At 37.0% G+C, this 996,555-nt stretch overlaps 22 protein-coding genes and 4 long non-coding RNA genes across 30 annotated transcripts; 14 read left to right on the top strand and 12 right to left on the bottom strand.

Moving 5' to 3' along the window:
* Window positions 1-22,565: 22,565 nt before the first annotated feature.
* LOC134676677 (venom peptide BmKAPI-like) lies at window positions 22,566-26,456 on the top strand. The gene is made up of 3 exons (XM_063535079.1): window positions 22,566-22,748; window positions 23,247-23,438; window positions 26,272-26,456. The coding sequence occupies exons 1-3, from the start codon at window positions 22,682-22,684 to the stop codon at window positions 26,454-26,456; spliced, it is 444 nt and encodes a 147-aa protein (XP_063391149.1). The 5' UTR covers window positions 22,566-22,681.
* A 7,528-nt stretch (window positions 26,457-33,984) lies between these two features.
* Window positions 33,985-104,780, top strand: LOC134672681 (zonadhesin-like). Its single transcript, XM_063530637.1, has 36 exons — window positions 33,985-34,054; window positions 34,823-35,041; window positions 35,703-35,888; window positions 36,805-36,999; window positions 37,716-37,904; window positions 38,498-38,689; window positions 38,998-39,180; window positions 39,692-39,877; window positions 40,294-40,482; window positions 41,316-41,501; window positions 41,875-42,054; window positions 42,515-42,691; window positions 48,957-49,136; window positions 50,870-51,049; window positions 51,889-52,029; window positions 53,580-53,768; window positions 54,713-54,898; window positions 55,270-55,452; window positions 56,385-56,564; window positions 57,201-57,338; window positions 57,768-57,965; window positions 58,920-59,114; window positions 59,806-59,997; window positions 61,603-61,800; window positions 62,004-62,216; window positions 62,476-62,670; window positions 63,026-63,214; window positions 63,694-63,891; window positions 64,679-64,873; window positions 64,962-65,150; window positions 65,612-65,809; window positions 68,520-68,720; window positions 69,228-69,407; window positions 71,385-71,573; window positions 73,238-73,417; window positions 104,508-104,780. The coding sequence occupies exons 1-36, from the start codon at window positions 33,985-33,987 to the stop codon at window positions 104,702-104,704; spliced, it is 6,636 nt and encodes a 2,211-aa protein (XP_063386707.1). The 3' UTR covers window positions 104,705-104,780.
* A 6,309-nt stretch (window positions 104,781-111,089) lies between these two features.
* Window positions 111,090-115,965, top strand: LOC134672669 (mucin-6-like). Its single transcript, XM_063530628.1, has 5 exons — window positions 111,090-111,198; window positions 113,140-113,322; window positions 113,663-113,854; window positions 115,100-115,279; window positions 115,778-115,965. Exons 1-5 carry the CDS (start codon window positions 111,090-111,092, stop codon window positions 115,963-115,965), a joined length of 852 nt encoding a protein of 283 aa, XP_063386698.1.
* LOC134676421 (vacuolar protein sorting-associated protein 4) lies at window positions 114,183-631,913 on the top strand. Of its 2 annotated transcripts, none has more exons than XM_063534825.1 (2): window positions 114,183-114,195; window positions 630,349-631,913. In XM_063534825.1, exon 2 carries the CDS (start codon window positions 630,362-630,364, stop codon window positions 631,676-631,678), a length of 1,317 nt encoding a protein of 438 aa, XP_063390895.1. In that variant the 5' UTR covers window positions 114,183-114,195; window positions 630,349-630,361; the 3' UTR covers window positions 631,679-631,913. The 2 variants fall into 2 exon arrangements, with proteins under 2 accessions (XP_063390895.1, XP_063390886.1); XM_063534816.1 differs by lacking the exon at window positions 114,183-114,195 and adding an exon at window positions 628,780-628,930.
* Window positions 118,869-249,479, bottom strand: LOC134676185 (cadherin-99C). The gene is made up of 32 exons (XM_063534516.1): window positions 249,190-249,479; window positions 201,624-201,666; window positions 178,253-178,309; window positions 150,122-150,216; window positions 147,213-147,278; window positions 146,440-146,618; window positions 144,859-144,981; window positions 144,203-144,442; window positions 143,926-144,075; window positions 143,344-143,562; window positions 142,716-142,910; window positions 142,037-142,174; window positions 141,283-141,432; window positions 140,593-140,707; window positions 139,927-140,129; window positions 138,974-139,114; window positions 138,168-138,291; window positions 132,033-132,193; window positions 130,974-131,147; window positions 130,263-130,472; window positions 129,643-129,773; window positions 128,020-128,137; window positions 126,812-126,907; window positions 126,379-126,532; window positions 125,637-125,932; window positions 124,841-125,068; window positions 123,578-123,843; window positions 122,517-122,735; window positions 121,575-121,701; window positions 121,156-121,258; window positions 120,566-120,896; window positions 118,869-120,238 (listed from the first exon to the last, which is right to left on the bottom strand). Exons 4-32 carry the CDS (start codon window positions 150,210-150,212, stop codon window positions 120,148-120,150), a joined length of 4,839 nt encoding a protein of 1,612 aa, XP_063390586.1. The 5' UTR covers window positions 150,213-150,216; window positions 178,253-178,309; window positions 201,624-201,666; window positions 249,190-249,479; the 3' UTR covers window positions 118,869-120,147.
* LOC134676344 (suppressor of lurcher protein 1) lies at window positions 280,806-545,823 on the bottom strand. Its single transcript, XM_063534706.1, has 15 exons — window positions 545,575-545,823; window positions 503,871-503,932; window positions 475,897-475,969; window positions 450,188-450,368; window positions 370,991-371,217; window positions 353,550-353,706; window positions 352,264-352,323; window positions 350,028-350,116; window positions 345,821-345,943; window positions 344,882-344,953; window positions 285,366-285,552; window positions 284,598-284,788; window positions 283,670-283,877; window positions 282,535-282,779; window positions 280,806-281,097 (listed from the first exon to the last, which is right to left on the bottom strand). Exons 2-15 carry the CDS (start codon window positions 503,895-503,897, stop codon window positions 281,027-281,029), a joined length of 1,911 nt encoding a protein of 636 aa, XP_063390776.1. The 5' UTR covers window positions 503,898-503,932; window positions 545,575-545,823; the 3' UTR covers window positions 280,806-281,026.
* LOC134676284 (DNA ligase 3) lies at window positions 286,349-291,152 on the top strand. Its single transcript, XM_063534659.1, has 4 exons — window positions 286,349-288,049; window positions 288,744-288,897; window positions 289,614-289,877; window positions 290,337-291,152. Exons 1-4 carry the CDS (start codon window positions 286,457-286,459, stop codon window positions 291,038-291,040), a joined length of 2,715 nt encoding a protein of 904 aa, XP_063390729.1. The 5' UTR covers window positions 286,349-286,456; the 3' UTR covers window positions 291,041-291,152.
* Window positions 362,855-364,736, top strand: LOC134679626 (uncharacterized). The gene is made up of 3 exons (XM_063538576.1): window positions 362,855-362,973; window positions 363,395-363,589; window positions 364,608-364,736. Exons 1-3 carry the CDS (start codon window positions 362,923-362,925, stop codon window positions 364,641-364,643), a joined length of 282 nt encoding a protein of 93 aa, XP_063394646.1. The 5' UTR covers window positions 362,855-362,922; the 3' UTR covers window positions 364,644-364,736.
* Window positions 366,755-368,157, top strand: LOC134679625 (uncharacterized). The gene is made up of 3 exons (XM_063538575.1): window positions 366,755-366,894; window positions 367,578-367,760; window positions 368,022-368,157. The coding sequence occupies exons 1-3, from the start codon at window positions 366,850-366,852 to the stop codon at window positions 368,064-368,066; spliced, it is 273 nt and encodes a 90-aa protein (XP_063394645.1). The 5' UTR covers window positions 366,755-366,849; the 3' UTR covers window positions 368,067-368,157.
* Window positions 433,784-448,352, top strand: LOC134676751 (myosin regulatory light chain, smooth muscle). Its single transcript, XM_063535138.1, has 6 exons — window positions 433,784-434,086; window positions 434,580-434,683; window positions 435,783-435,927; window positions 437,270-437,389; window positions 439,002-439,138; window positions 448,134-448,352. The coding sequence occupies exons 1-6, from the start codon at window positions 434,054-434,056 to the stop codon at window positions 448,303-448,305; spliced, it is 711 nt and encodes a 236-aa protein (XP_063391208.1). The 5' UTR covers window positions 433,784-434,053; the 3' UTR covers window positions 448,306-448,352.
* On the bottom strand, window positions 442,475-446,181 carry LOC134676778 (uncharacterized). Its single transcript, XR_010099958.1, has 3 exons — window positions 445,643-446,181; window positions 445,184-445,520; window positions 442,475-444,699 (listed from the first exon to the last, which is right to left on the bottom strand). It is a non-coding gene; the product is annotated as an uncharacterized LOC134676778 (long non-coding RNA).
* On the top strand, window positions 455,133-455,384 carry LOC134679624 (uncharacterized). Its single transcript, XR_010100363.1, has 2 exons — window positions 455,133-455,189; window positions 455,245-455,384. It is a non-coding gene; the product is annotated as an uncharacterized LOC134679624 (long non-coding RNA).
* Window positions 567,466-598,774, bottom strand: LOC134675916 (NADP-dependent malic enzyme-like). Of its 2 annotated transcripts, XR_010099819.1 has the most exons (13): window positions 598,599-598,774; window positions 593,443-593,617; window positions 592,180-592,338; window positions 590,189-590,370; window positions 589,887-590,067; window positions 589,553-589,681; window positions 586,767-586,949; window positions 585,401-585,623; window positions 583,307-583,449; window positions 573,251-573,421; window positions 572,305-572,428; window positions 568,854-570,801; window positions 567,466-568,663 (listed from the first exon to the last, which is right to left on the bottom strand). XR_010099819.1 is itself a non-coding variant. In XM_063534264.1 (12 exons), exons 1-12 carry the CDS (start codon window positions 598,625-598,627, stop codon window positions 570,641-570,643), a joined length of 1,860 nt encoding a protein of 619 aa, XP_063390334.1. In that variant the 5' UTR covers window positions 598,628-598,774; the 3' UTR covers window positions 567,466-570,640. The 2 variants fall into 2 exon arrangements, 1 of the variants encoding a protein (XP_063390334.1); XM_063534264.1 differs by having other exon boundaries at window positions 567,466-570,801.
* Window positions 576,888-581,393, top strand: LOC134675930 (uncharacterized). 2 transcript variants are annotated; one of them, XM_063534278.1, is made up of 3 exons: window positions 576,888-579,107; window positions 580,466-580,631; window positions 580,717-581,393. In XM_063534278.1, the coding sequence occupies exon 1, from the start codon at window positions 577,325-577,327 to the stop codon at window positions 578,423-578,425; it is 1,101 nt and encodes a 366-aa protein (XP_063390348.1). In that variant the 5' UTR covers window positions 576,888-577,324; the 3' UTR covers window positions 578,426-579,107; window positions 580,466-580,631; window positions 580,717-581,393. The 2 variants fall into 2 exon arrangements, with proteins under 2 accessions (XP_063390348.1, XP_063390355.1); XM_063534285.1 differs by having other exon boundaries at window positions 580,280-580,631.
* LOC134675902 (probable mitochondrial glutathione transporter SLC25A40) lies at window positions 599,393-615,444 on the top strand. Of its 2 annotated transcripts, none has more exons than XM_063534252.1 (9): window positions 599,393-599,612; window positions 599,696-599,853; window positions 600,013-600,175; window positions 600,816-600,938; window positions 605,945-606,043; window positions 606,535-606,647; window positions 606,877-606,958; window positions 607,811-608,018; window positions 608,931-609,091. In XM_063534252.1, exons 1-9 carry the CDS (start codon window positions 599,522-599,524, stop codon window positions 608,962-608,964), a joined length of 1,071 nt encoding a protein of 356 aa, XP_063390322.1. In that variant the 5' UTR covers window positions 599,393-599,521; the 3' UTR covers window positions 608,965-609,091. The 2 variants fall into 2 exon arrangements, with proteins under 2 accessions (XP_063390322.1, XP_063390314.1); XM_063534244.1 differs by lacking the exon at window positions 608,931-609,091 and adding an exon at window positions 615,173-615,444 and having other exon boundaries at window positions 599,394-599,612.
* LOC134679622 (U6 snRNA-associated Sm-like protein LSm8) lies at window positions 616,277-616,725 on the bottom strand. The gene has a single exon (XM_063538574.1). It carries the CDS (start codon window positions 616,597-616,599, stop codon window positions 616,309-616,311), a length of 291 nt encoding a protein of 96 aa, XP_063394644.1. The 5' UTR covers window positions 616,600-616,725; the 3' UTR covers window positions 616,277-616,308.
* LOC134679621 (putative peptidyl-tRNA hydrolase PTRHD1) lies at window positions 616,969-618,037 on the top strand. The gene is made up of 2 exons (XM_063538573.1): window positions 616,969-617,351; window positions 617,511-618,037. Exons 1-2 carry the CDS (start codon window positions 617,163-617,165, stop codon window positions 617,697-617,699), a joined length of 378 nt encoding a protein of 125 aa, XP_063394643.1. The 5' UTR covers window positions 616,969-617,162; the 3' UTR covers window positions 617,700-618,037.
* Window positions 631,914-633,258: 1,345 nt separating the features above from the next.
* LOC134672649 (uncharacterized) lies at window positions 633,259-639,116 on the bottom strand. The gene is made up of 6 exons (XM_063530610.1): window positions 639,109-639,116; window positions 638,545-638,770; window positions 637,411-637,546; window positions 635,380-635,513; window positions 634,164-634,323; window positions 633,259-633,379 (listed from the first exon to the last, which is right to left on the bottom strand). The coding sequence occupies exons 1-6, from the start codon at window positions 639,114-639,116 to the stop codon at window positions 633,288-633,290; spliced, it is 756 nt and encodes a 251-aa protein (XP_063386680.1). The 3' UTR covers window positions 633,259-633,287.
* A 74,855-nt stretch (window positions 639,117-713,971) lies between these two features.
* Window positions 713,972-715,237, bottom strand: LOC134676763 (uncharacterized). The gene is made up of 2 exons (XR_010099956.1): window positions 714,557-715,237; window positions 713,972-714,333 (listed from the first exon to the last, which is right to left on the bottom strand). It is a non-coding gene; the product is annotated as an uncharacterized LOC134676763 (long non-coding RNA).
* Window positions 715,238-805,584: 90,347 nt separating this feature from the next.
* LOC134675895 (uncharacterized) lies at window positions 805,585-808,341 on the bottom strand. Its single transcript, XM_063534234.1, has one exon. It carries the CDS (start codon window positions 807,886-807,888, stop codon window positions 805,657-805,659), a length of 2,232 nt encoding a protein of 743 aa, XP_063390304.1. The 5' UTR covers window positions 807,889-808,341; the 3' UTR covers window positions 805,585-805,656.
* On the bottom strand, window positions 808,341-809,260 carry LOC134672624 (uncharacterized). The gene is made up of 2 exons (XM_063530580.1): window positions 808,783-809,260; window positions 808,341-808,678 (listed from the first exon to the last, which is right to left on the bottom strand). The coding sequence occupies exons 1-2, from the start codon at window positions 809,258-809,260 to the stop codon at window positions 808,341-808,343; spliced, it is 816 nt and encodes a 271-aa protein (XP_063386650.1).
* A 10,857-nt stretch (window positions 809,261-820,117) lies between these two features.
* Window positions 820,118-839,559, bottom strand: LOC134676293 (protein toll-like). The gene is made up of 6 exons (XM_063534670.1): window positions 839,353-839,559; window positions 824,765-824,973; window positions 823,545-824,586; window positions 822,751-823,072; window positions 822,524-822,664; window positions 820,118-821,322 (listed from the first exon to the last, which is right to left on the bottom strand). The coding sequence occupies exons 2-6, from the start codon at window positions 824,895-824,897 to the stop codon at window positions 820,597-820,599; spliced, it is 2,364 nt and encodes a 787-aa protein (XP_063390740.1). The 5' UTR covers window positions 824,898-824,973; window positions 839,353-839,559; the 3' UTR covers window positions 820,118-820,596.
* A 66,393-nt stretch (window positions 839,560-905,952) lies between these two features.
* Window positions 905,953-908,226, bottom strand: LOC134672594 (uncharacterized). Its single transcript, XM_063530549.1, has one exon. It carries the CDS (start codon window positions 908,224-908,226, stop codon window positions 905,953-905,955), a length of 2,274 nt encoding a protein of 757 aa, XP_063386619.1.
* A 65,420-nt stretch (window positions 908,227-973,646) lies between these two features.
* LOC134679620 (uncharacterized) lies at window positions 973,647-979,292 on the top strand. The gene is made up of 3 exons (XR_010100362.1): window positions 973,647-973,744; window positions 977,325-977,437; window positions 978,790-979,292. It is a non-coding gene; the product is annotated as an uncharacterized LOC134679620 (long non-coding RNA).
* A 2,978-nt stretch (window positions 979,293-982,270) lies between these two features.
* On the top strand, window positions 982,271-985,705 carry LOC134672580 (uncharacterized). The gene is made up of 3 exons (XM_063530525.1): window positions 982,271-983,137; window positions 983,624-983,931; window positions 985,285-985,705. The coding sequence occupies exons 2-3, from the start codon at window positions 983,841-983,843 to the stop codon at window positions 985,461-985,463; spliced, it is 270 nt and encodes an 89-aa protein (XP_063386595.1). The 5' UTR covers window positions 982,271-983,137; window positions 983,624-983,840; the 3' UTR covers window positions 985,464-985,705.
* Window positions 985,706-987,213: 1,508 nt separating this feature from the next.
* LOC134675887 (uncharacterized) lies at window positions 987,214-995,423 on the bottom strand. Its single transcript, XM_063534222.1, has 4 exons — window positions 995,198-995,423; window positions 992,559-995,100; window positions 988,542-991,779; window positions 987,214-987,477 (listed from the first exon to the last, which is right to left on the bottom strand). Exon 3 carries the CDS (start codon window positions 991,759-991,761, stop codon window positions 990,418-990,420), a length of 1,344 nt encoding a protein of 447 aa, XP_063390292.1. The 5' UTR covers window positions 991,762-991,779; window positions 992,559-995,100; window positions 995,198-995,423; the 3' UTR covers window positions 987,214-987,477; window positions 988,542-990,417.
* Window positions 995,424-996,555: the final 1,132 nt, after the last annotated feature.

The raw sequence follows: 996,555 nt of genomic DNA, 5'->3' as shown, positions 1-996,555 counted from the left end.
GCTAAGAACAAAGGAAATGTCTCTGTTAAAATGATTATAATACTAAGCTTATTATTTAATCCTAGCCGAATATATTCCACCCAGCGGTCGGAGATGCATTTTTCCTCTGTGCGTTAATTAAGTATTATTTAAGTTTATTGCCGTTCCGTAACTATAACGTAAATTCTGTTATGCCTCCTTAAAGTGACATTCCATTTCCAACTGCAGCTGCAATACTGTTTATTTTACTATGGAAATTGACAATGACAGCGACGCGTTTCCATAGTAAAATGAACAGTATTGCAGCTGCAGTTGGAAATGGAATGTCACTCTTACCCGTAAGATGGACATTATAATTTTTATTTATTTATCGTCTTAGGTTAGGTATTTTTATAATATGAATATAAAAGTAAAATATAAAAACACTTACAAAACAATAAAAATACATATAAACACATTATAAAAAACCTAACCTAGGGTGCCGCCAGCAGCGGGGCAAGGCCCAAGCTACCGGTGGTCAGGGCTGCAGAGAGAGGAACCGACGTACTATCCGCGCCGTGTCCAAGATCACCGCCTTCTGCATCTGTCCCTTGATCCAACCACCTAGCGAGAGTCTCTCGAGATGTTGGTCAAGACTCTTCGCTATTAAACCGTTCACTGAAACGACTATCGGGACAATGATCGTCGAATCAACATCCCACATGGCGGTTATCTCGTGAGCCAAGTCTAGGTAAGTACCTATGCCGTATTTTGATATGAAAAATACGACAAGAATGCCTAATTTGAATGCGGGGAAATATGTACTTGCTATATGCATATTATTATTTCCACATTCGTTATAATGAGGTTATAATACTCGCAATCTCAAGAAAATATTGTTACAAACTTTTCCGGCTTATACGTGGGCCATACTGAAAGTATCTGGATTCTGATATATGGGACGAATTATTTTTTCTAAGTGGCCAGTAATTTTCAGTATGCCCTAATCAGCCAGTAGTTCTTTTGACATATAAGTACTATTAATGTTATCAACTTGTCACGGTGAAGAAAATTAGATAAGGCCTCTGCCTTACCTTAGGGCACTCTTGCCCTAACACAGAAAAGAGGCGTGTTTTTCCTTAAGTGTTACTATAAGAGAAAAACACATTTTTTGTGGACTTGGCAAGGTAGTTAGGCAACATTCTATAGGTGCGGTGACTTTTAAAATGGTATGAAATAGGTACTGGATATTGGCTCAGCTAATGACTACTATTGAGCATCCATAGTAGCGGGTGAAACAACGCGCCAATAGCATCTGCTATTCTGGAAAACTTCCTAATAGAGACAAATCTCTACAGTTCGCTTTTAAAAGTATCTGTTACCGTCTAATTTTTGTACACACGAGTATATAGAAATATACCTTTCTCTCTTTATGTTAGGTTGTTAAAGAAAGGTACTAATACCATGCTTTTATACAACTTTTGTAATTTTTTATAAGCTAATAAAGGCTTCAAATATATGTATGTATCTATTTTGCTAGATATCCCGAATCCAATGAAATGAAGTAGACACATATCACACATAAATTTAGGAGCACAATTTCTATTTTTCACTATTTAGAACTCGTCGACTTAGGTAGATATTTTGGAGATTTTATATTGCTGAGATTTTACGAGTAAATACATTCATTTAATATATTTACTGTCAAAATCTATGAAAACGGGTTACTTTACCCACATAACAATAATCCGTTCTCATTGTATTTGTGTGTACTTATAAAAAAAACTATAATATAATCGTACTGATAGTTGAATGTAGGCGGGTGAACGATTCAGCCTACTGCGGTTGTTTATTAACTTGTGAGCTGGTAATCTCGACAAAGACGAATTCAAGTGTTTCTTACAGGGGCCCGAAGGCATCCTTAACCCTGCTTAGAGGATTAACAAAATAGTCTTTGTACGGTTAAGAAAATAGATTTCTGTTTGTCACAGTGACAATTATACTCGTATATTACTAGCGGTCCGCCAACAAATTATACACCTAAACCTTCCTCAAGAAACACTCTATTGACAAGTGAAAACCGCATGAAAATCCGTTCAGTAGTTTTTGAGTTTTATCACGGACAAACTCACAAACAGACAGAGGCGTCAGGGACTTTGTTTTATTAAGGCGTTATTAATTATGAGATTCCCAGCGGCTTTCATATTGATTATCACTGTGACAAGGTATGTACTATAGCAGCGGTTCTCAAACTTTTTTGGTGATGGAACGCTTTTGGAAAGCGAAATATTTGACGGAGCCTCAAATTAAATATTTTCGTTTGTCACTGTCTACCAGATATACCTATATAAGAGCTGTTTTTTTCTTATTATTACAAGTATTTTCGCGGAGCCCGAACAGAGGCTTTGCGGAACCCTAAGGTTCCGCGGAACACTCTTTGAGAATGGCTGTACTATATGATAGGTAATACGTAGGTAAAGTCTATTCCAATAGAACTTGCTAACTATGTAAACAAACAACGTAATTTTGTTTTATCACTGTTTCTCTTTGAATTTTCACACCACCTCATCAAATACCATTGAAACCATACACATATACACTATTGAAACGGCCCGTTCCGTAAAATACATAAATATGTAACTGTATCTTGGATATTTAATTAAAAGTTTAAAATGGTTTCATAAGTTAGGTTATTAGGACCTGATGGAATGGCGGTTTTGTTTCTTTTAAATTCTACAATTGTCTATGATGGGTAGCGTTGTGACTAAAGTTTGTAATATAAACCCGCTACACACTACCCAACTCACGCTCTGTACCTACCGCCACGGTTATAAAATACATCAATACATCATTCTTAAGTACTAATTTGTCTTCTGATCGTGATTAAACAAATTAAAAATAAGTAACTACTTGTTTTTTACTTTTGGTATTTTATTATTCGATATGGTTTGACATTAGTAAAGTAGTAAGTATGAGTCTTGCCCATCACTAGTAAATTTATCATTCAGAGACAATTTCAATATGGCGGTTTGTTTACATAGTTAGCAAGTTCTATTGAAATAGACTTTAGAAATCAAATTCCTTGACTGTACCTAGTATCTATCCATTAGGTATAAGTATGTGTAATACTTCCATCGTTGCCGTTAAAGGGAATATTAGGGATGTAACGATACCGATACCGATACGATATATCGGCCGATATAATCGGCAGACCGATATATCGGCATCGCCGATTTAAATTCAGCCGATATTACAGTTTGAAAAGCGCGCGAAACGAATGACGCTGCTAATAATTTGAATACACTTTGTTTCCATAACAAATAACCCTCCTTTTGCGCTGCCCTAGTCGGGTAAAAACTACCTAAAGTGAATTATAATTACTGATTTGAATTTACTTTTGCATTGATTGCTTGGTGGTTACCTGAAATAAATGTTTTCTTTGATTTTGATTTGGCATTTTTCTTTATTAGCTTTACAGTTTTTCACACTTCACAAAATCGAGTGTCTATTATACATATGTATGTTTTATGCATAATAAGTATATAATTCCTTATTTGTTATATCTATAAGCTAACTACTATGCCATTGATATCGGTATCTGTATCGGTATCGCCGATTATTTCCTTCAAAAATCGGTATCGGTATCGTATCGGCAAAATCATGTATCGTTACATCCCTAGGGAATATCATTCCGCTAATGGAGCACTGGCGTATGCCTTGTAATTCGTAGCTCAGCCAGCTGATAAGCTTACGTCTGTAACTGTGAGGACTTATTTATTAGTCCATCTGTTAAATGAGCGTTTGTAGGTAGGCACACTGATTTATGTCTGATACCTATTCATTACTGTGCGTCTATCTCACACTTCAAAAAAGTTGTTACAAAGAACAATAGAACTTAAGAGTTAAGAGTTAGAGTTAGAATTTAACTTTTAACAGGCAGAAACGTCTGCGAATGATGCTATTAATCAGAGTTATTATCCAGAGGCAGTGAGTTCAAGTCTCACCCAAGACAGTAATTTTTCCACTTTTAAATTTATTCTAAGCTTAAGAGTATTGATCGACAGTCGAATGTTGTAACGAAATTTCATTTTTATGCTCGAATATATTATATATTTTATGTCTTCTTGCCTTACAATAAAATTAGGGTGTAGGCCGTCGATGCAAAATAATTTAAGACTAGTACCTGATTGCTGCTTATTTATATTGATTTCTTTCTTTAAGATACCTTATCATTCAAGTATTATTATGTTTTGTGTAACGTTATTTTATAATAGTAGGCATACAAGCCTCGTTATTCCCTTAAAGGGTAAGAATGTCATCTGAAAAATATTTAAATCGAAGAAAAAAGTATTATCACCCCATCATTCCATGAAGCCCTTAAAACTTAAGTTTGCGTTTAAACATCTCTTTAATTAAGGATGTCTTAAAAAACCTTAGCGTTTTTTAACAACTTACTTTTTATTTTTATTCTAATGAGTCGACGCCGGTTTACGGGTCCAGAGGGCCTACCGCGAACCGCGTTCGACGTGCTGCCTCCCTGTCACACTTATGTACAAATTTACACGCGCGACAGAGAGGCAACACGTCGAACGTGGTTCGCGGTAGGCCCTCAGAGCTTTAATTTACAACGCTAACCTAACATCTTTACCGTCGAACCAGATAAGCTAAGACCTCCGACCACGGTAAGTTGTTGTATATTTCGGTTATACAGTTATACTGGTATGAGATTCTGTATATATATTTAATTTTACCTATCTAAATACGCCTTCTAGTTGTGAAATTATAAGCGTGGCCACTGCGGAGATAGATAACGCACGTAAGCTTTACAATTATATATTATACAGAATGTTCTTAAGAATTAGACATTTAGAAGGTCATGCCAATTTAATACGAGTAGGTATATACCTACTACTTACATAGCAAACCATGGGTTAAAAACCAATAGATGATGCAACGGGATAATTACCAACAACGCCGCATCAAAAGTATTCTTCAAGAGAGAGAGATGCATCAATCTCAAAATACTTATGACTAAGTAAGTTAGCAAAGAAATCTTTCTTAGCTATTGTGTATTTACCGACCAAAAGTTAATCATATTTTATACATTTATCTAGTAGAATTTGATATGTAGGTATCTAATACAATTAAAACTCTGGAAGTTTTGTAAGTGTCGATATTGACATAACAAGTAAATGGGTACCCAATAAAAACGCTTTCCTGGTCACTTTACATAAAAAACTAATTTTTCGCAACCAATCGTCAAAAGAAAAAGTATCACGGGCAAAGTTTCGAAAACTGACGGGAGAGCATCCCAGGCGACGGCTACTTCGGAAGAAAGTTTTTAATAAATTTTCCAGAGAATACTTGACGCTAGTTTACCTTTGAAATATTATATAAATCAAAGTTATAAACGTGCAATGCAATCATAAGGGATAACGCTCAAGCAAAGGGTCCAGAACTGTTTTAATAGATCTGATTTCATTCGATAGGGTGACCTGACGAGCGTTCGCTTTTGCGTTATGGTTATTTTTGTACGGGATTTTGAAAAGCCCCCGTAGCCAACGTGCCTGTAGGGACTGATGTAGGTGCTACATCATGCCCTCAGGATCGTCCTTAACCAGGTGGTTTGCTGCACAGATGTATTTGACAGCGGCAGACATTGTATTGTATATAATTCGTTCCAAAAGCGCCTTCTGTTGAGGGCAACCATTGCGTTCCGGCGACTGAACCACGTTAATTTCCCAGTTAATTAATAAATCATCAATGCGTCTAGGTTGAGACCTACGCACCTATACGTGCGCCCATAGGACATGCTTATTACGGCATTATGAACATTCAGCCGCTAGCGAAGATATTGAATAGCGAAGGTATTTTAATACACAAATAAAAGAACCTCGTATGGAAAGAAATATTTACTCTGCGTAATGGCAACAACGGTGGAAAGAATGTGTTAAATTCTTTACAAACCATAGAACAAAAACGAGCTCTAGCTCGCTTTATCTCCAATTATCTGATATATACTGCCATATATTTACCTAATCTTACATCAAATCAAACCGCAATGCTCTCCGCTTATTTAGCCTCGCCAGTTAATCAAAGCGATTGACTTCACGTTTTATAATAAACTCTACTTCATGAAGAATAAAGTTCAAAATGCAATGTTCGCGCACTGTTGTATTTTTTCCTTGGGAATTATTAATGGTGATTTTCGTAAACAAATGCCTTGATAGAGGATATTCCTGTAAAGTAGATTGTTTACTGCTTACGCAGGCATGTTATGTTCTTACATTATTTTGAATATTATATTTTGCCGATAATATACCTCAAGAGGGTTCATGGGTAGCAAAGGCAAAAACAGCTTTCAACGCCAAAAAATTTGCTTAATCTCTAGGATTACAAAAAAACCTTGATTAAGATACACATCTAGAGCATCATATTGTATGGATTTACGAAGCATGGACAATAAAGCAGAGAGAAAGGAAACGATTGGAGGCTCTTGAGATAATTCTATGGAGAGGAACGGTAAGAATAGGCTAGACGGAGAGAAACAAGGAAGTACCTATGTCAAAAACTGTAAGTAGTAGATATATGCAACGTTTTGTTTTAAAATCGCTTTTCTTAACTCTTTCTGACTGTGCACGTTTTTTTTATAACGAATCAAAGTACATGGGCCATTTATCCTCATGCATTTTTCTTATGAATATTAGGGCCCTGAATGGTTTAGTAGAGAGGTTGTGGAGTTTCTATTTAGATTTGTGTTTGATGACGTACCGGACGGTATACATGTAGGATTTTTTTCACTTGGCTCATTTTGATAGGGTCGGCCGTTAACCAGTTAGTCACTAGCTCACTAGTACAAAACAAGCCTAGCGAATACCCAGCGAACGCGACATTTGCCGCTCGTTGCAACGTGCAATGCAACCAAAGGCATAAGTGGCCTTGGCTTGATGTCTAACTGCCTTAACTTGCCAGTCAAATGCTCGCTCGCTCCATCTACGGACGAGTGAGAAAAGATTTTCAATCACTCGATCCAAATACCAAAATAAAAAATGCTGAATAAACATAATGAATTAGCAGATCTGGAGGTTTTCTGGCATTAACAAATCATTGACGAAAGCGTTCACTTCGCTTTAACGGAGGGCAGTAATAATATTATTTAACATGTCCTAATTCAATGCTAACTGTCGCACTTACCGAGTAGAAGAATAATTATAATTGCATACTAAATACCTATGTGAACATGCATCTACGCAGTCAAAATTTTACAATAAAGCGTCCCCAAAATGCCTTTACATGCATTTCATGAAATACGTCATTCCATTAGCCCAGTCGAGTCCTCGGCAGTTACACGATGAGGCAATTACGCGTATAAATTTGACCCGCAGTCGAGCTCATTTCACTGAGTTCAGAAGTACCTCACAATTATCATACGTTCCTACATAATGTCGGCCCGATTCGAACTGTAAGATACGTTAAATAGATACGATATGAATTATATATGCCAGTGTCAAAAATGACGTTTCTTCAAACAAAAGCGTTACGCGTACTTATTATTTTTCCATTAATTTCGTCAACCAGATACGTCACTTCCTAGGTTCATTCGTTTTTCTGCTTGAAGAAATGTCACCCTCGACACTGACAGATCATATCCATAACAAATCAAGATCAAATTCATAATCTGTTATTACACCCAGAATACCAGATTTTTGTAAAGTGCAAAATAAACTAACGTTTTTCAATGACTGCGCATCGATATCGTTGAAGACAAACGTTAAATATGTACCTTGTAAACTATATCTAACGGCGCGATTCGGGAAATGAATTAGAGATTCGCTAGATATGAAATAGTAAAGATATGTGACGTTCCACGGTAAAGGGTACCTTATGGCGGCTAGCGTTTACGCTATTATTAACGCCGCTCCAATATTCAGCCGGGGCAATGGTACCTTTAGCGTGGAACGTCACATATCTTTACTATTTCATATCTAGTGAATCTCTAATTCATTTCCCGAATCGCGCCGTAATACCTTTAAACGAGCAATTCTTGTTTATTTATTTATATATATATTTCGAGGATCTTGGAAACGGCTCTAAAGATTTCGATGAAATTTGTTTTCGGGGGCGATAATTCGACTTTTTAAATATGTTTTCCGAGCAAAGCTCGGTCTCCCAGATTTTATCGATCAATGAAGCTCTAGAATGATATTCCTGCTGCCCAACTAGTTTCTAGTTTAATTTACCGCAATTTATCTCCGACAATATTATTATTTATTACCAAGCCGAGCACCGTTAAGTAAGAGCAGTCGATTAACGTCTATAAAGTTTCGGATAGGTATATTGAAGAGAAGTGAAACTTTGAAACTATGGTAACGATTGCTATTAGCAAGACCGCTCTAGATGAAGTCCGTCATTCAGCATAACTTTTGTAGAGTTGGTACTGTCAGTTTACACTAGGTGATTAAAGTAAAATACTCGTAAAAACGTTTAACTTGTTTTAATTCGATTAAATGGTAAATAGTTGTATGATACAGCTGAATAATAATTTAGAAAGTTGTCACTTGAAAATGTAATACTATTGAACAAATTATATACATTGCAAATCATTAATAGTACATTATTGTCGAGGCTCGGAAGTAGCTACTTGCAGGCTGAGGATTCGTTTTAAACGGACGACCTTGGGAGTCCGTTTAATTGAATCCGAAGCCAGCAAGTAGCCTTCCAGCCGAGTCATATATAGTGCTTTTCTCAAAAATGGTGCAAGAAATATAAATATCATAGAAATATTTTACAAAAGCAACGTTCTTACATATATATTTTGACAGAAAAAAGCCCTTGCCGCCTTTTTATTTATTTTTTTATAAAAAAATAGAAGTGTATTTTTCTGCCAAAAATACGCCAACCTATTTGAGACATCTAAATAGTCGCGGTACTAATCATCTGTTTGGCTGTTTAATGGGCCTGTGCCTTCATTTGATATGGTCATTTCAACTTTTAAAAAGTTTGGAACTCGACAAATAATGGAATTTGTATGCAACATTGCAGTCCCAAAATCGAGACTGCAATGTTTTTAACTTTTTAATTTTTGACTGACCATAAACTACGCGCTTCGCGACCTATTTTTTAGACGGCAAAGTCGACTTTGCCGTCCATTTTTGAGAAAATAAACTTTATCTATTCTACGAATTTTACGACTTACGTATTATACGACGGTAGGTATTATACCTTAAATGTTAAGCGGAAATAAAGTTCTCAGACATTTGGAAAGATTTATAGTTATGATATTTATGACATAATAAACTGACATATCAATCTGGATTTTTGTTAAGCATTTATTTGCGTCTAAATGATTAGCTACCTATAATTTTATAAATTAAAGCTTAGAGTTACACCATTGAACGTCTGCAGCGGATTTGATAGCCCACGCAGTGCAAGTGTCATAACTATGATACGTAATAATTTCATAGAAGTTTGACGTTTAAAATAACACGTGCACTGCATGGGCTATCAAATCCGCTGCAGACTTTTCATGGACTGACTCTAGGTATTTAATAGAAATACCTACACATTTATATTGTACATAATTACGGTATTTCTGTTTCTGAGGTCGCAAGTTAATTCGCGTTGTCGCCAAATCTACCATTTATAAAAAAAACGTGTAGTGTGGATTATTGCTCTACTCTGTCGAGTCGTCTCTTGTCGCGAGAGATTATTAAAACTTTTCAGTCCGTAATAAAGTTTCATATTGGAAGGGCTGCTGAGTAGATTTTTTGCAGGATTTTCACTGCATTAGCTTATGCGTCCGGGGCCTTATTCTTGAATGTGCAAGTAAAATGCATAAGTTGTTAATGCTAGCTTATTCTTCAAACCACAATCTATGGTGCAAGTATTCAATCAAATGGCATAGGATTAGAAAGAAGTTGTTACAAACCTTCCCTAAACCCATCCTTGGCTTCGAGAGAGCGAGCCTTTTGCCGCGAGTAAAAAACGGTAATTTGAATGAAATTAAATTTTCCATGTTTAAGAAAGTCCAATACTAAAGTAGATTTTACTAAGTTGGTATTATAAAAAAACTCGGGTTTTGTTTTAAAGCAGCCTTTCGCTAGAAGGTAGCTTGACTTTACAAAGTCAAAGCCAGACGAACTCGTAGTTCTTTTTGATTTTACCGTTTGTTCCGTAGGAAGAAACACAAAACTGCGAATGAAAATAGTGCACCGTGTATGGTACCTACTTTCCAACTTTATAAAGCCATAAGGATTGAATAAATCGATTTGAAGATTAGGGTCAATTTCTGAACACGATTTTTTTTCTGTCCGTGATGAAAATCGCGGGTTAGCATCAAATAATACTTACCTTTTTTTTTTACATAAAGAAGCCACACTTTCACACCGGGTTCCATATGAATTCACTGATTAATTGGTTTTTAGAGTACACTTAAAAATACCTAAAGGCTCAAATTACTACTCCCGTGCCCTGTCCGGAATCTACTTTTGAGCATAATGAAAAATCCTACGAAAAATTCTACATTAGTATCACTAATTTAGTGTCAAATACTTAAACTAGATGATATTTACTATCACTGAGCACATACACTATTAACTTAATTGTGGTAAATAACTCGTGATCGAAGTTTAAATTTTGTCCGAGCGCGCGAGTAAAATTTCGTCGGCAAAACTCAAAGGGCTCTCACAGCCGACGTCTGTATCTGAACCGCCTCGTGTCCCGCCTCACCTGTACTGGCAGTATTCGGCTAGTTCTCAAATCAAGCGGATGTACGTCAAGCCGCGGCGTGTTCGAGCAAATCGCATAAGTATTTCGGAATCCGGGTGGGCGACAATTTTTTTCTAATTTCGATGCCCCTTATAAATTTTATTTCCCACATAGCTTTTCAAAAAAAATTTTCATATTTAGGAGCCCTTTATGTATCTTTAAGTAAGCGATAACATAACAGTTTGGTTAAACACGATTTAAATTTTTGGCGAATTTTTTTATTACGAATTCTAATTTCCGTGCCCTAATTCCCATAGAATATTTACCTAAAACAGCTGATTAAGTGGCACGGGAATTAGAAAGTATTACATTTATTGTCAACAAATTTTTAATTGGGGGCACTGTAAGTTAATTGGCAATGTTTACGTCATATTATTATTACATATATATATATTGGCATTGAATATATATTATATGTAATAATAATATAACGTATATCTTTCTATTTTACATTTAAGGAAATCTCAGAGAATGCACAAAAATCTATGAACGGTTTTTTAGTATAAGTACTATATTATTATTATTACATATACTTACTTACAGGGTGGACCCGAATAACCCGGGCAATTTTAATACGTAAGGTAAGATGGGGTAAGACGACACTGGGGTAAGACTATCACTTGTATGGAATCCTCGTACTGTTAGTCTTGCGCCACCTTACCTTATTCATTTATCATATTATAATATTAAAATATTATATAAACTTAAAACTATTTTTGGAATTATTACATAATAATACCCGTACCTAAGGTTACATGAAACAAAATGAATCAAATTTACAATGGTTTTATTTTGTAAATTTGACAGCTGACAGCGTAAGCCGTATAAAGTTTAAATATCTGGGAGACCGAGCTTTGCTCGGAAAACATATACCTACCTAAAAACTCAAAAATGCGCGTTTTCCCAGAGACACCTAGCTAGATCGATTTTTCATCCCACAAAACGCCCATATATGATCAAATTTCATCGAAATCGTTAGAGCTGTTTCCGAGATCCCCGAAATATATACAAGAATTGCTCGTTTAATAGATTAGTTGTTATAAATTAGCTTTTCTAATAGGTACAAGAAAAATTAAATATATCCTATTCTTACTATATTATAAATGCGAAAGTATCTCTGTCTGTCTGTCTGTTATCTCGTCACGCTTAAGCCGCTGAAACAATATCATCTTGATAATACATATTTGGCATGGAGATAGTTTGAGGCCTGAAGAAGGGCAAAGGATCTGGGGGCACGGCCGTGCCACCGCCAAGTCGAGCAAAACAAAGTGGCACGACCATCAAATCTCAATAACATTCTATTTAAATAACATTTAATTTGAGCATGTAGTCTAAGAATTAATACACTTTAAAATCCCTTAGTTTTGTCATTGTGCCAGTGCTGGCACAATCACTCTCAATCAATATTATTTTAAGGTACTTCTAGCATACCCACAAGTTCCAAATTAGAAACGTAATTAGGTTTTAGCTTCTTAAGACAATAATAATCTAATAATACTGCAATATTAGTCACGTTCTAAAGATAACTGCATAATTAAGTTTGTAATCCTATAGAAATATATGCGATAACAACGTTACCTTTTAGTTTTTACAATTAGTAGGGAAAGTAAAGGTACACTACGATGGACGATGTGAGTATGAATAAAGATGTATTATGATATGTTTATACATAGTATCAGTATGTTATGGGTATGTTTACCCGAAAAGAAGGACAGCCTACAAAAAGAGATGGGATCATTTCAATTCATGTAAAAAGATGCAAATCTCGCAACGCAGTTCTTCTACTCTACTACAAAAAAGTTTTGGGATGTAATGTGAAACCAAGTCGGTTATTTTAGTCAGTGCCAGGGGGTATTTTGTAAGCAAGTTTTATTTAGGAAGATTACAATATTTTTGAGAAATTACTTAACCAACCTACACTTTGAAGATTTTCCCGCAGGGCAGGGACACCCCGTATACCTATGTGTAAAGTAAGGCGGGGTAAGACTAACTTAGTTTATTTTGATCGGGGCAAGACTAACAGTATGAGGATTCCATACAAGTGATAGTCTTACCCCACCTTACCTCATATGTGTACACCTTGTACCTATCTACATGCAGATACATAATGACACTTTTTGATGAATAGTTTTGTATGTAAAGGCGGACAAGTTTACGAAACTACTCAAAGTATTGTTTTGAAATATGTACATTTTACTAAGAAAGAGAGATTAGTTGCCATTAAAATAAAGGAAAGGATTAGTCAAATACGTAGTTTTTAGTGTAACATACTTTCGTAGATTTGTCGTTCGAAACTAAAATTAAAGAAGGTAAATATGTCCGATGCCACTTCAGTATGGTTGCAGTATATTATTGTAGATTAAAATATACATAAATAATAGTTTTAAGTACCAAAATAAGTTAAGAAAACAATTCCCGTGCCGTGTTCTAATTTCCGTCCTAGTAAAATCTAATTTCCATGGACACACTAATTCCCGTGCCCTGACCAAAATTTTAAATTTAAATAACTTTTATAGTTTTATGAATATTTTTATCCCATAAGAAAATTAATATTTATTATATTTTTTATCAAATTCTCAGCATATTTTTTTTTGTGTAATGTTGGTATTTCAAAATTCCATGGAAATTAGACAAAAATGCTCGTTTGGTGAAATTGACCCATTAGATAGGGCTCGTAAAAATATGTATGGTACAGTCGCCATCAGATATATCGGAGCGGCCAAGGTGCTCACAAATATCTGAACACGCCTCTATTGTCAGGGAGTTAGAGCGCGTGCTCAGATATTGTGAATACCTTGGCCGCTCCGATATATCTGATGGCGACTGTACATACACATTGGGGTAAGATGAAAAGGATTTTTGATGAGATGAGCAATATTAAAGAGCAAATTATTGATTTTCCTAATCCATAGATAATATTCCAGTAAATACAGTAGCAGTAGTAATCAGTAAAAAGACCTTCTAAAAATAGGTAGGTACTTTTTCAACAAAAAAATATAACATTTGTGTCTTTTTTCTGATTGAAATACAGGAGGTGGAGTAAGATTGAAAATCGTCGAGTATATGACGATTATTTATATCACCAGTGACAATTTTTTCCGTAGCACACGACTTTATACTTCAAGCGGCGGGGCTCAACTATACGGTAGTTGGATCAATGTTGCCAGCGCTAAATATATTAAATGTGATTCGGAATTAAGTTCCCACAAAGGACTTTTTGACTTAGGTACTCTGGTTTTTAATTTACCCCAACGTACCTTTTCAGGTATAACCTCAGCGTAAGCAACTTATAAATATTTTGTCATTTATGTATTGGTTTTTATTTTTAAATTGTTATTTAAGGTGTTAGTAAGTAAATATGTATGGCATTTCTCCATTTAGCATCCCCCATCATGAGTTGACTGTAAACACTATAAAGCCTAAATTAACCGCGGAGTGTTTGCGATGTGCTCCACCCGCACCTGAGGGCCTACCGCGAACCACGTTCGACGTGTTACCTTCCTGTCACACTTAAGTACGAATTTACAAGTGCAACAGAGAGGGAACACGTCGAACGTGGTTCGCGGTAAGCCCCCGTACGAGGGTTTTAATTATTTTTTACCGTTTCTGAAAGTAGGTGTGTTTTAGAAAGAGGGATAACACCAAAATTGTTTCCTGTAATTCCGACTACTGACCTTTTTTACCTACTTTTCACTGATTTCTCTTATCTGACAAAAGTGTTAATGAATAATACCGGCAAATTGCGTGTCGGTCCACGCATAAAGGAGGGTTCCGTTCATACGACATTAAACAAAAACAAAAAGGCAAGAGGACGTTCCTCGAGGCACTTACATCATTTTAAAAGAATTATGCATAATCGCACTTTTAAAATCCAAATCGATCGTTTCAATGAGCTTAAATTACTTCCAAACTTCCAAAATTTATTAGTATTTAAGTAGGTATACCTAAGCATCTTTAGGTAGTGTTGGTGGTAATGTTTTTTTTACCTAGCATTTCTGTAATTTACCCCGATGTAATCCTCACGAGGGTCCGTGGTACAAACAGATATGAAATTTAAAAATGCACACCGCGAGATTGCCGCCACACCTAGAGATGGGTAGTGAGTAAATACTCACGGGTAAATACCGAGTAAATACTCAGTATTTACTCAATATACCCGTATTTACTCGTTTATACCCAAATTGGTGGGTATAAACTATTTAGAGTGCTGAAAGGGGCATATAAATTTGAAATATAGGTGTATTTTGTAAGCCGCTACTGAATTAAGTACTCAAAATTGTAAGAAATGTATTTTTAAAAGGGGCACTCCATACATGTAACTAATTGTCACAAAAAAAAATCTCAGAAACCACCAACGTGTTGCACATCATTAAATGGGTCTTTAAAAATAACTGGAATGTTTCTAAGAACATTTTTGGATAAAATGAATATTTTTGGAAAAAAACTTTTTCGGAAGGCCAAAATAATGTTTATCTTTCTATAACTTACGAAACAAAGTTCAGAAAAAATATGAAAACATGTCGAGAGATTAGCCATATAATAGAGTACAAAAAACAATATTTTGAACATCATCGGTTGAGCCATTTTTGAGTTTTCTTTAAAAAACCCTTAATAAAAGGTCGTAAGTGCCGCGTAAACACGCACTTTTGCGCGACTTGCACTTATCTAGAACATCGGTAGAATATAAGTACTCATATTTTTAAAGTAAATACCTTCTTATTTAAAACAAAATTGTTAACAAAATTTGCCTCTCACTAATAACTACCTTTTTTGTCAAAATTAAGCGTCCTCTATGCTTTTTATTTTATAGATATTGTTAATACACGTTAGCACTCTTCGATAAAAGACAATTTTGTTCTAAAATCTCTTTTTTTGAATATTTTATAAGCAATCGTTTTTACCCACCTAAATGAGTAAATACGGGTATTTATCGGGTGCTTTGAGTAAATACCGAGTAAATACTCAGTATTTACTCACCCCTACCCATCTCTAGCCACACCGAATGGCTGAACCACGCAGAATTGTAGAAGCAATTATGTTAAAACATGAAACGCAATTTTATCGCGCAAATATTTATATAATTTTAATGGTAATCGTGAAAGTTACATTTGTAATTTAGTTTGAGGTGGTTTTATAAGCTTCAAAGAAGTATTAACTACATAGGTCACTAGATAAATTTTCCAATAGACAAATATTGAAACAAAGAGGTGGCGTATCACATATACCTTTTAAAAGTATATTTCCATAGACAATGATTGGCCGGAAAACATTCACTTTCTTTTTAAAGAACTATGGGCAACTTTGTATGGAGCCTGGCCCCAAAAACCAACAGAGTTGAGAGTTAAGGTCATTAGATAGGTATTTCTCTGTACTTCATTTCGTTCTATGGGCACCAAGCGGAATTCCATTGCAGAACTGAGGTATTGGTATTTTAGCCAAAATGTCGTCACACTTATTACCTAGGCAATTAAGGGTCCAAGTAAGTAAATTAATTGCTGCAGGGTAGATCGGCTGCCCTAAGCAGAAAACAAGTATCTCGGAAATTTTCAAAAACGGGTTTTTTGGATTTTCGGAATCTACAATTTTAGGTGCATCTTTCACCAAAAAAATAATTGTAAAATAATGCGTAGTTTTTAAAATATTCATGTTTTTAAAATCCAAGTATCTTTTTTTGACCCTGTATTCTACGCTGAATTCAAGTATATGTCCCATTTCTACGCTAAATTCAAGTAACTAAACAGAGATACTTGTAATTCATATAGATGACAGAGATACTTGAGTTTAGCGTAGATGTTCGTAACTGCGAATCAGTTTATTACAACGGTAAAACAAGTATCTCCCAACACAATCTGCAATTTAGGTTAGAAATTAGTTACATAGTTATACAGAAGGTACAGTGCGTGAGATCTTAGAAGAACCTTCGTAATTTAGAAAAAGACTTCGGTTATCGGCGGTAACGTACGAAGGTGATACTGCTGTTCTGCTTTCTTAATAGCTGATAAAACTTTTTGAAGTTATCGTAAAAAGTTAAGTGGACAATTAGCATCAACATAAAATAAACCCTAATCTAAAGGCACTTAAATTAAATTTCGCTAGATAACTATATTGCGATTAGACTTATTGTCATAATTTAAATAAAATGGAATCAGAATTTGAATTTCGACCGGAGGTAAATTTGAAAACAGAATGTCATCTCACCATGTATCGCTTCTGGAAGAAATTATATAGAGCTGAGAATACCTATCGCATATTGGATTTTCTTCGATCATACAATCAGACGTGGCACGCACACGCATTAAAAGACGTGCTTGGACAGCTTGGAGTGTCGATGGACGAATGAGTAGAGGGCGTGCACCCAGAAGATGGACAGATGTGGTCCAAGACGTTTTACAATTATCGCTCTTCTTAAAAGTTGCCGCTTCCTTCGCAAAATATTTATATACATTATACACAATATCCCGCGATTGACTATTTACAGATATACCCTTTTTGAAACGTGTCTCCATTAAAATCAATTTATTAAAATATCTAATGAAATAATAACGAATATATTATGGTGCTATTAACTGCTCTATATAGTTCAAGACGAGAAAAACGACTGCACTCTTTGGGTGTTGGACTGCCACTAATTCGTCAACCAAAGTAATTGAAACTGTCATTTTCTATTACACGATTACGTCCGATTATAGCCGAGACCCGAAGGTTCTTCTAAGATCTCACGGACTGTACCTTGTTTAAATATATACTTACGAGTACATAGAGAACAAATTTGCTTAGCAATATTCGTGTCAAAAGCTAACACGTGAAGAGTCTGTGACATTTAAGTATAAAGAAAAAGTATTGTTAAAACAATTAAAATTATCTGTATTGTCTACAGTAATGAAAACAGAACACTAGAATGCATAAGATAGACGCCTACGCCAAAGAAAGCGGAAATCATAATCATGCCGCATCCATGCCAAAGGTTTTGGAAAAAAATAGAAACAAACAATAACTGACTGGATTCAATTGACCAAAAGGGAAATATTTATTTTAATCCAGAAATTGAATTTTTATAAAGAAATAAATTATGTGATTAAGTGAATCATCTAAGATCAATTTCGAGGAGTCTATTTACTAATAGATCAAACCCACCCCTCCCCTCTACTGAGTTAGACCAAGAAAACTCTGTAGAGATGTTGAGAGCACACTCAGTGCCAGTGTTATTTATATCATAATTTCATAGAAGTTTGACGTTTAAAATAACACCTGCACTGCGTGTGCTGTCAAAATCTCTGCAGGTTTTGGTTTAACTCTAGCCACTAAAGAGAACCACCGATTACTTACCATATTAATAGGTAACATAGCCAAGAATCGATATTGCTTTATAAAAAATATGGAAAACTAACTTGAAGGATTTAATTAGATTTTTACTTAGTTACATAAGTAAAGTTAAATAGTAAATAAAGTAACTATGTACCTAAGTATTTATCTATGCAAGTATGTATATCGTCGGCATCTTCGCCTAGTAAGTACTCATAGTACAAACTTTGCTTAATTTGGGGCTAGGTCAAAGGGTGAAAGATTGTCCCCAAATATTGATTTTTATGGACTCACCAGCTCTCACCATATACCATGCACCAGCCTCATTCCTATCAAAGACATCTGTCAAATAGGACTATAAAAAATGCAAGTCGAACTCGCCCACCTTACAAATTTAAATTATTTCTTTTTTTGTAGGTACATTATAGTTTTCAGATTATTCCCTCTACTTATAGTGTAAGACAATATTACTTGCTACATTTCATAGTTCTAGGTCAACGGGACTTCCTTTAGTATTCGACAGTCTCAAATGAATCAAAATTTAAAACTGGTAGGTAGTAGGCAAGCTATGTACCTACTACCTACCTACCAGTTTTAAATTTTGATTCATTTGAGACTGTCGAATACTTACGTATTTTGACATAAAGGACCGTATCTTTTTTTACATTAATTTAGAAGTTTGAAACCACCCATCCACGAAGACAGAGGGTTTGTTGAAGGAATAGGATATTGTATCACAAAATAATCGCTGGCAATAAATAAAATCGATGAAATAGCTACCAATAACCATGTGTCAGAAGGTCTGAGGATGGCAACATCAATTACTAATAAAAGAAAAGTATATTTTCCAGTTGAAAATACATACATACATATTTACATATTATAGGACATTTTTACACAAATTGACTAAGCCCCACGGTAAGCTCAAGAAGGCTTGTGTTGTGGGTACTCAGACAACGATATAAATAATATGTATATAAATACGTAAATACATAGAAAACAACCATGACTCAGGAACAAATATCTGTATCGTAATACAGTGGAAACTGGATAAGTGGAACCCGGGTTAGTGGAAAACCTCTTTAAGTGGACCCAAGTTCACGGTTCCAGTCCCTTGGCAACGAATTACCTCTATAAGTGGAATTTTGGGACCTCTATAACCGGAATCCATTTTTTCGAAAATTTCTTATTTTTACCTCTGTAACTGGAAGCAGCCGTCTCCGAAACCTCTATGAGTGGAATAGCTCGGCGTTATAAAATTTGTTGTTTTTAAATAAACCGTCATAAGGAGGGTAGTTTGTTTCGTTAACATCATGGTTGATGTTTTAACTAGTACGTATTTTGTATGAGATCACACATCGTTCAGTTTGGTTCTTTTAGCCGTGGGGCGGGGCGGTGCCGTGCTGTTAGATAAGCAATGCCTAAGCGCAGAATCAAGTGTTTATCTCTTCAGGATAAATCAAAAATTATAACAGACTATGAAAGTGGGAAATCGCATAAAGATAGCAGTGTCCAGTCTAGTGCGCCACAGTCTACGCTTTGTAGAATAATTAAAGATAAGGAGAAGCTTCAATCTCAGTGTATTATTTAAGTCTTGGTCTTTTATTTGACCTAATATACGTGACCTCTATAAGCGACATTACTAGCATCCACAACCTCTGTTAGGGAGAGCCTCTGTAAGTGAGAAAACGTTTTATTTGAACCTGGTTAAGTGGAAAACTGGATAAATGGAAAACCTGGATAAGCGGAACTACTTAAACAGCCGGTCCCTTGCGATTCCACTTATCCAGTTTCCACTGTACAAACAAATGCCCTTACCAGGATTCGAACCCGGGACCATCGGCTTCATAGGCAGGGTCACTACCCACTAGGCCAGACCGGTCGTCAAAATGAGTTTTAAATATATATAAAAAAAATATAATTCTTTCAAGCGTTTTATTATGTAACAGAAATTTTGAAGTCGACAAACCAGAAAGAAAAAAAAATGAGTTATCGGTAGCTTATGTCATTAGCTTTCATTTGATACCATTTTCTTCAGAATTACATGAAAATTTGAAAAGTTATTGAGCGGAGAGCCAAATATGTTAAGTATTTAAGAAGCTAAAGTGCTTGCTATTTCAAAGCTAAACACGAGATACTTGAATTTGTGTAGAATGGTTCTGAGATTTTCGGGCAGTAAACTACACAGAAAACATTTTATGCCTATACAAAGTTTTATATACAAAAATATAAAAAAATAAAGTCTGTATAAGCTTAATTTTATCGTCCTTAACATAATGGTATAAAAAGATGTTATATTTTACACCAAATACCTAACAAAACAGACAAATTACGTTTTTTTGCTCTCCTCAAAAATTTGTCAAAACTGAGTTACTTGTTTTCTGCTTAGGGCAGCCGAGATGTTCGCGCACCGCCGGGCGAGCACACTGAATGATTTGCCGCATTGGACTCTATTACCTAGGTAATAAGGGTGACGACATTTTGACTAAAATACCAGTATCTCAGTTCTGCAATGGAATTCCGCTTGGTGCCCATAGAACGAAATGAAGCACAGAGAAATACCTATCTAATGACCTAACTCTCGAGTCTGTTGGTTTTGGGGCAATATTGACGCATAGTCCTTTACTAATTAAAAAAATGTTCAAACTTTTAAAACGTGGGCGCTAAGGACGACGATTAAATAATATATGTTATACATCATTTACATTTTATACAAAGCTTAGATTTTTTTGTTGCAGTTTGGGGTCCGCCAAACTGCAACTATTTTGAAGTGCCAAAATAAGATAAAGAAGCTTAACTCCGCTAGAGGTGAGACAAATAAAGGAAATTGGACGAAAAGCTGTCGCCGACTCGGGGTTTATCGTCCGCTTAGAAAACACCTTTTTCCACGGATTTTCTACAAAGTCAATTGACAATTTGGATGATCGACTGAAATCTTATAATCTCAAATAGCGCCTATTGAGAAATAATGGGTCGCCTGTGAGGCGGAAATCGTAATACTTTATTTCCTCAGGCGTTGACGCTTTTTCGGAAATTTCTATTTTACAACGGCTATGTTGGGTAACGCGTACCTATTCAGGATTCCTTCCTTGGCTTATTTGCAATAAAATCCATCATGTGATGTTGGTGTACATCAAGAATTATAAAAAAAAAGCACTACCTGAGCCATTTAGTATTACGTACATAGGTATGTGTTGTATATTTAGGTAAATATGTTTTATTTTTATTTTTGTCAAATGGAGACAAATAGAAACGACAAATTGAAATGACTCCCGAGTAAGAAGTTAGTTCTACCCTCGGAAATCAAAGGTGCAATTAATTATGGTCATAAAATTAAAAACACCACGGGAAAAGCAATAAACAGTTTTTTTATAAAAACATATCCAAATTCTGTATAGTATTAATAACTGCAAGCGGCACATGATGCAATAATTTGGACTTTAATTTAAATTCGATTACTGGTAATGACTACTTATTTTTTGACTTATGTTTATACTTACCTACCTCGAACATGTTATTATAACATAAAGCTTTTTGCTGTTCTAGACCGATTACATTAGTTACCCATGAATGGATATTTCCATTTGATGTTCGATGTTGGATTAAATCTCACGCCAGGGACTGAGGTAATATCATTAACTACATATCGAATGTAATGTTATTAAGGTTGGTGTAATTAAGTAGGTATGATCAGATACTTGGTGATTACAGGTTAAAATAATAATCGCAAATAGTAATTTGTATTATTAATTTTTATTTTATTAATTTTAAATGTCGTGGTATTCATATTCATAAGATACTAGGCTCACTAAATTCAAAGATCCTTTTAGATATTTAACTTAATATTGGGAAGTCCACATTCTGTAACAAAAGCGTTAAGCACATCGGCAAGATACGGATACCATAACATCGAAAATAGATATATGACGTTCACAGAGATCCCTCAATGGTCCTCGGAGCTCTTCAATTTCAAGAACTAAGAATGGTGGTCAGTATATTGGAAGTATAGTTTTATGTTATAGCCTGTCAACAGTCCGTCGTTCACTAAAAAACCATAAGTAACTAACATTAAGGATGACTCACGGCAGACCGGGCCAGGGCCGGACCGGCGATTCCGGCGCTTTGTTTTCTATGGAAAACACCGCGTGATGACTAATTAGCCGTCATAGACGCACGGCCCGGTCGACGGTCTAGCGTGAGTCATCCTTTATACTTCTAAAGCCTTTACTAACTGCTAACCTATCCCCCATTCGGATGAAAAGCCCGCATCGCGCGTTTTATAGTTAGCGATTTTGTTATACCTATTTTATTTTTTTGATCATATTCGGGTTATATAATCTAATACGGTGTAATCTTAACAACAACAACAAGTTTATACCTACACAAGCTACCAATTAAATTCAAAAAGTTCAAGCAAATAACATTTTTTTTACTCTTTATGTCGTCACTGTAAGGTGATTCACTTTGAGGATATTTTACGAGGAAAATCAGAGTAAACAATGAATCGAAGTCAGTGAATCGAGGAAAAGTGAAGAATCACACGGAGCGAATTTTTAAATAGCTTTACTTACCTGCATAAACTAGTTTTAGTTTAGTTTTGTTTGCGAAACAAACAGGTTGTTTTTGTTAATTAAGTATTTAGGCACTTTTTACAATGGATAAAATATTTGTTACTGCGTGTGTTTTAAGTGTTTTTTGGTTTAATACAAGTGGGAGTCTAGGTGAGTACCTGAGGTACATAAGCTTAATTCCGAAGAGTATAAACCTATATACTTATGCAGTAACCGCTGTTTTGGAAAAATATGAGCATTGTCAAATGCAGTCAGGTAACGGAGTGTCCGAGCTTTGTTATGAATTTTACCAAACGCCAGAGGGCCTACCGCGAACCACGTTCGACGTGCCTGCCTGTCACACTTACGTACAAATTTACAAGTGCGACAAAGAGGCAACTCGTCGAACGTGGTTCGCGGTAGGCCCTCATATCTATAGGTACATCTCGGCTCGATATTTCGCCCCAGTAAACCCCTTACTGTTAATTTCATTGGATTTCTTGGAGACTTTTATACTAAAATTTAAATAAAAATAATGCATTCATTAGTAATTTCTCTTCAATTTAGCATGTTCAGTCAAGAACAGTCTGTAAATCGTAAATAAATGATACCCTCATTTTCTGCTTCCAATTTCAAACCTGATACACTGTGGAACAATAAAACTTTCAGTCATAAAACGGTCGGCATGCAAAGATGACGAGACGTTCGTGGAATGTGCGCACTGCGGCCCCGGCAGCTGCGAGGAGCTCGGCCGGCCCAAACCGTGCACGGGCAGTACCGGCTTATGCAGGCCGGAATGCGTGTGCATGGACGGCCACGTGAGAGACGCGAACGGCAACTGCATATTGAAGAGCCAGTGCCGTAAGTTACGAATACCTCCACTTTCTTGTGTTTCTACTAGACGCAGTTAATACCTATGTGCCAAATGTTTACTCATTTGCTCATTATTTACTGGTCGCTCAACATTTGATATCTTATACAATAAATATTTTAAGCACATTCATCCAAAAATAGCAAAATGGCCGGTTTTCGATTTACTTGGTTGTAATAAAATAGGGAATAAAAACTTTTTACAAAAAAAAGAAAACCGACTTCAAAAAGGATGAAATAAAATATTATCCTTTTTAAGTCTATGCGTTACCAACTGATATGTTTGAAGTCGGTGCCAAGCCAACTTTTGAAGCATACCATTATTTTAGTGCGATTCGATAAGGATGTACGTTGGATTGCCTTACAATGAACGTACTTTCTGTAGGTACAGTCGACGTTAAAAATATGTTTACACTTCTCGTCTTATTACAAAGGAGTAAGGTGCAAAAGTGTATAATACCTTTCTTTGACGTCGACTGTACCTAAGAACACACCTCAGAACACACGATCACGATCGATCTTCTTGGCACAGTCCGTACCGTATGTTTGTCGGCACGCAAGCGTGGGATTGGAACTGAAGTTATTTCCCGTCCCTTATTCAGAGGACTACATTTCAAAATATAAAACAATTCAAAGAATTTACGTTCTTGCCAAATTTCACCTAAAGCGGTTCAATTGTTTAGCCATAAAAAGGCGACAAAGAGGCAGACAGAATTACTTACACATTTATAATAGTTCTAATGGTACACTTCTAATGGGATTTATAGTCATAAAGCTGATTATTTTTGACGGGTATTCTTTACTACTTAGCTTGGCACCGACTTAAAACATATCAGTTGGTAACGCATAGACTTAAAAAGGATAATATTTTATTTCATCCTTTTTGAAGTCGGTTTTCTTTTTTTTGTAAAAAGTTTTTATTTTTCCATTTTTAGTTTTAACGCATTGTTAATAGCGCGACGCGTGAATGAAAAACAACATCATGATTAACACTAAATTCGTGTATTTACTTTAATAAATATGTAATCTGGAATTTTCTCGAGTCCGTCTGGGAAATTATAATTCCTGTCACTACACTAAATCCATCCTCCGCCCCGCCACTGACCCAATCCCTCAACCCCCCCGATCACTCAACCTCATAGCGTATCAACCCCTGATCCATGTACCCTTCGGCCCTGAACCAGCCGCCCTTCAACCACCATTACCCGACCCCTTAATCCCCGACCCCTTAACTCCTAACCCTAACCCCCGATCAGTAGCCTTACCAGCTTACCAAGAGTTTGACATTGATTTATTCGCTAGCGCGTGTGTGTAACTTACTTTCTTTGCATCTCACTCGTACTGGCATATTAGTGCGAGCGAGGTGCATAAAAAGTAAGTTACGAAGACGTTAGCGTCGCTAACTTAGCGAATATGTCAATGTCAAACTCGTGGTAAGGCTACACTTGCACTACGTCAAATTGGCGGTGTTCGGAAGCAAATGCTCAAGTTACTTTAGAAAACACCGAAATCACTTTACACGTGCCTTTAAAAACTGAGGAGTTCCCTCAATTCCTCATGGATTCCATCATCAGACCAGAACCAAAAATAATACGGAAACACCTTGGAGGCAACTCCTTCCAAACAAAAAAAGAATTACTCAAATCGGATCACAGGTGCCGGAGTAATCGCTGAACATACTGCATTTAAAAATCATCATCATTATCATCAAAACAATCATCATCATCAGGTCTACTTCATCAAAGTGATGGTTTTCGGGAGAAAATGCTCGAGTTGCTTAAGAAAATACCCAAATCACCATGCATGTGCCTTTAAAAATTGAGGAGTTCCCTCAATTCCTCATGGATCCCATCATCAGAACAGAACCAAATTAAAATGGGACCAACTCGGAGGTAGCTCCTTTCAAACAAAAAAATAATTACTCAAATCGGACTACGGATGTCGGAGTAATCGGTGAACGTACATAGAAAAAAAAAAATAGCCACAACCGAATACAGAACCTCCTCCTTCTATGAAATGGAAGTCGGTTAAAAATATAATAAAACCTGTAAAACCGCCTCCAGGTATGTTTTTTTCTTTTGTCAGGTCATTTCATACATTTTAGTATGACAGAATTGCTTTATTTTGAGCGACTTCTGAATAATATTTGATTCTTCTCAAATAGTTTTACATATTTTTTTACATGTCTGCCTAAAATGAACTATGTGGATTATACTGCAAAACGTAATTCAAGACCAAAAAAAGTGAGACAATGTTGCCATTGCAATAATTTGTTTCTAAAATTGTAAATTCCTTTTGATAAATAATCACGCTAAGATAATTTATTCATTAGTAATTTTACTCCTACTATTTAAAAAAGTACTTTTATTTATTTATTTGTACATAAATACAAGACGCGCTAGTAAAAAAGTGGCAACATTTCTTACTTTTTTTGGTCTTGAATTACGTTTTGCAGTATAGTGGATTACAAATATTAAAAGAAAATATTTTTTGGACCACCCTAATTAGTACGTAAATAGTAAAACTACGTACTTACTGTAAGTTTAGCCATGGAGTTACATCACAGAAAACCCTTTAATTTCGTGACAAAACTCAAAAACGACTGAACGCATTTTCATGCGGTTTTCACATATCAATAGAGTGATTCTTGAGGAAGGTTGAGTTGTATAATTTGCTAAACCCGTGCGAAGCCGGGGTGGGTCGCTAGTAATTTATAAGTAAATATATACAGGACCATAATCTTTACAAATATTTTATTATACTACGGTCGATTCATTTTGTTTTAAAAGAAATGTTTTTCAATGTTATTATTTACTAATTACAGCTGATTGCGGAGGTGACAGAAACGCGACCTCTGGTTGTGGCGACCACTGCGGCAGATCCTGTTCGGACTACACCGATACCAACAAGACTTGCTTCAGCAGCTGCCAGTACAACCGATGCGACTGCAAAGAAGGCTTCGTGTTTCACGACTCGTTGGGCGTATGCGTGTTGCCTGAAGATTGTTAGATTTTACCTACAATTAACTTTAGTAATAGACCTTTTTACGTAATTAACGTTGGTTTGGTAAATTAAATAGCAAAAAACTAGTTTTGGCAGCAGGTAGATTTATTAGTATTACAGTTTTCATCATCATCATCATCATAACTTAAGAGCTTTGCTCTTGTCGGTGGAGCAATCGCCAATCATTCAGCCAAATTAAAAATAATGCGTCGTATGTGGAAATTAAAAGACTGGCACAAGAAAGAAATGATTACAGTTTTAAAGAGGTAAAACAAATGTTTTTAAGTAAAACCAAAATGCTTGGTAAAAACGTACACTCTTAAGGATGACTCATGTTAGACCGGATCGTGGGTCGTGTCCGGGCCGGAGCTTCCGGCGCTTACTTTTCTATGGCATGACAGGTGATCACGTGATGCTTTCCACAGAAAACGATGCGCCGGAAGCTCCGGCCCGGACACGGCCCGGTCTGACGTGAGTCAGCCTTTATTCGACTACTTTGTCTTTACGACTGTCATGAATGTCATAATTATTATAAAAAAAATAAAATACTCCAACTCAAAGCGTTTAAATACTATCTACTAAATAATACAAAATCATTAGCAACCTACTGAAACACTGACATCATATTAATTTCACGCTAAGAGTTCCGTGCAAAAAACTATAAAATAGCTCTTAAGTAACAGAGAAGTGCAATTTGCCGTTTTTACCGTTTTTACTAAATGGTCACTTCATTTTGAGCTTGTTCGAACTTTCCGTGTTTGTATTGCAACCTTATCTGCATTTAAAAGCGCTGCTATCGCTTTGTCCGGAACGTTGCTTGATTAAAGTGTTTCTAGTAATGTTTTTCGATTGCTCAAATGGACTTTGATCGCTTATGAATGCGAGTACCGTCAGCTGCAGAGAAAAGTGACCCTCCTGTATAAGTTTGTATGCAAAGGGGTAGCTGAAAGCGAAAGTTTGTTCATGCAAAACAAAGACGGTTTTCATCAAATCGATACCTACTCTATTGCCGTCTCTATTTATTGTCAGAAATGTTGACTGTCATGCTTTGGTCATGCTTTATCAAGTATGTATTTATTTAATTAAATATGTTAACACAGAATCTTGAAAGACAGACAATGTAAACCTAATAATGAAAACTGACATAACATATTAGAACGTCGAACCATATATAAACCGCCAGGATAATTCTGTTAGTCACTGTAACTTCTAAACTATAATATAAACTTTATCTTAACGAACAATCAGAGAAAGAAAGAGACATGTATAAGAAAAGTTACTGTGAACACGCAAACCATTAGCCCACAACAAGTCAAGAACAGTAGCAAAGACAATGAACTAAAATTGGGAGTATTTTTGCCAAGATGAAGTTTAGTTAAAAAATTACTACAATGAAATAACGAGGAAAATGTAAAATCTTAATACATAATGTATTAAGCTTTCCCGACCTTCCTTATTAAGGTAAACGTACTAGTGCTCGACATGCTAATGCCCAATAGATGACACCTTGCTGTCGCCTCTGTTGACAATGACATAAGTTTCAAGATGACATGTACTGGTACCGCGTAGAGCACCAGGCCGCGTAGCCAAGATGCCGATCGCTTACGCTCCGTAGCGATCGAAATGCAACTGTCACTGTCGCACTAATATGGAAGTGTGATAGAGAGACATAATGGTTTTCGTTGTCGAAGCGATAGCGATTGTAACCTTGGCTAGGCCGGCAGTACGCTTACCTTATATATAATAAGGAAGGTCGGGAAAGCTGATTGAAGATTGTATTTTGACAATAATATTTTACCTTATACGAAATTTAATAGCGGTTAAGCACTATGCCTCTGTTTATAAATAAATTCAACATTCACATGCACAGTCAAACTGCAGGTACTTGTTCCATAATAAAATCAATTAGTGTCCAGTGAGTGTCCAGTTATCCACTAGATTAATAAAAGAAGATATATTTTCATCTTCTTCTTCTTTGTGTTAGGGATAATATTATAAGGCTCCAAGCCTATGTATCACTGCGACCATCCCTGATCATTGTGATCGCCACCTACTACAGAAATATTTTACTAGTGATATTAAAACGATGCAAGATGCAAGTTGCACAATATTGTTGTTTTACGGTAACATATTATACTCAACTTACACTCGTGTAGGACTTTTCTTTGCCTAACCTACTGATTGTTTATTCATTCAGCGCAAAACCGCAAACACGAATAACCAAAGTCAATTAGAGGGAGAAGAATAACATTTTCCTTTACCAATTATCTTGTTCGGAAGTACGGTTCGATCGACAGTCAATAGCAAGAAAGGAACTAATAAGACAAATTAATCGGATGTTTCGATGCTGACGGAGCTGAATCGTACAGATTTGTGAACTTAGAAACATCATACCAAAGTACCTTTATAAGCAAATAGGTTCGTTACAAATGGGTGTTCGTAATAGGACAGATTGAATACGAGTCAGTACGTTCCATAAGGAAGCTTCGTTATTACTATAGAGAGAACCTGAACAATTTCAACAAAAAAAATCAACCTTTAATTACACATACATAATTATTTTGTTTTAGTACACATGTCAGTGTCTTTTATAGTAGTAAAGCGACAAAAACTCGTGAATCTTCGGAGAGGCGTTCCAGTGTCAGGAATGTCAGGATTGATTTATGTTCCGCAAAAAGCGCCCGCTCGATATTCCTGACTGATGTAGCTTCACTATGTAGTTAGGGAAAACATTTCACTTGCAAATATATATTTATTCTATTATCATTTAGCACAATATAATTTTTATTGCAAACGAAAAACTAGGTACCTTAAAGATGTCGTTAAATAAAATGTTTTGTATCCTGGTTAGACTAACACGACATCTGATTCTCTCCTTTCGACTCCTTTATTAAAAGTTCACTCCGATGAATATTATACTAAAACTATTAATTAAACTAAAATTTTAGGCACAGATTCTCCGTGCACCATAACGGGAACAAAAAATAGAGTAAGTAATACTATTTTTATCGTTTAAATTTTATTATATTGTTTTTTTCTTTTGTAACTTTAAAATTGTATTTTGATAAGAGTGTACAACTGTACTTGTTGCCTGAAATAAAACTTTATTTATTTTATTTTATTTTTTTCAGTCTCACTCCGATATCTCCGAACTAATATATTCATCTATTATTATTAGGAACATAAATAAAAAAAATCCTATACTTTACTCTTGCAGCTGTACGTGAGAGGTGTCAAGATGAAGAGGGTTCCATGTGTGGAACTTTAGACTTTGAACAAATTACCAAGTTCGGCATATTCTACTAAATAAACAGCAAGGAAATTCTAACTTTATAACCCGGTAATAAAGTCTTATGGATTTGCTTATTCCGGTGTATAATGATCACACCCTAACCTAATGCTATATTCAGAGGGATATCATTATAAATGGGACCGATTATGATCCGTTTGATAAGGGTTAACAAATTGACACAAATTTGTCAAGCATTATATTATTAGTTGTGTGATAATAATAATGTTCATCGTAGAACGTTTTGGATGATAAAGAATAGAAAATATGTATAACAAACGCATATTTTATTTTCTTTATTCATTTTATTTGGTAATTACAACGCAATATCTAAACTAAATTATAAAAGTATCGTTAAACCGGTAAAGTTTGCCTCGATACTCAATTGTTTACAACCACTTTTAAATTGTTGAGCATTGATACAAAAGTATTCAACACATCAAAAATCTGAAAAGTGGCCACCAATGTCAGTGCGGTTATTTGGTAAGTACCTAAGTTTCTTGTGTAGTACAATTACCTACATATGAAGTACAAACAAAATATCGTAATTGGTTTCTATAAACCATAAAATATCGACGTTATGGTCGGTGTTTACTGTTGAAGTTTGGAAAATAAATACGGTCTTCGGGCGCCTTTATTATATTTTGTTGACTGAAGGGAAAGTTAAATAATACCAAGATTACTTTTAAATTTGATTCAAAGCGACAACAAGGGATGTTCCGATATCAATTTCGAGCTTTAAGAAGTTTCCGTTGTTTTGGTTCAAATTTGTTAATTTTAGAATGATGATCTGCAAAACCAGTGTGATCGGTATTGTTTGGAGGGCAAAAACAAAATAAAATTAATTAAGCCAGCAAGTAGCCTTCTAGCCGAGTCATATATAGTGCTTTTCTCAAAAATGGTGCAAGAAATATAAATATCATAGAAATATTTTACAAAAGCAACGTTCTTACATATATATTTTGACAGAAAAAAGCCCTTGCCGCCTTTTTATTTTATTTAATAAAAAAATAGAAGTTTATTTTTCTGCCAAAAATACGCCAACCTATTTGAGACATCTAAATAGTCGCGGTACTAATCATCTGTTTGGCTGTTTAATGGGCCTGTGCCTTAATTTGATATGGTCATTTCAACTTTTAAAAAGTTTGGAACTCTGCAAATAATGGAATTTGTATGCAACATTGCAGTCCCAAAATCGAGACTGCGATGTTTTTAACTTTTTAAGTTTTGACTGACCATAAACTACGCGCTTCGCGACCTATTTTTTAGACGGCAAAGTCGACTTTGCCGTCCATTTTTGAGAAAAATTCATAACACTGATTTAAGAGGTCAGAAGATATACTAAGGGCCAGTTGCACCAACCACACTTGACAGACTGATTAACGTCAGCCGGCGCGCCCCGGCGCTTTACGTACTATGAAACTTTCCATACATAAAAATTTAGCGAACTCTTTAACGATAGGAACAGTTTGGTGCAACCAACCCTAAATGTTCCGATCATTAACCAAGGTTAAAAGCAGTATTAATTACAGTAAGAAAACATTGAAAGGTATTGTTGTCTAGGACATATTCACATGTACCTACTAGACAACAATAAGTCGAAGCGCAAACCTTGCACCCACGCAACATGAGTAAACCAACATGACGCTTTGTTTAAGCCACTTGTTTTTTTATTTATTAGTCTGTGAATACATTTCTATTAAATAATAAGATATATAAATGTAGTAATTGAGCTTATACGTTGTCCCACTGCTGAGGACATGCCTCCATATATGCACGAGAGGGATCGGACTATGGTCCCCATACTGCTGCCCTAAAGAGGTTTGGGGATTTCACGTACAGCTTATCAATTTCTTCACGACTGTATGAATGTTTAATCACAATATTTTCTTTCAACGAACTGTGACTGGTAAATAGCAAATGATATTTCATACATTTTCGGAAAAACTCATTGGTAGTTACAGCCCGTGATCATAGTAAAGGATGAATCACGTTAAACCGGGCCGTGGCCGGACCGGAGTTTCCAGAGCTTCGTTTTCTATGGAAAGCACCACGTGTCGGACGCCTCGGCCCGTGTACGGCCCGGTCTAGCGTCCTATATTTTATGACTACAAAATTAAATTATATTTTGCAGTACCTAAGAATATAACATTTTATAAATAAATACCTACGCTTCTACTACAACACAAACATTATGTACCAAAAACAAATATATTACTTTATTAAAGGTCTAATTGAAATTTGTTCCTTAAAGGGGTACGAAATGTTCAAGACCCTAATAAACGCACCTTTTAATTAATACCTACTTTTGCTTTCAAAGTAATCGCCACCGCTTTTCTCTCAGACAAAGATATTCTGATTTTATTACTGTCAAATATCCGATTAAATTATTCTAGGTTTTCGTTAATTTGATGTGAAATTTAAATTGGCGTAGACGCGTTTTCACCCGACTCACGAAGCCTAGGTATGAGTAAACTCCATGGTTTTTCGAATAAGTATAGGTACCTATGTATAGTGGAAGCACAATAATTTCCTGTTACTAACAAAAATAGGGCATAGGCTAACTTAGCCATTTCTTAAAAGTAAAATACACTTCAAAGCTCCTTATCAGGAAGAAAGTTCCAAATTCAAGATTTCCTAAGAACCCGACCCTTTGGATCCGTTTCAAATAATTAACGAATGACCGGTAATAAAACACGCTGCTTTCAATCTGACCTTTGTTTCTTGAAGGTTCAGACTCTAATTAAATTGAAAATGTTTAATTGTTCCCTCCTGGAAATCATATTTGATTGTCCTGAAACTTCGAAATAGCGATTTCTGAATATTATTTTCACTTACACAGATCTACCTAGGATCTGTAAGATTGTCCCAAATATTTATTTATTCATGGTCCATTAGCTTCCTTTTAAACTCTTTTTGTTTCCAAAAAGAGTTTAAAAGGAAGCTCATTGGCCTAAGATATCATTCTGATGTGTCTGAGTAGAGCGCGGCGCGCTCATTCTTTCTTCCGTGGACGTTCAAATTGGCCCGACAATCATGAAAACAATACAGCATTATAGTTGTGTAAATTGTTTAGTTACTCAGTGTAAATTATCGAAATAAACGTTTTATTGCGGCATAAAAGGCCGTATCTTCCTTTAAGTTATCTTGGAAGTTTAATTTTTTTCACAGCGTCAAAAAAGGGACTGTAGACCTGAGTACCTATACAGCGCGATTCGGGAAATGAATTAGAGATTCACTAGATATGAAATAGTAAAGATATGTGACGTTCCACAGCAAAAGGTGCCATTGCCCCGGCTGAATATTCGAGCGGCGTTAATAATAGCGTAAGCGCCAGCCGCCATGAGGTACATTTTGCCGTGGAACGTCACATATCGTTACTATGGGCCTGATTCGGATTTTGAAATAGACATCTTTTAGACATCACCAAGATACGATAACGATATGTTTAAGATCTAACCTGTCAAATTTGACATTTGCGCGATTCTGGGGATACTTTTGAACGATTTCCACAGGATATGACTTAGAGATCCAATTCACATGTAATAGATATTACTCTATCTAACGTAAAAGTGACATTGGTTGCCCGAATTGCGCTGCAATAGAGAACTAGTTGATATCTAAACTATAACGTATCTAGAATGGATCTAGTACGTGTGGTCTCTTGTGAATAAGTTGAAGTTCGAATACGGCAGTATTTCATATCTAGTGTATCTCTAATTCATTTCCCGAATCGCGCCGTTATACTATAATTTCAACTCGATACCTTCACGCGTTCCCGAGATAAAAGGTCTTGACACACAGACGAACGGACAACAAATTCGTTTTTGCTTTTGTGGTACGGAACCCTATTTATGATATTTTTTTTAAACGGAAACCGTTTTCAAGTTGTATTTTGGCAGACAGGTAAACAATTGATATAGAATTCGCCCATATTGCACTTTATACTGACTCCACTACGTCACGAGTCACAATAGGCAGTCTCGATTACAAGCGTAGGTAACTTGAACAAACAGCATGCAATACACTGAAGAAAAACAAGGGGCACTTTATTTTTTTCTTTGTTATCATTTGTTTAGGTGGTTATCTTGCAATACACTGAAGAAAAACAAGGGGCACTTTATTTTTTTCTTTGTTATCATTTGTTTAGGTGGTTATCTTTATGTGGTATTTATTCATGAAAAACAGCAAGGTTATAAATTGTTCGACATTACACGGAGTCTCAGTTATCGCTCTTAAGCGATGATGGCCGTGTTTATTATATTGCTAGTGGTGGGGGTTGGAGTGTCAGCAACATCACCAAGGGAGCCAAAAGGTAAATAATAAAAAATACAAGCGACTATTTCAATGATTTTCTTTCAAACGTCAATTACTTAATATTTGTTTATTATTACTGTGATACTTTAGACTGCATACTCACTGTTGAGTATGACCTATCCGCATATTAGCAACCCGTCCCGGCTTCGCACAAGTTAATAAAATTAAATTATACACCTAAACCTTCCCCAAAAATCACTCTATTAATAGGTGAACGCAGCATGAAAATGCTCTCAGTAGTTTTTGAGTTTATCGCGAAGATACATAAATATATACACACAGGCAGACACGACGGGGGACTTGGTTTTATAAGGTGTATTGACGAAATTATAACGAGTGTGGCCTGTAACATGAGAAAATAATTAAAACATAGATTATAACTCCTCAAACAGTAAACGTGTTACCGTTCAATAACTTTTAAAAATTATGTAGTCTTTAGATTTTCTATTTTACATACAAATTAAATACATATTATCTGCAATGTACGCCATTAATTATCATTGTAATTGACGTTGCTTGTCACGCCTTAAACATAATTCGTTGCGTCTTAGAATAAACTTTATACCTAGTATACTAAAAATCTAAACACAAGTTAGTTTTGAAACTTACTGTACAAATATTGGTCAGTTTGGGGAGAACAGGCTACAGTTTAATTTTTTGCTTTTGTTACAGACCACACCCGGTATTTTGAATGGTACAGAATTTATAGTATAAAATAAATAGGTACTGTGAATAAATTTGTATACTTCTGTCAATTTTATTTCAGAAGGAATCCCGATCCCGGTCACGACCAAGTCGATCGTGCCTGTAAAGTGCGGTCCCAATTCACACTTCGTGCGACGTTCTAAAATATGCCCTCCACAAGATTGTTCTGCCCTTATAGACCCATACTGGTTGTGCGAGGATCCAGGTTTCAAAGCTGAATGTAGATGCAACGACGGCTTTTATCGTCGGAACGGAACATGCATTTCTCGGGACGAGTGCCGTAAGTTTGCACCATTTTAACGTTTTTTTAAATATGATACTGCTATTTCACATTTTCGTTATTATGCAGCGTAAAAGTGCATGTTAGCGGCACCAAAATTGACTGCCTATCCATATTTCAAAAGTCAATGCTGCCATCATTGTTTGAAAGGGATGGAGTAGTCATTGGTCGCTTAAGTCGCTTTTAAGATGCTTCAATGTTGCTGTTGTTGTAAAATTGCCACTGGGAAAATTGATTTTGCTTTACGTAGACACTATAACTATATGATACAGTAAAAAGTTGAAAAACTAGAAAAAATTTTTTTTTTCAGAGGAGTACAAATTGTCCGTTTTGGTAGCTTATATCACCTATTGTGTGACAAAAAATAGCATTTCTCAGTCGAATTAAACGAAAGTATACTAGAAAAATAGAGAACACAAACTATATACTCCTTTAAAAATAAGTGGAAAATCCCTCCGTTGCTGAATGATAAATATATTGCGACGTAGAGTCTTAACTTTTGGGTAGTGGGTATGTCTACATAAAAGACGTGAACATAGTTTTGTGTTCGATCCGTTCACGTAAAAATTTCGCGTTTTTATAAACATCATATTACACGTCTCCTTAAAATTTGTAGCGTTTACTTCTTACAGTCTTCAGCACCTTAATACTTCATTTTCAGTCGCACAATGTGGCCCTCTGGAACGCTACGTGGCCGACAGCAGCGAATGTCAGAGGACATGCGCCAACTACAAGGTCACTGCACCACAGAGCCTTTGCAAGCCCTTCTCTGGATGCGTCTGTGTAAAAGGGCGGGTGAGGCTGAACGATAACGCTACTGGCCCCTGTGTGCTTCCAAAAGATTGCCGTAAGTAAACAATCCTATAGTTCTGCGACTTAAAATACGTGAGTGACCCGTTTTTAATATATTTAATAATCCTATAATTAGTTTTTTTAGCATTAGACAAAAGGTAAACAATCTTGATGTGTCTTTTAATTGAAAACACGTTTTAAAAATAAGTTATGGCAAATATGTAACAATTATGAATCAAATACGATCATTTATATTCTTCTGCTTTCATAAGTAACTGATTTTTAAACAGCGTTTTTCAATTAAAATACCTGTCAAGATCGCTTACCTTCTTTCTAATGCTAAAATAAACGAACTAATAGATATTTATAGTTACTCGCCCAGCGGTGAGCTATAAATATCGCCGTGTCTCTTTTATTTACACGGGAGTGCTTATCTTTTGTTCGTGTTTATAGCCGATAGCTCATAGCTTACTAGCTCGCGGTGGGACCAGTGCCTTACTAGCGCGTATTAATAGTAAAAAAATAGTTTTCAATAAAGCAAATATATTACGGAAAACTCTGCGTAAGGGTCGTCACTAGCATAAACAGTAAACGAACCTTGATGCAATAATGTTTTATTTATTCGTAAAAAATAAAGTCGATATAACTAGCTCAAATAAAAGGCCCGTGGCTGTTTTAAGCGAAGTTATTACCTAGTGTTATAAAAACCAGTTCTAATTACATATTTAGTAGGTAATACAAAACTGTAATTTAGATTTTATCTTTCACGATTCTTACCCAAGGAACTACCAAGTTTATTATGATATTTATGATTTACCATTTCTCTTGATAAAATATAATGGTATGGTATATATATATAGGTAATAACAATACCTATTTCTCGTTTTATCCCAAAGACAGAAACTGTGCTTGCGTTTCAACGCTTGCGCAATCAGACTTATACTTAAATGATCTCTTTTTTTATTTAACAGCGGTTCGGAAATGTCCGCTCCATGAACACTGGCAAGATTGTCCCAGTGTATGCGCCAACGAAACGTGTATGTCGAAAAGTCCGACTTACAAATGCCTGTTGCCAGCTATTCCGCTACCGTGCAAGGGGCGATGCATGTGCGACAAGGGATATTTGAGGAATGAGGTTGGAGACTGTGTACGTGAGGATCATTGCCGTGAGTCTGCTTACTTTTAAATACCTCCTTTCTTTCCAGAAAATGCAAGTTATATATTTTTTTAAAGATTGTTAATCGCGACCTAGTTCACTGTAGGTACCTATATATTGCGCAACGATATGTTTCCCCCGGCCGTAAAGAAACATAATAGTATTAGTATATAAAACAAGGACGTCGTCTAGTGTTGCGTTTAAGTTTACAACTTTAATGACATCATTTCACACGCTCTCGTAAAAACAGAAAACGGATCCTCTTATTAATAGTAAGCATTTTGTTAAGATTAAATGTCTGTACAGTCTGTACCTCAGATCATTCTTCAACTAAGATTCAAGGGTAAGAAAAGGATGTTAAGTAGCTGTGTTTATTTTTGTTACATAAATAATTTATACTTACAAGTAATTATCGGGTTATTTAATTAAGTAATTCGCGGACGGTCTAGAACGCAAAATTACTAGTGTAACATTTTGCCTATATCGCTCTTAGTCTACATCGCGAACGGTCCAGGACGCAAAATGCCCACATCATTTAAATCATTTTCCGTCGTTTTACCTTTACGTTGGCGATGTCAACGGAGCCGCGGGGCTCCTATTCTGTGCGGTTTGGCCTTCGGCCATTTGAAGATAACTAACGAACCTAGCCTACTTGTGTGATACGAGTATAAAAAAGTGGTCATTTTGCGTTCTAGACCGTCCGCGACTATACCTAATTTTCCACAGCAATTAAGGAATGTCCAATAAACGAAGTGTGGCGCTGCGCCTCTATGTGCCCGTGGGATTCCTGCAAGCGTCTCGAGGCCGGCTTCCAATGTCCGCCGGGCATCATATCAGTATGCATACCCGCCTGCGCCTGCAAAGATGGATATCTGAGAAACGAGAAAGGAATTTGCATACCAAGGGAATTATGTCGTAAGTTTCTGTTTTTAGAGTAAAGTATTAGAAAAGAATTCCTTATCCCATCCCTCGCCCGTTTAGCTCAATGAAAATTACGTGCTAGAAATTTGTAACTTTGACAAGATACGTTATACTCGTACACTATTATATGTTGCCTCCCCTATGTGTCTCTAGTCTCCCCTATATGTATATCTACTCGACTATAGGCGAAAGGTATGGTTCCATGTTTTCCAGCGATGGCGCCACAACCTTCAGCTTATGCTCGAGTAGATGGCGTGAATATTTAAAAAGTTAACACATATCAGTTATAAATAGAATAAGGATCAAAGTCAAATGGCGTTCAAACAGTGTTAATCTTCTGTCGAAAGATGGCAGTAAATGAACTTTAGTTACATAATTTACCATGACAGTAACTTTCTACTTCAAATCCTTTTTGATTTGAAATTATCCACCACGTTTATTTTAATATAATTTTTTTAGTAAAAAATATTACATCCAAATACATATTTTATTTTAATGAAAAAAAAACCAGCAACTAATTTTTGGATCGCTTTTGAAGTCTTTATTGCATCTTAGATTTATATATTATTCTGTTTGTGTGTTTACAGCGGCATCTCTTCGTTGCGGTATAAACGAAGTAGCAGTGGAGTGCGAAGCGTATCCGCCGCTAACGTGCGAGTCTGTGTACACACTGTACGAGGTGTTAGAGGACCCGCCATGCAACCCGGGCTGCGACTGCAGGCCTGGTTACTTGAGAAACAAGCGGAACATTTGCGTACCAAGCGAGTGTTGTCCAACAGGTTGTTTTTTTTTTTAATTAAGGATATAAATTTATTTAATCAAGGGACTAAACTTTGTTTGGTTAGTATTTTATTCACACGAAAACTTACATTATCTACAATAGGGCTAGATAGGAATGAGTATGTATGTAGTGCGTGTATGCGTCATTTCATTCCCCTATTTAATAAATAATAAATATCCTTGTATACATCGGATATTACTTAACTTTAAACTTAGTCTTTCAATATAATAGTCTATTCAGGCAATTTTATTGTAGCTACTTACTCCATCGTCTTCTGTTTTGTAACTAACCCTTTATATATTTTAGTGCCTTCCAACAAATGTGGACCTAACCAAGAGTACAAGAAATGCGGTACCATTTGCGAACCAAGTTGCTCTGATCTAGATAACCCACGGCAAGTGTGTCCTGAAGTATGCGTCGAAGGTTGCTTTTGCAAAGAAGGATTCCTTAAGGATGAACACGGAAATTGTGTTTATCCAAGTGAATGTCGTAAGTTATTTTCATCTCACTAACAACAGAAAGTGTAATGCCAAAAACGTTACCATTATTACTTGCATCTTATGGACAGATTAAGTAGCTAATATTATCTGTGTCGAATTAGATGCATCCGGGACATTACAGGAGTCAGCATCGCCGATATAAATGTCGTTGAGTTGCCTGATTCCGTCGGTTGATAATTCTATGATGAGATAGGCTACTTTTTTTGAAATTTGTTTTCAAATAGGTAATATTTATATGTATAAACATTAGTTTCCAAAAATGGCTCCAACCATTCCGACGAAATTAATAATGTAGGTAGTTCAACGTACTTGTACAATGTAGGTTCGGTAGATAAACGAGCAATTTCAAACAATCAAAACGCAAATATTTAATTAATGTACCCTACCCCAAATATTGTTCATTTTGAAACAATCGACAAAATAAGACAAATTATTATCGGAATAAATACAATGTTACTGGAATCAAGTTATATCGGGCTTTAATCAATTTTATGTTGTAGCTCTACCAATCTGTACCAAACCAAACGAAGTGGCAAAGGATTGCGGATCATATTGCGAGATCAGGACTTGTGAAGACTACAATAGAACTGACATCGGCTGCCCCGCCGTGTGCGTACGCGGATGCTTCTGTCGCAAGGGTTACGTCAGGAACGCGTACGGTGTTTGTATACACCCGAAAAAATGCCGTAAGTTCTTTAAAACTTAATACATGTTTTCGATTAAAACTTTGAACTATATTTTTCGCAGCTCCAATGTTAAATTTTGTAACTGATGCATATGAAAAGTCACACACTCATATTAAAAGTAGTAAGCACCTACCTACGTAAGATTAGTTTCTCGATTCTATTCGTTCGAGGCCACGGACCCGCAACAATTGCGAACCTTGGATAGTTGCAAGCAAAAACGAAACGGCTACCATCGCTTGCAATTTCTTTAGCTATTGCTGTGGTAGCTATAAGATTACAGAATAACTTATATAAATACTGGCATCAAGTATGTACATAAATTCATTAACATACGTAAGTACCTAATAAAATTTTATTTAAATAAAACTGCGGTTTCAATAACAAAAGTTAACCATAATTATGAATTATTCCACTAGCGTCAAAGCCAGTGTGCCTTCAAGAGCACGAAGAATACCAGTCATGTGGATCCAGCTGCCCAGACAATTGTGACAACTATAAGAACCCCGACCGCATTTGCACAGCGCAATGCGTCGCTGGGTGCAACTGCAAGAAAGGCTACGTCAGAAACCTCAAGGACGGCACTTGCATAAAGCCAGAACAATGTCGTAAGTGCTAATGACGATTTTAATGACAATAACATGTTGATAATGATAAAACAAAAGAATTGGTTGCAGTCTGTTTCAATATTTGTTCAGCGTCAACTTCAATTATTTATCGCCTTTTTATTGTTTTAACTATTCATAAATATATAACTCAGTTTACAGTATTAATAATCATGATATCATGACTCATGTAATATGTTTTTATTTGTAGAAATTCAGTCTCTTTTTTAGACACAGACAGACATTTTACTCCGAAACTTCATCTTGATGATGTTATGTGAAATGTTATCAATCTTAATATTTATTAGGTAGATGCTTTAAATAAGTATTATATTTCGACTACTAACTACAAATCTTAATACATAGCTTTTTTACCTCACACAGCATTCTATTTATTATGATCTTAAAATAAAATCTCACACTATTGTCATCACGAACTTAAATGGCTTCAAGGACCCCTATTCGACAAGCGACGTTTGACGTATCGTGTTGATCTCCCGTTGATGTGGAAAAAATCATAAGTTCTCGAATACGTACAATGTCAAAATTTGACATTAACAATCCACAGTTAGGGTGACAAGCAAACCAAACCGAACCACCCTTAGTTTAGAGTTGAGTTTTGGTTGTACCAAATTATATTATCCACCGTTGATGGAATCAACACTCAGTAGGCAATAAAATCAACTGTTGATTTGACGTGGATGCGAAATCTGACAGTTGTACATGTCGAATTTGGCCCCAGTACGCCAGCATAGTTCTGAATCTTTTTGCAATAAAAAATAAACAATACTAAAAACTCTATTGAACTGCTGAAGGGTTTATTTGTGTTGTTGCAGCTATTAAAAAATGCACAGGCGTTAACGAAGAGCTAAACTACTGCGCCTCCTACTGCCCTGTTACATGCGCAAACCGCTATACACAAGGCGACTGGGCTTGCATCACACTCTGCCGTGTGGCCTGCGACTGCATTCCTGGCACACTAATGAACGACACTGGATCTTGCGTTCCTGTTGATCAATGCAGTAAGTAGACTTTCATTGTGCATAGCTGAAGTTACTGCGCCTACAACTGCCCTATTATTATGGAAACCGCTACACCCAAGGCACCACAACTGGGCCTGCACCACACATTACCGCGCGGCCTACCTACGAATGTACACTATGGCACACTCAGAAACGACGCTTAAGATTGTACGAGTAGAACAACTACTACTAATCCATTAACTTAACCTTAGCGAATACTCCTCATAAGTATCATTGTAATTTAAAAACTTACATAAATTTTAGAAAATGTAACCAATTAAGTGCGTGCCGTTTTCTTCTTCTTTAATTTATTGTTACCTATTTATGGAGTATTTTAGAAGATTGCTTGTAACATTATTATGCTCTTTTCCAGCACCGCCAATTTGTAGAGATAACGAAAAATATATGGAGTGCGGAACCGCATGTCCGATAACATGTGACAATTATAAAAATCCTCCTAAATTCTGCACTGACCAGTGTATCGAGGACTGTTTCTGCAAAGAAGGTTACGTCAGAAACCGCTTCGGACGTTGCGTGAAACCAGAAGATTGTGGTATGTTTTCTTAAAGTAACGATTACTTTTCACTTAATGGTAACATTCCATTTCTAAGCGCAGCTGCACTTGTACTGGCCGCGTCGCTGTCATTGTCAATTTTGCTTAATAAAATTGACAGTAATACAGCTGCGGTTAGAAATGGAATGTTACCCTAAGGGTCGTCTATAAGTCTCTAATGACAATGTCATTACTTATTGTATCCAAGTTTACCTACCCATATATCCCGCATAGTTATATTCCAAGAGTACTCAGAAAGGGTGTTCCCGGCAAGGGTGGGCGAAGTGTTTCGTTATCTGTTAACTATCGGGTCAACATAATATATGTAATCATAATTTGTTTTATTTTTAAACCCCCCTTATACGTTTACCTACTTTCTCTTGAGTCACCCTGTTTTTTATATTGTCAGAATTATAATAATCCATCTAGAAAATATATTTTAAATAAAAAAATCTTGCAGAACCCATTTGTCCGGCCGGCGAAAAGTGGAACGAATGCTCAGCCCATTGTCAAGATACTTGTGAAAACTACAACTCCTCAAACAGGTTATGCACTTACCAGTGTCAATCTGGATGCGTGTGTGAGACAGGCACCGTCAGAAGAAAGGATGGCCAATGTGTACTACCTACCGAATGTAGTAAGTGTACTTCTTTTACAAAAAAAACTCGCCATCAGTGCGCATGCAACTTCAAAGGTAACATTTATATTTAAATTTCCAAATTTGTATAACACTGAATTTAAAATGGAACAATAAAATGCATCATAACTATACATGGGTTGCCAAAATAATAACCCTTCCCGTAGTTTGATAAAAGTGAGTATATGTGGTATTATCTATGAAAAGGGACCTTATTGTCGATGGCGCTTACGACAAAGACTTCGATGAATAAAATACGTAGTAGGTTGAAATTGGACATTCTGGCCCATTTCGGTTCGCTCGGTCCCAATTTAGCAATTAAGATTTTGTGAATACTGGAACATTAAATTTAGCTGTCTATCCACTGCGCAGGTCAATTTATGTTATGTGACGCTGATGAACTGATCAGTCATGTTGTGTTTGAAAACAAATCGGGTTCAAAGGTCCCTTTTTATAGTTTTTTATAAATAACTCGTAAACCGTGGCCTGTAGCAAAAAATGTTCTTATACATAAGTAATCTACATAAAATTCTCTACATTAAATATTCTATACACTTTTTCGCTAGGATCAATATTTAAAAAAATATTTAAGGGAGAAAGTTAATTATTAATATTTTTAATTGTTAATATTTCTATTATAAAAATATTTTACATAACTAATCTACATAAAGTTTTCTTCATTAAATATTGTATACAGTTTTTCACTAGGATCAATATTTAAAGGAGAAAGTAAATCAATTGTTAATATTTTTTGTAAATAACTCGTAAATGGTGGCTTGTACAAAAAAATCTTATACATAAGTAATCTACATAAAATTTACTACATTAAATATTCTATATACTTTTTTGCTAGGATCAATATTTAATAAAATATTTAAGGAAAATGTAAATGGAGAAGTGCGCTGAGTTGGCCGTTTTATCCCAGGCGATGCCGCTTGGCACGATTGTTCCTTGTATCATACTTTATTGATATAATGTCTTAAGGATATTAATTCTTTGCTTCCACCCAAAAAGGGAGAGGGGAAATGCGATTCCGGCGGTACAATGCGGTCTGTTTCTACCTACCTGTAGCTGTCAGGTCAAGTTTGGTATCATTTTCGTATAAACCAAGGACAAGGAATTCATTTAGAAATAATCGTTTTACTTTTTCATACCCATAAATACTCAAATACCTATTTCAAATACATTGAAAAAGTGTCACTTTAAACCAGTCGTTCATACATTCGCACGGTAGTAGATCCCATACAAATGGGACTATGGCCAAGGTTAAAGAAAACACCAGGCAAGTGCGAGTCGGACTCGCGTACGAAGGGTTCCGTACCATAATGCAAAAAAAAAGCAAAAAAAACGGTCACCCATCCAAGTACTGACCACTCCCGACGTTGCTTAACTTTGGTCAAAAATCACATTTGTTGTATGGGAGCCCCATTTAAATGTTTATTTTATTCTGTTTTTAGTATTTGTTGTTATAGCGGCAACAGAAATACATCATCTGTGAAAATTTCAACTGTCTAGCTATCACGGTTTTATAGCTATCAAGGCGTAATATTTTGCGTAGTGAAACATTTCAAAGTTAAAGTTTGTGGTGCATTTTTTTTGTCTTGTAGATAGCTGTATAATATAATTACGCTTTACTGCCCGTGCAAAGCCGAGGCGGGTCGCTAGTAAATAAAAAAAATCTAACCTACTTACTTTACTACTATATTATTAGAGTAACTTGTACATCTACTCGTATGAATTAATAGTTATTTTTTCAACCTTGCAATGAAATGTTGACCCTACTTCAAATTTGGTCCGGAAATACTACACATACGGTGCGATGAGTGATGATGATATGTAAAGGAATTTCATATAGCCTTCCCACACAAGCAAAAGCAACCTTCTTTTGTTTCTAACAGCAGCCGCGGCCCACGATTACTCGTACGCGCCCCGGCCGCTGGGGCCCGGCGGGTTGGTCAACGATACCTCGTAACTCATGAGGCCCTGGTACTTGCTCCTTTCTAAATTAAATTTTTAGAGATTTTTTTCTCAATTTTGGTCACCTCACCGTAGCTCATAGATATTTCATTGCAAGTTTGAGAAATGCACTATACAAATATCGGCGAGAAACGGTGTTTTCGGTGTATATCTACATGGCCTACAACCCTTCGTTTCCAGGCCTATATAGTAATGTACTATGTATTACGATACATTACGTTTTACAGTACAAATGGCCCTTTAAATTTTTGACGTAGTTATCTAGTTTGTTATTATTATCATCACCCAATGTGCTTATTATATCCGGGTGTCGTAATGTAGCACCTGATGTACTGTTAACAGTTTTTCACTATTACGTCTATGACATTTATTCATAAAGGCTGTTTGTTTACAGAGAGCCTAGGGGTCATCCATTAATTACGTCACACGTTTAGGGGGTGGGAGGGGGTCAAGAAAATGTGACATATTGTGACATGGGGGACAGGGGAGACACAAACTTTGTGACGTCACTTTAAGTTCATCAGTAACCGAAAATTTATTTAAATTATTTAGTTCGCTGTACATTTAAATAACAAGTTTTTAAAACGAAAATAGTTTTTAATCGTTTAATTTTCTTTCCTAAGCAGTTTTGGGTTATAAAATTACTAATATTTATATCGTCAAAAATATTTTGATAAAATATTAATAATACTAAGGTACTTACTTAATTCGATTTGGCGATTTCGTAGAAAAAATGTGACGTCACACTAGGGGGGGAGGGGTTTGCCAAATGTGACCAAGTGTGACAAGGGGGGGGGGAGGGGTCAAAAAACCTAGAAATTGGTGTGACGTAATTAATGGATGACCCCCTACCTCGATACGCGAAAATTTAAATTTTGTTATTTGTTCAAATATGAAAGAGTGATAAAGAGGCAGGTAACGATATTGTCGTGTTTCGGGCTAAGCGCTCAGTTTGTGCTAGTGGTGCTTATTTAAATTAAATTAGCTAACCAAAGAGTTCCCATTACATTGTCATTGACCTTCACTTGCTCAGATTTTTTCCTCTATATACATTTGCCACCAAATATAAAGTTTGTAGGTCATCTGGAAGTGGGTCCCTTTTATAACAAAACTTCCGTGAGACACTGACATATTTATTTATTATTATTATTACAACAAAACAAATTGCACCTTGTAGCTAATGCCAAAGCGGCACAAATTGGAACACATTAACATCATAATGCATTAACACTATAAAGAAATAACACAATATACAGCTAAAACACAGGTATTCATTATGGCACGGTACTCTTAGGCATCTCTCTTTCTAATATCCTCTTGCATTCCATTGTCAATTTGTCACTCGCCCCATCGCAATCACAAAATCGCACTGTGGCTGCGACTTGAGCAGGGAGTTGAGTAGCGCGTGCGTGCGCGTGACCGGCGCGTGCGCATGCGCCTGCGTGCGCGCTCGGCCTCCCGCTAGCAGCGTATAAAGTATAAACAGGCGCACGCAGACCTCGACACAGAATAATTAATAGTACTACCGTACATAAAGGAAACTTCCTACAAAAACGAAGTTTGACAGCAGTTCAGGGTCGAATGATGCTGTCTCTTTCTAATATATGGCACTATCTGTTTCGGCTATTTAGGGTTGTCAAAAATCAAGTGATTATCTTATCTGTGGTTGTGCACGCAAAAGGAAGTCAAGTGGTGCCAACCCTAATAATTGCTCGGAGCAATTCTAAGCCAAGCGGAGCCGAGTTTGACCGAAGTCAAGATTTCGCACCCCTGACTTCGACAAGTTTTATACTATCAATTTTATTTCTAAAATTTCCAATTAAAATTTGGATAAAGAGAGTGACCTTTGTAACTGTAAGGAGTTATTCCCAAGTTGACCCTGTAAGAACAAGGTAGGGTACATGTAGGCAATCAAATAATTATATACATTTTAAAAGAAGTATTGAGTACAATGGAACCAACATCTATAATTTTTAAGTAATGACATTAAAAATTTATTTGATTAATGACTTTAAAAATTTCTGGAAGCAAACTAATAAATTGAGACCGAGGGCGGGCCTCCCTGTGAGTGTAGAGGGTGTTAGCGAGCCTAAGGAGATAGCTGATTTGTTTCAGAAGCATTTCAAGGTTGAGTCTCCCTTAGGGCCCTGCGGGGGCCCACCTCCAACGAGGTGTGTGCCTTCGGGGCTTCTGGTGAGAATTACAGCTAAGGAGGTGGCATCGGTGGTGAAGAACATGACGCGAGGGAAGTCGCCAGGACACCACTCCCTTAGCATTGAGCACCTGCAGCATGCAGGGGTACACTTACCTAGAGTACTCGCCATGTTCTTCAGCTTCTGTGTCAGCCATACTTATATACCGAGCGACATGATGAGAACCGAACCGTGGTAGTACCAATTATTAAAAACCGTACAGGAGACACCTCGGACATTAAAAATTATAGGCCCATTTCGTTGGCTACGATTGTAGCAAAGGTGTTGGACAGTGTGCTTGACAAACAGTTGGAAAAACACACGGTGCTTTATGACGCACAATTTGGATTTCGGCCGGGCTTATCCACCGAGACGGCAGTCCTTTGTCTTAAGCACACTGTCCGATAATACTCAGACAGGAAAAAAACCAGTTTTGGCGTGTTTTCTTGATCTCTCGAAAGCCTTCGATCTGGTGTCCTATAACAGACTTTGGCAAAAACTGTACGAGGAGACGTCTTTACCCGGGGAATTGGTGGAATTGTTCAGGTTTTGGTACGGCCACCAAACCAATGTCGTTAAGTGGGCGGGTTCGCTATCCGATGAGTATAGGTTGGATTGCGGGGTCAGGCGGGGGGGGGGGCTTGCGTCGCCCAGACTCTTCAGCCTATATGGCAATCGGCTGATCGAGGAGCTTAGCAACACTATGGTCGGATGTTCAATAGATGGAACGTTCGTAAATAACATCAGTTACGCGGACGACATGGTGTTGCTAAGCCCATCGATCGACGCCCTTAGGACGCTAGTAGGTGTTTGTGAGCGGTATGCGGAGACCCCGGGTCTCAAGTACAATGTCTCTAAAATCGAGCTGCTAGTTTTCAGAGGAAGAATAGTCCAATTAAACGACCAAATGCTACCTCCAGTGAGACTGAATGCCACTCCTCTTAAAGTAGTAAGAGAATTTAAGTACTTGGGACACTGGGTAACCGCATCGCTAAAAGATGACGTAGATGGGAAAGGGAGCGTAGGGTGCTGACAGTATGAAGTAATATGTTGATTCGTAGGTTCGCAAGGTGCACTAGCAATAAAATCACCCTTTTTAAGGCGTACTGCCAGTCATTTTACACCTGCAGCCTATGGATCAACTTTACTCAAAAAACTTACAGCGCCCTACGCGTCCAATATAATAACGCTTTTAGGATGCTGTTGGGGCTGCCGCGCTATTGCAGCGCTAGCTGTATGTTCGCGGAGACGCGCATCGACGGCTTCCACGCCATCATGCGCAAGCGGGTGGCGTCGCTGGTGCGGCGCGTACGCGGCAGCGCCAACAGTCTCCTAGCCACTGTAGCAGACAGGATAGATGGCGCTTTCTGGGAGTACTGGAGTAGCCTACATGTCTATTAAATCTAAATAAAGTACATAACATAGGTAGTCACTAACATAGGTTAAGAGTAATAATAAGCTACTAATATATTACGGAAATTTAATTTCTGATATAAATAATTTAATTTAATTTAATTAAGCAGTTCAATAATTCAAATGAATTCACAAAAAGGCTAAAATGTTATTTATTAAACAGACCTTATTACTCCTTGCAGGAATATTTAGTAGTCAATTTAAAAATGTCCTATAATATTTATTTATGTATTGAGTATAATTTACTTTCTCCCTTAAATATTGAAGGTAGCGAAAAAGTTTATAGAATGTTTAATGTAGAAAATTGTATGTAGATTACTTATGTATCAGAACAAAGGGACCTTTAAACTCGATGACTGATCAGTTCATCAGCGTTACATAACATAAATAATTGACCTCCACAATGGATAGACAAGAAAATTTAATGTTCCAGTATTCACAGAAACTTAATTGCTAAATTGGGACCGAGCGAACCGAAATGAGCCAGAATGTTCAATTTAAACCTACTACGTATTTTATTCATCGAAGTTATAGTCGTAAGCGCCATCGACAATAAGGTCCCTTTTCATAGATAATACCACATATATAGTAGTTTGTGCGACGTAATAAGCCAATGCAGTTGCAACTTTTTACAAAACCCTGTAAATAATTTATTTTCTGACCGAGAATTTCGTCTACAACAGCCGAAAAGATCATCTGCCCCATAGACGAAGTGTACGATCCGTGTTCCGCTCATTGCGAGCCCACCTGCGAGAACCACGGACCGGATCGCGCGTGTACCGCCATCTGCAAGCCTGGCTGCAAGTGCCGTGAAGGACTAGTCAGACGGAAGGATGGCAAATGCGTGAAGTTGAAAGAGTGCCGTAAGTCCTATAATCGTAGATTATTTTCCTTTTTTTTTTTAAAACATACCTACCGTAGTCAGACGGAAGGATGGCAAATGCGTGAAGTTGAAAGAGTGCCGTAAGTCCTATAATCGTAGATTATTTTCCTTTTTTTTTGAAAACATACCTACCGAATAGTACTTTGTGCGGCATGGTAAGCCAAATCCACTTTTCAACTTTTTTTTAAAACCCTGTTTATTATTTATTTTCTGACTGAGAATTTCGTCTACAACAGCCGAGAAACCCATCTGCCCCATAGACGAAGTGTACGATCCGTGTTCTGCTCATTGCGAGCCCACCTGCGAGAACCACGGACCGAATCGCCCCTGTACCAAGATCTGCACGCCTGGCTGCAAGTGCCGTGAAGGACTAGTCAGACGGAAGGATGGCAAATGCGTGAAGGTGAAAGAGTGCCGTAAGTCCTATCATCGTAGATTATATTCCTCTTTTTGAACACAAACCTATATCAGTTTGTGCGGCATGGTAAGCCAATCTACTTTTCAACTTTTTTTTTAAACCCTGTTTATTATTTATTTTCTGACTGAAAATTTCGTCTACAACAGCCGAAAAACCCATCTGCCCCAAAGACGAAGTATACGATCCGTGTTCCGCTCATTGCGAGCCCACCTGCGAGAACCACGGACCGGATCGCCCCTGTACCAAAATCTGCAAGCCTGGGTGCAAGTGCCGTGAAGGATTAGTCAGACGGAAGGATGGCAAATGCGTGAAGGTGAAAGAGTGCCGTAAGTCCTACTATCGTGAATTATTTTTCTTTTTTTGAAACCTTACGTAACTCTAAAAGGTGAACTCAGTCAAGTCAAGTTTGAAACTTTCCTTATCTTACACATATATAGGTAACTCCAACGTTAGAATAAGAAATTTTAGTAAAACATTTGATTCTACGACAGAGCCCACGTGCCCTTCGTCTGAACACTATGACGAGTGCAACGCGCACTGCGAAGAGACTTGCGAATTGCACGGTTCCAATATAACTTGCCTGCCCTATTGCAATGCTGGTTGCAAGTGCAATAAGGGATTGGTGCGAAGGAAGGACGGTCGATGTGTCAATTTAGAAGATTGCCGTGAGTGTCACGCTTAATGGCAATTTAATCCAAGGCCATAAATCGTTTTTGTCATTTCGTAAGAGTTAAAGACTTTTTTAAATTGTACGAGACTTAAGTAATGCTTCTGAAATGGGCATCATTATGACAAAAAAACGTATAATCTGCCGGATAATCCGTAGTAATTAATGAATAAGAAATCCCAAAATCGTAAAACATCACATTGCATGATTAGGACGGCAAGCGCCCACGTTATGAAACAAGAGCCGGTTCAATTTCAAACTAATTGATATATGTATGTACAATTATACATGTTTTGTGCAGCTCTACTCTGTCCTAAGAACGAAGTATACGACCCATGCTTACCGTCGAAGTGTCCGCCGGGAAAAATGTGCGCCCAGGTGTGCAGGCCAGGCTGCAAGTGCAAGGACGGTTTCATCAGAAATAACGACGGAAAATGCGTCAGTGAGTATTATATTAAATATTATATAAATAAATACTGATATTATGAGACAATCTTACTGGAATCGACCTAGTCTCATTGTAAGCACAAAAAGGCCTGAGTTGTGGGTAATTTATATATATATATATATATATATATATATATATATATATATATATATTATAATTGTTGAATATCGTCTACAACAGCCGAAAAGATCATCTGCCCCAAAGACGAAGTGTACGATCAGTGTTCTGCTCATTGCGAGCCCACCTGCGAGAACCACGGACCGAATCGCCCCTGTACCATGATCTGCACGCCTGGCTGCAAGTGCCGTGAAGGACTAGTCAGACGGAAGGATGGCAAATGCGTGAAGGTGAAAGAGTGCCGTAAGTCCTATCATCGTATAGATTATATTCCTCTTTTTGAACACAAACCTATATCAGTTTGTGCGGCATGGTAAGCCAATCTACTTTTCAACTTTATTTAAATCCTATATATTACCTACTTCTGACTGACAATTTTATTTACAACAGCCGAAAAGATCATCTGTCCTAAAGACGAAGTATACGATCCGTGTTCCGCTCATTGCGAGCCCACCTGCGAGAACCACGGACCGGATCGCCCCTGTACCAAGATCTGCAAGCTTGGCTGCAAGTGCCGTGAAGGACTAGTCAGACGGAAGGATGGCAAATGCGTGAAGTTGAATGAGTGCCGTAAGTCCTATCATCGTAGATTATTTTCCTCGTTTTGAAAACATACTCTACATTAGTTTGTGCCACACGATAAGCTAATCTACTTAAATATAGGTATATAAATATTTGTATCTATATTTAATTAAACTTTTATATAGGATGAAATTTTAATCACCAGCCATACTCTTTGTAGTGCCTTTATAAGTATAGATCATACTGAAGGTATCGACATTACCTACTTTATCTTTTATTGCTTGAGCTTTTATTTTTATTGTTTTATTGCTTGAGATGAGCTTAAGAATAACACAAGTAGACACTTACAACGTCGTAGGTACGAGTACATACATAAATATAGGACTAAAGAGGCCCACTGATTAACAGTCCGCCGGACGGTATCGGCCTGTCAGTTAGGACAAAATTTTGATAGTTCCGAACAGACAGGCCGATACCGTGCGGCGGACTGTTAATCAGTGGGCCCCATTAGGTACTCGAAAAACATCAGTATTTATACATAATACACATGTTTTGTGCAGGTGATCTCTGTCCTTCGAACGAAGTGTACGATCCCTGCATTACGCCGAAGTGCCCACCAGGAAAATCGTGCATCCAAGCTTGTAGGCCCGGCTGCAGGTGCAAGAAGGGACTAGTGAGAGATAAGAGAGGAAAATGTGTCAGTAAGTATTCATCGACATGCCATTAACAAAGACATGCCTGAAAAAAGGTTTACGAATTAAAAAGAAACAAAACCCTCTAGGTACTTTTGCTGAACTCAACCGACCAAAAGTTGCCACGATAAGGATAGTAGGCACATCAACTAGAAATTTAGTTGAACTGTAAATAGGGAATATTACGCAAAGTTCCGTGTAGAGCGCCATTAGCACAAACAGTAAACAAAACGCTTTGAAGGATCAATATCATATTTATATGTAACAAAAAATCTGTAAAAACTTGTCAAAGAATGAATTACGGTAAGTACACAATTTTTAAAAATCTTTTTTTTTTATGTGAAACGTGAGTGAAATGTCTCTCTTAAAGACCCGTAAGGGTCGGATCAAAAACTATAGTACATTATTGCAGAGGCCGGGAAAGGGCAATTCGTGGATGAGTTTCGATTTTGTCGGACGACGCGAAGCGGAGTCCGACAAAGAAGACGAATCCACGAATTGCTATTCCTGCCGAGGCATATATAGTGCTTTTCTCCAAACATGCGAGGAAATAAGCTAAAATAATTATTATTTAAGCATCAAGCATCACTCAAATCAAACCTTCACATCCAAAATGTCAAAAACAATTTCCCTCTTTAATTAATTTTTAAAAGTTAAAGGCACAAACTTATTCTGCCATTCAGTACCATTCAATATTCGTTCATTCAATATAATTGCGCAATATAGTTTGTCAAACCAACTTTTCAGTCAGTAAGAACCAGGAAAACTACACCCATCCTTTTCTTTTGGGTGCTAGTACTAGTGTAAGACAAAGATAGTATGATTCTCTTTGTCTATGTTTGAAATGAGAAAGTCCTTTTACAAACTACGAGTATGTAAGCTTTATGAACACGGATGAGATTTAAAAAAAATATAAAAATAATCTTTGATTTTATTAAGCAGTATTCGCACGATCATACACGTGAAATGATAGCTGATCGGATCGTGTAGAAGCGGCTCGCGGCAATAATAATTGGCTGTTTGCGTTTTTTATTATTAAAAAGTAAAAAACAATACAGTAATAAGTTATTACTGTAGTGTTTTTTTACTTCCCGTCCCCTAGAACAGGACAGCGATAGTTTGATGTTTTTTAGTTAGAGTTTGACATTAACGAAGAACTTCCCGTACTATTTTTGCTACAGTAAGGTGAACATTTCCGAGCATATTGGAGAAAATTTAATTTAATTATAAAAAAATAGGTTTCAGATTCTCACAATGAGCTCTTTCATTTGATATATAACAGGATATAGTTTACAAAAAAAATTTTTTTTGACTCATTTACCCCCCAAAAGTGCCCCCTATGTTTAAAAGTCATTTATTTAGGTTACATGTTTGTCTTTGGTCACAGACTTACATGTGTACCAAATTTCAACTTTAATTGGTTCAGTAGTTTCGGAGAAAATAGGCTGTCACAGAGGGACAGCCAGACGCACGAGTGATCCCACAAGGCACAAGGGTTCCGTTTTTTCATTTTGAGGTACGGAACCCTAAAAATAAGCTAATAATTAATTACTTTACAGATCCCAAGTGCCCAGTTAACGAGCAATGGGTTGATTGTGTACTCGCCCTCTGCATAGCACTGAGGTGCGATCAGCTCGGCTTTCCTATCGGCTGTCCGGGCATTTTTGGACCGTGCGACGGCGGATGCGTTTGTGCCAATAACTACGTAAGGGACAGTAACAACGTCTGCATTCCAAAGCGAAAGTGCCGTAAGTATTGGTTAATATGTTTTCATACGTCAAATTAGTTACAGAGATAAATAAAAGTCAAGTTACTAATTTAGTTAGGTATCTCTGGGTTGGTTAAGATATCAGAAACTTTTCTAAAAACCGGGCAAGTGCGAGTCGGACTCGCGCACGAAGGGTTCCGTACCATAAAGCAAAAAAAAACGGGAAAAAATGCAAAAAGAAAACGGTCACCCATCCAAGTACTGACCACGCCACGCCCGACGTTGCTTAACTTTGGTCAAAAATCACGTTTGCTGTATGGGAGCCCCACTTAAATCTTTATTTTTTTCTGTTTTTAGTATTTGTTGTTATAGCGGCAACACAACTGTCTAGCTATCACGGTTCGTGAGATACAGCCTGGTGACAGACAGACGGACAGACGGACGGACGGACAGCGAAGTCTTAGTAATAGGGTCCCGTTTTACCGTTTGGGTACGGAACCCTAAAAATTGTGTAAGAACTTGGGAATAGATTGTCAATTTAACTGACCTTGGAATCCTTACGGATGCATTCGGGAAATCGCTAAGATAGTCTATTAAGGATTTTCAGCAGTATCTAATGCCATAAAGACTCAAGGCCCGATTCGGATTATGAAATAGACATCTATTAGACATCACCAAGATACGATAACGATATGTTTAAGATCTAACCTGTCAAATTTGACATTTGCGCGATTGTGGAGATACACTTGAACGATTTCCACAGGATATGACTTAGAGATCTAATTCACATCTAATAGATATCTTACTCTATCTAACGTAAAAGTGACATTGGTTGCCCGAATTGCGCTGCAAAAGAGAACTAGTTGATATCTAAACTATAACGTATCTAGAATGGATCTAGTACGTGTCGTCTCTTGTGAATATCTTGAAGTTTGAATACGGCAGTCAGTCATTCCCCAAATTAATATATTTATGACTTTGCAGCAAGCTGCAGAAATGACTTCAACGCTACATCTGGATGTGGTAATCACTGTGGAAGACAATGCACTGACTACAAGAACCCTCCTAAGTGTAACGCTGCACGGCTTTGTGAATACAATGGATGCGACTGCAAGAAAGGCTATGTATGGGACATAGTTACTGGTCAATGCCTTGATCCAGTCGATTGCCGTGAGTTATCATGATATTATATGTATGAGTGATAGTTATTATAATAAATTAAGAGACGTAGCCACGATCCGTTGGATTTTGGTTAAAGCAATATGTACACTATGTACAGTCGCATTCAAATAGAAAGTCTGTGCAGAAAGAGAAGAGTCATAGAATGTATGGGGCCCAATACATTCCACGACTCTTCTCTTTCCGAACATACTCTATATGGGAGCGGCCGAGGTGCTCAAAAATATCTGATTACGCACTCTCACGCCTTAACAATGTTCAGATAATTATGAACATCTTAGCCGCTCCGTAATATCGGATAGCGACTGTACTTAATATTATTTTCGTTTTACACTAACAATAAGCCAAACTTTTGATTTCAGCGGTTCCTTGCAACGGGGACTTATACGCGGAAAAAGTGGAGTGTCCAAATCCGTGTCCAGCTACTTGCGCCAGGCCTACCACTGCCATTTGTCCCAGAGCCTGTCTCAAAGAAGGTTGCCAATGCAGACCTGGATTCGTTCTGAATCCGGATGGAAAATGTGTAAGGCCCGAAAAATGTCCAGGTAACTAGTATATCGCTGTTTCGACGGGTCTCTATTGTTTCCCAAATAGTTTTAAGTCATAAACCCCCCATAGTCATAGACATAGTCATAGACGACCGGTCTGGCCTAGTGGGTTAGTGACCCTGCCTGAGAAGCCAATGGTCCTGGGTTCGAATCCCAGTAAGGGCATTTATTTGTGTGATGAACACTAATATTTGTTCCCGAGTCATGGGTGTTTTCTATGTATATAGCGCCCATAGTACAAGCTTTGCTTAGTTTGGGGCTAGGTTGATCTGTGTGTGTAAGATGTCCACCAATATTTATTTATTTTATAATGTATTTTTTGCCCGAATTTTCGTTATGTAGTCATACTAATTGGTTTTTCTCAGAAACGCGTAACTTCCCAGGATTGCCTAAAAACAAACCTTACCTAACCTAACCTATCTATAGAATAACCTTACGAAAATCTTGAAAGTAACGGTTTCAGTTTTATGACAAACAATACATTATGACATACAAGTCTTAAAACTTTATGGGAAACAAAGGGACCCCTGTTTCAACTCGTTAATATTTTTTTATAATTATTAAACTTACTGTCAACCATATGGAAACTGGCGACTTAGGGTGATGATAAAAATGAAATCGTATGGATTTTCATGTGCCAATTTGACATGCTTCCATGCTAGTTAGCCCGGGATTGCTTTGCTTAAGTGTAAGTATAAACAGGAACGACTGGCATGAAATGGACGAGGCCTTCGTCCAGAAATGGATGATTCCCACGTAATAAACCAATAGTTTACCACCTAATTTTAGTTTTTAATTTTAATTTGGTTTTTAGTTTTATACGTTAAATAAGTTAATATGTATCTATACTTTTCAGGGAAATAACGGCTATTTTTATTTTTGTTTTATTTTATTTGTAAGTATAAATTACCTACGCTTCCTTGTTTTAGATAAACTCGGATGCAACGGAGATCCTAATGCCCAAATAAGTAGTTGTGTCTCGCTATGTGAACCCACCTGTGGAAAGAGTGCTGTATTTTGCCCTGCAATATGCCGACTTGGTTGCAAATGCAAAAGCGGATATATACTTTCGAAGCCCGGTGGATTATGCATAAAACCTGAAAAATGTGGTAAGGATCAAAATTATGTTAATTATTTTCAATTTATATGCCAAGATAGTGGCTCCCCCCATTGAGATATTGGAGTCAATTAATCGTCCATAACGAGATTTTAACCCGCGCCCTAACGCCTGGCTAGAGCTGTTAAATACTTTCCCATCTGCCGTATTTAATCCGATAATTTTTTCATTTGCTTTTATTTTTGAACGGACAACGACGAGGACAAAAGGAAAGAAATTATTATGTGTGCTCCAAACGTCACTATTAAACTGAATGCCTTGCTTTTATATGAATGGGGTGTGTGTTTTCAGTGTATAGTCTGCATTTTTATTCAGTCTAGAAGGGAGGAAGTTTTGAGTAAAAAATCCTCGCCAGATTGATTGATTAGTATTACTTCACACTTATTAAGCTTGAAGTCATAAAGACTACGTACTTGAATATGTAGTAGATAATAGTTACTTAATAATGCCTATGTATGTATATATTAATTTCTTTAACTTAACTTGTTACAAATCTTTTACATAATGCATTTTTTTATTTGGTGTATTTTGCACCGACTTAAAAAGGTATCTTAAAATAGATCTTTATTTTGACTGTGTAGATAATAGTAAGATACATTCAACATTTACTCATCTTTTGTTTTCCTAGTCAACGCCACTACCACTACTACGGAGGCGCCGTGTAAGACAGACAGGACAAGACCTAGGCGCGACACGGGCTCGACCACCAATGACGCGCATGCGACAGGGTCGACTGGTGGACAACAAAACACGAATTCTTCGCCAAGTGAGAACTATAGCGTTGACAGATTATTGAGCTCATATTTCAAAGTCACTACGATCACTATTCGACACTTTGTAAGGCAGGCCCTACACAAGCTAGACGTAACACGGCCAATTGGTGTCAATGGTCGGTCATCAACAGGGCGCGACTATACATAACGTACTCTTGAATAAGAAAACAAGAAAATAAGAAAACTTTGTAGATATGCTGAATTCCGAATCGTGCCAAAAGAATCATAAGAATTAAAATTAGCAAAATTTTACAAGTTGTAAAATTTTATTTAACGCGCCCTTTGACACAGTGTTGATTTCAGTTGTTTGAAACCCGCTCCATAAACAGATCCGAAATTTATTTTGTATTTACATCGGGTTTCATTTGTACCCAGCTTACCCTATTTATTGATACAAAATTAACGTCTTTACTAACTTTCAGATCCATTAATATTATGCCCTAATGATGAAATTTGGATTAACTGCAAAGCCGGTTATTGTAAGCCACAATACTGCCGAGATATAGGCAGACACATAGCTTGCCCGAAAGTTACCGACTCCTGTCCGGGAGGCTGTATTTGTAGAAAAGGCCTACTTAGGAGAGATAGTGATGGAGTTTGCATCCCAGAAAATGAATGTCGTGAGTAATTCAATAACCAAATTATTATAAAAGTATAAAATAAAAACTAAACTAAGTAGTAATTAGATATAAGATTATCGGGCGGACAAAAATGGATATTCTCTATACTGACCTACCCAAACAAGAATTGAACACATAAATACCTAAATCAGTATATGTAAATACCACTGACAACTTATGAATATAAAACCGACTATTACACGATTCTTGTATAATGGTAGTTGTAAACATTGGGAATGACTCTACGACAATATTTTTTTTAATACAGTTGCTCAAAAATTGCTACTTTACGTAGCTGTTTAGCGTGCGGAAAGTTGGTTATCTCGAACTAGTGCTTTTTACTTTTCCAATTTTTTTAAATTTATACTTGTTCCAATTCACGACTACTTATTGATGAGTGTTAATATTAGTTTCCTTTAAACGTCGTAATCAGCATAAAAACCTACCGTTAATGTAAGAATACGAAAAATATTACATATTTCACATTTAATTACTTACCTCTTCATCATTATAACACGTTTATTTTTTAATATTCAATATTGAAAATTCCGACGTTTATTTTTTAATATTCAATATTGAAAATTCCGTTCTTAATTGACTGAATGGAACGGAATAGCTGCCAAACGCCCATAGATATAATATACTTAAAGACGACGTCTAACCGAGCTGTCACTGTTACCACTTTTGTTTAGTGTACGATTAACAATGTTTTTCTTATTTTTTCGCAACTGTATTAAAAAACGTCGTTCGATACACGTGCGGAAATGTCATTCTTCACTCGTCCCGAGTCTTGCCACTCGCCTGCGGCTCGTGGCAAGATATCTCGGTACTCGTGAAGTAATGACATACCTTCCGCACTAGCATCGAAATGTACTATTTTCTGACAATCAGTGTCGTACATTCTTATTTACTCCATTACCTTCATACATGATAACTAGATTTTTTATTTTTCAGCCATCAATCAACCTTGTTCTGACCCAAACGCAATCAGGAAAAAATGTGCTTCGCATCAGTCTTGCAGACCAACATGCTCTGTGCCAAACCCAAACATCTGCCCTAGAGTATGCATTATAAACGGATGCGAATGTAAGAAAGGATACGTTTTATCAGGGCCAAGGGGAATATGCACGAAAATAAAGGATTGTCCCAGTAAGTGTCTGTTGTACAAATAAATTGACAATACTTTGCATTAAAAAAAAACAACGGGTTGCACTCCGGGAGTGCCGGCAGAAGTGAAAACTCAATGACATTATAACATTTTTTCGATCAGGTCACGTGTCCTTCTTACGAAGCGTCTTACACTATCGCGAGTTTAACATTTTTTCCCCATCACAAAAAGTGCACAGCGCCGCTAAAGAAGTTTTCACTTCAAAAAATCTACTCACATATTAATTTGCATTTATATACAGTCACATTTCGCATTTTGTTTGTTTCTTTGCTGGAAACTAATTAGGTAGCATAACAGTTTAAGATATCCTGTCGTAGTAGAAATCCCTTATTAATTCTAAAACCCGAAGAAGGCAGGCTCATAAGATTTTACATAAGCGTGTTGATTTATTTAATATAAAAATACTTACAAACAACGTTACATGCATAATTTATGATCCAATAATGAGGTGTTATCACTACACCTTATAAAACAAAGTCCACCGCCGCGTTTGTCTGTTTGTGTGTTTGTTCGCGATAAACTCAAAAACTACTAAAGAGATTTTCATGCGGTTTTCCGAGGAAGGTTTAATAATTTGTTAACCCGTGCGAAGCCGGGGCGGGTCGCTACTTGAGAAATATAATACCCGAATGTACTGTGGTAACTGATCATTTAATTGCATCATTGCAGAAGGTAACGACGTCAGCTGTAATGGAGATCCCAATGCGGTGATAAAGGCATTCCCCCCGCCTTGTCCGCCAACGTGCAAGACTCCAAACGGGATCCCGGGATGTTTGATGATAGGGCAGGACGTAGGATGCGTATGTAAACGTGGATACATAAAAGACGACAACGACAAATGCATTCTACCGGATGACTGCAAAGGTAAGATGATAAAAAATGTTGTTATTTTCTCATTTACCTCATTGAACTGACTAAAGTTTCGTATGCTTTGTCCCGTGTCAGAGAGAAGCTGACAGAATTTGATATTCAAATTATATATTTTTAGGGTTCCGTACCTCAAAAGGAAAAAACGGAACCCTTACCTATAGGATCACTCACGGAAGAATGAATGAGCGCGCAGCGCTGGATCACTCGTGCGTCTGTCTGTCTGTCCGTCTGTCACAGCCTATTTTCTCGGAAACTACTGGACCAATTAAGTTGAAATTTGGTAAACATATGTAAATTAGTGACCTAAAGAGGAACATGTTTTTTTATAGTTTTAAAATACATAGGTTCGATAAGTTAGTTAAGAAAATGACCATTCCCCCACCCCTTTATCTCCGAAACTACAGGGTCTAAAATTTTGGAAAAAATACACAATATAGTTCTTTACCTATAGATGACTGGAAAACCTATTAGAAATGTGCAGTCAAGCGTGAGTCGGACTTATGTACGGAACCCTAGAAGCATGAGTCCGGATCGCACTTGGACGGTTTTTTATTTTGACAGCAGGGTGAATCTACTAGGGAAATTATCGTTATATTTTTTATTATTACCTATAAAATTTGATAAGAGTTAGGCCAAGCTAACTCTGCACAGACTTTGCAATAAAAAAGTTTGAAAGCGTCTCCATAAACTTCTATGAAAATATAACGTTAACGTCAAAATCGGTGCACAGTTAGCACTCTAGCATCTCTATAGCATCTATAGACCTCTACATCTATAGTCTAGAGGTCTGACTATAGCATTTTTGTCTTTTAATATTATTCCTGTACAAGGTAAACACAAACTTACAATATTTTGCAGCGAACCAACCGAAACCCTGCGATGACCCCAATGCAGAGAGGGTAGAATGCGCACCGGCACCCTCATGCCGATCTACGTGCGCAACACCTAACCCATCTCCATGCATACTAAGCTGTGCAGTTGACGGTTGTGTCTGTAAAAAAGGCTTTGTTCTGTCAAAGAAGGGTGGAAAATGTATACCCGTGGATCAGTGTCCAAGTAATATTTAAAGCGTTTCATTATTTTTAATAAAAAAATTCACACCTTATATTACGACTAAACCTAGAAACACGCCCCGAATGTGTCGCTCGATGCTTTACGGCGACCGTTATTAGGTACATTTATTTGTTTTAACCAATGTATGGTGATTGGGATACACGTTTAGAGCGTGCGATTGCCCTCAGGCTAGAGTTTATCTTTTGGATATATAGATATCTGTGTTTTTATATTTTTTAAATGTTGTTTTATAGAAAATGTACCTTGCAACGGAGACAGCAATGCCGTGATAATAGCCAATCCGCCACCTTGCCCGTCGACCTGCGACTCTCCCAACGCCAGTTATTTGTGCAGGAGAGCCGTACCGCCTGTAGCCTGTAAATGCAAAGATGGCTTAATTAAAGCCACTTACGATGGCAAATGTATCAAGCCGGAAGAATGTCCAGGTATTTAATTTCAACTACTGGCCTGTTAGAGATGAATTTTATGTCCCTTTATGTTTCTATAAATTAATTACACTCTGCGACTAATAAATTATTTCTTTAGGTGGAAATCCTTGCGGACCAAATTCAACATTTGTGCCCTGCAACGTCCGTTGCAAAAATGGGTATTGTCCAGTCGATGATAAGCCGGTGACTACTCCTTGCGAACAACCTGACCCCTGTCCAAGCGGCTGTGCTTGCAAAATTAACTATAAAAGAAAAAGCATCAATGACGACAGATGTATATTGGCTGCGACCTGCCGTAAGTTTAGTAATTTTCTTCAGCTTTCTTTATACCACTTACGTAAAAAATGCATTACGAACAATTATTTACTGTAATATTAAGAACTTAAAGGGCAATTGCATGTAGTTTTGTGGTGGTTTCTCGTAATTCCAATAAGTTGGGCTACTCCAGATTCGAGCAAGATGACATTCCTCGGTGAACAAAGGTAATCCTTTTTTCAGCTCGGGTTAATTGTACTCGCCCTCATGAAATTTGGAATCCCTGTCCCGAATGTCTAGCAGAAAGCTGTGCAGACGTTAACAACCAACCTACCACGTGCAATACATTGCTCTTGAACTGCCAGCCGCAGTGCGTCTGTAAAAAGGGATATTTAAGGAATAGCACTATAAGCGACGGTTTTACCAAAGATAAATGCATTCCAGCAAAAGATTGCCGTGAGTATTTATTTTATAGAAATAATATTATTATTTTATAATGATATTATTATTAGCTCTTTCATTTATACTTTCCTAGTAATTAATTCAAGTCAGTCACTCAATTGTCCGCCTAATTAAGCTGTTGCACTCCATTTGGTCTATATTTTACAATTAATATTTTTAAACACGAATAAATTCTTTTTCCAAGTGTCACCGCCTTTTACTACCTAATTATTTCCCTGGTTAGTTACAATTTACAAACTAAACATAATTCCAGCCCAAAACAAGCCCTGTGAAGACCCCAACGCGGAGAGGGTGCAATGCGCACCTGACCCCTCCTGCCGGTCGACCTGCGCCACGCCCAATCCATCGCCTTGCAAAGAGATTTGCGTGATTAATCAATGTGTCTGCAAAAAAGGCTACGTTTTGTCGAAGAAGGGTGGAAAGTGCATACCCGTAGATAAGTGTCCAAGTAGGTGCCAAACACTATACCCGAGCGTTTCTTTTATTTTTTGCCATTTTTCAAAATTGTGACCTTTTTGCCACTTTTGTGTTATTTCTACTCAGAATAAAGAGCTCTTTCGATCCTGATGGGATAAAAAAATGTGAGTTTTTTTCTTATTGTTTTACCATTTCCCCATATACTTTGTATGGCGGAAAAGGGCTCGCGATCCTGACTAGAAATAACAAATAACACAAAAGTGGCGAAAAGGTCACAATAATAAAAACGGCAGAAATAAAAGAAACACTCACCTACCATTACAATACAAATCTCTCTCTACATCCCTTCAGTTACTTAGTTACTAAACCTTTGTTTTATAATTTAGAAGATAAACCCTGCAACGGAGACTGGAATGCCGTCATAAAGGTCAACCCGATCCCTTGCCCGTCGACTTGCAGCGTTCCCAACGCTAGCCCTGGGTGCAAGAGGTACGCCCCGCCGGTGGGCTGCGAATGCAAGCCAGGCTACCTCCTCAATGATAAAGACAAGTGTATTAAACCTGATCAATGTCCAGGTAATTATTATCCTGAGAACCGGAAAAACTCTTAGTTATTCTATAAAAGTTCCAAAACAGATTGTAATATGTATACAAAATTGTACGCGGGGTCTCAAGAGGTTAAGCCGAATCATCTACAAATTATAAACTTGGCATTCTTACGGCTTTCTAAAAATATATAGAACACCTTGGCTACTCTCATTTCCACTAAGTAGTAGTCTGAAACATGACAAAACACCTTTCGTATTTTAGTGTACCGAACTGACCGAAAACGTATGTTAAATTACTATATATTTTACTACTAAGTAGTAGTAGGTATCAACATTGCTTTTGCCATCGAAGTATTATAAATACTATTTATTAAATACTTACCTACCTATTAAATATACCTATCAAAGGTACCAAAATAGAAGAGTCTCCTGAAGTTTCGGAATGAGTAATTATTTTATTTTCTCAATATTAATTTATTCCATATATGACATTTTTTTTTAATTCAGATGGCAACCCTTGTGGGAAAAACGCAACGTTTGTACCGTGCGTCGTCAACTGTCCCACCAACAACTGCCCAGTAGGCGAAAGTAAAGGAATCATCGCCTGCAGGCCGCCGCACCCGTGCCCCAGCGGCTGCTCATGCAAAAAGGGGTATAAGAGAAAGAGCAGTTCGGATTACACGTGTATTTTGGAGTCGGATTGTCGTAAGTCGAATGTTGTGTTAGTTAACGTTTATAGAGAATGCCTGTAACCAAAAAAATATATTATTAACTGTCTTCGTGGCCGTCACATTCTACGAAGGAGGTATGTAAATGGGACAGTAAAGGATCACGTTAGACCGGGCCGTGTCCGAGCCGGAGCTTCCGGCGCATCGTTTTCTATGGAAAGCATCACGTTGTCATAATACGTCATAGAAAAGTAAACCCCGGAAGCTCCGGCCCGGACACGGCCCGGTCTAACGTGAGTCATCCTTTAACAATAACGTTCATACTGAAATAGAAAAAATAATTTTAAATATCGATAGTAACTTCATAGATTCCAGGAGATTGTTTGTAGTATCAAACATAACTAAACTATTTGGAATATTTTTTAAACAAATACCCCAAGCTTATGGCTCCTATACACGATGGGCCAGCACCGGCCACTCCAAGGGACGCAGCCATGCGGTAGAATGAGATAGCAATATCCCTTGCTCCCTCTAACGTATAAATGCATCCCTTGGAGTGGCCGGCGTTGGCCCATCGTGTAGAGGAGCCATTATGCCAGCCGATACTACCGCTACCATACGACTGTACTATCCATACGTTTTTTACTACCGTGCCTTTTAACGTCAATGTTAAGATACGCTGTTTTTGTGTTATTATCGATCCAGCTAGATAACGTTTTCAAAAACTTAAACTTTTTCTTCTCTTCAGGATTAACACTCTTAATTTGATTTTTATATCAGTACTATCAGTAGGCTTATATTTTCCATTAACGTTTTTTTTTCAGCTAATAACAAATGCAGTGACCCAAATGCAGAGAGAGTGAAGTGTGCGCCGCCAGCCGAATGCCGGGCGACTTGTGCAAATCCGAATCCCAAGCCTTGCATTTCACAAATCTGTATAAAAAATGAATGTGTCTGCAAAAAAGGCTACGTTTTGTCAAAGAAGGGTGGCAAGTGCATACCCGTAGATCAGTGTCCAAGTAGGTGCCAAAAACTATACCTACCATTACAATACAAATCTCTCTCTCCTCAGTTACTTCTTTACTGAACTTTTGTTTTATAATTTAGAAGATAAACCCTGCAACGGAGACTGGAACGCTGTTATAAAGGCCAACCCGATCCCTTGCCCTTCGACTTGCAGCGTTCCCAACGCTGACCCTTGGTGCAAGAGGTACGCCCCGCCGGTGGGCTGCGAATGCAAGCCAGGTTACCTCCTCAATGACAAAGACAAGTGTATTAAACCTGATCAATGTCCAGGTAATTATTATTTTGTCTTTCAGCCTCCTGAGAAAGTGCTGTTCTTTTAACTTGGAACTCTTAGTTATTCTATAAAAATTCAAAATAGATTGTAATATATATACAAATTATTACACGGGTGTCATCTAATTATAAAATTGGTATTTTAATGGCCTTCAAAAACAATATATAGAACACCATGGCTGCTCTTATTTCCACTAAGAAGTAGTGTCTCAAATATGACAAAACACTAGCTTTCGTATTTCAGTGTACCGAAAACGTATGTTAAATTACTATATATTTTACTACTGAGCAATGTTGATATGCTTTTGCCATCGAAGTATATAAAAAACTTACCTGCCTATTAAATCTACCTATCGAAGGCACCAGAATAGAAGAGTCTCCTGAAGTTTCGGAATGAGTAATTATTTTATTTTCTCAATATTAATTTATTCCATATATGACATTTTTTTTTAATTCAGATGGCAACCCTTGTGGGAAAAACGCAACGTTTGTACCGTGCGTCGTCAACTGTCCCACCAACAACTGCCCAGTAGGCGAAAGTAAAGGAATCATCGCCTGCAGCCCGCCGCACCCGTGCCCCAGCGGCTGCTCATGCAAAAAGGGGTATAAGAGAAAGAGCAGTTCGGATTACACGTGTATTTTGGAGTCGGATTGTCGTAAGTCGAATGTTGTGTTAGTTAACGTTTATAGAGAATACCTGTAACCAAAAAAATATATTATTAACAGTCTTCGTGGCCGTCACATTCTACGAAGGAGGTATGTAAATGGGGCAGTAAAGGATCCCGTTAGACCGGGCCGTGGCCGAGCCGGAGCTTCCGGCGCATCGTTTTCTATGGAAAGCATCACCTGTTATGTCATAGAGTAAACCCCGGAAGCGCCCGGCTTGGACACGGCCCGGTCTAACGTGATCCTTTACTGTCCCATTTACATACCTCCTATCAAACATAACTGCTGGCCCAAGACAGGGGGGTTTGGAGAGCGGTAGTGAAGAACTGCACTCCTGATGGTCACGAGTAAACAAATACCCCCAGCTTATAAAAGTGCAAGTAATCGGCCTAGGTGGGCGTGGTGGAGTAACTTTTTAATATCTCGCTGTTCAAAGAGACACATAGTGATTGTTATGCCAGCCGATACTATCGCTACCATACGACAATACTATCCATACGTTTTTACCGTGCCTTTTGTCGTCAATGTTAAGATACCATGTTTTTGTGTTATTATCGATCCAGCCTAGATAACGTTTTCAAAATAAACTGAAACTTCTTCTCTTCCAGTTTAACACTCTTAATTTGATTTTTATATCAGTAGTATCAGTAGGCATTTACCATTAACGTTTTTTTTTTCAACTAATAACCGATGCAGTGACTCAAATGCAGAGAGAGAGTGAAGTGTGCGCTGCCAGCCGAATGTCGGGCGACTTGTGCAAATCCTAATCCTAAGCCTTGTATTTCAAAAATCTGTAAAAGCGGCCAAGTGCGAGTCGGACTCGCCCATGAAGGGTTCCGTAACAGCAAGTATCATAATAAAATTGCGGTTTACGGTTTATGACGTATTAAAAAAAAACTACTTACCAAATCTCGTTCAAACCAATTTTCGGTGGAAGTTTGCATGGTAATGTACATCATATATTTTTTTTAGTTTTATCATTCTCTTAGTTTAGAAGTTACAGGGAGGGGGACACACATTTTGCCACTTTGGAAGTGTCTCTCGCGCAAACTATTCAGTTAAGAAGAAAATGATATTAGAAACCTCAATATCATTTTTGAAGACCTATCCATAGATACCCCACACGTATGGGTTTGATTAAAAAATTTTTTTTGAGTTTCAGTTCTATGTATGGGGAACCCTAAATTTTTTTTATTTTTTTTCTATTTTTGTATGAAAATCTTAATGCGGTTCACAGAATACATTTACTTACCAAGTTTCAACAGTATAGTGCTTATAGTTTCGGAAAAAAGTGGCTGTGACATACGGACGGACAGACAGACAGACAGACAGACAGACAGACAGACAGACAGACATGACGAATCTATAAGGGTTCCGTTTTTTTGCCATTTGGCTACGGAACCCTAATAAAAAATGAATGTGTCTGCAAAAAAGGCTACGTGCTATCCAAAAAAGGAGGGAAGTGTATACCCTTAAAACAGTGTCCTTGTAAGTATAAAAATGAAAATTTAAAACGGCTTTTGCAATTAAAAATTAACTATACATAAAGGCAGAGCTCGCTCACGACAAATAATTTATTTTGAATATTGACTTGGTTGAGGTGATTTAGGATAGTTTTATATACGTTTATAGATGTAATTTGTTAGGTTGGTTGGAGAATGCCTCAAGGCCTTCAGTCTGCCATTTGTACTCTTTTTTTTGTAAATTTGTGCAAAATGTTTAAATAAATAAATAATTCGTAAGCCTTATAAATAAATCATTCATATGCAATTATAGGTAGGTACCTATATAACGATAATAACACAAGAACGACTCGAGATAATTAAGATAAATTAATTAAAGCCGTTTATCTTTCGGTCAGTACTTTCATAAAAACTAGGTAACAAGATTAGAGTCCGCCTAAGCTAACTTTGAACAAAAAAAGTGAGGGAGTGTCATTATAAACATCATTGCTTCGTAGAAATTTGACATTAATAATGACATGCCACACTTTGTCCTTGCAATTGCTATCAGAGTTTAGCTGGGACTTTTACACATGGCTAAAACTAAATTATAGTAGGAAAAAAAGTCTTCCGAGTCTGAATGAATCAGGTTAGTAAATCTGGTCCCGTAATTTATCGAGCGAATAAGTCGCATCGAACGCAGAACAAAGCCATTTGAAATGAAATTTATTCCGACCCAAATTTTTCTAGCCTCATAAGCACTTTATGACAATAGGTCACTGTGGTCCTAAACACACAGCTTTAGCCACTTATCGTAGCCTCCAAGCCCTGACATTTCTGCCAGGGGATTGTTGACACAGAAATATTTTCCCTCGGCATATTTACTTTTGCATTTTTCTGGGATAACATGTTTACTCTTAGGTCTGAAATTCTGTAAGTAGGTTCAGCAAATAAGCAGAGGTAGAGATTGAAGTAATTTCTTTATACAACTAGATGGTTATATTGTCCGAGTTATAGACAATTGTTAATTATAAATGACTGACGTTGAATAAGCTCATCATACATAGTATTTTTCAACTGGATATGGAAACTGTTATATGCAAGAAACAGTATAACAGTTTATGTATACGGTACTTTGGAATCCCATTCTCAGTGCGGTCAAACGATATTGAGTCACATAATTATTAAGCATTCTTCATTAGACTTAAAGATAACTACTTATTGGTTTAACACGTGGAATATTTTCTTATTTATTTAGCTCCACCGATAAAATGCAAAAAATACGAAGTATACAACCCGTGTAGTTATACATGTCCCCCTCAAACGTGTGACTCCATCCGCACCAGTTACAACTGTGAGGGCGCCCCGAAATGCGTGCCTGGCTGCGACTGCATACCCGAGTACTTGAGGAACGGGACGGAAAAGGACCCCTGTATACCTAGCGAGCTGTGCCCACAACGTAAGAATCCAATTTCCGAGTACTACTTACTCATCATCTTGATACAATGAACGCTAAGCGCCACCTGCACCATCCCACTAACCAAATTAGCCAAAAAAAAAACAAAACGGTCCGACGCAGAACTTAACCAGATTTCCAAATTTGGTTAAGTTTTGGAGGAGGAGACAGTCGAGTACGAAACCTTGATTTTTGAGATTTTTACGCAGAATTTTTCGCCTTGTCCTTATCGCACTAGTTTTAGGAGCCACTTCCATTAGCGAGACGGGTATATTTACTTAAAATATTTAAAACTCAGCTCCTGTTTCGTCTTAAGCGGTTAAACCGTTAATCCAGTGATCCAATGTTAGTTTGTACTGGAAATCATGGTAACCGGTTAACTCCGGGACAGTGGAATGTTGCAAGTGGCGCTAAGAAACGCAATGTTTTTGTCACTTTCATCTTGTGAAGTAAACTGCGAGTACTATGATTTGAAAACCTTCACCAAGTTATTAGATTTATTTCTTCCAGCCGAACCAGTATGCGGCACCAACGAACATTATGAAATAAATACAATCAAGTGCGATCTGACTTGCAAAAACTACCACTTGGAACCAGTAATGGGTCCTTGTAAGCCAACCAGCGCCTGCTTCTGCGATGATGGCTACGTCAGAAACTCTAATGGATTGTGCATTCCAAAGAAGAAATGCCGTAAGTATCGACATCCTCTCAAAGGCAAAACTACGTTATTTATGTACAGTTTTTTTAAACCTTGAGGGCTCATTTAGACGATGCGAAAACTCGCATGCGAGTTTCATTAGATTGCGGTTTGTGATCGGTCGGTTGAATTGGACGTAACCGACAGTCCGCAACGTAACTAAAATCGCATGCGAGTTCGCACGCCGTCTAAATCGGCTCTTACACTCTTTACATATCACCTTACCCACAAGTACAGTGTGTGTTCAATTTGCCTTGACAATGTCATGTTCTGTATGAATCCGAGTGCGTGCTAATCTTAAGGAAATATTGGCTGACATTTATTTCACTGTTGATGTATGGTCAACCAAGTCTTCTATGTCTGGTTCTCGGTTAAATGGTGAGAAATTAAAACCAAAAAGGTTTTTATGGGGCTTTGTTGGCATATTTCGCTTTCCAAAAGGGTTACCTATACGTCACTAAAAAAGGTTGACAACCGCTGGTATAAAAAAAGATACGACGTGCCCATGATTGTTTCCATTTTGTCACAACATTACGAGTAAGGTATCCTCGCTTGTAGTTCTCCTACCACGTATGTTGCGGATAGAGACGCGAATAAATCACTGTAAGTAAATCTGCTTATATGTAAAATCTATTCTATATATATATATAAATGCAAGTGTCCTGACTGACTGACTGACTGACTGATTCATCAACGCAGAGCCGAAACTACAAAAGAAAGGAAGTTGAAATTTGCACACCAGATTACATTTATAAAGTGTACAAGAGATAAGAAGCGATTTTGAGAAATTCAACACCTAAAGGGGTTAAAATGGGGATGAAAGTATGTATGGGGTTCAAGTTTTATTTTAAGCTAGGAATTTGAAACTTCGTAAAAAGATATAATATTAAAATACAAGAAAACTAATTTCAGCGTTTTTGAAAATTCATCCCCTAAGGTAGTGAAAAAGGGGTTGAAAGTTTGTATGGATATCAAATATTTTTTCGAACGCGGGACTTGAATCTTTGTATTTGGGGATATTATTAAAAGACAGGAAAAGTAATTTCAGCGTTTTGTAAAATTCATCACCTAACAGGGTTAAAAAGGGGTTGAAAGTTTGAATCCACTACAAATGCTTTGAAACTTCTTAGAAAGGCGTAATAGCTGATTACAAAAAAAAAGTACTTGCAACGTTTTTGGAAATTCAACCCCTAAGGGGGTTAAAAAGGGGATGAAAGTTAGTCTTGGGGTGCAATTTTTTTTTAAACTAGGAAATTGGAGCTTTGCAAAAAGGTATTAAATTAAAATACAAGAAAACTAATTTCAGCGTTTTTGAAAATTCATCCCCTAAGGTGGTGAAAAGGGGGTTGTAAATTTGTATGGATATCAAAAATTGTTTCGAACGCGGGACTTGAGTCTTTGTATTTGGGGATTATTAAAAGAGAGGAAAATTAATTTCAGCGTTTTGTAAAATTCATCCCCTAACAGGGTTAAAAAGGGTTTGAAACTTTGAATCCATTACAAATACTTTGAAACTTCTTAGAAAGGCGTAATAGCTGATTACAGTGATTACAAAAAAAAAGTAATTGCAACGTTTTTGGAAATTCAACCCGTAAGGAGGTTAAAAGGGGATGAAAGTTCGTCTTGGGGTGCATATTTTATTTTAAGCTATATAGGAACTTGAAACTTTGCAAAAAGGTATTAAAAATTAAATTACAAGAAAACTAATGTCAGCGTTTTTGAAAATTCATCCCCTAACGTGCTGAAAAAGGAGTTTCAAGTTTGCATAAATATCAAACCATTTTTTTTTCAAGCTTTCAAGCTAGGAACTTCAAACTTGGTAAAATGTATATTAAAAGTTTGTATTATAAAGTTTGCATCGATGAAAATTATAGGTAGGTACTCAAGATGTAAAATGTTCAAGATAAGAGTCCACGCGGACGAAGTCGCGGGCAACAGCTAGTATTCTATAATTTTTCCCCTTTTTATAGCTCAAAATTTAGTATGCCCTCCGAACGAAGTGGTGTCTGAATGTTACAACAGCTGCCTCATGACCTGCAAGACCAGGTTTCGGAGCGACGGTAGAATGTGCCACCTGGCCTGCATCGAGACCGGCTGCGTTTGTAAGGAAGGCTACCTGAGGCACGACAATGGCACTTGTGTTCCCATCAGCCAGTGCTGTAAGAATGTTGTTTATTAAATAGAATAAATGTCACTTACCTACAGCGAACGCTATAAGTGCCATAACACTTCTTAAGACTAAATTTGCCGAAGAAAAAAAAAGTAACTCGCTTCACATGAAATAAACCTTCTACCTATTCTGGTTGCGATTTATATCGGCTAATACTAGTCCCGACTTAGATTAAAGCTTTTTCAATTTTTTTTTTTAATTTTCTTCCCTTCAGTTTTCTTAATAAAAATATGCACGTTATGATCACACACATTGAAGCACGCGTGATTTTTAGACAGAATTTCTTAACCAGTCATTTCAGTTAACTTTCTTTGGAGAGCAAAAACTACTAACATTACTCACAACTATTGCTATGCAGATGACAGCACTGGAGATAGCTGTTATACAGGTCGTGCAAACGCCCCCCCTGAGCAGGTGTCGGAGTGTAGGATGCGACTTGTGTCTGAGATCGAGACGTCCCTTGAACAGGTCTCCGAGTGGGGTAGACGTAACCTCGTCCAGTTCAACCCCAGTAAGACACAAGTCTGCGCGTTTTCCGCTAAAAAAGCCCCATTTGTGACGGCGCCAAAGTTTCAGGGCATTCCCCTTACCATGGCTAAAAGTATCGGGATACTTGGTGTCGACATTACGAACGAAGTCCAGTTTCGGAGTCATTTGGAACATAAAGCCAAACTGGCCTCAAAAAAGCTTGGGGTGCGTAACAGAGCCAAACAGTACTTCACACCTAGTCACCGGCTTTTGTTATATAAAGCGCAGGTTCGACCTCATATGGAGTACTGTTCTCATCTCTGGCGCCCCACAATACCAGCTCCTTCCTCTTGACTCCATCCAACGGCGGGCAGTTCGTATTATCGGCGATCCCGAACTTACTGCCGCTTAGAACTTCTTAGCCTTCGGAGAGACGTTGGCTCTCTTTGCATGTTTTACCGTCTGTACAATGGGGAATGCTCGGAAGAACTTTTTGATTTGGTGCCATCGTCTCGATTTTATCACCGCACCTCCCGCCAAAGGAGCAAAGTTCATCCCCACTTCTTAGATACATGGCACACCAAGAATAAGCGGGCATCTCGCTCGTTTCTTCCCAGAACGTGCAGAATGTGGAATGACTTGCCTCCTGAGGTATTTCCTTTGCGCTACGACATGGGATTCTTCAAGAAACGGGTATTTAGGGTTCTCAAGGGTCGGCAACGCTTAAGTGGCTCCTGTGGTGTTGCTTATGTCCATGGGCGACGATGACCGCTTCCCATCAGGCGAGCCGTCTGCTCGTTTGCTGACTATTACATAAAAAAAAAACTCATATTTCATTTAGTTAGGACACACATACATATAATCACGCCTATTTCCCGGGGGGGGGGGGGGGTAGGTCTGCCTATCCATGTGGTCTCTGGACTACGGATTTCCACTTGCTACGATCCTGACATACCTCTTTCGCTTCCTCCACTTTCATAACATTCTTCATATACGCTCGCCGGTTTAGGGTGCTCTTGACCTGGCCTTTCTTCAGGATTTCCCTAATCTGAACATCACAGAAAGTCCGCTGAGGTCTACCCCACTCCCACTCCCACTTCCACTTCTCCCTTATACACTGGCTGTAATTTGTATGTGTGTGTCTTTGTTAGTCAATACTATAATTTATGATTATATTTTCAACAGCGCCACCTCGCTGCAATGATGATGAAACCTACTCGAAGTGCGGTACCGCGTGCCCCCCGACTTGTCAGAACAGAGGCGACAATTGCACAGCCTGCACTGAACAGTGCGTCGAGGGTTGCTTCTGCAAAAAGGGCCTCGTGCGCGCTGATGACGGCTGCTGTATCAATCCTAAATGCTGCCGTAAGTAAAGAAGTAACTTTTTAGAGTTTTCACTCATACTTTCGTACGTAGTGAATCATTCAGGTTAGGTATTGTTATTTTAAGAGATATTGTTTCCTACAGCTGTAGAATTAAGATATAAAAAGCTTCAAATCCTAGCGTTGACTTAGGTATATTAGAATTGCAATCTCCTCGTTTGAACACATACATGGTTATCCATTTGTGTAATTTAAACGCTTTTTAACGCGCGTTGAAAAACCTGCCGTGCGAATGGGGCCTTAGGCTACGCGTATGCGTAGTGCGTACGCGTACGCGTTTACAAAATCTGCTCTTCTCTGCGTTGCGTGGAACTGCGTCGCCTGCATCTCAACATACGTTTAGCATACTCTTGATAATTATATGTAATATTTTAATCTTACGGATTAGATATAGGCAAGGATATACATTCGTTATTAAGGCGCAGGGTTTAGCCAGCAATTTTTGAAAAACCGTGACGGTTTAGACGGTTGCTAAAAATATAAATCTTCTTCTCTGGGGGCTTTTCTGACCGGTGTGAAGTTAGCAGCCCAAAGTTAGCTGACCATGATAACCCCCACCAAATTAAATCGTCTTATTAAAAATTAAAAATAAACAACGAAAACAATGTTGTTTAAGGAAAATAAGGACATAACAAGTGACACAAATGACAAATCTATCAAAACTGACCCATCAGAAACCAAAAACACTTGAAATTTAAAGAAATGTAAAATTTAATTTTAGGCTGCTAACTTCACAAATGAATTATTAGTGTGAATTCATAAAGATCACACTTTTTAACTAATAACATTCAAAGCAGCATTACACGAGATATTACCATGCCAACACAGGTTGAAATTGAAAGAACCAGGCTAAGAATAATTTTGGACTCAAAGAAATCAGCCTAAGCCCATACTAAGGTTTTGCTCAGATTTATACCAGAAGTTGTAGAGATCACACATTGTTACTAGTATTTTTAGAACCGGCATAAGACGTGCTATCACGTTGCCAACTAACGTTGAATTTCAAAGAACCAGGCTACCTCAAATCTAGGTCTCAAAGTTATCAGCCTAAGCCCATACTAGGTTTAGCCTAATTTTCTTTCAGAAGTTGTAGAGATCACACATTCTTACTAGTATTTTTAGAAGCGGCATAAGACGTGCTACCATATTGCCAACTAACGTTGAAATTCAAAGAACCAGGCTACCTCAAATCTAGGTCTCAAAAATATGAGCCTAAGCCCATACTAGGTTTTGCCCAATTTTCTTTAAGAAGTTGTAGAGATCACACATTCTTACTAGTATTTTAAGAAGCGGCATAAGACGTGCTATCACCTTGCCAAATAACGTTGAAATTCAAAGAACCAGGCTACCTCAAATCTAGGTCTCAAAGTTATCAGCCTAAGCCCATACTAGGTTTAGCCCAATTTTCTTTCAGAAGTTGTAGAGATCACACATTCTTACTAGTATTTTTAGAAGCGGCATAGGACATGCTACCATATTGCCAAGTAACGTTGAAATTCAAAGAACCAGGCTACCTCAAATCTAGGTCTCAAAAATATGAGCCTAAGCCCATACTAGGTTTTGCCCAATTTTCTTTAAGAAGTTGTAGAGATCACACATTCTTACTAGTATTTTAAGAAGCGGCATAAGACGTGCTATCACCTTGCCAAATAGCATGTCCTATGCCGCTTCTAAAAATATTAGTAAGAATGTGCGATCTCTACAACTTCTGAAAGGAAATTGAGCAAACTTTAGTATGGGCTTAGGCTGATAACATTTAGACCTAGATTTGAGGTAGCCTGGCTCTTTGAATTTCAACGTTAGTTGGCAATATGGTAGCACGTTTTATGCCGCTTCTAAAAATACTAGTAAGAATGTGTGATCTCTACTTCTGAAAGAAAATTAGGCAAAACCTAGTATGGGCTTAGGCTGATAACATTGAGACCTAGATTTGAGGTAGCCTGGTTCTTTGAATTTCAACGTTACTTGGCAATATGGTAGCATGTCCTATGCCACTTCTAAAAATACTTGTAAGAATGTGTGATCTCTACAACTTCTGAAAGAAAGTTGGGCAAAACCTAGTATGGGCTTAGGCTCATATTTTTGGGACCTAGATTTGAGGTAGCCTGGTTCTTTTAATTTCAACGTTATTTTGCAATGTGGTAGCATGTCTTAAGACGCTTCTAAAAATACTAGTAAGAATGTGTGATCTCTACAACTTCTGAAAGAAAATTGGGCTAAACCTAGTATGGGCTTAGGCTGATAACTTTGAGATCAGATTTGAGGTAGCCTGGTTCTTTGAATTTCAATGTTATTTGGCAAGGTGATAGCACGTCTTATGCCGCTTCTTAAAATACTAGTAAGAATGTGTGATCTCTACCACTTCTTAAAGAAAATTGGGCAAAACCTAGTATGGGCTTAGGCTCATATTTTTGAGACCTAGATTTGAGGTAGCCTGGTTCTTTGAATTTCAACGTTAGTTGGCAATATGGTAGCACGTCTTATGCAGCTTCTAAAAATACTAGTAAGAATGTGTGATCTCTACAACTTCTGAAAGAAAATTGGGCAAAACCTAGTATGGGCTTAGGCTGATAAGTTTGAGATCAGATTTGAGGTAGCCTGGTTCTTTGAATTTCAAGGCAATATGGTAGCATGTCCTATGCCGCTTCTAAAAATACTAATTATCACAGTACCTTACATTCTAGCTTTTTTTCAGCTAAGCGTACGTGCACAGGCGATAACGAATATTTCGACCCTTGTCCTCCAACATGTCCTAGGGGCGAAAAATGTGAGAACTTATGGTCTAAAATACCATGCACGCCTATAGACTGCTGTGACCCTCAATGTCGATGCAAGACCGGATACTTCAGAAATGATCAAAATAAATGTGTCACCGCCAAAGAATGCGGTAAGTGCGTTTTCATAAGAATATTTTACCTGTCTTCATATTTTTTTCGTGTTTCTCTTAATTAAAAAAAAATCTGCTTACTTAGTTAAAATGTTGTGTTCCTCATACTTTGTAATTAAAGAAACATTTTTAAATGTCACTACTTCGATGAATCAGTTTTGCTCTTCACATATTTCCACTTTAATGGGAGCCGGCCATGCAATTCTGAGTTAATTAACTTATCATTTTTATGGTATATATATATAGGTACTTAATGAAATAACCGGAATAATGGATATGTCGTTATTTATTATTTACCTACTTATTTTTGGCGAGATAACATACTTAACTATTTGTTAATAGTACCTACTTACTTATAAATTGTTTTAATTACGTATCTTTCTTAGAGAACCCTACCCAATGTGGGCCTAACGAAGTTTCGACGGATTGTTACAACGACTGTCAAAAGACATGCAAGAACAGATTCAAAAGCGATGGCAAAGTGTGTGCCCTCGTATGTAAAGGATCTGGTTGCGTATGCAAAGCAGACTACCTGAGGCATGACAATGGTACTTGTGTACCCAAGTATGAATGCTGTAAGTTGAACTTAATAATGTACTATTACATATTAAGATTTCAGTTTGTTTACAGGATAACTTTTCGTAATAGGAAGGTAATAATTTAGGAGTCGTCTGATTGTCGAATCATAACGCCTGTGCCAGCATGGGTCGGTTTTCCTTTTATGACATTGTTAGTTTGGTTTCTGGTTAACTCATGTGCCGAATGCCAGCATTAGGGAAGAATAGGTTTCCACTAACTAAATCTTAACAAATCATTTTGATCTCAAAAATACTTACGTTGACAAATAATTTTCAATGCTGCATATTGTTGATTATTTTCACAAACGTGTAGGTTCGTTGTACATCAAAGTTGAAGCCAGATATTTTGAAGATAAGGGTAACATTCCATTTCCAACGACAGCTGCACTACTGTCAATTTTACTATGGAAATTGACAATGACAGCGACGCGTTCAGTACCGGTAGTGCAGCTGCGGTTAGAAATGCAATGTTACCATAATTCGTGTTTTTAAGTTATTCATTTAAGTAGCTAGTTTTCATTTTTAATGCCATTTTGTAAAAATTCTTTAAAATTACAACGTATTTTTGGGCCACCAGTAATTGTAGGTATCAGTCAAAGTTGCGAGCTATGTAGGTAGGTACGTATATATATATATGACTGGCCAGTACTTAACTTTTTTTTATCAGCCCCAGCAGAGTGCGATAAGGGAAAGGTGTACAGCGAATGCGGTTCGTCGTGTCCTCCATCGTGCGAGAACAGAGGGAACACGTGTCTGGTGTGCACGGCGCAGTGCGTGCCCGGCTGCTTCTGCGCAAAGGGGACCATCAGAGCACCGAACAACACTTGCGTGAAACCGGACAGTTGCCGTAAATATCTACAATCTCTACAGAAAAGTTCAAGTTGATGCATTTTGGCTATGCGTGAAGTACCGGGCTAGTCCCAGCTGTTACCACCAAGTTACCACTGCAGCAGCTGGAATTCTTACATGTATCTCTTCTGTTACCACTAGGAAGAACTGAGAAAAAAAATACACTTTAATGAATTTGAATACTTAACATGAAATGAAAATAATTTATTTAAAAGAACACTATCTTACATTTAACAGATGTTAAACGTGTTATGTGACGTAGGTAGTTATGCAATTGGTTGTCCCAACGAGGATACCACTCAGCATGTGTCGGAGCGCTAATTATAAGTGCATCCACGCTGATTTTCAGTGGACCCTTAAACAATTAATTTTATCAATTTTCCCTGTTTTGTACTAAAATGATATTTTGTTTGGCAACATAGTTTACATTTAGGTATAGGTACATCACGAGAAACAATTTGAGAACAGACAGACTGATATGTAATTGTTGATGTTTAGCTCGACCCCACTGCGGCCCCAACGAAGAGTTCGTCAAGTGCCCGCCAACGTGCCCAAGAACCGATGAGTGCAAGAACCTCTGGTCTAAAGTACCTTGCACGCCAATAGACTGCTGCCATCCTCAGTGTCGCTGCAAGTCTGGCTTCTACAGGAAGAACGGTGTTTGCGTTAGAGCTAAGGAGTGTTAGTAGTAGGTAAGTCTGAGTCTCGTGTTTTTCGAGTGAAACTGACTTTCTATATATATACATAACATGTTACAGCCCAGATTAGAAAACATGACTGGGTCAAAAAAATACCTACAAACCAGAATCATGCAAATAGTAGCAGCGCAGCGAGAGTATCAACTAAAGTATTAAGGAACAAGATTTCATTACATAGTTGAGATGCTTTATGAACTTATATGACCACTTTTTTACGAACTGTGTTTTCCTGACTGTACAAAATGGCATTACTTTAGGTAATGATGCCTAAAAGAACAGTATTTCTTAACTTGAAGAGTTTTACCGTGGTTATAATAAATAATATATTAGGTACATAGAGAACTCTATGAGGCAATTTTCGGAAAAAACCTTCTGATCAGTAATTTACTTAAATAACAAATGGTCTATTTTTAGTTCGACGACATGTAACGACGCGATGCCTGAAGAAGAGTGAGCTGAAGCGTCGTCAAGTTCTACGAAATTATGACAGCAGCCAACACATTGCTTGCTTTGAAATAAATTTTTAACATGTTTCCATTGGTTTTTCTTAAATACTACACTGAATAATGTTCAGTTCATTGTACCCAACCAACCAAAATAGAACCAGCAAGAAGCATATTAAATAACTAGTAGTTCGCCCCGAACTGTGAACTCGCGGTAGGCCAAAAAGATCAATTGAATGCAGTGCTACTTAGTCCGAGATGGGCATTTCGTAATTGATTCCTGATTACACGATTACTTGAAATTACTTTGTAAACTGATTACCGATTCCCAGATTACTTTGTAATCTAACAATACCGAATTACTAAGTACCTACAATTCCATTTGAGGAATCAGGAATAAATTTTTCGAATATTGCAATTACTAGTAATTGGAATCAATGTCGATTCCTCATTACAGGTATATATTACTTGATTCCTTTCAGATTACATTTCGTACTACTACTATCAAAAGTACATTTCGATAGTTAGATATTGATGTTGTTGACTTACTAGGATACCTTAATTGTAACAGGTGTGCAGATTTCGAAAGTGATGACCATGATCAATACAACGACATCCATGACGACTTTTAAGACATACTGCATGGCCGCTTTTTTGGATTCCAAAATGGTCATCATTTTCGAAATCTGCGCCCCCTAAAACCTATAAAACGACATCCATCACGACTTTTATGACAAAGTGCATGGCCGCCATTTTGGAATCCAAAATGGTCATCATTTTCGACATCTGCGCCCCCTAAAACCTATAAAACGACACCCATGACGACTTTTATGACATAGTTCATGATCGCCATTTTGGAATCCAAAATGGTCATCATTTTCGAAATCTGCGCCCCCTAAAACCTATAAAAAGACACCCATGACGTCTTTTATGACATAGTGCATGGCCGCCATTTTGGAATCCAAAATGGTCATTATTTTCGAAATCTGCGCCCCCAAAAACCTATAAAACGACACCCATGACGACTTTTATGACATAGTGCAGGGCCACCATTTTTGAATCCTAAATGGTCATAATTTTCGAAATCTGCGCCCCCCAAAACCTATAAAACGACATCCATGACGACTTTTATGACACAGTGCATGGCCGCTATTTTGAAATCCAAAATGGTCATCATTTTCGAAATCTGCGCCCCCTAAAACCTATAAAACGACACCCATGTCGACTTTTATGACATAGTGCATGGCCGCCATTTTGGAATCCAAAATGGTCATCACTTTCGAAATATGCACCCCCTAAAACCTATAAAACGACACCCATGACGACTTTTATGACATAGTGCATGGCCGCCATTTTGGAATCCAAAATGGTCATAATTTTCGAAATCTGCGCCCCCTAAAACCTATAAATCGACACCCATGACGACTTTTATGATATAGTGCACGGCCGCCATTTTGAAATCCAAAATGGTTATCATTTTCGAAATCTGCGCCCCCAAAAACCTATAAAACGACATCCATGACGACTTTTATGACATAGTGCATGGCCGCCATCTTGGATTCCAAAATTGTCATCATTTTTGAAAAAATCTTATATAAAAAAAGCGGCCAAGTGCGAGTCGGACTCGCCCATGAAGGGTTCCGTAACAGCAAGTATCATAATAAAATTGCGGTTTACGGTTTATGACGTATTAAAAAAAAACTACTTACCAAATCTCGTTCAAACCAATTTTCGGTGGAAGTTTGCATGGTAATGTACATCATATATTTTTTTTAGTTTTATCATTCTCTTAGTTTAGAAGTTACAGGGAGGGGGACACACATTTTGCCACTTTGGAAGTGTCTCTCGCGCAAACTATTCAGTTAAGAAGAAAATGATATTAGAAACCTCAATATCATTTTTGAAGACCTATCCATAGATACCCCACACGTATGGGTTTGATTAAAAAATTTTTTTTGAGTTTCAGTTCTATGTATGGGGAACCCTAAATTTTTTTTATTTTTTTTCTATTTTTGTATGAAAATCTTAATGCGGTTCACAGAATACATTTACTTACCAAGTTTCAACAGTATAGTGCTTATAGTTTCGGAAAAAAGTGGCTGTGACATACGGACGGACAGACAGACAGACAGACAGACAGACAGACAGACAGACATGACGAATCTATAAGGGTTCCGTTTTTTTGCCATTTGGCTACGGAACCCTAAAAAGAAACAATATTATAAATGTGTACCAAATCGAGCACTTTCATTTGATACCGTACTCGACCATACTTTCTTGCAATTAAAATGATCAGAATAGCAAGACCCCTCACAAATGGCTTTTTTAGCATTTTAAGGTCTTCTAGCTCAATAACTTCTTGTTCAAGCCTGCTCAAAAATTAATGACTAAAATATAATGCCCTCAACTACACGTTTACCCAATTTCATTTAAATTAGAACAAATTTACTTAAGTTCTTGAGTATCAAACTATCTTCTGACAGTTCAGCTTAAAAACAACGAAATGCCGGGACGTGCCGCTAGCCAGCCGCGTGATCCAAGTCGAATGTAAGAACTTCGCTTCGCTTCGCTCGCTCGTTCGATTACATTGTTTTATTATCTCTCCTTTAAATCATTTTGTTTTCTAGAACTCTGTATCAGAAATATCAGAATTTCCACAGCCATTCATTATTTGTGTTCAAGTAGCTACGATAAGCTTATCGTATAGGTAAGTGTGTGCACCTAACAGTGGCGGATTTGCAGTCTTTGCCGCCCTAGGCCCCAGGCCCTACAGCCGCCCCTTTCGCAGTACCCATCATATTGACTACATTTCAAGTTATTTCTTGTTATCATCAGCGAATTTTTTGTCACAATTTGCCGCCCTAAGCCCGGGTCTACATGGCCTTAGAGAAATCCGCCACTGGCACCTAACTATTAAATGAAGAAAAAAGTTGGGTACGTAAATAAAAAAATACAGAAAATAAAATTAATTTATTTAAAGAATTATATTAACAATCTATTCTACAATAGTAATATAATACAATCTTTTAATTTCCATGATAACTTAAGCTTTAATACATTTACAAATTTATACAAAGGATTTCATAGGTAACATTTTACAATCCTAGCCAATATAATAAATAGGTGTTAAAATCGTAATAATTACGTAATTGTTGTAATTTTTTGGCACAAAGCACATTTTAGAGCCATTTTCTTTTAAGTAAATACAATTCCAGAGTTAATAAACTGAACCTCATAGCGAAACCATAAAGCCTTGCTGTATGAACAACTCATACAATTCTCAAAGGAATTTCGCTGCAGGTTAACTCATACTATACAGTCAACTGTAAAAATATGGGTGTACAAATCATCTCAAAAATATGTCCCATAACCTTATATCAGTATTGAGAACTATGGGACATATTTTTGAGTAAGTTGTCTACACCCATATTTTTACAGTTGACTGTGGGTATACTGATTTTAAACCAATAGCAATACGGCCGATGTAAATGCAATACATAGTCTGTTTAGGTAATTCAGGTTTATTTTAATATCCCGCGTAGGTGACTGTGACATGTATAAAAAACTGAGCATTATTCCATTCATAATACTAAAAGTTAATTTTTCTGAATTAAATTAAATCTATGTTTATAAGTAACTGGCACAAAATTCATAAAAAAATAAATACCTCAAGTTCGGCAGTAAGGTTCACAAAAAATACTATATATTTTTTTATTTAATGAAAAAATTATGACCCTTGTTATTAATCAATTAAGAAATGGACGGACAGTTATTATATCACCAGATGGCACACGCCAACATATCGAGGCAACCAAGATAAACAACGATGTTTCAAATGATTGCGCCTGTCTCTCCTTCAGGTACCCTTGCTAATATTATACACATTATGAAAATAATGCCTCTATTTACAATTATAAAATACCTATTATGCACATATTATTCTCCAATACAAAAGACTAGCCTTTGCTAAGTAAGTACACTTATGACGTATAAACATATCTAAAAATTCGTTATTCACATTAATTTCTAGCTTGAAGCATATTCAGTCGTATTCTGTATCTCACCTCGCACAATAATAATTAATATTCGTTGAACACAAAATATAATTCTACGTATAATTTCTTGTTCTATGTATTATGGACGGACGGTCACCTTGTCTCTCTTAAAGTTTGAGATTCACTATAAAAGTCCATTGATGAAGAAAACTTGAAATCCAAGATCAAGAATTCATATTCTATAGCTCGGTAGTTGTTTCCACTGGCGAATCGTAAGCGTAGCCAGTGATATTTCTCTTTCCAAACGTCACGTTGTCATTATCAGTCGATCTGCGAACAAAAACACATTAATTTAACCCACAAAGTTGGAAATGAAACTACGAATATTATTACTTAGTAACTTATTAGAAGTTATTACTAAAATGCGACGTCAGCAAAGTTGGTAACTAATATCAGCAAACAGAAACCGGCCCAAGTGAATAAATAACAAACTAACGGTTAGCTTTTGTAATTCATATCAGACACAATTCAAAATTTGAACGAAGAATGTTAGAAACAATAGTCTTGCATTTTGACCAAACTGTGATCAAATTGAAACAGCCGACTGATTGGTAAGTTTTTCTTGAAATTGTTACATAGGAAGGATATAAAACTCACCTCTGCAATCCGGGTATATCATCATATGCCATAATAGGCGAGCTCTTCCTCTTGTGGTTATTTCCCCCATTAACCTTCCTCCCGAGCGTGGTGGCGAGCAGCCCGACGCCCACGTTGTTGTTGTTGACTCTCGGCAGTGTGCCCAGCGCGTTGTTGAGCGCGTGGTTGTTGGGCGCGCGCCTGTTGAGCGTTTGCGTGTTGTGTTGAGGGCGCGCGAACGTGTTGTTGGCGATTGTGTCGAACTGGTGGTGGTTGTTGAGCGTGCCGTTCTCGTTGACGCTGGACGCTCGCGCCGTGGTCGCTGTTTCTGATAGCGTTGGGCTGCGTTCACCTAATTATGCAAATTGAGTAATTTATTAATTTAATTTTTTTTCACAACTAATTTTAAATATAAAAGTTGCACAAAATCGGTTAATCCAGGAGATTATAAGTGCAAATATTTAAACCTGCAAATATATTTTGCTCATGTTTATATTATCTACTTGATTATTTTTAGCGAAATGTGCTTAAGGTAAAAAATTACCATAGCTAATTAAGTTGAATACATCATAAACGACTAATTCATTAATATTATGCATTTAATGTCTTACCGTTGTCTTTAGAAAGATATTGCACGTTGTGTATATTAAATGCATGGTTGTTAGGACTGAAGTCGAGCTGTAAATCCGCGTCATCCACCGCCATGTTCAAAACCTAGAACATAATAACATTAAGATAATTGTCGGAAGTCGGAGGTTGAACGACGAATTCTACTTTAAATATACTCAGGCACAACCACTTTGCCAGTAGAAAGAGGTGGCAAATTAATAAAGTAGGCGCGAATGGTTGATTTCCCGTAGTAAATTTGAACTTTACGCCTTTTTCTAGTGTGTAGAAAGATTGGAGGGATTGCGAAGGTTGCGGGTTCAAGTGCTGCGGGAAGCGTAATTTTTAAAATTTTTTCCTTTAATATAAAATTTGCAATACTTACATATAATTTTAAAAACACGGGTACTATCCGGGAACATACCTGCGTCTCATAGCGGGGCGCAGGGTCGTCCTCGCTGGACGCGTAGCCCGAGGCCGGGCGCGGCGGCGGCATGGACATACTGAGCGTGCCGTACTGCTGGATCGTTTGTAAACACGGGTACTATCCGGGAACATACCTGCGTCTCATAGCGGGGCGCAGGGTCGTCCTCGCTGGACGCGTAGCTCAAGGCCGGGCGCGGCGGCGGCATGGACATACTGAGCGTGCCGTACTGCTGGATCGTTTGTAAACACGGGTACTATCCGGGAACATACCTGCGTCTCATAGCGGGGCGCAGGGTCGTCCTCGCTGGACGCGTAGCCCGAGGCCGGGCGCGGCGGCGGCATGGACATACTGAGCGTGCCGTACTGCTGGATCGTTTGTAAACACGGGTACTATCCGGGAACATACCTGCGTCTCATAGCGGGGCGCAGGGTCGTCCTCGCTGGACGCGTAGCCCGAGGCCGGGCGCGGCGGCGGCATGGACATACTGAGCGTGCCGTACTGCTGGATCGTTTGTAAACACGGGTACTATCCGGGAACATACCTGCGTCTCATAGCGGGGCGCAGGGTCGTCCTCGCTGGACGCGTAGCCCGAGGCCGGGCTCGGCGGCGGCATGGACATACTGAGCGTGCCGTACTGCTGGATCGTTTGTAAACAAGGGTACTATCCGGGAACATACCTGCGTCTCATAGCGGGGCGCAGGGTCGTCCTCGCTGGACGCGTAGCCCGAGGCCGGGCGCGGCGGCGGCATGGACATACTTAGCGTGCCGTACTGCTGGATCGTTTGCTCTTTGTGCTTCTTATATCTGACGAAATAAAAATAATAATTTCAATCTTCCAGTCATTGATTATTCGGTTTAAAGCCCATGATTGATTGGTAGAGAATGCCTTCTGGCATTAAGTCCGCCATTTGTACTCTTCATGTATTGTGCAATAAAGTTTAAATAAATAATGTATTGGAAAATCAGACGTAATGTACCATGCGACCATGTTTAAAGTCTAAACCAAACTTGTGCTTTGAATTTGACAAATGTTATAGGTGGCATTATACGCCTCCATTATGCGGGAGCGTCGCTTGCCTATAGGTGACGTTTGACAATCCGGTGACCTCAAAATATGGTATGGCATCACAGGGCCAACTATTCCAGCTGTCAAACTAGGGGGCAGGTTTTTTTTCTTAAACTTTATATAAAGGTATCTTCTACTATGTGCTATACCCTTAGGGCTGATTTAGACAGCGCGCTAACTTGCATGTGATTTTAGTTACATTACGGACTGTTGATTACGTCCAATTGGAATCGGTCGGTTGAATTCATTACATTGCGATCAAAACTCGCAATGTAATGAAACTCGCATACGAGTTCTCGCATCGTCTAAGGGTTGATTTAGACGGCGCGCGAACTCGCATGCGATTTTAGTTGCATTGCGGACTGTTGGTTACGTCCAATTCAACCGACCGATCAAAAACCGCAATGAAATGAAACTCGCATGCGAGTTCTCGCATCGTCTACATGAGCCCTAAATGAGTCCTTAAAGTGTACCCTAGACAGCGCTACTCTAATAAGGTGAAGTATGCAGTATGCGCTATATATATGTCCTCCTCGCCGTGTCCGACGAGGGCGACTCCTCCAAATGTTTTAATTAGGAAGATGGAACGCTCTAATGTGACTTGCGAAGCCAAACTTGGTTTTGAAGATGCGATCGCAAGGTCCGCAGTGGAGCTGGCCGGCCGACTCGTTATGCGCTATGCACTATGGGCGGCGCATGGCGCTCACCTATTCCAGGAGGCGCAGATGTAGACGGTGGCGGCGGTGGCGGCGACGAGCACTAGGCCGGCGAGCGCGAGCAGCGCGGCGGGCAGCGCCGTGGCCAGCGGCGCGGCGGCCAGCTGCGGCCGGCGCGGCGGCGCCGCCGCCAGCAGCGGCGCGCGCACGCACGCCACCGCCGCCGACAGCCGCGCCGACACCGCCGAGCTCAGGCCGCCCTCTATCGCTCTGCGGAAACGTTTACCGGTTATTTACATTGGTTACAAGTGTTACAACACTTCCCGCCTCCTCGCTTCAGGCGGACCGGCTTACGCTGGTTTTAGTGTCACGCGGTCCGTCCGTGCGGATCGCTCCGCACCGGATCAATAGGTATGTATTAAGTTCAGGGAGCGTTATAGAGTAAAGTTGACGGGGTTTCTCATACAATTTGGCGGTGCGGAGCGATCCGCACGGACGGTCCGCGTGACACTAAAACCAGCCTTGAACCTCATTATCGGTGCCCCGGTCATCGTCTTACAGCCAAAGGTCAAAGGTGTCAAGCAGTTAAATTCCTCAACTGGACATACACTCTTATCTCAACTTTATCCTCCTGAGACCCAGAGCAGTTGTTTTGTTTTTGAATTTGGAACTCTTAAGTTACTTAAACTTCAGAATATGTTTAGAATATGTAGAATGTACGTACGTAGAATACTAATGAATCTCAGGAATAAAGATCATGCACTTACTTTGCAACAGGTTTGGATTCCCTCGCTAATATTTTGCCGGTGGTAGGGTCCAGCAAGTACAGCCATATGTCGGTGCCACGGTCATCGCTCTCCAGCGTGCCGTTCTCGCCGAGGTAGTGCCTGGCGGTGAGTTTCTCGAGTCCCGCGACGAGTCCACTTCGCTTCTCGACGGCGTCGAGCACGCTTCGAGAACGTCGGCGCAGCGCTTCGGAGTCCAGTGTCGATACTTCCATCACTATCTGGTTTTCTTTTTGAAGGAGGTTGATCTGAAAATGACAAAGTCTTAAGGTGTCCTTTCAATCAAACATAAGTAGTATTACTCTGAAATGACTACTCATAGACTGAAATGAAATAATTTTTTTTAATGTGTCTTGCATTTTTTGGGGAACTTTGGCTAAATATCTATACTAATTCCTGCTTACTTACTGACGGAAAACACTATTGAAACACTCTTATTACATTCGTATTGGTCACTTACCACGACAGAAGCCCTAGCAATGTTATAGTCCTGTGAAGATTTAGGGTTGTCTCTTGCAGTCACACTAAATCTGAACGGCAGTAGGTCTTCTGGCACGTTCTCGAAGGTCTTGATGTTGCTTATGACTCCCGTGTCCGAGTCGAGGCTGAAGTACTCCTCGGCCGCCTTTGTCCACGAGTTTTTTTGGTATTCTAGCTTCCCGAATGCCCCACTGTCCGAGTCTTTGGCCTAGAAAATCAAAATGTAGTACATTAGCTGAGTAGGTATGTATTTTAAATGAAGTCCGATATTCATGCTGATGTCATGTGACGAGAAGGTATTACGAATAAATTTGGAGGGAAGTACGACGAAAGGAAAGCCGAGGAAAAGGTGGATGGACTGTGTGAGAGATGATATGAAACAAACGTAAGGGAATGATGAGATGACGGGCGAGATAGATGTATGGAGGAGAAAGAGTGAATCGGGTGAATCGGACAAGGGCAAGAGAATGATGATGTATTTTAAATGATGCATGTATGTTTCTTATCAAACAGCCCTCGTACAATTGACAGTGTACATATTGAAATAAAAGGAAAAGCAATATAAACATTGGAAAGGAACAAACACTTATTACTGCCGTTCCTACTTAAAGTGTCTGGTCCGCTTCTTGTTTAGGTCTTACGTGACGTTAAAGCTAAAAAAACCTGACTAACACAGAGTAAAAATTGCAGGTAACCGACCTTAACTTGTACGACAACGGTATCCAAAGGCATATCTTTAGTGACTATAGCGTAGTATTTCCCCTTAGCCGCCGGTATAGTGGACTGGTCGGTACCGACAAACACGGGCGAGTTGTCGTTCACATCGGTGACGTGCACCTTCACATTAGCCTTGCTGCTGTCGGGATTGATGAGACCCTGTATCGACTCTAGCTGGATCTCGAGCGAGTATTCGTTCAAAGTTTCGTAGTCGAGGGAGCTGGTGTTCAAGTAGATAGCACAGTCGCGCTCTTCGGTCAATTTTACGTAAAACACATCTGGAAAAAAGTGGAAAAATATTAGAGCACGTATTTTAATACAACTTAATAAAATACCTAATAAGAAGAAGAAATCATAGAAAAGTAGATCCATACTTAGTGCCACTTGCACCATTCAACTAACCCGGGGTTAACCAGTTAAACCTGGAGTTACCATGGTTACCAGTACAATTTGACAGTGAGTTAACGGTTTGACTCCTTAACCTTGGGTTAGTGGGATGGTGCAAGTGGCCCTTAATATTATAAAGGCGAAAGTGTGTCTGTCTGTTACCTATTCACGCTTAAGCCGCTGAACCGATTTAGTTGAAAGGTATAAAAATAGTTTGAGTCCCGGGGAATGACATAGGATAGAAAGGGCAATCCCCTTTGAATGAATTAAAAGAGTTAATGCATTGCCTAATAATTGAAGTAAGCAATGTGCGAATTGAATGATTGCTATTAGCATTATCCAGGCGCCATACCTACTTTAGCTGCTGTCACTAATTCCACGCAGACGAAGTCGCGGTCAAAGTAAACTATGTAATAACCAAAATAAATGTGTTAAAGACAGACATTGTACCTTTTTGTGATGTTTCAGTCAGTTTACATTTGAGCGGAGTGTCAGGCGAATGCTCTCTCTTGTTCAGGAGAGGCAAGATCCTAACCAGTGTGCCATTGGGGGAATTCTCCGCAACGTGCTCTGTGTAAACCGTATCAGCAAACCCGAGACCGACCTGCGACAAAATGTTTACATTTGTTTCATAATGAACATAATTAACCTCTCGAGTCCCAGGCACGCAAAGTCAGTTCAGCAGAAAACTTACCTCCAAATCCCACGGTGGCGATATTACCCATGAGATTTCATACAAAATGTATAAAAATGATAACCCATGAGACTTAGAGAGATTATGTGTTGAAATGACAAAAAAAGCAAAAACATGGTGAAAACCGTATCTGATGGGCGTTCCTCTAATAACAAAACAAAATAATAACGAGTATATGATTTCACTTACGTCTGGAGGTACCGTAGCGGAATGGCTCACGTAAACTGTTAGGCTATTGACGGAAGACAACATCGGTTCGCCTTGATCATACGCTTGGACATCAACCTAAAAAAAAACAAATCATTTGTGATGCAATTTTGTATTGCTGACTTAGGGCTCATTTAGACGATGCGAGAACTCGCATGCGAGTTTAAGTACATTGTGAGTTTTGACCGGTCGGTTGAATTGAACGTAACCAACAGTCTGCAATGTAACTAAAATCACATGCGAGTTCGCGCGCCGTCTAAATCAGCCCTTATTCTTTCAAAAGGATTCCGCTGTTGAGCGCAATATATAAAAACCGGGCAAGTGCGAGTCAGACTCGCGCACGAAGGGTTCCGTACCATAAAGCAAAAAAAAAACGGAAAAAATGCAAAAAGAAAACGGTCACCCATCCAAGTACTGACCCACGCCCGACGTTGCTTAACTTTGGTCAAAAATCACGTTTACTGTATGGGAGTCTCTATTTTATTCTGTTTTTAGTATTTGTTGTTATAGCGGCAACAGAAATACATCATCTGTGAAAATTTCAACTGTCTAGCTATCACGGTTCGTGAGATACAGCCTGGTGACAGACAGACGGACAGACGGACGGACGGACAGCGAAGTCTTAGTAATAAGGTCCCGTTTTACCCTTTGGGTACGGAACCCTAATAATAGGGTCCCGTTTTACCCTTTGGGTACGGAACCCTAATAAAAACGATCAGGAATAGGTCGTAAATAAAGCTTGCAAGATTTGATCTACTCAAACGCATAGTAGGCAGGCAAGTTAAACGAAGGCTTGTAAAAATACCACAGACGAAACATCCTCCAGACTGAGCATAGTCGCGCTAGCCCCTCTGCCACGCATACGGTAATTTTACTCCATGTTCGAGTCGAAAGTGTCTTTGTGTGACATCCGTGTCTTTGAACGGAATCACGACACGGGACTTCGTTCACTTCGTCCCGCGTACCCCCGCATTTTTGGCATCATCGGTTGCATGAAATAATTGCTCTAAACTCAGTCTAGAGGATTCCTAGCAGTGGCGGCGCGTCAAGCAGATCCATGGGCAAGCCGCCTAATTTGGCTTACATTATTCCTTTACAACACTGCTCAACGTCTAAAAACAGCCAAGCCGATGGGAATCGGCTTTTATGGACGCGCAGCCACTAATTCCTAGTCTATGAAAAATACTCACTGTGTATTCACTATCGGTTTCCTTTCTCAGATCGTCGCGTACCCTCACGGCGCCTGTGTCGGGCTCCACGTGGAAATACTTCGATGCCTTTCCTCTGCCTACGAGCTTGTATCGGATCCTGTCAAGAAATCAATTATGTATATTCAATTGCAACTTTGGATGTAGCACTAGATAGGTAGTTGTTACTTGTTATGGTAGTGGAAAAACCGGCCAAGTGCGAGTCCGACTCGCACACCGCGGGTTTCGTACTTTTTAATATTGTGGCAACAGAAATACATCATCTGTGAAAATTTCAACCGTCTAGCTATCACGGCTCATGAGATACAGCCTGGTGAAAGACAGACGGACGGACAGTGGAGTCTTAGTAATAGAGTCCCGTTTTTACCCTTGGGGTCCGGAACCCTAAAAACGTAGTAGAATAATATCTCACCAAACTGTCTTCGACATAATTTTTAAGAAAAAAAAACCGACTTCTATGGGGGCCGGTGAAAGATTATTGTAGATGGTATACCTACTATGTAGAAAAGGAGGTAAAACCACCCACTTTTCTACTAGCATTTCGCTTCTGTAAGGGTCGTAGTTCTAGCCTAACCTAACCCACTTCTCTGATAGCAGTTCGGTTCTGTAAGGATCGCAGTTCAAACCTAACCTAACCCACTTAACGGCGCATGCGGTGCGGTGTACGGGGGTTTAAGCGGGAGGGGCTAGTAAGATTGGCATCATCATACTTATATACTTACACATTTTATGGTAGGTAATCATAGTGGTTTATTTAGTTAAGGTATCATAGTGGTTTTCCGGGTCAAGGTCCGGGTCCGAGTCCGCGTCTGAGTCCGGGTCCGAGTCCGGGTCCGAGTCCGGGTCCGAGCCCGGGTCCGAGTCCAGGTCCGGGTCCGGGTCCGAACCGGATCCGGGTATTCCGGTTCTGGGTCCGAGTCCGGGACCCAGTCCAAGTCAAAATCGAAATTCGTAATCACCAAATGTGTACTATGCGTTGTTGAAGAGTTCTATTCTGGTCATCATCAGCAGTTCCATTTCATCAAATGTGACAGTTTTTAATGTAAATGCTTGATTTTATGATGAAAATACAAAAAAATCTATGCGTATGCCTTTAATATTTGAGGAGTTCCCTCGATTCCTTATGGTTCCCATCATCAGAACTCGAGCTTGACAAAAATGTGGCTTAAAAACTTAACTTGCTTAACAAACATAACGAAGAGGAAAAATCGCCAAACGTGAACTATTCGTCGTTGAAGAGTTCTGTTCTGATCATCATCAGCAGTTCCACTTCATCAAATGCGACAGTTTTTAATGAAAATGCTTGATTTTTTGATGTAATTACAAAAATCTCTATACGCATGCCTTTAAGATTTGAGGAGTTATCTCGATTCCTCATGGATCCCATCATCAGAACTCGAGCTTGACAAAAATGTAGCTTAAAAACTGAACTTGCTTAACAAACATAACGAAGAGGACAAATCGCCAACCGTGAACTATGCGTCGTTGAGGAGTTCCGTTCTGATCATCATCAGCAGTTCCACTTCATCAAATGTCACTTTTTTGGATGTATATGCTTGATTTGATGATAAAAACCCAAAAATCACTATATGTATGCCTTTAAGATTTGAGGAGTTCCCTCGATTCCTCATGGAACCCATCATCAGAACTGGGTTTTGATAGAAACGGGACCAATCTGTATGCATATACATTCAATCAAAAAAAGAATTTTCAAAATCGGTCCAGTAATGACGGAGATATGGAGTAACAAACATAAAAAAAAATAAAAAATAAAAATAATAAAAAAAAAAAACATACAACCGAATTGATAACCTCCTCCTTTGGGATTTGGAAGTCGGTTAAAAATCAGAGATATTGTAGAAAAAAGACGAATGAAGCACTTTACAAAGAAAAGAAAGGAAATTAATTCGATCGGGTGTTCGTTCAAATAAATGAATATTATAGGATATTCTAATCATACAACGCTTTGGATTAATTTAATTAAATAATAATTTTTAAGAAAAAAAAACCGACTTCTATGGGGCCCGGTGAAAGGTGGTAGATGGTGCACTATGTAGAAAAGGAGGTAAAACCAGTACCTACTTTCTAGTAGCATTTCGTTTCCGTAAGGGTCGTAGTTATCTAGCCTAACCTAACCCACTTCTCTGATAGCAGTTCGGTTCTGTGAGGATCGCAGTTCGAACCTAATCAAACCCACTTTTCTAGTAGCATTTCGTTTCTGTAAAACTCGCAGTTCTAACCGAACCTAACCCACTTTTGTTCGGTTCTGTGAGGATCGCAGTTCAAACCTAACCTAACCCACTTAACGGCGCATGCGGTGCGGTGTACGGGAGTTTGAGCGGGAGGGGTTTGGCATCATCATACCCACATTTTATGGTAGGTAATCATAGTGGTTTATTTAGTTTAGGTATCATAGTGGTTTTCCGGGTCAAGGTCCGGGTCTCTGAGTCAGAGTCCGGGTCCGAGTCCCGGTCCAAGTCCGGGTCCGGGTCCGAGTCCGGGTCCGAGTCCGGGTCCGAGTCCGGGTCCGAGTCCGGGTCCGAGTCCGGGTCCGAGTCCGAGTCCGAGTCCGGGTCCGAACCGGATCCGGGTATGAGTCCGGGTCCCAGTCCAAGTCAAAATCGAAATTCGAAATCACCAAACATGTACTATGCGTCGTTGAAGAGTTCTGTTCTGATCATCATCAGCAGTTCCACTTCGTCAAATGCGACAGTTTTTAATGTAAATGCTTGATTTTATGATGAAAATACAAAAAATTATATACGTATGCCTTTAAGATTTGAGGAGTTCCCTCGATTCCTTATGGATCCCATCATCAGAACTCGAGCTTGACAGAAATGTGGCTTAAAAACTAAACTTGCTTAACAAACATAACGAAGAGGACAAATCGCCAAACGTGAACTATGCGTCGTTGAAGAGTTCCGTTCTGATCATCATCAGCAGTTCCACTTCATCAAATGCGACAGTTTTTAATGAAAATGCTTGATTTTCTGATGAAAATACAAAAATCTCTATACGCATGCCTTTAAAATTTGAGGAGTTCCCTCGACTTCTCATGGATCCCATCATCAGAACTCAAGCTTGATAAAATTGTGACTTAAAAACTTAACTTGCTTAACAAACATAACGAAGAGGACAAATCGCCAAAGGTGAACTATGCGTCGTTGAAGAGTTCCGTTCTGATCATCATTAGCAGTTCCACTTCATCAAATGCGACAGTTTTTAATGAAAATGCTTGATTTTATGATGAAAATACAAAAATCTCTATGCGCATGCCTTTAAAATTTGAGGAGTTCCCTCGATTCCTTATGGATCCCATCATCAGAACTCGAGCTTGACAGAAATGTGGCTTAAAAACTTAACTTGCTTAACAAACATAACGAAGAGGACAAATCGCCAAAGGTGAACTATGCGTCGTTGAAGAGTTCCGTTCTGATCATCATCAGCAGTTCCACTTCATCAAATGCGACAGTTTTTAATGAAAATGCTTGATTTTCTGATGAAAATACAAAAATCTCTATACGCATGCCTTTAAAATTTGAGGAGTTCCCTCGATTCCTTATGGATCCCATCATCAGAACTCGAGCTTGACAGAAATGTGGCTTAAAAACTTAACTTGCTTAACAAACATAACGAAGAGGACAAATCGCCAAAGGTGAACTATGCGTCGTTGAAGAGTTCCGTTCTGATCATCATCAGCAGTTCCACTTCATCAAATGTCATGTTTTTGAATGTATATGCTTGATTTGTTGATAAAAACACAAAAATGACCATATATATGCCTTTAAGATTTGAGGAGTTCCGTCGATTCCTCATGGATCCCATCATCAGAACTGGATTTTGACAAAAACGGGACCAATCTGTATGCATATACATACAATCAAAAAAATAATTTTCAAAATCGGTCCAGTAATGACGGAGATATGGAGTAACAAACATAAAAAATAAAAAATAAAATAAAAAAAATAAAAAAAATAAAAAAAATAAAAAACATACAACCGAATTGATAACCTCCTCCTTTGGGATTTGGAAGTCGGTTAAAAACAAGTGCGAGTCGGACTCGCGCACGAAGGGTTCCGTACCATAATGCAAAAGAAACGGAAAAAATGAAAAAAAAAAGGTCACCCATCCAAGTACTGACCACGCCCGACGTTGCTTAACTTTGGTCAAAAATCACGTTTGTTGTATGGGAGCCCCATTTAAATCTTTATTTTATTCTGTTTTTAGTATTTGTTGTTATAGCAGCAACAGAAATACATCATCTGTGAAAATTTCAACTGTCTAGCTATCACGGTTCGTGAGATACAGCCTGGTGACAGACAGACGGACGGACGGACGGACGGACGGACAGCGAAGTCTTAGTAATAGGGTCCCGTTTTACCCTTTGGGTACGGAACCCTAAAAAAGAGAATGGACGTATTTGAACTTTCGTAACCAACGTAGTAGGAACACTTTGTCATACCTGTTGTTTGGAGCAGTCGCGTCTTCATCTATAGCTGTCACCGTTTGTACCAGGGTGCCGATGGTGGACGAGTCCTCTATTGTTACCGGCCGGACCACAGATGTGAAGATTGGCGAATTGTCGTTTTTATCCTGAAACAAATATTGAGGTGAGATTTATGAAGTTCTATACTTAAGTGACCTGTTTTAGGTGTTCAGCTTTGTTGGAAATTATACTAAACTGCTTAATCAGACAGGTTATATTGCTCAGAGCATCTGGATTACTTCTCTCTTATGTTTCAGAGAAATCACCCGTTTATCTACTTCATCATTCTGTATGCTGTCATTCTCCTCTGCACGTATAATATGACCGTGTCTATTGTGGTGCCTTATGATACGATTAAGGCCGATTTTGCAATAGAGGAAGAACAGCCATTTGTCTTTATCTGGGTTACCAACGGCGGGTAAATACCAATTTCGACTGCGACCTCGATAGTGGCAGTGGCCTCAGACCGCTGTTGTTCTCCTCGGTGCAAACGATGAGCTAGTTGCACGCGGCCGCCTCGTGGTCAAGCGGCCGCAGCGTGCGGATGACTCTTTATCTGTATTAGGTACCGACGGTAGACGTACTCGTGAACCAACCTCGACTGCGACCTCGACGTTGGCAGTAGCGCCGGGCCGCATGGCGTCGTTCTCCTCGGTGCCGACGAGCAGCTCGTGCCGCGCGGCCGCCTCGCGGTCCAGCGGCCGCAGCGTGCGGACTACTCCGTTCTTTCGGTCACAGGGTAAATCTATGTGGTACCGACGGTAGACATGAAGTGGTCGTCAACCAACCTCGACTGCGACCTCGACGGTGGCAGTGGCGCCGGGCCGCATGCTGTCGTTCTCCTCGGTGCCGACGAGCAGCTCGTGCCGCGCGGCCGCCTCGCGGTCCAGCGGCCGCAGCGTGCGGATCACTCCGCTCTTGCGGTCGATGGAGAACAGCTCGGTGTCGCCGCGCACTATCGTGTACGTGATCTCGGGCGTCGTGTCGGGGTCCTCCGCCTGCAATGTTGACGATATTGTAATAACTGGCTAAGTGCGAGTCAGAATCGCGTTCACAGTGACCCGTAGGTAGCATCACACATTTTTTTTTAACATTTATTTTAGTTTTTTTCATCCAGGTTACTAAGAATATTTACCACGTTTGTGTTATTTGGCAATAGAATAGAATATTAATATTTTTTTCAATTTCATAGATAAACCTCGTTTATCGGACTTAATCTCAGAACAGTTCCAATTTAAGAGGAATTGTTGCACAAAATACGATTTACGAATAACAAAAGAAAATGAATGTGATTTATTCGTCATCTTTTGTTCGCGAGTTATTCTCTACGTACATGTAGAGGAAAGGACGAAATACAAACAGGAACACTTCTAACAGTACATCGGTGGACCTTATTACAAAAGGCATAAGGTCCGCTGACGTGGCATTAACAGTGTGGGCGATGGTACAAGTCAACAAATAGATTTCAATATGTATCGTAACCGACCTGCACTTTGACGACGGCGTAGTTGGGCGCGTTCTCGGGCACCTGCACCTTGTAGAGCGGCTGCGGGAACACGGGCGCCTCGTCGGGCGCGTCCAGCACGGCCACCGTCACCGACGCCGTGCCCAGCCGCCGGTCCAGCGCGCCGTCCGTCGCCGTCACCACGAACGAGTACTCCTGCCGGACACAATAGGGTGGATCAGGGGCTAACTGCGGCTCGCGAGCCAACAACAATTGTCAGCCATAAAATTAAGCTTTGAGAGTTCTTATTACACCACTGATAATAATATACGGCTCTTTGAGCTTCCTAAAACTGGTAATTTCTACTGCAGTTTTTTTTTCATAGCTTGGATGTTTTCATTGATGGTATCAGTCTGTTTGTTTTGAGGATCAAATTTCTATACAAGGCGTAACAAAAACAGTGGGAATCCGATTAAAAGCATATTCGGTACCATCTTCTTCAACCATCAAACTTGGGGGCACAATTTTTTCTTAGATTGGCATTCCACCTGTACAATTTCTTGGTCCTATGTGCGTTGCGTCTCACTCTCTCACTAAGCAAAATGTGAGACGCAAATACATATTGGACAAAGAAATTGTACAGATGGAATACCCTTACACTCAGACTCATCATATAACCGATGAATCTTTTCTGATACTATAAATAGACTAAGGCCCACTTGCACCATCCCACTAGCCCGGGGTTAAGCGGTTAAACCGTTAACCCAGTCTCAATTTGTATTGGTAACCATGGTAACTACAGGTTTAATCGGGTAACCCCGGGTTAGTGAATGGTGCAAGTGGCCCTAAGTCCTCTCCAGTGTAAACCTACCTTAGTTTTTTCATAGTCCAGTTCGGTCTTAGTGCTGATCATTCCCGTGCCGTTGTCTATATTGAAGGGCAAGTGTGGCGGCAGGTTGTAGCTGACCATGGCATTGACGCCCTCATCTTTGTCCGTCGCGTGAACGTAGCCCACAAATTCGCCCGCTAAACCTGTAATAAGAATAAACACGGTGACTTTAAAGTTGGATCAAAATTAGGGTAATATTGTCTTCAACCGAAGACAAGGTATCAGACAAGACAAGGTAAGGGAATATTTTTATTTCATGAGTAACTATCGCGGTAACCACCGCGATAGTTACTCATGAAATAAAACTGTTGAAACGGATTATATCGCGTATATTGAATTCATACTACATCCCGACGTTTCGAACCTTTACAGCGTTCGTGGTCAACGGGTGTTAGCTTGTTAGATATTCCACCTGTCCAATGTCATTGCGTCTCACTCTCGCATTAAGCTAAATGTGAGAAACAATACACGTTGGACCAATATATTGGACAGATGGAATACCACCCTCAAACATGAATCTGACACTTATACCTTGTTGAAGGTCAAATGTGTTATTTGAAGTACACTACCTACACTTTTTTAATTTGGAATTATTTCTCTTATTAGGATTGAAAGAGCTCGCGATTCTGAGTAGAAAAAACATAAAATCCCCGAATATTAAAAAAATAATTTACTGTTTTATTCATTTGTTTTTACTCGGACCGCAAATGAAGTATGGACTACTAAGAAATAAGATTACAACGATGTTTTCGTATTGTCTATTATACTTTTTTTATAACCTCTAGCCGCCCAGAGGACTATTAAAAGGTCTCCCGTTCCATTCCAATTTGAATCTTTATTTTGACAAATCAAAATTGGATTTGACTTACATTTTGCACATGGTACTTTTTACATATACACAAGCTATGCAATAACTGATCATTTTGGACAGCGATTTAATAAACTAACGGAATTTCAACTCACCTTCTTTGACCTGGAAATTATAGGAGTCCTCATCAAACTCCGGATTGTTGTCGTTGATATCGGTCACCTTGATGTTGACTGTTGCTGTGCTGGACAATTTGCCAGGGTCTTCTGCTTTTATCATCTGGAATGGAGCAATTCCCAAACGTTAATAGCTTCAAGCCACCACGACGAGATATAAAGTAGCGAAGTAAGGTTTGTTGGCATTCCATCAATGCTTTTGTCCGTGAATCGGATTACTAGTATAGTATTCTTGAGAAGTCTTTTTCTTTTGCTTCATGACATAAATATATATGGACCCGGGTATGTCCTTAAACTACATCCAAGACCACCGGTGGACGGGCAGCAGCGTCCCTCAAATTCGGTGTACTCGACTGCGATCGCCAACCCGCCTGCCAAGCGTGGCGATTATGGCATTCACCTCCCAAAAGGGGGAGGCCTATGTTCAGCAGTGGACGTCTTATGGCTGAGATGATGACGATGATGATGATAAATATATATGATTGAGGCGCAGAAGTCGTAAGCTAGTTAAACGTTTTGGACAAGGGAGTATATTTCACATAGGTAACTATTTACTCGATAGTGCAGCTGCCCGACTACCGACGAGGTAGCTAGCGCCAATCAGTTGACTATTTTTTTATGGATATGTGGCGACAGGTGTTTTAATTATTAGTATTTTTATAATTAATATTAACGTACCGTATTCAAATGCAATCGCCGCTCCGCGCGACGCGGGCGCAGCGTAAGAGTACTTGCCTTATCGCTCGGTTCGTTTCGCCGTAGATCGGCGGCCCGAGTGCGCATTCGTGCGCGCTCGGAAATCCCGGTTAGTCGGCAAATTACCACTCTCGAGGCTGGACGCATGCGCTCGCGCCGCCTGAGCTAACGGTTAATGCTTACGCGCCGACTCGCTTGCTTTATATACGCTTATAGCTTTTGCTTTTTATGTATACTTTCTTTATGTGCTTTTTCTATCTTCTGTGCTTACTCTGACTTTCTCTTCAACTATACTGTGCTGTGCTTTGTACTCTTACTTCTTTCCTTTGTGTTTGTGACTCTTGTGTGCCGTTATTTGACAATATATAATTAATGTGGAACTAGCTTGTTTCTCTTATCTCGCTAGGCTAGTTCACCACATAATTGGTGACCTCCGTTGAGTTGGACAGTTGTGTAACGGACATATTTTAAATTTTACCGTGTAACGGACGTTTTTAAATTCTACCGTGTAACGGCCATTTTTTGAATTTTAATTTGTAACGAACGTTTGTGTTACATATTTTTACAAACATTTATCGAGTTTTATCTTTTAACAAACATTTATTTTTAAAAATTTACAGTTTTAGTTTATAATAGACGTTTTTATTAAATTTAAATCGAGAATGTCTGACGACGAAAGTACGGCACCTCGGGTGGCTGTACAGGTCCCTGGGGCGGGGGCCAGTACCAGTGAGTCGTCCGTTAGCCACATAAGTGTTAAGCCGCCGCCGTTTTATCCGGATAAGCCGACTATGTGGTTCGCTCAGCTAGATGGACAGTTTACGTTGACAAAGATTACGAGCGACACTACCAAGTTTTATCACGCCATATCCGTTTTGGAATATAAATACGCGGTTGAAGTGGAGGACATTATAACCAACCCGCCGGCGAGTGATAAATATGGTACGCTTAAGAGGGAACTTATAGCTCGTTTGTCAAGTTCTAAGCAGGAGCGTTTAAAGCAATTGATGTCGAAAGAGGAGCTTGGTGACAGGAAGCCGAGCCAGTTTCTGCGGCATATCCGGAGCTTAGCGGGTGCAGATTATCCGGATGATTTTATTCGCCATTTGTGGATGAGCCGATTACCTACGGTGTTGCAGAGCATAGTCGCTTACCAGGATAATTTGCCCTTGGATACCGTGGCTCAGATGGCGGACAAGGTGCATGAAGTTACACCGCCCGGACCTGGTTATCAGGTGGCTGCAGCATCGTCGTCGTGCGTTCCTGGGTCTGTAATCGATCAGTTGCACCAGAAAATTGACGCGTTGGCGTCAAGGCTTGACGCGATGTCCACCTCCCGGGGCCGACAGGGCCAGCCCCGGTCGAGGTCCCGCGGCAAGCCACGTAATCGTTCCAGGAGCCGGGCGCGGGCTGGCAAGCCCAGCGGCGACGACCAGCGCCTGTGCTGGTACCACTACAAATATGCGGACAAGGCAGATAAGTGCATTTCCCCCTGTGTGTACTCAAAAAACTAGTAGATCGGTCGCTCGTAGCGGCCAGTGAAAGTGTTCCAGTGTCAAAGCGTTTATTTGTTACTGACGCGAAAACAAAGTTGCAGTTTTTGGTGGACACCGGGTCCGATCTATGTGTTTTCCCGGTTAGTTTTTTGCGTGCGCAACGTCGTCATGTTAAGACTGATTATGAACTTTATGCTGCAAATAACACTACCATTAGCACTTATGGCTGGCTTACTTTGTCGCTTGATTTTAATTTACGCCGTATGTTTTGTTGGCGCTTTGTAATCGCTGATGTGAGCAAACCTATTATCGGGGTGGACTTTCTCTCGTTTTATAATTTGCTTGTCGATGTTCGCTATGCTCGTTTAGTCGACGGAATAACTTTGCTCTCATCAGCCGGTGTGGATGCTTCTGCTTGTGCTTGCGCGCAGATTAAAGTAATTTCTGGTAGTACACCGTTTCATACTTTACTTGAGGAATACCCGGACATTATTAAGCCTGCCGGTAATCCTCAAGAGCGTAAATGTAAACACCAGACGCAGCACTTTATCAAGACTACGCCAGGTGCGCCTGTATTTTCAAGGCCACGGCGTTTGGCACCGGATCGCCTCAAAATCGCGAAGCGGGAATTTGAGGATATGGTGCGTTCGGGTATTGCGCGACGATCGGAGAGTCCTTGGTCGTCTCCGCTGCACTTGGTACCTAAAAAGGACAACGGCTGGCGTCCGTATGGCGATTATCGCGCTCTTAACGCACGGACTATTCCCGATAGGTACCCAGTGCGGCACATCGCTGATTTCTCGCATAATCTTTTTAAATGCAAAGTTTTTAGCAAATTGGATTTAGTGCGCGCATATAATCAGATTCCCGTCGCGCCCGAGGACGTTCCGAAAACGGCAATCACGACACCCTTTGGACTTTTCGAATTCCCATTTATGAGTTTCGGTTTGCGCAATGCCGCGCAAACATTCCAACGGTTTATGGATGAAGTCCTTAGGGGTCTTGATTTCTGTTTTCCATTTATCGATGACGTTTTAGTAGCCTCTGCCAACGACTCAGAACATGAAACGCATTTACGAGCGGTCTTTGAGCGTTTCAATGACCACGGTATTCTGCTTAACGCAAACAAATGCGTGTTTGCGGTACCTGAAGTAGAGTTTTTAGGTTACCTAGTATCGTCGGAGGGTACTAAGCCTATAGGAGCTAGGGTAAAGGCTATCCGAGATTTTCCTAGGCCTAAAACGATTAAGGATCTGAGGCGTTTCCTAGGGGCGCTTAATTTCTACAGGCGATTTATTACTGGTGCTGCTAAATTGCAAGCTCCTCTCCATGCACTGCTAAGTGGTCCAGGGGTGAAGAGCAACAGCCCAGTTGTCTGGACTTCGGAGTCAGAAGAGGCTTTCAATGCTTGCAAGTCAAGTATTGCAAATGCCGCTCTCCTGGCGCATCCGGACCCTTCCGCTCCGCTAGCGGTAGTTACAGACGCTTCAGATTTCGCGATCGGTTCGGTGATTCAGCAGCAGGTCGAAGGGAATTGGCAACCATTGGGATTTTTCTCTCGCAAATTGACACCTGCTCAGACGAGGTATAGCGCCTACGATCGCGAACTTTTAGCCATTTATGAGTCAGTGAAGTATTTTAGATATATGATTGAGTTGAAGCCGTTTTTTATACTCACTGACCATAAACCTATAGTCTCCGCTTTTAAGAAGTCTCTCGATTCGTGTTCTCCGCGGCAATTCCGATACTTAGATTTTATTTCACAATTTACATCGGATATCCGGTATATATCGGGTGAAGAGAACGTCGTCGCGGACTCACTATCGAGGATAGAAGCCATCACAGACGGACTTGACTTACAGGTTTTGGCTACATCACAGGCTACGGATACCGAGCTTCGGGACTTGATTAATGGCGGTTCATCTCTAAATTTAGAAAAAGTTTCATTTGGATCGGTCAAAATATTTTGTGATGTGTCCCAGCCAGCCCCGCGACCCTTCATTACATCGGAGTTCCGGAAACAAGTTTTTGATTCCCTCCATGGGCTCAGTCACCCTAGCGCTAGGAATACTATTAGGTTGGTGACTGAGCGTTACGTGTGGCCAGGGGTTAAGAAAGATTGTAGGATGTGGGCGCGTGCGTGTATTCCGTGCCAGCGGTCTAAAGTTTCACGCCATGTGCACGCCCCGGTTCATGATTTCAAGCCACCCACTGGTAGGTTCTCACACGTTCACGTCGACCTGGTTGGTCCTTTGCCTATGTCGAATGGTTTTAAATACTGCCTCACAGCCGTAGATAGGTTTACGCGTTGGCCTGAGGCAGTACCTTTATATGACATTACGGCAGAAAGTGTTGCCAAAGCTTTTATTTCGACGTGGGTTGCGCGTTTTGGTTGCCCCCAAAATATCACTACTGACAGGGGCAGGCAATTTGACTCCAATTTATTCCGTCAGATAGCAGCAATGACTGGGTCTCGTCACTTGCAAACTACTGCGTATCATCCGGCAGCGAATGGCCTTGTGGAAAGGTTCCACCGCCAACTTAAGGCTGCCATAATGTGCCACGCAGATGACTGTTGGACTGAAACCCTTCCACTAGTACTTTTAGGCATACGTAGTGCGTGGAAGGACGATCTGTCTGCTTCGACCGCCGAGTTAGTTTACGGCGAGCCGTTAAGACTTCCCAGCGACTTATTGCAACCGACACCTGACCAACTGACGGACTATACCGATTTCTTATCGCGATTGCGTCAGCATATGAAAAACTTGCAACCGACAACGGTTGATCGTCATGGTTCTGCCAAAGTTTTTGTGTTTAAGGACTTGGCAACTGCAACTCATGTTTTTGTGAGACAAGATTTTGTTCGTAGGTCGCTTCAGCCACCGTATGCTGGCCCCTACCGAGTAGTTGATAGGTCGGATAAGTATTACAGGGTTGACGTCGCCGGCAGGGAGGTTTCTATTTCCGTTGATAGGTTAAAACCTGCCTACATTCTGTCAGAACCGTCTGGCCCTACCAAAACGTCATCGACCGCATTGCCTAGCTCAGTTGCCGTTCCTTCTGAACCTAAAGTGTCTCGTTCTGGTCGCCATATACGTTTCCCCGATTATTATCGACCTTAAAGGTCTCGGGGGGGCTGATGTGGCGACAGGTGTTTTAATTATTAGTATTTTTATAATTAATATTAACGTACCGTATTCAAATGCAATCGCCGCTCCGCGCGACGCGGGCGCAGCGTAAGAGTACTTGCCTTATCGCTCGGTTCGTTTCGCCGTAGATCGGCGGCCCGAGTGCGCATTCGTGCGCGCTCGGAAATCCCGGTTAGTCGGCATATTACCACTCTCGAGGCTGGACGCATGCGCTCGCGCCGCCTGAGCTAACGGTTAATGCTTACGCGCCGACTCGCTTGCTTTATATACGCTTATAGCTTTTGCTTTTTATGTATACTTTCTTTATGTGCTTTTTCTATCTTCTGTGCTTACTCTGACTTTCTCTTCAACTATACTGTGCTGTGCTTTGTACTCTTACTTCTTTCCTTTGTGTTTGTGACTCTTGTGTGCCGTTATTTGACAATATATAATTAATGTGGAACTAGCTCGTTTCTCTTATCTCGCTAGGCTAGTTCACCACAGATATTATTACTTGTTTATTGCTGACTATTCAGTATTCACACTGTCGGCATAAACTTTTTGCTAGGAGAAAAATTCTTGCAAAGTTAATGCCGTAATAATATTATAAAAAGTCAATTTTTGATTGCAGCGCGTCGCGTCTGTGGTCCTAACGAAGTATTCGACCCATGCCCCCCTACGTGTCCTCCTACGGATAACTGCTCGAACATGTGGTCAAAGTTTGACTGCTCCAAAGCTATCAAGTGCTGCAAGCCTCGGTGTAGTTGCAAATCTGGCTACCTCAGAAAGAATACAGTCTGCGTTCCTACTGAACAATGTTTGACTTAATTAAGGATCGATCACACTGTTACTTGACGCAGCGTAAACGCATTGCCCCGTCTTAAGCTCTGGTTTCCTAGGATAGCGGTGCTAATAATAGCGGCCGTCTCCATACAAAATACTACGACATCCATTATCATATTTAGCCGTATTATTTTGTATGGAGACAGTCGCTATAATTATGACGGCACCGCTATCCTAGGAAAACCGAGCTCGTCGTAGTCGTTGCGTTTTGTGATTGAAACATTTTCATCAACGGTGCGTCAACGTTTTCAAGCCAATGGTGTGATGGATTATTTATTTGGCATTTTCCATTTTTTTGCAACTACTTATTCACACACTATGTTTGTACCGTCTACCACTAACCTGGTCAGTTTAATGTATTGTTGTTAGTAATTGAGTGACTTACTTTTGACATTTCCGGATATTTTTGGCCGTACCGTTTTCTGTGTATTTACATATATTAATATATTAATTTTAAGATACTACAAACAATTTTTAAGGACACAAGAACGATGTAAAACGTAATTAGACACACATATTTATTAAAGTACAACGACTGCGATAAAATTGTAATTGTTCGTATAAAATTTAAATAAAACAAATTAATAAATTACTTACACAAACTGTGTAATTATTTTATTCTTAGTTAACTTTCTTACTAATTTCCCTTATATACTTACACATAGATTATACAGGATGTCCAGTAATTAATGGACAACCTTCTAACCATCGACAGGGCACCTTAGGCTGGTCCAGAAAATGCACTTATAGGTCTAGTAAAAGTTTCGTGGTACCTATTCGAGATAATCGAACTTTTCTGTCTTTTTTACTAGTTACTATACTTCTCTTCAATCGTCATCTAGGCCATATCTTTGTTTGAAGAAATGTAAATAGCATGTGTTTTAGAATCAGTATTAGATAAACTATTTTTAAGAAAGTTGGCCACTCTGTTCTCCATACATTTTTTTTTTTCACCACAAGCGATCAGACTTCTTGAAAATGTTAGACATAACGTAATTTTTTGGATTAAGGTCTTCTAAAAATACACCTTGGCTATGGAAAAATTGTATTGCCTATCGGTTAGCAGGCCTATTTGAGAATATTTTTCAAAAAACACAAGGTAAAAATCTTTTAATTTGTGGCTTAAGCGATCATTACAGTGAAACAAGGAACCAAAATTAGAAAAGTGCGATTATCTCGAAAACCACGAAACTTTTACTAGACCTATTAAGTGCATTTTCTGGACCAGCCTAAGGTGCCCTGTCGATGGTTAGAAGGTTGTCCATTAATTACTGGACACCCTGTAGAAGGATGAGTTTATAAATCCAATAAAAACCGGTTAAGTCGAGTCAACCTCATTGATATTGACCTATATTGTCAAAACATAAGGGCGAAGGATAGTTATTGGATTTGATGGAAGGATGTAATTGATTAAAGGTGCACTTATTACGCCTTGAACACGAATGTTAAACAATAACTATCTCGAAACCAACATAAACGATATACATATTGTATATACCCAGAGATAATTAGACCTAGCTAGATCGATTTTTCGCCCCCGAAAACCGTAGTACGTGTATATTTTAGGGATCTCGGAAACGGCTCTAACAATTTGATTAAATTTGCTATATGAGGGTTTTCTGAGGCGAAAAATCGATCTAGCTAGATCGTATCTCTGGGTTTAGCGCATTGTTGAGTTTTTACAAGCTTTTATTTAGCTTCACCTGTCCGTTGTCTGTCTGTCTGTAATCAAATCTTACAAGTTAAATTTGATCCACTTCCCGGTTCCCGATTTAGCTGAAATTTTGCATGCATGTATAAATCGGATGACAATGCAATATTATGGTACCATCGAGCTGATGTGATGATGGAGACAGGAGGTGGCCATAGGAACTCTGTGATGAAACAACGTAACCTAATTGTGTTATGGGTTTTTAGAATTGTCTCGATGAGTATTAGTTGTCTGTCGTAAGAAAAGTACCTACAGTCAGCGATAAAAGTTTGTAGTTACCAAAAATGAAACTTTTGCCAAAAACTTATTATATATATTTTTTTTTCGAAGAAGAAGAAAGCTCGGTCGCACAGATATTTATTATAATATAACAAAAATCGATTTTAAACTGTTTAAAGTCACGTAACTATAAGTTTAACATCGTAATAAACCTGAAATGAATTGCTTCGTAAAAACATATTTTTGTATACTTAATTACATTTCAGTTGGCAAATATTAGCTATCACTTTAAATGTTCCGTGCATTGTGTGAACAATACACGATGCAGAATATTAATTACATAACACATGATTTTGCAATTACAAAGCACTAAATTATCTATTAGAATACTAACCTATAGACAAAGAGCAGAATAATCACCGCAAAAATTACATTTTGTAGTAGGACAGATTTTCTAAAACGCGAGTCGTCTTATGATTGCTGAATGCTGTTATCTTCTTACTTATATTTTAACATAATATTCCGTAAGTCCTTCGAAATGTGACGATAGTTGATTGTACTTTGTCCTTCTACCTACTTAAACAGTGCCCAATTTATACATCAAACAGTGCTTCTGAAAGCATATGTAGGCACCTACTACAAAAACATCGAAATCACTTTCAAGAGTTCCCTCGATCCCATTCATCCCAGGATCCCATTATCAAATCCAAACCTGATGACATAGTGACCAACTGTGAAGTGTACAGATACCAGTTTTTTTTTTGCTCTTTATGATATCAAAAGTTTGGGGATATGTATAAAACAAAGATTCAGACGAACTCGGAATCTTCTTCTTTTTAAAGTCGGTTAAAAATTATATAAGCTTAGGTGGGGTATAAAGCCGACCACTGACTAACAGGCCGCCGGACGATATCGGTCTGTCAGTTAGAACAAAAATTTGACAGTTCCGAACAACTGACCGGCCGATATCGTCCGGCGGACTGTTAGTCAGTGGTCAGCTTAAGGAAATATGGGGCAAGAGATACTTGTAGGAAAAATGACCAGTTACAAAATATTTTAAGTTATACAGGGCGTCCCACGGCTATGCCACATGGAGGGAAAGTACCCTAAATATTGTAGATGGAACATTTTACTGAAAGAAGACATTATTTTAATTTAAAAAACAATTTAAACTGCATTCATAGATTTTTAAATAATTACATGGTTGAACCGGGAATCGAACCCGCCGCACGAGAAAAAAAATCACCCTGTAGCTTTATCATACCGATCGAAAGGCTTGATCATAAGAATTATTTTTTGCTAAATAACATAGTGTCAGAAATAAAAGGAAGCCCATGAATTTTAACATTTTTAATTCAAAATCAATCAATTTAATTTATCAAATGCTCAAAATGTAGTCTCATTCTGTTGAATACAAAGCCGCACTCTTTTGATTATTTCGCTAAATTTCACATCAAATGTTAAAATTCATGGTCTTCCTTTTGTTTCTGACACTATGTTCTTTAACAAAAAATAATCCTTATGATCAAGCCTTTCGATCGGTATGATAAAGCTACAGGGTGATTTTTTTCTCGTGCGGCGGGTTCGATTCCCGGTTCAACCATGTAATTATTTAAAAATCTATGAATGCAGTTTAAATTGTTTTTTAAATTAAAATAATGTCTTCTTTCAGTAAAATGTTCCATCTACAATATTTAGGGTACTTTCCCTCCATGTGGCATAGCCGTGGGACGCCCTGTATTATGTACCTATTAAAAATTACTTTAAATGATAATAGGTACCTATGAAACATAAAATTTATGTATAAATAAAATTAACTTCAACTTTCCTCATACGATTTCTCTTACTCCGAGCAAAATAAACTGTTTCTCTTTCCCCACCTGACCTTAGGTAAATATTATTCATGCGTCGTACACATATACAGGGTGATTCCGGGGTCGTGGAGCAAGCGATCAAGGCATGATACACAAGCCCATACTGAACAACTTTTACTATGGGACCAACTCCGAAATCGCGAAAAAAAAATTGGTAGTTTCATACATTTCGGCCGATCACTGTATTATGCCTTGATCGCTGGCTTTACTATGGGACCAAATCCGAAATCGCGAAAAAAAACTGGCCTTCCCATAGAACACGACAACATGTGATCGGCCGAAATGTATGAAACTACCAATTTTTTTTTTCGCGATTTCGGAGTTGGTCCCATAGTAAAAGTTGTTCAGTATGGGCTTGTGTATCATGCCTTGATCGCTTGCTCCACGACCCCGGAATCACCCTGTATATATGTCGCTGTTTACTTAAGAAGTGGCACTTTTTGTTTTTGCCGTTACAAAAACACATACGTCACTTTTTAGGGTTTCGTACCCAAAAGGTAAAAACGGGACCCTATTACTAAGACTTCACTGTACGTCTGTCCATCTGTATGTCTGTCACCAGGCTGTAACTCATGAACCGTGATAGCTAGACAATTGAAATGTTCACAGATGCTGTATTCCTGATGTTGCCGCTGTAACAACAAATACAAAAAAAAATACATATTTAAGTGGGGCTCCCATGCAAACGTGATTTTTTTGCCGTTTTTTGCGTTATGATACGGAACCCTTCATGCGCCAGTTCGTCTCGCACTTAGCTGGTTTTTAAGTAAACAGAAACGAGTGTTCTAAAGCGTTATATTTTATTTAAATGGTAATTCTACTTACAACAATGAAGATGTACTATAATTTTCATATAAAAGGGAACACTGAAAGCAATCTTTACTGATAAAGTACTTGTGGGATAGAGCGGACGTCAGGATCATGCGCTGGGGAACAGTAGTATTGATGGCAGGAGCTCTGTCAGGAGTTCTAACTCAGTCGGAAGATTCTGTTGCTGAATTACAACGCTGTAAGTTTCATTTATATTGCATCAACAAGAAGCTTGTAAAAATACCACTACTGGGCAAAGGTCTTTTTCATTTACGGCTGAGATTTGGTATTGGCCAGCGATCCATTGTCACTTATTATCAGGCCGCAATACCCACGAAACCTAATAACGCCCCTGCGTCTTCATTGAACTACGCATTCGAAAATTATTTGAATATTTGATAACATGTACCTACATCGTTGACCTGTTGTCCTCCGAGCGTTAGTGACGCTCTCAGTTTCAGCTTGCGCAAAAATGCTAATATGTCCGGACGTTGTTTGCTACAGGGACAAAATTCTCAACAGTATCTCGATATTCGACGATTTTTTGATTAACAGTAGATTGTTAACTAATAGGCCAAGCAATAAGAAAGTATAGAGGGAAATTCTAGGAGCTCAATTTTTGACTCCGTAACTTTGTTTGGACTAGTTAGGAGGTGAACATATCAAAAGTCCCCGGCTGTAGCCCCGGTGCTGGGGGGAAGAGGGGGGAAAGAAGGTCCCATTTTTCGGTTTTTCACTTATATCCTGGAAACTTTGCGTCTTAGCGACATGACTACTAAGACAAACCAAAAGCTGATAAAATTTGTTACAAGTTTTATTCAGTCAAGTTTTTCGATATCTTGAATTGTTTTTGAGATATCCGATCTTGAAAGTTTATTTAGGGCTTTCAATTTCATCTTGATATCTACATCAGCAGAGATATATATATAACTCCGTATAAGATAAATAAAGTCTAAGAAAAAAACGTGCCTCGGATATAAAGAATAAAGTCATTCTCGAATAGATGGCGCCATTATAATTTATACCTTTGGCCTATTCTCGGCTAGATGGCGTTGAGAACACCGTTTGATATTTAACAATTTTAACACATATCAGTGAAAGAACATGGGTCAGTATGGAACAATAAAAATTAAAAATCATTTATCCGTAAACATATTTTGATTAATTTATACATTTTCAAATTTATTTTAAGTTTTAATCGTGTGTCGATAGATGGCAGTAAATGGACCGTGACTACAAAATTTACTTCGACAATAGCCCTCTAGACATCTATTTTTTTTGCTCTAACAAAACGCGTCTGTTACGATCAGCACAGATATGGCCGCTAGGTGGCGACAGCGCCACGCGCGGCTTATGGCAAACCCCAAAATTGGGGCCGAACGGATGTACTTTTAGCTACCTGTAGCAAAGCGACGAAATCGCGGAGTGAGACACGCCTGACTAAGGGATGAAAGGTATCAGAATTAAGAATAAGAATAAGAATAAGAGATGTTTATTAGCACAAATAATAATAACTAATAACACAAAACTAAAATTCAATTACATAAATATTTGTGCCAAAAGGTCCTCACTCAGCTTATTGTCACGTTGTGTATCCTAGGACACAACAATTGAGTGCCTTTCACCCGAGTTAAATACTCTACGTTTCATTTGGAATACTTAATTATTTGCAGCGCCTCCGCCGCCAAAACCATGTTGCAGAAAAAATGAACACTTTGAATCTAATAGCAATAGATGCCAGATAACGTGTGACAACATGGAGTTTGAACATGTGATGGGGGCTTGTGTGCCCAATAGCGCATGTTACTGTAATAACGGATACGTTAGGGACAAGAATGGAGTCTGTATTAAAAGAGAAAATTGCCGTAAGTACCTTAACATTTCTAATATCTAAATGCACGCGCCAAATTAAAGACAACTATTAATTACACAATTGTAGATACAATTGTAGATAATTTATTGGAATTTTGTAGATTTTTCTGTAAAACCAACAGATTTTCTAAAAATAGAAAACTGAAAATTGAGACACATAAATAGAGGAAGGGGGGAAACAACCACATAGGGGGTTGGGACTGTAAGTAGTAGGTACCTTTTTGTAATGAGTGAGAGACAGAACCCGGATTACTATTCGAAATGCTTTTTTTTGTAAACCTGAAAGTATTTTTATCTACACACATCGTATTAGTGCTCTATAATAAGGACTGTATCGTTTATTATAAATACAGATAAAACCTGGTCTAACTGTTGACGTGTGTATTATTTTGTATTACTATGTTCTTAAGGTATAATCTGGGGGTATTTTTAAGACATATCTGATATAAGAATGTTTTACATTTATTTTATTTTGGGGACTTTATGATGATTTTAATACCTTCTAGCAAATGTAATTCGGACAAGCCTATCGAGCTTAATTTGAGACTATTTCACCGATTCCTTAGTACGATTTAAAGAAACAAAAGGTTAATATGCTGCCAAAATATGCCATCTAAGTGTCCTTTTCATGATTGCTCAATTGAACATCCACAGAATAAATGTGGTGTATTTTATCTTTACATGAAAACGACTTTTTATGCAACATTTTGGATTCCCGTCAATTTCTGACGCCAGGGAAATGACGGAAACAGCTAAAAGAATCTACCGAAATCCAAAGCCTAACGGACATTCATGGCGTTGAACCATGGCTAGAACAGGTCGATAGAAACGCTCCATGATGGTTATATTGTATACCAAAGTCGGGGTTGTCGTAAGTAACATGCCATATTTTCAAAAAGGCCACCAAGCACAGATCCAAAACTTTTTTTCCAACTAAAAGAAATGATTAGACTATGCCCAGATGTTTCGCTTTACGAATCATATGTAATTGCTGTTCACATAGTACGATTTTTTTTGTGTAATACTTATCTTGTTCGCAAACCGTAAATTTTCTTGTAGTATTTGTCCGAAATCGTTGTAGTTACTCGGGAGGATTGGGTAAATATTGTCCAAACCATATGCTTTACGTGATCTCCCAGGACGAAATGTTACTTATTATTAAAGCACTAATTAAACTATATGTGTAATTTTTTAATAAAAACATAATACCAGAAAAAACGGCTAAGTAAAGTTGTATTTATAATAAACGATACAGTCCTTACGTTCAGAAACCGTAGGAAATGACAAGCTTTATTACAACCAATTTTACTATGAGAACTTTCTTATCTGTGGTAGTAGGAAAATTTGTACTTTAATGTACATAACGTTATAGATTTTTGTAGGTTATGAGTTTAAATTTGGAACAGCAGTCAAAATTCAAGTAGGTCTCTATTCTAGTATCCATAGATATTAAAACAGTTATCGATACGAAACGTCAATTTAGTATGTTTTTTAAATATAAACCGCACGACATTTGATCTCGAGTGACATGAGAATAGGGACTTCATTCTTTTGTCTAGAATTAAAAAAAAACTAAGGATGTGTGACATGCGTGAAAAAAGTTTTCATTCACCACCATTTGACGTACAGTTTATCTTTTAGTTAGTTTTAAGTATGTGTTTAGATAAAGTAGTGTATGTAACTGTACATAATTAGGCATTAAAACACTCGTGTGATCCTATTAAGAAACTCACTAACGTTCGTTTCTTAAACCCACACTCGTATTTTAATGCCTCTCATTATGTAGCAGTCACATAAACTACTATTAAAGACCTATCAAACGATGTACCGCGTGTTGATTTTTATACTTTATTCCCTTTTAATTACATATACTAAGGTAAAATCCGAAAAAAGTATGTACATATAAGTAAATTATTATTTTATTTTGTGTTCAGCGGCACCGCCGAAATGCGGCAAGGGCGAGGAGTGGAGCGACTGCGGCTCTTCGTGCCCGAAGTCTTGCGACAACAGAGACAACACGTGTCTGATGTGTACGATGAATTGCGTGCCCGGCTGCTACTGCGCCGGCACGACCATCAGAGGACCGAATAACACTTGCGTTGAACCTAAAGACTGCCGTAAGTAGGCTTTGATGGTAATAACTCATTATTAGTGGCGGCGCGTTAATAAAAGCCGATTCCCACCGGCTTGCCTGTTTTGGACGTTTGAGCAGAGTTGTAAAGGAAATATGTAAGCCAAATTAGGCGGCTTGCCTATGGATATATTTGACGCGCCGCCACTGTCAATCATTAGCCCAAGTATATAGATTGAATTTAGGTAAGTACTTCTTAGATTTAAAAAATGATGAATACAGATGCAAATTAAACGCAGACAGTTCTTATTTTTTATGGGATTCCTCTAATGTAACCAAAGGGTACACAAATTATCACAGTACCTTACATTCTAGCTTTTTTTCAGCTAAGCGCACGTGCACCGGCGATAACGAATATTTCGACCCTTGTCCTCCAACATGTCCTAGGGGCGAAAAATGTGAGAACTTGTGGTCTAAAATACCATGCACGCCTATAGACTGCTGTGACCCTCAATGTCGATGCAAGACCGGATACTTCAGAAATGATCAAAATAAATGTGTCACCGCCAAAGAATGCGGTAAGTGCGTTTTCATAAGAATATTTTACCTGTCTTCATATTTTTTTCGTGTTTCTCTTAATTAAAAAAAAATCTGCTTACTTAGTTAAAATGTTGTGTTCCTCATACTTTGTAATTAAAGAAACGTTTTTAAATGTCACTACTTCGATGAATCAGTTTTGCTCTTCACATATTTCCACTTTAATGGGAGCCGGCCATGCAATTCTGAGTTAATTAACTTATCATTTTTATGGTATATATATATAGGTACTTAATGAAATAACCGGAATAATGGATATGTCGTTATTTATTATTTACCTACTTATTTTTGGCGAGATAACATACTTAACTATTTGTTAATAGTACCTACTTACTTATAAATTGTTTTAATTACGTATCTTTCTTAGAGAACCCTACCCAATGTGGGCCTAACGAAGTTTCGACGGATTGTTACAACGACTGTCAAAAGACATGCAAGAACAGATTCAAAAGCGATGGCAAAGTGTGTGCCCTCGTATGTAAAGGATCTGGTTGCGTATGCAAAGCAGACTACCTGAGGCATGACAATGGTACTTGTGTACCCAAGTATGAATGCTGTAAGTTGAACTTAATAATGTACTATTACATATTAAGATTTCAGTTTGTTTACAGGATAACTTTTCGTAATAGGAAGGTAATAATTTAGGAGTCGTCTGATTGTCGAATCATAACGCCTGTGCCAGCATGGGTCGGTTTTCCTTTTATGACATTGTTAGTTTGGTTTCTGGTTAACTCATGTGCCGAATGCCAGCATTAGGGAAGAATAGGTTTCCACTAACTAAATCTTAACAAATCATTTTGATCTCAAAAATACTTACGTTGACAAATAATTTTCAATGCTGCATATTGTTGATTATTTTCACAAACGTGTAGGTTCGTTGTGCATCAAAGTTGAAGCCAGATATTTTGAAGATAAGGGTAACATTCCATTTCCAACGACAGCTGCACTACTGTCAATTTTACTATGGAAATTGACAATGACAGCGACGCGTTCAGTACCGGTAGTGCAGCTGCGGTTAGAAATGGAATGTTACCATAATTCGTGTTTTTAAGTTATTCATTTAAGTAGCTAGTTTTCATTTTTAATGCCATTTTGTAAAAATTCTTTAAAATTACAACGTATTTTTGGGCCACCAGTAATTGTAGGTATCAGTCAAAGTTGCGAGCTATGTAGGTAGGTACGTATATATATATATGACTGGCCAGTACTTAACTTTTTTTTATCAGCCCCAGCAGAGTGCGATAAGGGAAAGGTGTACAGCGAATGCGGTTCGTCGTGTCCTCCATCGTGCGAGAACAGAGGGAACACGTGTCTGGTGTGCACGGCGCAGTGCGTGCCCGGCTGCTTCTGCGCAAAGGGGACCATCAGAGCACCGAACAACACTTGCGTGAAACCGGACAATTGCCGTAAATATCTACAATCTCTACAGAAAAGTTCAAGTTGATGCATTTTGGCTATGCGTGAAGTACCGGGCTAGTCCCAGCTGTTACCACCAAGTTACCACTGCAGCAGCTGGAATTCTTATCTCTTCTGTTACCACTAGGAAGAACTGAGAAAAAAAATACACTTTAATGAATTTGAATACTTAACATGAAATGAAAATAATTTATTTAAAAGAACACTATCTTACATTTAACAGATGTTAAACGTGTTATGTGACGTAGGTAGTTATGCAATTGGTTGTCCCAACGAGGATACCACTCAGCATATATGTGTCGGAGCGCTAATTATAAGTGCATCCACGCTGATTTTCAGTGGACCCTTAAACAATTAATTTTATCAATTTTCCCTGTTTTGTACTAAAATGATATTTTGTTTGGCAACATAGTTTACATTTAGGTATAGGTACATCACGAGAAACAATTTGAGAACAGACAGACTGATATGTAATTGTTGATGTTTAGCTCGACCCCACTGCGGCCCCAACGAAGAGTTCGTCAAGTGCCCGCCAACGTGCCCAAGAACCGATGAGTGCAAGAACCTCTGGTCTAAAGTACCTTGCACGCCAATAGACTGCTGCCATCCTCAGTGTCGCTGCAAGTCTGGCTTCTACAGGAAGAACGGTGTTTGCGTTAGAGCTAAGGAGTGTTAGTAGTAGGTAAGTCTGAGTCTCGTGTTTTTCGAGTGAAACTGACTTTCTATATATATACATAACATGTTACAGCCCAGATTAGAAAACATGACTGGGTCAAAAAAATACCTACAAACCAGAATCATGCAAATAGTAGCAGCGCAGCGAGAGTATCAACTAAAGTATTAAGGAACAAGATTTCATTACATAGTTGAGATGCTTTATGAACTTATATGACCACTTTTTTACGAACTGTGTTTTCCTGACTGTACAAAATGGCATTACTTTAGGTAATGATGCCTAAAAGAACAGTATTTCTTAACTTGAAGAGTTTTACCGTGGTTATAATAAATAATATATTAGGTACATAGAGAACTCTATGAGGCAATTTTCGGAAAAAACCTTCTGATCAGTAATTTACTTAAATAACAAATGGTCTATTTTTAGTTCGACGACATGTAACGACGCGATGCCTGAAGAAGAGTGAGCTGAAGCGTCGTCAAGTTCTACGAAATTATGACAGCAGCCAACACATTGCTTGCTTTGAAATAAATTTTTAACATGTTTCCATTGGTTTTTCTTAAATACTACACTGAATAATGTTCAGTTCATTGTACCCAACCAACCAAAATAGAACCAGCAAGAAGCATATTAAATAACTAGTAGTTCGCCCCGAACTGTGAACTCGCGGTAGGCCAAAAAGATCAATTGAATGCAGTGCTACTTAGTCCGAGATGGGCATTTCGTAATTGATTCCTGATTACACGATTACTTGAAATTACTTTGTAAACTGATTACCGATTCCCAGATTACTTTGTAATCTAACAATACCGAATTACTAAGTACCTACAATTCCATTTGAGGAATCAGGAATAAATTTTTCGAATATTGCAATTACTAGTAATTGGAATCAATGTCGATTCCTCATTACAGGTATATATTACTTGATTCCTTTCAGATTACATTTCGTACTACTACTATCAAAAGTACATTTCGATAGTTAGATATTGATGTTGTTGACTTACTAGGATACCTTAATTGTAACAGGTGTGCAGATTTCGAAAGTGATGACCATGATCAATACAACGACATCCATGACGACTTTTAAGACATACTGCATGGCCGCTATTTTGGATTCCAAAATGGTCATCATTTTCGAAATCTGCGCCCCCTAAAACCTATAAAACGACATCCATCACGACTTTTATGACAAAGTGCATGGCCGCCATTTTGGAATCCAAAATGGTCATCATTTTCGACATCTGCGCCCCCTAAAACCTATAAAACGACACCCATGACGACTTTTATGACATAGTTCATGATCGCCATTTTGGAATCCAAAATGGTCATCATTTTCGAAATCTGCGCCCCCTATAACCTATAAAAAGACACCCATGACGTCTTTTATGACATAGTGCATGGCCGCCATTTTGGAATCCAAAATGGTCATTATTTTCGAAATCTGCGCCCCCAAAAACCTATAAAACGACACCCATGACGACTTTTATGACATAGTGCAGGGCCGCCATTTTTGAATCCTAAATGGTCATAATTTTCGAAATCTGCGCCCCCCAAAACCTATAAAACGACATCCATGACGACTTTTATGACACAGTGCATGGCCGCTATTTTGAAATCCAAAATGGTCATCATTTTCGAAATCTGCGCCCCCTAAAACCTATAAAACGACACCCATGTCGACTTTTATGACATAGTGCATGGCCGCCATTTTGGAATCCAAAATGGTCATCACTTTCGAAATATGCACCCCCTAAAACCTATAAAACGACACCCATGACGACTTTTATGACATAGTGCATGGCCGCCATTTTGGAATCCAAAATGGTCATAATTTTCGAAATCTGCGCCCCCTAAAACCTATAAATCGACACCCATGACGACTTTTATGATATAGTGCATGGCCGCCATTTCGGAATCCAAAATGGTCATCATTTTCGAAATCTGCGCCCCCTAAAACCTATAAATCGACACCCATGACAACTTTTATGACATAGTGCACGGCCGCCATTTTGAAATCCAAAATGGTTATCATTTTCGAAATCTGCGCCCCCAAAAACCTATAAAACGACATCCATGACGACTTTTATGACATAGTGCATGGCCGCCATCTTGGATTCCAAAATTGTCATCATTTTTGAAAAAATCTTATATAAAAAAAGAAACAATATTATAAATGTGTACCAAATCGAGCACTTTCATTTGATACCGTACTCGACCATACTTTCTTGCAATTAAAATGATCAGAATAGCAAGACCCCTCACAAATGGCTTTTTTAGCATTTTAAGGTCTTCTAGCTCAATAACATCTTGTTCAAGCCTGCTCAAAAATTAATGACTAAAATATAATGCCCTCAACTACACGTTTACCCAATTTCATTTAAATTAGAACAAATTTACTTAAGTTCTTGAGTATCAAACTATCTTCTGACAGTTCAGCTTAAAAACAACGAAATGCCGGGACGTGCCGCTAGCCAGCCGCGTGATCCAAGTCGAATGTAAGAACTTCGCTTCGCTTCGCTCGCTCGTTCGATTACATTGTTTTATTATCTCTCCTTTAAATCATTTTGTTTTCTAGAACTCTGTATCAGAATATTCAGAATTTCCACAGCCATTCATTATTTGTGTTCAAGTAGCTACGATAAGCTTATCGTATAGGTAAGTGTGTGCACCTAACAGTGGCGGATTTGCAGTCTTTGCCGCCCTAGGCCCCAGGCCCTACAGCCGCCCCTTTCGCAGTACCCATCATATTGACTACATTTCAAGTTATTTCTTGTTATCATCAGCGAATTTTTTGTCACAATTTGCCGCCCTAAGCCCGGGTCTACATGGCCTTAGAGAAATCCGCCACTGGCACCTAACTATTAAATGAAGAAAAAAGTTGGGAACGTAAATAAAAAAATACAGAAAATAAAATTAATTTATTTAAAGAATTATATTAACAATCTATTCTACAATAGTAATATAATACAATCTTTTAATTTCCATGATAACTTAAGCTTTAATACATTTACAAATTTATACAAAGGATTTCATAGGTAACATTTTACAATCCTAGCCAATATAATAAATAGGTGTTAAAATCGTAATAATTACGTAATTGTTGTAATTTTTTGGCACAAAGCACATTTTAGAGCCATTTTCTTTTAAGTAAATACAATTCCAGAGTTAATAAACTGAACCTCATAGCGAAACCATAAAGCCTTGCTGTATGAACAACTCATACAATTCTCAAAGGAATTTCGCTGCAGGTTAACTCATACTATACAGTCAACTGTAAAAATATGGGTGTACAAATCATCTCAAAAATATGTCCCATAACCTTATATCAGTATTGAGAACTATGGGACATATTTTTGAGTAAGTTGTCTACACCCATATTTTTACAGTTGACTGTGGGTATACTGATTTTAAACCAATAGCAATACGGCCGATGTAAATGCAATACATAGTCTGTTTAGGTAATTCAGGTTTATTTTAATATCCCGCGTAGGTGACTGTGACATGTATAAAAAACTGAGCATTATTCCATTCATAATACTAAAAGTTAATTTTTCTGAATTAAATTAAATCTATGTTTATAAGTAACTGGCACAAAATTCATAAAAAAATAAATACCTCAAGTTCGGCAGTAAGGTTCACAAAAAATACTATATATTTTTTTATTTAATGAAAAAATTATGACCCTTGTTATTAATCAATTAAGAAATGGACGGACAGTTATTATATCACCAGATGGCACACGCCAACATATCGAGGCAACCAAGATAAACAACGATGTTTCAAATGATTGCGCCTGTCTCTCCTTCAGGTACCCTTGCTAATATTATACACATTATGAAAATAATGCCTCTATTTACAATTATAAAATACCTATTATGCACATATTATTCTCCAATACAAAAGACTAGCCTTTGCTAAGTAAGTACACTTATGACGTATAAACATATCTAAAAATTCGTTATTCACATTAATTTCTAGCTTGAAGCATATTCAGTCGTATTCTGTATCTCACCTCGCACAATAATAATTAATATTCGTTGAACACAAAATATAATTCTACGTATAATTTCTTGTTCTATGTATTATGGACGGACGGTCACCTTGTCTCTCTTAAAGTTTGAGATTCACTATAAAAGTCCATTGATGAAGAAAACTTGAAATCCAAGATCAAGAATTCATATTCTATAGCTCGGTAGTTGTTTCCACTGGCGAATCGTAAGCGTAGCCAGTGATATTTCTCTTTCCAAACGTCACGTTGTCATTATCAGTCGATCTGCGAACAAAAACACATTAATTTAACCCACAAAGTTGGAAATGAAACTACGAATATTATTACTTAGTAACTTATTAGAAGTTATTACTAAAATGCGACGTCAGCAAAGTTGGTAACTAATATCAGCAAACAGAAACCGGCCCAAGTGAATAAATAACAAACTAACGGTTAGCTTTTGTAATTCATATCAGACACAATTCAAAATTTGAACGAAGAATGTTAGAAACAATAGTCTTGCATTTTGACCAAACTGTGATCAAATTGAAACAGCCGACTGATTGGTAAGTTTTTCTTGAAATTGTTACATAGGAAGGATATAAAACTCACCTCTGCAATCCGGGTATATCATCATATGCCATAATAGGCGAGCTCTTCCTCTTGTGGTTATTTCCCCCATTAACCTTCCTCCCGAGCGTGGTGGCGAGCAGCCCGACGCCCACGTTGTTGTTGTTGACTCTCGGCAGTGTGCCCAGCGCGTTGTTGAGCGCGTGGTTGTTGGGCGCGCGCCTGTTGAGCGTTTGCGTGTTGTGTTGAGGGCGCGCGAACGTGTTGTTGGCGATTGTGTCGAACTGGTGGTGGTTGTTGAGCGTGCCGTTCTCGTTGACGCTGGACGCTCGCGCCGTGGTCGCTGTTTCTGATAGCGTTGGGCTGCGTTCACCTAATTATGCAAATTGAGTAATTTATTAATTTAATTTTTTTTCACAACTAATTTTAAATATAAAAGTTGCACAAAATCGGTTAATCCAGGAGATTATAAGTGCAAATATTTAAACCTGCAAATATATTTTGCTCATGTTTATATTATCTACTTGATTATTTTTAGCGAAATGTGCTTAAGGTGAAAAATTACCATAGCTAATTAAGTTGAATACATCATAAACGACTAATTCATTAATATTATGCATTTAATGTCTTACCGTTGTCTTTAGAAAGATATTGCACGTTGTGTATATTAAATGCATGGTTGTTAGGACTGAAGTCGAGCTGTAAATCCGCGTCATCCACCGCCATGTTCAAAACCTAGAACATAATAACATTAAGATAATTGTCGGAAGTCGGAGGTTGAACGACGAATTCTACTTTAAATATACTCAGGCACAACCACTTTGCCAGTAGAAAGAGGTGGCAAATTAATAAAGTAGGCGCGAATGGTTGATTTCCCGTAGTAAATTTGAACTTTACGCCTTTTTCTAGTGTGTAGAAAGATTGGAGGGATTGCGAAGGTTGCGGGTTCAAGTGCTGCGGGAAGCGTAATTTTTTAAATTTTTTCCTTTAATATAAAATTTGCAATACTTACATATAATTTTAAAAACACGGGTACTATCCGGGAACATACCTGCGTCTCATAGCGGGGCGCAGGGTCGTCCTCGCTGGACGCGTAGCCCGAGGCCGGCCGCGGCGGCGGCATGGACATACTGAGCGTGCCGTACTGCTGGATCGTTTGTTCTTTGTGCTTCTTATATCTGACGAAATAAAAATAATAACATTAAGTAATCTTCCGGTCATTGATTATTCGGTTTAACCCATGATTGATTGGTAGAGAATGCCTTCTGGCATTAAGTCCGCCATTTGTACTCTTCATGTATTGTGCAATAAAGTTTAAATAAATAAATAATGTATTGGAAATTATGTAATGTACCATGCGACCATGTTTAAAGTCTAAACCAAACTTGTGCTTTGGATTTGACAAATGTTATAGGTGGCATTATACGCCTCCATTATGCGGGAGCGTTGCTTGCCTATAGGTGACGTTTGACAATCCGGTGACCTCAAAATATGGTATGGCATCACAGGGCCAACTATTCCAGCTGTCAAACTAGGGGGCATGTTTTTTTCTTAAACTTTATATAAAGGTATCTTCTACTATGTGCTATACCCTTAGGGCTGATTTAGACAGCGCGCTAACTCGCATGTGATTTTAGTTACATTGCGGACTGTCGGTTACGTCCAATTGGAATCGGTCGGTTGAATTCATTACATTGCGCAATGTAATGAAACTCGCATGCGAGTTCTTGCATCCTCTAAATGAGTCCTTAAAGTGTACCCTAGACAGCGCTACTCTAATAAGGTGAAGTATGCAGTATGCGCTATATATATGTCCTCCTCGCCGTGTCCGACGATGGCGACTCCTCCAAATGTTTTAATTAGGAAGATGGAACGCTCTAATGTGACTTGCGAAGCCAAACTTGGTTTTGAAGATGCGATCGCAAGGTCCGCAGTGGAGCTGGCCGGCCGACTCGTTATGCGCTATGCACTATGGGCGGCGCACGGCGCTCACCTATTCCAGGAGGCGCAGATGTAGACGGTGGCGGCGGTGGCGGCGACGAGCACTAGGCCGGCGAGCGCGAGCAGCGCGGCGGGCAGCGCCGTGGCCAGCGGCGCGGCGGCCAGCTGCGGCCGGCGCGGCGGCGCCGCCGCCAGCAGCGGCGCGCGCACGCACGCCACCGCCGCCGACAGCCGCGCCGACACCGCCGAGCTCAGGCCGCCCTCTATCGCTCTGCGGAAACGTTTACCGGTTATTTACATTGGTTACAAGTGTTACAACACTTCCCGCCTCCTCGCTTCAGGCGGACCGGCTTACGCTGGTTTTAGTGTTACGCGGTCCGTCCGTGCGGATCGCTCCGCACCGGATCAATATGTATTAAGTTCAGGGAGCGTTATAGAGTAAAGCTGACGGGTTTTCTCATACAATTTGGCGGTGCGGAGCGATCCGCACGGACGGTCCGCGTGACACTAAAACCAGCCTTAAACTTCATTATCGATGCCCCGGTCATCGTCCTATAGCCAAAGGGGTGTCAAGCAGTGAATTTCCTCAACTGTACATACACTTTTATTTATTTATTTTATTTATTTATTTATTTACATAAGGAGATCCAACAGCTAACTAAATGACAATGGAATCTTAAATAGATATATAGAGCCAATTACAGGAACTCGCAAGTAGATATGTAGTAAAAACATATACTTAAGTAACACGCATCACACACACACACACACACACACACACACACACACACACACACACACACACACACACACATACATCGCACACATGAAAGAGATAAGACTCAAACCAAAACTAACAACATTCGCTTACATAATCAAACCCTACTACCGGTGACAGGACACCAATTAAATAGTGTAAAAACAAAGAAAAAAAAATAACTGAAAAACGAACTACTTTATCTCGCCTTTATCCTCCTGGGACCCAAAGGCAGTTGTTTTGTTGTTGAATTTTGGAACACTTAAGTTACTAAAACTTCAGAATATATTTAGAATATGTAGAATGTACGTACGTAGAATACTAAGGAATCTCAGGAATAAAGATCATGCACTTACTTTGCAACAGGTTTGGATTCCCTCGCTAATATTTTGCCGGTGGTAGGGTCCAGCAGGTACAGCCATATGTCGGTGCCCCGGTCATCGCTCTCCAGCGTGCCGTTCTCGCCGAGGTAGTGCCTGGCGGTAAGTTTCTCGAGTCCCGCGACGAGTCCACTTCGCTTCTCGACGGCGTCGAGCACGCTTCGAGAACGTCGGCGCAGCGCTTCGGAGTCCAGTGTCGATACTTCCATCACTATCTGGTTTTCTTTTTGAAGGAGGTTGATCTGAAAATGACAAAGTCTTAAGGTGTCCTTCCATTCAAACATAAGTAGTATTACTCTGAAATGACTACTCATACACTGAAACGAAATTAATTTTTTTTTCTCCAATATGCTCGGAAATGTTCACCTTACTGTAGCAAAAATAGTACGGGAAGTTCTTCGTTAATGTCAAACTCTAACTAAAAAACATCAAACTATCGCTGTCCTGTTCTAGCGGACGGGAAGTAAAAAAACACTACAGTAATAACTTATTACTGTAGTGTTTTTTACTTTTTAATAATAAAAAACGCAAACAGCCAATTATTATTGCCGCGAGCCGCTTCTACACGACCCGATCAGCTATCATTTCACGTGTATGATCGTGCGAATACTGCTTAATAAAATCAAAGATTATTTTTATATTTTTTTTTAATCTCATCCGTGTTCATAAAGCTTACATAGTTTGTCAAAGGACTTTCTCATTTCAAACATAGACAAAGATAATCATACTATCTTTGTCTTACACTAGTACTAGCATCCAAAAGAAAAGGATGGGTGTAGTTTTCCTGGTTCTTACTGACTGAAAAGTTGGTTTGACAAACTATATTGCGCAATTATATTGAATGAACGAATATTGAATGGTACTGAATGGCAGAATAAGTTTGTGCCTTTAACTTTTAAAAAATAATTAAAGAGGGAAATTGTTTTTGACATTTTGGATGTGGTTTGATTTGAGTGATGCTTGATGCTTAAATAATAATTATTTTAGCTTATTTCCTCGCATGTTTGGAGAAAAGCACTATATATGCCTCGGCAGGAATAGCAATTCGTGGATTCGTCTTCTTTGTCGGACGACGCGAAGCTCATCCACGAATTGCCCTTTCCCGGCCTCTGCAATAATGTACTATTAATGTGTCTTGCATTTTTTGGGGAACTCTGGCTAAATATCTATACTAATTCCTTACTTACTGACGGAAAACACTATTGAAACACTCTTATTACATTCGTACTGGTCACTTACCACGACAGAAGCCCTAGCAATGTTATAGTCCTGTGAAGATTTAGGGTTGTCTCTTGCAGTCACACTAAATCTGAACGGCAGTAGGTCTTGTGGCACGTTCTCGAAGGTCTTGATGTTACTGATGACCCCCGTGTCCGAGTCTAGGCTGAAGTACTCCTCGGCCGCCTTTGTCCACGAGTTTTTTTGGTATTCTAGCTTCCCGAATGCCCCACTGTCCGAGTCTTTGGCCTAGAAAATCAAAATGTAGTACATTAGCAGAGTATGTTGTATGTTGCATGATATTCATGCAGCTGTCATGTGACGAGAAAGGTATTACGAATGAATGTGGAGGGAAGTACGAGGAAAGGAAAACCAAGGAAAAGGTGGATGGACTGCAACTGAAACTACAAGTGAATAATGAGATGACGAGCGACAGAGAAATATGGAAGAGAAAGACATGCTGCGTCGACCCCAAGTGAATTAAAAAAAAAAACAATATTCAACATTCTTTATTGAACAAGAATTGAACAAACAAATTGAATTGAATTGGACAAGGGCAAGAGAATGGTGATGTATTATGAATGATGCATGAATGATGCATGTATGTATGTTTCTATAAAATGCACATGTTAACAGCCAGCGATGAAATGACATTACAATTGACAGTGTACATATTAAAATAAAAGGAAAAACTATGAAAATTGGAAAGGGACAAAAACTTATTACTGCCGTTCTTAGTGTCTGGTCAGCTTCTTGTTACGTGACGTTAAAGCTAAAAAACCTGACTAACACAGAGCAAAAATTGCAGATAACCAACCTTAACTTGTACGACGACGGTATCCAAAGGCATATCCTTAGTGACTATAGCGTAGTACTTCCCCTTAGCCGCCGGTATAGTGGACTGGTCGGTGCCGACAAACACGGGCGAGTTGTCGTTCACATCGGTGACGTGCACCTTCACATTAGCCTTGCTGCTGTCTGGATTGATGAGACCCTGTATCGACTCTAGCTGGATCTCGAGCGAGTATTCGTTCAAAGTTTCGTAGTCGAGGGAGCTGGTGTTCAAGTAGATAGCACAGTCGCGCTCTTCGGTCAGTTTTACGTAAAACACATCTGGGAAAAAAGTGGAAAAATATTAGGGTACGTATTTTAATACAACTTAATAAAATACCTAATGAGAAGAAGAAATCATAGAAAAGCACATCCATACTAATATTATAAAGGCGAAAGTGTGTCTGTCTGTTACCTTTTCACGCTTAAGCCGCTGAACCGATTTATTTGGTATAAAGATAGTTTGAGTCCCGGGGAAGGACATAGGATAGTTTTTATGTCGGAAATCATCCCTGAAGAGAGTGCAAAGGGAGGTGGAATTGAAAGAGCTAATGCATTGCCTAATAATTGAAGTAAGCAATGCGCGAATTGAATGATTGCTATTAGTATTATCCAGGCGTTATACCTATTTTAGCTGCTGTCACTAATTCCACGCAGACGAAGTCGCGGTCAAAAGCCAGTAAACTATGTAATAACCAAAATAAATGTGTTAAAGACAGACATTGTACCTTTTTGTGATGTTTCAGTCAGTTTACATTTGAGCGGAGTGTCAGGCGAATGCTCTCTTTTGTTCAAGAGAGGCAAGATCCTAACCAGTGTGCCATTGGGAGAATTCTCCGCAACGTGCTCTGTGTAAACCGTATCAGCAAACCCGAGACCGACCTGCGACAAAATGTTTACATTTGTTTCATAATTAACATAATTAACCTCTCGAGTCCCATGCACGCAAAGTCAGTTCAGCAGAAAACTTACCTCTAAATCCCACGGTGGCGATATTACCCATGAGATTTCATACAAAATGTATAAAAATGATAACCCATGAGACTTAGAGAGATTATGTGTTGAAATGACAAAAAAAGCAAAAACATGGTGAAACCCGTATCTGATGGGCGTTCCTCTAATAACAAAACAAAATAATAACGAGTATATGATTTCACTTACGTCTGGAGGTACCGTAGCGGAATGGCTCACGTAAACTGTTAGGCTATTGACGGAAGACAACATCGGTTCGCCTTGATCATACGCTTGGACATCAACCTAAAAAAAAACAAATCATTTGTGATGCAATTTTGTATTGCTGACTTAGGGCTCATTTAGACGATGCGAGAACTCGCATGCGAGTTTAAGTACATTGTGAGTTTTGACCGGTCGGTTGAATTGAACGTAACCAACAGTCTGCAATGTAACTAAAATCACATGCGAGTTCGCGCGCCGTCTAAATCAGCCCTTATTCTTTCAAAAGGATTCCGCTGTTGAGCGCAATATATAAAAACCGGGCAAGTGCGAGTCAGACTCGCGCACGAAGGGTTCCGTACCATAAAGCAAAAAAAAAACGGAAAAAATGCAAAAAGAAAACGGTCACCCATCCAAGTACTGACCCACGCCCGACGTTGCTTAACTTTGGTCAAAAATCACGTTTACTGTATGGGAGTCTCTATTTTATTCTGTTTTTAGTATTTGTTGTTATAGCGGCAACAGAAATACATCATCTGTGAAAATTTCAACTGTCTAGCTATCACGGTTCGTGAGATACAGCCTGGTGACAGACAGACGGACAGACGGACGGACGGACAGCGAAGTCTTAGTAATAAGGTCCCGTTTTACCCTTTGGGTACGGAACCCTAATAATAGGGTCCCGTTTTACCCTTTGGGTACGGAACCCTAATAAAAACGATCAGGAATAGGTCGTAAATAAAGCTTGCAAGATTTGATCTACTCAAACGCATAGTAGGCAGGCAAGTTAAACGAAGGCTTGTAAAAATACCACAGACGAAACATCCTCCAGACTGAGCATAGTTGCGCTAGCCCCTCTGCCACGCATACGGTAATTTTACTCCATGTTCGAGTCGAAAGTGTCTTTGTGTGACATCCGTGTCTTTGAACGGAATCACGACACGGGACTTCGTTCACTTCGTCCCGCGTACCCCCGCATTTTTGGCATCATCGGTTGCATGAAATAATTGCTCTAAACTCAGTCTAGAGGATTCCTAGCAGTGGCGGCGCGTCAAGCAGATCCATGGGCAAGCCGCCTAATTTGGCTTACATTATTCCTTTACAACACTGCTCAACGTCTAAAAACAGCCAAGCCGATGGGAATCGGCTTTTATGGACGCGCAGCCACTAATTCCTAGTCTATGAAAAATACTCACTGTGTATTCACTATCGGTTTCCTTTCTCAGATCGTCGCGTACCCTCACGGCGCCTGTGTCGGGCTCCACGTGGAAATACTTCGATGCCTTTCCTCTGCCTACGAGCTTGTATCGGATCCTGTCAAGAAATCAATTATGTATATTCAATTGCAACTTTGGATGTAGCACTAGATAGGTAGTTGTTACTTGTTATGGTAGTGGAAAAACCGGCCAAGTGCGAGTCGGACTCGCCCACCGCGGGTTCTGTACTTTTTAATATTATTTTATTATAGTGGCAACAGAAATACATCATCTGTGAATCAACCGTCTAGCTATCACGGCTCATGAGATACAGCCTGGTGAAAGACAGACGGACGGACAGTGGAGTCTTAGTAATAGGGTCCCGTTTTTACCCTTGGGGTACGGAACCCTAAAAACGTAGTAGAATAAGATCTCACCAAACTGTCTTCGACAAAATCAGAGGTATTGTAGAAAAAAGACGAATGAAGCAGTTTACAAAGAAAAGAAAGGAAATTAATTCGATCGCGTGTTCGTTCAAATAAATAAATATTATAGGATATTCTAATCATACAACGCTTTGGATTAATTTAACTAGTGGCTCTGTGAGCTGTAGACCTCGCGAGCGTATCTTATTGGGCACGACGACAGCGCCACACATTTTTAACTTAATATTCAAAATAAAAATAAGTTTTTGGCAAAAGTTTCATATTTGGTAAGTACAAGGTTCTATCACTGACTGTACTTTTCTTACGACAGACAACTAATACTCATCGAGACAATTCTAAAAACCCCTAACACAATTAGGTTGCGTTGTTTCATCACAGAGTTCCTATGGCCACCTCCTGTCTCGATCATCAGATCAGCTTGATGGTACCATAATATTGCATTGTCATCCGATTTATACATGCATGCAAAATTTCAGCTTAATCAGAAACCAGGAAGTGGATCAAATTTAACTTGCAAGATTTGATTACAGACAGACAGACAACGGACAGGTGAAGCTAATAAAAAGCTTGTAATAAAATATAGTAAATTAAAAAAAAAAACAATACGAAATTTAAGTGTATAAAAATACAAAAAGTTATCCCAGCATACAAAAATCACTGGGGATCGAACCCAGACCCCCTCTGTGCAAACATAAAAAGATGACGTTTACAAATTGAGCCAAGTAGTTCTTAGATAAGCTGACGAAATTTAGCTACTCATTCTCAATTTAAAATTAGTTAAAATTAAAATTAAATCTCAATACCTCCGAAACCAGCGAAATAAATTTTGTGAATTTTTGGCCATTTAATCTATAAACATATCTCAAAAAGAAACTATTCGTATAATACCGATACGACTGTTTGTTTAGGCACGAGCTATCACAACTTTTCCATTTTGAAAAAATTTCAAAAATCGGGTCGACAAAAAAATTTATCAAGTCATAGAATTCGGTTACAAAATTTCACGAGAATCGGTTAAGAATTGCGACCTGTAGAGGAGAACATCCGGACAGACATACGAAAGCAAAATGCCCGAGTCAAAACGTAGACCTTCGCTACGCTTCGGTCAATTCAAAAAGAGAATGGACGTATTAGAACTTTCGTAACCAACGTACATAGTAGGAACACTTTGTCATACCTGTTGTTTGGAGCAGTCGCGTCTTCATCTATAGCTGTCACCGTTTGTACCAGGGTGCCGATGGTGGACGAGTCCTCTATTGTTACCGGCCGGACCACAGATGTGAAGATTGGCGAATTGTCGTTTTTATCCTGAAACAAATATTGGGGTCAGATTTATGAAGTTCCATAAGTGACCTGTTTTAGGTGTTCAGCTTTGTTGGAAATTATACTGCTTAATCAGACAGGTTATATTGCTCAGAGCAGGCGGATTACTTCTCTCTTATGTTTCAGAGAAATCACCCGTTTATCTACTTCATCATTCTTTATGCTGTGATTCTCCTCTGCACGTATAATATGACCGTGTCTGTTGTGGTGCCTATGATACGATTTAGGCCCTTTTTGCGATATAGGAAGAACAGCCATCTGTCTCTGTCTGTGTGTTACCAACGGCGGGTAAATACCAATCTCGATTGCGACCTCGACAGTGGCCTCAGACCGCATGTTGTTCTCCTCGGTGCAAACGATGAGCTAGTTGCACGCGGCCGCCTCGTGGTCAAGCGGCCGCAGCGTGCGGATGACTCCGTTCTAACCTATCTTTATCTGTGTTACCGACGGTAGACGTAGTACTCGTGAACCAACCTCGACTGCGACCTCGACGGTGGCAGTGGCGCCCGGCCGCATGCTGTCGTTCTCCTCGGTGCCGACGAGCAGCTCGTGCCGCGCGGCCGCCTCGCGGTCCAGCGGCCGCAGCGTGCGGATCACTCCGCTCTTGCGGTCGATGGAGAACAGCTCGGTGTCGCCGCGCACTATCGTGTACGTGATCTCGGGCGTCGTGTCGGGGTCCTCCGCCTGCAATGTTGACGATATTGTAATAACTGGCAAAGTGCTAGTCGGAATCGCGTTCCGAGTGCCCCTTAGGTAGCATCACACATTTTTTTTAAACATTTATTTTAGTTTTTTTCATCCAGGTTACTAAGAGCATTTACCACGTTTGTGTTATTTGAATAGAATATTAATAAATTTTTCAATTTCATAGATAACAAAAAACATGTTTCTTTTAACGGACAATCTCAGAACAGTTACAATTTAAGAGGTATTTTTGCACAAAATACGATTTACGAGTACCTAACAAAAGAAAATTAGTTCCATACAATAATGTGATTTATTCGTCATTTTTTGTACGCAAGTTCTTCTCCACGAACCTGTATTGGAAAGGACGAAGTACAAACGGGAACACTTCTAACTGTACATCGGTGGACCTTATTACAAAAGGCATAAGGTCCACCGATATGTACAGAATAGTGTGGGCGATAGTACAAATAGATTGCAATGCAATGAATGGTAACCGACCTGCACTTTGACGACGGCGTAGTTGGGCGCGTTCTCGGGCACTTGCACCTTGTACAGCGGCTGCGGGAACACGGGCGCCTCGTCGGGCGCGTCCAGCACGGCGACCGTCACCGACGCCGTGCCCAGCCGCCGGTCCAGCGCGCCGTCCGTCGCCGTCACCACGAACGAATACTCCTGCCGGACACAATAGGATGGATCAGGGGTCGGCTAACCGCGGCTCGCGAGCCAACAACAATTGACAATGGGGTTGGCCGGTCAAAGTATTAAGCAGATGGCGCCATCATAGCTTGCCCCGTCAATCCCTAGAATTGTGTCAAATTTTTGTTTTTTTAATGTTTTGGATGCCAGCTCTTGAAGCCAAATCTCATAGAAAAAGGGGCAAGCTATGATGGCGCCATCTATGCAAACCTTTGACAGTTGCCAACCCCATTATCAGCCATAAAATTAAGCTTTGAGAGTTCTTATTACACCACTGAAAATAATATACGGCTCTTTGAGTTTCCTAAAACTGGTAATTTCTACTGCAGTTGGTTCTTCTTTTCAAAATTTTGCCAACCCCTGGGCTAGATGACAAGTTTTCATTGATGGTATCAGTCGGTTTGTTTTGAGGATCAAATTTCTATACAAGGCGTAACAAAAACAGTGGGAATCCGATTAAGAGCATATTCGGTACCATCTTCTTCAACCATCAAACTTGGGGGCACAATTTTTTCTTAGATTGCCATTCCACCTGTACAATTTCTTGGTCCTATGTGCGTTGCGTCTCACTCTCTCACTAAGCAAAATGTGAGACGCAAATACACATTGGACAAAGAAATTGTACAGATGGAATACCCTTACACTTAGACTCATATCATACTATAACCGATGAATCTTTTCTGATACTATAAATAGACTAAGGCCCACTTGCACCATCCCACTAGCCCGGGGTTAACGCGGTTAAACCGTTAACCCAGTCTCAAATTGTATTGGTAACCATGGTAACTACAGGTTTAATCGGGTAACCCCGGGTTAGTGAATGGTGCAAGTGGCTTTAAGTCCTCTCCAGTGTAAACCTACCTTAGTTTTTTCATAGTCCAGTTCGGTCTTAGTGCTGATCATTCCCGTGCCGTTGTCTATATTGAAGGGCAAGTGTGGCGGCAAGTTGTAGCTGACCATGGCATTGACGCCCTCATCTTTGTCCGTCGCGTGAACGTAGCCCACAAATTCGCCCGCTAAACCTGTAATAAGAATAAACAAGGTGACTTGAAGTTGAATCAAAATTAGCGTAATATTGTCTTCGGTTACCGCGATAGTTACTCATGAAATAAAACTTTTGAAACGGATTATATCGCGTATATTGAATTCATACTACATCCCGACGTTTCGAACCTTTACAGCGTTCGTGGTCAACGGGTGTTAGCTTGTTAGGTATTCCACCTATCCAATTTCTTTGTCCAATGTCATTGCGTCTCACTCTCGCATTAAGCTAAATGTGAGAAGCAATACACGTTGGACCAATATATTGGACAGATGGAATACCACCCTCAAACATGAATCTGACACTTATACCTTGTTGAAGGTCAAAAGTGTTATTTGAAGTACACTACCTACACTTTTTTAATTTGGAATTATTTCTCTTATTAGGATTGAAAGAGCTCGCGATTCTGAGTAGAAAAAACATAAAATCCCCGAATATTAAGAGTGCTATTACATTTCGGGGTTGAGCGAGTTTAGGTATTTTTCTCAAAAATGGACGGCAAGGTCGACTTTGCCGTCTAAAAAATAGGTCGCGAAGCGCGTAGTTTATGGTCACTCAAAAATTAAAAAGTTAAAAACATTGCAGTCTCGCTTTTGGGACTGCAATGTTGCATACAAATTCCATTATTTGTCGAGTTCCAAACTTTTTAAAATTTGATATGGCCATATTAAATGAAGGCACAGGCCCATTAAACAGCCAAACAGATGATTAGTACCGCGACTATTTAGTTGTCTCAAATAGGTTGGCGTATTTTCGGCAGAAAAATACACTTCTATTTTTTTATTAAAAAAATAAAAAGGCGGCGGACTTTGTTCTGTGAAAATATATACGTAAGAACGTTGGTTTTGTAAAATATTTCTATGATATTTATATTTCTTGCACCATTTTTGAGAAAAGCACTATATATGACTCGGCTGGAAGGCTACTTGCTGGCTTCGGATTCAATTAAACGGACTCCCAAGGTCGTCCGTTTAAAACGAATCCTCAGCCTGCAAGTAGCTACTTCCGAGCCTCGACAATAATGTACTATTACGCGCTGCGGCAGGCCGTGCGAGCTCAGTATTCCGATCCCTTCTACCACACTCGCACTACAATGATGGATTAAACATTCTTGATCCTTCGCGAAGCATATTGAAATCAACCATAACAACACTAACTGTACTTAACTTATAAAGTCCTAAAACTGTTATTTGGTAAGTACGAAAATACTAAATGCAGTGCAAATGTACATAGGGGCTGTTCATAAATTACGTCATCTATTTTTGACCCCCCCATCCCTCAAATCATCCAAAAACCATGCTTCGGATGACTCTGTTTCCTTCTACGTCATGCTACCATCATCCGATGTCCAGACCCCCCCCCCCTCCTCCCATTTGAAACGACGTAATTTATGAATAGCCCCATACTCGTACTTATGAACGTATATTACTCGAAAGAAATTATAGGTACTCGCTTATTTACAAGAAACAAGTTACAAGAAACTGAAGATACACAGGGTCTGATGATGGAGCTGGAAGGTGGCCACGGGTACCAGTCTATCATGTAACTAAACCACTTCGTGTTTGGGCTCGTTTGATTCGTCTCAACAAGATCTTTGACACTGAAGATACACAGGGTCTGATGATGGAGCTGGAAGGTGGCCACGGGTACCAGTCTCTCATGTAACTAAACAATTTCGTGTTTGGGCTCGTTTGATTCGTCTCAACAAGATCTTTGACACAAGACAGTACTCAGGGTCTGATGATGGAGCTGGAAGGTGGTCACCATTACCAATCAACCATACAACTAAACCACATCTTGTTTAGGCTCGTTTTATTCATCTCAACAAGATCTTTGACACTATATAGGTGATACTCAGAGTCTGATGATGGAGCTGGAAGTTGGTTACCGGTACCAATCAACTATGCAACTAAACCACTTCAAGTTTAGGCTCGTTTTACTAGTCTCAACAAGATCTTTGACACTAGGTGATACTCAGAGTCTGATAATGGAGCTGGAAGGTGGTCACCGGTACCAATCAACCATGCAACTAAACCACTTCGTGTTTAGGCTCGTTTGATTCGTCTCAACAAGATCTTTGACACTAGGTGATAAACCAAACACGAAGCCCAAACACGAAGTGGTTCAGTTATGTGATAGACTGGTACCCGTCGCCACCTTCGAGCTCCATCATCAGACCCTGAGTAGTATCTTGTGTCAAAGATCTTGTTGCGACGAATCAAATGAGCCCAAACACGAAGTGGTTCAGTTACATGGTAGACTGGTACCCGTGGCCACAGTCCAGCTCCATCATCAGACCCTGAGTACTAACTTGTGTCCAAGGTCTTGTTGAGACGAATCAAACGAGCCCAAACATGAAGTGGTTCAGTTACATGATAGCAGTGTTGGCAAAAAATCAATTCGAATTGACGATTGAGAATTGACCGATCAATTCGAATTGACGATTGACGAAACTAATTCTAAATCTACTGATTGAAGATTGACGATTACTAATCGTTAATTCGAATTAATCGGTCAATCCTCAATCGTCAATTCGGATTGACGATTACTTTGTATGTACCTACCTAATGTCCTTTTTATTTAGGCCATTTTTGTGAAACTAACCAAATGCGTTCAACATGTTTCCGACGGCTATATGAAGGATGTCTTTTTTGGAACATTTTCGGGACTTTCCTTGAAATTAACCGATAGCGTTCAAAATCGATAGCTGAGGTGCCCAAAGGTTTCGAAACTTGTTTCCGAGGGAAATATTGAGAGATGTCCTTTATTGGGACATTTCTAGAAATTACCCGATTGCGTTTAAAATCGATATCTGAGGTAAACAGAGGTTTCTAAACATTTTCTCTACTGCAATATTGAAAGGTGTCCTGTTTTGGGACATTTTAGTGACATTCTTTGAAAGTGACTGATTGCATTCAAAATCGATATCTGAGGTGCAAAATATGGTTTCAACGGCAATATTTAGATTCTACACTTTAGCCGCGTACTTACTTTACTACCTGCATTACGCCACCCTAATGAAAAAAGGTCATTTTTCGGTATTGCCGTCAGAAACATGTTTCGAAACCTTTGGGAACCTCAGATATCGATTTTGAACGCAATTGGTTAATTGGAAGAAATGTCCCATAAATGTCCAGAAAAAAAGGAAACTCCGTCTGTATTGCCGTCGGAAACATGTTACGGAACCTTTGGAAATCTCAGATATCGTTTTAAAGTGCCAACGATCAATTTAAAAAAATGTCCCGAAATGGAAGGGACATCCTTCAATACTGACGTCAGAAACATTTTTCGGGACCTATGGTCGACATCGATTACGAATATGAACGTAATTGGCCAATTTCGAAAAATGTCCCTAAAAGGGACATCAGTCAATACTGACATCAGGAACATGTTTTCGAACCTCTGGGAACCTCAGATATCGACTTTAAGTCCAGTAAGTAAGTCCCTAAAAAGGACACCTTTGAAAACTAATCTTAGGGAAGGGAAAGGGACCCTAGGTTAATCTAGATTGAGAATTGATTTAATCCGAATTGAGGATTGATGCGTTAATTCTAATTGATTCAATCGGATTAACGCGTCAATCAGAATTAAATCAATTCGAATTGATCAATTCGGATTGATCAATTCGGATTGACGCGTCAATTCGATTGATCAATCCGGATTGATTTAGTTCAGATTGATGCCAACACTGCATGATAGACAGGTACCCGTCGCCACCTTCGAGCTCCATCATCAGATCCTGAGTGCTATCTTATGTCAAAGATCTTGTTAAGATGAATAAAACGTGCCTAAACACGAAGTGGTTCAGTTACATGATAGACTGGTACCCGTGGCCACCTTTCAGCTCCATAATCAAACCTTGTGTATCTTCAGTGTCAAAGATCTTGTTGAGACGAATAAAACGAGCCTAAACACGAAGTGGTTTAGTTGCATGGTTGATTGGTACCAGTGACCACCTTCCGGCTCCATCATCAGACCCTGAGTACTATCTTGTGTCAAAGATCTCGTTGAGACGAATAAAACGAGCCTAAACACGAAGTGGTTTCGTTGCACGGTTGATTGGTACCCGTGACCACCTTCCGGCTCCATCATCAGACCCTGAGTACTATCTTGTGTCAAAGATCTTGTTGAGACGAATAAAACGAGCCTAAACACGAAGTGGTTTAGTTGCATGGTTGATTGGTACCAGTGACCACCTTCCGGCTCCATCATCAGACCCTGAGTACTATCTTGTGTCAAAGATCTTGTTGAGACGAATAAAACGAGCCTAAACACGAAGTGGTTTAGTTGCATGGTTGATTGGTACCGGTGACCACCTTCCAGCTCCATCATCAGACCCTGAGTACTATCTTGTGTCAAAGATCTTGTTAAGACGAATCAAACGAGCCCAAACACGAAGTGGTTTAGTTGCATGGTTGATTGGTACCGGTGACCACCTTCCGGCTCCATCATCAGACCCTGAGTACTATCTTGTGTCAAAGATCTTGTTGAAACGAATCAAATCAGCCCAAACACGAAATGGTTTAGTTGCATGGTTGATTAGTACCGGTGACCACATTCCGGCTCCATCATCAGACCCTGAGTACTATCTTGTGTCAAAGATCTTGTTGAGACAAATAAAACGAGCCTAAACACGAAGTGGTTTAGTTGCATGGTTGATTGGTACCGGTGACCACCTTCCGGCTCCATCATCAGACCCTGAGTACTATCTTGTGTCAAAGATCTTGTTGAGACGAATAAAACGAGCCTAAACACGAAGTGGTTTAGTTGCATGGTTGATTGGTACCGGTGACCACCTTCCAGCTCCATCATCAGACCCTGAGTACTATCTTGAGTCAAATAAATACATATAGAATGTCAGGTCGTTTCAAATATTTTTAATCCTGTCCGGTAGTTTATTAAACTGTACCATTATAAATTATAATACTATAAAAACAGTGCTAGGATCAAAGTCTCTCGTTGCGGTTTACACGCACACAGTATAGCGTTTTACACGGCGCCCGCCGCACACAATGATAAAAAACCTCGTCGTCGCCGTTGAAAATGTGCGGACCCGACCGACACACGTCCTGCCTGTACAAGCTCTGCCGCGGCACTGAGCTGGCGAGCGCGCGTCATCGGTAATATAGAGTAGTTTTCAAAAAATTGCCAAAAAATTATAGTAGAATTTCATAAATACTAATGTATACCAACAGTATAAGCAAACGTTGCAGATTGCTTGAGTATGAAAATGACTTCGATATTAAGTAGATTTTCGTAGAAATTGACACTTGTTTCGGAGAGAAAATTGAGTTCGTTTTACTTTGATTTTCTCTTTCTCAAATGTATGTAGGAAAAATATCGTTTGATATACCTAAAGTACAGGGTATTAGTAATACAAAATAGCCAGGTTTAGCAGAGTAAACTTCTCAATATTTCCAAATAAGAGCTTGCCGTTCAGTGCTTCACGCGGTTTTTCGGAAACGACCATCAGAAAAAAATTCATTACTAATTTAATAAGTCCTTTTTCTAATATTTACAACGATATTTAAAAAGATAAGAAGACGCTTTTACTGGAACAAGTACTCATTGTTTCTAATAATGAGCACAAAGTCCTGAATTTCGTCGACTAGTATCATCAATTTTGCATTATTTCGACTTTTCTTGTAAGAGCGCTCTTAAAAAATAATAATTTACCGTTTTATTCATTTGTTTTTACTCGGACCGCAAATGAAGTATGGACTACTAAGAAATAAGATTACAACGATGTTTTCGTATTGTCTATTATACTTTTTTTATAACCTCTAACCGCCCAGAGGACTATTAAAAGGTCTCCCGTTCCATTCCAATTTGAATCTTTATTTTGACTAATCAAAATTGGATTTGACTTACACATGGTACTTTTTATACACAAGATATGCAATAACTGATCATTTTGGACGGCGATGTAATAAACTAACGGAATTTCAACTCACCTTCTTTGACCTGGAAGTTATAGGAGTCCTCATCAAACTCCGGATTGTTGTCGTTGATATCGGTCACCTTGATGTTGACTGTGGCTGTACTGGACAATTTGCCAGTGTCTTCTGCTTTTATCATCTGTAATGGAGCAATTTCAAAACGTTACATTATTTTCTAAGATTATAATTAGATTAATTAGCTTCACGCCACCACGACGAGATAGTATGTCGCGAATTAAGGTTTGTTGGCATTCCATCATTATAGTTTTAAGAGCGAAGCTTTTGTCCGTGAATCGGATTTCTAGTATAGTTTTCTAGAGAAGCCGTTTTCTTTTGCTTGTGATGACATAACTATATATGATTAAGGCGCAGAAGTCGTAACCTATCTACCTATTAGAACATTATATCGATTAGAAGTTATAAGCATTAAAATGTTTTGGAAAAAGGAGTAAACTTATTCACTATTTACTCGATAGTGCAATTGCCCGACTATCTACGAAGTAACGCCTATCAATTGACTATTTTCTCATAGATATTTTTACTTGTTTATTGCTGACTATTCACACTGTCGGCATAATTTTTTTGCTAGGAGAAAAATTCTTGCAAAGTTAATGACGGCTCATCAGTCTCATCACTACTCGCCCATCATTAAGCATCAATGTTACACCAGCTATCTTATGGAGGGGGATCTGAGGGCCTACCGCGAACACCGAAGTTCGTAAATTGCGGGCTTCCTTCTCTTTTTCTCCAATGAGTTCGTAATTAAATTGACAGAGAAAGATGCCTCATTGGCGACCTACGGTTTCATATAATTCACATACCAGTTGATACCGCGTGAGAACTTCTCTGTCGAGCCTCCTGATGACGGTGATGATGCCTGTCGTGGAGCCGATAGCGAATTGTCTCAAGTCATTCCCTGACATTATGGAGTAAGTCACCGGCTCGTTTTCTGGATCCTTGGCCTGAAATAAGAAAAATAATTTCAGTGGTTGTGTACAAAATTTAATAAAAGTAAGGCAATATGTATATATTTTCAAAGGTTTCTTGTCCCAGTTATGTAGGGTCATTAAACTATAGGCCCCCTGCATATTCATGCACCTATAGTTAGTATAGGGGGCAGTATAGGAGCCGCCAGATTTTTGGCGCGAGGCGTGAATGTCTCGTTTATGCTTCCGATGTAGCCCACAAAATGGCAGAACATACTATGTACAAGGAAACGTAGGTACCGACGAGAACGGTAGATGGTAGTAAATACTTGGTTTGGCAATGTACATGTGCACATATGTTTCCGATTCAGGCCACAAGACGGCAGACCCTCCAACGCGTACGGTCCCTATAAAAGGATGTCGACGAAAGGAAATAAGTACATATTTAATTTAATACGTAAAATTATAGTCTAGCCAACCACTGCCGTCACTGAAAATGGCATAAAATAGGTATGTGCACAGAATAAATAATAGTACTAGGTACAGTAGATTTACTCTCTAACAAAACGCGTTTGTTACGATTAGGACAGATATGACCGCCAGGTGGCATAAGCGCCACGCGCGGCCTATGGCTAGCCACCAAAATTGGTGTGGGACGGATGTACTTGTAGCTACTTGATGCGACGTGACGAAATCGCGGAGTGAGCCACGCCTGGTATGGGCGAACGATGTCCACTCCACGATGCCCTGCGAGCTCAGCCCCAGCGCGTCGGTGGCTCGCACTGTGACGCTGTACTGCTCGCCCGCTTGCAGGTGCCCGGTGCTTGCTGCAGTATATCATAACTCACAGTGACGGTGAGCACGGTGGAGTTGATGGCGGCGCCCTCGGAGACGGGCGCCTGGTAGTCGCGCGCCGAGAACACGGGCGGCCGCGTGTTGGGCCCGGGCGCCACCGCCAGCTCCACGATGCCCTGCGAGCTCAGCCCCAGCGCGTCGGTGGCTCGCACTGTGACGCTGTACTGCTCGCCCGCTTGCAGGTGCCCGGTGCTTGCTGAAATAATATATAATTAAGGTATATTATATCATTAAGGTTGTCTATATTTCTGTCATCTGCCAAGAAGCGCTATTAAAATCTACCTAATACCACTAAACGTGCAATTCTTGTTTATATTTCGGAGATCTCGGAAACAGCTCAATGAAATTTCAATTTCAATGAAATTTGTTACATAGGAATGAAATTTGTTTTCGGAAATCGAAATCGAAAAATCGATCAAGCTAGGTCTTATCTCTGGGAAAACGCGCATTTTTGTGTTTTTATATGTTTCCGAGTCTCCCAGATATTGTTTTTAATTTGTTACACTTTTGTTTTTGATAAGTTAAGATCGCTCGTGCTTTTTGGTGCGCAAGAAATGCAATGGGAGTCGTGGCATAAGAAAACACCCCCATAGTGGGATTTGTGTATCCAGAGATGGGCTGGGCTATACGAACAAGTCAAACTAATACTCGTAACTTACAGATGACTCCGGTTTCGGGATCAATAGTGAATTTGTTGCCCCCGTTATTCGAAATGTGATAAATGGCGTAGGTGATACGCGCATTTTCGCCTTCGTCTATATCTGTCGCTTCAACCTGAAAAATACCACAAACATATTTTAGTTATATTGTATTATTTAGATTAGTTACCTCTTAGAGTTTACTAAGATATCAAAAGAAAGGAAATGTTCATTTATCTTTCAAAATCGACCGGATCAAGAAATCTAGATTCACGCTGACAAATTTTAATCCAAATTAGACCCACCTTGCGCTATTCTGTTCTGTTTTTACAAGCTTTTATTTAGTTTCACCTGACCGTTGTCTGTCTGTCTGTCTGTCTGTCTGTCTGTCTGTGTGTAATCAAATTTTGCAAGTTAAATTTGATCCACTTCCCGGTTTCCGATTGAGCTGAAATTTTGCATGCATGTATAAATCGGATGACAATGCAATATTATGGTACCATCGAACTGATCTGATGATGGAGACAGGAGGTGGCCATAGGAACTCTGTGATAAAACAACGAAACCTAATTGTGTTTGGGTTTTTTAGGATTGTCTCGATGAGTATTAGTTGCCTGTGGAAAGAAAAGTACAGTCAGCGATAAAAGCTTGTACCAAAAATGAAATTTTTGCCAAGAAATTATTATTTTAATTAGTATGTATATAAAGAACCTTATAGACAGCAGTAGGCTCCAAGCTAGCGGGGACAATGATGGGCTGCGTTTTAGGTATGACTGGGGCGTTATCATTCTGGTCGAGCAGTTGCACGGCGAGCGAGAGAGGGGCCGACGCCGCGCCGCCGTTTGCTTCCCGAGCTACAACCTGAAAATAATAATACAAATAATTTATGGAGAAAAGTAGGTATATAGTATACAATAGTTGTTCTTAAAGGTAAGACTATCACCGGAGGAAGACTATCAATTCCTCCTACTCCTCATACTGTTTGTCTTGCCCCGAGCAAAATAAACTCTGTTAAGTCTCATCCCACCTTACCTTAATTCTTATGAAATTGGAAAACACAATGAATAATATACCTAGGTACAATCGTGTGCAATTATTACAATTTAATATTTTACCCATTATTTTTAATCGAAACTGTATAATATAGATATACAGTTAAAAAACCCACAACCCATACCCAACATATGAAAAAAAAACTTTTCTATAAGACGGTCTTTCTTGCGTGCGTTATGATATGGATAATCATCTGGACATTGTTGTTGATTTTTGATATGTGAACGGAATTTCAAACAAAAGCATTATCATCAGATATAATTCGTCAACTACATATACCTAAATACATCTGACATAACACGCATGACGAGTTTGTTATCATTACCATCGCACAAATAAATAACCCTCCCCGATTGTTTACAAATACTACTCGTCTATCTTGTATTCAGAACAGTTTAGTTACAACACTTACTTGGAATCTGAATTTCCCAGGATTAGGGGGATCTCTGTCTAATCTGTCATCGTTAACCACAAGGTAGCCATCCTTAGCGACGTCGAAGAAGTTGGTCGTTAGTTCGAACATATACTTTGGCACTGGATCACCGGGGCCCTGTGAAAGACAGAAACATTTTTATTTACTTGCGCTTTCCCATAATTAGTCATTATCATCAGCGCATTCTTGTATTTTGCTAGACATAACCCGGTATTAGGTAAAGCAGTTCAATTAAGTTTTCACCCCGTCCACCTCAATCCGCATTGACAGATTATGCAGTTTCCACTTTTAATTTGAGATATGAATATCACAATTTTAACAAAAACCATCAACTGCCAAGAGCTACCGGCATGAATCGTATACAATGATTTAGCCTTATCTTATCTTATGGTTTTCGGGGCCCTTGCACTTCGATCCACAGGGATCTTTTGTGCAATTACCCCCTAGGAAAGATCAAGAGCTTTTCCCACCATCTCCATAATGTGCCGAATGATGGAGCTTTGGTTCCAGATATCCTGCACCAAAGTCCTTAATTCGCGAGGGCGTGACATTCACACTTTAGGTGTTTCACTGTTTCTTCCTCTTCGCCACACATATGACAATCGGTGTTGTCAGAGTGTGTGTTGATTTAGCCTTAAAAATATATATGATCGCTCACCAGGTCTGGATCTGTGACTGTCAGTCTTATGGGCTCGCCGCGTGCGTCCAGCACCTGGGTCCCGCGCGGCGAGTTCTCCTCGACGCGGCCCTCGTCCGCGGACGCGTGCACGGCGGGTGGACTCGCGTCCACGGGTCGAACTGTGATAGTCAGCTTGGCTGTGGTGTAGCGATGCGCCTCGGACACTTCTGCGGCCTGCAATTTTACATTTAATTGGTTAGTGACTTGTTTTAGTGGTCATAGCTGTTACTCCTACGTAGAGATTATTCTGACTAGCCAATGTCAACTGCGAATATATATAGGTCACCGGCTTAACACGCTTAGCTAAGCCGTTGATCCTGGTTTTAGGACTATTTGTGTTTCGAGTGGTAAGTTTTCAACCGTCCGTGTAGCGCGGACTGGCATCGCATTGCGTTTTGCGCGAGCAAGACCAAAGCCGTAAGCGCCATTCGATCAAATGACTCTTCTAGAATCCCTCCACGCTAAGTCATCCGCTAAGTTTTACATGAAGTAGCCCGGCCATACAATGTCATCACCGAGTAGGTGCCAACATCGCATGGTCGGAATCTATCGGAACGCTGCAGTCGCAGTTTGTGGCTAATGTTTCAAGACGAAAATCTAAACTCACGGTTATAACCAGCTGAAACTTCTTAGCGACGCTAGTATCGACCGGTTTCAGCTGCCTCACGGCGCCGGTGTACTGGTCGATGGTGAAGTACTCCGGCCAGGAGTCGGGCTCGCCGTCGCTGATGCTGTACCGGATCCGGGCGTCCAGGGTGTCCATGTCGACCGCTTGGATTTTCTCTGGTTCGATTGTTAATATGCCCGCTAAAACGCCGCTGTTCACCTGCAGGATTTATAAGAAAACAAGTTAGTTAATAATGATAGAGGAAGTAAAAATATACGTATACCTGGTGTAATCAAATGTACCTAATAATAAAATGATTTTTTGAATCGGGCTTGTATTATAAATTGATCCATTTTATGAATCCGTAATTTGATTGTCCACTCCGAAGCGATTAAAATAATTGAGAATTTAAGTTGTTTCTCTAGTAGGTAATATAAAACAAAACATTGTGAGAATGTATATTAAATAAACGTTCTACGATATTTTTAAGACAGGTACCATGAAAGTTGTAGGACAGTCATTTGTCTGTTGGATTTCTTTCTACGCCCGATTATGTGTACGTGAAATTGCTAGTCTACTTACGTAGCTGGAATACTCCGGGTTAATACACGCTCCGGCGTGCAGTGAACAACCTTGGTAGATAAAGGACGGATCCTGGTCGTCATCGTCCAGTACGTTCACAGTCAGCGTGCTCGTACTTGACATCCGTTTCTTATGGTCGCGCGCACGATCCTGAAAACCAAACGTTATAATGTACTCGCGCATTCAGAGCTTATCAAATTTGAAAAATACTTTTATATTCATCACTTCCGTTCTTACTTTAAAGACTACGGTATGTTCATAAACCCAGCATACTTACAGAAGCTACAATAGTGACTAGATACTGCTGCGTGCGCTCGTAATCCAAGCTCCTGTTGACGGTGACGACGCCCTGGTGCGGCAGCGGTATGGAGAAGTAGCCATAACCGTCAGCTGCACCGCTTGCCTCCAAAGTCTCATTATCTCCTGGTACTACGAAGTATTCGGCTAATCCATTTACGCCCGCGTCTATGTCCACTGCTCGTATTTTGTCGAACACCGTGGTTCCTATGGGTACAAGCTGGAAACATATTTGTATTATAATAACGCACACAGAAGCTACATTTAGTCTGAAACTCACACTTTCAAACTATTTGTATTGCGCGTCGCGCTAAGTGCGCGGCAACAAATACATGTTGACCAACTGCACACCAACAGTCTCTATGCGTAATTTAATTTCATGGATCAAACTAGGTACTGTTAGCCAGCTATTCATAAAATATGCGAGAGCAGCTTCATTAAACTTTATTACTTCCATAATAGTTAATATTCTATTACCTGCACATCTATAAGCTATAAATTGCTTGCAAGCTACCAGGCGCTTGTGCGTTAATTGACACTTAAATCTTATACCTAACTGTCCAAAACGCGTTTCCGTACTAAGTACGCATTGAATCGCGGTAAGTAGTAGTCATTGTGCGCGTTCGTGGTTCTCACCTCTGACACGTTGGTCACGTACGGCACTCCCTGGAAGGCTGGCGCGTTGTCGTTGATGTCCGACACCCGGACTATCACCGTGGTTGTTCGCCGCCGGTTCGTTGCTTTCACTTGGCAAACAAGCTGGAAAGAGCATTTAGGCGGTTTAAGAACGGTCACTATGTAAAGCCGTATTCATAATTTGCATTGCATAGGAAAGACTTGTTTGCAAAATATGGTTAAGGTACCCCGATTAGTATTTTTTATATAAAAGTGTGGCAGGTCGGCAGTAAACCTGCTGCATTATTAGCAATTAGTTAATCTAAGCCGGCCTTTAGATAGCATGAATCTATTACATATCTAAAGTTAGTGCCTGTCTGCTATGTCAATATTGTACCGGCTTGGTAAAAACATTTAAACTACTGATAAGTAAATGCGGTTATCTATTTCAATGATCTTTCTTCACATTCTCTAAGCTATGGCAGCTGTGGGCGACGGTCATTAATTAACTTCTTAACGGGTTTATATTGACATCAATATGCAGATTCACCTACGTTTCTCTATAGGAATGAATATTTTTTAACCTAATTAAGCTATTGTATAGTAAGTGATGGAACACTATATATATTTATGCTTGTGTAGACCTCATTTACGATGACTATCTTTTTCAAGTTAATCAACTTTACATTCATAAGTGTTAAAATTAGACACTGGGTGTGTTACTACGAACAACGCAAACAATGTATTTAAGTCGGATAACGGATTGTAGTTGATGACAAAAGCTTAAGTTTCTAGTGTAGGTAAGTTACAGCATATACATTATTTATTTATTTTTTCCACTACTTGCCTATATAAAGACGAATAATTGCTATAGAACAATCGGCGCTAAAATGATATGAATGGACTCTCTTAACATGTATGTAGAAGTCAGTACATAGCGGAAAGCTAAGGTATGTCACATGGAATCATCACGGCGCAGTTTCACAGTAAGAGACAGGATACCTGGAAGACTATATGCGAGAGGTTGTCGGCATCCCGGTCGAGCGGCTGCAGCAGCTGCAGGCGCTTGTCGTCCAGCTGGAACAGTGTGGGGACCTTGGGGAACACCGTAGACAGCACCACCTCCACGCCCGGCTCACCGACTAATGGTAGCTTCGCTGGTACCGTGCTTTGGTTCAGTTCGTGTTATACTTTGTCTACATACCTGGAAGACCATATACAAGAGGTTGTCAGCAACCCTGTCAAGCGGCTGGAGCAGCTGCAAGCGCTTGCCGTCCAGCTGAAACAGTGTGGGACCCTTGGGGAACACCGTAGACAGCACCACGTCCACGCCCGGCTCGCCCACTATTGGTAGCTCTGCTGGTACAGAGCTTTGATTCAGTTCTTGTTATACTTTGTCTACATACCTGGAAGACCATATGCGAGAGGTTGTCAGCATCCCTGTCGAGCGGCTGCAGCAGCTGCAAGCGCTTGCCGTCCAGCTGGAACAGTGTGGGAGCCTTGGGGAACACCGTAGACAGCACCACGCCCGGCTCACCGACCTTTGGAAGCTCCGCTGGTACCGAGCTTTGGTTCAGTTCGTGTTATACTTTGTCAACATACCTGGAAGACCATATGCGAGAGGTTGTCGGCATCCCGGTCGAGCGGCTGCAGCAGCTGCAGGCGCTTGCCGTCCAGCTGGAACAGTGTGGGGCCCTTGGGGAACACCGTCGACAGCACCACGTCCACTCCCGGCTCGCCCACTATTGGTAGCTCCGCTGGTACCGTGCTTTGGTTCACTTCTGTTATTCCAAAAACAAAACTATATCAAAAGACATTCACATTACAAACCTACGTAAATAGCCTAAATAGGTACATTTTTTTTTTACTCAATACATCATTTATAAGCCCATAATCTTCAAATGGATAGTGTAATTGTAAGAGTACAAAGGCTGTCCCAATTCTTGGGGTCGATCCCAACGAATTGATCGAATCGAAACGATTGAAATGGCATGTAATCGAGAATCAATAGAAGTAACATTGACATTTTATACAATCTCACGACAAGATGTACTTTGATCCAAAGATGTTGGTTGCTCCCATTCTGTACACGTTTATGTTTCTAAATACAAACTACTTAATAAAGAATGTGACAAACTATGTAGGCATTATTTTAAATGATGATAAATGATGTTTATTTTGCACGATTTCGGGTAAGAACAATTGGATATTACACAAAAAATAAAGTGTCCGCTGAAATCTACCATACATAGCATGTACAATTAATTGCTAAAAAAATTTAGCAATTAATTGTACATGCAATTATTGAAGATATATAGATATAGAGCAATTATTGAAGGGCTAGTCTAGTATATTATAAATAATTCATCACTTACGATTTTCCCTGCTCTCCTCTATATCCACGATGATGCTGGCTTGGCCGGTTTCCACATCACATGGTCCTGTCGAATGAAGGTATAGGTTAATACATACATTGTATGTCAGAATCGAATTTATGTCAATTCATAAATCAAACATAGTGCAGATACATTCTTTCAATAGAAAAGCCCTGCACAACAACTATCCGTCGAACTATCTCAGTTAATTAGAAATGACGGCACGCACAACAGCACGCATAACCACGTTTTGAGACCCTATAAAAATAAATGTCATCCAAATGTAAAATATGATTTTATGTAGGTAACTCAACTTTAGTAAGACACGCACGATCCGATGACTTCAGTGTAAGGCAAATGTTTGTAATCCAAGACGGTACATGCAATATCCGCGAGCAATCATCGCAAGAACCTAATAGAACATAATTCATAGAGCACTAATTACTTTACAATACTAAAGCAATACGGAAGTGCGAGACAACTAGAAACGCATGGTTAGATCGGTTAGGTTTCATTAAAATAACAAACGGTCATAAATAATGCAATCGACAGGAGAGCTGTGGGAATATTCTGGAGGCTATAAAACCGATTTTGAAGCTTACTTGTTAAACCTTTCAAGCTTTAAAATTAATTACCTATTGTAACAAGTGACGAACGGATAGTGTAGGTACGTACGCGTCATACGCGAGCTATTCTTACACATTTGGTAACAGAAACGGAATGTTTCTTAGAAACTTTCTGGGACATTTTAGGAAAATATGGTGGAAGCTTCGTATTACTCGACCAGCATACCAATTTTTATATAGAAATCTAAGATGTGATCGAAATGTACAAACTTTTTGAGAACTGCTCACGTAAGCATACAGTATGACAAAATACGTAGAACCAATATCATTCATATTCATATACCTCCTAATCATAAAGTTCTCTTACAGAGCACCATAACTATTAAGGCTCTTGAGCAGAATAAGCCCCTTAGTGTGAATTTCGTAGTATCGTTCATTAGAACACAGCTCTAATTAAGGCTTTACTGCGTCTGGACTCGATTGCCCTTTAAGAGAAACTAGCTTTATCCGGCGGAGTCACCTGAGTAGATGTTGACATTTTTCTGTCGTATTAATAAAAACTTTGTTCGGAAATGAGAACGAGTCTTGAATGGAAACTAAGCCCTTAGAATAACTAAAAGATAAAAAATAGGCATATACTAATAGGAAAACGCAAATTAAATAACTTCCTGCAGATTTTTTTTTTATAATTATTGGATGTCGGGCTTCGTTTAAATTTTATAGATATAATTGTATATAGTTTCTCGTAGTTTACAACATTTTGATACATAACTTCAATTAAATTTCTAGAATGCTTTAACGATAAACATTTTCTCAGAACGCAGTATGGTGTAATAAAATCTATATAAACATTATAATAATATATGTTCTAGAGAGAAGCTTACGGGACGTAAGGCATCGTAAAATAATAGTTACGAAGTAATTTACTATAACTTACAGTATGAATAATGGAACCTACAGACAGGTTTCATCGTAAATTCATAAACTGATTCTACGTTAACTCTTGAAATACTGTCCATATAATGTATTAAGACCGTTATTATCGTAAGTTTAAAGACGAAAGTAGATCACAGAATGAACTAAATCTATTCGTAAAAGTGGACGCGAATTTTGCTTTGAAACTAGTACAATATGAAAGTCTCTAGAGACCTCATACATTGTCACTATAACAAAGCACAAAATGGGTAGGAAATTAAATTGTTTGACTGTACAACATGTGTTGTCAATGTCATGTACATATTATCTTAATTTGACTACCTTTCATATGGATCTCTCTGTTACTTAAAGGTTAGCCTAATGAGATCCCTTAAGGGGATAATTTCGGCTTTGTGCACATTTACTGAATCCTCTCTGTGTTATGTTCTTGCTTTGTGCAATAAAATGTGTACACTACAAAAAAGGCAAATACCTAATAATTAACATTCCTTAGTTATACCTAATAAAACTTACATACCTTACAGTTTACTTTAGTATTAACTTCTAACAAAACAATACGCATTCCGTATTACTACAGGCGTGCCTGGGAACCTTTTAATTAAGAGGTTGTTTGTTCGCTCAGCAGGCCTTCTACGAAATTACGTCAAAATAAAGAGTTTCTGCCTTAAAAGACTGTGTTAATTAGTACATATGTAATCAATAAGCATCGATTTAAGTCTATCGAACTCCATGAATGGTGGCAAGTGGCTAAACAAACCTTATAAGTATTTGTTCCAATTAGAAAGCCTAACTGTTTTCTAGTTTCGGTGACTTTATTGGATGTTATAAATAGTTAGCAGGGTTTTAATCATTAGTTGGCATTCTTTAATTAATTTCTGTATCGGTACTTTGTGATACTATGTAGTAAGTAGTTTAAGGTGGTACCCGCCCTGACTTTAAAAAGGTATAGAGTGGTGATCTGTGCCCGATCTGGGCGTTTATTTAAATTCATCTATATTAATGTACCTACCTATTGTTTATATGTATACTGAAAATGAATAAGAGTTCATAAATGATTAAAACGAATAGTTAGACCAAGCTAAGTCTGCAACTGTGTTTATAGCACACGCAGTGCAAGCGTTCTTTTTACGTCAATTACGTCATAATTTCATAGAACTTTGACGGTTAATATTGCAGATGCATGCAGATGATTGAAAACGAAGTATTTGCGTAAAACACATGTGCTTAAAGGTGTTGAAGCGTAATTGACTTGTATATAAATGTAACATTCATTTAATATTATAATAATATGTTTGTTCCCCTAATTGTAAATAATTTATGAATATGACGATGTACAATTAATACAAATAAAATATATTCTATTCTATTCTATTCTATTAACATAAGTTTTTTTATAAACAAGCTTACCCGGTGTCGCTCTGGTCAAATGGAATAAGCAGAAGATAAGAAGCCAAATCGGTAATTGCCCATGCCGGAGCAGCGCGGTCCACCGCGCCATCTCACTGTAACAAAAACAAACTCAGTTGAATAAAGTATCTAGAAAAATACAACATGTGCCTAATTGTAATAGCAAAAAGAATAAATAGTATAGAGGGGTCCTGTCATATTTAATTTTGTTGTCACTGTAAAATTACTGCCATCTATCGACCCACGACTAAAACTCAAAATAAAGACGTATAAAATTATCAAAAAAATTTGTATACCGGGTGTGGCCTGTAATATGAGCAAAAAATTAAACTGTAGGCTGTACTCCTCATACTGACCAACATTTGTTCAGCGACTTTTAAAAATAACTTATGGTTTGATTTTTAATACACTTTAAAGTTTATTCTAAGACGCAATGTATCGCGAATTTTGTTATGTTTAAGGCGTGACAAGCAACGTCAATTACAATGATATGGCGTGGCGATGGCGTCCATTGAAGATAATATTTATTTTGTATGAAAAATAGAGAGTCTAAATACATCATAAATTTTAAAAGTTGTTGAACAAAAGTGTCACCGTTTGAGGAGTACAATCTATGTTTTAAGTATTTGCTCGTGTTACAGGCCACACCCGCTATATGGATAAATTATTTTATTATTTTTATATCATTTTGACCCATGTTCGTTCTATCTATGTGTTAAAATTGTTAAATATGAAACGGTGTCGTCACGCCATCTAGCCGAGCATAGGCCAAAGGTGTGTGCGCCATCTATCCGAGAATTACTTTTTCTTGATTTCCGAGGCACGTTTTTTTCTTAGACTTTATTCATCTTATACGAAGTTATATATGTCTTTGGTAAGGGATCATCCATTAATTACGTCACACGAATTTCTAGGTTTTTTGACCCCTCCTTGTCACACTTGGTCACATTTTGCAAATCCCTCCCCACATGGTGGGACGTCACATTTTAGGCCATTTTGTTTTCAACGAAATCGGCAATACTAACTCGGCATTATTTTTTTAATAAAAAAATATTTTTGGTAAATGAAATATTACCAATTTTATGACACAAAACCAATTAGGAACGAAAATTACCTACTTCCAAAACCTCATTATTTAAATGTACAGCGAATAAAAAAAATATAAATTAACATTCGGTTACTGATGAATAGTGATGAAGTTAAAATGACGTCACAATGTTTGTGACTCCCCTCCCCCATGTTCTTGCCCCCTTCCCACCCCCTAAACGTGTGACGTAATTAATGGATGACTCCTAATAGTGAATCAAAAGTAACATCAAACAGAAAAAAATACTACTTTTAATCTGGCCGGTATGTCAATCCGTACCAATGCAAAAGGTATGGATTTCTCATAACAAGATTACAGATAGATTACAGAAAACGCGGGACAACATTCGTTTCCACTAATTCCTATTACAGTCGGAATAACCTTGACGCAATCCAATTGTAGCTCTAAGTACCTAAATCCATTTTATATGTTGACACCTAATGGCAAATTAGTGTCAACTTTGGCAAAATTGGGCTAAGTAGGTTTTAGCCAGGTCGATGTTTTTCGTATTTAATACGTAAAACTATTTGCAATTCTAGTTGTAATGAAAGTACTGGATAATTTGGATATGCTTGGATTCGGCACCGGCACGTCTTATAGGGATTTCGGTTATGTGTTTATTCAATAAAGGACAAAATGCTGAAGTGATTTTCAATGCTCACCACATGCGTTTTGTAAGTATCTTTGTCTTAAGTCTTAAATCAGACTTAAACTTTAAACGTTTTAACACGAGGACCGATCAGGAGATCTGGCCGGGAGGAGGACCTCAGGTACCTATGGAATTTGATTTTTTTCGCGTGCAAGATTGGGAGGCTCGTAACCCGTAAGTAGTATAGAGATCCCTGTCTTAAATTAAAAATCTGGACAGCCTTGTGTTATCAGCATCTCAGTAATACTTCGGTAATTTTGTGACTCACAGTAGTGACCCAAAAGTCCATAAAAGCCACGAAGACTAACGCTAATGCAAATGGCAGAATACTTAGCGCGGCAATGCTCGAATAAGCGTTAAGTTTTAACTTTTTACTATTCTGTATCTGGGTTGCCGTAAGCATTTGGTATCAAGTGAAGTCTAACCACACTGACCGGTTAAAAGTCGCTCAAGTGGTTCTCAGCAAAAAGTAGTCCTAGTTGAATTACCTATCGATAATAACTTGAAACTATGTACATATTACTAGTAATGGGAGTAAATCAAATATCCATTTCGCAAAAATAAATATATTTTTTCACTTTGATGGTTCGGGCGAATTTATTTTTAAAAATTCTATAAAAATTCAACACAGAACGCCAATCACGGGTTTAGGCGAAATAGTTTTTACTTCTTTAACAATTTTCCTGTTGGTGATGAATTACGTGATAGGTATTGCAAATGTGTTACAATATTTATTATTTAATAACTTCAATCACAAATTCCTTGTTCAGTAAAGTATCTAAGATGCAAGCTGTTAGTTATTGTAAGTAGGTACCTACCTATCATGTATATCATGTTACTTGTTGCAAGTCCTAGTAAATCATAAAGGATCGTGTTCCAGCCACTGTCTAGCCTGCAGATAGGTATATACAAAGTCAACACCGAGTGGGAGGGGTCTCCAATAAATCCATACTAATAGTTACGTGAAATAGTGCCTGTAGGTTTGTTACTTAATCGCGGAAAAACTCCTTCGTTGGTTTTATATCGTTTCGTCCACCTTATATTATGTCTAAGGTACGAGAATATTACAAAATAACGTATCTACCTACCTTTGATAAACTGATCAGTTATGCAAAATACAGCGTATATCTACTATACTTTAGAACTAGTGAAACAGTTAGCATTATCATGACATCGATGACACGTATCTATAGCATAAGTGCATGGCCACTTTATGAATTAATTCCATACATAATATGTTCATGCAATTTTGCAGCTCACTGTATCTAATTACTCGTATATTATTATATTTATTATACCATGCTCGTATGTTATTGGAGAGGTGTCCCGTCCGCTTTTCTCTTAAGGTACTAACTACACTAGGAAATGGGTTAATTTTAACACCTTTCCAAAATATACATTACAATACCATAGTGAATGTACTAGTATGGCACTTTGAATCGTTCATTCATTTGTTATAGGCAAAATCGTTAGTCAAATCGGCAAAAAGTCGCAATATTTGATTAAAATGATCATCAAATTCCAAGAATAATATATCTAACTCTCATTTTGTGGCCATTATTATAGGGTCAAGTCGCGTTATACCATAATGATGCTTGGGTCTTACCTGCCCCTCGAACATGAGATTAGGCTCTACAATTATGCTGAGTAATGGCAGGGCACCATGTAGCATTAATATGTCACGCTTCGCATTAGCATTCGAAAGGGTTTAGCGTATGTCTGGTGAAGTCGAGTGTTGGGCGTCAGCGGACTGTTCGTAAAAATATGCGAATTTTGATAGCTATAATCAACCAACTGAGAACCCTTGTGGCTTTCATATTAATTGTCGCTGTGACAATATAACAGTTGGTGAGATTATCATGTCAGAACGACAATTAACAGCGACAACAGAAGTTGTAGGATTTCTTTTTATTTAATGAACTTTTGCAATCTTTTGTAACTTAGTAATCGTTCTAAGAGTAGAAGCAAATACTGACTACGAAAACAGTAGTAGACGTACTTCGTTAAAGCATACGAAACAAAATTGTTGACAGTAACACTTCAACAAATATATTAAGGTACCGAATGCCGTATAAGGCAAAATAGCCTAATGGTTACAGTATAATCGCCACCGCTTTTGGCGCAGCCACCGCTGCCCACAAACACTTGCACCATATTGCTAATCCGACAAGTTTGTAGACCCCCTAGAGATACTACGACATAAAAGTTAACGCGTTTTATCGTTTTATGAATAAAGGTAAGTCTATCCACGCCCAAGGGATGCTTAGGACGCTTAAGGTTTTCTGATTAGTAGGTACTTTTGAAGTGGCATGCTATAAAATTTTATTATTTATTACAGCATTACCAAAATATCAATTGACATTAATCCATTAAATGTGTAACTTAACTGGCCCAATATTTGGGGTCATCCATTAATTACGTCACACGAATTTCTAGGTTTTTTGACCCCTCCCCCCCTCCTTGTCACACTTGGTCACATTTGGCAAACCCCTCCCCCCCTAGTGTGACGTCACATTTTTTCTACGAAATGGCCAAATCGAATTAAGTAAGTACCTAAGTATTATTAATATTTTAGCAAAATATTTTTGATGATATAAATATTAGTAATTTTATTTATTTATTTATTATTTATAACCCAAAACTGCTTAGGAAAGAAAATTAAATGAATAAAAACGATTATCGTTTTAAAAACTTGTTATTTAAATGTATAGCGAATAAAATAATTTAAATAAATTTTCGGTTACTGATGAAGTTAAAGTGACGTCACAAAGTTCCCCTCCCCCATGTCACAATATGTCACATTTTCTTGACCCCCTCCCTCCCCCTAAACGTGTGATGTAATTAATGGATGACCCCTTTCTAACAACAAAACATTTTCAAATCATATCGTTTTTGTGGTATTGTTTCATAAATAACTTGGATAAGGTAATTATGCAAGCCTGAAAGAGAAATCAATGTCAGTTAACTGTATAGAGTGTACAGGACCTTGATTATTACAATAATCCGCTAACAAAATTAGAATTTCATTACGAAGTAAGACATCTTAACATTCAAGCAGCGTATGGTAATCGTCGAAAGGCAACTATTTAACATAGCAATTTATTATAGAAGCTTTATTTAACATTTATTATTTTTATTTTTCATCTTTTTAGGCTAAATCATTTATTATGAACATAAAAGTAAAATATAAAACACTACAAAAAATATATCAACATCAAAGCATGTCTTTCTACTGATACGTTATCTACGCATATACAGTAACACCACTTCGTTACCCCTTGATAGTTACAAGTAACATCCTATAAATGGACATCTTTAAGGATGACTCACGCTAGACCGGGCCGGGCCCTGTTAGTTCTAAATGTTATTTTATTGCTATGACATATACCAATTTCATTAACCTATGCTAGTGCGGTATATAAAAACATGCTAACAATATTCATAACGGGTTTGTGTGAGCATCAATTGTACAATGTACGTGCGTAGGATACGAATGTACCTTTTAGAGTGGGACCCCGCCTAGGTCGCCTTTTGTACTATAAGTATTTTTCTTTTAATGTGCAATAAGAAAAGGTTAGTTAGGCCTTTAACAAATGAAAAAAAACCTAAAGTGAAATCTACATCAGAGTTAGAAAAGTGTGTAGCGATTTTGATAGCCCACGCAGTGCAAGTGTTATTAATACGTCATATGTAATTTCATAGAAGTTTGACGTTTGAAATGACACTTGCACTGCTATCAAAACCGCGGCAGACTTTTCTAACTCTAGTAAATCTCTGCCTACTTTATTCTCTAACCTAAAATCCATTGCGAGAAACAAAACTATAAAGAAACTTCGCAAACACATGTTTACAATTTACAAGTCACCTGCGGTTATTAGCATCTTGGTGAGGAAATATAAAACAAAATACTGGGCTGTAGAAGATTGCCAGGACGTAATATAAATTGTTTACGATTTGCTTGCACGGCACCTTGTATAAGTATACGTAGTAACTGCGAAAATAATAAATTTTTATAATGAACAAAATATACTTACTTTTACAACATTCTGCATTAGGTATGTCGGAATTCATTTTAAAGAAGTTTATTATGAATTTTAACCTCCCAAAATCTCACATGTTAATATTTTTTTCTCTTTCTTAACATGTAGGTTGTATTACGATACTCGAAATTATTTTAGAACCGTACGAGTATTTCTTTGAAATATGTTAACAAAAAATAACAGCTCAAATAAGTTCAACTCCTTTAACAAACTCTGGACTTAATTACCTTTATGTTTTAAGTTTTGTAATTTATACAATATTACACAGATAAATCTACCAGTTAGTTCAACATACATTTCCATACATATTTATAGCGTATTTACGAGAGTGCTTAGTGATGTACTAAGGTTTATATTTTAATACATCTTTTAATAGTTTATTGGCAGAGCCGTGCCGCGTTTTTACATATTTAACGAGCGGTGCAGCGCTGAACCATCCATTGGAAGCCTATAGTTGTTTATGGGATACCCCCAGGAGTAAGCTTAAAGAAGTAATCTATGCGAACAAGTTAAATACAGCTACAGCAAATTATGGTTGTACATTTCATAATTACATCGTCCCATTATTGTATTTCGCTTTATGATCCTTAGACTGAAATAATTTGTTAGTTTAAGTATTTTGTTGTTAAAATGTTTATAGGCGCTTACATATTTAATACCTGCATTTATTCCATTTAAGTAAAATACCTTAGCAATATTAACACATTAACATAATTTTAATGCTAGATATACATACCTACAGAGTATATTATGTCTACTAAACTAAGGCCCACTTGCACCATCCCACTAACCCGAGGTTAAGCGGTTTAACCGACAACCCAGTGTCAAATTGTACTGGCAACCATGTAGGTCCAGGTTTAACCGGTTAACTCCGGGTTAGTGGAATGGTGCAAGTAGGCCTAAGAGTTAAATGCTTAAATGAAACGGTGAACCGCACATTTGTATGTACTTGTACACTGACTCCGAGATAGTGCCAGTGCATTTGTAAGCAATGTTTCGGCCCTAATAGTTACCGAAGAACTTCAAATAACTTAAGGATAAGAAAAAAATAGGTGTCATTTCAATGGTTTTGCTGGTAAACTTGGAATATAATATTCACTTTTAAAATAAACAGTTAAAAACTAAAATAAATAAAATTCTATCGTCATCCTTTCATTAACACGAGTACATTTCGATACCATTCATATCTATAAGTAAATCATTTTAGAGAAGAACAACAACAACAACAAAACAAACAACAATGCCAAGAAAAGTATTAGGTATATTTCCACAATACATGATGTTTATTTAAGATTGAAATGCAACTATCGATGATACAAAATCATAAACATATGTAGGTGTAGGGATAATACTTGATTGATGATAAAAACGAATACTTTTACTAGTATTACAACACTTTATGAGAACTATTATCACAGCTATTCAGAAGATTGCCTTTTACAGCAGCACTAAACCTTACCTACACGTTTAAATTTCACAATGCGTTTAACAAATTAACATACAGTCCAATATCTTGAACAAATGCAGTCTGTAATTTACATAGTGCAATGAAAAAGGAGCAATAGACACTAGTGTGGAAAACTATAGATTTTCGTAAGGAATTTGTATTGTATTACATTGGTTCGCTATTACCCATTGTTTAGAGGATCCGCGATGGTGCACTTCTGCACGATTCATTCCAACACAATGCCGAGGGTTATAAATGTGGTCTCCTAATGAAATAGTTTGTTACAAAGATACTGAAGTCTATGCAAACTTGTAACATGTATCGGCAATTTATCAAACATTTTATAGCCAATGTTTGAGTTCCCACAGTTCCCATATAGCGCAGCAAATTTTTAACGATTTAAGGATGACTCACGTTAGACCGGGCCGTGTCCGGGCCGGAGCTTCCGGCGCTTACTTTTCTACGACATGACAGGTGATCACGTGATGCTTTTCATATAAAACGATGCCCCGGCCCGGACACGGCCCGGTCTAACGTGAGTCATCCTTTAAGGTCCAGCATGTGCCCAAATATTATTGGTACCTACCTGTTCTTTTAACAATTGTAGTGTTTCAAAAACTACTCGTCTAGGGTTTTTTTGCTTCTGAATTTTGACATTTAGTTAAAAATGTAACCCATTTCACAGACATAAAGACGAATTTTTTGATCTCTTCCATTAAAATAAACAATAACTTGAAGTTGACGAGTGGTACTTATACTCATAAGTTAAACCATACACCAATCTACGACTCGTCTTACAAACTGTTATTGAGCTTTATTAGTTCTATTACTCCGTTAGATCTATGTTATCACATTTCCGTATCCACCCCTCGATTTGCTTAGCTAACGGCGATGAGCGCACGCGCACCAATATGATCGATGTTTTATTACAATAGCCCACACGCGTATACTGGGCACATTACTGTACCCAGTATACGCCTGAACTAATAGAACTCCAACCCTCGCCTCAATATTGTTTCCGCGCTTCTAATAACTATTATGCCAAAGTAAATAAAATTGGCTATCCAAAAAAAGACGAAAACCATAAACATAAAAACTATAGTGATGCAACGACGAATTTCACTCATGATTATAAAAATTCTTATGTCTACTCTGCCCCTTTCAATTATCAAATTACGAAACCAATAGTGCTTCCAGTGACTTAAAGAACTTCCTGGGCCCAATGACATGACCATCGATCCAACTCTCTATTTTCTCGTATTTTTAAGGCGTCTTGTATGTATTTAAATGACCTTTAACAAAATAGTATCTACTTCAAATTTCATTGGAAACTCGCTGGTTTCGAGTTAAAAAAAAATATTGCGTTTTGGTCCGACTAGGAAAAATTAAGATAAATATTACCTACAAGACCAAAAACCGTTTACTTTATAACTATCTATTCTATAGTATTGACGTCGGAATATCAAATCACAACTTGTCGTTTTCGTATGGGGCCGCTTAAAAACATGGAATTAGCTAAGACGAAACACATCATTAATAAAATTATTCATAAAATATGTAGCCATGCAAATTTGCGGCCGGGTGTAAATATATTTTGGTTGTTGTATGGTATTGCTTATTTCATGAGAAGTTATATTTGCAGTTGGTAAACATTTCGGTGTCTAGGGTAAATTTTATTACAAGGTAACTTTAAACTGTCGCGTTTTGTACACATAGGTAATTTTGATTAAATATCTTTTTTTTTTACCGCGTTAAACCCGTTATGTTTACACCTTAATCATAGCTACTATTTGCAATCATAAAATTCAGAAAGTGTTATTCGTTGCACCACTAATCATAAAAATGATTTTTTATTATTTATCAAAAATTGCTTCTTAAGAAATTAAACGGCGCGCGGCGATGAGAGGTTTTTAGAGCTTTATTATATGCTATGTATAAATAATGATCTAGAGGTCTAGTAATTTCTTCGTATCAAACGGCAATGGATATACGAGTACCATTAAATACATTATACTACCTGAATAGGCCATTTTTATAGCAGTCAAGTTTAATTACTCTGCTTAAATGTAGTTTTGCATGGGTTAAGTAAAGTGACAATTTATGTTCCAACGGCATATAACACTCAACACGATTGAAATCGTAATAAAAAGCGGATTGATATAAAATTAACTGAGAACAAGTTTTTTATAAAAAAAAAAACAGTATATCTCATTGGATGTGGAAATACGGGTCTCAAGCGCGGCATTTGGTTTTATCTTAATGATCTAATTAAATTATCGGAATAAGAGAGTAAGTAGAGCAAAAGTTATGTTACATAGGCCTATTTCGTTGCAAGCGTGAAGTCTTGAGCCAGATTAAAGTTTCCTGATCCTTCGAGTGAGACAGGTGTAAAACACAGCTGAGCGCAGCTATGGAAAGTAGACCCTTACTGTGGGGAGCAGCGTACAGTTTAAAGTAGACCTTTACTGTGGGGAGCAAGCAGCGGTTTTATGCGAGTTCGACATGACATGATTGAAGTTCCTTTTATTAGCTAACGCTCTATGATTTCGACACATACTTTAGCAAGGCATGACATGATTTTTTTTTTTGTGAAGTCTACTACCTATGTTAGAAGTCTATTATTTGTGAGTACAATTTCTACACTGTGCAACTTTACTTCTTAAAAAAGAGATATTTTAAATAATGTGCCAAATGTGTGCTCTGTTTCATTCTGAGAAACACTATTACCTACTTCTTTAGAATTCATACACATACCAATTATATACCTATGTAACAAAGTATAGGTATGTAAATAATATGTACCTACATCCATAATATACTATTTCAATCGCAACAAACCTATCCAAAACTCTTAGCATAGGTACATTATTGTGACAATATCAAAACATCTAAGTAATAAACTCGCAAGTCAATGTAGGTACTTAAATATGAAGCAAAACAGAATTTGCATTTCTCCCCTGCATCTTTGTAGGAAAGCAATACAAGCCTTCACATTCCTGATAAAACTATTTGATACCAGGCCACCCAATACGAGAGGATACCAATAAATATCTGGAGCCTAGACGCGGGTTATCTGTGCTTGTAGCGTTCTATCCAACAATCTGCTAGGCTAGCTTTGCTGATATTACAGAAACGAAAGTCCAGCTATGTTACTCAAGGAGATATCTAACGTTACATTACTAACATTTGTTCGTGTCGCCAAAGAGCACAGATCCATAACTCACTTCTTTTGGGAGAAAAAGTGGAAATTAATCTGCGATTTCTTTTCCTAATGGAGGTAATAAATAGCCTGTCCAATATTGTCTATTTATTGCCGATGAATGGCATTAAAAGACCCACAACATGATCTTCCGCAGCCATTAGATACGGCAACATTACCACGCATGTTTAAAAAAATGTTTAGCGGCGTTTTCTTAAGTGATATGGTTGTCGTTCTATTCAAGCTGTGCCGGCGATCTCAAGGGTCGGCTCTGATGCTATCGTCACTGCGACAACCTGCATATACTTGACATGCGCATGCTATAAGTCCTTTTAGAGTAAGCACCGTGTATTGAACTGTGATAGTGTCTTCATTACATGACTCCGATGACTGTTTCGAGATAGATGGAATAAAAAAATCACAGATTGATTATGGGCGTTTGCCGGCGTTGTATTATATCATATCCTTTTTTTGACAATTTATATTAATCGTAAATATTAGTTCTCGATAACGGCTTTAAACTAAGTAAGAGTGTTTTATGTATTGTGAATAACACAATCAAATCCACAATCGACAAAATCGAGTAATACATATTATGAAAAATAAGACGTGATTTCATCAAATTTTATACAATGACTCTCTACCAAGCCAACAAGCTACGTCTGCGACGGGCTTAATGATTATTCATCACTTCAGCCACAACATCAACTGTTCTGTAATAGAACGAGTATCTAAGTATCTGTAAAATAACAGTTTTTATGCGCACATCACCATACATTAGCTCACAAGCAAGTGCAGCCGACCTATTGAACTTTAAAGATGAAGTTGTTGCGCAAACTTATGCAAATGGAAGATGCGCCAGCGTCCGCGGGCGCGGACTCGCCGCTTTCACGTCTAAATCAAACTAATGGACACTCATTTTAATATTGCGTTGATAAATTAACACGGGCAGCATAACTAGCATAAGTGTCATAATAGTAATTAAAGACTGAAATAGTATGTGACCGTTTGATTTAAAATACTGCATTGTAATTATGTTAAATTTATAGGTATATTGTTATTCGTAACGTAGAAATTTGATAATTGTCCACGTATACAAGACAATACAAAGAGGATTTTGTAAGGATAACAAAATTATAGCTGTTCCTATTAAGTTTTTCTACAGATTTTATATGTACTAATTTCTAATATTTTATTATGGTATTTATACCAACAAAACATAATGAACTTACTCCCACACAGCAAAGAGTGAAACAAGAATGCCTCATTACAACTCCTCTCAGATGCGATCGGCACGCGACGCAGATCCGATCTAGATTCTATCTTCTGACATCGCCACCTAACCCCTTTCGGATAAATTTATAATTTGTTTTTATTGCACTATTTAAATCGATTTGAGGCGCGTAGGACTTTGTCGTGAAATAGAATTAATTTACACTTTGTATAAATAGACCTGCACGAGGTGCCAAACACGGCAAACGATATCAGGTTCAGTATACAATGACCAATGCAATCAAAATAAGATCATCCGATAGTCATTTTGTCTTAAGTTACGATCTTTTTAAACTGAGATAAAAAAAACTTCGACGGAGATTTAATATGTAAATCTTCTAATCGACGTCAGATAAACGCCAGTGACACGCTTCAAAGAAGCTAGACTATCCAAACAACAACAGTCTTTATATATGTATAAAGGTATAAGAAACGGATCGACTTTAATAGCTCTTAAGAGGGTTCAAAGTTGTAAAATAACTTAAATAACTTTTACCAAGATTACGCTGCGCGAGCGTGTTAAGCGATGGCAAATGTCAGAGAGGCATTTAAATAATGAACTACCATCGTAAATAGGTAATAATAGGCCTTAACAGGCAAACAGGATAATCTTGGATTTATCGTAGAGAAACCACTGTGATATAATCGTAATGCTATTCCAGCGAAACATTTGGATTCGAATTAAGACACAAAATCCAATTAACCTAAGATAAAAACTTGTGTAATTAATTTATTAATTCGAATCCAACTAAGTACATTTCAGCACACAAACACAAGAATCGCAACATGCTGAATATATACATTTTCGAAGTAGGTAAAAATAACTTTGCCCCAGGCACACGAATATGGTGATTTTCCATGCTGTAAGAAAGCCAGGGCACCATTTATGGAAATAATCCATTAACATTTTACCCGTTAGTACGTATTCAACGCACAAGTGGACTAAGGCAACACAGATGCGATTAAAACACCAGCATCTAAGTCCGCGCATTGAATTAAGTTTATGGAGTATTATGGAGAATTTCCTGGTTGGTGTTGAGACTGTGGAAGGAAATTGACGATTTCGATGTTAACGTCAGTTGTACTTTTGGGCCCACAATTCCACGTTGTGTACGTGAAATTGTGGGCCCATGTGGTTCAAAGAAGCTAGACTATCCAAACAACAACAGTCTTTATATATGTATAAAGGTATAAGAAACGGATCGACTTTAATAGCTCTTAAGAGGGTTCAAAGTTGTAAAATAACTTAAATAACTTTTACCAAGATTACGCTGCGCGAGCGTGTTAAGCGATGGCAAATGTCAGAGAGGCATTTAAATAATGAACTACCATCGTAAATAGGTAATAATAGGCCTTAACAGGCAAACAGGATAATCTTGGATTTATCGTAGAGAAACCACTGTGATATAATCGTAATGCTATTCCAGCGAAACATTTGGATTCGAATTAAGACACAAAATCCAATTAACCTAAGATAAAAACTTGTGTAATTAATTTATTAATTCGAATCCAACTAAGTACATTTCAGCACACAAACACAAGAATCGCAACATGCTGAATATATACATTTTCGAAGTAGGTAAAAATAACTTTGCCCCAGGCACACGAATATGGTGATTTTCCATGCTGTAAGAAAGCCAGGGCACCATTTATGGAAATAATCCATTAACATTTTACCCGTTAGTACGTATTCAACGCACAAGTGGACTAAGGCAACACAGATGCGATTAAAACACCAGCATCTAAGTCCGCGCATTGAATTAAGTTTATGGAGTATTATGGAGAATTTCCTGGTTGGTGTTGAGACTGTGGAAGGAAATTGACGATTTCGATGTTAACGTCAGTTGTACTTTTGGGCCCACAATTCCACGTACACACCTTATTGCTACATATACTCAATCTGTCACGCTTTTATGCATATTTTATATGCTGTAAAAGTCATTAATATGAACCAAAGTTTGAATTAATTAGACTCCAGATTGGGAAGTCATACCTACGCGTTAGCGCTAAGCTGCACCAGCATCAACAACACATTTTAAATAAAACATAATTTTCACATAAGTTAGCCAAGAAAATAAAGGCATTTCAACTATAGGTAACCCACAGACGCGAGGCGACCGTACATGAGCACTTTAAAAATTATCTTCCACACGGTTACCGAACACTTCGAGATCAGTGTCCTCTCGCAACACCGCGTAAATGCATTCCTAAGCACAAAGCCCCAGTTAGTACTCATTATTTCCCTGGAACTGGTAGCTCGGTGGAGATACGCCGTTATTGCCTGCCACTTGAGCGTCGTGCAATTTTGCGCAGCACTTAGAATGTGGCTCCATTGACTTTCGATAATATCAGGCTAAGGTAGTGATGGGTCGTTACCAGTAACTTACTCAAAGTGGGAATATTCCCGGTAATGCTACCAGTAACATTACCCCGGATCGGTAACATTGAGAAACTTTGGAAAAATTATTAGAATTGAATATCTTTTTTCGTGTTAAATACTTAAATAAATAACAATGCTATTATTTACAGTTATATAACAGTCAAGGATTCTCTGAGAGAGTAAATTCCCAATGTTACCGGTAATATTCCCAATATTACCAGGTATTTTTCCATAGTTACTGGGAATAATACTATCTGGAAATAACTATAAAGTAATGCTTAACTGTGTAAAATTAAACAAAATATGGGTATAAATCAGTTTAATTATTAAAATATAACAATCAACATTTTGTATAATAATGATTACAGTTTTATGTAAAATATTAATTAAATTATTTAAAATAAAATCAGCTTTGTACATTTTTTATAATAATACAGATCATGATCAGGTACACAAATCAACAACTAAAAAGTTACAAAAGAGCTTATTTACTATAATTTACATGAATAAAAATATTTTACTTTCATATTAAAATAGGGACACAAATCAACAACTATAAAGTTACACAACAGGTTATTTAGTATAATTTACATCACTAAAATATTTTATATTCTTATTAAAATATGAATATTCAATCTGCAGATAAAACGTCATTAGATGTACTTGAATCTAAATCTTCCACATCTTCAACGTCTGAAAAATCATCTTCAGATTCGGAAGTATCAGCGTCTGGAATATCCTCATTGGTCGTAATACTTCGGTCTATAGGTTTTTGTGATGCTGATTGATGAGACAATTTCCAGTTATGGGATATATATGTCAATTTTCCCGCTCTGTTTGTCTTCAACCGATTCCTTCGTTTCGTATGAATGTTGGAAAATGTAGAGAAGGACCTCTCTACCGCTGCAGAGGTGGCAGGCATGGTTAGTATTTTAACAGCAATTTTACCTAAAGCTGTATGGGAAAATAATGTTTCCCACCATGTGACTGGCTCTGTAGCCGCTGCCATTTTCCACACAAAATCCTTTGCCCAGATGTTTTTGTGAGTCTTGTAGTCAGATAATTCCATTAATATATTAGTTGCTTCATTCCCAAAATTAAATATGATTTCGCATCCATCAACATTTTCTTGATCTGTTAATTGTCCTCCTTGATTCTTCGGGTCCAGGATTGTCGCTGCAAAATGGATAGGTTTCAGAGCATTTGCCTTTCGTTCTTCAAATTTCGCTTTTAAATCTGTTAAATTATTTTCAAGAAGATTTGTCGTTTGGTAATTGTTAAGCAATGCATCTAATTCTTTAAATGCTTTGTAAACTAAGTGTACTGCGAAATAGTCCCCTTGTAGAATGAATATCCATTGGACTATGGGGTCTAAAAACCATTCCAGGCTGCGAAGCTCTGTCCATGTGTCTTCGTTTAATATTTTATTTTTGTATGGTCTTAAAGATGTTGTGGATTCATTTATTGTGATATTTTGTAAAACAATTTTTGATTTTATAAAGCTTTGAAGGCATGCTAAATAACTGCCCATCTTGTTTTAACTGGTAACTGAAGAGATGTATTGATACATTTTTCTTCCGCAAGTCTTCGGAATTCTGCTCCAAGAATATGAGATCGTGTAACTGTTTTTATAACTCTCACTGTAAATGCAAAAATCCGACGTATTTTCATGATTTTTAATAAGTCTCCAACAAATAAATGTAGGGTATGAGCCAAACATCCTGTCCATATAGTTTGTTCATATTTGTCGTGCAAGAGCTTCCCAAATCTGACCATGTTTGCAGCATTGTCTGTGACAACTGCAACGAACTTTGACGGGTGAAACTCTTCGATTATGTTTGTGACTTCTTCACATAAATATTCGGCTGTATGTCTTTGTTCCTTTGTTTCTATAAATTTGTAAAAGTATGGTTTCGGAGCATAAAGAATCACATTTAAAATAGATTCTTTTCTTAGGTTAGACCATCCATCAATGGATAAGTGAATAACACTGGCTTGATTGATTTTGCTCACTATGTCACTCTGAACTTCTGAATATTCTTCATCTAATAGCGATGTAGCCAATCTCTTTCTCGAAGGCAGACCGTATGAAGGGTTCATCAAATGAAATGCTTCTTTCCATAGCGGGTGCTCGAAATGAGAGAAAGGTGTGCCAGTTACATACATTGCTCTTGCAACAGCTTTATGTATTCATCTGAAACAATAAGCGTCAAAAATATGATAAACGCCCTGTACATTAAGAGTACTAGTGGTTATATTCGCAATAAATAAATACCACGCTGTCCTGGCCATTGTTTTAGCTAGTCATATTTAAAAAGAATCACCACGCCTTTAGACAATGACCACTTCATAACAGTGAAAGAGTCGTGGTATTTATTTGCACATGGTCATTAACTTATTTTGTTTATATAAAATAAAAAAATAAAATGTAAATGATAGAAATATAATGCAATTATTCAGTATGAGTAGTCTATCATTTCTAGCAAAATCATTGATATGCAATTTATAAAAAGAGAGTCAGTTTTATGGTACGATCCTTATTAAGATAAAAATATATTTACCTGCTCATCTTTGTCCATCAATGCTGGTCTTACATCTCTTGTATGTTGCGATGTAGAGGCACGGTCACTGTCACTTGATAGTTGAGTGTCACATAATGTTGTTGATTTTTTGTCATATTGTCTAAAACTCTCCTTTACATCTTGGGGACTCTTTTTACATTTCAGAATATGACATGCAAATTTTGTTGCGTTTCGAAAGTTGTACACAACACTGCAAAAGTTGCAAGTGAAACTTTTTTTATTGTTTATAGTATTTTGGGTAAAATGACTATACACTTGACTTTTCAGCTTCATTGTAACATATCCAGTCCTCCATCCACTAGTTATCACCTTATCACAAATAATACGTTCACTCTAACCCGTGTTCTAGATAAGACTAACCCCCTGACTAGGGGTCCAGGTAACAATTGAGATAAGAAACAGATTGAGTGAAAGAGAAAACAGATGCCAAGTGTGAAAGAGAAAGACATATTTATGTACCTACAATACCTACATAACTCGTTGTACTATGAAAATAACTTTTTAACCTTATTTTATCTCATAGAAATCATTACTATCATCAGTTTCGTATGTTACCACCTTTTGGGAATGTTACTGGTAACATTGGTAACTTACTAGTAATATTCCCAAATGGAAACTTACTGGTAGCGGGAATGTTTCCGCAGCCCATCACTAGGCTAAGGGAATGAGGAAGGCGGGCAAATCATAGATGCTTCATAGATGTCTTCTAAAAAGAAGAAAAAAACATGAAAATATAGGTACTTATCGGTAATGGCGCCTGTTGTATAGATTGTCAGCTTTTAAAGTAAACAGTTATAATGTCAGCAGAGACAATAAAAGTAATGCATGATTGTACTGTACTCAAAACATGATTATATTAAATTCGTATAGGAGAGTGGAAACGCGCTTAAACCATCCAGTACTAACCCCGGGGTTTAGAAAGCATTACGTTATAAATTATTGAGAAGAAGACCCTGCGCCCGCGACGCATAATTTGCTAAAACCAGTTCTAGATCGCGATACCGGACTATCATACGAATGGATTATGTTCGTTTCGGTTTAATATACTACGGTTAATGCAGATACGATTGCGGAAGATGCTATCTAACATTCAATATTGAATGCGAATTAAATTTATTCTGAATCTGACATTGTTCATGCCGACGTTCTCTATAGAGTATGTCATGCTTGCATTTTTTAAAAGGTGCTGCTTAAATTAAACACAATTATTGTTATTCTATAAGTACAAGTAAAATTGTATAAGTACAAGTACAACTACAAAAACTCGAACTCGGCAAGAATGACGAAGAAAGAACTTAACTTTGAATTTAAAAGTTTGCAGTATTTTTGGTATTTCAAAGATAAATAATTTCTAGACAAGAAGAAAGCGTGTCACTTTATGACAATAAATTAATTATTGGTCGTAATCAAACAAGAGTCTCGTTTGATCAGCCCATTAGCAGAACAACGACTTCATTGTAATCGGTAATGATCTAATGATGCAAGTCTCATTTAAATCAAACTCGATTGTTATCGATAGAGAAATACCTTTGAGGTTAACTAATTATACATATGTCAGATGATTAAAAACTAATGTGGTTAATCTGCCAATTGCCAACGTTACAGTGTTCTCTGCAGTAAGCTTCGAGTGGTAGGTAACCCTATATTTTTTGGCACTTAGTCGGCATGATTCATTTATACCAATTTAAGTTTTACAGTATAGCCATGCCAAATTGTTGCTATCTAATCCTAACCATCATCGAGCAAAGCCTCGGACGGACAGACGGACAATGCCAAACTATAAGTGTTCCTAGTTGAATAGGATTGGAACCCTAAAAACTGCAAGTGTATTTATTTTTCCTTCAAAACCATGTACGAGTATTCGAACTCACTGCATCATTTTCGTAATTACATAACCTAATTTTTGATAATTTGTTAGTATAACAAACAAAAATCCCAGCAACGTAAAAGGAGAATCATGTTGTTTTAGTTTGGTATTAAACAAATTAGAGAACCTTGTTCAACAGATAATTTGAAAACAAGTAACCTTGACGATATAGACGTAATTCGAACCATTAATTTTAAACCAATTAATCATTTTTACAGTGCTACGATCAATTACTGAAATTACAACTTTGAACCACTTTGGACCGAGTTTTCTGGTCATGGTCTTAACTTAACTTGCGTAAGAGTAAACGTATCTCGACCAGTTGGTGCAAGTCGGCGCCTACGCTTACTAAATTATCAAAAAAAATACTCGGACAGCTGATTGAAAGATCTGTATCGATTGTTTGAACTGGACATGGTTATCTATTAGTTGTTAATATGTTGTTCATGCACCATTAGTTTAGAGGCGGTAAACGTCTTTTTAAATATTTAAAATAAGCAGTCATGGCATCCCCGGTAATAAAACTTAAGATAACTTAATTTTTAACCGGCTGATGACTAAGGAGAAATAAGAAAATTTCGAATAAGATCATTTTGATGAGTGATGTGGTACTTACTCGTACATCAATTTCTTCTATCTCTCATCAGCTTGATATACAGGGTATCTCATAAGTGACACATCACAGTGACACTGGAGGTAGACCAGGCCAAGAGGACCCAAACCAACTTAACATGACCCCAGAAAAAGTGGCACGGTTTTCGAGTTATTGCCAAATTAAGGTTTTTCATGAATTTTTACCGTTTTTAACATTGTTAGTGCCAGTGTGCACTAGGAAAGGTTAAGTTGGTTTGGGTCCTCTTGGCTTGGTCTACCTCCAGTGTCACTGTGACGTGTCACTTATGGCACACCCTGTATATGTAAATCAATATGTGTTCGTTCAATTTAGGTCCAGCAATAATTGAGTTATAAAAAAAAGGGCATTAGTGTTTGTGAACGGCAAAATATCGAGACATTTAATTACATACATCACTATTACTCGATGCTGCAAAAACAAGGTACGTACGAGTACGTTATCGGAATTAACGTAATTAATTACTCACAAGATCATTAGCGTTAGTTATTTACATGAACGATGTTTATCTAAGCTTTCTACAGGAAGCGATGGGTGTGTAGCAGTAATAAGTGCTAACACATTCGACCTAGATATCGCTAGTCGTGGCAATTGGACAATGCTTTTATCGTAATGTTTGTATAGCAAATTGACACAAATGTTTTTTTACACTTTGGGAAAGGAAACGTGTAAAAGTATTGTTTCGTATCTGCTGAACACACCGTGCTCTACGCATTTTGATACTGGTGGTAAACGAGCATATAGCAAGCCTGATGGTAAGCAGTCTCCGTAGCCTTTGAACGCCTTCAACTCCAACGGTGTTACATGCGCGTAGCCTACCCTCCGCATCCTAGTTGAGTTCTGGCAACCTTACTCACTGGCAGGTAGTGATGGGCTGCGGAAACATTCCCGCTACCAGTAAGTTTCCATTTGGGAATATTACTAGTAAGTTACCAATGTTACCAGTAACATTCCCAAAAGGTGGTAACATACGAAACTGATGATAGTAATGATTTCTATGAGATAAAATAAGGTTAAAAAGTTATTTTCATAGTACAACGAGTTATGTAGGTATTGTAGGTACATAAATATGTCTTTCTCTTTCACACTTGGCATCTGTTTTCTCTTTCACTCAATCTGTTTCTTATCTCAATTGTTACCTGGACCCCTAGTCAGGGGGTTAGTCTTATCTAGAACACGGGTTAGAGTGAACGTATTATTTGTGATAAGGTGATAACTAGTGGATGGAGGACTGGATATGTTACAATGAAGCTGAAAAGTCAAGTGTATAGTCATTTTACCCAAAATACTATAAACAATAAAAAAAGTTTCACTTGCAACTTTTGCAGTGTTGTGTACAACTTTCGAAACGCAACAAAATTTGCATGTCATATTCTGAAATGTAAAAAGAGTCCCCAAGATGTAAAGGAGAGTTTTAGACAATATGACAAAAAATCAACAACATTATGTGACACTCAACTATCAAGTGACAGTGACCGTGCCTCTACATCGCAACATACAAGAGATGTAAGACCAGCATTGATGGACAAAGATGAGCAGGTAAATATATTTTTATCTTAATAAGGATCGTACCATAAAACTGACTCTCTTTTTATAAATTGCATATCAATGATTTTGCTAGAAATGATAGACTACTCATACTGAATAATTGCATTATATTTCTATCATTTACATTTTATTTTTTTATTTTATATAAACAAAATAAGTTAATGACCATGTGCAAATAAATACCACGACTCTTTCACTGTTATGAAGTGGTCATTGTCTAAAGGCGTGGTGATTCTTTTTAAATATGACTAGCTAAAACAATGGCCAGGACAGCGTGGTATTTATTTATTGCGAATATAACCACTAGTACTCTTAATGTACAGGGCGTTTATCATATTTTTGACGCTTATTGTTTCAGATGAATACATAAAGCTGTTGCAAGAGCAATGTATGTAACTGGCACACCTTTCTCTCATTTCGAGCACCCGCTATGGAAAGAAGCATTTCATTTGATGAACCCTTCATACGGTCTGCCTTCGAGAAAGAGATTGGCTACATCGCTATTAGATGAAGAATATTCAGAAGTTCAGAGTGACATAGTGAGCAAAATCAATCAAGCCAGTGTTATTCACTTATCCATTGATGGATGGTCTAACCTAAGAAAAGAATCTATTTTAAATGTGATTCTTTATGCTCCGAAACCATACTTTTACAAATTTATAGAAACAAAGGAACAAAGACATACAGCCGAATATTTATGTGAAGAAGTCACAAACATAATCGAAGAGTTTCACCCGTCAAAGTTCGTTGCAGTTGTCACAGACAATGCTGCAAACATGGTCAGATTTGGGAAGCTCTTGCACGACAAATATGAACAAACTATATGGACAGGATGTTTGGCTCATACCCTACATTTATTTGTTGGAGACTTATTAAAAATCATGAAAATACGTCGGATTTTTGCATTTACAGTGAGAGTTATAAAAACAGTTACACGATCTCATATTCTTGGAGCAGAATTCCGAAGACTTGCGGAAGAAAAATGTATCAATACATCTCTTCAGTTACCAGTTAAAACAAGATGGGCAGTTATTTAGCATGCCTTCAAAGCTTTATAAAATCAAAAATTGTTTTACAAAATATCACAATAAATGAATCCACAACATCTTTAAGACCATACAAAAATAAAATATTAAACGAAGACACATGGACAGAGCTTCGCAGCCTGGAATGGTTTTTAGACCCCATAGTCCAATGGATATTCATTCTACAAGGGGACTATTTCGCAGTACACTTAGTTTACAAAGCATTTAAAGAATTAGATGCATTGCTTAACAATTACCAAACGACAAATCTTCTTGAAAATAATTTAACAGATTTAAAAGCGAAATTTGAAGAACGAAAGGCAAATGCTCTGAAACCTATCCATTTTGCAGCGACAATCCTGGACCCGAAGAATCAAGGAGGACAATTAACAGATCAAGAAAATGTTGATGGATGCGAAATCATATTTAATTTTGGGAATGAAGCAACTAATATATTAATGGAATTATCTGACTACAAGACTCACAAAAACATCTGGGCAAAGGATTTTGTGTGGAAAATGGCAGCGGCTACAGAGCCAGTCACATGGTGGGAAACATTATTTTCCCATACAGCTTTAGGTAAAATTGCTGTTAAAATACTAACCATGCCTGCCACCTCTGCAGCGGTAGAGAGGTCCTTCTCTACATTTTCCAACATTCATACGAAACGAAGGAATCGGTTGAAGACAAACAGAGCGGGAAAATTGACATATATATCCCATAACTGGAAATTGTCTCATCAATCAGCATCACAAAAACCTATAGACCGAAGTATTACGACCAATGAGGATATTCCAGACGCTGATACTTCCGAATCTGAAGATGATTTTTCAGACGTTGAAGATGTGGAAGATTTAGATTCAAGTACATCTAATGACGTTTTATCTGCAGATTGAATATTCATATTTTAATAAGAATATAAAATATTTTAGTGATGTAAATTATACTAAATAACCTGTTGTGTAACTTTATAGTTGTTGATTTGTGTCCCTATTTTAATATGAAAGTAAAATATTTTTATTCATGTAAATTATAGTAAATAAGCTCTTTTGTAACTTTTTAGTTGTTGATTTGTGTACCTGATCATGATCTGTATTATTATAAAAAATGTACAAAGCTGATTTTATTTTAAATAATTTAATTAATATTTTACATAAAACTGTAATCATTATTATACAAAATGTTGATTGTTATATTTTAATAATTAAACTGATTTATACCCATATTTTGTTTAATTTTACACAGTTAAGCATTACTTTATAGTTATTTCCAGATAGTATTATTCCCAGTAACTATGGAAAAATACCTGGTAATATTGGGAATATTACCGGTAACATTGGGAATTTACTCTCTCAGAGAATCCTTGACTGTTATATAACTGTAAATAATAGCATTGTTATTTATTTAAGTATTTAACACGAAAAAAGATATTCAATTCTAATAATTTTTCCAAAGTTTCTCAATGTTACCGATCCGGGGTAATGTTACTGGTAGCATTACCGGGAATATTCCCACTTTGAGTAAGTTACTGGTAACGACCCATCACTAGGCAGGAAGAACACTGTGAGTAGGGCCTAGAGTACACAGTGGCGTAGCTACGCGTGGGCGAAGTGGGCCATCGCCTATATACCTGCGGCCTCGCGCCCCAAGGGGACCCGCGCGATGAGGCCCCTTCGGGCACAGTGAACGAACGGGCCTCGCATGCGGTTTCGCCCACGGCTAGATTAGGTCACGCTACGCCACTGCTAGTACACATACTTTGCCCAATTTCCTTAATTTTACTGTAAAGATTCACTCGTATTTTTACCCAGCGTAGTCCGTGAGAACAGTTAGATTGCGCGACCTCGCGGCACGCAAGCAACTAACGAGCTTTTTTATCTGCATCCACTTGAAGCTTCTTGTTAGAATGAGCTTATTTATGAATTATAGTTTCGCCTTTATGCACAGCCATTCCATAAAATCCTAGTTTTACATTCGCAATTATTTAGGCATATTATGCTGAAAAAATTAACACACAAGTCAAGACAGTAATAAAAATAATAATATTATATTTGTTACCTAGGTATAAAAACAAATACCTGTAGAAAATAATAATTTTTATCAGCGCAATACATGTTACAATAAATACTTAATGTAACAAGAAAACATTTGCTGATTAAATTGCATTTAATGGATGGATTTGTTTAGTTTTAATATGCACAGTATTGCCAATGTGAAAACTTCATTAATAATACCCATCTACTAGGAGTACGGTCATGGACTATAAATAAAGTATTAAGAAGATAAGATAGATAGCTATTAAAAAAATTTACTGATAGGTATAACCAAATACTCCACCGACAAGAGGATATCTCTTAAATTGAAGAAGAAGAAGAAGATAGGTATAACAATTATAAGTCTCCTGATAAGTAAATATAATTAAATTTTTCTGTTTATTCTATCTTTGAAATATTTTATTATGCAAAGTTTAATGTGAATAAATGCTTGAACTTCTTACTCAAGCCAATATTGTGAAATTGAACATTAACAAGCAAGTTCAATGCACGACGGCTTCACAAAAAGTTTTTAAAATAAACACTAACCACTGGACATTTTCTACGGAAACAAAAAACCTATTGCAAAAACTACTTGGCGCAGTTTTAAGGTCATTATCGTAACGACCGCATGCCCAAATGGCTTTCGTCTCGGCCGATTCGGATGCTAAACAGAGCGAGTGCGATGTGACTTGTCTTGTCTTAAAGATATGACCGTGAAACTGATGTTATCGGCGGAAATTGAGACTTGGATGCCGTGAAAATTCGTGATCAAATCAGCGACAAAACAAATTGTTGGTAGATGACAACAATACTTAATGTTTCAACTGGTTGCTAAATATAAATATAGGTATTTCAACTTCATCATAGTATGTCTTTGGGTATTGAACATGTACTCACGTTAGAAACATACATATGTTGAGACGAATTCTTGATCATTTGCCAATCTTGAACACATCTGATCTTAATCAAAACTCAGGAATAAAGTTAACAACCTCACCTCACAGTGAATAGAATTTTAACATTTCGTGTGTGTACTAGTGGCACTTTGTCATTGTAAATCGATGTAGGTAGTGTTAGTTCCTCCTCCTTGTGTCGTATTCCTTATTGCCGAGGGTCGTGGCCTCCACGAATTATTTTGTGGACTAACTCCTTCCACTTGTTGCGATCTTCAGCAGTGTGTGTGCAGTGCATCGTGGATTTTAGATTTAGTGCCTTCGCGGATCTGATCTGTCCATCGCATTGGGCTTCTTCCACGTGGTCGCCTTCCTCGGACTTTCCCCGTTACCAGAAGCATTTCCAGGTTGTCATTTTTCTTTCTGGCTATGTGTCCAAAGAATTCAAAAATTCTACGAAGACAGATGGTTGACAGCCTGACAGTAACTCCCACTGTTTCAAGTGTTAGTTAGCTTAGTGTTAGTGTCATATAAAAAAATCGATAACCACATGGACAATAAACAGCAAAATATAATATAATAATAGTCAAGTCAAGTAAGACAAGTTGCCGCCGACATCGGAATACAAACGTAGGAATGTGGCCCCACTCGGTGTGACGAAACGTAAGGCCGTAAGGCCTGCCCTGCCGTGCAGTAGAGGCGTTCAAATAATTACTATTTATTTAGATAAACATCTGATCTGCCAATTGATGAGATTATAAGCATAGTAATTATTTGTGCGTTACTAATCCGTTTTGAATTGAGAAGGTTGTCCCAAAGTTTCATGTAACTAACGAATTATGAATAGGTATCTTGAAGGATGCCCTTCAGACCGTAAAGAAGACATGCAACATTCACTTTGTCATATTTCAGTGTTGGGCTATTATTCGGGCAAATAGCAAGGGCAGTTATAAATGTTTATGATGAACATTCAAATGTTGCGTTTGTAAGACCAACTCTTAGTTTTTTCTCGGTATTATAATAACTTTGTAATTTCACGATCTACTTATAGATTGAGGACAGATAAAAATTTAATTAGCCAGCGTATTTAATTTATAATTATTAAACAAATGATGAAATATTTACCGTAGACATTATCTCAACTAAACTGTAATTAATAAGGCGGTAGGCTTGAACCATATCGAATTTGCTCCAGATTTAAGTTTCCATGACATTATGAATATTTAGCAAAAGTTTGTTTAACAAATCGATACTTGTTCTCATAGTTATCTTAATTGCAATATTGCGATACGATTTGTAATTTTGATAGTGTTGGTGGGCGTCAGAGTTCAATCGATTTCATTACCTAGTCTACCACGTCTGATTCACTTTTCAATCGATACGTACCACAGATATCATTATGATTTGCTGTGAAAAAAAAACAGGTCAAGTGCGAGTCGGGCTCGCGTTCCAAGGGTTCCGTACATTAGCAATGTATTTACCCAATTTTTAACAATGTATTTATTATGTGGAACGTGAATGAATTGTCTTTAATAAATATATTAATGCTTTTATTTTTATAAATGAGGTACACCTCATTACCTCTCGCTTATAAGCCCGATCAACTACGCTAGATTTAATAATAGCATTCCAATAAAGATGTATCCACTTCGAAATGTCATGTCGGATTATTTTTAAGCTTATCGCACCAGGCTGGGCTTGACACATTTCATTTTATATTATCGGTTCGACTTTGAAAACAGGTATCTTAAGGGCAATGATAATGGTTTCTCTCTCAGGCAGGGCAGCTATTAAAACAATGGCAGTTTTATGGTTCGTGATTAAACAACTTCAGTTTACTTAATTCGATTAAGTAAGTAATTTGGACGGGTATTGCTACAGTAATTATTGTTTCTAGCGAGTAGTTTAGGGAATTTAAAAGTTAATGAGACCTGAGAATAGAAAAATGTCTGTCACCTGAAACTAGCATAAACTAATTTTCTTCTACACAGTGTGGTTAATCTGAAATAATTAGAGAAAGAATACCTAGTCTGACTTATAACGAACATTAAAAAAAATATTTAAATGTGATCTAACTACTGAAATACAAAGACACTTATGTAATTCATTTCCGTCAAGAAATAATTATTATTTTAATATGTAGATACAAGATCAAGAAACATAAGTACCTACTAACTCAAGACAACAAGAGGTGAAGCTTTTTAACTGTACTAAATATTCGTAAAACCTGTACAAACAATTGGAGTTAAGCAAAGCAAAATCGTGTTATAATTATAAGAGCCTAAATTAATTAGGTCGGCTGCGTTTGAAGAAAACAAGCCAAATCAAACACACCTACTCACTCAGCAGCGATAAGCTATCAACAGCTAACCGTCCTGACTTTAAAGCTTTTTTTTAATACTTTTCATAAATAATTATACTTTTATAGCCAGGTAAACCGGTCCGTCTATCAAATCCTGCAACACCAAAACGTCATGTGTATACTATAAATCAGGTGGACATACGCTCCTTTTTATTAGTCTGACATCGTCTAATTGAGTTGTGCGTACCTTCGTTTAATAGCGTTCAATATAATATATTAGACGTGAGATAAATATTTCGTAAGTCAACGGCAAGACTTCGAAGCAATAACTTAAAGGTGTGTTGGTGAAGCGGCTTATAAATGAATCCAGTATTTTTGCAGACCCGTAAGAGTATACCTTTTCCTCGGTATCAAAATGATAATATTTGCAAGTGACGTCAAGTCTTATGTTATGAGTGCATATGTATGCACATACTTCACAACTTCTAAATAGCAACATTTAACATTTAACATATGATTTTTTTTTTGGAAGATGTCAAGCGATTCTACTTCCTGTGAAATTCAACCTAACCCAGAAACTTCCAAAACGCCAAAATAAATATGGCAAGTGATGTCCTGTTATTTCCCCGAGTTAATTACTTACGCAGATTTTCGTTTTGCAGACATCGATTCGCAGATTCCTTCGGCAGAGCGTTTAGCAAAATTTCATTATGTCAGTTGGCGGAACATTGATACATAGATTTCTTTTTAAGGTATTTACGTGCACCACGAGTGAAAACAGTCAATACAAAAAGCCTGTGAAGTCACAGGCCGCACGCACGGCTGCGCCAAAATGTATGGGAATGTTTAAATCACGAACAGTAAGTTTTTAGTTACTTCAGCCGTAAAAGTGTTTAGGAAATATATTGTACATCTGCAGGCGTATAAATGGATTTTAACACCGCGGGATAGATAATGACGGAAACCGTTTTATCACGCTGTCAAGTAGACAAGAACGACCATCATATAATTATCCACCATATCCGTACTGAGTTAATCTTAAGTTAAAATGAAATACTAAATATACCTAGTACTTGTTTTTAAACTAAAATAAAATACCTTTACAAAAATGTTACAAAATAATTGCGGATTTCACGTTTTTGAACGTGTTCTCCATTAAAGTTTAAAACTTACCCAGCAGATTTTATTTCGTTGTAATCGCATGCCTTAAACTATTCATTCCCACTCCATCTGAAACAATACAATGGACATTATAGAAATATATTAACATGAGCACAATTGCAAAAATAGTAGGTACTATTGTTAATAGGTAGATTTCAACAGTTAAAAGTATTAAAAAACTTTATTCACTTAGTCATTGAGAAATGCTTCTGCTTAAAAAGCCTTATAAGATCAGATCAGTTCCTGAACGAGCAAAAAGGAGTTTCATCACGGACCAGTGAGGTCAACTCCCAACATTGTCCAACCACAATGGCAATTGTGTGAAAGAACCTAACAAAACAAAACAATAGACTACACTCAGCAATTAGTAATACTAATTAAATATTTGTGTGCGATCGATAAATACATTCGTTGTTTGTTAAAAATGGCCATTCTTATTGATTCTATCACGGATGCATTGTACAAACATCTAATGTAAACACCCAAATAATAATAGCTAGCTCAAATGTCCTGTCATTGTGGATCAATATCTAAAGCAATCTTTATTAACCTTTATAGAAACTATTAACATTGAAGAAAGAAGAGAAAATATTTATTTAATTTCACAACTATGTATACATTCCCGCATCAGAACTATGAATAGATAAAACAGACACAACATTCTACTAATTGTAGGTGTAACAAGATTAGATACTGACGTATTCGAACTTCAAGATATTCACAAGAGACGACACGTACTCGATCCATAGTTCTCTTTTGCAGCGCAATTCGGGCAACCAATGTCACTTTTACGTTAGATAGAGTAAGACATCTATTAGATGTGTGTTATCCTGTGGAAATCGTTCAAGAGTATCTCCAGAATCGCGCAAATTTCAAATTTGACAGGTTAGATCTTAAACATATCGTTATCGTGTCTTGGTGATGTCTAAAATATATCTATTTCAAAATCCGAATCGGGCCCATAGAAGAAAGCAACGTCTAATCCAACCCAGATATAGTGTAAACACTAAAGATTAGTAAAGGTACACTACTCGTAAGCTTGACTCATAACAGGACATATTATAAGATAAATTTAAATACACTATATAGAAAATGGCATAGAAAGCACATTGTAGAGGTAGATAACGTCCATTAGCATAATATCACAATGTAACAGAAAGGTTAACAAGCCATTTTATTATTTATGCTAGCGGAGACTCAAAATACATATAAACAGAAATTGTTAGGGATATTAGTGTCTGAGTAATACGTATCCAAACGTAATTTACAGTTTGCTTATGAAGTTAAAGCCTAGACAAGACGATAATCGTTTTCAAAATCATTTACATATGGGTACATCCTTATTTATGTTTATCTTAGCGTTTTGTTCAGTTTTCAGCAAACGATTGTCATCTTGGCTAAGCCCCCAGCTCAGAAAGCGGGAGGGTAAGCATTAAACTTTGTACCGTGCAATTGCGCGAACATCTTCAGTAGGTACAGTACTGGGTTATCTATAGCGACAGTTCATCTTGATCAGGCTTTCTCAAACTGCCAGTCATATAATCATGGCTGTTATTCTGACCTCCAACCTGTTTGAGTTATATTTTGCTTTTATTTTCAAAGCTACAAAATCCTGCAGTGGAACGACGATAGCGCAGCGTATATACATAATCTTCGACTAGTTTTTAGGGTAACTCATACGACTCTCAATGAAGGAATAAATCTGATTGCAGACCTAATTAATAAAGTGAAAATTGGCACCCTTTACAGATACAAGTCCAATATACAGTGACCAGAGCGATCTGAAAGCGCGTGGGAGCAAGTAGGTGTGGGAACCGGTCGCTTACGTGACTCACTTTATTGGTAGTATAATTTTGGTAGTCCAGCCGTCGCGTTTATATATAAGAATTAGTTCAGTATACATATGTTTGTTCTAATGAAAAAACCGCAAAAAAATGGGAGTGTCGTGGAACACTCCGTTGGAACTAAGTTAAGAAAGGCTGATGTTCGTGCTCATGTTATGTTGTTCTCCGTGTCCGTGTCAGTGTCCATGTCCGTCATCCTCATCCTCATTTTCATTATCACAAGTCTCATTACATATTTCGCAAAGGTATGATAGGTAAATTTCTGCATTTGACACTTAAGTATACCTAGTTATATGTGGCTTATGAGCTTATGACGGCAAAATCTTGCACTTTTTTTCGCCTTAACTTCGTTTCAAAAACATTACCCCGTAAATTACCGTAAAAAAATCCAGGTCCAAATAAAAAAAAAATCTTTTCAGATCTCAAATATGTACCACTATATTTTATTTATCCCATATTACTGCACACTGCCCCACTTCTTCCGTATTTACGAAAGCAAAATATTAACAATTCAAGTTATAGATATTAATTATTAAGTAACATTACATACTCATATAATACGCAGCATAGGAATTGAACAAGTGTTGTATAAATTATGACGTAGACCCTGAATCATTTTGTCATATGACACTTTTTTGGAACAATTGCATATTAATCATTTAATTTGTGCAATAAAATTAACGATGATTTCGAAATCAATATACGTAAACCAGTTCATGATCATGTCTTGTTGCGTATCGAGTGAGGTATTGTAGCAGTGAACAAAATAAACATAAAAATCTACTTCGTAATCGTTTCGTACTTTCGCCGTAGATGCGTGGGCAGATGGGAGTAACCCGGGCCAAATCAGACATACAAACACAGAACAGGTTGATATGAATGAGTAATCGCCCTGGAGTGCCTGACTGACATTATTCGTACAATTCGATTGTTTGATTTCGGTTTTGTATGTACAACGTGTGTGACAACCTAATCGTATTTTTTTAAATAACTGAAGTCAGCCATTTTTTCTTGCAAAATTTACCAAATTATAAAGGCTAAAGCGTTTAAAGTTTCGCAATATGCCTAAAACAAAAAGATAAGACTGTTATGCCAGCATTGCCAGCACAACGGGGAGCAGGCCATAGTGTGACATGAACACGACATGAATCTAGTTATCGGTGGCATTTTGTGTGAAATTGCTGTCGCGTCGTTGCTAAATGGCCTACTTAGCGCGTGAAACAACAAACCCAGGTAATACTGAACACATTCTTGCATACGTATGGATTTGTGAAAGGTAGGAAGCAAAGTGAAGAAGCAATATCGCAAAAGTAGATTAAAATATAATGTTACTGTATCATCTAGATAAGGGTGGCATTTATTACAATTATACATGTTAAATACAATCGGTAATCCAATCGTAGAATGTTAAGAAGCAAGTAACTAGGTTGCCATACATAATCATATGTACTTTATTGTATGTAGCTAAATATAATCAAGATAACTTAGTTATGGCCTGGACATGGTTGGCATTAAAACAAGACTTATGGTCACCTTACACGCAACTTGTCATTTAATATCTTAATGTAAGCAAGTAATTAGCAGTTAAGTTCATGTAAGTAGTAGAATTCAATGAACATGAAGGCCAGTTGGGGAACAATGTTAGCGGTCATTATTCTTCGTGGTATTTCATATTCCTTGGGCATTTATTTGTGCGGTGAGCCTTTTAAGAAAGTCCAATTCAGAAAGTCTTCAGACGATTTATTTATACTTTTCCATTTCATGACACGTATCAAGTTGAAAATGAAAGTTATCAACAGGTAACTAACTCTTTACCGGACCAGTGGCAGTTCGTTTATGAAGGTAGTTCACCAACCATCGCGTGTGGAGCTACAAAGTGATTTTATTATCAAAGCTGTGCCCGAGTACTTTACGTGTAAATAGCGCCAGGTGAAATCGTATATTTTAATATAAGAAGCGATCATGGCTGCCTCTTAGAAATTTACTAGTTTTAAGGCAGGTACTGATTTACATCATGACCACAGCACTGTAAATTTTATAAGACGCAAAATGGTGAAGAAATTCATGGCAACTTATGAAAATGAATACACCTTCTGTCTATCCTAATGTGCCTATTTAAAAAAAAAGATTTTAGTTGTAGAACGGAAATAGCAGCATCACGCAGGAAGAGTTCTATGGACCGGCCAACAGCACATTGGTTTATGTTTAGTACAGTTTCATTTAATGTCAAAGTACGTAGATTAAAAAACACTGTGTTCCCATTTTCAATGCAGTAGATAGGCAGGTAGCAGCGCGGCAGCTAGTCATTGCGTAAAGTTAAACGGCAACGCCAAGAATGACAAAAAATGTATTCGAAAAAAATACCTATGTACCACTACGCACTACGTACGTCTTATTGAGAGGTGTGTATGGAGGCAAGCTCTATATATTCATTATTTAATTTATCGTAAAAAAAAATTAAAAAAAGTTTTTACAATCTAAACAACAACCCTTTGTTTTTGAAAGCCTTATTAATTGTGATTATGTCCCCAACTTACCGGTTTAAAAAACATATCCTTACCGGACCTCATTGTCGTCCTTGCAATATAACATTGATTTTAGTGACATCCAAACAAAACAGTATGAGATTTAATTTATTTGCTAAAAACGTGCCAAAGGGTTAAAGTGGAAGACAACGTAAACTACAATAATTTAGTTTCACCGAGGCATTAACTTTGCAATAAACGTGATTGGAGGTAAAATGTGAATCTCCCACGTCGCCTCGACCTGCCGGTGTGACATTTGAAAGCCCAAGACAATTGTCTTGGCATTCGCGCCATTTCGCGCACACTGGCAGTAGAGACACCATAATGGAGAGCGACGTGCTTCTGCAGACGTATCTATGGGAAAAAATATTATACTCTTATACACTAGAATATTTATTGGATGCGTTTGCGTAAACAGGTTGTGGAAAATAATTTCGAAGCAGGGCGAGTTGGCCTTTCGTACCGAGGGTTCCGTTGGTTGGTTGAGGGTTGGTTGGTTGGTACCAACCAACGGAACCCTCGGTACGCAAGGCCAACTCGCCCTGCTTCGAAATTATTGAAACAAAAAATGTGAACCATCACATTTTTTGTTTTCAGACCTAAACCGCCAATTTTCTTGCTTGTAAGAAACTTGCTTCAAGTTGAAGACTTTTTTATATATATTTTCTCCAGTATGCTCGGAAATGTTCACCTTACTGTAGCAAAAATAGTACGGGAAGTTCTTCATTAATGTCAAACTCTAACTAAAAAACATCAAACTATCGCTGTCCTGTTCTAGCGGACGGGAAGTAAAAAAACACTATAGTAATAACTTATTAAACACTGTAGTGTTTTTTACTTTTTAATAATAAAAAACGCAAACAGCCAATTATTATTGCCGCGAGCCGCTACTACACGACCCGATCAGCTATCATTTCACGTGTATGATCGTGCGAATACTGCTTAATAAAATCAAAGATTATTTTTATATTTTTTTTTAATCTCATCCGTGTTCATAAAGCTTACATAGTTTGTCAAATGACTTTCTCATTTCAAACATAGACAAAGAGAATCATACTATCTTTGTCTTACACTAGTACTAGCACCCAAAAGAAAAGGATGGGTGTAGTTTTCCTGGTTCTTACTGACTGAAAAGTTGGTTTGACAAACTATATTGCGCAATTATATTGAATGAACGAATATTGAATGGTACTGAATGGCAGAATAAGTTTGTGCCTTTAACTTTTAAAAATTAATTAAAGAGGGAAATTGTTTTTGACATTTTGGATTGTGAAGGTTTGATTTGAGTGATGCTTGATGTTTAAATAATAATTATTTTAGCTTATTTCCTCGCATGTTTGGAGAAAAGCACTATATATGCCTCGGCAGGAATAGCAATTCGTGGATTCGTCTTCTTTGTCGGACTCCGCTTCGCGTCGTCCGACAAAATCGAAACTCATCCACGAATTGCCCTTTCCCGGCCTCTGCAATAATGTACTATTAATTACACAAACGGGTGGTTGTGTAATTAAATATGTATACAAAACGCGAGAGTTAGTGTTATATTGTTTATATATTCTAGAATCTAGGAGGTGTCTCTACAAGAAAACAATCTAGCATATTTGGTGTTCCAATATGCTAATTTAATCTGTCCGTGGCTATGTAGTATTACTCGTATTAAATACGTAGGTATAATGTACTACATACTATGTAAGTATATACCTACTTATTACCTACTAATCTTTGCAGGGTTTCTCGCTACGCGCATGATTCACCCACCGAAAGTTCAAACCACTAGTCAAGGTCTCGATGATTCCGTTATCGGAGCAGCAACGTCACGAGACGGGCATTCTGTCTGCAGTTGCCTTTTATAGCACGGTCCGGCGGGTTTCCATTGTAACGTCAACTTGTTCATATAAGTTAAGTTCGATTGAAGCTCCACTGTGTCGCTTGAATAACCTCGTCTATTAAATGTTGTGCATTTAAATTAACCGCCGTTTGATTTTATGGCCCGTGTCTAACATTTCTTCGGCGTATCAGCTTGTTAGAATTTATCTGACAAATGAGTTTAACCAACTTTGTAATTTTCAGTACTTATAGAAATCGGAAGAGCGTTTTTAGATAGGTACATTATTGCGGCGGCGCGGCTTTGAGTCCGTCACCGTATACGCCGATTTCATTGATAACATAAGTGACGGATTGAATGTCATAGTCGCGGCAGCGGTGACTAACGTCACTCATTTTATCAAGAAAGAGACAGAAACAGCGGCAACATCAACACCACCGCAGTAATATCGCAACAGTGCTGCAGTTGACATCCGAATGAACTTTGCTCATTGCAATTACTCCAAACGAGAAGGAGTACCTACGCAGTACAAGTATAAATGTAGAGTGTTGAATTTCAACCGATTAAATAAATGTAAGCCATTTGAAGATGATATTATAATGGCTCATTAGGCAGTAAGTATTTATGACTAGCATTTAATTACACAACACAAAGCTGTTATTCATACCGTGTTAACGGTTTTCTTCTTACTACATTTGTATTAGTACGTTGCAATATGCAACCCAGTGAACATACACGATAACATAACAGATTTCAAAACATCGTGATTATCAACTATCTAAAGATATTGTAGGTAGTATACTTATTCACCAAATAGCAAGCACATCTTTACATGCACGATCTGTTTCATTTAATAAGATGATTGATGCAATTAAACGCAGATGAAGGAAAGCCACGAGGCTGGCTGTTCTCGCAATAAAGTTTTCATAGTCTGGCAATTGCGTTATCTGGGCTGTCAAGGGTACAATGGCTCGTGCACAAATGGAAATGAACGCGAGCGACTCACGAACCGCACTTTACTTATTATCCCGAAGCGAGGCAAAGAGTCCGTAACTGTCTCATGATTCTCGTGACTAGGGTAGCTAGACAGGCTAATGAATTGGGACAACGTTTCGAAGCCAATTGGCTTTAATTTGATAAGGTCAAGCATAATGACGCGAAACAGCTCAGATGGCAGTCGCGTTCGTAAAAACTAGTGCCTATGCCGATTTTCGGGATTAGTTGCCAAGCGGACCCCAAGCTCTTATGGGCTGTGGCCAAAAAAGGCAGGATAACGCGAGGAAGATGATTAATGACGCTAAAAAGTTTAAAGTACTTATAAATTAAATGCCTACTTAAAAATGTGTTAAGTTCTTACGTTTTAAAATTTTAATTGAATTAACATCAAGGTTATATGGCGCATGGTTAAGCGAGTATTTAAATAGAAGCAAAAAAGTTGTAATGTCCTGAAATTAATACTTTCGAAGTTCAGAACGCATGGAAGCCCTAGCGCTGCGTCAGTTTCGATTTTACTAACCATATAAAGACTGTTTAGATTCGATAGCCTTCTGTGAACGAATACAGACGATAATGGCTTAAGATTAAAATCATTTCCAAATGAAATCAAAGTACTGGTGAGATTGCTTGTAACCATTCCGGGCTCTGACGATTAGACTGTTGTCAGCTGTCCTGCAACAGATTTTATTGAGTAGCCTAAATCGTTTTAAAGGTACACCTCTGTCTACCGGCAAACTATATACATGTACACGCTTAATAATAACATTTCCTTGTGATTATAATTATACAATGCTGCAATGTGACAAATAAGATATATCAGTTAATAGGCATAAAGATAAAAATAGCACGTTTGATTTCCATTTCATTCAACAGTAAAACCACCTCCAAAGTCAGGTCAAACAGTTTTCGTTTCGGCCAGACACGAAACGATAATGTCACAGATTGCGAAAGTCACGCGCCTTGTTCTAAATCACATTTGAGTGCAAAAACGTCGAAAATTTGCCGGATAATTGGGCCGGCCACAATTCACTAGGTGACGAAACAGCGGAGAGAATCAAGGAGTTTTTACTTTTGTTTTTTGTTACAATTTCGCTATCGTGTTCGTGTTGTCAGCCAGAGGTCGGAGTGCGTACAACTGAACGCTTTGGTAATGCCGATTATTGAAAAAGTGAAAGGTTAGACGGCCTTGATCCTTCGTGTCAGAGGGCAAATTAGAATAGGTAAGCGATAATAATACTCGCAAAGGCTTAAACACGTTAAAAACCTATTTTGCATCGAGCGTTCCGCTCTTGTTTCTTACAATAATAGGTATATCTTCAGTATTTTATTTAGCAGTTGCGGGGCCCACTGATTACCAGTTCGACGATATCAGCCTGTCAGTTAAGCGCAAAACATGACAGCTCTAAACAACTGACAGGCTGATATCGTCCGGCGAACCGGTAATCTGTGGGCCCCTTTAGAAAATAGGTAATGTGTGCGGGACTCTTCGTTTAGAAAGCCTCACACGAATCATTACGAGTAGTAATTGGATGTCACTAAGTAATCACTCGATTGATGACAACGTCATCGTCAGCTTTCGAGTTCACGCTTTCATGATCATTTCAATATCGACATGATATACAAGTTTTCCGTTTAGTTAATTAAATATATATCAAAGCACTGACATCGAACATACAGGAGGAGGCACCTTGGTGTATGCTGTTTGCCGACGACATTGTTCTTGTCGGAGAAAATGCACTTGAGGTCCAGAGCAGGCTGGGAAAATGGCAAGAAAAGCTGGAAAGTGTGGGACTCAAAATAAGCAGAACCAAAACGGAGCACATGTTCTGCGATTTCGGTGGTCCATCCAGTTTTTCCCATATTGCCTTAAACGGTGTATCCCTACCAGTCTGCTCTGACTTCCGGTACCTTGGGTCACTGATCCAAAGCGACGGAAACATCGACCGAGACGTGAAAAATAGAATAAATGCGGGATGGATGAAATGGCGATAGGTCTCTGGAACAACTTGCGATCCACGAATGCCCCTTAAACTTAAGGGGAAAATATACAGAACGATCGTGAGACCTGTTGTAATGTATGGATCAGAATGCTGGGCGACGAAAGTAGCGGATGAAAGAAGAGTGCATGCAGCGGAAATGAGAATGCTGAGATGGATGTGTAGAGTGACGAGAAAGGATCGGATTAAGAATGAGTATATAAGAGGAAGTTTGAGGTCCAGTAACGGAGAAAATGAGGAGTGCTAGGTTATCGTGGTATGGGCATGTAATGAGGAGGGATGAATGCCATATAGGCAAAAGAATGTTAGGGATGAATGTTGATGGACGGAGAGCGTATGGTAGACCCAAAAAACGATGGATGGATTGTGTGAAAGAGGATATGAGAAAGAAAGGAGTGAGTGCTGAGGACACGAAAGACAGAGGAGAATGGAAGAGAAAAACATGTTGTGCCGACCCCACATAACGTGGGATAAGGGCAGGGGAAAGAAAGATGTATTAAAGCAAAGCAATATGTAGCGCATATAAGAGATATTTAACTTTATCCTTTTTGAGGGCGCCTTTTCTCTTCCTTTTTATCAATCGGTTTTATTTTTCCATTTTCAACGTATTTTTGTTACGAGTGACAATTCTGCAGGACTCGTTCCTGTCTGGCCAAAGAGTCATATTACCAAACAGTTTCGCGCTTCAGGTAAGTACCTATGTTTCAAACTTCAAAGGCTTGACAAAAATGTTCGTTAAAAACTTACTTGCCGAACTTATAACGAAGAAGACAAATCGACAAACGCGAAATGTACGCGTCGTTCAGGAGTTCCGGTCTGGTGTTCATCAGCAGTTCCACTTCATCAAATTTTGAATGCTATGTAGCGAAAAGCGGCTACGAAGAGAACCCGCCTTGAGGTCGGTTACTCCACTTTTATGAAATTAAGTGAGATGTAATCCCTGAAGCTTCTAGTCGCCATTCCATTTCGCCGCCCGCTGTGTTACTTGCGACTTCGCTCCATTACCCACCAACGCCTGCTTCCTACTACTTATCAAAATGTAGAACAAAGTTAAATGGATACTTTACGGTTTTGATAGCGATCTCAAAGGGAAGCAGTGGAATTCATATTATTTTGATTAATATTGGTAATTTTCTATCGGTCTGTGATTGTGTAAGGGATTAAGTTAGTATTAGAAAGAGCTGAGTGGTAATGGTAACTACCGTGCCAACTTTATTTATTTGCCTACAGTGGTGTCAAGAAATTACTACCTAAGTATTTGCAGTTACGCGACAAATAGAAATAATTCTTTCCGAAGTGAAGTGATGTAGTCAGTGCAAAATTATTTCACTATAATGTGATATATTATGGACATTTGAAATTCCAGTTCGTAGCTTAGGTGATTTTATATTTCCCTATTGCTTTTTGGTGAAGGACACTATTATTATCATGATGTGATGACTAACGTTCAAGATAGGTATGAGTAAAATAGTTATCCTCCGTATTGGAAGGTCGAAAGTGGTTGAGTCGGTTTCGTTTTAGGACCTACATACAGGGGTTTGTTTGAACCCCGGGTTTATTTAGGCCACAAGTAAAAAATTGTAAGAGAAGGATTGCAAAAAATACTTCAATCGAAAGTCATGTTACAACCTTACCTACTAGCAGCCGACCCGGCGAACTTTTATACATAAAGAATTAAAGTATTACTTTAACCAATATAGAGTCATGTCGTTCAGTGACAGGTCCAGGGGGTATTGGCTGGTTAACCAATAAATGTTATAACTACCCGAAAATTTACAAATTGTTTGTTGACTGTTATTTAAAAACCTAAAGATACAGACTATAGATAAGAATAATAAATGGCAGCTTTACAAAATAGGTGATGCAAAAACCATTTAACTTCTACTAACCTAATCGCAGAGAAATCAATGTTGCGATTTAAAATCCTAAGGCAATCTAGAGAGCAAAAAAATAGGTTTTTATTTGTTGCTATGTCTTGCTGGCTTAGTGTTACACAAAATGAAAGTGTGCAAATTCGAATTGAGCCAGATCTCTAACGTTTATCAATCACGATTAACTTACATGTATACTAGGACCTAAGAATGTGCGTAGTGCAATACAATCGAAAGATAAGACTCTGAAAAGGGCAAGGAACTCTTATCAAAGCTGTTGCGGCAAGCACTGCTTAGGTGTCGCAGAAACGGAATAGCTAATGTCGACTTTGGTTATCTGGTAAAATAATTTTACATACTATACATTATACACCACAATTATTTGCCAAATAAATACCTTTTTATATATAACCACTACACATTCAATTCTATTTTTAAGTTTGTGTTGCGTACCGTTTTCTTTTATTGAGGTGTGCCGTAAAGAGTAGCTATTGTATATTAAGAAGTTACACTACACGGTTATGGTGTGTCTAAACTAGTTAAGCATAAGCATTGTTTAAGAAGATACTATGGAAATGAAGTAACAGTCCAACAGCACTAAATCAAAGACTATTTGGAATCGAGAACGATAGCCAAATAAGGTAACATGGACACAATATAAATCATAATACTGGCTTGGAAGCGACGTGCATAAATGCATAGTTGATGAAACTTACCACCCCTGGAACTATGAGAAAAGTTTAAATTGAGAATTCTGAGTGTTTTAAATGGCAGATGAATAATGGTGGGGAAGTGTGGAACAGGTGCTTTGAAAGTCCAGTCACGCCATTAATGTAAATAAATGTACAATAATAGTCAATAATAACAGTTTAAGATGGCAATGGCGATTTAGATGGAACAGATATGACAAAATCGTGAAAGTAAAGACATTCAATAGAAACTAAAGCGAACATGGTCAGTAAAGCAGATTTTGGGTTATGTATCGCAACAAGTCTAGATACTTCCCTTTGCTTGTTATGTATGTGATAGGTACTTAAATACTACTAGCGCCCGTTCAACGCAGGATTGTGGCAGTATGGTAACTATGGAACCCTAAACTGACCATGGCCTGACATGCTCTTAGCCGGTTTTCATTACTGTACAGCAAACTGCGCTTCGTGCAAAAAGTGGTTTAAATGAAGTCATTACTTATGGTTGACTGTCAAATCCGGATGCAATATTACACATCACAATCGCCGTGAGAAGTGGTTGCGCCCACGGCCTATCACAAACACAAGAATAAATACGCAATAAATAAGCTACATTATTTAGCTCGGAACTATGGATGACTATGGTACAGTTAGTGCGGCGCAGGCCCGCTCTTATTGGTCAAGACAAACGACGTCGTAAATTCCTCTGATTGCCTTAGAAACATTAATAAATATTGACTTGACTAGGAGAAGACGGTGTAAGTTGACAACGCCTCAAACGTTACATAATATAGGTAATAATCTTATTATGTCATAGAAGATGAACGTTGCGTTGATGCAATTCTATAATGATGCAGTAAATGCGTGTAGAAAATATCCATTCTCACTTATACCCATAAGTAACTTGAATAACCTTTCAAGAAATTAGAGATCGGCCATTTTATTTATCATTATGGTTATAAACTATCGGAATAGACACAGCGACAGCCAGAGATAACAAAGAGATTATAACTTTTACAAAGGACAGAAGTAAGTTAGATAAGGTTACCGACTGACGTAACCCTTAAAATATCAAATATCAAACCAGAACATTGCGGTTTACTTTGCGCACGTTTCGTGTATTGCAGAAATGGTATTCAAGCGGGTACACCTTTCAGAGACTTATTTTATTTGTAACAATACGCTCGAAATGTAAGTATTTAGTTAGGAATCCTTGTATGTTTATTCCTAGAACTGATACTAAATAATTGAGGTAAGTGATGACCACGATGTTCAATTTCAATCAAATGACGACTATAATTACTAGAACACTGCCAATAAGTCAAAATATAAACGACAACTGAAACAAGTCCCGAGTAATATTCAGTTTAATAAAAATTCAGCCATAAGAAAAAAAATATAACGATACTTTAAGTTAAACTGCACAGGTAAGCCAAAATGCACAAGACATTAGAGTTAGACCAAAAAAAGTCTGCAGATATTTTGATGTCACACGCAGTGCAGGTGTTATTTTAAACGTCAAACTTCTGTGAAATTATGACGAATAAATAACACTGGCATTGCGTGTGCTCTCAAAATCTCTGCAGACTTTTCTTGGTTTAACTCTACTTTTGTACCAAATCAAGACAAAGTTAAAAAAATTGTGGGTCCCGAGTTGCATCATACTTATTATAATATCTACTTCTACTGTGTGATGATAGTATTACCCACATTTTAAACTGTGCAGGTAAGCCAAATTGCACAAGACATTACTTTCGTACAATATCAAGGCAAGGTTAGAAAAAAATATGTGGGTCCCGAAGTTGCATAATATAACAATCCACTGTGTGATTAAAGTGTGTTACCCAGTGTTATTTACCCACATTAGATATTTCGATATCTGATAATGGACAATTTAAAATAACCAACATGAAGCAAAATCCCTTTTTTTTCCATAAACTTCTACATTTTTTTCAGCCTAAAAGTCCAGATGTCGAACACGAACTGGCTTCATAACAGGAAAGCGTCTCAAAGTTGAAGGGCCACCTGCCGACTCTGTCGAGTCTTTGCATAACGAAGCGCAATTTATAGAGCGGTACCACGTAGGCGTACTGCAGTCGTCCAGACATTGCAATGTTATCTCCTTTGGATAGAATGTGAAGGCACAGCGGTACCTTATTATGAGTGAAGTCAACTTTCAACAACGGAAGATAAAATTTTGTATCACAATGTTTTATTTATTAACAGTATTAACACATTTTTGTGGCAACATATTGGAGTGTGAACGTGCTCTCGCGAGATCAATGAGATTCACAATTTTTTGCACGATGTAAAAGTTTGATTCCCATTGATATTTACTGCACGAAGATTAGGGTCTGCTTCTTTTACCTGCATTGTTGTTCAAACTGTGTCAATCACAACATTCACTACGTTTCCATTATTTAGAAACGATTCTATTTTCATATTGTAGGTACGAGAGTTTGTTAACAAACAAGGAAGAAGGCAACTTAAAGACAAAATACCTGTATATAGCGAGAGCCCTTACCTAATGTTACCTTTGCGAATAGCATATTATTTATCCATACGGAGGAAATATAAATAGTATCTACCTATGTATATAAATTGTATCACTTAAAAGCGAATAATTCAAAATAATTGAAACCAATATTCCAGTGCTAAAATTGTTTCCGATTCCCGATATATAGGGACTTATTTTAAGTAAACCTTAAGGTTTTATTGGTGACAGAATCTTTATCTGCAACTCGGCTCTACCAACGCAACTGTCCACTGCCAGCTCCGTCGAGGATTGCGAGAAAATTTTAAATGAGAACTAGTTTGAAATGTGGTTGTTGATTGTGTATTTAAAGCTGTGTTTATACGGCGACGTCGACAGCCATCCAAGATGTCTGGGAAGTTGATATTTATGCTAAGAATATGGCATTTGTTATGAAATATTTACGATGAGTCACCGACGCTTATAAGTGAACTAGGAAATGGAAAACTAATAAAAGATCACTAGAAGGCTAGGCTTTAAAGGAGCTATATGGCTAAGTTACAGTGTCTAGTAAAAAGGCCTTTGTTCCGATTTGTAAAGGCGCCAATATTATTGCCGTAACGTCGCACACCGTAGTTTATATTAGCTAAATACGAGTAGATATACTGTTTACCATGGTTTTAAATTACGAAGCTATGTAATTCTGTTGAGAAAAATGATAGTAGTATTGACTTATGTAACAGATTTTAATTAGAGACACATACACTTAGTAATGTGTAGAACAAATTTATCACAGGAAAATAATTGGATAGATTAGCAAGATCGATGCACATAGGTACCATATAGTAAAGATAATATATCTTCACTATTTCATATCTTGTGAATCTCCAATTTATTTCCCGAATCGCGGCGCCAGCCGCCATAAGGTACCTTTTGCAGTGGAACATCACATATCTTTACTATTTCATATCTGGTGAGTCTCTAATTCATTTCCCGAATCGAGCCGTGATTTAGCCTAGATATTGATCTAAATAGAAAATTTTGCTCATAGAATAATTCAAATTTAGTTTACAAAAGGGCCCACATCAAGATTGAATTGATTCATTAGATATTTGATTAACCCATAGATATAGCCCCGAGATATGCAAAACGGGACACGGTATCTTTGAGCGGATAAGTCAGATATTTACATTTACACGTCCACATAGCGTGTGTTCGTCGGAGGCACAGTCCCGCACGGTTTGTAGATAGTTACTTAGTAAGTCTGAAAGCGAAGATGCCCTACTCGCTACCGAGTCTCACACGTTAACCTACGTGATGATGATGATGATGATGATGATGGTGATGATAAGGAAATCGTCACTTATACTAACTACTTAATTTAAGAGATTTGTTCAATCAAACTGATTTATGCGACCAAAAAACACGCCAAGAACCTTGGTTGTACCAACACCACTTGGGTAAGTGATTAAAATAATCTTCTCTTTGATATTTTCGTAACCAAGTAACGGACTACGAAAGAGCAAAGTAATTACCTATTTGTCTAAGCAATAAAACAAATTCAATATTACAACTGCAGTAATCATTACTGTTAATTGGAACTAAATAGGAATTCACTGGTTTGAGACGGTTACAAAAAGCTGACATTTTTTTAAGAAACATAAGTCTCTAATAACATTTCAATAGATTCTTAGATAATCACCAAGACATTTTTGACAGCTCTTAATCAAGTTTGTTTTTTGTCGACAGCCAGTTACGTTACGTTTTAACACAGACACGATGTTGAATTTCATTAAATACTGGTATCTTTTAGACAGCAAAAAAATAGTGGGCTATTATAATCTATGCAGACTTTTCTTGGTCTAACTTTAATCAATATTCGAATGTAGTTTCTATTTAATGAGGCATAAATCGTATAAGAAAATAAAAATAAAATACAAGGCAAAGGATGAGCTGACAACAGTGTCATTCTATGGAACTTGCTATGTAAGCAAACCACCATATTAAAATTGCCTCTGAATAATGAATTTACTAGTGACTTTTTTTTACATAGTTAGCAAGTTCCATAGAATTACACTTTAGTTCATGATTCGTATCATACATTATGTATATGTACGTCATAAGGTAAACAATACAGCACGTAATACACGTAATAATCAAACCAAACACAATAATTTAGAACTTAAATCAAGATGAATTTATCACGAGTAAATTGGAAGTCAAACCAAGCAAAACAATTAAGATTGGAGACATGAAAACGTGACACAGCAGGTGAAGGCGCGTGAGATTTTGAAAATAGAGAGGAGACTGGACTTCTTTGACGTTTTATCGTTAGATATAAGCTCTCACTTAACGCCAGTCACGTCCCTGATAGTGTGACGATGGGTCTTGCTCAAAACGTCGTAATTTCGAGCAATACCGTAATACTAGGGCGCCAGCTCGGTAGCGAAACGTGAGCGATAATTTAACGAGAACGGTACTCGAATATCAAGATCGTTTATGTATCGCTTATCGCGGATCGCCGCGGTCGGAATTTAAGGTCGTATCTTCGGCGACTGAGTCGCAATCTATGCAAGGCATCAAAGGGCCTGATAGAGATATTTGCTCGGCAAATAACAATGCTCTCTACCATTAGTTAAGAACTCACCTTAACGGTTTTATTTGTTGTTTTTATTTGTAACGGTGCACGATATTTATTTAATTTGTATAGGTACTTTTTTGAATGGGTTGTAAGATATGACGTATGTGCATGAAAGTTAAGTAGGCATGGCTCACTGGATCTGTTCAGTGGGCTAAATCCTCATGAGCAACTTTCAAATTAGCGATGTCGGTAATATAAAAAAAAACCGGTTGATACTTCTCAGAAAAATCGTAGCAGTAAACGAAATTAAATTGCACCCAAGTACGATCACGGTTCAATAACACGACACTCAGAAAACAGTTACAGCTAAAATTAAATGCAACGAAAAAAGCTAATTACCATGAAGACAAACAAGCCGAGAGCATTGGACGTGGTATAAAAATGAGAATACAGGAAGGCTGTTAACTCTTGTCAAGAACAGAGACAAAATTCGGGGCCAACAAGGGCATCAAGGTGACGCAGTTAAAATGACGAATATTTTGCCTTCGCTTTCTCCTAGTGCGAATAGTTAGAAGTATAAGCCTACCCATATATAGAGAATCGCATTAATCATTTTAGTAAGTAGTCGGGTCCGGTATCAAGCAAAACTAGTTTGCGGACAATTTCAGCAACCTGGCGTCGGTATCATATTTGCATAAGTAAAGATTTTTTTTTTACAGGAGGTTAAATTCTGTAAGTACATAAGATACAGGAAAGAGCACTTATATAACTAGTTATTGCTTGCGACTTGGATTTTTATGTTGTTGGTTTTAATGCTATTTAAACATTGTGCTGCAATAACAGCAATTGGGTTAATAATTTGACAACAAAACATTTTGTCTATCACAAATGTCTTTCTACGAACGACGGTTTTTTTTCGATTTTTGACAAAGTTGCGTTCGGCGCTCGAGGTCTCGTCTCAAACTTGGATTTTTCATTGGACCAACATCATAAACAAGTCAGCATAAAATCAGAACTATCGGATTTAATGCAAACGCTAAATGTATAAAATTGCTGTATTATTTATTAGGCTCTGCATTGATGAGTCAGTTAGTCAGGATATGTACACATATTATACCTATATTAAACGTTAACTGGTTTGGTACATTACGATAATTAGTTAGAACATCGTTACCCGGATTTAAATGTTTATGTTAATTTACTTATACATATAATTGTCATCTAAACTGAATCTCAGTTATGAGTTACTAACCCGATTGATTTGCTTTATTGTGCCAATTACATTCTGGCTGAAAAAAAACCGATCTTATGAGAAATCTTATTAAAGACATGTTTCATATTAACCATTACGTCACTCTAATTTTGAGTAGCAAATTAAATAGTATGCGCAGTACGCCATTGCATTATTCTTCCAAATACAATTTAGATCGATATCCGCGAAGAAAGTTGTGTAATGCGACTCCATTGAGGTCTATTACGTCGGATTTTCACGTCAATTACACGAGCCGTGCAATTATTGATGTGTATCGATAAATCATTGTAACATTACGCGATGATTTTAATTTGAAATTGCAATGCCCGCGGCACACGTCGTCACATCTTTCGGTAGGTAGCTTTTGTTTAAAAACGTTTCGGTATAACTTCGCAACTATGGAAGAACTCAAATCAAATTGACTTGTCCTGATCGTTACATATTGTGACTGAAGGTACAGATCACGATTGAGTAAAATTTAGAGTAATTTATTATACTCAATATGAATCATAATCATAATCATAATCATTTATTCGATGCAATCCATGGTGTTTATAAAGGCGTCAAACTTGTTTTCAAAAACAAATCTACTGTAGCCATGAGTAATTAAAAACAGTTACCTACGCCAAGCGTCGATAATAATTACTTAAAAGTTACGTCCCAATTTTCAACTACGGGAGTCATAAGGTCGAACGATACCGTAAATCGATTAAAGCGGCACAGATTCAACAGTAAACTAACAACGATTTTGTTTAATCTTACAGAATTTCAAGCACGCCAATTACTTTAATAACCGGAACGATACACAGACAAATATGGGAACTATGGATCAGGTATTTAAAACACGAACGCATGATACTTTTAAAGCAGGACCAAAAGCAGATAAATGTGAATAAGCGAACCGTTAGTTGGTACGGAGCATAAGATTGCCTCCCTAGAGATGCCGCATGTTGAAAGACAGGTAGCACCTACCGACACACGTACCTATGTACTTACACAATTCTAAGACCTAAGCCGCGCTATTCTGTTGCGTCTAAAACAAGTGCACTCTATCCATCTTGAATTATTTAAATTGTAGGTTTATTACGAACTATTGTATTTCATTTCAATGATTAATAATAATAACCCATTGTAATACAATATACCTATAGATTCATTTTCATTTTACTCTTCAGCGGCATAGTATATACGAAGTGGGCACCATGGTGAGCGCGTTTAGTGCATCAATCTTGTGGAAGGAAATCTGTGGTAAGATCGGTTCGGAGGCAGGATATAGAGCAATCTACGTAGAATTGATGATACAGTACGCGGCACTGACATAGACAAAAGGACGGTAGTACTAACAAATACATACAGCTTGTTACATCAGAATGTGGACGGACGCGGAGCCTAAGAACAAAACCGTTACTGTTTGTAAATTGTGATGTTTGTCGCATTCTATGAGAGATAATACACGCACACTACACTACACATGTAGGTACTACAGTATGGGGTTGTACGTTGCAGTCGTTACAAAATTCCACCTTTAACTCTAAAACATTTTTGAAAAATAAGGTCCCAATATTCATCGGTACTTTATATATACATATATTTAGATAAATTATTGATAATAATCTAGTCTAATTTAAAACGAAAACGAGGTGAATATGAAATAAGCAGAAATATTGTTTTAAAATGGTTTCTCGTTGCATTATTTATTACAATTGGCAGCACTCAGCTTTCCTATCTGATGCCGCGTTATCACTCCGCAACGAGGGCAGGCAACCGTTACCCTGAGAGCTTGCAGATGTAAACACACGAATTGTCTGTGCTAATTAAACGATTTACAGTGATTGTGAAATTTTTCTCTTTAACTAAAACGTCGGTATATTTCAATCACTAATTCGGGTACCGACCGCAAGCGACGTTGTACGTTGCGTCGGATACGCAGCACGATGCCATTGTCAAATAACTCGTTTCAATGCGTTGTTGCGCGATTAGAAGATTTCATCCGTCACTCGATTTATAATGGAAATTGACAGTGATATTACCGATTTCCCTCCGCTGCATAGTTGCACCAGCAACTCTGAAGCAGTAACGCAACTGCAGTCGCAATCTGAATTGCACCTTTGTAGTAGTTAAACCTTTCGATGTGACAAAAAGCATGTTTTTATCAATTTGAGAGGCTTGAAATTAAACGTTGGTATGTACAATACAACTTTCACGCTTCATAGTTCACTTCATCTTCATAGCCTAAAGTGTCATTCTATAGAACTTACTAACTATGTAAATAAAAGTCACTAGTAAATTCATCGTTCAGAGACAATTTAAGTACCTATTGGCTGCAATGGCGGATTTCCCATAAGGCACAGTAGGCCCGGGCCTAGGGCGGCGAAATATTAGGGGCGGCAAATTGTGACAATAAATTCGCTGATGATAACAAAAAATAAATCAAAATTAGGCCAGGCAACGAATTCTCAAAAAAAGGTACCTATATGTAGAGGGAAATGCTTGAAACACAATTTTTTACTTTGTACCTAATTTTATTTGGACTATCTAGGAGGTGAACATATCAAAAGTCCCCGGCCGTAGCCCTTGAGCAGGGGGAAGAGAGAGATTTGAAGGTCACATTTTTCAGTTTTTCGCTTATGTCTCGGAAACTATGCGTTCTAACGAACGACATGATCATTATACAAAATGAATGTTGGTTAAATTTGCTACAAGCTACAATTTTTATGATATCTGGAGGGCCCTCCACACTTGTGCGTGTATCGCGGCGCGAAGCCGCGAACACGAGTGTGGCGTCGATTTCGCATATTGTTGACGCCTTCGCGCCTTGTTCCCCGTTTATAGGGTTCCGTACCCCAAAAGGAAAAAACGGAACCCTTATACTCGTGTGTCAGGCTGTCCGTCTGTCACAGCCTATTTTCTCCGAAACTGCTGGACCAATTAAGCTCAAATTTGGCACACATACGTAAGTTTGTGACCCAAAGATGAATGTGTAACGTAAATAAATGAATTTTAAAATGGAGGCCATTTTTTGGGGGGTAAATGAGAAAATTTAAAAATAAAGTTTTTGAAACTATATTGTGTTACATATCAAATCAAAGCGCTCATTGTAAGAATCTCAAATATTTTTTTTATAATTTTAAGATAAATATAGTTTAGCAGTTATTCAAGAAAATAGGCAAAAAAAATGTTTTTCTGCTTTTTTTTAGATTTTTTGAATGTTTTGTAGGTACATAAAAAGTCAATGTTGTTGGTAAAACTGTCATTTAAAATGAAAAAGTATTTGCTTATTTTTTTCCTATGCTCATGTCACAAGGACGTATAGTTTCTGAGATATAATAAGCGAAAATGTGACCTTCAAACCAAACCCCCGCTCAAAGGACTTTTCATATGTTCACCTTCTAACGAGTCCAAAAAATTTACTAATTGTAAGTAAAAAATGTGTCCAAAGCATTTCCCTCTATAATATATCTTTTCGTTGCCTGATCTAAATGTAGTCAATATTATGGGTGCTGATGCTGAGAAAGGGGCGGCTACGAGGCTTATTGGGGCCTAGGGCGGCAAAGACTGCAAATCCGCCGCTGTATGGCTGTTTGTTTACATAGTTAGTAAGTTCCATAGAATGACACTTTAGAAATTTATCATCAGTAGTTCATCTTAGTCATATAATAAAATATTTTTATTGCAAATGATTGTGACTTCTTCTGGCAATGCCCGTTCGCTCAATTGAAGATGGACTAAGTAAAATTTAGTTCCATTCAAAACGAGGAAATTCCAACAGAAATCATATTTTAAGTCCCATAGCCAACAAATCTGGAAGTTCCAGAGGGTTCAACCAACACGTTTACTTATTTTTTTTAGTTTTACATGTAAGTAGCCACGCTCGTAAATGACCACTTTTACTTGCGCAGCAGTCGGTCAATCAAGCTGTTTCGCAATGTTAAGTTACAGCTTATATTAAGCAAATGGTTTAAGAGTAAACGTAGACGCATAACGCACATGTAACCACGGCCCAGTTTTTACGTTGGTGTCTCATAGTCGAACTGTGATCTTTGACTTGTTTTGGCCCGTGATGGATTGCACGCATGTGTAATTTAATAGATATATTCTAATCGGTAATTTAAAGACATGTTTTGTTTCGCATTGTAATTCAAATGTTAAGACATCGAAGTAATGACGTGTAGTAATGATAAGTGAAGGAAACAATAGTTTGAAGTCGTAAGAATTTTATAAGAGTATCTTAGAACTTAATTTCATGTTAGTATGACCAGATAAAGCTGAAATCAAACTAGTGGGACTAGTCTGTTAGAAAACATTAGCATTTAAGCAAAACGCCAGCACAGATCTTACTGCCGTGTCTGCATACATTTGTATACCCTTATACGTAAACAAACTAACCGTACCAATGACTGGTAGTTTACAGTTACATTCAGATCAGCGGTATTTGAGAATTCCGCAACTGCACATTGACGCCACTTTGTATTAGAAATTCCGCCGACGTAACTATATGCTGCCGTAACCAATTGATCTACTATATCCAGTCCACTTTGTAGACTTTGAAACAAAACCTATCGTTTACAAAGCCTACGGGCACAATTTGTAACACCTACTGTAACTGGGAAGAAACAGCGACTTTATAACTCAAATTAGCTACTTGTTTGTGTGCATTTTCAATTGAATTTTATACTTACTGTGTTCCTGCCGGCACGGCAATAAGGTTGGTGTAAATCATTCTGTTTTTAGTGCAAAGAAATCACATAGCCAGCAACATTCCCTAAACTCTATAGCTTAGTTTAGGATGATGACTTTTTTTTGGAAATATTTCATTTGTGAGAATATTTAATTATTAGGTAAATTATTGATATTAACGATCAGACTGTGTTGTTGTCCAGTAAACGAATACATATATTATAATGTATGTCTTACATACAAGCTGGAAACTCGGATTCACGACGTATGACGTATATACTTGTATTTGACATTCCAATCTATCGATGTAAACTTACGATCGGCGTACGTTAACATTCACGACTGCTTTAGACCATAAAGCAATCTGGGACTCGTTGAATAACTTTTGCAGACCCTTATGTGGTAGCTGGGCTTATTTTAAATCATCGTCATTGCACTGTCAAGCCGCGACAAAATAATTTAATGACTTTATTTTGTCACAGACGAAGCGTAGGTAGTCCAATTCCTTAAGCTTTCGATTCGGTGCCGCACCCGCGGTATTTTGAAACTGGGCATTCATCCACTAAGGTAGTGGATTAGATGCCAGTCAGTGTAGACCCATTATGTTCTTATGACAAAGAGTTCAGTTACAAAATACGTCTTTGCAAACTCACCTAAATAGTGCGCCGTATCATAATCGTACCACCATCTTGAAATCTGTAAACAAATCAATTGTAAACGTTAAGATATGTGCAACATCATTGAAATAAACTAAGAAAATGTTTATTAGATTTAATTTATGGACTACATTTATTAAAAAACACACCGTTTCAATTATAATAAAAACTAGAAATTTGATATTTCTACCTTTATAACAACAACAAAAAAACCGGGCAAGTGCGAGTCGGACTCGCGCACGAAGGGTTCCGTACCATAATGCAAAAAAAAAACGGATAAAAATGCAAAAAGAAAACCACGTTTTCTGTATGGGAGCCCCACTTAAATCTTTATTTTATTCTGTTTTTAGTATTTGTTGTTATAGCGGCAACAGAAATACATCATCTGTGAAAATTTCAACTGTCTAGCTATCACGGTTCGTGAGATACAGCCTGGTGACAGACGGACGGACGGACGGACGGACGGACCGCGAAATCTTAGTAATAGGGTCCCGTTTTACCCTTTGGGTACGGAACCCTAAAAAGGATCAGGGGACAAATTGAAATGTTTTGATAAATTCATAGTGCATGTTATATCATATCATATCATATCATTCATATCATATAATTATACATATACCTACTATGACAATGTTTAATGCCTATAATCGGAACAACTGTTACTCCAATATAAACAGGCAATCAGGGAAAATTAAGCAAGCTTTCATAATACATGACGTGAGCAAGCTTCGTGCTTCCTTTATCTTGCTAAGTAAACGCTGCCAAGATAATAATAGAGAAATAATGACAATTCCGTGCCGTGTGTAAAATCCTACAATTAGGCATTCGTGGGAATTAGTATTTGTAATTATTCTACCTTAAGGGAAACTAACGGAGGAGGGGTCGAATGTCTGCATGAAATAGATGGATCTACGTAACGGTAGAACAAAAAACGCATGTGATTGATGACAATATTATAACGACAGAAACAGGTACCTTATCTAAGGGACTAAATAATCACCAGTCAAAGATTAGAACTACTACCCGAAAACAAAACAAAAGCGATATGTTAAAGTCTTATACGTCGATGATTATCACTGTCTCAAGCCAAACATTTCGACAGCCGATCATCAAGTTTTTATACGGAAATGTCATTATTCTTTAAGCAACTGCGCATGAACAGACTTCCGGCGCGATTCGGGAAATTAATTAGAGATTCACTAGATATGAAATAGTAACGATATGTGACGTTCCACGGCAAAAGGTACCTTAATTATGGCGGTTGGCGCTTAGGCTATTATTAACGCCGCTCTAATATTATTGCGGCCGCCTTTTCACATATCGTTACTATTTCATATCTAGTGAATCTCTCATTCATTTCCCGAATCGCGCCGTTCGCCTTCACACTCGTATTAGTGGCAGAGGTCGAGGGGTCAGCTCTTACAAAACTATCATTCATTCTGCGTATCACTTGGGAATCTGTCCTTGGTAAGGTTTTATCGTGCAATGCAATTTCAAAGAAAACTTATGTTTATTTCAAGCAAGAAATCAAAAGAATCTTAGTAACTAGGTAATTACTACGAGTAAGATACTTCCTGACTAACAACAGCAAAACACAAAGAAATTAAACCATGGATAGCTTACACAAGAAGGTAGTAATCTAATCGATCGTAAGAAAACAATTTCACAAAGGTTTTAATTTTCATACAATGACCTAGGTAAGCAGGCTCGCATTACTAAGCTTTTTATTATATTTCTCTGTATGATTGTGGACAGCAAACCGCAGTTTTCAGAGCGTCTCGTTCTCACAGGGCTCTTTATCGCTACTTGTTGTAACACTTGAATGAGAAATAACCCGTATTACGTTTTCTTAAACTTCATTTTCTAATGACCGTTCTTAATGATGAAATGCAGGGATGCTGCTGAATTAAATATAAACTGTAACAAAAGGCTATAAAGTTAATTATTGAATGATGCTAATATAGTAAATAAGATGCTTTGTTTAGATACCGGCGCTATTGCTCGGCGTGGTCAGGTTTCTTCGGCGCAATAGATCTTACATTTCACATAATTAGTGAAATACTGAGACAAAGTTAAGATTCGTATTAAATGTCGTTAAAGAATATGGTAATATCAAATTTCGAATTGTAAGAAAATGTGTCAGTGTAGAATCACTCAATCGTTTCAACGAGTATTAATAACAAATTTTAGAACGAGTAATAACCATAAATTTACCACAAAACTCCTACATTATGGCTTCAAATCACCACAAATTATTGGTTCCAACGGTCCAATGCATAATTAAACCCGAAAACGATAGTCGACCGATTAGAGGGGGCGATGGCCAATCTTCCAACACTGATATAGAAATAGTTCTGAGTCAGTGACCGCTGATCACAACGTGATGACACTGATGACAATGTAATATGACGAAGACTTTCAAAAACTTTTTCGTATTATAATAACAGATTAGTAAAATTAGAAAGACTATCCCCCCTCTTTTTGAATGAATTAACTTTTTTGGACAAAGATGGTATGGGTAGAGGTCGTATTTTTTAACCGACTCTCGTGAAATTTTCTATTTTTACCTATTTAGTTTTAGTACATATTTCAAAATTGAGGAGCCGTACTAGTTCGCGAGCCGCTAGTGATAATAGTTAGTTTTTAGAAATCATTATTTATTTCCTCAGTTTCGTCTATTACGTCATGCAACGTCTACCTTGATGTTTACAACAAAGTGATTAGTTATTGGCCAATAATTAATAATCACTATAATCAAATTAACCTCAGCATCAGAAAACACAAGAAGCAGATACAATCTGAAACATTCAAATTTCATCTGGAACAAACAGGAGGGACAGCGAAAGCAATGAAGGAAATGCAGGAATATAGTAGCTGGATACCGAGCATGAGAAACAGAAGAACCAAAAAATTTGAAACAAAACGTAAGAACATCTCAAAAGCTGCCACACAATTCTATAAAGAACTATATGACTGTGAAGATACGACCCCCCCAAACTTAAAGCCACTATATCAACTCGACGAGGAGATAATACCACTAATAGAAGAAAATGAAGTTATTAAAGCTGTGTCAACTCAAAAAAATGGAAAAGCAACTGGCGAAGATCAAATCTCTAACGAACTTCTTAAATGTACACTCCCAGCATCACTCAGAAGCATCGTCACGTTATTCAATGAGATCCTTCAGAAAGAAGAAATACCTAAACAATGGACTACCTCCACTATCATCCTACTACACAAGAAAGGCGACAGAAACGACGTCGGCAATTATAGGCCCATCAGCCTCATGTCAAACCTATACAAGATATTTTCCAAAATCATACTACAACGCATAGAAAAAGTGTTAGATGAAAACCAACCCAAGGAGCAAGCGGGTTTTAGGAAAGGCTTTGCAACAATAGACCATATTCATACCATTAAACAAATAATAGAAAAGAGCAATGAGTATGGTAAAAAATACTACCTAGCGTTTATAGATTACAGCAAGGCCTTCGACTCCCCACTCCACAGCTATATATGGGAAGCGCTGAAAATGCAAAACGTCCAGAACAAATATATAAGAATAATCAGCAATATATACAAATGCATAACAGCAAAAATAAAACTAGAAACAGTAGGCGAGGAATTCAAACTGAAAAAAGGAGTGAGACAAGGAGACCCACTGTCACCTAAATTGTTCTCAGCAACTTTAGAACAGGTATTTAGAAACCTCAACTGGAAAGAATATGGTTTAAAAATAGATGAAAGGTTGCTGAGCCACTTGCGATTTGCTGATGATCTCATACTTCTCTCGGAAAACACAGATGACTTGCAGGAAATGCTTCACCAACTTTCTTATGAAAGCAGGAAAGTGGGACTGGAAATCAACACCGAAAAAACTAAACTTATGACAAATGGACAAAAAATTGAAATGTCAATAAACAACAACATAATAGAATACGTAAATGAATACACATATTTAGGACAAATAATTTCTCCAGAACACCAGAATGACAAGGAAACAGAAAACAGAGTGTGTATTGCATGGAAAAAATACTGGTCATGGAAAGAGGTTATGAAGAACCCGGAAATCCCACTAAAACACAAAAGTAAACTGTTCAACTCTTGCATCCTCCCTAGCATGACATATGGTTGCCAAACGTGGGCCTTAACACAAAAAAATAGGAAATCCCTAGAAGTATGTCAACACAACATAGGGAGAAGTATTCTCAACATCAAAAAGAAAGACAAAATAAGACTAAGCACCATAAGAAAAAACACAAATTTAAGGGATGTATCCTACGTAACAGATAGCCTAAAATGGAAATGGACCGGACACATGCTCAGAGAGCCAGGACAAAAATGGTCAAAAATTGTTACAACCTGGTACCCCAAAGACGGGAAGAGGAAAAGAGGCAGACCATACCGCAGATGGGAAGACGACATTAGAGCTATCGCTGGACCAACATGGACATGGACAAGAAGAGCAACGAACAGAGAGGAATGGAAGGTCTTAGGGGAGGCCTATGCCGGGAGGCAAGTCGACCGATGTCAACTCTAACAAAAATGACAAACAACCTTATTCTAAATATTTAAAAATTATAATAATTAGTAACAATAAATGTAGATACAAACAATAATAATAATAGTGTAATATGTTTGACTAATATGAATAATTTGACAAATATCCAATAACATGACAAAATGTACCATTTAAAAATTTAAGGTCGAAATAAAAGGCTATTTTATTTTATTTTATTTATTTATTTTATTTTATATAATCAAATAATGCTATATGTATACATTTTGTCCGAATTTGGCCAGAGTATTCTTGAACTCTCGATTAAGCTCTCGTGCAGACTTTAAGTAGGTAGGTTTCCCAATTTGATTGAAGAATGATTTTTACCTTAATTTATTTAAACCAATACACACGATGGTGTGAGGCAGCAGAAACCAATAGTTAAAAATCATTAGGTACGGTATCAATAATACATCAAGTGTGCTGTTCCGTTATCCGTACAAAAACCTGTAGTGGGTCAATAGCACAAGACAAGACGCGAGACGTGTCTCCGGTTATTGGGACAAAGCTTAACTCTTGTTTTTAGGGTTCCGTGAAAATAGCCTTCCAAGTGTTCGCATTTCTATTCATTCGCTGGATTTTTCGTTGGTACTGTTCCTGCCTGCAACTAATGTAAAAGTTTATGGCATGAGACTTAGGTCGCGCAGTGCGAGAAACTTCTATACGTTGGTCTTGGGTACGAACAATACGGATTTCGACTTAATCGATATTAAACTTTCGTGAGACATATTTTAAATTGTTTATACGACAACGGCTTCCGACACGCCGGGAACGGATTTCGACTTGTTTTTCAGAAGCTTATTACAAGTTAAAGTTACCAAAACGTCATTTATTAGACGCAATAAGAAACTAGTCAAAAACACTATAAGAAAATATATGTATGTAACAATCTCGATGAGGACATATAAAGTCAATAACGTGTACAAATCAAATATCTGGAGCGACATGAAATTTGCAATAATATTATTCATATTAGGCTTAAATAAGCAATAAAGTCATAAAGACGGTTAGACGGTAATAAATATTGAATTTGTTCCCGACAAATCCGTCACAGTGTTTTGTTCCCGCTCACGCTTTCTGTGAAATGAAACCGGGCCAGGTTATACCGGTCCTTAGGGCTCCGCGCAACTGTACTTGGTTGGTGTAAGTATGAAACTGCGTACTTAGAAACATAGGGATATATCGGTTTTAGTGTATGAAATGCTTGTGTGGGCGATGCAAGTCATGGTTAGTGTGGGTCTTTTCAAAAGTTTAAATGCCTATTGTCTAAAAAAAAATTCCTTGCTGGTATTGCGGACGGTTTCTTTGTCTAGTGGTGGTAATAATGCCAAAATTATCGCCAGGGAACTATTTTTGAAAACTTATTCGATAAGACGCTGAATTATTTCTGCTCTGTTTTATGGACAACTTGCCACTGCTTCAAACTTCACAAAGTTTAACATTTACGAGATTTCAGCAAACAGGCCACACGGGCACTTTTACGCGTCAACATTGAATTTACATACAAGCAACAATAATATTAAGACATCAAAAATTATAAAATACAGCTACTTAACTGCAACTACCAATTCAAACTAACATATTACAATTACTTAGAGATGTATATGGTCTCCTAATGTCGAATTACATAAAATAATTAAATAACCTATAGTAATAATATTTAAAAATAGGGTCCCGTTTTACCCTTTGGGTACGGAATCCTAAAAAAAAGAGAGATACAAATCACAATAAAAACAATTAGCTATAATTATTAAAAGGTGTAAATAAATGTCTCTAAGTGCTGACTTACTTTACCTCATAAGCTATGAAATTTTACATTTTACATTCCACAAAACCTACAACGAAAGAGATAGACAGGTGGTGCATCATAGTAATAAATCACAGCCATACAGAATGAAACATTGCCTAGTTCTGAGAAGTGAAATTAATATGGGCAAAGAAAATAAGACGGTATATAGGTATGCGAGTGTAAATTACTTGTACCATCTGAATACAGTGATACTGTTATGCGCCGACGCCGCGGGTTGGGTGGGCTCACGACGTCATCCGAACTAGTCACGGAGATTGACGACTACCTGCCGGACATTGCAGGCTGCCTGTGTGACGTGGATTTCCGTCAAGAGGGATGTAGGTACCTCTAATGATAATTGTTCTGCGGTTGACTCAGGTAGTAACGGAAAAATTAAGTAGCTAAGGAATGTCATTTTACGGAGAAGCACCGTCCGTTATGGTGGAGCGATGGTATTTATGTACAATGAAATGTAGCAAATGCTACGAATATGTCTGCTTGTTTCATATTTACATACCTACATCTAATAGCATTCATAGCTTTGCGATTATTTTAGCAAAGCAACATAATTTTTCTCAATATCGTTAAATCTAATCCAATTACCGTGCAGTTCTTACGTCAATATTGCAGAATTTCTCGTTTGCAAACAATATTTCTCAGTCGTTTGAAATGAACGAGACAGCTAAACGCTCCGTTTATGGTTTTGCTGTCCTCTTTCCATCCGTATTCTATGTTTTAACAGCAGTGGTCTACACGAATATAAACAGCTTTTTCTGTAATGTTTAATTTCACGATTTTTGCAGGCATTAAATCCAGTAGGTATGCAAAAGAAACAGTTATTACAGTAGACCCTGAGTAAAAGCAATATCAACGGCTTAAAAAATGTCAATTTGATATTCCAAATACTCCTTGTGTTGCTTGATATGATGTGACTTAGAGTTAGACCAAGAAGTGTAAGTGTTACTCTTATCATAATTAAAAAAAATACCAAGCGGGAATCACCCAATCAAAAAGATGAATAATTAATTAATGGTTCAAATATATGTAGTCAAAATAAACGAAAGAAGTTACACACCAAGCGGCAATCGAGAGATGACGATGAGTAATGCAAAAGCATGTGCCATGCCACTGCAAAAAAATTTGTACTCAAAGCGTTTCTAAAGGAGTTCAATGTAGACTATTACTGTGAACTGTTCCGCTAGCAAAAATAGAATAAATGTAAGAAGAGATAGAATGCAAGGTTATTTCGAACACAATACAGAACTATTTAAAGGTAAGCACGATCTGAATTTGCCCAACAATCGTATAGCGGGTTTTGTGGTCGGATTGTCAAGTGACACTGGCGGTATAGCTAATCGAATTACGGACAAAAGCCTGAATGAAAGTGAAACAGGCTTTAAGACAATGTCAAATCAATGATATCTCTACTAAACTATACCCACGTGCGAAAGAAGGTTACTAAATAGTAATTAGCTATAAGCAAGATAAGCAAGCTATGTTATAAAAAACAGTATCGCAAAAAACGAACAAATTGAGATAAGAGTAAAAATAAAAATCAAACTAGGCCACTATTACGATATCAACATAAGTGTGAATCACGCCTCATAAGGTCCTATCTGTAGAACTATAATCAATCAAACCGCGAAATGCAAGTTTACGTCATGGAATAGCGTTATTGTGTAGCCACGATCGATTTCATGCGTCGATGTGAGATCTTGACGTACCACAATAATTTGTAGCGATCTATTAAGATGTCTCATGGTTGCCGGTAGCTGGTCTTCACAATGGTCCGCTTTGTGCACTTTAATGAATTTCTTTGAGTGCCTGAAGCCGATCATTAGACCGAACAATTCGGTAACGAAAGCCAATTTGGTGGTGTAACTTCCTGTAAGGCGTACTATTGTCTCTTCTTAAATTATGTATGATGTTTTTTCAATTTCATTTTATTGAATAGACATGATTTATTGTAAAATGACGTAGGCTACGTAACGTTGTATGAAATCCACCATTTTAATAAGGCCTTATTCCTAAATTTGCCACTGTTGTGTATACATATAGTACAGTCATTATAGATTTTGACCCGTGAATAATTAGTTCTTGGATTTTTTTTTCGTAGGTCCCTCGGGGGGGTCACTGGGAGTGTAAATTCAAAAAGTAGGCTTAATCAGGCTCCTGCGTATATTCAAAAAATGGTTTTTTTTCCAAAAAAACGGTTTTTCTTCAATAACTCGGCCATTTTTGATTTTAAAGTAAAACCGTAAGGACAAAAACTGTAGGAAATTTGATTCTCTACAAGTTAGTCCAGTCATTATATCAAAAAAACCGACCCTTCCCGTGAATAATCAGTTCTTGGATTTTTTTTTGTACGTCCCTCGGGGGAATCACTGGGAGTGTAAATTCAAAAAGTAGACTGAATCAGGGTCCTGTGTATATTCCAAAAACGGTTTTTCTTGAATAACTCGGTCATTTTTGATTTTACAGTAAAACCGCGAGGACCAAAAATTTTAGAAAATTTGATTCTCTACAAGTTTGGTCCTCACAATTTTTCTTCTAGGATCGATAGTTTGGAAATAAAATTTGAAAAAAGCGACAAATTCAAAATATTTTCAACATCTCGTTTATTTTCAACTTTACGACATAAATGAAGAGGACTAAACTTGTAGAGAATCAAATTCTGAACAATTTTGGTTCCCAACTTCTTTCCCCCAAAATCGATATTTTAGAAATTAAACCTGAAAAACGCGACAAATTCAAAATATTATCATTATCTCCTATGTTCCACGCTTTACGGCATAAATGAAGGGAAATGAAGTTGTAGAGAATCAAATTCTGAACAATTTTTGTCCTCACGGTTTTACTGTAAAATCAAAAATGACCGAGTTATTCAAGAAAAACCGTTTTTCGAATATACACAGGACCCTGATTCAGTCTACTTTTTAACCGACTTCCATTTCATAGAAGGAGGAGGTTCTGTATTCGGTTGTGGCTATTTTTTTTTTTTTTCTATGTACGTTCACCGATTACTCCGACATCCGTAGTCCGATTTGAGTAATTCTTTTTTTGTTTGAAAGGAGCTACCTCCGAGTTGGTCCCATTTTAATTTGGTTCTGTTCTGATGATGGGATCCATGAGGAATTGAGGGAACTCCTCAATTTTTAAAGGCACATGCATGGTGATTTTGTTGTTTTCTTAAGCAACTCGAGCATTTTCTCCCGAAAACCACCACTTTGATGAAGTAGACCTGATGATGATGATTGTTTTGATGATAATGATGATGATTTATTAAATGTAGTATGTTCAACGATTACTCCGGCACCTGTGATCCGATTTGAGTAATTCTTTTTTTGTTTGGAAGGAGTTTCCTCCAAGGTGTTTCCGTATTATTTTTGGTTCTGGTCTGATGATGGAATCCATGAGGAATTGAGGGAACTCCTCAGTTTTTAAAGGCACGTGTAAAGTGATATCGGTGTTTTCTAAAGTAACTCGAGCATTTGCTTCTGAACACCGCCAATTTGATGTAGTGCAAGTGTAGCCTTACCACGAGTTTGACATTGACATATTCGCTAAGTTAGCGACGCTAACGTCTTCGTAACTTACTTTTTATGCATCTCGCTCGCACTAATATGCCAGTACAAGCGAGATGCAAAGAAAGTAAGTTACACACACGCTAGCGAATAAATCAATGTCAAACTCTTGGTAAGCTGGTAAGGCTACTGATCGGGGGTTAGGGTTAGGAGTTAAGGGGTCGGGGATTAAGGGGTCGGGTAATGGTGGTTGAAGGGGGGGGGGGTGAGGGATTGGGTCAGTGGCGGGGCGGAGGATGGATTTAGTGTAGTGACAGGAATTATAATTTCCCAGACGGACTCGAGAAAATTCCAGATTACATATTTATTAAAGTAGATACACGAATTTAGTGTTAATCATGATGTTGTTTTTCATTCACGTGTCGCGCTATTAACAATGCGTTAAAACTAAAAATGGAAAAATAAAAACTTTTTACAAAAAAAAGAAAACCGACTTCAAAAAGGATGAAATAAAATATTATCCTTTTTAAGTTTATGCGTTACCAACTGATATGTTTGAAGTCGGTGCCAAGCCAAGTAGTAAAGAATACCCGTTAAAAATAATCAGCTTTATGACTATAAATCCCGTTAGAACTGTACCATTAGAACTATTATAAATGTGTAAGTAATTCTGTCTGCCTCTTTGTCGCCTTTTCATGGCTAAACAACTGAACCGCTTTAGGTGAAATTTGGCAAGAACGTAAATTTCTTGAATTGTTTTATATTTTGAAATGTAGTCCTCTGAATAAGGGACGGGAAATAACTTCAGTCCCAATCCCACGCTTGCGTGCCGACAAACATGGTACGGACTGTGCCAAGAAGGTTTGATCGTGTGTTCTGAGGTGTGTTCTTAGGTACAGTCGACGTCAAAGATATGTATTATACACTTTTGCACCTTACTCCTTTGTAATAAGACGAAAAGTGTAAACATATTTTTAACGTCGACTGTACCTACAGAAAGTACGTTCATTGTAAGGCAATCCAACGTACATCCTTATCGAATCGCACCAAAATCATGGTATGCTTCAAAAGTTGGCTTGGCACCGACTTCAAACATATCAGTTGGTAACGCATAAACTTAAAAAGGATAATATTTTATTTCATCCTTTTTGAAGTCGGTTTTCTTTTTTTTGTAAAAAGTTTTTTGAATTTACACTCCCAGTGATTCCCCCGAGGGACGTACGAAAAAAAAATCCAAGAACTGATTATTCACGGGAAGGGTCGGTTTTTTGGATATAATGACTGGACTAACTTGTAGAGAATCAAATTTCCTACAGTTTTTGTCCTTACGGTTTTACTGTAAAATCAAAAATGGCCGAGTTATTGAAGAAAAACCGTTTCTTTGGAAAAAAACCATTTTTCGAATATACGCAGGAGCCTGATTAAGCCTACTTTTTAACCGACTTCCATTTCATAGAAGGAGGAGGTTCTGTATTCGGTTGTGGCTATTTTTTTTTTTTTTCTATGTACGTTCACCGATTACTCCGACATCCGTAGTCCGATTTGAGTAATTCTTTTTTTGTTTGAAAGGAGCTACCTCCGAGTTGGTCCCATTTTAATTTGGTTCTGTTCTGATGATGGGATCCATGAGGAATTGAGGGAACTCCTCAATTTTTAAAGGCACATGCATGGTGATTTGGGTGTTTTCTTAAGCAACTCGAGCATTTTCTCCCAAAAACCACCACTTTGATGAAATAGACCTGATGATGATGATTGTTTTGATGATAATGATGATGATTTTTTAAATGTAGTATGTTCAGCGATTATCTCCGGCACCTGTGATCCGATTTGAGTAATTCTTTTTTTGTTTGGAAGGAGTTGCCTCCAAGGTGTTTCCGTATTATTTTTCGTTCTGGTCTGATGATGGAATCCATGAGGAATTGAGGGAACTCCTCAGTTTTTAAAGGCACGTGTAAAGTGATTTCGGTGTTTTCTAAAGTAACTCGAGCATTTGCTTCCGAACACCGCCAATTTCATGTAGTGCAAGTGTAGCCTTACCACGAGTTTGACATTGACATATTCGCTAAGTTAGCGACGCTAACGTCTTCGTAAGTTACTTTTTTTGCATCTCGCTCGCACTAATATGCCAGTACGAGCGAGATGCAAAAAAAGTAAGTTACACACACGCTAGCGAATAAATCAATGTCAAACTCTTGGTAAGCTGGTAAGGCTACTGATCGGGGGTTAGGGTTAGGAGTTAAGGGGTCGGGGATTAAGAGGTCGGGTAATGGTGGTTGAAGGGCTGCTGGTTCAGGGCCGAGGGGTACATGGATCAGGGGTTGATGCGCTGTGAGGTAGAGTGATCGGGGGGGTTGAGGGATTGGGTCAGTGGCGGGGCGGAGGTTGGATTTAGTGTAGAGACAGGAATTATAATTTCCCAGACGGACTCGAGAAAATTCCTGATTACATATTTATTAAAGTAGGTACACGAATTTAGTGTTAATCATGATATTGTTTTTCATTCATGCGTTGCGTTCTTAACAATGCGTTAAAATTAAAAATGGAAAAATAAAAACTTTTTACAAAAAAAAGAAAACCGACTTCAAAAAGGATGAAATAAAATATTATCCTTTTTAAGTCTATGCGTTACCAACTGATATGTTTGAAGTCGGTGCCAAGCCAAGTAGTAACAATACCCGTCAAAAATAATCAGCTTTATGACTATAAATCCCATTAGAACTGTATTAATAACTATTATAAATGTGTAAGTAATTCTGTCTCCCTCTTTGTCGCCTTTTCATGGCTAAACAACTGAACCGCTTTAGGTGAAATTTGGCAACAATTCCTTGAATTGTTTTATATTTTGAAATATAGTCCTCTCAATCAGGGACGGGAAATAACTTCAGTCCCAATCCCACGCGTGCGTGCCGACAAACATGGTACGGACTATGCCAAGAAGGTTTGATCGTGTGTTCTGAGGTGTGTTCTTAGGTATAGTCGACGTCAAAGATATGTTGACACTTTTGCACCTTACTCCTTTGTAATAAGACGAAAAGTGTAAACATATTTTGAACGTCGACTGTACCTACAGAAAGTACGTTCATTGTCGTCGTGTAAGGCAATCCAACGTACATCCTTATCGAATCGCACCAAAATCATGGTATGCTACAAAAGTTGGCTTGGCACCGACTTCAAACATATCAGTTGGTAACGCATAGACTTAAAAAGGATAATATTTTATTTCATCCTTTTTGAAGTCGGTTTTCTTTTTTTTGTAAAAAGTTTTTTGAATTTACACTTCCAGTGACCCCCCCGAGGGACCTACGAAAAAAAAATCCAAGAACTAATTATTCACGGGTAGGGTCGGTTTTTTGGATATAATGACTGTACTAATAAGTGTGATTATTTAATCTGAATTAACTAATAAACAATTCGAGGTTAATTAAATGATTCTGAAAATAAATAAGTATTGGACATTCTTACACAAATTAACTAAGCCCCAGAGTAAGCTCAAGAAAGCTAGTGTTGTGGGTACTCAGACAACGATACATTTATATGTACATATATAAATACTTTAAATACATAGAAAACACACATGACTCAGAGAGAAATATCTGTGCTCATCACACAAATATATGTTCTTACCAGGATTCGAATCCAGGACCATATTCATAGGCAGGGACGCTTCATAACTATTAAGGCAGGGTCACTATCACTATGCACTACCCACTAGGCCAGACCGATCGTCTAGGCCAGACCGATCATCGAGCTAAAACTGAGGTAAAAGAGCACCAAACTGTTTGTCAATACCACAACCGTTACTCTTTTTGACAATCTAAAACATTACAGATAACTAGAGAACCTGCAACATCAACATATTATGTCACCGTCCTACAAGCGGACGATAACAGTAAAAGCAGGCATTTTCGATTCCGTTCGTGGTTTGAAACATCTTATTTGAGACAACGACCAACAGCACTTAACCCCGGTGTCGAGGATTCTATACGGAAGGGTTCTAATCGATTTCCGTTAAGGTTTCGAGTCCGCCCACATTCGCAGCTAAACCAGTGGACCACATACTATCATATCTCGCAAGACTTAAAACTAAATACGAAAGTAAAAGCTCTGGATATGGCAAATAGTAACAAAAATGTATTTAATGGTTTGCGTGACGACTATCAAGACTGAAGAATTTTAATGAGAATTAGAAACACTTTATTGCACCAATTCGTTTAATAATCAATTGGTAATCTTAATTTCAGACGCAGAAGTGATTGATTTATTAGTTTTCAACCCTTTATAGGTGTAATCAGTAAAAGCGAACTATCAGTAAACTAATTCAGTCGACGAGCTTATATCGGTGAACCTCAATATCCGCGAGCCGGCCGCGCTTAACCATTAGCATAACTAGAGAAGCGCGGGCGCAGGTGAGCGGCTAACGGAACCGCGTATGCGCTTTATCGTCGACACATCTTCAACTACCAGACATTAAAACCTCGACTTAACTACTACTCAATAGAACTCAATTTAGGTAAACAATACACTTGCTAAAGTCGTTGCAATAATTTATTCGTAGTTTGGTTTGCGTGGCTGAGACAGCACGCCGCTGTGTGTCAAACAGATTAAAGCATCACTATAAATTGTTTGTTTATTGCGTTCTGATATCTTTTAGAACAAAAAGTTTCATCGGATTCTCTAGCGAGACCATAAATTGTGTTATTTTATAGTTATTGCAAAAGCGAAAGCTACACTTAAGATGCATGGGTTTAATTTTGTGATAAGTGTGATATCTCAATCATAATCGGACCTGTTTCGGAATAACTTTTCATGGGTATTTTTTAATCTAACTTTCATAGTTACATTAAGTATACTTTCTTGAATGCAAATAACGAATATACTGTAAGATACTCTTACAATTTATTTATAATAGAAAAAAAATTATGTAGTCGCATCACAACACTTTTTGTCCAACACGTTATGCGATGCGGACTATTAATGTAAAGTATGTGCAATTTCACGCCAGCTGGCCATGTAAGTGTTAACAAGAGCATTAAGATATCTGGGTAACTGGGGAACATAATGTAAGTGCAGTTCTGAAAGGAAAACTCGTGATGTCGAAAGTGAGCGTCGAGGCAGTAATATATTGTTATGCCATGTAAGTCACGTGATTGTAAGAAGATACTAACTAAATAGATTTCTATCATATATGTAGTAATAATATTCTCGATGCCCCTTTTTCCAACAGGTTATATTTGTTGACACCTAATGAATATCGCCGGTTGGAAAACTGGATATTGTGAGCCTTATGTGCCGGCAAAGTGACAACCCAGTGCAAATGTGTGTAAGAAATTCAAGTTGTTAAAAAATACCACGAACAAGTAGGGTTCACGAAGTGTGGGATGATGTCTGCATTAGACAGTCTATCTTTGGGACAACAAAAGCAATGACGCGCGCAAAAGTCTAACGTAATAAAAATAAAAATTATAAGTACATTTTAATTAACGTGTTAAGCGAGTAAATAGGTATGTTCCTGCTAAGATGTCATAAAAAACCTTCACTAAATAGGATTTTACGAGACTTTTATGTCGACATGTACGGAATGTCAACTGACAATATTTAGATATCGCTAACTTTTCGGTAAAGGAAAAGCAGAAACATTATAGGTACCTACCATTACCATGTATGCCCTGATTAGCCGCCTAAAAAACAAGCTAGGTAGGTACGCGTTTTGTAGCTTCGTTAATCTTCTTAACCCTAGTCCGGTAACAAATTAATATTACCGGTTTTCAACAATAGCCTTAATTATTACGTCACAATTACAAAGACATCGTGATTAAGAGATAGCTAACCTCAAAGTTCCTTTAAATGTCACTAAAATTCCACGGATCTTCCCCAGCGGTTGTGTAGGCACATTCTGTTCGTTGCGAGCGAAAGGTCACACTGTGCTGTGTTTATTTCAAACATGAAGTGCATTTGCAACGTTCACAAGTCTCGTAACGTAATTTTGCTATAATTCTATGAAGTACAAACCGAGAACCACATATCGGCACCAGCAGGGCCGGATTCTAACTATTCGAAAAACATACGCAATATGACCTTAAACGTAAAAATGTGTACTCGTTTAATTGTGGAATTCTGACGTGCCCACTGCCAATTTTATTAATAGCATAATACTAATCTACCACATAACAAAAGGAACACATTGACAAATGGAATACTTATCAGGTTGATAATCCCGGATGAAATTCTACCCTTAAAAATTTTATATGAGACAGAAACGCAGGTATAACATCAGGGATATGTAGGTAGGTAGTAACATGTATTGACTCCTAGGCTGAATAGGTACATTAGGCTTTTTTGTCAGGAAAGTTGATACGAATCTTCAAAACTCATAAAGGTACACTCAAACAAGAAATACTCATCGCAATCCTGCCCTGCGTATCACGAACTGGTAATACTGAAAACGCGACTGATATTAGCAAATCACGTTACAATGAGCGAACGAAATCACTGATTTAGTATTATATATGATCCGAATTTCAGACGTTTACGTTATAGAAATATGTATCAAATAGGGTAAGGTGGCTTTTTTAACACTTTCATGCAACCAGCTGAGGGTCTTTCCACCGCGAATACCGCGATACAAACGGATAACGATTTTTTTCATGCACTATAGAATCTAAACTTAGTATCACCTGACAAAGTTTCAATCGGGATGCACTAACTAATTTTTTTACGTGTTTCGGTGGCTGCCGTTCTTCAGCCAACCAACGGAACAGCAGCTGACTTCCACGAGGGTTTATTACACATCGCTCTTAACCACTTTAAGAGTTATCGCCCGGGAACCCGGGATGCGATTACTATAGTGAGCATTATTAAACTTCGCCTTAAGATGAAACGTGGTGATTTGATTAAGATGAAATTATAATAAAACAAATGTGTAGGGCAAAATTTAATAAGGTACGAGTAAATGCGTACGATTTTTTAATAAAATAAATGTTAATGCATTTTCCCAAAGAAACACTAACCTGCTTATCAACTTATGCTATATTTGAGTCTGCAGCAGGCGTATTATCCACATTTATCGACGTGATAAAATAATTATCACTTTTTAACTTCGCTTGATAGAAAGTGACAGACACCGTTTTATCACGCTGGCACGTAGACAAAAACGACCATAATATCCATACTCTGATGCTAACTTTCGAGATTGAATTTACTGTTTTTTCTTCAAACGAAACTAGGTAACATGGTTTAGGTACCTACATATGTATAACTGACCAGGCGATAAATTACCTCAACACTCAAAAATCATAACAGTTTGATTAAACGCAAAACTATAGGTTATAAAATGTTTAACATCAACTAGACACTTCCTCCTTGTTGATTACAGCTTAGTTGAACTTTTTCTTAATGCTCAAGTCTTCCTTACTGTAACCAGTTCAGAGTTTCGCACACCTTTTGCAATGTAGCTCTTGACAGCAATGGGCGTGAAGAGGTTGTATGTTTGAGATTTTAAGTCAGAAGTTCTGCGCGTGGACAATAAGACTTTAGACAATATTTGTGTTGGATTTCGGCATGAGCAATGACAATTGAAAGCTTGACATGTATTAGCATTTTATATTCTGTACTAGTTTTATATTATTCCAAGCTTAACAACGTGACGGCTTAATAAAACAATATGGCTAGTACAGTGTACCAACGTCAGATGATTGTAATATTAGTTCTAATGGCACTGATATATGTTATCTGTGACACTAGATTTTACCTGTCAATGGCTAAAAGATTACCGCTAATATGAGAAACCAACTTTGTAAAACTAATATTAATTATAAACCTGTCAAGAAGAACATCATCTTTATATTTGAGAGCACCATAAGAATCCCCAGGACCAGGCCCACAGGGTGGGCTAATACATGCTACATTAGTCCCACTTACATTTGTGTAGGCATGGCCTGTAACATTTCATGCAATAACATTTTGTCATGTCATCATAATCTGAAAAGTAGACTTGTGTTTCGAGCATAGTTATGCTCTAAATCTAGAAACAATGTTGTAATACTTGTAAATTATTTTGGTAATCCATGACCCGGCAAGCCTCGGTTCTTAAATTTGCCTACTTTAAAAATGTCATACATTTAAAAACTAGTGTGAATGTAGTTGGTAAGTACCATAGACATGCACCACAGATTAGTACCATGTATGTAGAAAACTGCAAGGTCATATTGAACATTAATAAAAACTAAAATGCTTTCATTTGTACGGGTACTTTATGACATTTGTTTTCACATTGGTGGTTGGAGTGGAGTTTTGCGGACTAAGATTCTTAAGTCAGCGGACCACCTAAATTCCCCCAATTAGCATTATGCAATATGCATTCGTATTGAATAAAAAACAAACACAACATTATCTTGGTGATGTTAAAACATTTATACAGCGATATAAAAGCGGATATCCTTGCACCACACCGATCGGCGCAAACACATCCAACACAATGTAGGAGCAGGGAGATAATTTATGGGAGAGGTCTCAGGATGGGCACAAAATGGTGTTTAGCAGCTGTCGACAAGCAAAAAGTTGTATGAGATTTTGCTATGTACATTCCGAAGTGTATTTGCATTTCTCCTATAACTTCCATCCATTTAATTTGTAAACACAACGGATTCAAACTGTTTCTTAGCATACAATTTGGTTTGTGCAGGTAACTCAACTTTATGTACATACCTATACATATGCTGATTATGTATCAATAATACTAATAGTTAGCGTTAATCAATATTCTTGTTTATTTTTTTAATACTAATCTTTTCTATCGAGCTTTTCTTTGCTTAATTTTGTATCTTGTGTGTGCTACTGTACCTTAAAAACTTCAGCAAATACTGATCGAATGCAAATATGTGACGGATTTCAATGCTTACACGGTGCAGCAATGCAAGTCCATCAAATAAAACTGCTGCGATAAGTATCTACATTATCCACTCCATGTGATATATGTTGGACATCAAGACATAAATGGCTGGACTAATGGTCGGTGTACACCGGCGCCCATGTTAACTTGTTAAATACTTTACACCCGGCTGGAAATGATGATGATAAGGAATCTAAGAATGATAATGTTCTGTTTGGTGAATCTGTTAACAGATCGTTACACCAAAGGGAATAAGTTGAACTAAACGAATGACATATCCAATATAAAGCTTATCGAGTGTCTTTCTATAATATTATTCATAGAATGGAATAGAATGTAGAATACTCTTTATTGGCACACCTCAGTCATTCAAAAATTACATCAATTCATATTAACCTTATACGTTCCTTCACTCATTATCATGGGCCTTGCAGAATCGAAGTTTATATACTAGATGAACTAACTAAAGCACATATAAAAAGGATAACACCAGAAAGTCAAATAGAAGAACTTAGTTGTAAAACCAGCTAAGTAAGAGTTATTCGTACACAATACTACTGTAGTGTAGTAGGTATATGAAATATTCCGAAACACGAAACAGCTAAATTGCACTTTAATTTAGTGCGTAACTAAACAATCGTGATACCCGATTCAATTACCGCTTAACAAATGCCAATTACACTATCAAAATCGTATTTACTCCGTTCTCATGCTGTATTAGGTAAATAAATACAATAAGGTTAACGTATTGTGGAGCCGCGTAATCTGGCGATCGTCTCGGAAACTGTGTCGCTGGAGGCGGCGTGTCTTTTACTAAATCACACGGTTCGTGTATTGGTTATGGTTATAGGGTTGCTTTGCCACTTGCTAGAGACAATAGCAGTTTGCTTTCGAATGCACTGTCCAAAGTACCTATATGTAGTTGAAAAAAATTCTTGGCGCAATCAAGTAACTGAGTCTAACGGATGTTTTCTAGTTAAAAAGTACTGTACCCGAAAGTGCAGGAAGGTATTTGGTGATGGCTAGTATGTAAAATTAAGAAACGATGTAGAGGTACCACATGACTACTTCGGCTATTGCTAAATAATATTGTCATTTGATTGGTTAATTTTTAGGTCAGTACGTAAATAGTACTTTTGTTGAGCAGTGAATAGTGATTTGTCAACCCTGAAGTAGGGTTTTTGTGGGGTATATGAACATAGCTGTTCTTCCGTATTCACCACGAACCAGTCACTTGTTACGCACCAAACGATATAGTTTCTATCAGGGATGTTGCGGATGCAGATTTTTTGACATCCGCGGATGCGGATGCGGATGTGATTATTTAAAGCCTCACATCCGCGGATGCGGATGCGGATGTCAAGATTTGGTACTCAAAAAACGTCAAATGTTACATATTTAGTAACGAAACGTTTAGTATTTGAACAAGAATAAAGGTGTGTTTTATTTAATAAACAATAACTTGGCCGGTTTTTCGGGATCTAGACGATTTCGTTATATATAATGACGAAATTGCCTAGCACTTACGCCAGCGGTGCCGTCTCTATACGTTCCTGTTACCTACTTGGTCGACATCCGCATCATGCGGATGCTCCGCATCGATTTTATGCGGATGCGGATGTTGAAAATAATGCGGATGTTCCGCGGATGCGGATGCGGATGCGAATATTCGGAACATCCCTGGTTTCTATACAATGTCCTTTTTAGGAATGTGTATTTTTATGGAGGTCACCTACAATTAAGAATATCACAAGCAAGTTGGATTTTGAGGTTTCTTGTAATAATGTATTTCGTGTCGATAGCGACACATCTAATACCCCTAAAGTACTAATAAATACAAGATAGAGGCGCTCAGCTAACACCCCTAGCATGCTGTTGCTGCTGCCGTGGACCCGGCTTAGAAACGCATAATATACATATAAGAGCGTTGTTTAATGTTTGTGTTCTATGTGTAAATATTTACAACATAATGTGTGTATACTGCAGACTAATATCAATAGCAATGCAATAAGTTTTCCAGATACCAACTTATATGTGTTCTAGATTATGCTCTAACGCATTGCGTCCAGCAAACGCGTAACAAGCAACCGATGCCGAAGGCTTATCAGTATTATTAACTGCTAGACCACTAAACCGGTCAACCAAATCAATCTTCTCAGGGTGCAATATTATTTTGACTTCAGAATGTCATAAATTGCGACATGGCTAATTTGTTTTGGCATTAGCAAAATTAGCATAAATTTTAGATTGTTATGCCAAGTACAATATTCAAATTAATGTATTTGTACCTGAATTATAAACACCTTGCATATTCATATGCTCACATTATTTCACGTACGATCAATAATTCGTATTTTTGACTATTTAGGTATACCTAGGTATAAATTAATTGAACATTAATTGAATTATTTAAGTTCGTGTTAAGTTGCATAGTACAAGCCTGCGAAAACCATATAAAGTTTTATTAAAATTTACTAAATTTGGAGGATGAAAAGACGCATGTAGTTAGTAGTAACTCGTCGCCATTATTTTAAACATTTTCTTATTAAAGTATAAGTTTACAAGTCCCATAACTAACAATTAAGTATACATAGTAAATGCAATGTGTTATAAGCTGTCAAAATAAAGCTAAACTGTTATTTATTCTTGACATATGCTAATTTCCATCCTTTCACCGATACTGCCCGGACCAAATTACACCACCATATTTCACCGAAAATGGCAATATTTCACCGAAACATCGTGCTCTATAACCGTCGTTAACGCAACATAGAAAGTGAGGCCTACTTCTTGTACCGTTCAAAATCCACTTTCGTGTGGATATCTGATCGAATGCCTATACAACATGTGCTGGGCTATACCATATTTTGTACATATTGCTGATGAATGCAATATTCGCCTGAACATGCCTCAGTTAGTTAAAGTAGTCGTATCTTTCTAGTAATATACACGAGGACAGATAGAGAGATAAGACACCGAATTGATGTGTAGGTAATCATATAAATCAAAGTCGTATTACCGATTTTTCAAAAATGCCAACATAATAAACCCTACGGGTATTTTATCTACATATTTATAACAGCGGAACTGTTTGAGCTAAGTGCTAGCATTAACACCTTGACGATACTGGAAAGCCCTGGCCTGTAATTCTACAACTACTTATCCCTGGTCAATGTAAGCTAGCCCTTGTAATGGCTGTTTAGGCACACGGACAGCCTAGTTCCAGTCGATATCAAAATGGAGTACGCACGCTCGTTCAAACAGATTAGCATTAATCTTCTGTCCATTGTTTCCTCATTGCGTTTGCGCTAGCGAGGAGAGTTTAGTGAATGGGTTTCTGTAATGTACGATTTCGATTATATATACCTAAAGCTGAACCTGAGAAAATATCTCAGGTTCTTTGGTATATTAAACTACCAATTTATCGTTACTAATGGGTCCAACTACACTCTCTTGTACCATTAATGTAAGTAGGGGTAGTAAATAAACTGTCACAATGAAATCAGAGTTTCGTAAAAAAACTTGTAGTTTACACAAACACAAATCAGTAAACAACGGCTTAGTATAAGAATTAATGGGTCAGCCACAGATAGTAGTTTTTAGGGTTTAAGTATATTTAAATAACTACAAAATCCTCCTCCTCTTTCGTTCACTCTTGACAGAGTGGTTGTGGTTGTATGATGAGACGTATCTATCGTGGATAACGCAGCCCTCGCAATGCGCCTCCATTTGCCACGGTCTTCGGCGTTACTGGAACATTGGACTATGGTGGTTTGTGTCGCAGATTTTATCAGGTCTGTCCAGCGCGTAGGTGATCGACCTCGTGACCGCTTGCCTTCCACTCGTCCTTGGACGACGAGACGAACCACAAAATAAGTTTTCTCAATTGGAAGATATACAAGTACAATCTTTGCAAGGATGCATACTAGTTGTAGAATACACAGGATAGCTGACGAAACGAAACATAAAATCTAAGATGGAGAGGTAAATAAAGGAAGATACAGGTAATAAAGTCACGTAACGGCCTGTTGCTGATTTCCGCATAATGTCACATTTATGCAACAAATGATGATAAGCCCATCACAGTTGGTTTTCAACAGATACTATAATCTAAGATTGAATGTGAACATTGTTAACTATATACGTGTTCAAAACATAACACACTTTGAGGTTGAAAGAAGTTGAGATTTTTAAAATGCAATACAATAAATAGTTCATCATCATCATTAGTCAGCTACCTTGCCAACTGACATCATAACAACAGATGTGATTGAACCTCAGAGTTGCCGAAATCAGCAGTCTTTTTTATTTCACAACAAAGATGGCTAATTTTCTCTTTTAAAAGGTTTCACAACAATATCTGTGAATCAAAACGCCCACAAAGGTTCATCCGTAGAAGCGGTAAATGCGATTCGTTAATGGATAAGGAAAGTAAGAGTATTTAGTTTGACAGCACCGCCATCTTGGATTTGGTGGCAGAGGTCACGCGCAAGTTTCTCCACAAACAAACACTGGGTGATTCCGCACATAATGCACCGCACATAGTGCTTACCTACAGTACAATCATATCTGAACATCAGTGGAATGTTCAATTCAAATATTCCTACTAAAGATTTCTAACGAGTTACTTTCGCATAATGACTATAATTAGTAAGTAGGTTAGTTAAAGGTCTTAACTTTTAGTAAAGCAAATAAAGCAATCGTAGTCAGATTGCTTTATGATTTCATATGAGTACCAATGTAGGTACTACTTAAAGGTACTTACAAATGAATCTACGAATAGGTACATTACTTTTTATTGATATACATACCTACATAGTTTTTACCATACAGAAAAAAAATCTCCTTTGTTTCAATCAGTTACCTATAAAGTTGAAGACTTAACGCCCCAAATAAGCCGTGTCATACTACACCAGTAAGCCAAGAGGAAATGCACATGAGTTCACGGGCGTTGACCCGGCTAGCCTGCCCAGCCACCGTGACGCGGCCCAATTCCTCTCATCCACACCGGTAATAATGTGGATACCACTTCAAGGCTGCCCTAAGAATGCCACCTGATTATCAAAATGATAATCAAATCTAGCGTGGAGTCGTGGATACGTCTAAACACACATCGCATTGTTTTTATTAAATTAAAACATGTACTTATTATTAATTTATTAGTGAGCCAGCAGTATTGTAGGCCTAATGCTATGAATTTCTACACATTCCCAGCACCCATTATTTTATTTTATAACACACTTGCTTAAAAACTGTTTTTCCAAGCAACTATGGTTGTAAAAAATAAATTAGTAGGTTTATAAATCTGGCTGAATATTTTATAACGCCAGTGTAAAAAATTACCAATGTTTAACATTTTTAGTTTTACAGTAATCAACATATATTTAGACTTAATCAATCAATGTATGTATATCATATCTGACGATTTGACTCTCGTTAACAATTTTGGACGTATCGCCCTTATTACCTACACAATGTTATATTATACCTTTATTACAAAACCTAAGTAAGACGAGTGTCAAATTTCTTTTTACTTAGAACTGTGGTCGTGGTCGTGAGAATCAAATAACCGCTTAAGTAAATAAATAATTTAGGTTGAAATGACTTACTGGGAAACGTTGAAACGTAACAACATCAAACGAATATTTGGTTGTATTTGTGAAGAATAATTGCTTATACGACAACGGTTACACTCACTTGAATTTTTAGTCGCTATTGGCGACAAATAAAATAAGCAATTTAAAATATGTCTCACGTAAGTTTAATATCGGATATCGAAGAATAATTGCCCTAACAAAAATCTGAGAATCGAAATGTTACATAATTTTACTTGCCCTTCAAGTTATCGGTAATAATAAATCAAAGAAGAACAAGGATCCGGAATAAATCACTTGTACTCTCGTAATAGATACATCAAGCGAAATGTCCAAGATATTATCGGAGTAAAGCAAGCGTGGCATGCATGTCAACGCGCAGAGGCACGTGCGACGCATGCGCGATTGACAAGATTATGCGGTATTAGACGAATATGCAACGAAGCTGTTTAGTGTAATGTCTAGGTCGGTCCGGCAAGAATAACGCAGGCTTATGTTAAACTAACTGACCTGACTCGAGTTGTCTTTCAGCGATTCTGCTGTGCATAAGGTTCGTGGATGGATTTATGATGAATTCTTACCAAAATACGCGGTATGAACTTGTGAACTGACCTGAAATAAATAAAAGAAAAAAAATATAGAATCCTTCCAAACATGTTATTAAACTGACATCAATGAAATTTGCAACAGACACGATCTAAGCCAATCTTAACTCCTAATTCCTATTTAAACCCTTGCTAAACGTTGGGTACAGTTATATTTATCTGACGCGTAAAATGCAGGTCCGTATTTACGCCGCAGCGGAAGGTACATGCATCACACCACGACTGCGTCGGCTCTTTTGTTCAAGATAAAGCCACGCTATTACCAGCATTTTGCGCGGTCGCGTACGGCTAGAGGCATAGCTTATCGGGTGAGGTAGTGTTGCTGAAAAGCAGTAAGAGCCCGATGATACCGACAGTTAATGCTAAACTAACAATAAATAACTGATAGATAAAGTAAACCAAACAATGGACTATGGAGTATATTAAAATTTAATACAAATGTGGAAACAAATAGAAATAATACGGATACAGGCAAGCCAGAAATTATACCGCATGAAGTAATTTCAAGAACCTTCTTCTTATTCCCTTTAACTTTTGCGGTACTACCTATTTTAAATAAAAACTAGAAAGACATGGGAAAACCACAAATACATTTTAAAGTCAGTACTCAATCTTAGCAATTTATGATATATGATCGATACTAGATAGGATAGAAATAAAAGAGAGTTTAGAAGTCCCTAAAGGCGTTAAAGCGGCAACGCGGTCCAATAACCCCGCTGTATCACAACAGCAGCCAGGCGGAAGTGATAAACTTACCGGCCGTGAGGCGATCAGATTATTGGCGTCACTACGATATATTGGCATAGAATGGGGTGCCAGTGGCAGCAGTGAATAATCGGGGCGCCATGCTCATTTGCCATATTTGAATCACAAGTTTAAATCGGGAGAAAAGATTATTCTCCAAAATGACACCACAACCTTTACTGAATTAAATTAAGATTTGGTAACCACGTATAGCATGGCCAGCAAATATGACATTCATTTGTGTACCTAAATAGAGAAATGGTTATTATGTTCACAATTCTCCGGGTAATTAAAAAAGCCGTGGTTAATACAGTACTGCAAATAGTCCAAATTCAAATTATATTAATGTAACATAATGTGAACTAGCAAAACGAATTATTTACTAAGTTACAAGGAGCTCCATCTATTCTTAATGGATGAAGCGTCATTTTTGTTCGTTGACGCAACAGAACCACGAAGGTTCGCGAAATGCGATAGAAAATGTCTAAACAAGGCGTAGTGCCGTATTACGAGATGACATTAAGCATTATGGTAAAAGCAAATTAGAAATAAAAGACATTAAATTTTAATATTTATTTTTGTTTAGTAAACGTTATGTTTTGTAATTAGGTAATCTCACAAATACATCTTACTTCTTCCTCGCGTTATCCCGGCATTTCGCCACGGCTCATGAGAGCCTGGGGTCCGCTTGACAACCAATCCCATGATTATACGTAGGCACTAGTTTTTACGAAAGCGACTGCCATCTGACCTTCCAACCCAAACTAAACTAACTAAACTAGGCCTTATTGGGATTAGTCCGGTTTCCTCACGATGTTTTCCTTCACCGAAAAGCGACTGGTAAATATCAAATGATATTTCGTACATAAGTTCCGAAAAACTCATTGGTACGAGCTGGGGTTTGAACCCGCGACCTCCAGATTGCAAGTCGCACGCTCTCCCCGCTAGGCCATCAGCGCTTCTCAAAAATACATCAGTTATTAAAATTCGTACTACAACGGTATCATGTTGAGTAATGACGCAATAACGAAGTTTAAACAGTGGCTGTAATAATACATTACACTTGCAAATTTAAGTAGGTACCTTACCTACGTTTCCAAAAGTTGCGAAAATCTTTAAAGGTTGCTGTAACTTTCGAACTGCCTACTTCGTTGCACAACCGATATTTACGTCGGCTGTGTGACACTCCATCATTAACTTTATTGGCCAGAATTCGTCAATCTATATTATTTATGACCGCTGTGACAGTTTCGCGTTTCTCTTTCTAAACACAAAAGAAAGGACTTTCACCATTATTTTTGATGATTCCATTTTTATCGCTCGGCATCAAGCTATTAATTGTTAAAAGGTGAATACAATCAAACCGGTGATTTATTTTGTCACGCCCATTTTTCTGCCTCCTATTGTATTAGTTGTTTATTTAAATTTGAATGTTGTAAATTGATCAACAATAAAAGTAAGAGTGAAGTTATACCTACTTCGACTAATGGATAGCTAATCATAAGCTAATTAACCATAGAGCAAGTATGAGTATTAATGGGATAGTATTATAGAAGAAAGTCGTGTCTAGTTTCCACTAGTAATAAAAATCTTTTTTTTATATTATCCATTTACAGATTTATACATTGTGTATGTGTATATAATTATGTATTAGCGAATCAGCTGTTCGCATCGATAAATTAGCGGCGGCGACCATTTTAATAGCATTTACCTGCTACGTTCCGTTACACGCGTGGGAGTGGGAGATCTAAACAAAAGCATTGCCTCTATTCAAACATACTCGTATGAATGAATCCGTTTATAAGCATAATATTGGTTTTAAAAAGGTTTTACAATTGACATATATAATGTTCTTTGATTCATGAAATAACTTTATTTCCTCTGTTTACATTACAATTTACTTATAGCATATGTAAAATATGTGCTGACGACATAAATCACTAATACTCATTTAATGATAGAACCAAATCATCAATGTCAACATATAAAATTATCATTTATCTAACGTGATGATATCCGTTTTGGTAAGAGTAATCTTTTGCACACACTATTCCTTTATCCGAAAGCAAAATCGAAAGTCATACATCAGCGTTCTAAACAGCTTTTACGTCTCCATATGGCTCGTCGTAACATCAGAATGGTACAATAATGTAGTGTAAAACTGAACGTAGAACGAAACTCATTGTTCCGGTGTTAGATTGATGGCACTGGTACAAAGCGCAACAAAAGAAACGACACAACAAAGAGGTTTAATGTGTTAGGAATAAGAGTGAGAATAAGTTAGGCCAGTTGAGTTTCAGACTACACATCGCGTGCTGACAATGTGAGAAGCCGTGGGAGAAATAGTTTATGGAACATGAGAAACAAGGTTTTAAAGACTTATTTTAGACAACGAACATAATTTTGGTTTGATCTTGACTATTAAGTTAGTCACGTTAGCAAGAAACGATTTGAGGACTTTGAGATGTTTTGCAAACGTACCCCGATTGAAGATTTACACTTTAGTTGATAGACTCTGACCACGCTAACTTGGCAGTAAGTAAGCATACATATCCCTATAAGCCCGATACTTGATGTGACAATAGGCATGAAAACTTAGAGTGGTCCTCTACTAAATGCGAATACGTCAGCTACTAACCACAAATCGCTTGTATTGCATTTGTAATGGCTCTTAGGCTAGAATAGACAATTTATAAGGACCATAACTAGAATCACCTCCCAATAAAGCCAAAATTATGTGGCAAGAGATAAAAAAAAATGTGGATATCTATAATGCAAAAAAGACAAGCCAGGAGCCGCTAACGGCCATAATGGCCAGATCGCTAACAAAATGGAGGGAGATAAAAAGAGACAAAAAATGCTGTCGTAGAACTGGTTACAGGCGGTATGGCATTACGGAGATACAATCCGCATCCGGAGTCAGTTTGACGCGCGTATCAGGTATCCTGGTCAAGCCAAGACATGACGGTAATGAGGATCCATTACGCGAATAAAACCTCGTGCTACTTCTAAAATAAAAACTTCTAAGATAAAAACTAGTATGCACATGAAAACTGACGAATCAGGCTTAAAGATCTAAACCGTATTATCGTTTTGTTATTCATTCAAGAAAAAACATCATTAGCATAACGATGCAAAACATTTATTTGACCACAATCTAATATTTAGGTAATTTGATTTGTCCTCTAGACAAGTCAACTGCGTATAGTGTGGAAACCTATCTATTTAGATCTTTGTCCTAAACCTCATAAAGGCTCAAAGCGATACGACCTATCTAACCCGATGAAGATATTAGATAACAAGGTATATAACCCGAAACTAAACCGACCAATGTTCCCACGCTAGTTCAGTAAAAAACTTTCCTTCACAACCGAACCTTATAATAACAAACGAAATATCGTGCGAGCTTCGAGATTCTAATGCAACAAAATATGATCCAATGTCCAAATCAGAGTACATCAAAAAAATCGTGAAGGATACGGAACACTTGGGTGCGGTGTATAACCGGTTTTTTAGAAACAAAAAAATCCACGCAGATGAGGTCCATTGCCGGGAGCCATCCCACCGCGTCCGCGCAATAATGATAGGGATCTATGCAATTACTTTGGAATTAAATAATGCGCCCACAAAACAGGCGCGGTTCGTCGAGAAAGCCGAGGTATACCAAATGATGTCATCTTCTTTCATTAGAGAAACACGGTCAATAGGCAGGTGTTTTGCATGACACGTTTGGCAGGTTCAGATTTATGCAGAACATTTATTTGTAAGTTTGACCATTATATATGTTTCAATTTCCATTTTAAGAAAATCAGGTTTGAATTTAAAGTAAGTTACCTAACTCGTCTAGTTTTCATAAAACATAGTTTGACATGTCATAAATTTACTTTTTCTACTCGGGTACTTTTATCTGTCATTTACATAGTCACGAACGAACATATAAGGGCATACATTATTAATACTCCTTAAAAGTCTATAGTCTATTGCCCAAAAAAGCACTTGTGTCGTTTTAGAGACATTACGATACGGTAAGCTAGTGCAGGGTAGCAGGTGCCACATACCGGTACATTGCTACCAACGTGACAAACGATTGAATGAATACGGTTTTTATTAAAAAAGTAACAAATTTGTACTGAGTTCATTGCTACCAACATAATAAAAAATACTTTTATACCCTACAGCACCACGACCCTGGTGCGGTGCGGTAGTGTGTAACGGCTTTAAAAAAAACATAACCATAGACATTATTCGTTTGTTTCTCGTTTCCCGGTGATTTCTTGTTCTTTGAGTACTTTGCGTTACTATTTGTTTTGCGTTCATAAAAAGTGTTGAAAATGGACAAAGAGGACTACATTGTTTCTACACCTGAAGAAATATCCGCTGCAGCACAAGCAGCGACCGAAAATTTGTTGCCTAAGTATTAAATCTCAGCACCTATACGACAAATCTTATGGGAAGTGCATGGCGTGGAGATTGGAGCACAAAACTTCGTCATTCTCTGAAAACGTCTTTGGTGTATGTTCAAAGACTAATTGGAAGCACCGGATCAGATCTATCTTTTAAGCAAGGTTGGTATATGTTATAAAATTTTTTGATACTCACTCATTTTTAGGGTACACAGTACAACGAGCTATATTTATGTACATTTTATATTTTTGCATTGAAACTGAATATTATTTAATTCTCCTTTTTCTTGTTACAGGTTGCAGTATTATTTGGTATTATGGGTGCTTGTCGCAGACAAGAGCTACATACATATAGTAATACCTACTATCCAAAATTTACATTGACATTTTCATAAATAAAATTTTGTTTATAATTTTTTGTATTTTATTTAATATTGCTTAGTCATAGAAAAAGCATTGTATGCAACGTTGTATAAGTAGTCAAAAAATGCTCATGGCGTATTTATTAACAATGTTCGCCTTCGGCTCACATTGTTACCCACGCCACTCACATTTTTTGACCCCTCTTATAAAACTGTTGCATAAAATACTATACTCAATAGATGATTTACAATTTCGTTCTATGAATTAAGTATTATTGTGCTCTAAATCTACTTCTACTCGTATGCTGTGCAGTGGTGAGGCAAGTCATATTTTTGCAAAAGTATTTTTATAGGTATACAATAATATAATGTGTAGGTATATTTCATGTACACCGAAGTATGCATTTAACACTATCCTTAACCTCAAATCACTTATATTTATATGCAAAATTTCCAACTCTAATTAAAGAATCGTGAACGAAAACCGAATCCAATCAATTTAATTAAAGATGCTCTTCAAGTTGTACCGCGTTATACTCGTTTTACAACATTTAAATGATGCCGTATATATACTGAAGATGATATAACTGTAATTTTACTACATACTTATTATTAACGATGATGATAAAAATACACCCAAGTTTACGAGGCGTCGTGAGGTTTTATACATAAATTACACGTGAATTCAATTATCCTCCAATTTAAGTATAAAACACTAGCGCAATAATTATATACTAGATAAAATAAATATCGAATTAAATCAGTATTAAAGAATCTCATCTGTATATGGATACAAGCAGTTAGGTTTCGTCATCGCAGAGTAAATTACAGCACCGTAATGTTTACAGCTTCATAATATGCAGTAAGGATGTCATTATTGACGGGAAATCATGTAGCATATTGATAACTAGCTGCCTAAGTGCCTACCCTTCATAAGAATAACAGTATGTACGAATATACGTACCATTATAGATATGATAGTTTCTTAAACCAGAAGCTTCACTTTTGACACTGACAGATTATGTCCATATAATTAATCCAAATAAAATTAACCATAACAAATCCGAGTAAGCCTCCTAGAATATGTTGCCAAAATAAAAATATCTGTGACAGAATAGTAGCTATATGAAAGAAGGGGGAGATATTTCTCATTTATGTTTTGAGAATCATCATTTTCCGTGATGATGAATGTGCTTTGTGCAATCACATTTCGTGTGCACATGTAGTTGTAGAATACAGTTAACTGGCCATGCGACCAAACAAACCTTTATTCCCAGTACCGTGGGAGAAGTTCCTTGGCAGGCTGGCAGATATAGTGACTTCTGTATCATTATGCACATGCTGGTTTACATATCTACGTTACAATAAAAGTAAAACATTTTAACCAGTAGATTAAATAACATATTTTAGAATGTTCTTATTAGTAGTGTTGAGGTATGTTTCGATTGCTTATGTATACTTGACTCTTGAAACTTGCCAACAAGCATAGTGGCGGTGTTAGAACCTTAAAGATTAATTGATGTGCATTATAGCCAGATAACTAACTACTCTGTTTCGAAGTTCATCAACACTAAAGTACTGGTAACTTGCTGTAAGCAATTGTTTCAGCTAACGGCGAAACAGTTGGAGATTCATAGAGCGTTCAACTGCAAAACTATTTAATTTGAAAGCAATGACTCGCTTCGACGCCTCAGACCGATTAGTGAGTGGTAATCGTTTTGTTTCGAAATTTTTATGGCCTGCTACATTTTTTCTAATTGAATGCTGACTGATTGCGATTTATTTCAAATGACCGCTATTTCTATTTTCCCGTATTGCTTTTCGTGCCATTAGGTAGTAGGCTTAAGTTGTAGGTTTAACTTCCTCATATAAGATTTTCTGAAATTACTTGTACTTGCATTTGTGCGGCCCAATGAGTCTTTAATTATACTTGTATACATAGAATCAAGCCTTTGTAACTGTCCATACAAAAATACATAAGCGCCACTAGTACCATTATACTAACCCGGAGTTAACCGGTTAAACCTGGAGTTAAAATGGTTACCAGCACAATTTGGTTAGTGGGATAGTGCAAGTGACGCTAAGGGTCATAAAGACATGGCTAAAGTTAAGCCACGAAAAGACTGCAGCGGATTTGATAGCCCACGCAGTGAAAGTGTTATTTACACGTCATAATTTCATAGAAGTTTGACGTTTAAAATAATACTTGCACTGCGTGGGCTATCAAATCCGCTGCAGACTTTTCATGATCTGACTCTAATAAATAGTAGATGCTCACTGAAACAAAGACAGCGAATTGCTAGTCCCGCGATGCAACATGCAAACGAAGATGACAAAAGATCGATCACACGCACTGGCGCGTGCGATGAATATCAATTTACGGACAATCACATCAATTCACTGCGGTATAATATAGGTACGCTTATTTTCTGTGTAAACCACGTGTAAACGAACGAAAAATAGCACCTACTGTTTAGGTTTATTTTGGTTATATGTATTGTGTGGAATTTCGACGAAAACCAGGCTGTAGGTAACAATTACTATTCCTGTTACAGTATGTTTATCTAAGAGGAATGTACGATGTGTGTGTACGATCAGCAATAATTATAAATTACTATTATAAAGTTTATAAGATAACATTTCCTGCTCGACGGAGAAAGGACATCACATTTTTACTAGTCGTTCATCAACAGCTATAAATTAAATTAAATTTCTCTAAACAACTGAATCAATACGTACAATTTTATTTATCTGTACTCGCAGTACGTCTGCCTTATAACGCAGTATATTTATTTGTATTATCACAGTGATAACATCTACTATACCCGGGGACATTACCTTTATTCTTTACTTGTTACAAAAAAGGTGCTAGGGAAGCACGACGAATTATACACTTAATTCCTTTGGAAATAAAACAGAATTTTACACTAACACGCGGCCGGATACTTACAAGATAGGAATACGAATTTCAACCATATCACGAATGTAAAAAGGTTCATGTTTGTAGACTGGTTTGTTAGTTTTACAAACAAAAGACGATTGGCTATAGTTCCGAGGAACCGGGAGGGGGTACGACACGGCGCGGACGCATTCAAAGAAGCCGCAAGATAGATCTTTTGTCAAAGGATGCGCGAAGGAAGTTTGATTACGTCAAGATCTTGTTTTTTTCTCGTATTTTTCCTTGTTTCCAAGGATCGGAATAAGGATAATTTAATATTGGTAGTGTTAATGCAATATTAGGTAATTTAGAAATCAAGTTTATAAAATTCGTACAACAGAAGTCGTGAATTAATAATTGATGATGAACTTTTAAGCAGATTCAGTCATCGATGATTTCATTCTGCATCAACGCGCATGACGCCATTTAAAAACACGTTTGAATCACAGTCTCACAGAGCTTTCAATGACTTTTTTTTACTTTGCGACCGTACTACAAAGAGTTTTTGTGCGTCGAGTTTGTTTTTTTTTTTCATCGAAGGAAAGAAACGCGAAATACGTAACGAGTAAGTACAGCCTTATGTAGGTATTTTCACCCTTCCTATACAGCCTTAAGTCGATGGTTGATGCTAAGAGTTTAAATTGTCCGCGTTGATGTCTAATATATGAAAAGATTTAGAAGAATTTGTACTTATATTAGACTCTAAATTGTGTAGTTTAGGTATGATATGTAATATTTAGGTCTACACACTATTTACACAATGATTACATAGTAAACAATTACTTATTAAATTACCTACCTCCGTAAAACTAACTCTAACCCTCTACATAATTAGAGTGAGTAATGTATAGAGCTTTGACTCTGGTCAGACACAATCGAATCACTGAATAAATAGGAAGCTTTATAAGACATAATTATATCTACATGTAATAACAGCCTGCAATGGACATACGTAGATAGACGGTTTGTTGCCTTTGGTATCTTTCCTAACACTTAAGTTAATTTTCTGTACTTACCTTTTTACCTAATCTAACGATAACTGGGGCATAGAGATTATTGTAAAGCGGTAAATGATAAGTTCGATACTACTACATACTGTATAAATGAGTCGCTTAACTTCAAACTCTGGTAAACCCATCTGTCAGATTATGCGATTTTGGTATTAAAAGGTAATAGATTAGATATTTGCTGAGGGAGTCGAATGGTTTTACCCAAGTTTGAAGTTAAGCAACACAAGTAAGCTAATGAGTACTAACGAAATATAACAGTATAAAATAGATAGGCACCAAGTGGCAGAAACTCGCACGAACAATAATGTGACTGGGGATGGGAACAGGAAAGGCCCATGCCTGTTACCGATGGCCACACATTAATTAAGCTACTAAGAAGGCCTCTCTTAGATCTTTCCCACCACACGATACCATACGAGCACGAAGATTTAAAGAATCGAGAAAATCGTATTCATAAACATATTATTTAAATCACTCCGATAGTAATGAAAGATTCTAATGAAATACTAAGATAGGTATAATTAATATAAAGTCTGTATACTTAATAATAAAATCTCCTCACGTTTCAGTATTATAAATTAAGAAAATGATTCTGGATGAACAGTAGAAGATTTTTTAATGCAGAACCCGCGCAGTGTTACGTTGCTCATCGTTTAAAAATAACATAAAGTTCATTTAGAAAAACATAAGACAGGTTGATGTACCAATCGAGATACGAGCGACATTAAGATGGAATCGGAGAGGGATAGCTCGATACGGTCCTATTAAGGCGAAACTGAGATGAACGACATTGACTCACATTCAATGATGCCATTCGTTTTCAGTGACAGTTGTTTTTTTTTACACTAAACGCAACTAACCAGATCTCGAGAAACTCGGTTTACAAGAAACACACATTTCGCTTGTGTGGATAAAATGTTTGAAATCATTGAATTCAGTAGCTTTTCTAGCAATAGGTTTATGGTAGAATGTATATTATTAAAGGGCGTATTTCTTTACAATAATAACACATCAACGAATAGTTAAAATTCGACAAGTCCTCAGAGTTATTTATTAATCCTTAATAATTAAAAAACTTAATAAATTAAATGTTAAATGTCTTGTTTTTAATAAAACAAAATGACAGACAGGATAAACACGATTGATAATGATAACAAACAAACATTTGTTTAAATGATTTCAAACAAAACAAACCTCTTTCCCGAATTCTTACATAACCTAATGTATTACTTTGGCATCAGGAAACTTATATAAGTAGTTGCTGCATCAACGGTAACTTGAATATCCATTTAAGACTAATACAATACAAACAAAATGTCATAATACATGATAATTTATTTCACTTGCTTTATAGCTGTATGTTTTGTAGTTATATTAGGGCTTTACCTTTTTGGGAAAGGAATGGTAATGGTTATGCTAATGACGGTATACTATGAAATATTTATAGGGGTCTTTACAATTTGACACCACGTTCTAGTGGTAATGATGCGATTTAATGTAATTCGTGCAATTTATTTGCTAACTATTCAATAAAAGTGACACTACGCAAAACTACGTACTACGTACTAAGAACATGCATAAATATTGTTATACTGCGATTTTATGATATGAATGCTACATTTTGTATTGACTAATATAAGTATTGCCATGAAAAGATATACCTAAAATATTAAAACTTAAGGTCTTAAACTTTTTTTTTAATTTACAACAATTATTTTAACTCGAGATGGTACTTATTTGTAAAGGCCATTTCACATGCTTTATGTAATTGTAAACAATCAATGTGTTTTAGAATACATTTCATTACGAGTTGATTTATGATAAGGGATGTGGGCGAGGCGCCAATTGGCAAATTTATTTACCTATATGTAGGGTTTGAAATCCGGATCCGATATGTATGAAATTATCCGGATCTGGATCCGGATCCGCGGATCTTCCCATACATTTCGGATCCGTCGTGCAAACCCTACCTATATGTAATAAAAAAAGAAAGGAATAATTTCATTTCTTATTGCTTTGATTGCATAAATGTCAATTCTCACGATTAGATTGCCAGATAATTAATTGGTTACGTGATTAGTATGATTGACACAGCTTCATCTACATAATTTATAATCAGATCAAACGTGTTTTTTACGTTTTTTGCATTTAAAGATAAGATTAAAATATCAATCGTTTTGTCTTAGGTACGAGTATCATTCTTTAATGTAAAACTCTTCATTTTATAATATTTATTTTTTAAAGATTCATACTTTATGTACATTTAGGTATCATTTATTACTAACTTTATTCCAGCGAATGTTAAGTGGGTAAGACAAGGCGAACACGCTGGATATATTCTTATCTAAAAGGAATTAATTGATCTCCACTCATTATGTCTAACAATTCATTTCTAACTCCTCGCGTCAGCGTTCAATAACACATCAACATGTAATGACAATGATTGACAACAAAGGACACACAATCACTGCCAGAACAAAGCGGATGCTGAATTCTTTCGCTATTATCAAACCACTTGATAATAGACGTACTAAGTACTAGGTACGTAAATAAAAATAGTGTGACAGTAAAACTTCACCGGTTTAAAACCGCTTCTTGTTGTCAATGAAAAATAAAATAGCGACATAAAATGAGTTCTGAAAACCACACTGTTTTATGTTTGCCGCATCATCTCTTAATCATTCAGTGTTTTCTATATTAGATAGTTTGCAAGTCAGACTTTTACTCGTATTGATATGCTATTCTTTAACCAGAAAAAGAAATGTTTTGAAATCGTGAATATTTACGATTCATCATCATCATCATCATCATCTCAGCCATAAGACGTCCACTGCTGAACATACGCCTCCCCCTTGTTAAGGTCGCCGGAAGACGCTGGATGCGGGTCGCTTCCAACCGGCACATCCCTCCCTCCCTCCCCTCTACCTCTACCTCCAGTACTGAGGATCGAGACATCATAACCTTCTGTTGAAGGCCAGGTTCCTCCATAAGGGTCTGTTCCCCGCCAAGCGCATGGCCTCCTATAGAAAAGATTGATATCGGATATACCTTTCCTCTCTTTCATTCATCATTACATTATCATCATCAGATCAGCCAGAAGACGTCCACTGCTGGACATAGGCCTCCCTCAAAGAATGCCACAATGACCGGTCTTGCGCCACCCGCATCCAGCGCTTCATCTCTTTCATTAAATGAATACAAATGTAATAATTTTTAAGAAAAAAAAACCGACTTCTATGGGGGCCGGTGAAAGATTATTGTAGATGGTATAGGTATACTATGTAGAAAAGGAGGTAAAACCACCCACTTTTCTACTAGCATTTCGCTTCTGTAAGGGTCGTAGTTCTAGCCTAACCTAACCCACTTCTCTGATAGCAGTTCGGTTCTGTGAGGATCGCAGTTCAAACCTAACCTAACCCACTTAACGGCGCATGCGGTGCGGTGTACGGGGGTTTAAGCGGGAGGGGCTAGTAAGATTGGCATCATCATACTTATATACTTACACATTTTATGGTAGGTAATCATAGTGGTTTATTTAGTTAAGGTATCATAGTGGTTTTCCGGGTCAAGGTCCGGGTCCGAGTCCGGGTCTGAGTCCGGGTCCGAGTCTGGGTCCGAGCCCGGGTCCGAGTCCAGGTCCCGTCCGGGTCCGAACCGGATCCGGTCCGGGTCCGAACCGGATCCGGGTATGAGTCCGGTTCTGGGTCCGAGTCCGGGTCCCAGTCCAAGTCAAAATCGAAATTCGTAATCACCAAATGTGTACTATGCGTTGTTGAAGAGTTCTATTCTGGTCATCATCAGCAGTTCCATTTCATCTAATGCGACAGTTTTTAATGTAAATGCTTGATTTTATGATGAAAATACAAAAAAATCTATGCGTATGCCTTTAATATTTGAGGAGTTCCCTCGATTCCTTATGGATCCCATCATCAGAACTCGAGCTTGACAAAAATGTGCATTAAAAACTTAACTTGCTTAACAAACATAACCAAGAGGAAAAATCGCGAAACGTGAACTATGCGTCGTTGAAGAGTTCTGTTCTGATCATCATCAGCAGTTCCACTTCATCAAATGCGACAGTTTTTAATGAAAATGCTTGATTTTCTGATGTAATTACAAAAATCTCTATACGCATGCCTTTAAGATTTGAGGAGTTCTCTCGATTCCTCATGGATCCCATCATCAGAACTCGAGCTTGACAAAAATGTAGCTTAAAAACTGAACTTGCTTAACAAACATAACGAAGAGGACAAATCGCCAACCGTGAACTATGCGTCGTTGAGGAGTTCCGTTCTGATAATCATCAGCAGTTCCACTTCATCAAATGTCACTTTTTTGGATGTATATGCTTGATTTGATGATAAAAACCCAAAAATCACTATATGTATGCCTTTAAGATTTGAGGAGTTCCCTCGATTCCTCATGGAACCCATCATCAGAACTGGGTTTTGACAGAAACGGGACCAATCTGTATACATATACATTCAATCAAAAAAAAGTTTTCAAAATCGGTCCAGTAATGACGGAGATATGGAGTAACAAACATAAAAAATAAAAAAAATAAAAAAAATAAAAAAAATAATAAAAAAAACATACAACCGAATTGATAACCTCCTCCTTTGGGATTTGGAAGTCGGTTAAAAATCGAATGTGCTCGTCAAATAAGCCTAAAAATCTGTTGGTAGCAACCAAGCAGGTGACTAGACATTTCAGACAAGTAAAAGTACGTCCTCACTCCGCTTTTTGTCCTCGGTACGCGTAAAGGTCGACAACTATCTATCAACGCCTATCTCGCTTTTGTGTAGCTATACCACGCTGTGCCACTATTGAAAAACGATTGATTCTCACTTTATGAACTAAATTGACTGAGATTTATGTAATAGGTATTCAGAGGGTTGTAACATTGGTGGTTCTTTTAAGATCTAAAGAATAATTAAAGCTTGTTAACCAAAGTCTTCAGTCTTCTTAGGCTTTAGTTCCGATAAGTTGGGTCGTATATAGTATTTGCGCTTTCAAGGCAATATTGGAATTCTTGTGTTACATTAGAAATACTGGTACAGTAACGTGGATGTTCAAGAGCCTATTAAAACAGTTACAAGAGACTTGAGAGATAAAATGTCGTGTCGTGTTAAGTAAAAGAAATATCATTGGCGTGAGAAACTATACAAGTAACCGTATCCATAACTATTCCATCTATAAACATAAACAAGGTAAGTTTTTACAAATCATGTTGCACAAAGATTAAAAATAAAGTTCAAACACTACAATTAAATATAGTAGCCATGAGATATAATTTTGCATTGTCCAATGTCATGATTTAGAAAAGTTTGGAAGGATCCGCTGTGTTGATAATGGTGAATGTGCTGATAAATATGGAGTTAATGACTAGGAAAATAATAGCCAAGCCGACATTAATTTTCTGGGTGCGACAGGAAGCTAGTCGTGAAGCTCCTCTCATCTGCAGAAAACTAATGTTACGTCTGATTCTATGAAATTAAATTAACTTCCTAGGTAATTTACTATTATGGCCACCACTGCACTTGGAAGTGAAATAGCTAGTTCATAAATATTTGTTTTGCTTAAGTAAAGAAAATATACGCAACTTTTGCTGGTTTTCAATGGTATAATTTACTCCTTTCCGGCTCAAGTCATCGTGTCTCAAACCATAATTGGGCAAACACAAACCGGTCCCTTTAATTTACTTTTCTATTATACCCAAAGAGATCCAATACCAACCCACCTAAACGGCACGCCACACGCGTTTCATAACTTGATGTAAAGTCGGTCATACCACCTACGAGAAAATATTTATATTATGACCTTATAAGTCGAAAATAATTTAGGTAACTATATTTCTAGCCATTGTTTGTTGTCCTAAACGATTACGTCAACCGCATTACATGGTCTTTCAAGTCACGCGAAATGGTTAATATCTGTGTCACTAGATACACCGTTATGAGATTGCATATTCTTAAAATACTCTAAAGTCTAAATTAACGTGAAGAGAAAATACGTCCATTCATTGTATTTTCCGGTATCTTAGCGTTCATTTGCATTTTCCGGTACCTTAGAGTAACGAACTCTATACCTTACACACTGGTTTTGGCATCGATTTGAACACCATCGAATATTTTAGGTTTATCAAATTAGCCTAGCTATCCACCTATTGGGTCAGCTCGATTTTAACGTTAAAGAGATGTCGGTTATATTCACCTAAATTAAGATTACTTGGTTCGGATTAGAAAATTTACTGACATTCTTGCCTTGCCTTGTTGACATTCCAAAGATTTCCTTAGAATTGCATCACAAACTGAAATGATATCACAACTGACATTTGTTAAGAGCATTGTCGACCTCGTCAGTAAGGCCTCTCCTAGGAACTATGGCATGTTCACTAAACGAGAGATTTATCGAGCACAACCGAGCACAGAAGTTAGGTCGTGTACTCGTGTTGTGCAATTCAGAGACATTACATTATCATTATTCTCAGTTTATGAACTAATGTTCTTACAGTTCTATGGTAATGTATGCTTTATTACTCGTACACTTAATAAAAAAGTATTTTAGTAAGAAAATTTATATTTTTGTCGAAGCTATTGGCTGGCTTTATACACGATGCATTGTCTGGGAAAATGGTAATTTATTACGAAAGATGTACTCTATGTTATGTTCGTGAAGTTGACCGCCCCATATCGAGTGCCCGCAAATGACCTATTTATTCCTAATATAATGCTTTGAAGTATTAATTTAAATATTTTAAGTGGAATGTTTTGTGAAGTAGGTACCTACCACTTACTTGGAGTGAAACTTTTTTGGAACTCTACGACTTGCAGTGAAACATCATCTATATTTGAAAAATATTTCTCTAATTTAAATTCACATGATTAGTAATGGTGAGCCTAATCGAATAGCTAAGTTTAGTAAGTTTATTAGGTTAGCGAATCGAAAAGCTGGTCAGGTGCTGAAGGCCTACCGTTCCACGTTCGACGTATTGCCACTCTTCGCACTTATAAATTCGTACGTAAGTGTGACAGGGAGGCAACACGTCGAAAAAGGTTCGCGGTGCGGTAGGCCCTCTGAACTGATAAGAATGCGGCTCCGATACAAGCAGCTGTCTATTAGCATTAAAGTAAGACTAATTGGTAAGTTGTATTAATCAATGCGCTACAGATTATCTTAAAGAAGAATACCAGTCTAAATTGTCCGGCTATGCAGCACACTTTCTCTATGACAAAGTCGCGAGATCCTAATTTGATACACAAACTTGACCTCGTACTTGTACAAGTACAAATTAAATTCGAGTTACGAACTCTTAGGCCCACTTGCACCATCCCAATAACCCGGGGTTAAGCGTGTAAACCGTTAACCTAGTGTCAAATTGTACTGGTAACCATGGTAACTCCAGGTTTAACCGGTTAATCTCGGTTTAGTAGAATGGTGCAAGTGGGCCTTATAGAAATAAAAGAAAGTTCCGAATTCAAAAGCGTAAAAATAGGCTTGGGTCTTACGAGGTTTTAAAATTGTTGTGATATTAAAACAGAAGACTAAGCAAAGGTCATACAAATAGCTTAGGCTACTTAATTACTCGAATGCATCATATTCAGATATTTGTGTACACTTTGCTTAATTTTTGTTACAGAATAGAATCCTCTGTAAAAAAACGACCCGTAAAAATCAGAATTGTCCTTCTTCACGTGTTTTTTTCCTCCCGCTGTAGAGCCGGTGACATGTTCACTATTACACAGAATAAATAATAATAGTACTAGGTACAGAAGACTCACTCTCTAACAAAACGTGTCTCGCGATCAGCACAGATATGGCCGCTAGGTGGCGACAGCGCCACGCGCGGCTTATGGCAAACCCCAAAATTGGGGTCGAACGGATGGAATTTTAGCTACCTGTAGCCAAGCGACGAAATCGCGGAGTGAGCCACGCCTGACTATTAGGTACTTACCTATTTTTATGAAAAGTAATTTTAATTTAATTAATTGGCAAGCCTCGATATGGTCGCATACCAAATTCCGGATACATTAGAAGATATTTGTACCAAGGCCACACTAAATTCGCAGGGCTGTCACATTGGATAAATTAAGTCCCTCGTCCCACTTACAAAGGCTGTTACATTCGGCCTTAGCTGCATTCCTTAACAGGTTCGAGCAGTTTAACAGTTTAGGTCTCAGATCTAACAAAGCTATTGCGACAACACATGATCACTCTAATTCTGAATTCAAATTCCGTCAATCCCAGTCGGCCTTTTAAAGTCAATCCCTTGCCTTTACTGTTTTGCAGTGAATTGACTAGTGACTTATCTCGTAAATAACATGTTACTTGCTGTTTAAGTACAATTTAAGGTGGAGTAGCCTACTTGTTTTAATACTTACCTCAAATTAGTATTTGTCGTAAAGTATGTAGTTTACTTAAGAAATTTGTGCCCGAGGAGAACTGACATGTAATCCACGTTATACCTATTTTACGAGATTATTTCTAGTACCTAGTTCTGTGACACATAAAATCACACATTTTAACTGATCACTAAGTTTCGAAATAATTATTCTTCTTGGTACTGCAATAACCTGTTATCTGTATAGTATTTTTATATGTTTTTGCTTTTAGTACAACATTGTAAAACCTATTCCATTTGAATACTACGACAAAATACCGTTTTAGCTATAAGATTTCTTGTTTGAATCGTAGAAGGCAATAAGCGATATCTTAACTATCACAAGCATTGGGAGATGTAAGTAAAAATTGTGGAGCTTTAAATGCCACGGGAATTTCAACCTTGTTACTTTGAACAATTTAGATAACACATATTTTTATCGAAGCTTCTCGCTTTATATACGAAAAGGGTTAGTTCTTTTGCTTTGACTCGACATTTTGATGGTATCTAGACCCCGGTTACCGACACAAATGGAGATTTGTGGGCTCACCGGCCACAGATATTAATCGTATGAAATATTATGCTAGAAGTTTACTTTGTTACTGCATAATGTGACCTGCTTACAAACACATAGTAGATACCTTACATGCTTAAAGTATTACATAGTTAAAGAAGTAATTACTTAAGCACCATAGTTTTAAAAAGAGTAAACATGCGGACGGATGCAATAGGAGAGGATTTCGTAAGAAGGTTAATGATGATTGTATATTATAAATGATCCTCATCAAAAATCTTAAAATTTATATCCCTAATCTAGCGAACACTAAGTTTTTTTTACATAAATCAGGCGTTACCTTAACCTGTAATTTATCAAACTATGCGTGACTAAATATGACAGTGTTAGAAACGTATCTAATCACCCACATTGTTATTTAGCACGAAACCTATTAGATGGCAAGGTTAGGATATAGTGCAAGGGCGTCTTTTCAACAAGACCGCACAATGTTCAGCATTTAGTTTGAACATTACATTCCGATAGTACATAGTTTAATTATTTGCCATTTTAAGCGTTATTTGATACCTTTAATGAAATATTGCTGGATTTCGCCATTGCTTGAAACAATAAGTACTTAGCTTCATACCTAGTACAAATACTAAATATACACATTATAGATACCTACACTCCTAAAAGTAGAAATATAATATAAAAACACGGTACGATAGCAATTCGACCAAAACAGGTAAGGTTTGCATGTCACACTTTTCATTACAGATAAACAAAATTGGCACCTTCCTACTAGTGAAGTATGTATAGTAGATAGGTATTCTTACATTGTTCGCGGTTTTAAACATGCAATTACACGGTATTCAGCGACGCAGGTGTCCGACAGTTAAAAAGGTCAAATTTTAAATTAATGTGTATTGGTATTTACAGGTGTTTCATAATGACTAACTGTTGAAGACAGTAAGATACGTAGCAGACAGGTATGCATGTGTGACTTTATTCATACCTACTCGGTATTAACCGAGTAAAAAAAGAAGGGAGTCTATTAATATTTTGGAGGCAAGCGTTCTGTGTACCTGTTAAGGAAAATAGATCCTAAATATCTATTCAAATTTTACAGACATAGGTAATTATTATATTGCAAATTTTAATAAAGTGAAGTATACCAAAGCCTGTTGTCATTTCTAGTGTCTACTCAACACCTCAAGCTCATTATAGCAACTAACCTGTTTCTCAAGAAGTGATGACAATTGTACTAAGATAGGTACCTTCCTACCAAAAGTAGGTTCTTTACAAGTGATTCAAGTAAGTTATTCTATTCCATCTATTGTCTATACAAGTACAGAGGTAGGTACTGGGTATAGTCGTGTTCAGTACTTATTTACATAATCAGGTAAGTGGGTAAACGACACAACGATTCTCACGACGAATGACCAAGTTATTATTGCAACTTACCTAGAGCTAAGTACAGTCGCCATCAGATACATAGGAGCGGACGAGAGGCTCAAAAATATTTGAACACGCACATTAGCGCCTTAAATAGAGGTGTTCAGATATTTATGAGCACCTTGGCCGCTCCGATATATCTGATGGCGACTGTACCTAAGTACTCATCCGACGAACGTTTAATGGCTCCTCTACACTATGGGCCAGCGCCGGCCACTCCAAGGGACGCAGTCATGCGGTAGAATGTGGTAGCAATATCACTTGCTCCCTCTAACGCATAAATTCGTCACCTTGGCTAGGCCGGCTGTGCAGAAAAAATATGTTTGGGTTGAATTTACCGCTTCACAGGCTTTCGCTCAGAAGCGATGAATATTTCCATTATAAAAAAATTGTAACATCGCTCAGACTTATCTGCTTGATAAAAATAGTTTAGCTTCTTATTAAGGATGATTCACGTTTGACCGGGTCGTGTCCGGGCTGGAGCTTCCGGGGCATCATTTTCTATGAAAAGCATCACGTGATCGCCTGTCATGTCATAGAAAAGTAAGCGCCGGAAGCTCCGGCCCGGACACGGCCCGGTCTAATGGCTCCTCTACACGATGGGCCAACGCCGGCCTCTCCAAGGGACGCAGCCATGCGGTAGAATGAGATAGCAATATCACTTGCTCCCTCTAACGCATAAATGCGTCCCTTGGAGTGGCCGGCGTTGGCCCATCGTGTAGAGGAGCCATACATAACGTGAGTCATCCTTTATACACGACGGGACTTAGTGCCAGTTGCACCAACCACATTTGACAGACTGATCATCGTCAGCCGGCGCACCCCGCGCCTTTACTATGAAACTTTCCATACATAAAAATTTAGCGAACTCTTTAACGTTCGTAACAGTTTGGTGCAACCGACCCTTAATCGCGTAAAATTAGGTTTTAAGTTGGTTCAGGTCCGCTGTCGACGGCGTTCATGTGCTCGCGTGTGGCTCGTGTAGGTACTTATTAGGTACTTACAGTCAAGTATAAAAATATGGGTGCACTCATCCAGTGCCGGATTTACCACTAGGCTGAGTAGGCTGAAGCCTAGGGCGGCAGATTTTAGGGGGCGGCAAATTTGGGTCAAAAAAATATTTTATTTGCTATTCAGATAGGGTTGACCAGAATTATGCCGCTCCCCTATTTATTTGTAAAATTTAAATAACGAGCATTATTTGTCGATTTTGCCGCCCTCTGACAGATAGACGGCCAAACGGACAACAAAGTGATCCTATATGGGTTCCGTTTTGAAGTACGGAAGCCTAAAAATTTACCATTTTCTAAATTGTCTAAATTGACTAAGCCCCACGGTAAGCTCAAGAAGGCTTGTGTATCAATTGCGTTATTTCTATCGAAAAATTTTCGCGCTCGCTACGCTCGCGCTTTAGCGATCCATTTGTATAGCATAGTCTCTCGAGCAGACTCGATGCCAGATCCGACCGAACTCCTTAACCTTGATTCTCAATGGCCAAAACCCAGGAGTATCCACCGATCGCCGATCAGATCAGGAAAATATAAAGAGGTCGCATCGTCATTGAGTGACAAAAACAACCCACATAAACCTGTACTGTATCTAGAATAGTGACGTCACCTTATAATATGCATTTTAATGTGACTATGGTGCGTTGTACTATTTAATTAAACGTCTCTGATTGGAAAGTACTTTAAAAAGCTATAAGCGAGGTGGATAGGGGCGGCAAAATCGGCATAGCCTACGGGCGGCAAATGTCTAAATCCGGCACTGCACTCATCATACTCAAAAGTATGTCCCATAGCCTTTGTGGCAGGGAATTAAGAACTATGCGACACATTTTCAAGTTGTAAGTATGCAGCTATAATTTTACACTTGACTGCACACACGTAGCATCTTATTTACAAAGACCCGTGCATACGACGGGCAGGAAAGAACACCATAATTGTAATTATACCGAATAGTCGCTGGGGGACGGGCCTTCAGCTCGTCCCGTCTGAGGATACGCGTACGAGCAAACTACCTATTAGAAAAAAAATCTCAGCCGAGAGGTTAAGGCGACGGGACTCGAAGTCATAAGGTAGTATGGAGGCGAATATTTCTAATGAGCTCCTTAACTTCAACTATAGTCCGTTTTTTTTAGCATTAGAAAGAACTTCGCAGAAGTTCGGTTGTGGTTCTAAATCTGGCACTTTTAGCAGTAACAATTTGAAGTAAATTATATGTATTAACCATGCTACATTAGATAATTCAATAATTATTAACAATTAACGAGCCTGATAAAAACTGCACGCTTGCTTCTGCGGAGTTCTTTCTAATGCTAAAAAAACGAACTATAATAAGGCAGAATCATTCATTCACAAGTTTCACAACCTACCTTTATTGTGGCACAGTGACCTTCTTAGGTCTGTTATCGTATGTTAATTTAATATCTGCAGTTACTCTCAACCCAAGTAGGTAACTACCTATCTAACAAAACGAGTTAATACAAATTGAACAGCCTCTTTGCTGGCTACTTCAAATAACCGGGAGAACGAAATGAAAATAGGTTAAAAAATGGGTACCCACTACCCATAGGATTACACAATAAATTTACAAGGGTTTACTTCTAGTCGGGAAATAAACATCTTGTCCTACACCCACTCGTTGGATTCCGTTGTAGGGCTTGTAAAAGATGTAAAGAAATAACCGTTCTTACAGTTGTAAATGTAAGCCTAACTAACTAAAGCCTACTCAATTCAGAGCAGCTATAATAGGATTCTAATAAGTCGCGCCTCCCACGAACAGCAGCTACGTAAATAAAAGTAAATGTAAACTTTACCTTAACAGTTTAAATGGGTTTCCTCGCGTAGCGGTCCACCTGCGGTACCGGGTTCGAGCGGAGGCTGCGGCGTCCCCCTCGGAATGTGACACCTGTGACCACAACCACACTCACGGTACAACACAATGATCACAAAACTGTCTTCAACAGTCGTTCCTGCACTTCAAACGCACTCGAAAAACTGGCTGTTCATTAACAACAACGTTCCAAATTGTTTCGATAAAAAAAAGTTTCGCGCGTTCACAGATAAACAACAGCAACACTACACAGAGCGGCGTACGAACTCAAACTGACGTACGAACGAGTAGAGGGGCGAGCGAACGGAGATGCGATAGTAGCGACACCACACCTGTCGACGCGAGGGCGTAAAACTCAAACTGCACCGCAAAGCAATGAAGCGAACTGAAAGCTACAACATTCATTTCTAGGATTATGCAACGCGGACAACGCGGTAAAGTTTAACCGGGTGCGGGCAGGAAGAAAATGTCGACGTGATTATGCGTTAACAAAGCGCTGCTGTTAATTGAAATTCTTGGCTCAAGTTCCCGTACAGCAATTAAAATATTATTTTACCCTTACTTTAATAGATTCATATATTATATAAGTAGGTATATAATTAGGATTGTTCATTTTTTTTCAAATGTTCTATTTCGAAAACCATTTCGAGATATAAGGTTTTTAAACAGTTTCCGACATTTGCTGCGATATAATAATTGAGGATTGAAGATATTTCAACAAATATCTGACTGAATGTAAAGTCATTGCATAATAAAAGTTATCGAACCATAGTAAATAAATCCGTCACTCACGTATTGTCAAAGTTATCATTGTCATCGATTGTCATAACAAAATTTTTCAGTTAAACCGCTGCGCTTATTTGTTACAATTTGATTTATAATTAATACCTAAACAGTAGATTTCATTCATCACTCAGCCTATATACCGTCCCACTGCTGGGCACAGGCCTCCTCTCGAGCGCGAGAGGGCTTGGGCTATAGTCCCCACGCTAGCCCAATGCGGATTGGGTTAGATTTCATTGCTTAATAATATATCAAAAACCTTGTTCCTATGTGTGGGAATGATTCACAAAAATAATAGTTCGAATCCACGAAGACCTACGACGTGAAAGATGGTGCCGTGAATTAAACTTGGAATACCTACCTACTTCACGTGTTACACACAGTATTGATGTGAGAATCACGTCGATGTAAGTATAAAATTTCTATTAATTTATTTACTACAATTAAGTATTTAAAAGCTCACTTGTCTTTATTGGTAGGGTCGTGGTATCTATTTATTTTCTATGGTAATGTAGCCAGAGTATCTAAAGGCAAACCGTTAAACAGAGATGGTGCCTACTAGAAAGAAGGAATATACAAGAATACATAGCCATACTCAAAATTCAGCCTGAAACTGCTTTAAAAAGATATAATTTCTAATTTCCAGGTACATGTTGCAGTTCAAGCTGCTGATATCATGGTGGACAAGACTTAATAAAGAGTTGTGAATAATAAAACATGTTTTTGTTTACCTACTTTTTTATTAATTTGGGAAATATGTTAAATATGTTTCCAAAAACAATAGTAACTTTACATTAAATGTATGTTTATCATGTTCTGCACGAGCATCTGACAATGATGGCTTCTTGTTGACCATCCAGAAGAGAAGTGTATGGTTTGTTATTTACTCTGTTCCCAGGCATTATTTACGGTCGTAAAGTATTACGACGATTAATAATTAATATGACGTTCGTTTCAATACAAAATGCTCAACTTTGTTCTGGGCCCAAGTGCAGTTAGGTACATATCTCACAGCTGTATCTAAATAGGAATCACGATGACCTGAAATAATAGGATATAATTAGCAAAATTGGCATGTTCCTAATATAGTAGTATAAGTATGTAGTACAATATCCAAACAATGGTGACAAGCCGGTAGAAAGCACCCACTGGGTGCTAAGCTACCTTTAGCAATGGACGCTTGTAACGATTTTATGAATCCAATCTTCTTACAAATCGAATCAGTTAAAATATATATGATTTAGGTAACTTACATTTGTATTTTTGGTCCCTTGATTTCAGCCAAGTTATGGTTGGAGTTGGATGCTATATGGATACATACTCCAATAAAACTAAGTTATATTATATAACTTAGGCAGATTTCTGGAATCAGCTTATAGCGTAGGTATTTTGAAATTAATGATTCAAAATAAACGAGTTTTCCATTCCAGACGATTGTTATTTATAGAAACACGTGACACTGACATTGTCGACAGGTGACATTACAATCAATTGACAATGACAACTATTTTTTTAATGCTTGTTGTTGCTTGTGCATTATCCTAATCAGCCGACGACATGTAATTTACGAGAAGTCGTATCTCATATTTTCAATAAATTATAAATATTCAACCGAGCCACGAATTACTAAATCATTCAAATTGGTATCTTAAATTAACCTATATTTTCAGAAAATAAAATAAAAATGGGGGTCTAAAAAAAATGAACAATCCTAATTGCAGGAGAACATAAAAATTAAAATCCACTTTGTCCAATTTATGAACCAGAAGAAGAGAACTGAAGTTTAAATTTTACTTATGTTTAAGAGCCCATCAACGTGCACACTAGCGCTAGCGACACAGCTAAATCGTGATTATTTAAATTAACGAAAGATATTGAAAAAAGGGGGCCGCTACGTACTTACTGTATTGTGTACTAGCTGTGCCCGCGGCTCCGCCCGCGTGGAATTCGGTTTGTGTTAGTAAGCTGCTAAATATGAAAAAATAGTAAATTATACTGCGTCAAGCAGATCTTGTCAGTAGAAAAAGGCGGCAAATTTGAAAAATGCAGGCGCGAAAGGATATCGTCCCATAGAAAATTTGAATTTCGCGCCTTTTTCTACTGACAAGATTTGCTTGACCATCTATACATTACGCTGTATTCTTTTATTCAAATAATTATAACATTTATAATTTCCTGCATGATAATTTCTTATTGTTTCATACTATTTAGAGCGCGATTTGTAGTAGTCCGACTACGTCCGACTCTTTTAGTATGAGAAAGTCGAAGTCGCCTAGCTTTGGACCGTGTGCAGTGCGCCACATACCGTATGTGGCGCACTGCACACGGCTAGGGCTCGCGGTTGGGTCCGGGTTTCGGGTACCCGTTGCCGGGGCCCCGTTCTCGTGCTACACGAAACCGGATTTGTGGCCCGTTCGGAACGGATAATTAGGATCCGTGTAATTAAGATCCGTGTACCCGTGTTACCCGTGTGTCCGGATCCACGGATCTTAATTACACACGGGTCCGGCCCGTTTTCGATGACGACCGGTCGCGTTCTTTATAAAAGCAAAGAATCTTATACCTTTAAACGAGCAATTCCATTATATTCAAATACTAAATGTACTATTTAACTAAACAGACTTCTAACCATTGTTACCAATAAACTTTTCATTTTCATTTTTTTAATTTCTATTTTTCGAGCATCTCGGAAATGGCTCTAACGGTTTCGATGAAATTTGCTGGGCGGGGGGGAACAAAACGAAAAAAAAACAGAACGGCAACAACTAGGTATGACTGACTATATGAAACCAGCTGAACTAAGATTAGAAACTTTGACCGACTGAGTGGCAAACTAAAATCTTAAAAAATCCATAACTGAAAAAAATCCAATTCTTGTTTGTAAAACAGCACGGCTACTTCTTTAACTTTCCAAACAAAAGGTATGCCGGGTAAAATACCTGTGTCAAAATTGCCACGGCTATTTTATTGCATGTGCCGCCCACAAACCATTATTATCTTAATCTACACGTGTACATTTCTATGAACTTCGCACGAAATAAAAATTATCTAAGTAATAAGTGGGAATGTGAGAAAAAACTAGAGTCAGATAAAAAAAGTCTGCAGCGCTGCAGACTATTCTTGGTCTGACTCTAGTATCTTAATATTTATTATAAACCTCATTGTTATTATTTAATCATTTTTACAAGCAGTAACATCTAATATACAATTGGTGTCTCATTTAATATAATCCGACTAAATTTCATTTCAGCAACACCTCTATATTTCACAAAATAAATCAAGACATTATCCACCAGTAGAATACCACCTCTTAAATATTGTTTAAACTCGAACCGGCCGGGGGAGTCGGTCCGCCGGCGCCGTGTATTCAATACCCGAACGAAGCCGAAGTCCGCGGCTCCGGAGCCGAGCGTAGATCCGGAGCCGAGCGTAGATCTGGAGCCGAACGCACTACACGGGAACGGATCTTGACGGGTTCGTGTAATTCGGAGGCTTAGCACCGCCGGGGCTAAGAACACGGATACACGGGGTGGCGTGTAGCACGGATATCGGGAGCCCTACACATACGTCGGCCAATTCCCGACTCTTTTAGTATGAGGGCGCCGAAGGAGCCCGGCTTTGGAACGCATTCAGCGCGCCACGCTTTGAGTATGAGGGTGCCTTCGGCTCCCAACTTTGGCAAGCGTACAGTGTGTCACGCACGTCGGGTTACGCCCGACGCTTTGAGTATGAGGGAGGCGCCCGGCTTTGGAACGCGTACAGCGTATCACGTACTTCGGTCTACGCCGGACACTTTTAGTATGAGGGCGCCGAAGGCGCCCGGCTTTAGAACGCGTACAGCGTGTCACGTGCGTCGGGCATAGCCCGACGCTTTGAGTATGAGGGTGCCTTCGGCGCCCAACTTTGGCAAGCGTACAGCGTGTCACGTACGTCGGTCTACGCCCGACTCTTTTAGTATGAGGGCGCCGAAGACGCCCAGCTTTGAAACATGTACGTTATGCCCGACGCTCTGAGTATGAAGGCGCCCGGCTTTGGAATGCGTACAGCGTGTCACGTACGTCGGTCTACGCCTGACTTTTAGTATGAGGGCGCTTTAAGGCGCCCTGCTTTGGAACGCGTACAGCGTGTCACGTACGTCGGTCTACGCCCGACACTTTTAGTATGAGGGTGCCGTAGGCGCCCGGCTTTGGAACGCGTACCTACAGCGCGCCACGTACGTCGGGTTAAGTCCGAAGCAGTGCCGGATTAAGATATTTTGATGCCCTAAGCATTTCTAGACCATGGTGCCTCCTCTCCCTTATTTTTTTTTTTTTTATATATTACATTATTTAAGTTATTTAATTTTAGATTAAGATTACATTATTTTTTTGGTAAATTGAGTGAAGTTCATTGCAACATTACAGCTGAGAATGGAAATCAGTCACATCATTTTATCACGAAAATTGACAGTGCCGCAGCAGTAATGTTGCAACAGAGTATCTAATGCTGCTGCATTCGCCACCCGAATGTCACCTTTATCATATCTTAGGTGAGAATGTAATAGAAAACGCGAGCGAAGCGAGCGGGAAATTGTTTCTATATAAAAACGCAATTTGATACACAGTTGTACATTTTTACTTTTAGTATGGAAATCAGTCACATCATTTTATCACGAAAATTGACAGTGCTGTAGCAGTAACGTTGTAACAGAGTAATGCTGCTGCAGTCGCCACCCGAATGTCATCTTTATCATATCTTAGAAAGTGATTGAAAACGCGAGCGAAGCGAGCGCGAAAATTTTTTGATATAAAAAACGCAATTTTACTTCTAGTCCCAACCAGGTGCGAATCCAGGATTTCATACAAAGAAGGGATGCTTGGAATTGACCAAGTGAATTGAATTGGCGAAGTGTGAGCAAGGCAGTAGGCCCAGCTGCGAAAGAGGAAAGCTTGGATTTGGATCCAAGCCCAAGTGTAATTAAGGCAGAAGATCAACTTTGCCGTAAGGCGAAGGCCTCGCATAAGACCTAACGCCGAACCGCAAAAGAGTGGGTTGAAATCGAATCTATGCATGTAATCACGACTCTTCTGCTACCGATTGTTTCCCAAAGAATTACGCGCCATTATTTTTGCAAATTAGCTTTTGGACAGCTAAAAAAAATCGTGTGGCAAAAATGATGTGCCTGTCCCTAATTTTAAAATTTGTTCTACTTTTTCAACCTGGCATTCAGAAGTTAAGGTGTAATAAAGAAACTCGGATAAATAAATATATACCTACATACGAACGCTGAAAACACAATACACTCTCTCTCTCTCTTTTTCGGGTAGTCGTGAAAAAGATGGCACTGTGCAATGAGGGGTAATTTATTTACTGTCGTTTAATTTTGTTGTATATTATTAAATCGACATAATTATTCAATTAAATTTATTGATGTACGTACCCCCTCATCTAAACTTAGAGTTAATTTGGCAACAACCTTCCTTGGTGGCTATTCATGTCACTACGTATTAAATTCAGCGCCATCTGTTAGTTTACCAGGGTACTCAATAGTGGTAGCACATATTTGAAAAAAAGTTTGCCCCTCCTTCCTAAGTAACGCCATAAGATTCAGGGGCAAACTTAAATCAAGCGAGTGTTGCGGCTACCCCCCCTTTTAAGGGTTAAATTTTTATAGCCTATAACCTGGCCGGAGATTTTCTCGACAGATTAGTAAAGTTTGCATCAAAATCCGTTCAGCCGTTTTCATGTGATGCGCGTTCAAATAAACAGACAAACAGATAAACAGATAAACAGACAAACAGACAAAAAATCTAAAAACTGTTGGAACGTGTTCTGTTATCGATTCTAAGCCAACTTTTTTTCAAATATCTTCCATGTACAGACTTTCGACCCTCTACAGCTTTATTATATGTATAGATAGATAGATTTAAGTACCTTTTGAATACATCAGACTAGTTTTTATGTTGCTGGATTCGTCAATCTGTGCGTCTAAATTTAAAACGGCCGTTTTTGTTTTGAGTTCCTAGATCGACGAAACCAGCAACATTGTTTGATGTATTCAAAAGGTACTTAAATAGTTTAAATATACAATACAGTACGTACTGACGTAGCGGCCTCCTTTTTTCGATATCTTTCATTAAATTTAAATAGTCACGATTACTTAACTGGTGCGCTAGTGTGCACGTTGATGGGTTCTCTTTACTTAGGTACTTCATAAATGAAAAATAATATCCGATCAGGTTCGCTATAATTTTCCGGTTTTTACATATAGTACTACTTACCTATTATTTTTGGACCAATGGTTCAGTTCACAACTTTCAGAGCAATTATTTACGTGTATATTTAAAAACTGGTTCTTAAAGAACCATATTCGTTTTGAAAGACATATCTAACGACACCCCACACTACTTATAGGATTAATACGAAATAAAATTTCCTCTCGACTTTTCATGTAGAGGAGCCACCCTATTATTTTCTAGTTTTTATTTTATGATTTTATTGCTGTAACTGATATATATATATATAAATAAATATATATATATATATATATATATATATATATATATATATATATATATATATATATATATTTAACCTCCTGCCTACCAGAGGTACTTTTTTTGGAATATCTTTTTGAAATATTCAGAAAACATTACTTAGGGTTAGAGATGTCTAGGAAAAATGCAGAAAAAAATCTCCCGTTTTTCCTACTAGTTTTTCCTTACGTCCTTTACAAAGGACATCAGTGCCCAATTAAGTTGTCCTGTGCAAAGGACATAACATTTTGATGACCATTAAAAGTAAAAAAACTGAGGTATTATAAAGAATAATAATACGAAAAATTTAGAAACAAATCAACGTTATATTAAAAATGTAAAATTTTTAAAAACGAGGCACATTTCTTCGAAATCCTCCTCCTGCCTACATCATTCTTCCTTTGGAAGGGACATAAGAAATAAAAAAATGCTGTGGAGTATTTCTCAATGGTAACCCTAATGCATTTCTTGTAACTCATTATACAACTGTCAAAGTTTATAGAACAAAATAGAAATGTCAATGTCAAGCTGTCATTTTTCAAAAATGGCGACGGCAAGTGGACGCGCCGGCCTGCGCCCGCGCAAAGGTAAGTCTAATCGTGATTAATCTCGTTTTTTAATAACAATTATCTCGTAAGACGTGTAATTTATCGATAATTAAATGATATATTTACGTATTAGACAGTTATTTTCTTTAACTATTCAAAATATTTTGTGATACCATGTTGAAATGTATGTATGTCCTTTGCAGAGTACAAATGTAGGCAATTGAGTTTAAGAAATTGAGACTATATATGTACTTTGCACAGGACGTTAACAAAGGAGGGTATATTTTTTATTTATTGACCGTTGTTTTCAGCGTTAGCAGACATAGATATCGAGGACATCCTCTTCTTATGTCCTTTCCAAAGGAAGGATGTAGGCAGGAGGATATATATATATGTCGCAGACCGTCATAATGAATGTATGACAGCTGCGTTTGATGGAATGTCAAGTATTGAAATAGTCTATGCTTGAGTGTGTTTGACTGCGATACAGTGACTTTTATATGAATGACCCGAACAGCTTCTTTAATGGATTGGTTCCTGGCTGATTCTGAGGACAGCCCGAAATGAGAGGACATCCTGAGTGGAACCGTCAGTCAGATTTGAATTGGAAAAGTGTCGCAGTCAACCTCGCTACATTCCTATAATTAATATTTTATGAATTCTATCGTTTAGCTGTGCCGTTCATGGATTAACATTAATTTATCTACTCCGCGTTATCAGAAGTGGCTCCATTTACCCTTTTCCCACAGAAAAGTATAAATAGAAGTAAATATAGTGGTGGTGAGCCCACTAGTAAGGTATACACGTAAAAATTTGAAAATATTTTATGAAAATACATCAGGTGAGTTGAAACTGTTTTCGATGTATAATATGGATAAGTAAATTGAGTGTAAGGTATTATGGAATCGTCATGGATCGTCTTGCCCATGTCAAAGTTTGATTCAAAATAATTCTAATTACCTACTTTTGGAAGCCCAAACGATAGTTAGTGCCTACCTTAATTCTTGGGATGAGTTGTCAAGCGAACTTCATGCTTCCGTGAGCCGTGGCAGAAGGCCGAGGTAGCGCGAGGAAGAAGAAGTCTTGGAAGCCCATTGAACTGTATGAAAAATAATGCTAAAGTTTCAATGCTCTGCTGCTTATATTTCTTAGATTTATAACAGTGTTAATACGTCTTTAGAGCATATAATATTCAATGGTTTATTCCATAAACTTCCATAAAGTAATGGAAGGCAATCCTAGTTATTGCTCAATTAGTACAGGACTGGGTCTAGCACTATTAAAAAGGTTATAATCTTATTATATTGCGTACTTTTTCTACCTTTTACCTTTATATTCATAAAGGTTACATAGTTGCTTACACTGAAATATATAGGTCTATGGTTGCTTAGCAACTGTTATTCACTATTTTGATAAATATGTCAGATACGCATATTTAGCTTCCTATTAATTTTAAAGATCAGGTATGACCCGTATCTAACCCTATATACTGTGCTTGTGCTTATACCCTAAACGTGTGCTACGCATATAAAAATTTACGTTCCAGGGGTAAAGTGATCAATCTCTTAATGTGATATTCGCCTGATGCTGCCCGTACTGGATCTACCTATTGTGACGAACAAGCGCGACCCCCGGACTCGAACAACGTGTATGCTGCGTACCTCCGTGTTCTGGCAGTGCAACTGTATACAGCTAAAATACAAGGACAGGTTTCGTTCCAATTTCATAAATTTAGGCCGATATTGACGGCTAAACTTAACAAGAAATTGCGGCTGCTATATTTGATATTATTCCTACACATAATTAAATAACGTAATTATGCTGATAGGCCCCGTGCATATATAAACTATAGGGGGGCAGTATAGGAGCCCTCGGATTTTTGGCGCGAGGCGTGCGTGTGTCGTTTGTGCTTCCGATCGATGTGGCCCGCAGGATGGCGGAGCCTGCTATGCACACAGGGAGCGTGCTGGCGGGAACGGTTGATGGTGGCACTTGCTTTGGCAATGTACATGTGCGCATGTGTTTCTGATTCGGGCCGCGGGATGGCGGGCCCTCCAACGCGCAGGGCCTCTATAGCTGGTAATAAACTTAGCAAGGAACTAAGGTTACTACGACTACAACATTCATTCATTAATTCAACTTATACGGTACAAATTAGGTGTCATTCTACTTCTTATGACTTCATGAGCAACAATATAAAAGACCTTTGGTATAAGTTGGTAAAATAAGGATAATCAACTTAGTTTTATCATGATTAACACACGCATTATGCATATGTTAAATCTGCATAATGGAATCAATGCCAATTCGCATTGCTTGGAATTCATGGCTTAAAAATAACGATTCCAGGAAATCCAGCTTTACAAAACCGAAGCTCCTAGCCTGATGCTGCTGCCGCAGCTTTCTAATTTGCTGGTGGTGGTGGCTGGTGTGGTGGAGACCGAGCTGAAGGATCGCTCCTGCCCACGATGCGTATATCGCAGCTGACATTGACAGACTTTGTTTATTTGGTGAGCAGTTCTCATTTTATTTTCTTAACAGGACATTTAGAACATTACAGAACGCTGTCAATATTTGGCAAGAGTCTGTTTAGTGATGATCTGTTATGTCAAATTAAATTACGAAACCACGAATAAAATTTAGTTATTTCAAGTATTTCGCTATTTAAAGTTTAATCAAAATATATGGTATCGATTGATATGTGGAGCAATGCACCAAAATTCCTATATAAAATTTAAAGATTGATTTGTTTGGTTTTAAAGGGTACTTATACCCACTAATCAGTTACTTATCTAATTAAATCGATTTGAAAAGGCTAAAATTATCGTGTAACAGTACTTAGGTTTGTACTTAAGTTTTTAACAAATAAAACTGATCTTGTGTTCTCTTTGCCATTTGATACGAAACTATGAACTGAACTAGACGTCACATCCGAAAACAAACGATTACCGAGGCCTCCGGTGCCTGGGGCTGGGAATGGATTTTGACAAATTTTAATTTAACTTGGAATGTAAATATGAGTCAAACATAGATTGCAATTTAGCATTCGCTTCCCCGTTTCCGATGGCGCAGAGGGTATGCATGCATGTGTGGCATGTATTTAAGATTGTGTTAATTAATTTAATTTATTTATTTTTCCTTGAAACGACAACGGCCGGCATGTAGAAATTAGAAGTTGTCATCAATACGACAAATAATGTTGTTGACATAATGGGTAATGTTAATGTTACATACAGATATGACATATTTGAATGATGCACAAATGGACAAATGTGTATTTTCATTTGAACATGTACATTAAAGAGCGACTTAAGTCGTGTTTCAGTAACGTCAACTCATCGTCGTCTGCCCTATGGACTAGGTACTGAAATTTGCTTTCAATTAACTTAAGGCATACCGATCGGGTAATTATTTTAATTTGATTTTAATTATGATATGGAGATATTTTGGACACTGAGTGTCAGTGTAGACCTATTCACATTTCCGAATTTGTATTGCTTTGATGCAATTACTTATACAAAGCCCGCCTTTGTTCTTTTTTTCCCAGGGGTAGGATGGATCGATCAAGAAAGTAATACGTTTGTCAAGTTTGTAATAAGTTTGATTTGATTGAAATTAGAAATTTAATGTCTATTGGTACACAGATGAAACACGCTTCACGATTTTCACTTTCATAAGACGTTATAGCATATGTTGCATGTGGTACCTATATAAGTGATGATGAAACACCGACCTCCGTGCTTTCAAGTTGAAGTGGTGTTTCGATGATTAAGCATAACGATCTTGTTTTTAAAATCAAACAAAGCAAGTTGTCCAAGTTTATTTATTTATGTTAGTTATTTATTTATGAAAAATATTTTCATGACAGTAAGCCAGCATAAGTGTTTTGTACGATTGTTTTCTTTTCGTTAATGGTTATAAAAAATAACGAACGGTGAGTGGAATGGTGAGGTGATGTAATAGTCGCTGCGAAACCGATTTTTAAGGACCGAGGATGTAAGATAAGGACCGACTGAGCAATTTTAACTTAATTTCAATTTTGATCACCTGATAGGTGGTGAAAGGTGATAGATACATATCGAAACAATTCATGCTTACCTACCTACAGTAGGTACCTACAAGTATGCTCACTATTGGTTAGGGGAAATCTAGACGATGATAATTGATAATGCAGTCTGGAGCAAGTTCGCAATGATGACTTCGAATAATTAATAAATCATTAATTAATAAGTTGATATAATGTTTAATATTCTCACGCGAATGATACCTACTAGTAGTACATCTGTGGTTTTTCATTGGTGGTTTAGCCAATGATGGAGATTGCGGATTACGCAATATGTTGTGGTTTGTCATTGGTGGTTTAGCCAATGATGCAGATTGCGGGTTACGCAATATGTTGTGGTTTTTCATTGGTGGTTTAGCCAATGATGCAGATTGCGGGTTACGCATTATGTTGTGGTTTTTCATTGGTGGTTTAGCCAATGATGCAGATTGCGGGTTATGCAATATGTTGTGGTTTTTCATTGGTGGTTTAGCCAATGCTGCAGATTGCGGGTTACGCAATATGTTGTGGTTTTTCATTGGTGGTTTAGCCAATGATGCAGATTGCGGGTTATGCAATATGTTGTGGTTTTTCATTGGTGGTTTAGCCAATGATGCAGATTGCGGGTTATGCAATATGTTGTGGTTTTTCATTGGTGGTTTAGCCAATGATGCAGATTGCGGGTTACGCAATATGTTGTGGTTTTTCATTGGTGGTTTAGCCAATGATGCAGATTGCGGGTTACGCAATATGTTGTGGTTTTTCATTGGTGGTTTAGCCAATGATGCAGATTGCGGGTTACGCAATATGTTGTGGTTTTTCATTGGTGGTTTAGCCAATGATGCAGATTGCGGGTTACGCATTATGTTGTGGTTTGTCATTGGTGGTTTAGCCAATGATGCAGATTGCGGGTTACGCAATATGTCGTGTTTTTTTTATTGGTGGTTTAGCCAATGACGCAGACAGAATACTACTAGTCGAATAAACTGTTCAATTTTTGCTGATAATAAAGCCCTAAGCAAATAAGGTTATTGCGAACTTGCACTTGAACTTGTCTCGGCTTTGAAATTCTTATATTCATAAATAAAATTCGAATGAACTTGATCGAGCAAACGTATGTAAAGTCTGTTTGCACTTATGATTGTGGTCAGGATAGCCGAGTGGACTTGTTATTCCTGTGGAGTTTAGACTTGGATAGTATTCTTCCCACGAGGACGTGTGAAAGGTCAGAATGGCCGTGTCGCAGACCGTCATAATGAATGTATGACAGCTGCGTTTGATGGAATGTCAAGTATTGAAATAGTCTATGCTTGAGTGTGTTTGACTGCGATACAGTGACTTTTATATGAATGACCCGAACAGCTTCTTTAATGGATTGGTTCCTGGCTGATTCTGAGGACAGCCCGAAATGAGAGGACATCCTGAGTGGAACCGTCAGTCAGATTTGAATTGGAAAAGTGTCGCAGTCAACCTCGCTACATTCCTATAATTAATATTTTATGAATTCTATCGTTTAGCTGTGCCGTTCATGGATTAACATTAATTTATCTACTCCGCGTTATATATATATATATATATATTCATGTTAAATTTCAGCTTTCTAGCACTAATAACGATCACGGAGCAAAGCTGTGTACGGATAGGCGGACAGACAGACGGCCATGGCGAAACTATGAGGGTTCCTAGTAGTTGATAACGTACATATACAGGGTGTTTGGTACATCGTTTGCCAAATTAAAACGGCAGACAGGTTGAATCATTTGCAATCATTCTCTTTAGATCCAGTCGATAGATCCAAAATGGATCTAGTGGGAAAAGTTTTTCTCCTTAGATCCAAAAGGTATGTTGACATTTAGAAACTGGATCTATAGGGAAAATATAAATATCATTAGATCCATTAAATTTTTCCTATGAAGAAAATGGATCTAAAGAGATTTTTTTTATCTCAACAGATCCAACTTGCAATACATATACCTACGTTAATGTATTTAATGGAGATTGGATTTATTTAATTCTTTATTAAATATATATCTGTAGAAATAAAGTCCCCGGCCGCGTCTGTCTGTATGTCTGTATATATGTTCGCGAGAAACTCAAAAACTACTGAACGGATTTTCATACGGTTTTCACCTATCAATAGAGTAATTCTTAAGAAAGGTTTAAGTTATAATATATTAAGGTTTTGTGTAACCCGTGCGTAGCCGGGGCGGGTCCCTAGTAAATAATAAAATAAATCGAATGTTTGCCAATGCGCTATAATGGAGCGAAGCGTATTAGGTGTTCAAAGAACTGACCGCAGCAAATGACTTAAATAGTAATACCTAAGTAATTTATTATTATTTTAATTTTTTCTGCTTAATACTACTTCGGTAAATGTAATTAACGTGCATACGGCGTTCATTCTGTTTATGGCGATGAAGGAACCAATGTATTTAGTAACAATACCTAAGTGTACTTTAGTTGCAGTCTTGTATCTCATATGAGTGACATTTATTAAAAAGAGATAGATGATGATATAAATATCTAATTTATTAAATATTGTGCTAGGGACCTTATCACAATAGGTGCGTTAAAGAAATTAAGTTATAGCAAACGAAAACCTAGGTACGGCACCTACTGGCTTTGCAAGTTTCCTTTATGAAATTCGAAACGAAATTATAGTTTGCCAAAGGACCGTCTCATTTCAATCACAGACAGAGAGAATCATATACATATCTTTGTCTTACACTGGTACTAGCACCCAAAAGAAAAGGATGAGTATAGTTTTCCTGGTTCTTACTGACTGACAAATTGGTTTGACCCACTATAGTTTGTTGATGCTTGCTTACTGGTAACACGTATACATGAACACAACAAATGTTTATGAGGAACTATCTAGTACCTATTCAAGAAATAAAAAAAATAGTTGTGTTTGAATCATTTAGTTACTTGTCTTTAACAGGCGACATCTCGTAGGCAGTAGAATAAATTTTTGAAGTGGGCAATAGCGGAACTAACCATCCCCACGTCACTTAAATATGACAATTATGCCGGCACCATAGAGTCGCTCTCACACGCTTCAAAGATGATTTTACAAAGTATTGGACATAATAAGTGTATAGGTATTGGAAGTTGGAAATATTCAAAATCTTTACAAAATACAACTATTCACCCATCATGACAAATATTACCTCGCTTCTGGCTTTGTATCAAAAGTCAAAACCGCTTTAATATACGAGAGCGATAGAGAGGCAAATAATATGTATATTGCTTACATCACGTGGAGTTAATAATTTCCTCGATTATTCGAGATTAATAAGTAATTGTTGTCTTATGGACATCCCACATGATCTTTAGCAATGATGAGCGGGTGTATCTGTATATATGTCGCAGTCGGATCGTATAATCCGCCGTATTACATTACGGCTAGCCGTTTTCAAAAACAGGGGCGTTTTGGAATGCGGCGGTTTAACGATTAGCCGTATTGAATACGGCTGAATGAGAATCCGCCGGAATGTATTCGGCGCCATACGTTCTTCAACACGGCTAGCCGTAATGTAATACAGCGAGTCATTAGCCGCCGCTTTGACAGTTTTTAGTTCCCATTTTTAACACTCGTGGCGCTGCCTGACAAACGCTGGGGTGTCCATCAAATCTGGAGTTTGTCGGACTATTTCTTTTCATAAAAAAAATTCCTTCGCAACTTAACTAGACGGAGCCCCTCTTCGCGGGGCTCCTATTTCTGAGCGGTTTGCCCTTCGGGCATCTGAAGCTACCTAACGAACCTAACCTACCTACCTATTGATTAAGTGAGACGTCCGTGAAAACATTACACTTTGGGGAAAAAAGCGTAGGTAGGTAATTAGGTTAGGTTCGTTAGGTAACTTCAGATGCCCGAAGGGCAAACCGCCCAGAAATAGGAGCCCCGCTTGCGGGGCTCCGTCTATTTAAGTTGTGAAGGAAATGTTTTGGAAAAGAAACACATGTAGTGCGGTGGGACCATGGTAGAAATAAATTAAATTGCAAACATTGTCAAACTCCGGTTACGTAGGCGACCGAAAGAACTGGTCACTCTACAATGTACGATGCGGCTAAACGTGGGCCGCCTTATTGAAGAACGTATCGCAGTGACAATCCGGCTAATCGTCGAACCGCCGCATTTCAAAACGCCCCTGTTTTTGAAAACGGCTAGCCGTAATGTAATACGGCGGATTATACGATCTGACTACGACATATATAGTGCGACATAAAATTGAAGAAATTAATGAAATGGAACTAAAAGAGATACTAAATTGTTGCCATGCTTAAGCATTTTACGTCAAAAATGTAACAATTACGTAGAAAGTGGCGCCCTCATTTATTTTCCAAAATTTCTTGCCGGACTATAATTATGTACTTACGTGTATAAGTCACATTCTAACCTAGCTTGGCACCGATATGAACAAAGTGAGGCAATATCACTATAAACGTCATAGTTCTATACATTGATAAATACCCGCTTATTCATAAACGTTTACTAAAGTTGACAAGCCGATAATAATCGTTTGTCCCTTTCCGACGTATTGGTGTGATGGAAAGGGACAAACGATTATTATCGGCTTGTCAACTTTAGTAAATGTTTATGAATAAGGGGGTAATATTTAACGTTTATATAAATTTGACATTAATGATGACATGGTCAAATTTTGTCATTACAAAATGCTAATAATAAAACACTTTTTTTACTTGTTTTAATTCTTGTTTATTACTTAAAAACTACTTCAGCGGCGTGGTACGGTCGCATTGTTATAGTCGGTCAAACCAAATTGTCAGTAAATAAGAACAAAAAAAAACTATGCTCATCCTTTTCTTTTGGGTGCACTAGTGTAAAGCCCGCTCTACACTCGTGCGCTGATCTGCGATCTCGACTCCACACTCGCGTTCGCGGTTTCGCGCCGCGATTTGTGCACGTGTGTGGAGGGGGCTTATGCCAAAGATAATCTCTGTCGATGTATATGCCTTGAAATGAGACAGTCTTTTGACAAACTATATCACCTGCCACTATGCCTGTCACGTTCTAACATGTAAGTGCGAAAGTGACAGACAGTGACATGAGAATAGGCCTAAGCTATAGTCTGTCAAGCAAAATATGTCAGTAGCAATGTACAGCAAACTGAAGTAGGGCAACACTCAAAGAGCAGTATTGCGCTAAGAAAAGCAGCAATGTACATCGAACCAAAACATGAAATTATTTACAACAATGAAAATAAATATTTACAACCAACCTTGACTTTGCTTAAGTTCATGCACAATCAGCACAATCTTATTTAATATATTGCTATTTAATGGCTTTCGAAATAGCAACTATTCAAAATGTAAACAAACTTGATGGCTGTCATTCACGAGCCACATTCCACAGATAAAACACAGAGATGACACCCGATTTTGAAATTAATCATAACAGTGTTGCTAGAGTCTGTGCGATTTTTCAAAATTGCCACCTTTTACTACTGACAAGATTTGCTTGACCCAGTATATACAGGGTGTTACCGACCATCGGGCTTTAAATCCAGGGCTCGATTCTACTCTCTAAACTGAGCTACTTTTATTATGGCACTAATCCCGAAATCCCGAAATTTTTTTTACTTTTTCATAAATTTTGTCTGATCAGATGTCGTTTTCTATGGAAAAGCCAAAAAAAAAATCCCCGATTTTAGGGTTGATCCCATAGTAAAAGTAGCTCAGTTTAGCGAGTAAAATCAAGCCGTGGAATTAAAGCCCCATTGTCAGACACATACCTACTGTATAGAGAAGATCTAGATTTAGACCAAGCTTAGAGCTTTTTGCACTGCCCATCATTCTGAATTTATTTATAGTAACTGATGACAGGGACGCAGCAACAAGTAGAAGTAAGATATATCTACTTACATAGTGTCTGGCATAAGTTAGCAAATCCAATACCGGTCAATATTTAAACGGTGGTTAGCATAGGACCTAAGAAGTATATTGAGATAGATTGTGCTTAGAAACACAATGAAAATTGTAACCCTACAATATAATTCGGTCCGCAATGTAATACACCACACAAGATACGGAATACGAGCTATTTTTTTAACTATACGTGTATTTTCTGCCCTAACACGAATATGCCGGATGCACGAATAACCAGAATCTGTCCTTAACCGAGTAAAGGCCTTAGACAACGTACACCATAGCACATAGCGTTCTTGGCGCCACGGGCACTTTGAAGGGTCTTGGCGTTGCAAATGCCGTTCAGAGTAGCTTTGTCCAACTCTACATAGGTACGTAATCAGCAAACGATGACAATCTTCAGTTCAGTGATTACAAATACCATTTATTTTGTTCAAACTTACCCTCCGGACTAACATATATATATATATATATATATATATATATATATATATATATACCTACAAACAAACAGACAAACGCGGCGGACGACTTTGTTTTATATAATATATAACTAGCGACCCGCATGGGTTACGCAAAATATAGCAAGTTATATATACACCTAAACCTTCCTAAAAAATCACCCTACTCGTATTGATAGGTGAAAACCACATGAAATTCCGTTTAGTAGTTTGAGTTTTTCGCGAACAAACATACGCATGCACAAGCATACATACGCGGCGGGGGACTTTTTTTGATATCATATGTGTAGCGATGCATGAGGATCACCGCAGACTCATTTGGATAGCTTCCACGAAAATCAAAGCAATGATAGTCGAACGAGATGGCGCTGTGTGTTCTGCGGTATATTTTGTTGTCAATAAAATAACGTTTGACAAATGACAAAACAGTGGACACAAAACCTATGGGGTACATTTTATTGTCACCCTCTCATTCATAAAACTTAAAGCCTAACCTACTTAATTTATTGAATAACGTTGAATAATTTTACGGTTTAGACTCTCTTTTTGCAAATCTATTTTGTGTAAAATATACTGTATCTACTGATCACATACCTATGCGTGCGAATGGCGAGGAAAATATGATGTGTATCTGGATATTAGCAACAAGACTATCGTAGATTGTACACATATTAAGTACCTAATATTTATCTAATAATTAAATATTTGTATCAGGCAGCAATATAACAAATAGCTTTTAAACTATGAAATATGAATACATAAACTATTCTGTATCTCCCGAACAAAAAACTTAAACTAACTTACATATGTCACTATCAAAGTTTCATATTACCCGTACACCTACATTAAACAATGAGTCAGCCGAACCTATAATATCTTGGAAATATATAAGGATTTTAAATACCAGTCTAAAATAAATGTAACCTCACACACGTCACTATCAAACACAAACGTGCTAGAAATAGGAATATATTAAAGTTATAAGTTGAAACTTTTCAACGAATTTAACATTCACTGCATTGGTAGGAGTCAGAAACAAATCAACTTCCAGTGCTGTAGGTACTAACCGCATGCATGCTAGGTAAGTACTATACTAGTTGCTTGTCGAAACGCTATGCATGGCTAGTGACCACATCTGTTTTCCTGTATCAAGCCCGAAGTAACCAAAACTTTAATCAATAGATTAGTAGTATTTTATGCCGAGTGACCACGCTCCACCAAGGTTGAAATTACCTTACTCCACGGCAACTAATTGCCCGAAGAACGTCCCCATGTCAGTTCGATAAGTACATAACATATGTATGTACGTGACCAACATGTCATTCCCCAACGACTCATTGTTAAATAATACTGCAACTTATAACAATCTTAACACAACTAAATTATTTCTATAGGTTGATTTAAATACCTGATCAAAATATAATGAAGGTCTGTTCGTCTACAAAACCTTTTCCAGAATCGGTAAATTATGTTTTCACATATCTTCACAAAAATGTATGCCTCGAAATGGATGGTTGGATACGAATAAAAGTCAAATACTCGATTAAGTACATGAGCCTATAATAACTGAGTCTCACCATCAGTTTGGAAGCCTCTGCTATCACTATGGTTGATTATAATTTACTGTAAGTACTTAATCGGACAATGGTTCTTAAAATCATCGGTGAAAATACATAAAAAAACCGGACAAGTGCTACTCGGACTCGCCCACCGAGGGTTCCGTACAAATTAAGGTTATTTTTTATCTTTTACAAATTCATAGTCTTATTAAGATTTTTCCCTGTACTTAAACGATATTACTTGCCAAATTTCCTAGTTCTAGTTCTAGGTTAACGGGAAGTACCCTATGAATTTGAATTCCCTCGAGTGTCGAAATATACGTTTTTGTGGCATAAACGGCTGTACCTTTTTAAGTTTGCTTTTTCACAGCTTCAAGGAACCATAGACCCGAGTATATTTAATTTTAACCCCTGAGTTAAATTTCAACACGATTTCCCAACCCCCATGCATTTCTGAGATAAAGGGTCTTGACAGACAGACAGACAGACAGACAGACAGACAGACAGACAGACAGACGGACAGACGGACGGACGGACGGACGGACGGACGGACGGACGGACGGACGGACAGACAGACAGACAGACAGACGAACGGACGGACAACAAAGCGTTCCTAAAGTATTCCGTTTTTTTCCTTTTGAGGTACGGAACCCTAAAAATATGTACTAACTGTACAGTATAGCCTCTTCTTCATTACAAGTCGATAACATATCACAGTAGATATAAAACATACGTGACATATACTTAGTACTTAGTAAACCAAACAGCGATCACTAAATTATTAGATAAATGTCGGAAATAAGTTGGTAAATTGGCCAATAACTTGTTCGTCAGTGTTAATCCAGAAAAGTGATGTCAAGAAGTAAGTACAATCATACCTGGGAAAAAACTTATATCTTGCTATATAAAAACTGATATCTCGTCATACGCACGCATAATGTACTCCGTGTTAAGGTAAACCTATGCATACAATTTAACGAACCTACTGATACGATAGTGGACTTTTTACTAAATCTGATGGCGTAGTTTACCGGTTTGAATATCTAATGCCAGTCAGTCTGTCCCCCGTTTTAATCATACATCCCCCTTTATTAGATATAACTGTTTATTTCTATTGACTACCATGTCCTTAATATGCTTACCTAAAGGTCTGAATCACTTACTTGTTAAGCTGTATTCACCTGCGCTTACTGGAACGTCGTCGGTGAATTGCGATCTGTGAGTGACCCGCAAACTTGACAACCCTAGAGTGCCGAAATAGATCATTTACCTTCAATTACCATCGTTGTTAGTACCTAACAGAAATCGGTTATAGTGTAGTCTTGAAGTTTTCATTTTCAACTCGTTAAAATTTTGAGTCAAGACCTCAAATTAAACCTACTTTTCTGTCTCCTAAGAAATATTTAGCTATTCACGAGCATTTCCAGAAAGTAAATTGATGATTATCCTAATTGCAGCTACTAAGTTAACCTCTTAATAACCACACAAAAACAATCAATGTACATTAGAATACACAATACAGAACATGCTTTGAATACACATACGATAAGCTTAACATTATGTCACAAGTTCTGGAAAGAATGTATACATACCGAAACTAGCTTTGTTCTGTATTATAATTTCTTATGTACAGTATACAATTTATTTAATGTTTTTTTTTCTTGTTCCTTCAGTGCGAACTTCGACGAAGGACGTTTTTTTGCAGCAGCCACTCGTGATAATGCTTGTATTTTACGTGTATCTCTGAAATTAAAATAGGGATAAGTTGAGACTTCTAATTACTTAGTGGTGATTTAAAGCTAACATGGCCATTTACAATATAAACACTAGGTATTGAACAGACGAACATATTATTTGAGTGGTCAAGAATTACGTTTTTTTTTGCGTTTAAAGTATGGTCGAGAACCTATCTGCTGTGGAAACCAAAAAGTTCAACTAAAATACACTTAGAATTACAAAAATAAACTTAATCCGGGGACAAGGAGAGTTAACTAATAGGAACAAATTGACTTTTGCAATTTCTATTAGTTGTTGCAATTTCTATTATCTGTTAGTTGAAATTATGTTTGGGATTACTGAGCTGTTTGTAGAAATAAATAAACTTTACAGAAATAGTGAAACGTCTATAATTATTACTAAAACTTCATTTTTTCCCCCCAGTACAGAACTGTTTTTTAATTCCTTGTGATGATTTTTCTCTCAGTGTATACCTACAAAATCTGCTCTTAACCACTGTAAATGGCTGCTATATGCGCAAAAGTAAAATTAAAGTATTATAAAATCAGTAGCAGTTGCCACACCTAAATAACTAAAATTTAAAACTAAAATTTATTGTAATCTTAATAATATATAATAAGATGTTGAAATCTACACAACAATCTACGCGTTGTATGGGAGCTTTCAGTCTTTTTTAATTTACTATTCCGGTCAATACCTTATGTGTTGGCTTCCGACACATGTTCGTATTTCGTATTCGTTCCTGCGCCAGCGCCAGACATTTCTCGATTCAGTAACTATTAACGACCCGACGCCATCGACGTCGCTTCAATGATATTTGGCTAGAAACGGAGCTGGAGGTGGTAAACTTCGTCTCGCCAATGAAAAGAAAAATATTAAAGCTCATTAAGTTAATGTTTTACAAAATTGTGCATTATAAATTGAATTAACTGCATGGTCCATAAATTTATGGTTACTTATCTCTATTTTATGCGCATTGTACAAAAATTGTTAAAGACAGTCAAATGCGTTTTCATACCAGGGTTCTAACCTGGAGCCGTTTACCTCTACTTCTCATGCAACTACCATATTTACTAACAGGCTAAAATAATCGTCCTAGTCTTAAATTTACATAATCTATGTGTGTTAGAGGCAACGTGGGTCCAACAAGCAAATGTATTGTAACAATCAATCAAGTAAGTTCCTCACTAGGGCTCGAACCCAGGGCCATTTTCTTCTCAGACAGAGTCACAACTAACAGGCTAATTATAATTATATGTTATTGTATTGCTTATTATAATTTATGATTCAAGTTGCTAGAAATAAAAATGATTAAATTTAATTAAATGCCATCGCGCTAGTCTTAATTTTGTTACTCTTATGTATTTGCAAGGCAGCACAGGCTGTGTGGAAGCATCAACGGACCAGAATTATAACCAGGGGTCACCTACTTTTTTTGCATTGCACCAAAAAGCTATTCGGTAACCCTAATCATACACGTACCAGGATTCGAACCCGGCAACCATTCTACTTCTCATGCAATGCCAATACCAACATGGGTCCACCAAGTAAATGCGGCAACCAATCAATAAAGTGCTCTCGCCGGGGCTCGATCCCAGGTCCACTTACTTCTCAGACTGAGTCACAACCAATAGGCTAATACGCGAGAGAATTTCAGATAAATAACCCAGGCGTGGTAACAATAGCGACCGTATTCCACGATACGGACACAATCTAGCAGCGGGTGTCCTGTCCTGTAGCTTAGCAAAAACTATACACGTTATAACATGAGCCCCTGTGTGTATAATAATAATAACCTACCAATCGACGCACCTAGTTTGGTAATATTTAAAAATAAACGTAAAACTTGGCTGATTGAGCGGTCGTTCTATATATAATTAATATAGTTATATTTATGACTGCGAAATATAAATGAAAATATAAGCCTGTAGGCTAGTAGCTAATGTATTTTAATATTTAATATTATTTGTAGTAGTATGTAAAAATACATGTAATTACCTCTTAACAATAAATAGTGATTATAGTGAACAATTCCGTGATCACTTTAAGGTTCTATGGTTCAGTGATTTATGTTTGAAACGGTAACAGAAAACGGACAGAAAGACAGACGGATAAACATACAGCTAGTCGGATGGACAGACAGACGGACAGACAGACAAACATACAGACAGACAGACATACAGTACAGACACATAGAAATACAGGCGCATTTAAAATATTAGTATATAGGTAGTTATTACGTGTTTCACTCTTATTGTTAGAACAAGCGATCTATTCTAAAACTTAGAAGAAAGTTTATTTTATAAATAGGTACCTGACTTACATGACCCCTTAATTGATGGGAAATAATCTCAATACTGTGTGCCTCATAAGAAGGCTTAAAGTCACCCAAAGGGCAATGGAGAGGGCTATGCTTGGAGTCTCTCTGCGTGATCGCATCAGAAATGAGGCCATCCGCAGCAGAACCATGCAAAGTAACCGATGTAGCCCTCCGAATCGCTAAACTTAAGTGGCAGTGGGCGGGGCACATTGCCCGTAGAACCGATGGCCGTTGGGGCGGAAAGGTTCTCGAGTGGCGACCACGTACCGGAAGGCGCAGGGTGGGTAGACCCCCCACAAGGTGGACTGATGACCTAGTGAAGGTCGCGGGAGTCCGCTGGATGCGGGTGGCGCAAGACCGGTCATTGTGGCACTCTTTGGGGGAGGCCTATGTCCAGCAGTGGACGTCCTCTGGCTGATATGATGATGATGATGATGATGAATCTCAATACTCGGCTACAAATGACATTCAACCTATTCAACTTATCAATATCAATTACAGCGTCAAAAACAATTACAAGTAACCCCAAGGCGGCGGAAAATACTTATTGTCATAATAGAGGAGTTACGTTCTAACCTTCACAGCAGTTCCATTTCACCAAATAAAAAACGTCTATTATTCCGACTCATATCATATCTAAAGTTTACAGTTTTGATCTAAGGTTAAATCTAACTTATATTAATTAATCTTAATGAGCGGCCCTCCTTGTGAGTAAAGGCCTCTCCCAGTTTGCGCCAAACTCTTGGCGTCCCTTGTTCCTTGGCCTTGGTGTCCCAGTGTCCCAGTTGCTCGGGACGCGGTCTGTTCACCAAATAGCACTGTTTAAATGCAAATGCTTGGTTTTAGGATAGTAAAATTTTAAAAAGGCTTATAAGTACCTATGCATATACCTAAGATTTAAGGAGCTCAAGGGTCAATCCATCATCAGAACTCGACCTTAATAAAAGTATTGCGTAAAAACTTGTTGAATAAACTTAACGAAGAAGACACATCGCCAGAGGTGAAATACGTGCCGTTTAGATGTTCCGTTCTAGTCTTTACTTTTTTGAATGTAAGTGCTTGATTTGGTAATTAATAGGTAGGTATATATTATGAAACTCACTAGGAACATGCATGCCTATAAGATATTACCGGGATTCGAACCCTCCTCCTCTGCTTCGTAGGCAGGGACAAAACGGCCTCCAAGGACACCGTATTTTTTTAGTCATTTAAAAATTAAACATTTACTAGCTAGTATCTACCTATCCGTAAAGTACATTTACTTACTCGAGTAAAACAACTTATCTCTATGTAGATAATAGCAATATACATTTATTACTAAACTAAAGAGTCGCACACACCACACACACTTACACTCGTATATTCACACATAAACCATTAAAAATGACGGATATAACGCAAAACGAATAGGCTTCCATTTTTGCCACTACGGACCCCGAAACAAATAACCATCAGCATTCTGAGTGTCTTAATCTACTTACTTAATATAGTTTTTAAGTTATGTAACGCTACGTTCCTAAAGTAAAGGGATTATAGAGATTATAGGTTACAGATCTTAAAACACAGAATAAATAATAGTACTAGGTACAGAAGACTCACTCTCTAACAAAACGCGTCTGTTACGATCAGCACAGATATGGCCGCTAGGTGGCAGCGCCACGCGCGGCTTATGGCTTTCCCCAAAATTGGGGTGGAACGAATGTACTTGTAGCTACCTGTAGCAAAGCGACGAAATCACGGAGTGAGCCACGCCTGCTTAAAACGCAACCCTGTCACAGAATAAATAATAGTACTAGGGACCCTGTGGAAATGTGGATACACTATTATTGGTGGTGAGGCCCATCGGTCTACTGCTTAGGGCAGCACGTCGCTGTCATCTGTAATCACATATAATTTCAGGATATTTATAATTTCTGAAAACCTGCTGAAAAATGGAGTAACATGCAGTGCCTACCCCGATCACAATCATTTATCTGAACTATAGAATTTTCACAATATGATGATGATGATGATGTCCTCCCAGACGTATCCGTCGACGGCGACATCCTGACAAATTAAAAATGGGTCTTAACTATTACACATCATCACGCTTCACAATATACACAGTCATGTCTCATTAATATAAAGTTCGAAAGTGTGAAATGAACTCGAAGCCGCCACACACAATTCCTTGAAAATTTAAGATGGGAAACTTACCTCTACTTAGATATTTTCGGAGGTGCACATATAAATAACAACTAGCCTTTACTATATTTTCTTCTATCATCTTCTTGAATTTGCATTAGAATAAAATTGCATTTTGTAAATGACATCGAATCTAATATGACAATTGTCACGTTTTTTCTTATACCTAAATCATAGACAATTATAATTTTATAATACTCGTTACCTACAACACACCTTCACAAACACACACCATTCGTATATAAAGCTCGCTGTACATGTATAGTTAGTCAAACCAATTTGTCAGTAAAAAAACAAGAAAAAAACTAGTGTAAAACGAAGATGGTATGATTCTCTCTGTCTATGTTTGAAATGAGACAGTCCTTTGACAAACTCTATATAAACTATATAAAGAAGTTATTTTTTTCCTTAGAGAATATAACCAAGGTTATATCCTCTAAGTTTTTTTCATTTAGATTTATTTTACCAACCGCAGTGGGAGAGTCTGTGGGGAAGGAGAAGAGTTGTGGCAGAAACGGGAACTAACATTTCAATTTTATATGGCAATCACACCTTTGACACGTGTCTTGTAAAAAGTAAACATACTTCTGTCATTGTATATTTTTATTAACAAAAACCGCATAATATGTGTAAAATATTTTCTTCAAAACAGGATAAAAGCGTACATAAAACCACAAGGGAATTACATTTAAAAAATTTCGGATTTGTCTAGATGTGTGTATATGACGGGTATTGACGTTGTATTTAATATTAAATAATTACCTATTTAATAGGCCCCCTAAGTACTTACCTTGTCTCCGGTACATAATCGGTTAGTATATTCATTCAAAATATATTCATTTTCATAAATATGCAGGTCATTCAACTCATTCATGATCTTAATCTTTAAAATAACTGACAAATAAGTCTTGATACTTGCCATTTATATTTATGTTTTTTTTTTCAGGATTGAGTAAAAGTACCTACGGTATCTCGAATAAAAGACCACTAAAGTAGGTGATATGCAAGAATTTGTAATATACGTATCAGATGCACCTGGTTGTTCTGAAGCTAGCTCAAACATAACTGAAATTGAATACATAAATTATGATTCAGACTTCGATTACAAAGAATAAAACTTTTTCTAATAAAATATTTCTTTATTTGTAAGTTCGTTTAGGTACTAAGTTCTGTTAGGTACGAAATTATATTTCATGCATATTTAGCAGTGACTTTTCGGCGAAGTAAATAATTTCATCAGATGAGAGTACTGGGCATACTCGTATCCTAATAAGGCCTACGAGTACTTGTGCACAGTTTTATATCCCAAATACTAAAATTACAGTTATTTATACCCGATCTATCCGGTTTTATTATTAAAATAACTAAAACGAGAGTAGTATTGGGCAGATTCTTAAGCTGGCCATACACACTAGGGTACGCCTGCGCAGTTTTACCTGTACAGTTCAACTGCGCAGTTAAAACGGAGCGTCTGTGGCATTCGACTGTGCAGTTTTCTACGACTGCACAGTTGATCTACGCAAATATGAAAATACATATTTTTTACCTGTGTGTTTTTGAACTGCACAGGTAAAACTGAGTGTGTGTGGCGTTGGCCTGAGCAGGACTCAGTTGATCGCGGAGATTGTAGATCGCGGATAGTTTGCGATTGCATAAAAATATCTCATAAGACATTCGTATGACCTTCCAGTAGCCAGGAATCGCGATTTTACTCTTAATTTCTTAATAGGAGTTATAGATAGCGGTTCTCATAATAGTGTCCTGCTTTTCAATATAGGGTTTATTTTAAATCCTCCGATAGTATTAGAACAAATTAAATTATTTCAGTTTATCGTTAGATAGATTCGGTAATATTCTGGATATATTTTAAATTCCTTTCAAAGTGCTCCGTCAACATGAAGCACCGCTGACGACGGTGCCATGGCTACACAACTGAGAGTTTGTGTAGGTTTACCGCGGCCGTGTGTGTGCTCCACCCAGCTAGGGTTTACCTGTGCAGTTTAACTGTACAGGTAAAACTGCGCAGACATACCCTAGTGTGTATGGCCAACTTTAATACTCATACTCTAAAACGTAATTCAAGACCAAAAAAAAGTAAGACAATTATGCCACTGCAATAATTTGTTTGTAAAATAGTAAATTCCTTTTGATTAAATAATCACGCTAAGATAATTTATTCATTAGTAATTTTACTCCTAGTATTTAAAAAAGTACTTTTATTTACTTATTTTTACATAAATATAAGACGCGCTAGTAAAAAGTGGCAACATTCTGTTACTTTTTTTGTCTCGAATTACGTTTTGCAGTATAGTGTTAGTAATTTTGTCAATCGCACTGACACTTTAGTATCTGAGATATAAAAACATGAATTTGTTTTAAACTTTGGAAGAAAGCTAATGCCTGGGCTAATAATTCCGGCTACATTGGATGCAAAATAAAGATGTCTATCTCTATCTCTTTAATTCAGAAGATTGAGTTGACGAGCCGACACCAGGTTCCATTTAGTAAGCTGTGGCAAAAAACCGGAACAAAGAGATTCAAGTATCATGACCTTTAGTGTCGTATTATAATCACGTGACAGTGTTGTCAGTATACTTCAGGAACTTCGAGGAACGTCAGGAACTTAGAGGGCCTATCGCGAATTACGTTCCACGCGTTGCCCCCTGTCCCTGTCACACTAACGTACAAATTTACAAGTACGACAGAGAGGCAACACGTCCAACGTGGTTCGCGGTAGGCCCTCAGACTCTATGTGATGGAGATAGATCGACGTCATATATATGTCAAGAGAATTAGCAACTACTAGCTACATCTATGGTTGAGTAGAAGAATGAAAGCGTCAGTAAACATAATGCACCAACTTTTAAATATACAAATACTTTAATATCTCACTTAGTATCAGGTAGGTACATCTAATTTGATAGTTATAATATATAACGAGTACTTTGAAGAATAAAGTTTCAGATTTAAAGATATTTCTGAAGTTTAATTAATATTGTCCAAGGACATCAGACAAGGATATATGGAAGTAATTTTGCCCGCGCTGAAACTCCGGCGAGACCTTAAACTCAGGCTCAGATCTTGACGCTCGGCCAATTAAGGGCCTATCCACATTGCGGCACTATCTCCTTTGAAATAAACTCGTATCTCACACTAGGTCCTACTCAAAGTTGAAAGGCAGAAACTCTCTATGCATCCCATACATAGATACCACATTTTTGATTGACAGAACAAAATACGAGTTTTTTTCCAAGTAGTAGGGTAAATGCATTCTTAAACTGCGTTCAAAAGAGAGGTATCGGCACTGTGAGTGTCATCTCGCTTTATGTGGTAGGGCACAGCACAGCGGATGACATTCCAGATCTAGAGCAGAACCCAACTGGGGAAGTGGAGGTACGTACCTTACAAAATACCGCAGCCAAATAACACTAGAACCTACTCATACTCGTAGTGTGTGTTCCTGCCGGTGAGTAAGGTTGCCTGAGCTCAACGAGGGTGCGGCTTGTTAGGGTCGGCAACGCGCATGTAACACCTCTGGTGTTGCAGGCGTCCATAGGCTACGGTAACTGCTTACCACCAAGCGGGCCGTATTATTGTTTGCCGCAAACGAAGTGTATAAATAAACATTATTTATTAGTAATCAAAATCATTTTAGATCTAATTCTCCCGATCTGAGCTATTGGCGGTTTCATTCCAAAGGGACCCGACGGTTGCTTCCCAAAAAATACCGAAACTAAAAGGAACCCTCGGGAGTTGCATCCCGAAGGAACCTCCAGATTCGTCACCGCACGACAAACCGCTAGGCCATCAGCGCTGACAATTATATTGGGTAGGTATATCCTTCCATTCAATTAGAATTAACAAGATAGAGAATTTCTGATTGATACAATAACGTAAGTAAATATTGGATCTTGCGATAAAAAAAAATTCCCACTAGATCCATTTATCATTTCAACTGGATCTATTACTAAAAAAACTTCTCTATAGATCCATCGGAAAGAAGTTGGATCTAAGAAGAAAATTTTTTCTCACTAGATCCATTTTGGATCTATCGACTGGATCTAAAGAGAATGATTGATCATTTGCTATCTTCTCAGGCCTAGAAATTTTTAATTTTGCGTAATTTTTTTTTTTTCACTTCTAAGCCAGTTTTTCGTAAATTTCAATTTTTTTCTTGCATAGTAGTAAAAAAAACCAAGGCCAATTTTGTTTTTCTAGGCATGAGTAGATAGCAAATGACTCGAGTCTCGACCTATCTGCCGTTTTAATTTGGCAAACGATGTATAGTGCGTCAAGCAAATCTTGTCAGTAGCAATGTAAAGCAAACTAAAGTAGGGCAACACTCAAAGAGTAGTATTGCACTAAGAAAAGCAGCAATGTACAATGTACATCGAATCTAAACTTTTTTTTCCGCTGAGCGCGCCCGTCAATTCAAATTGTCACTCGCGGTTTCTCTATTGAAAATGTTTGAAATTGTTATTAATAGGTATGGACGGACAATTTAAAAGTGGTGTGTGATGTTGATAAAAATGATTAACTAATTTGAAGATCTCAAAATAAAATTAGAAGTGGACTATGCCGTTAAACAAGAATGTATGAATAAAATCATTGCTTCAGCAGGTAGATGTCCTACTACTGGATTTTAATATTTTATTAGATTTCTCAGTTGCCACCGTAGGCATTGTAGGCATCTTAGCTTTGATTAAGCACAATCTTATTTAATATATTGGTATTTAATGGTGACACAGCAGAAATATCTTTTGAAATAGAATCGATTCAGAATGTAAACAAAGATGATGGCTGTCATTCGCGATCCACATTCCACAGATAAAGCACAGATGACACGCGATTTTCGAATTATTCGAACACAGTGTTGCTAACCCGCGATTTTTCAAATTTGCCGCCGTTTGCTACTGACAAGATTTGCTTGACCCAGTATACCAAACATCCTGTATTTATGTACCTATATACGGAACAAGCAATTTCACCCCACCTTTCGTGGTGGTCAAAAATCTTTTATTATTTTTTTATTATCTGGCAAACCAAATTTGTCAGTAGGTAAAAAGTAAAACTTGACCTTTTTTAATGAATGATGTCTGCTAGGTACTGACAAATTGGATTACCAGACTGTTTCATCGATATCGATAAAAATCGTTTAGCAACATGAAGATTGCGAACGTCACATGTTTTGCCGTAAACAGCCTTTCTCTTAAACTCTGATTGTAGATTTTGGTTAAAGTGACTTCTGATCTGCTCCCCACAGTTTATGCACACTCTATATAATTCTATTGCGATTGTTATATTTTATTATTAATTATAGTTCGTTTTTTTTAGAATTAGAAAGAACTCCACAGAAGCAAGCATGCAGTTTTTATCAGGCTCTTTAATTGTCAATAATCATTGAATTATCTAATGTAGCATGGTCAATACATTATAATTTACTACAAATTATTACCGCTAAAAGTGGCGGATTTGGAACCACAAGCTTACTTCTGCGAAGTTCTTTCTAATGCTAAAAAAAACGAACTATAGGCATGTTTTGCCTTGCATTGAAACACAAGTTTTAATTTTATAATGTATTTATTCGTGTTATGACGTGCCTTTATGAATAGTTGACGGTGTAAGACGTATTCCTATTGCTTCATTAGGACAGGATGAACTTAAAATATAATTGAATAGAAAATATTGCCTTTCTACGGTACTTTACAAGTGTATGGCACATACTATTATACAAAATATACAGGATTACAGACTAGGAAGAATTAATCTAATATCACTTTTTTTAATGATATATATGGTGGCGGAGATGTGATATTGCGGCGGCTGTCAGCAGCAGAAGATCACACAAAACACCTGTAACAAAAATGTTAATAAATTAACCAAAAAGTCAGTCATGTAATCAAATGATTGAAATTAATTCGTGAAGTCGTATATACGTGGAAGTACGAGCTACCAAAAGACCAAACGTGTTTTTTTACATCAGAGTATTAATTTCAAAAAATATGTATAGAGTAGCCAACCTGATATATAAAGTAACTTCACTTGGAAAATTACATCTGATATAGAGTCTAGATAACAGTCCTTATTATTTACTTGTATTTTTTTAAGAACAATAATCAGGGCTCAAACGTTTTATGTGCTTAGCTATGTTTGATAGAAACCGATCCATCAGTATGAAGAGTATCAGCTCTTATAAGGTATTAAAGTATCATTTGCAAGGTATATTTTTGCAAAAAATGGATTTATTGTCATGCTATTGATAAGCCTCTATGCTTTTTTTGGCATATAACGTAGAGTTTTTTTTAATTGAATAGTTAATAGGTAAATAATGTAACCATAATAAAAGTATGCGATATAGTATAGTCATGAAAATAAAATACATTGAGGTTGTCAAATGTCTTGGTAATCACAAGTGCTTATGTAAAGACTATTTGAAATCATACTGTGTGGTTTTATGTCATCGGTACTAAAAGTTTGAGCCCTTTAAAATAAAAAATAATGTTATTATTTTATTTTTATTTTTTATTTTTTTTTCAGGTAATTACAACACAATATCTAAGCTTAATTACAAAAGTATCGTTAAACCAGAAAGGTTTGTCTCGATACTCCATCCGCGGTAGATTTTATACAACAATAAAATATCTTTTAACAACAACTTAAGAAACTACTTACATATTCATAACATGCTCAATATAATCTATCATTTAAATTACAACAACCGACCCCACTGCACTGAGCGCTAAATAAATAACATTTTTTCCTTATCCTATTGTTCTGCCGACCAGCCTGCACTCGCCCGAGTACAGGATGCTCCAAATATGTTTGACTAAGTTTTTAATTATCTTATTACGTATAGTTAATAATCCTACCAATGATTTCAATATTTTGTAAGTCAATCTGTCTGTCGGTCTGTATGTATGTCAAGTCATCACGCTCTAACCACTGAATCGATTTTGATGAAATTTGATTATTATGGAAGCTATAATTCTTATGCTAAAGTACTAATTCTACAACCAATTTCCTTACAGCTGATTCAATATTGCTGTTTTAAGATAGTTTGTAATATTATTTGGTGACATTTCTGACTTCCATTCAAGTGGGAGTTTATTTATGAGATCTGGTAGTATAAATTGCGATGTTCGTCGTCCATAGAAGTTTTTAAATTGAGGTTTCTTTAGCACGCTATTTGTAACCCGCCTGGTCGTTTTTGGGTGATCAACTATATGCTGTATTTCGATCCTAAAATATTGTTCTTTCAGCACTTAATGCAGCAGTTAATGATCTACTTACGCGCAGAATCCGATGCTGTGTCATATATTGGGGCTCGATATTCATCGGTGATCTCTAAAAATTGATAGATGGCTTTAAACCCAGCTCCGTCTAGCCTGTCATTTGATCGGAACGTTACTTTGAAGAAATTCCTCTCTGACTCTACGTGGAATTCTTTCATCTGTCCACAATATCTACCATATCTATTGTCTTCAGTCATTTGGTTCGAAAATTCAACATAGTCGCTCGCTGATACTGCTTCACATCTGCGGATGATAAATTAATAATGCAAGTTTAGTTACTTTAATGTTTTTATTACCTACGTAAATAATAATCATGGCGAAAATAACAATCCCACCAAAAACATAAATGTAAAAAAGGAGAGCCAAGTTCAATACAAAAATTATGCTTGGCTGTGGGCTTCGCCGCAAAAAGAATGGAGATGTAAATGAGTGCCAAGTTCTATGCAAAATCCAAATATGCATTTATAGGAACAAAATAACGTTATGATACTTATAACAATGGCTGTTATTTAAAAAAAATGTGAGATCCTAAAGTAGGTTACATTTGACTTGGCCAGTTTTCATTACATCCTCCTCCTCAGTCGTTCACTCTTGACAGAGTGGTCGTGGTTGTATGATGAGACGTATCTATTGTGGATAACGCAGCCCTCGCAATGTGCCTCCATTTGCCACGGTCTTCGGCGTTACGGGAACATTGGACTATGGTGGTTTATGTCGCAGATTTTATCAGGTCTGTCCAGCGCGTAGGTGACCGACCTCGTGACCGCTTGCCTTCAACTCGTCCCTGGACAACGAGACGTTCCATGGAGTTTTGGTTTCGTGTAACGTGCCCGAAGTATTTGAGGATTCGTATTTGAACAGTCGACGATAATCTCTCCTTCACTTTGAGTTCTTCCAAGATCGAAACATTGGTCCGAAACGCAGTCCAAGGAATACGCAGTAGTCTCCGCCAGCACCACATTTCGAGTGCGTTTCATTACATACATCAGTCATTTTATAAAGTTATTCAACATATATGTATATATTTTAATTCTGATAAAAACTGGCCAAGTCAAATAAGATAGGTACCTAATCTTTAATGTTTATGATTTTATGTAGTTTTATTTGATATATTATTCAATTTCAATACTTACGGCAGCACTCCCTCAACATCAAAGTTCGTGAAATGTAGATGCACCTTCTCTGTGTCTCCGCCATGAAAAAAGTAAGTACACTCTGTGTCTCGAGGGTACTGCCCTGGTGAATTGGGTGAAGCAAACGTGCCGTTGCGCGACTCACTGCTGTTGTATACGAAGGCGCAGGGAAATTCCTGCAACTGTCTTCCTGTACTTATACCGAAATCTGAAAGAATTGAAAAGAAGATGTGTTAATTTACATTTAATATTTTCAAATTTTTGCTAGGTAGACTACATGGAATCTCCCCTAAAATTTAATTGCTCTATATCTACATATTGATACCGGCTACCACATCATGCCATGGCCCATGACCATTACACAATTAGATAAATATTAGAGTTAGACCAAGAAAAGTCTGCAGCGATTTTGATAGCCCACGCAATACAAGTGTTATTTATAAGTACGTCATAATTTCATAGAAGGTTGACGTTTAAAAACACTTGCACTGCGTGGGCTATCAAAACCGTTGCAGACTTTTCTTGGTCTAACTCTAGAAGATTTGACTACATATTTTTAACTCAATATTAATAAAACATTTAAGTGATTTTATGAACCATGAGTTCGTATTAGGCAAAAAAAATGGAAATGTCAATTGTTAAGTCTAATGTATTTAACATACATACAATACAATACAGGTTTTTAGGGTGACTTTAGCCTTGCCACTAACAACGAGCAAAATATTCAAATTAAAAAACCGCACAACTGGGAGTCGGACTCGCCCACCGAGGGTTCCGTACTTTTTAGTATTTGTTGTTATAGCGGCAACAGAAATACATCGTGAGATACAGCCTGGTGACAGACGGACGGACGGACAGCGGAGTCTTAGTAATAGGGTCCCGTTTTACCCTTTGGGTACGGAACCCTAAAAATTAGAACACAACTTACTTTCTACAAACGAATAAGAAATTTTAAATCCTCTTGAGTATCTAGATGAGTGAGTCCCCCTGAACTCCAACATCAGTTTTGGTCCGTTGGACATGATCGGCGTGGGCAGGTCCGTTCCACAGAACGTTTCCACTTTCTCCAGTCGTCCATCAACGTAGACGAAGGCTTGTAAGGAATCCATGTTCGTACAGCTGGAATTAGAAATAAGAGATCGTCAAAAAAGTTTATAAAAATAACTGGACAGTCTGTTATTTATTATTTAAGTAACTTTTCATTCGTTATTATTTTAATATTTAGTATTCGACGTGACATTTGAATTTAATATAATTATTTAATTTGACATTGCTGGCATTACTAAGCCATTACTTCCCTGATTAAAAAAAATACTTCACCTTTGAAGAATTGAGATAGTTAAAGGCAAGTTATTTCAATATATTACTGACATTTTGACGACCGGTCTGGCCTAGTGGATAGTGACCCTGTCTGCTAAGCCGATGGTCCTGGGTTCGAATCCCAGTAAGGGCATTTATTTGTGTGATGAACACTAATATTTGTTCCTGAGTCATGGGTGTTTTCTATGTATATAAGTATGTATTTATCTATATAAGTATGTATATCGTCGCCTAGCAGCCATAGTACAAGCTTTGCTTAGTTTGGGGCTAGGTTGATCTGTGTAAGATGTCCCCTAATACTTACTTAATACTTACTTATTTTGTAACAAAATAGGTAAAAAAATACAAATAGTTTAAATTATTCATTTATACTTACTCTAAAGAACCGTCAGCAGACTTATGTAAATAAAAATCTTGAAATATTAATCTAACGCGCTCCTTTCCACGTCCAAAAAACTCGTAATGGCAATGAGTATTCGGAGGGTATGGAGACGGGTAGTGAGGAGATGTGAAGGTGCCATGCTTCGTGACGTCGCTGCTGAACTCTTGGTGGCAGGAGGAAGCTGAAACAAAGTAAACTTATTAACATCAGAGCATCAAGCAACCTATAGGAAAACCGATTTATTAGCATTGGAACATAGGTATAAAAAAAAACTTTTGTTTAATGTTGTGCTTTCTGAAGTTTGAGGTTTTCCTCAACCTGCACTCATATTCAGAGGACCTAGGGATCATTTTCTTGACCCCACCCTCCCCCTAAACGTGTGATGTAATTAATGGATGACGCCCTACTGTGGAAATAGAAAATTTTGTAATTTGCCTCTCTATAACTCTTACCCACAGATTTTCGTTGTAAGCTCTTAGAATTAGACAAACTACACAGAGTATGTCAATTAAACTGAAATTTTATAAATTTATCACCCACCCACTGCATGGCAGCTCCGAAGTTTGAGCGAGACAACGCTATGCGCTATAATACTATAGCGACATCCCGCTCGCGTCGCTTCGCGAATCGGACGTAGTGTACCATGCCCCTTAGCCCTTAGTACGTTAGTACGCAATCGCAACCCTATTTCCACCGCCTTATATAGATAAAACAGTTTCTTGTTCTATGATAGCCTATATTAAATTTATAATACTGGTATCTAAGTATATGTAATTACATCGATAAAATTAGGAACTCCAAAACTGCACATCCCTAGAGCACTTATACGTAAAAATCCACGCACTAAATCTGCCTCTAGAAACTTGATGTATTACTACGCATGCGCTGTATTAAATTTGCGTGTGTTGGAACGTAGCACGTTTGAAGTGTCACTGTGGCTGTCACTGTCAGTACTGTCAGGCTTAGTTTTAGATTTAGAGGAAATTATTATTGTTTACTTTTATCGTATCGACACGTTTAAATCGTTAGTAATTATGTGATTATTGAAACAAACTTTATAATTATATATTTCAGTTAATAAAATCATGGCAGAGTTTACTCCATTCTACGTAGATCGTGCAAAGGGCGGCCGAGCTTCGTGTAAGGGCTGCAAAGGAAACTGTCCTAGTGGAGAAATTCGCATGGCGAAAATAGTCGCTAGCCCATACGGAGAGAATCAACAAATGAAATCATGGTACCACGTCGACTGCTTAATGAACGTCTTGATAAAACAGCGGCCTACCACAAAACGGATAGATTCCATCGACGATATAGGCAATTGGGCGGCTATGAGCAAGGACGATCAAGAGTTTATTCTTAAAAAAATAAACGAGATGGAGAAAGTGTACGCTGAAAAAAATAGCGGTAAATACACGGCAAAGGTTTTAAAAAATGAGTCTATACCAAAACCTGTTGTTGCAAATACAAGTTCTTCTAAAGACTTGGAAAAACAGACTGATATTAAGACAGAGGATGATAATTTTTCGAAGTTCTCTCAGTTGTGCAAAAAAATAGCTAGAGTTGATGCATACACAGAAAAAACGGCAGTTGTAAATAATTATTTTAGAAAAGGTTCAGACGGGAACACATTTAAAAGTGATCTCGCATTGTGGTGTAAAATGTTATTGCCTCAAGTCACTAAGCGGGTTTACAACTTAAAGAGTAAGCAACTTGTAAAATTATTTTCTAGAATATTCCATACTGATCAGGATGATATGCTAACACATTTGGAAAATGGAGATGTGGCAGATACCATCACTCATTTTTTTTCTAAATCTAAAAAATTCCAACCAAGCACTGAAAGTACTTTGTCTATGCAAGATGTGGAAGAATTTCTTGAAGGGCTTTCTAAATTAACAAAAGAAGATGAACAGATATATCACTTCAAGAAAATTGTTAACAAGTGCACTTCAGATGACTTGAAAATGCTTATTCGCCTAATTAAAGGGGATTTGCGGATTAATGCAGGGCCGAAACACATTTTGGAAGGTGTTCATCCAGATGCATATAATGTATTCCAAACCTCAAGAGACCTCGGAATGGTTATAGACAGGATTATGTCAGAAAGCAGTGGAATCAAGCATAAAGATGTCATTCAAAAAGGTGTCAGCGCTAAGCTCACTCTTATGACTCCAGTATTACCAATGCTTGCAGAAGCTTGTAAATCAATAGAAATGGCTATGAAAAAATGTCCTAACGGAATGTTCTCTGAAATTAAATATGACGGAGAGAGAGTGCAAGTACATAAAAAAGACAATGATTTTAAGTATTTTTCTAGAGCTTTGAAGCCAGTGATGCCACACAAAGTTAGTCATTTTAAAGATTACCTTCCTCAAGCATTTCCAAAAGGAGTAGATTTGATATTAGATGCAGAAGTATTGATGGTAGATGTGAACACAGGCAAACCGCTACCGTTTGGTACATTGGGTATACATAAACAATCAGAATTCAAAGATGCTCAGGTGTGTTTGTTTGTATTTGATTGCCTTTACTACAATGGAAAAGTTCTCATTGATCTACCGATAAGGAAAAGAAGACAGATATTACATGAAAATATGGTGGAAGTGACCAACCATGTTATGTTTTCAGAGCAGCAATTAATAGAAAAACCAGCTGACTTAGCAAAGATGATTGCTGAGGTTTGTTAAAATGTATACAATATTATTATATAGGTATATCTGATGTATATATTACCCCCTCCCCTTCCTCATTCTCGTATAGTCTGTATTTTAACAGCATGGTACTGGCCAGAAATAATAGTATGCAATGCTCATTTGTTTCTTGCAAATTGAGTAATACTTTATATTGTATTTTTAAATTCAATATGTGGGCTCAGGTGTAATTTCAATACAATTTTACGAGATTTAACTGTACATTGATGGATCTTATGCCTTTTGTAATAAGTTCCACTGATGTACAGTCAGGAGTGTTGCTGTTTGTACCTACAGCTTGGCAAAAAAGAGTAGAAATTAAAAAGTGGCAACACTGTAGTGTCTTCCTGTTTTCATATATATTTTGGTTTGAAAGGGATGACACTACAGTGTTGCCACTTTTTAATTTCTACTGTTTTTTTTTTCTACATTAAGAGACCATATACATCTCTTAGTAATTGTAATATGTTAGATTGAATTGTTAGTTTTATTTTATAAAATTGTTGATGTTATTATTTTTGCTTTATGTAAATTCAATGTTGATGTGTAAAAGTGCCCTTGTGGCCTATTTGCTGAATAAATGTTGATGTTTGATGTTTGATGATGTTTTGCCAAGTTGTACCTATTAAGACTTTTCTTACAGTGTGATAAAAATAATTATGGTTATAAATAAAAAATTCAGGTGCTGCAACTTGGATTGGAGGGTCTGGTGCTTAAGGATCTGGAATCAACCTATGAACCCGGAAAGAGGCATTGGCTTAAAGTTAAGAAGGACTACTTGTTTGGCGGGGCCATGGCTGACACTGCTGATCTGGTTGTACTAGGGGCTTGGTTTGGTAGGTACTTAGGTCATACTGAAAATTCCTGGACTGGCCACTTAGAAAAAATAAGTCTTTTCATATATCAGAATCCAGAAACTTTCAATATGACCCACATAGTAGGTATAGCTTGAGCTTGAGGAACTTAGAACTTTGTAAATGAAGAGTTGTTTCATAAACACTATTGAGAGTTAATGTGGCACAAGGCACAACAACTGTCCCTCGTTGGAAGTATATTATACATAATCTTGCGCGCATTCATGATAGCCCCAAAATTGCCATTATGACTTATAATACAGCATCTTTGATTAACTTGGGAATCTTTGGAGAACTAAGAACTAGAAAAAATATAGGAAACCTGGCTTAGAATCGATTTTCTATTTTTTTCTGAGAACAAGGGTTTTTCTTAGAACAAGTTTTATGACAGAATTTTGATATGACCAACATTTGGTTAATTGTGTGATTTGAGAGTCTCTAAAACCTAAAAAAGCGTTTTTTTTATCGTTTCTGCTGTCCTAATTTTTTTCATTTGACAGAATGGTTATCTATAAATTGAATGAAACTTAGTAGAATTGCATTGCAAAAAAAACGTCTATGTGCTTTTAGAACTGGGCCAAGAAAAAAATTAAAAATATCTCTAAGAGTTCTGAATACATGGCTTGAACAATGTTAGACGGATTTCTAAGCGATATTAATTGCATAAAATAAAATTTAAATCTCATGTTTTTTTCTAGGAACTGGCAAGAAAGGTGGCATGATGTCAGTTTTCCTTATGGGTTGCTTGGACACCCGTCGCAACAAATGGGTAACTGTTACAAAAGTCCACACTGGCCATGACGACAGCACGCTAGAGAGGCTTCAGAAGGAGCTTGGACCGCTAATGTTGAAGATATCTCAAGACGGTAACAAAATACCATCCTGGTTGGATTGCAACAAGGGACTCATACCGGACTTTGTGGCTAAAGACCCAAAGGAGCAGCCTGTATGGGAAATTACTGGTATGTTATAATTAATTACTAGAGACTCCGGTGCCGTTAAGATGGAACATTCTTGTGGTAGATGTCGCTATGCGCCTCCCTAAGGCGTGTAAACACAATGCTCGTATGTATTCGATTCGTACGCTTTTGTTAAGCTTCGGTTGCTCAGTTGGTTAAGAGCGATTATTGGACTGGAGCAGTGTTCCAAAATGTCGCAAGTTTGAATCTTGCCCTAAGCAGTGTTTTTTATGTATTTTTCCTTTAATTTATGTCAAGCCATTATAAAGTAACAAGCTACTGTCACGAGTGTGATGAAAAAGACTGAAATCAGCTACTTAATAACTTTTCATGAAACATCAAAGCGGACTAGCTAAGAAATGTATGAACATTGTAAAAATTGACATTATGTTTCTGATGTAAAACTAGGCTCTTGTAACTAAAGGTTCATATTAAGTTGGTATGCATATTTCGCTTTTACAGGTACCGAGTTTACAAAAGCAAACATTCACACCGCCGACGGAATATCAGTAAGGTTTCCAAGAGTCACGAAAATAAGGAACGACAAGGATTGGAAAACAGCGACTAACTTAGACGAGCTTAAGAATTTATATAAAACATCAAAAGAGAAAACAGATGTCACACTTTTAAACAAACTAGCTGCTACTGCTAACGATTCGTATGAACCACCAAAGAAAAAAATCAAAGAGAGTCCTACGTCTAAACTTCCTAAAATAGACTCGTTTTTAAAGAAAGATAAGGTTAAGAAAAAGGAAGATTTAAATATCTCTAGTTCATCAGATACTATAAGTGATACTAGTAATACTAGTGATAGAGATAGTAAAGCAATCAAATACCAAACGCAACCAGAAAATCCGTTGCCAGATGTTTTTAAAAATAAACGATTAGGATTTTACCCAGATTTCATTAGCATATCTGAAAAGAAGAGAACTCATTTTGAAAGGCATTGGATTGCATACGGTGGGACAGTAGTTAAATCAATGCGTGCAGTAGATGTAGATTTCGTAGTGCATAACGAAAATTATATAGAATTCAAAAAAATGCAAAAACTGAAGAAAAAACTGGCATCTGGCGCAAGACACGTAACCAAGGATTGGTTGGTAAAATGTATCAATGAGGTTGCATTATGTGATACGGCAAAATATGCTGTTGTTGTAGAGCCCTAATGGTGTCTATTGATGTAGATACAAACGGACTACGTTAATATCTTTTTATTGACCGATTAGTACAACTGTGTTGCCTGCTTTTATAAATCTAACTTAAAATTTAAGAATAATGAAATAACCTTTATATTTCTAGACGTAGGTACCTAACTCTAAATACTCTAATCTATAGTTAATAACTTTCGTCTATATCTAAAATTTCTTCAGGCTCCGTGTTGGTTTAGCATTGAATAAACATTGATATTTTATAGAGCGCTCTTGCCGCCGGCCAAGGCAATTTCGTGAGAAAGACCTTATAAAATGAATTGTGAGCTTATAAAAGTTCTAGATTCTGTCCAATGAAAAATCATTCTGTCTTTTCCTTAACCATTAGACCACTCTTTTCCTTATCTAAAAGTGGGGCGAAGGGAGGAAAACTACGGGTTGTGTACCGATACAAGTTGTTTTCATTTTTTTTTTACTTACGATCTACAAGTATATGCTATGTGCAAGTTAAGGCATCAATATCGAAATCCCGAAATACCGGAACATCTAACCGATTTTAACGATATTGCAATACCGGAATTGAAGAGGACCAATATCGAAAAATAGGAATTCCGATAAGTATGTTTTTTAGATTCACTTTGGGAATATTTCAGCGTCATTTTTTTTTTATTTAAACTTATTATTATTTTGTATATTTTACACACAAAATACTTAGTTAAATGCCGATAATTAATATCAATACCGGTATTAATTACGGAATTCCCGCATTGGGGCCGATATCGAATTTCTATACCGATATTGAGAATCATTCAATATTGGATGCCATAATGCAAACCAAATTTCATGCTTTCTTCCGAATGGGACAGTATTTTGAGCTAAAAAGCGGACTATAGGCACAGAATAAGTAATAGTATTATCATACAGAACGGACACGCACCGCCCCGCCCCGACTCGGATTACCTCGCTCCGCAACTGAGTTCTGACGGACTCCTGACATACTCTCAGTTCGGCTAGCAACGCCGCGGCGCGATGACGCAACGTTCATAATGCCGGTGTATTGTGCGATGTATGGTTGTTTTTCAAATTCACGAAATAAAGAACATTTATTTTTATTATACATGTATTAAAAAGTCGCGTTTTGTAATTATTTATATTTAGTCCACGCTAATCGTGTATCGACATGACATTTTTGGTAATTTATTGCCGCACCATACTTCACGTAATATTTTACGGCCTTTACGGGTTACGGGTGAGTTCGCATATACGTTCAAATAATATTAGCCGTCACAGATCACAGCTAATATTATTTTCTAATAGAACAGTTTATTATAGCAAGGATCTAGGAGAAAATATCATCTTGTAAATTATGTTTGTTTCTTTAATTTTAGGAATAAAAATGTTTGATATTTACGTTTAGAGTTTAGAGTACAACGATAACGCTCCGTGAATTCAAAAACATGTATATAGTAGCCCTAAGCCACTTACTCACACAATGACGCGCGTACAGACGTGCCGTTCACACATATACACGCAAACGAGTTTTGATGTATGGCGTGTCCGCCCTGTGCTATAGGTGTAAACGGAGCCAACAAGCGCCCACCATGGCCGCTTAACGTCAGGTGGACCGCATGCTTGTTTTCCACAGCTTGTTTTAGGAAACGGCTCCTGTTTAAGGAATGCAAATCGGTTATTTTTTGTATGGAAATAACCGCGGTTTCGGTTAAAAACCAATTATTTCCATACAAAAAATAACCGATTTGCATTCCCTACTCCTGTTTAAAAAAATGCGTCTGTAGGCGCAATGCGTTGTATTTGGCAGCAACATTAGAAGTTTGCCTACACGTGCCTATCCTGCATTGCGGGCACGTACTTTCAGGAACCCACTAGTGTTGGTAAAAGTCGAGTTTTAAAAGATCTCATTTATAAGAGTCGCGATGCCGATGTGATATCCGATTGACTGAGAAGCGATGGTAATGTTTTTCGAATGTATGTAGGTACCTAAGTTTGTAAGTCTTAAGTACTTAGTCACGTCTAAGGTTTACTTAAACTTAAACGTCTTTACTGAATTTAACGCCAAAAGTGTCATAAATCTTCAGAAATATACATCTTAATTGATGGGTTAACGAGAAGGTTATCTACTGTTACGGGTTTCTATATTAAACAGACCTAAAAAATGTTAGCATCTTTTAAATCATACTTGAATATATTGTATAGAGCTTAAATTCACATTCTAAGACGGATCCTTGCCAACTCTATAACCACACACACAAACACAAGAGTATCTAAAACCCCAGGGACCACGTTGATTCCGTTCCAAACTTCTAACCAACTCAGCAGTCCACTCCGTAGTTATTATGACCGATGAGTGTGATTTATCGTTTTTCTCTGGGCCGCTTCGTTTATTATTTAGAGAGGCATCGATACTGTAGCCACATATTCAGCTTAGCGGTCCGCAGACAAATAAAATGTGATACGCTAATAAAATCCGATAACTTATATTTATTTTGTAGATAAATTACTTGTATTCTACTTTGTGATGACAATGATTTCTGATGATAGCGCTACGTTGATAGCAGGGATGTTGCGGATGCGGATGTCAAGATTTGGTACTTAAAAAACGTCAAATGTTACGATTTTAGCATTTTTTATAAAAAAAAACGAAACGTTTAGTATTTGAGCAAGAATATAGGATAGGTGCGTTTTATTTACTTAATAAACAGTAACTTGGCCGACTTTTTGGGATCTAGACGATTTCGTTATATACACCGTGTTTTTATTGAATTCTGTTAACTTCGGGGTATGGTTAAGTACATTTAAGAGAACTAAATGGCATAGTTAATAAAAAAATTTTTTTTGCGTTTTTTATTTTTAAAAAGTAATTAAATGTAGCATATAGCGTTGTTGTAACACGGGCATTACATTTAACTCGACCAAACAATTGAAATCTGTGACATATCAATGTCATTTCGTACATCAATCGACCGAGATTGTACTTAAGTTTAGTAGCAAATGTATGAACTCATTCTAAACACTAATCAATATGTAAACCGGCCCTAAGGCAAGTGTACACGCTTGTAGAGGCCTTATAGGAAAAAAATAAATTTTTGATTATCTCCGATATGGACGTACCTAATTAGAACATCGGTGTCTTTGAGAAAGTTAGGTACTTGATTTAAGCTCAGGAATGCACCCTTGAAATTAACGGAAATAAAAAAAACACGGTGTATAATAACGAAATTACCTAGCACTTACGCCGGCGGCGCCACCGCTAATACGTTCCTGTTACCAACTTGGTCGACATCCGCATCAAACGGATGCTCCGCATCCATTTTATGCGGATGCGGATGTTGAAAGTAATGCGGATGTTCCGCGGATGCGCATGCGGATGCGAATATTCGCAACATCCCTGGGTGATAGTTTCGAAATAGATATTGGATTTTGAAGAAAACTCGCCAAGAGAATGTCAGACCATGGTCACTGTAAGGTTCCGTAGTTGCCCGTTCGACCAAGTTAAAAAGGTTTTTTTTGTAGCACTAGCAGCAGTTACGTCGTCCTTTCGTTGATCAGGTATTTAAAACAGGCTTAAAAATCATGTTCCCAATAATATTCATTGAAAGTTCAAAGTTCTCAAGCTTCACTTTCACTATGTTTTTTTTTCAATGCAATGTATTTTTGAACCCACAGATTAAAAGCTAGAGGGACACATATTTTTGGCCTGACATTTCAACAAATGGTAATTGAGGACCTCTATCATTTTTAAAAGACCTTATTGACGGCCACCCACAGTATAGGTATGTTATGGTTTCCATGTTCCCAAAATTTCCATTTTACATGTCATAAAAAATGTATCAAAATAATGTTCAACCCTATCTCGCAATTTAATTTAATTTAACATTACCAAATTATAAAACAAACCCATTAGGTAGAATAAACGAGGTATAAATCCAAACGAGCCTATTTAAACTTCCATTACATATTTGAAAAGATTGTTGAAGCCGCCTATTACACTGTCATGTAAGTTTTTATTGAGAACAAGTTATAAAAGCTCGGTGGGCTTCAGCAACCCAAAAACTTCAACTTTAGACTTCGTTGCCTAATTGTAGTACCTCTACCTACCTAAATAAGTTGAACGTAGGTATAATATTACCTACGCTTAAGAACGCGCAAGCCAAAAGCTTTCATAGCTTTGCGCGCATGAACCGAGAGAGAAATGTCCTCTAGGGCAGCCGCCCCACCTCCAGGTTTTCAGTGAGAGATGAACTAAAAACGTGATTTAAATTGTAAATTATATTATTTATTTTAAACACACGTTCCGACGAATATTAATGATATACTTACCTTCGGTAGCCATTTCAATTGCAAACTGCTGCAAAATAGACAGGTCTATTTTACATAGCTTAAAACATAGGTTCTGCCACTACCATCTAAAATTCTAAACCATCTTGTTAATTTTAGTCCGCAATCTTGTACATTTTCAGAGCAGCTCGTGTTCGGCACGGTATAAAGCTAGTCTTTTTTTTATAAATTTGGTAGTCGCGTCGGTCGGTGTTAAAGCACACCTCTTAGACCTGGCATGAACGCGGGCCATAACCACTGAGAACGCCTTTAGGCCGCGGATCGCGCGCTCCGTTTTAAATTTTCAACAGCCCCGCTGCGAGCCGCAAGTAGGTACACGTACCTACTTGTATGTGCAAACAAATTAATTATTTAGCTTTGTGAGGCCCGCTTTCCTCTCGGAAATGAACTAAGCCTACAAGAGCGTTTGCATATTTCGGATAAATTACTGATTATGTAATGAACGGAATTTTAAGTGTATTAACACATTCACTGCCCCCAACGCACATGTGCGTTCACCGTCATACAAGTTTGTTCCTAGGCCACGCCCCCTGGCAGTGAATGCATTAACTACCGTGTTCATATTAATGAGGGAGTGATTGGTATTCTGCAGCTGTATTGTATTTCGTATAGATTTTTTTTTAAGTTTCTTAAAAACTAAACGCTTTTGAGGGCTAAGCCCCCAGTCGCACGAGAGCTTATTCAACGCGCGTTAAAAAAGCGTTTGAATCTGTCCGCACTCTAAATTCGATTTAACGACCAAGGCGTAACGTAGAAAATCCAACAACGCTTGAAAAAAAGTGCCACCGCTGTCGTGTGAATAAAATAAATTAACGCGCGTTGAAAAAGCTCCCGTGTGAATGGCGGCTAACTGTTACACAATTAATATTTCATTTTCTTGCCAAAGGTAAATTCTCCTTTATTAAATACCTACACGGTTAAACTCTGGAATAAACCACGAGTGTGTCGTTATTTTAATGAAAATTCCCACTTTTTTATTTTTTTCGGAAAATTTAGATTACACGGTGTTCCCCATTAATCTTTTCATAGTTGCGATTTTGCGCGCATGTTTTCAGTAGAACGTCAGTTAGTGCGGGCTCTGACGTAAAATCAAATTCTTTTAACGTGCAACCGCAAAAATAGGTCAGCCAATATCAAACAATGTCGAGCTGACTCATTGACTCACTAAAATCGTGTTGACTTCCAAGTTCACTCCATCCAGCTGTTCCTACTACCTATACTGTAGAACCTATCGAAGTGAAAATTCTATTAGGTCTTGCTTTAAAATTTCAACGTTATTGCTTCGAAGCAACGTACATACCCGCTCTGTATACGTGGCTAAAGGCAAATATCCGAGCTCGACTCTATCTAAAATTTATAAGAGATTCCGTGTCACGTCTCATGTATGCGATAAACCAATTTTTTTTTAAACTAAAGCGTCTCTGCTGCTACTGGGAGGATATGAAAGTGGCGTAATCCACCTGTGAAATATATATTTATGTACTTATACGAGTATACGTATACGAGTATGACTAGTACTACATTGGGAAGGCCAAGCGAGCACTTTCTAGGCCAGTCTGTAACAGTGGAAGCCTAAGACAGTCATGAAACATTTATACAGTAGGTAAGTAGGTATAATCAGCCACGAAAGCGGTCTACCACTTTCTTGGCTGACCGTACATAAATACAGTCGCTAGGTACTGAAATATTTTTTTTTTCAATATAGGAAGTTACATTTGCCTAACAACTATTTTTTTTCCAATTATATTCCATTCCATCGGGATCCATTGATATTGTAATACCTACTCTTATTCTAAAGAAAAAACTAAAGTACTATCACCTACTTGATTTGTGTCATATTCGTAACGTTAAAATAAATGTAAGTATTAGGTGTTAGAAAACAAGACCACTTCTTTTTACAAAACACTTCCTGCCATGTAAAAACCACTTTGAATAACACGATAAATCTATCAAAGTTATCCGATTGAAGCATAATGCAATGCGCCGTCATTTATCTCTGGGTGGAGGTATCCCGCCATACTTCAATTCCTCCTCGTTTTGCGGAGCGCACCTTGAATGCATTTGAGGTTCATTGTAGAGGCATCAGTCTAGGCACTCTGGGTCAGCGAGCGTTTAGACGTTACCAACTGTTATCGTTCGTTTTAAAGAGTCGATATTTGACCTATTTCATGTATCAGAGTAGGTAAGCAGACGGTTCCTATTACAAGAAATTAATTAAAAATGCTTCGAATGGGTGGATATTATTTAAACTTCTAGTTTAGGTTTATTTGCGTATAAATTAAATCCGAACATGAAATTACACGGTTCGGCTGTGATTGGTCAATGAAGTAGTCAGCATTATCTTCTATACCTACCTACATATAACTGCATGAAATTTTCGAACTACCTAAAAAAATAGGTATAGCTCAAAATGTACCTTGTACGAAAATACCGATGTATCTGTGTCTCTTGCAATGCCAACCGGTACAAAAACTAAAACTGAAATAAATGTTCCATCCCATGATCCCACAGTATAGGTACTTATATCCATCCGTTGTGCAACCTACATACAGTCCGCCCGACAAAGTCGGCAAGGGCAAAGCAATCGGCGAACAGACGCCTGACACAACTTTTACATTGAAATCTCGGCATAAAGTTACTAACAAACATTGCCATTTATCTAGACACGCGGCAGCGTGTCAAGCCAAGTTCAAGCAAAGGAACTGGCTAGCCAGCGCCGAGTGTAATATTATATTACACGAACCACTTGGTGCCACTTTTGACCCTTCTATAACTCAAAACATCTTTGACGTAAACACATAAAACTACGTGTGTTTAATTATATCCATAAGGATATCTAGAAGCCCAAATTTCATGAAGCTAGCTCAAACGGTTATAAAGGTATGAAGGTCAAAAAGTCGTAAATTTTAAGACTGACTTATGACTTATAGTACCTAAACCTAACCTACTTCCAGATGACCTAGAAGGATGAAATTTGGAATCCAGCTTGGTTATTGTGTGTAACCGTAGGAAAAAATCTAAAAATAAAATAAAGTTAAAAAATAGGGGGGGTCCCCATACAAAAAAACCACTTTTTATTGGGACTGACATATAAGTACCTAAACCTAACCTACTTCCAGATGACCTAGAAGGATGAAATTTGGAATCCAGCTCGGTTATTGTGTGTAACCATAGGAAAAAATCTAAAAATAAAATAAAGTTTAAAAATAGGGGGGGTCCCCATACAAAAAAAACATTTTTTATTGGGACTGACATATAAGTACCTAAACCTAACCTACTTCCAGATGACCTAGAAGGATGAAATTTGGAATCCAGCTCGATTAATGTGTGTAAGCGTAGGAAAAAATCTAAAAATAAAAAAAAGTCAAAAAATAGGGGGGGTCCCCATACAAAGAAATATTTTTTTATTGTAGCGTTGGAACCGTTACAAGCAGATATTTGAAACTACCCCAATATATGTATTATTATATTTGCTATATTAAAATAAAGTTTAGTTAGTCAAAAAATAAGTGGTGTCCCCATACAAAAAACTTGTAATACGCTCTAAACAACCGGCCAACGGTGTGTCGTCGGCGGCGCGCGGTACCACATAATTATACAAAGAACAGAAGTAAAAACCATACAGCAGAAACACAAGAAAAAACATTAAATCTCAATACCTGCCTAGTTTTCTTTACAAAAATTATTGATATCCCACCAAAAACATAAATGTAAAAAAGGAGAGCCAAGTTCAATACAAAAATTATGCTTGGCTGTGGGGCTCGCCGCAAAAAGAATGGAGATCTAAATGAGTGCCACTGCCAAGTTCTATGCAAAATCCAAATATGTATTTATAGGAACAGAATAACATTATAAACAAGTATTAAAATCTATTTCTTTGCGTTATTGGATACCTATAACAATTGCTGTTATTTAAAAAAATGTGTGATCTTAAAGTAGGTTAGATTTGGCTTGGCCAGGTTTTATCAGAATTACAATATATATAAAATGATTGATATAATGAAAACTGGCCAAGTCAAATCTAACCTACTTTAAGATCTCACATTTTTTTAAATAACAGCAATTGTTATAGGTATCCAATAAAGCAAAGAAATAGAGTTTAATACTTGTTTATAATGTTATTTTGTTCCTATAAATACATATTTGGATTTTGCATAGAACTTGGCAGTGGCACTCATTTAGATCTCCATTCTTTTTGCGGCAAGCCCCACAGCCAAGCATAATTTTTGTATTGAACTTGGCTCTCCTTTTTTACATTTATGTTTTTGGTGGGATTATGAAATACCTACCCTACCTATAAGTCACAGACGTCCACTGCTCAGCTGGACATACTCGTAGGCCTTCCCCATAGACTGCCACCGAGAAGATTATCATAATCATAATCATAATCATTTATTCGATTTCTAGCACACTGCAGCCATCGGCTCCCAGCGACGCTTTCGCGATCATTCATACATAATAATATGTGGTAGTGTGGTGGTAGTAGTTATTTATTATGAAATATATGAAATCAAATTGTGTCTGTGGTGGGTAGTACCTAGTTATTATGAAGTAAATGAAATGAAATCAAATTAAGGCCTATTCAAACTTTATTTGACATTACTTTCGCGACTACTTTCAAGCGCACCAATAAGTGCGAGTAATTAGTTCTGCAAGTAATATCAAATCATGTTAAAATTGTTAAAAGTCGAAAAGGTTTCATGTAGTCCTCTTTGCGCGGCGTAAGTACGTACTGTAAAGGTTTGCAACCTTTACAGTACGTATCTACGTACCGACTGCTGCCGTAAGGCTTTTTAAACAGAAGAAAGCCTTTCCCGATCTTATTTATTCCAGAGTTTTGTACCTTGGAGCCATATTTAGAAACCAAAGCATAAATTCCAATATATTTAATATTAATTCTATTGACGTCATTATTACACCTTTAATATTTATAGGTTTTCTATAATATTCTGATAATACGCCAGGTGCACATTTTTAAAATCAGGATACAATCCTGTTTTGTCGGCTGCTAAAGATGAAGCAGCACTTTTTATAAAGGAGAAACTTTTAAGAGATTTTATTGCTGTTCGTTTTTGCTGCACACGTTTAGAAAATACGCTAACCCATTTTTCGTGCACTTTAGAACATTAAATAGAAGTGCAATCTTGCTCACTAAAGGTGCTGCGGCTTGAATAGTTATTTGTTATGCAAGACTGCAATGCAAACTCGTTGTTTGTGTGAGTGCATATAATACCTACTATACGGGACTTTGGAAAAATAAAAGAACCCACTACACAATTATTATTTTCACCGACCGCATTGAAATAATAAAAGACATAGGTACACAAATTACCTACTAGCTTTTGTTATGAACACTAAGTAACATTGCTGTTGTTGCTACAGCAATGATAATGGCGATGCCACTGTCAATTTCCTTGATAAATTGCGTTGCTGTCACGATTAGAATGCTGAATCCTTCCCTCATTTTATCAACTTAGCTTTGACTTTGCTCGCGTCAACGCTGCGGCAGTAGCGCTGCTGTTGTTGCCATCTTAATAAAAAGAAAATAAAACCGTTTCGATATACTGCGCCATTTTGTAAACAACTCTTAAAATGGCTTCTTTACTTACGAATGAACATAGGAAGTAATCACTACGCCTGTAAGCAAATATTTTAAGCTACGCTACAATTTCGTTTGAAAGTACATCTTTAATATCTGCATTGCACGGGTTGTTTTCGCAGTTATTTCAGAGCAGGGTTGTCACAGCGGGCTTACTTATTCACGACTGGTGTCCCCAACCAACAGTTAATTATGACGGGAGCGTGCCTCACCGAGCGCAACTTTCAAATTGGATTACCCGCACCGTCGGCAACGCTCACGTAGGCTAGTTCACATTGTGCAGTTTCCTTACTGCATTCCAATCAATCGATTATAGTGTTTATTACTTGCACATAAAGTATTCGCAACACGTTTCGATACTCAGTAAGTTTTTACTTATAAATAAAATTGTTCATTGGGCAATTACTAAGCCCCAGAAACCATGGTCTGAAAAGCAGTTTCCTACACCCCTGTGCGTTGCGGCAAACTCAGCTGCAAAATTAAATATTCTCTCTTGCTTACGCTTGGAGATACGGTTGAGTGAAATGGTTATTCACATGTAGGTGGGTATTTTAGTCACATATTTACTTAGTCAAATACGCATTAAATCCTGAACATTACAAGCATTAATGTGTCGTGTTTCCATGTAATGGAGTCAAAGGTGAATGTAAAAACATTTTAAAAATTGCTTTATATAGTTTGCCGAGACGGAACATGTTATTTTTTTAAATACCTACTACATACGTAATCTACATAATATGTAGATTAATAATTAAATCACAGATTACGTAGCATTACAACTTACGCCAAAATCTGTAGGTACCCACTATGTACCTATATGTATTACACATTATTATGAATATACCTAGGTACTCCACTTTTTGCTCCTAATATGCGGTGCTTACTCCAGCGTAGAGATGGGTAGTGAGTAAATACTCACGGCTAAATACCGAGTAAATACTCAGTATTTACTCAATTTACCCGTATTTACTCGTTTATACCCAAATTGGTGGGTATAAACTATTTAGAGTGCTGAAAGGGGCATATAAATTTGAAATATAGGTATATTTTGTAAGCCGCTACTGGATTACGTACTCAAAATTGGAAGAAATGTATTTTTAAGAGGGGCACTCCATACATGTAACTAATTATCACAAAAAAAAATCTCAGAAACCACCAACATTTTGCACATCATTAAATGGGTCTTTAAAAATAACTGGAATGTTTCTAAGAACATTTTTGGATAAATTGAATATTTTTGGAAAAAAACCCTTTCTAAAGGCCAAAATAATGATTCCCTCTCTATAACTTTAGAACCAAAGTTCAGAAAAAATATGAAAACATATCGGGAGATTAGCCGTATAATAGAGTACAAAAAGCAATATTTTGAACATCATCGGTTGAGCCATTTTTGAGTTTTCTTTAAAAAACCCTTAATAAAAGGTCGTAAGTGCCGCGTAAACACGCACTTTTGCGCGACATGCACTTATCTAGAACATCGGTAGAATTTAAGTACTCATAATTTTAAAGTAAATACCTTCTTATTTAAAACATAATTGTTAACAAAATTTGCCTCTCACTAATAATTACCTTTTTTTCCTAAATTAAGCGTCCTCTATGCTTTTTATTTTATAGATATTGTTAATACACGTTAGCACTCTTCAATAAAAGACAATTTTGTTCTTTAATCTCACTTTTTGAATATTTTATAAGCAATCGTTTTTACCCACCTAAATGAGTAAATACGGGTATTTATCGGGTGCTTTGAGTAAATACCGAGTAAATACTCAGTATTTACTCACCCCTACCCATCTCTACTCCAGCGGTTATCGGTTCTGCGACATATGTGTGTACATAGATATCCCGTTTTTCTTATGTGTAAAGTCTCAAGTCCTGAAACTCTACAGGAAAGACGCGAGCGAGTTTGCTAAAAAATGTGTATGACCCACGTGATCCGTAATCTATTGCACCTATCACATATATGTTTATTGTATTTTTGATTGAAATAATGTGTCATGTTTAGGTACGTACTGAAATGCATAGGTATCATTCCTACAAATTATAGCCATTTAAATGTTCAAAGCCTAAAGCTAAGATTTCCAATTCCAACTTAAGTTCTAACCTTAAGTTAGTAACTGCTACAGAACTTTAGTTTCAGGCCATTGATTTTGTTAATCTATCAATTAAATGGACGGTTCACAACTTCAAATTGACTTCTAACTTCGCAAAATTTTGCTTAAATTGCTGAGTGTTAAGAAGTTTTCAGGCTTGTCTCTTTATACTAAAGAGAAAAATATTTTTTTGGTTAACTCGATCCACAAATAGATTCTAGACATATATAACTATGAATGAATCTGATTTCCGACTTAAATTTCAAAAGAATAAGGAGTTATTTCCTTAGCTTATTGTGATTTTGGTTAACTTAGTAATTTCCTATTAAATTAATAATTTCTTGTTAGGATTTGAGTTTTCCTATATTGTCTTATTGCTCGTAGTTGTGGCTAAGAACTATGTAATATCAAAACATGGGAATATAATATTTGGACGCACTCGGATTTCACTTAACTGAAAACCAATCCTAATTTTACTTGTTGTAGATGCATCTTGCTTGCAACAATATTAATAATTAATATACCTGCGGGCGGTCACAAAAACAGATATCCAATGATATTAATTCAAAATCATCATTTCAAAAGTAAATTCTAGCTACTTACCGGCCAACATGAGGAAACAACTCATCAATTGCATCTAATTACATACTTGGGACACTCTTGTGGATAAAATGCAACTTTCTTATATTTTTTTGAAGAATAAAATGAATAAAGAGACATGGCGTGTTGAAAAAATATGAAAAATTGAAAACCTTAACAACCTTTTTTTAAATGACGCCTTAACGATGCACACGATTTCTAAGTAACTAAGCTAAATCACCTACTAAATTGCCATGCAATATCCCAGAGCCATCTGGAGGAATGCCAAATCATTATTGACTTCCTCTCTGCCACCGACAACTTCAAGACCGCGATCGCTATCACAGCTGCTTGCCAGCCCTCAGTACTCTAGACATCACTCTTAACTGTACATTAGCAGCAAAATGCAGTTGCTAACTAAGATAATGTTTATACGAGCCAGGACCCAATGTTGACTTACTGTAGGTTTGAAGCAATTAGACAATATAAGGGTAAATTTCTGAACACGATTTTTTTTCTGTCCGTGATGAAAATCGCGGGTTAGCATCAGATAATACTTACCATTTTTTTTTTACATAAAGAATCCACACTATCACACCGGGTTCCATATGAATTCACTGATTAATTGGTTTTTAGAGTACACTTAAAAATATTTAAAGGCTCAAATTACTACTCCCGTGCCCTGTCCGGAATCTACTTTTGAGCATAATGAAAAATCCTACGAAAAATTCTACATTAGTATCACTAATTTAGTGTCAAATACTTAAACTAGATGATATTTACTATCACCGAGCACATACACTGTTAACTTCATTGTGGTAAATAACTCGTGATCGAAGTTTAAATTTTGTCCGAGCGCGCGAGTACAATTTCGTCGGCAAAACTCAAAGGGCTCCGACAGCCGACGTCTGTATCTGAACCGCCTCGTGTCCCGCCTCACGTGTACTAGCACTATTCGTCTGTCTCTCAAAGCAAACGGATGTACGTCAAGCCGCGACGTGTTCGAGCAAATCGCATAAGTATTTCGGAATCCGGGTGGGAGACAATTTTTTTCTAATTTCGATGCCCCTTATAAATTTTATTTCCCACATAGCTTTTCAATAACAATTTTCATATTTAGGAGCCCTTTATGTATCTTTATGTAAGCAATAACATAAAAGTTTGTTTAAACACGATTTAAATTTTTGGCGAATTTTTTTATAACGATTTCTAATTTCCGTGCCCTAATTCCCATGGAATATTTACCTAAAACAGCTGATTAAGTGGCACGGGAATTAGAAAGTATTACATTTATTGTCAACAAATTTTTAATTGGGGGCACTGTAAGTTAATTGGCAATGTTTATGTTATGTTTAGTGGGCACTGTAAGTTCATTGGCAATGTTTAGGTTATATATATATATATATATATATATATATATATATATATATATATATATATATATATATATATATATATATATTGGCATTGAATATATACATATGTAATAATAATATGACGTATATCTTTCTATTTTACATTTAAGGAAATACGTAAGGTAACGTGGGGTAAGATGACACTGGGGTAAGACTATCACTTGTATGGAATCCTCGTACTGTTAGTCTTGCGCCACTTTACCTCATTCATTGATCATATTATAACATTAAAATATTATATAAACATAAAACTATTTTTGGAATTATTACATATTATAATACCTGTACCTAAGGTTACATGAAACAAAATGAATCAAATTTACAATGGTTTTTTTTGTAAATTTGACAGCTGACAGCGTAAGCCGTATAAAGTTTAAATATCTGGGAGACTGAGCTTTGCTCGGAAAACATATACCTATCTGAAAACTCAAAAATGCGCGTTTTCCCAGTGATAACATTGCACCTAGCTAGATCGAGTTTTCATCCCAGAAAACCCTCATATATGATCAAATTTCATCGAAATCGTTAGAACCGTTTCCGAGATCCCCGAAATATATACAAGAATTGCTCGTTTAATAGATTAGTTGTTATAAATTAACTTTTATAATAGGTACACGAAAAATTAAATATATCCTATTCTTACTATATTATAAATGCAAAAGTATCTCTGTCTGTCTGTTATCTCGTCACGCTTAATTTGAGCATGTACACAGGCACAATCACTCACAATCAATATTATTTTAAGGTACTTCTAGCATACCCACAAGTTCCAAATTTGAAACGTAATTAGGTTTTAGCTTTTTAAGCCAATAAAAATCTAATAATACTGCAATATTAGTCACGTTCTAAAGATAAGTGCATAAATAACTGCATAATTAAGTTTGTAATCCTATAGAAATATATGCGATAACAGCGTTACTTTTTAGTTCTTACAATTAGTAGAGAAAGTAAAGGTACACTACGATGTACGATGTGAGTATGAATAAAGATGTGTATAGTTATGATATGTGTATACATAGTATCAGTATGGTATGGGTATGATTACCAGAAAAGAAAGACAGCCTACAAAAAGAGATGGGATCCTATCTAAAAGATTACATGTAAAAAGATGCAAATCTCGCAACGCAGTTCTTCTATTCTACTACAAAATAAATTTGGGATGTAATGTGAAACCAAGTCGGTTATTTTAGTCAGTGCCAGGGAGTATTTATTTAGGAAGTTTTTTTTTAGGAAGATTATGATATTTTTGGGAAATTACTTAACCAACCTACACTTTGAAGATTTTCCCGCATGGCAGGGACATCCCGTATACCTATGTGTTAAGTAAGGCGGGGTAAGACTAACTTAGTTTATTTTGATCGGGGCAAGACTAACAGTATGAGGATTCCATACAAGTGATAGTCTTACCCCAGTGATAGTTTTACCCCACCTTACCTCATATGTGTTCAAACAATTTTTGAGGTTATTAATTTATGAAGGCAGCATATTCGATTTCTTCAGATTAACTTACATAATAACTTCTTCTCACTGTGCCCCTATTTATTTCTTAGTATCATTTCCTATACGGCCATATACCAGATCATACACCTTGTTTGTACCTATCTACATGCAGATACATAATGACACATTTTAATGATTAGTTTTGTATGTAAGGCGGACAAGTTTACGAAACTACTCAAATAATTGTTTTGAAATATGTACATTTTACTAAGAAAAAGTGATTAGTTGCCATTAAAGTAAAGGAAACGATTAGTCAAATACTTCGTTTTTAGTGTAAGTATCATACTTTCGTAGATTTGTCGTTCGAAACTAAAATTAAAGAAGGTAAATATGTTCGATGCCACTTCAGTATGGTTGCAGTATATTATTGTAGATTAAAATATACATAAATAATAGTTTTAAGTACCAAAATAAGTAAATAAAACAATTCCCGTGCGTAAAATCTAATTTCCATGGATACACTAATTCCCGTGCCCTGACCAAAATTTTAAATTGAAATAACTTTTATAGTTTTATGAATATTTTTATCCCATAAGAAAATTAATGTTTATTATATTTTTTATCAAATTCTCAGCATATTTTTTTTTGTGTAATGTTGGTATTTCAAAATTCCATGGGAATTAGACAAAAATGCTCGTTTGGTGAAATTGACCCAAGAATAAAATACCTACAAGCTGAGATTTTAAATATTAAGGTTATAAATGTTATGAAAGTTTGTTCGCTAACTTAAATACTTAAAGGAAATGAGCGCGTTAATTTGTCTTGTTTGTCTAAGTAAAGATAAAAGCCATGGTAATGATAATTATGATAATGCTTATGATAATTCCACATAGTAGTTATAATCAACTTACTCAACACAAGACAATGAAAATGAACATAACGCCTGTGCGTATTTTTCATATTTCATATTTATTTATTTCGTAAATGCACGGATACATTACTCGTCAAAACATTTTAAATATAAGATTAGCACTTATTATTAATCTAGACACGCGGCAGCGTGTCAAGCCAAGTTCAAGCAAAGGAACTGGCTAACCAGCGCCGAGTGTAATATTACACGAACCACTTGGTGCCACTTTTGACCCTTCTATAACTCAAAACATATTTGACGTAAACACATAAAACTACGTGTGTTTAATTATATCCATAAGGATATCTAGAAGCCCAAATTTCATGAAGCTAGCTCAATCGGTTATAAAGGTATGAAGGTCAAAAAGTCGTAAATTTTAAGACTGAATTATGACTTATAGTACCTAAACCTAACCTACTTCCAGATGACCTAGAAGGATGAAATTTGGAATCCAGCTTGGTTATTGTGTGTAACCGTAGGAAAAAATCTAAAAATAAAATAAAGTTAAAAAATAGGGGGGGTCCCCATACAAAAAAACCACTTTTTATTGGGACTGACATATAAGTACCTAAACCTAACCTACTTCCAGATGACCTAGAAGGATGAAATTTGGAATCCAGCTCGGTTATTGTGTGTAAGCGTAGGAAAAAATCTAAAAATAAAAAAAAGTTAAAAAATAGGGGGGGTCCCCATACAAAAAAATATTTTTTATTGTAGCGTTGGAACCGTTACAAGCAGATATTTGAAACTACCCCAATAGATGTATTATTATATTTGCTATATTAAGATAAAGTTTAGTCAAAAAATAAGTGGTGTCCCCATACAAAAAACTTGTAATACGCTCTAAACAACCGGCCAACGGTGTGTCGTCGGCGGCGCGCGGCACCACATAATTATACAAAGAACAGAAGTAAAAACCATACAGCGGAAACACAAGAAAAAACATTAAATCTCAATACCTGCCTAGTATTAAACTCTATTTCTTTGCTTTATTGGATACCTATAACAATTGCTGTTATTAAAAAAAATGTGAGATCTTAAAGTAGGTTAGATTTGGCTTGGCCAGGTTTTCTCAGAATTACAATATAAATAAAATGATTGATATAATGAAAACTGGCCAAGTCAAATCTAACCTACTTTAAGATCTCACATTTTTTTAAATAACAGCAATTGTTATATGTATCCAATAAAGCAAAGAAATAGAGTTTAATACTTGTTTATAATGTTATTTTGTTCCTATAAATACATATTTGGATTTTGCATAGAACTTGGCAGTGGCACTCATTTAGCTCTTATTCTTATTCTTTTTGCGGCGAGCCCCACAGCCAAGCATAATTTTTGTATTGAACTTGGCTCTCCTTTTTTACATTTATGTTTTTGGTGGGATTACATTTACATCATTGATAATGGGCAAAAGGAAAACATTCAAATCATACAATGTCAGATTAAATGGAATAATAAATAACAATAAAAAAAATTACTAAAGTAGGTACATTCAAATTAAATGTCACAGAATTCGCGAATATCATAAAATGCATTATTAATTAACCATTTCTTTAATTTCCTATAAAATGAGTTATTACTTTCTACGTTTTGTATCTCATTTGGGATGGCATTGTAGATTTAGTAGATAGGTGGCAATGTATTTTAAGTTAAGATTAGAAGGTAGTAATTAATTTACTTATACACCTTTACATGCGCAGGTCGACAACTACCAATCCCCGAGTAGAAAGAAAGAAAGAATTACCTATTAAGGCATGTCATTTATGATATTGCTACTTGTCAGATCAGAATCTCTTATTTTAAAATATTGTTACTACTCACCTATACTTTTCTTAACGAACAAATTTACTACACTATAATTTTATAGACCGGCGCAGATAATTTCTTTGGTCGCCAGACAATAAAATTGTCCGCTCTAATGGTCCTCACGTCTCGCTCATAATTCAACAAAATCTAATTTCCAGAATGTTCTGCTTCAATTCTACAATTGGCACAAACGAGGTTGGAAACTGAAGTTTGGCTCAAGTTCCGTGCAGCGAAGAGTATGACGATTCCGCGAACAAACTTACCTAATTGCGGTTTTTGGGGTAAATCCGTTGAGAAATTTTCTGTTGCTCACGAGATATGACTTTGTAAGTAAATTAGCCTTATCATAGCTGTATTCTGTGGCAGAAAGCAAATATATGAATTATCGCTTTAGTGTGAAACACATCTGTAACTCTATATCTACTTATTAAGCAGCTGGCGTCTCATATATGTACATATAGGCTCAATATTTTGAATAGGACCGTATTAGGGTCCTAATACTAGTAGGTAGGGTGTAGGCTCTACCTACTAAATATTTATACTGTAGGTACGTATGTCGGGTACCGAATGGCTATGCACTGGAAAACTTTTTTGTGAAGCCCTATGCAATAATTAATCGGATTAATATTTATTTATTATTTAATATCTGAATCATAAGAGGAAATAATCCTTGAACTGTATTTAATCAGCTAAAGTGGATACGTAACTTTGTTAAAATACAATCGTGAGAAATCGTATTTACTAATTAAAAGCAACATACACCGACAGTTCCATTTCTAGCAATATTAGATTTACGATTCACCTGAGAGAAACGAACATTTCGTGATCTGTTTTGCTGTAGTTTTTCTGTATTTTCTAATTTATCTCACAGCCGAGCATGGCATAAAGAGAGAACGTGGAAACTAAAACAATAATAAAGATTCAATATAGACTGACGCTGTTTATTAATTTTAACATTTTCTTCATAACAATCTCGTATTTGTTACTCGCTGCGGATGTTATTGACAGGTATGAATTCCTAGAAATCTAAAAATAAAACCTTTGGGAAAACTCCTGCTACTTTATCCCCCAGCACATTCAATAATATTTACTATATAAGTATGTTTGTATAATAAAGCTTATAGTATGTAGGCTTATTGTCCCCCGCATATTGAAAATCAATGTCGGAATATTGTGCGAAATTATGAACACATGAAGGGTATTGAAAATAAACATCGTGCGTACCCGGTCACACTACAATATTTTATTACATGATCCGATTTGTCAGGTTTGATTTCTGGAGCTTAAGCCGCTTTCAATCTCTCAAGGCACGTAGTCCTTTTGTTTACGAATCTAACCGCCTAAGGAAGGACCAACCGAGCGTAAGCTAGATTTGTGTAAGTATTTATCCAGTCCAACTTCTGGTCCACAGGACGAACTAGGAATAAATTACAAGCATGTACTTACTAAGTCAGTGTTTTCGTTATATAATTTATATTCCCTAACGCGTATTCAAACTTTATTATCTTAACGCTTTGATATGATCTGAAATTATTAAACTACGAATGCTGTTGTTAATTATGTCCGTTCAGTTGCTCATTGTGTCAGTTGTTGTGTATTTATTTTTAGGTCAGTAAGACAAGACAAGACAAGACAAGAATGCGCCACACCCAGCCGGGGACATGCCCGCTCCGGTCAAACCGGCATACCAGGGGACGAAATTTGTGAGGAGTGACACGCTCTGGGATGGGAGAGGGATAGAATCAGCCGGCTATGCAGCCTCAAGCCAATATTGGAATGTAGGAGGGGTAGGTTATGTCGTCGAAGGAGAGCGTTGGTGACATGCTGCTCGTCGTTTCCTCTTCGGTCTTCGAGATATCTTGTATAGGGTCGATGTCGTCTTGAGGTGCCGTTTGTTCGTCGATTCGAGGTGTTGGTTCTTCTTCGTCTGATTCGCTGTCGGTTTCGTCCAGTTGATATATTTCTCTTGCTGCTTTGATGAATTCGCCTTTGTCGTCTGCTATGTTGATCCACTCACATGTGCTTCCACCGTCATACAAGTTTGTTCCTAGGCCACTGGCAGTGAATGCATTGATAGCACTCGACAAAATAAACTTAATATAAAATAATAATAAAGAGTATACACACGCACTCAACACTTTCAACTTTTTAGCAATTAACACATTAAATTGTTTACATTATTTTAGACAATTACAGCATCAGATGTGGACAGTAGTTTAATCACGCTAGGGCACGCTAGGACATACAAAATTGGATTTTAGCACTGCACAACACAGAACACTTCTAGCACAAGAAAACCGCAAAAACACATAGAGTTTGCGCACCGACATACAAATTTACTTCGAGCATAAGAAACCCCAATCCGCATTGGGCTAGCGTGGGGACTATAGCCCAAGCCCTCTCGCGCATGAGAGGAGGCCTGTGCTCAGCAGTGGGACGGAAATAGGCTGAAATGATGATGATGATGATGATAAGAAACTTACACTATCATTTTAATTTAAAAACACGAATTCAATAAAAAATAGAGAAAAATATTTTAATAGAGTTTCACTTGGATTGAGTGTTAAAGAATGTGATTTTTTAAGACTTGTGTGTTGTAGGTGCACTAAATGCAGCTCCCTGTTAATACAGGGGCAAATCAAACGGATACACTTTAAGGATTAGGGCTAGCGATGTTAGCGAAAATCAAGTTTTGGAGAAATCATTGAATTTAATTACTATCTGCTGTCTTTATTGAAGTAGAAATGACGATAAATAACTGCAAATATATTTCCGAAAAAGTATTAACTATCTAAAGTATGTAGCTAAATATTATCGCATGTAACAATAGTTATTAAATAGATAGCTTTTTCGTGGTTATGTATCTTCCGTATTTATTTTATGAGAGCATGTCTTAGCAGCTACTCTGTAGTTGTAACTTCTTTGAAAATCAGACATTCGCATGTTTCACCAATACCTAATTTAATACATCGAAAAACGACAAACACGCCATTGCATGTAAAGTCAAGAAAACAATATGTTTGAGAACAATTGATCTCTAGCGCAGTTGACACCTGTCAGCACTTCGCAATAGATACTCTTTGGCAATAGGCACCTATGGTGAATTATTTGTGTAAAATATTATATTTCCACGAAGGTACTTATTATCAATAAAATATCCAATTTTCAAGCAGAATGAATCCAACGTCATAATTAACAGGGGTTGGGACTCCATTTCATGCATAAGTAAACAAAAGGCCGTGGCCCCAAAACGGGACCTGCGTAAACTATGGACTTACAGATGCGACCAATCGAATAGGTTTTAACTAGAAATGACAGATTCTTATTTAACCTAGGTACTTACTAAGCTGCCATTCGTACAGGCGCTTTTACAACGCGCGTTAAAAAAGCGTTTGAATGTCACAAATGGATACATGTGTATTCATTCATACGACAGCGGTGGCACTTTTTATCAAGCGTTGTTGGATTTTCGAAGGCTTAAATCTTGGTCGTTAAGTCGAATTTAGAGTGCGGACAGATTCAAGCGCTTTTTTCACGCGCGTTGTAAAAGCGCCCGTGGGAATGGGGGCTAAGTGTCGCTAAAAATGATGCCTCAAGTAAAAAGGCCTCACGTACCGCCTGACTGTGCCCTTTTCTGGAAATCAAAAGTCAGCAGTGAAGAGACACCTTATCTACATTTATCAAAGGCATTAATAACGATCCCAGTTCCTGTCTCTAAATCAGAACTGCAGGCAGCGTGCAGGTGTTTCTAATGTTTCTTATTGCATTCACACTGCAGCGTAGTGCAATTACTTTGACACAATGAGCGCCATGTTTTACCCTAAATGGTATAAAATAAACCGAGTCGTCGAAAAGTGATAGAAAATTATTATTATTTAACAAGTACCAATTACACTTGATTACCATTGTGCATAGTTAGTGTGGTGTGGTGTTAACTCAACGTACTTAAGGGCTCATTTAGACGGCGTGCGAACTCGCATGCGATTTTAGTTACATTGCGGACTATTTATGTTACAACAATTCAGCTGACCAATCAAATACTGCAATGTAATAAAACTTGCATGCGAGTTCTAGCACCGTCTAAATGAGCCCTAAGTGTATTTATTGTAGGTACTTAGTGTCCCTAAGTTTTTTGACGATGCACATAGATATAGCAATAGACGTCATCACCCGGCTCTGTCGTCTGCCGCCGCCGTTCACCTTCCACCGATCGATATGAAACTAATCTCACAGGGTCGACCGCTCCAGATTTTAATTTCACATAAACCTGTGAGCCTGTGAGCCTTAATAAACACAATTTTTTGCATAAGCATTATGACAACGTAAAGGGCCAAGGTCTCTCGTTTCAGCTATCTTTGTGTTAACAAAAACTCTTTAGTGCCTACGATATTGTTTCAGCCGTGACTTTCACTAACCTTAACAGTTTTCGCTGTCCTGTATAAATACCTGTTACAAGAAGATAGGTGCCTACCTACTTGATTCATATTTTATGTATTGGACTTTGGAGCCTTTAGGGATAGTGTAAAATAATTCTAGTATTGAATATTTTTATAGATTACTGACAAAATAAAATATGATAGAGTCTATAAAAAAGCCCACTTTCCATCTGAATTTTGATTTTTATAGGATTAATTAAGATGATTTTGAATATAGGTACATTATTAATTGAAACCCACTGGGATAACAAATAGGTATAATTTACTAATTTAGTTAAATGTAAGAAATATGTGGGTTTTACCATTTCGACAAAGGTACGAAACCTAAACTAGTCAGAGTAGTTATTAGTTTTAAACTAGTTAGTTTTACTAAAAGTATTTAATATTTCACAACGGAATTTTGGTTAAACACGTAAAAATTCATAGTGTTCACTATTCATACATGTCGTTTAAATAAACCACCGAATTGCATCTGGCTGTGAGAATATTCAATGCAGGTGGTTTGGTACGGACAACTTAACTGCTACTTGTAAAGTTTCTTGAGCGTGTTGTCAAATTGGGCATGTCGGTCGCATCAGTCTGCCGTATTCGAACTTCAAGATATTCACAAGAGACGACACGTACTAGATCCATTCTAGATACGTTATAGTACTTATAGTTTAAGTTCTTTTGCAGCGCAATTCGGGCAACCAATGTCACTTTACGTTAGATAGAGTAAGATATCTATAAATTTGATGTGAATTGGATCTCTAAATCATAACCTGTGGAAATCGTTCAAGAGTATCTCCAGAATCGCGCAAATGTCAAATTTGACAGGTTAGAACTTAAACATATCGTTATCGTATCTTGGTGATGTCAAAAGATATCTAATAGATGTCTATTTCAAAATCCGAATCGGTCCCTCTGGCGATTCCAGCGCTCTATTGCTTACAACTCGCACCCTTGAACTATAAACAAGCGCGAAATTTCTGGCTCTTACGGCAACCCATTAGTCTAACTTCTAAATAGATTGTCACTTAACAGATAAACTTTGCACGAATATTGTTTGCACATCACGTGTTTTTGCACGAGAAAGTTTAAAAACACTTGACTTCACTCTGAGGTAGAAAACTCATTAGCTGAAGTGCTAGTGGAGCTTATTTCCTGATAAAGATTTGTTTTTTGTTTTTACGCAGCACCTAATCGTGTTTGCATAATGAGGTTTTATTGTCGCCGCCCGAGAAGAAAAGGTTTTTTTAAGTAAAAAAAAGATTAAGGTAAGATTACTCCACATAATCTGTTTCTTTATTCACAGTCTCATTCGTAACATTATAACATACCCAGCTTATTTTTCTTATCTGAATTTAAAAATATACCAGCCTCTGCGCGTATCTTTATTATTACATAGGTATTGAAGTCTTTAAACTGACCTACCTCACTTCCTTCCTTAACCTTAAATATAGTCCCCTATCCATGTTACTTTAGGGATACTACCCATCAGGATGTAAAGTATACATATATGTTGATCCAGATTACATGCTATCGGTTTGCTAGATTCACCCCAGTTTGTTCAAACGTTTTTGAGTTAACTTTAAAACTTTACTTTTACATTTATCCGATTATTTACTTAGTACTTATTTAGGTTAGGTTTTATACACGGTGTAACATGAGGAAACCGAATAATTTTAACCACGCATTTCTGAGGTCAAAAGAAGGAAAAAATGTAATATGAGTTTAGGTCAATTTCGCCAAAAAAAAATGTTTTTTTGTTTCGTATTTAAATTTTTAATGTATTTGTACATAAAAAATAAATATTATTGGTGAACTTGTCACTAAAAATAGATTTTTACTTTTTTTTTCGTAAAACCTACTTTTTGCAAAGTGTTACTTGTCACTTTTTGACATCTATCAATAAGGATATTTAGACTACGTCCCATAACAGCAACATCACCATCAAAAAGGCCTTTTACACTCAATAAAAACTTTTTTTTTTAATTAATACTATCTCTGAAACTAGGCGAATTTCAAAAAAGTTTATAGGACATTTTTGTCTCTAAATATGATCAGGAATACGCTGTTAAAATTATTCGGTTTCCTCATGTTACACCGTGTAGTGGCGTGGAATGAATTTACCATTGCTTTTATTATTAAAATGATTGCAGCTTAGTACTAATCCAGTTAGGAAACTCATGTAAAACCTCATTAGGCATTAGGTACAATGCGCTAGTTACGGGTAGGCTCTGAATACTGATGAATAATTTAGTTCGTGTTCGGTTTTTGGATAGCGGATTTCGGTTTGGGCTTTCAAACCGCATTGGGAATGTATTTACAGATAATAGTTATTCTATTCTCTATTCGAACTAAATAAGGTGCAGGGGGGCAATTTAGACTGCGAGGTAATTTAAACTAATCGAAATATCTTCCGTGTTTTACATTTTTAACTAAAGTCACACACAACACATCTTTTTCGCTATCTATCTGGACATATATGACACTCTAGCTAATAATGTAAAACATGAAAGATAATTCGATTAGTTTAAATTACCCCACAGTCTAATTTGCCCCCTGCACCTTACCAACAGTTAGACTTTATTGATAAACGGACAGCTATAGTCTTTTGGACATCATAAACAAATCAATGTGAATTCGCTGCAGCGTCGCACCCCGGTCTTCATTACCCTAACGAAGTATCTTCGGGTACACAAGTGAACTAACGTAATTATTTTAGTTAGGGCCCCTCGGAGCGGCGCGATGCGACGGTAATTAAAGTCTAATGAAATATGCTATAACAGGGTCAGCTCTAAAATAATAAATAACAGTCTACGTCTCTGTCATCATTATTTAAGGCCCAGCCGGGAAACGTTTCTTTAGAGAAATGTCTCCAGAAATTACTGCAAAATTTATCACAATTATTTAAGTATCGTGGTAGTTAGGTCGAGCTGTGGTTTGGCACTAACTGCAAGCATTTTCGCAAATTAGTTCATTTGCCAAAAACTAACTAATAGGTAAAACTAACTAGGAAAATTTATACACCTAACAAAAACTTGTCAAAGAGCATAACATGGTATCTATTACAACTAACAGGTCATTTCTTGTTATTAGGTAACGACAATCTCATCAATAATAATATATTAAACGAATTGTGTTTTCAATACATAATACGAACGTATAATTATGATTAAAATACTACGTCACGAATAGCTATTTATTAATAAAGTGAAGTTGCAGCTAAATCAATGATATGATGGTAGGTACCTATTATTTTTTATGCTGGTATTTATAATTACCGGTTAGGTAATACACATATATGATATGATTTCCATATATGAAGTTACTGATATACCTAGTTGTAGACGAACACTGAAAAGTCAGGTAGGGTCCATCTACTACTACTACTACTACATCTACAATATTTCGCTACCTACATATGTAATTTCATCGCTACGGGCTACGGCGTAGCATGAACGAATAGATGGATTAAATAGTAGTTACAGTTGATATTAAAATAAACACGTAATCTTACTTGTTTTACAACAAAAAACAGTATTAATATATTGAGATAAATATTTGTGCTATGAAGCATAGCAATGCATTATTAAACACATTTGGAAACCTATTACTCATCACCTATAATCAAAAGGAAAACGAAGGCGTACTAAATTGTTTCTACTTTGTGTGATATATTGGGAGTCGACAAAAAAGATAGCGAGGCGGGACAACGCACAAAGAGATGGCATTGAGATGCTTGCAGCTTCAAAGGAAGCGTCACATCGAGATATGATACGACCCTGAGCATTATATCTTTAGTAAATACATATGTACATTGAGTAGGTACATAGATACATTATTGATGAGACTAGGTAGTCTTCATGTTCAGGATTTTCATGAAAAGGGTATTGTAAGCTTTTGTTTTTGCCGCTGATACAAAAAAACTAAAAAGGGGAGAAAATACAAATTCTAGCTCTAAAAATTATGGTGTGCCTTATGTTTTTAGATTGAAATGAAAACTTCTTTTTACGTTAGCTTCCTTTGTAATCATTACAACGTATTGTTATTCTTAACTATGTAATGGAAATTCCGAAACAACTTAAAGACAAAAAAATAGGAATTTGGAAAACTAACACGCCGATTCTGGAGCATATGTCGAAAGCATTTTGTCAATTTACAAACGACTTCACGTTTGTATCTAAAATGCCGAAGGCAAATTGTAAAAAATCCGCATTTTGTAAAATACCTTATGACAGTTATTACATTAACAGCGCCGTTTGTAATTTGCCGGGGCATTTTGGTCGAATAAGTTCTTTAATTTACCACGCGTGGCGCTGCACATTAAAACCATAAAAAACGCTGGAGTGTCCTTCAAATCTGGAGTTCTTGGACGCTCCCACGGTTTCTTTTCAAAAAATATTTCCTTCACAACTTAACTAGACGGAGCTCTGCGAAGCGGGGCTCCTATTTCTGGGCGGTTTGCCCTTCGGGTATCTGAAGCTACCTAACGAACGTAACCTGGAAAAGTTAAAAATCAAAATAGAAATTGTACCTATAACACATCCATTTAAAACCAAATTTAATTATTGCACATAGTGAAAAAAAAAATCGTACTTGGAAAGTAAAATGCTCTAGTGTAGAAACGTATCACTTTCTGTCCACTTTTAAGAACAACAATGACCCTCTTTCAGAGCATGAAAAGTATTTTTAAATTTAAGTAATTTAATAATGACGAAGGTAACATTAAAAGAATATGCAAATCATGCAGAACACAATATACAATAAAAATCTTATGAAAAGAATCATAAACGTGTTTAATTTAGTTTCTTCATAAATTAAAGAAGCGAGCAATGTAATTCTAAAGTCAACATTAACACCGGCTTGATGCGTCGAGGTTCATCTCTGAACTTAGCGAAGCGACTAGTTAAACTAAAATCGGGTTAATTAGCAAAGGATCTGCTAATGACAGCGCTAATTGTGGATGCAAGCACTTTGTAATGTTCCGTAGCTTGTATAGAGAATAGGGAAAATTACTTACTTTAAAATTACTTGTTTTAACACTTAAGAAATCTTTTAGGTATGTAAACTTATCTCCTGTTTCATAATTATGTTGGGATGTTCTGTTAAACAGGTTATATTTGGCTTAGCGAGATTATATTGAGCATTTCTTTCCGATCTTTCTTTATCAAAATATAAGACCAAGCAAAACAAGTATTTTTTTTATATTAACATCGAAATGAATAGATATGACTTTTCACATAAACATAACTATACCTACACATTTACCCTTTTCATACATACATATATTACGATTTTTCAATCAAATATATCGAGCCTTTAAAAGCATAGTCTCGCAGCTGTTTATATTATAACAGACAATCCCAATCAAAAGTTGGGATTGTCTGTTAATATGTATACAACTTTATGTTAGTAGGTAACTCGAAACATTGTGGATGTCTAGAATCAGAATTTAAACCATATTTTGAGCATTCTGAGTATATAGAGTAAGCTGATATGGGATACTAGGATACGATATAACCGGGACCCGTATTTTATTTAACCTATGTGGAAACTTGAAGCCCCTGGCCCTTCATAATCATAAAGAGATTGAAACCTGCACTGATAAGTTAGGAAACTTTGTTCAGCTGTTGCCATGTTTGAAATTCAGTTTAGCCTCTAGAGGTTAACTTCATTAATATTATACACTTTTTTCAACATATTGTGATAATTTTGAATAATTGTACGGTTTAGACTCACTTGTTTTAGTCACTGGCGCGACATGTTTCGGAGAGAATAGGTCTCCTTTCTCAAGCACTGACAGTGTGACAGAGTGAGTCTAAACCGTAAAGTTATTCTAGTATGTCTCACAACAGTTTAAATTCGATTATTGTGATAATACTTTCATAATCTATTGTTATAATATTTTAGGATACATTATAAGTATGTAAGTAAGGTGCAACTTTTGGATTCTTAAAATGCATTTAACGTGAAGCAACAAAGTTCGTGATCTAGTGTAATTTATGATCGCATACTCAGCGAGCAAAAGTTGCTATGTAGATAGCTATAAAACTTTTGCTTTTACCAGGTTATTAGCACCATAACATACCCAACTTCATACTTAACTATCAAACGCAACTACGTTAAGTATCACGGATAACTTTATGTTCACTCGAGAAATACTGATAGCAAACTTGCATATTAAAGTCTTGAAAATGATCTTAAAGGCCACCCTGCGATAGCGTCTTCCGAGCGTCGGTGTCTATTCAATCTACGTTTGCTGCTCTACGCAACGTTGCATTGGCGCCTTGACGCTTGGCGTAACTGCGCTTAAGCCGACCACTGACTAACAGGCCGCCGGACGATATCGACCTGTCAGTTAGAACAAAAATTTTACAGTTCCGAACAACTGACCGGCGGATATCGTCCGGCGGACTGTTAGTCAGTGGTCGGCTTTAGACGTCGTTAGTGTGGGATGGCCTTAAAGCTTTAAGTAGTTTTGAAAATCCTTTATGTAGCTTCTTGAATAGTTTCACATATTTTGGTTAGCGGTACACATGAGTAACGCCTCTAGTGTCCTGGGGTAGGTACATGCCCATGCCGCAGGTCGACCTGGACGGGGTGTACTTCCTGAGTTTGGGTTTGTAGAGGTAAGTTTACTTTGAAACCTTGTTACTTCTATTTTACTTGTTGTTTCTTCATTACCATTAATTTTATTTAAGGAGTAATAATTTTTTTTATTAACTATAAACTGATAGCAATTATTTTCTTAGGAACCACAAAAAATCCATTGTCACTCTCATATTTTGAAACTTAGTGCCGCCCACTGTACAATATATTGTAAAAAAAAAGTTTTATTTGTTTCCTAGCTGTGACAGTTATGTACACCTCCTTTTCTGATACTATTTAATTTGATAAAACACGTACGAGTTTTGTTATAGTCCTGTATTTTATGTATTTCTTTAGGTGTACCTTACACTACCATGCATCTGCAATTCCAATTTCTACAATAAAATGAAATATTCATTACGTGCATCGGATGTTTATCATTACTCTTTAATTCGTCCGGTGGGGACGACCCATTACACCAGGAGGCCTATTCAGATAGTAATTTCTTGTTATCAAACGATTTTGTATGATCTGCCAGATTCTGCCTACCGTTAACAGTGACAACCAAAACCTATACACCGTGAAATTTTAGTGGTTGTTTTCCCGCAACGAAATGATTCTGCTATCGATATACAGTCGATGTGTAATCTTTTTTTGACAGATTCATGATCAGATGACAGAATCTTTCTTTAACATAAATGTGTCGAACGAAACTCGAAAGTGACCTAACACCAGTAGTAGCACTGCAGTAGTACCTACCTAATTCTTTTGAGTGAATGAAACAAAATAACCTAAAAAGTAGTTCCATTTATTTTACCTTCACACATTTTACGTGCAGTGAGTTTGCAGATCCTTAAAAGTAAACATAACAAGTTAAGATCAAGCTTTTAATGATCAAAAACTTAAACACTTAAACTTCCCGATACCGCAATAATTGTTCGAACTGCAATCCGCCACGTTCAATACACAATCACCTCTGCCCTGTGCATGTGCTGGCGTTTGAAACTGCCCGTGGTTAAGCAGCCGCTGTGTTGCGGCGACAATTGTTCGTCCGTGTGGAACTTGGGGGTTTAAAATCCCCCGAAGACGCAGCGACTATAAATGGTCCGGTTCCGCGTAAAGTCGCCGGGCGGCGTGGGAGTCGTAGTTAGCCCTAGCGTACAGCTGCACCATCGCGACGTACTCTAAATTAGAATATTCGTAATGTTGATCCATTTTACTAGAAATAGCAGTGATGACATTGACAGGATCTGTTATCACATTAGTTTAATAAGCGAAGAGGATGTAATTATTCGATTTACCAAAGTTGACACAACGTAATGGCAATCATCAAACTAATAAAAAGGTTTTATTTCAACTGTTAATCGTGAAGGAACAGTCTAAGTAAATTTTATTTTCAGTTGTCAAACAGTAAAGCATTCTAGCCTGTTACACAGTTTAAAAAAGTAACATGTGCTTGTTTATTTGTTTATCTGTTTACAATATCGGGAACTGTCGTCGACTTGCAGTTTTAGTGTGTTACTATTGGTTTTCGCTTGTTCGAGTTTAGATTATTTTTTTGTAATTTTTTTTTTTGGGAATCAGTTTATTTTTAAGTTTGTCTATCATAATTCGAAAGTACTACCGATAGCAAATCGCCCTGCCGCGGGAAAAAAACCACTAAAATTTCACGGTGTATATGAATATAACTCCAGCGTAGCGAATATAAAGCAACATATTAGGTACTTACATATAATAATCTCTGGAGACGCTAATATATATTATTTAAGTATATAGTGTCGTAAATGTGAAACTATTTTACGACTGAAGCACTTGTGCTAGCCTAACCGTTAGCATACTAAATAGCATTTGTAATGTGCATGAATAGTACTTTAAAATTAGGTACTTACCTACGCGTTATAATATCATTATAATTTGTTTTATAAACCAGACCATACATACTTATATGACCATATATAGACATACTTGAAGTCGCGCTAGATGTATTATGGGACTCCATAACGCGCGATAATGCAACTCAGGCTGGCAGGTCTGAACCATGTCTTACGTAATTACGGTTATTACTCGTACAAGTGGAAGTATTTTTACTGAAAACGAATAATAACAAGCCATAACTCGAGGGGATTCGGTAATTTTATTGTCGCAATTTTTTAATTTTATAAATATTTAAAAGTTATATGGATCAATGTTGTCTGCAATACGAACTTATTTTTTCGTACATCAACTAATGTAATATGTTTCGCGGTGTAGGTATATATTTTGAGTTATTATTCGGTATTGCTACAATACATGTTTTCATGATTCGAGATTGTATATCAGTTCTATTATGATTGAGGAAAATTGACAGGTAGTTCTGACGTTATCAGTCTTTCACACATCTATTTACTTCGCAGGGTACCTAGACTACCTATAGTTATCTCAAAGCGACAAAGAAAAAGTTCTATGTACAGTAAGCAGCAGAGATAACTGACCCCCATGCAAAGAAACTAGTTTCTGAGTTAACGCATTTTTTTTGTTATTACTTATACGTGTAAAACACCTTTTTTAATGGCGATGATGCCACTATGGGGCCTAGTCTAATATAACCTAATCGACAGATATCAAAAAGTAACAAGTCACACTTTGCGAAAAGTGGAAACTAGGTTTTGCGAAAAAAAAAAACATTTTAAGTGATATAGTTTTACCAATAACCTTTTATGTACAAATTCATTAAATAAATGCGAAATTGGCCTAAACTCGTATACTTAACATTGTTTTCTTCTTTTGGTTTTAGAAATGCGTGGTTAAGATGTTTCGGGTTCATTGAACACCTTGTATACAGTGTGTATTGCAAGAGATTTTTATATATCTATTCTTAAAACTTCAATGAGCATCTAATCAAGTATTTAACTACTTAAGGTAATTACTTTGGTTTCTGGCAAATTAAAACATCAATAAACATATTCTCGATTTTACTTTTTATTGATTGTAGGCTAAAATGCCTTTATACGTTCTAATAAAGGCTATAATTTATTTATTTTATTACCTATTTAGATTATAATTTTATATTTTGCCCAAATGTACTGGGCTAAAGCGGCCGCGAGCCGCTTCGGTTCGCGTTGCGGTCGCATCGCCTGTCGGGTCAACTAGATCCCACCAAAAACATTCTGTAAAAAACTAGCCAAGTCTCGATGGAGCTGCTTGTTTATCTCTAAAAAGTAATGAAATCTAGACAAAGTCGTGCCAAGTCTAAGGTTCCTTACTGCGATTTCTTTATTATTATAGTTAATGTTGTGTGACTTGGCCGTTGAAGGGTACACAAGGGTACAAAACCAGGTGCTCCATGACACCATTGCACCAATCTGCCATTGCACCAAAAAGAAGTGTTTGTTTCAGGCTCGCCCATACATAAGTATTATTGAAATACGCAGCTTTATCAAGCCTACAATTGACTGGTTATTGAATCAACGTTTTCCAAGTGGCAATTTTCCATCGTCAATGGGTAGCGGTTCTGGCGACAGATTGGTGCAATGGTGTCATGGAGCACCTGGTTCTGTACCCTTGTGTACCCTTCAACGGCCAAGTCACACAACATTAACTATAATAATAAAGAAATCGCAGTAAGGAACCTTAGACTTGGCACGACTTTGTCTAGATTTCATTACTTTTTAGAGATAAACAAGCAGCTCCATCGAGACTTGGCTAGTTTTTTACAGAATGTTTTTGGTGGGATTTCACTTCTTTTTGTAGAAACCCCCTGGCACTGATTAAAATAACCGACTTGGTTTCACATTACATCTCAAAACTTTTTTGTAGTAAAAGCGTTGCGAGACTTGCACCTTTTTACATGTAATATTTTTGATGGGATCTCATTTCTTTTTGTAGGCAGTCCTTCTTTTCGGGTACTCATACCCATACTATGTATACACATATCATAACTAAACATATCTTCATTCATACTCACATCGTACATCGTAGTGTACCTTTACTTTACCTACTATTTGTAGGAACTGCAACAGTAACTTTGTAATATCATATATTTATATGGGATTACAAACTTACTTATGCAGTTCTTAGATCTTTAAAACGTGACTGATATTGCAATATTTTTAGGTTTTTCCTTTATGTGGCCATTAAACCCTAACTCTGTACCAAATTTCAGCTCTCAGAGTTTATGGGAAGTACTAGTTCAATTCTGATGATCATGAGTGAGTTTCATAAATGCGAAACTTTGCTTTCGCTTAACTTCGGAACTAAATGACCTACAGACTTGAAATTTTGGATTTTAAGTATGTGATTATAGCTTACTGGATGACCAAAATTTCTGCGTTCTGGTCTTATCCAGAGGTTCTCAAATAGGGGCCTGAAAATGCGGCGAAATGGTTCCAGTAAAGGATGGTACGGCAGTGTTTGCTTCGCGCTCGACTTGGCGGGGGCACTGCCGTGCCCCCCGATTCTGATTGGTACATAAATCAATGTACAGAAAGAACCATTTTACACGCCATTTATTGAGCTACTTTGTTCAAGTTATGGTTTAAATTAAAATAAGTTTTTAGCGAAAATTCCAATTTTGGTACAAGCTTTTATGGCTGACTTTTGTTTCCAGAGGCAACTAATACTTACTCATCGAGATGATTCTAATAACCACTCCAAACACAATCAGTTTGCGTTGTTTTATGTGATTCACAGTCCGCCGCACGGTATCGGCCTGTCAGAACAAAATTTTGACAGTTCCGAATAACTGACAGGCCGATACCGTCCGGCGGACTGTTCGGGTCCCCCCCACATCTAGCGTCTTTCGAGCGTCGGCGTCTGTCGGCGTCTGGCCAGTGCTATGGAAAATGACGTCGCTGCGCAGTTGCGTCGACGCTGCGTCGACGTTGCGTCGAGCAGCGGCCATAGAATTGTCGACGCCGACGCTCGAAAGACGCCAGATGTGGGGGGGCCCTTAATCAGTGGGCCCCTGCATTGTCATCCGATTTACATAGTGTTGTAGGTACATATATACAAAACTTCAGCTCAATGGGAAATCGGGAAGTGGGTCAAATTTATCTTCCAAAATTTGAGCCACATTAACTTAACATACACATCTACTAACAAGGCATGTTAAATAAAAGCCTTGTGAACATTGTCTGACAAATTATCAAAGACTCATTGGTTGTATAAAATTTTATACAACAGTCTAAGCAGATAATTTTTGTTGACAGCTGATGTAGATGTCGCTGTACGGCTCCGTCTATTGTGAGATAAATCTAGCTGGATTACAGGGCTATAACCGCGAAAATAGAAGATCGCAAATTACGGGCATCTTTCTCTGTCACTCTAATTACGCCTTCATTGGAGTAAAAGAGAAAGATCCCCGCAATTTGCGAATTTCAGTTTTCGCGGTAGCCCCTCAGCTCTGGCAGTACGTTCTATTTTGGCTGACAAACTTGCATTGCTGCTGCAAATGTCAAAATTCCGGGCGGCAACATATAGATTCTGTAGTGGTGGTTTATAAATTTTACGTTTTATATACCTTCAACAACTTTTTGATAAAAGTAACACAATGGTATGTGAGGATCCCCATCACTCATATATAAGTTACACCTATGTCTCCACATAGCTAATTACGTAATTAGCTAAGAAACTTTTCAACAAAACTTTGCATCTCCCGGAAAATAATATTTACAACACCAAATTGTTCAATAAATAAAGGGCGACTGCAATTTGCAAATAACGGATACTACTTCTATCAGTTCACAAGCAATACATTAATATCTTATTAATATGTATACCTATGTATATTTTTCAAACCCTCCAAGAAAGTACTCACTGCTCAGACTAGGTATGCACGGATAAAGAAAAGAGAAAAGTTTTTTTACATTTCTTATGAACTTCTTTAGTTGAAGTGATTTTGTTCAACAATAACTTCAAACTCTATATTGCGAAGTCATGTGCAGGTAACGCGTAGTTCTACTGACAGCTAACTGTATTCTGATTAATCATGTAAACCTCATTATGAATACCAATTAGGCCTGGAAGCGTTATTAAACCACTTTACAACTCGTTACGACTTAATCGTATTAAAATGGCACAACAAACATTATTTAACTGGTTGTAAGTAAGTACCTGCACCTACGTAACAATGAACGTTACAAATTAAATTGTCATTTTCAAATAACGCCTGATTCCTGAGGCGCAATGCCTGCTTTATTTTGGGCAGATTGTTACATGAAAATTCAAATACCTTAACTTCAACTTTATAAAAAGTATTGAAAAAATGTTTTCACTAGAGACATATCGCCACATTTCTCAATATAGCTGTTCGAACTGTCGTAGGTAAAAACCAATAGAATTCTACAGGTTTAATTTAGGTACATAGCAACTTACCTATGTAGCGGCTAGCACTTTTAGCCATGGTCTCGTTCACCTGGCAGCAGACAGCGATTGAGACAAAACTTAAAAACAATCCATGGTAAGTTTTGTTGATCATCGCTTTTCACTTCTTCCCTTCAATATTTAGCGCCAATTATCTAGCCAACCAACATTGCCGACATTTCCATTCACTAGATCACTCATAGATAAGTTACAAGAATTAATGAAGTAAGATCACTTTCAGTGAACCGTGTCAATTCCGGCCTTGGGCTCGAGTGCTCTCGACTCAACACATGAGGGCCGACTGGAGCGGGCCGCTACAACCCACCTCACTAAACCGGGAGAAATGGACCGACTGCGCAGTAAGTATAGACTTAGCGTTGAATTTATGTTTCGAATTTTTTAACAACCTTGGTACTGGAATTTTGTCTGCTGCTGTGCTTTTCAGCCAGTTGAAATACTTTAAAATGAAATTGAATAGGTAAATATTTGAAATGTTCCCTTTGTTAGCTTGGGGCGCAGAGAAAATAGGCAACGGGTTCCTTTGAAACGTAAAATAACAATAGCAGAGCAGCACATGCCTACTGTTTTGTAATATAAATACAAGGCTTTCTCTTTGATCATAGTTATGCTGAATAAATAACGCATAGGTAATCGTAAAACAAAAAAAATATACCTACTGCAACCTATGTTAAAGGCTTGGCCACATACAGAGCGCGACGCAGCGCCGCGTCCGCGCCGCGTCCACGCCGCGCGACCGCGGCACATGCTAACAGGTTACCGACGTCAAACAGACTGCGTCCCGCCGGTATCACGCCCCGCTTCTGTCGCGCCCCGCGCCGCGCGGCCCCTTGCGTCCGCGCGGCGCGTGCGCAGCGCTGCGCCGAGCGAACGCGGCGGCCCGCCGCGTCGCGCAAGGTCACATCAGTAGGATCGGACGTTAGGCAGCGAGCGGTGCGCCGCGTTCACGCGCGCCTTGAGGGCGTGTTGAGAGCGTGAGGCCGGCGCGATCGGCGCGCGCCCTGTTTGACCAGGCTTCGCGTCGGCATCACGCGGCGCGGACGCGGCGCTGCGTCGCGCTCTGTGTGTGGCCAAGCCTTTAAGGCAAGGCGCGCGTGAACGCGGCGCGGCCGCGCGGGAACGCGGCGCACCGCTCGCTGCCTAACGTCCGATCCTACTGATGTGACCTTGCGCGACGCGGCGGGCCGCCGCGTTCGCTCGGCGCAGCGCTGCGCACGCGCCGCGCGGACGCAAGGGGCCGCGCGGCGCGGGGCGCGACAGAAGCGGGGCGTGATACCGGCGGGACGCAGTCTGTTTGACGTCGGTAACCTGTTAGCATGTGCCGCGGTCGCGCGGCGTGGACGCGGCGCGGACGCGGCGCTGCGTCGCGCTCTGTATGTGGCCAAGCCTTAAAGGTGTTATGATGCCTCTCACCCCACACAGATAATTATTTTAATCTTATTAATCTAGAAATAGGAAAATAAATCTTTTCAGAATTCATTCCAAAAGAATTGCATATGCATATGGGTTTAAATTTAGTATTGGAATATTAACGATCAAATTTGTGGCCGTTGTAGGTGGGTGGGTTCAACGACATCTTCGCAGGAAAAGTCACGGGCGAAAGTTTTGGTCTGTGGCAAGTCTTCTCTAATTACCTCATAATAACAAAGACATAATATTAAATTTTTCATGTATTTCATATCTATAATCAATTCGATCGATTGAAATAATTAATTAATTCACATCACATTGTTAGTGAATTTTTATTTGTTTTACCTACTCATATACATAATTATTATTTTTATAGTTCAATTAATGATATAATACCCTTAATTTTTATATTTACCTAGTTATACGTTTGTAAACTTCTGTATCTATTTACATTTCATTTTGCAATAAAATTTCCCATTTAGATCTCTTTTCACAAGAATTAATGTATCTAATTTATGTAATTCTGCAGTGTACCTAATTATTTATGAGCCAGCGCGACTGACCTACCTCCTACTAAAAAACTATGAATCAAAGTCCACAAAACTTCATAAAATTCATTGTAGACTTTTTGATTCCTTTACTTTTATTATTGCTAAAGAAATAAAAAAACGCCATTAAAGACCGGAAGCCAAATAATCAAATATATGATCTAAATAAAATAGATTGTTTCTAAAAATAAAAGTTCAATACCTTTTATAGAGTTTCCACAACAGGTTAGTTTCCTATAATTGAGACTGTGAGTATTTTTACGCTTCATTTGGGAAGCTGTCGGAAATGGCTGCTGGTGAGGAGTACCCCAAGACTTCGAAGCGACACATACCGTCTTTAAATTGAGTGTCAATGCAATTTAAATTAGAGACGAAAATAGACATCTCATATATGGTACCTATATGGACATTTTCATTTTAACTTGTACTCAAAAGCGTGAGTTAAGTCGTGTTTTAGTAACGTCTAACCTTCACATTCCTGACGAAATGTATGGGGTTTGACATTGATCGTCAGTTTTGTGACGATTGCTAACCGGCCGTTAATGGTACACAGTTTAGGACACAATCCTGGAGAAATCGCCACAACTCAAAACTTGTATCAAGTTTTTTATAACAACAGTGAAAGGAAATGTTAAAAATACTTTACTGAAAGAGCGCTATTTGGATACAGATCACATAAAAGTTGCAAATTGAGTTCACAAGAGTTCAGGAGTTCCATCAATGTACAGGTGTTAGTTGGTTTTACTTCAATCGGGTTCTATCACGTGTAAATCAAGATTCTACGTGTACATAGTTAGTAGTTACTGTTGCCTAATTTAGTCGGTGGGTTGATTGGAGTTGCGGAAAAGGTCCCTTAACGCTCATATGTATGTATACGTGAGATTTAAAGATGAAATCAGATAATTTACCTATCATATAGCCGTGCCCTTATAGGAGTAAACCAAATTGTTATAATTTGTAAATAAAAACTTGAGATAAATTATTAACATTGAGACAAAAATGACATCACCTGTTTAAAGTGTACAAGTTAAAGAAAACAATATTTTCATCAAATAATCATTAATGATCACTTGATCAGGGGTCTTAACTGAGCGGACGGCCGTGCGTGCCTGGGTTCGCGGATATCATTGTTACTGGGTTGTTTTCTTTTAGTTAGTTAAAAAAAGGAACCGATGAGTTCGATCTTAATTCTCACTCTATTAATAGGTGAAAACCACATTAAGATCCATTCAGGAGTTTTTGAGTTTATCGCGAACATACAAACACAAAAACAGACAGACGCGGCGGGGGACTTTATTTTATAAGGTGTGGTGATAATATATTATGTGCCTGTCCTCATGTATTTGTGCGAACTTACACATAGGTAAGTACTGCAATCAAATTGATGTTAGGGTTTATATCAGCCTTGTGAAGCATATAGGTATTCTTATCTTAGTAATTTTTATCAGGTGTAATTCAGAATGAGGTCCTAAATGTGTGTATAAGAGTGATAAATCTATCTAAATTACAAAGGCAGGCATCCGTACAAACCCGAGAAGGATACACGACATCTGTTACTCGCACGCAACCTCACTTCGCGTTCTTATCCGAAGTAAAATTTATCTTTTTTTTACATTTAAAAAAGATCTTTATTCACTGCGCACTATGGTTGATTTTAATATTTTACAAAATTAAAATTATGAGCTTCCTAAAGTAAGTGATTGCTCTGTATTCTGTATTTTTGTAGTTTTAGTAAGGGCCAAAAGGTAGTCTATTTGCTATTCTACTCTACTGGCAAGAATGGGGTGTTATATATAGGAGCGTCATATAAACTTGTATGATGTTTGAGAAACTTTTGTGTTGGTTTTGATGAAATCAACTTTAATTTATGCAAAATTTATCAGATGCGAGTTTTTGGTTTAAGTATCCAAATTGAACAGTACAAGAGGGATATAAAGTCGTTTTTTACTTGCATCTACTCTTTATTTTATATGTCATTTATTGATTGTTATAAATAGAGTTCGACCAAGAAAAGTCTGCAGCGATTTTGATAGCCCACGCAGTGCAAGTGTCATATTACTCGTAAACGTCCAACTTCTATGAAATTATGACGTAAGTATATATAACACTTGATCTGCACTACCAAAATCGCTGCAGACTTTTCTTGGTCTAACTCTATATAACGCAGAACCTACTTACATATCTTAAATACATACATAAATATACTTGTATGTTATATAAATAATCATACAAAAGTAACTTAAATATATCTAAATATTAAAATATTTTAATCTAAAAGACTTGTATGTATGTCAGTGTAAAATCACATTTTCCTACTAAAATTAGTTACCTATCTATTATAATAATGCTTTGGTTAAAAGTAGTCTTAACTACTTTTATTTAGTTTAAAATTTACTTAAATACGTACTTAGTCCTTATTAATAGCACAAAAACATACAAAAATTAAATTTAGGGAAGGCACAACCCTACATTTAATTTTTGTATATACCTTAATACCTTAGCCGCAAATATTGATATTGATAAAACACTTATAAATTATTATGTAATAATTATTACTTATTATGTAATAAAAAATCAAGATACCTATGTATCTTTCTAGTTGCAATTTGTCACACAGGTCACACTTAAGCACCTTCGCTTCACTTTAACTAGGTGCGATAAAAGCAAGTTCTGATGATGTGGCTCTATGTGTGACTGTGATTTTCATGTCAATTATATTATCAACTGCCCTATTCGAACTTCAAGATATATTCACAAGAGACGACACGTACTAGTTCCATTCTGGATACGTTATAGTTTAGATATCAACTAGTTCTCTTTTGCAGCGCAATTCGGGCAACCAATGTCACTTTTACGTTAGATAGAGTAAGATATCTATTAGATGTGAATTGGATCTCTAAGTCATATCCTGTGGAAATCGTTCGAGAGTATCTGCAGAATCACGCAAATGTCAAATTTGACAGGTTAGATCTTAAACATATCGTTATCGTATCTTGGTGATGTCTAAAAGAAATCTAATAGATGTCTATTTCAAAATCCGAATCGGGCCCCAAGTTACGAGTATATTATTAGCAGTTGAGTTGCGCTGCGCACAGTGCCGCAGACTGATGGAGTCGCGTCTTTAGTTAAGGTACGTTCTCTCCAGTTAGATTCTGCGTTCTAATGCAATTAGTGTGTTGGAACTGTATAACCTAGGAATAGAACCTTGATATTCAGACAGTGAGGGCTAAATGAGGGGGATGTTTTTTTGGATTGAAATATTATCCAGCTCATACTTAGCTCTGTAACATTTTCGACATCTAAATATCGTCAGTTTCTTCCAAAACCTGAACTGAAAAAAGTGACCTTGTACTTATAGGAAAATTTAAGTGAAGGTACCTATCTTATTTCATGAATGATCGCATAAAATATAATTGACCACGACGTACTAGTGTGTTGATTTATTGCTAAAAATTATAATTTCAATCACCAACAATTCCAAAATATTAAATTGCTACGGCTTATCTTGAAATCTCCGAATGGTACTCATACACATATAAATACCCAAATACAGTTTGAAACTAGACTATAATAATTGATACAGTTTGCGTATTAAGAAGAATATAATAATTATGTAAAAAAATATGTTTCGCCGTACGTTGTGATCCGTTGTAGGTACAGTTAGCCAAGAAAGTGGTCTACCACTTTTCGACTCTATCACTTTCTTGGCTGACCGTACTTAGAACCATTTTGACACCTCAAAACATATTTGTTACATTTTTAGTTTCATAAATTTCATCGTTCTCGACCCGTAACTCAAATGAAAATTATGCTCGTTGGACATAAACAAAAATAGCAAAACGTCGCAAGACAACGCCCGACAAGGATTATGCATGTACAAAGCGCTTGTTAAAGAAAATATTTTTAAGATTTCTCTCGCTACATTTTCTTTTCCATTCTAATGTCAATGAACCGGATTTTACACTAATAGGATCATTGTTAACATACTAGGTGGCCGAGGTAATTTAAATGCTACTAGTTTAATTTACGAACGTATGCATAGGTACTTAATACATATTGTCCTGAGAACTCTCTTACTGCCGTATTCGAACTTCAAGATATTCACAAGAGACGACACGTACTAGATCCATTCTAGATACGTTATAGTTAAGATATCAACTAGTTCTCTTTTCACTTTTGCAGCGCAGTTCGGGCAACCAATGTCACTTTTACGTTAGATAGAGTAAGATATCTATTAGATGCGAATTGGATCTCTAAGTCATATCCTGTGGAAATCGTTTAAGCGTAGGTATCTCCAGAATCGCGCAAATGTCAAATTTGACAGGTTAGATCTTAACATATCGTTATCGTATCTTGGTGATGTCTAAAAGATATCTAATAGATGTCTATTTCATAATCCGAATCGGGCATACATTTTCGCCGCATTACGCCTTACGCCTTACGTTGTCTCGAGTTTAAAATTTTTTCACCACCTCAAAAAATGCACACCGCCGCTAAAGAAGTTTTCACTTCAAAAAAGTTACAACAATCAACGGCCCGATTCGAACTATCGAATAGGTACCTATTACTATTATAATATCGGAACTACGAATATTAAAACGTATGTTTTTGTTTGTCCTACTCCTAGGGGTACACTCTAAGAGTGTTTATGCAAATTTGGAGGTGCGGAGTAAGTGCATCCCACGCCCGTTCCCCGCCCACCGTTAGAATGCTTGTGCAGCAGGGATCGGAACCGGTTTTTAGCAAAAACTACGAAATAACCATATTTTTCGCAATATTTTATAGGTACTCGAAATTTAAGACTCTGTTGTGTATTTAGGTAACGACTTAGTATTATTAGACTGCCCAACTAGAAAAGAAATAATTAACAAAGAACGAAAAAATAAAGTTTCCGTTCCCATACAGAAATACCTGTATCCGAATCCCTAGTGTGCAATGCGAGACGAGCCTCTGAGCTGTGGAGGTGAGCGTGTATGCCAACGCTTTCATACTTGCGTATGAAACCCACACCCTTGCGGGGGGAGGGATTGCACATCCCACAGCGAAAATATTTTTTTTTATTTAATTGTTGTTGGGTTTATTCAAGAGTTTCGGTTTGGATAACGCTAGCTAAACCAAATTTTTAGGAAATTATGTAATTAGTAGATTTATTATCATTGCGCTTTGCGTCTATAGCAGACAATTTATGATGTAACACCGGAGAAACATCGTTTTGGGTGACTGAATAGACCGATGCAATATATTAAGTAAGTACAAACACTAGGAAATTCGGCTTTTGATCATCACGTATAAAATATAAAATAAAATGTACGTATTAAAACACTTTAAAAATTTTATAACCTGACATTTCGTAAATTAGGTCATTATGTACTCGTAAATCTAATTTGTTACACTATTATTCGCCAATAGATGGCGCGGGTATACTGTCCCATCAAGCCCTACGTTAGAAAAACGTTACAGCTCCGGCGTTGGTTGCACCGCTCACCGATAGATGTCTGCCTGCATTTTTTCTGATGCTGTTTCGATACCTACTATTTGGAAATTCAATTTTAGTAACAGATTTAATATTTAAGTTACATAGGTAGGCAAGTACCAATTGTAGTAGGTAATTAGGATATTTAACGTATATGTCGTACGTACGAACGTATATTATCTGATGGGAACTATATAGAAACATCGTTTTGTAACACTGTTCTCTATTTTGTACCCAAATCCAATTAGAACTCCTGTACCCACAGCACTGGCTCGTCTTTGACTAGCAGTAGACAGCTTTTGATCATTGCATATTCTGATATATCTGCAAATCCGTCAACGGTGCTTTATGATACTGTCGCTGTGAGAATAAGGGTTACTGTAAACGTGACGTTCTTTGATCAAAAAAGGAACATAGTTTATTAATTTACAGCAACTCTATACTTATTTGAGAACATAGCTACAAGGTAAAATCTGGATATTTTTTTAATTGACGAAATAAATAAAAACGTCTTAGATCGCTTGGAAACCTCTGAACTGATTCATCATCATCATCATCATCATCATCTCAGCCATAAGACGTCCACTGCTGAACATAGGCCTCCCCCTTGGACCTCCATTCGTACCGGTTGGAAGCCACCCGCATCCAGCGTCTTCCGGCGGCTTTAACTGAACTGATTAATATATGTAATATGACATTCTTCAACCACCTTTCCATTCTAGAACAGTCCTATTTTTAAAGTACCTACATTCGGCCGTTCACTAAATTACTGGCAGCCAGCATGTTACTCTTCACCAGAAAACTAGAGGCTACCAGTAGTAGGTTATACTACACTTTTAAGCCCTACGCTGCATTGTTCGCGACGAGGCTTCCAACCGAGGTCATGGTTTGTTGCCAGCACCTTCTTGCTGTAGAGGCTTAAGTGGGAGGTCCGTTATGAATTTCTTACCCTCATTTGTTACTTTTTTTACTGAGTTAGAATAGGACACAAACACATAATGAATAATGACATTATCTCTAAGCTGTAACTTATTTCTACCAACCAATGGTGTATAAGCAATGCGTATTTGAATGATGCTGTTAGGATTGACTGCAGCCCATTGAGTTATAATAAAACCAAAGGCCCTGTAAACTGTAAAGTGAAATGTATCGTGTTTGCGATGCCTAACCTCCGTATCGATGCCTAGACCCGAGCTCCCGAGATAAGCGAGGCAACATGGCGCGCGTCGCCGGCGATCTCAATTATTTAACCTGCTGGTGACCCAGATACCCGATTGTCTACTGCTATCAAACCCTACCTGATGGCATTCAATCAGCTACATATTATGCGCCAATTACACTAGCACGAGTAATCGGTATTTACACTGCATTAACCAATTTAACCATAATTGTGAAAGGTGAAAGGATTTATGTGGATATTGACAAGGGAATGGTAAATTAATTTTTAATACAGTTGCTCAAAAAGTGCTACTTTACGTAGCTGTTTAGCGTGCGGAAAGTTGGTTATCTCGAACTAGTGCTTTTTACTTTTCCAATTTTTTTAAATTTATACTTGTTCCAATTCACGACTACTTATTGATGAGTGTTAATATTAGTTTCCTTTAAACGTCGTAATCAGCATAAAAACCTACCGTTAATGTAAGAATACGAAAAATATTACATATTTCATATTTAATTATTTAGCTCTTCATCATTATAACACGTTTAGTTTTTAATATTCAATATTGAAAATTCCGTTCTTAATAAGTTGACTGAATGGAACGGAATAGCTGCCAAACGCCCATAGATATAATATACTTAAAGGCGACGTTTAACCGAGCTGTCACTGTTACCACTTTTGTTTAGTGTACGATTAACAATGTTTTTCTTATTTTTTCGCAACTGTATTAAAAAACGTCGTTCGATACACGTGCGGAAATGTCATTCTTCACTCGTCCCGAGTCTTGCCACTCGCCTGCGGCTCGTGGCAAGATATCTCGGTACTCGTGAAGTAATGACATACCTTCCGCACTAGCATCGAAATGTACTATTATATAGTTGTTAGTTAGCAAAGTTAAAAGTAACGGTAAAATAACTAGTATTCTGTAAAACACATGTTTATTATTTTTTCCATCTTACATAGGTACATTACATACTATTTAATGTCGGTGTATACAATAATGTATACACCGACTCGTATATAATATTCTCTTTATGCCTATGCATGTATAAAAAAGAAACAACGCTTCCTGTTCCCTTCCATTATTTTATTCTATACCTGTCTGTGTTAAAAATGTGTAAGCTATGACATAATAAATTTAATGGTTATTTAAATACAATTCAGCGTTGAAATGAACGTTCTTTCAGAAAATACATAGCAAAAAAGAACAGTAAACTAAAGTCTTTAAAAAGAATAAGTAAGCTATGTAAATTTCGCTTCATTTTAGACGCCGCCATGCGCAGTTATAAATTACTAGTTTTTCTTACTGTATTTTTGTGGGGATTTCTAAAGTAGATACTGGGAAATAATGCTGGGTGGTAAACTTTTATCCCACCAAAGACATTTCATGTAAAATTGGCGGACAAGACTCAAACTTTTTGACGTAACTTCATCAGTGACCGATTTTTTTTTTATTCGTTGTAAAGTTAAATAACGAGTTTTTGAAACGATAATCGTTTTTATGCGTTTATTTTTCTTTCCTAATTAATGTTATAGAATGACTAATATTTCTTTTATCAAAAATATTTTGAATAAATATTAATAATACCTAATTCGAATTGCCGAATGTGACGTCACACAGGGCCACCCTCCTTGCTAGCCTAGCTTACCAGGGACCTTCCCAGGTGTTTGCCAAATGTGACTAAGTGTGACAAGGAGGGGGGGGAGGAGGGGTCAAAAACCTAGAAATTTGTGTGACGTAATTAACGAATGACCCCTTACTAACCGTACTCGTACACCTTGATTAAATTAATTAAATTTGTAAAAGTGAAACCATTATTGTCAGTGAAAACAGTTCAACACGTCAAGTCGAGAAACGCTTCAAGTTATTTAAATCATTCTATTGACACTGGGACAACTCAATCCAACGTTCGCTTCAATGAATGCGAACTACAACTAACTAGAAGTTTGCCGAGTGCACAGCTGAATTAAGCACAGTCGCGGTGGTGTGCAAACATTGCTTCTTTAACTTTGGCCGCGTTTTGAACAAAACAGAGCCCATAATGTGGACAAACAAGCTACAGTTGTTTAATGCATAGGGATGAGATGATGCAGTAGATCAACGTTAAATAGATTTCAAATGAATGAGTTATTTAAAGGGAACAACTTATCATAAAATAAGGTATTTAAAAATATCTTTCAGTCAATCCAGGCAAAAAATTTACATATTAACATTAACTACTGGTTAGCTTACTAAGAAAAAGTAACAAAGGCTAGACAATTTTTTTAAACAAGCAAAAAAAAGAGTATTAAGTATATAAGGCATATTATTTTTCATCTCTCCTGTTCGGAAAGTTTACCTTTCATAGGCAGATAACCGGGTGGAAAATTGCATTTCCCACCCTACGGTGGAAAGTAATTTTTTTTTAATTTTTACTTCGAGCAACGGCTAACAGCAATATATGCCATATTATAAGCTCGCATATCAGCTTCCGCATGGCTGTAATTGGCGCCGTTTACATTTTCAAGTGATTCGAGTGACTTATAGTTATGTGGTTTACCTATATATCTGTTGAGAATTTGTTCTAAAGAATTATACTTACCAATAATAAACCTACATTTCTCGTGTTTAACTTTCCTCATAGTCGAAATGAAAAGTAGAGTGTTTAACTCGGGTAAAAGTAGCCATCTCACCCTCGAACTATCGGCGCTCTCTCTTCGTTCGAGCGCCAAAATATCTCGGGTGAAATGGTTCACTTTCCACCCTTGGTTAACAATCTACTATAGTATATTATACATTACAGCCCTATCACAACGCTATGTACATAATCGTACCAGTAGGAGCGGTAATATTACGTTAAAGGTCTCTTCATAAAGTTTGTTTTTAGTTGACAAACACTCCTCCGAACTGGTTATATTCTCGGTCCAACGAGTTGTTATTAAGTGCCTAAGCTAACACTACAGCAACCATGCAAGTGCCTCAGACGTGTACAGAGGCATTCAATTACAAATTCATTAAATAAATCGGTTAATTTTATTGAAACTAATATTTTTTTGTTAACGTAAAGTAAACTGTTCTATAATCTGTGCCTAAATCACAAATGTTAAAAAGTACGTTTCTACATATATATAATACCGAATTGCCGACGGGACTTATGTTTTAAATATATTAAGGCCCCGTACGTTCGTGTTCCTCTCTCACTCTCACCGAGTGAAAGCGTGCGTGCTCGAGACCGCGGATATCATGTTTTTGAATGTTATTTTGTTGTAAGTTTAAAAAAAAAGTAATCTATGAGCTCCCTCAAAAATAAAATTGCGCATTTTTACAAGCAATTTTCATATTTTCAGCATTTGTCCATAACATGTTACAAATTTTTAAAGTGTGTTTAAGACCTATGTTCGTGATTTTTTTGATTCAGGATTCGAATCGATAGTTACTAGAAAAAATCCGCAAGATTGTTAATCAAATTTTGGCAAACGTATTGTGGTCTAAAAAAAGCAGCAGGTACAATTTATCAAAAAATCCGCTCTCTGAACCTACGTCACCTAAAGTTTATAAATATAATAATATAAACTTATGAACCTATTTATCTTACAAACTATTATTTTTTAATGGTCTGCTTAGTCCCGTTTTCCCGTACCATATTCCCGTGTGTCCTCGCCCTACGTGACCGCCCGCCATACATGAGGCGGGGAAGAACAGGAATGATTCATAATTATGAAACCTTTTATTCCCATCTGGGTCCGGTGGGAAAAAAAGGACACACCAGAATTTTGGTAAATGGTTAAGTATAATTAAATTAAGTTGCAATGCAATGCAAATGCGAAAGTGTATCGAACGTTACAGAGGCAAGCCGGCAAGATACAATAAATTTATTTGTGATTTGTGAGGTGGGGCGTTAAAGATACTACTGATACGTTAAGGCTTTATTCTGGATAATATAATATAACACTCGTATATAAGGCAATGCTAAAAGAGTGTGAGATGTGAGTGTGGCGTTGCGCGCTCACTACAGATTCTTTATCACTTTTACATGAAATTTCACATGTACCATCATCTCAATTCTCCATTTCGCATAGACTTGCAGGTGGAAAACACGATTGCCGCTGACCGCGAGTCGCCTCCACCCCCTGCGGTTTTGATTGCTAGGCGGTTAGTTTTTGGTAGTTAAAAGCTGCGAGCTTTCATGCGCTGACCTTTTCCATATTTTATTACTTTGCGCGCAGTTTCCGCGTTTCTGTTGATTTGATTATTCAGAATGAATTTTTGATAGGTACGTAGTACCTGATTGTGTTTGTTTTAACAAAGTGGAAATTTAAAAGGATATCTTATTCTGATTCAAGTGCTATAATAATTGATTTCAACTGATTAGATCGGTCCAGTCATCAAGGAACTAACTAAACCATAATTATATTATATAAATACCCAAGAGAACCTACCAAAGGTAACCTAACCGTATTTTTTGTCAATTTCAATTTGTATTCCATAAGGGAACCGTAAAGTGTGTAAGTTCTTTTACTCTACATTAGAGATGGGTAGGGGTGAGTAAATACTGAGTATTTACTCGGTATTTACTCAAAGCACCCGATAAATACCCGTATTTACTCATTTAGGTGGGTAAAAACGATTGCTTATAAAATATTCAAAAAGTGAGATTTAAGAACAAAATTGTCTTTTATTGAAGAGTGCTAACGTGTATTAACAATATCTTTAAAATAAAAAGCATAGAGGGCGCTTAATTTAGGAAAAAAAGGTAATTATTAGTGAGAGGCAAATTGTGATAACAATTTTGTTTTAAATAAGAAGGTATTTACTTAAAAAATATGAGTACTTAAATTCTATCGATGTTCTAGATAAGTGCATGTCGCGCAAAAGTGCGTGTTTGCGCGGCACTTACGACCTTTTATTAAGGGTTTTTTAAAGAAAACTCAAAAATGGCTCAACCGATGATGTTCAAAATATTGTTTTTTGTACTCTATTATACGGCTAATCTCCCGATATGTTTTCATATTTTTTCTGAACTTTGGTTCGAAAGTTATAGAGAGATAAACATTATTTTGGCCTTTCGAAACGGTTTTTTTCCAAATATATTCAATTTATCCAAAAATGTTCTTAGAAACATTCCAGTTATTTTTGAAGACCCATTTAATGACGTGCAATACGTTGGTGGTTTCTAAGATATTTTTTTGTGACAATTAGTTACATGTATGGAGTACCCCTCTTAAAAATACATTTCTTACAATTTTGAGTACTTAATCCAGTAGCGGCGTACAAAATACACCTATATTTCAAATTTATATGCCCCTTTCAGCACTCTAAATAGTTTATACCCACCAATTTGGGTGTAAACGAGTAAATACGGGTATATTGAGTAAATACTGAGTATTTACTCGGTATTTACCTGTGAGTATTTACTCACTACCCATCTCTACTCTACATCCATACTTCGCTTTATTTTACTCAGGTTAGTGAAGCTAAATTTTATTTGTATGTACCTATCGAATATTTGAACTTCATGGCGTCCCTTCTGACCTACCCTACGACGTATATTACATATGTATACAATATGCGGGTATTGCATAAGAACTAGTAGATCATGACATTGTATTTTTCTTACACCCTATACTACTACAAACTTTTTATAAGTTCCAAGAGAACTATGCAATCTCCTCTAAAACAGCCAGGGGTCGCGTAAATTGTGAGACATTTGCATTTTGCAAGGAAAATTCTGACAGGTGCATTCTGTGACAGGCTTTTCTCCGTTTCACAAAGCCGTGTAAGATGAAAATAAAGAAAAGAATAATCTGCCAGATTCGAACTTTAAGATATGTACGTCAATTGATAGATCTAAAAACTATATGGATTAGATGTGTCAGTGTTAAAAGTGATGTATTTGTTTGAAGAAACGTCACATTTGACACTGACATATCTAATCCATATCGTGTCTAGAACTATTAATTGACGTGTCTTAAAGTTAGAATCGGGCCGAAAGTTATTATTTTAGAATATGACAGCTCAATCAATCACAAGCTTTTATGTATAGGCTACGGTGAGCGCATTTCATTATCGTCATTTTATGAAAATTAAATTTTTGAGATATTCTTTTACCAGTATATAAGTAGATAAGATAGGTATATAAGATTTCATGTGATTATAATTCCAACTCCGTAGTTTTGCAAGCTTAGATAACTTAGTTTGTTAAGGTGAAATCTTGTCAGCTTTTAAGCCAGGTCCTGATGCTCTTTAGACAGTTTGACATTTTGCTGACAATCCAATGTTAATAATTATCCACAAGTAAGTTTGTCCACCGGATCTTTGTAAAATCCAATACGATCCCGTTGTGTTTCGGATCGTTTTATCTACATAGTACCTAAGTTAATTGGTTGTACCTATAAAGAAAGGTACAGACAGTAATATTAAAAAAAAGTGAATGTGCATGCATTTTATATAAAAAAATAATTTTCGACAGCGACTAATTTAAAATCGTTATGATATTTGAAAAGATCTTTTTAAATAAGTTTAATTTGGATAAATATGTTGGTATATATTATTTAGTTACAGTTACTTAGGTACATATTTATGTAAATACACTTAGGTCAGGTTTAATATTAAATTTTAATCAGGTTTGAATTAGGAAGGAACAGGAAAATATAAGTTGGACAAGAGTCTCAAGAGGATTTTTATTTAATAGCAATTTGAAGTTGGATTCTTGTTGGAGAATACACATTCTATGTGGTGTGGTTTGTGTGGTAGACCCTAGTAGTAGCAACGTAAGCTATAAACTCAGTTGCTGTGTGAGCTACAACACGGCCAGAAAATCTTGGTCTATGTGCACCGCACCAGCTACAAGCAGAGTTATATTTACATAGAGTAGTTTAACTTCAAATGGAATTGAAGGCCAGGGCCAGGCTAATCAATCCGCATGCTTAATGAAATAATGAAGCACGGCTCCGTAACTTTTATTACCTAGTTTACGTCGCTTGAGTTGCGCACTTACTCATAACGAATGCGTAAATTTACAGTAAGTACGCCGTAGGAATAAAGCCCGCCCGCCGTATTAAGAACAATACGTGCCTATGTCCATAGGTAGGGCCATATGTACTGTAAAACGTTGTACAATACACGTCCGAAAAGGTAATTCGCAACTCGTGTCGATTTAAAACACTCCCTTCGGTCGTGTTTTAATTTATCGCCACTCGTTGCGAATTTCCTACTTTCCGCACTTGTATTGCCATGTACTATTGCAGGGAGCTGGAGCCTTAATTCATGTTGCAATTACAAACACAGTGTAGTTTGACCTTAAATGAACAATCCGCATGCAAAGATTTACGCTAGGAGGGCTCACCTACCCTAAATTAGTTTACCTCGTACTCGTCTGAGATTTAAACATCGAGCGCTATAATTATAAAAACCGGGCAAGTGCGAGGCGGACTCGCGCACGAAGGGTTCCGTACCATAATGCAAAAAAAAACAAAAAAAAGCAAAAAGAAAACGGTCACCCATCCAAGTACTGACCCCTCCCGACGTCGCTTAACTTTGGTCAAAAATCACGTTTGTTGTATGGGAGCCCCATTTAAATCTTTATTTTATTATGTTTTTAGTATTTGTTGTTATAGCGGCAACAGAAATACATCATCTGTGAAAATTTCAACTGTCTAGCTATCACGGTTCGTGAGATACAGCCTGGTGACAGACGGACGGACGGACGGACGGACGGACAGCGAAGTCTTAGTAACAGGGTCCCGTTTTACCCTTTGGGTACGGAACCCTAAAAAATGATCCTGCAGGCTGGAGATAGGCTACTGTCTCTAGTAGCACAGTACATAAACTGCACTACTACTGCAACCAGTTTACTTATTTATACGTAGCGGGATGTTTTATTTGCCCGCCGCTGCCGTAGCAAGATGCATTTAACACAGCTCGGTGTAAAGTAAAAGGTCGTACGAGTTTGATTTATTTATTTTTCAGCGTTTTCGCGTTTGAATGATGACTGACGGCGCGATTTGGGAAATGAATTTGAGATTTACTAGATATGAAATAGTAAAGATATGTGACGTTCCACGGCAAAAGGTACCTTTGGCGGTTGGCGCTTATGCTATTATTAACGCCGCTCCAATATTATTGCGGCATCCAAAGGTACCTTTTGCCGTGGAACGTCACATATCTTTACTATTTCATATCTAGTGAATGTCTTATTCATTTCCCGAATCGCGCCGTGAGGTCAGTGAATAGAATATTGTGCGAAACAGAACATATGTAAAATCGTGACCTATAACTATACCCACGAGGTATCTAATGTGCAAAGTTTGCTTTAAGTAGGTAGGTACAACACGTAACTACATCAATTGCTATGTTGGCAGCTTTTTTTTTACTTGTCATTTGTAGTTTTAACCCCGTGAGTCTCAAGGACTCGATAGGTATTGCGTTTTTTGGCGTTAATCTTCTAATTATGGTAGGTAAAAAATCGCTTTTAGATAGGTTCCTAGTATATGTCTAAACTATAAGTAGATATTTCACAACGAAACACAAAATAGAGCAATTGGATATTGAAAATACAAGCGTTTCCATTTAAAGCTCAAGTAAAATTAAACAGAACGCTGTAAAGTGAACAATTTCACATTTTTCAGGCTTTTCAGCTAGGAGCTAATTGCACTACTTTCTTCATATTTTAAAATGTACATGCATAAATATGGTAATTCTTGGTGTTGGTTCCGTATACCGTTGGTTCGTGCTTAGTAGTACGAGTACACAGTGATTTGACAGTTTTATCATGTTTTAATTTTATTGTAAAAGTTTCCAAATTCTTTTATTCTGATTTTGAAACGTATGGTTATGGTTATGGTATGTGTTTGTATGAAAACTAGCCAAAACTGGTACCACCAGTAATCACTTGGTTGACAAAAAAAAAATCACAATCATTGACCGCTTGGGTAAAAATGCTTTCGTATGTCCGGATGTTCTCCTCTACACTCTACAGTCGTATTTCCCAACCGATTCTGGTGAAATTTGGTGAGCAAATTCGATAATGACATGTTTTTTTTGATACAGTTTTTCTTGTGAGGTCTACCTATAACTCCCAGAGCCACTAGTTATCTTAGAAACGCCTCAATTATATTAATGCCTATATAATTAGACGTTATCGATCACTAAACCAACACTGAGGTTAGATCTCCGTGTAATAGACGTAGTGTTTGCATTCTATTGTATTGGCTCGGCGGGTAACAATGGCGCAGTCCGGATAGCATTGGAATATCGCAGCATCGCGGAACTTTGTGCTCGATAAAGTTGTATGAGATAAGTATAGTACACGATTGACACCTTTTTCTCGACACAACTTTAGCTGTTTAAACCGAGTAGTTACAATGCAAATGACAAATTGTGTTAAAAAAAGAACACATCATTTGTATTTCGTAATTATGTTGTAGCTAACATGACCTCAAAATACCAAGGCACGTATATGGAGATTGAACCAAATTTTAATTATACAGAAATTCATTGTTAGGTATACTTTATAATAAATATCATTAATAAAATAATAAATAAAATAAATAATAAACATCAGTGCCTGTTATAAAGTACTTATTAAGTAGTTACCTTCAGTAAACTAATTTATGCGCTATTATATAAGTGTGTATACAGTCATGTCGATTTTTTTAGGTAGCGTAACATAGTAGATGCTACACAGTCAAGTTACTTACCTACTTAAAAATAAAAATATCACTTACTTGTTGCGCTCACTTCAGGCCCTAGGGACTCGAACACCTTGCCAAAACTTAATTTCAGCAAACGATCTGAATCTGTAACAATAAAAATATAAACGGTCATGACATGACGTAAAGCGCCATCTCACGTCGCACACTTAAAATAATAAAACGGATAGCATCGGTTCAACCGGCTTCAGCGGAGTCAACATTATTTTCAGAATTTCACTCAGTGCAGACGATTTTCAACAGATGGCGTGCAAAGCAAAATTCTTATGCCAGTAAAGTACCTTTTCTATTTCTATATAATATTGTATTTATACAAGAAAATAAAAATATTGAAATGACTTAATTGTTTCAACGTTAGATTTTATTCTACATGCTATATTTTTTACATAGCGTGGGAAGAAAGTTACTTTTGAGGTTTATTTTAAGATTGCCTAGGTATTAATATTTCGTGGAACTCGTAAATAAAACTAGGGTGCTATTTCCAGTGCTTCTGAAATAAGCACAAGGGGCCGTCTGGACCTTAGCCAAAATTCCTATTCATACCTTGCTGGCTCTGCTCGCAAATTTAACCGGATCGGTCGCATTTATTACAAGACGCTTCCAACGAATTGGAATGTAAATTGAATAAGAATTTAACAAAATTAAGTATGTTTTCGCTTAGAAATATAATATATATTAAAAGTTTTGCATCTGATGTTTCTGAATACAATTTTTAATATTAGGTAGGTACCTACTCTTTGTGTGAAGGTTTTAGTTTAATTTAAAAAATATACTTATATGACAAAACTGAGTATCGTACAGTCGCCATCAGATATATCGGAGCTGCCAAGGTGCTCAAAAATATCTGAACACGCACTCTAGCGCCTTGACAATAGAGGCGTGTTCAGATATTTCTGAGCACCTTGACAGCCCCGATATATCTGATGGCGACTGTATGACGTTAATTAAACATACCAGCAGCCGTAGAGTCAGGAGGCGGCTGAAAATGAAAGGTGGCAGCGAAGCCCTGCCCCGGCGTGGCGGAGTTGGCGGTGAACTGCAGGAGCAGCGATGGTCCCGTTGATAGCACCTCGTACCCTAGGACAAAGTGGTAAGTAGAAATGCGGAATCCTCCTATTTTTTTTCCGAATGATTTCCACCATTAAGGTGGTTCGCCTAGGTTACTCAAAACTTAACTCTCGCTAGATGGCACCACTTTTGCAAAATTTCAGATTTTATTTTTTTGTGAAATGGTCTTGGTATTTGTATACTTAAAAGTATGTTTCGCGCACTCTTTAAGTAAATATTGAACTATTAAAATAAACATTGAATACTTCATTGTGCAAAAACCACCTTTTTAATTCGACGGAGTGTTGCTGTCACGCTTTTTCCTACTATTACTCACACATGCAAACAGTGTTTCCGTGATCCTTGTAGTAGACAATTTCACACAACGTAAGTATGTTGCAATAGCGTAACGGTATGTTCGTGGAAATACGTGCAAGAGGATTGGGGTTCAAGACTGGTGCGAGTAGGTAATTTCTTTTTGTTTCTCCTTTGTGTTATCTTACCTTTAAACGAGCAATTATTAGATATATAATTATTTATTTATATATTTGGATGGTATCAGAAACGGCTCTAACGATTTCGATGAAATTTGCTATAAGGGGTTTGATCTCTTAGCTAGGTCTATGAGAAAACGCGCATTTTTGAGTTTTTATGTTTTGTAAGCTTTGGTCGGTCTCCCAGATATTCAATCTCCGCTTGGCAACTAATCCCAGAATTGGCATGCGCACTAGTTTTTACGAAATCGACTGCCCTGACCTACCAACCCAGAGAGTAAACTTATTTGGATTAGTCCGGTTTCCTCACATTGTTTTCTTTCACCGAAAAATAGGTATCGGTGTATAAATAGGTAGGTATCAAATGCTATTTCGTACAAAAGTTCGAAAAATCATTGGTACAAGCCGGGGTTAGAACCCGTGACCTCCGAATTGCTTTCCGCTAGGCCAGCAGCGCTTCCCCCACATACTCAGTGTTATCAGGTTTTTTAAAAATCAAAAACCGGGCAAGTGCGAGTCGGACTCGCGCACGAAGGGTTCCGTACCATAATGCAAAAAAAACAACAAAAAAAAGCAAAAAGAAAACGGTCACCCATCCAAGTACTGACCCCTCCCGACGTTGCTTAACTTTGGTCAAAAATCACGTTTGTTGTATGGGAGCCCCATTTAGATATTTATTTTATTCTGTTTTTAGTATTTGTTGTTATAGCGGCAACAGAAATACATCATCTGTGAAAATTTCAACTGTCTAAGCACGGTTCGTGAGATACAGCCTGGTGACAGACGGACGGACGGACGGACGGACGGACAGCGAAGTCTTAGTAATAGGGTCCCGTTTTACACTTTGGGTACGGAACCCTAAAAACGATTACTTATGAAAGCAGAAGAATATAAATGATCGTATTAGATTTATAATTGTTACATATTTGCCGTAACTTATTTTTAAAATGTGTTTTTCAATTAAAAGACACGTCAAGATTGTTTACCTTATTTCTAATGCTAAAAAAAAACAAACTATAGTAATAATTGTGTTTTTCATTCATAGACAAAATCCATTATTTTTAACCACAGGAAATTTTATACACTTCTTTTTAGGGTTCCGTACCCAAAGGGTAAAACGGGACCCTATTACTAAGACTTCGCTGTCCGTCCGTCCGTCTGTCACCAGGCTGTATCTCACGAACCGTAATAGCTAGACAATTGAAATTTTCACAGATGATGTATTTCTGTTGCCGCTATAACAATTAACAAATACTAAAAACAGAATAAAATAAAGATTTGAATGGGGCTCCCATACAACAAACGTGATTTTTGACCAAAGTTAAGCAACGTCGGGAGTGGTCAGTACTTGGATGGGTGACCGTTTTTTTTTGCTTTTTTTTGTTTTTTTTTTTGCATTATGGCACGGAACCCTTCGTGCGCGAGTCCGACTCGCACTTGCCCGGTTTTTATTGCAGTGAGGAAGTCCTGATTGTAAAAATCAGAGAGATTAGGAAGAGTATAATTTCTAATTATCTTTGTAAAAATAAAAGAATACGTGTAGCCCATACTTAATAATCTATTTATGATAATAAGAAAAATTAAATAAAAATAAAAAAACAATACCAAATTTAGGTGTAACAAAAATACAAAAAGTTATGTTCCAGCATACAATGACTGGGGATCGAACCGGGAATCTTCCGTTTGCAAGCAAAAAAGCGACTGTTTGCATAACACGCCATGATAGTTCTTAGCTAAGCTGACGAACTTCTCGCTTAGGTCAATTAACTACCTGTCAAATATCAGTGTCAACAAAATTGCACTAAACATGACGGCACTCCAAATTCGAGCCGTGGTCAGCCCGGCAACGTCGGAAATGGTATGGCAACGTCGCAAATGTATCTGTACACGACATTTGTGACACATACATACGTAAAATTGATGAAAAGTTAACTATGATTTTTGCATGATTTCTGTATGAAACATTGTTTTCCTGTTAATTTCGCGCAAACGAATATTCGAAAGAAGATAAATGCGGAAATATTTGTGTACTAATAGTGTGTAGTTACTTAATGAGCTTTGATTGAATTTTGTATGAAAAGCGAACCACCTTAAGTTTTCGGCAAAAGAAATAATATTATGAAGAAACCTGCATTCGCTGGTATTATCAATTATTATAAAACATTTAAATTTATTTTTACTATTATTGTGCTAAGTTGCACAACTTTTCTTAAAAACACTACTTTATTAAACGGTAAGATTTTCTAAAATCGGTTCATATACATACCACGTACTACAGCTGAAATAAGGCCTATAAATTGACAAAGCAGTTTAGTGTTCCTAGGCACCATGCCGCGCTACACAGAGTAGGCTACAAAGGTAGGCAAAGTCATGGATAATTGAACGACCATTCATTACTCATTCAGTGGCATGCCGCAGCTCGCTATCACGACAAAGTAATACTAATACTAGTTTCTAAACAATCAATAGGTCGCTGTACTTTGTGCAAACTGTTTATACACGTTATCGTATCGATGTAGGGTAAGCCTATAAAGCCAATGATAATGTCCTTTAAGGAATCAGTGCTCCTATATTTGTAGGAAAGTTTAGTATGTTGTAAAATCAAATTCAGATTGAACGCCCTCCATACATCCACTCATAACTTGAGCTAAAAAACGCGTGCTATTGCGACCTTGTTTTTAGTTAATAGATTCTAAAAAATCAACGATGTCACAACTCTCCTCTGTCACAACTCACCTTGGTCTCCCCTACATATGTATGTTAGCCTTCAATGCGTGTATACACATTAGAGGAGTGTTCCTGTCCAGTTCGGTTTACCTTAACATGCCGAGTATCAGTTCGATATTAATCGAATCCAATCTAATCAAATCCCTTGGGTCAAGCCTTGCATGACAATTCGACTTATTGGAACGGTATTAGTTGGAATGGAATGCACTTACTTACTTCCAAAACTTAGTAGGTAATAGGTTCAGTAAAACGTACTAAACCTGTAGATAAACTGAAGGTGATCATTTAACTTTCAGCTTGCAATAAAATAATTTTGCCATGGAAATTTATACCATAATGAACAGAAAGTGGACGAAAAGTATACTGCAGAAAATATAAATAGTTAGGTACGACATGTTATTTCCACGTTGTTTAGTTAAGGTTTTATACTTTTGGCGATCATCATGATACAAATATGATTTCAGATATTTTGCTGAACAAGTTACATCGTCACTACTTTGAAAAACGCTTTGTCAGCGGTCAACCAAATGAAGACAGCCAGGTAAATAAATAGTAGAGACTAACAATATGTGTTGCATAAAAAGTTACCACGTTTAAACTTTGAATAGTAGTTTGAAATTAGTAGATACCAGATTTTTTCAAAGTATCTAGTGACCATATTCAGATGGATTAGTAATTGCCATTAGGTTATCTAATAGTTAACATGAAATCGCCTAATATCGACCTCGACTACGTCTACGACCTACTCGTAGCTTTATGTGGTGGCTACCATGAGATGTGGGGGTGGTGCTCAATGGCGTGCAATAGGAGAGGCTGATGTCCAGCAGTGGACGAGAGTAGGCTGATGATGACGATGATATGAGAGGAGATAGAGATGTTAATACAAGTATCACCTGTTAGTTCGTTACACAGCATTGCAATGGCAGGAGCAGTGGTGTCTTTACCATCGAAGATCTTGATGATGTCCGCTCGCCGGAGACAACTGTAAAGTCCACAATACCAGTCTTTATAATGAAACATATAATTTTATAACTATAAGTATCTTATGTTTTCGTAGTGTTATATGCAAAAAAAGTACGAAACTCTACATACCTACCTATAGAGTGATATCATTGTGCAACTGCAAACAGTGGTTTTACGAGTATATCATTGGCATATAGGTTAGGTCAGATTTACCCGGGTTTTAGGAATTTCGTAGTAAACCAAGATCCAAACCACGGCTCCAAGCGGATGACGACGTACAAAAAAATCACTATCTATTTTAATTGTTATGTTAGTGCCACTTTTTTCCAACGATTGTACTATAAGTAGGTACATAGTATAGGTAGTTGATTAATTAATAATTAAATTATTTAGTTCTTCGATACTGCTTTTAAAAAATGTTCAGTAGATGCATTGTGCAATTGTTAAAAAAAAACGGTTTAAGTAAAAACAAAATTTGCATCAACACGGCGCCTGTAGGCCAGGGTACTTTCAGTTATAAAAATTAAGAACTGACAGCGGTGTATGGTACTCATACCGTTCAATTAATTATGGTGTGTGTACCTAATGATATTTTTACTCCTTAATTGTGGAATATTAGCAAAAACTTGTAAACTAAGTGTGTTTCGCCTACGAGTTACATATATTATTTTATTCCAATTAGGTAACGGAGTTTATGGATAGTGCGTGTAATTCACGATAAAAACAATCGCTCTAATATTTTGTCGAATTTATCCGCATTTCAATGTTTTTTACGGTACCTGAAAGTTTTAGATAAAAGGTAAGTCAAATAGTTATGCGTTTAGTTTGTCCACTATAACGGACTATTAAATTATGGATCTAGTGCGCCGTAAAGTCCTTTCAAGTGATGCTAGGTTAATTTAGTTAGGAGTTGCGTCCTCTCCAGACCTACCGCTGCGAGCAAATTCCTTCGCTGAAATGGTCCAGGTAGGTGTGGTGGGCAAGTATGTATAATAACTACGTTAGTTACTCACCGCACGGTTCATAGTTTTGAATAAAGCTATTAATTAAATTATGTAAAATATGATTGCTGTCTGTGTTTTTGGGCAGTCATTTATTAATACGATTAAAAGTGGAAAACTGAATGGATGATATACGTATGCAATGCCGTAATTCGTGCCATTCGGCAGCACTTGCATCATCGGGTTAATTGCCCGAGCTCGTTGTTTATCGTGCGACTCATTACTAGGATGGGGCCAGTAGATTATTCAACTATTAATGGTGAAATAATTCATATTTGACCAAAATGCAGGGAAAAAACTATGTTTTTGAAATTACTATACAAAATATTGATATGCTCGTAACTTGTCCTCGTAACGTAAAATTGTCAGAAGGACACTTAAAATGTTATGGAAAACTTATAATATCGATCAACAACTTGTGTATAAGTACAAGTTAGTGACATTAATCTAAGTACGTAGACCAGTACCTAAGTATATGGACCGATATAAAAATGATGACTTTTTAAAATGTGACTTTTTCCATCCGAAATATTGCACACGATGTATGTATTATCTGAATTGTCGGTGAAGGCTACACTTAATTTTTATGAGAATCCTACTGAACCTCTACAATTTATTCTCATCTACGCGATTCCTTTTCTCAGTTCGGTACAATGAAAGGGTGGTATTCCACTTGTCTTATTGCTTTCTAATGTCACTGTTGTCTCACTCTATCATTAAGCAATATGTGAGAAACAATACACATTGGACAAAGATATTGGACAGATGGAATACCACCCTATTATAATACTGGTCTCATCATCGCATTACCTACTTCGTGAAAATTGCGCCCCTTCCAATACCGTAAAAGTTAATTCCCGCCATTTCTCGTGTCAATATTGTATTTCCCGCTTAATGCATAACGCTGCATAATCGCAGTTCCGCTCGTTACATTGTAAGTTAGTGGACCGAGCGATTTTTACGGGCGATTTTATGAGTTTTATGAGTACGTCGTTACGCCGCGCTCGTCGAGTGACATTCAATGCTTTAGAACCGATTACGATAATACGACAACTCGTTCTATTGCCAACCACGACGTGTCATGAAACTCATAGGATTATACTTTTCATTCGTTTGTAAAGATGTTTTTGTTTAAGTTTGGCAATTATTTTATTGAAATACGAACCTGATGTCTCCTTTTTGTAGAGAAATTTCTTCGAAAACCACTTTCACGCGTTCTTTTGGCCTGCAATGAAAATATAAATGAATACCCTTAATACATATTTAATAATATATATATATAAAAGATACTAAGTATAATAAAGTACCGCTGCAAACGATACGCAATAGGTATGAGTTCTTGTTGTGGTATGTTAGTACTTTCACCAAAAAACCAAATAAAATTCAAACTGAAAAAAAATTACAACCCTAAATGTGCAACGATGCGTGTAATGTGCACACTACTGCATGCGCTGTAGTGTCTTGAGTCAGGATCGAAAAGTTTCGCAGTTTCTTATAATATACGAGTACATAACCACGACCACCAGCATCTGTCGGACCAGGTTCATAAGTCGTCCTCATGATGTTTACAGTGGGTATATATATATATATATGTATTTATATAAATATATTTATATATGTGTATATATTTACGTACTTATATTTATTTATTTATGTATAATATTACGTATCATTTATATATAATGTCATATATTAAGTTTAGTGTTTTTTTTTTCTTTCCAAATTTACTGTAACAGTATTCTGAGCCTGCACCAACTAGATCTTTCGGTTTAGCCCATGGTTGACTGGTAGAGAATGCCTTCTGGCATTAAGTCCGCCATTTGTACTCTTCATTTATTGTGCAATAAAGTTTAAATAAATAAATAAAAAATAAATAAATAAATTTTCTGCGTATATTTCAGATGTTGCCAACGAGAATATTTCTGAGAAAAATTAATAGGAGAGTTGGGACATCCCAACTCTCCTATCCATTATTCTCAAAAATATTCTTATATGTACATACATATAAGCATACGATAATCTTTGACTACACTTCAGATATTTTAAAGCCAGGTCGAGGCCAGGTTACCGCGTAGCCATTGAGCTTGTATGCATTTTTAACATGTGTGTCTGTTCGTCTTTCGTCTACTGCCCAACTACCTACAAGTTTTATAGTTCTTCGAGTATGTCACATGAAAACACAATAAAATGCAGTGTCTACAGGTACGACACGGTACGGATGGAAGGCAGCAGGCTGAAAAGATGGTTTCATTTTTTGATATCGACAACGAAGCCATCACCAAGTACCTACCATATCCTTATGTCAATAACACACGTACAGAGATCGGTGAAAAGAAGAAATGTGCACTGAAATCACAGCTAATTTCCTATAAAAATACCTAGGTACTCTGTCGTAATAACCGTTTTATGTTTCATGATTTGTAGGGGTATTTCTAAAATGTTATTATTAACCTGCCGCTGAAGTGGTAGGAACACCGCACGTTGTTGGGGTATATGGACGGGTATCGGGGGCTATAGAGTCGACCGTGGGTGGGCCGGCTGCCCGACCGGCCGAAGTGGTAGTCGCATTCCGTGCCCGGGAGGTGCACGCCGTCTGTCTCGAACAGACCTGAGGAGAAAGAGATATCATATGTTAATATTGGGTACATATCAGTTTTAAGCTGGTAACTGTAAATGTATTTTTAGTCCGAGACCCGGACCTGGGTGTGTCCTTAAACTACGCCCAGGACCCGGGTATGTCCTTAAACCACGTCCAAGACCACCGGTGGACGGGCAGCAGCGTCCCTCAAATTTGGTGTACTCGACTGCGATCGCCAACCCGCCTGCCAAGCGTGGCGATTATGACATTCACCCCCCAAAAAAGTATGTTCAGCAGTGGACGTCTTATGGCTGAGATGATGATGAGATGATGTATTTTTAGTTTAATAAAAGCACCCATTCGTTTAATTTCTAATATTGACTCTTTAGGGCTCATTGAAACGATGCGAGAACTCGCATGCGAGTTTCATTACATTGCGGCTATTGATCGATCGTTTGAATTAACCGTAATCAACAGTCTGCAATGTAACTAAAATCGTATGCGAGTTCGCGCGCCGTCTAAATCAGCCCTTATATACAGCTTTTAAACTTTTAAATGAAAGAAAAAATCAAATGAATAGAAGAATTAAATTTAATCACTCTAAATCTAACCCCATGGAATAAGTTAAACGCTTATTAGGTATGCTGGTATTTTTACTAAAGAACAATATATTTCAATTTCACAGTACGAACATTTATCTTCCTTCTAACTTCGCTAAGTAATCTTTATACATTGAACTGTAAGTAACTTTTACCGCCTTTGGGCTATAAAGACTGTTTTAGTAGTATAAAATTATGGCCATCCAGTTGTTTCTGGGTTAATTGATCTAAATGGGGCGATTCGCCCTTCCAACTCTATAAACCTTGACTGAAACCAGTCAAAGCAGCAGATACTAGTATTTACGACAAACCGACGTTGGGGTTTCGTGGATTCCATCTTTTTATTTCTTATATTAGTAACTGCGTGCCACTTCGTCTGTGTATGTTACGTGTTTGTTTATGAGTTTATGACATTTTCAGCAAATGTAAATTATAAATACATGTACCTATACCTAATGTATAAACATCTGGTAAAAAATATTAATTAGTAGGTACTGGTGTTTGCAATGCACTCCAAAACGTTTTCTCAAAAAAAACAATATTACTCAGGAGAATAAATAATGAGAAAGATGCAGAGAGAGATGTACAGATGATGAGAAAGATGCAGAGATAACTGACTGCATATAAATTTGTTTCCAAGGGGAAGGGGTCAGTTATATGTACTACTTAAAATCACGTCAGTAGCTAGGTAACTCTTTTGGTTTCCCGAAAGTTTAAGGGATCGCGCACACAATTTAATATTTAGTAAGGCGTGGCATCCCTCGGATTATCCCCCAAGTGACATCTCTAGTCCCGCACTATATTGGAAACCTTTCTTACGCTAAGGTGATTTGTCGAAATATAAGTACTCTTCATCCGTGTTCAAATTTGATAAAAGTTGCGTGTATCACAGTATTCCCATGGGTCAGTTGACCCGGAGTCACATTTGAACTGTAAAAATCTCAACTTGACTTGATTTTAATTTGTCATTACTTGCAGTGCATCATACAGGGTAAACTTTAAATTGTATTTTTTTACACAATATTTTACTAGGAAAAAATTATTACCCTCCGTCTTTTACCTTGTAAACCCGTGCAATCAAAAAAAGTATCGTTTCATGCAACAATTAATCGTTGAATTAAAAAAAAAAAAAAAAGAACAAAGCCAAAGATAAAGAGATATCTAGAAGCGAACAATGCCAAGCCGCAAAGAGTGCTCTTAACACAAAGTGTGCTCAATATAACTCGAATTGAATCCCGTTCTATAGTTGTCTTAAGAAAAATGCAGTACTTATTCGTTTTTGTTGAAACTGAAGCGATATATCTCTAAAGTGAGATGCTGTTTGCTTTTAAGTGGTTAGAAATGTTTAGTTGCGGATTTGTGAATACACCAGCGATGGTACTTTTACATTTTCCTTCATAAATATTTTTTTACTTCCCCATTTGACAGACTAACTAGATAGACAGGCGGACAAACAAACAGACAGGTAGAGTAGCACCATAAAAGTGTTATTTTTCTACCTAGTATACATTATCGTTTTTTTATCATGAAATCTCAATAATATTTTATTACACACATATATATATACACAATAATATTAATAAACACCACAGACGAAAATCCCTTAAGAGCTTAAGAGTTTGGGCAGAACTCTGCGCGAAATGAAATAGTTTTTCAATAAAGCGCAGAGTTTTGAGCGAGCGGCTGGAGTTTTTCATTACTTTTTCAATATGATCCCTTTGGAATTGACAAAAATATTAAATAAGAGGACTTACGGCCCTTGTTTCAGCTCCCAAATGGAGAAACATTACGACTTTTGGAACAACATTACGGATGCTGCTATTTTACAGCGAAATTATTAATGCTCAGATAAATACATACTTCACTTACATATATACCACCTGGTATACAAGTAAGTATTTTTAATCCGTACAAAACAAGGGTCACTGTATAAAATCAGTGGATTTTGCTTGATAAAAACTATTAATACAAGATACATTATAATATATTTTCGTAGAAGATCATTCAATAAACACTCTTGGATATTTATACACTTGACCTCATAGTTCACTGATAGTTACTTTGTACCTACATTTTAATCCGGTGGCTTTATTTACCTACGTAGGCATACAATACATTTTATAAATAGAGGCAAATCAATCTTAACAGCACATTAACGAAATATCCAATAGTTTGCATTGATTGTATTGTATAGTGACTAGCGTTTTCTTTAAAGCAGAAAGATTAACATATATGAAGAACGTTTAATAGGAAACAATAAAGAAAGGCGATGCTCGGTTGCCGAAGGTAATGAAACGCAAACACACCTGTGTTCCGCTCAGAGACACTTCGACTTGTTTGCCTCGATGCGCCAGGAGCTTACGGCGTATTGTATGCGATAGTAAGTAACAAATCTCGGCACAATCTGTCAGTTCCAGGAGCATACTGAGATTTAAAAAAAAACAACGGGTTGCACTCCGGGAGTGCCGACAGAAGTGAAAACTCAATGACTAGTCCAAAATGTCTGCAGCACTATGTATAATTGATCCATCCTCCTTTCTATTGAAAAACTTTAGTTCCGGAATTGCTGGTCAGTGAACTTGTTTAAAATTGGTAATTCAATTCGAATAGAAATTGTAAAGTTACCTTGCAAACCTCGCAGCTAAATATATTTGGTCATGATATTTTGATTTTTATTCACCAGTACTAGAGTTCACTTTTATTAGCGATTTCATCAAAATGTAGCTTTATTGAATTATATTTGAGTGATATAAAATTAAAATGTAACTGTGAGATCCTCGTATAATTTCAACCCGTACAAGATTAGAACCTTTTTCATGTAATGTCATTCCGATTTTCTTTATTGATGGCCAACTAAACCTTACGGTCACGTGATCGCGTTACGCTGTCTCGAATTTATCATTTTTTCCCCACTTCAAAAAGTGCCCAGCGCCGCTAAAGAAGTTTTCACTTCAAAAATTGTGATTTGATACTTATACAGGTTGGCTAAAAAATAACTGCATTCCCGTTGCCAGGGAGGTTTTGGGATTATACTGAGCAACTTTTACGATGGGATCAACCCCGAGTAGGTAGTGGAGAATATCCGGACATACGAAAGCATTTGACCTCAGCTGCAACGGTTCGCTCTCGGTCAAAAAGGCGATTACCATCATAATAAACTAAAACATAATCAAAAACTAGTATTTTAATTTAGTTTTTAGTATCTTTACAGCGTACCTCCTTATCTTTTGATTAGTTATGCGACATGCGTTATTGAAAGGTCAGGTCTGTTTTAATTAAATGTCTCATAATTGGGGTGTAACTAAACATCTGGTAAGTACATAAAAGTAGGTAAGTGACAAAGTAAGGTGCTGCCACTACAAACGGCATATTTTCATTAGAATTCGACTACACACGGCGCGATTCGGGAAATGAATTAGAGATTAACTAGATACGATATAGTAAAGATAATATCTTTACTATTTTATATCTAGTGAATCTCTAATTAATTTCCCGAATCGCGGCGCCAGCCGCTATAAGGTACCTTTTGCCGTAGAACGTCACATATCTTTCCTATTTTATATCTAGTGAATCTCTAATTCATTTCCCGAATCGAGCCGTTAGTCTGTCATGGCCAAGGCACAGTATAACTGCCAAGAAAACGATACGTAACGAGCGTAGAGTTTAAAACTAAAGAGTGAAACTTTCAGTAAGTACAAGTCTTAGAGATAAAGAAAATGCAATTAAAGGAATATGATAAGCTTCAAGAATTCTCGGAGTGCTTTTAGATCAAACGTCGTCGCTGTGCTAGCGTCAATTAAGGAGCCGACACCGTAGATATTGCTGTTAAATAGATCTCTAGCGAGTACAGTCACCTGCAATAATATGTTACTCTTCGAAGGCCGCAAAAATATGTGACACGCTCTTATGGCTCTACAAATAAGAACGTGTCAGATATTTTTGCGGCCTTCGTCGTATAATATATTATTGCAGGTGACTGTACGCCCAATAATTAAGTAAAGTAGACTGGTACTGAGTAGGTACGAGCCGGTAAGCTAAGTGTATATATATAGTAAGTACTTACATACATAGATTGTTAACCAAGGGATGAAAGGCAAGGCACTCATTTCTTATGAGGTAGTTTATCTGAGGAAAGTAAACTACGAGTACACGTGTAGGTACTTATTTAATGTATTTCTTAAGAGACCTTATTTCAATTCAATTAACAATTTAAGAAAAGTATCCTTATTTAATGGAATGCGGGATAAATATCAAAATGGAAAATTGCACAGTAAAATACATTTTTAATTTATTAGCGTAAAAAATGTACTTGGAAAACAAAATGTGCTGCAGCAGACACGTATCACTTTCTGCATACTTCCTAGAACAACAATTAACCACTTTCAGAGCATGAGAAATGAAAAATACTTTTATGATTTCGTTTGTAATTTTTGTGTGTATTTAATAATGTAGGTATTAATGTTGTATCATTAAGAGCTAACAACATAAAACACGATTACTGTAATTGAAAACTATCGAGTCACACTTGATCACAATTTTAAATCCATCAGCATCAGTGCATCATATTTCAAATTTTCATACTCTCAGGCGAGAATGTTAGATTCTTTTGCAAAATATTCAATTTTCCGGGAAGCTTTCTTAGAATTTCATATTATGTGTCGTGACTCACCTACATAGGTACATAACATGAATACTAACTGGATTTAGGTGCCGTTCTTTGTCCTAGAATGTCTCAAAATTTACAATGAGTATACCTACGTCACGTACATGCAAGTAATTTCTTGCATGCAGAAGAAGTATTTCGGTATTTTTTGTAATTTAATGCGAGGCGATTTCTTGTAAGTTTTAATTTGTTAACTACAACGATTGTAGACTTCTGCTGCAGTAGTCGCAACACTCTTTTTCTAACTAACTAAAAGGTAGGTACCTAGTTAATAAATTCGGTCTATTTTGTGTTCGGTTTTTTCTTGCACCTGTACATTCGTAATATTTATGAGTGCCATATGTACTTGCAACGCAAATCAGAAATGTTTGTCATTTAAACAACGTTTACCTGTGAAGTTTTATGTCAATCCTCTTAAAACTATGACGTGGAGTATGTACCTGGTAAACATATTATGGTGAAGGTAAATAGGAACCGGATTCATGCAAAATAATTTGGCCAAGCCCGAGATAGCTCGAGGCATTTAGTGTTCCGTACGGCTACCATCAGTTTGGCATTGACATAAACGATATCGTGAACGTAATTTACTTCCTATAGGTATATCTCTTTCGCACTAATATGTCAGTACGAGCGAGATGCATAGAAAGTAAATTACGTTCACGCCCACGGTAGCGTTTATGTCAATGCCAAACTGATGGTAGCCGTACCGCTCGCATCGTTACATTTTACAGAGGTTGTTTGCCTGTTTTTAGGATACCGTATTCAACTACACACACAGAACAATAGTAAAGTGTCTAAGTGCGAAGGCCGAGCTTTAGCAAAATGTCATCGCTTTAGCACAGAGCAATAGTACAAGTGTCTTAATGTGAAGGCCAAAGGCCGACCTCCGCGTAGCCCGAAGGCCCGAAGCGTCCAGGATGTCAGTGCTTTAACACAGAACAATAGTACAAGTGTCTAAATGCGAAAGCCGAAGGCCGAGCTCCGCGTAGGGCCGAAGGCCCGAAGCGTCCAGGATGTTAGTACTTAAATACAGAACAATAGTATACATAAGTATCTAAATGCGAAGGCCGAAGGCCGAGCTCCGCGTAGGGTCGAAGGCCCGAAGCGTCCAGGCTGTCAGTTCTGTGTTTAACAACTGACATCTTGCAGGCTTCGGGCCTTCGGCCCTACGCGGAGCTCGGCCTCCGGCCTTCGCATTTAGACACTTGTATTAATTACCTGTGTTTAGAACTGACCTCCTGGATGCTTCGGGCTTTCGGCCCAATGCGACTTCAGCCTTTGGATCTTGCGACTTAGACACTTGTACTTAAAAATACTTGGAATAGTTACGGGAGGCTTCGGACGGACGCTTCGGATCTTCGAATCGCTCCTTCGGCCTTTGCATTTAGTTAGATTCTTGTACTATTGCTTTGTGTTTGAATACCGAAGTCGAGCATCTCGCGAATGCTTGATGTATTATAATAATTTAGAGTAAGGCCAAGCGCGCACCACGATTTTTTGTCCTGCGATAATTTTGTCGCAGAAATGCAACGTATGTGTTTATATGTTAGTGCGCGCATATGCGACAAAAAAATCGCAGCGATTTTAAAATTGTGATTTGTCACATTTTTCCGCGATTGTCGCAAAGTGAATTGCAGCATGCGGAGTTGTATGGCCCCGCGCGCACTATGATAATAAAATCGCACCCCGGCCGGACCTCAGTCGGCATTTCGCTCTCCAAACCCCAACATCTCGGCACCTGCATCTCCAATGGAGTCTCAAAATGAGACGCTAGATGTTGACCATTTAATTATGGAAATAGACGGGGATCACCTTTGTGTAATAAATTCTCAAAGTCATACAGCAATAGCATATTAAAGACTCGTTTCATGACAAGCGACTGGTACGAAATCCATGTTGAGAATGAACAAATCGTCGACTTTTTCATCGCAGTGCGCGCAATGAATTTTCTGCGATATATTACAGCGCGATTCTAAAATCGTGTCGCAAAAATTAAAATCGTGGTGCGTGCTTGGCCTATAATACCTTAACTGTATACTCCTTCAATTTGAATTTAGAACTCATTTTTTTTATTTGATTTTGTTAGTAGTTCGATGCCATATATATAGACTTTAATATTATTTAGAACTGCTAAAAAACAAGATCGGCTTACTATAAATATTTCGTCAATTTTACCTTTGTTTCTAAAAACTGTGATATTTAACTGTCATATACTATTAATGTCTTCCAAAATGATTTTCTCGTAACAGGACTGAGAGGCTACCGCAAAAGAAAACCGAAATTCGCAATTTGCGGGGATCTTTCTCTTTTACTCCAATGAAGGCGTAATTAGAGTGACAGAGAAAAATGCTCGCAATTTGCGAACTTCTATTTTCGCGGTTATAGCCCTGAATCTTGTTGCTCACCGATCCGTTCAAAAATATACATAAGTACTGAATATAATTAATAGATATTATAATTATACAATTAATACAGAAATGTAATGGTACTTAATGAAAAGGAATATTGTGTATAATGTTTCGACGAATCAGATACTCTCAATAAAATCTATACATGAGGCCAAAGCTGTTCATAAATATTAAATGACTTTATTATCTCTATACGCCTTACTAACTCTATGTGTCCTATTGTGAAAAAAAAAACACAACGACAGTCAAGAACGGAATTCTTAATTTGAATTTTTCAGATTTTTGAGTTGCCTAGTCCATTGGTTGGAAAGCCCGTTCGAAATTTAAACTTAATTGCAATATAATAAGGTCGTATTTTGTAGATCTCTCTCATACTTATAGTAGGCTATTCAGATAAAATTAAATATCCCACAAAAATAAGCAAGCAGAATTAAACTTTGTGTCAAAGACATAAGTCATAAATTTCAATGCCAAAGTTTTAACTAAGGATCTTTCTTGTTAAAATTACTTCCTAGAATTGACCAGTGTAAGCATCAGTTAGCTAAACCTAAGCAACCAAAGATCAAGCTGCAGTTGAAAAACTAATAAAGATAAAGTTAAGCTGATAATTTTCCCGCCGTCTCCATGCTTCTTTAAGTTGGGTATTGACTGGTCAGCTGCCTGTTAGCTATAGTTTTCGCGAAAATCGCCAGGACAGAGGTGAAAATTTTTGTATGAAAACTTGCAACTTTAAATGCATTTTTTGACGAAACTATTGCAGTCTAAAATGAAGTCAAAATCAGTCCATCGACTCAATTTTTTGCAAGCTTTCTAATGGTACCCCACACGATTCTTACAAATGAAAAAAGTTTCAGCCTACCCCTCTCAACCCCCTAAATTTCCCCCTTTAATAAGAAATAAGCAGTTTTGACTTATTTACAATATGAGTGGTGGTAATTGCTATAACTGTTCCAAATTTTAGGTATCTATGTCAAACGGTCTCTGAGAAAAACGTATTTAACTGATTTGCAAGACCGAAGTGATCCCATAAGTGTTCCGTAAACAAAGTTTTGTACGGAACACTAAAAATTAGAGATACATCATCATAGATATCTCTACATGCATCTCATAAACTGCAGACCATATGATCTTCATTATTCATATTCTCATCTTTCTCTCCAATCTGCGTTACTTTGAAGTTTGGGGTCCGTATGGTAAATTGTTTTTAAGAGAGTTTAGTGTGGTATTTTGGGAGTATGGTTTATTTTTATAGATACACACTTTGTTATTAAACAATCATTTCTGTTAAAAAATATAAAATAAATATTGCTATATTATCATTAATGCTATTTATTCGAACTAAACTTCAGCGTACCTTACATCATTGACGCACAGTCAACGTGAATTCTATTCCCGTCTGCTACCTACTTAGTTAGTTACACACGGATAAACAACACTTTGCTAAGTAATGATAATGCGTTGTTTACATACTTCGGCCTTCTTTGGATAGGTATACAGTAACAAAGTTAATAAAAGATGTGGAACCATTACATTAAAGGCAGTCTGTGATATCTTGTGCAAAATCAGATACTTAGATATGTTTATTAAAATAGCCGTAATGTGTGCCGCGGCAGCGTGCTTTATCGATGTAGGTATTCTGAGGATTTTATATTCTTTTCTAAACTTATTACAATTAATGTGTCACGGGTAACGTGCATCCCTGCCTATAATATATCCCTGTTTTATAGGCGAGTTAAGGCGATGCAGAATTGAAACGGACATATAGATAAAAGCTTTATCTCCGATAGTATGTAGCCTTCCATCCACCTTGTCTTATCTCGTATTTATAACATGATGTGCAATATGTGCATATTGATTAGAATTAGGTAAACGTGTCAAAATATTTCCTCTGGCAATGGTATGCCAGCTTTGTCAGCTGAAAACGGCGGCAAATTCGCTGAATTGTGGCGTGAGGAACGACCTCCCATAATACGATTAATTTCGCGTCTTTTTTACTGACAAAGTTTTCTTGCCAGAGTGAGTATAGCAACTTTTTTCCCTGATTGCAGACAAATATTTTCGTGCAAGGGGACGCACCCACTTCATCGCCGGCGAACGTTCTAGATTCATTCCAGAAGCATATGGAACAGTTTAAGAACTGTCTCGACCAGGTTCTAGCAAAAACAGTCGACGAAGTGAGCGTGAAACAAGTTCAACCCGTTTTTGAAGTGTTAGGAGACCAGTTAAACAGATTTTCCAAGGCGGTAAGACTTTTGTATGCTGATGTTAATAATATTTTTTAGGGTGATTTTGTTAAGTCTGAATGTACTTTAAAGTGTTAATATGTACTTACTTATAGGTATGACCTACATGTGTGTTCCCACACGTGTGATGTGTATAATTAGCTGTTACTCATAAAACATCGACATAAGGTAAACGTACTAGTGCTCGACATGCTAATGCCCAATATATAACACCTTCCTGTCACCTCTATTGACAATGACTTAAGTTTCAAGATGACATGTACTGGGACCGCGTCAAGCGCCAGTAGTCAGTACGTTTACCTCAATTTGTCCAGTACCTATGACAGACAAGGTAGTGCAAAATGATCCTGTATAACAAGTACACATTTTTTTGTAGTTAAATTTTCAGTAGGGACCATGCATCGTTGGTACAGTTAGATAAGCCAATTTTTAAACCTTAATGCAATGAGATAAGGTCCACTGATGATCAGTTAAGGGTTTTGCTGTTAGTACAAGAACAAATTGTATCTAAGAGTACGAAGTACTATGATTAACATAATGCATTAGACATTGGATTTCTAGACTTCCTGATCATTACTCAATTAGAATTTTTATTTGACTTTGTATAGCATAAACATACTACTTACTTATTCACTTACTCCGTTGGCTCAGCGACCCAAAATGAGACTTGGCATCCGACACAAAACAGCGCCACTTTTCTCGGTCTACTAAAATGTTATTTTTTTCCACGTATTTCGCAATTTATCGAATTTCACCCGTTGCAGATCAATGTGTCAACTTATTTAGCGCTCCGGTGCATTGGAACGATAGATCCGATAAAGTATTACGCCCTTATTCATAAAACTTCACGGGCCTGATTTAGTTAAATTATGTTTTATCCGTTTCTTACAAATACATAAGTCAAAATGACAGATAAGGACAACGATTTTTAGCTAATTGAGACTTGTAGCGCGTTTATGAATAAGGGGGTAAGTTCAACCGTGAATAAATACGTAAACAAAGTCATTCTTTGTTGCAGTTCGAGGACTTGACAGCGACCAAGGCCCCAGCTTGAAATATTTGTGCAGTTACCGGACAAGAATATAAGCTAACTATGAAAAGATAATACAACATTATTAACATTTTAATATAAATAATCCCTCTTTGATATTGACTTTCTATTGAAAACCTCTTTAGATTATAAATACCAAATTATTATATATGGAAGGTAGAGGTAAGGAATACAATCTCCATGTATCAAAAAGTGTCCGTCAAAAAACCTTAAATAGGTGGCGCCACAATACCTACATACAATATTAGATAAAAAATTTCAAATCATTGACACCGCACTTCACTCCCTCAATAACGCCTTCTTAGCTACTCTAGACTCTAGCGCTACTCTGGAGAGATTGGGAACTATTATTTACAGCTGACTGCTGGATACTTTTACAACTGTTCTACCATAAGTTATTTCACTCCGTTTGCTCCATGCTATTAGTGATCGTGATTCTAATTGTAAGTTCTTAGAAATCCATGACATTAGCTTATGAAGCTGGGTGTCGTGTTACAGATAACCCTTAACCCCTGACTCGTAGCACATTAAAAACGTTACGATACTAATGTGAATGATAGTGAAATAAACATACATGTCAAATTGTCAATACATTGGCGTGTTGTAGACGCTTATCTGTATTTTATAAATAAATATGTATAATAGAAAGCTATAAATCCCCCAAAGAATAAACATACTGGCAAAATAATTCAGAATAAGAAGCAGACCAATAGCCTTCCTTCATTCCGATAAGTACTGCTAAAATTGTATAATTGTATAAAAAAATCCTTAAACTAACATATGTCAAGCAACATCGAAATATGCTACATGGCGTCAAAAAAAGTTCATTGCATTTAGTCGTGCATTACACTAACCCGGGGTTAACCGGTTAAATCTAGAGCTACCATGGTTATCAGTACAATTTGATACTGGGTAAACGGTTTAACCTCGTAACCCCAGATTAGTGGAATGGTGCAAGTGTGGCCCTAGCAATATAAGAATCTAAAAAGTTATTTTTGTTCCGCTCCGAAATGAATAAAATATAATTACTTCTATAATAAAACTGTTGAGAGTTGAGATACTAGTAGAAAAGAGAATACTTAACAATACAAAGAGAGATAAAACCCTTCAACATTTCGATACATTATAAATGAAATCCTTAATTTTTTATATCAAAATCATGTTAGGTATTTGAAAATCGGAACTTCTATCCCCACTCTCCCCTAGAGTCTAATCAGCATCTAACGTAGGTACCTACTGTACAAACATGCCACACGTACATATGCATTATGGTCAGATGGTTACATGATCATTCATTAATTGACTGATAACAGGAACCTTTGAACTCATTTGGCTTTCTTGGAACGCACTCGACCAAAGATTAATAAACCAGACGGTAACATACAATTTTCACTACACCAGCTGGTAAAGGCTCTCTGCTTCAAAAAGTGGCTAAAGACGGGCAGAGTAATTAGATGCAAATTTTGAATTGTTTCATTTTAGCTGGTGGAATTGACTTTTAAATTATGATAAGTTGGTATTTATTAGCAACAGTTATACTATTTTTCTCGCTTTGGTGTGGTGAAAAATTGCTGGGCGCGGGTAACAGCAGTGGCAAGGGAAGCGAGAAACTACCCTCGTTTCTAGCATTATTGTCAAATAACGGGTTTCACAAAATCACACAATATCTTAGAGCATTTATTAACCGGAGTCACCTGTATTAGGCCGGAGAGTTTACCCCAGTGCCGCAAACATCATTGTGCAAACTTTTGTATGGACTGACCTTTATTTGATATGGTTATTTCTACGTTACGTACAATTCATGTAGAAAGGAGCCACATGAATTTGCCGTGCCCCTCCCCCGCACAAATCGGCAGACTGTTTTGTACAGAAAATGACAGCGAAGGCGTCTCCAGTTACTAAATGCTTTAAGCACAATATTCACTACATTATATTATTATCATCATCATCCTGTCCTGGCCGGTTTCGGCCACGGCGACTGGGGTTGTACTAGTTATTGAGAGCGACGATCCTTGTCCATACTGACTACACACATAGTACCCAAAACAATTTATTAAGCTTTATCAAGAGTGCACCCTCTGTATCATTAATCTTAGTGACTGTCATTGATAGCGACTGAAGGGTGATGTTACAATAATCGTGGACGAATATACACTGTGAGCAGTATCTTTTCGGCCATCGTCTGGTAAAGTCAAGAAGAACAATCACAATGCAGAAGTCCATGATTATTGTGTTGGCCGTCTGCCTTTTAAGCGTAAGTTGTACGGCGGATATTAAAACAAATAGAAATATATATGTAATGTTCTTTTTGTTTTATATAACCTTCGGTGTTGTTTAAATTAAATCGAATGTAGTGGGGTACTTAAGTAAAATTGTGAAGTGCCCTATATAAAAAAATACGGCGTATCAGTGATTTAAAGTAAGAAGTAATTTGAACAGAAACGAATAGTTATATAATTTTTGAAATATTTACAGTTTTTCTTTATATATGTTATCTATAAACTCAACTTGTATTTTGGAATAATAATAATTGTATAAAGTTAAAACAAAGTTTTCTTTGTTTTTTTTTTGCGTACAATAATTTAAAATATCACACTTAAGTACAGTGAACTGCGAAATTGCTTGGGAAAATTATGAATGAATTCATTGATAAAGTCGCCTAGCACTTTTGCAGCTGATAGTACATACAATATCAATATCAAACGATAGGTGCTGTTTTTTTAATAAGCATTTAAACATTGGTAGCCTAGCGGTAAATTTTATACGAAATATCATTTGTATTTTTCCAAGTCGCTTTTCTGCAAGGGAAAACGATGAGAGGAAACCGGACCTATCCCAAGTTTCTCTTCAGGATTGAGTCGTGGCAACGCTATAACGAAGATAATACGTATAATAACTGTTCAGAAATTGTTCATAAACTATGTATTATAATAATAGGTTCACGCCTTTGTGAAACGCGATGCCCCAGCCGCAGCCCCCGACAACACCAACTACTTAGAGGATATTCAGAAGCAGTTGGGGGCCTTGAGCAAGCAAGTCGGTGACAAGCTGAAGGAGACCTTCGACCCTGAAGAGCTTAAAAAGGGTCTCAATGATGCCGTGAACAGTATCGGCAAGGCGGTATGTACAATAAACAATTTCAAAATACCTACCTATTCTTACGTTTTTGTGGATGAGAGGAATTTCACCATAAGTAGACCGTGTAATATAAATTAAATCGCTATGATCTGTAGGGTCGATACAGACGGACTGCAACCCGACTGCAATTTGCATGGGAACTGCACGCCGACTGCACTCCAACTAAAACGTTGGCATGCAGTTCCCATACAAGTTGCAGTTATTGAGATGTTTTTTTCACATACCTTTTCATTTAATTTGCAGCTTGAAGACTTAAAGGCGAAGTCTGAAGCTCCGAAAAAAGAGTAAGGGTGGTACAACAGGAGTATAATACACAATCCTAGACAAAAATAGACTTCCTGAGCAATAAAATGTAATAATAAACATTTTTTAACTAGTATTGCGAGTTGCGTGTTATTTTGTTTTAAGAAGTTCTCACGGTCTAATAAAATAGTTATTGCAAGCAGTATCCTAATCCCGCATCCTCAACCCGCATTTGGTCAGCGTATGGACTATAGCCCAAATCTGCCCGGAAGCCTGTGCTCAGCAGATGGGACGTATATAATATAGGCTAAACTATTAATTTATTTATATATATATCTAATTTGATGTTACATAGGTGCACGTTCGAATCGGCCTGTAAGTTTTCCTATTTCTTACTTTATATTTGAGTACCTACTTCTGAATCTTTCATAGTACAAAAAGATATCAGCGAGCTGTTAGTATGATAAGTAATTGGACTCTAGACACATTTACTGTAATTTTGCTAAAAACAACAAAATACTTGAACAACGTAACTTGAATTCCAGTTTCAATTAAAGTTATTTCAAAATTAGCAAACTATTATAAACTGTATGTACATATAATTATGCTCTTATCTTGTAGGTACATTAGTTAACTTTATTTTTCGATATAATCAATGCAATGTAATTAACTAATTATATTTGCCTCTTCGGAAATGATGTTATTAAAACAGGACAAGTGCGAGTCGGACTCACCCACAGAGGGTTCCGTCCGTACGTTTTAGTATTTGTTGTTATAGTGGCAACAGAAATGCGTCATCTGTGAAAATTTCAACTGTTTAGCTATCACGGTTCATGAGATACAGCCTTGTGATAGACAGACATACCGACAGACGGACAGAAGAGTCTTAGGGTGCCGTTTCTACCCTTTCGGTAGGGAACAGAGTCTTAGGGTTCGGTACGGAACCCTTTTTTTTTTATGTTGGGGAAATGCGTTTACGCATGCCACCTGGTCCGGGGGAACCAGGGGGGATGACGGACTAACCAATGAAGGACTACCGTCTAAAACCACCAACGAGTGCCGGCTCCGCCTCAGATAGAGTGCCGCAGGGTCGCTATCAGCATTCGACCGCGTGCTCGGTACGGAACCCTAAAAACGTAATGGTAAAAGACATACGTCAGATTTAAGGCTACCAAGTTGCTTGCTTAATAGAATATTCCCTCTTGTCGTCGCCTTGTGGACTGCAGGTAGCTTTAATATGCATGACGCAAGCTGGCCGATAAGTCGCAAAGCCTGACCTGATCCTATTTGAGCGTCTCAGAGCGTCTCTAAGCATTCGAAGGCGGAGAAGCTTACAGCACTATCTTTTGTCCGTTTTGACGAAACTTTGCGACGTTTATATTTACTTACAGAATTAGATAAAGATTTATGAAAATTCATGCCCTAAAGGGGTTAAAAAGGGGTTGAAAGTTTGTATCGGGTACAAATATTCTGAAACTTTGCAGGAAGACATAATATTAGAATACAAGGAAAATACCTATTATCTAATCATTATTTTTTTTGAGTTAGGAGCTTGAAACTTTGTAAAAAGTCATATTCAATAACATGGCCTTTTACAAAGTTCCCGTGAGTGCAAGAAAAGTACTTTCATTGTTATTGAAAGTTAAGAGGGGTGTAATGCTTGTATCGGAAACGACATATTTTTAAAGAGAGGAATTAAAAAACCGGGCAAGTGCGAGTCGGACTCGCGCACGAAGGGTTCCGCACCACAATGCAAAAAAAAACAAAAAAAAGCAAAAAAAAACGGTCACCCATCCAAGTACTGACCCCGCCCGACGTTGCTTAACTTTGGTCAAAAATCACGTTTGTTGTATGGGAGCCCCATTTAAATCTTTATTTTATTCGGTTTTTAGTATCTGTGAAAATTTCAACTGTTCGGCAACAACAACAACTAGCTATCACGGTTCGTGAGATACAGCCTGGTGACAGACGGACGGACGGATGGACGGACAGCGAAGTCTTAGTAATAGGGTCCCGTTTTACCCTTTGGGTACGGAACCCTAAAAACAAAAAACTTGTTTGTATCGGGTACGAATATTTATTTGAGCAAGCAAATTCTTAATTCATATTGGTGGTTACTACCATTAAATATTTTTAACGGCTGCATAAATTAATGAACAACGGTTGGTTCTTAATTCATAATTGCAGCACGTACAATAAAACTTTGCAAGTAAAATCAACCAACACCAAGTTATTATACGAGTACTTATATAAAATATTTATCTTTAATACACGCATTAAAAGCTGATTGTGATGCCCGTCTTTTACATGTCTATCAACTATATCTCGAGACCTTTCTTAATAGCCCAAGTATAAAGTATTTCTGTTTGTTCATCTAAAATGTGTAGCGGTAAGTACCTACCTTAATACAATATTAGACACCGGACAACAAATAAGACAAATACTAAAAACGAAATGGTTAAGTACAAAGAAGGTTTTGGAACTAGTTTCATTCAACGTGATTTTATGATCTCGCAGAAAACATTGTGAAAAGGGTTGTCTTCGCTGGGAACGCTTGAAGCCTAAGCTGAAATGTTGCATATAATAAACTTGCCACCCACATACCTACCGTATCCTGTCACGAAATAGTCTCTGTATGCAAATCTGATTGACTATGCTTTGTTTCTTTATGGCGAAGGATTGTAACGCTCCCAAGAGCTACCATCTATCTATATGATAATCGAACAATCACACCGCACTATTTGTATGAAAATTTCTAAAGTGCATTGACTGAATCGCTGGAATGTTTCAGGTAAATGCATTTCGTGCCCGTAGTACATATTTTGTTTGGTTGTAAACAGTTTCGTTTCATTACGTGACAATACCCGCCGGAATTTTTTTTAATAGCTGTTAAATGTTGTAATTGTAATATGTTAGTACCTACTTTCATGATGATTAACCCAATCCCACCAAAATCAAAGTATACTTACGCTTATCAATAAAGCTGTATGTCCCAATAAACCCTGTAGCGTTGTTTTGTCTGGGGCTGGTGTGGAATTCGAGCACGAGGGCCGGCCCGGGGGAGTAGAGCGCCGGCGGAGCGTCGGCCCTCCCGCCGCAGAGCGCGCGCGCCCACGCTGAGCGCTCGCTCACGCCGCCGGGCGGCCCCGGACCTTGCACTTCCCAGTATACTTTCAGGTAGTCGCCTCGGACGCAACTGAAACAACAAATCAACACACGTTTCAAATATGCATTCATTGGATTTGGTACACTTTGTAAAGTGTCACAATATTTAACCTTAGATACGATATTTACGAAAAGGAATATCGTATTGGAAAAGTCCAAGAAGGATCATGACTGATTCAGTTGACATTTACGAGTATTGTTACATTTTCAAACATTCTAAGCCAAATGAATAAAATAATAATGATATTTGTTGTACTCGAAAAACAGTTAAAGTCCAGTTAACAATCCCTGGTCCAAATCTTATCAACGGAATTAATTTCATTATATTATACATATGGCAATTAGAATACTCGTTTCATTGTGGAGGGCTAATTAAATATTGGCTTTGACATAAACTAAATGGGTAAATATTTTTGTAAATTTTTTCACATTCTACAGTGAGTAGGTATAGGGATCTTTATTCCAAGCTAAAATGATGTCACAGTTTTATTTTATGCTTTTAGTGGCTTGGCTTAAAAAGGTGATGATAGAGATAAATTAAGAATTTTCTTCTTGTAAACGTCGTTTCTCAAAAAGTTGGCACCGCCACCTGTAAATAGGTTTATGTTAGAACTATTTTTTCGTTATGTACAATTTTTATATATAAAAAATTAATACATATTTAGAGAGACTTTTTACACAGAGGCCTAATACTTTGAAAAAAATTTAATAAATATTGATTACAAAAAAAAAATTGTAACTACGTTTATCCGTTAACCTGCCGTGTCCCAACGCGAGGTACTGATGTTCCGAGCTATGAAAACCACACAAAATATTAACTTAATTTAACGGCATTACCGTATTTTATTAACATATATCCTTAAGTTTTAAAGTATTACTATCGCATAACAATATCATACTTATATTTTAAGTTATTCGGCTTCAAAGTTTGTCCAAGGCAATTCTTAACAGTCACCTGGCGCGTCACATTCACGACGATTGTATAACCCCCACCGCACCTTTCCCGTCTCACTCCGCACGAGCTGAAGCCGTCACTCATCAGCTATCACGTGGTAGGACGAAGACGTGGTTATTGTGCTTCGCAAATAAAACACAAACGACAAAGTATCGGAAATTGGAGTTTGTAATGGGTAAGTACTCTTTATCCTGGAGTCGATATCTTGCTAATTATGTAACCTATCGCATTACTATCAAGATATGTAACGTAAACAATAGTTTAGTTTTATATGCCTAAGTATGGAGTTCATCAAGCTAATACATTTTGTGTATTCGCGATATAACTGCCATTTTCCCCATCACCTGCATATCGTCCACCTGGCTAAAACTGCCAGGTGGATGAGATTTTGCGGCAGGTTAATGTCACTGATACCACAACTAATACTCGTAACTATATAATTATATAGCGGTTATATCGCTTTTGTGTGTTAATTTAGGAATAAAAACTATCCTGTCTGTTAAAGCTGCATATTATTGAAATTTTTGTACTTTTGTCTTAAGTCTCGTTAACCTGTCCAAAAAAGTCAGGTGAATGATGCAATGGCAGGTGAACGAAGCGTCCTTCACCTGCCATATGACAGGTGATCGATAATTATTTAAAATCCACGTTACATATACTCAAACTAGATTTGTGACGTCCCACGGGAAAAGGTACCTTATGAGGGTTTTTAGTTTTAGATATATATTAAAATGTTTTGTAAAAAGTATAAGTATATGCAGATTAGTCCCGTTCTTGTCAAAACCCAGTTCTGATGATGGGATCTATGAAGAATCGAGGGAACTCCTCAAATCTTAAAGGCATACATATAGTGATTTTTGTGTTTTTATTTACAAATCAAGCATATACATTCACAAAAGTGACATTGGATGAAGTGGAACTGCTGATGAAGATCAGAACGAAACTCTTCAACGACGCATAGTTCACGTTTGGCGATTTGTCCTCTTCGTTATGTTTGTTAAGCAAGATAAGTTTATAAGCTGCATTTTTGTCAATCTCGAGTTCTGATGATGGGATCCATGAGGAATCGAGGGAACTCCTCAAATCTTAAAGGCATACATATAGTGATTTTTGTGTTTTTATTTACAAATCAAGCATATACATTCACAAAAGTGACATTGGATGAAGTGGAACTGCTGATGAAGATCAGAACGGAACTCTTCAACGATGCATAGTTCACGTTTGGCGATTTGTCCTCTTCGTTATGTTTGTTAAGCAAGATAAGTTTATAAGCTGCATTTTTGTCAATCTCGAGTTCTGATGATGGGATCCATGAGGAATCGAGGGAACTCCTCAAACCTTAAAGGCATGCGTATAGTGACTTTTGGATTTACATCAGAAAACCAAGCATTTTCATTAAAAACTGTCGCATTTGATGAAGTGGAACTGCTGATGATGATTAGAACAGAACTCTTCAATGATGCATAGTACACGTTTGGCGATTTAGATTTTGACTTGGATTGGGACTGGGGCTGGGACCCGGACCCAGACTCGGGCCCGGACTCGGACCCGGACTGTGACTCGGACCCGGACCTAGACTCAAACCCGGAGTCGGACCTGGACCTGGATCCCGGCTCTTATCTGAACCTGAACCCGGACCTAACCTGACCTGACCTTGCACCAAACCTGAGTTCCACTAGGTACTGCGAGGGTTCAACATCAGCTCTATCTTGGGTACTGCGCTCCCAAGTGCTCATCAAGACGTGTCGAATGACCAAAACAGCATGTGTCTATGTTGCATCAAACCTGAGTTCCAGTAGGTACTGCGAGGGTTCAGCATCAGCTCTATCTTGGGTACTGCTTTCCCAAGTGCTCATCAAGACGTGTCGAATGACCAAAACAGCGTGTGTCTATGTTGCACCAAACCTGAGTTCCACTAGGTACTGCGAGGGTTCAGCATCAGCTCTATCTTAGTAACCGCTTTTCCAAGTGTTCATCAAGACGTGTTGGATGACCAAAACAGCGTGTGTCTATGTTGCACCAAACCTGAGTTCCACTAGGTACTGCGAGGGTTCATCATCAGCTCTATCTTGGGTACTGCTTTCCCAAGTGCTCATCAAGACGTGTCGAATGACCAAAACAGCATGTGTCTATGTTGCATCAAACCTGAGTTCCAGTAGGTACTGCGAGGGTTCATCATCAGCTCTATCTTGGGTACTGCTTTCCCAAGTCCTCATCAAGACGTGTCGAATGACCAAAACAGCTTGTGTCTATGTTGCACCAAACCTGAGTTCCACTAGGTTCTGCGAAGGTTCAGCATCAGCTCTATCTTAGTAACCACTTTTCCAAGTGTTCATCAAGACGTGTTGAATGACCAAAACAGCGTGTGTCTATGTTGCACCAAACCTGAGTTCCACTAGGTGCTGCGCGGGTTCAGCATCAGCTCTATCTTGGGTACTACTCTCCCAAGTCCTCATCAAGACGTGTCGAATGACCAAAACAGCGTGTGTCTATGTTGCACCAAACCTGAGTTCCACTAGGTACTGCGAGGGTTCAGCATCAGCTCTATCTTGGGTACTGCTCTCCCAAGTCCTCATCGAGACGTGTCGAATGACCAAAACAGCGTGTGTCTATGTTGCACCAAACCTGAGTTCCACTAGGTGCTGCGAGGGTTCAGCATCAGCTCTATCTTGGGTACTGCCCTCCCAAGTCCTCATCAAAACGTGTCGAATGACCAAAACAGCGTGTGTCTATGTTGCACCAAACCTGAGTTCCACTAGGTGTTGCGAGGGTTCAGCATCAGCTGTATCTTGGGTACTGCCCTCCTAAGTCCTCATCAAGACGTGTCGAATGACCAAAACAGCGTGTGTCTATGTTGTACCAAACCTGAGTTCCACTAGGTACTGCGAGGGTTCAGCATCAGCTCTATCTTGGGTACTGCTCTTCCAAGTGCTCATCATGACGTGTTGGATGACCAAAACAGCGTGTGTCTATGTCGCACCAAACCCGAGTTCCACTACGTGCTGCGAGGGTTCAGCATCAGCTCTATCTTGGGTACTGCCCACCCAAGTCCTCATCAAAACGTGTCGAATGACCAAAACAGCGTGTGTCTATGTTGCACCAAACCTGAGTTCCACTAGGTGCTGCGAGGGTTCAGCATCAGCTGTATCTTGGGTACTGCCCTCCCAAGTCCTCATCAAGACGTGTCGAATGACCAGAACAGCGTGTGTCTATGTTGCACCAAAACTGAGTTCCACTAGGTACTGCGAGGGTTCAGCATCAGCTCTATCTGGGGTACTGCTTTCTCAAGTGCTCATCAAGACGTGTTGGATGACCAAAACAGTGTGTGTCTATGTTGCACCAAACCTGAGTTCCACTAGGTGCTGCGAGGGTTCAGCATCAGCTCTATCTTGGGTACTGCTCTTCCAAGTGCTCATCAAGACGTGTTGGATGACCAAAACAGCATGTGTCTATGTTGCACCAAACCTGAGTTCCACTAGGTGCTGCGAGGGTTCAGCATCAGCTCTATCTTGGGTACTGCCCTCCCAAGTCCTCATCAAAACGTGTCGAATGACCAAAACAGCGTGTGTCTATGTTGCACCAAACCTGAGTTCCACTAGTTACTGCGAGGGTTCAGCATCAGCTCTATCTTGGGTACTGCTCTTCCAAGTGCTCATCAAGACGTGTTGGATGACCAAAACAGCGTGTGTCTATGTTGCACCAAACCTGAGTTCCACTAGGTGCTGCGAGGGTTCAGCATCAGCTCGATCTTGGGTACTGCCCTCCCAAGTCCTCATCAAAACGTGTCGAATGACCAAAACAGCGTGTGTCTATGTTGCACCAAACCTGAGTTCCACTAGGTGCTGCGAGGGTTCAGCATCAGCTGTATCTTGGGTACTGCCCTCCCAAGTCCTCATCAAGACGTGTCGAATGACCAAAACAGCGTGAGTCTATGTTGCACCAAACCTGAGTTCCACTAGGTACTGCGAGGGTTCGGCATCAGCTCTATCTTGGGTACTGCCCTCCCAAGTCCTCATGAAGACGTGTCGAATGACCAAAACAGCGTGTGTCTATGTTGCATCAAACCTGAGTTCCACTAGGTACTGCGATGGTCCAGCATCAGCTCTATCTTGAGTTCTGCTCTCCCAAGTGCTCACCAAGACGAGTTGGATGACCAAAACTGCATGTGCCTATGTTGCACCAAACCTGAGTTCCACTAGGTACTGCCAGGGTGAATAGACAGTAAGATTGTATGTTTACTTATTCACAGAAACTTGTTGTTAAATTGGGAATCGAATCGAAGGTGAGGTGGGTCAGAATCCAAAATTTTAATCATCATGGTGGACAATAAGGTCCCTTTTTACAGAAGATGACACATTTTTCGATTATTTTTAGAAGGCATTGAAAATGATGTGGTGGACAGGTGGATGACACTCATTACAGGTGAACGATGACAAGAAACCAGGTTAACGGCAACGGACACAGGTTAATGACGCCTCTCGATAACCTGTCAATATTTTCATTGGAATTTGTACTTATTTCTCGATAACCTGCTTCTACTATCGATAACCTGGAGACAAAATATCTTTCACCTGTCCTTGCTATCATTAACCTGAATTTCAAACGCCTATATCTCCTAAACTAATTGAAGGAATTGCTTCCCTTCCACATTTTCTAATAGTTAAAGTTGCCTTTTAACGATCCCAATAAAAAAAAATGCGAAAATGCAAAATTTTTGAATAACGTTAACGTTAACCTGGCGGTGCCAACTTTTTGAGAAACGACCTAAAGGGTTTTAAAACGCCGTGGCGAGCATTAAAACGACGTAGCATTAGTGTCACTTTAGGATGGTTTATTGAAAGGCGGCTAGCGCGCTGAGATGTTTTACTGTCTCAATTTTACGAAATAATGCCTCGAACGATGTTTTATGACACTTAATATTTTCAACGGAACAATCTTTGTTATAGCACGATAAAATCCCCTATATTTCTGGATATAGATTGAAAAATAATGGAGACTTTTCACAACATGATGTGTAACTGTCCTTCATGCTGGAATTTTATGCACTGATGAGTAATAATATGATACACAAATAATATTTAAGTAATTTTAATACTTACACAGCTTGTTTGTTTCGTAATTACTTATGTGGAAATACGTAGTAAAGGCACATGACGTTTAATTAACTTCGCCTTTTGCTTGTTCACTTTCATACGCAATATACACGCAGCTAATTATTGCGCAGATGGTTAAATAGAAAAGCAAAAGATTAAGTAAAAGATTAAGAGGAAGGTGTAAGACAGGAAATTAGAAACGACGCAAAAGATATGGCGCACCGCGCGAAATTTGCGTCAGGAGATTTGGCGATCACGAGGGCATTAACGTTTTAACCCCCTGCTACGTCACAACCAATTTTTTACTAAAATTATAATGCTGTGGTATGCATGGTAACAATTTAAAATTGATAATAAATGAAAATTAGCCGTGTTTTTTTCATGATTTTTTTTGCACCGAAACCTTAAAAAGGTTTTGGTTAGAGTTTGCCCTTGCAAATATAGTTTAGTTTCACGGAATTTGCCTTTGTAAAAACTTGTAACAATTTATTAATATATAAACTATAATTTAACGTTAGCCCCCTCTTAAAAAATATAATACTCATAAGTTGATTTGTAAGAATTTATATGGAAAGTGCCCGCCCCAGCATTACAATTGTAACTGATTTTTAAAGCCTCAAAACGTTACACAAACAGAAAAATCAATTTAATAATCCCTCTCACACTTCACAGACGGGGACGGACAGCGACAATGATGCACATTTGTCTCTCTCAAACGGTAGTCAACTTCTCATTATCATTAATAATTCATGCGAATACTGAATATGAAATCACCTGTATGTATCGAAGCGCCATCGATTTTCTTGCACATTTTGGCGTCCAGCAAATCAATTGAATAAAACATTTAAAGGCCCTATTTATTTTAATAATAGCGTTGCACGTTATACTTAGCAAACGAATTATTAAGCTGCAGTAATGGTAGCTTTATGTATATGTCGTAGTCAGATCGTATAATCCGCCGTATTACATTACGGCTAGCCGTTTTCAAAAACAGGGGCGTTTTGAAATGCGGCGGTTCGACGATTAGCCGGATTGTCACTGCGATACGTTCTTCAATAAGGCGGCCCACGTTTAGCCGCATCGTACATTGTAGAGTGACCAGTTCTTTCGGTCGCCTACGTAACCGGAGTTTGACAATGTTTGCAATTTAATTTATTTCTACCATGGTCCCACCGCACTACATGTGTTTCTTTTCCAAAACATTTCCTTCACAACTTAAATAGACGGAGCCCCGCAAGCGGGGCTCCTATTTCTGGGCGGTTTGCCCTTCGGGCATCTGAAGTTACCTAACGAACCTAACCTAATTACCTACCTACGCTTTTTTCCCCAAAGTGTAATGTTTTCACGGACGTCTCACTTAATCAATAGGTAGGTAGGTTAGGTTCGTTAGGTAGCTTCAGATGCCCGAAGGGCAAACCGCTCAGAAATAGGAGCCCCGCGAAGCGGGGCTCCGTCTAGTTAAGTTGCGGAGGAAATTTTTTTTTGAAATAAACAGTCCGACAAACTCCAGATTTGATGGACACCCCAGCGTTTGTCAGGCAGCGCCACGAGTGTTAAAAATGGGAACTAAAAACTGTCAAAGCGGCGGCTAATGACTCGCTGTATTACATTACGGCTAGCCGTGTTGAAGAACGTATGGCGCCGAATACATTCCGGCGGATTCTCATTCAGCCGCATTCAATACGGCTAATCGTTAAACCGCCGCATTTCAAAACGCCCCTGTTTTTGAAAACGGCTAGCCGTAATGTAATACGGCGGATTATACGATCCGACTGCGACATATACACAAGACAGACATAAGACTTAATACGAGTAATAGAGTTGCTATTTTCATTCAGATATCCACCTACTGAAACTTACAAATGAAATTATGAGTCATGAAAATCCATATTAATGTGGTTCACTGGCTCAAAGTACCTACCAGCTACCAGTTAATCAGTTTGTCGGCTGGTGTTGAAATATGCAATTTTATTACCCGCGGACAAAGTGCTCACTCTTACCTGAGCAAACCAGCAAGGTTACATTTTAAATGCGTAATAAACGTACATGTTTTATAATAATAGAAAATACTAAAAGTGTGTGTTACGTTCACGTTTTATCCAATCACTGTGGGTGGGAAATGGAGGTGACAGGCCATTTTTTAAGGAGCGTCCTTACGCAACTCTATCGGACAGGTGACAAGTTTCCTACGTTTGAGGTAGAGCACAGTTTTCTTCGAGGGCACGGGGAGAGAATTGGCTCTATTGAATTAAGTTTCTTACCGGTCATCATCATCTTCCTCACGTTGTTCCGGCATTTTGCCACGGCTCATGGGAGCCTGGGGTCCGCTTGACAACTAATCCCGAGAATTGGCGTAGGCGCTAGTTTTTACGAAAGCGACTGCCATCTGACCTTCCAACCCAGAGGGTAAAATTAGGATTCATCAACGCAGAGCCGAAACTACAAAAGATAGAAAGTTGGAATTTGCACACTAGATTACATTTATAAAGTATACAAGAGATAAGAAGCGATTTTGAGAAATTCAACCCCTAAGGGGGTTAAAAAGGGGATGAAAGTTCGTCTTCGGGTGCAAATTTTATTGTAAGCTGGGAACTTGAAACGATGTAAAAACATTTTAAATTAAAATACAAGAAAACTAATTTCAGCGTTTTTGAAAATTCATCCCCTAAGGTGGTGAAAAAGGGGTTGAAAGTTTGTATGGATATCAAATATTTTTTCGAACGCGGGACTTGAATCTTTGTATTTGGGGATACTATTAAAAGACAGGAAAAATATTTTCAGCGTTTTGTAAAATTCATCCCCTAACAGGGTTAAAAAGGGGTTGAAAGTTCGAATCCATTACAAATGCTTTGAAACTTCTTAGAAAGGCGTAATAGCTGATTAGAAAAAAAAGTAATTGCAACATTTTTGGAAATTCAACCCCTAAGGGGGTTAAAAAGGGGATGAAAGTTCGTCTTGGGGTGCAAATTTTATTTTAAGCTAGGAACTTGAAACTTTGTCAAAAGGTATTAAATTCAAATACCAAAAAACTAATTTCAGCGTTTTAGAAAATTCATCCCCTAAGGTGGTGAAAAAGGGGTTGAAAGTTTGTATGGATATTAAATATTTTTTCGAGCGCGGGACTTGAATCTTTGTATTTGGGGATATTATTAGAAGACAATAAAAGTAATTTCAGCGTTTTGAAAAATTCATCCCCTAACAGGGTTAAAAAGGGGATGAACGTTTGTATGGGGTTAAAGTTTTCTTTTAAGCTATGAATTTGAAACTTCGTAAAAAGATATATTAATAAAATACAAGAAAACTAATTTCAGCGTTTTTGAAAATTCATCCCTTAAGGTGGTGAAAAAGGGGTTGAAAGTTTGTATGGATATCAAAAAAAATTTCGAGCGCGGGACTTGAATCTTTGTATTTGGGGATATTTAAAAAAAAGTAATTTCAGCGTATTGTAAAATTCATCCCCTAACAGGGTTAAAAAGGGGTTGAAAGTTTGAATCCATTACAAGTGCTTTGAAACTTCTTAGAAAGGCATAATAGCCGATTACAAAAAAGTAATTGCAAGTTTTTTGGAAATTCAACACCTAAGGGGGTTAAAAATGAGATGAAAGTTTGTCTTCAGGTGCAAATTTTATTTTAAGCTAGGAACTTGAAACTGTGTAAAAAGGCATTAAATTAAAATACAAGAAAACTAATTTCGGCGTTTTAGTAAATTCATCCCCTAAGGTGGTGAAAATGGAGTTGAAAGTTTGTACGGATATCAAACATTTTTTCGAGCGCGGGACTTGAATCTTTGTATTTAGAGATATTATTAGAAGACAATAAAAGTAATTTCAGCGTTTTGTAAAATTCATCCCCTAACAGGGTTAAAATGGTGTTCAATGTCCATTACAAACGCTTTGAAACTTCTTGAAATGGGTTGAAAGTTTGTATGGAGATCAGATATTTTGTGAGTGCGGAACTTGAATCTTTGTATAAGGGCATAGGTACCTATTATTAGAATACAAGAAAAGTAATTTCAGCAACCAACATCAAAATCCACTTAACTTAAAACTTGCTAAAAAATAAAAGTAATTTCAACATTGCTTGGATATGAAACCACGGGTGACCCTAGGGCTGGCTCATTCCTAGGCCAAAGAATAGGCAGAGCTATTCAGCGTGGGAATGTAGCCAGCCTTATGGGCACTCTTCCGCAGGGGACAGATCTGGGGGACCTAAGGTAGGTGGGTAAGTTTTATTTATTTATTTTATTAGTTTTAATTTATTTATTAGTTTATAAGTACTTAATTTTAATAATAGTTTGTATAAGTTTTGTTACGGAATAAAGAAACTAAATCTTGAAAATTATAGGTACCTACTAAAGATGTAAAATGTTGAAGATTCCACGCGGACGAAGTCGCGGGCAACAGCTAGTACAATCATACACGTATAATACCTGTTTTATACTGTGTATTTTACATGTTTATTTAATAATGACGTGTCATGTCACATAGAGCATAGATTAAAAGTATTTCGTCATAATTGATAATTTCAACCTCTTTAGCTAACTGATATTGAAATATAGTCTGAGCGGAATGAAAAGTCACCTGTTTGTATGAGAGCCAATACGTTCCGAGTCACTATTCATAATATAATATAATAATGCGAAAAATACAATGTATTTTACACGTAAAAAACTTAAATTTGCGAAAGATTCAATCGAAGATCCGCAAGGAAAGATACTGTATTTTATTGAAAAATACAGGGGCCTTTGAAAGATACATGTAATTTTCATCGCTACTTGTATAGCTTTGAGTACAGTCGGTTCTCTAACATATCATGCATAGAAAGCTTGGTTGTGGTACAAATAAGGGAACCGTATCGAAATACCTAATACCTTCTAAAAATACTTCCAAAGTAAGGATTTTGGCATTCTATATCGCATCCATTTGACCTACTTGCTCACTTTACGTAGTTAAGCCGTGTTAGAACAGCCCCCGGGTTTACACGTGACTTTTGCCCTCGTCGGCTTAAAAAATGTTATATGAGGATTAAATTCACTTCTACTTTTACCATTAAACGAGATTATAAATTGTGTCGTACATGGCAACGACGCGATTAATCGTCATGATAAAGAGATCTAAATGTATTCATAGGATTGTATGCCGTCATACATTAGGGTTTAGGCTTCTGCTTTTATTACAATTAATGTACTCGAATTTTGTGGCGACAACAGTAGTATCTGTTGTCGCCACAAGTATGTTGCTATTTTGATTTATAAAAAGGTAAAAAAAAAAACTTTAAATTCACGCCTTAAAACATCGGTTTAACTACTTTAACTGCTGTATTAAATTACCACCTTTGATAGCTAAAGGGCCAAGAAGGCGGTTTATTTTTTAACTTACCTAATTTACATTTGCACGATCACCTATCAGAGGTAGACGTAACAAGTTAATTTTTTCGTTATTTTACCGGAATATTTATTAACATTCATTAAAATGTTTCTCACGGCGTATACCCTAAACCTTGTTAAGCACGTTAACAATTCTAGATAGTTGGTAGTGTAACTACAGCAAACAGTGTTCGTTACAACAAACATGTTGAACCCTCGATTACCACGTGACGCTCGACGTTCGCCTATTTGCAATGCGACGCAGTGCGAATCGCAAATCACAGTCTGCCCATGAGGACGATTCGAACTTACGAAACCATGTCAATTTTATCTCAATTTTTTACCTATCATAAAATATACCCTTGCATTATCATACTGGAACAGATCTAATAACTAAAACTTTCGAGTTGGCCTTTTAATCATGTAGGACAGCATTTGACCTGGCGGCGTAGCACGGTCGCGTTTTTATCCCTTGTCACCATGCCTGTCACGTTCTAACAAGTATGTTAGTGCGAAAGGGACGCGCATAGTAATAGTCGATAAAAATGGAACCGTGCTGCGCCCGCTGGAATAACTTCCGACGCGCACACGATATATGCGTCGACTTTTAAGAGAACCTTTAAAATGTCATAACGAAGGTGTATACGAGTTTCCAGCTTATTATCTCTCATTTCGAGGTGAAACCCTTAATTTAACTGGGCCACATTGTCCCCGTGTTCTCAGAGGAAAGTAAACTTGACATTACACAGACGGCTGGTGTCAATAAAGAATGTTTCCATTCGTTCAATTGAGCTATCCCAACCATTATGATTATGACAGTGCCTCCTGGAGGACCTATAATTTCTTCTAACCTCTTAGAAGTCTCTTACCTTGTAATAAGTGTAAGTAATAACATAAATGGCTCTTTATTTTATTTGCGAGGTTACTGTTATGACCAATCCCTAATAAATAAATTTTATAGGACATCCTTACACAAAATGTGGCCATGACATGCCAGAGTGTTGATTTGGCTTTCGAATAGTGTTCGTTGATGTTTCCACTGGGAAATGCTTGTACATAAACTGCACGCTTGTTTATGCATTTATGCAACCAACTCTCACTTTTAGACAAAATTCCTTAAATGATTTAGTATTTAACTACCGCCTAAACTTTTTGGCTTTGTCCGAAGGTAGGTTGGTAGAGAATCCCTCTTGGTTTTAAGTTCACCTTCTGTCAATATTCAGTTTTTCGTTTTATGAAAAAATATTAAGCCAGGCCTACATTTAGATAACATCTACATCAACATTTATTTCTTTATCACTTTGAAAATGTTTTAACTGTTTTTTTATTAAAACCAAAAACATAATTAATAACAAACTTACTTTATTAACTTTATTACTTAAGTTCAATATATTATTCATTAACTCAATGAGATAGAGGCAAATTATCTCATACAGTGCAGAGTTAGTCGCGCACGCAATACCTGCATGACTACCCCAAATTTCTAGCCGATCATTATGTTAATGCAGACTTGCTTTACATAATGGCGTAGCTTATTAACATTTCTGTCGTCGCTATTGCTGTCGCGTAAGCCGATGCATAATTAATGGACAATAAAGCTAGCCGGTGCAATTCCTGGTGCAATAGCCCGCGCCCATGTCTAATAGCCATTATGAAGGTACTGGTTAATAAACTTTGCATAGTTTAAATTGCTGGAATGGTTTAAAATTAAATATAATAGTCATGCTCTCGATATGACAGTCTAACTAGATGACGCTATGCAGCGTAAGCTACAATACGATTCAAGAGATATAACCAACTGACAAATAGATACGCAGATAGACAGCTAGTAATAGGGTCTGATTGCATTACTCACGTGCGGGATGCTAAAAAGAAATTCAAGATCTCTTTACAGAATCAGCGGAACAGTAAAAGCCAACGAGATTTACAAACGAGAGGTTTTAGTGTCCAAGCTTCTGGTGCTTCGCCGTTAAGCAGACGACAAACGATGCAACTGGGAAATCTGCGCGTTGAAACCAACCTGAGCGTCCGCTGGGTAAGAAGCGATTCATCCTGAGAACAGTTATTTTACCGATAAATACCAGTAGCAGTTTTTTTCGGAATTACTGAGTATAGTCCTGATTATTCTTGCATAGAACTTGACTTTAAATTGTTTTAAAATCTTAAGAAGAAAACCTTCGATGCTTATATTTATTTACGGCAGAACATGCACAGCGGCTTTTCTAATAAAGAAGATGAAAATAATGGCAGACAGGGGGTACCTACGGTGAACACCTTTTGTTTTATCTTAAAATTTTAAATATAATAATAGTACATTGTGCAACGTGGGGGGTAAGTGGAATATTGTACGAAAGTCTATTATATTCACGACAGCCGTAAGCTTACACACAATGTTTTTCATCAGTTTCATCACACTTGCGAAGAAAAACTATTAAGAGAAATTATTTTTAAATACGGTGACATTTCTAACATTCGTCCGCCATGTTGAAATTTGAAAGCTATAACTCTCTAGGGAGTTATAGCTTTTTTTTCACAATCCATAACTCTCGCGGGAACAATATAGGTTATATAAGCCTTTGTCCTTCAGTACACCTGCATGAAATAAGGTATTTTTCCAGCAAAAGTGATGAAAGTAAAGTTAACATGTCATTGTTTAAGGTGTTCTGATTAAGTTGAATGGATATACGGCCAGCAAAGCTATTTATTTATTGATTTTTTATCTTTACTGCACAGTAAATAGAGAATTGTAGGTACATAAATGTAATATGTAACATGAAGCATCGGTTTACAGTCATCCTCTCTTTAAACTAAACATCATGCGTGACACATTTCAGAAAATTCAACATACAACAGCACACGACCGGTAATCCATTTAATTATTAACCTCTGTGTCCTCTATACATAAGGGTAAATATTTAAAACGTATCCTGCTAATCCACTCAGTAGCTTTTCTGAGTTAGGGAGTTAAGCTGGGGAAGTTAAAAATAAATTGTATTATGGAGCGTCCGATGGCGCCATCTATCTTGCTTTAGAAGCTTTAGGCGGGAAGCTATTTAGTTTTTACGGTTTCATGGCAACACAGGGAGAGATGTTTTTAAATTATATTTAATGGAGTTTTTAGAGTTCCTTTCAAGGGCGTTAATTTGCAAAATAAGTAAAAAATTAGTTTTTTTTTTAAATAATGATGACGTCCATATAACGAATTACATAATCGTAATCATTTATTCGATGCATCCATGGTATTTTACAAACGTGTTTAAGTTTAATTAAGTACAGCATGGATCCTACAAGGGCGTGGCAACATATTATACGTAGGTACATAAGCTATTAACTATTATTATTTCCATTATAAAACACGCCATCGGCACTACTAATAATACCAGGCAAGCTTAAAGCTACTTAATAGATGTGAAAGTTAGTTTAATTACTATAAATACTTAGGTACTGCCATTCAGTGGATCATACGAGTATATACATTAGACTATAACCCCCTTATTGATAAAACTTATTATTAAATTATGTTTTATCCCTTTCTTACAAATACATGAGTCAAAATGACAGATAAAGACAAACGATTATTTAGCTAATTGATTGAGGCTTGTACCGCGTTTATGAATAAGGGGGTAAAAGAATATTCGGTCCGGTGTGATTAATCTACAATCGAATCAGTGGCCATGGTCTTGTGGGATCGCTACATCAATCACCCTGACCATCTATCGCCTACGCCTTAGCTTGACAGTTTGGTTTTTTATATCCCGATGTGAGTAGGTACAGGATATTGCCAACCCTCATTATTTTCGCAGCAATGGCGCGAGAATGTCCGAAAGAACTTATGGGCCATGCATATGGTCCTAGTTAATGGAGTTGTTACGTTCATCTATAGTGAAACAGTAAAGTGTAGTGACTTAGCGTTTATTAATTTTGAGAAATTATTAGATAGTATACTCGTACATCTGTAGGTTTATTCCAGCAGAGACATGATGGTCATTCTTGTGTAGGTATAGTCCCACAAATAAAAGTCTGCAGCGGATTTGATAGCCCACGCAGTATAAGTGTTATGTATACGTCATAATTTTATAGAAGTTTGACGTTTAAAATGACACTTGCACTGCGTGGGCTATCAAAATCGCTGCGGACTTTTTACGGTCTGACTATACGTGACAGCGTGATAACTTTTATCCTACGGTATTAACGAGTGACAGTTATTTTATCACGTGGATACAGATGGATAAAGCCATGCATAATACGTCGGCAGTTAATATTTAAGATATTTAAGTGACAATAACGAAATTATGTTATATTATAATAAAAATATTGGATTGCCAAGGTGTTTATGAGATTAAGTAAAATAACACTGATTTTGACTAACTTAGTGCCTTATAATCCGACAGACAGATTGCGAAGTTGTTGTAATATTATACTGAAAACACTTTAATACGCGACAGCTGACAAATGAGAGATTAACTGGGACATTTAATTTTATTAGTCTAATTATATCTGTCTCGGGACATTCCTCCTTTGATGATGTACGCATGTTTACTAAGAAATATTTTCGAAATCATATTTTACACAAATTATAATATTTTAATCATATTTTTACAAGAATAGAGAAGACTTTGCAAAGGTGGCCGCCGACGCCCGCTAGGGCATGGCAGCAGAAGAAGAAGAAGATATTTTACACATGTATACAGACGTCGAAATTGCATTAGGTAAGTATTACATGTTGATGATACGTAATAGGGACATTTATAGTTACTTTTGTTTCATTTTCAGTAATGCAAAAGTATATCTATGTATTTGCAAACAAAACACTACAACTACCTTGCAGAAATATGCTTATTAAATATAAACCAATATAAACCAATAAACCTATGTCCCCCATGTACTTCCAGGCAATAGTCGTAATTGTTTCGCATGTGAATGTATGTACACATAGTTGGGAAAATTTTATATGTAGACCTAACCGCTGGCAGGAGTTGCTCGGAGTTTTAAAATTTAACATTCCCGAGGAAGAAGTTCCCTAAGTACCAACCTACTTTTAAACCTGCTACGTTTTATGCGGTTCATGCCTCTAGAGTCTAGACTATTATATTGTTTTTACTTGCTTCACTTTCAGTTTTGTACTAAGTACCTACCTACCTAATAGTTATTATGTAATTACCTATATAGTTTCATGTACTACTTACATACTTATATCAAAACTGAGAACTTTGTCTTTTAAGCGTCACATCTTAGTAGAAGCTTGCCAACGATAAAGAGTGGTAATTAAGGTAAACCAATGGATAATTATGTAATACTTATTATAAGGATTATTTTTTGTTCCTATTCAGTTAAAACCTAAAAATAAAAATAAAATTACACGAGATAATTAAATGTGTTGCTTAATTTATACAATAGCTACCATTATCACGAATTACCTTTGGTATTACCCAGTCAACCAATTAGTAACGCACCCTTTAGCGTAAATTGACGGAATTGAAAATGTTTCTAGCCCCGGCGAGTGTCATTGAAACTTTTTTATGGCAGTTCGGAATGGCGCTCCAACCATTAGAGATGGGCGAAATGTGTCAGTAGAGGGAAAAGATTGATATATATCTTTTTACCACTGGGATATGTATCACTCTTTTATATCTTTATATCCATGTGTATCAGTTGTCCCGCTCGTAACTGTATCGACACTTACTGACTTTGCGTCATCTTATGAATGAGAGAGAGACAGAATTGTTATTATAACGTGGCAACATTTTCATTTTCATTTTGTATCATGATGGATATAGATTGGTACATTCACAAGGAAGCTTGATTTGGTTCGTATTGTCATGCGCAAGAATATATTTGCCTAATAAAATACCTTATTGCTTTTTGTTTACATTTTATTAAATGCAATGCAATTTAACTCATTAACCGAATTAATAACTCATCATTGCAATTTGCATTGCATCCTGCGCGAGCGAGAAATACTATACTATCTACTTCTCGTTCCCGCGGAATAGCGAATGACGCGTCCGAATCCGCCTGAACGACCGCTGTCGCTCGTTCGTGTTACTTCGGTCGACGCGCGACCGAGACATCGCTTTCGCTTTAGTAAACCGTTGCCGAGGGAGTGAGCGGTACGGATATACTGATACATTCGGATTCGTAAAGACAAGAAGAGTGATTCATGAAACGAGAAAGATATATATCTTTTTTATCTATCACTCCTGAGTTACCCATCTCTACCAACCATATGGTTGGAGCGCTAACCACGTTGTATTGTATTTCTATCTTCGAGCAACACCGGGAAGGGAGTCGGCATTTGCAATGTACAAATTGCAGAAATGTTCTCGGAAATTTCAAAGAAATTACATGAAAGAAACTTAGAAAGTTCTCTGTGAGAATGTTCCCATGAGAACTTTAACGTTTTGTGTAATACGAGTATATAATATTACACGCCACATAACAATAAAGCGGGCAGGCGAAATATTTAAAATGGCATGTGTCTACGTCGGTCTTGACACGATTAGATTGTTTATTAAATTTAAGTTCCAGAGAATATTCTTCATAGAAGTTTCGCAACTTAAGAAACTTCTCCTCGGTTCATTGCTAGTCGGCATTCGCATTATTTCCTCTCCGCCGAAGCACATCCCAACTGGGCATGCACACAACTAGCGCGGTGCGTGTTGTGACTCATCCGTACCGTACCCAAACAGAGATCGAGGTGTGCAAGATTTGTCTGTGAACGTGTGTCATTTTCTATGTACCAATTATGGAATTTGGGAGTCCGTCACGTGTGCGGCAAAGTAGTTTTGTAATTTGCAAAATACTTATTGTGGTGTCAACCTCAGGTGCAACTAATTGTGAAATGGTTTTCAAAATAAGTGTGTAGACGAATATTCCGTTTCCATATATTTTTTTTAAATAGTTTCATATATTTACTGTGAAGTTTTTAATGATTATGGATTTTTTAAATAGATGAGGTACCTATTTAGTCTTGCAAATAAATGCAAAAATTTAACAAAATACGTGTTTCTGTTTAGCATCAATAACAAAAACTCTGATGATAAGTTAAATAATTTAAAAAAGATTGAAGGATTTACTGCTTTGAAGGGCTGGAGGTATGTCGTGTATCCGATGTCATTACCACTATTGTTAGGTACAAGGTAATATTTAAATAAAGATAATCATTATTTCAACACTGAAAAGAAGGTATAAAGTATAAAAAGAAGAAAAAAACTTCTATATACCCTATCCACGTACCAAATACCTACACTTCACAAAGTGTAGTTACTTGAACATATTACTGCGATATGCAAATTCAAGTAAAAAAAAAACAGACGCAGAGTAACCGCATCGTGCACTCTATGCTCAAGAGGGCTAAGCATTTAAATGTGTGTTCATTAATTAACGGGAACGGCAAGGCCTGCCTCGTGCGGACTGCTTCTGACATTGCATACGCAGCGCCACTGAATAACATTTATCATTCCCATTATAATACAGAACGTACCTACTTTTGACATTATAATATCCTTTTCTGAAACGCGGAACATATTATTCTCGCACGTGTTACTCGTACTTCTATGTTAAACTGTTACGTACGAAGGTGCCTACACACATTTTTGAGTAGACACAGACATATGATCTGAAATTTAGTATAGAACTATTCATAACAGATAAAGTTTGCCGAAAGAAAGATAGACTGAAAGCCGACAGCGGAGGCCTAATACTTAATATAAAAATGTATTACAAACGGCACCCCTTTAAATAAGTAGGCCGACGAACCTATCCGCGGTCGCTGTAAAGTACAGTATAATAAGTCTACTGATCGGATCGTTTCGTTTTTGGTACCTGCTTTACGTAGAACCTTTCAAACATTGATTAATATTAACGACTTCCCCATGGAACTAATTTGAGTGGATAATGGATCTTTTGTATCTAATGAAAAAGTAATTTGTGTGGCCCTCGCCACCGGACCAATTATGACGGTGGAAAGTAGAGGAGTTTTACAATTAATTAATCATCCCATACAATTTACTAGGGGGGAATTGAGTTGTAGGCTCGTTCGTATACATTGAGGTTGGCTGGGGTTTTGGGCTGCCTCGCTTTAGTTTCGCATGTGACTTGCTGTGTGGTTGAGCAGTGCTCAATGAGCATTTTGGTAACATTCCATATCTAACCGCAGCTGCACTACTAGTACTGAACGCGTCGCTGATATTGTCAATTTCCATAGTAAAATGAACAGTAATGCAGCTGTCGTTGGAAATGGACTGTCACCTTTTCGCTACAATGAACCTTTTTTTGCGTTTTATCTAATATTTACATGGTAGGTATTTTTTTTCTGTACGATTCGTTGAATTGATAAAATGTAAATGTTTAACATATAATACGTTTTGATACTGTTCACTTTTTACTGTACTGTCGGCCTGTTTTTCACCAAATTGATAATTGCAACCGTTGGCCATCAATATTTAAAAGAAAGGTTGTCTATGCTCCTTTGCATTTTTATATTATATTAAATACATTTTATGGAATGATGGCCACAATTAATTACACTTCACAAATAATTAAAATATTTGAAAAAAAAAACACACACACGTCGTAATAGTAGGAAATACAAATGATTGCACTGGTCGCCTAGCGGTAAGAGAGTGTGACTTACAACCCGGAGGTCGTGGGTTCAAACCCCGGCTAGTACCAATATTATTTGATATAGCAGCCGCTTTCTGGTGAAGGAAAACATCGCGAGGAAACCGGACTAATCGCAATAAGGCCTAGTTTACCCACTGCGTTGGAACGTTAGATGGCAGTCGCTTTCGTAAAAACTAGTGTCTACGCCAATTCCCGGGATTGTTGCCAAGCGGACCCCAGCCTCCCATGAGCCGTGGCAAAATACCGGGACAATGCGATGATGTGAGGGATGATGTTGATGATGACTGTATTCCAGTTAGAGGTAAAAAGTACGTCAATAAGGAGGTTATTTTTTTATTTAGGTAGCTACTGCAACTATAACTATACGTGTTACTTAACATTGATTAACAGTGCCGACTTAAAGCAGTTCAAACAAAGAAACTTCTAAACTTTAATCCACTATAAACACAAAAACTGAGTTTTCTGCTGCACTTTACGACAGTGAACTGTGATAGCCATATTTTAAAAGAATGGTTCAACTTAGATTCTTACAGAGCGCGCGGTTCATCCGTAGACTAAAGGTACCCTCTTTGCGTTAATGAAGGAATTCCGTTTTATTATGCTGAAGTGCTGCCTGTCGCATCTATCTTGCTTTAAAGTCTTTCCAACAAAAAAGTCTGAACAAAATGTTGTTTGGCGAAAAATGTTATGAACTCACCTGCCTAATTTTAGAAGCCACAGTCCATTACAAAACATTAAGCTTTAATCAACATTGGAACCGAAACATTTCGATACATGCTTATATTCAGGAGGTTTATTCTAATTGTAATAACAGGTGGATATAATCCGGACTTTCTGTCGAGCGCCATATTGGTTATGTCGCCTCGTGATTAATTTCTTTGTTTTTGCTCATTAATGTTGTAATAATGATAGCAATTATTATGCATTAAACTATTGTGGAAGTGTACAGATGATGAATTAATCTTGAAACGCGTTTTAACCATTCTGGAGTCAATGGCGGGTAGTCCACGTGGTTTCTTGTAAATCCCAGCTATCAGTTTACAAGAGGCCATAACCGTACACTGTCTCTATATATAATTTAGCTTTCACTGCCTTGAAACTGTCTAAAACGTCCCACTGGACTGAAGCCATTTATTAATTCATAACATGTTGTTGAAATCAGAATACACCTCCCGTTGTAGTTTAATTTGCAAGCTCCAGTTTGTTAGAATCAGTATCGTTGCATTGATATGCAGTATTCACCACGCTGCAATATAGTGCAAATACAAACGTGTTTGATTTAGTATTTGCTGTTGTCTTTCTAGGTATACGTGGTGTTACTATGTTAGCATTAAGTATGTGCACTGAATAATTAAGCTCTTTGTTTGGTGTTGCACTCCGTCGTGTATGCTTTCAGGTAGATACAAATAGCATCCACTTAACGAAACAATTAAATTGCTAGGTGCTTGTAGTAAACCAGGTGCTACTACGGCTTACGTTCAATTCGGTACTACATACTAGCCCCGATGCAATGGAGTTCGTCTAGTAAAAAACTATAATCATAGGTACGTTAATAATTTTTGAACGTTAAATGGACATTTTATGTGGGTTGTCTCTTGTTTAAAATTTATGTATTGATTAACTATGTAGGTACTTCTAACAAGGTTTTACCAAAGCCAAAGTATTTTAATTAAAGCTCACTTTGTAATAATTTGGTTCTAGATATGGCGTGAATCGCGGTAATAGGTAATAGTACTTGAACATCTTTGATGTCGAGATTGTCGAGTCTCCATCTCCACCCGAGCTTTACTGGTTTTGATTTACCGTATTCCATTACCGGTTGGAATCTTAATATCCGGAAATGACTGTATCCACAGAGCACCTTAATAGGTTTAGTGCGTTGCAAACCTTAGTAGAAGACGTAAAATCGTTTAAGGGTGAATCAACTTATTAATGTTCCTCGTTGCCCTAGTTACGGTTAGTTGCCCTGGGGACAAATAACTTTCATTCTTTTTGGAAACGTACAATTTTAATTAACTTTTAGCGGAAGCAGTTATAAAGTTGACCCAAAAATTTTTTATTAAGCTATGTGCTTCATCACATATGTTCCTTGAGTAATTCTAAGCATTTCAAGCCTGGGAGCCAATAAGAAATGTGTGTCTACTCGGATTTGTAATGGATTCAAACTTTCAACCCCTTTTTAACCCTGTTAGGGGATGAATTTTACAAAACGCTGAAATTACTTTTCCTGTCTTTTAATAATATCCCCAAATACAAAGATTCAAGTCCCGCATTCGAAAATTTTTTTGATATCCATACAAACTTTCAACTCCTTTTTCACCACCTTAGGGGATGAATTTTCAAAAACGCTGAAATTAGTTTTCTTGTATTTTAATAATATATCGTTTTACGAAGTTTCAAATTCCTAGCTTAAAATAAAACTTGAACCCCATACAAACTTTCATCCCCTTTTTAACCCCCTTAGGGGTTGAATTTCTCAAAATCGCTTCTTATCTCTTGTACACTTTATAAATGTAATCTAGTGTGCAAATTTCAACTTTCTATCTTTTGTAGTTTCGGCTCCGCGTAGCAAAAATCTCCAACCAAATTTTTCACCTTTTTACGTTTTTCTTGTAAAATTACTATGAAATTGAAAAAACAAATATCAGCAATGAATTCTACGTCTTTGGTTTATACGAAAATGATACCAAACTTGCCCTAGTACCCACCAGGATCAGAGTAGATTTTTTTTAAAGATGACGGATAGCGGCCGTCTTTGTACCCCACCCTCCCCCCCACTTCACGCTAGAAATGCTTAGAATTACTCAAATATCAGATGTGATGAAGCTCATAGCTTAATAAAAATTTTTTGGGTCATGTATGGCAGCGTTACATAACTGACTCCAGTATTTACTTTGCGTATGCCAATGTTACCACACCTTACCACATTTACCACCACAACTAAGGATCAGGAGTCAAACTGCGGTCTAATAATTATGCATACGATATAACACAGTTTTAGGGATTCCGGTCTATTAGCTATCGAACTAGGATATGGAAATCGAAAAACAACATATTTAACCTATAATAAGATTACCAGAAACAGACAAGCGTTATGTTCGAAAAAATGCTTAAAGGTTCGATACAGTAACTTCAAAGAATAATTATTGCTCCGGATTTATCAATGCGTAGGTCAGTAAAAAGACTAAGTATATTCATAATTTAAGTGTATACGAGTAAAATGTTGTTTGTAGGCATATAAACTTTGGTTCTAGCTTTAGATAAAATAAAATTGGCCGTTACGATAAATTTTAAAGCAAAAGGCTCTTAAACACTGCCGATAAAACTAACAGTCGTAAAACACAAATTAGGGAGCCGCACGTCCGCTCGTTGCAGTAACTTAGCTGAAAACGATCGTGTGTGAATGCCCTAACGCTATCGCCTGAAAAGTAGTAATGGTGCAGGTTGAAATTTTGTGCAATAACTGTACTTATTTAATAAGAATTATCCCTGCAGTAGGAAGTTTCCCAGGCCATACCACTTTCAATAGTTATTTTAAAGGTTTTCACAGTATAAAATATTCGCTTTTAATTTATTTAAATCGGATCGATCATGATCCTCCCAGCGTTGTCTCGGCATTTTGTCATGAATAACCTCATACCGGGTGTGGCCTGTAACATGAGCAAATAATTAAAACATAGATTGTACTCCTCAAACGATGACACTTTTGTTCAACAACTTTTAAAAATTATGAAGTATTTAGACTCCCTATTTTTCATACAAAATAAATATAATATTCAATGGACGCCATCGCCACGCCATGTCATTGTGATTGACGTTGCTTGTCAAGCCTTAAACATAACAAAATTCGCAATACATTGCGTCTTTGAATAACCTTTAAAGTGTATTAAAAATCAAACTACAAGTTATTTTCAAAAGTCACTGAACAAATGTTGATCAGTATGAGGAGTACAACTTACAGTTTAATTTTTTGCTCATATTACAGGCCACACCCGGTATAGGCAAAAGTTTTGACAAAAACTTCATCTATCTTGTCTTTCAACCCAGATGAAAAACTAGGCCTAGTTGTATAAGGATTAGCCCTGTTTCCTCACGATGTTTTCCTTCACGAAATTTGACTGATCGATAGTCTGTCTTCGATTGAATTGTCTGATTTAAAATGTCTCTTGATCCAAGATAACCCAAGGATTCTTGAAATTCAGCGAACAGAATTTATAGGTACATATTATTCGATTACTCTCTAGAGGACAAGCTCCGTAATTGGTAAATCATTTTCCGCATTAGATATAATTTCTGCACGCTACTTGAAAACTTACGAGAAATGATTTGATTTTCTCCTGAAACTATACGGATCATGTTATTTTGTTTCCATAACTCTAAATACAGCAAACTAGGTTAAAACTTCTCGATATTTAGGTACGACATACGTAAGCTTATGTCTCAAATTGATCTAGATTTACTGGAATACTTTCTTGTATTAATCGGAACCTTCAACTAGTGATAATACTTTATTCAGTAGATAAGTACACGAAAGAGGTAAGCCTCCTTCCAAAATCCGACAAATCAGCCAAGGTTTACTCAGCTTACACTTTAGATTTTTACGAAAAATACCTATTATTACACGCTTTATTGTAGCTAGTTAGATTTACATTTTTACCGCGCCTACCTCTAAAAGTTCTCAGACACAACAGAATACCTAAACAAATAAAACCCACCTAGAATTCAATTTGTAACAATATCGAAACGTAAAACCAAATAATGTCTCTGACAAGTCGTTTACAACACCAATGAAATTAAGTAATAAAGTTAAAGGTGAGGTGCCGATTGTATAATGGTGATACCACAACACGAATCTGCCGAGCGTAGCGTGCTCCGTGTGCTTACGCCCTATCCATTTGGTTGCGTTCCAAGATACCTTTGTCAAATTACCGACGTCGCTTGGCACTATCATTTAAGTGCGGTAACTGTGTTGAAATTTGCTCCTCGCGGGTATTAGGTACAGGGTTCTAATGCTGTTTGAACAGACTATTCAAATTGAATAAGGTTAAAGCCAATAATCTTAGCCAGTTTAACTTTAACTTGATAGATTCAAACGTTAATTCTGTCACATTATGCATACTGCATACATTCGTTTTATGATTTCCAAGTTAAGGATGACTCACGAGACGGGGCCGTGTCCGGGCCGGAGCTTCTGGCGCTTACTTTTCCATGACATGACAGGCGATCACGTGATGCTTTCCGCCGGAAGCTCCGGCCTCGACACGGTCCGGCCTAACGTGAGTCATCCTTTATCATCCGTTACCTTATCTATAAGATTTTTACACTTCTAATCCTGACCTTCGTTTTCGTTCGGTAATCTAATTCGGTAATTTAATTACTAAGCAACTGTGTTAAATTACTTTATTGACTGAATCGCCGGTACATGATTTTGTCGGAATAATCCATTATACGTAATACGTTATTATGGAGAAACTAATTTGAATTAAATACATGCAGTATGTCATAGATTTTGTCAATGGCGACAATATATGGGGTCTATTTACAACCGAAATTATCTAATAGTTTTGAACCGATTTATCCGATTTTTAGAACGAAATCAATAATCCAAAAAACAAATGTGTGTTATAAAGGTCTGAAAATTTAATCGTTATCCGAGCTTTGTTTCGTAAGAAATATCCTATGGATAGTATTTTATTTTTCCTTGTCAAATTATCTTAGACAAAACGTGCCTTGTAGGCGAGGCATTTCAAAGTAATGATTTGCATATTTTGAAGAACTGACTCAGAATATTCCCCAGCATTAGCATTTCAGTGCCTCTACCATCAGTTGGCAGAGTATTTTTCACTTACTTTCAGTGAATAAACGTGCCGTGTGTCACGTTTCACGTTTCTTTGCGGTCTTATGTACCTAACTTCACTCCACTCCAAACGATGCTGTCCCTTTCTAAGTATACTAAAAAACAGAGCAAGAGTTATCGGAGTTTTATACAGCGCCTCTAGGATTCACCTAAAGAACTAAATAACAAAATTGACACTGTTTCTCACGTCTACGTAATTTACTATCTATGCATCTCGCTCTCGCATATTAGTGCAAGTGAGATGCACAGAAAGTAATGTTGCATATACTGATGGTAGCCGTGAATATGGAGGGTAGAGGTAAGGAGAATCCTTTATGACTTTATGAGAAAACTCCTTTATGGGAGAATATTTGCAAAAACTGGGCACGCTGTCAGCTATTATAATTTTTCTAAATCTCTCCAGAGTAGCGAAAAAAAGAAAACCCATAAACCTAGTTTTTCATTGTATCAATACCGTACTAAAAATCATGGGGAATGGAAGATACTCGTATTTACAAGTGGAAAAACGTTTTCTCTTTTTGTATGGACGATTACGTAGTATACTTCCCTCTTAAGGTTTTTGACGGACACTTTTTCATTATTAATTACATGGAGATTGTATTCCTTACCTCTACCATCCACTAAGAGCATTTAGAAGGGAGATGTCATCGCTGTCATTTTCTTTACAAAACAGTCTGCCGATTTTTGCGGGAGAGGGGACGTCAAATGTATTGCTATTTCTACATGATTTGTACGTAACGTACAAATAGCCATGTCAGTCCATACAAAATTTTGCACAATTGTGCAAGTTTTTCGGCAGAGGGGTAAGTAATAATGTCAGGAAAAAAATAAAGAGTATACCTACGAGACTACTCATCACTGGCCTTTACGTCTATTGCAGACGATTTATGGTGTAACATACATTACACCGCCTGGGACGGAATTAAGGAAACGCAGGGATGCCGAGCACCTGCATTACCCTCTCGGCTTCATTGTCTTATGCCATAGGAAAGGCGAGCCAATACGTGTGGAGACAGGTCAGCTGCAGGAATCTGCCGCATATTTCAGGTTGGACCCTACTCGCGCCTTACGGAAACTCCATTCCGGGTTTTATTTTGGAGTATCCTTCTCCTAGATGGATTGCAAAACAATGCTAAGAGGACCATCTCCCCTGTAACAAAATAGCTTCTTACTTCGTTTGTGGACTTAGTCGCCTCGTACGACACCCTATCCTATGTGAAGGTTGGCGCTATTCTAAAGCCGGCCACCACACGGCACGAGCCTACTACGACTATGATATTAGATTTATTCGGTTGTCAATATAAAACAAATGTAGGTGTTCTTTCTTCTCGTATGAGACGCCATTACTATGTAATCTTGCTTGAGATTAATAAACATTACCAATATGGTGTTAAAACAAGCTTTTCTTTATTTTTATTTTATTTATTTATTTGCTGAATATGGGTTTACAAAGGTGTACAATAACATATTAATTAGTTCAACCATACCCTGCTTGGTGTAGCATGCAAAATTTAAAGTATAGTCGCACTAACATAAAATTATAACATAAAAAATATTAGAAATAACATGTCAGATTAATTATTAACATTAGAAAAGTCATGCAATTCATTATTTACAATTTCAAATTCCTATTTCTATTCCATTTCATAATCAAAGTATTCATGTATGGAATAAAAACACATGTCATTAAGCCATAAAAATAATTTATTTTTAAACTTGTTGATTGGAAGGTCTTTTATGTCAGCTGGCAACCTATTAAATATTTTTATACACATATAAAATGAACTTCTAGCTGTTTGTTTGAGGCAGGTTTTTGGCAAAAATAGTAGATTGCGCTGTCTAGATATACGGTCATTGTAACTTATCATATCACAGTTTTTTTTTAAATGAGTTTCATTGAGGCGAACAAAAAGAGCCATTTCATATATGTACAAGGATGGTAGTGATAACAATTTATTCTTTTGCATTACTGGCTTACAGGATTCCATTTGTTTCATTTTGAAGATGGCTCTTATACATCTTTTTTGCATTATGAACGCCCTTTGCACATCAAATGAGTTACCCCATACTATTATACCATATCTGAGTGTAGACATAATGTAGCTGTGATATGCCAGTAATGCTGATTCTCGAGATACTGTTTGTCTGACTTTCCTCAAAGGGAATATAAATTTATTTATTTTACTACAAACACCATCAACATGCTCATTAAAGGTTAAATGTTCATCCAAATCTATACCAAGAAATTTGAAGCTTTTATTTTCGCTGACAGAATCACCTAAGCAAGTTATATTTAGCTTCAAACTTTGACGCTTACTAGTTCTAAATTGCATATACCTAGTTTTGCTTACATTTATTGATAGGTTATTAATTTCCAGCCAGTTGACTAATGCATTCAGAGTTCTATTAATGTCACTTTCAAATGTTTGCATATCAGTACATGGTATTACTACGGAAGTGTCGTCTGCAAATAGTACGGTAGGAAAATCTACGGCTTTAGGCAAATCATTTATGTAAAATGAAAACAGTAATGGGCCCAAGACACTGCCCTGTGGCACGCCAAAGTAATTTTCTCTGCAGTTAGATTTGTAGGTGTTTAAAGACTTGCCTTCCCTCCTAACAATTTCTGTATATTGCGTTCTTTGACTTAAGTATGACTCTATCCAGCGAAGCACATTTCCTCGCACTCCATAGTGTTCAAGTTTTGTCAAGAGTCTCTGATGAGCAACCAAGTCAAATGCCCTTGTCATGTCCAAAAAAAAGACTACGACTGGCTGTCCTTTATCCACACATTGTATGACATCCTTGAGTAGAGCAAAAGTTGCAGTAGCTGTAGACCTACTAGCTCTAAAGCCATGCTGCTGGTCTGAAAAAATCTCATATTTATCGGCAAAATTGACAAGTCTAGAATGCATAAGTTTTTCAAACAGTTTCGATAGGACAGGTATTAGTGAAATAGGTCTATAATTGGCTACATTATTTTTTGGTCCTTTTTTGTGGAGCGGTTTAACTATGGACTTTTTGAGCCTTTCAGGAAATGTTCCTTCCGCAAGAGAAAGATTGAAGACATACGATAGAGGTACACATATTGATTCGGCACAAGCCTTTAGTATTTTGGAATTTATTTCATCATATCCAGTTGATGCAGTGTTTTTTAATTTCTTAATAGTTTCTAGAATCTCTTTTGGAGTAGTGGGATTGCAAAACATACTCTGAGACAATCGATCAAAATTTTGTAGCGGTGATCCATAATTTGGATGGAACTTGTTGGATACATCAATGAAATAATTGTTAATCAATTCTGCAATATCTTTAGGCTTAGATGTAATACCATTATCACTTACTATATTGTGTATGTAGCTTGGTTGCCGCAATTTACCCACCCTATCATTAATTATATCCCAAGTCGCGCGACACGCATTTCTAGCATTAAATATATAGTTATAATTGCTTCTCTTTTGAGCTTTATGTATAACAGACTGTAACACTTTTGAGTATATTTTATACTTAGACTTAAGCTGTATATTTTTGCTTTTACATGCTTGTAAGTATAATGCGCGCTTACGTTTACAACAGAGCCTTAGACCTTTTGAGATCCATTTAGCTTTTTTTGGTTTCTCTGTTATAACTACTTTCACTAAAGGAAAACATAAGTCATGAAAAAGCCCCAAGAGATCATGAAATTCGTTGAATGCATCATTAGCACTAGACTTATTGTAAACATTATTATAGTTCAAATTTTGCATACAGCTGACAAATTTTAAAATGTTCTCTTCACTGTAATCTCTACGGAAAAGACAAAACTGATTGGGACTTGTGTTTTCATTTACCTTTATATGCACAGTCTGTGCTGTATGATCTGATAGACCTATATCATGGATGATGCATGAAACTGTTTTCGAGTCTGTAATATTTGTTATAATATGGTCAATAGAGGTTTGAGATGTACTGGTGATACGAGTTGCTGCAGAAATATGGTTCTGTAAGTTATACCTTATCAAAACTTCATTATATAATTTTGCTGTTTGGGAATCCTTAAGAGTATCTATGTTCAAGTCTCCACATATAATTATATATTTATTTTTATATTGTTGAGTTATATAATTTAAAAAACTATCCAATCTCTCTATGAATTGATTCTGATTACACTGTGGGACTCTGTACAAGCAGATCACTATGGAGTTTAATTTCACAAGATCGATTCCACAACATTCAAATTCACACTCCCGCGCGAATCTGTTTAAGTCCAAGGTATTGAATTCAATCCACGGTCTAGTAAAAATACAAACCCCACCCCGTTTACTATTAATTCGAGAGAAATAATTTGCTAGCGTAAAGTTCGAAATTTGTACATTGTTTTCATGCCCCGCTTGAATGAAGGTCTCTGTGAGGCACAAAACATGAATATCAATGGAATCATTTGCAAAATCTGCTAGTGTTAATTCTAAACCGTCAGATTTATTCAGAACACCCGCAATGTTTTGATGTAAAATAACAAGTTGATCTGAAAAGTGCTTCTTGACAGAGAGTGTTTCACCTTGGCTAGTATTCACGAAAAAACTTTTGAATATCTGTGAGGTATCGTCTTAAACTTAAGAATACATTTTTTATTCCATATTTATTAATTTTCCCGGTGTAATTGGAAAACATGTCCAGAGACAATTCCGAGTTTGTGTCAAAAATGTAACAATAATAATCCTTTTGCATATCCTGTATTAACTCCTTACCAAAAGTTTCAATTACATAATTATATATTGGAGCTCCACACACGTAAGTAGGAAGACAGATAATCACTTTAGTATGTATTATTTTTTGTACCTCAGACCTTAAGTCGCGAACGAGCTCACAGTTGTCTCGGTTGTTTTTGAAATCGCATTCACCTAAAAGTACTACACAAAAATCCCTCTGGGTAAAATTCACTAGTTTACTGTCTAAAGTCTTTATTAATTCATTTATTCCGCAGTTCGGCATGTTGTAATGGCAGAATTCGAATTCTTGATCGAAGGCATTTTCTATCGCTGCTAATGTTCCATTATTCCTCTGATTACTAATAAAACACAGTTTAGTTTTTGTTTCCCGCAAAACGCTCGTATTTGGAAGTTGTTCCACTTGCTTGCTCTTTGTAGGTGACGCTGGCGATGAGGCACTCGTGTTAGTAGTACATAGGAGTTTTTGTGACAAAATCTCTATCTGTTTTGTTAAGTCTGCAATTTCACTTGTTGCATCATTAAGTTGCTGTTCAAGTAGCATAACTTTTCGTTGTAAGCATAGGACATCTGTGCTTTCATCTGTAGTATTTGGTGACTTTGAAGCACTGGTTGGTGTTGAAATTCTGCTTGATGACATAATAGAAGACATTTTCGCTGTTTTTTTTGCGCTACAAGGACTCCCTTTAACTTTTGGCGAATAGCATAAAGTTTTTAATGTATTGTTCTCAACAGTGAGTTTATCTATTTGTCGACGCAATTCATTATTTTCTAATATCGTATTTTCTAATTCATTTTGAGTTATGTCTAATGCGGATGATAGTTGGTTTAATTTTTCTTTAGTTTCTCGTAGTTCATTTGATTTCCTAAAAGACATATCTGCACTTTTTGATAATAGGACTGTTGATACTGGAGTATGGCATGTAGATGATTCATCGCTTTCACTAATTTTCGACGAATTTTGGCAGTCAGAAATTTCAGGAGAGTTCATAGTATTAATTTGCTCTATAAGAGGTGACGTAATTTGGTGGTCCTCTAATTGCAAATTAGAATTAGGCTCTAATTGAACGATTGATTTTGTAGGGGTAATTTCCTTCGCTGGTATCTGTTTTTTATTTAAGGTAGCTTTTGTTTCAGCCTTAGAAAGTGATATGTCATTATTTTGTTTATTAACGCATAGTCTACATGTCCATTTTTTTCTCGATTCAATACCTCTTAAGCGGTGCAACTTCTGTGATACGCCCGCACAATCGAAATCATAATATTGTTTACATACTGAACATGCTACTGCATTGTCTTGGTCAGTTTTCGTTTTGCAATTAAAACATGGGACCTGTGACGCCATCTTTCGGCCACTGGTGGTAGCTTTGTTTTTGTTAACTTTAGATGCCATACTGCGCTTGGGACAGTTATCTATAGTAATGAGTGTACACTACGGAGAGATGTCGCTACTTATGCATAAGAGCAATCACAGTCGTAGATAGTAACACTGGTGAACTTTTGTGCCTTATGTTGTCAAGCCTGTACATCTGTCAGCTGTCACTGTCAGTGAAATCTCCAATCAGGTGTTCAACAGGTGATTGTGTTGTTAAGAAAAATACAAGTGAGTGGCCGTTAAAATTTAGAATAGTACGTGTTAGGTGGAATTTGAACTTCAACGGTTAAATAATATTCTCACCTTAGTAGTAATTTATTCGTGTGTGGCCTTCGGTTTGAAGTTTTCAACTGAATTCCTGCAGTGAGTTTATAGGTTATCTCTTCTATACGATTTGATGACACTTTGCAGCACAATTACTATTTTTGCGAATTAAAATACATCGTAGCTTTTTTCAATGATACTATTCTTGGCTAGGGTTGCCAGCAAACCTGCTTGGAACCCTAATCCTAAATCCTAACAGTAAGCACTCAATGGCCACTCCAGTTATTAAATGCTCTAAGACCAGTTTTGTCACTTTGTTACTGACTCAACCTTCATTCTACAATTTTTTAAAGATTTGACGTTGCCATAGTTACGAAAATAATAAACATCAATGTTAGTAAACAATGTATAAATTAAAATATAATTGTATTCAAGACAAAAATTGCAAAATATGATAATTACGTAAACATCATTAATAATCGAGTTGAAATTATGACATTGCGTGTTAAAAAATAGGAAGCAAAGTATACGGCGCGATTATACAGGCTACTTTTGGCTACATATTTAATACCTATGATGAAAATAGTACACACATGAGAAGAAATCTTAAAATATTAAAATAGGTATGTATTATAATGGTCCGCTTCAGTCCGCATCATGACAGCGGCCGTCTCCTACTGCTAAGTAATATTATCTAATCAGTGTCCGGAAAGAGAAAAGTCGTGAAATTTAGGGGAGCCCATACATTATACCTACGACTCTTCTCTTTCCGCACAGACCCTACGTATGACCTTAATAGCGATCTTAATTTTATAGTACCTATATGATCTCGAGTATATTTCAGTGCCAAGCGCCCCATTTCCAATACAAAATGAACCCACGCAGCGGGTTTTTGGCAATAAATGTGTTTAAATCTTATTTAAATTTTCAGATTCAGAACCACCAGCAAAAGTTTTTGAAGAAAGTTTTATATTTCCTGTTACCAAGTTGACATGAAAAACGATTACCTAGGTACCAAACACAATAATTTGAACAACGGAAAATAAAATAATACTTAGTAAAGAAAAATAAATAAACCCACAAAACATTTGTATGTTTTATTTTATTTAAGATAATAATGCTTAATAAAATACGTAGCGATTCTTGTGTAAATATTATAATAGGTCTTGCGGTATGTCTTATTCTTACTATGTGTTATGTGCACCCAGCAACAAAAACAGCAACATGTCTATGTACCGCTCCTTGTATTGAGCCTTAATTCTTAATACATATGTAACTTCTACATGCATACATGATGCAATGCGGGTTTTCATGGAAATGTTGTTTGCAATCAGCTTCTTGCCTAAAACCAAAAACTGCTCGTAAGCAATGTGATTTTCGCAAATGTAGCAGTAGAAATAGGAAAATATGATGTCAAGTATAACTCATTACCTTTGTATTAAATCAGCCTTTTATCGAACTAGGTATTAATTGATTTATCCCTTAAAGTTTTGCTTGAAGTTCACATACTGTTATAAATTTATACATATTACGTTGAAAATTGCATTAATATTCGTGAAAAATCAGCGTATTTGTTGTGTTTACAAGTTGACAGAAATGTCACGTTGGAAACGCACGTATTTTTCCATAACATCTGTCACGTTTACTCGCGTAAAGTATTTACGCAGAATAATTCTGGCTCAGTTTTCATTATATAATTAGAAAGAGAGCGTTTTAGGTGTGAAGTTAGGCAAGTATGGAAAACTCGCGTAAAAACGTTTGTAACTCATGGTACAAATTGAAATTTTTAGTTCTTTACGTGACCGGTAGAGGCACTGTACAATTACTCCATACATTTTCCTTAACTTTCTCACTATCTTCACTTCTCACTGTCATTCACGGAACTCATAGTAGAGCTACAGGAGTGCAACAAGCAAAGATCCGAGGCTCTGCGGTGAGCAGTAACGAAGCATTCCGATGCACCCATCGACTCCGAAGCTCGCTCGACGCCGGCATTCCGTGCGAGCTGCCGGCAGTGCTGCCGTTACACTGCTGTACTATCAAATTCCCCTTTATTTCATCGACAAATAACTCACTAGAGCTTTTTTCTTTTCTTTACAATGTAAACTTTAAGAAGACTCTTAAGAAGAATATATCTTATATTACGTATAGCAAGGTTAGTTAGAAACAATGTTTTGATTGTGTTCAATAAATACATATTAGATTTATAAAGTATTGTACGAAGAACGGTGGTATTGATTACCTACAAAAACCAATATTACAATAGGTATGTGGCGTATGACGTTTACTATAGTATGGTATGGTAGCGGGACCGGGGGCTGTATTCAGGATTTTTTTTTCATTATTGTGTATTTCATTCAGACCAAAGGTTTTTGAGTCCCTCACTACAAACAAGATTATAAATTCGCTTGCTGTGAACTCAATGTTAATTAGCGCTCGCGGCAAAAAATAACTTTGCTCTCTTGCTGCACAACTACCTATTATAGTCCAGTGGCAATATCTCACTATTACGCACTTCGAGACTGTATAAAGCCTGGCCGTACCTTATTCGTCTGACACACATTGTAAGGCCCACAATGGTGTAGCAAATTATATTGGAACCGACCCTGATGTCCTCGGTTTTTGTTCCGCTCTTATTCAAGTTTCTTATCTATTTCTGTCAAAACGATATTGAGAGTAAATCGATTCATGCCGTGACCGTACTTTCTCGTATTGCCTCTATCATAAAGCAATTTTAAGACGTTTGCCGTAACTAACTCCTCGTTGGTATAAGCACAAAATGAGCAAGCTATATTTTCAGATTATCAAATGGAAAAAAAGCAAATGAAATATGAATGAAAAATATCACTGTTTTCTATATTTTTTATCCCTTATTAGTAAACCTGCCTTATTTACATATGTAAAATATGTCACGTGAGTCAATTTCAGTTATCCTAATTGTAAGTGTTAAAACTAGTTGGTATTCTAAACCCTAATTTAAAGTATAATTTAGGTATATTTGAAATTTCAATTTGGCTTAATGTGTTTAGATGTTAGTAATAGCAAATATTTCATACATAAAACTTATTAAAATGCCAAGGTTTGTTGTTATTGGTCGGATAGCAACCCGCCTATAACCGACACGTATTAATTGATTAGGCAACCTGCCGTGTTGTATAATAAATCCATGTGGAAGAAATTATTGGGGCTTACCTGGCCTCCAACGAGTAATTCTCACATTAGGTATTGTATTATTAATGTCGCGGCTTATGCGGGCCTGTACTGTGTCCCTTACGCCAGAGAATGCTCATCTGTTATTCAGTTTAGTTAGATTGTGATTGAGATCTACATAGGTACCTATCGTATATAACGTCTACCTACACATAAAAAGTACCTAGAAATAAAGACTCGACACTTCATAGTGTCTGCCATAGCTATTTTATTACTAAACGTTAGGTACTTAAAAAGTTAAGTATCAAAAGTAAATAGGTATTTGTTTTACAAGGGGCAAAGTTGTTGTTTAACCTCTCTAGCTAATATTGATACTTGATACCTACCCAAGCAAGCGTAAGATTCCAATACTGAACCAGTAGCGTAGCGAGTAGTTGGAGCTTTGCGTGAGATTTAATTTAATACAATTAAATGCCAGCGCGAGCTACGCGCTACGAGCGTAGTCGATAATATACCGAAAAAACCGTATGTAGCGACACGAGCCTACATACAGAGAACCCGCCAAGCATTTCTCTGGTAGTGAATGTGTTAAGGCACGCGGGTTGCTCAATCTTTGCCACCGAGTGAAACAAAATTTTTCACCACACCAAGGTGAGGAAACTCTAGCTGTAAAATATTACAAATCAATTCAAATCAACGCTATTAAATGTATCATTTAAAATCATCATCCAAAGTCAATTCTATCAGCCAACATGTGGAAACAACTCAAAAGCATAAACTTACTTTCGTACTTTGCCACTCTACTGGATAAAATTTTTTTTAAGAATAAAGAGTGCTGGAGGGTTGAAATAGACAATTATTTCAATATTTAGATCGGATTCTTTTTAATCTCAGTGGTTTACGACTCACCGCGTGGTCACTCGATGTTCAATTGTTCACTTCCACTTGTCCAATAATTTTTGTTTTAATTTTAATTATTTGTTAATGTTTTATTTATCTAATTCAATAGTGTCTAATATTTTAGTATAGAGATATGACCACTCTTGAGTGTATTAACATTAGTAATAACAACTTCATGAATATAATTATTGATTAAAATCTGTACTCTATACATGTGTAATATGCATGAGACTAATTTCACTTGCAATCTCGTAGTGGTTGCATAATATTAATGATTCATTAGGGTTTGCTGTAATACCTTGAGCTTACAAGGATATGTTTTTTGAGCGTTTTAAATGAATTACTAAGAGTTCAGTCAAAAATCAAATTAACACGATGTACAATCGATATCGAAACCCTAACATTTTAGAGCCAGGGTCAGTACTTTCGCGAGGAATGAAATCTCTCCCGGGAACCTTACCAAATGGATTTGGAACAAAAGGACAGTAAAAAGAACTATTAGGAGGACGCATTGAGTGTCCCTTTGGCGCTAGTACGGGCACTTATTTAGACGACTTATTTTGAAGTTGGAAACATTATTAATCTATTAGAACTAGTAATTGAAAATATAACAAAAGTCAGTACAGTACCATACAAGGAAAAAAAAATCATATTATTTTGAAATAATTAATCCTGAAAATAGAAGTCTTCAGGATATTCAAAAAACCCCAAAGTGGTTAGGCTTCGCTAGCAATTTTAATATACCTACCTTATGTTAATTCCACCATAAATGAGAAAAATATATATAATAACATCGCGTACATTGTAAGCTGTAGGCCGTGCTAAAAAATTAGACATAAGAAGACCAACATACACAAATTTGTACATATGTACGCTCGAAAAATATAACCCTCTTTCGGCCGTCGGTTATAAAAAGTTATACCGTAGGTATTGAAGTGAAAGCGGTAGGCACAAAATTGCCTTGTTTTACTAATTGTAAGTAGCCTTCTGCAACGACACAAAAAGCCCTGCCAAATGCTTCTTAAATAATTTCAATTAGCAGGCCAACAGTCCTTGGGAACTTTCCGATTTATAATTTTGTCTCAACTTCAAGATACTTCGATAATTGATGCTGACAAGCGAAGAGCTTAAATTATGTACACTGATGGTACTTCTTACTTTAACTTCCCTGTAACTCCTGAGTAGGTAATGTAAATTTCTACTTTATGCCTATTAGATTTTTTCCATTATCTTTACGGAATTATAAAGCCTACAGTCACCCAATTGGAATTCAGGTAGCGCCTTTTGGCAGTAATTTTTAACAAGACGATAAGTGCGACAGTGACGCATGACATGTTCAGACGATATAAGTACATTTCATCGTAAAAGCAAGCACCCTTATGTATGTATGTATATGTCGGCGAAGTTCCACTATTCGCATGGTCTGCATGGCCATCGGGTGGTAAGTTCTCATGACCATCCATTAGGTTAGAAGTAGTAACGAAGAAATAGACGTTTCACTTGTTAACTCGATTTTATTTACGAGTATAGATAGCTCTTACACAGTCTAGGCTTAGCATAAGAATGAATGAAAACAAAGGCATGCAACCACTTAAATAACCTTTCCAACCCTACCCCTCCAGGTAGGACTACCTGCCACACCACCTGCGATCACGCCACACCACCTGCGCTATAGTTGTTTATCAGTACAATTCCCAATTATAAATATTTCCAGAGTCGTTTAAAAATGACAATTAATTTAATAAAAATAAATATTTAATACATTAATTTTGAGCATATTTTAATTAAAAATATTCAGTTTATCGTATCAACATTATAATTAAACAGTCAATTGACTATGCTTCCTTCAAATCAAATATATTTTATATTTATTCGCAACAATCGATTAAAGTAATAAAAATCTAATTAAAATTATTTAAAAACATACATTTAAACAAACATCAAGGATTGCCGCCCACACGGCCATTCTGCTCCAGCGCGCTCCCTGCGCTGATCCTGGCATCACCCATCCTGGGATCTAGCCCATACCGGCATCACTCAACATAGAGATCTAGCCGTCAAGACCGGGAAAAGGAAACGCGTGGTGGCCAGCCAGCGTTATAAGGAAGGTGTTGTGGATAAGGTGGAACAATGCATAATATCTAATTAATTAAACCACTTTTATTGAGTCTCGGACTGAGAGCAGTCTTCATTTTGAACACTGCTACTCGTCTCTTCCACCGCCCACACGGAAGACTCGTCATCATTATTATTAAATGGATCTGTCTGCCCTGTAGGAGCAGGTCTTAAGAAATCATGGCTAGCGATCTTTTCAGTACTTCCACGTAAATTGACATGTTTTAATTTATAGCGGTCGTTTGGTAATATTTCCAATATTTCCATGGGGCCCTCAAATTTTGCACCCAGTTTGGTAGTATGTCTTTCATGACGACGCATCAAAACAAAATCTCCCACTTTGTAAGGTTTGACCTGCGCTTTACCTATATCAAACCTCAATTTGTCTTGAAAAGATCGCTCGTCCATCCTTTGCTTACAAACATTTCTAACAGAAGTAAGGTCCTCTATAGGCTCATCATCATCAACTTGGAGAAGCTTGATAGCGGGTGGCGAACATTTTTTCCCTAGCAACAGTTCTAATGGACTTTTACCGGTACTTTTAGAAATCGTACAATTAATTGCTAACTGTAGATCTTGCATAGCAGAATACCACGGTTTATCAAGCTCCACCACTGACATATTATCTTTTATTATTTTCATAATGCGCTCTGCCTGACCATTTGCCCTACTTGCGCCTTTAGCCACAACGTGATGTTCAATACGAAATTTATTACAAAATTCTTTAAACTCTAGCGACGTCATACTTTTATCTTGGTCTGTTATAAGACGTGCCGGGGTACCAAATATAGTTATTAATTCCTTAAAGCTTTTTATAGCGGAATCTGTTGTACGATCGTCAGCATAAACTAAATGAACGTATTTGGTAAATGCGTCTATAAAAACAAACGCATACTCGGCCTCACTTCGGGTCCCATTCATACGTCCAGTTATGTCCGCATGGACGGTATGAAAGGGCACAGCCACTTTATCAATAGGATGTAAAGAGATTTGCCTAGCTCCAGATACGCCTTTTCGAACTCGGCAACTGACGCAGTTTTCTATAAATTTGCGAACTAATTTGGACATATTAGGGAACCAGTATTGTTCTCTAATTTTGGCTAATACCTTTTCCCAGCTAAAGTGTTGAAGTGCTGAGTGATAGTGAGCAATAAGATTCCATCGATAACTACATGGGACAATAATAAGTTTCCGTGTTTTGTTATCAATTTGAACTTTTCTTCTGAGCAATTTGTCCTGTAATATAACGTATGTGTTGGCTATATCTTGAGGTATAGAGTCTGAATTCAGCTGTTCTACGATATTTTTAAGTATGGGGTCGCGTTTCTGTTCTATAAGCAGCCAGTTATGGTCAAGAGTGGTAACATTGGCTGAAAATTGTAAAGGTTTTGCTTGTTTTGGTGATTTGTTAGAATCACGGGTATCTACAGGATTCCTACTGAAGTAATCTGCGTGAGCCAATCTTTCACCCTTACGGTATTCAATCTCAAATTCATAGTTTTGTAAAAAGGTCCACCAGCGGTGAACTCTAGGCGTTAACTCCTTTTTGTGACGAGACGCTTTAAGTGAATTGCAATCAGTTATGACTTTAAATGATCGCCCATATAAAAAATGACGAAAATGTTTTATTGCCTTTACAACGGCCAGCGTTTCAAGTTCATATGAATGATATTTACTTTCTGCGCTGGTCGTTCTCATACTAAAGTACCCAATAACGTGAGCTTCTTGATCTCTTTTTTGAATTAAAACGCCGCCATAGCCGAGAGAACTGGCATCCGTATGGAGTTCGGTCGGTAAATCCGGATCAAATATCGTAAGCAAAGGAGAAGATGTCAAGCGACTGATTATCTCTTTTCTAGCCTGTTCTTGACGCTCTGTCCAGTTCCACGGTACGTTACTCTTGGTAAGTTCATAAAGGGGAATCATAATCTTTGAGAAATTTGGTACATATTTCCGAAAATACCCAGCTAGACCATTAAACTGGCGCAATTCTTTTACATTTCTGGGTACCGGGGAACTGGATAAAGCCTCAATCTTTCTAGGACTGGGTTTAACGGTCCCGTTTTCTACAATGTTCCCCAGATATTCGATTGAAGTTTTCAAAAAAGTGCATTTAGAAACGTTTAATGAAAAACCAGAGTCTGTTAATCGTTTTAGGATAAGATCAAGGTTGCGCAAACCTTCTTCAGGCGTTTCAGACATAATAAGAATATCGTCAAGATAGACTAAGGCAATGTTATCTTTATAGTCGCCTAGTGCTTTGTTTATGGCGCGCTGATAGACGGAAGGCGCATTGCAAAGGCCAAATGGCATACGTAAATACTCGTATTGTCCATCAGGGGTCACAAATGATGTCTTTTCGATCGAGTCTTCAGCAATAGGAATCTGATGAAACCCGGCGGTCATGTCAAGACGTGTAAAGTAACGCGCTTTTCCTAACTTATCTATCTGATCAGCAATCAAAGGCAATGGAAAGTGGTCTCTTAAAGTGTTAGCATTCAGCTCACGGAAATCAACACAAAGGCGATCAGAACCATCCTTTTTCTTAACTAGCAAAATTGGACTGCTAAAAGGTGAAGAACTTTCACGAATTATTCCATTGCTTTTGAGATCTGCAATCATTTCCTTAACCTTTTCGCGCTCAGTAGGTGATAATCTATAAGGTCGACGCTGTACAATTTTGTCAGGGTTTTTAAGTCTTATATTCAATTCACCGGTATTTACTTTAGAAACGCGATTTCCAGTCGTAAAGCTGTCTTTATATTTATCAACAATATCATGTAATTTTTTAAGTAAATCTGTATCATTTACGTCAGTATCAAAAACAGGTTCAAGACATGATTCTTTTTGTGTGCATTTGCTTATTAAGAAATTGCGTTTCACAAAAATATCATCTCGTGTTTGAGTGACACTAAGACCAGGTATTTGCAAAAGGTCAAATCCAATTATAATATCATCTTGTATCTCAGTATCTTCAACAACATAAAACTCTAACTCGACACAAGTACCACCTATTTCCACCGTATTAGTAATAGTCTGTTTTGAATCAAATGAGTGCTTACCAGCACCGAAAAAAGTGGCTTTAACAGCCTTTCTCTTCCCGGGAATCGAACCAGAGAAGCGTTTCCGCATCAGTGAACAATCAGACCCAGTATCATACAAGCAAGGGTAAGTAACATCGCCTATTTTAACTGTAGTAGTACAACGGGCCCTGCTGGAAAGATTGCAGCAAAGGTTTACTGACTTGTCTGAATTAGACCGTTCATTTAACATTTTACGAAAACAATTCTTTTCAACATGGCCCTTTTTCTTACAATATTTGCATTCAACTGATTTAGTATCATTAGGTGTTTTAGACTCGCTACCGACGGTGGGGGAATTATCAGATCCGGAAGAATTGAGCGCTTTGCAATCACGAAAGCGATGACCAGGTTTATTACACCTATAGCAAATAGTAGACGAATAGTCTGGCTTAACACCTACTTCAGTGGGGCGAGCTTTCTTAGAATTGTTATTACTATTCGTTTTTTCTAGTGAATCGAATTTCCGTTTACGGTATGTCTTCAAAACAGATACAAGTTTAGGCAAAGAGTCAGGCGTACTTCTCAACAATTCAGATCTAATATGTTCAGGATAAATACCTGTGATAACAGCATCCACAGCATCGGCATCATTTGCTTCCGGCCGCACGCGCTTGAATAATGTCCAAGCTGTAGTGGCGTATTCGGCGTAGCTCGCTGCTTGGTCCGACGTGTAGTTGCGCCACTTCTGTACATCATCAGCATACCGGAACTCCATTGAGAATGTCTTGATTAGATCTTCCTTCACCTGATCCCAAGTAGTTGAATGTAGAGACCACGTGTCGGCCCACACTTTTGCTCTTCCTTTTAACTGAAGTATAGCTTTCATCCGTGCTTCTTGAGGTGATATAGCGAAGACGGAAATGGTTTCATCGACATTAGCGCACCAATCTCGAATATCATGAGATCGTACATCCGGGTCGAACGGGGGTAGGTAGAAATTTCCTCGTTCACGGGGTAGCGCCGGCTGTTGTGGATTAGCGGCAGTGGCAGACAGTGCCGCATTAACAGCACTTGCTGCGGCTTGCTTGGTGACTGTGGTTACCAGGCTCATCACTTGGTCCATGGTAAAAGTAGGCTCAGGTTGAATAACCGATCGGCGACGCCCGCCGAGTATAGGGGATTGTGATCCCACCGCTGCTGTCGGCGAAGTTCCACTATTCGCATGGTCTGCATGGCCATCGGGTGGTAAGTTCTCATGACCATCCATTAGGTTAGAAGTAGTAACGAAGAAATAGACGTTTCACTTGTTAACTCGATTTTATTTACGAGTATAGATAGCTCTTACACAGTCTAGGCTTAGCATAAGAATGAATGAAAACAAAGGCATGCAACCACTTAAATAACCTTTCCAACCCTACCCCTCCAGGTAGGACTACCTGCCACACCACCTGCGATCACGCCACACCACCTGCGCTATAGTTGTTTATCAGTACAATTCCCAATTATAAATATTTCCAGAGTCGTTTAAAAATGACAATTAATTTAATAAAAATAAATATTTAATACATTAATTTTGAGCATATTTTAATTAAAAATATTCAGTTTATCGTATCAACATTATAATTAAACAGTCAATTGACTATGCTTCCTTCAAATCAAATATATTTTATATTTATTCGCAACAATCGATTAAAGTAATAAAAATCTAATTAAAATTATTTAAAAACATACATTTAAACAAACATCAAGGATTGCCGCCCACATATACAGTAGAGTTTTTAGATTCGTCCGCCCGGGGAAATTATACATATTTTTAATATTGTTATATTAATGATGTGCCATACCAGTAAAACATTATTGTCAATAGCATTTAAAAATGACTTGGCAAGCGGCAAACGCTACAGGTTTTTGTTGCTTACATACGGCGACAAATCACTAAAATACCGATCGGTTTTAATGTAAAAAACATCCCCGACTTTCTTGGCACAAGATATAATAATAGGTAAAGTGTCATTCTATGGAACTTGCTAACTATGTAAACAAAAGTCACTAGTAAATTCGTCATTATTTTACAGTTGCAATATGGCGGTTTGTTTACATTGTTAGCAAGTTCCATAGAACGACACTTTATAGATATATTAGTTAAAACATGATATTGATTTTGCCATGTCATAGCTTTTCTCACGCTTATGAAAATAATCGGTACCTATACACTTTCTTCACCACTTCCCTTTCAATCTCAAAGAGTCTGATAGCTATGTACATTATTGTGTTTTAAAACTTTTCAAAGATGCTTGTTAAAATATTTATTATAATATATAACTTTTCGTGACAAATACCGCGTTTAAGCAGAGTGCGAAACATAAAAAGCTTAATTTGTCACTGTGGGACGTTTAGGAATATTGAAGATTAAAATCAATGTGCAATAAATTCCTGATTACTTTCTCAGAGGCCGTCAATTCAATCAGAAATCAAATAAAATCATTAAAAAGCAGGCTATCAATAAATTACTTTGATCTGTGCAGTCTTGTTACTATATTATTCAACTGTAGACAGTAATAGTCGTTTCCGCAAAAAAGAGAATTCTCCGAGTAGCGCTATCTTGTTTAAAGAGAATATCATAACATAACTCTATTCATTTTAAGGGCTGCGTGAAGGTCTAAGTATTGTGTGTGAGCGTGTAATGTAGTGTAAGATTCATAAAATTACTAATTATTAGAAACAGATTTAATGAAATAAAGAGTTGAATAATCATTGGTAATCTATAATTTAATAAATTTAAAAGTAACGTGATTGATAGTTGACCTTTGTAAATAGAAGGTAGTTGGAAGAAAGAATAAAAGACGACTGGCATGGCGGTTAACGGGCATTCGGTTACGGGCAGAGGTGAAGGGAGGACGATTGTGAAGTAAGGTGATTGGAGATTGAACTGTAACGGAATATTGTGATCAAGAAATATATTGTTGTTATGAAAGAAGGAATTTTTATTATACATCAGAAGTGGGATGTACCTACAAGTCACTATGGTATTCCTGAATGTATTATATTATGTAGGTATTAATATTAGAACTGATCGAGTTAAATCTTAATTACCCAATTAATTTGTTACAATAGTAACAGTGGTGTAAAATTATTATAATTATATACCTATACCTACATATATTAGTAACACTTATATTGGTTGTTGTTTTGTTGAAATTAATTATCATTTCATATTTCCTATGTTAGGAAGTTTATGTTTAACGGGCGCTTAGAAACTAAGACACCGTTAATTTTATCAAGAACAAAATAATTGGGTAAACCCATTTCGGCCTATTCGTTCACTCGAGAGCAATTATACTGCAAGTTTTCTCTTCAAGACCAACAGTTAGGTTTTTTTTTTTAGTGTTTACTGTAATGCCTATCCATAATATAATTAAAGCATTCATTACATCGCGGGTAGCGTGAAACCTTTGGAACACCGTTTTATTTTGAATAGTTCGGATACCTTTATGATTATTTACATGTGTAGATCGAATTCTTTTAGTCTATGTATGTACCGCTTATTTGGTTACAACTTTTACCATATTTTCAATATATTACTTATCAATACGTCAGTATTATATAGCGGGGTTAAGTGTTTTCGAAATTATAAATTACTCGGACTGTAAATAAGTAGGAATGATACTTTTACTGGTAGTTACCGACCCGCCGACCTGGCCGGGGTTACAATCGCTGTCGCTTCGACAACGAAAAGCATCATGTCTCTATATCACTCTTCCATATTAGCGCGACAGTGACAGTTGCATTCCGATCGCTACGGAGCGTAAGCGATTGGCATCTTGGCTACGCGGCCCGTTTCGTATTCCGGATCCCGTTTCTGGATTTGGGTCCGTGCCGGATACTGGACCCGTGCCGGGTGCATACCTGATTTGTGCCGGATGAGTTCCGGATCCATGCTGGATTCGTACCGGATCCGTCCCAGACTGGTGCCGGATCCGTGCCGGATTGGTACCGGATCTGTGCCGGATTGATACCGCATGTATATCATTTGCCGGATTCGTGCCGGATCTGAACCGGATGCGTGCCGGATTGGTATCGGATCAGTGCCGGATCCCGAATTTGTTCTAGATTCCGTTTCTGTACCAGTTCTAGAATTTTCCCGTTTCGAAAAGCCTGTGTTCCGGATCCGTACCGGGATACGGATCTGTTTTGGATTTAAGATCTGTTTTAAACGTCCCGCATTCTACCCGGAAGCAGTAACGTAAATTAAATAAATAAATAAAACGGTCGAATTTAGCTTAATAAGAACAATTTATATTTGTCTATTATTAACAATCCAAAGATTTAGAACTCTTCCATTGCTGGTGTTGTTTTCGAGTTCCAGACTATGGACCATGAGGAAAAAACATCCAGGCGGCGCTTGAAAACTCCTGAGCGTGGCCGAAAATCGAAATCTGAGGATGGACAAGAACGTCGAAGCCGAAGTCGCAACCGCCGCCAGTCCCCGGGGAACAACAGGCGGAGTCGCAACCGTCGAAGCCGCAGCAGCGGCAGACACGGCCGAGGCAATGAGAGATGGCTTCGAAGATCAACACGGAAGGACAACGGCCAGGATCGCTTTCACGTGGAAGCCGCACAGGACAGGAACGGATGGCTTGTATATCTTTGTCGTCTTCAGTTGTAGATTTTAATAGATGTCGTTTATTGCTTAAACTGCGAATATTTTGGTACAGTACCTTAAAGTTATTTGTATTGACGAAAGTTGTCTCGAGGTACGGGTTCACAGATTATGGGGGTGGAATCGTTGTCCAGGCAATGCTGTGGTGTCCTGTAGTTCGCTCAAGTTAGTTGTATGGGGCTCGTTAGCCTAATTCATAAGTTTTGATCTTGGTTGTTTCCTCTTTTGGCAAAATGTGACGTTAACGCTGGTAAAGGAAAGACTAAGTTACGTTTCTTCAGTATTTATTCATAATTTAGTAGGTATATAAAAAGAAAAAAAAACAACAATAACGATCGATGCGCTATACGCTATACACCGATATTAGTACCTATCTACGTAATAATGGGTTGAGCTAGGGCAATATAGGTTGATTTGCGCTGTGGTATATCCATGATATTTCGAAAGATATTTAAATGAGTGTTAGGTTATTTCCTGACACTATTTAGCTGTGGTTTGAATGTACGCTGTAAAGTTGAGTTTCTCATCTTCCTCTGTCGGTTGTCAGTCTGCTCATCCAGAATAACACCTAAGTACTTTATAGACGAAGTTTTTCTATTGTTTTACAATTACATGACGCGTGGTAGGTACCAGTGGTACCTAACCTAATATTAAATATGAATAAACTTTTGACACATTTAAGAGACCACGAGGCGGAAGCAGCTGTTTTATACACGCACACATATCTCGTTTAGTCTGCTTTTAGAGTTACAAATTGTATTGAAGCCAGTTCGTCACCAAAGCTAGACCGCTTTCTGTGAAGGCGCTTACTGCATCCCAGGAAGCACCGTGAAATAGTATTGCCGTGTCATCAGCGTAGCACAACGTCTGCATTGGTCAGATCCAAGAAAGTCAAGTCGTTAATGTAGATTAGAAACAAAGTTAATCCAAGTATATGTAAAGTTGTTTGTTTAAAATTACCGACTTGTTCTTTAACCCTAACACATGTGTGCGGCCCGACAGGACAGTTCCGCGTATCCGGGAAATCTACAATTTTCTAATTATTATTAGAATAATAAGAGAAACAAACTGACGGGATTTTTTTTTCTATCTTATAAATCTTATAATGTTGGCGGGATCATTTTGGCTGGTGTTGATTGAATAACCAAGGTTGGGCCTACACTAGTAAAGTATTCGTTATAACCGTGTATTGATTCGCTTTCAGTATCCTTGGTTTTAAGAAGTTCGTTGCAATTTAAATATTTTAGCTTGGTTATTGTAGCAAGCAAAGCTCTGCTGATTGCTGTTGATCAATTCGTCAATTGTGGTTGGTGCAACTGACGCTTAAGTGGCAAGTAATATAACGATATGATGAAAATACCTACATATGATGATAAGTATAATATTATCGAATTATAAAATTTCTGGATTATTTTAATTAATGAGTTACGGGATTAATGAGTTACGGGATTAATGAGTTACGGGATTAATGAGTTACGGGATTAATGAGTTACGGGATTAATGATTTACGGGATTAATGAGTTACGGGATTAATGAGTTACGGGATTAATGAGTTATTGGATTAAAGAGTTATTGGATTAATGAGTTACAGTAAACGAGTTACGCATTAATGAGCTACGGATTAGTGAGTTACGGATTAATGAGTTACGGATTGCTGAGTTACGGATTAATCAGTTACTGGATTAGTGAGTTATTGGATTAATGAGTTACTGGATTGATCAGTTACTGGATTACTTGATTAAGCAGTTATTGGATTATCGAGTTAATGGATTATAGAGTTAATGGATTATAGAGTTAATGGATTATAGAGTTAATGGATTATAGAGTTAATGGATTATAGAGTTAATGGATTATAGAGTCAATGGAGAGTTAATGGAGAGTTAATGGATTATAGAGTTAATGGATTATAGAGTTAATGGATTATAGAGTTAATGGATTATAGAGTTAATGGCTTATAGAGTTAATGGATTATAGAGTTACTGGATTATCGAGTTATTGGATTATCGAGTTATTGGATTATCGCGTTATTGGATTATCGAGTTATTGGATTATCGAGCTATTGGATTATTGAGTTGAGTTATTGGGTTATTCAGTTGAGTTATTGGATTATTGAGTTGAGTTATTGGATTATTGAGTTGAGTTATTGGATTATTCAGTTGAGTTATTGGATTATTGAGCTGAGTTATTGGATTATTGAGCTGAGTTATTGGATTATTGAGCTGAGATATTGGATTATTGAGCTGAGATATTGGATTATTGAGCTGAGTTATTGGATTATTGAGTTGAATTATTGGATTATTGAGTGGAGTTATTTGATTATTGAGTTGAGTTATTGGAATATTGAGTTACTGGATTATTGAGTTGAGTTATTGGAATATTGAGTTATTGGATTATTGAGTTGAGTTATTGGATTATTGAGTTGATTAATTGGATTATTGAGTTGAGTTATCGAATTATGAGTTGAGTTATTGGGTTATTGAGTTGAGTTATTGGGTTATTGAGTTGAGTTATTGGATTATTGAGTTGAGTTATTTGATTATTGAGTTGAGTTATTGGATTATTGAGTTGTTGGATTATTGAGTTATTGGATTATTGAGTTATTGGATTATTGAGTTATTGGATTATTGAGTTATTGGATTATTGAGTTATTGGATTATTGAGTTATTGGATTATTGAGATATTGGATTATTGAGTTATTGGATTATTGAGTTATTGGATTATTGAGTTATTGGATTATTGAGTTATTGGATTATTGAGTTATTGGATTATTGAGTTATTGGATTATTGAGTTATTGGATTATTGAGTTATTGGATTATTGAGTTATTGGATTATTGAGTTATTGGATTATTGAGTTATTGGATTATTGAGTTATTGGATTATTGAGTTATTGGATTATTGAGTTGTAGAATTATTGAGTTGTTGGCTTATTGAGTTGTTGGATTAGATAGATAGATAGATAGATAGATAATATTTATTTCTGATTGAAAATTTACATGTTATTCTTCCTTAAAAATAGCAGAAATTCACAAAAAGATCGTCAAGTGTATACAAATAAAATTAAAAGAATAATAAAAATAATAGGTAGTAAATTGTGAATCAATAATGTCAAAAATAAAATAGAATAGAAATCAAAATTAAAATGTCATAAAACTTAACTAAAACCTAAAACTATTTTGTATATAATACTAGGGCTTTCCTAGGTCATATAATGTCATATTCCATAAATTAATAAAATGTCAACAATCAATACAAAAAACAATATAAAATAAAATAAATCCAATAATTTCAATTTAATGCCAAGTAAAATTATTAATATTTGTATCGTTCACTGTACTCTTTAACAGAGTACAGCGATGTCGTTAGGAACAGTTCTTTTAGTCGGCGAACAAATATGTCATCAGAGGTTTCATTTCTGATACTGGCGGGTAGACGTTCATACAGCGACGGACCTATTACTCGCGGGTTTTTGTCGAGCAGCGCTAGCCGCCGCGGCACGGGCAGTAATCGCCCCGTTTGGCGGGTTATTCCGCCAAGCATATTCGACCGTTTGAATTGGTTAATATTTTTGCGCGTAAACATTATAATTTCATACACGTAAAGCGAGTAATAGGTCAATATATTGAATTTTTTAAAGAGTTCTCTACACGAGTGCCTCGGACTCACACCTGCCAATATTCGTATAGCCCGTTTTTGTAATATAAATACTCGGTCTGAATCGGTTGAGTTGCCGTATAAGATTATACCGTAGTGCATCAGTGAAAAGAAATATGCATAGTATATTTGAATTAGGGCATCATTTGAGACAATTGGTTTCAGTTTGCGCAGCGCAAACACAGCGCTGCCCAACCTTTCACACAAGTTGTCTATGTGTTCTTTCCACTTCAGCTTGGCGTCAATGGTGAATCCGAGGAACCTGCATGAGTCACAGCGTGGTATCGGACTCTGTACTAGTGGAATGTGTGTAGTATTTCCAGCTGAGAATAACATTACGTTCGATTTCGAAGTGTTAAGGACGAGGCCGTTTGCCGAAAACCATTTGTGAAGTTGGCGGTAAGCGTTTGCTATATTTTGCTCGAGTTGCAAGTGCGTGTGAGCGGTTACTATCACGGTTGTGTCATCGGCAAACAACACCGTCATACCTTCGGTAACAGAGGCAGGGAGATCATTAATAAACATTAAAAACAGGGTGTTTCCGAGCGCCGATCCTTGTGGTATTCCTAGTTTTAACACACCTGCTTCGGATCTCGTGTTTTCAATGGAGCCCGATGTCTCCATTTTGACCTCGACCGTCTGCTTTCTATCATTTAGGAACGATGCAAATAAGTCATGAACTTTATTTCTGATTCCATAGTGCTCTATCTTTTCCAATATCAGTTCATGACTTATAACATCGAACGCTTTCGATAAATCGCAGAATACCCCTGCTACCTTCTCCTTTGTATCTAAAGCGGTTGAAACGCAGTCATATATTTGATAAGCCGCTGTTGTCGTTGATCTATTTTTTCTGTATGCAAATTGTCTGTCCGTTAGTAGGTCATTTGTCTCGAGATGATTCATTAACGTGTTTGATAAAATAGATTCAATCATTTTGGAAACATTAGGTACAATGGTGATGGGTCTATAATTATCCACAGAACATTTTTCCCCTTTACCTTTATATACTGGACACACTCGTGTGCATTTCAGTACGTTAGGGTACACTCCGGAAGCAAACATGGAGTTTATAAGTTCCACTAGTAACCCTGCAACGACCGGCCAAACGCACTCGAGTATGTTCAATGATATATCATAAATATCTAAGGTCGTGTTTTTTTTCTTCAGGGACCGCAACGTACGGTTTAGGTCTGTTAGTGTAACTGTGGGTAAAACAAGTTCAGGGGTGTTTGTGTTTTGTAAGTGTTGTTCTAAGTACTGTACAGAGTCCGATTTATTAATATTTAATTTAAACTTCGAAGCTACTGTGAGAAAGTGTCGGTTTAGGTATTCTGGCACATCTCGAGGTGGTATGCTGTTCCCGTTTTCATCCTTTAGGGAGATGGTATGTTGCGGTTGTTTTGTGGACGTTTCGTTGTTGACTACGCGCCACATTTCTTTTGACGGGTTTTTGTTGTTGACGATGCGATTAGCAAAGTATTCACGTCGTGCTGTCAAAGACTCCGATTTTATGCGATCAGCTTGATAGCTGATGCGTTCCGCTAAAGTTTCCAGTTCCGGGTACTGACGTTTCATTTCAGTTAGATCATTATAATCTAAAATTAGTTCCGAGAGGGTTTCAGTGAGCCATGGGACCGATTTACTTTTCTTGATTAAAATATTTTTGGTCGGGAAATGAATATCAATATAATACCTTAAAACATTAAATAATTTATCAAATTTATGGTCAATAGAAAGCATGTCATCAAATATAAAATTCCAATTGTAATTTTCAATGTCAATAAAAAATGCTAATAAGGATTGGTCAGTATATAGTCGCTTTTGGATATAGGTGTTTGGCTTGATTTTTTGTCTCAACTCGTCAGTGGGCAATGTAAACACCTGGGCGCTGTGGTCGCTGATGGGGGTGTCAAGCGGAGCAGCCGCGACGCCCCGCCACCCGCGCGCCACCAGCCCGCAGTCGATGCTACTTGCACTGTGTGCGGTCACACGGGTCGGAAACTCAACACAGTTTCTACACATGTAACTTTGAAGGATTTCGTCTACTCGCCGTTTAGAAATGTTATCAGACATAAAATCAACATTTTGATCTCCGACCAGAATGAACTTTTTATCCTCATTTGTGAGCTTATCTAATAATAAATCTAAATTATTCAAATACATGTCAAAATCACCATTTCCAGTGCGATATAGAACAATAATAATCAAATTTAAATTACATATTTCAATTGCGGTGAACTCAAAGTGAAACTCAATAGCCAGGCTCTGAAGGTCATTTCGCTGTCGATATTCAATATCGCCCCGTGTGTACAGCGCAACACCGCCATGTGCTATGTTTTTACGACAGTAGCTGTTTGCAAGCCGATAGCCACATAACCTAACTCGCTCGATTTCATATTTTTTGCACCATGTCTCACTACAGGATTGAGTTGTTGGATTATTGAGTTGTTGGATTATTGAGTTGTTGGATTATTGAGTTGTTGGATTATTGAGTTATTGGATAATTGAGTTATTGGATCATTGAATTTTTGGATTATTGAGTTATTGGATTATAGGATTATAGGATTATTGGATTATTGGATTATTGGATTATTGGATTATTGGATTATTGGATTATTGGATTATTGGATTTTTGGATTATTGGATTATTGAATTGGTAATTTGCTATGTATGGAGGGACGGATATATGGTAACGATAAAAAAAAAGGCGGAAATAGAGGATGTTATGTTGTGAGACACGTTTGTGTCATGAGAGTGATTCAGTAAGTAGCACAAAAAAAAATGGAATGAAAAATGGAATGGAATGGAGAAAATATGGAATCAAAAAAGAAGAGGAATAATGTGCTACATATTAAATTTGATTAAAAAAATGGTATGTTGTGAGACACGTTTGTGTCATGAGAGTGATAGAAAAAACAGAAAAAAAAACAAGAGAAATAATGAAAAAAAAAGCAACCTAATATGTTAAGTAATGTACTTTATATGTAGTGATGATTTGTTAAAAAAAAAGTAAGTACTTTATATTATGTAGTAGTATGTGTAACATTAATAAAAACTTATATATCTAGATGGATATATTTATTGGATTTGAAATAATAATGTGAAGATATACCTAGATGAATTCAATAAATAATAAAAAAAAAAATGTATTTAGACAGACAAAGAAATTGTATTAAATGGGTAATGAAGTATTAATAATTTTCTTACTGAATGCCCGATGATTTGACATGCCGAGCGTAAGATTAGATGACAGACGCGATTAGTATGACTGTGCATGAGGACATGCACAATGTCAGGATGGGCGAGTGTAAGATTCATAAAATTACTAATTATTAGAAACAGATTTAATGAAATAAAGAGTTGAATAATCATTGGTAATCTATAATTTAATAAATTTAAAAGTAACGTGATTGATAGTTGACCTTTGTAAATAGAAGGTAGTTGGAAGAAAGAATAAAAGACGACTGGCATGGCGGTTAACGGGCATTCGGTTACGGGCAGAGGTGAAGGGAGGACGATTGTGAAGTAAGGTGATTGGAGATTGAACTGTAACGGAATATTGTGATCAAGAAATATATTGTTGTTATGAAAGAAGGAATTTTTATTATAGTGTTATTATGAGTAACGTTCCGAGACACCTACGACCCAGGGGCGCCGTAAATACTACCGGAAAAATGAGACCAGTTTTCACTTTACGTTCTTTCAACGCCGACGACAGTATGCGAGACAGGCGAAAGCGGAAGGTATATTAAGAGCTGGCAATTTTTTAAAGTGAAACTTTTATTTCAATGAAGTCAGATTTTTTAAGGGTAGCTTAACTAGGCCTTTCTTTGGGATTAGTTCGGTTTCCTCACGGTGTTTTTCTTACACCCAACAGTGACTGGTAAATATCAAATGATATTCAGAACATAAGTTGCGAAAATCTCATTGGTTCGCGCCACAGTTTGTACCTACCTACGACCTCCGGATTGAAAGCTGCACGCCCTTACCGCAAAGCTATCAAAGCTTGGTATTATAAAATTTTCTCCTCTTGTAAGTATTTCTGGTAGGTATTTAAATCATATTGCTGTAACATCTTTTATGCAAAATGAAACTATTTTAACATATATTATTTTTAATTTAAATAGTGTTGGAATTTTATCTTTTTTGTAGTATGAAAACAAAAACCTGGTTTACTTTCGAAAACCCAGTGTTGGTTCTTATTCTTAGTTTTTACGTTTATTATAAAGTCATACATTCACTACAAAAATATTAGCATATGTATAATTTTTATACTCGTATAGAGCTCTAGTTCGCGTCAGTTTTTCATTTGGGTCATGGCAATTTCACCTGCGGTGACTTTTAGTACTCGTGCCTCACGCAGTTTGACATCGGGCCGTTGTAGAAAAAAATTACGTCTAAAAGGGTTTTTTCGTTATACATTTTCCCCAGAATAGGCTGCCAGCCTAGATCAAATAAAACTTCTTATATTTGGAAATACATTCACAAATCTGAATTTCTAACGATATTCTATTCATACCTATCTACTATTGTAGCAACTTTTAAAATCAAATTCAGTTGCGAAATTTTGTTACTTAATGGTATTGAATAGTTTTTTTTAAATATTCTGATGCTTAACAAGTTTTTACACACTTTGATTTAAGTAGCTTCATTTCACTACTTACCTATATTCCTTGTTTAAAATCTTGTCACTAAAACTAATCTTGTACACCGGTAATATACCTACACATGTACGCATTCAAGAACTGTTCACAAGTTGTGTCTATTTGAGCCCATCAATTATAGGTAATATGTTTAATAAATCGTGGTATGCGTATGGTATAGATCGAAATGAGTCGCGTACAAGTTCTCACGTTACCAGCAATTTATTGATGTTGACATTTCTCCGCCAAAACTAAAAGCCTTATTGGGGATTGTCTGGAAATAATAGCATCGGCTCCCCTCCTTTTATCTCTGTGTGCCATTCGTAAAATTGTGTTTGATTATTGTTGTGCCGTATTAGGTTCCGCAAACGGGATTTCGAAGAATAAATAAAAGCAAGTTTTCTGTGGGAAATATTTCCAATATTATGTTTATGCACGTGCCTACCTACATCGTATCCTACGTTGTAGTCTGTTTATATGTTTCTAAGAGAACACGAGAATATAAATGCTCTTTTAAAATATCTAAAGAAACTTATGGCTTAAGAGGATAGTGGCCGATCGCTTCTCCATACAAACATAGACCCCATTTTCCTGTCTGGATATTGACATCATGGAGAATATTTTTACATAATTTGATATATTTTATCCATAGCTATGTCCCTTCGTTCGTGTTCTTTTGATTATTTTATAATTAGGCACATATAAAAGTTGGAAGGGAAAAAAAATCCATAAGTACCTATTTTTATTTAATGACCCTAACTATGAATTTTATTTGATAATGAATTGCCAATAATTGAATTGTGGAACGTTTTTATAATCTAGTAATAAATGTTTAATTAAACCAATATGATTAAGGTACGTACATTTTCTACGTCCGGATATACTTCGCGATATCACACAAAGAGTTTTATACTAAGTAATAAATCCTGCAATCCAAAACCGCAATTAGCAAAAACATAAAAATTATACCTAGAAAACTCCGGCATCTTATCTGTTTTTGCGATTTCTCTTTGGTTCCGTAATAAAACTCGCTTGATATACTTAGAATAGAACGAAAAGGGACACCGCGGAAAGCTTTGCTTAAATAAACTTTAAAAAAGGTTGTTTGGCTGAGGTCGCACAGACCCACACAGTTGGTGTTTGTGTGGTCGTCCTAAATACATAATGTTTAATGGCAGATTTTATTTCGCGGCAAACAGAAAACCAAGAATGGTCGTGATAATAATAACCGTTGCGTAACGTTGGTAAGTTGGAAATATTTTTATCTCTGCCATTAGTCGTGATTAACGACGGCGAGTAGTCGAGCATCGTCACGGTATTAATGGGTCCGGCATTGTGGCAGACGATCTTTCTAAAACACATAGGTAGGTACACATAGCCACTCAAATATCAGCCAGTTTAGTCTTAAAGACCTTTATATTTTTTGAAAACACGATGGAACACCTAGACCCAGCAAAAATCATTTATGAATCGGGGATTTTACAAAACACGATCTTAAGTTAAACGTTACTTTTACTTTATGTTGCACAATAATGAAGTGCCGTTTTCAAACCTATACCTACCTACTATAACCTACCTACCTACCTACTATAATTATCAGTTATCAATGAGGCGCTATTTCCATACGAATAGAACTTAATTTTGAAATTAACCATATCGACAACCGACAATATGGTACCTTTTAGTTGAAAGCGTCATATTTAATTACTTACTTTTTATTTGTATAATTTAAACATAGCTATCTATAAAATACCTAATCTGAAATATGAGAGAAAAAATAAGGTAGGTAAGTATATAAAACGCAATACTTATATGCACTATGCTTAGCGATGTGTCAAGCTCCATTCATCTTCATTAATACGACAGAAGCATCTCTTTCAATCTCATCGCCCTTTGCTTTTAACGTTATCAGGAAATGTACCATGCCCTTTGTGTGAATGAAAATTTGAATGGGATGGCAAACTCGTATGTACGTCCTCATTTAAAGCTACTACATTAATTTTAGTACTTACACAAACCTAGATTATGCAGCAAAATGTTTGCATTATAAAGTTACGACGGAGAGTAACTAATTATTACTGAGTTTTTTTATCCCGCTGTAAGTATATAGTAACTATTTACTAGCGATACAGTTACTTTTTAAATGGATAGTTCTTTACATGTACTTAATCTATTTTAGACTTACTCATTTATTATTCATAAAATTATACTAGACGATTTCTGATAATAAGTACGATATAATATGTATTTTTATTGGTTTTTATTTAATACTTTAAATTCTATTCAAAAATTGCCTCTAAAACTGTTTTAGGCTTTATTAAGCGATTCCTTAACTATGAGCATGAGCAAGTAATGCCATGCCCAACATTTTACATTGGTACCTGCTTATTCAATGAAATTAATATCGATTCAACATTAAAAGATAATTAGTTTGTTAATTAAGTAACGTTCATAATAATTACCGGTAGTTTTCGTCCTTTTAAACATAACTATCACTACACCTTATATAAAGAGTCTCCTGCCGCGTACCTGTGATGTTGCTCCTGGTCGTCTTCACGACGGCTGTTTCAGGGGCCCATCTAGTAAGCGGCAAGTCACCACCTGCCTCAATAACGTGTGTTAGCATTGTTATGGCAGGTGTCCCGACTTCTTTACAATAGCTCAGTCACATTGTCGACCCAAACTTCAATTCATAGACCGATGTACTCTATTCACTTTTTCTACAATAGTTCTAATGCCGACTGCGACCGATTCACGGATGTTTATTGATGCACCTGTAAACGAGTTCCAGCAGGCATTCTACATGACATTAAAACTCTTCAAAGGGCCTCTACGTATTGGATCTATATTCCCACGCTAGCCTATCAAAAGACTGGGGTTTATAGATTAGATTAGATTAAGTTCTTATTTCATGAAATAGATTACATTAGGCTACAGGTTACAGTAGGTACCTACTACAACTTTGCCTGAGCCAAAATTATAAGAATAGGCCAGTGAAATCCAAAATACAACAAAGTGATCTGATATAAAAATAATAACACCAATCCAATGTTCCTCTATAACACACTGTCACCATCATGAAACACGAACCATAATGGAATATCTTAAGTGTCACATAACATCCGAAAATAAATGTACCTGTAAGTATTATGTAACTGATCACATCAATAGAAAGTATTACAAAATAATACCCGGAAATAGCAGCCATTTCCTCGAGTTATAAGGTTTGTGTTTTATTATACGAAATCTTTCTCTTGGTTCAGACGGCTAAATATTTTCAGTCGTGCCGAGGTAAGCTTTATCCGATTTATAGTTCAGAACACTATTTATACAGGTCACACCAGGGAACCCAGACTATAAGCTCTGATATATCCTCTCCGAACTGCACTAAATGGGGTTAAACGATCTCAGAATGGAGGAAAAGCGCTGTTCGGCTTAGAAATTAGAAAAACCAATTATTTAGAAAGGTCTCGCAGACGCCACTGAACTTTTAAATTTTTAATGTTATTGCCAATTTTATTTGTTACAAAAGCAAATGTTTATTTTCGTATCGACAGTGCTACATTTGTTCGATAAATAATAAGTAAATTTAGTAATTATGATTCCTTATACTAATGTGAAATCAGATTAATAAATATATACTAGGGGAGACTAAAGCGAGTAAAACAGAGGTAGGTTGAAACAATGTCAATTTTGAGACATTTATAACAGTTATCGAGTTGGTAAACACGATGTTAAGAACTGCCTAAAACGTATCAGAGACGTAAATATTACCATAAATAAAATAACAAAAGAGTTACATAACCATCGATCATACAGTAGGAATAGACAGCAGTAATGGAAACAACAGATATATTTCTCTTTGAAACTGAACGGGAATCGTCAAGCACAATGCCTTATGAAAAACTGAAGACGAGTTGCTATCTTCCGGTCAGGAGAGAGAAAAACGCGATTTCGTATTCAAGAACACGAGGACGTCAGAAATATCACCGTTCGATTTATATTAAGCCTTCCATTCAACGATCGTTTGCATAATTGGAGGCAAGTAATGTAATCCATCTCCTATGCCAATACAATACAATCCTTACATTGTAGAGGACAGAATAAATCGCTACTGATTCACATAAAGATGAATGTTTGTCTTAGGAACGGAGAAGTACCAATTTCTAATATCTATATACATTCTGTACCGTATGCGGCGGCACGATCCGACTTTTATTAAAATGAAAGTTATTTAGAATGGTATATATACCCTTTCCGGAATACGTTATTCGATTACCTTTTCTTCTTTAGAAAAACTTGATTAATTAATGTCCGAAAGAAATTTACAAAAGAGTGAATAGCAAAGTAGTTGGAGGAACACTACTATGAAAATGTAAATCGAGTCCAACCCTTTTGTTAACGATAATGAGTAGGGAAACGGCATCGCCCCAAAACGGAATGTCATGCTACCAATTAGGAAGGATCTCCCCGGCCCCGCTCATGTAGAACTATGCGAAGCATTCGAAGAGACATTTGTTACAGCTGTCACAGGTCTAATTTAAGTGGCCAGTTAGCTGCAACAGTAGCTGTAGGTACATGTGCCTCCGAGCGATTGTTACTTGCACAATTACGTTAAATGACACAACCGTGACTTTCCGCGACGAGAATGCTGGAATAATAGTTTGGATTAAGCCAATATACTCGTACCTATGCAGCTATGCAATAAAAGTCGTACAAGTGCTGCGCCTGCTCGCGACATGCAAATTGGACAATTTTCACTGTCGGTGTCATATGGTTTGATTACGTACTAGCAGCGAGCCATTGATTGCTCCTGTTAATGAAGGAGACAACTAGTAGACATTTAATTATCGGGTATCGCCAGTTTTAAATACAGTGAGATGCTATGAAAAGTCACGTGACTATTTCTAGTTGACTGGCGTTTTCTGTCAACAATTGGTATCTTAGCTAGGCCCATAGTGCTGAAATTTATTTTCTAATACAATCATTTGATCTAAATCATGTAATCAATAGTATTTTAATACTATACGACCTACAACGCTGCGACGTTACCATTTTTATTTTACTCACGCTTCAGATAGATAGATATAGTGTAAGTGTGGATTTATTTGCATTAACATAAACTGTATAGCCGACCAAGCGTAGGCAGGTGAATAAAGTTACAGGGAAAAGAATTGTATAGGTAAAGATCAAAGGCATCAAGAGCTGTCCAGTTCATGCCAAAAGCGGCAGATATTATACGAGACGTCTTTTATAAATTCACTATGTTGTTTTACTCAATGAACTTTAAATAAATGTAGTTATTTTCAACAAATACCTTCAGCTAGTAGAGATATCGGCATTCGGCAGTAATAGGTAGTAATAAAATAGAAAAACAACGTAAAATTGCCCTCATCTGTTAACTGTAAATAGGTACATTAATGTGCTGTATTTTAGTTCTATATAAATAGTTAAATTAATGAGATCAATTTAACGTCAGCTGTAACAGTATTTTTAACAGGTATAAGGTGTTTCTTAATACTTAATATATTCGTTTCTAAATGCTGCTAAACTAAAATCATGTTCCAGCGAGAACACATTTTAAATATTTTATCGTAGAAACATAAATTGCGACTTCCGTATGCCTGAAGAACGTTTAACTCAACCGCTATTTCTTACCGCACGGACTATATTGCATTTAAATTTATCGAAAGTGCTGTAGCTGATTAAAAACATACATTTTGGACTTCGAGCAACATTTTGATGGAGTTTCGAAATTGGGTTCTTTGAAGTGCTCGGCTCTGGCTGAGGGCTGCAAATAGTTATTAGAAGTGCAATGCGCAATTACACTTGTAAATAGGATGATGTCATGTCTACAAATTCTAGCAATAAAGTTGTATTGAGTGTCACAATTTAGTCATTTATTATGTTTGTATCTCCTTTTTTGGAATCACGGGCCTGTAAATCCCGGTTTTTTTTATAGGCTTGCGTGGGGACACAGATCCAACACGTAGAGGCCCCTTGGAGAGTTTTTATGTCATGTAGAACGCCTGCTGGAACCCGTTCACAGGTGCAACAATAGACACCCATGAACCGGTCTCAGCAGGCATTGGGACTATTGTAGAAAAAGAGAACAGTATACCGGTCTATGGATTGAAGTTTGGGTGGACTATGAGACTGGGTTATTACAAAGACGTACGGACACCTGCCATAACAATGTTTACACAAGTTATCGAGGCAGGCGGTGACTTGCCGCTAACTAGATGGGCCCCTGAAACTGCCGTCGCGAAGACGACCAGGAGCAACATCGGTGTGAGCGGCTCAGGGGTGTCGAGAGGTGTGCGCCGCTTTCTACCCAGTGGCTGTTAACAGCCACTGTGCCAACTCGCGTCTTATGCATCTTTCACTTCCACCCCTGGAGCATATAGCTCTAACGACTCCTCTCTGGACGGCCAATTAAGGCAAGCCAGAGCTGAGAGTCCTGCGGGTCCCCTTGGGGTCCACTCCGACCGACGAAGACACGCCGGAGACGGAGACCCTGACCGACTCTCGGGAGCACTCGGGTCCGTGGGGTCGTTACTTCGTTATTATGTTTATTTATTATCATAGGTTTAGGTAGTGATATTATACTCTTTTTGCCAACAAGTTCACCTAACAACTTCTTTGGGGAAACATAATATTATTTTATTCAATATTTTGATCCGTGTTAAAGTAGTCACACTATATATTGGTCAATTTAAATAGCGAAACTAGTTTATGACCAAATACAATGTTACAAAATGTACTTCATCTCACACATATTGACTTAATTCCTGTTTCTTAAAGCAAATAGCTTAGCATTCGTTTTTATACCACATCAGTGGCAAACAAGCATACGGCCCGCCTGATGGTAAGCAGTCACCGTAGCCTATGGACGCCTGCAACTCCAGAGCTTACATGCGCGTTGCCGACCTTTTAAAAACCTGCACACTCCTTTTTTGAAGAACCCCATACTATAGACCCTCGTTCTACTCAGTTGCAAATTGCAAACGACGCCTTGGCTGATGGGTTCACCTCCATACGTCCGACCCAATCAGAGGTAATCATTCATGGTTAATCTAAGCTTCAGGGGTAAACCATCGCTAACGCTCGATAAGCCGTATATTACAAAAGGGTTAATATTGACATACCTAATTGTTTAAGTATTTATACATTCATAGTCACGCTCTCCAGTGTGAATATTGACATGAGTAGAGAATAAAGGGTTTTCCTTATTGCGACCCATGTTACCCTTTTATTTTACTATGCTATACGAGGCCTGTATTCGTATCGGTCATGATAGTAAAAAAGTTAGCTAAATTTTCCTGATTAAAATTACATAGTAATAGTAAATGAAAATACTAAATAGTTAACTGATTTTTCATGACGTATGTAAAGTACGACAGTAACTACCTCCCGGGCAACACCTATGTAGTAAAAATACTTATTTACTTACTTACTGCTGTGGCGCAGCGACCAGAAGTGGATCTTGGCCTCTGACACTAAGGAACGCCATGCTTCTCTGTAGTAAAAATAGAAATAAGTAATTTATGCGCGAATACCCATTTTTATTGGTCCTAAAATGCGTATTCGGGAAACGAGATAATCACAAGATCTAGAGACGATATAGAGATCAACTAGATTTACATTAGATATCGACTAGATGTGACTTAGATATCTAAGTCATAACTTGTCGAAATCGTTCAAGAGGACCTCCAGAATCGCGGAAACGTCAAATTTGACATATCTATCTTACAAATATCTTTAAATTATCCATATCGTAACTTGTTGAGGTCTAGTAGAGATCTAATTCATTTTCCGAATCGAGCCGTAAGTTATGTCAATGAGCTTTATTTAATAATAATAATGGAAGGACGTAGTGCTAAAAGATATGATTAGTGCAAAGAGAACGACGTCGAGGATAGGGCGAAGTGGAAGCGAAAGACACTGAAAGCTAAACCCATCACCATATGGGATCTATAGAGAGAGAGATTCATGTTATAAACAACCTAACTTAAGAAGAAAAATAAATAAAGAGATAAGAAAATCAAATATGACTGAAACGCCCATACTGTTCACGAGTTATTATTGATGACATAAAGGAAGCCAATATTTTGTGAAGTGAGCATATTTGCCAAACAAACAGAGGGTTCACAGCAACAATTTACAGCTGTCCGACGCCAAGCGAGTGGAAACGTGTAAACGGGGCACGAACAAGTTGCCGACCTGGAAATCTCACAACAGTTTCGGTCCAAAGATTAATTAGTTGGAGTAAACATCTCGACTAATCTTGTAATCAGCGTGCAACTGACTGAAATAAATAAATTATGTTCGTGGGCGAAAATGCCATCCAAATCTCCGCAAATTTACCACTTGTAATAACTTCTCCAGTGCGCTGCTCAGTCGTGAGAAAACGTGCATTTGGACGGGCGTTTTAAGAAATACGAGATATCGAAGAAATAGGATAGTTTCGGACTACGGAAGATGAAAGAGCAAAACAACGAAGTGAAACAAGAAGTAAGTTTATCTTGTTCGATGCATTTCTTTTCTTTCCTTCTTTGATAGTCGGTAAATAAGCTATATAATTTAATACATATTATAATTTTCATTTTAATGTTCATTTTGAGTCGAGTCGGATAATTAATCGCTCACCGGATAACGACTACGAATCAAATATTTACCTTCAATAATTTGTCAATTAATCCTGACCGTTCGATGCCGTCGTAGTTAATAGATAACTTGCACTTATAACTCTTAAAAAATCAACCTACTAAGTTAGGTAATGGAGATAAACTCTGTTACCTCTTCCATTAAATTTATTCGGATTACATAAATTGCAAGTTTTTAACTGAAAATTGGCTACGGCTCGTACCCGTTATCTGCTAAATTACCGTCTGCAAAAGAGAAATTAAGTTCTAAAAGTTGAAACGTTTTATTGCTTGAAAATAGAGTGCTTCAACGTTTTACGAATTGCCAGCAGTGATATAATAACTTCATTATGTTTTTTAAGAACAAGCCCAAAGGCGAGCGGCGCCGCAGTCGGCCCGACGAGGCGCGGGACGAAATAAAGAAATTCAAAGAGAACCTCCTTCAGTCCGCGGCGACAGGCACCGAGTAAGTTGCAGTGTAATAAAACTAGCTCGAAATGAGACAGACATTATAAGGAGCTGGAATTTATTAACTGCTTTATGTGAATGCAGGAAACTAGGTAGATGGGAGTTTTGCTCTTACAATTTTACAATTATTATGTGACCTTGTTATGGCTTTATTATTTATATTTAAAACTACACAACAACCTACCTGCACTTCACAGGTCCGTAGATTCATTATAAACTGTTATTAGGTACTCCAAAAGCTAATTTTAATTAGTATAATATAGGTATTAAATATTTCCTTCTCTTCAAGTTTAAAATTAAATGCAGCATTTCTGTGGAAAGAGAAAACATAAGTAAAAAATTAATTGAAAGTAAATGAAGAAATACTATTAAGTAACGATTGTAATTTAATGGAAAGCCTGCCCGGGCGTCCTATAAACGCTGAACGTAAAGGATATTCTTAATTTCCGCCCGGGCTACGGCTTTGCAAAGACGCCATTTTCATTTTGTTGTAAATGTTTTTATTGAGAGCCGATTGAAATAGCCTTGCCTACACACTTTTTTAATGTTACCGTTAAAAGTTTAGAAACCAACTAAAAAGGTTTCGTTGCTTTCAGTTGGGCTTGTATGAGTATTTGTTTCAAAGTATTTAAATATTATATTTACTCATGTAAATATTACTTTCGAGACTTTTTTTTTATTGTACCTGCAGTACAGTTCACTGTACCTCTTAAAATACTTAACAATTTTATTAAACCTTTTTACTCCACTGTTGCTGATTGCATTCCTATTCTACTTATATTTAAAAGATTATCTGCCTAATGACTATAAAAATTACCCCAAATCCAAGAAAAAAATTGCCTAGAATACAACATACATCGACTCGGCAGAAATGTATAAAACAGTATTATTTTATATCGATTTTTATATTGGGCCTATTGAATCTTTCTGTGTCCCTGTTGAGTTTTCACCTAGAAAAGTATAGCCTAAATGAGTCATTTAAAATATTAGATAAGTATAATGTTTCACTGAGTTTTTGAAATACTTAATCGAAAGTTATTTTACTGCATCCCCATTATTCTATTATTTTTTATAAAAACAGCAACGGATGTGTCCAGGTCCATACTATCGGAGGAGCGTGCTGGCGACACGTTGTCCCCGCCGCCGCGGTCTCGCTCTGCGTCCAAGGCACGGGAATCCCTTTGTGTGCCGCCCAACGTCCTAGCCGAGATGGACGAGGCTAAACTGTTCGAGCTCAAGGAGGTATAGTTGCCATCAAATATATCGGAGCGGCCAAGGTGTTCACAATATCTGAACACGCACTCTAACGCCCTGACAATAGAGACGTGTTCAGATATTTGTGAGCACCTTGGCCGCTCTGATATATCTGATGGACACGAATGATGAACTCGGGGCACGAACACTAAAGTGATGCTTAAAAGTTTATTAATGTATATTAAATATTGTACCCTGTATTAGTTATATTACTGTAAAGAGGTTCAATATCATGTCTAATATCGAGCTTCTTAAGGTCAACTTTAATAATAAGTATCACTTTAGTGATCTTATGATCTAGCCCCGAATTAGCACACGTATGCTAATAAGAGTTGAAAGCTGTGCCACTAATTACGCGGAGGTTGTCTTGAATTATATTGGATAATAGAAATAAAACATGTCATGTTAATAATATTTTTGTAAACTGTTTTTGGTAAACAGTATCAGAATATATATATTATAATCTTTATAATGTGCCGTAACTATAATTGTATTATATGGGCTTCATGATCCACCCAATAAGTTCGTAGTGATAAAGGGATATATTACTTTCCTGGAAACGGCTGAGAGTAGATACATTCAGCCAGCCGTTTTCTTCAAGTAAAAAAGTCCTCACTACATGTACAGTAGGTACTTATACGTTACCTAACTCTTACACGCTGCATATAAAGCGCTCGATTCTCATGTTAAATGCGTTAAAAACTTTATTTCAGCTCTTTGTAGCTGCAGTTAACCTTTTTAGTTGCTGCAGCGTAATTTTCCTTCAGCAGTTTAGTTGTGAATTTGATAATTTTTACCTATTTGGAAAAACCTGCCAAGAGCATGTCGGCCCAGTGTATAGGGTTCCGTTGCCCGTTTAACACAATAATTAAGTATGTCTATACAGTATGTATTTATTGGGTCTAGTTTTCTTAGCCTTGCTTAATTGCAGCCTGATCATCGCTGAGTTAAACCGTACACAGATACAAAATAATTTAAAAAATAATCACTACACCTTGGAAAACAAAGTTCCCCGCCGCGTGTCTGTTTGTGTGTTTGGTCGCGATATGAACTCAAGAACTACTAAACAGATTTTTAAGCGGTTTACACCTAACAATAGAGTGATTCTTGAGAAAGGTTTAAGTTGTATAATTTTTTTTGTACGTTTTCCATAAAAATCCGTAAAAATTTGGAAAGAAACGGGATTTTTTCCGGAAATTTTCAACGCTAGCTAAGACCCATCTTATCTCTGGGAAAACGCGCATTTTTGAGTTAGTATATGTTTACCAAGCAAAGCTCGGTCTCCCAGATGTTGCTATTCAAATGTAACATTGGCGATGTGTTCTCGCAGGCGTTTCTGTTGTTCGATTTGGACGGCGACGGCTGCATCGACCACAGCGACCTGCGGGGCACTCTCGTTAGCCTGGGGGAGCGCGTGGATGATAAAGATGTGCGCGGCATGTTGTCCGAGGTTTGTGTTATTGGTTAACTTAATATTAGTTTTGCTGTTCAAATATTCTACTCTAATAGTGTGACGACAGCGACCCAATTCATATTATATTTATGAAAACATGCACAAGAGCATGGCATGATCTGATTAAAAACAGTAAAAATACTGAGTGTAAACAGGCAACTTCATTATGTTATACATATATGTATTTTAAGGTACATTGGTGTCAAACTGACATATTCGCTAACGTTTGAGTAATTTACTTTCTATACATTTCGGTCGCATCAATTATGCCATTACAAGCGAGATGCATAGAAGAAAGTAAAAAGTAAGTTACGGATACGTCACCTAGTACCCATATACCTAGTAGCCATATTGGTGAATTTCATGCAACCATACTCGTATCTATTCGTTTGTTTTCACATTTAAATTTGACAAGTAATCTAGTGTTACTAGGTTTAAACCAATTTAATTAGTTTTGTATAATTTCTACATCTTGTTATACTGAAATTAAATTATCATATCTACGAACTACATTTCAAACAAACACTTACAGCCTCTATGTATAAACCACACCATAACAACCCACAACCTAGTAAGCATACATGAAAATCCATTAGGAGGCAATTAATTACTTATCAACATGCTACACACTCAATTCAGGTATCTCACTGAATGCTCTGGTAAGATTAAACTAGCTTGAAACTTAGTTCTCTCAAATTAATTCATTTTAACTTTTCAGGCGTCTTTAGTTCGATTTCTAATACATTCTCAATGAGTCGATGATGATATAAAAATACACATTTACGTAGTGTCTATCGTCGTAAGAAAAAATAGAATGAACACAAAGTAATTACAAAAAAGTTTAAAAATTAATTTAAATTTGAAAATAAGCATTGTTAGAGTAAAACCCCGCGCCACGTAAGCGCATGTCAAGCGAAGCCACCGCGTCAGCAGGGGTTCTTGAATTTCACGTGCTTTCTTAGTTTGGGTGTCGGCAAAACCTTTCTCAAAGCCGGCTCGGATCTTAGTTTGATGTTTGCGCGACCCAAATGAAAAATGTATCCATGTGGAAATCCCTAACACAGGACCGTTCTTTCTACTTGTATAAGTATACTTAGTTGTTTATATCGCTCGCCGTTATTAAAAAGTAAAGTACCTAAGTCAATGCCATACCTAGGGTTTACGCTTTCTTAATTTTGAATTTCATCCTAATCGTTTAATTAGTTTAGGTGATAGTTAAAGACGCAGATAAACGGTGGGAAAAAAATAAGTCCATTCCATTGCCAGTGAGGTTTTGGGATTATACTGAGCTACTTTTACTATGGCACCAACCCCGATATCGCGAAAAAAAATTACTCTCCCAAAGAAAATGGACAGCCAAAATGTATGAAACAGCCAAACTTTTTTTTCGCGATTTCGGGGTTGGCCCAATATTAAAAGGTACTCTTTATAATCCCAAATCCCTCCCTGGCAACGGGAATGCACGCATTTTTTGTCCACCCTCTAGAATTGTAGATTACTAATACATAACAGGCGCATGATAACATTGACAGGAGGCCAATTTAGCTTGCATTCTGATCAATAAGATGTGTTTGTGCTGTCTAACCTCGTCTATTTAAACCCCTTGCAGGCACCCAACCCTCTCGATTTCGACGGGTTCGTCAATCTGCTCGGGTATCGAACACTGGAACTGGACTCGGAGGAAACATTGGTGGCAGCTCTCTCACGTTGGGATAGAAATAATTCAGGATACATTTCTGAAGAAAGGTAATAAAGAATGCACGTTAAACAATAGTTATGGTCGTTATGGATGATATAAATAATCTGTAGATATTAATTAATATGATACCTACTGGAGTTTGCACCTTATATTTTCCATTTTACATCCAACGTATACACTTTGATAGACATTATATTTTTTTCAGGTCTTGTAAGTCGTTCAATAAATTGTCTTTTCGTAATAGCTGTCGGTTGTAGAGTTCCGTATTTTAAATGACTTTAATTTGGGGTAGTTAACAGTAGATTAGTTTTGAATTTTATGATAACTAGTACCTACCTATTATACACATAATTTGTAAAATAGTAGGCCTGGCCTAATAAGGCTTAGTTTCCCCCTGGGTTAGAAGGTCAGACGACAGTCGTTTGCTTAAAAACGAGTGCCTACGCATGCAATAAAATACAGTTAAAGAAAAGCAATAATTTGGTAAATAAATAAGAAATGAATAATAAAATTACTTGAGCAACGAATCACCAATTGATAGGAATCAATCAGAAATGCTATTTGCAATCGAATTGATACTGAGAATTTAAAAGCACGTTTCCTACGAACAAGAACATGACGTAAACGAACATGGCCTGAATGAATAATATATTATAACAAGTTTACGAGTTGCAGCTTTCAAAGAGACTCGTTTGTTTAAAAAATAATGAACCTCCACGCCGTATTTGAATTTCTTTGATGACATTTTGTCTTCATATAGGCGACTTATTCCAGGCATTTTCAAAGTAAACAATTTCGTTTATGTATATCATTGAGGTGAGCAAACATTAAATATTTTTTGACATGCGAAGCGAAGTATTTATTTATCAAGGGCATGACTATTGACAAAATCGTTTTCCGTGGTAATGCAGGCGGGGCACTGCAGTTTCAGGATATAAAATAGTAAACTGTGTTGACAGGATACTTATGTACTTAATGTGTTACCGTAAAAGCCCATTTTTAGTAAAAACTCGTTTAAGCAAAACACATTTTCACCAAGGCGATAAGGAAAACTAGATTTGAATAAGTAGAGAAAACGTCTTTTCACGTAAAACGAGTTTTTAAGGTAACATACTTACGCAGTTAATAAAGATCAGATGAGATTTTAAATTTCGAGGAAAATCATCATAACCTAAAATATTTTTACCTAAACCTAAAGATGTCATTGAAAGAAGAAATTTTAGTCAAAAGAATATTTCGGAAATAGGCAACTTCCTGCTCTTGTTTATGAAATACTTGTTAAATTTGAACATTGAGGCCATACCATCGCGAAACCCACGACAACTCTTGGTTCTAAACTCTAGCCTGAAAACGCGCAAAGAGGCACAATCCTCCTGAAGTTGCTTACTTCAGCTGTCACAAATGCGGTCGCAAATGTTGATCCCATGTGTTGTACAGTCACGAGAGACGCTGCTTAAATCATCACCCTTAGTTAAGATGTTACAAACCTCATGATGAGTAGCGTTATTCAAATACGTCTGTCAAATGTAACAAACCGTTTATAATCGTTTGTCCCTTTCCGTCATTTTGACATTTCTTTTTGTTAGAAAGGGATAAAATTTAAGGTTGCTAAGTTTTATGAATGAGGAGGTAGGTTTAGGAGAGCCATTTTCAAGCACTAACACATCACACATGTTTTTGACAGTTTAAAATTCGAATACTGTATTTTTACAGACCAAATATTTGGTCTGTAAAAAATGATGAGTGGTTATTTAACCACTAATCATTTGGAGGCATGAATTCCTATTTAGAGTATGAGAATTATATTAGCTAAGTCATTGTTTGATTAGTATAATATATTATCCTGGATATTATCCTGCTTCTTCTCTCTCTTATTTTTTCTCGTACCAATCTATGAGTGCAAGCAAGATACATGGGGGGGACGTCACGGACGTTGACGAGTGCGGTTGCGCTGCCGGTTTGAAGTGTTATTAAATAAACAAAGTTACGTTTGATCTTAATTTATTCGTCGTAAACTGGTGCTTTATTATACAACTATTACCGTGTAGTGTTATTGCAGTGAAATTACAAACATAAATTAACTTTTGGACGTAAAACTTAAATAAAAGCTAGTTGTGATATACATACCTACCCACCTACGTGTACACTTAATGTGACAAAAGTTAGCTAGAGGATTTACAGTGCTCGGATTGTTTTTTTAAAAGTGTGTTACGCAGGACAGGCAAGTTAGTTTACTGGTTTCGTATGCGCAATTGATCAGTAATCTAATCTAATAATTTAAATCGACTTTTCCCTTGTTGCGAGTGGCGCCATCTAGTGGTAAGGTGCCGAACGAATTAGATGGTGTACTGAACTCTGCTACTAAACGTAGATATGGTTGTCTGCGCGGCTAATTGTGGTAGACCCCTCTTATCGACAGGTGTCGCTAGGTGCGCTGAATGCGAGTTGTCTTATCACAAGGTGTGTGTAAACATGACCCTCACCGCCCGCGTCGCGACCACATGGGCTTGCCCATCCTGCAAGTCGAAGTCAGCGCGGGACAACAGGGACAACACACCCATTAAAACCAGTGACTCGGGGAATGCGAGTGCTGACGTCCAGGCGCCGTCACCTGCTGAGCGGCAGCACGAAAACGTCGCGGAGGAGTTGCGCCTGTTTCGCAGTGAGTTTAGGGCTGCCAGAGACGACATTGCAGGCCTCAGGCATGAAGTGGCGGAGCTGCGCGAGCTCATAACGGGATATCAGGCGCGCTTCGAGGCAGTGGAGGAGAGGGTGAAGGCACTGGAGGAGCAGTCGCAAGAACGCGCGTCGGGCGGGGCAGACTACAATGAGCTGGCGGGTACTGTGGCAGCGCTGAAGCAGGAGCTGTCCGACCGCGACCAGGATCTGCTCTTAAGTGACCTGGAGATAGCGGGAGTTCCTGAGCACCCAAATGAGAACCCTTCACATCTGACGAGTCTGATCGCGCAGAAACTTGGGGTCAGCCTGGACGAGCGCGACGTCGTATTTGCCGAGAGAGTCGGTCCGAGGAGGCTGGTGCCAGCGGCATCGGGGACCGGTGGTGAGGCGTCATCTGAGGCTGTGGCGGGGCGTGCGCGCCCGCGGCCGCTAGTGGTCCGGCTCGCGCGCCGCGGGATCCGCGGCGAGTTGCTGCGTGCCGCGCGGACGCGCCGCGGGGTCGACACGTCCGGTTTCGGCTTGCCGGGAGAAGCCAGGCGGTTCTACGTCAATGAGCGGTTGACGAGGCTAAACCGGTCCTTGTTGTATAGCGCTCGTCAGGAGTGCAAGCGATTGGAGTGGCGTTATTCCTGGACCAAGGATGGGCGCGTCTACGTACGTCGAAAGAGTGGGGACGCAGCGCACCGGATAAAATCTGAGGACGATATAGGAAAGGTTTTTGGGTAGAATTGGGTTTGTTGTACTATGACTCAATAAAAGTTGCGGCTATGTGTTTCTTAATTTTAATAACTATGTGTATTATATATAAGTTTGTGGTACATGTATATCTTAGCCAAGTATCACTTATCGATGTATCGCTACAAATGCAGTATATTTATTTTATTAGCCTTTATATTCATTGTCATAAATTTTCCTGTGTCGGCTGTTCATGCAAAGCTTATCATACAAGTATGGTTGTTAAATGTCAGAAAAATGAATTTAGATATCACACACACTAAGAAACGCTTAAAAATAGGTTTATTTAACGCAGGTTCTCTAGGCACAAACCATGATAATATTGTTTCAGCATGTATCCGACAAGACTTTGATATTTTAGCTATAAATGAGACGTGGCTGAGAGAGGGTGAAGAAGGGCGAGCACCAGTAATACCTGACTACAAGCTGAGGCACAAACCGCGCCCGCCAGGGACTCGTTCTCGTGGCGGAGGCGTGGGTTTCTATATCAAACGAGGAGTCAGTGCTCGCACTTTATCTCACCCAGTTGACCCTAAACAAAGCTTAGTGGAACAAATGTGGGTTGCATTGACCCTTAACGGAAAGAAGCTAGTAGTGGGGACAGCGTATCGACCTCCATGGATGAATACCGACCTATTTTTTGATGCCATTTCCGACACAATTAGTTTTTTACACAATTATGATAATATTATTTTATTAGGAGATTTTAATATTAATTTATTTGTACATACTGACACAAAATTTCAAATATTTCATAACTTTTTAACAAGTTTCAGCCTGAACCAATTGATAACAGAGCCTACACACTTCACTGACACAAGCCAGACACTGCTTGATGTGGTGTGCACAGATCTACAAGCTAGAAACATTAACATTGAGCACCTTGGATCTGTACACGGTCATTGTCTAATAACTTGCGAGTTTTTCATTAAGCGTGACAAGCCCAAGCCATACACCACCACATATAGGCCCATAAAAAATATAGAACTTAATTTTTATGAAAAGGATTTGCAAGAAATGTGTTGGAATTTGCTGCCCATTATGAATGCAAATGAAATTGCAAATGCTTTCAGTAAAAACCTACAAATATTATTTGACTTACATGCACCTACCAAGTCCATTGTAATTAAGGCTCCCCGCCCACCGTGGATCACTGACACGATCCAGTTAATGATGAAACTGCGTGATGGAGCAGCAGCAGAGTATCATAAAAACAAGACAAGTGCTAAGCAAATGTACTATAAAGAGTTAAAATCTACAGTAAATAAAGCCCTATATAATGAGAAAGTAGCGTATTTTAAATATAATATTAATAATAAAATAAAAAACCCTAAGGTTTTATGGAAGAATCTTAAATCTACATTAATCCCTAAAAATGACCCTGATTTACCATCCTGCTTTAATGACCCTGATGCAATAAATATACATTTTCTAAACCTGCCGTGTACTGCACAAACATCTATTTCACAGTTGACCTATTTTGAATTTGACAGATTTAATTATTCAGTATTTAAGCTGCAGCCAGTCAGCCCCGATATGGTTCTTACAATAATTAAAGGCTTGAAATCAAATGCTATGGGCTGTGATGGCATAAATCTAGATATGATCATGATGACATTACCTAACAGTTTGGACATAATAACAAAATTGATAAATGCTTCTATTCTAACTTCTTCTTTTCCTGACGCCTGGAAGCAAGCAGTTGTACGACCCCTCCCTAAGATTACAAATCCTACCCAGCTTAAAGATCTTAGACCAGTAAGTCTATTGCCCTGTCTGTCTAAGGTGTTGGAGAAGGCTGTGTGCTTGCAATTAACAGAATATATAGAGAAAAACAATATTTTACCGGATGTACAGTCGGGCTTTAGGAAGGGAAGGAGCACCATGACTGCTTTGCTCGATGTCACTGATCATATACTGTGTGCTCAGGATCAAGGAATGTGTACTATATTAGTGCTGCTAGACTTTTCCCGGGCATTCGATTGTATAGATACGGTATTATTGTTATCAAAATTGAGCTACTACGGGTTTGATTCTGGTGCACTTAAATGGTTTGATAGTTACCTTGCAAATCGTAGCCAGCATGTAAAATTGAGCTTGAGTGATGGCTCATCGCTCATCTCAGAGAGCATGAAACTAGCACGAGGGGTGCCTCAAGGCTCGATCCTCGGCCCGATCTTGTTTATTTTGTACTCTGCCGACATAATAAGGCATATAAAACATTGTAAATACCACATATATGCAGACGATGTGCAGGTGTATATCTCATTCAAGCAGTTGGACATTGACAATGCAATAGGCAAACTAAATGAGGATCTTTGTAGAATAGCGGACTGGGCTACCAGTAATGGCTTATTATTGAACCCTGCCAAAACAAAGTACCTAGCATTTGGCAGTAAACATCAGCTGGCTAGGCTTAATCCTACAATGGATGTAAAATTAATGGGAAATGCCATCGAGCGTGTCAGTGAAGCACGAAACTTAGGCCTATTAATGGATTCGGAGCTCAGGTATGAGAAACATATTTCAAATTTAGTTAGGAGCTGTTTCTATAAGTTAAAAGTTTTGTACAAGATAAGACCTTTCTTGTGTGAAACTCTACGCATCCAATTAGTTGACTCACTTGTTCTGTCAAAATTAAATTATATGGATATAGTATATGGTCCACGACTACTCACTAAAACAAAGCGACTGGTGCAACGAGTTCAGAACGCTTGTGCCCGTTTTTGCTTCAATATTCCGTTAAGGGCACATGTAACCCCATTTTTAAACAAATGCAACATGCTTAAAATGCTACACCGACGTAAGCTTCATCTGGCAAGTCTTCTTTTTGAGGTAGTACACCAGCGGTCTCCTGCGTATCTCTTTGAGAAACTTTCCTTCCGTAAGACGCGAGTAGCTCGACAATGTGGGTTGCAGTTGTTAACGCACCGTCACTGTTCGGCTGCATTCCGCGGAAGTTTCAGATATTTGGCAACAAAATGCTGGAACAATCTGTCTCCGCCTTTAAGGAACCTGAAAAGTGTGCATAGTTTCAAAGTTACGCTAAAAAAACAGATATATGAACATCAGCAAAGACAGGAAAGTTTAAGATGTGATACTAGTTTTATCTAAGAAGCCTTTTTTTTTTCACATACCTGTAGTTATGTCCCATGAGCCAACCATTTCTGCACTATTTTTTAATTTGTTCGTCTTTTCCAAATAATTAATTTAGTGATATAGTTTGGTTTGTTTAAAGCTTTTACGACTAGAAGTTTTTAAGTTTTCTGCACAAAATGTACACGTGGATAGCTGTGTCATAGCACAAATATGGCCGTGCTGGTGTCGTGCCGTGTGACGTGGCAATGGCGTGGCGGCCAGCTGTCACTTGGCTGTCAGGCCTGTTCCAGATACGGCAATTGCCGCAATGTTGAAGTTGTATATAATAGTTTTAGTTTCAATTTTATGTTTTAGGTATAGTTCTAGTTTTTAATTAGTTTAGTAAATCATAGCATAACCGCCTCGTCGTCGAACGGCGTACGCCTGGGTTACAACGGAAGAACAGCGCTGGCTTTGCCAGCAACATGCTGAGTTGTGACCCTTTTATGGCATTTTTCACTAAATGTTATACATTGTATATTTGTCAACATGTTTTTGTCATCTGTGTTTGTTTGTCATAAATAAATGTATTTCTATTCTATTCTATTCTATTCTATTCTATTCTATACACATATATATTGGTAACAAATATGTATCATGTTATGAAAACTAACATTCACCTTATGGCGTGGTTTAACTGGGGCATTTTAATAACGTAGCGATTTAATCATTTAGGAAAATCCTTCCGACCGATGTTCAAACATAAAATTCAATTCAAGCATCCCCAGAGTAATTAATAAGCAGTAGACACTTATTATACTTAGCATTAAGTTAGACATGAACTATGAGAATAGGCGAACTTATCTAATCTCCACGGAATTGAGGTTTCAGAGCACCTTCGAAGTTCGAGAGGAATTAATAATATGAGGCTTAGATACTACGCTTACATTCAATATTTACTTACCAATACTATAAAGTACCTTATATAATAGTTACAAAATAATTTACAGCGTTAATTTAAAAAAAATCGTTAACTTTATGATTCTGTGACCGTTCAGAAACTTTATTAAACGTACCTACTCGTATTATTATTATTATATCAGAAAATTTAATAAGAATTGCGGTAAAGGAACATAATCGTTTAATAGACGCAAAAGGGCCTGGCCCGCGGACCGTTCACGTCCGCCCCTGGAGATCCATAAACAAAACGGATCAAGATTAAATTACATTTTCCGGTATGCGGAATATAATATTAAGGAAACCTCAAGAAATGATATGAGCCACATGTGTGTGCTGTCATAATGTATTATTTATACTTCTAATAATTTATATTATTTAAATTGAAGTAATTTAGTCCTGACACGTATGTTTTAATAAATAATAATATCTTATAAAGTGGCGAGTTGGCTATATGATTAAAATCTAGTGACACCTCTCTAGCTCTCTACCCTCAGCCCTCACGCCGGTGAAGCCCCCCCCCCATCCTTGCCCATCTTGTCAAGCCACCGTCTTCCGGAAATAAAATTGTATATGTACTTACTATTTTATCAGGCAGGCGCTGGTTTTATATCCCATAGACCGATACTTAGTCCATCGCTTTCACCCAATAGATAGCCTAGTTTATTTTAAATTTCGTCAACTCTCAATAGTCCTTACATCCTAGCGGTATACATAGGTACTTACATGTTCATACATTCATTCTAACTTTAGTTCTTTATTAATTACTATGCCCTGAATCCCAACTTCATGTTTTTTAGGTACCTTTATTAGTTATCTAAGGTAATGTACTTCACTGTTTATCAAAGGATTTTATTTATTGACATTGAACATTGCTAGAATGTTTGATTCCATTTAATCCTACTTTCTTAAAATTAAATATTTATGTATAAAACACAAAAACTGACCGCTAATTTCTTACAAATTCAGCTACCCTGTAGATTAAACAGAAGGGCGATCCACTGGTATAATAAATATTTTAAACATTATTAAAACCTCGAGTCGTATTCCTCAAGTCATCCTCTAGAGGTTTATTAAAATTTTCGGTGTAATCTGAATTTTACGGCGCTACCGGATAGGATTTCATATAATTTCGGGGAGTTTGACGAGAAAAAAGGTTATGAAAATATTTGTTGGTCGTATACATGCTCGTAAAGTAAATTCAAGATGTCTTATGTCTTGCTTCAGAAAATATTCAGTTCAGACACAGTATTAACACGGTGTAACAATGATTATATTAAACCTCTGATTAATTATAATAAGCTTAATACTAATATAAGAATACTTACGAAAAGGTTATTAGTTAGTTGTTATAATTAAAATGGTTGGGTTGGTTGTATTGTATCGTAGTTTGGGCGATTTTATGCAACTCGGCTTGCGCCTATTTTGCGTGATATACTGGGATAGATATTGGGTTGGTTCAAAACGTTAAAATTACATCTAAAATATTTTTAATGATCTCTATACAAATATTTTTAATGAAACATAATATCAATAGATAACAAATGTAAAAGAAAAACCTGCTCGAAAAAAAATAACTTTAGTTTTTTTTAGGATTCGACATGATCTTATGACGTGGGGCGACCGCTTTACGGAGAAGGAAGCTGACTACGCGCTGGACGACGCTCCCACTACACAAATAGGCGGAAACACCATGATTGACTATGTTCGTTTCTGCAGTCAACTTTGTGGCTTGCGTAAAGCTAACAAAAAGGAGGTGGCGTAAATTTTCTACGAGAATTAAACGACATCAAATGTCATTGAAATGAATAACTGTATTTTATTTAAAGCCAGAATATAAACGATATATAGACATAGCCTTGAAAGTCGGTGAGGGCTTTCAAGGGCTCTCAAAATACCTTAAAAGAGCGGCACAACGTGACATGACGCCGTGATGAGCCGAAGTTAGGTACTGAATTAAAACCAAAACATTGATTTGCTAATCCGTGAATTAATAACGTGCTACTCAATCAGTGCTAACCTGTTATACTTACTTGCGTGTTTTTTGCATGAGGACCAGCAGGAGATGCTGGAGAGTTTGACAGTCTGACGCACGGCAACGGAATGAGCTGTACATATGTCGCAGAGAAATGACTTAAACCGGGATTGAGAAGAGGGATTAGGAAATTAAGAAGTTCCCTTGAGTAATACTAACTTCCAAAAGACGTCCGTCGTAACTCCTTTTAAACATAGTTAAGACTTCTAAGACTGAAATAAATTCAAAGAATCAATATTAATAAGATATCTACCTACGTTAATGTAATATTCATGTTGCCTTTTAGCTTTAGAGGGTAAACCCCTCAAAGTTAAAACTTTGCATCCACCTAAGATGTTTCAGAATCCACTTTTATAATACGCTTCGCCTTTCCATTTTATAAGATTATAATATTATCATTTTGCGACTGATGGACGTATTGGACGTGTCTATAGCGCAGGATGAATGCTTTAATTAACGTAACCTAGAGAAACATAGTAAGAATAGAATGGACTAGACTAGAGTGTCCATACCTCAGTTGTAGTACCAAAAATACTTGGGCCAAATTCGACATGTACAACTGTCAGATTTCGCATCCACGTCAAATCAACAGTTGATTTTATTGCATACTGACTGTTGATTCCATCAACGGTGCATAATATCATTTGGTACAACCAAAACTCAACTCTAAACTAAGGGTGGTTCGGTTTGGTTTGCTTGTCACCCTGTCGATTGTTAATGTCAAATTTTAACATTGTACGTATTCGAGAACTTATGATTTTTCCCACATCAACGGGAGATCAACACGATACGTCAAACGTCGCTTGTCGAATAGGGGTCCTTATTTTGGCAGCCGACATCTAGCATATATCGCTACGCGCACGACTGCCACGCAACCTAGCGTCCGCAAATCTATCGAAAAACGTCAATTCACTACATCTTAGAAAACTACTCGAAACTACAAAACTACTGAACGGATTTTCACACGATTTTCATCTATCAATAGAGGGATTCGTGAGGAAAGTTTACGTATACAACTTGTTAAGGTTTTGTATAAATTGGTTGAAATATGACGATGTTGTCGGAAAAAATCACGCTGTCTAGGAGCTTTAATCGAAAACGCTGCTTAATCCGTTGGAGTTATAACAACACAATGTATGGTGGGATTGTCTCTCTTTTATCGTTTTACAAAAAAGTTTGCGACGGTATATGTCTATCTTTTAAAGATAACTTACTATGCCCATTCTTATCTTCTACAATAAGATTTCATAGTATGTGGTTTTTGCAAAGCTATTTATACGAATACAGTATTAATAATTATCAGATGGTTTACAGATGGTATTTTACATTGAATGGTACAACATGGACTCTGAATAGGGTATGGCAAGTTAACCTTAATAGCTAAATACTTAAATACTTCATAATGGTCCCTTACACCATACAATTTAAAGATTAGATTTTCTGTCTGCTACTCGATGCTAGATGTTGTCGACTACGAAAATAATAATCATTTTGGTACTAAAACTGACGGAGTGAGCACTCTAATGTATTTCTCTGATAACCTTCCTATCATATTAATTATGGTACGAGTATGTTATCTGAAACAAATTTGATGATATAGCTGAGAACTCACTCAAGATGTTCCTTGTAGATGTCGAAGTCTGTAAAGACGAGTTCGACAATCTCATGCGGCGCGGCGAGGAAGGTGTAGAGCACGCAGTCGAGGTGCGGCGGGTAGGCGCGCGGGTAGTCCGGGCTGCTGAACGTGCCGCGCTCCTTGCCGAGCGTCGACGTGAAGCGGATGCAAGTGCAGCCTGTTGACAACAATACTTACAGCTTTATACGTAGCTAGAAAGTTGAAATATAAATTATTATCAAAGATTTATGTACTATATAGGTAAAGTCTAAGGAAAAACCGTGCCCCGGAAATCAAGAAAAAGTCACTCTCAAATAGATGGCGCCACACCTTTGGCCTATACTCGGCTCTAGCAGTGCTGACGACACCGTTTAATATTTAACAATTTAACACATATCAGGGCCAGTCATATCGAACATTAAATTCGCAAGCTAACGGCTAGTTCTGATTTTTTAATATGTTGTTAGGATCACTACCAGCATTGTAAATCCAAGTTTGCAGCTTCGAAAGACTTGTGCTAACTTTGCAGCACTCAAAAAACCGCGAAATTTTCGTACTTTTTTTGGTATTCTCAATATAGCTCCTAAACTATTAATTTTTTATCAAAAACGTCTATGAATGAACTAAAGTTAACTAAAATTGCAACAATTTGAGACCAGAATCAATTTTGTAAGTTTAATACTTACCGAGATACCGCTCTGCAAAAATGGGCAATTTTATCCAGTATAGTGAAATTTTAACATTCGGGCGATTTTCGACCCCGAAATCAGAAAAAATATTTATTTTACGGGTAATTTAATATAACGATGTTGTAGCAAATGTAATTACTTACCTTTAATATTAAGTAAACAATGATATCTCTTGACTGCACCATTTACTCACTAATCTTAAAAATCCAAAAAGTGGGAAAACTGCATTTACCGCAAAATAAATATGCTCTGTTTAGTTCTCACAATGGTTTGAGGGTAGTCTGAATTGTAAATATTTATTAAACATATTTAAAAGGTATCAAAAATAACATTTAGTTAGAGCTGTTCATTTTGAAATAATTCAGTCTGAAAAATAGGCATATCGACGTCGTCTTCAATTTCTTCTGCGATTTGATGCTTGGCGACGTTGTGACAAGAGATACCGGAGCAAAATTTATACAGGTAGAGCCACCACCGCTACAGCCTTTCTTGTACCCGCATGACAAAAATTTCAGAAGGAAGGGAGGTGCTTCGTCATTTCCCATCCCCATTGAGTTGCATCGTTTTCCACCCCCAACCACTTCTGAATTTGGTGGTAAGTTCGGTAAGCATGGAATGTTGAACTATCCTCCGTTGGAGGCAAACGGGCCACGTCAACCTTAGCGAAGGCGGCTGTTTTTTTATATTTTTTGTAACGTAAGTTATGGAGCATGGAGCGTATCTTTTGTGTAGTTCCCTCCATATACTTAAAGCTACTAGGCATTTTGCTCCGGCATCTGCGATGGCTGGGTAGGCTGCATTAGGTTGCAGGAATACTTCAGCTATGGTGATTGATAAGCTCAACGTTCTTCTTAATGGCGCTCCACAGTTTGTTCCAGACACATGCCAGAAAAGGGCAGAGGTAGTATCACACCCAGTGAAGGCGGGTAGAAACAACTCGAATCCTGGGGGAACTTCCAAATCTCCGCGATTAAATGAGGTTGAGGAATGTTGTATAGGGCCAGAGTCACCACTGCCACTTTTCTGGAAATAAACATTCTTCACAACCGAAGCCATTTAGAAGGACAAGGAGGTCCACATCCTGGCCAATGATTAGCACTGATTTAAAAGAGGTGCTCTTGTCAAGTGTCGCCTTGACGATGTCACAGTCAGCATCCTCTACTGTCTGCTTTGTCTCATTCCCTGACTTTGGAAGTCGGAACATATCAGGGCAATCAGTCGCCGCTTGTTGCTGTCGTTAGCCAATGACTTCTCCTGGGTTATTTTTATAATGGTTGACTCTTGAAAGACGATTTCGTCACACTGCAGGGAACCATAGCGCCTTACGCGTTCGGCAGTTCTTGTGTTCTTCTCTGCTCCATCCTCAGGATATCCGTTAAAGACCAGAGCAACGTTCCGTCCGAAATTATTGTAGGTGTAGCTGACGTACCCTGCAACGATATTCCTCACGGAGTTGTTACGATGCCATATCACCTTGTGCAGTAAGAAACACCCATCTACCACAACAAACATGTCGGCTCCTACTGAGATGCTTTGAGGTAGTGGAGTGAAAGTTGAGTAGAATAACGAACCCTCTTCTGTGAACAATGCCGTGGGGGGTGGAGCTAACTATAGTTCGTTTTTTTAGCATTAGAAAGAACTTCAAAGAAGGTAAGCGATCTTGGCATGTCTTTTAATTGAAAAACGATTTTTAAAATTCAATAACTTATGAAAGCAGAAGAATATAAACGATCGTATTAGATTCATAATTGTTACATATTTGCCGTAACTTATTTTTAAAATGTGTTTTCCAATTAAAAGACACATCAAGATTGTTTATCTAATTTCTAATGCTAAAAAAAACGAGGTATAAACAGAGCAAATATGCGAAAAAAGCAGCTTCCCATTTTTTGGATTTTTAAGATTTGTGAGTAAACAGTATGGTCTAAAGATGTCGTCCTTTGCATAAATTAAAGGTAATAACATTTTCTAGAACATCATTATATTATTTTACCCGTAAAATGAGTATTTTCTTTGATTTCTTGTCGAAAATTGAACAAATCTTAAATTTTCGCTATACTGGATAAAATTGCCCATTTTTGCAGAGCAGTATCTCGGTAAGTATTGTATTTACAGAATTGATTCTAGTCTTAAATTGTAACAATTTTAGTTAACTTTAGTTTGTTTATAGACGTTTTTGATAAAAAATGTATAGTTTAGGAGCTATATTGAGAATACCAAAAAAAGTATGAAAATTTCGCGGTTTTTCGAGTAGTGCAAAGTTAGCACAGGTCTTTCGAAGCTGCAAACTTGGATTTACAATGCTGGTAGTGATCCTAACAATATATTTAGTTTTAATCGTGTGTCGATAGATGACGGTTTTACTCAACAATAGACAAAGGACTGTCGGGGCCTGTTAGAAATCTACAAACTATACTAATTTCTTATAATTTCTATCAACAAGTTGTCATTCGTACATGATAAATAACGATGCCTACAAATTCATTGTGCCGACATTAGTTAAGTCAAACTATTGTTACTCCGAAACACCAAACATCCCTTATCATAAACGCACAGAATTTCATTAACATGTTTGATTGTCCGGCCGCTACGCCCTACAATTTGCTCAAACTATTCTAATTTGGCTTAAACGTTTCTCATCTTCATTAGTTTGCAGAGTATATGGGTAGGTAAATTATAGTGGTAGTATTACTGAAACGTTAATTGATACCCACTAGTGTATTCTAAAGTCTTAGATCGATAAAATACCTACGGCGCGATTCGGGAAATGAATTAAACATTCACTAGATATGTAATCATCATTAACGTGAGCCCTAAACGTACAATTAATAATAGCGGCGCGATTCGGGAAATGAATTAGAGATGCACTAGATATGAAATAGTAAAGAAATGTGACATTCCACGGCAAAAGGTACCTTATAGCGTAAGCTATTATTAACGCTGCTACAATATTCAGCCGGGGCAATGGTACCTTTTGCCGTGGAACGTTACATATCTTTACTATTTCATATCTAGTGCATGTCTAATTCATTTCCCGAATCGCGCCGCTATTATTAATTGTACGTTTAGGGCTCACGTTAATGATAAAAACGACAAACAAGTAGAATCGTGATCTTTATTTCATAATTTAATTTAATGAATTTAATGATACATTCAAACGACAAAAAGATATTTCATTGGATAAAGAGAACAACGGCGATTGATGTCATATTAATTTGATACGTTCTCCTTCCTTCAATAAATTGAATATCTCTTCTTTCATCTTATTGAATACATAAAACAGCCATATTGAAGTAGGTTTTTGCATAATATTATTACTTTTAGAAAATGAAAAGGCTGATGGTTATCAGAGAAGTACGAGCACCATAAATATTTAAGTAATTTTTTTTCAGGAGATTTAGGCTGCCGAAATCCTACAATACATAGGAGTTTTAGTATTATCATTTAGCCTTGTCATATGAACAGAGAATTCGTGTCATACCTCGAAAGGGTGGTGTAGTGGAGAAGATCGCAGCAGAGGAGACCGCTTTTGACGTATTTGCCGTGCCATTAAAACGAAATAGTTACGAGTAAGCAGCTTGTTATTAATTAAAGTGAGGTCGATGCTACCATATAAATTGATGTAATTTCAGGATTTCTGGGAACACCACTACAAGTATGATCATTATGTATCTTAAAAACTTTCCACCGACATAAATACTTTGAAAATAAGATCGTTTAACACATAACCAATGAAAGTTCACTTTGCAGAGAAAAGCTCATGCAGAATATTTTTTTCATAGGTCTTTATTATGTTAAGCTATGGATGGACATCTTTACATATACATCCATTAACCCCTAAACATCAAACATCAACATTTATTCAGCAAATAGGCCACAAGGGCACTTTTACACGTCAACATTGAATTTACACAAAAGCAAAAATAATAACATCAACAATTTTATAAAATAAAACTAACAATTCAATCTAACGTATTACAATTACTAAGAGATGTATATGGTCTCTTAATGTCGAATTACACACACAAAATACAGATAAAAAAACACACAAAAAAAATCTATAATATTTAGAGGTGTAAATGTCTCTAGGTGTCAGAACTATAAGATTATATAGTTTATCAAGTTATCCTTAGAGATGTGTAGGGTCTCTAAGAGTCAATATCCTGTATAATTAATACATTCATTAAGAGAAAAGAAACGTACGAGAACAGAATGAGGCGTCTCACTGTAATTAGTTAATAAAAATTAAGTTACTCGTGTTAGCTTAAACAGACCAGTCTCCACAAACAGCACCCGTTCACGAGTATGACGTACGCGTCATACTCGTGAACGGGTGCCTAGGGGCCTAGGGAGGCGATGGCTGAGATACGTCTCAGCCATCGCCTCCCTCAACCTTCATTCGGGAAAGTGGCGACCCGATCAACGACGCCACCGTAAGCAAAGACTTTTAAGCGAGCATGACATGTTCAAGCTACCGGCCTATATTAATATTAAAATAGTAATAACATGTAAGTAGCTGTAAGACACGGCATTTTTAACCGACTTCCAAATCCCAAAGGAGGAGGTTATCAATTCGGTTGTATGTTTATTTTTTTTATTTTTTTTATTTTTTATGTTTGTTACTCCATATCTCCGTCATTACTGGACCGATTTTGAAATTTTTTGTTTTGATTGAATGTTTATACATACAGATTGGTCCCGTTTTTGTCAAAACCCAGTTCTGATGATGGGATCCATGAGGAATCGAGGGAACTCCTCAAATCTTAAAGGCATACATATAGTGATTTTTGGGTTTTTATCAACAAATCAAGCATATACACCCAAAAAAGTGACATTTGATGAAGTGGAACTGCTGATGATGATCAGAACGGAACTCTTTAACGACGCATAGTTCACGGTTGGCGATTTGTCCTCTTCGTTATGTTTGTTAAGCAAGTTAAGTTTTTAAGCCACATTTTTGTCAAGCTCGAGTTCTGATGATGGGATCCATGAGGAATCAAGGGAACTCCTCAAATCTTAAAGGCATGCGTATAGAGATTTTTGTATTTACATCAGAAAATCAAGCATATTCATTAAAAACTGTTGCATTTGATGAAGTGGAACTGCTGATGATGATCAGAACAGAACTCTTCAACGACGCATTGTTCACGGTTGGCGATTTGTCCTCGTCGTTATGTTTGTTAAGCAAGTTAAGTTTTTAAGCCACATTTTTGTCAAGCTCGAGTTCTGATGATGGGATCCATGAGGAATCAAGGGAACTCCTCAAATCTTAAAGGCATGCGTATAGAGATTTTTGTATTTACATCAGAAAATCAAGCATTTTCATTAAAACCTGTTGCATTTGATGAAGTGGAACTGCTGATGATGGTCAGAACAGAACTCTTAAACGACGCATAGTTTACGTTTGGCGATTTTTCCTTTTCGTTATGTTCGTTAAGCAAGTTAAGTTTTTAAGCCACATTTTTGTCAAGCTCGAGTTCTGATGATGGGATCCATAAGGAATCGAGGGAACTCCTCAAATATTAAAGGCATACGTATAGATTTTTTTGTACTTTCATCATAAAATCAAGCATTTATATTAAAAACTGTCGCATTTGATGAAGCGCTGGTGGCCTAGCGGTAAGAGCGTGCGACTTGCAATCCGGAGGTCGCGGGTTCGAACCCCGGCTCGTACCAATGAATTTTTCGGAACTTATATACGAAATATCATTTGATATTTACTAGTCGCTTTTCGGTGAAGGAAAACATCGTGAGGAAACCGGACTAATCCCAATAAGGCCTAGTTTCCCCTCTGGGTTGGAAGGTCAGATGGCAGTCGCTTTCGTAAAAACTAGTGCCTACGTCAAATCATGGGATTAGTTGTCAAGCGGACCCCAGGCTCCTATGTGAGCCGTGGCAAAATGCCGGGATAACGCGAGGAAGAAGAAGAAGTCGCATTTGATGAAGTGGAACTGCTGATGATGACCAGAACAGAACTCTTCAATGACGCATGATACACGTTTGGTGATTACGAATTTCGATTTTGACTTGGACTGGGACCCGGACTCGGACTCATACCCGGATCCGGTTCGGACCCGGATCCGGTTCGGACCCGGACCTGGACTCGGATCCGGATTCGGACCCGGACTCGGAACCGGACTCGGACCCGGACTCGGACCCGGTCTCGAACCCGGACACGGACCCGGACTCGGGCCCGGACTCGGGCCCGGACTCGGACCCGGACCTTGACCCAGAAAACCACTATGATGCCTTAACTAAATAAACAACTATGATTACCTACTATAAAATTAATGTAGGTATAAAGTACGATGATGCCAATCTTACTAGCCCCTCCCGCTTAAACCCCCGTACACCGCACGGCATGCGCCATTAAGTGGGTTAGGTTAGGTTTGAACTGCAATCCTCACAGAATCGAACAAGGATTAGGTTAGGTTAGAACTGCGAGCCTTACAGAAACGAAATCCTACTTGAAAAGTGGGTTTGATTAGGTTCGAATTGCGATCCGCACAGAACCGAACTGCTATCTGAGGAGTGGGTTAGGTTAGGCTAGAACTACGACCCTCATGGCTCCTCTTCACGATGGGCCAACGCCGGCCACTCCAAGGGACGCATTTATGCGTTAGAGGGAGCAAGTGATATAGTTAATAGAGTCAGGCGTTACTTTGCGGAAATCCATATTAATTAAAACCAAAATATTACTTTGCTAATCCGCGTAAAAAGATAACGTGCTAGTCAATCAGTGCTAACCCGTTATACTTACTTGCGTATTTTTTTCCATGCAATTAATTTTCCCACCCTCCCACCGCAAAAATAAATACGCAAATAGATATAACAAACCACCACCAAAAGAATAATACTGTTTCCATCGACATGTGTTGATGTGTCGACATGTGTTGTGTGTTGAGAATGGGAAAAAGTCTGGAGTTTATAAGCTTACCTGTGACGATTGTAATAAAGTGTATGTGGGGCAAACGGGCCGTAATTTCACTACTAGGTATAAAGAGCATGTTGCGTCATATAGACATAACCATCCAGAAAAATCCAATTTTGCAAAGCACTTATTAGATACAGGCCAAACTTTATCTGAGAATCATTCTTTTGATGTTTTGCATGTTTGCGAGAAGGGATTGCGTTTGGGTGTTCTGGAATAACTGGAAATAATTAGGTACAACAATAGGGGCATGATTGTTAACGAACAATTGAATGTTGCGTCATCGCCGTTATTACGAATTTTTTTTCCATCTCACTCACACTTGCACAGTAGGGGGAGTGGTCAAGGTATAAATATGGCCGACCATTCTGGACATGTTATTCCGTTGCCGGACGTCAGACCGTCAACAGCTCCTGAGGATGCCTCGTAGAGAGGCGAAACACGTGTCGAGTATTATTCTTTTGGTGGTGGTTTGTTATATCTATTTGCGTATTTATTTTTGCGGTGGGAGGGTGGGAAAATTAATTGCATGCAAAAAATACGCAAGTAAGTATAACGGGTTAGCACTGATTGACTAGCACGTTATCTTTTTACGCGGATTAGCAAAGTAATATTTTGGTTTTAATTGGAGCAAGTGATATTGCTATCTCATTCTACCGCATGGCTGCGTCCCTTGGAGTGGCCGGCGTTGGCCCATCCTGTAGAGGAGCCATTATACAGAAGCGAAATGCTAGTAGAAAAGTGGGTGGTTTTACCTCCTTTTCTACATAGTGTACTATCTACAATAATCTTTCATCGGCCCCCATGGAAGTCGGTTTTTTTTCTTAAAAATTATGTGCTCATATGTTACATAAAAAGACAGTATCACATAATCTTAACACCTAATCTTAGATATTAGAGTATATTAAGCACATTATAAGTAAAATATTTTGAGTTAAAACAATACCGCGGTAAAAACAACGCATAAGTATCTTCCTTCGAAGATATATGATACTGTGAAAGCAAAAAGCATAAATTGACATCATAACATCATGACATCGAGTGGGTGCCTAGTTACAAAACCCTTAGGGCCTTAGGTATTTACGATCCTTTGGTTACGGAACCGTAAAACACAATAAAGAATAAGCGGAATTAATTGCAATTAGTGAAGCACTCAAAACTTTTGCGTAGGACTCGCTTGATCAAAATATTCAAAATGACAAAATCTACAGCTCCACGTAATGATTCACTTCGATCATCCGAACCGAATAGGTACCTACGGTAATCAGTCGTCCGAATGTGAAACTATTCGGAAATTGGACCGCCTGTCCCGTCCAACTTGGTATTACTGCAAGATAACTCAATTCAACGGAAACTTGACCAGAAATTAATGTTGAAACTAAAATCAAATCCACATTTTAGGTATGTTTTTATGACTCTGTCTGCGTACCCTGTGTTTGTGAAAATACCGAGTAAAATTCGAAATATGTAGAACGGTTATATAGGTTATTAGTTACCTATTTCAATAATAGTTATTTACGATACAAGTGCGAAAAAGAGGAAATTCGAAACGAGTGGCGATAAATTAAAACACGATCGAAGGGAGTGTTTCAAATCGACACGAGTTGCAAATTACCTATTCGCACGTGTATAGTACAACGTTTTACAGTACATATGGCCCTTTAAACTTTTGACATACACACGAAAAGTGCTATTTTACGCACTAGTGCGGGAAAATAGGGCCATATGTACTGTAATAATTATTTAAAGCGAAATGTAGAGTTCAACTAAGCAGGTCGATTCTTCATTGTTGTTCTCGCTTTGAAGATATCCTTGAGATGAGAAGTGGTATTTACGCTAGAGCAGGTAAAGAGGTGCCTCGGACAGACTTATCGTTATCCACTTTAACTAATATGAATGGATTCTTATATTAAGGGAACTTTAAACAAATGTTATAATACTTATTTATAATAACTCGCTTGTTTCACGTATAAGTAAACGTTTTAGTATAACTGCCGGATTCGAACTTTAAGATACGTCAATTGTTAACAGATCTAGAAACGATAAGGATCATGACTCCTATTCGACAAGCGACGTTTTACGTATCGTGTTGATCTCCCGTTGATGCGGGAAAAATCATAAGTTCTCGAATACGTACAATGTCAAAATTTGACATTAACAATCCACAGTTAGGGTGACAAGCAAACCAAACCGAACCACCCTTAGTTTAGAGTTGAGTTTTGGTTGTACCAAATGATATTATCCACCGTTGATGGAATCAACACTCAGTATAGTCAGTATGCGATAAAATCAACTGTTGATTTGACGTGGATGCGAAATCTGAAAGTTGTACGTGTCGAATTTGGCCCCAGATGTGTCAGCGTCAAAAGTGACGCATTTGTTTGAAGAAACGTCACATTTGACACTGTCATATATAAGTCCCGGCACGTATGGAGGTCCAAGGGGGAGGCCTATGTTCAGCAGTGGACGTCTTATGGCTGAGATGATGATGATGATGATGATATAAGTCCATATCGTCTCTAGATCTATTAATTGTCGTATCTTAAAGTTAGACTCGAGCCGTAAGTCAAATACGAAATACGTGTAATATCATAATTATAAATTACATAAAGATACATAAGTTACATAACTTAAAATCGAGTCGAATAAGAAATAGTAAGTAACTGTAAGTTACTCGATAAACTTACACGACAACATCAAAAGGAAGCCTTCTAAATGCTAGTGAAATAGTTTCAATTAGGGTCACAGTTTGAGTTAATGTAAGATCGCAAGTTCAGTGTGTTTGGGACCAGAATGCAATTTACTCGAAGTTTCTATGTGCGCCGCGGATTACTAACCTATCTAGTTAAGTAATTACTTGCGTTGTGATATGGTTGGAGTACTCCCAGTTAATTATTGATATTAAATACATGATATTGTTATTGACATAATATTATAATACATTGTCAACTTAATCACATTTTTTTTAGATCTATGTTTGACTGTTTGAAGGAATAATTAACAAGTGCAGTCCGTGTATGTTGATCATTGGGTTACTGCTCGAGCAGTCCGTGTATGGTGGCTCTAAACCTCATCAAGGTAGGAATTTTTAGGTTTTAAATTATAGTTTTATAGAACATAGAACAATGAGCAAATAGGTACTCGTACATATTACATTGTTAACGTGGAATGAAAAGAGAAGCATTTTCTGTTGATGTAGTTAGGGCGAGCTTGGCCGAGGCCTGGCCAAAGTTTCGAGCCAGAAAATTCCTGTTTCCACGGAGTATACAATACACATAGTGCTAGTAAACAAATGTACGTATAAAATAATTATGTTACTGAAGTGGGAATATGATTACAAAGTCAATTAGTTTTAATTTTAGTACCTTGCTCATTTCGTACATACTTACTTAAGAAATTACGTAGTTCTAAATTCAATTTATTTTTGCAACCCTGCAATGCTGCACCCAATACTTGTTATATTTTACCCAAAATTATTACAGATTTATACGGGCACTGAGATATTTATTCAAGCTATACGATAGTACGTTATCTAAATGAGCTCATTTACTTGACTTTTACCGACCCTCTTTATCTAATGATGTTTACGCAATGTCAAATTAAGTATATTTGCACCCGATGTTAAGTACTAACATCTGTCAGTAACATTCTGTAGTCAAAAGATGAAGGTACTACTCTTAGGACTCGTGCTGTCCCTATCTCACTTAGGGGAATGCAGGACTGCATCAAGCGAGGTGATTATAGAAGCTGCAGTTATTCCACTCGAGAAGAAACCGCCACTGCAATTAGCTTGCGTGTTTAGAACTGTGAAGAATGGGGAGCCGTATCCCTCAGTGATCGTGAAATGGCAGAACCAAGCGCAAAGATTTACTTGGAATGAAGAAGGCAATGTGAAGTTCGATAAAAATTTCAAACTGGATATTGCATCTCATGGTTATCCATCGTCATGCGGACTTTCGGGGAGCACAAATACGAATACTCCAAATGATCCATTCGCTAGCGCCCCAGTTGTAGCCGACACCTACACCTGGGAAGACATCGTGTCATGGTTCCAAAAAAGCTGCTCTAAGCCATACTAAATTTTCATAATTTAAATAATTTGTGTGCGAGTTTTACATTATTTCAAGGTTTTTATTTATAGGTTCGTATTAAATTGTGAATTATTCCAGGTATAATTTTTTCCATGAGACTTTATGGCGTCGCGTCATATTTCATTGAACAATAAATTTGATACTTTTTCTTTGGTTTTATTTCAACTAAAAATAAACTGAACGATGAAGGTGCTCGATATTGCGAAATGTTATTGAAACTTTGTGGTTAGCATAATAAAATGTTGGAAATAAATACTTAAAAAATCATAACTTTATGTGACATTTACTAAGTAAGTTCTTTTAAGGAACAACTTTTCTTTTTTTTCTGTAACAAAGAGAGATATATATGTATATATATTTACGTAATTTTAGTTACTTGCTGTTTCGGAGAGCCTAGCCTAGTCTCCATTTTCAAGTGGTAACCGTGGATGTGAGTAGTTTTTTTACTTTAGTATGACTCATGACAGTTTAAATTCGACTATTAACTATATTTAGCTAAATTTTAATACTCTGATTAGGGGACTTTAACAAAATAAGTTTATAGAGCACCGATAACTTTAATCTTCATACGCAGACACTTCGAAGCAGATTACGGTTGCCTAATTCTCGGAATTTAGTCAACTTCAGAAGTTCAGTACAGTTTATAATCGCTTGTCGCCAACACTACCAGATTAGTTCACAAAGCATTTTATACACTCAAAATATGTTCCATTTAAACTTTAATCCTATTACGTATGGCGAAAAGTTCAAGCTCTACGGATAGTTACCAAAAGGCTCTGTTATTATGCTACGTCAATTTGTTTTTCATGGTCCGTCAACTTACGAGTGCGCTATATGTATATAGCGTACATATTTATTTATTTTCACCACACCATTTTTCAATTTTGGAATCTTTCGCTTGATCGGGTATCAATATTAGCACGAGCGGTTAAACAACAACTTTGCCCCCTTAAAAAACTATTAACTATTATTTTTTGTGCTTAATTATAAACAAAGTATTGTAACGTGAATATACAACACCAAATTAGCTGTTATATTTGAGTCCCCGATGATCCACCACTGCTGGTTTACTCACGAGTACGGGTATTGTTATGTGACGTGTCAGTCACTGCGTACTGCGATATTTATAAATCGTCAGGTGTCAATCACAAATTGCTAAAAAAATTATCTTATTTAGGTCTAGCTCGGATCACTATGGCTCTTAAATTGTAACAGTTATTAGTGAGTTTTGGTTGTCACCTGACGAAATATAAAACCGGCCAAGTGCCACGCATAATAGAGGGTTCCGTACCATTATAGGAATCGAAAGAGCCATGTCCTACCCTCGCGGCACTTACGTCCTTTTAATAAAAAGAGTAGTTAATTGGAAAAAACTCATTAATGGCTTAACCAATAATGTTCAAAACCGTTTTTGTGCAAAGTATTTATTAAGCTTTATTTTCTTTATTCACTTGATATCTTATTATGTTCTTAATTCTTTTGTCGTACGTCGGGTAGAAAAGGATGGCGCTACATTTTTATTTACTTTGGTTATTTATAGAAAAGCATCGACGCATAGTGACCGCTTGCCTTCCAGGTATAGGTAAGTATAAGCAGAGCTTAATTAGGGGTAATTCTCATTAGCGGGATAATACGTCGTGCTATCACGTTGCCGTCTCAGCTTTCCACGTAAATTGTCTGGGGAATCTGCATTTCTTGCAACATACCATCGGATTCGCTCGGATATTGGGGTTGTTTTATGTGGAATAAGAATTACAGCATAATGTTAACTTGGCTTATTAGTCGCAAGTTGAAAATGAAACTATCTTCTTAGTAGAAAACGTTAAAATATTTATTTTAGGGTTTTTCTGAAGGTGAAACAGCTACAAATGGGTTTAAATCCTCAAAAAAATCTCTACCCAATTTTACATTATTTTAGATATTACTTGTATCTAATAATAATATCTAATATGTAAGAAGCAGTACATTAACAACATATGATCATCCGTGTCATTTAAAACTAAATGGACCACTAAATCACAAAATTTTATAAACTGTGGGTACAGCACGTAAGAAAAAACCGGTACCAATTAGAAAAAACCGGCGAAGTGCCAGTCGGACTCGCGCACGAAGGGTTCCGTACCATTATGTGACCTTTCTCACAAGTGCAAACACGACTATGATACGATAAACCATCATGGAATGCCAGTACCTACCTATCTTCCTGCTTCATCATCAGACCTTGAATAACCTAATCGTGGTCAAAGTTCATTACAAGATTTTTCTAACAAATCCAAACACAGCTATGATACGATGTTCCATCATGAAGTCCCAGTTCATATCTTCCGGCTCCATCATCAGATCAGTTCGACAGTACCATATTATTGTATTGTCATCAGAACTACATAAGTACAACTGCCAATTTTCATGACGCTACGATCCTTGGAAGATGGTTAAATAAGTTACCTCAGATTCCATTACATAGTTACATACAGGTCGACCTAATAAAAGCGTGTTAAAAACGGCAAAAAAGAAATGTTGTTATAGCGGCAACAGAAATACATCATTTGAAAAAAATTCAACTGCCTAGCTATCACGGTGCATGAGATACAGCCTGGTGACAGACAGACAGACGGACAGACGGACAGCGGAGTATTAGTGATAGGGTCCCGTTTTTCGGTCAACTGAAACGGAACCCTAAAAGAAACAATTTTTTGAAATAACGATAACATCATAATAAGGTACATTAAAAGTTCTCCAAAAAACGTTTACGCACAGTTTAAGAGGTTAAACAACGTAAATAATTAATGTAAGAAAATAAAGAAAATCTAGCTTTAGACCAAAAGACCAATTCACGTTGTCGCGGTTATTGTCTGAGATTTACAAACAACCCCAAGTTTAATCATAAAACAAGCGCGCTCCTTATTTGGGACTTCTAATATAAATATTTCTTAGTAAAAGTCGGTCTAAAGAGACCTATAAATCTGTATGTTCATGAGTCCCCCTGATAAAAAAGTTAAAACATAATAATTAAAAAACATGAAATATATATTTTTTATTTTAAATCAGCAACATAAAAGCAAACATTTGTCTTAAAATAGTAATAACTACGTGCACTTTATAAGCTACCCAACGTACATAATTATATATAAATTCAATAGGTACCCATCGAGCGAGATGCTTCTTCTCTGTTCCATTGTAATTTTTTAATTTTGACTCAAGTTTTCGTTTATTTTTTCTTTTTAGCACCTTTTAGCTTAATATTCTCTCTATCAAGCCACGAGCTGAATAAAGAGTTTTAATAACGAACGAGGAGGTGAGTGAGGTGACCTCAACGAAGTAGGTAATCCCTTGCTTTCGCTTCTCTCTGGACCATTTTCGGAGCGAAACGGCAATACAGTCGTGTCAAGCCGTCTGGCCATTCTGTAGACAACCGCATTTAATATTCAATTAGAGAACCATTTGGCCATTCATCAGTGTACAAAGTTTAATAGTTTTGCTAGATGTGGTTTAAATTTAAAAAGGGGAATCAACTTTTTCTTGTCACTAGTTGCCATGGTTACGGTCTCCTGGATCACTCTTAAAATCCTAGTTTTTAACCGACTTCCATTTCATAGAAGGAGGAGGTTCTGTATTCGGTTGTGGCTATTTTTTTTTTTTTTTCTATGTACGTTCACCGATTACTCCGACATCCGTAGTCCGATTTGAGTAATTCTTTTTTTGTTTGAAAGGAGCTACCTCCGAGTTGGTCCCATTTTAATTTGGTTCTGTTCTGATGATGGAATCCATGAGGAATTGAGGGAACTCCTCAATTTTTAAAGGCACATGCATGGTGATTTGGGTGTTTTCTTAAGCAACTCGAGCATTTTCTCCCGAAAACCACCACTTTGATGAAGTAGACCTGATGATGATGATTGTTTTGATGATAATGATGATGATTTTTTGAAATGTATGTTCAGCGATTACTCCGGCACCTGTGATCCGATTTGAGTAATTCTTTTTTTGTTTGGAAGGAGTTACCTCCAAGGTGTTTCCAAATTATTTTTGGTTCTGGTCTGATGATGGAATCCATGAGGAATTGAGGGAACTCCTCAGTTTTTAAAGGCACGTGTAAAGTGATTTCGGTGTTCTCTAAAGTAACTCGAGCATTTGCTTCCGAAAACCGCCAATTTGATGTAGTGCAAGTGTAGCCCTACCACGAGTTTGACATTGACATATTCGCTAAGTTAGCGACGCTAACGTCTTTGTAACTTACTTTTTATGCATCTCGCTTGCACTAATATGCCAGTACGAGCGAGATACAAAGAAAGTAAGTTACACACACGCTAGCGAATAAATCAATGTCAAACTCTTGGTAAGCTGGTAAGGCTACTGATCGGGGGTTAGGGTTAGGAGTTAAGGCGTCGGGGGTTAAGGGGTCGGGGAATGGCGGTTGAAGGGCTGCTGGTTCAGGGTCGAGGGGTTCATGGATCAGGGGTTGATGCGCTGTGAGGTAGAGTGATCGGGGGGTTGAGGGATTGGGTCAGTGACGGGGCGGAGGATGGATTTAGTGTAGTGACAGGAATTATAATTTCCCAGACGGACTCGAGAAAATTCCTGATTACATATTTATTAAAGTAGGTACCCGCATTTAATTTTAATCATGATGTTGTTTTTAATTCATGCGTCCTGCTCTTAACAATGCATTAAAACTAAAAATTGAAAAATAAAAACTTTTTACAAAAAAAAGAAAACCGACTTCAAAAAGGATGAAATAAAATATTATCCTTTTTAAGTCTATGCGTTACCAACTGATATGTTTGAAGTCGGTGCCAAGCCAAGTAGTAACAATACCCGTCAAAAATAATCAGCTTTATGACTATAAATCCCATTAGAACTGTACTAATAACTATTATAAATGTGTAAGTAATTCTGTCTGCCTCTTTGTCGCCTTTTCATGGCTAAACAACTGAACCGCTTTAGGTGAAATTTGGCAAGAACGTAAATTCCTTGAATTGTTTTATATTTTGAAATGTAGTCCTCTGAATAAGGAACGGGAAATAACTCAGTCCCAATCCCACGCTTGCGTGCCGACAAACATGGTACGGACTGTGCCAAGAAGGTTTGATCGTGTGTCCTGAGGTGTGTTCTTAGTACAGTCGACGTCAAAGATATGTTTACACTTTTGCACCTTACTCCTTTGTAATAAGACGAAAAGTGTACCTAAACATATTTTTAACGTCGACTGTACCTACAGAAAGTACGTTCATTGTCGTCGTGTAAGGCAATCCAACGTACATCCTTATCGAATCGCACCAAAATCATGGTATGCTTCAAAAGTTGGCTTGGCACCGACTTCAAACATATCAGTTGGTAACGCATAGACTTAAAAAGGATAATATTTTATTTCATCCTTTTTGAAGTCGGTTTTCTTTTTTTTGTAAAAAGTTTTTATTTCGAATTGAAATGAACCAAACTTGATATTTTTGGTAGTTGGCCTTTCCTTAATGGGACACCTACTAAGTACGTTTTGAGAACATGGTACAGCAGTTCTTCTAACAAACTATGCTACTATTGTCTCCTGGCTGATGGGACAGAATAACGACAAGAAATAGTTGATCGACCCAAAATAAATTACAGTTTGTATTTAAGATAAAAAAAATAGTAGGTTCTTTTTGAAATAGAAAGTAATAAGTCTTATATTTTAGGGTTCCATATTCGAAGGATGACAGTTATTAAGCATACGCTATCCGTCTGACTCAAGTCTATCAGCGGGTTCTCTTTCATTTCATCTCAACAATCGTTACAAGTAAACATTAGATATTTTCTTAGTTAGAATGTTTAATTACCCCATACCATACATACATTGAACTATATATAAATCAATTTCAGATCATAATAGCAGTCTTGTTATGAATATTCATACAATACCCCTCTAACTTCGGAACCGGTGGTGCAAAAAAAATATTTAGAAAATAAAGCTGAATACATTACTTCCCATGAAATTTATTTATATTATTTAAGCCGTTAACTAGAAGTCAGTGAAAGTACCAGTACCTGACTCCTGCTTTGAAATTATTTATTTGTTTAAGAACCGTGCTTAGAAATAAGGCAAAAGCAATGTTTACGAACTTGAATTCCATTGAAGTTTTATCTCCGTGTAACAGTATCTACTATCAACGGCGTCTCAAAGATAAAGTGTGAAATGGACACTGTTTGCATAATTTATTTTGTTTACGAGAGGGGTAACAAATTTTGCATTCCTTTGTTTAAGTGCCCTGCGTCCCATAAAGCACACTTGATTTATTTGAAAATTATATTATACATTATTAGTCATAGTATACGTATTTTTAACTTCTAACTATATGCCTTAAAATTTTAAGCTCACAATGAAAAAATAAGTATAGCAGCAGACCTATCCGAACAGTTGTTTAAGCAGGTTACGTAGGTGTGGTGTGTGTATACATATAATAGCATCATAAACATCGAATGAAACGTCTAACTGCCGTATTCGAACTTCAAGATATTCACAAGAGACGACACGTACTAGATCCATTCTAGATACGTTATAGTTTAGATATCAACTAGTTCTCTTTTGCAGCGCAATTCGGGCAACCAATGTCACTTTTACGTTAGATAGAGTAAAATATCTATTAGACGTGAATTGGATCTCTAAGTCATATCCTGTGGAAATCGTTCAAGAGTATCTCCAGAATCGAGCAAATGTCAAATTTGACAGGTTAGATCTTAAACATATCGTTATCGTATCTTGATGATGTCTAAAAGATATCTAATGGATGTCTATTTCAAAATCCGAATCGGGCCCTAATTTTATCTAACGCAGTATTCATCTATTATTTTGGCACCACTCACAAGCTCGAGAATTAGATGAGACAACGTACTAAAACTTTCAAAGAAAAACACAAACTCGCGTACTTCTGCTGCCATAATCATTGTTACCAGCGACCATAAAAGACCCCTGTAAAAAGGACATGAAACGAGGATAGAATGAAAGCAAGGGATTATGTTTCGACTAGAAAAAGAGAGCAGTTACGTGGGAACATTCATATTTAATTTAACCCGGCGAAGCACTTCCCTTATTACCTGTAGGCTCCACTCATTGTTCTAGAGGATTCAAGCGTTTTTGGAGCGCCTTCAAGTTTTTGGAACAAAAGGGCTTTAAATCTACGTTTCACGTAATGATAATAGCACCGGTTTAAAATTAAATATTCTCCTCACTTCTGTATCATGAGTCTATAATACTTGTGTATTTAACAAAGTCTTTGTTTTAGCTACTGTTGAACGTGAGGTTAATATTCGTACGAATGCAAAGCGCGTATATTTTGCGTATAACGGACGATTCTGCTTTAACATTTTGTTAAGGTTTTCATCTAGTTTTGATATGACCTTGAGTAGTCTAGTTAGGTATCTCACACAAGATGTTCACCAATAGCGATCGAGGTGCCTTAATGACACGACTTTGATTGTACTTATTTGTATGCGCGAAATTATACCTATTAACATTTATTTTCTTAGATTTAATTGCTACTATTACTACTAAAAATAATACTAATTTGCAGTTACTTTAAAATTTAGTTAAAACACCCTATAAAAACATGTTTACTTTCTGTTCCGCAACCTAAAATGTTGTTTTGATTTAAAATAATGTTCGGGCGGATGGCACCGACCGTTTCGGACAAGCCAAATGCCGCTCGGCGTAGATTACGGCAAGCCCGACTTGACAACAAAACCCGAGTTCATTTATAATTTTGCGCGAACTCAATTACGCATTTGTATGCGTGGCTTTATAAATTTGTATTGTGTTTTGGAAATGTCAATTTGTTCAAATCTTGTTTGCATATCAGTCTGATGTATCAGGAATTTTAAATCTTGATTACATTTAATAATAATAATTACATTGCATGATGTATGAAAACATCGTAGAAAATTATAAGTGGTTCATTGTAATTTAAGTAAAAAAAATAGATTACCTAGACGTTATGTCAAGAACCTAATTTAAGACATAAAAATAATTGGTTTTAGATTAATAATTAAAATATGACTTTTCGTCAGTTAAATGTTTTGTAAAATTAACAATATTTTATGAAAAGCCAAACTTGCGAAATGGTTGGTTGTGTAATGATTTAACATCATTGTCTAAAAAATTTTAACCGACTTCAACAAAAAGGAGGAGGTTATCAATTCGACCGTATTTTTATGTATGTATCTTTTGTATGTAACTCTGTCATTGGTGTGCCAATTTGGAAAATTATTAGTCCCATAAATCCTACAAATTGCCAGACATATATTCATTATTATGCATTAGTCTATAGATAACTACAACGAACTTCATCGAAATCCGTGTGACAGAGCCGTCAGTCATTTGTTATAAATGATTGCGTCGGAATCACGTCAAAAATGCGAACACAGGAAAATTCCGAACTTGGCATCACCTGTCATATAGTGGATCATTAATCAATACCACTCACGCCTGTCCGAAGGCTTTATTCAGCTATCTAGACGAGGAGGATATTAATACAGTAATTGCTTAACACAACGAATATGTACTTAAATTAACCTTATTATGACGTGCCGTGCGTGTATTCTCCTCGCTGAAACGTACAAGTAGCTTGCAATATTTTTATTATTAAATATATTCCTTCTTTTACATCAAAGCCGAACAGATCTAGTACTGCTGATCGGAAATAATAGTTCTCTGAATAGCGAAAGATACGTGAAAGGTCATTTAATAGTTTTTATCCCGGAAGTCGTCCCTTCTGTACATGGAAATAATAATTCTACGCAGGCGGGCAGAAGTCACGGGCAGAAGCGAGTATAAAATAACTAAGCAGTTATATAGCCAATGACGTTTATTCTATAATAGGTACTTTTCTCTTTATTTATTTTTCTTCTTAAGTTAGGTTAATTATAATATGGATATAAAAGTAAAATATAAAAACACTTACAAACAATAAAAAAAAAATTATAAACACATTATAAAAAACCTAACCTAGGGTGCCGCCGGCAGCGGGGCAGGGCCCAAGCTGCCGGTGGTCAGGGCCGCAGAGTGAGGAATCGACGTACTATACGCGCCGTGTCCAAAATTACCGCCTTCTGCATCTGACCCTTGATCCAACCACCTAGCGAGAGTCTCTCTAGGTGTTGGTCGAGACTCTTCGCTATGAGACCGTTCGCTGACACGACTATAGGAACAATGATCGTCGAGTCAACATCCCACATGGCGGTTATCTCGTGAGCTAAGTCTAGGTACTTGCTGGACTTGTCCTTCTCGGCCTTCACGAGATTCTCATCATGGGGGATGGTGACGTCGACGAGCACAGCCCGGCGCTGCGATCGATCTATCAGCACGATGTCAGGCTTATTGGCTACAATAGTCCTGTCAGTGATGATAGATCGATCCCAATAGAGCGTGGCACGACCATTTTCGAGAACTGGCGCAGGTGAGTACTTGTAGTACGGCACTTCACGGTCCACAAGGGCGTATAGGAGGGCAAGTTGCTGGTGAATAATTCTGGCTACGAGATTATGTCTGTGCAAGTACTCGCCGTTAGCAAGATGAGAACAACCGGAGATAATATGCCTGAGTGACTCTCCGGGACGGCGGCATGCCCGACAAATGTCGACCGTACCGTCCTTCAGGATATATCTCCGGTAGTTATTCGTCATGATAACTTCGTCCGCAATTGCACAGGCAAAACCCTCGGTTTCTCCGAAGAGGTCCCCGAATCGTAGCCAGTTCACCGACGCGGGTAGGTCTACATCGGGTCCCATGAGGGCCTTGTAGAACCGCCCGTGTAGCTGCTTATCCTTCCATACCGCCTTGCGGTCCTCGGTGCTTAGTACTACAGGTTTGCGCCAGTTCTCGTTCGCCAAGGAGAGCGGCGTGAGGCCCCTGTCAGCTGCCACCACATCACGATGCATCCCACACTCGTTGTTGAGGAAATAATTCCTGAGATTGTACACCTCACGGTTGTGGAGATTTTTGGCGTTTAGAAAGCCGCGACCTCCACATTTCCGTGGGATGTACAATCTCATAACAGACGAGCGTGGGTGCAGCATACGGTGTGTGGTGAGCAGCTGTCGGACCCTCCGATCCAGGGCATCCAGCTCGGTCTGAGTCCACCTTAGTATGCCAAAGGAGTATGTGAGCAGAGGCATTACCCATGCGTTGAAGGCGCGCACTTTGTTGCCTCCTGACAAAAGACTGTTAAGTACTTTTGTGAGCCGACTAAAAAAGCGCTCCTTCACCGACCGTCTAATACCCTCTTCCTCAATACCCAATAGTACAGTCATTATAGATTTTGACCCGTGAATAATTAGTTCTTGGATTTTTTTTTCGTAGGTCCCTCGGGGGGGTCACTGGGAGTGTAAATTCAAAAAGTAGGCTTAATCAGGCTCCTGCGTATATTCAAAAAATGGTTTTTTTCCAAAAAAACGGTTTTTCTTCAATAACTCGGCCATTTTTGATTTTAAAGTAAAACCGTAAGGACAAAAACTGTAGGAAATTTGATTCTCTACAAGTTAGTCCAGTCATTATATCAAAAAAACCGACCCTTCCCGTGAATAATCAGTTCTTGGATTTTTTTTTGTACGTCCCTCGGGGGAATCACTGGGAGTGTAAATTCAAAAAGTAGACTGAATCAGGGTCCTGTGTATATTCCAAAAACGGTTTTTCTTGAATAACTCGGTCATTTTTGATTTTACAGTAAAACCACGGGTAGGGTCGGTTTTTTGGATATAATGACTGTACTACAACGACTGTGACATACCAAGGTATTTATAGGTTTCTGATTCAGAGATGGATCTGAAAGACATTGTCTCAGAAAGTTGTAAATTTGTTGAATTTACAACTTTCCCCCGCTGTACGTGCATAACCGCACATTTATCGACACCAAACTCCATGTTGATGGCATTACTGAAGACTTCGGTGGTTTTCAGTAGCTCCAGCAAGTCTTGGCTATTCGGTGCAAATAATTTGAGGTACTTTTCATTATTACAATACGTAATTTTTTGCAAACTGGTACAATTATATCCCATTCTGCGTAACCACGACACGTTGTCGTTATGCTTTACGCCGCCAGATTTACTATATACCTACCGTGAAAACTAATCAATAGTATGCTACAGGCTACTATGTAGTACTATATACCTGAACAATCATAGCTTATGATTGGTTATTAAATAATTTAAATAACAACCAGATTAACGACCAATATTAAACGAATATATCGACTAAATAGATACTCGTATTACCTACGTTTAACCTAACCATTGCCTGCAATATGGTAAGATTATTTCAGTCCAAATTGGAGTCACATTAAGCGAAGTACCGCACGCTTTTAGGTTAATGGTTATCATACGACAGCTGCAAGGAAGTTGGCTTGTTATTATCACCAAGTTGAGGGTGGTTCTTGTATAAGGATCATAATGAACCTTGATTTTATACGTATGAAATTAATGATATCGTATGTAGTTTTGATGCTATTGTTTTTATTTCTTGTTGGAAGGTTGGTCTTTGTTAAACCTTTTTTATTTATTTCCTTGTAGCAATTCAAGTAGATGTTACCATAATTGACAAACTTTATAGTATAAAATATTTCATTTTCCCTTTAATATTTGAACGTTCAGTGTTTTTTCCTTCAACTTAAAGGAGTACTTTTTATAAAAATAACGGCTAAAAATAAAATACAAGGTTTACGCTTATCTTTAATTTATTTACAGGTTTTATTTGCATAAAAGATTTTTTTTTCAAGACAAAAGCACGATTCAGTCTGAGAAACAGTAAACTCTTTATAATATTCAACAAATACTGGAGTCAGTTATGTAACGCTGCCATACATGACCCAAAATTTTTTTATTAAGCTATGAGCTTCATCACATCTGATATTTGAGTAATTCTAAGCATTTCTAGCCTAGGGTGGGGGGGAGGGTGGGGTACAAAGACGGCCGCCACCCGTCATCTTTAAAAAAAATCTATTCTGATCTTGGTGGATACTAGGGCAAGTTTGGTATCATTTTCGTATAAACCAACGACGTAGAATTCATTGCTGATATTTGTTTTTTTTCAGTTTCATAGTAATTTTACAAGAAAAACGTAAAAAGGTGAAAAATTTGGTTGGAGATTTTTGCTACCCGGAGCCGAAACTACAAATCATAGAAAGTTGAAATTTGCACACTAGATTACATTTATAAAGTGTACAAGAGATAAGAAGCGATTTTGAGAAATTCAACCCCTAAGGGGGTTAAAAAGGGGATGAAAGTTTGTATGGGGTTCAAGTTTTATTTTAAGCTAGGAATTTGAAACTTCGTAAAACGATATATTATTAAAATATTAGAAAACTAATTTCAGCGTTTTTGAAAATTCATCCCCTAAGGTGGTGAAAAAGGGTTTGAAAGTTTGTATGGATATCAAAAAAATTTTCGAACGTGGGACTTGAATCTTTGTATTTGGGGATATTATTAAAAGACAGGAAAAGTAATTTCAGCGTTTTGTAAAATTCATCCCCTAACAGGGTTAAAAAGGGGTTGAAAGTTTGAATCCATTACAAATCCGAGTAGACACACATTTCTTATTGCCTCCCAGGCTTGAAATGCTTAGAATTACTAAAGGAACATATGTGATGAAGCTCATAGCTTAATAAAAATTTTTTGGGTCAACTTTATAACTGCTTCCGCTAAAAGAGGCGGAATTACTTGACGGTTTATGAAGTGAACGCTTAAAGCCTCTCGCAGTGTTTTTGTTATTCTATTCTTGATCTGAATGACGATGCTGGTGGGTCTTAACAATAATCATATTATTGTACCGAGTACCTATTGTATGAGTACGTGTTTTATTATACTATTACGCACAGAACAATTACACGTGGCTTGTGATTTGACATTTCACGATTAAGTATTCTCGTAAGCATCGGAATGGAAAATGACATGAATGAAACAGTAGGTACCTACTTAATAATATCAAACTGTAAGAGTTTCGGATAGGGAATAAGTTCTAAAAGTCGATAAATTTTTTATATGTAGGTAAATACCCAAGACATTCTTAAATTATGTATCACTGAAAGAAATTCGGTAACTTTTTTGTGGGTTCCACATTTTTTAGCCTTTAAAATAAGATTTCAAATACTCTCAAATTTATAGGCATTTGTATGGATTCACAGTCAACATGAAACCCTCATAGTGTGGCCATGTTAGGTCTAGTTTTCCTCAAAAAGACCTTGAAACAAATGTCTCTTTATAACACGCACTTTTAACAGTTACTCATCACTAATACAAATATAATCAAACCATTATCCTTCAATACATTTCGACAGAAGACGAAACCAATCTACTGAGCACGCAATGGTTTGGAACCACTGGGCTATCACCGCGAAAATCGAAGTTCGCAAATTGCGGGCATTTTTCTCTGTCACTCTAATTACGCCTTCATTGGAGTAAAAGAGAAAGATCCCCGCAATTTGCGAATTTTGTTTTTCGCGGTAGCCCCTCTGGCCCGAGTAGATGGGTACTGTGGGCGCGATTATCTGGTGCACGGAAACAACCCTTCATACATAATTCAGCGTCGACCGCTCATCATACGCTTGTATCGGCCGGCGCCGCACCATATTGCCTATTTCTTACCTATTATGTAACGACTGGAGGTTTCAGATTACCCATTTATTTGGTTTCCTCGGTGGCGACAGTCCACTTTATGAGAAACGGCTTTTAATAATAGGACGATATATTATGTCCGACCCAAACAGCATACCTAACCCCACGCCGGAATGCGGTCAGATTAATAAACAAATTAAATTAGAGTTTTTCGCAAAAATACATATTTAAGCCATATTATTACCGATATTTTTACTCGATTGCGGTGAAAGCAAGCTTATGCACTTATGTGTACCTGTACAAACCCTGCACATTGAAGTAAAAGTGGGCCTCGGCCAAATATTTTTTTACCATTTTTAACTGTTTTGACACTTTTTTTTGTTAAAAATAAATCATATTATTTGGATAAGTAAACTAATTATAACTTACTTGGATTGACAGCATAACCCTCATCCACGACGTTCATCGATAGGTGAAGCAGCACCAGCAAAGATGCTGACAACTGAAACAATAAGAACAATAATGAAATATCAACACTGCCAACCTCATTGCATGAAGGAAGCTAAGTGTTTTCTATTATTATAGCTGAATTGTATTTCGTTATTTTTACATTTAAAGTACAATTAGTACCTTCACTGTAGAAAGTCAACCGTCATAACATGTTCTGATCAAAATAAACGAGATGTAAAATTTCGTATTGTATAAGTTCCGAAAAACTCATTAGTACGAGCTCCGGCTCAAACTCCGGTTTGATCCCGAGACCGTCGGATTGAAAGTCGAGCGCCTGACCGCGAAGCAATCAACACCTTATTTGGCAATTCTATCTAACATTTAATAGATACCTATTCATTTCCAACCTGGATAAATGTTTGCCTATTACACAAAACCTGCGTCTTAAATAAGATACATAAAAGTAACAATAAACATAAAAAGTACATTGAGAATAACTATAATAAATATCATTTCAGGCGACGCGGCAAAGTCTCCCTTTTGAACGCGATGATTACATCGGTACTGCTTTATGGTTGCGAAACAGGGAGAGTGAATAAGCCTGACGTACAAATTAAACATCTTCGTAAACAAATCCCTAGTATTTGCCGATAATCGATCAACGTTCAGATCGCAACACGGAGATGGATATAGATTAATCGAACCGTTCGCAAAGGAGCAGCGAATATTGTACTCTTGGCGACGGACCGTCGAAAGCAAGCCACGAACGGTTACCGCCAGGATGTTGCTGTGAAGAAATGGCGATGGCGTGGCGCAAGATTATGATAGCCCTCTGAATCTCTAGAGTTTCTTAGGATAGCAACAAAAGTAAGTTGGCTTTAAATTTTATTTTAAACTCACATACCTATAAATATAGGTATTGTAACAACCTATCAAAATATATGGCCACTTCTACCTCACATAAAATTTAATTAGGTACTACAACTACGACTAAATATAGTATGTAAAAGCACATATTGTGTGTTTAGAAAAGTCCGGGCTTTCATGTGCATGTAAAGGCTTGTATTTTTAAAATGTCACAGAAAGGTTTCAGGGAGCGGCTGCTAAATTGCATAAAATTCATTCTTCTTTGTATAGGTACGTTTTCCGTAGACAAATTGCAACTTGCATTTTCATATAAGTGCAGTGTCTAGTACCTACAAAATAAGTGTTCCGAGAACAAAGTTTTGTACGGAACACTAAAAAACCGGCCAAGTAGGTATGAGTTCAATTTGCACCCTATTGTTTCTTTTTTCTTCACATTTCTTTTTTCAATGTTTAATTTTTTTCATAAGACTAACTCATCGGGTTTTTATTATTTTTCGCTATGCAGTACTTAACTTTTGCCCACGCCTACACAAATAAATGCCCTTACCAGGATTTGAACCCGGGAGCGGTAGCAATAACAAGACAATGCTTGACTATGTATTTGTATGTATGTACGTTATTAAATTGAATGTAACTATGCTCAGCGACCCGATTTAGTATAGTCCAACAACATAGCGCCAACACAAACATACACAGCCATCCCAATTCACAACTATCAGCAATCTAAACAAACAGAACATATCTACCGTGATTATCCGTAGTCTCTATTTTGCCACAAGATTATTAGTGAGCGTTCACATTTTACCTACGTTTTTATCTTCAGTGTTCCTATACAGGTTATCATTGTTTATGTTCTGTATTAATAAAACAGGGTGTAGGTATGTATATGTATACCATTTAGATACCACAGACGCACCTATTATTTATATATATTTATTTTATTGTATGCATGTCTTGTTTTCTGTATGTATACAAATTTCTTTATTGTCAGATAGCAAACGTGGATCGTTTTCTTTTTTGGTAGTGTCCATTGATTTACAAAAGTCTCCAAAATAAATTTTAGTAAAATCTAATGTAATATGTTTGTATTAGTTATGGCGTTGAATAAATGTATTTTCTTTCTTTCTATTAGAATTAGGATGACGGATAATCGTGCACAATAGACACTTTGGAGCACAAAACAACGAAATCATGTGTTTGCACCCTTAGTCATGAGAACGGAGAATGCTAATATAACCATAAATAGTATAACGTATACGTTCTCATAAGGGTCGCAAACACATGGTTTCGTTGTTTTGTGCTTCAAAGTGTCTATTGTGCACGATTATCTTATAATTTTTATTCTAAATACCGGTGTAACAAAGTATTATTATATGAAAATGTAATGCACTAGCACTCGTTTAGGAAACGTTACGTTAAGGCATCTAAATCTTTTTTTTATGAAATAACAGCTATTTTTTACCCTAACCTAACCGTAGGATTCAATTCTAACAACGATAACAATCTCTTTGGCATGTGCACAAAAAAAATCGAGTTGTTCCTAATTCAACCACTAGGTGGTATTTGGCTTTGTAGCTTGAATAAAATAACTCCGCCTTTGAAGAACGTAATTGCACTTTAACACGCCCCTGCTTAAAATAGCTTTAAATGCTTTTATAAAACGTAAATCTTTTAGATTAGATTGTGTTTCTAATACATACCAGGTGTGATAAAATAAATGCCATCCATTTGTCAACTTAAACGTCGGTACTAAGCAGAAGAAATAACCGAATAGGTACCTAAATGTAATAACTTCAAAGAGTCAACTGGACCGGAACAATGCAACTTAAGGTACCAATATTTGGCAAGCTACAAGCAATACAAAAGTTTTCATCCGCATAATGGCCGACCAGACGGTACAACTTATTACTTGCATTTATCAAGCGCACGAATTCTCAACTATCATTAATTGTAGTTGCTAATGTCAAGGACGGTGTAGCCAAAATATTTGATCCTAAAGACCTTTGTTGACCATTCAACTAAGATAACACTTTGGCAATAGCCAGTGATACTATATATTTATTCCATATCGCGCCATTAATAACTTAATTTTAATATGTAATAGTAGGTACTCTCAGTGACATTAGTCCAGTGACACCACTGTAACTAGACGCACTAGCTGATCTAGTTAACATAAATAATGATTGACACAGCTGATCAATCGATCTATATTATTTTCATAAACTTTAAAACCTCAATTATTATATACAAATGTTAATTAAAATAAATACTTGTAAGTAACTATAATATATGCATTCAGTAAATTAATTTTAAATAACAGCAAAACATTCTCACGAGAAATTCGAAACAACAAACAAAAACTTAACTGAGTCAAGTTTGTAGTGGGCCATTAATCAGAAAAACTGATTCGCTGAATCCAAAGAGAATGGAATGTGTATAGAGAATTACTGTCGGTGAATTTTGTAGTCACGAAGATTATGCTGCCATCTGTTGACGCAGTATTGAAACTAAAGATGAAAATGTATAAAAATATCAATAAAACATATATATTTACATATAGACATAAATGATTTTTATTAATTTTGGAACGCCATGTGTTTTGATCCATGTTTTTTACATTGATGTGCATTAGAATTGTTGAATATCAAGAGAGTGGCGCCATCTGTTAGAGAGTGGCTTTGTCTTGATTTCCGAGGCAAGGGGTTTCTTTTGACTTTGCTTGTCTTATGGGATTCACATCTCTTTGCTAAAACTACTCAAGATTGGAACTCGAGTTTAAAGGAAATAAATAACAAAGTTTTTATTTTGAAGTGCGCCTAACGCGTCAAATGCGTCAAACGCGTTTCGTTAATGTCTTTTATGGTTATAAATACCCCCACGCCAAGCTGGGAACGTTTTTATTCTATTTTTGTCCGTCGGATTGTCACGATCTCTGGCTCGCCCGTAGACGTTAAAACAAAGGTGTTATTTTTACGGTTGAATGTTTGACATTACGTAGCTACTATGCTGCTTTTTGTCAGACTGTTCAATTGCTAGTTCAGTGTAAATACTTACGTGTGTTTTGGTGTTTTTGTGTTTTAGAGCCAGATTAGTGTCTGATTGCACGGTCAATCAACCGAAAACGCCTAACCTAGCGGTGATAAGCAGGCTTTTCCGGGAATCCAGTAGAGTGTTAGGTCCAGGTCGCGAGAGGGGCCTGGCGTCAACCTTTTTACCTACACAGGTGACGATTATACCTCTTACGTTATCTTCAAGGTCTGACAGAGGGATGTGAGGATCTCACGTGTGGATCATTAAGAGTAATCTTTACTCACTGAAATCTGTTGGTAATTGAAGAAGCGTGGTCTTGTTATATATATTTATATATTCACATTTTATATTTGGAATAGGGCGCCTTATTCGTCAGTACCCTTGGCTACGGCCTATACTGCGGAGGGAGGCAAATTACACAGACTCTAGGGTTTGCAATACCTCGGTTTTGTCGGCCGAACGTTTACAGCTTAAATTAGGGTCCCTCTCACACACTTCCCCCCCCCCCTGTAATACTAGAGGTTCGCTTCTAGTCTTACACATTAGAATAGGTGAAATTGGGGTAGAGTTAGGGTAGAGTCATTATTTGGGTGTTAGGGTTAATTATTATTTCTTTCTTTATTATTATTTATTCTTTCACATGTATTTTAGTTACATACAGTGTTAAAATCATTAGAGAGTTAATTGTTTTAAAATACAGAATAAATTAAAGTCTAGTTTTAGTAGCATATGGATGGGTTACTGAGGCTCGTATATTAAATATGATTTAAAGGTAATACATTTTTATATTTGGTGAGATAGGGGAACAAAGTTATTTGAGGACATACTAAATAATTTTGTTATAGGGAGCTAGGGACAGGCGAAGCAGTTCACTAGTGACAATTTGAGCTTTTCTATATTGGGTATCTAAGGGTTAAAAAGTCATGTTTATTAGACGATCGCTTCAGTATTCCATACATTTATAGTATATTCAGATAAGTTTCTTGGCGTTTCTTCTTGTCTGAAAATAGGTTCCGAAACGCAGATAAAAGTAAATATTACATAGTGTTTAGGAATACCTATTAAAAACAAAACAAAATAAAATAGGTATTATTTAGTTTAGAGACCCGACTTCATCCGAGGCGTGACAGTAGATAAAGTATGTTTGTACGTATTAATTTTTGCAACATTTACATATACATATTTTCCTTTAGCTAGCTAGATTAGCGAATGGATATAAAAGGAAAATATAATTACAAACAACAAGGGCTTACACTACTGTTCATGGTAACTGGTCACGGTAGGGCTCGGTAGAAGATAAATTCTAAAAAATATAATTTATTATTTAATTTTTTTCATATGATAGTGTTATAATATAGAAATACAGTAGAAATATTTACAATTACATAGGGTATTTTAGGGGTAGTATTTTAAATCCAAATCTAATCAGTCTGCACATAAAAGACGAAGGGTACTAAGGTTCACAACGTATTAATTTCACTAGACGATCACATGGCCAAATTTATTTATTTTTATTTATTTATAATTAATTCTGGATGAGTTTTATTAAAGTAGATTAGCTAATATTGGGTTAAGGTACACCACCTCTCTCTCTACTCTAAGCCCTTACACCGGTGACCGGTGTTGCCCTTGAGCTATCCTAGATGTCGCTTTTTGTGAAGGCGAGTCATCATCTGCCGGAAATAAAATTGAAACCTTTTTATCTTATAGGCAGGCGTCAGGTTTTTTCCCCCATAGCCGATCGCTTTTACCCAGTAGCCTAGCTCATTTTAGATTCCATCAACTCTCAATAATCCTTGCACCCTGACGGATGCTGCCTCTGAGTGTGTCAAATATGGCCAAAGGCAGCATCCGCTCGGAATACCTTAAATCTCATTAAAGTGTCAACACTCTACGGCCTCTCTAACGTCCGGAATACCATAACTCCTTGATGGTCTGATGAGTGAAGACTCATACTTGAACTAAATCTTCATTTTGAACAACGTATTTTAATAAATGGAGCGCAAAAATTTTAAACTCGACGCAAAATGTTGATCGCGCTGCTCACGTTTGGAAAAAGATTATTGAAAATCGCGTCAATGTAATTGAATTTCCTGTACTGGAAGGAAATCACGTTTTATTTTTTCACTGGGTAAACTGTTAACGTTATTTTTAACGATACAGTGTCATTTTGTTGTTTTACAAACGTTTTGCTCGATTGGAGATACTGATTGTGGCTGCAAATATGTACATACACCCGGTTAATACCGCATAAAATACGCGTGGAAAATATTTACTTACAGGGCTTAATCACCTATTAGAAATGCGAGTATATTATTTAGAAACTAAAACATAAAAGATTACTGATTCTGAAGTGAATAAACCATGTAGAAGGTACGATTAGGAAAACCTAATATCCTAACACTATTTAAAGTTATCTATTCAGACCTTATTGTGTTTTTCATACGGCTACCATTTATAAAACGTAAAATCAACATTGCAAGGTTATGTTATGTCAAAGTTATCTAAAACAAATCGCAATGAAATAAAATGTTGGTTGTCTTTAGATTCAAGGTGTCACCGCTCCATTCGTTGCAAATGCAAAGTATTGTTAGTGTTCAGATGTTCCTTCTAAGAGCTGTTCAATTTGTTTCTCGTCTAATGCAAGTCTGCATACAGAACGGTTTGAATGGAAGAATATTTTATCTTCGTTGATTTTAGTCGACAGAGTTTTAAACAAAGTTGTAGAACATGTGGCCAGAGTGCGCTTAAAATTCAGCACAGCTGTATGTTAAAATTTTAGTTTTATTTCAATTTCGTTGCTTAAATCTTTTTTTAAACATACTTTTAGGATATGTAACCCTTGTAAACACGAGGATGGAATATGTGATAACTGTTGTGTAATATGAAACCCGCTTTATTCCGGCTTTGTGAATACTCTTCGTCGAGAATGCGTGTAATTTTTTATCAAATTTTGACATTGACGCGAGGAATGTTTGTGATGCTGTTGGATGTGGGATTTGAGTACGAACATTTAGTAACATAGGTAACATTAAAACAACTTTTAGCCTCTACTTAAATATAAATAAAAAAACAGCCAAGTGAGAGTTAAACTCGTGCAAGGGTAAAATAGTACAACTGTCACACTTTGTTTTAATTGAAGAAACCACCAGCTCCATAAAATGGTGACGGTAATAATGTTCCTGTCATTTACAGTAGTTTCACTAATCAAAACTTGCATTCTAAGAAGCTTAATAAACGCTAAATGGATTTAATTAAACGCGAGTGCATCAAGTAAGCCTGATTAAAAAGGGCGAGAGTATCTCGAGCGGTGTCTTGCGATTAATCCGCGGACTTATGCCGGGACAAAGTTAAATGGAGGATTTAAATACGGAGGAGCTTTATTAAACTTTCCAGACCATTCTCAGATATCCTGTGGGTACGTAAGAAACTCTTTTTGTCTCTAATTGCTGCGGAGACCCGCGAAGTTTACTTAACAAGTACGGTACGTATTGTCCGGAATGTGTATTGTGTAGCTCTTCGAGGTCTTGTTATGTTTTTTTTTGACCGCTGCAATGATTTAAAAAATGTGTTCGTGACAAGTGAATATTGAGGCCTCTGTAAATATGTAAAAAGCCTAATGATAACGATGATAATGGGGATAAAATTAAATAATGTTATTTATTTGGCATTAACTTTTCTGTAAATTGTGGTATCTATGCTCGACTTATACCTGTCTATCTGGCCCGGACGACATAACCTTTTTTTTTAATATAAAAGGAAAACGAGCAGTTTAATCGCCTGATGGTAAGCAATTACCATCGCCCGTAGACACCCGCAACACCAAAGGGGTTGTAAGTGCGTTGCTAGCGTTTAAGATGGGAGTACGCTCTTTTCTTAATGGACTATACTAATCATTGCTATTTTATTTACTTAATTTTACAAGACTTTCCAAAAATAGCTCACACACAAACCGTAGACTAGGTACATCATCAAATCATTTTCTATACACACACACACAAACTTCATATATTTCTATTCCATATATTTTATCATCTATCCATCATCTATCCTAACCGTACAAAGGGGCTAGTTGTTCATTCCGTTCGAATATAATAAAATAATATTTTAATCATATGTGACATTTCCAACTACTTAAAGAAATTCTACTTAAAACTTGCGAAACCGACATATTTTTATTACTTATTCAATATCCAAGGTCTAGCACTATTGTTAAGGCTTGGACAACCTTGACATCGATTATTCACGACACTAGCAAAATCGATTGAACAGACTAGACCGTTTGTAAAAAACTGTATCAGCAGTAGGTACAATTATTATTAAGTTGCTTGATGTCATTTGTTGTCTTAGCTCTTACATAGCATTAACACATATAACCCCGAGCATAATAGTTAACAAGAAAAAACTAAAATAGGTACTCGTAAGCTACCTTCTTTCACAGTCGCTTAAAATACGGATTTCTAAAATAACAAACCTTCCATAGCTTTGCTGAGATGTAATATATATAGTAGTCAACCGTACGGTGAAAAATAGGAATGTCAGTGAATAAATTATCAGATTATCACCACCTCCAATTTGTATATAAGTATGTAGATTTGAAACATACATTCATACACACAATCGTTCTAAAAAATTAATCTTCACCGAAAAGTAACTTAATTTACGTCCTCTGGTTCCAAAGTCTTAACCATCAGTTTCCATAATTGAAAAGGTACCCAAGCAACTTAAAAAAAGTACTCCTTTTTTAACAACACGTAAATTTTAGCTTTCACTTCTTTAATTGTGAACTAGTCTAGACGTAAAATCTCTTGAAAATGAAGTTTGTAACGCAATTTGCAACAAAAATATAAAGTTTTTAACAAGGTATATAACGTTAGCATGAAAATTGTTTCCCGGAACAGGCTTTGTTTATGTTAAAATTGCATAGAAATCTTCGTTAGCGAAGTCGCTAGGTGTTATTATTCCATGAAACTTGTGAAATGTGTTTTTTTTTTTGTTTAAATTATTCCTTGGGAAAGTTGTTTCCAAAGAACTTGCTCTCCCTTTATGTTTTTAAGTTTGGATATTTTAAATTTGAATTTAATATTAATATGTCCGTAGTAGTTTCATGTACGTACGTCCCAAAATCTGCTTAAACTAGAATTTATTTAAGAGACTTAATCTTTAATTACAAAAAAAATTCGTTACCTGGCATAGTTACGCATAGATAGGACGTTATGGGATAAAACAAATCAGTTTCACTTACAATATTCCAATTTGGTTAGCAGTATAAGTTAAGTAGGTAGGGATTAATAAAATTCGTAGAATAGCTGTTGTCAAACGGTTTGCGAAAGAATTTATTGTACCTATTAACTACAGTACCTATACTGTTTTTAGACATTTTTTTAACTTTAAAATATGCTTAATATACCGGCGATATAATATGTAGGTAATTTACGTATATCGATACGTAAATAGAAGAAGGATAGCCTTCACCGCATGGTTCGCAAATTGCATTAACGGATAGTCAAGGATAATAACAGCAGTTTAATCCACAAAGCGCAATAATTTGAGCGCTTCAGAACAATGGTTGGCGCTGAGATTCGGGACAGAACACAACGGAGCCGAACGAACCCTTAAAATGAGCGCTCATTGCGCTGGTGTAGTATTACCCTAATCGCAATTGCTATTTGACGTGATAAGACAAAACATTGCAAATATTCTTTGCGATGCATGTTTATTGTATTTAGAGATGGGTTATTTGTCAGTAATAATGTAATAAATTTAAACATCAGTTATTTACAAATAGTACATTTTGATACACTTGTGCGTCGTTGGTCGTTGTTGCACACAAGGCGATATTGCACAATAAGGTAGCCGATCTTCCTCTAGGGTCTTCAGCGATTCGAATCCTGAGTTTTTTACTAATACTTCCACTCGATAGAAGAAAATCACGAACATTAGGTCTAAAATGCAATTTACAAAATTATAACAAATTTTGCACATAAACTAAACATAATGAACATTATTCTAGGAATGAACAAAATTATGCTTGAGGGATCAACTCACCGATTACTTTTTAACCGACTTCCATTTCATAGAAGGAGGAGGTTCTGTATTCGGTTGTGGCTATTTTTTTTTATTTTTTTTTCTATGTACGTTCACCGATTACTCCGACATCCGTAGTCCGATTTGAGTAATTCTTTTTTTGTTTGAAAGGAGCTACCTCCGAGTTGGTCCCATTTTAATTTGGTTCTGTTCTGATGATGGGATCCATGAGGAATTGACGGAACTCCTCAATTTTTAAAGGCACATGCATGGTGATTTGGGTGTTTTCTTAAGCAACTCGAGCATTTTCTCCCGAAAACCACCACTTTGATGAAGTAGACCTGATGATGATGATTGTTTTGATGATAATGATGATGATTTATTAAATGTAGTATGTTCAGCGATTACTCCGGCACCTGTGATCCGATTTGAGTAATTCTTTTTTTGTTTGAAAGGAGTTGCCTCCAAGGTGTTTCCGTATTATTTTTGGTTCTGGTCTGATGATGGAATCCATGAGGAATTGAGGGAACTCCTCAGTTTTTAAAGGCACGTGTAAAGTGATTTCGGTGTTTTCTAAAGTAACTCGAGCATTTGCTTCCGAACACCGCCAATTTGATGTAGTGCAAGTGTAGCCTTACCACGAGTTTGACATTGACATATTCGCTAAGTTAGCGACGCTAACGTCTTCGTAACTTACTTTTTATGCATCTCGCTCGCACTAATATGCCAGTACGAGCGAGATGCAAAGAAAGTAAGTTACACACACGCTAGCGAATAAATCAATGTCAAACTCTTGGTAAGCTGGTAAGGCTACTGATCGGGGGTTAGGGTTAAGAGTTAAGGGGTCGGGGTTTAAGGGGTCGGGTAATGGTGGTTGAAGGGGTGCTGGTTCAGGGCCGAGGGGTACATGGATCAGGGGTTGATACGCTATGAGGTTGAGTGATCGGGGGGGTTGAGGGATTGGGTCAGTGGCGGGGCGGAGGGTGGATTTAGTGTAGTGACAGGAATTATAATTTCCCAGACGGACTCGAGAAAATTCCAGATTACATATTTATTAAAGTAGATAGGTACACGAATTTAGTGTTAATCATGATGTTGTTTTTCATTCACGCGTCGCGCTATTAACATGCGTTAAAACTAAAAATGGAAAAATAAAAACTTTTTACAAAAAAAAGAAAACCGACTTCAAAAAGGATGAAATAAAATATTATCCTTTTTAAGTCTATGCGTTACAAACTGATATGTTTGAAGTCGGTGCCAAGCCAAGTAGTAAAGAATACCCGTCAAAAATAATCAGCTTTATGACTATAAATCTCATTAGAACTGTACCATTAGAACTATTATAAATGTGTAAGTAATTCTGTCTGCCTCTTTGTCGCCTTTTCATGGCTAAACAACTGAACCGCTTTAGGTGAAATTTGGCAAGAACGTAAATTCCTTGAATTGTTTTATATTTTGAAATGTAGTCTTCTGAATAAGGGACGGGAAATAACTTCAGTCCCAATCCCACGCTTGCGTGCCGACAAACATGGTACCTACGGACTGTGCCAAGAAGGTTTGATCGTGTGTTCTGAGGCGTGTTCTTAGGTACAGTCGTCGTCAAAGATATGTATTATACACTTTTGCACCTTACTCCTTTGTAATAAGACGAAAAGTGTAAACATATTTTTAACGTCGACTGTACCTACAGAAAGTACGTTCATTGTAAGGCAATCCAACGTACATCCTTATCGAATCGCACCAAAATCATGGTATGCTTCAAAAGTTGGCTTGGCACCGACTTCAAACATATCAGTTTGTAACGCATAGACTTAAAAAGGATAATATTTTATTTCATCCTTTTTGAAGTCGGTTTTCTTTTTTTTGTAAAAAGTTTTTATATTATGTATTATTAAAACACACAATAAATTATAGGTAACTCATAAACATGATATTCGCAGTCCCGATCCCTAAATAATATTAATTCCTTTTATTTTATAACTTTTAAGGATAATAATAAAGAATATTCCTATGATATAAGAAGGCAAAACTACTTACTCAATACGAACCCACCCCGTACAATCTCTCGGAATGGCCGCGCATCAGAAAGGTTGTTTATCTGAACAACTGTAGACGGCGCTATCTATTCGTTGGTCGCAAAAAATTGCCACCATTTGTAAAGTCCTGTTGACCTAAGGTTATCCACATGCTGAAATCAAAACTTTCTGGGTAGTCAGGAAAATATCTTGTGAAACTTAAGTTGGTTTGTTATGGTTTCGTCAAATGAGGCCCATCGATTACTTAAATATGTACACGTATCCGTTGTGGAGTCTATTATAGTATATTTATGACTATTTGAGTAAAGGAATTTTCTAAAATGGCACGGATAAAGCCTTACTAAACCAAACAAAATCTCAAATTTAAATTAACAAGGAACTAGGACGCACAGAGTTTATGAGAGCTAGCTTTATCGCGGAGCGACGTGAGCCTGAGTTACGCAACGAACAAACTGAGGGTAATGTGTTTTGACGTGATGTGGTATGAGATTTATAGGTCGACGAGGAAAACTCTAGTCAATTTAAAGTTCCCGTTGTTTGTATGGGATAGCCTCCTTCCATTTTGCAAAAAGTTGAGAGTTGAAATAGATTATAATGTCGTTAGGTACATTTTGTCCTCAATACGATCAATATTTAGGCATTTCCGAAGACTAAGGACAACGCGTTCTCACTAAAAACAGTTACCAGATATCCACAAAAACACTATATCTGCTATACATTTTAATTCGAAGATGTGGATTTAATCGGTTGTACCTACTTATTTAAGCGGTTATGTTCATAGGTTTTTTATTTTATTAGTGAAAAGCCCCCTATAAGCCAAAATGATACACTCACGTTAATGGAATCATTCTGATCTAACTTAAACTAAAATACAATTGGAATCAGTTTGTTCTTTTGAGATTGTACCTAGAATCCAAATTAACGTAAAGCTCGACACGTGCGTATTCCTCATATGTAGTTTACGCCGGAGATAATGGTGTAGACATGTGGCGTTCTTAGGTCACTAAATCTTCGTTAACCGAGGGACAACATATGGTGCACACGCCACCGCGTCGACAGTCCACAATACCATACAATATGTGACAGCATATACAGGGTGATTCAGGAGACGTGAGCAGGACTAACACTGCGCATTTCGTAAATTATCAGCAACTGTTTCGTATCAGTATTAGTGAGTTTAACGTTAATTTTATAGTCGTGTTGAAAAAAAAAAGTTATTAATTTATTTACGACATGCATGGTCACCCTATAATTAGAATACCAAACTACCGATATTCTGTGTCAAATTGAATGTCATCACTGTCATCACGGTCTGGTTACTTTTGAAAACTCGTATCTCACCTAGTTTGACAGTTCATTTTCTTCGTAATCAAAATGCTGTCATTACGGTAAAAGAGGTTTTATGTTTATTAATTAGGTTTTGTAGGGTGACCAAGACTGTAGAGAATTAAATTTGCCCTCACCAAAAAGTAAAAAAATAGGAAAAAGTGTGGTTGTTTCTCCTAAATACTACGGTGATCGATCAATTATCAGTTACTGAGTGTGTAGGATTAGTCCTGCTCACGTCTCATGAATCACCCTGTATACAGCAAAGATTACGTAGTAACCTTATAAATCTTATAATAGCAGTCTTATGCTTAGTCTTATGTCACTCAAAAACGGAATTTTTAATTATACAGCGCGCGTTCCTTCCTATGTAAATTTAAATTTATATTCTTATCGTTGGTATATCGTTGGTTACGGATAAAGATTAAAATACATTATCCAACAATATGGCTCAAACGTGTGATAAAGATTGGGTTTGAATGCATATAAAATGTATTGCAGGGAAGACCGTCATAGCCTTCGCCACAAAGGAAGAGCAATAAAATTATTCCTTCTCTGCTATACCGACCTTCTGTAAGTGGGGTATATGTACAAACGCAATAGTTAAACGCGACTAAAGAACTTGCAGTCTTCCCTCATAGGTGTTCTCCACTCTGATCTTACATTAAATTCTTTATTAATAGAATCATGAACTTATCGTAAGCACAAATCGACATTGGCATTGACAAAATACAGAGCCTTCCTACGCAAAAAAGGTTTCATTGTTAAACAGAAAGTTATCAACACAGAGGTGAAAATTATATTTATATAGAAGAGCTTTTGTCAGTTGTTTACCTTCCGTTGCCTTGTACTCAGGTACCTGCTTACAGGGCAGGAAACTCGCATGTCCCTTCCGCAAACATGAACATCAGCAAAGGGGCTAACTCCAAAACATCTTTTGCTTAAAGGTCCGTAATCAAAGTAAGTAGGCCACTTGTTCCAAACTTTTAGTCTAAAAGTATTGTAAGATGGATTTTACGAGTAGTTCCTTTGTCGTTTGAGTTTTTTTCTAGTTTTATAAAAAAAAAAAATAATAATAAAAAACCTGAATACGATTAAAAAATCAGATTGTAAGCTGCGAAATAGGTATTCATCCCGGTATAAAATGTTTTAAATGTACTTAGATTAAGATGAAAAAATGATGATGAGAAAATATTTGAAAGTATCAGATTAAATTGATTGCGTGGCAATATGAACCGCAGTCTGGGTTGATTCTTTCTTAAAGTGTTTATTTTACTTGCCCAAGTAATTCATAATAATATTTAATTCCGACTTTCTGGTACAGTCATCAACATCATCAATAGTAGTGGATGAAAACAGCGCTCGAAAAGTATCTGCTGTTTTCTTTGCCAATTAGAGTTCGCGTTATAAAGTATCTATCATAGTAAAATTTTCCTATATGCAGGCATTTCTATATTTTTTCTAAGCAATTAGAGAATGGCAAATACTTTTGACGCGTATTCTGACTTTATTTTTTATTTTATATTCTGTCAGTCCCATATTAGTTTAAAAAAATATTGTATCTTTATGAACAGTAAGTATTTTCAACGAAATAAACAAACCTCATGTTATGTAAACATTAAATAAGGACTGTATCGTTTATTATAAATACAGATAAAACCTGGTCTAACTGTTGACGTGTGTATTATTTTGTATTACTATGTTCTTAAGGTATAATCTGGGGGTATTTTTAAGACATATCTGATATAAGAATGTTTTACATTTATTTTATTTTAGGGACTTTATGATGATTTTAATACCTTCTAGCAAATGTAATTCGGACAAGCCTATCGAGCTTAATTTGAGACTATTTCACCGATTCCTTAGTACGATTTAAAGAAACAAAAGGTTAATATGCTGCCAAAATATGCCATCTAAGTGTCCTTTTCATGATTGCTCAATTGAACATCCACAGAATAAATGTGGTGTATTTTATCTTTACATGAAAACGACTTTTTATGCAACATTTTGGATTCCCGTCAATTTCTGACGCCAGGGAAATGACGGAAACACCTAAAAGAATCTACCGAAATCCAAAGCCTAACGGACATTCATGGCGTTGAACCATGGCTAGAACAGGTCGATAGAAACGCTCCATGATGGTTATATTGTATACCAAAGTCGGGGTTGTCGTAAGTAACATGCCATATTTTCAAAAAGGCCACCAAGCACAGATCCAAAACTTTTTTTCCAACTAAAAGAAATGATTAGACTATGCCCAGATGTTTCGCTTTACGAATCATATGTAATTGCTGTTTACATAGTACGATTTTTTTGTGTAATACTTATCTTGTTCGCAAGCCGTAAATTTTCTTGTAGTATTTGTCCGAAATCGTTGTAGTTACTCGGGAGGATTGGGTAAATATTGTCCAAACCATATGCTTTACGTGATCTCCCAGGACGAAATGTTACTTATTATTAAAGCACTAATTAAACTATATGTGTAATTTTTTAATAAAAACATAATACCAGAAAAAACGGCTAAGTAAAGTTGTATTTATAATAAACGATACAGTCCTTACTATTTGATTACTTACAAAGGTACTTTGTAAAATATTCCATAGTCATCGGTAATTTCCTTACAAAGCATGGTCGGATAAGAATATATTATTAGTCACAGATAAATCTCCTTTTCACTGACTTAACTGAGATATTTGTCGTACTGTCACCAACTTTGTCCAGATAAATTGCCGTATTCCATTACGGGCCACTGCTTCTTTATAAGGTCGACTTTTACATTTTTTACGAATAATGAGGTTGCTTGCTGTTAAATTTGTTCATAAAGTCATAGACCTTTATTAAGCCAGGGGCAGAATTTAATAATTCTGTCAAATTTTTCTTATGTTTTATACGAGCTTGAAGTTTTGTTTGTAGTATAAACGGATGTGGACGCAAAATTTGAACCCATTCTATTAAATAATGCACACGTATAAAAGTATGAAATATTGGAAGTTAGTAAGATTAAGAATCCAGCCTTATTTAGTGCAGGTACCTTACATATATTTTCTAATAAGTAGTTAATATGATTTGATATGTGAGTAATTAAAATAAGAATACGCCTGTACGTAGCATGTATATTTAAGAGATATTATGAGTATTTTTGTTTAATAATCCTTTAAGCAAAGTAAGCACAGCAAGTACCTACCTAATTAAATCAACTGAAATAATTAAAAGTACAAATAGAAAGCTTTAGGAGAATAACAAGTTCTTTTTTGTTTTATTCAGTCAATGGTCTACCTATAACACTTTTTTTGCTGATGAAAATAAATTATTATCACCTCTCTTAAAATACATAGGTACCTAAGTACTTACTAAAACGTAATATATACTTACATTATTTTTAAATGTTGTTACATTTGTAATCTACGTAATTAAACAACAAAGAACACTTTAGGAAAATAACAACTAATGCAATGTCTCAATACGACATCAAATATAAGTTCCCAAGAAAAATAAATGGGTATAGAGGCTCAAAAGATTGTCATGAACTCGAATTCTTACTTCGTGTGCGAATAATCCCTGATCCAACAAGGCACCCGGGCCAGATTGATCGTCACAATAAAAATTCTAAGTACGTAGAACTTGGAAACTTCTCCCGGATTCCGCGAGCACCTATTGCATATACGGGATTCGATTCGGGTAAATCAGGACATCGATCAGCGTGAGTATGACGTGTACAAAGTATAGGTAAGTTTACCTGGGTGATATTTCATGTTCAAATCAGATTTCCCGTAGATGATTGTTTACATTTTTATGGATGAATGATTAACATAACCTAAAGCTCTGCAATATTGTTCCATAGAATTATTAATTCTAATAAACGCTTAACTTACTACAAGGTTTAACAATTAAACATGCAGAGGTAAATCAATTTCATAAATTCGTATAAAGGAATCTTAAGTCTATGATGTAGTTAAATTCGATAGCTGTCATTTTATAGGTCAACGGTAACATTTCACTTACACGCACGGGTTCGTAGGAACTTGCTGCAAAGGATGATCATCGCTATCCAACGTGGTAACGCGGCAAGTATGATGGGCACCTTTGCACCCGGTACAGCGCGCAGAGGTCTTTTTGAATAGTTTATTTGTAATTTATTGATTAATTTAGATACTTTAACGTAATTTTTTTTAGGATTGCACATACCATTTAATTTTTAATTAAATAATATATGTTTATGAAATAATAAATAAACACGAACTAGCTGTATCAACAAAACGAGTCAATGCATTAAGTCGTTAGGCAGCGGAAACCGGTCGCGTGCCCGACCAACAACAGGCGCTCCGCCATTGTGGGCAGGCCCTAAAGCAAGACACTTTGTCACACCCTTTGTTACTCCACTAACGCTTCTTAATGTTGGTACGAAGTGCTCAGAAATGGCGGACGTCGTTTGCGGTATCATTTTTTTCAAGGCGGCCGCTTTAAATACTTAAGATTTTGTAGAGATATGGCGCCGTAGTAGCTCTACTTTCTAGAGTTGTTCTTAATATAATTTATATTGTGAGAGTAGGTAGGTACTTGGGTCACAAGTTGTTTTACAACGAAAACCAACTCGAAATCATCTTCAGCGGCATCAGTAACATCATCATCTTCCACATAAACTGATATAAATAAAAAAAAACTTACAATTAAGTGTTTCTAGAGTTCTGATTCAGAACGTTCTAGATATTGGTACTTCTGACATATTTACCAACGATTCTTAAGTACCTATGATCTACTAACTATAGAGAACTTAAGCAAATGTAAATTTTCCCAATTTGGTGCGGGTAATTGTGTTGCGCGAAATCCAAGTTAATGAGACAACTCAGTAGTAGTTAGTGAATCCGTTTAGTGGGACTTTGCGAACAGTTTGTGAGTTTCATTACTCACCATTACAGTAAATTTTACCACATTGTACTGAATAAAACCAATAAGATATCATATTCGTTAGAAAGTATTCTAATCACAATCAGATATATTATATGCAGTTACTTGCATAGATATATATATATATAAGCGGTTACTTAGTAGTCATATTGATAGTATTAAAAGTCCTCCAGCAACCCCTACCTAATTCATAGCATAGGTATTTACTTTTTCAGCAGATAAGATAACTTTTTGGCTTCATTATATTCTTGAACGTCCGCACGTGTCATAAAAAACAAAATCATACAAGTATGAGACGGAAAGCCTGTGATAATGATGACAAGTATGAAATAAATCATTTTACTTTAATATTTGCATTATAAAATATTATACATCGAAACTTTGATTACATGGAAATCTTAGGAAATTCGGTAATGTATGCATGGAAACTTAGAAGTAAACGCGTCCTTAATATGTCATATCATATCAGATTCCCAAACCGCCTTGCTTTATCGCAGCTCGGTTCAGCTTGTAGCTCTCACCGCACACCGAGGCAGCTGTAAAGTCTCCACGGCGCAAACATGTCGCGTACGAACCTGAATAAATAAACGGTGGAAGAATTTCATAACCCAAGAGTCTTTGCCTAAATGTTTAAACTTGCGCTGGCAGGTATCTAAACTAACATCAACATGCAAATTTTAATCTCACGAAATATTTGGTGTCTTTTCCATATATCGGGACCATGGGGTCCCAGATATTTAGGAGCCATGTGTGAAGCCGAAGCCAACATCGTTTGTTCACTTTAAGACAGATTAATCTAAAAGCAAGAGATACACGTGGCGGATATATCATCCACAAGCGCACAATATAATACATCCGGAGGTGGTCGCCGCCAGGTGCAAAAACTTTTGCAGTGCAGCACTTTTCCTATTATTAGGAAGGCGGAAAATCATGCAAAATGGAGAGTTTTGGTGCACAAAATAACGACCTCATGTGGTCGCGATGCTCAGTCATGAGGAAACGAGGAGGATGAAGACTTTTGTGATGTCACACTAACTAAGGTACTAAGTCTATTAAGTCAAGATGTATTTTTTCTAAGACTAGTCTCTTCTGAAGAAGTCCGTAACTTTGTGTTTAAACATAAATCGTATTGCTCTCAGAATCATCGATTTCGGCTTTCAAGTAGGTAACATTTTTATTTGCCAACATTTACCTTAGTGCCAGCCAAATAGCTCCGCCACTTGAACTATTTCCGACGCCGGACAGGCGAGGCGAGGTGAAGGTGATACAGGAAGACACATCGGTGTCGACTGCAGGGTTAAACGAGGACATTTTAAAGCGATACTTATTTTTCAGTTGCACGTAAAATTACAAAGTAACCTTTTTTGTATTAGTTTTTGCCAATAAAAAAAAATGTTCTGATAAACTCCACCAAACTAAAGCTGGATATATGGGCTAGATAGACGACTGAGCCTACTAAAGATCTTCTTCTTCCTCGCGTTATCCCGGCATTTCGCCACGGCTCATGAGAGCCTGGGGTCCGCTTGTCAACTAATCCCATGATTTGACGTAGGCAACTAGTTTTTACGAAAGCGACTGCCATCTGACCTTCCAACCCAGAGGGTAAACTAGGTCTTATTGGGACTAGTCCGGTTTCCTCACGATGTTTTCCTTCACCGAAAAGCGACTGGTAAATATCAAATGATATTTCGTACATAAGTTCCGAAACACTCATTGGTACGAGCCGGGATTTGAACCCGCGACCTCCAGATTGCAAGTCGCACGCTCTCACCGCTAGGCCACCAGCGCTTTTATGAGCCTACTAAAGATAATCGCAAATATTTATTTAGTTGGAAACAATTAATACACTTTATTACTATTTGATTGCAGCACTAATGGGAGCTAATAAAACATAACCACAATAAAGCTCAGCCAATTCATTACACTCATTACACGAAAATGATATAACATTTGCAAAATCATTGACGAACATTGGAAAATGATTTATCATAAATGAAACCAATCTAGTTATTTACTATGTATGATAAATATTTTTGATTGTGTTTGTACAGAAGTTATTATGGGAATACAGAAGCACTTACAATACTGTAATGGGTACGTGTTTTCTGTACGTGTGTGTACTCTTTAGAGTGTTGGCTCTTCCAGTTGAGATTTAAATAGTAGGTAATAATCTTAAATTTAAATAAAAAAATGCTTGATCCAAATGTGTTTTACAATATCAGGGATTTCTTCCTAAAATATCTAGTTATATAGTTATAATATAATATAATAAGCTAGTAGTAAGTATGTAAGTAAGCTAATACTTATTGTATGCTCAAAATTGGCAACTATTGGTTCTATATCTCCCATTTGTATTTGCAATCTTATGTACCGACACAGTTTACAATTAATAACTACATACTAACATCATAAATCACTAATACGTAGTAATTCGGTTAAATCTTGTTAAATATTCATGAGATCGAATTCTCTTTAATTATCGAAATATGAGCTAAATTCCATCAGCTTACGAACCTCACTGTCACACGTAGAGCCTGTGATTTACAGTGACAATCTTGACGCGCTGAGCCCACGGCACAGGCACACGCATCGAGGTGTGATAATGCGAGATTAAAAGGGTCCTAGCAACCCTCGAGGCCACTCGTGATGAACCCCGCGTTAATATACCAACACTTTTTAATTATGTGGGGAAGGGCTAGGCTAAGCCGTTTGAAAAAATAATTTGCAATTTTGACAAAACAGTGAACATTCAGTGTGTACCTACCTGATTTTATGTTCTGGATACGTCTATCTATAGCTGTTTTAACTTCCATTTATATGCTTACAAAAATTTTGGGACGCAAAAACGTCGAAGCATGCATTTTTTAATGTGGTGTTAAATAGTTTTTTTCTATGTCTTCTATGAAGCACGCAAATTATTTGATTCGGTCATATAGGTACCTAACTACGATACTATGAATACGTGTCGTACAGTCAACGGTAAAAATATGGGTGTAGACAACTTATTCAAAAATATGTCCCATAGTTCTTAATTCACTGACATAAGAGTTACTTATGGGACATATTTTTGAAATGATTTGTACACCCATATTTTTACCGTTGACTGTACCTACCTTCACTTTTTTTCTATTTAAGATATTTAGACGACCAGTCTGGCTTAGCACGGTAGTGACCGTGCTTATGAAACCGATGGTCCCAGGTTCAAATCCTGCAGTTAGGTATTTGAATGATGAGCAAAAAAGGCGTTTTCTATGTAGGTATTTAAGTATTCATAAACAAAATATTACACTAGTGACCTAGCGGCTTCGCACAGGTAGTGGGATGAATCAATTTGTGTGATAATTGTAATGTCCTATAATATGCATTGAAAACATTATGACAAGGGTCTGTACAAGCATAATGAAAGTGAATCAAAATGATAGTAAGTACGGTCTTGTAAGCATCATTAATAGTGTTAGTTTAGTTATACAGGGTGGAAAGATAAGTCGGGCCCTGGAGGGAAACTACCTTAAATCCTTAAGCTGGCTCATTTTACTTAAAGGATACATTCCTTTATTTTTAAAAAAGAACCAAAACTGCATTCAAAGTACTTTTCTTTTTTTCTTCAATTTGACTTGTCTAAAAAAATCTGAAGTACTAAATATTAGATTTATGGATATTTTCTACGACAGACGAGTGTAAGACCTAATGTTCCTTGGAGAAATGTTATCATTAACATTAACTGTATCGACTAGTAGAATAAAATTGCGAGTTTTTATTTTTTGGGATTTTTAGTCTGTTTGAGTCCCGGGCGAGGCAAGCGAGTTTTAGTATATTAAAATTTTTTAATGCAGTTTTGTTTCTTTTTAAAAATAAAGGAATGTCTCCTTAAATAAAATGAGCCAGCTTAAGGATTTAAGGTAGTTTTTCTCCAGGGCCCGACTTATCTTTCCACCCTGTATTTCATACAATACATAGTCACTAATGAAATATTTATTCATGTAAGCATAAGTCGTATTATAATCCGGTACAGTAATAATATATAAGGCGCCGCCGCAAAGACGCCGTTAAATCTACGGTTTACAACGAGATAATGTCTCCGCTTGGCTAATATCAGGATGTTTGCGGCCTCTTGCCGGCTAGTACCTATACAGCTAAACGTTTTACTTAGCATATTATTTTATCTTAGACGGGGTGTTAATGTTCAATGTGTTGGAGAAATCCCATTTTATTTATTTATTTATATTACGGAGATCCACGAGCTATCAACACAAAATAGCGCATTAATAAGAGATGCAAAGCCAATTACAAGATACTCCTTATGGCAACAGATTATTATGGTCTAAGATCCCACATATATGGTCGACCTTCACCAATCTGTCTGACGGATGAAACTATGAAAATATGAAAGAAAATATGTTTCAGAACATAAATAAATAGGGTTGCCTAAAGAAATATGGTCAAAGCTATTTTTAATAAATTTTAGAAAAAAAATTAACACTGATATGTACACGAGTTTGTACAAGGTACCAAACTATGTAAGTTTCTTATATCGCTTCATTACCATGTCAGCATTATACATATTAATTTTCTGTCAAAAGCATTATCGAGTTATCGTAGTGCACATCACTCATAAGATATTCTACGGTAACCGCTTACCATCAGGCGGGCTGTATGTTTCTTAACCACCAACGCGATACAATTTAAAACCATAATAAGTTCCGCAACGGTTATGAAAAGAATGACCATTTAGGTAGGTACTGATGAGTTAAATAAAAATTAGCACAATTGTGTTGTGAAGCTTAATTTCAATTTAAATTGTGTTTTATCATTTTACGCTCAATCAACATTCCAAATATTGAATAACTAGTATTGAATAAAAACGTCGGCATTCGAATTGAATTCTGCTTGCAGCGACCGAACAAATCGACGGAACCGATCTTAATCCCGTTCCGCTTAAACTCGTTCCTACGAAACTAGATTAAGTAGTTTGTGAATTAGCCTGAGAACCGGGAATCAACTAAACAACCCATAGATTTTCTTCCTCATTTAACTTTGCACCGTCTCCCCGCCGATAGCTCGGGATAAGTGCCGCTTTAGATAGAAATACCTAGTGCTAGTTTTGGAAAGCTTTCGTAGCAACCGCATTACTTTAACAAATTGCTTTTAGAACATTGATAAATTATAAAAAAAACGCCACTATAGTAAGTGCCCGTAGTAAAAACGCGATCAGGAATCGACACTCACTCTTGTTTCAATTCATCATGTCAATACATTTTATTTACGATCATACCAGTCTCCTAAAGGTGTGTAACGTTATATCAAATGTACCTAGCAGCTTCCTGCCTTTATCGTGAAAATATTCCAAGAATGTTAAGCTACCTCCACGGTTAGTTCAAAGTTACGTTTTAGCACCTTGATAGTTCATATAAGGTGTAGTGTAGGTACTTTACTTCCAAAGGCGTCTTTTAACTTTGCTCTTGCAAAGTTATTTTGTAAATTATTACGTGGAAAAATTTTCTGCTTTAAAATTCGGCACTCGTATTTTTACTTCCGCCTGCGCTTTTAGAATAATTATATAACATTACACAATATATTACATATTACATTATCATTGAATGTTTTCAAAAATAATCGTCATACTTTAATCTAGAACGATGAAAGTAAATCTGAATCCATCTGAAGGCATGTTACGTTTTTTAGAGTATGGAGATTTTTACTTTACTTGTATTTTTTACCCAAGCGCACGACTGTGTTTTTTTTTATAAATTGCTATTACTACAACAAAGTTCGTAACACAGCGCATTAAATAAGCTAACTCATAATTCTCACGTGAAAATTGCTTAAAAAAATTCGCAAGTAAAGTAGGTAGGTAATTCGCGTTTAAATTACGACTGACTGTCTTACTCGACATTCACTGTTCTAACCAATTTAACTTTTTCATTGTTTCAGAACGTCTGTCAAAATGAGTTATGGAACGGTTCAGTTAGAGAAAGATTTAATTGTCTTACACAATTTGAGAAATGACATTACAGCTTCATAAGTAGGTACTCATCCAATGGAATATAATGGAATAACCCTTTATTACATTTTCTCAAGTACCACGTAGTGTATGTTACAGTCTATGTATGTATTACCTACGTACATCATTACCTTGAACTAATTTTGATTATCTTTAACTTGTCTCTGTTTAGTCCAATGGTTATCTGGTGGAGAATGCCTTAAGGCGATAAGTCCACCATTTGTTCTCTTTTTTATTAAATTGTGCAATCAAGTTTAAATAAAAATACAAATAAAACCCGTAGAAAAATGTACCCAAATTGCTAATTTTATAAATATCCACAGGAACACGCAAGTTTTTCCGAACGTTTATGATCCTAGTCTCTTTATTTTCTGAATGACTTCTATATAAACTCTTACTCTCAATAACGATTTTAAAGCCGACACAGATTTCAATTTCAGTTATCTGCACATTTGAAAGCTTTTGTGAAGCATGTGCACAATAATCAAAATAGTCGCTGGCGTATATGTACAGGTACTTCGGCTTTATTCACTAGAATAAAAAAACGTTTCAGCCGGCAGCACAATTTTTAAATGTTAACTGACACGAATGTTGTACAAGATATATATTCTTAAATGGAATACCTAGTACAGTGGCCAAACAATAATATCGAACATTTTGGTGTATGAGTCATCATAACTAATGGCTATTAATTCGATCTGAAAACTGAATTCTCAATACATATTGTTAAGAACAAGATTTTTATGATTTTCTAGGTAAACTACCTAAAAACCTACTTACAGAACATACCGAGAAAACAATAAGCACCAGAGAATTATTGGAAACAGTAAAGTAAGAAGGAGACTGTGTCGAAGTTTATTAACTTCGATTATTATTATCTATATTATTTTCTTACATTGTCTATACACTGTGTTTTTTTTTATTTCCGTTAATTTCAAGGCTGCATTCCTGAGCTTAAATTGAGTAACTTTCTTAAAGACACCGATATTCTAATTAACTCCATTTCGGAGATATTCAATAATTTTTTTTTTTCCTACGAGGCCTCTACAACCGTGTTAACATTTTTTTTTAAATTGACTGTGCCAATTAGTTCTCTTAAACGTACTTAACCATACCCCGAAGTTAACGGAATTCAATAAAATAATCTAATAATAGTATGATTAGTATGAGTAGAATAGTATGATTATTATCAAAGAGATTAAATAAAATAAATGTTCACAGAGGAAACATTGTACGGGCGTGTTCAAGCAAGTAGGTTTACGTAGGATTAACCTTGGTTAATACCTATAGAAGCGCTTGCGAATTACAGTATGAGCGGTACAGAAGAGTGTAAAATAAAACCTTCGCTCAACTTAACGACCCATTGCGAACACAACCGATGCGGCACACCAAAGGGGATTTCAGTGCAAGAGGCTAAGGGCCGCCAATTCCGAGAGATGAATCGAAATAGTAGTGCAAGCCAAAAAACGAAGTTGATTGCCTTTTCTCTTTTTCAGGTGAGAAACCATTTTAGGGCAAGTTAGTATTATAACTTATATGCGAACGAGGCAGTATTATTTAAACTATGATATTAAAGAATGCAAAAAGTATACAACTTACAATTTACAAGTACATGTACTTTATCTGACTTTAACTTAGATATTGTTTACTCGCAATTATTTATGCACGACTGATATTATGTAAATAAATAAAAAGCCAATTTACGATAGCTTATAAAACTGATGCCTTCTAATAAAAAAACTATTATACATAGTTATTACCAGGATTAATTAATACAATTAGGGATTAATTAATACAATTGCCTGCAATGACATGCTAGTTATCTCATAAACTCATAATGCAGTAAATTATGAAACACAATTGTAACGACTCGCAGATAATGTTTATACCACAAATCTGGATAACACAATAAAATTCATATTTACGCAAAATGCTCACACAATAAAAGGGCGGCTTAATACATTTGATGCAAACATTAAATTGGATTTACGTATGAACGCGGCATTGTCCTCGCTTACCGGGTAAAATTAAAAAAAGGGTAGATTATGGCCCCAGTTTTTGTCCTGGAGAATTGCCAATTAGGGTCCCTCGGTCTTTGGCAGATCCTCGCTGTTGGAAAACTTTGTTGTGGTTAGTTAAACGGGATTACTGTAAAACAATTCATATGAAAATTACATTTTACAGCTTACGAGTGAATCTTTACTGTATTATCCTCTTTGCCTTTGCAACCAAACAATTAAATGTACAATTAAGTACCTCCCTACATACCTATTTATATCTCTAAACATTATAGTGTGTTGAGTATTACTATATTCGCTTATTGCTACAAATTAATATATTTTAAATATCATTTCAAATAATATCATTATGTATGTTATGCATATTTATGAACTCAAAAAATTCCGAAATCACAAAAAGGTTTGAGAAAATTTTATACGTTGAGAAAGTTCACAGAGGAGCACTAAAAAAAATAAACTGTGGTCGCAGTTTGTGTCCTGGGATTGGCAATTAAGGGCACCTTGTTAAAATGCAGCCGCGATGAGATTCCGTTCTACCCGACAACTTGTGCGGACAAAAACTTCATCGAACAGTTTTGTACAAGTATTAATTTTATTCACGCAGAGCCGGGCAAGAAGTTATAACTAAACCTTTATTTTTTTGTTAAACCCGGCGCTTGCTTGTGGATAATTTTATTAGTGTAATGAAAGCTCGAAACTACTCAGCAGTGATCGAAGAATAAATGAGTCAATGAAGCAGATATGAAGGTATGTACCAAATACATGCAGCTTTCGTCATAATTTCATGAAATGTTTAAGGTGAAAAAGAATATATATTTAGCGTCTACTGTACTAGGTAGATAAGATAGATAATTTAAGAGGCAATTTCAATATGTAAACGGCCGCAAAATTGCAGTTTGTGTATTTTATTTCACACGTTTTACCCAAAGGAAAGGGCATAAAAAAGTCTCTCTTAGTATTCCTTTATATATTAAACATTATTAGTTGTTAAGCAGGTACGGTAAAATAGCTGATTTAATTTGTTATCCAGCAACAAATAATTGAACTTCACCTAAATCCCTCTCTCTATAATGCGACCTCATTATGGTAATTGAATGACTCGCCCAAAAGCTGAGCTTGGACCCGAGCGAATTTTTAACAACTACGACAGACGACACTCCAAGTTTGAAACTCTAGTACTATCCACTTCTTTTCAAAACAAAATGATGGCGAAAAATTTCATAAAGGATACTTTGAGAGTATTTTGTAACCAGTTGAAGCTTTCCAAGTTTGGAAAGTTTTCAGACCAAACTAATATCTTTGTTTTTTTTTTTCGTTGTCTGTGTAATGATTTGTATCGTAAGTATTGCTTTGTCATTTTTTGGTAGGCTAACTAAACTGTTGTTAATGTTAATTCTTGTATCTAAAATCAAGCGATTTGTGATTTTTGCCAAAGATTATCGAATATTATAAAAGCCAATAATCATTCATATCTGGCCATTCGCTTTGGCGGGATTCGATATTTTAGCGTTAATATTCAAATATACACTAACCGCAGATTAAGCTCAAATTCTAGCTAAATGCACTTGTGTATTGCATTTGAAGCTTGTATTATGTTCAAAGAGATATAATTTACTAAATTGAAAATGTATATCCCTGAGCCGCCCAGAGGTATTCGAATTTACCCAATCACAATTTGCTATTGTTTTGGAAGTTTTGATTTGTCGATGGCTAAATGATTTAGGAAAAGTAATCTCCACGTACCTCCATTGCACTACCACCTCGGCCCATGGCGAAACAACATCGCCTTAGTTGGTACGGAGCACCTGCAAAAAAAAAAACATTGTACTTTTAATACATAACATAACATATTCTAACATCATTCATATTTTTTCTTAACATATTTGCAAACTGACATTTTTACTAAAGCATTTTAATCAGAGCAATAATGCTACTTTATAGACGTTTTCACAGTTTGCTAATGATAAACCAAAATTTACTCTCATACAGTCTCATATAAGTAGTAATACAAGTACAAGGGAAGAGTCTACCCACGAGCCTAAAAGCTAATTTTATTTCGTTCGCTGTCATCGTGCTACTTTTATTGGCAAGATCTTCGAGCAACACTGGCTTCCGACACGTCGGAAGGGAGGGGCCCAAGCGATATCTCGCCGTACAAATCTTTCTACCATTTTTCGCGGGGGGAAAGGTGCATACAGTCGCATTTCTCACACACTTACATACAAAATCCAATCTGTAATGACGACACAGATACATAGAAAATGACACACGTCAAAGACAAATCTTGCAAACCTCGATCTCTTTTTGTGTACGGACGAGTGACTAGTGTCACAACACGCACACTAACACATTTTCGTTGAAGTATGTCATTGTATTCTGAGAGATGAGAAGTCGGATTTGTCGCTCGACCGATCCGCAATTTGTACTGAGCGAGCAAAATCGATAAATCCAACAATTACTTGAGACTAAAATAGAATAATTGTATTTAAATGTAATTTAACGTATGATATGTAAAAAAAATATTACATGTGAAATGTAACACGTTCTTTTTGTAAATTTGATGTCCCCGACCTCTTTTTATAACAAAAAACCGAGCAAACAGGCATTTTTGTGCAGCAGTGTTCACGCGCGCGTCTGAACTCGGTCTAGTGAAAAATCCAAGTGCAACTAGTTTTATTACCCGCGCTAGATTATATTGACGCGCTAATCTTGTACCTCGGCAGAGGGGAAATAGTGCGAATGCCGCCTCCCTTCCGTGTTGCTCGAAGGGCAAGATAGATGTTTGCTGTCAAATACGATAAACAATAGCATCATCAGCCATTTTAATTAAACTTGAACAAAGGCCTCGAATCAGATTGAGGGACTGATAATTCAAAAACAGCAATAAATGTGTCTGAATACTCTGAAAATTGCTTCCTGACCGTCGGTTGGCTTCAAAGCTTTACCGGTGTGCCACGACCGAATGGCGGCCGCCTCGTGACCTTTCCACGAACGAACAACTAACTGCCATTTGTACCATTGTCCAACGAGAACATTGCCCGTTTTGTTGTGGTTTACTACAACACTTATAAAATAATAAATAGAACGCGTTGATTGCGTGCCGGCGGTCCACAAATTACCATCGGCATGAACGAACTCCCCGCTAATGATTGAGGAAATTAGGATAATTACGAACTTCATATCAACACCGGTATTTGGAGTTCTAATTATCACATTCAACAGTTTTCATTTATTGATAGCATTTTAAGCTTAGAATAAATTTAAAAGTGGAAAAAATACTGTCCTGGGTAAGACTTGAACTCACGGCCTCTGGATCAAGTCCCACCCTAGACAGGATATATTTTTCCAATTTTAAATTTATTCTTAGCTTAATAGCAGCATTCGAAAATGTATGTACTTGTTAAAAATTAAAATTGGTACTTAGCATAATATTCAACATTGTCTAAGTGATCACCAGCTGAACTTTGAAGTAAGAAACTACTTTAGTATGCAATTTATCGCTTTTAAAATATCTATCTATAAACGGTCCCAATGGGGATCCTATCTCATCGCATAATAATTGATTGTCATAATGTAATGTTACGCATAATTTTTCTCCAGCTGAAACAGAAAGTATTTTCGAAAATATTTTGCATAGGTTGTGTAGAATAGGGTAGGTTAGGTTAGGTTTGTGTTATAATTTTTCAGAAATTTTAATATTTCCAGCACAATAACAATTATGCGAAATGAGTTTTATGCGTAACATTACATTAGGACAATCAATTATTATGCGACCCAATATGGACCCGGTCCCAATGCGATATACCTATGCTACAGTGCCATATAATTCCAGATATAAAACATCTTTTTCCCTATCAGGACATACATGGCACTCTAGTTAATAATGTAAACTTGTTTGCCACTTACAGAGTTAAGGATCAGAGCGATCGCGAGGCGCGAGCGAAGCGTTTTCCGTATTAGGTTGCATGGTCAAAAAAGTCCGTCGGGTTGATAAAGCAGACATGGTTCACGAAAGATTTTTTTATGTACCGTAAAATGGGGTGAGTTGGGTGAAATTTGACTTTCAAACCTCGATAAAATTTTATTTTTACACGTGAAAACTGAATGGTGTATATAATAAGTGGTTCGGACGTTAGTATTTTAGTTTGTATTTTATTTTGGGTAGTTCCATTTCATAACTTTGACGATAAGACTGACATTCCATTTCCAACTGCAGCTGCAATACTGTTCATTTTACTATGGAAATTGACAATGACAGCGACGCGTTTCCATAGTAAAATGAACAGTATTGCAGCTGCAGTTGGAAATGGAATGTCACTTTAAAGAGGAAAACCCACCTCACCCCGTAGTGCCTCGTATTTGGGGTGAGAGGGTTTTTCATACAAAGGTGATTTTGGAAGGTTGTTGGATCGATTTTTTTTTATTATGCGTATTACTATAGCCCCATTTTAAATTGGAATACATTATTTTTGTAGCAGTAGCCTTAAAATCCCTTCTCACCTCCTCTCAAACCTTCTCTCCCCATTCATAACACAACTCTCCCCGCGAAACCTACTCACCCCGTTTTACGGTACTTATTTCGTGACAATTAACCAGAATCCATCCAAAAAGATGTGTATTAATTTGTAACCAGGCCAAGCAAACACAAAATATCTTGCCCGGTCAAACACAGAAGTAAAATTTAATTTTTAATGTTGTAATAATTTCCGAGCTGTATTTTCAAAGAGGAACTTTATTGATGGGATGAATAATGCAAATCAGTCCTCCCGCCAACAGGCTGGATAATATTCGTATATCTCATTGTATTTAATATAGAAATACAACACCATCAAAAGCGCTCAGTTTAATTCATTCATTTGACTAGATAATGCTGTTTTCTTAAATCAAAAGAACTTTGTCTTTGATTTTATATCTATTGCCGCTATAATAAAAAATAATAGATACATAAGATTTAGATACATAGGTACATAATAAAATTACAAAGGCCTTGCTCATATAATAAACGCTATCTTCTGTTTTTTTGATCGTTAGAAATCGGTACAAAATCCTTCATGTGAGACATTTTTTAAAGTAAGTAGTATATATTTAAAAAAAATTGCAAATATCTAGTCTTTGGATCTAAGATTTTATGTGTAGGTATAAGATTTTATATACTTATAAATATATATTTTTTAATAAATAAATATTGGCTTAAATATTCTAATTTATTAGGGCACCGTCTCTTTTCTTCATACACGAAAAAACACGGTTTAAATTAAGTGTTAGAATATTACATTTAAGTACACAAACTCGACTTCCGTGAGAATTCTTGTTGAAATAAATAATACAATAAACAAAATTGCATAAAATCCGCCGAAAGATGATTCCAAAAGCGTTCCTTTCACGACCCATTGGCAAAGTAATAAACGTTTCGAAACAAAGTAATCGCGGTAAAACGTTTTATATGTAAATGTAAATCAATTTGGCTCACTGCCGTTGAAAAAAAAACAATGTTTTTCAATATTATCATCATCTCTAGGCTGCAACTGTTGAGTTCCAAAATACTAGTGTATCAGCAGTTTCAAGAAAGCATTTTTCATGGTTTATTTGGAGGACTGAAATAAAAAAATAAAAATATAACGAGTATTTACTGCACAAATCTAGCGTTTGTTTTTTTTGTATTAATGTATATTATTAGTTCTGTGTTGAACAAACGTCTTATTACAAGACCCAACACATTACATTTTTACATGGCAGCTTTAAAAAAGAAGTAAATATATTTGTTTTTAGGGTTCACGATTAGTGCTGGGCAGCTTGTAAGTTACGAAAGTGAAACTTTCATTTAAATTTCATGTAAGCTATTGTAAGTTATCTGTTTGTGTGTAATTTTATACTTCCCGATAAACAACAACATTCTTATTAGTTATTACAGAAACCACTTTAACATAATTCCTTTAAGTGTTATATTTTGTGTATCAACGACACTGTTTTTTAATATTTTCCCAAAACAGCAAAGTGTCAAAAGCATATAATCATTAGGAATATTATACTGCAGAGGTATAAAAAAATAATAATAATAAAGAAGGCACTTCTTAACTTGGTCTTGAACTTCCGTCCTTCGTATAACAACTGGGAACAGATACAGATTTTAAAATGGTTATGATTTTACTGACGTCAGAAGTAGCGGAAATGTGACATGAAATTTAAGTGTAATTTATTCAGTAACATTACTGTCAGAAACGTTTCTTGTCAATTATGTAATTTTCAAGAGTTGAAATATGTCACAAGTTACGGTAATATGTGAAATGTTTCAGAAATTGCCCATCGCCTGTTATTTATTCCATGATAACTTCTTAATGCCTTCTTAATGAACCTTTCATATGAACGTGGATCCACATTAATCGTGGATCCAAATTATGTTCTAAATTTAATAATGGCTTGTAGGCATTTAACTGATCACCAGATACAAACTCCATTTAAATGTGAAATTATAAGATTATAACCATTATTTTTATAGCGCTAAAACATTAGTAATATAATTTTATTGAGAGGACGATTGATATTAATTAATAAACATCAAATGATCTAATTTTGTTTATGTGCCACGATTAATACGACCGCTGCCTCCCACGATACTTTGTATACAAAATTCTTCAAAAATATTAAGTTTAAGTAAACGTACATTCTGGACATCATCTTAACAAACTGAACAATGTCTAAAAACAAAATTTTGTTGAAAAAAAAATGATTTAGTAACTTTACCAGGAAAAAAAGACCGCCCACATTTCGTTTTCTTAAATGAAGGCGCGTAACCATAATGTCGTCCTTTGTAAGTCCTTCGCGAGAAAGAAAAATAAAATTAAAACACGCTATTTCTAATAAATCTGTCCGCAGCTGCGCTCGGCAGTCTTAATTGACGTAATTGAAAAGTTAAAAACCCCACGTTTCCGCCTGCCTTTTTAAATATTTACTTTAGCACCCAATTAGTGTGCTGCTAGTAGAATTTTCTTTTCACCTCCTATGTATCACTCCGTCTCGCTCGCACCGACTCGCGAGGCCGAATCAACGCCAAGTTAACAGTAAAGCTAATTTCGTTTATTTTCACTCTACCTGCAAATTAAGGCTTAAATATTCTAATTTATTATTTGCTCACGTCCTTGCCGTATTCGCCGGTGAAAGGGCAACACGCTTTACAAGAACGTAATGATCTTAATTGAATGAAAATTTGCCGAATTTACTTACTTTTATATGGTATATTATGACACATCAAAGGATATCTTAACAGTTTTGAATGAATCACGGTTAGTTTCAGAACAAAAGGTAATCACGGACAATATCCCGGTCGACATAAAGGATGACTCATGTTAGACCGGGCCGTGTCCGGGCCGGAGCTTTTGGCGCATCGTTTTCTATGGAAAGCATCACGTGATCACCTGTCATGTCATAGAAAAGTAAGTGCCTGAAGCTCCGGCCCGGGCACGGCCTAGTCTAACGTGAGTTATCCTTAAGCGTAGTGAAAGGATATCATAATTAATTCTGTACTTCATTATTTATGCGGACAGAGACGCACCATAAGGGTTCCTTTTGTCCCTTTTTGCCACGGAACCCTAAAAATCAGAAACCTTCTAAATGCCGGGAGGTGTCCCCAGCTAGCTGGAATTAGTTGAAAAAAAATTTCGTCAACCGAACTAGAAAAAAATATATAAAAAGTACTCATTTGTAGGTACCGAAAACAAGGGGTGAACTTAAACTTTTGACCGGTACTGCAAGTATTGTGATCTGCTGTTAATCCTTTGTATCGATAACATATTAACAATAAATATAATTGGTTGCTCGTTATTAAAAGCCAAGCGAGTACAATGAACGTCGCGTGAGTGTATTCATTATAACAATATACGTGAAAAATCACTTTGCACCCGCGCCCCCTTTGCCGAACACGCACTTCTACCGAAGTGGCGAGCGAGGCCTCAAATCGCGTGCGAGGACGCATAAACTTAACTACACACATTATGTACTAAGTAACATGAGCCTTTTATATTATACAAAAGTACTTAGTAAGCATTCTATTAGGAATTTTGCTATGAAAGATTTTTTGTAACAAGCCTAAACACATCATTCTTGTACCTACCTATATTAATTACAAATTGTTGAGCACTGACGGATCACGCGAATAATACGAAAAATGTATGCCTTTAAAGATAATTGGAGTACCAAGAGCAATAAACAACTCAAAAAATACTGTAAGACATAATAGTCACCACTAAAGTATGTAGGCAATTTATGTAAACGCACTTGGAACTTCGATCGTATGAATTGGCAACATTGCCTTAAATGTTATCCCATCATTGTAATAAAATGAGATAGTAGCTGCCCCAGATCCGACGACAAGGCGGTACGTCTCGGATCTGCCTGCGGTCCTCCGCTGGGACCGCTAAATCAGGCCATCTTTTTAGTTATGCCATATGAGAGAGAAATTGAGGTCCTACTAGCTAAAGATATATATATGCAAAACTAACATACGGGGTTGAAGTAACAGTGCAACATATCTGAGACTGAATAATTAATATACTACGTATAGAAATATTTATGAAATTAACCTGTACTTTACTTTATTACCAAGATGTAGAGGAGGGAGGCCTAAAGCGGAGCATTTCAGTTAAAATTTCAAGATAATTTAGGTAACATTTGTGTGTGTTATTTACTTCACCTCTAAAATCGTTCAAAGCTGTTTACTTTATAATTAATCCAAGTAAGGTACAACAAACACTAGTCCAGAAAATGTTTATCGTATACTATTTATAAGGCAATTAAAGTCCAAAGCTTTAAATCTCAGAAAGAACTCATCTAATCTTCTCAGGGGTTTCGCAATCCTATTTCAGAAAGAATGCGTTGCATAATGCGGTGTTTCGAGACTGAACGCTACATTATACTAGTGTATAGTATAGTTAGGTACCTACAATTTCTTAAGTTTACTATCACAAATACATTGTACGCTTTTCCTCCATTCTTGTCTTAAAAAAAACAAAAGATTGCATTTACCACAGCTCGTAGGCATAATTTCCGAGCTTTTTCAGTATTCAGAAACTAAACAAAGCTCGTTGAAAATTAAAACAAGCTTAAAACTGTGGACGTTTGTAACTCCATATGCATTTAGAAGCTGCACAGCCCAACCGGCAATGCATTGTGCTAAAATGAAAGAACCGAGCCGGAAAGAATAACCATTTCAAGCGATTTCTACGCATTTGCACAATGAAAACTAGAGATGCAACGGATAGTTGTTTGGCCGGTATCCGGCCGCCGAATATTCGGCCAGCGGAACTATACCTACATTTCGGTTTTTCAGGTGCGCATTCTGCAGGTTTGACCTGTTTCCTAGTGAACGTTCGAGCGGACTCATATCTAGGTTCGAAATGAGTGCGCGTGCAAGTCATTGGAATGATTAAATTGTTTTAAAATAATAAACAAGTACTATTATGACCGTGTCTGTTTCTTAAATCCAATTTGTTTACTCCGAAATCAAGCAATGTTACTCTCCGGTATCCGGCCGGATAATAGGTCACTATCCGGTATCCGGCCGGATAGGCCGGATACCGGATAGTAACCGAATATCCGATGCATCTCTAATGAAAACGTGTCGTTGTGCAAAGTATAATATTTACTGCTGAATTTATGATATAAGTACCTACATAAATTTGGCAGCTGGGATTGTACGTAATCTACTTTAGAAGTTGGCATGTTGTTTGATACACACGTTGCTCTGTGAACTTTTCAATCAAAATAAGCTCCATGGAAGTTTACCAATATTTGGTGAATAGATAATAAATATTATAATAATTGTTGTAGCATAATGCCAAAGAGTAATAAATTAATTGACTATAGTGCCTCATCTCTGCTGCAGTTCTTGTGCCTGTGACAGTCTATACTGACTTTAACTGCCTTTGACTATTCAAACAAGTAAAGTTTTACGTTTATGAATAGAAAAAAGATGAAAATGAGAATGAGAAATCGTTTGTTATCAATTAGTAGGTACCTACATATTTTTATTCCGTAGGATTTTGTCAGCTAACTTGTGTCTAAATGACCTGTGTAAGCTGAGGTGTTGTATCACAAGTGTTAAGTTAAAAATGTTAGTAGTGTAGTAGTTAGTAAATGAAAGATGGTAGTTTTCACACATACAAAGCTAAAATCAAATATAGCGTTGTGCGTCTTCTATATGTATGTAGTTATTTGAAGCTAATAATACCTACTAAAAAAATGTGAATTGTTTATTACTAGACTTAAAAGATAAGAAAAATCTCTGTTGGAAATCTGGATTACATCTTTAGGTATCAGGCTCTAAATAACCTTCTTAAAATAAGAGGTTTACAAATGTCTAAAAATAAACCATCTTGAACTTGACTTTTGGACTGTTTGACACTGGTACAGGCGAATTCGAACGTACTGACAAAGAGAATAGATAGTATAGAGGGATCCTGTTGTAGTAAATTGTGTAGTCACAGTAAATTTACTGACATCTATAGACACACGATTAAAACTCAAAATGAAAATGTAGGTATATATATGGATAAATTATTTTATTATTTTCATATCATTTAGAGCCATGTTCTTTCACTGATACCTATCTATATGTTAAACTTGTTAAATATGAAACGGTGTCGTCACGCCATCTATCCGAGCATGGGCCAAAGTTGTGTGCGCCATCTATCCGAGAATGACGTTTTCTTGATTTCCGAGGCACGTTTTTTCCTCCACTTTATTCATCTTATAGGTACGGAGTTACATATGTCTTTGGTACCTATTGATATCATAATGACATCTAAATAAATGATTACAATAACTCAATGACATCTAGATGTAATTCAGTTATTGTGCATTTCGCTCGTACTTGTCCGTACATGTATTGGCGCGAGCATTACGCGCGAGAACTAACACGCGTATTCGGGAAACGAGATAATCACAAGATCTAGAGACGATATAGAGATCAACTAGATGTGACTTGGATATCTAAGTCATAACTTGTCGAAATCGTTCAAGAGGACCTCCAGAATCGCGGAAACGTCAAATTTGACATATCTATCTTACAAATATCTTTAAATTATCCATATCGTAACTTGTTGAGGTCTAGTAGAGATCTAATTCATTTTCAGAATCGAGCCGTAACTTACATCATTCTAATGTCAATTACGTTCGAAATGGCTTGGAAGTCAAGATACTGGATCAATATAAACGCTAAAAACAACCAAATTGGCAGTGCTAGAAGGACGGAAGGACAAGAACTCGAGTGATCTTATAACTATGTATTACTTTTTTTTTTCATTTTATGACACGGAAAACATATATTCATAGGCAACGTCAATGTGGTTAAATCTATCATAGGGGCTATTCCATCCACGAGCGTAATTTCTTTGACTGAAGTCATAGGAAAAAACGATTTGCTTTTGAATGCTGAAACTAAAAGCAATCGCTGCTTAGTCAAAAATGCTAGTGAACGAAATATACCCTATGACGGAATTAGCCAAACAGGCGTAATTTCATGTAATTTACACAAATTCTACGTGTGTAAATTACATGAAATAAATAATTTTGAGTTTCAATTTCAATATTGAGTTGACCTTACGCATTTCGAAGATTTACTTTAGTTAATCGTGTTTAAAAGCAACATTTTCGCCGCACATTATTAATTCGCTTCGCGATTGAATTCTTATACTTTTATTACTCCCTGGGTACCAACCATTTGTGGCGGATTTCTTCGCCAAATCTTTAGGGACTCGGTTTGAATAACAACACTTTAGGGGTACTAAAAATAATTTTGTTTAGAAAGTGATAATAAGTTTAGAACCGAAGCGAAATAGCTACTGTTTATTGGTATAAATAGAAATAACGATTTATATGTAGGCAGTGAATAATTCTTCGAAAATGCAAAGATAATAATGGATTATTTAAGAGGTCAGCAATAGATTCCGATAAATAAGATTAATTAATATGCGGTTGAACACAAGATTTGACATGACTGATAGTCACAACGCGTACCTATTATATGTGGCAAAGACGTAGCGTTGAGGTAATTAATAACGACTCCTTTTGATATATCAATTGACTATACAATCTTAATGTGTGTGTGTGTGTCTGTGTTAATAGGCCGATTTGAGTAATATTTTCAGAGTGTATCGAGAACATTGCATTAATATAATACCTCGAAATATTGTGAGTTAAAAAGATTAATAAAAACAATTTACCTAATTATTTATTTCAATATTCTATTAGCCGGTATAGCGGAAGCAGTTATAAAGTTGACCCAAAAATTTTTTATTAAGCTATGAGCTTCATCACATATGTTCCGTGAGTAATTCTAAGTATTTCAAGCCTGGGAGGCAATAAGAAATGTGTGTCTACTCGGATTTGTAATGGATTCAAACTTTCAACCCCTTTTTAACCACCTTAGGGGATGAATTTTCAAAAACGCTGAAATTAGTTTTCTTGTATTTTAATAATATATCGTTTTACGAAGTTTCAAAAATAAAACTTGAACCCCATACAAACTTTCATCCCCTTTTTAACCCCCTTAGGGGTTGAATTTCTCAAAATCGCTTCTTATCTCTTGTACACTTTACAAATGTAATCTAGTGTGCAAATTTCAACTTTCTATCTTTTGTAGTTTCGGCTCCGCGTAGCAAAACTCTCCAACCAAATTTTTCACCTTTTTCCTTTTTCTTGTAAAATTACTATGAAACTGAAAAAAACAAATATCAGCAATGAATTCTACGTCTTTGGTTTATACGAAAATGATACCAAACTTGCCCTAGTACCCACCAGGATCAGAATAGATTTTTTTTAAAGATGACGGGTGGCGGCCGTCTTTTTTTCCATAGAATGACACTTTAGCAAAAAGCCACTACGAACAGAGAATCCGTGAATGCGTTAAATAGCCCATACCAACAGTGACTCTACATAGGTATAGCTTAAATATTGGGAAAACAATGCTACGAGCTACAGCGTAGCACTTCGTCCGTAACAGGAAGCCTAGTCCAGCGAATTTACAAATAGATTTCAATCGATCTGTAAATTCGAATAGGCATCTCAATAAATGTCAATTTTATCACTTTTTGACATTCATTCACCCGTGCCATCTCCCTCGTACTTATTAGTGCCCGGGAGGCGCCGTAAGCGTGTCATTCGTAAACCTGAGTGAATAAATTAATACAAACCATGAAGGAATGAATTGATCTAACGATTTTGATGAAATATACAAATGTCTGGGAGACTGAGCTTTGCTCGGAACTCAGAAAACATATAAAAACTCAATAATGCGCATTTTCCCATAGAGATAAGACCTAAATAGATCGATTTTTAGGCACCGTTAACCTCCATATAGTAAATTTCAACGAAATAGTGGCATTTCCGAAATCCCCGAAATACATAAATAAAAAAATGAACAAGAATTACTCGTTTAAAGGTATAAGACATGTACCTATGGATTGGTTCTAGGGCTGAAATGTTCACAGGTAAGCCTCAAAAACAGGCCATTTTCAAAGGAGACAGCGGCGGCAACTTATCCCGTTTAATATTGCCGCAATGACTCGTCGTTTACCCGCGCGCGACTCAGCGGTTGGGCCGAGTGCTAAGTTCGCGTGAGCTAAACTTTCGCTCCTTTTAACACTTCCTCAGCTATTTACATTTTATTGCGGCTCTGGCACCCAGAGTGCTCATTTGTTCAAGTTTAGATTTGTGTCATTTTGTTTACTACGTTTTTTCCTTAAGCGTTTCGAGTATTCACTTAGCGCAGCCGAATCTTGAGTTTTTTTTTCTAGCCTATTTGAGTGTCCCACTGCTGGGCGAAGGCCTCTCCCCTTAATTTTCACGACTCACGATTTGGTGTTTCCTCCGGCCAGTTGTCCAGGTCCTAAATATATAAGTAAATATATTAATAAAACTTATTATACTAGTGATATCGTGTGTAATAGTATTATTGAAAATTATATAAATCCACGTTAACGGGCGTGGGTTTACGAAAAAGAAAATTAATTTGGGAAAATATTGACACACAGTTTTTAGCCTGCCAATTATTTTAGCATCTTTTATTGCCATTGTGCAATAAAAGAGGGATAGACAAAATTGTTAATAATAGTCCATACAAACACTATAATATGCGCATGGCGTTTACAATTTCCATTCCTCCCGTTTATTGAAATAAATGTCATTTAATTTCTAAATAGGAGTAAGTTAATTTAATAAATTAAATTATTCTTCCGATACACACCTCACAACATGTCACACATTTTAGATGCATAAGGTCTCAAGTCACTTACCGCATTCTACAAAACCTACATTTGAGAGGCAAAATTAAGGCAAAAATTGCAAACCGTAAAATCCAACCTTATGTATACTTCGGATTTAAGCTGTTGTGAGACATACTAACATTGAATAAGACCTCCCCCAACCTGTTTTCTAAGCGCGCGCGCAGCGTGCGACGTGGCGAGCTGCAGTACGCGATACACGGCCGTCGTGAACGCTGCTCGCACTGTTAGTGCTTGAGAAAACAGACCTAGGCTCTCCGAAAAATGTCGCACGAGTGACTAAAAACAAGTGAGCAACCATAAAATTATTCAATGTTATGTATACTTTACCTCGTGGTTATAATAAAATGTCCTTTTAGTCGGATGTTCATATCCGACGTAATGCAATTCGAGGCGAGAAATATCATCCCTTTGTCAGATAACGTCGTACTAATAATCTGATAAAATTACAATTAAATGATAAAAACCAAGTGCGAGTCGGACAATCACCCTAAGAGTTTTGTTAACGTCAGAAAATTTTTCAAAAAGGTTTTTTTAAGTTTGTCTGATGATGAGTGTTATTTTGTGATTAAGGTTTCTGTTGAACCGTTTTACAAAAAACACGTTTCATGTTTGCTTGTATTTTTATTTTCTTGTGTTTGGTATGTAGCTAGAAACCCATTTATACATTTATTATGATTTTTGCTTGAGATACCACCCTGTGCCAGTTATACGGAGTGAGGGCCAACGGAAACTCAGTAGGTACCTAATAGGGTTCCATTTGTTACTATTTAGTAACGTAACTCTAAAAAATATCTCTCCCGTCGTTTGCTTAGATTCATTATTTTTCTAGATATTTCAAAGTTGTGAAAAGTTTAAATGAAGCAATTCTGCCGGTTGTTTTTCAACTTTAAGGAATACGAAAGTCTTTTCAATCTACCATTGGCAAGGCAATCTAATTCAACGACGATTTAATTCATAGGGTTTTATTAGTACTCGTCTTTGAACCGCAAAAGAGGTGACTGATAAGGACAGGAAGGCTCGAATCTTTCGAGTCTAAATTAGAAAAAATCGACGCGGGTTTTATGATTGAGGCACACCTTTTTGAGTGTTTCAAGCGTGAATGAAAACCTAAAATTTTTCCTGAATTCACCCTCTTTTTAATCGAAACTACATATATGTATATGTAGGTACGCCATGTACGGTGTACAGTCGACTGTATAAAATATATACCTATATACACTGGAACGGTATTCGAACTATATTTTTCTAATTTGACATTAAGCTGGTACAGAAGACTCACTCTCTAACAAAACGCGTCTGTCACGATCAGCACAGATATGGCCGCTAGGTGACGACAGCACCACGCGCGGCTTATGGCAAACCCTAAAATTGGGGTCGAACGGATGGACTTTTAGCAACCTGTAGCAAAGCGACGAAATCGCGGAGTGAGCCACGCCTGATAATATTATTAAGCTTTCAAACCTTTTAGTAAAATGTAGACATTTCAACTCAAAAAATAACTTCGACATTTGCTGGCATCTTGGCAAGCATTATACATATATTTGCTTTTGAAGAATTGTGAATGTTCGCTTATACCTAGTACCTAAACTTAAACCATTCTGTTTCATTCAGGAGTTCTGATCACGTTGCGACCTTGCGTAGCGACAGACACGCGCGGTCCTTCGTTTCCTGGGCGTAAATCAATTTGTAACCCTACATTCAGAAATATGGGTATCGAGGTTAATTTAATGTACCTATTTTTAGCTTAAGGGGGAGGGGGGAAGGGCTATGTTCAGCAGTGGACGTCTTATGGCTGAGATGATAATGATGATGATGATTCTTAGCTTGCGATGCACCCTTTTCATTAGCAAGACGAATATCGGCACAAAAGATAAAGTCAATCATCATCATTGAGCCATAAAGTGTCATTCTATGGAACTTGCTAACTATGTAAACAAAAGTCACTAGTAAATTCATCATTCAGAGATAATTTCAATATGGCGGTTTGTTTACATAGTTAGCAAGTTCCATAGAATGACACATTAGGTATGTATATCATTAGGGGACTTCACTTGTTATGTGGACCATACTAACTTATCACCAGAAAACATTAATAACAATTAACATTTAACATTTTAGATGTTTAAGTAAAATCTATAAGGTACACCGGATTTATTTAATGCAGTCTCATAACAACATTGTAGTAGAATAAGGACGCAGCTCCGAGTTAGCCTTCATAATCTCCAGACATCTCCCCTATTGTTGACACACTATGCCTGTGACCTAGAAACTAACTCGGAACGTTAATGTTCCCAGTGCTGTTTATTTTTAAACTGCAGGTTGAAAGGTAAAAATGTATGTTTGACTCTGCAGTCGGACGTGACGAAGCTTTTTTGTATAGAAAGCTGGACTAACACATAGCTGGTTTTATTTTTAAGATTGCTATTTAGGATATAAAAATGTACCAGAACTGCTTAAAATTTTCCTCCTAATTAATGTAATTTTGTTTCTACCAATTTGATATTACTTTTTTATATTAAAATCAAGAGTTTTTAAGGAGTCGATTGGGTAGTCTAAATATTTAAGTTGAAACTACCAAGAAATAAAATGCAAATGGAATTGCCAATTTGGCAGAGAACATGTCGGGTCGAATGCAAAAGTCCCTGTGCTCAAACAATGGACTTACGCGAGCTAATTGAGAAGAAAACTTAAGCTAATTAGTAAGACCAAATAGAGTACATCAGGCATATTAGAACCGAACAAGCGAATACATAGCATAAATAGAACGTCAATATAGCGAAAAATTAATCTCAAACGTACAGTTAGTAAGGCCAAATAAGTAGAGTTCATCAGACATATTAGAACTGAACAAGCGAATACATAGATTAATTAGAACATCAATGTCGTATAGAACGAATATCAAACGTACAGTTAGTAAGGCCAAATAAGTAGAGTTCATCAGGCATATTAGAACTGAACACGCGAATACATAGCTTAAATAGAACGTCAATATAGCGTAGAACGAATCTCAAACGTACAGTTAGTAAGGCCAAATAGAGTTCATCAGGCATATTAGAACTGAACAAGCGAATACATAGCTTAATTAGAACATCAATGTCGCATAGAACGAATCTTAAACGTACAGTTAATAAGGCCAAATAGAGTTCATCAGGCATATTAGAACCGAACAAGCGAATACAATAGCTTAAATAGAACGTCAATATCGCGTAGAACAAATCTCAAACGTACAGTTAAGTATCATAGGTAATCAAGAAGTTCTAGAACGCAACCGATGTGTTCAAGCACGATGCAAAATTTAAGCGATTGCATGTTTGTTTCACTAAAGTCGAATACTTTATAATAATATAGCGTATATAGGTATGTTTTCTCAAATAGAAAAATGCGTGCGGCGACAGCCCAGCCTTAATTAGTCATTGTGTAAGTACGTACGTAAATAAGTAGCATGATTTTAATGGATGAAACGCAATAACGTAGGTACTATCTCAAATTACATGGTTTTCAATAATTTTGTAATTTTGTGGAACGAATATACCGTATATAGGTAATGTTGCCGTTTTAGAATAGATATTTGAATATTTTGGTTTATTAATATATAAATTATAAATTCAATCACTGACCCACTAACATGTACCTAGGTAGTTGTACACGGCTGAAAGATTCTAAAATACGTCAATCTGTTTAGGTTTTTTGGGGCCAGTCAAAGGAATGTAGGTATATAAAAACTAGCCCACTAGCACTAGCTAACACTAACGAAAACCATTGTTTAGTACGACATAAGACCAGCAGTATTAACACTTTGTTCAGAAAAGTCAGGAAAAGTCAATACCTAGAAAGTATTTTTCCTCCTACGTGTCTCGATATATACGTTGGTGTGCGTTTTTAGGACGACAACGGTGTAAAAGAGAATTTATTGGCTTAATAACAATCAACTCCAAATCAAACGTACACTACACGCACTGGAACTTGCTTAATCGAAAGAACTTTATGTTAACCTTACAGGGTATGAAATACTCTAAACGGGATATACATCGTTTTGGTTCTACTTACTCTATTCTAAATTAGAGTGAACATGATCCAGAGCTGCAAATTAAACTGAACACTGATTTCCACTTGCGACATGTGAACGGTATCACTAACTCCGCATTATTACCTACGTAATATTAATACTCGTTACTAATCAAGTCAAACGTCAGTGGTTACAAAAATACGTATAGTCAGACCGTAAAAAGTCTGCAGCGATTTTGATAGCCCACGCAGTGCAAGTGTCATTTTAAACTTCAAACTTCTATGAAATTATGACGTATAAATAACACTTACGCTGCGTGGGCTATCAAATCCGCTGCAGACTTTTATTGGTGCGACTATAAAGATAAGTACAGCCTCTTAAATGTCAGACAGATAACCATATAGGGTACGTATAGGAATAGTGTCATACAATTGCGGGTAGGTCTAAAAATACAATAATGAAACACTTTAATAGAATATATTAATTGACGTATCTTAAAGTTAGAATCGGGCTATTAATATCATATCGCTTTTGTACCAGTCCTGACAAGCGTAAGCGTAATTGCACACTATGATTTAGATAATTACATACTTAAGTATAGTTACTTTAAGTATTAACTATACTGTTTGAACGTGAGTTTATATTTGGTATTTGAAGAAACCGGCCAGGCAAGAAGCTACCCAGACCAATATTTATATCCCTTGAGGAACCTTATTTCTTTTAAGATATATTATATCGTTGCTTTGGCGGCGTGCTTTAGATTTATATCTGTACCAAATTACAGTTTTGTAGCACAAATGCGAATTATAGTCACTGAGCTAATCAGCGGCCGGACTAACAGGCAAACGATTAAGGTTTCCTTGATGAAAACGGAACCCTAAAAACAGAATCCAGAGTGTTTTTGTATGTAAGTATGTCAACGTCCCAGTTAAACTTGGCTAGAAAACGTCACTTGGGGTCCCTCCGAACGGAACGTAAACATCAACATCAAAATGGTAGACTAGTTATTGGGAAAACGCAGATCCGGTAGGGGAGATAGCTATCAGAAAATACTTGGATATAAATTCTCGCAACTGTGTCAAGGATCCGCCTGTCCTGGATTGATTGGTATTAGCATTTTTTGTTAATACCTATTACAAAAATATGTTTTATGCACATTTTTTCTCTTTTAAATACAAAACGAATAATGAAAAGTATTACTGTTTCCATTTTAGACACATTATAATTCATTCAATACATAAAATCTATTCTCTGCCATTAAACTTACTCTGTGGAATTGAAATAAATCAACCTTTGAGGGCAATGCGAATATGTTGCTTTTTAGCTTTGACAAATGAATGCTAAGTGGTTTAGAATATTATTCAACGACTTCCATCGGAATTCTGCTTGAAATGTATGGAGTGCTAAGAACGTACGTTGTGTACCTATGAATATGAAACTGAAAATCTGTACTGCCCTATAAAGAAACGCTAATCTAATATTTCTTTAATTAAGATATTTAGACTGCCGTGATCAACAAATATAGGCATTGCGTGAATACTACAATTTTTTTTTTTAATCAGGTATGCTAGATAGGGGTATCTTCTTCTTCCTCGCGTTATCCCGGCATTTTGCCACGGCTCACATAGGAGCCTGGGGTCCGCTTGACAAATAATCCCATGATTTGACGTAGGCACTAGTTTTTACGAAAGCGACTGCCATCTGACCTTCCAACCCAGAGGGGAAACTAGGCCTTATTGGGATTAGTCCGGTTTCCTCACGATGTTTTCCTTCACCGAAAAGCGACTAGTAAATATCAAATGATATTTCGTACATAAGTTCCGAAAAACTCAATGGTACGAGCCGGGGTTTGAACGCGCGACCTCCGGATTGCAAGTCGCACGCTCTTACCGCTAGGCCACCAGCGCTTCTTGTATGCTAGAGGGGTATAAATATTTATACCCCTACAAATTATCTACATCACATAATTTATATATATAAATTATGTGATGTAGATAATTTGTTATACACAAGATATGCATTTTCCAACGACATCACACTTCATAAAAAAATCGTTAATTCACCTAATTTTCTTCGAATTTTTTTATGCGCCTCTATCGACACAACAAATTACCTATATCAAGTACGTATAGCTAACGTAGGCATCTACGTTCTTCTTTCTACTGACGGTAGAGTAGTAAGCGAATTATAGAATTAAAATATCAACTTGGCAAATTAGCTATTGTTGATACGATTCGCAGTCCTTCTCCTGACCTGACCAATATCCCTCTATATAGATACGTACATTCCAAACATGATGTTCTTGGAATTAATAGTGACCCTGCTTGCCGTCCCACGCCCATGTGACAGATACCCAACTACACCCATCCGATTTGTCAACTATAATGACTACTTTTTTTACGTGTCATGATGGCTGCCGTTCCTCAATTCACCAACGGAGCGGCAGCACACGTCCACGAGGGTTCAATACACGATGTCCGTAACCACTTTCGCCCTAGATGCGATGTCTATACACGACTCTTCGAGAGCTTTAGCACGCTGTTTAAGAACTTAACTATGTATAATATTTACACAGTATCATATTCAATATTCTTCTGCTAAAATGTATAAATTCAAATACAATTCCAGAGCGTCCCGCTTACACTTATACTTATTTATAATTGGCCCTGATATATTTTTTAGTAAAATAACGAGATAGGTACTAAAGCACACACTCCCAACTACCAACCCGCACGGAACCATCACCATTTCGATTTTCCGAAAACTGTCGTTTGACTAGTGAAATACTGGAGCTCATTATTCACTGACAGTCTCCCGAATGGATCGTGTGCATGAGGCGGATTCGTCTATGAAAATTCATTAAGGAGGATTAACTGCTGCGCTAGGGCGGTTATCGCGCGCGCCGGTGACACTTATTGCTACGTAAATATGTACGCGCGTTATATGAGCATTGAGGATTGCTATACTACTGGCAATGTTTTAGATGACTTCAATGTTTATATTGCTCTTGATTAAAGTCACGAGTATCACAACGCTTCTTGATTATGATATTCATGGTGTATTTATTAATGATCTAATGTCTACAATTGAAGGAAAGATAACTCATTAATTAAAATTGAAATGCAGTGAAGTACATTTTTATTTTTTTTACAAATAAAATATATCATAGGTATTATACCGCTGAACAACAAAAAAAACGTTTGAAGATCATGAAGCACGTTTCGCAATGCAGACCAATATGTGCAGACTCTGACAGCATCTAGTCGCAAGTCAGTTTACTGCTTCATCACTAAGATATGTTGGGATAATTGTGGTTCAGTTGTGGATAAGTTATCTACAAAACTAAGCCTAATTATCTGTCGAAAGCTTCTTGGCTTCCATATCACAGCCGCGTCAAGTTTAAGCGACGACGGTTGTTTGTAATAGTTGCGTAACAGCTTCTTCGCGAGTTAGCCCGAGATCGGCACTTCTCCCGAGTTGTGTATTTCCAAAACTAATTTGCTTATTCTTAAACGCACTACAAACCTCAATTAGCCAATAATCTTTTGTCTTTATCTGTCATTTTGACAAATATATTTGTAAGAAAGGGATAACATAATTTAACTAAATCAGGCCCGTAAAATTTTATGATTAAGAATAGGAATAAGTACATATAAGAACACTAACCTATTTTACCCGCGTTTTTATATGTACTTATTGTGTATATTGTTGATTTAAAAGCGACGTTGAAGCGATATTGTTGATTTAGAAGAGTGGTAACGACTTGCGAATTCTGAATGGATTTGAAAGTAGCTACATATTATCCGCACAGACTTAATTGATCCACACTTTACTCGTCTTCAAAATTAAATTTATGAAATAAACAATGGTTCTCAAACATTTTGTAGAATCTTTTCACAAACTTCATTTGTCATTTCATCATATATATAAGAAAATCTTGTAAGTTAAAGAGCGAGTTTAGAAGTGAATTGAACGCTGTTTGTACTTAACCCTTAATTATCCTCAGAAGAGGATGAACATTTGATGGAATTACTTTGAAAGATTTGTCTGCGAAAGTATAAAGCTTTACTCAAATCATTCGATGGAGCTTAACCTGATTGGTAAAAGCGATTTTACTTGGAAACTACAACATATATTTTGATGAAAGTTAGAATATAGATGTATTTTATGGGGCGTTACTTAGTTTAAGTTTCTTTTAACTGATGATCTTCTTATAAAAACGACATAAGTGCAGGGAAGATACGCTGTTTTGCTTGTATAGCTGTTTGTATTGTTTGAAGGTACGGAACCGTCTATTATGCGTGGTCTGACACGCACTTGGTCAGTTTGTTCTCTTCAACCCTAAGTCGTTAGATAGCTCTTTCAAAACGAATAGGGGATTTTCACAACCTTTTTTTGATGAAGTAAATATTTTAGAGTGGTAGAATAAAAAGATAGTTCCCCACTTACATTCCATTAACTTTTGAACTATGTTCCAAAAAGTAAGAAAAAAGTTTAAAACAGATTTTGCACTTCTCTCAACTATCGGATGGCATTGAAAATGAACATCATCACTACACCTTATAAAACAAGTCCCCGCCACGTCTGTCTGTTTGTGAGTTTGTTGGCGATAAGCTCAAAAACTACTGAACAGATTTCCAGGCGGTTTTCACCTATTTATGAATAGAGTGATTCTTGAGGAGGTTTAGGCTAGTCAAAATTAAAAGTACTTAGTGGCTTGACATACTCTTAACCGATTTTTTCTTATGAAGGTTTATGTGTATCGATTACTGGCTGGCTCTATGTATACTTAACAGTAAATATAAGACTATGTAATCATATGGTGACTAAAGCAACTGCTAGTTTAAGTTTAATATTATTATAGCCTAATTTTTGTATGGACTTTTGTCTGAAATAAAGTGATTTTATTATTAATAGTATAACGCTTTTAATGCTACATCCAACATAACAAAAATAATGCGCATTAAAATTGTTCCACGAGGAGCAGATTACTCAAACCAGAATCGCGTTTAAAACCCCGATTTAAATAACAAAGCGCAAACGAAGCCTAAGTCATGGGAAAACGTAACAATTGAAAGCCGGTTCTATTCGACGCAAATCTTGGATTAGGGTTTTTTTCAGCGAGACGAATTTCAGAGGATAAGATATTATGAGCCAGTTTTATTGAATAAACACCCACGGGCTACCACTGAAAAGTTTCCAAGAACATTGTGTATATTTATTTATATATTATTTTCCTAGCATTGGTTTGGTAAATTATGTTTGACTCGGTAGCAAAATTTGTTTTACACGACGCTCTAGATTCTACTTTTCTAATTTGGAATCTTTCACTTGCTCGAGTACCTATCACAAACACGAGAGGTTTAACAACAACTTTGGCTCCTGTGTAAAACAAATAACTTTTTTGATTTCTGTAAAAGTATTATCAAGAATATAAGGAGCCGCATAAACTAATTTTAAGTGTACAGAGTCGATCAGCATATGTAGGTACGGTCGCTATCGCCAAAGACAAAACTGTGTCAAGCCTATTTCGCACACACACATACTCACTTAAATCGAGTTTAAGCTATTCACCGTGCAACACTCGAATCGTGCACCGTGTCGTACCGTACGTAAACTCTACTTGAGCCTAAGTATCATTCAACTCAGTGTTTAAGTAATAAATAATAGACTAATACGTAGTAAATAATTTATAGATTTATACATTCGCAATGCGCGAACTGGCGTGAAGTCTATGAGTTTATACTTGTCACATTCCTTAGGACTCATTTAGACGATGCGAGAACGCCGAGAATTTGCATGCGAGTTTCATTACATTGCGGGTTTTGATTGGTCGGCTGAATTGGACGTAACCAACAGTCCGCAATTGTAATAACTAAAATCGCATGCGAGTTCGCGCGCTATCTAAATCAGCCCTAAACACCTTGTGTAGGTTAGTGTCGATTTCGATTTGGGCATAAAAATCATGTTTCGGCTGAAAGTTCGGTTTCGGCCGAAACGTTGGTAAAACCTACCTACGGTTCTGGTTTGAGCTAAAAATCCGGTTTTAGTCGGACCGTAAGGTCTGATGTTTTATTAGTTTGTTTTGGTTAGAATTTAATGTTTCTCCATATGTATTCACATGTTTGAAAAAAATCCTATTTACACAAATATATAATTACTTATTGAATACGTCCAATTATTTACCAAAAACAATACGCCAGCTCATCTTGTCTAGGTAGGTTTATTTCCCAAAGAATCCCACGAATATATTCGATGCCTGTCACTTCAACATTGATGTTTCTAAGTAAGCAATTAAAAAGAGCTTATTTTGTATCCCAACTTAAAACGTAATATACTCGTACCTAGTCCAATCAATCAATTTAATTACGTCTAAATGTAAGGCGATTAAAGAGACAAAATTAAGTTAAGCCTTACACCGAAATGTAATCACGACTGCGATGTTATGCATTGATTAGAAAAGCATTACTGTCTGAATAGCGTAACTGGCATAGCAAAAGCATCAGCGCGCAACTCTCAATTAGATTTTGCGAGGCACGTTCCTCGGTAATCCTGTTTGCTAGAGCCGCTTACAACAATATTACACATCGGCTTTGACGAGAATCTTTTTAAAATTAACTTCGAGTGACAAATGACCTTAAAAGGTAAAGGTCATCAAAAAGCTTAGTATTTTATAGAAAAACCGAATCAAATAAAAATCCTTTTAATATGCGCTTTACTAATGTTTGAAGTCGTGCCAATGCCAATCCAAATTTTTAAAGCGTGTTGATGCTTGTGCCGATACAGACGGACTGCACCCCGACTGCAATTTGTATGGGAACTGCACGCCGACGTTACAACAAAAATGATCCTTTTTTGAGTCGGTTAATAACATCAGGATAAAGAAAAAACAAAATAAACAGGCATTTACGTATATTTAATTTCAAGATTTAAAAATCACCAGTTTCTTCTCTTCCTAGTTACAGGGTTGTGTTAATATTTATGACATTTTGTGATAGAGTAAATTCCTGTCGGGGCTATTCATAATTTTGCCTGACATTATCAAATAAATGCGGATAACAAATGTTGGCGTGCGTGACCCATATATTTTGTTTGCAGTAATATATGTTCGCAAATAGCAAATTTTTTCACCATTTTTGTCCAGTTCAACCACAGAAACATTCCATTAAGTTAAACGGTGCCTAAATTAATAGGTACATTCTATATCTGTAGATATATTTCGGTGTAGGATTATATAATACGCCACAATATAGCTATACTCGTATAAACGGTTTATATTAAACGATTTTTTGTTTATTTCGAGATTGCATCTTAGACATAAAGTTCAGAAAGACTTTTAAATCTCTGTAAGTCGGCGTAGATAGCAAAGTCTATTATAAAGTCAGTAACGGTTTGGAAGGTTTTGTGCTATCTAGAATAAGAATGGGCACTATTTTACAAAAATCTTCCAAAAATTAACGTTTTACGCACGTAAAAAGTGTTGTGTTTTAAGGACATATCAAAAATCATTTAAGGCTCGCTTGTACCATTCCACTAACCCGGGGTTAACCGGTTAAACCTAGAGTTACCATGGTTACCCGTATAATTTGACACTGGGTTAAGTGGGTTAACGGTGTAACTGCTTAACCCCGGGTTAGTGGGATGATGCAAGAGGGCCTAAGACGACTAATTACTTACCTATTTGTTTTTTGGCCTAATGCATCACATTGTATTAAGTTATGTTCCTAGGGTTAGCTACTTCTTTTAAGTCTCGCCGTCATGTACATTTTATCTTAGTTTGACTACCATTTCATATGTATCTCTCAGTTACTTAAAGGTTAGCTGGAAGAGATCCCTTAACGGGATAAGTTCGCCTTTGTACATATTTATTGTATTCTCTCTGTGTTATGTACTTGTTTTGTGCAATAAAGTGTTTACTACTACTACTAAAAGATTAAATAAGTTTTATTCTAGACACTTTATGTTTATATACTCGTATAATAAATGTAACGTAAATTTCACTTAATAATTCTTTTTTTATCACCACTAAGCGATTTTATTTTGTTACTTTATTTAGTTTAGGGAATAGTACAACTTTGTCTAATGGACAACCCATATTTTATTTAAAAAGTATATAAAAGCAAATTGAGCCAAGTAAATAATTCTTTAGGGGTATTTATGTAACAGTTGAATAAAAATGAACTTTATTTTTACACTTCTATTTATTTTGCTTTGAAATCACAAATATAAACATTTTCTTATCGTAAATTAGTGAACCTAATTTTCGTTCGTTTCAAACTGTAGGTACATATATTTCAGTCTTGAGATGTTTGAAGTACCAATGTTATTTCTACATCCCGAATGTACATAATATACTTATTTGGGATCATATTATGTAGGTACCTATTCCTTCTTAATATAACCGGGACGAGCAATTAGGTAGCACTGCCTACTCTAATAATTATGTTCAAAATCTTGATATTAAAGGTATTCCGTGTAGAAATATTCGCAAATAAAATACATTTATGATTAAACCTACTTATTCATATAATTAATTACCAAAAGCAAATAGGTATTCATGTGCCAAATCGACATTCTCAAATATTTTAGGTAATATTGCCTGTACTGAATTGGAACATCTAAGCCAAAAACGAGCAAAATTCAAGTCTCAAATTCCTAAACATATAGGTATTTTTTTTATTCTACTAACGTGTACGTTTAAGCAAATACATCTAAGGTCTATGTATATAAAAAGGTAAATGTCTAATACGAAACAGAATACTTCGACGAATATGTCATGTCATATTTATTTGATTTTTTTCAATTAAATATATTTTCGTACGGCAATAAACCACTTTCCACTAAACAAAAGGGGCTTGTTATCCAGACCCAGTAGTGGGCGTTATAAAGATTAAAGACTGCAAACAAATACTAGAAAAGTATTTTTCTCAATTCAAAATGTACCTACCTACTTGTTTTGGAATGGATAAAATAAATTACGATATTATTCAACGGATTTGGCAGCAGCGCGAATGTTTTAAACAGTTATGAAAGCACTTTTGTCACAGATTATATAATAGTGCCCGGGGCAAATATGGATAAGCATTTAGTCTGTTTAGATCTTTGGAATCTTTACTTTTTTATAAGTTAAGAAATAACAAAATATCTAATGCTAACGTTTTAAATAAGAATATTCGAATTTCTTATTACTCTTATTAGTTACCTTTATATCTGGGAGCAGTTCATAATTTTTTTTGGTCCAATAGTATGAAGGCAATAAATTAAATAAACTTTACTTTATGTTCACTTAGGATCATACACTATTTATATACACTAAAATATTAATTCTACTTTTTTATTCAACACATAGCTTTTTATTTAACCTTTTTGTCGGCGTGATTGAATATACCCAAGTTAAATTACAGCTTTCTAGCACTACGATTACTGAGCTAAGCCGCGGTCGGACAGACAGATAAACAAACAGACAGGCGAAACTATAATTAATCCAAGTAGACTACCGAACCTAAAATCATTATCTACTAACATTCTATCAATCTACAGGCTGCTCGAAAACTTAAACGTGCGTAAATATATATTTTATAATATTTTTCAAACTCGAAGGACACCTGTCATTTTAACACAATTTTGCTGATTTGGCGTTTTTAGGTTATAGGTTATAAATTATATAAAGATGACAGGTGTCATCCTACCCCACCCTTCAAGTTTGAAAAATATTATAGTAGTTTTGTGACGTAATTCTCAAGGTTTTGTACACTATTGTTACAGAACTCTTGTCTCGTACCAGTTTTAATAAACCTATTTCAGATTCGAGTATGTAGTTACGAAACTTCCCAATTTAATACTCCAATTATATATTCCAATAATTTGACGCAACAAAGTTTGGTAAAGCGAGTCTTTTGTCTCGTTGATAATTAATTCCTGAATTTATCGAATGAAAAGGAGAGTGGCCGACTTTTGATTATAATTGCTTATTCAAAACTTCCTGTGTTTTACGTTGACACTTCAATCTAAATATAAATCATGATAATGGTGGGATTCAATCAAAGTTGAGCTTAACTAGAAATGTTTTCGACACTCCCGAGGATGTTGCTAATATCCAAAACTTTCGAACGTACAATAACGCTATTAAACTGAAGGCTGAGTGTCTATTACAGTCAATACTGTAAGTGTGCATTCTATTTGAACCACAACTTGAATTGAGTTAATGGAATATATAAGTACCTAAACTTATCTAAATTTGTAATTTTTAAGACGACACGTCCGAAACATTGCAAATTATTTGCTTGTTCGATGAGTTTACGAGTACTATGTGTTGTATAGGCTTATTTATTTACGTTTAGTTTTATCATGATGCACTTTTGTTCAGGATAAGTACACATTAAAGCAGGATTCCACCAAGTGTGTGGCACAAGCATATTCAGTACAAGTATGCTTGTGCCGCACAGTGCCGCACACTGGTGGAATCCCGCCTTTATAACAAAAAGAAAAAGAATTCCCAAACAACTTCCAATAATTATCAGAAGTAAAATAACAAGTACGCCGCAACGGGCAACTTCAGCACGTAGGAATTGGAAACTCCGCGCTTTCCTTTTCAAAGCGTTCCGAACATACCCTACATAACGTTTATCGTAGGCGATGCAACTCTTTCTTGTTACGCGGATTGGAAACTTACTTGTGGATTTATTTTCTATCACAAAAAGAAGCTTTTGTAGTTTTAAACGTAGCTGTATTTTTATCGAATGAAATCTTTTAGCCGATTTCGGTAAATGGTTTAAACGCTTTATTGTAAAAACGCTTTTATTACGTTTTAGGAAGGTGTATCAAAATGACTTCCATTGTGGAGCCAGGCACTTGGCTCCATACCTTCAACGCAATCAAAACAAATATTTTCCTGTAGATATTTAAACGAATAAATAATCGGTACAAAACTTCAATACAGGTTGTATTTATGCATTTTTAAGTTTGATATCGAAGCTATCCATTATTTCTGATGATTACCTCCCTATTAACATTATAATTATTATACATAATAAAATAACTCTGTCAATCTATTACCTATTGTTCCCTGCCCTGGTTCAAATCCCGTTAAGAGAATTTATTTGTATGTTCACATCACAAATATTTCTTCACGAGTTCCTTATGGATGTTTTCTAAATATCTAAATATTTATCTATAGTCTCTGCGGAAAGAGAAGAGTCGTGAAATGCATTGGTTCCCATACATTCCACGACTGTTCTCTTTCTACGTACATAGACTTTTTGTCGAGATTCGAGCCTTCTGTGGGGCTGGTCGATTTGTATAAGATGATCGCAGAGTACCTATTTATTTATTGATAATAGTCTACTAGTTTGAGTGACTTAGCTGTTGTTTATAAAACATCGATACGTAAAGTGTCCGCGGGTAATTGGCAGGTAACCGACGAGCCTTCTGGAAACTTCCCGAAGCGTGTTGGCTTGGAATTCACGCGAGCGCTCAATACCTAACTATGCGGCAAAATACACCATACCGTAGCCACTTTGTTTAACAAGTTTTTGGTATTTAAATTTCTCCACTAACCCAATAATTCACTGATTCTATGTATTAGATGTGTAAAGTAAAATAGAAAACAAATTCGAGCTTCGAGTCTGACAGATATTTATAGATGGCGCCATACAATATCCGATAACACTAAGATAAGATAAGATAAGATAAAAGATAAAAAATAGTTTATTCAAGTAGGCATATTACAATGCGCTTATGAACGTCAAATAAACCTTTACCGGCTCCAACCGTACACCTCTGCCCCGAGAAGATTTAAATCCCCCCTCGATTGGAGGAGGGTATCCCAATATGGGACCGGCAACAAACTCGGCGGGACACATCTTTTCAAAACATTATTACATCTATTAACTCACATTATAGACGGGTCTAACGCGAATTATATTCAATTACCTTTATTTACCGACGTTTCGACACAGGTTTCACTGGTCGTGGTCGCGGCTGACTGATTGTCCCAGCAAAATGTCAAAACAGAGATTTGTGCATCTACCCGACGAAAAGTGTATGGAAAAGTTTGGGGTAGACATCACATTTTCAAACCACCCACCACACATAATGTTAATTATTGTCAATAGTCCGACACGCAACACTCACAATATCCACGCACCCGTCCGAAGATAGATCCTTTGGCTTTAGCTTCTGTATCACTGGTTCCCAAGTTGGCGATAAGTTGAAACCATCCTCCCTATTAAAATTCCTGGGGTGTTTCTTGATTTCAATTGCTCCTCGCACAACTCGAGGATAATAATGGCGTTCAGTGGAGACAACTTTTGGTCTATGCAACTCAATCCAGTGATTTGTGCCAGATGTAAGAAGATGTTCGGCGATTGCGGATTTGTGTAATTGGCGATTTTTAACTGCCGCTATGTGCTCTTTCACCCTCTCTTGCACGCTCCGTTTAGTTTGTCCAATGTACACACTTCCGCAGCTACAGTCTATTTTGTATACGCCCGGATTTTGGTACGGAATGACATCTTTTGGACTGCGCAACAGATCTGCTACTTTGAATAACGGCTTGTATACAGTCTTGATGGAGAATTTCTTAAGTACTGCTCCAATTTTGTCCGTTATTCCTTTCACATATGGTAGAAACGCTGGTTGTCTGTTGACCTCTGGATGTCTCTCCGTTCTCTTCGGCTTGCGTTTCATCCTCCCACGGTATCCATTCCTTCAAGTCATGACTTATGTGACCCTGAGCACCTGGACGGTGAACTGGCCCATGTCCAAGCTGTACTGGAGAGGAATGGATACCGTGGGAGGATGAAACGCAAGCCGAAGAGAACGGAGAGACATCCAGAGGTCAACAGACAACCAGCGTTTCTACCATATGTGAAAGGAATAACGGACAAAATTGGAGCAGTACTTAAGAAATTCTCCATCAAGACTGTATACAAGCCGTTATTCAAAGTAGCAGATCTGTTGCGCAGTCCAAAAGATGTCATTCCGTACCAAAATCCGGGCGTATACAAAATAGACTGTAGCTGCGGAAGTGTGTACATTGGACAAACTAAACGGAGCGTGCAAGAGAGGGTGAAAGAGCACATAGCGGCAGTTAAAAATCGCCAATTACACAAATCCGCAATCGCCGAACATCTTCTTACATCTGGCACAAATCACTGGATTGAGTTGCATAGACCAAAAGTTGTCTCCACTGAACGCCATTATTATCCTCGAGTTGTGCGAGAAGCAATTGAAATCAAGAAACACCCCAGGAATTTTAATAGGGAGGATGGTTTCAACTTATCGCCAACTTGGGAACCAGTGATACAGAAGCTAAAGCCAAAGGATCTATCTTCGGACGGGTGCGTGGATATTGTGAGTGTTGCGTGTCGGACTATTGACAATAATTAACATTATGTGTGGTGGGTGGTTTGAAAATGTGATGTCTACCCCAAACTTTTCCATACACTTTTCGTCGGGTAGATGCACAAATCTCTGTTTTGACATTTTGCTGGGACAATCAGTCAGCCGCGACCACGACCAGTGAAACCTGTGTCGAAACGTCGGTAAATAAAGGTAATTGAATATAATTCGCGTTAGACCCGTCTATAATGTGAGTTAATATGTATTCAAAACGCGAAAGTTTAAAATATTATATTATTACATCTTATAATTAACATGCATTACGAGTAATTAATACAATTTAAATTACTATAGAATTCATGCAATTATACTCAGTGAGTACATAACTTTATAGAATTTGATATAAAAAATAAACATATATGCACATGAAATCACAAATACGTAGCTCTTTCAGAAAACAAATCAAATCTTACAAAAGGAAAAGAAAATAAAATCAATAAAAGAAATGAGAATACATATTATATGAATCTAACTGATTGTTATGAGATGCTTTCATACAATTTGATGTGCTTTCTTACCTGAGCTGAGTCACCTTTAACTCTACACATAATACAATGTTTGCACTAATATCTAATTAGATAGTATCCCTCACTGTTTTGACTATAAATCCATTGTTGTACTTATCTGATTCATCTGTTGATGTATGAATGGTAGGGATTTCTATCAAGATTGTACGGAATTAACGTATTAGTTTTCTTGGGTACACTACATAATTCCGAAATATTTTATGCCGAATTTTAGAATATCGAATTTTATTATTCCGATTTTTAAATGCTCGACCCATCATAATTCCGAATGTCGTAATTACCGAACGATGAAAATCACGAAGTTTTATATTTCCGAAAGGCAAAACCGCCGATTTTTTAAAATTCCGAACCACATAATTCCGAATATTACAATTCCGATAGTGAAAAATACCGAATTTAACATTAACGATTGTTGAAATCACGAATTCCGAATTGTCATTATTCCGAAATTTAGAATTCCGATTTGACGTGATTCCGATTTTTTTAATTCCGAATTTGTTCATAATAAATAATGGTACCTACGTCGTTAAAGTAAGCAGAAATGCCTGTTAAAATTTCCTATTTTACATAATATTATAAGAGTTACTCACAAGCACAATTTTTCAACATAATTATGTATTATGTATGTTTCTACATAATTGTGTATGTAGTTCGTTCTGTTTCTAAAAACACTTCTTTTCTGTGGGGGGTTACAGTTCTAACCTAACCTAACCCGCTTTTCTAGTAGCGGTTAGTTTCTGTAAAGGTCGCAGTTCTAACATAACCCAACCCATTTTTCTAATAGCAGTTGGTTTCTGTAAAGGTCGCAGTTCTAACCTAACCTAACCCACTTTTCTAGTAGCAGTTGGTTTCTGTGAAGGTCGCAGTTCTAACCTAACCCACTTTTCTAGTAGCATTTCGTTTCTGTAAGGGTCGCAGTTCAAACCTAACCTAACCTACTTTTCTAGTAGCATTTTTTTTCTGCAAGGGTCGCAGTTCAAACCTAACCTAACCCATTTTTCTAGTAGCATTTCGTTTCTGTAAGGGTCGCAGTTCAAACCTAACCTAACCTACTTTTCTAGTAGCATTTTTTTTCTGCAAGGGTCGCAGTTCAAACCTAACCTAACCCATTTTTCTAGTAGCAGCTGGTTTCTGTAAAGGTCACAGTTCTAACCTAACCTAACCCACTTTTCAAGTACCAGTTAGTTTCTGTGAAGGTCGCACTTCTAACCTAACCTAACCCACTTTTCTAGCAACAGTTGGTTTCTGTAAAGGTCGCAGTTCTAACCTAACCTAACCCACTTTTCTAGTAGCATTTCGTTTCTGTAAGGATCGCAGTTCAAACCTAACCTAACCTACTTTTCTAGTAGCATTTTTTCTGCAAGGGTCGCAGTTCAAACCTAACCTAACCCATTTTTCTAGTAGCAGCTGGTTTCTGTAAAGGTCACAGTTCTAACCTAACTTAACCCACTTTTCTAGCAACAGTTGGTTTCTGTAAAGGTCGCAGTTCTAACCTAACCTAACCCATTTATCTAGTAGCAGTTGGCTTCCGTGAAGGTCGCAGTTCTAACCTAACCTAACCCACTTTTCTAGTAGCAGTTGGTTTCTGTGAAGGTCACAGTTCTAACCTAACATAACCCACTTTTCTAGTAGCATTTGGCTTCTGTAAAGGTCGCATTTCTAACGTAACCCACTTTTCTAGCAACGGTTGGTTCCTGTAAAGGTCGCAGTTCTAACCTAACCTAACCCACTTTTCCAGTAGCAGTTGGTTTCTGTAAAGGTCGCAGTTCTAAACTTATAGTAGCATTTGGTTTCTGTAAAGGTCGCAGTTCTAACCTAACCGATTTTTCTAGAAGCAGTTGGTTTCTGTGAAGGTCGCAGTTCTAACCTAACCTAACCCACTTTTCTAGCAACAGTTGGTTTCTGTAAAGGTTGCAGTTCTAACCTAACCTAACCCACTTTTCCAGTAGCAGTTGGTTTCTATAAAGGTCGCAGTTCTAACCTAACCTAACCCACTTTTCCAGTAGCAGTTGGTTTCTGTAAAGGTCGCAGTTCTAAACTTACCCATTTTTCTAGTAGTAGTTGGTTTCTGTAAATGTCGCAGTACTAACCTAACCGAACCCACTTTTCCAGTAGCAATTGGTTTCTGTAAAGGTCGCAGTTCTAACCTAACCTAACCCACTTTTCTGGCAACAATTCGTTTTCTTGGGGGTTGCAGTTCTAACCTAACCTAACCCACTTTACAGACAACAACAACAGTTTGTTTTCGTGAGGTCGCAGTTCTAACCTAACCTAACCCACTTTTCTGGCAACAGTTTGTTTTCGTGAGATCGCAGTTCTAACCTAACCTAAGCCACTTTTCTGGCAACAGTTTGATTTCGTCGGGTTGCAGTTCTAACCTAACCTGAGCCACTTTTCTGGCAACAGTTGCTCCGCAACTGCTCCGGCGCTACGGGCATAGCAGCCTCTTCGCCTTTGCGTAGCAAAGCGCAGGCACTAATGCTCGCCTCAGCCACTTCGGCTGCTCTGCGCTTTGCTACGGCTGGCGTGCTTCCCCTCCGCGCCTCTGGCTTTTTACATACACTCTAGGGGTAGGACAGACAAGACGACGTGGATAGTGGGTGGTCCGATTCGGATTTTGGTTAGTGAAACTTAAAAAAGCGCGTTTAAATCTTATTTTGATAATCACGAATTTCATTATTCCGAATTCACAAAAGATCGAATTTCTGAATACCGAATTATTTTATTCCGATCGGTCAATGATTTTTCGGAATAGACAAATTCGGGAAAAATATTTTCGGATTTTTTCTAAATCGGAATTTTAAGCTTTCGTCCATATGAGAATCGGATTTTAAGTTTTCGGAAATAACACAGTCGTGATTTTGTTCTTTCGTGGTTTTCAAAGTCGTAATTTCGATATTTCGGTCATGTAAAAAATCGGGATTATGAAAATCGAGGTTATGAAAGTCGGAAAAACGTATTTCGGAATATTTGGGTGTTCCCAGTTTTCTTAGTTGGTAAAGAAATTTCGCCGACAAACAACAATTTCCAAAGATAGATCTTTACTTTTCTCTAGGCACTGTCAGTACTAAAATGGTGTTGATAATTAATTATATAGGATATTCTGGTAATTTAACAATATGATATAATTATATAAGTATTAATTTAAAAAGAGACCAATTTCTCGGGTTCCATTTTTTAGGTTGGCATTAATGGACAACTGTAAAGTGCCTGGTTCCATAATCAATAATACATAGCAAACCGTTTGGACATTATATACTATTTAATGTTTTTCGGACTGAATTTTCATAGTTACTATTATTTTTCCCTGTTGGCAACATTATAACAATAAATAATTTCCAAAAGCTACCAAGCACCACTAGGTACTTCGCTATTCATAAACACAGTTGTACAATTGTGAACAGTAACCAAAGCAAACGCTTCAAATTAAAACTAAACAAAACAGAAACTCAAGCCTGCATCGCAAACGTGGTTAATTACCACGAAATTGCTGTTATCCAACCTCTAGTCTTCTCAGTTGAACGCAGAGCTAAGCCGTCTCGAACAAGACTAATCAATAATAATCAACATAACAGTTAAGACATGAGTTTATAATTTAATCTAGTGCATACCTCGATGTGTTTAAGTTACTAGAGTCATGCGTAGGTACTTACTGCTTGTGAATGTGTCATCACATTATCTAATCTAAGTATACTAAGTCTAGTTGAATCAGGTTGTTTATGCTTGGCTGGTTAAAACTACATACTTATGTAATTGCATGAATGAAACACAAATATGTTTTTAACCAGCAATGATACTTATACTTAGTTTGCAAACAAGTAATGAAATAATATTTAGTGAAATTTTATTCTATTTTGATATAAAGACCAATACAAACGCATTAAGCTCATAAAATAAGAATTGATTAATTTAGAAAGCAACCAACGCCAATATATAAGTCACTCAAGTACTCACCTAATAAAATTTAGTATTGAACAGTTCTAACCTCTTATTTATCAAATAGTTATTTTTAGGTAGGTACTGTTTATGGTCTAAAATTGAGAAGTATGTTAAAATAGCATGAAACGCACAAAAAATAAGTACGTGAAAATTAGGTGTTTGAAGATATTATTTATTCAATAAAAGACCCGGGGGCCGATTTTTGAATTTCGAGCGTTCGATTTCGTCACTCGAAAATCGGTAGAAAACAGCGAAATGCTAATTTTTGAAATACGAGCGATAGAAATTGGGAATCGAGTGGTACTGGTATGGACCACTCGTTTTTAATTCTATTAGTAGAATTTGAATGCCGGGTACTGGAGATATTATTGAACGAAATTCAAAAATCGGCCCCTAGGAATCAAATATGTCGTGCGAAAAACGACAGCGAACGTGCTAGTTATGAGTTAGCAGGTATTTATCCGTTATAACTATTGACGTCTTGACGGTCTCTAGTTAAGCTTATCACGTGCGAACTGTGTCTGGGTCCTTGATATGTTATACTCACTGTGACGTGATTACTGTTGACTTATATAAGTACCTCTATATTTCATTTGTATATATTACTCTTACGAATAACAATCGTTAAATATTACCTATAAACAAGATTATATACGGTAAAACAACGGTTACAATCATTTTAAGTATAATGTATGGGAAAATAGAAACTCTCAGCAGTAGCTACATAGTTTCTAAGTTTTGCCGTCACACTAGATTTGTGATAAAAATGGTAACGCTCGCCACTTTCTAAATGAAAACTGGATGTGGCTGTACTTTCCAGTATAGCTCAAGTAATAGCATGATTGATGGCTTATTACATTAAGTAGATCTCTTTCATATATAGATAATATTGATATGTACAAAATGACTTAACAGGTGATAAATCGGCATGGCAAAACTAGTTTAAATCATAACTTATAAGTAAATATATAAAAATGGATGTAGGATAGCGTCTATTTTAAAAAAATGGATTAAAATCAAATTCAATATAAGTATTAAATTTTTAATCGGATAGAATTTTCGGAAAAAAGTGAGATTGAGCAATAAGTTCATGAATTATAACAATTTCATTATTAGGTAAGTATTATTAAAGTTTTAATCAAATATGTACATATATACACAATACATGCTTGTCTATGCCTATCCAAACAGATATAATTATTGTTGAACCTGTTTTGATCGCGGCATTATTGAGACCAATTAATATTATGACTAAACGCGACTAGGATTGCGATTATTCTCGATAATAAATGTAGGTAATGAGATTTTAAGAAAAGGACTAATACCTTAACGATTTACGCAGCGCCAACGCCAAATCAATGAATTAATCAACCTGATAGGGAGACCGTCAGACAACTAACTAGCAGAGAGTAAAACGGAGATTGTTTTAATAGTGGGTGTTCCGTGGTAGGCCTAACCGCACGAGCGGTGGCGGGTGGTTCCACACTCGAGTACTTCGGTAATTGACCAATAAAGGGTTATTTGATGGTAGACATTTATTTTAACATCATCATTTTATTATCGTTGTGTATAAGTCGTGTAAATGGCAGATATATGCTGATCGAAAAACGGCTAAGCTATATAACTTCAAAATAACATTATGATTCTCAAAACAGTCATTTTATCATAAATGTGTTATTGCGTCGCACGTACAGTCAACAACAGAGCTATGAATACAGGCAAAGTGTCAAAAATATGTCTTCTTTTTCTTACTCGGATACTCTTGTCAGAGCAGTCGTGGTCATTGAGGTCGTTGTACGGCCTTTTTTGTTGTTTATTGCCTATACACCTATACAGTACTTTATTGCCTGTACATTAAGGTCGTGTGTACATATTTTTGGCACTTTGCCTGTATTCATAGCTCTGTTGTTGACTGTACTACGTACTGTTGAAATATTGCATCTAGAGATAAAAGTAGCTCAAGCCACGAAGTTTATGTGGTTTTAAATGTACAGCAGCTATCAATCACAGAAATTAATATTTAAAATAACTTAATAATCTAACGCGTCAAGATAAGTGAGGTAATAAATTATACTCATAAACAGAGAAATATAGCTATACAATGTATGTTTAAAGTACCTATACAAATATAATTTGAGTACAAGAGTCAAATAGTGCCATATATATACAGGCCTATTCGGATTTCGAGATAATCACAAGATCTTGAGACGATATAGAGATCAACTAGATCTACATTAGATATCGACTAGATGTGACTTAGATATCTAAGTCATAACTTGTCGAAATCGTTTAAGAGGACCTCCAGAATCGCGGAAACGTCAAATTTGACATATCTATCTTACAAATATCTTTAAATTATCCATATCGTAACTTGTTGAAGTCTAGAAGAAATCTAATTTATTTTCCGAATCGAGCCGATAGTATATGCTATAATGCCTATAATAGTATTGCTAAACTAATAATAACAGTTCCATTAGGTTGGAAAGGTAAAACGTATCGAAACACCATTTTGACAGCGATAGGTCTCGATGGGCGCGGCGTGGTGATTTCTCAACGGACTACAAGTTAATAACTTTGCGTTCAAATTAGTTTCCAAATTAATCTATAACGTACAGCCCTTAATTATTTGACGTTGTACAGTTGTGCGTATAATTTCTGCGAAATTCGATTAATTATCAAGATAAACAATATAATAAAGCTAGAATTAAACTAAGACTGTATTAAAACCCTATTAAGTAATAGCTGGTAATAGCAACTTTCTTAAACAAAAATCAATCTTCATAAATTTTAAAAAGCTTAATTAAAAAAGACTCGAAAAATACTCAAGGAATTTCTTTCACGCGATCAGTCGGTCGCAGTTAATTCGCCCTTAATTAAGGCAATAATGGGAACCCAATTTTTCTTAAGTTTTTCAACATAGTTAAGACGATTGGTACTTGTTACATTAGGTAATACAATTTGTTACTTAAACATTTAACATCTGGATATGTAGAAAATATGGTACCATCTGGCAAAAAGCATGATTATTGGCGTGCATGTAGCCTAACCAAGGACGAAGAAATGGAAGTGGGAACGAATAGTAGATTTAGGTCACATTTAGGTATATAATAATGCTGAGTACCTATATTCCGGTTTTTTTTAACTGCCGTTTGGGCGAACTAGTTTTCACCAAATTTCACTTCCTAAAAAACTTATAGCAGTAGGTATGTAGTTTCATTTCCCAAATGCATCTTTAGCAAATTCACATTTCATATTTTATTCAATTGTCAAAAAATACTCAAAATCGCATCGCGTAATTAAGGGACGCCCCCTAATACTTAAAAAATAAAATTAATCCACCCAAGTACGTAAGAAATGTAGATAGATCAGTGGCATTATATACTACTTGAATTTATACAATAAAATAAGGCATTGATTAATTTCACAGTTTTCATACATTCAAAAACATCCATCAAAAGAAACCCTAACACTTACTGCCATTATTTTAGACAAATCCTGTGAGAATAGACAACAAGCAGATAATTAAAATCGAACCCGTACAGGATTTTTCGCCTTTTCGGGTGCAAAGTATGTATTACCTTGAGCTTAAATCCACCGTATAAATGTTGAATAAATGCGTTAAATGGTTTTCGTACATTCCAAATAAACAAGTTTTATTCCGAGCAAATTTTCGTCCAGTAAGCCCTAAAAATAACAGTATTTTCGCTGAGGAAATAGTGTGTTTATTATATACCTACTAAGAACTTGAACTATTTACGTAAGGTTGATGAAGTTTTAAGAGGAAATACCAACTGAGCCCCTTATCACATTTGAGAATTTTAGGTAAATATCTCCGTCGCGCTGTCGGGGACGGCTCCTAAAATTAGTGCGATAAGGGCAACTGCAGCTTAAGCGAAAAATCCTGCGTAAAAAATCTCTGAAATAAAGGTTTCGTTCTCGACATTTTCCTTTTCCAAATTTTTAGAATCGTAAAGAAATTTTGGGATAGTAAAGTGCCCATGGTAATTTTATATAATAAAAAAAACAGGGGAACTTCAGTCATCAGTGAGTTTAACTTTTGCAAAAGGAATTTGCAAAACAGTTTCGAAATTTTACCCTATTTCACTACACATAATACCTACTATTCTTGAATATTTTAGTAATGCATTAAAAATAAACGTTTATTCGCTCTCCTGTAAAATTTGTTACTCGAAATTCGTTTTCATCATCCGCTCTCAGTCAGCTGTATTCGAACTTCAAGATATTCACAAAAGACGACACGTACTAGATCCATTCTAGATACGTTATAGTTTAGATATCAATTAGTTCTCATTTGCAGCGCAATTCGGGCACCCAATGTCACTTTTACGTTAGATAGAGTAAGATATCTATTAGATGTGAATTGGATCTCTAAGTCATATCCTGTGGAAATCGTTCAAGAGTATCTCTAGAATTGCACAAATGTCAAATTTGACAGGTTAGATTTTAAACATATCGTTATCATATCTTGGTGATGTCTAAAAGATATCTAATAGATATCTATTTGAAAATCCGAATCGAGCCCAGTATCTTTAAAATGTTGGATTCCATTACTAAATTAATATTGAGATTGTTGTTTAACTAGATATTTTGTTTTCTCGTTGAATATTAATTATCAAACAGGTAATTAAATCGCTAAAATAAATTACGTTATTAAGCGTAGTTAAAGACCTGTAGGTACCTAATTAATCTTAAAGTCAATGATTGTGTTATGTATGAAAACTAAGTACCTAAATTGTATTGTATTGTATTTATAATATCCTTTTAAATATCGTGAACAACTTGCCAAGCAATACGCAAATATTGATAATATCTTTCGATAAGAAAACAACAAAACAGTTTACACAAGCCTATCTATACAGACGTACTTATATCTGTTAGATTGGGAATGTTTGCAAGTAACTCTGAACAGGTAAATCGTCTTTGATCCCACTCGCATTATATTGGGTATAGGATCAATTGGTTAGGAAATTATTAAAGAGACAACCTTAAGATCTTTGATATGTGGAAAGCTATTAGCCGATTAGACCCCACTCATATCATATAGTATGAACCTTTTGAATGAAATCTACGAAGGATAAATAGGTAGTATTTCGCATGATATAACGCTTTGTTACCCGTTCTCGCCTGTGGGCGCTATTGATCGAGTTATTTATCATTCACCCGTTTTTCTATGTATGCTATAGTATAGGCAAAGAGAATAGATAGTATAGAGGGCTATTGCCAAAGTAAATTTTGTAGTCATTGTACATTTACTGCCATCTATCGACACACCATTAAAACTTAAAATAAAATTGTAAATGTATAAATTAATCAAAATATGTTTAGGAATAAATTATTTTTAATTTTTATTGTTCCATACTGACCCATGTTCTTTCACTGATATGTGTTAAAATTGTTAAATATCAAACGGTGTCGTCAACGCCATCTAGCCGAGAATAGGAAAAAGGTGTGTGCGCCATCTATTCGAGAATGACTTTTTCTTGATTTCCGAGGCACGTTTTTTTCTTAGACTTTATTTTTCTTATACGGAGTTATATGTATATGTCGTAGTCAGATCGTATAATCCGCCGTATTACATTACGGCTAGCCGTTTTCAAAAACAGGGGCGTTTTGAAATGCGGCGGTTCGACGATTAGCCGGATTGTCACTGCGATACGTTCTTCAATAAGGCGGCCCACGTTTAGCCGCATCGTACATTGTAGAGTGACCAGTTCTTTCGGTCGCCTACGTAACCGGAGTTTGACAATGTTTGCAATTTAATTTATTTCTACCATGGTCCCACCGCACTACATGTGTTTCTTTTCCAAAACATTTCCTTCACAACTTAAATAAACGGAGCCCCGCAAGCGGGGCTCCTATTTCTGGGCGGTTTGCCCTTCGGGCATCTGAAGTTACCTAACGAACCTAACCTAATTACCTACCTACGCTTTTTTCCCCAAAGTGTAATGTTTTCACGGACGTCTCACTTAATCAATAGGTAGGTAGGTTAGGTTCGTTAGGTAGCTTCAGATGCCCGAAGGGCAAACCGCTCAGAAATAGGAGCCCCGCGAAGCGGGGCTCCGTCTAGTTAAGTTGCGAAGGAAATTTTTTTTTAAAAATAACAGTCCGACAAACTCCAGATTTGATGGACACCCCAGCGTTAGTCAGGCAGCGCCACGAGTGTTAAAAATGGGAACTAAAAACTATCAAAGCGGCGGCTAATGACTCGCTGTATTACATTACGGCTAGCCGTGTTGAAGAACGTATGGCGCCGAATACATTCCGGCGGATTCTCATTCAGCCGCATTCAATACGGCTAATCGTTAAACCGCCGCATTTCAAAACGCCCCTGTTTTTGAAAACGGCTAGCCGTAATGTAATACGGCGGATTATACGATCCTCCTGCGACATATATATATCTCTGGTATAGGTAACGTTATATTAAGTCATAAACTTTTAAGTCAAAATAACCGTGAATACTCAATTTGATGTTAAATAAAAAGTTTGTAACGGCTTCCACAGAACTGATAGTTTCTGGTGAAATCGGGACATGAAAGAATCTAGGGAAAAGTAATAAATCAAACTAACATAAAAGCACGTAATGATAGGTATCAGAAACCCAAATAGGTATTCGGGTTCTGCTATTACAACGTAATTTAAAGGAATCAAATGTGTGTAAACTGTTTTATTAGCATAAATAAAACATAGCTTTTGTAAGCCGTTTCAAATGACAACGGAATAAAACTTACATCAAAGACAAAAAAAAAGAAAAAAAGAAGAAAGAGAAAAAAGAGGAGTTTAGCTCTTTTTTCTCTTTCTTCTTTTTTTCTTTTTCTTTGTCCTACATGTACACTCAAAAACCATGTAGCAATCCTAATAAGGTTTGGTACATGGTACATGGTTTCTGAGTGGCCCATCCTAAGAACTATCAGTGTTACCTATACATATGTAAACTCGTGCATAAAATTCAGGCTGCAAGCCTACAAATGTTTACCAAGTCCATGCTGCTTTCGAACACAACCGCTCTTTCTCGTTTTGCATAGCAATTGGTAGCACGAACGAAATTGCATTTTGCCTGCAAAGAAATACTAAAACCATTTTGCAATTGGTATTCAAAAGATTCCCGATATTACCAGCGAACGAGGGATTTCCGAGGAAGTATTAAAATAAGAGCGTTAAGAGACCCGTACCGCATTTTTTTTGCATACAGTTTTGCGATAAGCAATATAGTAATTCTAAAGTTTATTGAATTGAATACGAATAGATTCTAAATATAGTTGACATTACTCAGTACTCACCTCCGTGCTATGCCGTAGCAAATAAAGTAGGTTACCGTTATGCACTATTCAGTCACTGTTTTTCCTTAATGTCACTAAATAATTTTGTATTTAAACACATGCTAGAAGACAATCTAGAATATCAGATAACGTATTTTATTCAAGTAAGTAGGCTAGTTACTTTATTGTAGAAGTCGAGTTACACAAAGTTACGCACGACCGTAGCGCTGTAACACCATGCTACGGCGTAGACGACTGCGCGCTCGTAGAGACCGCGACGGACTGAATGAGCTACGACCGGCCATTAGTAGGCTTTTTGAGCACTTAAGATTTTTATTTTGCAGGAAGATAATGTGACACACATTGACCTAATCCCAAAGATGATAAGCTTGCAATGAGTCGCTTAACTTCAAACTCGGGTAAATCCATTTGTCAGGTAATGCGATTTTGGTATTAACAAAAATAGGGATATTTGCTGAGAGGGTCGAATGGATTTACCCGAGTTTTAAGTTAAGCGCCACCAATACTTACTTACGTCGCAATATTATCATATAATATCCTGTATTTATCATATCTATAAGAAAAATATAAATGACTCAGGAACAAAGCATACATTGATTACCATATGCTTAAAGCCCAGAAAAATCATCGGTGAAGGTAAACTCACTAACAACTCCGCTAAACTTTCGTCGAGTGTCATAAACACTTTTAAATGTAACTTTATTCCTGTAACATCATTTTCGTTATTTGGACGTGTTAAAAGCGGGGTTTATGCGAAGCTGGCCGGCAAATTTGCATGAAACTGGCGTTTGACGTGCAGGCCAGTAATCGCGGTCATGCTACTAACAATTAGGTTGCCGTGTAATCATGGTCTAGACCAGCGGTCGGCAACCTTTTATAGCAGCCAAGGGCCACACTGTAGTTAACGGAGGTGACGCGGGCCGTACTTTGTTAATATTTATGACTTTATGAGACATTGTCGTTTGTCACTATTACATAAAACATAGCCAAGGCGGCTCTCGGGCCGCAAGTGACAGGTTCACTAGCCGCATGCGGCCCGCGGGCCGCAGGTTGCCGACCGCTGATCTAGACGAATAATAAGGCAAGGTGAACGCCCAGGACCTAAATTTTGTAACATTAATTGCTATACCTAACCTAAATAACTGATCGAATCAGAAACACGGAACTACGCTCCACATCTAGAGTTGTAGATGTAGGCGTCAAAACCGCTAAGCTTAAGTGGGACTGGGCTGAACATGTTTACCGCAAGCACCCAGAAAGGTGGGCCAAAATGGTTACTGGGACCATCGGAACACAATAGATGGTGCAGGCCGGGGTTCAGGCAGACCGAAAAGGAGATGGCGGGACTACTTGGGCGCATTCTACCCCAAATGGTGGGAGAATGCCGGTCGAGTGGAGAAAACGAGAAGAGGTCTTTGCCTAGCAGTGGGACACCAAAGTAGGCAAATAAAAAAATGCAATATTTATTTATTTTGATAAATATCGATGTATCGTACCTACGAATTTACTTTTTGCTAGAAAATAATAATATCAATATACCTAATTTTTGAACGCGTTTCAAAAGCCTCTCACTGTTTGAACAGTATAGATCGAGGTCATAAGGTATCGTCTAGTAGTTACTAATTGTTTGACACTATATAAAGGGGCCCACTGATTAACAGTCCGCCGGACGGTATCGGCCTGTCATCATCATCATCATCTCAGCCATAAGACGTCCACTGCTGAACATAAGCCTCCCCCTTATGGGGGGTGAATGCCATAATCGCCACGCTTGGCAGGCAGGTGGGCGATCGCAGTCGAGTACACCGAATTTGAGGGACGCTGCTGCCCGTCCACCGGTGGCCTTGTCGGCCTGTCAGTTGTTCGGAACTGTCAAAATTTTGTTTGTTCTAACACTTCTAACTGACAGGCCGATACCGTCCGGCGGACTGTTTATCAGTGGACCCCTTAAAGGATTTTTTTTTTGTTCCTACAATAGTTGTAGTAATATAACTTTTTTAAGCTAAAATAAAGATTGATTTTTATTGAAGGCCGGTAAGCGAAATAATTTGTACTAGTTTAATTGAGACGGGTATAGAGAGTATTGTGTCATTTGTGTCAAACAATAAACAAAATTGCGGACAATCTCTATAATTTTACCGTATTTAGTGAAATAAGTGTATTTCACTTAATTTTTTGTTCTTCGCAAATGTGATTAATGAAAAAAATTTTTTTTATTTGATTGCCCGTCCGCCCGTCCACTCTCCGCCGCCAAGTCGCGTTCTGTTTTATGATGGGGCGATGGGGCCGTGTCGTACAGCTGCGTTCGTGACCCACAAATGGTCTCACCGGAAGATCAGCGCTGACTTTTGGGTTAGCATTTTATGCTGAGGCGGGACCATTTCGTGGTAAACTATTTATTTATTTTATGTTTAACTTTCTTTGTTGTTATTTACTTGTGTATGTTATAGTTTATCACGAATAAATGAGATGATTTGATTTGATTTGAAAAACATTAAACTTGTAAACTCGAGTCACAAAAATCCTCTGTGCTCTGCGCATCGCGTTTCTATCGACTCTCATTAACAATTGTACCCGTAGGTATGGGCATGGGAGTACCTCCCTAATTGCACAATGTACCTTGTTATAACTAGTTAGTTTTAGTTCCGGTGTAGTCCCCGGCTTAGGGAGATGTTCCACCTGTCCAATGTCAGTGCGTCTCACTCATTAAGGCAAAATGTGAGACTACATATTGGACAAAAACAATTGGATAGGAGGAATAACACCCTTATGTACGAGTACTTACTGGAATGACCGGTGAGATTTCATTGATTTATAAAGTTCAGACGTTGTTCTGAGACTAAGTGCTAATGTTAAATATGTAGATAAACAAAAAATATGTATTTTATACAAAATAGCGTAGTAACAGTAACAAATGATAGTACAATAAGGAAAATGTTAATAACGTTCATTAATATCAATTGAGGGCAAACCCAATTAAATCATTGAGGGTGAAATATTTTCATTCGTTATGAGGATCGTGACCTTCCTCGTTTATTTAAATTTTAGTGCCAATAGGGTGTAATAAATAAGTGTACTTAGTACTCAGGTACCTACATATAAAAATAGTGTGTTGCATAAAAATAGGTTCAGTAACTTATATTTAAGATCTTAGAATAAATGCGTGAAATTTATCATCATCACTTTTATTTATTATAAAGCATAATATTAACGAAAACTATAATACCAATAAATAACCACATATATAATAATGAAATCGGTAACATTAAAGATAAAAAATTAAAATAGAAATGCGTATTATGGTTCTCATTTCAGACCACGTTTGAGGTTAATAACAGCTCCTGATGTCGCCTATTTTGGGTCCTCTCGATTATGTCACGTAATTCTATCATATTACACCCCATTTCTCCATGCTATAAGAACGTACATTTCAGATAGATATGTAATAAAATAATCAGAGCGTCGCACACTGGGGACACCAGTATCATGTCATAAAATCGATCACACGGACTGCATTACTCGTGCTATAAATCGAAAGCTATAAAAGTGGCAAGTGACTTTGAATACTAAGAATCTCACACACACACACACGATCAAGTCGCCTTTCAAACGAAAAAAATACACCATGATGTATAAAATACTCCTGTGCCTCTACCATCAGTTGGCAGAGTATTTTTCACTTACTTTCAGTGAATAAACGTGCCGTGTGTCACGTTTCACGTTTCGTTGCGGTCTTATGTACCTAACTTCACTCCACTCCAAACGATGCTGTCCCTTTCTAAGTATACTAAAAAACAGAGCAAGAGTTATCGGAGTTTTATACAGCGCCTCTAGGATTCACCTAAAGAACTAAATAACAAAATTGACACATTTTCTCACGTCTACGTAATTTACTATCTATGCATCTCGCTCTCGCATATTAGTGCAAGTGAGATGCACAGAAAGTAATGTTACATATACTGATGGTAGCCGTGAATATGGAGGGTAGAGGTAAGGAGAATCCTTTATGACTTTATGAGAAAACTCCTTTATGGGAGAATATTTGCAAAAACTGGGCACGCTGTCAGCTATTATAATTTTTCTAAATCTCTCCAGAGTAGCGAGTAGTTTTTCATTGTATCAATACCGTACTAATAATCATGGGGAATGGAAGATACTCGTATTTACAAGTGGAAAAACGTTTTCTCTTTTTGTATGGACGATTACGTAGTATACTTCCCTCTTAAGGTTTTTGACGGAGACTTTTTCATTATTAATTACATGGAGATTGTATTCCTTACCTCTACCATCCACTAAGAGCATTTAGAAGGGAGATGTCATCGCTGTCATTTTCTTTACAAAACAGTCTGCCGATTTTTGCGGGGGAGGGGACGTCAAATGTATTGCTATTTCTACATGATTTGTACATGATTGTCCATACAAAAGTTTGCACAATTGTGCAAGTTTTTCGGCAGAGGGGTAAGTAACAATGTCAGGAAAAAAATAAAGAGTATACCTACGAGACTACTACGACTATGATATTTGATTTATTCGGTTGTCAATATAAAACAAATGTAGGTGTTCTTTCTTCTCGTATGAGACGCCATTACTATGTAGTCTTGCTTGAGATTAATAAACATTACCAATATGGTGTTAAAACAAGCTTTTCTTTCCTGCTTGGAACCCTAATCCTAAATCCTAACAGTAAGCACTCAATGGCCACTCCAGTTATTAAATGCTCTAAGACCAGTTTTGTCACTTTGTTACTGACTCAACCTTCATTCTACAATTTTTTAAAGATTTGACGTTGCCATAGTTACGAAAATAATAAACATCAATGTTAGTAAACAATGTATACATTAAAATATAATTGTATTCAAGACAAAAATTGCAAAATATGATAATTACGTAAACATCATTAATAATCGAGTTAAAATTATGACATTGCGTGTTAAAAAATAGGAAGCAAAGTATACGGCGCGATTATACAGGCTACTTTTGGCTACATATTTATTACCTATGATGAAAATAGTACACACATGAGAAGAAATCTTAAAATATTAAAATAGGTATGTATTATAATGGTCCGCTTCAGTCCGCATCATGACAGCGGCCGTCTCCTACTGCTAAGTAACATTATCTAATAGAGTGTCCGGAAAGAGAAAAGTCGTGAAATTTAGGGGAGCCCATACATTATACCTACGACTCTTCTCTTTCCGCACAGACCCTACGTATGACCTTAATAGCGATCTTAATTTTATAGTAATTCATAATAATTCATAATTCATAATTTATTGCATAATAATCATGTGGTACAAGACAGATATTACATTAGGGTAAGTTCACACATGAACCCTGTTAGGGCACAGCAAATGTTTCTTAAAACTAAACTATAACTAGGACGTACAGTGCAGGCACATGTGTACATAATTAAAATTAAAATATTTAAACGCATTTTGATGCTTATGTTCAACATAAGATTAAAAGCTAATATTTATTATTTTATACTATTTTATATTACCTATATGATCTCGAGTATATTTCAGTGCCAAGCGCCCCATTTCCAATACAAAATGAACCCACGCAGCGGGTTTTTGGCAATAAATGTGATTAAATCTTATTTAAATTTTCAGATTCAGAACCACCAGCAAAAGTTTTTGAAGAAAGTTTTATATTTCCTGTTACCAAGTTGACATGAAAAACGATTACCTAGGTACCAAACACAATAATTTGACCAACGGAAAATAAAATAATACTTACTTAGTAAAGAAAAATAAATAAACCCACAGAACATTTGTATGTTTTATTTTATTTAAGATAATAATGCTTAATAAAATACGTAGCAATTCTTGTGTAAATATTATAATAGGTCTTGCGGTATGTCTTATTCTTACTATGTGTTATGTGCACCCAGCAACAAAAACAGCAACATGTCTATGTACCGCTCCTTGTATTGAGCCTTAATTCTTAATACATATGTAACTTCTACATGCATACATGATGCAATCCGGGTTTTCATGGAAATGTTGTTTTCAATCAGCTTCTTGCCTAAAACCAAAAACTGCTCGTAAGCAATGTGATTTTCGCAAATGTAGCAGTAGAAATAGGAAAATATGATGTCAAGTATAACTCATTACCTTTGTACTAAATCAGCCTTTTATCGAACTATTAATTGATTTATCCCTTAAAGTTTTGCTTGAAGTTCACATACTGTTATAAATTTATACATATTACGTTGAAAATTGCATTAATATTCGTGAAAAATCAGCGTATTTGTTGTGTTTACAAGTTGACAGAAATGTCACGTTGGAAACGCACGTATTTTTCGATAACATCTGTCACGTTTACTCGCGTAAAGTATTTACGCAGAATAATTCTGGCTCAGTTTTCATTATATAATTAGAAAGAGAGCGTTTTAGGTCTGAAGTTAGGCAAGTATGGAAAACTCGCGTAAAAATTTTTAGTTCTTTACGTGACCGGTAGAGGCACTGTACAATTACTCCATACATTTTCCTTAACTTTCTCACTATCTTCACTTCTCACTGTCATTCACGGAACTCATAGTAGAGCTACTGTGTGCTAAGGTTAAAAAAACTTGTAAGAATTTTTTACGTTGGTAAGAGTTTATTATGATATTTAATTTTTAGTGTGATTTTAGATATTTTTAGGGTTCCGTACCTCAACATGAAACAACGGAACCCTTATAGGATCACTCGTGCGTCTGTCTGTCTGTCTGACCACCCCCCCCCCCCTTATCTCCAAAACTACTGGGTCTAAAATTTCGAAAGAAATACACAAAATAGTTCTTTACCTATAGATGACGGGTAAACCTATTACAAATGTGCAGTCAAGCGTGAGTCTGACTTATGTACGGAAGCCTTGGAATGCGAATCCGACTCGCACTTGACCGGTTTTTTAAATAAGAGCTCAGGACATGAGTCCTAGTAGGTACCAATGTATAGCGGCGGTAAGTCAGCATCACTGACGTAGCTAGTTCGGTAAATATGCACCTATTTATCGGTATGCGTTATGATGTGCAACCTACTAAGCGGATAGAATTTCTGGAATGCCTTTCCTATTTCTGATATACCTATATAAGTAACTTTACAGTGAATAACGGCCCGATTCTAACTTTAAGATACGTCAATTAATAGATCTGGAAACGATATGGATTAGATATGTCAGTGTCAAATGTGACGTTTCTTCAAACAAATACGGCACTTTTGACACTGACATATCTAATCCATATCGTTTGCAGATCTATTAATTGACGTATCTTAAAGTTCGAATCCGGCAGTATGGTAATTTTACAGTAACATTATAGAACGTAGTGATTAAGTATATGATATGCTCTTTCATGACTTTCATGTATTCTTTTTCGTAGTTTTGGTACATTGTCATGTGTTTATTTGTGACATTTTGTTTTGTTTTTTTGTTGCAACCTGCTTTCATAGACAAAGATAGTATACCTAAAGAAGGGCTAAAGGTTCCATTAGAAAAAAAATGTTTTGTAATTTAAGAATATACACTGTTCTGTGCATACGCGGTATCTTCAAGCTATTCATTGTTTGTATCTACTAAGGATATATTTAATAACATCCGTCGGATTAAACGTTGCACATAGGTCGGAAATCACGATTTAGGCCGCCAAAAATATTTTATTGCATTTTTGCGCTTTATATACGATTTCGAACTAAGAAAACATATTTTTAGATAATTACAATAATTATTTATATTTATGGCCCTTTTATCCAAAAAAATTTTGATTTTGCTCTTCCTCGCTTGATTATTTTATATATTAATGATATATATTATAGTAAATAAATGTGTATTTTTTTCCCATTGAATATATAAATAATAAAATACACATATATTTATAAATATATATTATATTTAGGTATAAGAGTAACATACGTATTACAGAAACTAATACAAATATACAAAGGTTGTTATCTAATATTATTACGACTGAAACATTTACTCAAAAAGATTAACATAAATAAATAAAACACACGTCACATTTAATCATCATCATATCTTAAAGAAAAATCCTCCTCATCGCTTGGGTAGCATTGATCATTCTCCGCTCTCACCTTATGTGGCTCAGCAGAAATCAATAGCTGCATAGTTTCTGGCAGAAATAATTTAACTCGAGGTTTCGTTATCTTTCTCGTACTGCTGATAGGCGGATCGGAGGTCAGAAGCAACATATGGTAAATGTCCAGATTGAAGTATTCTCTAGAAAACTTTCGGGCATAGTTTAAACGATATGACCGTTTGTTTCGGGCTTCTGTAGCTTCCTCCGAAAATCGTCCAAAGGGAACTAAGTATTATTGCTATTCATTTCTGCCATGGATCAGTATTTTTTGCATTGTCGGTGTCATCGGATGCCACTCAAACAAATTTATATAAAGCTTTGACGTTTCCAGAGCGTATGAGCGGAGCGGCGGAGTTTCCTTCCAACCAAGATTCATTAGATATCAGAAAATTTTCCACAACGCGTCGTGGTCTAATCCATCTCTTTCTAAATTCTGATTTAGAATGTGAAAATTTATGCTTCATGTTATTTTTTTCCTTATCTCCGTCACCTGAGTGCATAAGGAGATAATTTTCCAAAAAATCCAATTTTTCAGTTATTGACTGAAAATTTTGTTCATTTAACTTATAAGACAGGTATTTCTGAGTCACAACATTTAAACCAGAGGCATTTGCTAAACCTAGAATAACAGAAAAGACATTTTAACGCTAATGAAAAAAAAACGTAATAATTTGCTATTTCCGAAAAAAATTTTTGAAATTCGATATTTTACAAAGTGCCCAAAAGTGCCCTCCAATTTTTTCATAAAATGTAAATATATAGTTGATTTATAGAATGACATAAAAAATATCACTGGGACGGGCCCGGAAGTATACTATTTTCACAATTGAATATGAAAAAATAATAAAATTTTCATCAAGAGGAGGGTCATGTTTGGTGGGTTATTTATTTATCATAAAATCAATATTTCTAATTTGAAATAATTGAAAATAATAGAAACTTATCTGAATTTTCGATATCCATCACTTTCACTGACTAATAAACTCCACAAAAATAAATCTTGGCTTAGAAATGTTTGCTTCGGATAAGAGTGCTAAGAACCGCGTGCGCAACGTATGTGATGACTGAGTTTTGAGAACCTGGTAGATTACCTACGTAACTTATAAGGGTGGTGGTGGGGTGGGATTAATTCCGTGATAGTGTGGTGTATTTCGAAAAGTAATTAGTTTTGCGATAAGCCGACTTTTACAAAGTTGACTTTTGGCGGCCTAAATCGTGATTTCCAACCTATGTGCGTTGTATATTATAGCTAAAATATATCCCAACAGATCTGGTATAATATTCTTAGGATTAAATTCCAATTGAAGCTCGCATTAACCGGCAACCGGTTTTAAGTTCAACTAACACCACTAATATCGTTCATATATTAATTTATTACGTTATTTGCTTAGGTACATTTATCGAAGAGATATCAAAAGGCTGGCCCCAATTTCACATCGGTGACAGGTGCGACGAATTGTAAAATCAATATTGCTGACGTCACAGGCATCCATGGGCTACGATTACCACTTACCATCGGGCGGACCGTATTCCTGTTTGCCACCCTCATTGTATTATTTAAAAAAACTTTATTATATCGAAAAAAAACAGATATTTCTCCTGCGAAGTTTCTGACAATTGTCAAAGATTTAGAAGAATTGTAGGTAATTCTTGACAGGTAATGAGTTATATGTCGGAATTTCGTGACAATTGTAGTGTTTCTTGTGACAATTGTCATAAACTTAGCAAGAGAAATATCTGTTTTTTTCCGATATCATAAAGTTTTTTTAATAATACAATGATGGTGGCAAACAGGAATACGGCCCGCCCGATGGTATGCGGTAACCGTAGTTCATGGATGCCTGTGACGTCAGCAACAGTGATTTTACAATTCGTCGCACCTGTCACGTTGGTGAACCGGCTACTAATTATAAAACCAATATGCTAATGTCAGGGCAATTACGGAGATAGAAGTTAGATAATTAGAGGCCAAAATTCACAACTCAGAATAGCGCCAGAAACTTTTACATAGGTAGGCGGCAATTATTGCCGAGCACGGTTTACCTACTCGTAGTTCGGCTTTCAGTAATTATACCTTATTTTAATTCTAAATGTCATATTTAGAATGATTCACAAATTGAAAATGGTGAAAAATAAGGATACCTACTAAATACTCCTTAATAAGGGGCCCACTGATTAACAGTCCGCCGGACGGTATCGGCCTGTAAGTTAGAACAAAATTTTGACAGTTCCGAACAACTGACAGGCCGATACCGTCCGGCGGACTGTTAATCAGTGGGCCCCTTAAAAATATGTGTGATACTTATAATGTACTGCAAGTACCCCGGCTTCGCACAGGTTAACTAATTATACACCTAAACCTTCCTCAAGAACCACTCCTATAGGTGTTAACCGCATGAAAATCTGTTCAGTAGTTTTTATGTTTTTCGCGATAAAACATACAAACACACAAACGAACAGACGTGGCGGGGGACTTTATTATGTAAGGCAGCGGTCGGCAACCTTTTAGTAGCCAAGGGCCACATAGTAGTTAACGAAGTTGACGCGGGCCGCACTTTGGTAATATTTGTGACTTTAGCAGACATTGTCGTTTGTCAATATTACGTACAAAATAGCCAGGGAGGCCACAAGCGAGAGGTTCGCGGGTCGCATGCGGCCCGCGGGCCACCGGTTGCCGACCGCTGATGTAAGGTGTAGTACAACACAGGTTGTTATACTTGTTATTTATAAAACAGAATTATTCAGAGCGATTTCAGACAATGAAATCAGGCACAGGCTACGCGGTTAGGCATGCCGACTTTGAGTAACTGCCGTATTCGAACTTCAAGATATTCACAAGAGACGACACGTACTAGATCCATTCTAAATACGTTAGTTTATATATCAACTAGTTCTCTTTTGCAGCGCAATTCGGGCAACCAATGTCACTTTTACGTTAGATAGAGTAAGATATCTATTAGATGTGAATTGGCTCTCTAAGTCATATCGTGTGGAAATCGTTCAAGAGTATCTCCAGAATCGCGCAAATGTCAAATTTGACAGGTTAGATCTTAAACATATCGTTATCGACGTTATCGTATCTTGGTGATGTCTAAAAGATGTCTAATAGATGTCTATTTCAAAATCCGAATCGGGTCCAAAGTATCGGCAGGTATTAGGTTAGTCATAAATTTTATGACAATCCCGGTGCAGCGAAATGTTTTATTAGAGTCAATAACAGTAACCTTCATTTTATTATATCTTTAGAATATATTTAGTTCCCCTACTTCCCCTACATTCCAACCAAAATTGCAAAAGCACTACAGGGTTATTTGCAAAAAAATACAGAGTTAAAGACCTATAATTTGTCTTACGTTAATTTATTCCATCGTGTTACGAAAATTAAGCCGTCCTTTTAACTACACCCATTTTTTTGCAATTCAACCATATAATGAGATTTTCAGCCCATATTTTTTTATGAAGAAGAAAAAGAGCACCGCCATACATCATTTTCAAGCTCGTCATTTTTATCAAAATTCAGTGTAGGTACCTATACACAATTAAGTAAGTACCTATACGTATAAATAAATAAATAAATATTATAGGGCATTTTTTTTACACAAATTGACTAAGCCCCACGGTAAGCTCAAGAAGGCTTGTGTTGTGGGTACTCAGACAACGATATATATAATATATAAATACCTAAATACATAAAAAACAACCATGACTCAGGAACAAAATATCTGTATCCTAATACATACTTACCAGGATTCGAACCCGGGACCATCGGCTTCATAGGCAGGGTCACTACCCACTAGGCCAGACCGGTCGTCAATATAGTAAGTATATAACAATATTGCAGTGAATATAAAATCAAATGTTTACGAACGATGGGTGACTTGCATGAGACTGAAAAAAACACTTGGATAGAAGTAAAAAAATAAGACAAATCCAGATGCAAACCCGACAAACGTCGTGCCGTGCCGCTGCTCTTATCTCGCAGCGTTTCCGACGTCAGAGCTTCATTTCAGGAAGACATTTATCACAGCATTTATCGACTTGTACAAATGTAATTTATTTCCCACTAAACTACTGTAATAAAATTATGTAATTAAATATTGGTAAGAAAGTAAAAACAGTTAATTATATTTACATTCCACAGGTTCCATCCATTCTGAGAATGTTAAATTTCTAGTTTTGTAATTCACGGTATACATATTTCTTTTAGTAATTCCCTTCGAGCAACAACGGCTTCCGATACATCGGAAGTAATTCCCCTTTTATTAAATAAAATATTCTGCTTTCTGGAAGAACTACGTATATTTCTTAGATATGTAATACATTTTTTTTAAACATGCGCGATGCGTGCCACCGAGTTTCTTGTGCCAGTATCTTCTCGCGGCTGTGGTGTAGGGTACTACACCACACCGGGTAGGGTAAACCGGGGTACTTTTTTGACATTCATAAGTGAATTTTAATAATCCCAAACTTGAAGAATAAACTTTCCTTTAAAATTTACTAAACAAAATATAGATTTAAACAATACCTACTGTGGATAGAGGTATGGACTAAAGTTCGTAAACCCTAGGTTGAAATCAAATTTTAGAATGCCATATTATGGCAGTCACTTTCGTAAATATTCTTGGGATTAGTTGCCAAGCGGACCCCAGGCGGGAGCTCATGGGTCATGGGAATGAGCCGTGACAAAAAGCCGGAACAACGCGAGGAAGATGATGATATTCAGAAAAATAGGATAAGTAACGAAAGAGAATTTATACCTTATTAGGTATCCCAAATACCATTAATAATTTATTCGTTGCAACTATGATGTTACTCGTACAGATATTGATTGGCACTTGGCACCTAAAACATCTGTACCTAATAGGCAACGGGTACCTAAGTATTTGTTGGAATGTTGCCACGGTGCTCTGAATAACAAAGATTGCACGTGCACGATGTACCTACGAGTACGTGCCGTAGTGGTGACAGTAACTTTACCGTAATCGCAACTCGTTCAATCTGTAAATCCTGGGCTCTAAAGGGTCAAATGGTCCTTGCATCGCCACTTACGTCAGAGTCACGCCCACTACTACAGTTTATGGACCCAACACGTAAACTGAAAATGGAGATAATCTTTATGCGAGGGGCGGCGAGGATTATTTACTACTCTAACGCTCCCTAGGGTACGACGCCCCTGAAACCGTCACACTTTATACATTAGTAGCACTATCATACGTAAGATTAAATTAACTTAACACAGGAGCTAGTTATTAAAGTTTCTTGTTTGCAACTTATTATTTAGTGGAAAAGTTTGTCAGTTTAAGGTCCCTTATTTTTGAAAGTTTTAGACCTAACTAACATTATTCAATAAACTTTGCAGATTGTAATTATAATTTTGTAATAATAATTCAGTTGCGAAGCTGCAAAAACTACCAATATAGAATTCATAGGCGTTTTTATTTTGGTATATGTTGTATTCATTGTTTATAGGTAAGTATAGTACAGTCATCAGCAATAGTATCTTACACAACTAGGGCCGCAAAAATATATGACGCGCTCTTATTGCGCTCCAAATACGTTTTTTTTTTTTTAGTTGTGTAAGATACTATTGCTGATGACTGTACCTACGATAGTTAGCACAAAACCCTCTGTGCATGAATCAGACTAGCACATGATCGGTTTTTTGTTTTTTAGTATTTGTAGGATTCTGTAGAAGTGGGAAGTTCTAGGTTAATCAGGCATTTAGCGCGATTAACATTTGAAGTGTAACTAAGTACCTAATGATGAATAATAATGCAGTTGAGAATATTTAATAAGTCTAGAAAATTTTTCAATATGACTTCTCATAATGCGGAGTTCTTTATAATACTAAATTGTAATAAGGGCATTCAATCTCCAGATGTCTCATTAAAAAATATAATAAGTACCTACTTACTCTTATTTGTTCCCATTCCCACCCAATGCCTTCTGACGGCTGACGGTTAACTACCATTTAGCACTGAGAATACTTAACCCAATTAAGGTAAAAAGTCCCTTTAACTATAGTTAAACGCTTTGTAGGTCAATTAATAGATGCCTAGATTCATTAACAGGATTTAAGCTTTGGAAAAATATTTTTACTACACGTGGGCAAAGACTGAGTTGTAGATTATTTTGCAACCCTACTTTGATACGGTTAGATTCAATATACATATCTTAGACCAGGGGTTCCCAAACCATACGCCGCGGCGCCCTGGGGTGCCGTAGACAGTAGATAGGGGCGCCATGAGGCAATCCTCCTTACCATGTTAACTGATATATTTCGAATAGCCTAGCTAGGTTAGGGCGCGTCGCCGAAATTTTAAACTTGCAAGTGCGCCGCGGACTGAAAAAGATTGGGAACTCCTGTCTTATAACCATTTGTACTGACTGCCTTGAGGAAAACGTTCTCAGCTTGCTTGCAACCAGCCACATGGTTTTTAAGGTGCAGTGGGTTCAACCAGTACTTTTAGAAATTTATGAAGGTAAATGTGAAAAATGTATGATTTTATACCAGTTGCGGTGGAGACTGCAGTACCTTAGGGTGCGTAGGTACACACAAACTCCATGTGGGAATTGGGTCGGTGACTGTCCTGAGAGATAGGAGTTGCGATCCTCGCTCCAGATCATACCTGGTCCAACAGATCTCCTTGGCTAAATCAACGTTGACGTTGACGTTTGGGCCGGCTGCGCCTACGCCTAGCCTAGCCTACCTAACCTACCATAAGCCTAGTTTAATTTATTATAATTCAGAGCCCACTGTGTCCCACAGATGGGCAAAGGACCCACTGTGTCCCACGGAGGGGGGAGGCCCCTCTTCTACCACTTGTCTTTGTTTGGTGCTAAATCTGGCCAGCCTCTCAAGAAGGAGTCCAAGTTATCCCGCCATCGCCGACGAGGCCTGCCAGCTCCCCTATTAGACTCGTGGGGCTCCCACTCTTTGGTTAACTTGGCCCACAAGTCGTCCGGCATTCGGCAGACATGACCAGCCCAGTCCCATTTTAACTTAGCCGCTTTCCGAGCGACGTCTATTATTAGAGTCTTACAGCGCAGCGTGGTAGTGCTTCGGACTCGATCCCTTAATTTTACACCTAATATGCTGCGCTCCATAGCTCTCTGGCATTTGGACTTCTGAGCTTCCGTCAACGACCAGGTTTGAGCACTGTGCTGCAGGTGAGAACTAGTAGTAGTAGTTTTAGTCGATATTAAACTTTCGTGAGACATATGTCGTTATTGGCGTCATGTTTTGGGCTCGTCGGGGGTCCTTCCTCAGGCTCGAGTGCTCGCGGCGACTGCAACTCGACTGCAACATGTCGCCAATAGCGACTAAAAATTCAAGTGAGTGAAACCGTTGTCGTCTAAACAGTAATTTTATTAGTGGTTAAAATTGACAAAGGCTGTTGCGGATGGCATCATTTATAACATAAGGTGACGAAACCTGTAGCTGATTTACTTTTGTGTCCACTTGACGAAGCCTGCGTAGCTGATCACGAACTATGCATATGCATGGACTTTATATTTACTACTTTATATTGCTTACCAGAAAATTAAACAACAAAAATTATGTAAACCTACTGTAGAATATATGATGTGAGAGGGTTGAGATATAAACCCAGCGAAGTAAGACAAGTGTGTTGATGTATGGCTGCTAGTGCCGGCGTGCTCTTTGCTCCACTACGAAATACCGAATTCAATTTACAGAGGCGCTTCACTTCACTTGAAGTATTCTTCAGAATACTAAATGTTGGGAAGTTTTGATATAAGTTACGTGAATTATTTGTTTGCGTGGTCTCTCAGGTATGAAACTTGCCTACCTAGATGAAGGAACTGTAACAAGCAGAGTCTTTCTTGAATACAAACAACACTACGAGTATATAGGTACAGTCAGCAGCAGAAGTTGCTAAGCGGGCGAGGTGTTCAAAATTACCTTGACACGCTCTTATTCTTTTAACAATAAAGTCGCGTCAAGATCATTTTGAACACTTGGCGTATAGCAACTTCTGCTGCTGACTGTACCAGTGTTCATTGCAAAGCAAACTGAAAAATAGTACCTACTTTAACTAAATTACTTACCAAAGATTATTCTTTCATGCATTTCGACTTCGACAGGCTAAAGCAAGCCAGCGTAAACAACAAATACAATTTTTAATAAAACATATAATTCATCCTCAAAAGTATGTAAATATTGTAAATAATTAAGGTATATCAACACAAGCAGCAAGTTACTTAGTAAATGTCGGTTTAAGAGCCATCGCTCAGGGGTTCCGGTTTTAGACAGAACTATTAAATATGTACGGCATGAACAGACACGCCATACGTGAATAATAGAGAACACTTCTAAGCCGTTGCTTTTTTGACAAGCAAAAGTAAAGTAAAAGAGCATACTGCAATTTCACAGCAAGGCTTAGGCCAAAAGCTGTACGATGAAGTAAATTTTCGTCAAATATTCACGGCGCCATTGTGCAAGTGACTACAGAAACATCTATTCTAGTCTAGACTGGACAGCGTTGTTATTATTTTCGGGTTTTTTAATCGATTCTGCTATTGCAAAGTAAATTAACTGCTTTTTGAACATTGGAGTATTGTAAGTAGTACTTGGGTGAGGTGAACTAACTTTTTGGATAGGTACTTATTTTCTTTCGGATATCAAAACTTATAAATCGATTTATGGTTCATAATAAATTACGAAGTGCTTTAATTAGTTAAATCTCACCTATTAAACGCCTAAAACATTCTTTCATTTATCAAAAAATGGATTATTCCCACTACTTATAGTTCGTTGTTTTAGCATTAGAAAGAACTTGCAAGAAGGTAAGCGATCTTGACATGTCTATTAATTGAAAAACGCTATTTAAAAAATAGCAACTATTACTTATGAAAGCAGAAGAATATAAATGATCGTATTAGATTCATAATTGTTACATATTTGCCGTGACTTATTTTTTAAAAACGTGTTTATCAATAAAAAGACACATCAAGATTGTTTACCTTATTTCTAATGCTAAAAAAAACGAAGTATAGTTACCACCAAGTTGTAGGAACAACTACTTATGCTATGAATAGTTCGCCAAAAATAAATTGGCAGTTTCATACCTAAATTCCGGCTGATATGATGGCGCTGATATCTATGGGACAGCCAAATTTTATTTCGCGATTTCCACATTGTAGCCATAATAAAAGTTGTTCCATCCTGATGTTTAACTTCGTCATTACGTTACACTGATTTAAAAAGTAAAAATATGTGACACTCACAAATCAATTGGTACACTTGTAGGTACACTAGGTACACTTTGTTCATAGCGACACCTTATTCCAGAACTTCAAGTCGTTTGGAATTCAGAACGTGTCAAGGAAACACTTGTACCAGACTGTTCCAATTTAAATAGCTCTTAAATGTCGCAACGCCACTGCCCGGAAATGTCGCAATAGTTGGTCTAAATCAAGTCTAAAGAGTAGCGACTTTTTATATAGGTACACAATACACATGAACCCAAAGTATGGGAACAGGGATGAATAGATATAAAAATCGGGAATGACATTTACCGGATCATTTTGATTTTTTACCGCATACTTGGTTTCTTTGCTTGTTTGAGGCTCTGGTAAAAGTGCCGCCTACAGCAAACCATGGCTGTTTAAATAACCCATTATTAGGAATTACTAAATAATATAACAGTAGCCCCCTACTGTATAATTATTGGCCACTACATACCTACCTAGTATTATACCTACTTAGTATTGGCTTATTTCAATTTTTTTTAAGTGGCTAATTACTATGTATAGGCCAAGGCCAATAACTAGAGTAGGTATAGCAAATAGCAGTCAACCTATACATATTGCTAAATAAATAAAACTATTTTTTTCTCACTATAATCAGTTACAATTGTATACTTTATTTAACATGCTGCAGGTAAAAAATATATTCATTATTTTCAATAATATACCTTTGTTATATTTAAGGTATCTATCTAAGTAAGTCGATTCACCAAAAACGTATGTCGATTAAACAAATAAATAAATAAATTTATTACAAGTGGATATGCCACGATGGCACTCAGTCAGCCATTTTGTCCCTGATAGCTATGGTGAGTCGATAGTAGTTCTAACGCTATAATATTAGCTAGGTAACTCTTATTTAATACCAGAAACAACCTCTCAGGCCAATTCAAATTTCAAGTCATAGGATTAGTATCATAATTTTGAAATCTGAATTGCTTCTTATTTACGTAATGTCTAATCGGCTAATACATAAAACGTATAAAATTAACTAAAACTACGTACGAGCTAAATGTTCATCTTCATAGTTATTTTTTGTCTCCAGATTTCTTAGTACTGAAAAGAAAATAACCTTTAGTAAGCTGCCACTTTCCTATCTCAGTATAGGTACAGTCAAGGGTTGACTCGATATTTACGTAAGTACGACTGTACATTAGGGTTATTGCGTCAGTTTACCGTTCAGTGCCTGTTTCCGTCCACTTGGCGCAGTTGCTATACAAAGAATTTTGCGTATATTTTGAATATACAGGCATATGATATATTCAAATTATACGCAATTAAGTAGCAACTACGCCAAGTAGACGGAAACAGGCACTGGACGGTAAACTGATGCAATGACCCTACATAGGTTTGACTTGACTATAGTCAGCTCAACGTAAGAACCATGTTTGACGGTTATGTTTTGCCCCTGATAATAAAAATAAATAAAGGAAAAATTAATAATAAGTAGGTAAATAGATGAAAATACTAAATTTCCCTACCACCTACAAAGGTAGTTTAGTAGGTTACTTTGCTACTTAAAATCCTGTGTGAAAAAGTGATTTCGATTCGATGGACCTTAGGCGAATAATAGGTACAAGTAGGTAACTGTAAAGTGGTTGGTTGTATGTAAGCTAGTGCTATCAGACATTTACCATAACCGACACCATTATAATAAATAGGGCATACTTTCGTTAAATATATTCCAACGTTCTTCTTCTTCATTCGTCTTCCAATGATCTATGTTATAGTTCGTAGTTTTGTACTTGAGCCCGAGCTAATCCTATTGTCTATTGTTAAGTAAAACCGCTCGTGCCACGTGCCACAACCACCTGCATAAAAACCTGCGTAATTCGGTTACTGAGTGCCGGCGAGTCGAACACTACAGAACCAGTCTAAAATGTGTCATCGAGATGCGTAACAAAGGCGCGTTATCGGAGAGCGCACCTACACTGGTTTTTTGAGCGTTGGACTAGCCCGCGCTCAGGTGCCAAATAGAATGAGTATGACCCTTTTTTGCAGGTAAGTAGCACGTGCGGTTTTACTTAACAATAGTTAATAGGATTAGCCGCCGGGCTCTGTTACAAAACTACGAACTATACACGAGGTGTTGGTAATACAATATACAGCCAAAAAAGAGTAGAAATTGATAATCGGCCAAGAGCATGTCGGGCCACGGAGCCATGTTCAGTGTAGGGTTTCGTAGTTTCCATTTTGTCAAAATAGGCCAAACGGGCGCTATTAGTATAAGTATCATAAGGGAGTACCTTTGCAGCGCTTTGTACATTACGTCTTTTTACTAAGAAAAGAAAAGAAGATGTTTTGCAATAACTCACAAACGACTAGACCGATCATGTTCGCTATAGTTTTCATTGAAAGTATTTATTAAGCTCGTGTTTCACAATTTTTTTCATATTTATTGGACTCGTGGTTCAAAAGTTAGAGGGGGGGACACATATTTTTTTTTTTCGGAGCGCATATTTCCTAAAATATCAACTATATCAAAAAATGGTCTTAGGAGACCCTTATTCATTTTGTCCTATCCAACGATACCCCACACTATTGGAACAAGAAAAAAAAAACTTTTTGTATGGGACGTCGTCGTATATTTAAGAGTTAAACTCTTGTCGGTGTAGCTCTCTCCATTTGACTCTATCCAGGGCCGCCTCCTTGATTTCCTTATACGACATGCATGGGACGTACCCTTAAAAAAATGTTTTTTGTACTTTTTATTTTACCGTTCTGTCGCAATGCACGATTTATGTATCCATGCCAAATTGCAGCTTTCTAGCACTAACGATCACGGAGCAAAGCCTCGGACAGACAGACAGACAGACAGACAGACAGACAGACAGACAGACAGACAGACAGACAGACCTGGCGAAACTATAAGGGTTTCTAGGCGACTACAATACCCTAAAAAGTGGTGTGGCCTTTCAAATCAATATACCTATATAAAGAGAACGGGACGACACTACAGTGTTGCCACTTTTTAATTTCTACTCTTTTGCCACGCTGTATATATATCTACTGACAAACAAAAGAAACCTACTTTATGTAATTATGGGCCACTTCATTGACGGTCTTCAGTTTCACTTCAGGCTCCTTTTTGTATATGAATACATCCGGAACGACTGGCTCGTACTTGTAGTTGAATAACCTTTTTACCATGAAATCCTTCGTTTCTTCTTGTGTTTTAGGTTTCGGTAAGAAGGAAGCTATACCTACAATAATATACTTATATTGAATGCAGTGACAAGCATAAACAGCCGGCTGGAAAGTACAGCGACGTCAAACCAGGGACCGATACCGGTATGTTTTTCATACAAACTAATCGGTATTGAATTTCGGTATCTCAGTTGTTTATGTATATTTTTGTATTTAATTTAGCTTATCTGATCAATCCTTCCCTTAAAAATCCTTACCTTTAAGTATTACACTATATTCTAGAATGAAAAAAAATATTGTGAATGCTATGTGATATTTTGATTTTTAGTTATACTGGTAACGGTCACGGAATGAAACTACGCACCGGCGCACCTTTTAATATTAAACTGAATAGGGACCGTGCACGTTGGAGGGTCTGCCATCTGGTGTCTTAAATCGGAAACTTAAACTTGAAATTGACACTTCACGCCAAAGCAGGTGCTGTCCTCTACAGTGCACGCACGCTCCCTTACGCGTTATCGGTTATGCCATCTTGTGGCTTAAATCGGAAACTTAAACTTGGCATTTACCTACACTTTGCGCCAATAAACAAGGGGCTCCTGTGCTTTCAATTTATGCACACTCCTTATGGCTCCTCTACACGATGGGCCAACGCCGGCCACTCCAAAGGGACGCAGCCATGCGGTAGAATGAGATAGCAATATCACTTGCTCCCTCTAACGCATAAATGCGTCCCTTGGAGTGGCCGGCGTTGGCCCATCGTGTAGAGGAGCTATTATATTAAGGTTAAGACGGTGGTACCGGACCGCGACCATGGTAAGGTCTGCTTATGTCATTCTCGTTTTCTACTCGGGCCTCATTCATCGGGTTTATTCCCCAGTTTAGCTATGCAAAGCAGGTTTTTTGTTGCAAGAAGAGACTTTTTAGGTGATTTAAAGTCTAGTCTATATATTAGGCTTTTCTTTTCGCAACTTTCCATACTTAGATAATTACAGATGTAGTGCATAACTGTTTTCCATCGTATTTTCTCGGAAACGTTTGTATTTGTCATGCTAGTTCAGTCAATGTCAGTCAGTACTGTGCTTTTTGTACCCAACTGACTGAAATTAGCAAGACACGTTCGTAAGTTTCCGTGAAAATAATTTTACCTATGCACGTCATACGTCATAATTATAAATATCCCGAACAATATGTTATAGAAAGGCCTTGGCACACCGGCGTTTATTATAATCTGCTTTATTATGATGATGATGATGATGATGATGATGATATCCAGCTGTTATCCCTCATCAGGGACATAGGGCTCTCATACTTAATTAATAATAATAATAATTTAAAATAAAGGTAAAATAGATACATTAGATACCACATAAATTATCTACAAAATTAAACAACAATTATCGTTTAGAACATGTTTATTTAGTAACATTCATAATTGTATGCAACAATTTTCAACTATACAGACCTAAACAATAAACCTGCGATAAAATTGCAAAAGAGGTATATGTAAAATAATTCATAAAATTGATCTACATCGCTATACTGTAAATAGGACCCTGGTGTAAGTCCGAAATGATTAATTGACGTAAAAACAAGTGAATGTTGCCTATACATTGGCTGGCTTCACCACGTTTATGAAATATTTTTTCGATTTTAATTCCTTGATGCCAATTACATGCAAACCGTCGTCGATGCAAAACAAATTCTAGAAAGACGTTCAGTTACATAATATTATCATACATCGTCACAGCAACATATCACTTTGTATCGACAGATACGAACCTAATTAAAAATAAATTATGACATTGTAATACTTACAAATACGTTAAAGAGGTAAATGTTTCGCCCTGCGAAAAACAAGTCTCACTGTTGTCAAATACTGAACATAAAAAATAATACTAAACGAAATCAGATTCGTAATTTTTATAACTAACATGAATTTACACTATACATTACGTGTGTAACTAATGTTATAATGTATTTTCGTACGTAGCGATTAGGTTCTAGCACTACTCGAATACGCTCATGAAAACTAAATAGCGAGTGCGGAAGTAGGAAAAATGAGTCTAGCTTAGTAGATGACTACGTATATGATGAATTGATGATATTCTTTGCTTTACATGATTGTGTATGACACTTTAACATTGAAACACTTTTTTGTTATAATATTGAGACCGCTTCTGTGTTTGCTTTAGGATAAATGTGTATTTGTATCACTTACATATTATGCGTTTTGGTATACTTGATATACATACTTGTAACACTGATTTTCAGTAAGGCAAATACTTTGTTTAGGCTCCTCCCTCTCTTTTCACAATTGAAAAGAGCTGGGAGGTGCGAGAATCCCACATACCGTACCATACGGGGGACGATCCGTAACAGCGTAAGAGTAACCCACATCGACAAAAAAAAGGCAAACACTTTGGATACCTAAATAGTAAATCTATTTAACCGAAGAAATAAATAAATAGGTAAATTAAACATAAAGATATGTAAAATAATAAATAATAACAACGCGTTCGAGTAGTGGAGACAATTCAGTGCATTATGTCATTAGTGTTTAATATAGGTCCCACCAGACAAAAAACGTTTAACCTTTTGGACGCCAATGACTGATATATCCGCACCGCAGGTCCAACGCCAAAGACTGATTAATCGGTCACAAACCACAGAGCCACATAGACCTACGTGCATATGTATAAAGTTCAATTTCAGTTTTGACACTTCGGTGACGTGGCGGCTGAGTGACAGCTTTTGTGTTTGACACGGCGTCGAAAAGGTTAACAGAAACTAAAAAAAATACGATTATTTGTATTTGTTTTGATGTCAACACCGGTAAATACTTATATTTTACCAATTAGGTAGTGAGTCACAATAAATATTTATAACATAAATTGTAGATATTTATGACATTATTTCGGTGATAGCTATATTTATTCTTAGAATTGATAATAACTAATAATTATCATCGTACCACCACGCTCCGCGATTGTTGCGCCATTTAGGGTCCTAGCTAAATTGGTTGTTAAATACTTACGCTATAGAATTTCTAATCTAGCAAGAACTCTAAATGGCATAACAATGCCGTGTGGTGACTGTACACTGGCGTCCAGAAGTGCATCGACATTTTTCGACCGTTATACTAAGGCATTACGGTCGACATCTACTCATACACTTTTGAACACCACTGTACCTATGCATGAATACAAGACAGGAATTACGTTTTCTATTAAATGAGACCTTGATAATAATATAATGACATTTACGAACGAATGCTGTGTGATATTTGCTAATAAAACTTGTTTTTTATATCGTCGTTACCAGATATACCTAGCACTGAACAAGGAAACATAAATATTTCCTTTCGATGACGAAACTTGTAGCAAAAATAACAAAATGCATTAAACACATGACGACCTGATTGTTTCACGACATTTTTATGCTGCAGTGACTAGAGTTTTCTTTTTAAGGTCATATTTACTATGTATTACCTATTGTTTTCATAACGCTCACAACATTCATCAGAATGAAATGTATTTTGATGATGAAATAATGACGTACGTCACATAATCGTAAAGTTTATACAATTACACACATTCAAATAATGTTAATGGTTTTACAAACGTGATAGTTAAAAGGTACTTAATAAATATTCAATAACATTCCATTTAGTCAAAAATAAAACAAGAATAAATTCTACATCCGATTTCAACTATGAACATGAAATACTAAGTACTTTTTGAAATACTATGTATTGTTTAATAATATTTATGTGTAGGTAATCGAAGCTGGTACGAATCCCATCTAGCGCGTTACTACAAATACTATACTATATTTCTGTTAAAGTTTAATGTGTTTGATTTGTAACATACTTACATGCAGCCTTCACGGCATTCATACCGCAAAAAGTATGGTTACCTCGATTAAAAATCCCTTTACTCTAATTACGGTCAAGATTATCGTGTCGATATGTCGATAACGACAATGTAAAGCCATATTTAACTCGTGACACCACGCCACAGTAAGAGAAATGTTCCTACTATGTTTGAGCAGCGTGAGGCATATCTTACATTTTTTTATTAGTCGGAATCAGACGAAAGCGTCTGTCTTCAGGATCGTACAGCGAAAGACAAAACGGAGCTTTAAATAAATTTATAAATAAATAATTCCTTGAAATAAATTAACTTGGATCAATAAAATTACTTAACTAGTAGCGCGCTAGTTGGAAGACGTAGCTTAGAAAGGCATCACGATATCGTGAATATACACATACACATATTTGAACTTTTTTTCCTAATACTACAAACTTCTGCAAGTGCTAGTATACATAGGAACAACTAGTTTACTACTTGAAAATAAATACTTACATATAAAGGTTACTTGTACTGGGTACTTTTTTTAAATTAGTAAATGGGTAATACTTTTCATGTAAGTCATTGGGTATATGTACGTACCGCATTTTCATGATTGATTCGCTATTGTCTTATCATTACTTTATGCTGATGCGAAACATGTTACTGAAAAGTGAGAGATGACAAGTAAACCGGTCAGTTTTTAACATGTTTACCGTGTTTAGATGTTTTTGGGAACGGGTTGAATAGGTCGGACGTTGAAGGTTTCTTCGGGTTTCCACTGCCATACTTCCGGCATCGAGCTCTCGTAGTTAAAATCGTAGATTTGGCTTTCGACGTGTTTGGACAGGTCTTTTGGTTCTGGATACAATGACGCTAAACCTGTAATGTAATTACAGATATATAGAGGAAAATCGGAGTACTTTAATATTTCACTAATATATAGATACTAAAAATTGTAATAAAGTTACCTACAGATACAAAAAATATTCATGTAAACCATTATCTACGCGGTTCCTATCAATTTTGACAACACTTTCGACTGATCTACACTACAATACCTAACAGTTACAATCTACTCAACAAAATTATACAAAAATGAGAGATATTTTTTGTTGGAACAAGTTACAAACAAACAAAAAAGAAAACAAACCATCACATCCGATAAAAAAATATCTTCACACACTGAGAAAAATGGTTAAAACACATTTTATAATAAGTAAGAAAAACGATTTGAAATAGTTATAAAAAAACTGTCGTGCAGTCCGGCTGATTTTTCGTTTATAAAAGAATTATATGCTTATATTTTCATTTGGTTCATCTAAAACAAATTAGTTATGAATTATATATGTACTATAACTTGGTGTCTGACATTGAAGATATTTAAGTTTAGTATTTAACCTAAATTAGGCAAACACATGCAAAACTCTTCATGGACAGAATTTTAATATTTATTTTACATACACATGACAGTCAACGATTTATAAAAAAATATCGACGTAAAAATTGGTACCATTAAACTAACTCTCTCCTATGAATTTCAGGCAAACCGAATAATGCGCGCATTTAAATGCTTTAGAAGTTTAGACTAATACTTGTATCCACAAAATCTGACACATGCGCTTCCATTGGTACAAGTTACAGACCACCTCTACTACTAGACGGAGCACATAAGTCAATCGAGGTCACCACACATGCTCTCCCGTACAAATTTAGTATGGCAGAGCGACCGCTTATTTCAGTTGCGACCACAATAAGGACCACTACTCAAGTATTTTAGAAATATTTATAATTATTAAGCTTTAGAGCCGCCATACACGGACTGCTCGAGCAGTGACCCAGTGATCAACATACACGGACTGCTTTTGAGCGCATGATAAAATTTCACCGCGCAGCCAACCGCCCGAAGCAGTTGCAACTGCTTGAGCGGTTCGTGTATTGCGAATGACGATTTTGTATTGAAACTGCAGATCACCCAACGGCGACCGCTTGAAGCTGTTGGCACTGACTACTCCGTACTACTCCTACTAAAGCAGTCCGTGTATGGCGGCCCTTGGGGGTGTTCTTGTGTTATTATAGTATAAAATAGCGTAGAATACAACTCTATTCTGCTGCTGGATTCGTAGCATTTTACAAGTAAAATCGTACATGTGTGGTGACTTCATGCTCTTTGTAAACGCTTCGTAATGCGGTGTCTGTGTAGTCTGTGGTACATGTACATGGGACTACGCATGCAAAAACATTCGTATATATGCAACAGCGTATATACTATACATACGTATATTATTCGCTGTACGATTGGAACAGAAAATGAAGAGTCACCCCTGTGACCATTTTTATTTGTATTTTTTTTTAGGGCATTATATTTATAATACATTTACGTACCTTCATCGTAAGCCATCTTGGCGACTTCAATGGCGATCTGAAGAGATACTTCTTTCACTTGGGACAGCGGCGGATAAATACGTCCAAGGCTCAAATCCTCCTCACTAACGAAGTTAGCTAGAGTCTGAAATACAATAAATAAAATATTAATTTACTAATATACAATAATGAATGAAAACATTTATTTTCAGGCAACTATTGGCCCATAGATAAATACCTTAAAACTAGCATACATATTAATACAAAATATATCTTAAAACTAAAAACACAATTATGGCTGCGATGCAGTTCGCAACCCCGCAGTGTCAGGGAGCCGGCCGCGGAACCGACGGAACTTGACACCCTTCGGCCAAAACTCCTCCTTGGTGAAGGTCGCTAGATGTTCAGTCGGAACGCTCACTACTAATACTACTTTATACAAGTTTTAATCGAGTAAAGCATTTAGCACCGTCTAGAACTATACATCTAGATCTAGATATTCGGCGACCGAATATTCGGTATAACATTAGTACTTTTGAGTCACATTAATTATGAAAACTGTTCGCCAACAAAGCGCAACGTTTGCTATTTAATTTAATTTGTGTTGCTCAGAACTAGTTAATGTAGTCAAGAGTCAATAAAATCGAACCCATGATAGGAATAAAATTATTAGTAAGCAACAAATGCTCAAATGAACAGTCTTCGTATTTACCAACTTTCCAAGAAATCATTTTAAACATTAAAATTAGTGATTTGCGGTTATTTTTACAATGTGTACATGGTGTGCTCTCGTCGACAGCTTCTCGGCGAGAGGCTTTCGCCGAGCGTGTACAGCCGGCACAAGAAATATTCGATATTCGGCCGAATAGTAAGCAAAATTCGGCCGAATATTGAATATTCGGCAAAGTGTCCGAATAGGCCGAATACCGATTAGTTGCCGAATATTCGTGGCATCTCGAGTACATACCCTGGCAGCGGTGAGGAACATAGCCTCGGGGATGTGGTGCGTCTGCGTGGCGATGACGCCGAGCGCGACGCCCGGGAAGATGTACGAGTTGTTGCCCTGCCCCGTGAGGTACTCCTTGTTGCCGAACTTGACTGGTGGGAACGGCGAGCCGGACGCGAACACGCATTTACCCTGCAACGTGATATTTACAAGCTTTTATTCCCTGCGGTGATATGAGTGTAACACAGTTTATTACCTACAGAGATAGATTAATAAGCCAACCGGGACTAGTGAAAGTATTGAATAACCAAGCTTATGAAACTTTTTTATAATGTTGTACACGAATATTTATAGGTCTCGAGGACCAGCCGTACAAATAAAATAAATCCAGTCCTTACCCATTTCGCAGTTTACGCTTCATCATCATCATCATCTCAGCCATAAGACGTCCACTGCTGAACATAGGCCTCCCCCTTGGACCTCCATTCGTACCGGTTGGAAGCCACCCGCATCCAGCGTCTTCCGGCGGCTTTAACAAGGTCGTCCGTCCATCTTGTGGGTGGACGTCCTACGCTGCGTTTGCTAGTCCGTGGTCTCCACTCGAGCACTTTTCGACCCCATCGGCCATCTTCTCTGCGCGCAATGTGGCCTGCCCATTGCCACTTCAGCTTGCTAATCCGGTGAGCTATGTCGGTGACTTTAGTTCGTCTACGGATCTCCTCATTTCTGATTCGATCACGCAGAGAAACTCCGAGCATAGCCCTCTCCATAGCTCGTTGAGCGACTTTGAATTTTGAGATGAGGCCGATAGTGAAAGACCACGTTTCGGAGCCGTAAGTCATCGCTGGTAACACACATTGATTAAAGACTTTCGTCTTGAGGCACTGAGGTATGTCGGACGAAAAGACATTACGTAGTTTCCCGAACGCTGCCCAACCGAGTTGGATTCGGCGGTTGACCTCCTTCTCGAAGTTGGACCTACCTAATTGGACTGCTTGTCCTAGGTAGATGTACGAGTCAACAACTTCGAGTACCGAGTTCCCAACAGAGACTGGGATGGGCACAACATTGGCATTTGACATAAGTTTCGTCTTGTCCATGTTCATTTTCAAGCCCACCCGTTGTGAAACTCGGTTGAGGTCATCGAGCATCATGCTGAGTTCCTCCATCGACTTTGCCATGACTACGATATCGTCGGCAAACCGAAGGTGAGTGATGTATTCGCCGTTGATGTTGATGCCAAGTCCTTGCCATTCCAGGAGCTTGAAGGTGTCTTCCATTACGGCAGTAAACAGTTTCGGAGAGATAACGTCTCCCTGCCTTACGCCTCTTTGCAATGGAATCGCCTTCGTGCTCTGCTCCTGTACTCGGACCGACATGGTGGCGTTACTATACAAATACTTCAACACTTCGATGTACCGATAGTCAATATGGCATCGCTGAAGAGACTCAAGCACCGCCCATGTTTCCACCGAATCGAAGGCTTTCTCATAGTCCACAAACGCTAAGCATAATGGTAAGTTATACTCTTCGGTCTTCTGTATAACTTGCCGCAGCGTATGGATGTGGTCTATGGTACTATAGCCTTTTCGAAACCCGGCTTGTTCGGGAGGCTGGAAGTCATCAAGTCTGTTTTCGAGACGGTTCGTGATGACCCTTGAAAACAGCTTATAGACATGGCTCAGAAGCGTGATGGGTCTGTAGTTCTTCAATAGGCTGTTATCACCTTTTTTGAAAAACAGCACCACCTCGCCTCTATTCCATGTTTCAGGCGTTTTGCCCTCGCACAAGACGGAATTAAAGAGCTTCTGGAGGACTTTAAGTACCGGTGTTCCACCCGCTCTCAGAAGCTCTGAAGTGATTCCGTCTTTGCCCGGCGCCTTGTTGTTCTTAAGCTGCTTCAGGGCCATCCTAATCTCGTACAGACTGATGTCCGGGATATCTTCGGTATAATGTCGGGACAGCTTGGCTCTTGGATCTCCTACCTCTCCTGGAAGTGTATAACTGTCCATAGAACCTCTCGATCTCGCCTAAAACCTCCGCTTTGCTCGACGCTATGCTGCCATCTTCCCGTTTCAGCTTCGTCAGCTGGCTTTGCCCAATAGACTTGTCCTTTGCGAACACTTTGGAGCCTTGGTTTCGCTCAATAGTCTCTTTAATACGGTTAGTATTAAAGAGACGCAGATCATGTCGCAAGGACTTAGATATATGTCTATTGAGTTGCCTATATGACTTCGCGTCATCGGGAGACTGCAACTGTAGCGAGCGTCGTTCAGCCATGAGGTTTAAGGTTTGCTCGGTAAATTTCTGAGGTCTATCTTTACGGCGGGGTCTAAAAAACTTAGACCCTACTGTGTGGACAGTTTCCACTAGCCCGTCGTTGATTTCGTCCACTGAAGCCAAGTTCTCTAGGCAAGAAAAGCGGTTAGAGAGCTCGAGTTGAAAGCTTTCGGGGTTTTGAACATGGGCTCGAGTAGGTCGGAGCGTAGACTTCATCAGGCTGGACCTTTCAAGTTTAATATTGATATTCAGTGAGCCTCTTACGATTCGGTGATCACTACCGGTCTTTACCCTGTTGATCACAGAGACATCGCTGAATATCCGTTTCTTGTCGGTCATGATGAAGTCTATCTCGTTTCTCGTGAAACCGTCAGGACTCATCCAGGTCCATTTCCTGTGAGGCGGCTTCTGGAAGAAAGAGTTCATCACGAAGAGTTCCTCTCTCTCCAGAAAGTCGGCCAGCCTCTGACCCCTAGGGTTCCGTTGCCCATACCCAAATTGCCCCACTCTCAACTCATCACCGCTTCTCTTGCCCAACTTTGCGTTGAAGTCCCCCATAACAACAGTAAAGTAGGTTTTAGAAGTATGTATGGCCCTACTTACGTCCTCATACATAGCCTCTACTTCATCATCGGAGTGTGACGAGGTCGGTGCGTATACCTGAATGACCTTCAGCGAATATCTTTTGGATATTATGAGTATTAGGTATACGACCCTGCTGGACACACTGTCGATGGTTATTATGTTGTTTATGAGGGACTTGTGAACGAGAAACCCGACACCACCTTGGGACTGTTGGTCGCCCTCCCGGTGGTAGAGCAAGTTACCAGACTTCAGGGTTGTCGTGTCCTCCCCCTCTCTACGGACTTCGCATAACCCTACAATATCCCAGTGTAACCTGCTCAGTTCCTCTTCCAGCTCGCAGATCTTTTCGTCAGTCCTCATAGTGCGTATGTTGTGTGTTACCAGGGCCAGTCGTCGTCGGGGTGGGTAGCCGGATCTTTGCCGGAGATTCTTAGCACCCCTGACCCCGCTAATGCCCTGACCGCTACCATAGCCAGAGCACCGGGGGTCGCCGGAACCTCGGGGCCGTGGTTTGATTGTGCTCTGCATGATGGGGGGTGAATGCCATAATCGCCACGCTTGGCAGGCGGGTTGGCGATCGCAGTCGAGTACACCGAATTTGAGGGACGCTGCTGCCCGTCCACCGGTGGTCTTGGACGTAGTTTCAGGACATATCCGGGTCCTGGACGTAGTTTAAGGACATACCCGGGTCCGAGTTTACGCTTATTCCTATTAAATTCTTATTTTATTATTTTTAAGCGGTGGATCCGGAAGACGCGGTTTAAAATCCTGGCTCGTATAGTTCGTCCGGCGGCGTAAGAGCCAAAAGCCATAAAGATAAGCTAATTAGTCATCTATTGTTAAAAGAGCATAAGTGGTTTCTTACATATATGAAAGTCTAACGTAAACGTTTGCATTAGGGTTCAATATCAAATGGCATGACTAAAATTGCAAATGCAATAACAAACATCTGGAGGGTAGGGCTGCAACAAACGGGAAAAGTCCATCTAGTATTCCGTTGGAACTGATTTAGTGATAACGTGTTTATACTATTTAAGTTGTTTTGGTAAAAATGTTTCGTCCGTGGGTAGATAAAAAGAAAACCGGTACAAGTGCTCGAACTCATTTAAACAGTCAAAGTAAGCAAATAGTCAAAAATGTGTACAATGGACTTTTTAGAGAAATTGGACCTACAGCATTAAAAAAACTGCTGAACTTACTCAGGTGCCATATGCAACAGTGAAAAAAATTATGTGTCTCGGTACAAGTGAAAGAGCCACCAATACCAACGTAGAAGCAAAAAAGTTTCCGAAAATTGACAACTTCACAGAAGATCTCATAAGTCGAATAATTTATGACAGCTATAGACAAAATATTGTTGTGACTATTGATAGCCTTCTGAAAAAAATCCAAGAGTGTGATGAAAATTTTCCTTATGGCAGAACGACACTTTGTGAGTACCTAAAGCATACTGGATTTTCCTATAAAACCCTTGACAAACGTCAGAAAATCATGGAATCACCTCGACTTGTAGATCTCAGAAAAGAATATTTAAAAAAAATACGAGAATTTCGGTCCGAAGGTCGAAATATAGTTGTGACAGATGAAACGTGGTATGACACTCACGACATTGTGAAGAAAGGTTGGGTTGATACGTCCGGTAAATGCTGCCTTAACGCTCCTTGTTCCAGGGGACAACGCGTTATAATACTTCTTGCTGGATCTAAACACGGAAGTGTACCAGGATCCCTTCTTTTATCTGCTAAGAATATTAAAACCTGTTCAGCTGACTACCATGAAGATATGACTGCGAATCTTTACGAAAAGTGGTTTCAAGAGCAATTACTACCGAACTTGCCACCAAATAGTGTTATTGTGCTAGACAACGCCTCCTATCATTCCAGGCAAGCTGAAAAGATTCCGAATACTTCTTCAAGAAAGGCTGATATAATAACATTTTTACAAGAACGTAATCAAATAATACCTCCGAAGATAAAAAAGAAGGCACTGTTAGATCGCGTCCAAAGCTTGAAGCCTGAGAAAAAAATGGTTATCGATGAATTGGCAAAGGAGAGTGGTCACACGGTTTTAAGATTACCGCCTTATTATTGCCAGTTTAACCCAATTGAGTTGGTTTGGAGTGAACTCAAACAAAGAATACGACGTAATAATACGCAACCACAGCTAAACTCTAACGTGGTCGAATTAGTTCGCGAGGAGACGATGAAAATTGCTAATAATGTATGGACCGCATGTTTTAGTCATGTTGAGGGTATCGAGAACACATTTATTCTTCAAGATCAGCAACGCTTCGTTATTAACGTGACTGAGAGCTCAGATCTTTATATATAAACGCGAGCGGCTCTGACGGAAAAACCAAAAGAAATTATGCTCAATCGAAAGAGCTTGAAAAAATATCACTTTTGAATCGAGAACATGTATCCGCAAAATTCGTATTGTCGAGTATTTTGCATTTAAAAGTGAAAAAATTTCGACAAAGAATGCAAATGTTCAATTTGTTGTTTGACATTTGACAGCTCTATGGTTTCGTTCAGAAATTGTAAATATTTTTACGTCCGTCATGCATGTTGGACAGATTGCTGGTGAGAGTGTGGGTAAGCCTATTTAAAAAAAAACGAATCCTGTCAGTGTAAGATGACACTGGTGACAGATGACACACAAACATGTTACATGTATTGTGCATTGATTGACGGGTAAAACCATGGTAAAACCAAAACTTTGTGCTTTATCAGTCTGAAATTAAGTTTAATTTTCAGTAAAGGGTCTAAATGTTTGTGACTAACCTAAGCCCTCCTACGTGTACACGCTCGACGCAGCTAGCCAACTTTATTGTCACGCGTGCAATAGAGTACCTATTAAAGGCCAAGTTCGGCCTGGCCAGCCAGGGTTCACGCTAGACAACGTCAACGATTTATTTGGGGTCGCCGTCATCGAAAACGATGAGGAGGAGGAGGACTATACTTACTAACGATGACACGGCACCGCCGCGTAAAACAAACCTATGCCGAAAATCGTGAGTATCTTTAACCGACATAATTGTTTCAATCTTTTATTATTGTTGACATGTTGTTGACAAATAATTTTGTTACCTGAACAAACCTTGCCACAAACGCTGAAAAACAATGCAACGAAGGGCGGTTCGTAAAGATTTATTTACTGTATGTAACTATTGTCACGGTAAAATATTTGCCAGGTACCATCAGCAAAAATTAGCTTAGCATTCTGCATACAAATGTATATACAGGGGTACCATACCAAGCTAATAGCTTTGCCGACTGTACACAAAGTACTTGCAAATATAATATGCAGCAGATGCATACATATAATGTGATATAAATATAAGTCATACAAATCTTGGTAAGTGCTTTTCCTAAGATTAAATCTAAATTGAACTTTAATGTGCTGTGTCCACACACATGTATCCATGAATAATTATTATTATTTTATGTAGCTACTTAATATGTATAAACTATTTCTATCACCCAAAAACAATGTGAAATTATTCCTTGCACCATTTCACTATCCCGGGTTAGGCCGGGTTGAGCGGTTAAACCTGTGGCCCATTTTATAAAGCTACAAGTTACAATTTACAAGCGGAAGTCTCTTTCTAACCCTATGTTTTAGAACGAGACTTCCGCTTGTAAATTGTAACTTGTAGCTTTATAAAATAGGCCACTGGAGTTAAGTTACCATGGTTACCAGTACAGTTTGACACTGTTAGGCTCAGTTGCACCATTCCACTAACCTGGGGTTAACCGGTTAAATCTGGAGTTACCATGATTACCAGTACAATTTGACATTGGGTTAACGGTTTGACCGCTTAGCCCCGGGATATTGAGATGGTGCAAGTGGGCCTTCACGACAGAATAAATAATAGTACTAGATGCAGAAGACTCACTCTCTAACAAAACGTGTCTGTTACGATCAGCACAGATATGGCCGCTAGGTGGCGACAGCGCCACGCACGGCTTATGGCTTTCCCCAAAATTAGGGCGGAACGGATGTACTTTTAGCTACCTGTAGCAAAGCGACGAAATCACGGAGTGAGCCACGCCTGCCTTCACGGTTTAAATGCTTAACCCCGGGTTAGTGGGATGGTGCAAGTGGCTCTAATCCTCCCTTCCAGTTCCAGTTATACTTTTAAAATCTGTATTTATATACCCATACAATATTCATTTTTTGCAGATAGTTTCAAGTATTTTGAAGTAGCAAAGCGACGAAATCACGGAGTGAGCCACGCCTGCCTTCACGGTTTAAATGCTTAACCCCGGGTTAGTGGGATGGTGCAAGTGGCTCTAATCCTCCCTTCCAGTTCCAGTTATACTTTTAAAATCTGTATTTATATACCCATACAATATTCATTTTTTGCAGATAGTTTCAAGTATTTTGAATGCTGTAGCCAGAAGACTGCCAGACAAATGTGGATTAATAAGATTGTGGAGATAAAAAAAAATACATCCACACTACAGCATCCGAAATCTCAAAATCATTTGCTTCTATATCGAAGAGCTCTCTGGATTTCTTTGATGACTTTCCGGTATGTATAATGATAATTATATGCACAAAGTTTTGTTTCTTATGGACATGTATTTATTACATTAGGTATTTTATTTTTATTTAAGGTCACTTATCTTGACATAAATGCTGAAGGAATTAATTATGTCACTTTAAAAGGAGACGAAGAGCAGGACGGTATTATAAAACAAAGTTAAACATCACGGCCCGAAGACCACCCAAATGATGAAAATGTATTAACTAGGTTCAGTTCTTTTCAAATTTGTATTAAGGGGAGAAAATCCAAAATTAAAATTCAGATAAAAACTTTAATGTTTTAAGAAATTGTAAGTCATTTCAAGTTTTAGACATTTTGAAACAAAAAAATGTTTTGAGAAGAATGTGTTTGACAGATGGTAAAGCTGCGGTTTCTTCTGGGATGTGGGGATGCATAGCGAGGAATGTGTTTGTAAGAACCAATACAAATTGTCCTCCAGGACTGCGCTGAGTGAGGATAGGTAATTGAAGTAATTCTAATATTCACTCTAAAGAAACAAATCTACCTCTCTACGCATCCTTGCACATCTCTGATGGAATCATGGTCCTTGCTAATCTTTGGTGGAATACCTCATAGCCTTACTATACTTGGTTTTGTGAAAGGCTAACTTTATATGATATACTTATTTTAATTCGTTTATTTATATGTATTTAATTGCAAAAGACTGATTGTTGTAGTAAATTGTACTATTTTTATATAAGATATATTTTTTGTAAATTCAAGTAAAAATAAATAAAAATAACGTCAGCATGTCTTTTTATAAATCGTCAGGTGAATTGAGATGAAATTGTACTCACAACTTCCATACTGACATTTTAGTGCCATGATGGGTGCATGAAATTTGGGTTCCCTCCTTTGAGATGGAAAAGTGGGTTAGTCCGTTAGGGGCTATTCATAAATTTCGTCATTTCAAATAAGGGGGAGGGGGCCTGGACATCGGATGATGCTAGCATGACGTAGGAGGAAACGGGGTCATTCGAAGCATGATTTTTGGATGATGTTAGGGGGAGGGGGGGTCAAAAATTCAAAAATGGTCAAATACGATGACGTAATTTATGGACAGCCCCTTAGGTGAGAGGTACAGAACCGAAATGCAACAAGTAAGCAGGTTAGGTTAGAACTGCTGCCTTTACAGAACAGAACTACGTACGACCAGAAAAGTGGGTTAGGTTAGGTTTGAACTGCAATCCTTGAAGAACTGAACTGCTACCATAAAAATGGTTTAGGTTAGGTTAGAACTACGATCCTTACAGAACCGAACTGCTACCAGAAAAGGGGGTTAGGTTAGGTTGGAACTGCGATCCTTATAGAACCAAACTACTAACAGAAAAATTGAAAAGTGGGTTAGGCCGTTAGGGGCTATTCATAAATTACGTCATTTCAAATTAGGGGGGGGGGGGTCGGGACATCGGATGATGGTAGCATGACGTAGGAGGAAACGGGGTCATTCGAAGAATTTTCGAATTTTTGGATGATTTTAGGGGGGGGGGGGGTCAAAAATTGACAAAAAACGATTACGTTAAGTCCGGTTAGGTTAGGTCCGGTTATTTCAATATCAGTTACTATAATCACTATAGAGGTTACTATAGCCACTATAGAAATGCAAAAAAAAACATTTTAAATCATTTTCGAACTAAACCTGCAATAAACCGGGCTCTTGAAAATGTTGGCAATGATTGTTCGGGCAAACATTATTAAGGTCAACTAATTACCCTCCTTTGCGTCGCGCAGTCGGGTAAAAAGGGGAAAGATCGAGGTTTTAATAAACGCATAAGTATAAAGTTTTCGGAGATGGGATAGCTAACCGCCGCCTTGATAAACGTTTAGTCTAAAATGAAATAATTATTTAATCCAAAATGAGTATTATCTTTTATTATACCCGAGCGAAGCCGGGTTCTTATCTAGTAGTGAATAATTACATTATTTTTAATAAAGTAATATATGACTAAATAATTTTATGTTGTATTATTTTTACTCCATTCCAATGTTAGGTACATTTTTGACAACCCTGTGCAAAAGTGATGATGCCTTTTGTTAAAGAAACATAAAGTGCATTCTAAGCTGTAACAGAATTGGTTTGGGTCGAATCTCACTATGTCGTATTACGACTTCAAACCTTTGGAAATAAAAATGCCATTGTAACAAGTTTTATGGCTTTTAGCTCTTAAACCGTCGGACAGACTAAACCAATGAGTTTATCAGATATTTATCACTAGCTTTTCGGTAAAGGAAAACATCATTCAAAGGTGTATGTGAACCCAACCCGCATTAGGCCAGTCCCCATGGACTATAGCCTAAACTCTCTCGCGCATGAGAGGAAGCCTGTGTCCAGCAATGGGACGTATATGTCGTATATGTATAGGCTGAATTATCATTATTGTTCAGTCAGCAGCAAAAGTTGCTAAGCAGGCGAGGTGTTCAAAATAATCTTGATGCGCTTTATTGTTAAGAGAATACATAAGAGAGTGTCAAGGTAATTTTGAACACCTTAACCGCTTAGAAACTTCTGCTGCTGACTGTACACTTGTACAGGAACTTTCCTAATTGTACATCGGTGGACCTTATTACAAAAGGCATAACGTCCACCGATGCACAGTTAACAGTGTGGGCGATGGTATTATTATTAATTCTTATTTAGGCTTATAAAAGAATGTTCTCACCTCAGTATTGTCATAAGCGGCTTGCGCGGTGCACTCCGCTTTGCTCGTGGGGTTGGACAGCGCGAATATGACGGGCCTGTCGGTGTTCTTCGCCATCTGCTTCAGAATCTCTGTGGTGAACGCCCCGCCCACCGTCGAGCAGCCTGAAAAGGTTATACATACGGATTGAAATTATATCTATAGTATCTAATTTACTTACACATAAAGGGTATTCATCCTTACTTGTCCTATCATGTAAACAAACACTTCTTCAAGACATAATCACACTTTTCTCTGGAATTACACAATAATCATTACTTAAATAAACTCACAAAGTACTGATATCAAACAAAACAAATACTGAAAAATATAATTTCTAATAATATTTTCATCAATAATCACAGTAACGAACGGATCACCTCAAAAACATCTAACATTACGATGTCTAGAGATTGTCTATATGAAGTGTATTGTTGGAATGACACTTCGACGACACTGTTTACATGATAAGACACGTAAGGATGAATACACTTTACACCCTTAGATATTCTCATTATTCAAGGTAAGTGGTCAAGTTTGACTGACTTCTAGGATGACAAACGATAGCGCCAGTTGTTCGGAATTTACACATCAATGTACGACATCGCTCAGTCTATTAGCCACGCTCTAATTATTAACAAAGATGGGTTTCACGTGTATTGACACAACTTGCTAAACAGGTAGGATAATAAATGAATTATATTAAAATAAAATTTCTATACTTTAATGATAACGGCACCATTCACTTCAGCTGTCAATTTTATGGCAACAATATTTTTCACTACCTTATTATTCCTTTGTTAAAAATAAGTATGACATTTATCTAACTGTATTAAACCGAGATAAAAGGGGTTCCCTACTGTACTGTACTGTGTGTATCACACTACCTACCTCACGAGGATGCTAACTAGATTTTTCTCACTATTTGCCAGCACTATTTTAAAATTACGTGGGTGTAGCTAATGTTGGATGGATGTGGATGTACAATTATTTTGCCAAACTTGCCAAATAAAAGACAGCTCGCGTCCGTTGCTTTTTGTAGACATACAATGCCGTGAATTCTACGAGCCATACTGATTCTATCATACCTACATGCTGTCATGGACTTTTAACTGTTGAGCCATTTAGGGTTTACATTAGACATTTCATACCGTTACTATTGACAGCTAAATTAGCGTCCGTGACTGTGCCAACTATCAAGACACTGTTGCTCCGTCGTTCCATTTTACATCTTGTATTAATTGAATGATACACACCGATAAGACAGCTAGGCTTGATCTTTGCGACAGCGGTCGCGAATTCCTTCTCCGGCTCGATGTTCTTGCCGAAAGCGGTCGCGTGAGTCGGCACTCCGCCCTCGCGCCTAGTGGAGAGCAGCCCTTCGATGACAATCACTCGCGGTCGAGCGCCTGCTGCTCTGTCGTTCCCTTTTACATCTTGTATTAATTGAATGATACACACCGATAAGACAGCTAGGCTTGATCTTAGCGACAGCGGCCTCAAAGTCCTTCTCCGGCTCGATGTTCTTGCCGCACGCGGTCGCGTGAGTCGGCACTCCGCCCTCGCGCCTAGTGGATAGTAGCCCGTCGATGACAAACACTCGCAGTCGCGCGCCAGCTGCTCTGTCGTTCCCTTTTACATCTTGTATTAATTGAATGATACACACCGATAAGACAGCTAGGCTTGATCTTAGCGACAGCGGCCTCGAAGTCCTTCTCCGGCTCGATGTTCTTGCCGAACGCGGTCGCGTGAGTCGGCACTCCGCCCTCGCGCCTAGTGGACAGTAGCCCGTCGATGACAAACACTCGCAGTCGCGTGCCTGCTGCTCCGTCGTTCCCTTTTACATCTTGTATTAATTGAATAATACACACCGATAAGACAGCTAGGCTTGATCTTAGCGACAGCGGCCGCGAAATCCTTCTCCGGCTCGATGTTCTTGCCGAACGCGGTCGCGTGAGTCGGCACTCCGCCCTCGCGCTTCGTGGACAGTAGCCCGTCGATATCCAACATGTAGACGCGGTCGCGCGCTTGCTACTCCGTCATTCTCTTTTACACCTTGTATTGAATGATACACACCGATAAGACAGCTAGGCTTGATCTTAGCGACAGCGGCCGCGAAGTCCTTCTCCGGCTCGATGTTTTTGCCGAACGCGGTCGCGTGAGTCGGCACTCCGCCCTCGCGTTTCGTGGACAGTAGGCCGTCGACATCGAACATGTAGACGCGGTCGCGCGCCTGCTGCTCCGACAGACCTTCTTGCATCATCGCGGCGACGGTCAAGTTTGCGATGCCATTGGCGGCCTGTAGGCAAATAGTCGGCAATTTATTTATTGCGCTAGTTAGTTATACAGGGTATTTTCCGCAAATCGATAACCATTGTGACTATTTTGCGTGAAAACGAGGTGATAGCATTACTCTAGCCACCCGAGCTCCTTCAGTGTGCACGGAGTCCCTAGATATTGGTTCTTGTATAATTCTTTATAATTGCGCTAATTTAAAGAAACATCTTAAGGAAACACCTATTTGCAAAGCATGATCTCACCGTAAAAAATGTTTGTAAGTATTTCATCCGAATATACGGATATATGGGGGCTCATTTTTAAAGGTACTCAAAACACATCTTTTACAAGATTAAATATAAAAATAACAGATGAGTAAGAGTAACACGATCATGGTACTTTACTACTTTACAAATTACGGAACTATTGGACTGTCCGCCTTTTTTGCTTGTCCGTGACCTTGCTACTATTATCACTTAAACGTGAAATCTGTGGAACTCCGATTTCACTGTCGTGCCTCAAAAGTGCTGTTATAAACAAGAATATATACTGGGCGATACATACCTAACCCTTTTACGCTTCTCTATAACTATAATTATAGATGAATGTAGTAAATTATTTAAGTTGGTAACAAATTGAAAGTATCATATAAGCGACAGCACTGAGAAATCCGAGTAGCGTGAATATGCCCTTGTTCCGGATCGTCCAGAAGCATTCAGTTCGCATCATTGTTTACGTGTGTCGTGTACTTAGGTAAGGTATGCATGTAGTTATTCCCGTAAGAAACCTTTCAAGATTGCATAAGCTCAGGAAATACCTAGGGGTTAAATCATCGGCCGCAAAAGATAAAGACAACTAACCCTTGGGTAAAAGGGGTCATGATAACTTTGTTCTTAATAACATCTATTTATGCTTACAGAGAGAGTGGAAGGGTGGAGGGAACCAGATCGCGCGGCAGATCACCTATGCGCTGAACTGACCAAAAAAATTCGCGAATTCAAAGTGTGAATCCGCGTATCTGATTGTGCCCGACAGTCTGCCAACAGGGAGCGATGGCGGGAGATCGTGCGAAGAGCTGTCCGTCTATAATATCGATGGGGACGCCTCAACGTGACAACGACCGCTCTTTTAAGAGTGATACGACAAAGAAGAAGAAGATACTTACAGAGCCAGCGCCAAGGAACATATAGATGTTCTCGCTGAGCTTGCGCTTGGTGACGCGCACGGCGGCCATAAGACCCGCCACAGCCACGCTGGCCGTGCCTTGGATATCGTCGTTGAACGTGCAGTACTTGTTGCGGTACTTCTCCAGCAAGCGCCCTGCGTTCAGAAGGGCGAAGTCTTCAAACTGAAATACATACGCTGCTTTAGCATACGGTGCCGTACAAAGTTATAAACAGCAACAATTGAGTCGCTTAACTTCAAACACGGGTAAATCCATCTGTCAGATTATGCGATTTTGGTATTAAGATAAGGTAATAGGGTAGATATTTGTTGAGAGGGTCGAATGGATTTACCCGGGTTTGAAGTTAAGCGACACACTTGTAGGTAACTGTACATCGGTGGACCTTATTACTAAAGGCATATAAAGGTCCTTCGATGTACACATGTACAGTTAACAGTGTGGGCAATGATTCCAAAGCGTGTCACATGATCCCATTTTATAATGCTCCAAGTTACAATTTTATAATGTAAAATGTATCCACGAATGTCGTGTCGGTACAAACCCGATAGGGTTTCACGGCACTTTTCTGTTTGATTTAATGTAAGATTTCAGTATAGAATAGAATAATAATAATAAATAAGTCTAAACTGGCAACACCGGACCGGACAAGGCCTTTTGCATTAATTTGGCTGGCGTGTGCGTATGATGTTTCTCGTAATTTGCGGCTTTATTAAATAGTGTGCTAACCGTCATTATATACTATCGGTGTGATAGATTTAGTCAGCTTATTATTCCTACAAGTTTTACTTCTCCAAACCCTAAGTCATTCACAGAAAAAAACACTTAGAACATACTAAAACAATAGATCTCAGTTTGCATTTCTTTGAATATCGATCGAGTATATTTCACCATTTGAGTTGTGTTCGCGCATATATTTGATAAGATAATTATTATTATCGACTATTTTTGAAATACTGTCAACAACGTCACATAGTATCTACAATAGTTTCAGAAATCTAGATACACCCTGCTTATCCTGGAAATCTAAATCTCTCTAAATATAAACAAATACTAATATAAACGTTGTATAATTTTCAATTGATAACATTAATACAAGTCCACTAGGCCAAACATTACGTTATCATAAGAAGTTTTATGGCGTTATTCATAAACAATTTCTAGATTAGCTATTAATCGTTTGTCTTAATTTGTCATTTTAACTTGTGCACCTATATATAAGAAAGGGATAAAACATGAATTAACTAATTGAGGGTTGTACACAGTTTTATGATTAAGGGGTTAGTTTCTACGGAAGTTTTAAATTTGGCTAAAACAAGTAATTTCTTTAATTTATCTCTAAATATTCTTGTTCTGACGTATAACTTATTTTACAGATTACGAGTGTCAAGTATTACAAACGGCTCTGTCCAGGTAAGCAACAACTTATTCGAATAACATATTATATCACTTATCATTATCGCAACGATTGAATCTTGTGATAATTTTAAAGTAGGTAACTGATCACACGTTGTTATGTAAACAAATCACCTGCAAAGTCATATCAGTTTATTTATCATTATTGTTTGAAAACGTGCTCTGAACCAATAGCCTAAAGTTTAAATTCTTTTACAAGGTCATTACCATCTGTCATAGCGTGAATGAACGTTTATGTAACATCCTTTGCAGTACGTCATTCTTTATCACGTTAGTCAGACCAACCAGCACGCTTTATTTGGTTAAAATATCAGATACGGTCCGGTAATGTTTGCACAAATTCCACATGACACGTGGGGAAGATTGTATCGGAACTCGTCTAAGGGTGGCAAAATTTATTGCGCTAATATGGCCTACTCAGTAAATGAGTTCCTGGAGAATTAATGTCACTAATAAGTCCCCATGGTTGCTTTGATTAGATAATTTGTGTAATTGTAATGTAATTTGAATTATATCTTATGTTATTGTTATTAATTTCTTAATGAAGTTGAATTATAGAATTGTTGATGTTATCAAATTATAATTATGCGAATTTAATATTATTGACATGTGAATCTAAATTTATAATCGTGTTGTAATTAATTATTGCTAAGTATGTAACTGACAGTGTATGATTAATACCAATAAAAATCTGAGAGGACCAAGAAATAGGACATGTGGAATATCATCCTAAGGATAGCTCAAAATTAAAAGACGATGGAGTAAATCCGTGCACGTGCCCAGATAAATAGCGTAACTAATAAATTAGAAAAATATCTGTAGACTGTATTTTCTGCACCTTACGAGTAGTGCCAGATAAGCATTATGCTATAATCCGATCTTGCCAAATTTCATGCTTTCTTCCGGATGGGACTATACATAAATACATAGGTACTTTAGAAATTTGTTAGGGAATTGAACCGAACTACCAAGTACACCTGGCGTAAAACTGTTCGAAATGCTACGCGACTGTGACTAATTATTCGAATATTATCGCGTATTCGAATGTTATAATATTAATTGTATTCCAAGACCGTAGCTAAATTCAATACGTAAGATTGGACGAAATCGCTTCAATAGAATATGATTCTGATTTATTCCAAATTTGTGTTTTAAATTCTTTAAACCATTTTATGCATTTGTGACTTTTTACGTTTTTATTAAGACAACAATATTGCCGTAATTCAACTAATACCGCTATTGCCTATTATTATACAAAAGTAGCGAGTATTTATCAGTTATCGTATTTAGCGACATGGCCGCCAAATCTGTATGGTTTTCGTTCACAACGACCGAATTTAGCTATTACTCACCTGCAGCAAAGTATTTTGTCCGTATTTCTGGACACATGCTTCCATGAATTCGTCGATAAAATCGTCATACTCCTTGCCACGTACACGTTTCTGCCTCAGACCGATGTAAAGAGGGTCTTCTAGGAGGTCCTACAAAAACAATTTATAAATCACTGATTCAAATCTTCTTTTTAGGTAGACTGAGTACAGTCTGTCTTGATATATGTATCTACATAGATCGCATTCGTCCGTCATTGACTTCTAAATGTTTAAATTATCGTCACCTCATAAAACGGATCTATCAATCCCAGATCAGTTTATATGAGTATATCCTAAAAATACTGCAAATAGGTACCTGGTTGTTAGTTCCAACGTCCAAAGTGATAGGCAAGCACTGATGAGGTTTGATGCCCGCCAGGGCAGTGTAAAGTGACAGCTTGCCCACAGGAATGCCCATGCCGTAGGCTCCAAGGTCACCGAGACCTAAGATTCTTTCACCGTCAGTGAATACAATGGCTCTCACGTCTGGTTCCGGCCTAAAATAATTAGGAATTAATTTATACGTAACCTTATCGCTTACTCGTAGCATAAGACCAAGATATTGTGGTCCTTGTTACCCTCAGGAGTAGAACAGTGCAACAGTGTGTGTACACTTACCAGTTTTTAAGGATGTTGAAAATATGTCCTTTATCGTTGATCGTAATAAACAGACCTCTAGGTCTTCTATAGATGAGGCCAAACCTCTGGCAAGCTAAACCCACGGTCGGTGTGTAGACAATCGGCAGGTATTTCTCAACGTTCTCCGAGAGTAGTCTGAAGAAAAGCTTCTCATTCCTGTCCTGCAATATTTTAAAAGCACTGTGTAAGGGGTTTCTAGGCGGGCAAACAATACTAACATCTTTTTTATGAATTAAAACCAAAATATTACTTTGCTTATCCGCGAAAAGATAACGTGTTAGTCAATCAGTACTAACCCGTTATACTTACTTGCGAATTTTTTACATGCAATTAATCTTCAATTAATATTTTTTTCTCCAATATGCTCGGAAATGTTCACCTTACTGTAGCAAAAATAGTACGGGAAGTTCTTCGTTAATGTCAAACTCTAACTAAAAAACATCAAACTATCGCTGTCCTGTTCTAGCGGACGGGAAGTAAAAAAACACTACAGTAATAACTTATTACTGTAGTGTTTTTTACTTTTTAATAATAAAAAACGCAAACAGCCAATTATTATTGCAGCGAGCCGCTTCTACACGACCCGATCAGCTATCATTTCACGTGTATTATCGTGCGAATACTGCTTAATAAAATCAAAGATTATTTTTATATTTTTTTTAAATCTCATCCGTGTTCATAAAGCTTACATAGTTTGTCAAAGGACTTTCTCATTTCAAACATAGACAAAGAGAATCATACTATCTTTGTCTTACACTAGTACTAGCACCCAAAAGAAAAGGATGGGTGTAGTTTTCCTGGTTCTTACTGACTGAAAAGTTGGTTTGACAAACTATATTGCGCAATTATATTGAATGAACGAATATTGAATGGTACTGAATGGCAGAATAAGTTTGTGCTTTTAACTTTTAAAAATTAATGAAAGAGGGAAATTGTTTTTGACATTTTGGATGTGAAGGTTTGATTTGAGTGATGCTTGATGCTTAAATAATAATTATTTTAGCTTATTTCCTCGCATGTTTGGAGAAAAGCACTATATATGCCTCGGCAGGAATAGCAATTCGTGGATTCGTCTTCTTTGTCGGACTCCGCTTCGCGTCGTCCGACAAAATCGAAACTCATCCACGAATTGCCCTTTCCCGGCCTCTGCAATAATGTACTATTTTCTTTAATTAATTTTTTTAATGCATCTTTTTAATGTCCAATCGATAGTAGGTAATTCCAAAAAGAGCTTAGGAATTATTATCAAAATGTAAAACAAAACTTCGGAATCGATAACATAATTTTTGATTTTTCAATTGACACCGAAACTACGCAAAATGTTTTCGTGATATATTTCTAACTATCCCTATTCGTGTCCAGTAATTATAGTTGACGAGCATTTGGTAGATGAATCGTAACTACACAATTGTCAATAAATGCGGTATTATGTAGCTATTACCATAAACATCGATTAAATATTGTAATTGGTTCTGGGTTCCCTTTACCATATTATAAACTTGAGTAGGTAGATTGAAGATAATGTTATTGGTTAACTGTTAATAAAGTAAGTATCTAAGTGAGTAATAAATCAGTTTTTTTCCTCCACCGCAGTATCTACTTGTTTATGTACCTATTCGTGCATTTATTTTTTATTGTAAATGACGCCAAATATAATTATGTCAACGTTTTAAAATAATGAGTGTGTTGTGAAGGTTAATAAAAAATAAATTCTCCCAACATGGTGTCGCATAATCATATCATTGACATAAGGAGGACCAAAACAAACAATTCTTTAATAAATAAAGTAACTCAATATAAAATAAATCGACCAATAATTGTGTCATAAGCATACCATGGACATCGTTGCATCGTACCCACACCGTTGTTTAACATAACAACCGCACAACTGTTAGCTCTCTCCTGCCACCGTGGCCAAATCCTTAAAAACAAAATGATAAAGTAATGGTACCTTGATCACTCTTAGTCACCTGTAACTCGACGAGGTAGAGATATTTGTTCAGATTGTCTTCGTATCTGTCTATAGAAATCCTGCAGATATCCAGTTGTTCTTCTTGCGTTTTGAACTTGGCAGCTAAGAGGCCATGGATGCCGAGATATTGCCGTTCTTCTAATGTGAAGGCGAGGCCCTAGAAGAAAGCAAAAATATAATATATCTAGTCTTAAATTACCTACGTTTAAATGTGCTACCAAAATTGTATACCAAAAACTCTAATTATAAGGAATTAACTTAAGTTAAAAGTTAAAAAATCATAACTCGAAAACTACGAAAAATCGGGTAACATACATGGGATATATTATGATAGCCCATGACGTGAGGAATCTAAAAAAAATTTAGGACGTCAAGTTTTGCCCCTGCCCCACACCCTGCATCTAACACACGCATCTTCTCTTGAGACTGCATTACTGAAATTGCATTGCAGCGCTAGTTTAATATTTGTAGTTGTTAAAATGTCAATCCTGATAATAATTATTCCAAATTAGAATGAATGAGTCCATTGTAAGCATTCTCTAGTTCCGCCGAAATAGTCAATTATGAAGTTAAGGACGTCTACCTATTAAAACAAAACCAAGGTCAGGTCGAGTTTTATTTTAAGACGACTTCATTGAGTCCAAACCAAAGAAACGTAACACAATACATATATATTATGCAATTCTACGAAAAACATTCTAATAAGTACCAGATATCAAACTTTAGACGTAAAATGTATGAACACAGTGACCGACGTCAAAAAAGGGCAAAGCCCTCATATTCCTTCTAGACACCTACCTCATCTAAAGGTAGGTTCACGTTCATGGCCTCAGACGCCCTTACGATGTAACGTAACATACTTAGATACGAACTTACAAGGGCACATAGTGATAGACTGGTAGATAAGGTTTTACATTTTATTTACGTTCATGTATCGTCTTGAATTATAAGAAACCTATCATAGATCTAGTGGTATCTTCTACATCAAGTGGTATATCTACCATCATTCATTACTATTTATCAGGTTGTGATAAATCGTAAGTTTTTATTACCAATCGATTCGAAAAAGATACTCATTTACATAGAAAACCCTCAATTAGCACATTCGTTGCCAACCATCAGGCAAACAAGACATCCGCGCCAGGTCACAACAATTTCGTCATATAACTTAAGCTTTTATAGCCGTCTATCCAATCTATTTCTACCTACACTCCTACATAGTCTCAACTTCCTGGTTTATATAGATCAGTTTTCAACTCACCTTGTTAAGACGAGGGTCTTTTAGATGATCTATTCCTCGAACCATGTTGGGGCACAATATGTCCCCGGTGACCTCGTGATGGGCCCGGGTCAGGGAGGAACAGTCGCCGATGGCAGGGCATTTCGCTAGGGCTAGTGCAAGTACTCTGTTGGAAACACATGAGCTTGTGTTGTGTCTGCAACAAATAATTATACAGTAAGTTCTGGCATACCTTGGCATGGCTTTTACTATTAGAAAATTCTTCTGCGAGCGCTACGTCCCTAGGGATAACAGGAATACATCATCATCATCACCATACATCATCATCAAGTTCTGGCATAAGAATCATGTGGTTAGTGCTTGGTATAATAAGAACATCGGCAATCCTATTATTATAGATAATGTAGGTACTTATAACAGTGCACACCGTCTCGTCTAGTCCTAGCGCTCCCGAAGTCTGTAAGCTGGGTCCATACTTGTATCATTTTGCCGTTCGAATCAACGTCGCGTAGCTCCGACGCGTGATACACGGATGTGGTATTTTTCGTAATCTCGCACCTCTATACTCGTACGTATGTATATGTCGGCGGCCGATCGTAAGATCAGGCAGATCGTAATGTTCCTGTGTATTGTTTTGAGGATAGTCACATTAAACCAATATATACAGGGTGTTTGGTACATCGTTTGCCAAATTAAAACGGCAGATAAGTTGAGTCATTTGTTATCTACTCATGCCTAGAAAAATAAAATTGGCCATGGTTTTTTTTCACTACTACGCAAGTAAAAATTTGAAATTTACGAAAAACTGTCGTCGAAGTGAAAAAATTTTTTTGCACCAAATTAAAAATTTCTAGGCCTGAGAAGATACCTATCTGCCGTTTTAATTTGGCAAACGATGTACCAAACACCCTGTATAGGTAAAATAGGTTCGTTAGGTTGCTTCAGATGCCCGAAAGGCAAACTGCCCAGAAATAGGAGCCCCGCGTAGCTCCGTCTTCGCTCCGTGGACTCAGGGAACGAGTCAAAGATTTTCACGTTTCACGATATGCCTAGGAATTTCACGATATGCCTGATCTTACGATCGGCCGCCGACATATATACTGGTATGTATATAAGTGGCAGTACTTTACGGACTGCAGTGTGGTTCAATAAAATGCCGATTACGGTTAGTTTGTACAGATTTCGAGACTAGCGAAAAAGCTAGCAGTCATAAAACCATCTGCTTTCACGTTGACGAGACCTATAATCGATGGGTACCTACATTCAATACAAAATATGTACCTATAACGAATAGCGTAGCTAGTACACAACAAAGAAAATCGATGCCTCAGGAATATTCAATGTCAGCTTGTTCAAACTGTACCATTTTCTCATTAGACTTGAACTGTCTTAGCGTGAAGGAAAAACCGTAATTTATTGATAGCCTTTCTTCTTCTTAGTCGGTACACTCTCGCCAGAGTGGCCGTGGTCGTCATTGTGAATCTCGATGAGTGATGATCATGCTAATACGGCGCCATTCGTCACGGACTGCAGCTTTCCGGGTACATTCGTAAACCGAGCACTTAGTTGCGCCTTGATCTGGCCTGTCCATCTCATTGATAGCCTTTACTGGCGGCTTTAGTTGGAACTAGTAATTCGTATAGTCTCCCAAAAAAGTAACGTTTGAGTTAGAGTATTGCGCTCATACCTACCCAAATAAACATTATACCACGAGCGTGTGCTCTTTGAAGTTCTTTAAACATCTGTTAACATCTCGAGCTATAGGAATTATAACATAATTGGCTTGTTCTTAAAATAATTACAGACTACGAGGAGTATCTATTTTACTTTTTTCATATTCGGGTATATCACAGATCGACCTAGCCCAATCAAATGCCCCAAACTAAGCAATGCATGTACCTACTGCATACTTATGGGTTCCAGGCTACGAACGTGATAAACACACACAGTTCCAGTAGTTATGCATTTAAATAAAAAAAGGGCAAACATAAATTAGTGTAAAATTTTCCACACCACAGGTGACTACGTAAGAGGTGGGAATAACGTTTCGTGACGAGATGTCGCGGTTTGAAGGCGTTCCTCAAATTCATGCGCGCCAAACTTTTTCGTTGGCGAATTGTTTACGTTGTTGCGCTCTTGCCAAGTCATAGCAGCATACTCATAATTACCGTAGATGACGTGGATCAGTTTATAAACATCACTCACTGTAAAGGGCTCAACTGACCTCGCAACAATTCGCATGCGATTTTAAGATCTATTGCCGACGAAGTATGTAGATGCAACAAACACAATCAATCCATCAAATGCTGCAATCTATCAAAAAGTTGTTGCAAGGTCCACGGAACCCTTTAGGCCTATGGTCAGCTCTATCAACGTATATTAATTATTTTTGCTACAAATTTTACAAGTACCAACTTATATGATTTGATAATTGTGCTAGTAATTTATTTCGGTGCCAAATATTAGACACTTAATGGGCGAGATTCATTTTTTTTTATTAGGACTTTTTAAGCCGAGCCCCAGTTGGGCTCTGCATAACGACGGCGGCGCGTCGCCATGGCCATAAAACCGCCTAAAACATCGATAGCAAACGCACCGGCGTAAACCGACGTGGTTTTTAACCGCAAATACATATGTATGAGCCTGTATGAGCGTGTGCAACATTTTGCAACTCAGAATTTCAGATTGAACGCACCGGAACGTCTAGAGCTTGCGTTGCGCTCGTCGTCGATCGTCGACGGTGACTGACTGATAGGGTCTCCCCAAATATATCGACGCGCATTCGGCAAAAGCCGATAGGAAAAAGCTTTATGTCCGCGCAATAAGAGCGAAAAAGTCGTCGTTCGGCTCGGCTCGCATCGGCCGGCGCCGGCCGACGCGTCGTCGGCTTCTTCGCTCTTATTGCGTGGACATAAAGCTTTTTCCTATCGGCTTTTGCCGAATGCGCGTCGATATATTTGGGGAGACCCTTATGTTCGTACCTACAGTTTTAACGCATAATTATTTTCCATCGTATTTTCACGGAAACGTACGAACGTGTCTTGCGATTTCAGTCAGTCTCGGTAAAAAGTAAGTACCTATTGAGATTCACTGAAGTAGCATGACAAATACGAACGTTTCCGAGAAAGAAAGCAAGCAGTTTCGCATTCAAGAAATTAATAAATGATTATGATTATGATTATGATTAAAGTACGATGGAAACCAATTATGCACTACATATTTACCTCATTCTCATGGCCCAAACAAAGTTAGTCTGATCCTGTTACTTAACAACACCTGCCCGTGTATTTCCACTAATGACTATATCCTGTAACTAGCAATTGTAAATGTATAACTACTACATTGTGCTTTACGTAATTAACCATTTTAGCACACTATACCAACCTAAATGTATAAAGGAGCATTTAGTACAGTAGGTACAGTATATTTTGCAGCATGATAACCCCTTTTAATTCGGGTAAACATTATTTTACAAATTAAACATGAGTCAATGTAATGAGAACATAAGCTTCTATATAATTTTACTCCTAGTTTTGAATAATATTTCACATAAACCAGACAATACTATAGACTAGACATAAAATTGCCTACAATATTTTTTATGTTATACAGGTCAAATGAAATCTTTAAGAATCTGTATTATATGAATACCTATATAAAAAAACTTGAAGATTTTGTTTACAAGATAGGATGACAAAATATATGTGCTTATAAGATTAAGCACTTGTTTATTTACAAAATACACACCCTAATAAAACAAAGAATGACCTATTATAAAAAGTGTCATTATTATCAAAGTGCCTTCAAACTTCTTATCAGAATAACAAATCTTATAGTAAACATTGTTGTTTATATAGGTAAACAGAGCACACAGTTTAAAAACGTCAGTTTTATCGCTACTATAGATATTTTAAAGCACAGTGAATGGTTGCCAGCTCAATAAGTTTGGGACTAGCTATTAATAAACAGTAGTCACTGGCAGGCATATTTGCCAATTATCATTAATGCTCATTTGGTTTTCTAATACAAGTTTGCAATAGTTATTAACACTATGTCCCCAGTTGATTTATTGGGATTTGGTTATTTGGTCACTTTTTATGTGTATTTTGAAAATCAAAAGAATTCATGTATTTTGATTTTACATGCAATAGCTGACACTATTCAAAGGTTCTTTACCCAGTGGAATAGAACTTATGAAGCATTTGTGCATTTTTATATTGTTGGTTAACGCACCTAGCCTAGGTGACCTAGTTACACAAATTGAATGGCCAACAATAGAATCTAGCAACATGTAATATTAAAACACTTTTTCCTGAATAAAAAAATCTAAAGATGATATTACATTTTTTTCTCCGTTAATAGTTGCCCTGACGACTATGATTTTCATTTACAAATTTGATGAAACTATCTTAATAAATTGCTATCATTGTCGCAAATAATAACAAACACCCAATTTAAATTACAAGCTATAATAACTGAACCCAGAATAAGGCTAGACTTCTTCACCAGAAGTGGGGCTTTACTACAACTTTATTCCCATTCTAATCTATAAAATGGTGTGTACCTTGTATGTAAACATTGCCTAACAAATCTATCTATATAAATATATAATAATGGTCTAAAATTGTCAAAAATCTGTTAATAGATATTATGCTACACCTAATAAGCAGGCACAGCAATTTTATTTGATATATATAAAAAAACATAGTTACACGGTTTTCAATGCATCAATATACTGATATTCATTAAAATGTATCAAAAAAAATAACAGAAAGCTGCAAGTGAAACAGAAATCATATGAATTAAATATGTATACTGGCTAAGTGCATACCTAGTTTTGAAGCTTTAACTGCAGACACTTTTTAGAAACAAGATCGTCTATATCTCACTGTACAACATTCAAACAAGTCTTTAAGAGTAGTTTTTACATAAGTACGTGTGTCTCGAGAGCAAGAGCCAAATTCATAATTGAGAATTGTGTATAAAATCCAATCCTACTATACAGATTTTGTTGCCACTTGTAGTCACACTGCACGTAACTTACTAACATACAAAAGCCAAAAACAACTCATCTAAAAGGCCTATAAAATGTATCATTTGGTCTGTGACAGTTTTATTCATAAATTCGATAAATACAACTGTCAAGTTATGTAAACTCTAAATTAAAATATACTTACAACAATGATCTTGGGAGCGTGGAAAACATTGCGAAGTTATTGCTTCATCTACAGTTTTGAGAGCCTAATGGAAATTAACGATGTCTTCCCGTCTTTTAAGCACAATTTTTTAGAATAACTGAAACGCCCTCCATGCGTTTAATGGCAGTGATGACTGATTATAATATGACAGGACAGGCGAGGCACAGCACCAAAGAGAATATGACCTTCAAATTGTCTATGAAATTGATAGACAAATCTTATAACTACAACAGACGGGTGTACCGGACTATTAGAGCACCGTACAAAACTTTGTTCACGGTGCTCTTATAATATTTTGAATATGCGATGGATGTGGGCGTAGCAGCAGTAGGCCCTTAGGGCTTAAATTATCTTGACGCATTTGACTTGTGTTCGCTCTTTTTTGGCTCCTCTACACGATGGCCCAGAGCTGGACCTGCGAGGGCTAGAATTCGTTGCACCTATTTAGCGGGTAATTATCTAAATTCACATGCCATTTCGCAGCTATAGTCGCGGGAGAGAAATTATAAATAAGTTGCGTGTGGCGCTTAAATATATATACCATTGTCCGTCGTAATTATGCGGTCGCGCATTATTTTGGCTGTGCATTATTGGCTCCGTTTGACATTGACAGAACTGACACCAATCGTCAAAACAAGACGACATGAAGACATGTTTATTGGATTTGACTTATGGAAAAAAAAAGGAAGACTTTACAACTAAAATGACTTATGAAAGTTAATTTTACCGAAGACTAGGCAGTATGGCCTTTGGTCTTAGCCTGTCCAGAAAGGACGAATTAAAAAAAAAAAAAAAAAGACTGTCATATGATGAAATCCGAAAAAAACATTGTTTTTATTTTAAATTTTAATTCTGATTAAGACCTTTTAGTATCTACTGTTGCGCCCTATTTGAAGAAAAAAATGATTAGGGAAGATGACCCCCAATTCCGAATTACACCGTTTCAGCAAATGGCATCAGCATGTTCCGGTGCACTTGTAACCTCATTATTCAGTAAGAATAATAAATCTGAATATTTAATTTAACGTGACCTTCATATAATATGTTTGGTAAATTAGTGTTATTTAATTTTTCAGTGACTCCCTTGGACGTGGTTAAAATACGTTTGCAAGCACAACAGAAGGCATTATTGTCTAATAAGTGTTACCTATACTGCAATGGTTTGATGGAACATCTATGCCCCTGTGGTGAAACAGGTTGGATACCACGCCGAGTACACTTCCACGGAACTATGGTGCCTAAACTTTTATATAGTATATTTTGTTTTTATTCAGATAATGTGCCTTAACTTTACATTTCCTTTATTGTTATAATCCTCTTATCTTAAGAATGACTTATTTCAGGCTTTGAGTAATATTGATTAACAGCAGTTATAAATTTTTAAATGTTACAGGATGCTTTCTATAAAATTGCTAAATTGGAAGGAGTTCCTGCTTTATGGTCTGGTTTGAGTCCAACACTGATTTTGGCTCTACCCTGTACTGTGATATATTTTGTCACATATGAACAACTCAGATACAAAACGAAAACATTATATAATAACCTTACAAAGACAAGTAAGTTTGAATTTTATTAGAACTGTTAGGGAGCAGCCCACCATACATTTACCACAAAAAAAAAACTATTACTCCATTTGCAAATATTTGGCAGATATCTGATTTTTAGTGTTCCGTACAAAACTTTGTTTATGGAGCACTTATGGGATCACTTCGATCTTGTTTCTTTTGTACCATATGCTTCTACAAATCTGTTGTACTAGCTGTTATAGTTGAACTCAATATACAATTTCAAGGTTGAGTATTTACAGTTGAGCTCAGCTCTGGTGGAATTGAATAATGTTGCATTAACATTTCACAAGTGCCTTGGCATTGATTACTTACACAATAATTATGTTGCTGTATTCTAAGTCCCCTAGTGCATAAGTTGGAGAAATACTTTTATTATTTTATTGTGTTAATTAGTAGCTTTGGCCATCAATTTCCATGATAAAAACTATCCCATGCTATGTCTCACCCAAATTTTATTAAACAGTTCTGCAGTATAAGTGTGACAGAAAGAATTACTTTGGCATTTATAATATTAGTTTGGATCCATAGCTTAAATATACAAAAACATTTGCTATCATTGTTTCCCAAATCATCAACCCTGAAATCTTAAATATCATACTAAATTTATTTGGAACTTAAAATCTTTCAGCTGATCAACCCATGTGGATACCATTGATATCTGGTGCATCAGCTAGGACCATAGCTGTGACTATTGTCAGCCCACTGGAACTGATAAGAACAAAAATGCAGTCAAAAAAACTTACTTACTCAGGTAAAACTAAGCTTATATGGTCTAAGAGACGTACAGCACCGGAAATAATATTTTTAGAATAACAAAACCCCACTAGTTTGTGTGTCATATTATAGTTATTTGATCTGGGCACTTGGCATATTTTCATTAGTGGAAACAAAATGAGGTAGACTAGACAAAAAGATTCAAAATCGCTCTCCTTCTTGATGCGACTGGCAAATCATATTACTTTTTGGCAACCGGGTTTTTTAACCTAATTAAACCCTGCTGAATCCGAATTTGCCGGTTGCTCGATCGAATTCTTGACCGGAAGTGAGATATTTGACATTAAAGGTCCCTTTTTTTCGTTTTTCGTAAATAACTCTTAAACGGTGGCGCATAGCAAAAAATGTTCTATTACATCAGTAATCTACATAAAATTGCCTACAAGAAAGATTCAGTACAATTTTTCGCTAGGATTAATATTCAAAGAGATTTCAACGCGGGAAATTTAATTATAATCACTTCTAAGGTCCCGTTTTTTAGGTTTTCGTAAATAACTCATAAACGGTGGCCAATATCAAAAAATGTTGTTAGACGTTAATAATCTACACAAAATTTTGAACAAAAAAGAATCAGTACACTTTTCGCAGGGATCAATATTTAAAAAGATAATAAAGAGGGAAAGTTAATTGTAATAAATTCTAAGGTTCCTTGTTTTTATTTTTTCGTTAATAATTTGAAAAGTATGACTCATAGCAAAAAAAATCTTATACATAAATAATAAACGTAAAATTTCCTACAAGAAACATTGAGAACACTTTTCGCTAGGATCAATATTTAAAAAGACAAAGCAGCGGGTAAGTTAATTATAACCAATTTTAAAGTCCCTTTTTAGTTTTTTGTAAATAACTCGTAAACGATGTCCCATAGCAAAATAGGTTTTTAAGAACAAATTATCTACATAAAATTTCCTCCAAAAAACATCCAGAACACTTTTATCTAGGATCAATATTTCAAGCGATATTAAAGGAAGAAAGTTAATTACAATCAGTTCACAGGTCACTTTTTTTTAGTTTTTCGTAAATAACTCGTAAACGGTGGCCCGTTGCAAAACAATATTCTACATAAATACTAAACATAAAATTGTCCACAAAAAAGGTTCTGTACACTTTTTCGCTACAATCAATATTTAAAGAGGTATTAAAAGGGGTAAGTTAATTATAATCAATTTCCAGGTCCCTATTTTTAGGTTTTCGTCTATATAGGTAAAGAACTATTTTATTTTATTTTAAAAATGTAGGCCCAGTAGTTTCGGAGATAAAGGCCAGACCATCCCCCCGATGGTCATTTTTTGTATTTTAATGTTTTATTTTGGGGGGAGGGGCTTTATCTCCGAAACTATTGGGTCTAAAATTTTGAAAAAATATACAGAATAGAACCTCTATAGATGACAGGAAAACCTAATAGAATTATGCAGTCAAGCGCGAGTCGGGCATTACTTAGTTTTTGAACCGATCCCGAGAGGTTTTTTAAAGGCAATCACTCGCGTTTCACATATACAAAATACATTGTTAAAAATTGGGTAATGTACGGAACCCTTGCAACGCGAGTCCGACTCGCACTTGGCCGGTTTATTTTCATTTTGAGGTACGGAACCCTAAAAAGAGAAAAGTGTTCCATATGTTTTTCGTAGAAAATTTTATATCGATTATTTATTTACAAGAACATTAAGAACTTATTTTGCTATGAGCCTTATTTTACGAGTCATTTACGAAAACCTAAAAAATAGGGACCTGAAAATTGATTATAATTAACTTACCCCCTTTAATACCTCTTTGAATATTGATCGTAGCGAAAAAGTGTACAGAACCTTTTTTGTGGACAATTTTATGTTTAGTATTTATGTAGAATATTGTTTTGCAATGGGCCACCGTTTACAAGTTATTTACGAAACTCTAAAAAAAAGTGACCTGTAAACTGATTGTAATTAACTTTCTTCCTTTAATATCGCTTGAAATATTGATCCTAGAGAAAAGTGTTCTAGATGTTTTTTGGAGGAAATTTTATGTACATAATTTGTTCTTAAAAACCTATTTTGCTATGGGACATCGTTTACGAGTTATTTACAAAAAACTAAAAAGGGACTTTAAAATCTATATATATAAATGCAAGTGTCCTGACTGACTGACTGACTGACTGACTGACTGACTGACTGATTCATCAACGCAGAGCCGAAACTGCAAAAGCCAGAAAGTTGAAATTTGCACACCAGGTTGCATTTATAAAGTGTACAAGAGATAAGAAGCGATTTTGAGAAATTCAACCCCTAAGGGGGTTAAAAAGGGGATGAAAGTATGTATGGGGTTAAAGTTTTCTTTTAAGCTAGGAATTTGAAACTTCGTAAAAAGATATATTATTAAAATACAAGAAAACTAATTTCAGCGTTTTTGAAAATTCATCTCCTAAGGTGGTGAAAAAGGGGTTGAAAGTTTGTATGGATATCAAAAAAAATTTCAAGTGGTGGACTTGAATCTTTGTATTTAGGGATATTATTAGAAGACAGGAAAAGTAATTTCAGCGTTTTGTAAAATTCATCCCCTAACAGGGTTAAAAGGGGGTTGAAAATTTTAATCCATTACAAATGCTTTGAAACTTCTTAAAAATGCATAATAGCTGATTATAAAAAAAAGTGATTGCAACGTTTTTGGAAATTCAACCCCTAAGGGGGTTAAAAAGGGGATGAAAGTTCGTCTTCGGGTGCAAATTTTATTTTAAGCTAGGAACTTGAAACTTTGTAAAAAAGTATCAAATTCAAATACAAGATAACTAATTTCAGCGTTTTAGAAAATTCATCCCTCAAGGTGGTGAAAAAGGGGTTGAAAGTTTGTATGGATATCAAATTTTTTTTCGAGCGCGGGACTTGAATCTTTGTATTTGGGGATATTATTAGAAGACAATAAAAGTATTTTCAGCGTTTTGTAAAATTCATCCCCTAACAGGGTTAAAAAGGGGATGAAAGTTTGTATGGGGTTAAAGTTTTATTTTGAGTTAGGAATTTGAAACTTAGTTAAATTATATATCATTAAAATACAAGAAAACGAATTTCAGCGTTTTTGAAAATTCATCCCCTAAGGTGGTGAAAAAGGGGTTGAAAGTTTGTATGGATATCAAAAAATTTTTCGAGCGCGGGATTGAAATCTTTGCATTTGGGGATAATATTAGAAGACAATAAAAGTGATTTCAGCGATTTGTAAAATTCATCCCCTAACAGGGTTAAAATGGGGTTCAAAGTTTGAATCCATTACAAATGCTTTGAAACTTATTAGAAAGACATAATAGCCGATTACTAAAAGAAAGTAATTGCAACGTTTTTGGAAATTCAATCCCTAAGGGGGTGAAATAGGGGTTGAAAGTTCATCTTGGGGTGTAAATTTAATTTTTAGCTAGGAACTTGAACTTTTTGCAAAAAAAGGGTATTAAATTAAAAAACATGAAAACTAATTCAAGCATTTTTTAAAATCATCCCCCAAGGTGGTGAGAAAGGGGTTGAAAGTTTGTATGGAGATCAGATATTTTGTGAGTGCGGAACTTGAATCTTTGTATAAGGGCATAGGTACCTATTATGAGAATACAAGAAAAGTAATTTCAGCAACCAACATCAAAATCCACTTGACTTAAAACTTCATACAACTTGCTAAAAAAGAAAAGTACTTAATTTCAACATTGCTTGGATATGAAAATTATAGGTACCGTAAAACGGGGTGAGTAGGTTTCGCGGGGAGAGTTGGGTTATGAATGGGGAGAGAAGGTTTGAGAGGGGGGTGAGAAGGTATTTTAAGGCTCCTGCTACAAAAATAATGTATTCCAATTTAAAATGGGGCTATAGTAATACGCATAATAAAAAAAAATCGATTGGACAATCTTCCAAAATCACCTTTGTATGAAAAATCGTCTCACCCCAAATACGAGGCACTACGGGGTGAGGTGGGTTTTCCTCTTTATCGTCAAAGTTATGAAATGGAACTACCCAAAATAAAATACAAACTAAAATACAAACGTCCGAACCACCATTCAGTTTTCACATGTAAAAATAAAATTTTATCGAGGTTTGAAAGTCAAATTTCACCCAACTCACCCCATTTTACGGTACTAAAGATGTAAAATGTTGAAGATAAGATTCCGCGGACGAAGTCGCGGGCAACAGCTAGTTGATTATAATTAACTTACCCGCTGCTTTGTCTTTTTAAATATTGATCCTAGCGAAAAGTGTTCTCAATGTTTCTTGTAGGAAATTTTACGTTTATTATTTATGTATAAGATTTTTTTTGCTATGAGTCATACTTTTCAAATTATTAACGAAAAAATAAAAACAAGGAACCTTAGAATTTATTATAATTAACTTTCCCTCTTTATTATCTTTTTAAATATTGATCCCTGCGAAAAGCGTACTGGATCTTTTTTATTCAAAATTTTGTGTAGATTATTAAAGTCTAACAACATTTTTTGATATTAGTCACCGTTTATGAGTTATTTACGAAAACCTAAAAAACGGGACCTTAGAAGTGATTATAATTAAATTTCCCGCGTTAAAATCTCTTTGAATATTGATCCTAGCGAAAAATTGTACTGAATGTTTCTTGTAGGTAATTTTATGCAGATTACTTATGTAATAGAACATTTTTTGCTATGCGCCACCGTTTAAGAGTTATTTACGAAAAACGAAAAAAAGGGACCTTTAATGTCAAATATCTCACTTCCGGTCAAGAATTCGATCAAGCAACCGGCAAATTCGGATTCAGCGGGGTCTAATTAGGTTAAAAAACCCGGTTGCCAAAAAGTAATATGCTTTGCCAATCGAAATCGTTTTGAAAAATATGACCAGTCTAAGGTTGTAAAGCCAATTGAAGTTGTGCAATGTATAGCTCTGACTTTGATCAAATTATTTAATTTAAAGTGTAATGGGTAATATTCATTTTTATCCAACTCATATCAACATAAACAATAAACTACTATGATCACGGCCTGTATCACACTTGCTCTTTCAGAAATCAATGCCGCCTTAAGACAGGTTGTGAAATACGAAGGTTTCCGAGGATTATTTAGAGGACTGGGATCTACTCTTCTCAGAGATGTTCCATTTTCGGGTAAAGTATTTTACGTGCCTTTTTTACTCCAGTCAGGCGTGGCTCACTCCTCCGCGATTTCGTCGCTTTGCTACAGGTAGCTTAAAGTACATCCGTTCCACCCCAATTTTGGGGAAAGCCATAAGCCGCGCGTGGCGCTGTCGCCACCTAGCGGCCATATCTGTGCTGATCGTAACAGACGCGTTTTGTTAGAGAGTGAGTCTTCTGTAGTTCTGTACCTAGTACTATTATTTATTCTGTGCTCCAGTAAATATAATAATAAATCACTACTTACACTCTGGGTGCATCCCATGACACGGGCAAGGGCAGCATCCGCTCGGTGTACCCCTTACATTTCATTAAAGTGTCAAAAGGGCCTCTACGTGTTGGCTTCGGCTCCACGCACGCCTCCCAAAAGACCGGGACACCATTTGTTCCGTGATGGGAAATACTTATAAAATATCACTAGTTAATACCGTCGAATACCTAGTACAACCCTCCTTTAATTTCAGGTATTTATTGGACAACATTTGAAACTACAAAAAGAAAGTTCAGCCCACCTGATGCTAATCCTGAGAAACACACATTTTTGTTCAATTTCTTTTGTGGTTCTGTTGCAGGCAGTGTAAGTACCTATTAGCAATTTATTTGGTTAATTGGGCTTATTATGATGAACATTAAACTTTAGATATCTAAATCATAAATTTCTTTAAGATTCGTACAAAGTATAAAGGTTGCTAAAGGACCTAAGTAATAGGTTTATTTATTTCACTCCAACAGGAATAACATCCACGCATAGGGTGTTCTTATTTTTCTTACTGATAATTTAATGTTGGTAAATATTATCTTTACAGCTGGCTGCTTTCATCACGCTACCTTTTGATGTAGTGAAGACACACCAACAAATAGAATTGGGTGAAAAGGAGATTTACTCAGGTTTGTCATTCACTAATTTCACCTCTGACAGACAATATTAGATTTATCATACCATTCTAAGTTTTCCTACTAGTCCCACTGGAATTTTGCCAGTAGGTACATATTACTACTAGTCATAAACATCGACCTTTTTTAGGGTTCCCTAGGCCTAAGGAAAAAATGGGAACCTGTTCATCTGTCTGTCTGTCAAGGCCCTTTACCTCGGGGACGGAGGTATCCGGTTAAAATTAAAACCCTTAATCTGTAAAAAAATCAAACTTCTAAGTTAACGTAACAAAAAGATACGGCGGGTTTATGTCGCTAAAACCGTAAATTTCGATACTCTCAAGAGAATTACTTCCCGATCAATGGGAAGTAATTCTCTTGAAATTTAGCACGTACTATCGTCTTTTACTACAAGTTCCTACAGGGAAGAATCTGAAAACTATAAATTAGTAAAAAATAACAAATAATAGGTACTTAGCGAAGTTTGTACAGATCCGTAGGTGGGCAATTCCGACTCGCACTTGTCCGGTTTTTTAGGGGTGAGTGCCTAAAGCGCGGATCCCTTATAATTATATACCTACTTACATTATAAGGCTCTTGTGTTGTATGAAAATACAACGGATAATGCGGATATACCCTCCCGTATGCGTGGTCCGACACACGGTTTTTGTATTTTTTTTTCCTAATCTGAACAACTAAGCATTGAGCGCCTAGGACGTTTCACTTCCGATTTTCCCTGTTTTTTTGTCGATTTTAGGATAAAAAGAATTAGATTATGACCTGCGGTGTAATATGTTAGTATTGTCAACATCAATAGAAATTTCAAGAGTATCTACCTATCTACAATAAAATTGTTATCATTTACAGACAACAAACATCGTCAGAGGGCTTCCAATATGCAAGACATCGCTAAAAATATCTACAATAACCATGGCGTTAAAGGACTTTTCACAGGCTTGCTACCTCGAATATTTAAAGTAGCACCAGCTTGTGCCATAATGATAGCAACTTTCGAATATGGAAAACAGTTTTTCCAGACATATAATACACAGAAATACAAGGAAAAGTTGCAAAGGTAATATCACATATTACACTACCTAGTTACCTACTTTTGGTATTCAATTGCTTATTTATCAAGTTATCATTGATGTAAAAAGTTGTTCAGCAATTTTCCGTTAACGCTTCCGGATTCATGATAAATTATGTTTAGCTATATATTTTCGTTTACGTTTGCCAAAAATAGACTGAGAACTAGCCCCGGAAATAGATTAACGATTTCGGGAGCGACGAAACTTGTCAATTAGTTAGCTATAATTCTCCTTCTTCTTATCCTTACTACGTAAGGTAGAAGTACCTCGACGCTGCACTAGTATTCGACATGGGCACTTATGTCAAATAATATAGGTTAAATTTGAACGGCGAAGATTTTTCTGTATTCAAATTTAATCCGTGTCACTTTGACATAAAGTGCCCATGTCGAATACTAGTCCATCGTCGAGCACTAGTACTTCTACATTACCTACTAGATCCGGAAAATCGGAGATTCGGGACTAGATCCTTATTACTTACATTGGCGGAGATCGGAGAATTCGGGCAATATTTGAAAAATGCACGTTATAGAGTTCTGATTGTGATTTTAGTGCCATTTTTATCGGAGGAAAAAAGTTGACGTCTAACGTACAGGTTTCGTAGCTCATGAATTTTACGGGGCTCGTTCTTAGCCTGAAAGTAGCAGGATTATTATAATGCTACAAAATCATATAATGGTGAACAAAACACTCGTGATATTAGACCATAATGTTATAATTATACTCGCCTGAGAAATCGCCTAGAAGATCCTTGAATGTACACAAAAACTAAAGTGATCTCCTAAGGGAACTCGAAATATTTTAATCCGATACTCATAGGTGATTCACATATATAATATTAGCCGATATTTATCACAGAATCGCCAAACTAGTTTATTTTAACTACTTCCATATTCCAGGAGTGGCATAAAAGTCCAAATATATAAAGATTGAGTGATTTGAAGTTAGCTTTACAAGGTACCTGTATAGATTTAGTTGGTTATTAGGGTGTAATAGGCACATAGTAATTACTTGTAACTTAACAATTTGAACATCGTATTAAATTAGTTATACTATTTTAGACTAATATCTGTTGTAAGTATTAGGCCACCAAATGAAGACCAAAAACAGCCACACAGGGGAAATAATTCGTGTATGAGCGAATTTTGGCATAGTTGTAGGTCAAGGTGCCTTACACAACATATTGAAAGTACTGGTGGATGGGGGGTGTGCTAACGGGTGGAGGGGGGTTTAAAGGTCCCTTTTTTTAGTTTTTCGTAAATAACTCGTAAACGGTGGCTCATACCAAAAAATGTTCTGATACATAAGTGATCTACATAAAATTGCCTACAAGAAAGATTCCGTACACTTTTTCGCTAGGATCAATAGTAAAAAAGATATTAAAGCCGGTAAGTTAGTTATAATCAATTTTATGCTCCCACACAAAAAAATATTCATGAACATAAATAATCTACATAAAATTTCATACAAAAAAGATTATATACACTCTGGAACCAACCTATTGTTCTGCCAAGCCAACTGAGCTACCGAGACTTACCCGAAGACAGCGAAAATTTTTACTACTACATCTTTCATATCAGCCTTAAGGTACCGTTTGGATTCAGACTACGCCAGCATTACTGCTACAGTATTCCACCGGGACATTACTGCCAACCGCATTACTGTCGCAAATGACGAAAATCGCGCAGCAACATTGATTTTGACATTTGCGCTGTAATAGTGTTACAGTCGACTGCACTAGTTCAGGAAAAGTTGAAAAGGTAATTTTTCGGGCAGTAATGCAGTAGTATTGCAGTGCGACATTACTGTCGACTGCATTACTGTCGCAAATAGCAAATATATACTAAGCAACATTGATGTTGACAATTGCGGCAGTAATGCAGTCGGCATTAATGTCGCGTTGCAATAATGCTACTGTCGACTTCACTACTGCAGGAAACGTCAAAAGGGTGACAACCTACGACCCAGTGGCACCTGACTCCATTCTCAACACCATATTTTGCCGATGCACGACCGGGTGTGGGGCGCGATGCAGCTGCCGGAAAGCAGGAATTTCGTGCTCCAGTGTCTGCGGTGTATGCTCTGGCTCATGCACTAACAGAGCCCCCATCTAAATCACCGTCAGCAATGATGATGATGATGATTTTGTAGTTTTAGAAGATAATTAGACATTTTATTTATAGAACTATACGTCCCAATCTTAAAAATAAAGTTACTAGAGTCTGGCTAGCCAAATTTTGTTGACTGATATTTCCTTGTGGTATCACCAATTGTCTATGATTTTTAAAAAAGCTAAAAGTCTGTTGTCAATTTATGTCATCCATTCAAATTGTTCGCGGTATATAAGCGGTTTATTTGAAAGAATATTAATAATGACTATACCGAGTGAGGTCCGGAACCTATTATTTAAACTCGCAAACAATTACGGTAATGTACGCAGTCGCCAAGAAGCGTTATATAAAGAAAAACTGCAATGTTTACAAGTCGTAAGCAATTTAGTAGGTTGGTGCTCTAATATTTTGATACTTTAAGTAGGTACTAGTTCTAAAATTTGCCTATAAGTTTGATTAAGTACGTAAATTTATTAATGCCTGAATCTCATAAACAGGACAAGTGTGTAAAGAAACGGTTAAATTAGAAATTCTGGAAAATATCAACAAAATCAAAACATTGGAACGTAAGGAGTTATTTACTGAAAACCAATATTTAGAAGAAATCTGTGGAGTGACTGGTCAGTAGTTAAAGTTGATATAAAAATATAAAATAAACGTTAACGTTTCGAAACATGTCCAATGTCCATACAGTGTGGCTGTTAACGAGAATGCAGTTAGCATTCTCGTTGACAGGGAAGTTTTGGGGTTATACTGAGCATTTTTTACTATGGGACCAACCCAGGCATTGCGAAAAAAAATTTGGCTGTTTCATAATACTCGTATACATTTTGGCTGGTCCATTTTCTATGAGAGGGTAAGTTGCTCAGTATTAATCCTAAAACCTCCCTGGCACCGGGACTGCAGTTATTTTTTACCCACCGTGTACGTGTATATGAGCGGCCAACGTGTCGATGGAATCTTTAGGTATACCTACTTAACTTAACCATTGACCTAACCTAAAGTAACGTAACTTAATGGTCACATAGACAGACGTATGAAACTCGCAAAATGGAAATTACCACCATATTGATTGCAATTTTGCGAGTCTACCATTATTATTAAATTATATTATTGATTAAAGTTTTTTTCGTACAGGTTTTTGTGTTTCAACTTTGAAAAATATACTAAATGAAGGCAAACAAAACAATGGTGACTTTAGTACTCCGGGGCAAAAGCGGCCTCATCAAGCTACCAAATCAAACTTGGATAGCTTCGATGTTCAAGCCATCAAAAATAAAATTAATGAATATTATGTGGTCAGAAAACAAGTACCTACTCTCAGAACCCTTTTGGCTGATTTAAAAGAATCGATTAATTTTACTGGATGCAAAGAAACTTTACGTCAAATATTGTTGGCAAACGGTTTTGAATTTAAACAGAACAAGAATGAACGTTCAGAGCTAATTGAGCGGCACGATATTGCAGCTTGGCGGCATCATTTCTTGAGAACCATTGCTTTGAAACGTGCTGAAGGCAAACCGATAATATATCTGGACGAAACTTATGTTCACCAACATTACAAACCAAAAAAGTCTTGGCAGGGCCCGTCCACAACAGGTTTGATTGAAAACATTTCTCAAGGAAAAAGATATATCATTGTGCATGCTGGTTCTGAAAGTGGCTTTGTGCCCAATGCATTGCTAGTATTCAGCACTAAATCGATCGCAGCTGACTATCATCATGACATGAATGCGGCAAACTTCAACAAATGGTTACGGGAAAAATTGGTGCCGAATTTGCACGAACCGAGTGTAGTCGTTTTAGACAATGCTAGTTACCACACTGTGCAAATTAATAAGCTGCCAAATCGACAATCCCGAAAAGCAGATTTGCAAAACTGGCTTATAGAGAAATCGATACCGTTTGGTGAACGTTGTACCAAAGAACAACTCTTGTGTTTGATTGGACAGCATACAGAAGAGCCTATCTACGAAGCAGATGAGATACTCAGGACTCATGGGCACGAGGTTCTAAGACTGCCACCATATCACTGTTTCTTGAACCCCATAGAGCTGATTTGGAGTATCGCTAAGCGAAAAGTGGCCAGCAAAAATATAGCCCAATCTGCGCAAGAGTTTGAAAGAACTATTAGAGATTGCTTCGAAAGCGTGACCCCTAACGATTGGAAAAAAATGACTGATCATGTTGTCCACATAGAAAATCAGTACATGCAAAAGGATAACATAACTGCTCACATGAAAAGATTTGTCATAAGCGTCGGTGATGACGAGTCTTCTAGCAGTTCTGATCAATATACAGGAGGGGACTCGGAGCCGGAGTATTTGCTGTCCGACTTTGATAACTACTTAGAAGCAGAATATTTAGAGTCCGATTTTAACTACAGCGAATAAGGCCCAATTGCACCAACCACATTTAACAGACTGATTAACGTCAAACAGCAGTGAAGTATGAAATTTCCCATACAAATACATTTAGTGAACGCTTTAACGGTGACAGACGGTTTGGTGCAACCGACCCTTAGTCATGGTTAGTTAAATGTGTAAATATTCATCTTAGTCAAAATTATTAATTGTAACTTAGACCCACTTGCACCATCCCACTAACTCGGAGTTAAGCGGTTAAACCGTTAACCTAGTGTCAAATTGTACTGAAAACCATGGCTCTCCAGGTTTAACCGGTTAATCCCGGGTTAGTGGAATGGTGCAAGTGGACCTTAGTAGTTTTAAATACCTATTCGCCGTCTGTCTTTTCTGTAAGCAAACCAAGCAAGCAAGAAAAATGCAAATGTAGTAAGACAAGTAAGTTGAACTTGACCTTGAGTTGAAATTTGGCATAGTATGTACTCGTACTTATTTAAATTTTTTGGTGATGGATTAATATTATGGTATTATCGAACTAGGTCTTATTTACACTACATTTCATTTTTCGCCTTGTGACAATGGTATATGGTGAGAAAGTGTAAGCATATGTGTTTATCGTTGACTGTACTTTACATAGTTGTAGAAATGATGTGAGCTGTCTTTGAGTGCACGTCTACGTATATTCAACTTACTTATATCCTTTAGGTACCTTACGTGTGCACAGAAAATCAAAAATATTTTCTAGTATCAAAACTATAATTCCTACTACACAAAGTGTGACCAGCCCAAGATTTTTTGAATTTCCCGCCAAACATTTGGGTAAAATTTCAGTAGCCAGACTCTATTATGTGTAAATTGATTATAATTAAATTTCTCTCTTTAGTATCTTTTTAAATATTGATCCTAGCGAAAAAGTGTACTAGATCTTTCTTGTAGGCAATTTTATGTTAATTATTTATGTATATGAACAATTTTTGCTATGCGCCGCCGTTTACAAGTTATTTACGAAAAACTAAAAAAAAAACCGGCAAATTGATTAAAATTAAATTTCCCCCTTTAATATCTCATGAAATATTGATCCTAGCGAAAAAGTATAAATAATATTTTTTGTAGAGAATTTTATCACGATTATTTAAGTATAACGTTTTTTTTGCAATGGGCAAACGTTTACTAGTTATTTATGAAAAAGCAAAAAAAGGGACCTGCGAAGTGATTGTAATTAACATTCCCCCTTTTATATTTTTTAAAATATTAGTCCCAGAGAAAAATATTTCGTATATTTTTTATAGGAAATTTTATGTAGATTATTTATGTAAAAGAACATTTTTTGATATGGGCTACCGTTTACCAGTTGTTTATGAAAAACTAAAAAGATACTTTAAAATTGATTATAATTAACTTTCTCGCTTAGTAACTTTTTGAATATTGAGCCTAGTAAAAAGTATTCAATATATTTTTTGTAGAAAATGGTATGTAGATTATTTGTGCTGTAGAACATTTTCTGCTATGAGCTACCGTTTACGAGTTATTTACGTACAACTAAAAATAAATGAACCTTAGAACTGTTTATAAATAACATTCCTTCTTTAGTAACTTTTTAAATATTGATCTTTGCGAAATGTGTACTATATTTTTTTTGTAGGAAATTTTGTGTAGATTATTTACGTTTCAGAACATGTTTTGCTATTGGCCACTCTTTACGAGTTCTATACGAAAATATAAAAAAACAGACCACAAAATTGATTTTAATTAACGTTCCCGTGTTGATATCTTCTTGAATATTGATCCTAGCAAAAAAGTGTACGGAATCTTTCTTGTAGGCAATTTTATATAGATTACTTATGTATAAGAACATTTTTTGCTATGAGCCACCGTTTACGAGTTATTTACGAAAACCTAAAAAAAGGGACCTTTAAACCCCCCTCCACCCGTTAGCACACCCCCCCTCAACCAGTACTTTCAGTATGTTGTGTAAGGCACCTTGACCTACAACTATGCCAAAATTCGCTCATACACGAATTATTTCCCCTGTTTTTCCTTCGTTTGGTGGCCTATATTATAAGTAGTAATTTGAGTCACACCTTTGGAATTGTTTGAAAGTAACTATTGTTGCTATTCCATAACCACTAAAAGATGTGCTTAACTCTATTTTATAAGTAGGTAGTTAATATTCCAATTGAACATACATAGGTAGGTACAATATTTAATTTTTTTTTATTGTTGTATAATTTGGTTGGATATTAGACCATAATGTTTAATTTTCAAGTAGATATGATATAAAATGTGTCACACTTACTATAAAATGTAAATAAGCTTTCCGAATTAATCAATGCAGAGATATATCAATATAACTTGTCACCCCCATTTAATCCCTCACTTAGAGAAGAAACAAATGAGTGAAATGAGGATAGTGATACCTTATCCATATCTTAGTTACACTATAAGACCCAGAGGTACCTATATTATTGAAAAGAAAATGTTTTATACAGAGAAATATTAAAAGAGTTGACTTGCTTTTATTTGTTGGTTAAAAATTCCAAAAAAACAAACGCTTTTGTATAAATGAATATTTCTTTCCTTTTTTTAACTGACTTTAAGATATTGTGTTGAGATTCCTTTAAAAAGAGGTAAAGATAAATCTATTACTAAAAACATTTTTGGTTTCAGACATCAAGAGCTAGTTTTGACAGCCAATGGAAATAGGGCTGAATATTCCTAAATTTAGACGATATATTGTAGCTTTGCATTATTGCAAAGGATCAATATATCAAATTTGTTATGACAAAGCTACATGCTGCTTGTATGTTATTGGATGAACATGATTCGTTTATCTTCAGTATTAGGAATACTAGATTGAAAGAAAATTTGTCTTCTTTTGAACGACGATGAACTAGCTCAATGTATGTAAATAATGGATCTATTTGTAAATAGGTGCAATAAAACTGAAAGTTATAACTGCATGTCTATTATTTTAATAACACACTTTTATGAGCTTAACCCCATATATCCAAACTATCTTTGTACATGTGTGTGGTTCAAATCTTGTAAATAACACTACCTGGTGTCTGATGTAGTTGAAATTTGGAGTAAGTACAGTCAAGGAATGTAAATTCCGACCCATTTCGTACTTTGTCACAGTGACAACCGTATGAGGTCTCTAGCGGCTTTCATATTGATTGTCACTGTGACAAAGTACGAAATGGGTCGGCATTTAAATTCCTTGACTGTACTACCATAATTCTGATGACAATGCAACAATATGCTAATACGGAGCTGATCTGATGATGCAGTCAGAAGGTAGCAAATGGAACTCATTAATGAAAAAACACAAACACATCGAGTTTTGGGTTCATTATAAAGGTCTTGAGCAGTTCATAGACATACAAATGAGAAATACAGTCAGCAATAAAACAAAACCTCTGGTTTTCAGTCCCCCGAAACTTGTTTGAAAATATTAAAACCAAAAACATGTAAGAACCGGAAGATTATCTGAATATAGAAATGTATTGACTATCTCAAAATCTTTGAAAAGTTATGGCTGTTGCTTATTTACTCAATAAATAGTAAAAAATACATATAGCGCTAACAATAATCTAAATTATTATCAATATATTTCCTGAGTTAGATCTTATAATGTTAAAACATAATTTGGTATGGTATCATTTGATAAGTAAGCATTTAAATCAATGGTTTGGTCTGCAGGTTTACGCAAACAGTCCATCTAGTAAAATTTAAATAATGATAATTTAAGATTAAACATAAAACACACTGTAAATTAGAAATAATGTTTATTTATTATGAAGTTAATGCGCTATTACACCTAAAGGTTCAGCTTTAATATTGCCAAGGTCCAGTCTGCTATCAATGGATTCGTCTATTTGTCCCACGATTGCCACATTGTCGCCTCGGATGATGTGCAGCCCGAGCACCACCTGCGCTACTCCAGTAGACGAAGAAAATACTCTTTCATGGGATTCGTCTAATATTATGTTTATTGTTTGGTCGAAGCCCTTCAGCGTGCCAATGAAATTACGTCCATCGGATGTTATGACAGACACTGTTTGGTTCACGTAGTTTTCGAGGCCAGATGCCATTTCTAATATTAGATTACACGGTTTCTTCTTTATTGGATGGTCAGAATGCTTTTGCAGCTTTCGCTTTTTTGTAGTTCACAAAACAAGATCCACGATTTTGCGGTGTTTTTGACATGACAGTTTGTCACTTGAACAAGTGTCACTGTCAGTGTGGCAATGTTGCCAGATGACGAAAAGCGGGAGTTGCGCTTTGAAACCGTATTTTTATTAAAGTTATATTCTAACAGCTTTTATACTGCTCGTTGATCTAGACGTCTAGACTGGCTTTACTGGCGAAATTCAGTTTGTGAGGTTTGAGCGTCTGTTAATAATTCGCAACCAATCTCGTTCTATTTACAAATGTCAATTTTGACAACTATTTCATGTGAAATGTTAATGGGTGCCGACTGTATTGTGTTAAATAAACAATTGTATCGTACAAACAGCTTATGATTACGGCGGCGTTATTAAGAAATTTATAAAATAAAGTTTATACATATATATAATTGACCGTACAGGAAGTTGATAAGTATTCTTCAATTTAAACGTTTACGTTACAGGTGAAGTCCGAAAGAGTTTACACAATGTCTAATACAATAGTTCAATATGTTTTGTTGCGTAGTGATTTGTTGAAAGAATTGGGTTGGTCTATTGGATCATTGGTAGCACAAGCATGCCATGCAGCTACGGCAGTGTTACACCTTTACAAAGACGACGAGCAGACAGTATGTTATTTGAACGATTTAGACAATATGCACAAGGTAGTTTTAGAGGTTAGTAATATTAGAGTCCTACCTACCTATATAAATGATTAATTATAAAATTCATATATGAAACGTCTAAACTAAAGATTATTAAAATGACCTATAAGTAAGTACGTTTTTACTAGAGACTCTTAACAAATAGTGTTAATGTAGTCATTTCTGTGACAGGTTCCAAATGAAGAAACACTGAAGAAATTGGCTGAGAAACTGAAAGAAAATGACATAGCTCATAAGTTATGGATTGAACAACCAGAAAATATAGCCACATGTCTCGCCTTGAAACCGTACCCAAAAGATGAGGTGAAAAAATTTGTAGGAAAATTTAAATTATACAAAGCAACACTGGAGACTTCATAATAGTAGGTATAGTTATATTTTTATAAAATACCAAAATAAATAATCAGGAAAGTAATCAAAATTATCTACTTATTATTTTTATTGTTCCAACATTTTTATTTTTTGGTACTCGTCAAATAACTAAAACTCGAATTGTCAGACTTGTAAGTTCATGGATGCATAAATGAAAACTTACATATCTGATTCTATACATTTATAAATTATGTATTAAAAAAAATCTTTATACAATTGTAATATATTAAGAATAAATAACATAATACTTTTTATTTTCTCTTACTTCCTTGGTATTTTCTTAAATTAAATGTATTGTTGGTATCAATATTAAACATTTAACACAAGATATTCAGATTTTTCTCCGTGCATTCCAAATATACGCTATTCTAGGTTAAATATTAACATAGCTATAATTTAATTAATTATAGGTACATATATGTATATGAAATAATTCAAATCATATTATGTAGCAATCATACAGCGCGCCATTTTAAACAAACTATATCTCAATAATGAAATCTATACGAATCAATAACGAAACGAACTAAACTTACTAAAAACAACTTCAATTAAAAGTGTTACCATTGAAATAACACAACCACAAAGATATGTGTAATAAACTCCGGCTATGTCATGAAATAACACTGGTTTAGAAATATTATGTTTATTTTTGTAATACTTTAGTTTGTTCATATGACTATATGTTGATATAGACCTGTGCTGTAATCCAAAAGCAATGACGTGACGTTCAAGAAAGCGTATTCGCTTTAAATTAGGGTTACCTTTCCTTAAGTAACCTGTTGTGAATATACGGGAATATGGAACTACCACCTGGTGTAGCGTTGCTTCACCTTTATCATCGTAAAACTCTGCTTTATAGTAAAGGTAACTCAACGTAGATACAACAGTGAACCGTTTTCTTTCATATGCAACTGCTTTTAGAGCGTCAAGGTCGTTTTTACATATTGTGCTCTTCTGTACTAATCCTCCCATATCTAGCTCCGCGCTTCCCTTCATATAATTATATGCAGCTGTACTTAAGTGCAATTTATAGTTTTGGCTTAGTATTTCGGGCAAGGAATTAACTTGGTTAAAATACATCGGTGTTGTAAATATACTTGTTAAGTCGCTTTGGTAGAAACTAATAATTAGCCAAGCAAATAAAGCCCATGATAAGACAAAACATGTAATCTTTTTTTTAGGCGGGTTATTAGTTAAGTAACTGAACATATCTAATGTCGTTAAAGCTAAGTAGTACAAGTCCCTGTTAAAACTAAACTGTATAAAATATGCTACTAGAGTCACACATACAAACGCTAGGGATATTAGTCCCCATACCAATGGGTTAAACACTTTGTACATAACTTCCCATTTTTCAATTTGCCTTGCTTTTGGTACTATTAACACGAAATCGTCAAAAAAATGAGGGTAAGTAAAATCAAAAACTTGCAATCTGTAATGGGACAGAATCGTTCCTCCCAAAAGATAGTCTATAGCACCTCGTTGAAGCAATCCAAGAAAACCTGAAGCTGTGTGATTTTCACAAACCAAGCCATTTCTAGTCAAATTTGAATTATATGAAATGGAAATATTAGTGAAATTAATTCTCTTTAAAATTCTTATGAATTCTTCTTCATATCCAAATGGCTCGTCGTGGGTATCCAATGGGGTAAATACGAGTGGCACCAAAATGCTCACTATCACAGATATATTGCATCCCGAGTACGGTGTTTTATGTCGTTCTTCCAAAGAGGCTTTAATATCTGCCCAAATAGGTGAATTCTCTGACGAAAGACTATCACATTTGTACTCCTTAATAGCATTAACAGTAAAATTACAATGTTCACCAAGTTGAAAATCATAAAAAAATTTATAATCATGAAGCACAAGTACTGTTTTGAAAACGTATAAATAATGTAGCTTTCTGAAAAAATCTTCTTTGCAACAGCTAAAGTGTTTGACTGTTAAGAAAAATATTGCACTGGGATTCCAATATATATCCTTTATTAAATCGTCGAATCCGTTTTCGCACTCTTCGAGGTTATCGCAATGAACAACATAAGCTTCGTTGTGCTGCTTAAGTCTTGTAGCCAAAAATGTCCTCATCTGAGTTTTAATATTCAACGAATAAATATAATCCAGGAATTTGTTGTTCTTAACATTGACTATAGTTATATATTTTAACGCTGCTGTGTTTTTAATAATTTTCAAAGAACATTGGTTATTGTTATGTTCTTCGTCTTCAATCAATTGTGCTAACATGGCCGGTTTTATAGCGCTTGATGACTGTATCAAACAAATGGTTGTTATAGGCAATATGCCTGTAATGAAGTAAATTAAATTAGCCATAGGTACCTAAATATATCTCTTGAAGTTACTTCTTTGTGTTAAAATGCATTGCGAGCGACTCATCGCCCTCAAGCTTACTTGAAACTTGTACATTAATAAATACACACCTACACGTAATAAATCAGGCTCTTACCTTACAAATTACAGTACCCACCTACATTTTCGGGATCCGTCACATAGAAATAAAAACTCATTTTATAAAGAGTTAGTTTTTTATTGAAAGAGCTTTATTTAGCTATAATTACACCCCAGAATGAATATAAGCGAAATGGTCGGGAAACTATTTTCTTTTTAGAAACATTGTATAGAGCATATGGGAATAATTAATGGGATTTTCTCTGAAGTTAAAAGGTAAACCCTTATTATCCTCGCAGGTGCTTATGAGTTATAATACCAATTATTTGTGATATTATTTGTTCTGTTTATTATTGTTTTAAATAATAAGACTATATTTTATCGCTTGCTTGTTTAATTATTTTAAATCACGTGTGAAGACTGTGTTACTTTTTAAATCAATAAAATATAAACATGGGTAAGTAGGTATATGATATGGCGATGGCGCCACGCTAATATTTTTGGATCTATGACAAAAAATTACTGGGTTTTAGATATGTATAAAAATAAATTCTGCGGAATCCTCGTAACGCATTTTATAAATACCTACGCGTTGGTTAGTATATCACTCCAATTATGGCCAAAGGGCAAAGTTAATCAATTTTATTGTGTCTACAATTTGTCCATCCAAAGTATTTCCGCCTATCTAAGTATTATAATTTAGTAACGTTGTAGTACTTCAGGTCGTTGCGCCACAGTAGTAAGTAAGTTATTAAGTATAGTACATTGTGATACAAGCGTGCTACTTTGGTCATTACACACAAGTAGGGTTGCCATACGTCCGGATTTGTCCGGACATGTCCGGATTTTTGACCCTTTGTCCGGATTGCGGCTGGACTTGGCAAGTGTCCGGATTTTTAGAAATGACCTTATAAAAATAAAATGCGCGCGCGGGGAGGGGGCTACGGGAACGGGCGAAGGGAAAGGGAAAAGTAGATCCACGATACAGTATACCGCAGAGAGCAGCGCGCCGCCGGGACGTCGTTCAAGGTACGCCAAATCTCTGCTACAAGAAATGTTCGGATTTTTAGGGTGATGTCAGGATTTTTATCAGGACATTTAATTCTTCCATATGCAACCCTACACACAAGGCGATATTGTGCGCGCGAGCTGTAAGCGCCATAGACGCTTTTGGCGCTTAAGTCCTTTATGGCAATTTCTGCATTTTGTAAAATTTCCAAAATGTGGATCGTCAAAAAAAGAACATTATTATGGGAAAGGACTAGGTGTAGACTTCATATTTACCTATGTGTACTAAATAAATAAATAAATATATCTTTATTTCAGACCCAGAAGTCCATAATTATATGGTTAGTTACATTAACTTAAAAGCTATGTTAGTTACCTACACTATGTTTAATTAATTTTACAATACTAGGCCCAGTACCTACTTGGCATAGGTCAAAGTAGACCGGACCTGCTCCATCCAATGCCACATTATGGGGCAGCTAAATCTGTCCGGAATCACCTTCAGAATGCTGTTTCGACTTTCCCTTACGCGACACATTAGCGACGTAATTTTTAGTGTTCCGTACAAAACTTTGTTCACGGAACACTTATGGGATCACTTCGGTCTTGCAAATTAGTTAAATGCGTTTTTCTCAGAGACCGTTTCACGTAGATACCTAAAATTTGGAACAGTTATAGCAATTACCACCATTATTATATTGCAAATAAAGTTTAAATTTCGAACGGGCTTTCCAACCAATGGACTAGGTAGGTATCTCAAAAATCTGTAAAATTCAAATTAAGAATTCCGTTCTTCACTGTCGTGTTTTTTACCTACTAGATACCTACCTAGTCCATTGGTTGGAAAGCCCGTTCGAAATTTAAACTTTATTTGCAATATAATAAGGTTGTATTTTGTAGATCTCTCTCATACTTATAGTAGGCTATTCAGATAAATTAAATATCCCACAAAAATAAGCAAGCAGAATTAAACTTTGTGTCAAAGACATAAGTCATAAATTTCAATGCCAAAGTTTTAACTTAGGATGTTTCTTATTAAAGCTACTGATTAATATGATATGACCAGTGTAAGCATTAGTTAGCTAGCCCTAAGCAACCAAAGACCGGGCTCCAGTTGAAAAACTAATAAAGATAAAGTTAAGCTGATAATTTTTCCGCCGCCTCCATGCTTCTTTAAGTTGGGTATTGACTGGTCAGTTGCCTATTAGCTATAGTTTTCGCGAAAATCGCCAGGACCGAGGTGAAATTTTTTGTATGAAAACTTGCAACTTTAAATGCATTTTTAATCGAAACTATTGCACTCTAAAATGAAGTCAAAATCAGTCCATCGACTCAATTTTTTGCAAGCTTTCTAATGGTACCACACACGATTCTTACAAATAAAAAAAATTCAGCCTACCCCTCTCAACCCCCTAAATTTCCCCCTTAAATAAGAAATAAGCAGTTTTGACTTATTTACAATATGAGTGGTGGTAATTGCTATAACTGTTCCAAATTTTAGGTATCTACGTCAAACGGTCTCTGAGAAAAACGCATTTAACTAATTTGCAAGACCGAAGTGATCCCATAAGTGTTCCGTGAACAAAGTTTTGTACGGAACACTAAAAATCTGTTTCCTCAGGTAGGTTCGTTAGTTACCTTGTGTCCCTCAGAGCGGAAATAGGAGCCCCGCGAAGCGGGGCTCCGTCGACTTGTTGGCGGGACGAAATGGCTTAATAAACTACATGAAAAATAAGAAATGGAGGGGAAATCAGTAAGCCAAATAAAAAAGAATCCCCAGGTAGGGAGACAAGCATGCAATTTGTTTTGTTTAATTTTATAACTATTGACAATATGACTAAAAAAAATATGGTGGAAAACGTTATGTAATGGACTAATGGTATACCTCCTGGACTTTGAATATTAAGCCCGCTCCACACTCGTGCGCGAATCGCGGCGCGAAGCCGCGAACGCGAGTCTGGAGTCGATTTCGCATATCAGCGAACTAGACTCCACACTCGCGTTCGCGGCTTCGCCCGCGATTCACGCGCATAGTCTGGAGGGCACTTCATGAGTAACAAATTTTATGACTAACAATAATAATGACCTGCAAAAATCGGATATGCAATTTATATTGTTCAAATTTATGACTATTGACAATATGACTAATAAAAATTATGATGGGAAACGTTATGGACTGAATAAATCGGGACAAATTCGGGCCTTCGGCCCTACGCGGAGCTCGGCCTTCGGCATTCGTTATCGTGAACGTAATTTACTTTGTATATATCTCTTTTGCACTAATATGTCAGTACGAGCGAGATGCATAGAAAGTAAATTACGTTCACGGTAGCGTTTATGTCAATGCCAAACTGATGGTAGCCATACGGAACACTAAATGCCTCGAGCTATCTCGGGCTTGGCCAAATTATTTTACGCATAATCGCGTGAAAATCGTCCTTGTGTGCTTGGGCGAACATTCCTGACGCGCTGCACCATTTTGGAAGTCTCAACAGCACTCTGAAAGCGTTGTTGTATTGAATGCGAAGGGCGTTGTAGGCTCGTTTTGTATACCGAACCCAAAGACCGCTAGAGTAAAAAGACTGGCTATAAGCTTTAAATAGTGTTATTTTAACACATTTATTGCCACCCAGCCAAACAAGACGTCCGCGCCAGGCCACAACAATTTCGTCATATAAAGCAATAGTACCACGATCCCGACTATCGGGTCGTCCGGCCTGGGAACGAAATCATAAAATACCCGATAGTCGGGTTTTTGGCACTAAATGTGTCTTCCACGGAACATCTAGCAAATCTTCGAGCCAGCATATTACTCCTCACCGACAACGCCCTTCGCTCTGTCTCGATATCACTATCATCATACAGATCATTTGTTATAATGTGACCCAAGTATTTTAAGCGATCCACTACTCTAAATACAACCCCGCCAAGCGATACTGGAGGGATAAAATATGGTTTTATTCTTCCCGCCTTGAAAACCATCACTCCACTCTTGGCGGCGTTGTATACGAGTCCATGTGCGGCGGCATACTTCTCGCACTGGGCTTCTAAGGGCCCCGATAGACGGACTTAGCAGCACCATGTCATCTGCGTAGCTTATATTGTTAACACAAGTGTTTTCAATATAGCATCCTGCATGCATGCTGCTAAGTTCGTCTATCAAGTCGTTCATATACAAGTTAAACAGCTTCGGAGACGTAAAGCCCCCCTGTCTGACACCACATTCAAGCCTATACTCCGCGGACAGTGACTTGGCCCACCTGACCTGGTTTGTCTGATTCTGGTACCAAAACTTCTGTACAGTCGTCCGGAATACCTGCCTCCTCCATTTTCTTCCAAAGCATATTATAATCAACCCTGTCAAACGCTTTGGAAAGGTCGAGGAAGCAGGCATAAATTGGAGTTTTCCTGTCCGTGTAGTACCCGACAGTATGCTTGAGGCACATGATGGCACTTTCTGTAGATAACCCAGTTCTGAACCCAAACTGGGTGTCATGGATGCTTAGGTACTTATCTAATGTCGAGTTCAGCATACTGTCGAGCACCTTCGCAGCAGTGGTGGCAAGAGAGATTGGCCGATAGTTCCCCGTGCCCGACAGGTCACCAGTCTTGTTTTTAACGATGGGGACCACAGTTGTATTCATAAGAGCTGCAGGCAAGTATGAATGGCCTATACATAAATTGAGAAACATAGAGAGCACTCTTTCGCCATAATATTCCAACACCGCCATAGGGTCGACCACTAAGCATTCCTGATTCAATGTCCACCGCCTACTACATACAATACAACTATAATCTGGGGCCCATTTCTCGATCGATATTAGTCTAATATTATTAGTGTGTTGTCATGGCAACCCATACGATGTGACAGTTTGTGGACTAAAAATATTAGTCTAATATCGTTCGAGAAATGGGGCCCCTGTCATCATCGGAGTTGTTATCGTATCAATATCGTTAGATCGTCTGTTATTAGGGCCTCTCCGATTTGCTTTACAAAGCCATTCCATTACAGACGGGCGCACTAAACTGAGCTTGGTCCAGTCCGAGGCCTGTCCGATCGTATGGAAGGTGGTCCACCATACGTCCGTTAGCCCCTATACCCACGGGCGCTTTTACAACGCGCGTTAAAAAAGCGTTTGAATGACACAAATGGATAACCATGTATGTATTCACACGACAGCGGTGGCGCTTTTTATTATTTATTTATTTTATAAGTCAAATAAGTAGCACAGCACACAGTAAAACCAAGGAACTGTGAAACTAAAATATAATACAATACAAAGAAACAATACATGAGAATTAATATGGAATAAATACAAGTTTTAAACATTGGATTTGAGAAACATTGGATTGGATTTTTATCAAGTGTTGTTGGATATTCGACTTTAAGCCTTGGTCGTTAAATCGAATTTAGAGTGCGGACAGATTCAAGCGCTTTTTTAATGCGCGTTGAAAAAGCTCTCGTGCGAATGGGGGCTAATTCAAGACCAAAAAAAGTAAGACAATGTTGTCACTTTTTACTACGTCTTGTATCTATGTAAAAATTAGTAAATAAAAGTAGCTACTTTTTTAAATAGTAGGAGTAAAATTACCAATAAATAAATTATCTTACCCCGGCTACTCATGTAACGATAAATCGTTACGATAAAACTGTGCAGTCCGACTGTGCAGATAAATCGAACCGTGTGTATGACAAATCGTTACGATAATCGACATACACACGGTTCGATTTATCTGCACAGTCGGACTGCACAGTTTTATCGCAACGATTTATCGTTACGTGAGTAGCCGGGTTTAGAGTGATTATTTAAAGCCATAACACACCATCGCACCGCACCCAGGTCATTGTGCGACGCACCGATAAGTAAGAGCGAGAAAGAAATATCGCTTTCTCGCTCATACTTATGCGTGCGTTGCACAATGACCTTGGTGCGGTGCGATGGTGTGTTAGCTGCTTTACAAAAAGGAATTTACTATTTTACAAACAAATTATTGCAGTGGCAACATTGTCTTACTTTTTTTGGTCTTGAACATAGACATAATATATATATAGACGGTGTCTCAGCGAGCTGTCACTGTTGCCACTTTTGTTTAGTGTACGATTAACAATGAGGCCCACGTTGCTGTAGCCATGTCGATAAAGTCATATCGATAAACTATCGACATTTCTTGCAATTTTAATTTTACTTCAAAGGCTTAACGATACCTAAAATGACCAAAAACGCTTTTATTCTTTATTGCGGTTATCAGATCACAATTTTATAGTCACGCCCCAGCAGGGAAACAAGGGAAAGTTCAGATATTTAATTAAAATACATAAATACCTCCTAAAATAGGTGTTCCGCAATAATTGAATTATATTATTATATTATAATATATTCATTATCCATTAGCATTTCAATTATGTTTATGTTTAACGAAGATATTGAAGCTTCAATTAATCGCTATTTCGTTCCGCTGTGTAGCGTTTATCGATATATAACATGATTAAAATCGACTTTTCACATCCCTAAAAGAGCACACATATACGCTTTTACGCACACATACACAGCCTGGGCACATCAAGAAAGGCAACACTTGATTTGAAGTCCACCTTGTCAACAGTATGGTTGTCCTTTTTTGACAAACGGCATTTTAAAAGAGCGAGGAGAGAGAAATGATACTAGTTGCTGCGTCGTGAAAGAGAACAGAAAAGGTTGGGCCCTTGGTCTTGAATTAAGTAGCTAACCCCGGCTACTCACGTAAAGCCCCCTCCAGACTATGTGCGTGAATCGCGGGCGAAGCCGCGAACGCGAGCGTGGAGTCGATTTCGCTGTCTGCGAAAATCGACGCCACACTTGCGTTCGCGGCTTCGCGCCGCGATTCGCGCACGAGTGTGGAGGGGGCTTAACGATAAATCGTTGCGATAAAACTGTGCAGTCCGACTGTGCAGATAAATCGAACCGTGTGTATGACAAATCGTTACGATAATCGACATACACACGGTTCGATTTATCTGCACAGTCGGACTGCACAGTTTTATCGCAACGATTTATCGTTACGTGAGTAGCCGGGGTAACACACTATCGCACCGCACCAAGGTCATTGAGGGACGCACCCATAAGTAAGAGGAAGAAAGCGATATCTCTTTCTCCCTCTTACTTATGGGTGCGTCCCTCAATGACCTTGGTGCGGTGCGATAGTGTGTTAGCTACTTTAAGGCCTCAAGACCGCTCCAGCATCTGCGAAATCGCGATGCTTTTTAAACTCTTTTTCGTCTCGGACTTATAATATTCCTTCCGGCGTTCCACAAGGCTCCCACCTTGGCCCTATATTATTCAATATATTTATAAATGATTTGCCCGTCCAACTTCATCACTCCATCCCGTTCATGTATGCAGACGACCTCAAATTCGCTAGAGTGGTAAATTGTCCTTCTGATGTCGTCCTTCTCCAGGCTGACATTGACAGACTTAACAAATGGTGTTCAGAAAATGGTATGTCTCTCAATGCCAAAAAATGCTCGTCTATTAGTTTTACTCGTAAAATCAATACAGTTTCTTCATCATATCATATTGCTGGCGAATGTCTTCCTAAAGTGCAAACCATACGTGACCTGGGAATTATTTTTGACACAAAACTCACGTTCGTTCCTCACATCGATGCAATAGTAAAAAAAGCTTCATGTATGTTAGGATTTGTCATAAGAAACGGAAAGGTATTTCGTAAGATACAAACCAAAAAACTTCTCTATTATAGTCTAGTACGCAGTCACTTAGAGTATGGTAGTATCGTCTGGCGACCACATTATGCAACTCATTGTCTTCGGATTGAAAGATTGCAAAAAAGATTTATGTGGCACTTGTCTCGATCGGTAGGTCTTGCGAATAGATCTTTCTCTTATAAGGATAGGTTAAAACATTTTAAAATGTTATCCCTTGAGAACCGTAGAGATCTACTGGATTTAAAATTTCTCACTAAGCTTTTAAGAAATAACATAGATTGTCCACAACTTTTGAGTAGCTTTCGATTCTCAGTGCCTAGAAGAACACCGCGTTTTGCTATCAAACCACTGTCTCGCCCTAAGCGCCGAACTGTGTTAGGGTCAAACTCCCCGGTACCACGCCTGAGCAATTTAATCAATAAATATAGCAACAGATTCGATATTCACTTTGACTCTCTGACCAAAATTAGAAATTTATTCACTAGTAATTAATATATTTAGTTTTAATTCCATATTTATCTAGTTTATTCACTTAACCAGTTGACATCATGGTTGGGCTTTGCTCCTTATTCTACAATAATTGGCCTATTTTATAAAGCTACAAGTTACAATTTACAAGCGGAAGTCTCTTTCTAACCCTATGTGTTAGAACGAGACTTCCGCTTGTAAATTGTAACTTGTAGCTTTATAAAATAGGGCAAATAAGGTGTTTAAATGTGCCGGCTCTGTTGTTGACTTTGCTTTTTTTAATTATTTGCATGTGGTGTTTACCAGTAATTAGTTATACATTCAGCATGTTGTCATTGTTTGTATAGATGTAAGCTTCAATGTAATAACTGTTGGTGAACCTATAAATAAATAAATAAAATAAATAAACTCTCGTGCGTACCGGTCCTTAGGGTGACCTGGGCGATCACCACAGATCACCATTTTATTTATTTTGTGGTATAGTAACATTATATGATTGTGTCATTTCATTTTTCGTGACAAATAAATCTTATTTGGAAATCTGAATTTCTGTTTTCTTAAAAATTTACGCATTAATTGATTTCCTGTATTGTTTTTAAAGTGTTTGGGAAAAAAAATAACCAATTTGCTAATGGTACGTATTGTAATATAATGTAAATTTACTATTATACCTCACCCTTCAATCTTCTCATTACTTGTTCTCCTTGACGGTTCTTTAATCAGGAGGATAAATGCTTTTAGTCACAAGTGCATCAGTTAAACACCACAAACATGAACGACTAAGCGAACATCCTACTTATATTGATGGTGTCATGAACAGAGTACAGGTCTTGAGGAGCTGGTTCTACTGTTAAAGTCGATTTTACTAATCTAGTTTCTTACTAGGTGACTCATGGGTCATTAAGTATACTCCTGGTAGTATTGTGGAGAGGAGTTGGTGGTTTTTGGCTATGTTTATTATTTTTAGAGGAAAAGCTTTTAAATATATGCCAATTATTATTATCCCTTTTCCATTATCACTGTTACTGCTCATATCTTGAATATAATTGGCTTAGTTTGTTATAGCATTAATACATTTTTAAACAAACTTTTTAAATGTCTGTACAATAGAATTTGGAACCTTTTATTTTATTCTATAGCATCATCATTATGTTACCCGATATCAAGATTCTTTATTTTGTTACTAGCAAGTGCAGGCAAATGTTTATATTAACAGTTTTGAATGATTCGCGGTTAGTTTCATTAGATCTTCCGCGTTTTGAACATATTAACTCACACTTATAGACGGGTGTAACGCGAAATTTATTCCATTACCTTTATTTACCGACGATTCAACACAGGTGAATAAATTTCGCATAAGATACCTCCATCCAAGTGTGAGTTAATATGAATTTCACTAGACTTATACCGACTGGGATATGAACCGTGATGTAACATAATCACGGTTCATATCCCGGTCAATATAAGTCTAATATTTACAATACAATACAAATACTCTTAATTGCAATCGAAATACAAGCAGAGGTAAACAACAGGTGGTCTTATCGCTTATCTCTTACAGACAACCTTTGGGTACATTTAATTTATCAACTTTAGATTTTTTGGTAAAAATCCTCCTTGTGCTTAAAAATGTAGCCTATTTCACCCACATTTAAAGAAAAACAACTGACATCTCATTTACCAAAATAGTCTTAACAGTCTTGAACTCGTGACACTGAATCACTAGCCCTAGGAATGCTGTGGCAGTGAATATTTCTACCATATGCACCTTAGGGAGACGCCCTTAGCAATATCTACTTCTACTGTAAGAGTTTTTGCACCTCTGGGGTGCCTTAGGACAACAACTGTAAGAGTTTTACACCTGTTAAACGGCTACCGGAGTTCCAAGTCATATTGGAAATTCACTGTGACCCCATACTAAATTAATTTTTGTACTAAGCAGAAACTATTCCTATATCACTGTGTATGACCAAAGAGAACCTAATTTTTAAAACCCCTGTAATGTGTGTATGAATAATAATGAAAGATCGAATTCAATTTGTTTGTTTTCAGGTGAAAACTTACAATGGCTTCCTCTAACACTCTACAAAAAGCAATCGACCTTGTCACAAAAGCTACAGAAGAAGATAAAAACAAAAACTATGAGGAGGCCCTACGTCTCTATGAACATGGAGTTGAATACTTCTTGCATGCTGTTAAATATGAGGCCCAAGGTGAACGGGCTAAGGAAAGTATTAGAGCCAAATGCCTTCAGTATTTGGATAGAGCTGAAAAACTAAAAGAGTACCTAAAGAAGGACAAAAAGAAAAAGCCTGTGAAGGATGGTGAGTCCAAGAGTGAAGACAAAAAGAGTGACAGTGACAGTGATTCAGATGATCCCGAGAAAAAGAAATTACAGGGGAAACTTGAGGGTGCTATTGTTGTTGAGAAACCGCATGTTAAGTGGAGTGATGTTGCCGGCCTCGAAGCAGCAAAGGAAGCTCTGAAGGAAGCTGTTATCCTGCCTATTAAGTTTCCCCACTTGTTTACAGGCAAAAGAATACCTTGGAAGGGCATCCTTCTTTTTGGGCCTCCTGGTACAGGTAAATCTTATCTAGCTAAAGCAGTTGCTACTGAAGCAAATAATTCTACATTCTTTTCAGTTTCTTCTTCAGATCTTGTATCTAAATGGCTTGGTGAATCAGAGAAGTTGGTCAAGAACCTATTTGAGCTTGCTCGTCAACACAAGCCGAGTATCATTTTCATTGATGAAATAGATTCTTTATGTTCATCACGTTCCGACAATGAATCTGAATCCGCCAGGAGGATTAAAACTGAATTCCTTGTACAAATGCAGGGTGTAGGAAATGATATGGACGGTATCTTAGTTCTGGGCGCCACTAATATACCATGGGTTCTTGATGCTGCGATTAGACGACGTTTCGAGAAACGTATTTATATTGCTCTGCCAGAGGAACATGCTCGATTGGACATGTTCAAGCTTCATCTAGGAAACACAAAACACATGTTGACTGAGCAAGACATGAAAGTCTTGGCTGCAAAAACTGAAGGCTATTCTGGAGCTGATATAAGCATTGTAGTGAGAGATGCTTTAATGCAGCCAGTCCGTAAAGTGCAATCTGCAACACATTTCAAGAAAATTTCTGGGCCTAGTCCTAAAGATCCTAATCTCATTGTGAATGATCTTTTAACACCATGCTCTCCTGGTGATCCCGGGGCTATGGAGATGACTTGGATGGAGGTACCTGGTGAAAAATTGGGTGAACCTCCAGTTACAATGTCAGACATGCTTCGATCGCTAGCCACGTCTAAGCCTACCGTCAATGATGATGACATGGTTAAGTTGAAGAAGTTCATGGATGACTTTGGTCAGGAAGGTTAAAAATAATGTTTAAAGTTATTGAGCACTTAAATAATTTGTATCACATGTTGAAATAATTACTGTTAAGCTCCTGAATGTAACTAGCAAAATGTATGAATTTTATTTTACGCTTCACATGATGAACTGGGGTTTGACAAAATTACTTTTTTAATTTTCGATTACCACTTGGCAAAGAAAAATGGTGGTTGAATTACAATCGGAAGCAAATCTAGACATGCATTGCGACCTCGGATGTGCCTCGGATGTAAAAGAGTGGTTTTATAAAATTAAAATAGGATTTGTTTACTTGACCTATCTTACTTTAAAGTTGTTTACAGGGCCTTTTGTTTTGAGAATGTCTGTAATTTACATATTTATTTACATGAGCAGATCATCTAGATATTGAACAGCGCCTGTTTAACACATTCACTGCCTCGACCCGGTAGGCGAGTTTTCTATTCTCAAGCGTTTATTTGCTATATATGGGTTTTCCTGTGTTATCAGCTATGATGCCGAGCGAAGCGCTTAGCCCGTGCAGGCAGTGAATGCTAGCAGTTTAATACTAGTTTAAGATTAAATTGGTACGTAAACCTTTGCATTTGATTTTACGTAGGCATAAAAAACGGTACCTATTTCAATTAAATCACTTGTTTGTAGTAACTTATTAGGGCCCCCCACATCTGGCGTCTTTCGAGCGTCGGCGTCTACAATTCTATGGCCGACGTCGACGCAACGTCGGCGCAACTGCGCAGCGACGTCATTCCATCGTCCGTCCATAGCGCTGGACCGACGCCGACAGACGCCGATGCTCGGAAGACGCCAGATGTGGGGGGGCCCTTAATTGCTATAGTGTTTATTAGTTTTGGCTTGTTAGTAACGTGTTAAGCTGCAAGAAGTAGCTACACCCGTACCTAAAAATTCATTATTATATTTGCTACTTTTGATTGACACGATATAGTAGGCGTCATGCTCTTTAACAGCCCCAAGTTTTTATTATCTTCCGACGCAGCATAAGGTCTACTATTTTGGCTTATGCATTGCTTGTATCGTCGATAATATCCATATTTTATTTGTCTCGTATGACTGTATTTAAAAATTGTTCCATATATGTATATGTAGGTACTCCACTGGATGTAAGTAAATCTGATCATAACTGTTTTGTATTATAAAAAGAACTACTTATAGCAAACATCAAGTTAGGTATTATGCCGCGCATTGATGATGGGATTTGGTCGTTTACGGGCCTTTTCTAGTTTAGGGTTCCGTAGTCATAATGACAATGAGACCCTGTTTTGATTTGATTCGTATTCTCTGATATTAATTTGTCGATTGTAATATTCGTAATGCCTAGAAAGTCAACGGCTTCACGTTTTTCTCATTATAACAAGTTAATTAGGTAGGTCCCTTATATTATACTTATGTGAAATGTACTTTCATCTTTTATTTTTGTAATAATATTGTTAAGAGAGTATAAATAAATATTATTAAATAAAACACCTGTTGTTTATTATTGTTGTATCCCTCTTGTTTTTTAAAATAAAGTAGAAGGAAATTAAGTAACTAACTATATTTTATTTACATTAAATTATAATTATAATAAATAAAGGTACTTATTCTAATATTTACAGCATCATGACACTTTTGGGTAAATAATGCTCAGTATAGCGAGTGTTGTGATGACCACAAAACCGTAGTGTTGGAGACGGATAGAAGAGTTGATTTCTGTAAATAAAAAAACATATTATGCAAAGATCTTGTATCGGCTATATATAATATTTAATTGAAGGGTTTTAGGACAGTTGGCGATAAAAGCTTGTACCCAAAAAGTACTTTTTTGCCAAACAGTACATAGGTATTAATGTAGGCGGGTTGGTAATAAACTAATAAGTAATCCAGTTCCGAAAAGCACATTGATGCTTGGCAAATATTTACTTTTTGGGTAAGTACAAGCTTTTATCGCTGTTTTTTTCAACTAACTCAGAATGGAGACAACTCGTAACAACCCCAAAAACAAACAACGCAAAGTTTAACACAGAGTTCCCATGGCCACCTCTCTAATCTCTATCATCAAGTTCCATGTCATCATAATCCTACCTATTGCATTTCAGCTCAGCTCAAATTTAGTTAACTAACAGGGCGAGTTAAATAAAAGCTTGTAAAAAACAACATAACATCAAACAGGACAGAACGCAAGTTTTTTTTACTTTTGAAGTAAATAGGTACCTAACACCAGTAACACCATATACCAATCTATGCCTAACACTAGAATAAATGAGTTACCTAAGTCGTCTTATTTTCATATTTGTGAAAATCAGGCAATTCTGACATTTCTGACTTACAAAATAGTAACTGTTTTAATGATACGAAGTCATTAAAAAAATCCTCATCCTTAATTTATATATACGGTTGGTGGAAATTGGGTGCAGACTGGACCAAGGATGTCTTGTACATTTGAGAACGAACGCAGCAATATTTTATGTAGGGTAGGTACATAATATTGGTTTACCTATGATAATGCTTCTCTCCCTTCTATGCGTGCCTATGACGGCGATACATCGGAGCTTCATATTCGGTTTCGCCGGCGCCGTCAACCCCAGGGTGGACACCAGCAGCCCTTGCGGGGCAGGTTTGGCACCATACGCGATTAACCAGGAGCGCTTCGTTACCTGAAAAAAAAGAAAAAAATAGGTAAGTAGGTACTTAATATATTATATTACCTAAGGTGACTTAAATCTGAGGGTAGGTACCTACACTTCTTCTGAAATCAACGAAATTTGTATTAGGTAACGACAAAGTGTCGTGATTTGCGCCGGATGGGTTGAATGATGTGCAAATTATATTAAGTAAGTATGACGTGAGGGCAACGAGGCCGTTGCGAGACCACATGGTCTTTCATTGATCGTTCGACGATGCTAAGGAATGTGGGAACCGGCTAAAGATGGAATAGGTTATCGGTTTTCAGTAGATCGGTTCCGATTGATCGGAACGTAAGTACCTACCTAATCGCTGTTGTCTAGTCAGATACTTCGTACATGTACCTAATGTTGTTTACCTAGTGTTTGTTGCTATACTTAGTCTTGTTTGGTGAAAATTGCAAAAGACAAAAGTCATACTGGTTATCTACCTTCGCTCACGTTCACATGTAAAATAGAGTGTTTACGAAGAATACCTACGAAGACACACGAAGGTATATTATTTAGACAGTACACGCTACTTGGTGAGATAAGAAGACGTGGCCAGAATGTTGAATTAGATACTTACAAGATAAGTATAGGTATCTACCTATAATCGCACCTGACTATGAATGTCAGGTAGCACACTTTTACTTTAATTATTAGACAATTCATTAACTCTTTCAATTCCACCCTCCTTTGCACTCTCTTCAATGATGATTTCCGACATACGGAACCCTAATAAAAACTATCTTATGTCCTTCCCCGGAACTCAAACTATCTCCAAGTAAGTAAGTATACCAAATTTCAACTAAATCGGTTCAGCGGCTTAAGCGTGAAACAGAAGACAGACACACTTTCGCCTTTATAAAATTAGTATGGATTAATGTGTTAAATCATCAAACAAACGTTAAACGTCACAGCTAGAGGTAGGTACTTCATATAAAAATGAACTGTCGCAGGGACAGGGACCATCACTCGACGCGAGAGGGTAGGAATAATTTGTCAGCTGGAGAATCAACTTCAACGCACCGGTAAATATACACTAACCTTCTGTTCATCGATGAGCCATTGCAAGTCAGGCGCCGGGTACGCTTTGGCTGAGGAACAATTCACGTCCAGAGGCTCGTTGAGACGGTAGGGACGCTCGTGGCCTGTTATATATGGACTTTCGCGGGGAAAGTCTGAAATAGTAAAGAATGAATTTTGGATAAGCATATTTATGATATTAATCAAGGTTATATTCCGATGGTCATTCAGGTCACTGCAGCAGCGTGACCGTCAATGGCAACTCCGGTGCGTTCTAATTGCGACGCAAATGCAATTTATTAAAGAAACTGATACTGTATTTTTGTGCTCTGTAGGTACACATAGACCAATCAAATTAGATAAAAAAAAAACCGGGCAAGTGCGAGTCGGACTCGCGCACGAAGGGTTCCGTACCATAATGAAAAAAAAAACAAAAAAAAGCACAAAAAAAACCGGGCAAGTGCGAGTCGGACTCGCGCACGTAGGGTTCCGTACCATAATGCAAAAAAAAAACAAAAAAAAGCAAAAAGAAAACGGTCACCCATCCAAGTACTGACCACTCCCGACGTTGCTTAACTTTGATCAAAAATCACGTTTGTTGTATGGGAGCCCCATTTAAATCTTTATTTTATTCTGTTTTTAGTATTTGTTGTTATAGCGGCAACAGAAATACATCATCTGTGAAAATTTCAACTGTCTAGCTATCACGGTTCGTGAGATACAGCCTGGTGACAGACGGACGGACGGAAGGACGGACGGACAGCGAAGTCTGAGTAATAGGGTCCCGTTTTACCCTTTGGGTACGGAACCCTAAAAATCGTTTTGAGGAATTAATTCCCAGCAAGCTGGAAATCATTTTCATACCTTCATTTGCTCCTACTCGTAATCCGAGTTTGCTCAATCCCAGGAGCTAGATTTATGAAATCTTGCTCGCGTTATCCCGTCATTTTTGGCGGCCCATGGGAGCCTGGGGTCTGCTTGGCAACTAATGCCAAGACTTGGCGTGGGCACTAGTTTTTACGAATGCAACTGCCGTCTGACCTTCCAGCCCAGGAAATAAAGTATTAGACCTTATTGGGATTAGTTTGGTTTCCTCACGATCAAGCGACTGGTACTTAAATATCAAATGATTTTTCGAACATAACTTAGGTGGGTTAATGAAATGATATTAATAATTACAACGTCATTACCTTTATCTTATAACGAAGTCTAGTTCATCTATCTTCATCAATTAATTCAAGCGGAGCGACACTCAGAAACTAGCTTACCGCGCGTTTGATATAACTTATGAATTTTAAAGTGTCTGGGAGAGAGCGGTAAAATCTTAAGTCTAGAAAAGTTACCTAGATATGAGAGGACACTGCACAGCTGTCGAGTTAAGAGAACCATAATTTAAGTATTCGTTCAAAGGCGTCTCCTTAAGTGGGACGGCAAAAAAGTATTATATCCTCTGGTATCGAGTTATAGTTTGTGAGAGCAACTAAACCCGACTGAGCTGTGTTCGTAAGACGCATATGAGTGAATTGCAATTTTTTTTTTACTTAGCTACGCACCTGTAATTAGTCTAAAGTTAATTGATTCCAATTGTATTACGACAGTTAAGCCATTTCTATTTAAGTTAGATGCATGAAAGTGTGTTAGCCTGCGTATATTGTAGGTATGCTATATATAGACTTATATGCGTACGACTTAAGTACAATAAATACAATACAATTTACATATCGTTAATTTTCGTAACACAAATGAATCAATTAAGTTAAGGATAATCACAGCTGCTTAACTGCGCTTAGTTACGTAAAATTTTTTTGTCTCTATCTATACGTATCTATATCTATATGTATCTGTATGTATCTATGTATCTATTAATAAAGTCAAAATCATTCAATCTTCCTTTCCTTTCTTTCGTTTCGTACACAATTCAGGCTTTGGTGTGTTAAGGAGGATTTGAAGCATATGTTAAGCAATTTAATATGGCGCCAGAAACTCATGAATCCTATTTAATGAACAGTTCTAGCAATCATCGCACGCTTAGCGTGAAGGCTCGTCACTTACAATAGACTTCCATGTAGCCCTCAGCCTGAGCGGAGTAGAAAGAGGGCGCTTCCTCGGACACCTCGCAGCGGTACAGACCTCGGGAGCGCAGAGTGAGGTCTCGGAGGTGCACTCGCCGCGCGCTGGATTTGTCCAACTGAGAAACGAATAACTCAGATTGTCACAAAACATAAATTGTGGTGTATTCTCTCTACTACGGTCAATGCACTAATTAACGATAAGAAATTAAGAATGCCCCTTGCTTTTGTGTTTATTTTTATTTTTGACATGTGCAGTAAATAATAATAAAATAGGTGATATCCCATTACGTATAGTTACTATAGGTACATATTCGTATTATACATAGAGACCTTAAGCATCTACTCTAACTATCTAGCAGTTCAGGGAATTCGGGTGGAATAATAACACATTAGTAAGTAGGTACTTATACTTACGTAGGTAGGTTTACGTTTCTCTTGTAGTATTTGTGTGTGACAATTTCTAAACAAGTTTGTACTTACATCAAACAAGGAATTTATGCAATTTCTAACATTTTCAGTTGGCAAATTTGAACTTACGTTTCTGTTACTCAACATTTTCATAACTGTAAGCTCCTGCAATTTCTACAATAATTATTTTGAATCGCGTCGTGTATCGTCGGTTCGCATTGCGTTTTAATAATGTGCCTGAGGCTTGACACATCGCTGTATGTAGAGACGTTATTAAATACAGCATGTCAGATATTTAATTTTTACGCGCTTTGTTTTGTCAGGTATTGGTTGTACTGAGACTTTCATTTGAGTATAGCGTTTGAAAAACCTGTACATGTACATAACTAAATTCCTGATGAAAATTTACTATAAAAGTTGATGCTTTTGCTACATTTTACTAACGTACAGATATTACAGATTTTAAGAAGTAGAACGGTTTGAACATGCCTACAGGGTCCAGCCAGAACGCTTTAAAGTCCTATTTTATGATGTCCACAGATCTAGTGCAGTACAGGTTAACGCATAATAAAAAAGTTTATGACCCAAACAGCAAAGTGAACAATCAACTAATACGTGCCATACTGAAAGATTCTGATATATGATGACTTATTTTTTCTAAGTGGCCAGTCCAGGAATTTTCAGTACGCCCTAAGTAGTCACTTACGTCAACTTTGACTCCATCCAGCCTGTGAGCGTGCTGCGGCGGGCGGAGCCGCGGCATATACCGATAGAACTCCTCTGTGTCCCGGTACCACTTCACGGAGTAAAGTTTGCCGCCCTCTAAATCGTAATCACACGTTAATGAGGCAGAGTCGCCGCGCTGCTTTAGAGGTGGGACGGTTATACCTAGCACTCGCAGACACGACAGTCCTGTAGGTAGAAAATATCCCCTTTAGGTAGAGCATGTTCAAGTAAAATAGGTATCTAAAGATACAAATTCAAGCACAACGCAATATGTAGATTTTCAACTTTTGATAACAATACAAAATATATATGTTTCTACGGTTAGCGCTGAATTAAATAACCCTGGAAATTCCCAACTTTAGTATCAAATTATCAACGATAAATGCTGCATTCACCAATCATTGTCAAAGCAAAGTTCTGTTATTGTCACAAACATCACAGTCGGATTTAATTAGCTCTAGTAAATTGACAATGGCAGGTGGCAATTGCTTAATATTTGAATAGAACAAGTACCTACATTATCGCAGAGGCTGGGAAATGGCACCTCGTCATGGTCATGTAAATACACGCGGCTGTAATAATTGTCTGTTCGCATTGATTTCTCTCTTTTTTTATTCTAACGGGAAGCGCCGTTGGTTATTGCGATAATGGACACTTTTCATACGTACATTGGGATTATCGCGATAATCAACAGCTTTTCTCGTTAGTGTGGCCCAGTAACATAATGGATTTTATTTCAACTTGCCGGCTGCAATAAATCAGTACCTACAAGAACGATTTTTTTCTTGTATATATTCCAGTCACCACTAGATCGCACACATACACACACACACACACACACGCGCGCACACACACACACACACACACAGTTTCGATATTTACTACATTTTACTTACATCGTGAGGACACCTGCATAGGTACATCTCATACATTTGCGAAGAAATTCAAAAGGTGTATGTGAAGTCTCCAATCTGCATTGGATTAGCGTGAGGACTATAGCCCATGCCTTCTCGTGCATGAGAGGAGGCTTGTGCCCATTAATGGAATGTATACACCTAGGCTGTTTTATTTCCTCTTTATCTGTACTAAAAAACTTTTCGTTCTACTATTTGTAATCCAGTAACTTTGTCGAATTTTGTAACCTGGCTCTTTTGCGTCAAATCCGGTAGTTCTGATTTTTTGCAGACTTGTTTATGATGTTGGCCCAATGAATAATCCAAGTTTGTGACTTCGAGCGCCGAACGCAACTTTGTCAAAAATCGAATAAACCGCAATTTTTTTTAGATTTTAGATTCAAGTAAACTACACCCAAAATATAACCAACACGTACCTATATCATTATCACGCGTATGTTTTACACGAGTCGTGTATTTTTACTACCCGTATATTTTCATGTATCTTTGATTTTTTCGCCTTGTATCCGTCTGACTATCGTTTTCGTTACATAAGTTTACATAGCCTTTCATGTTGATATCATGTTTCACATACATCGTTGCTTTATACATGGAGTAAATAAGTATAATTTCCACAGTGTTGACGAATTTGTAGTTACATTAATTTAAAATATGCCACAAAACTGTTTGTAATAAACTGTAAGCCATTTTTCTTAGTTTCTCAAATAATAAAATTGCCATAAGCATTAAGCAACCATATACATACTTCGTCTTTAACTTGGCGGCAGAGGCAGCAAGTTATTTAAAATCAATTCTGCTTACGCTGCCAATTCCAACACCTACGATTACAATTAATTTAATTATTTCGTCGGAACTCATATTAAAGTAAAATAATTTGGCCAAGTCCGAGATAGCTCGAGGCATTTAGTGTTCCGTACGGCTACCATCAGTTTGGCATTGACATAAACGATATTGTGAACGTAATTTACTTCCTATAGGTATATCTCTTTCGCACTAATATGTCAGTACGAGCGAGATACATAGAAAGTAAATTACGTTCACGCCTACAGTAGCGTTTATGTCAATGCCAAACTGATGGTAGCCGTACCGCTCGCATTGTTACATTTTACAGAGGTTGTTTGCCTGTTTTTAGGATACCGTATTCAACTACACACACAGAACAATAGTACAAAGTGTCTAAGTGCGAAGGCCGAAGGCCGAGCTTTAGCAAAATGTCATCGCTTTAGCACAGAGCAATAGTACAAGTGTCTAAATGTGAAGGCCAAAGGCCGTCCTCCGCGTAGCCCGAAGGCCCGAAGCGTCCAGGATGTCAGTGCTTTAACACAGAACAATAGTACAAGTGTCTGAATGCGAAAGCCGAAGGCCGAGCTCCGCGTAGGGCCGAAGGCCCGAAGCGTCCAGGATGTTAGTACTTAAACACAGAACAATAGTATAAGTATCTAAATGCGAAGGCCGAAGGCCGAGCTCCGCGTAGGGCCGAAGGTCCGAAGCGTCCAGGCTGTCAGTTCTGTGTTTAACCACTGACATCTTGCAGGCTTCGGGCCTTCGGCCCTACGCGGAGCTCGGCCTCCGGCCTTCGCATTTAGACACTTGTATTAATTACCTGTGTTTAGAACTGACCTCCTGGATGCTTCGGGCTTTCGGCCCAATGCGACTTCAGCCTTTGGATCTTGCGACTTAGACACTTGTACTTAAAAATACTTGGAAAAGTTACGGGAGGCGCGCGTCTGTCGGACGCTTCGGATCTTCGAATCGCTCCTTCGGTCTTTGCATTTAGTTAGATTCTTGTACTATTGCTTTGTGTTAATATACCGAAGTCGAGCATCTCGCGAATGCTTGATGTATTATAATAATTTAGAGTAAGGCCAAGCGCGCACCACGATTTTTTGTCCTGCGATAATTTTGTCGCAGAAATGCAACGTATGTGTTTATATGTTAGTGCGCGCATATGCGACAAAAAAATCGCAGCGATTTTAAAATTGTGATTTGTCACATTTTTCCGCGATTGTTCGCGACGCGATTGTCGCAAAGTGAATTGCAGCATGCGGAGTTGTATGGCCCCGCGCGCACTATGATAATAAAATCGCACCCCGGCCGGACCTCAGTCGGCATTTCGCTCTCCAAACCCCAACATCTCGGCACCTGCATCTCCAATGGAGTCTCAAAATGAGACGCTAGATGTTGACCATTTAATTATAGAAATAGACGGGGATCACCTTTGTGTTATAAATGCTCAAAGTCATACAGCAATCGCATATTAAAGACACGTTTCATGACAAGCGACTGGTACGAAATCCATGTTGAGAATGAACAAATCGTCGACTTTTTCATCGCAGTTCACTGCGCGAATTTTCTGCGATATATTACAGCGCGATTCTAAAATCGTGTCGCAAAAATTAATATCGTGGTGCGCGCTTGGCCTATAATACCTTAAATGTATACTCCTTCAATTTGAATTTAGAACTCATTATTATTTTTTATTTGATTTTGTTTCTAGTTCTATGCCATATATATAGACTTTAATATTATTTAGAACTGCTAAAAAACAAGATCGGCTTACTTTAAATATTTCGTCAATTTTACCTTTGTTTCTAAAAACTGTAATATTTAACTGTCATATACTATTAATGTCTTCCAAAATTATTTTCTCGTAACAGGACTGAGGGGCTACCGCGAAAACCGAAATTCGCAATTTGCGGGGATTTTCTCTTTTACTCCAATGAAGGCGTATTTAGAGTGACAGAGAAAAATGCTCGCAATTTGCGAACTTCTATTTTCGCGGTTATAGCCCTGAATCTTGTTGCTCACCGATCCGTTCAAAAATATACATAAGTACTGAATATAATTAATAGATATTATAATTATACAAATAATACAGAAATGTAATGGTACTTAATGAAAAGGAATATAGTGTATATTGTTTCGACGAATCAGATACTCTCAATAAAATCTATACATGAGGCCAAAGCTGTTCATAAATATTAAATGACTTTATTATCTCTATACGCCTTACTAACTCTATGTGTCCTATAGGCATGTTGACAAGTTTTTAAAACTGTATTCATTTTATAGATAGACACGTAATTATTACAAAAAAAATATTTAAAATTTTTATTCATTAGTTTTACATACTAAATAGAGCTTAATTAAATTAGTTTAGTGTTTAAAGTTTGAGCCTAAACGCTCCAAGCTGTCACGTGACGTCACGAACAGATAAATAAACAAACTGCTGCCAAAATGTCAGTCCTAGCGTAGATCAAAAGCTGTAGTATTTAATTTATCTCTCCTTCTAAAAGATCAGTATTACGTAAATATATAAGCTAAAATAATGAATAACAAGTTTTACATGTCTTATGCAGTGCCTATGTGTAAAAGAACAACAATCAAGACCCTAGAGTATAAAACAAATATTTGTTGCATGATACTTGCGTTGCAGTTACGGATTTTCACTTGAATGATATTGCTACTTGCGAACTATATGTATACATATTACGTTCAGCGATGATAAAACCATTTCAAAAATGAATCACAATAACTGATTTCACACAAAAACACTTACAGTTACAATTTAAGATGAATTATTATGATACAACTAAAATTGTGAGTGCAAAATTTGCACTGCAAATATACTAAGCGCAGATATAACTTTTTAAATTTTATTTTTTTTGTTTCCGACAGCCAACATGGCGATGAAAGTTCCATTCAGCCAAATTATTAAAAAGATTTTGGTGAAATATCATATTATAGCTGGTCAAGCAAATCTTGTCAGTAAAAAAAGGCGCGAAATTCAAATTTTCTATGGGACGACATCCCTTCGCGCCTACATTTTTCAAATTTGCCGCCTTTTTCTACTGACAAGATCTGCTTGACCAGCTATATATAACATTTTATTTATTTAATAACAAATAAGTATATATTTTTATATCATGTAATAATATTTTTTGTACGTAATAAATGTCTATTGTCGAAATAAAAAATACATACAGTTTTTGAACATCCAAACTCTTTGGCGGTGTCGTATGGATTACGGTCAGGTTTGACGACTAGTCTGTGGTGATTCTCATGTCTTGACGTCACGCGCCCCGATTGGCGTTTGCAGTCACGTGATACTGGGCATTATTTTAAATACTTTTGCTTATTTTTAATTAATTTATTACGCATATTTACACTTGCAAAATATGATTTTCAGCATTCTAATATTCCCTGCTATGGTAAAAACATAACATGTTATATATTCGCGATTCATGTCAACATGCCTATTGTGGAAAAAAAAACACAACGACAGTCAAGAACGGAATTCTTAATTTGAATTTTTCAGATTTTTGAGATGCCTAATCCATTGGTTGGAAAGCCCGTTCGAAATTGAAACTTATTTGCAATATAATAAGGTCGTATTTTGTAGATCTCTCTCATACTTATAGTAGGCTATTGAGATAAAATTAAATATCCCACAAAAATAAGCAAGCAGAATTAAACTTTGTGTCAAAGACATAAGTTATAAATTTCAATGCCAAAGTTTTAACTAAGGATGTTTCTCGCCTAATATGAATTGACCAGTGTAAGCATCAGTTAGCTAGCCCTAAGCAACCAAAGGTCAAGCTGCAGTTGGAAAACTAATAAAGATAAAGTTAAGCTGATAATTTTCCCGCCGTCTCCATGCTTCTTTAAGTTGGGTATTGACTGGTCAGCTGCCTGTTAGCTATAGTTTTCGCGAAAATCGCCAGGACAGAGGTGAAAATTTTTGTATGAAAACTTGCAACTTTAAATGCATTTTTTGACGAAACTATTGCAGTCTAAAATGAAGTCAAAATCAGTCCATCGACTCAATTTTTTGCAAGCTTTCTAATGGTACCCCACACGATTCTTACAAATGAAAAAAGTTTCAGCCTACCCCTCTGAACCCCCCAAATTTCCCTCTTTAATAAGAAATAAGCAGTTTTGACTTATTTACAATATGAGTGATGGTAATTGCTATAACTGTTCCAAATTTTAGCTATCTATGTCAAACGGTCTCTGAGAAAAACGTATTTAACTGATTTGCAAGACCGAAGTGATCCCATAAGTGTTCCGTAAACAAAGTTTTGTACGGAACACTAAAAATCAACAACGCACCATAAATCCAATAAAAGAGAATGAAAATTTTTCAACTTTACCTCCATAACAATTTAAAAAAAATAACTACGCGTGTTTGAGTAGACCTTTTTACCGCTAACGTTTAGATGAAATATTTTAAATGTTTTTATTTGTGTAGTTAAATTTATAATATAAAACTATTAAATTTGGTTAATAATGTATTATTTATTAAGTTCATGTTGATTTTATACAAATAAAACTGCAATTTATAGCAAACATTGTTTTTTGTTTTTTTTTATAGGCGTAGTGGCAGTGTCATTACGAACCATAAAGCCAATACTGCCTCTAGTTTTTTTTTTAATGGATGAATGCCACGATGCTGTGTCACAAATATCTGTGAAATGAAAATTAAAAAAGAGGACTTTGCCGGCCTAGGCCTGCAAGATTTGTATGAAATTCCATTAAATACCTTTTGTCCTAGCCGCACCTGAAACGTCATACTTCGCAGCCTATTATAAGGAACATAACATCAATATTTCATTGCATGTTTGAGAAAAGACATATACATAGAAACACCGAGACTAACTATAGTAGGCATGTAAAAAAAATTGTAGCATAAATGCATGTACATTTCTTTTCGTAATTCAAGAAATAAGAAAATGAGCACGCAATGCTCTTATCAGTCAATCCTACACTCCTGAGACACGGCTTACTTATTCATAAGCAACGTTAGGACCCATAAAAACATACATAGGTAATGTGTCCCGAATAAGGGCGTAACAAACAATATGGTAGAACAGTTTTCATGTGAAATGAGATACTCCATAGCTTTGAAATGTGTACACAAACTTATATTATTAAGTTACTGCTACGGCTATACCTCGCACAACGTATCAGCATTGCGATACAGCGAGGAAATGCTGCCAGCGTCCTTGGTACAATGCCTCAAAGGCCTACCTATTTTAGATTTAAGCTATTTATTAATTTCGTTAAGTAGTAACACTGTATATATATCTTGTATATAAATAAAAAAAAATGTTTGAATATTATATCAGTAAGATAATATTAAGAGTAGGTAAATAAGAGCGATTACAGCGGCAGCAAAGCCTTAGGGGGCTTGGTTCGCTGTCATATTTTTTTGAATGTGTTATGCTTTGTGTTAAGAAAACAAAAGTATCATTATCCAAATAGACGTCGTTAAAATAGTTTCAGTATTCATTAGTTGAAAAACATATACCGACTTACCTATTTCATTATATTTTTACTGGTGAGCTAGTTACGGAAAATATGACAAAGTTTTCGGACCGTTTCAATTTTGGAACCGAGAAAATTTCGTTCCTAGTAACAAATCAATAACATTTAAATTTTATTTTATTTCTAAACTAAGTGTTAATGAGTACCTATCTAGTGATCTTGGTTTCTATAAGGTTAAAGAACCATAAAGTCAACAAATTTTAAGGAGATCCGAAGGAAAATAATCGATTTTTAACAAATTATAACTGGATATTTCTCCTATTTCAATTATTTATTATTGAACTAGGTCAAGTTAAGATAGTCCTATAATATTTATTTATTTACTTAATTTATTAAATTCGTAAGCACTTTGCATTTCATGTTACCTATGCTCAAAAACCGTTTTTTGTCTAAAACTGTCAATATGTCTTATAACTCGAAAATAACGTCGAGTTCTGAAGGAAACGTACTTTGTTGAAAATACGAAAAACAATAAAAAACACGAGTAAACAATGACATGCCTATTCGGATTTCGAGATAATCACAAGATCTAGAGACGATTTAGAGATCTAGTTGGATCTACATTAGATATCGACTAGATGTGACTTGGATATCTAAGTCATAACTTGTCGAAATCGTTCAAAAGGACCTCCAGAATCGCGGAAACGTCAAATTTTACATATCTATCTTACAAATATCTTTAAATTATCCATATCCTAACTTGTTGAAGTCTAGTAGAAATCTAATTCATTTTCCGAATCGAGCCGTGAGCTACAGATCGAGTATCACCGGAACCAGGAAGACGGCCTTTAAAATCTAAATGCCGCTCAAAGACCAAATTCTAATTTATTTAAATGTTTAAAGTGTGTTTTGTTTTATTTTAATGTACCCACTTTGCTGTAAAACGGAGCAATATATATGTATTTCTAAATGTTTATAAAATAAATAAATTACCTTTAATGTTTGCTAGAAGAAGATAACACACGATTATAATTTTCTTCATGATCTTGATTAACATTACTTTCAATTATAATTTATCAAATACAGAATCATTGCTTATATTTATTTTATATATAATAATTTTTACTTCACAATGAGATTAATTTATTTTAAACAATTGATTTTAGTATGCACAGAAAAACGCTTGTCTTTTTTTAAACTTCGCAAAGTCGCAAAGAAGATATGAAATGTCGTAGCAAACGAGCGTAGCGTAAAGCGAACCGTTTGCAACTGTTGCTACGAAGCTACGACGAGCGCAGCGCACGTAGACGCTACTACGTAAATAGGCATTCAATTGATGCTATAAAATAACTTACGGCCCAATTAGAACTTTAAGATACGTCAATTCGTATATCTAGAAACGATAAGGATTAGATATGACGTTTCTTCAAACAAAAATGTCACTGTCACGTCTAACCCATATCGTTTCTAGATCTATTATTTGACGTAAGAATCTTAAAGTTCGAATGGGGCAGTTACTCTAGAATTCACTTTGAGAAAAACGCTTTTGACGTAGGTAATAAATAATTAGTAACCATACCTTGTGGAATTGCATTTTAGTTATATTCACACCAAGTCAGGTAAACATTATTCAAAAAATTTGCAATGTAGAGTTGCTGAAAAGCTTGCAGCGCATAAATTACTAAAAGTTGAATAAGTATTTATTCAATAATACTGTATGTAAATCTCGCTAAAAATAAAATACCTTTTCATTTAAGTACCAAATGTTTGAGTAAAAATTACGAAGACACAATGTAGCTACAGGCAGGAGCAGAAGTTGCTATGCGGGTGAGGTGTTCAAAATTAACTTGATGCGCTCTTAGTCTCTTAAAAAAGAAGTCGCGTCAAGATCATTTTGACCACCTCGCCCGCTTAGCAATTATTGCTGCTGACTGTACCTATATGAATGCCGAATTTGACTGAGCCGAGCGTTCGCCGCTGTTAAGATAATAATTAAATAAGAATTTAATAAACTTTCTGCTCATTTGTCTCACTGAGTACCTACTATTATAAGAAAACCAAATCCTATTAATGTAAAATCATTATTTTACCTTAGTTAAAATACGGCCGCTTTTTAATTATATTTATCCTCGCTTTATTACAACGAGATGAATATTATAATTTAATTTATATCGAAAAAGCAATTTCGATTTTGCATTACATTTAATCGTTTTGTGAAATGTTGTGATAAAATAATGTTTGTATAAATGAGCTTATGAAAAGATGAGGACTTTAGTGAGAAAATATTTACAGAAAGTTGAGATTTCTAACTTGTGGTTTATTCAAAGTCAAATGATTTAAGTAAGTATCAAAATATGTTTTTATTACCAGCTATGAAATTAATATGCTTAGTCAATTTGTGTAAAAATGTCCTATAATATATATATATATATATTTATTTATTATATATATTTATTTACCTACATTTATTTCAGTGAGCCCATTACTATTTATTCACATAAACAACTAGTCATTGTTTTTTTTTCTTTACTAGTTTTCAATTGAGACCAAGTATGGTTTGACTCCAGCCTGGATTGAAATCAATCAATCAGAGGATTTGCCTGTATTTATCGCCTTGATTACATTACGCATTCATTGCCAGATTTCTGCGGACAGCTTATTATGCGTATCCGGTGAAATTGCAGGCCCTGTCAAATATGGCGGCTGCCATGATACAGACATTGCGGTTACTGTGATATTCACGTTTTAATTTAAGCCGAAAGTCAAGTAAGACTGTATTTTTTATGCGCGTTTACGTGGAACAGTTTTAATTAATTTTGTTATTAAAAATGTAAGCGGCGCCACTAGGATTGTGCCAGGTGCTTGCTTGGATCACTAATTTGTCCGGCCACTCGTTTTCGTTTGCAAAGGTTTAAGGAAACGTTAATCACTTTAGGTAGGTAGGTACTTTTTTATGAATAAAAAACGTTAGGTGTATCAATCTTTAAAATATGTTTTCATTTAACAACAAAAAAAAAATGTTTGCTTGCGTACTTTTGGGTTATTCCCACTAGTTACCACCAAGTTCTTACCAGTGGTAATTACTGGTTTTTTTTTGAGAATTATTTTTCCCAGTAGTTACCAGTGGTAAAAGGTGGGATTTTTTTTCCCAGTAGTAACTACCAATGGTAACCATCCAAATTTTGTTAAATTTCGTGCAGCTAGATGTTGACGTCAACTTTAGCCAGTCTTTTTACCAGACCACGGGTCAATGCCGTACTCGAAGCATCGGAGGTAATTTTAAAGTTAATTTATACGCGATTAAGTCCTGTTTTAGTGAATCGTAATGTAATTTATGCATTTATGGTTTTTACTTAGGTAAGGTTTGCATTTGCAATAATACTTTTAATAACCAGGACTCCAGAAGCATATTAATGAATAACAAACACCTTTCGGCCTAGCAAGTATTATTTGCAAATAAAAGACCGACTATAAACAACCGCTTTAACAGATTGTAAAACGCGTTATATTTTCACATGAATTTTTATAAAATATTGCCCGTAAAGTTTAAAACATAAAACGCCGAGGTTTTATTGCGTCTCAACGGCTAGTGTTGCTATAAGCTCGATATCGCTTCATAAATTTATGTGAAATTGATACTTTCCTTCTTCTTTATTGTCTTTCGAATGGTCACGCTAGCGGCTGTATATCTATATTTATATTTTAAGGGCCCGTTGTTGCTAGTCAGGAAGTGTAATAACGTAGATATAATATTGTCTAGTCTATTTAAAATTACAATTGATAAGATTACGTCATATAAAATTGCCACTTACCCTTCTAGGATTTGGCTAGATTTTTTAACTTACTAAACAAACTTCAAACATAGCAAAGACACAAATTGGTTCAAATAAATGGAAAAAAAATATTTCATAATTAAAATAATACATATACTAAAGATAAACCTAATTAAAAACTAAACTTAAATAAAAATATAAACTAAATAAGTATAAAAAATGCCTACTGAAGCCCGTCCCAGGCTGCCCCCGACGCAAAGGTGCCCATCACGCTCGCTGCGTTGCCGCGTTGGATTGCGATGGACAACCATTATATTTTCAAATAAATGTACCTATTTGAGTTGAGAGCCATGAAAAGTAATCTCAAATTTGTTAGTTTATCGCATTTTATCCGAGTAAAAACTTTCAGAGAGTTAATTTTACCGAGTCAGTCTCTATGCGCTTTTATAAGCGAAAGCCCCAAACAGTAAAAAAATTGTGTGAAGAGTTTAGGTAAAAATACGGCATCTAATCCATCAGGGGTTCTAGTACAGCCGGCGATTCATCAGCACAACAGAGCGCGAACCAAAGGCACTAGCTACCTACGGGAACTACGGTTAAACTAACAGTTGGCAATTCGGGACCACATTAAATAGAATAAATCGGACGCCCAAAACCAAATCAGGCAAATTTGGTCTCATTTGTAATACAAAAACGTTTTACTTTACATCAGACTTCAAGATAGCCGTTGTAACGTTTTTGTTACAAGCGCTCATACTTGCACAATATGCGAACGCTGTAGATTAGACTTTACACAGATTCGGTTAAGATAAGGATTCGTATGCTTACATTTGGGATGTACCATAAAGCTACCGCTTGTACAATGGGCTACAGAGTTAATGGAGCAAGTGTTATTGAAGCCAGATATTGCGCGGCCGAAATTTAGAATTGTCTACATTTGTTAGCTGGTTACTGTACAAATGATGTGGTCAGGTCATTTTGTGTTTAGCCGAGTAGTGGCAGGGATATAAATTAACCGAGCAATCCTCACTGTGGCTCGGTGAAGCTTCTGTATGGGCTCATTAGAAGTTGGTTGCGTTATTATGACTGGATGAATAAACATACATTTTGGAGGAGACGATAATTTAACACAATTTGGCACTTGCCATGATAAACCAGCTTTCATTTTATACAACTGTATAAATAAGTTATGACTAAAATGAAATAATTTATCATGAAACCTGGTTTTCGAATAATAGAACCTTTATTTTGCTACTATTGAAAACTATAGTAGGTACTTATTTACTTACAGATTGAAGTATTAAAAAAATAATTTGAGGACGTAATATGATATTTCTAAAGCACTGTTGTAAATGTAACAATTCTTCGCTTCTTACATTTTTAAGTTGCCTGGAGTACAGAAACGGAAGGAAAAAGGCTGTTGTTGAAGATAAGAGCCTCGCTAGGTCTACAAGGACTTAATAGCCACTCTGACACCCATTTGCGCAGAACAAAAGCGTAAATATATAAATACTCGTAGGATCTAGAATAGAAATTAGGACTACGAATAAAAATACATCCTAAAACGTATAAAAGTACTGATTTATTTTTAATTACTTTAGTTAATTTTTATTATTTTTAGTAGGTAGGTTGTGCAATAAAAATAGGTAACGCGTGAGTAAAAAAAAACATAAAATGTAAAAAAAAATGTGTGACGGTACGGCACCCTCGGATCGTGAGTCCGACTGGCTTTTGGCCGGTTTTTATATGGCAACATTTTCCTATGGCTAATTCTTGAATGCTGTGTCTGAGATAACTCTGCGGGGTATTTAAAAAGTTTATAAATTTATCTTAATTTATCTTCATTTCATACAGGTGAAAGAAAACATAAAGTGAAATATCTTTATAAAAAAAAATCTATTTAATATTAAATATTGTGCTTCACTGTACATATGTACTCGTAGGTATGATTAAATGAACTAGCAAATCAGTGTAACGCCATTCATTAGTTAATTACTAATATCACTTTAAGTTACAAAATAATTTCGCGGCGTATAATTAATTCGAGTATGAGAATCATTTAAAGCGACTTGAAAAATGATCACGTATTCAAAACGTGTGTGGAATGGATGGAGTTAAGCCAAGTTTTTAATTACATTGTAACTTACCTCATAAATATGCAAAGAACAAAATCTTGAGAGCTTTCAAAGTTTGAAAATCACCCTTTTCATATGAATTTCATATATTCAGAAGTTTGCTCACACTTGACAATTTGTTGAAATGACTGCGATAATTTTACGATACGTTTATTAATACATTCATTCTTTAAAAATATACATAATAATTATAGGTATCAATTTATTTTTGATCAACTTGAAACTCTTAAAGTAGGCTCATGATCTTGATAAATATATTTCACAAGATTTATGTACAGGAAATGAAGTAAAAAGTAGTTAATAAATTAAGTATACTGATTATCAATGTAATTTCTTTAAAATTATATTTTTTGAATGAATTAAGACGATGTAGAATGTATTAAATATTACTCAATCAATCTATGAAGAAAAAGCTTAAGATACCTATCCACTTTTATTGTAATACACGTTCGTGCCTACTGCTTCGTGAAAAGAATGCCAGGCGAATATATTCACGTCCGGTTTTTATATTGCCCGCAAATATTGTACAGTTTGCGTTTAATTTAAGATCCTGCCTGGAATAATGCTTTGTGAGGTGCTAACAAATTGGCGGCGGTGCCTGCGTGCTCTCACGGTTTCACTGTTTCACGAGAAAATGGAAATACTGGCCAAGAAACTGTTATAACAAAGGCAACTTAAGGTTTGTTGTTCTATTTAAAAAAAATATTATACCTACTAAATACATACCTATATTTCCTAAATATTCTTAAACACGCATTAGCATTGCCATTCAGCGAGGGAATGCTGCCAGCATCTTTGGCACAAGGCCGCGTGGGCCTTATTTAGACGTATTTTAATTTAGATTAGTTTCGTTTTTAATTTTACAATCTCGACGTGTTTTTTCCCCCGTTGATTCATTGCTGCCATATGAGAGCAGTATGGAATTCCTAGAACATTCCCATAAAGGCTAGTGCAAATTATGAAATGTAGAGTCGAGTACTTAGAAAGAAGATCTCATTAACCGCGTACTCGCTTTTCTCTCGCTACGGCTGCGTCATTTGCAAATAGTCGTGTGAAAGGACGAGTCGAATTCACTGAATAATTAAAACGTCGGCCCAACTATGAATATTTTACTATTTTCGTTAATGTGGTATATTATCAAAAAATATTTGTATGTAGCTAGATTTCTATTTTGGTAAACATCGTTTTCCTGAGTTTTTTGGGTCTTGTGAAATCGGATAATAAAACAAATACCACTGTCTGCCGGAAATAAAACTCCGATAACCCAGTACTTAGTCCATCGCTTTCACCCAATAACTTAGTTCATTTAAGATTCCATCAACTTCCAATAATCTTTACATCCTGACGGGTGTTGTCTTGTATGCATCTCATGAGTCGGGCAAAGGCAGCATCCGCTCAGTATTCCTCTTGCATTTGATTAAAGTGTCAAAAGGGCCTCTACGTGTTGACTTCGGCTCCGCGTATTCCTCCCAAAGCTCCGGTACCTACACCATGGTTTTAATGAGAAAGACATACCTACAAATAAAAGGTAAACTAAGTAATGTAAGGAATAACTTTATCCCACTTTGATTTTGTTTATTTTTGTTTTGTTTGTTTCGGAGGGTATTGATATCAAAATTATGGTCATCAAAATTAAAAAGTACTGTTAATAGTATCTAGTTCAGTCCTCTGCTCGTCCACCGAAACCGAAGAGTTCCATTTTTTAAAATTTCAACAGATATTAAAATCGATGCAATTACAGTAAACTGTGATTGATAATATGTGTATACGTTTACCTGGCGCCACATTGCGTACGTGCCTACAGGAAACCGTTATCAATACTGACTTATTGCAGTTCGTATGTATTTCAATATCAATATGGTAATTAATTTGTTATTTTTTCTTCAAAATATAAAAATTGATTGTACAAGGATAAATAGAAGTAAACTGGTAAACAAATGAAAATTGTTTGAAGACGTTTTTGTTTGAAGAAACGCTACTTTTGGCACTGACAGATCCCATTAAATCCTCTAAAATCATAAAATTAAAATCAGGCCCATACGTAGCATTAGCGAGCTTTATCTGTATAGGTAATGGTATTAATCCTAATTTAATGGATTAGCTCCGCTATTGAACGTCTATGCACCGTTGCCTAACTTACCCTTTGACATGCCCGTGCATAATTCAGGTTATTCAACACCGCCCTTTGGGGAATATGGTGCTTCACTGTTAATAGTTGCATCTAGATGTACCTATTCCATACCTACATGATTTAACCCATAAATGCATTATGATTGATGATGTAGATCTTCATCGTATATTTTGATGGTCCGTGACTCAATTATGCAGGTAGGTATCCAAAATTACATTTTTTGATACATCACTAAAAAATTTTTTTTCAGTTTCTAATGACGTTTTCTATCAATGATCGTCATCTTGGCTAGACCCCTAGAGCAGTATGATTGATGTAACTCAATGTTGTAATTACACTCGCGTGAAGTTTTTTCTACGTTTTTAATGATGCTTACCATTTTTCATCGGCTTTGCGTCGCTTGTTGATTGATGTTGACTCTTATTAAACATTTTTATGAATATTTTATTGCTTATTCAAGTCGGTTTCATGCAAATCCAGGATAAATCCTGTTTCATTTTTTCTCTGCTTGCATTTATTACTTAAGCAAGTCTGATGGATGAGAGCACATTTTGCAAGCTGCTTCAAAGTGTTAGGTAGTAAAACAAATATGCCTAATGGACTCCCAAACCTAAACAGTTCGGTCAGAAACTTTCATTGTAGCAAAGTTAAGTAACAACAACGGCCCCAATGTGACCAGAGTGCTTTTTGGTTTGTCTGAAACTTTAGCAATTTCGTGCTGTAATTATAATCATAAAAGAAACGATGAATTCGAGTAACTGGCTGGCTAACCAATCAAATACAAAGTCGCCTGGATCTGTCACTGAATCATCTGACCTAAACCTACATTATTTTTATCATGTAATGTTTTTATCTACCCTGACCTGGCTTAAGGAGCCATTTGAAGGTAGATTTTGCTTACTTTTATTTAAATACCTAAAGATATAAGCTATAGGTGTAAGTTATTTAATTAATAATAGGCAAACATTCTCTAGCTTCTGTAATGAGCACATTAATGACTAGCGCTGGCAAAACCGAACTAATTTTAGCATTCTGGGTGCTACGGTTGCAGTAAAGCTGCCCGGATTATTGAAAGTTTAAAATTATTCTGTTTGTATCTAATTCAGGCGTTTCAGTTGAACTTCATCATACGAACAAAACTGCTATGTTTAAACAGCACCTTATTAATATTTTACGACGTAAAAACTTCAATTTTAATCTCTACTACAGGAAATTAAACTCGAAGGCAAAAGCGATTCGTGTTTACGGCGTTAACATTATATATACATAAAACAGGTAGCTCGAAAGTAATAGGTACCTTATTCCCCGTGTAAAACTACGTTTTCGCTATGAATGCTTGTACTAAATGGTCCCTGTGACGTTCGTGCTGCGGTTGCGTTCCAAAGCGTCGAATTCACGCAAAAGAATGAAAGAGGAATGAAAGAGTGGATTGAAAATGCTGAATCATCGCAGCGTTGAGTGGCGGGGCGGCGCTAGCGATGATGTGCTGTAACGACTGAGTAGTGATGGGCCGAGTCGATAGCCAAGTTATCGATAGTGAAAAAGTATTACTACAAAGATTGGGATAAGGGCTGATTTTGAAGGCGCGCGAACTCGTATGCGATTTTAGTTACATTGCAGACTGTTACATCCAATTCAACCGACCGATCGATCCGTAATGGTAAGAAAATCGCATGCGAGTTCTCGCATCGTCTAAATCGAACTTAAAGGTACACATGTCGGCCGAATGTGGCGTAAAGAAGAAGAAGGAACAGTGACACATATAATTTTAATATTTACTAAAATTAGTTTTTGATTGATTTGCTTTGATTTTGTTCAATATTTTACATCTTACGGTTAGTAGTTTCCTCGTGTTGGTATGGTGAAAAATATTGTTTTTCAATCGATACCAAAATTTGTTTAACCCTCGTGCCTTGAAACCCTGGCAACGCTCAATATGCCATTTTCCGAACCACTCGCTACGCTCGTAGTTTCATTTTGGAATATTACGCTTGCTCGGATATAAATATTAGCACGACAGTTTAAACAAATACTTTGCGCCCTTGTATTAAAACAAATAACTATTGCCTTACATACATAACTTAATTTATTACCTATTTCAATATCGAATATAAATAAATATAACCCCATTAGAACAAGGTACCCAACAGATTGGCTCCATATAGGCAAGCCAGTGAAATGGGTTGTTAGGTAATGATTTGGATTGTAATAATAAACCTAGTTAAAACGAGACGTTGTCCCCTCACTAGGGTCACACCATAAAAACGGGTGCCTAATCTTGCACGGGATCTCAAAAGGTGAGTTTGAAAGCACGTCACTGGTGTCTCATGGGCTGATGAAAAAACGCTCAAGTGTCGCCGGTCCTTTACTATTCACCCTCGGCTTTGTCTCAGAGATTGACGAAAATCGTCCCGTAGGCGAGACGAGGCCGTTAACATACGGCAACTCTTTTCCCGCCTGCAATTTGTATTTGTCGTATCAAATTATTATACATTAATAAGGACTGATATGTTTCTGATAAGTATTCGATCGAAAACTTGTTACACACAATTCCTGTTATCTCTCGCCACTAAGAGCCGTGTGTGTTTATTTAAGAAATCATGCTATGTATATAATTATATTATGCTAAACTCAAGCTGAAATTGTTCGCAGGTACCTAAAATGTTTTAATAGTTGCCTTTACGAATCTTCATCAGTCTGTCTCCTGTACGGCTACCATCAGTTTGGCATTGACATAAACGCTATCGTGAACGTAATTTACTTTCTATGCATCTCGCTCGTACTGATATATTAGTGCGGAAGAGATATATAGAAAGTAAATTACGTTTACGATAGTGTTTATGTCAATGCCAAACTGATGGTAGCCGTACTGTATCCTCCTGTTTATACTCGTATTACCACCATGATGACCACAGGCCCGTGTTCGTGGAGATTGGTGCAAAGATACCTCTAAAACGCTCGATGCCCCTACCGAGATGGAATTTCGCTCGGGCGGACTGGAACAAATTTAAGGAACACTTAGACCTGAATCTGTCCTCTGCTAATTTGGATCCGGTAGCCTCCAACTACAGCTTTTTCAGTGAACTCACTTTCAAGGCGGCAAAAAGTAGCATACCGAGGGGTTTTCGGAAAGAATACATTCCAGGCTGGAGCCCTACAAGCGAAGACCTCTACAATGAGTTTCAGACTTCAGGCCTCCCTACCACTGGCGCCAAACTCCTTGCTTCCTTAGACGAGAGTCGTAAAGCTAAATGGGAAGCTGCTGTGGAAGGCATGGATTTTAAGCGGTCCAGCAGAAAGGCCTGGAGAACTCTGAACAGCCTCACTGGAAAGCACGCGCCTAATGGCACAGTATGCCCGAGTGTTCATCCAGATTCCATTGCATCCAGAATGGTTGAGCTCACGCGAGCAAAACGTGATGATGTCTTCACTAAAAAAATTCGGAAAGAACTCACAACGCTCAAGAAGAGCTCACCACTAAACCATGAACTGGCTGGACCCTTCAGCATAGACGAAACCATCAATGCCATCAAGCAACTCAAGAACAATAAAGCTGCTGGCCCTGACAAGATGTTCAATGAGTTTTTAAAGCATATGGGACCTGTCGCAGTTAGCTGGCTTGCAGCTATGTTCTCAAACGTCCTGGAAAATAATATCCTGCCAAAGGAGTTTAAACTAGCAAAAGTGGTCGCAATGCTCAAACCAGGTAAACCTGATCACCTTACCGAAAGCTACCGACCTATTGCTCTTCTTAGCTGTACGTTCAAGCTGCTGGAACGCCTTATCTTAACACGGATAGAACCTTTCGTGGAGCCTGTAATTCCACCTGACCAAGCTGGTTTTCGAAAAGGCAGAAGCTGCGTCGACCAGGTCTTGTCACTCACTAACCACATAGAAGCCGGTTTCCAAAAACGCCTAAAGTGTAGTGCAGTCTTTATCGACCTCACAGCTGCCTACGACACCGTGTGGAGGCAGGGTTTAATCTACAAGATGCTAACAGTAATTCCTAGCAGACAAGTGGTCAACCTAATTTCCAATATGCTGTCTGAAAGAGTTTTCGAGGTTTTCCTGGGTAGCAAAAAGAGCCGAAAACGCAAGCTTAACAACGGCCTCCCACAAGGCTCAGTCTTGGCACCAATACTCTTCAATCTGTATATCTCTGACCTTCCACGTACAGACTCTGCCAGGTTTATATATGCCGACGACATCGCACTCGTTACCCAGAGCAAAGACTTCGAGTCGGGAGCCCAAACATTGACATCGGACTTAAGAGCCCTGGCCGCGTATTTTAGCGCATGGAGACTCATGCCAAGCACGTCTAAGACCGAGGTGTCCTGTTTCCATCTCAGTAACCAGCTGGCCGGCTATCAGCCAACAGTTTATATGAATGGCAAAGCTCTTAAATACAACCCCTGCCCCAAGTACTTAGGCGTCACCTTGGATAGGTCATTGACATTTAAACACCACCTATCAAAACTCTCTCAGAAGGTCGCCACGAGGAACAATCTTCTCCACAAACTATGCGGCACGAGCTGGGGAGCTTCAGCTGATTGTCTACGCACCTCCGCAATCGCGCTTGTGTACTCGGCAGCAGAATACTGCGCACCAGTGTGGCTTGAAAGTGCACATACCCATACAGTGGATGTTAAGCTCAACGAGACCATGCGTTGCATCTCTGGCACTATCCGACCCACACCCGTCCACTGGCTGCCGACATTGAGTCACATTGCCCCTCCTCACCTACGGCGACTCCAGGCGCTGAAGAGGGAGGCGGAGAAGATCACTAATAATCCCGCAATGCCTGTCCACGAGGAATTCTGCCGCCCACCCCCTAGGCGACTGAAGTCCCGGAACCCACCCTGTGCCGCAGCTGAGAGCCTAAGCAGCTTTAACGTTTCGGATAGGTGGAAAGCGGAATGGTCTGCTTCGGCAACCCTGAATAGCCTTATATCTGATCCGACTAAAAAACCTAAAGGATTTGACCTTCCTCGAAAAATCTGGTGCCGCCTGAACAGGCTGAGAACTGGATATGGCCGCTGCAATTCAGCCACACACAAATGGGGATGGACGGCATCCCCACTTTGCGAATGCGGAGAGGAAGAGCAGACCACCGAACATATCTTTCAACGCTGCCCACTCCACTCATACCCTGGGCCTGCTGAGGATCTGAACACCGTAACGCCTGACTTGGTTGCTTGGCTTGGCAACCTCAAGGCTACACTTTGATTGCCCTTAATGCACAAAATTGCCATACGATTAAATAAATAAAACCACCATGATTATCAAATTTGTGCAGGTTTCCATTTAACTATATCTCCGCAATATAATACAAAGTAGTCCTGCTTTTATAATATACCTAGTAGGTAATTTACTCAATCAATTGTCTTTTTAATCAGTATATTATCTCTTTGCCTGAGATACAGAATCATATTCCTAGTTCAGGCGCACGTAACAATGTAAGTAATATGTAAAAGTGCACGCATAATGTAACTTACCTTAGTGTGTACCGAAAATTAGTGGTTTGTAAAATTGGTGGAATTAATGTTGTTACAACATTAGCCACTAATTTTCTCAATAAATTCTTATCCTAATTCTATTTCCTATTAATTATCATGCGTCTTTGTAGCGAAATTTTGAAAGGTCATGTTTAAAATATAAATATACTATAAATACGACGTTTGGACCTAGCTACATATAATAACGTCTGCGTCCGATACCACAAAAGGAATTGATTTAGCAAAGAGCCAGTAATCTCATCCCGGCCCATCAGCGATCCGATTGCAGCGCCTGGGGCATGCCGATGCAAACATAATACCTTCGAACTCGATTAGAGTTTGCTAATACAACTAGCTGCCCAATACATTTCCAAATATAGAGCATTGTGAAGCAAGAATTGACACCAGGCGGTATTTTGAATATATGTAGAGTTGGAAATTTTAAATTCAGACCCAAAAACATGGAAAACAGATACCACTTATGCTGATCCTACCCATGTATCTAGTTTATTTATCGTCACAACTTTATGCAGGTAAACGTACTGGTGCTCGACATGCTAATGCCCAATAGATGACACCCTGCTGTCACCTGTATTGACAATGACTTAAGTTTCAAGATGACATGTACTGGGACCGCGTCGAGCACCAGTACGTTTACCTTACTTCCTGATTGTTACAATTTGCTCTCATTTATTGGTGCAGTCGTGTTGAGTTTGTATCAAAATATCGAGTAGAAATTTTAAATTAATCATACATAGGCCGGACAGACTGTGTAACGAGTGTGGTGTGTTAGTATTATTTCCATTGACAGACATCGTAGTTTACAAAAGGACGTGTACCTACTGCAGCAATTATATAATAATATATATGTAAAGAGCAACCTCCAAACAACACTTTGTTTCTAGAAATATGTACATTTGAAAGCTACATATAGTAGGTAACCTAATAAAATCAACAGGTAATTAATTAGGAACAAAAAGAACAATTATTAACCCTTTGCCACATATTCAGGCATATGCCATATGTGATGGCAGTTATAATATTCAACTCTATTGGCCGAAATTAAAGTTCAAATTTAATAAAATATTTTTCAGCAAAACTTTTTGTCCTTTCGTGTGTATCACTAAGCGCCACCTTGTAACTTTCTAGGATGCTACCATAAAGCATAATGCTCTTGAAGTCGAACCTATGTAGCTCCACCTGGCGGCCTGTAGTGAAATCTCGTCGTGTTCAAAGCTCTACTGCTGCTGTGCTGTTGTAACGTAGATATGTGTTCTGTAAGGTACCTACATGTTGTTTGAATAATATCCTAGATGTCGCTAACTCGCCGGAGACCAATTTCAACTTACACATCCCCACTTTACGGGTAACGTACCTCCCTATCAAAAAGAACAGATAATATAGAGGGGTCCTGTCATAGTATGTAAATGTTGTAGTCACTGTAAAAATGACTTTATTATTTTTATATCATTTTGACCCATGTTCATTCACTGATATCTATGTGTTAAAATTGTTAAATATGAAACGGTGTCGTCACGCCATCTAGCTGAGCATAGGTCAAAGGTGTGTGCGCCATCTATCCACCACTTTATCGGCATGATTTTTTATATACCTATATTTATGAAAATTTGTAGCTTTCTAGCACTCGCATCGATCTCGGAGCAAAGCCGCGGATGGACAGACAGATAGACAAAAGAAGGTGGGGAAACCATGGAACCCTAAATACGAACCATGACCATGACCATGACCATGAGCTTACTAGTTTTTGCCCGCAACTTCATCTGCATCGTGGGATGATTAATAAAAACCATAAAAAACCGGCCAAGTGCGAGTCGGACTCGCGTTCCAAGGGTTCCGTACATTACACAATTTTTAAAAATGTATTTTTTTTATGTGAAACGTGAGTGAAATCTCTTTAAAAAATCCGTTGGGGTCGGATCAAAAACTAAGTAATTAAGTCCGACTCACGCTTGACTGTACATTTCTATTTCTAATAAGTTTTCCTGTCATCTATAGGTATGCCTATTTCATGTATTTTTTTCAAAATTTTAGACCCAGTAGTTTCGTAGATAAAAGGGGGGCGGGGGGGGGGGGGGGGCGAATAGTCATTTTTTGCATAGGTAAAAAGAAGAAGAAGTAGAAGCAAATCAAGAGAATAGTCTCTTTTACTGTTTATTCGAAAATTATAAAAACTATATTTGAGATCCTTACAATAAGCTCTTTCATTTGATATATTTAACATGATATAGTTTGAAAAACTTTATTTTTAAATTTTCTCATTTACCCCCCAAAAGTGGCCCCCATGTTTAATTCATTTGTTTACGTTACATGTCCGTATTTGGGTCACAAACTTATATATGTGTACCAAATTTCAACTTAATTGGTCCAGTAGTTTTGGAGAAAATCGTCTGTGACAGACGGACAGACAGAAGCACGAGTGATCCTATATAAGGGTTCCGTTTTTGCCTTTTGAGGTACGGAACCCTAAAACTAACCTATGTCAAAGACAATAAAAGTCTACTTAATTCTCTTTGCCTTCCACGATACCAAATGTAATCTAACAGACAGAGTTCCTTTCGCATTTATAATAAAATTGGGATTCATCAGTGCTATTAAAAAAGGAAATTATAAAAAGGGATTCTTGAGCTCTCTTAAATAAGGGCCTAAAATTACTGAACCAATTATTTTACGGGTCAGATGTTTTATTTTTTAACAGAGGGTGTCGGTCGCTATTTGTGGAGCATCCATTTGATCCAAGACAAAGAAAAGAAATAAAAAAAGACCATTTGTTAAATTTATAAAAGGCCGCCTTTTAACGCAAGATAGCTAAGGAAGATACGACCTACTTACCAAAGACCAGCAAAGATTTTTTAGGGTATACATGGGATTTTAAGGTGCATGTCATCTCGACTTGCGACCAAAAGATGGCGTGATTTCGCACAAATAATAAATTTTCACCGTTTCTCACTCAGATAATTTTATAACATGTGATAATATTGGCGCTAACAAAAATACGTTTAATTTGATAATACATATTTACAATCAACAGTGTCTCCTGTCTTCACGCACACTATGTCAGTAGAGTCGAAAATGTTACAGTATAGAAACCTGGAGGGCGCAGCGCATGGAATGGTTTTTGTTAGAAAACAAAATGGAAATTAAATTTAAATTCTTATTTATGACATTGAAAATTCACTTAGAATCTACCAATATATATTTTCATACGATCATTATCGTATGCTCGTTGCATCCACAACATGTGTTTTGAATCAATTTCGGCTATAGGTCATAAATGTCATAATGTATTAAAAGTACTCCATACAAACCCTTTTTCAATGAGTACGTCAGCAGCGCTTTTGAAAATTATAAATTGATGAATACAGCCAACATCCTTTTTTAAACGAGAGACTTCAGTACAGGTTCCTACATTATTTAAAGTCTGTACACAGGTATAATATAGTCTCTCTACATTAATATTTATTAAGGGCTGATTTAGACGGCGCTCAAACTCGCATGTGATTTTAGTTATATTGCGGACTGTTGGTTACTTCCAATTCAACCGACCGATCAAAACCCGCAATTAAACTCGCATGCGAGTTATGGCATTGTCTAATTGAGCCCTAAGAGTCTAACAAACAAGAATGTACCTTACTTAATTGGTATCTTCAACTGTTTATTTAGTTAGTAGTTTTATTATAAGTAAACTTAAGTAGTTTACCTTTTCGAGTCTATAATAATTAGTACATATAAACCATATAATCTCCCTTTCACTGGGAAACTTCCTGTTTAAATATGCTTAAAACATAAGATATTTTTTTCATAAAGGCCGGATCGACGCAATAACACGCAAGGAAGTACAATATTTCGACAAAGCTAAGGCGTAATAATGTGGGGATCAGCCAGTTATTGCGAAACCACTAAGTAGGAAATAAGCCATGTATTTGTTTGAATCTCTTTGTATTTATGTGTGCTTTATTAAACACGAGTTATTTGATAAAGGTAAGTCTAGGATCAAGTCATCCTTTTAAATGTATACACTGATTGCAGTTTATATTGCAATACATTCATTACGGGGTTAATACTTAAGTAGGAACAACAACAGGGTATTATTCGCTTATTTTTGACTTAAAAGAGGAGTTGTATGCAGATTGGTAGGCATTAAAGAGCATAAAAGAATATAAAAAGCAATCTAAAATGTGGAATAATGTAAATTTGTTACTCTGCCACTGATTCTCACTACAGATTGTCATGCTACTACAGTCAACGTCTGTACTTTTTGAACCGAGACTGACTGAAATGGCAAGACACGTTCGTACGTTTCCGTCAAATACGATGGAAAATAATTATGCACTACATCTGTACACGCTTTCCTTTCAGCTTTGTTGTGCGGACAGCTGAAGAGTGGAACTCGCTTCCGGCTCATCTATTCCCAGCTTCGAACAACACGGAAGGGAGGCGGCATTCGCACTATTTCCCCTCTGCCGAGGTACAAGATTAGCGCGTCAATCTAATCTAGCGCGGGTAATAAAACTAGTTGCACTTGGATTTTTCACTAGACCGAGTCCAGACGCGCGCGTGAACCCTGCTGCACAAAAATGCCTGTTTGCTCGGTTTTTTGTTATAAAAAGAGGTCGGGGACATCAAATTTACAAAAAGAAAGTGTTACATTTCACATGTAATATTTTTTTAACATATCATACGTTAAATTACATTTAAATACAATTATTATATTTTAGTCTCAAGTAATTGTTGGATTTATCGATTTTGCTCGCTCAGTACAAATTGCAGATCGGTCGAGCGACAAATCCGACTTCTCATCTCTCAGAATACAATGACATACTTCAACGAAAATGTGTTAGTGTGCGTGTTGTGACACTAGTCACTCGTCCGTACACAAAAAGAGATCGAGGTTTGCAAGATTTGTCTTTGATGTGTGTCATTTTCTATGTATTTGTGTCGTCATTACAGATTGGATTTTGTATGTAAGTGTGTGAGAAATGCGACTGTGTGCACCTTTCCCCCCGCGAAAAATAGCAGAAAGATTTGTACGGCGAGATATCGCTTGGGCCCCTCCCTTCCGACGTGTCGGAAGCCGGTGTTGCTCGAAGATTCCCAGCCCAACTTAGATTTTATCGAATCGAGACATTCCCAGCCTACAATAACTTGGATTTTATCGAATCAAGAGTCAATAGACATCTCTTAGGTAAGCATGCTTTATCTTAGACCACATCAGCACTGGTAAGTGCTGCACCAAAACCTCACCTGATGGTAATCAGGTGAGATATTGGTCAAATCCTTTCTTTATCCAATATATAATAATAATAATGAATAAAATTGAGCAGTAGGTAAAGTAAATATAATTTATGCTAAAGAAATAGTGAAAATAGCATCTAAATACTTGTTACATATATTATAATAGGTACTCATGAAATATACAGTGACGACGTAGAGGTCGACCGCTATCCAAAGATCCGCTATCCGACCCTAAACCATCATTACTCCAAACTTGTGTCCTATCTAGATCGCACAGATATTAATATCACCAACCCGACCACTTCATATTGCATGATATTCAAATGAATCTCGACTTTATGATAGTGGTGTTAGAGTTTGGTTTGAAACCATCGCATCGTGGCGCAGAAGTTAGTTTAATGTGTGCATCAACATAATACGACCGTATGTGCACAGCTAGTGGGCCTTTGAGTAAGCCAGCGTAGCTAGTGGCTCGTTCAGTACGCGTAAAATAAATAAAAATTCAATATGAAGCGGCATTTAGTAAACTATTTACTTAAAATAAAAAGAGCGAATGATTACTACCGTGATAGATCTTTATTACAGAAGAAGGAAAGGAGGAAAAAAATCAAATAAAATATCTACGAGAGAGAGGCTTTTACTCGTGTATTGTATGTACCTTTGATGTAAATATGCGTACGCAATAATACAAAAATACCTAAAAGATCTTACAATGGGCCAGTTAGAAATCATATAAGACAATATAACTTATAAGTACCTAATAAAAGTCGATTTGTTACTGTACATACATTATAATGTAGGTAGACTAGGTAGGTACATAAAATTTCAAAGTAATACATTATGTGAAGTTTATTCCAATCGGTTGTTATATTGTGTATCTATTTCAGGATTGGTGGGAGTTTGGACATTAAAATGTGGAGTATTGTTCAAATTATAGTAAGAACATCTTTATGTTACCTAATGAGGATAAGATTTTTTTATTATTATTATGAATGGGCTTACTCATGGCCACAGACTAGCCGAGGCGTAGACGTGGCCTACGATGGAGCGAGCTCGCCCAGAAGGTGCCTGTTCACTCTTGATTTGAAGGTTGCCGGGTTATAAGAACACGGCAATATAGACGCCGGCAAGGAATTCCATTCCTTGGCAGTGCGCATAAGGAAAGAAGAAGCAAAGCGCTTCGTGTGAATTGGTGGAATATGTACCAAGTAAGGATGGGAGCCGGCCGTGCTTAAAGAGCACATTTAATTTTTAACGACTTTTATAGTGGGTTCAGCTAATAAACAAAATTATATTTTAATAATGAAGGCCTAGTTACTTTCTTTGTTTTTTTTTAAACTTCATGGAAGCCATTAGGTACCTACTTTAGAAGTCTATTAACATAGTTCATTCATTAGTTGCACGGATAATATCATTTCGTGCATTAAGTAGAATGTATTTTTTTTGAGGATGGATCTTTTTCGCTAAACTATTTCCAAATATCAAACAGAAAATTTTGATAGTTTACTGCTGCACTTGTAGCTGCAGCAGTAATGCTGGTGCAGTCTGGATCCGAACAGTAGCTTAAAACTAAATACCTAGGTGAAGTAAATCCTACTTGTGAATATTCTTCTTCTACTTTTTCGGTCCCTCATTGCTGACGATCGCGACCATGTATTGTGTGCTTCGTCTCCATATGTGAATAGGATAGGATAGGCTCAAAAATATCGACATTATTTTAAAGCAGTTCGGCTCAAGTGGTATTTAGAAAATGGGTCATTCCACAGCAAAAGTAACGTGAGATACCCCTTGTATGCTCCATGACCATTATGCAAATTTTAATGTTATTTTGATCAAGTGTAAATTGACGCTAAATTAATTGCGACGTGGCAGTTAAACCATGACTCGCTTTACTTTTTTGTTTAATAATCGAAATATCGTTGCCTTGGTATGATTTATTTATTAGTTTGTTACAAAGTGTGAATAGTAAAAATGAAAAGAATTATATACATTGCTTTGAAGCAATCAGAGAAAGGTACCTTACCTATATATATATCTTTACATAAATATATTGGGCTGTCTGAAACTAAAATTCATTGTTCTACGAGGAACAAACACTACGTGAATGAAATTCGAATGGTCGCAAATCGAAATGCAGGATAAACTAGTATAACTTGTTTCGTGCTTGAGATCTGTGGATTTATGGATTGGATTTACACATTGTAATACAATTGTTTGTATCTAATTCCAATTCCAATTCAAAATAATTTATTTGTTTAACATACTCGTATGTAAGTACAACAGTAGGTCTTAATAAATATACATATAGTAAGTATGTATCACTATGCTTCGCCATATTATAGCATACAAATAGTTACAAAAGACATTCTAAATTCGTTATTAACATGACATCGGAGGAGGGGGAGATATTGTTCTGTAGCAATTACTTACTGCGATGTTAAATGTCTTTAAAAGGAAAACTACTAACACTATTATAATTGGCTAATTTGATAACAACAATCTTATAGCTACATCACAGAATAAATAATAGTACTAGGTACAGAAGACTCGCTCTCTAACAAAACGCGTCTGTTACGATCAGGACAGATATGGCCGCTAGATGGCGACAGCGCCACACGCGGCTTATGGCAAACCCCAAAATTGGGGTCGAACGGATGTACTTTTAGCTACCTGTAGCAAAGCGACAAAATCGCGGAGTGAGACACGCCTGCCTACATATAGTCTGTTACCGGCAAGTGGGCTAAGTATAAAGTACGTGTTGCTAAAGCATCAAGTGCTTGGTTTAGTAGATATTAGCCATTTTCCAGTACTAGGTACCCCAATGCACCTATAAATTGTGATAGGCTATTACTTGTTTGTATCGACATTGTTTTGTTTTCTCATTTCGATCGTCCTTTGTCCCACCCGAGCGCCATCAGGCGGCCCAATCAAGTAAGAAATTGATAATCCCCCAACGTCCTCCCTTTGCAGAAGCTGTTACCCCAGATAAGCTCCTAAGGATGTGATGGAATATTCCCTAGTGCAGAAAATTTGAGGTAAAATACGCCTGCTTTACTTTTTGTATGTTATGTTTTGTTCAATTAAATGTTAAAACAATGTAAGTACCTAATCAACTGGAGTTAAATTAAGTGAAATATTAAAGTGTGTAGAGGACGGCTTAATTTTGTTTCTAACAGAAATTCTATATTTTCGGTCTGCCTTAGGGTAACAACAAGAGGCCTTACAAAGAATATACAAACTGTAATTATAAGAGGTAAGAAAATGGCAAAGCAGCCACTAATTAGTTCCTCTCTGTGAGCAGGCGTCAAATCAGAGAACACAAACCCTTCGGCGAACACTTCCATCCGAGCGAGTCTTTTGTAACGAGACTCTTCATATTACCGAATGTTCACTAACAACATAGCAACGCCATTTTAAATCAGTATTAATATAATACATACTGATATACTTATTAAAATAAAATAAGAAATACGGATACCATATTTTTTAATGTTAATTTGTTGTAAATTAAAAAAAAAGTAAAGGTAATCACTGAGTTCCCTAAAAAAATCCGAATTTTCAGAAGCAATTTTTATATTTTTACTTTTGAGAATGATTTTTACAAATTTTTAAAGTGCGTTTTAAACCAATGTTCGTATTTTTTTTCCACAAAATACTATGAGAAAGAACCAAACCCCTACAAAAATTTTAGGTCAGCTTTAAGTGTTACAAGCATATAAATGTACATATTTCTGAAAATGTTTTTTTAAACCTACAAACATATTGGATTTCAGTCCTCCATTTCATTATTACTTACTATAAGTACACATTACACCAAAATATATGTAGGTATGATTTCGATTTTTTTTTCTCGTGTTTTTATGATACTTAGGGGTTAAAAATCTGCATTGATTGAAGAACCTACAGAACAGAGGGATAGGCGTATAGCTTCAAGACGTCAGATTTACCTCAGTCCGTCACTACCAGGCTCAAGTAGTAAAGCACACGGCAAGTTAACATCAGGCTATTATACTATTTAATAAGTTACCATCGAGTAAAAGCCACTCAAAAATAGCCTTATTTTCAGGAATAAGTTAAAGTATATCTTGCTAGAGAAGTGCCACTTATGGTAGCGGAATTTTTGTAAGAACTAAATTCTGACATATAATAGTACATTATTGTCGAGGCTCGGAAGTAGCTACTTGCAGGCTGAGGATTCGTTTTAAACGGACGACCTTGGGAGTCCGTTTAATTGAATCCGAAGCCAGCAAGTGGCCTTCCAGCCGAGTCATATATAGTGCTTTTCTCAAAAATGGTGCAAGACATATAAAAATTATAGAAATATTTTACAAAAGCAACGTTCTTACGTATATATTTTCACAGAAAAAAGCCCTTGCCGCCTTTTAATTTTTTTAATAAAAAAATAGAAGTGTATTTTTCTGCCGAAAATGCGCCAACCTATTTGAGACACCTAAATAGTCGCGGTACTAATCATCTGTTTGGCTGTTTAATGGGCCTGTGCCTTCATTTGATATGGCCATTTCAACTTTTAAAAAGTTTGGAACTCGACAAATAATGGAATTTGTATGCAACATTGCAGTCCCAAAATCGAGACTGCAATGTTTTTAACTTTTTAATTTTTGACTGACCATAAACTACGCGCTTCGCGACCTATTTTTTAGACGGCAAAGTCGACTTTGCCGTCCATTTTTGAGAAAAATTATATTATTCAGTGTTTTTCCTTCCTAAATTTACATTTGACATACTATATTTATATTCAATCGTTATTTCCCATTTTATCGATTTCCGTGCTTTTATGTTGTAATATAATAATTCTATTAAAGACGTTGAAACTTATAATAAGTTTCGAAATAAACTGAAAATGTGGTTAATTGATAAATCATTTTTTTCTTATCAGGAATTTATGGCATCTGACAATTATAGTGATATTGACTGAGAATTAATTTTACTGAAACCGATAACTTTGTCTCAATGTAATGGAATGATTAAATGAATTATTATTAAAAATGAATTGACATAATTATTATTATAAATAAATTGACATTATTATTATTATAAATGAATTGACATAATTAGTTATTGTATCGGTTAGTGTTAGTATGATTCACGACAGCTTAAATTCGATTATTAATATTTGACATCATTGCATTATATAAACAGGTCATCATCATCATCATAACTTAAGAGCTTTGCTCTTGTCGGTGGAGCAATCGCCAATCATTTCTTTCTTGTGCCAGTCTTTTAATTTCCACATACGACGCATTATTTTTTATTTGGCTGAGATAAGTGATTATAGGTCTCCCTTCTTCTCTTGTCTTTTCAATCCTGCCTTCTAGGATGTTTAGGAAAAAGTTATCATGCCGTATAAGGTGTCCTAACATCATGCCTCTCCTATTTCTTATTGCATTTAACAAGCATATAAACAGGTATAGCATTTAAATTCGTATTGATTATTATTAGTGTTAAATAGATTCCATAATTATTATTTACTATGATGAAACTAACTAATTAAGCAATACGTGTAATATGTTTTGTAAGGTAACTTTAAGTATTTAGCTATTTGTAGCATGGAGTGACTCACACACACAGCTGACCACCCACCGCGAATCGATTTAATAAATTAATTGTTCATTTTCCAAATGTAATATGATACCATGTAATCCGATATTGCAAACATAAAAATAATGTTACATTTCCTCAACCTTGTACTTTAGACCTAGTGTAAAGAACAAAGGAAATGCTTTCCTATATAAACCGCACATTTAATTATAAAATACAATTGATATCCAACCGTTGCGTGTATCACTCATAAACCACCTTCTCCGAGCCGAAGGCTTACACTTCATGGCGACCCTGCCAGTCGGGCTGCTCGAGGCAGCCCCGGCTTAGACGCCGCCCACCGCCAGCCGGCCAGCCACCCAGCCGCCCAGCCAGCCAGCTAGCCCAGTTTAAACGCCGCATAGTAGCCCAGCCAGCCAACCAGCCCCGCCGCCACTACCAACACCGCCTGTGCCTAACAGCAAACACCAGATGACTACAGGCCAGGACGAGTGCGGCATGTGCGCGCCGCCCGACACCGGCGCCAGTGTGCTCCCCAAACCCCACCCGCACCCGCGCTACAACAACAAGGCCGCCCGGCTCCGAACCTTCGAAGATTGGCCCAAGAGCATGAAGCAGAAGCCCGAGGAGCTCGCCGAGGCCGGCTTCTACTACACCGGCCAGAGCGACAAGACCAAGTGCTTCTACTGCGACGGAGGACTCAAGGACTGGGAGGAGGACGACGTCCCATGGGAGCAGCACGCGCGTTGGTTCGACCGGTGCGCGTACGTTCAGCTCGTCAAGGGAGAAGATTACGTCCAGAAGGTCATGAGCAGCCAAAAAGGAAAAGTCATCATTGCTCCGAACAAAGCGTCCAACAGCGCAAGCACTAGCCAAGCTCACAGCGGCACAGGGGCGATGATAACAATAATAATAACGGTGGATACCACGGGACAGAAAGCCTCAACAAGAACAGTCCAGTGGGCCACAAAAACACCAGGTATTCACCGTCGACCCCAACTACGAACTCGGCCGGATCACCAGCCACCTCATGGACATGGCAGAGCCCACACTTCCAGGAGGCAATACCGAAGCCGTTACGTATACCGCAGCCAAACGCAAAACTAACAAGTAAGCAAGCACACCAACTACTTAAGAATTTTTTTTTTCGCCTTATTACAATTATCAGTTAAGATTATCATTAAGTATAATATTAATCAAATCCATAATCTATCTACCTATGTAAAGATAGATCTATAATCATAATAATGAATAATCTATTCTTTAAACATGCAGATCCGCCTGCGAGCGATATTTCAATTTCTACTATCTATTTATCTATTAATAAAAATTATAATTAATTTACGATTACTACTTGATGACGAAAACCAGGACATGAATATATGTTAAAAAAATATATTCACCAGTTAACGATAAATAATAATTATTAAAATAAAACAAGTAATAAAACATACATATAGATAAAATTAAATATCAACAACTTCTTAAAATAAAACAAGTAATAAAACATACATATAGATAAAATTAAATATCAACAACTTATTAAAATAAAACAAGTAATAAAACATACATATAGATAAAATTAAATACCAAAAACTTGCTAAAATAAAACAATTAATAACACAAAAATATTTTCTAATAACCATCAATAAATTTTACCGAGGCATCATTCGTTAAATTTTAAAACACATAAACAAAATTAAAACAAACAAAACACATATAACGCGTCGCATGGTTAACTCAAACAGCTTTATACAATCAGCAATTTTTAATAACTGAGACGGGGTGCATTCCATTATTTCCATCTTTACAATTAACTTAACAAATATATCTTCATATAGGTATCTAAAAGACCACAATAAAAAAAAACACCTCAACAATAATATTATTTAGCATCGATTAAAACATAACAAACCCATTTCCCAACGTAAAGACAAAACCACTATCACACTAACCAAACATTGGACTAACTCACAAACACTAGAATCCACTATTCCACACATAAAACAGCATCACTTATTATCTTTTCGAATTATTAACCAATTTAACGTTCAAAAACTTAGCTTTCACACCATTTGGTTTTCAATACGCAACATATTTAATATATTTCTTTAAAGGCCCTCTTAACCAGTTACAATTTAATTTCGTGTTTTCCAAAAGAAAAGCAAACAAAAAAACCCCAATCAAATCATTTCGCTATTACAATCAATCAATCAAACTTTTATTGGTAAATTAGAAGTATTTTACATGTCAACACTTTATTACAATTACAAAACACATTATTATTTTATACATGAAAACATTACTTACACAGAATATTATTATTATTTTAGGTCAAGTACTTTCAACTTACATATACTTTAATACCTTTGTTGCGAATTATAATCCATATTTTTATCTATTCAATTCACATTTTTATTAATTAACGGTATAACTAATTTCTATGACATGTAGTCAATCAGAGTAAATATTTAATTTTTAAATCTAAAGTAAATAAATAACAATCTTACATTAACATACGTTAACTTACATTTATATATCAATAATATTCAGTCCACGGATCTATTACTTAACTAATTAGAAATTGCATAAAAATAAGAAAATGCTATCAGCCAGTCCCCACTCTCATATACTCATAATAACCAAATCGTCGCTGTGCCTACAAAAGTCGCTATGTGATTTTTGACGATTTTTAGGTTTTAATGCCATTTTGAACCTTATTTCCATACGCATATGCTCCAAAAACAGCGTTGAGATTATTTCACTATTTAAGGATTTAACAAATGTAGGTATGTGATGCCCATACAATGAATGCTCTTCCTATAATCGCTAACTGGAATAAATCACATAACTACATTAGCTTACTTCAACAGCAATTACAGACGTGCGCTCGCTATGTCATTCTTAACACATAGCGATATTTTCTATAAGTTTATTGAAAAATGATTAGATGCGCTTGCGCCCGATATGTAGTTCCTCGCACATAGCGATAATTTTTGTTCAAGTTGGAGTCGATGCTGTGTTTCCAGACCGTGCCTGTTACGACACATGGCGGAATTTTCTTATAACAATCCAGTATCCAGTCTACCGTATGTTATTACGTGTGTGTACAAATAATTGAGTTTTGTGAGTTTTCGTTACAAATTGTTGGCAGTTTTAAAGATAACAAGTGAATGAAAGTTACATAAAAAATATAAATATGTTTTGCCTATTGTATATTTACTTATTTAAGTACTGCGGAATGGAGTATCGAGACAAACCATTCTGGTTTACCGATGCTTTTGGATCAAAAAATTATGTAATTTTGATTTATCTCTGATAAAAAAAAAAAAATAAAGTTAGCGAAATGTACTTTATAACATGAACATGTAGTGCATTTATGCATTACTTAAAGAAAAAAAAAATATGTTATATTATAGGACATTCTTACACAGATTGACTAAGTCCAACAGTAAGCTCAAGAAGGCTTGTGTTGTGAGTACTCAGACAACGATATATATGTAATATATAAATATATACATACATAGAAAACAACCATGACCAAGCCATGACTCAGAAACAAATATTTGTGTCATCACACAAATAAATGCCCTTACTGGGATTCGAACGGGGTCCTATCTCATCGCATAATAATTGATTATCATAATGTAATGTTATGCATAAATCTCTTTTCGTATATTTTTTCTCCAGCTGAAACAGAAAGTATTTTCGAAAATATTTTGCATAGGTTGTGTAGAATAGGGTAGGTTAGGTTAGGTTTGTGTTATAATTTTTCAGAAATGTTAATATTTCCAGCACTATAACAATAATGCGAAATGAGTTTTATGCGTAACATTACATTAGAACAATCAATTATTATGCGACCCAATATGGACCCGATTCGAACACAGGGCCATCGCCTTCACAGGCAGGGTCAATATCTTAAATACAAATGGTTTATTTTCAACTCAGCTAGGCAATATCGTGTCGTGTTTAATATTGTAACACAAACTTAGATAATAAATGAAAAAAAAGCAGTAAACATCAGACAAATACATTATTAATTATTCATGTCTTTTCAAAGGAAAATAATAAGTACCAGAATATATGTAAAAGAGTCGTTTGAATTATTTTTTCGTATGCTGTTGGGAGAAAGAAGTTTAAAGAAATATTAGAAGACAACAGAATTTTAATTTACAAGCCACGCAAATACCGCAGTGACACTTGTGTTGCCTACAAACAAGGAAATATTAATATGTAGTAATATCTAGTTATAATAAAAAAGTACGTAGACCATAATCAATCATAATTAAATTTCCATTATATCGACTTAAAAGTTTTTTTTCTGTTTTATTGAACACCCCCATCATTTTATTTAAATCTACCTATGAATAGGTTAAGACACTTAGCGGTTTTTACGACTAAAACAAAAATCGCTATGTAACATATTTATAAAAAAATATTTTTTTCACACTATTGAAACTAAAATATCATTTCAGGTAATTCCGTAATATATGTTAAAGTGCAAATACTTTTATCATAAAAATTATGATTTGAATATGTTCAATAGTTATCGGAATAAACAGTTTTTTGTGTCTCCTGTAAAGTAGGTTAAAAACACATGGCGACTTTTGCACGCACAGCGACGAAATATAAGGGATAATACAAAAATTTAAATAAAAAATCAAAAATCACGTCCAACAAATTACCAATAACAACAAAACATACAAAGTAACACAAACATATGAACACTAGCTACTAATCAACTTAAACATATGATATGATTAATGGGATGCACCAGACTCGTGAAGGCCACGTCACGCGTACTCGTCACACGCCACCCAATACGGATGAACATGCAACATATGCTATGTCATCTCAAATTTCGAGTACCTACCTACATAGAAAGAAGAAAAATAAATAACCATAAACAGTTCATACACTTAACGCATTATTAGAGTTTTAAACTAAAAAATAATCGCAACACATAATATGAAGATCAAGGCATAATATAGGTACTATACGAAAAGCTATACACTACATATAATGAAAGACAAATAATAAAAAAAAAGGAAAAATATAAATATCACATTGAGAGAGCTAAATCAGATAAGTGTTGCAACCATTAGCCTGATCAACTAAAATTTATTGTGACTCTTATATGCTTTAAGTTTTCAAAATGATGATTTCCTTTCAAAATGGGGTAGCTCGTGGAATTAAATAATGTAAGCAAGGTACACCAGGATACAACCAGGCAATAACCCTTGAAACCTGACCATGATTCGATCGAGCATCAATCGTGGAGACTCCTTGGGCACACGGAAAAGTTTTTTTGTTATTCCGATGTGTGAAAACAACTGTCTGGCAATACATATTAACGCGTAATATGTATTAGCGCGCTATAATAAATAATGTCCATGCAAACAATTGCATGTTGATTTTTGTATCCTTAATAAATATATTTTATGTAAAAAAAAAAGGTCGGCCGACCGAGAGCGCTAACTATTAAAAGCTTTGAGCTTTGAGCGCTGTGTACTTTTTAAAAGACAGGTGACAAGTATCACAAAGTCAGCTTACAATTATTAGGTCACAATGCAGACATTACAAAATGGCTCATTGGCGATTAATTATTACAATAATAAACAATTTTCCACAAATCACGAGCAAAAATTCTGATGAAAAAATAAATAGAAATAAATGAAAACCCCAGGGAAAATAATAGACACTATAACACATCAGAATAATATTTCTTTTACAAGCACTGAATCCTTGAGACATCATGATAGGGTCGAGTTACCTTGCATGGAGGTCTTTGGACACATATTATGTTTATTAATAAAAACATGTGTTAAAAACAGCCTGTAAAAAAAAAGTATATATGTATATATATACATATAAGAATCAAATATAGCATTATACTAAAAAATCAAATAAAATAAAAACAGCTATCAATCAAAACAAAAAGAGAAGAAGAATCAGAGAAGAAAAGAAATAAATAATACAATAAATTACGTACTAAATATGCCCGAAGATGTGGTTTCAGCACAAAATGTGAACCAATTTAAAAATAAATTAGACAAACACATCAAAACATCTACTTGTCAACGATAACTATTAATGATTACTGGATACAGGCAGTGTCAGTTGTCACAACTGCCTGCCTGCTTACAAAATAATAAATAATAAATATATTTATGAATAAAATAAAATTAAAACAAAGAACATTAATTAAATAACAAAATTAATAAACGTAATAACAACATTAAATAAATACCTACAATTACAGCGATAATAATAAATAAATCAATTAAATAAAAATAAAAATACATACTTAATTAAAAATAAGTTAAATTAATGACAAAAAAAAATTAAATCACAAAAAAAAAACCCTAAGGTTAGGTTAGGTAAGGTTAACTTGCCATACCCTATTCAGGGTCCATGTTGTACAATTCAATTTAAAATACCATCTGTAAATACCATGGAATGCAATAAATAAATGAATGAATGAATAATTGTTCCTATTGTTCCTATTGAGTTTTAAGCAATTTACCTATAATTAATTCATTTCAAACAAAATGTAATATTGTTTTATGAATAATATTTAAAAAACCGGGCAATTGCGAGTCGGACTCGCGCACGAAGGGTTCCGTACCATAACCCAAAAAAAAAAACGGAAAAAAAATGCAAAAAGAAAACGGTCACCCATCCAAGTACTGACCACGCCAGACGTTGCTTAACTTTGGTCAAAAATCACGTTTGCTGTATGGGAGCCCCACTTAAATCTTTATTTTATTCTGTTTTTAGTATTTGTTGTTATAGCGGCAACAGAAATACATCATCTGTGAAAATTTCAACTGTCTAGCTATCACGGTTCGTGAGATACAGCCTGAGGGCTTACCGCGAACCACGTTCGACATGTTGCCTCCCTGTCACACTTACGTACGAATTTACAAGTGCGACAGAGAGGCAACACGTCGAACGTGGTTCGCAGTAGGCCTTCTGGTGACAGACAGACGGACAGACGGACGGATGGACGGACGGACAGCGAAGTCTTAGTAATAGGGTCCCGTTTTACCCTTTGGGTACAGAACCCTAAAAAAGAGCGGAAATTACGTATTGACGACAGCTAAAACTGATATGATTCCAATATGATTTTAATATCGTTGATGTTAGGTGCATATTCGAATTGACCTGATTGGTAGTTAATGTGATTGGACTACATAATTGGAGTTGCATAATCCAGTGATTGTACACAATGAACAACGGTTTTTATTATAATCTGTTTACTGTAACTCCCGCGTGTAAGCCACCATCAGATATAAATATCGGAGCGGCCACCGCGCTCACAAATATCTGAACATGCCCCTATTGTCAAGGCGTTAGAGTGCGTATAGATATTGTGAACACCTTGCCCGCTCCGATATATCTGGTGACGACTGTACAACGTAACGAGAAATAGAATTAGTTGGCTATTCCGCATCATTCGCGTTATCTTCGTGCGAGGGGAGAATATTAACTAATAATAGTTATTAGACGTTCATTATTTATCTGTCACTGTTGTTATGTCTATTGTTACTTCCTCCTAAATTGAGCTTACGAGTACTATGAGTGTTATTACATACTTATCTCACCAAATCACCGGGACTGGTATTTGTTTAGCAGGGCGATTCATGAATCCATCCAACTTTGCGCAGTAAGTGGCCAAATGTCAAACTTTAGCCAGGCGTGGCTCACTCCGCGATTTTGTCGCTTTGCTACAGGTAACTAAAAGTCCATCCGTTCGACCCCAATTTTGGGGTTTGCCATAAGCCGCGCGTGGCGCGGTCGCCACCTAGCGGCCATATCTGTGCTGATCGTGACAGACGCGTTTTGTTAGAGAGTGAGTCTTCTGTACCTAGTACTATTATTTATTCTGTGCTTTAGCTATGATGAGTTGAAGTGTGAGTTGATGAATTCGACTGAAACTCATTAAAGTCAGTCGTTTGGCAAATATCTGGTGTGCATATATTTATACCATTAAACAATAATACTCTATGAAATAGTTTTAATGCAAGTATCTAACTAATGTCAGTCTAAGATAACTTTGCACCAATTTGAACATAACAAAGTGAGAGAGTGTCAAATGTCATAATGATGACATCGCCACACTTTGTCACTGCAAATGCCATCAGAGTTAGTTAGCTTGGCCCGACCCTGACAGTCCGTTGAAATTCATTATTAAGTTAACCCTTTTCCAGGCCGCACCAATCTACAATGTTTTCCCAAAAAATCCAAATAGGTATATTCCAATTAATCCAGCTTTGATGATTCATTTGAAGACAAGTCACATTTCCCGAAAATCCAATCTAATTTTAGCCTTAAATCGGATTGCTAGGGTTGAAATTCTCTTGGAGCATATGTGGTCGATAAATCGTAGGTACTGTACTATGCCTGGAAATGGGTTAAGTTATCCATAATGTTTGTTTGAGAATCAACTAACAGGCCATTTCGAAAGTACACTGACATCAGAATGATGTCATTTAGCTATCGTGCATTTCGCTTGTACTTGTCCGTACATGTCTTTGCGTGAACTAGACGCACGATAGCTAAATGGCATAATTTAGATATTATTCTGATGTCAAGTGTAGGTACGTTCGAATCGGCCTGTAAGTTTCTTAAAAAGAATACACACACTGCCTATTTTCTTCTGGTATAGATAATTAAGTACCTATACTTTCTGTATAAATTTCAAAGTACCTAACATAGGGGTAACGTTTTATGACTAATTACGTCAGTTTATCAGTGGCGTGGTGGCGTGTACAGTTTATGAGTTGTCCAAACCGTGTCAGCTCAAGATACCGTTTTATTATTATTTCTTCGAGTTTTTATCACCCGGCTTTAAGCGGGAGTAGGTAACATAACCTTTATGAAAAACCGTTTTGCTTGGCAACTACTTTATAATAACGTAGTATGCTGTATGTATTAGAAGAACCCTAGTTTTAGTTCACAGCAGAATAAGAGGAACTCATAGTCAAGGCCAGTTTTGGGTAGAAACAATATATATTTTATTCAAACATTTGACATTACATTAGACAGTAATAGGTTTACAATATATTCCGCCAGTCCAGTTCCAGTACATAAACAGAGATGTGACTTATTTGAAATACTTGTATTTAAAATGCAAATACAAAATGCAAAATACCTATTTTGTATAGTATAGTAGGTAGGAGTTACAATCTCTTCTCATGTTACAATCCTGGCAACTCTCTAATTCTTTTAACATGGAACTGTTGAATCTGTTTAGTATAGTAACGTCGCACATGACCACAAGCGTAGCGAGTGGTTAAAAAAATGGAATATTGAGTGTTGTGAGGGTTTCAAGGCACGAGAGGAGAACAAACTTTTCTGCCCTGGTGAAACACAAACGAGACGTTTTCATCACACTAACGAAAGGCATTATACTAGCTGTAAAACATTACAAATTAATGCTTTAAAAGTTGGCCGAAAAAAACCATCATCCATACCTACATCCTACCGGTTAATATGAGCAAACAACTAGAAATTTGCACTTTAGATAGAGGATTGATTTCAAAGAATAAAGAGTCTAAGTCTTTTCAACTCGGAAATTTCGAGTAATACTTTTTAATTCAGACTAGGTATTCACTACTCAGAGTACCTCTTATCGCAAAGTATTTGTATTTTTTTAAAGTATTTTGAAAATACCTATTTCGTATTTTGTATTTAAATACAAATTCAAAAACTATTTTGTATTTTGCATTTGAAATAGTATTATCAAGGAAGTATTTGTATTTTGTATTTAAATACTTTTTATAAAGTATTTTTCGCATCTCTGTACATAAATATGCAACCTCCAATAGTATGAAAGCCGCTTAGTATCCCAGATCAGGAATTATCACTGTGAAAGGGTACAACGTAGCACAGAAATCAAATTTCGTACCTAAGTAATTATCAAAGAAAATATAAACAATACGATCTACCCAATTAATATGAAAAAATAAACAAGGCAGTGTAGATAAGAACTTTTGCTAAAGCCCGTTTCAGCAATCTATAAATAATACAAGTAACTGTAGTAAATACCATGACCACACCTTGGTAACCACACAGGAACTGGGCATAACACTTTACGTCACTTGAAGCGGAGTTCAGAGACGTCTTGCGGAAGACTTGTATGGGAGGTTTTCGCGGTGGCCTCTTATAGTTTGCATGACGCTGGGCATAGTTTCGCCTGCGTCGCAAAGTGGGCACTAGATGTGTCGAGAGCCTGGCGCGACGCCAGCAATGGCCGTCGTGCACAAAGTGCCTCCGACTGACTCAGCTATAGCTTCGAGTAAGCTAACTAAAAACTATCTAAAGACGTAAAACATATATATACACGGTGTAACATGAGTAAACCGAATAATTTTAACAGCGTATTCCTGATCATATTTAGAGACAAAAATGTCCTATAAACTTTTTTGAAATTCGCCTAGTTTCAGAGATATTATTAATTCAAAAAAATTCAAGTTTTTATTGTTACATAGTGTTAAAGGTCTTTTTGATGATGATGTTGCTGCTATGGGACGTAGTTTAAATATCCTTATTGATAGATGTCAAAAAGTGACAAGTAACACTTTGCAAAAAGTAGGTTCTACGAAAAAAAAATGTAAAAATCAATTTTAAGTGACAAATTTACCAATAACATTTATTTTTTATGTACAAATACATTCAAAAAATTGAAAAAACAAAACAAAAAAAAATTTTTTTTTGGCGTAATTGACCTAAACTCATATTACATTTTTTACTTCTTTTGACCTCAGAAATGCATGGTTAAAATTATTCGGTTTCCTCATGTTACACCGTGTATGTCATAATGCATACCTAGTTTTTGTTTTTCTTGTCACTTTGATTTTTGTGTGGGGGTTATAATGCAAAATTTGCATACAAAAGTATTAACTGATAAATAGTTACAAATCAAATCCAAATGTAGCTATATTACATTAAAATTAACCATTCAAAATCATCTGCAACAGTTTTTAAAAAATAAAGAGAGCCTTTACGAGCTGGTGTGGTGAAAAAATAATTATTGTTCACTTACTTTTTGCTTGACATGAGCGGTACAAAGTATTCATGGAAGGAGTGAGTGAAAAAGTCATAATATATGTATTTTGCCCCTTTTAATGTAGGAAGACACTGCTTGAGTAATTAGATACATTGTTTACATTATACTGGGAGTAGGATAAAACAAGCACTGAAAAAAAAAACGTTTGAATCCGCTTCTTTTACTTTTTTTCTCTGAATCCACATATTCAGCAAAACAACACGTAAACTTGGCATGTTGAACGAACTTCCTTACAATAAAACTCTCCCTTTACTTTCTTGATTGAGTTTAGGGTAGGTTTATCTACGAAATGCGGCAAAAGAAAGTTTCAGGGTGGAGTGGGGGGGATTAACAAGATTAAAAGTATCAACCGCACTAATTGATGCCATCGAGGGGGGATTGCCGGTCCACTGAGTGTACTCTTAATTTAAACTCGAGTGTTTTGTTTTAGTTGATTATATCGGTAACAGACCGAATAAAACGTAAAAGATTAAGATTAACTTACAAAGATTTAACCTACTGTTTTTAAGGACTAGCCACGGTCACTAGTAGATTTTCAGGACTTGGTAACGTAATTGTGCCATAGGTGAAAAAGTATTACCTATGCGTTATGGTCAGTGCAACCCTAATATTTTTTTGGTGAAACCTTTCACAAACACACCATAACTAACTCTATATCCCTCCTCCCCCCATATCATGTAACGCACACAATACCAAGATTAAGTGTCATAAATAGAGTTTATTGTTTCTTTGATCTCGGTTTCATATATATGATTTCCCTGGGGCTGAGAACTGTGGCTTGCGGTTACTGAAATGAATAACCAGTTCATGGAGGTCTTCCTAGATTCTCCCACTTTGTATGTAATTGGGTCATATTTAAGATATTTATAGGAGTTTAATCGTTTTGCGTTGAACTGGGTTTTGGGGTTGGTTGACTGGCTGCCCTGGCTGGCACTTTGAGTTTTGAAGATTACGATATCCGTAACTCGATTAACGGTTTGCATCAATCACTCAATCCATGGCAGATAAGGCATTTTTTTTAAGTCTAGGCACTCCCACATTTTGTTTTTCTTATTGCTCATACTTTTGTGGTTACTTACACAAAATATTGTGCAACTCGTCACAAAGACCCTCACCCGTTTATATCCTTGATAAAATAAACTGCTATCAATGTCAAATAATTTCACCCCGAACTTATCTTAATTTTTATCGCGTTTGAAGGTTGATCAGAGAAAGTCGTCAATCACAAGCTGACGACTTTTGAGACCTTCATGTTACTGGTAGATTATTCGTAAAAGACGTAAATTTTATTTTATTTTAAAATCAATAATTATGTTTCTTTATTTCTGCTTATATTAAGAAATACACAGAGTTGGGTGTAATCAATTCATTTTGAAATTAAATTATACAGTAGTCATGATTCCTTAGTAGTGATCTAGTGATTGATACCTTTAGTAATCTAAATTACTGTAATCAATCCCGCTGATTACTTGCGTAATTCATTCCTTTAGAATTAAATATATCTAAGAACAAGTGTAATCGTGATTTCTCAATTCTCCGTAATAAATTACCCCAGTAATCCGATTACGTAATATTTTCCAGACTAAATTACCTACAATAAATAAATGTCAATATAAGTACTTTTGATCGTTCTTATCCCTGACATAAATACACTTTTGTGTTAAACTGTATATAATCACTGTAAAATAAAGCCTATTACGCAATCCAAAATGGCGGCCATGCATTTTGGTATAAAAGTCGTCATTGATGTCGTTTTACAGGTTTTAGGGTGTGCATATTTCGAAAACGATGACCATTTTGGAATCCAAGATGGCGGCTAAGAAGTATGGCAGAAAAGTCGTCATGGATGTCGTTTTATAGGTTTCAGGGAGTGCTGATTTCGAAAATGTTGACCGTTGTGGTATCCACGGCCAAGTACAATATCATAGCTATTTACTAGCATCTTTAAGGCATTGGTCGAGTCAGCGCTATGGAAAATGTATGCGCAGGTGAGCCAACGTTTCGTCAAGCACCAGCCATACAGTTGACGCTCCGTCACGGTATCCAATATTGCACTGTTACAATTGTTACTATCATTCCCGACAGCGAGAACAAGTTTATATTAAAAAGAGTGAACTTTGAGACAAAAAATTGTGTTAAAATTATTGCCAAATATACTAGGTAATAGTGTAAAATAACAACACCCTTGAATATAATTATCCATTTATTTTCTTGTCTTGTTCCAATTCACAATAACCTCATCTTATGACAACCGTTCGCTAGCACGACTCAACAACCAACTGAGACCCGTCGGCCGAGTGTAGTTTCTTTTTATACCCAACCAATAACAGTCTTTCAATTTCAAACTACCCTTAATAATAAAAACGAATTAAGTAGGTATGCTAAATACCAAAAACCCTACACTCGTCCATCCTGACTCCGTGTATGTCCTCATACACGTGCCAGGTGGAAACCCTACACTTGGCCGACAGACTACGCATACTTAACAGTGGATACACTAATCGCAAACCGATCAATTTCTTGCGATCAGAGTTAATGTATAGGATACGAACCAGTTCTATTCTCGCACCTACTACTTATTTGTGTCAGCACACGAACCGATCATTTTCTCGTGGCTTAAAACAGTTTCAATCAGTCATCAGCATATCAAAATCTCGAAAACATCGTGTAAATAACCTTTCGTATGCCTGGTCCCGTATATCTACCACACAATTTGGACTATAATTTACAATTTCAAGGTTTTATTAATTCAGTAGTAAATTTTGACTAAGGCATACGAAGGGTTAAAATTGTTACTCTTCTGCCGGAGACATCCATTCGACATCGACCAGAGGCCGACACCGATGTCATCAGAATGGACGACCGTCGAGTGGTGAGAAGGGCCCTGGCTCTGGAGGTGAGCGCGCGCGCTGCGGCGCGGCCGGGGCACGGGAGCGCGGAGCGGCGGTCGCCGTGCTCTAGACGCGCACCGGCCTCTGGCGGCGCCGGCGCGAGGCGGGCTCCTGTTGGAGACGGCTCGCACCGGACTCTGGCGGCGCGAGGCGGGCTCCTGTTGGAGACGGCTCGCACCGGACTCTGGCTGCGCGAGGCGGGCTCCTGCTGGAGGTGGCTCGCAACCGGACTCTGGCGGCGCGAGGCGGGCTCCTGCTGGAGGCGGCTCGCAACCGGACTCTGGCGGCGCGAGGCGGGCTCCTGCTGGAGGCGGCTCGCAACCGGACTCTAGCGGCGCGAGGCGGGCTCCTGCTGGAGACGGCTCGCACCGGACTCTGGCGGCGCGAGGCGGGCTCCTGCTGGAGGCGGCTCGCAACCGGACTCTGGTGGCGCGAGGCGGGCTCCTGCTGGAGACGGCTCGCACCGGGCTCTGGCGGCGCGAGGCGGGCTCCTGCTGGAGACGGCTCGCACCGGACTCTGGCGGCGCGAGGCGGGCTCTCCTGCTGGAGGCGGCTCGCAACCGGACTCTAGCGGCGCGAGGCGGGCTCCTGCTGGAGGCAGCTCAGTCATCGCCTGTTGACTGTACTTGCTTCTGGCTCCTGGTGTCAGTGTCACGCGAAGCGAGGGACGCCGGTAGAGGTGCGGCGCTCAATTTGCTAAAGATATCCAACATTGACTAAGTAATTCAGGGTAACAGATGTATTGATCATCTCTATCTGCAGGTAGACAGTACACGAACCAATTCAATTCTCGTGACTGAAACATCTCTATTAAACAGTACACGAACCAATTCAATTCTCGTGACTGAAACATCTCTATTAAACAGTACACGAACCAATTCAATTCTCGTGACTGAAGACACTATCAATCTTCCTGCCATATAGAATACGAACCAGTTCAAATCTTTATTATTATCTTACTTAGCTGTGTCAGCACATGAATCAAATCAAATTCTCGTGGGTTCAACATCATTTTCAAATATCATGTCAAGAAATCATCAATTATAAACCTCACTCTTGAGACAGGAATATTTCCTGAGAATCTTTCAATAACTTTAACCCTGATTATAATTTATAAAATATTAACTATGATGAATAACAGCGATAATTAACTTCACATATTCATATGCAAAACATGTGTAAAACTGGGACCTTATTGTGTACAACTTGACCTATTACGTTTTCCATTATCAATGCATCAATTCAATCATCAAATTGGCAACTAAAAACCTGTAATAGCTCCCCTCCCAATGTTTTCAGAGAAATATTGTATATCGTATATATCGTATATTCTATATGTCGTATCGTATATGTCGTATATTCTAGATTGTTAGGATTTATCCAAGCTGACAAAGTTCCATCAATTGCAAGACGCGTTGGGATTTCAAGACCATTAGATTTATTTTTATAATATGCATATTGTTTTATGAAAGACTTGAACAGTATATTAATACTACACTAGATGTTGTTGTAAAATAACTGAAGTCTATAAACCTAAATTTCAACTTTATAGAATACCAAATCGCACAGTTCGGGAATAAACATAGCACTTAGGTCTGTTTCCGTAGAAAAAGGATCAGTAATATTTTTTTACACGTTAGTTGTTTTTCATAAATTAAAATAAATTATACGTTTTAAATGTGACACGGCAGACATAAACGATAGAACTGCAAAAACCTGTTATGCTTTACTTACCCGTACCTTCTAACTTGTTCTAAAAATGCCCTCAAAAATGTTTACTATGGCATCGCATATTTCGTACCTTAAATATGGTATCATTTAACTACTGGGGTTACGATGACGTAATTATGTTATGTTGTAAGAAAACTACTCACGCAACATATTTCATTTACACTACCACTATCCACTCAGAGATCATATATCATTTACACTACCACTATCCACTCAGATTTCTTCAAGGAAATGAAACTACTTGCGTTAACTGAGATCTATAGATCTATAGATATAGATACTGGAGCTTCGCCTTTTTTGTAAACACAATGGAAAATACTAAGAATAAACCTTTCAAGTTCAACAATAAGTAAAAGTATAAAAGTGAATTCATTACCGTAATACGTGTCTTTAATAACCTTCCAGTAGATTTAAAATCTCTTTTTTTTAAACTGCCTCATTGGTAATCTATTATTATTTGATAACGTACAAGGTTATACAAGAAAATAATTATAAACTAATCTATTTTATTCAAGTTTGATTAACACATAATAATATAATCAATAAGAGGCTATCCTCCTTGATCTCGGTTTAATTGTGGTGTTCTGTTCTAGTAGCTTACGAACCAAATCAAGTTCTCGTAAGTACAAACAGGTTCAACCATGCAGTCTTCATTATCGCTTTCATTTCAATGTAATGCTGTAACATTAACTGCAGTAACCTATTAATTCAGTTATTCAACGATTCAATAATTCAGTGATTCAACAATTCAATAATTCAGTGATTCAACAATTCAATAATTCAGTGATTCAACAATTCAATAATTCAGTGATTCAACAATTCAATAATTCAGTGATTCAACAATTCAATAATTCAGTGATTCAACAATTCAATAATTCAGTGATTCAACAATTCAATAATTCAGTGATTCAACAATTCAATAATTCAGTGATTCAACAATTCAATAATTCAGTGATTCAACAATTCAATAATTCAGTGATTCAACAATTCAATAATTCAGTGATTCAACAATTCAATAATTCAGTGATTCAACAATTCAATAACTCAATAATTCAATAACTCAATAATTCAATAACTCAATAATTCAATAACTCAATAATTCAATAACTCAATAATTCAATAACTCAATAATTCAATAACTCAATAATTCAATAACTCAATAATTCAATAACTCAATAATTCAATAACTCAATAATTCAATAACTCAATAATTCAATAACTCAATAATTCAATAACTCAATAATTCAATAACTCAATAATTCAATAACTCAATAATTCAATAACTCAATAATTCAATAACTCAATAATTCAATAACTCAATAATTCAATAACTCAATAATTCAATAACTCAATAATTCAATAACTCAAGAATTCAATAACTGAAGAATTCAATAACTCAATAATTCAATAACTCAATAATTCAATAACTCAATAATTCAATAACTCAATAATTCAATAACTCAATAATTCAATAACTCAATAATTCAATAACTCAATAATTCAATAACTCAATAATTCAATAACTCAATAATTCAATAACTCAATAATTCAATAACTCAATAATTCAATAACTCAATAATTCAATAACTCAATAATTCAATAACTCAATAACTCAATAATTCGATAACTCAATAATTCGATAACTCAATAATTCGATAACTCAATAATTCGATAACTCAATAATTCGATAACTCAATAATTCGATAACTCAATAATTCGATAACTCAATAATTCGATAACTCAATAATTCGATAACTCAATAATTCGATAACTCAATAATTCGATAACTCAATAATTCGATAACTCAATAATTCGATAACTCAATAATTCGATAACTCAATAATTCGATAACTCAATAATTCGATAACTCAATAATTCGATAACTCAATAATTCGATAACTCAATAATTCGATAACTCAATAATTCGATAACTCAATAATTCGATAACTCAATAATTCGATAACTCAATAATTCGATAACTCAATAATTCGATAACTCAATAATTCGATAACTCAATAATTCGATAACTCAATAATTCGATAACTCAATAAGTCGATAACTCAATAAGTCGATAATTCAATGACTCGATAACTCAATGACTCGATACTTCAATGACTCGATACTTCAATGACTCGATACTTCAATGACTCGATACTTCAATGACTCGATACTTCAATGACTCGATACTTCAATGACTCGATACTTCAATGACTCGATACTTCAATGACTCGATACTTCAATGACTCGATACTTCAATGACTCGATACTTCAATGACTCGATACTTCAATGTCTCGATACTTCAATGACTCGATACTTCAATGACTCGATACTTCAATGACTCGATACTTCAATGACTCGATACTTCAATGACTCGATACTTCAATGACTCGATACTTCAATGACTCGATACTTCAATGACTCGATACTTCAATGACTCGATACTTCAATGACTCGATACTTCAATGACTCGATACTTCAATGACTCGATACTTCAATGACTCGATACTTCAATGACTCGATACTTCAATGACTTAATCCAAAACTCATTAATCGAAACTCATTAAAACTCATTAATCGAAACTCATTAAAACTCATTAATCGAAACTCATTAAAACTCATTAATCGAAACTCATTAAAACTCATTAATCGAAACTCATTAAAACTCATTAATCGAAACTCATTAATCGAAACTCATTAAAACTCATTAATCGAAACTCATTAATCGAAACTCATTAAAACTCATTAATCGAAACTCATTAAAACTCATTAATCGAAACTCATTAATTGAAACTCATTAAAACTCATTAATCGAAACTCACTAATCGAAACTCACTAATCAAAAACTCACTAATCAAAAACTCACTAATCAAATAACTCACTAATCAAATAACTCACTAATCAAATAACTCACTAATCAAATAACTCACTAATCAAATAACTCACTAATCAAATAACTCATTAATTAAAACAAATCCAGCTTTTTATAGTTCGATAATTCAATTACCTACTCAATTCAGTAATCCAACAACTCGATAATTCTAAGGGTAGAATAATTCCACAGTTCTAAAATTCAATAGCTCGATAATTCAATAATTCCATCTCTTTGATTGATAACTTCGATACACGATACGCGAAACTCGATACTAGATACTAGATATTTGATCAATAAATCAACAAATCGATTCACAGGAAATGTGCCGTTAATGAGCTAATTATTGTCTAATTTTGTTTATAATTACATGGGATTATAAATGTGGAGCTTCCTTGCAGCTCCATTAGAAATCACAAAAGTCTGTCAAATGGTTAGGGTGAGAACCACTCATCGATCGTAAGATATATACATATTTAAGATGCAATCTATACGCGTTATTATATCGCATTGATATATTTAGGCAAAATTTTCTCATAATTGATACACAAGTAATAGTTTCCTATCGGTTCATCAAATTTATTTTTCTCTCAACTCAATATGTGCTAGATTGTCGATGAATGAGATGAAGTCTCCGTTTTTAAATCAGTTCACGGTATCCAACACATTATCATATCAAATCATTCATAATATAATAGTAAAAGTAGGTGTACATGACCTGATATCCAGTGGCGCGTGCCCCTCGCTAAGGCTGTCGAAGCGGGGTTACTCCAGACTTTCACAACAGGACTCTGCTTCGCTCTGGATTCCTTTTTCACTGCCGCTGTAATTCCAGCTACATTCTCTTTCGCGAAGACCGAGACTTCTGGTATTTACAAGCGCCGTTGATCATCATGAGTCATCGTCAGCCATATTCTCCAACAACTCGGCATGAAACGTAAAAGTATCCGGTGTTACATATAGGTACCTATATACTATATTATAATACCTTATAAACTTTAAAGCAATTTTATTATATACATACAATTATGTTTAATGGTAGTTCAAATTATAAACATTCATTTATCTTAAAAACGTGCGTCGTAGCAAAAAATGAATGAAAAATCAAGCCCCCTTTAATGCCCCGTTTGCATAGTAGTCATCTATTTATATTCCACAAATTTTAACATTAAGGATCAAAATCAAAACTCAATCATCAATCAATTTGAGAGACCTGGTTTTAAATCATAAATATCAATTTATCTCGGAAACTATGCGCCGTAGTGAAAAATAATTAAAATTAAGGCACCCTTTAACACCCCATAACCGACACATATATCAAGATTCAACACGTGTAGTGTAGGTACTTGATTTTGTTAACTGAACATTTATTATATTATACACCTAGCTGTCGGTGGTATGGTGGTTACTTTGAATTCTCGACCAACTGACGCATATATATTCTTATCTTATGCAATTAGATAGCCTATAATCATAATCATCATAATATTATTAATAAATTATGTAGGTACTTATTTAAATTAAATAAAAATGTTACCAGTACCATATTTCTTACGTAATCCATTAGAATTTGTATATTTAATTATCTCAAAGCTCAAAATAAGGGTCATGTTGTTATCAGTTATCTCACTAAATCCATAAGTAATAACAGTAGGCGTGTACTTACGTTCTGCACACTTCTGAAGTGTAAAATAACAACACCCTTGAATATAATTATCCATTTATTTTCTTGTCTTGTTCCAATTCACAATAACCTCATCTTATGACAACCGTTCGCTAGCACGACTCAACAACCAACTGAGACCCGTCGGCCGAGTGTAGTTTCTTTTTATACCCAACCAATAACAGTCTTTCAATTTCAAACTACCCTTAATAATAAAAACGAATTAAGTAGGTATGCTAAATACCAAAAACCCTACAATATCCACATAATCATGTGCACTCAATGCACTAGCATAGTGTTAATGTGTGAGAGCGTGACGACTGTTTATACTATTCATTGTCGCTGAAGGCCGATCCTTACTACTTTATACCTACAATGATTGAAGAATACATACCTAACCGGTTTGAAATAAGAAAAAGTTGTATTTTCTAATTTTACACAGCACCGACGTGGCAATCTTCGCGTTCCACTGGGAATCAAACTTATATAGTGTTCTGTTCAAATTCATACTAACTTCGCCGAGCATACGACTCGTGTAAGTTAATATTTATCTTAGTAACTCGTTCGGCGACGTATAACAAAGTTTTTTAATTTCGCTAAGCGCCGCATGAGTGCACATTCTAATTCTCATTCTCAAATTTGCATTTGACGTTATAAAATTATATGAAGGCATTCATTGTGTATTCACTCTAAGCACAAACGCATTTGTGCGAGCGAGAAGCACTGATGTTAAAGATGGATTGATATTATGTTGTTATCGAAATATCGTGTTTGAGTACGGCCCCACAGCACGCCATTAACTTGTTGCAACTCAGTGCAATGCATAATAGCTTCAATTTAATGCTGAGTTGTGTAATAAAGAATCTTATTTTAGCTTTTTTTGCATCTCGTCGAGTAAGAACCTTTTTTTACTGAGTTGATTCCACATGCCAATTATAATTAAACCTATATATGTACATACCTAGTCAATTTATTTACAAAAAATATTTTTTGATTCCTTAGTATATACAACGTTTATTACGTACTTACGTACGTATGCACACAGAAGAAATAATTATATACTTACTATTAATATTACTCATCATGTTAAAATTGCATTTGATGTTTTGAAAAATATGTAATAATCGTACCTACAGCGAATTTTAATCCGAAATCCGATTTCAATTGATCAATATCTACTATTTACGGGATAAAAAACAATAACTCATTTGCCTGCGATTCCAAGTGATTTATGAATGCGAAACCGTGCACATAGTAAAAAGCAATTTAGTCACTATAACAATTGCATACAGTTGCTATTTGAATGTAAGATTTCTGGAACGGGCGATACTAGACTGGGAGCATTTGCAACGCAATTATGACACAGCGAAATTTGTTTTTTTTTTTATTTGCTCAGAAGATGAATTCGATGATTTTACAATTTTAACATGCGACCTGCATAACCAGGCCAAGAGAGATATGTTTCCTACATAGTATTTCGATTACCATTTACTCCCGATTGAAAAAAAAGTACCTACTAATTATAATTTATTAATTGGTGACTGGTTCAGAAATGTCACACGTATGAAAATATACAGGATAGGTAGGCACACGTAGATATTTAAAATGTTGCACAGTAGTTTGAAAATTTTAAATCTTAGGTATCTTGTGCCAAAGGATCGCCCTACACAGAAAATAAGATACTCGTCTACATTTTGTTACAGTTAAAGCCGGCACAAACCCTCTTTTCGAATATGTATCGTTTCAAAGGAATTTAGATGAAATAGAATATATTGACGACAGAAACACGCTTGCTCCTGGCGTATACCACTATCGTGTGACTTATGCATTCACAATTCTTTCTATTCAGATACCACTTGCGACTTTGCATTCGAATTGGATTTGATATTTAGGTAGGTACTTACATAGCTCATAGTAGCTAGTACTTAATTCAAAATGTATTACTATTCAGCAGATAGGTAATAAATAGGTAGGTGTAGGTATTTCAGATTTCTCAATTCGTCGGAATCTTTTATTTTTTTGGTTTAGGTATGTTCTATACTTTGGACGTACTTTACTTTGAAACTTCTACAGATTTCTAGAATAATCCTTTGAATTTTTTTCTATTGTTTGAAAGGGTAGGTACGATACGTTAAGACTGTTACGAGCGTTTATATCGAGTAGGTATGTATATCAAACAAAATATACAAAAGTAGTCAGGAATCAATGTATTGTAGCATAAAGGAAAAATCTTACAGCCGTTAATTACAAATGTAGATAAGCGTTTTCCAAAAAAAAATTACATTTCATTCATGTCTTCAAAATATTGACTGCTAGGGCCTTGGACTCATTTTACATATATAATTTTTAAGAAAAAAAAACCGACTTCTATGGGGCCCGGTGAAAGATTATGGTAGATGGTGCACTATGTAGAAAAGGAGGTAAAACCAGTACTTTCTAGTAGCATTTCGTTTCCGTAAGGGTCGTAGTTCTAGCCTAACCTAACCCACACTTCTCTGATAGCAGTTCGGTTCTGTGAGGATCGCAGTTCGAACCTAATCAAACCCACTTTTCTAGTAGCATTTCGTTTCTGTAAGGCTCGCAGTTCTAACCAAACCTAACCCACTTTTGTTCGATTCTGTGAGGATCGCAGTTCAAACCTAACCTAACCCACTTAACGGCGCATGCGGTGCGGTGTACGGGGGTTTGAGCGGGAGGGGTTTGGCATCATCATACTTTATACCTACATTTTATGGTAGGTAATCATAGCGGTTTATTTAGTTTAGGTATCATAGTGGTTTTCCGGGTCAAGGTCCAGATCTCTGAGTCCGGGTCCGAGTCCCGGTCCGAGTCCGGGTCCGGGTCCGAGTCCGGGTCCGAGTCCGCGTCCGAGTCCGGGTCCAGGTCCGAGTCCGAGTCCGAGCCCAGGTCCGGGTCCGAACCGGATCCGGGTACGAGTCCGGGTCCCAGTCCAAGTTAAAATCGAAATTCGAAATCACCAAACGTGTACTATGCGTCGTTGAAGAGTTCTGTTCTGATCATCATCAGCAGTTCCACTTCACCAAATGCGACAGTTTTTAATGTAAATGCTTGATTTTCTGATGAAAATACAAGAATCTCTATACGCATGCCTTTAAAATTTGAGGAGTTCCCTCGATTCCTTATGGATCTCATCATTAGAACTCGAGCTTGACAGAAATGTGGCTTAAAAACTAAACTTGCTTAACACACATAACGAAGAGGACAAATCGCCAAACGTGAACTATGTGTCGTTGAAGAGTTCCATTCTGATCATCATCAGCAGTTCCACTTCATCAAATGCGACAGTTTTTACTGAAAATGCTTGATTTTCTGATGAAAATACAAGAATCTCTATACGCATGCCTTTAAAATTTGAGGAGTTCCCTCGATTCCTTATGGATCTCATCATTAGAACTCGAGCTTGACAGAAATGTGGCTTAAAAACTAAACTTGCTTAACAAACATAACGAAGAGGACAAATCGCCAAACGTGAACTATGTGTCGTTGAAGAGTTCCATTCTGATCATCATCAGCAGTTCCACTTCATCAAATGCGACAGTTTTTACTGAAAATGCTTGATTTTCTGATGAAAATACAAGAATCTCTATACGCATGCCTTTAAGATTTGAGGAGTTCCCTTGATTCCTCATGGATCCCATCATCAGAACTCAAGCTTGACAAAAATGTGGCTTAAAAACTTAACTTGCTTAACAAACATAACGAAGAGGACAAATCGCCAAACGTGAACTATGCGTCGTTGAAGAGTTCCGTTCTGATCATCATCAGCAGTTCCACTTCATCAAATGTCACGTTTTTGAATGTATATGCTTGATTTGTTGATAAAAACACAAAAATCACCATATGTATGCCTTTAAGATTTGAGGAGTTCCGTCGATTCCTCATAGATCCCATCATCAGAACTGGATTTTGACAAAAACGGGACCAATCTGTATGCATATACATACAATCAAAAAAATAATTTTCAAAATCGGTCCAGTAATGACGGAGATATGGAGTAACAAACATAAAAAAAAAAAAAATAAAAAAAAAAAAATAAAAATAAAAAACATACAACCGAATTGATAACCTCCTCCTTTGGGATTTGGAAGTCGGTTAATAAAATAAAGATGGGACACATTTTTTCATGTATGAGGCGTGAATGTACAAATGATTCTGAGTAAAATGAGCCCAAGAAGAGACAATATTTTGAAGACATGAATGAAATGTACATTTTTTTTGGAAAACGCTCAGGTAAGTCTTCAGTTGGTGGCCTTGGTCGACCACCAACTAAAGACGTTTGCTAAAGACGTGTGTTGTTTGTTGAGCGCTAGCAACCGGGCGACATTAGTACTTGGGTGGCGCGATAGATGACGCTACTAGTTTATGAATGAATTCACTTGATTAGGGCTGAGTTACAAGGGTGTTATCTCATAATGTGGTTCAAGCGAAGGCACGGAGGCCTAAATATTTATTTATTTAGTATAAGTATTAAATATGTGGGACACCCAGCTTTACTCGGAAAACATATATGTATAAAAAATCCAAAAAAATGCGCGTATTCCCAGAGATAAGATCGCTTTTACGCCTCCGAAAAGCCCCCTATTAAACAAATTTCATCAAAATCATTAGAGCCGTTTCCAAGTTCACCGAAATATTTAAATAAAGATATGTATATATACAAGAATTGCTTGTTTAAAGGCATAAGATAGGTAATAAATACTTATACGGTCGCTTTAGTTATTTATTTATGAAACCGCAAACAATATAATTATTTTACATGTAATAATTCGAGTACCTATATTGAACTTCAAAAGAGCATTTACTTTTCCACGTTATGGCTGGTACATTAAATAGGTACAATCTCAATCACACTTCACTTGGTAGATGTATTCGGGCGGCCCTATCGCTAATACCGCGTTGCTAATGTTGCTATGTAGGTAGGTACCTAATGATGTCATTTGCAGGATGCCTTTGACTAGAACTCGTGAACGTATCGAACGTCTGCATTTTATAGATTTTATTTTAATGAGCATTGTTCTTACCTAAGGAATATGGGTAGATCCATCTTCTTCGTAGAGATATTTTTCACATTTTAGTGGCCAAACCTCATTGCAACCACATAGCATATAAGTAGGTAATAAAATTTGTACTTTCGACTTGATGTGTGGTCCGTTCTAATAATTTTTATAAGTGTTATAATACTTACGATTTATTTTGTGTAAGAAATCAATGTAATCTTAAGTTTTTTTAGGTGTGAGAGTTTGGGGTGGGATATTAAAAATTAAAGTCTTCGTCATAAATTTGTAGTAAAACTCTCTAAATGACTACCTAACTAAATAAATCCCTAATTAGAACACAAACAGGAAAAAAAATATGTATATAAAGGCAAACTTATCGCCTTGAAGGATCTTTATTTATTAACCGAAGGACATAATACATATATACATACATACTAACAAAATTAAAGCGACCTGTAGACATAACATTTATGCATACCTACAGCTAAATTTAGCTACAGTCTGGAAGCCACTTTTCTATGTTCAAACTTGTTTATGTTTTTTTTAAGTATGTAAATAAGTACTTTTGTTTTATGTTGTTTTTAAATTATATTTCGAAGAATTTCGCTAAGTATTTGTTGTATATTTATTACAACCCGAAAGTTTCAAAATGTTTTATATTGAAGCTGAATTTAATTTAACGAAATTCAATCAGAAAAAGCCGGTCTCGATTAATGGCCCCGTCGATGTGCACATACTGTGTACATAGCGGAAATAAATCTTTAAAGCAATTCAAACTCAATTACTACGGTTTACTTTGCCCTAATGGGGAAAGGCTTCGCTTTGTTACTGGGATTGATTTAATACGATCACTTTTGGACTTCCAATGACTATTTGCACAAGCTACGTTGACAGGTTGCTTAATTCAGCATAATTATATTAACTTTTTAAATCCTTTTCTCAATTTATGGTTGACAACTTGACATTACATTTAATTAAACTTTGCAACGTATGTCATGTTAAAATTTTATTTGACGTTTAATATTTGTCACGTTTGTATTTTCAAAGAATTTGGCTAATTGAAAACGGGTGAGTAACATTTAAATTTCAAATATAATTTAAATTGAATTTATTACAGTCAACGTCAGGTGTCTACTTAAAGCCAAAATCAAAAACAACCGTCACTTATGGGTAATCTCGTAATCTAATCTCAGTACAGTGTAGAAGTTTTGACGTTAACACGCCAAAATCAAATCACGTCCCAGCACAAACAAGTAATATAAGCGGTCGAAAATTGCCGAGTTTTATTACGGATGTTACGGCTGCCCTCTCAAATCCGAGCAAAGTTTCATCTTATGAAAAACTTGTAAGTGCCTCTTCGCTGATTCGAATAATATATCGATCATTATATTACGAGCAGTAAAGATTTGATGAGATTATTATCTGGATGATACACTGAAACATCAGATCAGACTAACGTTACACGGTTTCATCCAGAGGAGATGAGATGACTGGTTAGAGTAGGATGCTGATACTTAAGTATAGTATCTATAGAGAATATGAATAAAAGTGGTGGAAAGGGGAACACTTAACGAATATTAGGCTAAGGTGGTTATCATGCTGATGTTTGAGCATGACAACGCTATGCGTGTATTATATCGACATCCTGCTCGACATTGGAGCAACACGTGCAAATCCCATCCAATGTGATAAACGCCTAATCTACGTAATTTTAGTCACTTGCGCGACATATTTCGGAGAGCCTGAGTAGGTCTCCATTATCAAGCAAAAAAATTAGCTTAATGTTAGTAAGTATGTCTTACGACAGTTTAAATTTGACTTTACTTTAACCTGACCATGGGGCCTACGATACACTTTAAATAATCTTACCTGCTATTACTACAGCCTTCTAACGTGCTAAAAAAATAGTTGAAAAACATATCTGGGGAAGTGATTTGTCGATAGAATTAATTGTGCTACTAGAGCTGGCCAAAACATTTTAAGTATTTCGACTTAACTAATTATTTTTATCCATAACGAGATATGAAAATTAGCATCTAAATTGGGATTGAGGAAAAGTACTCTTCTAACACGTTGTTAAATATCTTCTAAATTCTGTATAATAGGTCAGTTCCAAGGGCCGTTGAGAAAAGTTCGTGGTTTATCTTTTATCACCTTAATTGAATTTGTCGGAAAAGGGTCCGTTTAACACCTTATTGTTTTTTTAAGAGGCCCATTCCGAAACCGAAATGAGTTTTGGGTTACTTCAGTTGTTTAATTTTATGGGGTCGATCTAAAGGTCGTTAGAGAAAATTAAGTGTCTTAGGTAGGTATTAAGTAAAATATCTGTATATAAGTATGTATAGTTCTTGGACCATAGGGAATAAAGAACAAAAGTTATACGAGAGAATTTTAATCGCACTTATTAACTCTTTGATTAACTTACACTTATTAACTCTTAATAATGTTAACAAATCTAGTCATATGTAAGTATGAAGTACCTATGATAATTCTACAACAAAGCAACGAATTCAAAAAACGTAGGTACTGGGAAATCAAAATGCTTTAGAATAGAAACATATCACTTTCTGCACACTCTATAGAATAACAATGACTCACTTTCAGAGCATGAGAAATGAAAATGAAATTTGTTTGTCTAAAAAGTTTTGGATTAAAACGAACGTAAGTAAACCTAGACGGGTTTTTTACACACTAAAATACATGAATATAGGTGTTACATTAACTTATTTCTGTTATAGAATTTGCAACTGATACCAAAATAAGAAATCAGTTCAGTAATCACAATTTATTTCCGTATCGAAGCACAACTCCAATATTTGTATGCGGGCCGGCGGAAATATATGATAATTTATTTCGCCGCCCGCCCTGAAACTTTCACGACACCGAAATTATTTCACTGATAGCCCACATCAACCCCATAGGTACCCACAGGTGCAAATTTTAAAAATACTTACAGAGAAAAGCAGTAGGTGATACTTACGGGCTTACTTAGGGTGACGTAAAATTCTTTACGTTGTAATTCGTAAATAATAGTCTTATCTTCATAGCGGTAATATTTGCTATCGCTCAATTTTTTTTAACCACGGTAATGGCAGAGGTGTTACATGCGTGTTGCCGACCCTTTCTTAGCAATCAGTACACTATTTTTCTCAAGAACCTCGGCAGGGAGTTCATTCTTAAGGCGGAATATCCGCAAAAGGAAATTCCTCTGAAACCGTACAGTGCGTGACCAATTAGTATAGTATTTCATTATCTATTTAGACTGAGTATCTATTCAATAGGTAAAATTGGCGTTAATGAAGCTACACTGTGTACAACCTAAGGGCCACCACACACTAGCGTCTCTCGAGCGTCGGCGTCTAGTCAATTCTATGGCTGTTGCTCGTCGCAATATTGACGCAACTGCGCAGCAACGCCATCTTCCATAGCGCTGACTAGCCGCCGACGCTTGAAAGACGTTAGTGTGCGATGGCTCTAAACAGTGCTTTTTCTCGTGACTTACCTTCAGTCCCCCAATGATATTATAATAGTCTCAGCCTTGGCAAATTAAGAGTTATTCGATTCATAGAAAAGTCTTTACTTTCGGCTTAGACATGTGAGTATTAGTCAAGACCATCAATACTCAATCAGCGGGGATTAGCGAACGGTCTCCATTTATCTTTGTGTCAATGCCTTGAGCCAGCTTGCGACGAATTCAGATAAAAGACTTTTGGGAGACAATAAATTAGTCATCAGTGTAGTAGGTAGATTTATAGGACATTTGGGAAATTTATTTCTAATATCTCAAAATGTGTAGACTTAAACCGTAAGTAACCTTAAAATTATCTCTTTTGTGCTTTTTGTACTAATGTTTATGAAAATATTAACATCTCCACAGCCCAGTAAAGATACGATTGCGCCATCATTAACTTATAATTATAATATTGTTTTAATATATTATTCAAATGATATTGACAGATAATATACTTATGGAGGAATCCTACAAAAATTTTACCCTAAAGAAGGTACCTACTTACTTACTCACCCTTACTTTTCTTCACTAAGGAAACAACATCGTCTTTCATGTATTATGCCGCATTCATTTATTTAACTAAATGTAACTTTTGCACGTCAGAAATAACTTTGTGAAAGTAAATCTAAACTTTGGCCTTTGTTCCAAAACTGAAAACTCGCGAACTAACTCGGGATGTTCGCCCTTGTTTGTACTTCTGACAACAAAAATTCCACTCCACTGGAACTGTTGCTTAATTTTAATACAAATCCATGAAAATTGTTTTGAACTCGTTAGTTGTTTATTTGTTAGTAACTTTAGCTGTGATAGGCAAATAGCATTGCGTAGGCACGAGAGAATGATAACTTTAAAATATTAATGATTAACAGTATTCAGGACACTTATATTAGGTACAAATACTATTCCTTTGCGTCAAGCAGTCGGGTAAAAACTAAACACTTCACCCGAGTCTGAATTCATATGGGTCTGAGTACCCATCCTTCTTGAGCTTACTGCGGGGTTAATCAATTTGTGTAACAATGTCTTGTCATGTTTATTTATTTATTTGTTATTATTTATTTATTAATCATAATCGAAATTTTAAGTAAAATCTCTTTTGTGATTTATTTTTAGATATTTATAACTTAGTACATAATAAATGTAAATAAATGTTGTAAGTAAATGTACCTATATTATTTTTTGGCGTCTTAATAATTGCGACCGTCCAATACTTAATTTATATTTAATGGGAATCCATTTTATTTTATTAGTAAAATACCTGTGCTAAAAGTAGTGTCGTCACTCATCAGGGACCTTACCATGATGTCCTTATTGCGATTCTGTTTAGGATCTAAACTGATGAAACATCATGGTAAGGACCCAGATGTTTTATCATACAACGATGGAACATTACCGAGGGGTAATGTGCCATACTAGAGGTAGTATGGCTTTTTTACGCAAAGCGTTTTACACTTTCACGTGAACACAGGATGTGCACTAACAATATGTATGTGAACAGGATGTGATCCTACGTTAGAACCAACATGCGGCCTATTGTTTTGTACCTACCCATTGACGCGGGCACTCTGTTCAATTTGCATTGAATTGACTCTGAGTAGATTGCGAAACGTCGTACGAGCGCTTAAAGGCCGGCAATCAATTTTCGTCCAAATTTGCCAAATTTTCGTCAAAATTACCTTAACGCATTCACTGCCAGGGGGCGTGGCCTAGGAACATACTTGTATGATGGTGGACGCACATGTGCGTCGGGGGCAGTGAATAAATAAATAAAATAAATAAATAAATATTGGGGACATCTTACACAGATCAACCTAGCCCCAAACTAAGCAAAGCTTGTACTATGGGTGCTAGGCGACGATATATATACTTATATAGATAAATACATACTTATATACATAGAAAACACCCATGACTCAGGAACAAATATTAGTGTTCATCACACAAATAAATGCCCTTACTGGGATTCGAACCCAGGACCATCGGCTTAGCAGGCAGGGTCACTACCCACTAGGCCAGACCGGTCGTCCAAATGAATGTGTTAAGCGTCCGTCACGCGTCGCGCACTACGAACTTTTACGTTAAGTATTATTGGTGTTCCACACTTTTTAGTTTCAGGTGCCCCGCTCGTTAAATTTTCTTCAAGATTATCTTTACTGTCGATTAGCAGCAGAAATATTTGAATGTTAAATATATAAAATAGTAAATAAAATGTAACGACTATATAATAATACTGAACATCCTATTTATTCTTATTAGATTTGGGATATTAAAATAAGTACCTAACTTAAAATGTTTTAGGAATTCACATTCGTGATACAAACCTCCTCAAGGTTTTGACTACGATTTGTCTTGCATTATTAGACTGTCGGCGCGTTTCGGGAAATGGATTAGACATTCACTAGATATGAAATAGTAAAGATATGTGACGTTCTAAGAAAAAAGGTACCATTGACGGTCGGCGCTTAAACGCTATTATTAAAGCCACTCCAATATTATTGCGGCCATGTTACCTTACCTTTTGCCGTGGAACGTCACATATCGTTACTATTTCATATCTAGTGAATGTCTAATTCATTTCCCGAATCGCGCCGTACGACTTGATTGTTTATGCAATAAATAAATAAAAGTTATTAGCATACATATTTGGATTTTAAGACTTTTTGATCAATACGACTGCGTAAAACAAAATACAATAAAAATATTGTCTTATTCTGTCACTATGAGATACATGGAAACAATTGTGATTATAATCTGTTAATATTGAAAAGCAATGAAAACTCTGATAAAGTGCTTTAAACAGAGTCGAGTTCGGTATAATTTTACCACTAAGCTGCCACAATTGGTCAAAAAGCCTGGCCTTTCAGCTGAGTGCAACGGAAGTCATTATAGCGGCAGTCAGCGCGATTCGGGAGATGAATTAGAGATTCACTAGATATGAAATAGTAAAGATAACTAGCGGTTGGCGCTTACGCTAATATTAACGCCGCTCCAATATTATTACGGCCATGAGGTACCTTTTGCCGAGGAACGTCACATATTTAATATCTAGTCAGTGCCGGATTTAGACATTTGCCGCCCGTAGGCTATGCCGATTTTGCCGCCTCAATCCGCTTCGCTTATAAGTTTTTTAAAGTACTTTCCAATCAGAGACGCTTAATTTTATAGTACAACACACCATAGCCGTATTAAAAAGCATTAAGGTGACATCACTAATGTCAGTATTCTAGATACAGATTTACATGGGCCGTTTTTGTCACTAAATGACGATGCGACCTCGTTATATTTGCCTAATCTGATCGGTGACCGGTGGGTACCGCTGCGGTTTGGAGAATCAAGATGAGACATTGGCACTCAGGCTGGATGTGGGCTGGATTATAGCTAAGGAGTTCGGTCGGGTCTGGCATCGAGTCTGCTCGAGGGACTATGAATAGTAGACGGTGTGTGGACATTACCATTGGCGTTCCTCTAGGGTAGGGACGCGTATTACACAGGCTGTGCCAATATCCCTCATTCTGTGGTACTGAAAAGTCATGAAAAGCTTGTATCTAATATCGAGAGCACTCTATCCTGAGTTTCGGTATGGGTTAGGAACAATTTAGCGAGATTCAATACCACGAAGACACAAGAATCGCCGACCATCCCAAACTCACAATGCAGTCACATGGGTCACAAATAATGTAGGCCCCTAAATGAAAACGCGAGCGTAGCGAGCGCGAAATATTTTTTCGAGAAATGTAGGTATATTTTTAGGGTTCCCTACTTCAAAAGGAAAAAAACGGCACCCATATAGGATCACTTTGTTGTCCGTCCGGCCGTCTGTCTATCTTAATACGAGTATAAAGGGTCTTGACATGACAGAGGGCGGCAAAATCGACAAATAATGCTTGCTATTTAAATTATACAAATAAATAGGGGAGCGGCAAAATTCTAGTCGACCCTATCTGAACAGCAAATAAAATATTTTTTATTACCCAAATTTGCCGCCCTAGGCTTCAGCCTACTCAGCCTAGTGGTAAATCCGACACTGTATCTAGTGAATGTCTAATTCATTTCCCGAATCGCGCCGAGTGACAGTACGGAGGCTAATTGCGTCACCCTAATTGTGACAGTAATTTTGTACACTGCATGTATAATGTATACTGTTATAATAGCAACGATTAAGTCGTATTTATTGTAACATTAAACTTATTTTCAACATTTGCTCGTAACGTGGAAGTTATTGAATCGCTTTTAGGCTAATAATCCTAGATATTAAACATGCGTGATTTTCATTATATTATAGATTTTGTGTGTAATGTATGATAATCCGACTGAGTTAAGAAGGTAACTGATTGCTAATAATAAGCATAGAAACTGACTTTCTTAATTTGGTCGAGTTATTATTTACCAATGAACCGAATACATAACATTCATTTTCAAAAGTTATTAACAAGGTCGATGTTACTCATGTCAGTCTGGTATAACTTACGCAATACCTGAAATGTAATATGAAAACTAGTGGCACCAGATAACCTGCTCTCGTAACTATTTCAGAGTTAGGGTACTTTGAAATTCAGACATGAGAGCCAGCATAGTTGAACTGTACTAAAACTATGTGCAGACTAGTTTAACAGTTCTGCCAGGTATTGTAATTCCTAAAGGGCCAGATTAGAAATAACTTCAATATTAAATGGTATACAATATTGTAGGTATTCAGAACTAGATGACATTTTTTTGTGGACAAAAAATATTGATTATCCAATAAAACAAGTTACTTAAACATAAAACACAAATAGTAAAGAATATGGCAGCGTACGTTGAGGTGTTTTAACATCCTATGCAGGGGCATCCAAATGCATTGACGAAATAAGAATATTTTTTTTAACTATGGTGTTATTCTATAAAATAATAGAAAAAAATCATAAAGAGTGTATGCACTTTTGCAGCTTGTAGCACATACGTAGTGACTACGATACCTACAGTATACTTTCCAACGTATCACAGTTTGTAATACCTTTTAGCTTACTGCTGCTCCGAGGTATTATCTACTTACTTACATAAAAGTATAAGTTAAACGACATTTATTACTTTCTAGAAAGTTAAATGGATCCAAAGTGAATTTCGGAGTATGTTGTTAAATGAATTTATAGTCTGCCATGAGTGAGAATAAGCAGTAAATTGTTTCATTTTATTGGATATATTTTGTTTCATTCAGAATATTTTTACACTTAGGGTCACTTGCACCATTCACTAATCTGGGGCAAAGAGAAATAAGAGAATAGAGTGTATTTAGAGAGTTATTGTCATGGTAAATTATGTAGCACAGTAAATTTACTGCCATCTTTCGAGAGATAATTAAAACTTTTAGAACGCCATTTGACTTTGATCCTTATTCTTTCACTTATATGTGTAAAATTAGCAGGAGCGGTTAAACAACAACTTAAAGTGTTAATACAAATAATTATATTTACCTACTTCAGACTACTATATTTTTAAATACCTACTGAATGAATAGGCTTCCATAAAAATACTAAGACGTCCCTGAGACGATCGATCGCGATTATCATCAGACGTCCAACGTCCAACATAGTTGTACGTTGCTGACAATCCTGATTGGACGCAACTTCATTTAATTTGGGGTCGATCAAATCTTCTTGACAGATGTCAGCTCAAAGAAAATAATAGGTAGCGATAAAAGCCTCGTTTTTCCCAAAAGATATAAAAAAATAAGCACCTATGTCGCGTTTAAAAGCTTCACCCAGAGCAGTTTTTCCACAACCAACTAGTTAAATCAGTAACGTCACTGTAGCCGGTTACCTGCCGCCAGCCGCGGACCGCATTTTATCAACTTTATATGACAGTTATTTCAGCCAGGAGAGCGCTGAATAGCCCTCGAGTGAATATCCTGAAACAGAAATATGATATTTGGAGCGATGAGCTCCCAAATTCCACTGACAATTTTATATTCTTTTAACTTATTGCCTGGATTAAATGCGGTCGGATTTCGCAGTGTGATATATGAGATGAGGTTACCGAATTAAGTACATCCCTGATGTTGTTAACTCGATGTTTTTTTGTATGGCATTCTGATTAGTTGTACTATAAAGTTTGTAGTTGAAACAATAAGGAACTTCTATCTAAAAATATGTGACGAGATTTTAGCCAAAGTACAAAGTAGAACCAGAGAACTAAGTTAACCTTATAGAAAAAAATATCTACCGTCAACGTTAATAAACAATCAGTTTCATAAATAGGAAGGGAAAATATCATTCTTATTTAACTTGTTTCCATCGGAAAAACTCTTTATCTATTCCGAGTGAAGGATATTTTCGAAGTTCTTAACTGTCATTATGCAAAGAAAGAAAGCTGCCCCAGACAAAGTCCATGTCGTTAAGTTTAACGATGGAACATGATTACAGAACTTTTTTTCTATGCATCTGCTGATTAGGACAGATCTGTAGAACTTCGGTTCGGTTAATAAGTTATTTTTACTCACTCGAAGATTATCCATTATTTGCTGAGTGTTTAGAAATGTTACAATGATAATGGTCAAAAAGTAGTCTAAAACACCTCGCGTGATTTGTGCACAACCCCTTACGTGTGCACAGAAAATAGCTAGCCAGCCGATGTTCACGTTGACAATTATATGACTTCAATTATAGGATATATAGCTGTACAAAAAAAAATAAGTTCTTCTACGTCCGCGACACCTGCAAGTTTTTCACCCAAGCTAGACTTTTGAACCTGATTATAAAAATTACAGAAATTTTATCTTAATTGAAGTTTTTCTGATATTATCATCCTTTCCATTGTCCATAATTGATAATATATTTACTCTACTCTACGTACACCACAACCAGTGAGTTGGGCTCATAAAAATATAATATTAATGAAATTGCTGCCAGTCCAAACACACATTCTGGCAATGTATTATTAATTTTCTACTTAACTATTATGTGAATAATGTAAAATAGTTTTCATAACTGTATGTAAAGTACTAGTTTAATTAGAGTGAATAAGATATATTACCCTTAATTTGTGCATGTTACGTTACTCTGACTGCGTTTTATTACTTTCGTGAACGTAGCGAGTATTCACATTGTGTCATAAGTAGAAATATGAAATCCCTAAATGACATTTGTTTTTGCTACGCACTGAGGGACCGGACACTGTTGTTTCGCCATGTATTCGATACGGCGCGCTGCGGAAAGGACCTGGGTCCCTTAATTTCCGGCAAAATAGACTGACTTGTTTATTTTCATCCTCTCATTTCAACAAGTTTGCTCACGGCCTGGGAGCCATAAATAGAGCGGCTGTGTCTTTAAATATTTAAGAGGTTATTTATTCAAGTTAGCTGGAAATAAGCTAATACGAGTATTACTAAATAATTATATTACCTAGCCTTATTTATTATACGTCAAAACGAAGAAATCGTGCAAAACTTCACCGTCGAAAGTGTTAGGACCAAGTTGGATATGGGGATTTTGTCATCGTCATCATTTAACGTCCCTTGCAACTATGGAATTACAGATATTTGTATTATAAGAACTAATTTATTAGAATAGGAAATTTAAAAAACAGATAGAGTTTTTTGCAACTTATGTCCTAAACCATTTTAAATTGTAATGAAGGCAATAGCTACCAAACAAAATAATGAACCTACAAGTTAGTGGTACAGAAATAGGCACAACATAATCTACACAATCGTGTATTAGTAATTTACGGAGATCACAGAGCTGATTGACACTGTCTCGATCGAGCAAACAAAGGCAAATCCCGACGAGCTAGTTTAGACGCTAATTAGTGACTCTTTGATGTTCCGCTACGTTTGGAGGGATGTAATCCGATATCCGTACAGGGAATATTGTCAGATACGTTTGTGACGTAAATAATTGGATCTTGAACGTATATTATGGTGGTCCCACACGGGATCTTATGTAGCGTTATATAACATAGTATCATGTTGTCACTGTCACAAAATGCTATATAACATTTTATATTAGCCAGTGTGGGACCACCATTAGTAAAGTAATGTAAAACCTTCTTCGTACATGAGGTAGCATTTCTCATTGTATTTAATATTTAATGTAGATGACACCTAATGTGATCACAGGCCAATAGGTGTATGTATTTTATATTATGCAATATACGAAAATAGGCTCTTGAAATAGTAGTTAAGAAATGTTATTAATTAATACTGCTTTCTCATGATAACAACCTGTTAGGTTGTAACCACCAGTGGCGTGGCTTGGCGTGCCTCGCACTAAAGGGGGCCTCGTGGAAGGCAACCCTTTTTATGCCTTTGGGAATAGGTACATATTGAAAGAAGAGGGTCAACTTCGCCCTCGGCCAGATTACTTAGTTCACGCTACGGCACTGTTAACCATGTACTACTGTCGGCAGGCAATGGATATTACAGTGGAAATGTGATCTCGGATACTATTTCGAGTAACCGATAATTGGATTACGGACACAATTACAAAGGGAGGCAGCTTGCAGCCACTGACTGACACCTGCTACGCTACGTTCGGGGGAACCCACGTTTAAAGTGCATCAATGTTCAATGAAAGTGCTCGTTAGCTCAATTCGATTTACGACTTTTCCGAAACTGAGAGCTTTTATTTCTGTAAAAGTGTACGCAACATTATAAACCAACATTAAATAGAACGACGCTCTTGTATCTTACCAAATTTCGTAAAAAATTAAGTTAGGTTTCGTTTCAAGGAAATGTATCAATATCGGAGTGCCACTTACATAGTAGAAATAAAAACAAACAGATATTTGATAGGTACATATATTTTATATTTTAAACATAATTTGATTTGGTCCCAAAGTTGTGTAAAAACAAACAGAGGTAAAAAATAAATTATATACCCACTACCCAGTACTAATAAGTAAACTTTATTTTACAGTGGTTATGAGTTTTATTAAGAGGAAAGTGGACAAGCGCGCGTGGCCGTTTCTCCATACAAACGTAGTCTCCATTTTCTTATCTGGATATTATCATTATATTATAAAACATATTTTTACACAATTGTATGTACCTACATGTATAATATTAAACAAGCCATTCAAAACAGAGTGAATGTAATGTATTATTGTACTTAATTTACTCTTAGCAAGTCATGTCTTACTTGCATAAGGGCGTTTATTTTAATATTACCTAAACGCAGTTAACATAACAGTAAAGTTTACAACTGGCTAATAACGATTTGGCTCGAAACCAAGTTACGTAGCGGTCGGAAGCACTTTGGATCTAAACCCAGTGCTCCAGTTTGTCGTCTCGAAGTCACACGACAACTTAAGACATTTAGGGACATTCGTGTTCACTGGGTAAATTTTGGTCTATTAATCGTTATTTAATACTTTGAAATTCCCACTAGGGAACAGTAAATCATAATATGTAGCTAGGTTTCTGTAGCGTTTCAACTGCAGTTTTAACGAATATTCGAAATATTTGTTACAGTTTGGAGAGTACCGGCGTTGTAGCAATTGTACGCAATTTATTTAGTTAGATATTATTCTGTAACATAAAGATTAATAGACAGATAAAAGCCCAGTATACAATGTTAGAGCTCATTGTAATAATCCACGCCACAAACAGAATGCGTACAGTACTTTGCATAGATTTTCATGCAAAAATGTAACCAACTAAGCGCGAATATTTTCGCCAATAAAGAGGACTACTTTGCATATTAACTCGAAAATTTTGCAGAGTACGCGAACTTGCGGACTACGCTAGAGCAGCTCGTGGTGAATGGAATAGGTATCAAAAATATAGGTACATATGTAATAAAAATAAATGTATGTCGACGAAATATAGTTTCATGATGTTAATAACACAATTCTGTAGATGCATCGCTAAGAAATAGTTTTCGTAACTAGCTATTTTTCAGTTTAAAAAAAATGTCATTATACCTATCTTGGCTTCACTACGAATTATTCACAAGAGCTGGCACGAACAGAATGAAAATATCTATGTATGTATCACATTAACCAAAACATGGCAAAACGAGCGAAATGTCACATGTGCATTGAATGACAACTAAACGACATTAATGAGATATCATTTTGATGACAAAATGCAAGTCTGAATTGGGTTTTTGATTTTTGCTTTTACCACTACTCTGTGGAAGATAAAAGGTGAAAATCGTACTGGAAATATTTACCTTTTCAATGTTAACAAAGACTTGTTTACTATTATATGCACCTCATTCACTCGTTACTCGTTGCGGGCAGATACTGCTTGTTTTCGACCTCGTTAAAAGAGTGCGTATGAAAAACCATGGCTTTTAAACCACGCTTCAGTAAGGCTACATCGTGCCCTACCCATTAAGAGATTAAAACTGTGTCTACAAAAGTGTAGGTACACCTGTATTTTGAAGCAACAAAACCGCAAACTTGGCTTGCAGTGAACTCGACCTGACGTTACTGTGATTGGTCTTACATTTTATTAAATATAGTCTGTGCGGAAAGAGAAGAGTCGTGGAATGTTATGGAGCCTAATTAATTAGTTAGAAAATTATATAGTAAATAACTTATTTATAGTTATACATGTGTAGTAAAATATCTATAAATGCTGCCAAAATAATATAGAAAAGCTGTAGGTATATATATATATTAGATGTGTCGATATTGATTAAATGTGTTAATGTCAAAAGTGACGTTTTTGTTAGAAGAAACGTCACATTTGACACTGACATATAATCCATATCGTTACTAGAAGTATTTTGACGTATCTTAAAGTTCGAAACGGGCCGTTCAAAGTTTAATTTAAATTACAACAAAAACTGTATTATTTCAAATTACTTATTCTATAGTACTTATAGATATAACATCTATTAAGTTTGTTATAAGTTAAATAAGTTCTGTAAATCAGTATAATTGTTGTCGTCATAATCTATTAACTTAGGTACTATGCTGTAGGCTGCAGGCCAATATTTTATCAAAACTTTATAAAAAAATGAATTATAATTTTATGATACCTACATACATTTTCTTCAGAAATTTTTTTACCCTTGTTTCTGAAACGGATAATACGATCATGTCGTGAGCTTTGTTTTATGAACTGGATAGGAACTAGTTTTCATGCTTGGAAAAGCATTGATACACTACCGTGAAAAATATTCGCCAAGAAAATGATAAGAGCAAAGCTCCTTTTAAAGAAGCAAAAACTTTTTTTCCCGCCTTTCCACAACATTATTTTTATTCTCGTTAAGGGAGCACGTTATGCATGTTAGTTAAGTATATATATGCATACTTATTAAAAAAAACTTTTCAAGGTGATTATACCTCCCCCCGGATAGAAGCTTTTGATTGTTTGTTTAAGTTGGTGTTTGCTGTTGAGAAAATTTGAATGAATGAATGAGGTACAACAAATATCGGCTCGATTCGGGAAATGAATTAAAGATTCACTAGATATGAAATAGTAAAAATAATTCTTTACTATATCGTATTTATTTAATGTCTATTGTATGTCATGAAGTTGGATAATACTATTTTATCTACACACGTATATCATAAACTCTCTACGATGCGCTCAAAAACCACAAATTACGGCCAGCATAAAGACAAAAATTTTACATTAGTTCTAGCAAAACAGAGTTCTAAGATTAATCTCATATCTGTAATTTCAAAATATTAAGTTCAGTACATAGTTTCTAAAAAGGAGGATGTGCATTTGTCTTATAGTCATTTCTCAAACTTTTATTTTTAATTTAATAATTTATTTTAAAATGGACGCTTTTACCATACGTATAAGATTTAAACTTGCAGACTTGATGCTTAAATGCGCAGCAGGTTAAACTGCAGAAATATTTCTAGTAACAAAATATCTGGTCACAAAGGTTTTGACGTACCTATTTTTGTAGCACAGGATGCATGAGTCACAAGTATGCAAAAAGTATAAAAAATTCGCTCTATAGGTCGATTCTTGTTTCATTGAAGAAATATTTCATGTGATCAATATTTCACTAAAAACCGATGTGATTTTTTTCAGACTTACTAATTCAGTTTTAGGGACTCATACCGCACTTTCTAAATTTGGACTCTCCATAGCAGATAGTGTTTTTTTAATTTCTTTTTTTTTCAATGTTTTTTTTTATTTCTTTTTTTTTCTTTGCAGGAAGACAAGTCAGAGAGTATTATTGTGCAATTTTTTTTTTTTATTATGAATGGGCTTACTCATGGCCACAGACTAGCCGAGGCGTAGACGTGGCCTACGATGGAGCTCGCTCGCCCAGAAGGTGCCTGTTCACTCTTGATTTGAAGGTTGCCGGGTTGAAAAAATTGAAGCCAACGTCGCTTCAATGGACAAACAAAATAAAAAAAATAAATAAATAAAGCGCTTTCCCAAAAGATAATAGACTACCCGGATTGTGGAGTATTGGTACGTCTCGTTACAGGAGTCAAGTGGTGTGGACAGAACTTGGCTTGCAGTCTTTTATGTGCCATTTACCCAGACGCTTCCCATTCTCATCTTCCAACTCGTAGACTAAACGGGATATTTTCCGAATGACGCGACATTTGTCATATTTGGGTGCTAGCTTCGCCGAGAAGTATTTACCGGCGTTGCTCTGCTTGAAGGTGCGTTTCCACACTTCGTCTCCGACGTTGAATTCTATATCACGACGTTTATCATTGTAATACTTGATGTTGCGGTCATGAGCTTTCTGTAATAATTCCTTCACGGTCGGGTAAATGGCCCTAAGGGTCTTAATCTTGTCGAGGTACTCTCCCCGGGGGGAAAAAACGATTTCGTCGACCTCCTCGGGGTCGTCGTAAATTGTGCCATCCGGTACTGCTTGGCGTCCATGCACGAGCAGGAACGGAGTATATGATGTTGTTTCATTGACTGAGGTATTTAAAGCGAACTGTATACGAGAAATATTCACGTCCCACGAGCGATGATCCGATTCAACGAACGTTGATATTGCTGTTACTAGGGTCTTGTTGTAACGCTCTACGGTGTTGACCTGGGGACAGTAAACGGGGGTGTAGTGTAGTTGTGGGATATTGTAGTTGGCGAACAACTTCTGAACGTCCCCGCCGGTGAAGTAGGATGCATTATCCGCAATAATTGTTTGGGGGATACCATGGATCATGAATACATGATCTTCTAATCTCTGGGAAATTACAGCCCCGGTTGCACGTCTCAAGGGAAACAACATACAGTATTTAGTAAAACAACATACTACTACCAATATATAAGTGTTTAGTTTCCTTGAGGGTGGTAGCGGTCCAACCAGGTCTATACTGAGGCACTGAAAGGGCCGACTGCAAACTTTCGCACTTCCCATGAAGCCTGGAGTCGGTTGTTGGCTGTGTTTATAAGCGGCACACACCGAGCAATTTGCGACGTATCGGACTACATCTTCATACATCCGTGGCCAGGAGTAACGAAGTTTTAACCTGTTATACGTTTTAGCGGTACCTAAATGTGCAGCAGTGGGGACTGCATGGTTAGCATGCATGATTTCTTCACGAAATTCCACTGGTATCACCTCTTTCCACTCGAAATCGGTAGTTAAGGCATTCTTTGATTTGGTGTAGCGATAAAGGCGACCATTTAACAATTGATAATTAGGTACCGATCCTGGGTTGGATTCACATTTGTTATAGATCTGCGAATACCAAGGGTCATTATTAGTGGTGTTTGTATCAATTAAACAGATGGGAACTGCCCTTGATAAGGCGTCCGGTACGATATGTTCTGAGCCTCTCCGGTGCTCGATTGTGAAGTTATAAGGTGAGAGACGACAACCCCATCTTTCGAGGCGCCCCGTGGGGTTTTTGAGATTAAGGAACCACTTCAAACTGGCGTGGTCTGTAACAATCCTAAATTGACGACTTCCTTCCAGGTATGGTCTGAAGTGTTCTACAACATTGACCACCGCCAAAGCTTCTCTCTCAGTGGCGGAATAATTTCTTTCTTGAGGCGTGAGGGATCGACTGTAATACGCCAGTGGGTGTTCCTCTCCTTCAAATATTTGTGTCAGAGTTCCCCCGATGCCGAAATCTGAAGCGTCACAGTGAACCGAGAATGATTTGGAGAAGTCTGGGCAGGCTAGAACTGGGGCCGTGGTCATTGCTACTTTTAACTCATTAAAAGCTTGATCCGCTTCTGGGGACCAACGAAAAGGTGGAGCGCCTTTTCGCGTGGACGTTAACTGATTGAGAGGTCCAGCAATGTTGCTGAAATTTTTAATAAATCGGCGGTAATACGACGCCGTACCTAGGAAGCGTTTAACATCTTTCCGACTCTTCGGTATGGGGAAGTCCACCACCGCTTTGACTTTGTCGGGGTCCGTGCGTAAGCCGTACTCGTCTACAAGAAAACCTAGGTACCTTAGTTGCCTACGAAAGAATTTACATTTAGATAGGTTTATTGTAAGGTTAGCATATCGAAGTCGTTCTAGTACGTGGCGAAGTAGGGTTAGATGTTGTGTAAACGTTTCAGAGACAATTATTATGTCGTCTAAGTATATAAAAATACGGCCGTTGTATTCTGGACCAAACAAAATGTCCATCAAGCGTTGCTGAGTTGCTGGGGCTGAGGTAAGGCCTCAAGGCATTGTGAATTAAGTGATCAGTTGGATAAACTACTATCTCGCCTTGACAATGTGTTGATTAATTTTAGAAGTGCATTGTCAAAGGATGTCGCACTCGAGGTTGACAAACCGAATCCTACGGCCTTACCAGCATGCACAAAACACCATAATTTGGTGCAAAAATTAAATTTAAAATATGATGGCAAGACCTGTGTCAAAGCTTTCTTACGTAAGTTAGAGCAAGTGCGTGTGTCACGTGACATACCGGATTCAACCTTATTTCGCTCCGCCTGCGAACTATTCACGGACGAGGCATCCTCGTGGTTTAACGGAATCTGTGATCAAGTACACTGCTGGACGGACCTGAAGGCTGTGATGATCCGTGATTACCTCCCATTAGATTATAATGTCCGACTTATGAGGGAAATACGTGCTAGGACGCAGGGTTTTGATGAGTCAATAGTTAACTATGTCAGCGTAATGCTTAATTATTTTTCCCGTTTAGAGACACCCTTACCAGAGGCCGAGAAGAGAGATGTAATACTTTTTTTTAAACTAAGGGTCCTGAAGGGGATAAAACAAACAACCCGATAGTGGACAGGTACAATTTAATTGCCGGCCTGGTTAAGTTTACACTTTTGAGCTTAAACACTACTTAACGACTTATTGATAGTAAACTAAATTTATATTTATCTAACCGGGTTTTAATTATTGTTGGTGATACTTGGTCGATTGCGCTATTGGATAGTTAATACTAAAAGGTGAATAGTCCAAAATCGCAGTTTAGGAAAAAGTAGTGAAAGGCTTAGCTGCACTGTAGCGACAGTCGACGGCTCTCTCTCTCGACCAGATGGCCGGAGGTTCCAATAGCTCCGACTCTGGCGGGGCCAGCTGCACAGGTCGACTGGCACAGAATCTGGCCTACCAAAGGCCGCGCCCCTAGTAGACACCTCCTGGAAAATTCCGGGTACGGGATTAGTTCCACTGGCTCAGGTCACGCCAAGAATCTGTGGTCCGTGCCACGTGAGAGTCCGTTTCACATAGGAACAAGGGTTTCCATGCGTAACCCTTTGGGGTTATATTACAGTATAGAATTCAGCGCTACGCGGGATACTTTTATGTGGCCGCATGGCACGCCATACAATTTCTGACAAAAGTATATGAACGACGCCTTACCTGTCGGAGGAAAATCGTCTTGCCGGGGTTTATGAGTGATCGAATATCAACTCCGAAGTGCCCAGGACGCTCCTGGTTCGCCCTTTCGGGAAACGGGTTAACCTCAAGGTACACCTGAGGGCAGGCTGAAATAAACGGTTCACGTCAATAATCGCATAATCCAACAACAGATTCCGAATTTCACGGTCTTCACAAACGAATGTAAGATTACTTACCAAAGATGAGAACGTTGTCCCAATTATTTAATATAAAGCCGAGCCCGGCTAGGTCGGGGAAGAAAATCCAAGTCCCAAAATGGCCGAATCATTCTCCCTCGGTGCCTCCTCTTCGATGTTGCCAGGGTTACAATCCCAAGGCATTTAACAAAACTGACGTGAAATTCTAAATACGGAAATTAGAACAGAGCGTGGTAAACGCTGCTGGACAAGCACGGTATGATATTTTTAAGAAAGGGAAAGGAAGACTCGACAATCTATACATTCCTACCCGTTCATGGAGAATGATAATAATTATTTTGGTAAGAACTAGTTGGCGATCGAACTGGTTTCGAAGGGATTCAGACCTATCTCCCTGGCAACACGGAATCGCTGCCAACTTGACAGTCCATCGACACTATTCGAGACACAGATTTAATCGCCCGTCCGGCTTCATAGAAGTATTTTGTTATCTAAATATTTTTCCATTACAATAAGAACACGGAAATTGAACAGAAAATAACGCAACTAATTTAATTTATATTTTAATTCATATTTCGTTCCTATAACGTGGATAAAAATAGTTTCAAAAAAGCAGCGGTGTTATTTTATATTACGTTGTACAATGATACGTCGTCCCACAAAGAAAAATCTAAAAATCCAAATGGTAAACACCTTGTATGGAGGATCAAAAAATATGTGCTGTAGCGACCCTTAAAACCTAATTAAGCCTAAAATCAATGCACATCGGTTTTTAGAGTCAGAGACCATAACGCGTGTAGAAAAAAAATACTGCGATGAAATAAGTATCACCCTATACACTCCATTGGTTTTAAGGCAGCAATTCGCGTAGTGTAGTCAGGATGCCTTGTGCTGTAGCTATCCTGTGGCATCGGCAGCATTAGCTAAAATCCTTCCTGGCCATTGGATCCCTCGCCGATAACAAACAACTTTAGTTACTAGAAGAGATTATTTATCTATACAATTAATTTAAAACCAAATGTGTCTAGGTATAATATATGAAGACTTATGTACTTATGTATTTAGTAAAAATATAGTTTTTTTTTCTGATTACCAGTTCTGACAAATAACTTGAGTAATAAAAAAAATTAATGTGTGAAATCAATGTAGGTTAGATTCTTCTACTTTAATTACCTACTTAATCACATTTCACAAAACAAATGCGTTGGCACCCGTCCACAAGTCGGGGTTGGATGCGTACGCACAACGGCCCAATTAATTGCTTACACAATTGATATTATATATGTAGTATGACTAGTATGTATATTTTTAGATGAAATACTCGTAGGACTTAATCAAATCAAAATTAAAAATTGTTTTTTAGCAGGCAACAAGACCATAGATGTCCCCTTATAACATTTACAGTGTATCAGGCCCCCAAATATAGGTAAGTACCTAGTTTACAATTTGCCTCACGTCTATGCATGGCATACGTAATCATTGCTTTCACTTTCATATTATTATAAAAAAAATATATTACGGGATCTTAGAGTACAAAAAAGAATGTTTCGCTTAACTATTCGGACAAATATTCCACACGTTAAATATGTACCTACACTTCCTTTCTGTATAAAACAAAAAAGCTCACAAGCATTGTAGACAGTGCTTAGTGAAGGATTTAGTATTCAGCTAAAAGTATCTAATCCTATTGTGTTTTTTTTTCACAGTTTTCCTAACTGCACCTTCCATTGTTCCGGTTTCAGCGCTGCCACAAATACCGAGCGCTTTTGTCCTGCGCAAGGACAGTTCCGCCATCTATTCTCACTTAATCTGAGCACAATGCATGGTACTCGCTCGATTTACTCGCTTTGTTACAGTAACTTCTTTAAAAACACTTGGACAGGTTCAACTCCTATTTTTAAAGATGTTATATAAGTGAATGTTATTAAACTACTACTGGCACGTGAGTTTGTTATCGTCTTATATACTGTATTTAGGTACTGCACTGTTTTACTTGAAACTATCTAGGAGTATTTTGATGATAAAAGTATGAAGCTAACCTGCATTAACTAACTATGGTTTGGTAAGCCAATTGTTTATGGTTTGTGGTAAAAGTGGAAAATATGAAAACCGTAATCACGATAGTCAAACTCCCATAAATAAAATTCATTACAGATTACCTACAGACAACATAGTATTAATTATGATATTTAAAGCCAGAAATGGTTAGGTAACTCAAGTCAACATTTTTTCTTTTTAAAATTTAAATAATTCAGCATTCTGAAAGGAAAATATACGAGTCATCGAGTTGCCATGCATTTTGATTGTCTCTATATCTGTTTTTGGATTGATGGATTATTATTTACTAACCAAATGTAACCTAACATTTAAAAGTAAATAGATTATTCAAAGGTATGATGCTAAGTACATACCGGGTGTGGCCTGTAACATGAGCAAATAATTAAAACATGGATTGTACTCCTCAAACGGTGACACTTTTGTTCAACAACTTTTAAAAATTATGAAGTATTTATACTCCCTATTTTGCATACAAAATAAATATTATTTTCAATGGACGCCATCGCCACGTCATATCATTGTGATTGACGTTACTTGTCAAGCCTTAAACATAACAAAATTCGCAATACATTGCGTCTTTGAATAACCTTTCAAGTGTAAAAATCAAACTACAAGTTATTTTCAAAAGTCGCTGAACAAATGTTGATCAGTATGAGGAGTACAGCCTACAGTTAATTTTTTTGCTCATATTACTGGCCACACCCGGTATATACAATTATGAGTTACCGTATATTAAACAGGGTGGCCAAAAATATCTGTATTACCGATGTCACGGAAGTTTTGGGTACTTTTACCATAAGAGCAACCCCGAAATCGCGAAGAAAAAATTAACCTCCCATAGAGAATGGACCAGACAAAATGTATGAAACAATCAAATTTTTTTTCGCGATTTCAGGGTTGGTCCCTTAATAAAAGTTGCTCAGTAATAATCCCAAAACCTCCCTGGCAACGGAAATACACTTATTTTTTGGTCACCCTGTATATTATCATAATATTCAAGCTGTAATCTCATTTAAGAAAGCTTCTGAATGCAGTAAATAGAAACGATAAACAATTATAGAAACACCAAGTGCAACGAGGCATTCATCCACCCTAGCATAATAGAGCTTGACCTACAAAGTCGCGGGTATCGTAGAGGTCATTTTAATGTTGCATTGCAGTATCGTCTGTAATGTTGTTAACTAAAGAAAAAGAGATAGTCGTATTTTGATTTTTAATATCGCCTTTATGGAACTAGAATAAACTTAGAGCTCTAATGGGTTACCACGATAATTATACGAGTATCACACAGTTAATAAAATAGTTATAAATGGATAAATGCATAAACTACATATACATATGAGGACTTTCAATTAGAATTTGTACCAACATTTTTAAATTAAAATTTAAAATGATGACTTTTGTGAATTTCTGATCCGCTTGAGATAGCTTCAAACGTTATCTCACTTAAAGCAACATTTATTTGGTAACTTTATAACCCACGTTACTAAGTGCAATCTCACTTTTGCAAGTTTCAGGTCTTCTTTAACTCTTCGCTATCCGAACAGTCGTCACTGACAGATACAGTACTCGAATCGAATCAGGAGAACAGCCCAAGAATATGCTCCGACATCTAACTTACATTTGAAAAATAAACATGACGCTGCGTCTGGAAACCAAACATTGAGGTATGTTAGTATGTTTATTTAAATTTTCTTGAATTTAGTGAACTAAAATTTGTGTTACATATCGCCGTATATGTTTAGTTGAAAATAGCTTGTAACTAGTGCACTTGCAATTTTGCATGGTTTTCGCACTATTCCGGCCATTATGATGTTCAGTCCGTCACTTATTTTATCAAGTTAATTGACAGGTAGATACAGTGGCGACATCCACACCCCTGCAGTAACGTTGCAACAGTAATGCAACTTCTGGTGTCATCCGAATGTCACCTATAGGCCCACTTTGCAGGATCTGGCGAATAATTATGTATGAAAATTTACTAAGCCCTCAACATAATGCTTCGGTTATTACGAGCATAATGATAATATTTCCGAGCAAGAACCTTACTTAAAAAGCCATATTCTCTAATGGAGCTGGTTTACCTCTCAAGACGAGTACTACCTACTCTAAAAACAAAAGACTTTCCTTCGTTTTCCCTACGAGCAATTAACTAACGGACATTTTCTTTCTTTGCATGCATTATGCACTTTTTCAGGTAATGTAATGGCTTTGTAATATCCTCCTACCGATATTATTACATTAGACGGGTACACGCGAGGTTACGAAGGCTTTGCATTTTTTAATAGAAATTTTGATACGGGCAGGGCCTTTGATTTAAGTTGTTTACTGCATTAGGAATTCGTTTTTGAGTATAAATTTTATTGAGTTAAGTACAATCTGTTGTAGATAATAACGCAAGCTCATGCTCATTAATAAAATATTACATGATACCGCACAGGCGGGAAAGATATCCGTTTGATTCGTGTTGAAGTATAATTTTGAAATAGGTTATAATTGTTAACTACAATTTGCACGCCTACTTGTTACCATATTCTAGCAAGCAAAGGATTTTTATTCTCGAATTTTTATTTATTTTTTATTTACCAATTTTAATTTGATACATTTTACAAAATGAACGTGAACAATATGATCAAGTGAGGAGTAGACAAGAAATGTTTTTAATCATTGTCTTACTATTTAGATTGCTCTACTAACTTTTCAGACAAAAGGAATCAGGGAACAAATAATAACCGAGTAACGTAACGACTTCTGGGAAAGAAATGTCTTCGTTAAGAAAGTGCATTGCATTACACAATATCTCATTGGATTTCTTAAACGAAAATAAAATATGTACCGAGATCAAACATAAAAGCCAAGTAAATTAGAAGCGGATAGATATATATTATTTTTTTCTTTTCTAACCGACTCTATTATATGATTTTTTTGGGCATTGTGTTCTCGTTATTAACTTAATGACCATAAAGGCGGTTTATAAGTACCACATAGTGACTATTTACCTATATACTTTACGTACACTCGCGTTATACCTACTATTACTATTTACTATATGACGTAGGTATGAATACTTAATCGACTACTGAAATGTATAAACATTTCTCTCAACTTTTTAAATATCTATATATAATGTATATTGCTAGATCTTATATTACCCACGCATTATAAACGCCTCATGTAGCTACAAAATAACCTGCCTGTTTTATTTAGTATTTACGAGCCTTTCATCTAATTATTACTATTATTATACCTAATATGAAGGAATTTATCTGGTCCTTTAAATTCAACTAAATTCAGGCTCTAAAATTCCGTGATGTAGGTACTAGAGAATATTAGCAGAATTTCTGCAGCGACATTCTCAGTTTCAATTAGGTACCAAGTCAATTACACGGATTCCTCGCCTTCACGATGTTGAAGTATTGAAGAAAGTAGGCAATTTCATTGATGATAATACATTTTAATTACGAAACTATGAGTACATTTTGACGTCTATTTTTGACTCATCAAAGGTCCGGTCACAATTGAATGAAATTATGGTACGTCTACTCATCATCATTTCAGCCTATTTACGTCCCACTGCTGAGCACAGGCCTCCTCTCATGCGCGAGAGGGTTTTTGGGCTATAGTCCCCACGCTAGCCCAATGCGGATTGGGGACTTCACATACACCTATGAATTTCTTCGCAGATGTATGCAGGTTTCCTCACGATGTTTTCCTTCACCGAAAAGCTAGTGGTAAATATCAAATGATATTTCGTACATAAGTTCCGAAAAACTCATTGGTACGAGCCAGGATTTGAACCCGCGACCTCCAGATTGAAAGTCAGACGTCATATCCACTCGGCCACCACTGCTTCACGTCTACTCGGTAATATAATACTTATTGTTTAAATATATTATTATTATTATTATGTGTGTCATTTACATAATCTCGGGACCATGGGGTCCCGGACTTTTGGTAGGCGTGCGTGGGGCCGAAGCCAACACGTAGAGGCCCCTTGTAAATTGACAATTTACTCTAAGTGTGATGTGACACTAACCGACGATTACCCCTGTTTGCGCTATAGTAGTGCACCCAAGGACAAGCCCCGGTTAGTGTAGGACTATTGCAAGAAAAAGGAACAAAAAGAACTGATGGGCTATTGGGTTGAGATGCTAATGGACTGGTAACTGTGACTATGGAAGAAACTATGGCACCTGCCTTGATCATATGTTATAAAACACGAAAAATAGGCAGGTGGTGACTCGCCAACTCACAATATGGGTCCCCGAAAACGGCCGCTCGCACGGAGCGACAAGGGGACAACATCGCGTGAGCGGCTCAGGGTGTGGAGAGGTGTGCACCGCTTTCTACCCAGTGGCTGTAAGCAGCCACTGTGCCAACTCGCGTCTTAGGCATGTTTCACTTCCACCCTGCGAGCATATAGCTCTGACACCCCACTCTGGACGGCCGGTTAAGGCAAGCCAGAGGTGAGAGTCCTGCGGTCCCTGCTCAGTGTTCACTCCAGCCGGCCAATGAAGGCAAGCCGGAGAGAGGGGCCTGACCGACTCTCGGGGCTATGGGACCCAAGGGACGTCACTTCCCATTCAGCTCGCCACAAGCTGCCCTGGGGGCTTATTATTATTATTATTATATTTTTGTAAATGCCTTTACTGAAAATTGCAAATACGCGATGGCAGCGACCGTGAACGTACAAAAGGACATCTACGAGTATATTTGTGGCACAATATTCTTCATGTTTTCTTTCATAATAATGGGCATTGGTCGCATGAAGTAGCACGTTATTGTTTGGACTCGCTCAAGACCATATGATGCTTGGGGTTAATAATTATAAGACCTCAGGACGTGAATTCATTATTTAGATACAAGGTTAAATAGTGGATTGAATAAGTCCATATGAGTTAAATTAGAAAGTAGAGAAATGTTAAGTATACACACTTTTACGCGATTCAAAACTAATAATAATAATCAGATTCAATCGAAAACAAAATTAGAACTAGCGTTTTGTATTATGTACGAGTATTATAAGTTTAACAAATACTTAGGGAGCCAACTATTTTGTACGCACTGGGCGAGTGCACGCTAAAGAAGATAAAGATCTTAATTTTTTTGTCTATAAGCACATGGTGGTCGTTTTCCGAGGGGCATAAAATTTAGAAATGGAGTGGTCGGTCTCGTTTTTACGCTAAATTGAACTAAAAGGCTTTCACAGGCAGACAGAGACGGCGGATGCGGCCGACGGCGGATGTCCGGCTTTAGGATCCTCAGGCTACATGTGCAACCGCTTTTATTAACAACCTTTTTTACATTTATTCAAACATTCATTTCAAACGTTAAAAAACAAACATATATTTAATATCCTGTATTAGTGAATTAGACTTTTAAGAGGGAAATAACAAATACATTTTACTTATAGGTTACAACTATAAACTATAACGAATTTATTGAAATATTATTTATTTATTTACACAGCCCTATTCCAGTGATAGGCATTAAATATATTTTGTAAGCATATACAAAAATGATGGTGTAAGTACGTGTAACTAGTTAAGACGGACAGTATAGCCTTTTTTTACTAAAACTTATTGAGTACAGTCGCGAGTCTATAGCAATACCAACCGTATTATAAAAAGTTTAAGTTTAATCACCGTTTTAATGCCAGCGAAATCCTGATTTAAAGCATCTGCAAGTAATGTTACAGTTCCACTTGTAACAAACTTGGCCATCAGGTTTCTTATTACTTCAGAAGTCGAACGATTAAGTAAGAAAAATGCTATAACTTCCCGTCGTATTGTGAGATAAGTTTCACTACGGCTAGGAAACTTTTACATTCTTTTTCTCGTTGTTGTTCTATTACTTGCTACTTAGCAACATTAATTGTTAAGCGGTTTCTCCGTGTTCTCGTTTGTTTCAGTTTATTTTGTGCTGTTAGCTAATGGAAACAAAATTGATTTTAAGCCAGTTCTTTATGTGGTACCTAAGGTTATTACTCGTAGTTAGGGTTTGCACGACGGATCCGAAGTGTATGGGAAGATCCGCGGATCCGGATCCAGATCCGGATAATTTCATACATTTCGGATCCGGATTGCAAACCCTACTCGTAGTGTGTTTACTAACCCACTAGTACGTTCGCATATAATATTAATAACAATCCTCTACAGTTCTGGTTATTTTGACAACATAGTATGACTAAAAGTCATTGTTATGAATGCAATAGGCGTGATTATATGTATGTATGTATGTTATGAATGCAAAATCATAATATTATATGAATGTAATATTTTCCACCTGAGTTTGCGTTCACCTTTCTAATATCTTAAGCTATTCCTCCGCTTTTTGTATAGTAGCTAGGTGAGGTAAATATAATACATAAGTATAATCATTTATTTAATCCACGATCGTATAGAATTTCTCGCTACCCTTCGTCTTGTCTCACCAGTGCATAAACTCCCTTTAAGTAACTCAATTAATGGGAATCCTAATTCTTACCAGTACCGGCGGGTTCATTACTAGAGTATAACAACCCGCATACTAATGAATATTTAGTTTCTTCTTCGACTTGGTAATGACTTTTGTAGTAGACCTATCAATAAATATACTAAAGTGTATATATATAACAATTAATTATCCAAATTGTATAATTTTTTTTATTGCTACAGCAAAGAAGCTTGCTAACTTTAAAGTCGGAACTTTAAACGTGGTATTGATAATATATAAAAATATGAATGTACATTATTGAACTGGTAAGCAATTACAAGTAAGGTTTTAAGCAACATTTCAAAAAGCAACAGGTCGAGTTCTGATGATGGATTCCATGAAAAATGAATATAGGTATTATGTTCGTAGTGTGACTTATGAACATATTCCTAAAAGGTTTTCATATTAATGTAAACAAGTATTTAAATAATTTTATACCTAGAGTACTTAAAAAAAACATATATATAAATGTATAATTTAGGTACAGTGTTGAAAGGGTAACAAATATTGGCATTGGAGAAAGCAACAGACACAGTCATACTCTTAATGTTACCTGGCATGTTAGCGAGCAAACCCTCTATAAGAGTGAAATATCAATACACGGTAGCGGAAGCTTTTAGTGTACTTCAAGATTTGCCTGTTGAAATAAAACTACCTACACATTTATAGCACACAAATATGCATTAGTAATGCAGAATTCCCCTGTATATTTTGTACTTGGTACATTTATTAATTACGTTCCCCCGTACAAAATACAAACACACAAAATTTTACGTTAAAATCTAAGTATTCGCAAATATAGAACAAATGATCTTGGTAAATATCAGTGGCAGTCCGAAGTTATGCGTCTTTAGGAATAAGCAAATAATATTTATTTTATAGCAGTCAGTTATTTCCTAGGAATCGGTTAAATGTTCAATACGAGTATACCATTTCACTAGCATGCAGTCGGTGAATTTATACTGAATTGAAACGTGACCCAAACGTTCAGCATTTCCACTCAATCAAATCATTTGATGAAACAGAAATGCGGGTTAAGGCGGATTTAATCACGAGACATTTTGGTCTTATTCCGTCGTGTCTTTCATGCGTACTTTCCCATCGACTGGGCCGACATGGTCAATCTTTCTTGTGGCATGTAAGTATGTATTTGTTTTTGACATATACCACTATAATATTTGGGGTAGGTAGTTCTCAGGTTGTATGAGTAATTAAGTATGTCATCATCATCATATTGGCCATAGCATCTTTGCAGATGATAGTTCCAGCGACTGAAGAAAGTATTTTCAGGATTTAGTCTACAACCTACATACACTACAATGTCTACAATCAAGTATTTATCTTATCCTATATCTTATCTTCAATCGCATCAATAAAGCCCGCGCCGCATATGCGCAGTTGAAACCCGTATGGACTTCCACAGTCATCACTCGCCGCACCAAGCTAAGGGTTTTCAACTCGAACGTAAAGTCGGTCCTCCTATATGGATGCGAGACATGGCCCGTCAAGCAAGACATAACCAGTAGACTCCAGGTGTTTGTAAACAAATGTTTGCGGCGAATCGTAGGAGTCCACTGGCCACGGACCATCTCCAATGTTAAACTATGGGAACTGACTGGCCAAAACCCTTTAGCTAAGGAGATACTTCTGCGGAAATGGCGCTGGATAGGACATGTTTTACGAAGGCCAAACAATCACCTATCCAAGCAAGGGCTGACCTGGAAAATTCCCGGAAAAAGAGGACAAGGTCGCCCACGTACCACCTGGAGGCGCACAGTGGAAAAAGAGGCGGCATCAGTTGGCCTCGGCTGGGCGGAGCTGGAAGAGGCCGCGCTGGACCGCGAAGAATGGAAATCCCTTCTGAGAGCCCTATGTCCCTGATGAGGGATAACAGGATATCATCAATCATATCTTATCTTACCTCATATTATATATGTATCTGTATAAATGTAGATAAAAAAACAAAGTCGGGTTGGTTACACCATTTAAAATACGACAACTTGACATCCATAGACAGGGACGGTGCGAGTATGTACGAAGTTTGCCGGGACTGCTAGTTATGTATAAATAGAAAAAAAATGTTAGTCTATAGATACCTCCCTCTGCTGGGCATAGGCCTCCCTTTCACGAGGGGGATTTTAAATAGAACTTGACAGATTTTAAAAATAAGTTATTGACACAGCAACAACTAAATAACATTGATTCTCCAATGTAGATACCTACTATTGTATTCAAGATTCAGAGTGCTTACGGATATCCGAGTACATCCTCAAAGAAACAAAATGGATCCAAAGCCGGATATGGCTTGATAAGACAACCGGACGCCGATCCCTACTAACGAACAACGAGTGAAAGACAACCAGTCACACCTGATCCCTGCCACAGTATTCAAAGACTACCGTCTCCGTCATATCAGAGAAAGGTATAGCAGGTCATTTAAAGCTAGACGTCTTGTAGTGTATGCTAATACCAGCCTAAAAGCAGTGCCGAGGAAGGAAATTTCCTTTGTAACTATTCAATGGCAGCTCTTGTGATTAATTAGGCCGCCATAGAAAATATTAAAAGGAATTCTTTAAAACAAAGCCTGATAAAAAGACAAGAATTTTACGTTTGTCTCTCAGGCCTATACAAAGAACATACGTACCACTAACGCACGTACCTATAAGTGTCTTACACTAATATCAAAATGATATCTGAATGATGTCATTTAGGTATCGTGCGTCTCCTTCATGCCAATATATGTACGGACAAGTACGAGTGAAGGGAAGAGGTTCACAGTATGTCCAAGCACAGTAAATAAATAATAATTTGGCCGCTCCGATATATCCGATGGCGTCTGTACTACCCCATGATGCGTAACAACCGCTCTTAAAATGTTGTAGACAATATTAATAAGCAGCCCTCGATGATTGGCGTAAACAACTCCTTTAGCGCGAGATACAATGCTTTATATCAAATCAATCATCAATCAATCAATCTCCGCTCTTACCGTTGCTATGACAGCCAGACAAATGGTGGGAGTAGAGAAGCAACAAATCCAGGGCAAGATATACTTATGATTTAGCCAAGTTAATATTTATCATCCGAAACGCTTATTATAAGCGGTGGTGGCCGAGTGGATATGACGTCTGACTTTCAATCCGGAGGTTGCGGGTTCAAACCCCGGCTCGTACCAATGAGTTTTTCAGAACCTAATATGTACGAAATATCATTTGATATTTACCAGTCGCTTTTCGGTGAAGGAAAACATCGTGAGGAAACCTGACTAATCCCAATAAGTCCTAGTTTACCCTCTGGGTTGGAATGGCAGATGGCAGTCACTTTCGTAAAAGCTAGTGCCTACGCCAATTCTTGGGATTACTTGTCAAGCGGACCCCAGGCTCCCATGAGCCGTGGCAAAATGCCGGGACAACGCGAGGAAGAAGAAGAAGAATATTCATTATACGATACTAAAATGACAAAGAACTGTACAGTTTCTAAGAAGGTTAAAATCTCACGCCAGTGATAAAGAAAGCTATTCTAAATCCGTTTTTCTCTTTTCTACAGACCTTGCGAGTAAAGCGTGTAAAGACGATTAACTCAGAAAACAGGTTTTTCCTGTTACTCGGCTTTGGAGTAAATCTGTGCTAGCTCGATAAAATCTGTGGAACCTTTCGAAATTCCTATTTATATGATCATTGATCACCATGAACTACGTGTAAGCAAGTTTTTTTTTATAAAATTTGAAACAAACAACACTCGAGTCAAATCGTAAAAAAAACCTATATACTTATCAAGTAGGTACCTAAATGATTCACTGCTAACTAAATTAAATTCACTCAAGTGTAGTTCACACAGTAATAATTTTTTTACCTAATTGTTGATATAATTGTGATAATGCAATGGGCGCAAATAATAACTCGAAATATCGAAGAGAGAGATCAACATGGGTCTAATGAAATGGTCCTGGAACGTAATAACTAATTAAGATAGTAAAGAGCCAGTAGTTTTCTTGTAAACAGCGTGTTAAGACTGTTAAGTCGCGCTGCAGTATAAAAACGCGATTAGTCCATAGTAATAATAATCCGATCTATCTAAAAAATATTTCGGGGTTATTCAGGGCCACCTTGCTAAATGTATTAAAATAAAACAAAATAATGTAAACCGAATATATAATACGAATTTAAAATACATCTCACCATTTCGAACCCTTTACAGGCTTTTCAGCGATTAATAGTCAACGGTAGATTATAAACCCGAAATAATCAAAGGCTATAAAATTTTATGTTAGATTTTTCACGGGCACAAAATCCTACTCTCTATAAGAACTGAATCGAAAGCATTTTCACCAAAACCGATAAATACCTACGAAATATCTTTCGAAAGCTTAATATTACCTACGCTGATATCCCTGTTCACGACCATTCGTACGTTCTCATAATGTCTAAACAAAAGCCATCGGATTCGACCAAGCACCGGCGGCTATCATTGGTCGACTCGTCTTCGTACCAAAGTTACTCCCACGTACCCGTTTTTGGTGTTATGTACTAACATTTGTGAAAAAGAAAAGGTGAAACCGTAAGCGTAGTTAAGTCTTAGGCAGGTTTATAACTTTATTAATATTGCAGGATACCTGTTGTATAATGTTGTCGTAAGTAAAATAAAATAACATTTTAATATATAGTCTATATACACATGCTATTTTTATGAGTAGGGGATTTTCATCTATTAAAAATAACTGTAATGTTACCAATTTATAAACATTACAATCATATTTAATTTACAATTGCACTTAGCAATGAAAACGGCTCTTTAGCTGGACATTTCCGTACAAATATTGTCTTTAAGGGTAACGCGATATACATGGAATAAAATTATGCAGAAAGTGTTATTTTTTAAATATGCGTTTCATGTCGCGATAAGGAAATTAGTAAATCAACAAGAAGAATGGCGTTTTTAATGATCACGTGACTAATTAATTAAATAAATAACTGACCGATTTTGCAACAGTTAATTTCAAAAAAAATATATTTCGCTATTCTATAATAAGTATTCTTGTTGAACGTAATCTACAAAACGTTTTCCAAGTTAGTGCTAAGTGGAACACGCTTCGTATGTGGTGAAGTTTAGTTGTTATCGGTCGGACTTATCGAAAAACTTTTGCCACTATCCGTACAACACTCAGACAAATTGGACACCATATAATGTTCTATAACATGTTTTCTTTAATCTTTATAAAACTTTTGCCCATTACATCCACATGTATCTGGTGATATTTATTTACGAAAAGTCGACAGTCAACTACACTACACTGCGCCCATTCCTCGTAACATACCTATATAGGTACGCAGCAACGTATTTTTACCTTTATAGATTTCACTGATTTATTTGCCATTAGTAATGGCCCATTACAAGTATCTTTTTTTTTGTGTTTATGTCTTTGAATTACCAAATGTTAAATTTTCCGCACTTGCTGAATGTTGTTGAAAGCACGTGGAAGTTCCTTGGTTCTTATCGATAAAGTGTACGTCGTTGAGGCTTTTACGGAAACGGTAAAAGCCTTTAGTCACTCTTGCTACTTGTTTATACCGGCTCTGAACGGGAGCGGAACGTTCAAAGTTAAACAGTCGCAGCGCTGCAAAGTACTTACCGGAAGCATCAGCTGTCATAACTTTGAGGACTATAAACGTAGTCTGTATTATAGGGAATATTTTTAGCTTGCCTAACTATTATTGCTTGCATCGGTAGAATTGACCTACCTTACTAAGTTGTTTTATTTTCAGATTACAGGGACCCCTATTTTATCAACAACATCTTAATGATGTTAAGTGTATACACATTTCAAGTTGATAGATTAAATTAATTACATTGTTTTTAGTCGAATGAAGATATTTTTTATTTAGCATATTTATTTGCATTTTGGCACAATATTTTTGCGGCGCATCCTCGTTTTGGCACATCCTTGTGGTAAATAAATGTTACCATAATAGCAAAATAACGTGAGGGGCCTACGTCCTTCCATTACCTCTTGATCCGGATGATTTGTGGGAAATAGTTGGGTTTTAAGTTGTATCCCAGTAGTATTTTTTATAGAAATGGTCACCCTCATATCGTGTGACGTGAAATAAATAGGCTCGAGATAAGAATTCCAAATATATTTTTATTTTATTTTTTAAACAAATAGTTTTGAAGTTACATAAGGAAAAATGCAAGAATTGACTATTACTTTTCCTTATCCCTCCCAAACTACTGGGCATAAAACTATATAAATAATAGAGAAAATAGTTGTTATAGATTACAGAAGTATATATTGTAAGTCAAGCGTGAATCGAATTAAAGGAAAAAAAAATGTGTGAGGTAGCAGTGGCGGCGCGTCTAGATTGTTCGTAGGCAAGCCATAGCTAAGTTGCCCTTCCTTTTCTTTCTAAGTTTAAAGAAAATGGCCCAAGAACCTGAATATCGAATATGGGATGAATATGGGAATCGAGTTCTATGGACGCTCCGCCACTGTGAGGTAGGTACCTACGGAACTCTTGAGACACGAGTCCGACTTGCATTTGGCAGATATTTTAATTCCCTTTTAAGGTACGAACTCTAAAAAATACCCTGAGGCGTTGATCCGCGGTGATCGGGCATCAGTCTCCGTAGGCTACCATCGAGAGGAGGGACTGGATCAAGCTCCTTCGGCCTGCGAGCTGAGTAATACAAAAAAAAATGAGTAAATCGAACAGAGAGCATAGCGGTATAAGCATAATATGTACCTATATTATGGTTTAGGTTTCTTTTATAAGTCTCTTTATAATACTCTAGGCAAAACATAATATTTCCCTGAGCTACGCCTACATACATTTATTTTGAGAATAAACTTAGAATTTCCATCAAGCAATGGTAATTTGAATAATAGGAACGTTATTATATCTATTAACTAAGTATGTTTAGATAATAACAACGTGTGTGGGTTTCTGCCAATATCTGAGAGTCATACATCACTCTGTCTCTAAGTGGCAAGATTGATGGGCCAGCTTAGTAACTGAACTTCATCAGGGATCATAATTAATAACCCCGAGCAAAAAGCTTAATAGTAGCCTCTGCCCGAGCGCTTTTGGTAAAACGTTAATGAGACAGTGCTAAAAGCAGAAAGAGAACAGCAAGATACTTTTACATACCCTAAACTCCGTAAACTTGCATACCATACTATACTCGTAGAAGACATAATATTATTGTAATACTGATAGTTAATTGGTTATGCTATATGTATTGTCGTGACTTTTAATTGTATATTTATGACATTAGCGCATTATCAACAGCGTAAGCCCTTTTGTTTGATAACAGTACATATTTATATAGGTATAAAAGTAGGTATACACCTGTTTTCAACGTTCTTAAGTGGGTAGTTACAGTCACCTGCAATAATTGATGCAAAACGAGGGCCGCAAAAATATCTGACACGATCTTATTTGTAGAGCCATAAGAGTGTGTTACATATTTTTGCGGCCTTCGTTGTATAACATATTATTGCAGGTGACTGTACCTACATACCTATAGGTAGTGTAGGTGTTATGTTCATTTATTTATTCACCTGTATAGTACAATACTAAAACTAAAGTTAAACCTAGAAATAAAATAATAACACAGACTATAAAATATACTTACCTACATAAACCAAACTAATTACAAAAAGAATACCCCTTCTAACAATGTTAATTAAATTAAACAGATTATGGTTATGGTTACCAGTAATTTGCATAGGTATTTTATGCTGTAAAATTTAACCACAGCTATTTGGTTTGCTATTAGTTTTGGTAATGTCTGGCTTTTATCATCAGATCCGCTAGTCCTGTCTACTTTGGTGGTATGTACGCAGCTACCGACGTTCTATGCCGTATCATTGTGGAACCCTTGTCAAACCTAATGGAAATGTCAATTCATTACATTATGAATGTACCTATACTATTTTGATTTGTCATAATATAATGCTTGAAGAAATCTGGACAAACTCCAAGATACTGTACGTTGTTTGAAGGGAGTTTTTAACGCTTAATTCTCCTGATAGCACTAATTAGTAGAGATGCAACGGATAGTTGTTTGGCCGGATACCGCATATCCGGCCTAGACACTGGCCGAATATCCGGTATCCGGCCGCCGGATATTCGGCCGGCGGAACTATACCTACATTTCGGTTTTCAGGTGCGCATTCTGCAGGTTTTACCTGTTTCCTAGTAAACGTTCGCGCGGTCTTATTTCTGGGTTCGAAATAAGTGCGCGTGCAAGAGTGGAATGATTAAATTGTTTTAAAATAATAAACAGGTACGATTATGACCGTGTCTGTTTCTTAAATCCAATTTGTTTACTCCGAAATCAGGCAATGTTACTATCCGGTATCCGGCCGGATAGAAGGTCACTATCCGGTATCCGGCCGGATAGTAAAATAATAGCCGGATAGGCCGGATACCGGATAGTAACCGGATATCCGGTGCATCTCTACTAATTAGGCGAATACGCAAATTCAAATTCCTTACGTAAGGTTAATTCACAACTACAATTCACAACAACCTTCACGATCAAAACATACTATCTTTTAAATGTGCATGAATACGAACTTCATGCAATATTGTATCATTTCCGTCAAACAGCAATGTCGAATAGGACCTATCTAAGTTTGAAAGGCTATTTTTCACATGTGCGCGACACTGACCTTTCACGACCAATGCCCGCTATATGATGCTTGGGACGTACTATTATTAGCCATTATATACCTACACACATAAAGACGGTAATAGGGCGAGAAATTCACCCCTTTTGGGGATACACGTCCGAATTTTTCACAATTGAATGTGTATCTTCATGTACTCGTATTCGATAATTCTGAATGGATAAAATTGACTGAGTCTAGCTATAAATATCCTTAAATATTATTTCGCTCTCATATAGGTTGAGTTAGTTGAGTAGTTATTTAATTATTTTAAATAGACCGTCTAATAGAAATGCCTAATGATTATGCAATGTTAATCCCTCTGTGTCTCTAAACACCATGTTTGTGAGAAATCGATTTTAAATAAATAAATAAGAACATTATTACACAAATTGACTATCAAGCGTATTGTGAGTTTAATGAGAGGTTTTGAATTAGATTAAATCCATGACTAATTTAGATCTAATTTGGAAAAAAGTCACAGGAAGGGGCATTGCTTTGTTTAATATACATCAGATTGTAATAAAGCGGTCGTCCACTGTCCTCTTCAAGTAAAATTTATTATGTTTGCGTTCAGTGAAAAAAATAAGGTTTCTATTACAATAAAATGACAAAAATGCGAGGGATTTACATAAAATTAAACATGCTAACACTTCAGCGTGTTTCCGCTCTAGTGACTGGCTTGCTACATGTGTATGTGTATTTTTAGAGCAATTAAGCAAGCATGCACTAGAGCATGCGGTTTAATATTCGCAATGCAGAGCGCCTAGTTTTTATTTAGCCCATAGCAGAATACGTACGATACAAAAGGCCGACATCCTGCAAGTATGTGAAAACGCTATAGATATTACTGGAAAGGAAATTATTTGAACGTGAATTTCATAGAAGCTTTGCTAACTAAAAATTGTATTGAGTGGATTATATTGGATTTTCTACACTTTATGCTTTTTCTGGGAAATATATAAATAAAATGCAGATGAACCCACATATTATTTATTATGACTACTATCGTATACATACATTATGGAAAATTAAAATTCAAGGTTCAAAACAGCCAAGATGTTTCCAGTTTAACTTATAGTATAAGCCGACGGATTAGATGATGCTATAAAAGGATTGTTAAAAGCTTAAGAACATTATTTTTCTCCATCCGGAATCTATCTGCTTAATTGCTCATTTGCTTATGCATATTGACGCAGATTATTTTATCATATTTTAACCTCGATATAAAATTCCATTAGCATAACCTATTCATCAATTTGGTGGAGCGGAAATCATTTCGTATTAACCCTTTTTAGGTTAACGTAGAAAGTTACATTCCCTCGTCGTTGTACCATTTAATTGCTCGGCGATTGGATTTAGCTTCGTACAAATTTAACTTAACTCGCAAATAAGTGAGGATTGTGTTGAACTTCAATTCATTTACATAGTTTCTATTTAGGTTGTGTTAGGGGTAAAAAACCTGTGTATATTAGTGTGTATGCGTCATGAATACAATATAATTTCAATAACTATTTATGCATTTGTTAATTTAACTGCCATAATAAATAGAGAATCTATAGGTAAAACAAACGTTGTGAAAACGGTTTGATCAGATAAGCTGACCATGTGCGAGTTGGACTTGGGCTACTAAGTTTCTTGATTAATTTTATTTTTAAACTTCCCGGTTTTTCCCTATGGTTACAATTGGACTGATTTGAGTCTACAAATGAGTTTAAACAAATTAGTTAAATGTGGGGGTCTATGGGTTTACTTACCTACTTATTTGGTTGACGCGATGACCCAAAATGAGTCTTGGCCTCCAACACAGAGAACGCCCTTTGATCGGTCCAGAACGGTATCTCGCCAGTCTTCGCCAACGCCGAGCTCACGGAGATCTGCATCCACTCTATCTGCCCAACGGTATTTACACACACGGCTTACCTACTGATAAAATAATTCGTAAGTAAAATAAAGTCGACAGAATTAGTCTTTTCTATTTTAACTAGACCCGTGATCACGCGCGCCTATGCAAGTACTTACATATGTACGGTGTAATCATGGTTTTCATCAAAAGGGCGGCGCAGTGGTGCGCTTTCAGAGCCATCAGCTCGTCACGACGGTATTCAGTCGCGGTGCTTTCGGTGATCGCAATTATGTCATCTCGCTCTTTTTTTGTTGCTTTTAAAAAGGGCTCGCTATTCGATCTGACAAATTATTCACAATTAAGAGACGGTTAAATTGAAATATAAATGTATTGGTAACTACTCAATTACGTATGAGTGTAAAATAAAGATCCCTTTACTATGTGTATTTTACTTCTACATACATTCGACTGAGCTCTGTCTGTCTGTTTTGTCGACGATACTTTACTTTACTAATTTGTTATTTTATTAAGTTCCCTTTATTTTTAGGGTTCCGTACCTCAAAACGAAAAAACGGACCCTTATAGGATCACTCGTGCGCCTGTCCGTCTGTCCGTCTGTCACAGCCTATTTTTTCGGAAACTACTTGACCAATTAAGTTGAAATTTGGTACACATATGTAAATTAGTGACCCAAGTTTTAAAATACGTAGGTTCGAATTTATTTAAGAAAATAGCCAAAAAATTACCATTCTCACCCCCCCCCCCCCTTTATCTTCGAAACTACTGGGTCTAAAATTTTGAAAAAAATACACGAAATAGTTATTTATCTATAGATGACAGGAAAATCTATAAGAAATGTGCAGTCAAGCGTGAGTCGAACTTATGTTCGGAACCCTAGAAACGCGAGTCCGACTCGCACTTGGCCGGCTTTTTAACCTTAAAGCCTACTCTCGCTTAGTCGGTTTTTAATGTTATTATTAAGTATCATATGTACTGAGTTTTAACTAAGTAGGACCTAATTTTTAGTGTATTTTTTTCATTTGTAGGTATATGAAATCATGTTGTTAATATCAAAACTTACTACACTCACGTGTAATTCGCCCGGTATATACATTTATTCGTGTAACATAATAACTACAATTCTTTACCAGTATAACAAACTCAGTGCTCCAGAAAATTACAGTAGTCAGGGTTAACAATAAGATCGCGATTAGACCCATCACTTCCTTGGTTCAAGGCAGAAAACTTCGCTAATAGGCTTTTCTTTTATTACAAAAGCCATAAAAGATTCCCCAACTTGATCCCCTGTCGTAGCATTGATGTTATGACTCTTCTAGATATCTGCGAACAAAACGATATTTTACAGATGTGGCTTTTCTAAACTCGAAGAAAAAGTATGATTTTTTTATAAAGCGTATTAGATAGATACTATGGCATTCCCTTGAGTTACGAAAACGCATGGAATATAAATAATGGAATGGAAAATAACATTTTTTTTCGTGCTAAATTGGAATTTTGAATTTATTCCACCCTGAATGAAAAGTTCTTTACTTCCCTAAAATATCAAAATCCGACGATTAATAAATCCACAAAAATCGATCCAGTTACCAACATTATTTACTCGTATTATGAACAAACACGTTTACATTGAAATGACAAAACTACTAAATATGTATCATCTATTCACTCGCAAAAGTATAAATATCAACTGCTAGTTCGCATGCAGTCATACACTAATATAGCAAAACATAATCTACGCTTATATAAAACGACACTTAAGAAACTTCTCAAACACGAAATACATCAAGTCAAGTTCCAGCGAATGAAGTTTCACTTAATGTCGAGATAACGATCTGACTCCGTGAAGCCGATTCAGTCTTTGACGATTTGATAAGTTTTTCATCTTATTTTGATACAACCTTGAGACAGTGTGCGTTGCTGCACCAGGATCATACACTTTTTTAGCATGAGTTAAAGTTCCTGGGGATATTTTTTTCACACAAATTTACACAAAAATTACAAAACAAAGTAAAAAATCTTTATGTACAAAGGTGAACTTATTCCTAAACGGATCTCTTCCAGCTAACTATTGGGAGTGTTTAAGGAGCAAACACTAAAAGATGAAGGACAACTGAATATGAACATAATTATTAACAACTAGATGACCCGGCGAACTTCGTTTCACCTACTTACATATATCTTTCTTTTTTATGCAAACTTAATTTTTTCTATCATAAGAACCTCCTGACAATAACAAACACAATAAAAAAAGAAATGGCGAAATGGGTCCACCCGTTCACGCGCGATGCCGTGACCATGTGAAATAGGGATCGATTTCTATAATTACGTATAGGATAGGTGTATTCATTACACTAAAGTAACAAAAAAAAGCCTTATCAAACTGTTAACACGGAATTGGCTTCCATGGATATATTGAGGCGATTCATCTTGCTCCATGCAGATACGTACTGAATACACCTCGTCTATTCACCTGCCTCTGAGCCCGAGTGGTCATCAAGAATCTGTTACAGTATGTAAATTGAGAACTGCTAGGGAGTAATAGTGTACCTAGTAGGAGGGGGATCCCTTTGTTTGACATAAAGTTTTAAGCCATACCGTATTGTTTGTCATATTATCATAAGTCATAAAACTGGTCTGTTAACTTTTCAGGATTTTCTTAAGGTTATCCTGTAGATAGGTTAGGTAGGGTTAGGTTTGTTTTATGGCAATCCTGAATAGTTATACGTTGACACTGAACCAAACAAATTATGGCTAACGAAAATACGGACAAACAATTAAGTCATAATATTAAAAACTTTTTGGGAAATAACAGATATAATTAACAATAAAATCTATTAGTATGATGATTATTGCAAACCATTTTACAGTATTGTAGTAACTGATATTTAACTTTAGTGACTATTTAACTCCCGTTACTTCCCATATTATTATGTACAGTTTTAAATCACATATGTACGATTTTGGTTGAAGAAATGTCACTTTTGACATTGACAGACCGGTATCGTATCACTGAGATATCAGATAAGCATTGTTCGAATACGACCATAAGCATTCAAGTACGAGAGATTAAAGATTAAAAAGTACTCGGGACGTGATTATCTTACTAAAATATACTAAATATATTTATTACCTACATATATTCACGCGAGATATTTTAACAATCATCTACGATCATGTCATATGTCATATGGTATAGTCGTAAATGAGATTATTAATTATTGCAAAGTTTGAAAATATTCGTCACTATCTATTTATTAGTTTGTACCTAGGTATTTTTAATATTAATGCTAATTCACTGGAATTAAAGCAAGATTCTTTTCAATTCATGGATTAATTGAAAAAGGTTGACCGCTAGATTTAATCATAACGCCTATTGAGGTCCAAGTCATAAACTGGCGGATACACGAGTTTTATTTTGTCAATTAAGTGTTCCCAGTCATTTTTCTATCGTGTAGACACTGTTGATAGTTTTAAAGAAGTAATTTCGACATTACTTGCTAATTAGCTAATTTGCGCGTCCAATTTTTGGATTTAAAAATGCCTGTATAATGTATATTGGTATAAAATGGCCTTGTAAAAATTGGTAGGCCTCTTTTTATAAGGATGTAGTCCCTTTATACAGGCCTGAACCAGACAATCATTAATCTCGCTGACGTAAGAACGCCGCATCGCGCCACTTGAGCCGGCACAGAAGACGCCGTGTCCTCGTTTTCGGATTTCCTTTCACGTGTAATTTCCCTGGGCGCGGCGTTTCAGGCCGCGATTACAACAAAAGCTATTAAACCTATTATTTTCATATAAAAAATTTAATAGACGCAACGTAACAAGCTTTCAATTTAATTTTGTATTAATTTGATGAAGGTAAAAGAATTTTAATATGATTATCGTTTTACTGACACATTTTACTGTTAGCGAGATTCGCGCTACAAGCGTAGGTCGATAACACGCGGCTCGGAAAATGAATTAGATTTCTACTAGACTTCAACAAGTTAAGATATGGATAATTTAAAGATATTTGTAAGATAGATATGTCAAATTTAACGTTTCCGCGATTCCGGAGGTCCTCTTGAACGATTTCGACAAGTTATGACTTAGATATCCAAGTCACATCTAGTCGATATCTAATGTAGTTCTAGTTGATCTCTAGATCGTCTCTAGATCTTGTGATTATCTCGAAATCCGAAATCAGCCAACGGTTTGTTCCGTGCGAAAATCGCCTACGAATAGAGAACCCGCCTTGCGGGTCGGTGGAAGTGAATGTGTTAAAAAACTGTTCTGCTGTTTTTCGGGTTTCAGAAAAATTAAAGTTACGACCGAACTGATATGGTTCAGATATCACACAACGTCTAATAGTTAAAGGCAGGCTAAATGGAAAGCTACTAGGTACCATAACGTTCCGCGATTGTTGCGCCTTTTAGGGTCCTAGATATATTGGATATTCAATACTTACGGTATAGAATTTCCAATTTAGCTAGAATCCTAAATGGCATAACAATCTTAGCTGTGTTGTGGCTGTACAAGTGTACAAACCATAACGGACGTTAGTGCAACTGCACAGTGCACACGTGACATAGGTATTCCTTTCAGTCGCTGGCAATATAAAGCCAAAGCTATATTTGGTTAAGCTATAGTATTGTAACGTTGGGGCACCACCTTTACAAGTTTCACTGAGATAATGGTCTTGGAAGGAATTGGGGGAGAATTTGCCGATTGGTTTTGTTAATCAAAGCGCCGGTAATAAACGTTTGATGAGCTATTCGGTGAACAAATGATATTCCTCCGTAAATGTACCTTTAATGTTTATAAACAGCGGTTCCAAATAAGTAATGACGAGAAGCAAATCTCATTTACTTTGTACGAACGAGGGCTGATGAAAATTGAAATCGATATTAAATTAATTCCTTTTGTAACAATACTAATTCTCACGGCGCGCGGACTCGAATACTTTCTCGCTCGCACAGTACTACGTCATACCGGCCAGCCACCGAGGAGCACCGAGCGCGCACGACGATCGCCGACCGGGCGGTATAAAAGCCGCAGCCCGCGCCGCATCAGATCATACTTAGCTAGCGACTGCCTTAGCGATAGGTACACCTCTGTCCTTTGGCGAGTCATAATAAGTCTGGAGTTCGATAGCCCACCTGCAGTCTTCTCCAAGACTTACCTAGGTCCCTTGGCGATAGGTTCATAGACTGTCCCTTGGTTTTAACATTATTGTGAGCTGTCACGCTCAACAATGACAACTACCCACTCTTTTAAAGAAGAAGTTGCATCTACCCTACATAATTTTTCTAAACTACCCTACGTGTAAAATGGGACTGTACAAAATAAATAAGGAGGCAAACGACGAATCATCTAAAGAAGGTAGTAACAACACAACAAGAAGTCATAGTAGCAACAGAAAATCCACAGTAACACCAATACAGTTGATGTATGCTATTCAGACCAGCTTCACTCCAGGGGGAGGGTTCCGTCGAACACCCTCTCAGGCAGTAACTGTAAGGATAGTGCCAACTTGGCGAAAACTGAAGGAGACATCGTTCTACACAAGTCCTGGTACCTACTCTCTCTTCAGACATACGTGTGCCAGAGGGAGAGACTATAACAATACAGATCCTGGTACTCTCACGGGACGTTACCGAGCACCAGAGGGAGAGAATGTAACAATACTGATCCTGGTACTCTCACGGGACGTTACCGAGTACCAGAGGGGGAGAATGTAACAATACTAATTCTCACGGCGCGCGGACTCGAATACTTTCTCGCTCGCACAGTACTACGTCATACCGGCCAGCCACCGAGGAGAACCGAGCGCGCACGACGATCGCCGACCGGGCGGTATAAAAGCCGCAGCCCGCGCCGCATCAGATCATTCTAGCTAGCGACTGCCTTAGCGATAGGTACACCTCTGTCCTTTGGCTAGTCTCAAGTCTCGGTCGGGAGTTCGATAGCCACTTGCAGTCTTCTCCCTGACCTCCCTAGGTTTAGCTAGTGCCTTGGCGATAGGTTCCCGACTGTCCCTTGGCAATTTGCATCGGTAACAGGCGTGCTCAACCTTGCCGTCGGTTATTCGATTTTAAGTTAGTTAGGAAGTAACCAGTTTTGTATGAACCCATAAATGTATGCACCTATATGTATAAGTTTTCATAGTCAATAAAAGTATCGTTGACATTGGCGTTTGAGTGAAACTCCCATCTACCCTACACTTTGAATTTCTTAGAGTTGGACCGTAAAAACTAGTAAAAAGTCTGCAGCGATTTTGATGGCCCACGTAGTGCAAGTTTAGTGTCATTTTAAACGTCAAACTTCTATGAAATTATGACGTATAAATAACTCTTTCACTGCATGGGCTATCAAATCTGCAGCAGACTTTTATTGGTGCGACTATACTTACGTCTGTTTTTACAATTTAATTAATACGTGGTTAACCAACTATTCTTTTAAGGCCTGATTCGAAACAAATTTGACAAATTCAGAGTGATTTTTCTTGGATATTTTCTAGCTTACTTTATATATACACTACGACATTATAATTATCAGAATCACAAAATTATTATACCAAAAAATTTTTTTTTTATCAATTCTAAGATGATCAAAAAAATCAAATAAACGCCGCCGTCTTTTTAATTAGGCGCCAAATTGCTGTCAAAAACTTGATAAGTATGGAAGAAACTTGCACATAACTAATTTCCAACATAACCTGTTACCTAATATTATACCAATACTGAAAGGTAATTTCATTGCAATATCCATGAAACAATGAGGATCTAGACATATCTTCAAATATCTGGCGTATCAGGAATTTCGTCGATGTGGTGTCAGTTACCGGGCATTGGTTACTTTTCGACAGAGAAATCGACACCAACATCACTAAAAGAAACGGTTCGCAGCTTTAGTTTAATAATGCGGATTTCCAATATTACTTTGATAATATTTGGAGATGATCCACGATGTTTATGAGGCAATCAGCATGCTTAAGCCAGTACCCTCGAAATCGGACCAAAAAACTTGATTCAACAAAGTCCCACAGTATTGACCTATTGAACGGTATGGAGTGGAGTGTCCAAGGAATTAGTTCGTTAAAACAACAAAAACTATATGCAATATAATATTTCAAAATAAACATTGTTCTTGATAGGACTCAAACTAAGAAACTGTCAAAAAACACTGTCGGATGTATGATGGAGGGCATACAACAAAACTAACGACAGGAGCGGGAAGAAATGGAAAATGATGAATTTACTTATAAATAACAATTTTTAAACAAATTTTCAATAAATTATGGAAAAACAAATCTTGATTCAGCTAGCTTCAGTACCATTAATAGGGTTTTCAATTTGGCAGATTGAATTCGAATCAGGCCTTAGGTTTGCAAGTTAATTTTGTAATCGTAAGTGTATAAGTATTTAATTTAGTCAGCATTTTAGTTTCTTTTCTCCCTCCTACTTTGCAGTACAATAGTTCAGGCTTTAATCGTTTCTTAATAAAGTCTTTCTAAAACACATTTCACATATTTCAAAGTTAATTAAGTCTTCAGAGGCTATTACAAAGCATAGAAGTGGTAATTACGTCGTTCGTGCTCACTCAACAGTTACGTTTAAATTTCACCTCGGCTGCCAGCCTGGCTCATTAGGCGCTACTCTTTGATGCATGCTAATTTGATTTACCTTCCGAAAAGTTGTAATTAAGAGAATTTGGTTAATACTGACTACCCTACAAAACGATATATTAAGTTAAAAGACGCGGGATCTTCTTAGGAATCATTAGACCTACTTAAAATACATAAGAACTGCACCCAAATTAAAAAGGCAAGAGCACACTTGTCTTGCTTCGTTTGTGTGACGTGCACGTGCGCGGTCGCTAAAATGTTGGAGCCGCACACGCACACGTCACGCAAGCGAAGCGGTGTGCCGTCTCTCATAAGGATCTGTATACTACAACGCGCACGTCTACGCACACGAATCCGGTATGCACAGGCCTTTAACCAGTATCTCTCCAGGTCCAATACTAATTAGAATTTAATTGTTTTCATTATAGCTAAAGCCTTAAAAGCTTTATCTAGGCAACTTCCCTAATGACTTGAAATGGGGCAAAATAGCGTTGTCTGAGCCAGTGAAATAAGTAATTAAGACTATTTGTTGATCAGTCCTTCAGATGACTTCGATTATACACTCGTCATCAGTTATATCAAAGTGGTAATACCTTAACAATAAAATCTGTAATAGGAATACATCGCATTTAAAATTCACAATTTTTTTCTTATTTTTAACAATAAGTAGAAGAACCCATCAAACAATAAATAGAATTTGTAAGGAAGCCGATAGCGGGAGCACTTCAAGTTATTTGCTTTACGGTTCACCGTAAATTGCAGTAGCAGTTTGTGATTTGGCTTCGGATAATTGTGCTTACTTATACTCAAACACAGAAAGATGCATGTAACTAATATATAAAAGGAATTGCATGTGTGATGATGATATCTATTTATTGAATGCTATTTGGAAAAAGAAAGCTTCATATATGAAGTTAGAAAAGGTAAACAGGGTAAATTAATGGGGGTTGTGATATAAAATGGTGGCGTTGTATGCTATATTTTGGCGGGTTTTCGTTTTTCACAAAAATGTAGCTTACATACGTATTCGACCTTCTATTGTATAATACGTCTAGATGATCTCCTACCATATCTGCCCCAAAAAAAGTAATACCTGATAGTCTATTAAAGTAAGATTCGAAGTAAGAACCAGTCTACCGTCACACAAATAATTTGCGATTGTAAATTTGGAACCAAACGATTTCCTTAAACGATATCTTTATTTTTCGGGTTAGTTCATTTTGGCAGTGTGCAACACTTGAAAATGTGATATGCATTGCAATGTGCCAATACCTACCAATGCATTGAAACTCCGTCCCTTCTGAATATGCTTACGTTCGCGTCTTATTGAGGTTGATCTTCTTTTAGCCGAGATTTTTGTATAGGTAATAAATGTAATAATAAATTATATCTCAAGCTGACGATAATGCCATAAATTAAATTCAGTAACTTTTCAGTACCTACCTATCATTACCTTACCTATGTACTATTCTACATATGTGCCTTACTGGAACATATGAGTCGTAATAACCATTGGCTTGTCTCATTATATCTCTTTGATCTTAATAGGTATGATTTTGGTCTTTTTGAAATTCGATTTGAGTTTGTACTCGTGTAAGACTTAATGCGGCTGTACATGGTCGCCACAAAGCTCAATTTTCTTTGGCCCTCTTAGAAGGAAAAATAAGAAAACCGCTCGAGATTATTTACTGTTGTTTCATTTGACAGAAAATGTAGAAATATTTTGAAAGGCAAAATCTGCGGCGGCAGAGCAGCATTACCTCTAGGGTTGACGTATTAAATATTCATTGCGACCGCTTTCCCGTAGCTGACGTGTAATTAACCTGAACCGTCCTTCCTAATTTAATCAAGTTTTTTTCTGACATTGAAATTAAAAATATGCTGGTATCTTTTATAATTGAAACCAAATAATACAGGGTATTAGCGCCGAGTATAATTTTATTCCATTCGCCGTCGACACTTTTGGTCCATGAGGCTTTTGCGGTTTGAGAGCTTCTTCAAAGACCTATCGAATGGACTCAGAGACGCCACAGGAGACCGAAGAGCCGGCAGTTCCCTCGCTCATCGTATCAGCCTAACAATTCAACAAGAAAGTACTGCCAGCGTTTTCGGTACTATTTTGTTTTAATTTAATTTAGTTTTTATTATTAACGAAAAATCAATGAAACCTTAAACGTTAACGTATTAAACGTTATCAAGTTATTTAATACAACTTAAATTATATTAATGCCCTGCCCTGTCTGTTAGCTAAGAGCCGTTGTATGTAGTCCGAACAATTGAAAGATTATTAACTCAAAATTTTATACTGATACTAAGCACTTGCGCTGATGTTCCAAATGAAGTATTAGAAGATGCGAGAAGCATTTAATATGGATATATGTATCTACATAGGTATGTGTATCCTACTACTTATTTAACAGACGGCTGATTTGAACTTAAAATTTGATGTTAATTTATTCGCATTTGGCCATATCTAACTACTAAATACGCAATCAATGATATACATAATATTATCGTCATTTAGAACGTTCATCGCAAACCTTTGATGTACCATAATATTTATTTTGGTATTTTATTTAAAATAATTAACCGCTCAGTCGGTTAACATGGTTGTTGAAACGACAGAAGCACCGAGTAACTCGATTGGCACTTTTAATTAATAGTGCTTCTCTTTGCTGTAAACAAAAAGCGGAAGATCAAGTGTCTTGATATCTACTATTTCAGGCGGATATCCGGTTTTCTCATCACTGAGCATCCGGCCGGCGGGTTGTTCGCAGCCGGTCGTGAGTGTTTGTGCAACTTTATATGAGCAAAGCATTTTGTTCCAATCTCGATATTTCCGTTTTACAGCCGCTTTGAAGCAACTTGAAGTGGGGTGGAGTTGATAAACTTGTGTATATTTGAGTAAGTACCTAAATACTTCAGTTCATAATTGATATAACAATATTTATACCTATTTTTATTCTGTAGAGAAAACAAAAATATTTTATGCTGTGTGTCTCTCCCATCACGGAACAATGGTGTTCCGGACCTTTGGGAAGCTTGCGCGGTGCCGAAGCCAACACGTAGAGCCCCTTTTGACGCTTTAATGATATGTAAGAGGTATACCGAGCGGATGCTGTCCTTGTCCGTATCATGGGAGACACGCAGATACAGCACCCGGGTGTAAAGGCTATTGGAAGTTCATGGAATCTAAAGTAAACTAGGCTATTAAGTGAAAGCAATGGACTAAGTAATGGGCTATAGGATAAAAAACCGGACGCCTGCCTAGTAAAACGGTATGCAAATTTATCATGATTCATTATTATTAAAATTAATGACACGTCCTTGAAAACAAAAAAAGAACTCTGATTTTGCTTACATCTTAAAACATTGTATAAAATTTACTAAGCAGAATGAATGACACCCTTAAAGATACTTTTCACCTAAAACGAGCCTATTAATTTAGACGGACAGTGTACCGACGTTATAATGTTTCACATAACGCAGAACACTTAATTATTCAGTACACCGAAATTCTGAAACTTTTGCCTTCACAATGGAAGTTTGTTCACCTCTCAAAAAACATTAGAGATCCCGTGCCATTAATTACGAACAGAAGTTAAGTCGGAGCGTACAAATTACATCAGTCTTAGTTTGAGAATGATCCGCAATTCTTTCGCTTAATTTTAGTGTTGGGAATTTGTAACGTAAAAAATTGAGTTTCTGGGTGATTCGTCTCGGAAGCCGATCGATCGGCCTAATTCGGGAGATTTCATTCGCGTAATGGCTTCCATGTTTCACCTGAGTGCGTTTCCGAGAGAATTTGTTTGTAACAAGGGACCTATCGGACTGAGACAGAAGCAGAGTGCGACCGTACTTAAGAAAGCCTTTGCGGACAAATTCGTTTTTATTATGTTTTGAGAATTCCGCACTGGATTGCATAGTACATAGCTATTTTATTTCTTTCCAAATAAGTCAAAATTAATTCATAAACAACGCAACAACTCCATATATCTAGAATCTCGCTTTATTAATTTGTTCGCATACTTTATTTCTCTGTACCTGTAATTTTGCGCCTGATTATGTTTGTTAGAATAAGAAAATATGTATATTATATTAATAGAGGCCTCTTAATATTCATAAAAGGGGATCAAAATATACTTTATTGTAGTCAGGAGCTTAAGTGTAAACTTTGAATTAATTTTTTGATTAAAACGTAGCTTTATTCAATAGCAATGAAAACGATGTCCACTTAGCGTTACCCATTTTCATTGCTTTTGAGTGAACATTTGTTATTAAGTCTGATAGACTACCATACCTGTTACCCTTATCTATCTACTGATATGTGTAGGTAATTATCTTTTGATAGGTAGGTATATACCCAATAAATAATTCAAAAGGTATTTAAGGAACCATGTTGAAAGTTATATATGTATTTGTATATCATGGTACTAATTTTATTCAGCGAGTTGTGTGCCCATCGGTCCTAATCGACGTTTAATATCAAACGTGCACGAGCAGAAAATGCCCAAAAAATTCCCTGTAAATAACATTTTAATTGAAAAAGGTTTGAAACTCCTGGAGTTATTGTAACTTCCTGCAATATTACCGTTGTCGGTGTCAAAAATATATTATTATCTAAAGTTTTAATTATTAGTATGTATATTGTAATTGTGTGGACATGACCGGGGTTCCAATAATTATTATAATGTGATACTTTCAGCTACTTTATATACCTACCTAACGCTATTATAAGGAATGGCTCTACTAGTTTAAGTAAAAATTCACCTGAACAATAAACTCTGGCTTGTTACTTCATGTTATGAATAAACTTATTTTACTCGTAACTATCAACAAATTCATGGTTTTGTCAACCTATACATAGTCTACATTATAATACTATACAAAGCTGTTTTGTATCATGCCTGATTCAAACAAGAAAACGCAGATAGTTAACTAACATTTTATGTAGACAAAATATGTAGACAAAAAAAAACTTAAGTAGTCGTAAAAGCAAAAGTTATCTTATTTGAGTAAGGTATTATGTTGTAAGCAAGGTGCTCAAATTCTCGTGATTATCTGAATATCTATAATCTCGGAGGGTTTAATATGTATACCTACCCCAGTAACGGTCACTGACAATGGACGCAATTTCAGCAACGCCCGGACGCAACCGTCGCCGGACGTGCGACCGAATACGTAATGACTACGATGCCCATATTTGTAATTTTATTACCCACACGCCATCCTTGTTATGGTAATGATAATAACCAAAAGTTGAAGCCTGAAACCGGTTTTGCAGCATCATAATGTTAATAACATAGTAAATTATGGTTATTGTTTCAGTCTTAGGTACAAAAGCTGTCGATTATTACGTTCAAATTTTATCCGATCCGGTTTTAGTAGTTATACGTGCTAATATAGTAACATTCACGCTAAAACGAGATCCTGTAGAAAACTGTACCTGCAGAAACGGGATGTTTAGTGGGAAAGAGCCCTAATGTTATCAAATTATTTTGATGTCGCTTAAAAATCAAAAGTTATAGGTAAATAAATCATAAGCAATCTGTTTTATTATGAATTTCACTTTGCTTTTCAGTTACGTAATGTGATTTAAGGCCTGAAATGCTTTTTTGAAAATAGCTGAATTCGGGAAACACACTTAAGTGTGTTTAATTAACTAACTAAAAACAATGTTGTTGTATTTTCACAAAGACTCCAGTAGCTCTACTATGAGTTCCGTGAATGACAGTGAGAAGTGAAGATAGTGAGAAAGTTAAGGAAAATGTATGGAGTAATTGTACAGTGCCTCTACCGGTCACGTAAAGAACTAAAAATTTCAATTTGTACCATGAGTTACAAACGTTTTTACGCGAGTTTTCCATACTTGCCTAACTTCACACCTAAAACGCTCTCTTTCTAATTATATAATGAAAACTGAGCCAGAATTATTCTGCGTAAATACTTTACGCGAGTAAACGTGACAGATGTTATGGAAAAATACGTGCGTTTCCAACGTGACATTTCTGTCAACTTGTAAACACAACAAATACGCAGATTTTTCACGAATATCAATGCAATTTTCAGCGTAATATGTATAAATTTATAACAGTATGTGAACTTCAAGCAAAACTTTAAGGGATAAATCAATTAATAGTTCGATAAAAGGCTGATTTAGTACAAAGGTAATGAGTTATACTTGACATCATATTTTCCTATTTCTACTGCTACATTTGCGAAAATCACATTGCTTACGAGCAGTTTTTGGTTTTAGGCAAGAAGCTGATTGAAAACAACATTTCCATGAAAACCCGGATTGCATCATGTATGCATGTAGAAGTTACATATGTATTAAGAATTAAGGCTCAATACAAGGAGCGGTACATAGACATGTTCTGTTTTTGTTGCTGGGTGCACATAACACATAGTAAGAATAAGACATACCGCAAGACCTATTATAATATTTACACAAGAATTGCTACGTATTTTATTAAGCATTATTATCTTAAATAAAATAAAATATACAAATGTTCTGTGGGTTTATTTATTTTTCTTTACTAAGTAAGTATTATTTTATTTTCCGTTGTTCAAATTATTGTGTTTGGTACCTAGGTAATCGTTTTTCATGTCAACTTGGTAACAGGAAATATAAAACTTTCTTCAAAAACTTTTGCTGGTGATTCTGAATCTGAAAATTTAAATAAGATTTAAACACATTTATTGCCAAAAACCCGCTGCGTGGGTTCATTTTGTATTGGAAATGGGGCGCTTGGCACTGAAATATACTCGAGATCATATAGGTACTATAAAATTAAAATCGCTATTAAGGTCATACGTAGGGTCTGTGCGGAAAGAGAAGAGTCGTAGGTATAATGTATGGGCTCCCCTAAATTTCACGACTTTTCTCTTTCCGGACACTCTATTAGATAATGTTACTTAGCAGTAGGAGACGGCCGCTGTCATGATGCGGACTGAAGCGGACCATTATAATACATACCTATTTTAATATTTTGAGATTTCTTCTCATGTGTGTATTATTTTCATCATAGGTAATAAATATGTAGCCAAAAGTAGCCTGTATAATCGCGCCGTATACTTTGCTTCCTATTTTTTAACACGCAATGTCATAATTTTAACTCGATTATTAATGATGTTTACGTAATTATCATATTTTGCAATTTTTGTCTTGAATACAATTATATTTTAATTTATACATTGTTTACTAACATTGATGTGTTTATTATTTTCGTAACTATGGCAACGTCAAATCTTTAAAAAATTGTAGAATGAAGGTTGAGTCAGTAACAAAGTGACAAAACTGGTCTTAGAGCATTTAATAACTGGAGTGGCCATTGAGTGCTTACTGTTAGGATTTAGGATTAGGGTTCCAAGCAGGAAAGAAAAGCTTGTTTTAACACCATATTGGTAATGTTTATTAATCTCAAGCAAGACTACATAGTAATGGCGTCTCATACGAGAAGAAAGAACACCTACGTTTGTTTTATATTGACAACCGAATAAATCAAATATCATAGTCGTAGTAGTCTCGTAGGTATACTCTTTATGTTTTTGTTGACATTATTACTTACCCCTCTGCCGAAAAACTTGCACAATTGTGCAAACTTTTGTATGGACTGACATGGCTATTTGTACGTTACGTACAAATCATGTAGAAATAGCAATACATTTGACGTCCCCTCCCCCGCAAAAATCGGCAGACTGTTTTGTAAAGAAAATGACAGCGATGACATCTCCCTTCTAAATGCTCTTAGTGGATGGTAGAGGTAAGGAATACAATCTCCATGTAATTAATAATGAAAAAGTGTCCGTCAAAAACCTTAAGAGGGAAGTATACTACGTAATCGTCCATACAAAAAGAGAAAACGTTTTTCCACTTGTAAATACGAGTATCTTCCATTCCCCATGATTTTTAGTACGGTATTGATACAATGAAAAACTAGGTATATGGGTTTTCTTTTTTTCGCTACTCTGGAGAGATTTAGAAAAATTATAATAGCTGACAGCGTGCCCAGTTTTTGCAAATATTCTCCCATAAAGGAGTTTTCTCATAAAGTCATAAAGGATTCTCCTTACCTCTACCCTCCATATTCACGGCTGCCATCAGTATATGTAACATTACTTTCTATGCATCTCACTTGCACTAATATGCGAGAGCGAGATGCATAGATAGTAAATTACGTAGACGTGAGAAAATGTGTCAATTTTGTTATTTAGTTCTTTAGGTGAATCCTAGAGGCGCTGTATAAAACTCCGATAACTCTTGCTCTGTTTTTTAGTATACTTAGAAAGGGACAGCATCGTTTGGAGTGGAGTGAAGTTAGGTACATAAGACCGTAAAGAAACGTAAAACGTGACTCACGGCACGTTTATTCACTGAAAGTAAGTGAAAAATACTCTGCCAACTGATAGTAGAGCTATTCTAGAAAACTTTCGATATTTGCATCTGAAAGGAGTAAAATAGTAAATACAGACTAGCCTGTAGGTACATCACAGTGCCGCACAGACCCGATGTAAAACAAGCTAAAAAGGAATTTGAATGCAGATGTGGAATTTCGTTGCGATTGTCTAAAAGTTTTGTTATAGGATTTGTTTGTTGCAAAAAGTGGGCCAATTTGCATCAGCTAAGCGGTGAATAGGTTTACACAACAGCAAATCCCATGATACTATGATCCAACAATGTAGCATTGTTTGCCTAAACCGCTCGCATGTTACATAAAATAGAAGGTCCGTCGTAATCAGGGCAATTCCGGTACGATGTCCCTTGACAGATCTCTGAATGAGCAGCCTGGTATAAAAGCAAACATAAATTAATACTGTTTGCAGGAAACACCAATGGAATGCGAAATGAACCTTTTTGAAGAGGACAGTTGGTGTAGCACTGCGCAAATTTGTGACAACCCAAACACGACATTCAGTGAAACCAGAATATTTATTAACAGAACTTGGCAATTTTCGTGTTTTTGTGAAACTTGAGTGACAAATAGTCAGGTGCGGGTGAGAGTGGGACAGCGAGTACTATGAATACTTTGCTTTTGCTGCAACGGTATCATGGTCTCGTTTTTATCACCTGTCATGTCATGCGTCACTTTCACACTTACATACTTGTTAGAAGGTTGACCTTGACAGGCATGATGACAAATGATAAAGAGCCGACCCTTTTGGATGATTTTCAATACTTACTCGTAACTATAAGTACCTATTATTTATTTAAACTTACTGAACCAATTCTTGGGATTAGGTTGTAGTTCTTCTAGATTCTACGGACGACAGGCTCCCTAAGTGAGATGTGGTGTGGCTAAATGCCAGGAAGATGATGAATGCGTTTTGGTTAGCCTGAATCGTTCACTGGCTTGAATCGATACAAGGTTGAACCTAAATCAGGGGTGCGAAACTCCTGACTTCGGTCAAACTCGGCTCCACTCGGCTCAGCATTGCTCCGAGCAATTACGAGTATTAGGGTTGGCACCACTTGACTTCCTTTTGCGTGCACGACCACAGATAAGATAATCACTTGATTTTTGAGAACCCTAAATAGCCGAAAGGGATAGTGCCATATATTAGAAAGAGACAGCATGATTCGAACCTGAACCGCTGTCAAACTTCGTTTTTAGGGTTCCGTACCCAAAGGGTAAAACGGGACCCTATTACTAAGACTTCGCTGTCCGTCCGTCCGTCCGTCCGTCCGTCTGTCACCAGGCTGTATCTCACGAACCGTGATAGCTAGACAGTTGAAATTTTCACAGATGATGTATTTCTGTTGCCGCTATAACAACAAATACTAAAAACAGAATAAAATAAAGATTTAAATGGGGCTCCCATACAACAAACGTGATTTTTGACCAAAGTTAAGCAACGTCGGGAGTGGTCAGTACTTGGATGGGTGACCGTTTTTTTTTGCTTTTTTTTTTGCATTATGGTACAGAACCCTTCCTGCGCGAGTCCGACTCGCACTTGCCCGGTTTTTGTAAGATGTTTCCTTTCTGTACGGTAGTACTATTAATTATTCTGTGCCTAAATGTCACGAGAACTAAATGTCACGAGATGTAATTAAATTTTATGAATCCTAGCGACAGTTGCCTATAAGCCTAATTGGATGTGTGAGCGGAAGTAGTGAGTGGCCCGATTCGGATTTTGAAATAGACATCAATTAGATATCTTTTAGACATCACCAAGATATTACGATAACGATATGTTTAAGATCTAACCTGTCAAATTTGACATTTGCGCGATTCTGGGGATACTCTTGAACGATTTCCACAGGATATGACTTAGAGATCCAATTCACATCTAATAGATATCTTACTCTATCTAACGTAAAAGTGACATTGGTTGCCCGAATTGCGCTGCAAAAGAGAACTAGTTGATATCTAAACTATAACGTATCTAGAATGGATCTAGTACGTGTCGTCTCTTGTGAATATCTTGAAGTTCGAATACGGCAGAGTGTCGCGTGTCGGACTATTAATTGATCGCAACTTTAGCGAAGGTCTCTGTTTCAGCTTGGGCAAAATTGCATTCGTTTCTATGTCAGGATGTTTTCCTCTACAGGTCGCGATTCTCAACCAAATTCTAGTTCAATTTTGTGAGCAGGTTCGATACTTAAATAGGTAGATATTTTTTGTCGTTTTTAGGGTTCCGTACCCAAAGGGTAAAACGGGACCCTATTACTAAGACTTCGCTGTCCGTCCGTCCGTCCGTCCGTCCGTCTGTCACCAGGCTGTATCTCACGAACCGTGATAGCTAGACAGTTGAAATTTTCACAGATGATGTATTTCTGTTGCCGCTATAACAACAAATACTAAAAACAAAATTAAATAATGATTTAAATGGGGCTCCCATACAACAAACGTGATTTTTGACCAAAGTTAAGCAACGTCGGGAGTGGTCAGTACTTGGATGGGTGACCGTTTTTTTTTGCTTTTTTTTGTTTTTTTTTTGCATTATGGTACGGAACCCTTCATGCGCGAGTCCGACTCGCACTTGCCCGGTTTTTTTTTTAAATTGCGGCATCATGGGAGTTAGCGAGTTTTCTACAGCTCACAGCACATAGTAGTAGGTACAATACCCGTAGAGACGAGGGAGATGTATACATTGTTTTAGACAAGTAAAAGAGATAGGTATATATACATTTTACTATAGTAAATGTGCTGGGTTTTAGGTATATAATATAAGTCATCATAACTGGGGAGGATCGAAGCCACCGTCGGCTCTCAAGGGACACATGAACCAATTCCAATTTGTAATAAACTCGCTCGTGACTAATCGAGAATATTTTATTTTGAGCCTCTTCGATTGGGTCACGTCTCATGTTTGGAAGATGGTTTTGTACTTCTATTATTATATTTTGAGATTTTAACCAAAAATATTGCCACAACTTGCAACTCCATTACATAGGTAGGAGACAATATTTTCTATTTGATATGTTAAAATATGTTTTGTGGAGAGCGTTTCTTATACAACGTAACCGCAAGAAATTAAGAATGAAAACTGACTTATTTTTTATTACATAAAATATTTCAACATATACTATTACTATTATACTATTATTATATATATGCTATGAGTTTTTCCTTTAATGTTTGGATTTAAACATTTCGCAGAAAATGTTACTTTCCCATATCTACGGTATTCAAAGGCTCCTTTTCACATTGCGGGAAGCTGAACGTTACAGTAAAGCCCTAACATAACTAGAGCTCACAGTTATCTAGATTATCGTGAAAAAATTCTGTACATTACTATGCATAGACACACAAACAAAAAAACAAGCAATTTGGGGTACCTACAGATTGCCGGTAAAGTTATATTGTGAGCAACAGCCTTAATTTTTACTGTCGATTTAATATTGTCAAACTGCTACTTGAAGAACCGATTGACCCGGCAACCTTCAAATCAAGAGTGAACAGGCACCTTCTGGGCGAGCTCGCTCCATCGTAGGCCACGTCTACGCCTCGGCTAGTCTGTGGCCATGAGTAAACCCATGCATAATAATAAAAAAAAAAAAAAAAAATTGAATAACAGAATTAAAGTTGAAAAAAAATATTTCGATAACCTACCGATATACCTACCTACCGAACTATACTAGAACCAGGTAACAAGGAGTTTCATGAAACGTTTGTTATATCCCTCGCTGTCACTCTGCTGTCTAATAATAAGTGTCAGTCAGTCTATTAGTGTTAAGCGGTTGTAGCCTGATACTCTAAACTTGTGATTTTGGAACTTGTCGTGAAATAATGCGGATTATGACTCGTATACAAATAAAGTGAATTATATTTTGAATTTCATTTTAAATAGGTAGTACCTATTTCCAATAAGACACACATGTACTTGTAGGAAGACGTACTGGGTCACAAAGCACTGTTGACGAGGCATCTCTTCTCCCTTCTTTGCTTATAGTATCTGCCTCTTGCTAAGAATTATTTAAGCGTATTTTCCAAAATATTTGCATAAGAACATCATTACTTGACTTGACCATACAAATCTACTCTGTTTTATTATTATTAAAAAAACACTATTTTTACTGTAATAATACTATTAATTTTCTATCGGTAACAAGTTTTACATTACGTTATTCAATTTACAATATTTATTACAAAAACAAATCTTCCAATACCAGACCAAAGGAATTCCTTATCTCTATCTCGACCTCGGAATAGTGCAGACGATAAAGTATCGACATTTCCACTGAAGTATCTCATGGAGCCCACACAAATTCCAATGTGACTTCTTACGGAGGGTTCGAACGACGATCCCTATCGACTTATTATACAAATGGCCGATATCTGGGCAAAAGTAACAATATCTTACCATGAAAAATTATGGCTCTATGGAGTTGCGGCCTCTTGGCTCACCCAAGTAATAAAACCTGTGCGTCGTACGTACAGCAAGTAGTATAATAATAGTTTTTGGTGGTTTTTATTTATTTATGCTGTAATAATTCGCACATAATTTCATCAATAACAAATTAATTGTTATTAAACTTATTATAGTTAACACAATACTTTATGAATTCCTTCTCATATGTAAATTATTAATATGCCGTTGATAATTGTATGAATACAATCAGAGACTCGGGTGCAATTATTCGTTGGTTCATTAACTTAATAAATAATAGCCAAGTATTCATTACTTAAATTATTAAAATTATAATTTTGAATAAACGAATAGTGTGTGATTGTAGAAGGTTGATTACTTCCATACACGGCGGGAAGAAGTTGATAACTCGAGATATTCTATTGTAGAAAATTGAACTTACAATAAAACTACCTACATAAGGCACCAATTTCTTTAATTGTTTTCCGCCAGTTATCATCTTTTTCCCACCGTGTACGAAATTAATTTAATTGCAGCGTACCCACTGACCAAATTAATAGTCCCTGGTGTTCACTTAATTATACGGCAAATGATGATGATGGAATTTCCTTTTGCAGAGTTGCTCCTTTTGAGTCACAGATTGATTTACGAAGGGGATCCCAAACGAATTTTTGATGCAAAATTTTGGCTTAAGGGGCACCCCCCGAAATTTGTAAAAAAATAAAGTTTTGCTATGTGGTCAAGTTTGGTATCATTTTCGTATAACTCAAGGATGCTAAATTCGTTTCTGATATTTAATTTATATGGTTTCATATAAATAATTTGAAAAAAAAAGAATAATAAAAAATTTCATTTTTATTTTTTTCCGAATAAAAGCCTATATTTTTTTTATTTTAATATGCACAGAAAAAATAAAAATTTCATGAAAAAGCTCTACTATGTGTCGTTATAAAAAGTATACATATGGCATATTTATTTTACATTAATGTGAACAAAAAAAATATATACCTACTTTAGACTACTCATTGAACAAGATACAACGATGTGAGCTACAGCTAAGACATTTACGGCGCTTGATGATGATGAGATCCGTTTTTATTATACATAGTGAGTCCTTAGAATCCTTAGATCATTTTAGGAAGGAGATCCACCTTGATTTTTGATACGGTATGGATTAAAGGTGGGGTGATTTGTATCATACTATCATAAATTTATGCAAGCACCTGTTTAGCTTCCTGCAATAAGTTTGGTGACATTTAATTCCATCATCATCATTTGCCGTATATCACACTTTTTTGTCGTGAGCGCCACGGACTATGACAAAATGTCAGTCTTCATGGAAGTATCACAATGACAATGTTAATTGTCCTTGACCCCCTCAATATTGATTTATTTGGATTTAAGTTCAATATGGAATGATGTTTATAAAATACACTGCACGAATGATCAACATCCTTTACGAAAATCGAGGTATTCTATTTTATTAATTATTGGAGTAATCGAACACTTATACAAATTAAAAGATTATTTATGTGATCAGGGTCGCAATACAAGCCATCTTAATCTAATTAAACACATTATGTCTGAACGAGGCCAAATTGCGCCAGTTCAATTAGTGTTGATTGTCATCTGGCGTAACTGTGGCACATTAGGTACCTAACATAACAACTACCAGTCTATGGCTAAAAGATTGGAATACATAGATAATATCAAATATTAATTACTCAAAATTATAGTTAGATTCGAAATTATAATTGATTTCGATATATTACTTTTAGATGTTTAGCCTTGAAGGCTATTAAAAATTACAGGTTCACCTATAAAACACGCAAAGGGTAATGGAACTATTTTGTTTTAAATTATTTAGGTTGCTTAATAACTTGATTAAGGCAACAAAATGAGAAATAATGTAGTCTTTAAAAAGAGATACAATTTTAGCAGTATTTGTCCAAGCGGAGTGGATGGCTTATATTATGCTTGTAAGATTATATATGCTCACGTATAAAGAGTAGAGGCGTAAAAGTGTTCAAAGGTAGCTTTGAACTCACATAATTTGTAATGTAAAAGTTAAATACCGATTTAAAATACATAATAATACTACATTACATGACATCAAAGCTCTCCAAACGGCCTCTACGTGTTGGATCTATATCCCCACGCACGCCTTATAAATGACCGGGCTTAAAAACCCGAGAGTTTGTAACGGAGATACAAATAATAATAATAATAAAATTTTTATTCAGAAAAACATAGTTATACATTTAACATTAGGTTAATAATATCTTATCAAGTAAGGCTTTTTAATGACTTCTACCTGAACTAGGAAAATCCTGTATCTCAGGTTGAAAAAATAAAAATACTTAAATAAATAATAACTAACATAACGGCAAACTTATGATTTAAATTTGTGTTCATTTAGGTAGGTATCAGTTTGATATGTTTACATTCTAGAAATATGGCTAAATAATGATTATGTGCTTACTATAAAAACAAACCATACCTATAATTAATTACATGGCAATAATGAGTAATGACTAATCTAGGTTTGTGGCGTATGTTACATATATTACAGTTTAAGACTTAAATACGTTATTTATAGATCGTAACTGAGCACCAAATTCGAAATATACATCGAAGTGCATTGTTCATCACCTCATCAAAAAATGCACACACACATTTAGCGATTCCCCTGACCAATAATTAGTTACCATTGTTGCAAGGAAAGGCGATGACTGAGCATAGCGTAATCTCCTTTTGCCGTCTCACTGCTCAGCTATTAGCTTAATGGACCGCTTAGATTGTCCACCTAACAAATCCAATATTACTTTTCAATGTTAACCTATATATTTTGGTACAAGATTGAGGTTGAAAATGTTTATCCATAATTGCAAATGATATACCTACCGTATGATTAGGTACGTTTGATATTCAGTAGGTATTTCTTAGAGCAGAAAGTTTTTTTTTTTATATCAAAATAGTTAGGTATTTACACATTGTGTATATTTTGATGTCGTATAACAACAATAATATTGTCGTTCCTTACTTCCAAACTAATGTTTATGTTATTCCATTTAATTGTAATTAAAATATGTACTGTCAATAGAATTCTTACACTATAATTTGCACGTAATATTATTTGTATTATAGTTTCTGGTCCACATTTAAATCAATGATAACTTTCTCAGTCATGAAAGCCACGTCGGTAGGTTTAAAATGGAATTAAAATATTAACACTCATATCACCCGAGATTTAAAAAATTTACTTTATCGAAGTTGGAAGCGTGAAAGCAAAAAGAAATTTAAAAACAGCAGCTCCCGGTCTAATCACGATTTGCGCTAAAAAATTGCTTGCAAAACTTTGTTTAATGAAGTTTGAGAACGCCGAGCCTTTAGTCACGAAAAGTACAAGTTTTTGTTAAATGGTCTCGCATTCAAAGTCGTCCAATTCGTCTATACTCGTAGGTATTTTAGATGTTTAAGTTGGACTTATTTACGATTAGAATGTTTATCTATTCACGGGGCTTCTTTTTAAGGACCTGTCAACACCCAATGTTCGTGAAATTTATGTCGCTTTCCGCAAATGTGAAATTTATGTTATGAAAAACTATTTGTTTTAGTAAAGTCAAAAAAAAATATGTAAGCACTATAATTTGTGGCCATGTTCGATACGAGTACCTACAGGAGAAGAACAATATAATAATAGTTTACAACAAATATATCTAAATATATATCTGTTTTCTCTTCAAGGAAATATTGCTATTATCTGTTTTGATGTCTGTTAAAGGTACTACCTAATGATTTACTCATAAATTTCAATTATGATAAAACAATTATCGGATTAAAATTGTAGCGCCCGAACGAGAAAGACAAAACAGCTACCTATTTAAAATTAAAATAACCAGATTATCCCGAATGCACGAGGGCGCGAGTCGCGTAGTTTATTTTACGAAGTGGGATTAGAATTTAATGCGATTACTTCGACATGTTGATTAGATTCGTTTATATATTTAGTCAGCAAGATATTTAAAGTAAACAAATACGAACACAAAATCGTTTATTTGTCCAACACAGGTATGAATAGTACATAAGTGCAGATCTTATAGTATTACTGTTGTACCTATCACTATGTTGTGCCGTAAGGCGTACAATTTTTTGTCATATGGACTGTGACTACATACTGTTCACAGTTACAAGTAAAGGTACCATATTGTATTTAATATTCTATGTTCTTACGACGAGCTACAGCCGAACCGAATTTTCATCACACAAAGCCTAGCCGTTTGATCCTATTGCACGATGTACTCATACATCACCGCGGTTCACTGGAGCCCCGTGATGGATGGGGGCGCGGACTGTCATATCATTGTTTGTAATTATGGGGAACGCTCAATACCCCTATAACGTGTTGACGCATAAACGTGCCGTTTTTTGACAAAGGAAGGGTAGTCTGAATAATTCGTTTATTGTCGGTGAGGTTTCATACATTTTCCACATGACATTATGAACTCACCAGTTCATAATGTCATTCCACACCAGTAACCACCGTTACTGAATTTCAATGAGTACTTTAGAAGTTACGAGGGAACATATTAACATAGGTAAGGTACGATACGAGTACTTGTATATATACCGGTCAAAATAGTGACCCTCGTTTAGCTTGGTCGTAGTTGGGTAAAAATAGACATAGACATTGGTAATAAGGCATTACAAGTCACAATTTTCAAACATATTTCTATACACCTTAGATCTATTATTTACACCAATACGGATAATTTATTTGCAATTTCAATATTATATTTAACATTTTGGCCGCCATTGACTTCACACAAAGTCAGTACACTTCGTGCCCCACACGCCACGATTTAATACATATGTTATACGGGTTGTCTACAACGGCTACATGCAATTTTTGACATGGCGTTAATGACACTTTATTATTACATTGACGTGACGGCGAAAAGGTTAAAAAATCACAAGAAGCATTGATATTTTTGCACACTAGCTTAACTTAACATTTCAACTAGGTAGTAGGTACCTACCTGTAGAACTATTTTAAATAAAAAAAATCTTCTCAACACCGTTTAATAATTGTTTCGTTTCTATAACCAAAATATGAACATAAACGAAGTTTTAATATATCCTAAAGCAATATCATCCTAAATATTAAGCCAGGTAAATCCATGGCGATACTGAGCGGGTGTGTAAAATCTAAAATGGGTTGTTTTAATCTTGGATGACCGGTCCCAGTAGTCCCAGACGGCCGCGTATAGGATTAAAGCCAAGGCCACGCTTTAGGTAACGTATAGCGGTCAAACAGATAAGTAGTGCGGGTACGTACCAAAGTTATTAATACACAATTATTATACTACAGTATATTGATTTATTCTTCCAAACAACCTAGCAATGACAATGCTGATATTTTACAGTTATGTTAACTTAATCCGTCGTAGTCAGTTAAATAGATACTTTCCTGTATACATTTGTCAAATTTTTCGTCAAAATGTTAAAATTGGTTATTTTTATTTTAAATACATTAAAAGTTCATAATTAATGTTGAAATATATTTTCTTGTATTTTGCATTTTAGCTACCTCATTGCTCGTCGACTACGCCGTAATATTTCCAAACACACGCGGGGCTACTACTATCTGCCCTAAGCATTCTATTAAGCAAAAAACTCTGATGATTTTGTTAACAGAAAAACCATTTTGATGTCAATTACCCTATACTGTTGACGATCATTAAAATATTCGAACAGCGTAGACATATATTGGGCGTGTAGGTGCATTCCTGCACAAAGGCGTTCTAAAGAGTTATAAGTAAGGTTTAAGAGGGCGTCGAGGAGGGTAAATTTTCAGATTCTGTCAAATTACCCCATTTCACACACAAACGCAGCTCACGCACACTACCTCAATTTACTGGGACAGGTCAGTGACCCCTAATGTTTTTTTAAAGGTGCTGTTTCGAGTTTAGTGTTAACTACGGACCTTTTTGAGGAATTTAAACTGTCAAAGCTTTCCTTTGTGAGAAGACAGAGAAAAATCACTTTTTATATATAGCTTTCCTTGTTTGTTCATGTCATGTCATAGGTATGTGACGTATTAGGTAATTAATTATTTTCGTTGTTGACTTTTATTTGTATTAAGATAGGTACAAACGGCGATGCTCTTAACTGTCCATCGGTGGACCTTATGCCTTTTGTAATAAGGTTTACGAACTGTCAGTTAACAGTGTGGTCATGGGCGATGGTATGCGGTTTGTAAACATAGTCCGAATTTACCTACTCGAAAAAAGTGGACTATATCTAAAATGATCCCCTCATTAGTTATAGGGCTTGTAATATTTTTTTTACAACTAAAGACGCTTATTATATTTTACTTATAACTTAATTGATAATAAGGCTTTAAAAACCTCTAATAAAATTCAGGTACTACATATGTACTACATTTATACTTTTGTAAGTCAGTAAGTGATGCTTATCGGGAAATCAAAGAACTCATAATTACCTATATAAAAATAATTAAATTTACTATTTCGTCTCACGTTCAATAAGGCCCGGGGCCGGGCCTTGTCACCCGCACAGACAGAGGGCCTTTTTAGCCCACGTACAAGTTCAAGAATAACAGAGAATATAGTAAGTATAATTTAGTTTATTTATCTCAATTATACAATTTTCACACAGGTAAAATGTACATACATTTCAGCGTGTAGGTACTTATCATATAACGATCGTTTTTGTTATAAAAAAATATTTATTTATTACACTGTGCTAAACATGAGAACAATATGTTATAATCTAGTTCCTTTTTATCCTATTCAGTTCACATACATTGTTCGTGGGTAATAAGGCCTACAAAATTTCCCTTTAGGCCTTATTATCCTTTATCTCGAATTAATTACGCCTTAAATTTAAAATGGTATACAGGGTGGAAAGATAAGTCGGGCCCTGGAGGGAGCCTTAAATCCTTAAGCTGGCTCATTTTACTTAAAGGAGACATTCCTTTATTTTTAAAAAGAAACAAAACTGCATTAAAAGTATTTTGCTTTTTTTATTCAATTTGGCTTGTCAAACGAAATCTTAAGTACTAAATATTAGATTTTATGGATATTTTGTACGACAGACGAGTGTAAGACCTAATGTTTCTTGGAGAAATGTTATCATTAACATTAACTGTATCGACTAGTAGAATAAACTTGCGAGTTTTTATTTTTTGGAATTTTTAGTCGGTTCGAGTCCCGGGCGAAGCAAGCGAGTTTTAGAAAATCTTTGAATGCAGTTTTGTTTCTTTTTAAAAATAAGGTATAATTAAGGTAATTTCCCTCCAGGGCCCGACTTATCTTTCCACCCTGTATAGTAAATTAAGGCCTAGATTCATTTGATTGTTGGCATTTTGTTTTATAGTTTCATGTGATCCACGATGACGCGCTGATTTGGTAAATCTAACCTTTAATAACATGGCAATACAAGTCAAGGCACGCGTTTTCGTGAAGGACACGATCTATACTTTGCATTTGTAATAGGTACAAGATTGTAATATAGAGTGTTTGTTACCTAACTTACTAAAACAATCGATTCCAGGTATAAGACAATTTATTCTCAGAAGAATATACATACCTATACAAACTTCACTTTTAGAATTGATTTAAATTGTACTACATCGCAAAAGCTTAGTTTGTGTTTCGTAACGATAATTGTGTTAATTTAATACCTTACCTACCTTACGATGCTCCGCAAACTCCTGCATCTTTTAATACCACTGCCTTTTGTTATCGTTGTAACTTTTGAAAATGTACAGTCTCCCACGAAAACGATCTGATAAACATTTTTAATGTTATAAACCTACAGAGTTGGGATGGCAGTAAGGCTGTCGTTCATACTACTTTATACGGGCCCGACACTATCATGAATGACAAGACTTATCATAACATTCCAACGTTTGGTCCAGTTCGGTCATGAAATTACAAAATCTCCTCAGTGAGGAGGCCTCAAACACTTATCAGTATTTTACAGTACTGCTTACAGCTATTTAATTGTTATTTTAACTACTATTATTGAATGCTGGGCCTTGTTACCCGTCGGGCCTTATATTCCTCACCTAACTTTAACCTTAAATTTCTCTGTTGCGTTTAAGAGGAAAAATAGGAAAAGCCTGATTCGTTGTAGTCTAGTTATCTGGCTTTCAAAATCACTCGGTTTTATAGCTTGAGCATCGATTTTTTTATATAAATTTTACTAAACGCTGACACTCGTTCATCTCATTTTAGGTACAACTTTGCATAAGTGTATTTATTATATTGTAAAAGATTTCAGATTTTCAAGGGTGATTCGTTGTAAACACACTCTTTGGGATAATAATGACATTTATTATATTTTTTTTTATCAAGAGATGTGAACGCTAGCGACTAAACGGTGACTGCCTTTTCCGCTGATTTTGCTCGACACAAACGATTTATAAACGGCAACTAAGCCACTAGTATTGGGTTGCCTGTAATCATTTTTCCGTGAATGTACTCGTAAACCTCTATCCGTTAGTATGCGATTCATTAATGGACGCACCATCGGGACACGGTTCTTTAACACGTAATGTTAATAATCAGTGAACATCTTTAATTACGCTCAAATGCTTAAGTTTCAGTACAGGTAAAAGTACATATGAGCTGTACTTTTAATTGTTAGTACAATCGGCATCAAGTGACGGCCAAAGTGACCAAATATAGCTATAGGATCTAAATGTGGACGAATAAGGTCAGGTGAAGCATATAAGGCCCACCTTTATTTTAACTGAAATAGTTCTATTAATAATCAGGATATTATTAACAAATCAATTCAATATAGATTTCTCATTTGTTCATGTTTCTTCATATACCAAAATAGTTATATAAATATTCCAGCGCTTTTGAAAAATACACGTTTTATAAAAAAAACCGGGCAAATGCGAGTCGGACTCGCGCACGAAGGGTTCCGTACCATAATGCAAAAAAAAAAAAACAAAAAAAAAGCAAAAAAAAAAAACGGTCACCCATCCAAGTACTGACCACTCCCGACGTTGCATAACTTTGGTCTAAAATCACGTTTGTTGTATGGGAGCCCCATTTAAATCTTTATTTTATTCTGTTTTTAGTATTTGTTGTTATAGCGGCAACAGAAATATATCATCTGTGAAAATTTCAACTGTCACTAGCTATCACGGTTCGTGAGATACAGCCTGGTGACAGACAGACGGACGGACGGACGGACGGACAGCGAAGTCTTAGTAATAGGGTCCCGTTTTACCCTTTGGGTACGGAACCCTAAAAACCATACCATGTTGGTTCGGAACCGGGCCTTGTTACTTGCACTGACAGTTGAACACTGACTTGAACAGAAGCTCAAGAGTAACAGAAAATATTACCGGGCCTTATTAGCTTTTATCATGAATTAATTTCATCTTCAATTTAAAATGGTCTATAGTAAAATACGGCCTACATGAGTCATGGAAAAACAAATTGTATTTTATTTAGAAAGTACTTATATGTTGTTCATAATCTTCAATAAGCTGACTTCTAAGAGTCTATCTATTATAATTAATGTAGATTGACAGTTTACTTAGCAAATTGTACTTTTATACCTTTAGGTTTTATGTCGGAAGTATTTCAGCCAATTTGTACTGAAACAAGCATTTGAGCGTAATTAATGATGTTTACTGATTGTTAATCTTAAATATACCTATTATGTAGGGCACTTAAATTATTTTAGCGGACCGAGCGGATATGTATGTTTGTAGACCACTTATTTATTTAAATAATTAAATTGTAATTCATTCAAAAAAAGGTTATTAAATGAGGGATATAGATACCTCATCTACCTTATTACAAAGCATTACAAAAATGTCCAAAGGCCAAAGCCACGCTGATAAGACATAAGACCTCATATGTAAATACCTATAAATAAACGTTCACTGAAAAACCTTTAAGGCATTTCTGATAAGTAATTATTTTTCGTTACTGAGTTATCGTTTTGCACCGAATATCAATGAAATAAAAGCACGTTGTTATTTGATAGATACATTTATATAAACATCGTCACATGAAACCAATATAGGTACTCGTAAACCATACCACTGCGATGGAAATATCGTTCTTTCAACTGATAATATAGCCACAAAAACTCGCTGAGACTGCAGGTCGAGTCTTGGTTTCAATTTCTTGATGATATATCATTGAATTAACTTTCAAAGCACGTGATAGCTCTCAGAATAGCAACAAAACTGGTTGAAACTAAAAATTTTATTGCTGATATTATGTGAACAACATTGCTTCGTCTTCATAAATAAAATTTTAATAATTTATATTGTTTACGTTAAAATGTGAAGAAATTTGTTGATAAATTGTCTATCTAGTATATTGACATTATGTCATATATGTTTTTAAAATGACGTAATATGAATGCCAGCACAAGGAAAATTTATTCCAATAAGATAAAACAAATCTTCAAACTTTTTTAATTTTTAGTGAATTAGGAAGAAACTAATTACGCTGATTTGGTTGTGTTTGTATATATTTTAAATAATTTGTTATATTTTTAAAGTATTATGACTTATGAATAAAAACAAATCAAAATTTTAATGACTCTGGATCTCCGTGTGACATTATTCATTTACCCTATTTATTTTGAACACAGTTTTTCACTGGTATCATCATTCGTATACGGACATGAATTTCTGTCAATATATATGCCAAATTGAACTGTCAATTTGGAAAAAACATGTACGCGTCCGCTTCCAACGGCCCACAGCGGGCATCTGAGGAGAAGGAGAATTTGACAGATATGGCGGATGTATGGAAATTTTACGAAAGTTTACGTTTACGATTGAATTTCTCTGTAGCCTTTAAGAGGAAAAATAGGAAAAGCCTGATTCGTTGTAGTCTAGTTATCTGGCTTTCGAAATCACTCGATTTTGTAGCATGAGCATCGATTTTTTTATACAAATTTTACTAAACGCTGACACTCGTTCATCACGTTTTAGGTACAACTTTGCATGAGTGTATTTATTATATTGTAAAAGATTTCAAATTTTCAAGGGTGATTCGTTGTAAACACACTCTTTGGGATAATAATGATATTTATTATAATTTTTTTTATCAAGCGATGTGGACGCTAGCGACTAAACGGTGACTGCCTTTTTCGCTGATTTTGCACGACGCAGTCTTAAGCCAATATTTAGTTTACAGGTTTTTTTCCTCGCGCCATATCTTGCAATAATGTATTGAAATGACAGGTGTCATCCTACCCTTCGAGTTTGAAAAACATTTATTGGTGTTGTATCTGGCACTCTGTATTGCCAGAAATATGGATATTTAACAAATTAAATATTTTTGTTCGGAAGCGGTCACGAGGTCGGTCACCTACGCGCTGGACAGACCTGATAAAATCTGCGACACAAACCACCATAGTCCAATGTTCCCGTAACGCTGAAGACCGTGGCAAGTGGAGACGCATTGCGAGGGCTGCGTTATCCACGATAGATACGTCTCATCATACAAAAACGACCACTCTGTCAAGAGTGAACGACTGAGGAGGAGGACGGACATCGCACATGGTGACTAATACTTTTGCTTTGCCGTAGTCAAGTAAAAATATATTGACAATTTCAATATACCTACATAATATTTTAAAATCGCTACGAACACTCTGTGGAAACAAACCCGCTGCTTCGCTCTAACCATAGCCACCGCTGCAGCTACGGCAAATGCGCTCACCGTATTACCTGCCCGGTTTACGATTATAGCACTGCACTTACGAGTCTCAGAGGTTGTTGTCTAGTACACGATATATTTATGATTGTGATCATGCAATATTTAATCTCCGCAAATACTGCAAAGTACTGGTTCGGTCACCTATTCAAGAATGGGAGAGGATCGGGCTGTCAAGAGGGCGTTCTTGGGACGATCGACTGGTAGCCGTCCGGTGTGTCGGCCCAGGTATCGCTGGGAAGACAGTGTCACGGCGGGTCTGCTTCAGCTTCGCGTCAGTAACTGGCAGGAAGTTGCGCAGGATCGGGACAGTTGGCATTGGCACGCTTTCGGAGGCCAAGATTCTCTTTGAATCGCTGAACCAAAATAGGTAGTGAGTTAATTAATGTCAAATGACTGACTAGTTTGTTCATAAAATAGTTAGTAAGTATTTAAATATAAAAGTATCCTCTAAAATTATATTTTACTACCTAATTTTAATCAACACCAAATAATACAACCGAATTTGATCGAATGCTAGTTAAAGTCCAAACCGATTACATATAATATAAGGCTATTAAATAATAATAATAGGTATTTGGAGTTGGTAATTACTATCAGTACTTATCGTGATAATACCACAAAATAGATAATGACTATAACGAGACTAGCGGCACTAAGCGGTTTGTAATAAGCCGCTTATAATTGTGAAAATGTTCATAAATTTACAGGGTTTTACGTTTTATCGAATTAAATGAGAACATTACGGTTATTATGATCCCAGGCTATTATGTATGTATGTATGTCAGAGAAAATGCTTTTTTAGATTTTACATTACAAGCGGTTTTGTATCAACATTTGTCTTACAAGGTTTTTAGAACAACACAAAGGATGACTCACGCTAGACCAGGCCCTGCTCGTAGTGCTCGTGCCGAGGCGTCCGACGTCCCACAAAACGGCTAATCTGTGATCACGTGATGCTTTCCATAGACAACGAAGCGCCGCGCCGGAAGCTCCGGCCCGGATCGGACCGAACCGGACCGGACCGGACCGGACCGGACCGGACCGGACCGGACCGGCCCGGCCCGATACACAAGGTGAAACCTCTTCGATGGTAAATACTCGTAGATATTTTTATCGATTCAAGTATTGGATTTTTTTCGAAATAGCGGAGGCAAACAATTATTCATTTTTAAGTTAACAGAGCCTCTGAATCAAAGCCCTTTCAGAACAAGTACATAATAAAATGTTGTCCCTATATTTTCATGAAAAAAAAAGCGTTTATGAACGAAGGCAAAACATTCTCCGGAATTCATCCAAGTGATTAATGTGTGCCGACACATATATTATCCACAAACAAAATGTCCTCGAATAAATTTTGCCCGACCAGACTCATCCAGAAACCGTGTCCGTAAACACTTATGAATGGTCCCCATTTCGGAGGCAGACATCAAAGGAGTCGGTTTAAGATGGGCGCCGAGTTGTGGCTGCATTCATTTCCGAAGGAAAATCCTGTAAGGACCGCCTGATACCGCAAAATTGCCACATCTGAGTTATTTATAACCCGATTAACAACTGCTTACCTATTGTAAATAATACATTGCGCAACAGAAGTTAGAGTATTATCGCAAATAACAGTCTGATAGAAGCCTCTTGAATGTGCCATATTCTTACCCTCTTCTCCTCTTATCAGTTACTTACAATGATTCTCTGCTAGGAAAAGAATAGATTATAAGACATCATAAATGTTAATTATAACAAGTCATTTTGATAATTTTCGATTTGATGCGTAATTTTTAAGTTAGGTCAACATGTATATGTACTATATTGAAGGCAAGAAAATAGAAAGAAGGCTTCTTCTAAAGTGGCCATCTTTATCTAGATTTTTTTTATTCATTTCGCAAATATTTTTGTCAGAGTTATAAAAATATTTACGAAATGAATAAAAAAAATCACCACCACAAAAAAAAACACGGTAAAATATCTGAGACGACAAAATATTTAGAATAAACTATTTTATCGTTTTAATACAAAGAACTAGCGAAACAGCATTCTGCTGTAACAAAGAGAGGCTGGGTTTTATGCGACTCTCTTTGTGGCTTGCGTGGCTTCGAGTAACGAGCTCGGATATTGTTTTTATGGAACCTATTGTTTTGATCCTGCAAAAAAATGGATTGATTGTTTTTTTTACCTGTTTGGCTTTGATGTGTTTCAGTATCGCGTCGTGCATGCGTGTAACTGAATTTTGAAGAAGACCTATTGATTTAACAAAAAAAATGTTTTGAAATAATCAGCAAATAATAATTTGGCTAAATACGTGTCATGAAATTGCCGTGTAGGTATCAGCTGTCGGTTTTAATACTTAGTAGTTTTAAAAAGGAATTTACTTCAAGTTATTAGAAATGGCAATCAGTCATTTACTCGTACGTGCGGTTATTTATTTATTTATTTAAACTTTATTGCACAAAAGAAAACTTATCGTACAAAAGGCGCACTTAATGCCGAAAGCATTCTCTACCAGTCAACCTTAAGTTATAGTGAAATAAAATTATAAATAAATACATATGTATAAATAAATATTAACTAGTTACGGGACACTCTTTTACAAACCGGATTAGTCCCAGGATAAGTTCAATAAGGCCAGAGATATAATGCTTAAATATGTTTTTGGAATTGGAAAGGACTAAGAAGGAGAGCTCTTTTTCTCTTCTTCTTAGCCTTTTCCAATCCTTGAGATGTATGCCTCCTTAAATTTTTGCCATTCTGTTCTATTTTGTGATCTTTGTACCCATTTTGTTGTTAGAAGTAGTTGAAGATATATTTGATGGATAAATCCAGTGTATTCCAGTTGCTTTTTGGCGTAGGAAAGCATCGTGAGGAAACCGGACTAATTCCAATAAGGCCTAGTTTCCCCTCTGTCTCAGTCGCTTTCATAAAAAACTAGTGCTTACGTCAGTTCTAGGGATTAGTTGCCAAGCGGACCCCAGGCTCCCATGAGCCGTTGCAAAATGCCGGGATAACGCTAGGAAGAAGAAGGAAGTATATCAACTGTTAACTAATACATATATCCATCCTAACCATATTTAAACAAAATTTATGAATTTTTACTTGCTTCAATGAAATTTAATACGTCTTCAACATTCACGCAACTTTTCCCAGAATCTGTTAGATAATAGCTCTACCTAACACGTGCAACTCCCATAAATTTATTTCAAGTTCTAAGATTTTGAATTATACGTGCACTTAGAAGACTTAGTTTGAGATGTGTAGTTACCTAAGTTTCAAAACAAGCTTCTTGTTCCTCCGTTAAAGGCAAGTTATGGCAATTTTGCTTCTCCTAAAGCATCGCAATCACGTATCGAGTTATCCTTAAAGAGATTTTAGAGAGATTGGAGATATATTATATTATGTATAACGTCAAATATTTTTGACGTTTAGTATATAACAAAAAAGTTAATTATCGAACAAAATTTTCGTATCACGCTGCGTTTATAGTATAACTCGATCGCAGCATGATACGAGAATTTTATTAGATAATTAACTTTTTTGCCGATTTATGCCGAGTACATAATACGTACTAAACGTCAAAAATATTTGACGGTTTGCTGTCGCACAACACTTTACTTCAGATAAACTTATGCCCATGACTTTAGGTACGTAGGTACATTTTTATTGAAGATTAAATTTTTATCGTTGATATGTTCTTTTTCGATCTTCGACTGATCTGTTTCTCGCTGAGAAACAAACGAAAAAAAAGACATATATATCCTACCTAATCAAAAATAAACATATACAATATATTTACTTAATATAAAAACTTAATCCAGATCTAAAAAACTGCCTACACACGGAAACCTTTTGATCTCGTACTCAATTCAATATGTTTCCGATACTATTACAGTCCGCTGAGTAATAGAGTCATAATACGGGGGCGGCGACTTCTTTGATCCCAAGACAGGGATATTTCGGGTTTCAGTTCCCATTATACGTCTAATCTGGCCCAATAGTGGTCTATTGAGGCGATTTGCTATGACAATTGTGTTCTGATGATATTTTAGGGTAGGAGCAAATAGATTCTTGATGAGGTTATACCAGTTGTCAGGTTATTACCGATAGTGTAAGAGGATTAGTGTACATGTACATATTTTGAGTGTGGAAACTCTAAGAATCTCTAATTCTATCAATTATTTAAAGTGTTGTGATGTGTGCCGAACAAGAGAATGCGCATACGTTTATACTTTATTTGTTTATTAAATAAATGTATTGTCGACCCGTTTTTGGTAACTATCCAATTACATTTTTTACTGAGAATAATAAAAGGATTGAACACTTGCCATTATATTTAAGATACTTTATTCATGTTATAAAACCGCTCATATAATTTGACGATTTGATTAATTTGACGATAAAATGTTACTTTCTAGAGCTTTTCTCCGTAATGGAAATGTATGAAAAATACACATGGATCTTCGAGGAGATAGCAGACTGAAAAGCTTGATTATATCACTATTATTATAATGATTCAACTACAATATTACTTTTTCTACTAAACAACCAAAATAATCGGAACTGAACGAGCTGTACGTACAGTTCGCAAGCATTTTGTGGGCGTACCGCGAACCGCTTTCGACGTGTTGCCTCCCTGTCACACTTACACACGTATTTACAATTTTGTGACTAAAAATTAATACCTTTTTTAAGTAAATTAACTCAAAAACTGCTGCCTTAAAGATTAAAAAGATTGGCCCATTATTATTAAACTTTTAAATATAGACCTACGCTAGCTCTTAATAAAAGAGTTCTGTTCAGTTTATTTTGAACACCTCGTTTGCCTAGCAATGTCCGCTGCATAATTAACTTTTATCTTCGACGCTCTCGGATTGTTATTAGTCATGAACGCCATTATCAATCTTAAGCATTTACAAATCATTCGCAACAAATAAACAAATTGCTAAAACTGACTCAGTATGTGGAACCCTAATCAAAAAAATTTCGCGGAAAGAAAACAAATTGCTACGAGTACAAGCATACCGCGTGCCGCGGTGGATATTAAATTCTTTCTCTTTTGTTGCTGTCGCTTCGCTTATTTTTGTATACAATCTGCGAAACATTCAACACAAGTCAACTTTTTGTTAAGTTTTAAGCTGGATTTTAAATAGCAGAAATGTAAGCTTTTGAATTTTTAACGCGGGTTCAGAGACGCAGTGTATACATATCCTACAGAGAGACAGCATGCATTTTTAGTGTACCGCACAAAACTTTGTTCGCGGTACACTTACAGGATCACTTGGGTCTTGTAAATCAGTTAAATGTGTTTTTACTGCTGAATGCAACAATTTACAGTCTTTTCATATTAGACTATTAAATATGAGGCGCATTCTGTTCTGTTAAATTGGTTATGGTTATGATCTAGAATAGGGTTCCTTTGTAACGTCCATCTGATCTATGTTTTGTTTGTAATTTAACTGGTTTGGTTTGACGGAAATAAATGTATTTTCTTTCTTTCCTTCAAAAGTGTATTTTTCCAGAAACGTCACTTTGAACTCTGACAGAGATCATATCCATAATAAATTCAGATCAAATTCACAACCTTTTATTATTATACAATATAGTATGTATTATTATTATAAATCGATTCTCAAACGTACGAGTAAGATCAAAGTTTTTGAACCTTTGCATTTGTAGCGCCCCGGGGAATATTCGCTTAAAACTTCTCTCAAACTTCTAAATTTTCCTTAAATATTCATCCCGGTTGACAGTACAACTTAATTCTTATTTTTAAGATGTAGGAGGCAAACAAACAAACATGACGGTAAGCGATTACCATCGCCCATGGATACCCGCATCACCAGAGGTGTTTTAAGTGCGTCGCTGGTCTTTAAAATGGGAGTAGGTACGCTATTTTCTTGACGGATTTAAGGTCATCTGATGAATTCCAGGTCTTCAACAGAAGGATATGATGTCACGATCCTCAGTATTGAGGGACCGACTGAGGAAGAAGATGAATTCCAGATCATCCTTATCAAAGTCCTCTATTCAATGAAAAAGATAGGTAGAAGGAGATGAAACTTCGGAAAGTCCCACAGCATTAAGTAATAGTGACAAATTCCACTAACACTCTGCTGTCGTATACTTACGGCCTGTACAAACAAGACCTTTGTCCTATGTCAATAGATTTCGACAGGCTTTTCTGACCATTCTAAGCGGCTGTGTCAAGTAATGACATTGAAAATTGTTTAGATGGAAGATGAAAATAGATTTCAATTATCTAAGACGGCCTTATGAGATCGTCAAATTACATAAGAATATATTTTATTCTATTAACTAGGTACCAATAAAAGAATCAACTTTAGTTTTCATGTTCTTTTATATTGGATTCTTTGGTTAACTTAATATAGATAACTTTTTCCAGCTTTAGTAATCCAAATTGATACCATTAGAACTAGGTAAAGCTCTGTGATCCATAAAGCAAACTTTTGAATTCAACCACCTTGTAAGTAACGTTAAGGGCCGATGTAGGTGTCAAAAGTTATCCAAGTACGTATGTAGGTACCGTACAAGTTGGGAGAGTGGCTCTAACTTCGGAACCCCTCTAAATCTACAAACTTTCCGTTGACAGCTTCTGAGACATTTTACTTGCCCCCGGTGACGTATAACATTGCATTTTGATCAGCCAATGTTAGTTTATGACACCATTTTAAATCCCTGTAATGAAGTACATTCGTCCATAAGTATGTCCACGTCAATTGATTTAGTTATTGTTTAATAGAGATACTTAATAGAGATCGATATTTTATGATAAAAAGTATTATATCATATAAAAAAATTAAATCAGTCCACGAGAATGTTACGCGATTTACAATTTCATGGCGTGTTTTTTATTAATGAAGCAAATTTAAATGTCAATATCTGTAGGGATAAAAGTATGTGTATAAATAATCAAAATACAACTTCATTAAGATTGGTTATCGACATTTATAACTTGGCAAATTGGATTTTTTTTTGGGAAACACGTTTTGTTTTGGCCGGTAAACAACATTGACTAAATGAGAAAAGTTTGAAATAATCTAATTCGGGTGGCGTGTGTTAGTCGTAAGGTTAGGCTCACTCGAGACAGGAATATTAAGAGAAATTCTCTTTTCCTTCATCTCACGTTCACAACAATTCGCCATCAGTTGCAATAAAATGGTCCAGCAAAGCAAACATAATGGCGGACAATTTCTTTTCCCATCTGTGCCACGCTTAGATACCTACCGCTATACGGGGAGAAAGAAAAGCTCGACACCTACATAACTTATCCAGTTCAGCATTCTCAATTACTCGTAACTACTATAATGTATTACGATGAATAATCAAGTACGAAAGTGGGCCATTTTACTTCAAGCTGTGTTGTAGGTTCACGCTACTTTATTTCTTTTGTTTTTTTTTCTACACAGAATCATTCTCACATTTGATCGTAATGGGAGAAAAGAAAAAATCCCCAGATTTTTACGAATCAATCTAATACAGTGTATTCTGATCTAGTATAGTAAAATGGCAGTATTTTAACAGCTTCGTTTAGTATATAACAATGTTGATTATTAACATGAAATGATTTATGACTATCATTTCGACTAAGACCATTTGAAGATTTATAACCCTATTCATATGCTAAGCCGTGTCAGAACGTATTCAAACAATGTAGGGCAAATAACCGTAACCGCGTCGTTGGGTTGTTACCAATTTAGAAGGAACTCGGGTAACAGCAGATTACTGAACAAGCCACAAACGCGAGCAATATTGTACGAGAACATTATTCCCTGATAATACCTTGTTTACGAATATTGTTTACATAAATATAATGACTAATAGAACCCAAGTATTATCTATGACAGTGGCCTTTAAGTTAAAGGAGCTTAACTCAAATTAAAGTGTCCAAACACATCGTGAGGAAATCGAGCTAATCCCAATATGGCCTAGTTTCCCATCTGGGTTGGATGGGTTGGAGGTCAGATGGCAGTCGCTTTTGTAAAAACTAGTGCCTTCGACTAATCATGGAATTAGTGTCAAGCGGACTCCAGGCTCCCATGATCCGTGGCATAATGCCGGGATAACGCGAAGAAGAATCCAAAATAAGGCGTATTTTAGTTTCAATCGTGGACTGTTCGTGTAAATTGCTTAAGTACTTGAACAGTAGTGCGCTAAGAATAGAATAGATAAACGGCAGAACTTTTCCAAAGACCACGAATCGAAGTTGTCATAAGTAGATTCTTAAAAACTTCGATCCTCATCTATTAATGTCATATATTTATTAAAAATGATATGATCAGTGATGAAATACAAAATCTGATGAAGCAAAAGTTAGGCAAGACAGAGTGCCTAAGTTTTGAAGTAGCAATCCATGTAGATCGCGCCAAGAAAACGTCAAAGCCACATGTTTCATCTCCCACGATTCCGTAATATAATTTCAAAAGAATTGCTCCATTATTTATGTCCAGTCACAGTCCGCCGCTTGACTTGCTTGAAATTCTACGGTTTATATAATTGGATTTTCCTTCCCCTTCGTAAAAGGTGCAGTTGACTATTTATGCTTCTTAGGCATAAACGGAGTTTTTTCCAGCCAAGAGAACCCAATACAATCTTATTAATTTAAGCTTAAACTTAATTTGATATACTTACAATGCTACAGTGGCCGTTACACGTCAGAAGTAAGATAGGTATATCCAAAACTATCAAGCACAGTTTAGTCCTTATGAATGATATAAAATATCATGATAACCAAACTATTAATTTGGAGCTTCATTTATTGCTAGCACGGTAATTACATTATGCTTCTTACTAAGTATTCCAGGAAAAACATTAAAACAGTAAAATCATGCTGAACATAGATAGATCATTGGCACTATAGATAGGCACATATAGCATCTGATCATTTACCTACCATTTTCTACACCATCTGAAAATATGCAAAACGGATATGATGGTCGTTCTTGTCTACGTGACAGCGTGATAAAACGGTATCTGTCACTTCTAAACGTGCTTTGTTAAAAAGTGACGGATATTTTGTCATGTGGATAAAGTCATCCATAATAGGCCTGCAGGCTAAATTCGTCTCACTACCATTAAGTAGCTCATTTTATTTTATGACTCAAATTTAAAAAGCCTGTTAAAAGTGTATCTTTTTCTGGAATCTTTATTTATGTGTAAAAGCGAGCCAATGAACTTGTACCAGCCAGCGTCGCGTACGAGTTGGTTCGTGAAGTCGAGTGATTAAAGGACTCGTACTGATTTGCCACAAACATCGGCCAACTCTATTTATTTATTTAACCACAGACTTCGCCCACCCCAGACATATAACCGCAATCCCAAATTACGGTAGTTTTTGAAAGCGGTCGGAACCGTCGAGCATGAACGCTATAGGATACTTACCCTGCTGTGTTTTGTGAATAAATGTTTGTGGTAGTTTCATTGAAGTTTTCCTTTAACATTTAGGATTTAATCAAAGGCTTTGCTTTTGTATTGCCACAATAGTTAACCTTTAAAACACCTATGTAAAGAATCATGTCAAATCAAAAACTTATTTATTTAATATGTTTAGGAAAAAGTAATTAGGTATATAAATCTTTAGTTTAATTTAGTCTGATACTCGTGGAACGGTATTCAGATTTACAACTTATTTTGATACGGTTATTGGTATTCCTACTGCGTGCGAGATGTTCCTACTGTGCCTATATTGTTTCCAATTGTGTCATGTGCGACAAGCAATTTTTTTATTTACTCGTATAGTGACTAAAAGTTTGGTATGTGATTAGAATATCTAACTAGATTATCTATTTCCTGGTACTCGATACTTGGTAAAATAAAACATCTACTTAATATTGTTGTTGCATAGACTCGGGGTTTACTAAAGTGAGCACCAAATCAAACCACATGTTTATAATCAAACTCAAGAACTTTATCTCACATAGGTAAGTACACAACAGTTTTGAATTATTCACGGTCAGTTTCACTAGACTTATATTGACCGGGATATGGACCGTGATTAGTTGATTACCTATTGTATTGTTTTTAAGCTCCCGATATTTCGACGCAGTTACTATGCATCTTGTTCATGGGTAACACAAAAGGTAATCACGATCCATATCCCGGTCAATATTAAGTCACTTAAGTATAATAATTAATATAATCTATTATATATAATTATTAAAACACGCATAGCTGACGTGGGGGAGAAGACCGCCAGGCTGAAGTGGGACTGGGCGGGTCACGTCTGCCGCATGCATCCGGATAGGTGGGCTAGTATAGCATAGCCACCAAGTGGATGCCGCAAAAGAAGCGCGGACGTGGCAGGCCCAGACGGGATGACTTGGACGCCTTCATCAGTGGCTGGCAGGAGAAGGCACTACAACGGGAGTCATGGAAATCAGAAGGAGCGGCCTTTGCCCAGCAGTGGGACACTACAACAGGTTAAGTAAAATATAATTATTGTCAAAGACGTTTCTTCTCCAGTAATGAAAACATGCAGTTTTGTAGTTTAGTTTTAGCTTCTCTTTCTGTCTCAGTTTTAATCGTAAAGTACAGTCCGCTTTAGGTAAGTACGTACCCTAAGCGCACGTGCAAATTACTTATTCTGAACATAAGTACAACAATTCGAATAAGTAAATTGTAAGTATCTATATAACGATTTCCGGGTAAAGCACTTAACATTATTAGGTAAGCATGACGAAACTAAGTCAGAAAAACATAAGGTATTATTGGACAAAAAATGAAAAGGGATCATAGGGAAATACGATTTATTATTTATGGAAAATGTCAGCTTAAATATTTACAGAATAAGTATTATTAAGTACTCTGATCTGAGTCTTAGAAAAGGAGTCTTATGAAACAGAAAAAAATAAATGGAAATATACCTACAATATCAACTTTACTACGGTAGAATAATCGGTAGCGTCCTGAATAAATTTATTTTCTTCTTTCTTCTTCTAGATTTACATATATACGTGTAAAGAACGGTGTGGCTAACACCAGTTTAGCACTAACATAAACGCTATCAAGAAAGTAACTTACTTTCTATGCATATCGCTTGTGCCTATTCGCATATTAGTGCGAGCGAGATGTACAAAGAAATTTTCACTTATGACGTTGCTTATCAGACTAAAAACAGGACGCTTAACATGAGGAATTTCATGCTCCAGCATGTTACAACGCACCCGTTCCTCGCGCGTAATATTGCTGTCCTCCCCTCATTATAACGTCAGTCGATGACACTCTGTGAGCAGGATAGCAATATAAATGCGCGTGCGATAGAGAAAATGAACAAGTGGGTCAATGTATGAAATTTCTCTTGCTAAGCGTTCTTTCTTTAATATTCGGTCAGTCTTTGATCAAACCGCCGAATCAGGGTGTGGTTTTTCTGTACGAAATTATATTACTTTTTAATACAGTTGCTCAAAAAGTGCTACTTTACGTAGCTGTTTAGCGTGCGGAAAGTTGGTTATCTCGAACTAGTGCTTTTTACTTTTCCAATTTTTTTAAATTTATACTTGTTCCAATTCACGACTACTTATTGATGAGTGTTAATATTAGTTTCCTTTAAACGTCGTAATCAGCATAAAAACCTACCGTTAATGTAAGAATACGAAAAATATTACATATTTCATATTTAATTACTTACCTCTTCATGATTATAACACGTTTATTTTTTAATATTCAATATTGAAAATTCCGTTCTTAATAAGTTGACTGAATGGAACGGAATAGCTGTCAAACGCCCATAGATATAATATACTTAAAGACGACGTCTAACCGAGCTGTCACTGTTACCACTTTTGTTTAGTGTACGATTAACAATGTTTTTCTTATTTTTTCGCAACTGTATTAAAAAACGTCGTTCGATACACGTGCGGAAATGTCATTCTTCACTCGTCCCGAGTCTTGCCACTCGCCTGCGGCTCGTGGAAAGATATCTCGGTACTCGTGAAGTAATGACATACCTTCCGCACTAGCATCGAAATGTACTTTTTATGTGGTAACGTTAGAATATGCTTAACGATAAAGAGAGAAGATAGAAATGTTTTTACAGCTGTATATATTCCGGTTATTTTATTCATGCCCTTTGATAAGCTGATACATATTGCATGAAGATGTTCAAGTCATTTCGACGCCGCAATGAAGACGCCAATTTCACACACGAGGGGAATTCCAATTATTCCATTTAATACAAGCCGGTCATAGCAATAGGAATGGCAATGATAGTGCTCTAGTTAGACACGTATTGCTCAGACGGCGGTTTGCGTGGACGTATTAAATTGTTAAAATTAGTTCTTAACCTATATACCTAATAATTCAAAGCATAAGAACTTGAAAACAGACATAGATTATAGAATGACGTGAGTTACAATGACTAAGATCTCCCTTTCTCACACCGATAAAGGTCGTTTTATTGCGCAATAGTTCCATATATACCTAATAGAATTGTTGTAAGGAAATTATGAAATAAAACGATTTTCAAATATGTAATTTAAACTTCATTTCATTCCAATTGCTAGGTGTGATATCATACCTAACCGAACTTATAAGTTAGTTCAGTCCGTAGGTGTAGGTACCTATCTAGAAAAGAATGTACCTACTCATTCTTAACGATTGATATGGAGTTAGTTCATTATAATGACAATTGTGGGGCTACTACCACTTTGGCACTGACATAAACTCATCGATCTAGAACGTAATTTACTTTCTATACATCTCGCTCGTACTTGCATATTAGTGCGAGCGAGATGTATAGGAAGTAAATTAAGTAGATGTTAGCGTATTTGTCAGTTTTGACACTGTCATTTACTCATAGTGCGGGCTCTGACAATAGCAGAAACCGTGCTCGCCTGGCTGTGTTCGAATTGAATAGAATTTGATACGAATGTCAGTTTCAGATTTCAACGTTATTAATAGGTTTTGGCGGTATTCCATCGCTTGGCGCTGAAACTGTATGCATACATATTTATATTATACTTACAACGTGGTGAAAAAAAAAACAAATTAAAAAAGTCGTCAGCTAGAAAATGATGATTGATGCATTATGCGCGCTGCGTGTTTTACGAGGTTAAGTCCCGTTTCTTTTTAATCATAAGTATGTAAAAGTTATGAAAATTGTTCAGAAAGCAAACTTTCTTAGAAATCAGTATTCAGCTTTATGCTAGCTCCTAGTAAGACGTCTGCAAATTAGTTTTTTAATTGTACCTAATTTAACAGATTATTTTCTGAATAAATTACTTACTACGAATATGACTAGACAGGCCTAAATAGCTAATCCCCATAATCTAATCCCCAGCCTGATATTTCCAAACTGTTTATCCGTAACTTTGTTAAAGTACCTAAATTATTTTGCTCAATTAATATAATCATACCTGGTCTACTACGGCTGTAGGTACGCATCTTACTCCGAGATATAAAAAAAGTGCCTTAAAAACGCTTTTCCTTCATATTATTTACTAATGGCTAATGTATTGCCATCCTAAAATTATAACTGTTAAGAGTGCTCTAGCTTTAGTGCTACACACAGGAGGTTGAATGACAAACTTAAACTTAAACTTACTTAAAATATACGTCGTAATGTAGTATTGCGACTAATTAACTTCAAGATTCTGCAGTACGTATCTAGCAAAATTTAAAATTAAGAGCCCGTCAACGTGCACACTAGCGCCACTGCTAAATAATCGTGATTACTTATTTAAATTTAACGAAAAATATGTATACCTATCACGGGGCCGTTACGTAGTGGATTAAAGCAACATAAAAACTAGTATCATGTATTCAAAAGGTACTTAAATACAAAATGCTGGACGTTCCGGCCCCCTTTTATAAATATTTTTCGTTAAATTTAAATAATCACGATTATGTGATACCTACAGTGGTGCTAGTTTACACGTTGATGGGCTCTTAAAGACTATACTGCATTTCATTAGCGGGTGCGGGTAAAGTTGTGGGGTAAAGTAACTATGTGAAAATAGTAACTATAAAATTGCACTTTCCTTGTAGTGGTGTAAAAATTGCTACGGCAATTAGGTACAGGTCTCGCATGCATTTTACATGAGTTCGCTGCAACCAGCTGGAAAAATCAGATAAGAGTCGGGGATGTAATGTAACACATGGTCGCTGGTTAGCTAGATCTACTCCCATTGAGTCTTCTTTATTCATCCCTTTTGAATTAAAATCAATGTGAAAAAGAAAATATTGTAATCTATTTCAACTTTACAAACAATGTAGGTATAGCGCATTCGGGTAATTCCTAACAAAAAAAATAAAAAAAATCGAAAAGGGACAACAGGATACGAGTGATTTTTACCCACGTCGCTATATTACCCGAATACCTTTGTTATTATATTTAAAAATATACCTATGCTGTTAATAACTAGTTGCTACATACCTATATTGTGAGAAAAACCGTATGCAACTAAATTTAAGCAGCTCTGTAGGTAATGTAAAATACATAAAATACATGTAGGTATACCTATGCCTAATCAGCTACATGACTATCATACATACATATGATAGGTACAATGATAATAATCTTAAAAGCCAAACCCATTTATACAATAAAAGAAGGCATTTTACCATCAGTAGAACATATTAAAGCTGATGATAAGTGCCTCCTCCTGAATGCATAGGTAATTAATCAATCCAAACACACCACACCGTAAAAAGCTTTTATAGGTCGAATTAAAGTTATACTTACTAAATATACTAAAGTTACTAAATATTGCCTTTTGTTATTTTATAACATATTACTTAAACCAATTTTATTATCACAATATTAAACAGACGCCTAAAATAAAGTGAACATTGATAAACACATTTAGCTCTACCTAAACAAAAGCCCGTTGCAAACTGAGTGTCCGCCTATTCCCTATGGAAATTTCGGTTCGGTCCGATTCAGCTTTCAACGCGAGTAGGGACAATAATTGATTGATGGCCAAAAGACGCCACTGCTTTTGTTACATTCCCGCTAACCTTGTTACTGGGAATATACATAATATTTCATCAGTGCATTTGTTTTTATTTGTTATATATTTACTGACAAGAGTTTTAGACCCAGTTTTCATTTATATTAAAATAAGCTAGCTAGCTGCGTGCGTCTCCTGACCGTGGGCACGGCAGCACCCGCTCGTACCCCTTACTTCTTATCAAAGTGTCTAAAGGCCTCCACGTGTTGGCTTCGGCTGCGCACACGCCTCCCAAATGTCAGGACCAAAAAAAGAACTTTTAATATGAATAAGCCTTAACATATATGTAGAAGTTTATGTGCATTCATGCTTGATTGTTATTTGGGACTACATTAATGCACAGTGAAGTGTAAAGTGAAGTAAACCGGCAGAGTCGTGATGATACTACAAGTTTCCCAGAGAGCAGCGATTTATCAAGCGGCTCACTCCGAGCGTGGCCCTGCCAGCGATTGAATGCAGCCTTCTACAACCAATGGAACGATATTTCTCACTAAAATGAGGACATAATATAGCTTGAAATACTAACTAAGGTCAATACGGGTAATAGATGACTCAAGTTAGACCGGGCCAGGGCCGGGCCGGAGCTTCCGGCGCTTAGTTTTCTATGGAAAGCACCACGTGATCACCGATCAGCCGTCATAGAAAATGACATGTCGGACGCCTCGGCCCGGGCCCGGCCCGGTATGGCATCCTTAAGTGTGGCTGCGGGGACGTGTGTCTGGTCTCCATATTTTGGGTCTGTTTACACATGATGAACCCGCACTAAACTAAACACATACTAAATGTTATAATGCGTATTTAGCAAATAGGTACACTTATAGGCTCAAAGCCACACATACTTACACAACCTCACTTACTTTAAGGTACTCATGTAATAAGACGTAGACGTGCCAGCTGCGCCAGTATCAACCGGCAGGCTGCCGCATCTAATTTAATACGGCTGCACTGTGCCAACTGATACAGAATTATGTATGTTCCAGCTGTTAGGAAGGATTTAACCTCGGAGCTAATTATCGAGGACTGCACTACGCAGAGTGACATTCGACTTTGTTAATGTCTGTCAATAAACCGTAATTAACTAAGGTCTAATCGGTTTATCTCTTTGCATACCTACGTAAATATGTATTGAACTGCCATAGCTGACTGTACCAATTTTGCATATCTATTATCGTTGAGAGATAGAAGTGGATCAGGACACACCTGGGGTATCACTTACCATTACCAAGAACGATTTTCCAGAAATGTGGCACGTCAGCACATAATCATAAAAATTTGCGAGAGTTCGAACGCGCGGAGTTCGGTAGATGGCTAATAATGGTCCAACAAAAATATAAGTACGTACCTACTTACTACTGTAGGTACTGTAGTTATAGGTGTAATATACTTCGTACTTACTCGTACCTAAGGAGTGTTTTACTTAATAATTTTTAAGAAAAAAAAACCGACTTCTATGGGGCCCGGTGACAGATTATGGTAGATGGTGCACTATGTAGTTAGAAAAGGAGGTAAAACCAGTACTTTCAAGTAGCATTTCGTTTCCGTAAGGGTCGTAGTTCTAGCCTAACCTAACCCACTTCTCTGATAGCAGTTCGGTTCTGTGAGGATCGCAGTTCGAACCTAAATCAAACTCACTTTTCTAGTAGCATTTCGTTTCTGTAAGGCTCGCAGTTCTTAACAAACCTAACCCACTTTTGTCCGGTTCTGTGAGGATCGCAGTTCAAACCTAACCTAACCCACTTAACGGCGCATGCGGTGCGTTGTACGGGGGTTTGAGCGGAAGGGGTTTGGCATCATCATACTTTATACCTACATTTTATGGTAGGTAATAATCATAGCGGTTTATTTAGTTTAGGTATCATAGTGGTTTTCCGGGTCAAGGTCTGGGTCTCTGAGTCCGAGTCCGGGTCCGAGTCCCGGTCCGAGTGCGGGTCCGGGTCCGAGTCCGGGTCCGAGTCCGGGTCCGAGTCCGAGTCCGAGTCCAGGTCCGGATCCGAACCGGATCCGGGTACGAGTCCGGGTCCCAGTCCAAGTCAAAATCGAAATTCGAAATCACCAAACGTGTACCTACTATGCGTCGTTGAAGAGTTCTGTTCTGATCATCATCAGCAGTTCCACTTCATCAAATGCGACAGTTTTTAATGTAAATGCTTGATTTTATGATGAAAATACAGAAAATTCTATACGTATGCCTTTAAGATTTGAGGAGTTCCCTCGATTCCTTATGAATCCCATCATCAGAACTCGAGCTTGACAGAAATGTGGCTTTAAAACTAAACTTGCGTAACAGACATAACGAAGAGGACAACTCGCCTAACGTGAACTATACGTCGTTGAAGAGTTCCGTTCTGATCATCATCAGCAGTTCCACTTCATCAAATGCGACAGTTTTTAATGAAAATGCTTGATTTCCTGATGAAAATACAAAAATCTATATACGCATGCCTTTAAAATTTGAGGAGTTCCCTCGATTCCTCATGGATCCCATCATCAGAACTCAAGCTTGACAAAAATGTGGCTTAAAAACTTAACTTGCTTAACAAACATAACGTAGAGGACAAATCGCCAAACGTGAACTATGCGTCGTTGAATAGTTCTGTTCTGATCATCATCAGCAGTTCCACTTCATCAAATGTCACTTTTTTGGATGTATATGCTTAATTTGTTGATAAAAACCCAAAAATCGCTATATGTATGCCTTTAAGATTTGAGGAGTTCCCTCGATTCCTCATGGATTCCATCATCAGAACTGGGTTTTGATAAAAACGGGACCAATCTGTATGCATATACATACAATCAAAAAAAGAATTTTCAAAATCGGTCCAGTAATGACGGAGATATGGAGTAACAAACATAAAAAAAAACATACAATCGAATTGATAACCTCCTCCTTTGGGTTTTGGAAGTCGGTTAAAAATAACGGCTTCTCACGTTTTTATTTAAATGTACTCGTCATTAGTAATTTAATCCCAGGTGCAGTAGGCTCGGAGAACGGAGTTTTTGAAAAGTCGTAGCGATTTCTTAGATCACAATACCATACAATACGATTGCTAAAAATTTTATTACCAATCTTGAGGCCTTTCTTCAGGGACTTCACTGATTTGAATCCTGAGTTTTTGACTTTCGTTCGATAGAAATAAAGCAATCTTATGCTATATATCTTTTCAAACTTTGTTTTCTAAAAATAAGCAATCTTATGCTATAGGTAGTTATTAGGGATGTACCGACTAGTCGCCGACTAGTCGGGAAAGCCGACTATCCGGCCACATTTGTAGTCGGCGATTAGTCGGCGACTAGTCGGCAAAAATGGCCGATTAGTCGGCACTTTATTAGTGAAAGAAAAACAGTAAAAAAGAAACCAACAGCCTATATTTACCATATGTTTTATGTCTATTTTACCAAAATACCTATTCAGGGTGTGAAAACTTTTGTTCATATGATTGACCGTTTGATCGTTATCGTATGGTGGTGGGCTGGCGTTTTCCTCTACAGGTCGATCTCAACTGATTCTCGTGTAATTTCATGGCCAAGTTCTATACTTAAAGGATTAAATTATAATTCAGTATTTGTTTTTTTTTTTAATGGTGGAGCCATGGGGAACTATTAATGTTATTGCAAAATTTTGAGACTTATAAACAGGTCACGTTGCTCGTAAATACGCTGACCAAAGGAGATAGGTTCTTAACTGGCGACTACGTACGAGAAATAGAGCCTTGGAAATACCTCCTACAAGTTGTACCTACTGACGGTCTGCTCAGGATCGCAAAATAAAAGAAAGACAGAAATTGAACGAGGATTCTTGTGATAGGTCTTTGAACCTGTAAAGAACACCTTTTAGCCAAGATAATATATGAATAGCGCAACCAAAAGAGCAAAACTATTGTTTTTCACCTGAACTTATACGAAACTAATGATCTGGCCGACTAGCCGACTAGTCGGCCGACTAATCGGCCATTAGAGCGCCGATTAGTCGGCTAGTCGGCTAGTCGGCCAAATCAATAGTCGGTACATCACTAGTAGTTATATATGCTTATTAAACACAAAAAAAGTTAATATTCAAAAGTATGCATGATATCCGCATTCCCGATTACGTACATCTATCTCGCTCGCATGCTAAGTGAGAGTGAGAGAAGAACATGAACCTAATGGGCCTTAAACAAATTGTAAAAAATACGTGCATTTAAGTACACTTTTCAGAAAAATAAGATAGAGGCTCGGCACTTTTTCTCTTTCTTTTTGCTATGAAGCCCGTACTAGGCAGCATAAAATGGCATATCCGAAACATGAAAATCGCTTCAGTCGTGCGTATTTTATCATAGTTCAAGGCTTAGAAAGGATGCTATTTAAAAGTTTGTGCCCGAAGCGCAGGATAAGCCCGCGTCCCGCCGCGCCTGGCTCGCGTCCAAGCACTCGCAATGCACTGGAATTATTTTATGACTCCATGACGTTGTAAAGAGGACTGTAGGTAGTGTTTTTTTGTGAATTTCAAAATAATTTACGATATTTTTCACTTGTTTATTCAATTCACTTTGCATGTTCATTGACTATTTTCGTTTTTAGGGTTCCGTACCCAAAGGGTAAAACGGGACCCTATTACTAAGACTTCGCTGTCCGTCCGTCCGTCCGTCCGTCCGTCTGTCTGTCACCAGGCTGTATCTCACGAACCGTGATAGCTAGACGGTTGAAATTTTCACAGATGATGTATTTCTGTTGCCGCTATAACAACAAATACTAAAAACAAAATAAAATAAAGATTTAAGTGGGGCTCGTGATGGGTGACCGTTTTTTTTTTTTGCTTTTTTTTTGTTTTTTTTTTGCATTATGGTACGGAAACGGAACCCTACGTGCGCGAGTCCGACTCGCACTTGCCCGGTTTTTGCCTTTGTTTTCCTCCTGCATGGGACACACACCGAACATTTGGGATGTGTGGGATCCAAAGCCAAAGCGTAGACGGCCCGTCTTCAAGACCTTCAAGCCGAGTGACGAGTTATCGTGCATTAACAGTAAAATTGTCAGTGGTAGCATGATCGACTGCAGTTCTAGTTTCCAGGGTTTTTCTATCTAACTTTATTCGCCTTTTTTTCCTCTACTGCGTAAGATATTTATAAGCTTTCTTAAAGATCATAATGCCGCTTGAGGTCTATAAATACAGCATTATCGCAACGTAGAAATATCACATCGTAACCCTATTATGCGACAATGTTGCCATCTGCAATATGACATCCGTACTGCTAAAAGCACTCTGCGCCCGTCAATACAAATTTCAATATAGGTAGGTACGATGTCGATGCGGTTGCAAATGTTATGGTACGCTGTTAGTGCTAATTTGATCAAATGCAGGTAACTACTTATTATCATTACCTATATTATAACCATTTTAACAAATGCTTTCCTTTTTTGGTTGAGAGTAATATTATAAATGTCTAGGTATATATAATTATATACCTATAACAAACATTTAGTACATTTACTAAGGACATTATTGCTCTATCCTATAATGAAGCCCTTTATTCGCTCGTAAGTTAGTGTGTTTTGAATTTACCGAAAAGTTATTGTTACTTTGTTTTACATTTTAGTATTTTATTTTAAACTAGTGTAATTGTATCTTGTTAATAGGTGCATAGTGGTGCATAATAGTTACGAGCATACCTGTGCTAACTCGGGGCACGAATACTAATTGATGTTTATTATTAAAGTTTATTGACGTATATTTATGCATTTTCTTATTGGCAATCCTGTATTACTATAAACAGGTTCAATATCATGTCTAATATCGAGCCTCTTAAGGTAATAATCTTTAATACTTACCAAAATCTTCGTGCCCCGAGTTAGCACAGGTATGGTTATGAGCGAAATACTTGCATTTGTCCCCCTTAGAACTCGGTAGACATTTCTTGTTCGGAAAACTGAGATGAAGACTGAGATTTAAGCCTTTATCTACTAATTATGTAGTTTAGTTACCCGGTACGTAGGTACGACTAATAAACGCCGGAAACTAGAGATCTTTCAAGAACTAGTGACTGACGAGTAGAAAACTTCAGTCAAGTCGTAAACAAGCAATTTATTAATTAACGCTATGTTGCAGACTCGTTTTATAGAAAAATTTAACTTTATTTCAGATTTTTAAAAAGAAACGAGTATTCATTTTACTTCTAAAATTTTATATTGATACCTGACCTAAATATGCATATATGTGACGTTATCTATGAAAAGGGACCTTATTGTCGATGGCGCTTACGCCATTATTAAGGATGCTCCGATATAAATACAATGCCGCGCGACGCTGTGCGACGTAAGCGCCATCGACAATAAGGTCCCTTTTCATAGATAATGCCCCATATATCACTGACACCTTTGTTTAACTACAATTATAGAAATAATTTACAAGAAATATAGATAGGTAGTTTCTAATAAAAATATGCGAAATTTTGTAAACTTCGCGACACATCAGTAGTAGATGTGACCCGTTATTATTTAAGTAGGCATATTTGCTGTGTTATGTAGGAAATAACAGGGCTTTGGCACACTGTCATACAATTTAAGAGCGAAGTTTGACATTACGCTGTGCTAGCTCGTTAGCCAATACCTAATATCTAGGTTGCCCATATGTGCGGAACATGCCGCTGCCGGTCTTTCCAAGTAATACCAACTAACTACATTATCCCTCTTATTTCTCATTCGGAATTAGTTTCACTATGAATTTTAGCATAACACAGCATGGTCGCTTTTGTAACTAAATAGTTGTAAGTATACATAAAACGCATTACAAGCCTGAAATACTAGACAAGAAGTTATTTTACCCTGCAAATGAGTATAGAATGGTAAAATTGATTGTACGCATATGGTACAGATGTACTAAGGGTTTTTGCTGTTTTCTTATTGGAAAAGTTCGAGTGCTTCCATCTGCGCCGTATCAGTAGATACATATGCTGGGTACACCGTTGCATTCTTAAAATAAAACTAAGTCCATGAAAGTTCTATATACTCATATCAGTTAAAAACTGTGCACTATGAAATTGGACTGTGAATCAATTATATTTTTATGGAGTGCTTATTTTAAAATAATGCTTATTTTAATTAAGTCTGAAACGATTTTATAGCACACACAGTGTAAGTGTTATTATAAACGTCAAACTTATAAGAAATTGTAATGTATAAATAACACTTGGACTGCGTCAAATCGTTGCAGACTTTATGTTTTGAACGAATTCTAAGTATGAAATAAAAAATGAGTATGGTAATATTGATTAATTAAAGTTGGAAAAAGTTTTTCGGGATTAGTTGTCAAGTGGCCCCAGGCTCCCATGAGCCGTGCCAATAAGCCGGGACAAACGCTAGGAAGAAGAGATTTAAGATAAGGATTAATAATGAAAGCACGAAACCTTCCATCATGTATGACCCAACCCAAGAACGTGTGTACTTGGCCGGTTTTTTTTAACCTACTCCAATATTCTATAAGGAAGAGGTTCTCAATTCTGTTGTATGTTTTTAATATTTTTACCTCAGTACTTCGTCATTTTACCTCAGAACAGAAAAAAAATCTTGGTGCCTTTGTTATCCGTATACATAACTATATGTATTTTATAAATAACTCTGTCGCTATCATTCCGAAATTTTAATTTATGTTTTGCTTATTAGGTACATAGGTACGTTAAAGTAATAACTGTAGTAGCTCTCCATGCTTATTTTTTTTCCATAATTTAAACGTACGTTTTGTTTTGATTGATTTATTATTAAAAAAACAGGCTTTCACTTGTGGGCGGATCGTTTTCATATTTCACTGGGTTGTTAGTCCATCGAATATGCATGAGCGTCGTCAGCAGCGCTTGAGCTATTTATTCTTGATTGTGCATTTGACGTATCGAAATGATATCGGAAGCGTATTGCCCTAGTATACTTGTCTGTATTAAGGAACAGGTACCTACTTTGTGTGTGAGCGCACCGCATTGATTTCATACTAGTTTAAAATTTTCGTTTCTGAATACGGTCTTTACTGCCCGCAGCAGCTCACGCTTGGCCGCTTTTTGCATTTATTCAATGGCCCGTTGGCTCGCAGCGGTAATTATCGAGGTCAGTAAAATTAAATGACCTCTGATTTAAATCGTCCGCAGCTGCATTTCGATTGTAAAGCCTTCTCATGTTACTCTGAAATGTGTGTTGATGTCACATTAATTTGTAATTACTAATCAAGTACACTTACCCCCGAATGAGCAATGAAAGTTAACTCTGGATGTAAGTACGCGCGCTACGAGTATATTCACAATTTTTAAGAAGGAAACAAAACGAGAGTTTGTGCGTATGAGAGAGAGACCCCCGCTCCCTCTTTCGCCCATTCGTAGAGAAATAAATCACAAATAACTTGTCAAATGCATGTAATTAGTATTTTTCAAGTCCTGGTGACCGTTTAAATCTTAACCTAGTTCCATGTCAAAACTTGACATAAGAATGGTATTTTAACTCCATATACTTCAATAGCAAAGAAAATTAAAATTCATATAAATAAAAGTGAGAACCGTCGAGAACCCTAAAAAATACAAATTGCGTCACCAATAACACTGGCTCGGAGTTAATTGCGCGTTTTATTGAGCCGTTAAAGTATATTTTTCTTAATAGGCACCTAGCCATCTGGAAAATTGGAGTAACTGAAGTATATTTTGTTTTCTTCACAGGTCGTCTTATTTTACCAGATACCAGCATTCAAATTAGCTGTAGCTACTACATACCGTGGCTTTTATGTCTAGCATACGGGGTGTCTTTAGTGTTCCGTACAAAACTTTGTTCACGGAACACTTATTTTAAGTGGACATTAAAGGAAAATCCGAATCTACAGATGATAAGGAGAAACTGTCTTAGAAACCCTTATATAGTACGGATCCGAGAGACCCCTTGTGACAAATCTGAGATCAAAATGTAAAAAATGGCGGCCATAATATTGAATTTATGTATCTAAGGATTTAAGAGGCTCCTCATTACGAATCCTAGGTCTAAATTGTAAAATAAAACGGCCGCCATCTTGATTGATATCTAAAGATCTAAGAGGTCTCTTATTGCGAGTCTGAGGTCGAAATTGTAAAAAAAACATTGGTCACTTGTATGAATTGTTTGTGCAGTTATACGGTTAAATCTTAACTATGCTAAAATAAGTGACGAACTCAGAAAGCGACAAACCCTGAAAATGGCGAACTGAGAAAGTGACGAACTCAGAAAGTTAAGAACTCAAAAAGCGACGTCCACAGAAAGTGACGTTGTCAGAAAGTGACCTATATCGAATGTGACATCCTCAGAACGTGCCTTACTAGTAAGTAGAAGGATAGCTTCCAAAGAAGTGGCCTACTCCACCTAGAGGTCATAAGCAAAATAGGTCACTGTCTTTTTTTCAATTCACATTTTTTTAATGTAAATTTAAAATAAGGTAGTCAACTAATTTACGCCTTTAAAAATAGACAAAAGAGTTTAATAATTGCGTTGATTTTTTCTGCTTGGCTAGGGTTGCGCATTATTTATTACGAGTACAGTCACCTGCAATAATATGTTACACAACGAAGGGCGCAAAAATATCTGACACGATCTTATTTGTAGAGCCATTAAGAGCGCGTCACATATTTTTGTGGCCTTCGAAGAGTAACATATTATTGCAGGTGACTGTACAATAATCCGTCTCTTTCTATTTCTCTCACGATTCATTGATCCTCGCAAAGTGCATTCTGAGTTAGATTCTAAGATCGCTGGAGGCTCTGGCATCCGTCTAGGGTGGGACGTGATTCGCATTCCCTCTGGGGGCTCTAGGCAATGAGTCTCCACACACGACCTGCTTTTATAACTTATAACACCGCAGGAAATTTGCCAAAATATTTTACCACGCTCAAGATTTTTAATTAAATAATAGTAGGAGGGTTTAAATTATAGCCATACGTATAATAATACCTAACTATTTCGAAGAAAGTGTAGAAATTTATTGAGGGCGAGGGATTCGATGCGCTTAGCCGGCCAATATTTTTGGATGACAATCGGCCCGATTCGGGAAATAAATTAGAGATTCACTATAGTTCGTTTTTTTTTAGCATTAGAAAGAACTCCACAGAAGTAAGCGTACAGTTTTTATCAGGCTCTTTAATTGTTAATAATTATTGAATTATCTAATGTAGCACGGCCAATACATATAATTTACTTCAAATTATTACCGCTAAAAGTACCGGATTTGGAACCACAAGCTTACTTCTGCGAAGTTCTTTCTAATGCTAAAAAAAACGAACTATAGATATGATAAATGAAGATATGTGACGTTCCAAGGAAAAAGGTACCTTATGGCGGCTGGCGCTTACGTCGCATAGCGCAACAATAATATTGGAGCAGCGTTAATAATAGCGTAAGCTCCAACCGCGATAAGGTACCTTTACGCACGGGACGTCACATATCTTTACTATATCGTATCTAGTTAATCTCTAATTCACTTCCCGAATCGCGCCGAATGACGACTGTAGCGGCGCTACTTTTGCAGTTGCATCAGCGGGAAATGGATGATTTCACTATTCAATGTTCTTGATAAATTTCGTTAACTATCTAATGATAACATCACAATGTGAGGTGAAGTCACAATGTGGAAATCCACATTGTGACATCACCCGCTACTGCAGTGCAGTAGCAATACTGTTGATGCGGTCGCAATCTAAGTGTCATCATCTGAATGATGGTGATAATCAATATAGTACCGCTGTGACATCTTTCGAATTGGGCCGGCTGTAGATTAAGCCATATAGGTTCCACTTCCCACGTTGAAATGATACTATGAGTAAAATGTATTTTTAAGATACAATACGTCCTTTTATAGTGTCACTTATCTGTGCACTTGTGTAGCCTTTAAAGAATGTTTTTCCGATCCAGGCACTAGGGTGGCATGACGCGAGGGTCACGTGTAGCGAGGGCCGTGGGTAATTCAGCCCCTGCCACGCGGCTGCTGTTCGCCTAGTACGTGACTTGTATCACAAACCTGCCGCAAACTTTTTGCTAGACAACGTTGTTGATTTAAAATGTTAAAGTTAGTCTCTAGTGCATGTCGACAGTTGCCGGAGATAACAATTTTAGGTAATTTGTCCGTATCTGATCATTACGTAGCCTTGCTCATATACTAGTAATCACTCCTGGTTTTTAATATGTGACCTTAGGTAAGCAATGTGTTATAATATATACTTTCGCGTTTAGAAACACATATTAACTTACAATTATAGACGGATCTATCGCGAATTTATTTTATCATCTTTACCGACGTTTCGACACAGGTTTCACTGCTGGTCGTAGTCGCGGCTAACTGATGTACCAGCAAACACAAACACACACACACACACACACACACACACACACACACACACATACACACACACACACACACACACACTCACACACACACACACACACACACACACACACACACACACACTTCTTTATACAGTTTTCGTCGGGTAGTTGCACAAATCTCTGTTTTGACATTTTACTGGGACATCAGTTAGCCACGACCACGACCAGTGAAACCTGTGTCGAATCGAAACGTCGGTAAATAAAGGTAATAAAATAAATTTGCGATAGACCCGTCTATAAATGTGAGTTAATAAGCAATGTGTTGTTTTACGAGTATTATCTCGTTTCCCGAATACGCGTGTATCAAGTTACATCGGATATCAATTGTAAACCTCAACAATGCGCCATAGGTATGTGTCGAAAGTACGAAGGGGAAGTAATGGGTATCGTAACAGTAACCCTTTTACGTTTAAGACTCAACAGCCGTAAAAGTATCCAATGTCGTAAAATTGATCCCTGTAATAAAATTACAGACCGTGAAGGGCGAAAATGAAATATTGTGTCACCGTTACGTAGAAAAAATCGAAATTTAAGAGCTTCAGCTAAATTGGTGTTTTTTATGTTTATACTTTACCTAGATACAAGCGCGGGATCTTTTTATCTAATGGTTATCAATTATCATATACATATTTTATTGGTTTGTAATACAACAAAGTTTATGTAAGTATCCAGAAAGGATAATGGGGACGACGTTGTATGAAAACGCAGTGCGATCCTCCACTTTCGTCTTAAGTTAGCTGGATGCTGATACGCAATAATGTGTCAACTCAAAAAATTGACGCATAAAGTTGACATTTCATTGCAAAATGGATTTGGGATGACTCATTTTTGCTAAACACCGTCCAGCTATTCATTACTATATCATCATTTAATTAGATATAGTGTCGATATTAGGTAAAGGTAGAACAAAGCTTCTTTCATCAAGACTATAAATTGCATGTTCAGATATTTTCGATAACCTTGGGCGCTCCGATTTATCTAAATTCTAATGGCGAATGCACAAAATAACAATGAAAAATTTCAAACAAATTCATTATAATACAATAGGTGCTGATAATATACGCAACACTTAGATAAAGTAGTAAGTTTGAAGAATTTAAGGAACCTTCATTTCGTAGTGTAAATTAAGTGTATTTTAAATAACTTTAACCTTTTCATGACGTTGAGACAATTATTAGGAAAATGATCAAACCCTTAAATTTACGTCGTTAATCAAATTGTTTGTCATCTCACGTAAAATCTGCAGGCAGCGCTTAATTGATTGATTAACTTCAAATATCAATAACAAAACCGAACCTGAATTATATCAGATGACTTGCATAAAAAACAGTACGTATTTCAATTTCGATTAATTTTACTGCTTGTAAAATGTATGTATGTGTATGTGTGTGTGTTGCATATTGGAAGGTAGGTATTTACTACTTGGTATAAGATGGGAATTTGCTCACCATGCGCTCTGGATAATAATGTGACAGAGCCACGACTGCCCCAGCTGCTATACGGATAATGTCTCCTCGCTCTCTTTATACCATAGGGTTTATCTCCGGACCTTCTGGGACACGCCTGACCCCTGATTTATATATGAAAACTCCAAATTTATTGGATACCCCGTTCCGGTAGTTAATAGCTTAGATATTCTGGGGTGTGCCGCACTAGTAAGTAATGAGTGTGGGACAGGTTGCGGAGCAACTGAAAGCGAATTGTGGTTTTGTTCGTATAATAGTGGCCTGGGAAAATTGAATTTATAAAGTTTTTTTATAAAGACTAAAGCAGACTATGAGAATTAATGTGATAAAAACGCAAGAATTTTTCTTTCTTTAATATTACAATGAATTACAAATTTTCAGACGAGCGTTAATTACTTTACTTTGTCCAATTAAAAGTACATCCAGGCGGCCGGCGCCCGGAAGAGCTAATAATTACGAAGGCAAGGTGCGATGGAAGTGGGTAAATCTCAATTTACGCCGCGGTTGTGATCCTTCTTGAAGAAATGAAATATAGGACTGGAGTTCGGGGCCTGACCCATGTCAAATCAGCATTCGCAGGTATGCCCGAAATTATTTACGGCTAGCTCACCGCTATGAAAATTTTTATCACGACGATAAATCTTTATTAGCCAAGTTAGACGAATCCCCTGGGAATGCGAAGCAGATCTTACTATTTTGGGTAACTTGTTAGATTTCATTTCTGTCTTATGTATGTGTTACGCTTACGATAACATCAGTATTGAAGTTCTCAATAATACTCGTAACTACCTACGTATTACTAACGAGCACCTGGATTTTAATGGCATAAGATTCTAATGATAACTCACTATATTATATTTCCTATCGATTTTGAGACATGCCAATGGTCTCATCGTCGATGTATACAATTTTGTTAATTGAAGTGTACCTAGTTATTAGACATGACCCGACAAAATTAAATAGATACGATCACCAATTTCGACTACTAGACTTGACCGACTTCTGTGTCTGGTGTCTTATTTTAGGATTTCCACGAAAAACTGCCGAAACCGACACAAGAACAGACGATTCAAGGATGCCACGCTGATTTTTCGCGTAACTAGTGTTTAGTTTTAATTTTATATACATGTAATAAATTTTGTAATGTGCGTAAAATAGTCAATTTTATAGCTACGAAACTAACGCTAGCGCGGCGAGTACCCCAATATAGATAGCTACGAGATCATGGAAGTGGGGTAATCTTGGTTTCAACTGTTTCATTGAATTTTATTAAATATTATATTCAAATCGTAGTAACTAGTTGTACAGTAACTAAATTATAGTCAGTTGTATGCATATTGTTTAGTCCAGCGTTAGGGCAACCTGGCCACAATCCCTCCGAATTACATCCCGTTTCTCACGCAGTCTGCCCGGGCTGCTATGTACCGTGTTTATTGGACATATACATATATTGGGCAAATTGCCGCATCCTTAGCCTATGAATATTACATGAACCGGCCGCACGACGCGATCACTTCATCACGGAGACTTTAACTACATCCCTAGTTTTGTGGGCTTTATCCGCAGGATATAACGGGATGAAGCTAATAAATAACAATATGTTCGCAAGAGCTTCTGTAAATGGTGACTTATGTTGAATGTCATCGGCAATACGTAGGGTAAAGACAAGTGTTCACAAAGTGAACTCCGCTTTATTTTGAATATTATGGTTTTATACTTTTTTTACCTTAACGGTAAAATTTTAATATAATTGTTACAATATTGAATAATTTAAACTATAAAGTTAAAGACACCGTAACCGGATAGCTTTGATAGTTATTCAGATATTTAGCGATGTGATATATAGATGGATGGGAAAAATCGCTACACAAGGGTTTCTTTTTATTTACCTTTTTGTTACGATACTAAAATACCGTTCCGTAGCTAAAAATGTTTTATCACAATCAATATCGCTGCAAGTCAGTATTAGGAGAGTCGGGATAGTTATTTGTGATACATTACTCATGCACTAAAATGAACAAAGGTTAATGCTTACAAATGAGTGATATTCAGAGCATCTGTTCACCAGTCAATAACTTTATCAAGAAAATTGACTGTGACAGCGCCCGCTTCAAAGGCGCAGCACTAATATCGCAACAGTAATGCAGCTGCCATCCGAATGTCACCTTTAGGGTAACATTCCATTTCTAACTGCAGCTGCATTACTGTAAATTTTGTATGTACTATGGAAATTGACAAAGACAGCGACGCGTTCAGTACAGATAGTGCAGCTGCGGTTAGAAATGGAATGTTACCATCAGCACCCTAACGACATCGCTTTATCTCGGTACATTTGTGTTGACGTCGCTCTAGAGCGACAAGCGGCTACCGCTAACATAAAATTCGCAGATCGTCTTTCCAAAACCTAAGTAATATTTGGATATTCAAATGGAAGTAGTTAAATATTTAAAAACTGCTAGAAAATGTTAATATGTACTTTACCTACTTTAGTAAATTCGTCCTCGTCTCCTTCACACACCTATGATTATATTATCATTGTAAACGGATTAAAAATTAAACTAAAAAAAGTACTAATATAAATTTAAATACATAAACAAGGTGACGCGGGTACTAAGTATCCTTTTCAGGCGACCTTTCTTAATGGACATGGAGACCAAGTTCACCTATAGCCATTGTTTCGTTTAAAGGCTAATGGGCTCTCGCGGGCATGTTATTCAAGTGTCAGGAGGATGAATGTCGTGTTATTTATGAGGTTACTGTGGAAAAATAGCTTTTTTAATGTGCCTGTTTGGCCGGCTTTCATTAAGATTATGACGTGACTTATGAGAGGTCTGATTTAAAGTAGGATAGAAACTGGGAATTATATTGCTGACATTTTTGTCCCTGTGTGATACTGATATCCTATGATCTTTCCTGCTACTTGTGCTGCTTTTATGCGTATTGATGTAAATAAAATTTTGATACGATAAGGTTTTCCTTGCCGGTCTTTATTTGTATGCATATGATTCAAAGTCATCACTACTCTTTTCTGTAACAACTTTCTTAAGTGTTTTTTGATTCTGCATTCAGTTTATCTGATTTTTAAGTATTTTGTTACTTAGCTTTTAACGTTATAATTATCTCCAATAATTTGAAAGCCTGTGTTACCGCGCCGTTCAACCGTTTAGGTAACTTTTTATTAAGTAGTATAAGTTAGCTTCTTTATTAAAGTTTTTTGATAAAAACGCTCATGGGGAATTCTCGTCCCACGAATTTTCCTGTTAGCGAAAAGTGTATTGTATTTTTACAATATTGGAAAATTTATCGAACAATGCGTCTTAACATTTACAATTTCCCTAATGGGGGCAAGTAATGTTTACTTTCGATGCTACTACAAAGCTCCTTTGTGTAATACTTTTTTATTAAAGCGCTCTCTCTTTTAGGGCTACGAAGACTTTAGGAAGGTCTTACGGGATCTTTTTTGAAAGCTATTTCGGTGTGTACCTATGAGTAAGCTTGCAGAAGTTAATATTAACCCTACTTTTTCAGTTCAAATCTGAACAAGTAGGTACCTAACTACCCATACCAGCACGACTGGAATGGTCAATTCTCCATACAAACGTACTCGACTGTTTCCTCTGTTGGTTTTGATGCTAGAGCAATGATTTTTTCAACACAAATGAATATTGTCAATATCTGTGTCGGACCGTTTTGTTTTTTTTGATATTTTTGTTTTTTAAGGCGATAGAGCCCTTCAGTCAAAAAGTATAAAACAGTCGAGTACGAAACCTCGATTTTTGAGATTTTTACGCAGGATTTTTCGCCTTGTCCTTATCGCAGTTTTAGGAGCCGCTTCCGTTAGCGAGACGAGTATATTTACCTAAAATATTTAAAACTCTGCTCCTGTTTCGTCTTAATTTTTGTCACGGTTGACATGTCGAGTCAATAGAAAATAATTATTATGCTTGCCGCTAAGATAGGCAAGTGTTATAAATTAACCCCTTAATAATTAACCCCTTTCGTAATAATTAACCCCTTTCGTAATAATTTTTGTTTTCTTCATTTATTGAAGCTGTTTTTATGATAACGCGATGAATTTTGCATTTTCCAACAATTCGATTCTCATGGAGCTTATCACGCACGCGGTTTTCCCAGTTTCCGTGTTTAATGACGTGGAAACTGTGATAAATTACTGCTTAATGCTCTTTTTCTCGCACACTTGGCCATTTTTGTCGGCCCTTGTTTTACTGTGGACGGTTATAAGCGTTAGAAAGTTACGGTTCTGGTAGAACTATAAGAATATAAATAATTCTTCTTTACTAAGTACATAGCATTCAATCTCATAAAATATTAGTAAATGACATAATAATATTATAATAACACGTAATTATAATTAATTAAAAACTAACGTTAAACCGGATAGCGTGACAATCGTTGGTCTACCGTCACATGGATGCATGGGCGTAAGGTGAATTTCTTCATTGTTAATTACTTTTCTGTTACCTATAATAGTTCTTGTAATAATGAAACGGCCAAGTCATATATTTTGACTAAGTTTGTGAAGTTAGAGCTTGTAAATAGAGTTAGGTTAGTTAAATCATAATAACTAAGCGTCAATCATCTATAGTCGACATTAAAAAGTAGCTAAACTGCTCGTTAAAGTCAATTACCTACCTACTCGTAGATAATTTATTTATTTGTAAAAGTCAATACACGGTGAAAAGAAATACAGTTTGCACCTAACAAAACAAAACCTTTAAAAAATCTCTACAATTAATCCAACCCTACCTAAATTACTTTTAAATGTTAAAAGTTAGCGAACAATTTCTTAATATCGTAAAATCACTCTACTTAATTGTTTTTCTCTTGGTTTCTTTGGTTATAATTATTTTTGACCCAGGTTTTAAAGAACCAATCAAAATATTCATAAAAAATCGAGATTCTTTCAAATGTTTCATATTGAAAAATTATCAAAAGGATGAGCAATGTTAAAAAAAATACTTGAATTCTGAATGCCAAACAAACAAGGGTTTAAAGGATCGGTGCGCATCGTTTGACTTCAATCGTGCTTTTAGTTCCATTATATCAAATTTACGGTGCACGTCAATATAGCAAGACCTTTATATATTTCCACTGGCGCGGTGTACTTTCCATAAACATCAATATTCAAATACGTGGGCTCTGAAAACTCATACGGTCCAGGTTTTTATGACGGGGATATTTTTCATCGCCTGAATATTAAAGTTGAAATCCCGCGCGGATCGCAGCGCCAATTGAGCCATATTTTCACATCCCAACCTTTGAATATTCTATGGAGGTTGAAAGGTTTCTGACCGGAATTGGTTGAGTAATAGCTGATACAGACACTAATTAATGTTTACCTGAAACGGATATTGTAATTTAACGCGAAAGAGCTAAACGGAACGTAGGTATAACCGGTAAACTAAACTAGGGTAGACACCGCATAGACATCGGAGATATAATCAACATTTTTATTTGATTTTTGTAATTTAATTCGTGTATGACAATCAAGTCCTAACTAGATATTATTCAATATTCATAATATAAAACTTCAATTAAAAAAAATACTTGTTCAGAAACTAGTTTTAGTCTAAAAACTCAGAAATATATTCTTAATTAGTGATCGGGGTTAAAATTAAAAAAATCGCATGCTATTTAATTTATATTAAAGTTATTTTCTAAGGGAATGAATTACAGCGAGATATATTTTTAACTAAAAATAATTAACAGAATCCCTAACGGGCGCTCCTCAGCCGGAACATTTGACGGCGCTAAGTAATTTATTTCAATTAATTTGGCGACGTGAAGCCCTGACAGATTCACTGAATCATTTTTCTCCCGGGTAATACGAAGACGTTGACAAATGAGCAAATTATTCGGTCACTTCACCATATGTTACCTATAGGACAAAAACTGGATACGAGCACAACGGAAAAAGCCAGCGATATTTTACCTCCTACTGTTTCGTTTTTCGCTTTTTTGAGAAAATATTGGGTTTATTAACAAGCTTTATCTCATCGCCGGTGTGCCTGGTCCCAGAGATATGGCAGCTGAAACCGCTAATATTTCACACTGAAAAATCACTGTCGATTTATTCAAGCATAACGCTGTAGATAAAAATTGACCGTTCACGACGAATCCACGTTTGTAATATTTTATAGAGTTCTATCGACAATGCCGATGTTATTTTGATTTTATTTCGGCGTGCCATTCTATCATGGCATTTATTTACTTATTTGACTATTCAATAATAATTGCATTGCATATGTACTGCATTCAATAAAATGAATTGAAATAATGGGCATTAACTGAAATACATTGTGCAAAATTTGCATATATTTATGCATAAGGGAACCAACCGACAGTATGATAGTTTTCATAAAAAATGGATAATGTTAATAAACAAAAAACATCTTTGTAGCGGTTTTTTTTTCAAGTTGGATTACTAAGCGATACTACATGTTATTGTTTATATTTTTTTCTTACTTATGAGTCAACGAAACGTGGTTTAATACACTTAAAAAGCCAATAAGGCTCCTAGAAAAAAATATTTAGATACTTAAGTGACAAATGTTATCTTGTTGATTTAATAGAGAATATAAACAGGTATCCAAACATAATAACCATTAGTTTGAAAGTACTTTTATTTAAAAATGCTTACAATACAAAATTTCTACAATATTCTAAAATGTTATTCATAAATCGAATCCGCTCCAAACATCAAACAGTTCTCGCTGATGGTTTCATCTTCCACTTCGAAATCAGGTTTATTCAAAAACCCTCGTCGGGAAATAATTAAATGAACGTAAAAATTGTGATGAATGTGTGAAATCAGGTGACGACTTAGAGCATTTAATAACTGGAGTCGCCATTAAGACGTTTGCACGATTGTGCAAACGTTTGTATGAACTGACATGGCTATTTGTACGTTACATACAATTTATGTAGAAATAGCAATACATTTCCCGCAAAAATCGGCAGACTGTTTTGTAAAGAAAATGCCAGCGATAACATCTCCAGTTACTAAATGCTCTAAGGGTGATGAAGGCCCTTAATGTATTTTAACTACGCATCGGCAACAAGCTTTATTGTTGGCCAAGGTAACGGCGTCGTAAATTCCACAAGTATTTTTTTAATATACACTTCCTTAAATAAGCTCTTCGAATCTCATGAAAATTTTAAACATTTCATGTTTTCTAAGCTCTATTTCTTTTGTGGTCAGCCAGGACACTTTTGTTCCATCTGTATACTATTTTCGATTGGTTTTATTTTTCTCAGAGATTAATGAGAACAAAAAATACTTTTTGTGATATAATTCCTGATCAATACGACAAGCTTTTATGGCATTGTTTTTCATAATATCCGTATATTCATCTGGCGTAAAAATACTTTGTTGCCGTTTCAAAGCATTCTCTATTTTTTCACCCAGGAACCATGTGTAAAATCGATGTGAAGGTGTTAATTTTTTCAATTTTTATTATGCAAACAGAAACCAACATGCATGGACCCTTACGAAATATGAAACAATGCTGTAAATGAGAAACCACGCGACGTGGATATTTAAATAAATATAATGTTATTTTAGCATGTTACACAGCATGGACCTTACACATTAATTAATACATATTACACAATTAATTATACGACCACTTTGATTTATTTGTAGGGGATATAGAAGGTGCATTTTAAAGCCTTCTGGATATTTAATACTTAACTCAATTTTGGGTGATGTGTTAGTTGGTTCCCTTATGCATGAATACATACATTCAATTCATTTAATGAAACGAACGAACGTTTCTGATCATGTAAGCACGTAATGAGTAACGGCTCCATTCGAATCATGCTTATAAGAAGTCACTGCAGTACGATACTGATGTCAGTGTCAAAAGTATTTTGGTTGAAAAAATGACACTTTTGTTTTAAGACAAACAGATCGGTATCGTACCGCTGTGACTTCTTATAAGGATTTCCGGTGCGCCATCTTGATAGTCACGCTCTGTAATATATTCCTTTGGTTTTTGCTCATTAATATTGTTTAAAGTGTACATAATATTAACAGCTTTTATGCAATGTGCAGTGAATGGAGAATTAATCTTGAAACATGTTTAACCACCATTTTGAAGTCAACGGCCGGTAGTCCACGTGCTACTTGTAACTAAGTCTATAGTTATCGCTTTACATGAGCTAATAAAATCACCGTACACTAGCTGTTGTAAAGACATAAAAATAATAGTTTTTTTTTGTAATAAATCAGGACCGCTATAAAGATGTTTTGTTTTCCCTGAAACTGCTAGTTATCGATTCCTAATCATCAATCGTTCGACAACATGGCGGCAATAAAGCTTGCCAAGTACCATTGCCTGGCTATTTGAGCGGTTGTAAAAACTGACATAATACCTTTTGATGTCGTCATTAAAGTTATATATGGTTGATCATTGTATTTACCTCTAGAGAAACTACGTCTACCAAAGAGAAAACTGAAAACAACTTCTGCATTAACTGAGCGATTGTGCTATGCTATGCTATATGATATATTGATTCAAGTTCCTAAATGTTTTAACTAGCAGAAATGTCTACGAACGATGCTATTAAGCTTAAAATAAATTTAAAAGTGGAAAAATTACTGTCTGGAAATGGAGAGACTTGAACTCACGGCCTCTGGATCAATACTCCAGACAACACAATAATTTTTCCACTTTTAAATTTATTCTAAGCTTTATGCTTAATCTGTTCTATGTTTGTTTGTTCTTATCTATGTGGAATGTCCAATCCGCATTAAGCGAGCGTGGGGACTATAGCCCAAGCCCTCTCGCGCATGAGAGGAGGCCTGTGCTCAGCAGTGGGACGTATATAGGCTGAAATGATGATGATGATGATGATGTAGAATGTATAGGCAATGAAAATTTTCAAGAGTCAGCCTATAACTTTCCCAAAAAATGTTGTCATAATATTGCATGTAAGCTACATGTTCATTCTCCGAAAACATCAATAGGACTTAGCATTATAAAGCCCGGTCAGTTGTTTTCGCTAGTATGCTATTGTTGCTTTATATAATTATCTCCTATAGCTGTGGATGTTAATCCAGAAATGTACCATCAAATTGTAACATAATGTTTTAAAATACTATAATATAATATAGGTAAGGGTAAGTATACCCTTACTTAAGGAAGGTTAGGTTTCGATTTGACTCACCAATGGAAAAAGTGACTTACTAGTAGATCGCTCGCATTTTATTGTAAGTCTTACCTACAATCTTCTACGCCCCTCTGTCGAGTGCAAAAGCCTCACGGGATTCTGATGTCTTGACTTCGATTAACCTTTGCTAAAAGAATAATTGTGCCGTTTTCAACCAAAAGGTTACCTATTGTCGGTTGTCAATAAGACGCTATTTCCATAAAGCTTCAATTTTAAATCAACCTTATCAATGTGGTACCGTTTAATTTAATTGAAAACGTCACCATTAATTATAATTTTAATATAATATTCTTCATTATCATCCTCTCAAGATTAATGGTTATATTATGTTGCGAGTGGGTATTTGCCACCTCACAATGCTTGTTGTGTTTTTTGTAGAGCTCTTTTAGCTTTTTTAGCTTCTGGCCGCGACATTGTCCGCGTAGAAGACATCACTCTGTCTCTGTCCCCCTCCCCTTTGTACCCTCTTCTTGCTGAATTACAACTTCTATTCTTCGAACTAAATTCGTCGACTCCTTACAACAATGAAGTAGCGAGCGTGAAACATAATTATTACAAGATGATAAATAGCATAGTATAAAAATATTATGCATACTCCACATGTCAATGGGGTTACTATAAAGGGATCAGCGGCTAGGTGTGGTATAATTAGTTTTTTTAGCGTTAGAAAAAGACTACGCGATCTTGACGTGTCTTTTAATTGAAAAACACTTTAAAAATCAGTATCTATTACCCTATTACTTAAGAAAGAAAAAAAAGAATGTAATCGTATATAAGATTCATTGATTGTTACAAAATCTGGGAGACCGAGCTTTGCTCGGAAAACATAAAAACTCAAAAATGCGCGTTTTCCCAGACTTAAGATCTAGCTAGATTTTTCGCCCCTGAAAACCCCCATACAGTAAATTTCATCGAGATCGTTTGAGCCGTTTCTCGAGATCTCCGAAATATAAGTCGGGAATTGTGGGCGTATCATACTATCTTCAGCACATCAGAACCTTCAATCGTGGATGACGACGGCCTTCAATGAAATACGTTGTTCAACTCACAATCTTTACTGCACAAGACTCATTACAAATCACAGCACGCGATACGTTTCTTATCTTAAGCAAACCAGTGGATTTGACCCAGGAGCCGCCACAGACGTCATCTTCTCCCGTTCATTCTCATCGTGCTTCATCTGAAGATTGATTGACAGCATAACTTCAATTGTTCTCGACTTCAATTGTTTTAATAGCGCACTCTATGACGTCTTAGCGGAACTGCGTCGAACGCCACCCAGGTGTACGTAACACCCTAGTTTGCTCTATTTGTCAAGGTTTGCATGATAAAATGCCTCTTGAAGGCGACAGATGGCACATTTCATCCATTCTCCGACACGGCCAATCTGACATTGTACGGGTCCCTCCGTACATTATTCATCCCCCTTTATGATTTTCACTGGTAGACTAGAGCGAAGATCAGATTCTTTCTGCTTCCAAAAGTAGAGGACTGTAGAGCGCAGTTCATCTGCACCACCACGGCATCCTGACATTGTATGCATCACTGCATACATCTGCGGACAGAATACAACAATCTGAGGTATCTAAGCTCATTGCTCGGCCTACCTGACCAAAGTAAGTTTTCCCATAGCTTTTGAATACTGACAGGTAACTCAAGTCTTTCAACAACACGCACAAGATCATTGTCGTGAATAAACAAGTTCAGCGCCACCTTCTCAATAACAGTACCAACAACTTGACTTTACAACATCTTGGTTCCAACACACAGCTAACCTCATCGCCTGGCCGAAACCCCGCAGTTGCAGTTACGAATAGGACTGTGCCCTCTAGCACCCAGCCCTCAAACGCCCTCTGAACAACTCAGGATCCGGTTGCGACCGCCAACTCATGTGATGAACCTCTCAAATAAACTATTCTCAATGGTATCATTACTGTTATTTTGAAAGGGATGTGAACTTCACGTTTTGTCTCTTATGTCAATATCATAAAACCAAACTGCTATTAACTTAGCTATTATTATTCATGCAATATGCAAAACTGACAGCAAAAATGACTAGATAAGATTCCTTCAGCTTTTATGGGGTTGAAGTCACCTTTTAGGTTCTTCAAATAGAATCACGCAATTTTAACACTTTTCAACGAATACAGTTACTAATCATAAAATAATGGAACCAACTCACGTGATTTCCAACCTCCAGTGACAGTCTAGCAACCAGTAAATATGCAGCTCATCTCGGTTTCTGTAAACAAATTAAGCCACCCACTTTTTTTCAACCGCAGCTGCAACCCGTGCGAGACGGTAGATCTCGCAGCAACTATCTGCATTCTTCATGGTGCACACGCACAGCAGAGGACTGTAAACGTGTTAACTTAGATTTACCTAAAATATTTACAACAATTACAACATTTCCACGAACATTTCACACAACATAACTGTAGACTTTGGCGTCAATTGCTTTTTGGATTTTGAATGCAGGATGCTTGATAGATGACTGGATGATTGAATAACGTATACAGATGAACTTTTAAATTGTTTTTAATGCAAAATTCTTGAATACATGCAGTTTTTAATATCTAATAGCTTATTAATTACACCATTTTGACACTGATTTTGAGTTCTAAAAAAGGGCGTAAGTATATGTGCGCTCGTCAATAGCGAACGGCGAAGAGTGATATGCAAATTAGATGCGGCTGCCCTCCCCGCGCGGTGCAGTCCCCTCGGATCTCCGTGAGATTAGGGTTCCTTAACATGCCCCCCGGCGTTGAAAGTCCTGCTTTCAACAGGATCGTCGTCCAGAGGAAGAGGACAGATTCGATTGAAGGCTCTTCTGATGACGCCTCGATGTGTTTGGATATCGGCGACTCTGTTTACTCCGTCGATGCCTGGATGGACACGCACGATACGTCCAAGGCTCCATTTTAAAGGCGGCACAGCGTCTTCCTTGACGATGACCATCGTTCCTATGTCGAGGTGTCCTTTGCATGACCTCCATTTTGTCTTTTGCTGCAACTCAGAGACATATTCCTTTTGCCATCTTGTCCAAAAGTGCTGGTGGATTTGTTCAATGCGATCCCATCGCTGTAATCTGGTCGGATTTATGTTCTTTAGTGGAGGAACTGGCAGAGTGGTAAGAGGACGTCCGACCAAAAAGTGACCTGGCGTTAACGGATTTAGATCTGATGGATCTGAAGATATTGGTGATAGAGGTCGCGAGTTAAGCGTAGCTTCAATTTTGACTAGAATCGTGTAAAGTTCCTCAAATGTGAGGTGGGAGTCGCCTATCACTCTGGTTAGATGATATTTAAAAGACTTAACCCCAGCCTCCCATAGCCCCCCAAAATGAGGTGCGTAGGCTGGAATGAATTTAAAATCAACAAATTCATTCGCCATAAACTCGGAAATGGAGGAAGAGTTTTGTTTTAGGAAAGCATTAAGCTCATTTTTGGCCCCAACGAACTGAGTGCCATTGTCTGAAAAGATAGTTGCAGGTTTTCCGCGACGCGCAATAAACCTGTGTAAGGCAGCTATGTATGCCTCCTTTGTTAAACTTGTGACCAGCTCGAGGTGCAGACACTTAGTGGTGAAACACACAAACACTACAACATAGACCTTGATTAGTTTACATCCACGTCCCTTACGGTCAGCGGCGAGAAGAGGTCCCGCGTAATCTACACCCGTGGTTTGAAAAACATAACCTGGATTGAGACGCTGCTCAGGCAAATGACCCATTATAGGGCTGACTGTTTGAGCCCGTAGCTTGAAACACCTCAGGCATTTGTGTGCGACAGATCTGGCTAAATTGCGACCACCAATAGGCCAAAACTCTTCTTTTATTGAGGCTAATAATAATTGGGGTCCAGCATGCATTAAACGAATGTGCTCTTCGTTAAATATGAGTTGTGTTAATGTGTGTTTAGATGAAAGCAATACTGGATGCTTTTTATCGAATGGAAACTGTGAATTGTTTAATCTGCCGCCTACTCTGATTAGTTCTAAGTCATCGATAAATGGAGATAACGAAAGAAGTTTATTTTTATTAGGCAATGATTGCCTTTTCACTAACTGATCATATTCTTGAAATGATTGCTTTTGAGACCATTTCAAGAGTAAAGTGAACGAATCTTTTAGTTCATCTGTGGTGAGTGGTCCAGATTTCTTTATATTATTGTTTCTGCAATTATGAATAAAACGCATTGCATATGCTAGTGCCCTTTTCAATTTAAGTAATTTAGAAAATCTTTTGTAATCAATTAAACCGTGATTTGTGTCTAAAGAGATTGCTGTAGCAGTTACCATTTCTGGCATTTCAATATTGTTTTTTACGAAGTTACTTGTGGGCCAATTAGATTCATCTTCCTTTAGAAAATCTGGGCCATTCCACCACATGGACAAATCTTGTAATTCTGACATGTTTACTCCGCGAGATAACATGTCTGCTGGATTTATAGCTGTTGGCACATGGCGCCATTCGTGATTAGCAGTAAGTTCTTGAACTTCAGCAACACGATTTTTAACGAATTGTTTTAACTTGTTAGGCTGAGTTTGGAGCCAACCTAAAACGATAGATGAATCAGTCCAAAGAATACATCTCTTTATTGGTATGCGGATGGATTTGAGTACTCTCTCAGTGAGACGTGCAGCGACAAGGGCACCGCACAATTCTAGACGCGGAATCGTCGTTGGTTTTAACGGTGCGACTTTACTTTTCGCACATAGCAAGTTGATCTCCACTTGTCCGTTACATTCCGATCTAACGTACAAGCATGAGCCGTATGCGTCCTGAGACGAATCACAAAAAGTGTGAATTTCAATCACACTATTTGGATCATCATTGATGACACAGCGCGGAATTTTTAAATCAAGTACATGACGTAATTCAGATTGGAACTTGTGCCATAAATTTACAATATTTGAGGGTAAAGGATCGTCCCAATTACATTTTAATAACCAAAGTTTCTGTAGCATGATTTTAGCTTGAATGACGCATACGCTTAATAAGCCAAGCGGATCATATATCTGTCCTATGGCGGACAGAATTGACCGTTTGGTTGGATTTTGCTCAACAGTTTGCTTTATTGAATAATATAAATTATCATCAGGTGGTGACCAACCCAGGCCCAAGGTGTTTGACGAACCTTGGTCGCCGAGGTTCAATGTCTGACATGAATCTGACTGAGAGAGTTCTATATTGGATCTGATTTTACGGAGATTGAAACAACCTGCGGATAAAACTTTGCACACGCCTTCTTTTATTTTTATTAATTGCTCTTTTGTTTGAGCACCTGTGACCAAATCGTCGACATAAAAGTCGTCACTAATGATTTGGGCTAATTGTGAATCTGGACATTCCAAAGCAAGTTGTTTCAAACACCTGACGGCTAAAAATGGCGCGGATGCTGTACCATATGTGACTGTATTCAATTTAATTCTTTAGTAGGATCATCCCGCCAGATAATTTGCTGTAAATGTCTTTGATTTTCATGAACTAAAACTTGCCGGTACATTTTCTCAATGTCTCCGGTCAAAACGTATGGATAATGCCTGAATCGTAAAAGTATTGATAATAAATCACTCTGTATAGTGGGCCCGACCATTTGGAGGTCATTGTATGAGACCCCTGAACTCGTGGCAGCACTGCCATTGAATACAGCACGAAGCTTTGTAGTGGAGCTTTGTTCGCGCAAAATTCCATGATGTGGCAAAAAATAGGGCTTCTTGTTGGTTTGCGTGTCTGATCTGGTCTCAGACATGTGTCCTAGGTCAATATATTCAGACATGAAGTCGGTATACATTTGTTTTAACAGTGGTTGCTTGTCTAGCCTACGCTCAAGTGATAGAAAGCTCGATTGAATGAGTCACCTAAGCATGATTCTGGTTTCTTGAGAGGAATTGCGACGGAAAATCGCCCATCTGGCATTCGAGTAAAGTTTTCCACGAAATTCTGTTCACATAAACGTTCTTCTACAGAATAGACCTGCTTAGAATTATCCGGAACCTCCTCAAGAGACCAGAATTTAGCTAGCTGTTCCTGTACTGTATTGTCCACGATCAGATTACATTGTATTGGTTTGACTGAATTTGTTTGTTTATGATTAAGCCCTATGGTAGGCCCGCCAACTACGTAACCGAGTTTTGTTTTGTGTAATATTGGATAACCTGTACCCAAACTAATTTGGTCGTGTTCAAGTAGCTCCCAGAATATTTCTGAACCCAGTAGAATGTCTATGTTCGTCGGGTTGAAGTATTCTGGGTCTGCCATTATTACATGTTTAGGTATATTTAGTTTAGGTACATTCGATTCTAGAGCTACAACCTCCGGTACAACGTAGAATGTCATGTTGGCTTTAAATGGGCTGGTTCGCGATTCGATTGTTGCATTGCACTATCTTGAGACATGTGTCAAGACCTGTTTATTTAATCCAGTAACGGATGTTTGATATTCTGTGTATTTAAGTTGTAATTTACGTAACAAGGAATCCGTCATGAAGCAAGACATGCTACCATTATCAATAAAGGCTCTTACTTCATGGCGGTGGTTGTCCTTGTCGTACATGTGGATCACGGCAGTTGAGAGTACGCCTCGCCCTGATGGCACGAATACATGTGACGTCGCACCCACAACTGATGGCTCAGATGATCCTGACGCTGTATCTGGATGAAGCACTGAATTATGTTTTTGTGAACATTTCATGCATGGGCCCAATCTGCAAACGCGAGCCTGATGACCGGGGCGGAGGCAGTTCTCACACAACTTGAGCCTCCTCACCGATTCTGCTCTCTCGTTGACAGATTGTCCTAGAAACTGTTCACACCTATAAATGCGATGATTTTGCTTGCACAAGGGGCAGCTGTAATTGTATGACGCATATTTTGGCTGTGGTGCACTAGTGACTGCTGCGAGACTCTTGACGTACTCGGCAGATTTGTATCGATCAGCTTTGGCGCTGACATTTGTATTATTATTACTCATGTGTAACGTTTCAAGTAAATCGGCTCTGTTTTTTAAGAACGAAGTGAAATCGTCTAATTTAATACCTTTTAAATCGGATTTATGCTCTTCCCATTCCCGCAATGCCCTAGCATCCAGTTTTGTACTCATAAAAGTGACATTCCATTTCCAACTGCAGCTGCAATACTGTTCATTTTCTATGGAAATTGACAATGACAGCGACGCGTTTCCATAGTAAAATGAACAGTATTGCAGCTGCAGTTGGAAATGGAATGTCACTCTAATATAAATAATGAGAGTGTCCCATGCAGCGGTGGGTTCTCCGAGAGTCTCTAAGGCTCTTAAGTTTTTAGTAAAAGTGTCTATTATTTTACGAATTGATTGAAATGATTCTTTTTTATTTTGTTCTAAAGCGAAAAGCGCTTGGATGTGATTCTGAATAAGTATACGTTTATTGTTAAACCTGTCGCACAATAAATCCCAAGCGATTTTATAATTGCGAGCTGAAAACTCTAAAGATTTGATTACCTGCGCAGCGGCCCCCTCCAGGGATGCCCTTAAGTAATGAAACTTCTGTATATCCGAGATCGCCTTATGTTCATGTATCAAAGAGACGAATAAATCGTGAAACTCCAACCACTCCTCGTACTGACCGCTGAATTTCGGAATCTGGATTGTCGGTAATTTAATACCTCGAGTGCTTGTGTGTACCACCTTATGATTCGTGTGTGCCTGCTCCCCAGCGTCACCTGAAACGTACGAGGCACTGGAAGAATTATCATCATTTTTAACAGGTTTATTGGCGTTTAAGATCTCCTGCGCAAGGGCAATGTTCGCATAAAACAAATCTTCAAACTCTGTGCGGGCGGCGGAGTGTACGGCCAATTCATTTTCATCAACTAAAATATCAATTTCAGATTGAATTTCCTCAAATTGTGTATAAAGTGCGTCCATTTTGCTTAAACGCGCTTGAAGTTCAATGATTTGTAATGGCGATAACGAATCTAATTTTTCTACATAGTTAATGAAATTGGTTAACCTCCCCTTAATCGCGCCACGCTTACGTATTAAATCCTTTAAGTCTGACATTGTGTTGGGCTATGGGAATGGGTATTAAATGTTACTTGTATAAAACTTACCTAAATGATTTTAAAATTGTATATGAATTGTAATTAAATTGTATATTAATTGCCTTGTATAAATTAATCGAATTGAATAAAGTTTTAAAATGTATATGATTTGATTAGTTAAAATACTTTGTATAAGTCTTAAACATGTAAACAAATGCAATGCAATTGCATTTCACAATTAAATCCTATTAGTTAAAATTGATTGCATAACTTGTTTACATAAAAATGCAACGCGCATTAGGGCGAAACTCGCTCGGCCGCGGCCGCCGGCCGGCTAGCAACAGCGCGCTTGGAGACAATGTACTTACCTACGTATGCACAAACAACTAATGATTTCGATTTTACGAATTACTTGCACTTGCTATTTTATGAATTATGATTTAAATGTTTGATTTGCAATGAAAAATGCATATAATGGTATGCAGTAATGAAATAGATGTTCACTATGAACTATTTACCGTTAAGTTTTAACTTTAATTGCAACTAAATATTTGTAATGCATATAATTAAATGTTTTACGTACCCAGTTAACGCTATAATGGTAACAGTTTGGAAAGAACTCACTCTTAACCACTCGTTTCGGCCTTAAACCTTAAATTCCACTTTAATTTCGACCAATCCTTTGCACTTAACGGCTTTTGTTTCACGTAGGTAAATGTAACTATAATGGCCGATTCCTTTTCTGAATGCAATTTGTAGATGTCTTGACTCTTCGGTTCAGCTGATTAAAACGTTCTGGATTCCTTGTAGGGCTTGATTCTTGTATATTTGGCTTGATGAAGGACCATGTAGACTTTGGCGTCAATTGCTTTTTGGATTTTGAATGCAGGATGCTTGATAGATGACTGGATGATTGAATAACGTATACAGATGAACTTTTAAATTGTTTTTAATGCAAAATTCTTGAATACATGCAGTTTTTAATATCTAATAGCTTATTAATTACACCATTTTGACACTGATTTTGAGTTCTAAAAAAGGGCGTAAGTATATGTGCGCTCGTCAATAGCGAACGGCGAAGAGTGATATGCAAATTAGATGCGGCTGCCCTCCCCGCGCGGTGCAGTCCCCTCGGATCTCCGTGAGATTAGGGTTCCTTAACAATAACATAAAACGTAATTATGCAAAAACTTTATCACAATTTACAAAATATGAAATATGTCAACTGTCATTTCACTTCAAATATTTTCCATCACGATACTTCTTTATTTTCCACCAGCGCCAGCATGAGATTTCTTCATTTTCTAAGGCCTTTATAACTCTAGAATTAAGGAATGCCAGGGATTTTCAAATTCAGGGCAGATTTTCGGGACCTTCAGTCCACCTTCATTTGGCAAATTTGAGCTTTCAAGAGGAATTCCGTAGCGAATTCCGTGTGTTCGGCCGCACTTCTGAAGTCGGGAATTGTGGGCGTATCATACTATCTTCAGCACATCAGAACCTTCAATCGTGGATGACGACGGCCTTCAATGAAATACGTTGTTCAACTCACAATCTTTACTGCACAAGACTCATTACAAATCACAGCACGCGATACGTTTCTTATCTTAAGCAAACCAGTGGATTTGACCCAGGAGCCGCCACAGACGTCATCTTCTCCCGTTCATTCTCATCGTGCTTCATCTGAAGATTGATTGACAGCATAACTTCAATTGTTCTCGACTTCAATTGTTTTAATAGCGCACTCTATGACGTCTTAGCGGAACTGCGTCGAACGCCACCCAGGTGTACGTAACACCCTAGTTTGCTCTATTTGTCAAGGTTTACATGATAAAATGCCTCTTGAAGGCGACAGATGGCACATTTCATCCATTCTCCGACATATATATACCTATATATATTGCTCGTTTTGCAATTGCTCGTCGAAGGGTAAAAGATATTTGCCGAGACTTATTTTTGAGTGTTTTTCAATAACAAGACACGTCAAGATTGTTTACCTTTTTCCTAATGCTAAAAAAACAAACAATAGCCATTCGGGCGAACTCCCACCTCGTTAAATACCTACCGTGGGTATTGCGCTGTATGGAAACATACTTCGCCCACGACACAGGTGGTCGTAGTGGTCCGCTAGCCGATTACAATCTTTATTAGTCTAGACGGGTTTTACTCGAATGTATTCAGGCGATACGTTGCAAGCAAACAACATTGAATTATTCCAAACTGATTCAAAAACATCATTAAATTTGCTATTTTCTGTCATTATTTAAAACGGCGATAATCCTTGATGCTAATAATAAAGCTTACAAAAGCTTTATTATTAGCATCGAGGATTATCCCTAAGCTTATAAAATAACCTAGATTGTACCTACGGAAAAGGTAACACTTTTGTGTATTATGTGTTTCAAGTCGAACTGAAGCGAAAGTAACATGAAGAAAAAAGGAAAGCCTAGAAAGCTTCATTTACGAGCTTCGACCAAACCCGTAGCATAATGCAACCTATCGCAGATTATCGACGTCTCGCAAACATTGTCACCGCGGCTGAACCTTGTAACTTGAATGGATAAACACTAATGTTTAGTTTATTCAACATTATTCTGACCGTGTTCATGTCTTAATAAGTATTTAATAGACAATTATGCATAGATTAGTACAATACAAATAAGAAGTAAAATGCGTTAACATGCATAATTTCATTAAATTAGTACCTATCTCTTTGTTGTGCACACTAATGGCATGATTCACTTTCGTGGAAAGCAACAATCAAATGAGTTATTTGTCCAGAACCAGAACCGTATTAGTTCATAATCATGTAAGTTTCTTTATATTTCATTAGTTTATGTATATTACAATATTTACCAAGAAGTGAGCACATTCATTTAATTATTTATCGCAATAAAGTAAAAAAAAATCAATAACTGACCAAAACCCAAAAGTCTATAAAGATATGTCTACGTTTGGCAAAAACCTATCACATAAAATCTTTTCCGGTACCCGAGGGTGCATTCTTTACTGGGATAAATCTATGTACTTTTATCACCGTCGCCAGCCTCCCCTCCTACATTAGCTAAACGACTATTGAACGATCGGGCGAAAAGAGAACGTAAACTCGAGCGCTCAGGTGCATCGGTGTTGGTATTTTATAAGCCTTGTACGATCAACTGAACACTACTTTCGATGGAAGTGGCCAATTGAAGCGTTAGTGCAGTCGCTGTGTACATGGACAACTCGCTGCAGGGCAAATTATAAGGTGATTTAAACTATAAGTGTTCATTGAGTATTTCCAACAAAAACACAAAATAACACTTTGATTGTCTCCACTAGAGTTGCGAGCGCAGGTTGCGGTAGGCTGCGGTACGTGCTTAACATCAGGCGCATAACAAGCTTGTATCATACAACAAGTTGTATGCCACTGTCGCGGAATCATGTATTGTACTTACATTAAAATTGTACCCACATTTGATTTAAAAAAATATGTCACAACATACCGTGAACAAATTATCGTGGAGCTAAAATAAATTTCTGTTTTAATGCAGTGACTCAAATAGTTAAAGTCCCATTTTAGGCACTAAAGGGCTCTTGTTTCAACTCTTGCAATTTCGCCAAAGAAGATCTGCTGCAGAGAAATTAACGTCATCAAGAAAAACAAATTGAGGAATTCCACTCCTCTTACATAAATAGAAACGATGGATATTTTGGAACAAGTTGTACAATATATACAAAATGTAAAATATTTATTATATTAAGCACCTAAGAATACTTATATCTAATTATTAAAAATCAAGAAGAAATACTAGTGCTAGGTATTATTTTAAGGTAATGAATGCGAAAGAAACAACAGTCCGTTATAACTATTTTGTCGTCTAAACTCTCAGACAAAAGCAGTAGACAAAAGTAAATTTAACCTACATTTAGTCGATTTTTCTGGCTATCGTTTTCATGTCAACAAGGGTTGCCGTGGTCAATTGTAAACATATAGGGACGGACGGGAGTTACGGGAGGGTGCGCCCGTTTTGCTGAATAATTTAAGAATAAAGAAGTCCAAATACCTCAATAGGTATATAAAAAACCGGGCAAGTGCGAGTCGGACTCGCGCACGAAGGGTTCCGTACCATAAAGCAAAAAAAAAAACCGGAAAAAAATTCTAAAAGAAAACGGTCACCCATCCAAGTACTGACCACGCCCGACGTTGCTTAACTTTGGTCAAAAATCACGTTTGCTGTATGGGAGCCCCACTTAAATCTTTATTTTATTCTGTTTTTAGTATTTGTTGTTATAGCGGCAACAGAAATACATCATCTGTGAAAATTTCAACTGTCTAGCTATCACGGTTCGTGAGATACAGCCTGGTGACAGACAGTCGGACGGACGGACGGACGGACGGACGGACGGAAGGACGGACGGACGGACGGACGGACGGACGGACAGCGAAGTCTTAGTAATAGGGTCCCGTTTTACCCTTTGGGTACGGAACCCTAAAAACTGTATAGTTACTGTATTCTGAACAGAAAGTATGTAGGTTTTTAAAGGGGCGATAAGGCGTATGTAACGTAGCGCCCTCCGAGTTGCAGGCGTTCATAGCATACGGTGATCGCTTACTATTAGGCGTGATGTATGCTTGTTTGCCACCGACATTATATAAAGAAAAGTTTCACCCACAGAAATATTTTCACCCCATTCAATAACAAATTACGTGAGAAAGCAAAGTAATGATTTTAATCTAAATTAAGATATTCGGCGAATCGTAAAAGTATTAAGGTATTAGCCATCTTGAATGAACATGTTAGAGGCAGTTTTACAGTCACTCCAATACCAGACAAACTCCACGAAAGCCAACTCCGATGGTATGGACATGTAATGCGTCGAGAAAAAGATCACCCGGTAAAAATTGCACTTGAAATTGACATAGGCAAACAACCACCAGGCCGCCCAAAAGCCACCTGGTGGAGAAACCTGGAGAAACAGTCGCTAAAAATACCAGCAACCTACTATGACAGAGCCAAATGGCGGAAGCATATTCAGAGGGCCGACCCCAAATGAAATGGGAAGTGGCACGGAGAAAGGAGGAGGAGCCATCTTGAATCACTCTATTAAATACACCTTTAAAAAAATCGTAGGTGCTTACAATTTAATATATATTTTGACTTTATTGACGTGATAATAATAACGTCTTATTAATCGATGAACACCGGTAGCATGCACGATAAAGTGTCACGTTGTGGACAAATCTCCATGGTAACGTTATGGCCAGATCTCCACGGTAACGTTACGTAATGTAAATGTTTATGTTATCTTATGACGTTTTCACGCAAAATTATTGTCCGTAAACCGATTTTACGGACAACCATTTTTTTTACTTGTAATAAGTATAGATGTTTCTAATTGAACATTAAGGTATTAAAATAATTTTCCCATAAACGGCTACCTAGGTATAACATGGTTACTTGAAATTTACTTAAAGCTGCAAAGTTGGTAGTTATTAAAGGCTTACGTTCCAGCTTTGTTGTTATAATATTACAAATGCAATTCCTCTTAGTTTCAGAAGCGTTCGGAAGCGGCTTATCGTTTTGACTTAGCATTAATTCTCAAGTTAAGGGTTACCTCTATAAACAATGGTTGGTTTAGATTTGTTTAAACAAAGTCAAAAATATTCATAAATTCACTTTTACCGCAGTGATTTGCGCAATTTATATAATATATTAATTATTTAAAGAGGTTTAATCTCTATATAATCTTCATTAGTTGTTGTAGGGTGACCACGTTTGCAAACAATTAACTTAACAAACAATAAAATTAAGAGAAACCGAATCCATTCCGGGGGAGGCCTATGTTCAGCAGTGGACGTCTTATGGCTGAGATGATGATGATGATGATGAATCCATTGCTCGCTTCTCATGAATTAACCTGTGTAATAACTAATGGTAAATAATACGTAGTAATGATCCAAAAAGATAGATAGAAAACTGCGGGTTATGCGGACAAATCCCATTCGCCCCGTGGGACGGTCGCCGATCCGCCGTGCACCGAATATTACACGCTGAACGCTGCGCTGCACTCAAATGGATGTCTCACCCTGAAACCATTATGGATTTGACAGCCTGGCGTTGCGTTGTGCACGATGCGTTCCTGGATTCATTACATTGACAAAGTTAATATTTACCTACTATTCGATTAAAGGTGACGATCGGTAAATATTCTATTGGGTAAATACATTGCAATAATTTTAGCAGGCAAAATTAAATACCTACGTCACTGCGGGAGTAGATATTTCTAAATCTCTATACATATTATTATTTTTAATAGAAACCAATTAGTCTTACTCATCATGTCTAACTAATCGGCAGGCTCTGTTAGAAGTGGAAATAGGGACATACAGGCCAATTTGAAAGTACACTACCATCAGAATTATATTTGAATCATGTTATATTTTTCAAAAAGTGTATATCAATATATTGTTTAGTAATTTAGCAAATTACATATCAAAAGGATTAGAAAGGGATACAAAGTACTTTAATACGTTGGTACTGGTATCATAATTTAATGTGCTTATACTCTTCAATCTCTTCATACTAGTCTCTATATATCGAGCGATGTTATTCTTACGAAACACCGGCGGAATATTTACATATTACCTCTTCATTCCGCCGGTGACGTCGGTATGCTTTTTAAATGCTTATGTACTAACTATTTACTTCAATAGGTATATATGTACGTTCGTGTACATTTAAGAAAAGGCCGTGTCAGATGTGACGAAGGTGTTCTATTTGACGACCCGAGACTTTTATATACAGATGAAGACGATACTTTCTAAAGGGGTTGACGAGGATAAAGGTGTCTCTTGCAAATTCCTTAAAAAATATATTACAGGAATATTATTAGATAGTGCTTTTATGTATATTATTTGTGTTTTGATTTTCTTACGGAACTTGAATATTGATAATGAAATAAATACTGAAAGTTCATTAATTTACCTATTTATTTTCATGGAAGAGTGAATTTTCATTCAATTCATTTCATACACAATTTCATTGTGTTACCTGAAACTAAAGATTTTTGTGGAACAGTCAGTTCAAATATTTTATTTTACTGTCCAGGCTAGAACAGTCTCTTTTTATTGAAAACTTTTCCTTACAAATTGATAAAAGAAAGTAAACAAACCTTAATCATATTCCAAATTAAATTTTACTTTGCGCAATACCACTACCAGCTGTTAAGATGCAAAATCGATTGCCGCTCCTGTTTTCTAACTAAAGTCACAATCACTTTTTCTGAACTGCTTACTTACAATTTAAAGATTAAAGTAAATTTTAGACGAGAAACAGGTTTCGCAAAGCGCAAGCCCGCGTTTCCTTTGAACCATAAATATTGTCTACAAATCAATTCCTAATAATTTTGTATTATTCCACACCATAGTAAACGCCATATCTCTGAATTTATGCTTTCCCTACCCGTTCATGTACGGTTACAATAATTTGCGACACAGTGAAACCCCAATCGCGGACAGCGATAAAGCTCGGGGGGCGAACCGCTTATTTATGTGCCGGCTCCGCACATCCAAATGTGGCCACGAGACACCGCGATATTAATTAATCCTACTCACAATTAGGTGAAATTGATTACCTATGAGAGATACCAATTAGCGGTTTAATTTGATATTTATATATTGAATATATATTATACTCTTTAAGGTAAATACTTGAAATGACAGAAAGAGTCATTATACTCTAGAGAAGAGTGAGTCGATTCGGATCTTTGGGGGAAATGTGAACAAAACGACCATTTCGGTTATTTTAATATCTTGCATAAAATTTTACATTAGGATTCACTCAGTTTTTTTATATTTTTTCACGGAAGTACTATAGGAAACATTTCAAATCGTTTCCTAGAGTTTTTTATGGAAATTGACCAGGTTTTATTTTTATTTTTGTAACCATTGCACAATTCGAGCGCTTAGTAAGGTAGTGGTTGTAATGAATTCAAATATAAAATGAATTATGACCAACTTCCGTAAATAGAACTTAAGTATATTAAATTCAATAAAAGTATTGGCTTTTCTTTTATTTACAGGTGCATATATGAGTATACTGAAATTGAATAATGTGAGCTTACAATAACGGTTCAGAGCGATCCAACTAGGTACACGGCTTAATTTTCTATCAACCTGACCGACATAAGTAGTTGAGAAATCGAATGCGCTGATCGTTTTATTGACTTGATAAAGTAAACTTAGTTTCCTGAAATCAAAAGTATATTGTTTGTATGGCATAACTCTAGTTAAGTATAATGTATTAGGTATAAGTATGTAAGTTAAGTGGGTAGAACACAAAAGTATAGAGAGCGCTTTATCCGCCAACAAACTGCCCTCAGTTTGGCGGAATATAAATATGTAAATACCCTGTAAGTTTTTTTTTTGCGATAAATAAATTAAAAAAAATAACACAAACAAGTGCCAAAACTACAATTTATCGGCTCCTTTTTCTTGCACACACATTGCAATTATTTTTATGAAAGATATTATTATCTTTCATCCAAGGTACGTAAATATTAAAAAACCTGACACAAAGCCATTCACAGTTTTTTATCTGTGACACATTGTAGTATTTCATTATTTTTGTATCCTATAAAATAATAACAAATGCATTAAACATAAAAATGTTACTATTTCTTCTGTCCAGCAACGTACTTAATAATTTTTTGTATTTTACTTACCGTACAACCATGTGAATATGAGCTATATAAGCCGATTAGCTTACTTAATGTGGGTTAAGCCACCATCAAATACGGCGACAGTTAATTACCGTATATTTCAAGATATAGCGACGTGGGCGCAGTAATTATTACTGCCCTAATTTTATTAATATGCGGACAATTTGACACCTTTTAGTCACGAAAGTTGAGATTTGTCACGTACGTAAATAAGATTAAGGTTTAATCACCACATTCGTTTGTAAATTTTCTCCATATTCTTAAAAAGCTTACATGATTTATTATACATTATATTATACTTCAAAAAACTTCGTCATTTATTTAGAAACTTCAAATTAATTGCAAGAGCGTTTTTAGGGTTCCAGTAGTCAACTAGAAACCCTTATTTATATACTTACCTGGCTTTATCATACTTAACCACTATTCTCCTAATCATGAAAAACTTAACATGTTGTATAATGAAACAATTCCATAACTTTTACTTTTTATTTAGATACAAACTGTAGTTGACAGTTTTAGCAATATACAGTTTCCTCGAAACTTAATCTTTAATGAATATTTTTCACGAAATGTATGCTTACCATTTAACGAAACAGAACTTTACGTCTGAAGGATCGTATCGTGTTATTGATCCACTTCTTTGAAGTTCAAGCATAATACGTCTAACAAATAGTAGGTTTACCTACTTACACAGGTTATTCAACAATCATCCTTAATCTAAATTTTTACAAGATAAAATATCTTCGTAAAAAATTACTTCACATGCATTTTCACAATAAGTCCATAATTTAAACGTTATTTATAATTTAATTTGAATTCTAACTATACCAATATGCGTCGTACTTTATAACTATTAATCTACAATGACTTCAATGGAAATAAAATTATGAAAATGGTTTTTAACATGACGGAGATCAGTCTTTACCTCACTAAATTAAAAAAAAGGTTCAACTAAACTTGACTGTGAGCAACTGTATCGATTGCGTACAAGTGAGGACATCCAAGTCGAGTAATATCAGCATTTTCAGAGCTGGCAGTGTGTTTACGAGCGACATGTTTACTGCGTTTATTATACTTCACTAACACTAACAAATTTTGCCAAAACTTCGAATCACTCCACAAAATAGTAGTACCATAATCTCTTTGCTCCTTTAGAAATGCGTATATTGAATTTTCTGGACCAATATCAACGAATACGTAAATGGTGTTCCGTGCCTTTAATATTTCGCCACGAATTTTCTTTATGTTCACATCGCGGTAAGCTGATGTCAAGTAGTTTGGCGAAAACACGACTAGAGTGATGCGTTTTTCTTTTGCATCGCCTGTGATGTATTTTTCGGTGTTGGCCTCTTTACAGTTGGGATAAACAACTTCTGTGGTAACATTTTGATACGTATTCAGAACCGGTAAAATATTTGTTTTAACAAATTCGTTATCTTCTTCGGCACATTTAATTGTTAAATTTAGTTGTCTAGGTCTTGGAACTTTAGAATCCAATGCTTTGCGAATAGTTGTTTTTGTAACATAATATAGTCTTCTACGGTATAAGTAAAAACCTATTGTTGCAGCTATTAATACAAACGTGACAGCGGCACACGCCACGTAAAGGAACACTTCTTCATCTTTCTGACACATTTTGCTCCAACGTGGACATCGCAAAGCAGCCATATCGTCCCACTACAAGAAAAAAAGATTAGCTAAATATCAACATAAATAGTCAAATGAATTAACACTGTGGAAAAGCCTTTCTTTAGGAGGTTTCCCAGCACCTCGTAGACATCCCAGACCGGCTAGCATGAGTTGAGTTCTCGCGCGCGAGTCCATACTTGAAGTTGCGCTAGATACATGAAGTTGCGCGTGAGAACGCAACTCGTGCTAGCAGATCAGAGGCCCAGAGATTAAGAGCCAACAGGAGTGGTCATTTCTCCATACAAACGTACTCCTCGTTTTCCTCCGTGGTTTTTGAAGCTAGAACAATGATTTTTTCAACACAGATTAATATTGTCAATATCTGTGTCGGACCGTTTTGCTTTTTTGATATTTTTGTTTTTTAAGGCGCTAGAGCCCTTCAAAAATGGCCAAAATGGCCTAATTGACTATGCCGCAATGAGCGGCGTGGCATTCAAAACTGATATCAATTAGCCAAAAAAGCAAAACGGTCCGACACAGATAATTTCATAATCATTTAGATTTCCAAATTTGGTTACGATTGGTTAAGTTTTGGAGGAGGAAACAGAGGAGTACGAAACCTCGATTTTAGAGATTTTTACGCAGGATTTTTCGCCTTGTCCTTATCGCACTACTTTTAGGTGCCGCTTCCGTTAGCGAGACGAGTATATTTAACTAAAATATTTAAAACTCAGCTCCTGTTTCGTCTTAAGCCTGATCATACAAAAAGGTAACGCTGTCAGCCTTCTGGTTACAATAACTCATGAAGGCTATTGTTTATTTACTAAGTTAACTCGCGATTCGCCAAAAACGTGCAATTGAAAAAGCTAAATATTTTAACCAAAGAATTACAAAGAGAATATCAATATGTTATACTTAGGTAAACTTTTAACGCGATTGAGTACGGATTTATGTTAAAGCGCCTTTCAGATTCTCAGATATCAATTTTCACTCAGGAAATTCAAGCTTGCGGTAGTTTTTACAATTTTACTACGGATCAAGAGGTAATTTGGATTCTCGGATAACAATTTACAACATGATTAAAACAAAAATGAATAAATTTAAAATGGCGACCGTTTTTACAATTTTGACTACGAATCTATTAATATGAATCCGTAGTCAAAATTGCCTTTTTGTAGGGGTCCTTTCGGATCCTCAGCTATAAATTTTCAACATGATTTTCATCATGACTAAAATAATAAAATCTCACCTTGAAATGTCGAGATTGCATATCTTTCATGAGATTCCAGGTATGGCAATCACAGTTGATTGGATTATTTGCGATTAACACGTGATGGTATGAATGATCTTGATTTAGACGTCTTTTTTCTATAGGATTGACTCTTTTACCCTGAAACCAAGTTAACGTAACGTAAATAAAAAGAAACTTAATAGGTAGTCAACAAAATTTAAGTAATGCATAACATTAAAACTTACCATTAATATAGCTATTTTATTATATCGTATATCTAATGTGTCGTGTCCGTTTGCAAACCAATCGATGAAAGTGTATTTGAATTCATTATGACTTAGGTTTAATACCCTTAAATTGTATGTGTTACTGAAAGGGGATAAGAGGACAGGATCCGCGGGCCATGTATTATTGTCCAGCCCATTGTATTCAAAATTTAAATTATTATATGCAAGGGATATGTACATTCTCTGTTTGTTGTTGTTGAATAAATATGACGAGACGGTTTTCAGATGATTGTGTTCCACGCTTAAATAAATAAGACTTAACAATGACGAGAACGTTGACCTGGAATAAATAAACAAGTTTTTGTTAAGAATATTAAAATTAATCTATATTGGTACCACTTTCGTTGTCACATTACGTTAGGTTAGGTCCTATACCCGGGGTTAACCGGTTAAACCGTTAACCCAGTGTCAAATTGTACTGGTAACAATGGTAACTACAGGTTTAACCGGTTAACCTTGGTTCAATGAATGGTGCAAGTGGCCTTAAGAAATAATAGATTAATGGTAGGCAGGTAATTATTAATTATGTAAGTAAGGAATATGTATACAACTGTTTTTGTAAAATAGAAAAATGGAATCCGATTCATTTATTGTATAAATTTTCTTAATGAATAGGTTGGTACCCAGTAACAATTGTTGAGGTAAATAGATGAGAACGATAATGAGCGTGTTTGAATCTGGGACAAAGTTTCTGCTTAAATAAATTAAGGATATTCTGCTAAAAATATATAACGGAATTAAATGTTCCTTACCCAGAAATTTCCACCAAATTATTATAATCCAAGTTAAGCGACTCCAATCGTACCAGAGATGAGAATAGTTTCGGTTCCAAGTCCTTTAGATTGTTATGGCTCAAGTCTAACTCGAGTAGATTAATCTGGTCATTGAAGATAGCTTCAGGCAATGCGTTGAGATTGTTGTATGCTAATGAAATATTCGTAATATTGGGAGAGTCAACAAACAAGTCGTATGGTACAGTCATTAAACCACATCTCTGAATGTACACTTGTTTTAAATTGGTTAAACTCCCAAACAAATATCTTGGCAACTCTCGCAGTGTCACGTCGTTGTTAAGAATAATGACTGTTTCTAACTCCCTGTTGCCTTTGAAAAGATTTCGAGGAAGAGACGAAAACTTGTTTGAAAACAACGTTAACTTTTTGAGTTTCCTCAGCGGTTTGAAAATCGAAGCCGGCAGTTCATTTAAACCATTAGAACTGAGATCGAGCTCTTCTAGGACGTTAACTCCAGTAAAGAAGTCTTTTGAAAACCACGTGACATTACTCTGCCACAGGGAAAGTTTTCTCAAAAAAGACAGGTGGGAAAACATATTTGATGATATATTTGTCATGTGGTTATGGCTTATCTCCAGGGTTTCCAACCTCTCAAGTGGTTTAAGTAGATTCTCCGATAGGTAAATGCTGTTTGATCTGATATTCAGCCAAGTTAAATTGTTAATATCCATGAACAGATTATCGGGAAGTTGTGTGTTCCCATTGATCGACAGTAATAGTTTCGTCAAATCTTGTAATCCAGCAAAGTGCTTTCTGTCAAAGTAACCGGACAAGTTTTTGGTATTTTGGAAAATTAATGCCATAGTTTTTGAAACACCCATACTCGTTAAAACGTCTTTAAATGACGTGACCGGTAATGGGCAGTCTTTGAAACTGACAGATTTGAAAGAGCTCTGAGGACTAGCGCATCTTGGCAACTTGCTGTAGTCGAGAGAAGATGCATTCTCACATTTGATGTTGATATATATATCCGGCAATAAATTAATTGTGACAGTCCGACCTGAAAGAAAATGAAAAATGAATGCTTTTAGCACAAATCCCAACATACCTAAAGGTGTTGGCGATGGAAAAACGGACTAAAAATTTTCGAAACATCAATCGTCATTCAATTCACCCACATTCATCGTCATTCAAACGCGTAGAAAAGTGCTGTAAACGTTCTATCCAAATGCACTCACCATCAACATTGCAATTGAGTTCGACGGCGAGCGTGCCGCCGCAAACGCAGTTGGGGTCGCTTGGACACGTCGGTCTTAGTGCTCCAATTATTTGCAGCACCGCTGCAAACACGCACGTCCATTTATACTCCATCCTCAATTTAACTCTTACTTTTTTGCAGTCATAGTCATTAGAAGACTCATTCGTGTTGATACCATGTTATCGTGATCTGTGAACAATAACATTTGGTCTTTGAATAAATTGATGTAAAACATCATAATATGTATATACAGTACATTGGTGTTACTTTCCGTGCCCATATCGAAAACTAAAAGCGCCATATGTAGGTAGGTTCAGCAAAGCTTTTTACGGAACAAGTGCGAATAGGTAATTCGCAACTCGTGTCAATTTAAAACAGTCCCTTCGGTCGTGTTTACTACTACTACTTTCCACACTTGTATCGTAAATAAGGTTAGTCAGTAGTGACCCTGCCTGCGAAGCAGGAGGTCCTGGGTTCGAAAACAGGTAAGGGCATTTATTTGTGTGTTTAACACGACTATTGGTTCCTAAGTTATGGATGTTATCTATGTAAGTATCTACTATTCATTCCTAAGTTATGGATGTTATCTGTGTATGTAAGCATGTATTTATCTATCTACATTTCTAATCAATATTATCATTTCTAATAATTTTTGCAGCTAATATTGATGCCGAATGTATGTGCTGACTGACTGTGTAACGAATTAAGATGTTGATGTTTGAAAGACAGCTTAAGTAAAATTTAACAAAGTTGATTTTACTAACGATGGGTAGTCGAACATGCAAACACTCAATAAAAAAATGTGCAGCGCACGAACTGCAGTGGCTGCAAAATATTTATAATCGAACGTTGAACCGTTATCTCGGTCCACCGCACTCGGCATTTTCGATTATTTGCCGACTACGATATTGTTGTAGCAGCGATCTGGGAACGAAAGGTTTGAATTTTCTGTTATTTGAATACATAAGGCAACATTAAATACTAATAAAAACTATATGTACCTACCTATATTATGAGCACCATATCGTTTTAACAAAAAGCAGAAGCGTTCGTTTTAGGTTGCAGCAAAACTGGCAAGTGTTGCATCAATAGTGTAGCAATTGTGCAGGTTCGCAAACTACCAGCATTTGGTTTTGATTTCCGCTATAGGCCGGTAGCTTGAACATGTCATACTCGCTTAAAAGTCTTTGCTTACGGTGGCGTCGGGTCGCCACTTTCCCACCATTTATAAAAGTACATATTCTAAAATATCCCTTAATACGTCTTTCAGTTTATATTTTGTTTCTGAATCCTGCAGCAAATGGTCTGCTAAAGCTGGCATATTTACTTATTGACGATTTTTGACAGCCGTGATCTTATACTCTTTGTGCTTAACTACAAATTTTTGCATAACTACTACTCCTACCCTAACCTAACCTGCAAGCAAATGTAGTGGCGCCACTGATAAAAAATACAACAAAAATATAGCAACATTTATTTGAAATGGTGCACTTTCCGAGTAACTATTAGTTATTTTAGTTGAATTATAAGTTTTTTGCCAAAAACGAGTGTTTTCCACTATGTTCAAGGGGGTCAATGCCTACAAACAATTTAAGTGCATCAAATCATAAAAATGATTGGATAGTTCTGAACGATATAAATAACTAGGTAGGTACTATCCCTAGTGTATTTCCTATTACCAGAGCTATTTAGTTCCTCTATTCTGAGATTTTCAGACGTCAGTCTCCGCATCGACAGCCGACTCGTCGAGCAATACAATTTGGTTTAGTTATATTTATTCAACTCCGTTAATTGTAATTGTTTACCAATCACACGCTCTAGGCGAATCAGTATCACAATGAACTGCGACTACACGGGGTTGTTACGAGTACTAGGGCCATGCTTACACTGTCTTATCTGAGACGATTGCTCGCTAAGTGACGGGATGACAGGATAGCGCTATCGAGCGGCATAGGTCAGCACTTATGTCAGAAATAAACATAGAGTTACACCAAGAAAAGTCTGCAGCGATTTTGATAGCTCACGCAGTGGCATCTGGCCAGAGGGCGTCCCACAGTACGTTTGCGCAGACGCGGTCTCCACTCCAGAACACGCTTACTCCAGCAATTATCGGTTCTGCGACATATGTGGCCAGCCCATTGCCACTTCAACCTACTAACTTTCAAAGCTATGTCGGTCACCTTGGTTCTCTGGCGGATCACTTCGTTCCGAATTTTGTCCTTCAGAGAGACTCCGAGCATAGCTCTTTCCATAGCACGTTGAGCGACTTTAAGTTTATGGATTAGCCCCACAGTCAGTGTCCACGTCTCGGCTCCATACGTCATTACAGGAAGGACGCACTGGTTGAACACTTTAGTTTTTAGGCTTTGTGGTATATCTGAGGAAAATATGTGGTACAACTTCCTAAACGCTGCCCAACCCAACTGAATCCTCCTATCGGCTTCCTTTTCAAAGTTGTGTCTACCCAACTGCATTAGTTGCCCGAGATAGACATATTCCTTAACAACTTCGAGAGGCGTGCCATCGATGACTACTGGTCCCGGAACGACGCGGTCATTAAACATGACCTTCGTCTTGTCTAGGTTCATCCGGAGACCAATTCGTTGGGAAGCTCTATTTAGGCTGTGCAGCATTCCTTGAACTTCCTGCAGCGATTCTGCCATGATTACTATATCATCGGCAAACCTTAAGTGCGAGATGTATTCGCCGTTTATGTTTATGCCCCGTCCGTTCCAGACACTGATAATAAAATAATTTGATTTTATATTTTTTGTTATGTTGAACTGTATGATGTTACCGAAGTCTGTTTTTTTAGGTTATAGGTTTACTAACATTATAATTTATGGCACGTTTTTCATTATATTGCTCAATGGCTACTATGAAATGGCAGGCATTTTATTTCTTCTTGGCCTCAGCTAATATTTTATGAAGCAAAGTTTCCACGACGTGACAAGGCCAGAAAGGAACGTGTCACTGCGAAATTCTTTTGATAAATATTGAATTATAGTTCAACATCCGTCCCGTCCAATCATCTATTTGTATCATATATCGACCATGGGTCCGATTCGGATTATGAAATAGACAACTATTAGACATCTTTTAGACATCACCAAGATACGATAAGGATATGTTTAAGATCTAACCTGTCAAATTTGACATTTGCGCGATTCTGGAGATACTCTTGAACGATTTCCACGGGACATGACTAGAGATCTAATTCACATCTAAGGCCCACTTGCACCATCCCACTAACCCGGGGTTAAGCGGTTAAACTGTTAACCTATTGTCAAATTGTACTGGTAACCATGGTAACTCCAGCTTTAACCAGTTAACCCCGGGTTAGTGGAATGGTGCAAGTGGGCCTAATAGATATATTACTCTATCTAACGTGAAAGTGACATTGGTTGCCCGAATTGCGCTGCAAAAGAGAACTAGTTGATATCTGAACTATAACGTATCTAGAATGGATCTAGTACGTGTCGTCTCTTGTGAATATCTTGAAGTTCGAATACGGCAGTATATGTTGTTAAACTGCGCACATTTCTCCAGGGCACTTACGTCCATTTAATCTAATATTTCTAATAAATACAACGCACACAAACACGGCAGAAATATAGCCTAGCAAGATTCTATTTAGTCTTGTTGCGGATTTTTGGTGGTAGTGGTACTAATTAATTTTACTGGTACTAATATGAAAAAAAATATTGGTTTTGTACGAGTAGTGCTACAATGTAGGTTGGGATCTACTTTTAAGCAAGAGATATGATTGTGACAAAAAACCCACTCTTCCAACAAATGAAGGGTTTAAACCAATATGTATTTGTATATAAATCTAGTTAAGATTTAAAACTAAATACTTCTTTTATCCTAAAAAGTAGTACTAGCAGAATGATTACAATAATTACAACTTTTACTAATACTTTCGCCTAATATATTAAAAGGGTATTTTTAGTTAATCCCTAAATACTAAATAGTTTTTCGCATAAACTCGTATGTTTTATTAAAAGTAAGAACATAAATTTTATTATACGCAAGAAAAACTGTTATTATTCAAATTTCTCACTGAAATTTTCTTGTCTCACAACAGTGGCCTACACAGGGCCCAGACAATGCCCGACACGTGGCTCTGACAACAGAGATTAATGGCCACTGCATTACTTGCCTTTTTTATTAAACTAACTTATGAAATGAAATGTTTTAATAAGGTTTTTATATAATTTTCATTATAATTTTTTGAAGCCACTAAAGAAAGTATTTCAGAATAAATACTACTTTTTTCAACTGCCTTTTCTTTCACATTAGATAGTTCTATTTTATAATTAATTAATGTGTAGGAACGATAGAAATTATTTAAATACTAATTGTTTGTGACGTACCTACTTATTGTTTGTATTGTACTCGTATTGTATCACTTCTTCGAGGTATTTACCTGTATAGACATTTAAAAAAATTGCTCATATAGCTATATTTATGGCACCGCATGTACTAACTACAAGTTGCCTCCAGAAACTCACGAACTAAATTGACATGAGTTTGACAAATAAAATGACACCAGGAATAGCAAATAAAAAATAGTCAGGAGTATCTGGAGTATATGTCGATAAAATGATATCGATAAGTGAGATGCACTTACTATCCATGTGATAATCATAGGTATAAAGCGGTCATAAACGATTTCGATTTGTATGAATGTGACGAGGAAAGTGGTTGATTCGATTGTAAGATTGTGACGTTACCAATCAAATCAGGAGGTGCGGATGTGAAACTAACAAATTTCAATGTTAAGACGAAACAGGAGCTGAGTTTTAAATATTTTAGTTAAATATAGCCATCTCGCTAACTGAAGCGGCTCCTAAAACTAGTGCGATAAGGACAAGGCGAAAAATCCTGCGTAAAAATCTCAAAAATCGAGGTTTCGTACTCGACTGTTTCCTCCTCCAAAACTTAACCAATCGTAACCAAATTTAGAAATCTAAATGATCATGCAATTATCTGTGCCGGACCGTTTTGCTTTCTTGGCTAATTGATATCAGTTTTGAATACTACGCCTCTCATTGCGGCACAGTCAATGAGGCCATTTTGGCCATTTTTGAAAGGCTCTAGCGCCTTAAAAAACAAAAATATCAAAAAAGCAAAACTGTCCGACACAGATGTTGACAATATTAATCTGTGTTGAAAAAATCATTGCTCTAGCATCAAAACCCACGGAGGAAACAGTCGAGTACGTTTGTATGGAGATGTGACCACTCCTGTTGGCTCTTAATATGCAGGTTTAGGGTAGGGTTGCCATACGTCCCGGTACGCCGGGACATGTCCTGGTTTGAAGCATGATGTCCCGGTGTCCTGGCCCATAAGCAAATTGTCCCGGTTTATAAATCATAGTTATTTTGTAGGGGGCATTGAGACAGACAGACGGTCGGACGGGCAACAAAGTGATCCTATATGGGCTCCGTTTTTTTTCCTTTTGAAGTACGAAATCCTAAAAATCTACCTACTATTATCTCGAAAATATTTCGCGCTCGCTTCGCTCGCGTTTTCATTTAGGTACCTACATTATTTGTGACAGTTAAGTTGAAATTTGGTATAAATATATTATGTCAATCTATAACCCGAAGACGGACATGTAACGTAAATAAAATGAATTTTAAACATAGGGGGCACTTATTGGGGGGTAAATGAGACAGTTAATAAATAAAGTTTTGCAAACTATGTTGTTACATATCAAGTGATAGAGCTGTGGGAATCTCAAATATATTTTATTAATAATTTTAAGATTAATAGTTTAGAAGTAATTTAAGTAAATAGACAAAAAATGACCACTTCCCCTCTTTATTATCTCCGAAACTACTAAAATAAAAAATAAAAATACTAAATAGTTTCTTACCTATAGATGACAGAAAAACCTATTAGAAGTATGCAGTCAAGCGTGCGTCGGACTTATTACTTAGTTTTTGATCGTCCCTTACGGGTCTTTTTTAAACATTTCACTCACGTTTCACATCAAAATATACATTGTTGAAAATTGTGTAATGTACGGAAACCTTGGAAGGCGAGTCCGACTCGCACTTGGCCGGTTTTCTTTAAATGTCCCGGTCTGAGCCCCCACACTTATGGCAACCCTAGTTTAGGGGCAAGTTGTTTATATCAAGAGCTCGCGGTTGTCGCCATAAATCTAAAATTGGTGATTTAATTTTATACAATGTGACCGGTAGATGAGATTGATCGATAATTGAAGTTAGACCAGGAAAAGTCTGCAGCGATTTTGATAGCCCACGCAGTGCAACTGTTATTTAATACGTCATAATTTCATAGAATTCTGACGTTTAAAATAATACTTGCACTGCGTGGGCTATTAAAATCTCTGCAGACTTTTTTTGGTCTAACTAACTGTATTTAAATTCTGACCTATTGTCAACTTGAATGCCCAGTTTAGGGACTGGTCTTCTTTACAATCGAAGCAATAGGGATCACCGAGACGATTAAATTTTTACGTCCACACCACACAAAATAAATGAGAAATCTTATCTTATTTCCCCGTCTAGGTCGGCCTTATTTGTATTTTGAGCCAAAATCACTGTTTCTATGTTATCACCCACAACTTGTTACTCTAGCTGTAAGTTTTCCTAACAAATAAAATAAAATAAATATAATGAAATATTTATTTAATTACCTACAATATGTTTATCCAATATCCTTGTATTTATTACTATAAAATTGCACAATTTTCGAAATACCAAGTAACATTTGTAAAATAATTTAAATTACTTAAAGATACATTTTAACTGACCGCGCAACAGGAGCGCCACTAGCGGTGAATTCTCGCGATATTCTCTAATTCAAACTTTTTTGAAAATATCGATATGAACAGCACTGGCCAAACTGTGGTATCATTTTTGCACATTGACCTGTCAATTTAGTTCGCGAGATTCTGGAGGCAACCTTAATTAACCAGGCATCTTACATGCCAAGAAGGAGATACCAAAAAAGTGGCATCTCGGGGCTAAGGTATCAGTATAAAACGGGTATTTAGTTTTAAATATTTAAAAGTAAAAGGTACCTAAAACATTTATGCCACAAAAATAATTAGTATTCTGGATATTTTATAAGTATTCCCGCATTAAATTCACTTTCATCCATCGGAGCAAAGTGATCATTTAGCGAACATAATTTCGATCCCTTCGAAGCAAATGGCGGCGCGGCCTTCCGTAACATTAAGGGAAACTAAAAGTATAATAATAGGACCAAATCAGTTTGGGTTAGAGTAGCCGGGTGGGAGGTGGAAATATAGAAAACCGCTGCATTCTACCCCCTTATTCATAAACGTTTACTAAAGTTGACCAGCCGATAATAATCGTTTGTCCCTTTCCGACGTATCGGTATGATGGAAAGGAACAAACGATTATTATTGGCTTATCAACTTTAGTAAACGTTTATGAATAAGGGGGTAGAATTTAAATGTACTTAAGATTCATGTTAAGGCTGCACTAAAAGAAACATAATCCTGTAAGTAAGTCCTGTGTGTAGTCCCGACCATCGAGTCGGGTCGGGATTCGAATCGTCGAACAATGCTTACAAGAGGTCACAGCAATACGATACTGTACGGATATGATGGTCTTTCTTTTACGTGACAGCGTGATAAAACGGTGTCCGTCACTTTCTATCCCACGGTGTTAAACAGTGACAGTTATTTTATCACGTGGATAAAGATGGATAAAGCTATCCATAATACGCTGGCTGATCAGTCAGTGTCAAAAGTGTCATTTTTTCATCCAAAAACGCTACTTTGAACACTGACAGATCAGTTTGAAAAATAATAATTATTGTTTATGTAAGAAATAATAAGATGAAGCACCGTTAATACCTAATAAAGAAACCCGGTAAGGGTTTGGCTGTTACTTTTAACATTAAGATCTCAACGTTATTCTAGCCTGTTTATACTACAGCACAGGGCATTATCTGCTTTATAACCATACAAATAATGTTGAAAATAAAGCGTTTACCTTGTAGCAGTCAGAGAGGTATTTTACTGCATTCTCTTCGGTATCAGGTGTAGTAAGCTAGTAAGCTCGTTGAGCTTAAGGGTCCGCATTTAGGTGTTGGGTTACTTAACAAGAGTACTTCTGCTTCTGGTAATGTTCATTGTTTCATTAATGTTGTCCCATTAGTGCATTTATATGCGTTTTGCCTTCCACTACCTATACAGTATGTATCAGAACGAAAGGCAAAGAAAGAGACCCATTAATTTTTAGGTCATACTGAGCAACTTTTACTATGGGACCAACCCCGAAAACGCGGAAAAAAATCGACTCTCCGGAGGAAATTTCAACATCCGGAGGAGGAAATTTCAACATCAGACCAGCAAAATGTATGAAACATCCAATTTTATTTCTGCGTTTTCGGTCCCATAGTAAAAGTTGCTCAGTATGACCTAAACATTAATGGGTCTCTTTCTTCGCCTTTCGTTCTGATACATACTGTATATATATTAATGAAATTATTTATTAAGTACCGCGGTTTGAGGTATTAACACATGTACAGTAAGTCTTTGGCTAATATTTTATTAAACTCGATCAGATTGTGAAATGAGGTGTGTGCAAACAATAGTGCCCACAGTTGCAAAAGTAACTTTAAAACTTGTCGCCAGATAAAATGATGGTGTCGCCGAAAACTTGTACATTTATTGGCTACTGATCGATCTAAATATATATACTTAGTCATAGTCCTTCGTAAAAAATCATCGATTTTAGATGTCGCTATATCTTCGTTTAACACCCTTGCGCTTTAGCTAACATGTTGTATGTAGTTCTCGAAGCAAACTTCTAAAAATTGTGATTGTTTTTTATCTCTCTAGCTACGTAAAACACTTAATATTAAATTTGTTGTACTTATGTTTTGACGTTTCCTTCAGGTTGTGTAAATAGTAAGTAAAGGATATCAGCGGGCTTTGAATATTTTTATTCTGGTAAATATCTTGAATTTTTCAAAACATTTTCTTTGTTTCAACGTTACATATTTTCTAAATAAAATTCAGAGAACGAAAGAACGCATGTAGCTGTGTGATGCTTCGGTTGTACAGCAAATTCGATCATATTCACATTATCCTTGAGTTGAAAGCTAGAACAACCTCAAAAGACCTTTGAAGCGTTACAATTTCAAATTAATTTACCTCGCCAAGTTAGTTACCTACCTAATAATAAATTCAGAATTTCAAGTCAACAATGCGAGGCGTTTACCCGCGGTGGCGCTAAACAGACGCTCGCAGCCCCCTCGGAGGCGCTTGACAGGTACACAACACCCGGTCTTAATTTCAACATCAGTTAAATACCCAATTATAGCAGACGAGATACGTCCTTACTATTCTACTGAAAAAATGTTCTACCTTATAGTGTACATTGTTTGTGCAAATTATACATACCTATCCCTCGAGAACTATGCAGTTAAAATATGCTTAAAATTATAACTACAACAACTATACTTACACACATTCATATTTACTTAAATTTTGACTGCCTTTAACTTAATTAAATAATATGTGTTTGTTTTTGAATTGTATATACACATTTTCTAAGTATTAACATACGTGTAAGTAGTACATTTTATTTAACTACATATATCTCTATTTCTATCGTCACTGTTAGCTTTGTTGGATTGAATTGTATCTGGTTGAGACCTTGAGACTGTACATATTACTTTACAGACGACTTTTACGCTTCATTAACTTTATTTTTATTTTATAATCTAACTAGGTATTCCACTTCGACATAATACGATACCGTAAAATGGGGTGAGTTGGGTGAAATTTGACTTTCAAACCTCAATTTTATTTTTACATGTGAAAACTGAATGGTGTATATAATAAGTGGTTCGGAAATTGTATTTTATTTTGGGTAGTTCCATTTCATAACTTTGACGATAAAGAGGAAAACCCACCTCACCCCGTAGTGCTTCGTATTTGGGGTGAGAGGGTTTTTCATACAAAGGTGATTTTGGAAGATTGTTGGATAGATTTTTTTTATTATGCGTATTACTATAGCCCCATTTTAAATTGGAATACATTATTTTTGTAGCAGTAGCCTTAAAATCCCTTCTCACCTCTCAAACCTTCTCTCCCCATTCATAACCCAACTCTCCCCGCGAAACCTACTCACCCCGTTTTACGGTATTAAAGCAAATATATTTCTATTGCCTCATTTCCTTCATTCCTACTCGTAGTTATACTTATTAGAGGTCAGGAACTGTGAGCCTAACGAGGCACGCGAGCAATCAGTGCGGACTCTGTGCAATTACGACATCAATAAACACAGATTGTGATCGCACCAGCACCACATAATGAGTTCTTAACTTGCACATATTTAGGTGCTCAGATTTCTTTGTAATATGTAAATACCTACCTATGTAAAAAGGAAAAGGTGAGAACTACATCCTTCCTAATGTGCCTATGCAGTTTTGCAGCTTGCTGAACCCATGAACCTTGGCTTGTGCTGTTGATACTTGTGTGTGTAACTGATTTGTAATTATATTATTATTCTTTGTATACCTACTTATTTTTTATAAGTGAGAACCTGTAATTGGCTCTGTAAATCTATTTTAGTTTTTAGAAATATTTACAGCTGTTGGTTTTCCATGTATGTAATAAAAATAAAAAAATAAAATAAAATAATAAAATACAATCAATTTTAATAAGGGGCTACTACTTATAGAGCCTTTAAACCGGTTACTTTTTTTGCGTGCGTGCAGCAGTAACGCGAATGTAATTTAATTAATTTCTAATTCATTACCTTAACCTTTCCTTTCCTTTTTTTGGCTCTCTCGCATATAAGAGGAGGCCTGTGCCCAGCATTGAGACGTTTATATTATTTTATAGACGTTTATTTACCTTAACCTCTAGGGGAATAGTACAATATATATTTTATAAGGATGTTTTTGCAAACTGCAGATATGGTTTTGTATACGTTAACCGTTAATAAAAAGGCAAACCCTGCAATCTGCCAATCAAGAATCCGCAGACGCAAACAAAAAAAACATGCACAGGTCGATGGATTTTCTAGAAAAAAATTGTTAGGACCGCTCGCCTAAACCCTTTTAAAATATAACTAAGTACTATTTTTAGTTTCACATCGGCTTTCACGATGTCAGTTAAGTGTTTTAGTGTCTTCGATTGTCCCTAAGGCCAAATTGACCCTTCTCTCTTTAAATTACGAGTACTAAATATAATAATGTTCAAATAATGCTAGAAAATACAAAAATAGGTACTAGGTCCTATTGATTTCAGTTCTTTATATTGTATTCTATTATTCGGAGCCGACGAGGTGGTGGAGTACGTCCGCCAGAAGACTGGCTACACGCTGAGGGTGCGCCAGCTACATTCGCGACATTATGTGCATTTCAGTTCATTTGTCGTGCGCGTGCCGCGGCCGCTGCAGGACACCATCGCAAGCGCGGACTTCTGGCCGAAAGGTGTGGTGTTCCGGGGCAACCTGCCGAATCCTACACCAAATCAGACGATGCAGCGGAGCCACGCTGTTATGTCGTCGTCCAAATGTAATGGTTTGGTTTTTATTTGTAGTTTTTTATGTTGGTTTCTTGTATTCTTATTTTGCAGTTTCACAGTGCCTTGGTTTTTACTGTAATGCTGTGCAACTTATTTGAGTAATAAATGAATAAATAAAATAAAAATACATACGCGTTAGGTAAATTTTGGCATCATAGTCGATTTCTGGTGTATTTAATAGGTAGCATAAGTACATACCTATATGTGCTGTAAATTTATGCATGAAATTATAAGGTGTCCCGTTAAAATAACTCTACCTCAATTATATTTGTTTAGGTTCGCTTGTTTACCTTGACAGAGTAGCAAAGTTTGAGAGGATGGTTTGCTCATTTTGGCGCTTGGTAAGGGTTTGTGCTGGATCAACTGCCTACGTTAATATTTAATATTTAAAACGTGTACTTTTTGAACTTACCTATGTACATATAGTTCCCGAGTGAATGGCGTTTCAGTTGCTGAGTAAGATAAAATGACTGGGATAACAAACAAACAAAAGGGGTTATGCTGTTACCCTTTTGGCTCTTATTAAACAAAGTTTTAGTTTAACCATTTTGTTTCAAAACTTTAGTAAATTAATGGCCATCAATTTCCATTAGGAGGCGTACCTAACTAGTTAATATACGTAAAAATCGAGATAACCATATCGTTTGACGTTAGGAAACATCGCGTTCAAACATCTAATTAATTATGTGAAGTGCTCGTACGATTAATATCCGCCCCGTATCGTATATTGAAAGTAATATAGTAAAAGATAATTAAGCTTTTTAATTATTGATTGAGCGAGCGCGAAGCATCTCCATTTTGTCTTGGGCGAAATGCTTTCGTATACCAGTCCGACTGCCTTTCTATTCTCTTCTAAAGGTCCCAGATGGCCTACCGCGAACATCGAAGATCGCGAATTACGGGCATCTTTCTCTGTCACTTATTACGCCATAATTGAAGTAAAGGGGCCCACTGATTAACAGTCCGCCGGACGGTATCGGCCTGTCAGTTAGAACAAAATTTTGACAGTTCCGAACAACTGACAGGCCGATACCGTCCGGCGGACTGTTAATCAGTGGGCCCCTTAAGAGACAAAGATGCCCGCAACTTGCGAACTTTGGTGTTCGAAACCGATTCCCGTGAAATTATGTGAGTAGGTTCGTTTTTTTATTTGGTCTTTTTACGTTTTTCAAGTTGAAGCCTCCGCCAACGCGTGCGGCTCCCAGTAAAGCCTCTCATCATTGAGCAAACCATCTCGAACAATCTTCGATTTAAAAAAGGGGAGCCATATTAGTTAGGAGGGTGATATACCTAGCTCAAGGAGCCACAAATTTTAAGAAATGTGAACTTCATGAAAATTTTGTGAAGACCTAAGGTGAGACGATCGTATAATTACGACAAGTGCGTTGTGCAATTACTGCGAATGTTAATTTGTTGAAAAATAAAACTTAAATATCGAATGTATGTATGTAGGTATGTCGAAACATGAATCTTACTGTGTGGTTGGAAATCTGCTAAATATTATGATTATAAGATAGAAAGATAGTTACAAATATATTACATTATTATAATATAATATTAAGTAATAGTAAAGTACGCAAGAAAAGAGAACTGCCTCTTTCGTTTCTTCATGTTAGCTTTCTACCTGTCTAACAAAATGTTTCAAGTGAGACATCTTGATTGAACCTACAGTTAAATAACATAAAAGCTCATAAAAGCTAGTGTTCCACCCGACTCAGTAATTGGTTCTAATCGCTACCATATACACTTATGACTTGCCTACCTGCCCCCTAATTACCTGAATTCTCTCGTGATTTTAGTTGCTTAGGGGGCAGGCAACAAATTACTCTTCAACAACGCCACCATAAAAACAACGCCATCATAAAAGCATCAGGTAAAAATATACCTACAATACTTTGATAGGTACTTCCTCCGTAAAATATGTAAAATTGAGGAAAGAACATATAGCAATATGTTTTCTGTGAACAAGTGTGCTCATTAGGGTGCTAGCTTTGCATAGCATCAAATGATATGATGACAATATATTTAAAATAAGTATTTTATAAGATGTAACATGTTTAGTCAAGTGACTCGCGATCTAGCAATTAGATATTGTCTGAGCTACTGATAAAAATAGCTACAGAATAAAATAGGTCGGTCTTATCCTAACATGGTTCTGGCAGAACACCAGGATAGCTTTTACGAGGAAAACCGGTACATACACTACTAAATATATTCTCTCGTATTTAGTACTTGTATTGTACAGTCAACTGTAAAAATATGGGTGTAGACAACTCACTTAAAAATATGGGTGTAGACAACTCACTTAAAAATATGGGTGTAGACAACTTACTTAAAAATATGTCCCATAGTTCTTAATTCACTGACATAAGAGTTATGGGACATATTATTGAGATGATTTGTACACATATTTTTACACTTGACTGTACTGTCCCCGTCAGATACATCGGATCGGTCAATGTGCTCAAAACTATCTGAACACGTCTCTGTTGTAGCCTGAACACGTATTTTTCAGTATCAGTATATGTCTAATCATGAGTATCATGACATTCATGACTGTACTTGTCTTCTAGGTAAATATGTCACCTAATATTTATATGCCCATTTTTAAATCGTAATTTTTACTATATTTTTTTCATGCTCATGCAATATCAAAACATTCAATAGCGCACAAATCTTATAAAAATCATGCAAATACTTTTGGGTTTTATGAAATGAGTACCGAAAAACATGTAAAGATATTGCCTTATTAAATGTCATATTACATAATATACATTTTTATGTTACAAACGATGAAAATATTTCTGTATCTACACAATATAATGAAGTATTGTCAAAAATGGCTTCTTTTCCTCAGAGAGTCGGGTAAAAGGAAGATATTTAACAAAAAACGTACATTAAATAGGTTTTTTTTATCAAAAGAGTCTTAATAAATACGAGAAGAAAGGAAAGGAGAAAATAAATAAAAACTTAAATGATCTAAATTTAAAGATGTCAAAAACATTTAATACACTTACCTGTAGATAAATTATCATCCAAGCACAGTGCCTATAAAAACACACTGGACCAATTAAACAAACGCTAGTTCCAGAACAGACATTCTAGTACAAAGTCCACTTGTTATTGGTGTGCAAACTACAAAATTGTAACGTAAATATTCCTCCTCCAAGCTAGTTGACGGAGTACCGCTACGAGCGCCACGGAGCGACTGCCGCGCTACGGCATCCGCTACGGCGTAGCAAATAGCTACAGTCGGCTAAGCTCGGGGATCGACGGAAATAACCGAACAATAAAGTTATTCGGAGGTGCCTTTCATCGTAATAACTATGTAGGTAATTAATTATTGAAGTTTTATGATTATTTATATGCACTTGACATTGGTATACCTAAATTAGTTCTAATAAAACCTTATAAAGGTAATACCAGCCATATATAAAGATCATCCATCTTCAAAGCATGATTCAAGGACTATACCATGCTTCTCTAAAGGTAGGTCTTAAGATAAATGTGTCCAAGACCAAAGTTATGACGAACATCACTGGCAATTCACATCACTGGCAATTAGAATCTCACCATAACGGTGGGAGCCGAAGAGCTGGAGGTGGTCGAGCAATACGTGTATCTTGGACATATTCTATCTTTCGACAAAAAACAACAGGAAAAGGAGATCTCCAGAAGAATCCAGTTGGGTTGGGCAGCATTCAAAAAACTTGCGGACATCCTTAAATCTGCAAACTTTCCACAATGCCTGAAAACTCGCATCTTTAATGAATGTGTCCTGTCCACCATGACATACGGTGCCGAAACATGGACGCTTACTAAGGGGGCTGTGTACCTATAAAATACGAGTAGCACAAAGAGCCATGGAGCGCATCATGCTCGACATTAAACTGCAAGACCGAGTGAGGAATGTCGAAATCCGACGCACCAAGGTGTGAGACGTGGGTGACGTCATCACCAAGCTTAAATGGAGTTGGGCGGGACATGTTGCTAGGCAAAGTAATGGCAGGTGGACCAAAATGTTAACGGATTGGTGGCCGCTTTCGGATAAAAGAAGCGCCTGGCGTCCGTTGGCTCGTTGGGTGGATGACATTCGGAAAATCACGGGGCACTTTTGGATGAGACTAGCACAGAACAGTGACAACTCCGGCAAGAAAGTTCACGAGGCCATTCACACTGCCGAAGACCGAAACACGTGGAAAGCAATCGTTCGAAAAGTAATTTATAGAGGTCACGACCCTCAGCTATGAGGAATACGATTCAAGGAGGAGCACAGGACCGGGATAAGTGGCGTACAGTGATTATAGGAATCTAGAATTCTAGACTTACTAGATTCGTAGATACTCGTGTAAATAATACGGACATAACTAAACTTAACTTCGACGGGGGGGAAATGGACATCGTCAATATCATCACAAAAAATTAATATAGGTACCTATACAGGGTGTTTGTTACATGCCTAGAAAAACAAAGTTGACCATGGTTTTTTTACTACTACGCAAGTAAAAATTTGATTTTACGAAAAACTGGCTAGAAGTGAAAATAAATCTGCTGTTATAATTTGGCATACGATGTACCAAATACCGTGTATACAAAATATTTCGAAATGGAATTGTTAGGTTATCCAGAAATAAACGCACGATAGCTAAAATAAGCACATAAAGCATAATATTCATGTCGCAAACGAATACTTTGAAGGAAAAAATATTATCTAGGGGCACGGTAGTGTCCCCGCCAAGTCGAGTAAAACAAAGACTACACGGCCGTACCACCCTTTTCTCGATATTTTTTTTTGGGGACCAGTATTAGTGTAAATGATACACTAATACGGAATAGTTGTTTACGATACAAGTGCGGAAAAGAGGAAATTCGAAACGAGTGGCGATAAATTGCGACACAACTTGCGAATTACCTATTCGCACGTGTACCGTACACGTACGTTATGTTACGTTACAGTACAAATGCCTTTAAACTTTTGACATCGCACGAAACACTAAGTACCGCGCACACACTATCGCACTCGCGCGACCCACTACCACGGACGGACGGACCATATGTACTGTAAATAATATTTTCTTTATCAGCATGGTTAATAATATCCATGGGCCCGATTCGGATTTTGAAATAGATATCTTTTAGACATCACCAAGATACGATGACGATATGTTTAAGATTTTGACAAAAGATTTTGAAATTTGACATTTGCACGATTCTGGAGATACTCTTGAACAATTTCCACAGGATATGACTTAGAGATCCAATTCACATCTAATAGATATCTTACTCTATCTAACGTAAAAGAGACATTGGTTGCCCGAATTGCGCTGCAAAAGAGAACTAATTGATATCTAAACTATAACGTATCTAGAATGGATCTTGAAGTTCGAATACGGTAGCATGTCACCGGAATCCTAAAATTATTACCGAGCTAAGCTGGGAACGGACGGATAGATTTTTCATAAGTAAAATCCAAGAATTTTATTGAAGCGAATATAATACGATATTTGAAACTTTTGCTGTCTGATCTTCTTACGTACTTATTTATATTGAATACGACTTTTGAATGTTATCATGGTTCGGTGGACCGAAGTTCACTGAACCCTAATTAATGTTTTTGAAGTATTTAATTACGAATTATCAATAGTATTATGTTGTTAGGTACAAAATATCTTTACGATGTGTGGTAGTACAACAAAAGATTCATTACTTTATTATATTTGTGATACCAGGAGTTATATTAGATTAAACAACTGTATATTTTGTGATTTTTGAATTACCTTAGAATTTGTTTAGTTTCTAGAAGATTACAGTGCCCGTACCATGAGTCACTGACTGACAAATAAGCTAACTCTACGTGATTTACTTAATATATTACCTCTTGTCGTCGGTTTTTCAATAAAAAAATGGCCTAAAGCCATGGTCAGTGTAGGGTTCCGTAGTTACCCGTTCGTCATTATATTAAGCGGACTCAAAAGGAGGATTATTATAGTACCTATAAAAATAACAAACAGAAGGGAGTAACTTTGCAGCAATTACTTTAAGTCATGTGTAGTAAGCAGGGATGACTCTACGAAAACTCAAAAATGGCTCTTCGTATCCTATCCTAAATAATTGTCATTCAAAGTATGTGGCTCTATTTAAAAAAAGGAGAAGGGCCTTTAATATTAATTCTGTAATAATAGTAACTTCGTTGCTTCCAATAATATTTATTCTATAATTTTACTTAAGACCTTCCTATCTAATAACACCCCACACCCTAGGATTGAAGTAAGAAAAAAAAACACTACAAATTTACTTGTGCGGGAGGTATGTGCGGGAGGTATGTAAGAACGTTACGTTATTTTACCAAAACTTCTTTGCGTCTCAAAAGGCAAGCTAATAAAACTACTAAAGCGCAGAATTTAAAACAAACAGAATCGGGTTTCCCCATTAATAGCTCAATCGTGAAGTGATGAAAACCAAAGCAAAATAATTATGAAGTGAGGCATATACCTATTTTGATTGCGGTGAATTTCACCAGTTTTTCACAGAGTCGTTGTTTATGACAACTGGGTATTCACTGTTCAACCGCATCTGGCCCGAGATGTAAGAAAAGTATATCTGGAGAATTGTTTTATTAAAAAGGTAGGTATACTACCTAGTACCTAGTAATATATTATTATGTATGTGCCACTCTTGCTCTAACAATTCTTGCTTCAATCGTACTTGTTCCTAATTGTGGCCCTTTTAATTACACAACGATTAAACGCAGCTATTTATGACAAAATCAAAATATACCCACATGGTACTGCACATTTTTCATATTTTTATAGAGTAAAATTTGCTGAATTGTGATGGATTAGGAAAAAAATATGTGCTTAAATTTATACATGGTTTTTTTAATCAAATTAACAGTAAACGTTCCACTTTTCTGAAGCCAGATCACAGGGGCTACCGCGAAAACCGAAATTTGCAAATTGCGGGGATCTTATTCTTTTACTCTTATTACGCCTTCATTGGAGTAAAAGAGAAAAATCCCCACAATTTGCGAATATCGGTTTTCGCGGTAGCCCGGGTATGGCGACCGGTCAACAAAGTTGTACGACGATAGTTGAAAGACAACGGCAAGATACCAACTATTAGTAAATGTCTGAATATTTTACAATAATATTATTCAAATTGTTTTTCTTATTCTGACATTTCCGCTTTGACAACAAAACTATGTATGTTATTTAAATTGTACTTATAATTCACGGTAGCGTTGTGAATGATGTCAGATTAAATTGCAATCGGCATCGGTTAAACTGTTGATTTTATGTTTTTCGTAGATCTCACCACTAAACCGATTGCTGGAAATAACTGGGATTTCGATAATCTGTTTTTGCTCTCACGAAGCCTCCCCAACAGATCGAGGCTACTATAAATCATTTTCGAATGTTTTGCGGGTTTATGTGGGCTTTCGCGATGCCCCGGTTTATCTTGTTTCGTTTACGTTTTAGGATAAAAGCCGTATTGGAAATGGTGATTTACTATAAAAGATTTCATTATTATTTTATTGCATGTAAACTTGAACGCAGGGGGCCTCGTGTCAACAGTAATAGGCTTTTCTCCAATATGCTCGGAAATGTACACCTTACTGTAGCAAAAATAGTACGGGAAGTTCTTCGTTAATGTCAAACTCTAACTAAAAAACATCAAACTATCGCTGTCCTGTTCTAGCGGACGGGAAGTAAAAAAACACTACAGTAATAACTTATTACTGTAGTGTTTTTTACTTTTTAATAATAAAAAACGCAAACAGCCAATTACTATGCCGCGAGCCGCTTCTACACGACCCGATCAGCTATCATTTCACGTGTATGATCGTGCGAATACTGCTTAATAAAATCAAAGATTATTTTTATATTTTTTTTAAATCTCATCCGTGTTCATAAAGCTTACATAGTTTGTCAAAGGACTTTCTCATTTCAAACATAGACAAAGAGAATCATACTATCTTTGTCTTACACTAGTACTAGCACCCAAAAGAAAAGGATGGGTGTAGTTTTCCTGGTTCTTACTGACTGAAAAGTTGGTTTGACAAACTATATTGCGCAATTATATTGAATGAACGAATATTGAATGGTACTGAATGGCAGAATAAGTTTGTGCCTTTAACTTTTAAAAATTAATTAAAGAGGGAAATTGTTTTTGACATTTTGGATGTGAAGGTTTGATTTGAGTGATGCTTGATGCTTAAATAATAATTATTTTAGCTTATTTCCTCGCATGTTTGGAGAAAAGCACTATATATGCCTCGGCAGGAATAGCAATTCGTGGATTCGTCTTCTTTGTCGGCTCCGCTTCGCGTCGTCCGACAAAATCGAAACTCATCCACGAATTGCCCTTTCCCGGCCTCTGCAATAATGTACTATTATTTGATATATATAACTTGACATTATCGCAAGATGCAATTTTACGTGTTTAAGCTCGAATGTCTTTAGATACCTTATAAAGAATTGCGGACTAGATAATTAATTTTGTATTATTGAACGTGTTTAAATATTTGTCATTCATGTAGCCCATTTTATAACATAATGTTGCGACGGATTCATTTGCATTAATTTATTAAGTAAACTGTATTTTTATGAGGTTCTAATTATAGTTCAAACATTAGATTATTGACCTAATATTTAATTAAATACCACTTGTCAAGGCAACTTTTGAAGGTTATAAAGATATCAATCTTTTAATCAAGAGTTTGAACAAAGTTTGAGTTTGAATAATGAGCCGCCGGCTTCCATTACCGAACACATTACTGTTAAGAAAACCCGCGAAGTTATTAATCGTAATCTTTATTACACAGGGCACGCGATACCGTGATTCCACTAAAAGCATCCGAGTATAAGCATACTCTTATGAACGGAAATGCTACACGCATTTTCTATCGTGAACATTTCTATTCAGCAGGCGTGCCACACTGAATAGTGTTTCGGATGCCTCAAAGAAATATTTTCGGGTAGAAAGGCACTCGTAGGAAGGCATTAAATATTCACGGCAATATGCCGAGCGCGCGTTCTCAAATAACTTATGCAAATATACTAGTTACCGTGTTTTAAGGCATCGCGCTCTTATTGCTACAATACGAATTCAAAGATGAATAATAGAAAGGGAGACGACATCGTTCATTCCGGTCCCAGGTGCCCTTTTTTCGTTACATATAAGAGAAATGTAATGAATGGCTCAAGGTAAACAGCTTTTCACACACAAGGTACGTTCCGTTACCTCAGCTATTTCGTCTCGTAATGTTTATGTCGTAGTCAGATCGTATAATCCGCCGTATTACATTACGGCTAGCCGTTTTCAAAAACAGGGGCGTTTTGAAATGCGGCGGTACGACGATTAGCCGGATTGTCACTGCGATACGTTCTTCAATAAGGCGGCCCACGTTTAGCCGCATCGTACATTGTAGAGTGACCAGTTCTTTCGGTCGCCTACGTAACCGGAGTTTGACAATGTTTGCAATTTAATTTATTTCTACCATGGTCCCACCGCACTACATGTGTTTCTTTTCCAAAACATTTCCTTCACAACTTAAATAGACGGAGCCCCGCAAGCGGGGCTCCTATTTCTGGGCGGTTTGCCCTTCGGGCATCTGAAGTTACCTAACGAACCTAACCTAATTACCTACCTACGCTTTTTTCCCCAAAGTGTAATGTTTTCACGGACGTCTCACTTAATCAATAGGTAGGTAGGTTAGGTTCGTTAGGTAGCTTCAGATGCCCGAAGGGCAAACCGCTCAGAAATAGGAGCCCCGCGAAGCGGGGCTCCGTCTAGTTAAGTTGCGAAGGAATTTTTTTTTTGAAAAGATACAGTCCGACAAACTCAATTTGATGGACACCCCAGCGTTTGTCAGGCAGCGCCACGAGTGTTAAAAATGGGAACTAAAAACTGTCAAAGCGGCGGCTAATGACTCGCTGTATTACATTACGGCTAGCCGTGTTGAAGAACGTATGGCGCCGAATACATTCCGGCGGATTCTCATTCAGCCGCATTCAATACGGCTAATCGTTAAACCGCCGCATTTCAAAACGCCCCTGTTTTTGAAAACGGCTAGCCGTAATGTAATACGGCGGATTATACGATCCGACTGCGACATTTATATTAACAGGATGATGCGCAAAGGGGCTGTAACAATCTCAGAGGCAGCGTGCTAGGCCCATTTGAAAGGCATGCCCTGGAAATGGAAGTCTTTTAGTGTGAGCACATTAATTAAACAAGACCGTTATCAGCATCGTGTGCATTGACTATACGCAAATTTTATTAGTGCATAAAGGACGACTCACGATAGACCGGGCCGTGTCCGGGCCGGAGCTTCCGGCGCTTACTTTTCTATGACATGACAGGCGATTCGAGGCGAAGCTCCGGTTCAGACACGGCCCTAACGAGTCTAACGTGAGTCATCCTTAAGTTTTTATTTAACCGAAATGTTGTAGCTTAAGTAGCTAAACAGTGCAGTTTAAGGATACAAAATTTCGGTTACAGCTACTACTAAAAGTTGTAATAAATAATAATTTTTTACATTTTGAAATTTAGCTATCCATCTTATTTTCTTTTGGTGTCAGTGCAGATAAAATAAATAAGGCTAAGCTACCCTGGGAAGGTGAGACAAGTGGATGTATTCCGTTGTATCATAGACATACATCATCTTGCGCTCACTACCCTGCTCCAAATACAAAGGGCATTTGAATAGATACCCCACATCATTGCCTCGTGAATTGTTCATAAATCTTCCTATATGCCGCCTTTTGTTTAGCCGGCGGCGCGCGGCGGCACGTGAATGCCCTCTCAAAGCTTAGGCAAATTCGAATCCCAAGCTCTTCGCACAATTGGGCGGAATTGAACAGGCTGTAATGTATGTGTCCACTTTTTAGTGCTACCAATTGCAAGCTCATGTTCTTACCATAGTTAAATTAAAAAAAAAACCGGTCAAGTGCGAGTCGGACTCGCGTTTCTAAGGTTCCGTACATGAGCCCGACTCACGCTTGAATGTACATTTCTAATAGGTTTTCCTGTTATCTTTAGGTAACGAACTATTTTGTGTATTTTTTTCAAAATTTTAGACCCAGTAGTTCCTGAGATAAGGGGGGAAGGTTATTTTTTGACTATTTTCTTAAATAACTTCGAACTTATAATTTTAAAATTATAAAAAAAAATTCCATCTTTGGGTCACTAATTTACATATATGTACCAAATTTTAATTTAATTAGTATAGTAGTTTCTGAGAAAATAGGCTCTGTGACAGACGGACAGACAGAAAGACGCACGAGTGATTTTATAAGGGTTCCGTTTTTTCCTTTTACGGAATCCTAATTATTTTAACTTTGACTTGATTCATTCAAAATAAATGTAACTCTAAACACAAACAATGACCGTCATAAATAAATAACACAAATTAAACCATAGTAAAAATATTGATCATCTAAACAAATATGCATTAGGTGACAATGTTGTGTTACATACGTAAGACTGAAACTTAGGTAACTCCAATGTGTGAACTCATTAATAAAAAGGCATTTCTCACATACAGCAAATCACTTCTGAAATTGCTCAAGCGAGCCGTAAATAGTTAAGTGGTAAGAGGGCGGAACTCAGTGATGCGCACTTTGCGGCACATCACGTATTGCCAGCAACGAACGAACCTTACAGAGAATTTAAAACGAAGGCCAAGTTGCCGCTCAACTTGCCAAGTATCTACATTAATTTAGACGTTCCGAGCTCAGACGTCAGGCCACACGCGGCCCAGACTTCTCGGTACAACTCCTAATTTATGAAATCTCAGCAAGACGGATTAACTTAGTATAAAATTATTACCATAATTTCTCACCAAAAACTTCCGAGTGAGTTTGCGCCATGAATATGCAAAGGGAAAGTTCACACGGTGCCGACTTTTTATGAGTTTTGTCGGTCCTCGTATTATTGTCGTAATTTATATTTTTCACTTCCTCTTTTATTTCGTGTTAGGAATTAGTACCTACCGCATTAAACATAAATTCCGGAACACCGTACTGATGTAGCTGCCATATTTTATTCTGATTAACTTTTTATTTAGTATTAGGAATATTTCATGTACGTACATCGCAAAGTTGTTATATAAGTAGTATAGTACAATTAAGTAAATCTATATAACACATTAAATCATAAATAATAATTTTAATCCATACTATTAATGATTATTGGTCATTTTTGTATTCCTGAACATTTTTCGTTTGAATTTTATTCCGTGATAAATGTTTTCATCCGTATTGAATTTGACATTTTCTGGAGTAATGCAGCCGGCATTATTACTGCCTGGAGTATTGCGGCGCGTTATCTTCAACCAAAGCGATGCACTGGAACTTCTACAAAGCCCTAAATTGTTTCCGTAATTCATTCAGAAGACCTTTAATTTTTTTTATCGTAATTGTAAATGTACATGTACTTATAGACAGGCAGACAGACTCCAGCAGGAATACAGACTGAAACAAGGCTTCTGTCGTAATTCCAATGCTACATTTATTATCGCCGTTTGTATCGTTGTCGTGCATTTGACATAAGTAGAAATAAATTGTTTCCGCAAGACCTGGCGATTTTACTGGTAATAATTAATAGTATGTTGAACTCATTTTATGTTAATAAAGTGTGTTAGTACTCTTCAAACTGAAAGAAAGGATGCGTCACTAAGTCTGGTAGAAGCTACATATAGTTTTTGTTTCCAATAATTAATACGAGCCAAATCACATTAGCTAATTTAATCAGTCTGCTAAATAAGTACCATGGGCCCGATTCGGATTTTGAAAAAGACATCTATTAGATATCTTTTAGACGTCACCAAGATACGATAACGATAAATTTAAGATCTAACCTGTCAAATTTGACATTTGCTCAATTCTGGAGATACTCTTGAACGATTTCCACAGGATATAACTTAGAGTACCAATTCACATCTAATAGATATCTTACTCTATCTAACGTAAAATGACATTGGTTGCCCGAATTGCGCTGCAAAAGAGAACTAGTTGATATCTAAACTATAACGTATCTAGAATGGATCTAGTACGTGTCGTCTCTTGTGAATATCTTGAAGTTCGAATACGGCTGCATGTCTAAACTTTAACAAAACATGCTAATTGCAGTCATTTTTAACTACCGGAAAATTTAGCGCAGCCGAGCACGCACGTGAATACTTAAATTTACTGCATCTCATTTCCCCTAATTCCCTGGGTTACCCTAGCAAATACCTGAAAAAATATAAGTTGATCATTTGTCGGCTGAAATGTCCTTCGCTGAGAATCCCAGCGGTGTTCGCGACAGTCGAAGAGTAATGTTCGAGGTGCTTTACCCTTGATCTATTGCGTCTTGTGACAGAAATGCTCTTACGCCGTCTCATACCTACTAAGTATGCGTTGTGGGTTGTGGGTGAAATTTTATTCTGTGTTAGTTCAAACTTAACTTTAGGGAAGCTGTCAGTGTTACGAGATGTGTCTGTGTTCGTCCATAAGCCAAAAAATACGCTTTAACCCCCGTAATTTTAGTATGATTAATGTTGGTATGCTTAAGTTAGTATGATTGACGACAGTTTAAATTCGGCTGTTTGTCCAGTTAACATAAATTTGACTTTTTGCTTTATCTATTCTTTTTATTTATACAAATCAATGCCCTGGTAGTTGTTGAATTATTTTATAGCTCTAAAAAAGTTTTAATTTACAATTTACATTTAAGTTACAAATTTATTAATTGTTACTATATTATGTACTTAAGGGTTTAATTTCAGGAATAATTATAGGCTTACATTGGGTGAGATATCTATGTATGCACTTCCACATACATATTGTTTGGGTCAAATATGCCCATATTAATGGGTCAATTTTCAAATAGGCATTTTTTGCTGTCCCACGGCTAAAACTCGAAGTCCATAGGACTAAAAGACTGGGTATGTATATATTTTCATTCAGTGTATTATAAGCTTTAAAAATCATGCACAACTGTACCTAAAATATTATTTGTTCTTGATAAAATCGCATTTGAAGTTCCAAAAACGGCGAAATTTGCCGTTTTTCGCGTGTCCCAGTGGCGGCATAGCGCAATAAAAAAAATCATAACTTTGGATGTAGGCAACGTATTATAAACAACTTTGTATTTCTATAAAGAGCATTTTCTAGAGAATTGATTTAATCATATTGATAAATTAATGCGTTATTTAATAAAACAAGGGAAGCCTTTTTATCGCTGTCCCGCGCGGCACCTGTTTTGTTATGACTTTAATATACCCCCTATAATCTTCTTTGTCTATTGAATAACGGTTAGATTAAATTTACGACGCAATAGTTCAGTTAGTTGGGCATCGATTGACATCAAATGTAGACCCGGAAACAGTTTAATTTATTTAAAAACAGATAAAAATCTCTTTCGATATATTTTGGTACGACTACAATGACATTTGTATGGACGCTTAATACGTTGGTACATAGTTGGAATAAAAATGTTTATTTTATGATAATAGTTGCAAATATAGTGTTAAAATATATAGTAAACTAAATAAGTGAATCGGTTGTATTGTGTAGGAAATATCGCTAAAAAATATTATTGGCGACATGTCGCGACATTTGTATGGCGACATTTATACGGCTATTTTGACCGTATAAATGTCGATTGTGGCATACAAATGTCGACATAGTGCCATACAGATGTCGAGAAGGTGTTATACAAATGTCGTCAGGGTCTTATAAATGCAACAAAAATAATAAATAGTGGCATATACATGTTGATACTGCCATATAATGTCAAAAAAATGCCTTATACATGTCAAAAACGCCTTACTAATGGCTAAATAGTGTCATACAAATGTCGATCTTTAAACGTCCATATCTAGCTAACTATAAAAAGTACAGAAGGGCCTCCTACAGAATATTTTTTGTTGTTAAGAACCCTTCCTAAAACGATGATTATAAATCAGATTTTTCGAAAATAAAAAATTGCCATACAAATGTCGAAAAAACACCCTCTTCAAAAATTGACCCTAATACAACAAATAATAAGCCTATTTTATTTCCTCTTTATTGCAAGTATTCCACTGCACTGTAATCTCTGTCTCGCATGCTAAATATGGCGCTTTATAAAGCCGTTACAATCGCGAACCACTCACTCATTATAGTAATAGAGCTATTACGCTAAACACAGACGTGGCAAATAGGTACTGGCGAATGAGTTGGATTCCTTAATAATGGCTGATGGGGAAATACGGTTATGAATTATTAATGAAATCAGCCGGGGCAAAGAACTTTGCAATAAACTGGTGATGAAATGTGTGGACTTCTGTCAACAAACCCGGTCTAGATTTGTATTCTTATAGTTTGAGCGTTTAACTAAAGGAAACCAGTGAGTAGAGACACCAAGATGCATAACAATCATGCGCGTTTGGATGTCACAATTATGCTAGTTTCGATCAGGTGACCGCTCGCTAGCGATTGGTAATCTAGCTATAATAATATCCCCTGCACCATCGACTCGGGAATACGCCCTTAGGCATCCTTGCGATTGGTTTTCGACAAAAACTTTTCGCCATTCGTTGTTACGTTTTCCGGCGAATAAAAATAAAATAAAGGAAGTCATATAAATGAATAATGTTTGCGGGAAATATTGGGTTTCGTGATATCAATATAATGAAATATTATTAGGTACTTGGCTACCGTTCAATCAAGTTGGCATACCTAGTAGTGCGGCTTGTGAATTTATTAAAAACTTAAAAGAAACTCAAATACACGAATATTCACCATGTGATGTTATGTAAATAAATCACATCCCTAATTTGAATAATGTTAAATGATTTGGATAACTTTGAGTAACCATAAACATACTCTTAAAATAATTTTCCTCTGTTTTAGGCTAACAAATCAGCTTACACAATAAAAATATTGTAAAATAAAAATATAAGACAAAATCTTTCGTTATTATGTCTTCAGTATTCATAAATAGGTACATAAAAACTTAACGCTACTTGAACTTATAAATTTTACCTCTCTTATTTTCTCGTTGTAAGTACCTAATACCTCCAACGTAAAAGATTAGCGGAGCTTGTCATTGAAGTTTCGCAAGTTTTTTATTAGGGTTCTTAAACAACTTTGAGTATTAAGCCCGGTTTTCTAATTAGACAGGATTTGTACATTTAAAGATGTATGTCACGAGAAGCAAAAGTTTTTAATGCTGATGAGTTGCTTACTTCTAGCTGCGGTTTAAGCGGGAAGTAAAACCGACAATTTCTAACATGTCAAATTTGAATTAAAGACGATTGAATTAAGAAACCCTAACGTACTTTTAATTAGCCTGGGGACGTAGCAAGCGTGGAAACAAAATTCCAATTAAATGTTGCTCGAAAGAGAGCGTTCGTTATTTAAAACCAATTAAGTGGATTCAATGGAAACTGAGCTTGACACGCTTTTATTTATTTTGCATATGAACGATTTTGTTTATTGAAGTGTACATGGAACCCGTAACGAACTCGTTTTCTTATATCGATCAATGTTTAAATTTTAAAACATTGAAAAGCAAAGTTATTTTAGTGCACCAGCTCGTGAAGGCCGTTAATTAAATATCAAATAAAGTACGAATGAAAACGAGCACGAGTATGTCCAATTGTTCATGTGGTATGTGTCATTAATGCTTAATATATATACTATCTAATTATTTGTATGTACGTTCACATTTTATTAGCAAATGTGTTTTATATTTATATTCTTAAAGCACAAATAGTTCAAAGACACTGAACTGAAGGTGTATAAATTCAACCTGCCTCCTTTTCACTGAAACTAAATACACGGAGTACCTACGGCAAAGTATTATCGCACGTTTAATCTTAACAAGGTAAACAATCTTCCGCTTACTTGAATTACAAAGGAGTATTCTTGTTTACAGAAGATTCGTAAATAAATTGAAAGGATACGCACGCTTCAGATTCAGGTAAGCATATTTTTTTAAACAAACAGCTGCGAGGATTTTACTTTTTAGGTAAATATATACTCGTTTCGTTAACGGAAGCGGCTCCTAAAACTAATACGATAAGGACAAGGCGAAAAATCCTGCGTAAAATCGCGGTTTCGTACTCGACTGGTTCCTCCTCCAAAACTTAACCAATCGTAACCTTTGGAAATTTAAATGATTATGAAATTATCTGTGTCGGACCGTTTTGCTTTTTTTGGCTAATTGAATACTACGCCTCTCATTGCGGCATAGATAGAGATCCCTTAAAGGGTTAAGTTCGCCTTTGTACTAATGACGAATGTTATTTTTCCTGTTTTGTTTTGTTTTTTGTACAATAAAGTGTTTTACTACTACTACTACTAGACAATCAGGCCATTTTGGCCATTTTTGAAGGGCTCTAGCGCCTTAAAAAACAAAAATGTCAAAAAAAGCAAAACGGTCCGACAAAGATATTGACAATATTAATCTGTGTAGAAAAAATCATTGCTCTAGCACCAAAACCCACGGAGGAAACAGTCAAGTACGTTTGTATGGAGAAATGACCCTCCTGTTGGCTCTTAACTTTATATTTGACAGTAAAATAACAGCCATTTTAATAAATTTTTGTTAATTTACCTGTCGATATCCTGACCTGAATCTGTTTGTTTAATCTGGCTTATTCCAGGAAATTGAAAATTCCTTTATATCGTATATTTGAATACTCATTTTTAAGGGACTGAAAATTCATGTTGGATCAGGATAATTTGTGTGGATAGTTTGTGTGGCTTATTCCTGGAAACTGCCGTAAATCCTTTATATATCGGGTATTCGAATAAAAAGTCAATTAAGGATAATACTATAAGTATTTTACAACAACAATACAAAACAACAGTAGTAAAAAGTGTGAAATAATAATTTGACTATTATATATATTCAACATTTTTTTTAAAATATAATAATTCATAAAATATATTAAAAATATTATACAAAAGTGTTCTGCATTACATTTACTTGAAAGTTAATCATGGGACTACAAAATGAAATGAATACTTACTCTTAATTAGTTGACTTTTGTCATATACATTTTAATTAAAGTGTACAAATCCGATTTAAAAAAAAGTTTCAAAATGCAGTTGAGGTTTTTAAGTACCTTCTGCTTATTATTATATAACGCAGCGCTACTTATCGTTATAAATGGTGATATATAAGAGCAATGAAAATGAGTGACCTGTGAATACTACGAACATTATGTTTGCATGTTAGCTCTGTGGGAATTCCTTCTCTAACGTAAAATTGTAGGTACTTGCTTGACCGCTGATATAGTCCAAAACTACAACCGAATCATAATAAGGACGTGTTAGACATGGACATAAAAGCACAACGTCGTCTATATTTTATTTTATTTAACCATATTAAAATATTATAATAGAACGTACGATATGGAAAAAACGATGAATAAAAATTTAGGGACAATTTTATAACATATCTAAATCATATAATACGAGTATATAGTTGCTTTCACTTCTCTAAATAGCTTAACGTCCAGTGCGCCCTGTTATTTCCCACTTTGTTTCCAACGGAGGTCTGCTAGATACGTTAGAATAATAAATGAGAAGCAATGGCGTCGCCCTGCTGTGAGTTTTATTGTGATTTATATATTAGATTATCGGGCAAACGACTAAACTGGAAAGCGATTTGCCACGGTTACGATGTCATTAATATATTGTGGGAAATACGTTTTTATGTGTTATTTTATTTTTATGGCTTGCGTGTTCACTAGTTAAATGTATTTTGTTCTTGTCGTGAATGTTGTTTTTCACGTGTAATAGCAATTTATTTATTTGTTTAATTTTAAATCAACATCAATCAACAAGGCCCATATTAGAAATACCTTACAAACTAACATATATATGCATTTTTATAAACTTAAAAATCTAAACACTATTTAGGCGACAAAACGGCAATGCCTGGCAATGTCTGTAGACTGCGCAGTTAGAAATTGAAAGCATTGCGATACAGCGAGGTAATGCTGCCAGCATCCTTGGGACAATGCCTGAAGGGCCTATTTTAGATTTAAGCTAGTTATTAATTTATTTTAGTAATACCACTGTATTACTGAATCGCGATTGAGATAGCTGTCAATCCATATTGATTTTGACGTAAGTGTATGGAAATCTGTTATTTCTAATCCCTTTCTGATCGCGGCATGATAATATATATCTTGTTTGTAAATACTAAATGATTTTTATGAAAATTGAAATCATTTTGAAATCGAAAATTGTGCACAATTGAAATCAAAAATCACACAACAACATTTCGTCGACTACTTATTATGTCACAGAGACTACTAAATGCTAACGAAATCCACATCGAAACTTCAATATTAAAAATTTCAGAGGGGGCATAAGTTCTACAGCGTTTATCAATTTCACCTAACCTGTTTCATTTTAAACGAATTACTTCGATAAAAGCGGCTCCGTACCGAGAATTATTTACCGGGAACAAAAGCGACACCCACCTTTTCAGGCAGGTGTCTGAAATTTGAAATTCATTGCGTCGTAAACAAAAGGACGATTTTTAAAGCTAAAGGGAAATACCTATTTTTTTCTGGCGTCGTATTTTAGGAGCTCTGGAATGCTAGAAATATGTGGAGACGTTCAGGTGGAGTCTTTATACATAGTGAAGTACGTGCAAGTACAATAGAAAACCCTAAAAAAAGCAGATTGAAATAATAATTACCTTTATAAATAACCTAATATTGTATAATCTTACGCAAATTGACCTATTCTAGGACCTATTCTAATAATATATATCTTGGCTTGGGTACTAGAGGACGATATATATTTAATATACAAATACATGTATGAATACTTACATACCTACTTATGTACAAAGAAAACATAATGTTCATTTTGACCTGTATATTTTACTATCTCGGACACAAATAATAAAGTCATTATCTCATATTGAAAGTTTCAAACTACTGAATTATTTATTGACAAACAAGATATAATACAAAGTAGTATTACTAAAAGAAAATGAAAGTTTCTAAAATCAATTATTAGACTTTAAAAAGTAAATGTAAAGTGCTCCGTTTTAAATACATTTTGCTATGCCTATCTAAAAAAAAATCCGGTTTGGTACTTATTCATAAGTATGACAGATCTCAAGACCGAAATCATTGTATAGGAAGCAGCCGAGATTTGCGAGAAAGAAAGAATTAGTAAGAAATAGAAATATAAATTTGCCTACTTTTATTTTAAGAATATAAGTACCAAACTTGACCCTCGCTAAGCATTCCCGCCGAGAATAGGAAGTGGTTTCAGAAAAAATACGTAGCATTACCGTACCAAGTGTATACGTACCTACGTTTTCTTACTACTTAATACTCGTAGTTTGGCATAATGGAATTTAATACAGCGTGTTTCCCACCATGGGAGTTTAAATTAAAGATTCGTTTCAATTCGCTAAAGTGAGCTATGTAGGTACTTTTACTATGGGACCAAACCTCAAATCATCATCATCATCATCATCTCAGTCATAAGACGTCCACTGCTGAACATAGGCAAATGAAACCTCAAATAGTGATAAAAAATTGCCTTTTCCAAACGTTTTGGCTGATCAGATGTGAAATGAGTATTAATAAACTCTTTATGAACACTCATTTCAGTTGCTTATCTTTCTTTCTTGTGTAGACATTCTAAATACTAAATTGAACTAATAAAATCGTGAAGATAGGTATTTATTCTCGCAACTAATAATACCACCTAACTCCCGTCAAATAAGGAAAGGAAAAGGAAAAAAGGAAAGGAAAGGATTATTCTACGTATATGCGCAAAACAAACAAGGAACGATCATGCCAGATAGTTACCCCTCTCACTTTACGCCGGTTGCCAACTTACTTGTACCAGCGCTAGTTATGATGCCCGTCAAAGTGTCTAACTTGCAACGCAGGTAGTGCAAACGTGCTACCTTATTAAGAGAGTTAGAACAACCCTTAATGATAGAATTACAAGAGCTGTATCAGCGTGGCTAGTTAAGTTTGTATGTTGTAGTTTGGACGCGATATTATTAACGTGTCGAGCTGTCGCCGCGGGTGGACAGTGACGCGCTCTTTATTGAACTACGGCGGTGCGAGATGACGTCGGGTCTCGAGATTTACTTTCGCGATAAAATTTTGAGATGGAATTAGTTTACTATCGAGATGTGACAGTACCTAATACTAATATTATGTTATTTTTGGGATTATAAAGGATAACAATAAAGCTAGTGTATAACAAACCAAACTTACAAAAAAACAGGAAGTTAGGTGAAAATGTATATCTATGTTATCTCTTGATAGTCTACCATTTTAACAATGGCTAGGTATAAGACTCTTAACTTCGAAATCAGAAGGTACATCTTTTAATTTCATTTTGTTTATGCTTTGCATTATTAAAGATTGGTTTATTTATAATCTTACATATTTTTATTAAGGATTCACATCCTTGTTATATACCTTTGATTTTTCGATGTTGCTAGGATATGTACGTTTATAATCTGTTCGTTTGACTTGTCTTATGAAATACTTTTATAATAGTACGTAAACATTTCTCGTTCTACTTTACATATTTTACAATAAACATTGACTTACTGAAAATCCATTGCGTTTACTAATAACTTCTTACAAATATAAAAAGCAAAACTGCTAAACGCAGAGTCATCAACGAATCATTAACCAAAAACCGGCAACGCTTTTGATCGAATGTTTGCTCAAAACACCCATTTGCGTACATGAAAACAATAACTGAGGGGTGCGCAAACAAGTGAAGACCAAGGATGGTAAAGAGCAAGTCACCAATCGATCGAGTTGTCATGGCGACCCCAGACATCCGCAATATCAAGTGCCGAACACTTTTTGCAAGTCACGGAAGCCTGTATTTTAAAATAATTGCTACAATTTTGCGTCTACCTTGTAGCGAAGTATTTATGTGATTGTCTGATTGTATTGTTTAAATAAACTACATTTTTTACGTACATTTTTTGTAGGTAGGTACACACCGCTGTCTCATCTGGTGAACCAAGAATTCTTAATCGAATAAAATTTAATGAAAGAAAAAAACTTCAATTTTAATATTTCATTTAAATTATAAGGTCAGCCTAATAGCGTACATAAATAAGTAATTGAAACTCCGCAATTGTCTCCTAATTATTGAAAATTAATAACTCTTTATTTAACGTAACAAAAGATAGGTACGCATAATTTATACGCATATATATACGCATTAAGCAAGACCAGTCGTTAATATAAAACAAGAATGTTCATTCTTACGGTACGGGGAAGTGTTGAGGCTGTAATTATTTGCGTACCTGAGTCTTAATAATTAATAATTATGTAGGTATATTATGTGTATGTGACACAACTACTCATGTCACAATTGCTCATGACAACAAGCACTTCATACTAGATAGATTTCATATCTATAAAGTCATTTAGTGATTTAGGTTTCCGTACCCCTAAATGCAAAACGGAATCCTTATATGATCACTCGCGTGTCACCGTCAATTTGCTTCAAAACTTCAGGACCGATTGAGTTAAATATTCATATTACAGTACACATACGGTGCCTAAGTAAGAACGAGTATTAATTTAAATAATAAATGAATGAGCTCTCCTGGTAAACATCGGAAATAAACAATTTAAATACAACTTTAAAACTACAGTGAAGTTATAAGCAAGTCAAAAGTGTCGATCATATGAAAGAGATTAATACTCTTTAAAAAAATGTGTGATTTACGGGGTTCTGGGTACGAGTTCGACTTGTAATTGGCGGATTTTTTTTATAATAACTAATACATATATATTCTTTTGAAAGCATCATTTGGTGAAGTGGAACTAACTACCTATAAAGAATAAGAACTAATGGCATACCTACTATTATGAAGTGAATCTTTCAATACGATAACGGCAGTAAATGTGACCGACAAATTCAAGCTCGCGAACCGCGCATAATGTCTTAATTAGAAATTTACGTCGATTTTCGTGGTCGGAAAGTGGCACAAACCGAGCGTTTACTCGCGTGTTCCTTGTCGGGTTTCACGCCCCTCACGATACAGCAGATCGAACACACTGCTATAAAAACTCCAATCGTACAGTTTGTATCGCACTCACACTTTGCGTCAAAATAAAGGACAGCTGATGTTCTGTCGACTCGACGGTTGCCTCGAGGTAATTTATAGGGCCGACTCTCAAATAACCTCGATTTTCAAAGCATGACTAATTGGGCCCACTCCGCTGGTCGTGTTGAACCGTAATGTACCTGACGTGATTACAGAAGGCGTTTCGACTGTTTTCAAAATGTCGTTTCATGGTGTTATTTAACCTAATTTAATTTGATGTGTTATGTTTAATTAGGATTTCTAGTTAATTTATAACATTTTTGTAGGTAGGTAACCCACTCGATAAAGAGGTGAGGCCCTTAAACTACTTTTATCTACACACATATCATAATTATCATAAACCCTGTATAATGCGTTCAGAAACCGCAAATTACGTCCAGCATAAAGATAAACTGCTTTGTTAGAACAAGTTTCTTATCTGTAAAAATGTTATTATTGCACAATAATAACATGGAAATCGATTTTATAATGATATTGTAGCACATAATTTGTAATTTTATTTTTTATTATTGTATTGTTGTTATACTTGTTATTTTTATTCCTGTTACACTAGTATCTCTTTTATACTTGTATAAAACACTTGCATAAATTCATCTTTCATGGAAATTAACTAAAGTTAGAGTTTGCCATAGTAAAATAACTGGTTTCGAATTATTTTTACTTTTAAAATGAATTACAGCCAAACTTACTTTAAATCAAATTGGTGCTGAAAAACAAACAATTGCCATAGTCGAGAATTGAATATAATTTCACGTTATTCGCTTTACAGGAATTGAATTCCCGTTCGCGTTGTTCCACATTTTGGTACACCGGGAATGTGTTATTCTAATCGATACCCGCCTATTTCAAATCTTTTAGTCGAAGCCAAGATGCTCCACTCATTGTTATATTATTGAACGGGGTGCTAATATGTATGTATGTACAATTTGTATGAAATGTTGGGAAATAATTCCTAAAATATAGCGAACAACTTCACGTTGAAATTTGAATAAGATTAAGAACTTTGTTCATAACGTTAATTTACTAAAATCAGCCAACGTTATACATAGTTTAAAACAATGTGTATATGTATGCAAAGCGACACACCACACCACCACCACCACCGTCAGACCACAGTCTGTGACGGATCAATTCGTCTTTGGCGTTGGACCTACGGTGCGGATATATCCGTCCATAGTATCCAAAATGTTAATAGGTACTCTATTCATATGCCTGGATCACACCTCACACCTAATGTAATGCCTTGATCACATGCACCTACCGATTACTGAGCACTCGGCCGAGGGCACACACTCGTCACCACTGCACTCGGTATGTGTGATGAAATTGCGAATACCCAAATTAGACTTTAGTTATTACATAGATATAAGTCATATAAGTTATAGTTTTATAAGTAAAGAGTGCTGTATTTCGCCAACAAACTGTCAAGCAGTTTGGCGAAACCATATAATTGTAATTGTGTATGTACTTTTGTTAAAATAAATTAAAAAAAAAAAAAAAAAAAGATGAGTTACCGGTGTGTTAAACCCTTCGCCGAGTGCTTGGCCGGGAAAATGGCCGAGGCATCCTCGTGGTCCCCAATCATTTTACTATACCGAGTGCTCAGCCTACCCCCGCCCATCCCCGCCCTGACTTGCTGACTGACTCGCTGGTATAGACCACCATTTAGTTGTACATTTAAGAAAATAAGTATATTTTCAAGTAAAGAGAACCGATTGTAATTTCCTAATACAGTACAGTCAGCAGCAGAAGTTGCTAAGCGGGCGAGGTGTTCATAACTACCTTGACACGCTCGTATTCTCTTACCAGTAAAGTCGCGTCAAGATCATTTTGAACAACTCGCCCGCTTAGCAACTTCTGCTGCTGACTGTACTAGTAGCCAAAAGATCTAAAAATCCACGGTCGCGTCCAAATACAACTTTCCTCCCCAAAAAGTCCATTAATACATCTTTTAGAAGTGGTACCTGTTAAGAAGCTACGTATATTTTGTAATGATTTCTTTGCGATTCTTAGTTAGTTACTTAATTTAATCCGCGTACGTCTTCATTTAAACAAACTGACTCGCCACAAAATTCAAACGTGTGTCAAAACAGTCTTGGCCATTTTACTCTCTCGGCACAAAGTCGGTATTGTTAATTTGCTTCTGTACTCGTTAGGTTTGATCCAGGTATTAAGGTACCCTACTTTACAACTTATTGGCAATTCACAAGAGGTCTGGCCATCGACAAGTATCCAACTTTTGTTGAAGGGAAAGTTTTCATTGTGTCCTGGCCGGATTAATACGTGAACTTCGCAAAGGGTTATCTAAGCTGAGGGGACCACGTTCCTATTAATTACCTAAGTTTGAACGAGACCGATAATTAATTAAGAACTTTAGCGTAGAACGTAGCTTTTGGCGTCGAGACACTCGGACCGTGGGGTAGAGGAGCGCGTGGGCTCCTTAAGGAGCTAGGTAAGCGGTTAACCTTTTGGCCGCCGGACCTAGTCCGCAAAGACGCTCACTCACACGCCAGAGCCAATTTTAAGTAAACAACTAATAAAAAGTTTAGGGATTGCAGATAGTGATATCGATATTTACAATTTATGATAAAAATCTTTTTAATTTAGCGTTGTTCTTATCCTGTTTTGATTTAATTCCAAATTGCCAAAATTAAACATATGTTTTACACCCGAAAATGTTTAAAATATAGGGATTTAACATAAAAAACAACCACTAAACAATGTCGATTCAAGACGTGATATCGCCGCACTAGGCTGTACGAGAAGTCTTTTATACAAGACAACGGCGCGCATGGACTGCCCGCAGTGCAGATCGACAAGGACTGTTTCCGCGCGGATCAAGTAATAATAGTCTCTAGGTCAACGGCGTAAGCGCTTGTCGGTACGTAAACTTTATTGGCGTAACGTTAAAGCTGCGCATCATGTGTCGATAAAGTCAATATACCGGAACTGTTTTAGTGAAAATTACACGTGGGTTGAATTTTTAATGAGTGAAGATATTATTCCGGAATTAGAATCTATCATTATAATTTCAGTTTGGTTTACATTAATATAGGTAAACTCTTATCAAAAAAACGTTCAACGACTTGTTATAAAAAAATTACACATTAACTTCAATGTTATAGCAAAAAACTAAAGTCTGATAAACAGGTATGTCCCTGTACCACTCTTGTGCGAAGCGGTCGCTGCGGTGTATCCCTTCCCACTAAGCTATAAAATAACATCAATTATTTTTTTTATTTATCTCTTCTGCAATTAAATAGTCCACAATCTACAAGGGCAAATTTACTTGTCTGACTCTAGTTTATAGAACTAAAGAAGCTGCCTGAACTTTAAATATAGTTATGCCTATCTGACTCTCGTTCTACGTATTCTAGTAAGTAGTTATACCTACTATTCGTTGAAAAAAATTGTCGATTAACAAGTGTTCAAATACTTAGATAAAAACATATTTCTGACTTTATATTTATTTACTTTAAAAATTCCCATATCGAGTTAACATTCCCATCCCTAGCTGTCTTTTATACAAGACAACGGCGACGAGGAACATGAAAAATGTTGAAAATTGGAGCAATTTTTTTAAATGCCTTATTATAAAAGAAGGGATTTATATAGCGGCTTAAAAAGCAAATAAATGAAAAAACAAAGACCTTAAATATGAACACGAGTGTAAATGAAATTGCAATTGTTATTATTTTCACATTAACTCAGTGGTTAAATTTGTGTCTTGTATACAAGACGACGGCGCCAGCGTATCGTTCTATCGTTGTCTTCTATACCGGACAACGGCGGTCAAAGGGTTAAGGGAGGCAACAGGGGACTCTCGCGCGGGCAGCTTTCTCGCGCAAAGGATTGCTATCGCTATACAGCGCGGGAATGCTGCCTGCGCGATGGGCACCTTGCCGAGGGGCCTAGGCTTAGAAGGTAGGTTTTAGGGATTTTTATTTTTTTGTTAGGTTTAGTTTTAGTTAATTTATTTTTTAGGCACTTGTATTAAGTTTGTTATATAATTATGATAATTAAAATTCATACTTAATAAAAAGAACTTTAGTTAGTGTGAGGTTTGGTGACACTGGCTCGGCTCAGTATTTGGCGCTTGCGGTTCGGCCATTTTATTATCTACCTCAACAGTTTGAGTTGCAGGAGGTACAGCCGGCCTAGCCAAGGTTACAATCGCTATCGCTTCGACAACGAAAAGCTTTATATCTCTCTATCACTCTTCCATGTTAGTGCGACAGTGACAGTTGCGTTTCGATCGCTACGGAGCGTAAGCGATTGGCATCTTGGCTACGCGGCCTGTTAGTTTACTTGTTTTGATTCTTAATCTTAATGAATATATTCTTTATCTTAATTAATATATTCTTTATTGTGCACCATATAATGAAAAAGATTACAGAAAAAGAACAACATTACATTACAACAGGCGGTCTTATCGCTCAAAATCGATCTCTTTCAGACAACCTTCATACATAAATTTGTGGCCCTAGTGAAAAAGGGTACAAGTCTCGCGCAGCTTAGGTGTAAAAGGGCATAAGTGCTACTTGGAACCTACGTCCTTTTACAACTGCGCTGTCCGAGACTTGTACCCTTATTCACTAGGGCCACAGAAATACTACTTAGTTAAAATAATCTTCCTTGAAACTTTAGAGATGTCAGGCTTCAAAGGAATACCTATAAATAAAGCGCTTATCGTCGCTATCATAAAAAGGCGCTTCAAAAACAAATCCGCAGATTCTTTGTTGTGTTTAAAAATTAGCTATACGAGTTAAGAATTTTAATAGAAAAATATTTTATATTATACTTTTTGAAGTCGGGTTTCTTTTTTTGTTTTCATTATTGTTTACTTCATTAATTATGTAAATAAACACACATACCTAACCTAATCCAGACGTTGTCCCAGAAAGTACCCGTTGTGTGGGAAAATCCATGAAAAGGATTGTTTTCAATCAACAAACAAGAGCTAGACCTTTATTCGAGCAAAAATTCCAGTGATTTTTCACACACACAACAAGTATGAGTATTACTAGGTATCTTGTTTATTAAAAATAGTCACAAAAATAATAAATAAAGATGCAAACAATAATGCCATAAAGCATATTTAAGTGAACGAAATACATAGGTATTATTACTCATTCATTAATTATTTTTACGATATCGAGGCCCGTGGTAAAATTAATCAAAACCGTTAGTAATTAATGACTCCCTACGGTTAGCAAATATTGCCAAACGCCAACGCTGCCTACACACTAATAATTTAATTATTCTATGTTTTAATAACTCTTGTGGGAAATGCGTGCAATAACTGTGTTTTTTGGTGTAATTTTATTAAGAAAGTGTATACAGGGTGCTTCCTGTAACAGGAGCAATAAATTAAACTAAAGGCTATACTCCTCAAACTGACCAACATTTGTTCAGCAACTTTTAAAAATTATGAATCATTTAGACTTCCTCTTTTTCATACAAAATAAATATTGCCTTCAATGTACGCTGACATCAGTGTGTTAGACGTTACTTGTCACGCTTTTAACGTAACAAAATTTGCAATACATTGCGTCTTAGAATAAACTTCAAAGTGTAATAAAAATCAAAACATTAGTTATTTTCAAAAGTTGCTGAACAAATGTTGGTCAGTTTGAGGAGTACAGCCTACAGTTTAATTTATTGCTCCTGTTACAGAAAACACACTGTATTTAGAAGTCTTAAAAATATGTAATTTGGTATGTAAGCTAGTATTAGTGTACATTAACAGCAAAAAAAAATCTAAAACATGGACTGTTGAAAAAGTTATCAAATTGCATGTAGAGCCAAGCTCTACACTCTAACTCTACACATATTTTGACTAAATGTGTAGAGTTTGTGACGTTAGGGCTTGTAGAGTTAGGGCGTGTAGAGTTAGAAGCTTGGCTCTACATGAAAATATTTTTAGTGGGATATTGCTGACTCGATACTATAAAATAGTACTGATTTTATCATTAACCCTTAATCAAATATCGGGAAATTATTTCCCACTTCATTCTAATTTATGAAATATTTTTCATCTTTTTAAAGGCAGCACTCAGCGATACCAACCATATAGATTTAAAATCTTAGTAACATTTTGAATTTGAAAAATGGCAACACTTTTCTAATGGCCGCCATTTGTGACCATACGTCAAAGTCAATGTCAGTTGTTGTGATTTTTTTTTGCAATAACGACATTTTTTTTAGTGTTTTGAGGTTAAGTGCGAAAAAAAATCTTGTAAGTGCATACACTGAATACTATCATAAACTACCCTTATTTTCCCTGTGTTTTGCTTGAAAATAATTGTGATAACGATATGATTTAGCCAAGATTTTAAAGTTTTAGTAAGTGGGTAATTATTTCCCATTGTTTGTTCCTGAACGTACGATTTACAAAAAAATTGGTAGGTTTTATCAAGTGGGAAATTATTTCCCAGTGTTTGTTCTCCACCTAAATTTTAATTGGTTTCCTTAAATAAAATATATGCCCGTTTGCCTGTTACACAAAAAAATCTGTGACTGTTTTTGTTTTCTTTTTTCTTTTATTTATTTCTTTGATTTTTGAAGATAACGTTAAACGATCATATTTGAATTCCAAGCAAAGCCGGAGGGAGCTACTAACTAGTAAAAAGTTCGTAACCGTATCGGACAATGGGAAACTATTTCCCACTTCATTCAAAATTTTGCTATTCCGTAACGGATAACGGGAAATTATTTCCGACCACAAAACCCCCCTTTCCCCCCCCCCCCCCCACTTAAATTCTTTTTATATATTTTTTCGTAATCTACGCACCCAAATTACCTAAAAACCAATCTTAGTTTTCAAAAATCACATAAAAGGTGTTCCGTTTGATTAAGGGTTAACGATTATTATCTTCTTAATGCGCAATAATGTATATGTATAATTAGGTACCTACATACTTACTTTCGCTTGTCTAATACATGGAAAACATATTACTTACATAACAAAATCAGTCGCGCACTTCGTAACATAATTAAGTATAATTGGGTACTTGATGTAAGGTAAATGTTTGTCAAGCACCATAATGTTATTATTAACCAATATTGAAGCTACTCGGAGCGCGCTACTCAAGTGCTAGACATATTTGTTCAATATTTTCATAACGTCCAACATGATATTGCAGGGCCAATTTGATTTCAAACCAACCATCTGAATTAATTGACCTAAATGGAGTCATATATTAAACTACATTTCCATTTATAGCTAAACTAAGTATTCCATAACTATACATACTTACACATTTCCCTAATAAGAATAAGGATATATTTATTTGAAAAGAACTTTTCTACCAAAATTTCTAACAAAAAATAATAATCATACACTTCCTTAGCTAACTTATACTTACAAGGTACTTACAATTAGGTTCATCAAAGCGAAAACAAATGAATTTCCATTTTCCTAAGAGTTATGAATTATGATTATGGCAACTTGTAACTCTGTAATCCATTAACGCTATTTCTAGCAAAATGAAAACCGGGGTGCTAGGAAATTCAGCCGGTTCCGACAATAAAAGGGGCAGTAAACCACGTTAACACGTTCATAAAAAGTGAACGGATCCGTTTAAAATAATGAAAAGTAACGGTGATGGGACGTTGTTTATAATAATGTTTGTTCAACGTAAATCTCCTTCAGCGTTCTCCTCTCGTGCTCCTTCCGAACTCGGGCCATAGAAGTTTTGAGTGAAAAATTACAGTCATAATTTTCGTAGCACTGAGACCGTCTTGGCGAGCGTCCCTGTAATTAGATCCTTGGCTGAACCCGGCTTCTATGGCCGTTTTTATAACCTCTTTGTTACTTTGCTAAATGTTCCGAGCACCATAATTGTTCTTTTGTAGGTTTCAGCTAGTTTTATTACCTAACCATAATTCAATTCATATAAAGTTACATATACCTGACTGTTCCATTATATTTAGTACAAATAAATAAGAAAGTAATGAACCGTTGTATCTATTGTATTATTTTTTGTCAAATAATGTATTGGAATGTATTCGTACACTGTATCTTAGTACTTAGATAGGTATTATTGAATCATTTTTGAACCACCGAAGTACCTACTCGTAAAGTAAACCGAGTATTTTTTTAATCCAATCTCTCATCAGTCGCTTTTGTTATTTATGAAGTGCCTAGTTAGCTAACATACAAATTTAGATCAAAACAAGGTTATGGTAAACTTCGTGACACATAAAGATTTATGTAGGTATATAGTTATATGGAATACCTAAGCTCCCTAAATAGCAGCACTATTCTAGTTACGTCGCAACTTACCGAGAAATTGCGAAGTCAATTACAAAAGTTTCATTATCAGTATTTACAATGTATCACGACGCCCGATTAATGAGCATAAATTAACCGGCTTCAGCATCAGTGTTTTCCTTATCTGCGCACTGATAATAACGAAGTTTAATTAAAACCCCGGCGTTGCTAGTCAACTAGCCATTAAGGAAAATGGAAAAAACGAAGTGGATAAGCTATTTTAGGGATAAAATATTTGGGTTGTATTGTGTTGTTATACCAACATATACAGGATGGAACGTTTCTAGACACTGAGCTGAAAGGATAGTGTTATAGTTAGAAATATAAACGTGATTAATAAGTGAAAAATAAAGTACGTAGCCTAAACAATTCTCCGTTTGCGTAAAAGTCCTTCGTTCTGGTCTGCCCGATATATAATTCTAACGCTACGTCTTACGCTACGTCTTACGTAGGCGAACAACGCGCGAACGCGGCGCGGCGCGGCGCGGCGCAATCAATCCTTTGATGCCCATAGAAGTGTCCTACGTAAGCGATCTCGTTGCGAACGCGGTGCGGCGCGATTTGCACGCGAATGTCAGGCGGCGGCCGCTTTCGCCGCGCCGCGCCGCGCCGCGTTCGCGCGTTGTTCGCCTACGTAAGACGTAGCGTTACGTAGGCGAACAACGCGCGAACGCGGCGCGGCGCGGCGCGGCGAAAGCGGCCGCCGCCGCGCCGCGCCGCGCCGCGCCGCCTGACATTCGCGTGCAAATCGCGCCGCACCGCGTTCGCAACGAGATCGCTTACGTAGGACACTTCTATGGGCATCAAAGGATTGATTTCGCCGTGCCGCGCCGCGCCGCGTTCGCGCGTTGTTCGCCTACGTAAGACGTAGCGTAAGCTGTCTTGCTTAGGTATAGTATGATCATGCCAAGCATGAATTGTTGTTATTTGCATATGCTGTATTAAGACCAGGTAAATAATTAAGAGGCCTTACCTATCCGGGGTTGTAGACAAGATACTAATGTTAACATCAAACGAAAAGCAAAAATGTATCACAATAACAGATTTGAAATAGTCATTTGGAATTTTTCTTAGATCGTCAAAATTTTGACGTTTTGTCTATGATATTTTAATACTAGATGTGTTATACACGTTCCAAAATTGAAGCACTCACCTCGTGTCATGTGTACGAGTTTGTCTCAGTCTGCCTGACGCAAGCGCGAAGTGTACACCGGTTAATACTTTTCCACAAATAACGTGTATTAAGCAACAAAATGCCGACCTGCGTTATGTTGAAATGCTTAAATTATCCGCGGAAGCGCAAAAAAATTGGCGGCGTCACATATCATTCGTAAGTAAAAGCTGAAATAATCCGTTTTTCTTCGGTTTAATCTTGAAAGAAATAAAGCTGGCCGCCATTTTCGCCGGCTGACAGAAAGAGATAAGTTTATGTTCTTATCAGCGAGAATAACAAGGACGCACCAACTGCGTACATAGATTATCATAGCAGAGGCGTCATGGTAAGTTGCATTCATTGTTTGGTGCTTGTCGTACAAATAAGAGAAATAAATTTCAACTTTAATAAAAGGTTTTGTTGTTATTGAATTTGCTTTTTTTAACTCGGTTTCGTGGAAATGAATATAGTTTATTTACATAGTTATATATTTTTACCGCTTTATTTACATTTGCGTATGAACTGTGCTAATACCAGTATATATCACTTGATCAAAGGGAAGGTGAATGTTATTAATATATAGTATTCACGAAATAGGTAGAATCCAGTACATATAAAATATAAAAATATGGGATGAAATTTTAATCACCATACATACATAATCTGCGTACTGAACCAGCCAAATTTTTTTGTTACAAAAGTAACAATGATAAGTATAATATAATATCTTTTATTTACATAACTAAATGTGAAAACTTTTTACTTCGGTAGCGAGTACATTACTACATAGAACTGTACTAAAATAATTTGCCCCTTCTGTCAAACATCTTATTCTTTGATATATTTTTTTCTTAATAAGTTTTACGGTTCGCGCCATCTCCACTATTTGCCGTCGTGTTATGGTAGTATCACTGATTTACCAAATTCACGCGCAAGTGACAAACACTAGCCGTCTCTTTTTTACTTAGGTATTATTTTAATTGTGCCGTCTCTTTTACGCATTTGCGTATGAAGTTGTAAACAAATTGTAACTGATGCTGCCGTGACGTTGGCAGCATTGGTTGGCATCATTTTTTTCGCTTGATATGTTAGTGTATGGCAAATCTAGTATTAAAATATCATAGCGTTTTGTCACATTAGTTAAGCATCCTGTTAACGCCAAACGAAAAGTAAAAAATAAAAATGTATCGCAAACGAAGAGTCAGATGACCATTTCCATACACATTATAGTTTTGACTGGCGATTTCTATTAACGATTGTTACTTAGGTCCAGAGGTCATAAACGATTCTCCGAAAAATAAAACCTAGTCAGTATTAAAACATAAACGTGTCGTGTATTTTGATCACGTTCTCGCTGAACGTAAAACTCGATTTACAGCACAAAATAATACAATTTTACATCGTCGAGCCGGGTATCGGTTAAAGCAGAAAATTAGATTGTTACCTGCTTTAAATGAATCACATTGACATATCTCCAGTTCGTAAATATTTTTTTGTGATTTTAACAAAATTTCGTCAAATGGGTCACATTTTGCATTACGCAATGAACGAAATTCTTTTTGTATTTTATCATGTAAAAAGAATTTGTCGTTTTCAACAAACTTTATTGTGATTATGCGTCTCAGTAGAGAACAAAGTCAACCTACAAAAAAATGAGACGTCTCGACTGACTTTTTGATAGAAGCAAAGTTAAACGTTTTATTTTATACCTACCTTATTGTCGTCATATCGGCTCACTTTGCAAACAGATTCTTACATTTGTACATTTGTGATTTACTTATATGTATTTGCAATGCACTAAGTTGTCTTTGAGATATATTGCCGAAATTACAACACACTCACTATTATATATAGGTTACATAAAATAAATGTGTAATACTCGTAATAAAAAAGTCTCCGTGAGCCGTAATATTTTCAAGCACAAAGCGTCTCAAATAATGATACTTCGAGAAGTTTCTAATAACGCCTTCTCTTTAGATTCATTGCACCTTGCAGAAAAATTTAAAACTCCAGCGTATCTCTTAAGATGTTTTTGAAACTTTTCAAAAGACATTAATCTCAGTAATTTCGCCCTGCATTTGGAGCAAGAAACTTTCTCTTATTACTGTGACTTTAGTTGTATTATAAAAATATTATATACATTATTCGTTATAATAAGTGAACTTATAATGTATTATCTCCCACTAGTTACTTTGTAATTCCCTGAAAATACTCATTCTTTTACCTCATTTGCGTACTGATATGCTCTATGCGCTAATGAAAATAGTTTGTAGGTACGAGAAGTAATAACTTTGCCACCAACTGAAACATGGCACGCCATTAGTTTTCATTTGCATTATGAAATATTACAAAATTGCACACGACTAAGCAGTTACGACTAATTTACGACTCAATTTTAAATTTTTCCCACCAAAGCACTGGGGCTGCAAAGCACTACTAAGTCTTTAAGTATTCTATTTTCGTTTCGTCAGGAGATGCTTTTCTCACAAAAAGTATAAAACATTTGCTACCTTGCACGTTGTTAAGTCTAAAAGTTCAGTATTTCGCGAAAGCGGGACGTCGTCGAGACACCGTCTTAATGAACTTATGATAAAGTACTTCGTTTTCATGAATTTTACTCCAAATAACGCAACATTTTCAAGCAAGTAAAGTGATGCAAATATCTTGATTTTATTACGAAGAGGCAGAAGAGCACAGTGCCTGTTTGCTAAGTAACGACAATTCAATTGAGACGCTTCGCTTTTAAAAATGTATTTGTCAAAATCAGCTTACACAATGCTACTCGAATAAGGCCAAAATTTTTGGTTTGACAAAATTGTACCATTTTAGAGCTAACATAATTTTGCTGGCATAAGTTGAACACAGTGTTTTACTTTTGGCACACATACATAAATGACTTTTTTGGATAACACACAGATAAATAAAGGGTAAAGCGGTATTCCATAAATCCCACTTACTTTGCCGCCATCCAACGATTTAGAACTAACTCGTAGTTATAAATTTTCGGATACGCTACCGAAAATAGCTCTGCGGCAAAGGCCTGGTGTTCAGCCAAACAGATGAAATGTTGCCTTGCCGCTCCATTAGGAATTAATGGGCCGATTCGAGAAATGTCATCTTCCGGTAAATAACCAACGATCATTCATTTCTTACTTGACAGCCGTTCGGCCCTGGAGATTCGGTTGGTGCAAAAACAATGACGTGAACGAGCTCTGCTCGCCTGCGAATGAAAGTGATTCATTTCGCTAATTAGAAGCTGAAATATGGCTTCATTGTGTAGATAGGTTTCTCTAATTAAGAGACCGTTGCAGTGCGCGCGTGTCATCGGCTCATCGGTGTGTTTTTAATGAAGTAGGATTGCGAGAACGCGATTTCATATACCTTACTAGTTAGTTTTACCTGGTTTTACTCACCAACAATCTCACGAAATATTTGTGTATTTGAAGTGATATAATTCGATAACCAAAGGTTTACCCTTTAAAAAAGCTCGTTAATACAGAATGTTAAAGCCGCCTAAGTGGTTTAGATGATAAGAGACCGGATGGTCTTACACTTGTACCTACTTTCGCTTCCACTCATCTCACGCAAACGCGGTTAACAAGGTAGGTGCTCGGCTGAAAGTGCTGCTAAATAGATTTAAGTACAGCAAATACGGCTAACCTTGAATATAATACAATGATATTTTATTTACCCACGTCATATTGCTTGTCACGACAGGTGGATGTCACGCCTAGGATGTACCAGCACGACAACATGTCAATCTGATTACAAGAGGATTATAAACGACAGCAATAATTCACGCAATGCTAATACAAATCCGGGCTGGGCTACAATATAATTGCATCATGTTTGATTAATACCTACTTCAGATTGCCACAGACATGGCTTGGTTGGTACTTACTTGCCTAGTAATATGATTGTATTAATGGGATGACAATTAAATAGCTTCATAATATATACACGGAGGCTAAAAAATAGCTGCATTCCCGTTGCCAGGGAGGTTTTGGGATTATACTGAGCAGCTTTTATTACGGGACCAACCCAGATCTCGAGAAAAAAAAATTACCATCCCATAGAAAATGGACCAGCCAAAATGTATGAAATAGGTAATTTTTTTTTCGTAATTTCGGGGTTAGTGCCATAGTAATTATTCAGTTTAATCCCAAACCCTTACTGGCAACGGGAATGCAGTTATTTATTAGCCAACCTGTATATTATGCATACATATACAGGTTGGCTAATAAAAAACCAACGCCAACACCTTACCTTTTAGAACAGCTGATGGTCTACAAGATTCAACAAGGGGCCAAATTCGACACGTACAACTGTCAGATTTCGCATCCACGTCAAATCAACAGTTGATTTTATTGCATACTGAGTGTTGATTCCATCAACGGTGGATAATATCATTTGGTACAACAAAAACTCAACTCTAAACTAAGGCTGGTTCGGTTTGGTTTGCTTGTCACCCTAATTGTGGATTGTTAATGTCAAATTTTGACATTGTAAGTATTCGAGAACTTATGATTTTTTCCACATCAACGGGAGATCAACACGATACGTCAAACGTCGGTTGTCGAATAGGGTTCAAGTTGACCCTTAATTAATATCTCAATTATTTTGACATATCGGCACTTTTCTAGATGTAAATATAGCTGAGAATATCATTAGATTTTGTTACTATTTCTGAAAGACTATTCCTTTATTTCCTTATTTATCCGTATCAGATTATTATCTTTCCCACTATCTCGACAGTGGGAACCAGACAACAGCGATAATATCTCTTTAGTTTCTTACTTTATGCTACTATGCTGTTCTGAGAAATAAATCCGATAACACCGCAGCGTAAGGAAATGTATAAATCCAATCTGAAAAGTAAAGGGTTGTAGAACAAAAGGTTTATTTGAGAATAAAAGGAATGGATTGTAGTCGCGGTGAAACATTGGCGCGTCAAAAAGCGTGACGGGGCAGCTTTCACAGCCGCTACACTCGCATCCTACTCCAATATCAATTTCGCGGCTACATTGCTCTAGAGATACAAGGCCAACTCGACAGTACACTAACATCAGAAGCGGTATCGTGGTCGCATTTTTATCACCTGTCATGCCATGCGTCACTTTCGCACTTATATATTTATTAGAACGTGACAGTCATGGTGACAAATGATAGAAAGCCGTCCATCTTAGACCTACAGAATGACGGGTAACTGGTGTAATTCAGCCGTCGTGCATTACATGTGTTGGCGCGGGCGAGAAGCACGATAACTAAATAAGATGATTCAAGTAGGTATAATTCCGATATCTGTGTGTGTTCGAATTGGCCTAAAAGTATCGTTTACACAGAACATTTTTTTTAATCCTTCGCACATTAAACTCAAAGCTTTAGCACAGATACAGAAACAGATGATAACTGATAAAAGCTTAAAAACTTTGTTTTAGATTTCAGCCAGAATATTAAAAATTTCCTCGTTAAATAAATATTTAATAAATACATATACAAAATAGTATCTATACTATCTATCTCTTCCTGCAATATTATTAAATTTCATCTTTTAAATCACGAGACAAAGTTATAAAATCGGGGCGAAACTTTCGAACAAACTTTTGTGGGGTATAAATTAATTAGGAAATTGAGTTTAAGTTGAGACATCAGACCTCAGTTACAAGTTTTGTTGCTTAGGAGGGTGGGCGCGCAATATGGATTAGGTCAATTTAAAATTATTACCATAATTTCTTATCAAGAACTTCCAAGTGGGTTCCTTCCATGAATATTCAGTGGATTGATTACATACCGTATTTCCTGTGCGTGACAATGACAGAATGTGTTTGGCTGAAGCTCTGGAAAGTGTAGTGAAGAAAATGACTGTTAACTGTATTTCTCTAATCAAGTCTAAAATATATTCCAACATACACAACAATATTTTATTCGATTAAACCAACAACAAAAAAGACGCGTCACTTTTGTACTGAACTTTCCAACAAAGTTCCGCTTTCATTACTATTAAGAGAAATTATGACATTGAAACATTCTAGCTCACTTCTAGCTGCTTGACTTGGTAAATCTAATCAGAAGACATTTTGCAGAAATGTGATTCTAAGACTGTCCTGTATTACTAATCTACTTACTGATGATTATACTTAGGTATAAGTTGATCGACGAAAGCTGGCGCGAATTTTATAATTTTGACAGTTGAGCACAAATGTCACGCCGGCTCTACCTTTAACACTCGGGTTACATGTGTCGTGTAGTCTGCACTTCTAAGTAAGGTAGATATTTTGGTAGATATGTACCTAACACTGATTCATTTGTATAGAACAGTGAACACCCAAATAAATAAGCAAAAAACTACTTTTGACATCAAACTGCATTCGATATGGAAAAGTTTAAAATATATATGCCGATCGATCTCAAATATTATAATTTATTGTGAAACAGCACGCGGAAAGTTTTCGAACGCTGCCGGCACTAAATTTGTAGTAACAAAGTGGGTTCTCCAACGGCCCCGGGTTACTCCGAGACAACTTTTCCATTTCCCAGTTATGTAGGACTGGAGAACACACCACGAATGCGACCCGATAAATCGTCCGGTCAGCATTCGAAAGCCATTTTTGTGTCAGACATTTCTGCTACTCGTAGTTCCGCAAACATTGGGAAAAGCTGTAAAAACAAAAAGAATATATATGACATCAAATAACAAAAATAGGCTTCTGATTGATATAAATATTAAAATTAGTAGTAACACTGAATATGTTGCATTTTCATAAATTAAGTATATCGTAGAATTTGAAACTATATTCGGACAAAACATCATTTTATAACTTTGTGTAAGCCTGCAGTGTCAAGTTGAACGTTCTAATTTAAAAGCCGTGCGCCGAGGGTCTCGTACTGGATAACAATTTAATGTAATGGCATTTAAAGAACTCCTTTATGGACGATACGGCCGCGAACCTGCATAATTAATCAGCTCGCCAAGATTTAATACTTGGTAATAAATTCGAGTGGTTACGTAGGTAAATGCCTTGAACGTCTTTCATAAGTCGTTGGCACACGAACAGCTCTTTTCTTGTAAGGGTTCGCACAATATGCGAACATTTCAGTGACATACAGGCCTATTCGGATTTCGAGATAATCACAAGATCTAGAGACGATTTAGAAATCAACTAGATCTACTTTAGATATCGAGTTGATGTGACTTGGATATCTAAGCCATAACTTGTCGAAATCTTTCAAGAGGACCTCCAGAATCGCGGAAACGTCAAATTTGACATATCTATCTTACAAATATATTTAAATTATCCATATCCTAACTTGTTGAAGACTAGTAGAAATCTAATTCATTATCCGAATCGAGCCGTTAGGGTATAGAATAGATACTTACTTAGTAAGGTATAGATTTTTCACCGTCTAACAAAACCAATGATCACAAGAAAAGGTCACTAGTCATGTAAGTATAGGTACAGATACTACATTTACTAATTTTCTAAGTGCAATTATTACCTAAAAACCTTTTGGACTTATTACTAGTATTTAATCTACGTTAAAAGCTTTTGTACAGTCAGTATCAAGAGTAGTGAATGAAAGAACGCGTCAAAAGCATCTGCCACCCTCTAATACTAGGTATAGGTACTTATTTTCTAAATTAAATAATATCTGCAGCTCTCGTTCAAAATTATTTGCTACAGTTTAATTATTTCACATGTGTACCAACTTTTACATAGATAAGTATTTTTTCTCAAAAATGGACGGCAAAGTCGAATTTGCCGTCTAAAAAATAGGTCGCGAAGCGCGTAGTTTATGGTCAGTCAAAAATTAAGAAGTTAAAAACATTGCAGTCTCGATTTTGGGACTGCAATGTTGCATACAAATTCCATTATTTGTCGAGTTCCAAACTTTTTAAAAGTTGAAATGACCATATCAAATGAAGGCACAGGCCCATTAAACAGCCAAACAGATGATTAGTACGGCGACTATTTAGCTGTCTCAAATAGGTTGGCGTATTTTCGGCAGAAAAATACACTTCTATTTTTTTATTAAAAAAATAAAAAGGCGGCAAGGGCTTTTTTCTGTGAAAATATATACGTAAGAACGTTGGTTTTGTAAAATATTTCTATGATACTTATATTTCTTGCACCATTTTTGAGAAAAGCACTATACGTATATGACTCGGCTGGAAGGCTACTTGCTGGCTTCGGATTCAATTAAACGGACTCCCAAGGTCGTCCGTTTAAAACGAATCCTCAGCCTGCAAGTAGCTACTTCCGAGCCTCGACAATAATGTACTATTGTTATGATATTGGAGAAGGGAAAATACTCGTACTATTGACGCATAGTCTGATTTTGACCTTTTGATGCATGCTGTATCTACAGTAAAAATTCACTGTACCTATTTGAGAAGCAAAATATAAAATACTGAATGCGCGACTTTCTTTTGTCCCTGTTTTATTGCGTATCTCTTTTCTTATTCAAGACTAACGTAACTTGATTTCATATATACCCACGTTTTCTTTGTTTATGTACCTATAAGGGACGTGAAGGAGAGGTCGGTCGTTCTAATAAAGAAGGTGTAACGTATCTTACGCGGTCCCACGCTGGGGACAATTTGTGGCAAATCTGAATTTGCCTAAACCCTTGGAAGGGACCAAGACAAAGACAAAAGGTCGACCTGGTTGAGATTTATGAAGATTACGTTACCATACAAGCAGGTAAGCAATATATTCGAATGAAAGGACGTTGTCTGGATTAGTTAACATTATTTTAGTGTTGCGTCATAAAAAAGAATAGGCATCCGACTGTTGTGATAAAATTATTAATGAATTACTTAATAGTAATAAAAGTTGTGTTTTCATATTAAGCTTGATACAACATTAAAGTATGATAACCTACTATACTTTTCCTAGCACTGCTCGACATTGGAAGGGCGTCGATCCTCGCACTATGAGGTGGCGCACTGTACGGTCTCTCAGGAAGTTCCTTCCATCAACGGCTCGGCTATGCAGGAACACTCTTTCGAGGTTTTGTGAAGACTATAGTTCGTTTTTTTTTAGCATTAGAAAGAACTTGCAAGAAGATAAGCGATCTTAACGTGTCTTTTAATTGAAAAACGCTTTTTAAAAATTAAAAACGATTACTTATGAAAGCAGAAGAATATAAATGATCGTATTAAGCGGGCCACAGACCATCAGTTTTAACTGCGCAGTTTTAACTGTCCAGTCAAACTGTTCAGTTAAAACTGACATCCCTTGTGACTACACACTTTAGTTTTTTTAGTTAAGTTATCTTTTTCGCTTGAAGTAGACGTTCGACGGAATCATGGATGACACTTTGGCAGTTATTGGATTATTGTGTATTTAAAAAAAAAAGAAGACAAAGAAGGAAAAGAATGTGGTGTAAACATTGGTTATTACAGAGAAAACAATATACGCATAATAATTTACTAAAGGAGATCAGAATTACTCCAAAAGATTATCGTAACTATTTAAGAATGGATGAAAAAACTTATTTGCTTTTGTTCGATTTAGTCACACCTAGAATAATCACCCCCAGCACACCCCCTACCCTCGGGGACTTTTAGTATGTTTATTTGGACACCACAAGGTATGCCTGTACCAATTTTCAAAACTACACGAATTATTTCCGCAGCTTGCCCAAATTCGGCTTAATGTGCTTAGGCTATCTTTACTTTTAACTTTCCACAAGGAAGGTTCAGAATGATATAAATCGATAAATTCTTCTAACCATTCACGTTGATTAGGCATGGTTACAAAGATCGCAATAGAAAACGTGTTCGCTGCAATGAAGATTCGTCAAACTGACAACAAAACAGTTTTTTGCCACAGACCATCAGTTTTAACTGAACAGTTTCAACTGTGCAGTTTTATCTAATGAAATTTTGATTAGATCGTCAGTTCAACTGCACAGTTCAAAGATTTGCCTACACACGTACGTTTTAACTGAACAGTTCGACTGAACAGTTAAAACTGTGCAGTTAAAACTGATGGTCTGTGGCCCGCTTTAGATTCATAATTGTTACATATTTGCCGTAACTTATTTTTTAAATGTGTTTTTAAATTAAAAGACACATCAAGATTGTTTACCTTATTTCTAATGCTAAAAAAAACGAACTATAGGTACAATAAACTGAAATAGATGTTATAAGTATGTACGAAGGAAAAAGGGTCCAAGGCCTCCATCTTCTGCCATTTTACAGGTAATATCACCGCAAGTGCGCAAGTACTTATTTATTTTTTATTTATGTATTTATTTTAGAAATAATGTATTCTAAATGTGTTCCAGTTGCTGCAACGACAATATGCCAATGTCTCTTACGTTAGGATTCGATCACCTCAAAACCGAAGTAACGAATATGAAAATGGAAGTCTCGGTAGTCAGGTAAGACTCAATTATCGGTGACGCCGCGACCATGAATATTGATAGCACTATTTGCATATTCCACTACGCGATCGAAGCAAAAACCACTAAGCAGGAGTGAGAATACCGCTTTTGTTTACGTTGGAACATGACTTATTTAACTAATAAGTGCAGTTACTCATAAGTCACCTAAAAATATGATTGTACTTGACAAGTAACATTATAGTCCCATAAGTCCCATTAGTCCCATAATAACACAATGTGTTATTATCTTACTGCATTTTACCTACATTTATTAATTTAGGAAAACACTATGTTAAATATTAATTTTTAAGTTATCAAGAAACACTGGGAGGTAATATTTTGGAGCGAAATAGTATATAAATAGCTCACAGCATGCTCACGGGGGATTCAGGTTAGATACGAGCTAATCTTTACTCTTAGTAGTTCAGTGATATAAAACTATATTTGAACCATACTGCACATTATAAACCATAATGTCGAGGGCGGTATTTCAAAGACAAACAAGTAGGAAAGTGAAATTTTCTAATAAAAGACACAACCGAATTGATAACCTCCTCCTTTGAGATTTGAAAGTTCGTTAAAAAAACTTAAGGTACATGTTTGAATTCATTTTCATTTGAGATGTCGATAATAATTGCCATATCAGGGCAGTGTAAAGCGGTGTGGGCAAAATTACATTAAAATCGCAGTGTTTTTTTTTTCATAATTTAACTTTTTAACTATATAACATTCAAATATTACTGCCTCATGAAGTTAATTTTATGAGTTGTTTTAGCAGTTCTCGACACAGGATGTACAAAGTTACTGCGAAAAAGGTAAAAGAATCTAGAATTTTATGCATTGCATCGTAAGATTTGCTTGAACCTGCGAGTCGTAAAGCTGAGTCGTATCGTGATATACAACCAAGAGCAACTTAGAAACATCGCATTTGTTTACTTGAATAAAGTAAACAAATGCGATGCTTAAAGCTGACTGTCACATATTATTATAAATACCTATAGGTAATATATGTCAGATCAGATTTACCGAGACGCAAAAATATTATCAGTGTCGCTTAACTTCAGACTAGGATAGCTCCATTCGACCCTGTTAGGAAATATCTACCCTATTACTTTATCTTAATACCAAAATCGCAAAATCAGATACATAGTTGGATTTACCCGAGTTTGAAGTTAAGGGACTCATGAAAGGTGCTTTGGAGTAAGATTGAATAGTTTTGGTGAGATAAGCACTTGAGCAGTGTTGTAGACAAGTTTATATATATATTTGAATAATCAAATCGTAGTTTAAAAATAAATTATTCTAAGAAAACCCTTTCCCGTGCCAATGAAATCCAATTTCCATGGTCAGAAAAAATCCGTGCTCCGACCGAATTTCCTAATTGATATATCTTTCAACGTTTTATGGATACATATCCATAAAATGTAATATAATAATACCAAAACATGCGTATAACAAAACAATTTTGTTATTATAATATTTTCCTACTACAATAATTATCACAGTATAACCTATTTTATTGCATCAAATCAGTATTTGAAATGTCCATGTAAATTAGGCAGTAATGTTCGTTAACTGAAATTGACCCATAATTTGTTGTGTAGCAAGGAATAATTTGATAATAGGATAACAAATTATTCCTTTTTATACAACAAATGTAGTTATTTTCATGCAAGTTTCAATTGCCACAAGTGAGAGCACTAGAGTGCGACGGCGGTCTGTCTCGAGCGCCCTTCACCCATTATTCAGCATAATAGAGCCCTAGTCCTAGGCCGCGGACAAAAATGGCTCGACCTGGTTTATGTTTTTACTACTATTACCGCTCAAAACCCTTTGTCCTAGGCGAGGTAGACTTAAACTAAATAGACACGGGCATTGTACCCTCTTTATAGTCTACGAGCTCCGATGCAAATTAGTTCGTCTGGTTCCACACAACAATTTTGTTTTATTCTAATAAGTTTTACTCATAAACATTAAATGACCCAGTAATGGGAACCATAATAGTAATGTTTAATGTCTCCTTTATTTTGATCGTATAATAAAATTGCATGAGCCTTTAATGCTGTAAAAGTTCAAAATGCTAATAAATAGCGCACGCGCATCCCGACAATTACGCTACGACACAAACATTATGGCATGGGAAAGTTTACCTAAAAATGATCGCCGAGCGAATTGTATATACATAGATCGGAAGAAATAAAAATAGAAATATGATCAATAAGAAACTGGAAACAATAATAATTATGTATGTCAAGTAATTCACTTTTATTCAATATGATGTGTACAAGTAAAAAAAAAAATCAATTATTATTAATTTTGTTATGGTATCACAGACGTAAATAAAAATAAATATGTGCTGCAAACGAACGCCGTTAATTTCAGTGGGTATCTGAGTCAAGGGTCCTTGCCGCGCTCGGTTTTATAACTCTGTATAATGAAGCAGTCGTTTGCAACTCGAAGAATCCTCGTTTTCATTTCCAAGGTGTAATTGATTCTTTATATTCTGATCTCCTATTATTTATTTGAAGCGAATAATAAACATAAAGTCTCAACTGTAATACCGCGAAATAATAAATAAATCTATCTCGTTGTTTGGAGTACTACATACTCTTAACTAATTAATTCTTATTTTTTTAGGTTTCGCTCTCTCTTAACCTTACTCGACTGTTTGCGTCAAAGTCATATAAATAAAGTGGGTTAGAACCTGTGAAATGTCTCCCCTCATTGTCTTTGCAGCCATGCATCGATATGCAAGCACCTAGACACCTAGGTAAATTTCATTTTTAACACAAGTTTTTATCATCGACCGTATAGTTGAATTATTTTTAAGCTGACCGTTTAGGACTATGAGCTCTCATTGGCTGCAGGGGCCTTCGCAAATACAGGGAGTACCTACCTATGAGCCTTGTTTTGAGTTTTCAAATAAAGTTCACTTTAAAAATTACATTAAATATGCAATTTAGTACGTTTAAAACAAGATGAATTAATAACGATATTAAGGATAAACAATGTATTTACAGAAAGCGACCACTAAGTCCGCATTCGGCATGGCAGTCAGCTCCGGGGAATACAAATAAATACGAAAGCAGGCTTTTCTTAGCAATTTCCGACGGCACAGATAGGAGTCAGGGACACGTGAAATCAGAAGTCAACCTATATCTACGCGAGACGACACTGGGAGGGATATTCTGGCTGTGATAAATAGGCATCACGACGGAATCGTAGTGTCTGCAGCGCTCCTCTTTCCATGTATTAGGAATATTTAGCGAGCGAAGATTAGTCGAATGCTCGGGCGAACCAGTGCAACTGACACCTAGGGGTCCACAAGACATGCATAATGAGACAGCGCAAATATAATGTTGGCCAGGCCAGGGCGTTCGACTCGTCTATTCCCGGTAATAAATTCCTCGTCTCTGTTTCTAGCCAAACGCTTGACAAAAACGACTTGTGAGCCAACAAAATTGGATTAGATTCGGACGTGTTTGAGGAAGCCCTGGGCGTATGGAATGGGCGTCTGATTTTAACATAGTCAACCGTCTAAAATGAAGATAGCCGTGAAAATCCCATTCCATATCACATAGCTGAGTCGACAGAATAGGCCCGCTGATTTAGTGGCTTAATCGAACGTCGGTGAAACCTTATTACTGCGGACCGATGGGACCAGAATCTGGTATCAGTTGCTTTACTGATCTAGGATTAGCGACACAATTATATTAAAACAAGAATATTAAATGGACTTTTGCTATACATTGCCGATCTCTATTAACTCTAGTGTCAACTGACACTTGACAAGCAGCATTTCAAACTTTAAAATTTGTACAGCTTGAATGCTCTTGGTCTATAAAATACTAACTCAAGCGAAAAGCTAGTTTATTATAAACAGTTACTGATTTAAATATGTAATGCTTTAATATTAAATAAAGAACTGAATCCTACACATTCAATGTTTCACACGTACGAGTTTAAATACTATAATTTCACCTTCCAACATGATTCACACCGAAATGTTTTCTACAAATTCACGTCACAAACCGTTAACCGCAAGCCTCGTTCCTGTGCCACCTTATCTGCAATTAACAAAGATGTGTAAATCTAAGTACCCAATTACACCTGTACAAGCAGGGTACTCCAGTAATGCTCCTGTCACTTCGCGAGATAACACCGACCCGCGACATCGCACCAAAGAACACGAGTGTAATTAACCAGGTTGTATGAATTCCCTTGTTTCTCACAAACACGTAGCAGATACCTACAGCGTAGCTTACATAGGCTTGGCATACTATATGAGATTAATCAGAGAACATTGTGTACGATGATGCTAGCATGACGAATATGTCTGGCGAGAATAGTTGTAAAATAATGCCCAATCATTTACTACACCTTATAAAACAAAGTCCCCCGCCGCGCGTGTATGTACCCATGTATCTGTATCTTCGTGTTTATTATTCTGTATGCTGTGCGTGACTATATGTTCACGATAAACGCAGAAGGTAGGTACTCGACTCGTACTGCTTGGATTTTCATGCGGTTTTCACCTATTAATAGAGTGATTTTTATGAACGTTAAGGTGTATAATTTCTAAGATCTTTTGTAACCCGTGCGTATCCGGGGCGATCGCTATTATTTTTATACTTATGTCACAGTTCTCTAATAATACATTAATAACATAGTATAAAACTTACTATAGTTGCCTATAGGTACCTACATACACTTGTGTTTCTTTAAATTGTTACAATTTGTAAGCAAGCGTGCTTGCCCTACTCGTATTATTTATGAGACACTGCAGTGCTCAGGTGATCGTTAAGGGACTTACCCTCGTATGTTACATTGTAACCAAGAGTATTTTATTTATAATTACTCATAAAATAATGAAAGCGTTCTAACCGTACCTGTATAGAAATTTTAAGAAACTCTTATTCTAAATAACGAAACACCTAAGGAAATCGATACATGGGATATCTAGTCGTGTTTCTAAACTTGCCCATCACATATTCAATTATTCACGATGTAGGACATTTATAAATGGAATTTCTAAGTTATCAATCAGCTAGGTACTAATAAGTAATAAATATCGGAGTTCAGCTCAAATAAACTAAATTATTGATTCGCGTTCACGCCAAACTTCAACCTCTTGTAGGGGCACCCGATCCGTAAACAGAAAGTTAGTACTTAGTACCTAACTATAGCGTCTTATTCAGCTTGAGTTGCTACTATAAACACAATCTCAACGAGTTCCGCTGGTTCGGGACATCGCTTTCTCGTTTCATTTTATCGGTTGTTTGACTTGCGGCTTTAACATCCGGCCAACCAAGAACCCTGCCCTGAAAATTTTAATGCTCGAGGAAGTTTGCTCTTAGCAGCTTAGTTAACTGTTACCTACTTAACTTGCCGTATTTAAAAAGAAATTATTCCGCATAATCTCTTACAAAGCGAGTGTTTAATTTCTGTGTTTCTTTTCTTTTCATAGCAAAGTTAGCATTAACTAGTTACATAATAAATCAAGGCTTTTACTTTTTCCTGTAACAGTTTTGTGGGTAGGTGAAGCGAAGAAGAGTGATAGAGTGATTTGTGTTACGGACGAGGGTTCCGGCGGGCTGGGCTCAGGAAGCGGTCCGTAACTGACTCCTGCGCCGTGTCGACACTATCCGACCGCAATGCTAATAGACTTCCTCTCCCCTAAGTGGCTAAAATAGAACACGTAGCAGTTTCCGTTGCAAAATTTATTGCGTACCACGTACTAACTGATTATACGAACGCAAAAAATCGAGCTGCTGTTGCTGACAGTGACAACACCGACATTCAAGAACAAAGGAACACACAAATCACATAAAAAGAGTAACTAACTTTAATACTGGCTTAAACAATAATTCACGCTAAAGAAAGTTACCTTGTAGCATTGCATGTTGTATAAAACGCGATTTAATCGCGTTTATTCCACAACAACTTTATTTTGTGGGCGGGCCCAGGTGTAAATGAGATTTAAAGTTCATTGCACAGTTAAAGGGCGGGACCTGAGCACATATATCTCGGAACCGCTTTGATAAACCCTCTACAACAATGTGCCTCCAAGGAGACTAGGACGTTTAATCTTTAACAACTTTCCAGTTTACAAAGCAGGTGCTCTCAGCACCTCTGTTTTGTCATGTTATAATTTTACGAGCAAAACCTTCTTTTCTTAAAACAAAATTTATTTTCTTTGATACGCTTTTGGGCGTGAATTTTGCTTGTTAATAAGCTTTCTATTACGAGTAAGATAAGTTTACATTTAACGAAAATAACCAAATAAACATATTTTTACTGTTTTGCTTTGAATACGTACCTTTATAATAACAAATAAAGCAGGTGTCTACTACAAAACTTCCCTTCTGTCATTTGTGATTTGAAACTCTGTGTATAAGGGAGCAAAGTTGTTGATTAACCCCTCGTGCTAATATTGATACCTGAGCAAACGAAAGATTACAAAGTTGAACCACGATTGTAGCCAATGGTTCGAAAAGTGGAATCTTGAGCGTTGTGGGAATTTCGAGGCACGAGGGTTAAACAAACTTTGCCATCGAGTGAACGAGTGTGGTTAAAATATATTTACAACGGGTCATTCAAGTAATCGTACACTGAGACGGTAGGTATGTTATTTTTGACCTGACTCGAAAGTTATTTTGATGAGAGTGGACTTTATAACAATGATAGTGATGACATATTAAGACTTACCATATATATATATATATATTATCAGTGAGGACAAGAATTCGAGCAAAGTCAGATGCTAATCGAAAATTCGAAAAAATGAAACATACTTACTTATAATAGGTACTTACTTACGTTATATTCAGATTAATTCAATTGAAGTTTGTAACAAATAAAATTAAATAATAAATATAAAATATCTCTCCAAAGCTACCCGCTACTGGAATGGAAGTTTATAACAACAAAAAGTGGAAAATTATATACCAACAAGAAGTCTACGTAAAAAGCAACAACACACAATAAATAAACTCAAATCTTCAATAACGTGATAGGCAACATAATGATTAATCGGTTTGTTAAGGCCCTTATTACAAGGTATCAAGGTGTCTTTTTACCGTCGGGAGGGTAGGCGGGTCGATCTCATTAAGCCAACAATAGAACAGACAACCTATAAATCATGCTACCTATTGTGTACCAGTGGCTTGCACGTTGCCTCATTACTGGCACACAATTATGACGCGTCAAAGCCTCCATCGCAAAGATTATATTGTAAATTATAATACAGATACGCCTCTCTCACTCACAAATGGAAATATTAATATATTTTTTTACGTTAATTGTTCTTGTTTTAGTTAGTAAGTAATCACTCAATTGAATCGTAAACAACCAAATGGAAACATTTAAAAAGGAAAGGGCGTTTTTCAACCTAGTGTATCTGTTATAACTGAATCTTGTGACCTTTGTCCGTTGTGAACAAACATTTCTAACGTATTCCGTTACCTAAATATACATAATTATATTTGTAAAGAGAGAGAGAGAGAGAGGAACTCTTCGTGATGAACTCTTTCTTCCAGAAGCCGCCTCACAGGAAATGGACCTGGATGAGTCCTGACGGTTCCACGAGAAACGAGATAGACTTCATCATGACCGACAAGAAACGGATATTCAGCGATGTCTCTGTGATCAACAGGGTAAAGACCGGTAGTGATCACCGAATCGTAAGAGGCTCACTGAATATCAATATTAAACTTGAAAGGTCCAGCCTGATGAAGTCTACGCTCCGACCTACTCGAGCCCATGTTCAAAACCCCGAAAGCTTTCAACTCGAGCTCTCTAACCGCTTTGCTTGCCTAGAGAACTTGGCTTCAGTGGACGAAATCAACGACGGGCTAGTGGAAACTGTCCACACAGTAGGGTCTAAGTTTTTTAGACCCCGCCGTAAAGATAGACCTCAGAAATTGACCGAGCAAACCTTAAACCTCATGGCTGAACGACGCTCGCTAAAGTTGCAGTCTCCCGATGACGCGAAGTCATATAGGCAACTCAATAGACGTATATCTAAGTCCTTGCGACATGATCTGCGTCTCTTTAATACTAACCGTATTAAAGAGACTATTGAGCGAAACCAAGGCTCCAAAGTGTTCGCAAAGGACAAGTCTATTGGGCAAAGCCAGCTGACGAAGCTGAAACGGGAAGATGGCAGCATAGCGTCGAGCAAAGCGGAGGTTTTAGGCGAGATCGAGAGGTTCTATGGACAGTTATACACTTCGATCGCAAAGCCCGTCGACAGCTTGGTAGGAGATCCAAGGGCCAAGCTGTCCCGACATTATACCGAAGATATCCCGGACATCAGTCTGTACGAGATTAGGATGGCCCTGAAGCAGCTTAAGAACAACAAGGCGCCGGGCAAAGACGGAATCACTTCAGAGCTTCTGAGAGCGGGTGAAACACCGGTACTTAAAGTCCTCCAGAAGCTCTTTAATTCCGTCTTGTGCGAGGGCAAAACGCCTGAAACATGGAATAGAGGCGAGGTGGTGCTGTTTTTCAAAAAAGGTGATAACAGCCTATTGAAGAACTACAGACCCATCACGCTTCTGAGCCATGTCTATAAGCTGTTTTCAAGGGTCATCACGAACCGTCTCGAACACAGACTTGATGACTTCCAGCCTCCCGAACAAGCCGGGTTTCGAAAAGGCTATAGTACCATACTGCCGTCCTAGTCTAAAAGGCAGTTTTTCGACAAAAGCTAGTTTCGAGATAATCGCAAAAAACCAACCCAAACATCTTTCTTGAATTTCTACGAAACGGTAAAACTTTTTCCATTTTTTCTTTTTGTATGTGGTAGGTATATATATGTACTTATTTTAGGTATTTATAGTATGGTTCTAAACAGCTCAGTTTTTTTTTATTTTATAAAAAACACTTTAAATTAGTATTAAGCTTAAAAATGAGTAGGTCGTACTAGTCAAGAAGGCGGTAAACATGCGTTATGCGGCGTTCTAACTTAGTTCCGAAGTAGAAACTAGGTAAAAACGCCGTATATGTCACATGCTGCCTTTTTGCTTAGTACCAATGAATAATTCGCACTTGAGATCCTAAGTTAAAAGACCCTATAGCAGCTATTCGGCCTTTTTGGTTAGTATACTAGGAAAAATTATGAATTTGACCAGATTTTCGACTAGCGTGCTAGTGTAAAAAAACGTATACCAACAAAAACACCGAATATACGGTTTTATAGATTAGTATTTATGGAAGAAATGGGAATAAAAAACAGTCACGTAGTTTAAATGTTTATTTATATACGAACAAAAAACGCCATACTAGTAGGCTATTATTAAAAAAACGAGATCCAGCAATTACTTTTTGGATTATAATCTCAATTACCATACAAAATTAACATATAAATTGGGTTATTCCCACTAGTTACGATCAAGTTGTTACCAGTGGTAACTAATGGGAGTAGTTACCACTACAATCTTGTTAGGGTTCAATAAAGCCTCTATATTTATAGTATTCTACTTATACTGTTTTTATTACTATTGAACTGTAACAAAATGTTGGTGGTAACTACTAGGAATAAAATCCAACCTTTTACCAGTGGTAACTACTGGGAAACAAATCTCATTAGTTACCACTGGTAACAACTTGATGGTAATTAGTGGGAAAAACCCGATCTATGTGTTAATTTTGTATGGTAATTAAGATTATAATCCAAAAATTAATCGCTGGATCTTGTTTTTTTAATAATAGCCTGGTAGTATAGTGTTTTGTGTTCATATAATAAACAAACATTTAAACTGTACTGTAAAAAAATGTTGGTGATAACTACTAGGAAAAAATCCCACCTTTTACCAGTGGTAACTACTGGAAAAAGAAGTTCCCAGTAGTTACCACAAAACTGAGTTGGTGGTAGCTACTGGAAAGAAAAGTGGGATATAAATTCCCAGTAGTTACCACTGGTAACAACTTGGCGGTAGATACCTAACTAGTGGGAATAGCCCCATAATATGTAACAAATTTTTAGTATACGGCCTTTCTGATTTTATTTGTATAATAGACTAGATTTACTCGACTCTACTAATGACATTACATATACTTCTAATGAGCATGAGCAACGAAACTTAACAGAGTCCGCAGTAAGCTCAGCCGAATTTTTACTTCCCATAAAAATGGAGATTCGTACTCATTTTAAAACAACGTGTTGGATTGTACTAAATTGCACATACAATGACATGAGGTATATCTATGCCAGTACCTAATTAGTTTATATTCCAACAAAACTAATGAAATAGAGGAAAAATAAGTCTTGTATGAAAAACTTATTTTCGCTGTATTTTTTTCCATAGTATCTGAAGCTACACATTAATTACAGGCATAGATATACCTTATCCTTTACTGAGTACAAAGTTTTAGAGCAATCTAGCTAATCGTTTTAAAATGAGAGCGTAACTACAGTTGTATGGAGAACCCAGCTTGCTGCTGACTTAAATCTTAGCAAACATTTATCTTTGTAGGTGACCAGTTTTTGCATACACGTAACTCAAAAAATACATAATGTTTTACCGAATTCGTGGCATCTCTAATATTTATTTTAGTTTGTTATCAATAGGCATGGAATTTCATCGCACGGTAATACGTTAGCGAATTATATAGTCTACATTAGCAATAAAATTAATACGAGTATATTAATTCCTGCACATACTCTGTCATTTATTTAATTCTAAAACGCCTTTTAGCGGTTGTAATTAAAAATTAGATTCACAATAAAATTATTTTTCTATTAGATTACAAACTCACGGCTTTGACTATTTTAACATACAACTATTATCTAATACACAAACATACCAACCTATTTTAAGATACATATTGTTTTTTTATAAAACGTAATAGATAGTACTGTAATATATAAATACTATGATAAATAAAACGTAATATAATTTGCAGTAATTAATTTACGATATTTCTTATCGAAATCTATTAGTGCGATATGAACTAGATAAAACCTACTTAAGTATTTCATTTAAGTAAAATATTATATATATATATATATTATGTGTATATAATATTATCTTTAATTCTCAGTTGGTTTTTGGATGGACCCAGGTTCCATACAAAGATGCCCATGGTCCTTTGTCCTGGTTATCTAAATACTTAGGCGGAAAATGTTATACTGCCCGTAAGAATTCTCATTAAATTTCCCTTTAAAACATTTTTCAATAAGATTTAAACTCTTCATAATGTCAAATACCTACTTGGCTTATAAGGAATTAAACCCGATACGATTAGCTGTAATATCAATTTGATTTTATTTAAATAAAAGCAGTCAAACCGTCCAATGAATAAATAAAACTTAAACAACGTTTGCTGTAGAAAAGTACGTATGAACAATTTTACCATCACAAACTACGCTAGAAAGACGTATTTGCTGTCGAGCGGAAGTATTTGCGAGGCATTTTTAAAGTATATACCTTGATAAAAATGATAATACTCGAAGGTACTAATTGTAAACACTATATATTATTGATAACATATGATGGTAATGCAATAATAAAGTATTTTTTTAAATTTGGCGTTCGGTCAATATTTCGCGCGCAAAAAGCCACCTCCGCTCTCATTCCGGCAGCCACAAGCCTGCGCTTGCGGCTGACGGCTTTTACTTAGCGTAAAGGTGTCTTTCGGCGCGCGGGGAGCATGACGAAGGTTGGAGCATATACTGCGTTATAGACTAGTTAGACGCACTTTCAACCAATTTGAAAGTTTGTTTGCGTTTAATACGACGTCCATACAAAATAAGAAGAACGTATAATAGTTATACGTTTCTGAAGACTATTATGGTGACGTAAAAAAGTTAAGTGATACTAGGCTAAAATGGCGTATGAGACATTTAAACAAAAAAAAATATTATACGATTTTTTAGACTAGTATCAGATCTAAAATTTTGCTAAAGATCCTAATCTTAAAGTGCGTATAGCGTCTTTTACGTATTTTTAGCCTAGTTTTTGGCTTATACGTTATTTTAGGCTAGATATGGTGGATAAGATTTTACGCAAACCAGAGCGTAAAAAAACGTATAGCTGCATATACGTTGTTTTAGCCTGGCTTTGTCAAATAGTCGCTTTTTAGACTAGGAACGAACGAAAATTAGTGCAAATACGGTCTTTTTACGATATTTTTCTCGAAAACTAAGCCACTTATCGGAAAACGGGCCAAAGTGGTCGATGCGTCTCGATCTCTACATTACGAATATCACAAAAAGTCCATTTTGGAAAATGTCGAAAAACTGCCTTTTAGCTTAGGGCGGCAGCATAGACCACATCCATACGCTGCGGCAAGTTATACAGAAGACCGAAGAGTATAACTTACCATTATGCTTAGCGTTTGTGGACTATGAGAAAGCCTTCGATTCGGTGGAAACATGGGCGGTGCTTGAGTCTCTTCAGCGATGCCATATTGACTATCGGTACATCGAAGTGTTGAAGTACATATTTGTATAGTAACGCCACCATGTCGGTCCGAGTACAGGAGCAGAGCACGAAGGCGATTCCATTGCAAAGAGGCGTAAGGCAGGGAGACGTTATCTCTCCGAAACTGTTTACTGCCGTAATGGAAGACACCTTCAAGCTCCTGGAATGGCAAGGACTTGGCATCAACATCAACGGCGAATACATCACTCACCTTCGGTTTGCCGACGATATCGTAGTCATGGCGAAGTCGATATTGTGGTTATCTAGATTCTTTCCGAAAACGATTAAATCGTCCAAATAAATTAGACACTTGTCATATGTTAAACCAGACATTGCTAAATTCATCATTCTAGAAAAAGAATTTGGAGATGACTTGAGACCTTGGGGCATGCGAGTCATGCGCCACTGGCCTGAAGCAAAGGCTGTATAATTTCGACTGTTTTGGTCTAAATTGCATTGATAATATCCGTTTGCCAAGTCTAAATGTGTAAAATATACGCAACCTGATAAAGAATCAATAATTTCGGTAATATTGGGAAGTGGAAATTTATCATCTTGAATGCAGTTATTTAATTTTCGGTAGTCTACAACAATACGCCATTTTTTCTCACCACTTTTATCTAATTTTTTGGGAACTATTAGAAGTGGGCTAGACCACTCACTTGAACATTTCTCTATTATGCCTTGTTTTAGCATACTTTCTAACTCAGTGTTTATTAAGTCTTTCTGAGCGTGTGGTAACCTATACGGTTTCGTATAAATAGGACTAGTGTTCTCTTTTAATGTTATTGAGTGATTGTAAATATTTGTCGTTGTTAACTTGTCACCGGGTAAATAAAAAATATCGGAATATTTGGCACATAAGTTTTCTACAGAAATCTGTTCTTCTTTGTTAAGGTTTTCTAATTTTAAATGAGTAAATAAATCCTTTACACGATCTACACTTTTTGAGTCGCATTTACCAAAACAACAAATATCATAATCACTCGCTTTATGTATTACTAGCTTTAAATCACTTAGTTTAATCTCTTTTTCGGTCGTATTTAATATTTTTATAGGTAATTTTCCATTGGAAGGTCTAACTATTGAACTAGCCAAAAACAAACCGTCTTGCAATTCTGATGAAAACACTACGCAATCTTCTTCTAAGTTTGTAGTCACGAAATGTAATGATTCGGTTCTTGGTGGAAGAGTTAAATGAGTTCTATCATTTTCAAAAGGTATACAAACTGTCTCATTCTTACTTGATTCTAAGGTCAATTCCATATTTCGTAAATCTATCAAAGCGCGGTATTTTAAAAGAAAATCTTTACCTATTATTCCGTCCCACGTGGTTGAAAAGAAGTCGTCAAAAATATAAAACTTATGTTGAAATACATGGTCACGTTCCGTTAATTCAATGTAAGCATATCCGATTGCTTGTTTTGTTCCACCTATTCCGTTAATAATTAACTTGTCTTTATAAATCGGAATATCTAATTTCAAAGCGATCGCCAACTTCAAAGCACAGATCGAGGCACCGGTGTCACATAACCATAATTGTCTTTTGTTTTGCACATTGAAATAAACTAAACATGTATCATTACTTGCAAATATAGATTCATTATCCACGAAAAAACTGATTTGGGCTCACATTTTTATCAGTTTCAGTTTCGGCCGTAAAAATACGGTTGTTGCGATATCCATTGTTTCCATTAAAAGTGTTAGACTTACCTCGGTTTCCTTGGTAGTTTCTGCCTCGGTGATTGCTCTGGAACTGGTAGCCTCCTCTGCCAGCTCCTCGGCTCCTGTAGTTGTATGATGCTCCTGTTGCCGAATGTCCTGGGTTGTGTAGCGTCCTTGCGCCTGAAGAGTAGTGTGGTTGCCCCCTATAAGAGCCACGCCCTCGAACGTACCCTCTACTGAAATAAGTTGTTTTACGATGGTTAAAAGAAAATACATCACTTGACGTATTGCTTGAAGTCGTCTCTTCGTCCTTGGCACCCTGTATGGCGTCTTTTAAAGAGTCGTAATCACGAGCTGCAATAATTGTACTTACTCTACGATTGCGCAATCCGTCCGCGAATCTTTTAATCGCTTGTTTTTCATTAAGACCTTTTAATACTTCAAATGCATTTGAGTCACCGTCTGATTGCGCGATCGTGAGATCTACAAACATTTTCGACAATTTTTGACCAAAGTCATCAATCGAAGACTCTCCTTGTCTCAAGGTCTGCAATTTATTTTGAATAGCTGTGGCTGATTTTTTAGGCAACAATAGTTTTTTCATATCTGTCACTAAATTTTGGACAGAAGTGTATGACGAACTTAACTTTAATTTAGCTACTTGTGTAAGTCTATTTTTCAAGACAAAGTTTATGAACTGTTGTTTCGCGTCACTTTTTAAGGTAGAGTCGTAGTATTCTATAGAGTCTATTAATTGGTTAATTGCAACTTCATCGTCAGTCATGGACGGTATTAATGAAAGCGCTATTTTCAAGTTAAACTCGCCCATTTTGAAATTTTTTTTAGACGGTGGCTTTGAACTTGTATAGGTTTTGTGACAAAAATCCTCTATTTGCTTATACAAACTCCTAATATGTTCATAAAAACTCTGAATATCCAATAAGCTTTGACCAGTCAGTTTTTTCTTATCGATATCTACCTGGACTTGTTCACAAATTTTTAGATAGTTAGAATATATTAAAAATGCCTCTTCTAACTTTGCATTAAGGACTTCAGGCGTCCTTCTATCATAACTAAGCTTAACTAAATATTCTTTAATGGTTTTTAAATCACCAAGTAACTCTTGCAATTTACTTATCATATCAAATTAACATATTTATCTTAACATTAAAAAAAAATCTTACGATCATGAAAATGAAGTATGCAGACAATCCTTGCTGAGAAATAAAGAAAACTTACGCGTAGGTACGCTCTAATTACCGTTCATGCCGATTTTTACACTAATTTCACTTCACATTACCGAATACGCGCACTTCACTTTCACTCTGGAATCGCCGTAATGTCCTGATGCTGGATACTGGGTCACTCGTTCATCTTGTTTGCTGAATAAGAAACACCTCGAGCAGGTCCACATTGATGGCAGTGAGTGTGTGTCTCGCGAAGATCTCGATTGAAAGAGCGGCGAAGGTTGTATTGCACGATCAAATCTCTTGACCATTTGTCGTGGCACTTCTTGTATATCTTATAGCAAGCGTAGAGTACTCCGATGGCCAATAGTGCACAAATCACTACCATAACAATGCTGATCGACGATAAATTATTTTTCATCTCGTGCAGATGAGCGTCGTTGGCAGATTTCCCCGCAGCGTTTTGGTTGATGAAAATATCTTCTTTTTCGACTCTTGAATTACACATTGTTCGATTTTATTAAAAAAAACTCGAATGATGTATGAGTGTGTCGGCTATTGTCCGATTAATGCAATTTCGCAACCGCGGTGGCGCGCGAACCCGACACCTCACGTGGCAGGATCGCCATGTGGTGCGGGAAGTTGGAGGAGCAATTAAAACAAGTAGATGCTGATTAAAGACTAAAGTTTTATTCAATAAACACGTAATTTATAGCTACAAAAACAGCAAGGTTGCATTATTACTTACTTATGAACTAACTCCTTACAGGAGGAACTCAGCATGATGCTCGATGACCTCAACCGAGTTTCACAACGGGTGGGCTTGAAAATGAACATGGACAAGACGAAACTTATGTCAAATGCCAATGTTGTGCCCATCCCAGTCTCTGTTGGGAACTCGGTACTCGAAGTTGTTGACTCGTACATCTACCTAGGACAAGTAGTCCAATTAGGTAGGTCCAACTTCGAGAAGGAGGTCAACCGCCGAATCCAACTCGGTTGGGCAGCGTTCGGGAAACTACGTAATGTCTTTTCGTCCGACATACCTCAGTGCCTCAAGACGAAAGTCTTTAATCAATGTGTGTTACCAGCGATGACTTACGGCTCCGAAACGTGGTCTTTCACTATCGGCCTCATCTCAAAATTCAAAGTCGCTCAACGAGCTATGGAGAGGGCTATGCTCGGAGTTTCTCTGCGTGATCGAATCAGAAATGAGGAGATCCGTAGACGAACTAAAGTCACCGACATAGCTCACCGGATTAGCAAGCTGAAGTGGCAATGGGCAGGCCACATTGCGCGCAGAGAAGATGGCCGATGGGGTCGAAAAGTGCTCGAGTGGAGACCACGGACTAGCAAACGCAGCGTAGGACGTCCACCCACAAGATGGACGGACGACCTTGTTAAAGCCGCCGGAAGACGCTGGATGCTGGCTTCCAACCGGTACGAATGGAGGTCCAAGGGGGAGGCCTATGTTCAGCAGTGGACGTCTTATGGCTGAGATGATGATGATGATGATATTTGTAAAGGATGATACACGCTTTGAAATGTGTTTTCCTTCCAGCACTTGAGGCTGGCTTAGAACAGTCCTCGTAACTGTAGGCATGTTATATTGATGTCGATGGTGGTATAATTTATTGTCGTTATAACAAAGCTAAAGATAAATAGGATAAATTTTAGACTTCAAAAATTACCAACTGATATAAGAATTATTCAATTCAGTAATAATAAACGTTTATTATATTTTTGGTCACAATACTCTGGTGTCATAAAAATGTTCATCCTTATTTCTGGTCAGCTTTCTGTCTATCCCCTGTCAAATTTTGAACGGAATAGGCTGATATTTCCCCAAATTAAATTAAGCCTAAGGTACACACGCCAATCCCAATTTCAAGGAAAGCTCAGGTGAATCATTACTCCACAAAAGAACCCTTGGCTTTTGTCTCGGATCCGAGATATCTGAGTCACAGGTAATTCGTCAATTACCATTCTTTATATGTATATGATGTTAGCAAGTAAGCAAGTTTGTGATAACTATACATAAGTAGGTATCAACCAATTTTTAATGTGTCATTTTTTAAATTTGAAACATTGAGCCGAAGTTTTAAATATTAACCCCTTTATTCATAAAACTTTACGGACCTGATTTAGTTAAATTATGTTTTATCCTTTCCGTACAAATACATAAGTCAAAATAAGAGATAAAGACAAACTATTCATAGCTAACTCAGGTCAGTACCTAAACCGTTTGTGAACAACGTCATAAATAACTAGCGTCTGCCCGCGACTTTGTGATTAATAATAATAATCCTATGTCATTCCCCTTTCAAACTATCTCCATATCAAATTTAATCTAATTCGGTTCTGCAGTCTAAGCCTGAAGACGTAACAGACAGACAGATAAACATTAAACAGAGACACTTTAATATGTGGGGACGTAATTTTGGGCTTGTGTTGTCAAATAAAATAACACAACCTAAATGAGATAAATGATGGCCGTCTAAAAATATACCTACAGTCGGCGAAGTAACTCGTAGTTTAAAAAACTTATTTTTAACCATTTTATTTATACCGGGTGTGGCCTGTAACATGAGCAAAAAATTAAACAGTAGGCTGTACTCTCATACTGACCAACATTTGTTCAGCGACTTTTAAAAATAACTTGTGGTTTGATTTTTAATACACTTTAAAGTTTATTAGAATGTATTGCGAATTTTGTTATTTTTAAGGCGTGACAAGCAACGTCAATCACAATGATATGGCGTGACGATGACGTCCATTGAAGATAATATTTATTTTGTATGTAAAATAGGGAGTACCTAAATACTTCATAATTTTTAACAGTTGTTGAACAAAAGTGTCACCGTTTGAGGAGTACAATCTATGTTTTAATTCTTTATTTATCTATTTATTTATTTATATTTATTGGTTCACCAAAAATTTGCTCGTGTTACAAGCCACACTCGGTATAATATATTTTATGTATCTACTTATGTAATGAAAAATCCGTAATTATATTTTGATAATATCCTTTTATTGATATTTCTTCGGTATTAAACATTGTACATTTTCTATTTTCTATTAAATTGTTGGTAATTGAAGACTTTTAATTTATTTCTGAGCATTGTTTTTCATAACAGATAAATATCTTCATAAGACCCCTGCATTAAATAAACTAAGCGGCACCGTCTGCAGTCTACGTGATTTATGAATTTCATTTTAACTGAAACAACCGGTTCCTTTCTTTCTATCCATACGCCGTCGTTAACGAGCATCTTGCTTTAAGGTCTGTTTAAGGGGCAGACGAGGGATATAAGATATCTTTACTATTTCATATCTAGTGAATCTCTAATTAATTTCCCGAATTACGCCGAGAAGCTCAGAGAACGGAGTTTTTGAAAAGTCGTAGCGCTTTTTAGATCACAATACGGTTACCAAAAATTTATTTAGCTATCTTGAGGCCTTTCTCAAGACACTTCAGATAGAAAAAAATCACTAACATGTAGGTCAAAAATGCAATTTAATAAATTATAATTCATCATCATCATCATCATCAGCCTACTCTCGTCCACTGCTGGACATAGGCCTCTCCTATTGCACGCCATTGAGCACGATTTGCGGCAACTCTGATCCAGCTCTTGCCAGCCGCCTTGCGAAGGTCATCGCTCCATCTAGTCTGAGGGCGTCCTACGCTACGCTTTCCGATGCGCGGTCTCCACTCGAGAACTCGTCTACCCCAACGGTTATCGGTTCTACGGCTAATATGACCGGCCCACTGCCACTTCAGCTTGCTAATCCGGTGGGCTATGTCGACGACTTTAGTTCTCTGACGGATGACTTCATTTCGAATACGATCCCTCAGAGAGACTCCGAGCATAGCCCTTTCCATAGCTCGCTGAGCGACTTTGAATTTATGAACCAGTCCTACCGTGAGTGTCCACGTTTCGGCTCCGTATGTCATCACGGGCAGGACGCACTGATTGAAGACTTTTGTCTTCAGACTCTGTGGGATTGACGACGTGAAGACTCGACGCAGCTTCCCATATGCTGCCCAGCCCAGCTGTATCCTTCTATTCGACTCTTTCTCGAAGTTGTTCCGTCCTAACTGCAGTATTTGCCCGAGGTAGACGTATTCCTGAACAACCTCGAGAACAGCCCCTTGTACTGCAATAGGTCCCGGAGCAACACGTTCGTTGAACATAACTTTCGTTTTGTCCAAATTCATCCGGAGACCTATGCGTTGAGAAGAATCAGCTAGACCGGTCAGCATATGCTCTAAATCCTGCAACGTCTCAGCCATTATAACGATGTCGTCGGCAAATCGCAAGTGTGAGATGTATTCGCCATTAATGTTAATACCATGTTCCTTCCAGTCGAGCGTTTTAAACATATCCTCCAAAGCATTTGTGAACAATTTGGGGGATATCACATCCCCTTGTCTCACACCACGATGCATGGGGATAGGCTTAGTCTGCTGGTTTTGGACTTGGACGGCCATGGTAGCTGCGTTGTACAGACATCTCAACACTTGGATATATCGCCAGTCGACTTGGCATCGCTGCAGGGAATCCAGAACAGCCCAGATTTCAATGGAGTCAAAAGCTTTCTCATAGTCCACAAATGCTAAGCACAGGGGCCGATTATACTCTTCAGTCTTCTGTATGATCTGCCGCACTGTGAAGATGTGGTCTATGGTGCCGTATCCTCCTCGAAATCCGGCCTGCTCCGGTGGCTGAAATTCGTCGAGTCTTCGTGCTAGGCGGTTCGTGATGACCCTCGAAAACAGCTTGTAGATGTGGCTTAGGAGCGAAATAGGTCGGTAGTTCTTCAATAGGGACTTATTTCCCTTTTTGAAGAACAGCACGACAACACTCCTACTCCACACCTCTGGAGTTCTCCCATCGAAGAGAACGGCGTTAAAGATGTTCTGGAGCTCCTTCAGTGCAGGTTTGCCTCCCGCTTTCAGAAGCTCAGTTGTGACGCCGTCCTCGCCTGGGGCTCTTCCATTTTTAAGCTGTCTGAGGGCCATCTCGATTTCGTCAGTGCTGATTTCTGGCAAGTCTTCGGTAAAGTGGCGGATTAATGTGGCTCTCGAATCCTCATTTTCGGAATCTGGTTGAGATGCATGCGAAGCGTATAGCTGGCCATAGAAGGATTCGATTTCAGAGAGAATCCCCGACCGGGACGATACAACAGCCCCACCGGTTGTGGTCAGCTTCGTCAGGTGGCTTCTTCCAAGGGACTGGACAAAAACTTTTGACCCCCGATTCTGCTCAATCGCTTGCTCAATGAAGCGTGTATTGGCGCACCGGAGGTCACGTCGTACTAGTTTGCCAATCCTCTTGTTTAGAGCCCGTCGCTGTGACGAAGTGGCAGGTGGGTCTTCCCGTCGTACCTTCATAAGCCTGAGGGTTTCCTCCGAAAGCTTCGACCTCCCGGCTTTACGCCGTACTTCGCAAAATCTCGTACCTTCATCCCTGAGGATTCCAACCACATTTTTGAGGGTCTGGTTTATATCAACGGCATTTGTGCTTTCCACGGCAGCGAATCGGTTCTCCAGGTTTGACTGGAATGCTTCAGATCCTACCATGGTTTGGAGCAGGCTAGGTCGGAGCCTGGACTTCATCAAACGGACACGTTCGAACTTATAATTGATATTCAGAGAGCCTCTAACAAGTCGGTGATCACTACCGGTGTTAAACCTGTTGATCACTGAGACGTCTCTGAATATATGCTTTTTGTCGGTTATGATGAAGTCGATCTCGTTTTTTGTCATAGTATCGGGGCTCCGCCATGTCCACTTCCTTTGGGACTTTTTCTTGAAGAACGAATTCATCAAGAAAAGCCCCTCTCTCTCGAGGAAGTTGACAAGCATTTGCCCCCTATGATTCCGGCTACCAAAACCATGGGATCCTACTACCGACTCGCTGCAATTCTGTACTCCCACTTTAGCGTTGAAATCACCCATGACAACGTTGAAGTGGGCCTTGGTGGTGCGATGTAGGGCCTTCGATATGTCATCGTACATATCTTCCACTTCTTCGTCCGTGTGTGTCAAGGTCGGTGCGTAAACCTGTACCACCTTGAGGCTGTATCTCTCATTGAGCTTAATTACGAGGTACGCAACCCTGCTCGACACACTCGACATTTCCACGACGTTGTCACAGAGGGCTTTGTTTACCAGAAACCCTACGCCACCTTGGGATAGCTGGTCTCCCTCTCGAAAGTACATAAGGTGACCCGATTCGAGGGTTACTGTGTCCTCCCCCTGTCTTCGGACTTCGCATAATCCCAGAATGTGCCACCTTATCCTTCCGAGTTCTTCTTCGAGTTGTGCCAGGTGCTCATCCAGCCGTAGCGTGCGTCCGTTGTACGTCGCCAAGGTCAGTTGTTTGTGGCGGCCTTCCGTCACCCGGCGATTCTTCGCACCCCCTACCCTACCGTTACCGAGACCGCCGCCGTGGTCCCGGACGACAGGGCGACCGGGAACTGGGGGCCGTGGTTTTTGGTGTGCTTCCATGGAGGCTTTGCCCATAATCGCCACGCTGGGCAGGCGGGTTGGCGATCGCAGAGCGTAACATATCGCACCAGTGTCGCTGCTGCCCGACACTGGTCTGTTGGATTTTGCTACGCTTGTTTACAAATGGTTATACCGCCATCAGTCGGTCCAGAGCCTCGTCTGTTGTCCGGCAGGATGCACCACGAGCAGGTGAGGTTGGTGGGAGCTCTGAGGTGATATTTGTTCTCCCTTACATCCCTAAATTATAATTAATTTAGCTAAAACTAAAAATATGAATATTGTTTCTAAAAATGAGCATGGTAAGTAATGCTTGATGGGCGCTCAGAGATAAAAAAAAAATATTACTTAAACACATTAACATGATATCCACGCTCACGCTTACGCTCAGTGAGATAAGAACACGAAACTACTGGGCCTTAATGAAAAGCGAGATATTAAATAAATAATGCATCAGAATAAACGGAGAAATAAAAACCGCAACTTTATTATCCAGTGGAATCCCGTTACCGCTAGGCTTTTGAATTTGATGCGTTTGGGCGACCTACTCTTACCGATCAGGCCGCGTACCTAGTCGAAATGCCACTGTCACTGTCACACTAATGTGGAAGAGTGATAGAGAGACATAATGCTTTTCGTCGTCGAAGCGATAGCGATTGTAACCTTGGCTAGGCCGGCAGTGTAGTTAGAGACCAATACGAGTATTATTGCGTGAACAACTTCCTTCTTTGATATCTGTCATAAGTTCATAACATATAATTTCACATTAGTCACATTACTCAACAAGGCTTTTCCCATTTCAATGACAGATATTAAAATATTACTTTTCGTCGTATCAAACCACCACTCACGATTATAATAATATGCCCTTTGATAATATTTAGATCCTTTTGAAACCTACGCTTTACGTTTGAATAAAACATCCGCTCAGAAATAAATCAGAAAATTGGATTCGACAAATTTTCCATTACTCGTAGAACCGTTGAAGTGTCTTCAATTCGCTGGTTGATTTTCTTAAATTGAATTTCAATCATAGAACTAAGGCCGCATTATGTATTATGTGAAAATGTGATCAAAATTAATTAGAAAATATAATTAGATACGAGATAATGCTTATTTTGGTTTCACATTTTTAGAACAAATTAACTGAAACGCTCAGGAAATGAGTAGGTATATCTGGTGATAAACAATAATTAACAACATCATTAGGCTCATCTTTGGATTCTGTATGATGTCTGGCTCTCTTGCTCCACGACCCCGAAATCACCCTGTATATCAAGTTTTTTATGATGGTGTACACCTACTACTCGTGATCGATCAAAATTTTTTTGTCAGTAAATTCACTTAGTTGTTAGTTACTTTGCTATTACGCAAACTAACTCCATAATAGAGAGATGCAACGCGAATATTCGGGAAAAAATTACCGATTTTAGCCATTTTCTCTTTCTGCCATCAGGTAAAACGTTACATAAAAATAACGCAATGGACAATGCAGTCTCTATTGGAATCCTAACTTTTAATCCTATTTATGACGAGTTCGGTATCACCTAGCACGACCCGTTTATTTCCGCCGGAAACTGAGGAATAGTCGGCGGAAATCGTCGGCTATCGCAAATCAAGATAATTTGAATACTTATTACATTCGAGGATGATCGAGATCACGATTGTTTGACTGATTGAGAGAGTTACCTTATTATAATTTAACGTGATTATAATACATAGAAAGATAAACTAAAGTAAAACTCACTCGCAAGATGAAGTAGTCGATGTAGTTGTCGATGAGGATAAAATAGTAATTTTTTTAATAAGGGAACGAAATTGGTGGTTACGCCTCGTTTTAGTAATAAAACTCGAAACCTGAGCGAATGATTCTAAAAAGTGGTACCTATAAACTTTGAAAATACTATGTATAAAACACAAATGTAATCCAAATTAATGCTGTTATTGTTTATTATTTATTATTTAAATTAATCTAAAAGTTTATCCTACCAGCTAAATAACATTAGTTGATTGATTGGTCATGAAATTCTCACTTTACTCGTCTCATGTTTCAACTTACCCGTAAATAATTTGCAAGGTATCTAGGCAGTACCTAAACTCAATTGACACCATGAGAAGGGTACTTTCGGCGAGTCGGTCTAATGCCTCGAGCTCGGGTAAACACGCGCGGAGCTCACACTCGAGCCTGTTAATTTACCCTATTTGTTATCGTTGTGCCATTAGATTGACATCGGTTGACTTTTGACTACGATCTACCCTAAGTACCTACCTACATCTCAAGGGTGGTGTAATATATTTTTCTCAAACATGCAATGAAATATTGATGTTATGTTCCTTATAATAGGCTGCGAAGTGTAAGTAGTTATATTTTTAGTGTTCCGTACAAAACTTTGTTTACGGAACACTTATGGGATCACTTCGGTCTTGCAAATCAGTTAAATACGTTTTTCTCAGAGACCGTTTGACATAGATACCTAAAATTTGGAACAGTTATAGCAATTACCACCACTCATATTGTAAATAAGTCAAAACTGCTTATTTCTTATTAAAGGGGGAAATTTAGGGGGTTGAGAGGGGTAGGCTGAAACTTTTTTCATTTGTAAGAATCGTGTGGGGTACCATTAGAAAGCTTGCAAAAAATTGAGTCGATGGACTGATTTTGACTTCATTTTAGACTGCAATAGTTTCGTCAAAAAATGCATTTAAAGTTGCAAGTTTTCATACAAAAATTTTCACCTCTGTCCTGGCGATTTTCGCGAAAACTATAGCTAACAGGCAGCTGACCAGTCAATACCCAACTTAAAGAAGCATGGAGACGGCGGGAAAATTATCAGCTTAACTTTATCTTTATTAGTTTTTCAACTGCAGCTTGATCTTTGGTTGCTTAGGTTTAGCTAACTGATGCTTACACTGGTCAATTCTAGGAAGTAATTTTAACAAGAAAGATCCTTAGTTAAAACTTTGGCATTGAAATTTATGACTTATGTCTTTGACACAAAGTTTAATTCTGCTTGCTTATTTTTGTGGGATATTTAATTTTATCTGAATAGCCTACTATAAGTATGAGAGAGATCTACAAAATACGACCTTATTATATTGCAATTAAGTTTAAATTTCGAACGGGCTTTCCAACCAATGGACTAGGCAACTCAAAAATCTGAAAAATTCAAATTAAGAATTCCGTTCTTGACTGTCGTTGTGTTTTTTTTTTCACAATAGGACACATAGAGTTAGTAAGGCGTATAGAGATAATAAAGTCATTTAATATTTATGAACAGCTTTGGCCTCATGTATAGATTTTATTGAGAGTATCTGATTCGTCGAAACATTATACACAATATTCCTTTTCTCAAACATGCAATGAAATATTGATGTTATGTTCCTTATAATAGGCTGCGAAGTATGACGTTTCAGGTGCGGCTAGGACAAAAGGTATTTAATGGAATTTCATACAAATCTTGCAGGCCTAGGCCGGCAAAGTCCTCTTTTTTAATTTTCATTTCACAGATATTTGTGACACAGCATCGTGGCATTCATCCATAAAAAAAAACTAGAGGCAGTATTGGCTTTATGGTTCGTAATGACACTGCCACTACGCCTATAAAAAAAAAACAATGTTTGCTATAATTTGCAGTTTTATTTGTATAAAATCAACATGAACTTAATAAATAATACATTATTAACCAAATTTTATAATTTTAAATTATAAATTTAACTACACAAATAAAAACATTTAAACTATTTCATCTAAACGTCGCTAACGTTTAAACGTCGCTAACGTAAAAAGGTCTACTCAAACACACGTAGTTATTTTTTTTAAATTGTGATGGAGGTAAAGGTAAAGTTGAAAAATTTTCATTCTGTTTTATTGGATTTATGGTGCGTTGTTGATTTTTTTACTTTAATATGAGTTCCGACGAAATAATGAAATTAATTGTAATCGTAGGTGTTGGAATTGGCAGCGTGAGCAGAATTAATTTTAAATAACTTGCTGCCTCCGCCGCCAAGTCAAAGACGAAGTATGTATATGGTTGCTTATGGCAATTTTATTATTTGATAAACTAAGAAAAATGGCTTACAGTTTATTAGAAACAGTTTTGTGGCATATTTTAAATGAATGTAACTACAAATTCGTCAACACTGTGGAAATTATACTTATTTACTCCATGCATAAAGCAACGATGTATGTGAAACATGATATCAATATGAAAGACTATGTAAACTTATGTGACGAAAACGACAGTCAGACGGATACAAGGCGAAAAATCAAAGATACATGAAAATATACGGGTAGTAAAAATACACGACTCGTGTAAAACATACGCGTGATAATGATATAGGTACGTGTTGGTTATATTTTGGATGTAGTTTACTTTTAGTTTTTTCTATAAATAAAACATGGGTTTCGTGGATTTTTTATTTTATTTATTTCATTACATGTTTGAGAAAAGCACTATACATACCTCGGCGGGAAATGGGGTTGCCCGCGCTCAGACCTATCCGGCCTCGCTTCGCTCGGCCGTCTATTATGTCTTCGGCCGGCAACCCCTTTTGTCCCGGCCTCTGTAGTAATGTACTATTTCATTAAGTACCATTACATTTCTGTATTAATTGTATAATCCAACAAATTTATTCATAAACATTATTGGTAGGTACATTCAATGTCAATCTTAAAATCTATAAAAAATGTCAAAGATTACAATACAATACAATTCAACACAAATCCAAAAATCACTAATTTCTCAACCTAAACTAATAACTAAACTTATATTTAAATAACAACACTTAATTACAAACTACAAATTACATAACATAAAAAAAAAAAAAAAACACCCACACACACAAGTCAAAAACAAAACAGTCACCCGTCAGTCAAATATCCCACCCCGCGTCATCCCTGGCGCAAAGGTGCCCAAAACGCTTGCCGCATTACCGCGCTGAATCGCGATGGACAAAGGAATGACCCGGAGCGGGGATCCAGGCCTCTATCTCGCAACCGGTTCCCAACCTCCTTAAAAAACTCTCTAGCCTCTGAGCACCAACATCCAGCCGTTTCGACTGCCAGAGGCACAAACAAATAACCGTCCAATTCCGCATACTTCTCCCGTTTTCTCAGCGCCGCCACCTCAGCAGCTGCCCCTGCTGCCCTCACGGTGCGGCCAATGTGCGATGCAGCAAAAGTGCTAACGCATGTAGCGTCCCAAAGCAAGCACTTTCCTCTCCGCCAAGGCACCAGCGTCAACCCGTCAGGCCTCTTACCATCCGACCGGCTAAGGCCTGGGGGCTCAAGCATGCATGGGACATTCGCGGAAACAAGCGCCCTTCGGATCAGATCGTTAAGAGCGTGATGGCGTGGGAATCTCCCTGCACATCGACCACAACTCAAAGCGTGGTGGCCGTTGCTCTCCACCATAGTACCGCAGATGCATAAGTGAGGAACACACACATCGCAGCCCAGACGAAGAGCCACCGCCACCCGCATCGAATCATTGTCAAGGAGGGTGCCCAAATGCGGAGATGGAAGCGCATGTAACCACGCCCCCGATTCCGATTGGGACCCCGCCAGCAGCCTCGCCCTATCCGCCCCCACTGCGTTCTCCATCAGACCCTCGACAATCCTCTTGACTCCAACATCGTCCCATAGCCGTTGTACGTCCGGCTTCTCGGGTCGGGGCGCGTCCGGATTGAGAGTCATCCAAGCCGCCAAAGCATCAGCAGCGTAAGGTATGGATACCCTGTTACCATTAGGAGATAAAATTCGAGTAACAAGATCCACGACCCCACTCGCCGATGCCAAGAATGCCGGTAGACTCACATCCCTCACGCGCCGCACCCCCAGACCACCACTCCGAATGGGCAAGGACGCCAGGTCCCATTGTTCTGGATTTAAAGCCACATTCAGCAAGGACTCAACAGACTCCCTCAAAGCACAGTCAAAGGAGTCCATTTGCGTAGGGTGAAGCCAAGTCGGTACTGTGCGCAAAAAGTACATGAGCTTGGGAACAGCAAAGCAAACCCGCAATAGCACGAGAGCAACATGCGCCGACAGTTTCTCTAATCTCTCCCTTGCCATCAAGAGAAGCTGTCTTCTAACCTCGAAGGCCTCCGGGATCGCTTCTGCAAAAATAGGGGAGCCCAAAAGGTTAAAATTTTGACCGGACACCTCCGTAAGACCGGGAAGGATATCATAAAAGGAGGGAAAGGAAGAACGGGCCCCGGCACTACAGGGGAAGAACTCGCACTTGGTAGAGTTAACCTCTAGCCCCAATTCTCGAAGGCGAGGAAGAAGCGTGAGCAGATCCCGTTCCACCTCTTCTGGTTTTCCTCCTATGGTGCCATCATCCAGATACCAGATGTTTAACGGGGACTGAATTTCGGAAATCGCCTTTTGTATCCCGAGACTGAATACTAGAGGACCCAGCGGATCACCCTGCTGCGCGCCGACTTGAGACAAAATCTGGGAACCGCTGTAAAAGAGGAATGATGGAAGCGAGTATACCTGGAAGAGAAACGGATAAAGGGAAGGGACCTTTTCTCGGACTTCGGTCAGAAGTATATCGCGTTCGATGGAATTAAAGGCATTTTTCAGGTCGATTTTTATTATAACACAATCCGCGTTGTTGGGGTCCACTGAAAAAGACCGTGTGGCGTGAATAGCGGCCTCGCACCCCAATTTAGTGCCAAAACCTAACTGTGAAGGTTGAAGGTACGAAGCCATCTCCTCGCGCACAGCACGACACCCAAGTTTAGCCGCCAACCGTCTAAAAGTGCTACCAATAGCGATGGGCCGTATACCCCCGTCCTTCTTCGAAAGTGCGCATAAAGATGCTCCATAAATATAGGGACAAACTTCCAGATTTACCTGACCGCTAAGCAAAAAGTTGCATAATTTAGTCAAGCTTTCCAGCAACCGCAGACCGTTTTCCCCCGCGGATCCAGATGTAAGCTCCTTTAAATGCGTTGGTCTAATACCGTCCAAGCCGGCCGCCGAACTGCTGCTAAATGAGCCCAGTGCCTGAGCTACCTCTTCTGGTCTCACAAAAAATGCAGGAAAAGAGTTGTCAGGATCCTGCGGAAACGTAAGCGGCCTAGAAGGGGCAGGATGTTTCGTCTGTAAGGCGGCAAGTGTCTCCGGACCCGAAGGCGCCACGCCGTCGTCTGACATTAGCACCCGCACTGCACCCCTCAGGTCACCCTCAAAAACTTTAGACTCAACAGTCTTAGTAAGCGAAGGCCGACTCGTAAACCCTGCCTCTGCCCCCCAATCTCCCGCAGAAGTAAAGGCATTAGCTGAGCCAATGTTTCGTTTTACTTTGGTTGTCAGATTGCCCGGGTCAGTAGCTTCTGGCGTTTTAAGGGCAGAATATGCGAATGACAACAGAGCAAACCACTCACCCGTACCATTGTATAATTATAATATCTATTAATTATATTCAGTACTTATGTATATTTTTGAACGGATCGGTGAGCAACAAGATTCAGGGCTATAACCGCGAAAATAGAAGTTCGCAAATTGCGAGCATTTTTCTCTGTCACTCTAATTACGCCTTCATTGGAGTAAAAGAGAAAGATCCCCGCAAATTGCGAATTTCGGTTTTCTTTTGCGGTAGCCCCTCAGTCCTGTTACGAGAAAATCATTTTGGAAGACATTAATAGTATATGACAGTTAAATATCACAGTTTTTAGAAACAAAGGTAAAATTGACGAAATATTTATAGTAAGCCGATCTTGTTTTTTAGCAGTTCTAAATAATATTAAAGTCTATATATATGGCATCGAACTAGAAACAAAATCAAATAAAAAAAAATGAGTTCTAAATTCAAATTGAAGGAGTATACATTTAAGGTATTATAGGCCAAGCACGCACCACGATTTTAATTTTTGCGACACGATTTTAGAATCGCGCTGTAATATATCGCAGAAAATTCATTGCGCGCACTGCGATGAAAAAGTCGACGATTTGTTCATTCTCAACATGGATTTCGTACCAGTCGCTTGTCATGAAACGAGTCTTTAATATGCTATTGCTGTATGACTTTGAGAATTTATTACACAAAGGTGATCCCCGTCTATTTCCATAATTAAATGGTCAACATCTAGCGTCTCATTTTGAGACTCCATTGGAGATGCAGGTGCCGAGATGTTGGGGTTTGGAGAGCGAAATGCCGACTGAGGTCCGGCCGGGGTGCGATTTTATTATCATAGTGCGCGCGGGGCCATACAACTCCGCATGCTGCAATTCACTTTGCACGGAAAAATGTGACAAATCACAATTTTAAAATCGCTGCGATTTTTTTGTCGCATATGCGCGCACTAACATATAAACACATACGTTGCATTTCTGCGACAAAATTATCGCAGGACAAAAAATCGTGGTGCGCGCTTGGCCTTACTCTAAATTATTATAATACATCAAGCATTCGCGAGATGCTCGACTTCGGTATTCAAACACAAAGCAATAGTACAAGAATCTAACTAAATGCAAAGGCCGAAGGAGCGATTCGAAGATCCGAAGCGTCCGTCCGAAGCCTCCCGTAACTATTCCAAGTATTTTTAAGTACAAGTGTCTAAGTCGCAAGATCCAAAGGCTGAAGTCGCATTGGGCCGAAAGCCCGAAGCATCCAGGAGGTCAGTTCTAAACACAGGTAATTAATACAAGTGTCTAAATGCGAAGGCCGGAGGCCGAGCTCCGCGTAGGGCCGAAGGCCCGAAGCCTGCAAGATGTCAGTTGTTAAACACAGAACTGACAGCCTGGACGCTTCGGGCCTTCGACCCTACGCGGAGCTCGGCCTTCGGCCTTCGCATTTAGATACTTATACTATTGTTCTGTATTTAAGTACTAACATCCTGGACGCTTCGGGCCTTCGGCCCTACGCGGAGCTCGGCCTTCGGCTTTCGCATTTAGACACTTGTACTATTGTTCTGTGTTAAAGCACTGACATCCTGGACGCTTCGGGCCTTCGGGCTACGCGGAGGTCGGCCTTTGGCCTTCACATTAAGACACTTGTACTATTGCTCTGTGCTAAAGCGATGACATTTTGCTAAAGCTCGGCCTTCGCACTTAGACACTTTGTACTATTGTTCTGTGTGTGTAGTTGAATACGGTATCCTAAAAACAGGCAAACAACCTCTGTAAAATGTAACGATGCGAGCGGTACGGCTACCATCAGTTTGGCATTGACATAAACGCTACCGTGGGCGTGAACGTAATTTACTTTCTATGCATCTCGCTCGTACTGACATATTAGTGCGAAAGAGATATACCTATAGGAAGTAAATTACGTTCACGATATCGTTTATGTCAATGCCAAACTGATGGTAGCCGTACGGAACACTAAATGCCTCGAGCTATCTCGGGCTTGGCCAAATTATTTAAATTGTTATGGAGGTAAAGTTGAAAAATATTCATTCTGTTTTATTGGATTTATGGTGCGTTGTTGATTTTTTGATTTTAATATGAGTTCCGATGAAATAATGATATTAATATTAATTGTAATCGTACATAGGTGTTGGAATTGACCGGTGTGAAGTTAGCAGCCAAAGTTAGCAGCCGCCGATAACCCAACCAAATTAAGAAGTCAAAATTTTTAATGTAAAAAATGTCATAGAAAACCACTAAAAGAGCACCTGATACATGTAATTACAAAGTAACCATACCGAACAAGACCACAAGTGATGAAAAACTAAAATATGTACATTTTCGTCACAGAACTCATGCTATCTGTAATATCGCCTAATAAAACGGCAAGCTAGCTCTAGAGGTTTTTAAAACCGGTTCCATGCAGCATGCAGCAAAAGCTGCTGGGATCTATAAGTGATACTCGACCATAAACTTGGAGAAAAGGGGAGACCAAGGCAAACTGAACCCAAAATATTCTAAATAGTTCCAGTATTCAAAGATTTTTACCATGAAGGACGGCAAGCAAGGGATTTTCGACCTATGTGACAGATAGCTACTGTCATAACCTACAAACGATTGTGCGTCGCAAGTTGATACTCGATCGAAAAGACTAGTCAATTAACAGAAAATTATAAAATTAAGATTTTCTTACTTAAGTGGCTGCTGAGAGCTACAAGTGCTGAAACGGCCAGCAAGAGATTTTTGAAACCTGAACTATACAGCTAGATAATCATGCTAAAGAACTGCTGAGAGCTTTAAGTGATACTCGACCGCAAACATTGTGAAAAGGGGATACCAAAGCGAAATGTACCCAAAATATTCTGAAAAGTTGCAGTTTTCAAAGATTTTTACCATGAAGGACGGCAAGCAAGGGATTTTCGACCTATGTGACAGATAGCTACTGTCATAACCTACAAACGATTGTGCGTCGCAAGTTGATACTCGATCGATAAGACTAGTCAATTAACAGAAAATTATAAAATTAAGATTTTCTTACTTAAGTGGCTGCTGAGAGCTACAAGTGCTGAAACGGCCAGCAAGAGATTTTTGAAACCTGAACTATACAGCTAGATAATCATGCTAAAGAACTGCTGAGAGCTTTAAGTGATACTCGACCGCAAACATTGTGAAAAGGGGATACCAAAGCGAAATGTACCCAAAATATTCTGAAAAGTTCCAGTTTTCAAAGATTTGTAGCATGAAGGACGGCAGGCAAGGGATTTTCGACCTATGTGACAGATAGCTACTGTCATAACCTACAAACGATTGTGCGTCGCAAGTTGATACTCGATCGATAAGACTAGTCAATTAACAGAAAATTATAAAATTAAGATTTTCTTACTTAAGTGGCTGATGAGAGCTACAAGTGCTGAAACGGCCAGCAGGAGATTTTTGAAACCTGAACTATACAGCTAGATAATCATGCTAAAGAACTGCTGAGAGCTTTAAGTGATACTCGACCGCAAACATTGTGAAAAGGGGATACCAAAGCGAAATGTACCCAAAATATTCTGAAAAGTGGTAGTTTTCAAAGATTTTTACCATGAAGGACGGCAAGCAAGGGATTTTCGACCTATGTGACAGATAGCTACTGTCATAACCTACAAACGATTGTGCGTCGCAAGTTGATACTCGATCGATAAGACTAGTCAATTAACAGAAAATTATAAAATTAAGATTTTCTTACTTAAGTGGCTGATGAGAGCTACAAGTGCTGAAACGGCCAGCAAGAGATTTTTGAAACCTGAACTATACAGCTAGATAATCACGCTAAGGAACTGCTGAGAGCTATAAGTGATACTCGACCGCAAACATTGTGAAAAGGGGATACCAAAGCGAAATGTACCCAAAATATTCTGAAAAGTGGTAGTTTTCAAAGATTTTTACCATGAAGGACGGCAAGCAAGGGACTTTCGACCGATGTGACAGATAGCTACTGTCATAACCTACAAACGATTGTGCGTCGCAAGTTGATACTCGATCGATAAGACTAGTCAATTAACAGAAAATTATAAAATTAAGATTTTCTTACTTAAGTGGCTGCTGAGAGCTACAAGTGCTGAAACGGCCAGCAAGAGATTTTTGAAACCTGAACTATACAGCTAGATAATCATGCTAAAGAACTGCTGAGAGCTTTAAGTGATACTCGACCGCAAACATTGTGAAAAGGGGATACCAAAGCGAAATGTACCCAAAATATTCTGAAAAGTGGTAGTTTTCAAAGATTTTTACCATGAAGGACGGCAAGCAAGGGACTTTCGACCGATGTGACAGATAGCTACTGTCATAACCTACAAACGACTGTGCGTCGCAAGTTGATACTCGATCGATAAGACTAGTCAATTAACAGAAAATTATAAAATTAAGATTTTCTTACTTAACCCTTATCTTGGCAAGACTCAAAACTTCTTAAATAATTTATTTTTTTTAGTTTTTCGTCACCTTTTGAGCATACTAGACTATTAAAAAATAAGGAAAAAAATCCAGGATTTTCCAGTTTCGGAAAATCATATGTATCATATTTGATACAATGCCAATCCCTCGATAAAATAGTTACCTACTTTTTAAAAGAAAATGTGGATTATATTAAAAATAAAACATGTAATGCAACAGAAATTAACATTTATTGCTAATTAAACGCAATCTAAAGCATCAGATGACTATCGCACTTGTAAAAATGAATTATATCTACGAATCAAATAAAGTACTTAACGTTCACCTATGTGTCTTATATCTATGTAAGCAAAATGGAGGATTTACGTTTTCCCAACAATTATCTAACTTTTGCGACCAACTTGAAAATATTGTAATTAATCACCCCAATGATAAATTCCTAATTTCCGGGGATTTTAATATGAGTAATATAGAATGGTTGATCCAAGATTCATATTTAGCCCCCGTTAATTATACTACAGTCGAGGAGCGCGGTTTTATTGATGATTTAAATTTGCTTAACTTGCATCAATATAATGGGGTCCGTAATCGCTATAACAAAACATTAGATTTAATATTATCAAACGATATCGTGTGCGTTAACAATTGTTGTGATCCCTTAGTCCCAATTGACCCTTACCATGAAGCCTTAATTATTTCCTTGCAATTTTCTGTGCTAAAGTCTATTATACCGGCACCACGCTATAAATATTATTACAACAAGGGTGATTATACCTCGATAAATAATGAGTTATTCTTGATTAATTGGGTAAATGAATTTTCTTGCCGATCACTTGATCAATGCGTTGAGTTTTTTTATTCTACTTTTAAAAAATTAAGAGATAAATATATTCCTTATAAGGTCCTAAACATGGGTACTTTTCCTCCATGGTTTTCAGCTTCTTTAAAAAAAGTTATCAAAGAAAAAAGTAAGTATTTGAAAAAATTCAAAATTTATGGTAACAAGTCTGATTATATTTCTTATTGTATTTTAAGAGACCGTGTTAAAAGAATAGAACGGGAATGTTATTTAACATATATTAGTCGTGTTGAAAGCAATATTGCTCGGAATCCAAAGCAGTTTTGGACCTATATTAAATCGCGTAGTAATTCTCATGGTATACCAAGTTCTTTAAAGTATGGTGATAGAGTGATTTCGAATGGTGCAGATATATGTAATGCATTTTCTGACTATTTTTATACAACTTTTTCTGCTCCTACCAATAGCTCAGATGTACTGTCTTACAATGGTAACTGGAACTCACCAACCGATATATTTAAGATTGAAGTTGATCCGGATTTCATCCTTCGTTTGCTTCTTACCCTTGACCCTTCTAAATCTGCAGGTCCTGATGAGCTTCCGGCTCAGTTCTTAATGAATTGTGCTAAAGGTCTATTGAAGCCTATAGAACTGTTGTTTAAACGGTCACTTAGTGAGTGTGTTGTTCCTAATGTATGGAAATCTGTGTTTATTACTCCTGTCTACAAAAAAGGGTCTCGGATAGAAATCGTTAATTACAGACCTGTGTCTAAATTATGTATTTTAGCTAAAGTGTTTGAAAAATTAGTATATGTTCAAGTTTATGATGCTATTAAACATTCTTTTAATCATAGTCAGCATGGTTTTATGCAGCGAAAATCTACGGTGTCCAACCTGGTGCTACTAAATGATTTTATTACAGGGGCAATGGATAAAGGTAATCAGGTAGATGTCATTTATACAGACTATAGTAAAGCCTTCGATCGTATTGATCATAAGTTGCTTATTGTGAAACTCCAACGCTTAGGGATAAATGGTGACCTGTTGAGGTGGTTCTCATCATATATTAATAACCGATCTCAAGCTGTTGTTATAAGTAATTATGTTTCTAGTTGGGTTAATGTCCCGAGTGGTGTCCCACAAGGATCTTTGCTCGGTCCTTTGCTTTTCAATATTTTCATTGATGATATCTCTGTATGCTTTAAGTTTTCTAGGTTGCTTTGTTTCGCAGATGATATGAAAATTATTGCTCAGATTAAATCAGTCCAAGATGTTGCTCTATTACAAGCCGATCTCGATCGTCTTGGTATGTACTGTAGAGAAAATAAGTTGGATCTTAACCCATCTAAATGTCATGTAGTTACTTTCTCACGTCAGATATCACCGATCACTTCTGTTTATGCTATACATAATCAATATTTATTAAGAGTATCTTTTCTAAGAGATCTGGGCGTAATACACGATTCCAAATTACTATTTGACGCTCACATTGATAGCATTGTGAAGAGCGCTACTAAGTCTCTTGGGTTCATAATGCGCAGTTGTTCCGATTTTACACAGGCAAAAACTTTCAAGATCCTATATTGTTCATTTGTAAGAAGCAAACTCGAGTATGCTTCCCAGATATGGAACCCCTGTTACAACGTTTATATAGATAGGATCGAGCGGATTCAGCGAAAATTCATAAAGTTTCTCTGCTATAAATTACGTACCCCATATAACTCATCTAATTATATTAGCGTGTGCAAAAAACACCATTTGTTACCTTTGTCACAGCGACGTGAAATTGCTGACATTATATATTTCTTGAAAATTACGAATGGCACCATTGACTGTCCTGATCTTCTAGGTAGTATAATGTTCAACACTCCTAATAGAGTTAAATCGTATTATCCCCCTATTTCTGTTCCCTTTGCATCCTCGAATTACAGACGTAACAGTTTCCTTATTCGTGCGGGTAGAACCCTTAACAGTCTGTCAAGAGAGCATGATATTGATGTGTTTAATATAAATACGCAGTCTATACGACGTATTTTAACGCTTAAATTCTTTGAGTGAGCTTGACCTTTCTATCTTGTCTGTAATGATTTTTGTCCTCAATAGTTTTTATTCTTAATTTATGTATGTACTTGCTTAGTCTACGCAGAATTGTAAACTATATATACTTACTTAGCGAAGTTATCTTCTATGTAATTTCTATCTGTGAAAACCTATAATTGGCCTTCGATTTTTATACATAGTGCTAATATGTTTCATGTGCTGTTGGTTTTCCAATAAATAAATAATAAAATAATAAATAATAAGAATACCTGATCACATGGGCGGAAAATTTGATCCCGTAAAGTTGCAAAAAAGTCGTCAGCAAAAAGTTGAGTAAAATATGAAAAGTAAACAAATAAAGTGAAAGTATAAAAAAAAAATGTTTTTTTACTTTGGGGCCATTTTTTGCAATTCATATATTTTTCCGTGCTACGTGCTACGGCGTAGCAAAAAGGCTACGGCGTCTTAATATACTGTTAAATAACATCCATTACTTAAAAAAAAAACAAAGTTCACTAACTAATTACTATGATGACTAATATGACGTATTGAAAACATATATTTCAACCCCTCACAAATATAAAAAAATTTAAAATAAAATAAATCATCTACAGCTATTTTGACGACAACTTGGCAATGTATTAAATATAATACACATGTACTTTTATGAGTTCTTGGCAATGTATCAAATATGATACGTAATAGTTTTATGTAAATATTTTATGTGTTAAATGTTTTTAAATGGGACCACTATGTTGAATCCTAATACACTAACAGATAGTAAGTGTATTAAAATGTAGATTATGCAAAAATATATACTAATCTAAGAAATAAGTGCAAAACTTACAGCACGAAACAAAATCTGTTGTTTCCGTGGCGCCATGTTGATAATGATTAATTAATTTACAATGACACTTGTATGTATTATTTTTTGCTATAATAAAGGAGGGTAGATCGACATATCTATAGCAGAATTATTTTGTTAAGTAATAAAGTGAACCTGCTAGATTTTTTTACGTTCCATGTATCACGGGTGTTACGATGCCAAGATAAGGGTTAAGTGGCTGATGAGAGCTACAAGTGCTGAAACGGCCAGCAGGAGATTTTTGAAACCTGAACTATACAGCTAGATAATCATGCTAAAGAACTGCTGAGAGCTTTAAGTGATACTCGACCGCAAACATTGTGAAAAGGGGATACCAAAGCGAAATGTACCCAAAATATTCTGAAAAGTGGTAGTTTTCAAAGATTTTTACCATGAAGGACGGCAAGCAAGGGATTTTCGACCTATGTGACAGATAGCTACTGTCATAACCTACAAACGATTGTACGTCGCAAGTTGATACTCGATCGATAAGACCAGTCAATTAACAGAAAATTATAAAATTAAGATTTTCTTACTTAAGTGGCTGATGAGAGCTACAAGTGCTGAAACGGCCAGCAAGAGATTTTTGAAACCTGAACTATACAGCTAGATAATCACGCTAAGGAACTGCTGAGAGCTATAAGTGATACTCGACCGCAAACATTGTGAAAAGGGGATACCAAAGCGAAATGTACCCAAAATATTCTGAAAAGTTGCAGTTTTCAAAGATTTGTAGCATGAAGGACGGCAAGCAAGGGATTTTCGACCTATGTGACAGATAGCTACTGTCATAACCTACAAACGATTGTGCGTCGCAAGTTGATACTCGATCGATAAGACTAGTCAATTAACAGAAAATTATAAAATTAAGATTTTCTTACTTAAGTGGCTGATGAGAGCTACAAGTGCTGAAACGGCCAGCAAGAGATTTTTGAAACCTGAACTATACAGCTAGATAATCATGCTAAAGAACTGCTGAGAGCTTTAAGTGATACTCGACCGCAAACATTGTGAAAAGGGGATACCAAAGCGAAATATACCCAAAATATTCTGAAAAGTTGCAGTTTTCAAAGATTTTTACCATGAAGGACGGCAAGCAAGGGATTTTCGACCTATGTGACAGATAGCTACTGTCATAACCTACAAACGATTGTGCGTCGCAAGTTGATACTCGATCGATAAGACTAGTCAATTAACAGAAAATTATAAAATTAAGATTTTCTTACTTAAGTGGCTGCTGAGAGCTACAAGTGCTGAAACGGCCAGCAAGAGATTTTTGAAACCTGAACTATACAGCTAGATAATCATGCTAAAGAACTGCTGAGAGCTTTAAGTGATACTCGACCGCAAACATTGTGAAAAGGGGATACCAAAGCGAAATGTACCCAAAATATTCTGAAAAGTGGTAGTTTTCAAAGATTTTTACCATGAAGGACGGCAAGCAAGGGATTTTCGACCTATGTGACAGATAGCTACTGTCATAACCTACAAACAATTGTACGTCGCAAGTTGATAGTCGATCGATAAGACTAGTCAATTAACAGAAAATTATAAAATTAAGATTTTCTTACTTAAGTGGCTGATGAGAGCTACAAGTGCTGAAACGGCCAGCAAGAGATTTTTGAAACCTGAACTATACAGCTAGATAATCACGCTAAGGAACTGCTGAGAGCTATAAGTGATACTCGACCGCAAACATTGTGAAAAGGGGATACCAAAGCGAAATGTACCCAAAATATTCTGAAAAGTTGCAGTTTTCAAAGATTTGTAGCATGAAGGACGGCAAGCAAGGGATTTTCGACCTATGTGACAGATAGCTACTGTCATAACCTACAAACGATTGTGCGTCGCAAGTTGATACTCGATCGATAAGACTAGTCAATTAACAGAAAATTATAAAATTAAGATTTTCTTACTTAAGTGGCTGCTGAGAGCTACAAGTGCTGAAACGGCCAGCAAGAGATTTTTGAAACCTGAACTATACAGCTAGATAATCATGCTAAATAACTGCTGAGAGCTTTAAGTGATACTCGACCGCAAACATTGTGAAAAGGGGATACCAAAGCGAAATGTACCCAAAATATTCTGAAAAGTTGCAGTTTTCAAAGATTTTTACCATGAAGGACGGCAAGCAAGGGATTTTCGACCTATGTGACAGATAGCTACTGTCATAACCTACAAACGATTGTGCGTCGCAAGTTGATACTCGATCGATAAGACTAGTCAATTAACAGAAAATTATAAAATTAAGATTTTCTTACTTAAGTGGCTGCTGAGAGCTACAAGTGCTGAAACGGCCAGCAAGAGATTTTTGAAACCTGAACTATACAGCTAGATAATCATGCTAAAGAACTGCTGAGAGCTTTAAGTGATACTCGACCGCAAACATTGTGAAAAGGGGATACCAAAGCGAAATGTACCCAAAATATTCTGAAAAGTGGTAGTTTTCAAAGATTTTTACCATGAAGGACGGCAAGCAAGGGATTTTCGACCTATGTGACAGATAGCTACTGTCATAACCTACAAACGATTGTGCGTCGCAAGTTGATACTCGATCGATAAGACTAGTCAATTAACAGAAAATTATAAAATTAAGATTTTCTTACTTAAGTGGCTGATGAGAGCTACAAGTGCTGAAACGGCCAGCAAGAGATTTTTGAAACCTGAACTATACAGCTAGATAATCACGCTAAGGAACTGCTGAGAGCTTTAAGTGATACTCGACCGCAAACATTGTGAAAAGGGGATACCAAAGCGAAATGTACCCAAAATATTCTGAAAAGTTGCAGTTTTCAAAGATTTTTACCATGAAGGACGGCAAGCAAGGGATTTTCAACCTATGTGACAGATAGCTACTGTCATAACCTACAAACGATTGTGCGTCGCAAGTTGATACTCGATCGATAAGACTAGTCAATTAACAGAAAATTATAAAATTAAGATTTTCTTACTTAAGTGGCTGATGAGAGCTACAAGTGCTGAAACGGCCAGCAAGAGATTTTTGAAACCTGAACTATATAGGTAGATAATCATGCTAAAGAACTGCTGAGAGCTTCAAGTTATACTCGACCGTAAACATTTTGAAAAGGGGATACCAAAGCGAAATGTACCCAAAATATTCTGAAAAGTTGCAGTTTTCAAAGATTTGTAGCATGAAGGACGGCAGGCAAGGGATTTTCGACCTATGTGACAGATAGCTACTGTCATAACCTACAAACGATTGTGCGTCGCAAGTTGATACTCGATCGATAAGACTAGTCAATTAACAGAAAATTATAAAATTAAGATTTTCTTACTTAAGTGGCTGATGAGAGCTACAAGTACTGAAACGGCAAGCAAGAGAAACAGATTGAAATAAATGAAAGATAAAAAATAAATACCTAAATATAGTATTAAAAAAAATTAGCGTTTAGGACAACGAAAAAAGTATGATGTACAAAACAAAAAAGGAATGAAAAACTTGTGAGACGCATGTCATTACAATAAATCACAACTAAACCAAATGTATCGTTACAATAAAAAACGTAAAGTAAATCAAACAAAATATATGAAAAAAAAACAAAATCAGATTAAAATAAATATGTAAAAAACAATATGTTAGAGTTTAGGCTAGCGAGAACGATATGATGTACAAACTACTAAACTAATGTGTCGTTACAATAAAGAAACGTAAAAAAAATGAAATAAAACAAAATTTGATTTAAAAAAATAAAACGCAAAAGAATGTTATGTTAGCGAAGGGACAGACAAAAATAAAATAAAAAAGAATGTTGCACCACTGCACCATACTTAATAAATCAAAGAAAATCAATGACAAAAGCAAAATCAGATATAAAAAATAGAAAAAAAAATGTTATGTTAGCATAAAGGACTGTCAAAAAAATATAATAATCTATCTATCTATCTATACATATAATAAAGCTGAAGACGGTCGAAAGTCTGTACATGGAAGATATTTGAAAAAAAGTTGGCTGGGGATACTTAGAATCGATAACAGAACACGTTCCAAAACTTTTTAGAATTTTTGTCTGTTTATCTGTTTGTCTGTTTATTTGAACGAGCATCACGTGAAAACGGCTGAACGGATTTTGATGAAAACTTAACTAATCTGTCGAGATAATTCCCGGCCAGGTTATAGGATATAAAAATTGAACCCCTAAAAGGGGGGGTAGCCACAAAACTCGATTGACTTAAGTTTGCCCCTGGATCTTATAGCGCTACTTAGGAAGGAGGGGCAAACTTTTTTCAAATATGTGCTACCACTATTGAGTACCCTGGTAAACTAACAGATGGCGCTGAATTTAATACGTTGTGACATGAATAAGCCACTGAGGAAAGATTTTGCCAAATTAAAAATGTACTCCAACTGTCTATCAAGTTGCGTTTTTATATCGAACAATTTTCGCGCTCGCTTCGCTCGCGTTTTCAATAACTTTTTAAGTCAAATTGCATTTTTTATAACAAAAAATTTTCGCGCTCGCTTCGCTCTCGTTTTCAATAACATTATAAGATATGATATAGGTGACATTCGGATGGCGACTGCAGTAGCATTACTCTGTTGCAACGTTACTGCTGCAGCACTGTCAATTTTCGTGATAAAATGATGTGACTGATTTCCATACTAAAAGTAGAAATGTACAACTGAACTGTCTATCAAATTGCGTTTATACATATATCGAAATATTTTCGTGCTCGCTTCGCTCGCGTTTTCAGTCACTTTCTAAGATATGACGATTGCAGCAGCATTACTCTGTTGCAACGTTACTGCTGCAGCACTGTCAATGTTCGTGATAAAACTATGTGACTGATTTCCATACTAAAAGAAAAAATCTACAACTGTATATCAAATTGCGTTTTTATATCGAACAATTTTCGTGCTCGCTTCGCTCGCGTTATTAATAACTTTCTAAGCTATGACGACTGCAGCAGCATTACTCTGTTGCAAAGTTACTGCTGCAGCACTGACAATTTTCGTAATAAAATTATGTGACTGATTTCCATACTAAAAGTAGAAATGTACAACTGTCTATCAAATTGCGTTTATATATCGAAAACAGTGGGCGTGGTTTACTCGCCTGCCGTGTAAGATGCTGCAAATCTTGAATTAACGCAATTATTCATAGAAAAAGTAATTGAATATGCACCGTTAATACGCCGTCGAGAATCACTCTAGAAATAGTGTTATTTGATAGCTTATGTAATGCACTCCACGATGCAGTGGGTGTGGATTACCAGAGATGTGACTTATTTGAAATACTTGTATTTAAAATGCAAATACAAAGTGCAAAATACCTATTTTGTATTTTGTATTTAAATACCTTTTCAAGAAAACTATTTTGTATTTTATTTGAAATAGTTTTTGGGACCTATTTTCTATTTTCAAAATACAAAATACTTTATAGTAGGTAGGTAATGTAACTGTGGCAACTCTCTCATTCCTTTAACATGGAACTGTTGAATCTGTTTAGTAACGTCGGACATGACCACAAGCGTAGCGAGTGGTTAAAAAAGTGGAATCTTGAGTGTTGCGAGGGTTTCAAGGCACGAGAGGAGAACAAACTTTTCTGCCCTGGTGAAACACAAACGAGACGTTTTCATCACACTAACGAAAGGCATTTAATTGGCTAATTGGCTGTAAAACATTACAAATTAATGCTTTAAAAGTTGGCTGTTAAAAACCATCATCCATACCTACATCCTACCGGTTAATATGGGCCATTTTATTTAAAGTTGTCCCCTACATTTTTTTTTTTCAAAATTGACATTTTTTATGTTATTTCTACTCAGAATCACGAGCTCTTTCTATCCTTATAGGAGGAAAAAAGGGTCCCAAGGTTTTTTCCCATTCTGTTACCATTTTTTCATAGACTTTGTATGGCGGTTTCGGAATGGAAAGATCGAAAAATGTATGGAAATCTTGGGACACTTTTTTTCTCCTATTAGGATCAAAAGAACTCATGATTCTGATTAGAAATAACATAAAAAATCCCAATTTTGAAAAAAAGTGCAGGGGACAACTTTAAGTAGAATGAATGCCCCATATGAGCAAACAACTCAAAATTTGCACTTTAGATAGAGGATTGATTTCAAAGAATAAAGAGAGTCTTTTCAATTCGGAAATTCCGAGTAATACTTTTTAATTCAGACTAGGTATTCACTACTCAGAGTACCTTTTATCGCAAAGTATTTGTATTTTAAAAAAGTATTTTGAAAATACCTGTTTCGTATTTTGTATTTAAATACAAATTCAAAAACTATTTTGTATTTTGCATTTGAAATAGTATTATCAAGGAAGTATTTGTATTTTGTATTTAAATACTTTTTATAAAGTATTTTTCACATCACTGTGGATTACTCGCCTGCCGTCTAAGATGCAGAAAAATTTCATTGAATGTAAATGTTCATATAAAACCTGATTTTCTTACTAATTCCCTATGCACCGTTAATATGCCGTCGAGTAGGTATCACTCTAGAAATAGTGTTATTTGATAGTTTATGTCTGTAGGTTATGACAGTAGCTATCTGTCACATAGGTCGAAAATCCCTTGCTTGCCGTCCTTCATGCTAAAAATCTTTGAAAACTGCAAGTTTTCAGAATATTTAGGGTACTTTTCGCTTTTGTCTCCCCTTTTCACAAAGTTTGCGGTCGAGTATCACTTAAAGCTCTCAGCAGTTCTTTAGCGTGATTATCTAGCTGTATAGTTCAGGTTTCAAAACTCTTTTGCTTGCCGTTTCAGCACTTGTAGCTCTCATCAGCCACTTAAGTAACAAAATCTTAATTTTATGTTAATTGACTAGTCTTATCGATCGAGTATCAACTTGCGATGCACAATCTTTTGTAGGTTATGACAGTAGCTATCAGTCATATAGGTGGAAAATCCCTTGCTTGCCGTCCTTCATGGTAAAAATCTTTGAAAACTGCAACTTTTCAGAATATCTAGGGTACTATTCGCTTTTTTCCGCCCTTTTCACAAAGTTTACGGGTGCGTATCACCTAAAGCTCTCAGCAGTTCTTTAGCATGATTATCTAGCTGTATAGTTCAGGTTTCAAAAATCTCTTGCTTGCCATTTCAGCACTTGTAGCTCTCATCAGCCACTTAATAATTTAATATTTAATATATTTTTATTTCGGATAACAAGATCCATACATTTTAATAATTACATTACATATATAAATACCTAATACAATAAATTAAATTAAATTAAATTAAACTACTTCTTAAAATACTTAACTAAGTTTGCCCAACAGCACCTCTATGGTCCATGTGCATAGAGTTCCATTTGCGCACTATTGGACACTGTAAATTGTCTATAACAGTGTTCAGAAGGCTGCTGGGGCTTTCCCTAACACGGCGCATCAGGGAGGCCACTCTCTTGCGCATTATGGCTTGGAAGCCATCCACGCGCGCTTCGGCAAACATCCCCGACGCACTGCAAAATCGAGGCAACCCCAACAACATTCTGAACCCGTTATTATACTGAATGCGTAAGGCATTGAGAGATCTCTGCGTACACTTGACCCACAGGCTGCACGTATAAAAAGACTGACAAAATGCCCTAAATAGAGTTATTTTGACGGTCTTCTTACTTAAGTAGGAAAATCTTAATTTTATAATTTTCTGTTAATTGACTAGTCTTATCGATCGAGTATCAACTTGCGACGCACAATCGTTTGTAGGTTATGACAGTAGCTATCTGTCACATAGGTCGAAAATCCCTTGCTTGCCGTCCTTCATGGTAAAAATCTTTGAAAACTACCACTTTTCAGAATATTTTGGGTACATTTCGCTTTTGTATCCCCTTTTCACAATGTTTACGGTCGAGTATCACTTAAAGCTCTCAGCAGTTCTTTAGCGTGATTATCTAGCTGTATAGTTCAGGTTTCAAAAATCTCTTGCTGGCCGTTTCAGCACTTGTAGCTCTCAGCAGCCACTTAAGTAAGAAAATCTTAATTATATAATTTTCTGTTAATTGACTAGTCTTTTCGATCGAGTATCAACTTGCGACGTACAATCGTTTGTAGGTTATGACAGTAGATATCTGTCACATAGGTCGAAAATCCCTTGCTTGCCGTCCTTCATGCTACAAATCTTTGAAAACTGCAACTTTTCAGAATATTTTGGGTACATTTCGCTTTGGTATCCCCTTTTCACAATGTTTGCGGTCGAGTATCACTTAAAGCTCTCAGCAGTTCTTTAGCATGATTATCTAGCTATATAGTTCAGGTTTCAAAAATCTCTTGCTTGCCGTTTCAGCACTTGTAGCTCTCATCAGCCACTTAAGCAAGAAAATCTTAATTTTATAATTTTCTGTTAATTGACTAGTCTTATCGATCGAGTATCAACTTGCGACGCACAATCGTTTGTAGGTTATGACAGTAGCTATCTGTCACATAGGTCGAAAATCCCTTGCTTGCCGTCCTTCATGGTAAAAATCTTTGAAAACTGCAATTTTCAGAATATTTTGGGTACATTTCGCTTTGGTATCCCCTTTTCACAATGTTTGCGGTCGAGTATCACTTAAAGCTCTCAGCAGTTATTTAGCATGATTATCTAGCTGTATAGTTCAGGTTTCAAAAATCTCTTGCTGGCCGTTTCAGCACTTGTAGCTCTACGGTCGAGCTTTACGGTCGAGTATCACTTAAAGCTCTCAGCAGTTCTTTAGCGTGATTATCTAGCTGTATAGTTCAGGTTTCAAAAATCTCTTGCTGGCCGTTTCAGCACTTGTAGCTCTCATCAGCCACTTAAGTAAGAAAATCTTAATTTTGTAAATTTCTGTAAATTTACTAGTCTTATCGATCGAGTATCAATTTGCGATGCACAATCATTTGTAGGTTATGACAGTAGCTATCTGTCACATAGGTCGAAAATCCCTTGCTTGTCGTCCTTCATGGTAAAAATCTTTGAAAACTGCAATTTTCAGAATATTTTGGGTACATTTCGCTTTGGTATCCCCTTTTCACAATGTTTGCGGTCGAGTATCACTTAAAGCTCTCAGCAGTTCTTTAGCATGATTATCTAGCTGTATAGTTCAGGTTTCAAAAATCTCTTGCTGGCCGTTTCAGCACTTGTGTAGCTCTCAGCATCCACTTAAGTAAGAAAATCTTAATTTTATAATTTTCTGTTAATTGACTAGTCTTATCGATCGAGTATCAACTTGCGACGCACAATCGTTTGTAGGTTATGACAGTAGCTATCTGTCACATAGGTCGAAAATCCCTTGCTTGCCGTCCTTCATGGTAAAAATCTTTGAAAACTACCACTTTTCAGAATATTTTGGGTACATTTCGCTTTTGTATCCCCTTTTCACAATGTTTACGGTCGAGTATCACTTAAAGCTCTCAGCAGTTCTTTAGCGTGATTATCTAGCTGTATAGTTCAGGTTTCAAAAATCTCTTGCTGGCCGTTTCAGCACTTGTAGCTCTCAGCAGCCACTTAAGTAAGAAAATCTTAATTATATAATTTTCTGTTAATTGACTAGTCTTTTCGATCGAGTATCAACTTGCGACGTACAATCGTTTGTAGGTTATGACAGTAGATATCTGTCACATAGGTCGAAAATCCCTTGCTTGCCGTCCTTCATGCTACAAATCTTTGAAAACTGCAACTTTTCAGAATATTTTGGGTACATTTCGCTTTGGTATCCCCTTTTCACAATGTTTGCGGTCGAGTATCACTTAAAGCTCTCAGCAGTTCTTTAGCATGATTATCTCGCTGTATAGTTCAGGTTTCAAAAATCTCTTGCTGGCCGTTTCAGCACTTGTAGCTCTCAGCAGCCACTTAAGTAAGAAAATCTTAATTATATAATTTTCTGTTAATTGACTAGTCTTTTCGATCGAGTATCAACTTGCGACGTACAATCGTTTGTAGGTTATGACAGTAGATATCTGTCACATAGGTCGAAAATCCCTTGCTTGCCGTCCTTCATGCTACAAATCTTTGAAAACTGCAACTTTTCAGAATATTTTGGGTACATTTCGCTTTGGTATCCCCTTTTCACAATGTTTGCGGTCGAGTATCACTTAAAGCTCTCAGCAGTTCTTTAGCATGATTATCTAGCTATATAGTTCAGGTTTCAAAAATCTCTTGCTTGCCGTTTCAGCACTTGTAGCTCTGTTCAGCCACTTAAGCAAGAAAATCTTAATTTTATAATTTTCTGTTAATTGACTAGTCTTATCGATCGAGTATCAACTTGCGACGCACAATCGTTTGTAGGTTATGACAGTAGCTATCTGTCACATAGGTCGAAAATCCCTTGCTTGCCGTCCTTCATGGTAAAAATCTTTGAAAACTGCAATTTTCAGAATATTTTGGGTACATTTCGCTTTGGTATCCCCTTTTCACAATGTTTGCGGTCGAGTATCACTTAAAGCTCTCAGCAGTTATTTAGCATGATTATCTAGCTGTATAGTTCAGGTTTCAAAAATCTCTTGCTGGCCGTTTCAGCACTTGTAGCTCTACGGTCGAGCTTTACGGTCGAGTATCACTTAAAGCTCTCAGCAGTTCTTTAGCGTGATTATCTAGCTGTATAGTTCAGGTTTCAAAAATCTCTTGCTGGCCGTTTCAGCACTTGTAGCTCTCATCAGCCACTTAAGTAAGAAAATCTTAATTTTGTAAATTTCTGTAAATTTTCTAGTCTTATCGATCGAGTATCAATTTGCGATGCACAATCATTTGTAGGTTATGACAGTAGCTATCTGTCACATAGGTCGAAAATCCCTTGCTTGCCGTCCTTCATGGTAAAAATCTTTGAAAACTGCAATTTTCAGAATATTTTGGGTACATTTCGCTTTGGTATCCCCTTTTCACAATGTTTGCGGTCGAGTATCACTTAAAGCTCTCAGCAGTTCTTTAGCGTGATTATCTAGCTGTATAGTTCAGGTTTCAAAAATCTCTTGCTGGCCGTTTCAGCACTTGTAGCTCTCATCAGCCACTTAAGTAAGAAAATCTTAATTTTATAAATTTCTGTAAATTTACTAGTCTTATCGATCGAGTATCAATTTGCGATGCACAATCATTTGAAGGTTATGACAGTAGCTATCTGTCACATAGGTCGAAAATCCCTTGCTTGCCGTCCTTCATGGTAAAAATCTTTGAAAACTGAAACTTTTCAGAATATTTTGGGTACATTTCGCTTTGGTATCCCCTTTTCACAATGTTTGCGGTCGAGTATCACTTAAAGCTCTCAGCAGTTATTTAGCATGATTATCTAGCTGTATAGTTCAGGTTTCAAAAATCTCTTGCTGGCCGTTTCAGCACTTGTAGCTCTCAGCAGCCACTTAAGTAAGAAAATCTTAATTTTATAATTTTCTGTAAATTTACTAGTCTTATCGATCGAGTATCAATTTGCGATGCACAATCATTTGTAGGTTATGACAGTAGCTATCTGTCACATAGGTCGAAAATCCCTTGCTTGCCGTCCTTCATGGTAAAAATCTTTGAAAACTGCAACTTTTCAGAATATTTTGGGTACATTTCGCTTTGGTATCCCCTTTTCACAATGTTTACGGTCGAGTATCACTTAAAGCTCTCAGCAGTTCTTTAGCGTGATTATCTAGCTGTATAGTTCAGGTTTCAAAAATCTCTTGCTGGCCGTTTCAGCACTTGTAGCTCTCATCAGCCACTTAAGTAAGAAAATCTTAATTTTATAAATTTCTGTAAATTTACTAGTCTTATCGATCGAGTATCAATTTGCGATGCACAATCATTTGAAGGTTATGACAGTAGCTATCTGTCACATAGGTCGAAAATCCCTTGCTTGCCGTCCTTCATGGTAAAAATCTTTGAAAACTGAAACTTTTCAGAATATTTTGGGTACATTTCGCTTTGGTATCCCCTTTTCACAATGTTTGCGGTCGAGTATCACTTAAAGCTCTCAGCAGTTATTTAGCATGATTATCTAGCTGTATAGTTCAGGTTTCAAAAATCTCTTGCTGGCCGTTTCAGCACTTGTAGCTCTCAGCAGCCACTTAAGTAAGAAAATCTTAATTTTATAATTTTCTGTTAATTGACTAGTCTTATCGATCGAGTATCAACTTGCGACGTACAATCGTTTGTAGGTTATGACAGTAGCTATCTGTCACATAGGTCGAAAATCCCTTGCTTGCCGTCCTTCATGGTAAAAATCTTTGAAAACTGCAATTTTCAGAATATTTTGGGTACATTTAGATAGATAGATAGATAGATAAACACTTTATTCATTTCCACAACATACATGGTAATTACACAGAGAGATTTATTAAATGCAGCTTAAATTAAAAGAAAAACTATTATACACGATAAACTATTATACAAAAAAGGACATAACCATGTGTCGTGGCAGAGAATTGGCGCTGGCTTAGCATGATGATGCGGCAAGCCACATCGCTGATATTCTGCCAGGACCTTACATAATGTGCAACGCTTTATGATGTACCTTATGTTTATGTAGTATTTGTGTAAGTGTTGTGTTAGTGTGATTTAGTATGTGTAATTGTGTATATATGCGAGTCGCGACATTTCGCTTTGGTATCCCTTTTTCACAATGTTTGCGGTCGAGTATCACTTAAAGCTCTCAGCAGTTATTTAGCATGATTATCTAGCTGTATAGTTCAGGTTTCAAAAATCTCTTGCTGGCCGTTTCAGCACTTGTAGCTCTCATCAGCCACTTAAGTAAGAAAATCTTAATTTTGTAAATTTCTGTAAATTTTCTAGTCTTATCGATCGAGTATCAATTTGCGATGCACAATCATTTGTAGGTTATGACAGTAGCTATCTGTCACATAGGTCGAAAATCCCTTGCTTGCCGTCCTTCATGGTAAAAATCTTTGAAAACTGCAATTTTCAGAATATTTTGGGTACATTTCGCTTTGGTATCCCCTTTTCACAATGTTTACGGTCGAGTATCACTTTAAGCTCTCAGCAGTTCTTTAGCGTGATTATCTAGCTGTATAGTTCAGGTTTCAAAAATCTCTTGCTGGCTGTTTCAGCACTTGTAGCTCTCATCAGCCACTTAAGTAAGAAAATCTTAATTTTATAAATTTCTGTAAATTTACTAGTCTTATCGATCGAGTATCAATTTGCGATGCACAATCATTTGAAGGTTATGACAGTAGCTATCTGTCACATAGGTCGAAAATCCCTTGCTTGCCGTCCTTCATGGTAAAAATCTTTGAAAACTGAAACTTTTCAGAATATTTTGGGTACATTTCGCTTTGGTATCCCCTTTTCACAATGTTTGCGGTCGAGTATCACTTAAAGCTCTCAGCAGTTATTTAGCATGATTATCTAGCTGTATAGTTCAGGTTTCAAAAATCTCTTGCTGGCCGTTTCAGCACTTGTAGCTCTCAGCAGCCACTTAAGTAAGAAAATCTTAATTTTATAATTTTCTGTTAATTGACTAGTCTTATCGATCGAGTATCAACTTGCGACGTACAATCGTTTGTAGGTTATGACAGTAGCTATCTGTCACATAGGTCGAAAATCCCTTGCTTGCCGTCCTTCATGCTACAAATCTTTGAAAACTGCAACTTTTCAGAATATTTTGGGTACATTTCGCTTTGGTATCCCCTTTTCACAATGTTTGCGGTCGAGTATCACTTAAAGCTCTCAGCAGTTCTTTAGCATGATTATCTAGCTATATAGTTCAGGTTTCAAAAATCTCTTGCTTGCCGTTTCAGCACTTGTAGCTCTCATCAGCCACTTAAGCAAGAAAATCTTAATTTTATAATTTTCTGTTAATTGACTAGTCTTATCGATCGAGTATCAACTTGCGACGCACAATCGTTTGTAGGTTATGACAGTAGCTATCTGTCACATAGGTCGAAAATCCCTTGCTTGCCGTCCTTCATGGTAAAAATCTTTGAAAACTGCAACTTTTCAGAATATTTTGGGTACATTTCGCTTTGGTATCCCCTTTTCACAATGTTTGCGGTCGAGTATCACTTAAAGCTCTCAGCAGTTCTTTAGCGTGATTATCTAGCTGTATAGTTCAGGTTTCAAAAATCTCTTGCTGGCCGTTTCAGCACTTGTAGCTCTCATCAGCCACTTAAGTAAGAAAATCTTAATTTTGTAAATTTCTGTAAATTTTCTAGTCTTTTCGATCGAGTATCAATTTGCGATGCACAATCATTTGTAGGTTATGACAGTAGCTATCTGTCACATAGGTCGAAAATCCCTTGCTTGCCGTCCTTCATGGTAAAAATCTTTGAAAACTGCAACTTATCAGAATATTTTGGGTACATTTCGCTTTGGTATCCCCTTTTCACAATGTTTGCGGTCGAGTATCACTTAAAGCTCTCAGCAGTTCTTTAGCATGATTATCTAGCTGTATAGTTCAGGTTTCAAAAATCTCTTGCTGGCCGTTTCAGCACTTGTAGCTCTCAGCAGCCACTTAAGTAAGAAAATCTTAATTTTATAATTTTCTGTTAATTGACTAGTCTTATCGATCGAGTATCAACTTGCGACGCACAATCGTTTGTAGGTTATGACAGTAGCTATCTGTCACATAGGTCGAAAATCCCTTGCTTGCCGTCCTTCATGGTAAAAATCTTTGAAAACTGCAACTTTTCAGAATATTTTGGGTACATTTCGCTTTGGTATCCCCTTTTCACACTGTTTGCGGTAGAGTATCACATAAAGCTCACAGCAGTTCTTTAGCATGATTATCTAGCTGTATAGTTCAGGTTTCAAAAATCTCTTGCTTGCCGTTTCAGCACTTGTAGCTCTCATCAGCCACTTAAGTAAGAAAATCTTAATTTTATAATTTTCTGTTAATTGACTAGTCTTATCGATCGAGTATCAACTTGCGACGCACAATCGTTTGTAGGTTATGACAGTAGCTATCTGTCACATAGGTTGAAACTCCCTTGCTTGCCGTCCTTCATGGTAAAAATCTTTGAAAACTACCACTTTTCAGAATATTTTGGGTACATTTCGCTTTGGTATCCCCTTTTCACAATGTTTACGGTCGAGTATCACTTAAAGCTCTCAGCAGTTCTTTAGCGTGATTATCTAGCTGTATAGTTCAGGTTTCAAAAATCTCTTGCTGGCCGTTTCAGCACTTGTAGCTCTCATCAGCCACTTAAGTAAGAAAATCTTAATTTTGTAAATTTCTGTAAATTTACTAGTCTTATCGATCGAGAATCAATTTGCGATGCACAATCATTTGTAGGTTATGACAGTAGCTATCTGTCACATAGGTCGAAAATCCCTTGCTTGCCGTCCTTCATGGTAAAAATCTTTGAAAACTGCAATTTTCAGAATATTTTGGGTACATTTCGCTTTGGTATCCCCTTTTCACAATGTTTGCGGTCGAGTATCACTTAAAGCTCTCAGCAGTTCTTTAGCATGATTATCTAGCTGTATAGTTCAGGTTTCAAAAATCTCTTGCTGGCCGTTTCAGCACTTGTAGCTCTCAGCAGCCACTTAAGTAAGAAAATCTTAATTTTATAATTTTCTGTTAATTGACTAGTCTTATCGATCGAGTATCAACTTGCGACGTTCAATCGTTTGTAGGTTATGACAGTAGCTATCTGTCACATAGGTTGAAAATCCCTTGCTTGCCGTCCTTCATGCTACAAATCTTTGAAAACTGCAACTTTTCAGAATATTTTGGGTACATTTCGCTTTGGTATCCCCTTTTCACAATGTTTGCGGTCGAGTATCACTTAAAGCTCTCAGCAGTTCTTTAGCATGATTATCTAGCTTTATAGTTCAGGTTTCAAAAATCTCTTGCTTGCCGTTTCAGCACTTGTAGCTCTCAGCAGCCACTTAAGTAAGAAAATCTTAATTTTATAATTTTCTGTTAATTGACTAGTCTTATCGATCGAGTATCAACTTGCGACGCACAATCGTTTGTAGGTTATGACAGTAGCTATCTGTCACATAGGTCGAAAATCCCTTGCTTGCCGTCCTTCATGGTAAAAATCTTTGAATACTGCAACTATTTAGAATATTTTGGGTTCAGTTTGCCTTGGTCTCCCCTTTTCTCCAAGTTTATGGTCGAGTATCACTTATAGATCCCAGCAGCTTTTGCTGCATGCTGCATGGAACCGGTTTTAAAAACCTCTAGAGCTAGCTTGCTGTTTTATTAGGCGATATTACAGATAGCATGAGTTCTGTGACGAAAATGTACATATTTTAGTTTTTCATCACTTGTAGTCTTGTTCGGTCTGTTTACTTTGTAATTACATGTATCAGGTGCTCTTTTAGTGGTTTTCTATGACATTTTTTACATTAAAAATTTTGACTTCTTAATTTGGTTGGGTTATCGGCGGCTGCTAACTTTGGCTGCTAACTTCACACCGGTTTGGAATTGGCAGCGTAAGCAGAATTGATTTTAAATAACTTGCTGCCTCTGCCGCCTAGTCAAAGACGAAGTATGTATATGGTTGCTTATGGCAATTTTATTATTTGAGAAACTAAGAAAAATGGCTTACAGTTTATTAAAAACAGTTTTGTGGCATATTTTAAATGAATGTAACTACAAATTCGTCAACACTGTGGAAATTATATTTTTAATACAGTTGCTCAAAAAGTGCTACTTTACGTAGCTGTTTAGCGTGCGGAAAGTTGGTTATCTCGAACTAGTGCTTTTTACTTTTCCAATTTTTTTAAATTTATACTTGTTCCAATTCACGACTACTTATTGATGAGTGTTAATATTAGTTTCCTTTAAACGTCGTAATCAGCATAAAAACCTACCGTTAATGTAAGAATACGAAAATATTACATATTTCATATTTAATTACTTACCTCTTCATTATTATAACACGTTTATTTTTTAATATTCAATATTGAAAATTCCGTTCTTAATAAGTTGACTGAATGGAACGGAATAGCTGTCAAACGCCCATAGATATAATATACTTAAAGACGACGTCTAACCGAGCTGTCACTGTTACCACTTTTGTTGAGTGTACGATTAACAATGTTTTTCTTATTTTTTCGCAACTGTATTAAAAAACGTCGTTCGATACACGTGCGGAAATGTCATTCTTCACTCGTCCCGAGTCTTGCCACTCGCCTGCGGCTCGTGGCAAGATATCTCGGTACTCGTGAAGTAATGACATGCCTTCCGCACTAGCATCGAAATGTACTATTATTTACTCCATGCATAAAGCAACGATGTATGTGAAACATGATATCAACATGAAAGACTATGTAAACTTATGTGACGAAAACGACAATCAGACGGATACAAGGCGAAAAAATCAAAGATACATGAAAATATACGGGTAGTAAAAATACACGACTCGTGTAAAACATACGCGTGATAATGATATAGGTACGTGTTGGTTATATTTTGGGTGTAGTTTACTTTTAGTTTTTTCTATAAATAAAACTTGGGTTTCGTGGATTTTTTATTTTATTTATTTCATTGCATGTTTGAGAAAAGCACTATACATACCTCGGCGGGAAATGGGGTTGCCCGCGCTCAGACCTATCCGGCCTCGCTTCGCTCGGCCGTCTATATGTCTTCGGCCGGCAACCCCTTTCGTCCCGGCCTCTGTAGTAATGTACTATTCTGCTAACTTGACACGTGATATGAATGATAATAATATTAATAATATAGAGTCTATTACTTAATATTACTCATACTGGGATCACCGAGCTATATACTAGGAGTCGAAGTGATCGCCATGGTTAAAATCGGCCAGAAGGATCGTCATTACTAATACTACTTATGTCTTTACCCACGGAACTATGGTGCTCCGGACATTTGGGAGACGTACGCGGAGCCGCAACCAACACGTAGAAGCCCATTTGATACTTAAATGAGACGTAAGGGGTACACCGAGCACGTAGAGGGTAAAAACACAAATATTTACAAATATACTGCTACACATATTAGTGTACTACACTATAAGTCAGTGGATCTGGACTGGTGATCCCTGGAAGCACCTGAAATAGTCAGCGAATTTGGCTATCGAAGTTATCATTGAAAGAGTAAGAACCAATGATTTAAACACATAACTTTATATAAACATTCAAGATTTATATCGACCCGGATATGGACTGTGATTACCTTTTGTATTGTTTTTGAGCTCCCGATATCCCGGTCGATGTAAGTCTAGTGAAACTAAAGGTGACAGTCCATTTCCAACGACAGCTGCACTACCGTTCATTTTACTATGGAAATTAACAATAACACCGACGCGTTCGTACTAGTAGTGCAGCTGCGGTCAGAAATGGAATGTTACCCTAACCGTGAATCGTTCAAAACTGTTATAAACATTCAAGTATCAGTTAATCTAAATAAAATGATTTGTTTAAAAAAAAGGCATAGGAAAAATTTAAGCTCGATTGTTTTCAAGCGGTGAAAAATTGTAACAATAACAGTCACCCTTTCGCCACGCCAATTAATTTCATAAAGCCAGGCGCCTCGAGCTGAACAGAGACGCTATTGTAGTCAGTGACACTTTTATTTTCATACTTTTATGCGTCTGTCCCAAAAATGTCACCGTTTAATGAAATTTTCTTCTGAGTTTGCGCATTTACGCGTGAAACTGGTGAAACGAGCAATAACTGTCAAGAAAACGTTATGCTTGCCCCTTTCATAGCTCTCTTTAGCAATAACTCAAGTTATTTATAGGTACCTAAAGGCTATTGTTGTGTTTATCGCCTGCTCGATAATGCAAATTGAAATGATTCGTTCGTACCTATGCATTATTTATATTTATGTTCGACGAGGTTATAAGCTTTCGGGTGTTATTGCCATATATAAAGGTAATATTGGCATTGAACTTGAAAGTAAAGGATTTTTCAGATAACTAAGTAGTAAAAAAAAGCTAGAAAGTTTAAAAAATAATGTTATTTAGGAAAATATTAAAATGTGAGAAGTAAATAATGTAATATAAACGTAAATGAACTTGTGAATGATATTAAAATTATCATCACTGTTGTACTAAATACTCTAAAGTGACACTTCTAAGATTAGTCCTAAACTGCCCAGTTCCGGGTCGATATTGAATTTAGAGCAGCTGTGTTTGGTGCAGTACGGTGGGGTAATGCATTTGGTGACCGCAATTAATGGATACTACGTCACACGCGCCCAGAAGTTTTGTTTATGCTTTAAACATAACAAAATTCGCAATACCTACATTGCGTCTTAGAATAAACTTTAAAGTGTTCTAAAAATCTAAATACAAGTTGTTTTTAAATGTTGCTAGGCAAATGTTAGTTTGAGGAGTTACAGTTAAAATTTTTGCTCGTATTAGAGGCCACACCCGGTATTACAAATACTTAATCATACTAGGGTTATTCGTCAGTAACTGGCCACTTTTAGTAACTGATCGCCCTAAACTATAAATGAATTATATTCACCTACCTATAAACAGAATTGATTTTAGTATAAGGTTTCAATAACTGGCCAGCTTTCAATACCTGGCCACCTTATACTACTTATAATGAATTATATTTATAGCTGAATAGAATTCATTTTCAGTTTAGGGCGGCCAGTTACTGGCGAATTATCCTATGTAGTTACATAGCAATCACTGAATTCCCTTAGACTATATGATGTCATTCGCTCAAATGAAAATTAACTAATGAAATAAATTATGTAACATAATTAAATTAACATGTTCATCGACGATCACCGTACGTTCTTTAATAACAATAACCTTGTCGACACATCACATGTCGTACATATTCATTTATGTTCTTTCTTCTTATTCTTCGTTACACTCTATACAGAGTGGTGGTCGTGACCAGTATGTAAATTTTTCGGCAACTCGTTAACGACACATAGCCATTCGTTTACTGTGGTCGACGCACTGACTTTGATTTGGTCGGTCCATCTCATTGGCGATTTTTCTCTAGCCCTGTTACTTTCCACTCTTCCTTGCGCGACCAGACGTTCTATGTTCTTTACGTAATCTATTTAAATTCTATATTTGTTTGAAAATAAAGGTGCCGGCTGTACCTATAGTCGCATCGGGAGCTCGGTCTGATTAAACTCATAAATTGGCCCGCCAGATGTCGCGCGCCGCGTTGTAAATCTGCAACCAATACGACATTTGTCTATATCCCCACAGGCACTATTACATATCGTTATCCGTAATCAAGCCCCGTAAAATTTGCAACTGTCAGGGGTGCTATTTAACATTGTTTGATGACAGTTGGCAATATCACCGATCTTAAGACAATTACTGACATAGAAAACGATGCGCCGGAAGCTCCGGCCCGGACACGGCCCGGTCTAACGTGAGTCATCCTTAAAACAACAAACTCGTTGTGATAATAAAGAAAATACACTAAACAAATAATAAAAACTGAGCAAGCATGAATTGATGAAAACAAAGAAAGAAAAAAAATTGGGTGATGGTACAAAGCGCGAGTACGACTAGCGGTTGCTGGTGTTTTTTTTAAATATTTGTAAGTATTAAGTATTTTAAGTGGAGTGGAAGTTGATGAGTGTAAAAGAAATGTGCATGTGATTATCTGTTTACATTTATTTACAAGAGAAAAAACAACTGAAAAAGTCTTATTCAAAGAGCAATTATTTCTTTATAAAAAACGAAACTCAAAGGGGATTGCAAAGTAAAGATAATTTTATTCATGTTTATTTTGTTTTTTTAATTTCCTTGAAACTTCTTTTACAATTGAAATCTTTGCAGATGAGAAACAGCGCTATATTAAAAAATAGGTACCTAGAGGATGAAAAACAACCACAACCGCTTCATTAGACGAGAGAACGTTCCATAAATTTCATAAAGTAAACCGAATTACATTTGTTCAACAGATACAAGATAAAACTGGGAAAGACGAAATTACGAGTGTGCCTCCAAACGAACTTGGCTCGCAGTTTATTTGTTTTCCCCTCTGTACACGAGTTATAGTCGAAGTTACATACATACCTTTCTTGTACTTACTTTGTGGTAAACTTAAACGAGCACAATTTAAAGTTTAGATTCATGCAGATTAATTTAAAGTGAATATTGTTCTACGAATGAATGCGCTAAATCTTTTATTTATGTTAACAGAATTTAATTCTAACAATTTGTATAACTAAGTTATATTATATATAACGCAAATGGCTCTTGATGATAGTGATAGGTATTAGGAAAGTCTTCTTAAGGAGATATCTTTACCTACATACTGACTAGAGAAAAAAAACAAAATAAGAGGCAACGCGGAGTTATTTACTTCGTAACCCAGACAAGTTCGTCATCTCGGCATTTTATCAAACGCCACTCTGACCACCGATAATGAAGTTAAAGCGTAACACAATTTTTCTCAGCTTCTGAAGCGCCCGCAATTTTGCGGCAATATTTCACAGTCATATTAAAAAGAGAATTCATATATCAAATGAAGCAACTGTATGTAGGTATAGCATCCAAGATTTCTCCAGAGACGGAAGGCGATAACAATGGCAGGGCATTTCAATGAGATTTGCATTAGAATGCGTGAAATGGTGCAGCACCTTTGCCATGAGACTCAAACGAAGCTCACTCCAAGAGATTTACTAGTTAAAAATCGATTTAAGCCCCTTTACAGGTCTCCGAGAAAAAAGTAAGTGGATGTGATTTCAATGTGAATAAATTTAAATTCGATTACCTACACGTACTGATTTTTATGGCAAATCCGTACTAATATTTATTATACATGCGAAAAAACTCTGTTTGTATGTATATCCGTTACCTCTTCAAGCATGAACCGGTAATAAATAGTAATTATTAACCTATGTAGATTTTGTAGATACATATGTTTTCACCCTTAGATCATACGATGCCTTTTTATTATATATTATATATTATAGACGACCGGTCTGGCCTAGTGGGTAGTGACCCTGCCTGCGAAGCCGATGGTCCTGGGTTCGAATCCCAGTAAGGGCATTTATTTGTATGATGATACAGATATTTGTTCCTGAGTCATGGGTGTTTTCTATGTATTTAAGTATTTGTATATTATATATATATCGTTGTCTGGGTACCCACAACACAAGCCTTCTTGAGCTTACCGTGGGACTTAGTCAATCTGTGTAAGAATGTCCTATAATATTTATTTATTTATTTATTGCTTTCTCATAAATTAACTGAAGTTAGTCTAAACTGTATTTACAACAGCTCTATGGGCGTTACATTTTGAAAGTATCATGTTACTGGATGGAAACTGTGGATGATGAGGCAATTATGAACGGTGCAGACTGCTGAAATATGTCAAAAGCTTAGGTACATAGAGGTTACAAAATAATATACCTATGCTCTTTGTAAAAAGTGGCGGGAGTGTGCATCGGATAGAAGTAAATGGCGGGAAAGAGAGGAGGTCTTTGCCCAGCAGTGGGACACTCCTATAGGCTAATAAAAAAATACCTCTGCAGGAAACTGCTTATTTAATAAATACAATAATTACAAGTATAATCCACCATTACCTATCTGACTATGAAGTATGAACCCAAAAACGCTGTGTTTCCCTCTTTAAATCACCGAAATCGGCACAAATTCTGCCGTAGCCAGCGTAATGAGAAACAAATGTTAGCTCATACGGGTCGGTAAATATTGTATTACTCGTACTAATGTTGTGCCGCGCTGTATACTGCTATTTATGCTGGTTTTACGGTTCACCGGAATTGGATGTAAAGGGACTTTAATGAGCACCTTTCAACAATATTTTTAATGTATTAGGAGGCCAATTCAAACATACATTTTGACATCGAAATGATGTATTTTGTTATGCGCGCCTCGCTCTCGCCAATATAATAATAAGTTCTTACTTATACAAGTAATAGCTAACTGCATACGCGAATGATAACAAAATGCCATAATTTTCAAATCAAAATGTAAGTTTGAATAGGCCTCTATGTCTCAAATGTCCATGAAATCTTGTGCACCTTGTCGGTTAGGGGTCTCTTGCGCTAAAGCGCAAACCGTTTGGTCACGAACGTAAATATGTCTGCCATATTTACTGCTATCGTGCTAATTTAATTAAAATTTGTATACAAAAAAGGATGTTAAAAAGCCCCACAATAGTTCTGTAAAAGTAACAATTAATAAAGAAAAATAAGAAAGCACTAAATATAGGTATGTATTGCCAAATGGCATTGTCTACTACTCATCCATAGGGCCAAACAGAAACAGCGGGTTGTGAGTTTTACGTTGAGAAATTATTTACAAATACATATACAAATCTACATCAATGAGAATGAAACCCTACAGCTACATTTTAAGGTAGGTAAGGTATTAAAGGCGCAGGGAGGGATCTCTTTCTTCCTTACAAAACTCAAGTGCACCCTCGACTGTATCCACTATCGCCGCGGCGATAGCCGTGCAGGAAGTGCATCATCAAATAAACTCCATACCAAAGTCGTTATTAAAACTATAGAAAACATGCTAAACACAACCTTATATGATTTGAGTTTGGTTCAATTTTGTGTGCAGATTTTGCATCATAAAGTTGTATTTTCAGTACCCAGGAGCACTTGAAGTCAAGTTGCATATAATAAGTGGAGTCGCGCTTCGTTATCCGGCTGCAGTAGGAACCAGAGCTAATTGTGTACTCATCCTGCTAAGAACTCTTATTAATTTTGTGAAAAGTTGGACGCTGAAATATTATTAAAATTAGAGTGTAGAACTTTTGACGGCGTCGATTCTTCTTATACGTAAAGTGCAAAAGTTTTATTATTGATTTAAAATAATCATCGTTTTGCTTTCATTCTTTAAAATAGTAAGATGTAGCAATTTCCTCTTTGAACAATGTAGATGCTGGCGCTCTTAAAATTTGGACATTAGATTTTAGGGATTTCCGAGTGATTGTCAATTTAAATATATCATCATCCTGACCTATAAATAACAGTTGTTAGTATACAATATGGAAGCATCAATATGGAATATGTTCAGCATCTCCTAAAGATGCCCCGAAGAAAACACGTGTCACGTTTTATATTAATGGTAGTCGTTAATTATAATATGTACATTGCTTATTGATTAATTGCAAAAGTAATCAAGTAAGTCCAACCTGTTAGCACTAATTAATCAGTACGTTTTATGGTAAGACAGCAAATTAATATTATTTAAGATAGTAATCACTAATCAGTTCTGAATTATTCATATGAAACCATTTAAGTGACTCATCTGATAAGGTTTTTTTACTAATCCGCGAGTGAATCGTGGCGATTTTCATAAACATCTATCTAACATAACAATTTATAATATCAGTATAAATAACTAAAACAAAATAAGAAACGAGGATAAATAGCAATTGATATCGAAACAACTTTAGAAGAAGATATAAACAATATATTTGCAGACATGTAGCAAGTTCAACTTCCACGACTCCTAGCTGAGTGTAAACGCAATATCTCCCCGGTAAATATTTCAAAGTCAGCTAAACAATAAGTCAGTAAGCGAGCTGAACGCACACATTTTAAAAGAGTAGTGGTGCTGAGGCGAGACTATCTCGCGGACGCGAGTCAATATTGACTCCAGGAGGAGCATCCCACGACTAATCTTATAGAAACTGTTTGCCTACGCGATTGAAGGTTCCACGCTCTTGCGAAAACTTTCCGCATTTCAAATGGGATTTCAAATAGGCTACGGAGCAATATTTCCGCCACGGACCCCATTTGAATATTGCTGACAAAACGAAGAAATCGAATATCCATCAGAATTGGTTCTCTAGAAAGCCCGCTGCTACATTTTGAGGTACTGCTTATGTGTAATATCGCAGACGCGTACATAATGAATTTAATACGCTCCCGTGAAATATTGCGAATTGGAAACGCGTGGAGAATTTATAGGTAGGAACATTTACTTCATAATTTAAATTTAATACTTGATATTTGTCACGAATAACTGCGACATTACACTTCAAGTATTACCTACCTATACGAAAGTGAGATAATAAAATTTTGTACGTTAAGAGACCAATCGGTATTCGAATATTTAATAAAGCTACAGTTAAATATTTGTTGTAAGCAGGTATAAGGAGTATTGACTGTGGATAAGCAATTAGCAATATAAGGATTACTGTTATTAAGTTATGTATTACCTATTTGTAGGTTTTGTCTTTACCCATCACGGGACAATTTTGTTCCGGACATTACGGAGGCGTGAGGCGAGTGCGATTATTAATTATTCACAACCCTCCTATTTATCTATTTGCTATTTTGTCATTGAAGTATCTTAATTATTTTTTTCAGCCTGGCATGTTATTACGTATTTCATATTAATTTATGTAATTACACTATTTGAACAACTTTTAGTTTAACTTTGTCCTCAAACGAATTCAAGCCGTACCTATTAAGGGGCCACTGATTAACAGTCCGCCGGACGATATCGGCCGGTCAGTTAACAACTGACAGGCCGATACCGTGCGGCGGACTGTTAATCAGTGGGCCCCTTTAGACAATTTGCCAGTTTATTAAAATTATACTCAGCAACCTTGAAACACCGTGTAACTGATATTTTATATAATGATTGTACTCTCTAGGACTAGGGTGTAAAATCGCATCGTTTCACGGGGGCCGGGTGTAATTAAATTATCTACCTACAAGGACTTTGGCATGGGATGTGTAAACTTTACGGTCAAACCCTACCTACGAATATAAAACATACTGGCACTAGCATTACTGTTCTACGATTTACAATAAAAACTGTTCTAAGGTTGGTAAACATACTGGTATTACTGGTACTCGACGCGGTCCCAGTACATGTCATCTTGAAACTTAAGTCATTGTCAATAGAAGTGACAGCAAGGTGCCATCTATTGGGCATGTCGAGCACTAGTACGTTTACCTTACAAACAATTATTACATTTGGCCCAGACCGAATAAAAAGCACACACAGCCTCAAGGTTTCGGAAATTAATGAACTGTACCTAACAGAGCTACTGGAGAAAATTTTCGTTCGTTACGTATTCTTAAATTTTCCTCACTTTAATCCGATGCTTAAAAGTTTCTTAACCTTATTTTTTTTTTTTTTCATTTATTTAACTTGGGAGTTTTAGCAATGCGCTAAGCCACCCCCGTAATACAAAATATACATGTCTAAAACTACCTTAATTTAACTATATATTTAAGGTTACTTAAAGGTACTTGTTAAATGTTATTTAACAATGAAGAAAAATAAATGTTAAGCAGTTCCTTGGCATCATCAGATGATGGTGAGGCCAAGGCACTGTTACTCCATCCTACGTTACTACTACCTATGTTACTACTGATACAACCGCGCCGCTGAGCAGCGTTCCGGACACATTCCGTCAGTACGTGTACTACATCCTCCACTATATTACAGTTTGGGCAATTGGGTGAATCTGACAACTTCATTAGATATTTAAATTTGTTAGTAGGTATGTGTCCGGTACGCAGTCGAAGCAGTGATACAATGCACTTTCGTTTTATTTCCATATTTTCAAACCACGGGTAACGAGGAAGATCGTGCTGTATGGTTTTATACCAAATCCCTTTAATTAATGACCTCTCATCGTAATATTCCTTCCATTGTAGCCGGAACTTTTCTTTTGCTACTCTCAGGATCTCATTGTGCACAGGTAAACATTCATATTAATTTCCTTCGCTGATGGCTAGTTTAGCAGCAAGGTCCGCTTCCTCGTTACCCGTTAGGCCTATATGTGAGGGTACCCACTGCATGACAACTTTTTTATTCGCAGCTTGAATCTTACCGATGGTTTCCAGGATATGATAGGCTATCGGTAGACCTCGACTTCTCGAGCTTAACCGAGCCAAATGTAACAAGGCACTTTTAGAGTCAGATAAGATGACAAATTGATTATAGTCCACCGATAAGATATACGCTAAAGATTCTGATACAGCAATTAGTTCCGTATGCATTATTGATATGTTGGCGTCTACTTTAAATTTAGCACTTAAGTCCATCTGTGGGTCGAAGAAAGCCGCGCCAGAACCGGTTTCCTCCCTGGAACCATCGGTAAAAATCTTATAACATGTAGCATATTCCTTACTTAATAACATACTACATTTGTTTTTTAAAGTGACTGCACATAACTGTTTTTTAGCAACGTTAACCCCTTCAATATTCAATTTAATGTTTTGCGATAAATCAAAAGAAGTAATCCATTTACTCAAAGAAAACATAGGTAATTTACTCGCCGACTGGATTGGGTATAGACTATAGGCTCTAAGTGTGCTAACCAAAAGAGGTGTTTTTTTTGTAATCCAGTACCTATGATTACACAAAGTGTCTAGCTGTTTGACTACCTCACTGGTTATGTTATTTTCAAACGCTTGAGATTTCAGCCAAAATTTGGCCGCTAAATACCTTCTACGCATGTGTAAAGGAGGGAGGCACAGCTCACTCTCCATTGCTTGAATAGGAGTCGTTCTGATAAAACCCCCAATTATACGCATTGCTAGGTTTTGCACTGTATTAAGTTTGTTTAAATGGTTATTGATGCTAGTATCATACAAAAAACTGCAAAAATCGATCCTGCTGCGAATAATCGTTATGTATAAACGTCTCAGATGTGTAGGATGAATACCCCAGTTACCCCCAGCGAGTACTTTAAATACATTGATATATGTAAGTAATTTCTCTCTAATCTCGTTAATATGTCTACCCCACTTTAAACTTCTGTCTAGCCACATGCCTAAATATCTAACGCTGTCCACCTGTTGAATGGGGTTGGTATTGTCTAAACATAGTTTTACATCCGTTTTTCTTTTTCCCCTGCTAAAAAGACATACTTTTGTTTTTCTAAATGAAATATCTAGACCCAGTTCCTCTATTAACTTAGAAAATACGTCCAATGCCCTTTGTACGTCCGCGATGGCACACGATAAGTTTTTGTTCGAACTGTAAAGGACAAAGTCATCAGCATACTGTGAAATGAAAACCTGTTGTATGTTATGACATATTTTGCTTGTTGCAACATTAAAAAGGGTCGGCGATAACGGGTCACCCTGTGCTATGCCTATTCCCGTGGTGCGTATGAGAGTTTCCTCCCCTGTTTCTATTGCCAGAGTTCTTTGGCTCAAAAATTCCCACAAGTAGTTGCATAAGCTACTTCCGACTCCTAGACTATCTAATATAGACAGAAGGCTAGCTACGTTAATTTTGTTATAAGCACTATTTATGTCTATGATGCAACCAACGGTGGGGGTACCTGTGGTGAAACCTATTTGTATTCGAGTTACTAACCTCACTAAATTGTCCAGACACGATCTTGATCTTCTAAATCCTGTTGTTTCCCCGGAAAAATATTGGTTCTTTTCGATGTACCATTCAAGTCGGCGAGTAATTATTGTATGGAAAACTTTACAAAAACATGATAACAAGGCGATCGGTCTAACGTCTGCTGAACTCTGGTTTCCATTTCCCGGTTTCGGTACAGGAATAATGTTAGCTAACCTCCACTGTCTGGGCACAAAACTGGATTCTAAAAATCGATTGTATAATGCAACCAGAGTCTTCTTTCCAACTTCCGGTAGGTTGTAAATCATAGAATATGAAGCATTATCGGGTCCAGGAGCAGTTTCTGAACGTTTAACACAATTATTTAGTTCTTGTATCGTAACCGGTGAACTCAATAATGTGTTTCCTGAATAAAATATAGGTCTCTCGGGCAATACAAAGTCTGGTGCCAATCCACTAAGTAAAGTTTCTAATTTTTCTTTATTTACACTAGGTCTTGTAGCTTTATAGCCTTTGATCCATCTCATTTTGGTCCACATTTCTCTGGAAGAGGTAACATTGTCAATATCGTTGCAGAACTTTTGCCAAGACTTCTGTTTTTGTCGCTGAATCGCTGTTCGGGCGTTATTTACCTTGGTCTGTAAGGTGTGGAGGTTGTCAGGTGTAGGATTTTTCCTAAACTGAGCTAAAGCCAAGCGTCTTTCTGCCACTAATTTTGATAGATCCTGCGTCCAGTAAGGTTTGGGCGAAAATTTTGCAGGGTTTAGTGGATTTGTAAGTATTTTAGTAACAGGTATGAATTCATCCGCCGCACCGTCCATGATCTCTATAAATTTGTCATAGGCTGCTTGGGGATCCAAAAGTAAGAAAAACCCAGATAATTTTTCGTCTATCTTATTTCTATAGCCAGGCCAATCAGCTTGACGGAAGATCCTGCGCCGTTTAGAGTTTTTATAAGCCTTGATTCCGATAGTCATTTTGATCATCATATGATCGCTCCCAAGGTTTTCTTTCATAACTTTCCATTCGAACCTGAGCGCAATATCTACAGAGCCGAATGAGATATCGGGTGCTGACTTCTGTACTACATTCATGAGCTTTATACGAGTTGGGTTACCATTGTTGAGTGATACATAGTCATTTTCTATAGCAGAATTGAATACATGGTTCCCTCTCGTATCTGTTTTTGATGACCAATTGGTATGGTGTGCGTTAAAATCCCCGGCTATTAGAGTTTGTTGATTGGTCTGTGAAAAAATAAAGTTCCAGTCTTCCATTGAGGTATTTACATTAGGACGGCAATACACTGATATAATGTTTTTAAGGTGTTCACAGTTCTCTAATTTTACCCTCACTAGTTCAATGTGATCGTTGAGTGTTCTAGATTCGGCTTTTTTAGCCTTTAAAGACCAATGAGTCATTATAGCTACACCACCGTATCCGTCATGACGATCATTTCGAAAGATGTTGTATCCTTTGATTCTAAATGAACTATCCGGGTCCAGCCAGGTCTCACTAACTAATACTACATGAATTTTTTCCTGATATAAAAGTGCTTCTAACTCTGTCTTCTTTGGTCTGAGACTTTGTGCGTTCCATTGAAGTACGTTTACTGAAGAGGCTGAGTTTTTACTACCCATAATTGTTCAAAAAACTAAAACAAGGAATTTCTGATAGGTACTGCACTGCAAAGGATATCACCGCATTCCAAATTACGCCAATACATTTCTTTATCCTGTCTTCCAAGGGTGCTGCTTCGTTTAACAGTTGTGTTTTCAGTTTATTCCAAAGCAATATCCATGAGAATGTACGTTTTCTTTCCGATCTCTTTTCAGCTCCCGGTATTTCCTGTTCTCTTTCTATATGTGGACCGCCTTCTAATGATGAACTACTATCAGTCTCTTCAATAATATGGGAATTACTGTCTAATTCGCAGTTTACTATCTTTTTTGCTTTTTTTCTTTTTTTCTTTCGCTGTCTGAGCATATGTTTGGGGCGTTTTTGGTGCTGTGTCTGAAGTATTCATAGTACTGCTCGTTGGTGTTGATAGCGCCGCCGTATCGTCTGCTTCTTTTTCAGGACCAGGTATCGGGACATTACTTTCAACGCTTTTTGCAGGAGGTGGCGAGGGAGGAACATATAATGTCAGCGCTCGTTTGTATGAGCAATTAAACTCAGACATCAAATCACGAATTTTACGTTCTTTCACATATATATAGTAGAAGAGCCGGCCGCAAATTTTCTAACCGACTTGATACCACGATGAAATGCACAATGGTTTCCCATAAAAGTGATGCTAAGTCCGAATTCGATAGTCTGCCACGGCGGAACTTGCCGAAAGTACGAAAAAGAAGGCCACTTCCGGTGCGAAAAAAGGGGGCTGATTTAACCCATCTGATACCGAAATAATAGTTATGGCAGCAGTTAGAAATTTACATGTAGACACATAAAAGCGAAGTCTGCCAGTATTTTTTTTGCCGGAAGTGCTTGGCAGACGCTCTCAAAGGTGGCCAACGGGACCCCTAATTTAACCCATCTGATACCACCATGAAACCAATTCCAGTCGGTAGGTATGAACCCTCATGTCAGGAATATATAAGTCTGCCAAGGCTTTTCCTGCCGAAACACCTTGGCAGACGAGATTATGTAAGCAAGGTCGGCATCGGTTACCCTACACTAACCCATCTGATACCACCATGAAACCAATTCCAGTCGGTAGGTACGAACCCCCATTTTAGGAATATATAAGTCTGCCAAGGTTTCTCCTGCCGAAACACCTTGGCAGACGAGATTATAAACAAGATGACCATCGGTTACCGTACACTAACCCATCTGATACCGCCATGAAACCAATTCCAGTCGGTAGGTATGAACCCTCATTTCAGGAATATATAAGTCTGCCAAGGCTTTTCCTGCCGTAACACCATGGCAGACGAGATTATGTAAGCAAGGTCGGCATCGGTTACCGTACAGTAACCCATCTGATACCACCATGAAACCAATTCTAGTCGGTAGGTATGAACCCTCATTTCAGGAATTTATAAGTCTGCCAAGGCCTTTCCTGCCGAAACACCTTGACAGACGAGATTATGTAAGCAGCATCCACATACGAGGGATCCGTATTTTGGTATTATACAGATTACGGACATTATTAATAGCTGTAGGCTTATTTTTTACTTTATGCTTATACATATTTGTATATTATTATGTTATTAATAAAATATATTTATATTTTATTAAACCTAAACTTAATACATTGGGAATTCATTACCTGCTTACGGCAGTAGTAGGGATAAGTGGGTGAGTTCTGGCTCACTGAGCCAGGCCAACAGTCCCTCCCCCTTTTTTCCCTTGTTGAGGCCCTGCAACCTTGCCTTGAACCCAAACTAATGTCATTGTAGCTCGAATCTAACCTAATTTATTTTTATTGCTTTTAGAATATTTCAATTATCTACTTTTGCAAAGTTAAATGTTGAAATCTCTATTTCGAAAAATGGAATTTTAATGTGACTTTAACACGTTCACTGCGTTACGGGGGCTTTAAGCCCCGTACGATGTCATCATTCAATGCGAAGTTAAATTTATTTTAGAAGTTAAAGGGGGAGGGGAGGGTGCACACATTTTACCACTTTGGAAGTGTCTCTCGCGCAAACTATTCAGTTTAGAAATAAATGATATTAGAAACCTCAATATCATAAGCGATAAGACCGCCTGTTGTTACCTCTATTGTCTTTGTTTATGTTATTGTCCATTTATTGTAAACTAAGTGTATGTGAGGCGTGCAATGAAGAGTATTGTATTGTATCATTTTTGAAGACCTATCCATAGATACCCCACACGTATGGGTTTAATGAAAAAGACATTTTAAGTTTCAGTTCTAAGTATAGGGGACCCCCAAAATTTATTGTTTTTTTTTCTATTTTTGTGTTGAAATCTTAATGCGGTTCACAGAATACATCTACTTACCAAGTTTCAACAGTTCTTATAGTTTCGGAAAAAAGTGGCTGTGACATACGGACGGACAGACAGACAGACATGACGAATCTATAAGGGTTCCGTTTTTTGCCATTTGGCTATGGAACCCTAAAAAGGAGGTATTAATTCGGTTTTTTAATGTTTGATATCTCCGTCATTTCGGGATCGATTTTGAAAATTATTTTTTTAGTTGAGTTGTAACTTATAAGTATATACATACAGATGGTTCCGTCTTTGTCAAAACCCAGTTCTGATGGTGAGATTTATGAGGAATCGAGGGCACTCTTCAAATCTTGTAAGGGTGGTTCACGTTTGTATGGGAAAAATTCAAACTCTAGCTAGAAGAAGCGGCACCCCCTCATTTTGTTACACTTATTATGTTGACAAAATACGCCAAGTTTGTAATCTTACAATCTTAACTACAAGGGGGTACTCAAACACTTTGAAATTTTTCAAATTGTATGAAATAAAAAAAAAATAAGTTATTATTTTTTTGATTTTTATGTAAGTAGTAGTTTTCACATTATTTGAAAGTGTGATTTAAAAGATATTATTTTGAAAGAAAATGTTTTTCTACTTCAAAACTTATACATCACATGTGCAAATAGTGTGAAACCAGATATTTAAATAAAATTCTGAATCATAAATACTCTTTTTGTTGGGTTTCAAACAACATACAAAATTTCAACGTGGTTAAGCACCCCCTTGTATAGTTCGTTTTTTTTAGCTTTAGAAAGAACTTGCAAGAAGGTAAGCGATCTTAGCATGTCTTTTAATTGAAAAACGCTTTCTAAAATTCAAAAACTATTACTTATGAAAGCAGACGAATATAAATGATCGTACTAGATTAATAATTGTTACATACACTCGCGTGCAAAAGTATTGCATCACTTTGCATTTTTTCAACTGCAGCCAATAATTTTGTAAACCGGTTATTTTCCATTAATTATTTTAATGGGATCATGTCCCTTGAAGTTTTAGCTTTACGAAAAGTTAAAAAACATGGAAAACGGCCCAGTATTTTTCAAATTATCGGCATTTTCCTGATTTTCCCGATTTGTGAGCGGTTTCGCGTTATCACGCGCACGAGTTGCGCTACCCTTGACCTCTATAAAACGGGGGGTAGGGGAGGGGTTGTTATCAGTCACTTATCAAAAGTTGACCGGTACACATCTCCGCATATTTTCCCGTGAAGAAGACCTGTGAAAAATGGAAACCACTGAAGCTGAAGTCCGCCAAGTCGTCCAGCTCCTGCAAGAGGGGCGTAGCCAACGTTCAGTAGCTGCCACGCTGAATTTAAGTCAATCTACAGTTTGCAGAGTTTACCAGAGGTTCCAACGGACTGGATCCTTTACTTCAAGACCAAGAAGCGGCCGCAAAAAGTGTACATCAGAGAGGGACGACCGCTTCATTGTCACAACATCTCTCCGAGATCGACACCTGACAAGCGTTGCCATCCAGCAGCGTCTGCGTGAGATACGAGGAGTGGCTGCCAGTGAGTGGACAATAAGAAGAAGACTCAAGAAAGCGAACTTGACACCCAGGAGGCCTGCAACAGGGCCCAGATTGCTGGCGCGACACCGTACAGCCCGAAGATAGTTTGCAGAAAATCATATGGACTGGACCATTGAGCAATGGACCCCAGTTCTCTTCTCGGACGAGTGCAGAATATGTTTGAATGGATGTGACCGAAGAGGAAGAGTCTACAGAAGGCCAGAAGAACGGTTCGCCCAATGTTGCTTCTCCGAAAGGGTCGCCTATGGCGGTGGATCCGTGATGTTCTGGGGCGGCGTTTCCTACGACGCGCGAACAGAGCTGGTTTTCGTGCCTGGCGGGGGCCGTGGCGGTGGATTGACCGCTGCAAAATACATTACTGACATCCTGGAGGAACATGTTGTTCTTTATGCCGGTATTTTTGATGAGAGGTTCATCCTAATGCAGGATAATGCCCGTGTCATACCGCTAGGGCCACCGCAGCCTACCTTCTCGAAGTGGGCATCGACACCATGGACTGGCCAGCGATGAGCCCGGACCTTAACCCCATTGAACATGTGTGGGACTACCTGAAAAGGAGGATTCGGAAGCGGAATCCTGCCCCGGCCAATGTTGAGGAGCTGAAGGGAGCCTTGCTGGAGGAGTGGGACGCTATTCCACAAGATTTCATTAGAAAATTAATTAGGTCTATGAAAAACCGCTTGATTTGTGTGAGGAGGGCTAGGGGTGGCAACACCAGGTATTAATTTAATAATAATAATTTATTTTGTATTAAATAAATTACTTTTATTCTTAACTTTCCTAAATTTATTTCTCGACCATTATAGGTGCGATGTGCTGAGGCCGTTATGGGCGAGAGTACCCTTAGTTTCACAGCGAAGCAAGTTGACACTGTGATCAAAAACATGCAGAGGGGTAAATCACCGGGTCATGACGGGCTCAGCATAGAGCATCTCAAGTATGCGGGAGTACACTTGCCGCGGGTGCTGGCGATGTTTTACACGATGTGCTTAAGACACGCTTATCTCCCTAAGAAGCTCACTAGGACAGTGGTGGTGCCACTGGTAAAGAACAGAACGGGGGATTTGTCGGATCTGGGAAATTACCGGCCCATCTCTTTAGCAACTGTTCTAGCTAAAGTGCTTGATAGCCTTCTTAATGAGCAACTTTGTAAGTACATTAAGCTGCACGATGCACAATTCGGTTTCAGGCCAGGAGTGTCCACAGAGACTGCAATATTGTGTGTTAAGAGGGCTATCAGGTACTATAAAGACAGGAACACACCCATATATGCGTGTTTTCTGGACCTGTCGAAAGCATTTGACCTGGTTGTGTACGACGTACTGTGGGACAAGCTAGAGAAAACGGGTATACCGAGTGAGTGCGTTGATTTATTAAAGTACTGGTACAGCAGCCAGGTCAATTGCGTGAGATGGGCTGGTGAGGACTCGGAGGAGTATAGTTTAAAATGTGGGGTACGTCAGGGTGGACTAACATCTCCCGTGCTGTTCAACCTCTATGTGAATGAGTTGATTGAGGGGCTCAGCAATACACATGTCGGATGTCATATAGATAAAACGTGTTTTAACAACATCAGTTATGCAGACGACATGGTATTGCTGGGTCCGTCGAGCGACTCGTTACGGCAACTCATTTCTGTGTGTGAGGGGTATGCTGAGCAGCATGGTCTTAGATATAACACAAGCAAGAGCGAGTTTGTACTCTTCAAAGCCAGTAAATACAACCCTACAACAATACCTAGGATCATGCTGTGCGGCGTGCCCTTGAAGAGAGTTGAGAGGTTCAAATACCTGGGGCATATCCTTACAGAAGACCTAAAGGATGACCTGGATATAGAGAGGGAGAGAAGGGCGATGGCGGTGCGCGGTAATATGCTTGCCCGCAGATTTGCAAGGTGTAATGAACAAGTCAAATTGACGCTTTTCAAAGCCTACTGTCAGACGTTCTACACTTGCAGTCTGTGGGTAGGTTTTACACAGAGGGCATACAACGCACTAAGAGTCCAATATAACAATATTTTGAGGATGCTGTTGCGGCTGCCGAAGCACTGTAGTGCGTCGAACATGTTTGCAGAAGTACGTACGGACGACTTTTACGCAATCAGACGCAAGCGTGTGGGATCACTACTCAGGCGAGTGCGTGGCAGCGGCAACGGCCTCCTCAAAGTATTGTCGGAGAGCCTTGACTGCCCTATAACTAAATACTGGGTCGAAGTGGCCATCGGCAGGGCCAAATAGGATGAGGCCGCGACCAATCGTGGGCCAATTTGTCATGTTTTGTTTTGGATATTTTCTGTACCTACTAACTTAGTTATTAAGTCAAAATTGTTACTAACACTATATGGATCTTTGATCTGCAATAAATGATTTTTATTTTTATTTTATTTTATTTATTATGTCGCTACTTTCAGTTTATGAATTTTTTTAGTCTTCAGATTTGAAATTTCATTAAATTTCCCAATTTTCTAATGCGTTAGATTATAAGCTTTCAGTTGATACCAAAATTTTCAGAATCGGCTCTAGAATTACAAAGATATTGGGTGCGGACGAAAAAATGCAAAGTGATGCAATACTTTTGCACGCGAGTGTATTTGCCGTAACTTATTTTTAAAATGTGTTTTTCAATTAAAAGACATCAAGATTGTTTACCTAATTTCTAATGCTAAAAAAACGAAGTATAGTTGAGATAAATTAAGAAACTTGGTGTATTTTATCAACATAATAAGTGTAACAAAATAAGGGGGTGCCCCTTTGGAAAAAAAAATGGTTTTTGAACCACCCTAACATATAGTGATACTGGTGTATTTTAAACAAACCAAGCATTTACATTCAGAATTGTGACATTTGATGAAGTGAAACTGCTGATGATGATCAGAATGGAACTCTTCAACGACGCATAGCTCATGTTTGGGGATTTGTCCTCTTCGTTATGTTTGTTAAGCACGTTAGATTTTTAAGTAATATTATCGTGAAGCTCAAGTTCTGATGATGGGATCCATAAGGAATCGAGGGAACTCTACAAATCTTAATGGCATTGTATAGTGACTCTTGTATTTTCATCAGGCAAACAAGGATTTACATTAAGAACAGTGGCATTTGATGAAGTGGTATTGCTGATGGTGATCAGAACGGAACTCCTCGACGAATTGTATTTTTCTAATTGATTGTTAAGCAAGTTACCCCACTGGCAAAACAAGCAAGATTTTGAATTCGACTTCTACCTGAACCTGGACCCGGACGCGGACCCGGACTCGAGATCGCGAATTCGGACACGGACCCGTTTTCTATTTGGTTGGTGTAAATGGAGTTGGTGAATTTTTTGATTAATTCGGGCGAAAACTGGAAGGTTAGGTATCATAAAATATTCATGAAGAGAAATTGTAAGAGATGGTATCATTACCAACAACTGTGGAAAATACTGTTTAGTTATTCTTTATTTAAAAATAGCAAAATCAAATTGCATGATTTCATTCGTTTTCTCCACTGTACACAGAATAAGTAATGATATTTAGACTAGACAAAAAATTCAAAATCGCTCTCCTTGATGCGACTGGCAAATCATATTACTTTTTGGCAACCGGGTTTTTTAACCTAATTAGACCCCGCTGAATCCGAATTTGCTGGTTGCTCGATCGAAATCTTGACCGGAAGTGAGATATTTGACATTAAAGGTCCGTTTTTTTAGTTTTTCGTAAATAACTCTTAAACGGTGGTGCACAGCAAAAAATGTTCTATTACATAAGTAATATGCATAAAATTGCCTACAAGAAAGATTCAGTACAATCTTTCACTAGGATCAATATTAAAAGAGATTTTAACGCGGGAAATTTAATTATAATCACTTCTAAAGTCCCGTTTTTTAGGTTTTCGTAAATAACTCATAAACGGTGGCCAATATCAAAAAATGTTATTAGACGTTAATAATCTACACAAAATTTTGAACAAAAAAGATTTAGTACACTTTTTGCAGGGATCAATATTTAAAAAGATAATAAAGAGGGAAAGTTAATTATACTAAATTCTAAGGTTCCTTGTTTTTATTTTTTCGTTAATAATTTGAAAAGTATGACTCATAGCAAAAAAAATCTTATACATAAATAATAAACGTAAAATTTCCTACAAGAAACATGCAGAACACTTTTCGCTAGGATCAATATTTAAAAAGACAAAGCAGCGTGTAAGTTAATTATAATCAATTTTAAAGTCCCTTTTTAGTTTTTTGTAAATAACTCGTAAACGGTGTCCCATAGCGAAATAGATTTTTAAAAATATATTATCTACATAAAATTTCCTCCAAAAAACATCTAGAACACTTTTCTCTAGGATCAATATTTCAAGCGATATTAAAGGAAGAAAGTTAATTACAATCAGTTCACAGGTCACTTTTTTTTAGTTTTTCGTAAATAACTCGTAAACGGTGGCCCGTTGCAAAACAATATTCTACATAAATATTAAACATAAAATTGTCCACAAAAAAGGTTTTGTACACTTTTTCGCTACGATCAATATTTAAAGAGGTATTAAAGGGGGTAAGTTAATTATAATCAATTTCCAGGTCCCTATTTTTAGGTTTACGTCTATATAGGTAAAGAACTATTTTATTTTATTTTATTTTCAAAATTTAGATCCAGTAGTTTCGGAGATAAAGGCCCCCCCTTTGGTATTTTTTTGTATTTTAATGTTTTATTTTGGGGAAGGGGCTTTATCTCCGAAACTACTGGGTCTAAAATTTTGAAAAGATACACTGAATAGAATCTATAGATGACAGGAAAACCTATTAGAATTATGCAGTCAGGCGCGAGTCGGACATTACTTATAGTTTTTGAACCGATCCCTACAGGTTTTTTAAAGGCAATTCACTCGCGTTTCACATTATAAAATACACTGTTAAAAATTGGGTAATGTACGGAACCCTTGCAACGCGAGTCCGACTCGCGCTTGGCCGGTTTTTATTCATTTTGAGGTACGGAACCCTAAAAAGAGAGAGAGGGAGTGTTCCATATGTCTTTCGAAAAAAAAATTATATCGATTATTTATTTACAAAAACATTAAGAACTTATTTTGCTATGAGCCTTATTTTACGAGTCATTTGTGAAATCCTAAAAATAGGGACCTGGAAATTGATTATAATTAACTTACCCCCTTTAATATCTCTTTAAATATTGATCGTAACGAAAAAGTGTACAGAACCTTTTTTGTGGACAATTTTATGTTTAATATTTATGTAGAATATTGTTTTGCAACGGGCCACCGTTTACGAGTTATTTACGAAAAACTAAAAAAAAGTGACCTGTAAACTGATTGTAATTAACTTTCTTCCTTTAATATCGCTTGAAATATTGATCCTAGAGAAAAGTGTTCTAGATGTTTTTTGGAGGAAATTTTATGTAGATAATTTATTCTTAAAAACCTATTTCGCTATGGGACACCGTTTACGAGTTATTTACACAAAACTAAAAAGGGACTTTAAAATTGATTATAATTAACTTACCCGCTGCTTTGTCTTTTTAAATATTGATCCCTGCAAAAAGTGTACTGAATCTTTTTTGTTCAAAATTTTGTGTAGATTATTAACGTCTAATAACATTCTTTGATATTGGTCACCGTTTATGAGTTATTTACGAAAACCTAAAAAACGGGACCTTAGAAGTGATTATAATTAAATTTCCCGCGTTAAAATCTCTTTGAATAATGATCCTAGCGAAAAATTGTACTGAATCTTTCTTGTAGGCAATTTTATGCAGAATACTTATGTAATAGAACATTTTTTGCTATGTGCCACCGTTTAAGAGTTATTTACGAAAAACGAAAAAAAGGGACCTTTAATGTCAAATATCTCACTTCCGGTCAAGATTTCGATCGAGCAACCGGCAAATTCGGATTCAGCGGGGTTTAATTAGGTTAAAAAATCCGGTTGCCAAAAAGTAATATGCTTTGCCAGTCGAAATCGATTTTATGAAAAATATGACCAGTCTAATTACTATATATGTTCAGAATATTATTTGAATAAACTTAGGATAGGATACTTAGGATAGGAAATAAAATGTGTGTTTTTATATCTTTAAACCCAATTACTAAGTAGACTGCACATACATTAAAGTCACATTAAAATTCCATTTTGCGAAATAGAGATTTCAACCTTTAACTTTGCAAAAGTAGATAATTGAAATATTCTAAAAGCAATACAAATAGATTAGGTTAGATTCGAGCTACAATGACATTAGTTTGGGTTCAAGGCAAGGTTGCAGGGCCTCAACAAGGGAAAAAAGGGGGAGGGACTGTTGGCCTGGCTCAGTGAGCCAGAACTCACCCACTTATCCCTACTACTGCCGTAAGCAGGTAATGAATTCCCAATGTATTAAGTTTAGGTTTAATAAATTATAAATATATTTTATTAATAACATAATAATATACAAATATGTATAAGCATAAAGTAATAAATAAGCCTACAGCTATTAATAATGTCCGTAATCTGTATAATCCCAAAATACGGATCCCTCGTATGTGGATGCTGCTTACATAATCTCGTCTGTCAAGGTGTTTCGGCAGGAAAGGCCTTGGCAGACTTATAAATTCCTGAAATGAGGGTTCATACCTACCGACTAGAATTGGTTTCATGGTGGTATCAGATGGGTTACTGTACGGTAACCGATGGTCATCTTGCTTATAATCTCGTCTGCCAAGGTGTTTCGGCAGGAAAAATCTTGGCAGACTTATATATTTCTAAAATGGGGGTTCATACCTACCGACTGGAATTGGTTTCATGGTGGTATCAGATGGGTTAGTGTAGGGTAACCGATGCCGACCTTGCTTACATAATCTCGTCTGCCATGGTGTTACGGCAGGAAAAGCCTTGGCAGACTTATATATTCCTGAAATGAGGGTTCATACCTACCGACTGGAATTGGTGTCATGGCGGTATCAGATGGGTTAGTGTACGGTAACCGATGGTCATCTTGTTTATAATCTCGTCTGCCAAGGTGTTTCGGCAGGAAAAACCTTGGCAGACTTATATATTCCTAAAATGGGGGTTCGTACCTACCGACTGGAATTGGTTTCATGGTGGTATCAGATGGGTTAGTGTAGGGTAACCGATGCCGACCTTGCTTACATAATCTCGTCTGCCAAGGTGTTTCGGCAGGAAAAGCCTTGGCAGACTTATATATTCCTGACATGAGGGTTCATACCTACCGACTGGAATTGGTTTCATGGTGGTATCAGATGGGTTAAATTAGGGGTCCCGTTGGCCACCTTTGAGAGCGTCTGCCAAGCACTTCCGGCAAAAAAAATACTGGCAGACTTCGCTTTTATGTGTCTACATGTAAATTTCTAACTGCTGCCATAACTATTATTTCGGTATCAGATGGGTTAAATCAGCCCCCTTTTTTCGCACCGGAAGTGGCCTTCTTTTTCGTACTTTCGGCAAGTTCCGCCGTGGCAGACTATCGAATTCGGACTTAGCATCACTTTTATGGGAAACCATTATGCATTTCATCGTGGTATCAAGTCGGTTAGAAAATTTGCGGCCGGCTCTTCTACTAATAGGACAATTTTTGGATAATGCCATGTGTCTACCACCGCAGTTGTTGCACGTAAAATCGATCTTCTCGCAGTTTTCGTGGTTTTTCCCACATTTCGGACAAATTGGCCGATTGGCCGGGCATAGGCGCGCCATATGACCAAATCTCCAGCAGCGGGAACACTGTGTTACTGGGTAGCTGTAAGGTTCAATTTTCACTTTTGCGTCAAATAAATAAACATGCGATGGCAGTGATGCCCCTTCAAAACAAATCCTGATCGCTTCACTGTTCTCCCATTTACCGGACTCTGTTCTACGCTTAAGACGTTTGACGCTAAGAATAATAGCAGAGCTGCAACTTAAACTTGCTAAAATTTCGTCTTCATCGTATTCGCGATCGATATCCCGTATTACACCGTACGACTGGTTTATTTCTAATGTTTTCTGGCATTTTAATCCACCTTCGTTGAATATCTTGGAATTTATGAGAGCTTCTGCATATTCTTCTTTCGAAAACTGGATTAAGACTTTGTACAAATTAACATATTTTATTTGCACAATACCCTTTATTTTTTCCGCTTTTAACGTTTTTGCAAGCTTAAATTGTTTAGGCAGTATTTCCGTTCCGGTCATGCTGATTTCGAACTTATTTTCTGGTACCCTGGTGGAGCCGTCATTATCTGAGTTTGCGACTCGCGCAAGTAATTTCCCTCGTCTACCTGCCTGTATCCACAATTCTTCTGAGTCTACTCCCCTGGTTCTCTTCTCTGCTCTGTTCGTTACCTCTTGGTTGTCAAAACTTGCACCTTGTACCTGCTCCATCTCCATGTCATTCAATCTTTCACTACTTTCACTACTTGTCATTCTGTTCTCGTGGTAAGGTAAGCTGGTAAAATTATTTAACACGTCTTGCTCATTTTCAATAGGCTTATCGCCCTTATTCATATACAAAAACAATTGAGCGCATCGAGCAACCTATTGTGCGGAGCGACAACTCAACCGGTTTTTATAGGTACCGAGAGGACGCGTCTAACAATAACAAGCGCCCGCGCGCAACTGAACCTTATTTATTTGTAGGTACCTACCAAAATTAATGAGTTCTAACTTAAAATACGAGCACCTAGTTATATCAAAATGGCTATAGTATCGTCCATGTCGATCACTAACGAACTCTGACTGTATACTTAATGTAATGTAATGTATACTTAATGTATTGTAAATTATAGGATAACTTTCTAGTTAACTAACTTTTTAGTTAACGTTCTAGATAACATAAATATACGTTGGCAGGTTGCTATTAAACTAGTCTATAGTTGCTAAACTAATACAGCCTTCATTCATAATAAATGAATTATGATGCTATGGAAATATCGCAGTATATAAATAAACAGATATACCTACAGGTATTTGACTGCCATGATATAACAAACTTAGTTATTGAAATTGTCAGCAGGTACACAGGAGGGGCGCAAGTTGGCGCGCTACTACTTTGATGTTTAAGTTCAACGGTTAGCACGAAACTTCCCACCAGACCCCTATAACTTGATACTAAGCACGTACTATTGTAAATTAATGAACAAAAGTCCTGACGTGAATGTTGAAACACAGGTGTTTTTCTCCGAAGACCTTAATTAAAGGCAGAAGTCGTGAAAATTACAGTTCACGGCTGCGTTTAACAGTTTCAGTGCCAAGCGCCCCATTTCCAATACAAAAGGAACAAACCTAGCATTGTCTTGGCAGTGAATAATTATGTTATTTTGCAACGGCAATAGCAGGAATGAAAATTAAACCATTGTAATTGAATATGAAAATGCACTTTTTAGGCTGCTATGAATAGAACGCATGTCGGCATGGAACGAAACGTGCCCGAGCATTTAATTTGGCTACTAAGCCAGGCTTACATTGAAGCGCGCCGCCATTTTGAGACCCGGATTGTTTGACTAGTTACTCCACTGTCCAACTTGTCTAAGACAAACAGCAAACTGTAAGCGTCTGGAGTTCCCGGCGCCTACTGGTGGTTTCTTGGCCACCAAGAACGTTATCTTAATTAAGCTGCGGCGCGAAAGTTTAGTGACGAATTTGTTAAAACTTCTATTTACTTGTTACAGTTTGATTGCAGAATGCTTTTGAAAGCGAGCAAAGGAACGCTGAGCGCAGCATCTTAAGGGAATTGCAACGCGCTACGTACTTGCCGGTACGTTTAATTCGTTTAAAGTAGGTACTACTAGCAGTAACTAATTGAAATCTATATAACTTATATTTAGATCAATTTAGTTACTTCATAGTTTTCCAATAGGTCCAATATACACCCACGGCTAATACAAAATAGATTAGTGATACACACTCTTTCTTTGTAAATAAATCTTTTCTCAAATTCATTCATACAAGCTGCAACAAACCATGAAATGGAAAACATATTTCCAATGTATACAGGCTGTTTGCCCAAGACAGGACGACAAACGGCGCTCCGGCTACCGTCATATTTGCGGTCGATGCCGACGAAGCAAAGAACAATTTATGATCACCATTTATATAGCTGTGCCACCGGCCAGCCGGCGGTCGACAATGTATGTCTGATATTATTGTGATACATGATAGAAACACGATATAAATATAGAGGTACATACACACATTTATTCACAATATTAATAAAAGGGTAACTACTTAATTAGAATTACCTTATACCTACTCTCATCTCAACCCATTAAGCGCGTATAAATTAGGACTTTCTTTATGATGTAGGAGGCAAACAAGCAGACGAATCGCCTGATAGTAAGCAGGATTCACTGAACTGAGTGAATTACACATCACAATGATCATTTTGTTAAGAAAGCGCTTGCAGGAACGTCACGACCGTGCTTCGCATAGCGCAAGTTTGTATCATAAGAATAACAAGTTAAGCTGCGAATTCCTAAGAGTAAACCTCCTGGCGAGGTTCACTCTTATTATGAAAACGCTACAAGTTGCGCCGTACCTATAAATTAACACAGATTGAGTATCAAAAGTCGAGTAAGCTACAGGTAGGTTAGAAACAGAGCCCCACTGGACCGTCGAACATTTCCCCCCTGCTTTTTCGGGGGTAGACAAGAGGTAATCTCGTGGCTAAGGCATTAGCTTATTACGATCTAAGGAACAAACCATTTTTCCTGGAGTAGTATGCACTTACTTCCCCTACTACTTATTTTTAGACCGCGTCCACTGATCCCAGCGTCCACTGCCATTTAAATCGTCAACATAAAAATACTTATATTTAACCTCAAATATAATAATTATTTATTTACTAAATCCTAATCGATAATGAAAATCTATTTATTAAAATATTAAAAACTATGAAACTGGTTCCAGTCCACTATCAGATCCATGGCTGTTATTGCCACGGCTTTCGGGCAAATCGCCTCAAACTGATGACTATTACACTTAATTTATGTAAAATTTAAGTATTTTTAGTGTTCCGTACAAAACTTTGTTTACGGAACACTTATGGGATCACTTCGGTCTTGCAAATCAGTTAAATACGTTTTTCTCAGAGACCGTTTGACATAGATACCTAAAATTTGGAACAGTTATAGCAATTACCACCACTCATATTGTGAATAAGTCAAAACTGCTTATTTCTTATTAAAGGGGGAAATTTAGGGGGTTGAGAGGGGTAGGCTGAAACTTTTTTCATTTGTAAGAATCGTGTGGGGTACCATTAGAAAGCTTGCAAAAAATTGAGTCGATGGACTGATTTTGACTTCATTTTAGACTGCAATAGTTTCGTCAAAAAATGCATTTAAAGTTGCAAGTTTTCATACAAAAAATTTCACCTCTGTCCTGGCGATTTTCGCGAAAACTATAGCTAACAGTCAGCTGACCAGTCAATACCCAACTTAAAGAAGCATGGAGACGGCGGGAAAATTATCAGCTTAACTTTATCTTTATTAGTTTTTCAACTGCAGCTTGACCTTTGGTTGCTTAGGGCTAGCTAACTGATGCTTACACTGGTCAATTCATATTAGGCGAGAAACATCCTTAGTTAAAACTTTGACATTGAAATTTATGACTTATGTCTTTGACACAAAGTTTAATTCTGCTTGCTTATTTTTGTGGGATATTTAATTTTATCTCAATAGCCTACTATAAGTATGAGAGAGATCTACAAAATACGACCTTATTATATTGCAAATAAGTTTCAATTTCGAACGGGCTTTCCAAGCAATGGACTAGGCATTTCAAAAATATAAAAAAATCAAATTAAGAATTCCGTTCTTGACTGTCGTTGTGTTTTTTTTTTCCACAATAGGACACATAGAGTTAGTAAGGCGTATAGAGATAATAAAGTCATTTAATATTTATGAACAGCTTTGGCCTCATGTATAGATTTTATTGAGAGTATCTGATTCGTCGAAACAATATACACAATATTCCTTTTCATTAAGTACCATTACATTTCTGTATTAATTGTATAATTATAATATCTATTAATTATATTCAGTACTTATGTATATTTTTGAACGGATCGGTGAGCAACAAGATTCAGGGCTATAACCGCGAAATAGAGGTTCGCAAATTGCGAGCATTTTTCTCTGTCACTCTAATTACGCCTTCATTGGAGTAAAAGAGAAAGATCCCCGCAAATTGCGAATTTCGGTTTACGCGGTAGCCCCTCAGTCCTGTTACGAGAAAATAATTTTGGAAGACATTAATAGTATATGACAGTTAAATATCACAGTTTTTAGAAACAAAGGTAAAATTTACGAAATATTTAAAGTAAGCCGATCTTGTTTTTTAGCAGTTCTAAATAATATTAAAGTCTATATATATGGCATAGAACTAGAAACAAAATCAAATAAAAAATAATAATGAGTTCTAAATTCAAATTGAAGGAGTATACATTTTAAGGTATTATAGGCCAAGCGCGCACCACGATATTAATTTTTGCGACACGATTTTAGAATCGCGCTGTAATATATCGCAGAAAATTCACTGCGCGCACTGCGATGAAAATGAAAAGGTCGACCAGTCGCTTGTCATGAAACGTGTCTTTAATATGCGATTGCTGTATGACTTTGAGCATTTATAACACAAAGGTGATCCCCGTCTATTTCCATAATTAAATGGTCAACATCTAGCGTCTCATTTTGAGACTCCATTGGAGATGCAGGTGCCGAGATGTTGGGGTTTGGAGAGCGAAATGCCGACTGACTGAGGTCCGGCCGGGGTGCGATTTTATTATCATAGTGCGCGCGGGGCCATACAACTCCGCATGCTGCAATTCACTTTGCGACAATCGCGTCGCGAACAATCGCGGAAAAATGTGACAAATCACAATTTAAAAATCGCTGCGATTTTTTGTCTCATATGCGCGCACTAACATATAAACACATACGTTGCATTTCTGCGACAAAATTATCGCAGGACAAAAAAAAGTGGTGCGCGCTTGGCCTTACTCTAAATTATTATAATACATCAAGCATTCGCGAGATGCTCGACTTCGGTATTCAAACACAAAGCAATAGTACAAGAATCTAACTAAATGCAAAGGCCGGAGGAGCGATTCGAAGATCCGAAGCGTCCGACAGACGCGCGCCTCCCGTAACTTTTCCAAGTATTTTTAAGTACAAGTGTCTAAGTCGCAAGATCCAAAGGCTGAAGTCGCATTGGGCCGAAAGCCCGAAGCATCCAGGAGGTCAGTTCTAAACACAGGTAATTAATACAAGTGTCTAAATGCGAAGGCCGGAGGCCGAGCTCCGCGTAGGGCCGAATGCCCGACGCCTGCAGGATGTCAGTGGTTAAACACAGAACTGACAGCCTGGACGCTTCGGGCCTTCGGCCCTACGCGGAGCTCGGCCTTCGGCCTTCGCATTTAGATACTTATACTATTGTTCTGTGTTTAAGTACTAACATCCTGGACGCTTCGGGCCTTCGGCCCCACGCGGAGCTCGGCCTTCGGCTTTCGCATTTAGACACTTGTACTATTTTTCTGTGTTAAAGCACTGACATCCTGGACGCTTCGGGCCTTCGGGCTACGCGGAGGTCGGCCTTTGGCCTTCACATTTAGACACTTGTACTATTGCTCTGTGCTAAAGCGATTACATTTTGCTAAAGCTCGGCCTTCGGCCTTCGCACTTAGACACTTTGTACTATTGTTCTAGACCGGGAGATAGTGACACATTTTACTGGGTCATTTGTACCAGTATGGCGGTTCGTCAGGGGTCTAAGTACGTAATGAACGAAATAAAAATGATGGTCATAGCGCTGGTACCGGCGGCCCAATCGCGTGGGCGTTAGTCGAACGTGTCGGATAAAATACGAGTGTCGAACGATTTGTTCCACAAAAATCCTCGTATTTTCCGATAGTCCATAAAAAAGAAGTAGGCGGTAGCGTAATGCCATACTTCTCCGGTGTGACTTACAGCCCGCCATACTGAGGCGAACACATTAATTTAAAAAAAAGAATTCAATCATTTGTACCAAGCTAATTTTTGCACAGGTGATCATCGTCGAGCAGCCATTCATGGACATCACCATGCCATACTTTTTGGATGGTTCCAAATGGCCGCCATACCGCCGCAAGGGAGTACATTTTTTTTTAATTTCTAAACGATTTGTACCATCTTGAAATTATTTTTCAAGACTTTCTGTGTGATCATAAATGGAAATCTCATAATGCCATACCTGTAGGAGGTGGCAAATGTGTACAATATATTTTTTTTATTTCAAGTATGGTGCCCCTTTTTCCCCCTATTAGAAGTATGGCAAATATAATAATGGTCACATTGCATCATATACTTAATTTCCAAAAATCCAAATGCCATACTGGTACAAATCGTCAAAATTTTTTTGTTTTTTTTAAGTCTTGGCTTAAGTCTCACAGTCGTCCGCCCCGTAGTTATAATCTGGAATATTTTTTTTAGGTATAATTGTATCCAAACAAACAGAATATGATGATGCCATGCTGTAAAAAAATATTTTACGTATACATAGTCGTATTTTGGAAACGTGTCGATTAAATAAGTTTTTCAAGTATGGCAGCACTTTTTCCCCCTACTATAAGTATGGCAATTATAATAACGGTCACATTTTATCAAATACTTTCCAAAAATTTAAATGCAATACTGGTACAAATCGTTTAGCAAAACAAAAAAAAATAACTCCCTTGCGGCGGTATGGCGGCTATTTGGAACCGTCCGAAGAGTATGGCATGGTGATGTCCATGAATGGCTGCTCGACGATGATCACCTGTGCAAAAATTAGCTTGGCACAAATGGTTGAATTGTTTTTTTAAATTGATGTGTTCGCCTCAGTATGGCGGGCTGTAAGTCACACCGGAGAAGTATGGCATTATGCTACCGCCTACTTCTTTTTTATGGACTATCGGAAAATACGAGGATTTTTGTGGAACAAATCGTTTGACACTCGTATTTTATCCGACACGTTCGACTAACGCCCACGCGATTGGGCCGCCGGTACCAGCGCTATGATCATCATTTTTCTTTCCTTCATTACGTACTTAGACCCCTGACGAACCGCCATACTGGTACAAATGATCCAGTAAAATGTGTCACTATCTCCCGGTCTATTCTGTGTGTGTAGTTGAATACGGTATCCTAAAAACAGGCAAACAACCTCTGTAAAATGTAACGATGCGAGCGGTACGGCTACCATCAGTTTGGCATTGACATAAACGCTACCGTGGGCGTGAACGTAATTTACTTTCTATGCATCTCGCTCGTACTGACATATTAGTGCGAAAGAGATATACCTATAGGAAGTAAATTACGTTCACGATATCGTTTATGTCAATGCCAAACTGATGGTAGCCGTACGGAACACTAAATGCCTCGAGCTATCTCGGACTTGGCCAAATTATTTTAATAAGTAATGTCGAGGTTACATACAGCAAACTGCGACCTAGGTTTTCAACGTCTGACCAACGTGATGATCTGGTGATTATACTAATTATATTTATGCTATTTGACCTAGTACATATTAACTAGACATGTTTCAGACCTTGTTCATAAACAATGTATAAACATTTTCATTGGGAAAGCCTATGCAAAGTAAGACTTCCGACTTCTGCAATGTAACTGGCCACCATGTACCTTAACTGAGGGTCTACCGGGACCCACGTTCGACGTGTTGCGTCCCTGTCACACTTACACACGAATTTACAAGTGCTACAGAGAGGCAACACATCGAACGTGGTTCGCGGTAGGCCCCATGGTGCCGTGGCGCTGCACTCGTTCGCCTATGAGAACTGCAGCTCAGATTAAACAGACGTTTCCGTCGCCGCGAGACCGTTTCCGCAGGATGCCGGTCGAGGGGCTACGGAGGGGGAGGAAACCGGATTGCGCCAGTGCCCTAGCTTGGGGCGGCATTTGAAGTTTATAAATCTGACTTTGATTATGTATTAATTCGACATTACTCATATAATATGCTCATTTACAAGTGCAAGTACTTAAATTAGCCTTGCGTTTTAATTTTTCTCGCCAATGCTCGGAAATCTGGCCATAGAAGGTTTAAATACTGACTAGAAAGGAGCGCTTCATTGTACAAATGAACACCCAAGCCAACAGTCCAATGTTTTAGTTGTATGTACAGCACTTTTACTTTCAAAACGAAGATTCGTTGTAGAAACGAATGATTCTAGTAAAAATATGTTATCTGAATACAAAAATCAAAGCGACTGCAACGTTTGCAAGGGATGCCTTGAATTACGCGTTACCTACATTAGGTAAGAATAAGAAATAATTTTTCCCCGTAAAAAGATTATAAAATATATAATTTTAAAAAATCCTGTCAGTCATCGACAAAGCACTTATTTTTTAGCCAGCCTGTATATTATATAGGTAGTTTCCGTAGTTTCTAGTACAACGTTTACCTACTACCTACATCCAACCTTATGATTTGGAGAGTTGAGCGCAGTGTGTGCACAAACTTATTCAAAGACAAATACTTAGGGGATGACTTGTAGTTGGAACGAGCATGTACCAAACTAGCAGCAATAGTTTGTACACAGCTGTGCCAACTACTTAGTGATTCAAGGAAGACGGTTAATATTCCCATTAGTTACTGAACACACGCTCCAGACGAAGCAGTCTAAGTGCAATATCCGATTACGCATAGTTGAAATGGATCTCGATGACACTTATCGTTAGTTGGCCTCAGGTGATGCGCTTGGTAAGGTGGGCGAGCAATGCCGCGCTGAGTTGTGAGTATTAACTTACTGGAAATAATATTTTATTCCAAGTACCTATATTCTACGAACTAGAGAACGTTAAAGGATGACTCACGCCAGACCGAGGCGTGCCCGGGCCGAGGCGTTCGACATGTCATTTTCTATGACGGCTGATAAGTGATCACGCGGTGCTTTCCTTAAAGGGCCCACTGATTAACAGTCCGGACGGTATCGCCCTGTTTTTTTTTTTTTTTTATTATGCATGGGTTTACTCATGGCCACAGACTAGCCGAGGCGTAGACGTGGCCTACGATGGAGCGAGCTCGCCCAGAAGGTGCCTGTTCACTCTTGATTTGAAGGTTGCCGGGTTATAAGAGCACGGAAATATAGACGCCGGCAAGGAATTCCATTCCTTGGCAGTGCGCATAAGGAAAGTAGAAGCAAAGCGCTTAGTGCGAATTGGCGGAATATCTACCAAGTAAGGATGGAAACCGGCCGTGCGTCTAAAAGTCCGATGGTAGAATGGGGACGGTGGAATGAGCTCGTGTAGCTCTTGGGCACACTCCCCGAAGTGCAACCTGTAGAATACCGACAGGCTGGCGACTTTCCGCCGATGGGCCAAAGTCTGAAGCTTAGCCGTTAGCTTCTTGTCGCCAATCATCCTCCTGGCTCTGCGCTCCACTGAGTCCAAAGCGGCGAGTTGGTATTTAGCTGAGCCATCCCACAGGTGGCTGCAATACTCCATACACGACCGGACTTGAGCTTTGTAAAGTGTTAGAAGCTGTCCAGGTGTGAAGTATCGCTTCACCTTATTTAGGACGCCCAGCTTTCTGGCCGCAGTTTGTGCTTTAGACTCAATGAAGCTGCCGAAGCCGAGGACTGAACTCAGCTCCATGCCGAGGAGTTCCAGGCTGTCGGTAATAGGTACAGATGCACCCCGGAAAGAAGGAGTCAGGTCGAATGGACTCCGTTTAGCGGAAAATAGACACGCCTGCGTTTTGGAGGCATTGAACGTGACCAGATTGTCATCACCCCACTGGGAAACGAGACTAAGGGTCAAGTTCATTCGCTCAACCATGGCCTTTCTCTGTGAACGTATATCCTCCCTGCTGTCCCCTGCACTAGCCAAATATCTCTCAACAACCGTACTGTCATCTGCATAACCTACAATGCTGGGTTGCAGCATGTCGTTAATGTGGAGCAGGAAAAGGGTTGCGGAGAGAACAGACCCCTGAGGAACACCGGCGTCAATGGCCATGAGGTCCGAAGAGCAGCCATCAATAACTACTCTGATCGACCGTTCACTCAAGAAATCAGATAGCCAGCTACAAAAATCAGCAGGGATGCCGTAAGCAGGAAGCTTGCTAAGGAGACTTGCGTGCCAAACCCTGTCAAAGGCCTTCGAGATGTCCAGTGAAACAGCAAGCGCTTCACCGTTCCTCTCGATGGCCTCGCCGCAGCAGTGCGTGACATACGCTAAAAGATCCCCAGTAGACCGACCTCGGCGAAAGCCATATTGACGGTCACTGAGCAGATCATTTGCTTCGAGGTATGCCAGCAGTTTGCCGTTAAGTACCCTTTCCATGACTTTACAGAGCATGGAGGTAATGGCGATTGGTCGGTAATTAGAACAAAATTTTGACAGCAGACAGAATAACTGTCAGTTAGAACAAAATTTTGACAGCTCCGAACAACTGACAGACAGATACCGTCCGGCGGACTGTTAATCAGTGGGCCCCTTTAGAAAACGAAGCGCCGGAAGCTCTGTCTCGGCCCCGGCCCGGTCTAACGTGAGTCATCCTTAAATCGATCTTCGACTTGGGAATTTGAAATATTCTCGGCAAGGCACACGTTTCGGCTTGTGACATCATAACATCAATCTACATGGACCACTAAAATTATTCCATATTTTCATGGTTTTCATATTAGTTGGCAGTAATGCATCGTTGTTAGTAAGGGCTAGATTTGTAAGGAAACACCTAGCGGTTGATACCTACTAAAGCACATAACATCATAATGAATTATCTAGGTAAGTAGAAGTACGTATTGAATCACTCCTCATCAAGTAAAACTAATAATGGTGCTCCCACACTGGCTGTTATATAACATTGTGTGACAGGGACAATATTATCACGTTGTCCCTGTCACACGATATTATGTAATAGCCAGTGTGACAGCACCATAACTGAATACTTATCAATTAAATATATATAATACTCGTTATGTCGTATTAACTCATGTTATCTTTTGAGGTATTAATCACCATATGACTCATTATGATTTATCTGCTTATCATTATGCCTCACCACGCATAAAGACCGTATGTGACTTTGGAAAACCAGTTGGAAATTGGAATTTATTCCGCGGTAATATGGTAAAAAGTTGAATGAGTTTCCGAATGTGACAAATATATATCATATCAAATTCCAAGGTGTGCTTTATGAATATTGATAAAAGATACATTACAAATAGAAATTATGGTAAGTATGTACACAATTAGATAAAAAGTAAGTAACAATGAGTCATGCCAATCTAATAAAAATCGCAACTATTTTTGTAATCCAATTCCATTACAATTTTTAGGACTGCAGGATTTAGTAATAGCTTAGTAATTACTTAGGTATAAAAATTATGACCATATGTGTCATGACTATCTTTACAAAAGCGCAACTTCAATTACGATAGTAGGTAAGCACAGTACCTATAAAATTTCGCTGTAAAGTTTTCCAACTGAGTGCAATCAAGAACTGTTCGATCTCTGCAAATTCCAAGTTTTCTCTTTGCGAGTCCAACTTGTGACCCATGGAGAGCCTTTTTCCCTTTTTGAAACTTTGATGAAATTGTGTAACTTTGAAGAAAAATTATTTTGCAATAAGTACATATAATAAACGGCAAGATAAGAGATTGCAATCATGAGTTTGTGAGGATATACCTTTGTAAGTATAATTTTATCAAAACAACTAAAACAATTAGTGCACCAGGATATTATGGTCGTGTTTTTCTACGTGACCGCGTGATAATTACAGTGGCTGTGTCTTTCAAACACGTGATATTAAAAAAAAATACACTTATTTTATCACGTACCTACCTAGATAAAGCAATCCATGAAATACCTGCAGATTGCATTTATTTAGTTTGTAATGCAATGCAGATACCTACATACATATTTCTAAGTTCTAGGACTTCAAGATTGTGGTCCGCCTAGTAATGGCGAGTGGCGACCGCATCCTACAACCTTAGTGCATTATAATATGCCTAAATTGAAGAATTAATATAGATTTTCATTTTAGTCCAAATTTGTCACTTTGATGGTAAACTGTTTAAAGACAGGCGCCTCACAATACAACCAAAACTTAATTTAGGTAAGTAGAGTTAGACCAAGAAAAGTCTGCTGAAATTTTGATATCCCACCCAGTGCAAATGATATTTTAAACGTCAAACTTCTATGAAATAATGAAGAATAAATAACATTTGCACTGCGTGGGCTATCAAAATCTCTGCAGACTTTTCTTGGTCTAACTCTACCTATATTTAAGTACATTCTTGTGGCCGTTTTTACATAAAATGAAACTATGCAAAATACGAATTTACATGTATTTGCGAATTGTCATGATTTAATTAAGAGCTAGAATTATTTGTTAAGGTCAAAGTAAAAATAATGTTCATTCATTATTATTATTTAAAGAAAATTCATTTGAACCTCGGTGAGGCGAAGCACAATTGAGTTCGTTATTCCGATGGCATTGTTCGGGCAATGGACTGCGCCGATTTGCAATCACACCTGATTTATATAGACTTTAGAATGTTTTCGATACACCTGATGTGAGTGAAAAGAAATCCCTGTACCTACATTTTGTTGCCTTCCTAACTACTAATTAACCATGCAATAAGTAAAATCTATTGTTGGTTGATCGTTTGTTAATGAGTATACTTAACTAAATCTGAATGGAAAAACGTATTGCTTCCAATTGTAATAATGTAGATACAAGTATTACCTATAAAATTATAAAAATTCAAATCGAGAGTCAAGACGTAGTGTTTTCGTCCCTATTTTTTACAGCGCAGCATTCCTGAGCTTCGCTCTCACAATCTGTCTTGTTCTTGTTTTCAATTTCATGTAAAGCGCTTCTATAAATTTTAAAATCGCTGGCCAGACAGGAAGTCAGATCGAAATCGTGGCGGTCGGAGGAAATTGCTCATTCTCACGCGAGCGGCGCCGCCTCGCTCCCGGGAATCCGCTTTAATGGAAAAAGTTAAAAAAAAATACACAAAACTTTTTATAACAATACTTATCCAACTCATTCACAGTAGACATTCTAATGCTTTTTAATTTCTTCTTATGTCGATTACTTTCAAAAGATTAAAATTTTAGCTGCGAGTAGAGCACAGGGCCTAGTGATAAGCGAACCGTGCTCATGAGGTCTTTAGGTTATACAACTTCATTAAGTAGCACGAGAAATTAAATAATATCCCACCAAAAACATTCTGTAAAAAACTAGCCAAGTCTCGATGGAGCTGCTTGTTTATCTCTAAAAAGTAATGAAATCTAGACAAAGTCGTGCCAAGTTTAAGGTTCCTTACTGCGATTTCTTTATTATTATTATTATTATTTTTTTTTTAATTTATTGAACAATAAGTTAAATAACGTACATTATTATTACAAGACCCATCGTGGGCAAAACCTTGAATGTTGTGTGACTTGGCCGTTGACGGGTACACAAGGGTTCAAAACCAGGTGCTCCATGACACCATTGCACCAATCTGTCGCCAGAACCGCTACCCATTGACGATGGAAAATTGCCACTTGGAAAACGTTGATTCAATAACCAGTCAATTGTAGGCTTAATAAAGCTGCGTATTTCAATAATACTTATGTATGGGCGAGCCTGAAACAAACACTTCTTTTTGGTGCAATGGCAGATTGTTGCAATGGTGTCATGGAGCACCTGGTTTTGTACCCTTGTGTACCCTTCAACGGCCAAGTCACACAACATTAACTATAATAATAAAGAAATCGCAGTAAGGAACCTTAGACTTGGCACGACTTTGTCTAGATTTCATTACTTTTTAGAGATAAACAAGCAGCTCCATCGAGACTTGGCTAGTTTTTTACAGAATGTTTTTGGTGGGATTTCACTTCTTTTTGTAGAAACGTGGGCATATTGATTTATTTTATTAGATTTTCTTATTTAACACATTTTTTTCTTTTTAGGAGTGGTTTTTTTATTATTACAAATCTTTCTTTTCTTTTTTTCCGTTTCTGATTCTTGTACAGTAGCAACAGTTTTTCGTATTGCCCATTCATTAAATCTAATAATTAAATAATAATCAGTAATCCGTCACTAATCATCATATAATGACTTGGCAATCGCATATAATGCTTTACTCGTACCGTACTCGTAAATATGTGTAATGCTCAAACTGCAATTAGCGCTAGCGTTATGTTCAATTAGAATTATTTTTAATAGGTGACGATGATCCTTTTGTCATTATGCAGCCGTGCGATGGCCAAGTCATTATACGTATTACAAATTAAAGATATCTTATTGATACGGTTTTAACACCCCCTGGCACTGATTAAAATAACCGACTTGGTTTCACATTACATCTCAAAACTTTTTTGTAGTAAAAGCGTTGCGAGACTTGCACCTTTTTACATGTAATGTTTTTGATGGGATCTCATCTCTTTTTGTAGGCAGTCCTTCTTTTCGGGTACTCATACCCATACTATGTATACACATATCATAACTAAACATATCTACATTCATACTCACATCGTACATCGTAGTGTACCTTTACTTTACTTTACCTACTATTTGTAGGAACTGCAACAGTAACTTTGTAATATCATATATTTATATGGGATTACAAACTTACTTATGCAGTTCTTAGATCTTTTAAACGTGACCGATTCCATCTTATCTACATCTAGACTGACTTGAATGACGTCATGTTGAAATTGCTGTCTCTTTCTGCATGTTATTCTCATTAAAAGCAGCTATAATGTATTATATTAAACAAAAACTGACAATATACTTTCAAGGGAATTACCGAAAGAGATGCAGAATTCGTGAAATGTCGGAATTGGTCCAGTAGGGGTATTGGGATAGTAGGGGTATCATCAACTCTTTCAAGCTGCTGCTGCAAAACAGAGCAAAGCACCTTCAAAGGTGCCTGAAAGTGCTGAGAAAGGATTTGTGGCGAACCTTTTTCGGTTGCTTACCTCCGCCTGCGAAGCAGGCCGCTAAGTCGACAATTCATATTAGGTGTCACTTTGATTGTAAAAGATTGATTCTTGTAATGTCAGAATAAATTGAATACGCTTTAATGTTACTTGGTTAATTATTCCTTTGAATCTTAAAATAGGAGTCCCCACAGATTCAAGCAGGTGTCAAAGGGAAGGAGAGCTCGCAATGCGCTCGTAAGAGCCAGTGTGGCACTGCCGAGTGAAACATATTATTTCTGACGGTCTAGCATGAGTTGCGTTCTCGCGCGCGACTTCATACAACAAGCGCGACTACATGCGTGGACTCAACGCAACTTAAACTAGACCGCCTGGTCGGATATACGGTGCCTGCAGATTTCCGCCACGACATCCGCTGCTGAAAACCATCGTAATGTTCCTTTCGACTCGTCACAGTCGCCACAGCCATTGACAACGACTACTTTGGGTTTTGTCTACAAGTAGACAGTTTATTCGACTTGAACTGTGCGGTAGTAAGATTTGTGCCTAATCGCAGAATTCTCGTATCACTAGTTTCCCTCTAATACTATCGGAGATAAGGAAAGATAACACCTGATCAGTATTGAGCTAGCATTTTTAAGCATAAGCACGATCAATACGTCCACTCAGTATTGATAAACAGTTTGTGGGGACTACAGTGTTTGCGTTTAAAATATATATTTAAAATACATCAAAATGTGGTAAGAGCATACGATTCCATTTATCAATGATTGTCCATTTAATATATATTTATATTTATCAATTCCACTCTATTTAACATCATTAGTATCAGTAGGCTATAGTTACATAGTAGAAATGTGTTACGGCTAGAGAACAAATCATTTATTTTATGAAATATTTTTAAGTATGTAGTCACATTACACTATATATAAATTATAAACTGAAATAGAAGATATTTGTCATACCTACACAAAATGAAAAATATATGTACATGTGCACTGTATTATGTATGTATAGTTCGGATGCAGTATGCAGTATTCGCAACGAGGCGTGTGTTATTTTAATGACGTCATTCCGCTGAAGTAGATGACCTGAGCCGCTGGCTCCCGACATTTTTGGGGTTCCAATACCATGCCCAACAACAACATAGGTACTAATTGGTAGCGCTCTCCAGCTCTTAACTATCCTTCAACCGTTTCCTATATAAGGCATATGACTAAAATAACGATAGGTACCTATAATTCTATATTGAATCGTGTATCAATAATGTAACGTGCAATACTTATGTTTTTGAAAATGCTTTTTGCCCATTATTAGGTAAAGATAAGATTGTGTTATTGGTTAACGTACTCTCTTCATATATAGGGTCATTTTTGGGTCGTTAGCCATATTTGTGCAAGGTGATTAGGTAGGCCATACTGAACAACGTTTTCTATAGGACCAACCCCGAAATCCCAAAAAGAATTTGGCTTTCCCATTGAACATGTCGACATCCACTCCACTAAAATGTATGAAACGGCCAAAAAATGGCTAACGGTCCAAAAATGACCCTGTACGTATTTTTAACCGACTTCCATTTCATAGAAGGAGGAGGTTCTGTATTCGGTTGTGGCTATTTTTTTTTTTTTTTTTTTCTATGTACGTTCACCGATTACTCCGACATCCGTAGTCCGATTTGAGTAATTCTTTTTTTGTTTGAAAGGAGCTACCTCCGAGTTGGTCCCATTTTAATTTGGTTCTGTTCTGATGATGGGATCCATGAGGAATTGAGGGAACTCCTCAATTTTTAAAGGCACATGTATGGTGATTTGGGTGTTTTCTTAAGCAACTCGAGCATTTTCTCCCGAAAATCACCACTTTGATGAAGTGGACCTGATGATGATGATTGTTTTGATGATACTGATGATGATTTTTTAAATGTAGTGTTCAGCGATTACTCCGGCACCTGTGATCCGATTTGAGTAATTCTTTTTTTGTTTGGAAGGAGTTACCTCCAAGGTGTTTCCGTATAATTTTTGGTTCTGGTCTGATGATGGAATCCATGAGGAATTGAGGGAACTCCTCAGTTTTTAAAAGCACGTGTAAAGTGATTTCGGTGTTTTCTAAAGTAACTCGAGCATTTGCTTCCGAAAACCGCCAATTTGATGTAGTGCAAGTGTAGCCTTACCACGAGTTTGACATTGACATATTCGCTAAGTTAGCGACGCTAACGTCTTCCTAACTTACTTTCTATGCATCTCGCTCGCACTAATATGCCAGTACGAGCGAGATGCAAAGAAAGTAAGTTACACACGCTAGCGAATAAATCAATGTCAAACTCTTGGTAAGCTGGTAAGGCTACTGATCGGGGTTTAGGGTTAGGAGTTAAGGGGTCGGGGAATGGCGGTTGAAGGGCTGCTGGTTCGAGGGGTTCATGGATCAGGGGTTGATGCGTTGTGAGGTAGAGTGAGCGGGGGGTTGAGGGATTGGGCCAGTGGTGGGGCGGAGGATGGATTTAGTGTAGTGACAGGAATTATAATTTCCCAGACGGACTCGAGAAAATTCCTGATTACATATTTATTAAAGTAGGTACACGAATTTAGTGTTAATCATGATGTTGTTTTTCATTCATGCGTCGCGCTCTTAACAATGCGTTAAAACTAAAAATGGAAAAATAAAAACTTTTTGCAAAAAAAAGAAAACCGACTTCAAAAAGGATGAAATAAAATATTATCCTTTTTAAGTCTATGCGTTACCAACTGATATGTTTGAAGTCGGTGCCAAGCCAAGTAGTAACAATACCCGTCAAAAATAATCAGCTTTATGACTATAAATCCCATTAGAACTGTACTAATAACTATTATAAATGTGTAAGTAATTCTGTCTGCCTCTTTGTCGCCTTTTCATGGCTAAACAACTGAACCGTTTTAGGTGAAATTTGGCAAGAACGTAAATTCCTTGAATTGTTTTATATTTTGAAATGTAGTCCTCTGAATAAGGGACGGACGGGAAATAACTCAGTCCCAATCCCACGCTTGCGTGTCGACAAACATGGTACTGTACCAAGAAGGTTTGATCGTGTGTTCTGAGGTGTGTTGTTAGGTACAGTCGATGTCAAATATATGTTTATACTTTTGCACCTTACTCCTTTGTAATAAGACGAAGAGTGTAAAGATATTTTTAACGTCGACTGTATCTACAGAAAGTATGTTCATTGTCGTCGTGTAAGGCAATCCAACGTACATCCTTATCGAATCGCACCAAAATCATGGTATGCTTTAAAAGTTGGCTTGGCACCGACTTCAAACATATCAGTTGGTAACGCATAGACTTAAAAAGGATAATATTTTATTTCATCCTTTTTGAAGTCGGTTTTCTTTTTTTTGCAAAAAGTTTTTATTTCCTTGTTTTAGTTGTCTTAATTTACCTAAGATAAGATTGTAGCCACAGACAAATGACCTTAGCAACATCATAAAAAATATTTATTCAACAGGTACTATTTAGATAAAATATTGAATAAGTAGATTAGCAGATTACCATTTAAAAACTTGAATAATATGAGAGATAACAAAATACCGTTTCGTATAAACATATATATCTACCTTAATATTTATATTCGAAAGCTAGCATTTCACATTTTACATCGAAGCGTAAGTAAGTACGCGAATTTATTTTGGACTTTAGGTACATAGGTACTTAGGAAACAATAAAGATAAAACAAATATTTTGGTTCCGATAAGATACGATGCCATTAGATAACAAAACTGTCATTTCCTATGACTAACGTAACATTGTGTATGACACGAGATTAGGAGTAAGAATAAGCATGACTTATGCCTTGTACCCTCGGAGTAATTAACAATGGAGCCGCCATTAACAGGCGTTCCCCTCTGTCGAAAATAGGCGGCCAATGGTCAACCTCATGTCAACCATATGTATGGACTGACGTTTATCTGACATGACGTACCTATACATTTGATGTGCCCCTCCCCCGCAAAAAACGGCAGACTATTTTGTACCGAAAATTTTAGATATGGCGTCTCCGTTGGTTATATCCTCCAAGCTTGTACCTATGCAAGTAAACGTCCCTGCCCACTACAATACAACGTAGTAGGAAAATTTCAGGCAAAAAAATATTCTTTGTATTGAAAAGTATGAGACTGCCTATGAGCACGTTTAGAGAGCCTATCGCGAACATCGAAATTTGTAAATTGCGAGCATGTTAGCGAAGTACCTAGGATTTGAAAGTTGTATGTTATTTGTATGTTTTGTCCTTTAATAGGTTTAAAAATTCATTCATGAATTGTTATGTTAAAAATTAACTAACTGTTTTGTTTTCAGTTGTGTGTGTAACCTGCTCTGCAAGATCATCAGCTTAATTGTTTCTATCCTGACTACTGTTCTCCTTATACTGCTCATTCTATGGTTGGCTGGCGTAATCTTCCAGAATGACTGTAAGTATTAAATTACCAAGAAAACTTAGATGTATGTAATTGGTTTGATATTAAACTCAATGAACTCAGTTAGCTAGAGAAACTCTGCCCTCCTAAGCTAAAAAGCGGTATTTGCATTAAGTTTTCAATGAAAATGAAAATATGGCCTTTTAGCTTAGGAGGGCAGAACTGCTCCAAAAGTGAAGGCCGGTTGCAAGTTCGGTCCTACTCGAGACGATGGTTTTTTTTATCTTAATACACAACCTTATTACATCAACAGTATTGACAGGTATTGATACTATTGATTTGTAACATTTCACGTCACATACTTAAGGGAAAAAAAAATGTAGGAAAAGGAAGAGACACAAAACGGATTAAAATGACATAGATATCCCATATTATTGTTAAACTAGTAGTTAGCCTCGAACTATGAACTTGCGATTTGTAATAAATCAAAAAATAGTAAAACTGATAAAAAGCCAAATTCAAAATCCTGAATTCTCGCTAACTGAATTAAATAACATAAATATGAATTTAAAAAACTAAATTGGTTATTTCATATTTAGAAAAAAAAAACAAGTTTATTTAACACAGGTTAAAATTGGATATTATGTACCTATAGCATATAAAAACTCACTATATTAATACATTACTGACCAAAATTGACACCACTTCATTAATCAAACCCTTCGCACTAGGCACCTACCTAAAATAACTAAAATGTTGTTTTACTTACCATCTGAGGAAATTGTAAATCGAAACGAATGGCTCCTAAAGCTACTTTATTTACTTACGAGCAAAACATCGAAGCGAATCCGGAATTTGTTCTACCAGTAATTCAAACATGCATCGGGCACTGTTTCAGGAATTGGCTGTGGTTGCAGTTAACTTATAATGATGGTATAGAAGTTCTAAATTCGCATGTTGCGCTTTCGGTGCTGGAAAACTACTCTAGCCAGTTGGCCAGTAATAATTTAGACATCAATTTAATGATTTTAATAATTAAAATTTTATGAATAAGCGAAGTTAGGCAATTAAGGAGTAGTCATTATGTGCAGCTCTATCTATTGTGATTTCAAATTTATATATACTTTCAGTAACTCGATTCGAAGTTTAAGATAAGTACGTCAATTAATAAGGCCCGTGGTTAGTTAATTGCTCCACTAAACTTAGTATATTTGTATTGTAAAAACTGTAGCCATCTGTGTCAGATCAGCTGGGAAATAGGCGAACAGCCTATTGTTATTGTATTGTTGATTTTTATTAGGTATTACCATTTAAAAATGCTAACTGAATGTAAAACAGTAATGAAAAGTTTTTGACTTATTGCCGTTTGATCAATTTTAACTCACATGTTTTATTTTCTTTTACAGCTACCGGTTCTGGTAGATCCACAAACGAACTCGTCAAAAGCGCTGGTGAATACAAATATTCAGCCATCGGAGCTTCGTTCACATAGTGTCTAACTTGAATAATTTATATTTTCGTACTAACCATGATCATCTCTCTCTGAGTAGCATAGAGAGTCAGTCGAAACTTTTAAAGACAAAAGCTCACCAACTGACTCTTTTTACTGATTTAAACTTCTGTGACTATAGATGTATTTTTATAACCCAGCAAGTCTAAGTTATAGTTACATGTATATAAGTCCACAGTTGCGTCTATATTTTGTATACTTATCCTATTTATATAGCCTGGGAAAATAAATAACAATAAGCAGAGAGGGGTAAAATAACGCAGTTCTAAGACTCCTCGTCTTTTCGTCTGTGCCTCTATTAGCGGGATGATGTATTTCATGAAACCCAATACTTTAGCCTCCCAGGCATTTTTCTTTTCCATCGTCAACTGGCTAAAACGAATGTTTTATCTACCTTTTCTCGTGTAAGTTATAAATATAAGTTATTTTTGTATACTTTGTTAAATAAATATTTATAAGTAAATTACATAATATTTTCGCTTTTATTTCAAAAAAGTATTTCATTAAAAATTACTAAGCCGTACACACTCGTCGAGAGCCTCTCGCCGAGTCTCGGCATAATGCCGACCTCAGCCGGGGAAGGACGCCACGAGACGAGAAGATGAGAAAGGAGCTGTATGTAAGTGCACACTCGCCTTTTGCCAATCTCGGGGCTGTCGACGAGTGTGTACAACCGATATATTAGACCCTTATAATTACAAGACAGTCCGACGCGTATTGCTCAAAGTAGGTATGACAGTTCCAAGTTGTTAATTGAAAGTTTTGTTGTGACATTTTCTTCGGTTTTGTTGTAATATTATTTTCGATTTATTTCACGACTTTCGTTTTAACTTGAACCGTTTTTCTAATAACAAAGAAAAATTGCAAAGAGGACACAAAAAGGGGAAAGTATCCATTTCACAAATTGCTTCCCCTTCTATTTTTATTTTCTTGCCTACATAAGCTATTTGTATGTACAGTCAGCAGCAGATATACCTGAGCGGGCAAGGTGTCCAAGAAAACATATACACTTCAATCGTCGCAAAAATAAGGACATCTAAGTTGTCATTTTAGCGTAGGCTTTCAGTTCGTCACATATATCTTAACTTCTGAGTTTTTCTTTAACACATACACCTTATTTAATCACAATGACAATAACGGTTAAAAAGTCAGTGGTATCTAAGCACTCAAATTCAAGCTGCTGTCATTAATACCTACACGCACTGCCAATCACGTACGTCAGCAGCCAGGGTGCCACCAGTTGCTAAGCAGTTGTTATTTCAATGGTAACTAAGCATCAACGTTTTATCAGTTTAACTTTAAAAAAATACTGTAGCAGCTACGAATTGACATCTCCTTTCTTAAAGAAGTATTTTATCGTCAAGTGTCAAACTTAGACAATAAATAAGTAGGTTCTGAGTATTATATATTCTTTGGTAGGTTCTACGAGAATGATCGGTTTTTTATTTTAACTGTCATAGGCGGCCGTTCTTCCAAATCGTAGAGCATATTATATGTTAATATATTTATTTAGCCCGCTTATTGTACTAAAATATACTATAATAGTACTAAAATACGATGCTCTGAATCGATCAAAGAACGAAGGAGAAAACAATAGAATTGAAACGTAACACGTTCACTGTCCCAATCTGACATGTAAACCTTATGGCTTTGTAATAGAGGCTAGCCGTGGCCCCACGTGAGAAGCACGGGCAGTAAAGGTGTTAAGCATATCCAACTATGACTCCTCTCTTTATTTTGTTGGAGGAATGACGAATTTTGTTTTTACAACTTAGCAGAGAGGACAGAGTATACGGAGTTATATACAGTATGTATCAGAACGAAAGGCCAAGAAAGAGACCCATTAATGTTTAGGTCATACTGAGCAACTTTTACTATATTGGACCAACCCCGAAACCCCGGAAAAAAATTTACTCTCCCATAGAAAATTTCAACATCAGACCAGCAAAATGTATAAAATTTCCAATTATTTTTCCGCGTTATCGGGGTTGGTCCCATAGTAAAAGTTGTCCAGTATGATCTAAACATTAATGGGTCTCTTTCTTGGCCTTTCGTCCTGATACATACTGTATATCTTTGAACTTATTGTTAGTATAACCTAGCAGTAAACATCAAATGGCATTCGGCACAGGAGTAATCCACTGCGGGTTCAAACCTACAACGTCCTGTTAGAAAGTCGTACACACGCTACATGTGACGTAATATCTTCAAAAAACATATAAACTTATGCGAAATTAATATAAAACCACAAATTAATAATAGAAATGAAACCCAAAAGAAAAGCTGTAATTTCTAGGTGCGTCCGACTGAGATTTGAACCCACGGTCTCTGCTTTGAAAAGCAAACGCCTTAGTAACAAGACCACAACGTGCCTTGACAATTGGCTCTAAATTCGGCTTCAGTTAGCTTTCGCTATGTGTCACTCATTCGTTTTGATGATTCTATTCAATAATAGAAATAGTTTGCAGTAAATTGACTGACAGACCGCTGTCAATGGTTGAAGGGCAAAACGTGAGATAGATGTATGTGATGACAAGACTGTACTGCTTTCGATGATTGTCAAAACGCTTTACCTGAAATTAGCATAGCTATTATTCATTTAATATACGACCATACATGTATGCTTTAAACGTCTATTTTTCCATATTGTTCAGATATATTTGACACGTTGACCGCTTAGATACCAGTGGTTTTTTGACAGCTAAGGTATCAATGATTTGTTGTAAGTGTAGAAATTAATGAATAGCGACTGTTAAGATATTTGTGACATGTTGAGCGCTCACAAGTAAATGCTACCATGACAGTCAACAACTTTTTGATAGTTTAAACGTTTACCTCTCTTTGAGCACCTGGAGTGTATAGCGACTTCTGCTGCTGACTGTACATACATACCAAGTTACAAGCTTTCTTTTGGATGCGACTTTTAAAATATGTTAGAGGATATAATTTTGGAGTCAGGATGAACTGAACAGCGGCCAGATGCCTAGATCCAGTAATAAGTATAGTATAAGTTCTTAAGTATACCGAACTAACTAGACACGTAGGTACGAAACGTGCTGCTGTAGAAATCGTTAACAATTTTCCGGGGTCAGATCTCCATCCCGTATTATTTTCCCAATTAAATAACTGATTTGCAAGACCGAAGTGATTCCATAAGTGTTCCGAGAACAAAGTTAAACTTTTCTGTAATCTATAAGTACAACATTGGTACATAAATCGATGCCACTTTCAAGAAAATTCGTGATCCCATCAAGGTTTAATTGAGGTACTGACATTGGCTGTGAAAGTTTTCGGTAAAATGAGTAGACGGTAGTTACTTTTCATTATTACCTACATTTCTTTTTCACGGTGTATTAGGTAAATAATGAACAGTGATTGATATTGCGTTTACATGTTCAGCCCTTATCTGATTGTACCGTGACTTTCAAAAATTAACTACCGTGCTCTGTTAGTTACGCGGGCAACCCTGACGAGTTAACACCATGTTGTACTCACGGGAACTCTACCCTAAAAAGCACCCAAGCACTGAAAATACGTTGACCATTACATCTGATACAACTTTCTCAGTGATTCTCGATAACACTATTAAGTATGAAAACGGATACGGGATGTACTCTTTCATCAATTCTGTTAAACCACTTGCCTATTACTGTTCCATATTCGGAAATCAAATTGTTAGATACAAGAACAACGATATTCACAACTTGAAATTACACAATAAACTGTACAGTTTGAGTGTTTTAGCCGTTGTATATTTGCTTCATGCATTTGTCAGCCCAATGAGCTGGAAATATACAAAATCAGATATCCCCTTAAATATTTTAACGAAATGTTACGGGATCCTCGTCATCATAGAGGTCACATACCTCATTTTTATTTCTTCATTTAGGAATGGTAAACAATTTTACAAACTGTTGAAAAAGCTAGACGATTTCGACCACCATTTCACGACATCTAAAACTCTTTTCAATAAAAGAAGAATTGTAATATTCTGTTTTATCATATTCAGCCTAATAGAAACGTCGTGCTCTTTTCTGTTCCGACCACTTCACATAGATAATTTGGGCGCAGAAATCCTGGTATATTCCTTAATATTACAAGGAGCACTAATTATGTTCTTTCTGGAAAACATATATTCAAGACAACTACTTTTCAATGAGCTGTTAATGAAGAAAATCTACAATTATATACCTCAGAACAAATTGTCTATTTACAAAAAAACTTACATGGATGGATTAATCATAGTAAGTACCTACTAAATATTGCGATCTCTACGAAACGCCTACCTACTACGAAATGTAGGTATCTCTTGCAATATATCATAACTCATAACAAATATATTTGCATGTACCAACCTAGGACAAAGTACAGGGGGTCGATGTTTGAATTTCGATTGCTCGATTTCGTATTCTCCCTTTAATAATAGTATCTCCACTACTAGGCATTTAAATTCTACTATATATATAATATAATTAAAAACGAGTAGTTAATACCACTAGATTCCTAATTTCTGTCGCTCTTATTCCAAAAAATAGTAGGTATTCGCCTTTTCCATGGATTTTAAAGTTGCTAAATCGACCGCTCGAAATTCAATAATCGCAAGAGCCAGTTGCATGAGAGTAGGCTAGGTAATACATCTAAATAGGTACCTAAGTGTCAGTGACGTTGCAAAGTCAAACTACCATTTTTAGTGGAAATTACATATCAAAACTATGTCTCAACTGTTTCAGAAAATATTTGCTGACTCACGAAGCCTCGAGCAGAAGCTCCACAGCCACTACAGCTGGTTTGAGCTTATGCAAATGTATGATAAAACTGCCGACTGCGTATATCTGTTTAATAAAATTTATGCCGGACAGGTGAGTTGGTTAGACTTGGGGTAGGTATTATAAATATTAATGCTGAGCAGGTGGAACTATACAGCACATTGTTTTACAGGTGTTTTTCATGTTCCAGTCTGGTTTAATCTGCACGATGCTACTAATTTGCAGATATTTATCGCCTTCGTTAAAGGTAATCTTGTCTGCCCCCGGGCAGGGCCTTGCTCTCACATACGAATTCTAACCTTTAATTTATGAAAGTAATCAGAAATAGTTATTTGTTTTACAAGGGGGCAAAGTTGTTGTTTAACCGCTCGTGCTAATATTGATACCCGAGCAGGCGAAAGATTCCAAAATTAAACCACGAGCGTAGCGAGTGGTTCGAAAAATGGACTCTTGAGCGTTGCGAGGGTTTCAAAGCACGAGGGTTAAACAAAATTTTCCCCCGAGTGAAACACAAAATTTTTCATCACACCAACCCGAAGCAAATATTAAATGTAAAATATCAAACAAAATCAATCCAAATCAAATCAAAATGAATGTTATTAAATATTTATCATCCAAAATCATCATTTAAAAGTCAATTCTACCAAAGAAAACAACTCAAAATTGCATTTGGTTGGCATATTATGTGAATAAAATGCAACTTTGCTATCAGTTTTTGAAGTGCAAAGTAAGCCTTTTCGAGCTGGTGTGGTGAAAAATATATTATTAATTTGGTTCTTACAGAGTTTAAATTATACTATAACCGTGAGTGACCTATATCTTTACTCATGCTTCAACAGTCGTCCTGTATATCTGTCCAAAATGTGTGAGCTATTCGCCCATCAAAAAAATAAGACGTTGTTACTGCTGATGAATATTTTGATTTATGGCGAACTTGGTAAGATAATTATTATTATTTTTTTAAATCACAGTAATATTGTTATATATTTATCCCTATTATATGTAGTTTCTATAGTTTCGCCTAGGACTGTATCATTACAAACATATTAATACCTAGAGAAGATAATACGTACAGTCATTGTCTTAAGCTAGCCACCCAAAAGAAAGGAATGAGTAGGTATAAGTTGTCCTCGTTCTTACCAATGTTCTTACTGACTGACAAGTTGTGTTAGGCCAAATATATGTATATGTTACTGTAAAAGCCCGAAGTACGGCAAAACCTAGGTTTTACCGGTAAATCCTAGTTTTTACCGATGCCGATCGGTAAAAGCCCGAAATGTTAAATCTTACTAGTTTAATTCGGGCTTTTACCAACACCGATATGGTAAATCTTAGGTCTTACCACGTCGACCGGTAAAGTTTGAATCATATACACATTATACTTTTGTAACTTTGTAACCCTATACAATGTACGAGTAGGTAAGTAACCTAATATACCCTGATACCAATAGGTACTCATTATTTACGATGATCACATTTGTGCGCATAAAGTCAGGATATTGTGGCAAAACAACTCAATACATTTCATATCTCCGAATCATCTAAAGTTGAAGCGGTGCCAAGATGCTTATTACAAACTGTTATGTTATGGAGAAAGAGTGTAATACACATTGTCTTTTTTTCAGACGATGGATACTACAATCAAATTCAAACAATGGTTAACCTCGTCCAGACACGGAAAATGGAATTAACTAATAATGTATTCACTGTTAACCTGCAGACAATTCTTAATTTTTTCGGACGGGTGGTCTCGTACACTGTTCTTATGATACAGTATTTTTATATGCACGTGTTTTCTGAATAACTTTTTATTTTCTGAATAACTTTTTACGATGCACGTTTTCGTTGTTGTCCCCTTCGCAAAAAGTTATTTAAATTTCACGACTGTCGCGGTTATAGCTTTATTTCCTCTGGGAAAAATGAAATCTTGGGTCAAAGTATGAAGTGGAGTTTTGTGCACGAAATAAAATGCAACATTGTCCTATATGAGTCGAGATTACTGTTGTATTACACGTGTTGTTGAAGTCGTTTCAGGTGTGATATACCTACCCTAGATACACATTTTAGAATAAAGTAGATACACATTTATTTTTAGAATACCTAAACATGTTTTTCATTTACATTTACTACTTACTTTAATCCTTGAAAATCCTAATTTTATTAATGTAAATCTCACGTGTGTTATGTAGTTAATTTTGAATTTAGAACTTTCCTTAGGTACCTACTTTCATTGGGCTTCTTAGGGTCATACATATCTCACCAGGACACCACGGCGGCGCAACCAATCGCCGGCCACCAACAAAATGTATCATATATAGCTTCATTAAGGGTTCAACGGCTCGGCCACGACATTACGCGAATGGCGACGGCTGCAGCGACAAAAAGTCCGATGGCTGTGTCTCGCTCCAACCTATGGTTATCGCTGCCGCCGTCGCAAGTCACTCAATGTCGTGCACCCGTCCAGCCGGGCTAGCACATGATTGGCGCGACAGTATCTCGCGGCGCGATAGACTACCCGTCCCTCTTTTGTTAACATAGTTAGAAAAAGACGGGTAGTCTATCTCACCGCGAGATAGGTACTATCGCGCCAATCATATGCTTGGCGTACAGTGCCTGTTTCCGTCCTGCCGTGCTGCTAAAGCCGACCACTGACTAACAGGACGATTAGCTGGGGTTCTAAGGTCCACCACCTTGCATTTTGGAGACAAAGCAAACCGCTTGGAACAGGTGTTCCTGGGGATGATCTGAGCCGATTAAGCCCGGTTGCCAAGAGGTTTCACCCAGCAGGTGGGCAGGGGAGGGGGGGCAAAAGTGGCTCCGGCGCGCCTCACTCTAAGCTATATATCTGCATACATCTAGCAAGTATATCAAGTTTGGTGTCTTTTTCGTGTAATTCGAGGATGAAAAATTCATTTCTGTGACTAAATTTTCACTCTTCCATACAAAAAAATCGAGAAATTAAAAATTCCAAAAAAATCTTTTCTCTTTTTATTTCGAAAATCCTCTACAAAATTAAAACTATGAGGATTTGCTCTAGAAAAAAAATACCTGTGAATAGCCCAGTTATCCTACTATATAGAATAGTAAACTTGTTAAACATTTTTTTTTCATAACTCTGATAAAAAAAATGTTTTGTGTCGCGCGGCGTACCTGCATTGTAAGAGCGGTATGCAGCGTTTAGGATTTTTAAGTATGTTTCGATGGTTTCTGATAAGTTGTTATTCTTCTGGTTGTAGAAAATTACTTCTGGACGTGATATATATACAAATATAAATTAAATGTATAAATATAGATGTTGGGAAAACTTTCGCCAATAGAGTTATTATAAATGTGATAAAATTAACAAAGCAGATATTTGATTAAAATGCGGGTTAAAATACGAGTAAGATATATATTGTTCGCAATTGCCACTATATGCCCATGGGTCCGTGCATTTTAGTTTTTTCTTAACGCAGTTGCACCTCCCTGCGCATTTTGTTTTGCAGCGGCAACGAATAAGCTCTAAACAAGCAGCAGCCGCCGCAGGTAGGCTTGTACCGACGTTGATACAAAATGCTAAAATAAATAGATTGCCTGAATTCAAGTTACTTAAGATTCTAAGACCTTATTAAATGAAATATGAGTCTACTATCAACTTGACATGTATACTTGCATCTTAAAGAACTCATTTTTGCTTCGCTTATATTATTGGGAGAGAGGTCAGTTAATCTGTGAATAATGTGGTTCATACCTTATTATAATGATGTGTATGGAGTATTTTTCCCCGTTCATGAGCTCCAAGTGTAGCTGCCAGCTCTAACCTGATCATATGCCACCACCTGTGTAGAAAGTAGATTTATGACCATGGGTCACTAAATTATCCCTAGCCTATCATATTATAACACATATATAATATCTCAAGGCAAATGTAGAACATTGTAACATGTAGGTAGGTATATGTAGGGATAGATAGCCAGAAATTCATATTCATAGTAAGATACCACATTGTCCCGCAGGACTCAAATATACATATATATAGGTATGCAAGTCTGCATAAGATAGTCACAATTCTATATGTCTCAGAAAGTCTCATAAGTTAAACCTTTGCACCAGATAAGGGGTGCTGTGACCTGGTCGCAACCAGTCACATCTATATACGGATCTGAAGGCACACAGTTCTATCTGTGTCGCAACCTAGCCGCGCCAGCCGCAACCAGTCGGATCCACAGCCCTAAAGGTATATATATATGTATCCCAGTCGCAACCAGATACATCTATATCGATCCCTTGGCACACTTAAAGAGTGTTCGCATGCCTAGCCGCGCTAGTCGCTAACCATTCAGATCCACAACGTATATGTATCCTGGCCTCAACCAGATACATCTATATATTGGCATTAGTTGGGGGTGTACTTGTCCCTCGTGAAGGGATATTGGTGCTTAGTCGCAACTAAGCACCCCACGCCTATTGGTGCTTCTAGACCATTTTCTATATGAGGCTAGGCACAAGCCGGCAGACGCATCTCCGACCTGTCCTGAACATATGCAAGCACACCCCAAGCCTATTGGTGCTTCTAGACCATTTTCTATATGAGGCTAGGCACAAGCCGGCAGACGCATCTCCGACCTGTCCTGAACATATGCAAGCACACCCTCTGCCAGTAACACAGCTAGATAAATAAATATATGAAAATATGTGCATGGGACTAACCAGTCCTCTTTTAAATACATATACTTAGCTTTGAAAGACGATGGTCTCGCTGTACGAAGCTGGCGTCCAGCACACGTACCACTTTATACAAACCACTTTATATTAAGGACTTTTATTTAATGAATCAATCATAAGTTCACAAACTAACTCGCAAGTTTCATACGAGCGAAAAAAGGAAGTGTGGTTTGCTTACCATAGACAATATAGAAGCTGTTGCCAGGTGTAATATATATAATACATCGCGGAAGTCCGCGACACACCCACCGAAGCGAAGCTATTGCATTGCGAAGCCTCAAGTTAGGGTAGTCCTTAAGTCTCAAATCCATATCAAATTTTACTGTATCTACTTTTTCATTAGTAACATCAGTTTTCTCCTTCGTTCTATTTATGCTATGTGCCATGTCCGTGTCCATGTTATCAGTCTTATCCATGTTTCCATCCGTTTAAATATTGGAATAATCTTGCCTTTGTATCACTGGTAAGTCCGAATCTTCCTCAACTACCATTCTCTCACTTGTTGAACGACTCGACTTCAGATCGGTGACCTAAAGGGTACAACTGCATTATAGACCTTGTAAATGTACTGTCATCAACACATGGTTCATCGTGAGATCTGATTCTTAGTAGTTTATTTGAATGCTTGTAACATTTCCTTAGACTTCCAAGAGTACTGATCCATGAATATGTCTCTGTATTCCTTCATGATAGTCTCACCTCGTCTCCATCCTTCTATGAGCTGTTGTTTAGTTGCAGTGGCTGTAACTGGTGCCTTACTCACTGACATCTGGAGGTCGAGACATCTTCCTGGTGTAAAGAAATCGGCTGGTTTCAATACATGTTCCAAACCAGTACTCATACAAGTCAAGGGTCTTGTGTTCACAAAACTTTCCACTTCTTTGATGATGGTCAGTAAATTGGTTATCGTCAAGTAGACGTTTCTGTAAGGTTCGTTTCAGACAGTGTTCAACCGCTACATCTAAAGATTCTGTCGACATCTTTGAACAATCCTAGATAGCGAGTAAGATGTGTCTCCTTACCCTCAACTTCATCCAGGTAAAACTGTCTCTATATACTTCTGAGCTTATTCTGTTATCCTCACTTGCCTATGTTTCTGAACAGACTTGTCCGGTTTCCTTCTGATACTTATGCGTCTTGCTCAAGCCAATATTCTTATTAAGCTGATTTTTCCGTCTCAGTTCAATCCAACTTTCTGTATGATGTTGTTCGACAGACCCTCCCCCGCTCGAAGAGTAACATCTCTTGCGGGTTGGCAAGTTGGCATGGCCAATTGTGAGAATCTCCTGTCAGAAATTCTGGGCCGCTGAGGTATCATTGGAAATCTTCTGTCGAATTAGTCTGCCTGGTTGCTACATCAGCTGAGTTGTATTCAGACAAAACATATCTTACAGTCAAGTTCTTATTTTCTTGGTTCCTTCTATATCTGTAGATGTTTCATGACATATTGGATTAGTCTGATACCTAAGTCCTAATGGTACCAATTTAGGAATCTTCAGATTATCTTGATCTTTTATGGGTATTAATCTTGACTTGCCAATAACGAAGTTCATCTTGTCTCCTTGAAGTAAATATACTACGGCTGCATACGCTGACATAGACGAATCTATGAAACAGTGAAGTTGGCCGTCTTGGCTATTCGCTATGTTCTTAGGTAGGCATATGCGATGAACTTGCTTAAAGTCTTCAGAACACCTCTCTTTGTATAAGCATACAAGTGTTTTTATCCTTAGGCAAATCATGTCCTTTTCTAAGTCCCATTTTAAATCAAGAGTATTACAGTTTTATCTGTACTAGCATCTGTAATGTTCATCTACATATTTAAGCTCTTTAGAGTTGGAATCTATATTATTTTACTGTCTTTGTATAGACTCATCGCTTTTTTGACTCCATTCGATCCTGTCAGATATTATGTACATAGATGTCGCTGGCTAGACTCTTTAAACATTCATCATTGGTACTGAATAAGTGATGTTCAGATATGATTGCAAAGGGTACACGTATAAATCTGTAATGTATAAGATTCTCTTCTATAGCTAGTTTAGACATATCTTTCAGGCACAGGAATCTTGTGACGATGATGTCTCTGTTGCTTGGAGCAATTTCTTAGGGCACAATGCTCTATTATGCTGATTCCTTTCACCACAGTGATAACAGATGTGTGTTATTCTACATTCATTTTGTCTATGGCCAATTTTCAAACAGATGTAACAACGGTTAGGTATTTTATCTTTCCTTTCAGCCAAGGTCTTAAATTTCGTGCAAGCGTCATTGTAATGATTCTCTTGGCAAAATATACATTCTAATTTCCTTCGTTTTTCAGAAGCCTGCGCATTATTCGATTCACTATTAGCTTTATATGTTCTTTTCTTAGGCGTGAATGTATTTGAAAATGTTGATGTATTTTTTCTAAATTTATTTGGTTTTTCCCTCATATTTATAACTCTGTGTTTGATTCTCCTATCGTTGGATTTCTTCACAAATTTATCTCTAATGTGTAAAGTTTCAGTAGTAAAGGTTGTTTCCATATCTTTAGTCTCAACGCTTATCCTCTTGGCATCTTCTTTTGCTGATATGATAGCGTTTAGTTGTTTTCTTATTTCCTCAATGGATTCAATCTTCAATTTTAGCTTCATTTCATAAATGATGTCTTCCGGAAACTTTTCCATGAAAAGAAATCTTAAATGGTTTTGATTTGTATCCTCTCCTAGGGACTGTAAGACTCTTAGATGTCTCTCGAGTTCATCTAATGTCTTTCTGCAATCTTCTGGCTTTGTGGCCTTCTTAATCTTATATAAGGAAGAATAGTGGGCATCAACAATCTGCACTCTGTTGCCATATCTCTCTCTCAGAGTATCTATGGCAATCTTATAATTGTCATTCGTGGTTTCTAAACCATCGATTATGGTTTTGGCTTCACCCTTTAACGATGCTTTAAGGTAGAGTAGCTTATCAACGTCTCGTATATTCCTTTGATCAATGTTGGAACTGAATTGGTCCCAGAATTGAGTCCATTCTAGAACGTCACCATGAAAAGATATTAAATCTAACTCTGGTAACTTGCTCCTATTTTTTGTAGGATCGGATTTGACTTGTCTTGTATCCTTATCGGCTTGAATTCTTGCATTAAGTTCAGCTAAGACTTCATCACCGTCTAGCTGTATCGCAGTTACATTTGAAATCTCATCGGCGTTAGGATCCTTGGACAGGTTGAAGTACTGATAGAGATCACTTTGGAATCTTCCCAGTATAGATTGTAGTTTGGAAGCGATAATAGCAGCTTGCTCTAGCTGATCTTTTCCCCATGGACGACACGCACATAGCTCTGATGCTTTTACTTGATGCTCTTTGATGTTTGTGGCAAATGTGGACAGGCGATTCAGCAGGATAGCTTCCATAGTGTTCTCACTCTCACTCTGGAAATGTATTTTTAAACAAGTTATAACAACAGAACTCAATAATGTTGTCAAGTACTTTATACAATTTTCATATTTCCACCGAGTGTGAATCACTGTACCAACAGGAATGTCATCATATGACAGATAAAATGTATATGCATGTAGTTGATATATGAATATTATTCAAAATGAATTCAACTTTCTAATAAGTACAAATAGTACAACAGGACTAACATGATGATGATGATGATGATGAACATAGCATCATGTGTATTAAACATTCTCAAATTACTCATGGAATACCCCAAAATCATTTATAATTATATTAGAGTTTCATACACACCACACACTATGGCATTATTCAAGTATACAACTTGTTCTCATTATCAACTAAGTGTAGTTCCTACTTACAGTACATGTCTGTACTGTTTGTATGGGTATCTGTACATACATACTAACATTCAGTATTTACTTTACCAAATGTGCAATTTATCTGACATATTCCATATGTTTAAAACACAGACTTCATATCACCAAGTATTTATCATAATAATATGTAATTATTATTTGAATATCACTCTATTATTTCATCATCACTGTAGAACAATATTTAGTACTTATTGTCATATGTTGCATATGTTGCAAGCGCCATCTATTTCTTAGAGATGTAAACACTGTATAAGGTTAACTTTTTGAGTAAATTATTCAACTTCTGAAGAATGCAATTTGACAGTAATAATACACAATATTATGAGGCTGTATACCAAGTTAACGTTATATTAATCGAGTTTACGTACCTTGTGACTTTGGTCTAAGAATATTTATCCTCCTCCTCATGCAGAGAAGTAGCTTGGCGTAGAGACGCCTTGGTTTCACGCTCGACTCGAAAATTGTCAGTTCGTACGCCGACTACGCTGTATTTCTTGAAATTCCTATTTCATAACAATATATTAGTTGGGTTTCGTACTCAAGTGCAACAAACAATTATTCTGAGTATATATAGCCTCTGACCCAACGATATAAGTACCTAATTCCTCTCAAGTATACGAATTAGTGCTTACGCATTTTTTAAATAGTAATAATAGTAACGTGTCAAGTCGCATAGAAATAAGTCATATTTCTTTCAAGTAAGATCACTTAAATATCTAATTATTACGTAAATTATCACTGTATCTATGATCCCGTGGGTAAGCACTCACGTTTTTATTTATTTACGCGTCGTAATGGCGTTACTTCTTGTAACGAAGTAATTGCGTGACTATTTCTTTGTTATAATAGTGTATTCGCTCACAATCACACAGGATGCCTAATAATCCTTGTACAGGCTTTGTTTAATTCACATAAAACGAAATTATATAGATCGATAATTAAAATCGATGATTCAAAGTGGATCCTATACCGCATAGGTTTTTACCTGTCACGTTCTCGATTAATTCACTTCCTCAAAATTTCACACAATCACAATGTACTCACCTTTGTTATTTTCACTTTTATTAACAAAACACTGCACAACAATCAAATAACAAAACACTCGTTAAAACTTTCTTCAGTTCTTGAACTTGTTCCGCCATCTTGCGAAAACGAACGAACTACGGGAATCATAGAGGTATAATAACATAGAGAAGACACGGGGAAGTGGCCAAATGACCGAATTACGTAGATTGTTTTTGGTATATTGTCAGGAATGTTAAAACGTGTTTTTAATATTGTCGCATTGCGTATGTTTTGTCTCTCATGGAGGCACGCGCACACCACTTCTATAGGATGCTACTTCTATGACGGAAATACGCTGGCGCCAAGCCCGCGCCACACATATGAAAAAATGGCGCGAGAAATTGAATCATCAAGTCGTATTTAATTTTTAGTCATAAAACTCATAAAAAATGCTAATTCAGATTAATATTTTGAATCATAAATTCGTAATTTGTTTATTACATAATATTCAAAGTCGTGATATCGTAAATACGGCTTTCGCGAAATAAATTCGGTAAAACGAATCAAACGCAATATTCATCCTGTAAAGTTCAAAATCGTTTAGCAATCATTAGCAATAAACAAACAATTTAGATGTACGATAATTATGTCAATTATAGGTGGCAGCACATGTATGAACAACACTATCCACAGGGTGACCTTTGACCTCTTAAGAATTTGTATTTTATTATTACAAATACTACAATTAATCATGATTATTCATGCAGTAATTTTAGATAATGCACACTTGAACATGTCTTAGTATGTTTTGATCAGTTTATTTTACCATTTCTTTGTATATTTTAGTACAGATTTGGTAAATGATTTATAAGATAATTTCATGAATTTATGTGGGTCTGAATCATATCCAAGACACTCTTCCACCAATTTTTGTACCGACGTTGATACAAAATGCTAAAATAAATAGATTGCCTGAATTCAAGTTACTTAAGATTCTAAGACCTTATTAAATGAAATATGAGTCTACTATCAACTTGACATGTATACTTGCATCTTAAAGAACTCATTTTTGCTTCGCTTATATTATTGGGAGAGAGGTCAGTTAATCTGTGAATAATGTGGTTCATACCTTATTATAATGATGTGTATGGAGTATTTTTCCCCGTTCATGAGCTCCAAGTGTAGCTGCCAGCTCTAACCTGATCATATGCCACCACCTGTGTAGAAAGTAGATTTATGACCATGGGTCACTAAATTATCCCTAGCCTATCATATTATAACACATATATAATATCTCAAGGCAAATGTAGAACATTGTAACATGTAGGTAGGTATATGTAGGGATAGATAGCCAGAAATTCATATTCATAGTAAGATACCACATTGTCCCGCAGGACTCAAATATACATATATATAGGTATGCAAGTCTGCATAAGATAGTCACAATTCTATATGTCTCAGAAAGTCTCATAAGTTAAACCTTTGCACCAGATAAGGGGTGCTGTGACCTGGTCGCAACCAGTCACATCTATATACGGATCTGAAGGCACACAGTTCTATCTGTGTCGCAACCTAGCCGCGCCAGCCGCAACCAGTCGGATCCACAGCCCTAAAGGTATATATATGTATCCCAGTCGCAACCAGATACATCTATATCGATCCCTTGGCACACTTAAAGAGTGTTCGCATGCCTAGCCGCGCTAGTCGCTAACCATTCAGATCCACAACGTATATGTATCCTGGCCTCAACCAGATACATCTATATATTGGCATTAGTTGGGGGTGTACTTGTCCCTCGTGAAGGGATATTGGTGCTTAGTCGCAACTAAGCACCCCACGCCTATTGGTGCTTCTAGACCATTTTCTATATGAGGCTAGGCACAAGCCGGCAGACGCATCTCCGACCTGTCCTGAACATATGCAAGCACACCCCAAGCCTATTGGTGCTTCTAGACCATTTTCTATATGAGGCTAGGCACAAGCCGGCAGACGCATCTCCGACCTGTCCTGAACATATGCAAGCACACCCTCTGCCAGTAACACAGCTAGATAAATAAATATATGAAAATATGTGCATGGGACTAACCAGTCCTCTTTTAAATACATATACTTAGCTTTGAAAGACGATGGTCTCGCTGTACGAAGCTGGCGTCCAGCACACGTACCACTTTATACAAACCACTTTATATTAAGGACTTTTATTTAATGAATCAATCATAAGTTCACAAACTAACTCGCAAGTTTCATACGAGCGAAAAAAGGAAGTGTGGTTTGCTTACCATAGACAATATAGAAGCTGTTGCCAGGTGTAATATATATAATACATCGCGGAAGTCCGCGACAAGGCTTGTACATATGGGCTCCCAATAACCATTTTGTTTGGACCAGCTCCAGTGAGCAGGACATGGAAGCTGTTGCTGAGGGGCTATAATCTGTCCCCAAACATAGCCTCCTTGGTAAACTGCACGGAAAATATGTTTACGTAGGTAGCGCATCTTCCATTGGAGGCAGATTCTCTAACTGAAGATTATTTTTTGTAAAAAGTACTTTTCGGCACTCTTTTACACTTGTACTTGTACCTGATCCGAACACTGTAACACAATGCATAGTATCAAAATAATGTCTAAGGACCAATTCACATCTCGTAATTCAAATCTGTTCAGATTTAATATTGTAAGACTCTTACTTGTCATACAAGACAATAACATTTTTTTCCAAAATTGGCTGCTCAATGTTGTTTTGTTTAACGTATTTAAATCCCTCCGGAACATTACAAGGACCACTAAAACCAGGATTGTCAGATCCCTCATATTTCCCACTTTTCTGTATGCTGTATGTCTCACATGGACACTAAGGGCATCCGAAAAACAGAAAGTGAATGCACTAGAGATGTGGTGCTGGAGACGAATGCTGGGCATATCATGGACTGAGCATCAATTATTGAGGAGCTTGGCATTAAAGAGCGGTTGCTTTCTACGGGCAAAACTCGGTACTCAACTTCTTTCGACACGTGTCTCGTCGAGACGGAACCTCGACAGAACGTCTAGTTGTGCAAGAAAGAGTAGGAAGTGACAGGGCTAGGGGAAGATCTCTAATGAGATGTACTGACCAAACCAAATCAGTGTGTCGGTCACAGTAAGCGAATGCTTACGGAAAGCAGCTCTACGGGAGGAATGGCGACGTGTCGTTAAATGAGTCGCTCAAAAGTTTTCATAATGGCCACGACCACTCTATCAAGAGTGTAACGAAGAAGAAGGCCCTCCGTTACAGCAGGATATGCGCTTTAAGCTTGAAATACGCTTTTTTTCCCTTTCCACACACAAAAGAAACTGTGTTGTAACCTGAAAAGGCGTGGAAGAA

The sequence above is a fragment of the Cydia fagiglandana genome, chromosome 2, assembly GCF_963556715.1.
Source record: "Cydia fagiglandana chromosome 2, ilCydFagi1.1, whole genome shotgun sequence".
In the NCBI taxonomy this organism is placed as follows: Eukaryota; Metazoa; Arthropoda; class Insecta; order Lepidoptera; family Tortricidae; genus Cydia; species Cydia fagiglandana.
This window is presented reverse-complemented; position numbering and strand designations above follow the sequence as displayed.

Bases quoted from the DNA above. Each gene is read 5' to 3' on its own strand.
- LOC134672580 (XM_063530525.1), top strand. From the start codon at position 983,841: ATGTTCCAGTCTGGTTTAATCTGCACGATGCTACTAATTTGCAGATAT. The intron at 983,932-985,284 runs GCCTTGCTCTCA...TCTTTTTTTCAG, and splicing joins CTTGTCTGCCCCCGGGCAGG to ACGATGGATACTACAATCAA.
- LOC134679626 (XM_063538576.1), top strand. From the start codon at position 362,923: ATGTTTATTAAAATAGCCGTAATGTGTGCCGCGGCAGCGTGCTTTATC. The intron at 362,974-363,394 runs GTAGGTATTCTG...CCCTGATTGCAG, and splicing joins CGGCAGCGTGCTTTATCGAT to ACAAATATTTTCGTGCAAGG. The intron at 363,590-364,607 runs GTAAGACTTTTG...TCTTTGTTGCAG, and splicing joins TAAACAGATTTTCCAAGGCG to TTCGAGGACTTGACAGCGAC.
- LOC134672681 (XM_063530637.1), top strand. From the start codon at position 33,985: ATGGCCGTGTTTATTATATTGCTAGTGGTGGGGGTTGGAGTGTCAGCA. The intron at 37,000-37,715 runs GTGAGTCTGCTT...AATTTTCCACAG, and splicing joins TGTACGTGAGGATCATTGCC to CAATTAAGGAATGTCCAATA. The intron at 59,115-59,805 runs GTAAGTGTCTGT...TCATTGCAGAAG, and splicing joins GAAAATAAAGGATTGTCCCA to GTAACGACGTCAGCTGTAAT.
- LOC134675895 (XM_063534234.1), bottom strand. From the start codon at position 807,888: ATGCTACAGAAACTTTGGTTATTAAAATGTAATTGGGACGATCCTTTA.
- LOC134676293 (XM_063534670.1), bottom strand. From the start codon at position 824,897: ATGGAGTATAAATGGACGTGCGTGTTTGCAGCGGTGCTGCAAATAATT. The intron at 824,587-824,764 runs GTGAGTGCATTT...ATTTTCTTTCAG, and splicing joins ACTCAATTGCAATGTTGATG to GTCGGACTGTCACAATTAAT. The intron at 822,665-822,750 runs GTAAGTTTTAAT...ACTTGGTTTCAG, and splicing joins ATAAAATAGCTATATTAATG to GGTAAAAGAGTCAATCCTAT.
- LOC134672594 (XM_063530549.1), bottom strand. From the start codon at position 908,226: ATGTCAGACGACGGCGTGGCGCCTTCGGGTCCGGAGACACTTGCCGCC.
- LOC134675887 (XM_063534222.1), bottom strand. From the start codon at position 991,761: ATGGAAGCTATCCTGCTGAATCGCCTGTCCACATTTGCCACAAACATC.
- LOC134675902 (XM_063534244.1), top strand. From the start codon at position 599,522: ATGATTAGGGAAGATGACCCCCAATTCCGAATTACACCGTTTCAGCAA. The intron at 599,854-600,012 runs GTGCCTAAACTT...TAAATGTTACAG, and splicing joins TACACTTCCACGGAACTATG to GATGCTTTCTATAAAATTGC. The intron at 606,959-607,810 runs GTTTGTCATTCA...TATCATTTACAG, and splicing joins TGAAAAGGAGATTTACTCAG to ACAACAAACATCGTCAGAGG.
- LOC134675916 (XM_063534264.1), bottom strand. From the start codon at position 598,627: ATGTTTTCCACGCTCCCAAGATCATTGTT. The intron at 590,371-592,179 runs GTGACTAAGAGT...AAAATATTGCAG, and splicing joins TCTACCTCGTCGAGTTACAG to GACAGGAATGAGAAGCTTTT. The intron at 572,429-573,250 runs GTATGTACTCGA...ATTGTATTTCAG, and splicing joins TGTTCCTCACCGCTGCCAGG to ACTCTAGCTAACTTCGTTAG.
- LOC134676677 (XM_063535079.1), top strand. From the start codon at position 22,682: ATGGATAAAATATTTGTTACTGCGTGTGTTTTAAGTGTTTTTTGGTTT. The intron at 22,749-23,246 runs GTGAGTACCTGA...TAAAACTTTCAG, and splicing joins TAATACAAGTGGGAGTCTAG to TCATAAAACGGTCGGCATGC. The intron at 23,439-26,271 runs GTAAGTTACGAA...TACTAATTACAG, and splicing joins CATATTGAAGAGCCAGTGCC to CTGATTGCGGAGGTGACAGA.
- LOC134672669 (XM_063530628.1), top strand. From the start codon at position 111,090: ATGGAGTTTGAACATGTGATGGGGGCTTGTGTGCCCAATAGCGCATGT. The intron at 113,323-113,662 runs GTAAGTAGGCTT...GCTTTTTTTCAG, and splicing joins CGTTGAACCTAAAGACTGCC to CTAAGCGCACGTGCACCGGC. The intron at 113,855-115,099 runs GTAAGTGCGTTT...TTTTTTTATCAG, and splicing joins TGTCACCGCCAAAGAATGCG to CCCCAGCAGAGTGCGATAAG.
- LOC134675930 (XM_063534278.1), top strand. From the start codon at position 577,325: ATGTGTCTCGGTACAAGTGAAAGAGCCACCAATACCAACGTAGAAGCA.
- LOC134679625 (XM_063538575.1), top strand. From the start codon at position 366,850: ATGCAGAAGTCCATGATTATTGTGTTGGCCGTCTGCCTTTTAAGC. The intron at 366,895-367,577 runs GTAAGTTGTACG...TTATAATAATAG, and splicing joins TGGCCGTCTGCCTTTTAAGC to GTTCACGCCTTTGTGAAACG. The intron at 367,761-368,021 runs GTATGTACAATA...TTTAATTTGCAG, and splicing joins TGAACAGTATCGGCAAGGCG to CTTGAAGACTTAAAGGCGAA.
- LOC134672649 (XM_063530610.1), bottom strand. The intron at 635,514-637,410 runs GTAAGTGACGAG...TTACTATTTCAG, and splicing joins GGGCTACATGGAAGTCTATT to ACTTTCCCCGCGAAAGTCCA. The intron at 633,380-634,163 runs GTAAACCAATAT...TTTTATTTACAG, and splicing joins GGAGAGAAGCATTATCATAG to AAATCAACTCTTCTATCCGT.
- LOC134676185 (XM_063534516.1), bottom strand. From the start codon at position 150,212: ATGGCGCGGTGGACCGCGCTGCTCCGGCATGGGCAATTACCGATTTGG. The intron at 128,138-129,642 runs GTATGACAAAGT...ATTTCTTGACAG, and splicing joins GCGACTGCTCCAAACAACAG to GATCCGATACAAGCTCGTAG. The intron at 121,259-121,574 runs GTATGTTCCCGG...ATTATGTTCTAG, and splicing joins CGCCCCGCTATGAGACGCAG to GTTTTGAACATGGCGGTGGA.
- LOC134679622 (XM_063538574.1), bottom strand. From the start codon at position 616,599: ATGGCATCTGGCCTCGAAAACTACGTGAACCAAACAGTGTCTGTCATA.
- LOC134676421 (XM_063534825.1), top strand. From the start codon at position 630,362: ATGGCTTCCTCTAACACTCTACAAAAAGCAATCGACCTTGTCACAAAA.
- LOC134676751 (XM_063535138.1), top strand. From the start codon at position 434,054: ATGAAAGAGCAAAACAACGAAGTGAAACAAGAA. The intron at 437,390-439,001 runs GTTTGTGTTATT...AACCCCTTGCAG, and splicing joins TGCGCGGCATGTTGTCCGAG to GCACCCAACCCTCTCGATTT. The intron at 439,139-448,133 runs GTAATAAAGAAT...AGTTTTTTTTAG, and splicing joins GGATACATTTCTGAAGAAAG to GATTCGACATGATCTTATGA.
- LOC134676344 (XM_063534706.1), bottom strand. From the start codon at position 503,897: ATGGGCCGAGGTGGTAGTGCAATGGAG. The intron at 345,944-350,027 runs GTGATACTTGTA...ACTTTGTCCTAG, and splicing joins GCTGTGTAACGAACTAACAG to GGTACGAGGTGCTATCAACG. The intron at 344,954-345,820 runs GTATGTTTAATT...TTATTGTTACAG, and splicing joins TCCTGACTCTACGGCTGCTG to ATTCAGATCGTTTGCTGAAA.
- LOC134672624 (XM_063530580.1), bottom strand. From the start codon at position 809,260: ATGACATTCTACGTTGTACCGGAGGTTGTAGCTCTAGAATCGAATGTA. The intron at 808,679-808,782 runs GTGACTCATTCA...ATATTGACCTAG, and splicing joins GAAACCAGAATCATGCTTAG to GACACATGTCTGAGACCAGA.
- LOC134676284 (XM_063534659.1), top strand. From the start codon at position 286,457: ATGGCAGAGTTTACTCCATTCTACGTAGATCGTGCAAAGGGCGGCCGA. The intron at 288,898-289,613 runs GTAGGTACTTAG...GTTTTTTTCTAG, and splicing joins TGTACTAGGGGCTTGGTTTG to GAACTGGCAAGAAAGGTGGC. The intron at 289,878-290,336 runs GTATGTTATAAT...TCGCTTTTACAG, and splicing joins GCCTGTATGGGAAATTACTG to GTACCGAGTTTACAAAAGCA.
- LOC134679621 (XM_063538573.1), top strand. From the start codon at position 617,163: ATGTCTAATACAATAGTTCAATATGTTTTGTTGCGTAGTGATTTGTTG. The intron at 617,352-617,510 runs GTTAGTAATATT...TTTCTGTGACAG, and splicing joins TGCACAAGGTAGTTTTAGAG to GTTCCAAATGAAGAAACACT.